Source organism: Ambystoma mexicanum, chromosome 6q, assembly GCF_040938575.1.
Source record: "Ambystoma mexicanum isolate Mex_15411 chromosome 6q, UKY_AmexF1_1, whole genome shotgun sequence".
Classification (NCBI taxonomy): domain Eukaryota; kingdom Metazoa; phylum Chordata; class Amphibia; order Caudata; family Ambystomatidae; genus Ambystoma; species Ambystoma mexicanum.
Window position 1 is genome coordinate 840,220,258 of NC_090937.1, and position 1,153,433 is coordinate 841,373,690.

Genomic DNA, 1,153,433 nt, shown 5'->3' on the forward strand with positions numbered 1-1,153,433 from the left:
CAATAGTTAACCCAACCTTTGGTATAAGCATGCACTACAAAAGTTGGTAGAGTGACTGAGCAGCCAGTCTTATCTCAAGAGGGGTCATTGTGAGCTGTAGGTTTGTAACATAGAGTTTCACAGTGACACATATTCAAATAAACACTTACACTCAAAGTTTCTTGATTAAACAATTATTTATTTATTTACCAGTCAGTTGAATAAGCCTTCCTTAGAAGGGAGCAATTATGTAACACACAAATATACTTCAATAAAATACACACTCTCCGTTTCAATAAATCAGTAGATACCCATTTGGGATGGCACACAGACACTCCCTACACCCTGAGGTGGCTTAAATAACTAGGACACTGTGGACATGAATATATCACTGGTACATTTACACTACTGAGTTTGGTGTCAAAAGGAAAAGGTTTCGGGAATAAAACAATGGTTAACAAATATTCTTAAGCATGTAAGTACTTTTTAACCCCCAATGCAAAGCAAATTAACCCTTTCCCAGCTATACAAGTTATAGAATGTGTGAGTCTTTCAGGGAGCCAGGACAGCCAATGTCAATTGAGCAAAAGTCTAGGGGAGCTGAAGCACTTCTTGAAGGTAAGTAAAATGTCTTCAGAATGTTTTAGAAATCTTTGTAGAAAATGAAATCACTGTTGGGCCACAAGCTGGAAGGCTTCTGAGGGGCAAAGCTGCAAGCAACTGTGCAGTAGGGAAACCAAGGCAAGTCTCAACTGAGAGCTAGCAAGGCTACATGACAAGAGGTAAGCACCCCTTAGTTTACAGTACCTTAGGTCTGAAGAAATTGGTTTCAGCTGGCTTCTTTTCAAGTTGTATTATGGCAGATCCTGTTGTTCCTGGGCCTCAGTCATGGGGACAAGTATGAGGACGTCTGGGGACTCCTGCACTACAGTTTGAAGGTTGGCGGCAGCAATGGGCAAACTTCAGATCAGCGGCACTTCGATGTCTCAGCTTCTCGCGAATAGCACCAATGCGGTCACCAATGCGGTTCTCGGATACCTAATGGGCTTTCCTCGCATTTGGGGCTCAGCACTCTGTTGAGGTGGCTCAGGCTTGGTTAGTCCTGCTTCTTGGGACCTTAGTTGTAAATATCACCCAAATAACAGTTATGCAGCAATACATGGCCATAGTGGGAAGGTTAATTTACTATCAAGCCCTATTTTGTTTAAGTGTTTTAACATGAGCTTTTCCAATGTTTATGTTTATATGGATATATTTTGTTTTGATTTGCCATTGCAATTTGGTCCTTTTGAGACTTGAGAGCATGGATTTCTTGTTCAACCATTTCTGTAAGACTATATCCATTTATTTGGGAATTAACATTTCTGAGTATGTGACACAGATTTGGAGATATTTGAGAATTTTTTTTGCATATTACCCTGAATGCATTGTTAAAGATATATGGTTTAAATGGAATTGCTAGCGTGTTTATAAAACATAAGTGAAATGAGAGACCTGCCCATTCTCATTAGAACTTGGTACATATTGTGAAGTTACAGTAATCTGGATTCATGCAATGACCATTACAGTACTTATCGAATGTGATCTGTTAGAAAGACACAACCGGCATGACTTAAAGCTAAATTAATTTACTCGATCTCTAACATGGGCTAGGAATAGAAAGTATATTACTCCCATTGGATTATATATCCAAAATATACTTTAACCACGCAATATGGGTAGAACGCAGATGACGCTCACCATAGTAACGAGACTGGGACTCGCCGCCCAATGCATCCTACGGTGATGTCATTATGCCATTCACGAGTGTGGTTGCCTAGCAACCACACCCAACAACACAAGCTGCCATTCCACAGCAGCCCTTCGCAGGATCGCGTTACGTGGAACGCTTACCGAGTAAACTGCATTGATGGTAAGTACGATCGGTAGAAAATCCATTACTCTATATGGTAATAGCATTACCACCCGACCTGATCACATGTTCTTCTTTGCCATTAGACACCTTAATATAAAGTGGAAGTAAGAGAGCGAATCACAAGACCCGTAACCACGGACTGAACAAACATTGTCAGTACACGTGCAGTGCCTGGGAAGAATGACACGTAAGTCTTAGACAATGCTTTCCCAGACCATCACTTACTTCCTATATATAGAGAATGACTAGTCACCTTTCCTTTCTTTACTATCTAGACTGAAAAGACTTCTTCAAGTGTTTACAATCACAAGGGATTTGTGGTCCGCAGTTAGCCATTGCCTGTGGACATCTAGACGAGGTGAGATTAGACACTCTTCTGGACTAATTTACACTTGCATTATTTTATCATGAATAGTAAATTACACCAATTACTTGCCTTTGCAGAATTTCCCCGGGTACAAGAATACTTATCAGCACTTGTTGTGATGCCAATATGAGATGGAGGTGATTAATGTAGCTTGAATTAATTAATATGTTCATTGTATGTTTACAGATGTATTTTGTGGATAATTTATGTAGATTATGATTTACTGAATCCCATTATTTGTTATACCACAAGCATATGAAGTTTGAATAACCCCCTGATGAAGAGCGCATCAGCTCAAAACGCGTTGGGCATTCTATTAAAAAGAAAATGATGGACACCACAGGACTAAGTTTGAAGATGTGTGGTTCAAGAACATTTACATGATTTATATACTATTGTGCATACATTTTGGCGCATTACTTTGAAAACTGAAAATCCTACCTTCACATGTCAAATTAAATCGAGAGCACTCATTCTACCCTTATATCTAATTCTTGGATTTCTATAGCCAGTGATAGTGTGCAGGGGACGGGAGTTCCCCAACTGTGGGAACTTTATCGTATATTCACTTAATTGATGTTCCCAAAAAGGAGGCAGGGCTCTGCTCTCAATGCAGTATCCATTCTAACATGTCTAAGCTTCGTCATAAAGTAAGGGTCTGAAAGTAAATGTTAAATGATGCTTATTCGAACCTGTTATTTCCACCCATTAAAAGTGTCCACTGTTTCATTGAATGCCTTTAACGAGTAGTTGTTATGTGTCTGGACAGGCTTTCTGGCTGACTAATGATTTTTCCTTGTGGCACAGCAGCTTCAGACTACAGAGTTAGTCTCTAGCTTCCTTAAGACTACCTCACTGTAAGTGAGGATCATGTCTTTCGAGTATATGTAGCTGTAGATATTGCTTAGCTTGTTGTATGGGTTTTACAGGACATCAATGATAAGCAAGTATGATAGGTTTTATTAACAGTCTACACCAGCATTTTGGTGTAGCTAATCTAGCTATATCATCTTTCTGGGGAATGGCATTTTTACTGATCATCTATGATAAAGCAAACATGGACAGTGTTATTACATATCTACACTGCCCTACATTGGTGCAGTCAGTTTGGACATGTATTCATATTGTGGCAAAGCATTTTTTATGGCAAAGCCAATACGAGTTCTTATTTGGGGATGCTGGCATATATTGACCAAGCCAAACTTGGACATGTTTTCTTATGGTATAATAAATGGAATGATGCACAACGCAAACATGTATCTGTTCTTATATGGGAATACTGGCATATATTGGTGCAGCTAGCATGGAAATGTATGGGTACAGGCAGTGTGACATTTATTTTGTATACTGGCATATATTGTGGTGAAGGGCATCCTGAAAATGTGTTCAGAAAGTCTCTTGTGCTCATCAACTATCGAATAAATCCATTTGCAAACTGTATGGATTTTTAGCCAATTATTCACAGAAAATGTGCTGCATAATGCACCATTTTAATTCATTATTAAAATTAATTTCACTGGGGAGATCCCACCCCCACCTTCCTTGGCTCGGGCTGCCTCGCTGCACTTGGTCACTCTTGCACAGTGGTCGAATTGTACGAAAAGAAGTAGTGGAACTATGTTCTCTAGTGGCCTGTGCCCCCTCCCACACACAATACAAACCCCCAAACACATGTGCCTGCTGTTTAAGGGAACGTTCAATGCGGTGCACTTAAAGTGCAAGTTCAACTTCTTCAAACACTTTTATTTTAAAACTAAACCATTCCAGAACGATTTATTTTTAAAATAAAAGTATAGGAGCAGTAAAACGTAATTTAAAACAGTAGAGGGGCACCGCTTCCAGCCGCTCCAGCCCGCTTCGACCACTGCTCTTGCATATTTGTGGAACAGTTTTACACCCCTCTGATTAAAAAGTAACCAGCCACCACTTGAGACCCTGAATGTACTCATTCTGTCCTCGAGCCCCTGAAATGGGGTTCACGGCAAAACCTCCTGTCTACTTTCACAGGAAAGTACATATACTGCTGTATTGCAATGTTCAACAACTCATTCAAGGCATGCCCTGAAGAGGTGGCAGTGAAAACACAGAAATAACGAGTGACAGAGAAATGTGTGCAGCCATGTGAGGGAAATGCCACAACCCAATCAATAAACCAGAGATTCAACTCTCCAGAATCCACTCCGCGATTATCTTTTCAATTACACCAGGACGGCAGGTGAGCAAAAGTAATTGTTTTTAACACTTAAACTGTAAGAGCCCAAGTCTGCATTGTTAGCACTTCAATTATCGAGACCCGTATAAGAAAGGTAAACTTTAAAGAAGGTCTGCCGAGACCGCCATTTGGCTGGACATTGGCAATTACAGAAGGCTCCCTCTAGGCAACCAACGGCCCCTTGATCTCTGGAGAATATCAGCACGACGCAAGTGCGCTGCCGCCACACCAAAATGCAACAGCAAGCAATCACGGACAGCAGATCACAGAAGCGGGCTGTTATATAACTACATTCAGATTTATGCACACCCCTTGACTCGTGTGGCAGGCAGCGATAGACTGCACATGTCCCTCCGGGGGACCCGTGAAGGACAATCCGTTTCATTATGCCGGTCAGAATGCCGCATGTAGCTGGGAGGACTGTCCTCGCAACTGGCAGCTGTCATGGCTGTCGCAGCGTTCTCCGTGTTTCCTGGCAATGACATTTAAAATGTCAAATAAAAGACTGGAGAAATAATAATTCTTCTTGTTAGCTTGCTGTTAGTTGTAGGCTAATTCAATAAGGTATGGGTTTGTGCGCCCTAAAGATTGATGCGACTCCCTGCTGGAAAATTACATTTTTCGCTAGGTTTTCTAAAGCCTATTATTAGATCACTCTCTGAGATGTGCAAGCCACTAGGCAACAGCAGCAGTTCGGTTTCAACATTGGACAGAGCCAGGCGATAATGCCCGTCTACTTTTGCAGAAGGTGTCCTTTGGGCAATGCAAGCAGAACTTCTCTATTACCCATGAGAAAATCACAGGAATAGCTCACCCGGGGACGTCATTTCACCAAAATACCAGGGGTAGCGTAAGTGACAGCACACGCCCCTTGACCTCTGATGACTTCACAGGAAGTGATGTCTTTTGATCACACCCTGAAGTGCATGGCATCCCGGGAAGGATGTAACACGACATTTCACCCCTTGACAAAACAGGAAGTGGCATCACATAGCATTGTTCCTAAGCTTGCTAAAATATGGTTACGATATCACTGTAATGTGAGATACATTTCATACAAGAATGGATCACCATATATATTGTTAAATCAATGTGTATGGGCCCATATTACCAAATGAATGTGGATGCAAGCAGGTGTCCAAGGCTGAATGATAACGATGTGTTATTATATGCTTAAGCGCTTTATATAGAACAAATATACATACAATATCACCCAACCTGTGTTGGTACACATTTATCAACCTCAGAAGGACGAAAGGGTGAGTTGGCCTTGGCGGGATTGGAACCTGCAACCTGGAGATCACATTGCAGCAGTGAGCCCTCAACCCACTGAGCTATCTTACTGGCTATAGTAAAATGAGCAATTACATGCACAAATGTTCTCAAAGACAGAAAGCAAATTACACTCTGTAGTGGATACAATTAAACTGGAAACTGAGATTTAACTGCAGGCCAGTTCACCTGCAGGTCTGGTGCAAAGTTGGCCACATGTCAAGCTTGTGTGGATCTACTTTTCAGGCTTCAGAGTTTCGTAAAATACATACCATTGGGAGGGTTCATAAGACTCTATTAAAGAATTTTAGATTAGCCCTGCGAATGCAGCGCCCTCACACGGCATCCCGTACTCTGGGCACTCTTTACCTGATACGTGCAAACAGACATCCTGAACAGCATGCCAGAGAGATAGGAAAGATAGACACATTACGACAAAGCATTACTTGTGGCACAATGAAATCAAGGGCCACTTTATGTGCTATGGTCAAACATTTCTACACTGAACATAAGCTGTTAGGCACAAGGATTTTGTCAAGTGACCGAAGACACAGAGATGGAATGTCTTGTGATCGTAACAGACGGCAGAAAAAAACATGCCATAATTGCAATTTGCGAAAAGCAAAATACATAGTCTGAAATGGATTCTTATTCTATTCTAACTGCTTTTTGGAAGTTTTTGTCTGCATTGTGAATTTAAGGTGTTTAAGAACAGACTAAATCAGTGACGCACCCCCTGAAGTGTGCTTGAAATAAACCTATAATGAGTCTAGCAATTATTGTGTAGAATTCCAGAAAGACAAATTATTTGTTATTCCTAATCTTTCTGATTTAGAGTCACATCTAAAAGTGTTACACTTGTGGAACCCCCTGTTTTTTTTTTAAGAGGCATGAACAAGAAAGCCATCCACTCCAGAAACAAAGAGCCACATTACGCTGGCCACAGCCAAGGAGCTTCCATTTGTAAAAAAAAAAATATATATATATATTTTTATAGGGGTAGCAAGGGCGACCACAGTGGTAGCAAGGGAGACCTCCGGGGTCACTGCTTCTACCCCCAAATGACCTCCCTGCTCTACTCTTATTTATTTATTTATTTATGCTGACACTTTTGTAGCGCACAAAACAAAGAGGTGCTTTTAACTTAAGAATACGGTTACAGTAAGTGCTTCAAGTTACAGAAAAGGAAGCGTACGTGGGGAACTACATCGAGGAACATGCAAAAGGTAATACTTCATACGCCAAGTGCAAGAGAGATGTACATGGTGATCACATCCATTGGGCTTGCCCCATGTTGGAGAGCGGCAGCAGCGCACAGATCCAAAGTCAAATCAGTGGGCAAGTACATGGTGCCTACCCCATGTTGCAGGGCGGCAGCAGCACACAGATGCGAAAGTCCAGAAATGGGCAAATAAACGGTGTCTACCCCATGTTGCAGGGCGGCAACAGCACACAAATGCAAAAGTCAAACAATGTGCAAATATTGCAGGGCGGTAGCAGCGCACAAATGCGAAAGTCAATCAATGGGCAAATACATGGTGCCTACCACATGTTGCAGGGTGGCAGCAGCATGAAAATGCACATTTATTAGGGGGCACTATCTGTCTTAGATGTGTGGGATGAGAGGTAGGGGGGAGGACACAAAGGGTAAGAAAGGGCGTGGGGCAAACACAACATCACAGACGACCAGGGGGTTTGGGGAACACACAGCATCACAGGTGACCATGGGGGGGTACACACAGCATCAAAGGCAACCGGGGGGGAACACACAACATCACTGGCGACCGGGAGGGTATGGGGGTACACACATCATCACAGGTCCCCGGGGGGGTACACACAGCATTACAGGCAACCGGGGGGGGGGTCGGTGGGGTACACACAGCATACCAGGGGAGGGTACACACAGCATCATAGGTAACCACCAAGGGGGGGGCGGGGTACAAGCAGCATCACAGGTGACTAGGGGGGATACACACGGAATCACAGGGGACCATGGGGGGCTACACACAGCATCACAGGGGACTGGGGGTTACACACAGCATCACAGGTGACAAGGGGGGTACACACAGCATCACAGGTGACCGGGGGGGGGTATAGGGGTACACACAGCATCACAGGCGACCAGGGGGAGGGGTACACACAGCATCACAGGCGACTGGGGGGTTACACACAGCATCACAGACGGCCAGGGAGGGGTGGGGGGTACACACACCATCACAGTTGACCGGATGGGTGGATGGGGGGTACACACATCATCAGAGGTGACCAGGGAGGGGTGGGGGTACACACACCATCACAGTTGACCGGGGGGTGGTACACACAGCATCACAGGCGACTTCTTCAAAGTAATGAGATCAAATCATTATCCCTGAGTGTGCACGATTGCCAAGCGTTTTACCTAACAGTGCTTCTGCGACACATAACTCAACAACCTAAAGTGTTTGCAGGATTGAAGAAAAACTCATTAAACAACCACAATCAACGTCGATGACGTGTTTTTAAAAGGCAAAATCCCAGCCAAATAGATAACAATTCCAAAACAAGGCGTGGCAATGAACTGCTGTTAAAAAGCATGTTGGGAGCAGGGCTCAAGTCAAGGGCACACGTACTCAGTCCCCCTCAGCTAAAACTAGAAACATTGAATGTCTTCTTTGAATTTATGAATTAAAGCTGACGTTGGTGATGGAACCTGCAGTCATCGGGTTTGCAGGCCGGACGCCACTGCACTATATATATATAACCGGATGAAAAAATAGCAAACAACTAAAGGTGAAACGTCCCATTTCGGTACTGCAAGTTCCATGGAAACATTTATATTGGTTTTATTTTTAGGACTTGACCCCTGGTTGGGAGTGCGAGACTTGGACTGCAAATGGAGAGGTTTGTTTGTGCTTGGAATTTCACATGAAGCAAAGCATGCATTGGCATGGCTGGTCGTTGATCCCTAGAGAATTGCACCTCCAAAAGGCACAGTAGTCCTCTGTGAGTTATACCACCCCACAATCACCTCTGCTTGACCATTCCCTGCTGAGCACAACCACAAGGAGGCACTAGACAGGCACCTCTAGATGACCAACACAAAGAAACGCGCAGAATGTTTTTAAGGTTATTTTTTCTTCCAGTGGTTAACAGACTGCAGCGTTCTTGGAGCGGGCCTTTGCAGGATCAGCATTCTAACCCTGCCTGAAACCTCGAAGACCATTGCAGTTTCTTTACTGCACCTCGGGTCCGCAACAGTCTAGTAGTCCAATTTCAGATGTCTGGTGCCATCAGCCCAAACCACTCCTTCCCTAAAACAAGCAATGATTTAAAAAAGAAAAGTTTTATTAGCATTTTGTTTCAGAAACAAACCGTTTTTCTACAAAACAGTTTACAAAAAAGATAACAAAAAAAAACAACAATTCACATTTTGTAAGTCAATTTACCAGGGCAACCCCCATATCTCACATGTAATAAATAACATTTCGAATGGGATATTACAAAGCCACAGCTGGGATTCTCTCGAGCTCCTTCAAATTCGACTTTCCATTAGTTAAGCTCCTCAATAGCCTCAAATGCCTCTTTCAAGAAGGCTAATAGTCCGAATATTAAGGAGACTCGCTCTCTAGCATTAACTGCATCACTTCTGCTGAGCGTGTAGTTAAAGGATCAAAAAAACCTCCCCAGCCACTTTGACCTTAAGTCTCTCAGGCCAGGGCATATCAGTGTTAAGTGGTACAGGGACTCTTTTTTTGGATTTGTACAGTCTGCATTGGAAGTCTCGTAGTTCTTTCTCCTTTCTTACTTCCATAACTTCTATTGTTGGCATCAGATTAAAACGGAAGCACGTAAACTGGCCACGCCCGTACCTGCAAGGGAATCTAGACAGATAAAGGGGGACCGTGCCCATGGCCCATATGTCCGGAAAATTGTTCGCATAGAGCTTAGAGTTTCTCCTATTCTCTAATGTCTCTATCCAGTCCAGGTCATAGGTCATATAGTTTCCTTTTTACCAGTGCTGGATTCATTAAGAGGCTGGCTTCAGATAAGTTCATGTCCGTCAGTATAGCTATACAGGCGACTCCAAGCCAACAGTGACTGGTCAGTTGTGTTAATCATGACTTTCTTTAGGACTGCAAAGCCTCCCTCAGTATTTTCCATCATGCTCTTACGAAAAGATTACTGTGAGCGTGTACAATGAAGTAAGTCCCAGTTCTGCCCTCATGACCTGGATAGATGGGCGTAGTCAGGGGTGTTGCTAGGTCTGGAAAAGACCCGGGGCTACGCTGATGTCGGGGCTGTCGCGACTCGTGGCTAGCTAGTCTTTTGGCTGTAGCTCCTGAGATTCTATCCAGGGCTACAACCAAAAGACCAGTGGCTATAGCCTCCTTAGCCCCCCCCCCTAGCAACGCCTCTGGGCGTAGTTCATGGGGGGAACAGGAGGGACAAATCCCCCCGACCATTTTAAGTGGGGGGGATATAATGGAATGTATCCCCCACAATATGTAAGTAAAATATGTAAGTGTTGTGCATGCAGCGTGTAAACATTTGCAGCGTGTAATTATACTTCTGCAGTCGGGGGTAAAGTCCTAAAAATTAAAGTGGGGGACACGTCAACAATTGCAATGGGATGTGACGTCACCAGAAATTAGCACATCAAGGTGAAATATGCACATTTCATTACATTTGCTTTGCATAACCTCCCAAATTGCAGAGGACGAATGTCATTTGCCTTTCATAAAAACAACACACACACAAAGCCCAGAGAGGATTTTTTCTTCTAATAGTGTTTTTGAAAACGTTAAAAGATGCACATGTTTAAACTCCAAGAACCAATACAAATGTTTTCCCTGGGAATTGCAGTACCGAAATGAGACATTTTACCTTTAGTTGTTTGTTATTTTTCATCAGGTTATATATGCAGTGGTGAAGTGTCCGGCCTACAAACCTGACCACTGTGGTTCGATCCCAGTGGTCGTCTTTAATGCATAAATTCAAAGAGGACATTTACTGTTTATCATTTTAGCTTGGGGGGGCTGAGTCCACCCTCTGAAAAAAGTGGGTGGACTCCGTCCCCCTGCGGGTACCCATGACTCGAGCCTGTATGCTGCAGCCGCCACCGTGCAAAAGTACAAGTTCTGCAGACTTAAAGTACTTCTGCTCACTACATGCCACGCGCCTGCTCATTTGGTACATGCCCAGGCCAAACTGCACGTGCCCCTGCGCAGCCTCAGTCTGTGTTTGTCCAGAGGCCAGAGCAAAGTGGAGCAGCCAGGCAGTGACGCGTCCAGAGAACTCCGCAACGGCATTTGATTATCGAGGGAGTGGGAGACTAGAGAGGAACTCAACTCGAGCCAGAGCTAGCTGAGGTGACTGAGGGTGCAGCGTGATTGAGTGTGTGATGTCATGGGGGGGGACGTTCGGTTCCCTTGGCCCCAGTCCTCCAGACCAATAGCGCCCGCAAAGGCAATGGCAGTGCACCCAGGACAGACCAAGAAATGGGCCTGGAAGTGGAATGGATCGGAGATTAACACGCTGCAAAACGTGTTGCTCAAGCCAAGCGACACCCATGAGTCTCTTCCCTGGTGTGGCGGGCATAATGTCCCTCCCATTCCACTGAGGTCTCCCAGGGGGAATGTGGCTATATTACACCAGGGCCCCAGACATGCACGCAGCTCCCTGGATCCCCTGCACCCTAGCAACCCAACTCTGCCTCTTCTTAAGTCACTCCTATCTTTCCAATAAGGAGGACCCTTCTGCTGTGCACCTGGCAGAAGTGCTAGATAATTCTGCAAGGCCGGGCCTACATAGCATTCCACATCACCTGAAGGGGTCCTCACATGCTGGATATATCCCTGAAGATTACCAGGCCACGTGAAAGTCATGCAAAGGGGCCCTCGCAGCCTTTAACATCATTACTGGGGTCCTCATTCACGAACCATATAAGGTGCTGAGAATGAAAAAAAGGGAGCATTGCCTGGGTTTGGGTCTCGGGCGCTACTGCATGGCACACTTTGCCTTAGTCCAGTTCTGCCTTTCTCCGGTATTTCATACACTGTCCCCATCAAATGATGGGCCCTTCCTCCTAGTGTCATACAAGGTGACTTGATGTGTCTGCATCACATGTCAGAAGCCACCAGATACTCTGTGATTTGCCAATCCAGTCCCGGTTTTCATCTGCGTTCTGGGGCTTGTGGTTTTGCTTTTCCCGTTATGAATAAGAGAATGCAATCCCCATATTGGAAAGAGCTATGCCCTCAGAATACCATGAACATCTCTGGAATGTTCTGGAGTGTGTAGCCCCTTGCCCCACACCTTGATTTCCCTCCTTCCCTAAAAATGTTACCCCATCACTGACCTCAGCACTCTGTGCAGAAAAGCAATGCAAACCAACGTATGCTAGTGAAACGGGACGTATCCTAGTGAAAGGACGTCCAGCACTTCTGTTTCCCGATTAAAAATGCTTTTGGAGGCCGCAGAAGTTAATCAAATTTAAATGCCTGCACGTGTGTCAAAAGTAACCTGAAACATAATTGCAGGCTGATACTTTAAATGTTGCCTAGTGTAGGAGTAACGATTATTTACTACAACTCTAGGTGTATTGCATACCCAGATCTCAGTATACACGTCTGTGGCCACCAGTCCCCTTTAACACCTGAACCCAACAACCTATCATGTACATTCCCAGAGTCACATACGGGAGACATGCTGAGCATGGGGGTGCATCTGGAGAGCTGAAGCTTCTATGTTAGGGCCTGGTCGGAGGGGGGTGCATGTGGGGGGCTCACGCTTCCATGTTAGGGGCGGGGGGTGCATGTGGCAGCTCAAGCTTCCATGTTAGGGCCTGGTCGGCGGGGGGTGCATGTGGGGGGCTCAAGCTTACATGGAAGGGCCTGTCGGCGGAGGGGTGCATGTGGGGTGCTGAAGTTTATATGTGTGGGCCTGGTCGGTGCGGGTGCATGTGGTGGGCTCAAGCTTCCATGTTGGGGCCTGGTCGGCGGGGGGTGCATGTAGGGGCTGAAGCTTCCATGTTAGGGCCTGGTCGGCGGGGGGTGCACATGGGGGGCTGAAGCTTCCATGTTAGGGCCTGTTCGGCGGGTGGTGCATGTGGGGGGCTGAAGCTTCCATGTTAGGGCCTGATCGGCGGGGGTGCATGTGGGGGCCTGAAGCTTCCATGTTAGGGCCTGATTGGCAGGGGGTGCATTTGGGGGGCTGAAGCTTCCAGGTTAGGGCCTGGTCGGCAGTGTGTGCATGTGGGGGCTGAAGCTTCTATGTTAGGGCCTGACCGGCGGGGGGTGCATGTAGGGGGGCTGATGCTTCCATGTTAGGGCCTGGCTGGTGGGGTGTGCATGTGGCGGGTTCAAACTTCCATGTTAGTGCCTGGTCGGAGAGGGGTGCATGTGGGGGGCTCAAGCTTCGATGTAAGGGCCTGGTCGGTGGGGGCGTGAATGAGGGGGGATCAAGCTTCCATGTTAGGGCCTGGTCAGCTGACCTGCAGAAAATGGCATGTCGTGTTATAACGCAGAACTATATAATTGGCAGTGTTTTGTTGGTGCGAAATTTATTTGTCCTACCATTCCATTATAAATGCACAGCTCGAGCTTAGTTGGAAGAAAACCACTTTTCCTAAATGAATGGAAGCAGAGTCAGAGAAGTAGAGCAAATGTACCCTGTGGTTGGCGAACAGTACCAGCAAATGAGCAAAGCGCAAACTCTGAAGAGGCAGCTGTTAGGGAGAATTCTCCAGAATGGCTAATTTCCCTTACCTACTGAGTCCCTCAGCAGCTTTGCTGAATATCTGGGATTTATTTTTTTCACCTGGTAAGAGTGTGAGCCTTTTTTCCCACTCTTACATGTGTTTTGCTGTGCGTGTTCAACATTTTTGTGTTCATAGACTGTGGAGCCTCACCTACTCCACAGGCATCATCTTTTTACTGTGTCTTACACAGCACCTTCAGTGCAGTGACACAGGGTTGTCTTTTAGACTTCCCAACTCAGACTCCATTTTCTGGGACTGACTACTGTCTCCCAGAACATATAAAGTTGCCATTAACTTTATTAGCCTCTGTAAAACCGCAGACCCAGTACACCCTATCTTACATAGAGTACTGGAAAGGGTTAATACTTATCCCTTTTTGTCTGTTTCTCTTGCAGCGGTGTTTCGCTCCCTTTTCATCAAGACTTGGCTGGTGGCAGTGGTAACTACCCTATTTTTCCTACCGCGGTTATCTTAAATAATCTTGGTATTGTTTTTGGTACCCTAAACTTAAACCTGCTAGACCATATATGTTTTATTTCGTTTCTGGATGGGTTTATTAGCCATTTCTTTTTGAAAATATCTTTCTCATGTTTTACTCTGCGCGCCAAACCAGGTTTGGTTCCTTTGTTCACCGTCTTTTCGCGGGCTTCTACGCAGAAGCCCTCCTTAGGCGCCTGTATGTCTGGGGGACAGGATGTGAGGGAGGGGTTGAGGACTCCCTGCACAGGGTCTCCTTGGAGACCCATGTCACACTCTGAACTGATTGGCTGTGGTGATTGTCCTGGCGGGACAGCCACCCTGCTGTGTGATTGACAGCCAGGCTGTGTAAATAGGGGAAAACTGCATAAAAAGCAGGTCTCTGGGTCTGGAAAGGGAGATTCGCCACCGGAACAAAAGAACGAATGAGGAGCTGACGGAAGAGGACCCCTGCCACGACTGAACTGCCCGGTGAAGCCCTGCTGCATGTCAGAATGCTCGAACTCCAACGACAGAGAAGATCCTCCAGGAATCTTCTTCTCCTGAGCTGGTGGGACCAGCCAGGTCTCCCTCCTCTGGTCGAATTCGCTGTACAGAGCTACAATGGGCCGGATAGCCAGGAATGTCGGACCCTGCTTGGGCTTTAAGGAGCACACCTTTTATTCGTTGCTTTGCTCTGCTGCTGGTTTCTTCTCTGGGCAGTGCAGGACCCTCCAGTCTTCCTATTCGTGTCAGTCCAACAGCCACTTCAGGAACTGTGAGCCTGCAGGAACTGTCAGGGATGTCCGCCTCAGCTACAGCTTCTTCTCCATTTAAAGGTACTGTGCAAATCCGGTTGGTGGTTTTATTCAGCCGCGGTGAATGTGTGTGAAATCTTTCTCCAATCCGAGGGCTTGTCCTTCTCCACTCTTTAAACTAACTTTTCTGCTGACCAACTTCGTCCAGAAATCTTCGCAAAGACTTAACCGCCAACTACCCTGAGCTGTGTGATCTTGAGCAAAAGACTTTTGTCCTATTGACTTTGGCCCTAAGCCTTTTTTGATTTGATTCCATCACTGTAGTTCCTCTTTCTAGATTGCCCTGCATACTTACCTGTTGGTGCTGTTCAATTTCTGCCTAACTTTGTCTTTCCCTCCCTTTTAAATTTCTGGAGTGCCATTTCGCTCCCACTTCATTTGTGAGCTTAACTTGTCTGGAACCTATTGGGAGTGGTGTGGTGTATTAAGAGTTTGATTTTTAAACTGCTTTACTTTAGTGCAATGTTATACAACTGATGTGTAAATAAATGTATATTCTTTTACTCAGAAACCTTGAGTCAGTGTTTGTTTGAATCATAGTAATTGCTGTCCTTGGTGTAACTATTGATACTGCTCACTTGCTCTTGAGATAAGTCTGGCTGCTCAGCCATCTTTACCACTTTTACTGTGCAGCACAGGCTGTACCAAAGGTGAATTTGTACTGTCACATGTAGTCTTAATTGTGTGTGGTGTTCCCAAAGGATACTGCATATAATTCTGCCTAACAGGAGCTGCGTCTCACATATACGGCAGTGGCCAGATGTCTTCGTAATTAGGGGCTGCACTGTCACTTTTAAGCACTAAAGTAAATTAACTGCACACGTTTTGGGAGCTGTGTTATGAATGTAATACCTAAGCATCTTCTGACGAGTAAAGATGAAACCATCTGGCCAACATCCCAGGCATATCCCGAAAGGAATTACATATTAGTGGCCCCAACCTCAATCCAGTGGTGCACAACTTGTTTAGCTCGGGGGCTGAATGTGTGACCCTCCCACCATGGTTGGCACGGGTTCCTGATGATAGAAATGACAGGTGACCACGTGGCAGTCAGTGGGGGAAGGAGGGAGAGGTTGCAGATGGGTAGGGGGAAGTAGGGAAACCGGGAAGATGGTTAGGGTAAGAAAATTGGATAGGTAGAGGGATGTAACGGGAAAAAAAACACCTTGATACTCTGCATACCCACTTAGCGACCTGACCTCACCTAATAGTAACCAAACCTGCTTGAAAAAATAGCCTACTGCCTTCCTAAATCACTACAAACATAGATTCCTCTCACCCTCTTGTACCTGAACATTCGAAACAAAGCATCAGACCTGTAACACCCCCTTAATAGGAGCTGAGGCAGCAAAATGTACATGGCAACATAATGATGGCAACTTAATGAAACAAAACAACAGGGAGCTTCTCCCCTCATGATTGACAAAACTCCTGGAAATGGCCCAAGGGTTCTGCTTGAGCGGCTGGGGGAAGAAGGGCACAGGGTAAATGTCTCACTCTAAGTTACTAGGGGAATCAACACGTGGACCCCTTGCTCACTATTCTTACAGAGGCACAGCTCCACCCTACTGATGAGGTCCAACCAGACTGAAACATGTGTCTGGGGTTGCTGTTGGTACTCTTGCTCAGGGGAGAATTGCCTAGCATTTTGGTGCTGGACTGCCCCAGGCCAAGACAAAGACTGATATGTTTGGGATATTTCTTCTCTGTGAAAGATAGTGAGCTGAAGACTCTGGGTAAGTCTCTCGTAACCAGGACTAATGTCTGGCAGAGGGACTCCCAGGACCCCCTGTGTTAATTTGCATATTTAAGTAACTTTGGGTCTCAGCCTAAGTTACTAGGGGAATACAGACGTGGACCCCTTGCTCACTATTCTTAGAGAGGCACAGCTCCACCCTACTGATGAGGTCCAACCAGGCTGAAACACTGTGTCTGGGGTTGCTGTTGGTACTCTTGTTCAGAGGAGAATTGCCTAGCATTTCGATGCTGGACTGCCCAAGGGCAGGACAAAGACTGATATGTTTGGGATATTTCTTCTCTGTGAAAGATAGTGAGTTAAAGGCTCTGGGTAAGTCAATCGTAACCAGGACTAATGTCTGGCAGAGGAACTCCCAGGACCCCCCTTGTTAATTCACAGGGTAAGTGGGAACATGGTGTAACTTATGTCAAGGGCTTGAGGCTGGTACAAGTCAACGGCCAACTGGTCCACTAGGGGCAGCATACGGGCCTTTCAAACATTTTGTTTAAAAGGGGGCCTCGAACTTCCAGATGAAATTGACCCCCCATTTTGCCAGTCAGCACCTACAACATGGCAATATATTCCTTTCTATATTACATTTTTTCTGGGGCTTACAATGTGCGCTTTGCTGGAGACCTTCCGGACGTCACTTCCCTCAAGTCCACCTTGGGGACCTACGTCATACACAAAAGCCAAGTCCCCAAGTTGTCCCCGTCCCCCCCAGATTTTATGTGTCTCCTACACCCCTGCCTGGATAGGCACACAATTCGGGAAAGATAACACTCCTCTCCAGAAAATGCCTTCAGGTTTAGGCCAGACCCTGGCAGACACTGTGAAGGATGCCTCCGCACTGTATGTCAGGATGGGCATCACCTTCAGATGGTAAAACTCAATCACTGGAGTCAAGTAAAATGTGCATTGCCGTGCCTGTATAAACTGGGCCTGTGCTGCTAAATTCCTTGACTTGCTTTGCACCGTTGTTTCCCTCTCGGCATCAAGGGCGGTGTCATTTAAGCACATTCCCAGGTACATTAATGAAGCCACTTCTAGAATAGTTTCCCCATTTACATACCAGGATTTCTCTTTAGCCTTTTGCTTTTCCTTTTTTGCAGACAAAGATCAGGATCCAAGATTTCTGAACGTTTATTCTTAGGCCTTTGAACTCCACGTAACATGCCAGTGCATCCAATTGTCTTTGAAGGCCCACCTGGGTCTGAACTAGAAGGATCAAGTCGTCTGTGTAGAGTAGGTGACTGATCGGTACAGCAGCTATACAAGTTGGAAAGCTTCTGATGTTTTTTAAGGCGTTCTCGTTGCCCGATATAAACAAATCAAACATGGCTGGGGCTAGTGTGCAGCCTTGATTTAATCCATTACATTTACGAATGAGTTCCGTCAGGTTGCCAGTGTGGTCTAGCCTCACTCATAAGGTGGTGTCCACATGTAGCATCTTCAAAGCATCTCTTACATCATGTGGACAGCCCCAGTTTTTTTTAGCTTTGCCCAAATATGTTGTCGATCAACAATATCAAAAGCCTGTGCTAGATAGATTGATGCATGATATATTTCAGTGCCGTTCTTCCTCTTGGCTCTGGACTTTAGGGTGTTAATAAAAAAAAAAGATTCAACGCAGCCCCTATCCCCTTCAAGAAACCCGCTTGCCATTGGTCGTAGTGAGTTACTCCAGGTCGTGAGGGAACCTAGAATCAATGAACCACACATTTTGCCAATTACATCAAGTAAGGCGTTTGGCCTATAGTTATTGGGATTGGACCTTTCACCCTTTTTAAAAACAGGCACGATTATGGAGCTAGTCCAAGACTCTGGGATTATTTTTGCCCTCTTGATTTTCCCAAACAGGTCACACACCATGCCAGCCCATTTCCCCGGTTCTTTCTTCAACATTAAGTTTGTAATGCCATCGGGTTCATAGGCCCTAGATTTACTGGCCTTCTGAATTAAATTCAAGATTGCACTCTTCTCGGTCGAGAAAGTTCAGGCTCTTGCTGGCTGTCCTCCTCGATGACTTCTGCGTTATCCGACTTCGAGAACAGTGTTGTAAAATGGTCCACCCATATCTCCGATGGTATCGGGTTTGCTATCAAGGAAGCCTGTAGGGTATTTATGCCATTCAGAATCCTCCACATTTCAGATGTGTTTTTCAAGGCCACAATGTTCACAATTTTTTCTGCATCCTGTTGGAGCATTAAGTACTTATGACCTTTTAGCCCGTTTTTTTAGTTTTGTTTCAGACGCCTTGAGCTGTCCTTCGACACCTTCGTATTTTTCGTGAAGTTTACTCTTAGTGCTTTTATGAGTTCCATTTTCCTCTTTGCTACCTCAGCATCAAATTTGTGGCAAACAGAAAACCTGCATTTTTGATTAGTTCTTCTAACTTCATTAAAGGCTTTGTGGAAGCAACTGTCCTTAGGAGGAGCATTCTCTCCTTTGAATGTACTGTAGTCATTAGCGTGATCCAGCTGTATCATCAGTCTATTTCGACCTGGACCAACTAATAGTTTGGCTTGTATTTTACTGAATGGTTCGGTGATCCATCCGTTGACGGTAACCATTACAATGTTATTATCGCTGAGGTCAGTGTCATACACCATCAGCTTAGACAGGTGACCATGTAGATTATCTGATGCAAATATATAATCTAGTATTTTTTTCTCCCGGCCCCTCTCCCACGTTTGCTGGTATATCCCAAATAATGTGCCCATTCGCCAAAAAATGTTTCTCTGGGCTAGATCGTACCGCCATTGAAGACCTCTTGATAATTGTGATGGGGCTGATGGAGTATGCTCTTCAGTCAGTCTTGAGATGGCCTCGAAGCAATGGATTCGAGATCACCACGCAGCACGAAATCCAAGTTTAACCAGCTACCCATTGCCCTGTCTATAAGGTCCAAGACTGAACTTACGGAACTACCTCCATTAGGTGAGGCAGCATTCCAGTAAAGATTAAATATCATTACCATCTTCACAGGCTCATTTTGTCAGGCTCCCAGCCTTATTATTATTGCCTGTATCAGAGGTGAAGGCTGGCATTCGGAGACTACTTTAAAGCCCCAGCTGTTTTGCAATGCCACCAAGATTCCTGCCATAGGTCTACCGCATGGGCCCTTCTCTGCCGGGTTTAAATAGTGAAAGAACAATAGGTTTTGGTTGTCAACATATCAGCGGTTACGCCACTGCTGGCTGGTATAGTTACCACATAAAATATATATACTCACATGCACCTGTGGTGCTATCATATGCCAATTAAAGCCTCAAATGCCAACATAATTTCATCGTATGGTTGCTATGCAACAATATGTCACCAATATAGTCTCATCAGTGCTGCTCTGTACTGTGACTGGCTGTTGGTGCAAGTCATTACATGGCAGGTATTTGTATTTTTTTTTGTATTTGTATCTCAGTCAGATCTACGTGTTGTGATATTGTGGCAGGTTTTACCACAACAAAAAAACCGAGGCTGAAATTTTTGAACTACAAAAATTTTGAATGTCTTATTCCCTCTTACCACCAACCATTTAAGCCCTTAAATTACCCCAAAATACCTGCACTTACCTGTCTTTGCCTTACTCCGTTGGGCTTCTCCCTGCAACGTCAGTGCCTTCTCCCAATTATGTGTTATTTCATTTATTTTATTTATTGTCCCCTGATATCCTTGTGATGGAAGTGAGGGACATTCCTGCCACCCCCGAACCCATAATGTTGAACAAGGGGAGCAGGGGACACCCCTGATGCTCTTGTTCGACATTATGGCATTTCGTAATTTTCGTGCTGGCCAAATACGAATAAATGGTCCATTTGACCATTTATTTTTGTAATTTTCGCTTTCTTCATCTCAGTCAGCTTATCCACACCATCTTTTTCAGACTCTTTCTTGGTTACTTTCCCCTCCTGGTTCTGATTTTTTTCCCAGTTCTTCTCTGTTTGTGACTGATCGCACATGTTACTTTTCCACAAAAATGACTTCTGTGCATTCTGCTATTGTTCCTGCATCCTCATTTTCTATTCCATCTTCTAAATTTCAGTCAGTGACTATGGGCCTCAGTAAGAGTGACCCGGTCTAAAAATAAAGGTGCCGGTAACAACGTTACTGGCACATTTCCAGACTGGGTAACTCCTAGTCTGCCAGTAGGGGCACTGAACAACCGGCAGGCCTGACCTGTTGGTAGTTCTGGCCCCTACCGGCAGAAAATTCACTGAAGCACCAGCACCATTGTTAACAGTCTCTTTGCTTTAGTATTCCCAAAATGGAGGACGCGCATGGCATTAGTCAATTCAGCATGGGGCTGCAACCAGCACGTACCCTGCTCTGTGGGCCACCCACAGGTGGCCAAAAACATACACCAGGGGCACAGGGTTGTACCCCCACCCATGGGTGTCATAAGGGTATCCCATGGGTCTGTAAACCAAACCAAAAGAGAGAGCGGCACTGCCAGGAGTCCCACATGAACTCCTGCGTGGAAAACACAACAGAATACACAATAAAAACCAGTAAAGGACAAGGATACGGAAGCCCTGTCCCTCCGATGCATTTCCAGCATCAGAGTCGCCCCCCACTAGACTGAGGTTAGGGTGCCTAATCTCCCACGAGATAGACACCCTCATCCAGACAGTCAACATACCTTCTAGAAAGGCCATCTGCATTATCGTGACTCTTCCCTGGTCTGTGCTCTATGGTGAACACTAGCCCTTGCAGACTAATGGACCACCTGAGCAGTTTTGGGTTTTCACCCTTCATCTACATAAGCCTCGTAAGGGGCTTATGATCTGTTTGGACCTTGAAGGTAGACCCTGTAAGGTAGGGCTTAAAACGCCTAAGGCTCCAAACTATACTAAAACATTCCTTTTCAACAGTAGCCCACCTAAGTTATCTACCCTTGAGTTGTCTACTGATGAATATGATAGGATGTTCTCTTCCTTTGTCATCTAACTGGGACAAGACTGCTCCAATTCTGTTGTCGCAGGCCTCCGTCTGGATGATAAAGAGTCGGCTGTAGTCAGGCACACACAACACAGGTGCCCTATACAGACTTTCTTTCAAGCCATCAAAGGCCCTCTGACAGTCTTCAGTCCTTTTTCTTGACAGGCACACTGTCACCAGTGTCAATTCCGTGCCTACACCACGGTGTAAGGCCTGGTGTCAGGGAAAACAGAGAGGCATACTGCCGGAGCAAAGCCCTGCAGGCCTTCTGTTGCTCTGCTGTCAGATCTGGAGAGAAATGTACTCCCTCCACTGAGCCATCCTGAGGGTTGCTATGCAGCAAGTCAGGAAGGGGCTCACTCTCATCCTCTTCTTGCTCTGAAGCTAGCAAGAGACATTAGACTTCGGCCCGCCTGTGGAAAGGCTTGAGCCTATTAACATGGAATACTTGAGGGGCTACCCCAGTGACTCCCATGTCAACCAGATAATTGACCTCGCCCATCTTGGAGATTATCCTGAAGGGTCCAGTCCATTTATCTGCCAAAGCTCGAGGCTTGGTAGGCACCATCACGAGGACCTCCTGTGCCGGAGTCCAATCCACTTGCAATGCTTTAAGGTCATGCCAGTACTTATTCAATTCCTGGCTGGCCTTGAGATTCGCTGTTGCCTGACCCATCATCTGTGTGATCCTCTGTCTGAGGCCTAACACATAGTCCCCCGCTTGCTTGGCGGGACCTTGAGGGGTGGCTTCCAAACCTTCTCTGATTAAGGCAAGCGGCCCCCTCACGGGATGTCCAAAGAGTAACTCAAAGGGGCTGAAACCAACACCCTCTTGAGGTACCTCTCTGTAAGCAAACACAGGTATGGCAAGAGAAGATCCCACTTCTTCCTTAGGGGCTCTTCCAAAGCGCCTAGCATGCCCTTGAGAGTTTTGTTAAATCTCTCAACCAGACCGTTGGTCTGAGGGTGGTAAGAGGTGGAGAACTTATAGGTTACCCCACACTCTTTCCACATGGTTTTCATGTAACTCGACATGAAGTTAGATCCTCTATCAGAGACAACCTCCTTAGGGAATCCAACATGGGTGAAAATGCCCAGGAGAGCCCTGGCAACCACCTTGGCAGTAATAGTCCAAAGGGGTATAGCCTCAGGGTACCTGGTGGCATGATCAACCAATACCAGGATGAACCAAAGTCCACCTGAAGTGGGAGGGTCAAGGGGACCGACAATGTTGATGCCCTCCCTCTCAAACAGTGTGCCAACCACTGGCAATGGATGCAATGGGGCAATGAGTCTGCCTCCAGTCTTGCCAGACAACTGACAAGTTGGGCAGGTCCTGCAGTGGGACTCCACTTCCACTCCCATCCGAGGCCAGTAGAAATGGGCAGAGAGCCTCTGCTTAGTCTTCTTGGTACCAAGATGACCAGGTAAGAGCACCTTATGCGCCAACTGCAGTAGGAAGGGCCTGTAAACCTGGGGTACCACCAACCTCTTGAGGGCACCAGGTTCAGGCTTAGTGGGCTCACTAACAAGGAGCTCACCCTCCCAATAAATCCGGAATGTCCTAGGCACTTCTCCTTGTGCGTGGGACAGGGCCTGTTTCCTCAGACCCTTGAGAGAGAGAGACAGAGAGAGAGAGAGAGAGTGGCACTCTCTCTGTCCATTACAGACGTCTGCCCAGGAGGGTCCCCCTTCAGCTAACAAGCATTGGAGGTCGGGATGATCCTCTGGGCTGAGAACCTCTCCCACAGGAGAGTCTTCTGTCTCTTCTCCCTCAGCAGTTGAGTTTGGGTTTTCCACTGGACCCATCCCGTCCGGAGCATGGATCCCAATGGGTGCTGTCGGAACAGCAGGAAGAGCAGGGGCTCCCTCCACAGAGGTGGCCTTCTTACTCTTCTGTTTCCTTTGTGCCTTGGGTTTCCCCATCGACAAGGATACCGCGCTCGCAGCCGGACCCTGTGTGACCTGCGATCGGGTGACTGCCACAGCAGCCATGGGTAGTCCTGAACCAGGACCGGAAGCTTCGCTGTCTTGTCTCCAATCGTAATGTTAACTAAGGCTACAAGTATTACGCTCACCTGGCTCCCACAGGGCTGTCGGTCAAACCTGGACTACTGTGGCCTCCACCAACATTATGGTAGTGCAGAGATGAAAGACTGGACTGGCCCTCCTAATCTCATCAGTTTGACTTGTAGAAGGATTCTCCTGCAAGTGGAGAGAGGAATTTAGCCACCCGTGGATTCTAATGATGGCACCTCCCTGCTCTCCCCACTAATCACCTCCGAAATCCCCTTCTAGTACTCTCACCTTATATTCTTCAAAGATGAGCTCTCCATCCTGCGTGGATTGCAGGGGTGCTTAGACACCAGTTGCTTCACTGGTTAAAAGGCGTTGGGGAGTTCCGGACGAGAGTTGACTCTGAGGTTCCTGGCGAAGACCAGTAAGTATAGAGTTCATAGAGTTCAATATGTCCAATGTTCACTCTTGTCCCATTCCTTTCTTATCTTGCAGTGGAGTTCGAGAAAAGATGGGCTTGTGGCGGTAGATGGCGTTCAGGTAAGAGTCTGTATTACCCCGATGCTGTCCGGTAAATGATGCATGTATTTAACGTGTTGTTTTCTCTCCATTTTCAGATGCAGCGTTTGAAGATGTGAAGAGTTAAAGAATAATGCCTCCGGTGGTAAATCAGCTAAGTCTATGGTGGCAAGAGAGATTGCATTTGTTGGCTCTTTCGTCTCACCTGGTTATTTCTTTTGTCCCCAGATGCCGGAGCCCGGCAAAGAAATGATGGAGGCAGCGCCGGATCGAAAGATGCTGCGAGGACTGGTGAGTATGGCGCGGCGCTGCAGCTGGCAATGCGACGCGTGTAGAAAGAATGTCCTTTCCAGGTGCTGAGACGTGATGGTTCCGGAATCAGGTGAGAAACTGGAATAAAGTTTGTTTTCTAACCTTGCCTCTACTTTCCTTCCAGTCTAGGAGGTCCGGATTCAGGACAGGCGTGACAGAGGTCTGGAAGCTGACTTGCAGGCACGGTGAGCGTTACACTGCTGGTTGCAGAATAACGCAAAGGCTTCATGTTGGATTGGAGTCATTTGCAGCATGGTCTGCCTGAGGTAAGTAATGACTATGAGCCTGGCGCCTTAGGCGCCAGGACTGATTTCTGCTATGAGCCTGGCGCCTGAGGCGCCAGGACTGAACCCAGATAGCCCCTAGCCGGGGCTCCTGAGGTTTTACTAAATGTCTAGATGCCTGCTCCCGGGGCTGACGGGCTTGGTCTGGATGCCTAGGGGTAGACATCATGACAGCATTCCCGCCCAAGGCCCCTCTTAAAGTTGTTCTTCCCCTGGGTCCTGGTTTGTCTGGGAAGTTCCGATGGAATCTTTTCACCAACCGAGGTGCATGGACGTGGTCACTGAGATCCCATGACCTTTCTTGTGAACCGTAACTTTTCCACTCGATAAAATAAAAAAGTTTTGATTTAACCATCTTAGAGTCCAGGATATGTTTTACCTCAAATTCAGGTTCTCCATCTATCAGGATGGGGTCCGGTGGTTTGGTTAATCTTGTTCTGGGTTGAACTGGTTTTAGAAGTGAAACATGAAAGACAGGATGGATCCGCATATTAGAGGGTAGTTCTAATTTGACGGCCACTGGGTTGATAATTGCCTTAATGGTTTAAGGACCCAAATATCTAGGATTCAAAGTTTGAGTTCCTCTTAGAGGTATGTGTTTCGTAGCCAGCCAAACTTGATCTCCAATCTGGTATTGGGCAGTGTCACTTCTATGTTGATCAGCATTTTTCTTGTATTTCTCTTTTGCTTGCTTAAAATGTTCAGTTGCCTCCTTAAAGGCCTGTGTAATAGTAGAGTGCATATGGGTCACTGCCGGCATTTCCAAGTGCTGGGGCGAATCAAGTTCTGAGGTTCGAGGATGATGTCCATACATGGTATAAAAGGGGCTTTGTCCAGTTCCTGAATGTACTGAGTTATTGTATGCGTATTTAGCAATCCATAAAATGTCCTTCCAATTGTTTTCGGTCTGGTGTAGCATGCAATGTAGGTATTGTTCAAGAGTCCGGTTGGTCCTTTCCGCTTGACCATCGGTCTGGGGATGGTGACTGGTTGATAACCTCACGTCGATTTGCACCAATTGGCAACATTTCTTCCAAAATTGCAAAATAAATTGACTACCCCGGTCAAAGACCAATACGGAAGGAAATCCATGTATTCGAACTATGTTTTCAAGAAATTATTTGGCCAAAATTGAAGCGGAAGGTAATCCCTTTAAAGGAATGAAGTGGGCCATCTTGGAAAAAAGATCAACAATAACCAGAATGGTGTTAAAGCCATTACAGGGAGGTAGATCTATAATAAAGTCTAAAGACAAAGTGTGCCAGGGTGCGGGTGGAATATTCAAAGGTTGTTAAAGACCGGCTGTTTTTTTCTTTTGACTTTTGTTTTGGGCGCAGATACCACAAGACAGCACAAATGATTTTACATCTTTTCGCCAGGTGGGCCACCAGAATTGTCTTTTCATTTTAGCTTCAGTCTTTGCAATACCTGGGTGTCCTTCCCTCAGAGTATCATGGTAATTGGAGATGGCTAGTTCTTGTAGTTCCTTGAGTGGTAGAAATAGACGCCCTTGATAGTAAAGTAAGTCATTGATGACTGAATAATCATGGCCCTTTTTCACCCAATCTTGCAGGGCTGCTGAATCGAAAAGTTGTTGGATTTTTAAATGAATATCTTCTAGAGTCTGTAGAGTAGTTATACCAAAAATTCTTTGTTCTGGAATTATAGGCACCGGTTCTGGGTTCGAATATGCTTCTCCCATCCCTATTCGGGACAAGGCATCTGCCTTACCATTCTTGCATCCAGGTCGATAAGTGATCACAAAATCAAATTCGGCAAGGAATAATGCCCATCGAAGTTGACGCGATGATTGGGCCTTGGCTGTCTTTAAATACTGCAGGTTCCTGTGATCGGTGATTACAGTAATGGTATGCCTTGCACCGAGAAGATAATGCCGCCAAGCCTTGAAGGCGGATTTGATGGCTAACAACTCTTTATCGGTAACCGCATAGTTTAACTCATGCTGAAAACTTCCTGGACCAAAATGCTACTGGATGAAGTTTACCGGTTTCAGGATCCTTCTGGGACAGGACAGCTCCCATGGCTAAACTGGATGCATCCGTTTCGACTACATATGGGAGCTCGGGGCGTGGATGCTTCAAGACAGGTGCCGACAGGAATTTCAATTTCAGCTCTTGGAAGGCCTTTTCAGCCTCCTTGGTCCACAAGAAGCGTTTGTTTTTTCGCAAAAGTGCTGTGATGGGGTGTACAACATGTGAGAAGTCAGGAATAAATCTGCGGTAGAAATTATCAAATCCAAGCATGCTTTGTACCCCTTTAACTAAATTGGGTGATGGCCATTTGAGAATTGCATCCATCTTTCGAGAGTCCATTCGGACTCCTTTTGGAGTCAATATAAATCCAAGGAATTCAACTTCTGTAGCATGAAAAACACATTTTTCCAATTTTGCATATAACTTGTGCTGACGTAGTTTCTCGAGGACTGCACGAATGTGCTTAACATGGTCTGATTCCGAGGAGGAGTACACTAGGATGTCATCGATGTATACGATAACACAGACGTCAATGAGTTCATGAAGGACATCGTTCATAAAATAATGGAAGGCTGCTGGTGCATTGCACAACCCGAAGGGCATCACCTGATATTCGAATAATCCGTACTTGGTACGAAAGGCAGTCTTCCATTCGTCCCCCTTTTTTACACGTACCAGATGATATGCCCCTTGGAGATCTAATTTAGTGTAGATGCAAGCATCCTTTCCTTGGTCTAGTAATTCGGGGATCAGAGGTAATGGGTATCGGTTCTTCACCGCAATCTGATTTAATGCGCAGTAGCCTATACACGTTCTGAGGTCACCTTCCTTTTTAGGTACGAAGAATAAAGCTGAGGATGCAGGGGACTTGGATGGACGAATTAAGCCGTTAGCGAGGTATTGATCCAAGTATTGTCGTAGGTGTAGGTTTTCGGGTTCCGTAAGGGCGTAGATCCTACTGCATGGAGGTTGCGCACCGGGTATGAGGTCGATTTGACAATCGTATGATCTGTGAGGCGGTAAGTTGTTTGCCTGTTCTTTTTGGATAACGTCCTGGAATTCTAGGTATTCCTGAGGTAACTGCATGACTGGAAAAGTGACTGTGGCCAGGCCTTTGTTCAAGGTTTTTTCCGGGTAACAGGTGTGCGCAGAATCCGGGAAGGTTATTCTCTTCTCTCGCCAATCAATACAAGGGTTATGTGTTTCCAACCAAGGTATCCCCAGTATTATATGGAACTGCGGGGCTTTGATTAAATCAAACACAATAGTCTCTCGATGCCCATCTTGACCCAGCAAAGTCATCTCTGTAGTGGAATGAGTTACCGGCCCAGAAGCAATTTCAGTTCCGTCGACTGTGGTGATGACATCCGAAGTGGTCTTTTTGCAGAGAGGTAGATTCATCCTAGAAGCCAATTTGTGGTCCATATAGTTTCCTACGGCCCGCTATCGATGTATGCCCTTACTGCGTGTATACGTGATAGCTGCCTTGGATCAATAAGGACCATTGGTATGATTAGGTGCGAGGTCTGAGTGTCCTTCTTCAAGCTCGGCAAGCGGACCTCTACGCTTGTCGGGCGTGGTCGTTTCCCGAGTCAGGCTCAGTTTGATTTTTAACGGCAACTCCAACTACTTTCTTGGATGGTTTTATAGGGCAATCCTGTAGAAAATGTCCTGAGGCCCCACAGTACAGACACAATTGCATCTGCCGTCTCCTTTCTCTTTCCTTTTGAGTTAGAGGTCCCTTAACCCCCCCGATCTGCATAGGTTCTGATGCATCTATTCCTTTGGGGTTAACATTAGGTTTAACCAATACCCGATTCTCGACTTAGCTCGATCAGCCTTTCTATTCTGAAGTCGGTGGTCTAACTGGACCACTAAGTCTATATATTCTGCGCAATCCTGAGGTGGGTTCACAACTTGGGCCAAAACATCTTTGAGTTCACCCAGAAGTCCACGATAAAATAATGTGACTCATTTTTCTTCTGGCCACTCGCTTTCCACCACTAACATATTGAAGGTTGCAGATCCTGATTACCTTGTCGTAGGGATAAAAGTTTGTTATCCAGGGCCTGTCCTTGTGAATGTCTGGCGAATAGTTTTTCCATGCTCAATTGAAAACCCTGAAAATCCTGAAGAAGAGGGTCATCCTGGTTGACTAGTGGAATTGGCCAATCCGCTGCGCTACCACTAAGGTATGATAGTACAAAGGCTACTTTAGCTTGATCGTTTGGGAAAGCTCCAGGTCTGCATAAAAAGTGCAAGCAGCATTGGTTCATGAACACGGCGAACCTTTTCGGGTCCCCAGCAAAACATTTGGGTGGAGCTAAAGGAATGCTCCCTGGTAGGACCACTTGCACAGGATTGCTCGATGAAACAGGAGTTGGATTCCCCCAGAGTCCAGGTAGCAGTATTTGCCCAGCTTGGTTTTGCAGCAGTTGTCTAGCAATATCATCAGTGCGCTCCTTTGACATGATCAGTTCCCTCCTGAGGGCATTCGTTTCCTGGCGCGCGGAGTACACTTCAGCCCTAAGTTCCCCTAACAATTGGGGTAGCTGGTCGGTTTCTGAGGTTTCCATGGCACCCGGGTGGGTGATTGTAGATAGGCTTTGCATTCTGTTACGCTTACCTGGCTCCCACAGGGGCGTCAGTCGGACCCGGACTGCTGCGGCCTCCACCAACGTGATGCGTAGTGCAGAGATGACAGACTGGACTGGCCCTCCTAATCTCGTCAGCTTGACCCGTAGAAGGATTCTCCTGCAAGGGAGAGAGGAATTTAGCCACCCGTGGATTCTAGTGATGGCACCTCCCTGCTCTCCCAACTAATCACCTCCAAAATCCCCTTCCAGTACTCTCACCTTATATTCTTGAAAGATGAGCTCTCCATCCTGCGTGGATTGCAGGGGTGCGTAGACACCAGTTGCTTCACTGGTTAAAAGGCGTTGTGGAGTTCCAGACGAGAGTTGACTCTGAGGTTCCTGGCAAAGACCAGTAAGTATAGAGTTCATAGAGTTCAATATGTCCGATGTTCACTCTTGTCCCATTCCTTTCTTATCTTGCAGTGGAGTTCGAGAAAATATGGTGTCGTGGCGGTAGATGGCGTTCAGGTAAGAGTCTGTATTACCCGATGCTGTCCGGTAAATGATGCATGTATTTAACGTGTTGTTTTCTCTCCATTTTCAGATGCGGCGTTTGAAGATGTGAAGAGTTAAAGAATAATGCCTCCGGTGGTAAATCAGGTAAGTCTATGGTGGTAAGAGAGATTGTATTTGTTGGCTCTTTCAGCTCACCTGGGTATTTCTTTTGTCCCCAGATGCCAGAGCCCGGCGAAGAAATGATGGAGGCAGCGCCGGATCGAAAGATGCTGTGAGGACTGGTGATTATGGCGCGGCGCTGCAGCTGGCGATGCAACGCGTGTAGAAAGAATGTCCTTTCCAGGTGCTGAGAAGTGATGGTTCCGGAATCAGGTGAGAAACTGGAATAAAGTAAGTTTTCTAACCTTGCCTCTACTTTCCTTCCTCTCTAGGAGCTCCGGATTCAGGACGGGCGTGGCAGAGGTCTGGAAGATGACTTGCAAGCACGGTGAGCCTTACGCTGCTGGATGCAGAATAACGCAAAGCGTGTTTTGCTGGTCGGGCGTGGTTTAAATAGCCTCAAAAGTAGTCCCAGGTAAGAAGTCCCTACCACACCCGAGTAAAAAATAGTCACTGTACTAAAATAGTCCCCTTCATGTTGGATTGGAGTCATTTGCAGCATGGTCTGCCTGAGGTAAGTAATGACTATGAGCCTGGCGCCTTAGGCACCAGGACTGAACCCAGATAGCCCCTAGCCGGGGCTGCTGAGGTTTGACTAAATGTCTAGATGCCTGCTCCTGGGCAGACGGGCTTGGTCCGGATGCCTGGGGGTAGGCATCATGACAACAGGCGATAATTTGGGAGGCCCACCAGCTAACCTGGTGGTTCTCAGAGGAGCACTTACATAGTCCTCTGGCTTGAGCAGGGTGCTGTCCACCACTGTCATGCTTGCCCCAGTGTCTCTCAAACCAGAAGAAGGCTGGCCATTCAAGAGGACACTGCTCAAAAACCTACGAGTGTTCTGTGGGATAGTCGCCAGTACTTCTGCGTACTGGTCCCAGGCCCCAAGGGCCACTAAGGAAATCTCTACGGGAGCACCGAAGGTGATTCCAGTAGAGGAGGGGAGGACAGTGGCCTCCACCTCAGGTACGGAGTAGGGATAGGTCAGGCTGACAGCCTGGACACCAAGTGCCTTACCCTTACACTTGAGGTCACCCCTTTGGTGATCCAGAGCCCCACAATCCCAACATGTGCCGGGAGGGCGGGGTACGGTACTGGAACCACTGGGACCATGCTTTGCAGCATGCAGACCACTACTCTTACTCCCAACCACAACAGACTTATCCCCACTAGGTTTTTGGGTCTTTGGAGAGGAAGGTTTTGGTTGACCCGACTGTGACTGCTTTTGAGACTCCTCAGCTTTCTGAGAGGCCCCCTTTTCTTTGTCCTTGTCCTTCCCACTGGAGTCCCTAGTGGACACCCGGTGAGAAACCCACTTGTCAGCCAACCTAGCCAGCTTAAAGGGATCCAAAATGGTCTGGTCAGCAACATACTGACGCAGCTCTGGTAAACAGGCTTCAGAAAAATGTTCAAAAAACAAAAGGTGAGACAATTCAACAAACGATTTCACTTTGTAACCATCAATCCATCCCATCATGTTCATATACGCAGCACTCACCCAGTCAATCCAAGACACATTCTCTCGTTTCTTAAATTCCCTGAACCTTTTAAGGTATTGGGTAGGCGTCTTGCCAAACTTGGCAATTAAAGCAGACTTCATGCACTCATACTGGCACCTTTCTTCCACACTCAGTGTCAGAATACAGTCACGTCCAGTCTGAAGCACTGTGCTTAACACTTAGCCCAATCTCTCTCATCAACATCATGAATGGCACACGCCATCTCAAATGCTTCAATCCATTGGAGGATATCAGAACCCTCCGAATACACACCAACCAAATCCTTCATAAACTTGGTTGCTGGGGACCTGACATTCTCAACTGGTTTAGCTGAAGTCTCCACTCGAGCTTTCTCTAACTGGATTCGCTGACATTCAGTGTCCTTGTCTTTGAGTTCAGAATCCCTATTCTTAAGTTCCACTTGCTGTGCCAACTCCTCTTTCTTAAACTCAGCATCTATTTCCAACTTGCGATATTCAAAGACCAATTTCATCCTTAATAACTCAAGCTCCAAGGAAGTGCTGGGGTTTGGAACAGAGGCAGCAGGAATGGTGGCATTCCCAGAATCAGATTTGGCGACAACCCTCTGGGTAGAGTCCTCTTTGGTTGCATCCCCCTCTTCAAGAGTTTCACAATCAGTCTGGTAGTCCACCAGGGCAGCTATCGGCTCAGCCCTAGACTTATCCACAAAGTCTAACTCTCTGGCTTCACAAGCACTCTGGAGAGCCTCTAAGCTCATCCAAGTCAATTTACCATTCGCAATAGATTCCATTGCTTGTAATGCAGTTATCTTGTACACAACTGAACCTTAATTTAACAAAGTGCAGATATCCTTGTACGTGGCACGGTTATACACTGATTCTTAAAACCATAAGCATCCCACCACTACCACCAGTGTAAAGACTGGAGGGGAGTGTCTGCACTTCTGCTTTCTATATGGTAGAGGAGAGGCACAGAGGACCCCAGCCAAGATGCTCTATTATTGGTAACGTAGTCGAGCAATCAAGGCCTAGCTCCTCAGGAGGTGATACAGGCTGGTTCTTAAGTACAGTGTAGTCCCCAAGCACCCACAAAGGAATGTCCACACACTGTATCGGTAAAACACAGTCTTTATATAATTAATATTCAAGGTTATGTACACTATCCCAATAACTCACTTTGTGCTCAGAAAATCAACAATGGTAAATATATACAGTTCTACAGTGGTACCACAAATATTATCAGATCTCATTAAAGTGCATCAACTATACTGTCAAAATGTCACATAGATCAATAAAGAGGAAACCAGCAGTAGAGAGAGGAAGGAAAGCAAGGCGCTTGAACAATTGGCAGAATACTGGTCGCTACCGTTAAACACAGCTCTGTGTGGAGATCTCCCCACCTGGGAAACCTGTAGAATAAAGATACAAGCCCAGTCCACAATAGTTCTGCAACCCCAAAGTACCTGGCGTTGTAGCGTTCCTCGTCGGGGAATCGACAGCCCTTCTTGAGTGCCCTCCCTTTAAGGCAGGAGTCACGGGTCGTCGAACGTCCGACGGAGAACGGGGTGAGCTACGACGGTGAAGTGGCAGCTTCGTTCCTAGTGGTGCTCGTTGACGGGGAAGCGTAAATGTCCTGCAAGAAGAGGCGTGCGGGGCACCTCGGTGTCGATAGTTCTGGACCGCAAAGAGTTTGAAGAACTGTGGCCCAGCAAGGGCGTCAAGTCATCGGCGTCTCTGTGATCTTTGGGTGGCGGGAAACCCACCGGCGCAGGCTCCTCGGTGCGTCGACAGTCAGGCCTTCTAGCAGGATACAGCGGCGACGATGCAGACGAGAGCATCCTTGGATCAAATGAAGTTCTTAGGCAAACGGGAGCACGGCGGCTCCGGTCGGCGACGGTGGCCGTCGACAGTGGTGGACAACAGTCTGGGCGCTTCTCCTTGGGATTCTGCAGCATTCCATGCCTCGGGTCGGCAGCCTGTCGAAGGTCTGTCTACCAGAGAGCTTGGCAAAGATCAGCTGGTGCACGGTGGCCCCTCGTAGCTCGGGAAGAGGGTGCCTTACCAGGTCCTCTCTGGGTCAGTTCTTGGAGACACAGCAGCTTTCAGATTGTGAAGGAGAGCAAAAGCAATTCTTCTCTTCCAGCAGGGCTTCAAGGTTAATCTTCAGTTTCACTCCAGTTACTTTTCAGCTTCTGAACACAAATTCTAGCAGTAAGAGGCCCACAGATATACTAGTTGATCTCCCATTCATTCTGCTGGGTCACACTTAGGCAACCAATCGGTCAGAAGGGCATTCATGCAGGCAGGTATCCAATCAGGTGCATAGTGCATTCAGGCCATTCACTCCTCTCCAGACACTCACAAGTTTTGTGTATTGGGACAAGTACCCAGCCATTCAACACTCCACACTGCATTCATACCAGTTTTGGGCAGGGCTGTTTCAGTCATTGTGTCAAACACCAGATACTAGACACCCACAACACAGAATGCCTATTCGTCACACACTCGATTCACCCAGGTCCCACCCACAGAGTGCACCCACAACATACAGTCACTGGGAAGGCTCCAGCCAGTCTGGCCTGTATTTCACAACAACACGATATATGGAACTTCCACCCAACAGCCGGTCAGGGGGAAGGGACAGAGTCAGGGCTTCTCAGGACTTTGGGAAAACAAGGTAATAGGCAATAGAAAGCAAGAGGCCACATGGGCCATCTTGTTTCCTATCAGGAATCAACTGATTCCAATGGCAGGGCCTGGCTATCCCAAAATGGAGGATACTCAGGGCACCTGTCAAATTCAGCATGGAGCTGCAACCAGCCCATACCCTGCTCTGTCGGCCACACACAGGTGCCCAACAACAGACAATAGGGGCACTGGGTTGTACCCCCACCCATGGGTGCCATAAGGGTAACCCATGGGTCTGTACACCAAACCAGAAGAGAGAGCTGCACCGCCAGGAGTCCCACATGAACTCCTGCACGGAAAACACGACAGAACACACGATAAACAACAGTAAAGGACAAGGATATGCAGGCCCTGTGCCTCCAATGCATTTCCAGCATCATAGACGAGTAAAGATGAAACCATAAGGCCAGGCATTCCCCGAAAGGAATTACATATTAGTGGCCCCAACCTCAATGCAGGGGTGCACAACTTGTTTAGCTCGGGGGCTGAATGTGTGACCCTCCCACCATGGTTGGCACGGGTTCCTGATGATAGAAATGACAGGTGACCAAGTGGCAACCAGTGGGGGAAGGAGGGAGAGGTTGTGGATGGTTAGGGGGACATAGGGAAACCGGGAAGATGATTAGGGTAAGAAAATTGGATAGGTAGAGGGATGTTAGGGAAAAAAACACACCTTGATACTCTGCATACCCACCTAGCGACCTGACCTCACCTAATAGTAACCAAACCTGCTTGAAAAAATAGCCTACTGCCTTCCTAAATCACTACAAACATAGATTCCTCTGACCCCCTTGTACCTGAACATTCGAAACAAAGCATCAGACCTGTTACACCCCCTTAATGGGAGCTGAGGCAGCAAAATGTACATGGCAACATAATGATGGCAACTTAATGAAACAAAACAGCAGGGAGCATCTCCCCTCATGATTGCAAAACTCATGGAAATGGCCCAAGAGTTCTGCATGAGCGGCTGGGGGAAGAAGGGCACAGGGTAAATGTCTCACTCTAAGTTACTAGGGGAATCAACACGTGGACCCCTTGCTCACTATTCTTAGAGAGGCACAGATCCACCCTACTGATGAGGTCCAACCAGACTGAAACACATGTCTGGGGTTGCTGTTGGTACTCTTGTTCAGAGGAGAATTGCCTAGCATTTCGGTGCTGGACTGCCCCAGGGCAGGACAAAGACTGATATGTTTGGGATATTTCTTCTGTGTGAAAGATAGTAAGCTAAAGACTCTGGGTAAGTCTCTCGTAACCAGGACTAATGTCTGGCAGAGGAACTCCCAGTACCCCCCCTTGTTAATTCATACGGTAAGTGGGAACATGGTGTAACTTATGTCAAGGGCTTGAGGCTGGTACAAGTCAACGGCCAAGTGGGTAAAACTGGAAAAACAAGGTGGTCCCGTAGGGGCACCATAAGGGCCTTTCAAACATTTTGTTTAAAAGGGGCCTCAAACTTCCAGATGAAATTGACCCCCCATTTTGCCAGTCAGCACCTACAACATGGCAATATATTCCTTTCTATATTATATTTTTTCTGGGGCTTACAACGTGTGCTTTGCTGGAGACCTTGCGGACGTCACTTCCCTCAAGTCCACCTTGGGGACTTCCCTCATACACAAAAGCCAAGTCCCCAAGGTGTCCCCTGTCCCCCCCAGATTTTATGTGTCTCCTACACCCCTGCCTGGATAGGCACACAATTCGGGAAAGATAACACTCATCTCCAGAAAATGCCTTCAAGTTTAGGCCAGACCCTGGCAGACACTGTGAAGGATGCCTCCGCACTGTATGTCAGGATAGGCATCACCTTCAGACGGTAAAACTCAATCACTGGAGTAAAGTAAAATGTGCATTGCCATGCCTGTACAAACTGGGCCTGTGCTGCTAAATTCCTTGACTTGCTTTGCAGCGTTGTTTCCCTCTCTGCATCATCGGCGCTGTCATTTAAGCACATTCCCAGGTACGTTAAGGAAGCCACTTCTAGGATCTTTTCCCCATTTACATAACAGGATTTTCCCCTTTTTTGCAGCCAAAGATCAGGATCCAAGATTTCTGAACGTTTATTCTTAGGCCTTTGAACTCCACCTAACATGCCAGTGCATCCAATTGTCTTTGAAGGCCCACCTGGGTCTGACCTAGAAGGATCAAGTCGTCTGTGTAGAGTAAGTGACTGATCGGTACTCCAGCTATACAAGTTGGAATGCTTCTGATGTTTTTTAAGGCGTTCTCGATGCCCAATATAAATAAATCAAACATGGTTGGGGCTAGGGTTCAGCCTTGCTTTAATCCATTACATTTACGAATGAGTTCCGTCAGTTTGCCAGTGTGGTCTACCCTCACTCGTAAGGTGGTGTCCGCATGTAGCAGCTTCAAAGCATCTCTTATATCATGTGGACATCCCCAGTTTTTTTTTAGCTTTGCCCAGATATGTTGTCGATCAACAATGTCAAAAGCCTGTGATAGATCGATTGATGCATGATATATTTCAGTGCCGTTCTTCCTCTTGGCTCTGGACTTTAGGGTGTTAAAAAAAAAAGATTCAACGCAGTCCCTATCCCCTTCAAGAAACCCACTTGCCATTGGTCGTAGTGGTTTGATGTTTTACTCCAGGTCGTGAGGGAATTTAGAATCAATGAACCACACATTTTGCCAATTACATCAAGTAAGGCGATTGGACTATAGTTATTGCGATTCGACCTTTTTAAAAACAGGCACGATTATGGAGCTAGTCCAAGACTCTGGGATTATTTTTGCCCTCTTGATTTTCCCAAACAGGTCACACACCATGCCAGCCCATTACCCCGGTTCTTTCTTCAACATTAAGTTTGTAATGCCATCGGGTTCATAGGCCCTAGATTTACTGGCCTTCCAAATTAAATTCCAGATTGCACTCTTCTCGGTCGAGAAAGTCCAGGCTCTTGCTGGGCTGTCCTCCTCGATGACTTCTGCGTTATCCGACTTCGAGAACAGTGTTGTAAAATGGTCCCCCCTTATCTCCGATGGTATCGGGTTTGCTATCAACAAAGCCTGTAGGGCATTTATGCCATTCAGAATCCTCCACATTTCAGATGTGTTTTTCAAGGCCACAACGTTCACAATTATTTCTGCATCCTGTTGGAGCATTAAGTACTTTTGACCTGCTGAAAACCTGCATTTTTGATTAGTTGTTCTAACTTCATTAAAGGCTTTGTGGAAGCAACTGTCCTTAGGAGGAGCATTCTCTCCTTTGAATGTACTGTAGTCATTAGCGTGATCCAGCTGTATCATCAGTCTATTTCGACCTGGACCAACTAATAGTTTGGCTTGTATTTTACTGAATGGTTCGGTGATCCATCCGTTGACGGTAACCATTACAATGTTATTATCGCTGAGGTCAGTGTCATACACCATCAGCTTAGACAGGTGACCATGTAGATTATCTGATGCAAATATATAATCTAGTATTTTTTTCTCCCGGCCCCTCTTCCACGTTTGCTGGTATATCCCAAGTAATGTGCCCATTCGCCAAAAACTGTTTCTCTGGGCTAGATCGTACCGCCATTGAAGACCTCTTGATACTTGTGGAGGGGCTAATGGAGTATGCTCTTCAGTCAGTCTTGAGTTGGCCTCGAAGCAATGGATGTCGAGATCACCACACAGCATGAAATCCAAGTTTAACCAGCTACCCATTGCCCTGTCTATAAGGTCTAAGACTGAACTTGCAAAACCACCTCCATTAGGTGAGGCAGCATTCCAGTAAAGATTAAATATCATTACCATCTTCACAGGCTCACTTTGTCGGGCTCCCATCCTTACTATTATTGCCTGTATCAGAGGTGAAGGCTGGCTTTCGGAGACTACTTTAAAGCCACCGCTGTTTTTCAATGCCACCAAGAGTCCCGCCATTGGTCTACCGCATGGACCCTTCTCTGCTGGGTTTAAATAGATAGTGAAAGAACAATAGGTTTTGGTTGTCAACTTATCAGCGGTTACCCACCGCATGGCTGGCATAGTTACCACATATAATGTATACACTCACATGTGCCTGTGGTGCTATTGTATGCCAATTAAAGTCTCAAATGCCAACATAATTCCATCATATGGTTGCTATGCAACAATATGTCACCAATATAGCCTCACCAGTGCTGCTCTGTACTGTGACTGGCTGTTGGTGCAAGTCATTACATGGCAGGTATTTGTATTTTTTTTTTGTATTTGTATCTCAGTCAGATCTACGTGTTGTGATATCGTGGCAGATTTTACCACAGCACAAAAAAACCGAGGATGACATTTTTGAACTACAAAAATTTCGAATGTCTTATCCCCTCTGACCATCACCCATTTAAGCCCTTAAATTACCCCAAAATACCTGCACTTACCTGTCTTTGCCTTACTCCGGGGGGCTTCTCCCTGCAACGTCAGTGCCATCTCCCAATTATGTGTTATTTCATTTATTTTATTTATTGTCCCCTGATATCCTTGTGATGGAAGTGAGGGACATTCCTGCCACCCCCGAACCCATAATGTTGAACAAGGGGAGCAGGGGACACCCCTGATGCTCTTGTTCGACATTATGGCATTTCGTAATTTTCGTGCTGGCCAAATACGAATAAATGGTCAATTTGACCATTTATTTTTGTAATTTTCGCTTTCTTCATCTCAGTCAGCTTATCCACACTATCTTTTTCAGACTCTTTCTTGGTTACTTTCCCCTCCTGGTTCTGATTTTTTTCCCAGTTCTTCTCTGTTTGTGACTGATCGCACATGTTACTTTTCCACAAAAATGACTTCTGTGCATTCTGCTATTGTTCCTGCATCCTCATTTTCTATTCCATCTTCTAAATTTCAGTCAATGACTATGGGCCTCAGTACGAGTGACCCGGTCTAAAAATACAGGTGCCGGTAACAACGTTACTGGCACATTTCCAGACTGGGTAACTCCTAGTCTGCCAGTAGGGGCACTGAACAACCGGCAGGCCTGACCTGTTGGAAGTTCTGGCCCCTACGGGCAGAAAATTCACTGAAGCACCAGCACTATTGTTAACAGTGTTGGTGCTTTCGTATTCCCAGTCCTATGGGACTCCACAGGAATGGGAACGTACTGTTCCTCCGCCGCCTGTGATATCCCAGTATCACCGTCATGTCAGGCGGCGGAAACGGTAAACCGAGGTTGCCCTACCACAACTTCGTAATGAGGCCACATGTCTTCCTTTCATCCTATTTCTACATCCGAAACCATGCGTTTGATAGCTCAAGCTCCTCCCTCCTACAGCTGCTCCTGCTGACCCTATTCCTTATTTACTGATACCTAAGGTCTAGCTGTCTTTGGTTTCCTATTTGACTTCGCTTTTTTAATATTCCTCTTCTTTCCTCGGCTTTTCCCTCACCATTCAAGCATGCCACTGTTCTGCCTATCTTGAAAAAGCCTTTTTTAGACCCTTCTTTTCTTTCTAATTTCTCTTCTTCCTTATCTTTCTAAGCTTCTTGAGTGCTTGGTTTATTTTCAAGTCTCTTCTTTTCTGATAATTCTATTCTACCCAGTTTTCGTTTTTCCGTTCTCCTCTTTCTACGGAAATTGTTTTACTTACGGTATGCGACTCCTTACTCTGTGCTTTCATCATTTGTGTTGTCTCGCCATTTTTATGCTGACGACACCCAGCGTTTTCTTTCTTTTTCTTCATTTTCTTCCGATATTCATGGCGCTTTTTCTTCTTGTCTTTTGGTCATTAAATTCAGGGTGGCTGGGGACGATGCAGAGCAGCCTGCGAGATGGATGCACTCCTTTAAGCTTCTGTGAATGCTGCTGTGTATCCGGCCTGCTTTACTCTAAAAAGCTGTGCCTGAGCACTGGAAAGTGCACGTCAGCGTCGAAACCACTGGGGCGCCCACTGATGAACGTTGGAGAGCCTGCCTGGCCTGCTTGCTGTGAAATCCTGGCTTTGACTGCGAAGCTGCAGGGCCTGCAACACTGGGGAAGGCTGCAGCGACATCCGATGAGAGATGAGCCCGACCACGCTGTGGTCTGCCCCAGACAGTCCAGTCTGATGACAGAGCAGACCTGGACTGGTATTGCTCGTGGAGCCCTGAGCTGAATGCAAGTCTCCTGAGGAGGCTCTGTTGGCACCCAAAGAGAGGCACATCCATGCCGGTTGATATTCAGAGCCATGGCACTGCGCGGGGGCTCCCTGTTATTGTCATTGGTGGCAGCTCTGTTGGCTGGAGATGACTGCTGAGGCAAAGGGCGGGCCAACCACCATTGGATTATGCAGCGTCTCGCACCGGAGTGAGCTACGGCTCCGGATGCTCCTGGGGGAAGAGACGGGAGAATGGAAACTGGTGGGCTCCCTAGTATGGGCAGCTGGGGGTCGCTCCATTAGCCGCTGCGAGAAGTGAAGACTTGGGATACAAGAGCTAATCCCAGACAGCTGAGACTCCGCTGGGCAAACCGGAGGGGCTGCAGGAGCTGGCGTGGCCCATCCTCTCCTATAAGGAGGCTTCCGCCGAAAGTGCAGTGGGACTGGCAAGGCCATATGGGACTGCCTATGGGAGTACATGCATTGAAAACCCTGATGGTGGGATGCAGCCTGCAGGGATTTGATTTAGCCTACTGACATACCGACTCACACCATAGCTGGGGGTGCAGCGCCCTTCTGGGGGCTTTGTGAGATTTTAGAGGTTCACCCTGGTTGGGTGGCAATGAGGGAAGGGGGAGGCGAGGGGATTGTTGGGGTTAAATCGTTTAAAATGTGTTTCAGTGCGCGCACAGTATCGCTCATTGCTGCTGCTGCTTTTTTTCTGCATGCGAGGCGACGAATCTGGAGACGTGGTGCCATTCAACGTGTTATAGATCGTAATGGGGACCATTAACATTTTAAGCTGGACTGTGCAGGGGCACAGGCACTACTCCAAGACTATGGAGCTAGCCTTGAATGTTAACCAGCACATGGCCAACATTCTGTTATTGCAAGAACCCCATGCCAGAGGGAGTGGGAATGACAACTTTGTTAGTGACTGGGTGACCAATAGATTTTACACCAATTACTCATCGAAGTCCAGAGGGGTGCTGACCCTGATTCATAAAGAGGTCAAATTGGAATGCCTACAATCGCACATAGATCCAGAAGGCCACTATGTGGTGGTACATTGCAAGATAATCCGTATAGATATGTTGTAGGTGAATTCTTACAGGCCAAACTTAATGACCCTGGGATCTATGCAGAACTAGCAGAGGTCCTTGTGCCACCCTGAACTGAGATTTGGATGGCCCGTTGCATTTTACCGCGCATGAAGGACCTTAATTTGTGTGACATATAGCGAACCCTGAACCCGACTGCTCGGGGATTCTATTACTACTCCTCCGTAGATATGTCCTCCAGGATAGATATATTCTTGGTTTCGGAATGTCTGGTGGGGCAGATAGTGATGGCCGACATACTTCCCCCTACTTATTCGGATCACTCGCCTTTAGTATTGTAACTAAAAAGGGGTAAGCCTAGTTGGGGCCGTGTAACATGGCGGTTTAAATCTTTGGCCCTGCAGAACCTACTATCCAGTGTGGAAGACTATATCTGTGACTTCTTTAAGGCCAATGACAATAACGCAATAACGCAAAGCATACTGTGGCAGACGTTCAAGGTACTTATTAGGGGTATGGCCATGTCGAAATTTGGCATGCTCCAAACCATTCACAAAGACATAGCCCTCAGAGAGAGTATGCTTAAAACATTAGAGAGAGTATGCGCTGAAACCCACCCGGGCCATTGCGGCTGATAGTAAAACTCAATTAGAGGAGTTAAAGCGGCATGCAGACCGCAAGGTCAAATACCTGGCTCAACCAACCTCAGCTATAAGATATGGGGAGGGGGAGTGATTGGGAAGATTGCTGGCTAATTTGGTCCAGGGGGAAAGAGGGCCGAACTATATAGTGGGAGTGCGGGATGATGTGGGATGGATGCAATATTCTGATCAGGGCATTAATTAGGCCTTCAGGAAATTTTATGCTGCACTATATACAGCGCAGGATCCGAAAAGCGATGAAGACCTGCAGGCCCTAAAGGAGTCTATCCCAATGTCGCTGCTCTCGGATAGTGCTAAAGAGCAGATAAATACCCCTTTCACGGCGGATCAAATCCTGCGAGTTATTAGAAACTTGCTGAGAAATAAATCCCCATGCCCTGATGGGTTGACGGCTGAATTTTATATTGAGTATGGGGCTATGCTGGTCCCCTATCTGCTGAAAGTGTGGGAGGAATCGGTAAATAAGATGCCTGCCAGAAAGGCTTCAGGAGGCCACAATTATGGGTGGCTCTTAAAGGTCGCTATCTCTCTATCAACGTGGACACAAAAATATGTGCCAAAGTGATTTCAAATTGGTTGTTATCCTTGATGCCTTCATTACTACACCATGATCAGGCTGGCTTTGCACCGGGGGATCCGCATCTCTGAATCTTAGGCGATTATTTAATATTATGTCCCGCACTGCATCCTAAGGCTCACGGATACAGTTGCTCTACTGGCACAAAAAGCGTTTGACATGGTGTCCTGGTCTTTCTTGTTCGAGATGCTGCATAAATGCAATCTTGGGGAGCACCTTATCACTTATATCAAACTGTTATATTCGTCCCCAACCACCACTGTATGCGTCAATGCGATACAATCTAAGCTGTTTGCGTTGGGTAGGGGCAAGTGCCAAGGCGTCCCACTATCACAAATACATTTTGCCCCGGCAATCGAGCCGATGGCAGACTTCATTCAACATTGCCATGGGAAACAGGGGGTTTGAATAGTGGGCCAGCCGAAGATTATCTCGTTGTATGTGGACAACATGTTATTGTATGTCAGAGACCCTCATAATAAGTTAGATCCCATTATGGAGGATATCATTCACACTGGCCAATATCCCAGATTCACCATGAATTATGGGAAGTCGGAGGCATTCCCCTTAACAAACAATATGCCACGACCGCAGGGAGGGTACCTTCTGCACTGTCACCTGATAGGCTCAAATACTTGTAAGTCATATTCTCTAGAGAGAGAGGGATATTCCTAACTGACAACTTCTCAACCCATGCTATGTATGCATAAATGAAAATGGGGATTTGGTTCAAATTGACGGTGTCCTTAGCGGGGCGATTGCCATTCATTAAAATGATCTTGGTGCCTAAGCTGCTGTACACGTTTGTCAATGTACCATTGTGGCTGGGGAAACTACGTCAGAGATCTACACAGGGGTATATCCAGCTTTTTATGGCACTCTGGGGCGGTCAGGAAGAAATAGGCGCTCAGGGCACGACCCTACAAGGGGGGGTTTAATAACCTGCACCTGGAAATATACTGGCTGGCTGTTCAGGCGCCGTTTGCCACTTATTCGCATAGTTCGGTAGGGCTCCCGCCACATGTTAAGCTGGAGAGACCGGTGATAGGAAATGGGGACATGAAATCTCTGATATTAGACACTAGCTCTAGAGATGACTGCCCTTATGATCCTGTACAGACGACACTATCTGCCTGGAGAGCCATCTTTATGAGAACTACGTTGGGTAGCCCGTATTGCCCGTGGTTGCCACTGTGCAACTTTCCGGGCCTCTCCCCTATGTGGGATGTCTCGCTGAGATCTAAATGGACCAGAATGGGCTACCAAGTGATAGGGGATTTGTTTCCCGAGTGCCAATTTTTATTCCAAATACCTAGCGGCCGGGCATAAAGACACGTCTATGGATCTGCTCCAATATGATAGACTGAGGGCAGCTGTGCAAAGAATGGGAATGTTACCCAGTCGAACCACCTGAGAATGCGCTGGTTGCTTTTATATCCAACTCGTATGGTTGCCATAGGATGTGGGCCACATTGTATAAAGGAATTATGCCCCGGGGTCCAGGGATGGTGGATACGTCTTGGGGGAAGTGGGCAGCTGAACTGAGGATTGATTTGACTGATGAGCATTGGAGGTCCATGTGCATGTTCACCAAAACTGTAAATGAGATTGAAGTTTTTTCAATATACAATTTTGCATTTGCTGCATTATAGCCTGCACACGCTGGGAAAACTGTATGCTGAATACAATAGTGGTTGTCAGAGGTGCGGCATGGTAGACGCTGGGCATGTGCACATGCTATGGTCTTGTTCGGGGCTGGGACATTTCCGGGAAGATGTCTATGGTGCATTGTCTGATAACATTGATAAAAGGGTGGGAATGTCACCCCTGGTGCTATTCGGGGTGTGGAGCAAGCACCCTGAGAGGAGCCTACCATCGTTTCTGGACATTGGATTGGCTGAGGGAATTAACATGGGTCAGTGAATGTGAAGACACGTCTATAAACATGCAGGAGATCTCGTCCCAGTCTAAGGGCATATGGAGGGAGTAATGATGGATAAACACTGTACCTTACTCACAAGATTACTATTGCAATTATTGTACTGATCATTCTCTTATAATGATATGTTTTAGATTGTGCTTGCCAAACTTAAATATAAAAAATCTGGATGGCTGATCAACATCTTGTTCTAAATTCTGCATTGACCATTTAATGCTGCCAAATTATACATTTCTTTTTTAATTTTCTCTTCTTTATTTTATTGTTCTCATACTCTTTTTGGTCTTTCTACTTCTCGATTGCCTCCTCTTAAATCTATATTTAATTCTTCTGGTCATCATCTTCGTTCTCTTTCCCCTTGTGATTCAATTTCCCTGTCTCTATTATCTCTTGGATGGCTTTCATTTCATTCTCATCTTAATTTTAGTGTCTTCTGTATGGCCTTTAAATCTCTTCATAACGTGGATCATTTTCTCTCTCCTCTTTGGTTTCTTTTTATGTTCCTTTGCAAACCTTTTTGGCTCTCATTCTCATTTTCTTTCAGCTGTTCCACGCCTTCCCTCGTTTCTGTTCTTTTTCTCTACTGGCTCCATTACACTGGAACACACTGCCTCTTTCTTTGCATTCTCCACCTTCCATTCTGCTCTTAAAGCCCACCTTTTGTAATTTATTCCAAGATTATGTAATCAATGTTATGAACCTATTTGGGGCACTGTAAAGCACTTTGGCGTATAGCACTTAATAAATATATAAAATAAATACTAATATTGAAGGTGCCGCAATAGCCCAATAATGTCACCATATGTCAGGTGAGTTGCAGTTTTTAAGGTATAGCCTCTAACATGCTACCAATATATTATAAGTGCAGTCTCAAATGCCTCAACAACACCATCATATGCTGGGTAAGTCATGACATTGGCGCTGCCATTATATATCAAATGCAGGGATAAATTATCCACTAATAAAATGCTCACACCAGAAAAAATGCAGCCCACTAGGGAAAAAAGGCCCAGCACACCTCTAACAAGGAGAACAACGTTTTATTTCCACAAAAATAGAAATGAACCAGCAAAGCACTCTGATGCCACGAAACTTTCTGGCAAAATCACTATGAAGAACACTTTATGAAGGCACACAGCATCATCATACTTGCCAACCCTACCGATTTAGGCGGTAGGATACCACTTTTTAGGCAGTCCTACCGCCTACCAATTTAGTGGCAACAAATACTGATTTAAAAAGATATATATTATTATTTATTTATTTTTTGGCCTGGATTTAGCAGCCTGTTCTGCCATGGTTGCTGGGTTCACAAGTACACAGAATCTGAGGAACGTTCTTCAGTGGGGATGTGTCCAAGCTGCTGCTTTTATAATGGTGTGTTCTTACTGGCAGCAGTTAGCAGACCAGCGTGCCAGTGCAACCTCCCCAGACTGTCACAGGTGCCCGTGAGATCCGCTCCAGCACTTCGGGATATCAACAGCCACATGGTTCACCGTACCTCACCTCCCCGATGCCAGTCAACTGCATGCTGGGGTGAGCCACAGAAGCAATGGTGAGCCACTCCTCCTAATGAGTTCTGGCAGTTGTGAACTTGCGCCAGGAGCCATGGGGGGTGGGGAACCGCACATTTCAGCCTCACCTGCCCGAGTCTCGCCACTTCCACCCGCCTGCAAGTGCAATATGCTATTTCTTCAGCGCAGCTGCACAACAGTGCCCCTCTCTCCAGCACCTGCTACATACTTGCCAACCCTACCAATTTAGGTGGTAGGATACAGCTTTTTAAGCAGTCCTACCACCTACCGATTTAGTGGCAACAAATACCGATTTTTTTGATATTTTTGAAACTAAGATTCCTACAGATTTTTGGTCACAAAATGTTGGTATGTATGCATTATCAGAACACATCTGAATGGCTGGTTGGTGAGGCCCTGTAGATAAGACCTGCTCCATAAAGGATACCAGGCCATTAATCCCAGCCCAGTGTGTCCGTCTTCTTCCACGTGGGCTTCACCTTGCACATCATCAGGCATGCAGCTACAACTAATTGGTGATTATGTAAAGAAAAATAATACATGCTCTGTCTCTAACCTAATGTGCACCTGGTACTGCAGACAAGGGCTAAGAGGATACTTTGAGGGCATTGCATCGCTCACACTAGCGCGATTCCAGACACATCGACACCCATCCAAAGCACCCCACCCTCGTTTTAGTTATGTTGTTTGACCCCTCCCGGCACCTCACAGCACAAATCACGTGACCTATGGTGAAGGTAACTGGTCCCTACTTTCTGATCTATTCTGATCGACTGGGGGTCTAACAGGTTTATGGTTGATGGCCTGGGATGACTGGTACCTTGGAATGCTGGGGGTCTTGGGATGGGTGACTGGGGCTATTACTGGGATGGGGACGGTCAGAGGCCTGTGCCCTCCTTCTCGTGGGATCTCTTTTCGTAGAGAGCTCTCAACCCCCTTGTGGCCTTGCAGGGGGCATGCCGTCTGGGAGACAAATGCTGGTAACATGAGACAATAAAGGGCTATGAATCTTTGCAGCTCTGCCCTTTCTCACTGGTGCCCATGCTACAACCTATTCCTGCATGCATAGACTTATTTCCATGTGGGTGGCTTGGCCGATGCCCTGGCTGCAGCGCAAAGCCACGCCTCAATTTTAATATGGCTGTTACTATCTAAGATGGTGTTTGATTCCCAATGTACTTTAGAGCTAAAGCAGGTACCACCCTTCCCGCAATGTAGCCCTTGTCAATGCCCCCTGCCCTTTATAACCATCCCAAGCCCCTACTGCACGCCCCCAGTCCTCTGCCGCATTTGAAAGCATTTGGGGGTCTGGGAAGATCCTCCCCCTTCCCAACAAATGTCATCAGCACTTTATGAATAACTTGGAGACCAATGTAGGACATTGCAACCACATCCAATTTGATATCACACGTGTCAGCTCCTGTGAGCCAAGCTCAGCTGTAGAAAATTATGTGCAGTTGTCCAGACAGGCTGAGCCTGCCAAGTAACAGAAAAGGAACCTTAATGGCCATGCCTCTTTTTTATTTCTTTGTGAGGGCAGGTAACACCCTCTACCAGAGACAGCTGCACAATAGGCAGCTGTCCTGGACAGAGCAATCAAAGGAACACACACATACAAAGGGAGTAGCCCCAAACCAGGGTGCTGCATTTCTAAATGCCTTTGTCCCTAGAGGGAGGGGTTAGAGTACAGAGGAGGTCTCTGTACAGTGAGGAAGACATCGTGTTTCTCTCTGCCTTTCTCTCCTTCCTGTTCCCTCCACTTCCTCTGGAGCACAACACTTTTGGTGTGATGTTAGAAGGGCAAAGTCCACTTCTTTCAAAAACAGGAATTGGACCACTAAGGTAGGTCATCTTTAGTCCAGTCACCTGCAGACCATTACCTTTAAAACATGGGGTCTCCCACCACTTCTTTAAATCATCTTGTGAACTCCAATCCTGAAGAAGATTTTGTTGGACCCTGCTGGGAGAGCAGTCCTTTCCAAAGTCCTCCACTTTGGAGGTGAAGGCAGGTGTTCCAAGGCAGTGGAGAGCTCTGTCCCCTAACCATCTCCAGGGACAATTGGAGGTGACCTGCTGATGGAACAATACCTGCCTCTCTGCCAGCCATAGTGGTACCCAGGACCCTACCATGTTTGAGGATTCCTGCAGTTGTTTGCCAGCCTCCCCCAAGTTTGGGAGCATGAGAACAAGGACCCATCTTGTTCCCAAGTCCCTGGATTGGGTCTAACAACACTTGAAATCCAGAACATCAAGAATCCCTGCATTTTCACAGGGATCCTTGCTTCAAGCAGTGATATGAGCATTATCTACACTATTTGAACCAGCAAAATACTCCAGAGCTGCCTTTGGCATTCCCTGTTTTACGAACTGCAAGTTCTCCCATTCTAACCAGTTCACTGCCTAACTGCACCAGTTGAGGTGTGTCGTTCCCTCAGCTTGAACCAAGAAGTACCAGTGCCAGTGCATTTGGGCTCACCATTTTTGAACATGCACCTGCTTCATCGCCACAACCATAAATCGATCGTACCTGGTGTCCCTTGAACCCTGCTCTTAAGGCTTCATCACTGAACAGTCTCACCTGCATATACCGGTACCAGCTAACCACTGTCGAACCTGGTTACTGCCCAATCCGCATTGCTGGAGTAATGTTTTAAACCGCAGCTACCTTCTTATTTGATCGTGGCTCGACACCTGGTCACCGCTGGATCACTGCGCCTGCCACATACACAAACTGTACCCTTGAATTGCCCGAGATGCCCGGTTGGATGCCATCAAATGCCCAACTACCTGCAAAGTTGTAACTTACTGTTATCTGTCACCTTGGCACATAGAGACTATGTAGGTCATGCTAACCCCTGTCGCAAGCTCAAGACATATCCTTTTGAACATTGTGGTCTTTTAATTACATTTTCTCCCCAGTCCCATTACCCAGAGTGCTGTATTTATTCTATCTTTGCATATTCTGTGTTCCCTTAACAGGGGTGGCTTTTTACAGTATGTTCTAGTTAGTTATTATTGTACATGGTGTGTTTGATTAAAGCATGCAGTTTTATAGAATCTCGATTGGACAGTCCTTTATTTTTGACTGTTATGCTTTGCTGTTTGGGTTCCTACTGAACCACGTTCACACAGCTCTTGAGAGTATAGCCTTGTTATTGTTCGCTTGTTAGGCGCTTATACAGCAAGTGAAATACTATTTCCACCCGCCCACAGGGCAAAGGGAAGGGGGGGGGGGGGGAAACAAGGGAGTGAACACACATTAAAAAAACACAATATTTAAAAGCAGTGGAGGGAAAAATGGAAAGGACAAACCTACTATGCCTTGTTAGTATTCTGAACGTGCAAGTGCAAAAAGGTAGAGGGGGTAAGTGCTGGGGTGTCTGTCTGGGCTCATGGGTGAGCCACAGAAGACGTGCATAGTATGATGAGTGCTACACATCCGGAGCCGCGTTAGGTGTAAATGTGAACCTCCAGGGCAGAGGGTGCAAAAGGCAAGTGCGGAAGGAAGACAGGAGCTGAGGAATTGGGTGTGGTAGGTCAGGGGCCCAAGGATGCATACAGGCCCAGGACACCAATCACAGCAACTGTGAGATTATCAAAGGAGAGAAGGGAAGGAGGAGGTAAAGATGAAAGTCTTGAGGAGCTTCCGTGAATTTAAGAAAGTCCTGCTCAAGGCGTAGAGGGAGGCTGTTCAATAGGAGGGAGCTAGATGAGGAAAGCGATCGACCACCTACCCTCTGTTTGGCAAAACGCTTTACACAAAAAGAGTTTGTGCCAGAGAAAGGTAGTGGTCTAGAGGGAGAGCATGTAGTAAGATAAAGTTGAAGATAGTGTGGCCCACGGGCACAGACATGCTTGTGGATGATGCAGAGGGATCTGAATTTAATCTGTGCAGCAACCAGAAGCCAGTGAATACTTTCTAGGTGCAGTCCCTGGGCTTAAGGCCAAGGATAAATCTTGCTGCTCTATTCTGGATTATCTGGAGGGGTCGCAGAGTGGAAGCAGTAGATTCAGGAGGAGGCTATTGCAATAGTCAAGCCTAGAGAAAACCAGGGCTCGGGTAACATTGAGCATGTGGCAAAAGGTGAGAAAAGAGAGAATTCCTTTGAGAAGGAAGATCTGAAAGTGGGACTTCTTGGCAATGTGTTGAGTGTGAGGGAGGAAGGAAAGAGCTGAGTCGAAGATGACTCCAAGGTTTCTGGCTTCAAAAGAAGGAGCAGGGGGAGAGCCCAAGGAGGAAGGCCCGAGTGAAGGGAAGAAGGAGGGAGCAGGGGCCCAATGGGAGGGATCTCAGTTTTACAGGCGTTGAGGCAGAGATTGTTGGAAGTGCACTAGGACTGGATGGCAGATAGGCAGTCAGGGTTGATAGAAGCTGAAGAGGGTCAGCAGGAAGTTTGAAAAAGAGTTGTGAATCCTCTGCATAACACTGGAAGTTGGAGGAGAAGGAGGCGATGAGGTGTGCAAGCTGAGCAAGGTAGATGTTAAAGAGCCAAGGGAGAGGATAGAACCCTTGAGGACACCACAGGTGGTGAAGAAAGTAGGAGAGGAAATGGTTCCAAGGGTGACTTGGGAAGAGCAGTCAGTTAGGAAGGATATCAGGCAGTCCAGTGCCCATTCTGAGATACCAATGGTATTGTAGAGTCTTTGTATGAGGACGGAATGGTTGACCATGTCAAAGGCAGAGGAGAGTTGGAGAAGGATGAGGACAGCTGGGGAGTTGGAGTCCAGAGATGTGACAAGTTCTTCATGGGTGTTCAGAAAAGCATTTTCCATGCCTCATTGATGCTCAGAATCCAGATGATGGTTGTGGAGACCACCAACAAGTTCAGTGTGCGTGTTGAGTTGGGGCAATGCCAGCTTCTCCAGCAGCTTCCCCAGGAAGGGGGTGATGGAAATAGGGAGATAGTTGGCAGAACAGGTGGGATCTGCTGAAAGTCTTTTGAGGAGGGGACACACAAGGGAGTAGTTAAGGGAGGAAGGGAAAGATCCAGTGGCAAAGAATGATTGCAGAAATCAGTGAGTGCGGGGGCAAGAGAGCCAATGTTATCCTTGAGGGTTCTGGATAAGCACAGGGATACCTGATTTAGAATATACCTTCATGGAGCAGACAACTCTGGTAACTTCTTCAGGTGTGACAGGTCAGAATGAGGAGAGGGAGGAAGCGGGTAGGGCCAAGGGGGGCAAGGCTCTGTGGAATGGGTTCAGAGGGTGAATTACAAGGGTGTTCAGGATGTCCTGGTGAAGTGAGTAGCCAGTGCGTTGCAGAGGGCCTCGGAAGGAGAAGGGAAGGAGGAGAATGTGGAAGGGTTTGCTAGCCTTCCTTCAGCCCATGTTACCATGAAAGGCAAAGGATGTATATCTCTTAACTCTGCCTGTTTTACCTTTATGATTTTTGTTGACTCTTGGTTTGTAGACATGTGAGGGCTGAGTGAGCGCTTTAGCTTCTATTCATCGTAGTGCTCCTGCATGCCAAAAGTTGTTTTGTCACAATGCCTGACAGGGATATCCTTTAAAACAAAAAAATGACTGCAGGCAACCCTGCACAGCTCATCATTCCTCTACAGGAGGCACCACCTTATTTTAGAAGTGCTGAATAACATTTATATTGACATGTGTGCATATCAACACAATATATACATTATTTCTATGTGCACAAGCCAACAGAAAAACACATTTGGAAAATGCATTTAAGCATCCCATGGTGGTGTCCTTAGAAATACTATTTTCTCTGTCTCCAACAACGCTATCAAGGTCCTTTAAAAAGGCACTTAAAACGCACAAGTAAAGATTGAAGAGGATGATGTTGTGAAGCAAGGCATCATTTGACTGAATGGCGGTGCTTGCTGTCAGAAAGTATGCATGGTTGTTGGTGAATGGGAAGATACATATAATGAGGTAAGTCGGGCAGGGACAGAGATAAGACTTGCGGGCAACAGGAGTGCACATGACAAGAAGGGAAGCATAGGTGGGAGACATGAAATGGCAGATGAACTCACTCTGAGTTAGTTGGCAGTGGTGTTGCCATTACTAAGGTTCCCCTTGAAGTAGGTCAAAGGGATGCAGCAGCTATGGCCAATCAGAATTCCCTGGGTCTGCCTTGATCACCTCATCTCTGCCCTCTTTGGGAGGTGGACAGTGAGAGTGCATTGGTGGGCAGTACTTACAAACGCACATGTCCTTATTGTAGGTGTAGTAAAACCAGCAGACTACCAGAACAATTGAGCCAATCGGACCCCAGATCAGTACACCACAGGTATTGGCAAAGCCAATGATTTTGACTTGTGTGTTGCGTAGTGTATACGCAGTTACCACGCATGCGCGAGCGGGATCAAGGCTCGCGCATGTGCAGTTGATAAACAAGACGGTAACCCGGCAATTGGAGCCGGGGACCCGAGCAGTCCACACGGGTCCCATGTGGTTCCTTGTATGCGTATGAATGCGGTGGGGGCCCTGGCATAGCCCCCACCACTTAACACTGGCGACAAGGACGACTCTGGTGCAGTACATCTCTGCACTGAAGGCGTCAGAGACGGAAAATCTTCCTCTGTGTCGGCACAAACTCACGTGCAGGGCCGGCGGTCATTTTCTTCATACGCGGATCGCAGTGGTTGCAGCCCAGGAGGGTGCTCGTGTGCCGACTGCGATCCTCAGTATATACTCGTCAATTTTTTGAACTTTCCACAGCCCTAGCATGCTGCAGGGCTGGGGCATCATTGAAATAGAAGAAGGGAAGCACTGTTGGGGGTGCTAAAGACTTTCCCACGCCTGGACCCACTGGGTTGGGTTCCAGAATTTTTCATCTGAGGACTGAATCATCTCTTCACCTGTAAAGGCCAACAACCTGTGAGTACTTTACCCTGACACTGCCATGGGTGAGGAAGGAGGAGAGGAGGGTGCCCCTGCCCCAGTCCCACGCAGGAGGCACAGCACTTTGGCCCCCATGCCCGAATTTGACACCATGGGCCCACCATCCAAATTGGGGCCAAAATGGCTCCTGTGGGTCAAGAAACTAGAAATGTTTTTCAGGGCCTCTGGGGAGGTGGATTATGAAGGGAAAATTGCTATCATGGTGTACTCTGCAGGGACGGAAGTCCACAGAATCTACGACTCTCTCAACATCCCGTTGGTCACGTATGACACCGTGAAATAGGCTCTTCGAGACCACTTTCTTCCCATGGCGAACATGGATTTTGACAGATTTGTCATGTATGCTGAGAAGCAGCTAGACGAGGAGTCGCTGGACCAGTTCTGTGTGCGGCTGAGGCACCTGGCCAGCTCCTGCAGGTGGGTGAATGAGGAGGAGATGGTCCGCAATCAGCTGCTGCAAGGATGCAGTTCGGGGAAACTGAGGAGGCAAGTGTTGAGGGAGCCTGGTTTGACCCTGCAGCAGATTTTGGACACTGGGACAGCTTACGAACTGGCGGAGGCTAGGGGGGCGAAGATGGATGCAGCCACGCACCCTGGCAAAGGCAAAGAGGCATTTGCCATTGGACGCTCTGCTCCTGGGAGGGCAAGATGGTCACCAAAGAGAGGGGATGGCCCTCCGGCGCCTGGCAATGCTCAGTCGTGTCCCTACTGCGGGTATGACCTGCTGCACGTGGGGGAGTGCCCAGCAAAGTCGAGGGTCTGCGGCCGGTGTGGCACACCAGGACATTATGCGAGGGTGTGCAGGGCATCCACCCCGGTAGCAGCCTCGAGAGGACCAGCGAGAATTGGTGGGAGCAATACCTGGAGGGTGAGGGGTGTGTCAGCAGTCAAGCAAGGCCTGCAGGACCTGAACATTGCAGAGGAGGAAGAAGAAATCTTTTTCATTTCAAGCATTGCCACAGGGTCCAGAGGAAGCCAACAACCGACGTGCATGGTAGACATCGGAGAAGTTCCCACCCCGGTCCTCATAGATACGGGGGCGTCAGTCTGTGTGCTAGCGATTGAACATTATGAAGCCCTCCCAGGCCCTTCGGAGTTGACAGAATCCAAGGCGCGGATATACGCCTTCGGGGGGGACACGCCACTTCCCATCCAAGGAGTGTTCGTAGCGCCAGTATCCCATGGACAGAGCAAGATAAAAGCAAGGTTCTTCGTAACAAGCGTGAGCCCGCACTCCCTCCTAAATTGTGCCACCTCCGAAGCACTAAACCTTGTGCACTTCACGTTTGCTGTCTATCACACGGACCTAGAAAGCCTCTTGCAGCGTTTTGACATGATCTTCCAAGGGATAGGGAAACTAAAAGGCGACCCCTACGGCTCCACATTGATGAATCGGTGAGACCAATGGCACTCAAGCACCGCCGCATCCCGTTCCACCTGAGGGCACAGGTAGAGAAAGAGTTACAGACAATGGTTGACCTAGACATTATTGAGAGAGTGGAAGGCCCAACCCCTTGGGTTTCTCCGATCGTGGTTGCCCCAAAGCCCAAACAGCCAGGTGCAGTCCGCATCTGCGTGGACATGAGGTTGCCGAACACAGCGATCAAAAGGGAACGTCATCTTACGCCCACCCTAGATGAAATTGTAGGGGAGCTACAAGGGGCGAGTGTCTTTTCTAAACTGGATTTGAGGTCTGGCTATCACCACTGGAGCTCCACCCCGAGTCAAGATACATTACCACCTTTATGACTCATGAGGGGCTATACCAGTTTAAGAGGCTCAGCTTCGGGGTCTCGTCGGCAGTGGAAGTTTTCCAGAATGCCATCAGGGGTGCCCTGTCGGGGCTTAAAGGGGTAATCAACATGTCGGATGACATTCTGGTGTTTGCAAGGTCGGAAGTTGAGCACCTGAAGCGCCTGGAGAGTACCCTGGAAAGACTCTGTGGCCTAGGACTGACCCTGCACAGAAATAAGTGTGAATTTTTGAAAGACTGGATAGAATTCTTCGGGTTCGTGTTCCACGCCGGGGGCATCTCTCCGGACCCGGTGAAGGACATCCAGGAGGCCGCCCCGCCAGAGTCGCCCGCGGACATCAGGAGCTTCCTGGGGATAGAAAATTACTGTGGACGATTTATTCGTGATTTGGCCTCCCTATCGGAACCCTTTCAGGCGCTGACTAGAAATGATGTGGCCTGAGCTTCTTACAATGGGGTGAGTTTGAGTGACATTCTGACCAGGTTGTGGAGATGAGTAAATGGAACAGTCACTGGGGACAATACATAAGTAGACATAGATTAGGAACAGTAAACATTGGACATTGTAAAGTGCAGGTAGGTGTTACGCCCGACTGTGCGCGGGATGTGACCATGATGGGTGAAGTGCTAGAGGCGAGGCAGATGAAGTGAGGGATGGGGTCAGGTTAGAGGCGAGCGAAAATGTTTGGCTAGCAGGCATATGAGAGGTAGGTTAAGAGGGTAACTCAGATATGAGCAGGTATGCTTTTAGTTTGGTTTTAAACAACTCTATGTGGACTGTTTCTCGGATGTCAGGGGGAAGAGAATTCCATGCAAGTGGAGCAAGAAGAGAGAAGAAGCGGAAGAGAGAAGAAGCAGGATAGATACAGGGATCTATGTGATTACTGCAAATTGGAAATTTTGAGTATATTTTTCTTTTCACGCATGTCAATGCAATTACATGCAACCTCCTTATATTCCCCTCACATTATTTATTACCCTAAACCACCCCGCACATATAATTGTGTTGAAATTCGACGTAGAACTTGGTACAGTGGTGCCTTACCATGGATAGATTTGTGAACCAGAAGAAATTTAAATGTGGCCCTGTTTTGCATTATCAGCCATCCAGCCCGGTGACGGTATGAGAAAGTAGTTGTGAAGTGAAGGAGTTCAAAGAGAGTTCCAGTAGCGAAGTTAATAATCTTGTCGAGAGGATAGAAAGCATAGTTGGAGAGACCAAAGAGGATGCTGGCACAGTAGTCCAGTTTAGAGAAGACAAGAATGGTTAAGAGATGCTTGGCGGTGTTGACAGGAAGGAGGTGCTTGATTTTCCTAATGTTTAGGAGGTTTAGGCGAGCATTCTGTTCCAGTTTTGGATATGAAAGTAGAGAAGGTGTGAGAAAGGTCATAGATGATGCTGAGGTTTCTAGCTGAAGAAGAGTAGGGGAGAGTGTCAGGTGGGAACTGGATAGGCAGAGGAGGAGATGAGAGAGAACTTTTGCCAGGGAAGAAGAGCACCTCTGTTTTGGTAGAGTTTAACTTCAGAGAGTGCAAAGCCATCCAATATTTAATGGCAGAGAGACAGATGGAAATATTTATAGAGCGATCAGAGGAGAGTTCAGGAAAACAGAAGACGATTTGGGTGTCATCTGTGAGAGTTAATTCGAGAACCCAAAGAAGAAGATTAGTGCCCAAAGAGAAGAGGTGTAGAGTGTAAAGAGGAGGGGACCCAAGATTGAGCCTTATAGAACACCAACACTTAGAGAAATGAGTTGAGAGATGTTGTTGCTCCAGAAGACAGAGAATCTGAGGTGCAAGGTAGGATTCAATCAATGCAAGGGCTTGATTGTGAATCCCAAGAAGAAAGAGTGTATTAAGGAGATCAGAGTGACCGACAGTGTCAAAGGCAGCAGACAGGTCAAGAAGAAATAGGATAGAGGATAGGTTGGAGTTGTTAGCAGAGGCAATGAAGTTGGACACATTCATGAGAGCAGTTTCCGTGGAGTGACAGGAGTGGGAATTTGCTTTGTAGGGGGTATCAAAGGTTGTGGATGTCTATGAAATTAGTAGAACAGATCCCTCTTGAGCACTTTAGAGTAGTCCAGAAGGATAGCCACAGGGCAAACATTAGCTGGTAGGTTCAGGTCAGCCCTTGGCCTTTTAAGGAGAGGGATGACCATGGCGGTTTTGAAAACAGAGGGAAACCAAGTGCCGAAGGACAGGTTGATGAGTTCAGCTAGGTGAGTGGCCACTAAAGGGGCAATAGGCTTGACCAGCTGAGGAGCAAGAGGGTCTGATGAGGCACAAGAGGGGTTTACCTTCATCAGTAGATATAGCTCTTTGTCAGTATTACTGTGACGAAAGTGGGAAATGGAGGCAGAGGATGACGGTAGAGCAGGCAGAGTGTAAAATGTAGGAGGAGGAGAACGAGGAAGGTCTGGAGAGCGTCTCTAATTTTAGAAATGTTTGCAGGGAAGTATTCAGTGAGGACATTAACATTTAGAGTGGAGTATATGTCCAGTAGCCTGCACCATTTCACAGCTGCTACTATTAATGGCTACTTAGTACTCTTATGGCAGTGTTTGGCAAATGCCTATCCCATACCTACACAAAATCCAAATCTGTTGGCATTGCCAATGATTGTTCATATACTAGTTTAACAAATATACTACACTGGATCATCATACGGGTTAAGTGATAAAGATAATGGGATCTCAAAGTATCTTCAGGTCATTAAAGGGTCAAGTATTGTGTGATTTAACTTCTAACACATTGGTTTTGGTGAAATATGAAATATGTCCACTGATTCTAATCTCAGCCTCCCACATCACCAAAATTGTGTGATAGCCAAAAAAACATTATCGGCCTTTGTTGCAATTGCTTTATCTGCCAAAACGGTGAGCACTAAGGACCTATATCGAGTTTGGCAGTTGTGATAAAACAGGGGCTATTTGGAAATACTTCAGAGCTCATTTTGGTTTGCCATGTAATTCAGTAGCAGGGACCCGTTACATGCAGACATGCATTCTAGATGATGTTTTAAGAGCTGGCGTTTCACTTTTTTACGACTTGCAATTCAAAAAGTCTTCATCATGGGAGTATGTAATACAAATTCACAGTATGGATATGGAATTTGACTAGACACACGTTTTCGACTTGCAGTAGATTAGTTAAAAGTGTGGGAGTATTACTGTTTAGATTGAGAGCTATATATTTAACTGTCAGATCAGTGTTCCAGTTTCCAGTACCATGGTAACAGATGAATTTTGACCTTGGTTACCATGGTGGTACAATTTATAGACACTTAGAACATGACAGAGTCATTTTAACAGATAAAGCTATGTAGAGGTTATTTCTCTCCAACTATGGAAGCATTCATGGTTGATTTTATCAACGACAATAAGGTAAATTGCTATCATGGTGTACTCTAAGGTATTTGAAAGCTGGGGCACCCACTATTGGGCAGAAGAGGTGGGGACTGCTCCAATTCTATGACAAGACAGGAGGCTCGCATTATTCTTTATCTTTCTTTAATACTGCCACAACAGCTTTTCAACTTATACTTTTAAACATCTTCCTTTGTGCTTTTTTTTTTTTTTACAAAAAATAAAATAGCCAATCCGAAGTTTAAAAGTTTCAAACCAGAGTCTTACATCTCGAAAAACTCTCAAACTCCCATGCACCTCCGGGTGTGCCGTAGTCCTGACCCTATCCCATGCTACAATGCAGTGATAGGTCATCCTATAAGAACCTTACTGTCCCAGGTCCTTTCCTCTTTCTTTTTGCTGCCATGAGATAAGTACATCATAATTCACTCTCTTGTTTAAGTTAATAGCGATAGCAGCGTAGTATAGAACTTTGTATGAGAAGCGCGTAAGCCGCGCAAATGTAAACTATTTATCAGAAAGTAAATACAATTCTTACAGTGAACTAAAGTGTACTTCAGTGCGTTCGTTTCGTTGTCTCTCACGCGTTCGCGTCGAGCGCCGCAAGATATTTCTGTGAAGAGGAGGCGGGGCAGGCGCCGCGAGCGAACGCGCTCGGCTCAGGCTCCATGCCCCGCTCCTCGGTTCTGCGCAGTCGAACACGACGTGCGACAGGACACAGGGGAGCGAGAGGAGCTGGATTCCCGTCATCCCCTAGGAGGTCTTCTGCCGGCAGCGCAAAGTTTTCATTGCGTTGCGTATGCCGAGTGAGGAGAAAGCGGAGTGACACGGTCTTAAAAAAATACAAAAAAAATAAAGTATAATCAAATTTTCCACTGGAGAAAAAAGGGATTCAGACTAGAATTGTCAAAGGTGACTAACTTTAATCCCTAGCTGATAGCACAGCAGTTAGCCTTGCTAACACTATGGCTTTTTACAAAAGTCTCGGTGCTACTCCCTCTACATCACCAGAATGGTCAGAAGGGGAGTGGGAAGGAAGTCCTTACCAACAGGACTCAGACCTGTCACAGAGCTTCAAGCAAGTACTGGAGATTCCTTGACCAGAGCGGTGTCTCAAGGAGTGCAGCCTATTACCCAAAGGCTGGATATACTGGAAGCTGTTTTTAACGAGCAGCAAGCTCTGCTTGCAAAAAAGAGAAAGGGAGAATGCCAAGATAAAGAGCTGTCAGCCAGACAACCCGAAGATGGGGTTGAACCCAGGGGGAGGAAAGCGGCTTGCAAGAGTAAACACTCTGTGACCCCCCCGAGTAATCTGAATAGGGAGGATTCCACTCCCCAAGAGAATAGCGACCCTGTCGCCAGGCTTAAAAGGGCCTTCCTGGAGAAGAAAAGAAGCCAGGACAGACCCCCTACCCCAGGGGTGAGTAATCCAGGGGACAACGATGAAGGCTACATGCCGGATGATGAGGGTGATGAAGTAGAAGAGGATCACCTTTACGAAGAGGCGATAGATCCTCAAGAACCTGAGAGTTCAATAGATATGTTTGACCCGGAGGCTATCAGACACCCTAAGTCATCGGGTCCCATCGCCCAGAGTGGCAGCCTACATGGCTCAACGTATACGCAAGCCACTGGATAGAGAAATAAGATCGGGCATGCGGGCAGAATGCCCTAGACTGGAGTTGCCAGGCAAGCTGGCCGACACTCCTGAACTTGACCCCAAAATGGTCACCTTCGTTACAAAGACGACGAAAGACATACGTAAGGGCGTAGACCGAGCCTGGCGAGGGTGCCAAGATAAGCTCCTCGACCTAGCCGACCCATTGGCAAAGTTAATTAATCTCGCGGAGAAAGCGAAGGACACAGGTACTCCTGTAGATGCTTCTGTGTTAGCCAGTTGGGCTCAGAGAGCTGTATACATCTTGGGAAACGCGAATTGCGCACTATCAGCCGAGAGAAGAAGAGGTGTTCTTCTTAAGATCGACAATAAGCTAAGCGACCTGGTGTCGTACGAGGCAGGTGAAGGAGCTAGAGGCCTACTTTTCAGCGAGGCATTCGCTAAGGAGATGGCACAGTTTGTGGGAACTTATTCAGCTCTTGAATGAGCGCAAAGCTCAATCAAAAAGATTTTCCCCACTCAAGTTTTTTCCGGGACCGGACGTTACAGGGGTCGTACGTCCGGTCGGTTTAACTATCAACGAAGACCCCAGGGGCCGCGCAACCAATATTGGGAAGGAAGATAACAAGACACATTCTTCCCAGCCAGGTCCAGATTTCCCAGGCGAAGAGGGAGAGGTGCATACCGGCAACCAAATGCCTCAGGAGGTGAGTGCAATGAGAGTTCGAGTAGGAGGAAGAACCCTCCAGTTTCTAAGCGCATGGCAAGCATTATCGCGTGATGCATGGGTGCTGCAAGCAGTAGCAGGACTACAGCTAGAATTTGTGGGGAACCCAGTTAAGAGATCAGAACCCCATTGTATACAGATGCCTCGAGAAGAGGCGAGGTTGTTGAGCAGCGAAATTCTCCAATTAGCAGACAAAAATGCTATAGAAAAAGATACGCAAGGAGGGCCAGGCTTCCTCAGCAATTTATTTCTGGTTCACACGGGGGACAAAGTATGCCCTGTTATAAATCTAAAGAAACTGAACGAATGGGTGGTTTACAATCATTTCAAGATGAAGGGCATTCATCTACTCCGAGATCTCCTCCGGACTGGGGACTGGTTAGCGCGATTAGACCTCAAAGACGCTATCTAACGATTCCGATAGCTCAAGAGTTTCAGAAATATCTGAGGTTTCGGTTGGAAGGAGAGATATGGCACTTCACGTGTCTTCCGTTCGGACTTAGCATCGGCGCCTTGGGCATTCACCAAGTTGATGAAACCCGTTGCAGCAGCCATAAGAGAGCGACGCATTCGCATAATCATTTACCTAGACGACATTCTCGTCATGGGTACAGACAAAGTCAGGCTTTCCAAGAACGTGCAATGGATATTCACGCTCTTGACCTCGCTAGGATTCCTAGTAAATTTAGACAAATCTCAGCTAGTGCCAGTGCAAAATATAGAATTCCTGGGTTTCAGTATAGATACAAACAAAGCAACCCTAGAGCTACCACATCACAAAGGGAAGGCTATAAAGAAAGAGCCCAGAACAGTTATAGCAAAGAAAGTCATACCTCTTCGAGCTCTCGCAAGGGTAGCTGGCCTGCTAGCAGCTTCAATCCAAGCAATTTCTCCAGGTCCGCTCCATTATCGAGCTGCACAGAGGCTCAAGATAAGACACCTACAAGAGGGTGTAGGATATCACCAGCTAGTGACCCTAGACCCAGAAGCGATCTCGGAACTCCACTGGTGGCTCGCCAACATGGAGGCCTGGAATGGGCGTGCGATTTTCGGAGACTCACCGGATGCGAGAACCTAGAGACAGGGGGGGAAGTGGTCGGAACAGGAACTAGAAATGCACATAAACTGTCTCGAACTTTTGGCAGGGTCCTTTGCAGTGCGAGCATTTACGAAGGACAAAGTTCGGTGTTGCGTTCTGCTCAAAATGGACAACATTTCAGCAGTGCGTTATATCAACAAGCTGGGAAGAACGAGATCGAGGATGCTAGCAGAACTAGCGAAGGATTTTTGGCACTACTGCCTTCAGAATCAAGTAGCAGTCACAGCAGAGTATCTGCCAGGGACGCTCAACGAGAGAGCGGACTGGAATTCACGATATCTTGTAGATTCAAGCGATTGGAAACTACACCCGAGTGTGTTCAACAGATTGCAGAACCTCTGGGGTCCCGTTCATATAGATCTATTTTCGTCCAGACTGAACGCTCAGACGCAGACTTATTTCAGTTGGAGATTAGACCCAGGGGCAGCGGGCACAGACGCCTTCCTCCAACTTTGGAACGGAACACTGAATTATGCCTTCCCTCCGTTTCTCATGATCTCGAGAGCACTAGCGAAAGTGCGCAGGGAGTGAGCAGACCTATTAATAGTCCTTCCGCTCTGGAGATCGCAGCCTTGGTTTCCAGTAGCGATGGAACTTTCTACGAACTTTCCGAGGATAGTTCCACAGCAGCAGGACCTTCCACTAGACCCAATCGGGAGAATTCACCCCCTAGTATCGACAGGCACCCTGCGATTGATAGCTTGCAAGGTTTCAGGAGAAAGTGGGAATTGCCAGGCATTTCGCGACTCGCTGCAGACTGTATCAGAGATTCATGGGCGCCTTCCACCGTCAGGAGCTATAACACGGCATGGAAGAGTTGGGCTTACTGGTGCACAGAGCATGGTTTGGATCCCGTTTCTGCCCCTGTAGTACAATTATTGAACTTCCTAGCAATGAAATTCCAAGAAGGTAGTGCCTTCAGGACGATAGGTGTACTGCGGTCCACGATCTCTGCAGGTCATGACATGGTAGATAGTAAAGCTATAGGAGAACATCCGTCAGTCTTGCGTCTTTTGAGAGGAATGAAATTAAGAAAACCCCAGAACCCAAGTATACGACATTATGGGATGTCAGGGAAGTTTTTCAGCTGTTTCTAGCATGGCCAGACAATAAAGATCTATCTCGATCGCAACTATCTGGCAAGCTGGCAATGTTGTTGTGTCTCACAGCATGCCGAAGAGTTTCCGATGTATAGGCGCTAGAGATAAACAGGAAGATATTCTATCCAGAGGGAGTAGCATTTTCAATAGCTAAAAGAACAAAAACAGACACTCGAGTGATTTCATACCCCTATTTTACAGAAAATTAGAAACTGTGCGTAGCTCAATGTATTAAAGATTATGAAAAAGCCACCGTACTGCTGAGACCGCGCGGCGTAACGCAGCTGCTAATAGGGCGTAGAAAACATTTTCATGCGGTAGCAACAGCGACAATTGCGAGATGGGTGCAATAGGCAGGCATAGACTTGTCACAGTTTGGGGCGCATTCAGCTAGAGGGGCAATGGCATCTAGAGCATTTGCAGCGGGAGTGCCACTCCAAGATATAATAAAAGCGGCCAACTGGTCCTCCGAGTCTACTTTTAAGACTTTTTATTTCAAGCCAGTGTCAGATTTGGCAAATAGAGTGGTGGCTAGCTTTGAAGAAGCATAATGCGAGCCTCTTCTCTTGTCATAGAATAAAGATTGCCAACGCTGACAGCTCAGGAAGTCTTCATTCTATTAAAGACAAGGAGGCGAGCATTATATCCCACCCGGAAAGACTCAAAAGTTGATGTTATAATGTTGATATCACATGTTCAACTTTGTTTTATCACCCGCCCTTAAAAAGAATATGTTTCTGTTTTTCTAGGAGATGATCAGAAAGCAGCATGATCTCAATCACGGGACCGGTGAAGTGCTCTATGTCGTCTGAGAAGCAGCGGCGTTTGGTTCCAAGAACACTGTTTCAGTTATAAGTTGGAAATTGGTTGTTGACAGTTCAGGACAGAGTTGGATTTGTTTCAGAGGATTTTCAAGGCAAGAAAGAAAGAGGAAAGGACCTGGGACAGTAGGGTTCTTATAGGATGACCTATAACCGCATTGGAACATGGGATAGGGTCAGGACTACGGCACTCCTGGAGGTACATGGGAGTTTGAGAGTTTTTCGAGATGTAAGACTCTGGTTTGAAACTTTTAAAGTTCGGATTGGCTATTTTATTTTAGGTAAAAAAAAATGTTTTAAAAGCACAAAGGTGGATTTTTAAAAGTATACGTTGAAAAGCTGTTGTGGCAATATTAAAGAAAGATAAAGCATAATGCTCGCCTCCTTGTCTTTAATAGAATGAAGACTTCCTGAGCTGTCAGCGTTGGCAATCTTTATTATGAGAGATCAACGTTATTTTTCACTTATGCAATAATGTTCCTGCAATGGTTCCCTGATCAAAATTCTACTGAAGAGCAGGGAAATTAGCTTTAATCATTCTGGATTCGCAGATTTCATTTTTGTTTTAGACTTACAGAAATGTCTGTGCCAGCTTACATTTTTTGGTCACGTGTGTCACGCAATGCAGGCACATCTCACAAGAGAAGTGCTACTTGGTGTTGGGATGTCTGGGCAATATTTCACATGGTCACCTGATTTCTGTTCTTCTCGTCTGCTGGTGATGTGCACAGTGATTCCTTGGGCTATTCTCAAAGGGGGTCATTTTCTTTTGCAACATAAATTACATGGAGGGGATTTCTCAAGTGGAAAAGGTTGCACTTGTTCAATATTTAACTTTACCATCTGGGATGAATCTGGCAATGTCCTAACTTCTTTCCCTTTGGAGAGCTCCTCCTATAGGGCCAGGCGAAAACTATATGAGGGAAGACCGTCTCAGGGTGGTGCACCTCGGGAAAAGAGTAGGGCATTGTTGGAGGAAACCACATACCCCTCCCTTTCCTTTCAGTAATGTTCCCTCTGTCCCCTGTGCATTAATGACATACTGTCACACTCCTGCCCAACCTCTATGCAGATCTTCTTTTGTTACTCCCCAAACTCCCATGAGGGATAGTATATGGACAACTGGGATGAGGAAGAAGCAGGGAGTACTGAGGATCACTTCCAACAAAGTTCAATATCCACTTCATCAAAGTCATTAAGGAAATGGTCCCATGACCACCGACATGGGAAAGAATCACAGAGTATTGAGGATTATGAGACTCTGTAGACCAACGCAGCAATGTAGTTGTTGGAAGATGAATAATCAAGCTGGGAAATTTAAATACGGCCGGCTACAACTGACAGTAAGAAGGAGAAAGGAGAGCCGCAGACGCTGAACCACAGCGTAACCCCCAGTAGCTCTGACTACCATGCTGGGAGTGAACATTCTACTGCAGGTGACATGAAGGCGAATCCAAACAAGGAAAGGAGAAGCCTGGGTGCGGGTGGCTCACCCCTGAAAGAGTGTGTGTAGCGGGAACCGGGCACTGCGGAAAGAGAGTGGGCAAGGGTACAGCGCTTAACGAGGTGCACCCAAAGCCAGTACACTGAAGCAGGAGGGAGTAAAAGAGCGCTTGAGGCCACTGGCAATCCCGGTGTAAGAGAGTTACCGGGTTGCCAGCACATGTGTACAGCTCCGTTTTAAGCGCGTCATAGATTACCTATCATATCATATCATAGGAATAACACAAAGTGAAGGGAACAGAAGAGAGGCAACTGAAGAGAGGTGAGGTCAGATGTTACAGGTGAACCCGCAGAGCACAAGTGGGTTACTGGATGGCCTATTAAAGTTAGTCACTTCCTGGAAGCACAAGTGGTCAAAGCATAACCACTAAAGAAAAAAAAGATTTGTAAAACAAGTCACTGATGAGTTATTGAACCCAAGCCTTAAAAAGAAAGTTATTTGTGTGATAAAGTCCTGGCAAGAAAGTACACCAGGTGAAGTTAGGTATGTGCATGATAAAGTCCTGGCAGGAAAGTATACCAGGTGAAGCCAAGTATTTGTGTAACAAAGTCCTGTTGGGAAGGTGTACCAGGTGAAGGTAAAATTAAATATTTGTGTAACAAGTCCTGGCAGGAGAGTATGCCAGCTGAAGATCAAATCTCAAGGAAGGTAATGCCCTTGGAATTATGAAATGTGGTGAAAAGATATAAAGGAACGGAAAGTCCTTAGTAAGAGACATACCCTCAGGATTTGCAATGTGTTAAAAGGTGAAGAGAAAACCTGGGGAAGGAAACTGTTCCCCAAGAAAAGCAAACATACCAAGGGGTGAGAGAAATCCTCTTTTGTGTTGAACTCGAACATTTGGGCACTTTTGAAAAGCAAGAGAAAATATCCTTTACACAATAGAGTTTATTTAAAGTGTGAAGTCCAGAATAGGATTACGGACACAGGACATACTTTTTGTTGAAAATCTTGACACTGGACAGACCCATTACCTTGGTTGAGGTAGGGAAATTCCTCCCATATTAGGGATAGTGAGGTGTTTTCCAACCCCCATTTATTTTAATAAAGGTTTCTAGCAACAAACATGACTCCTCCGTGTCCATGTCTCATTCCTGGCTCCTCACACCTCCTATAATGACCTATGAATGAAGCATTTACAATTGATTCCTATGGAGATGCCTGTTTTTATCAGGTGGTAAATTCAGACGGATCCCATCGGAATCCATTGTTACTACCAGCATGAACATCACATGATGGCGGTAATGCAGCCACTTTCATCGGGGCAGTAGGAAAAGAAGCCAGACATATTAAGTGCCTTCTGCTCCCCAACTCTTCATGACTAATTGATGAAAATCCTTTGGATCGGTAAACATGGCAGTAAAAGTGTGCCACCAGTGTTTATGATTATCTAGCGCAACACGTTTATGTGGTAGAGGCCGAGCAATCCATCTAATCATTATAAACCAACAGTTTTGTTTGCTGACATAGAAGATGTTTGCAAATTATTTTGAAGTATGCTATACTGTCCATTTAATACAATCAATTGTATTTTCAGGTGATGGGTTGATAATTTCACCGCCCGGGTTTTCTTAGAGGATAACAAAAGTAATTTTACTTTCATATTCAAGTGTTGTCTGAATTGTATAAAGAAGATACGTTTCATAATTTAGTTGTAACGACCAAGTATATGATTTATCACAAAAGTGAAATAACTACCTTCCATGCTTAAATCTGGGTGGCATTGTTTTTTATTTTTAAATTGTATTACACAAATACTTGCTAGGCTTCATTTGGGACCAGTTAAAGTGATGTGAGACTCCCCACAGTGAAACACCTGTAAATGCAAATAGGTAACAATGTGTGAAAGAGGCCTAATTGATTATTTTGAATCCATTCAATAGGTAAAATGGAGAAACGGGTTCAATTTGTGTTATTTAGAGCCCATTTGTTCAAGTGTTGCTCTGTGTGAATGGGTTTTAGAACTACTTTTCTATTCTGTTCAATGTTGTGTCTTTCTGCAAAGCTTTTATCCATACATTCTCTGGAGGCCCTTAAATCTACCAAAGCCATTATCTTCAGGGCAACTAACGTGAGAGAAGGTATAACTTGTAGAAGAAAATGGCCATGGCTAAAAATGGGTTTGTTGTCTCAGCCTTCACTGATGAACATTAGTCATGGACTGGCTTTTGTGTTTTCATCCAACTTGGGGGAATTCCTTATATAACACCACACCTGTCTTCAATACAGGCATAGATGTTCTCTATATCTCTGTTCCATCTCCAAATGAGTTAAAGTTTGTTTCAAATTAGCAATTTGCATGTGCTTTGCTTATAACACATTCCCAACTATAGTTGTTGTACATATAGGATTAGTTGTTTTGAAGCAACTTGGTCCCTTGTTCTTGTCTAACCCTCTTTTATTACTCCTGGGCTCTGTAACATGTGTTCTATCTGCAATGCTAGTTTAATCATTCCTGCTGAACTAGTGGGGGATCTACTACGAAAGGCAGTGAAGCTTCTATCTATTTCTTTAAACTACTATAAAATGAGGCTGTCATGAAGTCATCCATCCAATTGGTTTGAATGTCCAAAAGCTAGTAAGGCGCTACATACGTTACCACATCTAATCTTACTGCCTTGTTCATCTTACCTTGTGAGCTGTTATTAAGTAATTGTTCTTAAATGGTGCTAAATTGCACAATACAGGTATTACAGTCATTTAACCAAAGGCTATCACCCATCATTAGTGGTTTAGCCCATGTAAGCATGTGTTGATTAGGTAGGATAGAATGAATGTGACATTAATATTCCCCAGCTAATGTTTTGTGGTTGAGCCAAAAAAATATTTTGTCAGAAAGTTTTGGAATTTCTTGGGGTCCCCTGAAAAGGTTTATGAGCAGTCAAGACCGAATATTGGTTACAAGTGGGTGGGTTACTAGATGGAATACTGCTATTTTGTGAAGAAGTAGCAGCTCTACCTTCCACCAGGGCCCTAAAAGTAGCGTTAGTTTGTAATTTAATAATTAAATGTGGCAAAATGGGCCATTGGGATTAGGACATTTTTTACTTGGTCTGAATTTCCTGAGTAGCTTGCACCATACATACCCAGGGCTGCATTGGCATATGGTATTGTTCCAAAAGGCTTGGTAATCTGTCTTTTTCTGAAGTATTTCCAATATCCCAGGCATTGGCACCAATCAGCGATTTTGCATGAAGACTGACAAAGGGGAACATTTTGTTTGTAGGGCTCCTTCGTGATACCATGGGGAGTATCATAGGGGGAAATGGAACGAAACAAGGGAGACTGCAGGCTAGTTTAAACAACCATACATTCAGGTCCAATTGATAATCTGGTATCTGGTGTAAAATGCAAGGAATTCTATGGAAAGTGTCTTACACAGACTGTAGGTAGTAGCCACGTTGCTCCTCCAGGATTTATATGCAGTGGTTATCCAGAGGTGAGCAAGAACAGAAGGGATGGCATATCAAAAACCACCAGAGAAACAAGCTATAAGAATCCCCAGGGAATCCAAAATAGAAACAAAGTGAGCAGTGGGAAGGTCAGAGGGATATTGGCAGTGAGGGAGAGAACAATGACAGGACAATGTCATAGGGATCCTTAAAGCAAACACTAGAGGCAAAGTAAAGTCCAAGGTAACCCCCATTCCTAAGCCAGAAGCTGGCTCCAATCATGTTGTAGAAGCATCCAGTAACTTGCACAGGACCAGAATTCTGAGGGTGGGCATTTAGTCACATTTAAGCGTACCTTAGGTCAAGCAATTCGACCAATCTCGAGGAGGATAATCAGTGTCATTTGAATCATCATTTGGAACTGCACTGTATGTAACTCTAACGCCTAAGAGGGTGGGCATCACCACTGCAATTAGACATTTAGGGTGGGAATTTGACACACTTGAAGGACCTTGGGATGGGCAATGTATCACTCTAAGATCCACAGAGAGAGTGGGTATTTATTTGCACTTAGATTGAATGTGAGATTAGGAATGGCTCCTTTGTACCTAGATGGAACCCACGTGGTAGACAATGTTGAATGTATAACTAACCCTTTGTTTTGCTTTTGCACTCCGCACCTTCTCAACTTAGCCAAAGACACGGCCTCACTCCAACACGCAGTCAATACAATACAACAAACTAGCTCCCCTCAAATTGAAAAAGATTAAGGTTAAAAGTAAGGTTTGGTTCACTGATGACCTTAGAACTAAAAAAGCTGAGGTTAGTAAAGCTTACTTTGCTTGGAAAAAGGAGCATCACGCAGAGTCGTTGGCTAAGTATAAGAACTCCGTGCGTGGTTATAAAAAGTTGATTTTGGACACAAAAAAAGACTTCCATAACGGCCGGATAAGCAAAGCTAAATCTAACACAAGAGAAATCTTTAAGATTTTAAAGGAACAGGAAACTACTCCAGTCTCTCCTGATTCCCTAGTTAAAACGGACGCGGAATGGTGTCAACAAATACAAAATGGTTTACATAATAAACAAAATTAGGGCAACCATGCTTGAAAAAAGGGAACTAACCACTGATGATGGTGGGGCTGTAACTGAAGGTTTCAAGCGTGACCCGTCAGTCCCCCATTTCAACTTTCATTCAATCACAGAAAGTGAGCTGGTAAAAATCATAGAGCATATGAAACCATCGCAATGTAGAGGCGATGCCTGCTCCTCTATGATCATAAAAACATGTCCACCGCAGCTCATTAAAGCAGTTTGTAACTTTGTAAATGCCTCTCTTAAGGCAAGTAGCGTTCCAAACGAATTAAAAGCAACCATAGTCACCCCCATCTTAAAACAACCGGGACTGCCTATGGATAATCTGTTAAATTTCCGACCTATTTCCAACACTCCCTTCTTACTTAAGATTCTGGATAGAGTTGCCTATAGTCAACTTGCAGAGCATTTAGACCTGCATCATATCCTCCATCCTAATCAGTCGGGTTTTAGGAAGAAATATGGGATGGAAACCTCTCTCTTGGAACTGAAAACTAAACTAATGGGGGAAATGGATAGAAGTGGACTATCACTGATAATCTCATTAGATCAATCAGCGAATTTTGATTTAGTCGAGCACTATCTTAATTCCTAGGCTACAGGATGTGGCTAATCTCTCAGAATCAGCAGCCCTGTGGATCGCCTATTTTTTTGGAGAACAGAACAAGCAGAGTCTGCTCGGCCACCGCTGAAGCTAGCCCACTTTCGGTTCTCTATGGGGTTCCACAAGGGGCAAGCATGTCCCCTTGTCTGTACAATCTGTTCATGGCCCCTTTCTTCTTTATGTTACAGGAGGAGGGGTTTGTGTTCTCTAATTATGCAGACGACACCCAATGTGTTATTAAGTTATCGGGACATCACAAAAAGGATGAGGCGGAGGTGAACAGAGTTTTTGCCCTCATTGAAAAATGGATGTTGAATAAATTCTTGGCTCTCAATCGCAGTAAGACTGAGCTGATGATAGTCGGCAGTCCTAAGGCGATCAGCAAGCTAAGTCAAAACTATAGCACCTTCAAATTGGGGGAGGACATTATTACTCCCTTATCTAAAACAAAAATTTTGGGTGTAATTCTGGACTCGACATTAATCATGAAAGCTCATGTCTCATCAGTGGTGGCAGGGATAGTCTATTATATCAGATTTATGGCTCATCTGAGGCCCATGATTTTGCAGGAAAGCGTTGAGACCATAGCCAGGGCAATTATAGGAGCAAAATTGGACTATTGTGGCAGCCTCCTGCTGATCATTAACCAAAGAGAGCTGCACAGATTGCAGGTAGCCCAGAATTGGGCGGTCAGAGTTGTTCTTAGACTTCCAAGGCATAGTCATGTAACTGGGGCCAGACGCTCATTACACTTTACAATCTACCTGTGATTGACCAGGGTAAGTGTCATCTTAACCATTATGTACCACAAGAGACTGAGTTTGGGTTGAAAAATGTAGACACAGACAACTCATTGATGGGTACTTATACTGTAGGGTTCCATCCACCCTTCTGAAGAGACCGAAGTCAAGCCTACACCGTACAGGCTACAAGTGTCCGGTAAGAATAAACAGGGACATTAGAATATAATGTCCAATAGTCATGAAAAGCCCAGCCCCCTGATATCTATGTATTTTGCCTTGCAGGCAACAGGATACAATACGAAAATGTCCCGACTTTGTGGAAGATGCCCGCACCAGCAAAAGCAATTAGTAGACAGCAATTGAATGCACTGTTTTTTTATAATGGGATAAATGTCCAAATGTGGTACTATAGGAGGTCCTGAAGAAAGCGGCAAATAGAGAATCCCGCAGAAACCTGTTGACACTGGTTGGACTAGGCTGCTATTCCAACCTACCAGATTCATAACGACCTTGTAGAAATCTGGTACATAGGACACATCAATTTTGTTACAAATTCAGTGGACTATCTCCACTAGACGGTGGTTGCTCCATCGCATTTTATGATAAGACACACGAAAGGCCAGCAACATTATTAAAAATTAACGGTTGACTGACCTCAGTGTGCAGCCTTCTAGCATAGGAAAGTAGTGAGCCAGGCTAGGGAGAGTAGTGTTCATTCTCCCCTTTTTCCCTTCTTCCCTGGTTAACCGATACACCAGCGCCTGACTAGGGATATTACATCAGAAGGGACAGTTTGTCTTCTGGACAGGGACATCTAGCTAGTAGCAGGGATTTAAGCGTAAGGTTTAATAACTAACATAACACACACCTGCTCTCACATATAACTCAGGAAAATTATATGGCACAGTGTTGGTAGGAGCAGGTATATGGCATATCAATACACAGCGTGCATCATCCAAGCTCATAGTTCCTGCATCTAGACTATTTTTCCTTCTCAGGGACATAAAGGCACTGTGCTGATTCGCTCAGCATAGAAATCAGCAGTACCAGAATTCCAGACTGATGACACCAATGCATGTTTACAACATGCATTCCAACACACATCACAACAGGACAGGAACCTCTATTGTGCACATGTGGCAGGGGTGGGTGGGCTGGGCAATGTTAATACAGTTGAAGAAGCCAGTTGGTTCACACTCCCTGCAATGTTGCTGCCTGGCGGTTACTTTACTTTGCTCCGTGCCCAGCCCAGACATCACAAACCTACAACCCTGTTGGTTAGAGGTTGGCGGACAGTTGCACTGCAGAATAATGCATATTTTGCAAATTACAATGCAGGGTAATGTACATTTATTTATTCTGATTTGTAGAGCGCACAGGAGCCCGGAGGCATCGTGGCACTTGTTACAGACAGAAAGCTTAGTTAGAGGCAAGGACAGAGGACAACAGGTTCAGTTACATGTTTACAGTTTTGCATAGAATCTTGTACACGGGTAGGAACATGCAGAGGGTTAGATAAAAAGGGAGGTTTTAATTTTTTGCCGGAAGGCAGGGAGAGAGTTTTCCACTCTGATCTCTGGGGGTAGAGCATTCCATAGCTTGGCAGCTATGTAGGGGAAGCCCAGCCCTCCAGCTTTGGCTCTGTTGATGCGTGGGATGTGTAGTTGGTTGGCATAGTAAGTCCTAGTGGGTCGTGTGGAGTTGGGTTTGGTTATAGTCACATGACCATCATGCGCTAGCACATTGATGCATTTCATTCTTGCATAAAAGTTTGCAACAGTAGCCTCTGCCTCCTAAACTTGAATGTCCAGTGGGCAGCAAGGGGGCCCATCGAGAGGATTTAGAAGCAAGCCATAGAGAGTGGCTGCCGTCAGCCTCTCCCTAGCTCTACCTCTCCCTACTTATGCAGCATGCAAGACTTACACTGAGGTCTGGCATCACTAGAGTTTAGCTGCAAGAGGAAAGCTCATACGTTGATCATTTACTTCTAACATGGATCCAGCTTGCAACGCACAGGTTCCTTGGAGGGCTAATGAGTCATCACATCAGCCTTTTTGAGGCTGACAAATTACATTGCAGCAAGGCTTCTCCTTGCACTCTCCCCCAGAGAACACATCTACCCCACACTCAGGGTACTTCACTGGCTGCCCATCAGCCAATTGGCCTCTTTCAAAACCATGTGTATTAACCACCATGCCATCAACAAGAAAGGCCCTACCTTCCTCCAAAACAAACTCACATGCTACCACCCCACCCGAATACTCAGTTCAGGTTCTGCACACCTCCTGGTAGTCCCCCCCCTTTCATGTTCTCCAGACTAAGAATAGCCTACTTATCCGTCCTTGCACTCACTTTCTGTAACTCCCTTCTCCTCACTCTCCACCTCATAGAGGATCATCTGGCTTTTAGGAAGGCCCTCAAAAACTGGCTGTTCCCTCCTACCTCATGGAACCCTCCTGCCGTACACACTTGCACCAACCAGCAGTCAGACCCCCCATGCATCCTCCATCCCACCTGTCTGTCTTTCAGCTACCTTGCCTCATCCCTCCTTTATCTTTCTGTGCTCCACCACCACAATCCCCCCATGAGCACTGCCAACCCCGTCCAGAGGACTCAAGAAGGCATCCCGTAATTTACACATGACAAGAATCCTGAGAGAGGGCCAGGTATTGCACTCAAATGGGCTATGAGGGTGGGCAGTGCATCGCAAGTAAAAGCATCCTTAGGACAAGCACTTGATCAATTCAGAGGAGGACAATTAGTTGCATGTGAACCTTCATTTACAGTCGGCACTATATGTAGCTCCAAAGCATATGAGGGTAGGCATTTCCGCCACAACTAGACATGCAAGTTGCGAATTCTTCACAGTTGAAGGTCCATAGGATGGTAATGTATCACTTTAAGAATCACTCAGATGATGGGTATTTTTTACTGCACTTACATCGCATGTGAGACTAAGCACTGCTCTTGGTACTTAAATGTAATCCAGGGGGTAGACAATGTTGAATGTACAGCTAACCCATTCTTCCTTCCGCACTCTGAACCTTTGAAACTTAGGCAAAGGCACAGCCTGACTCCTACACACATCTGCACTAGCAGATAACACAAACACTATTGCACAACACCTCTGCCATAAGAATGAAGCTACCTTTCACGACAAAAAATTCGAACTGTAGCTCAGATAGTTTTGTATCCACTTAAACACAACCCCTCCTGCTTACCAGCTAGTATACCTCCTTTCGGCCCATCCACATGCCATTCAGACATGGGTGACTAGTAGGGTCTTGGCCACCCTCTCATAACTTGAATGGGCGAAATGCACACACGCATAATAGCACCTCCAAAACAATATGTTTCTTCAGGCCTCTCCTCTCATTTATTCAAATGAATGGTGGTATGCTTGAACCTACGGCCCAAGCTCTAGTTCTGCAGCAAAACATAAGAGGTGATGGCTGGAAGGTTTCAAACTAATCTTAACCTCTGGCATTGCTCTGTGCGACCCCCCCGCCCCCTCCAAGACCATCGCTCTTCACCTGCCAAGCCATTACAGAAGGGGACAGACCAAATGCAAATCAGGCTCGGTCCCACCGCAAAAGGGGCAGACCAGTCCAAACTGCTAGGTCACATCCCTTTTGCACGAGACCACAAGCATCCCCAGACATGTTTCGGCCTTGTTGGGGCTCATCAGTGATGAGTAGCGTGGGTCTGTAGGCATTGCAGACACAGGGCCCCCATCTGTACATACCCTTCCCCCTCGGGGTGAGCATATCAAAAAACAAGAGGTGATGGCTAGAAGGTTTAGAATTAGTCTTAACCTCTGGCATTGCATATGGCAACCCTCCAGACCATTGGTCTTTGCCTGCCAATCCATTACAGAGAGGGGAAAGACCATATGCAAATCAGGTTTGGTCCCACCCTCAAAGGGGCTGAGTAACTGGTGGCAGTACATGACTGATTTGCATATGGCTGGATCCCTTTTGCAAATGCTAAATCTTTGTATTTTGCCGATACTATTCAATCAGCAGTGAATGTCGCAAAGAAACTCTGAGATAATAAAAAATGCAACTAAATCTGAGGTCGATGTTGATAGAGTGAGCGCGCAAATCATTTGCGACGACCTTTCAGTTTTTTTTAGTCAATAAAATTGAAACCATCCGAAAGGAGATTATGGACAGTCTAGAAATGGATCAAGGCACAAGGAAGAATTCGGATAGTGAGGCTCTACTATCCCCCACGATGAATGACACAGCGGCTTGCTTTTCTGTTTTTAGTCAAACAACCAAAGAAGATGTAAGCAAGATAGTAGCACATCTTAAATCCGCTTCTCCACTTGATGCCATTCCTTTACACTTGTTTAAACTGGCACCTTAGAATTCTTTGAGATTTTGACCGAGGTGGTACATTTGTTGATAGTTTGAGGTCAAATCCCTAGGAAATTAAAAGAGGCATTGGTTATTCCCTTATTAATAAAATCATCTTTGAATACCTCGACTCTAATGAATTATCGTCCGATATCGCTGCTTCCCTTCCTTTTGAAGGTGTTGGAGGCAGTTGTCACTCTTCAATTGAGGGACATTTTGGAAGAACAAAAGATACTAGACAACTGCCAGATGGGATTTCGGCCTATGATGGGTACAGATTTGGTGCTCAAATCAGTGCTTGATGACCTTACCATGATTAGAGACGAGAGCGGCATGGCAGGTCTTATTTTATTGGACCTTTCGGCCACCTTTGGGATTATGATATCTAGATTGAAGGAAGAAGGGTTCTCTGGGATGGTTTTGGTTTGGTTTCAGGAGTTTCTGGCTTCCCGTTCTCAGATGGTCTCACTTCCTCCCTATCGCTTGTGCAGGTGGCGGTAACTTGTAGGGTGCCTCAGGGGTCAGCATTATCCCGGTTGATTTTTAATCTTTACATTCGCCCTCTATTGGCACTTATACGCCTATTTGGATTTAGGGTGCTTTACTATGCGGATGACACCCACATTTTGTTCCGGTTGCAGCCAGACCAGCCAGAAATTGCTGAAAGCCTTAGGAATTGTCTGGAAGCTATTCGGGGCTGGATGGAGGCAAACTGGGTTAAACTAAATGGCGGGAAGACAGAGGTTTTAATTATTGGCCCATCAGAGACAGCTGGTGAATGGACTTCAGAATTTTGGCCAGACTCATTAGGATCACTCCCTGAGCCAGTAAAAATGGTGCAAAATATAGGCATCAAAATATCGCAATGTTTGTCCTTGGAGGCTCAAGTGAATGCAGTGTATGGCCAGGGATTCTTCAAACTTAAGCAATTGAAGTTATTCCTTTCGTGCCTGAAAAAGTTCATGCTCAGATTGTGGCATCAGGTATCAATGGTAACGTTGATTACTGCAATCCAATCTACTGCGCACAGCCATCCTATCTTACCTATCGCTTGCAGGTGCTGCAAAACGCAGCAGTGCGCCTGGTGAAACATGTTCAAGGCTGAGGAGATGCTCCCCAGATTCAAACCTTCGACCTCCTGGTTGCACTTGACCATTGCAGTAAATTTAATAATACATTGAGCTATCTCGCCCAGATCGGGATAGTGCCCTTCCACTAATAGGGTCTAACCACATCATTTTGCTTCCTTTCATGGCATCAAAATTGCTTCAGGACACTTTGCACAAAGCCATCATGTATGTTCTTCCACCATCATTATACATTTGTATATATATCCTTTTAAAATTCAATGTAATGGTTCTTATGAAGCATACCTTTGCACGAAGGCAGTAGGGAAATGTGAACAATAAAAAGACTCAGGCCCTCATTACGACCCTGGCGGAAAGTGACTGACCGGACCGCTACAGCGTAAATAGCGTTTCCGCCATTGCACGAAGGAGCAACTTGCGGCCCATTCCGACCCATCGGGCACGAGCACCACGCCATGGCGGAAGTGCAAAGTCCGCGATGGCGGAAATGACCCCAAAACGGCCCACACCGCCGCCGTACGGCGCCCTAGGTGCAATACCGCCACCCCTCTTAGCGGTCACCGCAGTGTGCGCCTACCGGAAAGTACGGTGACCGGAAATATACGGAAACGGAAGCAAAAACATGGGCCCGGAACGGGAAACATCCCGCCGTACACCTATAAAACCACTAAAACCACACAACCACTAAAATCACTACCCTGAAACACACCCCAACCCGTCATCCACCCTAGCGAAACCAAGAAAAATGGGAAAAGTAGCGAAGAAAGCGTGCGACCGCAAGCGGCAGGTCCACTTCTCCCGTGAGGAACTCACCGTGCTAACAGAGACCCTCCAGGAGAATGCTGCCGTCGTCTTCTCCACGCAAATGACCAGAACGGCACTTGCAAACAAGAAGGCCATATGGGCTCTGGTGGCACAGCGGGTAAGTGCGGTGGGGACCGCACCCCGCACCCCACAGCAATGCCGCAAGCGATGGGACGACCTGCGGATACGCGTCCGCAGCATACTCTCTGCCAACCGCAACATTGCCACAGCCACCGGGGGAGGTCCTGAATCACCCATCAAGTTGACCCCCTGGGAAGAAATCTGTGCCTCCACCATCGGAATGGAGAGCATAGAGGGAGTCGGAGGGATGGAGAAAGGAGTGCAGACATCCGAAGATTCAGGTAGGTGGGCCAAATAAAACAATGCCAAATCCACACAGTCCATCCATGTGAAGTACCATGCGTCCACATAGTGCAACAGAAACACATGTCCAGGAGAACGTCCACACACACCGGCCTGATAGCGCACGTTAAAACCCACAATAAATACATAAATAATTAAAAACCCCTAAAACACCCACTACACGTGCAGCAGGCACACCCTAACTGCAGGCTGCCAAACAACTGCACCCTCACTCCACACACAAATGAAAGCACCTCCAAGGCCCTGACCCAAATCACCCTCAGGTACCACCCCAATGCATGTGATACAATGCCATTCCAATTCCCACAGACCCATCAATAACCCTCGCCCTCCTTTACTCCACCACAGGGTCCGATACAAACGACGAGCTACAGGACACCCCTACCAGCACACCTGCAAAGAGGGCCAAGACCAACGGCCAGAGACCCTCCACCTCAGCTGCACGCATCAAGACACGGCAGCAGCACAAATCAGGTGGCAGCACAGAGGAGGGAACATCAACAGGCACCCCAGCAGCCAGCATGCCCACACCACCACCACCACAGGTCCCCCCAATGGATGCCACAGAAGGCACTGCCTCTGGTGGCAGCAGCACCATAGGTGACACCCCATTGATGGCAGCATGCTCGGACACAGAAAACGGGGATGTCGAAGTCAGATCCATCCATGACCTGTCCCAATCCCCCTGTCTGTCCCATCCCGTACAACATGAGGATACCACGCAGGGGCACCCACAAGACGACGACTGGCCATCCCCCACAAGCCCTGTGGCAAGGCAACATGAGGACAACAGCCCCTCTGTGACACCCCCGCAAATGGCCATGGCCCAGCAGAGGCAACAGTCCCTCGACCAGTTAATCGTGCAACAGCAGCAACTGGCCACGCTCCTCAAGGACCATGCCGATGAATGTGGGGGCACTAAGGCAGACATAGAAACATCAACTGAGACACTTAGGGCAGAAATGGAGAGAGGTACAGAGACGCTAAGGGCACAAATGGAGAGTAGCACCGAGAGCCTGAGAGTCCAAATGGAGAGTAGCACCGAGAGCCTGAGAGTCCAAATGGAGAGAAGCACCGAGAGCCTGAGGGGGGAACTGCATGCGACGTCCAAAGACGTATGTGCCGAACTTGCCGCAGTGCGCCGTGTGCTCACTGAGCTCTCGCAAACCCTTAGGGACATGCATGGACGTGAGCAGGCAGACACATCATCCGTTGCAAGTTCCGTCCAGGGCAGCCCCCAACGTAGATCTGGGAGGAACCTGCGCTCCACAGGCAGGGGTGCCCCTGATACCCGCAGAGGGGGCTTGCAATAGCGACAGCCCACTGACAATGAGCATCTTTGGACACTGGTGTTCGGGGGGGAGGTAGGAGGGTGGAGGGGGTGTGTTGGGCTCACTTGGGTGGCGGGTCGATAGGGTGTTCAACATGATATCACATATGCCATAAACAGTGCACGATCAACCAATGAGATGTGTGGACATTGATCTTTGTGTACTAGGCCATCATAGGCGTACAGTCCATATTGTGCATGTCCCAGACACACACAGTGCCACGAGTCCCGTGTCCATGTATCAGCCACCAGGCGTGAGTGCTAGAAGCATGCATCAATGAGATGCTGACGAATGTCACGGGCCTCCGGTGCCTCGCAGACTCCATGAGGTGCTGCCACATCCCCACCCTCATCATGACCATCATCAGGTGCTTGCAGTTCTGCGTCAGGGGGCATGGGCACATTTCTACGTACGCACATGTTGTGGAGCATGACACATGCCATGACCATCTTTGCAACCTTCACATGGCGGTACAGGAGTGCCCCGCCAGACCTGCTGAGGCAGCGGAAACGACCCTTCAGTAGGCCGAATGCCTGTTCAATGACTACACGGGTACGTGAGTGGGCATGGTTGTAGTCCTCCTCATGCTGGTCCCGTGGGTTCCGGACTGGTGTGAGGAGCCATCTCTTCAGTGGATATCCAGCATCACCTGTATGTGGACGAGAAACGTATGATGTGGAATGCCATTGCTACGTACGCACACCCCCCCCCTTCCTGCCAGGTCATTGCCAAATCACATACCTCACATAATCATGCATGTAATGAGACTCACCGAGTAGCCAGGATCTGTTCCCTGCGTGTCGCTCCATGTAGCGTGGTATTGTAGAGTTCCTCAAGACCATAGAATCATGGGTTGATCCAGGGAATCGGGCACAACAATGTGTAATGATCCTGTTGGAGTCACACACCATTTGTACATTCAGGGAATTAAATTGTTTTCGGTTGCGGTACTGGGCCTCCATGGCATGTGGGACGACCAATTCCACATGGGTGCAGTCGATGGCACCAATGCAACCCGGTATGCCGGCAAGTGCATGGAATCCCACTTTTGTGTTCGTAATTTCCTGCTCCGAGCGTGGTAGAGAGATGTAGTCGTCTGCGTGCTGCAGGAGGGCATCGAGCACTTGAAATAGTGTCCGTGAGAACAGTGGCTGAGAAATGCCATGCAACTGTCCGACTGTGTGCTGGTAGGTGCCTGTGGCCAGGAAGTGGAGTACAGACACCACCTTCAGTAGGGGTGGGATGGCGGTTGGGCTATCTATCATGCTGACAAGGTCAGCCTGTGTCATGTCCACAATGGCGGCTATGGTGTCCCGGTCCAGAGGGTAGAGGGTGTGGATCTGCTCATCAGTGAGGTTGAACGGATGTGCTCGGAGGCGTGGGATTGCGGGCTGCCTGCGTGGTGGTAGTGGCTGTGCTGGCGGCCCTTGCTGGCCCTGCCTTGGCCTCCTCCTCCTCCTGCGTCTCCTCCGTGCGGCCGGTTGTAGTTGGTGTTCGTCTTCTTCTTGGAGTTGGAGTACTTGCAGTGCTATCAGGTCCCCCAGGGCCAACATCGCGAGTCCTGCCGGTAGCATTTCGGTGTGGTTGTGGGAGGAGACTGGCTGTGCAATTTATGTGTTTTCAGGCTGTATGGCCTCCACCTGTGGTGATTCATTCCACCTGTGCAAACTGCTCTCCCCTTTGGCCGAGCACGTCCCGCGCACAACGCTGCAATTCGGGGAATGGCATCTTGCTATTGCAATCATGTATTTGTACCCGATGGCCGTGTAAGATTGGTTGATATGTTCATTCTGCTGTGGTCCCATTGTTTCACATACTATCTGTGCAGTCGCGAACAGACTTGTGAAGGGTCAGTGGAACGTAGTACTCGAGTAACGGTGGGCCCTCATGCATCACTGTACCGAGTTGCAACGACGGGCGGGGCGTCCCATTTGTGGGTGAAGGCAGTTGCCATTTTCACACACAGCCGCACTCGATGGAATAATTAGTGATTTCAAATGGCCACAGATGCTTCTTCGACGTGATGTTGCAAATGAGGAATTCGAAGGGCGGCGCTTTCGGTTTTCAGCTAGCGGCGAGGAAATGCCCACAGGTCTGACTGCAAATATAACGTACTATTGTTCAATGTCCTTGAGACAGGGGCCATGGCGAGGATGCAATTATTGATATGAATAGTTTGGGATGCGCAATTGCGACGTGGGCGATGAGGCCGGACGTTCCCAAATACATGTTACTTCACTACACTGGAATTACGGGCTGGGGCACTGTGGATTTTGCAGGCTGCATAACGCACAGACTCAATGGATATTTCTAATGTTATGTGAGTAAATATTCAGGCGTTTTAATCCCGGGATGAGGGAATGATGAATGGATGCATGGGCAGGTGATTTGATACAGAGTTTGCCATGTACAGGGCTTCTTGGGATCTATCCGCCTCCCCTACGCTATGTGATGCAGGGCTGCCATAGTGGGACCATCGTCTATCTGGCCTTGTTGAGCCCTCCCTGTCTCGACGCGCCCTCAGACACTTGTGTCCATGCACGTTAACATTCCCATCTGATGGATTCTGTTTTGACAGACGCATGCACAGGTACACTCGTTTGTGATGGTGTTTGCACCTCGATATAGATGGTTATGAGTCGCAAGTGGTTTTGGGGTGGTGATGATCCTTTGGAGTGGGCTAGCATGCATATGGCTGTGGATTTAGTGTGATCATTGGAGTGAGTTGTTCGAATGTAGTTCTGATGGCCATTCTGTTCTTTTTCTTTTCTTTTGGTTGACAGGTATCTCCTCCCCTTTTGCCACTGCCATCTGTATGCCACTCCTGCAGATGGGTTTTACTCCCGACACCTGCTGCTTCGTGTTAATCAGTGGAGCAGCATTACGATCTTATGGGACGATCGCCAATGGCCCACATGCCCTTACGCAGTACTGGTGGCTCGGAGCAACATTTCGGCCTTTCAGCTGGACTAGTGCCTCCCCATTGGGACGGCCCTGCGGTTCTGTGCGCTTCCATGTTGCCTTTTCGTACGTGAATGTGGCTCTGTGTACCATGAGGGAACAGGGCGTCACACAAGTAGTGGCTGGTCATTTCTTGCGGATGCAGCAGCCCACAATGGTGAAAAGTGTTTTGGAGTTCATGGCCTGATGGCTGTATGGGCTTGGTGATTTTGATGTGCATTAAATTTCTATTCTGATTTGGCCCGTGTAGCGTTTTTCTTTGCAAGTGATGTGGCATATGCCTATTTGGGGGGCGATGTATTGTGAGGAGATCTGCATTGGGTTCCAGCTTCGGAGTTTAGTTGCGTGGTACTGTACTGGGCGCGTTTGCCTACGAAGCCCATGAGGTCAGGGATGGGGGCTGCCAATATGACAGTTTGAATGTTGTCATGCTCAGGGGCGGGGGATTGGGTTTTGTGTAACAGATGCCGGTCAGCCAGGTGGACTGGTGGAATGATGTGATTCTCGGAATATTGCTGGTCACAGGTGCCTGTGTTTGCGTGCGTTTCTTGGTGGGGGACTGTGGTCATGTCCATTGGGATGGCTTCTGTATTCGTGCCATCTGTGCCCTGCAGCTCCCATTGGCCCCTGTTGTGTTTCTTTTGTTCGTTGGCATGCATGGGTGACTTGTACATTTCAATGGTTGCATTGTGACTTCATTGCACCTACGGGGAGTTGTACTTTGTGGGCAGGGAGCGGTGTACAGGCACTCAGTGGGGCCGTTTACGGTTGATTCGCGATGCCGTACTTCTCACCATGGCGGAATGGTACATTCCGCCATGCTTGATGGCGTTAGGTACATGTCCGCTAGGGTCGGAATCGGCGTACCCTTGCGCCATGGTGGTGTTTGCGGTTTGGCATGGCGCGCGCGCGCGTGCTTGGTGCAGTTAGCGTTGGCGTTCACTACGGTGTCGCTAATGGCTTCGTACTTTGCGGTGACGGGTCATAGTCGCACCGAGCGCTATTCGATGGCGGTATTGCATTTCCGCCATCGTTTTCCGAATTCCGCCAGGGTCGTAATGAGGGCCTCAGTCTAATGGAACAAAAAATCGAGGACAGTAAACGTACGATTGCAAACAGAACGACCACAAGTAAAAATAGCCAACGTGGTCAAATTCAAGGAACCAGACAAAGGCTAAAACAAAAAGAGCAGCTCAGTTAGGAAATGCAACCTTCAATGCATTGCGAAAATGCAGATGTTGGAAAGGAATCCCACAGATGACTGAAAAAACTTGACTAGATAATCTGGTGTGGAAGGTTTAGAATTGGACACACACCCGATATCCAGGGCCATTTTAACAGTTTTGGGGGCCCGGGGCACACACAGCCTTGCCCCCCCTAAAACCCATGTTGCCCCCCGAAACCCATGTCCTACTCCCACCCCCCTCCAAACCCATGTCACCCCCACGACACGACACCCATGCCCCCTCCATAGCTGAAGTCTAATTCAACAGATACTCCTCTAAGCATTAAATCGATTATCTAGTTGTTAATATCGTAAATATAGTAAATATAAACATTATATATCTGTGATCTGTTTCCCCAAGAGGATGCTATATTAAGGACATTTCACTTTGTTTTTGTTTCGAAAAATATATTTTGTAAGAAAATTAAGGAAAAAGATTTTAAGCAAGCATTTAAACATTACTTCCAAGGCCTCTTTGGCTCCCAGTCCACCCCTGACAGCATCATAAAGCAGGAAACCCTGTGTTCGGCTTCAAGGTGTCACAAACCCTTCCGCATATCCAAGCAAAGCTGCGAGAGGCCTTCCTCATCCACTTCAATTCAGCAGCAAGCAGGCCCCCCCCAACCTCCCCCAACGCCCCCCGGTGGCATTGACAACATAAGAAGCGCTGGCGAGACCTGGAGAGGCGAATACACCGTCTGTTCACTGACTATTAGAAGACTTGTCTAACCACAGGAGGTGGCTCTCCACCACGACCACTGGAGCTGTGGCCATGGGAAGGAAACCCATTAATGTCATCGGTAAGGCAGGCATTGAGGGACTTGGAGACGTGAAAGCAGGGAGTGAGGGTCAGTGCTTGACAGAACACCCACAAAACTGAAAGACATACGGTGCCTGCCTGCATATATTGTCAGACATGGTAGAAACCCCACATTGTTTCCGTGGGTTTCCCGTCCCCTGTATATTAGCAATTATTTGAATGTCTTAACAATTATACTGCTGAAACTTACATCTAACCTGTTTGTGCTGTAACCGTTTAGAAAACATTCTTTTAATGAGAAAATCAAATAGAAAACTTATCAAGCAGTCCACAAATGTGTACACATTTGCATGACTAGCACCTACACCTCAGCTGTGGGCATAGTGCTGCGGCATGCATTCCGACTGCACTACAGCATACAGTGGAAGAAAGCTCAGGGGCCACAACAACTTGCCTGTGAGGCTGTGACCCCAATGAAAGGGTAAATATGCAATGCTGGGCAAGCCAGTGGATTGCACCGTTGACTGGGACAAGGAGCTGCAGCCAGAATTTGACTCTGATGTTGACGTTTATCTTCACCACGTGCTTGAATGCCATTTAAACAAAGAAGTACATTTGTGTGCCCACAAAAAAAAAGCCAGCCACATGCACTTCAGAATACAGAGGATTTCCTCAGACCTGTGGAGCCAGAAGTGGCAATTGTGCCCCATAAGAAACAGTGTGTGCCTGTTAATGGCCAGGGGTGGTGCACAATGAGCCTGGGACGCTGCAGAACAGGGCCAGCTACAATATTGGTCTCTATCGTGTGAAAGATTTATAATATATCATCAAGCAACAACATGAGTATAAAGAGCAAAAGACAATGATATGCGCCATAGCATTCCATTATTGTATCCCAGCATCTTCAGCTGGCATTCCCTTACACACTTCTCCATTATCCCAGTGCTGCCTATACTCTCCTTGACACCCACTGGCATGCATGTTGCTCCTTTCATGTTCCCCTTCATGTCCCCCTCCATGCCACCTATCCCCTTGATTGACAGGTCCACCAGTGGCAGTTCCCACGCACTGTCACAACCCTGTGTACTGGATATCTACACACCAGTAAACCCCACACCTCTTTTCAATCTCTTGTCCTGGTTAATCTCTGCGGCAGCACAGATCCATTGCACCCACCTCATAGTGCACCAATGCCCATTTGCCAATGTGAGATATTACCCCCAGAGAATGAGCAGTACATTGTTAGCAGTTTCAAATGTACCACCCCGGGTGAGATCAGTGATGCGTTCAAGCACCTGAACAGTTTTACATTTGGTATAACATTGATGTGCTGCAAACCAAGGCAATATGAGGACCACAATACTCTGCCTTGTGCATGTGCGATTTACTGGGGATCACACGCCAAACTCATTCTTGCCGATGCACCACCAAAATGAATGGTAACGTCTGTGACCCCACTGCCCTGCTTCTTCCCCCACCGCATTTAGTAAAATAAGTATCTCTCACATCCTCATCAAGCCAACACCTAATGACGCTACCCTACAAACCACAAGACTACCCACCTTATTTAGAAATGCCCCCTGATTAATACAGATTAATTTATTCATGCATTCCTTTATATTTCTTTATATACTTATTTAATTATGCTTTCCTGTTGAATTAATATCTGCAAACAAAGATGCCAAAAACAAGCTGCTCTTTATATGGGGACGGGGGGGGGGGACAAACCTGCAGAACATAAAATAAAAGTCACATCAATGAACATTGCTAATCTTCAGGGAGTGAGTTGCTAGTTTATGCTGACGTAGCCATACCAACAGAAATGAGGGCATGGTTTGCATCCGGTGGCACAAAACATTCAACTTCAGACTACAACTCCCATAATCCTACACATTAACTGTGCTGGGTAGTGATTTGGGAGATTGTGTCTAACCAATTAGAAAACAAACCGCTTTTCTGATACTTCAGAGACTCCCATGAAAAGACCCCTCACCCCCCCTCCTTAACCTATGGCTGTGTCAGGGACAAAATAAAGGATTAATTTTGGAAGAATATTGGCTGCTCTGTGTTCATTTATCAATTAGAAAGGCGATTGGAAATGTGCACACGATTCGAAATGAATGGAAGAACAAATGCATCTTTTTCAAAGCAACTGAAAGGTGTGCACCCCTGTTTCCGGGCATATACACGAGTGTGGGATGGATAAAGACAAATTGACTATAGCATGGGTTATTTTCCCAGATAAGCCGCATGTGAGAAACCTGTGGAGCAGATGCGTTTGGCAACTGCCTGCATTTGCTGTGTCCCCTGATGCTTTACTCTGCCTTTCCCCTGTTCAAAAGGCAGGTTTTGCATGTATGAAATCAGAGGTACGTTTTCAGTGTCGGTGCATGAAGTGGTTCCTGCCTCACTGCCACAGCTGACCACAGATGAGATCCTCAAGAGGTCCCATGCACAGCACCTCGTGGCGCAACGGTAGCGCGTCTGACTCCAGATCAGAAGGTTGCGTGTTCAAATCACGTCAGGGTCAAGTGAGTCTCGATTTTTTGAGCAATTAAAAATAACATTATTTTAAATCCTGTGGTCGTTTTGCCAAATACTGCGCAGAGAAGACGTAGAGTTAATCCTTAACTGTTTGATAAACCTACGTGTTCACTCAGAGAAGGACCCCCCAGTGTCCAGCGGTTGATGCTTTTTGTTGTGCACTTGGGGCAATCCTGCTGCACACAGTGGCGGTGGAAAGGAGGGAGTTCACAGCGCCGCTAACAGCCCCGTTACATGTTGAGGGAACTTGTTGTGATGTCAGGGCACATTGTGGCCCGCACAGAAAACAGCCCCACCCCACTCATGCCAACAGGGGCATGTTCACCCATATACCTTTAGGGCGAGCACTGGGTGTACAGAAATGCACTGTACAAATAAGACGCTTTTAGCTGTTAAATGTGTTTGGGAAGGCGGAAAGCAGAGGAACCTGCTGCTATTAATACTGGAGACTGCACCCGCCGCCTTTGTGGGCCATCTCTGTTTTCGGCATCTGAGGTGGCTGTATAATGGGGTGAAGAGCCAGCATCAAACAAAATGGAAGATGAAGAAAAGAAATGCGTTCCTGGGTGGGCTTGAACCACCAACATTGCGCCACAGAGATGGCTGATAACATCTTCTATGAGGACATGTCACAGTCTAACGGCAGAGTCCTGGTCAACACTGCACCATTGCCAACCTACCTGAGACAGAGAGAGCTGAGCAGCAGACAATCAGTCTTCTTCTAGTCTCTCGCCATCCTTCGTCACCGTCACGAGCCTGCACAGCACACGTTGCTGCCTTGGCTTCGGAAGATGATGGAGGCTGGCAAGCTGCGCAGAAGTGCACTGCGCACTCCAGCCCAGCCTGAACTGGCAGTGGCACGTGCCGTATTCCCAGGGGGTGGGGGAGGAGGGGAACGCACAAGCAAGAGTTGTTGTCAACAACTCTTGCTCGTGGTCCTGCGTTGTCCTCCTCCCTCTCCCCCACTGTTGTTGTACAGTGAACCAATCATGCCATGCATGGGGAATCGAAACCACAGCGTCGGCCCGCGCCTGATGCATGCAAACTTCAGACAGAGTCTGAAGTTTGCAAGCATCAGTGCACAGACATGATGGACACAGGACACACAAACTGGGGGGGATAAAGGGCATTGTGTCCCCCCACTTAAGATTGTGGGGGGATCTCTCCCCATCCCCCTGATGTCCTACGCCCATGGGGGGCCCCCACCAGGATGGGGGGCCCGGGTCACATTCCCCATTAGCCCCCCCCCATAGAGACATCCCTGCTGATATCTTTACTGCTAATGTAGTCTGCCAAGACCAGTTTCTCAGCTAGATATCCAGGGTTACCCACGACAAGTGCCTTGAAAGTCAGGCAGCTCAAACGAAATTGAACCCGGAAATCCAAAGGTAACCAATGAAGTTGAAACAAATTTGGGGTGAAACTCTCAAATGTATGGTCACCTGCAACCAGCGTGCTGCACGTGCAAAACTAATCTGAGTAGAGCCAAAAAAAGAGAAGAGAACCAAGGCATGAATCATTGGGCCCCATTATAAGTTTGCCGGTCCGAGAACTACGGTACCGGTACCGTAGTTCCCAGACCAGGAAAAACTACGAGTTGTGCTCGCTGGTGCCTTCCTGCCCACCAGGTCGGACCTGGCGGGCAGAGTGGCACCCGCGAGCGCAGCATGTCAGATGCACCAGCACCGTTATAAATGGTGCCGGTGCATCCGACATCCCCATTGAGCCCTATGGAGCTCAAATGGGAATGGGGAATAATGGATTCCGGCCCCTGGCAATGGAGACATACAGGGTCCGCCAAGGTCGGAATGGCCCTGTACGTCCCCATTGTCAGGGGCCGGAAAAAATGCAACTCCGGCGGCAGCCGTGCCTGTGTGACAAGTACGGTTAACGCCAGGGTTGTAATGAGGCCCATTGTGTTAAAAGTCAGACACAGAAATACATTTTTGCACTGAAAGCAGATGGAACAGGCCTGCAACTCCTTGGAGATATGATGGTGGAAATTGAGAGGATAGTTTAAAGTAAAACCTAATAAACAAACTGAGGAAACAAGAGTAAGAGAAATCCCTAAGGGAGTTAGAGATGTTTACCAAAGTTGGACCTACATTTGACGTTAGGAAAGATGAGTGAATCAACCAAAACATTGTTTTCGGCGGATTCAACTTCAGAAAATATGAAGTCATCAGTCCTCTATCACGGAGGCATGTCTCCATGGATGATATCAGCCACAGACGGCACCTTTAGATATATTTGGGTACCATCATCTTACTGGGGAATGGGAGACACCCTTTCCCACCACTACAAACACCAGTGGCTCCATGTAGATGGTAAATAACATGAGTGACAATATGGGCCCTGGGGAACTCCATACCCAAGGGAATGGGGTAAAATTGGGAGAGGCCCATCTGATCATCCCTCCAAAAAGATAAACTTTTCAAGACCTGACCTTTTGCCACAGATGGCACAAGAATCACTCTGAGGCGATGGTTCAAGTATTCTTTGTGGTGGGCCTAGGGCTGTCCCTTTCTCATCATGATATGAGCATTGTCTCATACCTGTATGTAACTCTTGGTTAGTTCTCTTAAATATTGACCATTACTGCCTAAACCTCTATTTTGTGCTAAGATGATGGTCTAAATGCTGGCTATCTAAGCTCCCTCAGGGACTTCCTATCTGCCCCTACTCTATCAAAAGGGTTGTGTTCTAATGGGACTTTGGGACAGTACCCTGCAATTACACAGTTTGATTCAGGTTATTTCTAACACAACCACGCTACCGTTTGTACTTCTACTCTCTCTACCTCAACCCTCTCCTGACTCCTGACTCCTCCCACCGATCTCCTGGTTTTCTGATGTTGCAACTCCTAGTTCTCACCTCCACTCTTTGATGTGACTACTCCTCCAACCAATTACTCCCAATTACCCCTTCTCAACCCAACTGCTCCCTCCTGTACTCCGCTACTCCCTCATCCACGCTACCACTCGCTACTCTCATTACTCCACTTTTACTCCCACCTCCAGTGTCATTGAGAACACGCAAGTGCATGGGAGAGGGATAAAGGGGAGAAGTGCATGGAAGGGGGAAAGAAGTGAAAAGTGCAGAGCAAGGGAATACAGATAGATAAATAAACAATAACAAGCAACAATCAGTAGTAGTGCAGCCAGCAGGTGGCCAGTGCTAGGTTTGAGGCAGCAGATGGGGTGGGTGTGGGTAAGTGGAGAGAGAAAAAGGGGGGGGGGACTATATGGTTTGCAGATACAGGCCCCAGTGCAAGGGTTTGCCAGGAGGCAGTGCAGGTGGGTGGCAAGGTGAGCGGGTACCTGGGCCCGGAAGTCAGAAGGTAGGTCAGGTGCACAATGCCAAGAGAGAGAGCAGATCAGCAGGGGAGAGGAGGGACGAAGGCAGAAGCAAAGAGGAAGGTTTGAGGTTCTTCCGTAACCGGATATGGTTTTCATTAAGTTTCAGAGTGGCAGGGAGGCTATTCCAGAGGGAGGCCCTGGCCGATGGAAAAGATCTACCCCCAACACGCTTCTTTGAGAAACGACTGACCCTAAGGGAGTTAGAGATAGAGGAGTGGAGAGATCGAGAGGGAAGGTATTTACGAAAAGACAGCTGAAGGTATATTGGACCCAGGCCTCAGAAAGCCTTGTGTATAATGCAAAGGATTTTGAATTTAATCCATGCAGCCACTGGGAGCCAGTGGAGAGATTTCAGGGCTGGAGAGATACGATCCCAGGGCTTAAGGCCAAGGACTAATCTTATAGTCCTGTTCTGGATAATTTATAAAGGACGGAGAGTGGAAACAGGAATATTTAGAAAGAGGCTGTTACAATAGTCCAACCTAGAGAGAACCAGGGCTTGTGAGACAGTGAGCTTCTGGGGGAAGGAGAGGAAAGGCAGAGTACCTCTGAGGAGGTGCAGTAGGAAGTTTGACTTTTTAGAGATATCAGAGATGTGGGGAGAGAAGGAAAGCGTGGAGTCAAAGATGACCCCGAGGTTCTTAGCCTCGCAGGTGGGTGTAGGAGGGTCAAGGGAGGCCGGCCAGAGAGTGAGAGGAAAGGACGGTGGGTGTGTGCCGATGAGGAGGATCTGTGTCTTGCTGGCATTCAGGCAGAGATTGTTAGTGGCACGCCAATCTTGAATGGCAGATAGTCAATTAGAGATGAGAGAAGGAGAGGAGGCGTGCGAGGGAAGCCTGAAAATGAGTTGAGTGTCATCAGCATAGCACTGAAAGTGGCAGCAGAAAAGGGTGATGCGATGAGCAAGAGTTGCCAGGTATTGGTTAAAAGGCCAGGGTGAGAGGTTGGACCCCTTGGGAACACCACATGTAGACAAGAAGATAGATGAGAGGAAGGGCCCAAGTTGAACTTGGAAGGGTGATCAGAGAGGAAAGAGGTCAGCCAGGCCAGAGCCTGATCGGTGATACCCAGGTTGTCACAGAGATGATTGAGCAGGATGGTATGGTTGATCGTGTCGAAGGCAGAAGTGAGATCAAGAAGGATGAAGAAAGAGGGGATATTAGAGTCAAGGTTGGAGAGCAGATCTTCACAGATGTTCAGGATAGCAGTCAGCGAGCTTCTGGCAGCTCTGAAGCCAGATTGATGGTCGTGGAGACAACCAACTGAATCAGAGTGAAGGTTAAGCAGCGAAATGGACAGCTTTTCAAGAAGTGCAAATGTTCACAGAGTGTATGCCACCTTTTTCCCTGCACTTTTGCACTCTGCCGTGCAAAGTGAGTAAACGCTGCCTGGCATGTGAGCATGTCAGGCAGCCTCTACTTTTAATTGGGAGAGCTTATTACCATGCATGCATGGTAAGTAGAGTTCACAGTTACAATTATAATAGTACGCACTACCTGTCATGCTCGGGTCCATAATCCCGTTGACCCCATAGGGATCTCCAGCACTTGCGAAGGCATCAAAATCCATGCAGGCTCAAACGCTGGAGAATTTATATGGCGGAGAGGAAGGGAGGAGGCAGAAACGCACGTTTTCGCTCCGACCCCTCCTCTCTGCCATACAAATTATTGAAAATGTTGCATGGGGTGAATAACAGGCATAAAACCCTTAATCAAGGCTTTCGCCCTTTTCATTCACGTTACACCACAATGGAAAATTTGCTCCTATAACGACAAGTCTTTTTGCCACAAGATTTACACATGGCCAATGTTCCTACACAAGAATTTTATGAATAAGTGTTTCTTAAATACTTGCAATGTGAATACTGTGAAATTGTTTTCATATAACTGTGTATAAAAGTACTTACAGCTACCCAATATTATGGTTAGCATTACCCAAAAAGTTGGGCTTATCTATTGAGCCACAAACAGTGTGCAGGGGACGCGAGTTCCTAAAATAGGGAACTTATCTTCCTAGTTTTCTGCTAAACAACCCATATGCCAGGGCTGTAGTTTTCTCCTCTGCACCTGAAATATTCAGAACATACTATACAGCGAAATCTGACAACATAAACTAAACTTGAATATATCTAACACTAGAGGTAGAGAGTGCAAGGTATACCAGAAACACACAATGTTCATACACAGTCAAAGGGGTGGAAGTAGGGATGTGGGGCAGTTCGAGCCAACAGTCAGAATGCACTTATAGCACTGCCAATAGTTATGATTATACAAAACCTTCCACCCATCACTCTTCAGTTACGGTGACTGTCATTATTTCCCGGCTATTAGCCTACTACCTCAATGTTTGCCCATGTACAAAACTATTCAGTACTGACTGCTCTAATCTGTCTGATCTAGCACATTACATTCCGATGTCTTTCAGTGCTGAATTTGACATACCAAACCTAAGTAGTAGAGAGAGCCCCCTTTTCTCTCATGTACTATTTTGACAAGTGCCCCCCACTTTTCTTAGGCTTGGATATAAAATGAATACACATTTTATATAAAAATGATCTTAAACATTTGTGTATATCGATTTTATATCAAATTTATATTTCATGGAATTAGCCAATGTGTTTGAATATAATCGATCGAATGGTACATTTGACTGAATTCGGCCAGTACCAGGGTTGCTGTGGTGTCCCCCCGCTCCCCATGTTTGGTATTTATGGCCCTGGGGGTTGCAGGGGTGTCACCCGCTTCCTGAACATTGGAGGCAGGTGACCCAAAAAAAAGGGAAAAAAGAAAAAGGGACCCTGCAGCCTCAGATCCAACCCCCATTAGAGGGACGGATCTAATGCCGCAGGAGTGCAGGAGAAGCAGAGGCAAGCAAGCAGGTAAGTAGGGGAGCGGGGTTGGGGTGGTGTAAGGGATGTATGGGTTTCTTCATTGTTTTACATTGTACGATCAAAATGTTAGTTGGAGCAATTACATTGCGGTCAGTTTAACGTGAACAAATCGGGTATGAACAATCAACCCAGATTCATATTTTATATAAAGTGGGTATACATTTTATATCATTTGATATAAGTGAATATACATTTTATATAAAATCTATATAGAGATGGGGCAGCGGGCGACAGGGACGTAATTTCACCAAAATGCCAGGGGTAGCGGAAGTGACACCACACAACCATTGACCTCTGATGACATCACAGAAAGTGAGGCCATTTGACCCCACCCCAAAGTGGCATCACATGAAGCAATGGAAGACAACCTTTCAGCCCTTGACAAAACAGGAAATGCCATCACATTGCACTGTTCTTAAGTAAACTGCGAAAAATATGGCTACAATATCGCTGTAATGTGATATACATTTCATACAAGAATTAATCACCATATGTATTTCAGTGTTTATAGGCCCATATTACCAAATCCCTGTGAATGCAAGCAGACGTCCAAAACCAAATGATAATGATGTGTTATTACATAGCATGCAAGCCTAAGCACTTCATATAGAAAAATAAACATACAATTTCACCCAAACCGTGTTGGTACTCATTTATTAACCTCAGAAGGCCAAAAGGCTGAGTTGACCTTGTCAGGATTCGAACCTGCAGATCACACACACATTGCAGCAGTGAGCACTCAACCCACTGAGCTATCTTACTGTTAATAGCTATCTAACCAGCTATAGTAAAAAGAGCCACATGGCGCTGGCCACAGCCCAGGAGCTTCCATTTAAAAAAAAGTTATTTTCTTTTGTTTAGGGGTAGCAAGGGGGACCACAGGGGTAGCAAGGGAGACCTCAGGGGTCACAGGTGCAACCCCTGGCGAACCCCAAATAACGTCCTTGGCGGGCGACAGTCTTGATTGGTGGAGTGCTGAGAGCAAAGTGAGCTGTGTAGACAGAGACTGTCAATCTAGGGTTTTGCAAAGTGACGCAGTGACAAAGTCACAGAGGGGTTCCACCCTGAGGTGATAGGAAGCAAATATCAATTCTATAGATAGTATAGATGACATCATGAATGTTATATGGACTAGAGTTTGCTGCGTCACTTTGTAACACTGACTTTTGCTATAAACTCAATATAAAAGAATGTATAATCTCAATGACATAATTGATAGCTTTTTGATAAAAAAATAATCAAGCTTTAAATGGAGGCGGGAATGGTTACAGTATTTTAATGTGAACAAAAGCTGAATAAAAATGTTGTTTTAAATGTTAATAAAAAATTGTTGTTTATAACATCTGGTTGTGGTTTTAGGTTGTTTGTGTACACTATTTCCGGTCACGTTTGGCTTTTTTCTCCCTCGTGCAAGTCTACAAAGAAAATATTTTTTTAATTTTGTAAGTTTGTTAATAATTTTTTTAAATATTGTGATTGCACTGTTATCAGCATGCAGTGCACACTTATTGTGACCGTAACAATAGTAGAAACGTATGTTTGACTTAATGTGGTGCCTTTAGACTGTGTGCTAACTCTTGAAACTTAATTTGTGTTCAATAACTAGTGGGTTTTTTTGGGCTCTAGGTTGGAACCAACCTTGCTGAGCTCTAAAATGGGATTTCCTTTGTTTGAGTTGTTGCGGCAAAGTCACAGGTTGTGGTTGAGGTGTAGCCCACACCTCTTGTTTGAAAGAGAGAGGATAATTTGGATACCATGCCTTATTAAATAGATGAAAAGTTTGTATTTTCCACACAGGTTTGTGTTTTTGTTGGCGAGCGCTGCTTGGCGGCAGGCCTGCTTATTTACCTGAAAATCGCCCAGACAGTGTGAGGGTGGGGATCTTAATGTCCCTTGTTGTCAGCCGACACGCGGACAACAACATCGGACTCACAGGGCCCAATAGAAGCCACTGTATATACAGGACCAAGAATAGAAAACAGGACCCCACGGGGGTACCGGACCGAACAGACCAAGCCTTGAGAAAGACCTTCGGGTCGAAACACGTGCCGGCTAACCACATGGGACATTAAGATCCCCACCACTGTCTGGGTGATTTTCAGGTAAATAAACAGGCCTGCCGCCAAGCAGCGCTCGGCAACAAAAACACAAACCTGTGTGGAAAATACAACTTTTTTCATCTATTTAATAAGGCAAGGTATCCAAGTTATCCTCAACTCTGTATTCAATAACCATATACAACGTTTTCTTGTGCTTGACATAATTGTTTTTATTTTGTGGTTTCCAAATTATTCCTTCGTGTGCATTGTATTTTCTGTCATACAATGTTTTCCACAAATTTGTCACGAGTTGTTTTGTATTATTTGCATAGAAATTCCTTTTCATGTACTCCTACTGTACATCTCTCAACACGTGTTTCCCCATAGTGGTTCCCATGGTTCATCAGGAGAGAGACTAACATGAAAGGTAAAGGACATCAACAAACAAAAATAGAAAGACAAGGTATAAGCAAAAAAGAAGGGGGGGTTTAAAAAAAATAATAAATAATATATATACATAATAAATAATATATATGAGTACACTACTTAAGTGTTTTTTCTCAACACATTAAGATTTATGATTTTTCTGATTTGGGGTACTCACCCTCAGTGTTATTTATTTATTTTGTAAACAAGAGTAGCCTTTATGTTTTTACTGTAATCTTGACATACAGTTCCATTTCATTTTGATTCAACTTTAACAATTCACTAATGGTTCTTTATCATATTGATGGTTGTTCTAAATGTTCATTAGCAGGATTATTGCAGTAATATATTTTTCCCCATACAATTAAAGCTTTTAGATTCATGTGTCGCTGCTTATTTACTATAGTATTCTTACAAACGCTAAAGCATTCAAATTACAGTCATGTGTCAACAAACTTCTCCTATATATATCGGTCACATAGCAAAAAAGGCTAATTATAACACATAATTAGCATTCAAACTTGCACAAATACCTTCTTAGAATAATCATTTTAAAATCGCATCAAGTTCACACAATTATTAATAGGAGATTAACAATTGCTAAAATAAACATCAGAACTAATCTTTTAAAATGCATCTATTCTAAAATACCTTGATACAAATTTTCAGAGATCTAGACTGCTATGACAGCAAGTTCTTATATGTTGGTGTCTATTCGTGTTTCACCTGTCAGCTTTAGGTGGCTAAGAAATGGTACCGTTGCTATATTTAATGAGACCTTGGATGCATTAAACATTTCTATCCATAGGGCCTCATTACATGGTAGGCGGTAGGGATTTAACGTTACCAGTAATGGAATACCGGTAACGTTAAATCCCCATGCCAATTACGACCCGGATCACCGCTATTAGCGGCACCGCTAAGTACGGTGCCACTAATAGTGGCCAGTCCGCGTGCGCGCGACCCTCCATCCCGTAAATAACGCCATGCTGCTAATAGCACATCATCACAAGCCAAGCGGACATGCCTATAGCGGCATGGTAAAGCCACCAAACCCCTTACCGCCATGGCGCTAATACCGGCATCGCGAACCACCCGCTAAGAGAACTGAGCAGTGTTCCCACCTGCCACAGGTGGACACAATCAGCACAGGTGGAGGCAATGGAGACCCCTTTCCACACCAAGATGGTCCCAATACTAGCAGCATTACGTGGACTGGAGGACATGATTGCAGTGCAGCAGCAACAACAACAGGCAGCACAGAGGAGACGCAGGAGGAGGATGAGGAGGGCAAGACAGGCACAGCAAGCACCACCATGGCACCTAGTCATACCACAGAGGCAGCCACCAATCCCCAGGATCAGAGCCAGTCCATTTAACCTAACCCCTGAGCAGATACACACCCTGTACCGTCTGGACCGGGATACCATCACCAGCATCGTGGAAATGATACATGATGACATTGTGAGCCTCATAAACATCAGAACTGCCATCCCCCCTCTACTGAAGGTGGTGACCGTGCTCCACTTCCTGGCCACAGGCACCTACCAGCATACAGTGGGGCACATGCATGGCATCTCACAACCAGTATTCTCACGCACGCTGAACCAGGTACTCGATGCCCTTCTGAGGCATGCACCTGAACACATATTCATGCCACGGACTGCCCAGGAGATTGCAAACACCGAAGTTGGCTTCTATTCACTGGCAGGAATCCCAAGTTGCATTGGGGCCATCGACTGTACCCATGTGGAATTGGTGGTCCCACATCACAATGAAGTAGTCTACCGAAACACGAAGCAATTCCACTCCATCAATGTCCAAATTGTATGTGACGCCAACAAGATAATCACACATTATTGTGCCCGATTTCCTGGATCAACCCATGATTCCATGGTCCTGCGGAATTCAACCATCCCACGCTACATGGAGCGACAAGCCAGACAACGTTCGTGGCCACTTGGTGAGTAGCAGGGCAAGCACATGGCAGTGTGATTGGGGGGGGGAGAGATACATACTCCAACTGGGTTTGATTGGGGGGGGAGAGATACATACTCCAACTGGGTGTGATGGGGGGGAGAAACATACTCCAACTGGGTGTGATTGGGGGGGGAGAGATACATACTCCAACTGGGTGTGATTGGGGGGGAGATACATACTCCAACTGGGTGTGATTGGGGGGGGAGAGATACATACTCCAACTGGGTGTGATGGGAGGGATACATACTCCAACTGGGTGTGATTGGGGGGGAAGAGATACATACTCCAACTGGGTGTGATTGGGGGGGAGATACATACTCCAACTGGGTGTGATTGGGGGGGAGAGATACATACTCCAACTGGGTGTGATTGGGGGGGGAGATACATACTCCAACTGGGTGTGATTGGGGGGGGGGAGAGATACATACTCCAACTGGGTGTGATTGGGGGGGAGATACATACTCCAACTGGGTGTGATTGGGGGGGAGGTACATACTCCAACTGGGTGTGATTGGGGGGGGGAGAGATACATACTTCAACTGGGTGTGATTGGGGGGGGAAGATACATACTCAAAAAGGGTGTGATTGGGGGGGAGAGATACATACTCAAAATGGGTGTAGCTTGTCGTCCGTAGGACAAATGCGCATACAGATGTACGCCAATGTCCATCTGTGAAGACCGCAACGTACTTGAGATGAACCGACATACAAGTATAAACTACACAACATAGAGAACAATCCAGGTCTAGAAACATTAAACATCCATCCACATTGCACAACCTTCAACATCACAAAATACACAAATCTCCTACATGCCGTCAAGATAGTCATACAGAATTAGCGCAGCACAACAACAATAATGCAATGTGCTCTTGAATGCATGCAAAGGGATCACCCCTAGCCATAGCATTGAACCACGCACCTATAGCACCACTGAAGTGATGCCTCTCAGCATGGCAACATCAATGCTGGAATGGCAGTACACTAGCAGTGTGGTACCAATTCTGCCTGGGCCCAGGGACACCTAAGACCTGGCCTCACCCAGGACATGTCAATTACTGTTGGAGGCATTAATGGGGCATGTTTACTTGCAGGGTCGAGCTCACCTTCGCACATTGCAGTCACACAGATCATCTGCATGCATGCTGTTAATTGTGGACTTCAATCACAATGCAAAGTCAATTTGTGTGATATGAACAGGCCGCTCTTAAGGTGAACAGTAACAGGACCCCATTCGTCCCCCCATACAGGTGATGCCGGCTATCCCCTGAAGAGGTGGCTCGTTACCGCTGTATGGAACCCACAGAACAGGCACGAAGAGGACTACAATCGTGCACATACCCGTACCCGCGTCGTGATCGAGCAGACTTTTGGCCTTTTGAAGACACGGTTTAGGTGCATTAGCAGGTCTGGTGGCGCTCTCCTGTATGGCCATGAGAAGGTGGCCAAGATCACCATGGCATGTGTCATGCTGCACAATATGTGTATCAGACGGAATGTGCCACTGCCCCCTGACGTTGAAATAGAAGCACCTGATGAGGATGATGATGGTGATGAGGATGGAGGTGACGGGAATGCAGGTCATGCAAGAGGGGAAGGCCAGGAGGGACGTGCTGTGAGACAGCATCTGATCAACCAAATATTCTGAGTAACATGGTTTCTTTCTGTAGGATGGATATGGGTAGTAATGCACTGGTGTCTGTTTTGAAGCACACAATGGACCCTGTCGCCAATAAAGTACACATATACAATGAAGAAGTCCAAGCCTGTGTATTGATCAAACACCAGTGTATTAAGGAATGTAAAGCTGTATAAGTGCATTTCCCCAAACATCCTACCACCCCTCCCACCTCCCACCACAACAGTCCCAAAACACCCTTCCCCCTCCCCCCACAACAATCCCAAAACATCCTTCCCCCCTCCCCGCACAACAGTCCCTTATGTGTCTGGCACAATGTTGTTGTCCAGCTATACATGTGGAAGCTTGACCCTGCAGTCCCTATTCGCCATTGCCACCACCAGCATTAGGAGGCTGGCTAGACGTGCGCCTGGTGGTGAGTGTGGAGCGGTGGAGGGGGCTTGTCTGCCTCGAACTGGCGGATGAGGATGTGGCTGTCTGTCCTGGTGGTGGTGGTGAGAACTGGCAGTCCATTGCGTCCGCTATCCGCGTAAGGACCTCCCTGAGTTGGACAATCTCCCCACACAGCCTGTTGGTACAGGCCTCCATCGCCTTCCTGGAGTGCCTGGCTGTCTCTGTAATCTCCCCCCTGAGACGGGCAGCCTCCTCCACATGCTGCCCAACCAGCACAGTTATGTCCTCCTGGCGCTGCCGGATGCTGGCCAGGTCAAGGGCACTGTGGCGTTCTGGTGGTGTGGCTGCTGCGCCTTCCGATGCAACCAGGACAACTGGTGAAGCCACCGGTGGGCTATTGAACCCTCCCATGTTGTCCTCGCCAGGGACACTGGACCCAGGTGTCTGCTGTGGTGTTGCCTTGGGTGTTCCAGGGGGGGTTGGGGTGTGCATTTCCATGTGGATATCTGTCGGATCATCCACATCTGAGAGTGTCGCTGTGGCTGCCGCCTCTCCTGTGGAACTTGTTGCACCTGAGGGTGGGCCCTCCGTGGCTGGGATCTGTGGTGGGGGGTTCACTTCAGGAGGTGGGGCAGTTGTTGCTGGTGTGGACAGTTGCATCTTGGCAGTGGTACTCCACCGATGTTTGCCACTTTGCATGGGGACTCTTCTCCCTTTGCCCTTGATGTCGTGGGGGTGTCCTATGTGTCCTGTGGCCTTGATTTTTTTTCTGGCAGGGGGTGCCTGAGTTGAGGTGCCAGGATCTTCACTGTCTGTATGTGAGCCTGTCGGGGACAAAGAGGGGGATAGCATTGGTTACGGTTCTATGTACTTAATGCAGTATACGTCAATCATGCAGTTGTGGGCACTTGGACTTCATTGGTAGGGATGCAGGTGATGTGTCTGTTGAGTGGCTCATCCATGCATGGTTGTGTGTGGCACTTGTCTCTGGTGATGTGCGCATGTGTGTGTGATTGGGTTTGACACTGACATGGCCAGGGTTGTATGCATGTGTGGATGTTTGGGCATCCATGAGGTGATTCTGGGCTCACATTTGGGGGGACCTGAACATTCACAGTGCATACTTTCATGTGTACACTCACCTCCATCTGAAGTGGTTGCCACACCATGCTCCATTGTCCCGACTCCCTCTATTGATTCTACTCCAATCAGGTTGGCGCAGTGGCTTTCTAATAGCAAACTACTCAAAACAGTTCCAGGGGGCAAAGTATGGTAATGGATTGTGCTTTTAAAGATGGCCACCGTGCTCCTTCCCGTTCCTGTGCGATGACGCTATTTCCGGTTCCGCTTTTTAACGGTGACCGCTAATTGCGGTGACCGCTGTATGCATGTTGCGGGAGGTCGGAAGTGCTATCTGCGCTTTCATCAGTGCCGGTAAGGGTCTTTTTGGGGTCTTTAGCGGCATGGCGCTATGCTCGTGTCTGCGTACTCGTAATGGTATGCTATTAGCGGCCTCTTGCAAGGGCGGACACGTTAATAGCGCCATGCCGGTAATTTGCGATTTCTACCGCACAACGTGTAATGAGGCCCATAGTCTCTCTTCAGTTAAGAGTGTCATCTCTATAAAGAATCTATGGTAATATAGTTTCCTTTCCTCTTTTAGAGCTTGACATTCGGTCAATATATGTTGTAATGTTTCATGGCAACCTAAATTAGAAAAACTACAAGTAATATCTGGAATTGATATGTTTGAGTAGGAAGCTAGCTTCCATTTAGTTGGACATAAGTTGAATGTCATCCCAAGGATATTATTTGCAAAATCAAGGTCTGGGAATTTTATGAGATAGTGTGGTAATTGTTTCATAGGTTTCTGGACAAAGGCGGCAGATTTAAAAATAGAGTAAAAGATACAATTGCAATTTTGCTTTCTCTCGGTTTTTGGAGGAGGAGTCCTTTGGATATGTCAGCATCTAGCATCGTCGTGAAACAAGCTTTTTTCCAAGTTTCTAAAGGGACAGATTCTGGTGCTTCTAACATTGATTTCAGAGACAGGAACATGTTGTTGGAGTCCTTCGTTGTTAGTCTACATATTCTATAAGCGGCAAGCATATGCCATGCCGCTATAGTCCTAAGGGATATAAGACCCAATTCAAATCATATCATCTGAATTGGGGTGAATTGTGGCAAGTGTTTTCCAAAAGATACACTCTAGATATTCCGATTTGGGTAGGTCACTCAAAGCTTTAGATTCACTGCCATAAATGATGCTCGGGATTACATTCTGGTTATAGAAAATAACGGCTGGTTTTAATGAGAATTTTCTAAACTTTCTTTGTAGAAATTTTCCTTGAATTGCTAGAAGTTTCATTTTATTCATTCATTCTAGTTTGTACGGCTGGTCGGATGGACTAGTGTTGATGTTGACTCCAAGATATGTGTATTGTGTAGTTTGTGATACAGGAGTATCTAGGATTGTCCAGTTGAATCGATATCCTGTCTTTGGTAGAGAGTGATGAAATATTAGGATATTAGACTTGTTGACATTAATGGACAGATTATTTGCTGTTGCATAGTTTCCTAAGTCTGTTAATTTTCTTTGCAGTCCAATCGGGGTTCTGTCCAACAGTACTAGGTCATCTGCATATACTAGATATGGTATATGTGTTTTATGAAGGTTTGGAGGGCAAGAGCCACTTCCCTGAAAAGCCCAAGTAGAAAAGCTTGTAAAGTATAGCTTAACGGGCAGCTGACAATGTCTCCGAATTGGTTGTTCACACAATCCAGTAATTAAGTTATGGGTACATGTGGCTTCCTCATGGCACAAGCAGTCAGCCATTACCTTAGAACAAGTGCAAAGTTATGAGGAGACAAAAAGGAAGGACTGGTGATGGTGGTCAGTAACCTCGAAGTGAAGGAAGCGATGATGCGGTCAGCTAGGAATGTGGAAATAGGTATCCCTGTAGTCCAAATAACCAATCTCCCACTTGCATGGAGAAAAGGACCTGTGCAGCAGTCACGATTCTAAGATACAGGCCAAGAATGGTGCATGGCCACACAATTGTTTTTGCCACTTTCAAAAGCATTGAAGGGAAGTCCAGCAAGAGAACTCTCAGGGACACCCCTGTTGTATGCTGTAACGTTGGATCAGCTTCAAGGCACACTGATTCACCAATTGGATAAAATGGTGAGGAAAGAAAAAAGAAGGCGATAGCCCTGTGCTACCAATGGCAAAAACCAAAGGGCCATCCAACATTATTTTGCAAGATGGAAAAGAAGATGCAATCTACATTCAGAGAGTCCCCGCTTTCTATTGAGGTCACTAGACCACCCTGAACCATAGAAATACTTGGTAGGTTGAAACTATTTTGAAAAATGACCTTTAAAATACCTATCTTTTCTGTTTGTATTTAGAGAACTCTACACAACCATGAGCAGACTGTCTTAGGTTACCTACTGGTGGCAGAGGGTTTTGCTGGCTGTTAAGGTTCTGGCCTCAACCTTCTTCGGTCTCAAACTTGATATGTTGTTAGAAAAGAGTTCAATTTTCGGGGGTTCTATTTTGGCAAAACAAGATAGACAGGGACCTCCAGAAGTCCACAACCAAGGCCCTGAGTGCCTGCGATGTAATGTTCCATGAATAGCACAGAAACCCTGGACCCAGAAGTAGTAGACATGCACCAATTTTGGAGAACATGGCTGAGGAAAGGCTATACAAGCCAGTGAGAAACTCTTCTGTTTCAGGTCCGCCTTTAATGCCAATCGGATATCCCTACTGGGTCTAGGAAATAGGATAATCCATAACCGAAATGGTTCGGCAAGACAGAGTCCATACGCTTTTTACAGCACCAGGCAGAAAACTTATGACACCTGCAGGAGTAGATCCTTCGGGAGAAAGTATTACGCAGGAACAATGATGATCCAGAGCATTTCACAAGTCCCACTCCTTGCATTGTAATGTCTATGCAGCCAAGCATGAAGATTGAAACTGTTTAGGCTAACATGAAGGATTCTGTCCTCTATGTGTCAGGTCTGTCGGACCGTTAGGTAAGGCTCTTTCGGGAGCAATAAAGGAGTCCACTTAAAACTAAAAGGAACTGCCACCCCTGTGGTTCTGAACCCTAGCAAAAGACGTGCCAAAAGGCAGGAGCGCTACTGGACATGCCCCGACTTGGGATGACTGCTGTCCTGAACGCGAGCTATAGAAGGAGAAATAAGCATATTTATAACTAGGCCACTCCACAAAGTAATTAAGGAGTACAATGCATGGTCAAGTACCTGTACTCTACAAGAGGAGTAGACATAAGTTCCAGCATAGGGATGAGCATGGAATCAATTTGCCCTGCCAAAAGCGATTTTCCCCTTGAAATTTAGAGCGATTGGAGGTGCGGGTGTATCCACACCCAGTCAGCCCTGCCCGCTAACACCTCACCTCAGTCCCTTTTGTAGCACCGGATTATAGACACAGTCTAACCTGACAGCTTTTTTGATAGCGGGGATGGATGGTGGGACATATGGAGGAACAGGGACTATGGACAATGAGTACTTTAGTCACTGCAGTGAGGAAATGTTTTATTACTTCTACATCCCCTGTACTCCATAATGCATGTGCAATTTCAATGCAACATTTCCAAGAGAGGAGGACAACATGTTACGCATTATTAGCGAACAGGGTTTTTAAAACTGCCTGTCAGAAAGCTGCATCTGACCTTGCACTTGTGCCATGGCTGTACTGTTTACAGAAGGTGGAGGGAGATGCCCAGGTTGCTGTATTGCTTATCAAGTCTCACGGGGCTTGACTCTGCAAGGCCAACGCTGTGGCCTTAGAACTGACAGCATGAGCACACATACCGGTCGGCTGAGGTTCACGCTGCAGTAAGGTTCTGTAATGGGCGCTATGATCCACCTGGCTATTGAGGCTTTGGAGGCCTGTGCACCAGCGCCTCTGAAAGGTAACTGATAAAGAGAGAATCCGATTTCCTTAAGTTCTTGGTTCATTCCAGGAAACCTTTAATGCACTACATACATCTAGGTAATGCAAAACCCTGTCTACCTCAGAACTGTGGTCTGGAAAGAAAGTGGAAATCACTATTTCCTGGTTAAGATGGAAGGCCGAAACCACCTTTGGCAAGTATCCAGGGTGTCATTAGCACCATATGGCCCTTGGGAAAGACTGATAGGGCTCCTTTGCTGCGAAGGGTTGAATTTCACTAGCTCTGCGCACAGAGATTAAAGCCACTGAAAGTGTAGTCTTCCACGCACACATCTAATGTCTGTGGCAATGCCATTGGCGCAAAATGGTTATGTGTCAGTGCAGCTAGAACTACATTAAGGTCCCAACCGGATGAGAGAAAAGAAAAACGGCAACCCAAAAACCGAACAGAAAAAATGATCCAAAAGACCAAATAATCACTGCACCTCTTTGCAAGGGAAAACAAGGTTCATTAAATGCAAAAAGGTCTCAGATTTTCCCATAGAACTGAACTGACGCAGAACTCATTACATCTCAAAAAGTTACAGGTTATATAGCAGAAGACAGCAGAATTTGAAAATTAAGATTACAATGATATCCCACCACCCTCATTGGCAACCACCTATAAAACATGCTAATACCTGTACCGCTATAGTCCCTGGACAGATTGGACACATCTAATCTTAACCCATTCCACCAGACACATAGCCCACTACATCTTCACAAGCAAATCCAGGTATGGGATTGGTCAGTTTCACTTATTGATATACTAATAAATTGAAACAGTCACGTGATGTACACCTCTACGTTCCAGACACGGTCAAAGTAAACTGAGGAGGTAAACTCTGCTTTGATAAGACAATAGACCTTCAGACACAGTGGTGCACACAAGCTGCATCTCAGTACTTGTACTACATTTATTGGCATCACCTCTGCTCTTCCTATCCCAAATCAAGGAATGTTCCAGACATAACTCCCCCTCATCTCTTTCCAGCTCCAGGTGATCAGGGCACCACTCCCAAGTCTGAATTTCAGGGATTCATTGGTGTTTGGTTGTATGTTTGATTATAATTCAAATGTATGACTGCTCTTGGGTGGGGGCAGTAGTGCTCCAACACTTTGCCTGGTCCCTTGGTATCACATGACTTCATGCCCTATTCTCATGAATTGATTCCTCAAAGGGCACATCCCTTCCTGCTCTTCCTTCAAGTAACATCCCATTCCCACCACGTTCAGATCCTGCAGCTGGATACAATTAACAGGTAAATGTGTTCCATGGGTGCATCTGACCTCGGATTCTCTCCTCGGCAAATGGTATTTGTTTTTGGAATTGAGCTATAACGAAGCCACAGCACCGCATCAAGGACTGCATTCTATTCTGTGCATCATGTATTAAGCCTTAACATCAAATATGGTTCCATCTTCCACCTGTTTCAGCTCTTCCCGCACATCTCCCTACACAACATAACTACGGATATGACAACTAAACACATGGCATATCATTTTGCCCCATCTATAACCTCTGCAACCGCACAATTAATACATCTGTTGTTTTTTCTGTGTTGCTATATGTGAGTATGTACAAATAGGTTTATCTCAGCCTGAACCTTTTTTGCATGGCTGGGATGCTGTATGTGGATCCCAACATGAGGTCGAATGATTGGAGGATACATTTGAGCTAGACATTGTAAATGCTTTTTTAACTACAGCATTAGCGAATGATAAGAGCAGCTTCTCTGAGTTCCTGTAAGCTCCAATTGATAAGTACAGCAAGAGACCACCAGCACACCAGACTGGGCAAGATGGGCCGAGAAGGACAGCACATCATCCAGAGAGAATACTAGTGGGTTAATATTGTTATCCCTTGCCCAGAAGCAGAACCTAGACCATTGACTATAATACTGAGCTCTGCTTGACTCCTTGCATGCTTTTTGATGTATCTGCAAATTTTGATGCAAGTCCAAGGTGACCAGAGTTAACTCCTCAGGAACTAAGCTGTGAGGGCTAGTTTGTTTAGGGCTAGGTGAATCACTGACCGTCCTTGTTGTGAAAGAAGGTAATGTTGCTTTGTCTGCAACTGAAAGAGCAATTGTGACCGGTGTAATAGGTCTGAGAACCGCACTGGATGACCAGTGAGGGGCCATTAGAATCATTCTGCAGAAAGTTTACTCCCTGAACTTGCAAATGACCTTTTACAAGAGCGGTGTTTGAGGGAAGGCATATCACCGTAGATTGTCCCAAGGGTTCTGGAATGCATCCTCCAGAGAAGTCCTGCCCTGACCTCCCCATGAAGCAAAGAGAGGACATTTGATGTTCTCTTCCATGGCCCCAAGTTTTGAATACTATGCACAGAGTTGTTTGGTTCAGTTCTCATTCAGAAGAGGTAGTTCCAAACCTGCCCAGTCTGTCTGCTTCCGGATGGTCATCCGCTGGCAAATGAACGGCTCTGAGAATAATACCCTGACATATTGCCCAGTTTCATGACTCTACTGCTAGCTTGCATAGTGCGGGGCACCTTGCACCTCCCTGCGTGTTGATATAAAACACTGCAATGGCACTGTCAGTTCTGATTAATACTGCCTTGTTCTGTACTATGAGCTGGAATGGCCTCAGCGCTAAAGTGATCAGCATGAGCTCCAGGTAGTTTATAGTGTGATTCCTCTCTGACTGGGACAATCTCTTGTGCACTGAATAAGATTCCAGGTTGGCACCCCATCTCTCCAGGGAGGAGCATGTTGTAATTACCACCAAATGGGGGCTTGGTGAAAGGGTGCTCTACTCATTACAATTGTCGTTTGTTTCCACCACACAAGGTCTTGCCTCAGAAACATAGGGATAGGTATCCTGTCTAATTAATTCCCCTATTCCAGATCCCATGAGCTCAATAACTACATTTGGATCACTCTCATCTTGAGTCTGGCAAGAGGTAATGTTCGATCGCAAGAGGCAAGAAGTCCTAGCTAATGCGGATACCACCATGCTCAGGTGGAATGTCTTGAGAGAAAGTGATTGACTGCTCTAACAATGTCCCTGAACTCTCCTGTATTGGTAACATCCTCTCTGACAATGCATCCCATCTTATCTCCAGGAACACTACGTTCTGTGCAGGCACAAGTTCAGGCTTTTTGAGGTTTATTGAGAATCATAGGTTGAATAACATCATCAGCCTCTGACTGGAGACTATTGCATCCTCTGACAAATTGGCCCTGATTAACCAGTTGTCTAGTTAAGGGTATATATGGTGTCCCTCTTTCCTGACTGAGAAGGGCTGCAATAGAGCTCCTTATTTTTGTAAAAACTCAGACGGCAGAGTTCGGGCCAAATGACAGGAGCTTGAAATTAACATGATGGCCCATTACAGTAAAAGTGTGACATCTGCCAAATGGGAATATGCTGGTGCACATCCTTCAGAGCCAGGGAGCACATCCATTCTCTCCCACAGGGTGCTTCGGCAATGTGTGCTGGCATCACGATTGTGAACTTTTCTAGAGAAAGGAAAATGCTGAGGTATAACAAGTCCAGGAATACTCTATGGCCCCCCTGGTTTTTCTTGCGAACCACAAAGATTCTCGAGTAGAAACCTTAACCCCCGTTTTCCTGGGGAACTGCCTTTACAGCTTGAACCTGAATTAACTTTACTATCTCTTTAAGGACAGCCTATCTGCAGGCAGGGAGGGGGTCAGAAACCAGTAAAAGTGACCCGTAGAAGCCACGTGTCTTGAAAGTGGTGACGCCAGAACAACAAATGCCAAGCTAGTCTTCCTACTACCAGTGTCTCGTGGACCCAGACCCCAGCCTCATTGCTTTTTATTATCTGGTACTTGTGATGAGGAGGTGCATACTTGGCAAGCGCTCAGTTTGCCTAGTGCGCCTCTCCTGGAAACCTCTGATTATACCAAATGATCATGCCCTCTGATCAGGATTGTACATTCTAGATCAGCTTTGGCGACGGCTTAGAAAATATTGCCAGAGATTTTGCTATCTAGGTACTTGTTTTATTTTTCAGCTACTCGGCCATGGAGGAATAAAAGGTCTGTACCTTCAAAAGGAAGATCTAATATCCTGTCTTGGACATCTGATGTAAACTTGGTGGAATTTATCCAAGCTGATCATCATGTCAGAGCCCACACACATACCTCAGCCAGAAATGTCAATGTGCGACACTGACACGTCCACCATATCTTGTGTAATTACCTTTTTCTCTGCTAATCCTGCTCTGAAAGCCACTGGACGATCTATGGGCATGTCAAGAAGACATTCTCCTTTTTCCCTCCATAGTTTCTGATTGGCAGCAGTCAGTATTACATCCACTTTGCCTGCCTGAGGAGCAACCCAGCACTCACATACACCTTTTGCCCAAAGATTCTAATAGCGTGTTTGCTCTAGAAACACAAGAGGTTGATAATGCTGCAAAGAAACCTGACCCTGAGGAAGGTTTTGAGTATAAAGAGGCTGCAGCTGCCACAGGGGAATGTGTCTGTGGATGTGAGGATAATAGCATCACATCACCCTCCACCTGTCTAAAGCTGGTGTCTAGGTATTTATTTACAGATGGGGTAGAGCATGGTTTAAGTCACAACTTTTTTTGCAATAACTAATACAGGAGCCAGAGTCTGAAGTGTGGGCTCATTCAGCTGAGTCAGTGTGGCCAGGGCCTGAGGTGGAGCAGAACATGTAGCACAGAGGAGGTTGGACAGGTCAAAGGATCCAGATCCCGCTCCCAGCATCAAGCCATTTGCCAACTGCAGGCATAGATAGACTTAGTGAATGGCCTCCTGACAGAAAGGAGACTATAAATCATTGTCAGACATGTCCCACTCCTTGTACCTCAGTCTCTCAACAGCCAAGCTGGTAGATTGAAGTTGCTGAGGTTTGGGTGGAGGACCCAAACCCTGAAAATAGGAGAGCAGGTCAACCCTTGCCAGGAGGCACCAAGGAAGACAGATGGGCATGTCCAGATGCTCCAGGTACCACAAATTTGAAGGCAAGTTCAGGGCAATCATAATCATGGTGGAAGCCAACCTCTGCAGTATCCAGAGAGGTAAAGAGTGGACAGTCAGTGGAATGCAAGAGGAGATTGAAGTTCCACTCAACAATCATTCTAGTGTAGGCAAACAGGATCACTTGAGGAGTCACCCAGCAGTTGAAGATTCTGTCCAGAATTTACGGGAAGGTTGACTTCAGCCTGCTAAAGGCATCTGCAACCAATTTCTCAGTTCTGGCAATAGGGGAATCTGACAGGGACACATGTGGTCCATAAAACCCAGGGTGCACAAACTCGCACCGAGGGAAGGAAAGCCACAAGGGCCAGTCAGAAAGACTGTTGGACAGCCAAAGCCAGGTACTTGGTTGTAGCTGTGGCGGTCTTAACATTTTCCAAACTTAGTCCCAAACAGGTTGTCACCATCAAACTGCACGTCAAGCAGTTTGGTATTGACATCTGGGGAAAACCCTGATATACTCAAGCAAGAATGCCTGCAAATAACAGACCCAATGCCAATACCCTGAGCAACACAGTCCACCATGTAAAGATTTATTGATTTTATTTCCACTTTTGGCATATTAAGCCATTCGTGAAAGCAAAAGACAAAAATGCACCAGAGAATCCAATAAATACAATGAATTCTCCTAAATATGAATTCAAATACAAAGTACATCAAGAAACATTTATAACGTTAAGATTGAAAACAAAACTACTCAACCATATCAATCCATATGAGTGACAAATTGACTTCTGGGGAGAGTAGGGAGAAAGATGATAATTCATAACTTCCGTGCTCGGAGCCTGAGAAATACCAAAATACCTGAATGACCAGTGCACATAGACTACCCATCTTAGTTGCTCTCTGTTGTCAAGCCCCAAAGATAAAACCTGCAGGTGTTTTGGTGATCGCTATCTAAATCACCAAGAAGAAAGGACATGGCAGCACTTGGATTGTTCAAAAGGCTGCTCCTCAAGAAGGGACACTTTCCTCCTCTGCCTCACACATTTTACATTTTAGACTGGATGACAACTCCATTTATTCATAGTGAATGCTAGCAATAACGTGTCCATTCTAACAAGGGCAAAGAGGTGCCCAATTTGAGGTGCATCATTAGCATCATTAGCAAGTTTGGACAGATACAGTTGGTGACCTCTTCCAACTACTAATATGTCCGCCCAACCTAAATGAGCCAGACAAGCCAGTTCACCCACCTCAGCCCTCCTCCTTCTTGACCTATGGAAGTCAATGGAATGATACAGAGGGTCCAAAATATGGCCCAAGTCTAGCTCAAATAGGTCTTCTGACAACTGCTTTGTAGAATGGTAAATTAAAGATTGGGTGAAGTGTTCTTGCCAGGCCAAGTCCACCAACACTCTAGACTGTGATGTCGCTCTTCTGGCAGCATACCTGGCTGGAGAGACTACCACCCTACTCCATTGATTGTGAGAGCCAACATCTGCATGGGGGGCAGCAGATAGGAAACTCTTTGGCAAGTACCAGATTTGAGCATGACATGCAGTCTCATCTCCTGCGCAGGGAAATTAATCAGCTGCCTTAGAGATCTTGGCCCCCAAGTTAGGGTGTACTTACCAGAGCACAAGTGGTGTTCATAGCTCTAAAGTCTATGTTTAGTGAGGTGAACAGTTTCCAACTGCTTGTCTACCTATCTGGGGCAAAGGAAGGAAAGGTGCCAGACTGACCCCATTTGGAAGGTCTGAGGTACTCAGCTCTGGGAGATGGGGATACACAAAATCCCTGGGTCCAAAGGAGATGGCCTGTGTTTTTTTTGGAAAGGTCACAGACCACAGAGGGATCAGAGATGGGCTTCTGCCATGCAGCCATTACTAGGCCAATCATATCTCAATTAAAGAGAAGCAAGGTCTCTCTAGGAGGTCTTTCACACAAATTGTCAGAGGAAACTGGATTCAAGGTCTAGTGGGTGCGGTCAACCCTAGAGACCCTATCACCATGGCAATAGTCCTCTGGTAGACGGCATGAGGCTTTCCATTGGCAGAAGCATGTAAAAAGTCAAGCTCTGGTGTGGTGTCCAATTCGCTAGCATCCCTTAAGACAGTCTCCAAATTGGCCAGGTCCACATCATGCCCATACAACTTGTGAGGAAATTCTTGCCCTTTACTGGAGTCCTGGAGTAATAACCAAAAAGGATGGGATCCCTATCTTCATCGTAGATCTGACCCATCTTCGAGAAGAACTCACTCCTATACACAAGGGTACTTCAGCAAAGGGCCAGCGCCGAGGCATCCATGCACAAATACTGAGCCAAGCAGCATGGGAGTGGAGCAGTCTCTGGAGGAGGAGCCAAAACACAGACAGTAGTCATGCAGTTGCATTGCAAGGTACCTCTGTCAGCTTCATCGTGCATGGTGAGACCTGGTTACACCACAGTTGCCAATACCGTAGTCATTGATGCCTGGACCTTGGAAAAAATATTGAGCATCTTCAGCCTGAAATCTACCCGCTGTCCCAGTAGAGCAAGACTTTGCAAGGAAAGGTACCTGCAGAGGACGTCTCTGAGTCCTTGACAGAGTCCCTGGAGTAAGAGGGATCATTTCACTTCTTTGTGGAGCATGAAGGACAGTAATGTCTGGAGCCACTGAGACAGCGGGACATCTTCCTGTGCTGCCTTCTAGGTCTTCTTTGCTGGATGGGCACCATCCTGTTGGACATCACCAAGGGATCAGGCCCACTTTAACTTAGGATTGGCACCTGCAATATTGACAGGATCCTTATCCCTCCCTTGTGGAGGAGAGGTACGCATTTGGTGGCACACTCCGTAGGGCATTAGGATACATGGATTGCCAAGATGTGCAAACCTCAGGGTTGTGATCCTCACCAAGGCAATAAATACACACCTGATCAGGCTCATACTCTGAGATTTGTCTACCACAATCACAGGAGAGCTTGAAGATTGAGGCATTCAAGCTACGAGACATGATAGGGAGAATTCGGTGTCTAAAACTAGTGGTGTTACAATCACTGTACTGAGCGGCCCAAAAGAATGAACTAAGGTCTTGTAGTGCAGCTGGCCACTTATATACTTGCAAACAAAGTCACGGCACTCTGATGGATGTGCAGCGTTGTAGATCAGAGAAGAAGCAGAGATGTGCTGAATCCCCTGGCAGCTGAAAATGTATCCAAAGACAGCTGGCTTTGGAGGTGTTATATCTAGATGAGGAATCTGTGGGAAAATGTAATTGTAAGGTCTAAGTTTTCAGGGCCGGTTATTTTGTGGACCATGTCACAATATGGATTGACTGTTGTTTTTCGGGTTAGGGAGACAATGGGTCTCATTACGAGTCGGCGGTAACCGTGACGGAAATTCCAGCAGGTTACCGCCGGACTCGTATTACCATTCCGCCTCCGTGATTGCCGGAATCACCAGGGCATTACAACCCCAGTGACCCGGTAATTCCAGAGGCTGAATTCTGTTAATCCCCATTCCCCATGGGAAAGGGGATGTGGAATCACCGGCACCATGCTGTAATGGTGCCGGTGTTTCCATGTCCGCCTGCAGGCGGGTGGTGTTAAACCCGCCAGGTCAGACCTGGCGGGAGTGACACCTCCCACCTGCAGGACTCTTAATCAGCTGATCCGGAAAGAACGGTGGTGGCGGATTTACCACCACCGTTCTTTCCGGACCGGCAGGGTCGTAATGAGGCCCAATGTGTTAGGCAAACATCCAGTCTAATAGTAGGAATGGTAAAAACTTGAAAATTGGTATGTATGACTGAACTGGGAGGTTGAAAGAAAGTTTTCTGAAGCATCAAGCCCTGGTAGCACACAAGATTCAGCAGCACATGCTGCAAAATATGAAATAAGACAGTGTTCCACAGAAAGGGGAAAGTGCCTGATTGAGTTATGTAATTGTCTTGAATGTGAAACCTTTGATGTATGTGCAGTTTCCAACTGTTTTTAATTGTTGCTGGATAGAATTGGCACCAGTCTAACAGAATGTCCAGCAGCATAGACATTGTTCCCTTAATGCAGCCCTCAAAAAAGCTAAGCCTCCAAGGAGCTAATCTTAATGCTGAAAAGTAGATTCCGATGAGGTTGTTTATACAAGTAAAACTGAGAGAATACAAGAACGCGTTGGCAAAAAAAATGGAAAGGGAATTTGTTGTCTTTGCTTGACACACATGCTGCTGGATCAAATAATAGTCATCGCTTGTGTGACCTGATTGCTAATGGGTCAAACTACACCCACCCATAATACCTATTTGTTTCAACAAAGTTGTAAATAATATCCCATCAGAGGCTTGGTGATCCCATTTTCTTCTTTATATTCATTCTTTATATTCAGGGTTCCATACAGACAGAAACACGAGTCCTAATTGTCTTGCCTGGTGTACCAACTCCAATTCTAGAGCATAAAGGGAAAGAAAACCGCAACCAGTCCCTGATGGTCATGCGTATTTTGTAGTTGCAGACATTTTAGATACTATCAACTCCATGAGGGCAAACAAGAGGCCCGGTCTGGACAATATAGACTTAGACTTTTACGAAGTACAATGCAATATGTGGGGTTTCCCGTTAATGAAAGTATTTAATGCAACATTGTTACCAAATCTCTCATAGGCGTCATGGAAAAAGGCCATTATTTCCCAATATACAATAAGGGGAATCATTTAAGCTCTCCAAGTTTTGACCCTCTTGTTATTAGATAGCTTGTTTAAAATATTTGTGTAAGCTCTATTGAACAAAATCTTAACTTGGATTGGCAACCAAACCATTATGTCTCCTGTTCATCTTAGATTTATGGACATTTTGGGCGCCTATTATCAAGGGCTTAATTTCTACTTGTTGGTGTTTGTCAAAGCTTGATTAAAAAAATGCCATTCTTTGTGGCATATATGGACTTGGTAACTGCAGCTGACTAAGTAAATAGGCCATTGTGGAAAAATATGACCTACTTTCAATCATTCAGCATATTTTAATTACTCTGCATGAAAGAATTTGGCTTTCCATTTTAAATTGGATTTTTTACCCATAGACTGTGGCCTCAGACAAGGCTGTGTGTGTTCGTTCCTGTCTTGTTTAATATGTTTTACTAATCAGCTATATGCAGCACTATGTGACTAAGGTGGACACCCATAAAGTTAGGCATCTTAATATCCCATTCTTAATTTATGATGATAATAGCGTTTAGTTTGCAAGGAATAGCACATTTCTACAGAGACTTCTTTAGGTTTACACCTGTGTACTAAACAAACCAGGGTTATCAATGCATGCCAACAAGTCAGCTATAATACACGTTTCAGTAAAAGGGATGAAAACTGATAGATTGTTTCAAACCGGTAACAATCTTGTACCTCAGGTGGACACATGACTATCTCAGAATGATATTTTCTCGACCTTTATCTCGTGTAACCTATATTAATAAATAAGCACTTTAAATTAAATATGCCTTTAATGGTATATTTACCTTTGCAAATAACTTTCAGGCAAACTCCATGGATTATTGTGATTTGAGCTTCTGAAGCCAAGGTCTGCTCTATGGCGCTTTATGGTGCTAATCCATGGGTTTTCGTAAAGGGAAACCCCTACAAATTATAGAGGATTATAAAGGGTTGCTGTGTCTTCCCACCTTGCCCCCAAAATTCTAATGTCAAAGTGAATTAGGACTGGTTGAGTACCGTTTTCAAGCTGCGCATTGACTTTCTTTTTTAAAATGTTATTGAATGATTATAGTAAAATGGCAGAGCAGATGACATATGGAAATGTGACAGGGCAGATAAAGTACTATGGATTTCTATATAAAAAAAGATACTTTGCCATGTGGTTACTAGTAATTTGTGTAACAATCTGTCCTAGTAGAAAAAATAGGTTAGTTTTAATATTACATTCTTAGTTTCTGCAACTCCCTAGAAAGATTGAAATGACACAAAAATACCACTATGACATTACCACAGTTTTTGATTCTAGGCAACCATATCTTAAAGAGGAAATTCCCTCACAAATTTTATTGGTCCAATGGATAGGGCATGTGTTTGTTGCAGTAAATCATAACACCCGCCGCTCAAGCTGACATCACCAGATGCTAACTTTAAGCTTAATCCCCTTGTCACAACACCAGTGCACCTCTCATTCGAACGTCCTCTGTGTGCAATCTATTGATGTGTCTTTGTGGAAATTCCAAGACATCTCTTTCCTCAATAAGTATCAACAAACGCTTTCTGATCAGAAAACATTGGAGTTTCTGCTGCCCTCATGTCTGTCTGTCTAATTCCAAGCCTCCACAACTCTTTTTTGCTCTGCTCATCTAACAACTATCATACAACAAAGACGAAGTGCATGAGAGAGAATGTTGCTGAAAAGATGGTGAAAGTCGTGAGGACTGTTAGCAGGATCCTGATCCTCATCACATGGAAGACGTTTCTACTTGGTGTACATGCCATTGATGTGAGGTAATGCCAACATTGGTAGAGAACACTTGTTGCTGAGAAAAAACTGCAGCTTCGCCTACATACCTTAAAACAAACCTCTGCCACTATGCGTGACCCAGCTGCATGACTTCAGGACAGCCTGCCTTAAAAGCTCTGTGTTGAGAATCCTGATGGTGCAGATGCACAAACTTATAGCAACTGTTCGCCCTCAAGCTCCTACTAATGAGTCAGTATTGTGTATATTCTATATGTGACAACCTTGCACTATAGCCTCTCAAGTTGTTCTCCTAGACCATTGTGATATCATGCATACATTCATGATATATATTTTGATGCATTGGAAAATGTTTTGGTCTTTGTTCATGCCAAACGATTCCATCTACTCTTGAGAGTCAACAATGCAATTTTTGCCAATTACAAGCTATGAACAAATCACATCCCTTATCTTTTTCTTTTCCAAAGGGCGTACACAATATTATATTACCCTTATTTCAAAAGTATTGGACTGTGACTATCTTACTCACAAAGTATGTTTTTGAATGACTACCAATGCCTTATTTTTTGCACTTTAGGCCAACAAAGATAATTGTAATTATTTGATTAATTCAACAAAACCATTTCTCTACGTTTTAAACAAATGGTACAGGCTTCTGGCCCATCAAGCGTTTACATGGTGGATACACGGAAAACTGGGATTTCTTGTTCGATGTGTCATACCTGCCTTTGTTGTTCGAGCCATCTGTGAACAATTCCAAGTGCCTCTGGATAATACACTGGATTTTTACAGACAGTGCCAGTACTATATTATTATAACTTATAGTTGGTATATATGTAAAATGCAGTTTGTTAAAGTATTTTACTTAAAAAATATGTGTCTAATCATTTTGCATTGTTCACTTTCAAATTATTTAAAGCTTGTGCATTTTAAAGATTTTTTTTCTTGCACTTTTCAGGTTTTTCTCCCATGTTCCACAACAACATACAACTAGGCACAAACCCTAAAATGAAAACACCAAATACTCAGTACTTGCATTATTCTCATTGTTTCTTCACATAGTATTTCTTTGCTTCAAGTATTTTGATTCTTTTTGGAATTCACAAGTCTTATTAAATGTTAACAATCATCAGAATTTGACAGTGGCAATAAAAGCAACAAAGCAATATGACAAGTGAATGGAAGTGTTTGCCCAAGTCACCAACGCCACCAAGTCTACTAATAAAAATGGTATGCTATACTAGCAGAATCAACTAAGGTTATTTGGACTGTCCAGAATAAGTTTCCAATATCAATAACACTCTATCATAATCTTTTAAAACACTTCTCCCGTATCAACGCATGGTTATCCATTCTTAAGTGGCTTTTCCTTTGGTTTGGGCCAGCTGGCTGAACACACTGTAAATAAATGTACAACTGAGCAAGTTCTTGCTTCTATTCACAATTGTCCACAAAACACCTGGTATCGCCATACTCCCGTTTGGAACCCCTGCCCAAGCAGTCAACATATCTGTGTGTCCATAGATGAGGTGCCAGGCCTATTGCACTCGCTACGTCCACACACATCCATCCACCTCCATTATCAAAGGCAGTTATCGTGTGGGCATTGCAACCACAATGATGCCGGGCAGATAGGAAGGAACAAGGTGCTGAATACCATTTACAACTCAAAGAGGTCTGGCCACTAGGGACCGATGGCCACCCCAGACCTGGTGTCTCCATAATTTGCTACGGGGCCATGGAAGTTTTCCTTATACTTCATCCTTATTCTCCCCATCCCTTGGCAATATCTGTTCTCACTTGAGCCATGCGCTCGCAATGGTTGTATGCACCCACATTCCTTTACGAAATTTGACATCTATGCTGCAACTTCCTCAATATTTACACCCTCCCAAATATGGCTATGTTCAGATAGTATCACAATCAAAGAAAAACAACCAATCACCTTTAAGGGCAGCCCTTCCACACAACACATTCCAACACACTCCCACATTTTCAAAGTGTTTCTAAAGTACTTCAAATCCTTAGCAAGAAAACATCTCTGCAATCTATTACAAATCTCATCATTGCACTTTTTTTTTATCTTCGTTGCAGAATCTCCTTATTGATTTTCCCAAACTGCAGGTAATTGAACTCTTGGTTATTACGGTGCTCTCGCTTTCTACTTGCCACATATATAGTGCTTTTTACTCAATTTAAATCCACCTTTTCTTTTCAGATCTCAATTACTTCTCCATTGCCAACCTTTCAATGTTATATTATATCTTAAATTACTACAATACATGAGTGTTTTTTAAAAATATGTCATGTTTTTTCATTGCTCATCTTTCTGTGGCACAATTGACAATGAAAGTACCAGTAGCGTGTTTGTTTGTGTGACAGGCAATTGACAGAAAAGCGTGTGGTTAGCCTGGCGGCTCAGACTAGCTTACAGGGCAGACACCAATCTCTAAAGTGCTTTTATCTTGCAGTGTTTTTATTTGTGAATCAATTTCCAAATTCACACTGTGCCCTGATTTCTCTCTTGGACCAACGTCTTTAGACCCCCATTGTGTGTTTTGGGTGCTGCTGTGCCGTTTCTGCGGCTATTGAAAGATGCGGCTGGCTTTTTTTATCCACACGAGCGAGCCCCTGACTGTGTGCTCCACCATTGGTCTGGGCTGACTGGACATCAGCCTATTGGGGACAGGCAGGCTTTAGCACTGGAACATCCGCTCCTACAGCAGCTGATGGCACACCTGGAGTCAGTGCTATAGGAATCTTTTTGCGTCATCCAGGAATCACAGTGGTACATTAACAATGTGCTGATGTGCGCACCGTAACCTTCTTTGTCTTGTTTGGGATTAAGAAGAAAAAAAAATGCTTTTAAATTTTGCAAGAGATTTTGTCTGCAGAGTTTGTCACCCTTTTTCATTTCCTCTATGCGCTCACCGCGTGGCCTGCAAATGCAAATTGTGCCCCGATTTCTCTCGGGGCCCAGGTCTCTAGACACCCATTGTGTGTTTTGGGTGCTGCTGTGGTGTTTTTGCGGCAATTCAAAGATGGCCACCGGCTTTTTTATCCACAAGCCCAGAATGTGTGCTCCACCATTGGTGTGGGCTGACTTGAAATCAGCCTATCGGGGACTGGCTGGCTTTAGCCGGCCCCCTCACCAAAGGCCCACTTCCTGGGCCCCTGTTTGCTCCAAGACCGCTGCTAAGACACTGCTTGAGACTCTTCTCCACCTCTGCACATGAGCTTCCATGATGCTGCTACCTCACTCTTGAAAGTAATCTGGACTACCATGACATTCACACCCCCTTAACCATGGGTTAGTTCCCTCCTTCTGGTCACACTCTTACCCCCTTGACTTCTCCTCCCTCTCTGCTTGTCTCCCATGTTCACACTCCCAATTACTTTGCGTTTTACACTCTTTACTAGCATATGCATCCAATTGTAAATTTCAAACCTAGCTGTGCTTTGCATTTTAGTTAAGGAGTCAATCTAGCTGTGTTTTACATTTTAGTTAGGATTCAAATCTAGCTATGCTTTGCTTTTTGGTTAAGAGTCAAATCTATCTGTATTTTACCAACTTGCTCTGCACATTGATTGTATTGTTTCTTTTCTGTAGTTTGCTGGCCCAGTGACTTCACCGTTCTTTTGTTCCACTCTTACCTGCTTTCCCCTCACGCCTGCTTCTCCTCCCCCTTTTTTTCCTCACTATCACAACCATGGCGCTTTCTGTTTCTCTTATCTTCTCCAACTACTTCTCCATCGACTATCCTCCCCTTCTCACTAAGTCTGGTAGGAAGAAGTTCAAAAAGGATATCTTGGCCTCCAACCCTAGTCTACCCATCGCGGACACCTATTCCAGTGCTTCCTCCAGACAGACCCTCACTGACATCCTCTTTGTAATTCCCTCACCAGATTTATGGACTCTTCATATGATCTCTGTGCTCTGTCCTGTCTCCTCCTCTCCCATTAATGGTGATACCCACTGGGAAGTCCTCATGGCTCCCTTCGACTTCTCTAAGGTCATCATTAATGTCTACCTTAATGGCACTGTCATGGTCCAAGGCCCTCAGGCCAATCTCCTCCTCTTTGCTAGGCACTTCTCTTGCCTCATCAATTCCCTTTCACCTCCTGCTGCCCTCTCTACGCCCCCTTGGCTACCTTGCCCTCTCTCCCCTCCTCTTCTGCCCCACCTCAGGCTCCTTCATCACCTCCACAGGGCGTACCTCTGATTTGTACCCCTCTTTGGAAGGCCTTCAAGGCTGGAAACCTTCCTCATCTTGCACTCTCAACTCTCGCTCTGCTGTCAAACACTCTTCCAACATATGCCACCTCCTGGAAGAACTTGACCTCGATGTCCTCGGTCTCACAGAGACCTGGTTCATGGCCAGCTCTGTAATGAGCTTTGACACTCTCCTCCCTGATGGCTACAAGATCCTCTCTGTACCCTGATCCACCGGCTTCGGAGAGGGCGTAGCCCTGATCTTTCGGGAGTGGATTCCTGCCTCTATCATTCCCACGCAGAAATGCTCCTTTTTTGAATGCCTTGTCTGCACACTCACTCTCTCTCTCTCCTAGCCAGTTACCGTGGCTACCATCTACTGGCCTCCTGGTTGATCACCTAATTTCTCTCTCAGTGGGTGGACCTCTCCTCCTCCCTCCTGGCCTCAACCACTCAACTCCTCCTTGTTGATGACTTCAATATCCACCTAGACTCTCCTTGTTCCTCCTCTTTACTCTTGTGTCCTCTGCGGTTCCCCCTCCCTTTTTATCCTCCCATCTGGCCCAACTCACTCTGCAGGGCACGAACCTGATGTCTTGATCTCCACTGACCTCCCCCTCTCCACCCCTCTGACCACTCATCTCTCCTGGAGCAATCACTCCCTCCTCTTCTCCCATCTCTCCCTCTCTTCCCCCCAGGCCAAGCCAACCCAAACACTGCCACCTGCCTTCTCGGACATCCAGCCCATGAAGCAGGTGTCAGTTGAGGCTTTCTCCGCCACATTCTCTCCCCCCCTCTGCTGCTGGCTGACTCACATCCTGACGCAGTCCTGTCTATGCTCTACTCTTCTATCTCCGATACTCTTGATGCTCTTGCCCCTCTCTTGAGGATCCGTTTGAACGACCTTCTCCACGTGTGTCTTGTCCTCATGCAGGCAGTAGAGGCAAAGGGAGTGTTCGTCCTCCTTGAAGACATTCTGAAGCTGGCATCCAGGGCAGACCCTGAACAGCTTTCCGGGCGTCGAGCTTCCCTTCTCCTGGGCCATATCCGAGATGGGCCTGAGAAACTTCTGGAGTCCTCCAAAAGCTGGCTCGACGAAATCTTCACCCTTGAGGGGCGTAGAAGAATCCGACACGGGTCCCCATTGATCGGATAAAGAAACGGTGGAGCTTGAGGCTCTTTTGACCGAAAAAAGAGAGAATTTTCCTATGAAAAAGCGCGAAAACGCACTAAAGCTCGAGAGCAATAGCACGAGGATCCCAACACTTGAACGTGCAGTAAAAATCTGAAGGTGGCTGCCAGAGGCGGGGCTTAGGGAGATGGCAGTCATTGGCTGTGGTCATTATGACGCAGTGATTGGTTACTACTACGAAAGAGATCAGAAACGAAACTGATACTGATTTTTCTTTACCGAGGATTCCCAGCCTGACGACGGGGAATATTCATGAGCATGTGAATCCATGCCAGACCCCATGCTGGAGAAAGTGTGGTTATGCCAAGTCTCCTTATTGATTTGGAATCGTGGTCAAATATTGTGTTGGTCCTCTGTTTTGTTAATTTGGTGTAAATCCGTCCAGTAGTTTTTTAAAATGACCAAAACGTAAGGTAAAATAATGAGTGATACCCATATCCGCTCTGCGGACACACTTCCCTGTTCACTGCGCGGACAGGACACCGATTGGCTAATAGGCTTGCGCCATGTCCGCAGACACTCAATGTGTTCGCTAATTGGCTGGAGTGAGGCATGAGATGCATCATATTGTTTCGATGCACCCGCCATCTTGGATGCGCAGCGCGGCGGTGAACAGAGGCAAAATGTAATTTTGGGGAGTGTGTTGGTGTGCAGGAGTGCTTGGGGAGGGTGGGGGAGTAAGAGATGGGTCAAATACTGTATTTGTTTAGGTGAAAGGTGCCCCTGATCTGTTCGCCATGTCCGCGGTCTTCACAGCTGTCCGCGGACATAATAAATCCACTACTAGCTATTTTACTTTAGCTTGACGTTGTTTTTGGGTTGTTAGTAGAGCATTGATTGTAATTAATATCCCCTATAAGCAGCCCACATACCACAGTCAAAATGTTTGGTAGCATAGGTTTGTTATGCTGCGGTGGTTGTGGCCAGGGCCTAGAGTCTTCGGTGCATGGCCGTAGGCCTTCGGCCATGTACCCAAACGTCTAGGGCCTGGCCACAACCACTGCAGCATAACACACCCATAGAATCAAACACCCATCAAATATCCACATACAAACAGTTTGTGTACCGTTTCATTTGTAGAGTTTTTATGTGAAGTTTTGGCTAGGCTATGCAGTTAAGATTGTAGAGTTTATAACAAGGACTGCATCATAAGATACCCATGGAAGCAAACATTTTGGATTGTGGTGTATGGTTAGATATTTGCTTGAATGGGTGTGGGTCCATTTATTTTATACTTACTGGTTGAGTTTATTGTGGTTGTATGTAGTTTTTTCATGATATGGGTAATTGGACCAGACATACTTTTTCGATCTATGTGATAAAAGAAAAGATATGTTAGAGTAGGTAGTTCATAATGAGTTATTGCATTGCATAATAGACATTTCTGTATATTTAGTACTTTACAAGTACTATAGTTCAAACCAGTGTACTGGGCAATTTGCTCAGTTTCTGTGTTTGTTTTCTAAATCATTGGGTCTGTGGGGAAAAAATCTGTGAAGGATTAAAAAAAACCTATGTTGTGGTACAATATATTTCTTTCATTGTTTTACTGTTTATTTCTTGTTTCTTGCTAATCTATCTGTTGGCTGGTTGCAGATTTTTGGGGCAATTGGATACCTGATGATGTATTCTAATTGTTTATTTCTACTTTTATGCTATTCATCTATCTGTTTGCTTGTTGCAGAATCTTGGGGCAGTTAGATGCACGTTGGCATACTCTAATTGTGCACAGTTTTGAAGTTGAAGTTTTGCTTATGTTCATACACAGATTACATATTACATTTTGGTGTTAAGAATATTAAGTAAGCGTTTACAAGATTTGCTGTAATCTCTGCTTTAGAGTAATGGTACTATCATTACATTCAAACCATGCACAATTCTTTTTTATATATGCAGTGTACTGACATGCATTGGTTGTGGCTCCTGCGTGGTAGGTTGTACCTATTGTTGTGAATGTTTTCTTACCAAGTGATACTTGACCATGTGTGAATCCAGTCAGTTTATAGTTGTTTTTGGTACAATCTACATTGTAACACAAAAGCATTACTATTACATATTTACTATTTGTCTGTATTTGCAAGGTGGAGCGATTATCTGAATTGCAGGTAGTACATAATCTGCCATGGTTTGCATTTTGTACAAGTTGCTGAAATGGAATGGATTCAGGTAGGTATGGATACATACACAAAGCATTCATTAGGGACCGGTTCATGTGTCACATGGCTGCAAAGAGTGCATGCATGTTTCCACATATATGAAATCTGGAAGATTTCATTTATAGGTACATTTTTGTTTTCCAGTACTTGTAGTAAGTACATAAGAAATTCTTCTGGATCTTCCTGTGAGTTTATAGTGAATTTGACCATTCCAGCACAGTAGTCCAATTCTTGTCTTAATCCATGAACACTAAGGGCCTCATTACGAGGTTGGAGGTAGTCATGGTGCTATTAGCGCCATGACTACCTCCAATACCGGTACCGTGTCCGGTCCTGTTCAATGGGGACTTACCAGTCTATTCTGACTGGTAAGTCCCAATTGAAAAAGACATTCCTCATTCCCATTTCAGCCACCATAGGGCTCAATGGGAAGGGGGAAGGTGCTAATAACGCAAATTGCGGTGCCGTTATTAGCTCTGAAGTCCCTTAACAGGTCCCTTCCATAACACCTGGCAAAACCAGGCATTAAGGAAGGGACCCACTAAGGGACCTCGTAGTAGGGCGGTAAGGGATTACCGGCACCGGTGCCCTTACCGGTGTCGGTAATCCCTTACCGCCCACCTCGTAATGAGGCCCAAGTGTTGTCAGGATTGTTGGTTGCATTTCTATGAAGGACTAACATTTACAAACACAATTGGTCTGTACTGTGTAAGTAAATGTCGATAATTGGTGGCAATTGGAATAGAATATTTATTGCAACATTTGCATAGCAATTTACACCAGTTGTATTTGAAAATTTTAATGGACGTGACAGTTCTCTGTCGAAGTCATTTGTTCAGAGTGTGTGTTGCTTCTTTGAAGTAGTAGTCGAGTTACTTTGACCAGTTGATTCTTCTTTGGCTATGGTACTTAATGAAGTATTAGTTTTGTTTTTTTTTCTTTGGAGGAATTGCAGTGAGATCCTGTATCATTTCATTTTGAAGTAGTTTTCTTGTACAACATTTTGCTTTTTGCGGAAAAGGATAGGTTTTTTAATGGGGGTCTAGAGTGAACGCAGTCTATTGTATTCTAGAATGCAAGGAATATCAGCATTTACTTTACTTGCATCAAAGTTGTTTAGAAATAGCCTGTTAAGTGTATGTAAGCGTGATAGTGCTACATAGTTCATGCCTTCTTTAAAGACTGTGCTACCAATATCTATCAATGCTTTATCTTGGGTAAGACCGTGTGATTTGTGAATGGTAACTGTGTATGCTAGAACTAGAGAAAATTGTTCTCTGCGTACATACATGTCTTTGAAAAGAAGGAAGCGGGCTGTTGAGCGTCCTTTCCTTTTAACTTCTGATAGTTTGTCAAAGACAATATTGACAAATTGAATGTTGTTGTCACATGGGTATGTTTGAAAGCCAAAAACTGTACCAAGTGTGCCATTAACTAGTCCTTGCTCCACGTCAAGGTTACTTTTAAGCATTACTCTACAGTTTAAAGATCATTTTAATATTTTCTCCAAACAAGCTGTGTTTAGTCTTGTTGGCGCATGGATAATGTTATACCATGTACGTCCAGTTTATCTGTGGAGCAACTTTCAATTATTGGTTGCATTTCTTTTTCAACATTGTTTCATTGAATTTTGAACAGCTTGCAAGAGTTGACATCAAGGACACAATTGACATTTTTGTGTGCCAATTGTTGCATGACATCAGTAGCCCATGAGTTATGGCCATAGAGTGCATGGATGTGCCTGGATTTTAATATTGATTGAGCTTCTTGAGATAGTACACCAACTCTAATACTTTTTAAAATGTTGGCGTATGTGAGGTCTGCAGACTGGCGCATGTTTTCTGTTAATTCTCTGTATTGGAAATGTTGCCAAAGGTTGACTTTTCCTATCCTGCCAAGAGTTTCAAGGAACAGTTTGTGCCCTACGATCTCCACAAACAATGTATTTTCCTCCAAAGAGCTGTTCGTAGTCTGTTTTGAGGGCCTCTTGTAATTAATTTGAGGTGAATCAAAGCCAACATTAGGTTGGAAACCATGCTCCCCTCATCTATTAGCAGCATTTTCATTTGTTTGTGTAGTTCCATTGCAGCTTCTGTGCAAAGGTGGTAATAGTCTAATTTGTTTTGGTGTTCTACTGGAAGGAGTAGTAATTGGTGTAAAGTGACACAGCCTATATTTTAGGCAGCAAAATCTGTGGGGGCAGTTACAACAGCTGAGAGTTTGTTGTTTGTCAATTGTTGGAGGAACTTGCTGATGATTTTGATTAAGAATGTTTTGCCTGAACCAGCTTGATCACTCACGTATAGCAGTATAGGTTTGTAGTCTTGGGAGGTACAGTTTTTATTTTCCTTTTGCACAGCGTGTTCCATTTGTTTTGTTATTTCTTGGAAAATGCTACACTGCTCATTGTTCAGTTGTGATTTCAGTACAGCAAAGTCTTCTGTAGCTTGTTCTGACACATGGTGTTTTCTACTTCTGTCATGGCTAATTCTGACTCATTTAATATTAGTGGCTGTCCAAGTGGTTCTTGGCTTCCTGTTACAGAAGGTTGACCACTGCCAGGAGTGTCCACTTCTAGTTGGGGCTGGAGTTCTTCTTCGTGTTGCTGTTCATTGTGCAACATTGTTTGGTACCTTGTAAAGTTTACGTCTGTTATAGTGCTTTCATTTGCTTTGAAAGTGTCTTCCTAGGAGTCATATGTATCCAGTAACTCCTCTTCTTTTCTCCATGGTTTAAAAAGTTGTAGCAGGGACATGTAATACAGTTCTTTATGTTGAGGAGTTTTTAATGATAATTTGATATGATTAATTAAGCTGCATTTGGTAATTTTCACTAAACTGCCTTAACAATTTACAACTCTGCATCTACCTTTCTTTTCATTTGGTTTAATATTATTTTTGTATGTGAAGTTTTGGGCTACGTGGTAGACGCACATGGTTTCCAAAGTGGTACTCCTGTTTGGGTAGTATGTGTCCAGCAAATTGTTTTTCAAAATGTCTTGGCTGTTGGGATCATTTTTGGCTATTGTTTCTATGTCCTCATATGATTTCAGAACTATTTTTCTAGATTTAGCAGGACGAAGACTTAGCCATACTATAGTGTCAAATTTTCCATACAAGGCAGTACCGGTTAAACGGTCTGCAGCTTCATAGCAGCCACATTCTCTATGAGAGAGCATTTTTATGCCTAAACGGTACAATTTCTGTGATAGTCTTTTGTCAGATACGTCATCCCAGAGGTCTTGAAATTCTGTTTCCTCTGCTTTGGTTAAGTAGGCTGTGACATATCGTGTAATTGCAGTGGAATTGTCTGCAATGTACTGCACATCTGTGTTTGCATTCCTTAGGAGGGCAATGATTGCATTGTAATCATTGATGTATTTTGATTCTTCTGTTCCTTTTATGCAATATGTGTTCTTAGGTGATTTAACTGACACTATGGCCCTCATTACGACCCAGGCGTTGGACCATGGTGCTAATAGCACCATGGTCCATGCCGGTAACTTACCGACTCCGCCATGGCGGAGTGGGGAATTACCGCCCCATTCCGAGGTTGGCGGGGCGGTAAATCCCCATGCCGCCATGGCCCTTCCCCATTCCCATTTTTGCCCCATAGGGCTCAATGGGAATGGTGAAGGCACTAAGTACGGAGCCGCAAATTGCGGCACTGTACTTAGCACCAAGGTCCCTTTGCGGGTTGGTTTTTTAATGCCTGCTTAAAGCAGGCGTTAAAGTTCCACCCGCAAAGGGACCTCGTAATCAGGGTTTAACGGCACCGCCACCTTTTACAGCGATGTTAACCCCTTAACGCCTGGGTTGTAATGAGGGCCTATGTCTGACTGAAGACATGAAGTTTACTTGACCTGTTGCTGAAACTGGTCTAGGGAAACCAAAGCGGCATTTGGTGTAGTATTTCCCCTTTTTTTATATTTGCGACGACAATATTTCCTACATTTGTGTCTTTGAAATTGTAAAATTTGTGCATGAAAGTCACTATGTGTTGTTTGTGAAGGGATTTCACAAGTGACATTTTTGGATGAACTGCAAAACAGCGGCATCACAGTCTTGACCAAATTTAGGAGCATCTTTAATCCAGAATAGCATGTGGATGTGAGTTGCTCCTCTGGCTTGGTATTATTTCTCCTAAGGGAGGAACAGTCTTATTACAAATAAAGTGTAGCATAGCAATGAGGCGTTGATGGAGATATCTTGATACATTTACAGGATCTACAGAGCAGAGTTCTCCTGGTCTTTTTATATCTGTTTATTTTGATCTTTGGTGCCTCCGTGCTGAGGCGCTTAAGGACCCAGTTTTCAGAGAGGATAATAGAGAGGAGATTATCAACTATTTTGAGGAGAACACTGGCAGTGTTGACTCGGCAGGTACACTATGGGAAGCCTTTAAGGTGGTGATGCGGGGTGCAGCCATCGCCAAATCAAAGGGCCTGCAGGGCGGGGTCCTGGGCGACTTATGTGGCGTAGAAGAGGAACTAGAAAGGGAATTAAAAAATTGAAGTGTGGACGCGGAGCTAGTACTTAAACTACAGCAGCAGTGTGCGGAACTCTGGGAAAGGCTCTGTAACCTTAATTATAAAAATTATGTTGAGAGACAGCATGCAGGTGGGGATAAAACGGGCCGCCTTTTAGCGTGGCTATACAAGAGTGAAACCCCTAGGCCCCCGATTAGGGCAATAACCAGAGAAGATGGGGAGGTAGTGGACACTCAGGAGCGAGTCAATGGGGAATTTGTGGACTATTACAGGGTACTATACAAGGACAGGGGGGGGTGGCAGCCAAGAAGAGATACTTGAAACTTTAGAGGATATAGGGTTGCCCAAGATCAGTGCAGAAGAAAGAGAAGAGCTGGATGCACCGATCACTTTGGAGGAGAACATTTTTTGCAAAGTATTTTTTTTGGTATGGTTACTTGCCACTACATCAAGATTTATAGGTGCAGCGTTAGCAGTAGTGGTAGCTGAAGTCTTGTTTATCACTTTGTTTCGTTTTACATTTTGATAGAGGAGGCAATGTTTCCGTACTGGAAGCTTGTTTTGTTTTGCTTAATGACTGTATTAGCTGTTTTGTTTGAACTTTTTGTATAAAATCTGCTAGAGATGGATGCTTACTTTGGACACTTATTTTGATTTGCTCTACTTCTGTGTTGCTTTCTACAGAGTTGCTTTTTGGTGGCATTCTTTGGGGTCTGTTGGAGAAAAAAGTGTGGGTTGGGCTGTTGTGCAGTGTATGCGTGCTTTGTGAATGAGTGTCTGAGTATGATGGATCAGGATGATTGTGGAGGTGTATTGTGCAATGGGCAGCCACATCAAGTTGGGAAGGCCATTCTTGTATTTGTCTGTTACTATACTGGGCTTCAGATGACAATATAAAGTATGTAGCTGGTAAGGGGAAGCACTAATACTACATCTAATGGTAAAGGGTTAATACACTTGTTTGTTCTACAATACTAAAATGCTAGTATGTTTGAGTAACAGTTAGAACATTGTTAGTATTGTACTTACTTTTTGTATGGAAAGAGTAGGTTTCTTCTAAGTTCTTGTTCACACTTCAGACGATGCTGCTTTTCAGGAGAGTGGTCTTCACTGCAATTGTAAAAGAAAGAAGTTAGTGAATATGTGTGTTTATAGCACATTTGTTAATGTAGACATTGTTTTTTTGTTTTTGTAGTAGTAGTATTTTCTTATAACTGAGCATAGTATGCACATACACTTTCCTTTGCCTATGTGTGTCCTGTATATTTTATTTACAATCTGTTAGTTGAATATGTTTTACAAATTAGTATAATAGTAAACGTATATGGCACACTCATTTTTTTAATGTTATGTTATTGGATGTTAAGAGATAGAAGAAATCATATGCATTTTTTGCTATTTTTACAGCGTAAATGGCAGAGATTGTACAGAAAATCATGAAATGTATGCATTTATGAAGGTGTGGGAAATAAAGCAGAAGGATTTCATATAGAGGCAGTGGTGTTGTTTGAGCTCAGAGCCTTTCTAATGATATTGTCTGTGTGTGTGCTTGAATGAAGATGCATGTACTCATCCTGGCTGCGTGTCATTTTATAACACCCTAGACAGCCTTTTTCATAATTACACTGTTATTTCTCCCACCTATTAATATGAAATAACATTTTTTTAGATAGCTGTGTGTATAAACAAAAATTTGGAGAGCAGAAAGGTTTGCAATTGACACTTCATCATAGAAGATGGGAGAAATTACAGTAAGTTCATTTTACAGTTTATACTGGGTAAGTGGCAGTTACTCTGTTTATATGCATTCCTAGAAGAGCTGTACATGTACTGTGTAGAAAATATTCATACGTGTAGTATGTGTTCATGCATGTGGATGCGCATGAATCTGCAAGTAGAAATCTTGGGGAGTTTTATAGTAGTTGTTGCTGTAGGTCCATTGCATTCATAGCGCAATTGTACTGAGAGCGATCAATAGTACATCTAAAGTGCTGATCTGTGATGATAAAGTTAGATGTAGAGTTCTTGGATGTGATTGGTGGATTATTGTGTGACTGCTTAACAGTAGCCAATGAGGAAATGGTGCAGAGAGTGAAGTGGAAAGGGTGGAAGGGCTGCCCCAGTGTTATGCGCCCCGCGGACACTGTGGCTGTCCGTAAACAGGGCGTGCCACATCCGGGGTTTCTCAGCAAATCCAGCCAGGAAAGGGCCCTGTAGGGATCAGCCAATCAGATGTTGAGGTTGTGGTTTGTGTTGAAAGAGGCTGTGTGTAGTGAAGATGGCAGAGGTGTAGAAAGTCAGGGTGTTGGTGGTTGGAGATATGTTTGTGCATGGTTTGGAGCACTATGCTAAATGTAGGAATGTGGCAAACAATTTTGATGTTAAAGGAGTGGAGGTGGTGTGGAGCACTGTGCCAGGTTTTAATGTGCAGGGAATTCTACAAGTTTGTGGAGATATGAGCAGGGTGAACAGTTCACATGTAGTTGTTTTGCAGTGTAGTGCTTTGCATTTGGGGTATGTCAGTGCCCCTACTTTGTTGGCAGATTTGGAACACTTGGTTCAAGCAGTAATGCAAATACTTCCAAATGCCAAGGTTATTTTTCTGGTTTAGTACCTAGGGCAATATGGGACAATAGTTTTGTTTTTTGTCCTCAGCAAAATATTGCCAGGTGTGCAATCAACCGAGGCATGTTTGCTTTCATGCTTAGAGCTGGTATGTTCTTTTGTAATAATGAGAACATTGATTCTGGTAATGGTGTTTATTTTAAAGAAGATGGCATTTCTTTGTCTTTTATGGGAAATGCAATGTTGTTTTGGAACATAAGGGTTGCTTTGGAGAAGCTAATGTGAAGCTTTTTGGAGGAAAATAAAAAAAGTGCAAAGTAAAAGGTGTTTCTGAAGCATCTGCAAAAATAACAAAAAAGGCTCTTTTTAGAGCCAACCTCAAAGGGGAAATAGGGCACACTATTTAAATGTTCATTTCCCACGTTCAGATTTTCCGATTTGTCCGCGGACACTGTGGTTGTCCGCAGGCAACGCGTATTACATACAGGGATTTTGGGGTTGAAATGCATGCAAATGAGATGGAGCAGAGCAAGGGATTGGTGAACAAGGTTTACTAGGTGTGTTGTGTAAGGAGAGAGTTTGTCAGTGGGTGTTTTTCCTGAGAGAAGAGCAGATAGATATGGCTGTGTGTTTTAGAAAGCAGATTGTTTGGATTTTGGGAGATTTGTGGATAAATTGGTTGGAGGTGCATGCAGATCGCTGTGGAGTGGCTGCACATCTTGGATTCTCTAATGTGGAAGTGCACTAGCATGCCGTGTGTGGAATGAAGTGGCTGGATTTGGTACCTCTCTGGGCTACTTTGGTGACACAGCGTCATCCAGACATTATTACTATTCATTATGGAGGGAACAGTTTAGGACATGTGTCTGGAATCGCTTTGCAATTTGCAATGAAAGAAGGACTTGGGAAATTCATGGACATGTATTCAAACTCCATAGTAATTTTTTCCTGTACGCAGAGACAAATGTGGCTGCATTCTTTTTCATTTGGTCCACAAACGGAGAAAGCAAGGCGCAATGTTAACAAGGCTGTTTATGCCTTTTTGAGAGATGTTGGTATGTCCTCTTTTCAGAATGAAAACATTATGTTTTGTAGCACACACATTTTTCGCAGAGATGGAGTACATCTTACTTATGCCGCCAATCAGATTTTTCTGCGAAATATACAAAATGCATTGCAACCTTTTTTAGAATTATAGCAATCCATTTTGTAGTAGGTGTTGACCATTTGAAGTTTTTGAAACACAAAAAAACACCACAAAAAGGCTCTTTTCATAGCCACCACTTCCTCCCATAGAAAAGTGCAATGGTTCTGATAGGGCAGCACCCCCAAAAAATAAATGTCAGCAGACTTCTAAAAAATGCACAGGGCCCTACACTATTTATTTGTCACTTCTATTTTTAAACTGTGAAAGGCAGCTCTGAAAAGAGCCTCTTTTTTTGGTTTTTGTTGTTTTATATATTCTTTGGTTTTTTAAACACGACACACAAGGAAAGGAGGGGAAAGGAGGGTCAGTAAGGGACACCAACCATGGGGATAACAAAGGACAGGAGTATAGAGGAACATGTAGGGTGGGCCTACTTGAGGTAGGTCGCAGATCTTCTCATGCTCCTTGACTGCAGTCTTGAAAGCACTTTGAAGGTTCTCCCCCCTACAGAGTACTGCATCGCAGTACATGCACAATATTGTGACCCTCAAAAGGTAAGGGTCAACAGCATCATAAATGGCCTGCATGGCAGATGGACGTGGTGGTGGTGGAAGGGGTGGGGGGTGCTGATCACGAGGCAGTAGCAGAAGAAGTAGTTTGGGATGCCATCTGGAAGTTTAATAACCAGGAACCAGGAACCAAAAACAGCAACCTGCACAGATGTCCTCTTGTAAATCTTGGAAATCCAAAAGCAGAATGCAGATCAGCTCTTGGGTGTGGCCTTTTATAGGGGTGCAGGTAAGCACTCTGGAACACCCGCACTGTCCCCGGACACTTTGAACACCAAGAAAGCGTTCAAAAAGTTCCAAAAAGTATATAGATCAGCAGGGGCATTGTCTGGGACATGTGCAATGGTGAACGTTTACTGTAAAATACCTTGGATTGCTAAAGAAAAACACTTTAAATGTTCGGGGTCCCAGACAGTGTACGGAAATAAGGACACACGATCAGTGTGCGTGTGGTCACATGATGATGTCGCGGACACGTTCGCGAATGGGATGGCTGTCCGCAGGACACCAAATGCATGGGGACGGTTGTGTGCATGCGTGCGGGTGTTCTTCGGACAGTTTTGGGGTCCCCAAACTAATTAAAAGTGTGACAGACATGCGGCGAACAGTTGCAGACAGGTGCGATGTTCGTATGACCCAAGTGTGTGATGCGCATGTGCGCGGGTGTTCTACGAACAGTGTTGAAGTACCCGAATAAAATAAATGTGGTCAAAACTTTGCACACAGGCGGACAGGATATGTGTTCTACGGATAGATTCATTTTGGTTGCGGACATTACGAACAGGGGGGGTGTTCTTAGGACACCCTCATTTTGGGTATTTGCGGACAGGTGGACATCTTGTGTGTTCTAAGGACACCTCTATTTTAACTACAAACAGTACGAACAGGTATATTGTACTTAGGACACCGTCATTTGGGTTAAATTCGGACAGGCAGACATTTTTTCTGTTCTAAGGACACGTCCATTTTAATTACGGACAGTACAGACAGGTATAGTGTCCTTAGGACACCCCCATTATAGTTAATTGCGGACATAACGGACGGCTGCGCTGTCCGTGGACACCCTAACTGCCTTTTTTTAAAAAAAATTAAGAAACAGGTAAATACTAAGAACACACTTAAAATGTTATTATTCTTTAGCAGGATCAAAATTACGAAAGAGGGGGAAGCAGAATCTGAAACAAATACAGGGGAATTAGGGGTTTGGACATGATGTATGGGTGGGGAGAAAGGGATGGAACTTTCATTGTAATGTTTTTCTTGCTGGGGAGGGTTTGGGGATGGTTGGCTGGGGCATTGAGAGGGGGAACAGTGCATGTGGGACAGTGATATTTAATGTTTTCTTTCATGTGGTCCTCAATAATCTGTTTTAGAAGATTGACATTTTTCATTAACATATCCATTTTTAGTTCCATTCATTTCTGAGGATCTTTTAATGTCGCTCTTGGTATATTATATTTATCGTCTGCTCTGTTAAAAAGAAATGTTAGTACACAAAGTAATGGTTATTAATTGGCTTATATAGAGAAATGTTGTGTCTACCATTAGTATCACTGTCTTCACTCATTTCATCTCGTGGGAAATTTTCTTCCAGCCATTCCAAAGTACTAGACATTTCTGTGTAAAAAATATATATATATTAGTTTTAGTGTACCTAATACAGAAAACTTATAAATATATGAAATACATATAATATCTTACTAGTTTCTTACAAACTTTTGGTGTTACTGCTGTGTAGGTATGCTCTTGCTTTTTGCTGCACAGTTTCTGTGAGGTAACTCTGTTGGAGGCATATTTTTTTGTTGTTGGTATATTCCATTATATTGGAAACACTATTTCAGTGGATGGTTGGTGTCTTACATTTACAGTTTCCACTTCTTATTTATTACTAAATGTAATTTATTTATGTGGTGCTTTAACATGTTTGGTGTTTTGTATTGTATGATACTGTAATGTAAGATACCCCCTGAGTTTTTGGATAGTGTTGATGGTGACCGCGTCCGTCTGCGGACATGCGCACAGTCCGCGGACATCAAAATCACTAGCGGGGGTAGGGGATTCAATATTTTCTATGTTATATGTATGCAAGCTAAGGGAGTCTTAGTAAACATTCATCACATTTACATTATCTATATCTATATTCAGTGAGAACACTTTGTTAAAGGGGTATTATGGTTAGGTTGAGCTAGTAAAAACCTATGAAATTTAGTAAAAAAAAACGTTATTAAAGGGACGTTATGGTTCCAAGTAAAACCAAAAAACACTTGAAATTCGCCAGTTATGGTAAGCTAAGCAACCATAACTCGCGCCACCACCGTGCACTGCTAAGACTAACACCCAGGACATCAAAGATGACATCACAAATGTCACTGATCTCAAACCAACATATCGCAGGACGACTGGCTGTTAAGGGAACCAAAATACACTGTGTTGGACAGCTGTCGGATACAGATTATACAAATGATTAAATGCAACAATGGGTTATGTGAGAGGATTTGTGGGGAGCCATTGGTGAAGTTTAACTGAAAAGTTAAAGGCACCAACCTGAAGATAAAAGTGAAGCTGTGTGCACAACCATTACACTTTTTTTGTGGTTGGCAGCACCCATTTTTGGAAAAGTACCCGCTGGACATTTACTTTGTTCTTCTGCTCTGTTGTTCAGGGGTTCAAAATTTAGTAAGATACCAGGTTTCTGTAAATTTGTAGGACATAGTTCATTGCTAACACTGCATACTACAAATATCAGACAGTTTTTGTTCCCCGCTATTGGCCAGACCTGGAATCCTGAACAGATAACCATAGACAATGCTCTTGCAGGGAAAAGGGTCAGGCTAGCTGGTGGACAGCTTGACAGTCTGGGATTTTCAGTAAAATACTGCACTTACTTCCAGGATATGGACATTCAAAAAATGGCGAGTTCTGTTGTGGTGCAAGTGTTCTGCAATCAAGAGGACTGCATATAGAATTGTTAGCCACAAACGGGCACGTGGGAACAGCAAAGGTCCTGCGAGAGCAGTTCTCACAAATAAAGCAACAATTTAATGTACGTCAAGTCACCAAATGAAGATCCCCCCCAAATAAATCGCAGCTGTGTGGCAAAAAAAGGGTCCAGAAGAAATGTTAAATGGTAACAGTTCATCAGCAACCATCTCTGTTGGTGTTCAAAAACTTGTGGGTTCCACCCAGATACTGGTTGAAAAGTGTTGTTCAATGCTCCATCATAGTTCAAACATACACTCATCGGTGGATAACAAGCATTTTCACAGGTGTACACGTACATTTGAGTGAACAGCATGATCATAAGAAAAACTGGTTGTTGCACGGCTCCCATCTTCATAAAGCCCTTCAAAAGACGGTGTGTGACAAACCGCTTAGCAGAGATTTGAAGGGAGCGAACTGAATTTTGCCACAATGGTGATTTGGATTTTTTTCCAAAATTTGCCTAAAGTACATGCTGCGTCTCAGCGTAGATGGTATGGAGGCCAAGACAAGGCTAGGTGTACTTGCTCACAATGAGAACATTGGTAGGGAACAAGCTAGAACAGGAGGAGCATTTCTTATGCTTAGTTACATCATGCCGTTTATAAAAAGAAAAAAGTAATGGGTGTCAATATTAAAGCAGATGCAATTTGACTTTGTGAAAGATTTTACTTTGACTGTGCTGGCCGTACAAACGTGTCGACTTGAATTGGATAACCCAGCCCCTTAAGATTAGTAGCAATTACTGGGGAGATAGACGGGGATGCAGATTTGTATTCATACATCAATAAACAAAACGACTCAAGTAGTTGGTAAAAGGAAGACTATTTTAATATCAACCATCTAAAACGGGGAGCATAACGAACATCAACTAATTTGCTCGATCCTCTTACTCAATGATTTAAGAAAACAGAGAATTTATACACAAAACTCATCATCAATGACGTTGACCTGCGTCACTACCAACGTCATCCTACGTGGCAAACTACAAAACCCTAGGAGTATGGGTGATTGGCTCTGAGTGAACATTTAAGTATACGATCCATACTAGTCTAAAAAAGTGTGAATATGTGATTGGTTACTTATCAGGTGGGGCAATTACGTCCTCCCCTAAAAATGACCACTATGAACGTCACTAAATACAGAACATCCCTGTAACGCTTACCTTAGGTCTCAGCGGGAGCGTAATGCCTTTTCAGCTGAGGACCTGTTGTCTGTGCACTGATTCTGTGGAAACAACAAATATAACAAAACCACTATTGTAATCCCCAATCACAAACTGAAACTGTGATACAGTGTACCTATGAAATAACCCTCCCTTCTCACCTGTGCTTTTGTTTTGTGGAGCTCTCCTTCCTGTATTCTACAGGGGCGCTTTGGGTAGATGACTTTTAATCTGAGGGGCCGTGGTTTTGAAACATTCTTAACTGAACAATGTCCAAAACTACTTCTAAAGGTATCTTGGGCAATTCCTTTGGTGAGAATAATAATAATATACAGTTCATCAGATACTACATTGGAGAGATCTCTCTTGTTAAAATTTCCTTTAATTTTTGCAGGTTCGTGGTTCTCTAACAAGGGCTGATGCTGTAGTATGGCTGCAGCTATACTCGTTTTTGAGGAAACATTAATTTACGTCAATTCGTCGAAAAAACTGAGTAATAGCTGCCTTTCAGAAACAAATGCGGTAAGAAATAAGCGAAGAAAAGCCTTGCTGAGAATTCAGGTAAGCACATATGCAACTTCTTCTATCTTTCCTTTTTACAAGTTCAATCATTAAATATCTTTGTTTTGCAGGTCTTCAGAGAAACTGTTGAAGAAAATACATTCGGACAATGCGGGGACTGCTGAGGAAAACTTTAGGAAGAATACACTGCGACCGCAGACGAAAGCTGCTGAGAGAAGAAAGGCTGCGGCTGCGACAGAGCATCTGACAGAAGATGCAGAGACTATGAATATAACACCAGACTGAGGAAATACTAGGAACAACTTTGGTCCGGTAAGTCTTTACAATTCTACTGCTATTCTGTTGATTTTGCTGTGGAAATTAATATCTTTGACTCGTTTTCTTCTATTGACAGGTTCTGTCAGGAGATCGCTGGAAGCATTACCCGCTGTCAGTCAAGAAGACGCGAAGAGAGAGCTTTGGCAGAGGCGGGGCTTAAGTACCTCCCTCTGTAACAGGTGTAGAGTGCACTGTGAGTTATCTATGGATTTAGTGGCGGGCCATGTTGAGGTAAGGGAAGGCAATGTAAGTGTAATGAGCCTATGGGTACAATGTTAAGAGTGAGGCAAATGTCTCTTGCACCAAGCCTGAAGCCACTGCTGACCCACTGAAAGTTCCTTGCCTCCCTGGTGCTTCTGAATGGAATCGGTATTCCTGTGCTGGGATAATGACAGTCCCATTGGTTTACACAACTATAGGACCCCTAAACAGGAAGTCCTCTACAATTGGTTGGCACTCTAACTTCCGTCAGTACTTTTCCACCCACGTCTAGCAGCATGCAGGCATGCCATCCAGGTGCTGGTGAGCTCGCCTTAACCATTGCTTCCCACCAATTAACATATCAATCCATCATCACCTCAGCAGTGTACTGTCAGTTAGGCTTTGACGTTTGTACTTGAGTGTTCTTAGCTCTGAGAAATTCAGGGAGTGAAAGCACGCTCTGCCCTCAGGTGTAGGTGTGACCATCTCGTTCGTCCAACTTCATGCTTCCATGTGACTCGAGACCATGGAATCGAGCTTCTAGTATATTTAATACTGTTTTTTAATAAACCTCTGATGTCTTCCTTGTTATGTTCATGCCGTTGTCCGGTCAAATGGTTGAAAATAAATGGTCGAATGACCATTTGATCCTATCAAAATGGTCGGAAAAAAAAAGGTTGAATTTTTTTATTTATTTATATATTTTTTTAAAGTTTTGGTTGCTTAAAAAATATTTTTAATAAAGAAAAAGGGGGGTTAGGGGGAACCCCCCATAAAAAAAAAATAAACAAAAATTCGACCTTTTTTTTCGACCATTTTACTTCGATCAAATGGTCATTCGACCATTTGGTTTTCGACCAAATGACTGGTAACCGTTCATGCCTTTTGCACAGGAGTTCTGTTCTTTCATACGATTTGTATCCAATGTCAGTTTACTCCACTTCTTTGATAAGACCTTGGCTTCTTTGGCTCATCCAGCTTGTCTGCTGAGATTCACTTTATAATTCAATTTGCTTTTTAACTGGGACATACTAAAAATGAGGCCAGTGCTCAGCACTGCTATAATGCGTAGTAAAAACATCCATCCTTTACTTGTCTATATATACACATTTTAACTATTAAAGCATATATTTGGCTGACAGTGTTTTTGTTCAGATAACTGAACGCAAACGGCTTCCTGGAATGTCCTCCACCTTCCCTGCACAGGTAATTATATATATATATATATATATATATATATATATGCGCTTGCTGTAATCTATTCACTAAAAAGCTAGCCTCCAGATTACTTTGTCTGCTTGCGTTTCTTTTGCATCTGTACACGTGTAAAATTACTTAATGTCTTCATCTGTTTCTGTGGCATAAGCTTCTTCACCTCAATCCCAAGATGTCACTTATCCTTGGTACTTTCTTGATGCATTATAGAATATCTGCATTCTCTAGTCTCTGCATCTCTTCTCCGTACATCAGCTCAGCTCTGTGTGATGTCACCATTCATCTTGGCCCTTCATTTGCTCCGCTTCTTCCGGAATCTCATTTAAAACAACCATCATATCCCCTTGTGTGCAGATATGGTTTCCTCAATGGGAATCCTGCCTCTATGATTCCCTTTGACCGTTGTCGTTTCAACTGCTCCGTGTATGTCACATACTCTGGTTTCCAACATACAGGCAATATGGGTGGAACAGTTGAGGTGGGGGATCTTGGCTCCTCCTCTACACTCCCCTTTATGGGCGATTCATCGACCACTCTCTCATCAGCCAGGCATCCTCCTATGAAAAAGAGCTTCTTTGGGATCCATATCTTTACGACACCCTTCAAGCATCCTGCTGATTTAACATGCTAATCTTTGTTCCATGTCATGAGACTACATTGTCCACTTGGACTGCAATAGATCCTCTTCCTACATACTTCGTATGATTCTTTGGACACAGGAACCTCCTTCCCTCAGGTGCATGAATACTGGCCTTCACAAAGTCTCTGATCTCATTACCTGTTAAGTCTCGGGCTTTACATCCTGATTCAACATCGATCATGATCTTCATCCCTATGGATTTCTTTGCTGTCTTCTTGCATTGTGAGATTATTATCTTGATCACACAGAATCCAAGCAACACTAACAGGATGAGAGCTCCAAGAAACTTGAACATGTCTGCCATCCATTGTGGGATCCAAGAAAAGAGTGATCCAAACCTGCTGTCATCAGCAATGCCTTCTACTTCATCTATCATCTGACCACAGAGCTTTGTCAGCAGGTCTATGGACTCTATGAAGGTTCTATTCTCATCATCATGAGAAGGTATAAATGTGCAACATTATTCTCCAAATTTTGCACAAACGCCTCCATACTTAGCTGTAATCATGTCCAGGACACATCGGTTCTGAAGAGTCATCAGTCATATGGCTCTCATCTCTTCTCTGACCGCATTGAACCCCTTTATGGTAGTGTTGATCATCTGTAGCAATTCCCATCTGGTGATCAGCAGCCACTTGGTATATGCTCCAACCTGGATTCTTGGCATGAAAATTAAGGTGAACACTAATTAGGTCTGGCTGAACAGCCTGTGCTTATATGGAATAGAGTCAAAAGCTTCTATTGACTTATCTGAAAAATAGTTCTCCCTCTTCATCCTATTTATGTGCTCCACAGATCGCTTCTTCCTCAGGTGAGCATCTGCCTTTGCAAAACTGTCAAGATTCAGATCACTTTTTGGAATCACTAACGCCGGAACATGGACATTCACTAATGAGCATTGTCCTCCCCAATCCTTGTGTAACTTCATGTATGCCCTGGATCCACAAGCCCAATAATGATCCATGATTACTGCTGTTCCATGTATCATCCCTGGTACATCAAATATTCGACCACAGTTCTGGTTCTCTCCAACGTTTCTTGTGCCATTATTCCTGAAGCACAGCTTTGAACTTTCCAAAGGCACTATCTGCAAGGGTCATCCTCTGTCTTCAACCCAAGTCCGTAGCTTAGCAAGTCTTGGCCATAATGGCTTGCAGCCATTCTGTACAATGTCAATGGCAGGTTTGTAACAACCAATGACCACCCATGCTCTGCAGATTACCACTCCTTCCCACCGGTCTGGTGATAACACTGATCCCCATATCTGTATCTGTCCTCTGTTCTTCCATCTTCGAATGTCTTCTGCAGATTTTCCTGGAATCTCCAGTCTTCTGTTTACTTCCCATCTGATTCCAGCTCCTTTTATTCCAGGCTTCTTGTATCTGATCACATGATTCTTCTTATGAGCTCTGTTTCTTGTCTTTGTATCTTGGATATAGTCATCCTCGTCTGGATCTGTCCATTCAGTTGCCCATTTGAGGTAGGCATCTTGGCCCATGAACTGGCCTCTTGTTTTGCAAAGTGCTAAAACAATGAGCTGTATGGACATCTATTTCGATAACTATGAAGATCTTGGATTTTCCCATACTGTAAGGCAGGAGTGCATACACAAAGCATTCCTCCTTTGAAGTTCTTCTTCCCACTTCCTTCATATGTTGGTACCGTATGTTGTTTCCCAAGTGAGCTGTACTTACTCTCTGGCCGGCCTCCCTTGGCCCTCCTTCCACACCTACCTGCGAGGCTAAGCAGCTTGGGGTCATCTTTGATTCCACATTTTCCTTCTCCGCCCATATCTCTGAGGTCTCTGAAAAGTCAAACTTCCTACTGCACCTCCTCAGAGGTACTCTGCCTTTCCTCTCCTTCCCTCAGAAGCTCACTGTCTCCCAAACTCTGGTTCTCTCTAAGTTGGACTACTGTAACAGCCTCTTTCTAAATATACCTGCTTCTACTCTCCAACCTCTGCAACTTATCCAGAACAGGACTGCGAGACTTGTCCTTGGCCTCAAGCCCTGGGATCGCATCTCTCCAGCTCTGAAATCTCTCCATTGGCTCCCTGTGGATGCACAGATTAAATTCAAAACCATCTGCATTGTCCACAAGGCTTTCTGGGGCCTGGGTCCAAAACACCTTCAGCTATCCCTCCGCAAATACCTCCCCTCTCGAGCTCTTCGCTCCTCTACCTCCAAGTCCCTCCGGGTCAATTGTTTTTCAAAGAAACTAGCTGGGGGTAGATCTCTATCTTCGGCTGGGGCCTCCCTCTGGAACAGCCTCTCTGCCACTCTAAAACTTGAGGAGAACCATCTCCAGTTCCGGAAGCACCTCAAGACCTTCCTCTTGGCTTCTGCCTTCGCTCCCCCTCTCCCCTGCTCTCTCTTGGCACTGTGCACCTGGCCACCCTCTGTCCCCGGAGCCCAGGTACCTGCTTACCCTGCCACCCTCCTGTACTGCCTCATGACCACCCCTTGCACTGGGGACTGTATCTCTACCCATACAGCCCCAACCCCATTTTTTCCTTTTTCTGCACTCATCAGACTTACTCGGTCTGCTGCCTTAAACACAGCACTTGCCACTTGCTTGGCTGCACTACCACTGTTTATTGCCTCCATTTTCTTTTTAATTTATATTTATTATTTATCAGCTCTTCTCTGCTCTGCATTTTCCACTCTCCCCCATTCCATGCACTTTTCTCCCTTCTTTTCCTTTTTCCCATAAGCTTGCACGTTCTCAATGTCACTGGGCCTAGTAAGATCGTTTTTGTTGTTCTCCCATGTTCCCCTCCCTTGCCTAGTCGCGCTCTGAAACACCTGTGTACGAGCGCGATACAAATAAAATATAATCATATACTGTCCAGGTAATCATTTAGTTCAAAATCATCCTCTCTGTTGCTTCTTTTAGGCCTCATTCTTTTCATGTGACCTTCCATGATCATTTCATGAAGTGTGTTAGCATAACCCCTTTTAACTGGGTTGCTCATAGGAGCACCTACATGTGTTCCCTGAGTAGGAGAAAGTTCAGAAAGTTTCAGCCTCTCAACATACCATTTTGGCAAGAAAATGTCTCGCAAAATCTCCATGTGTGACTGTCTCTTGGGAATCATCTTTGGGTCATTTAACACAGGACCAGCTGTAATTGCATGCATTGCCTGTATAGGCTCACTGTCCACCAACCTCTTCTCCTGCTCGTTTTACCAAACATGTTGTGTCCTGAAAGGGTCTCTAAGACACTTCTTTCATGTGAATGATTGTTAGATACACTTATCTCAGACTCAAGTAATTTGTCATTTTTCTTTGGAACGGGAATGACCACATATGGTTTTGGGTGCCTAATAGTTGCCATGATTGTACCTTCCTTCTGCTCAGGATGATTCACAGGAGTCTTAGCTCCATGTACATTTATGCTATATGACTTACGTACTGTGAGAGAGAGCAGTATTATTCTGAACAAGATGCAAGCATAAATGATGCATAAGTATGACTATTTACAGCAGAGACTTCTTTCAAATCGTGGAAGTCTCCCAGAATCTGGCATAACGATGTTATTACTAACGCTTCCCATCTTTATTGCCTAAGGAAGGAAAAAGTATCTTGAATACATCAGCATTGTATACTGCTTCTTGAAGCTGCTATCTCGACTCAGGAACTTGTCCGCTATCAGCGGTCTGCTTACTGGATACCAAAAACAAACTCTTGATGTATCCCTGGAACCAGTCTTTAACCAGACGAAATGTGGATGCCGATCTAGCAAGAAGAAAACCGACATCAGTAAGTCTAAACAAGTTTAATGACTTACACCAGTTCCCAGTCGATTCCTCGAATCTGCCTTAGTCCAGATGAAATGATGAAGTTCTGTCTGACCACCAACCTCTCAATCTGTCCCTCGAAGGAAAGTTTCACCCTGACCTCAGAGTTCTCACAGAATAAGCCTTTCCTTGCAGTATGGCACCTCTCAAGATTTCATATTTTGCTGCATTGTTTCTCGGATCCCTTAGGAATGTGTGCACATCAGTGTGTCTTCCAACAATATGCGGGTATTCTTCAATCAGATGATAGAAAACCACACTGACCAGTCTCCGAGCATCATCAGCGGATAGGGGCATTTGCCCTTTCCCCACTATACTTTGGCAACTGCAAAGCTTGCATGATGATTGCTGTGAGCAACCTCCTTACGATCGGACCATTCTTAGGATCTTTCAGAAAAACATGTACGCTAGTAGTTCTCCCCACGATAGCCGGATAAGTTTGCAGAATGAAGAGAAAAACTTAAAATAAGATCCTTGAAATATTGTCATTGGGAATCGCCATAGGCAAATCCAAACAAACTCAGTGAGAAAGGAATCGGGATACTGCACTCTCTTCCAGTTGTGGAAAATGAACTCAGAATGTGGCATATTTGTCTTCTTATCAAGGCTTAAAGCATGCCTCAGTCCAAAGTTAAGTTCCTGTGGCTTTAAGAACAAAAGAGCTTCCCTTAACCCTGAAATGACTGCACAGTGTTCGAATCAGCTTCCCTTAACTCTTCCAAAAATGGCTAAAAGTGTGTCCCAAACCAAGCCACAGTCCAATTAAGTATTTCTTTTTATTTGACCGCCTCTGCGTCCTTCTTCCTCCTCATAGACCTTGTCTGCATTTGCTGAGGTGTTTCCCGATGCTTGCTTCCGAAGGAGGTGGGGGCAGAGGGGTTTCTCCAGTATAAACTTTTACTGCACCTAAAAAGGTTCAAGCATATCTGCCTTGAACTCTGACTGCAGATGGCGTGACGACTTCCACAATGAAAGGGCCGTTAAATCTGGGCTTGTGCCACTTCCTTGTGAAATTGCAGATTAGGACTAAATCTCTGGGGAATAGTTTGGGAAGACAAAGTTCTTGAATTCTACTTGTTGAAGCATCTCCTTCTGTGTTCTGTACTGCTCCACACCCTTTTTACTGTAGCTGACCGGAAATGACAGATAAATGAAGCCATACACATAAGATACTCACGTAGCTTCATTCCAAACAGTTCTGCTGTAGGCTGAGCATCACTTCTAACTCTGAATGGAGGCATGAGGGGTGTCTTCATCCGTCTCCCTGTAACTATCTCATGGGGAGTGAGATGGTGGTCCGAACCTGGTTGGTTCCTCAATGCATATGAGGCCAGTAGTAGGCAATGCAACAACCCTTTCTTCAAGGTAAGCTTCAACTTGGCTATCCTTTCTTTAAGCAAGCCATTGAGCCAGTCACAGTTCTCATTTCCTTGTGGATGATAGGCCAAAGAGAACTTGTACTTTATACCAAGCAACAAGCTAATCTGCTCAAATGTTTGATTCAAATAAATATGGGCCATTATCTGATCTCATTACTTCACATACTCCCCATCTCAGGAACACTTCCTGCACTAAGAATTTGGCTGCACAGGTAGTGTCTGGGTGTGTACACGGACCAGCCTCAATTCATCTTGAAAAGAGACAAACTACTACAATCATGTATCTATTTCCATTACATATTTGCAGCATGTCGACATAGCCGATATGCAAGTGCTGAAAGGGGCCAGAAGATCTCAGAATAACTCCCGTGACTGTGTGCAGTGTGTGGACAGCCGTGATTTTTTGACACACAATGCAGTTTCCTACATAGAACGCAATATGCTCCAAAAAATTTGGTAGTAACAAATCCTCTACAATAGTTGCACTGAGGTTCTCTCTAGTTGTGTGCGCAGGGTAGTGTAGCTGTTCCAGTGCCACCCTTAATAAGGCTATAGGCATTGCCAGTTTACCAGTGCTGTCTTGTCCCCACAATGCTACAGAGGGGTTTAAAGAACACCCTCTTTGCATCCACAAATCCTTTTCATCTTGAGGTGCTTCCCCCTGGATCTCCATTAATTGTGTCTTTCACAAATCACTATATCTTTCAGACACATTCATCATTACAACCATTTACTCATTTACATCCGGCGTATCAAATGTCATTACGTTTTCTGAACATGCAGCGAGTTTGCTTCATCATCTGCTGCTTGGTTTCTGATAGGAAACTGGACGGTCTTGCACACGTAGTGTAGCCGTAGAATTCCTCAAGGCAATATATCTCCTGTGTGAGGACAAATACTGTACACACTGAGAAAGATATTGTCCAGAAGTTGGAGACCAGTGGACGCAGGGGAGGACTGTGCCAGAATGATCCAAACACACACACACGCAAGCAATGTGGAGTACCTGTAGAACAAGAGGTACATTTACCACCAAAACCACAGTAACACAGTCTCCACAGAATGGTAGTAGGGAGTAAGTGGACTAAACTGTACTTTAGAGGAGTAGACAGCACGACAGAGATACAAGCTTAGACTCCAGATCACAACCTTTCCTATAACACAAGAATCGTGGAATGAGTGAATAAGAAGAACAGGAAAACACGGAGAGCACATGAAAGAGATATTCCTGCCAATGGAGTGGGAATGAACTTACCACTATCCTAGTTGTGCAAGGCCGGTACCCCTGGTCCACCGTAGGATCTCAATTCAGTAAAAGAATTCAAGAGGAACTAATCGTGGCTAGTCTCTAGTCTGTAAAGCCATGGAGACCGACAGCACAAGGACACCTAGCCCTAAGGCGGTCAGTCTGTAGTCCCCACAAGACCACCAGACATGACGATGCGAGGACACCTGAAATACGGGAGACCCCGTTGGTGGACCAGTGGAGTGCAAGAAGTCTCTGAGTCCGTAAAACATAGTATAATTCCCCCTAAGTGTTCAGCTGGTAAGCAGTGGAGGGTGAGCAGGAAATCACAGTGTTGCACCGATGTCTCCTTCCAGTGGGAGATGGAATTCAGGCCAGACAAGCATTAATCACTGGAATCCATAGGGCAAAGAATGTTCCTGTAGTGCTCGTGTGCCGGAGATGCATAGTACTTGAAGATGGCAGTTCGTGGAGGAAGCGGGAAAAAAACCTGCCACCGAAATGTCAGAGCAGGAGAGGACAAAACTGTAGTCAGAGCGTGAGGACAAAAGCAAGGGTCCGGTAACATACAGGCAGAATCCAGCAGCACAGAAGGGTTAGCACAGACAGCTCAGGAAACAAGCCAGAGGTCGAAAATCCAAGAAAGCAATCCCCAAACAGACGAGGGGTGGGCAGAGAAATTCCTTGTCACAAAAAGAAGTCCACAAAACCAGAATGCTAAATGAGGTATCAAGTAACAGAACAGCACAACAATCAGGAGCACAGCAGCACAGTTCTGGGATTGCTTATGTGTTTATGGTCATGCGACAAACCATTACCCGTATGTGAGAGGAACGTTGTAGACACTGTCCCAGTTGCCATGGCAACCTACAACATACCAAAACATGAGTCCTGGCAGTCAGAAAGACCCACTGAGCCAGCGGCAGTGATCCAGAGGAAAAACGTGTTTTGGCAAAGTATGTGCCATTTTGACATTACTAGAAATGCCACTTGGTAACAGTTTAGCACTGACACAGCATTTCCTAACAGTTTCCACGTGAGATAAAGTCTTCCCATTTAGTATGTGCTCCGCATTTAACGACTGCAATGGCTACTGGGAGTTGCAATGCCTTAATAAGCCTGTCCAATATGGTGGCGTGCTGCACTGGCGTGCCATCCGCTCTGAAGTAACCCCTCCTTTTCCAACGTGCTAACTGTGCATGCACCATTGACATCACATAGGCAGAATCGCTGTACACTGTTATGCATGATTTTCGATCGCGACAATCAGTGCCACCAACTCTGCAGTCTGTGCTGAATAGTGAAACAGGAGTCGTGCACTTACCAATGTCTGAAACTCCCCATTGGCTGTATGTTTTAAAATAGCAGCACCTGTATATCTCTGCCCATCATTTTGATAATTTCTTGAAGAACCATCAATAAAACAATTTCTCCTCCTGCTAAAGCATTTTCTTTTATCCTAGGTATATCATAGAACTCTTCATAGTCGAAAAGCACATGCTCGTCCTCTGCCAGTGGCTCAGCTACAAACATGGCAGAATTCACTATTCTGCATTGAACTATTTTGAACGCTGGATTCGATATGACCACTTCCTAGGCAGAAGCACTTTGAGAAGTCAACATAACTTTTGGTTTCTCTAAAATGGCAAATAGTGCATGTTCAACAAATAACGTCACAGAGCATCCGATCAATATGCTTGCAGCTTTCTCTATGGTGAACGCGATGGCTGCCAGTGATTGTTCACACGGAAAATGACCTCTCATCACTGTGGTTCTTTGCGTAAGGACTTCTGTCATAACAATGCTGTCTGTATGCGAAAACAAAAAGAATTCATCAGTATAATTAGGAATCCCTAAAACTGGAGCTGTGCAAATTGCTTTTTTCAACTCTTCAAACCCTTCTTCCATTTCTTCAGACCACATGATTTTTTTCCTGCGTTACCTTTGCTTTCTTTAAAGCCTGCAATAAAGGCCCTATGTATGAGCTATAGTCAAAATCCCATGCTCTCACATAATTACACAATGCCAGAAATCTCTGCATGTGCTTTATTGTCTGTGGCTTTGTGGTTTTAAAAAATAGCCTCAGCTCTCTGGAGTAACCTTCTTTCCTTCATGTGAAATCTATTGACCTATATATAACACTTCTTGTTGACAATATTCTATCTTCTCTTTGTCAAACATATATCCTTTGTCAGCAAGTGTAATCATTAACTGAACAGAATCATGTCTGCACTCTTCCTCTGAAGTGCTGCACACTAAAATGCCATCTACGTATTGCAACACAACAATTTCCAAATTATTATTGAGTAAGTCCATCTGCAAGACTCTATTGAAAATTGATGGAGACTCACAATACCCATGAGGTAATCTTATGCTTTTTAACGTAGTCTGTCTGAACATGAATGACGTCAGATCCTGCAAGTCTTTGTGCAATGGGATTTAGAAAAGCACATTTTTCAAATCAATCACAGTGAATTATCACACTTCAACAGGTATATTACACAAGATTGTAGCCGGATTGGGAACTAGAGGGAACTCGGTCCCAACAATCTGGTTTATCGGGCATAAATCTTGAATTAGTATCCAAGACCCCCCTTAGATTTTTTGAAAGGGTAAACCACAGTATTACATGGTGATTCTGATGTCACTAAAATACCCTGATCCATCATGGTGGAAATTGTCTTAAAAATACCTTGATTTGCCTCTCGAGACATGGGATACTGTTGTGCTTGAGGTAAAATTGCTCCTGGTTTCAATTTAATTTTCACTTCTCCAACCCCCTTCAACAGGCCTACATCATAGGGGCCTGTAGTCCATAATACTCAATAGTCAAAATACTCTGGGCGTTTTTGTGCTAGCATCATTTTCTAAGGAACCTCTCATTTGATTGCTCTCACCCAATAGCTAATACTCCTGTCAAATATCACTTCATCATCAGTTGGATGATCTGTAACCTTCCCTGATGGCAATTACTGTACACCATCGTCTTCCCTCATCATCATTTCCATAAAGCAAAGCCATTTCATCTCGCACTATGGCTGCTTGTAGCTCTAATGGAAAAACTCGTCCCTCTTCTTCACGCATAGGTATTTTTGACCTAAACCAAAAAATCATCAGGTATTCTCACAGTTTTAACTACTAGACCTGGTAGCCATGTCAACAGAATGCATACTCCATAATGGAACACCTCTGGTTCTAAAGGCGTTGCCCGCATGGCCATTTGTCCTGCAAATGAAATAATACATTTGTTTACATTTAAATAATGCATTCCTGGTGTTAAACACACTATGCCTTCATCGGTAAATGAAATTGTCATTCAGCTTTGTCATTAAATCTCAACCCAATATATTGACAGGTGTCTGCCTTGAATATAGCCATGGTACTGTCATTTCACACTCTCCTATAGAGACTCGTAATTCTTCAGTAAAAGGAACTCTACTTGTAGCTCCTGTGAAACCCTGAGTATTCATGGCATTGCCAGACATTGAAAACTCCTATACGTGAGCGTGTTGCACCCGTATCTACCAAAAATGAAAAACGTTTGCCTCCTATATTGACTTCTACCCTCGGTTCCTCGTGAGGATTTAGCTTCACAGCTATTATTGAAGACATCAAGTCTCCCAGTGAGCTGTCCTATTGAGGGTACAGGGTACAGATTCCCTCCATCGACAGTGACACCCCCTACTCTAGGAGTCATTAGCTGTTCTGTGCTTGTGCTCTGCTGAATCTGCATTGGCGAGTGCTATGACAGATCTACTACTACTTGCTGTGTTTGCAAGCCTTGCTGCACTCTCAGCGCTTGCTGCTGCATCGTTTGATTCTGAGCAAACCCATCTCCACTCTGCTGTGAATCGGGGAAGTATTCCTCTATATCCTCCCATGCTACTTCTGAAATAAGATTCCTTACTTCCTTGTCCAAGCGATCGAGCTTGCGTGCTCTCTGCCTTCTCTCATGTTCTATGTCATCATTAAGCTCCCTTTGCTTTCTTGCTTCCTCTCTTACCCCGTCTTACTCTTTTTTCTGCATATCCCTTCTCTGGTTTGCCCTGCATATCTCCTCATTCTTTCTTCTTTGTATTCTCTTGTCCCACCTCTTCTATTCTTTTTTGTTCTAGCCTTTCCTGCTTATTGATTGCTCTTTGTTTTAGCACGTTTTCTTTGCTCTTCTGCTCTTGTTTTCTCGATTGATCCTGTTGATATAACTGCTCTCGTCTCGGTCTATCTTTCCTTTTCGCTCCTTCATCTTTCAATCGTTTCCCTCTTTCTTTAGATTTTCTATTTTGCTCATCTTGATCTTCCCTTTGCCTTAAATCTTCGATGCATTTACCATCGAGTTTAAGCAACATCTGGCCACCCATTCATTTGTTCTGTAATAACGCCATCATCAGCTTGGTCTCTTTCTCCCTTCCAACTCTTTATTTCTCTTCCTATATCTGCAGATGTGCTTGCTCGATCACTTCTCTCTTTATCACGTCTCTCTTTGTCCCTCGGGACCTTAGAGATTACATCTCTCTCAGTATTTTGCTCTGGGCCTTTGTCACTGCTTTGCATAGGCGACTCCTATGCTGGATTGCTATACCCTTGCACAGCCTTAAGCTCTCAATGGGTATAAGCCATCGTCTTTTTTATTTTCTCCTATTTCAACCAGGGCGGGGGGGGGAGCAGATGGTTCCTCATCCCCCCTCTTTCCATACATTAAATATCCAATCTACAGGAGGTGGCTCATCTCGCGCCTCTTGGTACATCTTCCAAAGCTCTAAGCTAGCTAGTTGCTTGTATAGCTTTTTTCCTGTGTATGCTGCATGCAAATATTTCATCATATGCTGCAGAACTGCCTTTGATAGTGACCCTCCTTGTGGCCACGGCATAAACATTTGGTCTGTAGTCCCTTTAACCCATTCTGCACTGTTTAAGTCTGGGTGCATGTTTCGGCAATTGCTTGCAGAGATGCAAAAGTGGAGTAATATCCTCCATTCTCAACTCATACTATTGGACTGTTTGGCACGCCCTTGCTTTAGTCACAGAATTAAAAGTATGTTTCAGAACAATAACATAATATGAGCGTGCACCACTCGTCACAGGCTCCAATCCTTGAACCACACTTTTTACTTTAATATTGCTAAAAAAACAACCATCAAGTTCAATTTCAAACAACCAATTAGTTTTTTCCACTTATGACATCATTGGTTTCATAATCACATAAAACAGACAAACTAAACCGGTCACATATATCTCCTACAATCTTCTCTTTAAGACTCGTCTTGCCCTCTAAAATACTCCATACTGAGTGTAAATTAACCTCTTTAGAGTCGCCTTTAATCAAATCCGTTTTCTACGTCATCTGCTACGGGACCCTAGGTTCAAATTTCTTCTGATACGTTTTTCAAAATGCAGGCCAAGGCATATTCTCTTATCGTGGCCTATCTCAAGAAGAAAGGAGGAGCGGATCAATCGCACTCCCGCGGGCCAGAGGCAAATGCCAAACTCCAAAATCAATAGTAAAAAAACCACAATGTAAGAAATACAAAGGGGGTAGTTTATTAAAACACGAAGCTGTGCAAAAAAAGAAATGCACAGGAAGCAGCAAAATACAAGTAGACAGACGGAGTCAGGACGCCGTGGGGCACGACCTGCTAACAACGCGTTTCGCACGCCACTGAGCGCTTGACATATATATAAAACACTCTTATTCTAACGTTATGTTTATCCCACCTCCCTCCGTTACTCACTTTTTTCTTTACTCATCACCCTACGTTTTGCCAACTGTTTCAGTTTTTACTCATCACTATCATTTTCTTCTTCCGACTCTCGGGATCGTACTCCTCTTTTACAACCTCTTCAACCTTCCATTCGATCAGCTTCTGGTAGATGTGGGAGGGGATTCTATCTATTTCAAATTACACTAAACACTATCTACGTGGAGCGTCACATCCTTTCAGCCGAATGGCAAAGGTCATTCGATATTGCCGGGACTCTAAAGTTTACTTATGTCGATGGCTCTGAACCATCCTCTCCGCTACCAAGTGAACTGGATAACCCAGCCCTTTAAGATGAGTAGAACTTACCAGGGAGATGGACAGGGATGCAGATTTTTATTCATACATCAATAAACAAAACGACTCAGGTAGTTGGCAATAGGAAGACTGATTTAATATCAATTATCTAAAACAGGGAGCATAACGAACATCAACAAATTTGCTCGATCGTCTTATTCAATGCATGTAAGAAAAAACTGGGAATTTATACACAAAACTCGTCATCAATTACGTTGACCTGTGTCACTACCAACGTCATCCTACATGGCAAGCTACAAAAACCTATGAGAATGGGTGATTGGATCCGAGTGAACATCTAAGTAAACGATCCATCTCGTTCGTCCAATTTCATGCTTCCATGTAACTAGAGACCATAGTATCGAGCTTCTAGTGTATTCATTACTATTTTTTAATAGACCTCTGACGTATTCCTTGTTATGTTCATGCCTTCTGAACAGGAGTTCTGTTCTTTCACAAGATGTGTATCCAATGTCAGTTTATTCCAGTTTGAGAAGACCTTGGCTTCTTTGGCTCGTCCAGCCTTGTCTGCTGAGATTCACTTTATAATTCAATTTTCTTTTTAAGTTTGACATACTAGACATTAGGCCTTCTTGCTACTGTCCTGCACTGCTATAATAAGTAGTGGAAACATCCATCCTTTACTTGTCCATATGCATATATATATATATATATTGGTGCTTGTCACATTCTATTCTCTGAAAAGCTAGCCTCCAGATTACTTTGTCTGCTTGCATTTCTTTTGCATCTGTACACATTTAAAATAACTTAAATGTCTTCATCTGTTTCTGTGGCATAGGATTCTTCACCTTGATCCCAAGATGTCACTTATCCTTGGTACTTTCTTGTTGTTTTATAGAATATCTGCAGTCTCTAGTCTCTGCAGCTCTTCTCAGTATGTCAGCTCAGCTCTGTGTGACGTCACCATTCATCTTGATCCTTCATTTGCTCGGCTTCTTCAGGAATTTCATTTAAACAACCATATCTCCTTGTGTGCAGCATGGTTTCCTCAATGGGAATCATGCCTCTAGGTTTCCCTTTGACTTTTTTTGTTTCAACTGCTCTGTGTATGTCACTTACTCTGGTTTCCAACATACAGGCAATAATGGCGGAACGGTTGAGGTGGGGGTACTTGGCTCCTTCTCTTCAGACCGACAACAGATTATGTTATGTTCCCATGTGGCAGTCTATGCCAAATAACATTGTGGTGGTGTAGTCTTTAAAATCCCATTCAGGTTTATTTAAAATGTTATTCCATAAAAATGTGAACTTTTTTAAAAAATGTAAACTGTATGTAGATTTTAAAAATGTATCACTTTGTTAAATGTATTTTTTAGGTACAATAGTTGAATTTTCACATATTTCTTTACATTTTTGTAGATTTAAAAAATAAATGTGAATGGAGAAAATTATGTTTCTATACTTATTGGTCACAATCATTACCAAATATATTGATTGAAATAATAAAACAAATCTTGTAGTTTTGTTATTTAGAAATTATATTTGGTTTATTTGCAATAGTGAAAAACAAGAAAAGGCACATAGGTGTCAAAGACTGCACTGACACATTAACATCTGTCAACTGTATTTCTCTAATTTAAATTGTTCTTTGTTTTCCATAATGCCTGTCTAAAGAACCAAATAAGGTGCATTTTCCCACCTTGAGATTATTTTTATATATTATTGGAGTTTTGGGATAGTTTTTGGTTAAGTATTGTTTCTCTTTGATTGTAATGAGTCCCAAATTGTACCATTTATCCAACATAATGTCATACTGCACTTTGTATTCCGGATACGGGTCACAGGATAATTTGACGTAATTGCTGATGTCATTCAATTGTCCTTCTGCTTCTCTTTGATAGTCCTTGGTATTAAGGACTACAACATTTCCACCTTTGTCTGATGATCTTATTATAATAGATGTATCTGCTTGTAGATTTTCCATAGCTGTATGTTGTAATTTAGTTAAATTGTGAACTGTTCCTGGTCTGATCACCAATTTTTTGAGTTCATCTGTAACAAGGTCCTCAAATAAATCTACTGTTGGACAAAGGACATTGGAGGGATTAAATTTAGATTTATTCTTCATTCCACTAGGTACCGCCATGGCGGTGTCCATTTCTGTTAGTAATTCCATTAGCCAATCATCTTGTACTGCATTGAAAGGGATCTGTGTGGCTTCCTTTTCTCCTATATTTGCTAAATCTCTTAATGCTGGTATGTCACTGATGTTCAAAGGCGAAGGAATTATCTTCAAGCTGGGCATTTGTGTATTGTCCAAATTGTCATGAAATTTGGTTAATCTTAGTTTACGGATGAAACAGTATAGGTCAATTCTTGCTTGGGAATAGTCAAATTTAGCATTGGGGCAGAAAGAGAGGCCCTTTCCCAATACTTCATGTTCGTGTTGAGTCAAGTTTCTATCTGACAAATTGATTACTTGCATTACGTCTTTGACTGAGTGTTGATCTTGTTTTTTTCCAGAGTGTGTCTGACGGCCTGTTGATTGATCCTGTTTTCTTCCTCTGTCCCCAATGCCCCCTTGTTGACCTCCTTTTGCCGACATTGATTTTTGGGATTGCTTGCCTTTGTTTGTATTTCGCACTTTTGTTGTTTTTCCCACCTGGTGTAATAGTCTCATTTCCTCTAAAAATATTCAACCTGATAGGGGTATCTTCACTGCTAGAGTTTGAGACATCTGTGGAAGTGCTGGCATCTTTCTCTGGTTCCGATTCAGTCAGACTTGCGCTTTCACCATTAGCATCTGCTCTCCTTTAAATAACTTTACGGACATTGTCATATTTTCTTGCAAAAGTATAAATACGACCTGTGGCATAGTCTTCCTTATCGCTCAAAAACTTTCTTTGTTTCCGTTCTTTTATTTCTTCTTCATATTTGCTTATGTTTGTCTGAATTTGAATCTTAATCTTGTTTGCTGACTCTGCATCTGGACCGTTGTATATATCTTGTTCAAGCGTTTCAATCTCTTTGAGTGCTTTGATTCTATCACTCTTGGCATATTTTACCAGTATCGTCAACATTTTAAAGGAACAGTCACTGGTTGCTTCCCCCCATTCATTCAACATTGCAGGATCGGGGTCCTCATACGTTGGTATAGTAAAAATTCTGAGACCTCTAGGTATTCTTGTCCAAGTAATTTTGTAGGGATTTTATTTCCCACCATTTATTGGTTTCCTTTTTGTGTAATTTCTCCAATTTAAACATTTTCTGTTGTATCATTCTCATTTGTTGCGGTTGTGCATTATCAGTTTGTTTGGGCAAAAGTTGCAAGGTTTCATTGAATAAAATGGACGCCTCTGCATCCCTGCTGCCTTCCTTGTCTGCCATTATGGTGTGTTTGATTTACTGAATAAAAAAACAAAAACACATTTATGCTGTAGATAATGTTGGCGTTTTTCTTCCTCTATGCTTTGAGTATGACTATTAATGCCGATAGCCCATTTCCATTATTTCAAAAAAGTAGAGGATATTGCCACGTATTATAGAAGCTCTATATACATGCACCGTAATTGTGCAGTGCCGTGTGTATTGTTGACAGAATACAGCAAATATATGCACTAGGCACCAATGAACAGGTCAGGAAAACAGCTGCCTTACCTGTGTTGTTCGGGTCCTCCCACTCGCGCAGCACAAGAGGCTGCTGACCTCTGACAGTGGTGTAAATCTGTCACACTGCAAATTAAGAGCTTCCGCTGCATTGGGAAGCAGGGCTGCGTACACTGAAAGTTCACGGCTTTCAAAGAACGTCTGGCTGGTTTGCGTCACGCTCCTGCTGCAGCTTGTAAAGATTCCGCCAATGAAATCCACACGGGCGCTCATTGCTAATCACGGCCAGACCACGTTGAAAACATTAACCAAAAGGGAGGACTGGAATCCAGTCTGGGGTGCAGCGGCACTCCGGCTGTGCTCGTAATGAAAAACTCAATCTTCCCAACAAATCCACAAACAGTCAGTGTTTGCCGTGCAGCCAAAAGCGTCCTTTTGTTAATTCAAAGTACATGGACAAGGAAGGCAGCAGCAGTTTTAGCACAAAAAAGGAACGACGCGTTTCACCCTACTCAGGCTTCGCCTGGTATGCGACAGGGAGAGAAGACTGCAATATTATAGACATTTGTGTGTAGGTCCATCTTCAGTATTTAGCACTTAGGTGGGTTAGCTAGTAGAAAACAAGCAAACTGCCATATTGGAACATTGTGAATGTTACTGCTGTTCTCTATCAATGCCCATGTTTGAATAATGCTAATGAGAATTCAATGTTTTTAACATTTTTAACTTACCCCGAAATCATCCCAAAACTAGATTGTCCCAAGTGGGTTATATATATATTCAGTAAAAAAACTTTGTTAAAGGGACATTATGGTTAAGTTGCGCTACTAAAAACCTATGAAATTCAGTAAAAAATCTTTTTTAAAGCGAGGTTGTGGTTCCAAGTAAAACCGAAAAACCCTTGAAATTCGCCAGTTATGGTAAGCTAAGCAACCATAACTCGCGCCACCACCGTGCACTGCTCAGACTAACACCCACGACATCAAAGATGACATCACATGTGTATTTACTTTTCATGAAATTTGTGTACAAGGGATTCTTATTATAATGTTGAGAAAAAACTGTCAAGGATCATTGTAATAAATATCATGAGCTAATTAGTGCATTAAGCAATGCATTGATATAAATAGCAGACAACAGCACCACTATCTAAAAAGTCTGGGGGGTATGTTTAGTTGTTATATCATAACATATGAACATTTTACAAATTCACAAGCCATCACACATACACATTATATGTAGTAATAAATAAGAAATGTAACCTATATATATATAACACATTAACCATTCATTTAAATAAAATATGTTCTAAAATGGAATATACCAAAAGAAGAAAGATAGTCTTCCAACATGATTACCTCACAGAAACTCCACAACTAAGAGCAACAGCAGATCTACAGACCAGTAAGAACACACCTTATCAGAAGCTACTAAGTGTACTGCATTTTACTCATATATTTGTAAACTTTCTGTATTAGATACAAAATAAGTGATATGTTTTTTTTCTCACAGAAATGTCTAGTACTCGAGTGGCTAGATGAGCATTTCCCACGTGAGGAAATGTCTGAAGATAGTGAACCTAATGGTAGACACTTAATTATATAAACCAATTAATAAATATTATTTTATATACATTTAACATATACATTTTGTTTTTGTACAGACCATACAAAAATTGAAATTACTAAAGAAAAACAAGTATTGGATAAGACTCTTCAGCACATAGAAGAAAAAATATACCTACTACCAATTTAAAAAACCTTGTGGAGGATCACTTGAAACAAACAACTACATATCATTGTCCCACATGTACCTGTCCCCCCTCACCATATCCCAGTCAATTATCCCCAAACCCTCTCCATGAACCAAAACGTTTTGATGAGACGTCCATCCCTTCTTCACCTCATAAATCCTATTGAAACCCCCAATTCTCCTGTTTTTGGTTCAGTTTCTGCCTCACCTGCTCTGTCATAAATTTAACATCCATATAATATAAAGCAAAATTATTTTATTGTGTCCTAATTCATTTCTCGTCTTTTTTAAAAAAGCAGTTCAGGTGTCCGCGGACAGCGCGGGTGTCTGGAATGTCTGTAAAGAAATGAAAATGGGAGTGTCCTAAGGACACCATCTCTGTCCGTAATGTTCGCATGCAAGTTGAAACTTTTCTAAGAACAGAGCTGGTGTTCGGAATGTCCACAATCAAACTACCACATGCAGTGTCCTGAAATGTTCGTAAATAACCAAAATGGGTGTGTCCTGAGGACGCTATGCCTGTCCGTATTGTTCAGAGGCAAACTGAAACTGTCCTAAGAACAAACGCTGTGACCTGAAATGTTCATAAATAAACAAAATGGGGGTGTCCTGAGGACGCTAGATCTGTCCGTATTCTTCGCAGGTGAGTTGAAACTGTTCTAAGAACACAGGCACTATCCTGAAATGTTTGTAAATAAACAAAATGGGGGTGTCCTATGGACGCTATACCTGTCCGTATTGTTCGAAGGCAAGCTGAAACTGTCCTAAGAACACACACGGTGTCCTAAAATATTCATAAACAAAATCGGGGTGTCCTGAGGACGCTAGACCCGTTGTTTGTGCTGTTCGTAAGCATGTTCAAACTGTTCTCAGAACACATCAAGTGTCCCGGTATGTTCGCAAATAAACAAAATGGGGTGTCCTGAGGATTCTATGCCTGTCCGTATTGTTCGCAAGTGAGTTAAAACTGTTCTAAGAACAAACGCCTGTCCGTAATTGTTCGTTTCACTTGTGACGCACTTTTAATTAGTTTCAGGACCCGAACAGTGTCCGTATGTAAAGACTGGTAGGGGGTGTCTGCACTTCCGCTCTCTATATGGTAGAGGAGAGGCACAGAGGACACCAGCCAAGATTCTCTATTATTGGTACGTGGCTGAGCAATCAAGGCCTAACTTCTCAGGAGGTGATGCAGGCTGGTTCTTAAATACAGTGTAGTCCCCGAATCCCCTCAAAGGAATGTCCACACACTGTATAACTGAAAAAACAGTCTTTATATAATTAATTTTAAAAGGTATGTACACGATCGCAATAACGCACTTTGTACTTGGAAGTCAATAATGATAAATATATACAATTCTAAAGTGGTTCCACTAGTGTTATCGAATCTCATTAAAGTGTATCAACTGTATGGTTAAAATGCCACACAGATTAATAACGAGTAAACCAGCAATAGAGATAGGCAGGAACGTAAGATGGTTGAAACAATAGGCAGAATGCTGACCCCTACCACGAGGCACAGTTCTGTGTGGAGATCCCCCAACCTGTAAATAAAGATATATAGCACAAGCCCACTCCATATAATGTTCGATAGTCTTACTTCTTCCTATTAAGGTTTTACCCCCCCAATGTACCTGGTGGAGTAGAGTTCTCCGACGATGGGCCGACCGATCCTTCTCGAGTGCCTCCCTTTCAGGCGGGAGCCACGGATCGTCGAGAGGTGTCGGGGAACTTGGCGTTCGGTGTCGGGGAATCGACGGCCCTTCTTGAGTACCCTCCCTTTAAGGCAGGAGTCACGGGTCATCGAACGTCCGACGGTGAACAGGGTGAACTACGGCAGGGAAGTGGCAGCTTTGTTCCTAGCGGTGCTCGTCGACGATGGAGCGTTGACGTCCTGCAAGGAAGAGGCATGCGGGGCACCTCAGTGACGATAGTTCTGGACCGCAAAGAGATGATGAAGAACTGTGGCCCAGCAAGGGTGTCGAGTCGTCAGCGTCTCTGCGGTCTGTAGGTGGCGGAAAACCCACCGGTGGATGCTCCTCGGCGCGTCGACGGTCGGGCCTTCTCCAGAGGGAGACAAGCAGATGCCGATGTAGACGAGAGCGTCCGATGATCAATTGAAGTTCTCAGGCAAACGGGAGCACGGCGGCTCCGGTCTGCGACGGCGGTCGTCGACAGTGGCGGACAACAGTCTGGGTGCTTCTCCTTGGAGTTCCGCAGCAGTCCACGTATTGGGTCGGCAGCCTGTCGAAGGTCTGTCTACCAGGGAGCGTTGGTAAAGATCAGCTGTGCACGATGGTCCCTCTTAGCTCGGGAAGAGGGTGCCTTACCAGGTCCTCTCTGGGTCAGTCCTTGGAGGCACAGCAGCTTTCAGATTGTGAAGGAGAGCAACAGCAATTCTTCTCATCCAGCAGGGCTTCAAGGTCAAGCATCAGTTAATCCAGTTATTCGTCTTAGTGGACTTCAGCTTCTGAACACTATTCCTAGCAGTGAGAGGTCCCCAGATATACTGTTGATCTCCCATTCATTCCGCTGGGTCACACTCAAGCATCCAATCACGACTACGGCATTCATGCAGCCAGGCAGCCAATCAGGCACACAAGGTATTCAGACCATTCACTTCTCTCCAGACACTCACAACAAGTTATGTGTATTGGGACAAGTACCAAGCCATTCAACACTCCAAGCTGCATTCATACCGGTTTCAGGCAGGGTTGTCTCAGTCATTGGGTCAACCACCAGATACTAGACACCCACAACACAGAATGCATATTCGTCACACACTCTATTCACCCAGGTCCCACCCACAGGAGGTACCCACAAAATACATCACCGGGAAGGATCCAGCTAGTCTGACTGGGACTTCACAACAATACCATATATGGCACTTCCACCCAACAGCCAGTCAGGGGGAAGGGACAGAGTCAGGGCTTCCCAGGACTTTGGGAAAACAAGGTCATGGGTAATAGAAAGCAAGAGGCCACCGGAGCCATCTTGTTTTCCATCAGGAATCAACTGATCCCAAAATGGAGGATACTCCGCGCACCTGTCAAATTCAGCATGGAGCTGCCACCAGCCCATACCCTGCTCTGTGGGCCACCCACAGGTGCCCAAAAACATACACTGGGGCACAGGGTTGTACCCCCACCCATTGGTGCCATAAGGGTATCCCACAGGTCCGTTCACCAAACCAAAAGAAAGAGCTGCACTGCCAGGAGTCCCACATGAACTCCTGCGCGGAAAACACAACAGAACACACGATGAAAAGCAGTAAAGGACAAGGATACGGAGGCCCTGTCCCTCCGATGCATTTCCAGCATCACACCGTAGAACACCAACGCGCATGTGCAAAACAGTTTCAGTGCATTTGATGTCCTGTGGACACCCGCTCCCTTCGCGGACATGTTCGCGAAGCTATCATATGACCGCACCCACGCTGAGCGTGTGTTCTGACTGCGAACACTATTCGTGTCCCTGAACAATTTAAAACTACCTTTTCAAGCAATCCACAATATTTTTCAATAATAACTCACCATAGCACAAGTCCCACATAGTAATCCTGAGTTTCTACATTTCTTTTTGGGACTTTTTAAACCTTTTTTTGGTGTTCGATCTGTCTGTGGACAGCGCGCATGTCCGCAAACCGTGCACAAGCACCCCAATAAAAGGCCATACCCTAGAGCTCATTCTCATTGTGTTTCTGGATATCTTACAGAACACAGTGCATTTTCCAGCCAACTTTCCAGATTGTACCTTGAGTAGTAGGTTGACTTCCTCTACTTCATCCTCCGTTTTCGAACCTGTCACCACAAGGAGCTCTCCTGTGGGACAGCGTATTCCTCAAACTGCCTCACAGGCCATACGCAATACTGATGACCCTTACCTTTCGAGGGTCACAGTTGTGTGTATGTACTGCGATGCAGTACTCTGCAGGGGAGAGACTTCGAAGTGCTTTTGAGGCTCTGGTCTCAGAGCACGAGAAGATCTGCTCACTACCCAAGTAAAACCCACTCTACATCTTCCTATGTCCACCCGCCCTTTCTTATCCCCGTGGTTGGTGTCCCCCCTACCCTCCTTTTCCCTCCTCTCCTAGTGTGTCGTGTAAAAAAAAAACCCAAAAAAATATAAAACAAAAATAAAAAAGGCTCTTTTCAGAGCCGCCTTTCACAGTTTAAAAATAGAAGTGAAAATAAATGAAGCAGGGCCCTGTGTATTTTTTTAGAGGTCCGCAGACAGTCCACGAACATTAAAATTTTGGGGTGCTGCCCTATCATAACCATTGCAGTTTTGTCTGAGAGGAAGTGGTGGCTCTGAAAAGAGCCTTTTGGTGGTGTTTGTGTTTGAAAAATTTGAAATGCTCAACACCTACTACAAAATGGATGCTGTAATTCCAAAAAAGGTTGCAATGCATTTTGTGCATTTCTCAGAAAAATCTGATTGGCAGCATAAGTAAGATGGACTCCATCTCTGCGAAAAATGTATGTGCTACGAAACATAAAATTTTCATTGTGAAAATAGGACATGCCAAAATCTCTTAGATAGGCACAAACAGCCTTATTGACATTGTGCCTTGCTTTCTCCATTTGTGGACCAAATGAAGAAGAACACAGCCACATTTGTCTCTGCGCAATCCGTGGAAGAATTACTTGAGAATTTGGAAACATGTTCCTGACTTTCCCAAGTCCTTCTTTCATTACAAATTGCAAAGAAGTTCCAGACACATGCCCTATACTGTTGCCTCCACAATGAATTACAATTATGTCTGGATGTTGCTCTGTCTCCAAAGAAGCACAGCGAGGTAGCAAGTCCAACCACTTCATTCCAGGTACTCCATGCCAGTGCACTTCCACATGTGGGAATCCAAGATCTACAGCTACTCCACAGCTTTCTGCATGCACCTTCAACCAATGTATCCACGAGTTTCCCAAAATCCAAACAATCTGTTTTCTGAAACACACAGCCATAGCTATCTGTTCTTCTGTCAGCAAAACATGAAAATGTATTTATTTATTTATATTTATATAGCGCGCAAGCAGCCCATGGGCATTGAGGCGCTGTTACTTGCAAGAGCTTAGTTACAGGAATAGTGGCATTCAGTGGTACATTATGAATTCCACAAGGCATAGTACTGATATTTTGGTTGGTACAGTTAGTCATTACAATATAGGTTATGCATTAAGAACATATGATATGTATTCAACTGGTGCGACGCATCTTATGTGAATAAGATCGTTTTCATGGTTTTGCGGAAGGCGCCGAGGGTCAATGTCTATTAAAGAAATCAATGTCTAAATTAAAAACAGTGCTATATACAAACACAATTACTAGTTTGTTTCCTTTACAACTGCAGTGAAGACCATTCTCCTGAAAAGAAGCAGCCGAATTTGAAGTACAAAGAACAACTAAGAAGAAACCTCCTCATTCCAGAAAAAAATAAGTTGAATACCACCATAATATTTGCACTATTAATCAAATACACTGTAAGGTTAATTCATGCTATTTCTGCCTCTAAAAATACAGATTGTGCACCATTCTGTCCACAAATCCCCATTTCTTAAACAGAGATTTACAAGCAGAATGGCACACAAATTCCAATTTTTCAGCACACAAATGACCCAACTCAGCCCCTAGAATTTTGATATTATAGAACAAACAACTGTTTTAATTGTATATCATTAGATTTACTATTTGTACTTCTCCACACCACTAGCTTACTTTCTACTGTCAGCTGAACCCCAGTTTAGCAGCACATAAATTCAAGAATACACATCCCAACGAGTTGTAGTTGCCCAATGCATAATCACACACCATCACATACATCTTTATCATCTTACTCACACTCATGCACACAGCACACATACATTGCAGAACACCCCAACCCATACCTTCTTTATTTTTTTCAACCGACCCTAAAGAATGCCTACCAAAAATCAAGTCCGTAGAAAGCAACGCAGAAGCAGAGCAAATGAAAATACAAGTGTCCAAAATAAGCATCCATCTCTAGCAGAATTTGTAAAAAAAAGTTCACACAAAACAGCTAATACAGTCATTTAGCGAATCAAAACAAGCTTCAGGCACAGAAACTTTGCCTCCTCTATCAAAATGTAAAACGAACCAGAAAACAATTAACAAAAATTCAGCTACCACTACAGATAAAACTGCTCCTATAAATCTTGATATAGTGCAAAGTAAGCATACCAAAAAATGTATTTTAGCAAAAATGTTCCATCACAGAGTCCTTCAAAACCTTATAAAAACAGGAGAGAAATAAGGCACAACCCTTAAAACCTATCGTAGGAAATTAATCTTAGAAGTGTTGATAGACAGTGCAATCCTTCTCAAAAGAACATTATTTATTTTAGTGTAAAACAAAATGAAACCACTAACAAAACTAATGACTAAATTACAAAAAAGACTTCTCAATAAACGAAATGTCAACAGAAATAACTTCTTCTTAAGTATCTGTGGAGGTGAGTGGAGTCACACTACAACCACAGAACCATATTTTAATGAAGCATACAAACAAAAGCAAACAAATACAATTGCCATACAAAGCAGTGGACGAGGTTATGAAAAGGTTAATACCATAATGGAACAAGAAATACTGCTTACAAAAATATCCCCAGAAAACTTAGAATTACCTCTCCATTCAACTGAATCAGAACGTCTAGTATACAAATGGCCATGCACGTCAACGTGTAACAGTCCCAAAAAACTTTCAAGTCTTTACGCCAATTCCTCAATCAATATGTGAAAGGCAAAGACAAAATCAAAATTAAATTACTGCAAAATATGGATACCTGTCCAGTGCGCAAGTACACAGGACTACAAGGACCGTCATTGGCCTGCATTTCAGGACCTACGTGCAAAAGCACCTTCCATTATATCAAAATGATATCAACACATCACTCAACTATAAGAAATCTAGTCTATAAACTGTATTATGCTAAAAGTCCTGCTTTAGCACTAGCCAATTTAAATAACAGTCTTCTACATGGTACAGCAAAAGACCTACTTGAAGAAATCGACTATATCCAGAAAAAATATTTTGGAAGTGAAAGCCACTTCCAGAATGAAATAGCTTTAAAGCAAATTAGCAACAATTCTATGCATGGCAACCTTCTACTACACACATACAAAAAAGAAATACTGAAATTTAAAAGTACATCTGCTGAAGTACCAAACCATGTGTGTGTTGCCATAGAAATGTTCATAAAAAAAAGTGTAGACCTAACATACAAAATAGAAGACAATGCAGATTCTAAATGGTTTGAATTAGCTCTCTACCTTATAGCAGAAAACAAATACGAAATAACTGACCCCTTAATACTTTGCAGTTACTGCACTACAAAACTTGACAACAACCAAACTCCTTCACGTGCTATCACAAATAATTTGGAATTATTTCCACTACCAAAACCCCTACAACACCTCAATTTATATGAGAGCATCATAATTCAAACAGTGCACACCTTTCAAGCAATAATACGCCTTCAACCAAAAACAGCAAAATGACCTTCCTCTGAATTAGTGAAAGGTATTCATGGAAAAGTAGTGTATTTACCATTAGATCTAAAACAAAATGTGCACACTGTTGGAGTGCAACGTCCCATGGAGCAATCTTTAATTATCTTAGTAAATGGTGTACCTACAAAAGACAAAAAAATGTGGCAACTGGTAGATTTTCATAAAGTTAGACAAGTCTTGCAATATCTAAAAGACATTAATGAATACTACAAAGAAATTAATATTGAAGACAACTTGAAGGATACCACTGAAATAATTCAAGAGACACAAGAAGTTGGTCAATTTGAGCTCCTAGATCCTACTACAATATCCAATACTTTAGACCATTATACAATTCATCCATTGCACTCTAATGACACCGTAGAATATGCACTAGAAACGTACCAAATGCATCAAACAAAAGGATCACCAATCAGCATATGGAAAAAAGGTATAGAAGCACATTCTTTTCCTCTACTCTTTCCTACTGGCAAAGGAGGCAGGTACAATGATAGACCTATTCAAATAACAGCATCAGAATACCGCTCGTTATGGATGTATTCTGAAGATCCACATTTTGTCTAAATTTGGGAATACATATTCCATCTACTCTTTGAAAGTGAACTAGCAACTTTATGTTACAGAGTTGCACACACATTAAAATCAGGATCTCACTTTCAAAATATGTCAGTTACACAATTATTACAAAACGTGCAACAAAAACATGAGGTTTTACAATCAAATATTACAAATCTATTAGCAAACGTGTGGTACAAAAGAGTACTGGTTTCGACGTCATGAAGATGTACGTCGTATGATAAGAAACCTTGGCCCCACCCACTTGGTTTGTTACATTAAGTTGTGCAGAATATGCATGGGAAGATTTACATGATTTCCTACGCATATCAAACAAAAACAAAACAAGCAGACATACTAACACCTGGAGAACTTTGTTCTCTAGATCCTGTTAATGTTTCAAGATATTTTCACCATCGCTTCTTTGCTATGCTATACTTTATTTGTAATAAAACTGCTCCTCCCCTCGGAGAAGTGCAACACTTCTTTTGGAGAAAAGAATACCAAGCCAGAGGAGCACCACATATCCACATGCTTTTATGGATTAAAGATGCTCCTAAATTTGGTCAAGACAATGATGCCACTGTGTTACAGTTTATTGAAAAATATGTCACTTGTGAAATTCCATCAGAATCAACAAATAGTGATCTTCATGCACAAATTTTACAATTTCAAAGACACAAATGTGGCAAATATTGTCATCGCAAATACAAAAACAAAGGGAAATACTACACCAAATGCCGCTTTGGTTTCCCTAGACCGGTTACAAAAACAGGTCAAGTGAACAACTTCATGTCTTCAGTTAGACATAGTGTTAAAGGTAAATCACCTAAAAATACATATTACATAAAAAGAACAGAAGAAGAAAAATATATCAATGATTACAATGCAATCATTGCCCACTTATGGAATGCAAACATAGACGTGCAGTACATTGCAGACAATTCCACCGCAGTTGCACGATATGTTATAGCATACTTAACCAAAGCAGAAAAAACAGAGCTCCAAGACCTCTGGCATGGCCTGTCATCAGACAAAACACGGTCTCAGAAATTATACAGCTTGTGCATAAAAAAGCTCTCCCATAGAGAATGTGGCTCCTATGAAGCAGCATATTGTTTAACCGGTACTGCTTTGTATGGAAAATCTGAAAATATAGTATGGCTAAGTCTTGGTCCTGCTAAATCTAGAAAAAGAGTTCTAAAATCATACGAAGATATATAAACAATAGCCAAACATGATCCCAACAGCCAAGCCATTTTAAAAAACATTTTATTGGACACATACTACCCAAACAGAAGTACCACTTTGGAAATCATGTGTCTATACCACATAGCCCAAAACTTCACATAAAAAAATAATTTAATAACCGGTGAAAAAAAAAGGTAAATACAGAGTGACAAATTGTGAAGGCAGCTTAGTAAAACTCACCAAACCAAATTTAATTAATCATATCAAATTGTCATTAAAGACTCCTCAACATAAAGAACTACATTACATGTCCCTGCTACAATTCTTTAAAAAAAGGAGAAAAGAAGAAGAAATACTAGATAACTATGACTCCTATGAAGACGCTTTCAAAGCAAATGAAAGCACTATAACTGATGTAAACTTTACACACTATAAAACAATGTTGCTCAATGAACAGCAACACGAAGAACTACTCCAGGCCCAACAAGATAAGGACACCCCTGACAGAAGTCAACCTTCTGTAACAGGAAGCCAAGAACCACTGGGAGAGCCACTAATAACAAATGAGGCAGAATTAGCCATGACAGAAGTAGAAAACACCATGTGTCACTATGAAGATAAAGAAGACTTAACTATACTACAATCAAAACTAAACAATGAGCAACGTAGCATTTTTGAAGAAATTACAAAAGAAAATGCACATGGTGTACAACATGAAAACAAAGACTGCACCTGCCAAAATTACAAATCTATACTACTGTACGTCAGTGGTGAAGCTGGTTCTGGAAAAAACATTCTTAATCAAAATCATCAGTAAATTCCTTCAACAATTGACAAACAACAAACTGTCAGCTGTTGTCACTGCCCCCACAGGTTTAGCTGTCTACAACATGGGCGGTGTCACTTTACACCGATTACTACTCCTGCCAGTAGAACACCAAAACAAATTAGACTATTACAAACTGTCTACAGAAGCTGCAATGGAACTAGGCAGAGTATTAAAACAAATGAAAATGCTACTAATAGATGAAGTGAGCATGGTCTCCAACCTAATGTTGGCTGTGATTCACCTCAGATTACAAGTACTCCACAAAACAAACTATGAAGAGCTCTTTCGAGGAAAACACATTATAGTTTTCGGAGATGATCTTCAATTGACACCAGTGAAAGGTGAGCCTATTTTTAAAACCTTAGGATACAAACTCTGCCGTAAAACTGTTGGCAGCATTGGAAATGTCAACCTTTGGCAACATTTCCAATACAGAAAATTAACAGAAAACATGCAGCAATCTGTAGATCTCACTTATGCCAACATCTTAAAAAGTATTAGAGTTGGTATATTATCTCAACCAGCACAAGCAATATTGAAAACCTGGCACATTCATGTACTTTATGGTGATAATTCATGTGCTATGGATGTTGTGGAACAATTAGCCCACAACTATGTCAAGCACCACAGACAAACTAGACATACATGGTATGACACTCCCCATGTGTGAACAAGCCACAACAAAACTAAATAGTTTAGATAATTCAATCTCCAACACAGCTGGATTTGAAAAAATATTAAAATTATCCTTAAATTGCAGAGTAATGCTTAAACGTAACCTTGACGTGGATCAAGGACTAGTTAATGGAGCACTGGGTACAGTTGTTGGCTTTCAAACATACCCATGTGACAACAACATTCAGTTTGTCAATATTCTCTTTGACCAACTTTCAGAAGTGAAAAGGATAGGACGCTCAACAGCTCGATTCCTTCTCTTCAAAGACATGTATGTACGCAGATAACAATTCTCTCTAACTCTTGCATATGCAGTCACCATTCATAAATCACAAGGTCTTACCCTAGACAAAGCATTGATAGACATTGGTAACAGTCTTTAAAGAAGGCATGAGCTACGTAGCACTATCACGCTTACTTACACTTGACGGTCTATTTCAAATCAACTTTGATGCAAGTAAAGTAAACGCTGATATTCGTTGCATTTCAGAATAAAATAGACTTCGTTCACTATACACCCCCCATCTAAAAACATATCCTATTCCACAAAAATTAAAATGTTCTAAAAGAAACCTAAATCAAACAGAAATGCAACAGGATGTCACTGCAAATCCTTCAAAGAGATTAAAAGTAACTAATACTTCATCAAGTACCACAATCAAAAAAGGACCTATTAGGGAAAGTAAACCAGGTACTTCTTCAAAGAAGGAAGACAAACTCCAAAAAAAGCACTCAGATACAGAACTACCTGGTCCATTTAAACTTTCAAATGTAATTGGTGTAAGTTGCTACGCATATGTAGCAATGAATATTCTATTTCAATTACCACCAATCGTTGACAACATTTACTTACAGAGTACAGACCAATTGTGTTTGCAAACGTTAGTACTTCATAGAAACGCAACAAACAATACTGACAACATGTATAGTGTTTACGGAATAAGACAACAATTGGACTACTGTGCTGGAATGGTGAAATTCACTATAAACTCACAGGAAGATCCACAATAATTTCTAATGTACTTACTACAAGTACTGGAAAACAAAAACATACCTATAAATGAAATCTTCCAGATTTTATACATGTGGAAACATACATGCACTCTGTGCAACAATGTGACACAAGAACAAATCCCCAATGAGCGCTTTGTGTATGTATCAATACCGAATTGTGAATCCGTTCCATTTCAGCAACTTGTACAAAATGCAAACCATGGTAGATTATGTACTACCTGCAATTCGGATAATCGCTCCACCTTACTAATACAAACACATAGTAAATACGTAATACTAATGCTTCTATGTTACACTGCAGATGGTACCAAAAACAACTGCAAGCTGACTGGATTCACACATGGTCAAGTGTCACTTGGTAAGAAAACCTTCACAACAATAGGTATAATCTATCACACAGGAGCCACAACCAATGCAGGTCACTATACTGCATATTTAAAAAAAAAATGTGGATGGTTTGAATGTAATGATAGTACCATTACTCTAAAGCAGAGATTACCTGCAAATCTCACAAACGCTTATTTAATGTTCTTAAAACCAAAATGTATTAACTAAACTGTTCTTAAACATTAACTAAACCTCTATTAAAAAAACTATAAACTGTTACAATATGCCAACAGCTATATAACTGCCCCAAGATTCTACAACAACTAAACAGATAAATTAATACCACTAAATTATATCAAACAATAAACAGTTAGAATACGCCAACTGGTATCTAACTATCCCAAAATTTTACAATATCCAAACAGATAAATCAATACAACTTCATTATAACAAAAAATAGACTGTTAAAATATGTCAACAGGTATCTAACTGCTCCAAAAATCTGCAACAAGCAAATATATAGAGCATCAGCCAGAAACAAGTGAACACTGAAAACAAACAAATAGACTGTAGCATAACAAAAAAAGTTTTTTTTTTTAATCCAACATGGATTTTTTTTCACCCACAGACCCAACGATTTTAGCAACAAACACAGAAACTGAGCAAATTGCACAGTACCTGGTTTGTAATCTACTAAATATGAGGCTAAAAAAAAAATGTTGATTATTCAATGTTATAAGTCGTTACAAAATACCAATACTAACATGATCTTTTCTTTTGTCACAGAAATAAACAAGAAATACATGTACTCCAGTTACTAAACCAAACAGTAAGTATATTAAGTACAACCATCACAGCATATCACACCCATAGTGTCTTATAACTTTGTTGCTTATAAATTTGTTCTTGGTTCCCAAAGTTATAAGCCACTATGGGTGTGATATGCTGCAGTGGCTGTGGCCAGGGCATAGAGTCTTGGGTGCATGGCCATTTGGCGTAGTGTCCTCAGAACACCGCCATTTTGTTTATTTACAAACATCCCAGGAGACTTCATATGTTCTTAGAACAATTTGAACTTGCTTGCGAACAGTACAGACAGGCATACCGTCCTCAGGACACCCACATTTTGTTTATTGACGAACATCACAGGACACATGCTGTGTTCTTAGAACAGATTCAATTTGCCTGTGAACAAAACCGCCAGGCTTACCGTCCTAAAAAAACACACCCATTTAGTTTATTTTCAAACATTTCAGGACACCGCGAGTGTTCTTCGAACACTTTCAGCTTGCTTGCGAAGAATACGTACAGGCGTAGTGTCCTCAGAACACCCTCATTTCGTTTATTTAGAACATTTCAGAACATCTGCGTTGTCTGCGGACAAAGCGAACACAACTGGGGGGTCTGCCACCTAAATGAATACAACATTTAACCCATCTCTTACTCCCCACCCTCCCCAAACACTTTTACACACCAACACACTCTACTAAATAATATTTTTTCCACCAAGTTTCACTACGCTGTCCGCGGACGTCCGTGAATCCAAGATGGCGGGCGTTCCCGAAAATATGCCGCGCTTCACGCTCTTCACCGTCCAATCAGCGAACACGTTGTATATCCGCGGACATGACGCAAGCTGGTTGGCCAATGAGGACATTGTCACACTGACATACTTTTTGGTCATTTAAAAAAAAACTACTGGACATATTTTCACCAAATTTGCAAAAGCATGCTTTCGGGACCAAGCCGCTGCTCCTGGTCCAAACGTTTGGCCTGTAGGCGTGAGCAACGTTTTTTCCCCATTCAGTTTATGGGACCCATATACTTTTTTTTGCAAAGTTTGGTGAGGATTCGTCCAGGGAGAGCAAAGTTATAAGCCACCCAAAAAGGGCTCTTCCTATGGAAACAGCAACTTAGCCATAACTACACAGCCACTAGTGTGGCTGTGGAATACACACCGATATGTAAATCTTATACCACATACACAAGGGAAAACTTTAAACCTTTGGCCTGGGGGGACAATACTCTGAAAGATGGTGCAGTGACATAATATGGAAAAGCCAGCCTCTCCAACCCCCATAACAACTACACTCAATAAGAAACTCTGAAGTACGCTCACATTACTAAGTATAGGACAGGCAGGGCATGAAGCATTAGGTGTAGTTTTGCTAGCAGGTGTGTGTCAGGCTCTGCACTTGGATAATGGAGAGCAAAGTGGCTGATGGTACTTGTTTTTTATCATGCAACAAACATGCACTTGATTGTAAAATATGCTGCAGATTGCAGTTCATGGAAGCAGAGGTAACTGCAAGAAGAGTAGACAAAGGACCATTTTAGTACTGGTATTAAGAGTGACCCATGATAGCTGTATTTTCAAGGATGGTGCATCGAGTGTGTGTGTATTTTATTTTTATCCGACCATGGAGATATATTGGAATGTAATTGTGAATGTTCAAAGTAGATCTGTCTGTTCATGTGAGAAGGTATTTTATCATTTTTATTTATGAGGAGAATAGGTTTCTTTTCTCCTTCACATAACACTGTTCTGGCAGGGTCGGACTTGGGCATAAAATTGTCGCGGGTACCAACGAAAAAGTGGGCCACAGTTGCAAATGGGAATTCATTCCTTTTGTGAAACTGTTTGAATAGCACTGAAGGGGGAGGTTTTTTATAAAAGTGATGCAAATAGAACATTTGAAAGAATTTGTGTTCAGCAATACTGGTCAAAACTATTAGACGCATAGTGAAGTAACTCGTCAAACTGGCCCCCTTTGACCCAAAAAACTGGCTCAAACAAGTATTTTGCATTTTTGGTTCGGCCATGGACTGATTACCCTATAAGCCAATCCGAGCCTGTGTTCTGGACAAGACATTAAATATAATGCATCAGCAGTTTTTCAAAATTTGGTTTTAATGTTTAAATGATTTGAATTTGGAAAATGAATCTGTTTTTTACGTCTGAAAAATTCTGTGTTTCATCATATAACACTGACTGTATTTCATGGAAATCCTTGGAGCTGTAGTATAGGGTGACTTTCTGCTTTGAATCGGCTTATATTTTAACTACAACAATAGGAGGAATACAAATCAAAATCTCACAGAATAGGCTTTGCTGGAATGTAACATGTATATATTAAAAAGAGTTTTCTATAAGAATAATAAGTAACATGGATTGGGCATTTTGAATATTAAATATTATTTGTGTAATTAAGCAAACAATGACAGCCTTTTTATTAAAAGCTTTCTCAAAGCTATCTTAAAAATGACAAACAGAACCAACAAAAAAATGTTTGGACTGTGACTTCATTGCTAAATCAGTGTAGTTGGAAAATGAGGATTGAAAGAGACCACCAGTATATGTGACAAAGTGATACAAATATTTCCAACCAGGTTTGATACAAGGTGCAATAAGCATACATCTGGGGCATAGCCTCTTCTCCATCCCATTTAGTCAATGTGTATGCCCATGTGGGGTGGCCAACCAAGTACACCAGCAACATTGCTGAAATTGTCACCGGCCTATCACTGCATCTTCTCAGTAGAATTGCTGTGGCACTGAAGCACTATAGTCTGACTCTTCCTCGACAAAACCCTTGAAATTCAAGGACAAAACTTTAGTTGCAGGGACGTTAAGGTGAGAATTTAACACAACAAAACCCCTGAAATTCTGTTAAAGCCACCTTAAGTTCTCACCTTAATGTCCTGGCAACTAAAGTTGTTTCCTTGAATATATACATATATGTATATATACATACCCATCTATGCGTTTACTTGTCTATCCAAATCTCTGTATACAGGTTACTCTATGTAACTCTTTATCTATATCAATCTACATATAAATGTCTATCATATACCTTGACACATCGCTATACTTAGCTCTATGGCTCTCTATCCATCTCTCCCTGCAGATAAAACTGTATGTATCGCTTTTCATCTATATCAATCTATTAATTGATTGCTCTATATCCACCTACATTTATTCATCTCCCTGTATATCCCTCTATCCGCTTCTCAGTACACATACATCTCTATGTAGATCTCTCAGTCTACATATTTATCTATCCATCTCTCTCTATGCAGCTGTCTATACCTCCGTCTATCCATAGCTCTCTGGATCTACGCACATTTTTTCCGAGCACTTATACTTGATAGACCTGTCGCCACCACCCTATGTAAGCCGGACTGTCTGTCTGTCTGTATGTCTGAAGTAACATGTTGTTCAGTTTATTTAATGGATAGCTAGCCTGCTATAATATGCCAATTGCAGCCTAAATGCACAAATAATGGCATTTTATGGGTGGTAGAGTCAGCATATTTAGGGTGCACTGCTAAAAGTTCAAACTCAAATTACTCAACACTGCCAAGACCCAGAGCACAAACCACATACCTGATATCCTGTTCCCACCACTCAGTGCACAAGCCCTGTACCTACCATACTGCCCCTGCAAACTTCATACTCGTAAACCTGCCACCTGCCACCCACCACCCAGAACACAAACCCCACACATGGGACCCTCGTTCCTCCCCCCTTGTCATCACCTCTTTGACCCGTGCAGTCCCCTCATCATCCCCAACAAGAATTGGAGTATCACCATCATGAACAGAATGATGATATCTATCTTCTGGGATGATAGAGTCACCCATGTTTGCCCATTTGGGGTGCCCGTCATCTGGACGAACATACCAAAATGTATTCAAGGAAGACCTGCGGATAGCAATGCTTTGTTAGCGATGCGTAACTAAACCTTTTTTCTCCCAAACGGAACGTCATGTGCTTCAATAGAAAATAGATCATAGAACATAATGCAATTCTATTTTACTCCATAGATCTTTGACTTGCACAATTTAAATACTGGGATTAAAACATCGAAGGATGGAATTAGAAAGATTGCATGGAATGTGACCGCCAACCTAAACATGATTTTTAAGGCTTGGAGCAAACAATCAGGTGGTTTGTGACATCTTTGAATGACGTCCCTTCTCCCCAGGAGGGAGCCCTTCCCTGTAAGGCTAGGGTGGTTAGGCTGCTATCAATGGTCCTCTAGGGGTGGTAACATGGAGGAGGATGTTTCAGGGGAGCACTCCACTCTTGGGGATTAGGAGGTACATTCTAGGCAACAGAACCTTGATTCCATTCTTTTCCCACCATCGCACAGCCCATACCTCCATCACATGGCACTCTTTCTCACACACACTTTGGATTACAATAATGCATCCTATAGTAATACTGACACTAGTAGGCCCTGAGAAAAAATGACCATCACATCATTGAAACCGATAAGGGACGTTTACAGTACTGGCGCAAGTAGGCCCAAAGGAGGCATGAAGATTACACCAATGAACCAGAAGGAGCATTATTGTGTTCTGCGGGTGCGGGCCCAACAAATAAAAAGCAGAAACACTCAACAAGAAGTGAAGCTGGCCAGTACAGGCCCATAGCAACAGCAGAGGCGGAAGTTGTTGAAGATGGGAAAGTCAGAAGACTGAGGACGCTGCTGTATAGCTGTGGGAGTCCTATGGGCTCCAGCAGGAGCTGGTCAATCAAAAAGGTTTCTATTTCAGCAGCTCTTCCTCCACCTCTTTCTGTAACGTTCATCTCCTATGCTCCTCGATGGATATTTGCCATTTTCTCATCCCTCCCCTCCTGGTTGCTCTACTTTATCTTCCACTTCCTCTCCCCTTTTATCTCACTACTCCTTTTCACGTACACGTCTACTTTAAGGCTCTGCCTTCCTCTGTACTGCTGCTCTTTTACTCAGCCAACTTCGCTTCACATCCACATTCAATCATTCACCTTCTGACTAAAATCTCCAATCCAGATTTGTACACCTCCTCCTTCAATGCTGCCCTTCTTACTCGCTCCAACCTCAGGCACCCCATCTCCTCATCGCTGACCCAAGACACACTATCCACTCTCACAGCACAAACTCCTGACTCCCACCCATCTCTGGGCTTCAAACACCTTTTTATACGTTAGTGGGATGGTTGGTGTTCTTGCTAATTGATTTGATGAATTCAGCTTGGAAAGCGCAGGGAGCGAGCGAGGCGATTGGCTCACATTCCAAGAGAGCTCAAATGTCGAAGCTTCACTGAATTGTTGGGCAGATATAGTGATAAGAACTGCCATATTGCAGGTTACTCACGGTTGCAGAAATTCTGCAGTTACATAAGCCCCTCGTTTCCTTTGACAGGTAGGCAAGGTACTTTCTCGCTGTTGTTGGCGTTCATGAATATCAGCTTTCCATGTAAGTGTGTTCTCAGAAAGGACATGAAGTGTCTTACTTGAAACCAGTGTGTTATGTTAGCATTCTATATTTCACGGACTTCCGTAAGAGTGTGGTCCTGCCAGGCAAAGGATACTTTTATCTGTGGTCCAGATGCTACATTCCAAAGCAAATTGTACTTCTCGTGTTGGATGAATAAAAAACCTTCAGGGAAAATTATGGGGTAACAACCTCACAATCAGTGGTTTGCCCTCGCCAGTCTGGCGAGCCTGACAAAGTAGGGTGGGGAAAGACTGGGGGATCTTCCATGTCCCTCCAAGGACCTACGTTATGTAATTGATGGCAGTTCCCGTACCCCCACCCGCTCCAGTCCCCTGATCTAGCCATAAACATGGGACTTCATGACAGACCCCTTGGAGACTGTAGTGGAAGATTATGCTTGTTGTCCACATAAAGCTTAATTCTAGACCTCTGTCCCAGGTTCCTAATGACACCAACCTCACTCAACAACACTATCATTCACTCAGGTCTCACACAACATATTAATAAGCCTACACATTCAAAAGGGAGATCACTGGACTGGTTAGCCAACGCTAACTGTGACTTATCTCTGATCGACATCACGCTCTGTGCTTGGACAGACCACCACCTCATCACTTTCTCTCTACCTAAAGACTCACCTAAACTTACTAAAATTACGCCAATCATTAGGGCACCACAAATTGCTACTAGGAACAAACATAATATTACTATTGATAACCTCATACCCCTCCTGACGCCAATTATCAATGCTAACCCCCCTGAGCCAAATCTAGATCCAACTGACCTAGTTGAACTTTACACCACCACTCTGGAACAAGCCCTCAACCAAATAGCTCCCCTCAAACTAAGAAAACCCAAACCTATTGCTCACACAAATGAATAGTTCTCAGCTGAACTAAAAGCTCTGCGCAATATTAAGAGAGCTGCAGAAACTAACTGGAAAAAAGCCCCTTCTCTCTCATGTAAAGATAAATTCTTCTCTGCAGCAATTACCTATAAAACCGCCATCAATAATGCTAAAAAAGAGATTTTCAACCTAAGAATTCACAATGCAAAATCAGTCACGAAAGAGTTATTCTCCATTCTAAGAGAATTAGAATCAGCATCGCCACCTACAGATGACTGCATCAAGGATAAAGCATGGTGCAATAATATCCAACTTGCACTATCAATTAAAATAGCCCTCCTTCAAACCAAAATAGAGGCCATAAAAGCGAGCCTCATCTCCAAAGACTTCTCTAGTAGCAAAAAGAGCTCCTCTAGTCCTGACTGCCCCTCCTTCCACTTTTCCCCAGTCACCGAGGACGAAGTTGTAAACCTAATCGCCAGTCTCAAACCTTTAAATTGCCAAGGAGACCTGTGCCCTGCCTCAGTCATTAAAGATGGAGCCAAAGATCTAGCCCCCTTCATCACCTCAGTGATCAACTGCTCGTTCAAAAACTCTTCTGTACCAAACAACCTTGGCCCTTCCCCTCCTTAAAAACCCAATTCAGACCCCAATATACCCACTAATTACAGGGCCATCACAACGGTCCCCTTCCTCCTTAAAATTCCAGACAGAGTGGCATACCTTCAAATACAACATTTGGAAGAGAATAATCTCCTAGGTTTGCGACAATCCGGCTTTAGACCAAAGCACGGGACAGAAACTGCCCTCCTGGATCTTAAAATCCCAAATGGATGAAGCTAAAGACAAGGGCAATCTGGCCATCTTGCTCCTCTTGGATCTATCCACAGCGTTTGACCTAGTTGACTACCAAATACTCACTCAACACCTTTCCTCGGCTGCTGCATTCTCACAGAATGCCACCAATTGGATTCGGTCCTTCCTGTCCGATAGGTCGAGGAGGGTCTTCGCTCCCACAGCAATCCAATGTGGAGTACCCCAAGGTTCTTGTATCTTGCCTACGCTTTACATCATCTTCACCAAGCTCCTCTGACCGACTTGATGATCTGGGTGTCACTTATACCAATTACGCTGATGACACACAGATCCTCATCACACTCACTGGGTGCTATGAGAGAGATTTTGCAAAGCTTAATGAAATCTACCTTGAGATTCAAGCATGGATGGCCACACACAGCCTCTGCTTGAACGACGACAAGACAGAACTACTCATTGTAGGTTTGCAAGCCTGCCTTAACAAATTGGACACTAGGTATCAATCTTTTCCGATTGACGGTAATAATATAAAAGTATCAAAAGAAGTTAAAACTCTAGGCGTGTATCTCGACTCTACACTATCTCATCTACGGCTTATATGAATAAGCTTATTAATGCCTGTAGGCCATTTCTCTCCACCACTAGCTGCCTCACATTGTCTAGAGCTCTGATATTATCGAGGCTAGATTACTGCAATACTCTCTTCCTAGGCTCTACCAACATCAACCTGAATAGACTCCAGGTCTTACAGAATAATGCACTTAGACGTGCCGTTAACATCCCTCGTCTAGCCCACATCTCTACCATCACGCCCATTGGCTCCCCATCCGAGACAGAATTAAACTCAGATTGCTTGTCATCACACCCAAATGCCTTTCACTGACTGCCCCCAGATACCCATCAGACAAATTCTCTAGACACAGCACCTCTAGACCTATCAGAACACTTGACAAGCACCTTTTGAACATTCCTAAATTTAATCTGACAACAGCCGGGGGATCCAGCTTCCCAGTGGTATCAGCGAAGTGTTGGAATTCACTCCCCATAACAATCAGATCTGAGGAATCATCTGGTCATTCAGAGACATGGTGAAAACTTGGCTCACTGCTCATTAAGATAGGTTACCTGCATGCTAATCTATATTGAAACCTGTACAACTATTGTAACCCATCACCCTGTACCTGACATGGACCATACTGTAACCCGGTCCGTATGCTACCTATTACACTGCACTTTTATGTATCTTGTATGTGCAACCTCTCTGTAACCTATGTCTTGCTTCAGGCTCAATGCGCCCAGCTACCCGAGGGTTCGGCCATGCTTTATAAATAACTAAACTATTTCAAGATGGAAATTCTTCACCAAGTCATTCCACTGATTTAAAGGGGAAATTTATGTGGCGAAGTAACCGCATAAGACAATATACAACTGGGGAAACAAATGATCTTTCTTTATTCTCTATGGTCACATGCAGAGCCTCTGGTACTTCAAATAGCAAGAGAGGAAACATACTGAAAATTAGCTAAGAGTCCTGAATAGCTGGAGACCCAATGGACCACGGGTGAGAGAAGGACCATTGTATGAGCTAACCCTATTAATGCCAAGAGCTATGAGGTGGATGGGAGGAATGGAATTACTCTGGGAGCTGTATAGAGTAATGCCCAGGTTTGGGCACATTGCATGAACAGTCAACACTGTTGGATTGAGGTTACAGTGGTTGTGAGTTGTAAATTCACTGAGACTGCCAAGCCTGAGAGAGACCTATTGTGGGTAAATATTGAAAAACAACATTGTAGGATCAGTTTGAGGCAATATCTGATCTGAAGAGAAATGTGGTACAGTTGAGCGGCCAAAAAATCTGCCAAACACGAGTACAGAGCTAAGCCAACAGGTCCTGAGAAACAACTCCAGACAGTACCTTCTACACCAAATCTGTGAGAACAAACTGACTGGAGACATTCATGATTCTTCTGGGCAGCATGCCTGATCCAAGACTGGGAACAACTACCTTGGATGAGAAATCAGTTCTGTGTTCAGTTAGAAAAGTTTGAATACAAAAGCATAAATAAGAATGCTTATGGTCATAAGAATCTCAGGTCACATTCATTTGATTTGCCATTGGAGATATTCATTTCCAAAAGTATCATACTCCTATTTGGATGCAAAATAACTACTAGAATATTTACTAAGGTTCTGGCTCCTTTAGTTGTCATTCGCAACAAAGAAGGCATTGTTGTGTTTTTTTCTTTAGATGATTGGTTGATTCAGGGCTCCTCCTCTGAAAATGTTTAACTTGGGTTCAGAAGGACTTGCAGTTTGTTAACAGGACACTTTTTCCTTAAACACATGAAAAAAAATGTTTCAATGCACTGCACAGGATGTTACATTCGTTCTGGGTCACATAATCGCAATGGAGGGTCTGTTCGTACTTCCAGAGTCACGCAGAGAGCCTCCGACAGACCCTGGGGATGTTGCTTCAGCAATGGTATTCCCTTTTATGTCTGAATGTTGAAGGATGCATGGCCTCTTGTCATTCATGACTCCATGGGAAATTTCAGGCTGCTGCTTTCAAACCTACCAAATACTAAACAGAGGAATAACCCTTTCCCCATGCCTATTGGTTCAAAAACTGTTGTGAAATGTTCTGTTGGGTATAATATCCAGGAACATCTTGTTTGTTCTGGCCTCAAATTGAAATCTGGACAGGATTACCGTCTGAAATAATTTTGATACCAATTTTGATGAGAATAAAATCAGGTTGTTGGGGATTGATAGCAAGATATCAAAAAGAGTGGTGGATAAGGCAAAAGGGATGGAACCTGCAATCATCAAAACTGCATTGCTTAATGCACCGTCCGCAGTGGCCCATGCAGTAGAAGTGGGGGGAACTTATATGGGAATACAATCTTGAACTCATTTTGCTGATCGAAATGTAGTTTACAGAGGGCAGCCAGTCTATGTTTCATAAACTGGTCCCAGAAAATTATCTCATCCAGAAAATTGACCGGCTGCACAAAAGAGGAGGGGGGGGTATTGCCATTATTTATAAATCGACTGTTACCCTCTCACATATGGATGAACTAGACTGGGGAGGAGATGCACAGATGGGGGAATTTACGATCACATTATCCAATTCGAGCTCAATAAAAGGTGATCCTGGGCTACAGACCATCAGGCCCATTAGGTAACTTCGTGGAATCACTAGACTCGTATCTGACATTAACTGGGAGCACATATAATGAGCTCCTGTGCCTTGGGGACTGCTATTTTTGGCTGGACAGTTCCATTAACCCAGATTTGGTGGCCTTAAGGGAAACCTTAGACAACCACGATTTAAAAGTCCTAATGACCTCGATATCACATAATAAAGGTCATTGCTTGGTTCTGATAGCCTCTAGGGGGGCGGTCACTTGCTTTTTAGAAACACTCCCAATTCTGTGGTCAGATCACTGAGCCCAGTTATTTGGGCTTATGAGGAGTGAGTCGCAGAAGGGAAAAGGAAGAGAAATGCCACAGATTTGGAGGCGTACACTGGCTGACCTGGATAAAATTCCAGGTGGAGAAATACAGACTAGGTTGGACAACATTGATCTCATCTACCTGCAAATAATTTTTCGATAAGGGGATGGGTATCTTGGAAGAAATATGTAATAAATATGCCCCACTGAAATTAAAAAAGATCAGGAAGTCTAAACCCTGGTTCGGTCCTGTTCTCGCTCTGCTACGGAAACAGTTGCGACAAGCTAATAATATCTGGAGACTCAATAAAGTGAACAGCAACGCTGCCAGAGCAAAGGCAGTTTTGAAGACATACAAAGTAGCCCTGTTGAGGAGATTTAGCAGGCAGGGCACTAAGCCAAGGCAGTATTTGAGGTTGGCTCAAGATTTAGCAATCCTGCTTGTATGGGTGCGACCATAACTCCCTCTCAGGACCAAGCAAACACATGTAACTGCTTCTTCAAAGAAAAGATAGCAACAATACAAAAGAATATAGCAAAGGGAAGGTGCTTGCAGCTGAATGCATCTAAAACGGAGATGTATTGTTTGGCCCAAAGGATAAAATGTTGTCAGAGAGACAGTGTCTTCACGCTTTGATCTTAGGGGGAACAACTTCACAATTCGAAAAAAATCAAAAACTTGGGCTGTATATGGCATGAGAACCTGGGCAGTGAGACCCAGGTAGGGGCAAAGGTGAAAGCAGTTTTTCTTGCACTGAGATTATTAAGAAATGTGCTCCCCTTTATCCCTATAGGGGATAAGGCAGTGGTGGTGGGGGCAATGACCAACCCCCACCTGGACTAGAGTAATAGCCTGTTAGCAGGAATTCCATCCAAACAAGTGGCCAGACTGCAGAAGGCTCAGAACGCGGCAGTAAGATTAATCGGACACCTCGGAAAACGGGACCATGTCTCGTCAGTGTGGAGAACCCTCCACTGGTTGATGGTGGAGGATAGGATCAAATTTAAAGTGGCTTGTTTGGTTTATAAATGCCTGAGAGGGCTTGGCTCCTGACTATCTTGCTGAGAAGATCATGCGCTATCGCCCAACTAGGAAGCTCCACTCCGGAGACACACTTGATTTGTGTCCCAGGATCTAAATGCATCTCCAGAGGAGATAGAAGATTCAGAGTATTCGGGCCAAAAATGTGGAGCCAACTTCCACTGGAGATTAGAACGTGAGAGACACTGGACCTTTTTAAGAAAAGGTTGAAAACCTACCTATTTAGATAAATTGAATTTCTGACCACAATCCAACTCCTGCTCTCAAAGTGTACTGATTGCTAGTTGTCATCTGCGCCCGAATGCAGTTTAATTTGTCTGGTGCGCGTAATCAATTCTTGAAAATCAAATTAAAAAACTGTACTTTTATTTTACCTGCTTATGCTCGCACCTTTTTTGTTAAAATTAGACTGGGCACCTTAAATGTGGGAGCATTTACATGTGGTTGGACGGGGGGGGGTTCTCTGTCGGTTTATCTGGGATGCGGCTTGGCTATGGAATCAGTAATGCACGTTTTGCTATTCTGTGAATGTCCTCTTGCTTTAATCCCATTGTAATAATATTTTTTATTTTATTGCTTAAGAGAGAGCTTGTCAGAAGCTGCCGAGAAGCAGTTGCAGTCAATCTACTGCTGTAATCAATGATATTTATTTTGTTGCCAGATACATCTATTGCACCTGGCTACGTAGGAAGACCATATCTAATGTTTGACTTTATTTTAAAGTCCAGAGTCGCTTATGAATTTTAATGTGAACGAAATTGAAGTTTGTTTTATTTTTCATTGTGAATCATGTAATGAACTGTGTCCATGCTGATGGTAAAAACCTCTGAATAAAGCATTGTTTGACTGACTGACTGAACTAGATGTCGTCATATGGGATATATTGCCTATTTTAAAAGTTTACATTTTTAGTAGATGCCTACACTATATTCTTTGTTTTGGAACTATTGTCATAGGTTTTATGTTTGAATGCAACCATTTATATCCATGAATGTAGTTGATTGAAAAGAATTTACATGAAATCCAGAATAACTTCAAAAGAAATCTTAAAATATGTTTTCTATTCAGAACAAACTTAATCTTTATTAAATGCACTTTATTTTAAAAGAAATGAACATTCTGATATTTAAGTGTTTCATCATATTACAACGAGGAAAGCGTATCTAACAAAAATGTAAAATAGGCAATTTATCCAATATGACATCTATTTAATATTTGACATTTATCTCCCCTAGTGTCATTGGGATCACTCATCAATTTGGGCTTTCAACCCTGCATCAGTATTGAGAACCAGACTTTCGGGATTTCAAGTTCCTGATTTCTGTAACTTCTAGTCAGGAGCATGCCACACTAGTGGCCAAATCCTGCAAGACACTTAACAGATGCAAGCTCTTTATATTGTTGAGACATAAGGGAGGAAATATCAATCCAGAGTAATTGGTCCCTTAGAGTGCTAAAAGTACACCAACCAGAGTAAATTTGAGATCTTTCTGGTCCTAAAGATCATGCAAACAATGATTTAAGGAAAATTGGCCCACATTACGACATACAATGCCCCCTCTGTTGCTTACATATATCAACAGGGGGTCACAATGCAGGGCCCTGGAGAGATTCTCCTTTGAACTGGGCTTGTGAGAAGTAATGAAGATTGCCCAGGCTTACAGCTCAGGCAGTCTTGATTCTATTAAAGACAAGGAGGCGAGCATTATGCTTATATGCTTAACTTCTTTAATTACTGCTCCCACAACAATTCAACTCACATTTTCTTTTTTTACAAACATGGTAACACTTGTTCTTTCTAGCCTCCTAGAGGCTTACTACAAACATAGGGGTAGCACAGTTTGAACAATGATAGAAAATATGTCTCTGAACTACCCATGCCCACAATCCTTTGTGTCCTTGTAGTTCTGCCTCAAACTCCTTGTCCGATCTGGGATGACCCCTGCCCATAAAAGGGACCCTGGCTGCTTCCCAAATCCTCTTTATTTGGCTGGCGACAAACTAGCAATGAACTCCAACAGTCAACTTAAACTAACACAAGTGAACTGCAACAACTCCATCCCGCTGAACCTCAAGCGTAGAGATGATGTCGTGGATGTTTAACCCACAATTTCCATAGTCATTTTTACGATCTGCACTCTTGTCTGCTTCTACTCTTCCCCTGAAAGTAATGTGAGACGTGATCATAAGGGCGGATCTTTACTGAACACACTATCAAAGTACAGTTCATGCCCTGTCATGACCCACGAGGGTGGGATATAATGCTCACCTCCTTGTCTTTAATAGAATGAAGACTACCTGAGCTGTAAGCCTGGACAATCTTAATTCTATGACAAGGCGGAGGCGAGCATTATGCTTGTTCAAAGTCATTAATCACTCTATTAGCTATTTGTCAGATGGGCTTAAAACAGAAAGTCTTAATAGTACGTTCATTAGACCAGTCAGCTGATTTCATAATGTGAGTCAAGGACACACCTGCTGAAAATGCGCTAGATGCCATCGTGCCCCTCGCTGAAAGCGTGCCAAACGTTGACAAATCTACTCCAGCCCAATGCATAACTTCTCTAACCCATCTCGCTATGGTGGCTGTAGCTACTGTGTGGAAAGGCTGTCTACGCGCAATTAGCAACTGCGTCACTCCCCTAGAACCTCAAAGGCATTGTAGCTGTCTCATAATCTTTGATGCACTGTGCTACGCATAGCTTAGTGTTATCTGGAAAGTAGGGGAACGAAATGATGGCAGAGTCGGACTTTGTCCTATTCGCAACAGTGAAGGCTACTCCATCTGGATAGAAGATCTTCCTGTCTATTTCCAGGGCTTTCACATCTGAAACTTTTCTACATGCTATAAGACATAAAAGCATGGCTAGTTTACCCAATAATTGGGAGCGTGAAAGATCCCTATTGTCTGGCCAGGTCGTCTATAACTAAAAACTAAGCGTACATCCCATAATACTGAGTACTTGGGTTCTGATGGCTTCTTTATCGTCACTCCCCTGAGAAGCCGAATCACGGCGGGGTATTCTCCTATCAGGTGACCTTCCACTTTGTCATGCCCTGCTGAGATTGCTGACCTGTAAACTCCCAAAGTTCTGTAAGCACAGCCCTCATTGAACCTCTGTGCTAATAAATGTAGCATGTGAACTAAAGGGGCTGAAATGGGATCAGTACCGATGGCTGTACAGTACGTCGACCATCGACCCCAAGCGGCACCATAGCTCCTAATGGTGGAAGGCGCCCATGAGCTCCTAATAAAGTCTGCAGGTAGCTGCGAAATGCTTGGCAAATCCCAACGTCGCCTGAAACCCTACATGTCAACAACATCAGAGTCCCCCCCGCTATGAGTGGGTGACCCCGTCTGTCGGGGCTCTGCAGAAGTTCCGCTCTGTGAGGATTCACTCTCGGAAAATCCATAGAAAGTTCCATTGCTACTAGAAACCACGGCTGTGACTTCCACATCGGCACTACGAGCACGAGCTCCGCCTGTTCTCTCCTCACTTTCCCTAATACTCTCGTCAGCATGATAATTGGCGGAAACACATAATGGACTCCTCTCAACCATTGTTGGAGGAAAGCGTCTGTCCCTGCTGCTTCCATGTCTATCCTCCAGCTGTAGAACTTGGGCAGCTGCGAGTTGAACCTGGTTGCAAACAGGTCTAGGTCTAACTGGCCCCATAGCCGCTGTAGACTGCTGAAGACGTCCGGGAGTATCCTCCAATTGCTGGAGTCTACCAGATATTGTGAATTCCAGTCTGCCGCAATGTTCTGTACTCCTGGAAAATATTCTGCCGATACGGATATCCGCTGGTGCAAGCAATGATGCCAGAAATCTTTCGGTAGCTCTGCTAGCATCCTGGAGGAAGTTCCGCCCAGCTTGTTTATATACCGGACTGCTGAAATGTCCATGTTGAGAAGGACACAGCAGTTGGCTCGGTCTCTGGTGAAAGCCTTTACTGCAAAGGAACCTGCCAAAGGTTCCAGACAGTTTATGTGGAGCTTGAGTTCCTCCTCTGACCACCCCCTCCTCCCCCCTGTCTGGAGGCTCCCGCAGCAAGCTCCCCAGCCTGCTCTGCTGGCCTCTGATTCTATTACTAGATCTGGGGTATCTCTGAAAATTGCTCTGCCGTTTATCTCTGAAAATTGCTCTGCCGTTCCAGGCTTCCATGTTCTGTAACCACCAATGTAGCTCTACTACGGCTTCTTGGTCTAGGGACACCAGCTGATGATAGCCGAGCCCCCCTCTGAGGTGTCTTATTTTTAGCCTCTGGAGGGCTCTGTAGTGCAGAGGGCCTGGAAAGATTGCCTGAATTGAGGCTGCTAGGAGGCCCACTATGTGAGCCAGATTGCAAAGCGAAATAACCTTCTTCGCTATCACCGAACTCAGTTCTTTCCGGATCGCTCTCACCTTCTGAGCTGGTAATTCCAGCACTGCTCTCTTGGTGTCTATCACGAAGCCTAGAAATTCTATTCTCTGGGCGGGGTGGCGGTCTGACTTCTCGGAGTTGACGAAGCCGCGGGACGTCGATAGAGATCATACACAATCTGCTTGGTCCCGTAGCTGAGCTTCGCTCTGCCCTAGAATCAGTATGTCGTCTAGGTACATGATAATCCGTATGCCTCTCTCGCGGATGGCCAGCACCACGGGGCGCATGAGATTGGTGAAGGCCCACAGGGCGGATGCCAGTCCGAATGGGAGACAAGTGAAACTCCATATTTCGTTCTACCACCGGAACCGAAGATATCTTCAATGTTGTTCTGCAATAGGTACTATCAAGTAGGTGTCTTTGAGATCCAACCTGACAAGCCAGTCTCCCGTCCTGAGAAGGTCCCGAAGGAGATGAATCCCCTCCTTCTTGAAGTGTCTGTACACTATCCATTTGTTTAGGCTCTTCAAATTTATAACGGGCCTGACATTCTCTCCTCTGTGGAGTAGAAACATGTTGCTGATAAAGCCTGGCTCTGTCTGTATCTTTCTCTATGGCGCCTTTGAGAGCTAAGGTGCATAGTTAGCTGAAGAGCTGTGCTCTTTTGCTCTGAGACTTTAACATCGGAGTTGGCGGTCGTGCTTGAGAGGGGGTGCCTACAAATTCTAGGCGCATACCTGACACTGTCTGCAGTACCCAAGCATCACTGGATAATTCGCGCCATGCTTGCAAAAACTTGGCAGTCCTGTCCCCTACCCTGCAGGGACTCGTCATAGTGCTCACTGCTCGGTGTGCTTTGCTGCCTGAAGGCTCCTACCTCTTCTGGTTCTTGGGAAACGGCTCCTCTCTGGGAAGAAGTTGTCCTGCTGACACGATTCCCAGTATTGTGATCTTTGGTTCTGGGGTCTTCTATTAGAGGTGAAGCGACCGGATGCTCGACCCCTTTGGCGTCCGGTCCCAGAAAAAACACGTCCTGGGAAAATCCTCCTGATGTAGCTTTGTGCCTTCTCTAGGGCAGAGTATGTTCCTACAAACTGGTTCATCTCTTTGGCGAAGGCGTCTCCGAATAACATGCCTTTCGTTCCCTCGCTCACTTCATAAGAGGAGAGGTTGCTTAACTTGCTATCCATCTTTAGCAGGACTCCGCGCCTCCTCTCTGACAAGAGCGCACAGTTCGCATTCCCCAGTAAACAGACAGCACGCTGTGCCCAGTTGGCTAGTATCTGTGGGTCCACTGGAGTCCCTGTGTCTATGGCTCTTTCGGCCAAATCCATGATTTTAGTGAGGGGACCGGAGAGGTCCAACAACTTATCCTGGCAACCTCGCCATGCTCGGTCTACCCCTTTCCTTATATCTTTGGAGGATTTTGTTACGAAGGTGACCATCTTAGGGTCGAGGTCTGGGGTGTCCGCTACTTTGCCTAGTAACTCTGGCATAGGGCATTCTGCTCGCATCTTAAACCTTATCTCTCGGTCGAGAGGTTTCCTGATGTGAAGAGTCATATACTGGGTGACTCTGGGTGATGGCACCCAGTCTGTTGACCTAGGATGCCTTATTGCCTCTGGCTCCAACATATCTCCCAGGGGTTCCTCCTCTGGGTGTTGATCCCGTGGGTCGGGTTGATGAGGGGTAACTTCCTCTTCCCCACTCTCATCATTTGGTGTGTACCCGGCATCCTCATTATCCCCTGCATTGTACACCCCTTGGGTAGGGGGTCGAGAGCCTGGCACCATTGCCCTTTTCAGAAAAGCTTCTTTTAGACTGCTAACTGGGTCAACTGGCTCTTGAGGTATCAAGCCTACCTCTTCTGGTCTGCTCTGCTTGGGGGCGTCACAGAGTCTCTGCTCTGCTGAGCTTTCTTACTGCCCTTCTGATCAACCCCAGAATTGGGGTGTCTCGCTGAGGTCCCCTCGCCAGGGCTGAGCACCCTTCTCTTCCAGACTGGTCATGCTCGGCTCTTCGCTTGTTGAGCATGTGTTAGGGAGAATTCTCTGTTTAGGCTGAATTTTCTAACCTAGTGAGTCCCCCAGCAGCTTTGCTGGATTTCTGGAGTTTGTTTTTTCCATCCTGCCAAGAGTGAGACTCTTTTTCTCCCACTCTTGGACATGTATGTATGTAATTCCTTTGAATGTCAATGTGTTCTATGGGCTATGGGGTCTTTTACTCCATAGAGTCTCATATGTTTTTCTATGTGTGTTACACCGCACCCTACGTGCCGTAGCACTGGGGCGTCCTAGCGGACCCCCACCATAGTCTCCATACCCAGGAACTGACTACTGTTTCATGTAACACCATCACCATTGGCTTTACTAGACCTAAATTTACTAACAGAACTAGTACAAACCATCTTATTGTGGACGTACTAGTAGGGGTAATTCGATTACTCCTGGATCTGTTACTCGAGGGGGAACTGTCCCGTCCCCCCTCGTCGAGTTTTGGCTGGTGGCAGTGGAAACTACCTGTTATGTTCGACCCCGAACATAACCCTATTGGATTCGTCCCATTGTTGGAGATTGATACTTTTTCTCGTTAATCTCTAACGTACCACCGGTCTACTTATCTTTAATAAGTTTATCTGAGGGTATTTTCGGCCGGAACTCGGTTTGTAAAATGGCGTCTGTGTTCGTCTCTGTGACTCCTAAACCAAAAGGTCGAGCCCTTTGTTCCACTTTTTGGCAGGCTCTGTACAGAGACCCTCCAAAGTGGTGCCATTCTGTCTGGGTTAGCACAGGGGTGTGGGAGGGGGTTTAGGCACCCTGGACCGAGTTGCCTTGCCAACTCCGGTCGCACTCTGGAGTGATTGGCCCAAGTGGTGAGCCTCCCCGCTCACCACTTAGCATGTGTTGATTGACAGCTAGGCTGAATGAATGGGGGTTTTCTGCATAAAAGCAGGGCTTTTGGGACTGGATCTTCAGAAGTCGCCACAGGACCTAAGAATCCGACGAGGGTAACGCTGTGCCGACCTGCACGACGACACCTACGGTGGAGCCCTGCGGAACCGACTCACCACTTCCCGACGACAGAGTCTCTTCCCCTGACTGGTGGGAACAACCAGTCCCCTTTGCTTTTTATTCGCCTCAGGACGCAGTGGTCGAATTGCCCATGCAGAGCACCTCGGCAACCGGATAGCCACTACCCCTGTACCGCGACCAAAAGGTGGTGCCTTGTGACGGAGCACTCCGCGGCTGATCTCTTCCCTGGTGGTGCACCAGACTTCACTTTTCTTCGACGACCAGATCATCTCTACTCTTGGCAAAGACCCGACGTGCACCCACCACCAGGAACAACTGCCCCCGCCAGAGCTGCCCTCCACAACAAGGTACCGTGTCCGCCTGGCTTCCCTTTCGACTGGTTTGAGTGAGGTGTCTTAATCCTCTCCTTTCCGTTGGGTCGCCTCCAAGCTTTCTCCCGTATTGTTCTGAACAGGTTCAATATGCCGATAACAATTTGCTACTCAAACGCTTCTCCACAAGAGACTTTTGGGACATATCGCCTTGCCTCTCTCCGAGTGGGCCTGGCCTCTGAGCTTTATGATCTATTGTGGTTCTTGCCTTCTTGCCTTGCATTTTCCCCGTGAAGTATTGAGCTGTGTTGATTTCGTAGCCTGCTTATTTTTTTTCTCTCCCGTCCTAACTAATATTAGAGTGCCATCTAGGTTGAGGCATACACCTCTGTCTGCAAATAAGTGGTGCCGGTAGAACCTAGACTTGTCGAAATATTGCTAGGGGGATTGATCGTTTCTTCTTTGTAGAGTAATTGTATTTGATTCGTGTGCCGTGATAGTGCCATAGTGTTTTGATAGATGTTTCGTTATAAATAAATACCTTAATATCTTTACACTGAGCCTCGTTGCGTATTTGCTTGTCTTACTGTGAAGAATTGCCCTATATTGTATACTCCACATACTGCTTAACTCATCTTGAGGGAAGTCTGACTGCTCAGCCACAGCTACCAAGTGGATCTGTGTGGTACAGACTGCTACCAAGTGGGTTTACTGCCAAACACCTGTAGTCCTAAATATTTTGCAGTTGTACCAGAGGGAACTGCACAGGTTTCCGCCTAACAGCATGGCCTCCAGATGGTCATCTCCCTGGGTAAGAGGGAGCACTCCCTCAGAGACTGCTTGGGACAATGAATCCCCTAGGACTCTTAAAACTCAAGCTGAGGTCTTGGTCCTCCTGAATGGGCTCCTCCACCCATTCCTTTGATGTCCACTCTTGGGCTGTGGATCTTGGCTCACAGTATTGTGCCATGACAGTATGGTATATGGGACCACAGCGCTATCTGTACCTCCTTGCACAGACCTCTGGATTAATGTATTTTTTTTTTTTTACATAATAATGCCCAGTTTGTACTAGAATGCCCACACGACTCTTCAAAGTAATGCTCGGTGTTGACCGAACTACGTTAATATCTGTGCTCCGTTTGTGCTCCTCTCACTCCTTTCCTGCAATGACCCGTTACGCCCTGCACGCGTTGCTTGCTCTTGCAGTGATTCCGCTGGGTCCTAAAGCCCTGGCGGACGGCCGCTCGATGCGCGCCATGTTACACGAACTGTGGAGGTGGGGCAGGGGCCTTGGGAGAGCGCGATCGCTCGTGGCTCCAGCATCTCTGATACTAAACACCTGAAGAAAAACAGATGAGAGGAGGAGGGGGGTGTGAGGGAACCACGGCAGACAGTGGTAATGAAGAGTGCTAGGGTGCTCCTATTACGAAACAATACATCGCGTGACGCATGTGGAACTACCCTGTGAAAGGGGAAATACTCTTGAACGCTCACTCCTACTAAATGTAAACGGAACGCCAATGTGCTGCACAATATTAGATTAAACCCCCATTATTATAATGAAACACAAAACCAATCAACCAAAAAATCATTATTCAATGAAGTGGGTACTTTGCTCAGGGAGCAGCAACAAAGAGAGGATTTGGGAAGCAGCCAGGGTCCCTCCTATGGGCAGGGGTCAGCCCTGATTGGACAAGGAGTTAGAGGCAGAAAGGATTGTGGGCATGGGTAGTTCAGAGACATATTTTCTATCATTTTTCAAACTGTGTTTCTCCTATGTTTGTAGTAAGCCTCTAGGAGGCTAGAAAGAACACAAGAGTGTTACCAAGTTTGTAAAAAATGTGTTTTGAGTTGAATTGCTGTGCGAGCAGTAATTAAAGAAGTTAAGAATAATGCTCGCCTCCGTCTTGTCATACAATTCATCTACTCTCTTAATGTCATTTGATTTCCAGTGGGTGGACCATGTATAAGCATTTGTTTTTGTATTTGAATCGGTTCATGATTTTCAGACACATGAGCTGGATGTTTTGTCACTCATTAATAGATCCGTTTGACTCCTTGAACAATGCTCCCCTTCCCATACTGTGCACTGTACTGCTAGACAGTGGATCCTCGGGATCCAAAGCATTGTTTCTGTGATAACCCAGTTCTACCTTTATGCAGTCCCTGCTCTTCCCTTGATTTCAAGGGTTGTGTGCAAAAATTCGGACAGCCCATGTGATTCTGGTATCCCTTATTGACCAGGAGAAAATGTTCACTCATCTAATTTAGTTGGCAATATTTTACATTTGATTTCTACCCAGGTTTCTTTCAAACATTCCAAGTCTTCATTCCTACCAGCAGGACATCAATTGGAGATAATCGGTCTTGTAAGGGTGCAGAAGTAAAGCTCAGTGACATGTTTCAGGTCATCTACTTTTATTCAACATAAAAAGATGGTTGGCAAAATGCCTTTCTATCCCTAAAGCTAAGATTTCCCCGCCTCAAAGAAAATGAATAAAAACATCAGGATGTCAAACAAATTGTCGATCACTGTCATGTCCAAAACCCCTACTATTGACCCCAGGACTCAACCTGAATCTAATGTGTAGGGATATTATCTCCTCAGAGACAATAGTGTAAAAGTTATTTTTTCAACAAAAGGATTCAAATGTGCCTGCCGATTTTAAGAAATTAGCAAGTGTTCTCTCCAGAAGTAACAATGTTGGAAAATCCAGGGAATCGCTACTTTCCCCTGGATTTCATCCTCTTCAACTTAACGAATTAGGAGATTGTATCCTTATTATGAGGTTTTATTGAAAGTTCACAACAGCAAAAACAAAAGTTCTCATATGCCAGGCGAAGTACTTCCCTCTTCCTGGCTTCTTTTTTAGACTTTCCCAGAGTCCAAAACAATATTCTGTTAGCCAAGGGATTTGTAATCCTATCCCTGGCCTCTTTTAGGCTTTCGTAATATTGTGCCACAAAACTCTTTATCTTGCTGCGTCCCAGACCCTGTATTCCCTCAGACAAAGTTCACCTTAGCCTTTGGCTCTCATAAGAGTACTATGAGGAATCTGAGGGCGTCCTCACTTCTTTTCATCCCCCAACATATCCTCCTCCCAGGTGGCCAGGGAAAGGCCAAAGCTACCGGATCCTGACCCTGGGGATGGATATGGGTGAGAGAGGACTACCTGGGCGGAGGCGACCTTGGGAGTGGAGGAAAGGGGAGACAGCCCTGGGTGAGGCACAGTATCCCCCATCTGCCGTTCATAATGAGTCCACCATCCCCCAGGTCTTTATAGGATATTTCTGGTCCATTCCCAATGTGCCCAGCAAAACATACCCCCATTGATACCAATTTGGTACTGGGACGAGGAAGAGACAATTCCGAGCAAATACCTCGTCCTTTTATTGACAAACACACTTACCCCACCAGTTTGGTACTGGCACGAGGAGGAGGCAAGCAAGAGCAATGTGGAACTCCCAAACCGGTAGTGAGCGGTCTAGCTTTTTTTGGACCAGTCAGCCTGGCAGGAGATTTAAAAGCAGGAAGAAGGGGGAAAATTGCATCAGCTGTGGAAGCAGTCAGTAGACTGCTGTTGGAGCACACGCCTCTCCTGGAAGGCGGCATGGCAGACTTGGAGCTCGAGAACACCTGGATGATGCAGCGTGTATGCAGCAGGAAGCAAGACAAAGAAGCTGGAGGCCTGCAACAGACTACAGAAAGGGAGCCGAAGTGAGCAGGCAAAGCTTCCAAATGAGGCCAGAGCTATGAGAAGTATTGGGGGCAGCAGTGAAGCCATGGAGGTCTGTTGAGGAGACCAAATGAGGTGCTGCATGAAAGAGAGAAAGAGAGCGAGCTCGGAGCATCCAGAAAACTCGCTGGAGCACTGTAAGCACTGATCAAGGAAGGGGGGCACGAGGAGGCAGGTGAGCAGGACATACCTGTGAAAACTTATTGAATGCTGATACGGATTGAAAGCAAACACTTTTGAATAACGTTCTGAATGAAAGCAAGAACCTTTGAATATCGAACTGAATGAAAGCAGATATGTGAAATCACACACTATAAATGAACTGTGTAATTTGAGAGAACAGGCATTGGCAAGAGCCACAGAAACATATGAAACTGCATCAAGTGAATAGTGGCAAACCAAGCAATGGCAAAGCATCACAAGGATGTGAAATGAAAGTAAGCCAAATCTCACTGTAGAGCTGACAGTGGCAACGTGCATACCAAGGAAAAGAGGCAAATAATGTGTGTTGGTTGCGTGACCTGAAAAGCCACTTAGATTTCCTGCAAAGAAGCTTGTGATTGAAACTAAAGGAGCTTTTGTGTGAACTGAAACTAAAGAAGTATACGTTGTGAAATTGATGAAAAGATAACCAAACCAGAAGAGCTGGGAGAAATCCCTAGGAATTGTGTTTCAAAACAGTTGAGACTTGAAAGCTTGGGCAAGGGAACCTCTTTGCATTGTGAACTATTTTGAACATGGGAGAAGGGAGTCGTTGACAAACCAAGAGCTGGAAGAAGCTCTGAACTTTTATTATTTTAATTTAGGTACGGAAACACAACCTTAGCATAGGGCAAATTAGGCCTTCCACCATCCCTTATAGTGTTGAATAAAAGTTTATAGCCCAAACTTTACTTCCGTTGTCTGTGTCTACTTCCTGATGCCTTCATAGTTGGTGTCAGAGTGGGATGCGGCTCAACAAATACAAGTTGGGGAACCATAAAGTTTGTGAAATTAAGTCGCAAAGCATCAGACCCTTCAGTGGCCTCTCAAGGCTCTATTGGGTTTGATATTTGCAGCAGTAGGGAAGAAATCATTCCCCCAGGTGAAAGAAGACTAATGCACAATGACCTGGTCTTCAATTGCACCACCACACACATACATCAGATTGGCTCCCAAGTCGGGGTTAGCATGAACATTTGGAATTGCTGTGTTAGCAGGGGTTTATAGGTCCTGACTTCAGAGGAGACAAAAGGTGCTACTGCAAAACTTTGGGAAAGATCCCTTCCAGATCAATCCAGGGGATAACATTGTACAAGGGGTGCTTGAAAGAGCAGTGCTTCTTAGGATAAAGGAAGATGCTGGGAAAGAATTAACAGATTGGGATAGCCGAGGCTTCAGGGAGGCTGATGAAAACATCTGACATACCACCTAAACCCGAGCCCAGAAGGGTCATGGAGGAAGAACCAGATACTCGTCCTGTCCTAGCCTTTGTCCAAAGGAATGACCCACTGTTAGCTGAAACCTTCCTAAAAATCATATCAGAAAGAGGGCCATGAGAAAGGGAGACACTTTTTCTTTTTAAATCATGGGCTGATGTACGAGGGAGACACTACTTCTTAGGGCTTGGTTAGAACACAATTAGTCATACCTAAAAGTCATAAGCAGATAGTCCTGGAAACAGCCCATTGCCATCTGACAGGCAGTCCCCAACGAAAGGCAAAAACCGAGGCACAAATTCTTAAATTCTACTGGCATGGAATTCATGCCGACATAAAAACCTTTGCATAGTCCTGTGAAGTCTGCCAAAAGACCAGTGCCTTTATAACCACTCCCGTTCATTGCGATTCAGTTTTCTAGAATTGGCATGGACATTGTAGGACCCCCATAGCCATCTAGGTTAGGGTACAAATACATACTTCTAAGAGTACAGTATGCCACATGGTATCCAGAGGCTTTCCCCCTTAGAGCGAACACCACCCAGCAGAGCCTGAAACACCTACTCCACTTTTCAAAAGTGGGATTTCCCAAAGTAATCTTAACGGATCAGTGCTCTACATTTATGAGCAAACTCATGAGGGAAGTGAAACAACCTTTACATATCACCACCGTAAGAATTTCAGTAAATGATCACAGAAAGATGGCCTTGTAGAAAGGTTTCATAAGACCTTGAAAATTATTTTGCAGAAGCTAGTGGAACAAGAGGGAAGGAATTGGGACCAGATGATACCTTATATGCTGTTTGGAAGACCCCCGCAGGCGTCTACAGGTTTCTCTCCATTTTAATTACTATACGTATGGGGACCTCTAGATATCTTGGATATGTTTTGAGAAACCTGGCAAGAAAGGGAGGAAGCTCCAATTCCACTTTCCCAAACTGCTCAACATCTTAAAGAACACATGACAGTAGTAAGACCTCTAGTCCAAACCCATATGGCCAAAGCAAAAGAACAGCAGAAAACATCTTATAATCGAAAGGTCACCTTAAGATCTTTCTCAGTGGGACAAAAGTGTTAGTGTTATTACCATCCTGTGAGAACAAACTAATCTACAAATCTCCACATGATATGGGCCCTATGAGGTACTAGAACAGGACCCTGCAACTACACAATTTTCCAACCTGACTGCTGATTAAACCCAGATATACCTTGTCAACCAAGAATGAAAAGAAAACCCTACAGAGTCCACTACCACCATTCTGTCATATTTACTACCTGATGACTCATAGAAAGGTAATTATCCCTCCCAAACTGAGTAATAGCCAGAAACAACATCTGCATGACTTGCTATTTCAATTTCCTAAAGTTTTCAGAGAGGAGCCTGGGAGAGTAAAAGGAATTTAGCACCACATCCGCACCCCTGAGGGTAAAGTGGTACACTTAAATTCTTATAGACTACTCAAGGAAATCTACCATCATTCAGGAAGTCCAGTATATGCTTGAAGCTAATATTATTGAGCCATCTAATAGCCCCTGGTCTTCCCCATTGTATTAGTAGCCAAACCAGATGGAAATTGGAGGTTTTGTATTGATTCCAGATAAGTCAATGCCATATCTACCTTTGATGCCTAACCGATACCTCGTACTGATGATCACAATGATTGGCTTGGTAATGCTGTCTATCTATCCATCATAGACCTTAACAAAGGATATTGTCAGGTTCCAGTATATAGCCCTAATAAAGAAAAAACGGCTTTTGCCACACCCCTAGGTCTGATCCATTTTACAGTCCTCCCATTTGGATTACATGGGGGCCCCCACGACATTCCAATTATGAAATCTCCTGGGCCTACATAGACAATATTGTAATTCACAGTAAGACCTGGGAAGATCGTTTTTATCATCTTTACACAGTCATGCGAGCCTTGAGGGCCACAGTGTTAACAACCAATCCTAAGAAATGCAAATTGGCTCAGTCTGCAGAGTACTTGGGGTTCTTCGTGGGAAATGACATGACAGAGCCCCAACAGGAGAAAGTTTAAAGCAGTCCTAGACACCCCTACACCCAGAATACAAAAACGTTTTTAGGGCCTTTTTAGGGCTGATCGGCTATTATTGCTGCGTCATCCCTAATGTTTCCAGTAAAACCGCTAGATTTACTGACAAGTTGAAAAATGCATATCTATTGGGGCAAAAATTCAGACTTATTGTGGACCATTCACCTCAGGTGTGGATTAGTCAATGGAAGGAGATAAATGCAAGAGTTATGCAGTGGTTTTTCCATCTCCAACCGTATAATTTTTCAGTGGAACACCGAAAGGGCCGTGATCAAGGAAATCTTTACTTCCTTTCTCAGTTCCCCTGTGAAACATCAAGATCCAACTCACATAGGGGAAGGATATGTGAGAAATCCGAGGGTGCCCTCACTTCTTTCCCCAACATATCCTCCTGCCAGGTGGCCAGGGAAAGGCTGAAGCCACCAAATCCTGACCCTGGTGGTGGATATGCGAGAGAGGACTACCTGGGTGGAGGAGACTTGGAGAGTGGAGGTGAGACACGATATTCCCCCATCTCCCTCTAATAATGGGTCTGCCATCCCCAGGCCTTTATCGGCTACTGCCAGTCCCTTCCCAATGTGACCAGCAAAACATATCCCCATAGATCCCAATTTGGTAGAGGAAAGAGGAAGAGACAAACCTGAGCAATACATTCTCCTTTTATTGACAAACACACTTACACACACACACTAGTTTGGTACTGGGACGAGGAGGCGGCAAGTAAGAGCAATGTGGAACTACCAAACAGGCAGTGAGCATTCTAGTTCTTTTTGGACCAATCAGTTTGGCGGGAGGTTTAAAAGCAGGAAGAAATGGGGAAATGGAGTCAACTGTGGAAACAGTTCTGTGGGCCACTGGTGGAGCGCAGATCACTTATGCAAGGTGGCATGGCAGAAGGAGGGCTCGAGAATCCCAGGACGATGCAGAGTGTATGCAGCAGAAAGCGAGACTGAAAGAAGCTGTAGACCTGTTGCGGACTACAGAAAGGGAGTAGACGTGAACAGGCGAAGCTTCCAACTGCGGCTCGAGCTGCGAGAAATGCATTGGAGCATGATCGAAGCCACAGGGTGCCGCATGAGAGACAGAACAAGGTGCAGAGAGCGAGAGAGCGACAGAACAAGGTGCCGAGAGAGAGAGCGACAGAACAAGGTGCAGAGAGAGAGAGAGAGAGAGAGAGAGAACAAGGTGCCGAGAGAGAGAGAGAACAAGGTGCCAAGAGAGAGAGAGAGAGAGAACAAGGTGCCGAGAGAAAGAGAGAGAGAGAAAGAGAAAGAGAAAGAGAAAGAGAGAGAGCGCACGCACGCTTGAGCGGCCATAAGCCTTGCAGGAGCGCCCTAAGCACCGACCAGTGAGTCAACCAAGTAAGGGGGGCAGCAGATAAGCAGGACAGACCTGTGAAAACTAATGATTTGAAGCGAGTATGGTTGAAAAGCGAGCTAAATTAAAGCAGTTATGTGAACTCACACTCTATAAAGGAACATGAACACACATACTATAAAAAATTGTAATTTGAGAGAACAAGCATTGGCAAGAGCCGCCATAGAAGCATATGAAACTGCATCAAGTGAATAGGGGCAAACTAAGCAATGGGGATGTCAAATGAAAGTAAGCCCAGCTCCATAGTAGAGCTGAAACAGTGGAAACATGCATAACAAGGCAAAGAGGCAAATAAGGTGGTTGGTTGTTGACCTGTAAAGGGTGGACGATGTGGTCCGAAAACTGTGCCTAGACAGAGTACACCTACCTATAGAAAAGCCACTAAGAATTCCTGCAAAGAAGCTTGTGATTGAAACTAAAGGAATGGTTGTGTGAACTGGGACTAAGTATAAGTTGTGAAACTGATGAAAAGATAACCAAACCAGATCCCCAGGAATTGTTTTATGAATAATTTGAGAAACTTTAAAGCTTGGGGGGGAAGGGAACCCCTGGGCATTGTGAACTATTTTGAACATTCTTATTCTTATGCTTATGACGCACAAATCTTGGTGCGTCTTGACTTGGCCCTTCCTGCTAATGCTGCAAGCTTCCGTTTACTGGCCATTCATGTTTGGATGGGTAGCAACTGGCTTTGCCTGAATGGAGAATAGACAGAGGTTCTGGTGGTTGGGGCTCTGCCTAATGCCTCTCCCCTGGTCCTCCGAATTCTGGCTTCTGCAATTTGGCCCTCGGCCACTGTGAAAGATCTTGGTGTCAACCATTTCGGCCTCGCTCTCTATGGCTAATTAGGTCAGTATGTGGGGTAAAGCTACCCAGTTTTTGTAAAGTCCTTCCTTGTTACCATCTCAACTACGCCCTCTGGTTGTTTCCACTTTGGTCTCTGGTTCCAATGACTATTGTAATTCTCTCTACCTGGCACAACCTGCTTATCTGCTTCAACGGCCTCAGATTACACAAATTCGGCATCGCAAGTAGCCGTAGGTGACCCTCGCCTTTCTTCCACCCTTGCCATTCTCAGAAAGCTGCATTGGCTCCCTGTGAGCCAACAGGTCAAGTTTAAGGCACACTGTGTTGTCCATAGGGCCTTCTATGAGAGATGCCCAGGGTATTCACAGCTCAAATTCAGGCGGTATATACTGTACCACCCGCTTTGCTCTGCCACAACCTGCTGCATTCCATTTCCTCAGTTCAAGCGCTCTCACTTGGGGGGCCTTTTTTTCTGTCTCTGCGTCTTTGCTATGGAACAGTCTGCCTTTCTCTGCCCGTTCCCTAGACTATCATCTGGCATTCTGCATGCACTTACAACCTGCCCGTTTACTGTCTACATTTTGGTTCCCCCCCCCTTTCCCTTTCTACTCCCTCAGTTTTGTCTCTTAGTGCCATGATGCCCTAGTTGGTGATGGTCCACGCTATACAAATACTCATAACATAACATTGGAGAAGAGAGTCCTTGACAAACCTAAAGCTGGAAAGTGGTTTTGGACATGGACACACTTTTACTTTGGACTTCCTGACACAGACTATCACTAGTTTAATTTAGGGAGGGAAATACCACCTTAGCATAGGGCATGTTAGGCCTCCCACCAACCTTTATTGCATTGATTAAAGATTTACAGCCCCAACCTTACTTCAGCTGTCTATCTAGTTCATGATGCCTTCACAGAACATGTCACAGACTCACCATGCAGTAGTGTGCAAGCTTGGTTTACTCTCCTACTGAGCACATACGGTATCGGGTAATAATATCCCCATATATATGGTCGCCGTAAATAATATCGCCAGGAAAATGTTGTGGCGATATTATTGCCCGCATGTTCCATGCAATAATGTCGCCACAAAAAACAGCCATTTTTCAGCGATATTTTTGCATGGCGAGATTTTTGTGGCGACATTATTACATGGAACCGCATACACAGCTCAGCTCTTTATCTCATTAGGTCAGGGTCCTAGACCCTCTTATCCTCTGGTTCACATATGGAAGCAGCTCCGAGACTCGCAGTTCTGAATCTCAACCGCTTGGTTCACGTTTCTGCCAAGCGTAGAATTCTGTCTCTTTTGGTCTCACGGTTTCAGACCCTCTTATTTGGCTATCATCATCATAGGGATACAGGTTGCAGACTTGCAGCATCTTCTCAGAGTCCCATACCCTTTTATTCGGCTCTCTGTACTCGCTCCCCAGCTTCACTGCACCTCTACTCCCTCTGGGCCTGCCTGTACCTTCACGCTTGGTTCACTTCTTCCGAGCAGCGGGATGTCTGCGCAATGCTTCAGCAGTGTTTGGGTGCTTTGCTTAGTCGTCTCTGCTTTGCCATGCTCTTTGCATCTCCTGTAGCGACTTTTCTTCAGCTGGTGGCTCCCCAGATCCTGGAATACCCAGAGGTTTGTTTGGGCTATTCTCTTGTGTATTAGCTATATTCTTAGAATAGGGCTGGTTTGTTATCCAACAGAAGATATTGGCTCTGTTTGTAACAAGGAAAGGACAGTTTGGCTTTGGAAAAGAGGAATGGGGTGACAAAACGGAAATATACCGCTTCTCTGCGAATGGTTGGCCCAAATCCCATAAGGGGCTTCCTCTCCCATGTGATCCTCCCCCTGTGTACCACCCCCAGGGGAACTATTGTACTGTGGACGCACTGCCCTGGCCCATGGGAAAGGTCTCCCCCAAGGTGGAGAAGATGCGACATCCACAGATTCTGTAACATGAGACAGAAGCACTTACACTGTGAGGTTAGTTGTGGCAGCCACAGAAACTAGGAAATCGACATTGAAATCATATTTCAGTATTGTCATTATTTCAGGTCTTCTATGGCATTATGGAGCTTCTCTCACGAGTGTGGCAATTTTTCCAAAATGCTATTTCTTCAGGTCAGATTCGAGGTAGGGTTAGTGTTTTTCTTGCTTAGATCTCAATGGGCAAAACATCTGGATGTTAGAGACTGCTGGGTGGGGCGTCTCATAAGGAGAACTTCTGGTGTGCATCCTCAGGAGAAGTTTTGCCATTTCTTGACCTCCATGTCTATTTTTGTATTCCTCCTGGGACCGGATGGAGGCCTTTTGCAGGCCCATCCATTTGAGCAATTAGATGCTTGTGATCGTTCCTTACTAGGATTGTATTCTTTTTTGTGGCTACTCCCGGACTGAACTATTGGAGATTTAGGAACCCTCTCTACTAGGAAGGGAAAATGGTTTGGTGATTCAGCCAGAGGCCATTAGCTTTAGATGTGACCATCTCCCTTAAGGCTAAATCCTGTGACTGTTTCACTTTGCACAAGCCATCTACATCCCCCCTTCCTCTATCCTCCTGCTGTGAAAAAAGCAACTGGTATCTGATTTATAAGCTTTGACAGCTGGGTCCAGGGCATTCTTTTTCATTTGTAGATGGGAGACAGCTATTACTGCCTTGGCATTTTCTAAGATACTAATTTTCTTAGAGTATTTTGGGAAAGTCCACATTAGGAATGGCATCCCTCTGGAAAGCAGGCACAAGGCATCATAATTAGCTTTGGAGGGCAGCCACATATGCCAATACATCCAGCCATTTTTATCGGTTATATTTTGAGAGATGTTGAACAGGTTGTCTCCTGTTATGCTATGATATACATGATATGGCATTTATAAAGCGCCTATACACAAGTGCTTCAAGGCACGACGAAGCAAGGGAGGGGAACAGAGGGAGGACAGAGACAACTATCTTACTAGGCCAGGTGACATTGAGATCGTGTTGCTTGGAGAAGCGACTGACCCTGAGGGAGTTGGAAGTGGAGGAGCGAAGAGCTCGAGTAGGAAGGTATTTACGAAAAGAGGATTGGAGACATTGAGGACCCAGGCCCCAGAAGGTCTTGTAGACAATGCTGAGGGTCTTGAACTTAATCCTCACAGCCACTGGGAGCCAATGCAAAGATTTCAGTGCTGGAGAGATATGATCTGTGGGCTTGAGGCCAAGGACACGTCTCGCAGTTCCGTTCTGGATGAGTTGCAGAGGGCGGAGAGTAGAAACAGGCAGATTTAGAAAGAGGCTTTTGCAGTAGTCCAGCCTAGCGAGAACCAGTGCTCTAGAGATAGTGAGCCTCTGTAGAAAGGAGAGGAAAGGAAGAATACCTCTAAGGAGGTGCAGTTGGTAGTTTGACGACTTAGAAACGCCAGAGATGTGAGGAGAAAAGGAGAGTGTGGAGTCTAAGATGCCTCCCAAGGTTCTTAGCCTCACAGGTGGGAGCAGGAAAAGAGCCAAGGGAGGCAGGCCAGAGAGTGACAGGAAAGGAGGGTGCAGGTGTGCTGATGGGGAGAATCTCTGTTTTACTGGAATTAAGGCAGAGATTGTTGGCGGCACACCACTCCTGGATAGCAGACAAACAGATACCACTGAAAGTTGGGCAGAGAGCAGCAATAAGGTGGGCGAGAGGTGCCAGGTAATGTTGGAAATGTTTTCCTTTATCTCATGTTGAATAAGTTGCTGTGATTTCACAGCATCTCATTTAGTCATACTGCTCTCTTTGTATGTTCACTCAAGTGATTCTTACGTTTGGCATGCCTCAAAAATAAGAAACATGATGTGGTGGGAAAATGCTTGAAAGTACATGTAATCTTCATTATTACTAGCTCTAATTTTCCTCGCCCACTTCCCTACAACCATCAATGGTGTATCGACCCTCGTACCGTTGATAAATCAAGGGGGACTAAAGGAAAAGGGGAAGTCAAAGTCCCACGGTAGGGAAAAGGGTCAGGCAAAACATTTTTTTGTTTTAGATATTGGGTTCCTATTAAAAAAGTTAGGACCCCTCCAAATAAAGTACAGTGGCCAAAAACAGGGTTAGGCATAATGAAGATTACTTGTAATTGAAACAAGGAATATGAGGAAAATGCATCTATACTTGCTACATACGATTTCTCAGTACATTACATGACCACCTGTTTCATTGACCATGCTAAATCTCAGATCAAATTATCCGGCTTCATCAACACTAAGTTTTAACAAATGCCAGTCTATTAAAATAGTAACCAATATTTCAATGAATAATTGGCAAACAGCTGCTAACAACGGTACACATTATGAATGATCTAAATGAAAGCAAACAAACTAATCTAAGAATGTGTATTTATTACTACTGTACATGAATATGTGAATTTGAAAGCTACAACATGTTTGCAGGCCGATTATATATCCAAGTACAAACTATTTGAATTTGTTTGCTTAATATAATGCAACTTAAATTGTTTTAAAAGATCATCATTAAGGTAATGGAAGTGTTATGCTAGTGCAGCCATTTACCTTGTAAATACGGTTTGTGTTCAAAACAGATACATAGGTAACAATCATGATGCGGCTTTATTTCCAATTTGCATGAAAATTATTTACATTGTATTGGAGTATATATAATGCTGGTTTAAAATCCAAGGTCTTCTTCACCGTTCTTATTATAAAAACAATGAAAATTAACGTAACATGTAAAATGCAAACCATGCAGGATAAATCATTGCCAACAATCATATCTGCTGTTGTGACAATTTCCTTTAATTGCTACTCACAATGTATCTTTTTTTGTTAAAAAGTCTGTTTATTATGCAAACCTTCCATGACAAAAAAAAGGAGGTTGGGATGCATGGATACATGTACTTCTATATGAAGATTGTTTGCAAAACTGTCCTGAACTAGACCGATATCGGTTGATAAATAGTAAGAGGCCCGCTTGATAGTCTGCATTCCCTCTTACAGCTGATAAACTGTTTTTCAATATTTTAACTAAGCTGAAAGGGTATGATTGCCATTGATATCAAATCTTCGGAAAATATAAATATCTTTAAAAATATTAAAAATATTAGAGGAATTATTTCCAACTCTGGCAAAATAATTAAGTATAAAAAAAACTGCACAGCCTATGAAAAACTTGGGGTGGGGGCAGAAATACATTTAGCAAAGAACTCCAGGCAGGTCTAGCAAGAAGGCGAATGGACATCATCTGGGGGTGGGTAAGGTGGTGGTGGTGGTGGTGGAAGCATTAATGAGTATGCTAGGCTATGCAAAGGTGGCAATTGATGAGCTGATTCTGGTGGCATTGATGGGAATAATTGAGGCAGTGATGGGAATGAGGTATTATGCGACGGAGAACTTGAAATGTGGGAAGGGGGTTGTGGCGACGGGGGTGGCATTGATGTGAATTGCAGGCTCGGTACATTTGGAGGAGGTGGTGGAGGCACTGATGAAAACTGATGTATATACGAAGACTGCAGAGGAGGGCATGGTGGTGGAGGCATTGAGGAAAATGGTAAACTATGTAAATATTGAGGAGGAGCAGAGGATGAAGGTGGTGGATGCAGAGGTGGGGGTGGGGGTGGCGGCATTGAGTACTGTTGGTTATAGGTATGTGGCATGTTGTTCTCTTGCCAACTCATCTGTGGAGGTGGGTATTGCCACATTGCTTCACAGTCAGGATAGTACACATGGCCAGGAATAGGATTAGGTTCTTGTTTTACAGGATTTTGTTGCCTGTAATATGCTGAAAATGTATAAGGCTCCTGTTGCCAAGTGTTTGAAGGGAACACTTCAGAAGATGTCCATTGTGAATCAGAGTTTTGTTGTGGATCATTTGAATTTCTGGGCTGTCTGAATTCCCTTTGTGAATTTTGAGGGAATTTCTTCTGCGTGAAACCAGAACTGTTGTGGGTTGCTTGCGATGGAGAAGAGGCCTGTTGACGATACCGCATTCCATCGACCTCAAAATGTCCTGTTTTAAAGGAGAAAAATCACAATTATGATTAATAAAAAGGCAAGGCATCAAAATTGCTAAAAGTTTAACTAGAAACCACAAAGAAATCCAAACCGTATTTGTTCTCCATGTGAAGCATGCTTAATTTAAAAGGTATGTGCTTATGCTTTCTGTTTTACTACAATAACAGATATTAAACATGGATATCTCAACAATAGGTGATAAACAGTTGTTCAGTGGATACTAAAGGAAGATTAGAAGACATTTTACCAAATACTCTATGTATTTAGAGACGTTTATGCAGCTTAAGGTTGATGAATGTAGGTCTTTCCGCTTGTGTTAGTTTGCAAGAGTGCCAGGGGAATACTCTGGTGGTGATAGTGCGCAGTACAAATATCCATTAACATTTAACATAACATTTAACATGTTAGGAACCAGTTTGCTAGAGAATACAAATGGAACAAGCCATCAAATTAATCGGTATGCCAATAGGGCACCCATAAAAACAGGGCTACCGATGAAAGTAGACCTTGTTTTTGAAAACATCCGAACATTAACAGCAACAGATTTTTAGTGTTAAATTGATGGGGGAAAAATCAAGGTAACCCGATCATAAACTATGTGGCGAACTAGGAGGAGGAGGCAGGCCAAAAGAGGACTTTTCAATTATGTTTAAATAATAAAGAAAGGCCTCACTATCCCCATCGCTACAAGGGTATTCCCGGCCTGCGGAACAAAAAGAAAGGGTGCTTGTCTGTCCTCTAAAGAAATCATAAATTGTCCCCTGTCAAAACCTACTTTATAACTCGCTCTACCACTATTGAAAACAACCTAAATGAGCAGAGGCTTCTGCTACTGGTTGTTAGGCCAAGCCCAATGGATTTGATCGCCAAAAGCCGTTCTCAGATCAATGAAAGAAAAAATTGTTTCTAAGAAAAATCACACAAAAGTTCCTTTATTTGTTCTAGGTGAAAATGTCTTCATCTATTAGCTCAGAACAGAGTTCTATATTTCATCCCCTTCACACTCATGAGCTGCATCAATTCTTGATAATGGTTCAAACGTAAAGTTCTGTTTATTCAAGGGATTCTTTTCATTTCATTTCATTTCCCTTTTCTGTTCAATTGTACGGTTCTCTGTATAATTGTGTTTCATATATTTGAAACCTCCTGGTTCATTCCCTCTTGTCACTTCAATGGGTCCTCTAATGCCTGTTGCTGCTTTATATCCAATACTGTTTGCTTCAGGTTTCTTGGGTTCCTGCCACTACACTTATATTTTACTTCTCTTCGTTCCAACCTTCTTCCTTCCTCCGAGCAACCCTGCTACCTGTACCTGCATCAGGCCTGCTCTCTGGGGTTGGTGTCGCCATGGGGCAACTCTCCCATGTCTTTCTCTCTTCGGCTTTCAAGGAAAGCTCAGAAGGCTCCTCTGTTAACCTGTGGTTCTCTTCTCCTTGTGGGTACCACTCCAATGGACCCTCCGTTGCTAGTGGCTCCAGTAGTCGTGGTGTCTCGGTCTGGACTCAAGACTTCGTTCCTTGACAGGATTTTGGTGTCAGAGTTAGTTTACGGGCTCCCGGCCCACCGTGGCCTCAGCGTGGTCACGCCACCAATGGAGATGGCTTTTCTGCCTCCATCTCTGCAGCGGTTTGTCCACTGCACGGATTGCCAATCCTCATCCTTTTTTCTCTGCACCATGTACTCTGGCTACTGCCGGCTTTGCAGCATTGCACCACTCTGCCCCTTCTGGTTGTTGTGTCGTCAGAGGCATGCCTCTGCTCTGGATTCTCCCTCTGTCTTTGGGTTATTCATCCCTTTATGGTCGTTACATTGTTCCAGGCAAGGAACAAGTCATTCCTCCTTGCATTTGGAATATGCTCCAGCATTATCCAAACCCAACAAGAAGGGTACAATGTTACTGCTTGTTATAGGCAATTTAGTGCCGTTAATACGTTTCTCAAATTTGCCTATAAGCAGATAGTGTCTTCTCAGAAGGGCGTTCCTCATGGGAATCTGAGTCCTTATCCCATAGAGGTGAGTCGCTCCCAGCGAGGTCTCACTTGCCCAGATCCCTAGGGAGAGTCTTGCTTGGCGGGATCCCCTCCCAAGCCTCAAAAGCGGTGGCTCACCCATGGGGAGAAGGGACGAATACTTCAAATTCGTCACAATATGCAACAATCTAAAGTGACATGGAACCTAAAATCAACAACAATCCAAAAGCAGAGATGGAACGTCCCATGCAAGATATATGGTACGCTGCTGGCCAAATCAGTAGACCATTCTTCCAACTCCATGGACTCTGGACTCAAATGGAACAGGTGTGTTTGAGGAGATAAAGCTATAGTAGGTCTCTAAATAGAAAACATTGTAATCAGACTTCCCATCATTGAACAGATTTCACAGCCATGACATTAAACCTCTGCATACGTCCATGCAGGGTGCACATTTGTAATTCAGCCTTAAGGGACCTTTCAGTGGCAATACCCATTTCACTTCTACTTTAGGGGTAGGGATAGGGATATAACCAAAAGCATACACTGCTTTGCGCAAGTGTCTATTATGAGCACGGCCCTTTGCCCTGGGCTGTGGCAAGGCAGGCCTGGCACGGGCAAAGGTGCCACAGAGATATGCGCTTCATGAATACATGACAGTCCAATCTTACACACTTTACTTTTGGGCTGAAACTACATGCTCATAAACATGTCTTTAAGCCTGAAGTTTCTGTTCCGACTCACAAGCACACATACATGGGGAAATAAACACAACACTTTACTAACACAGAACAAAAAGGCAACATTAGTAAGACCCGTCCTATTTTAAAATGCTCTACGAACTCCTCTCAAAGAAATAAATATAATGGTGCAACCAAACTAATTCTGGGCCTACAAAGGAAGGTCATTGTCTTTCTGCAGGGATACCACTGCAACGGCAGTACTCTGCAAACAGAAAACTGATCACCAGGGTCTACCCCTGGAAATATTTCACTTCCTATATCGTTAACCTAATCAAGAACGAATATACTCAACTAAAAACATTACAAGTGACAGATGTGAGCATACTCCGCTGAATCTAGGGGAAAGTTTGACCCATGAATGTGGAATTCCCACAGCCTTAACCAATAGCATATAACTAGCTGAGGTAAGAAATCAAAGTCTTACCTTAGGATTTAGGAAAAAGCTTACGCCCATCTTTTTCAAATAAACCTACCTACCCAATCTTCAGTCCACTATAATTGTTAGCTTGGTAAAATGGGATGTGAGTTACACTGACAAATGAGCCTCGTACATCTTCAAAAATGATCAATTAGTTCAACACATGAGTTTCATTAAATTACAGTGTCATAGCCATGTGATGCCAAACAAATAATTAAAAGGTACTATTTTGCAGGGGTCAATCTGATATGAATGCAGGTTAAGACTTCTAGACAAACCGAAAGTCGTGTCCCTGACAGAATGCATTATTCCAAATGAGTACCTGTATGCAATCTCCTAAAAACATGCTATATTTCTCGCTCCACCGTGCCTCTTTTCCTCCCATGCATAAGCAACAAATTAGCTTGGACCTCATCTTTACTTTCAACATTTTAATTTGTTCCCAGGCTCATTACATTCCTTAGCCTTCCATTAAAGTGTCAACACACAATTCTGATTGTGGTATGACATACATGCAGTAATTATTTTGTGATGATTTGTTAGTGGCATCTTCTATTGTGTTCATACTCATATCCAACATTTTTTAGGGGATCTTCGACCTGTGCATGAATGAGACTTCTAAAGCTCAAACCTATCTGGGAAGAGTGTTATGAATACAGGATGCACCCAGGGGTTTTCAAGAAGGATGTGGGAGTAACTGAGTAGTGGGGTGATTAAGTAGAGAAGTAGGGTTGAGAGCAGCAACCAGCAAAATGTATTTCGAAAATGTAGGGCCCTCAGGTCCTTCCTGATCTGTAGGCCGGATGGTTCCAGACAGGGTGTGTAGCTGAAAAAGGCCAGTTTCACGATTGTTTCCCTTTTGCAATGGTTTCCAGTCTAGCAATGTTGTGATTTCAGTTGGTGAATGGACTCCAGAGATGGTGGGTTTCTCACCAGATAGCGCAGTATGTTGGTTGTGACTGTTTTGTGGGTGAGTTTAGCTATCTTGAACATGAAGCATGCTTGAAAGGGTATGCCAGCGGTGTCTCTAGGGCATGGGGGTGCTGTCGTCAAATTTTCTTATTACTGTGATGTGCCCTGCTGCACCATGGTGGAGGGGTTCCAGAGAGGCAAGGTGGCATCCAAGACACCTTTGAGTAGGAAGCTGCTGCTGTCTGGGTGAAAGACTGCCAGGGCTTGGATAATTGTTCTGGAACTTGGGACAGGGATGAATGGCTGGATTTTGCTGCGCCGTGCAGGATGGTGCCATGGCGCTTGATTCTTATTGGAAAGGCATGTTTTGAATGAGAGGTCAAGTCAATGATAAAGCCAACAGATTTAACACTATGTGAGAGTTGAGATGTGAATCCATCAAGCTTCTGGGTAGTCAGACAATTGTGAACTTGGGCATGCATGGTGGTGTTTCCTAGGAGAATGTATTCAGTCTTTGTCGAGTTGTACTTCAGGTAAGCACTTGACAACCAGACTTGAATGGGGGACATGCCAGAGTCAATGGATGTCATTGACACAATTGATCTTTAGGTAAAAGCTGTGCATCAACTGCATGCTGGTATGTTGGTACAGTATCTTGAGAGTGGTCGAGAGGTTCTGTGTAGAGGTTAAAGATTATCGGGGACCGGATGGAGACTTGTAAAACTCGAATTAACTGGGTGACACTGGGCTGTGCGGAGGCCTACGCGGCGAGTTGGTTCCAATCTGCCTATTGATCAATCTGCTTACCTCCCACTCCTCCCAAGACAACACACAAGCGCAGCCCAACAAAGGACATGACCAGCCTTACAGATGAGGAGCCACATAGGGTCTCATTATGTGTGTTACACAGCACCCTCCGTGCAGTAACACAGGGGTGTCATAGTGACCCCCCCACCATAGACTCCATACCCTGGGACTGACTACTGTCTCCCAGGGAATGTAATGTCACCATTGGCTTTACTAGTCCCAAATTATTAACAGAAACCAGTACAAACCATCATATTGTGGACGTACTGGTCGGGGCAATTTGATTGCCCCAGGGTCTGTTGGTTGAGGGGGCACGTCTCCGTCCGCCCTGATAGAGTTTTGGCTGGTGGCAGTGGATACTACTTTTTATGTTCGACCGCAAATATTTCCCTATGGGATTTTCCCATTGTTCGAGGCTACCGACTTTAATTATTTAATTCTCATAGCCTCGAACATACCGCCGGTTTATTTAATTAATATTAATTCGCCGGTTGGTATTTTTTGCCAGGACTCGATTCTAAAATGGCGTTTGTGTTCTCTTCTGTGACTCAACCCAAGTCGAGCCCTTTGTTCCACTTTTTGGCAGGCTTCTCCACAGAAGCCTCCAAAAGTGGTGCCACTCTGTCTGGGTACCTCAGGGAGTGTGGGAGGGGGTTTAGGCACCCTGGACTGAGTTACCTTGGTAACTCAAGTCGCACTCTTGTGTGATTGGCCCAAGTGGTGAGCCGGCCGGCTCACCCCTTAGCATGTTTGATTGACAGCTAGGCTGAGTGAATGGGGGTGTGCTGCATAAAAGGAGGGCTTTGGGGACTGGAACTTCAGAAGTCGCCACAGGACCTGAGAATCCGACGAGGGAGAAGCTGAGCTGACCTACCATGATGACGCCACCGGTGGAGCCCTGCAGAACCGACTCACCACTTCCCGGCGACAGAGAAGATCTCCCGGCTGGAGAGGCTTCTTCCCCTGACTGGTGGGCACAACCAGTTTACCTTCTTCTCTTCGCACCCCAGACCGGCTTGTGGTCGAATTGCCTGTGCCAAACACCCCGGCAACCGGATAGCCACTTACCACTGGACCGCGAACTTAAGGACCGTTCCTTTTAACTGAGAACTCTGTGGCTGGTTTCTTCCCTGGCAGTGCAACGGACTCCTGTCTTCCTCCCTGACGAGATCCTCTCTTCCCCCGGACGAAGCACCGACTTGCATCCGCTGCCAGGAACAACTGCCCCCGCTGGAGTATTCTCACCACTTTAAAGGTACTGTGTCCGCCAGGCTTCCCTTTCTAAAGATTGCTACAAGGTGGTAATAACCCCTTAACCTTCTGGACTAGGCTGGCCGCCTTGACCCTTAACTGGTCCCTTTCTTTTGGTCCAACTCTTTTTGAACCTTTACAAGACTCTTGTACACTGCAACCGTGTGACCTTGGACACATTTCGTGTTGATCCCCTTAAAGTGGATCCGGCCTAGTCTGTTAAATCTGTTGCAGTGGTCCCAGAGGGAACTGCACAGGTTTCTGCCTAACAGTGGAGAACAAAATAAAAGAGTGTCTGGTAATAGGGAGACACAGTGAATATGTAAGAAACTGCTATTTTCTTTCTCTCTTTCTTTTCTCTATAGTTAGGGTACTTTGGTGTTGAGCAAAAAAAAATATATATAAAATAAAAGATCTAAAAGGTGTAGGGACAATCAATCTAGGGAAAGAGGACCCTACCAGGGAGAGAAGCACAAGGCAGGGAGGAATAAGGAGGGGTAAATTATGTGTTGTACGTCAAAAGTCTGTTAAGTGTTTATCCCATGTTGCATATGTTAAGTTAGACATGTTTCAATGAATTGCACTGAAATGATGCTAAATTGATGGCATTGTATTGCTCTATGGTAAGGTAATCGTAAGTGTGACACAGTAAGGTGAAAAAAGGTAGTAATATTGTAAGCAAGTGTTGTGATCAAAAGGTAGTAATAGTACGAGCAAGTATTCCTTTTGCATATGCCCAAGAACCGATTAAGGTAGAAGCCACACACACATACTATACCACACAGAGTTAAACACAAATAGTAAAAGAAAAAAAAAACAAAACTGAAAACACAATATGGGGCAGAAACACCCCTGGCCCACATCTGTAAAAACCTGCCTGGTTATTATATTTTGATTGTTTATGGTTAAAAAACCTTTACAAATTTCCTAGCAGAAGCAAGAACATAAAAACTTTTTTAAATCGAATAATAAATGCATATAGCTCAACAACATCCACATTAAGCCCAAGACACACGATTAACAATACAAGAAAACATCTGTGGCACTAATTTACAAACATACCATCTCATAAAACATAATACATCTCAGAAGTATAACATCAATTTCATTATAACCAATAACACATTGAATTCAATTAAGGAAAAAGAGAAGGGAAATAAACAATAAGGATTAAAGTTCATCATCTCCAGACATCATGGTCAATGGTTATGACATTTCTAGACCCAATAACATCATTTGAATAAAGTCTAGATCACGCGTTAAAGTACAAATACAGCTAATACACTACCAATTCACGGTCCTCATCCAATAAAATTCTTGACTTTTCAATCAGTTTTTCTTAAATGATTAGCAAGAAGTTTGTTAAGCTTAGAATAAGAGTTTGACTCCTTCCCCACATACATCTTTGCCAAAGCGTCTCTACTCATACTTAAGTCTGAGTATAGGTATTCTCCTAGTAAATGTTTCCTTTCAGATTCAAAATACAGACAATATACTGTAAGATGTTTCAAGGTTTCAATAGTCATATTAGTTCTGCAGAATCTACATTGCCCTCTATTCAACTTGTTTTTATACTGATTCCATGACATCAGTTTCTCATTCGTGAGTAGCTGATTCAAGCAAAATCTCAAATAAGATTTCCTAGCTAGATTGCATGGAAATATTTCCTGGTACTTTGGGTGAAAACCCCACTGCCTGGTGAATTTAGCATATTCATAGAACGACTTGTAGTTGATGATCTTCTCAATTAACAAGCACCAATAATAGCGACAGAATTTAAGTTTGCATGACGGCAATCCCAGTACCAGGTCGTCATGATTGATCATAGTACAAGATAACAATTCCTCCATCTTATTCCTAAATTTCAAGAAGGATGGAGGATGTCCTTTCTCAATCATACTCGCTAGGTCCTCATATAACGAATCTTTAGGGGGGGGATAACATTTTCCCGTAGTTTGAAAGTAATCGCCAATGCCATTTGACAGATAGCGGTAACAAACCCAACTCATGGCAAATGATGCATTGGGCGTAGAAGGTGCCAGACCCAGAACACTTTTCAACATTTTACCCTGGATCACGTCTAAAGGTCCCTCAAGTTCGTAAAGACATATCTTAGGCATACAGTAGGATTGGTTACATTTTTTGAAGATAGAATTTAAGCATAGGGCGCAAAGAGAATTTCCCCAATTGATGATGGATCAATTTCATCTGTACAGTAAGCAATTTAGCTTTATTATTCAAAATCATCTTCCAACCATCGAGTGAGTATGTACTCGCAAGATGGTAACCTAGATAACGCATGGAAGGTGACCTGGGAATGGTGATATCATTGAGGCACCATGTAAATTTGGCACATTTTTTCCGTCCTTCAGCAAATGTAATAATGAAGGATTTTTCAGGATTGATTTGTAAGTTATGTTTACTGGCATATGAATTAAATAAGCCCAGCTTTGTCTGGAGCCCATAAGGGGTCAGATCAAAGAACAATAAGTCATCAGCAAAGCTTAGCCAGTTCAATAATAATAATCCCAATTTCACTGGAAAAATAATGGCCTCCTTCCATTGCTCATCCAGATTGAGTAAATATAAATTGAACAGGACTGCAGCAAGGTTGCAGCCCTGCTTTAATCCTATTTCGGTTAAAATAGGGTCCATAAGTGCTCCAACTTTCGTCAGGCGGATTCGATAAGTTGTTTGTTTGTGTAGGGCAGCATTCATTGAAACCAGCTGAGCAGAAAAGCCATACTTAATCAATTTTGCTCACACTAGTTCTCTAATAACTGAATCCAAGGCAGCAGTAAGATCCAAGGCTGCCATATAAACCGGCCCTGCATTAGATCTAGTCAGTTGGTATACATGGGCAATTATGGTGGCGTTTAATTGGCATCCCGGATAACGACGGAAACCAATCTGAAATTTAGGCAGCAGATCAGACTTATTAATATGCTGCTGAATAGAAGTATAAGACCTGAGAAAATCTTTGTCGAGGTATCCATCAGCGCTATAGGCCTAAAGTTAGCCGGTTCGTTCATGGGACCTTTTGTATAGATCGGTATGAAAATGGCCGAACACCAAGAGCTAGGCATATGACCAAGGCAACAGATGGCATCAAATTTAATTTTGAAGATCCCCATCCACAATTCAGGATTGAGTTTAATTAGGCACGGTGGAATTCCATCAGGCCCTGGATCTCTGGAGCCTTTGGATTTCATGATAGCCATATGTATATCCTCAATAGTCCACGGGCAGCCGCCAGCCATGGAACTGAATGAGGTGATATCTAAGTTCTAGCGAAAACCTTGTGGCATAGTAAACTTAGATTTAATATAGGTGACCCAAGTGACAGCTGAGATAGCTGATTCTTCAATCATCTCTGAGTTTCCGATCAGGGTACGAATCATCGCCCAGACCGGTCTAGTATTTTTCTTTAATAATAGAGCAAGAAATTTTGGTTATCAGTATTAATGAGCTCATGCTTCAGAATTTTAATTTGTCTTTTATAGGTCATAATAATATGGGCTTTCAACACATGAAACTCATTAGCATCAACATCTCGGAAGCCAAGTTGCCTAATCATTTGCCGTTTCTCTTCACGTAAATCAACCACTTTCTGATTGTAAAGGTGTCAATGCGTGGGCGGACAGCAAAAGTCCATAGGGATCATGAAAAGTGACATGTACAGCAAGTCTTATAGAATTCTGCAGCTCTGCAATAACACAAGACACTCATCTTAAAGTCTTATTAAAAATAAGTAAGGGATCCTCTTGGATATTAGTGCTAACTTTCTTGGCACCTTTTAGAGGTCCACTTGACAGAAAGCCGGACTCGATCAAATTCAATGGCAAATAAAATTGGAGCAACATCAAGACTGGCAATTTTCCATCTAAGTTTGGAGTTCAAGGCTAAGCAATCACCCAAGGATAAATTACTAATTAAAATTGGATCAATCATCTGTAACAACCCGGTGGATGCAAAGAAATAATCAATTAATGAGGCCCAAGGGCCTCTTGCCCAAGTATAATGATAGATTCCAATTTCAAAGGGGAACATTTGGCTATCCCATGTCATGAAATATTCCTGCCACTTTTTACCATTCAAATAGGATTTTTTCTTCAGTTCATACTTGCAATGTTTCCCATATTTGTCTAAAGATAAGCAAGAGGAATTAAAGTCTCCCCCAATGATTACATTCAAGCGTGATTTGTGCTGAAAAGCCTGTTCAAAGATGAGATTCAATCGATTAGTGATAGTTTCAAATGGAGTTCTGACATCATTCCAAAACAGGTTGACTACAAGAAAATCCCATCGTAATACTTCTTTATACAAAATTTCAACCACCAACAATGCAGCATCGGCCCACAACACAGACGAATCCAGTCTCAAATTTTTGTCAATTAGGATAGCAAGGCCTCCAGCCAGGCTGATGGTAAGAATAAAACCCTTCCAACTCTTGATCACCCGTAATCATGGTTTCTTGGATCAGACAGATCCCTGGGAGAGTACAGTTATTAAGCGAAGCACTCCGTGACCTCAAGTTGGAACTACCACATGAGTTCCATGACATAAAGGTCATCCCGTAGTTTTCATCCTATTTTTTATCCATTGCAGTTGGAGAGGGATTCAAAGGCCCCATACCCATCATTCCTGATAAAGAAGCAGCAAAATTCATAAATCGTTTCAACACCTCCTCATTAATCAGTGGTTGTCTTCCTGTTTGATTTAAGATCTGCGGAGGATCTGGCAGAGTCTCTATGAACATTTCTGCAAGTTCATCAGAGTTAAATAAGCACGGAAATAAGCCCAATAGTTCTAGGTCATCACGCTGCGCCCAAATCAATCTTGTAATGATATGTGAATGATAGCCGCAAATCATACGAGTCGGATTATTGTGGCACAGATGAACCCAATCAATATCATCACTTCTGATGGTGCGTAAGGCTGGGATAGCCTGAAAAGCCTTAAGCATTGCAGAGCGATTCAGACTCAATTTTACAGTGGTAGGTGTTTTAGGTTCCCAGCCCATAATGGATGGTATGTCAGGGGTTATAATCATTACCTCGGTCTTGGGCATAGGCTCATAGGAATTAGAGGGTGATTCTTGTATACGAGTCTGAGACTCTGAATTAACTCTATCCCTAGCCATGTTTGTGTTAGTCTTGCAATGGGGCATACCTAGTGCTTCAGCATTAGTACCATCATTATTGATCAAATAAGGTACCGATTCTTTCACGCACTATTGTCCTAGACAATAAGAGTGCAGATAGATCCAAGCAGAACCCTACCGACATTAGAGCACCCTGCCCCACCCATCATCACAGCCCCTCCACGATGACCAACCTTACTGTCTCTCAAGCAACCACCCTTATCCCTACCGATCGCAACAATAGACTTGGTGCCAGAATCCACCACAAAACTAGCAAACGCCCAGCTAAACTACCCAACAAAACTAACAAGTACACTATAACCCCCATCAACTCTACCCTCAATACACTAAAAGGAGCTCTTCTGAATGTTAGATCACTAGTCGCCCATTCCATAGAAGTCGCCGACATCATTCTGACTAACAACCTAGACTTCCTTGCTATGACAGAAGACAATGCATTACTTACCGTAAAAGCATTTCTGATGGTTGTATCTGCTTAGATTCACATGCTGTGCATAGGTCCGACATCCAGTGGTCACTGCGCAGTATTGCATTTTGTTTTTCGTAGTCGAAAAGGGGACGTCGACAAGGCGTGTCTGTAACACTATCCCTATAGTGACGTGTGTTGTACCCACAATCCCTCACGCGTCGAGGTCCCTCCGTTTGTATTTTTCTGCCCTGAGGGAGCCTTCTAGACGTGAGTGAGTACAGAAAAGAGAGAAATATAGAAAAGGATGTCTATGTTCCTTCCATCCAAGCGGGGAGGAAGGGTGGGCGCATGTGAATCTAAGCAGATACAACCATCAGAAATGCTTTTATGGTAAGTAATGCATTGTCTTCTGATGTTTGTTAATCTGCTTAGAATCACATGCTGTGCATAGACTAGCGAGCAGTACCCGGAGTTGGCGGTGGGTTATGAGAAGGAACAGTAGAGAAAAGATGTCTTAATACTGCCTGTCCCACCTGGGAGTCAGATCTAGAGTGTGCATCTAGACAGTAGTGTTTTGTAAAGGTGTGCACAGAACTCCAGGTAGCCGCTTTGCAGATGGACTCAAGGGGAACATTTGCAATGAATGCTATGGACGCCCCCGTGCCTCGTGTAGAATGTGCTCTTGGCCTAAAGGGCAGTTCTCTCTTAGCAAGAGTATAGCAGAGAGTGATGCATTGAACAATCCATCTAGAAATAGTGGACTTTGAAACTGCATCCCCTTCTCTTCCTGCTGCCACCGAGACGAAGAACTGATTAGTCTTCCTCAGTGGTCTGGTTATTTCCATGTAGAACATGACCGCTCTGCGGACATCTAGTGTGTGCAGAGTCCTTTCTACCAAGTTGGAAGGATTTTGAAAGAACGCTGGTAGTTCTATAGACTGGTTTACGTGGAATTTTGAGATGAATTTCTGAGCAAACCTTGGGTGAGTGTGTAGAACCACTTTATCTTTGTGAACTGTAACAAAGGGGTCTAGAACAGAAAGAGCCTGTAGTTCACTTACTCTCCTGATGGAGGTGATAGCTATTAGAAAAGCAGTCTTAAGAGTGATGTCTTTAAGAGATGCTTTGTGCATGGGTTCAAATGGTGAGCCCATGAGTTTGGTAAGTACCACGTTAAGGTCCCATCCGGGAGCTGGGTCAGCTATCAGGTGGTGTATTCTCTTTACTCCCTCCAAGAAGGCCTTTATAACAGGGATCTTCCACCACGACACTTTGAGTTGGGAAGTGGTGTATGCAGAAAGTGCCGCTAGGTGGACTTTAATGGAATTGAACACTAGACCTGAATCCAATAAATGGGTCAGGTATAGAATGTGTGGGAGAGCAGTCAATTGGGTTGATGTTCTTTCCTCTGCACCAAATGACAAATCTCTTCCATTTGCTAGAATAGCAGTGGCGAGTGTTAGGTTTTCTGGCTTCCCTGAGGATGTCCATGCATCTCTGTGGGAGCTGTAGATGTCCAAATTCTATGATCTCAGGAGCCAGGCTGCTAAGTTCATGTTCTGGGGGCATGGATGCAGAGTCCTGCCCCTGTCTTGTGACAGCATGTTGTACGGGCAGGGGAGTTTCACTGGGGGAGATAGAGACATCTCCATCAAGTGAGCGAACCATGGCTGTCGGGCCCACATTGGGGCCACCAGTATCATGGTTACTTGTTCCTGGTGCATCTTGTGCACTACCTTGTTGAGAAGGGGAGTCGCGGGAAAAGCGTAAACAAATCTCCCTGACCATTGAATCGACAGACCGTTCCCCTTGGACTGGTTCTGGAGGTACCTGGAGGCGTAACTTTGGCATTGTGAGTTCTCCAGAGTTGCAAACAGGTCTATTTCTGGGAACCCCCATTGCGTGAAGACGTCAAAGACGATGTCTTCGTGCAGTCGCCATTCGTACTCTTCGGGCAGGGGGAAATCTCTGCTGAGTTTGTCTGCCAGCAGATTGAGTTCCCCTGGTACATGTTGTGACAGAAGGAACATATTCTGTTTGAGCGCCCACTTCCATATGTTTTGGGCCAGTTTGGACAGTCCTGGAGAGTGGGTTCCCCCCTGCTTGTTGATGTAATACATGGCTGTGGTGCTGTCTGTAAGGACCATCACTGTCCTGCCTCGTAGGTGTTCCTTGAAGGCTTTTAGCGCCTTGAACACCGCTAGTAGCTCCAGAATATTGATGTGTTTGGATGCTACGTTCGGAGTCCACTCTCCGTGAGCAGTCTGATGGGATAGGTGAGCCCCCACATCCTGTGAGGGATGCGTCTGTGGTTAGAGTGGCTTCCGCCGCGGGTGTGGCAAAGGGTTTCCCTTTTTCCAGGTTTTCCTTTGTCCACCACCGTAGCGAGAGAACTAAGGCCTGCGAGACCGCCACTAGGTCGTCCCATAGTCCGCTGGCCTGACACCACTGGCTGTTGAGCCACTCTTGCATTGGGCGCATGCGCAGGCGCGCGTGAGGTACCAAATAAATACACGACGCCATCATGCCTAGCAAGCGCATTGCTTTGCGTACCGTCACCTCTCGACCGGTTACATATTGAGGGATCTGAAACAACATGTTTTGGACCCTCTCTTTGGAGGGGAAGACGAGGCCGTCCTTTGTTTGAATTAGAGCCCCTAGAAATTGTTTGATTTGGCTGTGGTCTAGGCTGGACTTCTTTTCGTTGATGGAGAAGCCCAACTGGAACAAAAGGTCTACAGTCTTTTGGGTATTGGAGAAGCATGTTTCGTAAGAATCCCCTGTTATGAGCCAGTCGTCGAGGTAAGGGTAAACTGGGATGGACAACCTGCGCAGGTGGGCCGCTGCCACTGCCAGTACCTTCGTGAATACCCTCGGTGCTGATGCTATGCCGAAGGGTAGCACTCTGAACTGGTAGTGTTTGCCCTCTATCATGAACCGGAGGTATTTTCTGTGCGCTGGCAAAATTAAAATATGAAAGTATGCATCTTTCATGTCCAATGTTGTCATGTAATCTCCCTGTGATAGCAGTGGGATCACTTCCTGTAAGGTCACCATACGAAACTTTTGGGGTTTGATGAACTTGTTCGCTGGGCGCAGATCTGATACAGGGCGCATGGTTAAATCCTTTTTGGGTACAAGGAAGTACACTGAATAAATACCTTCCGTTACCTGAGATAGAGGCACGACCTCTATGGCTCCTTTTTCCAGCAGTAGTTGTACTTCTTGTAGAAGGATGGCAAGATGTTCCGGTGACATGCGTCGTCCCCTCGGGGGTTTGTATGTTGGGGAACTGTTGAATTTGATGCAGTAACCGTGGGCTACGGTGGAAAGTACCCAGCGGTCTGACGTTATACCCTCCCATGCTGGAAGAAAGGATGTTATCCGGCCCCCGACCGGTGTTGCATGGGAGGGGACGCGAATCTTCGCGTCACTTGGTGTTAGGGGCTTGGGAACCTCTGGGCTCGCCCTCTTCCTTTGCCCCGGCGCTGTCCTCTTTGGCTGTACTGGCCACTATTGGTCTGGAAATTGGTGGCAGGGTACTGTTGCTGCTGGTTTTGTTGTCGGCGTTGGCCACGAAAAAAGCGTTTGTTGCCATAGCCGCGCCTGGTAGAGGGCTTAGAGATTTGGTCAAGAGTTTTGATAGTATCGAACTCTTTTTTAGCCATCTACAGAGCCTCATCCACCGCTTTCCCGAAGAGGTTTGAGTCTTCAACAGGTTTATTAAAGACGCCTGTGTCTCCGGTTTGAACCCTGAGTTGCGCAGCCATACGTGGCGTTTTAGGACTATTCCCTGAACTAGGGAACGTCCCGCAGTTTCTGCCGCATCCAGAGAGCTCTTTACAATACTCTGGTTGACCTGGGTTCCTTCGCCAATAGTTGTAAGCAGGCGTGTACGTAATAGTTCCGGCGCTTCTTCGGCGTCTTTGCGCAGTTTGGCCCACTGCGCGTCCGCATAGCTAGCGAGCAAAGAATTGTTGTTGGCAATTCTTGCCGAAAAGGCGGCCGAGGATGTAACTCTTTTTGCAAGGGCATATAACCGCTTGCCCTCCTTGTCAGGTGGTGCCTCACTGGTGGAAAGTGGTACCCCTGCCCTCTTTCTTGTGTTGGTTACTACCAGGGAATCCGGAATGGAATGTCCCCTGATGTACAGCGGGTCTGAGGGTGAAGGAGTGAACATTTTTTCAATTCTAGTATTGACCCCTCTGACTAGTGCGGGTGTAGACAGCGAAGGGATGATTCTTCTCTTCACCGAAGCGAGGAGGGGAATTGTCTGACTGACCGGGGGTTTCTCTTTAATTACCCTTTCTATAAAGTCTAATTCAGGGGAGAGCTCCCCAGTGTCCAGTTCGAAGTGTGCTGCTGCTCTCCGCAACAGGGCATTAAATGTGGGTTGATCGTCAATGGGAGACGTGTTTCTAACAGGTGAATTGTCAGGAGGATTTAGGTTGAGGACATCAGTGTCGGAATATATTGATGGGGATTGCCAGGGGTGAGAAGGTCCTTCTTCCGGATTTTCTCCGAAGCCTTCTCCTACCAAGTCTGGGCTGTCTTCCAGACCTTCCTCCTGGTTCCGTCCCTCTTCCTCGTCCATAAAATCATCCTCTTCCTCCAAATAATGTTCTTCCCCAGTGAGGTCATACGCACTATGGAAGTCTGAGGCTGTGTCCTGGTGGGGATTGACTAGTCTTGGAATTTTGCCCCTGGGGTCCTCCTGAGGCCCTTCTCTTATTCTCTTTGGAGTGGGAGGGTTCTGGGTATTCATAAACCTCTCCATTCTTTCCATGCAGAGATGGAGCCTTTCCATGGTTTCATGGGGTACCCCCGAGCGGTCTAGCGGGGGAAAATTGGTGTCTTGTAGCTGAAAACGGCTCGACCTTTCCCACAACGTCGAGGAAAGTGTCCCGTCGCCCTCCAAAAAGCCTTCAGGTGTGCTGGGAATCCCTTCGACTGAAGGTCCCTGTCTTTTCAGCGTGTCTTTCGACCTTTGCGTAGCGCTCGACGAGTCTTTCGGCGTACGCTTGTGGGCGTCGGCTACCACGATCCTCGCCAAGCTCTCAGCGACTCATTTGTCAGCGGAGGGCTGTGGTTTCGACGTTATGGGTGTCGATCGCTCTACGGCGGCATGCGCTTTCTGCTGATGGGCGCCGGCCGATGATTTGGGGGCGGCGCCCTTATTTGCCGAAAGCCCAGTCGCTGGTCGCGGCTGCGAGAGGGGCTTCGAACCCGAACGGTCCGAGGAGGCCGCCGGTGAAACCTGCGTCTCCTTGGGCGCTGATGCTCTCTTCGCCTTCGGCAAAGAAGAGCCATGGGTTGTGTGCTTATGTGTGGTCTTGTGTGCGTCAATGTCGCCGGGGTGTTCATCCCCATAAGCAGGGCGTGAGCCGAGCCCGTCGGGGCCGGGGACAGACGACGAAGCGCGTGTGCGCTCTCTAGGGGGGTTTTCGACTTCCGTAGCGGAGGTCGTGGTATCACGATCCTCGTCACTGTCGGAGGTAGCGACGGTGGGTGGAGCGTCGGCCTTCGACATAGCGTAGGCCGCCCACCTCTTGACCCTACGGTCTTTTAGAGTCTTCGGCTTAAGAAGCCGACAAGCCGTGCAACCTTCCTCTTTGTGATCGAGGGGCAAGCAGCGGTTACACCGTGAATGCTTGTCCTTCCAAGTAAACTTGCCCTTGCAAAGTGGGCAAAACCTAAAGGGTGTCCTCTCCATAGCCGAGGCAATAAAACGTGATAACCACCCCAAGGGAAAGGAAGGGGAAAAGGAAAGGCATTCTCAGAAAAGAACTAGAGATGTCCCACGACCCCCACTGTATTTGGCCTGCGAGGCCAGGCCACGTGTTCGGCAACGCCGAAGGATCTCCTCCGCTCGTCCCCTCCGTCGAAGATCTTGCTCGGCGGAGACAGCTTCACAACAGCGTCGAGGGGGGGATCGATATGTTCTATATTAATATAGGAAAACGACCAAAGGTCGAGGAGATGAAATCTGCAATGTCTCTCGAGGAGCTCCGCGTAAAGGCGACCAGTAGCTGGGCGGAAAAAAACAATCTGAGGGACCTCGACGAGTGAGGGATTGTGGGTACAACACACGTCACTATAGGGATAGTGTTACAGACACGCCTTGTCGACGTCCCCTTTTCGACTACGAAAAACAAAATGCAATACTCCGCAGTGACCACTGGATGTCGGACCTATGCACAGCATGTGATTTTAAGCAGATTAACAAACATCAGAAACTTGGTTACATGAGGCTGCGGGACCATCCCTTACCCTAGCCATCCCTGACAACTACACTATCCTCAGAGTAGACAGACCTAACGCTCGAGGAGGTGGTGTAGCCCTCATCTTTAGGTCCTCACCTGATATCAGACTAGGCTCCTCTCCTCTACTCAAATCATGTGAACACCTTACAGTTAAACTACAAACCTCCCCGAAGAGTACTATCACTATGCACCTAATCTACAGACCCCCGGGTCCACCTGGCTCATTTGAGGAAGATATCACCTCCCTAGTAGCCGAAAGCTCCAAACCTTCAGCACAAATGATTATACTGGGAGACTTCAATCTCGGGTTTAATGACCCTCTTGACACCCCTGCTATTGCCCTGGCCACGGCATTAGAGGAGCATGGCCTCCTTCAACTCTGCTCCAAACCCACCCACTCGAAAGGCAGAATCCTTGACTGGGTAACCGCCGTCAATTGCAACATCACCCTAAAGGACCCTGTACAGCTCATCTGGACGGATCACCACTTCCTCCCCCTTGACATTAATATCAACAACCTAGTGCACAAAAGGCCTATTATTGCTCCGGCCTGCCTAACTAGGAAAAAGAGCAACATCACAGCTGAAGCCTTAATGCCTCTGGTGACCCCCATTCTGAACGCCCTACCAACTACAACTGACTTAAACTCGCTGGTCAACGCCTATAATGACTCCATGGCTAAAGCTATCGAAACCATTGCCCCATTAAAAATGCGCAAAGGGAAACCTAAAGCGCACCTGAATACGTGGTACACCCCAGAGCTCAAACTTCTCCGACTACAAAAAGCAAACTTGAATCACTATGGAAATCGGTGCCTTCAGTAGACAACAGAACCAACCTTACCAATATCTCCACCCTCTACAAAAATGAGATCACACGTGCTAAGAAAGAATCTCTTAATTCCAGGATCTCACAGGCAGGCTCCAGCACAAAAGAGCTCTTTAACATCTTAAAGGAATTAGAAAACCCCACTCCTCCCGAAGATACCTGCACAAAGGATAAACCTTGGTGCACAGGGATCCAGAATGCCCTTGCCAACAAAATTTCAGGGCTCCAAACTAAAATTGGAAACAAACGGCAACAGCTCACTCATGACCCCACCTACAGACCCACCCATCCCCCACTCACCGCCACTAGCTCAGGCTTCACCTTCAAAAAGGTTACCATACCTGAAGTACAAAAAATTATAGCATCCTTGAAACCCTCGAACTGCAAGGGGGACAGTTGCCCCGCACAGATTATCAAGGATGCTGCCAGGGATCTCTCCCCCTTCATCACCAAATTAATAAACTTGTCTTTTTCTAACAACATGGTCCCAAGTAATCTGAAACAATCCTGGGTCCTACCCTTGCTAAAAAAACAGACCCTCGACCCAGACATACCCACAAATTATAGACCCATTACCACTGCCCCATTTTTACTAAAGATTCTTGACAGAGTGGCCTATTTACAAATTCAGGATTACCTTGAAACTAACCTATTACTAGGTACTCGCCAATCTGGCTTTCGTCCCCAACATGGGACGGAAACGGCCCTTGTTGATCTCAAGAGCCAGATAGACGAAATCAAAGATAAAGGGAGGGCTGCCATCCTGCTTCTCCTCGACCTCTCCGCTGCCTTTGACCTGGTTGACCACAAAATCTTGTGCAACCACTTATCATCGGCAGCACACTTCTCCCACTCGGCGGTCACATGGATCCAATCCTTCCTGGACAACAGGACCATGCGAGTCTTCTCACCCATAGCAGCAGCCAACCCTATTCCCATTACCTGCGGTGTCCCACAAGGATCTTGTGTTTCACCCACTTTGTATAATATATTTACAAAGCCCCTATTCGATAAACTGGACCATCTGGGTGTCACCTACACCAACTACGCAGATGACACCCAGATACTCCTCACTTTATCAGGCAACTACAACGCGGACGCCAACAGGATCGGTGAAGTCTTTTCCATCATTCAGGCATGGATGGCCACACATGGCCTCTGCCTGAACGATGACAAGACTGAACTGCTCCTTGTCGGCTCACCCAACACTATTCGGAATCTCAGCCCTAGCTACTCTAGCTTCATCATTGACGGCAACACCATTCCCACTGCCAAAAGTGTAAATACTCTGGGTTTCTATCTCGACACTAACACCAACTTCGCCAAACAAATTAATATGACCGCCTCAGCCACTGCTTACACTGGGAAACTAATCAGAGCCTGCAGACCTTTGATATTCCCCAACAATTGCCTTACTCTAGCCAGAGCACTTATACAATCCAAACTGGATTATTGCAACAGCCTGTATGTAGGTGCCAATAAAACGGTCAATAAACTGCAAGTTCTACAAAACAATGCACTCCGTGCCGCCCTTAATATTCCCAGAAGAGAACATATCTCAGCCACAAGAATCACATGCAAATGGCTCTCCATCCAACAAAAAATAGACCTAAAAACTATCTGCCTCACCTACAAAGCTCTTAACCACCTGGCCCCACCTTATTTAAACGATAAATTCACCTTAAGACAGAATATTAGCACCACCAGATCCTCTAATACAATACAACTGACAGTGCCCAAATACTCCCTAAAAAGAGCCGGTGGATCCAGCTTCCCAGTTCTAGCCTCACAATTATGGAACACTATTCCATTGGACATCAAATCTACCCCTACATTTCAACCTTTCAGAACTAAGATCATCACCTGGTTACTCAAATAACTAGCACTGTATGTATGTATGTATCCGCTACGATGTTACTAATTCTACTATAACTGCTTTCATAACTGCTTTTGTAACTATACATATGCTGCACAAATGTACAAATGTTCTTACCTATGCCTGTAACCTGATGCTTAAGCGCCCATATACCTCTGGGTCAGGAGCGCTATACAAAATAAATAAACAAACAAACCTCCTGAGTGGAAGAATTATTAGTGGGTTCACAATCATGACTCATATTTGGATTTGAAATCACAACATTAGGTCTGCATTGTTTAGATTTATTCACCAAAGTTTTGTTCAAAGATTTCGTGGGGCCTGCAACTTTAATTTTATTAGAGGCCTTCTTCATATATATAAGGCCGGAAAAATGTTTACCAGATCAGTTTGCTTTTGTTTGACAGCACAAGAACCTTCCACCTGAGTCACTACACCAATCCCTTTCCCAATAGGTTTAGTCACCGGCAACTTTCGCGTGTCAACAGGGTTCTGAACGGCAGCTTCTCCTCTTTGATCGCGGAATCCTTTCCATCAGTAAAAACCTGCCTGGTTATGCTGAAAGTATAAGGAAATACCACGATCAGTGGGTCACAGAACTAAAGGGAGAAGGACTGCCCCAAGTGTGGCCAGAAGGGGGATTGTTTGATAAGAGCGCCCTAGACATGGTGGCCACATGCATATTCATGAAGTACAAAGGAAAACAATTTCATAATAGAAGAGAAATACTAGACTTGTGGGGGTTATTTTAGGAGGTGCTTCCCCTCAGAAGGAAGGAGTCGGTGTCTAACCTGCCCTCCACAGTTAATAGTCCCTCGCTCATACCTGAAGTTGGAAAGGAAGAAGTAGGAACAGAGGGATCGATTTAGGTGACACGATTGTACCGCCTCCTAAACAAGCCAGTGCGAGCAGAAGGTTATAGTGACCCCACATATGTACCCCCTGCAGCACCTACTGCCACTCCGCGACCAACTGCACCACCACCATACAAGGGCCCCAGACAACGTGGACAGGTAAGCACCCCTGCAGTAGATATAGAAAAATTGACAGAGGACTTAGATTCTAGGCTCTCCATGGCAAGAGATGAGTTATCTAGAATAATAAATATATGTGAACAGAATGGAACTAGTGTTGTTAGACATGAGCAAACACCTAGAGCCCAAGCACTTGACAAGACATCTGAAGAGGGATGGAAGAAAGGGGAAATACTGTGCAAAAAGCACTTGACAAAATAGCAGGGATTGAAGCAAAAGGGTGGCCAGAAATACAAAGCATAATAGTACACCACTGCAAAAGAATAAAGGAAAGGGAGAAAGAGATTGCTTAAAAAAGGTTGGCGGATAAGGCCAAGCTAGTACAAGTACCGTGAAGGTCGCTGCAGATGTGGCGGCGCTCCCCCACGACAGGGAGGGGGATGAGGAGGAGGGGCTGGTAGCAATACAAGGGGGGCTGGCAGCAAATTGGGCATGCAAAGGGGAGCCACAGTGGAATGGACAGCAGCAATACGGAGGTCCGCAGTGGCAGGAGTGGGACCCCGCGGAGGACGAGGTGGGTACAGGGGCCGCAGAGGGGGTGGTCAAGGGTATGGGGGAAATGGAGGGTATGGAGGACAAGGTCCAAGGGGGGGGACAAGGAAACTGTTGGAATTGTGGGAGGTGGGGACACTTCTCACGAGAATGTAGAAGTAGACCAAACAATGTGTATCAAGATATCGAACAATGTGGTCATCCTCACCCAGAGAGCCCCCATTGATTACCCACGGGAGGACCACAAGGGCAGCAAGAGCGGAGGTATGTAGAACAGCGAAGAGAACAACCTCACAATGTACAGCAGCACCCACAAAACCGCGATCACATGCAATACACACAAGGTAACCCCTTTGCCACTACTGCTAACGGTGCACCAGCCCCATACGGCGGAGTGGCGGTGGTATCAGGAAATGTCTTCAGCCAAGGAGGGAACATGAGACACCCAGCATAGGACAGTCCACAGAGAACACTTGTGTGTCCTGTTCTATCTACGACCTACAATGCAGCAGAGGAACCATTGATAGGGGCACAGATAGGGAATAAACAGTTCATATTTATGAAATCGGGAGCTGAGAAATCATGTTTACGTGAAGGACGATTTCCGCTATCTAATCGTAAATTGGAGATGCTGGGGTTCTCTGGGGCTGTTGTCGAAGTTCCTTACACAGAAGATTTAGACGTCACGGTGGGGAGTAAGAGCACCCCTACTATACTACGAACAGTCCCCGATTAACTTGCTCGGAAGGGACATTCTCATTAAGCTTAATATGACTATCTCCTTCACGGAGAGAGGGATAGTTTGCTCCACCCCAGGGATCTGTTCTCTGCGCGTAATGCTGGTGGTGCATGCACGAGCAACAGCACCAGAAGTGCGTGGCATACCGGCAGATCCCAATATGTTTATCCAAGGACTGAAAACATTGGCATGAGTAGTACCAGAGTTGAAAAAGCTAGAATAGCGAGTACCATCAGCATTCATCTTCCGCCCAATAGCACGCCCCGAGATTGTACCAGGAACAGTAATGTTCCTAGATTTACATGCAGTTCAAATCTCAGCTAAGAGAATAGCCGTAATTGCAATGGACATACACGGCTGCGAATGGCGCACAGTGTTGTGCATCAATGCCGACAATGCATTGCGGGATCTGTCAGACGAAGATCTTTTCTCAGACTCTAAATGTATAACTGCATTCGCTATATATATTGTATATGTGTAACCTCTCCTTAAGCGCCCTTTTACTCCTGGGTCCGGAGCGCTATATAAATAAAATAAACAAACTCTAAAAGTGACGGTGAGATAATAATTGAAATAGCGATACCCTGTGACATCATGATACAAGAAAGGCAGGTGCACCACCTTCTTTCTTTGATGATGACATGAAATTAGTGCCCATCAATCTGTGGACTGCAGGCCCCCATGATGTGGGATTACTGCATGGAGTTACCCCAGTCAAAATAAAGCTTAAGCCTGGTGCCATTTTGCCCAGGGTAAAGCAATGCCCACTATCCTGAGAAGCAGAGGAAGGTTTAAAAGAAACAATCAGTGCATTATTGGCCCAAGGAATAATAGTACCCTCAAATTCACCATGTATTACTTGTATCTATCCGATTAAAAGAGAAAAAGGTGGGGCGTGGAGGATGATCCAAGACCTACGCCCACTCAATGACGTAATTCAAAAAGAGTTCCCTCTGGTCCCCAATCATGCATCAATACTGTGCAGCATCCCCAAGCACACCTCCCACTTCACAGTGATTGATTTGAAAAATGCCTTTTTCTCTATCCCATTGGCAGAAGAGTGTGGGTATCTAAAAGCCTTTACACTGGGGGGAAAGAGGTATGAACATTGTAGGTTAACTCAGGGGTACTGTGAGATCCCCAGCATATTCAACCGCATCCTCCATGAAGATTTAGGAAACATGACAGCTGAATGCACGATAATTCAATACATAGATGATTTGCTCATCAGCGCACAAAGTGAGGAAGAATGCAGAAAGGATTCTGTCACTCTCTTGACATTGTTGGCCCACAAAGGATACAAGGTCGACAGAGGGAAGCTACAGTACTGCCAACCAGACGTGTTGTACCTGGGACAGCTAATATCAAAGGATGGCAAAAAGATAATACCAGACAGAGTAGATGCCATTACAGCAGTTAAAAGACCAGGCACAGTGAAGGACATGCAAAAATGTCTATGTATGTGTAACTATTGTCGAGCATGGATCTTGAGTACACAAGACCACTACTGCAGGCACTCAAAGAAGCTCAGCGGGAGAACAGAGAAATCCAATGATCAGCAGAAATGAGTGACTCATTTACCTCTTTCAAAGAATTGATTTCAAGCGCACTGGTACTCGCAAACCCAGATTATGACCGCGAGTTTTACCTGTTTTCCCACTGCAAAGCGATACTCATGACAGCAGTACTGACACAAAAAACATCCCTGGGACACAACCCACTTGCTTACTAAAGTGACACATTAGATACAGTGATGCAAGGACACTTCGCTTGCGAGCAATCTCTCGCAGCCGCAGCGTTCGCCATTGAAAAAAAGCGCAACAATAGTGATGGGATGCTCTGTGACACTATTTGTGCAACACTCCCTATTTGCTATATTAGAAAGATCAAAAAGCACACTGACGACACAAAGACCAACTGCTTATTAAATAATACTGTCCAGTGCAAACATACACATATGCAAAACAGTAAACCCAGCAACATTCATTACAGAGCCATGCACATCAGAAGACATGCAGGAACACGACTGGGCCATCTACACAGGGGAGGAGGGGGAAGGCGCGGTGGTAAGTGAAAATGCCCTAAACGAAGGAGAGGTTTACTTCATAGATGGGTCAGCATCAATTGACACTGACACAGGGGAAAAGCATGTAGGGGTGGCAGTTGCGAGATTGGAAGAAGGTGAGTACGAAGTGATAGTACAGCATCGCCTGCCCTCCCATTACTCAGCCCAAGCAGCGGAGCTTATAGCCCTCACTGAAGCATTACGTGCAGCAAAAGGATGTACAGTGACTTGAGGCGTTGAAAGAACCCACTATGTTAGCAATAGTGAACTGCCAAGCCCATACGTCCAACACGGATATTATCTCTTTGGGAAACGCTGCAGCCGACGCCTCAGCCAAGGAAGCTTCCTATTTAGTGAAATAAATAACAGGTGAGTACTTAGTGCAACAACAAGCAGTAGAAGAGCTTCTGGAAGGATACAATACAATGCCCGTGTCACAAATACTGGAGTTGTAGGAAGGAACAAGTGAGGAGGAAAAAGGGCTGTGGGAAAGAGAGGTTGTAGTCAATCAGCAACTGATCTTTTGTGGCGTCAGAATAACACAGGAAAGGTGGTAATGCCCCTCAAACTCGTAGAAATAGCATTTCAGCAACTACACTTCCCTGCCCACAATGCTAAACAACACATAGCAGCAGAGATACAAGAAGACTGGTTTGTGCCAGGCCTCCAGGAGCATATATCCAAACTGGCAATGGAATGTACAACATGTCAAATATACAATTCAGGAATGACACTAAGGACACTTAGAGGAACAATACCCAAACCAGTAGGGCCCTTCAGAGAGCTGCATATTGACTATGCAGATATGGGGGAAAGGTGTAATGGAGCATGGTATATGATAGTGGTTGTCTGTCCATTCTCCAGATGGGTTGAAGCAGGGCCGTGTGCACGACCTGATGCCAAAAGCGCTGCAAAGTTCTTAGTGAGGAAAGTCTTCCCACGCTGGGGAATTTGCGAAGTAATACGCTGAGATAACAGCACTCATTTTGTTAACGAGCTTTTCAAGGAAGTAACTGCCATGTTAGGAATAAAACATAAGCTGTGCTCGATTTACCATCCGCATAGCAATGGAGGGTTGAGAGAATCAACGGCCTCTTAAAAGGCAGGCTATCAAAATTGTGTTTTTCGCTGAAAAAGAATTGGGTCCATTTCCTGCCTCTGGCCTTGTTCGAGCTGAGAAATCAGCCAAGCAAGGACCACCATTTGTCACCGCACGTGATCGTGACGGGAAGACGCATACGGCGCACTCTCCACTCCGCCGACATTCAGATGCACACAAAAGTGCAACAATACTAGGCAAAGAATTTACTGATTATCTGACAAAACGCACAAGAGCAGCCTGCATGATATCAAGGCCGCTTGCAACACCATTTACTCGGGAAGAAGGGAACGAGACAGTAACATTTGTCGAGCAAGGCCCACAAGGGCAGCTGATTTAATTTAATGTCTGAAGTTTTGTACGGAGGTGGAATGCTCCAAGATTTCATGGCCCTTATGAAGTGATATTTTGCACACCGACTGCAGTGAAAGTAAAGGGCTTGAGATATTTGATACATTTAACAGACGTACATAGAGCATATGAGAGTGTCCAAGAGGAACGAGAAGAGGAGGTACAGACAACAGCAGATAATTACCAATGAAGAGGAAAGCAAATCAATGCACATAAAACATGGATACTGAGTAAATGGGTAAAAATATGGAGAAATGAGGAATGCAAAAAAGTGTTTTGGTGATAAGTGAAAGCTAAAATGAAAATACCAATAATGATTAATTGTAAATATAAAGCTCTCTCTTTCTTTTTCTCTCTCTCTCTTTCTCAAGAAACGAAAATGTCAACTGTTTAAGTATGCTTAATACGCTTTTATGTTTTAACATATAGGAGTGACCATGGCAACGAACGGGCAGCCCGCAACGACTAGTATTAGGACAGTTAGAAATGTAAATAATGTATTCCAGTGGTGTAGATATTCGTATGAATGTGGCCTGTCTGTGTGTGCTATTTTATTCTTTCCAATGATGTTTGGTCTCGTTACGTACTGGTTCATTTCATTCATCTCGATCGAGATGAATGAGGGGGGGAGAGGGGTAACAAAACTAACATGAAAAATGCAACCAAAATGGTTAAAGAGGGTGATTACTTAATATGGGATGGATTTTAGCTTGTATGGGGCTATGGTTCAATCTCACCCAAAGCGCAGCCCCCAAATAATATCCATAGCAGCTCGAGTATAAACCCAACCTCACTCCCAAATGTCTCGGAATGTAATGTGTACAGTTTAAATGACCGCAACCCTTCTGTCATGTCATGGCATGGCTACACGATACTACTGCCACACCTCCCTCACTAGAAGTTACTCCCACAACAGACATTACAGTACCTATAGGAGAAAAGGAAGAGAATGAAGAAATGACAGAGGTATCTGTCTCTGTATGATGAATGGGGAAAGGGGGTGCGGGGAAAGGGGGGCCAAAATCACACATAGCCCGAGAAGCAAGGGGCTACCTTAGAAGCAATAGGAGTTAGAGGGAGGAGAAAATATGACGAGTACTATGGTCTGGGTCTAGACACAATAGAAGACCCGAGACACCCACACCAGTCAAACAAATGGTATGCGGACATGAGTTCCACCGCAAAACAGACAACCAACTAAGGTTGTTATGTCTGTTCCCTGATCCCCCACGCCTCAGGCACACCTAAAGTCCTGTTGCCAAAGGAATTACCTCTTGCAGATGCCCAGTGTCTCCTTCATCTCACCTTGTGTAGGATTAAGAACACCTTTCAGGCACACGAAGTATCCTTTGAAATGATGCAGAATGAGAAAACCTGTTACTCAAGAGTGAAATGAGTGATATGCTTGAAAGAGCCTTTTTTCGTGATCAAAGGGACATTGTTTTTGGACAATAAATGGAAAGACGAAGAAATATCGTGCAAGGCTGAGGCACTATGAGGGCTGACAGCAGACACATTATAGTGGGTCGAAAGAACATGCACGCCAGTCTGGAAAGAGCAGATCAAGAAACTGACTTGGGTGACCGCCATAGAAAAGCCATTCAAACTGCAAAAAGAAATATCGCATGATCTATGCTTCCAGGGGGGAAGGAAAGAACCCAATGGGTGTGAACAAGAACTGCAACCGGACACTCACTATCCCAGACATGAAGAAGGGAACAGCAGAATTTATGGACACTTGCTGGGTCTGCGGCAAATGGGCATACTTGCACCTCCCACAGTCTTGGAGGGGCACAAGTTTGTTGGCAACGCTACACTCGGCATTAACAGTGATTCCGGAGAGCCATATTGTTGGGGGCAAAGGAGTGCCGGATGCCCCCCATGAACGAAACATCCCGCCAACAGAAGAGCCACAAATGTATGTCCTGTCTTCCGGCAATGAGCAAGAGGTGCTTTCGAGGAGGCGGCGATCATCCAACTACATATAAAGGCTCCTCAGAATTGTTGGCGCAGATTCCAGACAGGTATCGACTGTTCAGCTCCGCAGAAACATTCTTTGCCTCACTCGTTCCAAGTATCCAGGCGCAGGCAAATGCAAAATGGCTCCCGATCACACGCTGGGAGCTGATCCAGCTAGCTAACGACACTGAAGAAGGGTTTAACGTGATCAAGGTGGAGCTAAGAGCCCTGCGGTTAATGACGATGCAGAACAGGTATGTCCTAGACCTGTTAACGGCGATGGACGGCAGTGTTTGCCAAAAAATCGGGAGTGCATGTTGCACATTCAACCTTCTGAAGATGCAGATAATGGTACGTTGTCAGAGGTCATCGCAGCAGTGCACAACCTGGGGGAACGAAAGAAAACTGAAGGAGGAGCAGCTGCCAGTACATGGTTTGACAACCTCTTCTCTTGGATACCATCATGGCTTGGATTGACGATCAAAATGTTGATGCCTATCGTGGTATTTTCGCTCTTGATTTTTTGCTTGTGCCAGCTGGGTCTTCACTGTTGTGCAAATGCAGTGCCTAATGGCGCAATGATGATGGTGACAATGGGCAATACCAGAGGAGTGGCACAGGTCATGCACGAGGCTCAAGTGCAAACAGGTGAGGATCCCGGGCCAAAATACAGAATGGTACCTATACCTTCCGATGGGGACATAGTAGATAGATTGTATCATACCACAATAAAGGAACCACAAGAAAGAGAATGGTATACAGAGGTGTGGATGGACCTGGAAGGAGATGGGGATTGCATATATATAACCTGCACACCAGATGAATATGCTAGAAGTGGGGGAAGCCTGAGAGGGGTGTGTAGGGCTTGGATGCCAACAAAGGGTACACCAGCATGGGACAAAGGTGTTGCAGATGAGAATGAGCGTCAAAGATTGGGTGAGTTACAGTATTAGTTACTTAAGTAACGAAAGGGGGGACATGTATGGGAGGACAGGTCTGAAAGACCCCCCATTCCCAGACAAGCCCCACCTATGTGAGGTTCGTGGCTTGTCAGGGCCCAGGTGATGGGGTGACTACTGACCGACACACAGGACTGATCATGCTGTACCATGGACACCATTTTGGAAAGCATCGGGACTCCATTCTAGATACTGACAACCTGAAACCCAACTAGACAGCCTGCCTGCGAATGCCGAAGGCCCGTTCTCACGAGCAACCAGACACAAACAAGTATCAGAACAAACACTGTATCATTTACCTTCCGCAGTACATCACTGTCCCCGAAGTGACCTGACTCGCGGTTCAAGCCTGGAAAATAACAGAAAACCATCCTAACAGAACAGGCCTCGACCATGCATCTAACCCGTAACATGTAAAAATATATGATGTCAAAACCTACTTTGTATGAACCCTTGTTGATGTTTAAACACACTCCAATGCCTGATCGTTTACAAAGGTGGTTATATCAAATATAAACACTCATGTTTAAGAAAGAACTAATTCATATGTTTTGTTAAAACAAGCATGGTCTTAGCTCACGTATGGTACCATGTGTAATCACCTAGGGTTAACTAACAAATGCTGCTAAGTACAAAGGAAGGCAAACGGAGCATTACTGCAAGCATGTGCGTGTGTGTATGTGCATAGAGGTATACGTTTAAATGTATAAGCCAGAATGAAGATGTATTTTCGTCTCTGAATGTATTGCTTCCATGCTTCTGAGTACACCATCAAACCTAATGCTACCTCATGTGTTATTCAGCTACTACCGAGTGACATTACTAAAATATAATCGTTCAATGTGTAATGATGGATGTAACACTGCCAAATCAACGTAGACAGATATAAAATAATATACGGATATATAGATGGTAGAAATGTGTGATCGTTTTTTATATTACCAACTTCATTAATCATCTCCTTGTTTTACATAGTGTACAGCTTAAGCACAAAGAATCGCTCGCTCACACACACACACACACACACACACACACACACACACCCCCCCCCCCCCAAGGCCATCTCCCCTCCCCTCCCCTCCCACAAAGGCACGCCAGGACAAGCTGGTTTGCGAACAGCACTGCCTCACCTCCCCCCATTCTGCTGGACCCGCTTCAAGTATTCTCGTCCCCCCCCCCCCCATGTCCCAGACCGCCATGGTCGGCCAAATGAATTATTTACAACCCGGTCCTAAAACCCCACCGCCCCAAGGGGCCAGAGGTACACCCTCGCTGGTCCAGTGGCCCTCCGGTTCACTCTAAGTTAATGGGCCTTGAGAAACAGATATTCAACCCTGTATATAACACATCATAAAGTAATTCTTCACTACATCTAACGAGACCCGAATGACAGTGCAGCCCACCTTATGCCCTCAGACCAGACCCCCAGGTTTATGACACCCGGCCAACAGGTCAGAAGTAACAGTGTCTTGATGTATTGGTAAAGCCTCACATTATATGTATTCCTCTTGTGTCTTATTAACCTTTAGAGTAACCTATTGTAGGATTTACAGGACAACCAGAATTATTATCTAAACAAATGAATGTTGTGTGTGAGGCAACAAGGGCAGAAAAGTCAGGGCACCCGTTCATCAACGACACTGACCGCACCTGGCCTGGCAGCCCCACCCCGATGAGTCCAGCAGACCTATCCGCCTCACGTTGGCACCACGCTGATGTCCACCAACCACGGAGCGGCTCGTCACAAGTGCACCTATAGTTAGTCGATGCCACCCAAGCCCCAAGATTATGTGCCCCTTGTAGTGTGTAGGGTTCTATGACAAAATTCTGTAATAAATAAGACGGTCTTTGCTATTGTCAGACAGAACGCTTTCGTAGCTTGCAGTCCTTTGCATGCCCTATTTGATTAGATAAAGAACCTTTTTACTTTTACCCGCACTTGGTCCTAGCCTCATTCCCTTTTGGGTGTGCCACTTATTGCCTCTCATTGCGGGGAGGGTAATGCCTTTTTGGGGACGCCTTCACCTCACACTCCGCGCTCACTGTCAAAATAGGATAAGAAACCAGTTGTATAAGACACGCCAATATGGTGGTCTTCAAAGAAGGCCATGAAAAGATTTGCTAAATAGGGGGCATATTTAGCCCCCATTGCAATGCCTTCGGTTTGTGAATAGTAGTTGCGATTGAAAATAAATTCCTCAGTGGAGTTGCTCGTTTATTCAGATGTAAACTAGATGATTGCCTTGGCAATCCGTTTATATCACGTGACTTGTCATACTACTTTAACAAACAGCACTCATGATTACGGCTATAACATTTCCAGCTAAATCATATTACATCAGAGATATCTAACTGACCATCTCCTATGCATATATTCACAAACACTCTGCTGAGATTGCTTACTTATTCTGATAGATGCGATGAGGTTGCCATGGCAGCCCGTGTGTATCACGTGACTCCTGACATGATTCTCAGGAGATATGCATATGAGGCATGGGCTGAAGGCGACTGCGCCCCCCGCTCTCACAGCCGAACGGCTATTCGCATGCTGCATTCAAGCAGTCTACAATGGACACACGCAACTAAGCGAAAACGCAGTAAGATGCCATTTACTGGATCTCATTAGCCGCTGAATAATATGCCTGGCGGCACGTAACTGCTGTTCACAAATTAAGTTTTTAGAGGACAACCAAACTTGCTCCACATTTCACTTATCAATCTAGCTATCACCCTTTACAGATCAGTCGGAACCAGTCCAGTCTTTATGCAGCCATACCTATTTAGGCTAATTACCTAATTGATCATCACACCGATCTTATACTTGCTGGCATTTCACCTCATTAAACATCTGCCACATGCCAGGTAAGGCATGATAGCTTGTGCTTTTTCAATGCATTTACTACACTCACTTTCAGCAGCCTCCATGCATTAACAAAGTGATAGTGTATTCTTGGACACAATATCTGAATACAACTTATATATATTTCAGAGTTCACACGTTAAATATACTTCGTATCCCATCCATCTTGCAGGCATCATATGAGCCAACCAAAAAAGTCAGTTCTTGGATGTCAAGTGACGCCTTTTGAGTTCAATGCTAATTATTTTCACTCTCCAGCATATCAATGCAGGTACTTACCTTAAGCTTTTGAACCTAGTTCGTAAATGATCTCTGTGGTCTGGATGAAATTACCAACTTTATTTTTAAAATCATTGGAATTATAAGCTGAGTCACTTTGACAGTCAATGCATATATAGCACTTTTGCTTATGACCTATTTTTTATAAACAAGCGATAGACACTTGAGTCATCATATACTTGAAGGTGCATTTGCATTTGAATCATTTTACATTAATAGACAGCCTTAAAGATTATGAAGACTGTATTTGAGTTTAATGCAGAAACAGTGGATATACACAATCATGTATCTAACAGTTCTTCTCCCCACTTTTTCTCCCTCCCCCCGTTTTCTTCTCCTCCTCCTCCCCCTTATCTTTCTCGATGTACACACATATGTGGAATATAATTGTAATTTTGTCATTAAATGATTTAGTTGAACAATATTAATCCCATGCCCTGATAACGACCCCAGCGGGTTGAAACACGCGGTGGCTCTTTGTTAACTTGAGTTTATGGAGCATGTTAATTTGTCGTTCTATTTTCACAATGCAAACAGCAGCCTTAGATTCAGATTAATGACCACCAATTGTTCTTTTTGTGTTATTTGAGGCTACACTAAGTTTTTTTGGAGTTGGCAATTTTAGGACTTTGCAATGATTCTTGTGTGTGACATGAATGGACTTTAGTGGTTGGAGCACGCTAAATTGGAAAATGTCACAAATTCACACTTCTTGTGTTACGATAGTGTGTGTTCAAATAAGATGATTTTATAACCTGTTTGTGCAAGTTATGTGAGGTGAACATAATTGCTTACAACCTGTCAGATTAAACAAAGCCATTCAGCATGTCTCATACAACTGGTTTCTTATCCTATTTTGACAGTGATCGTGGAGTGTGAGGTTACACACCTTTTTCTCGTTATATATATATACTGCCCCAACATGTTTGGCGTGGGGAGCCGTGCTGTGGCCCCTGGTGGCGGTAAGAGCTGCTGCAATGGGAAATCAATATCAAAGGTGAGAAATCCATTAGAACCAGTAATCTGTCTAAAGCAATAACTATGTTTGACATTTCTCAAGCAATTTAAGATACAATGTTAGTTTCCTGAAGTTTTAATATATAGTTATTTAAAGGGGAACTAGTTGACTGCAGTTTTACATATCCAGCCATCATTATTATTTTGAATATATACAGTATTATGAATGTCCATGCCTTTTTGGTATTAATATGTAGAAAGTGATATTTGAATTTTATAACAAGTTTTGATAATTGTATACCTTTTTGGAAAGGACTCCCAGAAAAGCATGCATTCATTGTTTCAGTAGAATATTTAATACACCCAAAATAAAGAGATGCAAATGAGGGGTTGGTGAAATGGAGGCGTTAAGGGAAACATGCTCGAAGGAGAAAAGAATTGAATTTCTATTCAAAGCGTTCAGCCAGTATTATGACTAGGATACAACACTAAGCATAGTGATAGGAGAAATATATGTCAGAAATCAGCTCAAGTTTTGTTTTTGCAGATTCATGGCTCCACATGTTAAACGTCAATTTCTGTTAAGAGTCAATTTCACATGGGAACATGAGTGTTGAAGTTCAGGTGGAACTGGTGAGCAGGCAGCTGAGGAATGGGGCTAGCCAGTTACAGATAATGAGGGAATGGTGGGAAGCACATTTTGGAATGGAGGAGCCAGAAAGGGAGTTGCAGCATTTTGGCAGGTCGTGGGGAAAAGGAGAGGATGTTTTGGGTGTCTTCACCCAAACATTCAAATTTGGAAAGAGAGCCAAGGGCACAGAGAAGAGAGAACTGTTGGGAGACGAGGGGTGTGCATGTGCATGTCACCCTAAATCACACTTGACAATCCTTGCTTCCCTGAGAAAGTATTTCCGAAAAGTGGTGGGCGCAAAAAGATCATATAACTGGATAATCAGAAGCTCTTTTTGAGAAGAATGCACCGATGTGGACATCTATTGTACACATTGTGTTTGAAAGTATTACCAGCTCAGTATAAATCCCACGCTCGTGGTAGTAACCTCTTTATCCACTTTTTAAATAAAATTTAAAAAAAAGGGGGGGGAGCAAGGATTAATCTGCCAAATCTTCGTATCACAGCCATACATGATGCAAGTGGAAAGGTTTGCAAAACAGTTATTGTAGGAATTAACAAGCTGAACAGAGAAAAACCTCACCGTGTGTTCTCAAACTGGTAGGGCTCAATATGCTACACACAATATCCTTGTGTTAAATTTGGCAAAAAAATATAAGTCAGGAACGGATGCTTCTATCCTGTCATCAGGAAATTCATGGATCATTTGATTGTTTGAACAAACTGTCAAAACTGAGGAATTATTCTTACGCTTTTCAAATGCCTTTAAGGTCCTACATATGCAAACTTGGGTTCACGGCAGGTAGGGGCCAACACACTCATACAATTTCGACAAATGAAGACTTACAACAGGGTTGTCCTGCGACCAGCATTTCTATTTTTGTCAAACCTTATTGGTTTCCTGCTAATTTTTGAATCGTTATCTCAAAATGTGGGCCCAATCCTTCCAAAATTTTCTGACTTGGATGATGTAACAGTTCTGGGTTAGTCAAAAATCAGCATCTCGAGGACATTTCACCGTTTAGTACAATGCTTTGAACTTAATTAGTTAACGTGCAAGGATTTTTATTAATTAATAACCTTTTTGCTGACCTCGTGATCTTCAAATGTCCACATTAAATAACTGACTCACCAGACGTGAAATGGTTAATAAGGAAAACAATATAAAGATAATAGATAGGTTATTGCGCTTTATTCAATGCACCTCTGTCATTTGATTGGTCTCTTTGGTGCCATGAGATGTTTCTAGATGATTTATTTATTGAGGGAACTCGATGTGTATCTCAAAGGTAGACTTGTCTGTCCTTAGTAGATAATGCAGATAATGCATGGGCTGGGCCTGTGTTATACAGGCAGGTGGGAGAGATCTAGGGGTTGGATGTCTTTAGTGCATATGGGGGAGGAAGGTGAGGGCCGATTGACATCTTAAATTGGCTTAATCGATGTGCAAAGTATATGTTGCAAAGTGGGAACATGACACAATTGAGGCCCCACTGTGCATTCAAGTATCAGGATAAACATCATCGCCCAATCATCACATTAGGACCCCCTCCAGGCACAGACACCACGCTAGGTGTATTGCAAAAGGCCTCTAAGGAGCACCGAACAATACCTGCACAGGAACAAATCCCACAGACAACACATACTTTGGTCCAGCACCATAGAGCAGACATCCAAGGTGAACACACTCAGGACATTCTTGAGAAAATATCAAACATTGGGATCTCATTTGGCTTACCACTGGACCCAATGTAGATCATACAATGTACTGTCTCTGAGTATAGGTATCAGATACCGAAGGCCCCTTAGGAATATCTCGCCACAGCAAGTACTATACGTGAACCCCTACCAGGATCAAGCACATTCACAACCAGTTACCCCACACAGCAGCAAACCTTACACGAATACATAACATGATCCCTCTCAGTTCCCCCTGAACCCGGTGCAGATATCCTCATGGGCCCATTAGGACCAACCATGGTGCCCAACCTCCGAGTTCAGATTCTACAAAAAAGGCATACAAAAGATAGTAAATTACAGCAAGTGAATTTTTTTACATACCTCTGTATAGTTTTTGATGCAAAGCTAACCTCAAGTCATTGAATAGATAAATGGGTGAGGTAGATTTGGGTGAATTTTTGCAATTTGAAGCATCATTGGACTTTTACTTTTTCATCAGTAGTTAAAGTAAATGAACATAACATTTTCTCAATGATGTTAAATCCAAGCAAAATGCCCAACCTCAAAAATAAATGAAACTTTGACCTAGCAATAAAGGTTGCTCGCCATAGTGACTAGAGCACTCATATGTATTTATTGCATTTGTTGTACACCCAAACCCTGAGGTATCATGGTGTAGTTGCAGGCAGCTTGATTATAATTCGGTAGTATTCAAGGTACATACATATCTAAGACAACAAAATAAAAGAATACATATTAAAGGAACATTGGTTATAGTTACATGGGTTTAATTTACTTATATACATGTTCTAGTAGCCGATCTCCTTTACAGGTTGCAGACTAGTGTTAACTAGGTGTCAGCTGGCTAAAATTGGTTAAATAGCCACGTTTTTAGTACCTTTTTGAAGCATTGGAAGGAGTATTCCTTTTTGATGCTTAGAGGGAGGGAGTTCCAGTGTTTAGGGGGCATGACTGGGAAGCTGCTTTACCCTGCTCTAAAGCTTTTAAAGCACTGGACCACAAGGAGCACATTTTTATTGTATCTGAGTGACCTGTTAGATTATTTTTCTCTTATTGATATATGATATATTTTACTTGTATCGCACTCATACATAAGTGTTTCAGAGCGCGACAAGGCAAGGGAGGGGAAACAGGGGAGAACAAAACAACAATCTTAATAGGCCCAGTGACATTGAGAACGTGCAAGTGCATGGAAAAGGGAAAGGGGAAAAGTGCATGGAAGAGGGAGAGTGGAAAGTGCAGAGCAGAGGATAAACAGATAAATAATAAATACAAATAAAATATATAATGGAGCAATAAACAGGGGTAGTGCAGCCAGCAAGTGCCAAGTGCTGTGTTTACGGCAGCAGAACAGGTTAAGTCTGATAAGTGCATAACATGAAGAAAATGGGGGTGTGAGGGACTGTATGGGCACCGATACAGTACCCAGTGCAAGGGGTGGCCGGGAGGCAGGGTGAGCAGGTACCTGGGCCAAGGGGACAGAGGGTGGCCAGGTGCACAGTGCCAAGAGAGATCAGATCTTGAGTTATTGATATAAATGGGCGCTTTCTTGGCAAGACATTTTTGGGTAGCTGTCACGACCCTTACCTTAGACACCCACTGGCAAGTCCACTTGCCAGGTAAAATCAGGGTTTGGGGCTCCATTAAGGCCTTGGAGGCCTTGCATCCAGTCTCAAGACTCTTTTATTCGTTGTGGAGAACTTGTTTAAAAGTGACTACTTTTTCATTGGGCCTGCAGTCAACATGGAGGCACTCGCATAGCTTGGTTCCTAGGAACTAAGCTATGCGGTATAGTGTTTTGGGTGTGGTGGCCTGGCACTACTTTACCTGGACTACTATGTGGGGAGGCTATTTAAACCACACCCAAGCAACAGAGCACGCTTCGAGTTACTTTGCAGACTGCAACGTGACGCTCACCGTGTCCTGTGAACCTCGGAGTAACAAACCTGCAGAGGAGACAAAAGGATCATCATCAGCAGAATCTTACTTGCAATCTCCATCCCGTCATCCGCTTCCCAGCACCAGTGAACAGCTTCTTCTGGACATCGCATACCTACCGGATCGAAGCGACCTGAAAAGGAAAAGGAGAAGACAATATTAGAAAAGGCGTACTCCGGGATTGCTAAGCTATTAAGAGCACAAGAAGCGTACCTGGCTTGTCACCTCATGATCGGCATTGCTCCGGAGTCCCACACCCGCTGGAGAAGCACCGCGACCTGCAAGAAAGAGGACGAAGGTTAGCAAAGGAAAGACAAAGCAGATCTCACTCCATCATTTACCGGCAGGGCTCAAACCAGCCAGTTCGTCACGCTACAGCTCCGCGCACCTAGGGAAAAAGGAAGAACATTATTAATGAAAAGAAAGGCAGTCAAGGATAACGGTGCTATACTAGAAGACCTACCTTAGAGACACTTGAATGGGCACGCACCAGTGAAGTAACTCGGTTGCCCACGCCCATTGAAGACAACGCGCCCCTGCTAAGAAGGCAGGACGGCGAGTACGCCTAACACTACAACAAGGCTAGAGAGTCTCCGAAGAGACCATCCAGAAATTGGGGAGAAGATTCCGGCAACCAACCAGGGCTGAGTGGCGTCCCTATGGATACCAGGTGAGCGTAACAATAACACAGAGTGCTTTGAAGATAATTCTAGCTTTGATGGGTAGCCAGTGGCCCTCTCTCCTGATGTTGGAGATACGGTCCGATTTTTTTAGTCCTAGGGCTGCTCGTAGAGCTTTATTTTGCATTAGTTGTAATTTGACTAGGTTGCCGTTACCTAGTGGGAGTACATTACAGTAGTCCAGCTTACATAATAACAGTGCCTGATCTAATGTGGAGCAATTTTTGGGCATGAGGAACTGGCGTTTTAGGACAATTAATTTGAAGTGTAGGAGGTAGATGAGAATAAGGCATTTGCATGTTTCGTCATAGTTAGGTTAGCGTCTAAGTAAACACCTAGAGCTTTTACCTGTTTCAATACTGGAATCGGAGTCTTAAGTCTTGGTCTTAAGGGGGCATTTCTCTTTACTGATTAGCGTGAAATTGACACAATGGTGATCAGTCCAGTCGAGGGGTGCAATCGAATCCATAGATACCTGGGAGTTGAGCGTGAGTATCCAATCGAGTATTCTACCCTTATTGTGGGTGGGAGCATTCACTAGCTGAGTGAAGTGCATGTATTTGAGGGCAGCATAGAGGGCATCTGCTTTATGATCCTGCTTAGTATTAAAACCTAGGTTGATGTCACCAAGGATGATGCATCTGGTGTTATGTTTGATGTGGGGAACTAGTAAGAGAGGGATATCTAGGTCTGGATGGGTGTTATTTGGTGATATGTATATGACCAAGATATTAGTTGTTTTTGGGTTAGATGTGAGTTTGGCTAGACGTTCGTAACCTATTTCTTCAAGGGGGCAGGGGCCGATTTGCACAATAGTTTTAGTTATTATGGCCACACCACCTCCCTGTGCATTGGATCTATCAGTCCTGAGAATGTTGAAGCCTGGTGGGATGGCAAGAGCTAGTAAGGGGCCAGATGCTTGGTGCAACCAGGTTTCTGTTACCACTAGGGGGTCCAATTGTTGGTCAATGAGATCATGGATCCCAATAGCATGGGCTGCGAGTGAACGGGCATTGATGAGAGCGCCTTTGAGGTTAAATGGGGTTCTGGCAGAGGCGGACGGCTTGTTGTCAGCATCTCGGAGCCTTTGGTCTTGAGGGGTTGTTTGGCAGCGGCTTTAGGTGATAGCTTATGTTGTTTAGGTGTTTTGGAGTGGGTTGGGGTTATGCAACTTTTGCCTGGCTGGGAACCAGTTAGACTTTAGAAGAACAAGTTACTTTCTTACCTGGTAACATTCTTTCGATGGGATGGTCCTCCGACGTATGCCATATCTATGACAGGTAATGTCCACAGCTGTGCTGATTCGGAAATTCTTTGGCGTCTGCGTCCTGCGTCGATGAGCCGTCCCCGAGGACCTCCTCCGACGGCCGACGTCACCCGATGTGATAAGTAGGACGCACGACGCCCATAGCCTCAGTTATAGTTTTTTCCCAGAACGTGTGCCACCAGTTTTCTGCCAGTCAGACACAAGGCCTTGCGGAACGCAAGCTGCAATCGCAAAAGAAATTCTGCAGCGGGGAAGGCAGGGAGGGAGCGATATGGAATACGTCGTCGGACCATCCCATCGAAAGAACGTTACCAGGTAAGAAAGTAACTTGTTCTTCGAGGGGATCTGGTCCTCCGACGTATTCCATATCTATGACAGACTCCCAAAGCAGTACCAATGCAAGGAGGTGGGAAAAGAATTTAGAAAACAGAAATTTTGCATGCCCAATCAAATTGCGGAGTAAAAGGACCGCCTTGCCAAAGGCCAGATCCTGCCCCGGATGGAATCGAGGGAATAGTGACGTGCACAAGTATGTATCGAAGCCCAGGTAGCTGCATCACAGATGTTGCGAATAGGAACACCCCTCTGCAGGGCAGTAGAGACAGCCATACCCCTGGTATAATGGGCCCATAAGCCGACCGGTGGGTCCTTACCCGCCAAGCGGTAACACTCAGAGATAGCCAAAATAATCCAGCGAGACAAAGTCTGTTTCGTCATAACCTGTCCCAAACGCTTTCCAGCGTAACCAACAAAGAGCTGATCGTCCACTCTGACCCGGGACATGCGCGAAATATAAAAGCTTAATGCTCTCCTAGGATCTAGCCTATGGAGCCTCTCCTCTTCCTTACAAGGATGTGGAGGAGGATAAAATGGCGGAAGAACAACCTTCTGGCCTAAATGAAATTCCGACACCACCTTCGGAAGAAAAGAAGGACGAACTTGAAGGACAACCTGTCCTTATGAAACACAGTGAAGGGTGGCTTAACTGAAAGTGCCTGTAACTCACTCAGTCTGCGAGCGGAAGTGACCGCAACTAATAATACAGTATTCAGAGTTAACAGTCTCAAACGGCATGAATGCAAAGGCTCAAACGGAGCACCCATCAGAAACTTGAGAACAAGGTTCAAATCCCAACCGGGCACCTGGAAAGATGGAACACATTAGTGAGCCCTTTCAGCAACTGAGAAATTAAAGGAATTTTAAAATAGGAACACTCTTCAGACGAGCGCTTAAATACGGACAGCGCCGCCAGGTAACCTTTAAGGGTACCCACTTGAAGGCCCCTGTGGGCCAAAGAAAGCAAAAAAGACAGAACCATGGGAATTTCACATGCAAAAGGATCCACATTCTTAACCCTGCACCAGTCGCAGAACTTTCTCCAACGGCAACGGTACAGGGACTTTGTTGCGGGCCTTCTGGCCGAAAGCAACACCTCCATCACGTCTTCAGGGAGGTCCCAATCCTTATACCACAACCTTTCAGAAACCAAGCGTGAAGGTTGAGGGACCTGACCTCTGGATGGAGGACCTGACCCCCCCCCTCCCGTGAGAGCAGATCGTCTCGGAAGGGAAGACGACGTGGAGGGCAGATGGACAAGTCGAGAAGGTCCGGGTTCCACGTCCTCCGGGCCCACGCCGGAGCAATGAGGATCATCTGGGAACCGAACCTCCGTAACCTCCGCAGTACTTGCCGTATGACGGGGACTGGAGGAAATGTGTACAGCAGTGGGAATGACCACTCCACCTCGAACGCATCTCTTAAGGCTCCGTTTGGAGGAAATTCCTTCGAGCAGAACCTCTCGCACTTCTGGTTGACACTGGAGGCGAAGAGAACCACTTGAGGGGTCCCCCATAGGGCGAAGATCTCCAGGAGAATCTCCTGAGCCAACTCCCACTCGTGAGAGATCACGCTCTGCCTGCTCAGAGCGTCCGCCGTCTCGTTTTCGTCTCCTGCCAGATGAACTGCCGAGATCGAAACTTCCTGCTGGATTGCCCAGAACCAGAGCTGCATCGCCTCCCTGCACAGATGAAGTGAGCCTGCCCCCCCCCCCCTTTTTGTTGACGTAGTGCATGGCCACTGTGTTGTCCGTCAGGATCAGGACATGCTTTCCTCGCACAGTCGGCAGAAAAGCCTTCAGGGCTAGCCTGATGGCCCTCAGCTCCAACAGATTGATATGGAGTCTGGACTCCGACGGAGACCAATGACCGCTGACTGTCAACTCGTTGGCATGAGCTCCCCATCCCGTGAGGGATGCATCCGTCACGATCGTCACCTCCGGCCAGGTCAGCCAAAATGGAGCCCGCCCTCCCCCATCAGATTGCCTTCGTCGGCCCACCACAGAAGTTCCTGGGTGACCGAAGACGGCACCTGAGCAGGGTCCGACATCCTGCCGGAGGACTGAGACCACTGGAGCTTGAGTGCCCATTGCAAAGATCTCATCCGCAACCTGCCTCTGGCACCAGAAGAATACAGGATGCCATGAGGCCGAGCAGTCTCAAGAACTCAAACGCTGGGAGAGTCTGTGCAAGTTGAAACTTGTGCACCATCTGCTGAATGTGAGGAACCCTCACCTAGGTAGGAAAACACTGCCCCAGGGACGTTTCGAGCACTGCTCTGATGTACTGGAGCCTCCGAGTTGGTGTCAAATGGGACTTCCTGAAGTTGAGGGAGAAGCCCAGCTTGTGGAGGGAGTGGCAGGTGACTGACAGATGATCCATGACTTGCTCGGGAGAGCGCGCCCTGATCAACCAATCGTCCAGGTAGGGGTAGACGTGAATCCCCCCCTTTCCTGAGGTGCACTGCCACCACTACCATGAGCTTGGTGAAGACCCTTGGGGCGGAGGTCAACCCGAACGGCAGGACCCGAAACTGAAAGTGCGAGTCGTCAACCGCAAACCTCAGGTACTTCTTGTGCTTTGGATGGATCGGCACATAAAAATTAGCACTCTTGAGGTCGAGAGACACCAACCAGTCCTCAAGTTGAAGGGCCTGGAGGACTTGAGAAAGAGTAACCATCTTAAACTTGTCCTTCCTGAGGAGTTTGTTCAAACCGCGCAAGTCCATGATGGGTCTCAATCCCCCGTCTTTCTTGGAAATCAAAAAATAAGGGGAATACCATCCCTTGTTCCTCTCCGCTACAGGCACCAGTTCTATGGCGCTTTTCTCCAGCAGGAGCGGATCCGGACTCTTCAAAGAGAGATTCCCCGGTGGATTGTCTTGAGGCCTCTGCCGGAAAGGAAGACAGTAGCCGTGGGTTATGATCTCCAGAACCCACACATCTGAAGTAATGGCGCGCCACTCTGCAAGATGCTGCGCCAGCCTTCCCCCAACCGGCGAACCATGGGACATGGCCTCATGACTGAGCTGAAGCTGCTGCGGCGTTGCCTGAGGGCAACAGCCTGAGCGGCCTTGGCACCTCAAGTACCTTGTCTTCCACCTCTGGCACGCCTACGGTGGCCCCTTTGACTGGCAGCTCCTCTCGCTTTACCAAAGGATGAGTAATAACGAAAGGAACTTCCCCTCCATTGCTGTCGCCTAGGACGAAAAGTCGGAGGTTGTCGAACTGCAGCGCCCAACGACTTTGCTGCAGCTTTGGAGGTCTGCAACCTTGCAAGGCTTTCGTCAGCCTTGCTGCCAAAAAGATGTTCCAAGTCAAAAGGCATGTTGAGGAGCCGGGCCTGCACATCAGGAGCAAACCCCGACTTCCGCAACCACGCAAACCTGCGTATCACGGTGCTTGTCGCCATGGCCCGGCTGATGCAATCTGCCATGTCCAAACCCGGCTGAACGGCCTCACACATAGCATTCCTTGCCATCCTGAACCATGGCAAGGAAACCATCCCGTTCGGGAATATTTTCAGCCGCCAAGCAAACAGTTCCACAGAGTGTGCGTGAAACGAGACAAGGCACAAATGGAGTTGGCCGCCTGAAGCACCATACCCCCTGCAGAAAACACTTCCTTCGCCCAGCCGTCAAAACGTTTGTCGTCCCTATCAGGAGGGATGGTAGGGTACGACGCCTGCTTTGCCGGGGCCGTAGCGCCTGCACCACCAAACTCTCCGGAGTAGGGTGCTTGGACAAGTAGCAGGGGTCACTACTGGCTGGGCGGTATTTTCGCGGCCAAGACTTGCTCACTGCCGGGAGACTCTCCGGAGCAGTCCAAGCCTCTGCCACCTTTCTTTGCAGAGCCATATGGAATGGCAGTACCGGGTCAGTTGGTGGACCAATGTCGAGGATATCCGTAAGGTCATCCTGAACAAATTCCCCTGGGGGAGCAGACCATCCTAAGTACTCGGTGACCCGTGACATAAGTCGCCGGTACGAAGAATCGGCATGAGTGCCAGGCTCAGGCCTACAAAACTCCACCTCCGGAGAGGTGTCCAGCCCACTAGCATCAAGCAGGGACTGCCTCAGGTCCTCAAACTGGCTATGGCCCGAAAGAATCTCGTCAGGCACCGTGTCAGGCACCATGCCATCATCAGAGCCCTCATCCACCTCTGAAATCAACTCCAGATGGCGGTAAGAAGGCACAGAACTGTAACCAAAGCCATGCTTGACCTTGGCCAGAGCCTTTCTAGGTGGGCCCCCGAGCCACGGGGTAACCACGTCGACACAGCCCCGAAAGGCGTCGAGTGAATCGGCACTGAGAGAATCGGCGTCGACGACAGACGCCGTGCCACAGCATCAACGGCGTCGACACAGGCCTTGAAGGCGGAGCCCTGAGCGTGTCCCTCGAAATCCTGGTCGCCGAAGGCGTCAATGACTTCCTCGGAGGCAGAGCCTCGAGAGAGTCCGTCGACGACCTTGGCGCAACAGGCGTCAATGTCTTCCTCAAAGACTTCACATTCACGCGGTCTCGAACGCGTCGAGGACCAGGACCTGGACCGGGCATGCCGCGAACGATTCCCCTTGTCCAAGCGGGACCTCTCCCGCGAATCGGGACGACCATCCGAGCCTGACGGAGTGCGAGCGGCGTCTCTCGGCTGATCACGACCGACCCCACTCGGAGGCACGGACGGACCAGTGCCCTGCGATTCGAGAATCGCCAACATTTCCTTCCCGAAGTAAGCCCATTCCTCCAGTGTCGCATGCTTGGTGGGGTAAGCAATCCGCTGATGGGCGGGGTCCTCTGATGAGGACGGGAAAGGTAACCAATGACGGCGCTTCTAGGAGTGCCTCGAAGAGGCAGAGGAGTGGCGAGACCGACTCCATGACCGAGACCCACTGGACTTCCGACGACGATGCGGAGTGTCGCCCCTCGAGTCGTCCGTCGAAAGCACCGCAGACCTCGACTTCCGGGGCTTGGACACCTTACCTACCGATAACTTTTTCTTGCGCTCCCGCAAGGCTTTCGACGTGAGCGACTGGCAGTCGACACAGTAATCCGTGTCATGGGCCTCCCCGAGGCACCAGAGGCAGGCGTCGTGCGAGTCCCTGACCGACATATTGGACCCACAGTCCTCGCACTTCTTAAAGCCCGGACGCGGTGCGGAAGACGAGGTAGACATCTTCACGAAGAATAACTTCACAAACGAACAGATTCGAAGAACCGAGATGAACAACAGAAACTCCGAGGCGTACCGAGATTCACGAAGCGAACACGTTTGCGGAAAAAACAGAACTGAGGCTATGGGCGTCGGGTGACGTCGGCCGTCGGAGGAGGTCCTCGAGGACGGCGCATTGACGCAGGACGCAGAAAAGTTTCCAAAGCAGCACAGCTGTGGTGATTACTGTCATAGATATGGAATACATTGGAGGACCCAATCCCCTCGAAATACACTTACTCAAGGTTTCAGTCAGTTTGAAAACATTACACTAGCAAGAGCAGCTCAATATCAGATACTAATATACTACAAATACACAACCAATAAGTTAATGAACAAGTTCAGCTCCCCTGAGTGGGAGCAAAATGGCACTTCAGATACTTTTAAAAGGGGTAAAAAGACAAGGTTATAAGAATCAATAGTACAAATACTTGCATAGGCAGGGCAACGTGTTTCAGTAAACTACAGCTAGCAATTCAGTTCATAGGCCTGTGCCAAAGTCAATGGTTCAGAGTCGTTGTATAGGATAGCACAGTTCTGGTAGTAAACGGTTAAGTCTTTGCCACAGAGTTTAGAAGAATTTCGCTAGGCGAAAAGTTAAAGGAATGTTTAGGGTAGGACAAGCCTGCGAAGTTGGGAAAGTTCCACGAACGTTTGCGATGGCCGAAAAGATCTCCGGACCGCGTTTGCACAGTACCTGGTAAGTGAAGAAGAGCTGTAGCTGAGGCAGTTGTTCCTGGCAGTTCGAGCAGATCTCCCTGTTCCTGAGTTTTGCTCGTGGGGACAAGGACGACGTCGAGAGGTTCCTGCACTGCCCAGGGATGAGGCCACAAGCTTAGCAAAATGTCGCTTTAAGGTGTAAGTGCCTTAAAGACCACAAACTGGTATCCTTCACACTGGCTATCCAGTTTTCCATAGCACTCTGCAGAAAATTCAACCAGGAGGGGACGGTGTCCAGGCGGCTTACATGTTGGTTGTTCCCACCAAACTTAAGGGAAGAAGTTAACCCTGAAGGGCTACTCTGTCGATGGAGTTTCAGGTAATTCGGACCTGCAGCAGGGCTTCACTGGTCGTCCAGGAGTTGCAGCAGTCCTCTTCCTTCAGCTTGTCTTCAGTTCTTGGCAGAGTGCGCTGCTTCAATGCAGCTTTGGAAACCAACAGCAAATAACAGTTGTAACGCAGATCACTGATCAATAGTCATTAGTCCCCCTTTCCTCCATCCTTGTGGGCGCCCCAGGCATGGGGACGGACACAAACCATTGGCAGAGAAAAAAGAGAGCTTCCCCTTTAAACTTATATACAGCATCTATCTAAAATTATTTTCAATTAGTAGTGCTCACTTAAAACAATGCAGCCTATTTAGGCCTTGTCTGGTTGGGAACGAGTAAAAACACTTATCGTCACCTTGCATGGCTATGGGCGAAGCGCCCCAATTGGCGTCCCAAAAACAAACCAGCAGCATCTATTCCTGTCTAATACAGTTCTATGAGGAGATTAAGCTAATGTTAATCAAAGAAGCAAGCAGAAATTATTCTCGCCTAATAGACTCCTATGAGGGATGTTGTTAAGTTTCATTTAGGACACACGCACATCTATTCAACCCCTAATGCACGTGTGAGGAGATTCTCCCCATGTTAACTATAAGCAACATCTTGCAACCGTCATGATGCATTATCTTTGCTTTGCATTAATTCGGAAGATGTGCAGAGAGAAACTACACTTGCATTCTAAAACAGGCCAACACTGTAATACAGACTCCTAGATTACTTATTTATAGTGCTATGAAACACTGCTTGTTAAATTCATAAATTGCAAGGTTAATTCCACTCTGCAGTTTGCAGCTCAGCTGAATAATCATAAACTAAAGCTAAAACACCAGATGTAGCTACTTTGTTGGTCCGTCACCTACATAATTCTCCCCGCATAAGTAACTCCTTGAAACAGTTACATGGAGTGCAAGCTACCACTAGAAACGGTTTGATGCGTCATTAACCAGTGGCAAGAGAACCAGAGTACATATTCGTTTTGGTGCCAATTATTTCGCAAGGTTCACAAGTCAAATAACAGCCATTCTCGGAAATCAAGTAGATGGAAATGTATTGTATACATCATAACCTCTTATTTTTATGCTTGTATTAGAACAAATATGTATTGAAAACTCTACTACACATCAACTAAATATTGAATGAAAAAATGCTTTACCAGCATCAATTAAAACACCATTGCCAGGGTTACTCAGGGGTGGGTAATTTCAAAGGAAAACATGCATAAAAAGGAACAAACTTCACATGCTATTACAGCTATCTGCTTTCCTTGTTTGCTCAATTTCCTGCGTATGACAAACGCGTGCCTCCTGTTAGTCCTACTAAATCAATCTACCTTTAACAAATTAAGGTACCTTGGCTGTTGGCTTAATTATCACTAGCTATCCACAGGGGATGCTCTGCAGAAAAAACCTTAATGGGATCTAAAAAGATAGAACTGTGATTTAAATAAAATAAATGATATACATGATGAAATACAACCTTACTTCAATGTTCACTCTATTTTGTACAGTACGAATGGTCATGTGTGCCTCCTTCAGACAGTCAAATCAAATGTTTGTTGCAGCTAAGCAAAAAAATACCTTTTCTTATTGATTCATCAACATAATCAAATAATCAAATGATAATAACGGATGCTGAGATAAAACATGTAGCTGTAGATGGCTGGCTAGTATAAGCAATATGTGGTTGCTCTGAAAGACGAGGAAGGTAGTGCAGTCTAGAGTCTGACACTGGAGAAAATGATCTTGGAAGCACACACCTGTTACGGTACAAAATATACACAATGTTAAGGTACTACTATAAGGCAACATCATCAAGCAACCCAGCATTACATGCTGACTGTTAGGTGTGATCTGGCTAGTAGGGATATAATTCTGGATGTCGTCATCGGCGTGCGCATGTGCTGCGCAACTGGGGAGAGGGGCTGGAGGGAAGGTTGGTTCTTGTTCCTTAATAACCAGAATCCTGGTGAATTGTGTTAAAGTGGCACCTTAAGGGGGCAGTGGGTGCTGTTGAGCAGTCGAGGAAGTATGCCTAGTCACTGGGCTCCGCATTCAGGTCAGGCACAAATAACTGAAGTGGTGGCAGTATCCAGTCCCATCCGGCTCCTGGAAAGCGGGGTCATATCCCGAGTGACCAGCGACTACCACTGTGCAGGACCAATCCCGCTGCAGCCCGTTGAGTGCGAGAGGCAGCAGGGAGCCGTAGCCTCGGGCGGGAGAGGTGCGCAGATCTGGACATCCTCCGGCACGATTGACCTTAGATGTGCCCTGCCTGACCACGGCCAAACGATCCGAGGGGGTGACTCCTGGGAGGCAGTGGTGTGCCCTGTTCCCCTGTCCCCCAGCCTCGCGGGGGTGGGGCCTGGCAGTTAGGACATACGATTCCGCCTTCCTGAGGAGACAGCCGGGCGCCTGAGAACCCAGACATGACAGAAGACCCAGTGGCTGGAAAGTGGAACATACCAACCATTCCCATGAGGTGAGGAGCCTCTGCACTCCTACGGCCCACCCATATAAAATCCCAAAGTAATGAACTTTAAGCCAGCGGTTACGGAGGCCGTGAGTGACTTGCTGATTTGCACTGCTCTCCCTCCGACCCACAGCCCCCTAAGGTGAAACTAGTGATGTTGGAGGGTTCCATCCTCCCCCACACCCTATCCACCGACCTTGGGGGTCACTATACTCCAACACAGCCCTGATCCGAAGTGGGGGGTGCTGTGGTGGGGATTGGTCCAGGTGCAGCGCCCCAGGGTTGCCCCTGCACTGTGACGGCAGTGGGAAAGAGCTTGCAGGAGCTGATACCAGCACAAGACCTGCTACAGCGGCAGGGAAATACGCTGTCGCCCCTCTGGGAGGAGACGGCTGGGCATCTGAGGGCCCAGACGCGACAGAGGCCCCATCGTCTGGGTAGTGAAACATACCAGTCACTCCCATTAGGTGAGAAGCCCCTGCATCCATATAGCCCACCTGTATATCATCCCAAAGTACTGGACTCTAAAACGGAGGATATGGAGGCTGGGAGGAACCCGCTAGGTCGCACTACTCCCCCTGTGGCCTCCAGCCCCCTAGAGGCAAAGCAGTGCTGCTGGAGGGCTCCATCCTCCCATCATCCCACCCACCAACCTTGGGGTAATTCTATCTCTCATGGCCTGATCTGAAATGCAGGGTGTTGCGGTGGGGATTGGTGCAGATATAGTGCCCCATAGTAGCCCTTAAACTGTGACGCCAGCTGGGGAGAGCTTGCTGGTGCTGATACCAGCACAAGTCCTACTACAGACTGCAGACCTGAGGTGGAGCCCAGAAAAGGGGTTCCCCTAATATCTCAATGACAAAAGGTGCTGGTGGGGGGGGAAGAAATCTGTCACCATGGACAAATTTGCAAAGGCGAACCCTCATGGTGAACAAGAACCAATGGTCCAAGTCATCCCATGGTGACGCCAATGGCAGACCTCACACACATGATGGAAGCCATGGCTAAGGGGTTTGCGGCGGTACACAAGAAGCTTGATGACATAACTGCTAATGTGGCCTCCATGCATTCACAACTGCACAAAAAGGGGTGCGCAAAAAGAAGCTGAAACTAGAATTGGGTTCACTGAAGACAATGTAAAGGTGTTGCAGAACACGGTGGCCTCCCTCATGAAGGATATGAAAATGGTGAAAAGCAAATGTGATGACCTGGTGTCGCGATCACGATGGAACAATATCTGCATTGTGGGATTCCCGGAGGATGCATTGTCGGGAAGCATGGAACTGGCTGTGGAGGGACTGCTTAATAACTCCTGGGCCGCTCAGAACACTCCCCACTTCTTTACAGTGGAGCACGCCCATCGCACCATGGCCCGTAGGACAAAACCCGGAGACTTTTCCTTCGGCTATTATAGCCAAAATCCTGAGTTATCGCAACAGAGGCCTGTTGTCACGCCTGGCTAGAGAAAGGAAAGAACTGAGGCAGGTTATTTGAATTTTCCCAGACTTCTCTTTGCCAGTACAGCAGGAACATAGTCAATTTATAGGGGTCAAGAAGTTGCTGCCTGAGCACAGCATCCAATATGCTATGCTATTTCTGGCACGCTTGCGATTTCAGTTCCATGGCAAACTATATTTCTTTACTGTCCCCCAATGAAGCGGTCAAGTTTATTGAAGTCCAGATCCAATTTAACAATCCTATGGCCGCTCCTTAAGAAGGAAACCTGCCAGACTGATTGCTTGTACTTATTCCATCTCTAAAATGTATTTGGTTATTCTATGGGTTGCTAGTTTTCATCTTATAGATGCATGCCGCTGTGTAATTCTGTTTCGCAAGAGACAAGTTTCTTTCAACCATGATGTCTGCTTGTGGCAACAGTGGTCCCCTTTGCAGTTGCTTGGTGGGATTGATGGGTATGATCCCTGCGAGTCATGTTGGGATCCTGGAGTGTTGGGGGTGGGGGGGTGAGGCGGGAGGAAATATCACACTGCTGGTTGGGGTGCGGGGGCAGTGAGGGTGGTTGGGGTGGGACCGGAATCTGCGACTATAACAGTTGCTGGAGTACGTTTATGCACCAGTTGCGCATCTAGCAGGGAGTGGGGTGTAAGTTCTAAAGACATGTTAGTGATTGAGTACCCGGGGGTCACGGTATAGAGGTATATAGATGTCAGGCTCCCTGTGGATCTAACATAGACCATATGGTCTTTTATAGGTAATGGCTAGACACCTAAAGGTCATCTAGAGGAGTCATAGTACTCATACATAGATCCTTGAGATTTGTGGACAAGAGGGTGCATGTGGACCAGGAGGGGAAGTATGTTATTATACACTGTATTCTGGAGGGGGCCCGAGCTACTGCTGGCAAACATGTATGGTCCCAATCTAGATTTGCCTGAGTTCTTTGATGTCACCTCTGGGATCCTATCCAGATACTGTGGGATACTTCTAGTGTGGGGGGTGGAGGGGATATTAACCTGATCCTTGATCGTACACTGAATAGAATGAGCACAGTATCCAAACCCCTATCCATAGCCTCTTGGAGACTGCAGGATCATATACAATCGCTAATGCTGTGCGACGCTTGTTGCTTGCTACATACCCAGGCCAGGGAGTACACATTTTACTCTTTGGCACATGACATGGTCTCCCGTATCGACATGTTCTTGATCTCAATCTCACTCATGGGTAGGGTGGTGGGGGTGGTCATCTTGCCTCACACTTTGTCGGACCATTCCCCAGTGGTACTCTCATTCAGAACGGACAGGCCAGCCACACTGGGATGTACCAGGAGGTTTAAATCCATGCCACTACAGGATATCGTGTTTCGGGCTGTGATCAAAGCGGACATTGAAACCTTTTTTGCCTGCAACACAGCTGAGGCTACATCCTTTGGCACCAGATGGCAGGCCTTACAAGGTCTACATCAGGGGCATGGCTATATCGAGAGAGCCTGTGGTACTTAGGCAGGACCTACACCGAAGCGAGGCCTCACTTAAGAGACTTGAGAATGATTATGCTCGCTTACCAGACCCAGAATCGGGACAAGCTGGAACAATTTGGGATACATGCTTTGAGAGAAATGTGTTATTTTTCCCGGCCAATGGCTGCTAGGAAATATAGGGAAGAAAGATAGGCCGGGTAAGACACTCACTAGACTGGCAAAGATCGAAAAGGTACAGACCCCGGTGGAATGCATCCTTGATGAGCGTGGTAATCCTAATTGGGCAGATAAAGTGTTCAGTGAATTCTACAAGACCCTGTACACTGCCGACCCTCTGTCTGCGTGGGGAACAGGCTATACATTCTGCAATGGAGAATGGACCACCCTTGAGCCTTAGCGATGGGGCCAGGGAGGGACTGGAAGCCCCTGTGACAGAAGAAATTCTGGCGGTAATTCTCAACTTGCCTGAAGGTAAGACTCACGGGCCCGACTGCTTGACAGCAGAATTCTATCCAGAATATGCGGCCATGCTACCCCCCCCCCCCAGTCAACTCGAGGTATGGGAGGAATCGCTACGCAATTCCATCTTGCCCGAGTCTCAGCGGGAGGCCAAATTACTGTCCTCCTGAAACTGGATAAACCTAGCAACATATGTGGGTCCTACAGAACCCTCTAGCTCATTAATGGGGTGTTAGGGAGAATTCTCATTCTATGGCTAATTTCCCTTACCTAGCGAGTCCCTCAGCAGCTTTGCTGGATTTCTGGAGTTTATGTTTTCCACTTGGTGAGAGTGTGAGCTTTTCCCCCACTCTTACCTGTGTTTTGCCATGTGGATTTCATCTGTTTTTGTGATTGTGGACACTGAAGTACACCACTTCAGTAGCCCCCTCTTTTGTGTGTTGCACAACACCTTCAGTGCAGTAACACAGGGTTGTCTTTTTCGACTTCCCACCCTCTCCATTTCTGGGGCTGACTACTGTCCCCCAGAAAAGGGTAAAGTTGCCATTAACTTTACATAGTCATTTAACCACAGATCCAGTACACCCCATCTTATATGGAGAATTGGAAAGGGTTAACTCTTAGCCCTTTTTATCTGTACCTCTTGGAGCACTGTTTCGCTCCCTTAACATTAAGACTTCGATGGTGGCAGTGGTATCTAGCCTAATTTTCCTACCGCAATTATATTATATAACCTGGTATTGTTTTAGGCTATTTTAGTAGCCTCAAACTTTAAACCCGCTAGTCCAAATACTTTTTATTTTGCCTCCGGTTGGGTTTAGTTGCCATTTCTTTTTGTTAACATCCTTCTTGGGTCTTTCTTTGCGCGGCAAACCTGGTTTGCCTTCTTTGTTCGCTGACCTTTGGCGGGCTTCTAACCAGAATCCCTCCTTTGGCGTCTGGGTGTCTAGGTGGGCTGAATCTGAGGGAGGGGTGTAGTCAGCCCCTGCACAGGGTCTCCTTGGAGACCCAAGTCGCACTTTGTGTTGATTGGCTGAGGTGGTTGTCCGGGCTGGACAACCCCCCTGCTGAGTTATTGACAGCCAGGCTGTGTGAATGGGGGAGTTTTGCAGGACTCTTGAGCTAGAAGGCAGAGTCGCCTCTGGAACTACAAGGAACCGAAGAGAAGCGGAGAAGAAGACGGCTGCTGCAACCCCGACTCCCGGTGAAGCCCTGCTGCAGTCCTGAGCTATCTACCCGCTTCCACAACTATGAGAAGATCCAGTACGGTGTCTTCTTCCCTTGAGCCTGGTGGGATCAACCAGCTTGTCTTTTCTTCAGACTGAGAATCCTCTCCTGGGTCGAAATCACTGCTGTGCTGTAGTGGTCCGGAAAGCCATCAGAAGAGCCCTCTCCTGATTTAAAGGAGCGCACCTTTTATTCATTGTTGTCTTTTTCGCTGCTGCTGGCCTCATCCCTGGGTGGTGCAGATTGCTCCAGATGTCGTCCTTGTCCCCATGACTGAAGCTGCAGGAACAGTGAGTCTGCAGGAACCACCAGGAACAACTGCCGTGGTACCAGCTTTTCTCCAACGGAATAAGGTACTGTGCACACTTGGTCTTTCTCTTCGTCTGACCAGCCGGAATCGGGGTAAACCCTTTACCTACACGAAGATGTGTTCTTCCTTCCCTCCTTCTTATAACTTTTCCTTCCATTTGACAATCTTTACGAACTCTTGGCATCTCGAATCTCGAACTGTTCGACGTGTGATCCTCGGCAACTGATCCTCTGCTCCATTGACACTGGCGCAGGCCTATTGACTTTAATCTGTATCTTTGAACTACCCTTGAGTCTCCTTGCCTTGAAAAAGTATTGCCTTTGATTTTTATCCACTTTTCCCTTGTTTTAAATTCTTAAGTACAAAGTGTGTTTTAACTTCGTGAGCATTTCTATCCGCGGGTACACATTAGTATCGCAACACAGGCCTATCAAATCCTAACGTACTTACCTTGAATTTACTTGCACAAGTGGAATTGATTGTGTGTAGTGTATTTTACGTGTGGGTTCAAATCTATAGAAGTGAAGTGTTTTATAACAGATGGTTTTAAAATAAATGTACTTATATTTTTTACCTGAAACCTTGAGTCAGTGTTTGCTTGAGTCACAGTAATTGTGGTCCTTTGTGTGATCTCTGCTACTGCTCATATACTCTTCAGAAGACCCTGTGTAACGCTCACCTGACTCCCACGGAGACGCTGACCAGGTCTGGACTGCGGCGGCCTCTTCTAAGGTGATGCGCAGAACTCGGAAGACCGACTGGACAGGACCCCCAAATCTCGCTTGTCTGACTCGCAGGAGACTCCTTCTGCAGATGTAGAAAGGGGATTAACTACCTGCGGAGTAGCCCGTCGGCCTCCCACTTCCCTCTTTCACTCTCCTCAGACCACCTCCGAAATTCCCCGTTAACTGTCACCTTAAGGTTTGAAAGGACGAGCTCGCCATCCTGCTTCTGGTGCAGGGGTGCGATTATATCCAGTTACTTCACTGGTGTTCGGATTGGTGAGGATCCAAGCTTACTTGACTTTCCTGGCAAGGTGCCGTAAGTATACTGTTGTAAAAGTTCAAGAGTTGGCCTCCTTTTCTATTTGCCTTTATATTCAGTAGTCCGTCTCTTATCCCTTTTATCACAGGTGCTGAGTGAAGATTTCGCGTAGAGGAAACAATTCGCCGAAGGTAAACTAAGGTGAGTTTATGATGGGTGGTTCCTTTAATGTCCTTATATTTACCCACTAATGCGCGTGTCTTTTTCCCCATAGGGGCCGGGGTACGGTACTGCCGAAGAAGCGGCGCCGACCCGAGATGAGGAAAGATTCTCCCAACAATAATCAGGTAAGTCTTATGGCGAAAATATGGCTTTCCTCAATATGTTCCTTTTGCTCACCTTTTGTTCTTCTCTTCCCCTTTAGGCGCAGGTATGTGGCGGATCGTGCAGATGGTCGCTAAGGAGCACAGAGATGCCTCGTGAACAAGTGAGTGGAACGCGGCGCTGCAGTGAGCAACACGATGCGTCTTTAAAATAAATGTCTTCCCTTAGGATCGCCGGCGTGATGACTCCGGACTCCGGGTAGAAGCAGGTAATGTTCTTCTGTTCACCTTTTCCCTTCTCTTCTTTCCTTTCCTTTCAGGTGTTCCAGGATGGAGGCGGGCGTGGCTGGAGTCAGGATACAGGAGCAGACACGGTGAGCGTCCAGCTGCTAGGTGCAGAACAACGCAAAGCGTGAGCTGCTGTCTGGGCGTGGCTTAAATAACCCCCCCAAAGTAGTTCCAGGTACGTATTCTTCCCCGGCCACGCCCGAGTGGCAAAATAGTCCCACAGTAAAATAGTCCCTTTCAGGCCTCAAAGAGGTCTGGATCTGGCAGCACGGTCTGCATCAGGTAAGTTCACATAAACACTCCCTTTATGAGCCTGGCGCCTATGGCGCCAGGACTGAGGTCCAAAATGAACCTGGCGCCAAAGGCGTCAGGACAGTGTCCAAAGGGCCCCTACTAGCGGTTGCTGGCCTTTTCCCCGGGAACATGATGTCTGCTTCCGGGGACGCTGGTCCTGGACTGGTTCTCCGGGAGTAGGCATCATGACACCCTGCCGGCTCCGCTACTGCTTAGAAAAAAAGTAAGGTAGCATTACCTTACTAAAGGCTAGAGCTCTCAGTTGACCCTTGGCAGGGTTGCGAAATTTTATTAAAAAACTCAATCAAGTATTAAATATTGATTCAAAGATATGAAATGGTTGTAGTGAATTCTTCAACAAGAAATGTTTTATTCACATTTCTAGGTTTAGTATCGCCAATTCAATTTTCATATAGTGAGGCAACTTCGAAAAACATAGGTTGTTTCATGAGCAAGCACATATGCCAATGCATTTCGGTCTATGACCATCGTCAGGGCCATGCTTTAGTGAATATACCAACAACTGCTTTAAATTGGTTGTCCTCTCGTATCGGTATTCTCAATAGTTGTCTCCAACATTCCTTTGTGCGCGGACTCGCACGCAGAACCGATCGGTTGGTATATTCACTAAAGCATGGCCCTGACGATGGTCATAGACCGAAATGCATACGCGACAGTTAACCAAATGCCCCCGCTAATGCCACACTTAATCCCTAGTGATCAAGCTGGGTTTGTACCGGAGAGATCCACGCCACTCAATGTTAGGCGCTTGTTTGATGTTATGGCCAGAGTTGATACGAAAGCTGACGTGGTGGCAGTGCCCATCGATGCCCAGAAGGCGTTTAATATGGTCTCATGGCAATACCAGTTTGTAGTGCTGGGCATGATGGGAGTGGGACCAGTCATGCTATGTGTTAGGGAGAATTCTCTGTAAAGGCTAATTTCCAAAACCTAGTGAGTCCCCCAGCAGCTTTGCTGGATTTTTGGGGTTTATTTTTTTCTCCTGCTAAGAGAGAGACTCTTTTTCTCCCACTCTTAGACATGATTTGAGGTGTTCCTTTGACTTTGTATGTGTTTTATGGGCTATGGGGTCCTTTACTCCATAGGGCTTCATGTGTTTTTGGTATGTGGGTTACACAGCACCCTCCGTGCGGTAACCCAGGGGTGTCGTAGAGACCCCCAAACAGACTCCATACCCTGAGACTGACTACTGTCTCCCAGGGCATGTAAAGTCACCATTGGCTTTACTAGTCTTAAATTGTGAACAGAACCAGTACAAACCATCTTATTGTGGATGTACTGGTTGGGGCAATTCGGTTGCCCCGGGGTCTGTTGTTCGAGGGGGCACTGTCCAGTCCCCCCTGACCGAGTTTTGGCTGGTAGCAGTGGATACTACTTTTTATATTCGACCGCAAATATATTCCTATGGGATTTTCCCATTGTTCGAGGCTACCACTTTTTAAAATAGCCTCGAACATACCGCCGGTTTATTAAATTAATATAAATTCACCGGTTGGTATTTTTTGCCAAAATTCTGTTCCAAAATGGCGTTTGTGTTCGCTTCTGTGACTCCAACCCAAGTCGTGCCCTTGTTTCCACTTTGGCGGGCTTCTCCACAGATGCCTCCAAAAGTGGTGCCACACTGTCTGGGTACCACAGGGAGTGTGGGAGGGGGTTTAGGCACCCTGGACTGAGTCGCCTTGGCAACTCAAGTCGCATTCTGGTGTGATTGGCCCAGTGGTGAGCCGCCCGGCTCACCACTTAGCATGTTTGAGTGACAGCTAGGACTGACGAATGGGGGTTTTCTGCATAAAAGCAGGGCTTTGGGGACTGGAACTTCAGAAGTCGCCACAGGACCTAAAGAATCAGAGGAGGGAGAAGCCGAGCCGACCTGCAACGACGACACCACCGGTGGAGCCCTGCTGAACCGTCTCACCACTTTTCCCGACAACAGAGGAGATCTCCAGTCCGGAGAGTCTTCTTCCTTTGACTGGTGGGGATAACCAGTTTGTCCGTCTTTTCGCCTTCCTGGACCATCTCGTGGCTGCCTTGCCTGTGGCAAGCACCCCGCAAACTGGAATACCACGGTGTACCACTACCGCAAAGAAAAGGGTAGTACCTTGTAACCGGAAAACTCTGCGACTGGTTTCTTCCCTGGCAGTGCAACGACCTTCATCTTTCCTCCACGTCGAGACCTCCTCTTCCACTGGACGAAACACCGACTTGCACCCGCTGCCAGGAACAACTGGAGCGTTCTTCCCATTTCAGGTACTGTGTCCCGCCTGGCTTCCCTTGCGACAGATCGTTCGGGGTGACAGTAAATCCTCAACTTTCTAACCTGGTTTAGCCTGGGACCTGTTAACTAACTTTTCCTGACTTGATCTCAATCTATTGTGAACTATCTACAAAGACTCTTTGGGCATAACCCCACTGTGTGATCCTGGACACATTTTGCTTGCTCTCTCTAAGAGTGGTCCTGGCATTTGAACTTCCTTGCTCTCCAGTAGACTTTGCCTAACCTGCCTTACTGTGGTTCTTTGAAAAGTATTGAAATTGTGTGCTTTCATAACTCTGCCTTTTCCCTCCCTTTTTCTATAACTTATTAGAGTGCCATCTTAGTTTAAGCGCTCACCTCTGTCTGAAAATAAGTGGTGTTTCTCACTAAGACTTGTCTAATAAGTAATCAGGGTTGTATATATATAATAGTGACTGTGTGTTGAATTTACTTACCTCTTTTTGTGCTAGTGTAATCTACAAGTGTGCCTTTAAATAAATATATACTTTTACACCAAAGCTCTGGTCAGTGTTTGCTTGTGCTACTGTATCTCTGTACCCATTGTGTATACTCTATATACTGCCCAACTCATCTTGAGAGAAGTCAGACTGCTCAGCCACAGCTACCAGGTAAATCTGCGTGGTACAGACTGCTACCAATTGTGTTTACTGCCAACCACCTGTAGTCCTAAATCTTTTGCAGTTGTCCCTAAGGGAACTGCACAGGTTTCTGCCTAACACTATGATGCATCACATTGTTATATACTTAACCACTGGCAAGAGTGCTGGTGAATTTGTGTGTGTCCAAACAGTTCCCCCTGGAAAGGGGCACCCAGCAGGGTTGCCCCTTCTCCCCGCTCCCATTTGCCCTTACCATCGAACCCATGGTGGATCTGATCCATGACCACCATGGACACTGTGGTATCTGGCTAGCCGGTCCCCCAGAGATAATCTCATTGTACTCAGACGACATTCTATTATATGTCAGGGACCCGCAGACTACTTTAGACTATCCTCAGGGATACCACACAGGTCAGTGAATTTTCAGCGTTTACCATCAATTATTCAAAATCTGAAGCTTTCCTTCAGACAAACGGCACTGGTGCCTTCACCGTATCAGGTACTTGGGAGTGATGGTATCCACAACGAGTGGCTCCCTGTTGCGCGACAACCATCTTGAGGCATGGACATACGTGGAAGGGAGGCTCCAACGGCCGAACACAGTGCGAAAACCAAATCTTCTCACACTTCTTTCCATGACCTGGCTGCACCTAGCTCCAAACAGAGAGGGGGTGCAGCAGCCACCTTACCACCACACATAAGGGCAAGGACATCCAGTGCCCAGACCACAGATCCTCCCCCACTCAGGGGACCCTGCCCATCAACAAAAAGCATACATTAGCGCTACACTTCAAGAAGCACTGCTTGGAACCTGACGCACACCACGACGTGAACATAGCAAGGACCCGCAGAGACCCTCCCACGCTAACAGCGGTCAATGCCTGACACCAAAGGAAGGAAAGTAGCACGGAAGCCGCAACGTACTCCCAAGGAGAACCCATTGCATGAGTGCTGGTCCAGAACCGAGGGGGCACCCGCCGATCCAGGCAACACCCAGGGCGCAAAGCATACTTCTGGGGATGACATGGCCGCCTCAAAGGAGGATATGGAACGCTGTCTCCAGACATTCCAGGACAAGCTCAAGGTATCCCTCCGAACGCAACTTCACCACAGAACTTAGTTGGCAGATATGTACAAAGATATTGCAACCCTGGGTGAGAGTCGAAACAAAGGAAAAGGGCACTGCAGGACCTGGCACAGGACTCTTCTAAATCAGAGGAGCTCCTAGCCAGGTCAACCCACATTTTTGAGCTACATACGATTACCTTGAGAACAGATAGATCATGGCGGGCCAACATCAGCATTCAAAACCTCCCTGTATCAGTACGGGACAAAGACCTCAAAGAGCAGGTGACAAAGATATTCAAGGACCTGTTGGGCTCGGAAGGAGAAACAGATGTTCCTATAGACGGGAAACACCGCGTTTCACCAATACACAAAGATGAGGGCGCTCGCCCTAGAGACACCCTTGCCGCTTTAACATCCTACCCACAAAAAGAACTGATTCTCAGGGCGGCAAGGAACGCTGCCCCAACCTCATACTGTGGCATCAAGATCCAACTTCATCAGGACATATCTCAGCTAACCCTGCAGAAGGGAAGGGGCATGTGAAATCTGCTGGAATACCTGCAATCCAAAAAGATCACATATAGGTGGACCTTTCCCTTCGGCCTCCTCTTTAGCTGCAATGGCACGACTCATAGAATAACTATCAAGGAGGAGGGAGCCAGGATAATGCAAATCGAACTAGATGATCAGCTTGGATCATCGGCTATGAACAGGTACATTCCCAAGGGTCCCTGGCACCCCAGCATTGGGAATGGACAATGAAGGAACACACCCAAAAGAAGCTCCAAGAGAATCCCCTACAGAGCAGATCTGGCGCCACTCTGGCTGCCGGAGAAGCGCCAACAATGTAAGGGCCAGACAACCGAAATAGAGTCCTGTCGGGACACGAATAATACCCCTAGCAATTTCAGGTCACCACAAGGTCACCTTGGAATCCAACTAGGAGTAAGGGCAGGGGTTTAAGGATACCCCGCACATGAGTTTTCCTGGGATATATAGTAGGTTGCCTCCAAGGTTTCATCCATGGTTAGTTTAGTAAAGGCAGCCTACATCAGGGAGGGGAATTAACATTGGTTAGGAAACAGTTTTCTTGTCAAGGGGTAGGGACGACATGGTGCGAGTTGATGAATTCATTACTGACGAGCAGAGATCAGATTCCATTGGCGGGCACACCTTGAATAGCCCAGACATTCCAGTGTCTAACACTTAACATTTGGGTGCTGAAATCCACTGTAAAAAGGCAGAAACTATAACTTATTCTTTCCTCTCACCAGCCTGATATACCAGCCCTTCAGAAAACACACATTAGATTTCAAGACCGCCATAGTCTAAAGCTACGACGCTACGCCCAAATCATCCAAGCTAACGCCAAGGGAAAAACATCAGGGGTGCTTCTAGCATTCAAATCAGGTACACAAGTGTCAATACTGAACACGCACTCTGACAAAGAAGGCCTCTATATCTTTGTACTCATCAAAACTGGGTCAGTTCACCCTGCGGGTGGCCTCAATATACACCCCAAACACTGGCCAAGAGAGCTTCTTAAAAACGGTCCTCACGCACCTAAAATGTTTCTGGGAGGGCAAGCCCATCCTGCTGGGGGACTTCAACATCGCATGGAACAATGCACAGGATAAGAGCATTAGTACCAAATATGCGCAGCGTCCAAAACCCTCATTCAAGCAACAGGCACTTAGGGATGTGTGGACGGCGCTGAGGGGGAATGAAATTGCATACACACATTACTCTCACGTACATAAGTCATTCTCCGGGATCGATTACATTTGGGCATCGACTACACTATTAGGCTATATCCCCGACATATCCATACACGCCATCACCATCTCAGACCAGGCTCCGATAACACTCACTCTCACTTTCCCCAATATAAGAAACACACTATGGACCTGGAAATTCCTTGTGGGGCTGGTAGCAGATCAGGTCCTTTGTGAGAAGATGGACCAGAAAATACAAGAAAACTTTTCCTCCAACCCCATCCGGGCAATTAGGCCAGGCATCCTTTAGGACGCCTTTAAGGCAACTCTAAGGGGAGTGCTTATAGCAGCAGATGCCCATAGAGGTCAACTACAGAAAAAGATAGAAGCTGATCTGGAAACTGAGCCGACAATTAAACAAATGGAGACAGATACCAGTGTGCGGCTCCAGAGCAAATATAGAGCCCCAAAGGGCAAATTGATAATCATACGATTATCATACATAGATAACCAGCTAAAAAATGTTTGCTCTTCCTCAAGCAGAAATATTTTATCAAGGCAAACAAAGCTGATAAACTTTTAGCGAGACAACAGAGGGAAAAAACTCAGGTACAGCATGAGACCGGGTAAAAATTCCAAGTCACACAGCCGCTCTCTGTTGAACCCAACCCGGGTTGTGAAGTTAATCAAAATTTGAATGTATTAGATAATGTTATCAAAAATAATGCAAGTCTTCCAATAAATGAGTCGCTGTTGTGTTTCACAAATGATTATTTATCGAAAAAACAATCTCAAAATAGAACAATCACTAATGTGTTCTTAGTGAGGGAGCAAGGAAGCAGCTGCCACAGCTTGGAAGTAAAACAGACTTAATATGCCAATGGATTTCGGAAACCAATTTCCTTCGTCAAGGCTAGTCTGTCGTTAAAACAATTAAACGCATAACAAAATGTAGATTTCAAATGTGACATATAACAGAAGATGTAACTCAGCCCAAACTATCCTGGGGTGGAAGACAAGAAGCGGACGAAGGTAACGACAACCGACCGAATCTCTGCTAAATTTTATGCTTTCTATTCAACTCTATATAAATCAGAACACCCTGACCTGCATCTCCAACACGAATACCTACAGGCAACCCCCTTGAAAACTATTCTGACAAGGACCAGAAGTAGACATTACTCTAGAGGAAGTCCAGAAGGCCATCACGAGCCTCCCCCTAAATAAATCACCAGGCCCAGACGGCTACCCTGCATCCTTCTATAAAAAATGTAGCTCCACCTTAGTTCCCAAGCTCACTGATCTCTTTATTTAATTTGCCACCTCTGGCACAATAACAGCCACTGCAGAGGCAGCTAAAATGATTCTATTCCCCAAGCCGGGTAAGGACCCGGCCAAATGTGGGTTTTACAGGCCAATAGCACTTAAGAACTTCAATGCCAAAATATACACCAAGATCCTGACAAACCGCATTGAACACCTGATGCCAACCCTTATACACCCCGATCAAACGGGATACATTAAGAATCACCAAACCCACAACAATCTGCAGAGGATATGCCACCTATTAGAAAAAGTAGATAAGAAAGGGGACCCCGCATTGCTGGACTCGCTAGACGCAGAGAAAGCATTCTACAGGGTGGAATGGGCATTCCTTTTCAACACCCTGCGAACAATTGGATTTGGGTTCAAATACATCATGATAGTGAAAGCCAATTAGGGTAATCCCAAAGCCAGACTGCCGATAAACGGCCAACTGCCCCACTTGGTCCCTCTCCAGGGGGGCACCAAGCAGGGCTGCCCCCTCTCCTCTGCGCACTACATCTGGAGCCCCTCCTGACATGGATCCACCTATCAGCAGCGATTAAGGGTATACATTTTGGCACAGATGTACACACATTAATGGCCTACGCAGACGACATGCTCCTTGCCACCATAGACCCGGTTATTTCACTCCCTGCAGTACTGTTGGAACTAGAAAGATTTGGCCAGGTCGCCGGACTAAAAATCAACTTCCCAAAATCAGGAATTCTAAACTTATCAGTAGAGAAACTAATTAGCCAGAGCCAATTAAGTGACACAACTGAAGTGGGTTCCCAAAAGCATCAGAACCCTAAGGGTAACTATTACGCATTCATTGGGGGGTCTGTACAAGGTGAAATTCCAACCCCTTCTCACCCAAACCCAACTACAAACATGGACCCCACTTATGATAACTTGGTTGGGAAGAAACACCTACATTAAAATGGTTATTCTAACCTGGATTCTTTATCTATTTCAAGCCCTCACCATTACGGTACTGCCGACTTTCGTCCGCACCCTGAACACTATGATGTCCAAATACTTTTGGAACAACAAACCCCCTTGTGTAGCGCTGAAAACGTTAATGCTCCCTCCAAACAGAGGGGTCCTGGGTCTCCCAAATTTCTGAGAATACTATAGGGCAGCACAACTACAAGTGATAAAATACTGGTTCGCAGAGAACAGATAAAAGATGGGGGCAGATGGAAAGTGCGCTAATAGGCCAGCAGATGGGGGAAAATCTGTGGCTCAATAGGTCGGATGGGAGTAGTTTCTTACCTGTAACTCCATTTCTCCAGCGTGGGTATCTTTCATGGATTCACATAGAATATTCCCCATCAAGGTACATTGACAATAACTAAACATATGGCATATGAGTATACACCCCTTTGTGGGGCTTACCTTACTGAAACAGATGCCAAAGGACCTCCCGTCCCATCTGCATGTCCGCTGAATGCTGTTGCTCTAGGCAGTAATGCTGAGTAAACGTGTGAGGCACCGACCATGATGCCGCTTGACAGATGTCCACCAATGGAATTCCAGACCATAACACCGCCGATGACGAGGTGGATCTTGTCGAATGAGCTATGGGGCATCTTTCCAAAGGCTTTCCTGCTTGAGAGTGACAAAAAGCAATAGTCGACGACACCAAACGGGCCAGTCCTTGTTTCGAGATCTGTTTTCCCTTCACCGAAGGTCCATAAGCTACAAACAGTTGCCTTGAACGTCCAAAACCTCGAGTACGACTGAAATAGAACTTCAAAGCTCTTTTTACATCCAACGTGTGGAGAGTTTTCTCTGCTACAGAAGAAGCCGTTGCAGAGAATGTTGGTAGAACAATAGAAGAAAGTTTGTGAAATGTCATCGGGACTTTTGGAATGAAGTGAGGATTGGTTGCTAATGCTAACTTGTCTTTGAAAAACCGCGAGGATGGCGGATCAATGACCAATGCTTGCGATTCCGAAAGACTTCTTGCAGACGTAATGGCTACTAAAAAGGCCATGTTCCATGACAAAAACGTCAACAACGACGATGCCATTGGCTCGAACGCAGCCTTCATTAGTGCTGACAGTACTCGATTGAGACTCCAGTTTGGTGGAAACTTTTTAGCTGGCGGAAAAGTCCGAAACAGGCCTTTCAGGAAATGTTTTACCAGTCGATCGCTGAAAAGAGGCGTTGAATGTTTTTTTCGAGTAAATCTCAAGATGGGCGCCAAAAGGACTTTAATGGAGGAAAAAGCTAACCCTTGCTCCGCCAAGTGTAACAAATATGGAAGAATCTGTTCTGCTCCGACGTTTAAGGGGTCTATCCCCCGATGATCCCTGCACCACACACAGAACCTTTTCCATTTACTTGTATATGAAGCGTTCTTGGACGGAGCTCGTGCCGCCTGCAAAATTCGTCAACACTCTGAGGGAATGTTTAAATCCCCGAACTCGGAGAAGTCAGGAGCCAAGCCGTCAGGTTGAGGGAATCTGGATCGTGATGCCAAACTGCTCCTTTGTCTTCAGATAGGAGGTTCGGAATCTTCTGGAACCTCACTGGCTCCGGAATCGACAGTTGTAGGAGGTCCGAGAACCACGACTGTCTCGCCCAGTAAGGAGCCACCACAATTACCCGACATGGGTACTTGTGAATCCATTGGAGTGTCTGCCGGATGAGTGGAAACGGCGGAAACGCGTAAGCAAACTTATTCGTCCACGGGAAGGAGAATGCCTCCCCCATCGATCCGGGCTGTTGCCACCTGCTCGTGAACCGTGCACACTTCTTGTTCTCTCGGTTTGCAAACAGATCCAGGGATGGATGACCCCATTTTCTGAAGACGTTTGCTAGTTGACGATCGTCCAGCTCCCATTCGTGCAGTTGATTAATTTCCCTGCTGAGTGAGTCTGCTTGCAAATTCTTAACCGCTGGAAGATGGTAAGCCATTATGCTCATATTGTGCTCAAGGGCCCAATGCCATATTTCTTGAGCTCCGTTCGAGAGCGCCCTGGAGCGTGTGCCCTCTTGCTTCCTGAGATAGAACATCGTTGTTGTATTGTCTGTTAGTATTCTGACGACCGATGCTTGTATGCGTGGCAGAAAGGACTTCAGAGCCCAACGTACCGCCCTTAACTCCAGCACGTTGATGTGAAGAGTAGACTCAGCTGGGGACCATTGACCTTGAACTTGCAGGGAACCTAGATGGGCTCCCCATCCTTTCAACGATGCATCTGTCACCACCGTCGCCTGAAAATCCGGTTCCTGTATGGGCATTCCCCTCGTCAGATTGTCCGAGAGCTGCCACCACTGAAGTGCCCGCAAAAGTTTGTTGTTGATGCTCAACTTGTCTGACCATAAACCTCGACTCTGGGACCATCGGTCTGCCAGAAACTCCTGTACCGGTCTCATGAAGAGACAGCAATTGTTAACCAATGGAATACAGGACAGCAAGGCCCCTAGCAGTCACATGAATTTTCTGACTGACACGCTGGTGCCCACTTTCCATTCTTTTGCCTTTTGAGTTAGTTTCTGAATTCTTTCCACTGAGGGCTTCACTAGCCCTGATTGAGTTTGAAACTCCGCGCCCAGAAACACTAGGTTCCTTGAGGGCATGAGGGCGTTAACGAGGATTTCTCGAAGTTGATTGCAAACCCCAAGTGTTTCAAAAGTTGCATGGTGGCCTTTAGCTTTAGGCTTGCCTGCGTTATGCTCGGCGACGAGCCCCTTATCAGCCAATCGTCCAGGTAAGGGTAAACATGGTGACCTTTTCTTCGCAGCCACGCTGCCACTGGAGCCAAACACTTTGTGAACGTCTTGGGAGACGACTTCAGTCCGAAAGGAAGTACTTTGAACTGGTAATGGCTCTGACCGACTACGAACCTCAGAAACTTTGTGTCGTCGACGCACCAGTATATGAAAAGATGCATCTTGTAGGTCCGACGACGCCAGAAAATCTCCCGGCTGTACGGATCGGATGACGACCTGAAGCGCAAGCATTTTAAACTTCAAACTTTTTAGGGTCTCGTTGAGAGCCCGAAGGTCCAGAATGGGTCGCCACTTGCCGTTGGGTTTTTTGACCACGAAGTAACAAGAGTAAACTCCCTGGTCCTTCTCAGCCACCGGGACGAACTCTATAGCCCCTTTTTGCAGCAGAAGCTCCACCTCCTGTTGTAATGCGAAGATGGGGTTGCACCGAGTACACAGGTGGATTTTGTGACGGCGTTTCCTTGAAATGCAGTGAGTGGCATAGTTATATTGTGTCCAATATCCATCGGTCTGTTATAATTTCCCACTCGTCGACGTGACGGGCCACCCTTACTCCCAGGACGTCCTGAAACTTGTCATTGTTGGGACTTTGACTGCCTGTCTTTTGCTGACAAGGAATATCCCCTTCTCCTCGAAGCCTGGTAGTTTCGGCCTCTTCGCGTTGCCTGGACCACACGCCTATAACCTTGGGAGGAGTATGAAGGCCTGCTGAAGTTTCGATCGCTAGATGCGGTAAAGTGGGAATTTCCTGATGCTCCACGGAAGGGACGAAAGGATCGAAATGCTATTCCACTTTGCAGGGCTCCTAACGACCTGGCCGCATCCGTATCCTCTTTCATACCTTTCAAGGCCTCATCCACCTTCTCTCGGAACAGTTGTTCCCCCTCACACGGCATATCGAGCACCTTATACTGGACCTCCGGTCTGAAGTTAGTACATTTCAGCCAGGCCTGCCTTCTTTAAACCACTCTGTTGTTAATTTGCTTGAACCAGGATTCCGCCAGGTCCACGGCGATGTTAATCGAGTGGTTCAATGCCTCTTCTGCCTCACAGACCAGCAACATGGCCAACTTTCTATGCTGCTCAGGAAGGTGTTCTAGGATAGGGGCCAAACGATGCCACATCTCTCCGTCGTACCTTGCCATAATTGCCAGCGAGTTGGCTGCTTTAACCGTCTCTCCTACGGATAGAACCTTTTTGCCAAAAGCGTCCTGTCTTCTAGCCTCATTATCTGGAGGGGTAGAACACTTGTTTTGCGATCTGGCCTTCCTAGCTGCTGCCGCCGACACTACAGACTCTGGAGACGGTTGAGCAGTCACGCATTTAGGCGTAGAGTCTGGAGCTTTGAATTTCTTCTCTAACCTGCCCTTTATTGCTGGTTCTGAAAATGGATGGCGCATGGTCCTCAACCCTTCCTGCCAGATGTGGTCTAGAATGGGAACTGAAAAGACTAACTTCCTTCTTTTCCCCATATGGTCGAACAAGAAGCACTCCTTTTCTTCTTCAGGGCTCAGACCAAACTCCATACAGGCTTTGCCCATCATCACGGTGACGGTTGAGCCGGGCTTCTAGGTGCTTCCATTTCCGCTTCCGACTCCCATGTAGGATCCCTCGAAGGGGATGAGGAAACCTCTGATAAAGAGTCTCTAGGCTCTGACTCCGAATCTTGTAACTCTCCTTCCTCTGGGTATGAGCGTGGTGGTTCCTCACTCACCGGACATGAGGTTGGATTCTCCGTGACCCGCATAGAAGGACCCGGTTCGTCAGTCGGCAGGTGTAGCCGGGATCCCCAAAGATGCGCCTACGAGGGGTAACCTCTCATCCAACTGCTTCAGAAGAGACTGTAGCGTGGACAACACTTGCAAGGATAATACAGATTGCGGGTTCAATAACGACGACGAAACGGGGATACTTTGCCCCCCCGCAATCGTCGACGAACCAATCGCTTGCAATCCCAGATTTGCTGGACCAACGCTCTACTCTCGATCCTCCTCCATGGTTGATATTGAGAAGGCCGCCTAAGGCTATAGTAAGGTCTCTGGCAGAACCACATCGTACACCTCCGGCTGCCACGCCCTTGAAGGCTCCACTGTCGACGATGTCAATGTGGCGACGTCTATCGTCGCTGTTGTATTCAACGGGGGAACCGATTTCATCAACGACTGAGTCTCAGTTGACGATGGTGTAGGCTGTGACGCAGCTTCCTTTGGCAATCCTGCCTTTTTTGAGCCAGATTTATGCCTCGTTGAGTCTATACTCGAGGACGACCTTTGATGGTCTCCTGGGGACGAGGTCTTCGAAGGATCTTTCCCTTTTTTTGATGAAGAAGAAGACTTTCCTTGATAGCAATCCTGCCCATGTTTCGACAAGGACTCTTTCGCCTAGTATTTTTCAGAGGGGCGTTTTTCCATAGATCGCTGTTTCTTCAGCGGAGGCTTTGCCGACACCGACCGGCAATGGGATTCTGCCTTGGATGATTTAGGCCTGGATGCTAGGCTGCGCGCCAATCCTACCTCCGATGAATGTTAGGTTCCTTCATTTAGCCACGTCACCAGACATCTATTCCGATCCTTTAGCGTTTTCTGTGAGAAACCTTTGCAGATCCCACAACTGTCCACAGAGTCATGTGGGTGTAGACGGTACAAGCAATTCATGTGCCCATCTCCTTCATTGACTTTTTTCAGTCCGCACATGGTACACAGGCGGAACAATGCCTTTCCAGACATTTTTACGAAAAAACTCTCAAGGGTAGAATTCAACCTTGTACCGAAGTAGAAACAAATACGAGGTGCTCCCGCTACTTTGGAGACGGTTGACATCTGTAGGGAGACGTGGGGCGGGGCTATTTATACCCCTATGTCCTATTGGGTCAGGCGTACGCAATTAGACAACACCACATCACAATTTTTCCCTCTCCCCGCACCCCAATATTCGCCAATCCCATGTTCACTCCTAGCATGCATCAGGCGACATTTACAAAGTGGGTAAAAGTGGGCTGCACCAAATATCTGTGATATGTTTCAGGGAGATGACACCAAACCATTTACCCAATGTAAAGAGGAATTAGGCCTACAGGAATCTAAACTGTTTCAAAACTTTCAAGTGCGCCATTGGCTGATAACTCACCACCCCCAAACAGACTAGCCACCACACGACCGTCGACTCGGTTCAAAAATTCCTAAATTCCTAACTTCCAACCCAGGAGACAAAAATTTGATATCCAACCTGTACACATTTCTAATAGATGAGCCCCCACTCTCCAGACTCACCCATCAACTCAGATGGGAACAAACCTTGGGAGCGCCCCTTGAGGAAGAGACCTGGACCTTCCTTTAGTCCGTTATCACACGGCTGACATGGTCTCTCCAAATCAGAGAATTCTGGCTAAAAATAATGCTCCAGTAGCATTGTACACCCACACGACTACATAAGATGTCTCGGTCCATTTTGGAAATGTGCTGGAGGGGCTGTGGGAATATGGGGGTCTGGCTGCATATCTGGCGATCTTGCCCGAAAATACAAGCGTACTGGGAGGAAGTGGAGGGACACATGCAAAAGGTATTTAACCTCACTAACGAGATACCTTTAGCTGAAACCCTGCTGGGCCTGGCTGGGCCAGACAACAGACTTTGGCCGAAATATCGTCGGAAAGCCTATACTTTTTTCAGGATAGCAGCCCTATTGGTGATAGCCAGGAAATGTAAGTCTGCAGATCCTCCACAAGTACTGGACTGGATACAGAAACTTAGGGACTTTGTCTCGATCGAATGGGTTACGTACGCAATCCAAGGGGACCAAAGCAAACTTACGACAGAATGGACAAACATACTAGACTTTCTCCACAGCGAATACGATGAAAAGCAATGCCCACACAGATTACGCCTGCTGGGGATATTCTGCACACTTCGTCGATACTGGATCTTCAACTACACTGTTCGTTTGTCGGGGCGGAGGGTAAGGTGTGGAGGGGGGGAAGCGGGACGGTTTACATCTTTTCTGTTGTATTAAAACTCAATGAAAAAGGGAGAGAATAGCAGAGGAGGTAGAAAGGAAAAACAAAGGTGAGTGGGAGAAAAAAAATAAGAGTGAGAATGAGAGCAAGAGAAAAGAGCAGATGAATGGGGAGATGAAGAGAAGAATGAAATAAGTGGTAGTGATAGAAGCAAAGAAGGTGATAAAGAACAAGGAGTGGAGGAGGGGAATAAATAAGGAGAAGAACAGAGGAAGTAAGAAAGAGAAGGTGGGCTAAGAGAGAAAGTGTTGGAGCTGTAGCTGGCAACCAGAATTAAAGGGAAGAAGGAGGAATAAAAGAAAGGTGGGAGTGCAAAGTGAAGGAATAAAGGAGGCAGAGGCGGGAATAAAGGCGGCAGAGGATGGCAAGCCAGGTGGTGGAGGAAGGCACGAAAGGCAGGGGGAGTGAAGGCAAGTCTGTTACGCTCACACCAGAAAGAATACAAACCTCTAGAGAAAAAGGCCAAGTGAATGCTTGCCAGGATAACAAGGTTCAATTGTACAAAAATTAAAAAGGTATCAGTAAAGAATTCTGCTGCTCGAGAACTTTCTTCCCCAAATGAGTGCAAGCAGAAGGTTATAAGGCATCACATCGTCATCACAACATAAGACATACAGTGAAATCCAGCGTGGCTGGTAGGATGCCCCTATACATGGGCCTGCTCCATAGGGTATGCCAGGCTACGATTGGTTCTCGCCTTCCCAGTCTGTCAATCTCCACGTGGGCCAGCTGGGCTCATCTTTCCAGAGACTGAAGTTCAGGCGCTTCACATGTTGCTGTTCCAAGGCTGTGATTGTGAGATAATACTACTACATCATTGTGGCATGCACCTAGGAAGCTCATGGAATGGCACCGGGGGAAGGAAAGAAATACAATCATGCTGACCCACACATTCTCTTCTCTGTCTCTGTCGCACTCCTTGCATCCAAGGCTTCCACCTTCGTTTTGATCTATAATGTATTCTTCCCTGTGAGTATTTATGGAAAGAGGTGACATGGTCATGCATGTTCAGATCATTTATGACCATTGGTTTTATTGCGGGTGAGCTGGGGTAGCTCACTATCGTGGAATGCAAGGGTTCTTGGACTGGGTCGGTGGTAGGTGCTATTATTCATGGTGGGATGGGTGGGGGTTAGAGGTCTGCTGCTGGCTTGGTCATGATGAATGGGCATGGCACAGATCCTGGTGGTGTCTCATGGCCTTGCAGGGTGCATTGCTCTCTGCGATATTAAATAATTGCAACAGTCAGGGAACAAGGGGAAGTTTCTGTGGGAATCAGAAGTGCTGGCTCATCTGTCCTCAGTGTTTGGGCCTGGTCATGTTTCTCTGTTGGGTCTACATTTACCGCGCAGCCATGTAGGGCTGATTGCGTCTTCCATAACTATAAAATGGCATCTATATTGTCAGTGATATTGCATCCCGGCTGAGCTTCCATAACACAGCCCTTGCCCCCCTAGCACATTGTGCTATTCCTGGGATTCGCCTCACTCTAAAGCGCCTATGGGGATGGGATAGAATCATTTCCATCCCAAAAGGAGGAAGGAAAGAAAGGCGGGGGAGCAAGGCATAAAAAGCGGGGGAGCAAGGGAAGGAGTGAGGGATAAGAGGGAAGGAAAGGAGGGGGGAGGGATAAGAGGGAGGGAAAAAAGAAAGGAAGGGGACGAGGTAAAAAAGAAAGGAAGGGGACGAGGGAAAAAAGAAAGGAAGGGGACAAGGGAAAAAAGAAAGGAAGGGGACGAGGGAAAAAAGAAAGGAAGGGGACGAGGGAAAAAAGAAAGGAGGGGGGCGAGGGAAAAAAGAAAGGAGGGGGGCGAGGGAAAAAAGGAGGGGGCGAGGGAAGAAAGAAAGGAGGGGGGGCGAGGGAAGAAAGAAAGGAGGGGGGGCGAGGGAAGAAAGAAAGGAGGGGGGGCGAGGGAAGAAAGAAAGGAGGGGGGGCGAGGGAAGAAAGAAAGGAGGGGGCGAGGGAAGAAAGAAGGGGGGTGAGGGAAGAAAGAAGGGGGGGTGAGGGAAGAAAGAAAGGAGGGGGGTGAGGGAAGAAAGAAAGGAGGGGGGTGAGGGAAGAAAGAAAGGAGGGGGTGAGGGAAGAAAGAAGGGGGGGAGGGGGAAGAGGGAACAAGGGAGGGGGAAGAGGGAACAAGGGAGGGGGAAGAGGGAACAAGGGAGGGGGAAGAGGGAACAAGGGAGGGGGAAGAGGGAACAAGGGAGGGGGAAGAGGGAACAAGGGAGGGGGAAGAGGGAACAAGGGAGGGGGAAGAGGGAACAAGGGAGGGGGAAGAGGGAACAAGGGAGGGGGAAGAGGGAACAAGGGAGGGGGAAGAGGGAACAAGGGAGGGGGAAGAAGGAACAAGGGAGGGGGAAGAGGGAACAAGGGAGGGGGAAGAGGGAACAAGGGAGGGGGAAGAGGGAACAAGGGAGGGGGAAGAGGGAACAAGGGAGGGGGAAGAGGGAACAAGGGAGGGGGAAGAGGGAACAAGGGAGGGGGAAGAGGGAACAAGGGAGGGGGAAGAGGGAACAAGGGAGGGGGAAGAGGGAACAAGGGAGGGGGAAGAGGGAACAAGGGAGGGGGAAGAGGGAACAAGGGAGGGGGAAGAGGGAACAAGGGAGGGGGAAGAGGGAACAAGGGAGGGGGAAGAGGGAACAAGGGAGGGGGAAGAGGGAACAAGGGAGGGGGAAGAGGGAACAAAGGAGGGGGAAGAGGGAACAAAGGAGGGGGAAGAGGGAACAAAGGAGGGGGAAGAGGGAAAGATAGGAAGGGATAAAGAGAAAGGAAGGAAGGGGGTAGGGAGAAAGGAAGGAAGGGGGAAGAGGGAAAGAATGGTAGGGTGAGAGGGAAATCATGCAGGAGGAGAAAATGAGTGAGGGAAAGTGTGAAGGGGTGCAACAGAGGGAGTCCCCAAATCCTTGACCAAATGCTTTAAAGGTCCCACGTTATCCTTGAGGGACCAGAAGAACCACTAACTGACCTGTACCACACTGTCTGGGTTGAAGAGCCCAACAACTCTGGGTTCCAACACTTGTGAATGCCAGGTGCCCGAATACCATACAGATGGTCCAGGGAACAGGGGTGGTGGTAACCTCAAGTAAGGAGCAGTAATGCAACATTCCAAGACCAACATGAGCCAAGAATTATACCACAAAAAGCCAATACAACGATAACACGATAACCCCACGCCCCCAGAAAAACAGTTTGAGGTCAAGAGGGAACGACAGAGGATCGCCATCCTACGAGATGTCTGACAAGTTGTACTTACTTCATGAACCCCCAACCGCATGACCTCAGTTCAACCTTATCCCTGGTTTTCTAGTGTGACTAATAAAGACAAATGTACCATAGTGATCTACTGTACTTCTAGTCCATTCCCCTTACTTCCATACCTATATGTGTAAAATGCAAGAGTGCTTTCCCCTTTAAATCTTAAAAAGCATGGTTAAGTGTGGCCAGGGGACATGGCTCTGGCCCACACTGGTCTGTCTCTCATTTTTGTACATCAGCTCTGACGGCCTAAGCCAACTTATTTATGGAGCTTGGAGGGAGGGCCATAGGGAGGAAAGGGGACTACGGACTAGGAGTTCAGTAATCACTATGGTGAGTAACCTTTTCTTACTCCTATGTCCAGTCTCCTTTCCTCAATATATTAAGGACGATTTCACAACACAAAATCCCACAGGAGGAGGACCACATTGAGGTCCCAGATCTGGCAAAAACTCATATCCGGTGGATAGAGTTGAAGCAACCCCTTCAAATGTCTTTACTATTGGGTTTGCTGAGGAGAACATTGAGCTTTCTGAGTTTCTGTATGCTCCTATTGGGGCCATGAAAGTACTGCATGTGTCAAATGTTACGAAACTGGGACAGATGATAAAAAGTCATCTAACTGAGAAGTGAGTGGATTACGATTTTCCTAGCACCCTATGGCAGAAGCGTGGCCACTTACTGTGATACTGGGCCCGATTGGAAGCTTTCCTAGGTTATCTTGAGGTATTCCTATATGGCCCATGGTTAAGCCCTCAGGAACCAGGCTGCTAAGTCTTCCTATCGAGGGTAAAGGTGGAGAACAATCCCGTCCCTGGAAAAGTAGATCCTGATCTGGATGAAAGCATATCAGGCATTCTGTGCCCAAGCAAAGAGGATCCAAGAACCAAATCCTCACTGGTCAGTAAAGGGCCACTAATATCATGCAGATATTATATCATGAGATATCTTCAACTTTCTGATTACTTTTGGCAGCAGATGAGTGGGAGGAAATTCACAGAACATCATGTTGCTCTACTATTTGCAACACATATCCTAGAGACCTCAGAACCAAGTCCATCCAGGAGGCGATTGAAGGAGATTTGGAATTATTCGCTGTGTCAAACAAGTCCACTGAGAAAGAGTGGCAACTTCATCCGCTCCGAGTGGATTGAGCTCCCACTTGTGTTTATCCACATTGACCTTCCTCAGCCTTTCCGCTTCTGTTTTTTTTGTTCAGCTGGGAAGTCAGCAACAATCAGAAAGATGTTGTGCTCCATTAAACACTCCCACATATGTTTCACTAGATGACAAAGCTCCAGGGATCCCTTGTTTTTTCACATATAACAGATGTTGTTCTGTCCGTCAAGATCAGCACCACTCTGCCCTGGATCATGAAAGGACCAATTGGATTGTTTTGAGGCAGTTCTGAGCTCCAGGCCATTTATCTTAAGGGAAGGAGAGTCCTCTGACCAGAAATCATGACCTCTCCTCCAGGGTAAGACCCCAGTCCTCCAGAGATGAGCTGGTGGTAATCACCACAGAGTGAGAGAGAGGCTAACAGATGGCTCTCCCATAGGATTCTGCGACTACTGCCACAAAAGGAGATCCCCACTGAAGGATGGAAAAAGTCTTCTGACTGCCCGTCTCCATAAAAAAACAATGCTACACTAAAAGAAGATGAATAAGCCTCTTTTTGACCTTGCAGACACAGTGTCCCCATTTGAAGCCAATAACGTGGAAAATGTGAGAGATTTTGGATGGTTGATGGTGAAGTCCAGGTCAAACAACAAGTTAAGGAGTACCTGCACCACCCTGAAAGTTTCTTCTGGAGATATGCCTCTTACTAGCCAATCATCCAGGGACAGATAAAGGTGTATAACCGGAGAACTCAGGACTCTAGTAAAGGCATTCATGATGTTGGTGAATACCAGGGAGCTAAGCTGGGCCGGAGGATAACACTGCACTGAAAATGCTTTTTCTTAATCAAGAAATGCACGAATTTGTGGTGCAAATTATTAATTGAGATGGGTCAATATGTATCCTTTAGGGCGACAGAACATAGCCTATACCTCCCATAAAGGGCTTGCACAGCCTCTACTGGCATCACCATCTTTACTTTATCTAGGGGTAGGATTAGATAGGCCCAGCAGGCCTCCCTACTTTTTCTTGGTTATGTGAAAAAAGCAAGAGTAGAAAACCATGCCTCTCCAAGGGGCTGGGACATGCTCCACAGCTTTCATTTGGATGCGTTTCGCAATTTCCTGCAGAGTGCCGAGAGCGTATCTGAAGGAGAGGGTGAAATATGGGAGAGGGAAGAGGGAGCCAAATACCTGTTTGGCATCACAGAGAGAATCCTAGGATCAGCAAAATCTTGATGCCAAGCTTGGTTATGTCTGGTTAGCCTGGTGTCAAACTGTCAGTGACCCTCGACACACAGCTCTGATATTTTGCCTCAGCGGTGGCTAAAGAAGAGGGGATGAATAAAAGTAATGTGTCACTTTTCTGGGCTGTCTGTAGTGATGTGTGCTTAGACATCTACTAAGATAACATGTCGGTCTGTCTTGGTAGCCTCGGAAGCCACCAAAGGATTTCGTCATGGAGTGTTGTTCACAAGGTTCTAAAAGATCGTACTTGGACATTTGTTTATTATTTAAGGCCATCAAAGACTTCATGGTCTAGGAAATATTCATCTCATTTAATTCCTTGTCTATGGACTAATCAAATAGATCAGTCGTATCAAAAAGAAGATCTAAAATCTGATCTTGTACATTGTAGAAAAAAACATGTTAACAACATCCAGGCTGAACGAGGAACATCTGCAACTATGCATAGACCACAGCAAGCTGTGTCAATATAGTGTACCATGAACCCAAGAAAGTCATTAGCAATCCTTTTGCATCTGCTAGGCCCATATAGAGGATGATCTACCAAACAAATCTGCAAATTCATGCTAAAGGCACTGATTCGCCTCAGTCAAAGGAGCATCAGCTTGCCTCAAGTGAAATGGTCCATTGGAAGACCTTTTCTAACCATAGGCTCCAAAACTACCATCCTTGACCAGAACTGTTGAAGTGGAGGAGGAAGAAGATGAGGATGGCTTATTGTATTAAGAGGCTGCCAACACCACCAAAGACCGAGGCTCTGGATGGACTGGCTGCAAAGGAGAATCCCAAAATGGCTGACGGTATCTACCCTCAATTTTATTAGCAGCTGGGCAAGAGTGAAGCTTCTACCAGATCTTTGCGTCAGAGAGACAGACATCCGGACCATTATGCGGAAGAAGCCTGCAAACCAAACGGTCGAAACGCCAGCCTGACCCTGGTCAGCATGAGATTCAAAAGTAAAAGAGTAGGAGTGTGAGCTTTTGTGTCACAGCACCTTCCCCCTGGACCTCCCTACCACCTAACATCAGAAATGAGCGCTCTTACCAGACTTGCAGAAAAACTGAGAAAACATGGTTACTTAACAAATATGAATAATGTTAAGCTGTAGCACTGTTTTTATCCACCTCATGTCTTCTGTACAAACACTGATACCTCTGGGCGTTACACAAATGTAATAAACAAATAATAATAAACATCTGCTAGAATGCCTCTCTGCTTGGTTTTCGGGGGTGCAGAGGAATGCCCAGAAATTTAGAAATGCCCAATATGAAACATGGTTTAGCTTAAGAACGGTAGTCACTTTCATTTATGCCCATATTCATCTAGTCAGTTTGGTTAAAAGGCGCTGAACCAGAAGCCCCCAGATCAGAAGCATCTAATAGATTTTCCAACGTGGTCCATGGAGCCAGTCACGGAAAAGCAGTGGGGTGGGGGCTCCTCCACAACCAGGGCAGGAACTGAAGGACTGACAGAGGTTTCCAGTCCGCTTCTCCCAAGGGGCTGCATCCACCTGCAGGGACGAGTCCCAAATGCGTAAAGGACGAGTCCCAAATGCGTAAATCCCAGAGGTTTGCAGGAGCAGTCTTTGCAGAATTCCCGTCTGCTCTTCGAAGCAGGGCACGGCTCTGGAGAGTGCAGGCTGGTATTGGAACCCTGTGTCGGAGGAGTTCGGGTGAACACTCATGTGAATATACCTTTGCAAGCTATAACAAGTAGCGAAAGGGTGTTGTGAGCAAGTGGAGAACAAGGTTGTTTGTGTAGTGTGGGTGTGCCTATTTTTATTATTGCCTTTTTAAAGAGCATATTACGGAAAACGAAAACAGAAGTGTAGGGAGCCACCCCGAGTGAGGGGAGATAGTGGTACCACTTTTATTGTGTAATGGAGAAAAAAAGAAAGAAAATAGGAGCCTGCATAATTAACGGGTTAAGTAATAGTAGTGGTTGTTATTTTAGCTTGTTATTTTAGCTTCTTGTTCTCGTGTTTTTATTGTGTAGGGTGGAGGCCTGAGAGGGGTCATTGTGTAAATAATAGCGTGTTTGTAGTGTGTGGAGAGTGAGAGCGAGGTGTGTGGATAGGGGATGGAAAGCTATGTGGAATGATGGGGAGGAGGGCACGACAAATTGAGTATTTGGTTGTGATTTTTGCAGCATGCGCAGCAAGGGATTGGAAGCGTAGGAACGCCTTACAGTGCATATATTGCTGCAATGACATGGGATACGCCATTAGAGAATATGCACAGGGCCTTGCCCTTGTACCGAGAAAAGATCGAGAAGTATCACAAACAGTGGGTGACAAACAGGAGGGGGGGATGTCACGTTCCTGTCCAGAGCAAGGCACTCATAAAAAGGGAATCCTGGAACACACAACTACATTTCTAGCAGTGAAATATAAGAGTAAATAGTTGCCAAACCAAAAGGAAATTCTAGATTTATGAAAAATGATTCAGGACTCTAATGAGGGAGGGCCACGGAACACCCATGAAGAGGGCAAGCAATCAGAGGTGGATGGGACACGGACAGAACACAAAGGGGTATATCCACTGGCAGCGCTCACAGCGTCTGGGTACAGTAACCCGACCTATGTGTCCAACTGGGCAGCTGCCTTCATATACACCCACTCCAGCAACCGCTCCACCACAAAAGTGCGCAGGACAGAGGATTAGAAAAGGCACTAGAGTCAGCCTGACCAGAGCTAGAGCGACTGCAAAGAGCACAGAGTGAGACATTAGACATCACCTCAGCCTCTTGGACCACCTGGGTGAATACTACACCAAATATGCTGATGACCTCGGGTCATCCTTGAGCTCACTGGGGACCACACACATGACTATCGCTATCAACACTGTCTACAATGCCATACAGTGCGTAAGGGTAAAAACCGAGCTCCTATTTGTGGCATCCGCCCCAAGGCTCAAGAAACAATCCAGCTTACAGCAGTTTCAATATTGCTTGTAAATATCTGTGTAGTCAAAAGCGTACAGACACTCAGTGTGTTACTCAATGCCAATCTTACCATGAACTCCCATGTTTTGCACACTCGATCCTCTTGCGCATTCACAGCCAAGCGTCTACATGTGCTGTTTTGGCCACCCCCTTAGTAAACTCTAAACTAGACTACTGCAGAAGCCTGCTGGCTGGAACTACGAAAACCCATTTGAACACCCTCTATGACTCCCAAAACAGCGAAGTACGTGTCATTTTTGGTCTCGGTAAACAAGATCATGTCTGTTTCCAGAAGGGACCTTTACTGGCTCCTTATCGAACACAGGATTACCCACAAGATCTCGACTGTTGCCTATAAGTGTTGGACCAACACAGCCGGCTCCATCTAAAGGACCAAACCAAAGCTAACCTAAAAGGTCAGTCCCTGCGCTTCCAAGATAACCTGAAACTGGCCCAACCCGGATACAAGCTTGCTAGTTTCGGCGGTACACTGTTGGACGTTCAGGCCCCTCTTGCCTGGAACGCACTTCCTGCCTCGATCAGAACAGCTGGCTCTACCCATGTTCTTAAAAAGCTTGTGAAACACCACCGCCTTAATATTACTCGAGGGTAGTGAGTCAAGCCCTGTCTTCTCTCCCCACCTGGCACTGCAATCTGCTTTCTTGAACTGACTCGCCCTTGTTGGTTGGTCACCTATTCCTCTGTTTTTTGTGATCCTTGAGGCTTATGGGCTTGCCATGCGTAAATATTAAATAATAATAAAAGGGAGTGACCTAGACGAATGGAGAGCAGTGGGGGACATTTTGTTCAGATTAGACAGCACAGCAATAAAGGATGTGCATATAAAGAAAGACGACTAACGAGCACATAGCACGGGGTACGCAACTGTAAGGTCCGGCAGAGGCTTAGGTGGAGATCAGGGAGAGGATGGATGGAGTATAGTGGATGAGTTTCAGGATGACGGTGAGGAAGAAGCGCAACAGGCGCCGCAAATAACACCTTGAGTGGAAAGTTTGTGGGATGGGGTAAGGAGGTTTGGCCAAATGGCAGTAGCGAGGATAAAGGGAAGTATGTACCCTGGGTGCAGATGGATAAGGACAATTTGATCAAAGAGCTCTCTCCATTAACGGCAGGGGTGGGCACATGGATATACGCGTTTGAGAAACGGACTGTGGGTGTAGCCCTTGCCGTGTGTGATATGAACATTTTATTAGTGGCGATATTGGGGGAGCAGGCTCGGGACGTGTGGATTAAAGCACGGTACCCAGAGTAAGGTTCGACGACGATGCGCAAGATGGCACACTGTTCAATAACATCAGAGCACAGGTGTGGGGCGTGCTTCGGTGCACATACCGTTACATCCCAGACTTGCAGCTGATTATGCAAAACACTATGGACGATGACAAAGAGCCTGCGCAGTTCATTATTAAGGTTCAAGAGATGTGGAGAGCAGAGACAGGGGACCAGAGGGACCGATCAGTTCCTCTTTTCTATTTCGTTATCAAAAGAGGCTTACCAAAAGAGGTGCAAAAGGCACTAGACAAAATCGTGGGAATTCAGGGTATAATAATACACCACTGAAAACTAATAAAAGAACGGGAAAGGGAAACGACACAGCAGCTTCAAGCAAAAGAGGCAATGTTGGTACAGAGGCTAGCAAAGATAGCTGTGGAAGTGACAGTGTTTACACCAGCACAGACAGGAGGAACAGGGAGAACGCATGGGACCGCGCTTGTCCGAATAGCAGAGTTTTGGCCAAAAGCAGGACAAGGGCAGTGGGAAGGAGGACAGCAGTATCCCACCAGGAGTGGCAGCAGCGCAGGAAGGGTAGATTCAGAGGGGAAAGAGAGGGATTTGGAGGTTTGGGAGCGAGTGGCCAGAGCATGGGGTCCTCAAACTGCTGGAAGTGGTGAATTTTTCGAGAGAATACAGAAGCAGGCCAGGGCCTGGGTATAACACGTACAACACGGATCACCCGCCACCCCTGAACACACGGCATATGCCTATGCCAAGCATTACCACCATACCCAATGAAATACACCAAGCGTACACACAGCTCCCACCCAGCCCCCAGGAGCGTAGCCTCAGAAACAGCAACCAAAACAACAGTATACAGAGCAGCCGCCCCCCATAGCAGCAGTACCCACAACAAGCGATGCTGAAGCATGGAAATGGAAACATGCACACACACAACCAAGTGCCATACCGATGGGTGATCATGATAAAGAAAAAAACTCTTTCACGTTCCCAGGGTTGAACACATACCCAGAATAGGACAGCCCACAGAGAACGCTTGGTTGTCCAGTCCTATCTATGACAGTTCACCCTTTTGAGGAACACTTGGTGGGTGCGGAGATAGGAAACAAACACTTCATTTTTATGATCAACATAAATGCCAACAAAAATCATGCATCAGTGAGGGAAACTTCCTGCTATCAGGCAACACTCTTGACACACAGGGCTTCTTTGGGGCTGTCTCCATGGTTCCATACACTAAAGAGGTTGACATCAAAACAGGGGAGAGGTAGTGTGGACCCCCTACTATATTCGGAAAGTTAACCAGTGAACTTGCGGGGCAGGGATCTGCTCAGCAAGCGCAACATGATGATTTCATTCACATACAGCGGCATAGTTTGCGCAAAGCCAAGGATGTACACATCAGAGCAATGTTGATTGGTCATGCAATGGGAGGAGAGGTGGTAGTTCGTGGTATTCCCATAGATCCGGACATGTTTGTGTATGGAATCACAGTTTGGAGGCAGTGCTTCAGATTGGCAAAGGGTGTTGGCCAGTGCCCACAGACTTTATGTTCCGTCCTGTTGCGTCCCCTGAAACGGCAGCAGGTACAATACTTTCCCTCGATTTACAAGGATTGGTGGTTTCAGCAAAAATGATTGTTGTAATAGGGACTGACCAGCATGGGTGCGAGTGGCGCACAGTACTTTGCATTAACCCGACGATACCCCTGAAGGAGGCAACTGTCTAACGCTCACCTGACTCCCACGGGGGCGCTGGCCTGGTTCGCGCTGCTGTGACCTCGTCTAAGGTGATGCGCAGAGTTCGGAAGACGGACTGGACGGGGCCCCAGATCTGGCTTGTCTGACTCGCAGAAGTATCCTTCTTAGGGTCTGGAAGGACGAGCTCTCCATCCTGCTTCTGATGCAGGGGCGCGTTGGTATCCAGTTACGTCACTGGATTTTCGGATGGGTGAGAACCAAACTTGCTTGGCTTCCAGGTAAGTTTTTCTATAAGTGGTTCCCCTTGTGTCCATGCATTAATGTTCTAATGCTAGTGTCTTTTTCCCCATAGGGGCCGGGGTACGGAATGCCGGGGAACAGGCACCGACCCGAGGTGAGCGGTGAAATCCTTGTGGAAATCAGGTAAGTCTTTAATGAGTGTTTTGGTAATGTCTTTTCATTCACTCATTAACTCTGATGTCTTTTTCCCCTTACGGGCCGGGGTCCGAAAATGCCTGGATGCGGCGCGGACCCGAAATGAAAAGGGAATGACCCAACAGGTTAGTCATGACATGGAGTTTTAGCTTCCCTTTTCCCTTCTTTGTCTCACCTTTGTTCTTGTCTTTTTCTCCCTAGGCACGGGGGCGCGACTGCGAATCCGGATGGTCGCTGCTGAACATCGAGGCGCCCTGTAAAGGTGAGTAGAATGTGGCGCTGCAGCGATCGATGTGATGTGCTTTTAAAAATAAATGTCTTCCTTTTCAGGATTGTCGGCGAAATGTCTCTGGGATGTAGATTTAGCAGGTGAGGCCTTTTCCTTCTTCTGTTCTCTTGTTCCCTTCCTTTGCAGGTGATTCAGGATGCTGGGAAGTGTGGCAGAAGTCAAGATGCAGGAGCAGACACGGTGAGCGTCCAGCTGCTAGATGCAGAACAACGCGAAGCACGTGTGGCTGATCGGGTGTGGTTTAAATAGCCTTGGAAGAAGTTCCTAGAATGTGTCCTTCCTCCAATCAGGTATGTATCCTTCCCCGACCACGCCCAGGTGGTAAATGAGTCCCACAGGTAAAGTAGTTCCTTTCAGGCCTCAAGGAGGCCAGGGTTCTGCAGCATGGTCTGCATCAGGTAAGTGCACCCAAACAGTTTCATAATGAGCCTGGCGCCATAGGCGCCAGGACGCTGTCCAAAGGGCCCCTATAAGGGGTTGCTGGGACCTTCCCCGGGGTCTTGATATCCGCTCCCCGGGAGCGGGCATCGTGACAGCGACTGATGCACAATTGTTCGAAGACAGACCAGATGACGGAGAAACTGTGCTAGCAATATGGGGATAATTGTACCATCTACCTCCCGATGCAACACAGCCATCTATTCTGTAAAAAAGGCAACAGGGGGAAAATGGAGAATGATTCAGGATTTGCGCTCCCTAAATGATATTGTACAGGAAGAATTTCCTGTAGTTCCCAACCCAGCCACGATCTTGTGTAGCATCCCCAAGGAGGCAACACATGTTTCGGTGGTTGACCTCAGGAATGCATTCTTTTCCATACCGTTGCACCCGGATTTACATTACCTCACTACCTTTACTCATGGCGGGATGAGGTTCGAACATACAAGATTACCTCGAGGGTACTGCAAAAGCCCCAGTATTTTTAACAGGATACTCCATGCAGATTTAGGCAACATTTAATTGTCCAGAACGATCATCTAGTACGTGGACGACCTGCCATTATGCAGCGACACCAAGCAACAATGCAGATAAGACTCAATCGCACTCTTGCAGCTTTTGGCTCGCATGGGGTACAAGGTTCACAAGGAAAAACTGTAATAGTATCTACAAGAGTTTTTTTTTTAATCTAGGGCAGTTGATACCAGCAGATGGCAAAAAAATAATACCCGACCACGCTGCCTTTGTGCGCGCCACCCCCCAGCCCACAGCAGTGAGAGAAGCGCAGATGTTTTTAGGGTTGTGCAATTACTGCAGGGCATGGATCCTGGACTATGCAGCGTTCACAAGGCTGTTTTTACAGGGCCTTGTTAGGCAGAATTATATGAAGTACCCTTTGGGAACACCACACACAATTAAGAGTACAAGTGACAGTACAAATTCACCTTTAGTACAAGCCTGTACTACACAGTAAAAGTGGTAGCGATGGCTGAGAAGCCAGACTTATCTCAAGAGCAAGTGAGCAGTATCAATAGTTACACAAAGGACAGCAATTACTATGATTCAAACAAACACTGACTCAAGGTTTCTGAGTAAAAGAATATACCTTTATTTACAAATCAGTTGTATACCATTTCACTAAAGTAAAGCAGTTTAAAAATCACACTCTTAATACACCACACCACTTCCGATAGGTTCCAGACAAGTTAAGCTCACAAATGAAGTAAGAGCAAAATGGCACTCCAGAAATTTAAAAAGGGAGGGAAAGACAAAGTTAAGCATAAATTGAACAGCACCAACAGGTAAGTAAGCAGGGCAATCTAGAAAGAGGAACTACAGTGATGGAATCAAATCAAAAAGTCTTAGGGCCAAAGTCAATAGGACAAAAGTCTTTTGCTCAAGATCACACAGCTCAGGGAAGTTTGCGGTTAAGTCTTTGCCAAGAGTTCTGGACGAAGTTGGTCATCAGAAAATTTAGTTAAGAGTGGAGAAGGACAAGCCCTCGGATTGGAGAAAGATTTCACACACTTTTACAGCGGCTGAACGAAACGAACAACTGGATTTGCACAGTACCTTTAAATGGAGAAGAAGCTGTAGCTGAGGCGGACGTTGCTAGCAGGTCCTGCAGGCTCACGGTTCCTGAAGTGACTTTCGGACTGACATGAAGTAGGAAGACTGGAGGGTCCTGCACTGCCCAGGGAAGAAACCAGCAGAGCAACGAAAAAAAGGTGCACTCCTTACAACGCAAGCAGGGTCCAACCTTCCTGGCTATCCAGCCACCTGTAGCGCTGTACAGCAAATTCGACCAGAGAAGGGAGTCCTGGCTTGCAGTTTGGGTGTACTGGTTGGTCCCACCAGCTCAGGGGAAGAAGATTCCTGGAGGATCTTCTCTGTCGTGGAGTTTGAGGATTCCCACCTGCAGCAGGGCTTCACCGGGCGGTTCAGTCGTGGTAGGGGTCCTCTTCTGTCAGCTCCTCGTCGGTTCTTTCGCTCCAGTGGCGACTCTGCCTTTCCAGACCCAGATACCTGCTTTTTATGCAGTTTTCCCCCATTCACACAGCCTGTCAATCACACAGTAGGGTGGCTGCCCCGCCCGGACAGTCACCACAGCCAATCATTTCAGAGTGCGATAGGGGTCTTCAAGGAGACCCTGTGCAGGGAGTCCTAAACCCCTCCCTCACATCCTGCCCCCTCCAGACATACAGGCGCGTAAGGAGGGCTTCCACGTAGAAGCCCACGAAAAGTAGGTGAACAAAGGAACCAAACCTGGTTTGGCGCGCAGAGTAAATCGAGAAAAAGACATTTTCAAAAAGAGATGGTGAATAAACCCAGCCGTAACCAAAATAAAACATATGGTCTAGCGGGTTTAAGTTTGGGGATACCAAGATAGCCCAAAACAATACCAAGGTTATTTAAGATAACCGCGGTAGGAAAAATAGGGTAGTTACCACTGCCACCAGCCAAGTCTTGATGAAAAGGGAGCTAAACAATGCTCCAAAAGAAACAGACAAAAGGGGAAGTATTAACCCTTTCCAGTACTCTATGTAAGATAAGGTGCACTAGGTCTGTGGTTTTACAGAGGCTAATAAAGTTAATGGCAACTTTATATGTTCTGGGAGACAGTCAGTCACAGAAAATGGAGTCTGAGTTGGGAAGTCTAAAAGACAACCCTGTGTCACTGCACTGAAGGTGCTGTGCAACACACAGTAAAAAGATGATGTCTGAGGAGTAGGTGAGGCTCCACAGTCTATGAACACAACAAATGTTGAACACAAATAGCAAAACACTTGTAAGAGTGGGAAAAAGGGCTCACACTCTTACCAGGTGAAAAAAAAATCCTACTCAGTAGGTAAGGGAAATTATCAATTCTGGAGAATTCTCTGTAACAGGCCTCAAGAGGCAACCCCAGACTATACACAGGAATTTTACTTGTTCTCACATTCTAATGGTCCGCTCATGACTGCCGTGCTAACACAGAAAAGCACAGTTGGCCACATGCCACTGTCCTATTACAGTGGCACATTAGATTCAGTAATACAAGGGCAGTTCGCTTGTGGAAAGGCTCTTGCAGCTGCAGCATTTGCTATCGAAAAAAGTTCCACAATTGTGATGGACTGTTCAAGTACGCTCTACATGGAATATGTCGTCTTTGCCATTCTAGAACGGTCAAACTCTACATCGACTACCCAAAGAGCATCTGCATACAAGATCATTCTATCCATCCCAAACATACACATTATACGATGTAAAACAGTGAATCCTGTGACTTTCATTACAGAAATGTGCACTGATGAGGATTTGGCCAGACAAGACTGTGCAACATATGAGGGGGAGGAGGATGACATCCTCAAAGCAAGGGACACGCAACTCGAAGGGGTGGGAGGTACTCTTTGTTGATGGGTCAGCGACAATTGGCCAAGACACAGGTATGCAGAGGTGGTGCGCCTAGTGGATGGTGAATATGAGACATTCATCTTAAAAAGACTACCTGTGCAGTACCTGGCGCAGGCAGAACTCATTGCACTCATTGAAGCACTGCAATCATCCCAGGGGTGCCACGTGACCATTTATTCAGACTCGGCATACAGCACTACAACAGTGCATACTGGTCTTTCACAATGGAAAAGGAGGGGCTTTAGGAGGGTTGATGGATCCCCAGCACAGCACGCAGCGTTATTAGACAAACTAATTTTCGCACTCTCGCAGCCATCTGTAGTGGCGATCGTTAAATGCACCGCCCATACGAACAACATAGACGAGGTGTCACTCGCCGCAGACTGCATGTGCAAAATAGCAGCATATCTCCCAGTACCAACTGTGGCAGAGTATGCCGTCACAACCCCTGCCCGACCAGCCACTAGTCCAATTCAGTGCCCCGCCCAGAGGGCAAATAATTGAGTTACAGGGAAGGGCCCCAGAAGAAGAAAAACAGCTGTGGGTAATTAGAGGATGCACAGAGTCCCCTAGTGACTTGTTGTGAAAGCAGGAATGTACAGGAAATGCAGTGATGCCCCACAAATTGTTGATAATACCGTCCAATCATCTCCATCGCCCCTCCCAAATTTCCAAACACCACATCGCTGCTGACATACAAGAGGACTGGTTCATTCCAAACATCCACAAACATTTAATAAGCATGGTGTTATGATGCCTACCCCCGGGGAAAAAGACCAGTTCCAGCAACCCCTGAAGCAGGCATCACGTTATTTTGAGCAAGCCCAAAAACCCCTGCTAGGGGCTGTTTGAGTGCGGTCCTGGCGCCTATGGCGCCAGGCTCATATGGAGAGTCAGTCCTGGCGCCTATGGCGCCAGGCTCAGAGTAGAACTTACCTGATGCAGACCATGCTGCAAGCTTACCAGATGCAGACCATGCTGCAGAGCACCAAGCCAAATGAGGCTTGGAAGGGACTATTTTTTTGTACCCGGGTGGGGCTGGGGAGGAATACTGACCTGGGACTACTTTGGAGGCTATTTAAACCACGCCCGAAGAGCAGCACACACTTCGCGTTATTCTGCATCCAGCAGCGTAACGCTCACCGTGTCTGCAAGCCTGCATCCAGTCTTCTGCCACGCCCGCCTCGAGTCTACAGCTCCTAGAAAAAGGGAGGAACAGAAGGAGAAGAGGTTAGAATAAGAGCAAAACCTTCAATCCTTACCTGAATTCTGGATCCACTGCGCCTTCGAACTGGAAGAAAGAAGCATTTTACGCACGCCGCCTCGCCTGCTGCAGCACCGCGCTGAACTCACAGGCCTTCACAGCATCCTCACTATCCACTGCATCCTTCTGCACGTTCACGTCGCACTCTGGCACCTAATGGGAACACAAGAACAGCAAAGGTGAGCCAAGGGAATAAACAGAGGCAATAGTAACTACCCCCATAGACTTACCTGATTACCGCCGGGGGTACTATTCCTCTTCACGGGTCGGCGCAGTCTCCATTGCATCCTCGCCGTACCCCCTAATTTTACCGCCGGAGGCATTATTCCCCAAACTCATTTTCTCTCCACACCTGAATAAGGGAGCAAGCAACAGGTTACATTCTGGCCTTATTTTATTGAACTGTGTAGAATAAGCCAAATCCTTACCTGAACTTCGTCAGCTACCACGAGGAACTCTTCGCTGGGATCAAGCTGCAAACTGCAAGGAATCGGACAAGAGTGAAAGTCAGACATGTGAACTGTTACGAACTACATACCTTTCGGAGTCAATATTGTTCTTCGAGCCAGTGAAGCAACTGGTTATCAACGCACCCCTGCGCTCAATGCAGGATGGAGAGCTCATCTTTTCAAACCATCAGGTGAGACTATAAGAGGGGACATCAAAGGTGATCTGTGGGGAGAACAGTGGGGGTGGGGGGATTTACGCTCAACTTCACGAGTGGTTAATCCCCTTTCTCCATTTGCAGAAGAATATTCCTACGGGCCAAGCAAACCAAGCTAGGTGGGCCAGTCCAATCCATCATCTCAGCCCTACGCGTCACATTGGTGGAGACCGCAGCTGTCCAGTTCAGATTGACGCCTCTGTGGAACCAGGTGAGCGTAACACATGGTCATTAGATGTGAATGTGTCAAGAGCTTCAGCACAGGCATGACATTGGGAACATCGAGGGGAACTTTGCCCTGCCCTACTGGGCCATTCCCTGAGTTGCATATCAACTATGCGAATATGGATGCGAGGTGAAGCGGGTCCTGGTATCTGATCGTTGTCGTCTGCCCCTTCTCACAATGGGTGAGGGCTGGTCCATGTGCATATCAAGATGTCAAATGTGCAACCACATTTCTGATCGGCAAAGTGTTCCCCCGGTGGGGTGTGTTAAGGTCAGATAACGACACACACTTTTTCAATGAGTTGTTTAAGGAGATTACTGCACTGCTGGGCATTAAACACCGGATGTGTATGATTTATCACTCCCTGACCAACGGGGTTGTGAAGAGGATCAATTGACTCCTCAAAAGTAAACTGTCTAAACGTTGCACCACATTGAAGAAAAACTGGGTGCATTGCTCGCCATTGGCACCGTTTAGTTTACGAACTCAGTCCAGCAAGGACCACCACTTGTCACCCCATGAGGTGATAATCATTTCCCAAAGTTCACACTTGTTTTTATAACCCAACTCCTACTGATAATACGGATGTTATCAATAGATATGTAGGTACCTTTAAAAGTACAAAGAGCCAATCACGAAGGGCTATGTATGATGCCCATCATAGGCAGAAGATGTGAGTCACCCAGAAATGTCGAACAGGAGGTATATGGACATGAGCTTTGTGGGTAGAAATAAAGTAAATGGCAGCTGTAATGTGTGTTCATTGATACTGCATGCGCCAGGGGCACCCAAGCTCCTAGTGCCACATGAAGTACCAATTCTAGAGGTGCAATTCCAAGTACATCTTGCGCTATGTAGGCTCAAGGGCACTTTCCAGGCACACAATGCGAGCCTCAAACATATTGATCCAGATCGCCTGCAATGCAACAAAAATCCAAAGGGAAGCAAGTGCCTGAGAAGACCCTACCTGGTGATACAAGGACTGAAATACACAAATAACACATGGCTGAAAGTGACTGTTAGCTGCATAGCAGAAGGACTAGTTGGATACGAAGAAGGGGTTCTGGCATGGGTAGAAGCAGTATGTGCACCGTTCGAACAAATCACACAACTAACACGGATTGAGGCAATGAAGAAACCAGTGAAAGGGCACAGAGAAAAATCCTATGAACTTTGATTTTACAGTGCTGGAACAGTATCTGTAGGGGCCAACAAACATTGCAACAAGACTTTGCTAATTCTGATCCCAAGAAAAGCACATCATCAGTGACCGATTACCAATGGGTGTGCAGCCAACAAGAGTATTTTCACCTCCCACAATCATGGAGGGGCGATTGTTTGCTGGCCACACTGCACTCAGCCCTACTAGTAATCCCAGAAGTACATTTGCAAGGGGGTGGGGGGTCAACAGACACTTTTGCCCCTACCTCCTTTCCAACCCCTGAAAAAGAAACAAGATACCCATTGCCAGCAGCAGAGTTCCACACCCTCCCTTGGAAGGAAAAAGCTAGAACCTTGCGAAGAAGAAAAAGATCAAACTATCTGTCCAAGGACTCATCGATCTTGCTCGAGGAAATACCAGAGGAATATTGACTTCACCAAAGCAGAGATTTTCTTCGCCTCATTTCTACTGCCTGGTGTGCACGCTGCGGCCAATGCTAAATGGCTGCAGATTGTCCGCTGGGAACTAATGCAGATGGCTAACGAAACACAGAGCAGGGATTTAAAGCCATAAAGGTGGAATTCCGCGCTCTGAGGCGGACGACAATGCAGAACCGATATGTCCTATATATGCTTACTGCCATGGAGGGAGGCGTGTGAAAAAAAATTGGGGACTCATGCTGCACATTCGTGCCTCCCGAGGATGCAGAGAATAGCTCCCGGTCACACATAATCAAAGCTGTGCACAACCTGGCAGTGCGCATGAAGAAAGAAGCAGGAATACAAGATGAAGACTGGTTCGATTAGACTTTTTATTGAGCTCCATCATGGCTGGGGGCCATTATGAAGATGCTAGTAACCGTCATTTTCTGCATGTGCCAAATGGGGCTCCAATGTTGTGCCAAAGCAGTGCCGAGTAGCCCAATGATGATGGTCTTAATTGGGGCGAGGGGGGGGGATCACCTAAAGCACTTTGCGGTACCCAAACAGACGACCAAAACAAACCGTAATGAAAGATCTACCACCTCTTCTGCCCCCGTGGCGCTCCATAACCACACCCCCACCAGACCGTGAGAATTACACAGAGCACTTGTTAGAGTTAGCATGGGATAGGGGTTGTATTTATAGGACATGTACCCCAGAAAAATATGCCGAGTCTGCAGCAAGTTTACGAGATGTTTACAGAGCATGGGTTCCAAAAGATAGGTTGTCACCATACCTGGAAGTGGAAAGGTTGGATAGGGTGCAGAAGTGGGAGGAAAATATATATTAGAATTCAGTTGCAAGTCACACTACAGGGGAGTTTGTTAACTTAGGGTTAACGAAAGGGGGGAATGTTGGCAAGGAGAGAGGGTCTTCCCACTCCCGTAGGCGATACCAAACAAGGACTAGACACTAAGAGCACATCCCGGGAGCAGGGGGTGCACGATCACCTTTGTGCATGTATTATAAGCTATTTGGTAGATGTGGGTGTGAACACCATCTTGGCAAGCAGCAGCCATCTTAGAAGTTAGCCCAAGCATGGCAAACAGTATTTTGTGTGTTAGTATTAGGCCCCTTGCATGAGTGTGAACACTACCCCGATCCTGGCCAGGTCTGAAAGATCCACAACCTCCTCCATCCTTCAGAAAGTTACAGGCCTTCGCACCCTGGGAAGTATGCACCCTGAAAGGTCATGAGAAGGGGGCAGAGCACCTCTTCTCAGTACCATCCCACAGAACGGATAGCAAGGCCTTCTTGCCCCCAACGATGCCTACATGAGAAGAACAAGTTACTTACCAACTGTAACGTTCTTTCGACTGGATGTTCCTCCCACGTATTCCTCATCTTGTGATAAATCGTTATCTCCAGCTTCGCTGCTTCGGAAAAAATAATTCTCGGCAGAGGGCGCTGTGCTCGAGGTCGTGGCGTCGATTGTCCCTCGACGTACTCCGTACTCTGTTGATGTCACCGATGGTATAAGTAGCTCGAGCCGTGCCCGTTGCTTCCGTTCTGTTTTTTTGATGAAATATATATAGGAGGAACACCCAGGCGTGTCCCATGACCGATACCTTCTTCGTGAGAGGAAAGTGTAAGAAAACGTAAACTGTACTGTGGGGTTGGATGGGAGGGTCGATGAGGAATACGTGGGAGGAACATCAGTCGAAAAAACGTTACAGTTGGTAAGTAACTTGTTCTTCGAATGGATTGTGTCCTCCCACGTATTCCTCATCTTGTGATGGGCTCCCATAGCAGTATCAATTTTTGGAGGTGGGAGTACCATTTCAGTTTTCGTGGACAGAATGCAGAACTGCCTTTGCAAATAAACCCTCGTTATAGGAGGCAGTGAACAAACAATAATGTTTAACAAAGGTATGTATTGTTTTCCAGGTTGCAGCTGCACAAATGTCTGCTGCCGGGACTCCCCTCTTTAGAGCCGCAGAAGTAGCCATTCCCCTTGTAGAATGGGCACGAAGCCCATCTGGTGGTTCTTTTCCCGCTAATCTGTAGCATTCAACTATGGCTAATATGATCCAGCGGGAAATGGTCTGTTTGGTTACAGATAAGCCTAATTTTTGACCAGTGTAACCCACAAACAGTTGGTCATCTTGTCTCAATTTAGCCATCCTAGAGATGTAAAAACTAAGAGCCCTGTTGGGATCTAATTTATGTAATCTCTCCTCTTCTTTGCCCAGGTGAAGAGGAGGATAAAACGTTGGAAGTACTATTTTTTGTGACAAATGGAAGTCCGAGACTACTTTTGGCAAAAATGAAGGTTGAACCTTAAGGACTACCTTATCTTTATAAAAAATAGTATATGGTGGTTTGCATGAGAGAGCCTGAAGTTCGCTAACCCTGCGGGCTGATGATAGGGCCACAAGGAGGACAGTTTTTAGAGTTAAAAGCCTCAATGGACATGAGTGCAGAGGCTCAAAAGGTATGCAAGTCAAGAATTTTAATGCTAAATTTAAGTCCCAGGTTGGTACATGAAAAGGTACTGGAGGGTATACATTAGTGAGCCCCTTTAAGAATTTAATTATTAACGGTATTTTGAAGTATGAAACCTCTTCCGAGGAGCGCTTGAAAATGGACAGCGCAGCAAGGTATCCTTTTATTGTTCCTATCTGGAGCCCCAGATTAGCTAGATGTAGCAGAAAAGAAAGCACCATTGGGGTGCCAAACTGAAAAGGGTCCACATCCTTGTCTTTGCACCAGTTACTAAACCTATTCCAGCGACATCGGTACAAAGACTTTGTTGCTGGTCTTCTGGCCGAAAGCAAGATTTCCATTACGTCATCCGGAAGATCCCAATCCTTGTATCTCAACCTCTCAGAAACCATGCGTGAAGGTTGAGTGTCTTGACCTCTGGATGGAGAACCCGACCTTCCTCTTGCGAGAGAAGATCCTCTCTTTGCGGAAGACGTATTGGAGGGCAGATGGACATGTCTAGAAGGTCCGGGTACCACGTTCTCCTGGCCCAATCCGGGGCAGTTAGGATCATGGTTTTCCTGAACTTTCTCAACCTCCTGATTATTTGAGGAATCACGGGGACTGGGGGAAACGCGTACAGCAGTGGAAACTTCCACTCCACTACGAATGATTCTCCCAGAGCTCCTCTTTGAGGAAATTCCCTTGAGCAGTACTGCTTTGAGCTCTTCCGGTTGATAGCGGTGGCAAACAGATCCACTTGAGGGGTTCCCCAAAGGGGAAGATCTCCAGAAGGACTTCCTGAGCCAGCTCCCACTCATGAGAGACCGTGCTCTGCCTGCTCAGAGCATCTGCCGCCGTGTTCTTCTCTCCGGCTAGGTGAATTGCCGACAGAGATTCCTTCTCGTATTGCCCAGAACCAGAGCTGCATTGCCTCTCTGCACAGTGGCAGTGACCCTACACCTCCTCTCTTGTTGAGATAGTACATGGCCACTGTGTTGTCCGTCATTATCAGAACATTCTTTCCCTGTACAGAGGGCAGAAAGGCCTTCAGAGCTAGTCTGATTGCCCTCAGCTCTAATAGGTTGATATGTAGTTTGGACTCTGATGGAGACCAACGACCGCTGATTGTCAGATCGTTGGTGTGCGAGTGAGGCGTCCGTCACTACGGTTATCTCCGGCCATGGTTGCCAAATAGACTCTCCCTTGAGAATGTTGTCGTTGCAAGCCCACCATAGAAGATCCTGAGCAACTGCGCTCGGGACTTGCAGAAGATCCCACATATTCCCTGAGAACTGGGACCACCGAGTTCTGAGTGCCCATTGAAGGGATCTCATTCTCAACCTGGCCTCTGGTACTAGAAAAATGCAGGATGCCATGAGGCCGAGCAACCTGAGAAAATCGAAGGCCGGTAGACTTTGGGCATTCTGGAATTTTGTTACCATCTGCTGGATGTGGAGAGCTCTCACTTCGGGAGGCGAGGCTTTTCCCGATGAAGTGTCCAAGACTGCTCCGATAAACCGGAGTTTCTGGGCTGGTGTCATGTGGGACTTCTTGAAATTGAGGGAGAAGCCCAGTTTGTGAAGGAAGTGGCAGGTGATCGAAAGATGTCCCTGAGGTCGTTCTGGAGAACTTGCTCTGATCAACCAGTCGTCCAGGTAGGCATATATGTGAATATCTCCTTTCCTGAGACTTGCTGCCACAACCGCCAACAGTTTGGCAGAACTCGAAACTGATAATGAGAATTGCCAGTCACGAACCTCAGGTACTTTCTGTGCTTTGGATGGATTGGCACATGAAAGTAAGCATCCTGAAGGTCCAATGATACCAACCAATCTTGGAGTTGGAGAGCCTGAAGGATCTGAGAAAGAGTCACCATCTTGAACTTGTCCTTCCTGAGGAACTTGTTCAAGTTTCTCAAGTCCAAGAGGGGTCTCAGTTCTCCGTCCTTTTTTGGGATGAGAAAATATGGGGAGTACCAACCCCTGTTCCTCTCCGCTACAGGTACCAGTTATTGGCACCTTTCTCTAGCAGGGTTAAAATTTCCTGCAACAGGTGCGGATCCAGAATTTTGATGGAGTTGGCTCCCGGTGGATGATTCTGAGGCCTTTTTAGAAAGGGGAGACAGTAACCTTGGGCTACTGTTTCCAGTGCCCAAGCATCTGAGGTAATGCCCTGCCATTCCTTCAGATGTTGAGAGATCCTGCCTCCCACTGGTGTTTTGTGTAACAAGGTCTCAGAGGGATTTGGAGGCGGCTGCAGGAGTGGCTGAGGGTACAGATGCCACTCCTGAGGCTGATTTTGCACCTCTTCCCCGTGTTCCATGAGGGAAGTTCCTTTTGCCCCTTTGAGAGGCCTGTCCTCTTCCTCTACCAAAAGAGGAGTAGTATCGAAAAGAACGACCCCTCCCAGGAAGATGAGCCGGAATAGGGTTTTATAGGCTGCCGCAAAGAGACGCTAAGTGATTTAGCTGCCGCTTTCGAGGTCTGAAGTTTTTCAAGACCTTCATCAGCCTTTCTGGCAAAGAGCCTCGAGCCATCAAAGGGCATGTTGAGGAGTCTAGCTTGCACGTCCGGTGCAAATCCCGACTTCCTCAACCACGCAAATCTGCGTAGCACAACGCTTGCAGCCATGGATCAGCTGATACTATCAGCAGTATCCAGTCCAGACTGGGGGCATTCCCCCCCATTGCCTCCTTCCCGTCTTTGACTATATTCAGGAAGCCTTCCCTTTCCTCGCCTTCCGGAATATGATCAGCCGCCGCCGAAATACAGTCCCACAGGGTATGGGGTAAACCTGACTAGGGTACAGGAGACATTTGCCGACTTAAGTGCCATACTGCCTGACGTGAAAACTTTACGTGCCCAGGCGTCAATTTTTTTATCCTCTCTATCTGGAGGGATAGTTGGATATGCAGTTTGTTTTGAAGTGGATGCTGCTTGAATGACTAAACTCTCTGGAGTCGGATGTTTATTCAAATATTCAGGATCCGATCCAGCTGGTCTATATTTTCTTGGAAAAGTGCTGTCTGCAGCAGCAATGGTTTCTGGTTTCTCCCAGTTTTTCTCCACAGTCCTTTGAAGGGCCCTGTGAAAAGGGAGAACAGGATCCTTCTGAGGTCCCTTGACGATAATATCCGTCATGTCATCTTGTTCAAAAATGGGTGAAGTATTACCCCCAACCAATGTATTCAACTACCCTGGTCATAAGACCCCTATACCCAGCATCTGCATGCTCTGCAGGATCAGGTTTAGCGAACTCTAATTCTGGGGACTGAAAGTCAGTGCCTGCCGTGAGGTGTGCACGGGTCCCCCACCATAGAATCGCCCGACGGAACTCCTCGTCAAGCGGGATCCTGTCTTCGAAGCTGCCCGTCGCTTGAATCCAGCGGACGTCGAGGAACTCTTGTAGCGGACGCATCCGAAGTCTGCAAAGGGGCACAAGGTAGATGCATGAGGACATCATCCCGAGGATGGACCTCACCCTGGCCACATCCGTGGCTAACAGGCGCTGCAACTTGCCCAAAATGGCCTTCGTCCTTTCTTCCGACGGAGATGCCAATCGCTCTACTGTATCGAGCTTCGCTCCCAGAAACAGTACCACCTGCGACGGAACCAGGTGGGATTTGGGGCGAACCCCAGTTCCGTGAGCAGGCGGACGGTCCTCGCTGTGTGTTCAACGGCGAGTTCTCTTGACCTTGCACGGATTAGCTAGTCGTCCAGGTAGGGGTAGACGTGGATCCCCTGCAGGCGCAGCCGCGCCTCCACTGGTGCAAGGCACTTGGTGAACACCCTGGGTGCCGACTTTAATCCGAACGGCAGGGCTCTGAATTGGTAGTGATGCTCCTAGACTACGAATCTGAGGAAATTTGTGTCTTTTTAGAATGGGGATGTGGAACTAAGCATCCTCCAGGTCCAACGACGATAGGAAGTCGCCCTCCTCCAGCTGTCCCAGCACATGCTGAAGGGTGACCATCCTGAATTTCTGTGCCTTGATGTACTTGTTTAACCGACGCAGGTCCAGGATGGGGCGCCAACCGCCTGTCTTCTTTCTGACAAGGAAGTACCTTGAGTATACTCCGGAGCCCTGGACTGGGGACGAGCTCGATGGCACCTTTCTTGAGCATCGCCCTTACCTCCTACAGCAGTTGAGGGATGTGATTCTCCTTCCTGACCACGGGAGTAATGCGAGGACACTTCTTTTGAAATTCTAGCAAGTGTCCGCGGGCCAGGGTGTCCAGCAGCCAACGGTCGGTGGAGATGGACTCCCACACGCTGATGAACTTCGTCAGCCGGCCTCCCACCGGGGTGCTTCGGTGGGGGCCCGACGCTACAGCCGGTTCAGTCCTGCTTGGAAGAGGCCTTGCCGCCTTGGCCTCCTGGACGACGGCGGCGAGACCCTCCTTGCTTGCCACAACCTCTGTAGGCCTCCTGGGACGAGGAGTGGGCCGCCTGGCAATACGTAGAAGAGCCACCGCTGGATCCCTTGGAGGCTCCCTGTCTGCCTCCGGAGCTGCGAAAGGACTCCTGCGCCGTTGCTGAAGGACTTCTAGGGCTCGAGCTGTCTCTGTGTCGGTCTTGATGGCCTGGAGGGACTCATCCACCGTCTTCCCAAACAGGTTGTTGCCTTCGAACGGCATGTCCAACACTCTGGTCTGGACGTCTGGCGAAAGTCCGTCGCCTTGAGCCATCCTCGTCGTCTAAGGCAAACCCCGTTGCCCAGCTGGCGAAATCCGGTATCGGCAATGTCCGTTGCCACCGTTATGGCATGATCCTACGCCACCTCACCTTCCTGCAGAATCTGTAGGGCCTCCGCCTTCTTGTAGTCTGGTAGGAAGTCTAGCAGGGGAGCTATCTTGAACCAAAGCTCCCTGTCATAACGGGCCACAATCGCTAAGGAATTGGCCGCCTTAATCGTCGCTGCCGACGAGATGACGTCGTCCCATGGAGTCCAACTTCTTGCCCTTGTTGTCCGGCGGGGAAGTGGAAGTTGAAGCTGCCGCACCCGCCGCTTTCTTCTTGGCCGCTGCCGAGACGACCGAGTCCGGTGTAGGCTGGGCCCTGAGGCACAAGGGGGCGGCGTTGGGGACCCGGTACTGCTCGTCGTACCTGTCCCTTTTGGCGGGTGTCGTGGAAGGGTTCTTCAGGATAGCCAGCCCTTCTCAGATGTCGTCGAGCAACGGTACCGCGAGGACCGTCTTTCTCTTGGCCTCCTACCATTGGTAAAGCAAGCCTTCCTTTTTCTGTTCCTCAGGGCAGAGCTGGAAGAGCTTGGATGCCCTGGCTATCATGACGTGGAAAGAGCCAATTTCGTCGGGCGGAGAGGCCCGAGGGGGGCGGGGTGATGAAGGAATGTCCGTTGTATCATCGCCACCGTCGTCGTCCGTCCCCGTCGCTGTATCCGTCGCCGTATCATCCCGAGGGTCCGGCGAGGGGGATGAGGGGTCCACAGGCCTTGTGGGCACGAAGGGCGGTGCGGGGTGGACTCTCCTCCGCTTGTTCGGAGGGCTTTCCGACAGTCCTGGTTCTGGATCCTCCGTTGGGGTCCGTGGTAACCTCGTCCTTATCTCAGTACATAAGGATTGGATTGCTAACAAAATGGCCGCCAAGCTATCTTGGGGCTCGGGCAATGGCTGCGACGGGCGGGGTGGCTGCTCCACTGGGCCCTCGTCGTCGCCATCGTCGCTATCTTCGATCACATCAGCAGGATCCTTCCCCTGGGATCGAACCTTCTCGAACCTCTCGTTGAGGCCTTTCACGGTTTCCACCAGATCCTCCTCAGAGGCTGAATCTGAGTCCGTAATGGCCACCACCCCTCCTCTTTTTCCACTGGGGTCTTGACGGGGGTCTTAACGATGGGCTCCAAGGCCGCCTCACTGGCATAGTCTCTGCCGGCTTCGCCAGGGCCACTGCAAAAACCTCGATAGAGGACTTTGCCGGTTGGATCAAGGCCCTTACCACCGGGTTCTAGGACTTCCTCTTCCCTGAACCAGAGCGATGGCTCATGGTTGATCGTGCCGGGGAAGTCACACCCTGCTTGGCAGCTGAAGAGCCCGACCTTTCGGCGCTCCTGGTGCCCGCATACTAGCGGTGCTTGGCCTTCTGTTGGGCCCCCGTTGCCGGTGCGCCCTGACAGGACTTAGAAGACCGCTCAGACTTTTTCTTCGCCTTCTCACCTGCTGTGCCGTTCTCCAGCCAGGCGGCGAGGCGGGAACGACGATCTTGCTTGGTCCGTTCCGACAGGTTCTTGCGGAACGCAGTGTCCTTCTCCACCTGCGTCTTGTCCTCATGAAGGCTCATCCTCCTTGAAAACATTTTGCAATCCACATCCCGGGCAGCTCCTGAACAGCTTGGATCCGGTAGTCGAGCTTCCCTTGTCCTGGGCCATGTCCGTTGAGGTAGGCCTCAGATCATCTGGAATCCTCCAAGAAGCGTAACTTGACGAAAACTTCACCCTTGAGGGGCGTAGAAGAATTCCGAAACGGGTTGCCGTTATCGGAAGTAGAAACGGTGGAGCTTGAGGCTCGATTAAACCAAAAAAATGAGAATCTCCTGAAAAAGCGCGAAAACGTAGTAAAAGCTCGAGAGCTAAAGCACGAGGACTCCCAACACTTGAACGTGCGGTAAAAATCTGAGGATGGCTGCCAGGTGAGGGGCTTAGGGAGAGGGCAGTCATTGGCTGGGGGCAGTATGACCCAGAGATCAGTGATTGGTTACTACTAAGAAAGACAGATCAGAAACGAAACTGATACTGATTTTTTCCTTTACCGAGGATTCCCAGACTGACGACGGGAATATTCATGAGCATGTGAATCCATGCCAGACCCCATGCTGGAGAAAGCCACCCCAGATCAACCAGAGAGGAAGAAATAGAGTCACAAGAAGCAAGGAGAAAGAGAACACGAATAGAGGCATTGAATACAGATTTAAGAAGGGACAGGCGAGATAAGCAAAGTCCAAAGAGGGTAGAAGAACAGTATAAAAGCCAGGAAAAGATTAGGGCACACACCAGAAGTTAAGTGGCCTTAAAAGTCATAAAAGGACAGGCTTCCTGAATGTAGTGCAAGTGAAAACGACAGGAACGCGCAGCGCAGATAGAGAGATGCGATGACTAAAGGATAGATCTGAGTGTAGATAAAGACCCAGATTCGGAGCTGTAGCGGAAGTAGGTAACTGAGTTGGGGGAAATGATATGGAAGGGGGGGGGGAAGAGGAGGTGGGATAGTGATGGAAGGAAAGAAAATAACCTCAGTCTTAGCAGCATTGAGTACCAAGTGGTCCGTCATCCAAGATTTAATAGCAAGGAGACAGGAGCTGAGTTTATTGTGAATATCATAAGTGAAATGTGGGACGGATAGAAAAGGTTGAGTGTCATCAGCATAGAAGTGGTGGGATAGCCCAAAAGAAGTGACCTCATTAAACCCATAAAACATGATAACCTATCCTCATACACCGACTGTCGCCGAAGGGGCAGAGGCTGGCAGAGTTGTGGTTTGTGATGGACCCTGGAAAGGAATTCCTTGCCGAGGACCTGGAAAATAAAAGAGCATTCACTTTGTGTACATGCGTCGTCTTTGATGCGCAAACCCTCAAATGGTCTGGACTGAATCTAGAAAAAACTCTTCCTCTATCGTATAATACTGTTCTTGAGTGTACTGGGAGAACGTGCATCATCAACACCACATGTCCTACCAGTGACTGACCCCAAGGCACTCCATACAGAGTGCGAGCAGGTACAATGCAGAAAAGGGACTCTCGCAGGACTCACATTTGGAGAAAAAAACAGCATACATCGACATACACGTGGGATGCCGAAGGCTGGGTGAAATAAAATGAATAAAGGTTTAGGAAATGTGTGCTGAAAAAGGAGTGCTGCAGTGAGGGCAGCCATTCTATTAATTAAAAGTGAGTGGCAAGTGGCACCAGAGGGCAGGGCCTGCAGGGTGTAGCCACTCAAAGCAGTCATGCCCACTCACTTCTTCGATGGGGGACGCGCACACAAGGAAGGAATGGGGATAGGACTTTGGCTTTAAGTTGTTCAGTTGATACCTCTGCAGTGACAAACCATGTACTATTCAACACCACATAAAATACCCTAGTATGAAAGGGAATGTATTGCATGACAGTTTTTATTCCACATTTAAGTGGTTTAAAATATGTATCTTGAAACGTGCCATCGCTGCTCTAACAGTTCACTTAATTCATGTACAGTACTGGTCATTGACATTTTCGAATATATCTCAGCACACAAAATGTAGACATTGCTTCCATATGATGCCTCCCATCTCTGCGAGTCCCGCACACACGCTTTTCCCTCATGATAGGCATAAAAGTAAACTAACAGCAGTGCCCATGTAGAAGGTTAAGTCAACATGTTGTATTATCTACTATCCTGCAATAGGGGCACTGAATGCCACCCCCAAGACTGCACAGGAGCAGTGATCTGACATGCTGTGTTTAAGGTCACATACCCGATACGAAACCAGAGCAATGCAAGTGTAGAAGATCAGACTACTTTGAAAAAAGGAGTTAAGTTTAAAACTGTGCCGACGCTCTACGTTTTGTTTATTTTATTCAGCCAAAGTACAGACACCTATTTCCAAAGCCTGTAGGCACACCATAGAAGCAGATAATTTTATATAAACACGCACACAAACAACGGTGGTTGATCAAGGCACACATTTGTTTGACGGTAATGCTAATATGTGTTGGAGACTGAGTTGGTTATATAGTTTTGCGGTTTATTTTTGCCTGGCTTATTATTATGTTTCTGGGAGTTATATATTTGTGTGCTGATATAAATCTGGCAAAGTACCTGCAATTTTAAGCTTAGAATGTTCTGGTTTGGGAGGCTCGCTGGTAAATTCTGGTTTCTAGTCTGGTAAGAGTTTGTGGATGCCAAACAATTTCTGGTGTTCTGATGGAACGAATGAAGTTAAAACAGGACAAATATATTGGCTATGGGGAAAACAGTGAGCCCAAGTAAATTAGTGGCAGACGGGCAGAATTCACCCCGTCAAGACCACTCAGCGGAGTGTTAGTAAAACCCCTTCCGTTCTCAGGACTGTATTAGAGCTGTGCCATAGTATAAATGGCATAATGTATTGTAAGAGGGTCACTAAAATGAGGGACACACATGGGCAAAGGACAATCTAAGCAGGTAGTACCGCGCTAAAGGGTAGACTTACTCATTTTATGTGCTATATACAAATTCCTCCATGTCTGGCATGTGCTGACACAAGATAACCTTAACATTCAGTTTTCATTAAAGGGTACTTTTAACATGGAAATTCTGGTGGCATTGAGACGTGCTTCAGAGGTGATAAGGGCATCTGGGACAGTGAGGATGGTGGCCATATGCCACATGGCTCAAGAAGGCAACAACTAGACCAAATTCATTGCAATTTGTTTTTATTGTTTTTTGGAACATAAAATGATACTTCACAATAATAGATTGTACCATAACATACAACATTGCTGCATTCTATCCCTTAATCGATCTCCCCTCCCCTTAGCATGGTAACATTCTTAAAGTGCAAAAGGGGGCACGCAATATCACTAATCCACTTTGATCTGTTGGAAAATAAGACAGACAGTGGGCCTCAATACAAGTGTCCGTTAAGCCTACCAGCACCGTTGTTAACACACCGGCAAATTACAAATCTGTCTGCCGGAGTTGCTGTGCCCGGCAGGTCAGACCTGCTGGGCACAGTGGCCATGGAAGGCAGACTTTCATGGAATCACCGGCACCTTTATTAACAGTGCCAGTGCTTCCGTGGTCCCCATTCCCATTGAGTTCTACGAAACTCAATGGGAATGGGGATTTACCATTTACCGGCGCCCGTCTTCCCGGACCGCCGGGGCTGTAATGCCCTGGTGTTTCCGGCAAGCCAGGCACTGGTAAAATTCACAAGTACGGTGGCAACCTGCCGGTTTTACCGGCACAGTTACCGACAGACTTGGAATGAGGCCCAAATGTGTGCACTGTGACTCCAGGAGTCCAAGCGGCAGCTTCGACTGTTCTAGTCCCAGTAATTGCACTGGTACCTGCTGGGCTGCCTCTACAGGTGCAGGCACCAACGTCAATAAGGCAGCCCGGAACGAGCATGTCAGATCCCTTTTTTTCAGCGACAGGAGCGAAGGCAGCTGCCAGGTTTGTGCCAATACCCACTTGGCCTCCGTACTACACTGTGTCTGTGACAAGGGTAAGGCATATGGGGTAGATACTCCAGTATTCTAAGCACCTCTAAGAAAGGGCTGTAGCAGGGGAAAGAGAGGCATCTCCTCTGCTTACTGTCCATGTTTCCTGGACCCCTGGACATTTGAGAAACCTGACTGTTAGGGAGAATTCTCTTATAAGGCGAATTTCCCAAACCTAGTGAGTCCACCAGCAGCTTTGCTGGATTTTTGGGGTTTGTTTTTTTATCCTGCTAAGAGTGAGACTCTTTTCCTCCCACTCTTAGGCATGATTTGAGGTATGTCTTTGACTTATTGTGTGCTTAAGGGCTATGGGATCTTTTACTCCATAGGGTATCATCTGTTTTAGTGTATGTGTTACACAGCACCCTCAGTGCAGTAACACAGGGGTGTCATAGTGACCCCCAAACATAGACTCCATACCCTGGGGGGACTGACTACTGTCTCTCAGGGCATGTAAAGTCACCATTGGCTTTACTAGTCCAAAATTGTGAACAGAACCAGTACAAACCAGCATATGGTCGAAGTACTAGAAAGGGTTCATTAGATTGCCCCCTGGGTTTGTTTAAAAGGGGGCACTGTCCAGTCCCCCCTTGTCGAGTTTCTGGTGGTTGGTGGCAGTGGTTACCATGCAAAATATTCCACCGGATTATTTCCTATGGGTTTTTCCCATTGATTTTAAACGCACCACTTTTTTGGTGCAATGTTAAAGATACCGCTGGTTTATTTACTTAATATAAAATCACCGGTTGGGTCTTTTCGCCAGAACTCTTTTCCAAAATGGCGTTTGTGTCCGTCTCTGTAACTCCAACCAAGGTCGGGCCCTTTGTTCCACTTTTTGGCGGGCTCCTCCACAGAAGCCCTCCAACTGGTGCCACTCTGTCTGGGTTCCACAGGATGTGTGATGGGGGAATTGGCACCCTGGGCTGCGTTGCCTTAGCAACCCAAGTCGCACTCTGTTCTGATTGGCCCAGCGGTGAGCCGCCCGGCTCACCACTTAGCATGTATGAGTGACAGCTAGGCTGTTGAATGGGGGGTTTTCTGCATAAAAGCAGGGCTTTGGGGACTGGAACTTCAGAAGTCGCCACAGGACCTAAGAAATCCAAAGAGGGTAGAAGCTGAGCCATCTGCAACGACGACACCACAGGTGGAGCCCTGCTGCAACGACCTCACCACTTTCCCCGACGACAAGAGAAGATCTTCTGCTGTAAGAGTCTTCTCCCTTTGAGCTGGTGGGGACAACCAGTTCGGCATTCACCTTCCAGGAGATCCCTTGGTCGAATCGCCAGTGCCAAGCACCCCGGCGGCCGGATAGCTAAGCTTCACCACTGTGACCGCGAATAAAAGGAACGCACCTTTTAACCGAACGAACTCTGCGGCTGGTCTCTTCCCTGGGCAGTGCAACAACTCCAAGTTTCCTCCTCGACGAGATATTCTCTTCCCCTGGTCGAAACCGCAAACTGCACCCGCTGCCAGGAACAACTGCCACTGCTTGAGCTTCCTCACCTTTAAAAGGTACTGTGTTCCACTTGGCCTCCCTTTCTACAGTTTGCTAAAGGTGACCCTTAAATCCTTGGCTTTCCAACTGGGTTGGCCCCAGACCTTCTAACTTTATCTTTCGCATCAAACCAACCTCCTTTGATCATTTCTGCAAAGACTTGAGTGCTTTGTAAACTTGTGTGATCTTGGGCACATTTCGCCTTGCTCCATTTAAAGTGGGCCTGGCATATGAACTTTGGCTCTACAGTAGACTCTGCCTTCTCTAACTTGCTGTGGTCTTATAAAAGTGTTGGGAACTGTTTTATTTTCATGACCCGCCTTTTTCTCTCCCTTTAACTTAATTATTGGAGAGCCATCTAAGTTACGCGCTCACATCTGTTTTTACAAATCGTGGTGTTTTGACCTAGACTTGTCTAATAATTATTAAGGGAGATGTGTATACTTTCTGATTGTGTTTGAACTTGCTTTGATTTATACTGCTTAGTGTATTTCCTAAAGTGTTTTTTAAATAAATAATGATATACTTTTGATACCAAGCTCTGGTCAGTGGTTGCTTGCTCTACTGTGTTTTTAGCCCCATCATGTATCCTCTATATACTGCCCTATTCATCTTGAGAGAAGTCTGACTGCTCAGCCACAGCTACCAGGTAAATCTGGGTGGTGCGGGCTGCCACCAATTGGGTTTACTGCTTACTCCTGTAGTCTTAATCTTCTTGCAGTGTTCCCCAAGGGAACTGCACAGGGTTCTGCCTAACACTGACCAGGGACTTTTTCCAATACATGGGAAGAGCCTTGGCACTTCATCGCAGACATTCTTACTGTAATTCAGAATGTAACCATGTCTGGGCTGATTTGAATCACTTTATGAGTGATGGAGCCTCCGGAGGTCAGGCAGAGACTAGAGCAGCATGACAATTGGAATGCAGCAGATCCAGACACTAGCAGTGCTTTAGAACAAGCTAGGAATACATTAACTTGGGCTCACTGTTTTCTTCATAGCCAATATATTTATCCTGTTTTAACTTCACCCGTTACTCATTCGTTCCATCAGAACACCAGAAATTGTTTGGCATCCACAAACTCTTACCAGACTAGAAACCAGAATTTACCAGTGTGCCTACCTAAGCTTAAAATTGCAGATACTTTGGCAGATTTATATCAGCACACAAATATGTAACTCCCAAAAACATAATAAGCCAGGCAAAAATATATAACCAACTCAAAGCCTGCTTCTATGGTGTGGCCTACAGGCTTTGAAAACAGTTGTCTGTACTTTGGCTGAATAAACTAAACGAAAGGTGAAGCACCGGCAAAGTTTTAAACTTACCTCCTTTTTTCAAAGTAGTGTTTGATCTTATACACTAGCATTGCTCTGGTTGCATATCCAACCTTAAACACAGCATGTCAGATCACTGCTCCTGTGCAGTCTTAAGGGTGGCATTGAGTGCCCCTATTGCAGGATAGTAGATAAGACAACATGTTGAGTATGGCTTAACCTTCTCCATGGGCAGTGCTGTTAGTTTACTTTCATGCCTATCATGGGGGTGGGGGGCGTGTGGGCGGGGACTCACAGACCTCATATGGAAGCAATGTCTACATTTTGTGCTAACAGATATTCGAAAACGTCAATGACCAACAAGAAGCCAACCAGGATCTTCAGTCAGTCATGCCCCAGAGGTGAGGTGTGGGAGTGGAGAAGTCCCCAGTTTCTGCCACCTCTACATGTGTCATGCTTGTTGAAAACGGTATCATTGCCGATCACCAAATGACTGGCAAACCCTATTCTAGCCAGAATTCATTGCATTAACTTCAGAGCTACTAGTTCCAGAAAGCCCTGCAGCAACTGAACCTTACTGTGTCATACAAATTGGTGTTGCTGGCTTTCTGTGCGATTCCAGACCCGAAGCGCCAGAAAACGAACACATTCAAACAACAAAAGGCGACTCTGCAACAGAAACGATGAAGCAGCACGGCAGAGAGAATCATAGTGGCAGAGAGAATCAAAGCCACAGAGAAGCAGAGCCGCAGATTCCAGACTCTAAGCACTAGAAAACAGACACGTTCAAACAACAAAAGGGGACTCGCTTCATCTCCACAACTGCCTCACAAAAACTGAGCCCTGCAAAGAAGGACAAGCTTCAAACGCTACATGCGAAAAGGGGCGGGATAGAGAGTGGGTTCTAGCACCTCAAGGCGTTTTGGCCCAACTTTGGGGGGGGAGCGGGACGGGGGGGGGATAAGTTCAGATTTGCCAAAAGGGCCATGTGAGCAGAGTAACCAATAGAAGGGGGAGGACATGAAAAAAAAAGAGGTCTGGGGTATAAAAACCCAGCCAGAATGTATTTATTTATTGCATTTGTTATACGGCCAAACCCAAGGGTATCACGTTGTAGGTTACAGTGACACTTATCTGGTTACCAGCTGCATACTCAAGAAGCTTGCGGAAGCTCACCAAAGAGGCGCTATCCCCATACCTTGTGGTACCGGCCCTCCTGCCCCCCCCGTCCATAATGACCAAGAGCTACTGACAACTGCATTTAATAAGGTCATCTCACAAGCAGTAGATGTTATCGCTCCGCTCACACTCAAAAAAGCCAAGAAGGCAAAACACTCAAATTCATGGTTCACCAAGGAGCTCATGGAATTCCGCTCCAGAAAAAGGGCAGTGCTTGCTACCTGGGACCACAACCTCAATGACGCCTCCAAAGGTGCCTTTAAGTCTATATCTAAAGACTCGGGCGATCATTCAGGCAAAAGCCGACTCTCAACTCCAGGATTGAAAATGCCAAATCTGGGACAAAGGAAATCTTTGCCATCTTTAGAGAACTGGAGACGCCCTCACCCCCGCCTCCTACTCTCCTGACAGACACAAGGTGGTGCAACAAAATTCAAGCAGCCATGCTAGACAAACTGGACTACCTGCACTCCAAAATTCTAGCCCATCAAAAAGCGTTGCCCAATCTCTTTGCTAACAGTCCTGATCCTCCTGCCCCAGTCTCCACTTCCAAGCAGACCACAATGTTTGAATTCACAGACCTGAGTGAACCTGAAGTCATCGCTCTCCTCAAATCCATCAAGCCCTCCAATTGTAAAGGCAACACCTGCCCGGCTCAGCTCATTAAAGACTCTGCCTCATCCCTTGCCCCATTTATCACCGCCTTCATTAACTCCTCCTTCCAGATTGGCCATGTTCCAATTGGACTCAAGGAAGCGTGGGTCCGACCGCTCCTAAAAAAAACACTCCCTCGACACATCGGTACCAGGGAATTACAGGCCCATTACCACTGTCCCCTTCCTGCTTGATTCCGACGGGAAAGAGTGATGAAGGTTTTCTCCAAAACCTCCTTTGCCAACCCTAGTCTCGTTAAATGTGGGGTCTTACAGGGTTCTTGCATAGTTCCAACCCTCTAAAACCTCTTCACGAGGCCGCTGTTCAGAATATTGGACGTCCTGGGCATCTCATACACCAACTATGCAGATGTCACTCAGATGCTCCTCCCCCTTTCGGAAGAGACTATTCAACAGACATGAACACCCTCAACTCCATCTACTCCACGATCCAATCCTGGATGGCAGAAAATTGGTTATGTCTCAACAGTGAGAAAACCAAACTACTGTTGATTGTTTCCCCCTCCACCTTGGTCAAATTGGACAAGAAATACTGCTCTTTCACCATTGATAACATCCCCATCAGCATCTCGCAAGTCATCAAGACCTTAGGCGTCTACCTTGAACCCAACCTGACCATGGACAGACGGGTCAATGCTATTGCATCCTCTGCAGCCTACCATTCCAAATTGCTCAATGCAGCCCAACCTTTCCTCTCCCAGGACAATTGCCTCACCATCGCTAGGGCAATTATTGGCTCAAGGCTTGACTACTGTAATGTCCTTTTTGTTGGAATCTCCCACAAGAATCTTGCCAAGCTTCGACCAGCTAAGAACAATGGCCTTAGGGCAGCAATGGGCATCTCACAGAGAGACCACACCTCTGGGGTCAGAAGGCACGTTCACTGGCTCCCCGTCAAGGAAAGGATTGTCTTTAAAACCCTCACCGTGACACAAATGTCTCCATGGGTGTGCCCCCCCTGGCCCAAAGGATTGTCAGACACACACCATCTTGATCGTCTAGAATGGCTTACTCGAATCAAATCACCGTTCACCTAACTTGCAGAGTGTGCTCGGGTGGCACAAGCTTCCCCACCATGCCCGCCACTTTCTGGAACATGCTCCCGTACCAGATCAGGGCCACTGACTCTCATTCAGCATTCCGCAAAGCCATCAAAACAAGGCTCTTTGTCTAGGCTCCATGCCCATATGTATGCATCTCTTTGCTTGCATCTAAGTAACACTGTATCAAAAGCATCTTGTAACGAAACATTCTGTACTAAGCAATATTCTGTTGGGCCGCATCTCTGTAACCCTTAATCAAGTTTTCTTACGTCTTCTCATAGCGCCCCGATGCCTGTGGGCTGTAGTGCACTCTACAAATCCAAAAATAAAAAATAAATAAAATAAATACATAGGGCCAAAGACATGTAAAATAAAATGCAGCTTATCTGAGTGCATAAACAGTTGAAGGGTATTGGTCATGGTGAGACATTAATTTACAAAACAATGGTGCTCTGGTACCCTAATATTGCTTGATCTGGTTACACGTTAGAACTTATTGAATAGCCATGTTTTTATCAGTTTCTTAAAGCGGGGTGGGGAGACTCAATACTTTTGTCCAGTGGGACGAGTTCCAGATTCTTGGTGCTACTCGAGGAAAGCTAGCTCCCCCCGCCCTGGAGGTCTTGAATCTGGGGGTGAGTAACCGAGTGTTAGAACTAGATCTTCGTGACCTTTTTGAGATTTTGCGGGCGACACATTGATTAAAAAGGTAGGCAATGCATTTATACGTCATAGGGAGAGTTTTGTATAGTATTCTTGCTTGTATAGGCAGCCAGTGCACGTCTCTCCTGGTCTGAGAGATGGGGTCCTTTTTTTTTTTATTACAAGCGCTGCTCTTAAGGCTTTATTTTGCAATAGTTGCAATTTAACTAGATTCTTCTTTGTGGTACCAAGCAGGAGTATGTTGAAATAGTCTAACTTTGAAAGTGTAAGGTCTCTTGCTAGAGTGATGCAATTCTGAGGAGTGAGAAATTGTCGACTAAGGGCAATACGTTTGGCCATGTAGGCAGTAGAGGAGGCGAGAGAGTTGATATGTTTGTTCATGGTGAGATTTGAGTCCAAGTACACACCGCTTGTTTTTTGACCTTCTTTTATATTGGAATAGCAGACAGAGATACGATAGAGGAAGGACGGTGGAACGGAGCATTGCAGAGATTGTGCTGGAGCTTGTTGCAGGTAAGGTATTGGAAGTGAGAGGAAGTAGTACCTGTTTGGGAGAGTGAGGCTGTGAATGTGTACGTTTTTGGTAGATCGTGTAAGAGGAGATAAAGGATTGATTGAGTGTGACTAAGAAGTGTGATTGAGTGAAAAAAAAGAGTATGAGATAATGGAGAGTAGAGCAGAGGGGATACAAGGGTAGATTAGCATGGAAAGGTAAGAGGGGAGTGCTGGGAAGAGGAAAGAAGTGCAAAGCCAAAGTGTGAAGATAGGAGGGACAGAAGAGAGGCCAGGAAGATGAGCGTCAGCAAGACGGGATGAGAGAAGGGGAGAGCGGAATACAGGGAGCGGTAAGATCAGAAAAAGGCGACTGAGGGAGAGTGAACCAAAGCGTCAGATATTGACACCTCAGGAACATCATTTCCATTTTGGAAAACCTGTGAACTGGCAGATTAGGACAACCACAGAAAATTCCTGAAGGGAGCCAGATAAAGCTTTTTGCCTTTAGGGCCTCACATAAAGCTACAATTAGACAGTAGGCGGTACCGATTGCTAGTTGGAAGACCTGGGTCTAGGGGCACTTGGGTTAGGGTGCAGGGAGCCACTGGAGGCTGAGATGGAATCCCATTAGTGGACCCTGCCTACACACACCCTGACCAGAATACAAATCAAAACCATTTTGAAAATAAAAACCCTTAAACAATCTTTTGAATTCTGGGCGTTCTGTAAGTCACCCATGACGAATAACTGGGGTCCCTATCTGATTATGGAATCATCTATTAACTTGCATTGAGGATGAGTGAAATCTTGTCTCTAGCAAGATGTAAATTTGCAACTTCTCAGAAGGGAGATTCTGGTCCACAATTAAAAAGCCAATTTTTCCTGTGATTGCGACACCAAGCCTTGATTGCTGTACTCAATCCTATATCTAATATGAAATAATTAAACTCTGAATTTGTGACTCCTTCCCGTAATTAAATGACACCTTCTGAAGAGCACTTTCTTTCATTGTGCATAGCTTGTAAGCTTACTATGTGAAAGGCTTAATGGATTTGACTGCTTTGTATCTTTTAACCTTTGTGCCCTTGACCTACACAATACAGCTATTGTAATGTATGCAAACTGAATATTTAACATCACATTTTGCAAAATAAATGATAGGAAAGAAACAATTATGTTGACTGTCAGCAGTAAACCACCAAATAGTTCTTACTGTGTTCATAACATATCTGCTCCTGTCCTGCTTCCTGCAAAGAAAAAGATGCCACATGATGCCAAAGGGATCCAGCAGAAATAACTTTGCACTTATGTTTTGCGCCTTACAGTCACAAAAATGGCAACATGATCCATTGCCAGAATGCAAAGTACACAATATTCAGGGTTCCGCTGCTCCTTCGTCCATGTGGCCCTACCACAAGCCAGACTCATCTCTTTGCTTATGCAAGGCAAGATCCCAGGATAGTTTGGAGCTCAAATAGTAGTAGTATGTGTCAATGAATAAGCCACTTTGATTAGAACAAATATTGAATTAGGCTCCCAGAGTTTAACTGTAACTGATAAGTGCTTAGGAAAGTTAAAGGCTACAACTCCCGCCATGCAACACCTCATCTAGTGCAGGGGGAGGAGTCAAAACTAGTAACACTTGCTCCATGGCCCAAGGCTATCATCCACATGTTACGCCACTGGCTGGGAGCATGGTATAGTGCAGCACTGTAGTGTCATACTGCACATGTTTAAGTGTCTCTGGTACTGCTGTCCAACTAGCACTAATTAATAACCACATACATGCTATGTCCACAAGGCCACCTTATAGTAGTGTTACTGTGCTTTTCAAGGACAAGTGGCAAGTAAACACTTTCAGGGTGCCCTCTATCACATATACACATTGTTGTCATGTTGTAGAACCTCACCTGCAAACAATACTCTGTCAAGGAAAGCATTATGCTGTCCCAGTTTTTGTGTTCATATATATTTACTCAGCTACTCTCGATCAAAAAAGTTGTACGTTCACCACAGTACAAGTGCCCTCTGCTGCTTTGTCTTAACTTTTTGCTGTTCTGCACCAATAGTGTACCAGATGGACGGCATGCCCACCTCAGCAGTACTAAAATTAAACTGTATTTTCTTTACATCCCACACATTTCCCTTCTATGTGATATTTCTAGAGCACCCTTGTGCTGAACGATGATGCAGCTTTTGGCCTGTAAAGAGGAATATTCAAACCTGCCAATGAAGTGTATTGCGCATGCTACTTGTACAACTCCTGATAGGACACACAAAAGCTGTCCTCACGTTGAATCCCGAGACAGGGGTCTGCCAACAAACTATCCTCCTCATAAGGATAAACGATATAAGGATAAGCTGACGACACTAAGATCTTTTTCTCCTATCACACCTTAACCAACACGCTGCGGTATCAGGTAATATTCCCAACCAATAATATCGCCATATATATATATATATATAGTATACACGCATTTCGTCGAAGTATTATTTTTCAACGTGGGACATTTCATCGCCAACATTTTCATCGACCAAAACTCATTTTAAAAAAAAATATTTTTTGGTGGGTGTTTTGTTGGGGTTGGGGTATGATTAATTAAGGGGGTGGTCTGTGGGGGGAACCGCTCCCAGAAATAAAAAAAATAAATAAAAAAAAAATAAAGAGTTTTGGTCGATGAAAACGTGGCGATGAAAAGTCCCACGTTGAAAAATCCTTCGGCGAAATCACGTAGAACCATATATATATGGTTGTGGGTTAAGGCCATAGGCAAGATTATTAGTGGGGATAATTTATGGGCTTATTGGTACCGGGTGTCCCCCGTTCTATTAAAACAATTATGGGTGTTGCAGGGGTGTTCCCTGCATGTTCCATGGTTTAATATCGCAGCAAAATATGGCAATATTTGTGTATAGCGATATTTTTGCCGTGATATTAACACATGGAACCCGCACTGTTGTAAAGATTTCAAACTGTCTCTTCACCATCCAATATTGGATGGCGTCTCACTTGCTCATGATCACCTCTTCCCAGACTGACATTCTCTACTTCATAGCCAAAAAGGCTCTCTTCCTCCTCTTCTCTCTGGACTACCTTTCTTAATCTGCTTCCCCTCGTAATCTTGGTGTCATCTTCGACCCATCACACAAAATCTCACTCTTAATCTCCAAATCTCCCACTGCATCCACGCTCGCCCTCTTAAATACCAGAAAAATTTGTCATCTTTCTTTCAATACTGCTAAACAGCTAATCACCTCCTTAGTCCTTTCTAGATCTGAATATTGTACCAGTCTCCTCTATGGACTTGCCAACTATGCTTTTTCATCTCTGGACAAAGTCCTCAAATTGGTGGCATGCACACTTTTGAACCTTTTTCGCTTTACCTCTACTTCATCTGCCCGTTGCCAGATTGGCTGGTTATCTATGAAACAAAAGGCTAAATATAAACTTCTCCTCATCTTCAAAACTATCCATGGACTTTTCCCACCCTACCTATCTGCTCATCCCCACTCCCTACTCTCCTCCTCGCTTGTTAAGATCATCGTTGGGGAAACCTGCTGGCGAACCTCCGGCACTTGGAGTTCGCCGCCGCCGCCGCCGTCGCGAAGAGATCGATCTGGGGTTCGCCCCATCGTCGGAAGAGTCGGTCCACTTGATCCTGGCGCAGTTCCCACTCGTGGCACGAGCGCAGCTCCCTGCTGAGCGAGTCGGCAATGCCAGATGAAAGGGTACCAGAAACATCCCTTGGGTGACGGCCCAATGCCACAGATCCTGGGCTTCCTTGGACAAGGCAGGGGATCTGGTTCCGAAAACATCGTGGTGGTGTTGTCGGTGAAGATCCTCACCACCTTGCCCTTGAGGGACGGAAGGAAGGACCCGAGGGCCCAGAACTCTGCGCGGAGCTCCAAGATGTTGATGTGGAGAGTCTTTTCCTCCGAGCACCAAAGGCCTCTCGCGAGGAGACCCCCGGTGTGCACTCCCCAACCTTCCAGGGAGGCATCCGTCGTCACCTGGTGGGCCGGGGCTAGGAAACCTGTTTCCGCTGTCAGATGAGCGCGGACATCCCACCATCGTATCGCCCGACGGAACGCTTTGTCGAGCGGGATCCTGTCCCCGAAGCTGCCCGTCGTCTGGATCCAGTGGGCGTCGAGGAATTCTTGCAAGGGCCGCATCCGAAGTCTGCAGTGGGGCACCAGATAAATGCAGGAGGACATCATTCCGAGGAGGGACTTGATAGACCTCACTCTGGCCATGTCCGTGGCCAGTAGACGTTGCACCTTTCCTAGGATGGTCCTTATCCTTTCCTCCGACAGTGAGGGCCGCCGCGCCACTGTGTTGAGCTGTGCTCCCAGAAACAGGGCGATTTGCGACGGGACCAGGTGGGATTTTGGAAAGTTGATGGAGAACCCCAGGTCCGTGAGCAGCTGGACGGACTTTGCAATGTGTTCCACGGCGAGCTCCCTTGTCCTTGCCCATATGAGCCAGTCCTCCAGGTAGGGGTAGACGTGGATCCCCTGCAGGCGCAGCCGCGCCGCCACCGGTGCTAGGCACTTGGTGAACACCCTGGGCGCCGATTTTAATCCGAACGGGAGGGCCTTGAACTGGTAGTGCCGCCCTTTGACCACGAACCTGAGGAACTTTCGGTGCCTCTTTAGGTGCCTCTTTAGAATAGGGATGTGAGTAAGCATCCTCCAAGTCCAACGACGACAAAAATCGCCCTCCTCCAGCTGTCCCAGCACGTGCTGGAGGGTGACCATCCGGAACTTCTGTGCCTTGATGTATTTTTTTAGTCGTCGCAGGTCCAGGATGGGACGCCATCCTCCTGTCTTCCTCACGAGGAAGTATCTTGAGTAAACTCCGGAGCCCCGAAGCCTCTTCGGGACGAGCTTGATGGCACCTTTCCTGAGCATCGCCCGCACTTCCAACAGCAGTTGAGGGATGTGATTTTCCTTCCTGGCCACAGGAGGAATGCGGGGGCACCTCTTCTGGAACTCGAGGGCATGCCCCAGGGCCAGGGCGTCCAGCACCCAACGGTCGGTGGAGATGGACTCCCACACGCCGACTAACTTCGTCAGCCGGCCCTCCCACCGGGGTGCTTCGGCGGGGGCCCGACCCGACGGACGGTTCAATCTTGCTTGGAAGCTGCTTTGCCTCCTTGACCACCTTGGCGACGACGGCGGGATCCACTTGACTTGCCGCGTCTCCTGTAGGCCTCCTGCGACAAAGACCTTGCTGCTTGACGGTACATAGAGGAGCTGCTGCCAGCTCCCTTGGAGGCACCCTGTCTGCCTCCGGAGCTCCGAAAGGACGGCCGACGCTGTTGGAGCACACCCAGTGCATGGGCCGTCTCCGTGTCCGTCTTGATCGCCTGAAGGAATTTATCAACTGCCTTGCCAAAAAGGTTGTTCCCATCGAAGGGCATGTCCAAAACCGTGGTCTGAACGTCCTGGTGGAAATCCGTCGCCTTGAGCCATCCTCGTCTCAGGCAAACGCTGTTGCCCAACTGACGGAAACCGGTGTCCGTAGCCACCGTAATGGCGTGGTCCGAGGCAATCTCACCTTCCTGCAAGATTTCCAGAGCCTAAGCCCTCTTGGCATCCGGAAGGAAGTCCAACAGAGGGGCGATCTTGAACCACAACTCCCTGTTGTAGCGGGCTACGATGGCCAGGGCGTTGGCCGCCTTGATGGTCGTCGCTGCAGATGAGATGACCCGTCGTCCCATCGCATCCAGCTTCCTACCCTCGCCATCCGGAGGGGAGGTTGAAGTCGAGGCCGATGGCCCCCCCCTTTCTTCTTGGCCGCCACCGAAACGACCGAGTCCGGGGTAGGTTGCGCCCTAAGGTACAAGGGGGCAGCGTCGGGGACCCGGTACTTCTTCTCGTACCGGTCCCTCTTCGCAGGAGCCGTGGCAGGGTTCTTGAGGAGGGCGAGCCCCTCATCCCAGATGTCATCAAGAAGCAGTACGGCGAGGACCGTCTTCCTTTTAGCCTTGCGCCGCTGGTAAAGGAACCCCTCCTTTTCCTCGGGGCAGAGCTGGAAGAGCTCGGATGCCCTGGAGATAATTGCATGGAAAGATCCAATCGCGTCGGGGGGGGGGGGTGCCCGGGCAGGGGGCGACGGGGGACACAAAACGCGCAGTCCTTTTCCTTGTGAGTTTTGTCCTCATGGAGACAGTAGAGGCATAACGAATGCTCGTCCTACTTGAAAACGATCTGAAGCTGGCATCCAGGGCAGGTCCTGAATAGCTTCCCGGGCGTCGAGCTCCCTTTCTCCTGGGCCATGAGGGTAGGCCTCGGAACTTCTGGAATCCTCCAAAAGCATAACTTGACGAAATCTTCACCCTTTAGGGGCGTAGAAACTCGGGAACGGATCCCCGTTGATCGGAAGTAGAAAAGGTAGAGCTTGAGGCTCTATTTAACCGAAAAAATGAGAAAATCTCCTGAAAAAGCACGAAAACGCAGCAAAAGCTCGAGTGCTAAGCACGAGGACTCCCAACACTTGAACGTGCGGTAAAAATCTGAGGATGGCTGCTAGGGGCGGGGCTTAGGGAGAGGGCAGTCATTGGCTGGGGGCAGTATGACCCAGAGACCAGTGATTGATTACTACTGAGAAAGACAGATCAGAAACGAAACTGATACTGATTTTTTCTATACCGAGGTTTCCCGGCCTGACGACGGGGAATATTCATGAGCATGTGAATCCATGCCAGACCCCATGCTGGAGAACAGCGCAATCTAGAATTAGTCACCAGATAGGCAGTATTAGTTAGAAAATCATGTTATCCTTGTGTCTCTACTAGTGGATGTACCTTTGATCCCCCTTCCTGTATGACCATTGTTTGAATGAGAAGCATGTTGCTTAATATCACTGCACAGATGTATTTTGCCTTCTTTTGTGAATGGAATGCAGACCATCTGGCCTAGAGAATATTTTCAGAAGCTAAGAATGACCTGTTCATCCTCCCGACAAATGTCTCCCAATGGATAATCTAGGGAGGAGAGCAACTGTTCAGTTTTTCCTTGGAACCATGGTGTAAGGGACAAGTGCTACCTCAGGCAGCAACTGGTCTAGAGGGAACAGAAAACTGAATCCGTACCTGGTGTGCCTATTTCTACACACAGAGGGGAGTGATGGTAGCTGGGATGAGCAATGGCATCAAGGGGTGGTTGAAGAGTTAGAACAGGTGCGCAGGGTATTGAGAGGGGGAGGTAGCACTATAGGGATGATGGCCAAAGGTGAGGAAGAGAAGGCAGTTCAAAGAGAGCTGGCAGTTACCTTTAAAGTGGCTGGTAAATGAGTATGGAAAGCTAGGGCAATTGGTATGAGTTATGCCAACCCCAGGTCTTCCTTGAGAACAAAACAGCGCTTATCAAAAATAGATCACCCCTGCAAGAGTCACATGTCTAATACCCGGCAACCAGTTTCTCTTGAAACATTTCTACAGTCCCTTGACAGATGCAGTTTTTCTTGCGATTAGCAAATGCTGCATTTGACTGCACAGTTCACCAAACATTTAAAAGCGTGATAGGGCCGTGGCAGCCCAGCAGATGCCCATCTCTCTTGTTCACACTCAAGTCGCCATTCTTAACTCCAAGCAATCTCTGACTTAATTTATGTCTCCACCCGATCATTGAAAGTTCGCTAGCAGCCTGCTTGGCCTCCTGATTTTTCTCCTCTTTGTTGTGTCTTGGCATAAAAGACAGCATTTTGCGGTAAGATTCCCAGCACTGGGAGGGGCAGCTGAGGTATTTGGAAACAAACGTGCAGCATATCGCTATCAAGGACATGGTATTACATTTGGCACAGTAAGCAAATTATGAGAAGAAAGCGCAGTCAAATGATTTTTGTTGGGGCACAAGGGTTTCATTTTTAGTAAAAAGAGATGAAGATTTCCCTAAAGGTGAATGACGGATTAATGGAAAAAGGATTCCAGTGAACGGAATGGGGGCTGTTGGTAGCCTGTCAATGAGAGGAATGCAGTGGTCAAGCAAAGAAATTAAGGTTATTTGAAAAGTGTGGTCCTGGGTGGGTAAGCAAAAAGCAAGTCGAGTTCACATGCATATAGTACTGTGCCCTCATACTGAACACCTCCAAAGCCCTCTGTGGAGTGCTCAAGTGCCAAGCGTTGTATAAATAAAATACAAATAAATACACTGTACAGCACAGTAACTTACATGAAGCGATTAATAGAGCTTTTCTTTTCGCTGAGCCATTGAGACCTTCCTGACCTTTGAAAGGGAGGTTGCTCTCCTTTTGTGGTCTTTTGCTTCTCATGGTATGTCTCGTCGATCCCAACACTGATCTATTGGCCAACTTCAGCTGCTTGTGTGGAATGTTGTGTGTTCTGTAGAACCTTGTGGCCTCCGTTTAGAGAAGAGTGCATTCAAAAGGTGAGGTTTTAGCAAATAGTGTGTTCAGACTTTAAGTGCTACAAACTTGGTCATGTCAGTAGGTGGTCTATCATGCAAATGTCAGTCTACGTGGGCTGCAACACAAGTGCCAAGTGACATTGATGGCCTAATGGTGTAGATGGGCACAAAGGACTGGTCAGAGTCTATGGCTTGAGCAGCGCACTGGGTAGGATTCAAGCTCAAGTTGAACAGTGACTTCTAGTGAAGGACGTATTATGCAGCGATTATACAAGATTCCTGCTCACAGCATCCTGTTATGAAGGTTCACATTGAAGGTGTGTTTTAAAAGCTTCTAGGGAAGCCATTCCTGTCAATATGGGATGCAACAGAAGCATCAATTTCCTTGATGGTTGCTGTGGTCGAGGGACACAAGAGTACTACATGAACAGTCTACTGCTTGGTGATCCTGGGGAGCAGGTTATAGAACAAAGATAAAAATAATACAAAGTGATTGGCAGAGTTCTGTACAGGAGAGAATAAGAGACTCTCCATCAATTTACAACACACTGATAGTTATATAAAAGCCAAAATGCCCCGCATACCATTAATTGTATAGAGAGGTCTGCAACCTTAGGTCCTACTGACTTCAACGCCCATCAGCCCTAGCCAGGATAGTCTATGGAGAATAATAATGGGGGTGGTAGTACAAAACAACTGGAGAGCCACAAGCTGCAGCTCCTGGTATAGAGTGTTTACTATTGTGAAGTACTATGCAGTAGCAAGTATAAATGCCATGCCGCAGGCAGATTTAAGATATTGGTCTGAGAGGGACAGTTGCAAAAAAGCTAACGAAAAGAGCCTGGGTTGTCTTTGGGTGAATTTTGAAAAATGGTGTCCATATTAAAAGTTGGCAGCATCTGTTTGGCAGATCGTGAGATTTTAGGACCTGGCTGAGCCAGTTTCCCCTGTAAGCACTTGTTACCCAAGAGGCATTGCACACAAGGTGGACCCAGATAGCCACACGATACCAAGATAATGTTCTTCAAATGTCTCTACTCCACTCCAATTGGGCCACTCCTTTCCCACAATCTCTACTTTGCTAATTAATACTACCTTATTGTAAGTAGTCACTTTTTATAGTCAAAGTGAACATAGGTTGTTTTAATATTTCAGATGGACTGGAACATTTTTCATATTGGTTAGATGTGTCAAACAATATCACAGCAACACATGACTTGCTCGAAATGAGAAGGAAGTCAAACCATCCAGGGATAGCTAACCAGGGAGCAAATCCTGTACCACGCAATTGGACTGTGCAGACAGTAAGATGGCATGTATTAGTTATTTAGTAAAACACCAACTTTAAGTAGTGTTGCTCCATAGTGTCCTAAGTGGAAGGAGAGGGCAAGGTATGGTGGGTGAGGGGAATCTGAGCCTTCACTACCTTGGAACATTGCAGAACAGTTAGGTGCAGGGGAGGAGGGGCAGAGAGAGTTACAAAAAAAGCCAAGGACAATGCTGCAGAAGTGTAAATAGTGTGACAGCAAAATAAGAAGCAAGTGAAGGAGACAACTAAAACTCCACAGTCTATCAACTATTAAGAACATTTGAAAAGGAGCGTCTTTACAGTGATCTCAGGGATGTGGCAAGATTGTTCCTCAAGAATACACTCGCAAAGGCATGACACTGCTAGTTATAAGTACTGCACAACCTTATCAATGTTCCATTTACACACTAGGTCAGGGGTCTGCGACATTTTGTTCTCCAAATTTAGCCCTTCACTAGGTTATTCCCAGGCAAAGGGTAAGTCGGCATTGTGGCAGACAGTCAGAATAAAAACTTACTTGGAGCAGTCTGCACACATACAGAGCACCAAAGTTGTTTAAAATTTGGCATCATGCTTGTTAGATATTACTGTAACCTGAAATACCCCATAGCGAAAGTTCTGGGGTTGTCCAACTGTCACAGGTGACGGAGCCCAGACTGGACTGTGCACAAGGCAAATTAGGTGGAAACACAGAAGAGAAATCAGGTTTGTGGCCCTTCCCACAGAGTGCCATACTTTCATGGCCACATTCTAAAGAGGTGAATGCAGTGGGTTGGAGTAGTGTAACATTCCGTTGTTGCACAGCTCATGGTTCATTTACAGGGGGCAATGTGTGTTACGTGACTTTCACCACATAAGATTTTGACCTGCTTGTATAGAACTTTATGCCAGAGTAAAGCTAAATCACAACACGGAGGGGCAGGAGGGAAGAGCAGGGAGGAAGTCTTTGAGGATATGTGCCAATTATGCAAGCTTTAGTGAGTGCAATGGTCTGCACGCTTGTGCTCCTAAAGGTAAGTTCTATACTAGGATAAGTGGGTGACCCTGGATACCCTTTTCATATTAGTGTGGCCTCCTCTACGCAAGTTCCCTGTGGAGAATACAGACCTAAGCGTGCTGCCCAAACTGTCATTGGCCAATGTCAAAAAACCTATGAGGATTCCTGTAAGTTGTGGAGACTGGGCCCTTTTAGGCAAGTGCCTGGAATCTCTATAAACATTTTGGTTGGTGGGAGCTTTAGTCATGAGCATCTAGGGAGCCACATGTTGCAGACACCAGGTAAAGAGAAGGTCTTGATGCAAAAACCTGCCCTAATCCAGATCTACATAATCCCTCTACTTGGGGAACTGTCAAACTCACAGTGACAGACGCAAAAAGTTCTGAAAGCAAGCTAATGTTCAGCTGAAAGGGGTAGAGCGTAAACACCCTCACCAGTGCTTTAATAGATATTTTATAAAGAAAACCAAGGGACAGGGAACAGCATCAACAGTTGTTTTTGGTTTTATGTGACATTTTCGAATACTGAAAGACAGATTTTGAAAATATATAATTTGTTGGAGATGGGTTAAAAAAAGAACTTCTAGAGGGGGGTTTTAACCCCCCTTTTTGGAGGAGGGGGGTTAAAAAAAGGCTTTCTTTAGTCAGGACCATTGAGCTTAGCAATCAAAAGGTGGAGTCCCTTCAGAAAACTATTCTCATGTATGTAGCATGGGTGCTCTTTTAGAAGAGTGGGGATAATTGGTTGGAACCCTTTTTCTTTTTATTTATTTTATATTATAGTGTTTGGCTTAAATGAAACCTTTCACTTTTTAAAAACATCCAACAATCAAATAAAACATCAAATTAAAAAATCTGTATGAAACAAACAGATTTCCTTTGTGGGGAGTAGGTTTAGTCTGAACCTCAGAAATTTGGACCAGAAAGAGCTGCAAGGGAACAATTTGAGATATTTTGGGATTGAATTCCAAAGTCTGCATTCCACTTTGAAGTTGCAGGAGATCTTAAGAGGTTCTCTTGCTGCAAGGGTTATTCAACAGATCAGAAGACCCAAGTCCTTCAGGATTTTGGTACATGCCAAGTTGAAAGCATTCAGGATGGGTTCACTTTTAGCCACTGGGGCCTCTTTGAAGAGCTTAAATCCTCTCACTGGGTGTTCTTTTCTACACTTCCTGTACAGAGATAGAATTTTCCACTCCATCATTGCGCACAGATAAGACCCAGCTTGTATCTTATGGCGGGCACTGGCGTATCTCTAGGCAAATCAAGCACTATGCGCCAAAATCTCCCCTCCAAAAACATCCACCAAGCAGGATCTGTTCAGGAAGACCTCTGCTCGATAGGTAACAATAGCCATCACCATGGCTTTAGTAAATATGACCACCGGGATCGAATAAAATCGCCCAAATCATTTTAATAGGATCCGTGCTTGTGACGCTAAATATGTGACCTTCTGTTTGAGTTGGGCTATCCTGGGTGTGTCGTTTAGGCTAGCATCGACCAACATACCCGGATACAAAAAAGAAGTGGTCACCGCTATTTGCTCCCCGTTTAAACACCATACTGGTCTGACTTTTCCTCCCCACCACTGACTCCAGGATTAGAATTTTTGTCTTGGGGACATTAATCCTGAGTTTGTTGATTTTCACATCTAGTGTAGCTCTCTCAGCTGACGTTGTAGGCCAATGGCTGTTTGGTCAATTAAGAGCAAATCATCAGCATAGAGCAAATTCCCCACTTGACGTCCATTAAGACTGGGTGGGAACGATCTTACTTTATCCATTGATAAACCCACATCCGATATGAATAATCGGAACAGTTCCGGAGCCAGGGGGTACTCCTGCTTGAGACCTCACCTTGTGGCTATTGACTCAGAGAGGCGACCCGTAGCATCTAGTCTTATTCTCAGGCATGTCTCGGAGTAGAGACTGTATTGTTCGGAGCAGGCCGCCTGGGAGCCAACCTTCCTTAACTTGTCCCATAGCAGCTGACGGTCGACGAAATCAAAGGCCTGTTCAAGGTCTACAAACGCCAGATATATAGGGTTTTTTTTTTATTCGCCAGGACCCCCACCTTCAAAATATTCCATAGGAACACATTTAAAGATGTTCCCGCCTGCTTGACAAAGCCAGACTGATGGAGGTCGAAGCTTACCGAATCCGAAATCCAGTGCCTCAGACACTTCAGCAGTAATGCTGCATAGATTTGACCAATGACATCTAGCAAGGCGATGGGCCGATAGTTGGCAGGATAGTCACGGGTGCCCTTTTCAAAGATCAGTACTATTATAGAAGTTTTCCAGCAAACCGGTACCCTTCCCAATTTCCCACTCTTTCAGAAAAGGACCTTAAGGAAGTCAGCCAAGGGTCCCGACTTCGCCTTAAGCATGACATTAGTCAGGCCGTCAGGTCCCAGAGCTCTAGAGTTACTCGCCTTGGATATTAAGTCATGTATGTCATCTCTGTCAAATCCCAAGGCCCACGAGTTTGTGTTGGGTATTGGGGATGTTCCAACCCCCTCACGCTGAGTCCCAAAAAGGTCAGTGAAGTGATCCACCCATCTCTGCTAGGGTACCACATTTACCTGGATTGCTCCAAGGGCCCACCCCACAGCGTTTATCAACTTCCACATCTCCACTACGTTTTTATTTCCCATCTGGGCTAGCATGGATTCGAAGTCAGCCTGGTTCAACCTCCATTTATATGACCTCAGGCAGTTGCGATATTGTCGGTGATGTTTTTGCAGCTTCGCTCCAATTAAATTATCCTTTGCAGATCGAATGTGTCTGAGGTCGGCTCTGAGGGACCTCTCTTCTTTGACAATGGCCTCATTGTATGTGTGTATGGTAACAAATTCCGTCTTTGATGTCCTACCCATCACAGAAAAGAAATCTAGCAAGAGTCTGGGGTAGTTAATATCCTCCCCAAAGGTCAAACCTAAAAACCCTCTCTCGTTCCTGCATAGTTTTGTGTGTAGGGTCTGAATATCTCTTGCTGACAATTGTAACCTGTTACGGACATTATTAGCCTCCAGGTCGTGGGCATAGATTCTTTAGGTGGAACCATGTTGGTCACCCATCGTACACATCAGATGTTGTGATCACTTCTTTCCGTGTCCCTGACTTCAACGTTTCTAACGTGTTTCAGAAGCCTCCCAGTTATAAACACGTAGTCAATTGTACTATGTTTCCCACGACCTTTCCATGTAGTCCTCCCTGGGATGTCACCCTCCACATGGCCATTCAATTTGTGACAGTTTCTCTCTTGGGTTTCTAGGGCCCACAACCCCCTCTTGGAATCCAAAGCCACCCCTTTGTCCAACCCTGCCTCAAGATCTGCAATGTTGAAATCACCACACACTATGATCTCAGAGCCAGGATGGAGCTGCAAGCATTTGTTTAAGGTGTCAGCAAAGGTGTCCATAAATAGCTCTGCACCCTTCTCACCTGGTTTCCAATAGAGATTGCATATAATATAGACGCCTTTACCCAGGTTGGTGGCCACTTCAATAGAAACCATCTGTGTGTAAGGATCTGGAAGTTCAAACCCCAACACCAAAAGGCTACCCTCCCCCACCAACTTTACTGCCATCAGTAAGCCCGATGATGGTCTTCCTTTAGGCCCCTTTATGGCTGTGTTCAAGGAGACAGAGTAGCCTTCCATTAATGGAGGGTCAGATAGGCAGGTTTCCTATAAAGATATGATCGAGGCTTTACTTGCATGGGGGATTCCCAGGCCAAAAAGGTGGTTAAAGCCCCGGTTGTTTCAAGACATTAGTGTAGTTTCCCTAACCCTGGTTAACATTTCATGCTAATTCATTGATTTTTTTAACCACAAGGGACTCAGAGAGCCATGTCCACGAGGTATGATCCTCAAGACCTCTGTTAAGCTGGTCTCCAGCGGTAACCTTCCTCTGTAGCTTCTGCGGGCCCTCAATATGACAAGATCTCCAAGTTGGGCCTCCGTTTCAGGGATAGATTTAGACTGGTTGTTTCCCATTAAAGCCCTTCCCTGATGTGGCTCTTCTGTGCCCTCCATCCAAACCTCCTCCCTCTGGATGGGGGCTAAACGCCCCTGCTTTGCTAAAACCCCCTTCCCTCCAATCCCTGGGCCTCCTTTCTCTTTGTCCCCTCTAATACAACCACCCTCCCCTGGGTGTTCAAGCTTGTAAGGTCAAAACCCAGTGAGAGGAGCCCCACAGCCTATTCTAGCAAAAGCCCCTTTGCATTGCTAAGTATATGTGCATTTTATCTGCGCAATTCTCGAATGGGAAGGTTTCAATAGGCCTCAGTTTCGGGATGCAATGAAAGAGTCTTAATATGTTGTGCCTGTTTAAATAAGGCCGTCTAGCACAGTGAACAGGCAGTCCAAAAGAATGCAGTTCTCAAGTTCCTTCAAAGCCTTAGGTTGCACATCATAGACGCACCCTCCGCATCTGGGCGATGTGCGCAAATCTTTCTCTCGACCAGTGCTCGAACGGCCCTCCTGTTTCGAAGGGATTATAAGCTCTTGGATGTTTGGTTGGTTTACTGATGCCTTTGCTTTTGAGGCACTGCCAATGTTTCCCAGTAAGCCTCCCAGAGACCCTCCACTCTTGGTGCTCGTTGCAGTCAGCTCTTCTGCTTGGGCGTCAGATCTGGAGCCTGTGAAAGACTGCTTTGGTAACCAAATTTTTGTCTTTCAATAGGGCATTACGCTTTTGTTCCAACGTCAGGAAGGGTTCTGTAAAACTTGACAGGGCATTTAAGAACCATTTTGACCAGTTGTTTTGTTCCTGCTCACTGTTTCCTTTTGTGGAGCAGCTCTCCCCCCTCCCCTGTACTATGGCGATGTCCATACATGCCAACGCTGCACCCCCTCTCTGTTGTAGCCTTTATGGTACTTGTTTGTTCTGCTCCGATTGCATTGATCCCTTTTGCCCAGTCAGTTCACCTTCCTGTGCTGGATCCTTCCACAAAGTGTTAGATAAACTCAGGAGGAGTTTGACTGAGGCTGATGGGGACACCTCTCCACCCGAAATTCCCCTAACCCCCTGTTGGACATCAAAGGGCTTCCTGGCAAACCTTCTTTAATGCCCAAGCCCCCCACCGACTGTATGCTCTTCCGACTTTGCTGTGGGGAGCTTGGGAGAGATAGATTCCTCAAGAATTTTCTTGCTCCATTTGATCTTATTCTTTTACTTCTTTGGTATGTTGGATTGAGGGCGTCTCAAGATAACCTTTTTCAACTTTTTCCTTCCGAAAATGGGATATTCTTTATGGGAAGCATCCACCACTTCCTCCCAGAGATCATTTAGTGTCTCCACATCTCCAGAACTATATAGGACTAACCCTTCAACTGTATATGAGGCATGGCGGCCCAAGCAGTCAAGGCAGCCGTTTAAGAGCCCCTCAGACTTTTGGACCTCTATCAACGTTCCCAGAGCCAAGCCCTGGGGTGTGAGGGATGCCAACTCCTCACTTGGGTACACCGCAGGGATCATTTCATCCCCTGCCCCTGCAAGAGATTTGGGACACCCAGACGCCGTACCCTCAAACCTTACGGCCTGGGCTTGATGAGGGGTACCCATTTCCACATACTCCTGCCTGGGTTCCTCCTGTTGCGTTCCTAAATCAGGGATTCCAAAGTTGATTTTAGGGAATTGGCATTAGCCTCCAAACTTTTTTCATATACGGCTTGGGCCAAAATCACAAAGCCTTCCAAAGAAATTAACTTGGTGTGCATCATGGCCAACATTGTCGAATGGTCCTTTAAGTTGTCATTCAGTGTCTCATAGAATTTAAAAAAGGAGGCCAGTGAGATGTTCAGTGTTGACATTAACGGGTCCAACCGCCCACCCTCCCGTTTCCTCTCTTTGATCTAACTTGATATGATTAAAGTTAAACCTCCTTTTTTCTGTCTGCAGACAGCTGCCCCCGAGATGATCTAACATTCTGTGGGTCCCAAACTCTCTGAGCAAGTAAACTACGAGGATAGTTGTTGCGATGGCTTTGGACTTTGAGTCCTCAAATCTGTCCGTCTTCCCAGTGGCCCTCTACAGGTCTGATTGTCAGTTAACACATCACCCTGAAGAATTCCTTTGTCTGGAAATTGAAATGTTACGGGCCCACCAATGGGAAGGTCCTCTTTTATGCCAGCTTCTAAAGGACTTCACCCGTCTTCACGGGAATCATTCCATGTGGATTGCGGCTTCGAGGCCTCCTTGTCGGTGATGGTTGTAGACAGAGGGCATGGTGACTTGCTCACAGGGAGGTAGAGCTCCTCTGGAATCGTACTACCAGAAGTAGATTTAGGGTGTTCGTCAGAGCGTTCCCGCCGTCTCGAGTCCGGTCACTTCTGACATCAGGGGGGAAGGGGATCCTGCTGGACGGACACCCTCACGTCTTTATGGTTGCTCCTATGTTCATACCATTTAGAGCCTCCTGGCCGTTGTTCATCCCTTACCGCACAGATGTGACTTAAGTCACAATTAGGCGGCAGCGAGTATACCTTATTTAAGTTGCAGTGTGCCTCATCTCCAGTGCACGATACAAATCCTGCTTGACCGTTGCCACTGAATCCAAGAGTAACCGGTCCGCTATGTTACAACCCACAGACTCCTGTCTGTTCCCAAAAGGTTTCCTGAAAAAGAAACATCTCTTCATCCAGTTACTGTCCCTCTTCGAGAGGGCCGTGAATTTTCGCTTCAGCTGGGCAGTATGACAGACCCCCTATTCTCCCCAGGCCGCATACTCCAACGTCTGTTTCCTTTTTTGGTTTCACCTATACCCCCTGTCGTCTCTTTGTGCCCACTTTCCAAATCACCATTAACTGAGCCAGGTTTTAAAAAGTACCCTCTGCTGCACCGGCGTATCTGTTCATGAGATTGTGGGCACTACCATCTCCTACAGACCCCTCGGGGCAGGGAATACACATGAGTCATGTCTTGAGGCATGCTTTCGGGCAAGCATTTCAGGTGCTTCCTCACTTACACCAGAAGACCTTGCTTCCCGGTCAACCACTGATCTCTCCTGAAGTCAGTCAGAAGGCAGCAGTGCTACAGGGGAAGCCATCGCTGTGGTACCGATCGCCGGCCCAGGCCCGCATTCACCATCCATCTGCAGGGCATGCGGCACGGAACTGGGTGTTGATGGTAAGGGCAAGTTAATAGTGAAGGTACTTTATGGAAGTTCTCAGCACTTACCTCCATGTGATTTTTGTCAGCTCTCCCCCCAAGTTTCCTATGGAGCGTCGATTCGCCCAAGAGGCAGAGCTTACCTCTTGTGCACAGGAAGGCCTCTACGCGTTCATTGTCCTTGAGCCAGGGTCACAGAAGTGTGGATTAACCTGCAAGGTCTATGGGCTCCCTTCACCCGCAGACCACGTTTCGCACACCTTCTGTTCTGTGGGGTGTGTGTGTTTTAAAGTCTTCAGAACGGCTGCTCCAGTAGCAGACATGCCACTCAGAAAAACAGTGCAAAGACTGTCACACCGCAGACCACTTTTCGCACACCTTCTGCCTTATTTCGCCAAGTCAATCAGAATGCTAAAGTGATTGAAATAAAATTTCCTTCAGTTTAATTAGATAAAGTGGAGACAAAGCTATCTTACGAGAAAGCCAGGACCATCAGATTCCCAGAGCCCCAGTTCGAAACACAGGCACACTGTTACGCAGTATGTCCAGCACTATTGTTTTATTGTTAATCCATCTGTCAGTAGATATGCAGGCTACATTTTCAATTATATAGCATATAAACAAAACCAAAAGCTGCACCCCAAATTACAGATTTTAACAGCTGCATGGAGTGCCTAAAAATAAAGTGTCACATAAGTCACTGACTGAAGTCTCATTTAAGGCGTTAGCCTATAAATTACAAAACCTCTACAATGAGGCATACTACCATTATATACATAATAATACAGATAAACATCAAGCAACACTGCCTTTCAAAAGACACATATAAAAGCATAATAAGTGTCTAGAAAATGAAACACCAACTTATAGTCCTTTATAGTTTCACCCAAAAGTGTTATCTTTTACGCCATACCTTTGGATTGATTATCTTTAAGAGGCTAAAGTCTTGCCATTCATTCAAGAATATCATTCCTCCAGGCATTTACGTATGTGGTTATTTGCTTGCATTCATCTACACCCAAGCCACATCCATCAGGTTGAATATCAAATACAACATTAAGTGCTTCTCGATTAACATCTTCACATATAGTGATTAAAGACTTTAGCGAAAACAAATCCTCATCAAGTAGTAAATAGTAGAAAAGTGAGCTATGCTGCCAGTCGTATTCCCACATACCACAACATTCAGGGACAGTGTTAAATCTGCACAGGTTAGGATTTGCATATATATCACAGATTTTAATGAGAATTCTTAGCAGTAAAAGGGAAGGATGCCCAACTACAATCTAACAGGGAACAACTGAACATGAATTCCAAGAGCAGGGGGGAAAAACAGGCATTCAACTCCGAGTCACCAATCGTCTTTATAGTTGAGCGACTCCAGGTCTGATCACATAAAGTACCAATTGACTATTAAATGGCTCTCTCATATACCACACTACTATAGCCAAATCACAGTGCTCTTTCAGCACCACATACCATGGTGTATTCATGTAGTTACACCAACAGAAAACAGGTGCTACCCTTCAGTAAGCGGAGGATGTGAATTAATAAAAAAACTCTTGCCCTGGAAGAAGAAAAATAAGTTGTGAGGCTGAACAAATGTGCAATGTGCTTTTGGGCAATTATATGGCGTTTGAGCTTGAAGGTCAAATGTCACTTGCACAGCTGCTACTCCATTCCACATTTAAGGCATCCGTTCCCATCACAACCTGTAGAGAAGTGGACATTAAAGGGACACCTTACATCAAGTGGATGCTTAGTTGACACAAAAGGGATATGTTAGCTTTTCACAAAATGACAAGTTGCTTTTTCTATGGGTCAATAATACTGGCATCACTCTGACATGAGCACCAACTGGAGCGATCATAGTGAGGAAAACCTATGGCACTAAGAGGACACAGGAAGCAATAAGACCCAACAATGGTACCAAGCCCCTCACAACATGGAAATAAACTATCTGTGTGCAACCACCAACTCCAGGACTGGAAATGTGTGCATTAACTGCTGCAATGACACACAAGAGTAGGGAGGTAAAGTAAAAGCATTTCGACAGGTGGACAACATTGGTCAGGCAGTGTCCTCGGCGACATGTGGGAGAGATCATGCTGACAGATTGGAAGGGCTACAGCAGTGCTTGAAATGGGGGAAAAAAGAGGTGCATGTACTCACCAGTCTAAGTGGGCAGGTGCGCTGCCAGACGGGGTCTAAAAATGATCATGCTTGGACCCAGACAGACCTACCCACGGCACTTTTAGAAATCTCACTCTGTGTTCCTCTCGGTTTGTGTAGCTCTCCATTTGACTCACTTTCTACATGTACCTCACTCTATTTCTAGATTCTGGTTGCCCGCCCCTTTGTGACCCATCCTAGTGGTCCGTTCAAATCTTTTCCCTAGCCCGCCAATGCATCTGACTGGTTTGCAAATGCACCAGGCATGTACACCTGGTAGTGGGCATAAAACATTGCAAATTGTAGAATATTAATGCATAATGACAGCAATAGGTCATGACGGGGTAACAATGAAAGTCATGTGCTGATGTGGTCAAAGACAATGTCGTGAAGCTGTGCAGAGATGCTGTTGGACGTAATAGGATGCAGCACAGTGGAGGTGGAACGAGACATGATGATCATACAGAATTGCAATAAACACACAGGATGTAATGGACCCCAGACAATACCACTAGGGGATCTCAAGTAGTTTGCCATACCCAACTACATTCGCAGAGCCTTGTTGCCCAGCATTACCACCATGTCCCTCTTGCTCGGCCCAGTACTTTCATTACTCTATAAAGGTGTCCTGCCTCCCTGATGGATCTATCCAATAAAAATAAAAAAAAACGAAGAAAATATCACAATATTGATGTAGGCCACCTCTGGCTGCCCCTACCTCTGGAGGCAGCACCAAATATCAATTTTTGACTGGCTAAGGGAGTGAGGAAGGTACAGAGTCTTCATAAATTAAGTGAAGTACTGGGTTGAACAAGAGTAGGACTAGAAGTAATAAAGATTACTGATAAGTAATACGGGCATTGTAGAGTCGTCAGTTGTCCGGTAACCTCTGGCAAATTCCATCCGGATTAGAATGCTTTACTTAAGCAGCGTGTTAAATGAGCTTTGAGAACTGGCACAGTAAAAAACAAAGCGGAACACAAAAGGCAATTAAGCTCAAATGTCCTAATCTTCAGGCCCGTGTATGCGGGTCCTGTCCCTCTGTCCCTGCCTGGTGAGAAAAGTGCTCTTCTGTGCCCCCTCCATTTTTGTTTCTTTCCTCTTTTTGCTGCATTTTCTTTTTGTCCTCTGTTCTTTGTACCTGGCTTCCCTCCCCGACCCCTTCCCTGTCCTCTTCCCGCCCACCTATCCTGCTCGTGATTGGTGGCTTCCCTTAAGGAAGCTGCCCTCTAAAGATAGGCCCCCAAGGCAGCCAGCTAAGGGCGAGAAGAAAAGGGCAGCTCCCCTGTTTGCCACTGTTCTCCTTTGAGCACCCAGTGAGACAACCTACAGCAACACACTGATAAGGTGGTCTGGGCGGAGAGTATATCCGTTACTTTACGTAAGTAAAACCCTGCCATTCCATTGCCTTCTAATACTTCATTAGGGGCAAGGCACCGCTATTTAGCTGTATTCTGGTGTAGGAAATGTGTTGCAATTAGATGGATACACTTAACTAACCCTACTACAAACTCACTATTCTGAATATTCACCCTCAAACTCTAAACTACACATAACCCTACCTCTACCACACCACAAACCCAACACTTCACAAAACCCAACATGAAACCACACAAGCACACACAAAGCACCCATGCACAATCATACCCCAACACCACACAACGGCTACCAATCAAAAATGCACCAACGTTCAGTGACCGGTTTTTCAGATCAAATCTCTCTTGCTCTTCTCCCTCTTAATCCCATTAACATCCCCCCCCCCCCATTGCTCCTTCCATTGCAGATCTACCAGAGCAACAAGCGGCCACGCAAGTTGCAGCATTGTGTGGTAAAAGGTCACATATCATAACTATAAAAGGTGCTTGAAACTTGTACTTTTGATATTGGAGTAGATGAGGCACATGAACCTCTGGCTTACAATCATCGCCCCCTAGATTTTAATATGAGGCATGGTATTACTCACAAAAATACAACAGCAGGATGGGAGCGTGTTTTTACTGCATAATCTGTGAATCTGCTTGTTTGTACATTAAGCAAAGCATTAGCACGTCCTCAAAGAACAAAAAAAGACAATTCATGGTTAAAAAGGCGAATCTGTTTAGGATAAGATGTGCTCATGTTAGGGGATTAAGTCACTTAAAAGTGCATGGAATTCATTAGTTTGAAAATCGGCAGATTAAGTAATCACTGCCAAAAGAGTGTTAGAAACATGACAAAGTAAAGGGTGAAAACGTTATTGCATAACAAAAATCAACTGATCAAAATAAATCCAACAATTACTAGAAGAGTGAGAGCAAATCACAAACACATTTATTTTATTTAGTGGTCATTTATAATGTGGCCAATAAGAAAATCAGTTCTTTTGCAAAGAACCTGACCCAAGCTGTACATGGAAAATCTGTTAAATTGGGCTGCAGCTGTGCTATTAAGAGTTTTTATGACACAGAGTGCCATACATAAGTAGGAGGTGAGAATGACAAAGGTGCATGACAGGAGGTCTGAGTAAGGGGGCTCCCGTTAGATGCCGTGAGTCCATCCTGTAAAGCCTTGGATAGTGCTGTTACGACTTGGCATCCAAATGGAAACAGGCATGAAAGGAGGCAGGGTGGGATGGGACATTGAGAGTTCGGAGCAAGAGGAAGGAGCACAGCTGTTCATGGTTAAGGCTACAAGAGCCGTCTCACTACAGTTTATAAAATGCTTTCATTATTCCCCCATGCCATTAACTTGAGTATCATTACTCTCCTTTAGCTTGGAGAAGTCTGGTACTCAATATTCAGAAAAATTACAAATGCCGACCATGAGAGCGGCTCATTGAAAGCACTTGCTATAGTGCTATTAAGGGTAGACAAGGATCTAGTGGACTTGGCAAAACTTAAGTTAACAAGTAAAGGACCAACACAGAACTGAGCATTGTTAGGGAGAATTCTCTCTTTAGGCTGAATTTCCTAACCAAGCGAGTCCCCCAGCAGCTTTGCTGGATTTATGGAGTTTGTTTTTCCCTCCTGCCAAGAGTGAGACTCTTTCTCCCACTCTTGGACATGATTTATGGTGTTCCTTTGACTGTTAATGTGTTTTATGGGCTATGGGATCCTTTACTCCATAGGGTCTCATGTGTTTTTATTATGTGCGTTAGACAGCACCCTCCGTGCAGTAACACAGGGGTGTCAGTGACCCCCCACCATAGACTCCATACCCTGGGACTGACTACTGTCTCCCAGGGCATGTAAAGTCACCATTGGCTTTACTAGTCCCAAATTATTAACAGAAACCAGTACAAACCATCATATTGTGGACGTACTGGTCGGGGCAATTCGATTGCCCCGGGGTCTGTTAGTCGAGGGGGCACGTCTCCGTCCCCCCTGAACGAGTTTTGGCTGGTGGCAGTGGAAACTACTTTTCATATTCGACCGCAAATATTTTCCTATGGGATTTTCCCATTGTTCGAGGCTACCAACTCTAATTATTTAATTCTCATAGCCTCGAACATACCGCCGGTTTATTCATTTAATACTAACTCGCCGGTTGGTATTTTTTGCCAGGACTCGATTCTAAAATGGCGTCTGTGTTCTCTTCTGTGACTCCAACCCAAGTCGAGCCCTTTGTTTCACTTTTTGGCGGGCTTCTCCACAGAAGCCTCCAAAAGTGGTGCCAATCTGTCTGGGTACCAAAGGGGGTGTGGGGTGGGGGGGGGGGTGGCGTTTAGGCACCCTGGACTGAGTTACCTTGGTAACTCAAGTCGCACTCTCGTGTGATTGGCCCAAGTGGTGAGCCGGCCGGCTCACCACTTAGCATGTTTGATTGACAGCTAGGCTGAGTGAATGGGAGTATGCTGCATAAAAGCAAGGCTTTGGGGACTGGAACTTCAGAAGTCGCCACAGGACCTGAGAATCCGACGAGGGAGAAGCTGAGCCGACCTACCACGACACCACCGGTGGAGCCCTGCGGAACCGGCTCACCACTTCCCGATGACAGAGAAGATCTCCCGGCTGGAGAGGCTTCTTCCCCTGACTGGTGGGCACAACCAGTTTTACCTTCCTTCTTCGCACCCCAGACCGGTTTGTGGTCGAACTGCCCGTGCCAAGCATCCCGGCGGCCGGATAGCCACTTACCACTGAACCGCGAATCAACAGACCGCTCCTTGTACCTGAGAAACTCTGCGGCTGGTTTCTTCCCTGGCAGTGCAACGGACTCCTGTCTTCCTCCCCGATGAGATCCTCTCTTCCCCATACCTCTCAACCATTTCTGTTGTAAAGGCGGGTGAAAACACCCGATTTTATTTTTGGCGGGTGAGAGGTCCATTGAAATGGATGGCCGTGCAGGAGGCTTGGCGGGTGAGTCAGCTGTTTACAAGGCGGGTGACACCCGCCAAAAGCGTGTGAGTTGAGAGCTATGCTTCCCCTGGACGAAGCACCGACTTGCATCCGCTGCCAGGAACAACTGCCCCCGCTCGAGTGTTCTCACCACTTTAGAAAGGGAGGCCTGGCAGACACAGTACCTTAAAGATTGCTACAAGGTAATAACTCCTTAACCTTCTGGACTGGGCTGGCCGCATTGACCCTCTAACTGGTCCCTTTCTTTGGTCCAACTCCTTTTTGAACCGTTACAAGACTTTTGTGCACTGCAACCGTGTGACCTTGGACACATTTCGTTTGATCCTCTGAAAGTGGATCCGGCCTATTGAACTCTAACTTCACGGTTTTACTTTGCCTTCCTCTCTTGTTATGTTCTTGTAAAAGTGTTGGGATCTGTTTCAACTTGTTCTCTGCTTTTCTCTCCCTTTTAAAAACGAACTATTAGAGTGCCATCTGCGTTACACGCTCACCGCTGTCTGAAAATAAGTGGGGCTTTACTTAAGACTTGTCTAATATTCTTTTAAGGGAGTGTATATCTTTTAGTGACCGTGTTTTTGAATTGCTTACTATTGGTGCCTGTGTGTTCTTCTAGATGTGGTTTTTAAATAAATAATTATCTCTTTTACACCAAGCCCTAGTCAGTGTTTACTTGTTCTATTGTGTTCTCTTGACCTATTGTGAATACTCTGTATACTGCCTAACTCTCCTTGAGGGAAGTCTGACTGCTCAGCCACAGCTACCAAGTGAATCTGTGTGGTACAGACTGCTACCAAGTGGGTTTACTGCCAAACACCTATAGTCTTAAATCCTTTGCAGTGGTCCCAGAGGGAACTGCACAGGTTTCTGCCTAACAAGCATAAGAAAATCCACAAAGTGAACATTCATTTTTGACACACTTGGAAGATACAGGTCCCACATGTACGAGCTAAAAGGACCCTATTGCATTCTTAAAACTAGATTTCACCAAGACTGGGGAAAAGATTTAAGTCATCTAACAAAATCCTAATAATTAGTTGGACATCTCTGAAGCAATTCACAAGGGGCAAAGCACTGACATGGGATCTACCAAAGTGAACCATGCATAGATGACCGAGTTCTATACTGGTCTTCTTGTAGTAAGTAAAGGTTACTCAACAAAGGGACTTATTTATTCCTAGTCTATAGTCCCCCCTGATGCCCCTTACTGTATGGGCGTTGTACAGGGGGTGCCAACTCCTCCCCCCTCAACTGATAAATAGATAAAACGATAGGTAGGTTGAATGGTTCACTCTCCAGTCCATCATTGTAGAAATCAGGATTAGTAAAAAGTGCATGAGTAAAACGTACATTAGAAATAGGGATCACTGCATACACTTGGTTTGGGGTGGCACAGGAAATGAAGGGTACATTTATATTGCACACTCCCCACAGGTGTCATGCCAAGGGTTTTGAGATAATCAAGAAGGACTGATGGACAGATTTTGGCAGCATAATCAGCAATTTGGAACATTTAGAACTATTGATGATTGGAATAAAACAGTGTTGGCAGCATTTTGTAACAAGATATGATGTGTGTAGGTTAAAAATGGAATCGGCATAGAAATCCGACAAGAATGAGATAAGGGTAGGCAATTAATAGAATCTTCTGATATATTTATCTATGTTCTTGGGTTCTTGTGGAGAAAGTGCATACGGCGTGTCATCTAAATTAGTTTCAAAGCTCAGCTGTATTATTTGGCACCATAAATAAGAGGATATATATTCTCTAATTGTGTTGTGCACCAGAAAACATGACATAACCTTAGGGAGTAGATAAGGTGCAAATATTTATGCATGAAGAATGTCCTTGGCAGGAGTTGAGCACTTTCATAGCTATTTCCAGCCAATTCTAAAATAGACATTAATTTTGTGTGTCAGAGGAAAAGCTGAGGATGGCAGTTATGCTAATGAAAAATTGTTGTGCACATGTGATAAAGTTATTCAATGGTACCAAACAGATGTTTGCCCTTTAACGTGGCCTATCAAAGCATACCATTTACAAGGTGCCAATTTGCATATAAATGTTGCGTAAGATTGGAAAGTCTATAAAGATAGGATGGAGGCAGAAAAACATTGAGTGTGCTCCTTTTTGTTGATTAAAGATAAGTTTTGAATCCCAGGCGTCTGTTTTTTCACTGTCTCTGCCTAATGGATGGGAGCATGACAATCCATGAATGTCTGATGGAGGCGTGGGGTATGGACACCCTGTAAATTGTTGGTACCCAACTTGCCGGGCTCAGAGTCTTCCATAAGATTATAAGGACAACAGCCCAAGACCCCTTTTTCATGACGTGCAGAGTGCTGGCGAGCAGGGGGAGATTCCAGGAGAAATGATAGGTGAGTGATAACATACAGTGTGATCTCATTTTGTCTGAATTTGTTCTCGTGCCCGCCAGCAAACGCACGCGGAGACATGAAGGCCAGCTCATTGGATTCTCGTAAATATATGGCTCATGTGGAAAGGGAAGGATTTGTATTTTATTGAATGTATATAGCCATTTACTCCAAAGTGCTTTACATGAGAACAAGTAAACAATACAGCAAGCATGAGATGACATTTGAACCACAACCTGAAAACACTATAAAGAACATTTTACAAAATTGCAGTGGTGAGGGTGCAGGGCCTTGTAATGCCGGTGCATGTGCTAGATCAAAGCCGTTGAGGAGAGGTTTCGTCACTAACCAGGTTTCCTGGAAACAAAGCACATCGAAGTCTGTTAGGACCAGATCAGATTTTCTAGTTAAGTGCAATAAACTGCGTGTGTTCCACAAGCCCATTCTCAGCTGTGTGGTCAAGACGGTCGTCCAATGTTTAGAACTATTGATGATGGGAGTAAAACAGTTTGGCAGCATTTTGTAACAAGATATGATGTTTGTAGGTTAAAAATGGAATTGGCATAGAAATCAGACGAGAAAGATACAGCTAGACAATTAATAGAAGTTTCTGACACATTTATCTATGTTCTTGGGTTCTTGTGGAGAAAGTATTCGGCGTGTCAACTAAATCAGTTTCAAAGCTGAGCTATATTTGGCACCAAAAATATGACGATGTATATTCTCTAACAGTGTTGTGTACCAGAAAACTTGGCATAACCTCAGGAAGTAGATAAGGTGCAGATACTGACGCAGAATGTTCTCGGCAGGAGTTGAGTACTTTCATAGCCATGTCCAGCCAATAATAAAAGTCATATTAATTTTGTGTGTCAGAGAAAAGTTGGGGATGTCAGTTATGCTAATGAAAGGTTTTTGTGCACATGTGATCAAGTTATTTAATGGTAACGAAGGAATGTTGGCCCCTTAATTAACTTGGCCTATCAAAGCATACCATTTACAAGGTGCTAATTTGCATAAACGTTGCGTAATCTTGAAAAATCTCTAAAGATAGGATGGAGGAAGAAATGCATGGAGTGTGCTTTTTTCTTGATGATTACAGACACATTTTGACTTCCAGTCGTCTCTTTTTCCCTGTCTCTGCCTAATGGATGCAAGCATAATCCAGGGATGTCCGATGGAGGCATGGGGTGTGTGGGGGAAGGACCTCCTATACAGCGTCCCTACAAAAAAGCACATTTCCCCTTCAAATTAAGAGTGTGCAGATCCAGGCGTGACTATGCTTTTTGTTTTAAACCAGTTTTTATTAATTTTTGTGTATATGTTAGCATTTAAACTTACATAACATCACATGTAAATATCATGTAACATCATTCCTGTATCCTAGCAGAACATGTATTTAACTATAACTTTAAATATTCCCTTACCTACTCCCTCCCCCAACCCGACCCACCTCCAGGTCTGTCTGTTGCATGCCAAATACCTAGGCGCTGCATAGCGCCCATTAATTCTGAGTCACTTTGATAGGGGAATTACTCCATTTCGCTTATATCCCCTTAATTGACCTGGGTTTGTAGCAAGGCTTCCCAACCTAGAAGCTCTGCTGTGCCTTCCACCAAATCTCTCCCTATCGCTCTTCTCCATGCTGCCCATTTCGCCCTGACCCACCTGTGCACGTCTCTCCACCATTCATCAATATTAGGGCCTTTTGGCGATTTCCATGCCATTGCAATCCTGCGTTTGGCCAGGATGCATGCCAAATATTTCAATTTGGTGACGTGTTTCCTCCCCTTCGGATACAGAAAGCGGCCCAGCAAGCAGGCCTCCAGGGAAAGCTCATCCAGTTTCACCCCCATTTGTGTAGTCTATTTGACACTTCTCGCCAATATGCCCTCACTACCGAAAAGCCCAGAACATATGGAGCATCCCTGCATCAGCTGACTTGCCCCTGGGGCACCCCTGCTTGCTCGCCTCTGGAAACTGCGAGATTCGCTTCGGAGTCATGTATGTCACTAGTAATGTTATCGTCTGTAATCACGCATTCCAGGACACCCTGCACTCTCCCTGGCCCTACCAAAAGGCTATACTATTATTAGGGCTGATAGAAACTCAGGCAAAGGCGGAGGAGTTGCTTTCATCGCTAAAACCCACCTAGCCCTCAGAGCCATATCTCCTACTACTTTCCCTTCATCAGAGCTCCTATTGGTAAAACGTGCACTGACCCACACCAAAAATACTCCTACATCTCATCTACCGGCCTCCTGGCCCCTCTCCCTCCTGTGAGTGAGACATCATGAACCTCCTTTCCACTAACTCCGAGCTTGGTTCCCAAGCTATCCTCCTAGGAGACCTTAAAATCGGCCTTCATGACCTCAATGACCCTTAGGCCTCAGCTCTGGCAATTGCCATCACAAATCTAGGCTTCTTACACAGAATCACTACACCGACCCATTCCAAAGGTCGAACATTAGACTGGGTGTCAGACCTCAACTGCTCCATCACCATTCTCGAAAATGACCCAGTAGCTTGGTCGGATCACTACTTATCCTATTCTCTATCCCTGGATCCCCCCCTTCTAAAGCCACCTTAGCCCCCACCCCCCACCTTATCCAGAAACTGTCACAACATCTCCATAGACAGCCTTCAGCCCCTTAATAGCAATATCCTCAACAAAGTTTAATAACCTCGGCCCCATCAAACTGGTTGACCTTTATAACGATACCCTTAATTCAGCCTTATACATTGCAGCTCCCCTTAAACCCAGGAAAGCCAAACCCACTGCAGACCTTAATAACTTAAAAACCTCAGAAACACCAAAAGATCATTGGAATCCAGGTGGCGGAAATCGCCCACCAACAATAACAAAAGAGCATTCACATCAGCCTCCGCAATCTACGAAGCAGCCATCCTCTCGGCTAAGAAAGAGGCCTATAATTCCAGAATCCACAATGCCAAATTCAGCACAAAGGAGCTCTTTAGCATCCTTAAAGAGCTTGAAACCCCAGCTCCCCCCCTCTCAAGACTGCATCAAAGATGCAGAATGGTGTACAAAAATCCAGTAAGCCATTGCTGATATAATCGCTCTACTTCAAAATAAGATTAAAACCAAAAAGGCCACCTTTACTAACGGCTCCCATTCCACCTTGTACCCAACGAAATTCTCACAATCTTGCACCCTTATCTCTTCCTCACAAGTAATGCCAAAGGAAGTAGAAGGTATCGTACAAAGCCTAAAACCTTCCCACTCCAAGGGGGACATCTGCCCAGCCTCCATCATCAAGGAGGGAGCCAAAAACCTAGCCCCCCTAACAATCTTAAGGAAGCCTGGGTCATGTCAATCTTAAAAAAAAATAATAATAAAAAAAATAAAAATAAAACATTGACCCAAATATCCCCACAAACTAAAGGCCCATCACCACCGCCCCACTCCTTTTATGAACACTTCCTTCTTTCTTAAAGAACATTATCCCCACACTGTATTTAGCGTAGGAATTGGCAATAGGTTTTTCTTAGTATAAGCCCATTTATTTGACACAACGCCACTAGGACAGCCTTATTATTGTTTGATGATCAAAGCTTGCTCCCATCTAAGGTTTAGATTAGGCGTTTTTCCACCTTGCACTTCCAGTTTAATAAACACCCTTTAACTGTGATCACTTGTGTGTGTCTTTACTGTAGCCACCATCAGTTGTGGCCTATCTGCAAATTCAGAAGCACCTAGAGGAGAAGGAGCTCCTAGGCCTCAGACAATCGGGCTTCAGACCAAGACACGGAACTGAGAAACCTCTCCTTGACCTCAAGATCCAAATGGACGAGGCGAAGGACAAACGTAAGCTGGAAATCCTCCTACTCTTGGACCGATCTGCTGCCTTCGACCTCGTCAACCACCAAATTCTCACCAAACACCTTACCACAGCTGCAGCAATCTCCGCTAATGCATCTGACTGGGTCAAATCCTTACTCTCCAACTGGGCCACCAGAGTCTTCTCCCCATCAGCCTCAGCAGACCCAACTCCCATACTCTGTGGCGTCCGTCAAGGGTCTTGTGTGTCACCTACACTATACAATATATTTACGAAGATGCTATTACCTTTCATCTACACCAACTATGCAGATGACACCCAAGTCCTCATCCCCCTCACTGGCTGTTATGACCAAGACTCTAAACTACTGAATGACATCTACCTTGAAATCCAAGCAGGAATGGCCACCAACAGACTTTGTCTTAATGACGACAAGACTGAGTTAATGATTGTGGGCACACAGGCAGAATTGAATACAATTGACTCCAGGTATGCATCTTTCAGTATTGATGGCAACAGAATCAATGTATCCAAAGAGATAAAAACATTAGGGGTTTACCTTGACTCAACTTTATCTCTAAAAGAACAAGTCAGTAGCGTGGCGTCCTCCACAGCCTACACAAACAAACTGATCTACAGTTTCAAATCGTACCCATCTACAAATAGCTGCCTAACATTAGCCAGAGCACTCACATTGTCTAAATTAGACTACTGTAATACTCTGTTCCTAGGATTATCTAAATAGAGTCCAGAACAACTCCATAAGAGCAGCACTCAGCCTATGCTAATCCTGCCGTTTCTCTACTCACAGACTATGTCAACTGGTTGCCCATTTGGGACAGAATCACACTTCGAACTCTGGCCATCACGCACAAATGCCTCACAAACTCAGCCCCTAGATAGCTGGCTGACAAAATCTGCAAACACCAACCCTCACGTACCACCAGACCCATCTGTAACCAGGCTCTATATGTATATATATACACTAATGTATTTTGCCTCACCATGTATGTAACCTCCAAGTTTTTCAAGCGCCCAGTTACTCCAGGGTTCAGTGCGCGATATAAATAATAAACAAATAAAAATACAAAAAATACTTTGTGATATCCTAAGCATCTTTTCCATTGTGCCTCTGTAAAAACCACTCATGTTTCCACTTCCCATTTGCCCTTTATAGCCAGAGGGGGGACAGACCTGTTCCCCAGCAAGAGGTCATATATTTGCGATATGGTATGTCCGTCTTCTGCTACGTCATATAAAACAACTACTATTTTGTGTTTCACCATTAGTTCGCTATATGCGGGCCAACAACGTGTAATATCTCGCTTCAATATGTCATGTACCATGTATTGGCCTGAGTGAATGCCCATCTGTACAGTCAATTCTACAAAGGGTATGTATACATTGTCGTGCAGTAAATCTCCTACAGTGGCCACCCCACAGGCTACCCAGTACTTCCAGACTGCTGTCTTTGTGCGCGCCAGGCTTGGTACCACTGAGACCAAAGGAATCTGTCGAGATAGGATTGGACAACACCATCAGTTCCATGGCTCTGCCTCACACCTTCACTTCCAAGGCCACCAGGTGGGACCACCTTTCCCTTCTAGGCTTACCGAGCCACATTAACTCTTTCAGATAATAATTATGCACATTGGCTTGCAGCATCCTCGTATCTGGCTTGGGATCTTCTGCCAGCCAGTCGACCACAAATTACAATTGCCCTGCTATGAAGTATTGCTCAAAGCATGGTATCCTGATGCCCCCCTCCATGTGTGGTCGGTACAGATTTGCCAACGCTATACTGTTTCTCCAATACTTCCATAGAAAACCTCTACAGATAGCCTGCATGGCCTCGAAGAAGGATCTCGGTATATAAAATGGTACGTATACGAAATAATGCAGCAGTCTCGGTAATACTACAATTTTCAATAAAGCCGCTCTACACATCACTGACAAGGATAGCTTAGCCCAGAATTTCATCGAGCCGGTTATCCCTTATAGAGCCTGTAGTGTAATATGCATGTATTCATCCTCCGGGTCGTGATACATGTTGATCCCCAGATATCTAAAATTATGCACTTTCCACTGCAGTGCTAATAGCAGCAGTTTGTGCTCCGGCCTTCCACGAAGTCCAATTAGCGGAAATAGTGCTGATTGGTCCACACTAATTGTAATTCCTGACCATGTTGCGAACAGCTCCATTGTTTCCGATAAGTTTCAGATTATCCTCTGGGTTCTGAATATATAAAAGTGTGTCATCAGCATACAGTGATAATAAATGCCTGTCTCCATGTATTTCAACCCCAGATTCTTTATATTCTGTCCTGAGGTACTGGGCAATTGGTTCCATGGCTATGATGTACAATAATGTTGATAACCGACAACCGCCTTTCGTGCCCTTTCCTAGCTCCCATGCCCCTGAAATGTGCTTCCCAGTCTTGACCCTTGCCATCGGCGTAGTGTACACCAGACTGACCCATTTAATAAAAGCTTGGCCAAATCCAAATCTGCTCAATGTTGCATAGAGACAGTCCCAGTTCACTGAATCAAACACCTTAACTGTGTTCAAAGCAGCTATGGCGCATGGTGCCTCCCAGGGCGCTGTTTTGTCTAATACATGGTGTAGCCTCCTCAAATTCCAGGCCATTCTGTGGCCTGGGACATAGCCCGTTTGGTCTGGATGCACTAGTTTACTTAGCACTTCCTACAACCTAGTCGCTAGCATGGATGTTAGTATCTTGCTGCCCTGGTTCAACAACGAGCGTGGCCTATACGAGCCACATTCCAATGTGCTTTTATGAGGTTTGAGGAGAGGTATAATTATAGATTCCCTTAAGCTAAGGGGGAAGTATCTCTAACTCGTAGGCATCATTGAATGTGGCCAGTAGGTGGGGGGCAAAGTCTTGCTTGTATTCTTTATAAAATTTGGTAGTAGCCCATCTGAGCTTGGCGTCTTACCTGTCAGCAACCCTTTGACCGTAGCCTGTATTTCTTACACAGTGATAGGCACCTCTAACTGTCCCCATCCTCCTGGCTCAACACCGGGAGCTCAATCTTGCCTGGCACGTCCTTCAATGGGTCCCCGCTTTGATACAGTTGTTGGTAAAATTCACAGAATACATCATTAATCCCATTCTGCGTGTGGCACACTCCTTCTTGCAGTGTATTTATAGTGTGTATGGGGCTCCTTTGTGTTTCATTTCTGTATATCAATGCTAATAATCATCCAGGCTTATCCCCCTCTATATGTTGTCTTTCTGTATACTTTGCAAAGCTATGTTTACCCAGTCTATTCCAGCAGTTCATATATTTCTGTTTTAATTCCTCCCACTTCGCTTTGTTAACTGGATCTCGCTCTTTGCGCTGTTCTTTTATTGTCAATTGTTCCTCTGTAGAGGAAAACTCCTCATTTACAGTTGCTTGGATACTGCTAGATCCTGCTATGGCAGCCCCTCTGTTCACTACCTTCAGGGCTTCCCAGAAGAGTCCAACCCTGGGTATACTGCCTAGATTGTTCGATATATATTCGCTGATGCTAACTTTGATACTATCTCTGAATAAGGGATCCCTCAACGATGCGCTTTTGAGTTTCCACATGGGTATTGGGGCACTAAGGGGCGCATATTGGCATTGTATAGCCAGAGGGGCGTGATCCGATGAGACTCTCCCTTTGTATTCAGCGTGCGGAATCTGGTGTATTATTTCTTTCCCTACAAAAACAATCTATTCTAGTATATACTTCATGAGGTGCCGAAAAGTGGGAATGATGTCTAGTGTCTTGGTAAAGCTCCTTCCAGCTGTCCTCCTAATCAAAGCAATTTAGGAGATTGTGGAACGCTCTGGCCGACGGTGATAATTGAGTATATTCACCATCTGATCTACCTAAGAAAGGGTTCATAATACAATTAAAATCCCCACCCCATCACATATTACTGTCCCACTATGGTGTGAATCGGGGTACAGCGCCTGGAAAAGTTTTGCAGCGCCATGGTTGGGGGCGTAGGTATAAGTGCCTAGGGTACTGCCCCCAAATGCAATACATAGTGCATCCAATTTACAAAATGGTTTAGTTCTGCTAAGATAAAACATTCTCCTTGGATCTAGACAGTGAAGAGTAATTTTCACATCCAATTGAGGATTAGGAAAGAATGTCGGTAGAATGTCATTTATATGATATATATGATATGATATGGTATTTGTAACGCGCCTATACACATGTGTTTCAAGGCGCGACGAGGCAGGGAGGGGGGGACAAGGGGAGACAGACAACGATCTTACTAGGCCAGGTGTCATTCAGATCGCGCAAGTGCAGGGGTGGGGGAGGGGGAAAAGTGGAAGGGGAGGGGGGGAAGTGCAGTACAAGGTAAGTGGCGTAACGTAATAAATAAATAAATAGGGCCAGCTGGTGGCAAGTGTGAGGTAAGTGCAGAACAAGTGCTGGGGGAGGGGGCTGTAGGGATACAGAGACAGTCCCGCAGTGCAAAGGGGTTCCAGGGCATCAGTGCAAGTGGAGAGTGGCAGGGCCCAGGGCCGAGGCCGTTTAGAGTGGTCCAGTTGCAGGATCAGTGCAGTTTCAGTGAGGAATTAAATTAGCTGTTCAGCAGGGGAGAGGGAGAGAGAAAGCAGAAGCAAAGAGGAAGGTTTTGAGGTGCTTCCGGAACCGGAGATGGTTCTCCTCAAGTTTCAGGGAGGCAGGAAGGCTGTTCCAGAGGGAGGCCCCTGCCGCGGAGAGAGATCTACCCCCAGCTCATTGCTTCGAGAAGCGGCTAACCCTGAGGGAATTGGAGGCGGATGAGCGAAGGGCTCGGGAAGGAAGATATTTGGGAAGAGAGAGTTGAAGGTATTTAGGACCCAGGCCCCAGAAGGCCTTGTAGACAATGCAGAGGGTTTTGAACTTTATCCTCGCAGCCACTGGGAGCCAGTGTAGAGATTTCAGTCCTGGAGAGATACGGTCCCTGGGCTTGAGGCCAAGGACAAGTCTCGCAGTTCTGTTCTGGATGAGTTGCAGAGGGCGGAGAGTGGAGGCAGGCAGATTAAGATAGAGGCTGTTACAGTAGTCCAGCTTCGAGAGAACCAGGGCTCGGGAGACAGTGAGCTTCTGGGGGAAGGAGAGGAAGGGAAGAATACCTCTGAGGAGGTGCAGCTGGTAGTGTGACCTCTTGGCGACGTCAGCAATATGAGGAGAGAAGGAGAGTGTGGAGTCGAAGATGACCCCAAGGTTTTTTGCCTTGCAGGTAGGAGCAGGGAGGGGGCCAAGGGAGGCAGGCCAGAGAGCTACAGGGAAGGAGGGAGTGGGAGTACCGATGAGTAGGATCTCAGTCTTACTGGCATTAAGGCAGAGGTCATTGGCGGCACACCATTCTTGGATAGCAGACAGACAGTCAGAGATGAGGGAAGGAGAGGGGGAGGCTGAGGGTATCCTGAAGATGAGTTGGGTATCGTCCGCATAGCACTGGAAATTAGGGCAGAGAGCGGCGATGCGGTGGGCAAGGAGTGCCAGATACTGGTTGAACAGCCAGGGAGAGAGATTAGATCCCTGGGGGACACCACAGGTGGAGAAAAAGATGTCGGAGAGGAAGGGCCCCAGTTGGACCTGGGAGGGTCGATTTGAAAGGAAAGAGGTCAACCACGCCAGAGCCTGACCAGTGATACCCAGGTTTTCCCAGAGACGGTTGAACAGGATGGCATGGTTGACAGTGTCAAAGGCAGAGGAGAGATCGAGCAGAATGAGAGCACACGGAGTGTTGGAATCGAGGTTCAAGAGCAGGTCTTCACGGATTTTCAGGAGAGCAGTTTCCGTGCTTCTGGCAGCTCTGAAGCCAGATTGATGGTCATGAAGACTACCAACAGATTCAGCATGGAGGTTAAGTTGGGAGATGGCCAGTTTCTCCAGGAGCTTGCCCAGGAAGGGAGTGATGGAGATAGGGCGATAGTTAGCCGGGCAGGAGGGGTCGGAAGAGGGTTTCTTGAGAAGAGGGTGCACAAGGGAGTGCTTGAGGGGGGAAGGGAAGACTCCAGAGGCGAAGGAGTGGTTGCAAAAGTCAGCCAGGGCAGGAGCCAGGGAGTCGATGTGGTCCTTGATAGTTTTGGAGGAACAGGGGTGAACCTGTTTAGACGAGACTTTCATAGATCGGACTTGTCTGGAAACCTCGTCAGCAGAGAAAGGTGGAAAGGCAGAGAAAGAGGGAGGAGGGGTGACCGCAGAAGGGCCAGAGGAAGGGTCGGGTAGGGAGGGAGGGAGGTGAAAGGAGGAGAGCGAGGACAGGATGTCCTGAGTTTTAGAGATGAAGTGAGAGGCCAGTGCAGTGCAGAGGGCCTGGGAGGGGACAGGAGAGGTAGAGACTGCAACAGGGTTGGCCAGCTCCTTGCAGATTTTAAAGAGTTCGGCGGAGTTGTTTGATGCCGCAGAGATGCGGGCTTGGATAAGGGCTCTCTTCTTGGTGAGAATGGAGAGCCGGTACTGCCTTTGGAGCAGGCGGCAGGCCAGTTTGTCAGAGGATGAACATGAAGCACGCCATTTCCTCTCTGCAACCCTGCACTTGCGTTTTAGGGTGGCGAGATCCAAGTCATACCAGGAGTTACATTTGGCTTTGGGCTTCAGGCGGATTCTCATGACGGGGGCAAGGATATCAAGAGTAACAGATATAGCAGAGTGGAGCATGGAGAGGGCTGTGTCAGGGTGGGAGTCATCCGAAGGGAACACCAATACCACTTTAGGGAAAAACTTACTGTGTATTCGAAGTACTACTTTTATTTTTGCCGAACACAGTATAGGGCTTGGAGGCTGCCAGTATCACACCAACTGTGCGCGGAGGTTAATGCCACAGACAGTGATGCCTTCAAGGTTAACAAATGTACATCTTTTGATGCCATGGGATGAAATGGTTTGCGTACTAAAGCTGCAAGAACTACATTAAGTTCCTACACCGTGTGTGGCTACTTGATAAGAGGGTATAGTCATGACAGCCCCCGCACATGTCTTTTAACCAAAGGGTTGGAAGATGAGAATTAAATGCCTTATGAGCTCCTACAGACACCATTTACCGCCAGATAGGTGCAGCAAGTGTCCATTTGCACCCGTGAATGAGACAGATTTGCTGAGAAAGGGCATATGGATCTAGGGAGCTTGTTGTCGGGGCAACATTGTTGTCCTTTGCTCAGCAGCAAAAGTGGGTCCATTTGCTTTTATACTGCACAAAGGTTGAGTCTTTCCATGCCATTTAAATTTATGCAGGTTCTGATCTGACAAATTTAAGTGACTTAATGTTAGTTCTTCAGGAGCCACTGCTGCTCCCTGCTGAGCAAGCAGATGGGCACCTGATGTTTACAGAGGTAAGAGGCCCTGATTGGATATACGAATAAGGTCCAAGCACCACACTCTGAGGGCCACTAGAATTATGTTGCATCCTGTGTAACCCCTAAACTTCCCAACTACTTTTTGGATCGGGGGCTTGGGGGGAGTTTGGAGGAAATGCTTAACACCACAGGTTGTCTGATGACACAAAAAACGTGTCCCCTAGGGACGGTCTACCCCGCTCCTCCCATGAAGCAACGAGGATATGTCAAATTTTCCTTTGAGGCAATAAGGTCCAGCTTAGGAAGACCCCAGGACTGGAACAGTGGGAATACGTCCTCCAGAAGTATCTCCCATTCATAGTTGTGTGCAAGGTATGCTCAGCCTGTCTGCTTCAGTGTTGTCTCGTGGAAGCAATACAGCTGTTTGCTGTATGTCCGGAGTCAGAACATAGTCCCAAATCTGCATCGCAAGCTTGCACAGAAGGGGGGACCTTGTTCCACCTGGGTGTCAAACTGTCCACCCTGATCAGAACTATCTTGTCCTTGAGCAGGCATAAAAAGGCTTTGAGGACTAGTCCAATCACTGAGCTCTAAAAGATTGTTGTGATGAACACAGTCTTGAAATGACCACATTCCGTCAGTGTCCATCATGGTTCCCCAACCCTACAAAGATGAATCAATCGTGATCACCGTTGAGGGAGAAGCTCGACATAGCAGTGCTCCCTTCAACACACTGAGATCTTTGTTCCGCCACGTGAGATCCAGACTCTGCAGTAAGGGAAACTCTTTTTGAGAGAACCAGTTTCCGTGTCCCATAAGCTTGCTAAATGGAGCTATAATCTCCTTATCCTACTTCTGGCCAAGGGGACCCTAAGAGTACATTCTGCCATGAGTCCCAAGATGTGTTGGTACCCCCACATTGATCTCTTCTGCCTAGTGAGGAAATTATTCACCTCTGAACCTTTTGTGAGAGTGAAATCCTCTGGTTCTGGGAGTCCCATCTAACTCCAACAAAACAATCGACTACGGGGGCAGAGGGGGTGTGGCGGCGAGTGGCGGATGCTGTGATGAAGCTCTGAGGCTCCCGCTCCAGGCAATGGAAATCCTGTCATATATCCTGCAAATGTGGCACACCGAGAGTTTAGACAGTGATATGGGTGTTGAAACACACTGGGCGCTGAAATAACTTTGGAGGCAAGCAATAGCCCGAATTCCACCAGGTGGCTCATGCACGACTGTGGGGAGCAGAGGAGGCAAAGGGCGCATGATGGCCGCTGCTGCTGCTTTAAGAGGTCTGGCAGGCCAGGACCCTCTGTGGATTAGTGCCAGAAGGTGAGTTGTGGACTGCGGGGATCCGCCAGCGCCACCCTTCCCACAGCGGGGGTATACCCACGCTACTGGTGGAACAGTAGTTGTGTGCATGGTGGAGGCAGAGCAACTTTGGGGGATGCCGGTAACTGCAGTAAGGTACGGAAGAGGAGTGGGGCAGCTCCGGAGACACAAGGAGACAAGTGGGAGCTGGAGGCTACAAGTGAGGTGAAGCAGTGAGGATCTGATCACGCAATCCAGTGGAGGAGGATCCCCAGGGGAGCGACGTTCCCTGTTGCACAATGGCAGGCCGGAGGTGGCTGGGGGGACACCTGGTGACAAGAGAGCTGTGGGCCAGAGACCTGGAAGAGGTGCCACCGGTTGCTGTGCTGGCAGGCAATATTTAAGATTTGCTTGTTTGGCACATAAGGAGAGGTAGCCCAGCAGTTGGCCCTGTGGCTATAATAACTGCACCAGGCATGTATTGGATTGCAACTGAATGGGGGTGGCTCTTACTAGAGCTGCAACAACTTCTTATTTAAGAGTGGTAAGTCTGAAGGATCACCCAGTTCCCCCACCCTCTGGCGGAATGGTGGAGGGGGTGTACACCCGCAACAGCAGGACCCTGGACAATGGAGCGGTGGACCAGATACCAGAGAGGGTGCCGGCCTCAAGCAGAGGCCAGCTAAACCAGAAGGAGGAGATACTGAAATGACGGAGGCTGGAGGGGAGGCGAGTGGTGGAGTCATGCTGGAAAGGCTCATGGTGGCAATACAGGAGTCCAGGATATCCTTGGAGGGAAAGATACAGGAAGTAGGAGTGGAGGTGTCCCCGGTGCGAGCCGACCTATGAAAAGTCAGTGAACAGGTGACCGAGGTGGAGCAATGGGTGAGCATGGTAGAGTATGATTTGGCCACACTCAAGAACCAGGTATGTGGCCTTATCGGGGTGACACAGGGACTGTAGGCTAAAGCAGAGGACTGAAGGCCGAACCCGTCGGAACAACATTTGCTTGGTGGGGGTCCCGGAAGGTCAAGAGGGGCCGTGCACTGAACTGTATGTGGAAAACAGATTCTGGCGACTTTGTACCCCAAAAAGGTTCATCGAAGCTGTTCACAGCCGTGAGAAACCCAAAGTTGTCTCCCTAACTAGTCCCCGGGGATCTGTCATCCATGTGGCCAGGACCCAGACAAGTGAAGGAGGATCGCCTGGATGGGGAGTCCTTGGGGAGTGACACGAGAAAGAAATATTAAATTTCTGCAAAAAAAAAAAAAAACACCGGAGTGTTAGAGGCGGTCAGTAAAATTGGAAAGCCTCGAACAATGGGAAAATCCCATAGGAAAATATTTGCGGTCGAATATTTACGGTAGTAACCACTGCCACCAGCCAGAAACCTTTGAGAGAGTGAATGTACGGTACTCCCTCCAAAATGAACGTAAGGGAAAAAAACTATTAACCCTTCCCAGTACTTCCATAGTAAGATGGGTTGTACTGGTTTTGTTCATAATTATTGACTAGTAAAGACAATGGGGACTTCACATGCCCTGGGAGATAGTAGTCAGTCCCAGGGTATGGAGTATATGTTTGGGAGTCATTGTGACACCCCTGTGATACTGCACTGAGGGTGCTGTGTGACACACATGTAAAAAGATGATACCTATGGAGTGAGCAAAATTCCATAGCCCATAAGCACAAGAATAGCCTAAAACACAACAAAATACAACAAAATACAACTAAGAGTGGGAAAGAGAGTCTCACTCTTAGTAGGAGTAAAAAAAAATAAACCCCTGAAATCTAGCAAAGCTGCTGGGGGACTCTATAGGTAAGGGAAATGAGCCTTATAAGAGAATTCTCCCTAATAGGTACCAACCTTGACTACAGAGAAAGAAAGCGAAGCAGTTCATCACAGCCGGTGAGCCGAGAGGTGAGTCGATAAGAAACCGAACTGTGTTTAACAAAAAGTAGCAAGCAGCCAATTGAATTGTGAAAGGCTTAAAGAGCTATTGATATAAAAAGGGGAAAACCAGTAACAGAGGTGTCTGACAGCACGTGGATGTTCACTCAGGAAACTCTGGACAATTACCAGATTATAGAAACTACCAGAAAGCCTTGGGAAAGGCGAGAAGAGGGGTGAAAGTGGTCATACAGGGGTCTTGAAAAATCCTCTGTACAGTCGAACGTCTGACCAACAGATGATTGTGAAGCAAAGGGAACTGAATCCCGCTTGATGAAATTGGCAAATGAACAGTGTGTTGTAAAAGTTGGCAAGAGTGAACCCGGCAGAGGGATGCCAACAAAAAGGGGAAAAGCCGGATGTCCCTATGAACAGTGTGTTGACAGGCATGAACCCGACAGAGGGATGTCCACAGTGAATTGTTTGACATTAAGACTCATGAATGCAAGAAAAGCCATAGTGAACCCGAAGGAAGGAGGCTGACGTCTGAAAAGGGTCCAAGCCCGAGACGGGGGATCCAGGGGTGGAATCACCCCAACGTGCATTTTGAAAAGGAGCTTGCTGTTTCTTTGGACAAATCAGGCCCACGGCGGAAAGAGACTTGTTTTTATAGAAAAGAGACTTAACCACTGGATGCCCTGATTGCTAAAAGCAGAACTGTTCGCTCGTGCTGGGAAAGCTCGAGCGTGTGCTGTGCTCCAAAGCACCACCTTGTCCTGTGCTGAAAACGTGGGGAAGGGAGACCTCAAGTACCGCATCCTGACTAATCATTTATGACCACTTCCTTCTTTCTTAGAGAACAATATACCCACACTGTATTTAGCATAAGAATTGGCAATAGGTTTTTATTAGTATAGGCCCTTTTATTTGACAACGCCACTAGGACTGCCTTATTATGGTTTGATGATCAAAGCTTGCTCCCATCTTAGATTTAGGTGTAGATTACGCGTTTTCCACCTTGCATTTCCAGTTTAATAAACACCCTTGAACTGTGATCACTTGTGTGTCTCTTTACTGTAGCCACCATGAGTTCCTTACACATGGTGTCAGAGTGGGATGTGACTCAATTGAAACAAATTGGGGAACCCTACAATTTTAAAAACTTAGAGAGCCTCAAACCCTTCCCATTGCCACCAAGTAATCAATAGGATTTGATATATGTGGCAGTAGGGAAGCTAGTATTCCCACTGGGAAAAGTGGAATGATTCCTACGGGTTTTGTTTTTTATATACCACCTCCAGGGTGCTACATCTGATTAGCCCCAAAATATGGCTTAGCATGGAAATTCACAATAGATGTCTTAGCAGGCATCATAGAGCCCGACTTCCACGGAGACATGAAGGTTCTCTTACAGAATCATGGTGAAGTCCCATTTGAGGTAAGTCGAGAAGATCAGATTGCTCTGGGAATTTTGGAAAGAGATCCATTCCCTCAATTTAAAGAAAGCAAACCAGATAAAACAGAGAGAGGTAACTTAGGCTTTGAGGAAGCTGATACATTTCTTGACATCAAAGAAAGGAATGAAAACAAACCTAACATCTATCCCGACCTTGCCTTTGCCTAGCGAAATGACCCAGCCCTTGCTGAAGCTTTTTTACAAGCAATTCCGAAGAAGGCAGCAGAGAGAGGGAGAGTCCCCTTTTCTTCTTAAAACAAGGGTTACTTTATGGGAGAGAAACCTCCACCGAAGGTTTGGTAAAAACCCAATTAGTAATACCCAAGAGTCATCAAAAGGTTGTGCTAGAGATCGCGCATTCTCATATTAATGGAGGGCATTTATGACAATTTAAAACACAGGCACACATTGGTAGGACATTTTATTGGCTGGTATCCATGCTGATATCATAACTTTCATCCATGCGAGCGAAATATGTCAAAAGACCAGCGCACACATTCCATTACCTGCTCCTCTGCACCAGTTACCGATCATAGAAGTCCCCCTTTTCCAGAATATGCATTGACATAAAAGAGGACCTCTAGAGACATCTAAATTGGGAAACAAGTATGTCCTGGTGATGGTAGACTATGCAGCCCGATATCCCGAGGAATTCCCAATGCGTAATAACTCCACCCAGCAGATCCTTAAGCATCTTCTATCGTATTTCTCCACAGTTGGCTTTCCCAAAGAAATAGTAACATACTAAGGGTCCAATTTTATGAGTAAGCTTATGGACGAAGTCAAAGAGCTACTCCACATCACCACCTTGCGAACTTCTGTGTATCACCCACAAACTGATGGCCTGGTAGAAACATTCAATATAACCCTAAAACTAATTTTACAGAAATTAGTAGACAAGGACAGGAAGGATGGGGACCGAATGATCCCATCGGCATGATTTGCCGTAAGGAAAACACCCCCAAGCTTCCACAGGTTTCTCTGCATTTGAATTGCTCTATGGAAGAGATCCCCGAGATGTCTTGGACATGCTCTGGGAAACTTGGGAAGAACGAGAGGAGGCCCCATTCCAATCTCGCAAACCGCCACTCGAATGAGAGAACACATGAAAATTGTCCAAGACTTAGTTTGTGCTCATATGGGAAAGGCCCAGAGCCAACAAAAGGCAGTTTATGATAAAGTAGATTTAAGATCATTCTCCATAGGACAGAAAGTACTGGTCCTCTTACCTACCTCTGAAACAAACGTGTCTCCATGTGGCACGGTCCTTATGAGCTGCTAACAGAACAGATGCAAACCTGTATGCATAAAGTAGCCCAACCAGACAGAAATGTCCACTTATACCATATAAATATCTTGAACGAGTGGAAGGAGAACCCATCAGCCACCCATGCCAAAGTACTAGCCTGTCTGGTTCCTGAAGACCGACAACTTTGATTTAATTCCTTCAGAGTTACCTATCCAACAACAAGAAGATCTAAAAGATGTAATTGATTCATTCCCAGACACATTCTCAGAGAAACCAGGAAGAATAAAAGGTACATACCACTATGTTAGAACACCTAAAGGTAAAGTTGTTCATCTAAAGCCATATTGACTATCAGAAGCCAGTACACAGATAATGATCGAGGAAGTCAACAAAATGTTGAAGGCCAATATTATTGAGCCCACCTCAAGTCCATGGTCCTCTCCTATTGTGTTAGTCACTAAACCTGACTATTGCTGGAGATTCTGGATAGACATCCGTCAAGTTAATACGATCTCGGATTTCGATGCCTATCCCATGCCATGCATCAATGACTTAATTGATAAACTCAGAACAACCGCCTATTTATCCACTCTAGATTTAACCAAAGGATACTGGCAAGTTGCCGTAAAGGGGCCAGATAAGGAAAAAACACATTCTCAACACCTTTAGGACTATTCCAGTTTAAAGTTCTCCCCTTCGGTCTACCCGGTGCACCAGCCACTTTCCAAGACCTAATGGATAGGATCCTACAACCCTATTCCTTTATCTGTGGAGTTTATATTGACAATATCATCATTTATAGTAAAACCTGGGAGGACCATCTCTTCCACCTTTATACCATCATGAAAGTACTCAGAAATGCTGGCCTAACTGCTAATCTAGCTAAATGCAGATTGGCCCAATCAGCCGTAAAATATCTTGCCTTCTTCATAGGGAATGGGAACCTACAGCCCCAACATGAAAAGGTAAAAGCCCTCTTAGATACACCACCCCCTAAGACCAAAAGAGACCTTAGAGCTTTCCTAGGGTTAATAGGATTTACTGTAAGTTTATCCCCAACTTTACAGGCAAAAGAGCTTGGCTAACCGATAAACTTAAAAAAGGCCAAACCGCAGAAACTTCATTGGAATGACAAAGACAAGATATGCTATAACATCCTAAAACAGACTCCGTGCCAGAACCCAATTCTGAAGGTAGTTGACTTCTCAAAGGAGTTGGTGTTACAGACGGATCCCTCTCTACAGGGTTATGAGCCATCCTGTCCCAAATTTGCGACAGACTAGAACATCCCATACTATACGCAAGTCGCAAGTTATTCCCACGTGAAATAACTCTGTGGTAGCACTTGAGGCTCTAGCCATCAAATGGGTGATTATCCATCTCGGTACTACCTCTTACGATGAAAGTTCACAGACGACTCACCCCTAGATTGGATTAGCCAACGTATTAGACTCCAATCCTCGGGTCGTGCAATGGCTTTCTAGCCAACCCCATTGTTTCACGGTGGAACACCGAAAAGGAAAAGACCAGGGAAATGTAGATTTTCTTGCCCAGTTACCCTGTGAAACAAATGTGGCTATATGAGAAACCTGAAGGTGTCTCCCTAACTAGTCTCCGGGGATCTGTCATCAAGGTGGCCAGGACAAGTCCATCGGAATTACATCCAGTTCCTGGGGGTGAATCAGTATGGGAGGTTAACCTGGATGGGGGGGGTCCTTGGGGAGTGGGACACTGCAGGGTGAGGCACAGTATCCCCCTTCTTTGCACACCTATTCTCCATCCTACCATGTAGGACATTCAAAAACACTGCCCCCATCCCCTCTCCGAAACACTCTCGCACAACACGTTAGACAATGGACTAACACCAGAGTCGTTTACCTGACATGTCCGAACACAAGGGTGAGGCAAAGCCAGGCAATTGACCAGAATATATATATAACACACACACACACACACACGAAAGACAGCGCATATCGAGAGGGGGATAAGGAGACATGTGACCTTGCCCTTTCAAACCTAGGCCTGTGAAGCATCTGCAGAAGGAATCGTAAGACCGCGAGCAATAGCCGGCGTGTGTTGCAACAGATGTCATGGTACACGACACACTCCTCCGCTGATACCCTACCCAGGGGGAGACGCTGGTCTCCGTGGTACCAACCCCGACTCCAAAGAGAAAAAAAGTCAAGCAGTTAATCAAAGCCGGTCAGTCGAGGGAAGAGTCAATAAGAAACTGAACTATGTTGAACGAAAAATAGCAAGCAGCTAATTGAACTGTGAAAGGCTTAAAGAGCTATTGATTTAAAAGGGGGAAAACCAGTAACAGAGGTGTCTTGACACCACGTGGGTGTTCACTCCGGAACCTCTGGACGATTACCTGATTATAGAAACTACCAGAACCAAAAGGCCTTGTGAAAGGCGAAAAGAGGGGTTAAAGTGGTCATTAAGGGGTCTTGTAAAATACTATGTACAGTCGAAATTCTTTGACAAGATGATTGTGAAGCAAAGGGAATTGAATACCGCTTAATGAAATTACTGAATGAACAGTGTGTTATAAAAGTCGGCAAGAGTGAACCCATTGGAGGGATGCTAACAAAAAAGGGGCAAAGCCTGAAGTCCCTATGAGCAGCGTGTTGACAGGAGGGAACGCCGACCGAGGGTTGTCCACAAAGAATTGTTTGAAAAGACATTAAGACTCATGAAGGAATGAAAAGCAATAGTGAACCCGAAGTAGGGAGGATGACGGCCGAAAGGGCTCTGAGCCCGAGAAAGAGGGAGATCGAGGGGTGGAAAGTCATCACCCCAACGTGCATTTTGAAAAGGAACTGGTTGTTTGTTTGATCACATCAGACCCACGGTGGCAAGACTTTTTTTTTTATAGAAAAGAGACAAACACCAGACGCCCTGATTGCTAAACGCGGACTGTTCGTTTTGTGCTGGGAAAGCTACAGAGTGCGCTTTGCTCCAAAGTCCCACCATGTCCCATGCTGAAAACGTGGGGCAGGGAGACCTCTAGTACCGCATCCTGACTTATCATTTATGAACACTTCCTTCTTACTTAGAGAACATTATTCCCACACTTCTTTTTGTATTTAGCATATAGATTAGCAATAGGTTTTTCTTAGTATAGGCCCTTTTATTTGACAACGCCACTAAGACTGCCTTATTGTTTGATGGGTGAAGCTTGCTCCCATCTTAGATTTAGGTTTAGATTAGGTGTTTTCCAGTTTAATAAACACCATTGCCCTTGTGTCTGTCTTTACTGTTGCCACCATGAGTTCCTTACACAGTGGAGTAGGCGCATAAAGTACCTGGCAGACCCCCACCTCTGGGAGGACAGCCCAGGTTGATTGTGGCCAAGCTGCTGCATTCTTAGGACAGGAACTGCAAGTGGCACGCAAAGCTGGGTACATTGAGGTGGATAGCGCCAGAATTTTGATTCTCCCAGACTTCACACAGAAGGTCCAGTGACAAAAGAGGTATTTTGGCTCGGCTCGCTGCAGGCTCCAGGAGCTAAATCTACGCTACATGACAATCTTTCTGACAAAGCTATGGTTGATGGATGGAGGCAGGTCCTTTTGATTTATCTCCCCGCAGGAAGCATGGGCCTGGCTGGACAGTAAAGCGCCGAAACGGGCACCTGGAGGAGCCGGGGGTCATTGGCCAAAGGAGTATGACAACGGACCGGCAGAGGGCGGGTTGGGACAGCAGGGGTGGCTGAGGGCTAACTGTAATGCTCAAAGAGGGCTGGGGAGCGATGACCACTGAAGGAAGTCTGCTGCTGTGCATAGTGATTAGCGACTGGAGTGGCCAGAGAATCTAGCCTACCCCAGATACTGGGATCCTGCTAACCACACAGAGTCAGGTGTGTGATGGAGGTTTGTCTCAGTTGATGTGAGAGAGGGGGCGGGGGTCGGGAGAGGATGGGGACGTTGGGATTGGGGAGTTGTTTGTTTTGAGGGGTATTATTAGTTTGAGGGGTACAACTGTGCAGGGGAACAGGTGCCACAGGGGACAATTTCAAAACCGCAGAGGTCCTAGGCAGACACAATTTACACAATGGTACTGGCTTCAACTACCTTTAGATAGGCACATGGAATGTGTAAGGGCTGGGCAATAGGGGAAGAGAATAAGGGTGGGACAGTATCTGAAGTGGCACAGCATTCAGTTGGCATTGCTGCAGGAAACTCATTTGCAGGGGGGTGGACTTGAAAGCACTGGAGTTCAAGTGGGGGTAGGGGGTAAGGTGTTTGGCTCCTCGTACTAGACGTATGCTAGGGGAATGTTGATATGGGTAGCAATGGTAATCCCCCTATAGGTGGAGTGGACACTGGGGGACACAGAGGGGAGAGCAATAGCCAAGGAGGGCAATTGGATGGGCAGGAAATGTGTTTAATAAGTTAATATTCCCTGAATGTAGATGATAGCGATTATTTCCCCTCTGTGATGAAGTTGACAGGAGGTCATCGTACTGGGTTGTACATTTGGGGAGAGACTTCAAATTGCATCTTGGACTCGGAGCTAGACCGGACAGGACTGGGGTCCCAGGAAACCACAGATGCAGGCAGCACTGCGACAGGTGCTGGAAAGACTAGATTTAGGGGAGCTATGGCGGAGTCCCGCGGGTCTGAGAGGGGCTATTCATATCACTCAGGGGTTCATGGCTCATACTCTAGACTGGACTATTTGTTTGTAGGCAGGGAACACTTCCATGGGTTTGCTGAATTGCAATATTTGGACTGGACCCTGGCCGATTAGTCTCCTTTGATGTCTAGGATGGGGACCTTGCAGCGACACACCAGGGCAGGGAGGGGCTGTGGAGGATGAGGATGAGGCAGAGTTTATTGGAGGATGCAGCTAATGCGCAGGAACAGAGGGAGGCCATCACTTCCTTTTTTTAATTGAATGAGAGATCGTGGACGATGTGGGGACGCAGTGGGAGGCATTCCAGGTAACTTTGAGAGTAGTGTGTTTGTCTCAGTCGGTGGGGGTCAGGTGGACCCAGGCCAATTCTATGATCTGGAGGCAGAGGTTCAACACCTGAGGCAGATTTAGCGAAGGGACAACAAGTGTGAGAGTTGTTGGCAGAAAAGACGAGCGCTCAACAGGAGGACCAGGACTCGCTGGTGTGGTATGATCAGGGCCGCCATACAGAATGCTTGCATGGGGAAGGGGACAAGGCGGGCAGGCTTCTGACAAGGCTGGTAAAATAGCAATGCACAGGGGTGATGTTTACTCCGATACAAGATCCAGCAGGTAACCTGGCATTGTCTCAACAGGAGATAAATGATGTATTCCTTGGGTACTACAAGCGACTGTACTCAACGGAGGGCACCTACTCTGAGCAGGAGGCCTTGGATCTGCTGGATCAGGTGCAAATGCCTTAGGTAGAGGGGGAAGCCATACAAGGATTGGAGGCACCCATAGAAGAGGGGGAAGATATATAAGGCCGAGGCAGGCTAACAAGGCTCTGGGGAGGACTGACTTCCTGTAGAAGTTTACAGGGCATTTGCAGATATTATGGCCCCCCCAGTTGAAAAGGGTTTATGATAACGCACTTCAGAAAGGTTAGTTGCCGGGGTCAATGAGGGAGGCAGTGATCACAGTGCTGCCAAAAAAAGGGGAGCATCCGACCCAATGTGCCTCATATAGGACTATTCTTTACTAAATGTGGATGCAAAGATCATGGGAAAAGTGTTGGCATCCAGGTTGGGTGGGGTGGTGGCTCCCAGTTTGGTGCACCCGGACCAATGCGGGTTCATAGGGGGACGGGACACCAGCAAGACTCTACGTAGGCTGCACCATGTGATGGATCTGATGAAAGACTCACGGAGGGAGATGGCGTGGGCTGCATTCAATGCAGTTAAGGCGTTTGAATGGTTGTGGTTGTTTACAGTACTAGAGGCCTATGGTTTTGGAGAAAGGATTCTGATATGGTTACAACGGTTATACAATAACTCTATGGCCAGGGTTAAGACAGGCAGTTGTGTATTGCAGGAATGGTCACTGGAGCGGGGAACGCAGCAAGGTTGCCTGGTCTCTCCGATTTTACTCTCCCTGGCACTTGAACAGCTGGCAAGGTACTTTAGAACATATATCCTGGAAACAGGTTCTTGGGCAAGTGGGCGGCCTCGGTCCATGCAGATGTTTTTTTTATATGTGGAAGACCCTCTGGAAAATATGCAGATGATTTTTCAAGTTTTAGACAATTTCCGTAAAACGGTCAGGATTTCAAGTTAATCTAGAAAAGTCAATGTTGTTACTGCTGGCAGGCCCCAGGACGAGGAAGGGTGATGCTTTTCCGGATTGGGGTCTCCGATGGGAAAGGGAATCCTTAAGGTACCTGGGATGACATGCATTACTTACAGTAAAAGCATTTCTGATGGTTATATCTGCTTAGATTCACATGCTGTGCATATAGTCCGACATCCAGTGGTCACCGTGGAGTATTTCATCTCGTCTTTCGAGAGGCGAAAGGGGACGTCGGCATAGCCGTGTCTAACACTATCCCTATAGTGACATGTAGTGTACCCAAAATCCCTCATGTGCCGAGGTCCCTCCGATTGTATTTCTTCTGCCATGAGGGACCCTTATGATTAGCGTGAGTAAAGAAAAGAGAGAAAAGTAATGGGACGTCTATGTTCCTTCCATCAGAGCGGGGAGGAAGGGTGGGCGCATGTGAATCTAAGCAGATACAACCATCAGAAATGCTTTTACGCTAAGTAATGCATGTCTTCTGATGTTTGTTAATCTGCTTAGAATCACATGCTGTGCATAGACTAGCAAGCAGTACCCAGAGTTGGAGGTGGGTTATGAGAAGGAACAGTAGAGAAAAGATGTCTTAGTACTGCTTGTCCAATCTGGGAATCAGATCGGGAATGAGCATCTAGACAATAGTGTTTTGTAAAGGTGTGTACAGAACTCCAGGTTGCCGCTTTGCAAATGGACTCATGGGGACTATTTGCAATAATGCCATGGATGCCCCAGTGCCTCAAGTAGAATGTGCTCTAGGCTTGAAGGGCAGTTCTCTCTTAGCAAGAGTGTAACAGAGTGATGCACTGGACAATCCATCTAGAGATAGTGGATTTGGAAACTGCATCTCCTTCTCTTCCTGCCGCCACTGAGACAAAGAACTGATTAGTCTTTCTTAGTGGGCGAGTTCTTTCCATATAAAACATGACCGCCTTGTGCACATCAAGTGTGTGCAGGCTCTTCTCTCCCAAGTTTGATGGGTTCTGAAAGAACGCTGATAGTTCTATAGACTGATTGACATGGAACTTTGAAATGAATTTAGGTGCAAACCTAGGGTGTGCGTAGAACCACCTTATCTTTGTGAACTGTTACAAAGGGGTCTAAGATAGAGAGCACTTGTAGTTCACTCACTCACCTGATGGAGGTGATAGCTATTAAGAAGGCAGTCTTAAGAGTGAGATCCTTAAGGCTCGCTCTGTGCACGGGCTCGAAGGGGGTCCCATTAGCCTGGATAACACGACATTCAGGTCCCATCCTGGAGCTGGGTTAGATATAGGAGGGTGAATTATTTTCACTCCCTCCATGACGGCTTTAATAACTGGAACCTTCCACCATGACACCTTATGTTGTGACATAGGGTAGGCGGAGAGTGAAGCTAGGTGAACTTTAATGGAATTAAAGACTAGACCTGAGTCAAGTAAGCGAGTCAGGTATAACACAATATGTGTGGGATGTTTCAAACCACTAGTCCAAGCCCTGCAACATTACTGTGCATTGCTTGCAGCAGAAACATCAGAATGGCCGCCGGAAAGCATGCTGCTCACTAAAAATAACCAGAAAGTGCGCAGTAAAAATCTGAAAAATAGGCCGCCATCCACTTTTGCCTATGTCAGTGGGAACACAGGAGACCACTGCCAAAACCCATCATTTGGCTGCCCACAGAGCAAAATCATTGCAAAAGAAACAGAGCTGTTTTAAAAAAATCTGTTTTTTCCCTGGCTGTCAAAATTGCAAAAATCATGGCTCACAAACCACACAAAAAGATCCAACCTCCTTGTTGGGTGGTGAACATCATTCTACTTCGAAAATCTGCATAAATACAATGTCCACAGAAGTATATATATTATCTGAACAAAGTCCACTTTTGGGGATGGTTGAGCTGGAAGAAATCTGTCAAAAATGAGTGTTCTACCGTTAATAATGTAAGTTATATTTAAAGACAAGTCAATTTCAGACATTGGGTTTAAAAGTTAAAGTTTCCCACACTGGGCTTCAAACACATTCCACACCTCCTCCCTAAACAAAGGAACCTGTTCTCCTGTGCTCTGCTAAGAAACTGGCAGGCTGGTGTGAAAAGGAACTGGGAGGGGCACCCTGGCCTGTTCTGAGTGCAGACAAACGGCTCCCTTGAGCTGAATGGAGATGCTAATTTGGGGCGTCAATAGAAACTGCCCTGGTCGGAAGGAGACCATGTGACTCTGACTCAGCCAAGACCTTGGAGGCGGGCCAGACTGAAAATGTGGATTTGACATTGGATTAAATATATGTTTAAGGAAAATACTTCTAAAATATTGTACCGAACTGACAAAAATATGAAACTTAAGAGATTATTAAAATGAAAAATTCGCTCACAGTTTAAAACTAATCTGGAATCTGTGTGATGTTCCGAGATTGAACCACAAATGTTTTTAATATTGTAGCTAATGTGGTTGTGCTAGGAACATGAAAAATTACAGAAGTATGACCAGATGGTATGTGCATGTATATGTAAAATATTGTACAGATCTGAAAATGTGTAAACCAAAAGAGCGAAAAAACTTATTTGTGAACCGAAACTCGTAGGAACATGGGACTTGAACAGAGACGTGCCTTAATTAATCTATCATGTAAATATGTCTTATGAACAAGTTGTGCATATGGGAAATATGTTTTTTGGGAAAAATAGATTTTCTAAGTAAAAGCAAAGGGGAGGTTCTTCTCTAGATTGTAAATGGCAGCATCACTCTGACACATGATGACACACTGTTCCTTTCTCAAATCAGGGGACAGGGAATTCTTTGACCTATCAGATCCTTAGAGGGTTGGGCATAGACAATCAGCCTCCCCACCCACTTTGGAAGATGGATAAATAGGGACTGTTGAGGACCCACAGATACACTTTCCACTCATCAACTTATTCCTTGGCGAAGCACCCTGCAGGAAGATCCAGGCTCCAGACGTAGATCCAGAATCCAGACTCTAGAACTTTGAAGCAGAAAGGCCCAACCCAAAAGCTGAACTCTTCTCAGCTGGCCTTCAGTATCTTAAGCAACCTGATTCTAACCCCTAAACTTTCAAGAGGCACCACAAAATCCAACAGCCTGGCTGAGCTGTTTTGCTGTTCTAGTTATGAACCCCGTACTAGAACCAAGATCCAGACCCGCAGAGCAGAGCTGTAACCCAGAACCCGCCCGATCCCGTCCAAGAGGCCGCGCAGACCAGAGGGCCTTGCTGAGAGCAGAACCCAGTGCCTGAGACCTGTCCGGTGTTGAGAGAATCCCAGCCAAACCTTTGACCAGATCTTTGACGGGCCCATTCCATTCCAAAGCCATAGGATTGAGTATTTAGTATAGAACTGTCCATAGTCATCTTAGTTTAATGTAATCCTATTTAATCCATTCCAACCTATCCATAACTGCATTATTGAATCTCTTGTCTATCCTAAATTCTTCTCTCCTCCACATAATCCTTGAAATTGTAGTGATAATCATCTTGGCGCTAATATATATTTTCTGGAGAAAGGCAATTGTCTCGTGCAGACAGAAACCATCCGGAGGCGCCTCTGGATAGGTGGCTGGGCTGTCCTGTAGTTTGCGGCTCCATAGACTCTTTAGTGTTAAGAAATCTTAGTTCTAAATCTTCAACAGCGCATCTTTCATTTTAAAATCTTGACTCTGTTTTAAGAAAAATCTAACTTCACAAAAACCTCTAACATTTGAACCATATGTCCTAGAAACGAAATTTAAATGTCATTTTGAAGCTAACATCCTCAGCTTTCAAACAAACCCAAAACATTTCCTTATAGTTTTTCCATAATCGCGGTTCCCGCACGCGGAAAAGTTGCCATGATTTGCAATTTGGCTCAATTTCACTCTATGTAAAAATAGCTATTTCTTGATTTCAACTTCTGAATTTTGTTTTCCATCTGCTAAGCATTCTACAATCATTGCAAGTGTTGACATGAGCCTATCCCAAGCCACTCTCACTAGTTCTGAATCTCATTTAGCGAATTAAAGTCATTTTTAGCATTTTGCCATACATTACTAAATCATATTTAAAAAGCAATTGACCTGTTTAAAATCATACCTGTTCTCTCCAAGCTTGCTGGGGGAAGTGGGATTGAAACTGCAAATGTTGATTGTTATTCCTAATACCTGTGTGCCCTCATTCCATCTCTTCACATTGCATATTGGGGGGAGTGAGTAGTAACAGAGGCAAAGAGTGATCATATTGTCTTTTGATTGAAGTCATATCAAGTTTTATTTCTGTGTTGCATTTCTTCCCATCATTGCAATCTCTTGAACCCATACAAAGTATTCTCTGCTACATTCTTCTTCCCATTCCTACTCCTAATTGATTAAAGAGATTGTCGATATTGTAATATTACCATTGTTCATATTCATAAGTGTGATATTCAGATATTATCCATATTTATAAAAGTGTGATATATATATTGTTCAATTCTTCAAATAAATATTTTAATTTGCAAAACAAACCTATTTCTTGGTTCAGTGAGACTGGGGGAATTCAAAAAGAGGGGTGTTATATAAGGGTACATCATCCAGAATTAAACAAACTTTTTACATAAAAATATATACATAAGGGTTTCCATTAGGCATCCCATACTAGGCATCGACTTAGTTGGAGTGCTGGATTGAAATCACTTACAGGGAGAACAGTCAACAGGGTTGATGCGCTTTGAGTTGCACCAGATGACAAACCGTTTCCACTAACTGGAGTAGCAGTAACAAGTGTTCGGGTTCCTTGCCTCCCTGAGAACGTCCATGCATCTCTGAGGGAGCTGCAAATGTTCAAATTCTATGACCTAAGTTCAGGGTCTGCGGGCATGGGTACAGCATCAGGCCCCTGTCCTGCGACATGTTGTACGGGCATGGTAGTTTCAATGGAGGAGATAGAGACATCTCCATCAGATGAGCAAACCAGGGTTCGCAGGCCCACATGGGGGCCACCAGTATCATTGTAGTTGGTTCCAGGTGAATCTTGTGCACTATCTTGAGAAGGGGAGTTGGGGGGGGAAGTGCAGGCATATTTCCCTGACCATGTTTCCAGAGTCCGTTTCCCTTGGAGCGGTTTTGGGGGTACCTGGAGGTGTAATCTTGGCATTGGGAGCTCTCCAGAGTTGCGAACATGTCGATCTCTGGGAAATCCCATTCTGCAAAAACTTTGGAGACGATGTCTCTGTGTAATCGCCATTCGTACTCTGTGGGTAGAGGGAAGTCTCTGCTGAGTCCGTCTGCCAGAAGATTGCGTTCCCCTGGAACATGTTGTGATAACAGGAACATGTGTTTGAGAGCACACTTCCATATGTTTTGGGAGACAGCTTGGACAGTCCTGGAGAGCGAGTGCCCCCCTGCTTGTTCAGGTAGTACATGGCTGTGGTGCTGTCTGTGAGGATCAGCACCGTCTTTCCATGTAGATGTGTTTGGAAGGCTTTTAGTGCTTTGAACACCGCCAACAATTCCAGCAGGTTATTATGGTTGGACGCCACACTTGAAGTCCAAACTCTGTGCGCAGTCTGATGGGACAGGTGTGCCCCCATCCTGGGAGGGATGCGTCCGTAGTTAGAGTGGCCTCCACTGCAGGGGTGGTGAAGGATTTCACCTTCACGAGGTTCTCCCTCAACCACCACCGCAGCGAGAGAACTAGGGCTTGCAAGACAACCACTAGACTGTCCCATTGTCCGTTGGCCTGACACCACTGGCTGTTGAGCCACTCTTGCATTAGGCGCATGTGCGGAACCAAGTAAATACATGACGCCATCATACCTAGCAAGCGCATTGCCTTGCATGCCGTTACCTCTAGACCGGCTACATACTGAGGGATCTGAAATAGCATGTTTTGAACCCTCTCATTGGAGGGGAAGACGAGGCCGTCCCTTGTTCAAATTAGAGCCCCTAGGAATTGCTTGACCTGGCTGGGGACTAGACTGGACTTGTTCTCGTTGATGGAGAAGCCCATGTGGAACAATAGGTCTATAGTCTTTTGGGTATTTGAGAAGCATGTTTTGTAAGAATCCCCTGTTATGAGCCAGTCGTCGAGGTAAGGATAAACCGGAATGGGCAACCTGTGCAGATGTGCTGCTGCCACTGCCAGTACCTTCGTGAATACCCTTGGCGCTGACGCTATGCCGAAGGGTAGTACTTTGAACTGATAGTGTCTGCCTTCTATCATGAACCTCAGGTATTTCCTGTGCGCTGGCAACATTGAAATATGAAAGTATGCATCTTTTATGTCCAGTGTTGCCATGTAATCCTCCTATGTGAGCAGTGGGATTACTTCCTGCAAAGTCACCATACAACATTTTTGAGGTTTTACAAATTAGTTCCCTGGTCACAAATCTAAAACAGAGCGCATGGTTAGATCCTTTTTGGGTAAAAGGAAGTACACTGAATAAATACCCTCCTTTACATGTGACAGAGGCACATCCTCTATGGCTCCTTTTTCCAGCAGAGATTCCACTTCCTGAAGAAGGATGAGAAGGTGTTCTGATGTGAGACGTCTTCCCTTTGGAGGTCTGAATGTCGGGGACCGGCTGAACTCGATACAGTAACCGTGGGCTATTGTTGACTGTACCCAATGGTCTGTGGTAAACTCCTCCCATGCCTGGAGAAAAGATGTTAACCGGCTCCTGACCAGGGAGGCATGGGAGGGGACCCGAATCTTCAGGTCATTTAGCGACGGCTGCCGGGAAGCCTCTAGGAGTAGGGCCCGACCGCTTCCTTTGCCACGACGCTGGCCTCTCGGGGGATACGGCGTGTTGTAACCACTGGTTCCTTGAGGGGAGGACCAGTTGCTGCCTGAGGCATACTGCTGCTGAGGGAAGCGTTGTCCACGAAAAAGGCACCTATTGCCAGATCCGTGCCTGTTGGGGGATTTCGTGATCTGGTCAAGGGTCTTCAGGGTGTCATGCTCCTTTTTTTCTCTGTTTCCAGGCCGTCATCAACCGCCTTTCCAAACAAGTTGGAATCCTCCAAGGGCTTGTTAATGAGAGACGGCCGAGTCTCTGGCTTCAACCCCGAGTTCCTAAGCCATGCATGCCTTTTAAGGAGCACGCCCTGGACTAAGGAATGCCCAGCTGTTTCCGCAGCATCCAAAGTACTTTTAATGATGCTCTGGTTCACTTGAGTACCTTCGGTAACCGTGGCCAAGAGACGGGTGCGAAGAGGCTCAGGAACCTCCTGTAGGTCTTTGCGCAACAAGGCACTCTGAGCATCAGCATAACTAGCCAACAGGGTGGTATTGTTGGCAATACGCGTAACCCTCTTCCCGAGTGCATAGAGCCTCTTCCCCTCCTTATCCGGGGGGGGGGGGTGCTTCACCAGTGGACAGAGGAACCCCGCCCTCTTCCTCGTGGTGGTCACCACCAGAGAGTCTGGGATGGAGTGACCTAATATATAGAGGATCAGAGGGGGAAGGGCTAAAGAGCTTCTCAATCCGTGGGTTAACACCCCTGCCTAAGGCTGGTGCAGACAAAGAGGGTGCGAGGCGCTTTTTGATGGCGGCGAGGAGAGGAATGGCCTGGCTAGCCATTGGCTATTCCTTGATGATTTTCTCCACAAAAACAACCTCGGGGACAGCCTCCCCCGTATCGATCTGAAAGTGTGCTGCCGCTTTGCGTAGCATGGCATTAAACGTGGGCTGACCGTCCACAGGCGAAGGCTCCCTTACAGGAGTAGTCTGTGAAGAGGCCAAATCCAAAGCATCAGGGTCAGGGGACGCCCCAGGGGACTGCCATGGCTGTGTGTCACACATATCGGGGTCTACCCCAAAGTCCCCTAAAGGATCTTGCAGGTCCTCGGGATCCATGAATTGATCATCGTCCTGAGTGTCAACATGAAGGTCATCTTCAGTAAGTACATATGTGTACAGTTCCTCTTCCTGGGGGTCAAAAAGTCTTGGAACCTTGGCTTGAGGGTCCTGAGGACTTTCATTCCTTGGCCTTTTAGGTGTAGTCTGCTCAGAAAGGGAAGAAAACCTATCCAACCTGTCCATACAGGCCTAAAATCTCTCTCTGGTCCAATGGGAAGACCCAGAACGATCCAGGGGCGGAAAGGCATGTTCCTCCGCCTCCAGACGTCGAGATTTCTCCCACAAAGTCGAGGAAATCCCTCTGTCGCCCTCCGAGAAGCCGCCCTGTGGGCCAGACGGTGGAGGAGTGCCTCTGAGTCTCTCCTTTGACCTAGGGAAGGGTTCCTACACCCCTGTCGCACCTTTGCTAGGTTTCAGCATCTCCTTGACTTTTTCCGCAGGTCTTGACGAATCCTTCGCCAGCCGTTTCTGAGTGTTGTTGGAGATGATGTCCGCGATGCTCTCGGCGACCGTCCTTCCAGGCGGCAGCTGATCGTGCAGAGCGGTTTTCGGCGTAGCCAGAACCCTGTCGTCGATGGATGCCTTTTTGCGATGCAAGTCAACAGAGCCTGATATTTTAGGGGTAGCGCCCTTTGTGTTCGACGACCCAGTCGCTAGGCGCGGATGCGGCTGCGGGGAGGGCTGCCAACCCTTACGGCTCTGCCGGCATACCCTTTGGCGCAGAGGCCTTCTTCACCTTAGCCAAGGAATGGCCGGGGGTTTTGTGCTTTGTGACGTGCCATTGTCCATCAGCGTCGCAGGGGGGTACATCCCCCAAAGCAGGGCCAGAACTGTGCATGTCGGGGCCGGGGACAGACGCCACAGAGCAAGAATGCTCTAGTACTGAGATCGGGCCATCACTATCACCCTCATCACATTCAGCAGCCGCCGCCGCGGGCGAGAAATCAGCCTTCGACATCCCGTAGGCTGCCCACCTTTTGACCCTGTGCTCCTTCAGAGTTTTAGGATGGAGGAGCTTGCAGGCCGCGCAACCAACTTTGTCGTGCTCGAGGGGCAAGCAGCGGTTACACCACCTGTGCTTGTCCTTCCATGGGAATTTGCCTTTACAAATGGGACAAAATCTAAATGGAGTCCTCTCCATAGCGGAGGACGTAACAAGTGACAATGACCAGAAAGGAAAGGGGGAAGAAAGGAAAGGCATTCTCAGTATGAGACAGAAATGTCCACCCCGACCCCACTCTCCCTACTGTGTAGGCAGGTGAAGGCCAAGCCACGTGGTCGGCAGCGCAGATGGGATCACCGACGAAGGTCTGGTCTCGGCAGAGATGCAGAACCGCCGTCGAAAGAGGGCCGGTAGGTGATCTCAATTAACAACAATCAAACAAATCGACCAAGGGTCAAGGGGACAATGGCAAGGTCTCTTCACGAGCTCCGCTTAAGGAGACCAGTATTCTGGGTGGAAAAAAACTATCTGAGGGACCTCAGCCTGTGAGGGATTTTGGGTACACTACACGTCACTATAGGGATAGTGTTACAGGGAAAACAACAAAATACAGGTGCACTCTGGTAGCTTTGCAGTTATAGTATATTTAAATTAAGAAAAAAGTAATAAGAACATCAATGTAACAACCAAAGACATGTGACAAAAAAGTTCAAAAAACATACACAAAAGTTAGATATGTGCAAGCAAAGAATACATATATATTTACATAATTAGATTCTTAGATCAAAACAGAATTGCAAGTAGTAAGAAAAGATAGTCAAACTGAAGTAATAGTTACAGTCATCTACACAGTAACAGACTTGTGTTTAGAGAATAAGGAACAAGTTACTTACCTGTAACTGTTGTTCTCCAGCATGGGTCTGGCATGGATTCACATGCTCATGAATATTCCCCGTCGTCAGGCTGGGAATCCTCGGTAAAGAAAAAACCAGTATCAGTTTCGTTTCTGATCGGTCTTTCGTAGTAATAACCAATCACTGGTCTCTGCGTCATACTGACCACAGCCAATGACTGCCCTCTACCTAAGCACCGCCTCTGGCAGCCATCTTCAGATTTGGAAGCACGTGAAGTGGCAGTATGACCAAGTGAAGAGCCGCAGAGGGGTAGGCGGGAGGGTTCGCATGTGAATCCATGCCAGACCCATGCTGGAGAACAACAGTTACAGGTAAGTAACTTGTTCCTTCTCCAGCATGGGGTCTGGCATGGATTCACATGCTCATGAATAAAGAATACGGAACAAGTTACTTACCTGTAACTGTTGTTCTCCAGCATGGGTCTGGCATGGATTCACATGCTCATGAATATTCCCCGTCGTCAGGCTGGGAATCCTCGGTAAAGAAAAAACCAGTATCAGTTTCGTTTCTGATCTGTCTTTCGTAGTAATAACCAATCACTGGTCTCTGCGTCATACTGACCACAGCCAATGACTGCCCTCTACCTAAGCACCGCCTCTGGCAGCCATCTTCAGATTTGGAAGCACATGAAGTGGCAGTATGACCAAGTGAAGAGCCGCAGAGGGGTAGGCGGGAGGGTTCGCATGTGAATCCATGCCAGACCCATGCTGGAGAACAACAGTTACAGGTAAGTAACTTGTTCCTTCTCCTGCATGGGGTCTGGCATGGATTCACATGCTCATGAATAAAGAATACATAGCAGTACACACATGCACAACCACGGGAGGTGGCAAAGGCTCAACATTAAGCATTGCATCAAACTCAACATTAAGCATCTTACCTCCCCACCAGGCTCACCTCAGGCGAACAGGTTGCGCAGCACTGCTTGGCCGACCCTGGACTCCTCCCTGGAATCCCGATCGACGCAGTAGAACTTCGTGAAGGTGTGCGTCGACCTCCACGTAGCAGCCCTGCATATGTCCAGCAGGGGCACACCAGAAAGGAACGCCGTGGTAGCTGCGATCGCTCTGGTGGAATGGGCTCTCGGACGGCCAGGCAGCGGTCGGTTTGCCAACCGATGACAGTACATGATACAGCCGGAGAGCCATCTGGAAATGGAAGCCTTCGAGAGAGCCTTCCCCTGATTGACAGGTCCAAAGTTCACAAAGAGTTGTGACGTCTTCCGAAAACACTTTGTGCGGTCCACGTAGAACTTCAGCGCTCTAGCCACATCCAGCGAGTGCAAAGTTCTCTCAGCCGGCGACGAAGGCGACGGGAAGAATACAGGCAACACCAAGGGTTCGTTGAGGTGGAAGTCCGACGGTACCTTGGGCATGAAGGAGGGGTGCGTCCTGAGCACTACCCTCGTGTCGTGAAAAGTCAAGTACGGGGCCTTGCAGGAAAGGGCCTGGATCTCTCCCACCCGTCGTGCGGAGGTGATGGCCACAAGAAACGCTGTTTTCCACGACAGAAACTTCAACAGGGCCGAGTGCAGAGGCTCGAACGGAGGTCCCATGAGCTTGGTCAGCACCACGTTGAGCTCCCACGCCGGGGCCGGAGCCTTCACCGGCGGGAAGGATCTGAACAGTCCCTTCATGAACTCTTTCACCAGACGATGAGACCACAAGGACGTCCGCCCCGTGGTTCTGGTGTATCGGGAGATCGCAGCAAGATGAATCTTGATGGACGCGTGTGCCAGTCCAGCTTTGGCCAGCGTCAGCAGGTACGGCAGTACTTGGGGAGCCGTAATCCGTAGAGGGTTAATCTTCTGTGCGTGGCACCAGACAGAGAACCTCTTCCATTTGTGTCCGTAGCATTTAAGAGTCGAGGACACCCTGGCCTTTGCAAGAACCTCTCTGCAGTCGGCCGGTATGTCGTATCCTCCAAACTCTAGCGCTGCAGGAGCCAGGCCTGCAAGTTCAGCGATTTCGGGTCGTGGTGGAGGATGGCACCTCCTTCCCTGGAGAGCAGATCCGCGTCCACCGGCAGCTTGATTGGCGGGGACGCTGACAAGTCCAGAAGGTCCGGGAACCATATCTGCCTCGGCCACGCAGGTGCGACGATGATCATCCTGCACCGTGACCTCTTGAGCTGGTTGACGAGCCGGATTAGCAGTGGCAAAGGAGGGAACGCGTAGAGGAACAGGCCCTCCCAGGGGAACGAGAAAGCATCGCCCATGCTCCTCGCCTGGGGAAACCTGCTGGCGAACCTCCGGCACTTGGAGTTCGTCGCCGTCGCGAACAGGTCGATCTGGCGTGTGCCCCACCGTCGGAAGAGGCGATCCACTAGATCCTGCCGTAGTTCCCACTCATGGCACGAGCGCAGCTCCCTGCTGAGTGTGTCAGCGATGGTGTTTTTTATCCCTGCCATATGAAACGGCACCAGAAACATCCTTTGGGCGACTGCCCAATGCCACAGGTCCTGCGCCTCCTTGGACAGTGCTGGGGACCTGGTTCCGCCCTGTTTCCTGATGTAAAACATGGTGGTGGTGTTGTCGGTGAAGATCCTCACCACCTTGCCCTTGAGGGACGGAAGGAAGGACCTGAGGGCCCAAAACACTGCACGGAGCTCCAGGACGTTGATATGTAAGGATTTCTCCGTCGGGAGCCAAAGGCCTCTTGCGTGCAGATTTTCGGTGTGCGCTCCCCACCCTTCCAGGGAGGCATCCGTGGTCACTGTCTCCTGGTGGGCTGGGGTCTGGAAGTCCATGCCCGCCGCCAGATGCGCGCGGGTGCCCCACCACCGGATCGCTCGTCGGAAACTCTCGTCGAGTGTGATCCTTTCCTCGAAGCTGCCTGTCGTTTGGATCCAGCGCGCGTCCAGGAACTCCTGCAACGGGCGCATCCGGAGCCTGCACATGGGAATGAGGTAGATGCAGGAAGACATCATTCCGAGGAGGGACTTGATGGACCTCACCTTGGCCGCGTCGGTCACCAACATCCGCTGCACCTTGCCCAGGATGGTCCTGGTCCTCTCCTCCGACGGGGAGGCCAGAAGGGACACTGTGTTGAGCCTCGCTCCCAGAAACAGAGCGTCTTGCGCGGGTACCAGGTGGGATTTGGCATAGTTCACGGAGAATCCCAGGTCCGTGAGAAGTTGGACGGTCCTTGCCGTGTGAACCACGGCGAGCTCCCTTGCCTTGGCTCGGATGAGCCAGTCGTCCAGGTAGGGGTAGACGTGGATCCCTTCGCGGCACAGCTGCGCCGCCACCGGTGCGAGGCACTTGGTGAACACACTGGGTGCCGACCGTAGTCCGAAGGGGAGGGCTTTGAACTGGTAATGACGCCCTTGGACCACAAAACTGAGGAATTTTCGGTGCCCCTTCAGGATGGGAATATGGAAGTAGGCATCCTCCAAATCCAACGACGACAGGAAGTCTCCTTCCTCCAGCTGACCCAGGACGTGCTGGAGGGTGACCATCCGGAACTTTTGCGCCTGGATGAACTTGTTCAGACGTCGCAGGTCCAGGATGGGGCGCCATCCCCCCGTCTTCTTCTTCACGAGGAAGTATCTCGAGTAAACTCCGGAGCCCCGAAGCCTCTTTGGGACGAGTTCGATGGCGCCCTTCCTGAGCATCGCCTTTACCTCCAGGAGAAGTTGAGGGACGTGAAGTTCTTTCCTGGCCACGGGGGGGACGCGCGGACACTTTCTTTGAAACTCGAGCGCGTGGCCCCGGGCCAAGGCGTCCAGCACCCAACGGTCGGTGGAGATGGACTCCCACACGCTGACAAAGCTCGCCAGCCGGCCTCCCACCGGGGTGCTTGGGTGGGGGCCCGACCCCACGGCCGGTTCAATCCTGCTTCGACGAGGCTTTGCCGCCTTGTCCTTGGCGACGACGGCGGGGTCCGCCAGACTTGCCTCGTCCTCTGTAGGCCTCCTGAGACGACGAGCGGGCCGCTTGACGGTAGGAGGAGAAACCGCCGCCGGAACCTTTGGAGGCGCCCTTGCCTCCGCTGCTCCGAAAGGGCGTCCGTCGTCGTTGCAGAACTCCAAGGGCCTGGGCCGTCTCGGTGTCCGCTTTAATGGCCTGAAGGGAATCGTCCACTGTTTTCCCAAACAGGTTGTTCCCATCGAAGGGCATGTCCAGGACTCTGGTCTGAACGTCTTGACGGAAGTCCGTAGCCTTGAGCCATCCACGCCGCCTAAGGCAAACGCCGTTGCCCAACTGGCGGAACCCAGTGTCGGCGATGTCCGTCGCAACGGTAATGGCGTGGTCCGAAGCCACCTCACCTTCCTGCAGGATCTCCAGGGCCTCTGCCCTCTTGTCGTCCGGCAAGAAGTCCAGCAGGGGAGCCAGTTTGTACCAGAGCTCCCTGTCGTATCGGGCCACGATAGCCAAGGCGTTGGCAGCTTTAATCGTCGTCGCTGCAGACGAGATGACTCTGCGTCCCATAGCGTCCAATTTCTTTCCCTCGCCGTCCGGTGGGGAAGTCGATGTGGAGGCCGCACACCCCCCGCTTTTTTCCTGGCCGCCGCGGAGACGACGGAGTCCGGGGTAGGCTGCGCCCGGAGGCACAGGGGGCCGTGTCCGGGACCCGGTACTTTTTCTCGTACCGGTCTCTTCTAGCTGGCGTCGTGGAAGGGTTCTTGAGGAGGGTGAGGCCCTCATCCCAAATGTCGTCCAATAGAGGCACTGCGAGGACCGTCTTCCTCTTGGCCTCGCGCCGCTGATAAAGGAAACCTTCCTTCTTCTCCTCAGGGCAGAGTTGGAAAAGCTTGGATGCCCTGGCGATCATGGAGTGGAACGATCCAATCTCGTCGGGCGGAGAAGCCCTAGTGGGAGGCGACGACGGTACATCCTCGTCGTATACCTCGTCGTCCGTACCCGTCGCTGCCGTGTCAGTCCCCGTATCATCCCCTCGGGTGGACGGGGAGGAGGGCTGGAAGGGGCGCGACGGCTGAAAAGGAGGAGGAGGGTGGATCCTTCTTTTCTTGGTAGGGGGAACCCCAGAAGGTCCCGGTTCTGGGTCCCCCGACGGGAGAGGTTCCGTCGGCAACGGTAGTCTCGTCCTTATCTCTGAGCATAAGGACTGTATAGCCAACAAAATGGCCGCCGAGCTGTCTCGCGGCGCTGGCAGAGGGGAATCCGACGGGCGATCAGGGGCCCCGTCGGTACCCTCGACGATGTCGTCGTCACCTGCGTCAGGATCCATCCCGACGGGCCGGTCTTCTTCCACGCCGAGGCCGTGGCTTAAGACTTCGACCAGCTCCTCCTCCGAGGTTGAGGCCGAATCTACGACGACGCCCTGCCCCCCCTTTTTCTTCCCCACGGGGGATTTCACGGGGGTCCTATCGATGGGCACAAAAGAGGACTCCCTCCGAGGTGGCAGGGAGACTCTGAGCCCCGAGGTCGCCACCACTGGCGTAGCCTCCACAGGCTGAGCCAGGGCCGCCGCGACAGACTCGATAGAGGGCTTGGCCGGATGGATTAAGGCCTTCACCACCTTAGGTGCGCTCATCGCCTTATCCTTGAGGGGGGGGGGGGGACAGTGCCTCGCTCCCCCTCCGCCTTCGAGCTCGACCGGGGCCTCTCTAGGAGCCTCGCCGGGTGCTCGGCCTTCCTCTTACCCGACCCAGAGCGTTGGCTCGTGGTTGATGGTGCCGGGGAGGGTGCGCCCAGCCTGGCGCCCGTAGAGCCCGACCGTTCGGCGCTCCCGGTGCCAGCGGACTCGCGGTGCTTGGCCTTATGTTGGAACCCCGTCGCCGGGGCGTCCTCAAAGGTCTTAGAAGACCGCTCGGATTTCTTCCTCTTCTTCTCGCCAGACGGGCTCTTCCCTTCCAGCCAGTTGGCGAGACGTTGATGGCGGTCCTTCATGGTCCGCTCCGACATGTTGCCGCAAAACGCACAGTTCTTCTCCACGTGCGTCTTGTCCTCATGTAGGCAGTAAAGACAAAAAGAGTGTTCGTCCTCCTTGAAGACGTTCTGCAGCTGGCATCCAGGGCGTCGAGCTTCCCTTCTCCTGGGCCATGACCGGGCCTGAGAAACTTCTGGAGTCCTCCAAAAGCGTAGCTCGACGAAATCTTCACCCTTGAGGGGCGCAGACGAATCCGACACGGGTCCCCGTTGATCGGATGGAGAGTCGGTGGAGCTTGAGGCTCTTTTGACCGAAAAAACGAAGTATTTGAGAAAAAACGTGAAAAAAATAGCACTAACGCTCGAGAGCAATAGCACGAGGATCCCAACACATGAACGTGCGGTAAAAATCTGAAGATGGCTGCCAGAGGCGGTGCTTAGGTAGAGGGCAGTCATTGGCTGTGGTCAGTATGACGCAGAGACCAGTGATTGGTTATTACTACGAAAGACAGATCAGAAACGAAACTGATACTGGTTTTATCTTTACCGAGGATTCCCAGCCTGACGACGGGGAATATTCATGAGCATATGAATCCATGCCAGACCCCATGCTGGAGAAGTTGGACAAATCCTGTTTGGCAAAAAAGGAGTCAGGATATTGTTCTATGTAAAGCATATGGGGCTGTAGTCATTTACAGGACTGTGGACCTGTTAGCTATTTGAACAGTTCTTCAAATTTGTTGAGTGCCAGCGTGTAAAGATACCAAATCTTTTAAGAAGGAGTGTCCAGTGCTACTCTGAAGGGTATTTTGGAAATAAATTCCCCCCGTGATGTTGTCGTGCACCGGAAAACACGTTTTGGCTATGCCAATAGTTGGTGGCATCTATATGTAGCCTTCCTCAGGGCGAAAAAGACGAGCTGCTGGCTCCTGTTGCAGAGGCAGGAGTAAGCACAATGTGCGACTACAGACGCGTATGTCCAGAGTCACATATGATGCATCAACCGGGGGCATGCTCAGGGGTCCACCTTGGCATTCCAAAGGGGCAGATATATGGGTATTGAGTAGGGAGACCTTAGTAGAACCAGGAAAAAAGGTCTAGACTTATCGGTCGTGCGGCATCAGCAGATATAGTTCACTCTCCAGTGGAAAGGACGAACAGCTCACTGTTCTTGCGTGCTGGAACGAGGAGTCTTCCAGTATTCGCAGAACTTAAATTGCCCAGTGTACTCCAGATGTTGAACCCTTGCTCGCTGTGCTAGGTGCTGCACCCCACTGTTGCCTCCCAGCCAGGAGGAAACACTGTCGGTAATCTTGACGAGAGGGAAGCTCGTGGGCAATGGCAATGTCTCTTCACGAGCTCCGCTTAAGGAGACCAGTATTCTGGGGGGGGAAAAAACAATCTGAGGGAGCTCGGCCTGTGAGGGATTTTGGGTACAATACACGTCACTATAGGGATAGTGTTACAGACACACCTATGACGATGTCCCCTTTCGACTCTCGAAAGACAAGAGGCAATACTCCGCGGTGACCACTGGATGTCGGACTACATGCACAGCATGCGATTCTAAGCAGATTAACAAACATCAGAAACAGGTTATCCATGAAATGGAGAAAACATTTGTGTACAATGCTGGGCGTGCACTTTCACGCATAGGAGAAGAGGTAGAGTTTTGGAGGAAGTTACCCCTCTCGTTAATGGGGAGAGTCGCGCTTTGTAAAATGGTGGTCCTCCCTAGGCTCCTGTATTATTTCGTGAACATCCCATACGTTATCACAAAGGTGTTTAAGATGTTAGACAAGACCCTGGGGGAACTGCTGTGGAACACTGGGCAATGTCGCATGGCTATGCAGACCTTACGACCTAGTCATGAGGAGGGAGGGCTAAATATGGCCGATTTTGAATTATACTTCATGGCGGCACAGTTACAAGTGGTAGCCCACTGGCTAGGTGTTCCTGGGGGAGGTGGTGGGGCTGCTGGGAGGAATTGCAAAGGACAGACATGGCATGGAATTACTGTGGGGACCCATGGGGGGCATTTGGGAAACATGTCTTCAGGGTGGTGCAGGCAGTATGGAGGAAACTGCTAGGGTGGTTGCCAATCAAAAGGTCTGTATAGTAGAAATCTACCTATTGGATTTGATGCCACCATTAGAACAGTGTTGAGGAGTATAGGGCACAGAACATTGAAGGAGCAGCAATGCACCACGGTGGGGGACTTCTTTGTAGGGGGAAAATTGTTAACATTCAAAGAATGGAGACAAACATACGGAGTGGCAAGTGGTCACTTTCTCACATATGCCAAGGTAGTGAGGCATCTGGCAGCACTGTGGGAAAGTATGCCGGAAGAGCCGGAGGCAAACCCGCTTATGCAGACATTGTTAGACCTAGAAGGTGGCGGTAGGAGGGTGTCTCGGGTGTATGGGCCGCTAAAGATGACAAGACGGGATAAAGGATTGGTGGTCAAGGAAAAATGGGAAAGGGATTCGGGTGTGCCCATTATGGAAAAGCGGTGGGCGCAAATGTGGGAACAAGACAAGAAGGCATCCAGTAATTCACAAATTCAGCGTACTGTATTTTATTATTACCGTACACCAGAGAAATTGCATGTAATAACCCAATCAGAGCCCCATGCTAGCCCGAGTTGTGGGGGGTACCACGCTGGATTTTAGCATATAGTTTGGGATTGCCCAGTCATCACAAAATACCGGGTAGAGGTGATGGAATGATTGAATATTCTACTGGGTAGCAGATGAATGTACATACAAGGTGTGCTTGTGGGGTCTTTTAATGGGAGCAAAAAGGTATAAAACGCAGAACAAAATTGCAATGTTTTTGTTCATTTTAGATAAGCATTGAATAGCAATAATGTGGAAAGGGCCCATGGGCCAAACGCTCAGGCAATGTCTCCGGGACATACTAAGGTGGGGTTTTGCTGAGGTGGACTATCAGAACAAACACAGAAACCCAGAGGGGGGGAAGCTCTAGTGGTGGATTGGGGACAATTGCTGAAAGAACTGGCATCTATTTGGGACTTAAACCCCCCTACGGTCTGGCTCATAACAAACATTGCAAGGTTTGAAGAAGAATAAGTCACTGAAGGGCGGTGTTCAACAGCCAGTGCAGCGCACAGCGATGTCAGGCACTGCAAGGGTGTGTGGTAAAGGACTGGATGGCACTTGGGGTGGGGGAGAGGGCGGACTGGGGCGGGCCAGTGGGAATAGGGGAGTAGGGAGGGAGTTCGGGGAAGTCCAGGGGAGGAGAAAGGGCCAGCTATGTTATATGGTTTTCATGTTGCATTTCATAAAAATCTTAAGAAATGTAAACAAAAAGAATAATCGACTGGGACGGGATTAAATCTGACTTTTAATTGATTGAAAAACAAAGGTCGAACAGGACATCCATTAGCATCTGAGCTGTCATGCCTGCGCCATGGGCGCATACATTGGCGATCAATATGGACAAATTGTTATTCATTTATCTACAGAAAACTCTTGGATCAACCGCTATTCACTATTTGGACTTTATTTCCCATTTGCAAGAGTTTGGTGCTTTTTTATTTTTCCCAGAAAACTACACTTACCATAATGCACTTGGCTTTAATCATCTATTCCTGGCAATTCCTATTTTTCTTCATCAGAACTACAATCCCCAGAAGCCCTAGGGATTTGCTCTGCTTCCACCAGCTCAGGAACAGAGAGGGAGGTGGCCGATTGTCTGCAGGTGTGCTGAGCCAGCCTCTGTGCTGGGCAGTATAAAGACTGTTGCCTGCGAGAGCTCAGGCTCTTGCATTGAGAGTCCTTCCGGCACCTTTTTGCTTTGAGCTACAAACTTTGTTTGCCGTTTCCTGCTTTCACCTGCTTTTTGTTCCAGTGTCCTGGCGGGCTCCTGCCTTGCAGTCTGCTACACCCTGCTGCCTACAGCCCTAGCCTTTTGGGCTCCCTGCCTCAGCCCTGCTCTTCCAGGCTCCTGCCTTGCAGCTGATCACGCTCTGCTGCCTTCCAGCCTCCGCCCTTGCCCTGCCGGGCTCTCTACATTGCAGCCGATCACGCTCTGCTGCCTTCCAGCCTCCGCCCTTGCCCTGCCGGGCTCTCTACATTGCAGTCGATCACGCTCTGCTGCCTTCCAGCCTCCGCCCTTGCCCTGCCGAGCTCTCTACAGTGCAGCTGATCACGCTCTGCTGCTTTCCAGCCTCAGCCCTTGTCCTCTGGGCTCCCTGCTCTTCAGCCTGCCTCACTCCGGCTGCCTACAGCCCTTGTCCTCTGGGCTTCCTACTTTGCAGCTTATCACTCTCCGCTGCCTACTACCTACCTTTTTCCGCTGGGTTCTCGGCCTAGCAGCCCTCTACAGTCCTCTGCAACCTTCTACGGTCAGCGGCCCTGCCCCTCAGGCTCACTCCTTGCTGCCTAGCCCTTCTGGGTTCCTTGCCGTGCAGCTTGCTTTACTCTGCTGCCCTAAGCCTTTTCCCTCTGGACTCTCTACCTTACAGCCCTGCTCCTGTGGGCTTGCTCATTGCTTTCCTGCTCCTCTGAGCTCTCAACCTTGTTCCTTACTGTCCTCTGCTATCCAATCCTGTTACACGACTTTCCCTTCATTTCCTTCTGCTAGTTTGCCATCAACCTCCTTTTCCTGGATTTGTCTGCAAGTATCTTCTCTTGTACTGTTTGTAGACCCTTTTGTACAGAGCTGGTCTGTTGGTTCCCATCAGTCAACCTATGCCCCTTCCCTTGTCTCGTTTCTACATTAAAGACACCCATAGCTGCTGTTCCAAGCCATGAGCAAACAGCGTGGGCCTCTGTTATAGCAAACTGTGCAGAAGGCTAGAGTATTTCCTAAGGTTCGTGGAATACTCTTTTCCTTTATCTGCATACACCCCAATAGAGAATTCATTCTGTACCTTTTTCCTTGCTACTCTTCGTTCTCTTTCCTTTCTGCTGTGTGTGTACTTATCTGTCCACTTTATTTTGGCACAACCACCCAAACCCTTTCTGGGTGTCCTGTGCCACTCTTAATAGAGTGCCATCCTTGACAGCTGTACACAGTTCTTCGTCCGGAGACCTGGCCCTGACGAACTAGTCATCCAGGTAAAGATAGACAGTGATCATTGACCCCGAAGATGGAAGCAACTGTTTCATTATTTGCATGAATACATGTGGTGCTGAATTGAGGCAGAATCCAACACTAACCTCAAGCTCGCTTGGTCCATTTTCAGGATTGCAAAGATCCTGGAGTAGAACTTGCAACCATTCTCTTAGGGAGGAACTTGCTCCACTGCCTGCTGCTCTACGAGGTGTGCAATCTCAGACAATATTGCTGGACAGCCCATCTGAAGGAGCTGGGGAGTAGAACGTGGTTGGGGAGGGCGAGGGTTAATAACCCAAGGACATGCCCATATCCAGGGTGCTCTGGACCCAGACGCCAGCCTCACTTTGTCTTGGGATCTGTGGCTGTGCAGAGGAGTGGGAGACAGAAAAAAACATTTTGGGGTTGTTTGTTTTTGCTTGAGTCTATGGAGCTAGGAGATCGGTCTGGTTGCCTGGCCCGTCTCTAGTGGAGCTTTTGAAAATGCCAAATGATCTTGGTCTCCGATTTGGTCTTTGGTGGGCTTGCACAAAGCTTTCTGTTGAATTTTTCGCCAGCATCGCTGGCGGTTTGCGAGTTGCCCTTTTTTGTCAATTCCCAATTGGTTGACGAATGAACAAGTCTGTACCCTTGAATGGTAAATCCAGAATCCAGTCTTGCATGTCGGTATTGGGTTTGATGGCATCCATCCAAGCTGTGAGGCACATGTTTGTACCCACACAAATGCCCCGTCTGCTTGTGTCTAATTGACACACTAAAGGTTAATAGATTGGTCTAGGACGTTTGCTTTCGCAAGACCGGATTTGAACACAGCTTGTCTGTGCGGAGGAAGGTCCGGCACAAATTCTGAAGTCTCCACCATTTTTGGTTGGTGGTGAAGGCCGAGTTAGGATGCACGTTTTTTCCCCAAAGGCCTCCAATGTGTTGTCCTTCTTTGACAGAATGGATGTAGAAGATGAAGCTGATGAGGACATGGACGACCGTTAATAGTACATTGAAGCAGCAGCGACCATTGACGAATGTGGTTGCGGGTGAGAACATAGCAATATAGACTTTCCTTCAAGCTGTCTGAATCTTGCATCTACCTTTTTATTTATTGCTGGCCTAGAGCTGTGCTTTTGCCACACTTTTTTGCCAATGTTTCCACATCCTTTTATATGATACGTTATGCTTTGCCCATATGTATATGCCAATACAAAGCACTATTCTTTAGCATGCACCAGCAAGGCACTTTCTTGGAATCCCAAAAGCTAAATTGCCTGGATAGAGCATATGTGTAAGACAAAGATAGAGGTTTACTCTTAGAACAGAACATAACCAGGTTTTCCTGTCATTAGCCTCCTTGCCAGAAAGAAGTGTTTGATTGTTGAGCACAGTTTATCATGTCACTTTAGCCCACTGATGGAATATTCAGTAATAAACCTGCTAGTTTACTTTTTGAGAGGCAAGGGGCACCGAGAACAGCATGTGACAAATACATTACACAAACAAGCATTTACTAAGGCAATATTTCTGGCGTGTTTAAAATGTATGTTTTGTGTAGTGTATAGGTGGTGAGTGGATGCATGTGTGGTTTGAAATGTCATTTTGTATGGCCGTGTTTTGTGTTTCCTGTAGGATATTTAAAAGCGTGGCTATGTGAAATGTTATATAAAGGGGGTGTTTAAGTGCTAATGCGTTAGAATAGTTGTGCTATATCCATACGTGGGATATAAAGAAAGAACACCCACAACAATCAACATATGCCTGCGTATTTCTAGATCATGCACTATAATGTCATATGCCCAAATACATACTCGCAGCACATGACATGACAAATCCAAGCACAGTGCGATTTTATATTCTGGGTTGCAGTGGTGCAAACTTTGTTCGGAGCTATGGACAACATAGGGGGGCACCAGTGCAAGCTTCCCTCACAGAATTGGAAGAGCACAGCACATAGACGTGCACGCTACCTTCACACAGAGAGATCATAGAGCTTTGGTCTCAGACGTGGAAGCCTTTCTCACACCCAGTTATGGGCTCCATTTGGACCTCTGGTAGGCCCACTTTCTAACCAGTACCTCTCGCCTATAAACATGAGCCAACTAGCGAGTGGCGGCTGACCTTGGAAGTGAGCTCTATGGAGAGGAGGAAGGGAACCAGTAAGCAGTGGAAGACTGTACTGGCTACATATTTTCTCATTCTTAGCCAGTCTTATTGAAAAAGTGTGGGTGAGCAGTACAGCAGTATGCAGGCTTGCCTTCTCATTCTGTCATGCAGATTGCAGGCACAGTGTGGTGCAATACAGTGGACATTTAAATAACTGGAAAGATGTCTTGCAAGGCACCAGTCCTCCCCCAACATCAAATTTGTTCTGGTTGTCTTCTAGATAACAGTGGGGCTGTGCATGCAGAGCAGACCAACTCGGCAGCAGCACAAGTGCTCCATTGGTGCGTAAATACTCCTTACATGACCCAGCCCTGGACCACACCACTGTACATGCTGAACACAGGTTTTGCCACAGCCAATACTGCTGCTGCAAGAACACCTGCATCACCCACAAGCACAATCTAGTCCGCCATCAAGGGACTGCCAGAGATGATTTTTTTAAATTTGTTAAACAGGTGCCTGACACTGACTTGTGGTGTAGAGTGTGGGAGTGGGAGGGCTAAATAGTTTGCATTTCTCCGCCTTATTCTCCAACCCCAACCTGGGGAAAATGCATATACATATGGGGACTTTAACATTAACAGTGATGGATCCCACGTTTCCAACAAGCACTGCGTTCTAACTATCAAAATGAAACCACTTCTAGACTTTTAAAACGTGAAATCCTCACAAATGTGCTATTGGAAACTTGTGCATACATGAGATGTCAATACAGATATTTTTGCAGGGCTTGCAGAGGAAAGGCAATATGCTCTGTAACAAAGGATGGAAGAAATAGAATGCATTCCGGGGCCAGTTATCCATTTTGATACAAGAAACGAAAGTTTCTTACAGCACTTAATTCACATAAAATATGTCTGCCGGTAGAACGTAAAGTCTAATAGTAGAGTGCTATGTTTTCAGTGATCAACCTACCACTGGCCACAGGATACCCGTTTATTAAGACAGGAAATAGAAAGCGCTACTACAATACCAAGACTGTACCACCATTAGCAGAACCATATTTTCATGGCCTACTTGCTTTGTAATCATGCGAGGTATATCGGCAGGTCAGTTTACTGTACAACGTCCACGCCTCAATTAGGTAGCAAGGCCAAGCTGCAATCGATCTAGCAGAAGTACTTCAAGTATTGTGGCTTATCCGATTGACAGGACAGTCAACGCAGATAGATCTAAGATACTAGTCGAAAGGGGATTTCACAAACGTTGCCGCAAGATTTAAAAAGTATTGCTGCCTTTGTATACAAATACATTTTGTTTGAAAAGTTAAAAACGTGCATTTATCTGAAAGGATCCACTTTGCTTAAAGGAGTAAAACCACATACCATCAATTTTCCCCACCACCTTCTGCACAAACTAGAACCGTCGTATGCCAAAAGGAGCACATAAAACAGCTTTTGTTCTAATAACTATCCTTTTTTAAAATCCTATTTAGGGTTCGAAATTGAGGTGAGCTGGGAGCCATTTAGCTCCTGCTTGTAGCCTACAAGATCATGGTTAGCTGGATACCAACAGCTACGAGGAATTGCTTCTGGCTCCCCAGGCCAACTGATGCCAAACAAAAACACTTATGTGAATTTAATTCTGCGTGTTTGGGACAATTTATAAATACACATTAGTACACATCTATATACCATTTAAAGAATAAGGGGTTTTAAGTAATGGACAATGTTATGTTTGCATTTTAGGTGGCGGTTTTATTAGCAGAAGGCTATGCATTAGCTCCTCATTGGTAGCTCCTGGTCACAGGTGAATGCTGAATACCCAGCAGCTGCTTTTAGCTCTGGTTTATGTAATCTTCTAGCCCATTTCTAAGTGCTCACACATTTGGCAGGTAAGGCACCTCTGGTACAGGAAAGTAACATGGCTGGCCAGGATGATGCAATGTGATAGACTCCTGAATAAAATACAAGTCACCTAACACCAAGGTCACCAACTTGGTCCCTAGACAATATCTCATTCAAAAAGGAGGGCCTTCCAGGCATTTGTATTTTTTTGTCATCAGTAGAAGCAGCATGCAATGCAACAATAATAGAACAGATTATAGTCAAATGGAAACATTTGTATGTTTTCATAATAAATATCCCATGGACATTTTCATGATTATTTTAGTTTCCCTTTGATTTTAAAATCTGTATTTTATAGAGTACTTCATGCTGGATGGCTTTAGCTTCAGCTTTCAAGCGATGCAACAACAGGTGTTAATGTTAACCAATTGACTGGTACTCAATTTATCAACTTAACATGTGAGAGACCATTCCAAAAAATGTTATTTTCAGATAATGTACAACCAACTGTTTGCCAAATGTGTTTCTAATCTTTCATTTGCGCTCTGTTACTTCATTGCTGGTTACTTAGTGGAGAAAAGTGCAGTGTTGTTTACAGGCTATATCTGTACACTTGAGGTAGCCCCTTTCCCATCTATGTCTGGCAACACGTACAGCTCTCCTTCTAACCAGTAGTCCATCATACCCCTTTATTCAATAAGCATCACCTACGACTGGTTTAGTTGTACAACTGTAGTCCATACCAGTTTCATTCTTTTCAGCTTTTATTTTTTTCCATCCTTCCTTTTTTAGCTTCCTTGCTTCTTTCTCCTTTTCATCATCACTAAAATCTAAAAACTGCAGAAGAGCACACTCATTAATGATCACCATTTGCCAACCACTGCTTCTTAAAATCTTTGAATGCATTCAACAAGTTACAAAACAGCAATAGTTCTCCTAATATCATTAGCATCACTGAAGTCATGATTGCTAAATCATGGCGCAGTAGATGGAACAAATTTTCTATGGCTCAAAATGACAGAATAAAGACAGTTTAAGTTTGCAGTGTGTGCTTAATAAATGACCCAATCCAGCCATCCATCTGAAGTTTGGGATCAGTACTCAACAAAATCTCACAAAAATGTCCGGTCTTGGAGGGACTGTATAAAAAAAAAAAGTCCAAACTCCTGCAGGTTGTGGAAATAGAAAGGATGGAAGTGGCCAGTCTCGACACCTGAAGAGGAAGATGGGAGAAAAAGGAATGCCTTGTGATCAAAAATGTAGCACTGGAGAAGGTGGACAATGACTGGGTATAGGAGAAGGAAGAGGTGAAGAATAAAGAGTAAATGGTGAAGGAGGAAGATAAGGGGAAGCAGAAGGTAACAGGGTGACGATATGGGGAAGTAGTTGAAGTTCGAGAAAGACAGAGCAGTAGAGGGAGAAATGTTAGAATTTATAGAGATTTTAACTGAAGGATGTTTCACAGATCATTTGTAAATACAATTATTAGTGTTCAAATGTTGTGCTTAATGAACCTCAATAGATAGAATCCACTGAACTGAACCTGGCTGATTCGAACTTTCAGACCACAAAGATTCCAGCAACAAACATTTAACTCATGCAACCATCTTAGAGGCAGGATGTTCATAAAGAGCCCAACGGAGAATTTCCTGCAGTGCTTCCCTGGCCTCTGAACTACAGCTGAAGGGGTCACTTAAGCCTGGCACTGGGAAGGATATAACACGTGCATGAATGTACTAGAGAGGTACTTAGAAAAGCAATGGATTCAAGAGCACAGGTAGTAAAGCAATTTCTGAGATAGGCGCCACAATCTACCAGCAAGAACGTTAGCCAGGTTTGGTCAAGGAGCCAGTCTGACTTTAGACATTTATGGAATCAGTTCAGCTGCTCATAGTGACTCGGATTGTCTCCATCTGATACCCAGGCCCAGTACAGAACCTAGAGCCTTTCTGAGACAACACTAAGTGAAGACCCTGGAACATGCGTGACTGACTGTGCCCAAACCAATCTGTTCTTTCCAAATTGCCTTCAACAGCCCTTTTACTTTGCCAATGCCCTCTTAAAATCTAAAAAACATGCTGAGCCTGTGCCATATGTGCGTGTATTAGTCAGGGGTGTAAGACCGAAAGGGGTATCAGGGGACAACGTCAGGGCACACTTTTGGCTAACAATGCCTAAGCCAATTTAATGGCATACACAAAACATTTACCAAACTAAAAGGTTTTAATAATGAAAAGATATTGTGAATCTTGATATTCAAGATTGGTAAATCATACCACCGGATGGCAATGCATTACATTGATAAACAAACATAAGGAGTAACACATTAAGTGCTAAAACATGTGCTTTTAGGTTCTATGAGACAACAAAACTCAGTGCAATGCATTCATGCAATAATGACTTTTAGTTGATGAAAATAGATTCGAGAAGATTATGGAACTGAGATGGGCTGTTTACACTCGGTGCGTTCACTACGACACGTTTCGGGAAGTCATGCCCTTCATCAGGTATGGGATATCAATTAATCTCTGCAGTGAATACAAATAATAATCTGTCAAGGATACTATTCCTGTTGGAAGGATAAGCCAACCTAAATGGCCTGTAGTCTATGGTAACCAACCTGTGCATTCACGGAGTGTTAATGATTGGAAAAAGTATCTGTTTTCAATACGGATTCTGATAAGTTTCCTGTGACTTTTCTCTTTAGCAGGTGGACTCTAAAAGGGATTTGGCGTGTATTAAGGTAGTAATTGAAATGTGTGGTTAGGCATGGAACCAATCACTACAGAATAGCGCTGGGTCCCACAGCATGCCGCCAGTTATCAACAAAATTGCAGATAACTATAAATTCTGCAGGGGGACATCGCTTGGAGGCCATGCGGTAGACAGCACAGTTTAGAAGCTCCGATACAATCTTGACGAAAAATCGACCAACTGGCTAGATTCGCCACATGATACAGCCAAAAAGCAAAGAACAGGCAGCGGAGTACCCACAGAACAGCTGCGGAGCTCTCTGTTGAGAACCGGAGGGAGAAGAGTAAATTATTAACTTTGAAGATTTTCCCTGCCGAATCCAAGATGGCGGGCGCATGTTGTGCGGCTCGCCAGCGAGGTCTCTCGCAGCGAGGAGGCCGGCCCGACCCTACCAGGAGGGAGAGACACGTGGCGGCATGACCAGCGAAACAGCAGCGCCACATGCTGACTCTGGGAACACATGGAGGACAGGCGGCTCCTGAGACCTCGGAGGACTGAGAGGTACCCGGGCCGCACAGAGTGAACAACCAGCTTCGCAAGTAGTGGTGCGCTGGTGGCGAAGCTATGCTCTGGCCATCAGGACACCAGGCGAGTTAGTGCCAGCACCGGAAAATAGCCCGGTGGTGACCATAGAACAATGGTGGCACCAGAGTGGATTGAGCCGGGGCAGCCCCAGGGCCGGTGGCGCAGCAGAGGAGCATCGAAGAGGACCCGGAGACCCCTGGTCCCCCCCATGGGGGGAAATCAATCTGTACTGACCCCAAAGGCAAGCAACAACACCCCCCCTCCCCGGGGCTGTGAACAGAACACTGCCCGCTCTGCCAACGGCTCAGGGGCAATGCAGCACCCACGTGCATAGCATTCACCAGAGGCAGACAGGCCCAGAGGTAGCTGTTGCTTGTAAAACCACGACTGACAAAACGCCCGCCTGCTAGCACTACTGCAGCAACAGCACTCGCAATCACAGCACAAGGGAAGACTCCAGGTCCCCATCGGCTGGCCAACACTGCGCCATGGATGCAAGAGGAAGAGCCGGAGGGAACAGCAGAAGGAGCCCAGATGAACATGAAGGTGAGCCGGACAGCAGGGGGCACACGCCCGAGGGCAGTGAAGGCTTTGGGCTCACCAAGCAGTGCACACAGCATCTAGAATATCGAAGGTACACTCGACAATGGGGTGGGCCAGAATCCGCTACTTCACTGCACCAGCTCAGACGATGCCCAGACAGTGAGATCCACGAGGTGGGGCCAAAAACAGACTGCTGGAGCAGCATTTAGCTCCTCGACCTGGGCACAACGGGCAAGTTAAGATATGAGGAAGTTGGGCAAACCCACCAATCGGAAAGCGCAACTACACAACAAGCACCCCGAATTTAATGTGTGAATACAGGACATAAAACGAACACCCTCTCACCCCCCGAGACATGGCGGCAGAGATGGAGGAGACAATTCTGCTTGTTGGGTGATTTTCATCGCCATAGCCCACTGTATGAGAGGAGCGCTTGGCGCCGAGGCCGCTGGGGAACCCAGCTGAGGGAGGTAGCCCACCTCTGATTGACAACTGGAGAATCAGAGTTAAGCACAGCACCGCCGCGCTTGATACGGGGGAGGTTGCAATCCATCGTCCCCCCGTCTGGGGGTCAACTACATCACACTTGCATTGCCAGGCACAGCAGATAAAGGGTGAAACCCATTCTTTCCACAAATAATCCCGAATACACAGCCTACACGGCCATTGGAATTACTTGCCAACCACAGTGGAAACTCAGCGATCTCCGGCCAATTACCAGACACCTACTAGATGCAAACAACAGCAGTAAGCGTGCATACTAAGTGAATATTTGGAAGAGCACAGCCCATAGTGCCTCCTTGGGTTGACCAGACGGCACCCGCATGGCTGAGCCGGGCATACATAAAACAAGTGCACCCCGCTACAATACAACCCTTGTGAGGTGGCACCACCTGGCCACTATAAGCACGAGAGGAGAGATGACCTGCCCGGAGAAGCGCATCTGCGATGAGGGCCACTCAGTTGAGCATACCATTGGAGTACAAGAAGAACCCCTGAGCGACCTCGGTGGGGGCATGACAGTGTATGAGCACAAGAACTGGACCTCAGAGCCCGTGAAGAACGTAGAGATGGTAGAGGTTTCAGTCTGAGCCACTAGCACTAACCTCACGACTCAACCTCTCGCTGAAGTCCGTATACCAGTGAATGGACACCTTCTGAAGTTCAAGCGCGGACACTACCCATTGGGGGGACTATGCTCCAAGTGCCTAGAAGGTGACCAAGTCTTGCATAATGCCAAGGGGAGGAGGATGCCAGACAAAGCAAAAGGAGGAAGAGGGAAACAGACCAGCATGGAATCCTTTGCCAATAAGCACAACATAGGCCAGCATACCTCGCTGGATGCAAACATGGCTGCGACTAGCTCTGAAAAGCAGGAAGGAGGCCGAGGCGAGGGCAGCATACTGTAGGCGATAGCTGCCCTGAAGGTTTCTCAGGAAAACAAACTGGATGCAGTGATGGTGGATATGGGCCTCCTGCGGCAGGATTTAAGGACCCTTGTGGACTCTGCGGAACAGCAAGTACAGAATAATACCATTGATGTAGCTACCACCCAATCCCAAATACCAGAAGTATTACAACGGGTAAAGATCCCCGAGCACAGGGCGGAAGATGCAGAGGGGAGGGCCCGATGAAATAATGTGTGGATTGTCAGATAGCCGGAGGGAGAGAAAGGCAGCGACCCCATGAACTATGTTGAAAATCTATTATTGAAAGATCGGGGCAGGGGTGCTGTCCCAAGGTTTCTTGGTGGAGAGAGCCCACAGCGCCCTGGACTAGGAGACCTCAGCGGGGGGCCCCTCCAAGACCAAACATCGCCAAGATCATGAATTTTAAAGACCAGGAGAAAGGAACAAGTTACTTACCTGTAACTGTTGTTCTCCAGCATGGGTCTGGCATGGATTCACATGCTCATGAATATTCCCCGTCGTCAGGCTGGGAATCCTCGGTAAAGAAAAAACCAGTATCAGTTTCGTTTCTGATCTGTCTTTCGTAGTAATAACCAATCACTGGTCTCTGCGTCATACTGACCACAGCCAATGACTGCCCTCTACCTAAGCACTGCCTCTGGCAGCCATCTTCAGATTTGGAAGCACATGAAGTGGCAGTATGACCAAGTGAAGAGCCGCAGAGGGGTAGGCGGGAGGGTTCGCATGTGAATCCATGCCAGACCCATGCTGGAGAACAACAGTTACAGGTAAGTAACTTGTTCCTTCTCCAGCATGGTGTCTGGCATGGATTCACATGCTCATGAATAAAGAATACATAGCAGTACACACATGCACAACCACGGGAGGTGGCAAAGGCTCAACATTAAGCATTGCATCAAACTCAACATTAAGCATCTTACCTCCTCACCAGGCTCACCTCAGGCGAACAGGTTGCGCAGCACTGCTTGGCCGACCCTGGACTCCTCCCTGGAATCCCGATCGACGCAGTAGAACTTCGTGAAGGTGTGCGTCGACCTCCACGTAGCAGCCCTGCATATGTCCAGCAGGGGCACACCAGAAAGGAACGCCGTGGTAGCTGCGATCGCTCTGGTGGAATGGGCTCTCGGACGGCCGGGCAGCGGTCGGTTTGCCAACCGATGACAGTACATGATACAGCCGGAGAGCCATCTGGAAATGGAAGCCTTCGAGAGAGCCTTCCCCTGATTGACAGGTCCAAAGTTCACAAAGAGTTGTGACGTCTTCCGAAAACACTTTGTGCGGTCCACGTAGAACTTCAGCGCTCTAGCCACATCCAGCGAGTGCAAAGTCCTCTCAGCCGGCGACGAAGGCGACGGGAAGAATACAGGCAACACCAAGGGTTCGTTGAGATGGAAGTCCGACGGTACCTTGGGCATGAAGGAGGGGTGCATCCTGAGCACTACCCTCGTGTCGTGAAAAGTCAAGTACGGGGCCTTGCAGGAAAGGGCCTGGATCTCTCCCACCCGTCGTGCGGAGGTGATGGCCACAAGAAACGCTGTTTTCCACGACAGAAACTTCAACGGGGCCGAGTGCAGAGGCTCGAACGGAGGTCCCATGAGCTTGGTCAGCACCACGTTGAGCTCCCACGCCGGGGCCGGAGCCTTCACCGGCGGGAACGATCTGAACAGTCCCTTCATGAACTCTTTCACCAGACGATGAGACCACAAGGACGTCCGTCCCGTGGTTCTGGTGTATCGGGAGATCGCAGCAAGATGAATCTTGATGGACGCGTGTGCCAGTCCAGCTTTGGCCAGCGTCAGCAGATACGGCAGAACTTGGGGAGCCGTAATCCGTAGAGGGTTAATCTTCTGTGCGTGGCACCAGACAGAGAACCTCTTCCATTTGTGTCCGTAGCATTTAAGAGTCGAGGACGCCCTGGCCTTTGCAAGAACCTCTCTGCAGTCGGCCGGTATGTCGTATCCTCCAAACTCTAGCGCTGCAGGAGCCAGGCCTGCAAGTTCAGCGATTTCGGGTCGTGGTGGAGGATGGCGCCTCCTTCCCTGGAGAGCAGATCCGCGTCCACCGGCAGCTTGATTGGCGGGGACGCTGACAAGTCCAGAAGGTCCGGGAACCATATCTGCCTCGGCCACGCAGGTGCGACGAGGATCATCCTGCACCGTGACCTCTTGAGCTGGTTGACGAGCCGGATTAGCAGTGGCAAAGGAGGGAACGCGTAGAGGAACAGGCCCTCCCAGGGGAACGAGAAAGCATCGCCCATGCTCCTCGCCTGGGGAAACCTGCTGGCGAACCTCCGGCACTTGGAGTTCGTCGCTGTCGCGAACAGGTCGATCTGGGGTGTGCCCCACCGTCGGAAGAGGCGATCCACTAGATCCTGCCGTAGTTCCCACTCGTGGCACGAGCGCAGCTCCCTGCTGAGTGAGTCAGCGATGGTGTTTTTTATCCCTGCCAGATGAAACGGCACCAGAAACATCCCTTGGGCGACTGCCCAATGCCACAGGTCCTGCGCCTCCTTGGACAGTGCTGGGGACCTGGTTCCGCCCTGTTTTCTGATGTAAAACATGGTGGTGGTGTTGTCGGTGAAGATCCTCACCACCTTGCCCTTGAGGGACGGAAGGAAGGACCTGAGGGCCAAAAACACTGCACGGAGCTCCAGGACGTTGATATGTAAGGATTTCTCCGTCGGGAGCCAAAGGCCCCTTGCGTGCAGATTTTCGGTGTGCGCTTCCCACCCTTCCAGGGAGGCATCCGTGGTCACTGTCTCCTGGGGTCTGGAAGTCCATGCCCGCCGTCAGATGCGCGCGGGTGCCCCACCACCGGATCGCTCGTCAGAAACTCTCATCGAGTGTGATCCTTTCCTCGAAGCTGCCCGTCGTTTGGATCCAGCGCGCGTCCAGGAACTCCTGCAACGGGCGCATCCGGAGCCTGCACATGGGAATGAGGTAGATGCAGGAAGACATCATTCCGAGGAGGGACTTGATGGACCTCACCTTGGCCGCGTCGGCCACCAACATCCGCTGCACCTTGCCCAGGATGGTCCTGGCCCTCTCCTCCGACGGGGAGGCCAGAAGGGACACTGTGTTGAGCCTCGCTCCCAGAAACAGAGTGTCTTGCGCGGGTACCAGGTGGGATTTGGCGTAGTTCACGGAGAATCCCAGGTCCGTGAGAAGTTGGACGGTCCTTGCCGTGTGAACCACGGCGAGCTCCCTTGTCTTGGCTCGGATGAGCCAGTCGTCCAGGTAGGGGTAGACGTGGATCCCTTCGCGGCGCAGCTGAGCCGCCACCGGTGCGAGGCACTTGGTGAACACCCTGGGTGCCGACCGTAGACCGAAGGGGAGGGCTTTGAACTGGTAATGCCGCCCTTGGACCACAAACCTGAGGAATTTTCGGTGCCCCTTCAAGATGGGAATATGGAAGTAGGCATCCTCCAAATCCAACGACGACAGGAAGTCTCCTTCCTCCAGCTGACCCAGGACGTGCTGGAGGGTGACCATCCGGAACTTTTGCGCCTTGATGAACTTGTTCAGACGTCGCAGGTCCAGGATGGGGCGCCACCCCCCCCGTCTTCTTCTTCACGAGGAATTATCTCGAGTAGACTCCGGCGCCCCGAAGCATCTTTGGGACGAGTTCGATGGCGCCCTTCTTGAGCATCGCCTTCACCTCCAGGAGGGACGTGAAGTTCTTTCCTGGCCACGGGGGGGGACGCGCGGACACTTTCTTTGAAACTCGAGCGCGTGGCCCCGGGCCAAGGCGTCCAGCACCCAACGGTCGGTGGAGATGGACTCCCACACGCTGACGAAGCTCGCCAGCCGGCCTCCCACCGGGGTGCTTCGGTGGGGGCCCGACCCCCCGGCCGGTTCAATCCTGCTTCGACGAGGCTTTAGCGCCTTGTCCTTGGCGACGACGGCGGGGTCCGCCAGGCTTGCCTCATCCTCTGTAGGCCTCCTGAGATGACGAGCGGGCCGCTTGACGGTAGGAGGAGAAACCGCCGCCGGAACCTTTGGAGGCGCCCTTGCCTCCGCTGCTCCGAAAGGGCGTCCGTCGTTGTTGCAGAACTCCAAGGGCCCGGGCCGTCTCGGTGTCCGCTTTAATGGCCTGAAGGGAATCGTCCACCGTTTTCCCAAACAGGTTGTTCCCATCGAAGGGCATGTCCAGGACTCTGGTCTGAACGTCTTGACGGAAGTCCGTAGCCTTGAGCCATCCACGCCGCCTAAGGCAAACGCCGTTGCCCAACTGGCGGAACCCAGTGTCGGCGATGTCCGTCGCAACGGTAATGGCGTGGTCCGAAGCTACCTCACCTTCCTGCAGGATCTCCAGGGCCTCTGCCCTCTTGTCGTCCGGCAAGAAGTCCAGCAGGGGAGCCAGTTTGTACCAGAGCTCCCTGTCGTATCGGGCCACGATAGCCAAGGCGTTGGCAGCTTTAATCGTCGTCGCTGCAGACGAGATGACTCTGCGTCCCATAGCGTCCAATTTCTTTCCCTCGCCGTCCGGTGGGGAAGTCGATGTGGAGGCCGCACCCCCCCCCGCTTTTTTCCTGGCCGCCGCGGAGACGACGGAGTCCGGAGTAGGCTGCGCCCGGAGGCACAGGGGGGCCGTGTCCGGGACCCGGTACTTTTTCTCGTACCGGTCTCTTCTAGCTGGCGTCGTGGACGGGTTCTTGAGGAGGGTGAGGCCCTCATCCCAAATGTCGTCCAATAGAGGCACCGCGAGGACCGTCTTCCTCTTGGCATCGCGCCGCTGATAAAGGAAACCTTCCTTCTTCTCCTCAGGGCAGAGTTGGAAAAGCTCGGATGCCCTGGCGATCATTGAGTGGAACGATCCAATCTCGTCGGGCGGAGAAGCCCTGGTGGGAGGCGACGACGGTACATCCTCGTCGTATACCTGCCGTGTCAGTCCCCGTATCATCCCCTCGGGTGGACGGGGAGGAGGGCTGGAAGGGGCGCGACGGCTGAAAAGGAGGTGGAGGGTGGATCCTTCTTTTCTTGGTAGGGGGAACACCAGAAGGTCCCGGTTCTGGGTCCCCCGACGGGAGAGGTTCCGTCGGCAACGGTAGTCTCGTCCTTATCTCAGAGCATAAGGACTGTATAGCCAACAAAATGGCCGCCGAGTTGTCTCGCGGCGCTGGCAGAGGGGAATCCGACGGGCGATCAGGGGCCCCGTCGGTACCCTCGACGATGTCATCGCCACCTGCGTCGGGATCCATCCCGACGGGCCGGTCTTCTTCCACGCCGAGGCCGTGGCTTAAGACCTCGACCAGCTCCTCCTCCGAGGTTGAGGCCGAATCTACGACGACGCCCTGCCCCCCCTTTTTCTTCCCCACGGGGGATTTCACGGGGGTCCTATCGATGGGCACAAAAGAGGACTCCCTCCGAGGTGGCAGGGAGACTGAGCCCCGAGGTCACCACCACTGGTGTAGCCTCCACAGGCTGAGCCAGGGCCGCCGTGACAGTTTCGATAGAGGGCTTGGCTGGATGGATTAAGGCCTTCACCACCTTAGGTGCGCTCACCGCCTTATCCTTGAGGGGGGGGGGGACACTGCCTCGCTCCCCCTCCGCCTTCGAGCTCGACCGGGGCCTCTCCAGGAGCTTCGCCGGGTGCTCGGCCTTCCTCTTACCCGACCCAGAGCGTTGGCTCGTGGTTGATGGTGCCGGGGAGGGTGCGCCCTGCCTGGCGCCCGTAGAGCCCGACCGTTCGGCGCTCCCGGTGCCAGCGGACTCGCGGTGCTTGGCCTTATGTTGGACCCCCGTCGCCGGGGCGTCCTCAAAGGTCTTAGAAGACCGCTCGGATTTCTTCCTCTTCTTCTCGCCGGACGGGCTCTTCCCTCCTAGCCAGTTGGCGAGACGTTGATGGCGGTCCTTCATGGTCCGCTCCGACATGTTGCCGCAAAACGCACAGTTCTTCTCCACGTGCGTCTTGTCCTCATGTAGGCAGTAAAGACAAAAAGAGTGCTCGTCCTCCTTGAAGACGTTCTGCAGCTGGCATCCAGGGCAGACCCTGAACAGCTTTCCGGGCGTCGAGCTTCCCTTCTCCTGGGCCATGACCGGGCCTGAGAAACTTCTGGAGTCCTCCAAAAGCGTAGCTCGACGAAATCTTCACCCTTGAGGGGCGCAGACGAATCCGAAACGGGTCCCCGTTGATCGGATGGAGAGTCGGTGGAGCTTGAGGCTCTTTTGACCGAAAAAACGAAGTTTTTGAGAAAAAACATGAAAAAATAGCACTAACGCTCGAGAGCAATAGCACGAGGATCCCAACACATGAACGTGCGGTAAAAATCTGAAGATGGCTGCCAGAGGCGGTGCTTAGGTAGAGGGCAGTCATTGGCTGTGGTCAGTATGACGCAGAGACCAGTGATTGGTTATTACTACGAAAGACAGATCAGAAACGAAACTGATACTGGTTTTTTCTTTACCGAGGATTCCCAGCCTGACGACGGGGAATATTCATGAGCATGTGAATCCATGCCAGACCCCATGCTGGAGAAATACGTCATTCTCAAAGGAAGGGTGGGGGGTGATAACCAGTAACTCCTCTAGAATATCGATTTACCCAGACTACAAAGCCCTGGTCCAGAAACAACGGGCGCGCTTAGGCCCAACCAAAGATCGCCTCAGGGCTGCAAACATACGCTTCATGCTACTGTATCCTGGCAAACTGAAGGTGATACGAGAAGGCAGTTCGTACTTCTTTGAAACGACCGAGGAGGCCCATGCATGGATGGACCTACAGGGCATTCCTCAACAGAGACCCAGAAACGGTAACAATAACGAAAACCTCCCCCAGTGAGAATACGTGCAGACCCAACATTGGAAGAGAACGTTAAGATGCTATGGCTGTAACGAAAGCCAGATGCAACATAACCGAAGAAGCCACAAGCTTTGGTTATGCTGCAGAAGAAACCCCACAAAGTTCCATAAGTTCAGATGCCAGTTATAAGGCATCATGCTGCAGGGGTCCTGCCCCACCTAGGGAGGACAGTGCAAGAGAAGCAGCGATGCCCAAGCAGGGGGAGGGTGGCTGGCTGGTTTTTTATGGTTTGTTTTTTGTTTAGTACAAGGCACAGGATGGGGAGCGCACTTCATAGGGATGAGATGTTACGGCGGCGGTAGAAGCAAACAGTGTACAAAGGTAAGGGGACATAGGTGGAGAATCACAGCACCCAGGAGCGAGGATCTTACAAAAGCCACACGGTACAGGGAGTGCATGGACACTTCGAGGTCGGCCACGGCAGCAAGAGAGACATTCAACACAAATATAAGGTACCAGGACACAGACAAGAGAGTCAGGATAGGCCCATGGGAATCAAAGGGCCCAGCTGAGATACAGTGATATGAACCCAGAGCAACTCACAATAGCAACATGGAACGTCTGGGGACTGAATACCTACGTAAGAGGTTGAGGGTGCACTCCTGGCTCAATAAATCAAGAGTTAAAATAGCAATGCTGCAAGTAACCCACTTGACGAAACACAAACTGTCCAAGATAGCGGGCAAGTGGGGAAGACAAATGTTCAGCTCGACCTATTCCACCTATGCCAGAGGGGTGCTAACGTGGATAGCCCCGGGGATCCCTTTCCAGCTGGTAACGCAAGAACACGACACAGAGGGCAGGTGGGTGCTGGTGCATGGGATGCTAGAAAACAAGGAGGTGTGCTTGGTCAACACATACGCCCAGAACCAATATGCAACAATGTTCATCCAGAAATTGGCACCACGGCTGTCCCCATACATTTGGGAAGATGATTTCAACTGTGCGTTGGACCCTCTCCTAGATCGATCAGACAATAAATATAAGAAGCCGGCCCTGCACTCCAGAAAATTCTGGGGCAACTAAAACTGGACGACGTCTGGAAGAACCTCCACACAGATAAAAGGGGATATACCTACTATAGCGCCCCACACGGTACGTTAACATGCGTAGATTACCCATTTACTGGCACTGAGATGTTGGGGGAATTCACTAGGGCGCACCACAGAGCGACAACACTTCAGACCACACCAAGTTCACAGCAATATTGGCATACACACATAGAAAGGCCCCAATAACGACCTGGAGATTGAGAGCAGAGACACTGTTGGAGGGGGAGGTTCAAGGGCATCTATAAGATACGATAGACAGCTACTTTCAATTCAACACAGGTAGCATTGATGGATCTGCAACAGTGTGGGACGCTTTCAAGGTAGTAGTCAGGGGTGCAGCAATTGGGAAGATGGCGGGACTCAAAAGGGAGGGTCATGGCGGAACTGGGGGACATTGAATGGGAAATAGAGAGGATGGAAGTGCAAGTGGACTCGCTGGGGGAGGAACCACCTGAACTGGTGTCCCTTAGTATACAGTGCAAGGCAACCTGGGAGAAACTGGGGAATTAAAATTATGCTAAAAATAAGCAAAGACTACATGCAGAAGGGGATAAACCCGGGGAGGCTCCTAGCCTGGGTAACCAAGCAGGAGGTTAAGAAAGTACCGATCAATGCGATCCAAAATAAGGCAGGGGAAGAGGTGAGGACCCAAGAGTATCAACCAGGTCTTTTCGCAATTCTATGAGGCCCTGTACACGAGCACTCACAAAGCAGATAAACTAGACATTACAGATGCCCTAGACCAGATTGACCTCCAAAGGTTAGGACCAGATCAAGCACAGATGCCCCCTTAATGGTAGAGGAATTGGAGGCTGTAATAGTCTTCCGACGCCTACAACCCCGGGATCCGACGGGCTACACAGAGAGTTTAACCTGACATATAAGACTACCTTTGTAATCAAATTACTGGAGGTGTACCAGGAAGTGTATGAAATGGGCCAGTTGCCAGACAGTATGCTGGAAACCCTAATATTACACATCCTGAAATCGGGTAAGCCCCCCTGCACCCAGGCTCTTACAGGCTTATCTCTCTGATAAATCAGGATTGCAAGATCCTAACGGCAGCCCTAGCCAACAGGCTTAAAAGGGTTATACATATACTAGTGCACCCAGACCAAAAGGGGCGTAACACCTCATGGAACTTGCGGAGGCTACACCACGTGGTGGATATAACCAATGGCATACAGGGTGAATGCGCGATTGCGTCTTTAGACGTGGTTAAGGCCATCGATTCTGTGCATTGGAATTGGCTGCTCAGTGAGCTGGCCCAGTTTGGTGTAGGCGAGGGCTTTCTTGGTTGGATTAGGATACTGTACAGAAACTCTAAAGCCAGAGTCAAGACAGGGGGGCATACCTTGGAAGCGTGGAGGATATATAGGGGCACGAAACAGGGCTGCCCACTATCCCCGATGCTTTATATATTGGTGTTAGATACCCTTAGCAGTCTTCCTGCAAGCAGCATATGTAGATGCAGGAAGACGCATAGACAATGTCACCCATCACCTGTCACTATATGCAGACAATATGCTTCTGTTCCGTCAGAAACCCTCGTGAAAACCTTCCTGGCCTGCTGGAGGCGTTACACGCCTATGCCAAACTATTGGGCATCTCCATAAACAAAGCAAAATCCACCATAACAGATTCCCATAGAGCACTCGCTACACCACGCACCTTCCGTTCTTTGGGTAAAGACATACATCACAATCCCATACACACACATACTGGTAACATGTAAGTGGCCCTAGAGAAAACAATTAAGTCTATGGCGATCTAGAAGACATTGCCCCTAGGGATGATAGGGAGGGCAGCCCTGCCAAAAATGACAGTCCTACCTCGCTTGTTATATTATTTCACAAACATTCCCTATTACATACCTGGGACATTTTTTAAGAAATTGAACAGGATAGTACGACAATTCCTGTGGAAAGGAGGGCGGAATAGACTGGCTACATGTTCTACAAAGGGATTACCTGTCCGGGGGCGGATCAATGTGCCGGACCATGAGAGATACTACTTAGCAGGACAGCTGCAATTTGTGGTCCGATGGCTAGGGGATGAAGAAACCATAGACACACTACTATTCCAGCCGGCACTACAGAACTGCTACCTATGGGAACTCTTCTGGATGGACAAATCTGGGGTCAGGGGCCTGTCAACCCTGCTCAGATTGGGGCTAGCGCTATGGAAAAGGCGCAGAAGATTCAGAGAACCCAAGATCTATGCTCCCTGCAGATCCCCCTGGCGGGACTTGCGGACCCTAGACAGGAGGCCCTCGTTGCATACAGGATACACTGGGAGGCTAAAGGAGTTGCACAGGTCGGAGACCTATAGAAAGAAGGGAAATGGGTGGATTTTTAACACCCTTACAGAGGAACACAACATCCACAAAGGACAGTTCATGCTACACAATAGTATTGCCCAAACCATCACGAGGAGGTGGCCAGACCTTACACAGGAAGGGAAGCGGCATGAAGACCTAGATAAGTGGTATGACATCTCAGAAGGAGGCCATAAGACATAGGCTGTACAAACAGCTTGTGAATACCAACAACATCAAGACACTGCAAGCGAGGAAGCAATGGGAATTGGAACTCCAGAAGCCCTTTACGGATCAAGAATGGTCGAGGGTCCCAGGATACACAAAAAAGGTCTCTATAAATGCAAGATTCAAGCAAATGCAGCTTTATGTCACCCACATGGCGTACATTACCCCAAAAAGACTATCCAAAATGGGGAACGATGACACTCAAACCTGCCCCAGACATGCTCCATATGTTCTGGGGGTGCCCATTGATACGAACATTTTGGGAAAACATCAAAGCAAGGGCGGCAAAAGGCGGACTGCAAATGCACCAATGGTCACCAGAAAGCTACTTGCTGGGGCTGTTCTGAAGGGGAGGCAAACAAAGGACACACATAGCCAAGATGAAGGACTTGATGTTTTGTCGAAACGCCGGATTGCTGTGGCATGGAAGACCGACACAGGGCCCAGAATAGAAGCATGGTGGGCCGACTTGAACCGCTGGGCATTGGCAGAGACAGTAGTATGGATCGGTGCTGTACAGAGAGGGTTAACAGAAAGCAGCGACAAGCTATTGGCTTGGAACATACTCCTACAGGATATGCTGGGATCCAGAGTAGACGCAGATGATGAGGACCCGGATGGCTTGGACGAGGTTATGAACCAGACAGACCAAGAGGTACGCCCGAATGAGGGCGTCTAACCAGCCATGAGTGGCTCCCGAAAACTACTACATGAGGTAGGGCAAAATGACAGGCAATCTACATCGTATACCCAAAAATTGTGCAAGCTGGAAAGTGCAAGTGCCACAACAACCTCAACCGTGAGAGATTCCCCACAAACAGTGTCATGCATATGTTATTGTAGTTGAAGTTTTGTTGTTTATGTTGACTGTTTAAAAAAAGCAATAAAGAATAAAAACAAAAAAAAAAAAACAATATATTCTACAAATATGTGCACTCACAAGTGGTCGGAATGACCCTGTGATCCGATGGATGCAGTTATTCAGAAGTTCCTTCCAGCGCTCACGTGTCCTGTGGTACAGACAGATGTGGCGGATGGAAACGTGAATGCCGTGCACAAGCAGACAGTAACCTATATTAAAGGATGTCTCTACTGTGAAATCAATGCCTCAGTTAGACGGCATGAATATAAGATCAATCCCTTACTTTGTATTGTCTGTCGCAGCGTAACAAGACCAGCAGCAGCAGTCCTGTTCCTGCAGTCTTTTTCGCATGCTGGAAATAACTTGGTTGTTGCAGCAACCTGCGCGTATGCGTGTATGCAATTTCTAGTGTCTTGGAGTTGCTGGAAATGAAGAGCGCCATGTTGGTACAACTTGACTAGTGTCTGTAAAGCACCTAAACTGTTCAGGAATGTCCCCAACCTACCTATGTTTACTGAATGGAGCAGTTTCTGTTCAATGCTTTTTTAATGTACATATAATAATTTGATAAACAAGGTGCAGTAACAAAAAAACACCATTGTTGACATATGAGTCACATACACTCCATAAGTAAGGTAAAGTGACACGTATAATTGCTACATATATTGTTTAACTTGCCTGTTATGGTATTCAAAGACTATATTTGGAAGGACTTGGGGGGCCATGACCCTCAGAGGGTTAATCATCTGCGACCGGCACCAGGTCGCGAAATGCCATTTGTGTCCATAACACTTCAGAGTCAACAACGCCCTGGCCTTGGCGAGGACTTCATCTCCCTGCAGTCCAAAGGCAGCTTGTAACCCCCGAACTCCAATGCTCAAGATCCTGGGTCGTGGTGCAGGATTGCGCTTCCTTCCCTGGCGAGAAGATCCGCAACCACTAGTAGCTTGACTGGAGGAGACGCGGAAATGCTGAGAAGGTCCAGATACCCAATTTGCCTTGGCCGCGCAGGCGCCCCGAGGATCAACCTGCACCGGCACCGTCTGAGTTGACTAATGACTCGTAGTAGCAGTGACAATGGAGGGAATGTGTACAGGAACAGGCCTTCCCAAAAGAAGGAGAATGTGTCCCCTATGCTCCCCGGCTGGGGAAACCTGCTGGCACTTGGTGTTTGTCACAAAAAGATTGATCTGTGGACTGCCCCACCTGAGGAAGAGGTTGTCCACTTGATCCTGCTGAACCTCCCACTCGTGACAAGAGAGCAGCTCCCTGCTGAGGGAGTCAGTGACAGTGTTTTTGACTCCCGCCAGGTGGAAAGGAATGAGGAACATCCCCTGGGTGACGGACCAGTGCCACAACTCCTGCGCCTCTCTGGAGAGCGTCAGGGATCTGGTGCCTCCCTGCTTCCAGATGTAAAACATTGTGGTGGTATTGTCCGTGAGGACCCTCAACACTTTGCCCTTGAGGGATTGAAGAAATGACTTGAAGGCCGAAAACACAGCCCGTAGTTCCAGGACGTTGATGTGCAGAGCCTTCTCCTCTGGCAGCCACAGGCCTCTGGCATAGAGACTTCCTGTGTGTGCTCCCCACCCCTCGACGGAAGCGTTCGTCGTGACTGTCGCCTAGAATGGAGGGCTCTGGAAATCTGTGCTACCACCGATGTTGGAGCGCATGACCCACCACCTGATCGCTCATCAAGCACGATCCTGTCCTCGAAGCTTCCGGACACCTGGATCTAACAGGAGTCCAGGAATTCCTGGAGCGGTTGCCTTTGCAACCTGCAGAGCCAGACCAGGTAGATACATGAGGACATCATGCTGAGCAGCGACTTGATGCTCCTAATTGTGGTGATCTTCAATGCCAACAGCCATTGCACTTTGCCCAAAACAGCTGCTATCCTCACCTCCGACATAGCCGCCAGGGAGGACACTGTGTTGAGCCTGGACCCTAGGAACAGGGCGTTCAGCGATGGAGTCAAGCAAGATTTTGCATAGTTCACCGAGAACCCCAGATCCGTCAGCAGCAGGACGGTCCTCTCCGTGTGATCAACGGCGGTGTCCCTTGACTTGCCCCGGATGAGCCAGTCGTCGAGGTATGGCTACACATGAATTCCCTGTAGTCGCAGATGCGCCGCCACCGGAGCCAGGCCCTTCGTAAAGACTCTGGGCGCTACTTCAGTCCGAAGGGGAGTGCCTTGAACTGGTAGTGCTTCCCTTGTACAATGAAGTACAGGAACTTGCAATGTTTTACGTGAATGGGGACGTGTAACTATGAGTCCTGCAGATCCAATGTCTCCCTCCTCCAGTTGGCCGAGCACATGCTGCAATATGACCATCCTGAACTTCTGGGCCTTCATGTACTTGTTGAGTCATCGCAGATCGATAATAGACCTCCAGCCCCCAGCCTTCTTTCTTACTAGACAAGCATCTTGAGTAAACTCCAGAGCCCCAGAGTCGCTTCGGAACCAGCTCCATCGCCCTGTTTTCTTAACATGGCCCAAACCTCCAGCAGCATCTTAGGGATGTGTTGTTCCTGTCGGGCCACCAGTGACATCCGCTGACACTCGCTGAAACTCCAAAGTGTGTTTGTGGGTGAGTGTCCAGCACCCATCGATCAGTGGAGATGCTTTCCCACACTGACGAAGGTCGCTAGCTGGCCTCCCCCAAGGGTGGGGGCCCGACGTCCCAGCCGGTTCAGTCCTGCTTGGAGGCCGGCGCGCCGCCCTGGGAGCCTCGACTACTATGGAGCCCACCTCCGAAGGCCTTGGGACGACACCTGTAGGTTTCCTGGGTTGTAGAACAGGGGGGTTGGTGATAGGACGACGATCCACTGCCGAAACTCTTCGACAATCTACCCGTCTTTTCTCCTGAGGGACGAAAGGACGGGCCATGCTGCTGCAGCGTGCCCAGGGCACGGGCCGTCTATGTCAGTCTTAACGGCCTGAAGAGATTTATCGACAGCCTTGCCGAAAAGATTCTCTCCGAACGGCATGTCCAGGACCCTCGTCTGGACCTCCTGCCTAATGTTGGTGGCTTCCAGCGAGCCATGACGGAGGCAAACCCCGTTTACCATCTGGCAGAACCCTGTGTCCGCAATACTAGGGCCACGGTTATGGTGTGGTCCGATGCCACCTTACCTTCCTCAAGTATCTGCATTTTCTCTACCCGCTTGTCCTCGGGGAGGAAATCCAGGATCGGAGCCATCTTGAACCACAGCTCCTGGTCGTACCCGTCCAGAATCGCTAAGGCGTTGGCTGCCTTGACCATGGTCACCGCTGAGAAAATGACCTTCCATCTCATGCCGTCCAATTTCTTCCCCTTGCCAGGTTGACGACCACGGGATGGAAGACTTCGTCCTTGCCACAGCCGAGACCACTGAGTCCGGCGATGGTTGGGACCGCAGACTGTTGGGTGCAGACTCCGGCACCCTGCATTTCTTTTCTAGTCGGTAATTCTTTGCTGCGGCTGAGGCAGGGAGCGGCACCGACAGAATGGTCTTCCTTTTCGCTTCCCGGGACTGATACAGGAAGCCTTCCTTCTTCTCTTCCGGTGTGAGCTGGAAGTGTTGCGACGCACAGGTGATCATGGAGTGGAAGGATCCCACTGCATCTGGCAGAGAAGCCCTTGGTGGCGGAGAAATTCCACTGTCGTCAGTGTCTGTCGCTGTGTCTGTTCCTGTATCCCTAGGGAGGGGGGAGTGGGGCAGTGATGGCTGGAGTGGAGGCGTAGGGTGTCGCCCCCTTTTCTACGGCTGTGGTGGCCCCGTTGTCAATGGCGCCATCGTGGGTGGTGCCATCGGCATCCTCTTCTGAATCTCCGACAGCAGTGTGTGCAGGGTCGAGAGAATATCCTGCAACAGCTCTCTGGGAGGTGCCTGGGGAACATGGTCGCTGGGCCCAGCGCCTATGTCGTCGACATCATCATCATCACAGCCGCCTCTGGCAGGCGCAACTCGACAATCTCCTCCGGGATGGTGTGGACGGAAACTATGTATTCCTCATCGTATGAAGAAATATCTGTGCCCTGTAGCTCTTCCATGCCACCCCGCCCCACACCCCCCCGTCTTTGGGTCCTGAGGGTCGGCTTCAGGCTAAGGTCTGATATCCTCCTCTCCGGAGTCTTCTCCACTGGTTTGGACGAAGCCTCCGCCTGGGAGGAAGAGCCACCCTGACTGCCACTGGGGTACCCTGCACTGGGTCCCCCCCTTTCACCGTCGAGAGGGTGGCAGCAAGCAGCTCCATAGAAGATGTTTTGGCCAGGATCACCTGGGCCTTAACTGGCAGGATGGATACCTTGTCCTGCTTGGCCTTATCGGTTTCTCTCGCAGCTTCCCCGGGGTAGCTGACTTTCTCTTTGATGAAGTGCTGGAGCGATGGCTGGCGACTGAGGATGATGGAGACGATTAATGCTCCCTGACCATTGCGGGACCCACTTGGGAGGTGACCCCGACATAAGCGGACTTGCAGTGCTTGGCCTCGTCTTGGGCCCCACAGATGAAGCGCCCTTAAAGGACTTAGGAACCCGCTCTGGCTGGCTGGATCCGGATGAGGCATGCCCCTGTGGACCACATGGAGTAGAGGCCCAGGCTTTGAGCCACACCGCCAGTCGTACGTGCCGATCCTTCATCGGGCGCTTCGAGAATCCGTGGCAGATCTCGCAATCTTCTTCCTTGTGCGTTGGGTGAAGACAATACAGGCATTGGGAATGATCGTCATCCGTGACAACATTCCGCAAACCGCAGCTGGTGCAGAGCTTGAAGAGGGAAGCCCTGTGATGGTTGTCACTTCTTCCAAAACCTTTTGCAGCAGTATGTCATCCCGGCCAACTCTGCCACACACCAACATGGCGGGGTGGTTTTGGCAAAATAGCAGTCTAGTCTTTCTCCCATTCACTGGTAGACATGCCCTCTAACTCCCCAGCGTATCCGGGATGTCGGCAGTGGGGTCCTTGCGTTGCTACTCTCTTACGAGTTCCAAAACGCTGCGTAAATTCGTCTATATTCTTGCAACATTTAGCTACTCTGTTAAACTTTCCCTCTCGCTAACCTCTTCTTCCTCCATTCTTCTTTGTCAGTCTTCCCAGAAATCATTTACAATGGTCATTTGTCGGCTGCACGAAAAGCAAAGCCCCGCCTTCCGATCGCGCGGTAGGAGAGTAGTAAAAGGTTTAGCATTTGTTTCTCTTCTGTCCATAATTCTCTGAATTAATATTCTTGCAGTTTTCCAGCCAACCATAGATTTGCTCACAACCGATCGACTAAAGCTTGTGGCACTCCGGTACCTGGAAGAACGCAGTCTGTCATACACATGCCTACGTCTGTTAGCGGTAGAAGAATCTCACATCCATTTGTTTAGTGTCCAGTCTCATATCTGCTCTCTTTCTTTCTTTCTTTAACCTTGTTCACCTAACTCTTCTCTCCAATCCAGCTTCAGCTATCCGACTTACCTCTCAGCTCCCTCCTGGCTCCAAGTCTTTAGAACTAGACAGAGGACTCCTTACCTGCCTGGGGTAAAACACAACAAATCTAGCGGGGGGATCAGTCCCGGGAGGCAACCACTGAGGATTGTTGTGCCAACCTCCTCTTCCCACATTAATTCAGCTAAAGCCCGGACAGGAATCCAATTCAGCCAGCACTTCAATTACAAACCCAGGATTCCTCTGCCACCGATCCCGATCCACCGGAGACAACGCCCTCTGGCAGCTCCCTGCAGGTTTTTTTCCCCCATTGAGGGTTTCCCTGGGAACCCCTCGGTGCTCAAGCCTTTGAGCAGGGACACAGAAGGGTTCTCAGGAGGATTCTTACAATCAGCTAGATCCTGCAGTGGTCCATCTTCACACAGGTAGGTGGTCTTCTAAGTCTTAACTGAGCACTTTCTGGCATTATATCTGTTTGAGGCATAACAAGCCCTGTCCTTCTCCTACGGCATGATCCAGCGCGGTGTAGGCCCGATGGCCTTCTGGAAACTTCCAAGAAGAAAACACTTGACAATATCATATCGCCCTCGAGGGGCAATGAAAGATGCCGGAAAACTGATCCCCATTAATCGGATGAATAAACGATGGAGCACACAGGCTCAATTGAACAAAAATAGGGGTTTCCTAGCCAAAAAAGCGCGAAAAACACAAGGCTTGAAGAGCGAAACACAAGGACTCCCAACACTTGAACGTGCAGTAAAAATCTGAAGATGGCTGCCAGAGGAGGGACTTAGGGAGAGGGCAGTAATTGGCTGGAGATAGTATGACCCAGAGCTCCGTGATTGGTCTATAGGAGGAAGACAGGGAATATCCGTGAGCATGTGAATCCATGCAAGACCCCATGCTGGAGAACAATTTTCATGTTTTATTTCTGCCGCAAATTTGTCGATTCTGTTAGGGAAATTCTCATAAATGGCTTATTTCCCTTACGCAATGAGTCCCTCAGCAGCTATGCTGGATTTCTAGGATTTATTTTTAGAGTGTAAGAGTGGATCCTTTTTCCCACTCTTACATGTGTTTTGCCATGTGTTTACCATTTTGTGTGCTTGGGCTCTGGAGCCTCACCTACTCCATTGTCAAATGAGAAATTATATCACGCCTCCTATTGCAGAAAATATATGTATATTGGCATACGTCAAGCTGCTTGTAAGTCACTTGCGAAGAAATCCATGTTGCAGGTCCTGACCTTAGAATCAATGTAAGCCGCCATTTTAGGTCAATCCGCCATTTTAGGTTTGCTTTGTAAAGTCACCCTGTGAGTTAAAATGGTGGACGATGTCATTCCGAAATAGAACATGGCCGTCTTGACCTCTGTGTGTAATTAATATATAACTTGCCTGCAGGCCACTTGTTGAGGTCGTGAACTGAGACCTTGTCCTTCGTTGACCTGTGTGTAAAGGATTACACGTGCAATTAAACTAATCCGCGAGCATATGTTAAGAACAATGTATTCAAATACTGAACTGAGAACACTTGTTTAACTACATTGTATTAATGTTTGAAAAGACTTGTATGAAGAATCCCAGAACACACAGTTGCCTTGTAGGCTTGTTGATATATATATTAAAAGCAAACCAGTTACATGTGGATATGCAAACTCGGCATGAACCCTAGATCAGTATTGTATTAGAAGAATATTAACCCGAAGTAGGGTTGGACATCGTGTTTGCAAATAGTATAAAAGAGCAACGAATTATAATGTACAGCGTCTCTCACGGAATACACCGAACCACGCTGGAGTTCGCTGTGTTGCACTAAGGGCCGATAGCTACCTGATTTTGCTCCGTTCTCTGTAAATAAATTCAGTATAAATTAAAGTACTTTGTATGTTCCTTTGTAACCCGTGTTCGGTATATTTCCTTTTGGGGTACTCAGCCTCGAAATTTTGATTTTTGTTTTCACAGTTGGCGCCCGAATAGGTACCCTCAAGATTGATGACGGATTATCGAAGGTTGACCCTCGCTGTCTGACAGTGTGACAAAAAGGGGCCCCACTGAACGAGACGCGACACGACACCTCAGCAGCGCTGCACGACCTGATCCCTGGACGATTAGCTTGTGGTCCGAGAACGGCATCTTGACAAGGGTCCACTTATCGAGGCAGGCAGGTTTGCCGAAATCACCACACACGAGTTAAGATTAGTTAGGTAAGATTCTTTGAAATCCGATCAGACCTCCTTAGGCTTGATCAGGTGAATCGTGACCCGACTCTTAATATAATCCTGATAATTTGATTTTAGCGTATTGTATCTGCAGACACAATTATTGACCAGGTAACACCAATAATTTGATATGCCTGGGAAATTGTCTATCTGCTTCAGGGCGTTGTTCTGCAGCGATGGACAATCTTTGGAATTTAGCCGTTCCGCACGAAAGGATGGGTCGCCGGCGTGTACTATGTACTGTAAGCATGGCATTGGAAGTATAGTGTTTGTAAACCAGACATGCCTCCGAACTTCAGTGGCCAATCAATGGTAGTTTTGAAATCCCTCGTATTGAATATTTAGAGTCGATTCTATTAAAGAAAAAGGCTAGACCTGCAGCATTTGATGTTTTGCAGAATTGGAAAAAAGAAGCATTGCAGTAACTTAAGAGTAGAGAAAAACATGCGAGCCGTCATAAGACAAACGCCGAAAAAGCATTATTGTATGACCGAGATAAAAATTCTGAATCGACTAGGAATATGGATAGGGCTTTCTCACTTGGAATTCAGAAAATCTATCCTTCTAAAGACCTTCATGTTTACGACGAATTCAAAGACAAATTGTTAAATGAACGAAGGCCTGGTGCTTCTGCGCCACCTCCATATGTTCCTCTTCCTGCTGCTTTGCCTCTTCCTCCTGCTATTCCTGCCCTACCTGCTGCTGTTCCCGTTGTTCCTGCTCCTCCTAATGTTCCTCTTCCTCCAGCTCCTCCACCTCTTCTTATCACACCAGTAACAGTACCCCCATTGAATTTTCCTGTTCCCTCCCTTCCAAGTGGTCCTGTACCGCTTGTAGTCGATCAAGGTGCAGGGTCGAAGGTTGTCACTCGCAATACTGTACCACCAGAGAAGAAACGTGATTTGATTGCATGGGCTAAGCATTGTATGGAAAGGGATGATCAAGCTAATGTTTTTTCCGCATTTCATAATATGGATAGTTTTCCTGAGAAAAATGGTTTTATTGAAGGTTTAGGGATTCATTTATGTGTAATGTGGGGAATATTAAATAATGCAGATCTCCCGCAAGGGTTAAGGGATCTAAATACTTTAGCGTTTTCAAGAGACACTGTGGAGAAAGTAAACAAGCATGTTGGAAGGTTATTGGAGTATAGAAAGGAGTTGGAAAGGTTACAGAATGAGGATGACGAGGGGGAAAGTATGTATGTACAGAAACAGTTCCTTCCTTTTCGAAAATCGATATCTGAGGAAGTACGAATTTGTACGAAGGACAAGCTTAGATGGATTTCAGATATGTCAATAACTCTAGTTGAGGTATATGACACATATAGTCAGTATACACCAGAAATGCAGAGGAAAGTGATACAGGTAATGATAGAGTACCTACAGGATGATTGTGTAAAACAAAAGATTAGTTGTCCCACAGAGTTATTGACTATTAATAAGAGCTTTTTCACTTGATACTTCTTCGACTGCTTTAGCGCTCGACTTAGCTCTGTTGCTTAGTAAGCGTTCGGAGTCACCTACTTTCCAGTTGCCTATGAGAGAGGTTCCTCCAACATTTGTCCCGAAGGTTGAGATTGCGGCTGATCCTGCAACAAATGCAGTTGCTGTGACCGTTCCTGCACATTATGTATCACAGTTAGTCCACGTCCCGTTCTCAAGACAGGAAGTAAATACTATTAGACAATCTATTCCTGATATTAGGAAAAATCCGACAGGATTCTATAAAGAAATAGAGTCCGTCTTGCAGTCCTCAGTGTTCACCTTAGGAGATATTGATTTTTTATTTCCTGTACTCCTGCCCGTAGATTTGTGGAAACAAGTTAGAACTACAGACGACGTGCCAGGGTTGTGAGATACATGGGCGAATATAACTGGATTTGATGGAGAAAGGCCAGCTGGTGAAAGACCGCCTCAGGTGATACTAACTTTGCCTGATAGAATCATTGCAAAATTAAAAACCATAATCCCGGAGAAAAGAATTATTTGGGACAAAGTTACGGCCTGTGTCCAAGGGAAGTCTGAGGGTGCTACCGAGTTCTTTAAATCGGTTCGAACAGGTATTCTCGGATTTCAGTGGACAAGACTTAGGCACAGAGTCTGGGAAAAGGTTATTTGTGGACAAATTTGTGCGTGGATTGCTGCCTGACATCCTGTCACAAATGATGTCTTCTGAGAACGCTTGGCAGGTGAAATCCCAATCAGAAGTACTACATATGGCTCAGTACTACGAGAACCGTGTCAATAATGAAAAAGATCGAGTCGAAAAACGAAAAGGTGATTTAAAGACTAAAGTGCTATTACAGCAAATTGTTAGAGGCCCCAGAGGGGGTAGTTCGCAGATTAGAGGTCAGTACATCCTGCAAAGGGAATGTGCCCTTAGGTCCTGTGAACATTAACCAGTGTGCCTATTGTCGACACGAGGGTCATTGGCGTGCACAATGCCTCGTCCTTCGACAGAGGTCGAATAACACATTTGGGAATATGGGTAGACGATCCTGGTAGAGGTCAGTTTACACAGGATCCTCAGCAACCTTTTTCACAGGATAATCAGACTTTGAGTGCGGACACTGGGAACATATTTGATCATCCTTCTGCTGCATATTTATCTGAAGAGCTTCTTTTTGATGATATTCTGTTTCGTTAGGATTGCCCGAAGCAGGGTTTGGAACCTACACCTATTCCCATCAATCAGAAAGGTCCCTACGTCGAAATGGTGGTGGGAAATAGGAAACGTCAGTTTTTGATAGATACTGGAGCACAGAAGTGTTCCATTGATCATTCGCGGGTTCCAAACATTCCACTGTCAGGGCAAACCAATGTTTCTGTAGGGTTTTCTGGCACGCGAGTTGTTTGTCCAGTTTCTTCTCCGGTACCCATTTCTTTGGGTCCCTTTATGGAGCACTGTCCATTTCTGTTGACTTCGGATTGTGGAGAGAATTTGCTGGGGTTGAACCCGTTAAAGAAATTGAACGCAGTAATTTATTGTTCTTCTGATGGAGTGCAATTGACGATTTCACCACAGCAATTTTCTGTCTCACAATTCTTAACTAGACCTTTGCTGCCAGAATTCATTGATGTACCAGACAGCTTATGGGCTGTTGATGACAACGATGTCGGTGTTTTACAGATTGAGCCTGTTAAGATAGTTTTGAAGAACAAGTTACTTCTTACTTTGTAACGTTCTTTCGATGGGATGTTCCTCCGACGTATTCCTTATCTTAGATATCTCTTTCCAGCTTTGCTGGCCTCGGAAATTTTTTCTCTCTAGAGGGCGCTGCTCGTCAACGTCCGCCGAGTCGATGTCCCGCGACAGCCGCCGTATCGACGTCGACATCATCCTGCCTATAAAGGCTGCGCGCAGCATCCGTTGCTCAGTTCCGTTTTGTAGCCCACAATAATTCTTTCTGGACTAGACTAATCACCCTGAAGGAGCGTAAGCTGCAACAACAAGGGAAGTAGTACTGCGGGGATGGATGGGAGGGTCGATAAGGAATACGTCGGAGGAACATCCCATCGAAAGAACGTTACAAGGTAAGAAGTAACTTGTTCTTCGAAGGGATTGTGTCCGACGTATTCCTTATCTTAGATAGGCTCCCATAGCAGTATTCTGTTATTGGAGGTGGGAGTACTGACTTCATGCTTCCTCTTATTGATGAATAGAGTGCAATACTGCCCTTCCTAACCTAGTTTCCTGACTGGAGGAGGAATCCAAGTTGTAAAACCGTGTAAAGGTATGGACGGACGACCATGTGGCAGCCACACATACGTTTCGAACCGCACTCCTCTTTTGAGGGCCGATGAAGCTGCGATACCTCTGGTCGAATGAGCCCTAAGATTTTGAGGGGGCTCTTTTCCTGCCAGTTTATAACATTCCAAAATGGCTAAAATAATCCATCTGGAAATGGTCTGCTTAGTTATCGGTAGCCCCAGCTTGTGACCTGCGTAGCCTACAAACAGCTGGTCTGCTTGTCTTATCCTAGCCAGTCTACTAATGTAAAAACTTAAAGCCCTTCTTGGTTCCAGCCTGTGTAACCTCTCTTCCTCTTTCCCCGGATGGGGAGGAGGATAGAAAGATGGAAGGGTAATCTTCTGTGTGATATGAAATTCAGAAACCACCTTTGGGAGGAAATTAGGCTTCACTTGCAGAACAACTTTGTCTTTGTGAAAGATTGTATGAGGGGGTTTACAAGAAAGAGCTTGTAACTCGCTCACCCTTCTAGCAGATGTAAGTGCTACTAATAAAACAGTCTTAAGGGTAAGAAACCTTAACGAACAAGAGTGGAGTGGTTCGAAAGGTGTGCCCATCAGGAAAGTTAGGACTAAATTTAAATCCCATAGGGGAACCTGGAATGGTCTTGGGGGATAAACGTTAGTTAACCCCTTTAGAAACTGTATTACCAAGGGTAACTTGAAATAGGATGGTTCTTCCGCAGTGCGCTTCAAGATGGATAGCGCTGCGAGATAACCCTTGATAGTGCCAATTTGAAGGCCTGAATTTGCCAAGTAGAGTAGAAAGGATAACACCGTTGGTGTACCACATGAAAAGGGGTCGATATTCTCTTCTCTACACCAGCTGCAAAATCTGTTCCAACGGCAGCGGTATAAAGATTTTGTTGCTGGCCTTTTTGCCGAAAGCAACACCTCCATAACGTCACCAGGGAGGTCCCAATCCTTGTACCTCAGCCTTTCAGAAGCCAAGCGTGAAGGTTGAGGGTTTTGATGTCTGGATGGAGAACCTGACCTCCCTTCTGTGAGAGCAGATTCTCTCTGAGTGGAAGTCAAATTGGAGGGCAGATGGACAAGTCTAGAAGGTCCGAGTACCACGTTCTACTGGCCCAATCCGGGGCAATTAGGATCATGGTTTTCCGGAATCTTCTCAACCTCCTGATCATTTGAGGAATGACAGGGACTGGTGGAAACGCGTACAGGAGTGGAAACTCCCAGTCCACTATGAACGCGTCTCCCAGAGCTCCTCTCGGGGGAAATTCCCTTGAACAGAACAGATCGCACTTCCTGTTGACACTGGTGGCGAACAGATCCACCTGAGGGGTTCCCCAAAGGGCCAAGATCTCTTGAAGGACTTCCTGAGCTAGTTCCCACTCGTGGGAGACTGTGCTCTGCCTGCTCAGAGCGTCCGCTGTCAAGTTCTTCTCTCCGGCTAGGTGAACTGCCGATAGAGAGATTCCTTCTTGGATTGCCCAAAACCAGAGCTGCATCGCCTCTCTGCACAGTGGTAGTGATCCCACGTCTCCTCTTTTGTTGAGGTAATGCATGGCCACTGTGTTGTCCGTCATTATCAGGACATTCTTTCCTTGTACAGATGGCAGAAAAGCCTTCAGCGCAAGTCTGACGGCCCTCAGCTCTAACAGGTTGATATGTAGTCTGGACTCCGATGGAGACCAATGACTGCTGATCGTCAAGTCGTTGGCGTGGGCTCCCCACCCCGTAAGTGAGGCATCCGTGACTACTGTTATCTCCGGCCAAGGTTGCCAAAACTGCTCTCCTTTCAGAATGTTCTCCTGACAGGCCCACCACTGAAGGTCTCGAGCCACCCTGTCGGGAACCTGAAGGAGATCTGTCATTCTCCCTGAGAATTGTGACCACCGAGTTCTCAGTGCCCACTGGAGAGATCTCATTCTCAGGCGAGCCTCTGGCACTAGGAAAATGCAGGATGCCATGAGGCCTAGCAACCTCAAAAAGTCGAAGGCTGGGAGACGTTGGGCATTTTGTAACTTGGTGACCATCTGTAGAATATCTTGAGCCCTCACCTCTGGTGGCGAGGCTTTTCCCAGGGAAGTGTCCAGGATCGCTCCGATGAACTGGAGTCTCTGCGATGGTATAATTTGCGACTTCTTTAAATTGAGGGAGAAGCCCAGTCTGTGAAGAGAGTGGCAAACAATCTAGCTGGATCTGCGCTTGTTCCGAAGATACAGCTCTGATCAACCAATCGTCCAGGTAGGGGTAGACGTGAATCCCTTCCCTCAGACTTGCAGCCACTACCGACATTAACTTGGTGAAGACCCTCGGGGCGGAGGTCAGCCCAAATGGCAGAACTCGAAATTGATAATGAGAGTTGCCAATTGCGAACCTCAGGTATTTCCTGTGTTTGAGATGGATTGGCACATGGAAATAAGCGTCCTGAAGGTCCAGAGATACCAACCAGTCCTGGAACTGAAGGGTCTGAAGGATCTGAGAGAGAGTTATCATCTTGAATTTGTCTTTCCTGAGGAATTTGTTCAATTCCCGCAAGTCCAAGATGGGTCTCAGTCCTCTGTCTTTCTTTGGTATGAGAAAGTAAGGGGAGTACCAGGTACCTGTTCTATGGCACCTTTCTCTAGCAGGTCTAAAATTTCCTGCAAGCACCTGGGGCAAAACCAGACTTTCTCAACCAAGCAAATCTCCTGGTTGTTGTACTTGCCGCCATTGCTCTGCTGATACCGTCAGCCGAGTCAATGCCCGTCTGGAGGGATTCGCATATAGTGTCTTTACCGTCCCTTATGATATTTAGGAACACCTCCCTTTCTTCTCCCTTTGGGATGCAGTCAGCCGCTGTAGCAAGGGTGCAAGTAGCATTAATAGATTTTAACGCCATGCTACATGCCGAAAAGACTTTCTTAGCCATAGCATCGTATTTCTTATCGTCCCTGTCCTGTGGGACGGTAGGGTAAGCAGTCTTGATGTCAGAAGAAGATGCTGCCTGTACCACCAGACTTTCTGGGGATGACTGACTGGACAAAAACTCCGGGTCTGCAGAAGATACCTTGTATTTAGCAGACAGTTTTTTATTTACTGCCGGGACGACATCTGGGGTTTCCCAGTTCGTCATTTTTCTTTGAAGAGCTATATGAAAAGGTACTACAGGATCTTCCTATGGACCTTTATCAAGAATATCCATGAGGTCATCCTGTTGGAAAGCCGGTGAAGGTGTTGACCACCCCATAAATTCTGTAATCCTGGCCATTAAGGCTCTATAAGGGTTTTCAGCATGCTCCCCCGGGTCTGGCCTAGCGAACTCCACCTCTGGGGAAGTGTCTAAACCACTTGCCTCATGTAAGGAACCATGGAGTTCCTTTAATCTGCGTTCCTCTGAGGATAACGCCTCTTGAACTGGGGTTGCAGATCCCTGCAACTCAAATGGCTCTTCTTGATCAGACTGTTCTCCCTCTTCCATAATTGAAGACATTGTTCTCAATTGGTCTGAGCTCACAAAGGGTGTGAAACCCATCTCCAAGGCAGAGGGTGCCAAACTTGTCGTAATCGGCCTCGAAAATGTCGATGTTGTCAACGCCGAAGGTTTCGAAAGTGGCGTCGAAAACAAAGGTGGAGGCCTCAAGGTCTTCGATAGAATCGGAATTCTGCTCGAGGATATCGACAATCTCGACGACATCGAAGAACTGGGAATAGCCACTGGGTGCGCCGCAACCATGACTTTCCTTGGCGTCGACGCCGGTGTTGAGGATGGCGTCGAGTCGACAGACCTGTGTGTCGAAGGTCCCTTCGACAACTGCGTCGAAGTCACCGACCTCGGCGTCGACGGAACCTTCGTCGACGGCGTCGACTGAACCTTCGAAGAAGGATTCGAGGTCTTTGCTTTACTTGAGGGTTCATGACGCACTTGAGAAGCTTCCTTCGCCGGATGCTGCGACTTTCGGCGTTTTGGACCTTCGGGTCTTTCGACCTGAGCATCGCTCTCGGCAGTCTTCAAGGGGGTCGAGGCCGCTTTCTCGAAGACGCTCATCATATTTTTTCGGAATTCCTCCCATTCAGCCCGGGAACTATGCTTCGTGGGGCAAGGGATTCTCTTAGGTGAAACAGAGGAAGAGGAGGACGAAGAAGGGGATCTTCGGCGTCTCCTTTTCGAGTGCTTCGATCTCGAAGAGTGATGGGACCCGCTTCGAGACCTGGAGCGCGAATGGTGACGAGGAGACGAATGTCTCGACTTTGTCGAGGAAGAAGAAGCTTTAGAAGTCTTACCTTTTTCCAGCTTCCCCCTACGCTCCTTCAGGGCTTTAGCTGTCATGGACATACAGTCCTCACACTCCGAACAATGGTGTTCATCTCCCAAACAGCACAGACAGACCCTGTGAGGGTCCGTTAGCGACATCTTTTTTCCACAGTCTCGGCATTTTTTAAAGCCGGACCGAGGGGTCGTCGGTTCAGACGAGGAAGCCATCGAGTATGGATTGAATATCTCGAGGAAAATGGAATAATATATCTACGAAACAGAGCAACGATATTCCGAGGCACTGAGTAAGCGTGGAAAAACGGAACTGAGCAACGGACGCTGCGCGCGGCCTTTATAGGCAGGATGACGTCGATACGGCGGCTGTCGAGGGACAGACTCGGCGGACGTCGACGCGCAGCGCCCTCTAGAAAGAAAAAATTTCCGAGGCCAGCAAAGCTGGAAAGAGATATCCAAGATCAGGAATACGTCGGAGGACACAATCCCTTCGAAACATCGAATTGAGCTGCCACACATTCCCCAGTAGAGGGCGAGCAAGCTTTGAAATGCATCGTTTCTGATTTTGTGCATCGCTGGGTGATTGAGGAAATTTCAGGAAGTTTGTGCAATAGTCCGATTTTACCCGTGTACAAGAAAGGCGATAATGCAATTCCATTCCGTTTCATAATTGATTTACGTGCCATTAATAAAGTTGTCGCTCTGCAATTTCCAATTGTGCCTGATGTGACGACAATCTTAACCATGATTCCAGCTACAGCTACTTACTTTAGTGTTGTGGATCTAACGAATGCTTTCTTTAGTATTCCTATACACAAGGATAGTAGATACTTGTTCGCGTTCACCTTAGGGGGACGCTCGTTCACATTTTCTCGTGCACCTCAAGGGTACACAGAGTCCTAGCATCTACAGTAGGGTTTGGAAAGAACAGCTGGATACCCTTGAATTGCCCTCTACTTGTACATTGCTTCAGTATGTTGATGACTTGCTTTTAGCTGCCGATTCTGAGAGTGCCTGTAAGGAGAGCACTGTGTTATTGCTTATTCATCTAGCTAAGCATCGTCACAAAGCTTTGCTTAAAAGTTTTAATATTGTTGCCAGGAGGTCGCCTATTTAGGCTATCTCCTGTCAAAGGAGGGAAGAAGATCGACACCTGAACGTATAAAACACATTTCTGGCATTTCTGTCCCAAATACACAGAAGGAAGTTAAAGCCTTGATAGGTATGGCTTCTTACTGTAGGTTGTGGATCCCACATTTTTCACTAGTGATCAAACCGATGTTGACTTTGACAAAGAAGGGCATTTCTTCGCCATTGCCGTGGAACACGGAACACCAGCAATCGTTTGATTTGCTCAAGACTGCATTATGCTCTGCACCAGTTTTGGGCACACCAAACTATGAAAAGGCCTTTGTGTTGTTTGTGCATGAATGTGATGGATGTGATTTGGCTGTATTAACGCAGGAACATGGAGGGAAGAATAGGCTGTGCGGTTACTTTTCTTCCGCCCTTGATCCTGTAGCATGCGCTTTGCCAAGATGTTTGCGAGCTGTCGCTGCTGCTGCTGCGTCTGTAAAACAGAGGGAGGGAATGGTCCAAGGCCAGGATCTAACCCTGATGGTGCCTCACTCTGCAGATGTTCTACTGAACCGAATCCAAACGCAACACCTCACTTCTGCACGGTTGACAAGCTATGATTTGATCTTGTTTGCTCCTCACATTCAAATTAGGAGGTGTTGTTTTCTTAACCCGGCTGAACTCCTACCTTTCCCGCAAGATACTACTTGCGGCGATGAAGAGTTACATGACTGTATACTACCGAACAAGAGACAAAGGGTAGAATTGATTTGAAAGACACTCCTTTGGATAGTTCACAAGGAGAGCTGTTTTGTGATGGCTGCTGCTTTAAACTTCCGGATGGTACATCCACAGCTGCTCATGCAATCACCACATTAAGCACGGTCGTGGAAACCAAGAGAATCACGCATAACTCAGCGTAGGCGCAGAGATTATAGCATTGACCCGAACCTTTGAACTTTCCGAAGGGCTTGCAGAAAACATATATACTGATAGTCAGTATGCCTTTGGGGTGGTTCACAACTTTGGGAGACTTTGGTCAGAGAGAGGGTTCTAACTTCACATGGCACCAAGATCCAACATGGCTCCCTAATAGTACAACTGCTCTCAGCGCTTGCGTTCCCTACTCAGTTAGCCATCATGAAATGTGCAGCACATCGAAAGATTACAGATGACATAGGAAAAGGGAATGCTTTCGCTGATCAGATAGCTAGACAAACTGCTACCGATCCCCTTATGGAGATGTATGTTTCAAGGGTGACTGTAAATGCTTATGCAATGGATGAGGGTGTTGGATCTGTACGGGATATCCAAGCTGATGCCACGTTAGAAGAATCCAAGAGGTGGGCTGAAGACTTAGTGAAACTTGATAACGACGGGTGTTGGGTGGACATAGTTGAAGGGAAGGGAATAGTTTCTTACCTGTAACTCAATTTCTCCAGCATTTGCATCTTTCATGGATTCACATGCTTAGAATATTCCCCGTCGACAGACTGGGAACCCTCGGTACAATTATAAAGCAGTTTCCCATAGGAAAACTTCCCGACACTTCTGTGTCCCATCTACGTTGTTTTTTTTTTGTTTTTTTTTTTTTTTATTCGGGGCCGCTTATGCATGCCCCACTAGGATGTAGCGGTATAAATGCCCCGCGGCTCCCTTCAGATTTCAACCCCTCCTAAGTAGAATGGGGTGACAACCTAGTTAAACAAATACACTGCATTCCGGGGAGGCCGGCGGGCGCATGTGAATCCATGAAAGATACCAATGCTGGAGAAATGGAGTTACAGGTAATTAACTATTCCCTTCTCCAGCATTGGATCTTTCATGGATTCACATGCTTAGAATAGATTGTACAGCAGTAATCCTGTAAAAAGGGGCGGTGTGAATGCAATCCAACACCCTCCTAAGCATACATATAACTGCACACGTATAAATACACATATATATATATATATATATATATATATATATATATAGGATACATTACTCACCGTAATCGTATTTCTGATGCTTGTATCTGCTTAGATTCACATGCTGTGCATAGGCCGACATCTAGTGGAAGCTGCGGAGTATTACAGTTTGTTTTTCGAAATTCGAAAATGGGCGTCGACACAGGGCGTGCCAGTAATACTATCCCTAGTGTGACGTCCACTGTACCCAAGATCCCTCACGTGTCTAGGATCCTCAGATTTTTTTTTTCGGACATGAGGTAGCATGAGGAGTAGCGCGAGTACAGATAATCCAAGCAGATAGAAAGGTAAGACTACAAGCAACCATGCGCCTTCTCTCAGAGGGGAGGAAGGGTGGGTCGCATGTGAATCTAAGCAGATACAAGCATCAGAAATACGATTACGTTGAGTAATGTATCCCTTCTGAGGCTTGTGGAATCTGCTTAGATCACATGCTGTGCATAGATTAGCAAGCAGTACCTGAAGGAGGTGGGATGTGAGAAGGGTCATGAGCAAATAAGTGTCTTAGAACCACTTGTCCAACTTGTGTATCTGCCTTGGAATGGGTGTCAATGCAGTAATGCTGAGTAAAAGTGTGAATAGAGCTCCAAGTAGCTGCTTTGCAAATGGTGTCAAGGGGTACATTTGCAATGAAAGCCAGAGTGGCCCCAATGCCTCTAGTAGAGTGGGCTCTTGGCGTGAAAGGCAGAGTTCTTTCAGAGAGTGAGTAACACAGCTGGATACAGTTAATAATCCACTTCGAGATGGCACCTTTCGAGACACGATCCCCCTCTCTGCCTGTAGCTACGGAGACAAACAGTTGATCTGTTTTTCTTAGCGGTCTGGTCTTATTTACATAGTAGAGGACTGCCCTACGCACATCTAGGGTGTGTAGTTTCACCTCAGCCGAGCTTTGAGGGTCCTGGAAGAAAGCCGGAAGCTCGATGGACTGGTTTACATGGAATTTAGATATACACTTAGGTGAGAACCTAGGGTGTGTGCGTAAAACCAGTTTGTCTTTATGGACAGTAAAGAAGGGATCCTGCACTGACAGAGCCTGAATTTCACTGACTTTTCTCAAAGAAGTAATAGCTACTAAGAAGGCCGTTTTATAAGTCAGGTGTTTGAGACTGCTTTTATGCATGGGCTCGAAAGGGGGGTCCCATGAGCTTGGCTAGCACCACATTAAGGTTCCACCCTGGTGGTGGGTTTGAAATAGGAGGCTGAAGTCTCTTTACTCCTTCCATGAAGGCTTTAACTAGTGGTACTTTCCACCACAAGACCTTGCTATGGGAAGTGGTGTATGCCGACAGGGCTGCCAGGTGTACTTTCAGCGAGTTAAAAACCAACCCTGCATCTAGCAGGTGGAGCATGTATGTAACAATAGTGGAAGGAGTGCAATCAACAGGGTTGATTTGACTACTCTGGCACCAGATAACGAACCTCTTCCACTAGTCAAAGTAACAGTGCTTTGTGTTTGGTTTCCTAGATTCTTTTAGGATGTCCATACACCTCTGTGGTAAATTGAGATGTCCAAACTCTATGACCTCAGGAGCCATGCTGCCAGGTTCATTGAGTTGGGTTGCTGGTGCACTGTTTGACCTTGGTGCTGGGACAGTAGGTTGTACCAGGCTGGAAGTTTGATGGGCTCGCACACCGCCATCCTGTGTAGGTGTGGGAACCACGGTTGTCTTGCCCATATGGGAGCAACTAGGACGAGCTTCATCGACTCTCTGTTCATCTTGTTCACCACCTTCCTGATGAGGAGTTGGTGGAAAAGCGTACACAAACATCCCTGACCAGTTCATCCACAGGACGTTCCCCTGGGAGTCTGGTTGGGGGAACCTGGATGCAAATCCTGGGCATTGTCTGTTTTTCGCTTGTGGCGAATAAGTCTATAGTGGGGAAACCCCACTGAGAGAAGATATCTTCTACGACCTCTCTGTGTAGAACCCATTCGTGTTCCTCTGGGAGGGAGTCTCTGCTCAGAGCATCCGCTAGGGAATGGAGCTCCCCTGGAACATGTTGTGATGACAGGAAGATGTTCCGTCTGAGTGCCCATATCCAGATTTTCTGGGCAAGCTTGGACAGATTTGGCGAACGAGTCCCTCCTTGCTTGTTCAAGTAGAACATGGCTATTGTGCTGTCCGTCCGGATTTGCACTGACAGGTTTAGTAGGTGGGGCTCCAACGCTTGAAGCGCTCTGAATACTGCCAGAAGCTCTAGCAGGTTGATGTGGTTCTTGGCCACTGAGGGAGACCAAAGACCCTGAGCTGTTTGGTGGAGATGGTGAGCTCCCCACCCCGTCAGACATGCATCGGGAGTGACTACTGCCTGTACTTCGGGATCGTAAAAGGGTTTTCCCTGTGCAAGATTCTCTCTTGTCCACCAGTGAAGACTTTGTACTAGTGTTGGCGAAACGACCACTAGATCGTCCCACTGACCACTTGCCTGAGACCACTGTTTCGCCAACCATTCCTGCAAGGGACGCATGCGCAAGTGCGCGTGGGGGACCAGGTAAATACATGACGCCATCATGCCCAGTAAACGCATTGCTTTGCGTACCGTTATTTGGTGACCGGACTGATAATGCAGAATTTGCAGTAGTATATTCCGAATTCTTTCCTCTGAAGGAAAGGTCAACCCCTCTTGAGTATCTAGGATTGCTCCTAGGAACTGTTTGGAGGTGCTTGGCACCAGGCTTGACTTTTTCTCGTTGATTGAGAAGCCTAACTAGTGGAGGAGGTCGATAGTCCTTTGAATGTTTGTCCTGCAAATTACTGGGGGTTTCCCCCGTTATGAGCCAGTCGTCCAGATAAGGGTACACCGGGATTGCCTCCCTGCGTAGGTGTGCAGCCGCCACCGCCAGCACCTTGGTTAATACCCTTGGTGCCGAAGCTATCCCGAAGGGCAGTACCTTGAATTGGTAGTGCCAACTGTCCACCTTGAAGCGCAAGTACCTTCCACCTGTCCACCTTGTGCGCTGGGAACATGGAAATATGAAAATAAGCATCTTTCATATCCAAGGTTGCCATGTAATCCTCCTTTTTTTAGGAGGGGGATTACCTCTTGTAGCGTAGTCATAAGAAACTTTTGGGGCTTGACATACTTGTTGGCAGGCCGCAAGTCCAATACTGGGCGCATTGTCAAATCTTTCTTTGGCACAAGGAAGTAAGTTGGATAAATACCCTTGTTTAACTGGTGTCCCGGGACGAGTTCTATCGCATCCTTTTCTAGCAGAATGGCGATCTCCTCGAGGAGAATCTTCTGATGTTCTAAAGAGTGTACTCTTTGCAGTGGAGGATGGTTCCGGGGACGCTTCAGTAGTTCTATACAGTACCCTGTAGATACTGTTGACAGCACCCATCTGTCTGATGTGATCCCTTCCCAAGCGTGGGTGAAGTTGGAAATGCGTCCCCCTACTGGGGTTGCGTGAGAAGGGACCCTGAACTGAGCGTCACTGCTTTGGCAGAGGCGTGCCGCCTCCTTTGCTGGGGCTGCCTCTGCCTTTACCATGACCTCTCCTATTACCCCTGCCGTAACCCTGGGTAGACTGTTGGCTGTTGTTCCACTGTGTACCCTGCCCCTGGGAATAGTTAGATCCTCTCTGGGAATTTTGGCCACGTGGGCGACGAAAATTACTATTCCCTCTCTGGTTAGTGGGTTTATTGGTTAACTGGCCAAGGGACTTGAGTGTCTCGTATTCGTCCTTGGCATTCTTCAGTGTGTCCTCGACCGCCTTACCAAACAGATCGGCTTCCACCGGTTTGTCCAACAACGATGCCTGGTTTTCTGCCTTAAAACCAGACTGCCGTAACCACACATGTCTCTTGATAACAGTGTCTTCTGCTATCAATCTGCCTGCGTTGCCCGCGGCGTCAAAGGTTGCTTTCAAAATACAACCAGACACGGCTCTACCCTCTGCGGAAATCCGAGCTAACTGGCCCTTTAGAGGTTCCGGAGCAGAGGCTATGAGTGCCGCGACTTCTTCCCACTGATGGCAGTTGTAGCTGGCCAACAGGGTGGTGGAGTTTGCAATCCTTGCTTGATAGGCGGACGTTGAGGCTACTTTCCTGCCAAAACCATATTGTTTTTTGCTCTCCTTGTCGGGAGGAGCTTCGGACGATGACAAGGGTGTTACAGCCCTCTTACGAGTGTTAGTGTCAACTAGGGAGTCTGGCTTCAGATGTCCTCTTATATAGAGAGGGTCAGACTGGGCTGCCCTGAAAAGTTTTTCAACTCTGGGATTGACTGCTCTGGTGAGGTTCGGGTTCACCAGGGACGGGTCTATTCTTCGCTGAATGGACTTCAGGATAGGGATGGTCTGGGCAACAGGCCTCCTTTCTCCCACTAACTCTTCTGCGAAGTCCCTCTCCTCCTGGACACCGTGGGTGTCAATATGGAAATGTTCTGCTGCACGTGCGAGAACCTCGTTTAGGAGGGGTTGGTTATCGACAGGGGAGTCGGTAACCAGGGCTTCGTTTTCTACCGGGGAATCTACTCTGTAGGTTTCAGGGTCTTCCTCTTCCTCTTCCTGGTCCTCATCATCCCCATAGTAGCCTGTCCCGGTTTGCTCTTCTACCATGCCAAATTCTTGGTCCTCACCAAAGGAAGCCTCTCCTTGATACAGTGAGTATGGTCGTGAGTATGGTTGTACCTCGAAGGGGTCTGTAGACCTCATCGATGTCTCAAACCGGGGCTTCTTACTCAGGGGGATAGGATAGTTAGAGCCTGAGGGTGTCGCCCCTTGTGGATCATACGAAAGAAAATGGTCTGGATTTTTATTGTAAAAGTCAGCCAAAGAAGACATCCTTGACATGACCCTATCTATGTCTTCACTCGACCATTTTTTGGAACTGGGAATGACTCTCAGCAAGTCTCGGGGATTTATCTTACGTAGATTTGCTGGTTTTAGACATATCAGCAGACCTGGTCTTGTCTGTCTGTTTAGGGGGAGTGGTGTGTTTCACAGGTGTGGAAGAGTGCAAAGGCTGCTTCTTCTGCTGTTTTCCCCCCTCCCCGTGAGTGGAAAAATGTTTTCCCTGTCCTTTTGTGGCTCCGGAGGTTTTCGACGCCTGGCGTCGAGGATCGGGGTAGAGTCCCTGTCCTTCCAGCGTGGGGCCTCGCTGATCTTGTCTGCGGGCTCCGACTCCTGGAGCGCGGCCTGGGGTGGAAGTCGTCCTCGTCCTCCGACGATCGAACTTCTGTTAGTTTAGGGAGCGAGGCACTCTTGGCAAGAGTGGATGATTGCCTGGAGTCATGCGGCGATCTCGATCGAGAACGCCCAGAGGACACCGAATCGGACCGTTCTGTTTGTGCCTCTTTCCGAGAACTCGACGTCGTCGAGTCTCGGTTGGACTTCGTGTGCTTAGTGTGTGTAGTGTGTGAAGCGCTTGTGTCGCCGGGGGTCTTCCCCATAGCCGCCCTGCCGGACGACCTTCCGAGGTCGGGGACCTGCGCTCGGCTGTCTTTCGACGCCGTAATGCCCTTGCCGTCCGAAAGTAAGGCGTCGCTGAAGGCGCCCTCCGCTGCCATGGCCGCCTGCCTGGCGTGCTGGGCCCAACGCTTCGAACGGTCCTTAAGTGTCTTAGGTTTAAACCTACTACACGCTCTGCAGTTCGCTTCGTGGTGGTCCCTCGGCAAGCAGAGATTGCACGTGGCGTGCCTGTCGACCCAAGGGTATTTGCGATTGCACTTGGGCAGAATTGAAAAGGGGTACCCTCCATACGCACCTTGAGGCAGCGGGCTATTAAGTGTAGGAAATGTATAAGGTGTACCTATATACCAAGAGTGTAGAGTATGTCCAACCCCCCACTCTCCCTACTTGCAGGGCCAAGGCCAGAGGCCTTCCAAGGCCTGGGCCGAGGCCAGAGGCCTTCCAAGGCCTGGGCCGAGGCCAGAGGCCTTCCGAGGCCCAAATCCGTTGTGCAGCAGCCGACGGTCGATTTCTTCTCCAGCCGGCGTCGAGTGTCGAAGTTCGACGTCGGGATGGGGAAGGATGTAAATAAATGAATATTTTAGCAAAAGTATGGCTAAGGCCAGGGGACTCCGCAAAATGCTTCCGACCAGTATGGCAGAAAAAAAACAATCTGAGGATCCTAGACACGTGAGGGATCTTGGGTACAGTGGACGTCACACTAGGTATAGTATTACTGGCATGCCCTGTGTCGACGCCCATTTTCGAGTTTCAAAAAACAAACTGTAATACTCCGCAGCTTCCACTAGATGTCGGCCTATGCACAGCATGTGATCTAAGCAGATTCCACAAGCCTCAGAAATATATATATATCCAAAAACAAAAGGAAGGGCAAGCCGCACTCCTGCAGGCACAGCAGCGATTGCAGCAAACTCCAAAGCACGGACAAAAAGCAGTGAAACACTATTGAAAAACTGATGTATTTTAATGTTTCGATAGAAGTAAAACAATTGTACAAGGAGAACAATAGTACAATCAGAAACCACACAAAGACACACAGAGGCAGGACGCCAAGGTACACGACCTGTACACAACGCGTTTCGCGCTCCACTGAGTGCTTGATCACGTAACAGAAGAGGAGGAATGGACTAGTAGAAATACAGTGAAGACCACAGTCCTATTACTCTGTTGATTAACTCGTGGATCCATGGCTAGACAAGAAAAATGCTGGCGGCCATGATAGAGTGTGGTAAAAATGTGTGCATGAGTAAAGAAGTAGGTATACATATAAAAATATATATATATATATATATATATAACAGAAATGCTACATACAGATAATAATGTAATTGGTAGCTCATTTTTTCAATTATGGTTAATGCCCCTTTGGCTATATATATATGCTTAAAATAAGTACAGACCCTTCATGAAAAGGGCTTACCTTATTGAAACAGATGGCGCAAGACTGCTCTTCCCATTTGTACATAGTCCGCATGCTGCCGTTCGAGGCAGTAATGGCGGGTAAACGTGTGAGGCACTGACCATGCCGCTGCCTGGCAAATGTCTGCCAGCGGGATTCCTGCCCACAACGCCGTCGAAGACTAAGTTGACCTCGTGGAATGAGCTCTCGGACAGCCTTGTAGTGGTTTTCCCGCCTTGGAATGACGAAAGGCAATAGTCGACGAGACCCATCGAGCCAGTCCTTGTTTTGAAATTGCTTTTCCTCTCGTTGACGGACCATATGCAATGAAGAGTTGCTGCGTAGATCTAATTTGTTGAGTCCGATGAAGATAACATTTTAGAGCTCTCTTCACGTCCAAGGTATGGAGGGCTTTTTCCGCAGATGAGGGGGTCGCGAAAAAGGTAGGCAGGACAATGGACAAGTGTTTATGATAAGCAGTAGGAACCTTTGGGATGAAAACAAGGATTAGTTGACAGCACCACTTTGTCTTTAAAGAACCTTAGGTACGGCAGGTCTACGACCAATGCTTGTAATTCTGAGTGCCGCCTAGCTGATGTAATAGCTATTAGAAAAGCCAACTTCCATGATAAGAACTTCTTCGATGAGGTGGCCATTGGTTCAAAGGGTGCTTTCATTAACCCTGCTAGCACCACATTAAGACTCCACGTTGGTGGAAAGCGTTTAATCGGCGGGAATGTTCGGAACAGACCCCTCATGAAGTGTTTCACCAGCCTGTCACTAAACAAGGGAGACGACTGCCTCTTCCTCGTGAACCTAGAGATGGCCGCCAGGTGTACTTTTATTGATGAAAAAGACAATCCGCTCTTCGCCAGGTGTAGCAGATACGGTAGAAGTTGCTCCGGAGTTACCCTTAGAGGTTGCACTCCCAGCTGCCCTTGACACCACGTACAGAACCTTCTCCACTTACATGCATACGACTTGTTGGTGGAAGGGGCCCGTGCTGCCTGCAGGATTCTCCAACAATCCGACGAAATGCTCAAGGCACCAAATTCCGAAAAGTCAGGAGCCAAACTGTGAGATTGAGACTGTCTGGATTGTGATGCCACACTGTCCCTTCGTCCCGGGACAGGAGATTCAGGACCTTTGGAAACGTTATCGGTTGTTCTATTGACAGGTGAAGCAGGTCGGAAAACCACAGCTGCCTCGGCCAACACAGTGCCACCAGGATGACCTCGCACCTGTACCTGCGTATCCACTGCAGGGTTCTCCGTATAAGAGGGAATGGGGGAAGGCTTAGAGAAACTTGTCTGTCCACGGGAAGCAGAACGCTTCCCCCAGAGAACCTTCCTGTGGCCACCTGCTGACGTACAGCTCACACTTCTTGTTCCCCTCCGTTGCGAAGAGATCCAGCCGAGGCCTGCCCCATTTCTCCAAGACCTTCGATAACTGAACGCTGTCTATCGCCCATTTGTGTATTTGGTCCATTTTTTCTGCTGAGTCCGCTTGCTCGTTCCTTACTCCAGGGAGATGATGAGCTACGATGGATATATCGTGCTTCAGAGCCCAATGCCACACCTTCTGAGCCTCGATGGAAAGGGTTCTGGACCGCGTGCCCCCTTGCTTCCTTAAGTAAAACATTGCCGTCGTGTTGTCTGTCAATATTCTCACTATTGACCCTCTGATGTGTGGCAGGAAAGACTTCAAGGCCCAGCGCACTGCCCTCAGCTCCAGAACATTGATGTGCAGGAGTGACTCCCTCCGGGACCATCAAACTTGCGTTTGTAGAGTGCCCATGTGTGCTCCCCAGCCCGTCAGGGACGCGTCCGTCACTATGGTTAGCCGAAACTCTGGCTCCTGTAGGGATACTCCTCTGGATAGGTTCTGAAAGCTCAGCCACCACTGAAGAGCTAGCAGGAGCTCATCGTCGTCGACGGTCAGCTTGTCCGACCAGAGCCCTTGGGCCTGCGTCCACCGGTCCGCCAGTAACTCTTGAACCGGCCTCATGAACAGGCGGCAGTTGCCCACTAGAGGAATGCAGCACGCCATAGCGCCCAGAATCAACACATATTTTCTCACTGATAGTCTGTTACTGATCCTCAGCCGACTTGCCAATTGGGGATTCTGTCGTGGGATGGCTTCACTAACCCCGACTGGGTCTCGAACTGCGTGCCCAGGAACACCAAGCTTCTCGACGGCGTCAACAAAGATTTCTCGAAGTTTACCGCAAACCCCTACCGTTGTAAAAGTTGCATGGTGGCCTGCAAACTTGTGTGAGTCGACATAGGGGAGGACCCCCTCACCAACCAGTCGTCGAGATACGGGTACACATGATGACCTTGCCTTCTCAGCCAGGCTGCCACTGGGGCCAAACATTTTGTCAACGTTCTGGGAGAGGATTTCAGCCCAAAGGTAAGTACTGTGAACTGGTAGTGAGTCCGTCCTACCACAAACCTCAGGAACTTTGTGTCGACGACGCATTGGTATGTGGAAGTACGGGTCCTGCAGGTCCAGAGACGCCAGAAAATCCCCTTCTTGAACCGATCGGATCACTTCCTAGAGCGTGAGCATCTTGAATTTTAGGCTTTTCAACGTCTTGAGATTGCACAGGTCTAGAATGGGACGCCATTTTCCGTTTGGTTTTTTCACCACGAAGTATCGGGAATAAACCCCTTGACCCTTCTGCGATGACGGAACCAATTCTATAGCTCCTTTTTGTAGCATAAGTGCTACTTCCTGCTGCAACACGCTCAGATGGGGTTGAGCTACAAATGCGGGTGGAATGTGCGGAGGGTTGTTCTTGAATTGCACGGAACGTCTGTACCTTACTGTGTCCAACACACACTGATCCGTTGTTATTTGCTCCCATTCTTAGACGCAGTACGATACTCTGCCTCCCAGAACGTTCCGACGCCCGTCATTGTTGGTCCTTGGTCTGCTTATCTCTCGTCGACGACGAGTAGCCTGTTCTCTTCCTGGAGGTCTGGTAGTCCCGGCGTCGTTTTGCCACTTGAGGGGTACACCGGCCTACTGAAGGATCTGTCTCTCGATGCCGAGAATCTGGAGTTTCCCGATGCTCCCCTAAAGGGACGGAAAGACCTAAAACTTCGACCACTCCGGAGGGCACCCAAGGAACGTGCCGTGTCAGAGTCCTCCTTCATGCCCTTCAGGGCCTCATCCACCTTCTCGCCGAACAGAAGGTCTCCCTCAAAGGGCATATCCAGCAACTTGTACTGCACCTCTGGTCTAAAGTTGGTGCATTTAAGCCATGCTTGCCTTCGTGGAACCACCCCGTTGTTCACTTGTTTAAACCCCGATTCTGCGAGGTCCACAGCAATGTTTATAGCATGATTGGAGGCCTCTTCACCTTCCCGGACGAGTAACATCGCCGCCTTCCTATGTTCTTCCGGAAGATGCTCCAGCATAGGTGCCAGCCGGTGCCACATCTGTCATATCTGGCTACTATAGCCAGAGAGTTGGCTGCTTTCACTGTGGTTGCTCCTACCGACAGCACTTTTTTACCAAAGGCATCCCGTCTTCTGGCCTCATTTTCCGGGGGGGGGTCGTGCACTTGTGCTGGGCCCTCGCCTTTCTCGCCGCCGCCGCTGACACCACCGAGTCAGGGGCTGGTTGGGAGGATAGACACTTGGGGGTAGATTCTGGGGCCTTAAATTTCTTCTCCAGGCGACCTTTTATTGCTGGTTCCGAGAAAGGGTGACGCATGGTCTGTAATCCCTCCTGCCACACATGATCCAGGATGGGTACCGAGAACACCGACCTTCTCTCTCCCATGTGGTCGAAAAGAAAACAGTCCTTTCACTCTTCTTCCTGGGCCAACCCGAATTCTGTACACGCTTTGGCCATCATGGCGTGAAATGACCCAATGTCGTCCGGGGAGACGGCTGAGCCGGGCTTCTTGGGGTTTCTGACACCGCCTCCGACTCCCAGGTTGGATCCCTGGAGGGGCATAATGAGACATCCGATTGGGTCCTGTCCGAGTCTGAATCTAGCAGTTCTCCCTCCTCGTGGCGTGCAGCTGCGAGGTCCTCACTCGCTGGTACTGTCGTGGGGATTGAAGGAGTTGGCCGACGTGACGGGCCCGGTTCGTTGATGGTCGACTTGGCCGGAGTCGCTTGAGGTAGCCTCTCGTCCAATGACTTCAATTAAGTCTGTAACGTGGATAAAACTTCCAGCGATAAGATTGACTGCGGATTAAGAAGAGGGGTAGACCCCGGAATGCTGGCTCCCCCGGAGAGAGGCTTGCTAATTCCTCGTAACCCGAGGTCTTCAGGGCCAGCTACTCTCACACCCTCCCCATCTCCCGAGGACACCGACAAGGCCGCCTCTTGCTGCAGCAGGGTCTCTGGCAAAACCGGGTCGAATACTTCTGGTCGCCAGGCCTCTTACGGAATCTCCATCGACGAGGCTAAAGCCGGCCCCATCGTCGTCGTCACCACCTGAGGTCCAATAATAGTTGAGACCAATTGTGTCAATGGTAGAGAATGGGGCGACGGCTACCCTGCCGTCGACGACGTTGGTGGTCGTGTAGGTCCCTGTGGCGTTCCCGCCTTTTCTGAACTTGACCTACGCTTCTCGACTCGAGGTCGATCTATGGTGATCGCCTGAGGAGGATTTCGACCTTTCTTTTCTGTCTTTCTTCGCCGAAGATGAGGATGACGAGGCTTTCTTCGACGATGACTCCTTGGAATGGCTTCTTGATGGCTCTTTCTGCGCCGGTCGTGATTTCTTCACCAGGGGTTCCGACGATGTCGAGCGGCGCGGGGCCCCTGAAGATTTTGACGCTGAGGCCACGCTGCGCGTGGAGCCTACCTCCGAAGGCGGGTACGTCCCCGCTTCATCGCTCAACCATGCCACTAGCCGCCGACTTCTATCTTTAAGAGTCTTTTGGGAGAAGGCTTTACATATGTCGCACTTGTCTGCCGAATGATGAGGGTGTAGACAATATATGCAATCCATATGCCCATCCCCTTCATACACTTTCTTCAATCAGCACGTAGCGCACGGGCAGAACAGCGCTTTCCCAGACATCAGGACAAAGCTCCAACAACACAACCTTGACAAAATAGTAGACTACGCAAGGTGATCACACTACTTTGGAGACGGTTGAAATCTGAAGGGAGCCGCGGGGGCGGGGCATTTATACCGCTATGTCCTAGTGGGGAATGCGTAAGCGGCACCGAAAAACGATGCAGATAGGACACAAAAGTGTCAGAAGTTTTCCTATGGGAAACGGTTTTATAAGTGTACCGAGGGTTCCCAGTCTGTCGACAGGGAATATTCTAAGCATGTGAATCCATGAAAGATCCAATGCTGGAGAAATGGCTACTCCCTGACGCGTATTTAATGAGCATGGTCATCATGGCCAATGGTCCTACGCATGTATGTGCCCAGAAAGTAACAAAAATTGTTAAGAGAAAGTTTGGGCAAATGACAAAATTTCGAAAATTGCCCAACGCTATGTCCAGGATTGCATGATTTGCCTACAACACAATATGGGAAAGGGGACAGCAACTCCAAGGGGAAATTTTGGGCCACCCTCTGTCCCCTTTGAAGTTATCCACTTTGATTTTATTGAAATGGAACGGTGCAACAATATGAAGTACGTGCTGGTGGTCATCTGTGCTTTTAGCAAATGGGTTGAGGCCTTCCCTGTCAAAGATGCTACAGCCATGACTACTGCAAAAACCATGTTAAAGGAGTACTTCCCACGGTTCGGGCTATCAAGAGTTATCTGGTCGGAAAATGGTCCACATTTTGTCGCTGCTGTAATTCTACAGATATGCGCAGCATTACAGATCGACAAACGGTTCCATTCGGCGAGACACGCCCAGAGCGCCGGACTAGTAGAAAGACACAACGGTATCATAAAAAACAATCTCGCTAAGACGTGTGCCGGCACTAAATTAAAATGGCCAGACGCCTTACCGATCGTGTTATTATCCTTGCGTACAACCCATCAAACTAAGACTGGGCTCTCTCCATTTGAGGTGGTAATGGGGAAACTTGCCAATATCTGGAACCTTCCTAAGTGTAGCTCTTTGAGAAACGTTGAAACTGTATTACTTTCAAATTATTGCAGCCAGTTGACTAAAAACCTGTATTTCATTTATCACCAGGTGCGAGAGGCTTTACCTGTGCGATACGAGGGCCCGGGCCACAGCATACAGCCTGGAAGCTGGGTGCTCATCAAGCCTTTTGAACGCTCTTCCTGCCTTGCACCTCGCTGGCGGGGCCCGTTCCATGTCCTGTTGGTCACCCAAACAGCGGTTCGGGTTTCTGGAAGAAAGAAATGGATCCACGCGTCGCACTTCAAGAAACTTCCTCACCCAGTGCCACACGATACAGACGAAACAGAACCCCTCGCTAACACTGCAACCAACGATCCCAAAGCAATAAATAGCGCAGAGTGTGTGTCGGAGAATCTTTCTGAGCCCGTGAGGCTTGGGGAAGCAGCCATTTTGTCTCCACAATCTCCAAAAGTGTCAGGAATCTGATTTGGGGTAGAGGACGGCGCTTCTTGTTTTCCAAGAGGCAATAAACTAAATTTTCCATCAGGTGTTTGGATGCGTGTAGTTCCTCTTTCGCGCGGTACGCCAGCTGCTCATTAGCAGTAACTGTTGAAAACTCGCCGCCGCCCGTGCCTCGGTGCAGGTAATTACAGATTATCAGCACGGGCGGCGGCAGCTGAAGAAGCAAGAGCATGCGGGAACGTTTTGGACGCCGAAGGACTTTGTAGCTTTCCCCGGGCCACGACGGTGATTAGCAGCCTGAACAGGAGAAAAGCAGTCGCGGGCCGCAGCAGTGAATCAGACTCCTTCCCAAGTGTTGGGCCTCGAACTTCAGGGTCCGGATGTCCTCGTGAGGCATCCGGACCATCAGTTAAGTTTTCTACAACATCGTTCATGTTTTGGTGTTACATTCTACAACATTGTTCATGTTTTGGTGTTAGAGTATGCTTATTTTCGCTTGTTGATTTATGATACGAACACGGCGGTGAGTGTGTGATGAAACACGCCATGTGTAGGATACACGACATGTGTGAGACACGCCATGTGTGAGGAAACACGCTATGAATCTCAGAACTGACAATAAAGTGCCCTGGGAAAATAGGAGACTATCCTTTAAAGCGCACTTGTTTTGGAATCATTCTTTAGGGGCCACACAGCACAAGGGCATGTGTTTTGTGTATTTGTTCTAAACCCTTGTTTGTTGCTTCATTGTGCCCAGCGGGCCATGAGTCTTGTATCTTCATGAAAAGGGACAACCCTTTGTGCCATTTTGCTTGTATGCAACCCTATGTGTTTTCAAGAAGTATACGTCCCAAGGCGCATGTTATGTTATGTTCAAGTTCTATGTTCAAGTTTATAATCCTATGTTTTTTGGTGTGCAAAGTGGAGTATTATAGGGCCACTAATGAGGTACACTACTGTGGGTATGTAGCAGGTTCATTACATGTATAGGAGGTCAGGCTAGGTGTTCAGGAAGTAGAGATAAAGGTATAGGAGTATTGCGCATATTGTATGTACTTGCTTGTTTATGGTCCCTTCCTTTCCCTTGTCACACCAACCCCTGTCCCTAACACCATCTCCCCCCCCCATTGGCTGCCACGTGGCTACCTGTGATATCATTTTCAGGCGCCCGTGCCAACCACGGTGGGAGGGGTCAATCTATTTGGCTTCTGTGGTTCGGAAGAGGGGATTGAGACCCCTATTCCCTTATAAGTTTGACAAAAAGTTTTGCATCCGGAAACTGCTGTTTCAAATTCAGCATCTTCGCTTGTCTCTGATAGGTTGCTTCCAACGGGAAGTGACGACACATTATTTCTGGATGAATCAGTACCGGGAAAAGCAAGGTACAATCTGCATCCAAGAAAATAGACTTACGCCACAGTTCGGCTGTGCATTCGGAGAAGGAAAGGATTATTGAGGGCTTGTTTTTGCCCAAATTTGAGAAAGAGGATTCTGTTGGCTAGGGTTGTGGAAGGACTAAGAAGTCGCGCCGCCGGGAGGTCGCCAGCAACGAACATTAGGGGTTACCGTTTGAAGACTACAATGCCTGCCACCGCTACCACTCGTATGGGACTTGTAAATGATTGTGTGACCAACCGGGACAATGGACAATGCACCTGGGCCCCGAAAACGTATTGTGTTTTTATAATGATATTTGGTTTTATAATAGTCACTGTCTTGGGATTGTGGTACCTCGAGGAAACAAATCCTTGTTGCCTATTGAAAATGTACCTACTGTTCCTACTCCCTTTTCATTTGCATACTCTGTCCCCTAGGGACTCTCAGCATAGACAAAGGTACCACAGTAATACTCTGCTACTTATGAATGCTACGCATGCCATTTTTAATAAGTCTAACTGTTGGTTCTGCTCACATTTACCGCAACACGGGGATAAGGGGCTAGGTTGGTATATTCATCCTTTACCTTTGACAACTGCTTGTAATGCTTCTCTTAGAGCACTGTTCTTTGGCCGTTGGAACGATAGCATCTCAGGGAACTTTGATGGCATTAATTTGAATAGTTTGAGAAACGTGTTTTGACTCCCCTGGGATGCTCGCTTTTCGCAAACAGGAGTAAACCTAACGTTGCTTCTATTAGGCCTTCCGACAGACTGTCCTGTCCTTTCCAATCTTTGATTTCCTTTAAGATGGCTTCAATAGGCAATAAGGGTGCCATGCCTGCCTCTTACACTGTTAACCATAGCCGCGATTCAGTTTCTTTTTGCATACAGAGGAATGGTACCCAGTCAATGGGAGATTTTAAAGGTTGTGCCAACGTTGCGAATTTGACTGAGGAAGACAGACCTTTGTATGTAGGCGAACCCGTCTTTGTTTGCGGTAATAAAGCATTTCCATGGTTGCCCAGGGATTGGCAGGGAACCTGTTATTTAGGGATCCTGTTACCTGGGGTGGTTATAGCTGGTACAATTGAAGTTTCAAAGGCTCGTCCACGGCAGGACGAGAATGGTGACACTCCAGCACAAATCTTGGTAGATATAGCAAAATCAGTTGTGCCATTTTGGGGGCAGATAGCGAATTCTGAAGATATCAGAAGACTAGCGAGAGTACTGGAGAAAACCATCAAAAGGACCACGGACATACTCTATAATATGACATTAGAACAGAAAGCGATAAGACTAGTAGCGCTTCAGAACCGGATGGCATTAGATGTCATTCTGGCTGAATGTGGTGGAGTGTGTAAATTAGTGGGGTCCGCTTGCTGTGTTTTTGTGCCAGATTTTTCCCCAACTATCTTCAAGGCAATACAGAATCTGCACGTCCTTAGTTCAGAAGTGCATGTTCCTGAGGGAAACTGGGATCTTAGCTCTTGGTTCTGGGACTTCTTGCGATCTTGGGGAATATTCGGTTTTACTGATTTTGGGAATTCTGTTGTTCCTTTGTTGTTGTATTCAGTGTCTACTTAGTATATGTTCGATGCTAGGGGGCTGTTGCGCACAAGCGATAGGTACGATAGGACAAAGTGTATGCCCCAGATAAAACTTCCAAAGAATATGTGTTGAAAGAAATTCTAGCAAATTACCCAATGACAATAGATATTTTCGACAGCGATTCAGGTTGCATGGATGATGTTGCATGGAGTTATTTGCAAGGAGATCAGAAGTAGTTTAGCACTTGGCATAGGCCAAAAGGAGGGTTTGTCAAATGAGAAATTATATTGTGCCTCCTATTGCAGAGAATCTATGTATATTGGCCTACGCCAAGCTGCTTGTAAGTCACTTGCGAAGAAATCCATGTTGCAAGGTCCTGACCTTAGAATCAATGCAAGCCACCATTTTAGGTCAATCCGCCATTTTAGGTTTGCTTTGTAAAGTCACCCTGTGAATTAAAATGGTGGACGATGTCATTCCAAAATACAACATGGCCGTCTTGACCTCTGTGTGTAATTAATATATAACTTGCCTGCAGGCCACTTGTTGAGGTCGTGAACTGAGACCTTGTCCTTCGTTGACCTGTGTGTAAAGGATTACCCGTGCAATGAAACTAATCCGCGACCATATGTTAAGAACAATGTATTCAAATACTGAACTGAGAACACTTGTTTAACTACATTGTATTAATGTTTGAAAAGACTTGTATGAAGAATCCCAGAACACACAGTTGCCGTGTAGGCTTGTTGATATATGTATTAAAAGCAAACCAGTTACATGTGGATATGTGAACTCGGCATGAACCCTCGATCAGTAATGTATTAGAGGAATATTAACCCGAAGTAGGGTTGGACATCGTGTTCGCAAATAGTATAAAAGAGCAACGAATTCTAATGTACAGCGTCTCCCACTGAATACACCGAACCACGCTGGAGTTTGCGGTGTTGCACTGAGGGCCGATAGCTATCTGATTTTGTTCCGTTCTCTGTAACTGAATTCAGTATAAATTAAATTACTTTGTATGTTCCTTTGTAACCCGTGTTTGGTGTATGGTGTATTTCCTTTTGGGGTACTCGGCCTCGATATTTTGATTTTCGTTTTTCACACCATGACCACCACATTTTGTGTGCCTTACACAGCACCTTCAGTGCATGGACACAGGGTTGTCTTTGAGACTTCCCACTGACTCAATTTTTCTGGGGCTGACTACTGTCCCCCAGAAATCTGTAAAGTTGCCATTAACTTTATGTAGTGACTTTAAACCACAGACCCAGTACACCCCATCTTACATGGAGTATTGGAAAGGGTTGTCTGTGCCTCTTGGAGCCTTGTTTCACTCCCTTAACATAAAGGCTTGGCTGGTGGCAGTGGTAACTACCCTAACTTTTCTACCGCGATTATCTCATATAAACGTGGTAATGTTTTAGGTTATTATATTAGCCTCGAACATAAACCCGCTTGTCCAAATACATTTTATTTTGGCTCTGACTGGGTTTATTCGCCATATCTTTTTGTTAAAATTTTTCTCGTGTTTTTCTCTGCGTGCCAAACCGGGAATGAATCCTTTGTTCGCCGTCTTTTTGCGGGCTTCTGCACAGCCCTCCTTAAGGCGCCTGAAAGTCTGGGTGGGCAGGATGTGATGGAGGGGTCTTAGGACCCCTGCCATGGGTTCCCTTGGTAACCCAAGTCGCACTCTTGTCTGATTGGCTAATGGGACTGTCCTTGCCAGGCCAGCCACCCTGCTGTGTCATTGACTGCATAAAAAGCAGGTCTCTGGGCCTGGAAAGGCAGAGTCGCCACTGGAATTAATGAACCAACGAGGAACTCGAAGAAGAGGACCCCTACAACGACTAAACCGCCCAGTGAAGCCCTGCTGCAGGTCCGAATCTCCGAATCGGACGACAGAGAAGATCCTCCATGAAACTTCTTCCCTTGAGCTGGTGGGACCAGCTAATTCGCCCAAACTGCAAGCCAGGACCGCTCCTCTGGTCAAATGCGCTGTACAGAGCTACAGTGGGCCAGATAGCCAGGACGGTCAGACCCTGCTTGGGTTTTAAGGAGCGCACCTTTTATTCGTCGTTTTGCTCTGTTGCTGGCTTCTTCCCTGGGTGGCGCAGAACCCTCTAGTCTTCCTACTTCATGTCAGTCTGACAGTCGCTTCAGGAACCGTGAGCTTGCAGGAACCACCAGGAACATCTGCATCAGCTACAGCTCCCTCTCCATTTCAAGGCAGTGTGCAAATCTGGTTGCTCGTTTCGTTCAACCGCAGTAAAAGTGTTTTAAATCTTTTGCCAATCTGAGGGCTTCTCCTTCTCTTCTCTTTGAACTCACTTTTCTACCAACCAACCTCGTCGGAATTGTGCCACAAACTTTACCGCAAACTACCATGAACTGTGTGATCTTGAGCAAAAGACTTTTGACCCATTGACTTTTGCCATAAGCCTTTTCTAGCTGACCTCCTCACTGTAATTTATATTGTTCAATTGCCCTGAGTACTAATCTGTTGGTTTGCCTATTTTCTAAATAACTGTCTTTCCCTCCCTTTTTAACTGCTGGAGTGCCATTTTGCTCCCACTTCATTTTGTGAGGTTAACTTGTCTGGAATTTAAGGGAAGAGGTGTGGTGTATTTATGATTGTGATTTCTTACTTGCTTGTAATTGTGTGAATTTATACAACTGTTGAGTAAATAAATATATATTCTTTTACTTAGAAACCATGAGTCATAGTTTGCCTGAACCATAGTAATTGCTGTCCTTTGTGTAACTATTTGATACTGCTCACTTACTCTTGAGATAAGTCTGGTTGCTCTGCTACTGCTACCACTTTGACTGTGTAGTACGTGCTTGTACCAAAGGTGAAATTGTACTTTCACTTGTAGTCTTAATTGTGTGTGGTGTTCCCAAAGGTTACTGGATATAATTCTGCCTAACAGATTTCACCTAGAACCTGAGCCCCCTCCCCCATGGCTGCAAATAACTTTGCAATGCAGCGATCAAATAATGTGTGTCTAGAGAAAATGTTTCTTAAAAATGGAAGTTCCTGAACCATTCCAAAGATATGATACCATATTTGTTAGGTACTGAATTGGAGGAATCAACCGTTTTTATGGTCGACTACACTGAACATCCTTAGACTTGACATCGAGCCTTCGGAGTTTGGGCCGACTGCAATGTTTTGCCGTCTGTCTCCTCCTCTTGTGAGTTCAATTGTCATTGACTTTCCAAAGGCCCGGCCTCTAGCCTTCAAGAAACTCCAGTGAGAAGGCATTTTTCCCATTTTCCTTCTGGGTCTGCATGGCATATGCTGCCCAGCACTTGGATTGAGACTCATTAAGTGTCTCGGATTTGAACTGAATATACACCCATCACTGATCTTCAGCATGGTCTGTTGTAAAACAGTTCTTCAGACAGTGTGTATCCTATCCTCCCAAAGAAACTTGGAGTTGCACCTCTAATAGAATTTAAAGAGGGTGTTCTTCATGTGTAGACTTAGAACCAAGCAAGCTAGTTGGGAATGTGTGAGGAGGTTTTCTACAAATACCTAACAGAAATAAAACATGACTATATCCCTAGATGGCATTCGTCAATCTGCTTCAAGAATCCGGTTCTGGCTGGGGCTTGGCGAACCGCAGGATGGAGTAGACGTGCATCTGCTCGGCTCCCGCGGCCGCACTAACATCCTGATATAAAAAAACCTGTTTTCAGGGGTAATAAGAGCTGGAAATACTCCGATACGATAGCGAACACCCTTGGGCATTCCTGGAGCGAAGATCGAAGAGAACCGCGGTCGGATTCCCCGGAGACGACCGTGTGAAGTCCTCTAGCGATAGCAGCCGGCCCGCTTTCAAAATGGCCGCGGGCGCACACAGCTGAACCTCCGGTGCACACCCAGCGAGGCCGCGCTTAGACAGTGGCCGAACGGCAACGGATTGATCGATCACAGCGGGAGAAAGGTGCGGCCGGAGACACGCTCCCTGGAGGACAGCACAGACAAGAAGGTAGTGGGAGAGCCTGCCAAAGAGTGGACCTTAGGCCTCCTACGCCGGCTCCCCTCCCCCTCGGGGGTCTGGTCAGAGCACCATCGCTGGCCGGGAAAGTTAAGAAGGCCTGCAGGGGGAGAGAAGACCGGTGAGCCCTGCCTTCTGAGACCCCAGCATCATACGGTGTGAGAGCGAAAAGCATGCCTTGCCCCGGGAGGCACGCTACTTCCGTCAGCCCTGGAGGGAGGACATATCCCCAGAGCACAGCAGCTACGAAGGGTGCGACCCGCCGACAAGGTAAAAGAGACAAGGGGCACACCTGGCAGCGAGGTGCTCGGGCGAGGCCGACCACATCGGCCCACATAGCCTACGCGGAGGACCGAGCGCTATGGGGGAAAGACAGGCCGAGGAAGCTTCACGCCCAAAGCAAAATGGATCAATACACCATTCCTCCTCCCCAACCCGCTGAACTCTCGGTCGACATGGAGACAGACCAAGGAATATCGCTCAAAGACATCATGGCCGCCATTACAGACTCCCGCACGTCCATGGAGCAGAAAATAGACAGAATTAGCATGGATGTCTCCCTCCTCAGGCACAACCTCCAAAAACTAACGGCACGCACCGGGGAAGCCGAGCAGCGCATTTCTAATACGGAGGACAGAATGAACACCGTGCAACAACAACTCCATAACACAATGTCCAAACTAAATGTGCTGGAAGACAGAATCGAGGAAGGAGAGGGCAGGTCCAGGCGCAATAATGTACGCATCCTGGGCATACCCGAAAAGGCAGAGGGCCCCTGCATGGAACTCTTTCTAGAACAATGGCTCTCTGACCTATACGAGCCCGATGCCTTTTCCAAGTTCTTTTCCATAGAAAGGGCACACAGGGTGCCCACAAGCAGACCACCGCCTCGAGCCCCTCCAAGAACTGTGATAGCACGATTCTTAAATTACAGAGACCGCGACGCCCTGCTGCAACATGCGCGCGCCAAAAGAGCGGTCACTTTCAATGGCTCCAAAATCGCCTTTTTTCTGGACTACACGAGGGAAGTGCAGGGGGCAAGGCAATCCTTTGACTCCCTGAAACGACAGCTACACACGATGGGCGTGAAATACGGCCTGCTCTTCCCCACAACTTAAGATTCATCATAAAGGCACAACAATCCATTTTAGTGACCCTAAGGAGGCTTGGCGTTGGGCCGAGCAAAACATAGAAGGAGACTGGTCCACCCCCCGCGAAAACAGGGGGAGAAACCGAAGACCTCTGCCAGACCAGTGGAGAGAACCCCGCGACCACCACCGCAGGACCCTCCGGACGACCTAGGGGGGTGATAACCCCCTCAACAATCCTGTGTCCATACGGAACTACGCAAGTCAGACCATAGATCTTCTCATAATACACGCGCACACACAATGATAGGCAGCACACATCCACCTGTAGCTGCCGCGGTACGCCCTAGGCACTACGATAGGAAAAGAGCCCCCCCTCCATCCCCCTCTGAGAGCGCAATAAATCCCAGGTGTAGTTTACGCGGGGATTGCCCTTGGGGATCCCCCCTTTTTTTTCCAGAGGAGTACTACCCCCCCCCCCCGGGCTCTCCCTAGCGGGAGACCACTTTTGTTTGATATCAAGTTTGGTGCATGTTAGGTGTCCAGTTGACACCACAGAGCTTTTGTTTGGGCGACTGATGCTTCTAGTTGGGAGGAGTATGGGGTGGGGGGTTTTGGGTTTGTTAAGCACAGCTATATCAGGGTCCTATCAAGCTAATGGGCAGGGCGGCCACCGACACACACTCACATGGCAGAGTATCGTAATAGGGTCGACACTCTAAGAACACTGAGGCTCATGTCGTGGAACGTCAATGGCCTAGGCAATGCAATCAAGCGCCGCTTGGTGCGTCAATTTTTGAACAGACGGGGGGGCTGATATAGTGTTCCTGTCCGAGACACATCTTGCAGGCACAGAATGCACCCTATTTAAGCGTACAAATTATAAGATGACATTTCACTCAGGCTTTACGATGGGCTCGAGAGGCGTTATGATCTTGATACACAAAAACCTGCCCCTCCACCTCTACACAGTGACCCATGATACAGGAGGCAGATACATATATGTGACGGGCGATCTATGGGGGCAGTCCATTGCACTGATAGCCATCTATGCACCACCGACCTTTCTGGAATCACTGCTCACTGACATTACCCCGCTAATTGCTAATGACACCTCGAACTGCCTGATACTTGGCGGTGACTTCAACAAAGTCATGAATGTCACCCTGGATAGATCCCATATACGTAATAGGAACACCAAAGTCCCCACTAGGCTTGCTACGTTCGCCAATGCACTCGGCCTGTGCGATGTGTGGAGGGAATTGCACCCAGATGCTAAAGCGTATTCTTTCCACTCAGGGGCCCATGCCTCGCTCTCTAGACTGGACTATTTCTTCACTCCCGCAACTGATCTACAAAGGGCACAGGAAATAAACATACTACCTAGAGGCATCTCTGATCTCTCTCCACTAGAAATGCTACTAATAACGTCCCGGAGGGTCCTACCGCCATGTTGGTGCCTGAACAGTTACTATCTGGGGGACCCAGAGCTGATAGATAAACTACAGGAGACCACCACCTCATACTTTGAGTTAAACACACAGACCGCAACAAACCCTGAAATGCTATGGGAAGCGTATAAAACAGTGCTGAGGGGCAAACTAATATCCTGGACGGCGGCCAAAAAGAGGCTACATATGAGTAAGATCTGTGAAGCAGAGCTCCAAGTCAAACAGGCAGAGGGGAGGCACGTAGATGAAAACACGCCAGCCTCTAATCGGACGTTGCTACTTGCACAAAAGACTGCAAAGCATAGCGATGGACAATGCGCGCCAAGCGCACACTGCAATGAGAGCAAGGGTCTACGAAACTGGTGACAAGGCGGGTAAGATGCTGGCATGGCTGGAAAGGAAGGAGCAGGGACGTAGCCATGTCCGGAGACTCTAAGCGGATGGTCCGAACGCAAGGGTGACGGACCAGGAAATAACCCAGGGCTTTGCGGAATACTACGCAGAGCTATACAGTGAATCCACAATCCCAATGGACGCCACGATTATGGATCGAATTGAAACCCCTACCCTGAATGAGGCGCAAAGGCACGACTGGAGCGGGAGATCACGGAGGATGAGATCCTAGTCGCCATTTCTGGACTCCAGACCGGTAAGACTCCTGGTCCAAACGGCTTCCCAGTAGAGCTATGGCGAAGGGTGGGCACTAACGTGATAGCCCCCCAACTCCGGCAACTGTACCTCCATGCTCGTGAGAAGGGCATTCTCCCCCCAGATCTCCGAGAAGCAATAATCGTAGTGATCCCTAAGCCGGACAAGCCCCCAGAGAGATGTAGCTCGTACAGGCCCATCTCACTCATCAACTCTGAAACGAAAATACTGGCGAAGCTTCTAGCGGACCGTTTAGAAGAGGTAATTCGCTCCCTGATCCACCCGGACCAGTGCGGTTTCATGCCACAGAGATCAACTTGCATGAACCTCCGCTGACTATTTGCGGCTTTGGAAAGAGCCGGCAGCATACAAGGACCACTGGCCCTGTTGGCAATTGACTTTGAAAAAGCCTTCGATTCGGTGAGGTGGGAGGCTGTCTGGACCATCATGCGCCGCATGGGCTTTGGTGAGAACTTCATGACTTGGGTGAAGCTACTATACGAATCCCTGGTTGCCAGGACCAGGGACAATGGTTGGCGATCAGAACTCTTCGGTCTGGGAAGGGGTACAAGGCAGGGCTGTCCACTATCCGCCATGATCTTTGCTATTGAGATCGAACCCCTGGCGATCCTGTTACGCAACGACCCAACATGGGAGGGTTTCCAATGGTCCGATACCTGGGAAGACAGAATATCCCTCTACGCAGATGACCTAATCATCTACCTGAAGGACCCAAGTACCTCCTGCCCCAGAGTCGTGCAGCTGCTGGGCCAATATGAGGCATTCTGTGGACTATGCGTGAACTGGTCCAAGTCCATCCTTTTTCCTATAGGGAACACTCCATCGTCGTGTCTGGCGACCGGCCCCTACCAAATTGAGAAGGAACGATTTAAATACCTGGGGATACACATTACAATGCACCTTACTGAATATACTACCCTGAACCTGTCCCCCTTGATGGCAAAATTTGCAGACGACACTCACCACTGGATCTCCTTGCCGCTGACACTGATGGGTAGGGCGGCATTGTTTAAAATGATCGCCCTCCCGAAATGTCTATACGTCCTGCAAAATGCGCCATTACATATCGACCACCGGGAATTGCACAAAATCGAATGCATCCTGCGAAAGCTGCTCTGGAAAGGTGGCCACCCGAGAATTGCCCTTGCGACCCTTCAGAGGTCTGTTTGGGAGGGGGGGGGGGGATCAGGCTGCCCAGGATGCAATCATACTACTGGGCCAGTCAGATGGATGTAATGAACGACATGCTTCACGGTGACAGGAGTCTCCCACATATCAGGGGCTTCCATTAAAACACTACAATCAAACCAATAGAGCACCTCTACAGAGACTTGGACCGCTCTCCGAAATCTGACATGGCATCCCACATAACTAGAATTTGGAAGGAAGCGCTTCGATTCTTGGGCTGAGGCGGGAAAACAACACTGGTCCAGCCATTCTGGAACAATTGCAACCTCCCCGAAGTACGGAAACTGCCGAAATGGCCCGAATGGAACCAGCGTGGAATCTCCACTGTTGGAGATGTGGTACAGGAAGACAACCTGGCAACATTTGAAATGATGCAAGAAAGGTTCTCCCTGCCGGACACGGAAAGGTTCCACCACATGCAGCTAAATCATGCCTGGACAGCCCAACGACGGACCATACAAGATCTGCCCGAAAGCTCCCCGCTTGAACGAAACATAGTTCTGGATCGGGTGGAGCAGAAGGTCACCTCCACCCTGTACACTGTAATAACCTCCTTCGCAACTTCAGAGTTATCCGACCTGAAAACAAAATGGGAACAAGATGTAGGTCCCCTCCTTCCGGAAGACTGGACGGAGGCCCTGATGTACCTGCGTGAAACCACCATCTCCTCGAGACTCCGACTCGTCCAGCTGAAGATCCTGCACCGCACCTACTACCCGAGAGTAGCACTCTTCCGATGGGGCAGGGCCGTCGACACAAAGTGCCTACGCTGCAAGCGAGAGCAAGGTACCTTTTTTCATATTCTGTGGGAGTGTAGCAGTATTCAGTTGCTCTGGCAGAAATTCTGCGATAAACTGTCTAACGTCCTGGGAAAGACGATACAGAGGTGCCCGAAACAATTGCTTCAGGGGGTCTCCGGGGACACTGACTTATCTCGATATGAGAAACTGCTGTGGTCAACCGCGCTCGCAGTCCTTAGGCGGAACATTGCACAACTGTGGGGTTCGGAGCGCACACCCAGCTATGACCAGTGGGTCACCGACGTGGACATATGTGCGGTAATGGAGCACCGGGTGTATAAAGCAAGAGGGTGCCCCCATAAAGCAGAGAAAATATGGAGAAGATGGGAGGAGGACAGCTGATGGCCGAGGCCAACCCTGCATCCACTGCGACTGTGTGAGACCCATTGAAAGGAAAGTACTAACTCTGTTAAGACTGTCCTTTGCCATAAAATCATCCTATGAAAAAACGATGGTCTGTCGGACCAAGGTCCCTGAAGCTGAGTTTGTAACGGTTAATGCTGTTTTCTTTTGATTACATTGCTCTCTCCCCCCCTTGGCATTTCCCCCCTTCTCTCCCCTTCTTCCTCCCCTTCCTTCCCCCCTCCGCCCTCCCTCACCCACTATGCCCCCTCCCTGAAATGTTGAGAGATGTTTGTAATGATGTTTAACTTTGAAAATCAATAAAATCTTTGATCAAAAAAAAAGAAAGAATCCGGTTCTGTACCAAAACCTATTTGATGTTGACTGACAGCCTGGTCCACTTCGGACAACGTGGCAGAAAGCTGTCGAATGACAAAGTATTCTTCAGTCCATGTAAATGCGGCCAACTGATCTGACAATATCGATGCCTGAAGAAACCTGGGACCATAGAGACGTAGGAATGGGCTAGTGTGACATGAACACCTCTATTGACGACCCTTTAATCATGTGAACCAAACTCTGTAAGGCAGCCTATATAAAGCATGTGAATATAAGCAGATTCATAGATGAAAAATATATATGTATATGTGTACACTGTGTAATATACATTTGTGTTCACTGGATCATGACACAAAGAACACAAATATTACTTACATCAGGTGGTGGCTCTTCATCATTTTTCCAGGATGCATCAGAGCCCTTTCCACTAAGGGAAACAAAGGAAAACACTTGATATGATTATCTTCTATGATGGACGCAAGACAAAATTACAGCAGCAGGCTTACAAAACATATTTCTGAGATTTGCCAAAGAAAGGAAACATCCTCATGATCATTAATCTGCACTTTTTCAGGAGATTTGAAAATTAAGAGGCTTGCCAGAAAGGCTTCCAGTACCCTTCCAATGCAAAATGAAAGCTACCTGTATTGAAATTGAGCCTAACATTGAGCTCGAGCTAAATACATGTTTTTACTCAACTGTCATGAATGCTTCTGAAACTACAAAAACATGAACCCAGTACCTGCTGGTGAAATCAGATCATGACCAGTAGTAGTAGTACAATCGAGAACAAAGGCTTTTATGTGCTGTGCCATATCTCAGCTGAGGGATTGCTCAATCAACGGTAAAACAGGTAGCAAGTGAATAATATTCCTCCCTTGCAGAAGTAACAGTAGCATGGGTTAAAGGAAGGCTATACTCTTCAGTGATGTGGATGAGAAGCAGAAGCATCCAAACAGTGTGGATAAGCACCAAATTGAAAGCAATGACTAGACAAGGTTCCATAAAAAAACAAAATAAAACAGTCTTTACTAAAAAACAGAAAATAGCTAAATACACTAATCACTCTTCCCCACCCACCAGCAAGGAAAGGCACACAGTAAGACAGGTTGAATGCACAGTATGGAAAAAGTTACTTACCTGTAAATATTGTTCTCCAGCATGGGTCTGGAATGGATTCACATGCTGATGAATATTCCCAGTCATCAGGCCGGTAATCCTTGGTATAAGAAAAAAACAGTTTCACTCTCACTTACAAACTGTATTTTTCCTCTAAAACAAATCACTGTACTCTGGGACATACTGCCCCCAGCCAATGACTGCCCTTCTCCCTAAGCCCCTCCCCCTCTGGCAGTCATCTTCAGATTTGGTAGACCGTAAAGTGACAGTATGACCAAAAAGAGCCACAGAGGGGCAGGAGGGAGTGTTTGCATGTGAATCCATGCCAGACCCATGCTGGAGAACAATAGTTATAGGTAAGTAACTTGTTCTTTCTCCAGCATGGGGTCGGACAAATATTCACATGCTCATGAATATAGAATACATAGCAGTGCAATATTACACAACCACGGGAGGTGGCAAGGATCAACAGAAGCAATTACTCTTACCTCCAAACAGGCTCACCTTCAAGTGAACAGGTTGCGTAGCACTGCTTGGCCGACCCTGGACTCCTCTCTGCAATCCCTGTTGATGCAGTAGAATCTCGTGATGATGTGCATAGACCTCCACGTAGCAGCCCTGCAGATATCCAGCAGGGGCACACCAGACAGTGACAGTGTCGTCGCAGCAATCACTCTGGTGGAATGGGTTCTCGGATGGCCGGGCAGTGGTCGTTTGGCCATCTGATGATAGTGCATAATGCAGCCGGAGAGCCACCTTGAGATTGGACCAGGCCTTCCCATGGTTCACAAGACTAAAGTTCACGAATAGTTGAGATGACTTCAGTGCATGAGCAACGTCCAGCAAGTGCAGTGTCCTTTCAGCCAGTGATGAAGGTTTCGGAAAGAACACAGGCAACACCAAAAGCTTGTTGGAGGTTGAATTCAGATGTAACCTTTGGAATAAAGCAGGGGTGTGTCCGCAGTACCACCCTCGATTCGTGAAAAGTAAGATATGGCTGTTTGCAGGAAAGGTACAATTAGGAAATGGGGTGGGCACTGCTTTGTTTCTACTTATACACTTTTCTGCAGTCAATTGTGGGGGCTCACCCTTGAGCCTAGGCACTAGGTTCTGAAACAATATCCATACAATAGGGCTGAACAACTTCCAACCCTGGGTGAGCTCGCTCTCACTCCCCTCAACGGGTTTCAATTCATCCTCATTAGTAATTTGTATTTCTTCATTAAGTAATCCACCATTTTTGTTATAATATTTCCAATATTTCAATTGTTTATTTATTCCTAACCAATCAGTGTTTCAAAATTATTGCCAATGCATTTCGGACATCCGTCCATCATCAGGGCTATCAACACTATTTGTTATCAATCAATGATATTTACAACACCATGACCCATTCCCAATGATTCACCCAAACGTGAAATCGTAAAGTAAATGCATGCACATACCAGGTTAAAGTTGTGTTCCATCATGGCGTTCACATCAATATAACAAGTCAAAAAAAATACAAAAACATCCATTATAGATCATTGTTAAACCTCATTTCACAATATAATATCATAATATACTTAACGCTTTTCTACCTGTTTGGCTTTTCGTCCCCAGAGTATATATTCACCTCTGTTGCCGGTATCCTTATCTAGCGCGATTGAAACAGTATTTTGAGGAACTCGTTGACGAGACGGTGGGACAAAATAGAAGATCGTCCTGGAGACCTGGTGTAGCAGGAGACAGCCACCAGAGGCACTTTGATAGAGGCGTGTGCAAGCCCTGCATTGGCCAAGGACAACAAGTATGGAAGAATCTGCGGGGCCGTGACCCTCAGAGGGTTGATCTTCAGCGCCCAGCACCACGTAGTGAAACACTGCCATTTGTGCCCCTAGCACTTAAGAGTTGGTGACGCTCTGGCCCTGGCAAGGACCTCCCTGCACTCCGCCTGCAACTCGTACCCTCTGAACTCTAGTGCTGCAGGAGTAGAGCCCTCAGGTTCGGCGATCCTGGGTCGTGCTGCAGGATTGCGGCTCCTTCTCTGGTGAGCAGATCCGCGACCACTGGCAGCTGGACCGGAGGCACTGTTGACAGACTGAGAAGGTCTGGGTACCAAATATGCCTGGGCCACTCTGAGGCGACGAGGATCATCCTGCATCGGCACCGTTTGAGTTGATTGATGACTCACAGCAGGAGAGGCAATGGAGGGAACGTGTATGGAAACAGTCCTTCCCACAAGAAGGAGAACGTGTCCCTCATGCTTCTCGGATGGTGGAACCTGCTGGTGAATTTCAGGCATTTGGAGATCATTGCCGTCGCAAACAGATCGATCTGGGGGTCTGCCCCACTTGAGGAAGATGCAGTCCACCTGATTCTGTCAAAGTTCCCACTCGTGGCAGGAGCGCAGCTCGCTGCTGAGGGAGTCAGCAATGGTATTCTTGACTCTCGCCAGGTGAAATCAGATGAGGAACATCTCTTGGGCGACAGCCCAGTGCCACAAGTCCTGGGCCTCTCTGAAGAGCACTGGGGATCGGGTTTCCCCCTGCTTCCTGATGTAGAACATCATGGTGGTGTTGTCCGTGAAGATCCTCACCACCATGCCCTTGAGGGACAGAAGGAATGACCTGAGGGCCCAAAGCACTGCGTGCAGCTCCAGGATATTGATGTGGCGATCCCTCTCACCTCGCAGCCACAGGCCTCTGGCGTGGAGACATCAGGTGGGGGCTCTCCAGCCCTCCAGAGAAGCGTCTGTGCTAGGATTCCTTCGGGTTGCTGTGGAGGAGATGGAGGAAGCACCATTCTCGCTATAGGCAGTGGAATGCAAGATAGCGGCGACTCGGTTCCATCTCAGTAATTCCCATGGAGCGCTCTAGCCTTTTTCCGTTGTGCCTAAGCTCTGAGCCTCAGCACTGTGATTTTTTTGCTACTTCCTTAGTGCTACATTTTTCTCCTTTTCTCCGCTTGCCCACTCTCCCTTCCTTCTAGCTTTCTTCATTGCACTTCTTCGCAGTGATTTCTCTCATTTTCCTTCCTTCTTTCTGCTTTCCGTTTCCCCCTTCCAGTATTTCCTTCTACTCCTATTTTCTTTTTTTATCTGCAGCGTTTTTCTAGCCCCCGGGATCTCTCCGCTTAATATGGAGCCTTCCCGCTTCAGCCTTCCAGCCAGTGTTTTCCTACTCGCCACCTGGAATCCACTGCAGCCTTCTTGGAGCATCTTCTAAAACAGCCTTCCTACTAGGCCACCTGGGGACCCCTGTGACTTTCTATGTGCAGCTCTCTGGCAACTTTACCCCACTGTGATTCCTACAGCAAGCGGCACTAATTGTTTCTCGTGGATTCGAATTCGCAGTCTACTTACCATCTTTCTACGATTGCTTCAGCCTCCACTCCTCTACAACCCAACAGCAGCACCCCAAACATCTATTCTATGGGAACTTGGAGCATCTTCTGGATTATGACAAATTGGGTTTTCTTCCCCACGAGGGTTTGCCAAGGGTGCTGCCCCCGAGGTGCACAGAGCCCAGTTACTGGCCTGTGGATGTTTTGGAGGACATATTCCAAGTTCTACTTGTCAGCCACTGCCAGCACCTGCACAAGTGTGTCCCTCTAATAGTTCCAATAGTCTGGTGACCGTCTCCTGGTATGGGGGCTTTGAAAACCTGTGCCCCGGGCGATGTTGGGAGCTTACGCCCTCCACCTTATCGCTCGACGGAACTCCTAGCCGAAAGTGATCTTGTCTGCAAAGCTTCCTGACACCTGGATCCGGTGAGCGTCCAGGAACTCCTTAAGGGGTCGCATCCGCAACCGGCAGAGCTGGATCAGGTAGATGCACGCCGAAATCATGCGGAGCAGCAACTTGATGGTCTGCACCGGGGCAGTCTTCAGTGCCAACTGCCGTCGCACCTTGCCCAGCAGGGCTATTATCCTCTCCTCAGAGGGCACCGCCAGGCAGGAGACTGTGTTGAGCCTGGCTCCCAGGAACAGTGCGTTCTGCGATGGTATCAAGCAGGACTTTGGATAATTGATGGAGAAGTCTAGATCTGTCAGCAGCCGGACGGTCGCCTCTCTGTGGTCTACAGCCATTTTCCTTGATTTTGTCCGGATGAGCCAGTCGTCGAGGTACGGGTACACATTTATTCCTTGGAGACGTAGATGGCCCGCCACTGGCGCCATGCCCTTTGTAAACACCCTTCGCAGTGACTTCAGTCCGAAGGGGAGGGCCTTGAATTGGTAGGGTCTTACCAATATTGCAAAGTGCAAGAACTTCCGATGCTTCTCGTGAATGGGGACGTGGAAGTATTCGTCCTCCAGATCCAGCAACATCAAGAAGTCTCCTTCCTCCAGTTGGCAGAGCACATGCTGGAATGGCATCATCCTGAATTTTTGGGACTTGAGGTATTTGTTGAGACGCTGCAGGTCTGGAATGGGCCTCGAGCCACCAGCCGTCTTCTTTACTGAGTAGTATCTAGAGCAGACTCTGGAGCCCCGGAGTCGCTTTGGAACCAGCTCCATTGCCCCATTTCTCATCATGGTCCGTACTTCCTGCAGGAGTTAAGGGATGTGTTGCTCCTGCCGGGCCACCGGAGGTATCCACAGACACTTCTGCTGCAACTCTGGATTTGATGGTCTGCACCGGGGCAGTCTTCAGTGCCAACTGCCGTCGCACCTTGCCTTGTCCATGGGCGAGAGCGTCCAGCACCAATCAGTGAGGTCTTCTTTCACTCACTGATGAAGCCCGCCAGCCGGCCCCCCACCGGGGTGCATGGGTGGGGGCCCACCTGTTAGGGAGAATTCTCATTTCTGTGCTAATTCCCTTCAACCTTAGAGACCCTCAACTCTTTTTCTGGACTTTAGGACTTTTAACCCTGGAGTGAGTGAGCCCTTTCTCTGCCTCTCTCCCTCCCTCAAGTGTTTTGACCCGATTTGGATTATGTGTTTCCTTTGTTTTTGGAGTCTGATAAACTCCATAGGCATTTAATTTGTGTATGGTGACACACGGCACCTTCAGTGCAGTGTCCCAGAGACATACTTTAGATTTCTTCTAAGGTTTACATTTGTTTCTTTTTTTTTGTGGCATTTTTCCAAACATTAACACCTTCGAACATAAAAAGAACTCCCCCTCTCCTTCTCCCCTCCAGCCCCTTGGTTCGAGGATATTCCGACCTGTTTATCAGTTCTCTGGATGCTCAGATTCTGTGGTAGGGCAGTTGTCAGGACTACTTCCTGATGCAGCCGCCCCCGTTCCTTTGTCACTTCATAGTTCGCCATCTCAGGGGCGTTCTACTATTCCCAAGAGCCTCATGACCCGAGGGCACCATATAATTCTTGCCCCATCCTTCAAATACTTCAGTAGAGATGACCAATTCAAATTAAATCTATTGTGGTACCCTTGGATGGAGTATGTGAGCCACTCGAGTGCTAGTAGGCTCCACATTTTTGCCACCCATTCGTGGTCCTGTAGGGGGGTCCCTTGTTTTTCATTTGTGGGCCAGGACCAACGCCACCAATATCATGATTATAACATATCTTATGTCCCGCCTTGGATTTGACTGACTCCAGTGCCCCCCAATTCTAGTGTGAACTACTGTTCCCAAAAATATTTAAGTGAAATTGACTTTACTTACCTTTTCTCTTTGTAGGTCCAGCACACCCAATCTCATGTATAGTGCTGGGGGGTTACCTAGTAGGCCATAATCATACTTAATCACGTAAAAACGTTTATGTTACCCCTCACTAGTTTAAAATGGCTGGTGGCAGTGGTTTAATGTTCCTACCATCGTGCTTTTCTACCGCAGGCTGCGTCCTCAGCTGCAGTATAGCACTCATGGGTGAGCATTTTGTCACAATGGCCCCAGTCTTCTTTTTCGCCATTTTCTGTTTGTGAGGTCTTTCTTGTGTTTTACTGTGCACTCCAAATCAGGTTTCAGCCCTTTGTTCGTTTTGCCTCTGGCGGGCATCAGTACTGAAACCCCCCCTCTGGCTCCAGTGTGTCTGGAAGGGTAGAAAGTGAGGGAGGTTCTCGAAACTCCCTTGTTCTTTGTCTTTAGGAATGCCTGAATGCACCCGGTCCCGATTGGCAGCCACCCTGCTGTTTGAGTGACAGCTAGGCTGTGCATGAACGGGAGAAACCTGCTCAAAAGGCGAGGGTTTTGGGACTGGAGGCAGAGTCGACCACTGGGAAGAACACCCAACAAAGAAATTGCGAACAAAGCATGCTGCATCCTCCTGGACCTTTGAATGGCCCAGTGAAGCACTGCTGCTGTGCTGAAAGTCATTTTTCTGATCAACAAGAGAAGCTCCAGAAGGGGCAACTTCTTCCCTTGGGTTAGTGGGACCAACTAATCCAGAGACGAACTCCACTGGACCATCTTCCTCGACTGGCTGTACTTCTTTGATGCTGCAGAAATCAAGTGCCAGGGGTCGAGGAATTAGTAGTAGAGTGCAACGTCTGCAATCCAGCAAGAAGCTCCAGGAGTTTCCCCAGGACCCTCCAGAAGCACGATAACCAGAGCTCAAGTCCCCTCACCAGAGTGCAGAACTCAAGGAGTGAAGGAAGCCCAACCGGTGGCCAAGATCCTCTGTGGTGCCGTTTACCGAGCACTGGAAACCACAAAGTGCCGCTGATCTGAAAATACCCCATAGCTGATGCTGACCTCTGAATTTCTGCCTCACAAGTCCTCCAGGCGTCCTCCCTCTGGTCTCCACTGAGGGCCAGGAACCCAGGGTCTGCATCAATGCAATCAAACAGAAGCCAGCTGGACCACTCTTCTTTTAACCAAAGGTACTGTTCCGACTTGGGTTACTTAGCTCAGTGTCTTTAGCTTTGCTCTTCTCAGTTGAGATTTGAAGTAGCTACTTTTCTAGAGTTGATTTTAGCTCTACCCTTCACAAGTGTAACAGCTTGTGACTGACTCTAAAGTGATTTTTCTTCAACAAACTAACTTTGTGCAAGACTCATCTAAGAAGTGCCTCGGCTCCATAAACTGTGCTCACTTGACTTTGGCTGTCCTGGCTCCCTGCAGACTCTTCTAGTCCACTTGACTTTGATATTTACTGTCCCTCAGAGGTGATTTAACTTGGTTTTAAACTATTATTTCTGGGAAATATTTTTGTCTAGACTTCATTGGAAGATTTAAGTGCTCACATGCTCTGAGAACCTGTTTAACCCTTTTCCTCCCCTTAACCTTTCCTTTCTAAAAACCTCAACAACTACAAGGTGCACTAGGGATATATAAATGCCATTACTGTGCAAGTTAGTGAGTCACCTCAGGGTGTCGGAAGTTGTAAAAAGCCTCTCTAAAGAGTATCCGCTTTGTGTTAATTCTTGAAAAGTATTTTAAAGTATATTTGATGGTTGCATATTTCGCCCTTTTTAAAGAATGCTTATTTAAAAATTGATGTTAAATAAATAAATATTTATAACAAAACCGTGAGTGCAAGTGTTAATTGGTTACTTCAATTTGCAAATTTCATTTCTACAGCACTCCAGCTAACATTTACCCCTTTTGAGATAAGCCTGGCTGTTCAGTCATACTACCAGCATCTGTAGTACAGACCTAATACCAAGAGGACAAGTGTTGTGTAGTCTCCCACAGGGTTACTACATCAATTCTTGCCTAACACAGACGTCCTGGCCGGTTCAGTCTTGCTTCGGGGCCTGCGTGCCACCATGGGGGCGTCAAAGTTGGCCACCTCCACCAAAAGCCTTGGAACGGCCTCTGTAGGCCCCTAGGTCATGGACCGGGAGGGTTGTTGGTAGGAATAAGACCCTCTGCCGAAACCTTTATCTGCCAGACTTCCTGCCGGAGGCACGAAAGGAAGAGCGGTGTTGCTGAAGAGTGCTGAAGGCACGGGCCGTTTGTGTCAGTCTTAATGGCCTGCAATGACTTGTCAACGTCCTTCCCAAAGAGGTTGTCCCCATCGAAGGGCATGTTCAGCACCATGTTGGACCTTCTGGCGGAAGTTGGTGGCTTTCAGCCAGCCACGACGACAGAGGCAGACACTCTTCCCCATCTGCAGGAACAATGTGTCAGCGATGTCCAAGGCCACGTTGATGGCATGGTTCAATACCACCTCCCCTTCCTGGAGGACAGAGATCGCCTCCACCCACTTGTCTGGGAGGAACTCCAAAATTGGGGCCATCTTATACCAAAGTTCACCTTTTTATCTGGCCAGGTTTGCAAGTGCGTTGGCCGCCTTGACTGTCGATGCCGCAGTGTAGATCACCTTTCTTCCCATGGAATCCAACTTCTTACCCTTGCTATCCAGAGGAACGGAGGATAAAGACAAGGGGTTAGACTACTACTTCTTCGCTGCGGCCAAAACCACTTAGTCCGGAGATGGCTGCGATCGTAGGCACTTGGGTGCAGACTCTGGCACCCGGTACTTTTTCACCAACCTATCCCTCTTGGCTGGGGCCGTGGCCACATTCCTCATCTAAGCTGCGCCCTCCTCCCAAACATCGTCCAGGAGGGGCACCGACATGATGGTCTTCCTCTTGGACATGCACCATTGATAAAGGAAACCTTCCTTCTTCGTCTCTTCTGGCATCAGTTGGAAGAGTTTAGACGCTCTAGCGACCATGGCATGGAATGACCCCACCTAGTCCGGTGGAGAAGCCCTTGGCTGCGTCGAACTTCCCGCGTGGCAAAGTCATCGTCCATAGTCGCCATGGCCGTGTCTGTCCCTATGTCCGGGTCCCTAGGGGTGGGGGGAGGGGGGTACTTAGCGCTTTTGTGGAGGTTGATGCAACGGAAAAGGGTGCCGCTTCCTCTTTTTCACCGTAGGTTGGTCTGGGACGACCGAGGCTGGTGTCGTCGGCATCCGTTTCTGAATTTCCTAGACCAGGGTTTGTAGGTTCGATAGGATGTCCAGCGATACATCTCTCACAGTCGGAGCGGTAGGTCTACTAGGCCCTGCGCTGTCCTCCTGGATCGTGTTTATGGACTCCTCATCTTCCTAATCCGAGGAGGAGATATCTGTGCCCTGGAGTATGGCCTGTCCTCAGGCCTCTCCCCCCCCTTTATTTTGCATCCCGAGGGCCAGGTTCAGGCTTAGTGATGGCATACCTCGGGGGTAGGGATACTGTGTGCACCGCCGGGGCTACCTTGACTGGGTCAGCCCATTTGGCAATCCCGACGGAAATGGACTTGCAGAGCTTGGCCTGGTCTTGGGCCCCCACGGATGGGGTGCCCTGAAAAGACTTAGAAGCCCGCTCCTCGGCACGGCCAGTACTGGGTGAGGCATGCCCCTGCTTGGCGCACAGGTTAGAGGCCTTGACGCTGAGTCACGCCGCCAGTCTACTGTGACGATCCTTCATGGTTCGCTTGGAGAACCCGGGGCAGATCTCGTAATCTGTTTCCTTGTGGTCCGGATGGAGAAAGAGGCACTAAAGGTGTTTGTCCTCTACAAACACGTTCCGCAGTCCACAGCTGGAGCCGACCATTTAAAGGGACCTTCCCTCTTTCTTCTCTTCCGACATGGTGCAGAGTGCGGAGTAATCCTGATGGCCTTCTGGAACCTCCGATGAAACTTCAACAATTCTTGTCCTTGAGGGTCACTGATATTCAATGAGAAACGGATCCGTGCTGGTTGGCCAATGGAGAGAAAGAGCACACAGGCTCTTTTTGACAAAAATAGGACTTTTTATCGAAAAAGAGTGAAAAACATAGAATAGCTCAGGTAGCAAAACACAAGGACTCCCAACACTTGAACGTGCAGTAAAAATCTGAAGATGGCTACCAGAGGAGGAACTTGGGGAGAGGGCAATCATTGACTGGGGCAGTCTGACCCAGAGTACAGTGATTAGTTTAGAGGAGAACTACAGTTTGTAAGTGAAACTGTTTTTCTTTTATCGAGGATTCCCGGCCTGACGATGGGGAATATTCATGAGCATGTTAATCCATGCCGAGGCTCATATGTGAGGTGAATGCATTTGATCCACCTCAATGTCAGGTGTACATGGGTGAGTAGTGACTAAACAACACAGCCAGCCCCCAAACTTCTACAAACCAACTGTGAGCCCAATCAAAGATAAAACAGACACTGCAAAGAGATATACCTGTTTTGCCTTTTGTGATATAGTGGTCTGAAGAAAGGCTACACTCTCAGAAGAGGGGTGAAAGTGAGGCAGTAGAGACACAAACCAGAATAGTACAATTCCAAAATAAAAGACTAACAAAGCAAGGTTCTATAATCAATGACATACACACATACATAACACATCAATTGTACATTCAACTTTCAATAACACTATTAAAAACACTGCTGAAAAGGAAGACTGTGAAATGCAGAATGTAATGATACTAAGCAGGGAGGAAAACAAAAAGGCAAGAGGGGGGCGCTAGGATAAAGCAAGTCCTTTCAGGACCTACTCTCCCTCCCCTAGGGAGGTTTGTAGGCAGAATGGCAGGCCTTGGACCTCGTGAAGCGTCACCTCCAATGTGTCCTAGGAGTGAGTAGGGAGCAGAGATTTCCTCTCCCTTAGGAGCACTCCTTCACTTCAATGGCTGAGGGCTTTGGAAAGATGAACTCTGAAAAAAGGTCAAAATTAATTCTTTTTATTTTTTTAAGTTCTGGATGGTGCAAACGTGAATCAAATAAAGACTCTAAAGTTGTGGATGGGTCTAGACAGTCCAAGCCCCTTTCTCTGGCTCACACAAACAACTCCCTTTAGCTGCAAAAGCCATAGCTTTTCCAGGGAAAGGGATTTCCATTTAAGGCATTTAGTGACCCAAGATGGCACGAAGGCCAAAGAACAATATGGCCACAGAACAAGCTAAAATCCTCCTGGCACGCCATCCGAGTGCGCTAGCTACCTTCAGAAGGCATTTGTGGTAAATGCAAAATTACATGAGTAAAACTACATAAAAACAGTAAAAAGGTCAACGGCTGCCATATGCTTTACTTAGGCACATACACAAAGTAACCAAAACGCCATTATATAAACAGATAAGGATATTAATAAAGACCCCTCTTTTAAAGACAAGACCCTACAGGATTGGAGAAAAACAACCCTGCTTCAGGGGGTCCAATCTGTGTCTTTGTGACAAGTGATCTTTGCCTGGCTTCATCATACCCAATCTTCTTTGTGCTAAATGTAGTGAAGTTAACAGGAAGGTGTGGTATAGGGAACAGCAAGATGGTGGAATCATTCCCCAACTGTGCTAAGCTCCCTCGGACTACACTAACCCCATCCCTTCTCAGACCTACATCATCAGATGCCCTTTGGGATGCAACACCCTGGTGTGTGGCTAGTCCTTTTGTTTACAATGTACCCTTTGATTCACATTTCTCAGGACAGCCGGAGGGCTGTCCTGTAAGAGAGAGCAGTTATCTAACCTCACAAAGGATCAAAAGAAAGACAACTCCCCAGTGGCTATTGTCCAGTGTGTCGCAGCAGAGACAGCCATACAGTGTAGGTAGAATACACAAAGTCTGTCCATGGTGGTCCTGGGCTCACAGTGCTGACATGTGTACAATACAGCTCAGAAGTGGCTTTCATAATTATGTGAATTATCAACCTATTCGCAGAATTCAGAATCTCTGAGAAATTCAAGATGGTTACACCAGCTCAGATACTAGCAACTCATCTGGAAGGGCAATTTGTGCGCTCTGGACTTAAAGGGTGGCTATGTCAAGTTTCCGATTTAGCATCTGCATTGACAAAATCTGTGGTTTGCTGCCTCCTAATTGTTCCAGTACAAGGTTTATACCTATGTCTTTACCAACATGATGGCTGCAGTAACTGCTCATCTCAGACAGAACAGGCTCGTGAAGTAGGCATATCTGGATGTTTGTTTGGTTAGGGCTTCTTTCCCAGAAAAAGTGATCTTCTCAATCCCTAGTAAAGGATCAGTGCCTTCTGAGCCGTAGGAAGTGTCCCTGGACAACCGTTGCACTGACCATCCTGTGCTACCTCGCTGCAGCCATCGTCGTCGTGAGCAGAGCCTTGGAACTTTGCAGGTATGCAGCCAGAGCAATACGTCTCCTGCTGCTCCATTTCAGTCTTGTATCAAGAGAAGCTGTGCTGGGCCTACTTCTTGGTTCACTGGTCTGGATGATTGCCTGTCGCTGCATGACCGTGGTGACCCCCATTGAAACTCCTCGTCTTCGCGTCCTGTGGCAGTCTGTCCTGTAGAAGTCTTCTCCTATTCTTCGTTGGGTGTTCTAGAGGAAGCTATCTGGAACTAATTCGCGACAGACCGTTTCTACATCCTGCGACCACGAGTATCCCCTGCAGACAAGACATCTCGACCCTCGTAAAAGGCGCAAAGACAGAAGAGAGTCTACAACGGATTCCAGAAGCTCGACAAGTGGCCACTGGAGAATTTTGACTCAGTGGGGGGCGTTGACTCTACATACCTGTTGCTGCCCCCCTGTTTCCCTTTGGGCCAAAAGCGTGATAAGTCATATCCCTAACACACTCTTACCCGACATTTAGTGGTGAAAACTGGGTCAAGGATCCTTCTATAGGCCTTTCTCTGAGTCTCCTCGGCCATTCGCAGAAAAAACAGAAATGAGGCTACGAGCTCCATGCGTCCTATTTGTAACATCTGGTAACGTCGCCCTCGACGAAGGCCTTCGAGGGACATCAAACCGATGTCAGCGACGCAGGACGCTCTCTGCCGAAAAATTTTACGAAGTGCACAGCTGTGGACATTACAAGTCAAAGATGTGGAATACGTTGAAGGACACAATCCATTCGAAATAAGACTCAAACAATATATGGACTGGGCTTGTTTTATATCTTTATTTACAGGTGGCCCAGGTGGGGGGGATCCTCATACAGAAATGTGCCTGATGGTAGGGGCCCAATATTCTGCCTATTGTTTTAACCAACATGCTTTCCTTCTATGTCTATTGTTGGCTCACTTTATTAACTGATTTGTATGACATTTGAACTGAGTACAGTTGATGCATTTTAAAGGAATCAAAGTATAATTGTGGTACCACATAGAAACTGTATATATTTGCCATTTTAGATTAATTTGAGAACAAAGGGCCTCATCACGAGTTGGGCGGTAATGCCGGCGCTATTAGCGCATGCGTTAATAGCCCTACCGCCAAACCCCCAGCGCTATTAGCGCCGGGTCGCGGGTTTGGCAGAAGGGTTATTGCCCATTCCCCATTGGGCCCATTCGGGAATTCCTCATTCCCCATTGGGCCCAATGGGGAAAATTTGCGCTATTACCGCTGGCGGACTTCCCGCCGGCGGTAACAGAGCGAAATGTCAGTGGATTTCCCCCCAGCTCAGAGCTGGGGGGAAATCTGCCAAACCCGTGATTTGGCGGACCCTTAAATGCAGCGGTAATAGCGCTACTGCCGCATTTAAGGGTTACCGCCAAACTCGTGATGAGGCCCAAAGAGTTATTGTGATAGTGTATATAATAGAAACCTTATTTATATAAAGAACTGTGTTTTCACTAACGTAGTGTGTGGACATTCCTTTGTGGGTGCTTGGGGACTACAGTGTACTTAACAACCAGCCTGCATCAGAGTGTTTAAGCTCGTCAATAGCTACCCTATAGAGAATCTTGGCTGGGGTACTCTGTGCTTTGACTCTGCCATATAGAGAGCAGGAGTGCAGACAACCCCCTCCAGTCTTCACACTGCACCAGTTGGCACACAGCTCTCAGGGACTCCAGATTTACTGTCAAGTTACTCATCTTCCTTTTCAAGTGACTGTGGCTCTGTTATCTCTTGGCAAACTTGACTACAGGGCGCCATCCCCAAGGCTGTCCTTTGTTCTATTTCCACCCTAAAAGCTGCTTCAGTCGACACCTTATTTCCCTTATGCACCAAGATTGCTAATGAGCAAAATAATGTGAAGATTATTCTTGCGCGGGTAGTTGATACCATTCTTGCCAACTCCAGTAATTCACCCAGCATTCCACTTCCTATAGATGAGGACGCACCCGTTACTCACCTGCTGGAATGTATACAACATGAAGAAATGGTTATTGATCACGATTCAGCGCCTACCATGCAGGAGCAGGCGCTTAGCCTGAAATGCTCCCAAGAAGCACCCCCACAAGCCAAACTGGTGAATGAGGCTAACATTTGTACCCCGTCGGCGCATCTGAAAAGACGCATTGCAGGGAAGAAAAAAACAACGAAGTGTGGTAAACCACAGGGTACTAAAACGGGCTTATCATACAGGCATGAGGTGTGCCCTGATCCTCCAGTAGTCTTCACAAGCTCTTCCAACATCCAATGAGCTACTTTTGAGCCCACTGTAGTCCCACGACCGGCAGCCAATGATTCTTCTAGACAAAAGGCCATATGTGGGCTTTTGGACAGGTGGGTACAGCTAACTATGCTGTTAACTACAAATCAATTACCTTTGATTACTGCAGAGATTATCACAGCTATTGATCAGCCTACGCTCACCTCCACATTTATGGCGCCTACTACTTCCCAAGATAAGTTAGGTCTGCTGGCCTACTTACACAACAACACAGTGAAAGCTACCTTGGACATTCTCAAAGGTGGAATTGTAAGACCCCTTTGGAAGTGGGTTAAAAAAGAAAAACTTTACCGCCCCCCCCCCCCCATTACAGTCTTTTTTTTTCAATGGATTTTTATTGGTTTTACTATCACAAACTTCAATAAAGATTTGTCCATCTGGGCGACATACCCTCATAACAACAATACTGCTACTGTAACTTACCCTTGCAACCCCAACCCCAACCCCACTCTCTCTCTCTCCCTCCTTCCCTCTCTCCCCCAGGTGAATAGCTCTCAGTAAGTCCCTTGTGGATTCTAGGGTGTTGGTCCCATCATATCCTCTTTCATGTTTTCTGTCCATCAACTTCTAATTGTCCGGGCCAGGCCCTTTTTCCTAAGCCTTCTGCCTTTATCCACCAACTGTTGCCATTCCAACTCTACTGTTGTACCGCCTCCAGAGTGCTTTAGTGATCTTTTCCATCAGGTATATATCCCTCGCAGTACTTTCCCACTCGCTCAGTGTAGGGAGGGCTGCCCATTTCCAGTATCTAGCCCAGTTAGCCTGGGCCGCCAGGAGAAGGAAATGTGCCAGCTGCAGGAGGGCACACCACCTATCCTCTTTTTCTCAAGACCAAAAAGTACCGATATTGGGTCGATTCCACACTCGGATCCTTAATACACCCCAGAACCCCCACCCAATATATTTTAGGACAGCCCCACCACATGTGTCAATAGTCTGCAGTGGCACCACATCCGTGCTGACATTGGGAGTTCACTGTGGGAAACATCTTGGATAGTCGCATCGGGTTGTACTGCCATCGGTGCAACAATTTCCCGCTATGAAGCTTATATTGTAAAGAAATCATTGTCTTGAAGGCTCTGTGGCACATCTTTTGCCAGAGGTTTCCATCCAACTCCATACCCAGGTCCCTCTCCCATCTCCGGCATAGCCCTCGGACTGCCACCCCCTTCGATTCTAGCAGTGCCCCGATTCTAGTCATTCCCCTGATCTCTCGCCCAGCAGAAGTTTGTGCCCTAGACCACCACGGGCCCAGCTCGCGGCCCTTTCACCATTCTATTTACTGGCACGCGGCCTCGTCAACAATGGCCTACACCTTTTCCTCTTGATTCCAGCCTCCTGCGATGTGAAGTGACGAGACGAGAGGCACAACGCCTCATTGGGCTTCCTGATTGGGTGAGCACATCAGCAAATACCGTGACCCAGCAAAGCGTGGCCTTGTATTAAAAGGCCCACGTTTCCAAAGCCCGGTCTTCCCCCCGATCTCTCGTCCAGCAGAAGGATGTGCCCTAGACCACAATCGGCCCAGCTCGCAGCCTTTCACCATTCTATTTACTGGTACGCGACCTCGTCAACAATGGCTGACACCTTTTCCTCTTGATTCCAGCCTTCCGCGATGTGGAGAGAAGAGATGCAAGTCGCCTCATTGGGCTTCCTAATTGGGTGAGCACATCAGCAAATACTGTGACCCAGCGAAGCCGGGCTCGGTATTAAAAGGCCCGCGTTTTCAAGGCCCCGTCTTTCCCCTGTCCTTAACCGGGACTTGCCAACTGCCACCACTGACATAATACTAGCTGTCTAACCTGCGTCTGTCCGGTGGTGCCTTGCTTTCTTCTTGGGTAAGAGGCGTGCGGACATCTTCCATTTCTCCATTTTGCCACTACACTTTGATGTAGCCTGTCTTGATGCCCATGTTAGTCGCCTGTGTGATTTTTCCAACCATACGCCTCCTATCATCTCCGAGCCTTTATCGCACCCTGCCCCCTGCAGTACTTAACTTTGATGCTACTGACCTTATTGCCGCCTGCTCCGCACTCGCCTGAAACATTTCCAAATCTAAATGCGGCGCAGAACCCTTCTTGACTCTAACTTTGGCCGCTTCGCCGACCAGCTTATTACTGCCTTTATATCGACTATGCTCTGTTCTCTCTGCTTTATCGTCACTAGGATCACCAATCTCTTCCCTTGCTTCTGTTTGTCAGCAACCCTTGGCACTTCTAATGGATCTGGAGCTAGTGGACTTTCCCCCTGTACTTGGACTTAACTGTTGCTCTTTCCCCTCACTTAAGTCTGCCTCCTCTCGTGAGTGCTAATCTCTACCAATACTGTATCTATCATGTTGCGATGCCAGCCCTTTCTCAAATGCCAAGTTTTGTATAACTGCCATATTACTTGCACACCCTATTTGCGTTTACAGCAATTAAACCCATATGGTCTCTATGCTTTTACTGTATTCCAATATTAGTTCACTGTTGCGGTCGGCATGCATGCTCTACTGTCAAATTGGTCTTACATTCTCAGTTTCCGCCTTCCAACGTATGCATGGAACACTTCCAACGTTATATCCTGCCTACTTTTAAGTTCCCCTTATGTTTTTTGTTTAGTTACCATTAATAATTTGTGAGCTCCTTTAAGTCTGAGGCACATGCTTTGCATTTACCATGGCCGTCTTTTGTACTCTGCCGCTCTCCCATATTGTGAAAAGTTTCCCTGCCCGAGCTTCTATATCCCCCTTGCAGTCTGTTAAAGCTACCTACAATTAAAGGTGAGCCTCCCAAGTATGTATATTATGCACCTATTATGTAATCTGAGACAGCTCCCCACAACAACAGGTGAGCTTTCTTAAGTATATCTTTTGCAGAGGTAGAGAAGAAGGTTGGGTTCTAGGTAATGAACACTCCTGTGCTGAGCTCATTGAGTAGTTTGCTTGGATTCTATCAGGTTCTGCAAGATCACAGGGTGGAAGAGGTAAACCCAATACCTCTTGAGAAAGGAGTTTCTCGAGACGTCCTGGTTACCTTGCAAGAAGAGTATTAGGACCCTTTGAGATAAAAGGATCTTTATGCGTTTTAAGCTGTGGTTTTTACAAGTGTGTTTTTATTTACATCGAAACAGTCTAGACACACTGCCTGCAAAGAGAAGGTCAGCCGATACGTGTTTCAACCCCGGAGGGTCTTTATCAAGGCAGATTGGTAAGGTGAAAGGGATCAATTCTGTGAATTTCTCAGGCCAATGGCAGAAGTCATCCAATATGCTACCTGTCATTTAGGCTGATGCCTGTTGGTTCTGCTCGTCTGTCTGTCACCGTCTGTCCTAATACTCTTCTTGCAAGGTAACCAGGACTTCTCAATATGTATCTTTTGCACCTACCTTGTACCTATATGTACTCTAATGTAGTTCCCCCGTAACAAGAGGTGAGCTTTCCTAAGTATGTATCCTTTGCACCTACCTTGTACCTATATGTACTCTGATGAAGCTACCTGTAATAAGGGGCAAGCTTTCCTAAGTATGTATTCTCTCTGTACTATACAGGCCTAATGTACGCCTGAACTGTATTTATTGCAAATTGTCCAGCACTTACTGTAAACATATTCTTAAGTTAAGCGCCTAGATGCCCTCGGCTTTGCGCGCTATATAAATAAAATACAAATAGAGACGGGAGATAAGACCTTTCATCTCCTTATGCCCATCCAGGACCCTTTCCACCGGCATGAGCTCCCTCTGGATGAGGTCCCTCGACTTCTCTGCTGTGGAAATGCCCTTCAACCTAAGGTAGAGGAACACAGAGCGTACCTATCGCCAACACTTCTTCCAATCTTGGCTACTCACAAATTTCCCATCCTTCCACAATTGTCCCCACTCTAGAGAGCCTGCCGTCAAACCAAGCCTTATACCTCAAAACCTCTGGCATCGCGCCCTGCACCGGAGGTACCCATATGTGGCTCAGTGGTGAAGGCCACGTGGTGATTCCGCCCGATATCGGGTGTACACAACCCTGTCCCAACTTTTCCACCGGTCGCAATACACTGTTCCCCAAAGCTGTCTTCACCATGATCCCCTTCCCCACCAGAGCCTCTCCTGGCCCTTCTCCCATCCTTCCCAACCAAAACAAATCTACTGTCTGAGCCGCCCACCATGTGATGGGCCACCAGAGATGTGTGTTCGCCCAGCCCGTCATTTCAGTTACCACCGCACCTACCCCCCCACATCACACATCGCTCATATTAGCCATCTAGTCATCTTGATTCGGTTGCCCCCCTCCCCCTCTTCAGGAGTCTCCAGAATTCTTCTGTAGAGGGGTGTTAAGCTTTTTAAACTTCTTGCCACTATGCATCTTCTTCACACTCTGCGGACCCTCAAGTCTACGTTGTTCCATTGGTGCGGCCGCCCACCCTTGTTCACCTTCTGACAAATCTTCTCCCTTGAGGACTTGGAGGACCTGGAGTGCCTCCTGTCCGCTGGTCACTCAGTCTACTTCACCTTTCTCAAATGAGAGCCCAAATGGGAAGGACCAATGATATCTTATGCCCCTTTCGGTGAACCATTGTGTGAGGGGGCGACTGTCTCTACGACGGGTCAGGGTGAGCCCCGACAAGTTCTGGAACACACTGTCTCCTTCATATTGGACACTGCCCAGCCTTTTGGCTTTTTCCAGTACCATTTTCTCCCAATATCTAAGAAAGCGGACCGCTATTGATTTTAGGCCCTTAGCTCCGCATCCACCTCCTCCTCTGTGAACCCTTTCCAGCTGTACCTCCTTTCACACCCTCCAAAGCAAAGAGCTGGTTGATCAGTCCCTGCACCTTCCTTCCGACCTCCACTGCTGACTCTTCCTTCTGTTCTCTGACCTCCAAAATGCGTAGGTTGTTCTAGCGCTCTCCATTTTCCAGATCATCCAGCTTAGTATGGTTTCTTCCTCTCGCAGTTCCAAATCCATTAGGCGGGTCTCATATTTCATGTCCAGGGTGTCTACCTGCAGGTGATTGTTTTCCATCCCCTCCATTATGTATTCCAGTTTCTCCACGCAGCCTTTTAGGTCGCATATCGATGCTTGGATATCCGTCGGTATCGCCTTAATTTCCTGAAGTATATCCTTGAGATCATCTCTGGTTACGGCTGGTGCCGGTGTGGCTCCCCCCCTGCCGCCATCTCGGCGCGGGTTGGATAGGCGTGCTCCTTCAGCATTTGTGAGGCCGCTTTGAGGCATTGAAGTGACTGTACTCTAACCTGCACCCCCCTTCTGCATCTCAGGGTCCCGATTCTCCTCTAGCGTGGTCCCAGGCAGTGCACCTCAAGGGCTGGTGCGTCAACTGATCACCAGCGGCTCTTCCTCGATTTTGCCTAAGGCCCTGGGCGGGCCCATCCCTTCTCTGCGACTCCACGTGACAACTGCGGCCTCTCTGTCCTGGACGTTACACAGGGACGGGGGTCTGCGCTCCTCATTCCGACACTTTCTGTTGCAGTTTATTCCTGATCCCTAAATCATCAACCCCCACCCCCCAGGTTCCCTGGCAAGCCTCTAAGGACCAAGCTTCGAGCCGACTCCTCTAATCCTCTACTCTAATGTTCAATTGGGCTCAAGCGCCCCCAGGCTTCCCAGCCCCTTTCAGTAGGGGCAGCTCCTCACTTCTCAGCGTGATCCGTGTATGATCTTGGTGGGCCAAGGGCCCAGTATCTCTTCTGTATGTGCTGCCCCCCCTGTCAGTTACTGCACCCTGTTTCCTTGTTGCCGTAGGCCTCCTTGTACCCCCCCCCACCTCTCCTGCTGTTGTTGTTTCTCTTTCTGTTGTTCATAGGGTTAGGGGCCGTTTTCACAACTCGGGCCCAGGTCCCTATGAGCAGGGGCTTCCACAGTTCCACTTCACTTGGCAGGACCTCTACGGATTGTACTCCGAGCCGGCTCCTCTGGTCCCCACTCTACCGTACATTAGGGTCCAAGCACCCCCAGGATTCTCAATCCCTGACTGTGAAGGTAGCCCCTACCTTCTCGGCATGGTCTGTGTGTGAGCCTGGCGGGGGCAAGGGCCCAATGTCTGTTCTGTGAGTGCTGCCTTCATTCTCAGTTACTATATCACTTCTTACTTGTTGCCGTGGGCCTCCTTGTTCCCTCCCTTCCATCCTACTACTACTCTTTCTGATGTCAATAGGGTTGGGGCTGTTTTCATCACTCAGGGCCGGGTTCTTGTGGGCAGGGGCCCTTGCAGCTCTGCTTTACACTCCTTCCGTGCCCCTCCAGGCCCCAGGCTGTCATATTACCAGGGGGGAGGGGCAGGCCGCTATGCAGCAAATATCCTTCCAGCCCGCGTGGAGCTGAGGGCGAGACTATGCTCTGCGTGCAGGCGATTTTCTCCCGGTGCCTTCTCTGCCCTCCCGCACACCTGTTGCCTGGAGTCTGGTCATCTTATCGTGGGGTCGCCGACTCTCGCGTTGTGGGGATGGCTGGAATCTCACTGCATATCTCAGTCTCCAGCCACACTGCTGCCGCTCCTCCTTGCCTCTGGGGTTCCTCTTCTCCTTCTCGCTGGTTTCGCCACAGCCTCTGTTCACCCGCAGCTCCCTCCTGCTCTCCTTTCAACTTGGAGGAGGTACCAGGCTCCTGCTCTGGGTGTCTGCCGGGTCCAGCTCTCTCTGCCCTCCAGGCCTGCCGCCACCTGCACACTGCTTCACTGCTCTTGTTACCACAAATGTGCTTCTCAGGTCCTAGCCCGGTCTAGGACCTCGGGGGCTAGGGGGGGGGGGGGGGTTCGGGAACTGCACGTTGTGGAAATGTATGTGGTGGAGGGGAGTCCCACAAGCACCAGTGTGATGGAGCATAAGCAGAGCAACAACTTCAAGGGGCCATTGCGGTCCGCACCCCTGGCTGTCTCTAAAGTCCTTTTTTTAATCAAAGAGTATCCTCCTTGAGATCTTCAAAGAAATAGAGTCTCTAAAAATCATCTGTGCCAATGACATAAAATACATTGAGCTACCTAAGTTTGAAAGTCCCACTAATTGGGTTATAATTCAATTGACTTCAGCGGCGCTGGTGTCTCTATTGAGCACACACCATTCTGCTCTTAGTGACCTAGGCTTTTGGTTAACAGTTTGTCACAAACTGGTTTGTTCGGTCCTGAACTTGAATACCCCAAATATGGACTTGGCAACCAAGCAACAGTTTGCTGAGTCACCGGAAAGAACATTTTAATGGCATCTGTCGCACCTTCATCACACCTTGGGAGGGACATGAAAGAGATGGCCAGTTGGGTCCCCTTCACCTTCGAGCACAAGCAATATTTGAAAATGGCATACCTGTGGCTATAATTATTTTCTTACAAATCCCTTGGGTATTTCCAACATTCTTTTAAATGACATTTTCCTCTAGCAAGAGAATTGGCTGATTGATTCCTTCAATATTGATTGCTACAACATTTTATGCCGCCCTGCTATTTCTAGTGGCAGGGGTCACCCTTTGGTTGTCCTAGCAGTAGGTGCGAAAATACATTTCAATTTTAAGCCTTATAAATGTGATTTCTTCTTTCCGTATATGCTTGCAGTATACACTACATGCACCCTGGTTATAGCCAATAGTGCCTTGTTGATTTTGAATGTTTATGACCCCTCCCTCCCCCGATGTTCAGGCAACCAAATCCATTCAGAACAATATAGAAGCATGTCTGCTTTAATGGTTCGATTGGTTCCCAGGTGGTAACGTGGCTATTCCTGTGACTTAACGCACACCTCTCTTTTGAAACCCTGTCTTGACACATGATGATGTTGAAGCACCTTTATTTCACATGGTACCCAGGGAACACAAGGCCGATTGTGGATAGGGAACACTGTATTTCACTTGGCCTTGTATGCATTAATAAGAAATCATAGTGGGGAAAATGTTGCATCGAACAGGGTCCAATGGTACACATTCTTCTGTTTTGGATTACATGTTTTTAGATCGTTGATTTTGTGCTTCTAATAGCCCCCTTGTTGCGACTAGTGACCATTTTCCTATTATTTCTTGGTCCCAAACCCTTGGTGACACTTGTATCTTTCCATTGATTGATTCCAACTGCAGAGTGAACCCACAATAGAATCGCATAATTTGGTCTGATGCCAATATTGGCAAGATTGCCACATTCATAGTTTGAGCCCCATTGTCTGGAATGTTGGCTCAGAGAAAACTGGGACCTAAACGTTCATCACTTACCAGGGTTGCCACACTAATTTAAATCCTTCTCGTGGCACATTGAAATCACGGAAAGGTGGCATTTTTTTATATTGTTTTACACCAATACAAAAAGCGCCATAAGAAGGAAAAAGCACAAACTTGGAAGGACACTACCATGTCAAAGAGTGTCAAGAGTAAATCCCTTATGGCCCTAGGTACCAAGTATAAAAACTGGCTGAGAGAGAGTATATATGATAAGCAGAATAGCAACTGGAAGTTTATGTTTAGCCTTTTAAAACAAATGATAAAAAGACATTCTGGGTGTATGCATCCCTCCAATGTTAATGCTTGGAGATAAATGATGTATCAGACTTCATGGCAGGAACACCTTTTGGCCCTTTTCTGGGATGATGCTTCAGTGCAAACTAATTTTATAATCCGTGATTATCACATGGAGCACAGCCCTAGTTGGGACAGTGATGATATCCTTGCCCTGATCCACAACTTGAAGTCATCTAGGGACCCTGGCCACGACTCCATGGCTAATATAGTCTTAAAAGCAAACCCTGAATTATGGGCATGCCGATTAGGCAATTTATTTCAACATATATTTTCAAGTGGCTCGATACCGAAATAGTTGGAGGGAACTGATCCTAATCCCGGTTCATAAGAGATGTGAAAGGACAGATCCCCCTCCAACTATAGGCTTCTTCCCATGCTTGATTCAAGCTGCAAACTATTTGCATCATTACTCTTGAGACCATTATCTCACTTGCCACTGAAAAGCATCTTTTAAGCAAATTCTAAACGGGCTTCAGAAAGGGTCTACACGATTAAAAACACTTGTGAACGCCTTGAAACACTTGTGTATAGGCGTGTTATAAATGCCTTATCATATCATATCAATAATCTTTGTGCCTTACATTATTTAGCTGAAGAAACTTCCAAGCATGCTTCATAGATTTCTCAGGGGCGTTTGATTCAGTCTTCTGCCCTTTGCTATGGTACAAGCTTAGATCTTGGGGTTTGGACCTCACCCTTTTGTATTTTATTTAGTCTCTTTATACTGATACAAAGATAACTATCAGACTGAACTAAGAGGGTGTCCTCACCAAGCCCACAGGAACCAATGAGGGATTAAAGCAGGGGTGCATTCTGGCACCCCTCTTATTTAATCTCTATATATCAGAGTTGGACAGCGCCCTTGACTCTGTGCGCAACTTTCCTCTTCGAAGAGGAAATTAATTAGTTCCATGGATGATGTCATCCTAATTGACCACATCCCTATAAGTCTTCAGCTCGCTATTACTGCTCTCTTTGCATATTCCACGCTTAACCATTTGACCATAAACGTAACCGAAACAAAAATCGGGATCCTGGTCACTAAACCTCGAAGGCATGACAAGTTTGTATGGTTGTTGGACCAGTGTGCCTTGTAAGTTGTTGACAGATATGCGTACTTACGATTTACCATCAGATCACTTTCAGCCAAAGCCTTCTACGAAGATCACATTTTTAAAAAAAAATGGAAGAAATGGGTTGTAATCAAAAGATTCACTGCATCTAAAAAGGTGGCAACGGTATTGAAGGGATGATGAACATATATTGTACTAGCATTGTTCCTGGGCTATTAGAGGGCATAGGACTGCTGCCAGAGAAACAGGTAGAATGGCTGGAGCATGCTGAAGGAAATATTTTGCGCTCAATCCTAGGACTTCCTCAGCCAGTCCCAGTGGAGGCTGCTAGAAGAGAACGAGTTATCTCTTTGATTTGCGCTTGCTGGTTAATCCAACGGTTTAAGCTTTGTCAGCTAACTGCTTCCCCTTCTGACAACGATACCTTAATGGGCCTTTTGGCAACGCGCCTTAGATCACAATTGAATGGTTTGCCTTGTCGCCCTTAGAGAGACTGCCTTGTCGCATTATAACATTGGTTTCACTGCTGATTCAAGAAGGTCCCTTCCCAGTGCAGACCTAGTTTTGAAAAAAAGATCCATCTATTGAGATAGTGTGGCGACTACAAACAAATTACAGAGGAAGAAACATTATGCTAAATACATCCATCAGAGTCACTCACTTGGCACCGCTATCTCACCAACTTGTGTGAGGGGAAATTAAGGAGGTGTATAATCTATTTACAATGTAATATACTTCTGACTTGAGATTACAAGGGTAGCTGGTTGAATATATCTCCGGAGAAAAGATATTGTAGGCTTTTTAACACTGTAGCAGAGACTTCTCGTCACCTTTTAAATGTGTCCTATTCTCCAAACTGTTCATGCCAAAGGCTACTGGGATTTGTCTGAAAATATTAGTTTTAATACGTCAGATAATTTGCCTAGCATTTCGGTGATGGACTGCCCCAGGGCAGGACAAAGACTGATATGCTTTGGATATTTCTCCTCCGGGAAAGATAGCGAACTAAAGACTCTGGGTAAGTCTCTCGTAACCAGGACTAATGTCTGGCAAAGGGACTCCCAGGACCCCCCTTGAAAATTTGCATATTTAAGTAACTTTAGGTCTCACCCCAAGTTACTAGGGTAATCCAGATGTGGACCCCTTGCTCACTAATCTTAGAGAGGCACAGCTCCAACCTACTGATGAGGTCCAACCAGAAAGAAACACGTGTGAGGTTGCTGTTGGTACTCTTGTTCAGAGGAGAATTGCCTAGCATTTCGGTGCTGGACTGCCCCAGGGCAGGACAAAGACTGATATTTTTATGACATTTCTCCTCTGTGAAAGATAGTGAGCTAAAGACTCTGGCTAAGGCTCTCGTAACCAGGACTAATGTCTGGCAGAGAGACTCTCAGGACCCCCCCTTGTTATTTGCAGATCAATTTTGGAGCTAACTTTTTCTGCCGATTCTCTCTTTATTATTTCTGCTGCATTTTATGTATGTCGAACATTTTTACTTCTACTTGATAAGATTTGAATAATTTTGATTGACTACACCAGTTTTATATGAAATTCATTTTTTTTTAAATATATTATGAAATTTAATGGCCCAATTATTTTGGTTTTGTCATTTTAATTAAGTGGAATTGTTTTGATATAAAATTGTTCTCTTATTATATTATTTATGCTGTGCCTAAGGTTATGATTAACCAAGTGCACTAATAAAATAATAGGTGGTTTGAGGAGGGTTTTTGAGACTCACACTGTTGGGGTGTTGAAGGAGGGTACTGGAGACTTAAGTTGCTAGTTTGCTTGAGGAATGGAGTTGGGGAATGGCGGAGACTTGCGTTGCTGGAGGGTGGCTCTGTGGAAACATGTAGGTGCTGGAGCAAGGCATTGGCAGTGTAAGGTGTTGGAGGGTGGGAGTGGCTGCCAGACATTTAAAGCTGTTGACGGAGGGACCTTAGCGACTCGCAGTGGATGGTGGGGAGCGGGGGGTGAAAATGATTGGGGTATATTCAGGCTCTGGGTGACTGACTGGCGTGGGATGCTGTGCAATGGTTCAAGGTGTGCTATTGACAAGAAAATCCCTGCACTTATTGTTCAAGTGTAAAAGCATGAAGTGGTAAAGCCTCCGTCTTCTGGATGGAATTGTGTTGGTCAGTTGTTATTGTTTCCTGTCTGTGGCCAGACACTTGGCAAGAACTATATGTCTGACCTTTGGGGATTAGGTCTCTTCGAGATGCTCTGTCTGTTTACAGTTTAGCCCGAGTGATGTACAATAGTCCAGGTTGTTGTGTTGGACATCTGCTTACATTCACAGTAATTTGGTAATATGGCCATATTAAATGGATATTAACTTTACATATGGTGATCCATTCTAGTATGAAATGTGTATCATATTAGTGTGATATCGTAACCATATATTTCTGTACTGAGGAACAATGCTTTGTATTTCCACTTCCTGTTTTGTCAAGAGGTGAAAGCTTGTATGCCATCACACCTTATGTCACGTGGGGGAGGGTTCAAATGACCACTTCATATGATGTCAGAGGTCAAGGGTCGTTTGATGTTACTTCCGCGACCCCTGGCATTTTTATGAACTGATGTCCCTGTCTCATTGGCAGGAAGCAGGTGCAAAGGCGATACAGTGTGATAGGTTTAGACTTTTAGACTCTTTTCAGTTCAAAATGCTTATGCGCATCTGGCTCTGGCCCCACCCCCTACCCATCCTTCATGTGTCGAAGAAAGGGCATCACACTTCGGGGTATAAGGAAGTTTGATCTTTTATATCTGTGACATCATTGGTGGTGAACCGGCACAGTAACTAGGCAGGGCAAAGCAGATGGGGGTTGAGAGAGAGGATATAATTCCATTACAGGAACATGTATATCAACAACAGTTGCTGCATATGGAAATATGTTTTTTGAACAAAAGACTGCTTTCAGAAAAAGGATGGGCTTATTCTGAAAAAAAGAGAAAACATTGCCACCTGAAACTGGCAACATGAGAGCAGGCATCCATTTCTGAGTAACAGAAGCAAGTGGAGTGTCAGCCTCACACTACAGCCTGTCATCAAAGATTTCATTTCGTCTTTCCCTTAAATATAATTTCCTGTCTTGAACCAATACTGCTCACTATGCAACCTTATTACATCTTCTTCTGGGTGGAGTGGATTGGCCCAAAGTAGCAAAAAGACAAGTGCAATTTGGTCTGGCACAAATCTGATTAGAATTAATCCAAGGGCAGAACACTGCCATCAGCCTCTAGCCTGTTCTTTCACAGAGGACACTGCAGGTGTGGTATGTGGCAGAATGATTTGCCCAAAAGGAGCTAGTCTGTATAAGGGAAAACAACATGTCCGAAAAGTCTTTTTACAGCTCTTCATTGTCCCGATTTTCAAATATTACAACCAACTGCAAATATATTCCAAATCACTGAATAATAGAATGGGGATTTGGGATGAGGTGGATGGAAAATCGTGCGATGAGAAAGCCCAGCATGTAAACTTAAAACAGCGTTGGGAGATTCAAGTGTTAAATAAATCGCTTTTCAGCCTTTAAATTTCTATACGAGTTTCAGAAATACATTGAAAAGGCAAATATGAGAAACACAGTTTTTGCAACAATAAATTCGATATGAGTGTACTGGGATATGGAACAGGTTACTTACCTTTAACTTTTGTTCTCCAGCATGGGTCAGGCATGGATTCACATGCTCATGAATATGCCCCCTCCTCAGGTTGGGAATCCTTGGCAAAAGAAAGAACAGTTTCACTTTTGTTTATACACTGTCTTTCTCCTATAAACCAATCACCGAGCTCTGGGTCATACTGCCCCCAGCCAATGACTGCCCTCTCCCTAAGCCCCTCCTCTGGCAGCCATCTTCAGATTTGGTAACACAAAGTGGCAGTAGGACCAAGAAGAGCCCCAGAGGGCCAGGAGGGAGGGTTTGCATGTGAATCCATGCCAGACCCACGCTGGAGAACAACAGTTACAGATAAGCAACTTGTTCCTTCTCCAGCATGGGGTCTGGCACGGATTCACATGCTCATGAAGAATACATGGCAGTGCCCACATACACAACCACAGCCACGGGAGGAGGCAAGGCTCAAAAGAAATTACTCTTACCTCCTCACCAGGCTCACCTTCATGCGAACAGGTTGCATAGCACTGCTTGGCTGACTCTGGACTCATCTCTGGAATCCCTGTCGATGGCGAATTTCATGAAGGTGTGCGTAGACCTTCATGTAGCAGCCCTGCAGATGTCCAGGGGCACACCAGACAGGAACGCCGTTGTCGCAGCAATCGCTCTGGTAGAATGGGCTCTCCGACAGGCCAGGCAGCAGTCGGTTAGCCAACCAGTGACAATCGATGATGCAGCCGAAGAGCAACCTGGAGATGGAAGCCTAGGACAAGGCCTTCCCATGATTCACAGGACCAAAGTTCACAAAAAGCGGAGAAGTCTTCCAGAAACTCTTTGTGCGGGCAAAATAGAACATCAGCGCTCGAGCAACATCCAGCAAGTGCAAAGTCCTTTCAGCCAGCGACAAAGGCGTTGGAAAAAACACAGGCAGCACCAAGGGTTCGTTGAGATGAAATTCAGATGGAACCTTGGGCATGAAGGAGGGTTGTGTCCACAGCACCACCGTAGTCTCGTGGAAAGTCAAGTAGGGCCGCTTACAGGACAGGCAGGGCCTGTGTCATGACACCTGCTGCAAGTTTGCCAACACGTCATCACTTGCCATCGATTGCCCGTCCAGTTGGATCCTCAAGATCAGGGCACTGGAGATGTGCGCTATTCGGATCCTGGAAGACGACCTGGCAGTTGCCATGGTCACTTTGGGCTTCCCATAGGCTTGAAGGAATTCATTCATGTTCTGCGACCTTCCGTGCTCACGTGATCACAAAACGTGCATGTCGGCGTATACGCTGTATCCAGGCAACGCTGTGATCAAGAACGGCATAAATCCAGAAGGGGCTATGAATCAGCGCTTCTGATCTTATTTCAAGGGATAGAAGCTTGGTTCAACTGCTTTGTTACGCCGTGAGGCTGTCTGGTTCTTTGGATTTCCTGTTATCGACCTGCTTTGGCTTGTTGGATTTCGCTCCTGGCTATGTTTTTGAATTGGTATTTCTTTGTGGTTATGACCCCTGCCTGACTACCGACTAATCTCTTGCCTTCCGATTCAGTACTTCGCTGTCCGCCCCGTATTGACCCCAGCCTGCCTGGACTTCTCTCCTGCTTCCTTAATTTGTACCTTGAACTGCCCGCACCCTCACGAGATTGGCCTTTCCTGACCTTTCTCTTGCCTAATTGCATTTGTCTTTACCCGTACCTCCTGGGATCCTCAGCACTTGACTTTGGACGCTATGCTGTTATTGAGTCTTACAACCACACACTAGCGCAGCCCTCGTGCCGACCGGGCTAGCTACCCTTACTAACCTTTCTTCCCTCGTTTTTCCCTTCCTCCATCACCAGTCACCCTCTTGGACTTCTGACCTCTTGGACTTCAGACTTCTTGGACGCCATACACCACCATCGTCATGGTAAGACCCATTCCGACTCCCTGTATGGTATTAGCTAGACTTCTGTATGTTTTTGTTCAGCCTTACTCGGGTGTGATTCTATTTAACTTGCAGTGGCAGTGAAACAAGACGGGCACCGTCCTCGAACCTTTTTCAAGGTTTACCAGGGCTTCTTGACCAGGTTAGTGAGGAGTGGTACTTTCTGCTCAGTGCATGTTTTGTTTGATTAGTGGAACACGCTTCTGATCGTCACCCTTTCTTGTTCCAGCCTGGTGTCCTTGTCTGGTGTTTTTTCATGCTTGCCCTTTCATGTGATTAACTCATCTGTCCCGTATATTCTATAGGGCAGTAGGGTGCATCATTGGGAAGGTCTTCCTCTTGGTGAGGTAAAGGGGGGTCCAGATAAAGTCTGGTCAAATACACACATCCTCCACAGCATCTCTGAGGGTCCTTCTGGGTGAGTACCAGACTCATTCCATTTACGACTGTTTATGAATTGTGCATCTGTATCTTGACAGCCTGGATCTCACCCACTCTCCGGGCAGAGGTGATGGCCAAGAGGAAAGCGGTCTTCCAAGAAAGGAACTTGAGAGGAGCTGGATGCATAGGCTCAAACGGGGCCCCCATGAGCCTAGTCAGCACCATGTGGAGTTCCCACACCGGGGCAAGCGCCTTGACCGCTGTGAACGAACAGAACAGTCCTTTAATGAGCTCCTTCACTAGACAATGTGACCAAAGAGAAGACTGTCCCGGAGATCTGGTGTAGCAGGAGATAGCCGCCAGATGCACTTTGATAGAGGCGTGAGCCAGCCCCAACTTAGCCAACATCAAGTACGAAAGGCCTTGGGGGACCGTCGCACTCAGAGGGTTAATGTCCTGCAACTGGCACAAAGTCGCTAAACGCTTCCATTTGTGGCCGTAGCACTCGATGCCCTGGCCCTGGCAAGGACCTACATGCAGTTTGCCGGCAGCTCGTACCCACCGAAATCTAATGCTGCAGGAGCCAGGCCTGGTTACCAGACATTTGGTCGAAAAAAAAAGATTGACAGGACAAATGATCGACACCATTTGGTTGAAAACCAAATGGTCGAATTTTTTTTTTTTTTGTATTTTTACTTTTTTTTTGGGGGGGAGGAGGGGTCCCCCCAATCCCCTTTTTTCCTAAAAAACCCTTTTTTCCCTAAACGAAAACCTAAAATATATATGGGATACATTACTCACCGTAATCGTATTTCTGATGCTTGTATCTGCTTAGATTCACATGCTGTGCATAGGCTGACATCTAGTGGAAGCTGCAGAGTATTACAGTTTGTTTTTTGAAACTCGAAAATGGGCGTCGACACAGGGCGTGCCAGTAATACTACCCCTAGTGTGACGTCCACTGTACCCAAGATCCCTCACGCGTCTAGGATCCTCTGATTGTTTTTTTCTGCCATACTGGTCCGAAGCATTTTGCGGAGTCCCCTGGCCTTAGCCATACTTTTGCTAAAATTTAAAATAATAATCTATTGACATCCTTCCCCACCCCAACGTCGAACTTCGACGCCGGCTGGAGAAGAAATCGACCGTCGGCTGCTGCACGACGGATTTGGGCCTCGGAAGGCCGCTGGCCTCGGCCCTGCAAGTAGGGAGAGTGGGGGGTGGTCCCTGGCGGGCAGATCCGCAACAACAGGTAGCTTGACTGGAGGTGCCACTGACATGCTGAGAAGGTCCGAATACGAGATTTGTTGCGGCCATGCTGGTCCAACGAAGATCATCCTGTACCGACATCTTCCGAGTTGACTGATGACTCGTAGTAGTAGTAGAGGCAATGGAGGGAACCTGTACAGGAACAGGTCTTCCCACGGAAAGGAGAATGCATCCCCCATGCGCCTCAGCTGGGGGAACTGGCTGGCGAAACTCTGGCACTTGGCGTTTGCGCGGTCGCAAATAAATCAATCTGGGGTCTGCCCCACCTGAGGAAGAGGCTGTCCACTTGATCCTGCCAAAGCTCCCACTCGGGACTAGAGCGCAGCTCCCTGCTGAGGGAGTTGGCAACAGTGTTTTTTACTCCCGCGAGGTAAAATGGAACAAGAAACATCCCCTGGGTTACGGCCCTGTGCCACAGCTCCGAAGAGCACTGGAGACCTCGTTCCTCCCTGCTTCCTGATGTAAACCTGTGGTGTTCTAGTCCAAAACACTGCGCGAAGCTCCAGGATGTTGATGTGGAGCGCCTTCTCCTGATATATGATAGAATATTTTATATGTATCATGCTCCTACCCAAGTGTATCAGAGCGCGAAGCCACAGGCCTCTGGTGTGGAGATGTCCAGTGTGGGCTCCCCAGACCTCCAGGGAAGCGTCCGTCGTGACTGTCTCCTGGCATGAGGGGATCTGGAAGTCTGCACCCCCAGCGATGGGGGAGCACACACCCCACCACCTTATTGCTACATGGAACTCCTTGTCGAGAACAATCCTGGCTTTGAAGCTTCCCGACACCTGGATCCAACGAGAGTCCAGGAATTCCTGGAGTGGCCGCATCCGCAACCTGCAGAGCCTGATCAGGTAGATAGACAACATCATGCCGAGCAGTGACTTGATGGTCCCCACCGTGGCGATTTTCAGTGCTAACAGCCACTGCACCTTGCCCAAAATGGTGGCAATCCTCTCTTCTGAGGGGGCCGCCATGCAGGACACTTGAGTCTGGCCCCATAGCGTGTCCGGAGATGGAGTCAAGCAGGACTTTGAATAGTCCATGAGAACCCCAGATCCGTCAACAACCGGAGAGTCCTCTCCATGTGATCGACAGCAATGGCCCTTGCCCTCGCTCGGATGAGCCAGTCGTCGAGATAGAGGTACACATTTCCCCTGTAGGCGCAAATGGGTGCCACCGGAGCCAAGCACTTGGTAAAGTCTCTCGGCGCCGACTTCAGCCCGAAGGGGAGAGCCTGGAATTAGTAGTGCTTCCCTTGTACGAAGAAGCGCAGGAACTTGCAATTTTTTCATGAGTGGGGATGTGGAAGTACGCATCCTCTTGATCCAACGACAGGAAGTCCCCCGCCTCCCGTTAACCAAGAACATGCTGCAACGTGACAATCCTAAATCATTGGGACTTTATGTACTTGTTGAGTCGTCGTACATCGAGAATGGGTCTCCAGCCCCAGTTTTCTTTCTTACCAGAAAGTATCGTGAGTAAACTCCGGAGCTCTGGAGTCGCTTCGAAACCAGCTCCATCACCTTTTTTTTTTTTTTTTTTTTCTTTTTTTTTTTTAACATGTCCCGAACCTACAGCAGCAGCTGAGGGATGTGTTGTTCCTTCCGGGTCAATGGTGGTATCTGCAGACACTCGCTGACACTCCAAAGTGCGTCTGTGGGCGAGAGCGTCCAGCACCCATCGATCAGTGGAGATGTTTTTTCCACACACTGACGAAGTTGGCCACCCGGTTTCCCACCGGGGTGGGGCCCCACCGCCTTGGCTGGTTCAGTCCCGCTTGGAGGCCGGCGCGCATCCTTGGGAGCCTTGATGACTACGGCAGCCACCTCCGAAGGCCTTTGAGCTACCCCTGTAGGCTTCCTGGGTCGTGGAATAGGAGGGCTGGTGGTAAGAGGACGATCCACTGCCGAAACCCTTATAAGATCTGCCCGACCTCCCTCCAGAGGAACGAGTTGCTGCAACGTGTTCAGGGCACGGGCCATCTCCGTGTCTGTATTGATGGCCTGAAGAGATTGTCTCCATCGAACGGCATGTTCAAGGGCCTCGTCTGGACCGCCTGCCTAATGTTGGTGGCCTTCAGCTAGCCACGAAGACAGAGGCAAACCCTGCTGCCCATCTGGCAGAATCTGTGTCCACAATGTCCAGGGCCACGGTAATGGCATGGTCCAACGCCACCTTGCCTTCCTGAAGGATCTCCATTGCCTTGACCCGCTTGTCAGGGAGGAAATCCAGGATCAGAGCTTGACCGTCGTTGCTGCCGAGTAAATGACCTTTCTACCCACGGCGTTCCCCTCGCTGTCTGGGGGAACAGAGGCTGTATACGATGGGTTGGACAACTTCTTCCACGCAGCAGCTGAGACCGTGGAGTACGGTGATGGATGTGACTGCAAAAACTTGGGTGCAGACTCCGGGACCCGGTATTTCTTTTCAAGGCAGTCCCTTTTCACCGCAGCCGAGGCGGGGTTCTTAAGTAGTGCTGGCCCCTTGTCCCAGATGTAGTCCAGGAGGGGCACTGCCAAAACGGTCTTCCTTTTTGCCTCCCGCCATTGACACAGGAAGCCCTCCTTTGTCTCCTCCGGTGTGAGCTGAAAGCGTTCCAAAGCACGGGCGCTCATCGAGTGGAAGGAACCCACTTTCTCTAGGGGAGAAGCCTTTGGCTGCGGAGATATGCCGCTGTCATCATCGGTGTCAGTCGTCATAGTGTCCATCCTTGTATCCCTAGGGTGTGGGAATATACCAGCGGTTGGAGCTGAGACATAGGGTGCCTCTTCCTTTTCCTTGATGGTGGTGGCCCCGGTGTCAACGGGGTTGTCGCCTGTGTAGTGGTCGGCAACCTCTGGGTGGTGCCTGGGGAGTAGGGTCACTGGGTCCAGCGTCTACGTCGTTGTCCCCCCTCCAATGTCGTTGTTGTCCCCTACATGTTCTGGGATGGTGTGAACAGAACCCTCGTCCTCTACGTCAGAAGAAGAAATATTCATGCCTTGGAGTTCTTCCACTCCCCCTACCCCCTCTTTGGGTCCTGAGGGGCCGGATTCGGGCTAAGGGACGGTATCCTCTTTTCCCAGGGTCTTTTCCACTGGTCTGGCCGAAGCCTTCCACCTGGGAGGAAGAGCCACCCTGGCCGCCACAAGCTCAATAGATGTGGACGATTTAGCCTGTATCAACTGGGCCTTCACAGGCAGGTCGGCCACCTTTTCCTGTTGCTTGGCCTTCTCTGGTTTCTCCCGTATCCATGGGGTAGCTGACTTTCTCTTCGACGAAGAGCTGGAGCGATGGCTGGAGATTGAGGCCACTTGAGACGACTGTGTGGCAACCCCGACGGAACCAGACTTGCAGTGGTTGTCCTGGTCTTGGCCCCCCACAGATGGAGCGCCCTCAAAGGACTTAGAAGCCCGCTCTGGCTGGCTGGCTGGATCCGGATAAGGCATGCCCCTGTGAAACACGCAGTGCAGAGGCCTTAGATTAGAGCCACGCCGCAAACCTGCTGTGCCGATCCTTCATCGTGCGCTGGGTCAAGCCACGGCAGATCTCGCAGTCTTCATTCCTTGTGAGTCGGGTGAAGCCAATAAAGGCACTGGAAATGCTCGTCATCCACGAAAACATTCCGCAAACTGCAGCTGTTGCAGAGCTTGAAGAGGGAACCCCCGTCCTTCTCAGACATGATCCGGCATACGGTGTAGGCCTGATGGCCTTCTGGAAACTTCAAAGAATAAACACTCACTCAATGAATCCACCCTTGAGTGGCGATGAAAGATACTGAAAAACAGATCCCCATTAGTCGGATGATGGAACGATAAAGCACACAGGTTCTATCAAACAAAAATAGGATTATCCTAGAAAAAAAGTGCAAAAAACGCAAAAAGCTCTAAGAGCGAAACACAAGGACTCCCAACACTTGGACATGCGGTAAAAATCTGAAGATGGCTGCCAGAAGAGGGGTTTAGGGAGAGTCATTGGTTGGGGGCAGTATAACCCGGAGCTCAGTGATTGGTTTATAGGAGAAAGACAGTTTATAAATGAAAGTGAAACTTTTTTCTTTTACAGAGGATTCCCGGCCTGACGACAGGGAATATTCATGAGCATGTGAATCCATACCAGACCCCCATGCTGAAGAACTGGATACCAAGACATTCTCCTGACGTGCCTTTGCAACTCCACTTGCTCCCGACGTGCCTTTGCTAGGTTCCTTGCAATCATTGTGAAGGTGGGGGCGGTATAAGGCACCCCTTTGCCCCACTGCTGCAGGAATGCTTCCATAGCTGCTGCGGCTGTGTCCGGCCCCCAGCTGAAAAATTATGGCAACTGAGTATTTAGTCTCGACGTAAAAAGGTCTGAGATGGGGGCGTGGCCAGGAGCGCCAGCGATGTATCAGCTCCTCTGATGGCCTCAGTTCGGGACCCGCGGCATATGACAACAAATTGAGCTTTCCGCTATCCGACATATGCTACTTCTGCAGCGACGGATATGAGAATGGCTGGGGCACCCACAGCGGGTTGAATGGGCTCCTAGACCCCCGGGAAGCCCTGAAACTAAGCAGATATCCACACGCCTCTGACCCATTGCACTGTATCCAAGATGGCGGACGGGGGAATCTCTGATCCGTCCCGACGTGGAGAGACGTGGGGAGAGTGCGCTCCTGGAGGGCGCTGAAGAAAGATTATAGCGCGGGAAGCACCCTAAGAGACGGTGAGACCAGAGTAGAGCACCTCAAGCTCGAGCCGTCTCCAAAGCTATGTGATGAGCGGCCACAACCCCCAATGGAAGAGAACGCCAGATTGCAGCTCTGAGATGCCTTGTACTCACACTGCAGTGTGGCATTCCAGCTGGTCTGGAGCCGGAAAGAAGGAGAAGGAGACTAACGCTCCAGCGCTGCAAAATCCATGCTACGTAGCAGGGAAGCGGCAAGCTGTGCCCCTGAGGTTCCAGACCAGCTAGCAGCCCCGATCGCGAACACAGCCTGATCCCACCGGAGCCTCCTGTGACTCGGCCCTCCTTCAGAGGCAGCCCGGAGCACCCGACGACCCAGAGGTGAGAGTCCTGCCGCAAACAGTACACCTGGCTCACCCGGATCCTATAGCCCTCACCTCCCCTTTGCTTCTCCCCCCCCCCCCTAACATACTATGCACTGTGCACCCCAGAGGCACCCACAACACATTGCTGAGCCCGTGGGAGTAGGGGGGCGGACAAAGCAACAATACCAGAGGGGCTCCAGAGACAGCCTCCTGTGGCAGCAGTGATCCAGCCTAATCCACAGCCTACCACCAGCAGCAACATTCCGTGAGCCGACCTCTTTGCTCTCCAGATGCTTCCCAGCTCTCCGAACACTTCTGGGCCTCACTAACTCAGCAGCGCCCCAGACCAACGCTATCCCCACCAACACAACAGCTCCTACGTGGTGAGAGCCATCAGCCAGACTACCTCCCTTACAGTAGGATCTTGTTGGGGTCTCCAGTTTGGCTGCTTCCTGGGGCGCCCCAGCCCACTCCCTCCCATACCAGTGACGATCCGAGGCTCAACGCTTACCGTGGGGAGAGAAGATTCCGCCTCCACCCGAGCCCAGCCAGCTGCGTTGGGAGACCCGCCCTGTATCACACTCAACTACCATCAACCAAGCCCCTAGCAAGACTGATGTCTGCCTATTTCAGTGCCCACGATTGACTTCCAACAGCCAGTGAATCCTAGCCAAAGTTCTTCCTTCACACCACCTGGCAACACGAAAGACCCCGTGGAAAGCACTCCCAGTAACATAAGCCCCCGCCTCACACAAGAGACATCACACCTATAAGCCAGCTACTGTGCTCCTCCATCTCAGCCACAGATTCTGCTTGGAGCACTGGTGAACGCTCTCCTCCGAGATCAGCTTACTTCATTGGCGGAGCCAGAATCGACACGAGGGGTCCCGAATCAGACACCAAGAGCAATGGCTAAACTCCTTAAATCATCCAAAAGCTCAGACATTACCACTATGCTGCTTGAGGCGGACAAAGCGAAGAAAATGGATCCCCCCAGAATCACCCCACAGAAGACTTCGGAAGAGCAGGGAAGATTAGCAACCAAGGAAGACATTCAGGCCTTCATGCTAGATATTAAAGCAGAGTTCAGATGCTGCATGGCGGAGCTATCCACGAAGCTGAACAAATGGATCAGAGAGTCATGGAAGAGGAACAAAGGCTGGGAGAGGTCGAAGACCTAACCCAGAATCACGTCGCAATGTTGATGGAAATGCTATGCTCGATCCAGGCCCTGCAGAATAGAGTGAGGTGCTTGAATTCAAATAAGAGGACCTGGAAAATGGGGCTCGGCAAAACAGCCTTTGGATCCGAGGGGTCCCCTCAACAGTGCAGGCCAGGGATCTGCCTGAATATATAAGCAACTTTTTTCAATCCCTGCTCCCGCACATGGACAAGGTCCAACTCATACTAGATCGCACCCACAGGCTGCGCCTCAGATGAGGGGTGGATTCAGACTCTCCACCAGATGTGATAACGCGGGTCCACTTTTACATCACCAAGGAGGCCATCTCGGCAATAGGCCGCACCCGAGGTGAATTGTCTTTCAAGGCGCCCCACTCCAGATTTACCAGGACCTCTCCCTAGTGACATTGCAAAAAAGAAGATTCCCTCAAACCCTTAACCCTATTTCTGCAGGACCAGCAAGTCCGCTACCAATGGCTATTCCCCACTGCCCTGCAATTTACCTATCAGGGAAACCAATGCAAAATCAGCCATCTGGAGGACGCTGCACCTATACTGCGTCTGGACTCTCCTGGGGACTGGCCCACCCACAGTTCACACCGCCCACCGGAAGAACCAAACCAGTACCCCCCTAAGCAGAGTCAGCCTGCTTGGTTCAAGGGGCAGAGGCGTCAATAGGTGAGATAGAACTGCTGCAACCTACGGTCGGGAAAAGACCGACAGCGGAACCGAAAATAGAAACAATGCTGCGTTCCATGCCCTCCTCTGAGGTGTATGCCATCAAACTACCCTTGGAGGCGAACTCAGTTATGTTTGACTGTCCAAGCCCCATTGGCTGGAGGTACAGATATGGCTCCGTTGGACCTGGGAGTCACAGAGCTGGAAAAATCGGCCTCCCGCACCACCACAAGTTTACCCTCCCGTGGTGTTACAAAACCCAGCCACAGGAGGACCACACCTGCACTAAGCCCCCAAATGATGGTTGAGCACCACCACCTCTCCCGCGCCAAGATCAGCCCCGTGAGTCGGAAGAAGCCCGGGAGGCTCCCCCTCCATACCAAAAACAGAACTTCCTGATGATAAACGTCAGAGCCTTGAACTCCCCGCATAAGAGAAGAGAAAATCCACACTGCAGCGCTTTCAGAATGAAGAAGCCTCTGTGGTCTTCCTACAAGAGACTCATTTGATCCCAGCGGACTTCAACTGTCTCCGCGATAGAAACTTCCCGTTGCAGATTTTGGTGTCCAATTGTACAAAGAAAGGTGGGGCAGCTGTTCTCTTCACAAAGGGCCTCAGACCACAAATCGTAGACACATTGCTCTGCCTCGAGGGCCGCTTCGTGGCGATCAAATGCCTAATCCATGGTAAGCTCTACTCGCTCATCTCGATGTATGAGACGAACGAGAAACAAGAAGAGTTCTATTCAGCCCAAGAGGAAGCCCTCCCACATTTCGTTGAGGGCCAAACTATCAAGGGGGGAGATTTCAATGGAGTCCCAGACCCGCTCAAGGACAAATCGCAACCTCCCGCTCGCAAGGACTTCCATCTGGCAGCAACCCTACTCCAATTGTTCAGAACCCTAAATGTGGTGTATACGTGGAGAGTCCTGCATCCCGACGAACGAGACTATTCGTTCTACTCATATGTACATAGAACTTATTCTCGCATCGACCTACTGGCTCCCCCGTCTCCCAACCGTCGGTCCTAGGGTGCGCCCCAGTCACTTTAACGCTTCAAGCCCATGACCCTGACCCTCCCCCAAGGCGTAGATGGACCCTATATGACCCGATTTTGGGGGACATGTCACTGAGGGATAGTGTGGCGAAATCAATCAAGACAATAAAAACGAGGATACCTCTCTGGCTAATACTTGGGACGCAATGAAAGCTGTGGTAAGAGGAGCTCTAATCACTCAAGGAGCAGCTTTTCATAAACGTAGGCGGCAAACCCACCAGATTCTGGAAGATAAAGTCCAGGAGGCGGAAGCAGTTTGTAAAGCCAAAAACTGGACCCCGAGAACCCACCAAGTCCTACAGGCAGCCCGAAAGAAGCTTGAAGCTCACTACGCTGAGGATACAGCACAGCTTCTAGCCAACACGAAACAAAGCTACTATGCCAAAAATAATAAGGCGAACAAACTCCTGGTGGAGAAACTCGCTAAGGTCAAGAAGTGAAACACCATCCTGGGCCTACGTGATCCCCAAGGCAGAGTCCAGTTTGCTGATCATGACAAGCTACAACTAGAAGCGGCCCACCTCAAAGAGACCATGTCAGCATCCCCAAGGTCGCATGAGGAACAAGAAAGCTATCTACGAGACGCAGCCCTCCCTCACATTACAGCCGCAACGAAAGAAGAACTAGAGGCCCCAATCACATGCAAAGAGGTTGATGCAGCCATCAAAAGTCTCAAACCAAGGGCCCCAGGGCCAGACGGGTACTTGAAAAATGTTCGCCCCCAGATGCTGTCCCCCTTAACAATGCTCTTTAACTCCTTCGCTCCCTCAGGGACATCACCCCGTCGATACAGGAATCGATCGCAGTCCTCCCCCTTAAGCCGGGAAAAGACCCCATGGAAACACTGCATACAGGCCCATCTCCCTACTGAACCTCGACACCAACATATATTCGAAGGTCCTAGCAAACCGACTGGCTAGAGTACTCCTGAACATTATAGACCCGGACCAGATGGGATTCATAATGAATAAAGCAACTGCAGACAACATACAGAGGGTCCTCTACTTGATCGAGGTCACGAAGTTAGATTTGCAGAAGTTAGCTGTGATGGCCCTGGACGCATACCAAGGATTTTGATAAAGTGGACTGGTCATTCCTCCGAATCACCTTGGAGTCCTTTCAGTTTGGGCCCACCTTCCAAAGACTCATCCTGGTGAACTACCAAGCTCCGAAAACCCTTCTACGGTCAATGGCCTGCTATCTAGCCCAATCCCTCTAACATGTGGAACCAGGCAGGGGTGTCCCCTCTCCCCCTACTCTTCACCCTAGTAATGGAACCCCTAACCCAACAAATCTGCCTCAACCCCAGAATCAAAGGCCTTCAAGTAGGCCCCTCTCAACACAAGATCGCACTCTATGCAGAGATCCATAGATCCGGGAGGGTATCAGGATTTACTATCCACTTTGAGAAATCATCAGCTCTGGGGATTAGTCTGGAACCTTAAGAGCATGGGATTGGGCTTGTAAGTATAGAGACATCCCGAGAGATCTGAGCCCATCTGCCCCAGTGTTCCATAACCCGGCCTTTACACGGGGAGCCTTCACCTCGAACTTCAAAAATTGGATTGCGGTTGGCCTTAGCTCCTTGGGTCAGCTCTTTGAGGGGAACTAACCGCTCACCATCTAACAATGCAAGAGCGTTTTTTTGCCTAGCGGAAACAGATGGGTATCTCCTACGCGCAATTAAGACATTGGTGCTCACACCCTTTGACCCGCCTGGCGGCCACACGAGGCCTGAACCCCATTGAATTTACAGCTGCAGATCCACCGACACAGGGAAGAATCTCGACATTCTATAAGCTATTACAGGTAGACTTTCTCGTTGCTAAAGCTTCCTATTTGCCACAGTGGGAAGCAGACTTGGGACACCCGATAGAGGACCAGTCCTGGGTGGACATTTGGTCAAGGACGTATTCGTCGTCCTTTTGCATCACCAATTGGGAGTGCGCTCATAAACTACTTCTACGATGGTACTACCTGCCGCTCCGACTACATCACTTCAACCATGTCCTGGACGCCCTATGTTGGCACCGCTGTGGCCTCCCGGGTTCCTACCTACATATGTGGTGGTCATGTCTGGTGATAAAGAACTTCTGGCCCCAATGCATGGCCACCATAGCAGACATCACCCAGATAGCAAAACCATTGGAGCCAGAACCTATATTACTGGAGCCCCGATCCCAGGTATTTACCCAAGATCTGGCAAGAAGGTGGCCCTCATAACAACTCCTCCTCGCCACTAAGATCACAGTAGCATGCATTTGGAAATCTCCGGAGGGCCCCCTAATGATCCTATGGTGGCTAAAACTCTGGGACATCTAAATAGCGGAAAAAAAAAATCATAGCAGCTAACAGGGGACTCCTTCACCGCTTCACAAACATTTGGGCACCCGTGCTGGACTACGACCAGAACTTTCCAGCACTAACGTATAAACCATGTCTAGTAGCTAGTGCCCTGCAGGCTGAGGACAAGGAGCCAGTCCAAGTACCGGAGGCGCCGGACCTTGACAGCGGTGAAGTGGGAGAGGGTGGGGGGAGAGGTCAGGGGTATACGAGTGTATTGTTCGATAAGGGTTGAGAAGCTTAATGTCTGTAATGCAATGATCACCTTTGTGCTGGTTTAAAATAAACAAGTTTAAAAAAAAAACAAAAAACGTCTCAGACTAGTGGATCCAACCTGCGTTGCAGATGGAGGAATACCTGCCTCTGCCGCTTTCAATTGCTAGAGTCCACCACATTGTTTCCCAAACCCGAAAAGTATTCCACTGTCAGCGAAATCCAGTGCTGAAGGCAGATGTGCCAAAAGTCCTTGGCCAACTTTGCCAGAGGCCTCAATAGGCTGCCACCCAGATGATCGATCTGACTATGTCCCTGGCAAAAGACTGAACTGGGAAGGAACCGGCCAGGTGCTCCCGACAGTTGATGGGGAGATGGAGCTCTTCGGGCGACCACATCCCTTCGGTGCGACTGGACCACACCTCACCCCCCAGCCATTATGACTTGCATCCGATTCTATTACAAGCGCCGGCGCTGATACGAATATTGCCCCGACGTTCCAGGCTTCCATGTGCATCAGCCACCAGCATAGCTCCGTTATTACCTTGGGTGATAAGGCCAGATGCTGGGAATAAGAGACTGCATCTCATGTACTGACCCTTCAGCTCGTGGTGATGCAAGGGCCCCGGAAATATGGCCTGGATGGACGAGGATAGCAGCCCTGTCACTCTGGCTAGTTCACACAGAGATATAGTGTCTTGGTGCAAGAGCACCCATATCTCCCGATGCCTAGCGTGCACCTTGGCCATGGGAAGTGCAGCTGGCAGTCCTCAGTGTCTACTATAAAACCAAGGAATTCTAACCTCCTCATAGGCGTCAGTTCTGATTTCTCCCAGTTGTTGAGGAAACCCAAGCTGTACAGGACCACTATGACGGCTTGGGCATGTCGCCGAAGTACAGCCTCGTTCTGTGATATAAGGATAATGTCATCCAGGTAGACTATTGATCTTACTAACCTCTCTTGGAGGGGCGCTACCACCGGCTTCATAAGCTTGTCAAATGCCCAGTGCTCCGATGAGAGCCCAAAGGGCAAGTTCGTGTATTCCCAGTCGAGTCTCATCCAGCTGAACCTCAGAAATCTGATGTGCTGCGTATGAATGGGCACTGCCACATAAGCGTCCTTGAGGTCTAGTCGCACCAGCCAGTCTTTGGAAATGAGTATATCTCTGAGCATATGAATGCCCTCCATCTTGAAGTGACGGCAGAAACTTGTTCAGGCCTATCAAGTTCATGATTGGGTAAACCTTCTCCTTCCTCCAGACGAGGAAGATGGAGCTGAAAAAGCCTGTCTGATCCCTGCAACGGCCGATTGCGCCTTTCTGCTCCAGTTTGCGCAGCTCTGCATCTAATGCCTCCTTGTCTACAGCTGACATGACTATGGGTAATTGGAAGGGTTCTGAAAAGAAATCTTTTGTATAGCCTGTTGCCGTTCTCCAGACCCTAGGTTTGCCTGATAAAGCATTCCATGCTTGCGCAAAGAGTGCTGTCCTGCCCCCAATCAGCACCTGAGGTGCTGGCACTATGCAGCTGGGAACCACTTATGGCCTGAGGTGCCGGCTGTCGTGCTGGCCTCCTGCAGCTATGACCAATGGATCTGCCTCTCAAGGGGAGGAATGTGTATGATCTATCTCGCCAGTCGGTGGGTGACTCGCAGGTATGCTGGGGCTTCCTATGCAATGAGAAACGGCTGGAGGAGCGGCCCCTGCCTCTTCCTGCCCTGGCGACAATTTTGGTGGGGAAAACTCTTCATGGGAGGGCTGGGCTTTATGCAGGGCCATAAAGGGATTGACAAACTTTGCCATCTCCTTTACGGATTAGTCACTGACTAACAATGCCTGGACGGCTGGCCCTGATCAAGATGTGGCGAGTTCACCCAATTTCAGGTCTATCTTCATCAGAATCACATTGTCATTCAGCAGAGATAGCACAATTTGCTTTGGCCAGGAGACACAATGCTCTCTGAACCCAGCCTGACAGCGGGTCAATGGCTCTGCTTGTCTGAAGCAATTCCTCCGAGAGGTCCAGAATCTTCGCCTATGGTCCCATGACATCCAAGACTTTATCCTGAAATGACCTTCATGCCTGATCTATGCCTTTTTACGGGCTTTTAATGTTCTTACCTAGGATGGTGATCATCTTAGTATCCAATTACGGCGTGAGTGCCACTTTCCCCTCGATTTCTGGTCTCTGGTGCTCTGCCTGGAGTCTTGCCCGAACCCCTTTGTCCAGTGGCTTTCGCAGCCTGGCTCTTATGTACTGCGCCACCCACGGGGACGGAGCCCAGTCCGTGGATCTGGGGTGGACCAATTATTCCAGGACAAACATCTGGTCGAGGTCAACCTCCTTGTGTTGTGGCTGCCCAAGCGTATTGGGGGCCTTAGAGGCTTATGTCTGCCCAGTTTTAAGGCTTTCCTCCACTTCGTCCTCAGTGGTGTGAGTGGACTCTTCGTCCTCATCTGTGCCATGTTGTACCTCCTACGGGCTAGAGGGTCTGGAGCCCTGTTTATTCTCCTCCGGGCCAGTGGGTCCGCATCCAGAAGGAGTATCCTTTTCCCTAAAGGCCTTTTTGAGCCTCGCAAAGGCGTCAGATAAGGCTACTGTGGCTAGCTCGGCAGGGTCAGAGTGGAGTCCTTTCTCTTGCGAGCCAGGTTATATATTACACATTGGAATAACGCCGCCTTTTAAGGGCGACACTTTTTGAAGTGGTTGCAGCGCTGTGAAGGTGCACCTTCAGATCGTCCAGGCGCAACTCGATGGGCAGCATTGAATCCGCCAAAGCCCTCTTTATAGTAGTCTCAACGGAGGGCCTGAGGACTCTCTTAAAGCTGGCCACTGGGGCCTTGTCCTGCTCTGGGCAGGCCTCCTCCTCCACCTCAAATCCCTCTTGGTCTGTCTGAGGGTCATACTGTTCCATTCCTGTAAGTGTGTGAGCGTAGTAGTCCTTTGCTTGCCGTCTTCGCTTTGGGGCTCTGATTAAATGATTGTTATAAATGCCACAGAATTAGGTAACTTTTTTTTATGTGCTTCAACTGTGAACTAAATCCTGCTAAACGTTCGGACTGTTGCAGTGCAATACCAGCAATTCTTCCACTCCATCCCCCATTGCGCTGACCGTTACTCCCCTCTCTCTCATTGAGAGATGAAGCGCGTCAAGGAAGGGGCTGGGAGCACAGTAACCGAGAGAGTACCAACAGCAGCAAGCAGGCATCCTCTGAATGACCCTTGCTGGGAGCAGGCTGACTGCTGCCCTGCGACTGTGCACCGCACGCAGTGCTGGGGCAGACTGGGGACTCTGGCGCTGGCGAGCACTTCTACAGGGGATCGCCTGTCCTAAATTGAACCACCGGGCTCTAGCTTACTGAACACCTTTAGTAAAACCCAACAATCCCCGACTGGCCTTGGAGCGGACCGCCTGCTCTTCTCAACGCACAGTAAAGTTAATTAACGCGCTTGCCCTACACAAGGTGCCGAACAATCGGGCAGAACGCCAGTACCAGAAAAGGAAACCTCTGCAAAGTGACAGTCACGCAAAGCAGAGTAATTCACCACTAATAGTGCACTTCACTAAGCAACAATGAAATAGCAAATGTAAGGTACTTATCTTGTGATCAGCAATGAAAGAGGAAGTAGTGAGAGGGCTCCAGGCTTTTGAGAGACTTGTTTGACTGGGAATGGTTGAGAGAGTCATGTGGTTCAGTGACTTCAGTTATAGACTGTCAAAGGCTCCTGGGAAACAGAGTGTGGTTAAGTTAACAGTTCTACCTCAGGGAACTCCTACCTTATTTTAGGGCAAGGTTGGCCTTTTTTGTGCCGCCAACGATCTCTGCCTGAATGCCAGCAAGACAGAGATCCTCCTCATCGGCACACCTTCACTGTCCTTTCCCCTCACTCTATGGCAGGCCTCCCTTGGCCCTCGACCTACCCCCCACCTCTGAGGCTAAGAACGTAGAGGTCTTCTTTGATTCCACGCTTTCCTTCGCTGCCCACATCTCTGATGTCTCTAAAAAGTAAAACTTCCTACTGCACTGCCTCAGAGATACTCTGACTTTCCTCTCCTTGCCCCAGAAGCTCACTGTCTCCCTAGTCCCGGTTCTTTCTAGGTTGGACTATTGTAACAGCCTCTTTCTAGAACTACCTTCCTCTACTCTCCGCCATTTACAACTCATCCAGAAGAGGACTGCAAGACTTGTCCTTGGCCTCAAACCCTAGGATCATATCTCTCCAGCCCTGAAATGTCTCCACTGGCTCCCAGTGGACACAAAGATTACATTCAAAACCTTCTGCATTGTCCACAAGGCTTTCTGGGGCCTGGGTGCAAAATACCTTCAGCTATGCCTCCGTAAATACCTCCCCTCTTGAGCTCTTCGCTCCTCTACCTCAGGGTCAGTTTTTCAAAGAAACGAGCTGGGGGTAGATCTCTGTCTTCGGCTGGGGCCTCCCTCTGCAACGGCATCCCTGCCACTGTGAAACTTGGAGAACCATCTCTGGTTCCGGAAGTACCACAATACCTTCCTCTTTGCTTCTGCCTTCGCCCCTCCTCTCCCCTGCTGATATTTTCTCTCTGCATCATGCACCTGGCCTACCCTCTGTCTTCCGGGACCAAGTACCTGCTCACCCTGCCATCGATCCACACTGCCTCTGGGCAATCCCTGCACTGGGGTCTGTATCTGTAACCATACAGCCCCCCCCCTTTTTTCCTGCACTTAGACATACTTCGTCTGCTGCCTCAACCCAGACCTTGCCACTTGCTGGCTGCACTATCACGGTTTGTTGCCTTTATTATTTATTTTATTTAGGTTTTCCTTTGCTCCTCACTTTCCACTTCTCCCCCCTTCCATGCACTTTTCCCCTTTCGTTTTCCCATGCACTTGCGTGTTCTTAATGTCACTGGGTATAGTAAGATCGTTTGTTTTTTGTTCTCCCTTATTCCCTTCCCTTGTCGCACTCTGAAACACTTGTGTACTAGCGCGATACGAATAAAATTCATATCAGTGGATTTCGAGACAAGTTGTGTTGGGTTTTTTTGGCAGATTTCAACGTTGAAGCAAGTTAAAGGACCTTTTTTGAACAAGTTGACTAAAATCTTGCTGCTGAGTATGTTATGGGTATAATTTAACGAAGAAAGAGGAAGAACTTCGGCAGGACATGAAGATGTGCAGTTTCCCATTGAGGGATTAGACTGAGGAGAGGAGTTATCAGTGTCCTTTCAAAACTACACAATTGCACAGGGGTGCTGGGAGTAGTAATGTTTGAAGTTAAGTTTGAGATTTGCTGAAGAGTTCTAGTAAAGAATGCAAGGGTCCTGGCTAGAGATAGTTTGTTCCTTGTTATGCCCACACTATCATGCACACTAATGCTGCTGTCACCAATTGGACAAGGGCCGAGTATCCACAGGGGAGGAAGCCTTGCATGCACCCCCACACTCTACTGCTTAGCATTGCTCCACTCAGTCTTTCCCAGAATTTGTACTTGAGCGTTTGCCTAGCAAGGAGTTCGAGCCAGGCATTTAATTGGAGGGTTAGCAGCTCTTGGTGGATCCAGGAGTATAATGCTAAGTAGGGATCTGCAGGGTTTCTCAGATCCTAGCACATAGCCACCCCTGCTCCCAGTCACTGTGATGCTCTCAAATCACCTTTCTGCCCTTCAATAGATTGTTCCTGTAGCCTAGCTTTCAGCAGAGCTTGGTTGAGAGCAATGGAACTTCGCGCATGCGTATTTTCTAATGGCCACCACTTCACCAGCCTTGCCAGACCTCCACTGATATAAATCAACTGCAAGTCACTCTGTTGGTGTACAAGCACTTGCAGATGTTCAAACTCAACTGTGAGCCAAGTGACAGGTTCACTGCTCAGTGTCAAAGATGAGATTGATAGCTCATTTTGGCATTGGTAGCTCATTTTGGCATTGGTGAAGAAGCTGGTGCCACATTACTGCCATCTAGCCTGTTCACTTTTGATATTGAACCCGAGGGCAGAGGGGGGATGTGTATTGGGGCAAGGGGATGAGATAGTAAGAGGTATTGATGGTCTATGTAAGCGGCTTTGAGAATAGGGCTTCAGATCAGGTCTATATGGAAGTTTGAAAGGGGCAGGAGCTGGGTTTACCAGTACTATTCAAATGTGGAATGTCCTTATTGTCATTTCAGGGCCCACATTGGGGGAGGGGAGCAATGGAACATATGTCAAGCTGTCTGTAACCACACCGTGATACCCCAGGGTCTGGGCGTGTAACAAATGTAATAAATATGTGCTGGGTTGGGTAGCAGGCAAGGAACACTTCCATGTCATGGCAAGAGGCAAAAATGGTACCAAAGGAGCTGAGTTGGCAGGGCCAAAGGCCAGTTTGTGGAGGGTGTCGATATTGCTGCTTACTTTCAGGTTTGGTGGGGCAATGGCAATGAACGGTCGAAATGTACGAACTTGGTAAGTGGATATCCTCTGTGTGGTTGACAGGTCGGGCGACTCATTTTTAAAGAGTTTTATTTTAAGACTAATTATTGGCAAGCAAGCTTTGAACAATAATACAAAGCCTCAAATGTGCTGTAAATCAGCTGGGCCTAAGCTTGATCAATGGGTCCTTCCTCTTTTTCTGCAGCATCTAATGTTGGATTATGTTAATAGGCTTTTATACTGCTCCAAATCACAATTGCAGTTTGTTTCAGAGCGTATAGGCTTGTCCGTGGATATTTGAGATTGATTAATTCGTTTCCAATTACAATCCTTCGGCTTCAGGGGGGAACACTAAAATCATCCTTGGCAAATGGTAGAAATACAAATGAAACATGGGTTCATTTTCAGATTCCCCAAGTCATCTCTCGTCCATTGATGTTTAGATGAAAAGCGTGCCAAGGTCCAGAGGAGGAGGTTGTCTGCCATTTAGGTTTTAAGTGTGAACCAGACTACCATGTGTCTGTTTTTCTTATAAGATCACAGCTGCCAAAGTATGTATTATTTTTTCGTATAAGCACTGAGGTATTTAATAACTAGAAAGAAAAACATGTTCAGAAGAGTCTTCTTGTAGAGTAATATATAATCAATATACATAAAACGATATAATATGTTGCAATTCCGTATTCATTACTAATATTTGTGCTAGGTCTTGTGGAATGCTCAGTGAATAAATATTGAGAGGCCAATTTTAGTCAGATGATGCAAGCTATGTTTATAATTCAGCAAATGCTTCTGGGGGCATAGGAGTAGCTACCAGATTTATGATCATCACGATATATTAACTGGCAAGTCTGTTTAATGTAGAAACTGACTTGTTACTGAATACATTTGGGCACAGTATAGTTTAGAGTGTCTGCTGCGAGCCATTAACTCGGTGTGCCATTGCATTTTTCTTTTTCCGTGCCGTATAAATCATAGTGCTATTGGCTCATCACTGCAGAAAGCCAACATCGAACAGGCACTCCGTTTTCAAAAATATAGGAAGGGCAGCAGCAGCGTCTAATGTTGAGGTTATGCAGCTAGTAGCAGTCATCGGAGGATATACAGATACTAATGTTGAGGTTATGTAATTAGTAGTAGTCATCAGCGGTTATACAGATAGGTGGCACTCCACAGGTTGAAAAAATAATGTAATATGACAGTTTTCTATACCACTGCTGGAGGCTGACCAATGCATTCACATCCAAAATGATGTTTTCCCTCAAGTGAGATGGAAAAGCCACAACTACTGACAGGCTAGTTTGCCTTTCAACTGCCAAGATCCCGAGAGTCTGATATCACGTTTCAAAAGGCAACAGAAAATGGGCTGCACTGCTTAACATCTTGCAGTAAACCGTTATGAACTTGGGTTTATAATACGTTCAAAGACCTTAGTACAGGCATGCGGCAGCAGACGGTCTAGAGTTCTATTCAGATTTCCATATGTCAAGATTCCCCGGGAGGCAAAACGGCTGGACTTGAACTTTCACAATCAGTACGAGAGCTGTGAAACCCAGCTGGGAATCCATTAGACATGTTACTCAACAGCTCTTGCAGAGACATGCTGGTCACTGAGCAACTGAGGTTCCAGGAAACACCAAAGACCAAAGATTTCTAGGAAATGTAATTGCTATTTGTTAAGTGGGCAGGAATCAAGGCCTTTAACAGCTATCAAGATAGCCACAGAAACATTCAACCCAATCAAAAAAGCAAGAACACACATTGAAATGTTCTTCAAGTGAAGCAATAGCATGTTTTTTGTGCGAAATGCATAATTACCGTACAGTAATAACTAAGAACAAAAATGTCTGTAATAAATACTTTTCTCGAAATTAATGTATATGTAAAAACAATGGCATTACTGGCTAAGCTCACCCGAGTATAGTAACGCCACTAGCAGCCCCGGCCGTCAACTAGGGTGCCAATGGAGTGCTTTGAAAAAAATAATAAAAAATAAGGTAAACTGGCTTTGCGCGATTCTCCAAAAAATAAACGTATGACTACATACCCAGAGACTAGGCAAAATCAAATCGTTCATTCCCCCGAACAAATACAGTACAGTGGTTCAAGCCCTATTTATCTCACACATCAATGGGGAAATGCCCTCCTAATGGGGCTTCCAGTGGCACACCTGGCCCTCCTCAATGCAGCACACCAAGTCGCAGCCTGCCTCATTACAACACACGTAATGATGCCTCTGTATTAGGATGGTGTAACCAAAAGAAACTAAGCATATAGTTGGATAGCAAAGCAAATCAACAGGCAAAGACTATAGGGGGTAAATCGTATGGGCAGGTGGATGAGAAAATAGATTAGGTGTGCACAAGGAATTTGTATTGTTAGCTTATGTACATGCATTGCACTAAAGTAAGAAGTATTAACATGAACGATGCTAAAGGAGGACATCTCCCTACTCTTATATCTGATGGTAAATGTGGATATTAATACAGCCATGCTAGCAGTGGTACAATGGCTTGAACCAAACATTCTAAAAATAAAAATCGGCCTCCATTATCCCACATTTCCTGCCAATAATGTGATCACTATGAAGCGTGCATCTGTACACAAAAGCTTATAGCTAATTTCCTTATTTAAAAGGTGTCCCCATAATAGTTGTAAGCTTAATTTATTGCACCAATCTGATGGAGGTCAATACAGTCTCCCCTGTCCACCTTTGAATCTAATAAACGAGAAACTTCATCACACCTAAAGTTGGACAGTGTGTTTTTGGATTCATCTTTTCATGATGTCAATATTAACAAATGCGGAATTTTCTGTGCAAGTTATCTAAACAGTCAACGCTGTACTCCTCTACCCATGTTCTGTTGGCCTGATCAATGGCTCCCCATAACGCAACAGCTCCCAGTCTGACTTAAGCTACATAATTGCTTTTATGGTGCAATAACCAAGGGTTGTTAAAACCAACAGTGCTCGACACGTTGCAGTTCTACATGCGTAGTTTGGGCCTTAACGCCCCAAAAAAGAGCATACCATATATTTTCCTTTCCACTGGGATACGACACATTCACTAACAGTATGAGACCATGATAGGAATGTATAGTATGTGGTTCAAGTGCAGTTTTATAAAGACTTTCGGAAAACCATACTTGGACCATAAGGGATCAATGGAGAAAAATAATAAGAGATGGACTCGGAGATGTGTTCATCTCTGGGTTTTTCAGCATCTCAAAATCATTAATCTAAATCTCTGGACAAGGGAGGCCCTTAGAATTGTAAAGGAATTGGTAACTAACCCGGTTTAAAAAAGGTAACTGTCATAATATTCATGTGTGGTCTTATAGTCCACTCAATGCTGGAGTTGTTCTGCTTTTAGGCATTGTAAATATTTTTTTACCAAATGCAATAGAACTCAATTTAATTGAGCTTGTTTGGATGAAATACAGGCCTTTCAGATATCTATCCAGGCCTTCAATAGGTCCGTAGATATGCGAGTGATGGGCCTCCTAGATACTGAAACAAGAGCAATTTTACCATTTGTTTTCATTTTGAATTCTTCATTAAGATCCTGTCCATGCAATACACCATAACAGCTTAATATTTTTCACTAGGGAAAAGAAATGTGCGTAGATTTCAGACCACATGTTTAAGAATGAGAAATCCATATTTGGACTCCAATACAAGTGAAAGAACCTATGAGCAAGAACCACACATAGTAGACGCTCACAGAGCCCCTGCAGGAGCATCAGGGGCCTATGGCACCAAATACGGTGCAACAGCTGGCACGTTCAATAAGTGGATTCTTATTGTTGATGGCACATTGAAAGAAGCACCCTCAACGGGCACTAGGAAGAGGCTGATGCAAAATCGAGATGCAGGACTGATGCAGCAATTGAGCATTGCAATGAGCTTTCCATTGCTGCACTAAATGAGAGTATGGACAGTGATTAAATGAAAACCTAACAAAACTGCATGTTTGAATTACGGGTATAAGAATGCATGAACACTATGCAAAGGACTTGCTCTACATAATCAAGCAGCAAATATTGGGAGAACATTTGACATTACCATGCCCAGACAACCTGAGAACCCAAACTCAAATGTACACTTTTCCAAACCGACTATGCTGAACCTGCTGTCACCTCCACACCATACAGTACCTTTTAGTAATAACCTTCTACACAGTGCAGCGGTTGTACATGAAAATTGCTAACCAAGTTAAGGATATCCACATTTCCTCTCTATAGTGTACTTGACTGCATTCAACGTGCCACTGTCAGAATTCCCATTTTGGCATATTTTAGAAGAAAAATTCACTATAAAAATCTGGTTGAAAAATAGTCTCTTCGTCACAAAGTTCCAGTCCTGGTGCGCATTTGAGGCCCTTCACTCCAGGCGCTGCTTATCCCTGTGTAACGTTTATTGCAATATTCTTTTATAATTGCTCTGCACTTGAAAGCCTTCACTGAAGCCGTCAAAACAGGTTTGTTTGTTCCCTTTTCCACATAGAACCGCTATTTTTCATTTGCTAGCATTGTGCACTTTTAAAAAACATCCCTTCAGGTTCCAAGGTGCCATGAGGCTTGGACTGTCTACAGCTGATTGCAAACCTCTTGCCACCTTCTAGAATACACAGCTTCGCCCTGGTTTCAGATGGTTCTTTAAGCTTGCACTTGTAAATTATCTCATCAGGCAACCGAGTGAGCACAGGCTGCTCTCCTTTTAAAATGAGCCCCCTCCAGGCATCAAAATATCTTGTTCTAGTATTGAAGAATATTCCGTTGGTTGTGCACTTGTGAAAAAATCCTGTGTGGGACCAATTTAGTGAAGGCTGTTCTGTTGCTGCTTGCTGTGCACTTGAAATTTGAACTACAGGTTCCATGATGGAGGGCAATTGGTTTCTACTCCTAACCATTCTCGCAAGTCTTGTCCTGCACTTGGGAGCAGAATCCAGAATGCAGCAAGTGTACTCTCTTGCACTTACTGTAGTCTGAGGCATCATGGTGTTTGGGATAATGGGTGGATAAACCATGAAATCCCCAGTCTTCCTTCTCTTCTCAAGGAACTCTGCCCCACTCTACTCAGAGGAGATAAGATCCACAGCCCGCTTCTGAGATGTTGCGTATCAGCAGTGTCCTTGCCATTCGACTGCTTGGTAGCACATGTCCACACACCTTTCTAAGTATTATCTGTGGCTTGCCTTCTGTCCCCTTGGTCTGTGGCTCTTATTCACTACCGCTGAGGATAGCTCACCATGTTTTCTCACTTCAACCCTCTCTTGGTAGCTTGGAGAGTGTTCAGATCAGGAGCCCTCCTCAACTTCGGGAAAGGTTACATCACCTGTTAGCCAACAATGTTTCTCTGGTCTTCTACTTGGATTCAGCAGGGACACGTCATCTGCCGGCTTCCACGGCTCACTAGGCTTAATCTACAGTGCTCTCAGGAACTCCTGCAGTGACACTAGCCTATACTCTACTGTTGACTACCATGAGAACCTTTTATGAATGTCATTGTATTTTGGAATTGCAGGTATCCCTGTGGGTGCACTCACACGTCCATAGACCCAGTGAACAGAGTTGAGAGAACTCTCAGTCTGCGAGAACACCTTGCCTCAACTGTTAGTGCCCTAATCGTGATTTCACCATTTCTCTCACTTCCACATATAGCCCACTGGCTTACCTCACCATCCATCCAAGCACCTGCCCTCAAAACACTATTTAGCCCCTACCTGCCTCACCAAAAAAGCCATGAAATGCTCTGGGAAACCTTCTTTAAAGGCAGCGTACGCAGACCAAGAATGAAACCTGTGAAGTGGAGTGGATGTAGTTTCAGGCAACAGGGATACAAAAGGCAAATGCTATTGGTTTTTATATGTGTTCTCTGTGGGACATGGGAGAGGAAAAGGGTCAATGATGGCCTGCTAAAGTAGCAATCTGAGCGAACTAAACAGTTGGGCAGAGTAGTCCACTAGAGAGGAAGAGTTTATTTAGGTATACAACTCCTGAAAGAGGTACGGTAAGTAGAGATTGTGCGGTGAACCAGGGAGAGGGATGAGCACAGACAGGTGGTAGGCATTTGGCTGGATACAGTCAAGCCAAGAATAAGTGGCAGCAGCCAGGGCTCTCAGCGCATGTCCTCTATACCACTAAGGGCCAGAGGTCCTAGACCATTATCTCCACCTCCAAATCCACCTCTTCAGGTATCACTCTCCGCCACAGGCCCCTGCTCCCCATGGCAAATGAGCTATACTAAAAAGGCATTACAAATATCTCTGATCTGAGTTGCAGTACAAGTCTGGGCACAGCACATGGAAGCCCTTTTCGTTACCTCATTCCCTGCGGGTGCACTCACATGACCACAGAAGCCATACACACCCTACCTTACACTTCTCCTCGTCAGAAAGAAAGGTTTTTCATCAGATGAGTAATCCAGAACATCATCAGCCTGTTAAACATTTTCTAAGCATGTAAATATTAGGGTTCTCAGTAAATTCCAATTTACGACTGGAAAGTAAGCATGTTAAGCAGAATACACACCTATATGCAGCAGTCCTAAGGTTACAGGAATATTTTAAGAACACTGTTTCAGGTCTTGGTATCGAGTATCTACTTGAAAAAGTTGCATACCCTCTAAAAAGTAGTATTTTAAGAAAAGCACAGCAGGAGATCACTTACTGCCTTAGCTTCTCAGTCTCTAAATATTTGCTGAATTCCTCAGAGTCAGGGACGAAATACATTATATCATTGACTTTAATTCCATGCTCTGCAATGTGCTGTGCTGAATTAAATCTCAACACATACGATGGTCGTGGTATAGGTCCAAATATTTCAAATATCTGAAAGAATAAAACATTTGTGATGTTAGTATGCAATGTCATAAGCTGCTTGATACTCCTGTAAAATATAAAATATACAAGCTAAAACGCATATTGAATACAAACACTTGATATTATTTACGGAGCAGATTATGATAGCTAACCATCTGGTCTAGTTTTAAAAGATAAGGCTGACCGATACTGACAGTACAGTTCACATAACATATGGCTCTGGGTCGATTTCATGCACGTTCTTTGATAAAGGGAATGCCACATCCATCGACGGGATGAAGTACATTTGTGCTAACCATGTAGATAACTACAAAAATGCAAATCTAAAGCAAGATCATCTGATTTGTGCAACTTACAAATGAGGCTGTTGGGGCAGTATTCTTATGTAGGGGTTCCTACATCCCATTGTGTGGGACCCCTAAAAATTTTGGAAGCTTCCCGGTTTTTTTTTTCTGACTTTACTTTTGTTGCCAAAAGGACTTAAATTGAAGTTCCCTTGTAACGGTAAGCCTTTTTCTGATGTCATAACCTAGTAGGCCAAATGGCGGCCAGGGCTGGGTGCTTCTTAAAGAACACATTTTGGTCCCACGATGTTTCCATCACCTTACAAGCTGCTGGCAGGTTCAATTTAGTTTTGGCTTCATGATGGTTGCAGTAATGTTTACTGCATTAGTAGCCAAAAGCAACAGTGTGGTAGCCATTGTGTAAATAATGCATTTGTTTAAGTCCTACTCGCTGCAATTTTCTTGGATCATCACTTTGTCTGTGTGGACCTTGGGACAGGCCAAAAATGCCTTTTGAGCATATTTGGGCTCACTGTGAGCCCAGCCCTGCACCTACTAGTGTGCTTTAAAGTAGGTTAGTTTGGGTTTTCTGCCCTAGGCATGCTCAATACCTAGCCTGTTTGGATGGACCATTGTTTGGCAGTTTTTAGGTCCTCTCTGTTTGGGCAAACCTGCTCTTTGAGTGTCTGCCTGGTGTAAGATTGGTTGGCTAGCTTAAATCAGCCACTGAGTAAATGTGTTTATCTCAGAGAGACCCTGTGCATTCCTTAGATATTTACCCACATTGACGAAGGACCGCTGTGAAGATGGGCTGCTTCTGCTGAGGATTTGATTTGACCATTGACTGGACTTAGTCTCCTTTGTCCTTGCTCCCAGTTTCTTCTGAGGCTGCTGAAACCTATGCTTCCGTGTTCTCCACCAAGTTCTGCTTAATGGCAGGACTGCATGTTCCATCTTGGGAGAATTTCCTGGCCATTTCTCAGTTGCATCCTGCACAAACGCCATGGACCGAGTGCCTCTAAATGGGGAGTCTCCCTGGCCTGGATTAGTATCGCCACTACTCTGTTCCATATTGGACTGTTGTGGGTCACCTCCATTCATTGATGCCGGCATTCTGGATGGTTGTCCCCGAGAGCTGACTTGATCCCTGGGGTCAGCTTCCTAAGTCTCCTGGTGCCTTCACCATTGCTGCTGCTGTTCCAGCCTTTTGGGTTGTTGTCCTGGGTACACAGATTATTATTCTTTTCATCCACCTGTCATTGTTGGTCGATAATTCAATCCCTGCGTACTGAAACCACTTCCCAGACCTGTAAGGAAAGCCTTTTTATTTACTTACCACGTTCTCCCGACATGCCTTCACCAAAGCCACAATGAGTGGTACTTGTGAGTACTTGAACGTGGGTCCTGATAAATTCCTTTCCAAAGATGTCAACTGGCCTATAGATCCAGGAGTAGTGTTTTCTTACAGGCCTCTCCACCATGTATTACAGTTGACATGTATAGGTGTTGATCCTGCTCTGCTGCAATCCTTCTGCTGCAATCCTTCAGACAGCTGGGGTCTCAGGGGGGATAGCTCAGGGGCAACATGCTCGCCATGGAAGCAAGACGACACGGAGCGCCACAGATCCGATCCCTGGGTCCGCGCTTTGAAGCCTCTGGGTGTTAAGCGCATTATAAATAACCTATCATATATCAAACCTGCACCTACAATGCTTATTGGGGGATAGGGGGCCTTCTCTGGTGTTGCCTGCATTTGTGCAGTACAACTGGTACTTGCTGACTTTATCCTATAGCCACAGCTTGCTCATGGACCATTACCTATTTCATCTACAAACCTTTGACCTACTTAGGAACTAAAAGGGTACTTTTGGGCATTTGACATGTTTAGTTGCTAATCATCTGGAGACCTGGTATTTCATACCAAAGACTGGATTTTCAGCAGTAATTTTCTAGTGTCTTCAGTAATACATCACTGCACTGCAGTTCATATAAATGTATGGGTGTTAAAAGTATTTACCATTGGTTACTTTGCTCTCGCCCATTTCTACGAGTGTATTGGGACCACGTAGGTCTCGTATTGCATGTCTAAGTTATCAATTTTTAAAATCTTTAGTGCCCCCTATTTCTTTTGCTTGTTTTGATCAAGGGGTGATTAAAGCAGTCTTCTTACTAGGTGAAAAAAATGTTTCAGGTTGTGAGCTGTGGTCTGGAGGTAGTCTGCCAGTGAGCAGTGAATGGGTGCTGCGAGAACTTTCTAGGACATATTTGACCTTGTTGACTTTGCCTATGAAGATGAAAAAGTGGTTTTTGCACAGTTCCTAACTCCGGGAAATGGAACAGACTAAGCAGGTAGGAATGACAAGCAGTTGCACCATTTTAAAAAAGCACTTGGGGCGTAATAATTGTTCCATCACTTCAGAGGAGTAGTATTTTCAGGGTACACCTTTAATGTGAGGCATGCAATACATGTTCTTGGTGTTTTTAGTGTAGCTTTACTGGCAATGTTCCAGGTATTGTGCTAGGCAATCCTTTTTGTTGGGGGTGACCGACATATTGCATCTCTTTTCTGTGGTGGTCAGGATATTTCGATTATATTATTATTAGGGTATTTATTGAGCATGGACGCAACTTCAAGAAGCAATGGGGTGCTTTACAATCATGGGGGGAAGAACATGGTGAGACAAACAGAGAAACAAAGGGATGGGGAGCTAACAAAAGGGGAGTGAGAAGGTGGGCAATTTGTCAGCAAGTGATATACAAGCAAGGCAATGTTTTAAAGGGGGTACAAGCATTCCATTCTAAGGAAATGGTAGAGGGCAAGCAAGCAATCTGTTGGCCAGTAAGGTGAAGATGATTCTGGAAGCTTGGGGTGAGTTGTTTGAAATTAGAAGCATGTATTTTCTGTGGACAGGGAGTCATATTAAAGAGGATCAGCTGGTGGCCTTACTGGATAACTGAAATGATGACAAGGGTTTTGGTTGGTTGTGCTCCACTGAAACAGTGTGTCCAGGCAATGCTTTATCCTGTGGAATTCTCCAAATAGGATATTTAGGTTACTGCAGTTAAGTAGGTTTGGGAATTCTGTGGATGGGATGCGGACGCTGTCCAAACATAAATTGAAGCAGCTAGCAACTAGTAAGTGGATGGAGTTGAGTAATAACTCTTGAGGAGGGAGGCACATTCGTTCAAGAAGGCGATGGATGAGACAGAGGGGCAGTTTCAGGTAGAAATAGTAAAGCATGTGTGGATTGATCCTGTGGAAGTCATGCGGCTCAACCGAAGGCAGGAGGCGATAGCTGCAGAAAAAAGGTCTTTAAAAGGATGTGGGGGTAATAGCCACTCCCAAACCTCTCCCGATGGTCAGGTCGCATATTATGGTGATGTGAGTGAAGTCCAGGGTGGAAGATTTTTGGGCCATGTTTTGGCAATCATAAGGATTGGGATGTTATGATTTAGGTTTGTGTCCTTGATACTGCATTGCTTGGGTCAGCGACTTGGACCAAGAGTATGGAGGGATCTTGTATAATCTGCTTAGCAAGAAGCCTCCAGAGTATGGTTGCTGGTCAGTGGCATGTGACAATTTGGACAAAGGTGGGTGGGAGAAGGTGTGATTGGGAGGGATGAGGCTAGACATGTCTGCAAGTTGGGGTCTGAGCATGGGATGAGGTAATCTTACATAGGTGGGGGGGTCGGAAAGAGCAGCCCAGCAAGCAGAGGCAGTCTTTTGAACTGGGATCTGTGGTGATTTCACAATGCCTGGATTCAAGAGAAATTTAAATCAGTAATACATTTTATAAGCAGTCCAACACTCATTAATGTAGTCTTTTATAAAATGGGCAATGGGGCATCAGGTAAATCTGATTTATAAAACAAGCAATCAGGAATTGACTAAATCCTTTTTAATTTTACCAACTGGCAACAGAGCATACTCAAGAGGATAATTTTGCAGACAGTTGCTGATTTTTGGACAGGGATCAGGGTTGGTGTTACAGGTGTGATAGAGGTATGCAGCATGATCCTATAACGATTAAGTGGCAAGTCGACGGTTCAACAGCTCTTTTATAATTCAGAGTAGCAGGGTTTTATCCTTCAGCTGGCTGGTCTGGATGTCTTAGTGGGCTTGGGTTAGCACGGTTTGCAGTACTCAGCATGTGCACCCCGAGAGGCAGCAAGCTCTTGCTAACTGTACTTTGCCAGTGCCAGGACTCGACACCCTAGGGTCAATGATTACATGCTGGAACAATGTCTGTTACTGTGTTCAAAGCAGACAAACTGGTTGCTTTTTGGTGTGGGTGCAGAAGGGGTGCTAAGGGCAGGGACCAGAGGGTTAAGGGGTTGCACGAGATTATAAGCTATTTTGTGTTCCAGACACAGTGGCCAGCCTATGCTTCAGCTTTCCACAGGTGCCAATGACTTGATTGCCTGTGGTCAAGCTTGATTCCTGCCCCCTCCCACCAACTCAGCTGAGGCTGTGGCAAGTGGACATGGAGTCTGAAGTCATGTTTTATGATAATCTGCACACCAGGTGGTGACCTAGCGCTTGGAACAGTCTTCCTGAGTGTTTGTGCCCTTAATCATAATTTAACCAATGTATCCAGGAAATGAGTGAAGTTCTTTGGACTCAGAGACACCATTCTAATGCATTACTCAGAAGAACAAGTTACTTACCAACTGGTAACGTTCTAGTAAAGATCGGGTACAAGCAAGTTCAGATCATGCAAAAACGGAGAGCCCCGTAACAAGCCCATACAATCGAGGAGTAAGTACCTCTCTCAGGAGCGAAAAAATTGACGACGTTTCATTTAACACGGCCTTCGAACAGGCGCAAGCCTATAAGAGGCAGAGGGGCCTTGTCGATCAAACACCTTCTACGTCGACTATGGCCCCCCAACCGAACACTGTGGAAAACGTGCAGACAACCTACAAAGGCACAGAGAAGCCAAATGTATTCTCGATCTTTGAAGGCACAGCAGGAAATTGCAAGAATCCAGTGGTAATTCATGATAAATCGACAAAGACGGTAAAAAAATTGAAGAACCAACCGAGTAAGAGAAATAATAAAAACACGGGAGAACGGAAATTTTTGAGAAACATAAATTTCGTTCAAATTGTGACAAAAGACACAAATAAATCTAACCTGAAAGAAAATCGAAAAGGATCGGAGCCTGCAAAGGAAACTGTTCCTCTCCTTCCAGCGATCGCAGTAGACCAATTGCCTGCCGACATCTCTGAAGATCTTTTAAACATGTCCACTTATGATGATACAGAAAAAGTGGAAATCACACAAGAACCAAAGAAGTGTGCTCAAATAACCTCTGCAGACAACGATGAGAGCACGCCTATGGTTTGCCCTGTCGAAACAGAGGGAGACTCCTCTGGAGCTCTGAGCTTGAGTGCATGCAACTCCGACCAGGCAAATTCAACAGAATTGGTGAGTATCAAGGTCTTTAGAACCTGTCACATTGTCAACAAACCAGTAACTCCTGAGGAGAATGGGAAGATCTCAGGAAGTCCACCGTTTATGACCATGCAAGAAAAAAGGTCAAAACTATGTAACAGATTACGAGGAGTTCAGTTGGGTGAAAGAGCGAATTCTAAAACCAGTATGTGCAATCTGGAGAAAATACCTAACGAAGAAACTAGCAGAAGTATGGCTTCAAACAACAAAGCATCCAACAACAAAAAAGCAAACGTGACTTCTCCAAACAGCCTACTGGAACAACTCGAATCACGAGTGAACTCCCACGGAAGAGACGGTGGCAAGACCAAGAGAGAGAACGACCTCGATTTGGCCTTTAAGGTGATGGTTGAAACGCTTGACTCAAAGGACAAGTTGATTTTAAACCGTGCAACCATCATCAAGCTATTCGACTTCATTCCTAGTTTGCGTGCTATCACGTCCAGGGATCTAAAGATCGTTGAACTTCCTAATGAGAATCGGAATGATAAAGTAATCCTTCACGTATCTTCTTCATTAATAGCCAACACAATCATTGAAGCAAATGTTGCGCTATTTTCGTTGGGATTTGAAGTCTACTCATTAGGAACACTCAGCCCGAACCACCATGCTTCGGATGCCCGAGACAATGAAGAGATGCTAAGCGGCTGGCAACAGAGCACTGTGCTGCGCTCTATGAACAAAAATGAGTTTCTCAGATCTAAAAGTATCAATGTAAGATCCACGGACGAGGTTCAGCCCCGTGCCCGTCACGGGTAGGCACCCAGACAGAAGATTTAAAATCTAACACTATGACGTCACAGGAAGGCACCCATATAGAAGACAAAACATCTAATTCTATGATGTATAACGATACGAGTGGATCTGTGGAACCCAAAACGGAGATCAGAATCACCATAAGTGGAACCCAAGGCCAGCAATTGCCGATAGCCGAAGCACTCTGTTGATCTAGCACTGCTGAGGTGAACGACGACTGGGACTGGTTGGCAGCCTCGCTTAACACGAAAGATCGTCAATAATGCCAGGAAAAGACAACCTTAAGTAGGTGCCTAGTGGCATCTTGGAACACGCGTGGATTTATACATCTTTTCAATACAAACTGGTTGGACGGCCTGTCGCTCATTTGCTTGCAAGAAACTTGGCTTTCTGAAATGCCACTTGTGATTAATTACGAAGTGGCCCTGAATCCAGCCATAAAACTGTCAAAAGGTCGTCCAATGGCGGTTTTGTTAACTCTAGTAAACAGGGCCTCAGGCTTTAGGATTTCTAAGTCCTACAATCACTCCCCATTTATCCAGGAAATGACAATTACCAAGCAGAAACTGGGCCCCGGGTATGACGAGGAAATAACATTTCTAAACGTTTATTGGAATCACCAGAAGGCAGGTAAACAGGTAGAGAAAATCGCAGAAATTTTGGATGTTCTGTATGAAGGGAAGCCAAGGGCCAAGATACTGATATGTGGGGACTTAAACATTGATTTCTTTAAACTTATCACCGCAGATAAAAAAGTGCTAGCTAATGAGTGGCTCGAGGAAATGGAAATAAGACAATTGCAAATGCTGAATGGGAATACAACCGGAGATATGCCACCTGCCGCGACGTGGCAGCTTGCAGATTCAGCCTCTACGATTGACTACGTCTTTGTGTCAACTGATTTGCACGCCCGTATAAATGCCTTTGTGATCAAGAAGCAAACAACCAGCGACCATAATATGCTTATAACGCATCTTAATACATCATTAGAGGAAGGTCTACCGAGGTGGCAGCATAATATCTCAGTCGCGACAAATAGGGCGAGACTCCGCTTAGAAGAACAAGAGGTTGGCCAGTTGGCAACAGCTTATTGTCAGGATTCCATACAATTAGAATACGACCAACTATTGTTTCAATTTAAGACGAAAAAAGCGGGGTCGAAGAATACAATCTTGGTTCGAAAACACTGGTTTGACCCTGAAATTCAGAAACGAAAACGGCTGCTGCGACAGAACATTTGACAGGCCCAGTCATTGGAAATGATTACTAGGAAAACACAAATAAGAGCTGCTAAACAGTCCTATAAAAATTGGTTGAAGAGCCACATGCATCTCTTCAAAACGACGCTGAGACAATGTTATCCATATTAAGGAACAAAAATACAAGAGAGTTGGAGGATTATGAACGACATGCAGGCGCCACAAAAATCGTTACAAACATGTTTGGTGTCTGAAACAGAATGGACTGCTAATTTCGAGGAGCTATACAGGGGCAACAAAACCATGGGTGAAGAGTTCAAACTATCATTCTCACCCCGAATCATCACTTACTGTAAAGATGACATTGTAGCAATAATTAAAAGGGCCAATAACTCAAGAGCACCGGGCCCAGATGGCTTAACGAACTTCACCTTGAAACAGCATCCCGAGATTTGGGCAGAGATATGTGTAGCTTTATTCGAAAGAATAAATATCGCAGGTAAATCCCCCAAATCATGGAAAACGGCGATCATAATACCAATTTATAAAAAAGGTGACAGATCAAATCCAAAAAACTATCGACCGGTGGCATTATTAGATGTCCTGGGCAAGGTTTACGCTACCACACTCCAACAGAAGTTGGTTCAGTGGGCTGTAAACACGGGACATGTTGACGCCAGACAAGAGGGTTTTGTCAAACAAGTTGGTTTCTCCCTAAATCTTTTACTACTTAACTTGGCAAAAATGGAGGCCATCAAAACCAACACTGTAGTACATCTAGCGTTTATCGATTTTTCAAGCGCCTTCGATACCGTTGACGGCGATGGGGCTGCCCGGAAGATCTTGTATCTCCCATCCAGGAGCTTCATACAGAAACATCCATAAATATTCGTTTGGACCAAGCTGGAACATTGTCATCAGCAATAGCCACAAGCAAGGGCGTCAAGCAAGGCTGCCCGCTACCCGCAGCTATATTTAGCTTGTTCATCTCGGACATTGGCATTGCGATAGAGGAAGTGAATTAATTCCCGCCGAAAATAAATAAATCACACATAAGCTGGCTTCTCTAAACTGATGATCTCGTCGTAATGGATTTAACAGCTCTCGGCTTACAAAGAAAACTTGATGCTATTCAGCGTTACGTAAGCGAGAACCAGCTGTTGATCAACCCAAATAAAAGCGAAATCCTAACATTTAAGAACTTGAAAGGAGGGTCCTTGAAAACAATAAAAATGTTTAGATGGACTCTGGGCGCAGCAATACTGAAGAGATCACAAAGTGTGAAATACTTGGGAATGGTCTTAAGTTCCTGCATCAATGACAGTCCCTGGAGAGCCGAAGCCAAAAGGAAATGTGCTCAGCTAGCCAGCCAAGCCTTAATCATAAAAAGGAAATTTGGAAATTTCTCTCACGAACCATTAAGACTATTTTATCAACAGAAGGTCACTCCAGTTCTAATTTACAGGGCAGAAAACGCTCTGGGCTGCTCTCATGAAGTATGGTCCTCCTTAGAGAACCAATTTTGGACAAAAGTACTGGGCCTTCCACGAGGAACGATGACATCTTGCATAAGATATTAATTATCCCTGATTTCTCTTCAAGCTAGAATTACTTGGAACCTGTTATCCTTATTTCTTAAGACACGTGCGCGAGAAAACATCCCCCTGTTCCAAATCCTGCATACCGCAACGGCCGAAGGACAGAATATAGTGGCTATGTGGATCCAAAGATGTGAAAGCATACTAGTTGAATTTGACATCAAGACTGATATGCTCCACGAAAATCCGGACGTGGCAAAAATAAAAATCTGGCGCATAGATTGGGAGAGAACTTGCGCACAAAGAGCAGCTGCGAAACTGATGACAGATGTACCAGCTGAAGCTCGTGCCTTTAATACGGCACAACGCTACATCAGTTTATTCCCGGATCCCAACGCACGTAGGCGCTTCATGTTATTTCGTATGAATCTATTTAAAACCAAAGAGCGTTTACAGATGTGGAAATGCAACAAAATCGCATATCTTTCTTGCAGATTTTGCTCAAGAGCCCCAGAAACATTGAAGCATCTGGTCCTTTTTTGCAAAAATCTTCGCAATGAAAGAAATTTGCACTTGGGTCCATGGAGCGCATGCCATCCGACATTGCGCGGATGATTGGTGGGGTCATATGTTCAATGGAACTGATTCAAAACTGCTAATTCCATTGACGAATTTCTTACGAATAATTGAAGTGCGACTTAGCTTGGTTGATGATGGCAGGACGTAGGCACTGGCCAAATGGAGGGCTGGACTTTACAGACGTTGGCGGGAGCGGGAATAGTGGAGGAGGCTGTGGAATGACGGAATTTGATGTATGTTGCTTGTTGTTTTGTTGATTGTAAATATTTTAAAGGTTTGTATAAACCATATAAAATAAAAACAAAAAAAGTAACATTCTTTCGACTGGATGTTCCTTCAACGTATTCCACATCTTTGACATGTAATGTCCACAGCTGTGCACTTCGGAAACTTTTTCGGCAGAGGACGTCCTGCGTCGATGACGTCGTGTCAATTTCCCTCCTAGGCCTCCGTCGAGGGCGACGTCACCGGACGGTATAAAAAGGCCATATCCTGACCATGGATCGTTTCCAGGGAGTAATGTTTAACAAAGGTGTGGAGCAAAGCCCATGTAGCAGCCTCACAAATATTCCTAGTAGGAACTCCCCTTTTGAGGGCGGTGGAAGTAGCCACGCCCCTAGTGGAATAAGCTTGCAACCCTTCAGCAGGGTCCTTACCCACCAATCGGTAACACTCCGTAATGGTGAGGATAATCCACCTGGACAAGGTCTGTTTTGGAACAGCCTGGCCCAATCGGTGTCCAGCATATCCTACAAAGAGTTGATCGTCCACTCTGACCCTGGACATCCTAGAAATGTAAAAGCTCAAAGCTCTCCTAGGATCCAACCTATGGATACGCTCCTCTTCCTTACCAGGATGAGGAAGAGGATAGACTCAAATGAAACTCAGATACTACCTTACGTAGAAAGGAAGGACGTACCCGCAGCACTACCCTGTCCTTGTGGAACACAGTAAAGGGTGGCTTATAGGAAAGTGCCTGCATTTCACTCACTCTGCGAGCGGAAGTAACCGCAACCAAGAACACAGTCTTGAAGGACAATAATCTCTAAGGACAAGAGTGCAAGGGTTCAAACGGAGCACCCATGAGAAATTTCAAAACAAAATTCTAATCCAAAACCGGCACCTGGAAAGGAGACGGCGGGAACACAGTCAGTCCTTTAAGAAATTGAGAAATCAAAGGAATCTTAAAGTAAGAACATTCTTCAGACGAACGCTTGAAGATAGACTGCGCCGTCAGGTAACCCTTAACGGTACCTACTTGAAGGCCACTGTGGGCCAAAGAAAGTAAGAAAGACAAAAACATTGGAATGGAGCACTGAAAAGGATTAACATTGTGTCCTCTGCACCAGTCACAGAGCGTTCACCAACGGTAAAGGGATTCTGTCGCTTCATCACATCATCAGGGAGGTCCCAATCCTTATACCTCAACCTTTCAGATAACAAGCGTGAAGGTTGAGAGTCTTTACCTCTGGATGGAGAACCCCCGACCCCCCTCCACCCGGTAGGGAAGACGGTGTGGAGGACAGATTGACATTTCTAGAAGGTCCGGGTACGACACTCTCCTGGCCCAATCCGGAGCAATGAGGATCATGTGGGAGCAGAACCTCCATAACCTCCGCAACACTTGAGGAGCAACGGGGACTGGAGGAAACGCGTACAGCAGTGGGAATGACCAATCCACTAAGAAACGCGTCTTCTAAGGCTCCTTTCAGAGGTAATTCCCTTGAGCAGAACCTCTTGCACTTCCGGTTGGCACTGGTGGTGAAGATGTCCACTTGTGGGGGGTTCCCCAAAGATCTCCTGAAGGACTTCCTGAGTCAACTCCCACTCGTGAGAGACCGTTCTCTTCCTGCTCAGAGCATCCGCTGCCACATTTTCTTCCCGAACATATGAACTGCCGAGATCGAAATTCCCTGCTGGACGGCCCAGAAGCAAAGCTGCATTGCCTCTCTGCACAACGGGAGTGATCCTACCCGCCCTTTTTGTTGAGGTAATGCATGGCCACTGTGTTGTCCGTCATGATCAGGACACTCTTCCCCCGTAAAGCCGGCAGAAAACCCTTCAGGGCTAGCCTGATGGCCCTCAACTCTAACAGGTTGATGTGGAGTTTGGACTCTGATGGAGACCAAAGATTGCTGGCAGTCAAGCCGTCGGCAAGAGCGCCTCATCCTGTGATAGAAGCATCATTCACTACAGTCACCTCTGGCCATGGTTGCCAAAACGGCTCCCCCTTCATCAGGTTCCCTTCGATGGCCCACCACAGAAGATCCTGGGAGACCAAGAGTGGAATCTGAACGGGATCCAACATCTTGCCTGAGAACTGCGACCACTGTATCTTGAGGACCCATTGCCGGGATTTCACCCTCAGCCGGGCCTCTGGCACCAGAAAATGCAGGATGCCATGAGGCCGAGCAACCTTAAGAATTTGAAAGCCGGGAGACTCTGGGCATGCTAAAACTTGTCCACCATCTGCACTTCCAAGGACATGTCTAACACAACCCTGATGTATTGGAGCCGTTGGGAAGGTTTCAGATGCGACATCTTGAAATTGAGGGAGAAGCCAGTCTGTGGAGGGAGTGGCAGGTGAGACCGAGGTGATCCAACGGTTGCTCGGGAGAGCGCGCCTTGATCAGCCAGTCGTCCACGTAGGGGTAGACATCAATCCCCACTCGCCTGAGGTACGCTGCCACTACCACCATTAGTTTGGTGAAGACCCTCGGGCGGAGGTCAATCCGAACGGCAGGACCCGAAACTGAAAGTGCAAGTCTCCGGCCACAAACCTCGCGGTACTTTCTGTGCTTGGAATGAATCGGCACATGAAAGTAAGCATCCTGTAGGTCCAGAAACACCAACCAATCCTGAAGTTGAAGGGCCTGGAGGACTTGAGAAAGAGTAACCATCTTGAAATGGTCCTTCCAGAGAAGTTTGTTCAACCATTACAAGTCCAGAATGGGTCTCAATCCCCCGTCTTTCTTGGGGGATCAGAAAATAAGGGGAATGCCATCCCTTGTTCCTCTCCACTTCAGGCACCAGTTCTATAGCGCCTTTCTCCAGCAGGGTTAAGATTTCCAGCAAAAGGAGCGGATCTGGAAGCTTCAAAGAGAGTTTCCCTTGTGGATTGTCGTGAGGCTACTGTCGGAAGGGAAGGCAGTAGCCGTGGTCTATGGTATCCAGAACCCACGCATCTGAAGTAATGGCTCGCCACTCTTCGAGATGCTGAGACAGTCTGCCCCAAACCGGCGAACCATGGGACATAGCCTCTTGACTGTTTGGAAGCGGCTGCAGCAGTGCCTGAAGGCAAAGAGGCAGCTGCCTGAGCGGCTCTGGCACCTCTATTTCCCCGACCACCACAGGTACTTTTTCGCTGACCCCTTTGACTGGCGGCCCCTCTGGTTCTACCAAAGGAGGGGTAGTAACGAAAATAGCCTCCCCTCCACTGCTGTGCCCTAGGACGAAAAGGTGGAAGTTGATGCACAGCTGTGCTAGATTTTGCTGCAGCTTTCGAGGTCTGCAACCTCTCAAGGCTCTCGTCAGCCTTGTTGCCAAACAAATGTGTGCAATCAAAGGGCATGTTCAAAAGATGGGCTTGAACATCTGGGGCAAAACCCGACTTCCTCAACCACGCAAACCTGCGTATAACGGTGCTCGCAGCCATGGACCGGCTAACACTGTCGGCCGTATCCAAACCCCGACTAAGGTATTCGCACATGGCATCTTTGCCATCCTGCATGAGAGTAAGGAACCCATCCCTTTCTTCCCCCTCGGGAATATGCTCAGCTGCTAGAGAAAAACAGTTCCATAGAGTGTGTGAAAACCTTGCTACGGCACAAGTGGAGTTGGCTGATTTCAACGCTATTCTCCCCGCAGAAAATACCTTGCAGGCCCAACTGTCGAAGCGCTTGTCGTCCCTATCTGGAGGGATGGAAGGGTACGCCGCCTGCCTCGATGTGGACGTAGCCGCCTGAACCACCAAACTCTTGGGAGTAGGCTGAGTGGATAAATAGTGGAGGTCGCTAACGGAAGGGCAGTATTTCTTTGTCAAAGACTTGTTAACAGCCGGAAGAGATTCCGGTGCCTGCTCAGCAGCTTCCACCCTTTTCTGTAGTGAGATAAAAAGGTAACACCGGGTCAGAGGACGGACCTTGATCTAAAATGTCTGTTCGATCATCTTGCACATAATCTTTCGGAGGACTGGACCAGCCCAGATACTCCGAGACCCTAGCCATAAGCCGCATGTACGAGGACTCAGCATGAGCCCTAGGCTCAGGCCTCCCAAATTCCACTTCCACAGAAGTGTCCAGCCCACTGGCATCATGAAGGGTTTGCCTCAACTCCTCCAATTGACTGTCTCCAGAAAAGACTGGAACCACATCATGCTCAACAGGGTCTTCAAATTCAGACCTTTCTTTCTCTTCATATATGTCGTCCAGAGGGAGGTGAAACCCTGGTCTGGAGACAGAGTTGGGCCTGGAGTCCAATACTGGCCTCACAGACTTAGCAGTAACCTTCCTAGGAGGATCCACCACATCGGGGTACTCCAATGGCAAATTTAGGCCAAAAATCCCCAACGGCGTCGAGGGCGCTGAAGGCTTCAGCATCAACGTCAACACTGGTGCCGAAGGCGCTGTGGGCTGATAAGACAGCAAAACGTTGACGTCCGAGTCGGACATACACGGCACCAACCGAGTCGATGCTGGCATCAAGCCCTTAGCAGGTTGCAACGGTCTCACTGGAGACGAGGACCGAGACCTGGCGGCACGTCTCTTGCGACTATCCAAAGCCTTGTCCGAACAGGACCTCGAAGGTTCCCGGTGCGAGTCGTGTCGCGACCCGAGCCCGAAGGCATGCGAGCCACGGTACAAGACCGTTCCTTGCAGGCTTCATTAGAAGGCATGACCGGAACCGTGCCCTGCGATTGAAATATCGCCAACTTCTGCTCCTTAAAGACAGCGCATTCCTCCGGAGTCGAGGACTTCGTCAGGCATGCCACTTACCTTGCGGTTCCATCCTCCGAAGAGGACGGCGAAGGTGACCGCACTTCCGAGAATGCTGCAATGAGAAAGAAGAATGGCGGGAACCACTCTGGGACCGAGAATCGCGGGGCTCCTCCCGACGCGGAGTGTCACCCCTTGAGTCGTCGTTGGACACCCCTTTGGATTTCGATTTGGATTTAGGGGACTTACTGGGCTTAGACCCTCTACCTACCCGGAGCTTCCCCTTCCGCAAGTGCTTGGTGGTCAGCGACTGGCATTTTGAACAGTCGTCGGTGTCCTGACTCTCGCCCAAGCACCACAAACAACTGCAATGCGGGACAGTGATCAACATTTTCGACCTGCAGTCCCGGCAAGTCTTGAAGCCAGACCACGGAGTCCGAGGGGTCAAAGAAAAAGACACCCCAACGATGAAACACACGAGGTGCGCCGAATTTCACGAAGCAACAAGTTCGCAGAAAAAAAACAGAACTGAGCATACGGGGGCTGTGCATCCTATTTATAACATCCAGTGACGTTGTCCTCGATGGAGGCCTTCGAGGGACATCGACCCCACGTCATCGATGCAGGACGCCCTCTGCCGAAAAAGATTCCGAAGGGCACAGCTGTGGACATTACATGTCAAAGACGTGGAATACGTTGGAGAAGGAACAAGTTACTTACCTGTAACTGTTGTTCTCCAGCATGGGTCTGGCATGGATTCACATGCTCATGAATATTCCCCGTCGTCAGGCTGGGAATCCTCGGTAAAGAAAAAACCAGTATCAGTTTCGTTTCTGATCTGTCTTTCGTAGTAATAACCAATCACTGGTCTCTGCGTCATACTGACCACAGCCAATGACTGCCCTCTACCTAAGCACCGCCTCTGGCAGCCATCTTCAGATTTGGAAGCACGTGAAGTGGCAGTATGACCAAGTGAAGAGCCACAGAGGGGTAGGCGGGAGGTTTCGCATGTGAATCCATGCCAGACCCATGCTGGAGAACAACAGTTACAGGTAAGTAACTTGTTCCTTCTCCAGCATGGGGTCTGGCATGGATTCACATGCTCATGAATAAAGAATACATAGCAGTACACACATGCACAACCACGGGAGGTGGCAAAGGCTCAACATTAAGCATTGCATCAAACTCAACATTAAGCATCTTACCTCCTCACCAGGCTCACCTCAGGCGAACAGGTTGCGCAGCACTGCTTGGCCGACCCTGGACTCCTCCCTGGAATCCCGATCGACGCAGTAGAACTTCGTGAAGGTGTGCGTCGACCTCCACGTAGCAGCCCTGCATATGTCCAGCAGGGGCACACCAGAAAGAAACGCCGTGGTAGCTGCGATCGCTCTGGTGGAATGGGCTCTCAGACGGTCAGGCAGCGGTCGGTTTGCCAACCGATGACAGTACATGATACAGCCGGAGAGCCATCTGGAAATGGAAGCCTTCGAGAGAGCCTTCCCCTGATTGACAGGTCCAAAGTTCACAAAGAGTTGTGACGTCTTCCGAAAACACTTCGTGCGGTCCACGTAGAACTTCAGCGCTCTAGCCACATCCAGCGAGTGCAAAGTCCTCTCAGCCGGCGACGAAGGCGACGGGAAGAATACAGGCAACACCAAGGGTTCGTTGAGGTGGAAGTCCGACGGTACCTTGGGCATGAAGGAGGGGTGCGTCCTGAGCACTACCCTCGTGTCGTGAAAAGTCAAGTACGGGGCCTTGCAGGAAAGGGCCTGGATCTCTCCCACCCGTCGTGCGGAGGTGATGGCCACAAGAAACGCTGTTTTCCACGACAGAAACTTCAACGGGGCCGAGTGCAGAGGCTCGAACGGAGGTCCCATGAGCTTGGTCAGCACCACTTTGAGCTCCCACGCCGGGGCCGGAGCCTACACCGGCGGGAACGATCTGAACAGTCCCTTCATGAACTCTTTCACCAGACGATGAGACCACAAGGACGTCCGCCCCGTGGTTCTGGTGTATCGGGAGATCGCAGCAAGATGAATCTTGATGGACGCGTGTGCCAGTCCAGCTTTGGCCAGTGTCAGCAGGTACGGCAGTACTTGGGGAGCCGTAATCCGTAGAGGGTTAATCTTCTCTGCGTGGCACCAGACAGAGAACCTCTTCCATTTGTGTCCGTAGCATTTAAGAGTCGAGGACGCCCTGGCCTTTGCAAGAACCTCTCTGCAGTCGGCCGGTATGTCGTATCCTCCAAACTCTAGCGCTGCAGGAGCCAGGCCTGCAAGTTCAGCGATTTCGGGTCGTGGTGGAGGATGGCGCCTCCTTCCCTGGAGAGCAGATCCGCGTCCACCGGCAGCTTGATTGGCGGGGACGCTGACAAGTCCAGAAGGTCCGGGAACCATATCTGCCTCGGCCTCACAGGTGCGACGAGGATCATCCTGCACCGTGACCTCTTGAGCTGGTTGACGAGCTGGATTAGCAGTGGCAAAGGAGGGAACGCGTAGAGGAACAGGCCCTCCCAGGGGAACGAGAAAGCATCGCCCATGCTCCTCGCCTGGGGAAACCTGCTGGCGAACCTCCGGCACTTGGAGTTCGTCGCCGTCGCGAACAGGTCGATCTGGGGTGTGCCCCACCGTCGGAAGAGGCGATCCACTAGATCCTGCCGTAGTTCCCACTCGTGGCACGAGCGCAGCTCCCTGCTGAGTGAGTCGGCGATGGTGTATTTTATCCCTGCCAGATGAAACGGCACCAGAAACATCCCTTGGGCGACTGCCCAATGCCACAGGTCCTGCGACTCCTTGGACAGTGCTGGGGACCTGGTTCCGCCCTGTTTCCTGATGTAAAACATGGTGGTGGTGTTGTCGGTGAAGATTCTCACCACCTTGCCCTTGAGGGACGGAAGGAAGGACCTGAGGGCCCAAAACACTGCACGGAGCTCCAGGACGTTGATATGTAGGGATTTCTCCGTCGGGAGCCAAAGGCCTCTTGCGTGCAGATTTTGGGTGTGCGCTCCCCACCCTTCCAGGGAGGCATCCGTGGTCACGTTCTCCTGGTGGGCTGGGGTCTGGAAGTCCATGCCCGCCGTCAGATGCGCGCGGGTGCCCCACCACCGGATCGCTCGTCGGAAACTCTCGTCGAGAGTGATCCTTTCCTCGAAGCTGCCCATCGTTTGGATCCAGCGCGCGTCCAGGAACTCCTGCAACGGGCGCATCCGGAGCCTGCACATGGGAATGAGGTAGATGCAGGAAGACATCATTCCGAGGAGGGACTTGATGGACCTCACCTTGGCCGCGTCGGCCACCAACATCCGCTGCACCTTGCCCAGGATGGTCCTGGTCCTCTCCTCCGACGGGGAGGCCAGAAGGGACACTGTGTAGAGCCTCGCTCCCAGAAACAGAGCGTCTACGACGACGCCCTGCCCCCCCCCTTTTTCTTCCCCACAGGGGATTTCACGGGGGTCCTATCGATGGGCACAAAAGAGGACTCCCTCCGAGGTGGCAGGGAGACTCTGAGCCCCGAAGACGCCACCACTGGCGTAGCCTCCACAGGCTGAGCCAGGGCCGCCGCGACAGTCTTGATAGAGGGCTTGGCCGGATGGATTAAGGCATTCACCACCTTAGGTGCGCTCACCGCCTTATCCTTGAGGGGGGGGGAACAGTGCCTCGCTCCCCCTTCGAGCTCGACCGGGGCCTCTCCAGGAGCCTCGCCGGGTTCTCGGCCTTCCTCTTACCCGACCCAGAGCGTTGGCTCGTTGTTGATGGTGCCGGGGAGGGTGCGCCCAGCCTGGCTCCGGTAGAGCCCGACCGTTCGGCACTCCCGGTGCCAGCGGACTCGCGGTGCTTGGCCTTATGTTGGACCCCCGTCGCCGGGGCGTCCTCAAAGGTCTTAGAAGACCGCTCGTATTTCTTCCTCTTCTTCTCGCCGGACGGGCTCTTCCCTTCCAGCCAGTTGGCGAGACGTTGATGGCGGTCCTTCATGGTCCGCTCCGACATGTTGCCGCAAAACGCACAGTCCTTCTCCACGTGCGTCTTGTCCTCATGTAGGCAGTAAAGGCAAAAAGAGTGTTCGTCCTCCTTGAAGACGTTCTGCAGCTGGCATCCAGGGCAGACCCTGAACAGCTTTCCGGGCGTCTAGCTTCCCTTCTCCTGGGCCATGACCGGGCCTGAGAAACTTCTGGAGTCCTCCAAAAGCGTGGCTCGACGAGATATTCACCCTTGAGGGGCGCAGACGAATCCGACACGGTTCCCCGTTGATCGGATGGAGAGTCGGTGGAGCTTGAGGCTCTTTTGACCGAAAAAACGAAGTTTTTGAGAAAAAACGTGAAAAAAATAGCACTAACGCTCGAGAGCAATAGCACGAGGATCCCAACACATGAACGTGCGGTAAAAATCTGAAGATGGCTGCCAGAGGCGGTGCTTAGGTAGAGGGCAGTCATTGGCTGTGGTCAGTATGACGCAGAGACCAGTGATTGGTTATTACTACGAAAGACAGATCAGAAACGAAACTGATACTGGTTTTTTCTTTACCGAGGATTCCCAGCCTGACGACGGGGAATATTCATGAGCATGTGAATCCATGCCAGACCCCATGCTGGAGAACACAATCCATTCGAAATATGCAATTGAAAATGAGGGTAGGAGGTTCATATATTTTTAATATCACATCTATCTTCTACAAGCTCTAATTTGCATTGAACATGCTATAACAAAAGCAATGATAGAATAGCACATTACCACACATATGAAAAGCACCATTATATGAGTGAAGAGCATGAAATAGAAAAAAGGACAAGTGATCATTTTACTTTAGCAGCTTGAGTGACCTGGGATTTATATTATGTTGAGCTATGCTATGGAGTGGTAAAAAATACCAATTGCCTTTGGTCTCAAAATGCACACAAAGCAAAAACAAAGAGGTGATGGCTGGAAGGTTTAGAATTAATCTTAACCACTGGCAATGCTCTGGGCAACCCTCCAGACCACCGTTCTTCGCCTGCCAAGCCATTACAGAAGGGGAAAGACCATATGCAAATCAGGCTTGGCCCCACCCCAAAAGGGGCAGTCCAGCCCGAACTGCTAGGCCACATCCCTTCTGCACGAGACCACAAGCATCCCCAAACATGTTTCGCCCTTGTTGGTAGGCGAAGAACGATGGTCTGGAGGGTTGCCCACCACAATCCCTTTCCATTTTTTCCCCAACTAGCTCCATCTTTTCCCGCCTCATATGCGTCTCCTGTAATAGTGCAATATCTATCTTTTGCCTTCTCAAATACAGCATGACCTTATTCCTCTTCATATAACTGTTAAGCCCCCTGACATTCCACGTTATTATCTTGAGATCTCCCATAGCTCGTTAATACTCCCCTCCCTTACTTCCAGCCGATCCCTCCCACTCAAGCAATGCAGATACAACCCTTTGGCTCTTCCATGTAGGCTCATGTATAAACTTAAACTCGCAATAACTATGTACACACCAAACTTCCCGTCTCCCTCCCCCCCCCTCCCTCCCACCCACCCCTCACCCAACCACACTCTCCCCAACTGCTGCCCAGCGCCATCCCTGGATCTCAGGCACCCCCACATCTAGCCCTGTCCAGCACAAGCCTATGCTCAGGGCTCAGTAGGGTGAAGTCGCCCTAATGGCCACTTAGCTATTAGTATTTCGGGGTGGGTTGCTTCCATCTTCGAATTTATTACGCTTCTATATTAACGCTATGCGGCTTCCCATTACATTTTACCCTCTATATTCCAGTCCGTGCCGAGCCCATGGCCCGAATGCTATTCAGTGTTCAACCGGTTCCACTTTCCCGGTATAATCAGGATCCCTCTCCCACTTACCCCCTCAATGTTCGTGGCACAAGTTCTTCAGTTGTCACGTTCCTACCGGTCATGGTCCACTTCTTGTTCCGGGCCGCCTTGCAGGTCCAGCCAAGTCACCACCTCCTCAGGAGTATAAAAGAAAAGCGCTCTGCTCTTACGTAGCACCTTCAACCTCGCCGGGTACAGAAGCATGTACTTGATGCCTGCTGCTCGCAGCCTCCTCTTGACAGCCACATAGCTGTATCTCTGTCTCTGCACCTGCATCGTGTAATCCGGGTATGCTGTGATGTTGGTGGTTGCTCTCTTTATTGTTCCGCCTTTACGAAAATATTCCAGGATCTTCTCTCTGTCTCTATACTTCAAGATCCTCGCAATAATCGGTCTCGGCGGAGCCCAAGGCCGTGGTTTCCTCATTAAGGCGCGGTGCGCCCGCTCCACCGTGAACCCCTGCGAAAGCTTGTCTGCTCCTATCTCCTGGAGGATCATGTTCTCCACGTAGTTTTTAGGGTCTTGGCCCTCCTCCCCCTCCGGCAGGCCGACCACCCATATGTTATTTCTTCTCGCCCTTCCTTCCTCTTGTTCGACCCGATTTTCGAGGTTGGCAACCTACTGTTTGAGTACATGAACTTCCTTTGCATTATTTGTGCTAACATCTGTATTGGTCTTTACTGCACTTTCCAGATCACTCGTTCTCTCAGCCAGCGCCCTGACATCTTGCCGTAACAGGGTAAGTTCAGTTCCCACCGCATCAATTTTGTTCTCTAGGGCTGTTCGTAGGTCCGCCGTTGCCACGCCCCATTTAGTGCTCAACTCCGTTATAGCTTCCAGGATCTGATGCTTGTCTCCTTCTGGGGCTTCTTCCACAGGAGTCGCGACCGTGCTCTGTGTCGATGTTGTAGGGGTCCTCTGCGTTTTCGCAAAGACCTCCATTGTGGGTTATTTGGTCTTGGCTCTTAGACCTTTCACCGACATAATGCCAGCCTGCACACATGTCTGGCTCCGGCTCAGTGCTACTGTTGTTTGTCGTTGGGGTCTCTGTCTTCCAGCCTACATTTGTTATGGCCCTTGAAATTATTATTTAGGTGGATTGTAACCTCCCACGTATTACTTTCTGCACATAATTCTTGTGGCCTGTTGTTCGCCAACACCTCCCTCTGTGGTCAGGTTGCTTAAGCACATGCAGTGTGAGCCAGGTTGGGCGTCCCTTTGAGTTTGTAATAAGCACTCACACTTATTGGTTTTTGTTTGCCCTCAGTGTCACTTAGTGCCGCTTTTAGGAGTACGTTGGTGTTGCTCTCCACTGGCATCCCCGCCCTCTCAGGGCAATTTCCTGTGATTTTTCGGTTGCATCTCTCCGCAGGCCCCTTGCTGTATTACTCCCAGCACCCTATCTCACCGGGTTATAGCCCTACCAGTTATTGGGCCGTGTGCCAGATGAGTGCTTGTCTGGGTGGCGCAGCACGTCCCGTTCCAGCTGATACAGGAAGTGGCAGAAACTGATGGTTATATTGAAAGGGCTGGTGGAGAATAAAGAGGTATGCATTGTAAATACGTATGCCCCCAATCAGAACACGGCGGCATACTTCAGAACTCTGTGCACCAACCTTAGTATGTGTGTGGGTAGTGCAGTGATTTGGGGCGGGGATTTCAATTGTGTAATGAATCCCAAGGTAGACAGATCGGATGGCAGGGTTGATAGGCCCACCCCAGCGGCTAAAGCATTGCAGATGCTGCTAGATGATTTTGGCTTGGCAGATGTGTGGAGAACAAAACATCCTAATGGGAAGCAATACTTGCACTACTCAGCCCCGCAACAGCTACACACGAGACTGGATGTGGATGTCTTCGCCACGCCAGATGTAATGACAGAGATTACTCAAATAGAATATAAGGCGAGAGTCCTCTCGGCTAACTCGCCCCTGGTCCTCGGGTGGCAATACGCCCCCCAGTGGAGCGGATTCCGACATGGTGCCTCCGAGCAGAGGCACTCAAAGATCCAGTCTTTAGAGAGGATATAAGAGATGAGATTACCAACTATTTCGAAGTGAATACTGGTAGTGTTGACTCGGCGGGTACACTATAGGAAGCCTTTAAGGTGGTGATGCGGGGGGTTGCCATAGCTAAGTCAAAGGGCCTGCAGGGCGGGGTCCTGGCTGACCTACAAAGAGCAGAAGATGACCGAGAATGAGCATTAGGAAATGGCAGGGTGGATACGGAGCTAGTACTTAAACTACAGCAGCAGTGTGCGGAACACTGGGAAAGGCTCTGCAACCTCAATTATAGAAAGTATGTAGCGACCGCATGCGGGAGGGGATAAAACGGGCCGGCTCTTAGCTTGGCTATACAAGAGCGAAACCCCTAGGCCCCCGATTAGGACAATAACTAGAGAAGATGGTGAGGTAGTGGACACCCAAGAAGGTGTCAACAAGGAATTTGCAGATTATTATAGGGTGCTATACGAGGACAAGGATGAGGGCAGTCAAGAGGAGATAACCGAAACACTAGAAGATATAGGACTGCCCAAGATAAGTGAAGAGGAAAGAGAAGAGCTTGATGCACCAATTACCTTGGAGGAGTTGGAGGAGGTTGTGAGGCAGTTGCCTACCAGTAAGACCCCAGGAGTAGATGGGTTCCCTAGTGAATTTTATAAAGTATATAGAGATGAAGTGCTCCCCCCAATGCTAGAAATGCTTAACGAAGCGTTTGAGGTGGGAAGGTTACCGGTGTCACTCAGAGAAGCGATCATAAGACCACTCCCCAAGCCCAAAAAACCAAGGCATAGTTGTGGCTCCTACAGGCCTTTGTCGATGCTGAACCAGGACAGCAAGATATTGACGGCTGTCCTGGCAAACAGATTGTAAAGAGTAATTAGCAAATTAATCCACCCAGACCAAACGGGCTATGTCTCGAATAGGAATATAACTCACAACCACAGGCGACTTCACTGGGTGGTCGAGTGGGGGGGTAGGAATGAAGACGAAATGGCGATTGTGTCTCTAGACACAGTAAAATCTGTCGACTCGGTTAAGTGTCCATGGTTGTTGGCGGCCCTGGGAGGGTACGGAGTAAGGCCGGGTTACATCAGGTGGGCGAAAATGCTGTACAGTGAGCCGTTAGCCAGAGTTCGAACAGGATCAGTGATATCTGAGAGATGGCAACTTAGTAGAGGCACCAGGCAGGGGTGCCCCTGGTCCCTGATGCTTTACATTCTAGCCCTGGAGCCCCTAGCAATATACCTCAGGCAACAATATGATACGATAGGTATTGAAGTAGGGGGGGGGGAACGACACCTAATATCCTTATATGCGGATGATCTGTTATTAAACTTGAAATACTCGGAAGAAAATCTCCAATATATTCTGGAAGTGATGGAGAGGTATGCAGGGCTGTCCGGCATAGCGGTGAATCCCCAAAAATCTAGCATATTCCCGCTAGGTAGCTATAAGGGAACCCCTGTGCAAAGGTTACCGGTGTTACAAATACCATGGGTGGTTAGGTCTTTCCGTTACCTTGGAATAGACATGTATCACACGGCAGAAGAGGAACATAAGCACAACACCGAAATAGCCATTGAGAAAATCCGGAAATGCATGCAAGTTTTGGGAGAAGTTGCCCCTGGCAATTATGTGACGGGGGGCAATGCTTAAGATGGTGGTCCTGCCTAGGCTTCTACATTATTTTAGTAATATCCCACATATGATACCAAATAAGTTTTTTGCTAAACTGAACAGTATGTGTAGGGACTTCCTGTGGCATGGTACCCGGAATAGAGTGGCGCTATGGAAGTTGCAGAACTTCTATGAAAAGGGTGGTATTAAACTACCCAATTTTGAAGTCTACTATGTAGCAGGTCAACTACAATATGTGGCCAAATGTCTCTCCAATGAAGAGATCCCTGAACTTAGGTTGTTTGGGCAGGACTGTACCCCGTTTTATTTAAGGGAAATGATCTGGTTGCCTGAGTCAGAAATGAAGGAGCGCCCTGGGATGATGCTTGGGTGGAGAATATGGCGTCGAGCATGCCGGATGATGGAGGACCCATTCCCATGCTCCCTGCAGGTACCGCTGGTTGCTTTAGCAGGAGGAGACAAGCAGTTGAGGGTGATTATCAGGACCTACTGGGAATCGGTGGGGCTGGTAACGTGAGGGGACATTTGGCAAGAGAGGACCATTAGGGATTTTGAAGAACTTGGGGAGGAGGCGGGATTACATGCGGGCCAATATGTTACGTATCATAGGATAGTTCAGAAAATTCGGAAAATGTGGCCTGAAACAGTATTAACAGAGGAACCAGACGCTATTATGGGGGTAATATATGACATATCGGAGGGAGGGCATGAGATTTCTAGGTTGTATGAGATGGTGATGTCCAGGGTTGGGAAAGAATTGACACATCTGAGACTGGATTGGGAAGCGGAGGTGGGGGCCCCAATGGGAGATGGGATGTGGGAACGTGCCCCGGGATATCACAAGAAGGTGTCAAGAAATGCCAGACTAAAACAAATACAGTGGTATATAACGCATAGTGCATATATGACCCCTCTGAGGATATCTAAGTTCGGAAACGCTGGGCGACAGGCATGTCCTAAGTGCGACATGGAAAACGCCGACATGACACATTTTGGTCATGTCCAGTAATTGAGTGTTTCTGGGGTGAAGTGGCACAAAAACTGGCAGAGAAGGGGGTCACGCTTGTCAAAGACACGGACTGGGCCTGCTTGCTGGGAGGGTTCCCCAGACCACGGAAACTAAAACATGTTGGGAAACAAAGATTTGGCATAAGTGCTCGCAAAACGGAGGATTGCCATGGGATGGAAGAAGTGTCACAAGCCATGGGTGGAGGTATGGTGGAAGGAGTTGCAGAAATGGGCGGAGGCTGAGACGATGGTATGGCAAGAGGCGAGCAGCATGAGCGGGGAGGAAGAGGTGGGTACCCTGATGGCATGGAAATGATTAATAGCAGAATGTTTGGATCTATATCGGATCCAACAGAATCCGAGGGAAGTGATACCCTGCCACACGTAGCAGATACTAAATGTGAAGAACAACTAGGCTCATAAAGGAGGGTGGGACTGGGGGAGCAGTGGCCAAAAAAATGAAACGAAATGGTGTTTAATGGAACTGTTGTAAATTGCACTGCGTGTTGGGTTTGTATTGTTGTTTGGTTTGAATAAAATTAATACAAATCTTTAAAAAAAAATAAGTAGATGGTCGGACCAGGGGGTGGGCGTGATAGAGCTGATGTCGATATCACAGTTATGGTCTGCTACCCACTCAAGGGTGCACCCTTTGCAATGGGTGGGTGAGTGTATTTTTTGGTCGGAGCGTAGTTCTTGTAGTACTAGTGCCAGGGCTTTGTACGGTCTGTCATTACGGTCATTGAATCCCAGATTGAGATCACCCAGGAGGACTGTTTTTGTGGCTTTTTTTAGATTTTCCGCTAGGGGGTGTATAAGGTTGTCATGGAAGTCTGATGTTGGGCCTGGTGGGCGGTAGGCTAGGTTGAGGGTGATGGTAGTGTTAGGGGATAGAGAGATCTTGACTCCAAGGGAGTACATGTTCTCTCCGCGAATAGAGGGGGGTTTTGTCTGGCCTCTAGGTGGTCCTTGACTAAGAGGGGTACGCCCCCACCTATGGTTGTAAGTCTGACGTGCCTAATGATGGTGTATCCTGGCGGGATGGCTAGTGCGAGTGCAGGCACGGCTGCATAATGTAGCCAGGTCTCGGAAATGGCCAGGAATCGAGGTTGAGGTTATAGATGAGGTCATGAATTTCTATGGCATGTGCTGGAAGGGATCTGGCATTGATCAATGCACATTGCATGTTGGTGGGAGTCGTGTTTTTTTTGGTTTTGCTGTTGGTTGCCTCAGTTGTTGTGGTAGGAGGCACCTTGTGCAGGCTGGGTAGGGCTTGGTTTGTTGCAGATTTGGGTGAGCCTGTGGTCTGTGAAGTGCTGTCACAGGCCTGTGAGGTTTTGGGTACGTATCTAGAGCAGAGGCCTAGTCGTTTATTTCTGGTGCTGGTGGATCTTGGGCGTGTTGTAGATATAGTGGGTTTCACTTAGGTGACTTGGAGGTTAGGTTTGGTGAAGTAGGAGGGTAGGAAGTGGGTGGGGGGATGTTTCATGGGAAAGGGCGTGCAGTGGTGGCCATTTTGCGTACAGGCAGCGCAGCTGCAGTGAAGTTTGGAGTCTAGACAGTTGCGGATACAGTGTGTAATGTATAACACGCTGCATAGCATTGGAGCAGAGATGTCGATAACAAAGTCAACAGTGCTAATAAGGTGCAGCGTAGGGTATTTGGAGGAATCTGGAGGCGAGAGATCTAACTAAAGTTTTAGCTGTTGCAACAATGTTCGAGCAGCACAGATGGTGCAGTGTGCATGCACTATTCAGTAGTTGATCGTTGTGATGTAGCCGTGTGGCTGATATCTAGGTGAAAACATACATAGGCCACCTATAAAAGCATGCAGTATGACGCCAGCTGCGGCGTATAGGAGTACACAATACAAGATGACATATGTTGTGCGGCAATCTACTTACAGCACTACTATTCAGCAAGCAGATCAGCCCTCGCAGTGGGGCCGTGATAGCTGTACAGGGGTATAACCTTTGGTGGCAGGTGCTTTGGACAGTTCTAAGGGACATACAGGTCTGCGCTAAGGTGTGGCAAAGTCTTGAGTTTGTTGGACTCTATTTGCCACGACGTACTGGATCGCAGATCACGGTTGTGCGATAACATATGCCGTGCGCAGATCAGCATAGTGGGGCACACTACATGGATTTAAAGGTAGTAGGTGAAGGGGCAGCAGCATGTGTTGGTCACGGACCAACACAGACAGGCACAGACAGGCCCTTCGTACGCAGTTCTTCGGAGTAGCGGTTGTCTTCCGCCTCTAGTTGTGGGTGTGTGCAGAAAAGGAGCACATGGACCAATCAGGGCCCTCTGGAAGGTGGTGCAACGGCCTCAAAGAGATGAATAGGAGATGCCGGCGGCCATGATGAAATTCGTTGTATGGAGTTTGTTGCATCGGGAAGCAAGCGAGAAAGAGCAGCTTGCTTCCTTTTGATAAGGTGTGCAAGGGCAATGCTGTTTGAGCCACACTTACTTGCTGGCTATGGATAATTCACCCCTCATATCACACGGCGAGCAGGGTTGGTATGGTCTCAGTGAAATATATGGGAACTGTGCTTTGAATTCAGGACTGTCAGTCTGAAAGGGCACTGCACAGCGTTCTCAGAATGTGTATTTTGGCCACAGGATGGGCTCACGTTTGACAAGTAAAAGGCCATTGTAATATCGCACATAACACACATGGGGCCCCATTTCATGGAGATCTTCCACATCATCAAACACATAAAATAATGCATTTTGCGCAAATGTCTGGAGCCTAGTTCTTAACAGTTCTCTGTATTTTGTAGACAAACATGTTACTTACCAACTGGTAACGTTCTTTTGAATGGATGTTCCTCCAATGTATTCCACATCTTTGACATGTAATGTCCTCAGCTGTGTACTTCGGAAACTTTTTCGGCAGAGGGCGTCCTGTGTCGCTGGCGTCGGGTCGATGTCCCTCGAAGACCTCCGTCGTTATAAATAGGACGCACGGCGCCCGTAGCCTCAGTAAGTTTTTTCCCCCCATAACGTGCAACACCACTGCCTGCTTAACTGCACATAGGCTTGCAGAAAAGTAAGCTGCAATCACATAGGAAATTCTCGAGGGGGGCAGGCAGGGAGGGCGATGTGGAATACGTTGGAGGAACATCCAATCGAAAGAACGTTACCAGTTGGTAAGTAACTTGTTCTTCAAATGGATTGTGTCCTCAAACGTATTCCACATCTTTGACAGACTCCCAAAGCAGTACCATAAACAATGGAGGAGGGAAAAGAATTTGGAGTACCGAATCAGATGGCAGAATAAAGAACTGCCTTACCAAAGGCCATATCTTGACCATGGAATGCCTCGAGGGAGTAATGTTTAACAAAGGTGTGGATAGAAGCCCATGTGGCTGCATCAAAAATATTCCTAATAGGAACTCCCCGCTGCAGGGCTGTGGAAGTAGCCACAACACTAGTGCAATGAGCTCGCAACCCATCAGGAGGGTCCTTTCCCACCAAATGATAACATTCAGTAACGGTGAGGATAATCCACAAGGACAAGGTCTGTTTTGTAACAGCCTGGCCCAATCGGTGACCAGCATATCCCACAAAGAGTTGATTGTCCACTCTGACCCTGGACATCCTAGAAATATAAAAGCTCAGAGCTCTCCTAGGGTCCAACCTATGGAGCCGCTCCTCTTCCTTACCAGGAGGAGGAGCATAGAAAGAAGGCAGAACCACTTACTGGCTCAAATGAAATTCAAACACTACCTTAGGTAGAAAGCAAGGACGTACCCTCAGCACAACCCTATCCTTGTGGAACACAGTTAAGGGTGGCTTAGATTAAAGTGCCTGCAATTCACTCACTCTGCGAGTGTAACCGCCACCAAGAACACTATCTTGAAAGACAATCTCAAAGGATAAGACTGCAAAGGTTCAAACGGAGCACCCATCAGGAATTTGAACACCAAATTCAGATCCCAAACTGGCAACTGGAAAGGGGGCGGTGGGAACACATTAGTGAGTCCTTAAAGAAATTGGGAAGTCAAAGGAATCTTAAAATAAGAACATTCTTCAGCTGAGCGCTTGAAGATAGACAGCGCTGCCAGGTAACCTTTAATGGTACCCACTTGAAGACCCCTGTGGGCCAAAGAAAGCAAAAGACAAAACCATTGGAATGGTAACGGTACAAGAATTTTGTTGCAGGCCGCCTGGCCGAAAACAACACCTCCATCACGTCATTCGGGAGGTCCCAATCCTTATACCTCAACCTTTCAGATACCAAGGGTGAAGGTTGAGAGTCCTGACCTCTGGATGGAGAAGCTGACCACCGCCCCAAACCCCTTGCGCATGCGTGAGAGCAGATCCTTTCGGTAGGGAAGACAGTGTGGAGGGCAGATGGACATGTCTAGAAGGTCCGGGTACCACCCACTCCTGGCCCAATCCGGAGCACTGAGGTACATGTGGGATACAAACCTCCTTAACACTTGAGGAATGAAGGGGACCGGAGGAAACATGAACAGCAGTGGGAATGACCAAAACACTACGAATGCCTCTCCTCAGGCCCCTCTCGGAGGAAATTCCCTTGAGCAGAATCTCTCGTACTTCCGGTTGGCACTGGTGGTGAAGAGATCCACTTGTGGGGTTCCCCAAAGGGCAAAGATCTCCGGAAGGACTTCCTGAGCCAACTCCCACTCATGAAAGACTGTGCTCTGCCTGCTCAGAGTATCCGCCTCATTCGCCTCTCCGGCCAGATGAATTGCCGAGAGTGATATTCCCTGTTGTATTGCCCAGAACCAGAGCTGCATCACCTCTGTGCACAATGGGAGTGACCCTACCCCCCCCTTTTTGTTGAGGTAATGCATGGTCACTGTGTTGTCCGTCATGATCAGGACACTCTTCCCCCGCACAGACGGCAGAAAAGCCTTCAGGGCCAGCCTGATGACCCTAAGCTCTAACAAGTTGATGTGGAGTTTGGACTCCGACGGAGAACAATGACCACTGGCGGTCAAATCTTTGGCATGAGCTCCCCATCCTGTGAGGGAAGCATCCGTTACAACTGTCACCTCTGGCCAAGGTTGCCAAAACGGCTTCTCCTTCATCAGGTTCCCCTCGTTGGCTCACCACAGCAGATTCTGTGAGACCGAGAGTAGAATCTGAACGGGGTCTGACATCTTGTGCGAGAACTGCGACCACTGCATCATGAGAACCCACTGCAGGGATCTCATACTGAGTCTGGCCTCTGGCACGCGAAAAATGCAGAATGCCATGAGGCCGAGCAACCTTAAGAATTCCAAAGCCGGGAGACTCTGGACATGTTGAAACTTGTCCACCATCTGCACAATGTGATGAACCCTCACCTTGGGAGGCAAGCACTTCCCCAATGACGTGTCCAACACAGCCCCAATGTACTGCAGCTGTTGGGAAGGTGTCAGATGCGACTTCTTGAAATTGAGGGAGAAGACCAGCCTGTGGAGGGAGCGGCAGGTGAGACCGAGATGATCCATCACTTGTTGAGGAGAAAGCGCACGGATCAGCCAATCGTCCAGGTAGGGGTAGACGTGAATCACCCCTCACCTGAGATACGCTGCCACCACCACCATTAGCTTGGTAAAGACCCTCGGGCGGAGGTCAATCCGAATGGCAGGACCCGAAACTGAAAGTGCGAGTCGACAGCCGCAAACCTCAGGTACTTTCTGTGCTTTGGATGAATCGGCACATGAAAGTAAGCATCCTGTAGTTCCAGAGACACCAACCAATCCTGAAGTTGAAGGGCCTGGAGGACTTCAGAAAGAGTGACCATCTTGAACTTGTCCTTCCTAAGAAGTTTGTTGAACCAACACAAATCCAGGATGGGTCTCAATCCTCAGTCTTTCTTTAGAATCAAAAAATATGGGGAATACCAACCGTTGTTCCTCTCTGCTACAGGGACCAGTTCTATAGCGCCTTTCTCTAGCAGTGTCAAGATTTCCTGCACAAGGAGCGGATCCGGTAGCATCAAAGATTCCCCGGTGGATTGTCGTAAGGCCGCTGCAGGAAGGGAAGGCAGTAACCGTGGGCTATAGTATCCAGAACCCACGCATCCGAAAGTAATGGCTCGCCATTCTCCCAGATGATGTGACAGTCTGCCCCCAACCGATGATCCATGGGATATGGCCTCATGACTGTTTTGGAGCGGCTGCGGCAGCACCTGAAGGCAACGAGGCAGCTGCCTGAGCAGCTTTGGCACCTCTATTTCCCCGACCACCACGGGTACTTTTACGCTGAACCATTTGACTGGAGGTCCCTCTCGTTCTAACAAAGGAGGAGTAGTAAAGAAAAGAACCTCCCCTCCACTGCTGTCCCCTAGGACTAAAAAGGCAGAGGTTGACGCACAGCTGCGCTCAAACATTTAGGAGTCTGCAACCTCTCAAGGCTCTCATCAGCCTTGCTGCCAAACAAATGCGCGCCATCAAAGGGCATGTTCAAAAGACGGGCTTGCACATCCGGAGCAAAATCCGACTTCTGCAACCACGCAAATCTGCGTATCACGGTGCTCGCAGCCATGGACCGGATAACACTGTCGGCCGTGTCCAAACCCGACTGAAGGGATTCACACATGGCATCCTTGCCATCTTGCACGAGAGCAAGGAACCCATCCCCTTTGGGAATATGCTCAGCCGCTAGACTAACAGTTCAATAGTGTGTGTGAAAACCTTGCTACGGCAGAAGTGAAGTTGGCTGTTTTCAACGCCATACTCCCAGCAGAAAACACTCTGCATGCCCAACCGTCGAAGCGTTTGTCGTCGCTATCAGGAGGGACGGTAGGGTACGCCACCTGCCTCGAGCTGGCCGTAGCCGCCTGTACCACGAAACTCTCAGGAGTGGGGTGAGATGAAAGGTAGCTGGGGGTCGCTACCGGAAGGGCGGTATTTCTAGGTTAACGATTTGTTAATAGCTGGTGACTGCCAAGCAGCCGCCACCCTTTTCTGTAAAGTCAGATGAAAAGGTAACACTGGGTCAGAGGACGGACCTTGATCTAAAATGTCCGCTAGATCATCTGCACAAAAGCTTCAGGAGGACTGACCAGCCCAGATACTCTGTGACCCTAGACATGAGCCTCCTGTAGGACGACTCAGCATGAGCTCCAAGCTCAGGCCTGCCGAATTCCACTTCCAGAGAAGTGTCCAAACCACTGGCATCATGAAGAGTTTGCCTCAACTCTTCCAATTGACTGTCTCCAGAAAAGACAGGAGCCACATCAGGCTGAACAGGGTCCATATCAAAGTCTGGCCTTTCCTCCTCCTCATATATGTCATCCAGAGGGAGGGAAAAGCCATGCCTCAGGACAGAAGACGGTCTGGAGTCCACCACAGGTCTCACAGACTTAGCAGTAGCCTTCTGTGGAGAATCCACAGTATTAGGGATCTCCAACTGTAAATTTCAGGCAAAAAGCCCCGAAAGTGTCCAGGGCGCCGAAGGCTTAGGCGTCGAGAGCGCGACGGCTTCGATGTCGAGAACGGCACTGAGGGCTGGTACGAAGGCAAAGCTTTGACGTCGGTATCCAACGGACACGGCACCGACGGAGTCGACGCAGACCTCAAGCCCTTACCAGGTTTCTGCAGTCTTCCTGGAGACGAGGACCGAAACCTGGAAGCATGTCTCTTGCGACTATCCTGAGCCTTGTCCAAACGAGACCTTGAAGGTTCCAGATGAGTCGCGTCGAGGACCCTAGCCTGAAGGCGTGCGAGCCACGGTAAGAGACCGTTCCTTGCCGGCTTTATCAGAAGGCGCGGACGGAACTGTGCCCTGCAATTGAAAAATCTGCTCTCTAAAGGCAGCCCATTCCTCCGGAGTCGAGGACTTTGTTGGACAAGCCACTTACCTCACGGCTCCATCCTCCGAGAAGGACGGGAAAGGCAACCAGTGACGGCGCTTCCTAAAATGCCGAGACGAGGACGCCGAATGGCGCGAACGACTCCGGGACAGAGATCCCCGTGACTCCTCCCGACGCGGAGAATCGACTCTCGAATCGTCGGTGGACATTCCCTTGGGCTTAGATTTACGGGACTTACTGGATTTAGAAGCCCTACCTACCTGAAGCTTCCCCTTATGCTCCCACAAGGGCTTAGCAGTCAGTGACTGGCATTTGGAACAGTCAGTGTCGTGACTCTCGCCCAAGCACCACAAACAAATGCAATGCGGGTTGGTAATCAACATTTTAGACTTGCAGTCCCGGCAAGTCTTGAAGCCAGACCGCGGAGTCAGAGGGGTCGAAGAAGAAGACACTCACGAGGAATACATGAGGCACGCTGAGTCTCCGAAGAAAACACATTTGCGGAAAAAACAGAACTGAGGCTACGGGCATAGTGCGTCCTATTTATAACATTATGTGACGTCGCCCTCGACGGAGACCTTTGAAGGACATCAACCCGACGCAGTACGCCTTCTGCCGAAAAAGTTTCTGACGTACACAGCTGTGTACATTACATGTCAAAGATGTGGAATACGTTGGAGGACAATCCATTCGAAACAGGATTACTGGGTGCAAACAGTCTGGATTCATCAATGACAGAAAAGGTGTGAACCTGCAGCTGTGTAGCTGGGCCATTAAATGTCTTAAACAATGGCATCCACACATGACCCATAGTTAGAGGAAACATTTGTATTGAGGCCGGAGCTCTTGAAGCTCTCTTTTCTCTAACATGTGTTGTTGGGAAGGGGCCTAGTGCTTTCCTTCATTTCCAAGTTTCCCAAGCACTTTAGAATTAGGCAAGACTTCTGTTAACTGTTTTCTAAGAAGTACAAGATTCCAGGGGAGGAGGGTCACTAAATAAAGATAGTTCAGATTGAAATATAAGGTGCAAATAACTATTTAGATGAATATATTTGTAAAATTGTTAGAATTGTAGTTAGTTTTGCTCAAAGCACATGGTTAATGCAGCATGTGCTAAAAGTAGACTACACGCATTGTCTCACTGAGGCTAGCTCTCGCAGAGCACACAGTGGCTGAGCAGCTGTCCCTGCCCATCAGGAGCCAATGGAGACTAAAAAAGATTCAGCACGACATACAGAGTAATATGGTAAAACAGGGTTTTTTGTAGAAATTACTGGACCAGATCAAATATAATTATGTTGAGTGAAGTGTTGAGAGAATGGCGAGAAGATGTGTTTATGTATGAATGTTTATAATATAGCAAATGATGCTAAGTAAGAGCACAATGTGTTCCGGCATAGGCAGCATAATGTTATGTAGCCTGTCCCAAACGGAACTCAGCCATGCCAGAAGTAAGAACTGCAGCATCCCTTTTAAGGAAGAAGAACAGTTTAGGATGAGCTCCGACGGTATCCAGTAACCAAGTCAAGAGTATTTAAGCTCCAGGCCCAGCACCAGTCTTCAGGACCTGGGAGCGATTGAGTTAAAGAATACACAGCTCTGGGCAGAGTTCATTGCCAATCCTCACTTCTGTACAGATTAAATTTGTTATCTCTTGCAAGATAGACTTATGGCCTTAATTCCCTAGAGGGGTGCATTTACTATGGTTTGAGCGTGATCAGGGGGTACCTCAATGTATTTAAGGGGTACAAGTATGACTTACCTTTCAGTGTGAAGAACATAAAAGCTTTAGGACAACTTCTTTGCTTGCAGGTGGAGTAGAAATGTTGCTCAGAAAATGCCCAGAAGTCAGTGAGATGAAGAATAAGGTGAGGCTGAGCCATAGTAGGAGAAAATACACTGGCAGCATTTTATACCACCATTTCAGAAAGAATGTCCAAAAGAATTCTTTCATGACTTAAGCAACTAGAAAGGCTTTCCGTTTCCAAATTGGCAGACCTGCAGTAGTTCCCTGAATTGTGGACGTGTAGTCAAGGGTGGCATATTCTTCCTCATCTTGAACGCCTATCATCATCATTTGATGGATCGCCATCTCTTCATCTTCTGCGGGCTCCTTACTTGGAAGAGGAGGATTGCGTGGAAACATTGCGGTAATCATCTGGAACGGGTTTCAGGTGATCCACAGAAACCTGCATGGTACGTCTCATGAGTGGTAATGTGGGTAGGACAGCAGTTCTGGAACCTTCCACTCTGACTACTTGCACAGCTGGTCTGTAAAACTGCCCAAATAGAGTCTTATGGATCTTCTCCAGAACTCAATCTCCTGCTTTGAGATTGTTCTCAGGACTGGCCTCAACAGCTTCCACCTGGAGGGATTCTATCAACAGTGTTGTCGCCAGCAGTTGTTTGCGCCTGGAGAGGGGGCTGGGAAGAGTATGCAGATCAGGTATAAACATCTTTCTCCCAAACAAGATTTCAAATGGAGTCTTATCGTTGCATAGAGACTGGCGTGGTAAATTATTTAAACTCCTGATCACTAAGGGCACATGGTCTACCCAGTTACCTCCAACTTAGTCAAGCACACTTTTATGGATTGATTGGCTCTCTCCACAATCCCAATAGTTTCAGCTCAGAACGGGTGGGAAAAGTGCAACTCTGTTCTCCATGCCTCTAATGCCTTCTTCAGTCATCCCCGAAAAAGCCGGATCATTATCAGCATGGAACGTTTGAGTCGCTGTCATAGCTACTACACCCCTAAGTGCCTGTATGACTGATTTGCAGTCTGTTTTCTTCTGAGGAATCATCCAGGTAAACATAGTGTAAGAATCCAATATCACTACAATGTACATGTACTTGTTTCTTGCTGGTAGTGGGCCTATGTGATCCATATATTGGATCTCAAAAGGCCAGGTTGCCTTTCTTAAAGGAACCTCCTTAGCGTTTTTGCTGTGGTCCACAGTTGTCTTCAAGCATGTATCACAGTTTGCTATATATATTTTCACCTGTTGTCGTAGCCCTGGCCACAAGTAACGGTCAAGGAGTAGCTGTTCAGTTGCACTCACCCCAAAATGGGCAGATGCAAGTGCAAGTCCAGCGTCCATGGCTGCAATCAGCTTTTCCCTGTCTGCTCTATTAGGGATTCATCTTTGAATAGGATCCCCCTGTTTCATAGGAATTGTGCCTATTGCTTATTGATTTTCAATGTCATAAAAATAATTACATGGGCAACCTTTTGGCCTAGGTACAATACCTAAACAAGCCTCTTTCATTTTCTCATCCATTGCAGTCGCTGAGTGAGTTATGACTGCTATCATATTTCTCACTGTGTGCTCTTTGGCATATTTATCTGACATTGCATTGCCTGTGCTATGAATGTGCCTTTTAGCATGTGCTCTTATGTGCCTCACCAATAGCAAAGGGCACATCTGTTTAAGATCCCAAACCTGCTTCCAGAGTTGCCTGGAAGCAATGGTTTTATGCCCAATGTCCCTGAAGTCATTTTTAATCCACCAATGCAAATCAGTGTTCTAAGCCCTGACAATGTAATCTGAATTTGAGACTACTAATATGGGCTTCCCTGAATCTGCTTGGCACAATGCAAGCAGTAATCCATGTATTTCAGCAGTCTGGGCAGACATGTCACCCAGATGCGTTGTTGCAATATCAGTGTGTATAAATGCTTCTTCATGTGAGAAATGTCCTATAACTGCCACGCAGGCGGCAGCATATGTGGAATGTGTCCCCACCGCTGGTATCGCGGAACCATTGCAGTAAATTACCTTGAAAAAAAACCAAAAAACAATGGCATGTCAGCCCGTGAGGTGCCTGGCTCTGCGTCCATTGGCCAAGTCAATGCACTCAGTCTTTGCAATTCTGCCTTATTATGGTACTTTACATCTGGAGCATGTTGAGATGCTGACCATTGAATCCATCTGGTATGTAAGGCCTTTGCATTGGGCAGACAAGTGCCAGTGGGAGAAAAGAACATAGTTAGAGAAACTGATCATAAGCATAGTGTGGATCAGGCTTAACATTGCGTATGTTAGGGGGGTGCCCGCAGCTATGGATAAGAGGTTCAGTATGTAGGTTACTGTGGCAGTGTTAAGTGCAGTGGAGGTCAGGGTCGTGTCAAGAGGATAGAGTGGACATAGGGTGGGTTGACGGTTGCTACTGGTCATTAGTGCGAAGCCATTTGAGAGTGTTGCTTCTAAACCTGCCGTACGGTAGTGGGAGTCTGAGGTCAATTGGGAGAGTGTTCCATGATTGCGCAGCACACATTCTTATGTGCAAAACTTCCAAGAGACGGGTGTTGTCTGTGTCCACTGGTTGTCTCCACTATAGTTACTGGGCTTCCGTTCAGTGAACGGGTGAAACCTGTCAATTGATTACACACAACTTCAAATTCCATTATAATAACTGGGCTTCAGAAGGGGTAACACATGTCACTTGCTTCCACACACTGTGCGCGTGTATTTTGGTGTTGTGCTTCCTGTCCTTTGGCTGCTTTTCAGGTCTAAATGGTGTAAAAAGCGTCTTTTGACCTTGCTACGTGCCGTTTGAGACAGGAAGTTGCCACTTGCTGTTAGGTTTCTCTGCTGGAGGGGAAAGCTACGATTTCCTGTCCTCTTGTAATGTATATTTTCTACAGCAAATGTCTGCATGTGCTTTTTTTCACAAGCATTTGCATTATGTGGAAGCGTGTGCATTGTATTTAATGAACATGTGTCACCACTTTCTATTGACGGTCATCTGTAAAGTCACCTAATCTGTGACCAACTGTCTTACCAGGCTCATTGTCCATAATCCACAACACAAAATAAAGAAAGCGGCACACCTTGTAATTTAAGGGATGATGCAGGTTGGGGCAGAATTCCATTCTTTTGTGGGTGCTGCAATCTCATTTTATGAGACCCCTATTCTTTGATTGTCCCCCTTTTTGGAGTTTCCAAATGTATTGAAGCCCCCCCTGCCAATACATCCCCCTTCTAGTCCATGAGAGTATATGGTCCTAGTCTCCCCCAACCAGGATCCTAGGTGCACTTCTTAAGCAGCCCTATTTGCCCAAGGGTGATTATAACACCCTACATTGGTTTTAGGGGGAGGCCAGGGTCAGCTAATACTTAGTTTTGGCTTAGCCAGGGGGTACAAGCCATTTTACTGCATTAGTAGCCCAATGTACCTTTATGGTAGTCATTGGGGCACTAATATATATTTTAAAATCTTACTCTCGCCATTTTGTTTGAGAGCCTTTGTTTATTCAGCGAAGCCACAAGGCAGACCCAATATGGCCGTTCTACTCACATGGGCTCTTTGTGACCCCATCGTGGAAGAATCTAGTGGCTTGGATTGGTTCCTGGCCATAGGCAGGCCACTACACTTCATATGGGGGTGGCCTGGTGTTTGGCAGTTTGGGGCCAACCCTATTGACTACCAGCCAAAACCTTTGTTTTAAATCTCCTAATGGGACTGGTGGGCTGGCAGAAGTGTAAGGAAGGCATGTATCAACACTAAAAGACACTAGTGACCACAGTTCAAGGGCATTATTGAACTTTAAAAAGGGTTGAAAAACACCTATCTAATCCTACATCTACAGATGGGAACAAGGTACAGCCATCAAATAACTCAGTTCTAGTGGTGTCTTGTCAAAATAAAAGGGCCCATACTAATAAACCTATTGCCAATCCTTACCTCTAAATACAAATAGTGTGAGAAACAATGTTATGAAAAAGAAAGAAGCTTTCACAAAATGATACGTCAGAATGTTTAGGCCGCTGGCCTCCCTTCCCCATGTTTTTAGCATGGGACAAGGTGGTTCACTCCACTTTCTCGACATTCTTACTATCGAAGACTTTCGAATCTGCTCAAGTTTTTGCTAGACCACTTCGATTTCACAATTCCTTTCCTTGTAACATTTGCCACCTCTCAGTTGGATACCTAACAACGATTTTTGAATGAGCACCCACGTGGTGCTGGACCACTCCGTCTACGGTATGGTATCTTGGCTTCAAAGTTCAGTCACTCATCTGCTGTTTAATTATGTTTGCGTCGCTTTCCACATACGCTTCATACAATGTTCTCTTCAGTTTTCACAATACAATGTTGCTGCTTGCAACCTTGGCTTCAACACAGACCGGTCTGATATCAGTCTCCCCAACTGTGCTGACTTCACTGGTGCTGTTTTGTTGTAGGAGCCAATTACAGTACCACAGCAGCAAACTATTCTCCCCACAACATAGTGAAACGCTTCTACTTGTGACTGTAGCACTTCAATGTCAACAACACCCTGGCCTTGGCGAGGACCTCTCTACAGTCCACAGGCAACTCATATCCTCCAAACTCTAGGACAGCAAGAGCCAAGCCCTCAGGTTCAGCAATCCTGGGTCGTGATGAAGGATTGCACCTCCTTCTCTGGTGAGAAAATCCGAAACCACTGGCAGCTTGACCGGAGCCGATGCTGAGAAGGTCGAGGTACAAAATCTGCCTCAGCCACTCCAGGGCGACAAGTATCATCCTGCATTGGCACTGTCTGAGTGTGTTGACTCATAGCAGGAGAGGCAAAGGAGGAAACGTGGACAGAAACAGGCCGTCCCATGAGAAGGAGAATGTGTCCCCCAGGTGTCATGGCCACAGGCACCAGAACACAAAAACCACACCATCCAGTGAAGGGGGCAATGAGTCACTTGACTCACTTATGTTCCTTTGGGACCTATAAACACAGGGGCCCTGGCTGGACTCAGTCCTGGCGCCTTTGGTGCCAGGCTCATATAGAGATGTGAGCAGGAACACTTTATTTCAATGCAGGCGTGCTTTTATTTTACAAGAACTTTCCAGGAGCTGAAAACCTTTATTCCAGAGAACATCCTCATGTGCTGACTCATCGGGTGTGGCTCCGTAGGCCTGGTCTTCATGTGCTGACTCATCGGGTGTGGCATGGTGTGGCAGGCAGGTTGAACCTGGTGGGCCGTGACTTCAGAAGCTCAGCTATATAAGCTGCTCCATCCTTAAGGCCGGTGCTTTGCGTTACTGTGCACTCGCGTGCAACGTGACGCTCACCGCCGCTTGGACCAGTTTACTTACCTTTGGAAATCAGGCGTTCTCCTGCATGCTACCTCCAAGAAACCGGTGCTTCATCTGCAGACTCATCTCCTGACATCCAGTGATCTTGATCCCGATGCCACAGCACTGCACTCCGCATCCACAAACTCGGACCCTGTGAAGAAGAAGAAAAACAAGGTAAGAACATCCGTCCTAGGGCCACGGTGCATTTGACCCCACGCGCCCCCAGTTAACAATTTACCAGCTACTGTACAGCTGCAGCTTCTTTCCTCATTCCCTCAGACTGTCGCCTCAAGCTCCGCAGCTTCTCCCGGCCCGGCAACATCACCTGCAAGGGAAGAAAGCAAAATAGCAAATATCAATAGTGGAACAGACAGCAATACAAGACAACAAACTTTACAATACAACACAAACAGGCGAGGAAAGACAAAGGCAAACAGGAACACTTACCTGAAGTATAGTGGCTTAGTCACAACAGGACTGGACTACCACGTGCAAGGGAGCAGTGAAGGAACTCGTCCAGATCATACAAGCGCCTCTGCCAGAAGCAGCAGGATGGAGTGCTCGCCAAAACTAATTAACAGGTGAGCTTCCCAGGGAAAGCGCATCCCACTGGTACCACGGATTGGCAGAAGGGGTCTGGAAGGGGATCAGGTGCGCAAGCTGGCATACTCACGCCCCTATTCTCCACACAGGAGCAATCCCGAGCAGCATCACCTATTACCAGCAGTCACCACATAAGCGCAGAGGGCGAAGTCGAACCCGAGTGACCTCGCCCCCCGGGAGGGTTGTAACCATGCCCCAACGCCTCCGTAGAGACCAGGTGAGCATAACACCAGGCTCCTTAGTTGGTGGAATCTGCTGGCAAACCTCTGGCATTTGGAGTTTGCCGCCATTTTTAAACAGATCGATCTGGGGCCTGCCCCACTTGACGAAGATGCGGTCCACCTAGTTCTGCCGACGCTCCCACTCGTGGCAGGAGTGCTATTCCCTGCTGAGGGAGTCTGAAATTGTGTTCTTGACTCCCGCTAGGTGGAGAGGACCAAGGAACATCTCTTGTAAAATGGCCCAGTGCTGCAAGTCCTGCGCTTCCTTGGAAAGCGCTGGTGATCGAGTGCCCCCCTGCTTCCTGATGTACAACATTGTGGAGGTTTTGTCCATGAAGATCCTCACCACCTTGCCCTTCAGAAACAGATGGAATGACTTGAGCCCAGAAAACTGCCCGTAGCTCCAGGATGTTCATATGGAGATGCTTCTCCTCTGGCAGCCACAGGCCTCTGGTGTACACACATCGAGTGTGGGCTCCCCAACGCTCCATGGAAGTGTCTGTGGTGACCTTCTTCTGGTATCGGGGGTTTTGAAACCCTGTGCACCGGTTGATGTTGGAACGGACACCCCACCACCTTATTGCTCGACTGAACTCCTAGTCGAGCGGGATCTTGTCCGCGAAGCTTCCGGACAGCTGTATCCAGCGAACGTCCAGGAACTCCTGAAGAGGTCGCATCTGTAACCTGCAGAGCCGGATAAAGTAGATGCAGGATGACATCATACCGAGCAGCGACTTGATGGTTCGCACCATGGCCGTCATCGATAAGAGCCACTGCACTTTCTCTTTAATGCCCGCTACTCTCTCCTCCGAGGGTGATGCCAGGCAGGACATCGTATTGAGTCTGGCTCCTAGGAATAACATGTTCTGCGATGGTATCAAGCAGGACTTTGGATAGTTCATGGAGAATTCCCAGATCTGTCCGCAGCTGGACGATCGCCTCTTTGTGTCCGGCAGCCAATTCTCACGAGCAGGCCCAGACGAGTCAATTGTCGAGGCACGGGTAAAAAAAGTATATACCCCGTGGACGCAGATGGGCCGCCACCGGTGCCAGGCACTTTGTGAACACCCTGGGGCCCATCTTCAAGCTGAAAGGTAGGGCCTTGACCTGGTAGTGGTGTCCCTGCACTACATAGCATAGGAACCTTCAGTGTTTCCTGGGAATGGGAACTTGGAAGTAAGCATCCTCCAGATCCAGCAACATCAAGAAGTCTCCTTTTTCCAGTTGGTCGAGCATGTGCTGCAACGTGACCATCCAGAATTTTTGGGACTTGGGGTATTTTTTCAGATTTCATAATTCTAGAATGGGCCTCCAGCCCCCAGTCTTCTTTCTGACCAAAAAGTATCTGGAACAGACTCCGGAGCCACAGAGTTGCTGGGGAACTAGCTTTATCGTCCCTTTTCACAGCATGGCCCATACCTCCTAAGAACTGAAGGATGTGTATCCCCTGACTGGTCACCGGAGGGATCCACAAACACCTGCGCTGAAACTCCAGGATATGTCCTAGAGCGAGAGCATCCAGCACCCATCTGTCGGTGGTGATCTTTTTCCACTCGCTGTCGAACCTCGCCATCCTGCCTCCCACCGGGTGCAAAGGTGGGGGCCCCCGACGTCCTGGCCGGTTCCGGCTTGCATGCAACGGCGAGGCTGTCCTCCTCCATAGGCTTCCTGAGTCATGGATCTGGAAGGCTGACTGTACGATGAGGAGAAACCTATTGACGACCTGCTCAACTTTCCTCTGGAGGAGCAAAAAGAAAAGCAAGGCGGCTGGAGGGTGCCCAGGGAATGAGCCGTCTCTGTATTTGCCTTGATGGCCTATAGGGTTTGTTGACGACCTTCCCGAAAAGGTTATCTCCGTCAAAAGGTATATATAGTACCTTCATTTGGACCTCCTGGTGGCAATTCCTGGCCTTCATCCAGCCTTGGCAACAAAGGCAGTCCTGTTCCCCATCTGCCGGAACCCTGTGTCAGCCATGTCCAGTTCCACTGTGGTGGCGTGATCTGACGCTACCTCCCCTTCCTGGAAGAGTGATTGCCTCCATCTTCTTGTCGTCGGAAAGGAACTCCAAAATCAAACCCAGCGTGTACAGCTGTCGTACCTGGCCAGGATCGCCAGTGCGTTGGCCGCCTTGATGGTGGAAGCTGCGTTGTAAATCACCTGCCTTTCCATGGCGTCCATCTTATTCCCCTCGCTGTCAGGAGGGACTGAAGACGACGAGGACGGGATAGCCGATCATTTCCTCATTGCCGCTGAAACTACTGAATTCGGTGATGGTTGCGACGTCAGGCACTTGGGTGCGGATATCCTTTTTGGCTGGAGTCGTGCAAGGGTTCTTCAAGAGGGCCAGGCCCTCCTCCCACACTTTATCCAGAAGGGGCATCACTTCCTCTTGTCCTCGCAGCTCTGGTAAATGAAACCCTCCTTCCTGGTTTCTTCGGGCACAAGCCGGAATTGCTCGGAGGGTCTGGTAATCACGGAATGGAATGACCACACCTCATCTGTTGGGGACGCCCTAGGCTTCAGGGACCCGCTGCAACAATATTGTCGTCATCGTCCGTCATCATTGTGGCTGTATCTGTCCCAGTACTCATGTCTAAGTCTGCTGAGGGAAGAGGGGGCCAAACACGGATGTGGAGTAGAAATGGGGGTTTCGGATGACGCTTCCTCTTCTTCGCTGGCTGGTAATCGGGTGCTGGAGGATCATTGGCGCTGGGCCCGGCGACATCCTCTTCTGGATCTCAGACAAAAAGGTGTGGAGGGTCGACAGGATGTCCAGAGATACATCCCTTGGCTGAGTTGGCGTGATCGGAACACTAGGCCCCGCGCCATCATCGTCGTCCTCTTCCCATGTCCTCATGGACCATGTGGAAGGACTCCATGTCCTCATCATCCGTGGACAAAAATTCCATGGTTTACGCCACGGTCTGGGACTGATCCGGGGCCTCCTTGCCCCTCCTCCCCTTTTTCCACAGTGAGGGGACGGAACCGGGTTCAGAGACGTGTTCCCATCTCCAGCGTGGAGGCAGACTTTGCCAAAGTCACTGCGGCAGTTTCGCGCCTAGGGAGCAGGGATACATTCGGTGCTTTCCTGAGAGTAGCCGCCACCAACTCCATCGTCGACAAAGACTTATCCTGTGCCGACTGGGCCTTCTTGGGCAGTTCGGCCTTCTTCTCCTCCGTCCACGGCTTCTCTGGCTTCTCCCACAGTTTTGCCGGGTTGGACGATTTCCATTTCGAGGAGGAGGCGCGCGATTGCCGTGTGACATTGATTGCGCACTGTCCACCACAGCACCCGCGTCTACGGCGACCCCGGTGGAAACAGACTTGTGGTTCTTGACCTTGTCTTGGGCCCCCACGGATGAGGCTGGTCCCGGGTGAGGGATGACCCTGCTCGGAGCATGGGGCAGAGGTCTTGGTGTTCAGCGATGCTGCCAGTCTGCTGTGCCTATCCTTCGTCGTCATCTTGGAGAAACCGAGGCATATCTCACATTCTCCTTCGTTGTGGTCTGGATGCAGGCAGTAGAGGCATTTCAGGTGCATGTTTGGAAAGATTCCATATTTGAATATAATTTTCCCTCCATGTGTCAACCCCCAAACTTTTTGCTGCTCTTTTACACCTTGATCTAACCTTTGCCAGAGAAGCGCCGCCCTCAGCCGCACTCCTCTGTGCTTTCGCTCACTTCTTATGGGGAAACTGACATGCCCGTAAAACAGTCAGTACTGGGAGACTTTGTTTCCCTTAGTCCTTTCCTCTTGTTGCAGCTTTTGTGCAACATGTAACAAGAGTGCAATGTAACTTACTTTACCGCACACTTGGGTCTGTAGTCATTCCAAAGGCCCTAGAAACTCTCACTGGACTTATTATGAACTGTGCAGGTGTGTTACGGACAGGACTGGGGCAGCTATCGTTTTAGTGTTTTGAACCCTTTTTTGCCATGTTATCCGCGCTTACCACGTTTGGCACGAATAGGTGGCTTGGCTCCAAAATGGCCATGCCACGAGGTTCTTTGTCCTGTCCTTTGGCCATCTTGCCCCTTCACCTTCCCCAGGTCGAGCCGACCCGGGTCAGTCCTTATTTGGTCATGCACTTTCCCACGAAACCCAAAGCTTTTGCGGGCTTCTGCATGCCTTGTGCGTGTGCCTCCAGGATGTGGGCTGGGATGTCTATTCCCAATACACATCCTGGGTGCCAGAGAGTCTGGAGTGTCCCGAATGCCTGGGACCACCGTGGTCCGTGATTGGTCCACGTATGGAGTGAGTGTTTGTGAGCAGATCTCCCATTGGGGCCTCTCCGTTTTGGCGCGAAGGGAACTTTGGATAAGAGGAGGCCGAAAACACCACAACCATGTCAATCTGAGTTCACACGAACAAAGGATAAGGCGCCAAGAATCCTGCAACAAGAAGCCGAGTCGAGGAACCACTGGTGACCCACTGGAAGGTTTGGCACCCTGAGCCCGCTGTCGTCCTGCGAGACCCCTCTGCATCTGATCGTCCTAGAAGGTCTGCGAAGGCACTTCGACCCATTGGAATAGTGGGACCAACTATTCTCGGCACCTTCATCAAACCCTGCAAGTAAGCCTCTTCGGAAGTAACCCTGGGCCAACCAGTGGGCTGACCAGCTTACGCAGGACGTTTGCTCTGTCATCGCCGCGGTTTCGAGGAAGCCCTCCAAACTTGGTATACTGCTTGCTCTGTGTCCACGGCACCCTCACACCGAATTTCGTACACTTGGCATTCCCAGGTCTGAAGTGAGACGAGTGCGCCCGGACCAGAGTAAATGCGGTTACCGTGTTGCCCTGCTGTGGCAACGACCTGTGCAAATTCACTGCACTTGTGACCCTCTTGACCCTGAAGCCTGCTACCGCGGAAACTACACGGTGTCCAGACGTCTCGATTGTCGCATTCGAACCTGCCAGCGAAGTGGACTGAACTGGCGAAGTCTGGGTCTGTCTGTGTCGGGGACCGGTGAGTAGTCCATACCCCCAACCGGTGGCCCCTAGCGCAGGAGCCCATTTCTTTTCTACCGCTGTTGCGAAATAGCAACTCTATCCCGCAATCTCAACCTGCCTCTGCCTGCAAGTGGAAGTCCTGCTTGAATAGTGGGGACTTGTTCTTCATCGACCGCATCCACCTTCCTGAGCTGCTAGTGACCCTTGAAGAGACCCTATTTTGTCCAGTGGCACACGCCTGTGCATGTACTATTGAGCATAAGGCTCCTCTCTTCGAAGGGCTTGGACTGCCTCTTAGGTGTATTCTTGATGTGGCTCAAGGTCTAAAGATTACTTGCACTGTCTGTTTTCCTCCCCATCTAGGCGGACTAAATATTTTGTGCTTCTTAATCCGTTAGACCCCTCTGGTCTTGTAATATATCGTGTTGATTGTGATGTGTTGGTTTACTTCAGTATTATTGTGACTCTGCTATGGTCTATGTTACAAAGGCCTTGTAATAAATGTGTCTATATTTTTAGCATAACACCTGTCTGGAGTAATTTGCAAATGTCCTTGCTTTGTGTGCTCATTGAAGTCTTTCAGTCACCCTCACCCCTCTTGAGACTTAGTCTTGATCGCCTACCATAGCTACCCCGATTGGTCTGGCTTGTCCAGAAGTTACCCTGTTCCAAGAAACTAGGTTGGCCTTCTGAACCTCTGCCCCATTCTGCCATGTTTTCCCATTGGTTAACATTGGAGGCTGAATCATCCACTGGCTCTCTTCTGTGTTTCCAATGCTGTCAGCTGGGGTAGATTTCTTTATTCAGAGTACTGTGAGGAGCCAAGAATGAGACGCGGACACAGTGAGCTCATAGTTTCGGCTATAAACTTTTATTTCAAAAAGAAGGGGGTTGGAAAAGGCCTCACTATCCCTATAATAGGAGGGGTTTCCCCAACTCAACCAAAACTAAATGTCTGTCCAATGTCAAGATGTCCAAAGCAAAATGTACTGTCTCTGAAGTCCTATCCTCGCCCTCACATTCTACAAAGCAACTCTAATATGTGAAGGTTAATGTCTTTGGCCTAGTAAGGGTCCAAACATTCAAGTTCAAAGGAAATATGTAACTTCAACACAAAAGTTCCCAATGGATAAAGTTCACAGCTCCAGGGGACAACTCCTTTTCACCAGGTTTCTCTTCAAGACACTTTAATTACCAAGGGCATGAATCTTCCTTTGCTCTTTGTTAAACAAAATACGTGTATACAAAAACCAACTTGAAAGCAAGTTCCAACCTCGTAGGATACCTGGTGTACCTCCCCCCAGCCAGGTTCTTTTCCACTTTGTTTAACTTTGCTTTCAGACTTTACTTTGCCTGGTGTATTTACCCTGCCAGGACCTCTTTATGTGATTGGTTTTGAGCTCTTGCAAACTTGACCCTGGCCTGGTGTACTTCCCTGCCAGGGCTTTTCATAGGATTTACTTTGTAGGTTTGCGAACTTGACTTTGCCTGGCATACTTTCCTACCAGGGATTTTCGTGTGATTTACTCCACACACTTGTAGACTTGAATTGCCTGCTTTACACTCCCGCAAGGGCTTTTCATCTGATTTACTTTGTACAATTGTAGACTGGCTTTCGCCTGATTTACTCTCTTACCAGGGTCGTTCATCCGTTTTGGTTTATACAATTACAAACCTGACGTTATACAATTGCTTTACTTTCACATTCATCTGTAAACCCCTTTTGGGTAATATTGGATTTCATATTCCTTCTCATTCGCTTTATACACTTTTGTCCTCCTTTGACAGTGTTGCCAAAGCGCCCTGGTGTCCCATTCGCTCTAAAACGCACCAGTTTCTTGTGGGGTCCTTCGGTTCCCTCACAGTAGACGGGAGGCAGCACTCCGATGTCCCACCTCAGGCTCACAGGCTCCCCAGCTTCATCGAACAGCTTCAACATCCGTTGCGGCTCTCGCACCAGTTAACAGCCTGGCTCCAGTCAAATATAAAGCCTGGTTCTTGGTAGATATTCCGAAATTTAAAAAAAAAAAACAAGAATAAAGCACTGAAACAATGGACGAAAACAAATATAATATAGGCTACTCCTGTGCTGTTAAAACCAATAAACTCGCTATTTGCAATGTTAAAAAATCATATTCTGACCAAAGAATCTCATGTGCAGATTCCAACTTGAGGGAGTTATTTAGAATACTGAAGGAGCTGGAGGATCCACACCCCTCCCATCTCAGGTGACTAAAGGCGCTGGCTGGTGTACGGTCATTCAAAATGCCTTTCACAGACAAGCTGAAAAATATACAGATGAATATTGCAGCTAAGCAGCTTGCATTTTGGAACCAGTTCCCTCAAGGACTATGAGGATATCGACCAATTTGAATTTCAGTCAGTTGATGAAGATCAAATGATGTAAATCATTAAGAAACTTACGCCTACCAACTGTAAGGGAGACCTCTGATCCGTATTTACAGTGTAGTCATTTGCTCCCCAGTTAATTCCCCTAATTACTAAGTTCATTAATGCTTCTTTTAAAGAAAATTGTGTACCACTCTGTATTAAAAAAGGCATGGATTTCTCCCCCGATTAAAAAGCCCTTGTTGGATCCTAATGTGCCAGGTAATTACCCCATCTTCTGAAAATCCTTGATAAGTTGGCCCATATACAAATCGAGGAGCTTCTCTCGAAGCAAAAAATCTTGGGAGAGAAACAATCGGGTTTTAGGTGGGCACACAGCACAGAATCAACCTTGCTAGATTTGAAAACTAACATCTGTAAAGCTTTTGAGAAGGGCAATAAGGTACTGCTTGTGCTGAACTTATCCGCAGCATTCGATCAGGTAGATCATTCCATTCTTACGGATAGATTACAGAATTCGTCCTCCTCACCATCAGCGACCGAATGGTTAAAATAATTTTGCCCCAATCGCAAGGTCAAGGTCGTCTTCAAAGATGCGAAGACGAGGCATTCCCAGTAATTTACAGGGTACCACAGGGGTCGTGCGTGTCACAAATTATTTAACATCTTCATGTTACCCCTGTTCCAACAACTGCACATGGAAGGCGGTATGTATGCCAACTACGCAGATGATACACAGTGCCCGATTCCCCTTGCTGGGAATCATGCCACAGACTCATTTACTATCAATGCCACCTATGGCCGGTTTCAAGCTTGGATGTGCATTAATGGCCTTGCTCTAAACAATTCTAAAACTGAGCTCATGGTCATGGGTAACTCCACACAGCTCCAGAAGTTAGGTCCAGAGTATCAGAGCTTTAACATCGCTGGCTGCACCATTAATAGACAAACCAATGCCAAAACGTTAATTATTGTTCTTGACCAAGAGCTGAATATGAAGGCCCAGGAAAGCAGCCTTGTTTCAGGAAGTTCCTATCATCTGAAAAGGCTTGCCCAGTGTTAGGCAAGATTGTGGGCAGTACCCTTTGGGAGACTACACCAACCTTGTCCTCCTGGCAATAGGTAACCCAACCTTTGGTATACGTCTACTACACAGGTTGGTAGTGTGGCTGAGCAGCCAGGCTTATCTCAAGAGGAGTCAATGTGAGCAGTATGGTTTTTACACAGAGATTCACAGTGATCAGTATTCAAATAAACTCTTACACTCAAGGTTTCTTGATTAAACAATTATTGATTTATTTAACAGTCACTTGAATAAGCCTTCTTCAGAAGGGAGCAATATATATGTACCAAAAATGCACTTCAGAATGCACACTTGTAGTTTCTCTAAATCAGCAAACACCCATTTGGGATGGCCGACAGATTCATCCTCCACCCTGAGTTGACTTAAATAACTAGGACACTGTGGACATTAATATATCACTGGTACATTTAGAGCAATACTGAGTTTGGTGTCAAAGAAAACCGTTCAAGAATGAAACAGAGTTTAAACAAATATTCTGAAGCCGTTAAGTACTTTTGAACCCACAATGCAAAGTAAATTAACCGTTTCCTGGAGGAAAGGTAAAGCACAAACTCAGAGTCTTTCAGAGAGCCAGGCCAGCCAATGTTAATTGAACAAAAGACTAGGTGAGCTAAAGCACTTCTTGCAGGTAGGTAAAAGTCTTGCACAATGTTTTAGAAGTCTTTGTAGAAAAAGAGAATCCCTGAAGGGTCACGTGCTGGAAGGCTTATGGGTGGCAAAGCTGCAAGCAACTCTGCAAAAGCAACCAAGACAAGTCTCGACAGACAACTAGCAAGGCTACACAACAAGAGGTAAGTCCCCTTAGTTTTACAGTACCTTTGGTTAGAAGAAATTAGTTCCAGCTGGCTTCTGTTCCTGTGTAGGTCTGCGGATCCTGTTGTTCCTGGCCCTCAGTCATGGGGACAAGAGGGAGGACGTCTGGGGACTCCTGCACTACGAATTGAAGGTCAGCAGCAGAAATGGACAAACTTCAGATCAGCGGTACTTTGTAGTTTCAGCTCCTCACCATTCTCACAAATAGCACCACAGCAGTTCTCGGATACCATTATGGACTTTCCTCGCAGCTGGGGGACCAGCACTCTTGCGAAGGCTCAGGCTTGGTCAGTCCTGCTTCCTGGGAGTAAGGAGTATCACCTTTCATGCAGGTTTCGTCCCCTTCATTCACAGCCTAGCTGTCAATCACACAGCAGAGTGGCTGTACTGCAAGGACAGCCCTCCAGCCAATCACCCTTGGGTGCATTCCTGTAACCAAGGAGACTAAACACAGGGAGTTTGGAGCACCTCCCCCACTTCCTGCCCTGCTAGACACGCTGGAGTCAGAGGTGGGCTTCAGCCGTGAATCCTGCCAAAGACAAAACGAACAAAGGGACCAAACCTGGTTTGGCGCGCAGAGTAAATCTCAAGGAGGACATTTTCAACAAGAATGGCAAAAAAAGAAGACCGGGGCCATTTTGACAAAATGTGCACCCATGGGTGTCTTAGCTGCAATTGCAGCCCACGGCAAAAACACAATGGTAGGAAAAAGTAAACCACTGCCCCAAGCCATTAATTGTAGAAGGGGAAACAAACATTTTTTTCATGAGAAACTAGACAAAGGGGATACTAAGTAACCCCTCAAGCACCCTATTCTAAGATAGTGTGTGCTGGGTCTAGAAAGTTCCAAAATGTAAGTAAAGTTAATTTCACTTCACTGCTCTTGGAAACAGTTTCACCAAGAGAAGGTATTTAAACCTTTGGGAAATCTAAGAGACTTCCCTGTGTCACTGCCCTGAAGATGCTGTGTGCCCCAATGTAAAGATGTCGTCTATGGAGTTTGTCAGACTCCAAAGTCAAAAAGAAACACAGAGTCCAAATCACTGGAAAATACATAAGTGTCATGATTACGGGCCAGAGGGTCTACTTCAAACCATTAACCCCTTTAGGGAAAAGTGGAGGTAGATGGGGAGATCAGGTAGGGGCCCAGTGGGTAAGAGCCTGGCATTCAAGGCACTCACAGCAATCACTTTAATGGACACCCCTATCTCTCAGAACAATAGGATACTAGTTTCCTGGTTGTTGCATCACTTCCTGCAACTCCAATATGGACACTGAAGAACTTCCTGGCATCCAGGAAGTTGCAAGGCATTCTAGTGTTTGGGCGTGGCTACCGACTATAAAAGCCAGACCCGAAGAGCAGCTTGTGCTTCGTGAGCTTCCTGTAAACTCGAGAGCGCATGCTTGCCGCCGCCGCCACCTGGTTTTCAGTCTTCAGCCTTTTGATTTGTTTCATCCAATGTCCAGAGCCAGCACTGAAACGAGAAGAGAAAGAAACAGTCAGCTTACAGTGAGTTATGCGTGCCTGTAAATCGCTGCGCCACACGCTCGTAATCGGAACATTTCATACTCACCTCGAACATCGCTGGCATCAGGAACCACTCTTCATCAGCCTGCGCACCTACTGCCTTGGGTATCCTGCAAAGAAGGAGAAAACACATTCGTCGCTGCAGCAGAAACCTCAGATCTACATTACGCGCAGCTATGACCCGCCTTGGGAAACCTGTAAAGAAAGAGAAAAGACATTAGTATCCTCTGCCATCTCAGTTACCGCAGTAGCTACGGGCCAGCGCTGTGAACTGACACATAGCGCCGCAGCAGAACGGAAACACCAGAATTGCTCAGTAAGGTAAATGGGCAGTTACGAACATTGAGACTCTTACTTACCTGAACTTACCTGCAAACTTGCCTGAACTGGAGGCCCAGTGCAGAAACTGGGTAATACAAACTCTTGAAGTTAAGGCAGTGCATTGAGGAGCGACTTCCAGGATATAGCGCCCCTGCAAGAGCAGGATGGAGGGCGCACGACATTAAACACACAGGTGAGGCACGCACCAGGGCACGTAGACATCCTAGGTGGGTTGGGGAAGAGAAGGAGTGTAGTTATCCCTTTGAGTTCAACCTCAACTATTCACTGTTTTGGCAGGCCAGACTTTCACTATCAGAAGGGAGGTGTAGAACAGAAGAAGGACCGGGGGACTCCATTGCTCCTGCAGTGACCCAGGTAAGCGTGACAGCCAGTGAGAGTGGGGAAAAAGGTCACATTCTCTCCAGATTAGAAATTAAAAGTCCTAAAGTCCAGCAAAAAGAGCTCGATGTCTAAGGTAGAGGGGCATTAGCACATTTCTGAGAATTCTCCCTAACACCCAGCTAAGACCATTTCTAAACTCCATCAGCTGTGACACAATTGCACAAGCCATAATAGGAGCCAAACTCGATTATTGCTTTAGCCGTCTGATGGGTATTGCTAAAGCGAACGGACGTGGCTACAGGTAATTCAGAACAATGCTCATCGTTGAGGGACTCCGTAGATCAGATCACGTGTCCGTGGCTCCCAATTAGCAGTAGAATCTCCTTCAATGCATCACGCACAATTGCCTGTATGGCGAAAGCCTCAAGTACTTGCAGAACTGTATTGCATGGCTAAATGCCAGGAGGGTTTTAAGATCAACAATGTCTGCCTTTTAGACACACTGTGGGCTAGACTGTCCACTGTTGCCCAAGGGTCTTTTGCCTATGGAGCCCCTAAGATCTAGAATGCATTGCCGCCTAACCTAAGAGCATGCTCCTCTTTGACAACTGCAATCTCGAACTTAGCCCTTCTGCCCTGATTGGCACTTTGTTCTCTGTTTTTTGTTGTAATGTCTTGTCTAGGCACCCCTATTCCCAAGGGCTTTCATCCCACGCCATACAAATAAAATAAATAAACCATGTTTGGGTGGTGGTGAATCTGTTTCCAGGTTCCCGGGCCACTAGGAAGTTTCTTCTTCCTTCCCTCTCCCGTTTGCTGCATGGTGAACCAGCCCCTGCAGTCATCAGCTTCCTGCCTTCCTCTCAAGCCTGCTGGTTCCACAGTCGTTTAGATGCCCTCAAAGTCCCTCATTCAACACCGAAAGGGTTATGCTTTTCCAGGTAGCGTTCTTCCACTTCATGCTGGATAAAGCTTTTAAAATGCCCCGGCACCTATCAAACGCTCAACCACTAGAGCATTTCTGGTGCTTCTCGTTCCTGGTGATCTGCATTACTCCATTCAGCCTCCTCATCCCTGTATTTCTAGATGTATGGGAGTTGTAGGCAGTTTTTGGTGTTTTTTGTCTGGAGTATTGGAAGGTGCTGCCATAGGTCTTACAGATGGTTGACGGGAAGTGGCCCAATATGCAATTAAGGTATGGGAAATGGAAGGGGTAATCCCTAAAAGGGAAAGGGGATATGTTGGAGTCAGGGATGGCACACAGACGAGAGGAATGATGATGTACACCCATGGTGAGTTTCTGTGCCTTTATTCTCCAACAGATATGAGGTGCCACGAAGGGCAAGAGGCTCTCACTCCGTCACCCAGGCAGCTGCACCTTTTGCAGCTTTTCCCTTAACGGTACCATTAGGAAAGTCAACACTCGCATAGCTCATGCTCTCATTCCAAACACGTGCACTCACTAATGTGTTCAGGGACTCAAAACCTCAACACACCTCCACCCTTAGAAACGATGGATGGTGAAGATAGTATAAGAAAAGGGGCTCTGTATACCCCCCCCTTCAATAAGAAACCATGGAAAAAGTGATATGCTATGAGACTCTCCCAGGTCACTTGCGTCAAGAGACAAAAGGCCTAAATAAGACTAACTGAATTTGATACCAAAACTATGAGTAGCCTGCAGGAATGAAGATGACACTAAAGTAAGAGTGCTTGACACGCTTGACCAGAACGTATAATTACAGAAACAATGAAGACATAAAAGGTGACGAGATTTCAGAGATACCCATACTGTACCGGTTGGCCCTACAGGATACAATAACTTTCACTGTTACATAAATGAGTGGAAAACCACTGAACCCAATAAATAAACACATGCGACTAGAGAATACACTTAACACTGAGAGACAACCTACAATAAGATAAGAGAAACGATCATTAACTGGATGCTCCCGACTGATCAAGACCGTCTGCATCCACATGTCACAACTGATGGAAACCAACAAAAGAAACACCTGTTGTAACATGTCTAAGATATTGCATGAGAGCTTTATCCACAACACTTTCATGATAAAGTCATAGTTCAAAACCAGTGAAGGAACTTCGTACATAATACCAGGGGCTGCCCCCCCCCCGGCCTCAGAACTGCCAGAACTGAGCACTACCAGCTCCAAATTGGAGCAGCTAACTTCAATCACTACTACCACCGTCTGTCCTGGGCTGGGCTGCCACCACATGGCAACAGTCCTCCCCCAACCAAGCACATACAAGTTCAACCACAGGAAACAAAATAACAAACCCACCATCTAAGGTGTCATGGTAGACTACACAATTGCCCAGCTTCTCAACTAAATCAAACCGACTTTGGCATATCAATGCTCCAAATGACGATCGCCAACAAGCGACTTAAGACCCCACCAAGGTCTAAACCCGGCATCCCTATGCTCCTTGCGGACTAAACAGCCAAAATAGGCAAGGCCCTGAGCAATATTCATGCACCCTAATGAGATCAGGCGTGTACGTTCTTTACCATTTAAAATACTCTGCACGATCACACCAACAACAGATCATTTGTTCTATTTTCAATTAAGTGAACTGCTTATGACCAAGCAGTTGTTTACTACTTTTCATTGATCTAAAGCTATCACCACAGTTATATTGGAATCACTCCATACACACACAGGTATACAGAAAACACTTGTTTGCAGGAAACTACTCCCACGCTATCAAAAGTGTCCCCCAGAATGGTGATACAATGTTACTCTTCAACAACACTAGCGATGCTACCCATATACTGCGCCACCCAACTCACATCATCAGGGAAATTATGTTGGCCTAAGAGCCCGATCACAAAGATGACGGATCATCATTACACATGCATACAGTAAAGCATTTGTAAGGTACAATCCCATAAACAAAAATGACAATCATTAGTCCTAAAAAGAGTTCTTGCGGTGTGGTTCTAGCTGTAGTAGTTCTGCAAAGCTTTGAAAAGGATAAGAAAACTACACAGAATTACACAAATGTTATGAGACAGCCACACCTAGAACACTCACACCCTGCACCAAGATCATAAATGCACTCGTGTAAACTGTGTAATGTTATCTTGTAACAAATCGGGTGTGAGAACAAAACATTCCCCCATTGCTCACACAATATTCTAAACAAACACAGGCGGATGAAAACCATTGAAAGGTGCTTCACTCATGGCCCGGTCATGGCAACTACAAGACCAAATTAGGTGGAAAGGCCATTAATCTAAATGAATCAACAATGGCTCCCAAAAACGCATGTGCAAGGAGGCGCAGAACTTCAAACGGCAACCAAGGGCGCAAACGGCAAAGAAACAATGTCCTCCTAAAAATATGTGCACAAGAAGGCATAAAACTTCATATTCATATGGCAACTAAGGGTGTCAAACGGTAAGGAGGCAACGATGTACTGACAAAACATGCGCACAACAAGGCGCAGGGCCGCAAAAGGCAACTCTAATGCTAACAAGCACTTTATGCTCACATTTGCTAAACAAGTGTACTCTAAGAGTGGATATCCCATAACTGGGATAGGAGACATTATTCGCTACTGAACAGTGTGCAATGTTAACACATGGTCATACTTTTCTTCATCCACACTGTTACTGCACTACCCACACACATACATACACTCACTATACACTCTCAATCTCTCCAAATCTTTGCCGCAAATGAGGCAACGCCCCATATGCTCTGTAACCTGTCCTCCACCTTCGGACACTTGATGTATTTCACGGCACTCCAAACCGCATGGCCCCTTAAAGTACCTTGTGAAGTCCTCGTTACTGGGACATATGAGAAACCAAAGAGTGCATCACTTATTAGCCCAGGGTGCATCACTTATTGGCCTCCGGGGATGGATCTCTCTCAGGGGGCAGGGCACGGCCATCACCTTTGGATCCTGGGAGAGGACCAGGGCGGGAGGATCACCTGGGTGAGGCTTCTTTGTGGAATGTGGGTGAGGCAGCCGATGGCGAGACATGGTATTCCCCCCCTTTCCCATTCCCTATCCTTTTTTATAGGATCCGCCAATGTACCAACTCCCCCCCTCTTCCAAGACAAACATTGGGCCCAAGAAGAGAGCGACAGAATATAGAGGCTAAAACGTACATATTTTATTTGACATGTCCCGCTAATCGGGTCAGGCAAAGTCAGGCACTTCACATACATCTGATACCCATTAGCTCTCTGCACACACGGATAAAAGGCGGAACAGAGACACACTCTGAGCAAGGTGGAACATGAGAAGGAGCAGAACCTCTGCGGCGAAGGCAAACCTATTGGAGCAGGATGACCAAGCGAGGGACTAAAGAAGGTTGTTGCTTCCGGGAAACCGTGAAGGAGATGAGGAAGCCAAATCGCAGACAAGAAGAAACCTGTATTGGGTTTCAAGGACGCCAGCGACCCTCCTGGGTGAACGACAGAGTTGGGGAGGCAAGGCCACGCCTGTGGTATTAACCTTGACTCGTGAATCAAAGCCGAAGAGACAAGAAAGGCACGCACACAACCAGTTAGTGAAAGACACGAAAGGCCGGTTTTTGTGAAGTAAAGCTTGAAGCCGCAACATTGTATCTCATAAGTGAAGGTTGCACACATGCTGATGAGACGCGAAAGAAAGATAACCAGTCATGAACGTTTAAGTGGCTGATAACTGTGAAGCCAGTGATACAGAGTAGCAGAGTGGTCTGGCAAAAGGAAGTAGCCCACTCGAAAATCTCTGCGAAATGTGAAACGTTTTGTTATAAAGTGGTAAAGTGAACGAACTCTGAAATGCGTAATGGTGAAGGTAAAACCTGTTAAAATGGAAAGTGAAAAGGGGAATGCTTGAAGAGAAAGACTTCTTTGAACTTATGTGCTTATGGTACCGAACTACAAAAGACCAAGCAACACTGGGGAAATTGAGCAGAAGAGAAAGTTGAAGTGGTCCTGCTGCGATCTATGGTAAAAGCCTCGCACATTTGAAAGGCTTCAATATCAGTAAAAGGTCCGAGCTCGACTGAGGGAGACCGGAAGTGTCATAAATTAGGGGAAGGGAACCTCTAACTAATGTGAATTGAGCTTGGGCAAGGGAACCCATGCAAGTGCTGTGATTGCAAAGTCCGAGCCCGACTGAGGGAGACCTATGTGAACTTTTTGTTGAACTGTGAAAGATCCACTGGAACACGGGAATAAGTGACTTTAACGTGGAAGGAAAGACAGGCCTCGACCCATGTTTGAACGGTCTTTGTTCTGAGAACCCGAGCCAAAGTGTGTCATCCTGTCTACAGGGACCGCATGTCTCTGTGCTGTCCAACGTAGGGAGGAAAGCTGACTCAGCCGCTTTGATCCTTTATGCATACATATTCCCCTTTAACACTTTTTGTTTGAAAGATAGGGCAGGCATTAGGTTTTGTTAGTATAGGCCATTTTGATATAGACTGACTAGAACTGTTTTCTTTATTGTTTGATGGTAGAGACATGGGCAAAGTAGGAGGAGCTCCAAACAACGAAAACTGAATAAAGGCTTTGAAACGTGTAACTCTGTCAGTGTCATTGTCACGATCCCAGCCACTGAACCCCTCAGGTATAACAGCCCCCTGGCAGCAGCAGGGCTAAAGCCCTTCACACTGGCCATTAGAAACGTACATGGAATCAGTCCTGGCACCATTATCAGGAATAAAGCAATACCAGTTTTGGACCTTAATCCAACATGGAGGCCTATTACATAGCTCAGTTCTTTAGAACCAAGCCATGCGGTCTAGTGTTTTGGGTGTGGCTGGGTCTGGAACTACTTGGCCCAAACTACTTTACCTGGGCTATATAAACCACACCCAAACAGCAGAACACGCTTTGTGTTATTCTGCACTCCTGCAGCGTAACGCTCACCATGTCCAGCTCCTGCTCATCTGCTTCTCCGGCGGCCCAATCCTGAAGCCCAAATCCGGATTCCATTAATAACCTGGAAGAACAAGAACAGCATTAGCAAGCAAGAAAACTTACCTGTGAAGTAACCAGCCTTGAATCCATCCTGTGCTTCGCTTACCTCGCCCATCTCCGGAGTTAGCCGCAACATGAAAAGGTAAAGAAACAAGGACAGCACTAATAACCATTCTTACCTGGGCAAGCAGCGAGTTCTGGCGGCACCCTGCGCTTCTCTTACCTCGCCCATCTCCGGGTTTCACCGCAACCTGCAAGGGAGAAGGAACAAGGTCAGCATTAACAAAGAACCTGGGTAAGCAGCGCTTCGATCGCTCATCACTCCGGAACATCGCCGCAACCTGTACAAAGAAGAGAAGAAAACACAGGTTAGCAATTAACACCAATAAACAGCGCAGGGCTCCGTGCATCAATAACTCACCGTGGTCTGCGCAATCGGCGCGGCAACTCCGAGATTGCAATCATCCCTGTGAAAACAAAAAGATATTGTTAGGGAACAGCATAGTGGAGCAAGATGCCGAAAAGACAGAGAAAACAGAGGGAAAGAGACAGAATAAAGACGGAAAAGATATTATAACTCACCTGGAAGACAACAAGCAGAGTCAAGTCACAGCCGGTTTGGACCCAACTTAAGGGCACACAGACTAGTGAAGCAACTAGGTCCACGGAACGCCTGCACCAACCACGCACCCCTGCACAGAGACGGAGGACGGAGAGTTCAACGCACAAAAACCTAAGGTGAGCAATAACCCCAAGGGAGGGGATTTGGACCAGAGGGAGGTGGGAGTCCACCCATCACAGAAGCAGTATCGTAACCCTCCATTCTCCTGTTATAGGCACTACCCAACGTCTGGCACATAACTAAGCTGAGAGGAGTCCGGGATAGCGCTTAGACCTACATCCAGTGTCTTGTGGCGCCCCCGTGGATACCAGGTGAGCGTAACAGTCATACGTGTGATGCCATGCCTCCCTTACAGAAAACATCCATACGATCCAGTTCATCTACCGGATCCCCATCCTTGGCACTCTCAGGAGCTGGTTGCTCAGTGTTGTCATGTTCCTTTTTTCCAGTATAGGAGACATCAGGATTACAATTGTGTTGTCCTTGCTGGACCTGCACAGCAGTGCTTCATTGCTTCCGACAGTCCAGGGAATCATCATCAGGCGCAGCAGCGGCATTAGTCACAGCTTTATCCTCTTTCCTCTTACAATCATGGCAGCCTGCAATATAACAGTTTCAGCCGCAGGCATTTTTGGTGTCTGTGATTAGCCGGAATGGACCACGGCCACCAATTGGTCCTATGGTGTTCGACTTCATCATTAGGTGGCTGACATCATGGGGATCTGAGCTCCCTGTACTTCAGATGGTCTGCAACAAGCAGTTAACTAACTCACAACCAAGAGAGGCCATCTACGGATAGAATGAAGGAACTGTCTTGATTTGGGTCTCACAGCGGGTGGCTGTCACAGGGTCCTTTTCTTTGCGTTGCCAACCCGTGAATGTAACCCGGACTCTTCGCTTAATCGCCTCAGATATTGTCATGGCCAGGACTGCCACAAATTATTCTTACGGTCGGCTGTGGGAGACGCCCTGGGTGGCGGAAATGTGGGGGGCAGCCTCTCCTTATCTGCACCCTCCTGCAGCAGGTCATTTCTTGTCGCCAGTATGTTGGAGTCAGAGAAGGCACACAAACGAGAAGAATGATGCCATACACCCGTGATGAGTTTTCGTGCCTTTATTGTACAACAGAAAAGAGGTGCCACACAGGGCACTGGTGTTAAAGGCAAAAAACTGTAAGTCTGCCACCCAGGAAGCTGCACCTTTCGCAGCCCTTCCCTTAACTTTTAATGGTTCCATTAGGAATGTCAACACTCGCACATAAGCTCACGCTCGCATTCCACAGACGTGCGCTCACTAATGTATTCAGGCACTCGAGACCACAAGAGGATACTATGTCTCATCCAATGATGTATCACCCCTATAAGGGTCACCTTCCCACATGTGATGTTCCCTTATATAACAGGACCCAGTGTCAGGATCAGGTAGCGGCCGCCGTTCCCTGGACGCATGGGGAGAGGCTTTCGCCAGGGGAGGAGTGATGACCTCATCAGATTCACCACAGTACCTATGCGAAGAAACTGGGACTTGCTTGTCCTTTACTGTTGTTCCTATGCGGCACTGGAATTCCTACAAGGGACATTGCCAAGTACTAGACTGGACTGTGTCATTTTTCTTGAGTACCCCCCTAGGGTCTCTGGAATGTTTCACCAAGCACTGGATTTTTAGCAACTTTCTTGGATTAATTACATATTTTTTAATGTATGCTTTACTCTGGTCTAAGGAATTAGTTTGTTTCTTTGTGGTGTTGCGTTTTCCCACTTTGTGTAATATGCCATCCTGGGCCTAGGGGCTGCAACTAAAATATACCCTGGCCTTTGGGGTCCCACATACATTACATATACTTGCTACAATCCTGTCATGGACAGATAGATTATATGTAATACTCTATTTAGAATGCAATAGGAAACCTGTGCCAAGTACTGTGCGGTCCCCATTGGAGCCTGACTCAATCACTGTGTGTAATCTAGTCTAGGGTCTTTTCTTAACATACCTCTGGAAAGCCTATAAGTATAGTATATACCACGTGGCATGGGTAATAAATTGTTTGGGGAAAGGTTGAGTTATGGCTTATCGTGCCATTTATTGTGTTTTAAAACACTACACCTCTATGTTTTCTGTGTAACCAGAATACTTATTTTTCCCATGATAAACATTTTATGTTTGACCTTCGAAAATAAAGTGTACATTTGTTTTTAATATACCAGTGTGGTGTGTTCTTTTGAGTTGTCTGTTGGGATTAAGTGTACGTCCCTGCTCGCCATTCTCCCACCTGTCTGCTCTGCTACAACAGGAAAGTCTGGCTTTTACTCTTAGAGGAGACACTGCTCTACCATTAGGTTTGTGAATTGCAGAGCGCACACCAGATGGTTGCGCAAAACTCTCCCCAACACAGGTGCTCTCGCCTGGTCACGTGTTTGCATCAGCCAAACAGGCTGCATCTTCTTTCAAGAGCAGAAGAGATCGATAAGAGGTATGTGAGGCTGCATGCAGCTCAGAGCTCTTGTTCTGGGGCCCAGGCAATGATTTGTACCTAGGACCCTTCTGTTGAAGGTACTGGAGCATGGGATAAAATAAATACAAGAATCTGTGATTTACAAAGGTAACATTATTCTAGGGGAGCATGTGATGCAAGCTAAAGAGTAGAACTGTACAAATACACAAAATTACACTATTACACAGCACTGGAGGTAGTGGTGGGGGTCAGGTAGAGAGGATAGGGGAGGGCTGCTCCCTCTTCGGGCAGTAGGTGAAGCTGAAGCCAAACTTTGAAGCGGCAGGAGGCTCCAATGGCAAGGGTGAGTAGGGAGAAGGTGCATAGGTCAGAGGAGGCACAGGAGCATAGACAGCAAGGCTGAATGCAGAGGACTGGAGGGAATGACATGGTTAGGATAAAGGGATAGAGTCAGCCAGGTACTATTGGGAAAGACCATTGATAGCTTTGCAGTACAGGAGATGGATCATGAATGGTAGTGGTTGTTCATGGAGAGCCATCCAGCATGGGGATGGTAGGTAGAAGTGAGGGGGAGATATGGGTAGGTTATACAGCAACCTAATGCTCTCCAGATGTTTTGTACTATGACTCAGCTGATCCCACCCGCATCATCGACTATACTTTCTAGGGCTGATGCAAGGTTCGAAAATAAGATTCAATGAGCAGAAGCTATAACCAGCTCCTAGGCATGTCAGGCATCACCCAGTAGGCAGGAGCTACAGCTGGGGAACCAGGAGCGAGCACACAGCAAATCTCACTTCCACATGAGATGCACACTAACATTTTGCCCATTATGAATGATACATTATATTTAAATGTGTCCTAATTCTTCTATATTTGCATTCTTAAACACCCAAAGTTAATTTCACATACTCATGTTTGTAAGGTGCCAGTTGGCCTGAGGAGACAAAAGACGCTCCGAGTAACTGATATTTTTAAGCTAACCAGACTCTCTTAGGGTTGACGCAGGAGCTAAATATCTCCCAGCAATTTTGAACCCTCTGATGGGAGTTGTAGTCCAAAACATCTGGAGAGTTAAAAGTTCTAGATTCCTGTTGTAGAGAGTGTGAGTAGCAAAGTTGAGAACTTTGTCTAGAGGGCGGAAGGAGTAAAGAGGATGGCCATGGAGTAGGCACAGGCAGTATTCAACGTTCCTGAGCTTGGAGCTGGAGACTAGAGTTTCATAGAGTGGTTAATAAAAAATTGATGCATATTTTGAATGTTAATATGAGCAGGAGAGGTACTGGTAGTGATTAATTGTTCCAATTGAAGGTCACTAATAGAGAGGACCCAAGGTTGCAAGCATTCGGGGTGGGAGGGCATGGGAAAACAGTAGAATGAGCACTACCATTTTCAAAGAGTTCAGCATGAGGGAGCAGAGAGACACCCAAGAATATTGCAGTGAGACAGCTGATAATCTGTTCCAACGTGGCTCGGATGAAGGAGGGAAAGGCAACAACGATTTGAGAGTCATCAGAAAGATGTGGCAATGAAAGTCAAAGGACAAGGTAAGTCTAGCTAGGGCAGAGGTCTAGAAGGTGAAGAGCAGAGGTCCAAGGACTGATCCTTGGAGGGAGGGGGGACACAGAGGGAAAGAGGTGAAGGACAGAGGTTTGAGAGTTCCAGGAGAGTTAAATGGAGCAATCTTCCTGGAAGGAGGCTACCAAGGCTACAGCAGGTTTGCAAAACCCAAAATCCCTGAGAGTGAGGAGGAGAGACGAGATCAAGGGTGTTAAAAGGGGAAGAGAGACGAAAAGGATGAGTATAGGGGAATTAGAGTGGTGATCATCAAAGAGAATGTTGGAGACACGTATTCGCAGTACAGTGATGGAAGGCAGTGCACAGCAAGGGATTTTTTTTGCAGGAAAGGAATATGGTGCTGGTGGTGGTCTGGCTTTGCAAGTTACTGAGCATGTTTGTTTAGAAGTTCTGGATCTCAGAGGTAATCCAGGGCTGAAGGCAGTGGCACAAATGTGTAAATAAGTATACAGGATAGTGCAGCTCAAAAGTGTATAGCGAATGCCCAAGAAAGCATGGTCACTGGAAGAGGCATGAATAGGGGACTGAGACAGGAGCGAGGACCTCACATCACCAAAGTAAGGGGCAACAGAGTCTCCTGCTTGAATTTCATCCTGTTCACTAAAGAGGATGAGGAGTAGCGTGTCGAGAGACAGACATGCTAAAGTGTAACCAGCAAATTAAGAGGCAATTTAGGTGTTTGGCCGGGGCAAGTTTTTGTATGAGGAAATTGGGTTGTGCGTTTGTCTGGGCACTGCAAGAACTGTTGGAATAGAGATGAAAGGTTACAAGTTGATAAAAGCTGTTGTTCAGACAGGGTGAAAAGCCAGCACCTTGGATTTTCTAAGGCAGTGACACAGTGGTTAGGTCACATTAGCACTGCATCCCTCCTATTTCATTACTAGGAGGTGTGGAGCAAGTATACTGATGATTAATAAAAATAAACATGTGGGGGTGACCATTCATTTAATATACAAATCTCACGGAATGATACATTTTATTTATATCGCGCTCATACACAAGTGTTTCAGAGCGCGACCAAGCAAAGGGAGGGGAACAAGGGAGAACCAGTGACATTAAGAACGCGCATGTGCATGGAAAAGGGAAAAGGGGGAAAATGCATGGAAGGGGAAGAAGTGGAAAGTGCGCAGCAGAGGAGAGAACAGAATAAATAATAAGTACGATAAATAAATAAAGGCGGGGAAGAGTGGTAGTACAGCCAGCAAGTGTCAAGTGCATGATTACTCAGATAGGGTATACCATATAATTGCAGAATACAAATGGGGGACTGTATGGGTATAGATATAGATCCCAGTGCAAGGGGTGGCCCAGAGGCAGTGCAGCAGGGAGGCAGGGTGAGCAGGTACTTGGGCCTGAAGGACAGAAGGTGGCCAGGTGGATGGTGCCGAGAGAGAAAAACAGATCAGCAGGTGAGAAGAGGGGCAAAGGCAGAAGCGAAGAGGAAGGTCTTGAGGTGCTTCCGGAAACGGAGCTGGTTCTCCTCTAGTTTGAAGGTGTCAGGGAGGCTGTTCCAAAGGGAAGTTCCCGCCGAAGACGGAGATTTGCCGCCAGCTCATTTCTTTGAAAAACGACTGACACTGAGGGAGTTAGAAGTAGAGGAGCGTAGGGCTCGAGAGGTGAGGTATTTACAGAGGCATAGTTGAAGATATTTTGGATCCATCCATAGAAAGCCTTGTGGACAACGCAGAGGGTTTTAAATGTAATCCTTGCAGCCACTGGGAGCCAATGAGGGCATTTCAGAGCTGGAGAGATATGATCCCAGGGTTTGAGGCCAAGGACAAGTCTTGCAGTCCTGTTCTGGATTAGTTGTAAAGGGCGGAGAATGGAGGCAGGTAGATTTAGAAAGAGGCCGTTACAGTAGTCCAACCTAGGGAGAACCAGAGCTTGGGAGACAGTGAGCTTCTGAGGGAATGCGCGGAAAGGCAGAGTACCTCTAAAGAGATGCAGTAAGAAGTTTGACTTTTTAAGAGACGTCAGAGATGTGTACGGAGAAGGAAAGTGAGGAGTCAAAGATGAGCCCAAGATTCTTAGCCTCGCAGGTAGGGGTAGGAGGAGGGCCAAGGGAGGCCGGCCAGATAGTGAGGGGAAAGGATGGTGAAGTTGTACCAATGAGGAGGATCTAAGTCTTGTTGGCATTTAGACAAAGATCGCTGGCGACACAACAATGTTGAATGGCGATTAGGAAATCGGCAATGGTCAAAAAGTGTATGGCAACAAACAAATTGGTCATTTGAAACAAATTGGTCATTTGAAACTGTTGGGTCTCAAGGTTTCTCAGTATATGACAATGTAAAAGATAGTTGAAGAGTATGAATGCCAAAGTCAATGTTTTGCGAGAGGTATACAAGTGAAAAGAGGCTTGTATAATTTGCTTGGATTAATACAATTGTACAAAATGATTTACAGTTTTGAACTTGTTTATATGCAATTCATTTAATTAAATTGTACATATTACGCTGGTAACAAATTTGAGTATGCAACCATGTGCTGTAGTTTGACATTTAAAAAAATATATTGTACCACATGCTTTTGGATCCCATATCACCAAGTAGGGTATAATCATTACCCGTTTGAGGTAAACAGTGAGCAAGTTATCCTTTTATTTGTAGTACACCTTTGGCAATATAGAAGATTTAACACATTTAGTGGCCAAGATTGAAATTCTCCACATACAAAAACCTCTGCCCTAAACATTTATAGTGTTAACCACCAGACTGATATCATCAATCCCTGGAGTCCATCATGTTCCAGGGACCATTTAGACTGCACTTATTCTCAAACTTTCTTGTTGCTTCCTGTTCGACAAACCCTTTCCTATGCATCATTCCCAAAGTCTTGCTCGCTGCCATACCGATGCCTACAACTCAATGCCTGAGTGGGTTTTCCTGAGGACTTGGCGCTCCAAATTGTCTTGATAGTCTCTGTGCAGAGGTATGAAGACAAGGGAACTTTGTCCCAAAACTTTAACTTCTATTTCTGTACCACTGCTAAGGTCAGCCTCTTGGAGCAGGTCCAGCACATTTGAACTCAATTTTGTGGGCAAGCGTCTGGTGAAGCATAGCCCTCTACCCCTCAAGACACCTGGGTGTATATGTCAAAAAACCTATGAGACACACTATTCTTTCTTGCAGCTTTGGCCTATAACTTAATATTGACAGATTTCAGCACAACCACTCCACCTTGGCTTCCAGCTAGATTACTGGACCCACGCACTACCTCTTTCTTTTTTTTCTGAATCCATCTCTCACCCCACTCCTGCTACCAGTACATCCCCACGTCACCCTAACCAAATCCACACTCCACCCTTCTTCAGGTAGCTTTCACATATATATCAGCACATGGTAATGGTCTACATATTAAATAGCCATTGAAGGATTATACAGGGAGTACAGATTAGATACAATAGCTATAGTTCAGATCAAGAGAAGAAAACCTATTCTTTAACATATGGCATACTAAAGGGGTCAAGAAGCAGTAGATTACAGTAATTTATAGTTACAGTAATGGATAGCTGCTTCCAAATTTTGAGCCGGCTTGAAATGCACCACAACAATTTCTCCCATTTTGCATGAGTTTCAAATGGATCTACGCGATTACTGCGCACCCCGTTTTACTGAATATGAACAGGTTTTCTAAAACGGCGGTGCACAGTGAGCACATGGATCGCACTGTGCTGCTTTCCTCTACCCCCACTTACATTTGCCTCCTCACACTTAACTGAATTCCCGTATCTTCTCAGTCCCCTCATCCGTCCCCTAATGTGGGTAGAGACTTCTCTTGCAGGGTTATTTTTTCCTTTTTTTTTCTTTTTTTATTTCTGGCGCCACACACTGCACTTCTCGCCTTGGAAACAGGGGACACCCCCGCAATCCCTGATCCCATTATAGTGAACACAGAGAGCGGGGGGACGCCCCTGCAATCCCTCTTCGGTATAATGGGATTTGTCATTTCAGTTCATTCCGAATACGCAGTAACTGCGCATTGAGCATGTTTTCCAGTATTTTGGGGCAACACAGTTTAAAACAGCCCGACGGCAAGTACTAACAGGCAAAATCATTGATTCATAGATCAAAGCCAAAAGAAGTAGAAGAGAATACTGCCAAATAGCATGTCTGCCAGCCCAGTCTAAATTATTCTCGTTTATTTATTCATGGAGACTATCTTACAATAAACCTCAAATTGTCACAGCTATTCATTTTATTGGGGTGTGGGTGGCAAGCAGTCTTGCCGGAGCCTTTTGTTTGATCTGTACTGCTTTAATAGAGTACCTCTATTATAAACATGCAATGTGTCTTGATTGTGATCCTTAGGGAGTTAGTGGATCTTTAAGCAAACTAAATAAAGACTCAATTTCAGTGCTAGGAATAAACTAACCAGTAATATGAACATACTACGCTCGGAAACGAAAACAAAAAAAACAAAGTATGATGTCAAAGAATTATGGCGTGCAGTAATTAGCAATACCAAACATACTTAGAATTGAGAGATTATAAAGTGCTTACATTTGGTTAACTTTTAACGCAGCTCCCCATTGTCGCTTCTGCATAAATAATACTCAAGGCCCTTACAAAAAGGCTAATGCTTATACTTTCTTCAAAAGTGTTAATTTTGTCAACATCTGATAATTAGATGGAATACATTTTATGGTGATACGTGAGAGGAAATACCATACTAGCCTTTAAGTTCTTCTCAAGTACATTTTCTCCATTTGTCATCTATTCATTTACTCTTTGAAAAATAGCAATTCAGTCACTCCACATAATTGCATAATTAGTTTGCTGAAAATTGGCTTTTAATTCATCTCATACCTAGGCATAGGCACTACACCTTCTGTTAACAGACATGTTATTACGTTATTATGCGATTCTGAACTGCTTAGCACAAAACTGACAGATTAGCAGGGTATTCTGTCGAGGGTCTTTAAATCCACAGCAGTTAAGTAGCTTCCGAGAATGGAAACTATTAACATGTGGACGAGGATCGCTCAGAGCGGAACTGGAATATATCCTACTAAATAAAATGCATTGCATTGTCACGTCCTTCAACTAACATGTGGCTTTAAGGAAATCAATTAAAAACATTGGAATAAGAAACATACATTCACTCAGCCGTGGATTAAACTGTGGCTATAAAAACAGTAATATAAACCCAGATATTCCTCTGCAATATCAAAAATAACAAACAAGCTGTTTCATAGTCTTGCAGTCGTGAGGCCATAAATGCTGCATCGATTAGCAAAGTCAATTATACTTTTTAACTGCACAAGAGGGGCACTCTTCCAAGCAAGCTGTGCGTATTGGAGCCAACATTTTAGTCTCCTACTTTCTCTATTCCCTCCTCAATCGAACACCATCATTACCACTACATCATCTTGGTTCAGCCTGAAAATTCTAGAAGGAACTAGCTTTACAATGTTGGCCAATTAGAGGATGCTGAGCCAAGTACAAAACGTAGAAACAGCCTTATAGTTTATCGCCTATAAACATGACAATCAATGGAAACACAGTGTCCCGTTACCATTTACTGGTGATTAATACAGATTTTCAACACATTCGTTACAGAAAGTAATGATTCTATCAAAGACTCGGAGGCGAAAGATTATGCTCTGATCTTCTCTTTACTTCTCGAGCAGCAAAGTATAAACAAACAATTATGAAAAACAATAACCCATAAAAAAACTACAATTCCCAAGAGCCGCAGCAAAGTTATAGTTAATTTTTCATAAGTCCATAAAACCACGTGACCTTCCCAGTCCAATCACATTACACTTCTCCTTATAAACACTGAACCACCCAAGACGTCTTCCTCTTTCGGCTGCTGATCGAACTTGCGCCCCAATCTGTAGACAACTTCTTTTCTTCTTTACTTTGAACCCTCTTCACGACGCCGTTGTCTTATTCTCTGACCCGGTCAAAAAATATATACTACATGAGATATCTCTTCCTGAACGGGTGGGCATACGCATAATAAAAACACTACAATAACATTTCCAATTATAACACTCTGTACAATATATCCTCATATCATTCATACATTACAGCGATTGAATTGGGTGGAATAATCTTTCGCCTCCGAGTCTTTAATAGAATCATGACTTTCTGTAACAAATGTGTTGAAAATCTGTATTCTATATCAAGACTCTGAGGCTCTGATTATGATCGGTTAAAGCTTACTTACCAACAAAGCTATCTGTTCTACTGGTCTAAAATAAAACTTCTTAAACTTTGTTTCATTAGACCAGTCTGCCGCCTTCAAAATATCCTCCAGGTGAGCCCCTAACAAAGGCTATTGATGCCATAGCACCTCTAGTACAATATGCGCCAAATTGTCCTATGTCAATGCCTGCTTCTGCCATTCACCATCTCACCCATCTGGCTAAAGTGGCTGTAGCTACTGCTTTAAAAGGCTTTCTGATCGCTATCAATAGTTGATATTTCCCTGTGCGTCTCACCCTATCTGCCCTGGCCTCAATCTTTCAGACACCTAAATGGACACAATCTGGGCTTTTCAGGGAATGCCATGTATTCTTCAGTCTTAATCCCCGTCTTTGTCCTCTTTTCAATGTAAAATATAGCACCTGTAGGTGAAAACAACTTCCTGTTTGTCTCCAACGCCTTGACCTCTGACACTCTTTTGCAAGAAATTAAGCATAACAAAGTGGTTAACTATGCCAAAAGAGTGTCATTATCCGGCCAGGACTCAAACATCCTCAAGACCACACTCACGTCTTGTGAATACCAAGGCGTCGGGGGTCTCATGCACCTAACATCTTATAATAATCTGCATATCAATGGGTGCTCACCTACTGGCCTTCCTTGTATGTACTTGTGTCCTGCAGATATCACAATCTGTATGTATTTATTGTCCTGTATGCCTTAGCCTGTGCTGCCTGGCCTGCTAAGAAATTCACTACATGAATTACATCCATTCGTATGGGGTTAACTTCCCTCTCCATACACTAATTATTCCATGTTCGCCATGCCACTCTGTAGGCCTTCCTGTCCCGGGGGCCCATGATTCTCTGATAAATTCCCGAGTTGTCCCCAAAAGACCAGGCCTGGCCCAGGCTTTCCTGAAATCGCCCATGCTATCAGGTTCAAGTTCCCTGCATGTACCAGCGGATGAATCTCTCTTGTTGGACTCAAGACTATGTCCTGTCTGTGTGGCAATAGAATTGGAAAATCGTATCACATCTCCAATAGGTCTCGGAACCATGCTTGCCCCTTCCTATCGGGTGTCACTAAAATCACTGTTGCTTCCCGTCTGCTGACCTGTGCCACAGTACGTGCTATCATGGCGAAAGGTGGGAAACCGTATTCCTTTGCTGGTCCCCATACCTGGAGAAATGCATCTGTTGCCGTCGCTTCTGGGTCTTGTCTCCAGCTGAAAAATCTGGAGATCTTCTTGTTCAACCTCGAAGCGGACAGATCCGTTTGACACAGACCTCTCTGATGCATGATCTCCTGGAACACTGAATCCTCCAGCTGTTAATCGCTGGAGTCCCTCAGGTGTCTTTAATTCCAGTTCGCCATCTGGTTGTGTTCCCCCGGCAGATGTTCTGCCTTCACGTTGACTCCTCTCTGGAGACATAGGTGCCAAAACTCCTTGGCTACCTCGGCCAGCATTTTGGATCTCGTCCCACCCAGCCGGTTTATGTACCCGACTGCCAAAATGTTGTCCATCTTGAGTAATATGGCGCATCTCGCTCCTTGTGTCCAACAACGGACTGCGTAGGATCCCACTAGGAGTTCGAGGCAATTGATATGTAGGCCCAATTCCTCGCTCGACCATCTCCCCCTGGTCTACTGGTCGCCGCACCTGGCTCCCCAGCCCCATCGGTTGGCATCCGATTCTGTTACCAGGTCTGGGGAAGAGCCAAATATTGCCTTGCTATTCCATGCCTCCATGTGGTAATACCACCATTCTAGTACCGTTCTCGCTTCCTGAGAAATGGGCACTTTCTTTTCGTAAGATACGCCTTTCCCGATATGTTTGATCTCCAGCCCCTGCAATGCTCTGTAATGCAGAGGTCCTGGAAAAGTTGCTTGTATCGATGAGACGCCCTACCAACCTCGCTCAGAGAAATCACCTGTCTTGTCATCAAGCTCTTTATTTATTTCTTGATCGAGTTCACCTTCTCCAAAGGTAGTCTGAGTGTACCCAGAACTATCGCTCGGATGAACCCCAGAAATTTTGACTGTGCTGGTTCCAGTTCTGACTTTTCCCAGTTTATTAGAAATCCCAACTTGTTATCATCCGAATCTGCTGCACTAGAATCTCTCTGTCCTGGCACATCAGACAGATGTCGTCTAGGTATATAATCAGTCTGATTCCCTTTCCTCTGAGGTGACCTACCACTGGTTTCAAAAATTTGGTGCACTAGGGAGCTGATGCTAGACTGAATGGAAGGCACGTGAATTCCCATTGCTCTCTTTTCTAGAGAAACTGTAGTAATCTCCTCTGGTTCTGCTGAATCGGAATTGTTAGATAGGCGTCTCTGAGGTCTATTCTCGCTAACCAATCCCCTCTCTGTAGGATGTCCCTTAACAGGTGAATCCTTTCCATTTTGAAGTGTCTGTACATGGGAACATAATTTAGACACTTGAGGTTTATCACCAGTCTTACCTTGTGCTTGTCTTTTACTAAAAACAGGTCGCTTATAAAACCTTCTTGTCCTTCTGTGGCTGGACGGATTGCCTTTTTAATTTTCAGTAATTCTATCTCTTTGTCTAGCAGATCCTCATCTTGTTTTCTGAACCTTATCCGTTTGGGTATGGCCTCCTGCAACGGTTCTTGGCAGAAATCTAACTGAAACCCTCAAACCGTCTGCATTACCCACGCATCTGAGGATATCTCCCCTCATTTTTCTCTGTGCAGTCTCACTCTCCCTCCTATTGGAGGCATGTATGTTTCTATCAGTTTTGCCAGTGCATTTACTTTTCTCACCTGTGGCATTCTGGTGGTGTTGCCTGCCGATGCCTCTCCAGCCTCTACACCTGCTCCTTCCTCTCGAGGGGAAAAACGGGTTTGCCCACTGGTCCTCCTGTTCCTTCCAGTGGTATCTCACTGTAGGACCTGTTATATCGATATCGGCTGGACGAGCGGCCCCTTTCTCTTCCAGCTTCGTCAAAAACCTTTCTTCCGAAGATTTTTTTTAGCGATGCCTGAGCCTTATTCATGGATGCATAAGTATTGGTGAATTTTGCCATGTCTTTTTATGAACAAATCGCCAAATAATTTCCCTTTCGCTGCCGCCACTTGTTCCGATGAGGCCAATTCTCCTACTCTGGAGTCTATCTTCATCAAGATGGATCTCCTCTCAGTCGCTAATGCTGTGTTAACATTCCCCATCAAGAATAGAGTCCTCTGTGCCCATCCAGCAATGATATCTGGATCGATGGCCCTTTTTTCAGCTTGGCCTCCTCCGCAAGTTGCCATATCCTAGTGATCGGGCCCAGCATGTCTAATAGTTTGTCATGATCTCCAAGACCTGTCTATGCTTTTCTTTTCATCTCTGCCGTACCTCCCCAGGAACGTTAGTATTCATTCATCGATCTCTGGCGTGTGCTACCCAGTCCGGTACTCTGGGCCTGGGGCATTCAGCCCTCAGTTTATTTCTGGCTTGTTTGCTCAGGGGTGTCCCGAGCCTTTTCCTTGTGTATTTCGTTATGTTCTCTGGAGGTTCCCATTTGTTTGACCTAGCGTGCACTAGCTCATCCGGGTCGAATTCGTCTCTTTGAGACTTCATCCTCCTTCCTGCCTCTTTTGTTTCTGGGCTCCCGCCCTTCGCTTTCTGAGGAGGTTTGATCTCCTGACGCACTATGATCGTCAGATTTGCTACTGATCCTGCAGTATTAATCAGATGACTCATTGGAACTGAAATTATATCTATCACGAGACCTTGCTTCCTCTTGTCAGATTTGAACCTGTGTGGTGAACCCGGGGGGTCTGGATGCTACGTGCCCTGCAGGTCCTTCTCTTTCTTCCCCCTCTGCCCCTGTGCGCTTTGCTCAGGTATGTGATGCCCTGAGACAAAGCAGCCAGGTCTTGTATTATGCCCCTTTCTTCTCTATGGGGTCTGACGGCACTGACCATTCTCTGCACTGCTTGACTCATGCGTAGACCCCGAACGTGTGGTCCCTCTGAATCTTCAGAGTATTCACTCATTTATGCCGCAGTGCCTTATTATTTAGTGCTTTTCTTTGTAGCTTGGCGGTTCTCTTTGTCTGATCAGTTTTGCTTGGGACTGAGCCCGTCTTATGAGATTAAAAATGTTATTAAAATATTTGTACGCGCCGTACTGGGCTACACCTCCTGATTCTGGCAGATATGAGGGGTCTCAAACAGTTTAACCTGGGACTGTGCCCGTCAACTTACTGTTTTACAGCTGTGTCTTATTGAGTCTGCGGTGCTACTTCTTGGCCACCAGGTGGCGTCTATTATCTTCTCTCTGTTCTACGTGCTGGCAGATCCAGGAAGCACATGGCTGCTGTGAGATCTGATAATTATCTAAGGTTTATCCTTAAAACAATATATTCAGGGCTGCGCTCGTACAAAATCCCTCCTATTCTCTCTAGCACAGAAGCTTGCACTGGCGCCGGAAACCCAGAAGTCCTGTCGCGAACGTCCGTGAAAGAGTGCCTCCTAACAAGGAATATGATAGCCGGCGCTCAAAGCCCTGTTGAGCTCCTGTCCCTGGTGCGGATATGCTCCGTCGAGTCTCCCTTGACGTTCTAAACATTTGTAGAGCAATAATCTTTACGCGCGCGTGCTCTTAACATCAATAACATTCATACATTAATGGTATGTAAATAAAAGGTACATCGCTCAGATGCTTCAGCAGCAAAGAAAGGGGAAGACGTTTGGGGTGGTTCAGTGTTTATAAGGAGAAGTGTAATGTGATTGGACTAGGAAAGTCACATGGTTTTATGGACTTATGAAAAACGAACTACAACTTTGCTGCGGTTCTTGGGAATTGTTTTTTATGGGTTATTGCTTTTCATAATTGTTTGTTTATACTTTGCTGCTCGAGAAGTAAAGAGAAGATGAGCCTCTGAGTCTTGACATAGAATTTGGAAATGATTTCAAATGGATGTGAAAGGCACATGTTCTTCAGTATGGTTAAGAAGAGGCTGTAGAGCAATCACGCATGTCTCATAGCACACTACAGCCTGCAAATAATGCTTTTCCGCATTCCACGAAAGAAAAAAAAAACACACTGATCAGCACATCTTTTAACAGAATGATGCAAGCTTTTTAAAGTAATTGACGTCAAATCAGCTGTCTGACATTAGAAAGTAATTAATTTGCTATTAGGGCATATGTATATATGATTTAAAGTTTTTAAGTGTAATGCCTCTGTCATTGACCATGACTGAAGCTCAGAGGACCCTTCCTCTTCTCATGTTGAGCGCACAGCCTTGCTTGTGAGGAGGCGGGGTTCCATGTAAAGGTTAAAGGAGATAAGACCTGTACAAACATCTCTGCGCCTTATTTGATTCACCGCTTTATTACAGGCATAGTACTTAATGGCGACGAGGACGTAAAATCTGCCGTCCCGCGGATTGCTGTCTCGATTTACATGCTCTGATTCATGTGCGCAGTGCCCGTCGGTGCCCCATGCATCTGAGACATGGCGGAGGAGTGAGGAGAGGAGCACGGTCCATGTCCGACACCAGGAAAAACAGCACGTGTGCCTCCAGGCTCCTGTACACATGGACCCCAGGCAAGAAGTGAGGAGAATTTTCACGGCCCCCGATTGGACAGCTGGAAAGGAAAACTTGTGCCTCCAGCAACACATGGCCCCAAGTAAGAATGACATATTTTCACCTAGGGTTTCGCTCCACGAAAGTTTCATTTGCCACACAGATAGCAGAGCAGCTGCAGCCTGCACTGAAACAACTGTCCCAGACTAATTTACAAGGGAGCAAGTGCCCCTTTGGGCCCATAAATCATCTCCCCAAGCCAGCACCATATCTGAAGATGAAGTGGTTAGTAGCTCATCTGCACAGGCCTCTCCACCCCTATCCCTGCATGACAGAGATGACAGGGGTCATGAATCCCTACAACTACACGCGGTCCCACCTTTCGACATCACAGACACTAGCAGTTTGGCGCCCAGATGGAACAGATGGCTCCAAGAGCTACACATATACATTGATGCAGCGGGAGGAACAGCGCCTCAGAGGAATTCTAATGCACTCACTAGGCCCTGTGGTACGGGACATCGTTTTTCAAATGCCAGACAATAAAATCACCACGTTTCAGGGCATCATTGACTCTTTGAACAATTATTTTGAGCCCCTACAAAATGTGGATTATGAACAGCACATTTTTCACACTTCCACGCAAGAAAATGCTAGAAAATGTCATCATTAGACTTCGCAAGAGGGTAAAGTACTGTGATTTTGAACACTACTCAACAGAAGAGGCACTCAAATCACAAACAATAGCTGGCTCTGAATCAGCCGAATTTCGCAAGAAGTTATTGCAGAGAACTAGATCGCTAGAGGAAATATTCCAATTAGCCAGGGCAGACATGGCACTTTCCATGCAACCAGAGTCCCTAGGAAACATCAAAATCACGCATTGTCCACAGCGCCCTTATGCCAAGTACGGGTGTCTGAGAAGGAACAGAGCAAAGATCAGAAAAAGTGCTACAGGTGTGGCTACAACTTTCTTCACGTTGGCCCTTGCCCAGCAGTTGGTCACAATTGTGACAAGTGGGGCAGAGAGAATCATTTCCAGTCAGTGCGCAAGAACTAAGATATTTCCAAAGGACCAACTACAGCAAACAAAGCAGAAGGAGAGACCGCTTGAGATCGAGACAGACAAGATCTTCCGTGAGCAGAAGTTGACGGTCAGCCAGCAGCAGGAGGGAATCCCCACATCGATCCAGGCATCAGCAGGACAAGAAAGAGGGCGCAAAGAGAAGATCAACCAAGCACAAGGTGTGATACATAGAGGCCGCACCGAGACGCTGCAATGCCTCAGACTCCTCGTTATCCAGAGGCGACTGCAAGCAAGACTACGTACATGCAATAAAAAACACGACTACAATAAAATATATGATATGAGGTGGCATTTATAATGCGCCTGTACACAAGTGTTTCCAGGCGCGACAAGACAAGGGGGGGTGGAGGGGAACAAGGGAGGCCAAAACAACGATCTTACTAGGCCTTGTGTCATTCAGATTGCGAAAGAGCGGGGAAGGGGAGAAGTGCCATGTGGGATGGGGAAGTGCAGTTAACTCAAAAGTGCATCCAGCGGGTGGCTCATAAGTGCAGAGAGAAGGTACTGTAGGGTTGCAGATACAGACCCTTTAGTGCTGGGGAGCCTGTGCGAGGGCAACTGGACATGCAGGAGCTTGGGCCCCGAGTTCAGAGGGTGACGAGTGCGCAAAGCAGTCACTTGCATCAGCAGGGGAGAGGAAGAGAGAAAGCAGAAATGAAAAGGAAGGTCTTGAGTTGCTTCCGGAACCGGAGGTGGTTTTGCTCAAGTTTGAGAGAGGCAGGGAGGCTGTTCCAGAGGGAGGCCCAGCCGAGGAGATAGATCTGCCCCCAACTCTCTGCTTGGAGAAGTGTCTGACCCTCAGAGTTGGAGGTGAATGAACGAAGAGCTCGAGAAGGAAGATGTTTTGGAAGAGAAAGTTGGAGATAGAGTGGTCTCAGGTGCCAGAAAGCCTTGTGGACAATGCAGAGGGTCTTGAAGTTGATTCTTGCAGCCACGGGGAGCCAGTGAAGAGATTTCAGAGCTAGAGATACGATCCCTGGGCTTGAGGCCAAGAACAGGTCTCGCAGTCCTGTTCCGGATAAGTTGTAAATGTCGAAGAGTAGAAACAGGAAGATTTAGAAAGAGGCTGTTGCAATAGTCCAGTATAGAGAAGATCAGAGCTCTGGAGACAGTGAGCTTCTGGGGGAAAGTGAGAAAAGGAATAATACCTCTGAGGAAATGCAGCTGATAGTTTGACTTCTTCGAGACGTCGGAGATGTGAGGAGAGAAGAAGTTGGAGTCGAAGATGACACCAAGGTTCTTAGCCTCGCAGGATAGCCCAACATTATTATTACAACTGAACGGCAGCCCCACCCCCCACACCCAGGAGATGCTGATCGACACAGGAGTGACTATGAACGTAGTAAATGAAGAAACATATCAAGTCCTCAAACATAAGAGTGAGCTGAAACCGGCTGACATTGAAATATACCCTTATGGCGCAAACAAGCCAAAATGCATGTTGTTAGCAAAGATTTCATATTGTATGTAATTTTCCCTCCCTGTGGCAACCCCCAAACTTTTTGCTGTTGTTTTACACCCTGATCTAGACTTTGCCAGAGAAGCGCAGCCTTCGCCACACTCCTCTGGGCTTTCGCTCAATTCTTATGGGGAAACTGACATGCCCTTAAGACAGTCAGTACTGGGAGACTTCGTTTCCCTTAGTCCTTTCCTCAAGTTGCAGCTTTTGTGCAACATGAAACAAGAGTGCACCGTAATTTACATTACCGCCCTTTTGGGTGTCTAGTCATTCCAAAGGCCCTAGAAACCTCTCGCTGGACTTCTTATGAACGGTGCAGGTGTGTCACGGACAGGACTGGTGGCAGCTATCGTTTCTTTTGTGTTTTGAACCCTTTTTTGCCATGTTATCCGCGCTTACCGCGTTTGGCACAAGTAAGTGGCCTGGCTCCAAAATGGCCATGCCACAAGGTTCTTTGTCCTGTCCGCTGACCGTCTTGCCCTTTCACCTTCCCCCAGGTCGAGCCGACCCGGGGCAGTCCTTATTTGGTCATGCACTTTCCCACGAAACCCCAAAGCTTTTGCGGGCTTCTGCATGCCTTGTGTGTGCCTCCATGATGTGGGCTGGGATGTCTGTTCCCAATACACATCCTGGGTGCCAGAGAGTCTGGAGTGTCCTGAATGCCTGGGACCACCGTGGCCCGTGATAGGTCCACGTATGTTGTGAGTGTTTGTGAGCAGATCTCCCATTGGGTCCTCTCCGTTTTGGCACAAAGGGAACTTTGGATAAGAGGAGGCTGAAAACATCACCACCATGTCGATCTCCTGAGTTCACACCGAACAAGGGATAAGGAGCCAAGTATCCTGCAACAAGAAGCTGAGTCGAGGAAACGCTGGTGACCCGCTGAAGGTTTGGCACCCTGAGCTGCTGTCGTCCTGCGACACCCATCTGCATCTGATCGTCCTAGAAGGTCTGCGAAGGCGCTTCGACCCATTGGAATAGTGGGATCAACTATTCCCAGCACCTTCATCAAACCCTGTAAGTAAGCCTGTTCGGAAGTGTCCCTGGGCCAACCAGTGGGCTGACCAGCTTACGCAGGATGCTTTGCTCTGTCACCGTCGCCGTTTCGGGGAAGCCCTCGAAACTTGGTTTACTGCTTGCTCTGCGTCCACGGCACCCTCACACCGAATTTCGTACACTTGGCATTCCCAGGTCTGAAGTGAGACGAGTGCGCCCGGACCAGAGTAAACGCGGTGGCCGTGTTGCCCTGCTGTGGTAACAACCTGTGCACGTCCGCTGCATTTGGGACACCCTCTACCCTGCATCCTGCTACGCAGAATCTACACGGTGTCGAGACGTCCTGATCATCGCAGCGGAACCTGCCAGCAACGTGAACAGAACTGGAGAAGTCTGGGTCAGCCTGCGTCGGGGGACCGGTGAGTAGTCCATATCCCAACCCCTCGCGCAGGAGCCCGTTTCTTTTCTACCGCTGTTACGAAATAGCGACTCTATCCCGCACTCTCACCTTGCCTGTGCCCACAAGTGGAGGCCCTGCTTGAGTAGTGGGTACTTGTTTTGCATCGCTCCATTCACCTTCCTGAACTGCCCGATATCCTCGAAGAGGCCCTCTTTGGTCCATTGGCACCAGCGCATGCAGGTACTTTTGAGCACAAGGCTCCTCTCTTCGTAGGGCTCGGACTTCCTCCTAGTTAGGTGTATTTCAGATATCGAACTGGGTCTAATGATTACTTGCACTGCCTGTTTTCCTCCCCATCTAGGTGGTCTACATATTACGTGCTCCTAACTCCTTAGATCCCTCGGTCTTGTATATATATTGTATTGATTGTGATGTGATGGTTTACTTTAGTATTATTGTGATTCTTTGCTATGGTCGATGTTACAAAGGACTTGTAATAAATGTGTCTATATTTTTAATATAACACCTGTCTGGAGTCATTTGTAAGTGTCCTTGCGTTGTGTGCTCATTGCGGCCTTTCAATCACCCTCACCCTTCTTGAGACTTAGTCTTGCCCGCCGCCATCGCTACCCCGATTGGTCTGGCTTGTCCAGAGGTTACCCTGTTCCAAGAAACTAGGCTGGCCTTCTGAACCTCTGCCCCTCCAGGTCCGAGTTCAGAAATCCATCTTAACACATGTTCAGAGCCACGTGCTCATACAAGGACAAATCAGCAAAAGTAATGATATATGTAGTTAAAGGAGAAGTGCCAGGCTGCAGCATCCTCCTTTTCAAGTCTGCCATACAAATGGCACTGATACACATAATGTACCAAATCATGACGACCTTCACTACTAGCCCAAAAGACATGATGATCAAAATGTTTCCAAACCTTTTCAAAGGTTTAGGCCGACTTAAAGGAAAACAAATTAAATTACACATCAACTTGGGCGTCAATGACTGACATGATGCACCGATTACATGGAGCAAAAGTATTTTCAAAATTAGACCTCAACAAGGGCTACCATCAGCTCGAACAACACCCAAGTACGGTTCCGGATATCCCATATATTTATAATAAGAGATCATATGAGAGTACAATCTATAATGGGATAGTTTTTCCGTTGTGCTTGCCCAGTCATTGTTTTGGAAGAGTTGTTTTACTCTGTCTGGATTATACACAAGAGTGCTCAGCAATGCTCATGCACAACTCAGTTTATTCTTGCAAACTTTTCATTAATTTCTCGAGAAATATCGAATTAGGTGCGCCTTGTTTAAGCATACCAGACAAATCACTATACAAGTTCTTTCCTGAATAATTTATGAGATTTCGAAATAGAAGTAGGCATTTCCACTCTACCATACTTTTAAGCGACTGAAGACCCAGTTCATATCGTATTGCGACTAATGGAATGCATTAGTGTTAAACAGAATAACGTTTCTCAAAAGATCCTTGCCTCAAGTCTGTTCACATCCAACTTGCCACTTATAAATTGCATTTCAATGCCATATAAGATTTAAGGAATGACTTTTAGTTTGTAATATCTTAAGTACGGGAGGTAAGAGAATGTGCCGAATGTACGATCCACTGTGCGGATGAGTAATGCATGCCTTGAGTTTCATCAGATAATGATTTAAAGGGTGCGCAGTATTCGGTTTATCACATACAAAAAGTCCCAAATATATCACTGAATGTTTTATTCCTAATTTAATCTTATTCAGGAACCAACTTTTATGTGGTAACTTTTGCTTTCGGCTAAAGCAAACGATATGGGACTTTTGTGCATTTACCGCTAAACCATTTGACATCATGTAAGTTGCAAAAGCTGTTAACAAGCGCTGGAGTCCCACAGGGGTCCTATCAAAAAATAAGAAGTCATCCACATAGGAACACCAACACAACTTTTGATCTTCCAGCTTGGGTTGAATGAAGGAAGCTTTCAATAACAATGGGCCAATATCAGATGTATACAGATTGTACAATGTTGGAGCAAAAATACAACCTTATCTTAATTCATTAGACGTTTTAATAGGTGAGAAAAGAAGTCCTTCATTATTTAAGCGGATTTGAATCGTCGAACCTTCGTGGAGATGAATCAGCATAACCAGAAGACCTTCTGGTAAGCCTAAAATATTTAGTTTCCTCCATAACATGTTTCGATCCACCAAATCAAAAGCTAAGAATAAATCCATTCTATCCAAATAAACTGGTGTGGACCCTATTTTCCAACCCATTTCTTGTAATAGAGAAATCAAAAGGCCCCCTGCCATAGTCCCAATTCCCTTCCTAAATCCGAATTGAGTTGGCGAAATAATCTCCTTCTCAATTGACCACTTTTCAATTTTTTGAAGGAGTCCCGCAAAGATTTTGGAATCTGAATCTAGTAAGGCAATTGGGCGATAATTTGCCGGTGAGGATCTATCGCCCTTCTTATAAATTGGGATAATTATAACACAAATTCCAAGAGTGAGGGATGATCTTTGTTCGACCTTTGTTTTCAAAAAGAAGAAATAGGGCTTTTGACCGGGTATTCGGGTCACCCTTAAGCAGAGCGTTCCATAGACCATTCGGCCCCGCCGCTCTAGACGCACTGGCCAAGACTATCCTCTCCCTGATCGCAGCAATTCAAAGTTACATCCCCACTGAGCTGTTAGCATGGACTTAGTTGGGCAAAATATAGGATCCCTACTTGCATATAAGTTCCTAAAATGCCCAGCCCATACCTGTTCGATAGGATTGAGGTTGTGATTGGGTGTAAGGATTGAGGTTGTGATTGGGTGTAGGTTTAGCAGTCCTATTTATGAGGCGCCAAAATTGTCTCACTGAATTATGAGTGAGCGAGCGCAGCATTTCCTCATTATCGCCCTGAAGCAACATGCGTTTATAGTTTCTTATCCAATTTTTATAGATTTGTTTCAAATGTTTGGCCCCTTCTCCCCTCGATATTTCCGAAATTTTTAGTGATCTAAGTTTCCTTAATAAGTCGCGTAATAATGTTTTGCTAGTCCGGACAATTATATCATATTTATGGATGTGCCGTGTCTTTAGCTGTTTTTTGCCCATCGTCTTTATTGAACTTTTATGAGTGATTTTACATAGGGGTCAAACTGATCATGAGTGAAACTTATTTGTTTTTCTTCATATGTTGTTTCAGCATGATCTTTACGAAAAAGATCATTGCATAACTGAACATGGCCCGGATGCCAAATGATCCTATTGTTACCGGGATTCTTGGTAAATTCATTAGACATATATTCACCCAAACCTATTCCTCTAGGGATGGGGGGCGTGGCTAGGCAGCCATGGAATAGGCTGCATCTCCGGAGGGCTCTGTGATCCGAACAACGATCCGAAGAAGCGCGTGCAGCTTGACTACAGTGTTCAGTCCAGAAAGCATATCAAAGGTGTATGAATGCGAAGAGAACAAGAAACACGAACCGACAGGAGAATTGGAACAGCGTAGCAGGAGATATGCTACATTGTATCTCGGGTCGCGAGCCGTGATATTGACAACAGGATGGCGGCGACCCGAGACAAAGGAACCCCTTAGGTGATAGGAGCATTGGAGGAGCGGGCCGCCGAGGACGAAACGAACTGGGGTGCTGCTGTGAGGAGCCTGTCAGCTGAGGCAGCGTAACTACACTGGCCCGTGAAGCAGCCGGGAACGCGGAGCTCAAAGATCCATCACGTGAAGCGGGCAGCCCCGGCTACACGCATCTGTTGGTGAGGGATCCCTGGGGCTTTTTGCCAGGTGCGTCTTGTACACGCATTGCAGTCGAAGGACGGCCCATCGGGGAGAAATGCGAGCCCGGCCCAGAGGTCTGGGTGAAATAGACGCAAATAGGCAGCCGGCGCCCCCAGAAGCACCACCGCATATAAGCGCGAGAAGCGCAGTAATATAAGCAAAAGGTGGCAACGCCTGGAAGGACATTAGTGCGGCTGGGGCTGGCGGCCCTCTAACGGCGGGCGTAACGAAATGGAAGAGTAGCGGGCGCGGAGTGCCCTGCTGCACAACACACCTGAAATACAAAATAGCCCTGACAAGACAACAATCACACAGCCTGTGGTGGCCGCTTTCACTGGAAGCTGTAGAGGCAGCACGACACCGATAACATCCGAGGGGATAACAGGACAAGTGCCATACACAACAGGCAACAACATAATAAATAGGCCCTGCAGCGCTGAGACCCCAGCGAGGGGGGCCCAAGGTGACCCCAGCTGATGAAAGTAGTAAAGCGTACGCCATGGGAGGGAGATATTATTGACAGGGCTGCAGAAAAAATTAAGAAACCCGCAACAGTCAGCAAGATTGCAACCTAAGGGCATCCCTACATACTGCCACGAGACACTAGGCTTGAGACTGATCTGCCTCCAAACAAGGATAGACTGACGCAGCCAAAAAACAGCTATATACTAATGACGGCCAGACACTGCATTCTATGAAGACCCGTACCTTACTGGTGAAACAGATCCTAGGGAAAGATAGTGGAACAATGTCAGCAAAGGGAGGTAAAACCAAGGGCAAACAGCCCACAATGGACATCTTTGCTAAGTCGCAGCAGCCCGCCACCACCCCAGCACAAGGTATGGCTGCTGCATCTGCAGAAGCGGCTTCAACAAGAGAGGACCACTTGATATTAACAGCCATCACGGAACTCAAAACCTCGTGGGGAATAGCGATGGCAGACCTGAGAACTACACTAGAAACCAAAATAGATGCAGTGACGACAGAGTCAATCTGCTGAGGCAAGATATGAGAACGCTTGCGGAGAGAACGAGTGGCCTAGAGAGTGCAGTGAAAACTAACACGGACACCAGCATAAGCAACGCCAGGGAAGTCCATATACTGAAACAGGTGGCAAACCTGGAGAACCGAGCAGAGGAGGCCGAGGGAAGAGCGAGACGCAACAACATACGCGGAATCGGCCTGCCGCAGGGTGAGGAAGGCCAAGACCCCACGGACTATGCAGAGAACATGATTATACAGGAAATAGGAGCCAGCAAGCTCTCCCAATGGTTCACAATCGAACGTGCGCACAGGGCCCTGATGAGGAAACCGCAAACTGTTAACCCTCTCCCCCCCCCAAGCAATTATAGCTAAGATCGTGAACTATAGGGACAGAGAGAAGATTTTGGAATTCTTTCGAAAAGGAGGGACGGTAACAAGGGCGTCAGCGACCATCACTGCATACCCCGATTACACAACGCTGGTGCAGACACAGCGCTACAGCTATGTGGCGATCAAGAGGAGACTGCGCACAGCTGGATTTAAATACATGCTCTTGTATACCGCAAAGCTCAAAATTTTACACAAAGGCAAAGCACACTTTGACACCCCGGAAGATGTGGCAACATGGTTGGACGCACATGGCTGTCTGGAACGAGATGACGAGCAAGGCCGAGATGAACACGATAAGTAATTAGAAAGCCACGTATGATGTGGGGGGCCGGGAACAGACACTGTGGAACAGGGAACAATGGCGCGGCTAGAAAAGATAGTAACGCAAAACTGTACCATGTGACACTAACACTTTGGACTGGAATATAAATTGTAAAAAGCAAAATGGTAGCGTCAAGCGCGCTTAGTTTGATGGGTAAAACAGGAGTCACAAGACGGAGACAACCTACCCCCGGGAGTTTGAGTAGTAGGACTGCCATTAGGGCGATATCTCCCTGCTGAGCCGTCGATACGGCAATTGCTGGAAAAGGGCTAGATGTGGGGGTGCCTGAGATCCAGGGATGGAGCTGGGCAACAGTTGGGGAGGGGTAGCGATAAGATGGGGTTGAAGTGTGAGTTGGGGCAGTGGGTGAAGGGGGAGAGAGGGTGATGGGGAAGAGAAGTGGGCGAGGAAGAGAGTATGGTGGGGTTGGGAAGTATGTTGGGGTTGGGAAGAGAGGAGGGCGGGAGGGCAAGTTGAAGTGTTTGTAGTTAGGGGAAGTTTATGTTGGAGAACGAGCCTATATGTAATTGGGAAAAACTTAGACGTGGATCGTACTTGCGGAGGGAGGAGCAGGATCTTGACACATTATGGGGGACCTTAAAGTAATCACTTAGAATGTTAGAGGGCTTAATTGTTATTTAAAGAGGAATAAGGTTATGATTTATCTGCGTAGACAGAAAATAGACATAGCCCCGATACAGGAGACTCACCTCACACAAGAAAAGTTGGAGGTGATCCGGAAGAAGTGGAGGGGGACAGTAGTAGTAGGCGCAACACATTCGGCCTATGCAAGAGGGGTGATTACCTAGGTAGCACTGCATGTCCCATTCCAGCTATTGCCATCTACAGTTGAAGCAGATGGGAGGATGGTTATTATAAGAGGGTTGGTGGAAAACAAGGAGATAAGCATTGTAAACACATATGCCCCGAATCAAGACACAGCGGCATACTTTAGGACCCTATACAACAAACTCAGCATTGGCTTAGGGGGTGCAGTGATCTGGGAAGGAGACTTCAACTGCTCACTAAACCCAAAAATAGACAGATCGGATGGTAAAATAGAGAGACCCACCTCAGCCGCCAGGGCACTGCAGTCACTGTTAACGGACTTTGGGCTTGTGGATGCATGGATGGTGTGCCATGGGCAGGATAGACAATATTCACATTATTCGGCCCCGCAAAACTTACATACCAGGTTGGATTACTTGTTTACTACACAGAGCTAACGGCAGAAATAGCTCAGACGGAATATAAATATCCGACCACTCACCAATGGTACTAGTATGGCAATACCAACCCCTGATGGCAAGGATACCAACGTAGCGCCTCAGAGCAGAGGCGTTAAGATACAATCTTCAGAGAGGACTTGAGAGAGGAAATAATGAGCTACTTTGAGATCAATGCTGGCAGTGTTGAGACAGAGGGAATGCTCTGGGAAGCCTTTAAAGTGGTTGTGAGGGGGGTAGCCATAGCAAAGTCCAAGGGCCTACAAGGAGGGATATTGGCTGAGCTGCAAGACGCAGAAAAAGAATTGTAAACAACGTTGAGAGGGGCGGGGCAACACCAAGGAAGATAATGAAGCAATACTCAGGTTGCAACAGAAATGTGCTGGGTATTGGGATATGTTGTGTAATCTCAACTATAAAAAGTACATAGAGAGGCAGCATGCAGGAGGGGATACACCTGGGAGGGCCCTGGCATGGTTATACAAGAGTGAGACCCCTAGGCCGACAATCAGAACAATAACGAAAGAAGATGGGTACATAGTGGATACCCAAGAAGGTGTTAATCAGGAATTTGTAGACTTTTACTGACTCCTGTACGGAGACTAAGAGGGAAGTGATTGCAGGAATATAAGAGAAACCCTAAAGGGCATAGGGTTGCCGCAAATTAGCGCAGAGGAGCGTGAAGAGCTTGATGCCCCGATTACTCTAGAGGAATTGGAAGAGGTAGTGGTGCAATTGCCCACCAGCAAGACTCCGGGCGCAGACAGTCTCCCTAGTGAATTTTATGAAACCTATAGAATGAGGTGCTTCCCCCGCTCTTAGCGATGCTAAATGAGGCATACAAAGTGGGAAGGCTACCAGAGTCCCTCAGAGAGGCGATCATTATACCGCTCCCTAAACCCAATAAACCCGGGAATGACTGCAGCTCATATAGACCGCTGTCAATGCTGAATCAGGATAGCAAAATGCTAACAGCGGTTCTAGCAAACAGAATGAGGAGGATTATGAATACACCCCGACCAGTCCGGTTATGTCCCTGATAGAAACATATCCAACAACCTCAGACGACTCCACTGAGTTATTGAACACGCAAATAGGGACGGGGGCGAAATGGCAATTGTATCGCTGGATGCCATAAATGCCTTTGACTCAGTCAAATGGCCCTGGCTGATTGCGTCCCTGACCAATTATGGGATAGGACCTGGTTATCTCAAATGGGTCAAATTACTATATAGCGCACCGCTGGCCAGGGTAAAAACGGGAGCAGTGATATCAGAGAGATGGCAACTTAGTAGAGGTACTAGACAGGGATGCCCGTGGTCCCCTATGTTGTATATCTTAGGCCTAGCGCCCCTGGCAATATACCTATGGCAGCAGTATGACACAGTAGGCATCACCATAGAAGGGGAAAAGCACTTAGTCTCCCTATATGCAGATGATATGATGTTGTATCTCCGTTACCCTGAAGAAAACCTCCAATATGTCCTGGAAGTGATGGAGCGATTTACAGGGCTGTCTGGCATAGCAGTGAATCCTATGAAATCGTGCATATTTCCGCTGGGCAGATATAAAGGGATCCTGCTAGACCAACTACCTGTTTTACAGATATCATGGGAGGTCGAGAGGTTTCGATATCTTGGGATAGATATCTATCACACAGCAGAGGCAGAGCAGCAACATAATACTGAGAAAGCGATCAAGAGTATAGAAAACAATATGAGTACTGGGTAAAGCTCCCTTTGGTGATGATGGGACGAGGGGCAATGCTGAAAATGGTGGTCCTTCCAAGACTACTGCATTATTTTGGGAATATCCCATACCCGGTACCAAGGTGATTCTTCGCTAACATACATGGTATATGCAGGGAATTCCTTTGGCATGGGACTAGGAACGGATTGGCCCTTTGGAAGCTACAAAACTCACACGAGAGAGGGGGTATAAAACTGCCGAATTATAAAATCTACTACAATATGTAGCAAAATGGCTATCAGAAGAACCAACCTCAGAATCCAGGTTGTTTCGACAGGACTGTGCCCCATTCTTCTTAAAAGAAATGATGTGGCTGCCCAAATCAGAGATGGAAGGGCGCCCAAAGATGATGATACTAGGATGGGAGATATGGCATAGGGCCTGTCACTCAAAGGAGAACCCGTCCCCGTGTTCCCCGCAAATGCCACTAGTTGCACTGGCGGGAAAAGAAAAGCAACTAAGGATGATGATCAGGAAGCACTGGGAATTGGTGGGGATAGCAACACTGGGAGACATATGGCAGGAGGGGAGGATAAAAGACAGACGTTGGAGGAGGAAACAGGGTTACATGTGGGACAATATATTACATATCATAGTGTGGTTCGGCGGATCAAAGAGACATGGCCCGAAGTAGTACTGGAAGATCAACCGGAGGCCACCATAGATACAATATATGACATAGCGGAAGGAGGACACGAGATATCCAGGATATATGAGTGGATGATGTCCAAAGTGGGGAAGGAAGTGGTACAATTGAGACAGGACTGGGAGGAAGAGGTGGGTGCCCCAATGAGTGATAGGATGTGGGAGCGAGCCCAAGGGTACCATAAGAAGGTGTCAAGGAATGCAAGGCTCCAACAGATACAACTATATTTAACCCATAGAGCTTATATGACACCCCAGAGGATAGCCAAGGTTAAAAATACAGGGCGACAATCATGCCCCAAGTGTGACGAAGAAAACACCGGAATGGTGCACATGTTCTGGACATGTCCAGTAATTGAAAGGTTCTGGGGAGAAGTAGCACATAGGCTGGAGGAAAAAGGAATAAAGTTAGTGGTGGTAACAGCGTGAGCATGCCTGAATGGAGTTTTTCCCAGACCATGTAAACTTAAGCATGTAAGTAAATTAAAAGACCTAGCATACATACTTGCAAAGCGTAGAATCGCTATTGGATGGAAAGCATGCCATTGACCAAGAATAGGAGTATGGTGGAAAGACCTTCAGAAATGGGCAGAAGCCGAAACCACAGTGTGGCAGGAAGCTAGTAATTCTGGAGTTGAAGAGGAGGCTGAAACCCTGATAGCCTGGAAACATCTAATAGCCACATTATTTGGGCCCACACAAGACCGGATAAGCGATGGGGACCCAGCAGAGACTACAGGGGAGGAACCCCTACTGCAAGAAGAAGAAACGGAATATGAAAAAGACTAGGCTAGTAAGGAGGAAAGGAACGGGAGAAGCAGTGGACAAGGACGGAATGATGTAAACTCAAAATGTTATTATATGCACTGCAAGTTTGGTTTGTGTTGTTTGTTGAATTAAAACTAATAAAAAGTGTTAAAAAAAACTATTCCTCTAGGGATGAACATTTAAAGCGCAAGCATTCTATGATCGCTCAGCTGCGATGAGCATATAGAAAATGTTTCAACAAAATTAAAAATGGCTTCAGATAAAGATGTCATCAATTGCGGAAGATCTGAGCCCCAATGACCAAGTTATATAAGGCTCATCCTGTTTCAGAATTTGGTGAACTGATATTAATCCCCAGACTTTACATAGCATATTCCACCACATAGAGTCACATTTTTTATACACCAAGCTCTGAGACTGAGATTTTATATTACCAGGTTGCACTCCTATAACTTTCAATGGAGCTACAAGACCCTCTGCCTCATCAAAAAAGCGCTTCCTATTAGTATTTAAGTCTCCCATCACGAGAAATTGGATTCCTTTATATTTGGAAAGGCAATTTTCCATTATTTCTTCAATTTTTTTTAACTAGCTCGTATAAATTTGAGCCAGGTGACCAGTATATATTCCAAACCAATAAATAAGAAAACGGTCTTGCTATCCACCTTCAACAGTGCTCCCATCACGTGGGGCAGAATCATGAAAATGTCAACCAAATGTAGGACCGCGCCCAGCTTTATAGCTATAAGAAGGCCTCCAGAGGGCCGGCCTATCCGGCCCTTTGAGGCTAGCAGATGGTAACACTCAAAGCCATCTAGCTGGGCCGGGGACATCATCCAGTAAACACAATATGCTTTTGGTTCTTTATTTAGAGGAAGAAAGGTGCAAATTCCCTCATGAATTCCAACAAAGGATGGATAGTGTTTTTCCTAATTCTGCATTTGCTGTTTTAGAGATTGAAGCTGTGAGATAGAGTCTCATAGACTCAATACTAGCCATCTCCAACTTGTTTCCTGATCCTGGAGACTCTCTGGGTCTTTTTTTGGTCCCCCCCCCAGGATGTGCAAGTCGAGATAAATCATTTTGGATGTATCCTTCTTGCTGTTGCAAGCCATCTCTGAATATCAGAATATCAAAGCCCCTCTTATTAAACTGATCTAATTCCAGTAATACATTTTGGTAAACCAGTTCAGAATGAAAAAACATCCTCACATGATCAAAGCAGTGGGGATGAATGAAATCTTTCCTCTTAATATCTGCCAAGGACATATTTGCCACTGAAGGAATATCATTCAGAAGTGAAAGGATCTTTCCCTATTCATAGCAGGTTGCATGCCGCAATCGAATAATGGATAAAGTAGAATGCTTGGGGAATCCAAAAAACATGGTTTCCTCCACGGAATATGTCTTAATTCCGTGTCCAGATAGATTTTAGGAAGCCTTATTACTGCCTCCCCCGATGATACTCTCGAGGGGTGCGGGGGGGCTGGGGGGTAAAGTAGAATTAAGGAATAGCGGCATGTCGACTGGATGAAGGTTTTCCGGTACTTTTTGAGTAGGTGGCGGAAGAATGGTTGGAGTGCTAAGATCAACTACTTCTTCCAGCAACTCCTGGTGGTCTTTGGCATGTGCCGGAATAGTGTCATTAGAAGATGTCCTTTGTTTTTCAGTGAACTGCCCCCCAATTTGAAGGGGGATGTTGTGGGCGGACCTATCCTTAATTGCCTCTGCAACTGTTATACGAAACAACTGTGTCAAAGCAATCTTGCTAATTTCGCAATTTTGAAGAGCCCCTACCAGTCTTTCATCCCCTAGAACTTTATCTACTGGAGGGTCGGCGCTCTTTTGAGGGCAGTCAGCGGGCTTCTGGAGATAGCTCGAATTTGAGGCCCCTAATGCGCACATCTCTACTTGAAGGTCTATTGCTTGCGCAGGTGGGGAAATGGGAAATGTTTGCCGATTATGAGTAATGGCCTTCGCAAAAAGACCATAACTTTCATGTTTTACCAGGGTTGGCATCGGAATGCCCTTAGATTGCGCTGAGATCACTTGAGGACAGCTAGCCAGTTGTATCCCTTTTAATTGCAAGTTAATTTCTTTTGAAGATTTTATGAGTCATTTTGTCTGATATTGTGTTGGTCGCAACACTATACACCCCCCCATTACAATTCGAGTTGGAGGCGGAGCACTCTATTACTTCTACTTCTGAAGCAGGCAAATGGTCCTTTGTCTTCTCTTATAAAATTTCTCCAGGTGTGTTAGTGCCTGTGGAACAATAATAGGAAGAGTAGATTGAATTACTTTAGGATCAGATTTTTTATCAGTATGCTTTACTATCGGGGTTCCCACAGTCATATGCGTAGCAATCTTTGAGGGCAGGAGCTCCAGAGCCTCCAAACCAATTTTGTAACGGGAGCTTTGTCTCCATAAGGATTCTTAATTTCATAAGACCGGTAGAATGAACTTTTGGTTCTTGTAGAATTAGTAGAAGGGTCCCCATTATATCCGATTTCTGCCCCAACTGATGAGATTGTGGCGAGTCTGTAATCATGTAAGTGTTGGGATAGATCCTGCAAATCAGCATCACCTGAAAAGAAATCTGGCGGTGTGTCCAAAAACAAGCTTTCCGACAGAGAAACTATCAGGTTTTTTGGTAAGGTTCCAAATAGACAGGAGCTGGGGGCCTCCTCCTGTTGAGCTTGCCTATTCCCACCCAATGATAGCATTGAAGAGTGTGCCATGACCTCAGCGTCCAATAATAGCAAATCACTGGGTTCTGGGGGAGAAGGAGGCAGAGGCATATTCATTGCCATCCGCAACATATTTTTTACCGGAGTGAAAATAAGGGGGGCGGACAATATGTCATCATACAGCCTCGTCCCCTGCATTGTTGGAACTCCTTGTTACCGGGCCTGCCAACATAGGGCGAGTATATACATATTCAATGCTATTGCGTATTCCTGGCATAGCTACAGGTGCAGAAGTTATACAGTTACCACCTACTATGGAGAACTGTAGAGTAATAGAAACAAATAGGGCACTGCCTACCAAAATACTTGGAATTAAAGCTAAATATTACTCAGCATACTCTTCAGTGCTACTAGAAAGTGCCGTATCCCAACAGCGAGATCAAGTGCAAGGTGAACAGCAGTTGATGGTGCCTCCTATATCATTAGGCCAGTATTTAAACTGGTATGCAACCACCAATAGTATAATAAAGAAGGGAAAGACCCCCGTTCTCTAGCTTGGAATCACCTTACGTAGCGATCAAGGTTTGTGACAAGCACTGCTTCGTGTGCCAAAAATTTTGCTCCCCAGATTCAGAAAGCATGTTGCCTCCAGATATTTTGCACAGCATGGATACTCATGTTCTATACCCCCTCTGGTGTATAATGGTTCAATGGTACAATCTTCTGCTATAAAATATTCAATTACTCTGTTTGGTTGCGTACCAGAGGAGGGACCTCCCACAGCACCGTGAGAAGGGAAACAGTACAAAAAGGTGGCACTCCCCGAATGTTTGACAAAATTACCCTATTCAAATAGAGTGTGCGAGTTATCCCGAAAGAAAATGTAGCTATACAGTTCCTACCTGTGACCACAGGTCAGACTTAACGTCCCACCTTCATTAGCATTCAGGTGGGGAAACCGATTGAAAGGGTAATCAGGCACTATATGAGCCCTTAAACAACTGACACGGGGGACCCCGCACCCGCCGCACACCCGAACAGCCAAACAGCTTCACTTGGCGTCCACTTAGCTGCGCGAGCCCGCACCAATTGTAGTGCACGATCCAAAAAGGGCGCGGGGCTATATGCCCGCGTATGACGCTGCAGTGAAAGAAAAGAAAAAGAAACAAGTTTAGCGTTCTTGCAGGAAAGTAAAGCGACCACTGTAATCCCTGTAGGGGATCCTCAATAAGAAGGTCCAACCAAATCCAACAGAAAAAATAGCAGAAAGTTCATTACTTGTCTCTGGCTCCAACAATTGTTGTGCATGATCCAAAAATGGGGCGGGCCAAAAGCACACACATGACGTTCTCGTCTCTGGCTCCAAAGGCCGAGTTTTGCTGCCAACATCGCGGGAGTCCTTCCTCTTGCCGACTCGAAGGTGCAAAGGTATCCAGACCAAGAGAAGCGTGGGGAACAACCAAACAGCTTCACTTGGCGTCCACAAATGTATCTTGCTGCACTCACTCCACTGAGCGGTCTTCTGGTTTTTACCCCACCCTGGGTTGTCTGGTCTTCTCACCCCGCCTTGGGGGTCTGTTTCTCACCCCGCCTTGGGCGCCCCTTTCTCACCCCGCCTTGGGCGTCCCTTTCTCACCCCGCCTTGGGCGTCCCTTTCTCACCCCGCCTTGGGCGTCCCTTTCTCACCCCGCCTTGGGCGTCCCTTTCTCACCCCGCCTTGGGCGTCCCTTTCTCACCCCTCCTTGGGCGTCCCTTTCTCACCCCGCCTTGGGCGTCCCTTTCTCACTCCGCCTTGGGCGTCCCTTTCTCACCCCGCCTTGGGCGTCCCTTTCTCACCCCGCCTTGGGCGTCCCTTTCTCACCCCGCCTTGGGCGTCCCTTTCTCACCCCGCCTTGGGCGTCCCTTTCTCACCCCGCCTTGGGCTTCCCTTTCTCACCCCGCCTTGGGTGTCCCTTTCTCACCCCGCCTTGGGCGTCCCTTTTCCAATTTCTCACCCCGCCTTGGTGGTCCAATTTCTCACCCCGCCATGTGGTTGGTTTTGCACCCCGCTTTGAGGTTGGTACATAAGCCGCCTTAGGCCAGTTTCTCACCCCCACCTTGGGGTTGGCATTTCACCACGCCTTGGGGTCTCCAGGAGCTGGCTCTGCCCACCAACTGGTTCCCTTGAGCAGCAGTGTACCTTGTGTTTCAGAGCAGTGCTCCGTGTAAGGAAAGATTCCCATTTATGTGTAATTTTCCCTCCAGTTTTGAACCCTCCAACTTTTTTGCTGATGTCTGTACACCATTGTCTGAATTTACCAGAGGAGCACAGCCTTCTGCTGCACTCCCCTGGGCTTTTCGCACACTTTTTATGGGGAAGCGGACATGCCCTTAAAGGCATGCAGTACTGGGAGACTGTTTCCCTTAGTCCTTGTTACAACTTTTCTGCAACATGTAACAAATGTACAATGCACCTTACAGTACGTTGACTTGGGTGTAGTCTTTTCCAAAGGCCCTAGATACTCTCGAAGGATTTTCTAGGAATTGTGCCTTGGACAGGACTGGTGGCAGCTTATCATTTTGCATATTTTTAACCCTTTCTTGCCAGGTAAACCGCGATTACAGCGTTTGGCACGGTTAGGTGGCCTGGCTCCAAAATGGCCACGCCACAAGGATCTTTGTTGCCCTTTGGCCATCTTGCCCCATCACCGGCCCCAGGTCAAGCCGACCTGGGTCAGTCCTTATTTGAGCTTCATTTTCCTGCAAAACACCAAGCTTACGCGGGCTTCATGTCTGGTTCCAATACACATCCTGGGTGCGAGAGAGTCTGGAGTGCTGTGAATGCCTGGGACCACTTTGGTCCATGATTGGTCCACGTATGGTATGCCTGTATGTGAGCAGATCTCCCATTGGGTCCTCTTGGTCGCAACACTATACACCCCCCCATTACAATTCGAGTTGGAGGCAGAGCACTCTATTACTTCTACTTCTGAAGCCGGCAAATGCTCCTTTTCTTCTCTTATAAAATTTCTCCAGGTGTGTTTAGAAATGTTGTTCTTTTGGTTATGTACGAAGGATTTCAATGTTTTTTTATTTTTCTTATTTTTTTGGCCATTCTTGCTTTTTTGAGCCGAGACCCCCTTTTCCTCAGCCGAGTTTATTTTAGGGGTCATGGGCTCAAGGGCAGTTAGTGCCTGTGGAACAATAATAGGAAGTGTAGAGTGAATTACTTTTGATCAGATTTGTTATCAGTATGCCTTACTATGGGGGTCCCCACAGTCATCATCTGCGTAGCAATCTTTGAAGGCAGGAGCTCCAGAGCCTCCAAACCAATTTTGTAACGGGAGCTTTGTCTCTCCATAAGGATTCTTAATTCCATAAAACCGGTAGAATGAACTTTTAGTTCTTGTAGAATGAGCAGAAGGGTCCCCATTATATCTGATTTCTGCCCCAACTGATGAGACTGCAGTGAGTCTGATGTATCATCTAAGTGTTGGGATAGATCCTGCAAATCAGCATCAGCTGAAAAGAAATCTGGTGGTGTGTCCAAAAATGAGCTTTGAAACTATTTTTTTTTGGGAAGGTTCCAAATAGACAGGAGCTGGAGGCCTCCTCCTGTTGAGCTTGCCTATTCCCACCCAATGATAGCATTGAAGAGTGTGCCATGACCTCAGCATCCAATAATAGCGAATCACTGTGTTCTGGGGGAGAAGGAGGCAGAGGCATAGTCATTTCCATCCGCAGCATATTCTTTACCGGAGTGAAAATAAGGGGGGGGGGGGGGACAATAGGTCATCATACAGCTTCGTCCCCTGTATTGTTGAACACCTTGTTACCGGGCCTGCCAAAATAGGGCAAGTGTATACATATTCAATGCTATTGCGTCTTCTTGACATAGCTACAGGTACAGAAGTTATAATACCTTCTATGGCGAACTGTAGAGAAATAGAATCAAATGGGGGACTGCCTACCAAAATACTTGGAATTAAAGATAAATATTACTCAGCATACCCTTCAGTGCTACTAGAAAGTGCCGTATCCCAGGTGGGCTGGAACGTCTGGTTCCAATACACATCCTGGGTGCCAGAGAGTCTGGAGTGCTGTGAATGCCTGGGACCACTGTGGTCCATGATTGGTCCACGTATGGTATGCCTGTATGTAAGCAGATCTCCCATTGGGTCCTCTTCGTTTTGGTGTGAAGGAGATTCTGGATAAGAGAAGGCCCCAAACACCCATACCATGTCGATCTCTGTAGTTCTCACTGAACAAAGGATAGGATCCAAGTATCCTGAAACTAAGAAGCCGAGTTGTGGAAACGCTGGAAGGTTTGGCACCCTGAGCCTGCTGTCCCGCTGGAGCCCTCTGCATCTGATCATGCTAGAAGATCTGCCGAAGGCGCTTCGACCCATTGGAATGGTGGGACCAACTATTCTCTGCACCTTTATCTTAACATGCAAGTAAGCATTTTCGGAAGTGTCCCTGGGCCATCAAGTGGACTGACCAGCTTGCGCAGATATTGGGCTCTGATACGGCCACTGTTTCGAGGAGGCCCTTGAAACATGGCACATCGCAAGCTCTGTGTTCACAGCACTCACACCGAATTTCATACACTTGGCGTTCCCAGGTCTGGAGTAAAGCAAGTGCGCCTGAACCAGAGTTTACGCGGTTGCTTGGTCGCCCAGCCGTGGTGATGAACTTTGCAAGTTCATTGCAGCTTTGGTCCTCTGTGCCCTGAAGCCTGCTACAGCGGAACTAGCCTGATCCATCCACCAGGAGCGGAGAAATCACCACGGTCCGTAGGGGAATCAACAATGTAACTTAGTTGCTGAAAGCCGCATAGCCGCGAGATTGCCGCATTTGAACCTGCAACCGAAGCGGACTTGACTGCCGAAGTTTGGTCCGGGGTGTCCTAACTGTTGGCCCCTAGCGCATCCATTTTTACGCATGAGTGGCCCCTCTACTTTCCACTGCTAGTGCAAACTATTCCCAACTCTTGGAATCGACTCTGCACTCAAGTGGAGGCCCTCCTCGAATAGTGGGAGAAGCCTGTCGCGGAAAAGCCCGTCGTGGAGAAAAGGGCGAGGTCTGAGGCTGTTTTTGGTTGTGTGTTGCTGTATTGTGTATCGTGCAGTACTTGACATCAACCTTTCTGCTATAATCCAGCACCCAGCATCCAGTGGTGTCTGTCTATATAGTGTGCCATGCCGTGCTGGAAGCTCTGAAGCTTTGAAAAGTGAAATTGACATTGCTCCGTAAATATAATCAAATACGGCCCCTTTAACATCTTAACAAAACCTGGGACACGCCCACCAGGAAGTGTGAAGACAAAACAGGAACTGCCTGCCCTTGCAGCGAGAAGCCCGTTGTGGAGAAAAGGGTGAGGTCTGAGGCTGTTTTTGGCTGTTTGTGCTGGTCGTGCAGCATAGTCCTGTCCCGTCCTGTGAGGCTCATTGTAACTGCTGCAACGATCAAACTGTGGCACAGACAGATCCTGAGAGAAGCAGGACGGTGGAAGCTCATCAGCAACCTTCAGATCCAAGGTCAGACCCAAGCTATCCCGTTATTGAGACAGAGTAGTGGGAACAGCGAGGAACGACATAAGAAGCTAAGGAGAGGGGGACGGGTGAGCCCAGCAATCTCCGAACCGCAATTGAATAGATTGCGTAGATGTGTGCCCCCTCGCCCCTGCCGACCTTGGAAACTCATAGCCCCTAATTAAATTGCGGGGAGACTAGAGTGACGCAAGGCCACTTCATCGGATTCTAGGTTTGCGGAGTAGTTCAGCTGGGGAAGTGATGGCCCATCAGCTGTTTAGGATCAATACAAGATTCGGCCAGGACGTGAGGTCAAGGGCCCCGCCCTGAAGCTGAACTTCCTTCTAACTCCAAACTCAGAGTCTAAATTGGAGTAAAAATCAAAGCCAACCTCGGCTGGGAAGCCGAATAAAGGAAGAAAAAGGTGTAACTCATACTCCGAAACACAAACCAGGAATTAACTATAAACAAAAAAAATCTAACAAAAAAGAGACAGACAAAACAAAAATGAAATTAAGAAGCACACTGACAAAAGATCTCAGGTGCCCAGAATGGGATGGGTCCTACTCTGAGCAACATGAGACTTCAGAGGACAAAGATCCACAAGATTCACAGGCAAGACAGAAGGATGGGGCGGACAAGTCTAGCCAAGGGGTGGAAGAGGGCCAATAAATTCAAATCCAAGCGCAATTCCATACTAATATGAGCCCCCCACAGACGCCATTACTTGCCAGAGCAGGAGCCACGGAGAACAATCTGATAATTCAATCATGAAAGCAAGGACTACAGTATACAGTTACTACCAAAAAATACAATAGAAAATTGATGACCATTTTTACAAAACAAAACCCAAAGGTCTGGATCTCTCGCATATGGCGTGTACTCTATCTGAACAGGACAAGGCCAACATGGAGAACCAGTCGTTCAGTAAGGAGTCTTCAATCCACCAGAGAGTCCATCAACAATCAACGCCAAAAGGCACTTCTGCATGCAAGGTGAGGGAAAGAGCGAATAATGAGACCGATTCAGATGATATTCAGGAAGAAGACAGTGTTATGGGTTGTGCAATAGATCTAATGCAAGCACATGTTGCATCTCTGAAACAAGGAATGCTATGTTCAAATGAAGCCACAATTGCTGCATTAAATTGTGTTCTAAACTCCCTGGTTTCTGTTATCGAACTACTCAAAACTGAAGTGCAGACACAAGCAGGAATTCTCTTAGAACTAACCAAGGAAACAGCAAGTCTGGACTCAGCATTGGTGGGCTGTAATAGCATTATCAATACCAGTATAGTACAGTGGTTGAAGGATATACGCTTGGAATTAGCCAAACAAGGATTAGACATCTCAGCCATCCAAACAGCATCGATGACCAGAACTAAAGACGAGGAAGAAAATAAAACACTCCTAAATGGGCTGCTAATTGAAATGAAAAATGGAAGGCAAGCTCAAAGGGGAAAAGAGGGGGGAAGACAAATTCAAGGAGTTAAAACACCACTTCGATGAAACCCCATCAGAATCGACCCTTGAGGAATTTAGACGATTGGCTAATGCAGTGGATGGGGCACTGGAAGAACCTGTTCTGGAGGAGCGACATCAGCAGTCAAAATATGTGGATCAAGCACAACAAAACACGATGGGTATGTACCTCCACCATGTAAATGGAAGAAGGAAAGAAAAGAACAAGGAGAAAGAAGAAATAAGGCCGCACTTCAAGTGACGGAAGAAAAGTAAACTAAGAAACAAAAAAATGGAAAATACAAAAAAATCTGAAACTAATACCTTTCTGAAATCTGTACTAAAATCACCACGAAAAAGGACATGAGAGGAAGAACAGCCCAGTAAAGACTCACACTTGATAGAGGACGAACACATAGATAAGAGTTCAAAGGAGAATGGGAAAGCAAAAAATAAAAGCACTCTAAAAAACAAAAACAAATGCCATGAAGAAGACCCTTTGAACGACATTGAGATCTAAAGTATAAGTGGAGGCCTCCAAACAGAGTTTAAAGAGTGGGATAGGGCGACCAAGAACAAACAGCTCAGTGTAAAAGAAGATATAGAGATCAATGTGATCGCTTCAGAAAAGAACAAGAAGAGTACTCACTGCCGACCAGTGACATCACCACAACTCAACCACCCAGTTGCTCCAATTTTTCTAATGAATAAATGTACCGTCACGGTTACTAACGTTTCTGAAAGCTCCAAGGAGCCAGTGATTCAGAACAAGTCTCTGAAAATCGCACCAATCTTCCTGAAATCATCGACCGCATTACAGGGAAAAACATTGATTGAGGAAATCAAACTGGGACAAGGTAAATGTACCTCACTAAATTTAAAGTCTAATGGAGGGGGAAAATTAACAAACTTGAAGGAGAATGAGATTCATATGAGGGCCAATTAGCAAGAAATGGAAGAATCAGAGCGGGGAAATAAGAGTAAAGAGGTCACAGCGGTGTTCGCAATGCCAAAATTATGGCTTAGCATATAAGACAAAAACAGGAAGCATAAATCACTATGCAGAAGTGTAATTTTGTCATACTCCAAGGAAATACCAAATCTCTACCTTCTGAGCACCTTGAACATTGAATCTGTTTGCTTCCCAAGTAGTCCATTTACAGCTGAAGTAGGGTTGACTTCGAGAGAGGCCTGGACAGCAATAGTGGGTGCTTCAAGAGATTTTGAGACAAAGGGCCTAACAGTGTCATGCACAAAACCTTCACCATCAACCTCTACAGTGCCACAGGCACCAAAATGGCTTCCTAAAGCCAAGAGCCAATCAGGGGAAAGTAGTAGATTGGAGGGGAACCAAGTGGAAGACAGAAACAATGCGAGTAACTCTCAGGACAAAGCCCTTGCAATGCTACCAGAGATCCTGAGTTGCTGCTGAAATTGGGAGTGGGGAAGTCAGTCTCTTTAGGCAAAAAGGGTTGTCTATGATAAACAGGAACACGCGGGGTCCGAATACATTTTCTGCTAAGGAAATAAAAGTCCAGCTTTTTCAGAATACAGACATTCTCCTTTTCCAAGAGAAATGGCTAGTAAACCCAATTTCAATCGAAGGATACACATTTTACTGCCTACCTGCTCTCCAAAAAGCGAAAGGCAGACCATCAGGAGGTCTACTGATGGCATTCAGAAACGCCACAATAAAACACCCGACAGTGATCCTCGAAAATAAGATCGGCATACAAGCAAGCAAGCTAACCATTAACAATGTAAAATCTTGCTTAGAGAAGGCCTGGTAAATATTTACTGGAAGTCTGACTGCTGCAGCCTCCAAATCTTCCAGGATACTCTGTCGGTACCGCTAGAAAGAATTAAAACCAGTGACGGGAGTGCAAGAGTAATATTAGCGGGGGACTTCAATACCAAATGTGTGGCATTCGATTAAAAAGAAAAGGCAAATATGGGTCTCTGAAAATGTCGGCCACTGGAAAAACATGGGTGGAATTTCTGGAAGGATGGGGCCTGAAAATGGTGAATGGAAGTCTGCCAGGAGACAATCCAGCATCCCCAACATGGTGTCGAGGGAGTTCTGCCTCGATAATCGACTATATATTCATGACAGCGGATCTCTTCACATTAGATATCAGTTTGAAGACAGAGCAAGAGGGTGGAAGCGTCCACGACAGACTGGAACTAATCTTCTCTGATGTCACCCTGGACCCCGAGGAAAACAGGTACGGATCCTACTCATTGAGGAATGGCAGGTTGCGCCTGTGTAAATATAAAAAAGAAGGGGATGTGTTAAACAAAAACCTTTTAGAGACCCCAGATAACATTCAACAGGATTCTTGTAAACCCGACCAATTCATGACATGTATTTGGCAGATATACCCATCAAGTAATGGGGGTAGCAATGGACGCAAACAAGTGCATCGGCACACTTATAATGAGGTGACCAGACAGGGGAAAAAATGACTTAAACAGAAGCTGAGGCAGTCGAAAAGAGCAGGATGCAGTAGAGAACCCTATGGAGAGGAGTCTAAAAGAGTATCACAAAAATACAAGCAGTGGTCAGTGGACAGGAGGATGTGGCGTTTCCAGCAAGATGGAGAGCATATGCTGAAACTAGCAGGAAATAATGATACTGGTGAATTTTGGTCAGTGATGCGCCGCCTGGAAGGTAATCCAGACTCTGCATTATGTAATTTGGTTCCAGAAAAGAGCTGGATAGAGTATCTGTCAGTGAGCTTCAAGAAGCCGAGGGAATCAGAAAAAACATCAGATACACATTCCGCTGGTGTCTTCCTCTAGAGGTACAGTTCATAGTAAATCTGATCACTAAATCCTCAATCTCAAAAGCAGCAGGGCCAAATGGCCTAACCTACCAAGTATTAAAAAAGCAGCCTTTTCTATGGGCCAAAATACTATCCTGGTTGTTGGGAGAGATCTTGGAAAGTAAACAATTTCCTGCATCATGGAAATCAGCCATTATTATTCCACTCTTCAAGGGGGGGGCGATCGATTACAACCAACAAATTATCGGCCTATCGCCTTATTAGATATTGAGCGTAAACTCTTCATGAAGATCCTATTGGAGAAGCAACAGAGGTAGGCAAAAGAAAAAAAATCATTTCAACACATCAAACAGGTTTCCGAAGTGGACACCCAACAGCAATAAATGGCCTAATATTAAACATCTTAAGCGAAAAAACAATGGTCAAAGGGGAACAACAGTTGTATGGTGCTTGGGTAGACTTCTCGAAAGCATTGGACCACGTGAATAGAACACGCTTATGGGCAAAACTGAAGAAATGGAATTAAGGACTTTTGTCTATGCTGGTAGAACTGCACAAGCATACGACTATGAGAGTCCGGTTGGATGAAGAAGGCCACCTGTCAGATCCAATCAAGGTCGAGAGAGGAGTACGTCAAGGCTGCCTTGGTGCCCCCTTTTTTTCAATTTCTACCTGGCTGATATGGGAGAGGAATTGGAAGCATCGGCACTTGTGTGTCCAATAATCAATGGGTGTAAGATCCACTGGCTTGCTTATGCTGATGACGTGGTAGGGTTGCAGTGACTTCTCTATAGATTGGACACTTACGCAAAGGAAAATGATTTAGCTATCAACCCAAAGAAATCAAGGATTGTAGCTTTCAAACATCCTCTTAAGAAAATAAATTACCCAGTCTGGAAGCTCGGGGACAAAGTATCCCAAGGGTAGAATATCTAACATACCTGGGTTACAAGGTTTATGCAGCTCCATCACAGGGGAAGGTCGAATATGTGCAATTAAAAATCTCCCATCTCGTTCCTCAAATGAAAAAGATTTCATCAAACTCCTGCAAATTTTCTGTTGTGCCACTAATTAAATTGTATATGGCCAAAGTGGTCCCAGTGAACCTGTATGGGCTAGAAACAAAAACATGTCTCTGGAATACAGACTGACAATACTCTCTTCCAGACTAAACCCTCTAACCTTTGTGTCTCCCTCAAATCTTCCAATGTCAGCCCTTAGATTCAATTGGGCCTAAGGTCACTTAAAGTACAAGCTGAATGGAAACTAATCTCCCTCTTTCGACTGATAATCACAGCACAGAAGGACAGCTTGTACTTCGATCTCAAAGCCCACCTGGAAGCGAAAAAAATCAAAAGTTCTCTCCAACTTGGAAGAAAGATCTCTGGAAAATTTGGGAAAAGCAGGAACTGACCTAGAGACCCTTATTTCCAATCCTTTAAAAGCAAAAAAACATCTGGAGGAAACAGATTGGATAATGACAATCGATGAGATGCAATCCCACTCCCCAGTAAACTGGGTTTTAAAAGCAGAAAGAAAAACAGAGTTTTGGCCCATACCTTCTGAAATGTCCAGACTGGAGGATCAGAACGAACTTTCTTAGAATAAGGCTGAATATAGCACTTACAGGAGAGATTCTCTCAGTCAGGTGAAAAGGGGGGAAGAGGCAACTGCTTTGTGCGATTTCTGTAAAATACCCTCTATCAATCGTTGAAACATCTATTGATGGATTGTGAAGGGACTTGGTTGGTGAGACTCCGATTCTTCTCAAGATTTGGAGTCAGTGGAGAGACCCATATTCCAGACCTGTTCTAGAACAGATTAATTTCCGGTCACTCGAGTTCATTAACAGCAGCAGTGATGAAAGTCCTTGAGAAATTTGATATGATGAAGACCAAGAAGGCGTCAAATGATTCTTAGAAAAATCCATATACCGTGATAAACCATGGATAGTGCATTTGTAAGCTGAAGGACTAATATACTATTTGTTTTTGTCTGGCCAAAAGATCCTTCACAACTCGTTTTTTCTTCTTTTCAATATTAAGTGATCTCTACATAAAATATAAGTTAATTGGAAATCAAAGTCTTTGTAAAAGGTTTTTAGTAACCAAATACAAATACTAATTAAAAAAAAATAGTGGGAACCTATTCTTCATCAATTCACCCACCTTCCTGAGCTGCTACAGACCCTTGAAGAGACCCCGTTTTGCCCATTTGAACTACCGCATGCGCCAGCAGTGCAAGTACATTTGAGCAATAGGCTCCACTCTTCTTAGGGATTGGACTGCCTCTTAGTTAGGAGTGTGTTGGATGCAGGGGACTAAAGACTATTTGCACTGCCTGTTTTCTTCCCCTCTTACGTTGTGGACCCATTTTGTGCTTTAACCCTTTAGACCCCATTGGTCTTGCATATATGTATTTAGATAGGATTGTGTTGGCTAAAAAGCATTACAGTGATTTGATTATGTGTTGAAACTCAAAAGGCCTTCAAATAAATGCATTTGTATTTCTAATATATACACCTGACTGGGAGTGATTTGTAAGTGTCCTTTGCTCTGTGTGCTCATTGAGGTCCTTCAGTCACCCTCACCCCTCCTGAGACCTAGCCTTGACTGCCGCTACAGCTACCTTGATGGGTCTGGCTTATCCAGAAGGTTACCCTGTTCCAAGAAACAAGGCTGGCCTTCTGAATCTCTGCCCACCAGGTCAGAGTTCAGAAATCAATCTTAACACTCCTTTAGGCAGGCATTCCAGGAAGGAAAAGCATCTTCTTTGGCTTTTTCTTTGGGTTCCACGTGGTTTGGAGTCTTGGCTCCCTTCCCGTTGTTCAGCCTGTGCTCAAAAAGCTCTCCAGGACCTTCCTTCTCTGGTCTGTTTCCAGGCAGGACTGCTGTGCTTTCAGTGGGCTTGGCCACGTCTTCATTTGGGAGGCTGAGCAGGGCTCCCTCTCAGCTGCCACAAATCTAACGAGGAGGTTTCCCGGCCACAGCTGCTCCACATCTAGCACTTGCTTGCTTCGTCCAAAAGGATCAGAGCTTTAACTTCCCTTCAACACAAGGGTGAGGTTGTCTTCTGTAGTCTCCATCTCTAGACATGGATGGTGTCTGAAAGAGATCAGGAACCATACCTACCATTCCTATACACAGTTGGCAGTTATCCTAGGGGTCACTGCAAAATTTCCCATATAACCAATAAAGCGGTTAATTTCTGGGGACAAGTGAGGATAAAAGATTCCGATCTAGGGATTTCCTGTCCTCCAAGGGTGAGGAGGCTGAGGGTTACCCCCAGTGGGATCACGCTTGCCCTGTCCCCTATGGGGAGTAAGATGAGTGGGCTCACATCCCTAGTCCAAAAGGGAGTGGCTCCCACTTAGGGAGAGGCGACAATTTCCCTAGATTCCTCACACAATGTGCTAACTTTTAACCATGTGTGATGCTCAACAGCTTTTTAAAACGGTAATTAATCTGAGTCTTCTACAGGTTACATATTACAATTTTAAAGTTTTAATATAAGCTGAAAAATTCACTGAATTCTTAAACCATACAATACTGAAATAGCAATTCATTTAGAAGTGCTTAAATAGGAAACACCGAAAAAGTCTGCATCCATTTGTACAAAGGTACAAAAGACCGAAAAAGGCCTGTACCATTTGTACAAATCTGAAAATACAGAACATGGGGAGCAGGGGTTGCAGGGGGTGTCCTCTCTTCCTCAACATTGTAAGTGCGGGATCCAAATAAAACAAGAAAAAATTAAAAAGGGTCTCTGCGGCGTCAGATCCGACCCGCGTAAGAGGGACGGAACTGACGCTGCAGGGGTACAGGAGGTGGAGGCAGCCAGGAAAAAGGTAAGTAGGGGTATTGGAGAGGGTGAAAGGGGGAATTAGGGTAGTTTAAATACCTTTGGGTTGTTTTACCAAATTCGAAATGTGGGGAATTTGACTACGGTCAATTCCGCTGCAAACTTTTCGACTTCGGTAAAATAACCCAGAACCCTAAAATAATGCAAAATTTGTAAATGTAACTTTTTAAACTGAGTAAAAGTGGGCACCATTTGAAGAAACAAAAAATGAGTCATGGGCCCCCCTCTATGAGAACGAATACAGCAAAAATGGCCTGTTCTATGTGATGTTATCCACTCCAGAGTCTGCAGCCACATTTTAGCTCACTGTACCTTTCACAGATGGGAAATAACCATGTGTATGGGGTTGCTGTTGGTTCTCTTGTTCAGAAGACAATTGCCATAGCATTTTGGTGCTGGACTGCCCATATGCAAATGGATATTTCCCTTCTGTAAAAGGTACAGTGAGCTAAAGTGTGGCTGCAGACTCTCGAGTGGGTCCTTTCCCAAAGAGCAGGTCATTTAGCCGCGTTCATTCTCACATAGGGGCGGCCTATGGACTATTTTTTGATTGTTTAAGGGACTTGGGTTTAGTCACCCTAATTACCTAGGGTCATCCAGACATGGACCCCTTGCTCACTGTTCTCAGAGAGGCAAAGCTCCACCTCACTGATGAGGCCCAACAAGGCTGAAACATGTGCATGGGGTTGCTGTTGGTTCTCTTGTTCAGAAGAGAATTGCCATAGCATTTCAGTGCTGGACTACCCATGTGGGGGTGAGAGACTGATCTGGAAATGGATATTTCCCTTCTGTGAAAGGTACCGTGAGCTAAAGTGTGGCTGCGGACTCTCGAGTGGGTATCTTCCCAAAGAACAGGTAGTTTAACCATGTTCATTCTCGCAGAGGGGCGCCTATGCACTATTCTTTGACGATTTGCAAGAAGTTTACTCATTTTATAACAGTGAATAAACAAACATTTCACAATTTACTATCAATTTACAATTTATTTAAATCCTTTACAGAAGCGGAATAAACTTAAGTATTTGAGGAAAATAAATAATAGGATTAGAAATGAAATGCTGGAGGACTGAAGTGAAGGGCCAGAGGAGGTTAGTGACATCAAAACATATCGAACATACTGTCAGCATAGTGTACGCACCTTTCCAACTGGAAGCTTGTCTTCGTTGAAAATGATTGTGCCTTCTCCTAGCACATGCTGGTTGAACCGGGATTCAAAAATTACTTCAAAATTAAAACAAAAAAGACAATCAGAAAAAACATGTATTTACGATTGAATAATCACTGTAGTCAGGACAGGGAGGTTCTGTAATATATCAACAAAATACTATACAGTGAATTATAAAAATGTCTACAGGACATTGCCGCCGAAAGGTGTAGTTACAATGATCACAAAACAATGGCGACAACTGAAAGGATATAATATTCTTCTTGAAAGATTTATTTCATCTACCCATTGAAACCAAATGCAAACGTCACAATTAAGAACACTTTATATTACCCAAAATAGCTTGTAATGTGAAGGGCAGTAAATAACATTTTGAAAAGAGACAAGATGCAGGCACCACGGTCGGTGGTAGTTAAATTCATATTTTAATATTCTTAATAACGTATCCACTTTAGCCCAATTAAGAAGCCAGCTAGGAGACAGGGGTGTGTGGTGGGGAAGGAGACAAGCATTCCTTTGGAAAGATTTGTGTGTTTGTAGGCAATAATATGATCATTGGGATCTCAGAAAAGTATACCAAAACCTGCTCAAGTACCCTTTGCTTGCCCTTGGGTAGAAGGGTTAAAGATGAAAGATGACCAAGTGGGATAATGAGGGTAAAATGAAGGAAAAATTACTACAAAATTACAGTTCAAACAAGAAGGTTGAAACACAGGTAATTAAAATGAACGGAAATGTATTAGCCAATTAAATCACCACTGTAAATTAGATAAAAAGGTTAAAAGGAAATCATTAATTGCAGAAGACACCTGGTTACCAGACCTTCTTGCCCTTTTTTACTCCAGGATCAAATGTTGATCTTGTCGAGTACCACTCTGTGGGATAATAATGTCTTCTGTTATTTGAGCGCTCTGAGACCTATGGGTGTGTAGTGCTATATAAAAAATGCATTATTATTGGTGGTGGAGTGTGATGATTCACAAGTGATCACCCCACAAAACCTGGCCTGGGACCCTTCTCATGTTGCCAGGGAAAGGCATATGCTTCCTGACCCCGACAGTGGTTTTCTGTCGGAGGATCATATGGGAGGGGATTCATGTCAGGGGAACGGGGAAAGTCCTCTGAAAAACTGCCCTTGTGACCCCTACGATCTTGATGGCATATTGCGCAACTGAAAAATGTGAGGAAATGAAGAATGCGAATGTTGGGGACTTCAAGTCCCATAATACCAGAAGTACTGGGACAAGCAATGCGCATTCTAGTGTCCCTTACAATCTCCACCCGAGCAGGAATTGGGATTATTTAAATCCCCTCAGGTGCAGATGCAATGGAGTAGCTGAAGTAGAAGCAGAAGGAGTTATTTGTGTCTGTTTATGCAGCAGGGGCAGAGCAAAGACTCCTGGACAACCACCTTGTCTTTGGCGGCTAATGGTGCTGACAGTCGTAAGCCGGAGAAATCATACTGCAGAGGTCGCGCAGTGGAAAGCTCTGTGGTTGCAGGTTGCCTTGTGGGGGAGAGGAACACTCCACACATTGTATCCGTCCCCGGTGGCTGGCGAGCAAAGAGAAACGACAGGAACACTGAGATCCTGTTGGGTAAGACGCGAGACACAGAGCTGTCGGATGCTCCAATTGTGCCGAAGAAATAAGTGGCAGCAGCGGTACACATGGACGCACAGTAAGAGACCGGTGAGTTGGCCTTGCACAGATAACTCCAGGCGCTCCGTTGTGAATCGTTAACTGCAAATATGCCTTTTGAATACCGAACTAATGATAGAAAGCAATTTTGGCCTAATACATATGCTAAGAGAACCTGAACCCAGAATGTTTACAACTATAACTAAGTAAAGGAAGAGTGATATTTAACAAAGACCAACTATCATTGCCCAAGGAAAGAGGGCAATATTAAACCCAAAGAGTGACCACCATGGGCAAAGTAAATAGGATAAAGTACAAAACTGTAACTAGCATTTCCATAGCAAAAGGGAGGCAACAAGTACATCAAATAACCCGCATTGCCTAAGCCAAGACAAGGTCATTAGAGGAAAAGGAGAAAACAGCTTTCTTGGAGATAGAAACTTGAATGAACATTAACTACATGTGATAGTCAAAATCCAGAGTGGACAGGAAGGTTACCCTCCTTAGGGATTATGTCAAGAGGAGAGGAACATAGCCTGCATTGCATGTGGCCAATCAACCATGGGAATAAACAGCATCAATGGGTGTTGTATACTTATGGAAGCTGTGAATTTTACTATTGTTGAAAGTCAAAGACTTTACTGTTGTTTGCAAACAACGTACACCGCAGAGTACTTGTAGTGTTAGAATATTCATCCTGGCAAGAGAGTACACCAGGAAATGGATTGTGAGTGGTAGTCCTGACAGTGTGGTGTAAGGGTGTGGTGGAAAGAAAGTGGAAATGCCACTCAAATTGTTGTATATTACGAAGCAGTGCATTAATTGTCTTTCTCAAGAGAGGGTAAAATCCTATTGAACTATTAAATGAAGGAATTATTAATTTTGTTTATTTCTAAGACAATCATGACACCAAATGAAACCCTCCAGAAGTGAATAAGCTTTGTTTTGGAAACAGAACTTGGCTATGGGCCCGCAAGCCAGCCGGTGGGTCCTACCCGCCAAACGGTAACACTCCGAGATGGCTAAAATAATCCAGCGAGACAAAGTCTGTTTCATCACAGCTTGCCCCAAACGCTTCCCAGCGTAACCAATAAAGAGTTGATCGTCCACTCTGACCCGGGACATGCGTGAAACATAAAAGCTTAAAGCTCTCCTAGGATCAAGCCTATGGAGCCTCTCCTCTTCCTTACCAGGATGCGGAGGAGGATAGAATGCCGGAAGAACAACATTCTGGGCCAAATGAAATTCCGACACTGGAAGAAAAGAAGGACGAACACGAAGGACAACCCTGTCCTTGTGAAATACAGTGAAGGGAGGCTTAACTGAAAGTGCCTGTAACTCACTCACTCTGCGAGCGGAAGTAACTGCAACTAAAAACACAGTTTTCAGAGTTAACAGCCTCAAAGGGCAAGAATGTAAAGGCTCAAACGGAGCACCCATAAGAAACGTAAGAACAAGGTTTAAATCCCAACCAGGCACCAGGAAAGGTGACGGAGGGAACACATTAGTGAGCCCTTTCAGAAACTGTGAAATTGAAGGGATTGTAAAGTAAGAACACTCTTCAGACGAGCGCTTAAAGACGGACAGCGCCGCCAGGTAACCTTTAATGGTACCCACTTGCAAGCCCCTGTGGGCCAAAGAAAGTAAAAAGGACAGAACCATGGGGATGTCACATGCAAAAGGATTCACATTCTGAACTCTGCACCAGTCGCAGAACTTACGCCAACGGCAACGGTACAAAGACTTTGTTGCTGGCCTCCGGGCCGAAAGCAACACCTCCATCACGTCTTCAGGGAGGTCCCAATCCTTATACCTCAACCTCTCAGAAGCCAAGCGTGAAGGTTGAGGGACCTGACCTCTGGATGGAGAATCTGACCCCCCTCCCGTGAGAGCAGATCGTCACGGTAGGGAAGACGACGTGGAGGGCAGACGGACAAGTCGAGAAGGTCCGGATACCACGTCCTCCGAGCCCACGCCGGAACAATGAGGATCATCCGGGAACCGATCTTCCGTAACCTCCGCAGCACTTGCGGGAAGACGGGGACTGGAGGAAACGCGTACAGCAGCGGGAATGACCACACCACCACGAACGCGTCTCCTAAGGGTCCTTTTGGAGGAAATTCCCGCGAGCAAAACCTTTCGCACTTCCGGTTGACACTGGAGGCGAAGAGATCCACTTGAGGGGACCCCCAAAGGGCGAAGATCTCCAGGAGAATCTCCTGAGCCAACTCCCACTCGTGAGAGATCGCGCTCTGCCTGCTCAGAGCGTCCGCCGTCACGTTTTCGGCTCCGGCCAGATGAACTGCCGAGATCGAAACTTCCTGCTGGATGGCCCAGAACTCGAGCTGCATCGCCTCCCTGCACAGAGGAAGTGACCCTGCCCCCCCCCTTTTTGTTGAGGTAGTGCATGCCCACTGTGTTGTCCGTCAGGATCAGGACATTCTTCCCTCGCACAGATGGCAGAAAAGCCTTCAGGGCTAGCCTGACGGCCCTCAGCTCCAACAGATTGATATGGAGTCTGGACTCCGACGGAGACCAACGACCGCTGACAGTCAGCCCGTTGGCATGAGCTCCCCATCCCGTGAGGGATGCATCCGTCACGATCGTCACCTCCGGCCAGGGAAGCCAAAATGGAGCCCCCTTCATCAAGTTGCCTTCGACGGCCCAGCACAGAAGGTCCCGGGCGACCGAGGACGGCACCTGAATCGAGTCCGACATCCTGCCGGAGGACTGCGACCATTGCGTCTTGAGTGCCCACTGCAAAGATCTCATCCGCAGGCGAGCCTCTGGCACCAGAAGAATGCAGGATGCCATGAGGCCGAGCAACCTCAAGAACTCGAACGCTGGGAGCGTCTGGGCATGCTGAAACTTGTGCACCATCTGCTGAATGTGAAGAGCCCTCACCTGGGGAGGAAAACAATGCCCCAGGGAAGTGTCGAGCACTGCTCCGATGTACTGGAGCCGCTGTGTTGGCGTCAAATGGGACTTCTTTAAATTGAGGGAGAAGCCCAGCCTGTGAAGGGAGCGACAGGTGACCGATAGATGATCCAGGACTTGCTCGGGAGAGCTCCCCCTGATCAACCAATCGTCCAGGTAGGGGTAGACGTGAATCCCCCCCCTTGCCTGAGATGCGCTGCCACCACCACCATGAGCTTGGTGAAAACCCTCGGGGCGGAGGTCAATCCGAACGGCAGGACCCGAAACTGAAAGTGCGAGTCGCCAACCGCGAACCTCAGGTACTTCTTGTGCTTGGGATGGATCGGCACATGGAAGTAAGCATCCTTGAGGTCGAGTGACACCAACATGTCCTGAAGCTGAAGGGCCTGGAGGACTTGAGAGAGCGAGAGTAACCATCTTGAACTTGTCCTTCCTGAGGAGTTTGTTCAAACCGCGCAAGTCCATGATGGGTGTCAATCCCCCGTCTTCCTTGGAAATCAAAAAATAAGGGGAATACCATCCCTTGTTCCTCTCCGCTACAGGCACCAGTTCTATAGCGCCTTTCTCCAGCAGGGCTTGAATTTCCTGCGCAAGGAGCGAATCCGGACACCGCAAAGAGAGGTTCCCCCGTGGATTGTCGTGAGGCCTGTGCCGAAAGGGAAGACAGTAGCCGTGGGTTATGATCTCCAGAACCCACACATCTGAAGTAATGGCTTGCCACTCTACAAGATGCTGCGCCAGCCTTCCCCCAACCGGCGAACCATGGGACATGGCCTCATGACTGAGTGGGAGCGGCTGCGGCGTTATCTGAGGGCAAAGAGGCAACTGCCCGAGCGGCCCTGGCACCACGGGTACCCTGTCGTCCACCTCTGGTACCCCTGCGTTGGCCTCTTTGACTGCCAGCTCCTCTCGCTTTACTGAAGGACGAGTAATAGCGAAAGGAACCACCCCTCCACTGCTGTCCCATAGGACGAAAAGGCAGAGGTTGGCGTACTGCAGCGCCCAACGACTTCGCTGCAGCTTTCGAGGTCTGCAACCTCTCAAGGCTCATGTCAGCCTTGCTGCCAAAAAGGTGCTCACCGTCAAAGGGCATGTTGAGGAGCCGGGACTGCACATCCGGAGCAAACCCCGACTTCCGCAACCACGCAAACCTGCGTATCACGGTGCTCGCCGCCATGGACCTACTGACGCATTCAGCTAAGACCAAACCCGACTGAACGGACTCACACATGGCATCCTTACCATCCTGGACCATAGCAAGGAAACCATCCTGTTCGTCCCCTTCCGGAATATGTTCAGCCGCTAACGCAACACAGTTCCACAGAGTGTGCGTGAAATGCGACAAGGCACAAATGGAGTTGGCCGCCTGAAGCGCCATACCACCAGAAGAAAACACTTTCTTCGCCCAGCCATCAAAACGTTTGTCGTCCCTATCAGGAGGGATGGTAGGGTACGACGCCTGCTTCGCCAGGGCCGTGGCCGTCTGCACCACCAAACTCTCCGGAGTGGGGTGCCTGGTCAAGTAGCAGGGGTCGCCACTGGCTGGACGGTATTTTCGCGCAAGGATCTGCCCACCGCCGGGAGACTCTCCGGAGCAGTCCAAGCCGCCGCCACCCTTCTCTGTAAAGCCATATGGAACGGCAGAACCGGGTCAGTTGGGGGACCAACATCAAGGATGTCCGTCAGATCATCTGCACAAACTCCCCAGGGGGAGCAGACCATCCCAAGTACTCAGAAACCCTAGCCATAAGGCGCCGGTACGAGGAATCAGCATGAGAGCCAGGCTCAGGCCTACAAAACTCCACCTCCGGAGAGGTGTCCAGTCCACTGGCATCATGCAGTGACTGTCTCAACTCGTCAAACTGACTATGGCCCGAGACAATTTCATCCGGAACCTGACTAGGAACCAGGCCATCAGAATCCTCATCCGCCTCTGAAATATAGTCCAGGTGGCGAAAAGAAGGCACCCTAGAGTGCTTGCTCTTAACCAGAGCCTTCCTAGGGGGTCCACCCGTGCCACAGGGTACCTCCGACACGAAAGGCGTAGATGGCGTTGAGCGAATCGGCGCCAGCGTCGAGAGAACGGGCATCGGCGCCGAGAGGATCGGCGTCGACTTCGAGAGAACCGGCATCGGTGCCGAGAGGATCGGCGTCGGTGCCGAGAGGATCGGCGTCGAGGAACTCGGCGTCGAGGAAATCGGCGTCGACGTCAGATGCAGCACCTCCAGAATCGGCGGCGTCGACACAGCCCTCGAGGCCGGAGGCCCGAGCATGTCCATCGACGACCTGAGCGTCGACGGCATCGACGACTTCCTCGGAGCCAGAGCCTCGAGAAAGCCTGTCGACGCCCTTGACGCCCCAGACGTCGATGCCTTCTTCGAAGACCTCACAGGTGCACACGGTCTCGAACGCGTCGAGGACCGGGACCTGGAACGGGTACGTCGAGAACGAGTCCCCTTGTCCGAAGGGGACCTCTCCCGTGACTCGTACCGACCACTCTTGCGAGCGGTGGCTCTCGACCTCACACGACCGACCCCACTCGGGGGCGCAGACGGCTGAGTACTCTGCGACTCAAGAATCGCCAGCATCTTCTTCCCGAAGGAAGCCCATTCCTCCGGCGGCGCACGGCCGGAGGGGTAAGCGACGTGCCGGGCAGAGTCCTCCGAAGAGGACCTGGAAGACGACCGGTGTCGGCGCTTCCGAGAATGCCTCAAAGAGGCTGAGGAGTGGCGAGACCGACTCCTAGAAGGAGACCCACGAGACTTCTGACGATGACACGGAGAGTCACCCCTCGAATCATCCGTCGAAAGCCCCGCAGACTTCGACTTCCGGGGCTTGGACACCCGACCTACCGACAACTTCTTACGTTCGCGTAAGGCTTTGGACATGAGCGACTGGCAGTCGATAGTCATCCGTGTCGTGGGCCTCCCCGAGGCACCAGAGGCAGGCGTCGTGCGAGTCCGTCACCGACATCTTGGACCCACACACCCCGCACTTCTTGAAACCCGGACGCGGGGTCGAAGACGAAGTAGAAGACATCTTCTGAAGGATTTTCACAAAACGAACAGGTTCGAAGAACCGAGAAGAACAGAACTCCAAAGAGTCGAGGCGTTTAAACCGAGAAACACGAAGCAACACGTTCGCGGAAAAAACAGAACTGAGGCTACGGGCGTCGTGCGTCCTACTTATCACATCGGATGACGTCGGAGGAGGTCCTCGACGACGGCGCATCGACGCAGGACGCAGACGCCGAAAAAAGATTCCGAAGCAGCACAGCTGTGGTGATTACATGTCATAGATATGGAATACGTCGGAGGACCCAATCCCCTCGAAATATGGTTACGATATCACTATAATGTGATGTATATTTCATACAAGAATGGATCGTCATATGTATAGTTAAAATCAGTGTGTATAGGCCCATATTACCAAATTACTGTGAATGCAAGCAGACGTCCATGACCAAATGGTAATGATGTGTTATTATAAAGCATTTACGCTTTATATAGAAAAAATATACACCCAACCTGTGTTGGTACTCGTTTATCGACCTTAGAAAGATGAAAGGCTGAGTTGAGGCGTTTAAGAACTGACTAAATCAGGGACTCACCCCCTGAAGTGTGCCCGAAATAAACCTTTGAGTCTAGCAATTATTATTGTATAAAATTCCATAAAAACACATTATTTAGTATGCCTATTCTTTCTTATTCAGGGTCAGTGCTGAAAGTGTTAGACTTGTGGCACTTATTTTTCTTCTTTTTTTTTTTTTTTTTTTTTTTTTTAAAAGAGGCCTGAACAAGAAAGCCGGACACTCCAGAAGTAAAGAGCCACATGGTGCTGGCCACAGCCCAGGAGCTTGCATTTTTTTTAAGAGGTCGCAAAGGAGACCACAGAGGAGAGGGACCCATATTGGAGGCTATAGCGGCCTTGAAGGCGTCCCTGGAAAACAAACTGGATGCAGTGATGGCAGATATGAGCCTTCTTCAAGATGTACAGACCCTGGCAGACCAGCAAGTACAGAACACCACTGATATTGCCACTGCCCAGTCCCAAATGTCAGATGTATTACAAAGGGTGAAGATCCTTGAGCACAGGGCGGAGGATGCAGAGGGGAGGGCTCGAAGAAGTAACGTCCAGATTGGTGGACTACCGGAAGGAGAGGAGAGCAGGGACCCAACAAACTATGTTGAGAATCTACTGCTGCAGGAGATTGGGGCAGGGGTCCTTTCCCAAGGCTTTGTGGTGGAGAGCCCCCACAGGGCACTGACCAGAAACCCACAACCGGGAGCTCCCCCCAGATCAATGATCGCGAAGATCATGGACTTTAATGACCGGGAGAAAATACTAACATTCTCGAGAGAAGGGGGGTGATAACTAGGAACTCCTCCAGAATAACAATCTACCCAGACTATAAGGCTCTGGTCCAGAGACAACAGGCGCCCTTTGGCCCGACTAAATAACGCCTTAAGGGTAAGCAAACATATGCTACATGCTGCTATACCCTGCCAAACTGAAGGTGATACGAGAAGGTAGATCATCCTTCTTCAAAACGACAGAGGAGGCCCACGCATGGATGGACCAGCAGGGCATCCCCCAACATGGAGCCAGAAATGCCAATAATAAGGAGAACCCTCCCCAGTGACAATATGTGTGAACCTAACACCGAAAAGGAACATTGAGTCGACATTGATGCAACGTAGGCCAGCGGTAATATGAATAGAGGAGCAAAGAGCCTCAGTTCTGCCACAGAAGACGACAGGACATAGAACCCCATTGAGTTTCACAAATTCAGAAGCCAGTTCTAAGGCATCACACTGCGGCAGGCCTGACCTACCTAGGAGGGCAGTGCAAGAGAAGCAGCAATGCACAAGCGAGGGGAGGGTGGCTGGGCGTTTGTTCATGGTTTGTTTTTCATTCAGTATGTGGTACAAGACGGGGAGGACATTTTCTACAGATGACATGGAACTACGGCGCAACCAACAGACGGATAAAGAGGATAGGAAGACGAGCGCTGTGCATTAGGCAACCCAACCGGGTGCACATCACTGGACTCATGAGGCAGGAGGAGAATGGGGACATTTGGGGACTGACCAACATGGCAAGTGCGATGCCTCACATCAACACAAGCGGCCAGGACACAGGTGGAGGAGCAGGAGGGGGCCCATGGGAACGGAGGGGCCCACACAAGACAAGGTGTTAAGAACTCAGAACACCTCACGATAGCGACCTGGAATGTCTGGGGGCTAAATACATATGTTAAGAGGTTGCAGGAGCATACCTGGCTGAACAAATTAAGGGTTAAAATAGCGTTGCTGCAGGAAACCCACTTGACAAGACTAAAGCAATCTAAGATAGCGGCCAACTGGGGTGGACAAATGTTTAGTTCGACCTATTCCACATATGCCAGAGGAGTGCTATCAAGGATAGCTCCGGGGGTCCCATTCCAGCTGCTCACCCAGGAACAGGACAAGGACAGGTGGGTGCTGATCCATGGGATGCTAGAGGATAAAGAGGTGTGCTTGGTCAATGCATATGCCCCGAACCAGGATGCAACATCTTTCTTTCAGAAGCTAGCACCACAGCTGGCCCCGTACAGGGAGGCAGAATTCATTTGGGCAAGTGATTTCAACTGCGCCTTGGACCCGCTCCAAGACCATTCAGAAGATCAATACGACAAGTCGGCTCTGCCGGCGAAAGCACTTCAGAGAATTTGAGCAACTGAAGCTGGAGGACGTCTGGAGGAGGCTGAATCCAGACAGACTGGGATACACCCATTATAGCACCCCACATGGTATGTTTTCACGCATAGACTATATTTTTTATTGGTAGCGAGGCACTAGGAGAATTCACTAGCACGGAGCAAGAACACTCGCAGACCATACCCCATTGACGGCAACATGGGCATACACATATAGGAAGGCCCCTATACCATCATGGAGACTTCGGACGGAGACCCTGTTGGAGTGGGAGTTCCAGGGGCATCTGCAGGATACAATCGATGAATACTTCCACCTCAATACAGGCACTGTAGACAGATCGGCAACAGTGCGGGACGCCTTTAAGCTAGTAGTTAGAGGCGCAGCAATTGGGAAGACAGCGGGACTCAAAGGGAGGATCATGACAGAACATGGTGACATCGAACGGGATATAGAGAGGTTGGAATCACAGGCAAGCCCGAGGGGGAACCACCTGAATTAATATCCCTCAGAATACAGTGTAAAGCAACCTGGGATAAACTGGGAATGAAAATATTTATGCAAAATATATGCAGAGATTACATGCTGAAGGGGACAAACCGGGGAGGCTCCTGGTTTAGCGATCCAAACAGGAGGTTAAGAAAGTTCCGATGAACAAAATCAATAATAAGGCTGGGGATGAAGTAAGGACCCAAGGGGGTATAAACCAAGTCTTTTCACAATTCTATGAGAACCTATACTCAACCACTTGCGAGGCACATAACTCCGAGATTGCAGATGCATTAGACCAGAATGACCTCCCGAAACTGGGTGCAGAACAGGCACAGTTGCTCGAGGCCTCCTTTACAGTAGAGGAAGTGGAAGTTATAATAGACAGCCTCCCAACGTCTAAGACCCCGGGACCCAACGGGATACCCAGAGAGATCTATAAGGCGTATAAGACCACTCTAGCTACTAAATTACTCAAGGTATTCCAGGAAGCGTTGGAAATGGGCCAGTTGCCAGACAACATGTGTGAATCCTTGATATTGCCCATCTTAAACCGGGAAAACCACCACTAGACTCCGGCTCTTACAGACCTATCTCATTGATGAATATGGATTGCAAATTCTTAAGGGCGGTCCTCGTCAATAGGCTCAAAAGAGTTATACACACGCTAGTGCACTGGGATGTAACGGGATATGTCCCGGGGCATAATACCTCGTCGAACTTGCGGAGGCTACACCACGTTGTGGGTTACACCAGTAATGTTCAGGGCGAGTGCGGCATAGAATCGTTAGACGCAGTCAAGGCCTTTGACTCTGAACTGGAATTGGCTTCTTGAGGTGCTGGCCCACTGTGGTATGTGCGAGGGCTTTCTCAGGTGGATAAGTTTGCTGTATAAAGACCCTATGGCCAGTGTTAAGACAGGGAGACATATCTCGGCAGCGTGGAAGATATGCCGGGTGCACGAAACGGGGCTGCCTGCTATCCCCAATGCTCTACATACTCACGTTGGACCCCCTGGCGGTCTTCCTGCGGGCTACATATGCAGACACAGGGATATGCATAGACGTCACGCACCTCGTGTCACTATACGCTGACGATATGCTTTTGTTTGTCATGAATCCCTGCGACAACCTCCCTGACCTAATGGAGGCGATAGACACATACGCCAAGCTATCGGGCATCTACATGAACAAAGCAAAATCCATTTTGTAGCCCCTTGCAGGACTCGGATCACTTCCCACAGACCATCTGGATCTTACCTGGGCACCACACACCTTCGCTATTTAGGTGTAGATATAGATCACAAACCCACACAAAAACACGCTGCCAACACACAACTGGCCCTAGGAAAAAATAAGTCCATGGATTTCTGGAGGACGTTGCCATTGGGGATGATAGGGAGAGCAGCCCTGTTAAAAATGACGGTCTTACCTCGGCTGATATATTGCTTTACGAACATACCCTACAATATCCCAGGGACATTTTTCAAGAAATTGTAAACAATAGTAAGAGAATTCCTGTGGGGGAGAGGGCGGAACAGAATAGCTCTACATGCTCTGCAAAGGTACTACCTGTCCGGGGGAATCAATGTGTGGGGAAGCTGCAGTTTGTGGTCCGATGGTTGGGGGGGATGAAGATTCAATAGACACATTGCTATTTCACCGGCGCTGTAGAATTGATACTTACGTGAAATCATCTGGATGGGAAAATCCAGGGCCAAGAGACTCTCCAACTTGCTCAAGCTGGGGCTAAAGCTTTGGAAAAGGGCCTGGAGGCTGCAGGGAACCCAAGACCCCTGCTCCCTATAGAACCCCCTAGCGGGACTAGTGAGCGCCAGTCCAGACGCTCTGGCTGCTTACAGGACACACTGGGAGGCTAAAGGAGTGGCACAAGTTGGAGACCTATGGCAGGAGGGAAAACAGGTGGATTTCGACACCCTTACAGTGGATAACGGAATACACAAAGGACAATTCATGCTTCACCCCAGCACAGTCCAAACTATTAAGAGGAGGTGGCCGGATCTTATTGAGGTCTGAGAACCACAGGAGGACCTAAATAGATAGTACGACATCAACAAAAGAGGACACACGCCATCAAGGCTGTATGAGCAGCTCATTACAACTAGCAAAACCAAGAAACTGCAGGAGCGGGACCAATAGGAGTCGGAACTCCAAAGGCCCTTTACGGATCCGGAATGGTCGAGGGTCCTAAGATACACAAAAACGTCTCGAGAAATGCAAGATTCAAGCAGACACTGCTCTAGGTCACCCACAGAGTGTACCTCACCCCACAAAGACTTTCCAAAATGGGGAACATGCCCACAATGTGCCGCAGAAAATGCAGACATGCTCCACATGTTTTGGGGGTGCCCGCTAATGCAAACCTTTTGGGAAGAAATCAAGGCAAGGGTGGGAACAAGCAGAGTGCAAATGCAAAAATGGGCACCAGGAAGCTACCTGTAGGAACTATACCCAAGGGGTAATGCACAAAGGACACACATTGCCAAGATGAAGGACTTGATGTGCATCCTGTCCGACACAGGGCCTAGGATAGAAGCATGGGGGGCCGACTTGAATCGTTGGGCATTGGCACAGGTAGTAGTATGGGCCAGAGCAATACAAAGAGGGCTGAAGGAAAATAGTGACAAACTGTTGGTCTGGAACACACTTCTACAGGAAATGCTGGGATCCAGAGAGGACACTGGCACTGGGGACCCGGTGCAGTCGGAAAGTGTAGATTCTTATGCAACAGATCGGATGGGAAGCTCTAATAAAGGCGTCTAACCAGCCGAGGAGTGGTCCTTACACTCAAGGGTTTGGGTGAATTGGCATGCAGCTGGACAAGGAATACCCGTAAATTGCGCATACTGGGAAGAGTAAGCGCCATGATCACGTAACAGACCCCCCCCCCAAGCAGTGCCACTAGTTTGTTATGTTTTGACATTTGTTGTATTGTTGCTTTATGTTAACTGTTATAAAACACAATAAAGAAATTAAAAAATGTAAACTATGTACTAAAACCCGGCGAGGTTCCCAGGATAAAAGTAAAAAAAAGTCAACATGAGGAAAAGCTAAATGATAATTATTCGGAAAACAAAAGCCCCAGAAGAGAAGGCATTAGACAAGAATATTCAGAATCCTGTAACCCAGAACAAAGGATCCAAACAAGAGGAAAGAAAACACCCATAAAAGAGGAGAACTATGTGAGCTGGTAAAAAGAATAAAAAGAGACTTTGAAAATGGTATGATAACCAGGACGGTGGTCAGTCAAAAGGCTAGTGGTAGGGTCCAATCAGTTTGTTTTGGACAGCTGACTTATACCTTTGGACATTGACTCACGTCTGACGGGCACCATAGGTAGCAACACCCCCGCGTGATTGGGACCAGGTACAAATGTTCTTAGGTTGTCCGCGCCCACCTCCTGATCCGCCACAACCCCATTGTGATTTTTCACATCAGTGACCCACTTTCTCCTATATATCCTGACATGTTCCAACTTCTTTACAGTGGTGTGAAACAGTTTAATAAACTTAAACAAATTGAAAAGTTGCTAAATAGTCAGACTATTCAAGGCATGCATTCATATTCTTGCCCACATGTGTTAATTCTCAAATGTAGGCACATTAGAGTTGTATGTGCTGTACTTGAATATGTATTGGGGTGGGGAACAAAGGGGGGGGGGGTCTAATCACACTCTACATCAACTTCTACTGTTCACTTTGTAGCAAACTTATCACTGTTCTTCGTGGGATTTTGCCCACTTCCAGGCTGCCCCCAAGTGTTAGTAATATCATATTTGCATTCTAGAATATTTAGAAATGTATCACATTTCCTGAAAGATAGTAATATTTTTCCCACCTTGATTTGTTTATCCATACCAGGAATTCAGAGGGGATCTTTTTATATAGTCTTGCTCTTGTCCGGTTATTTCCTTCCAAGTTACTGACATACTAATAATTACATAAAGAGACACTGGATTCAAACATACTTACAAAGGAAGGAGTGAGTTGTTTACCTGTAACTCCTGTTCTCCAGCATTGGTATCTTTCATAGATTCACATGCTGTGAATATTCCCAGGTGTCAAGCTGGGAATCCTCGGTTACTTTCAGAATATTACCTTTTAACAAAAGGTTTAGGCATATTTTGGATGCGGTCACCCTCGTTATGGGTGTTTTTGTTCCATCCAATGTGACCTCAAGTACTAAGCTCCTCATCCCCAGCCCTTCCTCCGATTCTGACCAGTAATGCTGATCTTGTTTTGGCATCTGAGGGCCTTTGCCTGGCCGGGACGGATGGAGGGCGCATGTGAATCTATGAAAGATACCAACGCTGGAGAACAGGAGTTACAGGTAAGCAACTTACTCCTTCTCCAGCATTGGATATTTCATAGATTCACATGCTGTGAATAGATTGCATAGCAGTATAGAGCCACGCAGGTGTAGGCAGGTAAAAGGAACTCCTACCTTATTGGAATAGACGCTGCGGAACTGCTCTCCCCGTCTGCACATCCGCTGCATGCTGCTTGTCCAAGCAGTAGTGCTTGGTAAACGTGTGGGGCACTCTCCATGTTGCTGCCTGGCAGATGTCCATGAGCGGCACTCCTGCCCACAGGGCCGCCAATGCGGCCGTGGTTCACTTGGAATGTGCCAGGGGGTGCCTCTGAATGCTCTGCCTGCTTTCGTGCGGCAGACTTGGTTCTGTCCAGGTAGTACTTGATATCTCTTTTTACATCTAAAGAGTGCAACGCCCTTTCCGAAGGCATAGACGCTTCTGGAAAAAAGAAAGGCAATGCTAAGTTTGCATTTTTGTGAAATTCTGTGGGAACCTTTGCAATTAACTTTGGATTGGTCATAAGGAGCACATTATCTCGGTGGAAGCGCATGTAGGGTTTGTTGATTGCCAATGCCTGTAGCTCTTATAGCCTTTGTGCTGACACGACTGCCACTAGCAAGGCCACCTTTCAGGTATTTTATGCTGGCCGTGGCCATTGACTATAATGTTTTTTTCATGAGCTCTGTGAGGACTGTGTTGAGACTCCAGTCTGGTTGGGTTGCCTTAGTTGGAGGGAAGACCCTAAAGAGCCCTTTTAGGAAATGCTTTACTAGCCTGTTGCTCAACAGTGATCTTGAACTCCTTTACTTTGCATACCTGGAGATGGCCGCCAAGTGTACTTTGATGGATGAATGACTGAGAACTTGCTTTGCCAACAAGAGTAGGTAAGGGAGAAGTTGCTCCAGAGTCACGTGGAGTGGCTTGAGCGTTTTCTGCCCTTGGCAACAGTTGCAGAACATTTTCCACTTAAAACAATACAATCTGTTTGTGGAGGGTGCTCTAGCCGAATCGAGAATGTCTTTACAGTCTTGCAGGATTAAAAGCTGGCCAAATTATACAAAATCAGGAGCCACACTGTTAACTGCAGGGATTATGGGTCATGATGTAGGACCCTACCGTTGTCCTGAGAAATGCCTCATTGGCTGTTCCGCTGACAACTGGAGTAGGTTTGAGTACTGTGTCTAATTCGGTGCAATGGGAATGATTTTGCAAGGGTGCTTCGTGATCATCTGAATTGTTCGTTGCAACACTGGTATGGGGGAAATGCATATGTAAACAGGTTCATCCATGGGAACGAGAACGCATCCCCTTTGAACCGCCTCTGTGGATTTCCGCTTGCAAAGTCTACCCATTCTTTGTTGTCGGCTGAGGCAAACAGGTCGATTGATGGTTGGTGCCACAGATCACACACTTTCTGCAGTTGACCTTGGTTGATTTCCCATTTGTGTGACTACACAGACAGTATGCTGAGGTCGTCCAGTGTGTTGTTTTGGACTCCCGGTTGGTGGAAAGCCTGTAGGATCATCTGGTTGGAGATGGCCCATTTCCAAATTTGCGGTGCTTCCTGAGACAACGTTGATGACCGTGTTCCACCCTTGTTTCCCCGATATAAAACATTGTTGTATTGTCTCGCAGCATTTTTACTGTGTGCCCTTGGAGCACCGGTAGGAAGGATTTGAGGGTCTAACCTACTGCCCTCAGCTCCAGCACATTGATGTGTAACTTTGTCTCTTGTACCGACCACAGCCCCTTTAAATGCAATCAATCGACATGCGGTTCCCCGCCCGTCATGGAGAAATCTGTGACCAGTGTCTTTTGGCGACTTGGTTCCTGGAACAGACATCCCTTTGTAAGGTGGTCTCTGTTTTTCCACCATTGCAGTTTTTGTACAATGTCCGAGGTGAGGAGTATTTTATCTTCCCACGTTCCTACCACCTGTGAACAGTTTGCGCCTATGAACTCCTGTAGGGGCTGCATGTGCAACCTGCAGTTGGGAATGTGCAGGATGGACGATGACATGGTGCTTAGTAGGCGAATATACTGGTGTACCGTTTGGGTTTGAATGTCGGGATTAACGAGGTGAGCGTGTTTATCCACTGAATTGAGGGACAAACCCTTTTCTCCTCCATGGCAAAGTGTGCTCCCAGGAACACCAAGTTCTTGCATGGCTGCAGAGAAGATTTTTTGTAGTATATGGAGAACCCCAGTTATTGGAGTGACCGTACTTTTTCTGACATAGTGTGTTGGGCCATGGAGTGTATGGGCGCTCTCACAAGCCAGTCTAAATACAGATAGATGTGGTGACCTTTTATTTTAATTTTTTGCATTCATAAAGCGCACAAACAGCCCGAGGGCATCGAGGAGTTGTTGCATGGAGAAGACGACTTAGTTACATGGAGCATGTATAGACATTACATTGCATTGTGTATTGTTATAATGTACATTACATAACATTATGTGCGTGGGCTGATCAGCAAGCAGATTCAGGCAAAAATCAGTGTTTGATAGCTTTGCAAAAAACGAGGTGCGAGGTTCTGCTCTAAGGTGGAGTCGAAGGGAGTTCCATTGCATTGCAGCGATGAAAGGAAAGCTAGCGCTGCCCGCTCTGGCGGCGCTCACTTTGAGTAGGTTAGCATATGGTGTTCCAATTGCTCTGGAGGAGAGGGATCTGTTTACTCTGCGATAGGTAGCGTGGGGCTGTATGGCGGATGCATTTGTGGGTTAGGGCAAGTGTTTTGAAGAGGTAGCCAGTGGGCTTGGTTTCTAGCTGAGATGTGATCCCTTCTGGGGATCTCAATAGCAGCACGTAGAGCATGGTTTTGGATGGTTTGGAGTTTCTCAAGGTTTCTTGCTGACGTGCCAGCGAAGAGGATGTTGCAGTAGTCAAGTTGAGACCCAATTATGGCTCTTGCAATGGGCAGGCAGTTTTCAGTGGCCAGGAAGGGTCTGGCTGCACTTAGAAGCTTGGTGTAGTAGGCTGCGGAGGACGCAATGGTATTGACTTGCCTTGACATGGAGAGGTTGGAATCCAGGTAGATTCCGAGAGTTTTTACAGCCTGAGAAACTGGGATTTGGATGTTGTGAATAGTGAAGACGGAGCATTGGTTATCCAATTTCTTTAGTGTTTCAGTGGATCCAATCAGAAGTAGTTCTGTCTTGTCTTGTATCCGTTCAGGCACAGCCAGTTCTCTGCCATCCATGCGTGGATGGTGGAGTAGGCGGAGTTGAGAGTCTTGGCGTCTGCCTCGTAGTTGCCTGATAAAAGGGAGGATGACTTGTGTGTCATGAGCGTAGGTCGGTAGGGGATGCTGAGGGAGTCCAGAATGTTGAAGAGTGGCCTGGTGAAGATGTTATATGCTGTGAGGGAAATGCATGATCTCTCTGGCACTCCGCATTGGACGATATCTGGTTTAGGCCAGGCTTGGTAAGAGAAGACTCATGGCTCTGCCTTGGAGGAATGATGTGATCCAGGCTTTTGCTTTGGGGGGAAAGTGTGCGGAGATTGAGAGCTGGTGACAGAGGATTCTGTGATCTACGAGGTCAAATGTCACTGATAGGTCTAGGAAGAGGAGTAGGGCAGATTTGCCAGAGTCCCTGACGTAGTCTGATTTTTTAGGTCGAGCAGGGCTGTTTCGGTTCTGTGGCCAGTGCGGAGGCCAGACTGTCGGAGGCCGAGGAGGCGGTTAGCTTCAAGGAACTGTTGGACTTGTAGGGCTGCTTGGTCCAAGATTTTTAGCAAGAAGGGGACAGCGGTTACGAGTCTGTAGTTGCTGGGGGAAGTCACGTCAAGTGATGTTTTATTTTAGGAGGGGGCATACCTACGCTTCCTTAAGGCAGGCTGGAACAGACCCGGCCGCGAAGGAGGCATTTATGAAGGCAGTGAGGAAGGGTGCCACTGTGCCAGCACAGTCTTTAATGAGAGGGGCTGGGCATATATCACCTTTGCAGTTAAGGTTTTGATGTTTTTCATGAGGGCAAGGACTTCCAGTTCGTTGATGTCTTTGAATGAGAGGAAAGGCGTTTCGACAGCCCTATGGATCGGGCGGTTGTGTGAGGCTTCTTGGGTGGGTCCAGTGTGTGCTGGCTGGCCTGGATTTTGCTATGAGGGGTGTCTAGTTTGCTGAACATAGCCGATTATATACCATTGCACCAGGCGTCATCTTTGGTGTTGGCCTGAGGAGAGGGGGGGTGGGGTGGGGTGGGGAGAGGGGAGTGGGTGTTCCTAGTTCCCAGAACATTGCTTTAATTTAGCGTTGGCTATCCTTGTGTTGAATGACATGGCTTTAGCTTAGATGATTGCTTTTTTATAGTCCTTCGCGAGTTTGCGAAACTCAGGTTTAGCTGGTGGTTCACTTGTCAGATGAAGAATGCTGTCCGTTTTTTTAGAGTGGAGTTCTAGTAGCTCAGGGAGAGCCAGGCATTAGTGTTTTGTTGGTTTGGCTTTCCGAGCCACTAGTGGGGCAATGGTCTCCACCGCTAGTTTCAGTGTAGTGTTATAGGTTTGCAGTAGTATATCAGGGTCGTTGGAGAAGAGAGGCCTGTGGGCCGGGACTAGTATGTGGGGTAGGAGCCTCTCTTTGGTGAGCTTGTGGGAGCTGCTAGCGAGAGAAGATGGAAGGGACACAACGGGCGAGTGCTCTTTCTTAGAGGAGGAGATGTCAAACAGAATGATGTGGTGGTCTGTCCATGGGGAGGGTGAGTTAGCCCTGATTATAGGTGGAGATCTATGGTGTGCTAGCCAGTCTAGGGTATGGCCTTTGGTATGCATGGGGTCTGTGATGAAGGTTACGAGCGCATTATCAAGTGATTTAGCCAATGAGTCTTTATGGTTGAGGCCAAGGTTAAGGTCACCTAGGAGGAGAGCCTTAGTTGATTTCTTCAAGTTGTCGGAACGGCTTGGAAGTCGGCTGTGGGTCCGGTGGGCAGATAGAAAATGTGGAGCGTGATGGTGAAATTAGGAGAAGAGTTGAGTTTGTGGAGTAAGAAATTGCTGTTGTTTCCGGCTGTGCTTTCGATCATTCTGATGGGGATGGACTCCTTCACTATGAGAGCTGTCCCCCCTCCTTTACAGTGCAGGCGGTCTTGTCTGAAGATGGTGTAACCTGGGGGAGGGCTAGAGCTATGGCAGAGATAGAGGCTTTGTGGAGCCAAGTTTCAGTGATCATGAGAAGGTCGAGGTTAACAGTGATAAGGTCATGTCTGTCTAAGGCATGTGCCAAGAGGGAGCGTGCGATGATGAGGGCGCAGCTAAAATTGGTGTGCTGTGTCGAGTGGGCTGGGGCAGCATGGAGTGAGGCATCATTAGGTAGCATAGGGATACTAGAATCATAAAGCAGTATGGGGGGGTAGCATCTTTGGGCAGCATAGGTGTGCCAACAACCTTGGCAGCACAGGGGTACTAATATCACTAGGCATCAAAGGGGTGGCAAAATCATTAGGCAGCATAGGGGTGAAACATCACTAGGCATTGTAGGTGTGCCGACATCATTAAGCATCATAGGTATGCCAACATCACGCTCCCTAGGGTTTCAAACATCTTAAGGCATCGTAGGTGTGCAAACATCATTAGGCATTAAGGTAGCAGTGGAGCTGTCAGCATATGCTGCGTAGACAGCCGTAAGTGTAGTGACAGTAGATAGTACTGTGGCAGTGTGGATGTTAACGTTGCATCAAAGTTTAAGGTGGTTGGTGCACCTACAGGGGTGAGTGTGCGCATGCGCAGAATGGTTGATGATGTTGCCAGTAGTGTGTTGCTGGGTTGGGCAGAATAGTTGTCCTAGTTGTGATCCGTCAGCTGTCCTGATGACTTGGTCGTGGTGTCGTAGAGGAGTGTTGGCCATTTGGCGTAGAGGTGACAGCGTGAAGCGAGTAGGGTTGGCATAAGTGGTGCCGTGGGTGAGGGGTAGGAATTGCAGGCTTTACAGGTTATTGCGGCTGATAGTAGCGCTGGGTACAGAGCTATGGGGATATGGGAGGGTGCGCGCATGAAGGCAGGCGAGTCTGATAAGAACTGCAGGGGTTAGTTGTGGGCCGTTCTATGCGAGCCAGGGGGTTTGAGCGGTTTGTAAACGTGGAGGAGACAACAGGGGAAGAGCCTGGATCTTGCAAAGAAGCAAGTGGCTTACCTGAAATATGCATGAGTCGAAGACAGAAAGTGCCTTAGGGGACCAGCCTCAGCTTTGGCTTTGTCGAGCAGCATAGGGCTGCAGAGAGTCTAGCAGGCCTTTGCACAAAGCCTCCGCTGCTCGGCTTCGCTTGCCGGCCAGGGTCCCATCCCGTTATTGGATGGCATGTATATGGCCAATCCGGGCCTGCAGCAGTGTTGTGGCTCGTTGCCATGGAGGTGGCGTCATCGTTGGCGGCCATGTTTGGAGAGCTTTTGTCCTCTGCAATATCGCATGTGTGGATCCTCGCAGGGGTACACTCCTGTGTCTCAGGGGCCGGATGGAGCAATAATTTTCTGCAAATGCTTGCCGCAATGGGTGCTAGACATTTGGTAAAGGTTCTTGGGGCTGACTTCAGGCCTAATGGAAGTACTCAGAACTGGTAATGGGTGTTTTGCGAATACCAAACCTCATATTTCCTGTGTTTGGGGTGTATAGGGATGCAGAAGAACAAGTTACTCTTACTTGGTAACGTTCTTTCGATCGGATGGTCGGACGACGTATTCCATATCTATGACAGGTAATCACCACAGCTGTGCTGCGTCGGTAAATTTTCGGCGTCTGCGTCCTGCGTCGATGACGTTGATACGCTGTCCTCGAGGGCCTCCGTCGAGCCGACATCACGGGATGTTATAAGTAGGACGCACGACGCCCGTAGCCTCAGATGTAGTTTTTTCCCAGAACGTGTGGCACCAATCGTCTGCAAGTATGACCACAGAAAGCCTTGCAGACACGTAAGCTGTAATCGCATAAGAAATTCTGTAGCGGGGCAGGTAGGGATGGAGCGATATGGAATACGTCGTCGGACCATCCCATCGAAAGAATGTTACCAGGTAAGCGAGTAACTTGTTCTTCGAGGGGATTGGGTCCCTCGACGTATATCATATCTATGACAGACTCCCAAAGTAGTACCAACGTATGGAGGAGGGAAAGAATTTAGAATATCGAAATTTAGAATGCCCAATTAAATTGCAGAGTAAAGGACCGCCTTGCCAAAGGCCAGATCCTGACCATGGATAGAATCTAGGGAGTAGTGTCTTACAAAAGTATGGACCGAAGCCCATGTGGCTGCTTCACAGATGTTACGAATAGGAACATCCCTCTGCAGGGCAGTAGAGGCAGCCATACCCCTATTAGTAACCACAACTAAAAATACAGTTTTAAGGGTTAACAGTCTCAAAGGACAAGAATGTAAAGGCTCAAATGGAGCACCCATAAGGAATTTTAGAACCAGGTTCAAATCCCAACCGGGTACCTGGAAGGTGACGGTGGAAACACATTAGTGATTTGTGATTAGTGACAACTTAAAGGAATTTTGAAATAAGAACACTCCTCAGACGAGCGCTTAAATATGGACAGCGCCGCCAGGTAACCTTTAATGGTACCCACTTGCAGGCCCTTGTGAGCTAACGAAAGCAAAAAAGACAGAACCACAGGAATGTCACATGAAAAAGGATCCACATTCTTAAGCCTGCACCAGTTGCAAAACTTTCTCCAACAGCAACGGTACAGGGACTTTGTTGCAGGCCGTCTGGCCGAAAGAAACACCTCCATCATGTCTTCAGGGAGGTCCCAATCCTTATACCTCAACCTTTCAGAAGCCAAGCGTGAAGGTTGAGGGATCTGACTTCTGGATGGAGAACCTGACCCCACCCCTCCAGTGAGAGCAGATCGTCTCGGTAGGGAAGACGGCGTGGAGGGCAGATGGACAAGTCGAGAAGGTCTGGGTACCACGTTCTCCGGGCCCATGCCGGAGCAATGAGGATCATCCGGGAACCAAACCTCTGTAACCTCTGCAGTACTTGTGGGATGACGGGGACTGGAGGAAATGTGTACAGCAGTGGGAAGTACCACTCCACCACAAACGCGTCTCCTAAGGCTCCTCTTGGAGGAAATTCCCGCAAGCAGAACTTTTCGCACTTCCAGTTGACACTGGATGTGAAGAGATCCACTTGTGGGGTCCCCCAAAGGGCAAAGATCTCCAGGAGAATCTCCTGAGCCAGCTCCCACTCGTGAGAGATCATGCTCTGCCTGCTCAGAGAATCCGCCGTCTCGTTTTCGTCTCCGGCCAGATGAACTGCCGAGATCGAAATTTCCTGCTGGATGGACCAGAACCAGAGCTGCATCGCCTCCCCGCACAAAGGAAGTGACCCTGCCCCCCCCTTTTTTGTTGAGGTAGTGCATGGCCACTGTGTTGCCCGTCAGAATCAGGACATTCTTCCCTCGCACAGTCGGCAGAAAAGCCTTCAGGGCAAGCCTGACGGCCATCAGCTCCAACAGACTGATATGGAGTCTGGACTCCGACGGAGACCAACGACCGCTGACTCAACTCGTTGGCATGAGCTCCCCATCCCGTGAGGGATGAGTCTGTCACGATAGTCACCTCTGGAGAGGGCAACCAAAATGGAGACCCCTTCATCAGATTGCCTTCGATGGCCCACCAAAGAAGGTCCTGGGTTGACCGAGGGCGGCACCTGAACGGGGTCCGACATCCCACCGGAGGACTGTGACCTCTGCATCTTGAGAGCCCATTGCAGAGATCTCATCTACAACCTGGCCTCTGGCACCAGAAGAATGCAGGATGCCATGAGGCCGAGCAACCTCAAGAACTCGAACGCCGGGAGACTCTGGGCATGTTGAAACTTGTGCACCATCTGCTGAATGTGATGAGCCCTCACCTGGGAAGGGAAACACTGCCCCAGGGACATGTCGAGCACTGCTCCGATGTACTGGAGCCGCTGAGTTGGCGTCAAGTGGGACTTCTTTAAGTTGAGGGAGAAGCCCAGCTTATGAAGGGAGTGGCAGATGACTGACAGATGATCCAGGACTTGCTCGGGAGAGCGTGCCCGGATCAACCAATCATCCAGGTAGGGGTAGACATGAATCCACCCCTCTCCTGAGATACACTGCAACCACCACGAGCTTGGTGAAAACCCTCAGGGCGGAGGTTAATCCGAACGGCAGGACCCAAAACTGAAAGTGCGAGTCGCCAACCGTGAACCTCAGGTACTTCTTGTGCTTGGGATGAATCGGCACATGAAAGTAAGCGTCCTTGAGGTTGAGAGACACCAACCAATCCTGAAGTTTAAGGGCCTGCAGGACTTGAGAAAGAGTAACCATCTTGCACTTGTCCTTCCTGAGGAGCTTGTTCAAACCACGCAAGTCCATGATGGGTCTCAATCCTCTGTCTTTCTTCGAAATCAAAAAATAAGGGGAATACCATCCCTTGTTCCTCTCCGCTACAGGCACCCGTTCTATGGCGCCTTTCTCCAGCAGGGATTTTATTTCCTGCGCAAGGAGCAGATCCAGACTCTTCAAAGAGAGATTCCCTGGTGGATTGTCGTGAGGCCTCTGCCGGAAAGGAAGACAGTAGCCGTGGGCTATGATCTCCAGAACCCACACATCTGAAGTAATGGCATGCCATTCTACAAGATGCTGCGCCAGCCTTCCCACAACAGGCGAAACATGAGACATGGCCTCATGACTGAGCTGAAGCGGCTGCGGCAGTGCCTGAGGGTAAAGAGGCAACTGCCCGAGCGGCCTTGGTACCTCGAGTACCTTGTTTTCCACCTATGTTACTCCTACGATGGCCCCTTTGACTTGCAGCTCCTCTCAATCTACCAAAGGATAAGTAATATCGAAAGGAACCTCCCCTCCATTGCTGTCCCCTAGGACAAAAAGGCAGAGGTTGGCGAACTGCAGCGCTCAACGACTTCGCTGCAGCTTTGGAGGTCTGCAATCTCTCCAGGCTCTCGTCAGCCTTGCTGCCAAAAAGATGTTCACCATCAAAGGGCACGTTGAGAAGCCGGGCTTGTACATCAGGAGGAAACCCCGACTTCCACAAACATGCAAATCTGCACATTACGGTGCCCGCCGCCATGGACCGGCTGACGCAATCTGCAACGTCCAGACCCGACTGAACAGATTCACACATGGCATCCTTGTCATCCTGAACAAGAGCAAGAAAGCCATCCTGTCCCTCCCCTTCGGGAATATGTTCAGCCGCCAAAGAGACAATTCCACAGAGTATGAGTGAAACGTGCTAATGCACACACTGAGTTGGCTGCCTGTAAAGCCATACCCCCTGACGAAAACACTTTCTTCGCCCAGCCATCAAACCGCTTGTCCCCATCAGGAGGGATGGTAGGGTACGATGCCTGTTTCACCGGGGACGCAGCCGCCTGCACCACCAAACTCTCCAGAGTAGGGAGCGTAGTCAAGTAGCTGGGGTCGCTACTGGCTGGACGGTATTTCTTCGGCAAAGACTTGCTCACTGCCGGGAGAATCTCCGGAGCAGTCCAAGCCGCTGCCACCCTTCTTTGCAAGGCCATATGGAATGGCAGTACCGGGTCAGTTGGTGGACCTTGGTCAAGGATATCCGTCAGGTCAACCTGCAGAAAATCTACTGATGGCGCAGACCACCCCAAGTATTCCATCACCCTTGACATAAGGCGCCGGTACGAGGACTCGGCGTGCGTGCCAGGCTCAGGCCTACCAAACTCAATCTCCAGAGAGGTGTCCAGACCACTGGCGTCGTGCAAGGACTGACGCAGGTCTTCCAGTTGGCTATGCCCAGACATGAGTTTGTCAGGAACCTCTTCAGGAACCATACCTTCATCAGACCCTTCATCCAACTCAGAGATGTAATCCAGAGGCTGGAATAAATCCCTGGATGAGGGCACAGAAAAAGGCTCAAATACAGGCCTCACTGACTTCTGCAGGGCCTTTCTCGGAGTTTCCACCGGTCTCCGGGGCACCTCCGATAAAGCCTCCTCGAAAGGCGTCGAGGGCGTCGACTGAATAGACGTCGAGCGTGGCGCCGACGGCATCGACACAGGCCTTGAGGGCGGAGCCCCGAGCGTGTCCTTTGAAAGCCTGGGTGCCGATGGCGCCAACGGCTTCCTCGGAGGTGGAGCCTCAAGAGAGTCCTTCGACGGCCACAGCGCCGAAGGCGTCGATGTCTTCCTCGAAGACCTCACAGGCTCCGACGGTCTCCAGTGCATCGAGGACAGGGACCTGGAGCGGGCATGGCTAGAGCGATTCACCTTGTCCGACCAGGACCTCGAAGGTGCCCGGTGATCGCGACGACTGCTCGAGCCCGAAGGCGTGCCAACGGTGTCTCTAGCACGTTCCCTGCCAGCGTCTTTCGACGGCACGGACGGAACGGAGCCCTGCAACTGAAATATCGCCATCATCTCCTTACAAAATGAATCCCATTCCGCAGAAGTGGAATGCTTGTTGGGACAAGCAACCTGCCGACGGGCAGAGTCCCCGGACGAGGACGGGGATGGGAAGGCGACCGGTGATGGCACTTCCGTGAGTGCCTCGAAGAGGCAGAGGAATGGCGGGACCCACTCCAGGACTAAGACCCCCTGGACTTACGCCGACAATGCAGAGAGTCACCCCTCAAATCATCAGTCGAAAGCCCAGTGGATTGCGACTTCCGGGGCTTGGACACCTTACCGACAAAGCTTCTTCTTACACTCCTGCAAGGCCTCCGATGTTAACGACTGGCATTGTCACAATCGTCCGTGGCGTGGTCCTCACCGAGGCACCAGAGGCAGGCGCCGTGCGGGTCCGTCAGCGATATCTTGGAACCGCAGTCCCGACACTTCTTGAAACCCGGATGCGGGGTAGAAGAAGACTAAGACATCATGGAAATCTTCACAAATGAACAGGTTCGAAGAACCGAAAGAATAGAACTCAGAATAACCGAGGCACGCCGAGATCTCCGAAGCGAACACGCTTGCGGAAAAAACAGAACTGAGGCTACGGGCATCGTGTGTCCTACTTACAACATCCAGTGACGTCGGCTCGACGGAGGCCCTCGAGGACAGCGTATCGACGTCATTGACGCAGGACACAGATGGCGAAAACTTTCCGAAGCAGCACAGCTGTGGTGATTACCTGTCAGATATGGAATACGTCGGAGGACCCAATCCCCGTGAAATACGCATCTGTTGAAACAGGGACCCCAGGAAGTCGTGCTGTTGAATGGCTCAAATCACCTGCTGTAGCGTTACCATCTTTTATTTTAGCCTTTTAATGAACTTGTTGAGGCTACTTGCCGTCTGGCTTTTTTTCTACAAAGTACCTTGAGTACACTCCTTGTCCTTTGTATTGTTTTGGAACTTTTTCTATAGCATTGTTTATTATAACCTGTTTGAGTGTTTTGGACGAGTGGTATGCTGCGGGAGTTATTTTGTGGATTTCTGCAGGTGGCCGTAGGGGACCATTTGTAGAACCCATCTGTCTGTAGTTGGGCAGCACCACTGGTGAACCTAATTGGACACGTTCCCACCCCACTTGCCCTGTACCAAGGGCATAGTCATAGCAACTGCTTTCTATGTCTTGCTGTTTGAGGGTTCGTGGCTTGCTTGCGCCTGTGTGTCTGGCAGAAGTCTTTTGATTTGTTGTATCCCTGGGAGTAGTACGCCCCTTTGAAGCAAGATTGACTACCCCTATATAAGGAGGTGGGGTTGTTTCTCCCTGAGGCCCCTTAAAAAGGGACAAAATATTGTTCTCACCTGCAGGCTGGGGAGCGACCTGTCCGTATCAGTGTCTGCTTTTATTGCCTCATCTATCTTTGGGCCAAACAGATCATACCCGTCTATAACTGTGTTGCACATCCGGCCTGATATCCGTACACCACAACCAGCTCTTCTCATCCGATTTGTTTAAAAACGGTTTCAGCCAGATCTACTGTTATATCGATGCAGTGGTTAGCTGCTTCTTCACTTTCCCGCAAAATTGCTGTTGCTCCTTTCTTTTTTTATCTTCGGGCAGGTGCTCAAGTAGTGGGGCCATACCGTGCCACATTTCTTGGTCATAACGTGACAATATTGCGAGCTAGCTGTTTTCACTGTTGTCGACCCAATTGTTACGACCTTCTTCCCGAAGGCATCTCGATTTCAGCCTTCCTTCTTCAGCAGCACAGTGCACTTTTGTGCTTGTGAATGGGCCTTCCCTACTTGCAGCTGCTAACACCATGGATTCTGACCTGGGTTGAGAAGTGAGGCATTTAAGTGTGGGCTCCGGTGCCTTAAACTTCTCAGATCTGCCTTTCACGGGAGGTTCTGTGAACGGATGCTTTAGTGTACGCAAACCTATTTCCGAAACGTGGTCTAATATTGGGATGGACACAACCAACCTCTTTTTCTTACCCCTGTGGTCGAATAGGAAGCATTATTTTTCCTCCTCCATTGGGATTAGGCTAAATTCCTTGCAGGCTTTAGATAGTGGCGTGAAAAGCCCCTATGTAGTTCGGCAGTGAAGGAGAGTTGGGTGTTTCTTCCTATGGATCGTCCTGTGGGGTGACTGTATCCCAATCAGTATTAGGGGAAGATGCCGTCGTGGTAGAGTCTTTTTTTTAATTTTTATTAATTTTATTTCAACAAACACCACAAACCAAACTTGCAGTGCATATAATGACATTTTAAATTTACATCATTCCATCAGTGGCCACTGATTCTCCTGTTCCCTCCCCCCAGTCGAGCCTACTATCCTTCATATTCTATTTCTTTGTCTTGCAGTAGGGATTCCTCTCCTGTGGTCTTTGCTGGGTTTGATCACTTGACCGGTCTTGCGTGGGCCCAAATAAAGTGGCTATTAGATGTTTCCAGGCTATGAAGGTTTCAGCCTCCTCCTCCCCTCCAGAATTACTAGCTTCCTGCCATACTGTGGTTTCAGCTTCTGCCCATTACTGTAGGTCTTTCCACCATACTTCTATTCTTGGTCTATAGCATGCTTTCCATTCCATAGCGATTCTACGCTTTTCAAGTATGTATGCCAAATCTTTTAGTTTACTTGCATGCTTGAGTTTACGTGGTCTGGGAAACCCCCCTATCAGGCATGCCCACGCTGTTTCCACCACTATCTTAATCCCTTTTTCCTCCAGCCTATGTGCTACTTCTCCCCAGAATCTCTCAATTACTGGGCATGTCCAGAACATGTGCACCATTCCGGCGTTTTCTTCGTCGTCACATTTGGGGCATGATTGTCATCCTATATTCTTGAATTTGGCTATCCTTTGGGTTGTCATATAAGCCCTGTGGGTTATATATAATTGTATCTGTTGTAACCTTGCATTCCTTGACACTTTATGGTACCCTTGGGCTCGCTCCCACATCCCATCACTCATTGGGGCACCCACTTCCTCCTCCCAGTCCTGTCTCAGTTGTACCACTTCCTTCCCCACTTTGGACATCATCAGCTCATATATCTTAGATATCTTGTGTCCTCCTTCTGCTATGTCATATATTGTATCTATGGTGGCGTCCGGTTGATCTTCTAGTACTACTTCGGACCATGTCTCTTTGATTCTCCGCACCAACCTATGGTATGCAATATATTGTCCCGTATGTAACCCCGTTCCTCCTCCAACATCTCAAAGTCTTTTATCCTCCCCTCTTGCCATATGTCTCCCATTGTTGCTATCCCTACCGGTTCCCAGTGCTTCCTGATCACCATCCTTAGTTGCTTTTCTTTTCCCCGACGGTGCAACTAGTGAAACTTGCGGGGAAAACAGGGTTGGGTTCTCCATTACCTGACAGGCCCTACGCCATATCTCCCACCCTAGTATCATCATCTTTGGGCGCCCTTCCATATCCGATCTGGGCAACCACATCTCTTTTAAGAAGAATGGGGCACAGTCCAGTCGAAACAGCCTGGATTCTGGGGTAGGTTCTTCTGAGAGCGATTTTGCTACATATTGTAGCTGGTTTACTATGTAGTAGATTTCATAATTTGGCAGTTTTATACCCCCCTCTCTCTAGTGAGTTTTGTAGCTTCCAAAGGGCAACTCTGTTCCTCGTCCCATGCCAAATGAATTCCCTGCATATGCCATGTATCCTAGCGAAAACCGCCTTGGTATCAGGTATGGGATGTTTCCAAAATAATGCAATAGTCTTGGCGGGACCACCATTTTCAGCATTGCCCCTCGTCCCATCATCGCTAAGGGGAGCTTTACCCAAAACTTCATACTATTTTCAATACTCTTGATTGCTTTCTCAGTGTTGTTGGTGCTCTGCCTCCATCGTATGATAGATGTCTATCCCAAGATATCGAAACGTGTTGACCTCCCATGGTGTCTGTAAAACTGGTCCCTTTGTATCTGCCCAGTAGAAATATACAAGATTTTTTAGGATTTACTGCTATGCCAGAAAGCCCTGCAAATCGCTCCATCACTTCCAGAACATATTGGAGGTTTTCTTCAGGGTAACGTAGGTACAACAGCATATCGTCTGCATACAAGGAGACTAAGTGCGGTTCCCCTTTTATGGTGATGCCTATTATGTCATACTGCTGGCTCAGGTATATCGCCAGGGGCTCTAGGGCTAAGATATACAGCATAGGGGACCACAGGCATCCCTGTCTAGTGCGGAGTTGCCACCTCTCTGATATTACTGTTCCCGTTTTAACCCTGGTCAGCAGCGCGCTATACAATAGTTTGACCCATTTGAGATACCCAGGTCCTATTCCATAATTGGTCAGGGCCGCAATCAGCCGGGGCCATTTGACTGAGTCAAAGGCCTTTATTGCATCCATCGATACAGTTGCCATTTCGCCCGTGTCCCCATTTGCGTGTTCTATAACTCGGAGTCGTCTGAGGTTATTGGATATATTCCTATTAGGGACATAACTAGTCTGGTCGGGGTGCATCAGTTTATTAATGATCCTTCTCATTCTGTTTGCATTTTGCTATCCTGATTCAGCATTGACACTGGCCTATATGAGCCGCAATCATTGCTTGGCTTATTGGGTTTTGGGAGCGGTATGATAATCGCCTCTCTTAGGGACTCTGGTAGCCTTCCCACTTCATACACCTCATTTAGCGTCGCTAAAAGCGGGGGGAGCTCCTCATTTCTATACATTTTATAAAATTCGCTAGGGAGTCCATCGGCCCCCGGAGTCTTACTGGTGGGTAGTTGCACCACTACCTCTTCTAGTTCCTCTAGAGTAATCGGAGCATCCAGCTCCTCTCGCTCCTCTGCGCTGATTTGCAGCAACCCAATGTCTGTACAAGGACTCAGTATGTGTACCAGGCTCAGGCCTACCAAACTCAACCACCGGAGAGGTGTCCAGACCACTGGCGTCATGCAAGGACTGACGTAGGTCTTCCATTTGGCTAGTTGGCTGTGACCAGACAACAGGTCATCATGAACCTCATCCTCATCCGACCCTTTTTCCACCTCTGAAATACAGTCGAAAGGCTGAAATAAATCAAGCCTGGGGGGGATGACCAGAGAAAGGCTCAAAGACAGACCTCACTGATTTACTGAGGGCCTTGCTCGGAATTTCCTCAAAAGGTGTCGAGGGCGCCGATGGAATAGGCGTTGACGTCGACCGAGGCGCCGACAACTTCGACAACGAGCGTGTCCTTCGACGGTCTCCGCGCCGACGACTTCCTCGGAGCTGGAGCCTCAAGAGAGAGTCCCTCGAAGGACATGGCGCCGATGACGGTCTCGAGGGCGTCGAGGACCGGGACCCGGACCTGGCACGGCTATGGCGATCAACCTTGTCCGACGGCTCCCGATGATCGCGCCGACCGCCCAAGCCCGAAAGCGTGCGAGCGGTGGCTCTAGCTCGTTCCTTGCCGGCTTCTCTCAAAGGCGCGGACGGAACGATTTGAAAACCGCCATCATTTCCTTGCAGAACGCATCCCATTCCGCCGCGATGAATGCTTGGTGAGACAAGCTACCCGCCGTCTGGCGGAGCCCTCCGACGAGGACGGAGAAGGAGACCAGTGACGGCGCTTCCTAGAGTGCTTAGAAGAGGCAGAGGAATGGAGGGACCCACTCCGAGACTGAGACCCCCCTGGACTTACGCCAACGCGGAGAGTCGCCCCTCGAGTCATCGGTCGAAAGTCCAGCAGATCTCGACTTACAGGGTTTAGACACCCTACCTACCGTTAACTACTTCTTCCGCTCCCGCAAGGCTTTCGAAGTCAGGGACTGGCAGGCATCGCAGTCGTCGGTGGCGTGGCTTTCGCCGAGGCACCAAAGCAGACATCGTCCCACCACAGTCCCAACACTTTTTGAAGCCTGACTTCGGGGTAGAAGAAGACGAAGACATGATCTCAAACTTTTACAATCGAAGTAGAAGAATCGAGTTTGCCGAGATTCCGAAGCGAACACTTATGCAGAAGAAACGGAACTGAGGCTACGGGCATGGTGCGTCCTAGATATAACATCCGGTGACGTCGATCCTCGACGGAGGCCCTCGAGGACAGCATAATGACATCATCGACACAGGACGCCTACGCCGAAAAATGTTCTGAAGCAACACAGCTGTGTTGATTACTGTCATAGATGTGGAAGACGTCGGAGGACACAATCCCCTCGAAACATATATTCGTTACATTGATACAAGAAACCCACCTAACCTCAGACCGAACGGTATGTTAGATTTGACGCCTTCATTTACGGGAGTGTCCGATAGTTCCCCTGACCGTTGTATTTGGTGTTGTGTAGTTTTTTGCACTGATTTAGAGATTAATTTCTAATTATATCGGTTTGGGCACCTGTATTTATAGCCGTCTGTTATTTACAGTGCGCACAGATTAGTGTCCATCCATTGGCGTGCCTCCTCTGGTTTGACAAAAAAGAACAATTTCTCTTCATACAGCACTTTCAATTTCACTGGGTATATTAACATGTATTAAATTTGATAGGGACGTAGGGCTTGGTGATATATTGAGTTTTGGAGATGAACATTTTCTAAATTGTTATAGGATGAGACAATATTGTTAACACAGATCATATATATATACACACATATATATATATATATATATATATATATATATATATATATATATTCGGTAAATAAACATTGTTAACGGGACGTTATGGTTCCAAGTAAAATGAAACTCTTGAAATTCGCTAATTATGGTAAGCTAAGCAACCATAACTCCCGCCACCACTGTCCACTGCTAAGACTAACACCCAGGACATCAAAGATGACATGACAAATATCATTGATGACATCACTGATGACATCACATGTGCATTTACTTTTCATACAAGGGGTTGTGAATGTAATGTTGGTCAAAAAGTATCAGGGATTATCGGGAGATGTGTAATAAACTAAATACTTCATCACGCAATGTAGTGTTCTAAAGAAACTTCCATTGCAGTATTCTTTCTAGTACAGGAACCTACTCATACAGAAATGTAGGTATTGGCTGCAGTATACACCAGAGGTGCTATATTTGTAATTTTCCAAAGTTATATAATAAAACGGTGAATGCTTCTGTATCAGACTTTTCCAGTCTGTGAACCTTGTGCTAAGGAGCTAATAATGCATCACTTACTACATATTTCAGCTAATACACACAAAACAAAAATAGAATACAATGCATACAAATATGGGGCTTATATATGGAAAGTAAAGTAAGCAAACGAGAGGCAGCATCAGTAGCAACTGTGTATAATCTACATGATTGTATTCACGCACAAAAATGATGGTTGTGTGTTAGGCCTGCTTATTCCCCCATATATGTACATCATAAGATGCAATTAAATTCTAAGGAAAGTAGTGCAAGAACATGTGAAAACAGCAATATCTATAAATGTAATATCTTTTGAAAGTTAAGTTTCTGACTGTCAGTAAATAAACCCACCTGCCTAGATATGGCAGTGAAGAAAAAAGAAGGGGCTAGACATGTGAAGTCATCAGTGATGTCAATGATATTTGTGATGTCATCTTTGATGTCCTGGGAGTTAGTCTTAGCAGTGGCGGTGGTGGCGGGAGTTATGGTTGCTTAGCTTACCATAACTGGCGAATTGCAAGGGTTTTTCAGTTTTACTTTGAACCATAATGTCCCTTTCACAAAGTTTTTTTTACTGAATATACACTTTCATCGTGTGAATTTGGGAGATGTTTACTAGGATTCCCTTACTATATATACATGTAACATAGAACATACAGAACACCCTTGCTAATCATTGTTGAAGGCCACGGACTGTGCGTATGTCCGCGGAGGGGCGCGGACTACATCAACACTACCCAAACACTCAGAGGGTATTTGAAATTGTTCTATCATACCATATAAAAATTACACATGTTTAAAAAGCAGCACCTAAACACATTATAAGTAATAATAAATAAGCAGTGGAACCTACAGGTCTAACACATCAACCATCCATTTAAATACCATATATTTATTTATTTGCATTTGTATAGCGCACCTACAGCCCAGAGGCATTGTGGCGCTTGTTACAAGAATTTTTACAAGCAATTTCAATAGGCCAGGTTACATGTGACCGCGAGGTCTCTTGGTTACAGATACAGTCTTCATACATTACTCATTACAGAATTTACATTTCTCGTCCCAGTTTATGCATCACAAGAGAAACAGCTCATTAGTTAGATGAATAGTTGTGTTTTGAGTGCTTTGAGTGCATATATAATGAAATTGATTATACCATAACAAAATAGAAATGTCTCCAACATAATTACCTCACAGAAACTGCAGAGCTAGGAGCGACAGTACACAGACTCAACACAACAAATACAAATTTCCAGAAACTAGTAAGTAAACTTTATTTGTCTTATTTATTTGTAGACTTTTTGTATGATCTACAGAACAATTAATGTATTGGTGTGTTTCACACAGAAATGTACAGTACTTTGGAGTGGCTTGAGGAGAATTTTCCGCATGACGAAATGTCGGAAGATAGGGATAATAATGGTACACACTTCTCTGCATAAGCAAATTAATAGTCAGAACTTTATGTGTACGTAACATATAAATATTTATTTTTAACAGACCATGCAAAGATTGAAGAAATTCCACCAAAGGAGACAAAGCAACAACGCATAGAACAGAAAGTGGATATGCTGAAAGACAATTTGAATGGTTTAAGGCAATTTGTGGAGGAGTACGTCAAAGGAGAAAATAGATACCATTGTCCTACCTGTACCTGTCCCGCCTCTCCATGACCCAGTGAAGTATCCCCAAACCCTCACAAAGAAAAACATTTTGAAAAAACTTCCATCCCTTCATCCCCTCATAATAATCCTCTACAAAACCCTAATTCCCCTATATTTGTTTCAGTTTCTGCTTCCCCTCTCTTTCTTAATTGCTGTATATGTGTGTAATAAGATAAATGTTATGTTAGTTTGAATGAAATTGTTTGTGTCTATTTTTTTTTTTTAAAAACTGTTCAAACGTCCGCGGACAGCACGCCTGTCCGTAATTAACAAAATATGGATGTCCTAAAGACACTACACCTATTCGTACCATTTACAACCAAAATTAAACTGTTCTTACAACACACCAGCTGTCCGGAATGTCCGTAAAATAACAAAATGGGGGTGTTCTAAGGACACTATACCTGTCCGTACCGTTCGCAACCAAGATGGAACTGTCCGTAGAACAGGCGCGGTGGCCGCGATGTTCGTGGTGAAACAAAATGGAGGTGTCCTAAGGACACTATACCTGGCTGTACAGTCCGCAGAACATCTACGCACATGCACACCATACCCGTAAATCCTGCGAACATCACGTCTGTCCGTAACTGTCCGTCTCACTTGTGTCGCCCTTTTAATTAGTTTCAGGACCCGAACACTGTCCGTAGAACACCCGCGCGCATGTGCACAAACATTCCTGTGCATTTGGTGTCCTGCGGACACCCATTCCCTTTACGGGCATGTTCACGGCGTCATCATGTGACCGTACCCACGCTGAGCGTGTGTCCTAATTTGCACACTTTGTTCGCTTCCCTAACATTTTATAAGAACTTATGCAGACAATCCAAATTATTGTACAGTAAAAAATAAATCACCATTTCAAATGTCCCAGACACTGGCTCTAGCTTTCCACATGTTTTTTGGAACTTTTTCATCACTTTTGAGTAACCGATATGGTCACGGGGCGTACCCCTCCACCCCTATGAAAAGCCACACCCCAGAGCTCATCTCCTTTGTACTTCTGGCTATTGGAGATTGATTTTTGCTGTCTTTAGTGCTCTAGCGGAGATTACCTCACCAACCCGAATGGCATCCATGGCTGCTGTTGCTACATCAGCCTCAGCACCCCCCCCCAACCCTGCACCACCACCACCTCCCCAACGGCCTGCAGAGAGGAATACGCGTGAGGATGTAGAGAATGAGGATGAAGAGGATGAAGACAAAGAGGTTGAGGAACACCCTACTACCAACACTCGGCGGGAGTCGTGGGTGTGGCGGTTGTCCAACGGCCTGCAGAGAGGAATACGCGTGAGGATGTAGAGAATGAGGATGAAGAGGATGAAGAGAAAGAGGTTGAGGAACACCCTACTACCAACACTCGGCAGGAGTCATGGGTGTGGCGGTTGTTTACCGTTCATGGTAACGTACCGAAAGCACGTGCAAAAAAGGTCACCTGTAACCAGTGTAATTTGGTTCTGAGTCGTAGGAGATGTGGTTCGTACAGCTTTGGTGTGACGTCCATGAAGCGACACCTAACTTTGTTCCACGGTGCGGACATTCGCAAGGTTGTACCATGTAAAGAACGTAGTAGGTTGAGTTTCTCCGCAGCATCCTCTGTTTCCGATCCTCTCACCACAAGAGACACTCCTGTGGGAGAGCGCATTCCCTCCTGCCGCTTCACAGGCAATTCGCGATCCTGTTGACCCTTACCTTTCGAGTGTCACAATATTGTGTATGTACTGCGACGCAGTACTCTGCAGAGGGGAGAGTGTTCCAAGTGCTTTCTGGACTACGGTCAAGGAGCACCAGAAGACCTACTACCTACCTGAATAAGGGCCACCCTACATCTTCCTCTCTCCACCTGCCCTTTCTTATCCATGGGGTTGGTGTCCATTCCTTACCCTACTTTCCCCTCCTCTCCTAGTGTGTCGGGTGTCGAAGAAGCCACAAAAAATATGTAAAACAAAAACTTTTTTAAAAAGGCTCTTTTCAGAGCCGCCTTTCTTAGTTTAAAAATAGATCAAGCAAATGGTGCAGGCCCCCGTGCATTTTTTTTAAAGGTCCACGGACAGATCTAGGACAGATAAAATTTTGGGGGACAACCCTAGCAAAATGAATGCACTCTGCACTGGGAGTAAGTGGTGGCTCTGAAAAGAGCCTTTTGGTAGTATTTTGTGTGTGTCAAAAACTTGGAATCGTCAACATGTAATGCAAAATAGAGGACTATATTTCCAAAAAATGTCAAAATGCATTTTGGACATTTCGAATAAAAATCTGATTGTCAGCATATGTAAGATGGACTCCATCTCTGCGAAAAATGGTTGTAGTGCGAAACATAATATTTTCATTATGGAAAGACGACATGCCAACATCTCTTAGAAAGGCACAAACAGCCTTATTGACATTGCGCCTCGCTTTCTCCATTTGGGGACCAAATGAAGAACGCAGCCACATTTGTCTTTGCGCAATACATGAAAAAATTACTTGGCAATGTTGAAACATGTCCATGACCTTCTCAAGTCCTTCCTTCATTGCAAATTGCAAAGAAATTCCAGACACATGTCCTAAACTGTTCCCTCCACAATGAATTATAATTATGTCAGGATGAGGCTCTGTCTGTAAAGTAGCACAGAAAGGTACCAAGTCCAGCCACTTCATTCCACGCACTCCATGCCAGTGTACTTCCACATTAGGGAATCCAAGATCTGCAGATATACTGCAACGTTCTGCATGCACCTTCAACCAATGTATCCATGAGTCTCCCAAAATCCAGATAATCTGTTTTCAAGCACACACAGCCATAGCTGTCTGTTCTCCTCTCAGGAAAAAGACGTCCTCGCTAAATCTCTCCGTACACAAAACACCCACTGAACTTTACTAACCAATCCATAGCTTCGCTCATGCTCATTTGCATGCCTCTCCACCCCAGAATCCCTGTATGTAATACGCGCTGTCCGCAGACTACCGCCATGTCTGCGGACCTGTAGAAGATCTGAGCGTGGTGAATGTACATTTAAATAGTGTTCCCCATTTCCCCTTTAAGGTGGGCTCTAAAAAGAGCCGGTTTTTTGCAGATGCCTGACAGAAACCTGTTATTTTGTATTTTTTGGTGGGTTTTTTCTTCTTAGTTTACTCCTAAAATCTTCACATAACCTGTTCCAAAGCAACCCTTACATTCCAAAAAAACATGGCATTTCCCAAAAAAGATAAAGAAACACGATCTGCTTCAAAATAAGACGCATTACTCGAAACAATGTTCGCGTGGCTACAGAAAAACATACCAGCTCTTAGCATGAAAGCACGCATGCTGCGATTGATTGCACACCTAGCAATGCTTTGATCAGGACAAAAAACAGAACTGTTGTCCGATTTTGCTCTATGTAGTAATGCAGAAAAAATTACTTTCGCAGTTGGAAAGATGTTGATTACTGCTTAAACCAACTGTTCCAAATCTCCCAACAAAGTAGGGGAACTCACGCAGCCCAAATGGAAAGCACCATAGTGCAAAACAACCGCATGGGGAAAGTTTCATCCTACGCATATCTCTGCAAACTTGCAGAATTGCCTATACATTGCAGTCAGTTGCAGCGCTCCACACCACCTCCACTCCTCTAACATCGAAATGGTTTGCCACATGCCTGCATTGAGAATAGTGCTGTAAACCATGGACAAACATATCTCTGAGCACCAACACACTGACTGTCTCCACCTCTGCCATCTTCACTACACACACTCTCCTTCTACACAAATCAACGTCCTCAACATCAGATTGGCTGATCCCTACAGTCCCCTTCCCATGCTAGATTTGTAGCACACCCTACCCGCGGACAGGCACGGTGTCCGCACGGCACGTAACTCTAAGCCAGCCCTTCTACCCTTTCTACATCACTCGAGAATCCATTCCCTCATTGGACACAGCTAAGCAGTCACACAACCATCCACCAATCACAGCCAATACCTCTACATCTAACTCCATCATCAGAGGTCCGCAAAGTACTGTTGATCACTCTGAATACAAGTGTCATATCATTGGAAACCACCTACTACAAAAACTACTGTGCAAGTCTCGAAGATTTCTACTTCCAGCGCCATGCATATCCACATGCATGATTACAAATTACAGGTATGCATATTTTATTCAGAGGACATGTACAACTCTGATGATTCCATATAAACAAAGTAATGCCACTAAATCTGCATAGCCAATACATACATGCCAACCCTCCCGATTTACGTGCAAAACTCGATTTTTCATTAAAAAATGTCACCATTTTTTACCGTCTCCGGCCTAAATTGAGGCTAATCCCAATGCGAGCATATGAGAAAAATAAATGTTCCCAATTGCCGTGGTGAAATCTCCCTCTCAGGTGCTCCCGATTGTTTGCATGTCTAGTTATATTATGAAATTATTCAAATTAAAATGAACTATCACTTCCAAACCTCTCGGCTATCTACAACACAGCTGCAAAACAAGGGAATTTCATGAACTTAAATTCTACTCATTTGCGAAGCAGGTTGAACTAACATAATGCAAGTAACATATAAAGGCTGCACATAGTCAAATGAAATGCATGCATACACTATGTTCAGATATGAAACGAGAATACTACCACAAACGCATAAAAATCAACGTGTACATTATCAGTGCTATAAACAAACAAAATTACTAACTTCTTCCTTTTACAATTGCAGTGAAGACCACTCTCCTGAAAATCAACAGCATCTAAACTGCAAACATATCCGAAGAAACCTGCTCATTCCACCAAATAAAGTAAGTACATTACTGCTTTTATATTCTTACTGTTCCTCAATGAGACTGTGTGGTTCATTCATGTAATTTGCGCACCAAAAAAAACATTGATTTCTGAATCATACTTCCCACAAATCCCCATTTATTAAACAAAGATCAACAGGCAGAATGGCACACAAATCCCAGTTTTTTTGGAAAACAAAATAACATACTCAAGCCTTAGAATGTTAGTATTACAAAACAAATAACCGTTTTAATTTTATACCATTAGGTGTACTATTAATGCTTCTCGTCTCCACTAGCTCACTTTCTACTCTCATCTGAAGCACAGTGTAGTAACATACAAACAGGAAAATAGCCTTCCCAACTCATTGTAACTGCCCAATGCACATTCACACACCACCACAAACATCTTCCCCATCAAACTCATACACACATGCACACAGCACACATACATTGTAAAACAGACCAACCCATACCTTCTTTTTCAACAGACCCCAAAGGATGCCTACCAAAAAGCAAGTCCGTAGGAAGCAACTCAGAAATAGAGCAAATGAAAATAAAAGTGTCCAAAGTAAGCATCCATCTCCATCTCTACCAGAGTTTGTACAAAGCATTCAAACAAAACAAGTAATGCAGTCATTTAGCGAAATAAAAGAAGCTTCAACTACAGAAGGTTTGCCTCCTCTATCAAAATGTGGCACGAAACAGAAAATGCTTAACAAGAATTCGGCTACCACTACTGGTAACACTGCTCCTATAAATCCTCATATACTAGCAAGAAACCATAGTAAAAAAAAGTATTTTAGCGGAAATGTTCCGCCACAGAGCCCTTCAGAATCGAATAAGGAGTGAAAATCATCCACAACCCTTAAAACCTGCCATAGAAAAGTAATCCTAGAAGCTGTCGTAGACAGTGCAATACTTCTCAAAGGGAAGTTAATTATTTTAAACTAAGTAGTAAACTACAAAAGAAACTTCTCAATAAACGGAATGTCAACAAAAATAACTTCTTAAATATCTGTGGAGGTGAATGGAGTCACACGATGACCACAGAACCATATTTTAATTAAGAAGCATACAAACAAAACCAAACAAACAATTTACACCCATAGCAGCGGACGAGGATATGAAAAAAAAATCAATACCACCATCATGGAACAAGAAACACTGCTTACAAAAGTATCCTCAGAAAACTCAGAATTACCTCTCCATTCGACTGAACCAGAACACCCAGTATACGATTGGACGTGCACCTCAATGTCTAACATTCCCAACAAATCTTTCAAATCTTTACACCAGTTCCTCAATCAGTTTGTGAAAGGTAAAGACAAAATCAAAATGAAAGTGGTGCAAAATATGGATACCTGTCCAGTGCGCAAATACACAGGACTACGACGACATTCATTAGCCTGCATTTCAGCACCTATTTACAAAAGCACCATCGATAATATCAAAATGATATCAACACATCATTCAAATGTAAGAAATCTAGTGTATAAACTGTACTATGCTATAAGTCCAGCTTTAGAACTAGCCAATTTAAATAACACTCTTCTGTATGGTACACCGAAATACCTAGAAGAAGAAATCGACCGTATCCAGAGAAAATATTTTGGAAGTGAAAGCCGCTTACAAAATTCAATAGCTTTAGAACAGACTAGCAACAATTCTGCACATGGCAACCTTCTATTACACACATACAAAAAAGAAATACAAAAATTTTAAAAGTACATTCGCTGAAGTACCAAACCATGTGTGTGTGTTGCCGCAGAACTTTTTACAAAAGTAACACAAAAACTATAGACGTAACAAACAAAATAGAAGACAATGAAGAATCCAAATGGTTTGAACTAGCTGTCTACCTTTTAGCAGAAAACAAATATGAAATAAGTGAACCCTTAATATGTTGCAGTTACTGCACTACAAAACTTGATAACCAAACTCCTTCACATGCTATCACAAATAACTTGGAATTATTCCCACTACCGAAACCCATGCAACAACTCAATTTGTATGAGAGCATCATAATTTAAACAGTACACCCATTTCAAGCAATAATACGCCTTCCACCAAAAACAGCAAAATTACCTTCCTCTGAATTGGTGAGACATTCGTGGCAAAGTAGTTTATTTACCATTAGATCTGACAGAAAATTTGCACACTCTAGGAGTGCAACGTCCAATAGAGCAATTTTTTATTGTCTTAGTAAATGGTGTACCAACAAAAGAAAAAAAAATGGCAACAACTTGTGGATTTACATAAAGTTAGACTAGCCTTGCAATATCTGAAAGACAATAATGAATACTACAAAGACATAAATATTGCTTAAGGGAAACAACTGAAATAATTCAAGAGTCATCAGAAACTGGTCAATTTGAACTTCTGGATCCTGCTGCAGTATCCACTCTTTTGGACCATATACAATTCATCCATTGCACTCTAATGGCAGCATAGATGATGCACTAGAAACTTACCAAATGCGACAAACTAAAGGTTCACCAATGAGCATATGGGAAAAAAGTATAGAAGCACGTGCTTTTCCTGTACTATTTCCTACTGGCAAAAGAGGAAGGTACGATGATAGACCCACTCAGATAACAGCATCAGAATAGCGCTCATTACGAATGTATTCTGAAGATCCACATTTTGTTAAAATCTGGGAATACATATTCCACCTACTCTTGAAAAGTGACCTAGTAACCCTAGTAACCTAGGTTACGGAGTTGCACACATATTGAAATCAGGAACCCACTTTCAAAATAAGTCGGCTATGCAATTAATACAATGAGTGCAAGAAAAAGATGACGTTTTACAACGTCATAGCATAACAATTCTGTTTGCAAACATGCGTGGTACGAAAGAGTACTGGTTCCGACGTCACACAGATGTACGTTGAATGATCAGAAACCTTGGACCACTTGGTTTGTTACATTAAGTTGTGCAGAATATGCATGGGAAGATTTACATAATTTCCTACGCATATCAAACAAAAACAAAACAAACAGATATACTAACACCTGGAGAACTTTTCTCTCTAGATCCCGTTAATGTTTCAAGATATTTCCATCATCATTTCATTGCTATGCTACACTTTATTTGTAATAAAACTGTTCCTCCCCTTGGAGAAGTGCAACACTTCTTTTGGAGAAAATAATAGCAAGCCAGAGGAGCACCACATATACACATGCTTTTATGGATTAAAGATGCTCCTAAATCTTTTCAGGACAGTGACAACTGTTTTGCAGTTCATCCAAAAATAGGTCACTTGTGAAATCCCTTCACAGACGACACATAGTGACCTTCATGGACAAATTGTACAATTTCAAAGACACAAATGTGGCAAATATTGTCGTCGCAAATACAAAAACAAAGGGAAATACTACACCAAATGCTGCTTTGGTTTCCCTAGACCAGTTATAGAAACAGGTGAAGTGAACACCTTCATGTCTTCAGTTCGACATAGTGTTAAAGGTAAATCACCTAAGAACATGTATTACATAAAAAGAACAGAAGAATCAAAATATATCAATGATTACAATGCAATCATTGCCCTCTTATGGAATGCAAACATAGATGTGCAGTACATTGCAGACAATTCCACTGCAGTTGCACGATATGTTACAGCCTACTTAACAAAAGCCGAAAAAACAGAGCTTCAAGACCTCTGGAATGACCCATCATCAGACAAAACACTATCTCAGAAATTGTACAGCCTAGGCATAAAAATGCTCTCATAGAATGTGGCGCCTATGAAGCTGCAGATCGTTTAACCGGTACTGCTTTGTATGGAAAATCTGAAAATATAGTATGGCTAAGTCTTGGTCCTTCTAAATCTAGAAAACAAGCTCTTAAATCATATGAGGACATAGAAACAATAGCAAGAAATGATCCCAACAGCCAAGACATTTTGAAAAACAATTTACTAGACACATACTACCCGAACAAGAGTACCACTTTGGAAACCACGTGTCTATACCACATAGCCCAAAACTTTGCATACAAAAATATAAAACCCAATGAGAACAACGGTAGATATAGAGTGACAGATTGTGAAGACAGTTTAGTGAAACTTACCAAACGAAGCTTAATTAATCATGTCAAATTGTCATTAAAAACTCCTCAACAGAAATAACTATTACATGTCCCTGCTACAACTTTTTAAACCATGGAGAAAAGAAGAAGAGATGCTAGATAACTTTGACTGCCATGACGACGCTTTCAAAGAAAACAAAAGCACTATAACAGACACAAACTTTACACAGTACAAAACAATGTTGCACAATGAACAGCAACACGAAGAAGAACTCCAGGCCCAACTAGATAAGGACACTTCCGACACTAGTCAACCTTCTGTAACAGGAAGCCAAGAACCACTAGGACAGCCACTAATAGCAAATGAGGCAGAATTAGCTACGACAGAAGTAGGAAACACCATGTGTCACTATGAAGAAGATACGTAAAATTTAAGTGTAACAAGAGAAATTGCACATGGTGTACAACACGAAAATAAAGAATGTACCTGCTAAAATTACAAACCTATACTGCTATACGTCAGTGGTGAAGCTGGTTCAGGCAAAACATTCTTAATCAAAATCATCAGCAAGTTCCTTCAACAATTGACAAACAACAAACTCTCAGCTGTTGTAACTGCCCCCACAGGTTCAGCTGCCTACAACATAGGCAGTGTCACTTTGCACAGATTACTACTCATTCCAGTAGAACACCAAAACAAATTAGACTATTACAAACTTTACAGAAGCTGCAATGGAACTATGCAGAGTATTAAAACGAATGAAAATGCTACTAATGGATGAAGTGAGCATGGTCTCCAACTTAATGTTGGCTTTGATTCACCTCAGATTGCAAGAAGTACTCAAAACAAAATACGAAGAACTCTTTGGAGGAAAACACATTGTCTTCGGAGAGCTTCTGCAATTGACACCAGTGAAATGTGAACCTATTTTTAAAACCTTAGGACACAAACTGCGCCGTAAAACTGTTGGCAGCAAAGGAAATGTCAACCTTTGGCAACATTTCCAATACAGAGAATGAACATAAAACACGCGTCAATCTGCAGACCTCACTTACGCCAACATTTTAAAAAGTATTAGAGTTGGTTTACTATCTCAAGAAGCACAAGCAATATTGAAAACCCGGCATATCCATTTACTTTATGGCGATAATGCATGTGCTACTGATGTTATAGAACAATTAGCGCACAAAAATGTCAATTATATGGCCTTAATAGCAACTCTTGCAAGCTGTTCCAAATTCAATGAAACAATGTTAAAAAAAGAAATGCAACCAATAATTCAAATTTGCTCCACGGACAAACTGGACGTACATGCTATGACACTACCCATGTGTCAATAAGCTACAACAAGACTAAATACCTTGGAAAATTCAATCTCCAACACAGCTGGGTTGGAAAAAAAGATTAAAATTATCCTTAAATTGTAGAGTAATGCTTAATTGTAACCTTGACGTGGAGCAAGGACTAGTTAATGGAGCACTGGGTACAGTTGTTGGCTTTCAAACATACCCACGTGACAACAACATTCAGTTTGTCAATATTCTCTTTGACAAACTTCCAGAAGTAAAAAGGATAGGGCGCTCAACAGCTCGATTCCTTCTATTCAAAGACATGCATGTACGTAGAGAACAATATTCTCTAACTCTTGCATATGCAGTCACCATTCATGAATCCCAAGGTCTTACCCTAGACAAAACCATTGATAGATATTGGGAACACTTTAAAGAAGGCATGAGCTACGTAGCACTATCATGCTTAGATACACTTGACAGTCTCTTTCTAATCAACTTTGATGCAAGTAAAGTAAATGCTGATATACCTTGCATTTTAGAATACAATAGACTACATTCACTGTACACCCCCCACTCTCAAATCATATCCTGTTCTACAAAAAGGAAAATGTTGTAAAAGAAAACTAATTCAAACAGAAATGCAACAGGATCTGAGTGCAAATCCTTCAAAGAGAGTAAAAAAAGCTAATACTTCATCTATTACCAAAACCAAAGAAGAACCTATTATTGAAAGTAACTCAGGTACTTCTTCAAAGAAGCAACACAAACTCTGAAAAAATAACTCGGACACAGAACTATCTGGTCCATTCAAATTTTCAAATGTAACTGGTATAAGTTGCTACGCATATGTAGCAATGAATATTCTATTTCAATTGCCACCAATTGTTAACAACATTTACTTACATAGTATAGACCAATTGTGTTACCAAATGTTAGTCCTTCATAGAAACGCAACAAACAATCCTGATAACACGTATAGTGTTGACAGAATAAGACACAAATTGGACTACTGTGCTGAAATGGTGAGGTTCGCTATAAACTCACAAGAAGATCCACAAGAATTTGTAATGTACTTACTACAAGTACTCCAAAACAAAAACATACCTATAAATGAAATCTTCCAGATTTCATACATGTGGAAACATACATGCACTCTCTGCAACAATGTGACACAGGAACAAATCCTGTTGGGTGTCTCCTGTCCCACGTTTGGACTATTATGCTGCAACATTTGGCGCTGTGGGCTTAGGAAATCCCAGATGGCGGAAAAGCCCACATTTGCGCCAGAATCCAGGAGAACCGTGCAGTTTTGCGCACACCAAAATGGTCCCCTGACCTGCCACCCACCAGTGCAAAGAAAGATGGTTCTGTTCAAAACCTGTTTTTATTAATGTCAAAAATTGCTAAGATCATGGACCCGGAACTACCAAACAAAAATCCAACTATGGTTGAGTGTTTTACTACACTCTACTACAGATCCGCATCAATGCCATGTCAAGGATCATATACTATCAAGTAAAATCCTTTCCCTTTGAAATGTATTAATTCAAGACAGCTGTCAAAAATAGGTGCAGTACCGGCATTGGACACTGACCGGCGCTGGCGCTCTATAAATCCTGACAGGAGAGCTGTCTTGCAGAAGAACAGAAGGGGGCTTTATGTAATTAAAAGTTCAAAAGACATGCCTTCCCCGAGAACTCTTCACACCCCAGAGACCCACACCAGGAGGCAGGATATCACATGGCCCTGCTGATTGAGAGGGAGGGGACTTCCCTGCAGCCTGCTGGACCCAACACAATAGACCCTTGCAATGGAATATGCTGATTTTGGGTGTGGACTGTAAACAGAGCTCTGCCTGGAAGTAGAGACATCGGATCCCCGACTCCCCCAGTTCCTAGGGGCGGGCCAGAAAGGACTGTGGATTCATATTGCAGCAAATATATGTTTAAGTTAAATGCTTCTAAAATCTTGTATTAAGCTCACAGAAATGTACAATTTGGGGATCCTGAAAATGAAAAATGCCCTCACGATTTGAGCCCAAATTCCACTTTGTACGGTGTTCTGGGACAGAACCCCGCTATTTATTAATATTGCAGACACTGTGTTTAGTATAGAGACATAGTAATTTATAGTAATATGCTCAGGGAAGGGGTGCAGGTCTGTGTAAATTTTGAGGAAAAACCAATATGGCGAAAGTCACTAAAAAGCACAAAATGTTGCCATTTGTGAACCCAGGCTCTGAGGGGGGGGGATCAGAATTGGGCGAGAGTGTATCTTAAATTAATCTGTGAAATGGGTATGTAATTTCAACGACGTGTGCATCTGGGAAACCTGTTAGTTATGAAAAATTCATTTTCTAAGTAAAAGCAAAGGGGCGTTTCTTCAATAGACTAAGACTGACTCACTCTGACACACTATCCCTTCTCAAATCAGGTCACAGAGAATCCTTGACCCATCAAATCATGAGAGGGTTGGGCATGCAGAAGGGAATAGTTTCTTACCTGTATCTTAATTTCTCCAGCATTGGTATCTTTCATGGATTCACGTGCTTAGAATATTCACCGTCGTCAGACTGGGACCTTCGGTACACGTATATAGCCTTTTCCTACAGGAAAAACTTCCGACACTTTTGTGTCCTATCTACGTCCTTTTAGGTCCTGCCTACGCATGCTCCATAGGCCGTCCCAGTATAAGAGGCCCGCCCCCGCGGCTCCCCTTCAGATTTCGGCCCCTCCAAAGTAGGAAGGGTTAAACTTATCAAGCAAATACATTGCATTCCGGGGAGGCTGCCGGGCGCATGTGAATCCATGAAAGATAGCAATGCTGGAGAAATGGAGTTACAGGTAAGAAACTATTCCCTTCTCCAGCATTGGATCTTTCATGGATTCACATGCTTAGAATAGATTGTATAGCAGTAACACCTGAAAACGGCGGTGAGAATGTAATGTAATATACCCTCACCATAATACACAATGCATATGTACAGCAGGAATAAGTTTACTCATATACCCTTACCCACATAAAGTATACGGTCATCAAAAGGTAGAAAAACAGACTCTCCACAGCGTGGAGCTTAACTTACTGAAACAGATGGCGCAGGACAGCTCTTCCCATCTGCACCTCGTCCGCATGCTGCCTGGCAAGGCAGTAGTGGCGGGTAAACGTGTGGGGCACTGACCATGCCGCAGCCTGGCATATGTCTGTTAGCGGAATTCCTGCCCATAATGCTGCTGAGGAGGACGTTGATCTTGTAGAATGGGCTCTAGGATGCCATTGCAGCGGCCTTGGAGCGGCAAAACGCAATCGTCGATGAGACCCATCGAGCCAATCCTTGTTTAGAGATTGCTTTTCCCCTCGTCGACGGACCATATGCGATGAACAGTTGTCGAGTAGACCCGAGTTCCTGTGTACGATGTAGGTAAAATTTCAGAGCCCTCTTAACGTCCAAGGTATGAAGAGCTTTTTCTGCTGCCGATGATGGGGTCGCGAAGAAAGTAGGGAGAACAATGGACGAGTGTTTGTGATACATTGTCGGAACTTTTGGGACGAACGTAGGATTAGTTGCCAGGACCACCTTGTCCTTAAAGAATCTTAAGTATGGCGGGTCTACGACCAGCGCTTGCAGTTCCGAGATTCTCCTAGCTGATGTGATAGCAATTAAGAATGCCAACTTCCACAATATGAATTTCATGTCCGACGTGGCCATAGGCTCAAAGGGCGGTTTCATTAAGCCTGCCAACACTGTGTTGAGACTCCAAGTTGGAGGGAAACGTTTTACCGGGGGAAAAGTTCGAAATAAACCCCTCATGAAGTGTTTCACAAGTCTGTCGCTGAATAGAGGAGACGACTGTCTCTTCCTCGTGAACCTCGAGATGGCCGCCAGGTGCACCTTTATCGATGTGAAGGATAAACCCCTCTCCGCCAAGAGAAGCAGGTAAGGTAGAACCTGTTCCGGCGTCACAGTCAACGGTTGTAAGCCTTGCTGTCCTCGACACCATTCACAGAACCTCCGCCACTTATAGGTGTAAAATTTGTTTGTAGAAGGGGCTCGAGCCGCCTGCAGAATTTTTTGACAATCCTCCGAAACGTCTAAAGCACCGAACTCCGAAAAGTCAGGAGCCAGGCTGCAAGGTTGACACTGTCCGGGTCGTGATGCCACACCGTGCTTTTGTCCTGGGATAGTAGGTTCGGGACTCTCGGAAACGCTATTGGATGTTCCAGCGACAGGTGAAGCAGGTCGGAGAACCACAGTTGCCACGGCCAGTACGGTGCCACTAGAATTACCCGGCAACTGTATCTGCGTATCCGCTGTACTGTCCTCCGTATGAGGGGGAACGGAGGAAAAGCATAAAGGAACATATCCGTCCATGGGAAGGAGAATGCCTCCCCCATGGAACCCTCCTGAGGCCATCTGCTTGCAAATTGGTCGCATTTCTTGTTGTCCTTGGTTGCGAAAGCGTCCAGAGGGGGGTGACCCCATTTCTCGAACACTTTCATCAGCTGAACTGTGTCCATTTCCCATTCGTGTATCTGGGCCATGCTTCTGCTGAGGGAATCTGCTTGCGAATTCCTCACTCCCGGGAGATGGTGAGCCACGATGGAAATCTCATGCTTTAATGCCCAATGCCATGTTTTCTGGGCCTCTATGGAAAGAGTTCCGGATCGCGTCCCTCCTTGTTTTCTCAAATAAAACATGGCCGTTTTATTGTAGGTCAGTACTCGTACTCGCGATCCCTTGATGTGTGGTAGGAATGCCTTCAAGGCCCATCGTACTGCTCTGAGCTCTAACACGTTTATGTGTAGGAGTGACTTCGTTGGAGACCAGCGACCTTGAGTTTTAAGAGTACCCATGTGAGCTCCCCATCCGGTTAGGGACGCATCCGTGGCTATGGTTCGCTGAAACGCCGGTTCCTGTAGGGGTACACCGTTGTTCAGATTGTGGAAACTCTGCCACCACTGAAGGATCCGAAGCAGCTTGTCGTCGTCGATGGTTATCTTGTCTGACCACGATCCTTGGGCCTGTGTCCATCGGTCCGCGAGGAATTCCTGGACTGGCCTCATGAATAGGCGACAGTTTGCCACCAGATGGATGCAGGATGCCATGGCCCCTAGGACCGAAACGTATTTCCTCACTGAGAGCCTGGTGGTTTGTCGTAGTCGGCTCACCAGCTGATTGAGTTTTGAGGTTCTGTCGAGAGAAGGCTTCACTAGCCCTAACTGGGTCTCGAACTGTGCCCCCAGGAACACCAACGTTCTCGATGGCCGCAGAGAGGATTTTTCAAAGTTTATGGCAAATCCCAGCTGTTGTAGAAGCTGCATGGTGGTTTGCAAACTTGTGTTGGTCGACGCTGGGGAGGATCCCCTTACCAGCCAGTCGTCGAGGTATGGGTATACGTGGTGGCCTTGCTTCCTTAGCCAGGCCGCTACTGGGGCCAGGCATTTTGTGAACGTTCTAGGGGAGGTCTTGAGCCCAAAGGGAAGAACCTTGAACTGGTAGTGATTCCGCCCTATTACAAATCTCAGGAATTTCCTGTGTTTCCGACACATTGGAATATGGAAGTACGCGTCCTGTAAATCCAGGGACGCTAGAAAATCCCCTTCTTGAACGGCGCGGATCACTTCTTGCAGCGTGAGCATTTTGAATTTCAGGCTCTTTAAAGACTTGTTGAGATCGCGCAAGTCTAAAATGGGATGCCATTTGCCGTTCGGCTTTTTTACGACAAAGTATCTTGAGTAGACTCCTTGACATCTCTGTGATGTTGGAACTAATTCCATCACGCCCTTTGCTAACATGAGTGTTACCTCTTGTTGCAGTATCCTCAGATGGGAATGAGTGGTGAACGCAGGTGGAATGTCCGGAGGGCTGTGCTTGAATTGTAGAGAGTGCCCGTTCCTTATAGTGTCCAGCACCCATTGATCCGTCGTTATTCGTTCCCATTCGTCGACATATGCTGACACTCTTCCCCCAGAACGGTGTGTTGTCTGTCACTGCTGATCTTTATTTTGCTCGTCTCTCGACAACGACGGATAGAATGGTCTCTTCCTGGACATCTGGAAGTCTGGAAGTTCCGGCGTCGGTTTGCCGTTTGGGAAGCACGCCTGTATCCCTGGGAGGGGTAAGCCGACCTACCAAAGGATCTGTCTCCAGACGCAGAGAATCTGGAATTACCTGAAGCCCCTCTAAAGGGACGAAAAGACTTGTAGCTTCGGCCACTCTGGAGGGCACCCAATGAACATGCCGTGTCCGAGTCCTCTTTCATTCCCTTTAGGGCCTTGTCTACCTTCTCTCCGAATAGAAGTTCTCACTCAAAGGGCATATCTAATACTTTGTATTGTACCTCTGATTTGAAGTAGGTACACTTAAGCCATGACTGTCGTCGTAATACGACCCCATTATTGACTTGCTTGAAGCCTGACTCAGCGAGGTCCACCGCGATGTTTATTGCGTGATTGGAGGCTTCATCACCCTCTCGGACAAGTAACATCGCTGCCTTCCTATGCTCTTCCGGAAGATGATCCAGCAACGGCGCTAGCCTGTGCCACATTTCTCTGTCGTATCTGGCTACACTAGCCAGAGAGTTTGCGGCCTTTACTGTGGTTGCTCCCACGGATAGCACTTTTTTGCCAAATGCATCCTGGCGTCTTGCTTCGTTTTCAGGCGGAGTCGTGCACTTGTGCTGGGCCTTCGCCTTCCTCGCCGCCGACACCACCGATTCTGGCGTTGGTTGGGAGGATAAACACTTGGGGGTAGACTCTGGAGCCTTAAACTTTTTCTCGAGGCGTCCTTTCACTGCCGAAAAGGGGTGACGCATTGTCTGCAACCCCTCCTTCCACACGTGGTCTAGTATTGGTATTGAGAACAAAGACCTCCTTCTCTTACCTATGTGGTCCTTTTTCTGTTCTTCCTGGGACAAACCAAATTCCTTACACGCCTTCTCCATCATAGAATGGAATTATGCAATGTCGTCCGGAGGGGACGGGTGAGCTGGGCTTCTTGGGGTTTCTAACTCCACCTCTGACTCCTAGGTTGGATCCCTGGAGGGGGATGATAAGATATCCGACATGGCTCCCCTGTTAGACTCCGAATCTGGCAGCTCACCTTCCTCTTGGTGTGCCAGTGCTGAGATTGGCGTGCGTAAGTGCGTCGGTGGACGGGCCCTGCTCGTCGACGGGTGACTGTGGCAGGTTTACCTGAGGTAGTCTGTGGTCCAACGACTGTACCAAAGACTGAAGCGTGGACAGAATTTCCAACGACAAAACAGATTGAGAAGAGGGGCAGATACCGGTATACCGGATCCCCTCGTCGACGACTTGTCAACCACTCGTAGCCTGAGGTCTGCCGGGCCAGCTATTCTCCCGCTCTCGTCCTCCCCCAAGGACAGCGACACAGCCTGTTCTTGCAGTAAAGTATCCGGGGGGATCGGATCAAAAACTTCAGGCCTCGAGGCTTCCTGTAGAACCCCCGTTGACGAGGCCACCGTCGCAGTCGGTGGGACGTTGGATACCACACGCATCAGTGGCAGGGTGGAGGCCGATGACTGGACCGCCGTCGACAATGGTGACTTAGCAGGTGGTTTAGGCGGTCCCGCCTTTTCCACACTTGGCCTGCCTTTACTCGACTCTCGACTCGAAGTCGATCTATGGTGATCGCCCGAGGAGGATTTCGGCCTTTCCTTGTCATGCTTTCTTGATGAAGATGACGATTTTTTCGACGAGGATTCTCTAGCTGAATGACTCCGAGATGACTCTTTTTCCGTCGGTCGAGATTTCTTCGCCGATGGTTCCGACGAGGCAGCACGGTGTGATGTTTTCGCCGATTGTGTGGAGCCTACCTCCGAAGGGGGGTATGCCCCCGCTCCATCATTCAGCCATGCCACCAGCCGTCGATTTCAGTCTTTGAGGGTCTTTTGAGAAAACCCTTTGCATATGTCGTAGGTATCAGCCGAATGATGAGGGTGGAGGCAGTATATACAATCAATAGGTCCGTCCCCCCGTAAACATTTTTCAAGCCGCACGTCGCGCACGTACGGAACAGCGCTTTCCTGACATGGAGGAAAAATTTCCTCGAACTCCAACTCCAGGTACACAACCTTGTACAAAATAGTAAGACGACGCAAGGAGATCCCACAACTTTGGAGACGGTTCAAATCTGAAGGGGAGCCATGGGGGCGGGCCTCTTATACTGGGACGGCTTACGGAGCATGCGTAGGTGGGTCCTAAAAGGACGTAGATAGGACACAAAAGTGTCGGAAGTTTTTCCTATAGGAAAAGGCTATATATGTGTACCGAGGGTCCCAGTCTGACGACGGGGAATATTCTAAGCATGTGAATCCATGAAAGATCCAATGCTGGAGAATGAGCCGACCCACCCACTTTCAAAACACACATAAAGAGACTGCTTGGACAGGCAAGACATTCACTTTCCACTTTCTTGCGGAGCATTTTGACGGACGACTTCACATCCAGATTCCAGACTTTACATCCAGAGATCCAGAACTTAACTCCAGAACTTAAAGCAGAGAGGCCTGGACCACCAGCTAAATCCTTTTTAAGCAGGCCTCAAAATCATTTGCAAATTATTCAAACAGCCGGGCTGAGATGTCTGATTCTGGCTAGAACGCTGTGCAGTGCCAAGAACTTTTGCCAGAACCAGAGACCACACCGCTGTGAAGTGCCGCTAGCAGACCCAGGCCAGATCGCTGTGAGCAGAACCAGTACCAGAGAGAGCGAACTTGACCAAACCCTGATGGCCTATTTCAAATCCATAGTGTGAGTACTCAGCCAGAACTGTGCAAAACCAATCTCTTAGTTTAAGATAATCTAATTCAAACTATTTTAACCTATTAGAACTGCATCATAAGGAATTGTGTGTTCATCCTGTTGATTTAAACCTTCCAAGCGCATCTGTCATTCTGGAAATTTAACTTAATTTCTGAAAATTTACCTCCACTAAATCGTCCGTATCTCTTGAACCGTTTGTGCTAGAAGCGAGTTTTAACTTCCATTTTAAAGCTAAGAGTCTAAGCTTTCCAACAAGCCTAGAACCGACTTGCTTATAGTTCCTCCGCAATCGCGATCGACGCACTCGGAAAAAAGTGCCGCGAATTGACAGTTTGCTTCATTTTAACCACGTGTAAAAATATCTGTCTTTTGCTTCCTTTACTGAATCCCGTTTTCAACCTGATAACCATTCCTGAATCATTGGTAGGGCTGACCTGAACTGATTTAAAGTATCTCTCACTCACCCTGAACCTCTAGAAGGAATTAAAAGCATTTTCAGCATATTTTTCACTTCATTGCCACCACATTTAAAAGGATCTTGCCTGCTTTAAAATCATACCTGTTTTCCTCTAAGCTCGCTCGGGGGGAACTGGAAATTTGTATTGCATTTTGTATTCCTGAGCATTGTGTTCTCTCCTTCCATCTCCTTATCTTGCATGGGGGGAGGGAATTGTCAAAGAAAAAGTGATCATATTATCTTTTGTTGAAATCATATCAAGTTTATTTCTGTGCTGCATTTTTCCCTCATTGCTTTCCTTGAAACCATAAAAGTATTTTCTGCTACCTTATCCTTCCTATACTAACTCCTCATTGATTGTAAAGAAGTGTGCTAGTGTCAGATTATCTATGGTTGATCAACATTATATTCATAAGTTTGATATCAAATATTAATTTATTATAAAAGTTATATATATATTGTTTAATTTTTCCAATAAATCTTTTAAATTGCAAAATAAACCTACTTCTTGGCTCAGTGAGGTCAGGGGAATTCAAAGAGAGGGGCGTTATATAAGGGTTTATCGTCCAGAGTATAACTTGTCAAAAATATATAAATAAGGGCTTCCCTTGGGCGTCCCAGACGAGGCACTGACTTAGTGGGATTGTTTGATTGGAGTCACTTGACAATCCCCAATGAACACTTTGTGTATGTATCCATACCTAATTGTAAATCCATTCCATTTCAACAACTTGTACAAAATGCAAACCATTGCAGATTATGTACTATCTGCAATTCAGATAATCACTCCACCTTACTAATACAAACACATATTAACTACGTAATACTAATGCTTCTACGTTACAATGCAGATGGTACCAAAAACAACTGCAAGCGGACTGGATTCACACACGGTCAAGTGTCCCTTGGTAAGATCACCTTCACAACAATAGGTATAAAGTACCACGCAGGAGACCCAACCAATGCAGGTCATTACACTGCATATATTAAAAAGAAATGTGGATGGTTTGAATGTAATTATAGTACCATTACTCTAAAGCAGAGATTACCAGCAAATCTTACAAACGCTTATTTAATCTTCTTAAAGCCAAAATTTAATAACTAATCTGTACTTCAACATTAACAAAAATGCAATTAAAATACTATAATCAGTTACAATACGCCAACAGGTAGCTAACTGCCCAAGATTGTATAACAAGCATAGCAAAGAAAGTTTTTTTTTAATCCGACAAGGATTTTTCCCCCAGACCCAAGGATTTGAACAGCAAACACAGAAACTGAGCAAAATGCACAGTACACTGGTTTGTAAACTAAATATGAGGGCCAAAAAAAAGCTAAAATGTCTATTATGCAATAAGTCTTTATAAAATACAAACACTAACATGCTCTTTTCTTTTATAACAGAAATTGAAAAAGAATATTTCCTTCAAGTACTCAAGTCATGTAAATAATATATAAAATCTCAACAAATTAAACAGTAAGTATAATTTCACACATTTCATACATATTCAAATCTATACATGTGATATATGGCTGTAATATGGTGCAGTGGCTGTGGCCAAGGCCTAGAGTCTTGGATGTATAACCTGCGGCCATGCACCCAAGTCTCTACATCCTGCCCACAACCACCACATTATATAAAACCCATGCTGGCTTATAACTTCAGTGCTTATAACTTCAGCTTTGGGTGCATGGGCTTTAGCCATGCACCCAAGACTCTAGGTCCTGGACACAACCACCGCAGCATATCACACCCATGGTAGCTTATAAGTCATTAGCACACCCATAGAATGAAACATTTTAACTTCAGCATGTACTCAATTTGCACCCAAGACTCTAGGCCCTGGCCACACCTACCAGCTAGATATTCGATTGTATGGGTGTGATGTATGTGTTTCATATAGTGCGGTGGTTGTGGGCAGGGCCTACAGTCTTGGGTGTATGGCCTACGGCCTGCGGCCATGCACCCAAACCTCTACATCCTGCACACAACCACCGCACTATATGAAACCCATGGTAGCTTATAACTTCGATGCTTATAACTTTGTTCTTGGGTGCATGGCCTTCGTGCTTATAATTTCAGTCTTGGGTGGATAGCCTTTGGCCATGCACCCAAGACTCTAGGCCCTCGCCACCACCACCGCAGCATATCATACCCATGGCGGATTATAAGTCAGTACCACACCCATAGAATCAAAAATTTTAACTGCGGCGTGTACTGCTCGCTGACACCACGTGTGTCCTTAGAACAGTTTCAACTTGTCTGTGCACAGCACAGACGGAAATACTATTCTTATGAGACCCCTAATTTTCAGCAATTAGAAACATCCGGGACAGCGCGGGCATGGCGAATACATCATTAGAACCTGCCGCCTAATAAAATACAGTATTTCACCCATCTCTTACTCTCTAAACCTCCCCAAGCACTCTGACACACCAAAACACTCCCCAAAACTGCATTTCGCCTCTGTTCGCCGCCGCGCTGTCGGCAGATCCAAGATGTCGGGCGCATCCAAACAATCTGACGCACATCACGCCTCACTCCAGCCAATCAGCGGACATGTTGCATGTCCGCGGTCATGACACAAGCCCATTAGCCAATCGTTATGTCCGCGGAGCGAACAGGGAAGTGTGACTGCGGAGCGGACATAGATATCACTAATTATTTGAGACATACTTTTTGGTCGTTTTAAAGAAAACTACTGGACGGATGGTCACCAAATTTACAAAAGCACGCTTTCGGGACCAAGCTCCTCCTCCTGCCGCATATTTGGTGAACATCCGTCCAGCGGATTGGTCTGTGGGCGTGCAAAAAAATTCAGAGTGGCCCATATACTACTTTTGCAAAGTTTGGTCAGGATTCGTCCGGGGGGGCGGAGTTATAAGCCGCCCAAAAAGTGCTCTTCCTATGGAAACAGCAACTTAACCATAACTACACAGCCACTACCGTGACTGTGTAATTATATATATATACACATACATATACATAAATATGCGTACACACACATTATTACATAGACAATTTACTTACATTTTCATATTTACACAGCCGAGGACCTGTATATTTGCACTTTATTTTGATCAACGTCTTATAAATAAAAGGTGTTTGTGACATCTCACAAGTAGTTGGCGGCTTACAACAGAGCATTTAATCCACAAACAATATCAAGATATACATCGTCATTCAGCCCAAACATATTGAGTTATGACATTTGGTCCATATCGTGCAGCCTTAGCTTGTCTTAGTTTCTTTGGCAGATGTACACATATTGAGTCTACGGTGTACCTGCGTCGTATAGTCTCGATATACTGCTAGATCTCAGGTGGCTCTTCTGGTCCGACATCCCAATCTAGAGAATCTTAGGATCACACATCTGACTTTATAATGGAATACATTCACTATGATTGGTTTAGCTGGGGTGGATTTAGGGAGCGGCGTGTCTTTTTGCCAAGGACCTATTGCTCTTTTAATTGTGAAGCCTTAGGATAATTTCTTAGGTCCTATTTCTTGCAGGATAAGATTCTCAATATAAGTAGTAGGGTTTGATCATTACTCACCCTCGAGCAGGACAAGTATTTGGATATTATTTTGTCTTGCCCTACCTTCAGCATCTTCCACGCTGTTTTCCTAAATAGTTGTTAATTTGGTTAGCTCTTAGACTTGGTTCAGTATGGCTTTAGTTTGTTATGTTTCATTATTTTTGTTCTTCGAGCTTCCCACTCTCTCCAACAATTATCTTAAAGGGGTAGTGCGCTCAAATATTTTATTCTCCCTATCATTCAGGCATGTGATTTTTAGCATACGGTGATCAATGGTAAATAATTTCCTATGCATCTTACCTTGCTTTTCCTCACTTTTACACATGGAAAACAAGGAGTCGGACGCGGCCATCTTGTGCTAATCTTATCCGTTGCCGCATCGCACTAAGGTCGAGTGCCCCTGCGGCACAAAATCATATTCCCCGCCCCTGACGCTGACATCGTCCACCTATTTTCATGATATGCTCCACCTATTTTCAAGTTGTTAGTGGGCAGCGTAGCCAACCTCGCCCAGTCATCACCCACGTGATAACATCAGTTGGCGCAGAACACGGAAAATCAACGCACTCACAGTGCATCCCAAATCGAATTTGCTACTAATAACTTTACAGAAAACATCATTAATCTGCAATTTTGCAAGTGCTTTTATTAATCAAAGAACGCTCCGAAAACCACATTGAGATCCACAGACTGCGATGAACCACCAATAGTTGTGTCCTTAGGCTCCAGTGGCAAAAGTTTAGAATGACGCACATTGTGTTCCTTTCGGGAGAAGATGTGGATTCGACATCACATTCTTGCTACACCGTAAACGGTGATCGGTTGCTCCTTATGGCTGGTACCGCCTAAGGGCATATCGGTCCCGGCCTATCGTCCCACATGATAGTGATGCTGAACGATGCGTTTAGGCGTATCTGCCATTGCTGGTTGAAAAAGCCATCCCACGGCAGCTGGAAACTATGGCATTCGCAGAACGGTACAATAGATCTTTGTAGATAACAGAATAAAAATATATTTTAGTATCTGGTCTTTATACTAATTTATGTTGTAATTCTGCACCGGATGAAAATGAATAACGAACACAAACCACACACAATAAACACAGACAACGTGGGGCACCATTTTAGACTACAATGTGCATGAAAGGTTAGCACTGAGAAGACGGTATAGCTCCCAAAGGTATGGATAAAGTGACTCAGAAATGGGGCAACAGACAGATGGCATTTTAACGGAACTGGGAATATTATCTATAGAAAAGCGAACCAATTACCCTTGGAAAATCTTCTGACATTTCAATAATGCAACCTTGATTGCACACCCTGTTATTTCATGGGACAAATTGGTTTAGATATCAATAGCCTGCATACAGGTTGTGCTTTTGTCTCGCCTACGAGTAATCCAACGAACAACCCATAACAATGTCAATAATCAATACAGGCCAAAAATCCCAAGCGTTACTCATCGCAACTTAACTAAACCACCAATAACAATTTAGTAGACTTTTAAATAAACCGCAAGTTACGCACTCAGAATTTTAAATATGGCACGGCATACGGAACAACGTATTCTGTCCACTCTTTACGTGAAAATAACATTTTAGCATGTCCCCAATTATCCAATATGCAACAATTTCCACTTTTTTCATCGCAAAAATATTACGTATAGTTCAACATTATGTTTGGTTGTTCCATTCTCTTGGCGTAGCGCGCAGTGTACGCTCTGAACAACGGTTTGCATAAATTGAAACTAATTGTTCCAATGTTCACTTTCATAATAGTAAATGTTATAATTTTTGCAGGTATTCCACAGCTTCTGTCCTTCTAGCCTGGTGATTGGTCCCTTCGGTCCAAGGTCACACAACAATGAAAGCTTGTTTTCCGCACGTGTGTGGTAGGTTTCGTTATTGAGAATGAACACATCAATATTAAAACAGCAGAGAAGATGCCACAGTGTGAACTGATGCATTTCTTCTTTCACCACAAGCATCACCCCACGAAGTGACCTTCACTGCATGGAGCACTGAGCACAGCAGGTGCACATGGCATTCGAAAAAAACAAGAAAAATAAACAAAATTGTTGGCATCCACCAATGCCGCGCGATCCTGAATACTGTCTCACCCATTCACGACTTTGTGGCCTTTCCATAGGCAAAAGCATTAGATCTGGAGCCTCAACGGTCACAAACAGCATCTACCTTTGTTGAGTTAACCTTGTGAAAACCTGCAGCCTATCTCTTTGCTTCTTTCACAAAAGATTTGTATTCATTAGGTTCTAAGCGTAACATGGGACATCCGTTCACACAATCTATCCCAGGCAGCTTTGTCTAGGTTCAAGCGAGACAGGTCATATTGCTTGCACCATACCCGGTTAGTTGTATTTATCACCCGACTTTGCCTTGTCTCAATCGCCAGTGCGTGTGCATAGGTTAAGCACAGATGAACGTTAGCCAATTCTTTATATTCTTTCACCTAAATTTCAAACACGGACCTGAGAAGTCTGTAGCCTTGTGCTGAACATTGCAGTAGTGCGTGAAGTCACGCAATCACGACGGTCAAGCGAAAAGCTTATCATCTTGGAGAGGCCCTAGCAAGTCAGGAAGGGGCCTGAGGCGATGAAGAATTGGTTCCCACTATTGCAGCAGGGTGTGCCCTTCGCAGCAGATCAGTTTTCGAAATCTGAAAATGGCAGGTGAGCGCTGGCCAAACCAGCAAACATAGAATTCCTTTGCTAGACTATTTGTACCGTGAATCTCGGCAAAAAATCACAGTCTATAGGCATGGTATAGAACTATGACTTGGCATAGAACTATAAATTGCATTCTGTACAAATGTCATTCAAGGAGAGTTGGGCCTTGGGGCGAAATATTCATTGACAGTTGCTTTTCGTTTCACAGAGCATGACTTCAAATTAGATTTTGACCACATTACACTGAAGGCAAGTAAAACTGGTAGTACAAGGCACTGAAATCTTTATGTAACCTAGGATTCCCTTAGTGTCTGTACAAAACACACCACAATATCATATGATGATTATGATATGGCATTTATAACGCACATATGCACAAGTGCTTCAAGGCACAACGAGGCAAGGGATGGGAGACAGAGGGAAGACAGAGACAAAGATCCTACTAGTTCAGGTGACATTGATATTGCAAAAGCACAAACAGAAGGAGGGGGCAAGGGTAAAAGTTCTGTGGGAAAGGTGGAGGGGCCAGTGGAGTGCATAGGATAAAGAGTCCTGTGAAGGTGCTGTAGGGATACAGAAACAGTCACTGAGTGCAAGTGTTGTCAGGTGGGGAGTGCAGGTAGGCAACTGGCGGGCAGGAGACCTGGCCCCAAGATGAAAGGGTAGCCAGGTCAGACGGTAGCCTGGCAAACAGTTTCAGTGAGCAGATCAGCAGGGGATAGGGTGAGAAAAAGCAGATAGAGTAGAGGAAGGTCCAAAGTTGGAACAGGGAGGGTCGATCAGAGAGTAAAGAAGACAGCCAAGCGAGGGCATCATCTGTGTTTACCCCGGTTATCATGGAGACAGTTGAAAAGGATAGTAGGGTTCACCATGTCAAAGGTAGAGTAGCGATCGAGTAAGAGGAGGACACAGAGGGTGAAGGAATCAAGTATGGAATGAACATCCTCAGGGCTGATAAATTCTCCAAGAAGGAGACTTTAACAAGGAGACTTCTTAATTAAGAGCCATAATGTGGTAATCTGTGCAAGTTAAATAAATGTTTTTTTTTTTAAATAAAAAATTAATGATGACCTTGCACAGAGTGGAAGGAGGCCAAGAGGGCCTCCCGTCGGGTGCCAACATTAATGTGAGAAGAGAAAGGAGAGATGACAGAGACCATATGTAGAGTCCATAGGTGTGGCGAAGGAACAACGAAGAAGATGTTGCCGAGGGTTTGACTGAACGTAGCACAGGTATAGGTATCAGCGATAGTGAGGCTGGGGTTTGAGACTAAGAAGTCCTTCGTAAACTTCTTCCTACCAGATTTAGTGAGGAGAGCAGGGTAGTCAATAGAGAAACAGTTAAAAAAGATAAGAGCGACAGAGCACCAGCGAGTTGGTAGACAGAGGGAAGAAGAGTAATTGTGTTGGAGGGGGCTTTGAAAAACACAAGAGGACACAAGGAGGGGAGCATGCAAAGCAAAAAACGGAGTCACACTGCATGGAAACCCAGCAAGAGCAGGCACTGTTTGAAAAATGTTGACAAAGATGATACTTTTGAAAATGATATTTTGGATGCAATCGCAGCAGTGTTTAAAAAAATAAAACTGCTAAGGCAGAACATTCTGCAAGTTAGGGGGTTGACACAGGTAAGTCGATTGATCATTGCTATGAAAGTCTTACCCACCATAGGCTTTCAGTGTCAGTGGCAAGCAGTGCATATGGGTATCTGGTTTGGGTCAAGAATGAAGGGTTTGACAGACACCAACTCTCAAGTGTCCTGTTGACTGATGGCTAATATCCATTTTGCCCATCATTATTTCAGCAACCGAAATGGACAGGGCAGCACCGAAGTTCTAGGGCAATTCTACTTTCAAATATATCACAAACAACAATCGCAGACATGTGTCTCATCGTTCAAGGAACATACATTTCGATGAAGGGAAGGTGAATGAAACATTAATGAATCATACACCAAATTTAATCTGCATAATTAAATATTTTTTAAACAGGTGAAAAGTTTCCTCACCAAAGAAAAATGCGCCACACAACTTAATTTTGTTGTCAAATCAAAAGTGATGGCTCTGTCTCCTCGCGTCGGCCAAGGAGGGATTGAACCCACAACCTTTTTGAACAAGACTTTGAAGAAAAGCCAGCCATTATCCTGAGTCAACTCTAACTTGCCCTGATTTGAAAAAGGCACATGTTAGTGCCGAAACACGTGTAATCCAAAGGGCATCATCTTTTGTGATTCAACGTGTCTGTTACGATTAAAAACTAACACTAAAGTTTTTGAAACAAAATTAAGTTGTGTGGTGCATTTTCTTAGGCGAGGAACCTTTTCACCTGTTTATAAAAGAGGTAGGGGTCTTTGCCTCTTCTTTTCCTCATGCCTGTGCGACACTTGAGTATTTACAATTTGAATTTGGGCGCAGGCCTTAAAAAAGTTGGCACAACAAAACCCTAACCACTTTATTCTAGTTAAATATTTTTTAATACTGTCTGTAGAATCGAAGGTTAGTGTAATAGCATTCAATTGTTGATGTACAACGTACAAACATTGGGGAACATATCGAAAATGTTATTGTCACCAAAATCAAACTCTTACAAAATAAAATTCTCTCTAAAAGAAATCTGCTATTGGATAAATAATGAACATTTCAATGGCCAGTACAATTGGTGGGAATAGTGAAACAAATTGAGAACAGCTGTAGATTAGTATAGGGAAGGAAATTAGGTGACCTAACACACTTACCTGGATGAACAAAGAAGCCGATTCAGCAAGCAGGGGAGCATCTATCCGGGGAACAAGTTGCATGATGAACAGATACCTTACTGAGCACAAAGATGTTCTCCTGTTAAATGTCAAGGTGTTTATAGAGGATTAGAAAAGAGGGCGAGTATGTGAATGTGTGACGTGTTTGATGCGGGATGTTGCAGAGGGGAGTCTGGAGACACTGGGTCTGGGGAGGCCATGAGATCAATGGTCACTGTGCAGAAGATACCTTTTGAAGTGTACACAGTGTTTGGCACCTTGGCTGTTCACACCCACCCAGCCCCCTTGCTTGCGCATGGCCACAAGTGCGAAATGCCATTGAATCCTGGAGTGGGGAAGGATGGGCATGGGGCAAGCAGAAAAGGCCCGGAACACCGCAAAAGGGAGACACACTTATGTTGATTGCCGGGGTGGGGTCTTGAAGAGGGGAGCTTGGAGACACTGGGTCTGGGGAGTCCATGCGAAAAATGGTCACTGTTGTTGGTAAGAAGACGATCCTTACCCCTCACCCTTGTGTCGCTCTAGAAACATACCATATGTAATAACCAAGAGGGAGACGTAGCCACCCCCCGCAGCATTCTGTTGCACCACAGCCCATATAAAATAAACAATACTTTATAGCCCCCAGTACAGCCATAAGAAACCATTTGTGAACTTGTGCCAACGCCATTTTTTCTACCAGCTCAAAAAACAATTTATGTCGAAATGCAGCTCTCATCCATCATCTGCAGTGCCTCGCACAGCCAGCCTACACCATTTCTTCCTCCTGGTCAGCTCTGCGCGAGCCCTGTTCTCACGGAAGCCAGCCATGCCTTGTTACAATCCTGTGGTATGATTTCTGAAAGAATGGGCTCTGCGAAGAGCATGTGAAAATAAGTAGTCATAAGCCAAGTACCCATTCATCTCCACTAAACTTCCCATGCCCTCCCAACGTCCGTCCCCGACAGTCGAGAGCTCCCCATCTCGGAACCACCCCCAGTTCCTTTGATGGCGATACCCATCCTACCCTCCAGTGCCACAAATTCTCGCGGAACCCCAACACAGCCCTAATCCTGCGTGGCAATATATTTTCCCAAAGAACAAACGTCTATCTTATGAGGACCCAAGCGGGCCAGATGGCAAATCAAACCTTTGGGGTCGGCACCTGAGTGAAGAGTTTGCAATATCAAAGAAAATCCAAAAGGGTAAAGGTTTGAATGCCAATATATTAGCTCATGCAACCAAAATAGACCTATCCTTACTAGATTTTATGTGTGCCATTATTTCTGCATTATCATATCCTGTTTGTTTTAGTTAGAAAGATGTGTGCTCCATTTGCTCTCTTGACCTGACCTTCACACCAGAGATGAGCCCAGCGGACCCACGTGTGTCAAGAGCAACGGAGAGACGACTGCCAATGACCAGTGCGTTTCCCATATAGTATCAACTTTTGCGTAGGCCCCTCATTGATGCAATGCTAGAATGTGCACCCTATTCATGATGTCATCAGTGATGCTGGTACATTGATACTGGAGGGGGGATGGATGGGAAAAAGGCGAGCATAAAAGGCCTGGAGCACTGCTGAAGGGAGACACACTTATGTGGATTGGAAAGACGTGGTCTTGCAGAGGGGAGTCTGGAGACACTGGGTCTGGGAAGCGCCACCATTATTTCATGTCCATCAGAAACAAGTGAGCGTGTTCTGGATTCACAGAAAAATTGAAACTATTTGCATATGCTCATTTGTATTTTATTTAGTTTGGTGATGTTGATTGCACAAACTACAAATTGTACACTTGAGATTGCAGCACAGTGTGCGAAAATCCCCTGTACTGTCCGTGTCACTGGGAAACTGCGCAAATTGTTCCAACGACACAAGCAGGTATTACTCGTCGAATGCGGAATCCAAGCCTCCCATAAAAGCCACCATGTAAATGAACGGTAGGGCACTAGCCTGCACCACCTGTGGAAGAGAAACATACATACTATAAGTGTTCCAGCCTTACTTGAAAATGCATCCTGAATTCTATGACATAGTTGTCCTTGCAAACGTCACTTTATTGAGAAATGTACTTGGGCTTTGGAGACTAGACACATTGCAAGAGTGAACACCCATTCAATCCATAACGGTTTGGGACACAGAGAAATATTGTTTTAGTTGAAAATGAAATGCACGTAAGCGATGAATACTGCGCTTTCCAAAAAGAGAGGAATATATCCAAATTGGAGACTAAATTCATTTGTCTGTGATCAATCAAAGTGACGACAATGTAGGGTACAAACATTGAATATTATTCGTCTCAGTGGTCAAAATTACATCACACCTAGAGTACACTTACTCGTTACTTGGATTGCGTGGGCAAACAGTTGCGAAGTTCGTGCATAAGCACCATCATAATACTCAACACGGACCTTGTGAGGCACGCTGCCTTGAAGTCATGCAGCTCGGTAACGCATAGCGGTGGTGCGTCTTCTGATATGTAGGCCAAGCATCAAGAGTTTCCTTTGCAGCAGTAGTTCACCTCGGTTGGCATGACCTTGCAGCGATTACATGCACACCAGGTGGAAACGTCTTCCATGCGACTTGGCTCAGGCTCATGCTTCGGTGATTCATCTTCCCAACTATCATTCGATTCCCCATTGTTTCCGCTTCCTTCTCGTTGAATTACTTCCTCCTCGGAATACTCAGGCGCATACTAGTAGGGCTGTATTGCTGCCATTATCCGACACATTTTTAAATAAAACGCAAGAAACGATTGAAATCAATAGTAATGCTAGTCCAAGTATCTGTTCGCATGGGCTTTGTGCTATGAAAGTAGCTGAACAGAGCAGAAACAAGTCACAGGCAATTAAAAAAATTAAAAAATAAAAAAAAGACAGTGAAACGATTGAAAAAGCCACTCTGATGATGTCTGATTAGAAGGGGTCTGTTTATACTTATTGCGGAAAGAGGCGTCCAACCATTTCCATGGAGATCCGTCTATAGCTTGGGCACAGAGAACCTTAACACGAAAAGTGCATTGGCTTTGTGAAACGGCGGCGTAAGCGTCGAGTGATGTCAGCTTCAGGGGCGGGGGATATGATTTAGTGCCGCAGGGTCACTTGAACTTAGGGCGATCGATCAATGGATAAGATTAGCACAAGATGGTTGCGCCCGACTATTTGTTTTCGCTTGTGTAAAAGTGAGGAAAACCAAGGTAAAATGCATAGGAACGTTTTTTTACGATCGATCACTGTATGCTGAAAAACACATGCCCGAACATTTGAGACAATATTATTTTTGAGCGCTCTATCCCTTTAAGCAGAGATGTGTCCACTTTTTTCCAATCCTATCATGGACTCAAAGGATGTAATCAAAGCCTCTATTATTGCCAGTACCTGACCATCTGTTATTTTCGATTGCAGCTCCATTGACATTAGTTTGTCTCCTGTGTTGGTCTTTTCCATTTTCTGTTGTAATTGTTTTGCGTAATTGTCCATCTACGTCTGCTTGGAACTTAAGGATGATCCCAATTCTGTCATTTGATCTTGACTGATGTGCATTAATCTATCCCTGCCAGACAGTAATGAATGGGGATGGCTTTCAGTACAGCCTTCTAAATTTAGTACCAGCCTTTGGGCATATAAATCTCACTTCTGGGTTATCACTGTTTGGACAACACCATATTTAGAGTGTGTCTGTGGCATCTGTCACTATTTATCTGTTCCCATTGTTCATTTGGTTACCTGATTGTCAAATCATTGAGGAATTTATTTGCAGATGTTTACTTAAATCTTTTTAGTTTCTCTTGCCTGCAAAGGATTTCCACAGAGCAAAACTCTTTTATATTGTTATTCATTTCTCTGTGCAACAGGTTTCTTCTGCATCGTATTGGGAACACATCTTCACATCAAGTGGTATCTTCCTGTTCTCTCACTGAGCGCTGACCTTTTAAAAAGGCAGCAAATTCCAAGATCGATGAATGCCTATCTACCCTCAATGCAGCCGCCTGTCGCCTTAATACATGGGAGATGATCATTTCTCCTTTTCCTGCTACACAGTCTAAGCCTTGCTATCGTATAGGTGACAAAACAGAAGGTGTCTCAACCGCTAGTCCCCTGGGATCTGTCATCCAGTGGGCCAGGACACAGCCAGCGCTTTTTGATCCAGTTCCTGGGGGTGGACAAGTGCGGGAGAATCGCCTGGATGGGGGGTCTTCAGGAAGTGGGACACTGGATGGTAAAACGCGGTATCACCTTCCCTGTAACACCTTTTCCCCCATCCTACCAGGTAGGATACCTAGGTACTCCACTCCCCACCCTTTCCCGACACAAACACTTTCTCACGGACAGTTCACCATGAGTGTAAACGGACTAACACCAGAGCTGTATACCTGACATGTCCCAATACAATCGTCAGGCAAGGTCAGACAATTACTGATCATTAAGAAGTGAAGTGAGTGGGCGCCACTTGATAATCCACATATCTCAAGTGTTCAAAATTGTAAACAAAAAGAAAACTTGTTCAAACAATTTGTATCCAAGTATTCAAAAAGGAGCTGGCTGTAACGAATTTGGAGACATAAACTCAAAATACATGTGAAGCAGGAGACAAAGTGAAATACTAGGTCACACAGCCGCTCTCTAAAGAACCCAGTCTGGGTATGTGGTTAGTCAAGATTACTAATAATTCAATTTTGTATTAAAATAAGGATGACTTTAGTTGAAAAGACAAAAAAATAATAAAGTCTGTTTTTTCAAAACAATTTTATCAAAAATAATCTCAAGAATGAGAAGTCACTAATATTCTCTTAGTGAGGAAGAGTTTGCCACAATTGATCTATCAATCAGACCAAAAGAATATAACTATCCGCCCAGCCGATAAAGGGGGTGCGTTAGTTAGCCAGAACACGGTTGATTACGACACATAATGTACTAGACAACTTCAAGAACGAACAATATATGCTACTCTGGACCATGACCCAACCATTGCCATTAAACAGATAACAAGGGGGGTCCTGGGAGACTCTCTGCCAGACATGAGTGCTGGTTACAAGAGTCTTACCCAGAGTCTTTAGCTCACTATCTTTCACAGAGAAGAAATATCCCAAACATATCAGTCTTTGTCCTGCCCTGGGGCAGTCTAGCACCGAAATGCTAGGCAATTCTCCTCTGAACAAGAGTACCAACAGCAACCCCAGACACGTGTTTCCGTCTGGTTGAACCTCATCAGTAGGGTGTAGCTGTGCCTCTCTAAGAATAGTGAGCAAGGAGTCTACGTCTGGATTCCCCTGGTAACTTAGGGTGAGACCCAAAGTTACTTGAAATATGCAGATAACAAGGGGGGTCCTGGGAGACTCTCTCCAAGACATGAGTCCTGGTTACAAGAGTCTTACCTAGCATTTAAGTGCTGGACAGCCCCAGGGCAGGACAACGACTGATATGTTTGGGATATGTCTTCTCTGTGAAAGATAGTGAGCTAAAGACTCTGGGTAAGTCCCTCGTAACCAGGACTAAAGTCTGGCAGAGGGACTCCCAGGACCCCCTTGTCAATTTGCATTAAACAGAACCTGAAAACTTTATTGGATAAAGCTCTTGAGCTAGAATGGATCAATGAACATACACAGAAGTTCTTGCTCAACAGCCACACCAGGATTCCGAACTTCTACACATTACGAAAGATCCACAAAGATACAATTAAACCACCAGGAAGACCGATAGTTGCAGGAATGGAAAGCATTAACCAACCGCTAGGTATCTACATTGATTTCTTCCTGCAGCCTCTTATTCAAAAAACTCCTACATATACCCGGGATACTACTCATTTCCTGCAAAAACGCAACTCTACAACTCTTCAACAGAATGATCTGATGTTTACCATTGATGTCAGAAGTTTATACACTTCTATACCACACGACCTTGGGATTGAATCAGTAGAATGGCTACTATTACAAACATCTGAAATCCGTGCACAGAAAGAATTTATACAGGCTCTTTTACAGTTCATTGCAGAAAATTCTTACTTCTAATAATAATAATAATAATAATAATAATAATAATAATTTAGCATTTATATAGCGCTACGAACCCTTGGGTATCTGAGCGCTGCTTATTATTACCCACGGTGTGTGGTGCTCATTTATCGACCTCGGAAGGATGAAAGGCTGAGTTTGGCCCTGCCGGGATTCAAACCTGTGCCAGCAGGCTCTGCACAGATGTCAAAGGGAGCGCTCTTCTCGCTGTGCCACTTGACCGGCTACCAGTTTTACTTACAAACCTCAGGGACATCGAAAGGGGGCCGCTATGGCACCCACATATGCCAACTGCTTTATGTAAAAGTTTGAGATGGACAATGTACTAAATAAACAGGAATGGAACAAGGACATTCATTTATGGATGTGCTATATTGATGACATTTTTGGCGTGTGGAGGGGCACCAGGGGAGCTTTTAATGCCTTTTTTGAATACCTGAATAACATAGATCAATGCATTCAGTTTACGAGAGATCTCGCATGATACAATCACTTTTCTTGACGTTCTCATCAAAAAGCAAGCGACTGGCTATAGCACCTCTCTGTTTCGCAAGCCAACTGACTGCAATAACCTTTTACATCGTCTAAGTTTCCACCAGCCTAATCTGCTCATAAATCCCCCATATAGCCAATTGTTACGGGTTAAAAAGATTGTCAGTGATCCAGAGGATTGTATAGCTCAACAACTTGCGATGAAAGAAAAAATCCTAGCACGGGGTTACAAACAAGAAGAACTTAACACAGCGTCTGCTAGGGTTAGCACCCTGGCACGTGGGTATACACGCATTTCATCGAATGATTTTACATCGTGGGACTTTTCATTGCCAACCCTTTAAGCGCCAAAAACCTTTTTTAAAAAACTTTATTTTAAAAACTTTTTTAGGGGGGGGTGTTTGGTGCGGTTTGGGGTATGATTATTTAAGTAAGTGGGGTTTAGAAAAAAAAAAGTAGTTTTTGGCGGTGAAAGGGTGGCGATGAAAAGTCCCACAATGTAAAATCATTCAGCGAAATAACGTAGAACCGGCACGTGAGACCCTACTGTCTACTCAAAATCCTAAAAACAAGAGGGAACTTAAGTCACCTGTGTATGTATCCAAATTCTCTATTCAAAGCAACAAGATTAAGAAAACCATCAAAAAACACTGGGGGATCTTTAAAAATGACATCAGGGTACAAAGTTTATTTAGTGAGTCACCAGTGTTTGCCTACCAACGCAGTAGGAATCTCACAGACGAATTGGTGCAGACGAGACCGCCCATCAAAGAACCAATAACTCAACGAACTGGAACGTTCCCTTGCCTTCATTGTATTAACTGTAATTCAATAAGGGTAATGTCATTAACCACCACAGAACAGGTAAAAAAATTCTCCTTAAAACTTATGGAACCTGCGACAGCATCAACACTATTTATGGCATCAAATGCCCGTGTGGAAAATTCTATGTGGGCCAAACCACAAGAACGGCCAAAACACGGTGCAAGGAACACCGGTCTTGCATCCGGAATGCAAACATTAACTCAGGCGTAGCACGCCACTAGGTTGAAAATGGACATAACCTGACAAAGATAAGATTTGTGATTTTGGAAGTACTCACAAAAAACAATCCACATGAGGATTTTAGCCAGCGGCTCAACCGCAGAGAGACCTTTTGGATTGACAAACTTGGTAGCTTAACACCCAATGGAATTAACAAGGAAATTAATTATCATTGTTTCTTATGATATTGTATTATTTCTACTGCTATGATTGCTATGTTCCTTGGTAATACTGTACAGAATTACATTACCATCTTCTGCATGTTATCCTCCGTACCAAATGATTGTGGACCTACTGATCACGCTGCCATATTTCCTGGACACTTTGTCTGGGACCCAAGGTGCCGTCCTTTGACGACACCACTCACAGCAGGGGTGTATATTAATGTGCAAGATAGACACATAGGTTTATTCTGACTGTGACTACTCTTAATAACTTTCAATGTCACTGCTGCATGTCCTGCACCTTGTGTCTAGGACCTAAGGTGCCGCCCTAGGACGACACCAACGGCAGCAGAGTTTAAAACTTTAAAACATTAACATTGTGCTTTATCTCTTTACATAGGTTTTCACTTTTCCACTCATTACTGTAACTACTCCCACACGTTACTACTCACTGTTTGATTTGCTTCTTTTCATTACAGCATTTCTTCTATTTCCATTTAAATCCATTCTTTCGTTTTTTTCATTTTTTATCACATTACAATTACTCATTAATACACATGAGGCCAGATAAATATTTAAATTTATCCATATCAAGCTCATTGGCTTGATTGCAGTATCAGATTTCGACCGCGCGCCCATTCGGGCAGCGATGCAGTCACGTGTCATTTAAAGGAAGCGTTGCCCTATCAACGCTTCAATGCGACAGCCACAGTCTCGTGTGAGCCGGCAACAGGAGAACTCCTCTGCTCCTCTGCTCCCATGTTACGCACGTTAAGCTTTTTTCACATCTCTAATATTAACTTCAACTATGGATTTCAACACTTTACAATAACGGGTTTCTTCTGCTTTCAGCCACTACTTTGTAGGCTATTTTTCTGCGCCGATTCCTTTCAGGCAGCCTTTGACCACCACATGGCCTCCATGATCATATCCCGCAACACACTTACCAACCTCAGGTAAATTGTTTTCTCCATTTGGTTTTATAATTGGATACCTACATTAAACAGGGTCTTATTATTTTTTCGTTTTTTTTCCCTATTTCTCACTCACTTCTGAAACTACAACTGAATGGTATGTGATTACGATGATGTATGACATTAATATGTTGTTTTGCACACATTTTAACTGTTTTCTTCATTTGTGAACTTGTATGCATTATCTTTAGACTGGCCCTGACGAAGGAAATTTATTTACGATATGCATTGGCAATTTTGGTCTGATTGATAAATCAATTGTGGCAAACTCTTCCTCACTAAGAGAATATTAGTGACTTCTCATTCTTGAGATTATTATTTAGGATAAAATTGTTTTGAAAAAACAAACGTTATTTTTTTGTCTTTTTTCAACTAAAAGGCATTCTTTTTTTTACTACAAAATTGAATTATTAGTAATCTTGACTAACCACATACCCAGACCGGGTTCTATAGAGAGCGGCTGTGTGACCTAGTATTTCACTTGGTCTCCTGCTTCACAATTACTGATCATTACACACACCTGACTTCCATCACACTTCCCCATAAAAGGCAGAGCACGAAAACACACTCTGAGCAAGGCAAAGCACACAAGGGAGCAGCAGTTCCAGGGTGGCAGTTTGATACAAGGAGAAAGGTGGCGAGACTGGAGAGGGTGGCAGGGAGGGAGGGGCCTTAACCTTTTCAGACCGTTACTTTTGTGAACCTTGGAAAATAAGAAACCCAAGACCAGGGCCTAAAGCTGAACAAACGGCATTGTGTACCAGAAGTACCCGGGTCTCTCCCACGTCGATAACCAAGGCGGGAAGGAGCGTTTGCCACTGTGGTACTGTCCTTCGCTCCTACAACAAAGCAGTGCCAGTAAAGAGAGCAGAGCCGGTGAGTCGCCGAGACTGATACCAAACCAGTCTGTTTTGGAACCAAGATTACAAGCGGCAACATTGTATGAAGAAATCTAAAGAGAACAGTTTGTGAAACATATACGAGCGAACCGAATACAACAGAAAACCAGAGGAGTGGCTGAACTTTGGAGACCAAGAAAGATACCGTAGACAGAGTGGTCCAACACCACGTGGGTGCTCATTCAAAGGACTCTGTTAGGTATCCAACTGGTTGGCGACTGTGGGAAGGGAATTTTGGGATTGAAGTGGTCCTGCAACGGGTCAAGCTAAACCCTGTGCACATTCGATAGTCTTTGATACTTTAATTCAAATTGAAATTGGTCCGAGAATGGCTGAGGGAGATAATTGTGAAAAGGGGGGATCTCAACCCAGCTGAGGGTGATCTGGGGTGAACCGTGAGTCAACCGAGAATGAATATTCTCTGAACATTGTAAAAGGGGGAATCTGAGCCCAGAAGAGGGGGATCCAAGGTGAGTCACCCGAACTGAAAACTTAAAAGAGGAAAGGAACTTTGTGTTGTGTTTTTGTACATCAGGCCTGCGGTATTAAGAGACTTTCAAGAAGTAAAGACAGTTGGGCACAGAAGGCCCTGATGCTGGTAATGGAACTTTATCCTTGTACCAAAGAAGCCAGAATGTGAACTTTGCTTGAGTGAACCGCCTTATCCCGTGCCGAAAACGTGGGTAAGGAAGGCCAACGACCTGAACATCCCGACATAACATTTTGTGAAGACTTTTTCTTTTTCATGAACACTACCCCACATTATGTATATTTAGTGGCAATGATTGGCAATAGTTTTTTTTAGTATATGGACACTTATTTTGATGAGACTCCATTAGGACTGCATTATTATTATTTGATGGTTGTAGCTTGCTCCCATCTGTAGATTTAGGAATAGAAAGGCATTCATCACACCCTTGTTGAAGTTTAAACGCCCTTAAACTGTGGTCACTTTGCGTCTGTCTCACTGTTGATACCATGCCTTCCTTACATATGGTGTCAGGGTGGGATGTGATTCAATTGATAAAAATTGAAAATCCATGCTGATTGTCGTACCACCAGAAGGGGAAAATAGAATCGTTGAACTCCTGGACTCTGATTGTGTATCCACTCTGAAAGAGGTTTTGCTCTCTCAACTACATATCCCTACCAGTCAACAAGACCTGTTTTTTAAAACTCAAGTACGATCAGATACCCTCCCACTCTCTCATTATAATATCCAACATTGGAAACAAATAATATTGAAAATCCCACCAGCATTTACCTTCATTAGACCTAGTGCCCTAAACCCTCCCGCGCCTTTTTATTTTGGTACCCAATAACCATCAGTTGTGGGGCCATCAGGATTGAAGACCAGTCTACCTAAATCATTCCCTTCAGCAGAATCAGACTCAGAAGGATCAGGCGACTTCGAAACTTTATCCAAAGGAGACGAAACCTGTTTTTTTCCGATTCAGAAAAAACACTGACGGAACCCTTACCCCACCGGAAGAAATGGCCGACCTAGCAGTTGTCATAGCCCAGTTGGCAGCCCATCAAATGCAGGCCAAAGCTAGGCTTCAAGAAAACTTGATGAAATTAATTGTAAGCCAGATACCTACTACCACAGGAGATACTTCATCCATACCTAGAAGGAGAAGATCTAAAGAACTTCTTCCTGAATTTTGAACTATTAGCCGAATAATTAGGATGGGAAGAAAACCTAAAAAGATGCTATTTGGGCCCATGCTGAAAGGTAAATTGCAGTCTGCCTACCAACTATACAATCTTGCCCAGGGAGCCACCATTGTATCCATCAAAGAAGGGCTATTTAAGAGAAGAACAAGTTACTTTCTTACCTGGTAACGTTCTTTCGATGGGATGTTCCGACAACGTATTCCACCTTACTAAAGGCAAACAATACCCCTTTTGAATACTCCCTCTCTCACACGGTCAGGGGGTGACCACAACTGTTTATATATAAAGGAGACAGTTTGAATGATTTCGAAATTGCTGATCTATACAGACTATCTGATTCAAAACAAACCCTCCCTGTACCTCTAGCCTTGAAAAAATAGACCAAGTACGTGATGCTTGTCCACAGTATCGAAAAATTATTTTAATATATTTTACACAAAGATAAAAAACTCAAAAATGTTTTGCATGAATATGACCCAACACAACAAAACATGGTAGATATAAAAACAGTACAAATCACTAATTTCACATACATATAACCACGTATAATAATAAAAAAAAACAGTACAAAACACACGAATGGCTTTAAATAACTCTTCCAAACTGAGTATTTTAACTCAGACTAACACAAATCCCGACATGTTTCAGTTCTTTATTGCACGAACTTTCTTCAGGGGAAGAACTCAATTTCCTTTGTCTCCACCATGTAATCCAGGGCCACACATGGTGGCCTTAATTTTACTCCTAAAGCCAGAATATAAAGAAAAAGGGGGGCTATTACTATATTTCACCATCATCCATCTTTGATAGTCAGTATAAGCTTGAAACATAGCTCGACACCCCAGTAAACATGCTAATTATTTGCAATGTACTGGGTGAGGTCCATGGGTTGCTATCAACCCTGCCTCACAAACTCTGAAAACTACTACATACCTCTTTGTATAATATTAGTAGTGCTGGTGTCACAATACACCCTTGAGTAGCTGAAGACTTCAAATATCAAGTCTATATAACTTTCCTTGTTGCTTCTAAACCACCATAGGTCCTGACCAGTGCTGCAAAAAAACGAACAACCCATAGGTGTATGTCAATAAGGGACCACATACAACTGATCCCATCACCAAAACAGCACTGTCAAAACAATTTTTCTCACCATCTTGTGCCCTTTAGTCTAAAAGTGAGAACTGAATCAAACCCTACACCATGGGTAACACCACCACGTGTATACAGCCGTGCTGTGCACTAACAACTGTGCTACAGTACTACTAGTAGCCCCATCATCACACAACATCAGTACTACAACAGTACCTCCTATTCAGTAGTTTGCTGCCCACGGGGCTTCCACTGTAATCCTTTCACAGCAAGAACGGTTTTTCACTCAGAACGCACCTCCAAAGTAAGGTACCTATTAAACAGTAAGGGTAAACATCAGGCATCATGCTATTGCCCGAAATCACGTGGAACTGGCTGAAGACACGCGAGTATAACGCTCTCAAACAGGCAAGGACCAATTCAATATCAGCGTACCTTATTTTCGATATAGTCGCCAAACACAAAAATCTGCGCAAGCAGGGAACGATCCTCCGTGCACCACGTCTGCACAAAATGTATAGGTCGCGCTCCGCACAGGTAAGTGTATATCTGTTCAATTGTGGTGCCGCGATGGAAAACGGACTGCAATTTAGTCCTCCATGGATACAGAAAGACGACTGCGTACCTGCCGCTGCACTCATGGGTGATCGCAACTATGAGAGTACCTCAATACTTACACAGGAGCCACACTGTCCCATTTAAACCCTAAAAAAACAATTTTGAGTAGAAGGAACGCTAAACGCCCGATAACTGCAAAGTTTGAAAACACAAATGTATTTAGCCATAGACAGGGAAAACAGACTCAACCAAGTCGAACAGGCCAAGGTAGGAAGAGAGGTAATACAGGTACAAGAACCCCAAATTACTAGAATTAATGAACGTCACTGGAATCCATGTTGGAGAATATAAACAGTCTATTTTTATTTTATTTTAACAACATAGACCCTTATGAACCCAATATAGCATATCAAGATCTGGGTAATATGCAAAACGGTTACCATGTGGCACAAAGCGAATGTATCTGTTTCTTAAAAGACATCCTAATGATACCCTAGCATTGATTATACCAAAAAGTTTGAATCACACTAGTAACACTTTTTTATAGTGGACACAAGGTTATTGCTTGGTAGAACCACAGTTTTTTGCAAACCACAGGTACCCCATTATTCATGCGTATGCTGCCAATCCATTTCCTCATTCAGGCCAATGATGTGACTGACACTTAAAAATCATTTTTTGTTCAAGCAATATTAATTTGCGGTCTGTTTCTGATTTGTTTTTACCACCAATCTTCTTCAAGTTACCCACCTAAAATCTTCATGGGAATGCTTCATTTGTACAAAATGTTTGCCATTAGTATTTGATTTTTTATACAACTACGGTGTTCCACCATACGTATGCAGCATTTCCTGTTGGTTTTTCCAATATATTGTAGTCCACACGGACAGGTGACTAAATAAACAACATTCTCTGTGTTACAGTTGGTCATAGCATTAAGAGTCCACAAAGTAGTTGGATTTAGCGCAATTTGCTTGATTTCTTTAGTCGAGGCACACAACACACATTTCCCGCAGGGGAAATGTCCCTTTACAGGTGGGAGACCCCATAGAGTGGTTTGTCTTGGTCCTGCCACATGCTTAACCGATATATCATTCCTAATCAGCATCTCTCTGATGTTCTGACTTTTCTTAAAGGCCACTAATGGTGGAGGGGTGGATTTGTCATTATAGACTTTTCTCTATGTTTTGTTGATGATGCCTTTGATTTTATAGGACAAGTTTGAAAAAGTGTTGACAAACACAATGCAGTTTTCTTTGTCATCTCTTTTCTTTTTTTCTAGTAACGCTTCCCGGTTGTTGTATGCTCTTTTGGAGGACACCTTTACCAGCTTAGCTGGACAGCCTCTATTACAAAGTTTTTTGGATAGTAGGGCAGCACTGTCCTTGTAGTCTTGCAGCAAACGGCCGTTTCTCTTGAGCCTGAGAAATTGCCCAGAGGGTAAATTTGTTTTAATGTGGTTAGCATGATGACTTGAAAAACGTAGAAGGGCATTTTTTATCATTTTTCTAGTTGTAAGGTTCCCCTGTAAGATTACCACCATGATGAAAAATGGTGATATCCAGGAAGTGAATCTCTTGCACATTGATCTCCTGAGTGAATTTTAGAAACAGGTTTTGTACATCCAGCCCTTCGACAAAGGCCTTCCGCCTCTGTTACCGTGCCTTTCCATAATATGAAAATGTCATCTATGAACCGTAACCATTTCAATAAATGTTTTTTAAAGGGATTGGTAACGGGATAGATGACACATTTCTCAAAGTATTCCACTTAAAGATTTGCAAGATTCAGTGCCATGGCAGCACCCATGGCCATGCCTTCTGTTTGTTCAAAAAAGGCTTCTTCAAACTGAAAAAAGTTTCTGGCCAAAGCAAACTCTGCACACCACATAATAAAGGCGTTACTAACTGGGTGCCCATCTTCTCTGTCTCTTAAGATTTCCTCAACCACTTCTACTGTAGCCCTTTGCGGGATAACTGTATACAAAGATTGTATTTCGAGGCTAATCAATAAGGACTTGCCTGAGCTGAAAGGCTAATTCTCAATTTTATTAATGGCGTCTGATGTGTCCCTTAGGTAGCTACTCATTTTGCGGACAAACGGTCTTAAATAGTAGTCAACAAATTTGGATAAAGGTTCTAGTATTGAACTGGCTCCCGATACAATGGGTCTACCTGGTGTATTGATGAGGCTTTTGTGAACTTTAGGTAAGATATAAAATACAGGTACATGCCCTTGTTTTCTGATGAGGTAATCACATTCTTGCTTACTGATCATTTCTGCCTCATAGGCCCTCAAAACCTTAGTTTCTATAATTTCCATCAGTGTGGTAGATGGATCAGAGGGAATAGGACGATAGCTTTTTACATCGTTCAATAACCGTAAGCATTCACCCACATAGTCATTGCGATTGAGCAACACAACGGCCCCACCTTTTTCAGCTTCCCTCACTATGACATCCTCCAGCTTGGCCAGTTTGGAAATCCGTGCCCGTTGAGCACTGCCAAAGTTGGAATGGCAGGGGATGCCCTGTTCCAATTTGTAAACCTCTTTGAGCACCTGTTTTTCAAACACCCGGGATTCAGAGGTGCGGCTGTGGACAGACGCATTAAAAGTGGATTTGTTTCTCAAGCCGGTACGATGGAGGTTTTCATAGACATTGTCATTTTGAAAGAATTCATTCAAATGAACCTTGCGCATGAAACTATGGAACTCAGACCTAAATTCAAAAGGATCATGATACTTCGTAGTGACAAAATTCAAACCCTTGTTAAGGTCTAGCTCTTTATTTCTGCTTACGACAGTTAGATTAATCACCACTGATTCCTTGCTCTGTTGCGTGTCTGTTTCTGATTTCCCCAATCCCCTCGGTTGGGCCCCTGTCCTAAAAAAGGACGTCCTTGTCTTTGTCTGTTCTGGTGCCGTTGTCCTCGAACTCTGCCTGTGCCCTTTTGGTTACTTTGGTCCGTGGAGCCTGTGCTCCCGACGACGTATTCCACATCTATGACAGGTAAATCACCACAGCTGGGCTGCTTCGGAATTTTTTTTTCGGCGTCTGCGTCGATGACATCGATATGCTGTCCTCCAGGGACTCCGTCGAGCCGACGTCACCGGATGTTATAAGTAGGACGACCGTAGCCTCAGTTGTAGTTTTTTCCCAGAACGTGTGTCACCAATCTTCTGCCAGAATGACTACAGAAAGCCTTGCGGAAACGAAAGCTGCAATCGCATAAGAAATTCTGAAGAGGGGCAGGTAGGGAGGGAGGGAACGATGTGGAGTACGTCGTCGGAACATCCCATCGAAAGAACGTTACCACGTAAGAAAGTAACTTGTTCTTCGAAGGGATGGGTTTCTCCGACGTATTCCACATCTATGACATACTCCCAAAGCAGTACCAACGTAAGGTGGGAAAGAATTTAGAATTTTAGAATGCCCAATTAAATTGCAGAGTAGAGGACCACCTTGCCAAAGGTCAGATCTTGCCCATGGATAGAATCCAAGGAGTAGTGTTTGAAAAAATTATGGACAGAGGCCCAGGTGGCTGCTTCACAAATGTTACGAAAGGGAACACCTCTCTGCAGGGCAGTAGAGGCAACCACACCCCTAGTAGAACGGGCCTTTAAGCCTACCGGAGGGTCCTTAATCGCCAAGCAGTAACATTCAGAAATTGTCAAGATAATCCATCTAGACAACTTCTGTTTAGTAACAGCTTGTCCCAAACGCCTTCCAGCGTATCCAATAAAGAGCGGATTGTCCACTCTGACCCGGGACATGCGTGAGATGTAGAAACTTAAAGCTCTCCTAGGATCTAACCTATGGAGCCTCTCCTCTTCCTTACCAGGATGCAGAGGAGGATAGAACGCCGGACGAACAACCTTCTGGCTTAAATGAAATTCTGATACAACTTTCGGAAGAAAAGGACAAACCCTAAGGACAACCCTGTCCTTATGGAACATCGTGAAAGGTGGCTTAACGGAAAGTGCCTGCAACTCACTCTGCGAGCGGAAGTGACCGCAACTAAAAATACAGTTTTCAATGTCAACAGTCTCAAAGGGCAAGAATGTAAAGGGTCAAACAGAGCTCCCATGATGAATTTTAGAACCAGGTTCAAATCCCAACCAGGCACCTGGAAGAGTGACAGTGGAAACACATTAGCGAGCCCTTTGAGAAACTGGGAAATCAAAGGAATCTTAAAATAAGAACACTCCTCAGACGAGCGCTTAAATATGGGCAGTGCCGCCAGTAACCCTCAATGGTACCCACTTGCAGGCCTTTGTGGGCTAAAGAAAGGAAAAAAGACAGAACCATGGGAATGGCACATGAAAAAGGATCCACATTCTTAACCCTGCACCAGACGCAGAACTTTCTCCAACGGCAACGGGTACAGGGACTTTGTTGCAGGCCTTTTGGCCGAAAGCAACACCTCCATCACGTCTTCAGGAAGGTCCCAATCCCTATACCTCAACCTTTCAGAAGCCAAGCATGAAGGTTGAGGGATTCTGGATGGAGAACCTGACCCCCCCCCCTCCCGTGAGAGCAGATTGTCTCGGTAGGGAAGACGGCGTGGAGAGCAGATGGACATGTCGAGAAGGTCCGGGTACCACGTTCTCCGGGCCCGTGCCGGAGCAATGAGGACCAACCGGGAACCGAACCTCCGTAACCTCTGCAGTACTTGTGGAATGACGGGGACTGGAGGAAACGCTTATAGCAGTGGGAAGGACCACTCCACTACAAACGCTTCCCCTAAGGCTCCTCTTGGAGGATATTCCCGCAAGCAGAAACTTTCACACTTCAGGTTGGCACTGGTGGTGAAGAGATCCACTTGTGGCGTCCCCCAAAGGGCGAAGATCTCCAGGAAAACCTCCTGAGCTAACTCCCACTCCTGAGAGACCGTGCTATGCCTGCTCAGAGCGTCTGCCGCCACGTTTTCGTCTCCAGCCAGATGAACTGCCGAGATCGAAATTTCCTGCTGGATAGCTCAGAACCAGAGCTGCATCGCCTCTCTGCACAGAGGGAGAGACCCTGCCCCCCCCTTTTTGTTGAGGTAGTGCATGGCCACTGTATTGTCTGTCAGAATCAAGACAGTCTTTCCCCGCACAGATGGCAGAAAAGCCTTCAGGGCTAGCCTGATGGCCCTCAGTTCCACAGATTGATATGGAGTCTGGACTCTGACGGAGACCAACGACCGCTGACTGTCAACTCGTTGGCATGAGCTCCCCATCCCGTGAGGGACGCGTCCTTCATGATCATAACCTCCGGCCAGGGTAGCCAAAATGAGCCCCCTTCATCAGATGGCCTTCGACGGCCCACCACAGAGGATCCTGGGCGACCGAGGACGGCACCTGAATGGGATCCGACATCCTGCCGGAGGACTGCGACCACTGGAGCTTGAGAGCCCATTGCAGAGATCTCATCTGCAACCTGGCCTCTGGCACCAGAAGAATGCAGGATGCCCTGAGGCAGAGCAACCTCAAGAACTCGAACGCCAGGAGACTCTGGGCAAGTTGAAACTTGTGCACCATCTGCAGAATGTGTTGAGCCCTCACTTGGGGAGGGAAACACTGCCCCAGGGATGTGTTGAGCACTGCTCCAATGTTCTGGAGCAGCTGGGAAGGTGTCAAGTGGGACTTCATTAAGTTGAGTGAGAAGCCCAGCTTGTGAAAGCAGTGGCAGGTGACTGACAGATGATCCAGGACTTGCTCGGGAGAGCGCCCCCTGATCGACCAATCGTCCAGGTAGGGGTAGACGTGAATCCCTCCTTTCCTGAGATACGCTACCACCACCACCATGAGCTTGGTGAAGACCCTCGAGGCGGAAGTCAATCCGAACGGCAGGACCCGAAACTGAAAGTGCGATTCGCCAACCGGGAACCTCAGGTACTTCTTGTGCTTGGGATGAACCAGCACATGAAAATAAGCATCCTTGAGGTCGAGAAACACCAACCAGTCCTCAAGTTAAAGGGCCTGGAGGACTTGAGAAAGAGTAACCATCTTGAACTTGTCCTTCCTGAGGAGCTCATTCAAACCACGCAAGTTCATGGTCCATGATGGGTCTCACTCCCCAGTCTTTTTTCAGAATCAAATAATATGGGGAATACCATCCCTTGTTCCTCTCCGCTACAGGCACCACTTCTATGGTGCCTTTCTCCAGCAGGGATGTGATTTCCTGTGCAAGGAGCGGATCCAGCCTCTTCAAAGAGAGATTCCCTGGTGGATTGTCGTGAGGCCTCTGCCAGAAAGGAAGACCGTAGGCGTGGGCTATGATTTCCAGAACCCACACATGTGAAGTAATGGCACGCCATTCTACAAGATGCTGCGCCAGCCTTCCCCCAACCTGCGAACCATGGGACATGGCCTCATGACTGAGCTGAAGCGGCTGCGGCAGTGCCTGAGGGCAAAGAGGCAACTGCCCGAGCGGCCTTGGCACCTAGAGTACCTTGTTTTCCACCTCTGGTACTCCTACGGTGTCCCCTTTGACTTGCAGCTCCCCTCAATCTACTGAAGGAAGAGTAGTATCAAAAAGGAACCTCCCCTCCATTGCTGTCCCCTGGGACGAAAAGGCAGAGGTTGGCGAACTGCAGCGCTCAACGACTTTGCTGCAGCTTTGGAGGTCTGCAACCTCTCAAGGCTCTCATCAGCCTTGCTGCCAAAAGGATGTTCACCATCAAAGGGCATGTTGAGAAGCCGGGCTTGTACGTCCGGAGCAAACCCCGACTTCCACAACCATGCAAATCTGCGCATTACGGTGCTCGCCCTGCCATGGAACAGCTGACACAATCTGCCACGTCCAGGCCCGAGTGAACGGATTCACACATGGCATCTTTGCCATCCTAAACGAGAGCAAGAAAACCATCCCATTCCTCCCCTTCGGGAATATGTTCAGCCGCCTAAGACACACAATTCCACAGAGTGTGAGTGAAACGTGCTACGGCACACACAGAGTTGGCTGCCTGTAAAGCCATAACCCCTGAAGAAAACACTTTCTTCGCCCAGCCATCAAAACGCTTTTCGTCCCCATCAGGAGGGATGGTAGGGTACGATGTCTGTTTTGCTGGGGCCGTAGCCGCCTGTACCACCAAACTCTTCGGAGTGGGGTGCGTAGTCAAGTAGCTGGGTGGCGCAGACCACCCCAAGTACTCTGTCACCCTCGACATGAGTCGCCTGTACAAAGATTCAGTATGCGTACCAGGCTCAGGCCTGCCAAATCCAACCTCCGGGGAGGTATCAAGACCACTGGCGTCGTGCAAAGACTGACGCAGGTCTTCCAACTGGCTATGACCAGATAACAGGTCATCAGGAACCAAACCTTCCTCGGACCCTTCCTCCACCTCAGAAATATAATCCAGAGGCTGGAACAAATCCCTGAAAGAGGGCACAGAAAAAGGCTCAAATACAGGCCTTACCGACTTCTTCAGGGCCTTCCTCCGAGTTTCCACTGATGCACGGGGTACCTACGGTAAAGCCTCCACAAAAGGCGTCAAGGGCGATGACGGATTCGGCGTCGATGTTGAGCGAGGCGTCGATGACTTCGACACAGGCCTCGAGGACGGAGCCCCAGCGTGTCCTACTATGGCGTCAATGACTTCCTCAGAGGCGGAGCCTCGAGAGAGTTCCTCGACGGACATGGCGCTGATAGCGTCGATGTCTTCTTAGAAGACCTCACAGGCTCAACCGGTCTCGAGGGCGTCGAGGACCGCGACCTGGAGCAGGCATGGCTAGAGCGATCTACCTTGTCCGATCGGAACCTCGAAGGCTCCAGATGATCACGCCGACCGCCCAAGCCCAAAGGCGTACAAGCGGTGGCCCTAGCACATTCCCTGTCGGCTTCTTTCAAAGACGCAGATGGAACGGAGCCCTGCGACTGGAAAATCACCATACAAAATGCCTCCCATTCCGCAGGAGAAGAATGCTTTTTGGGACAAGCAACCCGCCAACAGGCCGAGTCCTCGGACGAGGAAGGCGACCGGTGATGGCGCTTTCGTGAGTGCCTGGAAGAGGCAGAGGAATGGCGGGACCCACTCCAGGACCAAGACCCCCTGGACTTACTCTGACGACGCGGAGAGTCGCCTCTCAAATTGTCGGTCGAAAGCCCCACAGATTTCGACTTTCTGGGCTTGGACACCCTACCGACAATAAGCTTCTTCCGCTCCCGCAAGGCCTTCGATGTTAACGACTGGCAATCGTCACAATCATCCGTAGCGTGGTCCTCACTGAGGCACCAGAGGCACATGTCGTGCGTGTCCGTCAGCGACATCTTGGAACCGCAGTTCCAACACTTCTTGAAACCCGACCGCGGGACAGAAGATGAAGACATGATATCCTCACAAACAAACAGGTTCGAAGAAAGTACTCAGAAGAACCGAGGCATGCCGAGATCTCCAAAGCGAACACGTTCGTGGAAAAAAACGGAACTGAGGTAACGGGCGTCGTGCGTCGTACTTCTAACATCCGGTGACGTCGGCTCGATGGAGGCCCGAGGACAGCGTATCGACGTCATCGACGCAGAAAATCTTTCCAAAGCAGCACAGCTGTGGTGATTACCAGTCAGATGTGGAATACGTCAGAGGAACCAATCCCTTCGAATGGGCCAAACTTGTAACTTCTATCGAAAAAAATGGAGGCCATTAGATTAAATTCTAAATAAATGCCCCTTGAAATGGGTGAACGTATCAAAAATACCATAGCCCTGGAAAAGGCTGTATTACCATTAAGTCAACCTACCCAAGCCACGGCCATTAAAACTGCATAAAAGTACTCAGATGCAGCCAAACACTTCCACTCGGTACATCGAGGGGAGGATTGGAAGGAGTACAAACCTACCCACCAACCCCAACCTCAGGGAGTAGACAAACAAGGAGTGTCATATAACATCAAGGAATGGACACCAAAGGAAAGAATAGAAGCCAAATGATCCGACCCTAAATGCATAAGTTTGTCGGTCCTCTGCTGACTTCACATATGAAAAGGCTTGGGTAAATGGGAAGCAAGTGAAGTCGTTAATTGACTCAGGTAGCAAGCAAACCGCCGTAAGAGATGACTTGGTCACAACAACGGACCTCAAGAACGCTTCCCTATTTAGAGTTACTTGTGTACACGAGGACAATGAAATACACCCATAATTACCGGTGTACATTAACATCAGGGGCAAATCCCATTTAATATCTTCAGCCATCATTCCTGGGCTCCCAGAGGAAGTCATTGTTGGTCAGGATTTACCTGCCTTTCCCACTCTTTTGCAGGAACCCCCACCTCCATATAGGGGGTTTTCACCCCAGGATTGCTGGCACTCCAATTAGTATAAAATAAAACTCTCCAATATGGGACTGCGAAAAGACAGAATCCCATGAAACCCCCACAAGATATGAAGAACCCATAAAACCAGAGTCAACACCAGAAGATCAGTTCATTGGATATTTTTGAGAGACCAACAAAACCACTTTGCCTCTACCTACACAGTTAAAAAAAAGATCAGTGGAATATGCAAGAGTCCCTGGATAGCTCACCCCTGTTCGTTCCCAGGTCTCAACAATGAAGAAACTGGACAAAGACCAGTCATATCCACCTCGCATAGGGGAAGGTTATGTGAGAAACCAGAAGGTGTCTCACCCGCTAGTCCCCGGGGATCCGTCATCTAGGTGGTCAGGACACGCCTATTGCTTTTGGAACCAGTTCCTGTGGGTGGACCAGTGCAGGAGGATCACCTGGATTTTTTTTTTTTTCGTGTTTTTTTGCAGAGTGGGTCCCCGGCTCGTGAGACACAGTATCCCCTTCCCCGTAACCCCTTTTCCCCCATCCTACCAGGTAGGATACCTAGGAACTCAACCTTCCAACCCCCTTTCCCGACACAAACACATTCTCACTGACAGCTCACTACAAGCGAAAATGGAATAACACCAGAGCCGTATACCTGGCACACATAGGACTTCCATCACACTTCCCCACAAGGATAAAAGGCGGTGCACGAAAGCACACTCTGAGTAAGGCAAATCACACAAGGAAGCAGCAGTTCCAGTATGGCAGTTGAATACCAGAAGGGCAGCGAGACCGGAGAGGGTTACAGGGACGGAGGTGCCCTTGACGTTTTCAGACCGTTACTTTCGGGAACCTTGGAAAATAAGAAACCCAAGACCAGGGACTAAAGCTGAATAAACCTGCATTGTCAGAGTTACCCAGGGCTCTCCAGCATCGATAACCAAGGCAGAGAGGAGCGTGTGCCGCTGTGGTACTGTCCTTGGCTCCTACAACAAAGCAGCACCAGTAAAGACAGCACAGCCGTTGAGTCAGAAAGACAGATACCAAACCACGCTGTGTTAGAACTGAGGTGGCAAGCCGCAACATTGTATGAAGAAATCTAAAGAGAACAGTGTGTGAAATGTATGTGACGAGCGAATCGGATATAATTCAAGACCAGAGGAGTGAGTGAACTTTGGACGCCAAGAAAGATACCATAGAGTGGTCCAGCGCCACTTGGGTGCTCATTCAAAGGACTTTGTTAGGCATCCAACTGGTTGGCAATTGTGAGAAGGGAATTGAGATAAAGTGGTCATGCAATGGGTGAAGCTAAACCCTGTGCACATTCGAAAGTCTTTTATAATGTTAGGGAGAATTTTCATTTTAGTGTTTAATTCCTCCAACCTTAGAGACCCCCAGCTCTTTTTGCTGAAATTTGGGACTTTGTACTTTTAATTCTATGTGTTTTCTGTGTTTGTTTTTGGAGTCTGACAAACTCCATAGGCATCATCTTTTTTACATTGCGTCAAAAAGCACCTTCAGTGCAGTGACACAGGGAAGTCTTCCAGATTGATCAAAGGTTTAAATACCTTCTCTTGGTGAAATTACTGTTTCCAAGAGCAGTGAAGTGAAATTGATTTTATTTACTTTGTAACTTTCTAGACCCGGCACACGCCATCTTACAATAGGGTGCTGGAGGGGTTACTTGATATCCCCTTGTTATGTTCCCCTTTCTACAATTAATGGCTGGCGGCAGTGGTTTACTTTTTCCTACCATTGTGTGTTTTTACCGCAGGCTGCAATTGCAGCTCCAGTAAAGCACCCATGGGGGCCATTTTGTCAAAGTGTCCCTGGTCTTCTTTTTTCACCATTTCTTGTTGGAAAGCTCCTTCTTGAGATTTACTCTGCATGCCAAACCAGGTTTGGTCCCTTTGTTCATTTTGTCTTTGACAGGTTTCACTGCTGAAGCCCAGATCCGGCCTAAGCGTGTGACAGGGCAGGAAGTTAGGGAAGTGCCCGCAACTCCCTGTGCTTAATCCCCTTTGTTACAGGAATGCATCCAAAGGCGATTGGCCGGCTGGCGGTCTTTGGAGGACAGCTACCCTGTTGTGCGAGTCACAGCTAGGCTTCAAATGAATTGGAGAAACCTGCATAAAAAGGTGCAGCTTTTGGCTTGGAAGGCAGAGTCGACAACTGGACGAAGGAATCTGAAGAAGAACTCAGAACAGACGCTTGCTACAACTCCTGACTGTTTGTATGCCCAGTGAAGAACAGCTGTCTTGCTGAAGCTCCTAATTCGCCAGGACTAGAGAAGCCCTGCAACGGACGACTTCTCCCCTTGGGTTGGTGGGACCAATCAACCCCAAAGCAAACTCGTCTGGACATCCTCTCGGAGCTAGCTGTACTTCCATTGCTGCTGCAGGAACCGATCGCCAGGGAGAGGAACAACAGATTGAGTGCATCATTTTTCCATGAAGCAGGACTGACTAAGCCTGAGCCACCTCAACAGAGTGTTGGACCCCAGATTTGAGGAAAGTCCATAAAGGAGAACTGCGGTGGTGCAGTTAGCGAGAGCCGCGAGGATCTGAAACCGTGAAGTGGTGCTGATCTGAAGTTTGCCCATTGCTGCCTCCGACCTTCAATTCGTAGTGCAAGAGTCCCCGAACGTCCTCCCTCTTGTCCCCACGACTGAGGCCCAGGAACACTATCTGCAGACCTACAACTGGAACAGAAGCCAGCTGGAACCAATTTCTTCAAACCAAAGGTACTGTAAAACTAAGGTGTTGCTTACCTCTTGTTATGTAGCCTTGGTAGCTCTCAGTTGAGACTTGTCTTGGTTGCATTTGCAGAGTTGCTTGCAGCTTTGCCCCTCGCAAGACTCCCAGCTTGTGGCCCTACAATGATTTCGTTTTCAACAAAGATTTCTAAAACATTGTGCAATACTTTTTATCTACCTGCAAGAAGTGCTTCCGTTCACCTAGACTTTCCCAACTAACATTGGCTGTCCTGGCTCCCTGAAAGACTCTTCTTCCCTCTGACATTATGCTTTAACTCTAACTCAACTAAAGTCACACGTTAGATAACTTGTGTAACTAGGTCAATCTACTTTGCAGTGGAGGGTTCAAAAAGTGAATCATGAATCACCCGAGAAAAAGTATGAGCCCGGAAGAGGACCTCCAGGGTGACTCACCCAAATTGAATCCTTATAAGAGGAAAATAACTTTGTGTTGTGTTTTTGCACACCAGGCCCTCTAAATCAAGAGATTTTCAAGAAGTAAAGAGACTTGGGCACAGAATGCCCTGATGCTGGTATTAGAACTTTATCCTTGTGCCGAAGAAGCCAGAGTCTCGTTCAGAGGTTCGAGTGAACCACCTTGGCCCGTGCTGAAAACGCAGGGGAAGGGAGGCCAACAGTCTGAACATCCCGACATATCATTTTGTAAACACTATTTTTTCATTAACACTACCCCACATTATGTATATTTAGTGGTAAGGATTGGCAACAGTTTTTTGGTATAGGCCCTTTTTATATGACGAGACGCCACTGGGACTGCATTAATTTTATTTGATGGTCGTAACTTACTCCCATCAGTAGATTTAGGATTAGGTAGGCATCTATCACACCCTTGTTGAAGTTCAATAAACACCCTTATTCCTTAAGAGTGAGAAATAATCTGACTGTTTAACAAAATGCTCATGAGGCCCTGCATGAGAACTTCTGGTGCCAGTTGTTGGTTCATCTTAGCTCATTTTAATATTTATTATTGTGTTTTTATTTGTTTTGAAGAATGCTGGTACCACGAATGGATATTGTTATGATTTTGTGATGTTTTTAATATTTCCTTTTGTATGTATTTATATGCTTTCAGGGCACAGAGCCGAAAATGAAGCAATATTGAATTGAGATTCCCTAGTATCTCAGCTTCAGGTGGGTGTCATTTTATTGGAACAGATCCATGATGTTAATCACTTTGCCGGGGGTTTGGTCTGGAGCTGAGAGATCTCACATCCTCACACTATTGCTGCTGACCATTCCCTCAAAACCTCAGACTACACAGACTTGAATTGCTAGCCACCACCTGCAGCACCACACCACAGCATCAGGTCACCTGGTCTCCAGTCCAGAATCACCTTCAATACCTTCAAAATCATTGTTGCCATCAAACAAGAAACTGTCTCTCGGGTAATTACCTTTGACGTTTTGAAAGTATTCCCAAAGTTTGGATACCTGCAGTTTGTTTTCCATAACCATGAAGACAGGCATAATGGCTTCCCACCACTACCCTGATCCTTTTATGCCTATGCCAACTTATTTCCCACCTCACCCATGAACTCATACCTATATTCTGATCAGCCAATGCATCTTGTGCTCCACTGACTGAATTTGCACCACAGACAATTCAGCTGCTTCCACCTGCTCACTCCCCTCAACAGGCACATTCCCCACAAGGTACAGAATAGCCTTTCACTCACACTCTGAGGAAAGCAACTGCCAACCCAAAGAACCCTTCTTTGTACAGCTCCGTCTCTCTTGCCCTGCCACCCCTAATCCGTAAAGTGAGATATTTTGATCGCATTGTTGGCTACCTCGAGAGTCACACAAACCAATTACAACTGCAGAGTAAATATTCCATTTAAGGTGATCACAACAATTTCTTAAACTTTCTGATCTTTACTCACACCTCATCCTCATTTGACTTGATCTCTCTGCAGCCTACAACATGGTAGATCGTCTTACTAATCTTCTCCCCTGCTTCCTCCCTTGGCTTCAAGGACAGCATATTTGACTGGGCGGCCGTTGAAGGCTCATTCTCACACTCATGGAACTCTAATATCTGCTCCACCATACCTCATCAAGTGGGCATGCATAAGGTGTTTGCCCTCGGTTCCCTCCTCTTCCTGCTCCATGGCTTATCTCATCCTTCCAATGCCACCTTTTCACCAACACTCAGATTGTTTTCTCCTTTCACACCCTTGCCATCTAAAACACTTGTGTATAGGCGTGTTATAAATGCCATATCATATCATACCTGTATCACATATATCCAATAATGGATAGCACTTTACTGCCTAATGCTAAACACCTCCAAGCTGTCACTCTATTAAGTTCACTTATTACACATAAGACTTAAAATTATTTAACATTGCCCTAAATAATTCTGCAACACCCTCCCCCACAATTTTTCACCAAGACTTGCCTTCTCTAACCTTCAAACAGATACTAAACACTGCAATAGTCGAGCCATACAGTACGTTTAACTATTGTTTTGAAAACACTTAAAAATAAATGAATGCAGTATACAAACAAAAGATTAACCTGATCTCTTGAAGTGCTGCCTGTTTGTGCTCAACACCTGACTAAAATACTTTCTTGTAATTACAGTTGTTTACTCCAATTCATAACCTTCAGTTTAGTTGCTCAAGAAAATGTACACAAATATGTCAAAAGGTTATCTCAATGGTTTAAGCCCCTTTCATTTGAAATGCAAATTACATTCATAAGAATATGAAAACAAAAGCAGAAATCTAGTGGAAAGAGTACAAGCTTTGCCAACACATTTCCTACTACTAAAAGGTACACGCAATTCTACTAAGGAGAACTTTCACATACCTAACTGATCGACAGTGCTGGTAACAACGCCACAAGGCTTTACTTCAACATCATTAGGGAGAGTGATATTTAAGTCTTCAACTGCAGGAAGCTCCTGAAAAAAAAAATGATTTTTATTCATATTTGGGCAAAAACAGATTGTAAATGGTAACCTTTTTCACACAAATGAGAACTGTGACAGATCTCAATATAAACGAATCAAGTAAGTACAAGAAAAGAGGATATGCCATTGAGTAAGCTCATACTTTCATTTTAACCGTAACATGCCTGTACGTCCATATGTTTCCCTCTAGCCCCAAAGGGAATCTCAAAACGTGGTTGGCATATAAAAAGTTAAAGAAGAAATCAGGTGGACTCTATAGTACCAGCCCAGACATGGAGCCTTATTATCTAACGGTGCAAGCCAAGAAGGTGAAAAGAATAAATGAATGAGATCAAAGAACAAAATCTTTCTTCTGGGCAGAGTAGTCTCCAGGCCTCTTCCATTTACTAGGCCAGACTCCCCAGGACCATCTTCCCAAGAAAATGCAAAAGGTCAGAAACTCAAGGTGTCTATGACATCTCACCCAGAGTGCCCTGCCTACAGGAAATGGGTGTTGGAGGAGATTGGAAGTGATACCGAGCCCTAACCAAAACCAAGATGTGCAACCCCTTTCTCAGCCCACCTGTCCCTTCTAGCTACTCAAGCGTTGTGCCCTTTACCAAGCCTGCTGACTTCAAAGGGACTCTAGTGGCCAGCACCATGGTGTGAGAGGGTCTTTATCATGTCAGTTCTGCCTTCAATGCACCAGTTTCACCCAGAGGTGTCCTGTGCCCTGGGAGTAATGTGGTGGTCTTCCTATGAAGGAACCAAAGATGCAGCATCCTGTTCATGGCAGATGTGGAGGCAGTCAGGCAAGACACTAATACATATGAGCCCTGTCATAGTTGTGCCCTGCTCACAAAGCTGACACTAGAGTGATATAAAATTGTGATGACTGGATCATTGTTTGCTTATATTTAAAGATGTGTGTACCTCCAGACTAAGGCATACCATTATACAGAGTAAAGATTAAAAAGCTACTTCTGCCTGCTATGAGGAATGCAAATAAGACCTTTGAACTTGTCCTGTACCAGTGCAGGGCTGGTGCTGCAGGCGTCAGGAGACGGGTACAGAATGGGAACAAGAGTACTATAATTCTGGAATGGTATATTTTAAACAGGGCCTAATTAACAGACCTCCCTTTCAGAAAAAGAAATACCAAAAAGAATGTATTTAAAAAAAATCAACTAAGGCAAGTGCATTTACACCCTCACATCATTGGCTGACTAAGGTCAGGAAGAGGGCTGGGGCCTACTATGGCTGGTTGGCATGCGGAAGAGTGTACTCGGTCTCCAGCTCCTGTATGCACGTCAGACAGGAACCAGGAAACTCTCCAGTCTGTGTGGAGCACAGGAGTTGGAGGCCTGGAGAGAAGACATAGCTTTGGGAAGCAGGTAGAAAAGTCTTTTTTATTTTTATTTAATTTGTGTATGTTGGAGTGTTTGTGTGCGTGTCGGATGTGATTGTGCAAGTATGTATGCAACTCCTGGTATGACTCGGATCTTGTCACCCTTAAACACAAGTGCAGGGTGGCAGAGAGGAAATGGCGTGCTTCATGTTCATCCTCTGACAAACTGGCCTGTCGCCTGCTCCAAAGGCAATACCGGCTCTCCGTTCTCACCAAGAAGAGAGCCCTTATCCAAGCCCGCATCTCTGCGGCATCTAACAATTCGGCCGAACTCTTTAAAATCTGCAAGGAGCTGGCAAACCCTGCTGCAGTCTCTACCTCTCCTGTCCCCTCCCAGGCCCTCTGCACGGCACTGGCCTCTCACTTCATTTCAAAAACTCAGGACATCCTGTCCTCACTCTCCTCCTATAACCCCCTCTATTCCCTGCCCTTCCTCTGGCTCTTCTGCAGCGACCCCCCCCTCTCTCATTCTCTTCCTTTCCCCTTTTTTCTGCTGACGAGGTTTCAAGACAAGTCTGATCTATGAAAGTCTCGTCAAAACAGGTCAACCCCTGTTCCTCCAAAACTATCAAGGACCACATTGACTCCTTGGCTCCTGCCCTTGCTGACTTCTGCAATCACTCCTTCGCCACTGGAGTCTTCCCATCCCCTCTCAAGCAATCCCTTGTGCACCCCCTTCTTAAGAAACCCTCTTCCGACCCTTCCTGCCCAGCTAACTATCGCCCAATCTCTATCACTCCCTTCCTGGGCAAGCTCCTGGAGAAACTGGCCATCTCCCAGCTTAATCTCCATGCTGAATGTGTTGGTAGTCTTCATGACCATCAGTCTGGCTTCAGAGCTGCCAGAAGCACGGAAACTGCTCTCCTGAACATCCGTGAGGACCTGCTCTCGAACCTTAACTAACATTCCATGTGTTCTCATTTTGCTTGATCTCTCTTCTGCCTTTGATACTGTCAACCATACCATCCTGCTCAACCGTCTCCGTTATAACCTCGGTATCACTGGTCAGGCTCTGGCGTGGCTGACCTTTTTCCTCTCAAATCGACCCTCCCAGGTCCAACTGGGGTCTTTCCTCTCTGACATCCTCTTCTCTACCTGTGGTGTCCCCCAGGGATCTAACCTCTCTCCCTGGCTGTTCAACCAGTATTTGGCACTTCTCGCCCCCACATCGCCGCTCTCTGCCCCTACTTTCAGTGCTATGCGGATGATACCCAGCTCATCTTCAGGCTACCCTCAGCCTCCTCTTCTCCTTCCCTCATCACGGACTGTCTTTCTGCTATCCAGGAATGGTGTGCCGCCAACGACCTCTGCCTTAATGCCAGCAAGACTGAGATTCTACTCATCGGCACTCCCACTCCCTCCCTGCTGCTCTCTTGCCGGCCTCTTTGGGCCCTCTTCCTGCTCCTACCTGCAAGGCAAAAAACCTTGGGGTCATCTTAGACTCCAAACTCTCCTTCCCTCATCACATATCCGACGTATCTAAGTCGTCACACTACCAGCTACACCTCCTCAGAGGTATCCTTTCTTTCCTCTCCTTCCCCCAGAAGCTCACTGTCTCTAGAGCCCTGGTTCTCTCTAAGCTGGACTACTGTAACAGCCTCTATCTAAATCTGCCCGCCTCTACTCTCTGCCCTTTGCAACTCATCCAGAACAGGACTGCAAGACTTGTCCTTGGCCTCAAGCCCAGGGACCGTATCTCTCCAGGACTGAAATCACTACACTGGCTCCCAGTGACTGCGAGGATAAAGTTCAAAACCCTCTGCATTGTCCACAAGGCCGTCTGGGGCCTTGGGCCAAAATACCTTCAACTCTCTCTTCTTAAATATCTTCCTTCTCGAGCTCTTCGCTCATCCGCCTCCAACTCCCTCAGGGTCAGCCGCTTCTCCAAACAACGAGTTGGGGGCAGATCTCTTTCCACTGCAGGGGCCTCCCTCTGGAACAGCCTTCCTGCCTCCCTGAAACTTGAGGAGAACCACCTCCGGTTCCGGAAGCACCTCAAAACCTTCCTCTTTGCCTCCGCTTTCTCTCCCTCTCTCCCCTGCTAATACTACTGAAACTGCACTGAATCTGCAACTGGGCCATTCACCGTTCTCGGCCCAGCCACTTTCCCCTGCACTGCCTCCACGGCAACCCCTGCACTACGGGACTGTGTCTGTATCCATACAGCCCCCCTTCCCAGCACTTGTCTGCACTTACCTCGCACTTGCCACCAGCTGGCCCTTGTTATTTATCCTGTATGCTAATAACCCTGTACTGCACTTTCCCCTCTCCCTTTCCCCTCTCCCTTTCCCCCATGCACTTTTCCCTTCCCCTCTACCCTTGCACTTGCGATCTGAATGACACCTGGCCTAGTAAGATCGTTGTCTGTCTCCCCTTGTCCCCCCCCTGCCTCGTCGCGCCTTGAAACACTTGTGTATAGGCGCGTTACAAATGCCATATCATGTAATGAGTACCAGTTCACAAACAGTCGTGGTTATGAACCACCTTCACCCTGTGTGTATTACTAGCGCATAATATGAATATTTAGTCTAGTGAACTTACATTTTCAGGCTAATTTACAATCAGAATTGAATTGGGATATACTATTCAGCCTCCCACTGCCATCTTTCCATGATGTCTTTACTTGTCGAACGGGAAATCATATTATACCCTCTAGATCGTGTGTATATATATTGGCCTAGGCCAAGTTGCTCTGCGAGGAAATCCGCGTTGCAAGGTCCTGACCTTAGATCTGTGTTAGCCGCCATGTTAGGTTCATCCGCCATTTTAGATTCTCCCTCTAAAGTCACCTTGTGTTCTAAGATGGTGGACAGTGTCGTTTTGAATGTAACATGGCCGTCTTGTCCTCTGTGTACAAGTTAATGTGTAAACTGCCTGCAGGCCAAATGTTAGGGTCATGTACTGAGACCTTGTCCTTCGTTGACCTGTGTATAGAGGATTACCTGCGCCAACAAGACTAATCTATGAACATATATCGTGCACAATACCGTTTGAGCATCTTATGTGAACACTTGTTTTACTATATTGTATAAAGATATGTGCAAAGGCTCAACGTGAAATCCGAAGACACACTTGTATCGTAACTTGTTGGAGAATGTTTTAAGGATAACCCCTAAATGTATAGCTGCATAAATTAGAAGCGAACTCGGCACGAACCCTAGATCCAAGATGCACTAACCCACAAGTGGGTTGGACTGAGGGCCTGATAGCTATCCGATACTTTGTTTCTTTGAAAACTGTTCAGTTATTTTGAATAAAGATCTGTGCATCTTTATAACCCGCGTTTGGTGCATTTCCTTTTGAAGGTAATCAGCCTTGATATCTTCTTTTGCTTTCACATATTAATATTCTATTTCGATAAAATGCGCTATCTTTAACATGTACAGCACTACGCTCCAATATGGCCCCCATGATTGCATACAATATAGCACCATCAACAGACAGCCATGTGACCGATTTGGAATAGTAGAGAGGATGGCCGTCTAGACAATCCTTTTTTGTTTTTATAAACACTTGCCTGGATTAAGAGTAATGAATGCGCCTGAAGTAGTCCGGGCTTTGGGGACAGGACGCGCTGTGAGCACGTAGTGTTAACTCCAGCATCCTCAGTAAATCCATGTAATTTTCTACTATTGTATTTTGACATTAACACACTGTTGTTTGAAAGTGCCCGGGTTCTTTGTTGGTTGTTGAGTTCACTGGAGTGCCTTTAACATCTTTTAGACACTTTGTTTCAGCAAATACCCTTTTAAGTGGTACGCTACCAAGAGGCTGAGCGCTGCTTACAGATGCAAGACTATGTGGAAATCAATTTTTTGCAGCAGCCACCTCTCGCCACAGTGTTGTAATTGATTGCCAAATATATTATCCAGTATCCAAGTATCCAAGAGATAGATGGCATAGCTGTGTTCCATTGCGTGCCTAGCTTTTCTCTAAACTGTATATTTAGCAGAGGTAATGCCCCTTTTCCCATTCAGCTAGCCAGCTACTTTATTCTCTGGCACATAAGGCTTTCTGTTAATGCTCCCAATGATGAAAGAAAACAGATTCACCTAAGCACGAGTCGCTGGTAATTACTGGTGCCTAGAATTAGACATGGCAGAGGATCAGGAGGCAAACGGATGGCTGCTGCACTTGTGCTCTTCAAGGGAGAGCCAGCTACATCTGGAACAACTGTACTGAAACCTATATGTTGAGTAGGATTAACGGCACAACAAAAGATGGACACACTGGAGAAGTTGAAAAAACGAGAGATCAGCAAATGGTGGGAAGCCATGACATCGACCACATATTTAGAAATTGAACGGATCCCGAGAGGTCTAAGAATTCTCACCATTCCTACCTATGAAGGGATAGACCCGGAACTCAAAGAATGGACAGAACACTAATGTATGTTGCTTTGCAATGATGACAACTCTAATCAAATTTGCCAAGTCTGACAGAGAAAAGCTCATCATGGAGATTGAGAAACTGTAAAACCAACTTTACAATTCACCCGAAGGAGATGAATGCAAAAGAAAAGTTAGTAGGATGGAGGAAAACCTTGAAAGATACGAAGGAGAAATTCAAAATCAGCAGAAAATCCAACGGGATAAAAAACTATGAACAAGGGCGCATAGACACATTTGCCAGAAGATTTGACCAACCTATCAAGGATCAGCTAACTAAAAATCAAAATGGACAAGGGGGACCAATCACCAGAAATGCTCCCAATCTACAATCGTCGTCATCGGAAATTGGAACCTCAGACCCTGAGCCCCAAGTAACCAAACTGCATTTTTTAGACGAGTTCCGGCTCCTACATCTGGACAACATAGCGGAAAGAAAACCAGGAAGATGCCCACCCGGAAGAGGAGGAGATGCAAACCAACGGGGTGGGGGGGCAAATCAAGGACAGAGCATGGCAACACGATCCACCAGAGGACAGTAAAACAAACCAAAGGGGTGAGGAATGAAGAGCTGAAGGTCAAAGTCTTCAATATATCAGACAAACAAGTGGCGCCCTGATAAGTATCTATACTAGAATTAGGTCCTTCTTTCTGTCCAGATCAAGAATTTGATCTACTTCAAACAAGAATTGATCTTTTCAAATTCCTTCAGAAACGTAAATAAAAACAATTACTTCTGCTTAAACAGGATGTAAACATAGCGACAACAGAAAAGCTGATTCCGAATCCTCGAACTGTCTGGGATCTAGAAACCCTGATCTCCCTGGACTCTATAGCAGATGACAACTTCAGTGATGCCAGTACCATGGAAAACAGAGAAATACTTACACATCATGGGATGGAAACTGATTTTCCCTTGCAGAGTCAATTAAAATTGAAATCAATCTTCTGCCCCAGCATCAATGTGACTCATATTGAAGTATTCGAGGATCTGGTCAAGATCCAAGGACACTGGCATCAAAAAACATTATTTGTCTTACAATGTCTCCCCAGAACAGATTGAAACACTAGAGTACCTCCAACAAGATTATATGATCTAAACATAATGGACTGAGAAGAAATTACATTTCTCAAAAACAACCACCCTACAACTCCTATTCTATACTTTGTCCCGAAGATCCTCAAAAATACTAGTACTCCACCAGGAAGACTGATTATATCCGCCACGGGATCCCTCCTGGAGAATACTTCTAAACACATTGATCTCTTTCTTCAACCTTTTGTGAAAGATCTTAGTTCCTACTTTGGAGACACGTGGGACCTATTTGATAAAATCTAAGATTTCACTTATGAAAAAGACTTCATTTTGGTATCTCCTCATGTCACCTCCCTTTATCCCAGCATCATACATGAAAAAGGATTAATGGCCTGTAAATACTTCCTTGATATGAAGTCTATCAGCTACAAACAGCATAATAAGCTGATTCTCAGCATGCTCAATTTCTGTTTGGAACATAATATCTTTCTATTTTACGATCAAATCTACAGACATAAATGTGGCACAGCCTATGCAAATCTCTACATGGGTTGATGGGAGCGGACTGAAGCCTGGGCCGAAAAATATGATAGCTACACTGCACAAATAATATGGTGGTATCGCTTCATCAACAATCTTTTCATCATCTGGAAGGGGTCAGAGTCACTTGAGGAGTACATTCAGAAACAACAATAACTCTCTCAATCTTTGCCTCACTATGGCAAGTAGCAAAACAGAATTAGTCTTTCTCAATGTAGTGCTGTTTCCTGACAAAGGCTGTCTACAAAGTAACCTCTTCAGGAAACCCACAACTTCTAACTACATATTACAGGCCCATAGCCATCACCCCAAAAACCTGATAAAAAGTATACCCTACAGTGAACTCCTCAGGGCCAAGAGAAACTGTTCCAAAGAAGAGGATTTTCAAAAATAATCTGTCGGGCTCAAAGCATGATTCAAAGCCTGTGGCTATACAACACAAGATATATGGCTGGCTAGGTGAAAAACACTAACGTTGGAGAGAAAGCAACTACTTACAAGCAAAAGGAAAAACAAAGAAAAAGATCAAGTGAGATTCATCACACCCTTCTCAAAAGAGCGAGAGATGTGAAAATATCCTTAAGAAACATTGGCATATACTCCATTTGGATAAGGTGCTGGAAGCCCTCGTAGGAAACTATCCAAAGGTGACGTTCTCCAGAGCAAAATCCATTAAAAAATATATAGCACCCAGTTATTCACACAATATCTATAAAAACACCTGATTAAGTACAAGAAATAGATTTTTCAAATATCAAAAATGTAAGTTATGTGAATTGGCTGAAACAGGAGAGACAATCCAATATGGAAAAGAAAACCAATACATCGCTTGCACTACCAGATTTGTAGTCTATGGCATCTCATGCCCGTGTGGAATGATGTAGATTGGCTCCACGATTTACCCTCTGAAGCTCAGGATACTGCAGCACCACAGTGCAATTGAAAACAAGGGCACAAGCCACCGTTTGGCAGTACATTTTGAGGAGAAAAGCACTAGCAACTCCTCTCTATTGAATTTCAAAACCCTTGCCCACATCCCTGAACACAGGAGAAAGGGCAACAGAGAAAGTCGCCGCCAGAGACAACTTAAATCCAAGCTCATCAAATTAGGGACTTTTAAGCCGTTGGAACAAAACACAGATAAAGAATTAGCAGTACACTGGCTTAACAGCTAATCACATTCTGCGGATATCTACGTTATGTGAAATGTTATTACTAATGGTTAAATAACACATATTTGACAATTTCCTGTTAGCCCTATACCACTGGGACGATTTATAGAGGGTTTTTATATCTGCTAACTGTGTGCCTTAATTTGAACCTTTGACAATCTGTCTTGGTGCCTTGGAGATGTCACTCAGTCACGGCATGTCCAGACACGTTTACCTCCTTTCAGTCCTAGTTTTGAACCACCTACACCCTATGTGCACATCATATGATGAATATTTAGTCTAGTTGAACTTAGGTTTTCAGGATAAATTTACAACCAGAATTGAATTGAGATATATTATTCAGTCTCCCACTGCCATCTTGAAATTATTTCTTTGTTAATATTGTATTTCGATAAAATGTGCTATCTTTAACATGTAGAGCACCATGCTCCAATAGGGTGTGCATGATTACATACAATATAGCGCAATCAACAGACGCCCATGTGACCGATTTGGAATAGTAGAGAGAATGGCTGTCTAGACAATCCCCGTTTGTTTTGATAAACACTTGCCTGGACTCAGGGTAAGAATGCGCCTGAAGAATACCCGGCTTTTGGGGACAGAGTGCGTGGTGAGCACGTAGTGCCTTAAAGTATCCTCAGTACGTCCATATCGTCTTCTACTATTGTATTTCAACATTAACACATTGGTGTTTGAATAAACTTCACAAGTGTTTTACAGCTGAGTGCCCTGGTTCTTTGTTGTTGAATTCACTGGAGTGCCTTTAACATAACATATTTTGGATACTTTCAGTTTCAGCAACTATGCTTTTGTCTATGTAAGTGGTATGCTTCTGAAACCACCCAGGTGCACCCACTAAGAGGCTGAGGGCCGCTTACAGAAGCAAGTGTGCGTGGATTATATATATTATAAACACCAGAAACTGACATCAAATGATGTCTAGGACGCACTATACACGGCTGCACCAAACAGACAAATATTAACCTGAAAAGAAACAGTTGTTTATTGAAATAAACCGGACAAGAGTCCACACGAGAGCAAAGCAATGCGTTTAGTGCCTCCCGCGGGCACTTGTTCAAACTCCATATATAAACGTCACCCTATCTTCCATAAGAAATGCAAACATCTATGTCTAATAACCTTTGACCTGTAGAACGGATCAGCACAAAATGTTAGAAATGTAAACTATCGCATGGGCCCCCAAAAACTGGAAGATATAAGTGTTAAAAAGATATAGAGATTCAAAAAGGGGTGTGTTTTTCACTTTTCTATACAATGTAATTTTTTGCTCAAACGCACAGACCAAAACGCTGGGTGGATTCACAACAAAGAAGAAACAAGTCGGCACAATGTGTTTAAAGGAAATCTTTTCTTGGTTTGGTGTAAATCCATCCAATAGAATTTAATTATTTGGTATATAGCAGGGTTCCCCTGTACTCAAAACTTTAGTTTTATCTCCCATGACGCATTGTTGGTGCTAAGGCTCAAATTCTGAAAATCTGCCAACTCAATCTGAATCTCAAATCGTTTTTGGAGACTGCCCGGTAATGATATAAGCAGTGTAAGTAGGGTAATCTTGAGAGTAGTGTAACTGTCGCAAGTAGCTTCTGCTGCAGCCTTTAAACAACCAATGGTGAGTTTTCTTAGCGTTTTTCATACTATATAATGTATTGGTGCTGCATAGGTTTGATACTAGTTGGCATTGAGGCTGCCAATGGCTTGAAGAAACAAATAAACACGAATAACAAGTATCATAAGTCTTGCGCCCCAATATTGGTTTATTGGTGATTCAATAATTTGTTCCGATTTTTACTTTTCTGTTCTTGACCTTTCAAAATTAAATTAAATGCCTTAATATGTGATGCGCATTTTGCAATTTACATTTCATTGGAATGAATTCCTTGACAAATTAATGATCATTCATCTTCATTAACATGTATTTTTTCACTGTACTATGTTGAGAACATTCATTTTTCTCAAATTAGTATCAATCATTTGAGCAATTGTAGACAATGATCATACTAAATATTAGCAATTTTTGTTAAGAATGCATATTTGAGAGCCAGAAAGAGCACAATCCGTATTTTGTGAATAATTCTCGATACAAAATGGATGCGGCAACGCGATGATGTCAGTGCGTACAAAAGTAACGTTGTTGCATCACGTTCAAATAGCGGCCATATTGAATATGCAATCGGTTACCATGCCGATGCTTCACATAGTGTTACCGAAAGGATGTGAACGAGCAATTCAACAAGAAAACAAGGTGAGAAAGCCCCTGTTATTTTGAAAGTGTTATTGGATACTAAGAATCCATAAAACCACACTAACAAAACATATTTACTTTAAAATTAGGTATCCAACAGAATTTGAAAAAGGAAAAAAAAAAAAGAAAAAAAATATTTTTAAACAATCAGCTTTTGCCACACCATAGTGCAGCAGCTAAATACAACATAAGGAAAGTAAAAAAGCAAGTATATTTCAAATCGCAAATGCTCATTTTAAAGGTTATGTTGGGAATGCATTAAAGGCATACATATACTTACATAATATACATACCATAATTTTGTCTCTTGTTCCGACACGTCTAGAGTACAAATTATCAAAAACTCTCCTGAGGAACCATGAAGATCAATTGGGAAACACGTGTTGAGGGATTACGAGAAGAATCATGAATGTTTATGAGAAAAAATGAATTTTCTCAACATGGTAAAGTGAAAAAATACATGTTAATAATTATGAAAGATGAATTACCATGAATTCGTCAAGGAATTCATACTAGTGAAATGTAAATTGCAAAATGCGCATCACATATTAAGGCACTGAATTTAATTTTGAAAAGGCAAGAAAAGTAAAAATCAGCAAAAAAATATGAACAAATAATTGAATCACCAATAAACCAATATTGGAGCGAAGACTTATGATACTTGTTATTCGTGTTTAACTTTTGCAAGATAAACGAGGATGATTTGTGAAGGTTTGAAGCTTGGCCTTTGCAGCTTAGCCGAGATAGAGTTCTGAATGTCGAGTGGCAACAAAATAAAAAGTAGTAAATACTTCAAACCTATAATATATTGAGATGTGGCAGTAGAAATCGCATTGATTGCTAGTTCTGGAAGAGGAATATTTTAAATTAATGTAGAAAGCAATCCATGTTTTAATATATTGGAAAACAATTACAGGGATTGCTTACTTGTGTGGGAGCTGTTATTAGGAGGCTATTAGTGTTTGGAGGTGGTAAATTTGCTTTAAACGCTTACTACGGAAAATATGCAGTGGAAAAGAAAGTGTGCAACGTAATATCGAAGGAAGCCAATGCTACTTTACTACACCTTTTGTTTTGATTGAAAAAGCATTTCACGTTACGTAAAAGTGAAGATCTCCATTCACTCTTGATGTCAGCAGGGAAGATAGCTACATCATAATAATTTGTTATTTATACAGCACTTTTATCCAAAATACAGCACTTTTATCCAAAGCGCTTTGCAGAGGACATTTTTATATGCAATTACTATTACACAATCTAAATTGGGTACTCATGTTATCGATCTCAGAAGGATGAAAGGCTGAGTCAACCCTGCCTGGATTTGAACCAGCGACCTGCAGATCACACACAGATTGCAGCAGCACGCACTTAACATGCTGAGCTAACATAATATACCTCACTCTTCTTCATCGCAGTACCTAATTATGAATTCTACCTGAAATCCTAGATCCTTCGGCCTAGTACTCTTCTCACTGACCTATATACCCACATATCCTCCTTCCACATACCAATACCCAACAGTATTCTTACTTTTACCCCAACATCCCTCTTCCTCATCAGTCTCACACTACCGCACCGCACTCTTCCTTGTCACATGCCCCCACTATTACATCACTGTTCCTCATGACAGTACCTGACTACCGTGTCACTCTTCCTCATCACAGTTTCCCACTATCACCACGTCACTCTTCCTCATCACAGTACCCCCTACCACATCTCACCCTTCACTATCAGTCCCCCACTACCATTATATCACTCTTCCTCATTACAGTCCCCCACTACCACCACATCATTCTTCCTAGTCAATAGTGCCCCACTACCACCAACTCACTCTCCTGTGACCACCACCTCCCCCCTCGCGGTCAACGTAAACCAAAGTTAGTTTCACAGGATTTTTCCAGGTTTTCATTGCATCAGATCGTTTCAGTGCTTCAGCAAGTTTTTTCAAGTAATATACATTTCTTTTACAGGGCCTGCGTCAGCTGCCCTATAGTTTGTTAAGTTGCTCAACTCCTAGGAAGAGCACTTTTTGGGCTGCTTATAACTTTGCCCCCTGAACCCCCAGACGAATCCTCACCAGACTTTGAAAAGAAAACGTAAACGGCCCGTCGGAATGATTCTGCAAAGTTGGGTGCAGTTTCATCCAGGGGGTTCTAAGTTATAGGGGGGCCCAAAATGTGTTGAAATCCTCCAATGCAGTGGAAACAAAATGTGCTCACACCTACAGCCCAAACCGCTGGGCAGATTTTCACCAAATTTGCGCCAGGTGCAGCAGCTTGACCACTAAAGCGTGCTTTTGTAAATTTTGTGTAAATCTGCCCCTTACTTTTTCTTTAAACTGCCAAAAAGTAGGTACCAAAAAATATTGATATCTGGGTCTGGTCCGCAGACACACTTCCCGATTCGTACGCACCTGCTGATGGGATGCTCAAAAACCTGAGGTGCGTCATATTTTTTTCAACGGTTGCCATGTTGGATCTGCAGACCGCGCCCGGTGTCCGCAGTTAGCATGCTAGGGAAAAAGTCTGGAAAACACATATGGGGTTATTAGGTGGTTGAAAGAGTGGCTGGAAAGGGGGGGGGGGGAAATCGGAGGTGGAATAAAGATGATATCTACTCGCCATGTTGGATCCGCGGACAGTGGCCAGTGTCCATGGATAGCGCAGTGGGGAAAAAGTCTGGAACACACATTTGGGGTCATTTGGTGGTTGAAAGAGGGGCTGGAAAGGGTGGGGGTGGAATAAAGATGATATGGACAGGTTGTTCACTAGGGTTAACTATGTGTTGAACTCCATACATTGATTTGAAATATTAGCATTATGTAAAGCAGGATGATAGATAATCAGTAGTTTTATGTTTGTATCCACAGTTAAGGTCCTGAAGAAGGGGAATAGGTCTCCGAAGCACGTACAGCAACTGAATGACCTTTGAAAAATAGAAACAAAGAAAATCCTTGTTGGAAAAATAAATGTTAACAAATAAATAAAGATGATATGGAGATGTTTTTATAGGTGAAAAAAGGGTTTGCAGATGCCGCTGAGTCCAAGGTCACTCCCTACTGTCCGCAGACATGGATGGCAGTAGGTTTCTGGGTGAATTTTGTTATTTGAAGGTGTATTGTAGGTACTTGTTAGATTGTTTAAATCTATTGTGGTGGTTGTGGCCAGTGGCCAGATTCTTGGGGGCATGGCCATAGGCCACTGGCAACACATAGTACAATAATTATATGTAATGTGGGGAGTATACATTATTTGTAATATGGTGGAATGATACAATTAAAGTGTATACGGCATTTATGATTGTAGTACAATTGAGGACAGTGCTCCTTGGCGACTCCTCCGCCTTTCACACTGTCAAGCATCGTATCCTCAGTAAACAGTTACATGATACCATTAGCAACATGGCCTGTGGACTGGACTGGCTGATTTGTTTTCCTCACTTATTGCCCTTCCCAGCAGCAAATGGACGGTTTGTAGTCTATCACCTCACTGTGTACTTGCAGAGTACCCCAGGGTTTTATCCTACGATTGTGGCTCTTCCATATCTATTTCGTCCTTCTGGCTCACTTGATGTTTCACTGGCAACACATAGGATAGTAATATATATTATGGTGGAATGATATAATTAAAGTGCATATGGTATTTATGATTGTAGAACAATTGAGAAAAGCGCTCCTTGATGTCTCAGTGAACCATTGCATCCTTATTAAATGGTTACATGATACCTTTAGCATCATGGTCCGGGCACTGGACATGCTGATATGTTTCCGCACTAAACGCCCTTCCCAGCTACAACTGGGCTGTTTGTACCCCAGCACCTCAATGTGTACTTGCAGAGTATCCAAGGGTTTTATCCCATCATTGTGGCAATTACATATCTGTTTCATCATTCTGTCTTTATGGTTTTCTCATTTTCATTATGTTAATGACACACAGGAATCTTTAAACTTCCCGGAACTAATTGGTTGTCCATGTTTTTTTATCCCTGATTGTGTGATTGCCACTGAGGCCTTGTTTGCAGCTAACAATCTCTGTCTCAATGCCAGTAATAATATATTTCTTATTATGAAACCTGTACCCTGATTTTCTGCTACCCTTTGGCCGCTGTCTTTGGGCCCTCTACTGACCCTATTCTGTGAGGCCAAAAACCTTGGGGTTATCTTTAAGTCTTTTCTCTCGGTTAATCCTTACATTTGGGAGCTTGTAAAGAAAACCCATGATTTGATTGGACCTCTTTAAAAGGCATTGTATAGTTCCATACCTTCCCCCAGAAGCTCAATGTCTGTAGACCCATGGTACTGTGTAGGCTGGACTACTGCAACAGCCTCTTCCTTAACCTCCCCATTTGTTGTCTATATCCCTTTTGGCTAATCTAGAATAGGGCTGCCAGAGCTATCCTTGGCCTGAAGCCCAGGGATGGTATTGCTGCAGCCTGTAAATGTGTACATTGGGTCCTGCTAATTGCAAGGACTATAAAATGTCCAACTTTGTTTCCCTAAAAACTGCCCTGCTACAGCCCTCTGCTGCTGTAACTACAGTACTCTGCTTGTCAAATGCTTTTTGAAACAGAGAGTAGGAGGCATGTCTCTGTCTTCGACCGGTGCCTCTCTTTGGAACAGCTTTCCTGCTCTTTTTACACTTGAGCTGGACTTCCTTAAGTTCCACACAAACTTCATAAAGTTCAGCTTTTGGGTTTCTGTTTTACTTAATACCTTCCCTGCTAACTAATACCACTGGCGCACCTTGGTCCCTCATATAACTCACAGGTTCCATGCCCCATATCTAGTTGACACCAGTATACACCTCCACCCTTCAGCACTGCCGTTGCAGGTCTGTTGCAGGTCTACCGCCTAGTGGCTGTGTACCACACCTTTGGGACTCTGTTGCCCCATCAGGTAGTTAGTGGCCTCCCACTTTGGCATGTCTTGGTACTTTCCTTCTGGGCTTGTATGAGCACTTGGTAATCCCTACTCCCCTTTCCATTCATGCACTGTTATTTACTGCACAATGCATATGTGCATTTATAGCAGCAGTGTGTACAATTTTCTTTGATAAGCAAGGGAAATGCATGTGAAAAAGATGTATACAACATTTTTAAATGGCAGTATGTGTGTGAAGTTTAATATGCTGATAGGGTTATCTGTAAAATCTTTTGAACTAATTGGTGGATATACGTGTGACTGTTTCAAAGGAGGCAATGAAGGAGTGCTACAAACATAAAAGTGTAGAAGGACTGTCCTTTGCAATGGTGTGCATGTGCAATCCAGGTTTTAATAAAGCCTGGTCTAGAGAGGGGACTGCAGAGACCGCGGATAGTCATTAAGGGCCATGATTATGATTGTATGCTAGAGAAAAGTATTTGGAACAGAAAACTGTGTTTTGTTCTTTTTCTCTAGCATACAATTGTCCATTATTCCCATTAGCATAGTAGAAAATGCTAATGGGAATGTTGGAGAATCTGATTGAGTCTAACTCCTTTTTTGAAAAATGTAAAGCAGATTGAGTCTATAAGCTTATATTTTTTAACTTCTATTTTTTTTGGCAAGAGAGGGCAGGAAGTAAGGTGGGGCAGCAAGCACAGCTATGGAGGGGTAGGTGAACAGGGTAAGATGTTGGCCGTGCATTCAATCTAAGGTAGGGGGCAGTGTTTCTCTTGTTTCTTGATTGCAGCCTCCAAAGCACTTTGAAACTGCTCCCCCCTGCAGAGTGGTGTGTTGCAGTATGTACAGAGTACAGTTGTCTTCGAAAGATATAGATCAACAGCCTCTTTTATAGCTTGCAAGGTAGCTGGTGTGATCTTGTGCCCCACAGGTGTAGCCTGAATGGTGGCAGTATTGGTTGCAGAAGTTGAGGTAGAGGAAGACAGCCTACTACTTCCTGAGAAAAGGGAGAGTATCCCTGTGGTTGTGTTTGGTGTGGCGGCACATGGGACCACCATGGGAGTACTGCCCAGGTTGTCTGCTACTGAGTACAACGTTCCAGTCGGTGCATTCTACATTGGTAGCTTTAGCCTTTGGCACACCCTCAACGGTGGTAAAGAACTGCCACACCCATGATTCTCTCTGGTTGCTAGAGGTAGGCATTTCCTCTACCTCACCTTCCAATCCTCTTGATTAATTTCTGGATTATTGCGCTTCTTCTGTTGTCTAGGCCCTTCAGCTGGTGGTGGCGGTGTTGGCTCCTGGGGAGGAGGGATGACAATTGCTGATGCCATTTTTGAAAATAAATATCAGTTCTGCTAATTTTCTTACAAGTATGTGCTGTGTCCTAAATTGCAAATGGATAATCAGTAGAAATAGGTGTAGGAGCTGTGCAAGGGTACATTTTCAGTTTAAAACATCCTAAATCCGATGGAAATGCATTTTCAAACTGCTAAGCACAGACCCATTTGCGAAGTGCAGACACATTTGTGCAAAAAGTGTTAAGAAAGTTGCTAGGAGGTGGGGAATGTGACAGTTTTCAGTTAAAACTTTGTATATGGCTCGGAAATGCAGCTATATTGGGGATAATTAGAGGCCACTATAAAAAAGCAAGTTTCCACTTATATTGTAAACAAAATTAGAACAAGCTATAGAATCTCACCAAGTTTTGAAACAGAAATGGCATTGGTAGAGCTCACGTGATAAGGAAAATCATGTGACTGCGATCGAAAACCTTACAGAACAAGGAAGTAAAACGACAATTATATTATATTGGATGCCAATACAAGGTGACCATAAACACGATTCACAGAAAGAAAGTTTCAATAATGCACTTAAAATAAAAACACAAAAAGATTTAGAACACAACAAAAGCTCCCAAACCAATATGGCAGTCTTGCGCACACGTGATGAGAAAATCACGTGATCGCGATTGAAAACCAAACAAAATTTGGAAGTAGAACGTCTCAGACCGCAGGTTATTATGCCGAGACAATCTATCAGAAAGGAACTCTGTCACTCTGACAACTCCACGCGTGTAAAGGTAAGCAGAGAGTCTGTTTCCCTGTGGTACTCTAAAAGCACTGCTGTTCCTAGATGAACAGCACTAAACTTAAAAACTAGACACCACCCATAGTATATAGATCCTTAAATATGGATTTTTCTCCCTCATGCATAGCTAACACAGCTCCAATACAGAAAAACATGAATCTGCCTGTAAATTAAATTGGGAGAACAATCACAAGTAAGAAAGGATTCAAAACAAGCAAACAAAGAACACTATCAAACACAAGTCAGTGCAATTCTCTCTCTCTCTTTTTTGTTACAAATGAATGAAATCAGGACAAAGTCCTTTGTCACAGTATAATTAACAATATGTTTTTACAAATGAAGACTAACCAAGAACAATTCAGAACTTTCAGTGTTTATTTGTATTCTTTATTTTTAGTTCATGTTTATGTACTGCAATCAGTAAAAAAAAAATCAGAATGTAAGGCTCTCCTACCCTCCTTAGGAACTATTTGATATAATAAGACATAGAAACACGTGTCGAGGATGTGAGGATGTTTCTTTAACTTTCTTGAACAATCTGAGGATGTGAAGATATATCTTTAATTTTTCTTGAACAATTAGCCTATTCCTGAAGGTGATTTTAACCTACTCTTGCGCAACTGATTTTAGCCCATTCCTGAAAATTTGATTTTAGCCTATTTTGATGCAAGTGATATTAGACTAGACCTGAAAGTAATGTCAGCCTACGTTGTGATAACTTCACTACTACTCGAAATAGCCCTTCCTGTGGCTCTTCAAATAGTCTACCTCATGATAACTTGTCCTAGGCATGTCCATGAACATGAGCATAATCCCAAGGAACTAGACAACCCAACTTCTATTAGGCCTCCTCGCCATAATGACCTTTGCCTCATTGGCGTCATGCCCACCTAAGGATAGAAATATGAGACTTAGATCAAGATTGCCCCGCCTTTACGAACCCAAAACAAACTGTACCAGCAGACGCCCCATACGCAATGCTGCCCAACCTACAGAATTATCTACTAAACGTGCACAGCAGAACAGTTCCAACAATCTGATCTCTGCAAATCTTGCCACCACGCTGAAAACTCCCTCAAGAGTTAAGACACCTACAACCAAACTTCCCCCTACCTCCAAACCTAAAAATACCCTATCGCTATTAGGGTCACTTATCAATGCCAGATCCCTGGTGGCCCATGCCGCTGATACTGCAAACACCCTAACTAATGAGAACCTGGACCTGCTTGCCATAACTGAAACCTGGCTTCATGAGGCAGCAGGACCCGCCCTTATGGTAGCCGTACCAGGTGGTTACCAGATACTCAGAGATGATAGACCAGAGGCGGTGGCCTAGCCATTATTTCCAAAACTAATCTACCTATCAGACTTGCAACCTCTCCTACTTACCAATCCTATGAGATACTTACAGCTAAACTCCTCCTATCTAATAACCGTACTCTTACTATCCAGCTGGTATACAGACCGCCAGGACCATGAGGAACTTTCGAGGGTGACCATACCTGCCTCCTAGCCAACAATACCAAAGACCATGCACAAATCCGGCTGCTGGGAGACTTCAATCTTGGCTTTAATGACACTGTTGACAAACATGCCCAATCAGTCGCTGCTCTAATGAAGGATCATGAGCTGATACAAAAAGCCCTCACACCTACCCACATCAAAGGAAGGACCCTAGATTGGGTTGCTGACCTGAACTGTAATATTACCATCACCAACATTACCCCGCAATCTTGGACTGACCACTATCTAATGACCTTCTCTGCCACACTAGACCTCATTTGCTCCAAAACTTGTTATGGCACCTCCACTCCCCACTAGAAGCAAAAAGGATATTACAACGGAAAAGTTATTCCCACATCCTCTCCCCACTATTAACATAGCCAGCAATACAGACCATACCTTACTAGTGGAGGTCTTCAACAGTGCTATGACCAAGGCCTTGGACACTATTGCACCTGTCAAATTCCGTAAAGGTAGACAGAAATCTCACCTTAATGCTTGGTTCATGCCCCAATGTAAAGAATTAAGGCTACAAAAAAGAAAGCTTCAATCAACTTGGCGTCACTCTCCCACTGACGAGAATAGAGCCAAGCTAACAAACCTCTCCAAACTGTACAAGAATTAAATAGAACAAAAAATGATATATTTAACGACAGAATATCTAAGACGAAGTCGGACACCAAGGAACTATTTTCTATCCTTCGGGAAATTGAATCACTGATACCATAGGCTGACAACACTCCCAAGGATAAGCCCTGGTGTACTGACATACAAAATGCTCTATCAAATAAAATCACCTCCCTCCAACTTAAAATAGCTAAAAAGAAAGCCTTACTGCTCCTACCTGAGCAGCAACCCCCTCTAGCCACACTTGGACAGTACCACTCTACCCTTCATCTTCAAGAAAATTTCTATCGCGGAGTCTGAAAAAAATCATACTCTCGTTAAAACCCTCAAACTGCAAAGGAGACAACTGCCCGGCCCAAATTATAAAGGATGCAGCTAAAAACCTAGCCCCTTTAATCTCAAAGCTCATCAATGCCTCATTCAAGACAAACTCAGTGCCTAATAATCTCAAAGAATCTTGGGTGCTCCCACTGGTCAAAAAACAAACATTAGATCCCTCCATCCTAACCAACTATAGACCCATCACTACAGTCCCCTTCTTGCTTAAAATTATCGATAGAGTAGCTTACCTGCAAATAAAGGACTACCTGGAAGTCAACCACCTATTAGGATCACGCCAGTCAGGCTTCCGTCCCCTCCATGGCACAGAAACAGCCTTAATAGATCTCAAGACCCAAAGTGACGAGTTGATGGACAACGGGAAATCAGCTATGCTACTCCTCCTTGACCTATTTGCAGCCTTTGACTTGGTGGATCACGCAGTCTTATGCAACCACCTTAGGTCGGCTGCCATTTCTCAAGTGATGCCATAATCTGGATTCAGTCCTTCCTAGATGCGTCTAATCCCTCCTCTGGGCTTTTCTGCAACCTCTGCAACACTCTCTCCCTTTCCGTTCTGCCCTCTGGCCCGGCACACTGTGCCAGACATCCTTTGGATGTTCTCATCACCTCAGACATCCCCCCTCGCTAACCCGCTCACCACTCCACTCTCTTGGACCGACCACTTTCTACTCTTCTCTCATCTGAAACTCTATCCCTCATGCAAATCTGCCCTACCCCTAGCACTGCCACCTACCTTCTCGGTCATTCGGCTCATGAAGCATGCGTCAGTGGATACCTTTGCCTCTACTTTCTCTGCTCCTCCTACTTCTGCGGCTGACTCACACCCGGACACAGCCATTTCTAATCTGCATCTTTCTATTTCCGACATCCTTGCCCCAGTCATGAGAATCCAGCTGAAACCTACCTCCAAGTGCAACTCTTGCTATTATTTCGACCTTCCCATCAAGTGCAAGCTGGCTGAGAGGAAATGGAGGGCTTCAGGTGTATACTCTGACAAACTGGCCTGCCGCCTGCTCCAAAGGCAATGCAGACTCTGTCCTGTCCAAGAAGAGAGCACACATTCAAGGCAGAGTCTCTGCGACCAACAACACAGCTGACCTCTAACACCACGGCTGAACTGCAAGGAACTGCCCAATCCTGTTGCAGTCTCTACCTCACCTGTTCCTTCCAGGCCCTCTGGACGGCTCTGGCCTCTCACTTCTCTGCTAAATCACAGGACATCCTGTCCTCTATCTCCTCTTCCTCTCTCGGCCCCCATTTGGCCATCCCTCCCTCTCCTGCTCCTCCCTATCTCACAACACTGGACGGGTTTTCTAGACAAGTCCGATCTATGAAAGTGTCATCCAAACAGGTGCTCCACTGCTCCTCCAGAACCATCAAGGACCACATTGACACCCTCGTTACAGCCGTGGCCCATTTCTGTAATCACCCTTTCGCAACTGGAACGTTCCCATCTCCCCTTAAGCACTCCCTTGTGCACCCCCTCCTCAAGAAGCAGACTGCCGATATACCTGGCTGGCAAACTATCGCCTAATCTCCACCACCTGTGTCCTGGGCAAACTCTTGGAAAAGCTGGCCATCTCCCAGCTTACTCTCCAAACAGAATCTGTTGGTTGTCTCCACGACCATCAGTCTGACTTCAGAGCTGCCAGAGGCTTGGAAACTGTTCTCCTGAACACCTGTGAAGATCTGCTCTCTAACCTGTGAACAAACGGGGGGGTCTTGGGTCAAACCCCTGGTGCAAGCATGCATTGGATCTAGTAAATAGGCAGAATCAAACCTCTTGTCGCTCGTAGCTGATCACTTCAAGGGACAAATCACAGTGGTGGAGAAGTCCGTCGTTAACTGCACTAACGGTAAGTTCTGGGCACTTCAAATGTCTTAAAAGTTTTTTGTAATGATATCTATTGTTTTGCAGGGTTCCGGCGATGGCGGGTTGATGAGAGTTGAGGATCGAACCCGCGTGAGGAATAGAAGCGCCTGGAAGCACGTAAGTAAGCGCTTGTAGCCTGCTTCACGATGCGCACTAACTGTCCCTTTTATCTTGCAGGTACAAGTTCGGAGCTTTAGAGAAGCTGAAGGGTGCTGGAATACCCACTGGATTCGGCGTGGGAAGGAGTACTGGCACGTGAGTAATAAAGTTGCCCAATGTCTTTAAACGCACCTTCTTTTGTCTTTCAGATGCGGGATGCAGCGCCGAAGGCCTCCGGAGCGTGCGAAGAGCTGGTAAGCTTTTGTCTTTCAGATGCCGGAATGCAGTGCGAAGACCTCCGGAGCATGCGAAGAGTAGGTAAGCCTTTGTCTTTCAGATGCCGGAATGCAGCGCAAGGCGTTGGTGACAGCCGATGGACCAGGTAAGAGATGCGCTGCCACTGAAGACCGTAGTGCTAACCTGTTCTTTCTTTGTCTTTACAGGTGCTGCTGAAGACTGGATTCCAGGATGGTAAGCCTTTGTTCCCTTAGGCCCAGGATCAGAAGCAGAAGACACGATGAGCGTTCTGCTGCAGAGAATGCAGAATAACGCAAAGCAAGATTCATCCATCGGGTGTGGTTTAAATAGCCTCCTGTAGTGCTTAGGTGTCTCCTTCCACAGCCACGCCTAGGTAAGAAAAGAGTTCCTGCTTTCCAGAAGAGTTCCAGTCTTCTGAACCTAGGGAGTGGCTCCTGCCCCACCCAACAGGAAAAGTAGTCCCAAACAGAAGAGAATCAGGGGTTCAAACTGGCAGGTAAGTAAGCAGCATGGTCTGCTGCAGGTAAGTCCACCCAAGCATTATGAGCCCGGCGCTTCCAGCGCTGGGACTGGGCATCTTTATGAGCCTGGTGCCACTGGTGCCAGGACAGGGTCCAAAAGGTCCCAATTGGGACTGGCTGGCACTCGGAACCGGGGTTATGGGTCTGCTTCCAAGGGAGTCGGGCAAGTCCTGATCTTTTGGAAGCAGAGATCATGACAAGTATTGACCTGGACAGAGGGTTTCAGGTAGGAGAGGCAGTCATTGTTGACCTGGAATATCACCTTGTCCTGCCTGATGTCACAGGTCACTTCTTCCTCACCGTAAGGGCAGGAAGGGTACACCAGGAAATTCTCCCCTTTCCGGGTGAAGATCCTGTCTGGTGGTAAGTAATTGTCACCGTCATTGTCAAAACAGTCATTGGAGATTGGTCCCATCAGTTCATTTCCTAGATCCATGGAAAAATGTTGGTCGTCAACCGCCATTCCAATGATGGTGCCTACGCCCGAGTGATGCTCCTAAGGTCGCTGTTATCCACCACTATTGGAATGGTGTTGCGTTCTACATTGACTAATGGGTTGGGTTCAACACCAACCCCTGCTGTTGGAGATGGGCACTGAGGTGTACATATGCGTCAGGATTTTGCAGTTTCTGTCCTCTTAATTTATAATTCAAGTGGGAATAGTCGGGTCCATCCTGGGTTGGTGACCTTTCCAATTTGAACTTCAACTGCATACAGCAGCAATTGGGCTGGCCAAAATGCTTTTTCAGAATCATCAAAGCCCCTGGCATTGCCCCCTAGTCAGGACCAGGCTTTGTAATTTATCAGTCCAAATTAATGGCAAACCGAATGAGATTGTCACTGCCTAAATAGAATACAGTAGGGACATCTTGCACAACCCAACAATTATGTTCTATTCTTTTGTTTCCAAAAGACATTTTTAGCATACACCTGCTAGGCAGGAGATGCTTGGAATTGGGAGTTTCCAGGTCGATTTCCCACTTATCGATCAATTTAAATGTGGGAATGGCTGGATCTTTTGGGAGCTTCGGAAAATGGCTTTGCTGATGAAGCTCTAACTGTTGTTCAAGCACACTTGGGCGAGAACAGACTCCTTCCCTTCATTTAACTGAATTGGGATTGAACAGCTGTTCTCTAATTTTCTGAATGTCAGATAAACTTTGAGCTGGTTCCTCATCACTTTCGAATATAGAATTGGGATTTTCAGATTGTGAATCAGTATCAAATTTCAAAGTATTTCCTTCCAGTGTGGAAAGCCACTTAAAACTGGATGGAAGGTTGATTTTCAGGAATGGAGGAGCTCCCATCACCAGTTTGTTGTCCTACAGCAATTACTGTCACGTCAGGAATTGGATTATTCTGGAAATTAAACACAATATGATCAGATTTTTGTTCAACAATGTAGCATGTGCCATTTAAACTAACATGGTTGACACTCTGTTTTAATGTTATTGGCCTGTTAGTCTGAGTCCAGAGGACCTTGTTAACACAGTCTATTGGGGGGGACAGCCTGCGCAGGATGTCATTCCCCAGAAGACAGGGGTCACAACTATGACCTAGTGTTTCAACTTGTGTCGCCCAATTTTTATTTCCAAATCCACAGTCCCCTTGACAGGAACATCATTCCTGTCAAAGTTCTGGAGTTGTCCAGGAAGAGGGGTGAGAGGGATCTGGCATCTCTCCCCCCCTTCCTGAATTTAACTGCTCAAAGGCCATTTTTGACAGAAGAGTAGCTTGGGATCCAGTGTCCACCAGTGCTGAAATTGTACCTTGCACATGAACGGGGGCATAAAACCTACCCTTTCTCCTCAAGTAGGCAAATGTAATGTGCATTTTGGGCAAGTTAGGTGGTCAATTTCTTTATTTTAGATTCTGGCACGGTGGCATTTTCGACCATTTTCTGTGTCAGTATGGGAATCTGTAATAAAAATTTTGCATCATGAAATAGTGGAGATTTTGGAATCCCCCGTGCGCTGTGCTGCCCCCGGTTACCGGGTGGCAGTCACTACAACCAATTTGTGGGGAGGATCCCTCCATTACAATTTTTTTTTTCAGGATGGCAATTCTGGGGTTCAGGGATGGGTGACTGAATCAGTCCCCACACTCATCCAGTCTTCATTTAGATCTTTTGGGAACCATTTTTCTTTGGGAGGAATTCCCCAGTACCTGAAGGAGAAGATTCTTTTCCCAGAATCCTCTAAGGATTCTTCCCCTTCAAAATGGAGGACACTAAGTTCCTCTACAAAATGGGCCTTTTTACTGTCCTTGTTTCTCCTACCCAAACTCTGTTCCCCGAGTTGCAGATTTTCAGGGGCAAGAGATTTTTGTTCCGGTTCCTGGGTGTCCAGGGGCTTTTCACGAGTGAGGACTGAAGCTTCCTCTAGGGCCTTACACTCCCATTCCCCCATGCCTCATCCTCTGGAACCGGTGAGTTGTCAGGGTTCTTTCCCAGTCATTGTTCTGGGGTGCCAGACCCTTGGTTTGTTGATTTCTTAGCCACCAAGTTCGTCGGAGGGTTCTGTTGAGCCCTCAAAATGCGACCCAGATCCTGGGTGAGGTTCTGGACCCGACGCTCCAGTTGGGACACCCGTTCCGGCTGGTACAGGGGTCTTTGTTCAAATCTAGGTGGTTCACAGGAAGGGTAACTATCCCTTCTCCCGAGTACCCTGTATATTGTGGATTTTGGTAACACGCCACCCTTGGCCTCCCCTCTCCTGGATTGGGTAGTCTGGGCTCCTGAAAGCGGGGAAGGAAAGGAGAGTTGTCCTACAGGTTGGGGTTTGGTGGATACAGAGGAAAGAAACTTTAACCAGTATTTGGGGGATCACTGCTCTCCTGGGGGAAGTTTCCTGGAGTACTTACCTGGCGGGATTCCCCCCCCACTCCTGGGGCTGGAGGAGTCCATAAATACCCCAAGATAGGCCGGTTGGCCTTGTATCTAGGACTAATATAATCAGGGGAGTTAGGGGTCCCATTTGTGGGATTATCTCCCTGATCGCCACCTGTTTGTGATTGGCGTGAAACCCTTCTGGTTCCCCGATTTTGCTAGTTTGTGATGGGTGCATTTTTAGGATCCCCCATTTATAGGTCCTAAATAGGGGCAACCTTCACCTCTGCCACCTTCGCAGCAGCAGGGGTGTTGGGTGGCTTGGAGTTTTTACCCAGATTTTAATTTTCTGCAGGTTTTTGGACTTATCCGGGTAGCCTGCTCGATCACCCAGTCCAGAGATCTTCTATCATGGAAATCCCTCACCAGATGGGTCATAATGTATTTTGGGAGCGCAAGAAAGTAGGTAGCGATAAACTCTCTGCTATCTGTGTGCACCCTCCTGGTAGTTTGGGCAAAGGCGCGTTTTAATTCCTGCACAAACTCTTGTGGGGCCTGATGTTCTCCACACTGTAGATTGTAGGACACTTTGCGAGCCTATTGGGGGTTTCTATGGGTGGAGAAGTGTTTCAAGATGGCCGCCTTGTAGGTGGACCATCTTGTATGTTTTTGATCTTCCAGTCCAGCAAAGAAGCTGGAGTATTCTGGAGAGAATGTCAATTTGGCATAATCCATACAGTTCTGGCTATCTTTTATGTGAAATGTGTCCATCATTTGTTTGTTTAGTTCCAAATGCTCCCAAACAGAATGTTTTGCATTTTTTATTGTAGAGTGTCATGAACTTCCTAATGGCCTTGATCTGTCTTATGGGGTACTCTTTTTAGTTTATCTGCCTTATTTTGCCGCGTCACCCGAGTCCATTCACCCTCAGACGCGCTGCTATTTGAGGTCCCCTCCTGATCATCTAGGTGCTCCCTGATTCTGTGAGCCTGGGTCGGGCTCACAGAATGGTAGGGCCTAGTTTCTTCTCCCCTGTGGTGCACAGGAGAGTAGTCTTCTGACTCCTCCCTGCTTCAAGGGTTGGCAGATTATCCTCCCACTGCCCTTATTAGGTGGAGGTCTTCAGGATGCTCTTTGGGGCCTCTATTCCTGTTCCTGTGCAAATCGAACCAATTTGTCCCTTTGGAGGTAGTGATTCTGCAGATCTAATTCCCTGACCTTCGCATAGGAGGTTTCCTGGTCAGAGACATCAGCCTTTATATTTCTGTATCTGTACAGGGATGCCAGTTCATCAATTTCCGGGGGGCGCTGACCTGACAGCTTCATCAATCTAGGCCTATTTAATCCTGATGGCCTAATGGTTTCTGGCTCATGTGAACCTGTAGCCATGAAGTCAGCAGTGCACAAAGTGTTAAATGAGTTTGAGTCCCTTAGTACGGAGGCCATCATAATATGATCAGGGTTGCACTGTCCCTCTCTACCTGTTCGGGGTCCCTCCAGTTTGCATTATATCTAGAATACTCTTTCTCCAACCTCGCTAGTTTTTCCTTCTCAGTCCCCATCTCCTGATAATAGGCAAGGATCTGAGCCTTTTGCTTGGCTATCAGGGCTTTACTGGCCTCTATGACCCACTCTTGAGCTGCCACTTGCTTGTGGAGCCCATCATTCTCCTCACAGAGGGTCTCATTATCTCTTTGTGCTGCCTGTATAGTTTGGGCATCCTGAGCCCATTTCTGTTGTAGGAGGTGAGGTTCCCATTTCTGCACATTTAGAGCCTCTATGGCCTGGAACTCTAGTTCCATTTGTCTCCTATGTCCCATTAATTTGTCATATTCTTCTTTTAGGCCAGTCAGTCCCTGAAGGTCTGACTCCCTTCTCTCGATATTGGTTTTTAAATTACACATTTCTTGGTGGAGGGCCTCTTTCACCTGATACAGTTTGGCCCTTTGTTCAACCAGGTCATCCCTTTGTTGTATTATGACGCTTAATTTCTGGCATTCTTCATCAAATTCTGATAGAGTGGAGGTCTCATATTTTTTTATTTTCCTCTTCCAATTTTTTTTTTTTATCTGATTCTGTAAAGTGCCCATTTGCTCTGTGCTGGCATTATTGTATCTCACTTGTTCTAATTTCAGTTGACCCTCTTCCAAGGAGTCAACCTTTTCTTGGCAGTCCATTTCTAAAGCATTTAATTGGGCCTCTTGGTCTACAATTACTCTGCTGTTGGAGAGCCAAGTCCTCAATTTTTTTAATATAATTCCCAGATTCTGCCTCAGAATCTTGGCTCTTTTGCAAGTTTTGTTCCGCTAATTTTAGTTCAGTCTGAATTTTAGTTAAGAGTTCAGATTTATTTTGCGCAACAGTTGTATTTTCTTCATGCTTTTCCTGCATCATTCCCATTGGAGATACAGGTAGGACGTGATTCTGACAACTTTAATCTGCTCCTCTTTAATTTTCGGAGTGGTGTATAATTTGCTCAAAGCTTGATGGGATAGGCCACCATCTTGCCACGTATCCATGTTCGTGGCAGTGATCTGTTGCATCATTTCATCTAGCCAGACTTTTTCATCTTGCTCTGGCCATTCCCCTCTGACAAATAACTTGTGCAGAAGGTGCTCCCTGGCCATTTTGATCTCTACTGTGGTCATTTTGGAAATGTTCTTTCTTTATTAATTTATTTATGTAAGGGTAATCTATTGCTTCTTCTCTATTTGGGGTTTGATTTAGTTTAAATTGTATACACAGGCCGTGTACTTAGGATGTTTGTTTGGGGGAGGCGCTTCTTCAGTGTAACCCAGTATTCCAACAAAACAAAGTATCACTACCTTGCAGGTTAGTCTGCTGTGTTAAACTGCTACGGGTGGCAACCAAAACCCAAATCACGGACATGCCCCTAAGTTTTGTTAAGGATTTCAATCGGGTGACACACCTTGGTCTTAGCGTAGTATGTAGAGCACAACTGGAATGCTTTTTCTTATTTCTGCAAATTCAATTTGAGATGGTACACAACCCATCCACACACCCTTTTTCAAATACCCCGGGTCACAATGGACCATGAACCAGGCCGGTTGGTGAAAATGCAATATTTACTTATTTTAAAATTCAAAAGAAATCATGCAAATTTTAATATTGGGAAGCAATCACCAATGGGATGATAATTACCATGGAGACTGAAGCAATACACTTGGTTAACCTTCTATTAGAAAATATACAAAGCACAAATGAATAGGAGCACTTTTTCTCAGAGTTAAGATTTCCCCCTGTAATGCCCTCCCGAACCCCTATGAATCGAATTTGGAATGGACAAAGAAGCAGCAGGGCGTCAGGGATATTGTGCAGCAAACAATCAAAATCCAACCTTCCCTCATAAAATAAGATTTGCAATGGCTTGAAAGGACATTCGGAAATTGACAAATAATTAATGTGCAGTTAAATCTATGAGGCAAATATGATTTCTCACAATAGCAGGAATATCTAAAACACTGGCAATCACAAGGCAAGATGTCAACCAAAGGCATACAATTCAAAAACAAGTTAAAACAACACGATGCAGCCGAATCACACGTGGGAAAGTTGCATTTTTTCTCAATTGCCATTTTAAATGACAAACGGATGTTATGAAAAACGGGTGAAATACTCAGATTTGGAGTGCAGTTTTTGGGATGGGGATAGATGTACATCACAGGGACTATATAAAAGTGAAAGGATGGTTGTAGCTGGAGATTTGGATGAGATATGCAAAATAAAAGGAGGTTTGTTTTTGGTAAAATGAAGCTGTGAAAGAGAAAATCGGCTGAGAAAAAGAACAGATTTTACTTAAACTATATTATTAGGACTATATTGTTAAAGAAAGACATGGTAAGATCCCGGATTAATTTGCAACTTAGCCCTTTCACCCAGCGTTCAGATCTATATGGGAATTAATTTCAAATATCGTTAAGGAGTTACAAGATGGGGTGAATGAAAGAATGGCGCTAACACTAGGAAATCACAGACTAGATGCTCAAGGAATTCTGACAGTTGGACAAATTACCAAGGCAAGATAAGGTTGCTTAAAGAGTGGAACGAAGGCAAAGGGTCAATATGGGGTAGGCTATGTGTTTCTATGGGACGGGGAAAATACTCTCAGTCCACACTTGAGTTTGGGATTTTGGAACAGTCAAACGGGTTCTGGTCACTGCGCAGCTCGGGTCACCAGGTAGCGAACAGCTGGACAATTCGGGTAGCTGGATAGAAGTACAGCTGGATGATAGAGGTACAGCAGGCATGCAGCTAGCAGGCAAGAAGCGGGTCTGGTTACAGGATACAGGATGCTCCCCACAAAGGGTACCACAGTTTTTCCCCTTGGTTAGTGGTGTGTTTAGATCAAGGCCTTGCTGAAGAAGGGTCAGCTATGCTTTGGCATGGCTGCAGTAGGATCAGCTATGCTATGGCCTCGTAGTGCAATCTAGAATCTGGCACGATGAATGTAGAAGATCAGGAACGCAGGCCCGTGAAATTCAGGAGAGAGTCTGTGTAGAGTTCTGTCAGCCACCCTTATTTATAAGGCATGGTGACATCATCAAATTATATGGTAGGGCAGGCTTAGCTAAGCACGCCTCTTAACAACTGGATTGGCCAGGGGTGATCATCACCGACTTCCCATCAGCTGATTGGATTTTTAAAGACATGACACCAGCTTTATGATGTGGGTTTACAAGGCATAGGATCATCCCACAGTTACTTTAGCCAAAATCATTCTTCACATAAATTCCACATTTACACAATTTTGGCATCTTTACAAAATACCTAGGCAGATTACATATTTCACGGTGGGCATGGCAGTCCAACTCTACAGTTTGTCAGACTTTTGTATCACCCTTCTACCAGTTTTTAACACTTAAGTGAGAAATATATTACTTAAAATTCTATAACTTTAGGCATGGGTACATATTCTCATAGGGCATATTTCTGTTTAATTTTTAATGTTCCATCATATGTCCTTTCCCCAGGATTCACATTTTTCTGGCGTTTGTGTCCCATACATGCTATTGACAGCCAAGATGGCTTATTTAAAGCCACAGAAATTACATTTAAACTGTATAATTTTTACATTTCAGCGCTGTCCTGTTGCAAAGATAAAAGTCTTAAACGTGTAGTAATAAACTAGTATTTTGAAACAAATGGTCTGTCTTTGTCATCCAAATATGGTCATGTACTTCCAGGCTGCTCTTTAGTGGTCTTTGAAGCTCTCAGTCCTAGAATCTCTATTGCAAGAGTCCTCTGCCCAGACAAATGTTTGATGAGCATGTGACATTTCTTTGGCTTGGTCTACCAAAGTTTTCAAAGATAACGGTTAACAGGTAGGTGTCTCAGCTCTCCCTTGTGGCTTCTCTTGGGGGTAGGGCAATGCTGTCATCAGCACCCATATGTCCTTCAGGCCATGGCAGAAACCTGTTTGGGCGGATTTCCCAGTACAACCAAAAACATTTCTTTAAGTTTGTTTATTTTGAATCAGAAGCAAGCCTGTTGAATAAAACATCCCATATGTTTCCCAGCAAAACCCCTTTACATTGCTAGGCCAGGACAGGTTTTTATTCAAAATTGTCCTTATTTGCAGAAGCGCATTTTAAACATGTGGTGAGGTCTGCTGGGCTGACCATTTCAAAGGTTTTCACTTCCTTTTGAATGTCCCACATGGTTTGGCAGCCCTAGTTAGTTTCTCTCATACAGCAACCTGTTTAAGACACAGGTCCACTGAAATTGACCTATGCGCAAAGAGCTAGGATTTGTTTTAAAGCAGCGATTTTTGACATTTTATAGGCCAAAAGTCAAGCGTTTGTCTGTGCCGAAAGTGAAGTTTCTTTTGCCTTTTTCAGATTTGGCTGGCACAGCCGGTCATGCAGAGATCATGCTTTCTTCTAGACATGGCAGTGCCTTATTGATAAAAGCAATGTGATGTAGAGTAGATGAAAATAGCATCAGGGCAGCATCCTTTTTAGTGTAAACTATTCCCTTTTCAATGGGAACTTTTTGCAAGGAGCCGAGTAGCGCAGTCTTTTTCAATTTGCTTGTTTTGGTGCACACGAGAACACACACTGGCACTTTTCTCGGTGTGCTCCCTGTTCCAACTCGCCCAATAGGTGTTTGGCAAGATGGTGCAGCCATCCTTTTGTCACTGCAAAATGCAGTTTTGATGCAATGGTGCTCCAAGGAGCCAGCGCAGCCATTTTCCTGTTGAATGCAGAAGCGCAGCTTGGTAATGGATGGGGATTCTGCTGAGTGGGTCAAAGTATGCCACACCCAGCAAGACCAACTCAGCTTTTCATCCTTCTGAGGTCGACAACTGAGTGCCAACTTCGGTTCGGTAATAATTGTATATAAAATGTCATATGTAAAGCACTTTGGCGAAAGCGTTATATAAATAAGTTATTATCATTACAAGTACCACAATGCACCCAAATCAAAACAAGAACTGGAGTACAACGTTGTTGCTCAAACAGAAGTGGACTAATCTTTCCTATTTAGGACCTTAATGGCAAACCCAGTAGCTACACCGCAAACCACATTGTGGCTACAGAGGAACAATGGGGTAGCTGCTGTGGAGCAGGGAATGGCAGGAGACTTCCCAAGAATAGGGAAGACCTAGGAGCACTCCCCAAACCCTGTTGGACAACCAACTAAGAGTAAATGGGAAACTGGACAAAACCAAAGTGACCACACACAGCAAAGATGGAGGCTGAAAAGGGGGCAGGAGAAGAGAGAAAGAGAGAAAGAGAGAAAGAGAGAAAGAGAGAAAGAGAATAAGTAAGATCAACCTAGGACCAGAGGCCCTTTAGAAAAAACCCCTGAGGGAGAGAGGGAGAGCCAGAGTAAGAGAAAGACAAGACTAATGCCTTTAAGCCCTCCCTTAGACCAGGTTAGATTTAGGTAGTATGCGCTACCGAGCTTTAGATCTTGTACTCAAAAACTTTGGAAACAGACACTTCTGGGCTAGGGTAGATGAAGTATAGACCAGGGAACCCCTTAGTCCACATCCACCACAACATCCTAAGAAGCCTTTTTTTAATAAATGATCAAATCTGGTAACACTTTATTCTCCCTTGTCTGTAGATGAATAAGGTCATCTGTGACACTCTCCCCAATGTCTTCCCTGCCCACCCCTCTGCTTCGTTTCACTCTCTCCCCACAACTCGCCACCATATCCTGCACTTCGAACTCCGATATGCACTCTCAAAAGCAGCCCCTTTTCATATATGGAGCCAGCAATTGGAACTATAAGGTTTTCAATGCAGACACAGGTGAATCAATTTCCTTCTGGCATTGTGATTGCTCAAAGGGTGTGCCCCACCTTCCCACGCTAGTGCATCTACTAACTTATTTTACTTCCTCTTTGCCTCGTGGCTCTGCAAGCCAAAGGTCTAAATTGAGGGCAGTCACCTGACTCCGCCATGGTGGTTCCTCAATGTGTAGGACCCATCTCCCCAGGATTACTACAGGTAGTGTTTCACAGACAGAGCCAAAGCTTGCCAACACTCTTTATTTTAAACTTTCTTTATTGTTTTTTTTTTCTTACATGTGAACAATGAACCATACACAGGCTCCAGCCAGTAACCCACCCATCCAAGTCGCCGCCCCCTCTCCCCTCGTGTCCATCTCTTATCTGATTGAGCGAGGTTTCTTGGTCGAAAAGTCCCTTTTTTGTTGTCTAGGCCATTTGGTTTTGAATTGGTGAGGTCCTTTGGCTACTTGCTTGGCACAGTGTTTGAGAGTCCAGATCGCCAGTGGTTGATATCAAGTAGGCTATGTACGGGCCCCAGATGTCTGGGGGGGCATGCATGTCACGGCAATGTCTTAATAAAGCTGGTTTCTGCGTCTTGGCAATATGTAATGTCTTTCAGCCAGCGATGTAGATTCGGCGGTGGACCTCTCCCCCAGCTGCAGGCCACTCTCCTTCATGCGAGGACTAGTAGAAGATCTGTTAATTTCCAGGTAGTACTCGGGATCTCTTTAGTCAGCCCCAGCATTGTCAGTTTTGGGACGGGAGGCAGTTTGGAGCGGATTATTGCAGACGTTTTCTACAGAACTACATTCCAGAATGTGGGCACTGTGGGGCAGTTCCATGCCAGGTGTAGGAAGTCAGTTTCTGGGTGTCTGCACCGGTTGCATTCCGCAGAGATTGTGTCAGGTAGTAAATGAAGTTTCGCTGGCGTGAGGTATATATGATGTAGAACATTGAAATGTGTTTGTTCATATTTTGTGTTAATTGCTACTTTTTGGGTGAGATTAAATATGTAGTTCAGTCCTCTTCTGTAATCGTGGTATTCAGCGTTTTTTCCTCATATTTTTTTCATGCCTGGATTATGTGAGTTGGATTCAGGCAGTAGGGACCTGTATATGGTGGTTATTAAATGACCTTCTCTCTGGGCTTGTATCATGTTATCCAGGAGAGGCCAGACTGGGGGTTGCTGCGGAAAGTTTGGGATGATGTGTCCTGTAGTGTATGTTGCAGTCTGAAGTAGATGAAAACATCCAATGCGTTGTTACCTCCCATAGTTTGAGCCTGCTGTGTTGAAAGAAAGGTTCCTTCTGGGAATACATCACTCAATGAATGGATTTGCAATTTTTCTGTCCATTGTTGGTAGACTTTCTCCGGTGATGGGTATTCTTGGGATGTATTTCGCTGGGAGAAGCGGGGAGTATCTGGTTTGGATTCCTCTCTTTTTTCGCTATTTTTTTCCAAATGGAGTACGTCGTATATACAATGTTCAGCGGTGTTCTGAGTGCTAGGAACGCATCCAGAATAATGGCTCGCAGTAGGTGCGGGGTTGCCAAGACTTTCGATTTGGACGTGTGGTGTGACGAAGTATTTTGTGTACCAGTGGCTAAGAAACTGAGCTTGGGCGGCCCAGTAGTAGTGTTCCATATATGGTAGGGCTAGACCTCCCTATATCACAGGGAGGGTTAGGGTGTTGTATGCCACTCTTGCTACTTTTCCTGCCCAGATTAGATCAAGGATCATGCTCTTGATACGTTGTAGGAGCCTTTGCGTCAGTAGCAGGGGGAATGTTTGTGAAGAGGTATAACAGTTTGGATAGGATGACCATCTTGCCTAGCGATACTCTTCCCTAGAGTGTAAGCGGGAGAGATCTCCATCTATTGATTTTGTTTTGGAGGGTGTCAACGACCCTTTCATAATTGTCGCGCAAAATACCTCCTCTGGAACTGGACATGTAGATGCCTAGGTACCTGATTTTTGTATGTTGACACCGGAAGCCGAAATCATTGACGAAATCCTTGGTCGAGGCTGTTAAGGGAAAGATAATTGATTTAGAGTTATTGACCTTCCGTCCTGAGAAGTGTTCGAACTTCAGCACCGCCCGCATCACTGGATTTAGGTTTTCACTGGGATCTCGGAGGAAAAGTGCGACATCGTCGGCGTACAGTGATATGATCATATTGTGGGGGCCTAGAGCTAGGCCTCGGTGAAGATGGTGTAATCTGAGGTCTGAAGCAAGAGGTTCCATCACCAAGGAGAACAGCAGAGCGGATAATGGGCATCCTTGTCGCATTCCTCTCTGCAAGGGTATCTTCGTAGAGCTATTGCTTTTTCTGCATCTAGTACCGCCGCCGCAGCTTGATATGGCGGGTCAAGAGCCTCTATCACACCAAACATTCTCCTTATTCTGAAGGTAGTGTTTCTTCCTGGGATGAATCCTGCCTGATCTGCTAGGATCAAGGCAGGCATTAGGGGAAGTAGTCGTTTGGTTAGTATTTTCGCCAATATTTTGTTATCCAAGTTTATTAATGATATCGGTCTAAATGATGCACAATCGTCTTTGGGTTTGTTGGGTTTATGGAGGAGGATTATGTTGGCCATGTATAATGTAGGTGGTAATTGTTCGTTTACCAGGGCTTCATCGTACACTTGTAGTAATAGTGGGGCGAGGAGGTTCGCGAAGTGTTTGTAGAATTCGCCCGTCAGCCCATCTGGGCCTGGTGCTTTCATGCTCGGAAGTTCTTCGATTACCTCAAGGATCTCCTCTATGGTGATGGGTATGTTGAGCGGTTCTCTGAGTTCTGCATCGACCCAGTACAGTTCGACTGTGTCCAGGTATTGCTTTAGTTCCGTAGGGTCTGCTGTGTAGTATGAGTTGTACAACTTTTGGTACCATTGGTGGAATGTTTCAACGATTTCTTTGGTCGCGTAGACTGGGCTGCCAGTATCGTCGATGATTGACTCGACCATCGTTGGCTTTTTGTCTGCAGCTATAAGCCTGGCTAGTAGTGCTCCAGTTGTCTGTCCTTCTCCATATTGACGGGTCTTGTCGTGGCTATCCAGGAAGTTTGCTGCGGCTCTGAACGCTCCCAATTCGTCTTTGAGTTTTGCGAGTACTTGTGGGTTGTCAGCGGGCGTGAGTGAGCGCTAGAGTTCTTTAAGGCGTGATTTGCTTGTGTCGAGTTCTCTCCGTATTAGCTTAAGGATTCAGTTTTCTTTTGTTAGGCAAACTCCTCTGATGAAGCACTTTAGGGTTTCTCCATATGTCTGTGAGGTTGTACGCTTTGCATATTTCTTTGATTTGCTGGCTAGCTTTGGAGCAGGGAAGCGTATTGTTGTGCGATTTGTTCTTGGAAGGGTCAAGAGGGGTGTTGAGGTCTCCTCCCCCAAATAATTGTGGGCTGCCGTCCTGTTTCTAAATGCGTTGGCACCCAGTCAGAATTGTTGGGACCATCGACATTAGGGCCGTATGAATTTACTAGGAGTACATCTTCACCATTGACTATTCCATGTACTAGTATAGATCTTCCTTCGGTATCTATTTGGGTTGATATGAACTTGAAGTGTGTTTTGCTGATTAGGATCGCCACGCCTCTGGCGTACGAAGAGAAGGAGGCGAAATATCTATGACAGCCCCAGTGATTTTCAGAAGTGGGGTGCAAGTGAGTTTCTTGGATAAGGACTATGTCGATTTAGTGGCGACGCAGATATTGCATTATTTTTCTCACTTTGGCCGGTTGATTGCCGCCTTTAATGTTCCATGTGGCTAAAGTGAAGTTGCTTTTGTCATTTTTGTTTGTTCGCTGGGTTTATAAGGGACCTCTTGATTCCGAGTTCTGACTTGTGTAATCTTCGGGTGGTGTAAGGGGAAGCCAGGTCTTTGAGATGGGGACTTCAGCAAGATGGCCCGAGGCGGGGTCTGGCGTGCGCTGGATTGCTTATGGCTGATGCATGCGGAAGGCAACGGACTTCCCTTGGCGACTATTAACACGTGAATGCAAAACTCCCTCCCAACACACGAGCAACCCCCAACTTGCTCGTTTCTCATTTTCCCTCTCTTTAACATTTAACTGGTGAGATTTAACTTTTCTGTGGAAGGGGCGCTAGGAGCTTCCCAGGGTGCGCGGCCCCAGGGTATTAGGCCCCATTGTTGCGTTCCGTTGAGATTACCGGTGTGTATTGGTTGTTTCAGTTGTTGCTGGTTGACTATGGTGGATTTCTCTGGGTTCTTTCTCTCTGGGGGCGTGCTTGTTTAACGTGCTGCATCCTGCTTGGTCCAGATATGAGTTTGCTTCTTCGGGTGTCTGGAAGAATTGGATTCTCCCACCATGTTGTATCCTAAGCAGGGCTGGAAAGAGGATTGTGTAGGTTATTTGGTTGTCCCGGAGTCTTTGTTTGATGCTTGTAAAGGATCTCCTTTGGGCTTGGACCGCAGGTAAGAAGTCTGGATAGAAATTAATCGTAACGCCGTCGTGTTGGAGCTTCCCTTTTTCTCTTGCGAGTCGGAGTATTGTGTCCCGGTCTCCGTAATTGAGTAGTTTTGCAATGATTGGGCGGGCAGGAGCTCCTGGGATAGGTTTTGTTGGAATTCTTTGGGCTCTTTGAATGAAAAAGAGGCGTGAAAGGGCCGTGGTCCCAAAGAGATTGGTGCACATCGCTTCCACGTAGTTTTCCATTTTCGTTTGCAATTGGTGTTCCCTCACCCAGACAATCCTGATATTGTTCCTCCTGGAACGACCCTCCAAATCTTCATTCCGGGCGTTAGCCGATTTCATTTGGGTTTCTAGTGTCGACACTCTGGCTATTAGGGCCGTTGTGCCGTCATCGAGATTGGACACGTGTTCTACCTCATTTAGACGTTCGGTGTGATTATCTAGTCAATGCTGGAGTAGGTCCACTTTGGAGGAGAGGCCATCCATTTTGTTGTTGAAGCTCCCTATCCCGGCTTTCAGGTCGAGAAGAAGTTCCCCGATGTCTGTGGGGTGGGAGCCACCATCCTCCTGGTTTGCTTCGTCTGTCAGGGGATCTTGCTCACCGGTTAGTCTGGGTGATTTGGGGGCCGAACCAGCCTCAAAATTCACCTTCTGCTGTGATTTATCTGCCTTCCCCATTTTTCATTTGCGGGGATAGCTGGCCGCACTTGTTGTCTGGTCGTTTTGTAGGTGGCGTCTGGGGCCACTGGATTTGGGTGTGGAGAGGAGTTCGGCCCTTTAGGAGGTATTTGTTTTTCCTGCTGGAAGGCGACACTCTGTGTGTGAGGCGTTTATTTTGGTGTGCGATGGTGGGTTAACTTGCAAGTGTTCTTACCCTGTTCTGTGTTGCTTGGGTATTTTATTGGTGCATAAGGGTATCATTTGAGGGTGACGGCTGTTCTTGCGATATGGCTGTGCCCTTGAGTCGATTGCTTCCTCTTGGTTTACAGTAGGTGTAACTGTTTAGGGTTTCGTTTTCATGCCGGTTTATCTTAATGATTCTGGTATTAATTGAGGTTGGGGAATCTCCGTAGTGTCTTTCTGTGCTGCGGGTGATTGTGCTAGTAAACGCATGATCGGGAGACTCGGCAGTTGCTGGTTTAATGTTTGCTGGGTAGCTGCGGATGTGTAATGCGCCGTGTAATCACGGTATTCCGCTCGATGTGTGGGTCCCTGTTTCCTATCTAGCGTGCGCTGTACCAGAGTTCTTATGGAGGAGGGCTCTGGTGGCGTCTGTCCCACGTTGCTGCTTAGAAGGAGGGCTCTGTTGCCGAGGCTGGGGCCCACTCCCCTGAGCCGATCTCAGCACCCGGTCTGGCAGTGTCCGCCATTCGCAGTTGTTTAGAGGAGGGTTCTGGCTAGGGGCAGGGTACTGTCCAGCTCGTGGGGTCTTGCGTCTCCTCTGCCTCGGAGGCGCTGCCATTTGGCCCTGGTTTTGTTCAGGGGCTGAGGGGCCACCTTGGTCGTTCTTCTCCGTCTGCTGGTCCGGTCTGGGTTACTTCAGTAAGCACCCAGAGCGGGCACCGTTTTTTCCGCCAGGTGGACCATGGGCACTCACTCGGGTTGCAGCCTCTGGGGACTCTGGTGTGCAGGTCAGTCGGACCGCACGGCGTGAATGCCCCGCCCAGTGCGGATTAATTTCGCCCGGTCTCGGCCGCCGCTTCTATCGGGGGAAGGCTTGCTCGGGCCTGTCTGTCGGAGGCAGGGCTGGGCCCGATGGTGTGTCCCTGCTCCGCAGTCTCTGTTCAGTGTGGGGCTCGGTTACCATCCCAGGCCGGCCTGCGTAGGGCTGTGGGTGGCTGCTGGGTATTTGTCTGGGCCTCGCCCGCTGTGCCGGATCGCATTGGGCTGCTGGAGTCCCCGGATTCCTTTCTGTTCCACCCGTGCTGTTAAACCTTTAAAGGAGGCAGTAAATACAGGATTGGGACGGCAATCTTGTGGAACTATCGGGATTAGGCAGGATGCATGCAGGGCCACGTGGGAGTTCACAGAGATGTGGCCATCTTGGTCGGCTCTCTAGCGCACTCTCTCAAGGCTTGCCAAAACTCTTGAGTGGACATGGGACAAATCACGATACAAGCGTATCTCCTGATTCTTTCTGCGCAGCTTCGGCCTGGTGTTGCTGTGTTCATTCATACACTGAAGGTGCCTAATATGCACACTGCTCCCCAAGTTCATGCTCTCCACATTATCGAAAGTATATTATTGGCTCTAAAAGGTTGGCAAAGGAGGTGGGCTCTGGGGATCCCCCGGGATGTGTGTTCAGATCATAATGGTGGTAACCACATGATTTTGGTAAAGATGGTTTCAGCAATGTATAGTTAGGAAAGGGACAAAATAGGATTAAGATCACCTTTCCATTGGTTTGGTCCACATACATATAAAAATCAGTCTTCATTGCCATTATCCCATATGGTATCCCCTGGGTTTTACCTGGATCTGCTGTTGCAGACTTTTCCGTCGCTGACTTTTCCGCATGAGAAATGAGCACACCTTTTGGTTCGCACATTTCCCATGCGAACATGCATTAAAACCCCTACAAACCCACACCCCCACCGACAACACATCCACTACACACCCCCCATCCACAACACACCCCCCCACAACACCCCCTCACACCCCCCAACATAAACCAACTCTACTTACCTTTTCTTCACGCTGAATCCCTGCGGCGCCTGTTCCCTTTCACTTCCGTGATCGGGAACCGGCGCTGCAGGGTCCTTTTCTTTTTTTGGGAGCTGCAGGGGTATCCCCCGCAACCCCTGCTCACTATAACACAGTATAGTGAGCGGATTGTTGCGGGGGGACACCCCCGCAGTCTTTTTTTTTATATACTTACCTCCAATGCTATCACCAAAGGTTCGAACGTTTGGTGTTCCAACTTTGGTGGTAGCATTTTTCAGACTTTTTGTACGGTTGGACCTTTTTTTCGGTCCGATCTACAATTCCGTTTTACCTACGTCTCTTTTATCAAATCATATTGTATGGGGACTTTTCAATACTGAATCATAAATGTTAGAATCAGCACCTAATGCGTTTTGCACAGGTGCCCAGACAATGTGTATTTTGAACTTAAGATACAATGTATTGGTTTGTCTCTGAATTGTCTAATGACATATTTGTGATGTTATGAAATCTTATCACAATTCTATTGTAAGATGTCAAACTTTAATCACAGTTGAATTAATTCTAAATTGTGTAATACATGTTTTTTTTATGCTAAGTGACTATTGAGTCTTCACTCTAAATCAAATTCAATAAAATGAAAATTATTTAACTTGATGTCTAGAGGTGTGCTGATTTATAGATTCAATCAGAATTTCAAGTAGCGGCCATGCCCGACTAGTGGCCGACCATTGCGAAAAGTCTAAAATGTGAATGGTTCACCCTGGGAACCCCTTTCTTGTGTAAAACACTCTTGAGTGGCCAGGGGACAGATCACGATAAAAGCGCCGATTCTTTCTGCGCAGCTTCGGCCTGCTTTTGCTGTGTTCATCCACACACCGCTCCCCAAGTTCATGCTCTCCACATTATCGGAAGTATATTTATTATTGGCTCTAAAAGGTTGGACAAGGAGGTGAGGCTCTTGGGATGCCCGTATACCACTAACAGGGTTAGCATCACAGAGCAAGTAGCTTTGTCCCGGACCCAAAGGTCCCTCCCATCCCACTCCCCAGCCGCACCAATCGCAATTTGGGGTTACAATCGAGGCTCAGTAGCCCACGTCTAGTACTCATGTAGGAAGCCCATTGACACCAGCCAAAAAATAAAAGGACTCACAGGGACGCCATCCAGATTGCTTCCCCCAACAGTCTTAGTGGTTCTAGAAATAACTGAAGCTTTCAAACGGCAATGTATTTAAAATAAAATTTATAAAGAAGCAAACTCATTTAGCAGCAATAGCCCCCGTTAGAGACTCCACGATTCGCATACTGGAAAGAGGTGGCATTGGCAATTTTAGGTTGGTTTCTTACATTTCCCGTGGATGCAGCCTACCCGCCGCTCCCACAGTTGCTACTGCGCCATTGAATGGACTTCATGCAGAAAGCTACAGATAAAACGTTCACACTACAAAAGAACGCCGACGTTGCTGGTGCGTAACAGCAAACACCAGATGGAAATTCAACCCAACTTCAGAGTGGCAGCAGGTGTATCAGATGGGCCAGCCAGTAATTCTGTCCCCAAGTACGCACCTGTTTCCGAGTACACAGGCCAGTCAGTAGTGTAGGGCCAGCCAGGCACACAAAGAAAGGCATAAGACATTTAAAAAAAAGTTAACTTTCAAAAACACAGACATCATTAAAGAAAAATGACATTTGTAATAAACGAACACGCATTTCAAGTTGGCAAACCTCCTGCATAACTACAAATAAATGGCACATTTCAAACTCCTCGAGATCACTTACAGCTAACGGAGAGGTCAGTGAGCGCATTATTCAAAGATAATTTGTATTACTGAAACACATGTTGAGATCAAACAAACTATTTGTTTCTTCCTATCAAATGCACACATGTCAAAGCCGGATATAACAGTAATCATTTACTAATGACATCACAAGGAAGAGCAGATGGGTAACAAAACACTCCCGATAGTCAACAGCTTAAATAAATAAATCAATCTTCAAAAACTTTGTACCTGTACAAAGGCACCAATACATTCAAAATTTATATTACTTAGTGACTTGTCTAATAAATATAAAAAAAATATACAGGTTCATATATAGCCCTCATATTCAGCTTATTGAGTAGCTATCCCCGTTTCTACCTTCATTTCTACCAATCCGTCGGATCCCTTTTCTGTTGAATGTACAACAAACAGGATGGGCGAGGAGGTGGGGTAGAAAAGTTTTAAATGGACTCGACCGAAGTTGGCATTCACACAACCCCATAGTTATCCACACATTTTATATGAAGATAATTAAAAGATCCACAAGCCCCGATGCTCATCCACAGACTCTTATCTCATGTTGCACAGGTAACGTCATGTTTTGACGAAAAAGATATAATCCTCTGAATCCAGTCATCACATTGAGGCTTATTTTAAGTTGTTTTTCTGCAACAATCATATCCCCGTAGGCCCATTTATTTCTTCCGAGATGTATGGCTCAGTGCAGTGAGGAGAAGTGCAGGAGAAATGGAAGGGGTTTGGGGGGCAGAGGGGAAGCCAAGTGCTGTTGGGGGGCCCAGGAGGGAAATGCTAAGGGGAGCCAATGATGAGAACCTCAGGCTAAGTGCTAGTGCAGGTGACTCCCAAAAGGTGGGATGCAGAGCCACCAAGCAGGGGCCTGCAAGGGCAGTGCATTGAGGGGGATGGTGCAGGTTTATCGATGGGTAAGAAGGGCCTGGAATCCTGTTTGATTTATGAGGATCAAGTCCCCAGTTACAGCAGCAGTGGGGTGATTAGCAGGGAAGGGAAAGAGGTAGAGAACAGAAGAGTTTTGAGCAGTTTCCTTTACACAATGCGGTTCGGCTCAAGCCTGAGAGGGGCAGGGAAACTGTTCCAAAAGGAGGGCCAGTCGAGGAGCGAGAGACCTGCCCCCCCACTCTCTGCTTGGGGAAGCGTCTGACAGTCTAACAGATGGAGACTGAGGAGTGTAGGGCTCTAGCAGGGGAGTATTTAGGGAGAGAAAGTTGAAGATAGCGTGGTCCCAGGCCCCAGAAGGCCTTGTGGAGGATGGAGAGGGTCTTGAATTTGATTCTTGCAGCCACCGTGAGCCAGTGGAGGGATTTTAGGGCTGGAGAAATACAGTCCCTGGGCTTGAGGCCAAGGAAAAGTCTTGCAGCCCTATTCTGGATTAGCTGGACGGGGCGTAAGGAGGAAAGAGAACGAGAAAGAGGCTGTTGAAATAGGTTAGCCTGGAGAGGACCAGAGCTCTGGAGACATGGAGCTTCTGGGGGAAGGTGAGGAAAGGAAAAATGCCCCTGAGGAGGTGGAGGTGGGGCAATCTCTGCCTTAATGCCAGAGATCCATGAAGTGAGGGATGAAGGAGAGAGCTGATTCAGAGATGACCCCAAGGTCTTTGGCCTCAAAAGATGGTGGAGGCATAGGGCCCAAAGAGGGTGGCCAGAGGGTAGGAGGAAGAGAGTGCAGGTGTTCAAATCAGAAGGATGTCAGGCTTATGGGTATTAAGGCAGAGATGGTTAGTTGTACACCATGCCTAAATGATGGGACAGTCAGGGATCAGGGAGGAGGAAGAGGAGGTAGTAGAGGGAAGTTTGAAGGAAAGCTGTGCGTCATCGGCATAACACTGGAAATGAGGAGAGCAGGAGGAAATCAGGTGAGCAAGAGGTGCAAGATAGATATTGAAGAGACGTAGCGAAAGGATAGAGCTCTGGTGAATGCCACCGGTAGAGTGTGAGGTGGTGGAGGAGAAAGGGCCCAATTGCAACTGGAAAGGGCGGTTAGTGAGAAAGAGAGGTCAGTCAATCCAGTGCCCGGTCAGTGATGCAGAGGGTGTCACAGAGTCGTTTCATGAGGATGGAAACGTTGACCGTGTCAAAGGCAGAGGAAAGCACAAGGAGAATGAGAACAGCAGGAGAGTTGGAGTCGAGATTTGCGAGCATGGTTTCACGGGTGTTCAGGAGAGCAGTTGCCGTGCCTTTGGATGCCCGGAATCCAGATTGATTGTCATGAAGGCATCAGTGTGCAGGGTCAGTTGGGGGAGGACCAGCTTCTCAAAGTGTTCACCCAGGAAGGAGTTAGTGGAAATAGGGCGATAGTTAGCCAGACAGGAGGGGGTCAGCAGACATCTTTTTTTAAGAGAGGGTGCACAAGGGAGATCTTGATGGATAAAGGGAAAGAGCCAGGGTTGAAGGAGTGGTTATAGACGTCAGCAAGACCCTGGGGCAAGAGAGGAGATAGTGTCTTTAATGGTTCTGGAGGAGTCGAGGAGCAACGGTTTGAAGGTGGCCTTCATAGAGCGGACCGCTTTAGAGACTCCATCGGATGCTATGGGCAGGAGGGAGACGAATGAGGGGGGTGGAAGGAGAGGAGCAAAAGGAGGCAGGGGGGCAGGCGTGGGAGTGGAGATGGGAGTGGAGGAGAGAGAGGACAGGATGTCCTGATTTTTAAATGTGAAATGGGTGGGCCAAAGCGCTGCAGAGAGACTGGGAAAGGAGAAGAGAGGTGGAGACTGCAGTTGGATTGGCATGTTTGGAACAAGTTACTTACCTGTAACTGTTGTTCTCCAGCATGGGTCTGGCATGGATTCACATGCTCATGAATAAAGAATACATAGCAGTACACACATGCACAACCACGGGAGGTGGCAAAGGCTCAACATTAAGCATTACATCAAACTCAACATTAAGCAATTCTTACCTCCTCACCAGGCTCACCTTAGGCGAACAGATTGCGCAGCACTGCTTGGCCGACCCTGGACTCCTCCCTTGAATCCTGATCGATGCAGTAGAATTTTGTGAAGGTGTGCGTCGACCTCCACGTAGCAGCCCTGCAGATGTCCAGCAGGGGCACACCAGATAGGAACGCCGTGGTAGCTGCGATCGCTCTGGTGGAGTGGGCTCTCGGATGGCCAGGCAGCGGTCGGTTTGCCAACCGATGACAGTTCATGATACAGCCGGAGAGCCATCTGGAAATGGAGGCCTTTGAGAGAGCCTTCCCCTGATTGACAGGTCCAAAGTTCACAAAAAGTTGTGACGTCTTCCGAAAACACTTTGTGCGGTCCACGTAAAACTTCAGCGCTCTAGCCACATCCAGCGAGTGCAAAGTCCTTTCGGCCGGCGCCGAAGGCGACGGGAAGAAAACAGGCAACACCAAGGGTTCGTTGAGGTGGAAGTCCGACGGCACCATGGGCATGAAGGAGGGGTGTGTCCTGAGCACTACCCTCGTATCGTGAAAAGTCAAGTACGGGGGCTTGCAGGAAAGGGCCTGGATCTCTCCCACTCGTCGTGCGGAGGTGATGGCCACAAGAAACGCTGTTTTCCACGACCAGAACTTCAACGGTGCTGAGTGCAGAGGCTCGAACGGAGGTCCCATGAGCTTGGTCAGCACCACGTTGAGCTCCCACGCCGGGCCAGAGCCTTCACCGGCGGGAACGATCTGAACAGTCCCTTCATGAATTCTCTCACCAGACGATGAGACCACAAAGATGTCCGCCCCGTGGTTCTGGTGTATCGGGAGATCGCAGCAAGATGAATCTTGATGGACGCGTGCGCCAGCCCAGCCTTGGCCAGCGTCAGAAGGTACGGCAGTACCTGGGGAGCCGTAATCCGTAGAGGGTTAATCTTCTGTGCTTGGCACCAGACAGAGAACCTCTTCCATTTGTGTCCATAGAGCTGAGGACGCCCTGGCCTTTGCAAGAACCTCTCTGCAGTCGGCCGGTATGTCGTATCCTCCAAACTCTAACGCTGCAGGAGCCAGGCCTGTAAGTTCAGCGACTTCGGGTCGTGATGGAGGATGGCGCCTCCCTTCCCTGGAGAGAAGAACCGCGTCTGCTGGCAGCTGAATTGACAGTGACGCTGACAAGTCCAGAAGGTCCGGGAACCATATCTGCCTCGGCCACGCAGGTGCGACGAGGATCATCCTGCACCCTGACCTCTTGAGCTGGTTGATGAGCCGGATCAGCAATGGCAATGGAGGGAACGCGTATAGAAACAGGCCCTCCCAGGGGAACGAGAAAGCATCGCCCATGCTCCTCGGCTGGGGAAACCTGCTGGCGTACCTCTGGCACTTGGAGTTCGTCGCCGATCTGGGGAGTGCCCCACCGTCGGAAGAGGCGGTCCACTAGATCCTGTCATAGTTCCCACTCGTGGCACGAGCGCAGCTCTCTGCTGAGCGAGTCGGCGATGGTGTTTTTTATCCCTGCCAGATGAAACGGCACCAGAAACATCCCTTGGGCGATGGCCCAATGCCACAGATCCTGCGCCTCCTTGTACAGGGCTGGGGATCTGGTACCGCCTTGCTTCCTGATGTAGAACATGGTGGTGGTGTTGTCGGTGAAGATCCTCACCACCTTGCCCTTGAGGGACGGAAGAAAGGACCTGAGGGCCCAAAACACTGCACGGAGCTCCAGGACGTTGATATGGAGGGACTTCTCCGTCGGAAGCCAAAGGCCTCTCGCGTGCAGATTTTCGGTGTGCGCTCCCCACCCTTCCAGGGAGGCATCCATGGTCACTGTCTCCTGGTGGCTGGGGGTCTGGAAGTCCATGCCCGCCGTCAGATGCGCGCGGGTGCCCCACCACCGGATCGCTCGTCGGAAGCTCTCGTCGAGTGATCCTCCCCTCGAAGCTGCCCGTCGTCTGGATCCAGCGCGCGTCCAGGAATTCCTGCAACAGGCGCATCCGGAGCCTGCACAGGCGGATGAGATAAATGCAAGAAGACATCATTCCGAGGAAGGACTTGATGGACCTCATCCTGGCCGCGTCCGCAACCAGCATCCGCTGCACCTTGCCCAAGATGGCCCTCGTCCTTTCCTCCGACGGAGAGGCCATAAGCGACACTGTGTCGAGCTTCGCTCCCAGAAACAGAGCGTCTTGCGCGGGCACCAGGTGGGACTTGGCATAGTTTATGGAGAATCCCAGGTCCGTGAGTAGTTGGACCGTCCTTGCCGTGTGCTCCACGGCGAGCTCCTTCGTCTTTGCTCGGATGAGCCAGTCGTCCAGGTAGGGGTAGACGTGGATCCCCTCTCGGCGCAGCTGCGCCGCCACCGGAGCGAGGCACTTGGTGAAAACCCTGGGTGCCGACCTCAATCCGAAGGGAAGGTCTCTGAACTAGTAGTGACGCCCTTGGACCACGAACCTGAGAAACCTTCGGTGTCCCTTTAGGATGGGAATATGGAAGTAGGCATCCTCCAAATCCAACGACGACAGGAAATCGCCCTCCTCCAGTTGACCCAGGACGTGTTGGAGGGTGACCATCCGGAACTTCTGTGCCTTGATGAATTTGTTCAGTCGTCGTAGGTCCAGGATGGGACGCCATCCTCCCGTCTTCTTCACGAGGAAGTATCTTGAGTAAACTCCGGAGCTCCGAAGCCTCCTTGGGACGAGCTCGATGGCGCCCTTCTTGAGCATCGCCTTTACCTCCAAGAGAAGTTGAGGGACGTGATGCTCTTTCCTGGCCACACCTCTTTAGAAACTCGAGCGCGTGACCCTGAGCTAGGGCGTCCAGCACCCAACGGTCAGTGGAGATGGACTCCCACACGCTGACTAAGCTCGCCAGCCGGCCTCCCACCGGGGTGCTTCGGTGGGGGCCCGTCCCCACGGCCGGTTCAGTCCTGCTTCGACGAGGCTTTGCCGCCTTGTCCTCCTTGGCAACGACGGCGGGGTCCGCCTGACTTGCCTCGTCCCCTGTAAGCTTCCTGTGACGAACGGGCCGCTTGACGGTAGGTGGAAAATCCGCCGCTGGAACCTTTGGAGGCACCCTGTTTGCTTCCGCCGCTCGGAAAGGGCGGCCGCCGTTGCTGGAGAACCCGAAGAGCCCGGGCCGTCTCCATGTCCGCCTTGATGGCTTGAAGGGAATCGTCCACTGTTTTCCCAAACAGGTTGTTTCCGTCGAACAGCATGTCCAAGACTATGGTCTGCACGTCCTGACGGAAGTCAGTAGCCTTGAGCCATCCACGCCGCCTCAGGCACACGCCGTTGCCCAACTGGCGAAATCCAGTGTCAGAGATGTCCGTCGCAATCGTAATGGCGTGGTCCGACGCCACCTCTCCTTCCTGCAAGATCTCTAGGGCTTCCGCCCTCTTGTCGTCTGGTAGGAAGTCCAGCAGGGGGGCCAGTTTGTACCACAACTCCCTGTCGTAGCGGGCTACGATAGCCAAGGCATTGGCCGCCTTAATCGTCGTCGCTGCCGACGAGATGACTCTGCGTCCCATCGTGTCTAATTTCTTTCCCTCGCTGTCCGGCGGGGAGGTTGATGTAGAGGCCATGCCCCCCCCGCTTTCTTCCTGGCCGCCGCATAGACGACCGAGTCCGTTGTCGGCTGTGCCCGAAGGCACAAGGGGGCCGCGTCAGGGACCCGGTACTTCTTCTCGTACCGATCCCTTCTAGCCGGCGTCGTGGACGGGTTCTTGAGGACGGCGAGGCCCTCATCCCAAATATCGTCTAGTAGAGGTACAGCGAGGACCGTCTTCCTCTTGGTCTCGCGCCGTTGATAAAGGAAACCTTCCTTCACCTTCTCTTACGGGCAGAGCTAGAAAAGCTTGGATGCCCTGGCGATCATGGAGTGAAACGATCCAATCTCGTCGGGTGGGGAAGCCCGGGTGGGAGGTGACGACGGGAGATCCTCGTCGTAAACCTCGTCTGTACCCGTCGCGGCCGTGTCAGTCCCCGTATCATCCCCACGTGTCGTGGACGGGGAGGAGGGCTGAACAGGGCACGATGGCTGAAAAGGAGGTGGAGAGTGAATCCTTCTTCTCTTAGGGGGAGGGCTCCCAGAAGGGCCTGGCTCCGGGTCCCCCGTCGGGAGCGGTTCCTCCGTTGGTGGTAACGGCAGTCTCGTCCTTATCTCCGAGCATAAGGACTGTATAGCCAACAAAATGGGCGCCGAGTTGTCTTGCGGCACTGGTTGAGGGAGATCCGACGGGCGATCAGGAGCCCTGTCGGCATCCTCGACACCCTCGTCGTCTTCCACGTCAGGGTCCCTCCCGACAGGATGGCCTTCTTCCACGCCAGAGCCGTGGCCTAAGACTTCGATCAGCTCCTCCTCAGAGGCTGAGGCCGAGTCCACAACGACCTCCTGCCCCCCCTTTTTCTTCTCCGTCGGAGGTTTCACGGGGGTCCTGTCGATGGGCACGAAAGAGGACTCCCTCCGCGGTGGCAAGGAGATTCTGGGCCCCGGGGTCGCCACCACTGGTGTAGCCTCCTCAGGCTGAGCCAGGGCCACCGCGACTGTCTCGATAGAGGCCTTGGCCGGATGGATCAAGGCTTTCACCGCCTTGGGGGGAAGGTCACCACCTCGCTCCCCCTCCGATGGGGCCTTAGGGCACGACCGGGGTCTCCCCAGGAGTTTCGCCGGGTGCTCGGCCTTCCTCTTACCCGAGCCAGAGCGTTGGCTCGTGTTTGATGGCGCCAGGGTGGATGCGTCCTGCCTGGCGCCCGTAGAGCCCGACCGTTCGGCGCTCCCGGTGCCAGCGGACTCGCGGTGCTTGGCCTTCTGTTGGACCCCCGTCGCCGGGGCGCCCTCAGAGGTCTTAGAAGACTGCTCAGACTTCTTCTTCTTCTTCTCGCCTGACGGGTGCTTTCCTTCCAGCCAGTTGGCGAGACGTTGATGGCGGTCCTTCATGGTCCACTCCGACATATTGCCGCAAAACGCACAGTCCTTCTCCACGTGCGTCTTGTCCTCATGTAGGCAGTAAAGGCAAAGGGAGTGTTCGTCCTCCTTAAAGACATTCTGAAGCTGGCATCCAGGGCACACCCTGAACAGCTTTCCGGGCTTCTAGCTTCCTTTCTCCTGGGCCATGTTCGAGATGGGCCTGAGAAACTTCTGGAGTCCTCCAAAAGCGTGGCTCGACGAAATCTTCACCCTTGAGGGGCGTAGACGAATCCGACACGGGTCCCCGTTGATCGGATGAAGAAACGGTGGAGCTTGAGGCTCTTTTGACCGAAAAGAGAAATTTTTCTGAGAAAAAACGTGAAAAATAGCACTAACGCTCGAGAGCAATAGCACGAGGATCCCAACACTTGAATGTGCGGTAAAAATCTGAAGATGGCTGCCATAGGCGGTGCTTAGGTAGAGGGCAGTCATTGGCTGTGGTCAGTATGACGCAGAGATCAGTGATTGGTTACTACTACGAAAGACAGATCAGAAACGAAACTGATACTGATTTTTTCTTTACCGAGGATTCCCAGCCTGATGACGGGGAATATTCATGAGCATGTGAATCCATGCCAGACCCCATGCTGGAGAACTGGAAGAACCTAGACCTAGAGGCCTTAACAAAACTCAACCCTCCCGAGCAAAACAGAACATACTGAAAAAACGTAGACACAGCAGAAAACACACTAGCCAGTTGGATTACCAAGGCCCTAGACCAGATGGCATCAGTAAAAACATTCAAAGCAACACAAAAGAACAGGCAGCAAAATGGTTCACAGAAGAATTGAAAGAACTAAAAAAAAAAATAATACTAAATGGAATAATTGGAGAGAACAATAAAACCGACAAGACTAAATAAAATACCAAAGACAGCTCAAACTATACAAATCAACAGTTCTCAAAGAAAAAAATGCTATTACACCACAAGGATAGAATTTGCAAACAATCCACGGAAAGAACTTTTCAAAATCAGAAGAAAAAAAACATTCTGCAAGAATTCCATCATCCCGACACAAGCACTTTGTGACATCAATAACCACCTGAGATCAAAAATAGATGGAATCCATGAGACAATCAACACAGCCCGGGCAAATACAACCACAACTGCCAGACCACAGACACTGGGCGAAACACAGACATTTTACTCTCTTTCCCCCTTCTAATCTCCCCATTTGTGCCCATGCCTGCAATCTAGGCCTCCACTTCGACTCCTCCCTCTCCTTTACCCACCACATTTCTCTTACCTCCCGCGCCTGTCGCTACCAACACTACAATGTTCATAAAATCCATTCCTCCCTCACATAACATGCCACTAAACTCTTAATCTCTTCTGTCATCTTTTCTATTGCTCTAATTTCCTCTTTGGTCTCCCTGCCTCTCCTCTTGATCCCCTCAAATCCCTCTATCACTCATCTATCCATACCCTTGGCCTTCCCTCCTCATGATTCCATTTCCTCTTCGCTTTCTTATCTTGGCAGTCTTCCCTTTCATTCTCAACTTAAATTTAACTTCCTCTGTCTCGTCTTTAAATCTCTTCCCCCTACCTTTCCTCTCTCCTCTCGATCTACGTTCCCTCCGATCTGCTCATCTCTTACTACTCACTGTTCCTCCGTCTCCTTGTGCATCTTCTCGTTTCCGATCCCTTCGGCTCCTTGCGCCCCTACACTAGAACTCTCTACCTCTCTCTATTTGCTCCATTTCCTCTTTCTCCTCCTTCTGGTCCTCCTTGAAATCTCTTCATCCCCCGTCCTCATTACTTCCCTCTTAATCTTCCTCTGTCCCGTTTACCTTTCCAGTCCTAGGTAAATTGTTCTACATATTTTTTATGGTTTGTCTCATGTCTTGCAACTATGCTTCCAATGTATTCTAATGTATTCTTGTTGTTGTAATGTAAAGCACTTTGGCGTAAAGCGCTACATAAAATTTAATAAATACAAAATATAAACAGCAAAACTCACCTGCCTAGAATCAATCACAGAAGAAATATTTGCCACACTAATCAAGGAGACGAACCACGCAGAACCCCCAAGGGACCCCTACATCCCCTGACCACTTCAAAGGAATCCTCAACCACATAATCCCGGTGACACTTCCAGAACCTAATGAATCAATCACTCAAAAGAGGAATAGTAAGTATCATCCACCTTCAAATCAGCATACATCAATCCACTGATAAAAATGGAATCAGAAAGCGCAGATTACCCGAGCAACTACAGACCGATATCCAACCTGCCGTACCCAGCAAAGATCCTGGAGAACCAGGTGTACAAGATCCTACTTCTTTTTGTTCAACAATATATTTTATTGGTATTTTACAACATCAATAACATAGGGCAAAGCATTTTCTGAGTTTGGTATATTGCACAGTTCCATTATCAGGGGTCGGTTGATATATGATATGGCATTTATAATGCGCCTATACACAAGTGTTTCAAGGCGTGACAAGGCAAGGGAGGGGGAACCGAGGGAAGACCGACCACGATCATCCTAGGCCAGGTGTCATTCAGATCGTGCAGGGGAAGAGGGAAGGGGAACAGTGCAGTACATGCGATAAATAGAATAAATAAAGCAATAAGTAAAAGTACAGCCAGCTGGTGGCAAGTGCAGAGATCAGGTGTCAAGTACTGGTAGGCGACTGTAGGGATACCCAAAATAGTCCCAAAGTGAGGGGGTTGGCAGGGAGGCAGTGCAGGTGGTCAATCCTGTGATTGGCTTAATCTGGTTCAAAACCTCCCTCCAAAAAATCATTGACTTTGGACAAGCCCGTAAAAGATGGAATAGTGATCCCGTTACTGTACATCCTCTCCAACAAAGTGGGGACTGCCCTGGATTGCATTTGGTCAGGATTTATGGGGTGACATACCACCTATAACATATATTCCCAGCCCCCTCCTTATTTTTAACACATTGTGAGGTTTTTTGCATACAGGGATAGATGTGCCCCATTCTTTCAGTTCCAGTTCTCTTCCTAGGTCCCTTTACCATATAGTTCTTGTTGGGGTCACCTTTCTCTAGGAGCCTGTATAGAGTCAATGTTTACCTGCGCAGGGCTGCTGATGTTAATGTGTGTTCCAGCAGTTTAAGTTCTCTGCTGCCTTGCGCTCTAATGTTGTGTTGCGACATCCATAGCAGAATCTTTCGGTTTCTGGGATTTGGATCTTAGTTTTGCTTTCTTCGAAGGAGAGTGGTGCCCCGTTGATAAAGTGCTTAATTTGCCTCAAACTCCTACTCGCGCCAGTTTTTGAACCCTGCTTCTTTGAACCCGGGGGTGAAGTATGCGTTATTCCATATGGCCCCATCTGCTTGCCGCCCGTTTCCAGCACTGGACTGCATTTCTAGTGGCTGTTCGGGGCCAGTGCCCGGGACACAGCGAAATGTCATGAGGCGTGGTAGGGTGGATAGAGGGGTCACACGCCAATGCTCTTCTATTTGTTTCCACCGGGTTTGGTAAGTGTCGGCCTGCCATGTGAAGGCGTGGGATAATTGTGCACCACACTATATCTAGAGACGTCCGGGACCCCCAGGCCTCCCACAGCCGCCCATCTGAGCATCACTCTTTAACCGATTCTTGGCTTTTTCTTGCTCCATACATAATTCAAGACATCCTTTTGCAACTTTTGGAGCTCTCCTGGGTGGCTGGTTATCGATAGCGCTACGCACAGGTACAGCAGCCACAGACCAAGCTCATTTTCAGTGCTACAATTCTCCCCAGCCATGATAACTTTTGTTTGTGCCAACGCTCCAGGTCCTTTAATAGGTGTTGCAGCAGCTGGGGGAAGTTGGCCCGGTATACTCTCTCACTTCTATTTGGTATATTGACCCCCAAGTAGGAGATTTGTGATTTGACCGAGGCGATGGGGTTAATGTTTGTTAGCGCTTCTCTGCGCTCCTGGGTAATGTTTATTTCCAAGGCCCTTAACTTCCCGTAATTAACCTTGAAGCCTGAGGCCTCCCCAAATGCCGAGACCTCCTGCCAAAGTGCTTCCAGCGAGCTCTCAATCTGTGTTAGAGCGAGGAGGGCGTCATCAGCATACATGGAGACCTTGTACTGGTTACCACCCAGCATTATCCCGGATTCTAGTTGCAAATGGTTCCATCGAGAAAGCGAATATTAGGGGATATAGGGGGGCAGCTTTGGTGAGTGCCTCAACAGATATGGAGCTTAGAGGATAATATCCTGTTGATTATCAGTGAGGTGGAGGGATGCCGATAGTTGGCCATGACCCATTTAATAAACTTAGGGCCAAAGCAGGTTAGTGTCTTCTGTATGAAACCCCAGTCTAATAGGTCAAATGATTTGTGGGTGTCGAGTGAGATCACGGCCATTTCTAGTTTCATTCTTGAGGCACTTTCAACCAGGTTTAGGGTGCGCCTGACGTTATCATGAATCTCGTTTGGTCGGGATGCATTAGGTCGGGGAGGACCCTAGCAAGTCCGGTTATCTGGACCTTGGAGAAGATCTTTGCATTGTTCATTAGTGATATGGGCAGATAAAACGCAGGGGATATGGGCAGATAAGGGGATGAGCATTGTGAGGGATTCCTCCATGCATGTTGTGATGCTACCTGTGGCCAAGAAAGAGTTGAAAAGCATAGCAAGTTGGGCGGCTATAATGTGAGTGTACACCCTATAGAACCTTGCGGAAAATCCGTCGGGGCTTGGGGCAGCGTTTTTCAGAGTTTTTATGGCTTCTTCAACATACATGTAAAAGATGCTGCTTGGTGTACACCGATTCAAGATGCCAGGTGGGGAAAGCTAGATCGGATTAAAAAGGACATTGAAGTAAAAAGGGAAAATATCAATATGGCAACTGACATCTGTGATCGGGTGATGCCTATGTTAAAACCGTTAGAGAATCAATTTAACTTCATGTCTATCTCGGAAGCTGAACTGGAAAATATTATTAAACCTACTAGCTGTAAAGGGGATCCCTGCCCGGCAATGATTATAAAGTCCTGCTCCCTTATCCCGACCAGTGCCTTGTGTACATTTGTTAATGCCCCCTTTGCAGAAAATCATGTGTCGGGGGGGGCTTAAGAATGCCTGGATCACCCCATTATTAAAGAAACCTGGACTGTGCCCCAATGCGGCAGCCAATTACCGGCCTATATCCAACACTCCATTTCTTTTAAAAATGTTAGATCACATGGCTTACATTCAGATTTTAAATAAAAGGCAGTCAGGTTTTAGGCAGGGTCATGGAACGGAAACTGCATTACTGGACCTTAAATCTAGGTTACTAGGCTTCATGGATAAAGTTCAAACCACCTTGCTCATGCTGTTGGATCTGTTCGCAGCTTTCAACCTGGTGGAACATGCTTTATTGGTCACTAGCTTGAAGGAAGCGGCTCACTTCTCAGATAATACTGCTCTCTGGATCACCTCTTTCCTGAGTGATAGATGGTGTAGAGTGTGCAGTAAGGACACTGAAGCTATACTAGTGCTTTTAGCATACAGTGTACCACAATGTCTTTACTGTTCCTTTTTTAACCTTCGAGAAAAATTGTGTGGCTTTTACTAATTATGCGGATGACACTCAATGCGTCATCCCGCTAACAGGTATATTTCTGGAGGATGAAAGTCGATAGTTGGCTTGCAACAGCTCTTCAAATTGGGTTCCCTGTCATTTCCTCGCTATAATGCATCATTGCACTCCTTTTGTCGTCCTCCGAGGACAGTAAAGACCAGTCTTTGCCTCTCAGTGTGGAATTATTATTTTGGGTGTGAACTTTAATTTTTATACTAATAGCCTATTCGCCTTATTGCCGTTTATGTAATAGAACTGTTTGGTGTATGCCAGTGCTCTGGCAGATCTGTCTACCAGATGCATTTCCAGGGCGGCTTTTGCCATTTTGAGCTCTCTAGCGGTCTTTACAGATTGGTTCCTTTTATGTGCCCCTTCCATGGCCGCTACCCTCTCCTCTAGCTTAGCTTACTACAGTTGTCCCACCCTTTTTTGTGTTGTGGCACACCATTAGAACTCCCCCGATTACTGGCTTCATGGCTTCCCAGATTACTGCTTCCGAGCATCCCACCGAGGATTTTTCTCCCAAGTAATAAGTGAGTGCGTAGGATATTTCCTCTTTGATTACTGCATCCTGCAATAGTGAGTATTGCATCTTCCAGTGAGATTGTGGTGGCTTTGGGAATCCGCATACGCGTACTGGGGCGTGATCAGATATCCCCCTCGGATGTATCTGAACTTCTTCCAGGCAGGGGAATAGCTCACTGGACATTCAGATTAAATCTATTCTGGAGAGGCTTTTACAGACGTGGGAGTAAAATGTATTGTCACGTGCTCCCTCACTGGAGAATCACCAAACATCCATGGACCAAGTTTCCCTAAACAATCTGCGAATCCTAATGCCCGCAAAAAATCCTTTCTTGATGGTGGTAGGGTTGTGTCACCATTTGGGTTAGAGACCAGGTTGAAGTCCCCTCATATAAGGAGGCGGCCTTCCATGAATGTGACTATGTCTGGTAGGATGGTGAGGAGAAAAGGGTCTTGGCAACTATTTGGGCAATAGATAGAGGCTAAGGTTAGTGCTTGCTCCAGTAGGTAACCCTTAACTAGTAAGAATCTCCCCATTGGGTCTTGTTTCAGCGTAACCTGCGTCATTGGTACTTCCTGGCTAAAAAGCAGTGCCCCCCTCCTCTTCTTCTCCCCCGGAGTAGCGAATTAGCATTTGTTGAATCGCCCCAAGTGAATGAATTCCTCATCTTTCACTAGGAGGTGTGTTTCCTGCAGGCAGGCTAAACTGGTTCTGTTAATCTACGCTCCACCAATTTTCATTTCCATGGAAAATGAAGGCCCCCCTGCCAACTAGAATAACCCCGAAAACCTTTGCCATCCCCTCCACTCCCTGAATGCCGAGTCTCTGCGACCGGCCCACAATGCTCGGGGCAACCGGCAGCGATCCCGACGACCAACATTTTATGGACAACCGACCCATTGATTAATACATGAAAACACAACGGTCGCTTCAGTAGTGCTGTTTGTAGTTACAGCTTTCAGTCTCCGACGCATTCCTCACTCTCAGCCCCTGTTGACTCTGTTCCTTCATTAGGTGCGTTAGTTCTCCCTTCCAGAGATCCATCTGTCCATTTACAGGGTGTGTGCTGCCACTGTTCAGTCAGAAGCACCTGGGGTGCCTGCAAGAGTTCATATTCGGTAGTTCTTCCTTGTCGGCGGATTGTTCCCTCTCAAAGCCTGGCACCTTTCTTTCCCCTTTGTGCGGGGTAATCCACCTTCTCCTGTCCAACTGCGTCCTGGGCTGCGCACCTCCTTCGATGGGTCCTCTTTGGGTGCCGTACCATCCCTGTCATTGTTGTTTACTCCTGCCGGGTTCAGTAGCTTTTCCGCCTCCTTCACTGCGCGGATTTGCCATTGCTTACCCTCTAGGTTGAACAACAGTGCAGTAGGGAAGCCCCAGCGGTAGAGCATCTTTTTGTCTCACAGCCATTCCGTTAGTGGTTTTAAGGTTTCCTTTTCAGCAATGTGGATGCTGCGAGGTACCGATATAGGGAGACTGAGGTGTCTCGGAATTGTATGCAGGCGGAATTACAGGCTTCCTGCATTATCTCCTCCTTGACCCTGTAGAAGTCAAATCTTGCCAGAACGTCTGGTGGAGTGGGTGGCGCAGTTGGTGCTCGTCTAGCCCTGGTTAGATGCACTCTGTCCAGCTCTGCGTCCCCTATCTTGGAGAGTCAGGATAAACCTGAAGAGGTCCTGGGTGAAGTTGCCCAGCTCTGCTTCCATAATGGAGGTTGGGATTCCGCATAGACGAATGTTATTATGGCGAGAGCGGTTTTCGGAGTCCTCTTGCTTAGTTTCCAGCGCTTCACATCTGGCCTCCAGCACGTTGATTCTGTCTGCTCCCTAACCAATTTCGTAGGATTGTTCGCAAAGCGTTCACTCTTATCTCTGCTGTTCTGCTTTCCACCTCGTCCATTAGTTTGTCTAAGCCCGAGATTCTCTTTATGAGCTCTTCCGTGCCTCTCCGGCATTCCTTCGTCATGGCTGCTAGGAGGACATGCAGGTCTGTCTTAGTGACCCCTTGGGTTAGCCGCGGGAGGGGGGGGCATCTCAGAGTCTGTGACATTGCATTCGCTCCCCTTTTCTCCCTTTATCTCCGATGGGCGCCAAGAGCAGCGTAATGATGTCCACTTTTTTTTTTTCCTTTTTTTTTTGGCTATCTCTGCCCTTGGAGCTCAGAGAGGAGGCCCTTTAATCATGTGGCTCTGTGCAGTTAAGAGCATTTTTCACTCAGGCCATGAGCACCTTGTGATGAGGTAGGTTGGGTGGGTCCAACAGCAGCGTTGCACTCTGTGTACTTGCTTACCCTGCGTATTCCTGTCTTGTGCCGGCCAAATAGATGGAGACCTGTTAAGGCCACGGCTGGATCTTAGTGTGCTGCTAGTCTACATTCATTTGGGACGTACCACGTGGGTACTGGCTGGTGTCCCAGTCACTCAGATCCTCAGTGGGTGCCCCACATTGTAGGCCCGCACCTATACTGCAATTACGGGGTGTGGGCAGTCCCCCTGAAGCGTGGGTGGATTGAGGGTTTACCTTTTTGCTGCGCAGGTCCCAAGACCCAGCTTCCTCATGGGCTCTTGGGGTGGAGCGTCATCTGGCTCATGGCGTGGCAAATGCACCTCCTTAGCCTGCTGGGCAATGGCGTTGGGGAGGTTCTGCAAGGATAGACGGTGCCGCCTCCAGTGGGCTGCCTGTGCGTCGGAACCAGAAGCTGCTTACTTATCGTTTGAGTTGTCCTCCCCCATATTGTGGTGGTTGCGCCATCTGTACGGCATGGTGTTGTCGCCGTCTGTCCCAGAGGAGCTCCTCTGTTATGGTTCCTGATGTGGGCACGTCATCCTACCCGGCAGAGCGCAGAAGCCACTGCAGCATATATGGAGCCATTCCGGGGGGGATTCTGTAGCAGGTCACCATGGAGTAGTGATACTCCTAGGATCTCAGTTGTCCGGAGCACGCAGTGCGCGAACCCTGGCTGCCATCTTGGTTTTTCGCCGGATCGCACCGCGACTTGCTGCCGAGGCCACATTTTCAGCGATCTGGCATTTAGGGGCTAATTTGTTCCAGCCAGCTGGGAGCAGCACTTTCTCCTATCCTGGTGAGCGTTTCCAGGCAAAACCACATACTTTCTGCTGCCATATCTCCTTGGGTCGTCGGATCAGGGACGGGAGCTAGTGAGGGGCCGTCTTGTGCGCCGGCTCCAAGCCACGCCACTGACAAGAACCTACTTAAATAAGTCGAAACAAACAGAATACTCGACCGGTCACAAGTTGGCTTCAGACCAATGAGAGGAACAGAATTACAACTACAATTGAATGACAACAAAAACCTTAAACTGACCCTGGCAAAAACAGAGATAATGCTCTCACCCACAAGATTCGACGGAGGGAACCCACAACTGGACTGGCCGGCATGGAAACACAACCAGAGATTACCGATGTAGTAAATAACCTAGGTATAATCATGGACAGCAGACTATCAATGGAACCGCAAGTCAAAGCAATCACCAAAAAATGATTCTTCCTCCTAAGACTACTAGAGGATTACTCCCCTACCTATCCTTCCCTCACAGAACCTTCCCAATCATATCCCTGATACTCACAAGAATTGACTACTCAAACAGCCTCTACCGAGGAATGCTGGAAAGACTCACCAAGAAAATCCAAACGGTGCAAAATACAGCAGCCAAGATCCCATTAAGACTAAACAGAAGAGACAACATCACTCCAGCAATGAAAAGCCTGGACTGGTAACCAGTAAAAAAAATGCATTAAATTCAAAAGCACTCTGCATCGCCCACAAAGCCTTACACAGACAAGAAGCTGAATTCATCCAAGACCAGATTAGCTGGTATCACCCAAGAAGGCACCCAAGATCCAGCAACGACCTGCAAATAGAGACAAAACATTATGAAAAAAGTAAATTCGGCAGAATAGCATTTTCACGTCTAATTGCTAACCTCTGGAACACCATGCCCAAACAAAATTAGACCCATTGTTAACCTCTGGAACACTATGCCCAAAGAAATTAGAACCATAGAAGACTACTTCACCTTCAGGAAACGACTCAAAACCTTGTTATTCATTAGACAATGACAACCGAAAAGGCACATCGATAGCAATAACATCACAGAGAAACAACTAGAGAGGAGGCGAGATGGGCCAACGAACATCAACCAAGAACATGGGTAGATACCATCAAGCAGCAACCAAAGAATCACATCAAAGGCTCAGAAAAAACGACCGACTTACTTACCCACCTCCCCTTCCTGCTCCTCCAACATAACCTACGCCACTACACCAGACATTGGGCTAGCAACACTACACAAACACACCAAGAATCAATTATATGTTCACATCCACCATCTCTGAGATGCTGGAAGCACACCTAGAGTGAACCGCACAAAACCGTCAACATCACAAGCACACACCAAGACATCTGATAGTCTTACAGCTACGGGCACCCACGACTCTGGATCCCTTATGGACAATAACTAGCATGCATAACCCAGCCCAACATCACATAAGACACTAACACCTACATGGCAGAGTAACTCCTGACAGTTGGTGGTATTCGATCCTTATTCCAGTTTTTAAAAAGGGATCACATAAGGATTATTTTAATTACCGCTTACTCGCCATGTTGGACTCTAGTAGCAACATTTTTGCTACTATTCTCAAAAGTTTTAGAAAAATGGGTTGAAACCACTCTCCTCCTCACCCCTCAACAATTGGGCTTTTCAAAAAGGATGCACTTCAATTCAAGCTACGTGGGCCTTACATGTCTTACCGGCTGATGTCTGCGACAGAAATTAGACCCATTGTTAACCTCTGGAACACTATGCCCAAAGAAATTAGAGGGAGCACTCTACATCTGCTTCGTTGACTACTCAGTCACCTTTGACTCAGTTATCCACAATTGTCTCTGGGATAAATTAACTGCCTGGGTCATAGACGCACAACTACTCATTACATCTGACTCCTATATACGGAAATTTATGTCATAGACCGGACCGCTCAAGAAGGCTCAGTTACTGTTGTGGTTCCCACTAATAGGGGGCCTTAAAGCAGTGGTGCGTATTTGTACCCCTGCTGTTCAATCTATCTATATGTAGCTAATAGGTTGGCAGCCCTTTCACAGCATCAAAATGTTCCACCGCACCTGGGGGGCAACCCCACTGCATGGCTTGGCTATGCGGATGACACTGTTATTGGACCGAATGACACTGGGTCTACAGCACGCTCTAGACACCTTATCCCAGTATGCTAGTGACAATTCCTTAAAGATCAATCACGAGAAGACAACAATATTACAATTACAGCGTAAGGGCACAAAGCCGGCTACATTTTGAAATATGGCTGGTGGATTGATGGGGCCAAGCTGGTGTGAGCAATACTTCTCATAATACCCACCTGTGCCCATAACCAGCAGAATGAGACACCAGCCCAGAAGAGTTCTAACGCTTCACAGTCATTTTATTCTTCATTCGCTTAAGCAGGGCTTGAACGAAGCAACTGGCTCCGTCTGTGCCTCTCTTTATCCTGAGAGCAAACAGCCTTTATACACTTGGTGTTACATTGCTTCATAACAGGCCTTTAATCACCAGGATAAATACGAACACAGAGTCAGGGTTTTAATTTACTGCTAATGCAGCTGCTACCTGGTCTATTTCCGCTCTTTGGGCTTGCTCTAAGAATACATGGGTACGTGTAAAGAAAACATTTTTTTTTTTTTGCAAGGCAAGCACACTATAACCGTGTACACAAAATTGACCAGATAAAAAGATTGAATGTTCGTACATTTAAAGAGTGCTTACAGTTACTTTTTTTTAAAAAAACAATTATCCACAGCCGGCCCTTTGAACAGAAGTTCTATTATCACAATGTAATATTAGTAAGTAAGTCGATCTGTTACATCTATGGTCAGCATACCTCTAATAACATTCTCTTGCATAATAAAAGCATTTGTGGTGGATGCTGAAGTTGCCTGCAGTCCGAGACATGAAGCCAATGTCTGGCACAAGGCTTAATACAAAGATGTATAAAAAGGAAAATGGCTAATAAAACAAAAATAACGGACACGTTTCCATCCAAATGTTGTCATTAAGCACCATAAAGATCCACTAATATCTAATGTACCAGAAGGGAAGTGTGCTTGGTCCACAATACTCTGGAGATTATTAATAGCATGACACACAGAGGGAGGAGACAGGTATGAACAAACTGAATTTTTTTCCCGATAATCTGACAAACCCTTCATTTCTCTGCCAAAATCATATAGGAGTACTACTCTGTTCTCCATTGCTACAAGACGCACAGCTTTCAACTCAATAGTGATATTAGCAAGGGAATGTGATGTTTCACTTATACCGGCTCCTAGCAGTCGTGACAGTTTGCGTATTTCTCTGGAATTACCAGAAGGGCCATCCCAGGGAATGATGTGAGAAACCTGAAGATGTTTCACCCGCTAGTCCCTGGGGATCTGTCATCCAGGTGGCCAGGACACAGCCATTGTTATTGGATCCAGTTCCTGTGGGTGGACCAGTGCATGAGGATCATCTGGACGGGGGAGAAGGAGGGGGTCTTCAGGAAGTGGGACACCGAAGGGTGAGACACAGTACCACCTTCCTTATGATACATTTTCCCCATCCTACCCCGTAGGATACTTAGAAACTCCACCCACATTTCCTACACAAACACTTTCTCACACTGTGAAAGACACCAGAGCTGTTACCCTGACATGTCCCAGCAAAAGGGTCAGGCAGAGTTGGGCAACTGCCAATAACTACACACACCTGACTACCCTTTCCCTTCCCCTTAGGGATAAAAGGCGGACCACAAACGCACACTCTGAGCACGAGGAAGCAGCTATTCCAGGACGACAGTTCAAACTGAGGAGAAAGGCGGCAGAACCTGAAAGGACAACAGGGAGGGAGTTGCCCTTGCCCTTTTCAACTCAGACCCGCTCAGCCTCTGAGAAGGAAAACGTAAGGCCGGGAATTGCAGCTGGCGAACAGTGCAAAGGATGTCAGCGGTACATGGGAGCCTCCTGCACCGATAGCCAGGGCGGGGAGAAGCGGTTGCCATCTTGGTACCGACCATGACCCCAGGGGCAAAAGACGCCAACAGAGTTTGGCACAGCTGGTGAGTCGGAAAAGCATTGATAACAGACCAGACTGTGTTGGGGCTCAAGGTTGTGAAGAGCAAGATTGTATAAAGAAAGAAGACCAGTATACAAAAGGTCTTTTGTGAGTAAAATAGGCAAAGTTAGAGTGGTCTGGGTCACGTGGGCGCTCATTCGAAAGACCCTAACCAGTGCCCCGCTCTTTAATAAAGGAAAGTATTGAATACGAGAACCAAAGTGGTCCTGCAACGGGTTATGTGAAATCCTGTGCATTGTCGAAAGTCTTCAGTTGTTGAAACTACAAAAGGCCGTAGGGGAGGCTGGCGGGAGGTGTCAAAGTGGTCATACGAGGGACAAGCCAAACCGCTTTTACAGTCCAAAGTCTTTGACACGTTATGGAAGCAAAGTGAACTGTGTATATGAGGCAAATGTGAACCCGACTGAGGGATGCCTGCGAACTAGGATGAGCAGTAATACACCTGGGAACATTGCGACGACAAAGGTAACCCGACTGAGTGGTGTCCAGAGTGAGTGGTTGGTCTGAGCCCGATTGAGTGAGGCTAACATTGACAGGAGGATCGGAGCCCGGCTGAGGGGGATACAGGGGTGAAGAGTAATCACAAGGAACTTTTGTTTTGTTGTTAATAGCACATCAGGTCCTCTGAAGCAAGAGACTTTCCATGAAAGACTTGGGTGCAGAATTCCCGGGGATTGAGAAAAAATAACTAACCTCGTGCCAGAGGCCCAGGAGTGTGCTGTGTCCTGCCATGTCCTGTATTTCAAACGTGGGGAAGGGAGACCCTGGCAATACCATCCTGACTTATTTTGTGAACACTTTTCTTTTCTTGTGAACATTATGCCACACTATTTTGTAGCATAGCGGTAAGGATTGGCAATAGTTTTTTTGGTATAGGCCCTTTTTATTGGACTAGACTCCACTATGACTTATTTGGTGGTCGTAGCTTGCTCCCATCTTAGATTTAGATTAGGTGTTTAGCACACCCATTTTTAGTTTAATAAACACCCTTGAACTGTGATCACTTGTGTCGATCTTACTTTGATATCATGCCTTCATTACAATGATAACTTTAAGAATATCTCCCATTACCTAAGGTCTAGCATCATCCTGTATTACATAACGCCTTTGACACGAGAGAGAAGACCAATGGCTATCTTTTACTGTAATAGCAGGCAGCACAGTCCCTATGTGACATTGCCCTGGCCAGTCAGAAGGTAACCAAGAATATGCATTGGTGGCACAAATAAAGTATACCGATTCCCCTACATAGGGGAGGATATCTCAGGTGGAACGCGCTTGCCTTGGAAGCAAGACGATGTGGAGCAACAGGTTCAATCCACACTTAAAAACTCTGGGTATTAAGCATGTTATAAATAACCAATTATAATTACGAGAGGGCCTTTGAACAACTTGACCGGTAGATGCAATGTATAGTTACAGTTCAAGGTAAAGCCCATATCCTTTGTACCATTGCTGGAGATACACACTACCAAAGACAGTACTGTTCCTTATATGGCGAGTTGGTGCATGGGAAGGCTGCCAAGAGGCTTGATTGCTGTATGATGACGCACCCCTAAGGAAGGACTATCCCTGCCATTCTCTAGCAAACAGGTCCATCAGCGGGGAGGTTCCATTAGGAACAGTGATGCCCTCAAAACAATCTTTTTGTTTTAGAAGATTTTCATAAAGATACTGATACAGGATCCCTGACTAGGTGCTCTTGGTGCTAACATCCTTAGCATACATGCTAAAGAAATGGGGTCCTCCTCCAGCATCAGCTGTATGTAGCGCATAACACGAGGTGGAGAATGGTAAAGGGAGCTGCTGCAACGGGAGGCCTTCGCCAACAAAGGCTGGACAATACAGACAGATTAACAGTAGCTTCTATTGATGATTTCATGGGTGTTCTATAACAGTGAAACAAGTTTCTCTATATATTTCTCCCTGTGGTATTATTGTACAGTGGATAAAGTAGGCACACCAAAAGTGGTATTGTAGACAGCTAGATACACAATATAATCTACAAAGAACCACCCTCTGATAACACAATGTGATATGAATCAACACAGTATATACATAATGATATGATAGGATATGTTTTTAACATGCCTGTACACAAGTGTTTCTAGGTGCGACAAGACAAGGGATGGAAAACAGAGGGAGGACAAAACAATCTTATTAGGCCTTGTGTCATTCAGATTGTGCAAGTGCGATAACGGAAAGTGCAGGGGGGGGCAATCAGGGCAGCATTGCTCTGAGTAAGTGCAGCCAGGGCAGTGCAGCCCAGGGTAAGTGCAAGGAGGCAGGGACTGTTGGGGTCAGTTATAGCCCCTAAATTCACAGTCGGCCCAAGGCAGTGCACTGGTGACTGGTCGTGAAGGAGACTGGTACCCAGTGAGAGACTGAGGGATTGCCAGGCAACCAGACAGTGCAGCAGACAGGGAAGGTCAGACAGGGAGAAAGACAGAAAGCAGAGACGAAAAGGAAGGTCTTGAGATGCTTCCGAAATGTCAGGTGGTCCGGCTCAAGTGTGAGAGGGGCAGAGAAGCCATTCCAGAGGGAGGCATCTGCAGAGGAGAGAGATCTACTGCCACGCTCTGCCTGGAGAAGCGTGTCACCCTTAGGGAGTTTGAGGTGGCTGAGCAAAAGGCTCGAGAATTAAGTTGTTTTTGAAAAGTGTTGAGTCTAGTGTGGGCCGGGCCTCAGAAAGCCTTGTGAAAGATGCAGAGGACATCTACCTTGATCCTTGCAGCCACCAGGAGCCAGTGGAGAGATTTCAGGGCCAGAGAGATACAGTCCCTAGGCTAGAGGCCAAGGCCAAGTCTCGCAGTTCTGTTAAGGATTAGTTAGAGAGTAGAGGAAGGCAGATTGATTAAGGGGCTGTTGCAGTAGTCAAGCCTAGTGAGAACCAGGTCTCTGGAGACAGTGAGCTTCTGGGGGGAAAGTGACAAAAGGAAGAGTACCTCTGAGGAGGTGCAGCTGGTAGTGGGATCTCTTGGCAAGGTCTGTGATGTGAGGAGGGAATGGAGTCAAAGATGACACCAAGGTTTTTTGCTTTACAAGAAGGAGAAGGAAGATGGCCCAAGGAGGGGGGTCAGATTGAGAGAGGGAAAGCAGGAGCAAGGTTCCCAATGAGAAGGCTCTCAGTCTTACTGGCATTAAGGCAGAGATCGTTGGAGGTGCACCAATCCTGAATCACGGATAGACAATCAGGAATGAGCGGGAGAGGAGGCTGAGGGGAGCGTGAAGGAGAGCTGAGTGATATCTGCATAACTTTTATTTTCTTTTATACTGCGCAACCAATAATGGCCCAGAGGCATAAGGACACAGAAGAGGACACCTAAAAGGGGAGAAGAAATACACAACAACATAATACAATTAAAAACAATGCCCTAGGAACAGCCTGAGAAACAAACAGGACCCGACTCATATGTAGCCTTTTCTTAAATTTTCCCAGTGATTTTTTTTTCACCACAAGATCATAAATCGAATTCCACAAACTGGGTGCAGCTACATCAAACGTGCTCTTATCCACTTGCACAAGCTTGGCTCAAGGAACATCCAACATGGAGTTATTATCTGATGTTACGTTTTTTTCTGATGATTTCATAGTTAGCCTCCAGGCATTTATGCACTCTAGTGAGCAAACGAAAATGGATCCTGGCCTCGACCCAGAGTCAGTGAAGGCTCCTCCTGGCTTCCAAAACATGATCATACTTTCTGAAGCCAACTACAGATCAAATAGCACCGTTCTGAATGACCTGTAGTCTTGCAATTTCCCATTTGTTAGCTCCCATCAGAAGAATACTGCATCATCAATCTTTGAACCTATGATCGCTCTAGAAATAGTCCCTGTACTCTTGATAGATCGGAATGGCCGTATATGGGCCGATAACCTTCTATAATAGGAGGATGTAGACGCAAGACTACTAATCTGAGCTCTCATAGAAAGATTTTGATCCAACAGGACTCCCAGCGTTTTAACGTTCTTCTTAGTGGTAATTTTACAGCCCACTATTTTGAACTCTGAATAAACATCTCCCAGTATGGCAATCCTGGGGGAGGTCCCTATAATCATAAGTTCTGTCCCTTCATTATTCAGACCTAGTCCATCTCCTTCATCCACCGTTGCATGAGACCAAATATCTCATTAATGACAACTGTATCCTCCTTGTGATTACCTGATAAGTGTATGATAGACTGCGTATCATCCGCATAGTTGGTAAAACAAACCCTTGCTCTCAAGTTATTGACACAGGGGTTCAGTGAAAATATTATTCAATGAGGGAGAAAGGCAAACTCCCTGAGGAACACCATAAGGCAAAGGAAATGGAGACCCCCCAGCAATACCACTAGATTCTTACAGATCTTCCCTCTAGGATTGAACGCATTCCACCGCCTCATCACTAAAATTGTCAACTTCCTTCAGTCTGCGCACCAGGAGGGGATGTTCCACCAAGTCGGAAGCGGATGAAAGGTCTAAGACCATCAGTAACTTGACTTGGCCCTTATTTATGTTGCAACGCATATTAGACTTCAGGTCCAGAAGGGTCAATTCTGTGCTGAAACCTAGTCTGAAACCAGACTGCCACTGGTTAAGAACATTAGATTTTGTTAAATGCTCAAGTACTTGTTGATGGGCGGCCCTATCCAAACTCTTCAACAAAAAAGGAGAGTTAGTAATGGGTCTGTAGTTACCTGCTAGGTCTGTGTCAACACTGAAAGTTAGAGGAGAAGGTAGAGAAAAGGTGGGCCAAAGGGGCCAAGTAGACATTGAAGAGCCAGGTTGAGAGGTAAGAGCCCTGGGGAACACCATGTGTGGAGAGAGAGAGAGGTGCTGGAGAGAAAGGACCGAAGTTGGATGTGGAAGAGTCGGTCTGTCGAACGGGAAATCATATCATACCCTCTTGATCGTATATATTGGCCTAAACCCAGTCGCTCTGCGAGGAAATCCGCGTTGTAAGGTCCTGACCTTAGATCAGTCTTGGCCGTCATTTTAGGTTCATCCGCCATTTTGATTCTCACTCCAAAGTCACCCTGTGTTCTAAGATGGTGGACAGTGTTGTTCTGCTTGTAGCATGGTCGTCTTGACCTCCACATATGAGTTAATGCTTAAACTGCCCGCAGGCCAAATGTTAGGGACATGTAATGAGACCTTGTCCTTCGTTGACCTTTGGAAAGAGGATTACCTGTACCAACTATACTAATCCGTGAACATATATTAAACACAATGTTGTGTAAATACTAAACGTGAAACACTTGTTGGACTGCATTGTATTAAAATATGTACTAAAGCTTATGTTAGATCCAAGAATATACTGTTGCTATTGTGACTTGTTGAACATGTAAACTGAAGGTGATCCATATGCATATAGTTGGGCGAGTCAGAGGTGAACTTGGCACGAACCCTAGATTGGGAATTATTAACGTACAGAGGGGCTGAACATCATGTTACAAAACTGTATAAAAAGAGCCAAAATTCTGATGTACAGCCACACTCACTGCACACACCGAACAGGGCTGGTAGTCGCTGTGTTGTACTGAGGGTCTGATAACTATCTGTTGCTTTGTTCTTTGAAAACTGTTCAGTTGTAGAATAAAGATCTGTGTACTTTTTGAACCCGCATTTGGTGTATTTCCTTTTGGGGTACTCGGCCTCGATATTCTCTTTTTGCTTTCACAGATGGCGCCCGAATAGGGACCCTCAAGATTGATGCCAGCTCGTTGAAGGTTGCTGCGGCTATCGGACCGGGATCGGACAGTGTAAAGGGGCCCCTTTCCTGAATGAGAAGCGACACCTCAGCAGCACTGCACGGCCCGATCCTTGGACGGTGAGCATGCGGTCCGAGTTGGCATCTTGACGAGGGTCCACATATCGAGGCGGGCAGATTTGCCAAAATCACCAAACACGAGGTAAACTTTGTTAGAAAACCGAAATCCGATCGGACCTCCTTAGGATTTGATCATGTGAGTCGTGACCCGATTAAGTATCCTGATAATTTGTTTTGGTGCATTGCACACGCGAGTTCAATTACTGACCAGGTAACACCAGTATTCTGATATGCCAGGGAAATTGTCTGCCTGCTTCTTGGCGTTATTCCGCAGTGACAGACAATCTTTGGAATTTGGCCGACCGGCGCCAATGGAGTGGTCGCCGGCGTTTACTATGTACTGTAAGCACGGCATTGGTAGTTTAGTATTTAATGATATTTGGCACAGACAAAGTAGACATGCTTCCGAACTTCAGTGGCCAATCAATGGTAGTTTTGAAATCCCTCGTATTGAGTATTTAGAATCTATAACATTAAAGAAAAAGGCTAGACCTGCAGCATTTGATGTATTACAAAATTGGAAGAAAGAAGCTTTACAGCAGCTTAAGAGTAGAGAAAAGCATGCACGCCATCATAAGACGAACGCCGAAAAAGCATTGTTATATGACAAATATAAACAGTCCGAGTCAGCTAGGAATATGGATAGGGCTTTCTCACTTGGTATCCAGAAAATCTATCCTTCCACATGTTTCCGACTATTTTATTGATAAATTGGTGAACGAAGGCCTGGTGCCACTGCGCCATCTCCGTATGTTCCTCTTCCTGCTGCTTTGCCTCCTCCTGCTCCTATTGCTCCTCTTATCGTTCCTCTAGCTGCTCCTCTTCCTCCAGTTGTTGGTCCTCCTTTTGTCGTTGCTCCTCTACCTGCTCCTCTGCTTTTGCCTGCTGTACCTGACTTTCAAAATATGCCTACTCTCCCTCTTCCGAGTGGTTCTACACCGCTTGTAGTAGATCGGGGAGCAGGATCGAGGGTTGTCAACCTCCAGAGAAGAAACTTGAGTTGACTGCATGGTCTAGGCATTGCATGGAGAAGGGTGATTAAGCTAATATTTTTGCCACACTTTCTAATATGGACAATTTTCCTGAGAAAAAGGTTTTTATTGAGGGATTAGGAATTCATTTGGGTGTAATGTGGGACAGGTTAAACGATACAGATCTCCCACAAGGGTTGAGGGATCAAAATACTTTAGCATTCTCTAGAGATACTGCAGAGAAAGTACAAGAGCATGTTGAGAGGGTATTTGAGTATAGAAAGGAGTTGGAAAGATTACAGAATGAAGACAAAGATGGATAGTTTGGACATTATGTATGTGCAGAAACGGTTCCTTCCTTGTCGCAAATCGATATCTGAGGAAACGCGAATTTGCACGAAAGACGCGATTAGATGGATTTCAGACGCATCGATAACTCCCGTTGAAGTATATGACACGTATAATCAGTATACGCCAGAAATGCAGAGGAAAGTGATAAAGGTAATGGTAGAATACCTGCAGGATGAGTGTGTAAAAAGAAAGATTTGTTGTCCTGCAGAGTTATTGACTATTTACAAGAGAACTTTTTCGTTTGACACTTCTTCGGATGCTTTAGCACTCGATTAGGCTCTGCTACTTAGTAAGCGTTCAGAGTTACCTACTTCTCAGTTGCCTATGAGAGAGGTTCCTCCGACACTTGTCCCAAAAGTCGAGGTTCCAGCGAATGTCGGAACGGGTGCGCAAGCCTATGAAATTCCTGCACACTATGTGTCACAGTTTGTTCATGTCCCGTTCTCGAGACAGGAAGTGAACACCATTAGACAATCTATCCCTGACATTAGGAAGAACTCGACAGGGCTCTACAAAGAAATAGAGTCTGTTTTGCAGTCCTCAGTATTCACGCTAAGTGATATTGATCTGTTATTTCCTGTGCTTCTGCCTGTTAACTTGTGGAAACAGGTTAGAACTATAGATGATGTAGCAGGGCAAGGAGACACATGGACTAACATAATTAGACCTGATGGAGAAGAACAAGTTACTTACCAACTGGTAACCTTCTTTCGATTGGCTGTTCCTCCAACGTATTCCTCATCTTTGATGTATTCCATCCAGCTTCAGCTGCTTCGGAAATTTCTTTCGCCAGAGGGCTCCGTGCGTTGATGTCGTCGAGTCAATGGTCCCTCGAAGGCCTCCGTCGAGGGTGACGTCTTCGGGTGTATAAGTAGCACAGGCGGCGCCCATTGGCCTCAGTTCTGTTTTTCCCCCTTTCATTATCAATTTTCCACTGTGCAGACTGTGCCGGTAGACAGGTATTTTGCCTTGCGAGAGTTGGCGTGGCAACAGCCTGGAAAGGCGATGAGGAATACGTTGGAGGAACATCCAATCGAAAGAACGTTACCAGTTGGTAAATAACTTGTTCTTCGAGTGGATTGTGTCCTCCAATGTATTCCTCATCTTTGATAGACTCCCAAAGCAGTAAGGATAATTCTTATGGAGGAGGGATTAGATTATTATTATTTTTTTGTTTTAAATATCTTCGGATGGCTGAGTATAGGACTGCTCTACCTAAATTTAGCTCCTTAGATTGGGAAGCATCTAGGTTGTAGAATTTTGAAAAAGTATGCAGCGATGACCAAGTCGCTGCTTCACAAATGGACCTTATAGGAACACCTCTTTGCAGGGCTGTAGACGAAGCGATGCCCCTGGTGGAATGAGCCCTTAAACCTTCTGGTGGGTCTTTTCCCGCCAGTCTGTAGCATTCCGAAATGCAAAGCACAATCCAGCGTGATATTGTCTGTTTTGTTACTGACTGACCCAATCTTTTTCCTGTGTAACCAATAAACAGTTGGTTGTCCAATCTAAGCCTAGAAAGCCTAGAGATCTAAAAGCTTAAAGCTCTTTTTGGATCCAACCTGTGTAATCTTTCCTCCTCCTTACTAGGATGGGGTGGAGGATAGAAAGCATGTAACACAGTTTTTTGATTTAAGTGAAACTCAGATACCACTTTTGGTAAAAATTAGGGTTTAACCTTCAACACAACTCTGTCCTTATGGAACACAGTATAGGGTGGCCCAGAAGACAGTGCCTGCAATTCGCTCACTCTTCTTGCAGATGTTAAAGCAACTAGGAAAGCAGTTTTCCATGTTAGTAATCTTAATGGACACATGTGCAAAGGCTCAAAAGGAGCACACATTAAGAATTTTAGGACCAAATTGAGATCCCAAATCGGTACTTGAAATGGGTGAGGAGGAAACACATTAGTGAGTCCTTTTAAGAATTGTACTATCAAAGGAATTTTGAAGTAGGAGCATTCTTCTGACGAGCGCTTGAAGATGGAAAGCGCCGCAAGATAACCTTTAATGGTTGCAACATTCAGACCTCTATGTGCTAGGGTCAGAAGAAAAGATAGTACTTCCGGAATAGAACATAGAAAAGGATCGACATTCTTTTCTCTGCACCAGTTGCAAAACCTTTTCCAACGGCAACGGTATAGAGACTTTGTTGCTGGTCTTCTTGCCGAAAGCAACACCTCCATAACATCATCTGAAAGGTTCCAATCCCTGTATCTCAGCCTTTCAGATACCAAGCATGAAGGTTGAGCGTTTTGACCTCTAGATGGAGAACCTGACCCTCCATTTGAGAGAGAAGGTTCTCTCTCTGAGGAAGACGTACTGGAGGACAGATGGACATGTCTAGAAGGTCCGGGTACCACGTTCTCCTGGCCCAATCCGGGGCAATTAGGATCATGCGGCTCCGGAACCGTCTCAGTCTCTTGATGACCTGAGGAATGACGGGAATCGGAGGGAACGCATACAATAGTGGGAAAGTCCACTCCACCACAAAAGCGTCCTCCAGGGATCCATTCGGGGGAAATTCCCTTGAGCAATACCTTTCGGTTGATACCGGTCGCAAATAGGTCTACCTGAGGGGTTCCCCAAAGGGTGAAGATCTCTAGAATGACTTCCTGAGCCAGTTCCCTTTCGTGGGACACTGCTCTGTCTGCTCAGAGCATCTGCCGTCATATTCTCTTCTCCGGCTAGGTAAACTGCCGTTAAAGAGATTCCTTCTTGAATTGCCCAATACCAGAGTTGCATTGCCTCTCTACACAGAGGTAGTGACCCTATACCACCTCTTTTGTTTAGATAATGCATGGCCACTGTGTTGTCTGTCATTATCAGGATATTCTTCCCTCTGTCAGATGGCAGGAAAGCCTTCAGCGCTAGTCTGATTGCCTTCAGCTCCAGAAAGTTGATGTGTAGTTTGGACGCCGATGGAGACCAACGACCCCTGATTGTCAGATCGTTGGCATGAGCTCCCCACCCCTTGAGTGAGGCGTCCATCACTACTGTAATCTCCTGCCATGGTTGCCAAAAGGGTTCTCCTTTCAGAATTTCTCTGAACAAGCCCACCATAGAAGATCCTGACGAACCTTGTTCGGAATCTGGAGAAGATCTGTCATTCGACCTGAGAACTGGGACCATCGAGTCTTTAGAGCCCATTGAAGGGATCTCATTCTCAGGCGTGCCTCTGGCACCAGAAAGATGCAGGATGCCATGAGGCCGAGCAACCTTAAGAAGTCGTAAGCCTGAATATTTTGGGCATTTTGGAATTTGGAAACCATCTGAAGAAGTCTTGAGCCCTCGATCTGGGAGTCGAGCTCTTTCCCAGGGATGTGTCTAACACAGCTCCTATATATTGGAGCCATTGAGAATGTGTCATTTGTGACTTCTTGAAATTGAGGGAGAAGCCAAGACTGTGGAGGAAATGGCAGGTGACTTTCAGGTGATCCAGTGCCTGTTCGGCAGATCGTGCTCTGATCAACCATTCATCCAGATAGGGGCAGACATGAATCCCCCCCTCTCCTGAGGTGTGCTGCCACTACTACCATCAATTTGGTGAAGACCCTTGGGGCGGAGGTCAATCCGAATGGAAGGACTCAAAACTAATGAGAGTCGCCAACCACGAACCTCAGGTATTGTCTGTGCTTGAGATGAATCGGCACATGAAAATAAGCATTCTGGAGGTCCAATGACACCAACCAGTCCTGAAGCTGAAGGGCCTGAAGGATCTGAGAAAGAGTGAACATCTTGAACTTGTCCTTCCTGAGGAACTTGTTCAAGTTTCTTAAGTCCAGGATGGGTCTCAGTCCTCTGTCCTTTTTGGGGATCAAAAAATATGGGGAGTCCATCCCATGTTCCTCTCCGCTGCAGGTAACGGTTCTATAGCACCTTTCTCCAGCAGGGTTAGAACTTCCTGCTGTAGGAGCGAGTCCGAAAACTTCAAAGGGTGTCTTCCATGGTGGATTGCTTTGAGGTTGCATTAGAAAAGGAAGGCAGTAACCATGGGCTATTATTTCTAGAGCCCAAACATCTGAAGTAATGGCTTTGCCATTCTTGCAGATGCTGTGACAGCCTGCCTTCTACAGGTGTTTTGTGATAAGTGGTTTTGTGGCGGTTGCTCCAGCCGCTGATGGCAAAGAGGCTGTAGCTGGAGCTGGCTTTGCACGTTTTGCTCGTCCACCGCGAGTGGCCTTTCTTTGGCCCCTTTGACTGGCCATTCCTCTCGTTCTTCCATATGAGGAGTAGTAACGATAGGATCGCCCCCTCCAAGATTGATTTGTCGCACGAAAGGGCTGAGGTTGCCTGATGGCAGCTCCCAACAACTTGGCAGCTGCCTTTGAGGTCTGCAACCTCTCAAGGCTCTCGTCAGTCTTGCTGCCAAAAAGCTGAGACCCGTCAAAGGACATGTTCAGAAGACAGTTCTGTAAGTCTGGTGCAAAACCCGACTTCCGAACCATGCAAATCTACGCATTACTGTGCTAGTGGCCATGGACCTGCTCACACTATCAACAATGTCCAAACCAGATTCAAGGGATTCCTGCATAGCTTTGTTTCCATCTCCAACAATGGCTAGGAATCCTTCCCTTTCTTCCCCTTCTGGTATGTGCTCCACCGCCATTGCAATAAACTCCCAAAGAGTGTACGAAAACTTTGCCAAGACACAAGTGGAGTTGGCTGATTTTAATGCTGTGCTCCCAGCTGAAAATACCTTCCGTGCCCAGCCATCCACACGCTTATCGTCCCCGTCTGGAGGGATAGACGGGTACGCAAGTTTGTTAGAAGCTGTGGCTGCCTGTATGACTAAACTTTCGGGAGTGGGATGTTTAGACAGATAGCCGGGGTTGCTACTGGCAGGGCGGTATTTTGAAGTAAGGGATTTTTTCACTGGAGGAATAGAATACGGCGTCTCCCAATCTTTGGCCACCCTATTTTGTAAGGCCACATGGAAAGGTAGAATTGGGTCTTCAGTAGGACCATGGTCCAGTATGTCTGTAAAATCATCTTGGACAAATTGGGCTGTAGGCCTGGCCCAGCCCAAATAATCTACTACCTTAGTCATTAACTGACAGTATGATGGATTGGCATGTTCACCTGGCTCCGGTCTACCAAATTCATTTTCTGGGGACGTATCAATACCACTTGCATTGTGCAATGATTCAACCAAATCCTTCATTCTGCTTTCTTCTGAAATCAGGCATTCAGGAACATTTGGAGTACCCATTTCAAGCCCAAAAAGGTACATTTTCCTCATCAGATCTTTCTTGTTCCTCAAAAATTGAGGTCAGGGGTTTGAAAAACTCCTTCCTAGGCAGAGGCTTGAAAACCTTCTCTGGAGGAGGTAGAGGAGTGCTAATGGGTCCTGAATGCAACCAAGGTGTTTTAACCGTTTCTTTCTCTCTTCCTAGCTGATCTTGTCAAGCGGGAAGTTTCGGCGTCGAGGGCGTCGACAAAGGCGTCAATAACATTGACTTAGTACCCGACTTCGACGGCATCGGCGTCGAGGCACTCTTCGAAGACTTGCCCTTTGAGGTATGTTCAGTCTCGAACGGCGTCAGTGACCTCAAGCGGTCGACTCGACCGATCTTTTTCGCTCGACGTCCTAGAAGGTTCTCTATCCTTCCTCCTTCGATCACCCAGGTTCGAGGGCACGCGAGTGTCGGAGCGCTAACGCCCCCGGCCGGCTTCCGTGGAAGGCGCGGGCCGAGGCTTTGCTTTCTCGAACACCTCCATAATTTTTACTCTAAATGCTTCCCATTCTTCGGATGATGAATGTTTTGTGGGACATTTCATCCTTTTTGGGGATTCATCCGAAGACGAAGTGGAGGGGGATCTGTGGCGTTGTTTCTTTGATTTTTTAATCAAAGACGACGAGCGATGGGAATTGCTTCGGGTCCTAGACCGATGCCTTTTGCGTCAAGGAGATTTCTCCTCACGGGACTTCGACTTGACGCTAGAAGCTTTTCGGTCGGACTTATAACCTACCTGCAGTTTTCCCCCTCCTCTCCCGCAAGGCTTTCCCCGTCATCGCTTGACACTTCATACAGGCCTCCATGTCGTGGCCTTCTCCAAGGCATCATAAGCACTCTCGGTGCAGATCGGTAATCGATATTTCTGCATTTTTTGAAACCCGATTTCGGGGTCGTGGTCGGCGTCGATGACGAAGACATATTTCGTTATTTATTCTTCTTCACCGAACACGAGGCGCGCCGAATCACCGAAGCAATGTACACTGCAGAAAAACAGAAATGAGGCCAACGGGCGCCGCGCGTGCTACTTATACACCCAATGAAGTCACCCTCGATGGAGGCCTTCGAGGGACCATCAACTCGACATCGACGCACGGCGCCCTCTGCCGAAATTTTTTTCCGAATCAGCTGAAGCTGGATGGAATACATCAAAGATGAGGAATACGTTGGAGGACACAATCTACAGTCCCTTTTCTATCGCCATTTATCTGTTATCAGACATCTTAGAACTCGCGCCGTCTCCATAGTTGCAAAGGAAAGACGCTTAACCTCACAGCAGCTGCTGTTCTGATCGGTCCCCCTCGATGAAGGTAAGCGCTAGCAGTACTACACTATCGCCTCCCCGGGATAGTACATCCATCACAGATCTGACCCGTTAGCGGGGTTAACCTATTGTTTCATTCTTGCAGGGTTTAATACGTGCATATTGTGAGTTTTCTCACTTAGCTGCTTAACGTCCGAATGTGTACATAATCTGATCGGCGCATTTACAGCCGCCGGACCGTCTGACCGAACATCTTTATACTCAGGTCGTGGAGCGTGACAGTTTGTGCTACATCATTTTTTTGAGGACATATTCACAAGGTATTTTATTTACCGACTTCCAGAAGTTATCTCAGATAATCGTTGTACTTTATATACAAGGTTGTTAATGTACGCCCCTGATATTTTTTGTACTTGCAGACCAGTCTACTTATAACAGGCTGTTCTTCTGAAGCAACGCTGCCTTGCGAGTGGCTGAATCTGAGACTGTCCGTCTCTCACTATTCCCATTATTAGGGACCAATCCACTGTCTACATTCATTCTTCAGGTATACCTTTTGGATATGCACTAGCCGTTCCACTTCTACTGTTCATCATCTTGTTCCTACTTACATACCATCTATCGTCTTTTATGTCTCCTGTCGCTACAGAAATTAAACGGTCTCCGGTTGGAGGATCTTACCCGCGGAGGTTAATCACACTACCTGAATCACCATTCTCGATCTTTTCTGCACCTTGAGTTTGGAATACACTGCCTTTGTTGGTAATTAGACTTTTCCATAACTATCCTTCACTGTCCTTATTGTGGGCTATATGGATCTTTAGGACAGACACACTCACCTTGAAACTCTTCTAGTCACTGGGTGTTCATGTTGCTTGTCTGTCAAATCGCCGTCTTGAGCGAATCCCCATTGTGGACATGAACAGATTAACGCTATAAAATCTAACCAGCACCACTTAACCTTGAATCATGAGTCAATGTGCCCACCCAGTACAGGGTAAACTAAATTGATGTTCTTTTGTCTAATATATGACATACAAAAATGACAGATAGGTTACCTGATGACACTTGAATGTACAGCACATGCATAATAGCCTATGTTAAGCTAACAATGACAATTTTGTAAAAATGTCCCTTTTTTTATCTTTTTACATTAAGAATTCAATTTTGGCCTTATGAAGAAGAGGATAGTATCCTCGAAACGCGTCGCCACTTGAATTGGATTCCACCATTTCTTCAAATTTGCTGTGACCTATTGATGCACTTTTTGCTTCTTTCCTTAATGTTTCTTTGTGAATGAACATTGACTATATATTTGCTACTTCTGAAGTTCCAGTCCCAGAAGCACTGCTTTTATGCAGAAAAACCCCCATTCAAAGAAGCCTATCTGTCACTCATACATGCTAAGTGGTGAGCCAGGCTGCTCACCACTGGCCCAATCAAGACATAGTGCGACTTGGGTTGCTAAGGCAACACAGTCCAGGGTGCCAATTCCCCCACCCACACATCCTCTGAATCCCAGACAGAGTGGCACCAGCTGGAGGGCTTCTGTGGAGAAGCCCGCCAAAAAGTGGAACAAAGGGCCCGACCTTGGTTGGAGTTACAGTGACGGACATGTACGCCATTTTGCGAAAGAGTTCTGGCAAAAAGACCCAACCGGTGATTTTATATTAATTAAATAAACCGGCGGTATCTTTACAATACACCAAAAAAGTGGTGTGTTTAAAATGAAAGGGAAAATCCCGGTGGAATATTTTGTGTGGTAACCACTGCCACCAGCCAGAAACTCGACAAGGGGGGACTGGGCAGTGCCCCCTTGGAAACAGACCCAGGGGTAATCTAATTAACCCCTTCCAGTACTTCCACAATATGATGCTTTGTACTGGTTCGGTTCACAATTTTGGACTAATAAAGCCAAATGGTGACTTTACATGCCCTGGGAGACAGTAATCAGTCCAGGGTATGGAGTCTATGTTTGGGGGTCACTATGACACCCCTGTGTTACAGCACTGAGGGTACTGTGTAACACATATACCAAAACAGATGATACCCTATGGAGTAAAAGACCCCATAGCCCCATACAAGTCAAAGACATACCTCAAATCATGCCTAAGAGTGGGAAGGAAAGAGTCTCACTCTTAGCAGGAGAAAAAAAAATCCAGCAAAGCTGCTGGTGGACTCACTAGGTTTGAGGAATTAGCCTTATAAGAGAATTCTCCCTAACATACCCCCCGCCCCCCACATTCAGTCAAGTGTTGATTGCAGTTCTCCCTAATACAAGGAAGGACACAAAAATGTGTGCATTGTACAGGCCGACATTTTCATGAGGACGTTACAACATTCAAACGGGTCATGTTGTTAATGGTTCACTAGTATCCGGTGGGATTCATACCAGGGCGAAGAATATGCTGCATAAGACAATGTTACAAATTGGGCAAAAGGGAAGAGGGGACACCCAGTCGTATTGGCCTTAGATGCAGAGATGTTCAATAGAGTGGGGTGAGAGTTTATGTATGCTGTTCTGGAGAAGTATGGGATAAGGGCAATTGATGCAGCCACGGTTGCGTGGGCGACAGTAAATGGGAATGTTTCTAGACGGTTTGGCTTGCAACTATTTTCTTGAGAGTCTATTTGCTTGATGGGGAGGCTTAATGCCCTGAACATGAACTTCCTTCCTTTTACAAATGCTGCCAATCAGGATACCTGAACAGATGTTTAAGGAGGCAAAGAGAAGAAGCTAGGTTTTCGATGGCTGGGGAAAACGCAGAGGGTGGCTTATACCAAATGAATATTGCCTAAGGAACAGGGAGGCGTTTGTCTCCCAGATCTGGGTATTATAGGGCGGCACAGATGAGGGTATTTCTACTTCACTTGAGGATAGACTCTCAAAAGCAACAGGTTTTCCAAGAGAATTTGATGTTGAGACCGGTTACAGCAGGAGAATGCATATGCTCTCCAAGGGAGAAAAGACAGGTCTGAGAACAAAGGACCTTGGCAGTGCTAAGGGACATTTGGAGACAGTGTCCGGGGATAAAAGGTGTTACGTCATGGCTATCTCCTTTGAGCCATCTATGGGTGCCACCAGTGAGAGATGAGTTGTCTGACCAGCTGTGATTTCAGGAGTTGTACGAAGCAGGTTTGTAAAGAGTGGCACAACTGTGGGTTAAGGGGAAATATATTTTGTTACAGGAGTTGGAGATGGCATTGGGGATGAGTAAACTCTCTGCGTTTCATTACTTACAACTGAAAGGAGCTGAGATGCCAGCGAAATGGAAGGACAAGGTACAGCGGGAATGGACTATTCTCGAATCCGTCTTGGACACATGTAGCGTAGTAAATATGTCTAATCTCTGCTCTTTTTATGGAATTTTGGGGAAGGCGAGGGGAAACAGTACGGAAAACCGCAGATCTAAATGGGAAAGGGACAAGGGTAGGGATATTGATGAAGCATTGTTGGGGCCAATGTGCAGGGGAGTCCACAAGACGTTGATTGCATATCAATATGGGCTTCACCAATGACAGCAGCCTGTTCATCCAGAAACACAAACAAAAAGGCCCAAATAACCTGGCTCAGAAGCTCTACCCTTTGAGAAAAATTAAATCCTTCATCCAGCCAGGGGGGATTTCTGGACCATAGTGCAGGCACTTGTGGTCTGGCACAATATGAATGGTGGAAATGCTCTGCCGACAGGGCACCCAGCTGCTCACTTGGCTCCCCTAAAAGCAGTCCACCACGCTGCAGCACGTCTTCTTACGGCAGCACAGAAATGTGTCAGAATTAGCACAATCCTATGCTTCCATTCCAAGCCAGGATACTGTTCAAGACAGGATGTACAATCTACCAAGTAGTCGCAGGTAGCACAGCAGCATACCTAGCAGCTAAGCGCCACATATCTGGTGGCACACGCTCCTCACATAGCAAATCTACCTACTGGCTTGAATCGCAAATCGTCCACAAAAAGAGGGCACACAAACAATCCTCCTCTTGTCATGCACCCACCCTCTGAACTAGAGCCTGGTGTTGGCTCGGAATGCCGCCACAATTCTCTAATTTTGCAAATCTCTCAAAACTAGGCTCTTTCAACAATACCTAACCATGGACTAATTCCAATGGACGCACACACCGACGCACAGACCCCACAGTACTGTGCTACTGTTAAAAGATGTCAGCCCAAATGCTGGCTTCCCACACTCTACCGAGCGCTGTTGCTCACAAGCTAGGTCTGTGCTTTAAGCAATCAAAATAAATATAAGATGCATGGGATTAAGCGGTTATATAGAGGGCAGTACGATCTGGTGAGGCTATCTTGAATGTTCCTGGCTGAGGACACACAGTGGTGGCAGGGCTGTGGTCAGAGAGCCTCTTACTGGCACATGTGGGGGTCCTGTGATGAGGCGCAGTGTTTTTGGAAGGTGGTGTTGGGATGCATCAGGGGAGTGGAAGGATTCGCAAAACAACTGGCCAGAGTATTGCTGCTGTTTAGGTTGGAAGATAAGATATTATATGATCTGAAATGGCATTTATAACGCGCCTACACACAAGTGTTTCAAGGCGCGACGAGGCCTGGGAGGGGAAACGCATGGAAGATAAAGACAACGATCCCACTAGGCCAGGTTGAGATCGCGCAAGTGCCGGGGAGTGGGTGGAAGTCTTTCACATATGATACACTTCCTGCTGCTGGTGGCCAATGACGTTTTGGTAATTGGATGGAAAAGGGAACGCATGCCAACCAAAAGGGAGTCGGGGAACAAGGCTAAAGAAATATACCGGATGGATAAGATTACTGCTTCATTGCATGACATTACAGCTTCGAGGGAATGGGAATGACTAGACTTCCTGTGGAAAAATGTGGAAGGTAGGATTACTTAGAGGAACTTGAGCCGGGTAGATCAGAGGGAGGAGATCGCGTATACAGATGAAGGGAAAGGTTTGCCCACTTCCAACAGATATAAAGGATAGTGAGCCTGAAAACTTGATAGGCCGGAGAGACATGTTCCTTAGGTGGAGAAATACAAGGGGATCCTTGGCCCAATTGACTGCTTCCTCAAACATCTGTTCTGGTATCCTGATGGGCAGTATTTGGAACAAATCTAGGACTCTAGGAAGGAAATTAGTGTTCAGGGCATTACGCCTCCCCATCAAGGAAATAAAGAATACCAAAAAAAATAACTCTTAGGAGAATCAAACCCCATCTCTTTACAACCCGTTATCAAACAGATTTTTCAACACTGCTTGTCCAAATGCAGTGTCTGATCTGGCACTGGATCAAAGCAGTAATACTACCAGAACACTGATGGCGTGGCCCAAGTTTCTGCTTTGCCAATTATCTCACGCCACCTGCCTTTGGAAGGCTACTACACTCCTGCAGCCTTTGTCCTGACCACATGACCGTGCATTCCTGCTGGTGGGGTTTTGTTTTGTGATTCCTAGGCTTCCATATTGGCAGCTAGTATCCATTCTCGCCAGGCACTGATGGGTTTGCTGAATAGAAGAGTAAAATCAGAGTTCCGATAGCTTGCAGGTATGTACTGCAAGCATCGACCTGCACCCTTTCTGGTCAAGATACGTGGAAAATTATAACACCTATTCAAAGGAGCTTGGAGAGAAAGTGTCTGGCTGCTGCTACAATGTTGCTGAATCTCTCCTGCGTAGGAAACATCTTGGAAAGAGTGTCCCACCTTAAACCCAGGAACACCAAATTCTGAGAAGGAAAAAGTTCCAACTTCTTCAGGTTTATCGTACATCCTAGATTGAGTCAAACCTCCACTTGCTTCTGATTGAAAATTGTCACTTTCTCTGGGGAACTGGAGCTGATTTGCCAGTCCGCCAAATAGGGATATATGTGATGTCCTTCCTGCCCGAGTAGGAATGCCATTGCATTCATGACCTTTGTAAATATTTCTGGAGGCGAGTCCAGGCCAAAAAGGTAGGACCTTCTAGTGAAAATGATGGCCCATCGAACTGCAACATCAGCCTTTGCGGTTGGAATATGGAGACATGTAGATATGCGCCCTTGGTCCAAGGAGCACATCCAGTCTCCCCTGCAGAGTGCCTTGGCACTGTGAGCTGGCATCACCATCTTGAATTTTTCCACTGGAAGGGAAAGATTGAGGTTTGATAAGTCCAGGAATAATTGCGGGCCGACTGGTTTTTCTTGTGGATCTGAAGATCCGAAAGTAGAATCCTTGACCCCTGATGGCCTGGGGAATTGTCTCTTCCGCTTGATCCTGAAAAGCTTTAGTACCTACTTGTGGAGTGCTTGAGAGCCAATCTGAAGTAGGGGTGGGAGCAGGGTTTGAGGGAGTGGGAGTCAAAAAACCATTGAAATGATGGATAGTAGCCACAGGTCCTGAAGTCTACCCCCTTACTGTGGTATCGTGGACCCAGATGCCAGCCTTATTGATTTTCTTTTACTCGGCTTGTGAGGCAGAGAAAGGAGCGAGAAAAAAACATTTGTAGCTGTGCAACTGCTTCCTGTGATGCGTGCTAGGGGAACACTAGCAATGCTTGGCCCTCCTTTCCAGGAAGCCCTTGAAGATGCCAAATGAGAGGCCACTGATCTGACTTGTCCTTATGAGAAACCCGTGGTCACAGGGTTCAATAATATTGCCAGTAACAGCCATCTGAGTGCTTTTTTTCTTCTTCAATTCCGCATCAGGGGAGGACTGGAAAAGCTTGTACCTTCAAAAGTAAAAACTAAAATTCTGTCTTGTACATCAGACGTAAAGTTGGTGGCAAGCATCCAAGCTGAATGTCTCCTATCCGACCTGACACATCCCTCTGCTTGGTGTGTCTATGTGTGATACTGATGCTTCTAGCATGCCCTGGGTGATAACTTTTGTATCTGCCAACTCAGCTTTGAACGCTGCTCATTGCTCTATTGGCAAGTATGGGAGGATGTCTCAGATTTCCCTTCACAGCTTTTGACTGGCAGCTGCCAACAACGGATCAGCATAAGCCTGCATGAGGTGTAAGCCAATGTTTAGATAAACTGTTTCGCTAGGCTGGGAGGATAGCCGAGGAGCAACGCGTTTGTCTTGGAAGCAAGACAATGCATAGCAACACAGGTTTAAATCTCGGACTTGCACTTTTAACCTGGTCTCTGGTATTAAGCGCATTATAAAAGAACAATTATTATAATTACCACCAATGAATGTGGCTGTGGGTGGGAAAACAACAGGATAGTCTCATCCTTTAGCTGTCTGAACCTGGCATCTAAAGACTTATTTACAGAATGTGGTTTCACCCACAATTTCTTTGCCACTTCTAACATTTCCTTCTGCAGAGGAATGTCAGACCAACTAGTCAACCTTAGAGATAAGATTTCTGCCAAAACCACTCCTTTTCAACAAGGAACACCACTAACACTGCCATGCAATCATGGAATGCCTTGTAGAGGATGAGGAGGATACACCATCCTCTGCCATCATAATCCTAACATCAAGGAGATATGTCAGACTGCATAGCGACTTTAGACAGAGATAACTCCTTCTCTTAAGAATCTCAGAGTGGAGCTGGTGTCTGAGAACAGGGTCCCTCGGCTGCTACTTAAGAGCCGTAGCTGCCTAAACTGGCTGAGGAGACGGCTGTGGTGGAGGAGCCGGAGGATGTGGTGGTGGTCAGGTGAGAGTGGTTGGGGGGGGGGAGTGGTGCTGTGCAGGGGTTTAGCGGCAGAATCGGCTGTGCAACCTGAAGGGAAGGCTGAATCTGAGGTACCACTGGACTAAGAGACCCCTGAGGGTCTATTAAGTTCCGGGACCCTGTCAGAGGTAAGCAACTGTCAAGATCTACCCTCAACCTGCAGTTGTCCCATTTGCTGGTCCATCCATTTTCTTATCCAACACCAATATTTATTTTCCTCCTACTATTATGCATTCTCCTGAAGAGCCCCCATAACTCGTCAATCTGATCAAAAACAGAACATTGTTCTGCATTAGGAGCATAAGCAGTGCTCTAGCATTAGCGGTACCAATGTGGCAGCAGAAGCTATATACATTATCGGTTTAACGCAAAAGCGTAATCTTTCCTAAAGAGGATAGCGGTCTCCAGGAACTCTGTCCTAAATAGCTTGAGGTTTCTCTTTATTCGTCCCAAGGCTATAAAAACTTTCTTTTGTTCAAAAAGATGGGTTTCTTGCAGAAATAAAACTGCAACCCCTTTCATTTTAATGTGCAACAGTCTATCCTCCTTCTATGGGGTGTTGGCCCCCTTAACGCTCTATGAAAGCAATTTCCATTGGGTCGCCATCTAAACAATAGAATGAGTTTCTGGCCTATTTTATACAGTCTAATTTCTTTACATAGTCCCCGTAGCACCATAAGAAGCTAAAAATGCAGGTTATCATCCATTTACACCCGTTATATGTATAACCCCTAGTGGCCAAATGAGGCAAAGGGAAGCGCATAAGAGACACACCAAAACAGCAATCAAGCATGGGGGGGGCGGTCCCAGACCAAACCGTCACAGTATTCCTATTTTACTACTAATAAAACAATATAGCAACAAATACAAACTTGTAAGGAATCGAGAGTAAGACTCAGACCCACTAACCAGTTTCAGTTTGACATATGGCTTTTATTGTCAAAATATTAAAGGGGTTGTGGAAATCCTGCCTTTCCCTAGCTCTATGAGGGGTTTCCCCTGCCTCAAAAAAATTAATGAACATCTGTGTCAGGATTTTAAATAGAAGAGCGTCCACCATCGTGCGTCCAAAACCCTAAACTGGCCCTTGCATACAAAACTCAATATAACGTGAAAAAAGGATTTCTGTAAGCTATGTGTAGCTTTCTTTCAAAGTCCCAAACACAAAGTTCAAAGGTACAGAAAAGAAAAGGACTAAAATTCCACTAGAGGAAGGGGTCCTCCCTTCTCGGAGGTTTCTTCTGGTCTTCCACGGTCTATCTGGTATTTCCAGAAAAAGGTCATGTTCCTTGAGTTTCTCCACTTCTATGCTTCCACAGTTTTAAGGAAAATAACTCTTTCCTTTTTGCTACTTCCATTTTCACCATTCAATACTTTAACACCTGTCAAGTTTACTCAATGGGCCTGATTCTTTCCTTGACTCTCCTTTAAACACAGTTCTTTTGAATATTCAGTGTCTCTCACTTTGAGTCTCAATTAGCCTTAAAAGGGTAGGGTTCTTCCCTTTTCCATTGACTTATGTTCCACAATATCAAGGATGGGTTTTGGCCTCTGAGCTTTCTAAATCCTGTTCCTATCCCTTGTATACGATACTACCAAGGTATTGTGACTATCACTTATCCTTAAAAGAGGTATGATTCTTACCTTTTGTATTGGTTAGGACTGTTCCACAATTTCAGGGCGTTGGCTTTACTCCTGAATTTGCTTGTTTTTTCTTACCCCTGGTTTACTCTCCTGTCAGCGTATCACAACCTTGGTTCTTGAGTGCAGGTCACAGACTTGCACATGGTCTGGTTCACTTCCTTGTCAGGGCTTTTTCTATTGTCTCATGGGTGCGAGTACCATACTTACTGTTTGCTTGGTTCACTATCCTGCCAGGACTTTACTGTTCTCAGTTTACTCTTTCTTTCATCCAGGAAATAATGTTTCTCCATTATTGAGTCACCATCCTTTTCTTAGCAAAGTTCGTATTTGTATCAATTCCTCTTCTCAAGCATTGGCTCACCAGCCCTTTCTTAACAATGTTCGTATATGTATTAACTCCTCTTTTCAAGTATTGGGGTCACTACCTCTTTCTTAACACTGTTTGCATTAATTCCTCCAATTTCTGTAATTGAGCTCTCTCGCGCTGCCAAAGGTACACAGTATTCACCCTGAAGCACCCCAGTACCCCATTCACCATCTCTGGGCTTACCTGTCTTCACTGGCGGCTTTGGTGTTCCTTGCATCTTTCAGTCTTCTTCCCTTTTGATCTGCTGACTGGGAGTGCATCACGTTAGCCGCTTTGTACCAGCTTTGCCTTCCTCGGTTTCTGTCTGCTCCAGCTGCCTATGGGAATCGTGCAGTGAACTTCTCTTGGCTTGGTTTCTCTGCACGCCATTCTCGCCAGTCTCAGCATCGTCTGCTACAGTCCCAACCAGCATCAGAACAGACTGGATTGAACTGCAGTCTTGGTCTTGTATTGCTGTGTCCATTTTAAATTCCCTTGCATTGCTTAGCAGTTTACTAGAAAGTGGCGTTAGCTTACTGCTTCTGGTCATCCTCATTATTCCATCCCTCTTCCTTGTCTCAGTATCATAGAAGGGGGAAAGGTAAATACGATTGTTGGCCAAGAAAACCTGGGAGATCTCCATCCATATTACAATAGGCTATGTGGACATGCTACAAAGGCACATGGGCATCATTAAGAATTACAGCTGAAGTATTGTTTTGATCTAGTACTTTCCTGCCTCTCTGGTGTGTGTCCTCCCCTACATGGTCCTCCCGGAAATAGCCACCCCCAGGGCCAGAGTGCGTCTGCCTTTCTGTGGCTACTACTATCCCGGGATACCACCTTCACAGCCTATGTTTTTCAAAATAAATTCACCACGTCCCACATTATTCTCTTAAAGGACTCATTGTGATGCTTGTGTGGTGTTGATCATTCCACTTTTAGGTTGCTTGCTGTCTACCATTTCCTCGCCTTTAACATCCGGTCACTTGAAACCCCAGTCTTGTCCTCCAAGGCCATCTCTATAGACCATAAAAACAGAAGCAGTGTGCTTTATAGTCTCAATAACACATCTCTCCTTCGCCTACTCTTCTTCCAGTCTAGAGGTTTCACCAATCACTTAATTTTCTCTCCCTCCATCTTCGCTTACCTACCCCTCCACCTACCTCTCCATTCATTTCACTCCTAACACACCCCCTTCTGGTTCTCCCTCCTTTTATACTGCAATTGGGATGATAATGGGGAGTAGTGGGCTGGAGAAGTTGTGTGCTTATCAGAGGTGGGCCTTCTGATTGGAAGGGCCTGTATAAAAACTAGAATTTCAACATGATATTCATTGCTTACCGCCCTTATACTTCAAAAACCAAATGAGAAATTATATCCTGCTAGAACCCTTTGCTCTTCTAACTCGCGGCTCCTTCAAGTACCCAATTTCACGAAAAAGATTGGGCTACTGTAATTTTCTTATCCAAGCTGAGAAAAGACTTGAAGACCCTACCTTCCAAGCTAAAAACCAGAGACCACCAGAGATTCATTCAAGGATTCCTGAAGACCAATTTAAAAACATTAGATTTTTCAACACAATCCAATCTTGTTACTCCATTCCCCTTCCACCTCCATACTACGGACTGCCTTAAAAGAAAATCCATGCTACTGGTCAATAAATCCTGAGCTCTGAAGCAGACTTTGGGCATTTTAAAAATGCCAATAAATAATAATAATATAACTACAGTTACAAGCAAGAAGGTGTGCATTGGCGTGGTTAGCATTCAGAAAAAAATTGAATCTACAACTGTGCTTTACTAAAAAAAATGTCCATGTACATTGCATATAGGTGGTAAATAAATCAAGATGCTGAAGGGGTAATCCACGGACACAATCATTTACAACAAAAGATTTAAGTTTCAACAGTGCTATCGAACATAATGAACTACACCAATGGCCCTTTGGAGGAAACTGCCAATTAATACAATGATTGTAAAGTTATCCATATAAATAAAAAGGCATCATGGTAAAACAGGTTTGAACACTAGAATCATTCACTTACATTAAGATGCAAAACTTCTTTTGGTGTTACAGGAAAGCCCTTGCCATCTCTTCCCGTTAAGTCATCGTCTTCATCGCCATCCAATAGCAGCGCTGTCAAAGACACAGACGAGGCAGTTGTGGTAGAAGTAGTAGCAGGGGAGGATGAAGATGAGGTATCAGAGTCTGTGTCACTACAATAAAAGAAACAACGTGAAAACAAACTCTTCAAGAAAGAAACTAAAGTAATACTTATGTGACCGGGTCAGGATCTTGACCTGGTCAAGGGGATCCAAGTCCCTAACCCTCCCAGAGCGTGCGCTGTATATGACTGCTGGTACCACTGTCCCTTGCACAACACATGTCAGTCTCTCTTCTGGACAGAGTTCTTTTTTTTGTCTTTGTCACAAATACACCTGGGCGCTGCTAAGAAAACCCAGACTAGAATCAGAAATTAGACCAATACCCAACCTACCAACTTCAAGTAGGCCCCAGGGGAATAGAGGGGCAACAGCGAATGAAATGGTGAGTAAAGGAGAGACATAAATCCTTCTTCAATCCGAATGGGAAACTGAAGAACTCGTGGAGAAAGCCACAAGGAATACAAGCAGGCCGAGCACATGGCTGCCACCCTGCCAATGGAGATTGAAAGGATGCAGACAAAAATCTGTTTTAAAGAAACCAGGTGAAGTCCCAAACCCCAGAGTTATAGCTTAGCCAGTGAATGGCCTGGTATAGCATGTGACCAGAGAGTCCAAAGGGAGCCAGGGGTGTGTTTGAAGGCGGTAGGGTGGACTACAAAAGCCCAGCCAGCACAGAGGAGATTGAAAGGGGTTTGGGTGAGATAAGGTGGCACAGTTGTGGATCCAAGAGACTAGGCGGAGGGTGGACAGTGGAGCAAAGTGCTGAGGTTACTGTGCCGTGCATTGTGAGACTGCAGGTAAGGTGTTGCATGTGTGATAGAGTGGTACCAGTTAAATCTAGTGAAGTGGGGGGGATTTGAAAAGAGTGAACAATGGAGAGGGAGGGGGAAATAAAGTGTAGGGGAATTAGTGAGAGTGATTGTGACAGTGTGTGTTAGGAGGATGCGGAGAGAGCACAATGCAATAGTGGGGGAAGTGGTGAGGATACTGTGAAGAAAAAGGGAGGGAATTGTGAGATGGGTGGCGAGAGTGGGAGAAGATCAGAAGACAGAGGTGTAGATAGGTGATTGAGAGTAAAAGGAGGGAGAGGGGAAAAGCAAAGGAGAGCAAGGAGTGTAGAGAGAATAGATTGGGAGAGGGGAGAAGACATGCAGAGAAAAGGAGATTGGAGCTAGAGACAAGAGGGTGAGAGTAGGAAAATCTCAGAGTGAGGAGAGTGGAGATCAAAGTAGAGGGAGAAAGAGACCGGGACTATTTCAGGGGAAGAGAAAAGTGGAGAAACCCCAGTGAAATCAGTCTGCTGACAAAACTGAGAAGAGCATTTCATAATTCCCTGAGGGAGCTAGATGGAGAAGGCCACAATCTTTAGGTTTTCCTCCAGGATTAGAAAGGACCTAAACAATAGTGGTCACCATGCTTTAAGAGACTGGGGACATTCCTGAGGTTAGAGATGCCTGGACTAGGGTGGAGAGAGAACGTAGGGCGGTTGAGTGAGCCGTAGGGAACCCCTTAGTTTCAATCGACCCAGTCTTACCAGACCAGTTCTTTTAAAACAATTTAACAAAGCACTGTTATACGGCTGGCTGCTCTGCCTCCCTTTCCCCCCAGGTCTCCTAGGGTCAAGAGGGAGAGAGCCAGCACAGTGACAGTCAGCACTTGGCTGAGACGGCAGCCAGGGCCGTCTAGGTAGGAGAGAAGTGAAGTTCATCGAGGACACCCGGCCCCCGCATGTGACCGCGTAGTTTACCAGCGGGCTGTGGTTTGTTTTGAAAATTGCTTGGGCGATTTAGCCACCATTCCAAACTGACGTCTCCTGGTCAGTTCACGCAGTTGGATGAGGAGTAGGGGGCCCCGCGAGCAGGAAGTCCCCATTTGGCGCCCTTAAGCTTGCTCACTGGAGTAGTGCCCGCAAGCTTTTTGCCCTCCTGAAACTCGCTTCACATTAGGTCTGGTGGTATATTTCTGGGTTTTCAGCAAGCCAACGCCCTTGGGGGTCCGTGTTAATACCTCCCTTTGTAGTTTGTCCTTCTCAGGGGATTCCTGGGGTCAGATAGATCTGCACTTACCTAAGGTGAAATGGTTCAGTCACAATAGAGACTGGTGACAGAACCAGGAAGTTTATTTAGCAAATGGGAAAGCGATTCTCCTCAGGGGATACCGTTGGTCCGAAATGCTATGCATTTATCAAAGGTGAAAGTGTTCAGTCACACGAGAAAGGCCAGTGACAGAACCAGTATTTATTTAATGAATGCGAAAGCGTTCCACCTGTGACAAGAAATGTGGTGAATTTATCAAAGGTGAAAGTTTTCAGTCACACGAGAGGCTGATGACTCTAAAGCTTAGCCATTCAGCAAACGAGGGCGTTTACTCTTCAGGAATACTGGTGACAGGGAAATTAATACATGTAGAGCAGCGGTATTCAAACTGTGGGTCGCAACCACCCAGGGGTCTTCGGGTGCATCCCTGGGGTGCCCTGAGAGCTCAACATGAAATATAAAAAATAAAAAGTTTTTTTTTTTTTTTAGATTGGAAGAAATGGGCAGAGGTGGCTCACATGGTCGGGCTGAAGCATGAAACTGTCTCAGACAACAATGAAAAAGTGGCCCGCAAGTGTAAATGGATATTCATTCCTTTAGCCACATAGTACGTTGCTACTGTACCGTCATAGTACGAGTTGTGCTTGCGGGTGCCTGACAGCCCGCCAGGTCTGACCTGGCAGGCAGTGTGGCACCCACGAGCACAGCTCGTTGGGTGTACTGGCACCATTATTAACAGTGCCGGTGCATCAGAGCTCCCCATTCCCATTGAGCCCTATGGGGCTCGAATGGGGATCTACCCGTACTGGCACCCGCGAAAGGGCAATTATCAGGCCCGCCCAACTCAGCATGACCCGGTAATTACCCATTCGCGGGTGCTGGACCCGTATGCAACTCCGGCGGCAGCCGTGCCACACAGCTACCGCCAGGGTTGTAATGAGGCCTACTGTTTCAATAGTACCCGAGGGGGTTCTTGGTGTTAAAATGTAAGTAAATAGTGATATATTCAGCAACAATGGTCAAAATTACTAACTGCATAGTTAAGTAACTCATCAAACTGGTCCACATTGGCCAAATTGGTGGCCCATTTTGACTGGCCCACATCAGCATTTTAGGTTTTTGGTACAGGCATTGCCCTATAGGCCAGTCCGAGCCTGGCGGCTCATCCATAATGGCGAGGGGGAGCCCACCCAGTGGCCCCTCACCCATATGGAAGAACTAAGGAGCAAGCCCAGTGAAACCGTGAGCACTCCCTCAGCTGCTTTTTCCAGCTGATGGAGTGCTCCTGGGCTGGCTGAGCTGTCAAAAGGAAACACTGTTTCCCTTTGACAGTTCAGTTTAGTTCCCCAGCCGCATATGCTCACTGAGCCATGCAAGTGCTGCAGCGTTTTGATTCGCCAGCATTGCATAGCTCATTGGAAATGCTGGCTGGGGCAGTGCATGTCTGTATGTCCGAGGGGGAGCTCCTGCGCCTACTCGCACATACGGACAGAGCAGCCTGGAACAGGGCGTTTCAGCACCCACACGCAGGCCAATGCAGAAGGTACATTTATGTTCATTGTTTTTATTTAAACATGTGTATGGATGCGTGTATGCTTATGTTATGAGTGATTGTATGGCGATGGATGCTCGTGTGAATGATAGCTGTATGAATGTGCAGCGCCTTGTATACACACATAATCATGTTGATTGTGTTAGGCCCAGTAGGGCCTAGGGGACAGGGATGGTATCTTTTTACTGGACATCTATCATAGATGTCCAGTTAAAAAATGTCATGCCTGCCCCCTGTGCCCCGCCAGCACCAATTGCAACTGTTTGGCTATTTAACCATTTTTGTGTTAAAAGTATGCTCTACAATGCAACATTTTAGCCCATTATAAACTATGGGAAAAGCTAGACGGCATCAACAGTCCATCCTCCCTTCTCAATGTAATAATGTTACTTTAAACATAGAACACAGCAGTTGTAAAATGGAGTATAGGAGAGCCACAACTGCAGCTTTTGATGTACAAAAAGTGGTAATCCAGTGTTTGCAGGCACCTAAACTTTGTCCCTATATATCCATGGGGCTATTGAGCTATTGGTATCTGCAAAGACTGATGCACCTTTTCTGGGTCAGGATAAGTTCCCCGTACTGATGTTCACCGATCGAATTTATTTTCAAACTTTTGCGATGGCCACGGATTGACGCTGAACTGCTCTAAAACAAAGTTCATGGTATTTAGGCCACACAGAAGCAAGTATGTACAGCTAGTAATTCAGGTCGAGGGAATTATCAACCAGGTCTCATCGGTCGACTACATGGGCCCAAGGTTCATGGACACAGGAAATTGGTCCTCGCGGGTTTAGAAAGCTCATCTTACACTTGGCAGATAAAGCTCTATAACCACAAGGGCTTTTGGAGCACATTAAGGGGACGACTCTGGCCTATAATAGATATCTAAAAGCTCCAAGAGCATCAAGCTGCGCTTTACGGTGCAGGTGTGGTGCCATGCAAGTACTATTCATTTATACAGAGCCTTTTCCCATTAATATGGTCTCAACGCGCTTGTGGTGGGAACACCCTCGGGGACAGCAGACCAGAGTAAGGGAACATTCTCAGAAAAGGCTTAAAATGCAGGTGTGCACTTGGACCAAATAAGGAAAGAGGTGGGCTAGCCAGGCTCCAGTAATTAGACACTACAGAGAACTTGTTCTTTTTTTAGAACTCTGTTTATTGAGTTTAAATAACACAACAAGACAAACGTGAATCATAGGCATACCTCAGGTCAAGGCAGTATGGCAGTATCACAAACAAGAAGAGCCCTGCTGGGCCAAGAACCGTATGACATTTGTGGGACAAGTTCGGTAACCAATGTTAACAGCGGTACAGATCTACTTTCATTAATGGATTTCAGTGAGCATCAAGCCATTTAACCCATATTTTTTCGAATTTGCGGGGGCAGCCCCGTGCGTTATAGATCCGGCGTTCCGAGGCAACGCATCTGTCCAGCTCATTACTCCAGCGGTTCAGAGACAGTGGGTCAGCAGAGCCCCAAATTGCCGCGATTAGTCTTTTGCTTGCCCCCAATGCTATCGCGAGAAACATTTTTTCATATTTTGAGAGGTCAACTTCACCCCTGATGCCTAAGAGTACCATTTTGGGATCCCTAGGGATCGGTGTTGCCAGGGCAGCTGAGATCATGTTAATACAGCTCTCCTAGAAGACCTGTATCACCCGGCAGTCCCATATCATATGGTAGAAGGTGGCAGGTTCCGTTTTGCATCCAAGGCACGTCTCTTCTTCCAATCCCCCCCAATCTGGCCATGGCCGTGCCTGAATGGTATGAGCGGTGAAGGATTCTCAATTGTATTAGCCTGAGTTTAGATTCTATGCCAATTTCTCTAGGGGACATTAATGCCTCAACCAAGTCTTCTGGTTCCAGGTGACCTATATCCCTTTCCCACTTCTCTTTGAGCCCTTCGAGCTGAGGAGCCCTGAAGGAGTTAAGGGCTTGATAGAGAGTGGAAGTGACCTTAGAGGCAATGCATTGCGGGAGGATGTTGGTCTCAATGGGAGTAAAGGGGGGTATGTTTGTCGTATCAGGGAATTGGGTGCGGATGGCCAGAGAACTTGTTCTTAAAGAATGGTGGGGAGGAAGTGGGGCAGAAGTGGTTATTGGTGGAGAAGCCATTTGTCTGTGTCTTCTGTGGTGGAGGAGGTGCCCCAAAACCTGCATTGCAAGCCACCAGCATAAAGCTTCCAATCCGGCACCGACCGTGGCGCGGAGAGGGAGTGTGCCAGAAGCCTTTTCTCTGTCTACTGTGGTGGAGCAGGAGCCCCAAACCTGCATTGTAGGCCACTAGCATAAAGCTTCCAATCCAGCACGGAGCGTGGTGAGGAAGTGGGGCAGCAGTGGTTATTGGTGGAGAAGCCTTTTGTCTGCGTGTTCTTTGGTGTAGGAGGAGCTCCAAACCTGCATTGCAAGCCACCAGCATAAAGCTTCCAGTCTGGCGCAGAGAGGAAGTGAGGAAGAAGTGGTTATTGGTGGAGCGTATTAAGTTGTTCACCAACAAATCCTAAGTACTTTGGATAATTCTGCCTGTGCACTGCGAACAAATATTTAAGCAGGGCAGTTTGTGCGCTCCCTGCAGCCTTGGCGGGCCCCTTCCTCGGGTTGCGTGTTTGTACTGGTATTGTGTCTCCAAGGATTTTGTGGCCACTCCAGTTGGATTGAGTAAACCACAAACTGCTTTTTACTTCGGTTGGTGCTCTCGCTTGGTTTCCCTTGTGGGTCGGAATATCTGCAACGAGTGCTTGTCTTTGCAGATATGTCGGGTGGGGGGGTGGATGAGAGACGGACTAAGGGTGCTCCTTGAGCCGTTGGGCATTCCTGGCTTGGCCTGCTTTACTTCAGCTCGGGTTTGACCGCAGCCGATGTTGGCAGACTTTTTTTTTTATCCTTAGAACTTTGATCATTGAACATTGGATATTGGAATACTGGGGACATTTGAGCTGCAATTTGAAGTAGCGCACGCTGCCTCAAAGCGTTCCGTTTGGCTCTTTTTGTTTTCCTCCTTTAATCTTGGAACCGTTTTGTTTTTGACAGGGTGATATGTAATCTTTTACATTTTAGAGTACTTCATTGCACGATTACAGCACTTTTGTGGTAATATGTTTTTCTTGTTTTTAATTGGCAAATATGGTTAAAAGAAAGGCAAGGGATGAGGGCGGACACAGGAAGTTGGCCCTTAGTGCCAAGAAACAGAAGCAGTCTACAAAATTCAAGCCAGCTTTGAGTACCAAGCTGCCAGCCTTGCAACTTTCCCTGGACCTATATCTAAAAGATATGGCAGGGAAAATTGAAGACCTTATACAGGTCACCGTGAAGGCTATTTGGGAATCTTCCTCTGGTATTGAGGATTTCACGGAGAGTGGCATTGGGTTGGCCCGAAATCTGGAAATGTATGCCCGGGGGAATATAATTGGAAAATGGGAAGGAACAGCAAAAGGCTTGGAACCCCTGTTATGGCGAGCCCTTCGATTGCTCAAGCTGATGAAGTACTGGAAGTTGGTGCACGGGAGGACGTGGATGGGAAAGGTGAGGTTGGGGAGCAGGGGGGATTTGTGGTAGTGCCTATGGGGAATGAGGGTGCGGGGGGAGGGGGGAGGGAGTGGTCGCAGCAGCATTTGGGGACTCTTATGTGTCCACCTCGGCAGAGGATGTTAAGACTTGGATGGAAGCCTTACTGGATGGGAAGGTTAAGCCATTATATAAGCTTCTAGACACCTGGAAATGAGCCTTTCAGGATAAAGGACTTGAGGCAATCCATATGGAGAGGTGCCAAGTAAAAACTTAATCTTAGAGCTACTCAAACCTTTTAAGAGTGGGGTTATAAATACTCTTGCCTTCTTGGATGATTCTGTCAGGGATCTAAAGAAGAAAGTGGAGGAAATCAGTTTGGACAGGGCCAGTGCATTGGGCAAGGAGGTCCTGTGACAATAGCGTTGCAGAGTTTCGAGAGGGGTGAGGGGGAAGAGGAGGGTGGAATTGGGGCGTGGGGGCAAGCAGAAGGTACACTACATTGTAATGTAACAAATTTGAACACAGAGAAACTAATAAGACCACTGCAGGACTAAATAATTGATTACCCATGGGTGATGAGGGTTCTTGGGGGTTCCGGGGGGGACTAAGGAATGTAGGGAGAGGAGTGTTCTAAACCTGCCCCCGGTGGCAGCCCCATTAAAGAGAGTAATTATGGGTGTAACAGGACTGCCAAAGGATGGCTACAAATCCACTAGCTCAGTGATGAACAAGGCAGTCCATTGGATCAATACTAATTTGATGGGCCCAAGCATTGATCATAGCCTTGATTTGATGGCTAGAAGGGTAGGCCCACACCGAAAACCGGTGGATAGGGACTGCATTATAGTATCCTTCTCAGAGACCCAAATTGTTAGTCATCTAGTAAACTCGAACCCATCTAGTGGTCGAAAGCCAAATGGCTCCAGACTTGATGGTAGGCAGGTCTCAATGTACTTTTTCTATTCGCCTTCCGAGAAAATTGCCAAGGGGCGATAGCAAGGAAGAGGGGGGGGGGGTATGAAGAGGGTAGGTGGCCCGTTCTGGAGTTATTAAACCAAATCCTTATCTTCAGGACAACTCTGATTCAAAAGGGCACAAGCATTGGTCGGGTGTCTACGAAAGGTAGGGAGGACGCCGATCTTGGAATAAGGACCTCTAATCGGTTTGATCCTTTCTCCTCTATAGATGAGATGGATTGAAAGTCAGCCACACAGCAGCCCCTGGCAGAGCCTGAGGTGGGGAGAGGGGGTATCTGCACAGACATAAGAGAAGGCTCAGTGGGGTTAGGGGAGGTATCGATGGTGTTGGGGGTCTTGTCATGGAACATCGCTGTATTTGAGGGGGGGGATTGGAAAAGGTGGATACTATTGAATTTCTCAAGTCCCATGAAATAATTCTTTTACAAGAAACTTGGGCTTGGGACATCCCGCTTTTAGATGGATATGCATCGTATGGGATACCAGCCAGGAAAAAGTCTAGCGGCAGATGTTATGGGGGAATGACCGTTCTGATCAAGGCCTCATTGAGCTGTAGGATTAAGGTTGTAGAGAGGAAGGTGGACTTTTAGCAGATGCTATTATTACCCCCTAAGGGAGCCCCAGTTGCTATAATACATTTTTATAACAGCCTGCATGAGGCAGAGGTGAACCAGTTGGGGAAACTCAAGGATTTTTTAGATGATTATCTAAGGAAGGGAGTGTATGGGGTTTGTATGGGGTGGCGATTTCAATCTCAGAATGGGCTCAGGATTACAGGGAGACTTCTGGAGGATCCGTCTCTGAACATACCGAAACCTCTAATGAAGGACTCTCGGGTGTGTGTGTGTGAAGGCACTCCAGTTTAGCGCATGGCTAACAAAAGGGGGCTATGCAATCTGTAAATGGTCACATTGCACCGGATATCCCGGGAAACTGGACTTTCCATAACCATTTGGGTTCTTCTACAACCGATTATTTTTGCCCATCTCTGAACCGGTTGGAAAACATTGCTGGTTTTGAAGTAGTGGTGGATCTCAGCAGTAACCACAATCCCATAGCTCTGAAACTGAAGAGGCTAGTTGGTGAGGAAGGACCGCTTGACGGCCCATCATGTTAAGCGGGAGCCGTCTCAAAAAGAAGAATACATTGGGAGAGAATCCGGGAGTCTGGTTTGCATTTAGGTATTTTGGCAGGGAACACTCTGGAAATGGATGGAATTCTAGAGAATGAGGCCAGCTCAGAACAGGTAGTGGAGTGTTTTATTGGTATATTGGGGGCACTGAACGAGGGCTTTGTGGCCCAGTGCACACAAGAAGTTAGCTTAAGCATGAGGGGATGTTTGATTCACACTGCATTTCAGGAAAAAAAAAAACTGCCTTGAAATCTCTGGTTACCTCTAGGGGGGAGATCATCCAGGCAAGAGCTCATTATCGCTCTGGCTAGAGAAAAGGAAAATGGAGATGAACAAGTTACTTACCCCTGGTAAGGTTTTCGACTGGATGTTCCTCCCACGTATTTCTTATCTTTGATATTCCAATATCCAGAGTTGCTGCTTCGGAAAACAACATTTTAGCAGGGGGCACAGTGCGTCCATGCCCGTCAGAGGCCTCCGTCTCGACGTCACCAAAAGGTATATGTAGCACGAGCAGCGCTCGTTGGCTTCAGTTCCGTTTTTACGAGTCAAGGATTTATCTTGTGCCCGACGGTTACTCCTCACAAGAGAGCGTAGGCTGCAACCGCAAGGGAAATTTTACTGCAGGGTAGGTTGGGAGGGGCGATAAGAACATCCAGTCGAAAGAAGGTACCAGGGGTAAGTAACTTGTTCTTCGAATGGATTGTGTCCTCCCGCGTATTCATCATATTTGATACACTCCCAAAGCAGTTTAAAGAATTTGGAGGAGGGAGTCAGAATTTTGTATGACATTAATAGATTTCATGGGTGTGTGCACGGAATGCAACACTGCTTGGCCAAATGCAGTCTCCTGACCTGAAGAGTCTAAACTATAATGTATAATGAAGGTGTGTACAGACAACCATTTGGCAGCTGCACATATATCCCTTATTGGTACTCCCCTCTGTAAAGCAGAAGTTACCATGACCCTGGTCGAATGAGTTCGTAGGCGCTACACAGGATCTTTTCCCACCAGTTTGTAGCATTCCAATATTGCTAATATAATCTATCTGGATAGAGTTTGTTTGGTAATAGCCATACCCAATTTGTGACCCGAATAGCCCACGAATAATTGGTCATCCTGTCCTACCTTTGTTATTCTGGATATGTAAAAGCTCAGTGCACGTTTAGGGTCAAGCCTGTGAAGCCTTTCCTCTTCCTTCCCAGGATGTGGAGGAGGGTACAAATATGGTAACGTTATCTTTTGGGTTCGATGAAACTCAGACACAATTTTGGGGAGAAAAGTGGGCTTCACTTTCAGTACCACTTTATATTTATAAAAGATAGTGTAAGAAGGCTTGCAGGATAAAGCCTGTAGCTCACCCACCCTTCGGGCAGATGTAATTGCTACTAAAAAGATGTTTTTTTTTTTTAGAGAGAGTAACCTCAAAGGGCAGGAGTGTAATGGCTCGAAAGGAGCCCCCATCATAACACTAAGTTGAGATCCCAAACTGGGACTTGAAAAGGGATTGGAGGGAAAACATTTGCCAGACCCTTTTAAAATTGTACTATTAAAAAGGTATCTTTTTTTTTTTTAATCAAAGATTTTATTGATTTTCAAATTTAAGCAACATTACATTCATCTCTCTACGCTCCAGGTATGGGACATGGGAGGGGAAAAAACAAGGGGGGAGGGGGAGATGGGGGGAGGAGAGGAGGAGGGATGGCAGGGGAGGAGCGCAGCAGACAAGAAAACAATAACATTAACAATTCAGCTTCAGGGACCATGGTACATTACGTCGAAATTGACATCGGATGCCGTTGTGATATAGGGTGCATTTAGTAGGTTCAGTATTTCCCCTTTAGTGGGCCTCCCACAGTCTTATCGGCTACAGTACTTGCTCATGACTCTCAGTCATCTTCCTCCCACCTTTTCCATATTTTCTCTGCTTTTTTCGGGCAACCTCTTGCTTTGTACACACGGTGCTCCATTACGGCACATATGTCCACATCCGTAACCCATTGCTCGTAACTGGGTGTTCGTTCCGAGCCCCACAATTGTGCAATGTTCCGCCTGAGGATCGCCATCGCAGTGGACCATAGCAGCTTCTCATAGCGGGAGAGGTCAGATTCACCGGAGATCCCTAATACCAATTGCTTCGGGCACTTCTGTATCGGTTTACCCAAGACTCTGGATAGTTTGTCACAGCATTTCTGCCAGAGCTGCTGGATATTACCACACTCCCATAGTATATAAAAAAAGGTACCTTCCTCTCGCTTGCAGCGCAGGCATCTTGCATCCGAAGCCCTGCCCCAGCGGAAGAGGGCCACTCTCGGGTAGTAGGTGCGGTGCAGGATCTTCAGCTGGACCAATCGGAGCTTTGAGGAGATACTTGTTTCTCGCGGGTACATCATGGCCTCCACCCAGTCCTCTGGCAGTAGCTGGCCTACATAGTGTTCCCACTTTGCTTTTAGACTGGAAAGTTCCAATGTCGCGAATGAGGTTATTAAATTGTGGAGGTAACCTTCCGATCTACCCGATCTAGGACTATGTTGCGTTCTAGAGGGGAGCTTTCCGGCAGATCTTGTATGGTCTGGCGATGGGCCGACCAAGCATGGCTCAGTTGCATATGGTGGAACCTTTCTGTGTCCGGCAGGGAGAATTTTTCTTGCAATGTCTCGAACGTCGCTAGGTTGTCCTCATGCACATCTCTGACATTGGAGACACCGCGTTGGGTCCACTCGGGCCATCTTGGCAGCTTTCGTACTTCAGGGAGGTTGCAGTTGTTCCACAACGGTTGGGCCATAGTTATTTTCCCTCCCCAGCCCAAGTAATGAAGCGCTTCCTTCCAAACTCCCATTATGTGGGACGCCATGTCTGGTTTCGGAGGTCGGTCCAGGTCCCTGTAGAGGAGCTCTATTGGTTTCATCGTGGTGTTACAGTGGAGGCCCCTGATGTGTGGTAGGCCCCTGTCGCCATGAAGCATATCATTCACCACTTCCATTTGGCCGGCCCAATAGTATGATTGCAGTCTGGGCAGCCCAATCCCCCCTTCCCAGATGGACCTCTGAAGAGTGGCAAGCGCGATCCTCGGGTGTCCACCCTTCCAGAGCAATTTTCGTAGGATGCATTCAATTTTGTGGAAGTCCTGGTGGTGAATGTACAAATGTGCGTTTTGCAGGATGTATAGGAACTTGGGAAGGGCAATCATTTTGAACAGCGCTGCCCTTCCCAGCAGCGTCAGCTGCAAGGAGATCCAGTGGCGAGTGTCACCCGCGAATCTTGTTATCAAGGGAGAGAGGTTCAGTGTTGTGTACTCCGTGATTTGCGTCGTGACACGTACACCCAAGTATTTGAACTGCTCCTTCTCGATCTGGTAGGGGCCCGGCGCTAGATCCTCCACCGGGGTGCCCCCTAAAGGGAAAAGAATGGATTTGGACCAGTTCACGCGTAATCGCAAAATACCTCGTATTGCCGCAGTAATTGAACAACCTTGGGGCACGATGCATTCGGGTCCCTCAAGTAGATGAGTAGGTCATCCGCGTAAAGAGATATTCTGTCTTCCCAGCTCTCGGACCATCGGAAGCCCTCCCAGGTTTGAGTGTGTCGCAGCAGGATCGCCAGGGGTTCGATGGCAATGGCGAAGATCATAGCCGATAATGGGCAGCCCTGCCTTGTTCCTCTTCCGAGCCTGAAGGGTTTCGATCTCCAACCGTTGACCCTGGTCCTAGCAATCGGTCGCACCCAACTCATGAAGGTTTCGCCGAAGCCCATGTGGTGCATTATGGTCCAGATGGCTTCCCATCTCACTGTGTCGAAGGCCTTTTCAAAATCAATTGCTAACAGGGCTAGTGGCCCCTGTATGCTGTTGGCTCTTTCCAGCGCTGAAAATAGCCTGCGGAGGTTCATGCGAGTTGATCTTTGTGGCATGAAGCCGCATTGGTCCGGGTGTATCAGGGTGGGAATTACCTTTTGTAGTCGGTCTGCTAATAGTTTTGCAAGTATTTTGGTCTCAGAGTTAATGAGTGAAATGGGCCTGTACGAACTGCATCTCTCTGGGGGCTTGTCTGGTTTGGGTATCACTACTATTGTTGCTTCTCGCAGATCTGGAGGGAGGATGCCCTTTTCTCGTGCATGGATGTACATTTGCCCCAGTCGGGGCGCTACCACATTAGTGCCTACCTTGCACCATGTCTCCACCGGGAAGCCATTTGGGCCAGGGGTCTTGCCGGATGGTAGACCGGAGATGGCACCCAAGATCTCATCCTCTGTGATCTCCCGCTCCAGCTGCTGCCTTTGCGCCTCATTTAAGGCAGGGGTGTCGATGTGATCCATGACCATGGCGTCCATCGGAGTTGTGGGTTCACTGTATAACTCAGCATAGTATTCCGCGAAGCCTTGGGTTATTTCCTGATCTGTTGCTCCTGTATACAATCCTTTTGCTTTGAGCCTCTGGACATGGTTACGTCCCCACTCCTTCCTTTCCAGCCACGCCAGCATCTTGCCTGCCTTATTGCCTGTGTCGTAGATCCTTGCTCTCATCGCAGTGTGTGCCTGTCTGGCATTATCCATAGCGATGCTTTGCAATCTTTTTTGTGCTAGCAGCAGTGCCCGGTTAGTGGCTGGCGTATTTTCATTTATGTGGTCCTCTTCTGCCTGTTTGACTTGAGTCTCCGCTTCAAGGGTCTTGCTCAAGTGCTGCCTCTTTTGGGCCGCTGTCCACGATATTAACTCGCCTCTTAGGACTGTTTTATAGGCTTCCCACAGCGTTTCAGGGTTTGTTCCTGCCTGTGTGTTCTGCTCGAAATAGTTGCTAGTAGTTTCTTGCAGTTTATCAACCAGCTCAAGGTCTCCCAAATGATAGCTGTTTAGGCGCCAGCACGGCGGAGGGGTCTTCCGGGATGTCGTGAGTAACATTTCAATCGGAGAGTGATCGGAGATGCCTCTAGGCAGTATGTTTATTTCCCGTGCTCTGTAAAGGTCGGTTGCGGGGGTGAAGAAGTAATCCAATCTGGAGAGCGAGGCATGTGCCCCCGAATGGAAGGAGTACGCTCTAGTGTCTGGGTGAAGTTCTCTCCACACGTCGCAAAGGCCGAGTGCGTTGGCGAACGTGGCCAGTCTGATGGGGTTGTTGGGATTCCTGTTGCGTATGTGTGATCTATCCAGGGTAACATTCATGACTTCGTTAAAATCGCCACCTAGTATCATGCAGTTGGAGGTATCATTAGCGATTAGTGGGGTAATGTCGGTGAGTAGTGGCTCTAGGAGGGCTGGTGGTGCATAGATTGCTATTAGTGCCACAGATTGTCCCCACAACTCACCCGTCACATATATGTACCTGCCGCCTGTATCATGTGTCACTGTGTAAAGTTGGAGGGGGAGATTTTTGTGCGCCAGGATCATGACGCCTCTTGAGCCCATCGTGAAGCCCGACTGGAATGCTAGCTTGTAATTCGTACGCCTGAATAGGGTACATTCTGTGCCTGCAAGGTGTGTCTCAGATAGGAACACTATATCTGCTCCCCGTCTATTCAGGAATTGGCGCACCAAGCGACGCTTGATGGCATTGCCCAGGCCATTTACGTTCCAAGACATGAGCTTTAGTGTTCTGAGGGCGTCCGCCTTACTATTGTCATCTGCCATGTGCGCATGTATTAGTCTTGGCCCTCATAGCCGCCGGTGGCGATATACGCCTGTTGGAGCCATGCCCATGGGGTCCTAACATCCATTCCAGCCACATGCCCCTATGAGTTCGATTGGTCCCTGTTGAAGCTGTCCTTAACAAACCCTTAACCCTCCACCCCATACTCCTCCCAACTAGAAGCATCGGTCGCCCAAACAACGGAACTATGGTGTCAACCGACACTTAACATGCACTAAACAGACTGTCAGGTGAAAGTAATCGTCCCCTGGATGGGTGGAGCCTAAAGGGAGGGCGTTACTTCTCTAAAGGTGGTCCCTACGGGGAGTTACCAGTGTGCAACACCTGGGGTTTATTGCACTTTCCTTCTACTGTAGGGCTCGGGGCTCCCCGCGGCCGCTACAGGTGGGTGTATGCTGCCTATTGTTACATGTCTGTGTGTGCTGTAGGTAGGATCTATTGCCTGCTTTGGGTATCGTAGTGTGGGCAGGGAGTATTGGCAGGCATTGTATGGGGGTGGGGGGGTATCATCCCCCCAGGTCTTCCGGCAGGTCCTGCGCTGGTCGTCGTCGGGGTCCTCGCTGTTGGACTGGCTGAGGTCTGCGGTTTCTCCCCCTGTTTTTGCGGGGGGTCGACCAGTCCCCATCTATATTCTGCTCGGCCCAGCGCCACGCTTCTCCTGGGTCACTGAAATGGACTGTTGTCCCATTGTGGTATATCTTGAGTTGTGCGGGGAAGAGCAATCCGTACTTAACTCCCATCGTATGCAGTTGTCTTTTCAGGGGATCGAAAAGTTGTCTTGCTCTTTGGACTTCCCATGTATAATCTGGGAAGAAGGCGATTTTGGAGCCATTGAACATGACAGTTCCTTTGGCGCGTGCATGTTGCAGTAGGGAGTCGCGGTCTCTGTAGTTTAAGAATCTCGCTATTACAGTTCTTGGGGGGGCCCCAGGTGGTGGCCTGTTCGTGGGTACTCTGTGCGCCCTCTCTATGGAGAAGAACTTGGAGAAGGCGTCGGGCTCGTACAGGTCAGAGAACCATTGTTCTAGAAATTGTTCCATGCATGAGCCCTCTGCCTTTTCGGGTATACCGAGGATGCGCACATTGTTGCGTCTGGATCTACCCTCTCCCTCTTCCACTCTGTCCTCCAACACCTTCAGCTTGGCTGTCACATTATGGAGTTGTTGTTGCATGCTGCTCACCCTGTCTTCCGTGGTAGATATGCGCTGCTCCGCCTCTCCCGTGCGTGCCATTAGTTTTTGCAGGTCATGCCGGAGGAGGGAAACATCCATACTTATACCGTCCATTTTTTGCTCCATGGACGAGCGAGAGTCTGCTATGGCGGCCATGATGTCTTTCAGCGAGATTCCCTGGTTCGTTTCCATCTCCTCCGGTGCTAGCAGATGGTGTTCAGTGGGCTGGGGAGGGGGAATGGTGTACTGGTCCATTCTGCTCTGTGTAGGAAGCCTCCTCGGTTTCTCCTTTCCCATAGTGTCACGTTGAGTATTTAGCGTTGTCCCCCCTGTGATAGATGTTGCACTACGAATTTGCACACGTGGGAGCTGCAGTTTTAGGCTTCAACATAACAGGTTCAATCTGTCCCTCAAAGGCAGGCCAGTGTGCCCGAATGTTGGGGGCGGGGGGGGTCCTACAGATAAGTGCGATGTCCTGTCCCACTGAGGCCGCCACTAATTCTGCCGATGTTAGGCGCTATCTCATTCAAAATGTCATTTGCGCTGCGTGAGCTGTTGTGTTTGGCTTGGCGACACCCCTCCACGGGTGCTTTGGGACCAGGTCCCCAGGCGGCCTTTTTCCGAGCCCTTCAGCCACCCGCTGCTGGGCCGCGGTTCGCTCCTGTACCAGGGATACAGGCTCCTGCTCCCGTCCGCGGGTCCATGTGTGTGTCGCTGAGTAGTTCCTCTTCGGCCCCCGCTTTTCTCTGGGCCGCCTCACCAGCCGCCGTTGTTGCCAGGGGTAGCTCCTCCTCGGCCCCGGCCTCTCTCTGGGCCGCCTCGCCAGCCGCCGTTGTTGCCAGGGGTAGTTCCTCCTCTGCCCCGGCCTCTCTCTGGGCCGATTTGCCAGCCGCCGTTGTTGTTGTAAGGGGTTCTGGGCCCGCGGGGGGGGGGCTTGTCTCAGCCTACCCCGCCTTGGTCAGCCCTCCTGGCTTCCCAGCCGGCACCGCTCCGGATCTCTGTTCCCTCCGGGGTTACCAGGAGGTAGATGCAGGCGTAGGGAGATCCGGACCCCGCTCCCCGGTGGACTCCTTCGCAACGCCTCCGTCCGTGCCAGTACGCGGGATGCACGGCCTGGTTCGCACTCTCCTCCAGCCACGAATAGCAGGTCTGCCGCAGGCTGGATTCCTGGAATTTCCCTCAGCACGGCCTCATTTCATACGCTCAGCGCGTACAGTCAAGCCCGCCCGCGGCCATTTTAGAGACAGGCCGGGCTCCGCACGCCAGTAAGTTTCACTCGGACGTCTTCAGCAGATCGCACTGCGTTTTCTCCCGATCTTCGATCCAGGAGTGCCCAAGGGTGTTCTCTTGGGCATGGAGATGTTTCCAGCTTGCGTAGTGTGCAAAAATAAGGCTTTTTACAGGATATTGTAGTGCGGCCGCGGGAGCCGAGCAGACACGCGTCTACCTCATCCCGTGGTTAGCCACGCCCTTAAAAAGGTATCTTGAAGTGAGAAACATCTTCTGAAGTGTGCTTAAAAATAGAAAGGATAACACCATTGGCTTATTACACGTACAAGGATCAACATTCTTATCTTTTCACCAGCTGCAGAACTTACTCCAGCGGCAGCAGTGCAAAGATTTAGTTGCTGGCTTTCTGGCCAAAAGCAAAATCTCCATTACGTCGTCTGGGAGGTCCCAATCCTTGTATCTCAGCCTCTCAAAAACCATGCATGAAGGCCGAGTGTCCTGATATCCGGATGGAGAACCGACCCTCCTCTCGCGAGAGAAGGTCCTCTATTTGTGGAAGACGTATCGGAGGGCAGATGGCCATGTCCAGAAGGTCCGGGTACCACGTTCTCCTGGCCCAATCCGGGGCAACTAGGATCATGGATTTCCTGAACTTTCTCAACCTCCTGATTATGTGAGGAATGTCCGATCGAGAGATTCCTTCTTGTATTTCCCAGAGCTGCATTGCCTCTCTGCACAGTGGTAGTGACCCTACACCACCTCTCTTGTTTAGGTAGTTCATGGCCACTGTGTTGTATGTCATTATCAGGACATTCTTTCCCAGTACAGATGGCAGAAAAGCCTCCAGCGCTAGTCTGATTGCCCTCAGCTCTAAAAAGTTGATATGTAGTTTGGACTCCAATGGAGACCAAGGACAGCTGATTCTCAGATCATTGGTATAGGCTCCCCACCCCGTGAGTGAGGCGTCCCGTCACTACCGTTATCTCCGGCCATGGTTACCAAAATGGTTCTCCTTTCAAGATGTTCTCCCGACAAGCCCAACCCCTGAAGATCCAGTGAGACTCTGCTTGGGATTTGTAGGTGGTCTGACATCCTTCCTGAGAATTGAGACCGAGTCCTGAGAGCCCATTGGAGAGATCTCATTCTCAGGCAAGCCTCTGGCACCAGAAAGATGCAGGATGCCATGAGGCCGAGCAACCTCAGAAAATCAAAGGCCAGTAGACGCTGGGCATTCTGTAATTTGGTCACCATCTGCAGAATGTCTTGAGCCCTCACCACTGGCGGTGAGGCTTTTCCCAGGGATGCATCCAGGACTGCCCCAATGAATTGGAGTCTTTGTGATGTTATCATATGGGACTTCTTGAAGATGTTCCAAGGCCTGTTCTGGGGTACTGGCCCCCCATCAGCCAATTGTCTAGGTAGGGGTAAACGTGCATTCCCCTTCTATTGAGACTTGCTAACACAACCACCATCAGTTTGGTGAATACCCTTCGGGCTGAGGTCAGCCCAAATGGCAGAACTCGAAACTGATAATGAGAACAGTTAACGGTGAACCTCAGGTACTGTCTGTGCTTGTGATGGATCGGCACATGAAAGTAAGCATCCTGAAGGTCCAACGATACCATCCAATCCTGATGCTGGAGGGCCTGAAGGATCTAAGAAAGGTTTACCATCTTGAACTTGTCCTTCTTGAAGAACTTGTTCAAGTCTCTTACGTCCAATATGGATCTCAATCATCTGTCCTTTTTGTAGATTAGAAAATCGGGGGGAGTACCAACCTTTGTTCCTCTCCACTACAGGTACTGGTTCTATAGCACCTTTCTCTAGCAGGATTAATGTCTCCTGCAAAAGGAGCGGATCTGGAACCTTCAAAGAGTTGTTCCCCGGTGGATGACTGAGGTTTTTGCAGAAAAGGTAGGCAGTAACTATGGGCAACCGTTTCCAATGCCCATGCATCTGAGGTAATAGCCTGCCATTCTGTCAGATGCTGTGACAATCTGCCTTCCACTGCAGTCTTGTGAATCAAGACCTCAGAGAGGTTTTGGGGTGGCTGACGCAGTGGCTGAAGGTAAGGCAGCCGCTGCTGTTGCGGTCTTAAAACTTCTTCCCCATCCACCGCGGGGGGAATCTTCTTTGTCCTCTGCCCCTTGCAAATGTGGAGTAGTGACGAAAGGACCTACCCCTCCAGGGTGTAACCGTGGGGCAGTTTAGATCTTGTCTGATTGCAGCACCAAGGGATTTGGCTGCTGCCTTAGAAGTTTGCAGCTTCTCCAAACTCTCATAAGCTTTACTTCTGAATAAATGAGTGCCGTCAAAAGGCATGTTGAGAAGTCTGGATTGTATGTCTGGGGCAAATCCTGACTTTCTCAACCAGGAAAATCTGGGCATCAATGTACTTGCCGCCATAGCTCTGCTGATACTGACAGCAGAGTCAAGACCAGTCTGGAGGGATTCGCACATCGCATCTTTCCCATCCTTGACAATGTTTAAAAACCTGTCTTGCTCTTCCTCTATGGATATATTGTCAGCCGCCATGGAGATGCACTCCCAAAGGGTGTGTATAAACCTTGCTAACATGCACCTAGCATTAGCCGATTTCAAGACCATACCCCTAGCTGAAAAAACTTTTTGAACCAGGGCATCGCAACGCTTGTCATCCCTATCAGGAGGGATTGTAGGATAGGCATTCTGCCTACTGGTGGAGGTGGCCGATTGAACCACCAGACTCTCTGGTGTAGGGTGCTTGGACAAGTAAAAAAGGGCCAGAGCTTGAAACTCTGAATTTTGAAGTCAACTTCTTGTTAAAAGCTGGAATGACCTCCGGTGCCTCCCAGTCGGTAGCCACACACCTTTGTAAGGCTTGATGAAGGCACAAATGGGTCTTCTTGTGGTCCCCTGTCCAAGACGTCAGTTAAATCATCTTGCTCAAAGACTGGTGTTGGTCTCCACCACCCCATATACTCCACAACGCTCAACATCAATTGCCTGTATGTCACTTCTGCATGGTCACCGGCGTCTGCCCTGCCAAACTCAACCTCTGATGAGGTTCTAACCCACTAGAATCATGTAGGCATTCATGTCGGTTTTTTATTATTGAATCTTCTAAAAATTAATGCCTCAGGCACTGATGGTGCTCCATACAGGAAACCAAAAGGTCTGGATTCATCAGAAGATTCCTCTGCATCCTCAAATAGAGGCGAGGGACTTGAAATAATCAGACCTGGGCAAAGGAGTATAGGTCTTTTCCAATGTAGTAGATGTCATATTTGTGGTCAAAGGAGCCAAAATCGTCGAGACTGTCGACATTGATGGCTTCGAAGGTTGCGTTGATGGCTTTGACACATGGGGCATCGAGGAGTTTGACGCTCGAAGCATCAATGGCTTTCATAAGTTATCGGTGCTGATGGCATCGATGACGCACCTTTCGACCCCGATGGTGTCGATATTCAATCTTTCGTCGGTGGCTCAGTCCTCGAGGGGACTTTTCCTCAACTTGAGGGATCCTTTGATCGCCTTCGAGGAGCCATGCCCACCGGGGTCCGAAGACGCACAGCTTTTCTGCTTATGAAGTCTTCGACGGGGGTATGGCTTTTGGGTGTAGTCGAGGGGGGCAAGGCCACGTTCTCGAACACCTTTAACATTCATAATCTAATCTCATCCCACTGGGCCGGTGAGCTAGATTTAGTGGGGCAAACAACCCGTTCCGGTGAGGAACTTGTAGACGAGGAAGATGGCGACCTATGGACGTGACCAGAAACGTTTATTCTTTTTGCAATGACGAGAAACAGTAGGACTAGTTTTTTCGACCGACTCAAAGGGGATTTTTGGGTCCCATCTGCCGCAAGCTTTCCTCTATGCTCTCTCGCAGCTTTGGCCGTCATGGACAGGCCGTCATCACACTCTGATGACGGATATATTGACCCCAGACACCATAAGCAGATCGGATGGGGGTCCATAACTGACATCTTCGCACCACAGTCACAGAATTTCCTGAAACCCGACCCGGGAGTGGAAGACGCCAAAGACGAAGCCATTCTTCACGGATTCACTAGAAGAATAATGAATTTACTCGAAGAAATTATCAAAGCTATTCCTGTCCAGGAAGAGTACTGTATCCAAAGCGTAAGCGGGGAAAAACTGAACTGAAGCCAGCGGGCGCGGTGCATGCTACATATACCTTCGGTCACATCGACATCAAGACGGAGGCCTCCGAGGGACATCAAGTCGACAGTCATTGACGCACATCGACCCCTGCTGGAAAATAAAATTCCAAAGCTGGATATTGGAAATATCAAAGAAGAGGAATACATGGGAGGACACCGTCCATTAGAATGAGGAGGAAGCGTGGGAAGGTTTTTATAGAAGCATCAAAGGCAAATGATTCAAAAGCCTTTTGTAAATTTGTGAAGGGGGACCGGTTTATCAACAGAAAGCTCAAGTGGCACGCATGTGGTAGCGGAAACTTGAGTGGCCCACTTCGTCTCCCTATTTGGGGATAGAGGTTCTTCAGAGGGAGAGAGGAACAGCACTTCCCTGCGCTTTGAAATAGATGAGGCTTTCGTGACCCCAATGCTATTCCTTCAGATTTGTTTGTGAACATATTGATGCATGGGCCCCTTTGTAGACTTTAGCGTAGAATGCTTGCCTGGATTCTGGTTACTTCCCACCTTCATGTAAAACTGCCATTATCTTTCCAATTTTTAAAAAGGGAGATCCTATGTGTCCAACATCATATAGAACGATATCCCTTTTAGATACCGCCTTTAAAATATCTGGAATGGTTTTGTGGGGGCACATGGAGTACTGGCTATTGGAGGGGGCAGTACTTGGATATCCAGTTTGGCTCTCGTCCGTGGCTGCGAACAATGGAACAGGGTTTAAATCTGGATTTATTGATTGCCAATTCTGTATTTTGTATAGGGGAGGTGGCCTATCTTGCATTCATGCACCGTAGCAAGGCCTTTGATAAAGTGGACAGATTGAAGCTGTGGGCCGTGCTTGGTTCTTTATGGCTGTCCTGAGGAGGTGCTGTGAGGTGGTGCTGTGAGAATAGGGCTTGCGTCCATAGCGGACGGAGGAGGTCTGGGGGGGTAGTGCACAGCTTGCTTTGAAGTTGGGCTTGGGGTTCGCCAGGGCTGTTTTCCGGGCCAAATATTGTTCACCATCTATATTGATGGGATTCTCAGGGCCCTGGTATTAATAGCCAGAACCCTAAGGGTCCTTCAGATCCTGATAGATGCCTATGCGGCCTTCAGGAAAAACTTGGGGCTAAAAATTAACACCTCCAAGTCAGCAGTAGTGGGGTGCATAGGAAGGAAGAGGCCTGCAAAACATAAAATGTGCCCCATGGTGTGTAATGGGGATATTATCCCAAGGGTTCGGGAATTTGATTATCTTGGCGTTAGATTTTCAAAGTCAGTTACAGGCAGCGCACATGTGAATAAGCAATCCATGAAGATGAGCCAGCAGGTAGGCAGATTTCCAGCTTTTTGTCCCGCTGTCAGGGTCAACCCTTAGATCTGGTTTTAAGTGTATATGCTGATTAGACAAAGGCGACTACCCTGTATGGAGCACCTTTGTGGGGGCATTCGAATGCAGCCAAGATACAGGTGAAGGAAAATATGTTTTTTGCAACACTTGGGACTCCCGGGCTCCTCCCTTTGTGTCTCAGTTCACAGGGAACTTGGGATGAAGTTCTGGGAAAGACCAATGGGCATTAGCACCCATCACCTTCTGGCTTCACCTGTGGTCCAATGAGCGGGCCTCTCTATGCCATTTTATTAGGAGCCTCATGGCTAAGGCAAACTGGTGCAAAAACCCCTGGTTAGCTTATGTCAATGAGGTGCTGACCACCGGTAACATTCTGACTCTCTACCCGACCCCCCCAGATAGTTTGCTGTCTATTAGGCAAATGAAAGATTATAAGCAGATCTTGCATCGGGCAGTGAGAGAGAAGAGGGAGAGTATGGAATTTGTCACAAAATCTGAAAAGAAATCACGCTGTGATAAGCAGGATAAAGGTGATTCAGCCACATTTTGTGTGGTGTTCTAATCTAAAAGAGTTCTAAAAAGAGTGACCAGTGGCTGATCACGCGGGCCAGATTTGACTGTTTAAAGCTGAGGGCGAATACGGAAAAGTGGCCAGGGTTCTGGAATGACCCGAGCTTCCCAGCATTTGTAGCGCCAAGAGAGGACCTGAAGGACTTTGTATTGTTCTGCCCGGCATATAGAAATGTGACAAGGTCTACAATTTTGCTGGTGCTTAGGAATATGGAGATTTGTCTACATAGGCCGGCTTTACTTTCTGCTAAAGACTCCAATCAAGCAGTTCCACTAAGTCAGTGCCTTGTCTGGGATTGCTCAAGGGAAGCCCTTATTTATATATTTTTATGTCCAGTTCGTGTACTCTGGATGACAACCCTTATATAACACTCCTCTCTTAGAATCCCCCTGACCCCACTGAGCTAAGAAGTAAGTATGTTTTGCAAATTTAAAAGGTTCATTTGAGAAATATATATATAGCACTTTTATAATAAATTAATAATTGATATCTCATTTGTGAATATGAGCAGTAATCAGCAATAGGTAATCCTACAATAGTACAGTTCTGGTGACTTATGACTAGGAACAGGGGAATAAGTTATCAGAGAATGCTTTATGGTTTCAAGGAGATGCAAAGATGAATAAAAGCAACACAGGAATAAACTTGACATGATTTCAGCAAAAGGTAACATAATCACTTTTCCCCTTTGGCAATTCACCCCCCCCTCTATGCAATGTAAGGAGGTGGAAGTAACACACACAGTCTTCAGGAATACAATCACAGTACAATATGAATTCAGTTCCCCCCCCCCCAGCAAGCTTAGAGAAACAGGGATGATTTTAAACACAGGCAAAGTACTTTAAAGGTGGTATGCAAAGAAGGGAAAAAATATGCTAAAATGATTTTTATTCCCTCTAGAGGTTGAGGGTGAGTGATAGCTACTTTAAATTAGTTCAGGATCACTTTAGCAATGCTCTATGAATGATTGTCAGGTTGCAAACGAATTTCCGCAAAGGAAAGCAAGGACAAATATTTTTACACGTGCTGAAATGAAGCAAAATGTCAAATCACTGCAATTTAGTCGCGTGCGTCGAGCGCAATTACGGAGGAAGTAGAAGGAGTAGCAAGTTGGTGTAGAGCTTGTTGGAAAGCATAGAATCTTAGCTTTAAGATGAAAGTTAAATTATGTTCCTAGGACAAACGGTTCCAGAGATACGGACAATTTTGTGAAGGTAGATTCTCGAAATGAAATTTTAAAGTTCAGAATGACGGATGACAGTTTTGCAGCTTTGAATCAAAAGAAGGGACACGATTTCTATGATGCAGTTCTCAATAGGTTAAAATAGTTTGAATTAGATCATATTAAACTAAGAGATTGGGTTTTTGCACAGTTCTGGCTGAGTACTCACTATATTTTTGAAAGGAATGGGCCTCCGTCCCCGATCTGGTCAGATTTGGACTGGACTCCTGACGGTTCTGCTCACATCGGTCTGGTCTCTGGTTCTGGCAAATGTTCTTGGCACAGCACGGATCTCTGGTTCTGGATACAGCTCTGCTTTCTGGTCTAGTCTGTGGTTCTGGATTCAGAACTGCTTTCTGGGTACTGGCACAGGGTACTAGCCAGAATCAGACAGCTCAGCCCGGCTGTTTGAATAGTTTGGTTTGGTTGCTAGGTTTTGAAGGCCTGCTGATAGGAGTTCAGCTGTTGGGGCCTAGAGTTCTTGGAGTTTTGTTCTGGAGTCAGAGTTCTAAGTTCTGGTCTCTGTCTTGCTGGGGTCAGTCCGGATCTCTGGATGTGAAGTCGTCTGTCAGCGTGCTCTGCAAGGAAATGGAAATTGAATGTCTTTACCTGTCCTGCACAGTCTCCTTTTATGCGTTTGTGGGTCGGCTCATTCTGCATGCCCAACCCTCTCAACTTATCATTGGCCCAGTTCTCCTCTCTCCCTTGATTGGGGGAACTGAGTTGTGAGTTAGAGTGATGAGGTAGGTTTATGGTCAGAGGATCCTCCCCTTGTCAAATTGCACACAAATCTATTTCTGATCCAAATACATATTTATCTATGTACCATTTTTTCTAATATTATATGTCCAGTTAACATATTTTCTGTAGCACCAAACCATCCGATCCCTGTCTTTGTAAGATGTTGTGTCCACTTATGACAGAATTCTGCCTTTTTCATCCAGATAACGACCTCTAAACCTTTCCAGATTTTACACAAATGTGCACCAGGGATATGGGTTTCAGATGATAAAAGTGTCAGATTTTTAACATGCATACGTTTGGAGTAATAACCTTTTTTCCGCTACTATCCCCAAGAACATACCACTACTAACACCTCTTAAAATGTGCACAGAAAAATCACAAGAATGATATTATTTATATAATTTTTTACAAGTCTGCACTATGAATTATCCATCTTTTTAAAATTATGCTCTGGCCCCAAAGGGGTGTGGTTTTCCAAAGCACATGGTGGAATTTCTGGTTTATCCACTTCCCCCAAGCTCAGCTTGCTCACAGATGCAGTGCCCCTCCCAGTTCCCTTCCAAGAGGAAGCCATTTACGACCCCCCTGATTTAACATTTGCCTGGGCCAAGGACAGAGCTTTGTTTAGTTTCCTGCAGTCCCCAGGTGCCCCTCCCCTAATTCAATCAGCGAGGCGTTATCTCCTTTTGTCAGGGGCAGCAGAATGCAGCCAGGCCTGGGAACATATCTGCTGATCAAGTTCCAACTCCTGTCGGGGGTAGTTGCCAGGCAGAATTCACTCTCTTCAAGCCAGGCTTCAGCTAAATGTCACTTTGGTTCCCAGTTTTCTACATTCAAACCAAACTTGCAATTTTTACACATGCAGCTAGAACGCTGATTCTAAGTTCAAAACTATGACATTTAACAGTTGCAAACAATGTGACAGTAGGTCACTCATTTATTTTAAACATTTAGATTTTAGTGGCTTTCAGTCCAATTTAACTTAGGCTGCTGACATCCACAGCTCAGCCAGTTTTGTTATAAACATTGTTTTGGGCTCTTTCCCTTTCCAGATTGTGTATGCACACAAGACTACATTCTGCCAAAGGTCTGCTGGTGTTAATTGAGATTTTTGAATATCTTGCAATGTTTGAAATAGGCATTTTTAGCTTGCATTTCAGAGAAACAAAGGTGATTTCAAAGCGCTTTCTGAGCTAACAGGCACTGCTGTTTTTCCTTTGGCACCACATTTCACTCATGGCGCTTCTGGCCTATCACACTAGCACTGGTGGGTGGCAGGTCAGGCAACCATTTTGGTGTGCGCAAAACTGCGCGGTTCTCCAGGATTCTGGCGCAAATGTGGGCTTTTCCACCCTCTTGGATTTCCTAAACCCAAAGCACCAAATGTTGCAGCATAATAGTCCAAATGTGGGTCAGGACACCCAACAAACCCCCCCGCCCGACTGTACTTTGATTTCGAGTCGAGGGGGAGTCTGGTGCAAAGGATGTTTTGATCCATGCGCTGGGATGTCCGCATCATCTTCTTCCAATTCCGCAGATGGCACAGTTCAGCATCTTTTCCTCCATCTGGTTGGATCGATCGGTTCTCCTCGCCTGTCCTGATAGGAATATTGGGCAGTACCCCGGGCCCCTCGGATCTTTGCTCCCGGTCTCCAGGTCGTCTTCCGTGGTCAGTCTCCATGGTTTCATCTCTCCTAGGATGATAAAGCAAAGCGGCAATACACATTCCTAGACATTTTTCCACCACTATTAATGGTGTGGCGAACACATACATTTTATACATCCGGTTACATTTTTCAGTCTTATTTTAAAAAACAAGATATAACGGGAAACATTTTCATACCAGAATCATGATGTTTTAGAGACTATATGTGGGATATTTTAGGGTTGGAACTGAATTACTCTGGAGCGGCCCCCTCTGGGATTCCAGAGGATTCCTCCAGTTGCTGCAGAGTGTGCCTGGGATTGTCTATAATTTCCAACGGTCCCTTCCATGTAGGCAAAAATGTTCGCTGTTTGGCCTGGTTTCTTTGGAAATTGTATAGATAGACCCGGTCTCCAACATTATATTCCTTCCTGGTTGTCTTCAGGTCGTAATGGGTCTTCGTGCTATCAGCTGATCTTTCTAGATTCTGCTGAGCATAGGCAAAAGCATGTTGAAGGGGTTTCCTTAAATTCTCCACATACTTATGAGTTGTGGAGGCATTCATCAAGGTCTGCTCTTGGGTCCTGTAGAGCAAATGCTGGAGAAGCACCATTTTGCGTCCAGTCATCAGCTCAAATGGTGACATTTTAGTTGCAGATAAACGGGTAGATCTGATGGACATTAGGACCAGAGGCAATCGGATATCCCAACTTGGTCCAGAATCTGCCACAAACTTTTTTAATATGCTCACAATGGTTCGGTTGCATCTCTCTACTGCTCCAGAAGAAGCTGGCCGGTAAGCAATATGTAGCTTCCTTTTGACCCCCAGTATCTCCCACATCTTTGTCATCACTTCACTAGTGGAGTGGCTACCTCGGTCTGACTCAATCCTTTGAGGTAGACCAAAATGGGAAAAGATGTGGTTAATCATCAGGGCAGCTGCTGTTTCTGCCTTGCAGTTTGGGGCCGGGAGACATTCCACCCACTTAGTAAACAAGCATGTGACCGTCAACGTGTACTTGTTTCCTCTATCACAGGGCCTACGAAGTCGATTTGCAAATCTGACCATGGCAGTGTCATCCCCCTCTTTTGGAGAGGCGCACGGTGTGTGAGGGATGATGGCTGAAATTGTGCACACACCAGACACCCCTTCAAGTATTGGTCAAGGTCCTGCCCCATGTGTGGCCAGTTTGCAACCTCTCTTGAGATCTCAAGTGTTGTGTGAAACACCCTATGACCGGCGGTGGCCGCATCATGGGCGTGACTTAACATCAGGCTTCGGAATGAGGTAGGAACCACCCACTGATCATGGCCAGCTTGGGATTTCCTTACCAACAAACCGTCTTGGATTCGGAACATTTTTGGACATTTCATCCAACACTCTTAGGTCCTCTTTCCCAACGTAGTCGGTATCAGTCAGGGGAAAGTTCTCAGGGTCCTCAATGTGTTGGTAAAACTTACCAATTAGGATCCCCCTTCTAAGCCGTAATTACATCAGCATCAGGGGTCTCCTTACTCCATTGGGCAGTTGAAAGATCATTGTGAGCATTTGTCTGGGACCCAGTGATCGCAGTGACCTGGATTTCCCCCAACAGGGACTCTATTTCTATTAGATCCCCTTGGATGGCCCCGGTTTTGGCCAGCTGATCAGCTAAGTCATTTCCAGTTTTGTCTGGTCCCTCTACTTTGGAATGACCCTTGATCTTTTTCCAGTAGATGGTCATCCCATTCGATGTGACCAGATCATCAATGTTTTGGATTAACTTCCCTTGTTTCAAGGGTTTGTTATTAGCACATAACATGCCTCTGGTTTTCCAATTAACCAGGTGCTCCACGAACCCGTTCCGTACATAATCCGAATCTGTGATTATGACCAGTTTGTGGAGTTCATGTTGTACAGCAGTGAGGATGGCTTGATACACAGCCATCAATTCTGCCACCTGACTACTTCGGGGACCAATTTTGTACCCAGCGGAGGGTTCTGGGGACTCCTTCACCCATGCATTCCCTACGCCGGCCACAAGTTCTTTCGCCCCGTTGTTGTCAACATGGTAAGAGCATCCATCCACATAGACAGTGGGCATTCCCTCACACTTGTGTTCTTCAAAGACTTTGTGTGGGGAATTGAGGTATGCCTCCATGTTGTCCTTGATTTTTAGACTTTCGTCCACGAGTTTTCTCTGGCACAATCATGCAAGTCAGCCAGAACTTGCGCGAGGGGACTCTTCTTGTTTTGGCCATATCTGACCTCCACAGGAAAGCCTTGCATTGACAGAATCCAGGAAGTAATTCGGGAATTACTCACATTTCCGGCCCGGATTCTGTCACTTTGGAGGTATTGCAGAGGCTGGTGTGGAGTCTCCACTATGGTGTGTTCCCCCTGGATGAACAGGTGGTAATTCTTCAATGCCCACACCGTTGCCAGGAGTGCCTTCTTACAATCGTTGAATTTTTCCTCCACAGAGGATAAAGTTTTGCTCGCATAGGAGATTACTTTATTGACCTTTTCATGCTTTTGATATAATACTGCCGTCAAGCACGTATTAGAGAACCTTGTCTCCAGGAAGAACTCCTTGTTTCTGACAGGGTAAGCTAGGCAAGGCGCTTGTGAGAGGCTTCTTTTGAGTTGTTTTACTGCCTCAGATTGTTCTGAACCCCATTCCCACTTGACCCCACCCCTTCAAAAGATGAATCAGGGGTCTAGTGATCTCTGCGTAGCCCTCAATGAACTTTCTGCTGTAATTAGTCAGTCCAAGGAGGCTCCTTAGTTGCCGCAGAGTTGTGGGATCCTTTCGTTTCTGGAGTGCTTCCACTTTCTTTTCCTGGGGCAGAGTCCCTGAGGAGTAATCTCATGCCCCAAGAAATTAACACAGGTTCTACACCACTGTGCTTTCTGAAAGGAAAGTTTTGCTCCGGCGGCCCTCAACTGTGTCAGAACATAACGGATCTCTGCTATGTGTTCTTCCACAGATTAACTTTTGATAAGACATCTACATAAGCCAGGTTACCCCTCGCACCCAGGTCAGGCATTGCCTTATGTAGGAAAATGTTGAATTAATTGCCGGAGATGAGGTATACGAAGGGAGTCCGGGTCCATGTGTACTGCTGGCCCCCAAAGGTAAAAGCCAGTTTGTATTGGTCCTCCCTACTGACAGGCACGGTCCAGTATCCATTGGTCAGGTCTATTGCAGTGAATACCTGTGACCCCTGAATCTGGGCCAGCCCTTGGTCAATGTAGGGCAGAGGCCATCGGGAAGTACGGACCCGTTTGTTGAGCTCCCTAAGGTCGGCACAGAGTTTCCACTGGCCGTTTGGCTTCAATATTCCCAGCACCGGATTATTGAAGGTGCTGTGTACTGGATGGATTATTCCCCGGGACTCAAGGTTCTTAATTATTTCAGTAAGGGACTCCATGGATGCGAGAGGCAAACGATATTGCTTCAAACACACTGGAGTCATTCCAGGGTCCGTGGGAATAATGGTTGTGTGGATGTCGGTGCGACCACAGTCATATGAGTCTACCGCAAAGAGATCTTGGAAATCCAAGAAAACTTGTTTCAACTTTTGCTTCTGTTCCAGAGTCACGCAGGCATGAGCTAGGTTGACTCTCTCTTCCACCATCTGCCTGAAGCCTGGAAAGACTTCTGGTTTTGCTATCTCTGCGGCCTCCTCCAGCTGGGTGGAGAAGTCCCTGGTCAGAGTGCTGATTTGGACTGGAGGCTTCAAGTGGGAAAGGCAGCCCTCATGGACCTGGAAAATCACCTCATCCCTTCTGAAGTCACAAGTTACGTCTTCCTTATCATAAGGGCAAGAAGTGTACACCAGGAAGTTCACCCCATGCCAGGTAAAGATCCTGTCTGGTGTTGTATTGTCATCACTGTCACTGTCAAAACAGTCCTTGGGGATCGGTCCTAACAGTTCAATTCCTAACTCAATGGAGAAATGTCGGTCATCAACCGCCATTCCAATAATGGTGCCTGCGGCTAGAGTAATACTCTGTAAGTCGCTGTTATCCACCTCTATTGGAATGGTGTCATGTTCTATGTTGACTAATGGTGTTGGGTTTACCCCCAAACCTTGCTGTTGGAGAGAAGCATTTAGATTAATATGAGCATCAGGGTTTTTCAATTTTTGTCCTCTTTTAACTTTCACTTCCAGGGAGAATTGTCGGGTCCTTTCTGGGATGGTGACTATCTCTTTCATCTGAATTTCAACTGCATAAGGTAGCAATTGAGCTGACCTAAATGCTTTTTCTGGATCATCAAAGCCCATGGGGTTATCTGCTAATCGGGACCAAGCTTTGAAGTTTATTAGGTCCAAACTAATGGCAAAGCAATTGAGAATGTCACTGCCTAAGTAAAAGGCGGCAGTGACGTCTCGCACGACCCAACAATTATGGACTATGCTCTTGTTGCCAATGGAGATTTTGAGCATACACCTGCTTGGCAGGAGATGTTTCGAATTGGGTGTTTCCAGATCCATTTCCCATTTGTCTATCAGTTTGAATGTGGGAATGGCTGGATCTTTTGGGAGTTGGCGGAACATGGCTTCGCTGATGAAGCTCTTACCGTTGTTCACACTCACTCGAGCGAGAACAGAGTCCTTTCCATCATTTAACTGAACAGGGATGAACAACTGCTCTCCAATTTGCTGAATATCAGCCAGGCTCTGAGCTGATTTCACATCTTTCTGGACTATAGGAGTGCAAGTGTCTGATTGTGGATTGGTAAAGAATTTCAGAGTATTTCCTTCCAGTGTGGAATACCACCTTAAACTGGAAGGAAGGTTGATTTTCAGAAATAGAGAGGACCCGCTTCAATTCTTGCACGAATTCTTGTGGGGCCTGATCCTCCCCACATTGCAAATTGTAGGCTGCCTTGTGAGCCTCTTGGGGATTCCCGTGAACAGAAAAATGTTTCAAGATGACCGCCCTGTATGTGGACCATCTTGAATGGTTTTGGTCCTCCAGCCCCGCAAAGAAACTGGAGTATTCTGCGGAGAATGTCCATTTGACGTACTGGATGCAGCTACTGTTGTCCTTCAAATGGAAAGTCTCCATCATTTGCTCATAGAGCTCCAAGTGTTCCCAAACAGAATACTTGGCGTTCTTGTGATAAGGGGTGATGACACTGCTTATAGCCTTGATCTGCTCTAAGGGGTCCTTAAGCAAGGCGCTTTTTGCCTTATTGGCCTTTTTGGTTCGGGTAACCCTGGTCCACTCATCCTCTGACTCAGAGGCACTGCTCCAAGAGGTGCCCGTCTGATCTTCCAGGTTTTCCCAGATTCTGCGAGCCTGGGAATGGCTGGCAAAATGTGGGGACCTAGTCTCCTGTGTCCTGGGCCGCTCAGAGGAGTCTTCAGATCCCTCATTGCTGCCAGGATTTGATGGGTACCCCCCCACTGACCTAACTGGGCGGAGGTTTTCAGGATGCCCTTAGTGGGCCTAGTCGCCTGGGGTTCCCCACTAAATTGCACTGTGCTTAGGTGCCCATACCCGGATGTCTACCCATCCATTCCTGGGACGTACTGGCCTATGAACCCCATACTTTTGGCCGGATAGTAATCTGCCCTCCCTGTGGCCCTGTGCTCATGTGCGCCAGGGGACACGGGGGTGGCAGAGTCCAAGGACTGGGAGAGATGAAGGCCTCTGGTACTAGGGCTCCTGAGGTTATGCTCAGGCGTTTCGCTTTCCCAGCGAACTTCATCTCTATCAGCCCCTGCTCCCTGTTGCAATGCAAGAGCCTGCGCTTTCAGTTCCTCAGTTGAAGCCTTACTAGACTCCATCAGTCTCTCCTGCATGGCTACCTGTTGCTGGAGCCTATCATTGTGCTGACAGAGAGCCTCATTCTCTCTCTGTGCTTCCTGGTTGGTCCTTGAGTACTGGGCCAGTCTTTGCTGCAGGAGGGTTACCTCCCGAGTCCCATCCCTACTGGCCTGCTCCTTTCTTGCCAGAGCATCTTCCACCCTCCTGGTGTGCTCTAACAAGTTCTGATGCTCTTTTTGGAGGTCACCCAGCCCCTGGAGGGCCAGGCGATTTCCTTCAATTTTTTCTTTTAATTGTCAGACTTCCTGACCTAAGGTGTACCTTTCCTGACTAAGAGCCTGCATCTGTGCCGCCAGGTCGTCCCTCTGCCTTTGAAAGGCACCAGCTTTCTGGCGTTCTTGATCAAACTCTGCCTGGGTATCCAGGTCTTTCAAAATCAATGTATTGCTTTCCTCTTTCTCCCTATCTAGGTGGCTTTGCAGGGTGACTACCTGCTCTGTGCATGCCCTATTGAAGTCCAGTTGTTGCTCCAGCTTTTTCTGGCTCTGCAGTAGGGCGTCCAAACCTTCTTGGTACTCCTTCTGCAAGGCCAGAAATCTGTTATCCTGGTAAGACTTTTCCTGTTGCAGGATATCCATTTCCTCCTTTATTTTAATAATATACTGCCTACTACCATTTTCTGACTCCTGGCTCCTCTGCAGCCTCTGCTCAGAAGAGACCAGGTCAGATTGGGCCTTCTCTAATGCCATCAGTTGCCTATTTGCCAGATCTTGGCCTTCAGCACATTTGTCCTGTATGGCTCCCATATGTAAATATAAATATGCCGCTACCCTGGCAATCTTGTGCTCATCCTTGGCCTTAGGGGCCATATATAGTTCACTCAGGGCCACATGTAAGGGACCCTGATCTCTCCATATATATGACCCCGTTTCAGTGCTCTGGGGTGTGACTGCCTGCAACCAGCCCACCTGGTCCTGATGAGCCCACTCCCCTCTCACAAATAGCTTATGTAAGAGGTGTTCTCTGGCTATTTTGATATCTACCAAGGTCGTCATTCTGGAACTTGATTTCCTTCCTGACTTACAGAAGTTTGTTTTTTATTTTGCAAAACAGACCGTTTCCTCAGAGCGTTCCTTTGAGGAGTGCTTTACAGCGTACCACAGCGTGGTGATCCGACCGGTATGTATCCCGTCAGTTAGCACACTGTATTTAAGCTGCACAAATGGTAGATCTAATCCAGAATCCCCGTCTACGAGACCCCACTCTGTTAAAGACTCCAATCAAGCAGTTCCACTAAGTCAGTGCCTTGTCTGGGATTGCTCAAGGGAAGCCCTTACTTATATATTTGTATGTCCAGTTTGTGTACTGTGGATAACAACCCTTATATAACACCCCTCTCTTAGAATCCCCCTGACCCCACTGAGCCAAGTAGTAAGTTTGTTTTGCAAATTTAAATTTGCACTGGTGCCAGGCACTTGGTGAAAACCCTGGGTGCCGACTTTAATCCAAACGGTAGGGCTCTGAATTGGTAGTGGCGTCCTTGAACCACGAACCTGAGGAACTTCCTGTGCCTTTTTAGAATGGGGATGTGGAAGTAAGCATCCTCCAGGTCCAGCGACGATAGGAAGTCGCCTTCCTCCAGCTGTCCCAGCACGTGCTGGAGGGTGACCATCCTGAATTTCTGCGCCTTGATGTATTTGTTTAACCGACGCAGGTCTAGGATGGGGCGCCAACCGCCTGTCTTCTTCCTGACGAGGAAGTACCTCGAGTATACTCCAGAGCCCGGAGCCTCCTGGGGACGAGCTCGATGGCACCTTTCTTGAGCATCGCCTTTATCTCCAACAGCAGTTGAGGGACGTGATTCTCCTTCCTGGCCACGGGAGGAATGCGAGGGCACTTCTTTAGTAATTCCAGCGGGTGCCCGTTGGCCAGGGTGTCCAACACCCAACGATCGGTGGAGATGGACTCCCACACCGTGACGAACTTCGTCAGTCGGCCTCCTACTTGGGCGCTTCCGTGGGTGCCCGACCACCTTGCTTGCCGCCTTGGGCTCCTTGGCGACGACGGCGGGAACCCCCCCCTTGCTTGCCGTGACCTCTGTAGGCCTCCTGGGAAGAAGAGCTGGCCACCTGGCGGTAGGTGGAGGAGCCACTGCTGGATCCTTTGGAGGCACCCTGTCTGCCTCCAGAGCTCCGAAAGGGCAGTCGCTGCTGAAGCACCCCAAGGGCCCGGGCCGTCTCCGAGTCGGTCTTGATGGCCTGTAGAGACTCATCCACCGCCTTACCAAAGAGGTTGTTGCCGTCAAACGGCATGTCCAACACTCTGGTCTGGACGTCCTGGCGAAAGTCTGTCGCCTTGAGCCATCCTCGTCGTCGGAGGCAAACTCTGTTGCCCAGTTGGCGAAATCCGGTATCGGCAATGTCCGTTGCCACCGTAATGGCGTGATCCGACGCCACCTCACCCTCCTGCAGAATTTCTAGGGCCTCTGCCCTTTTGTCATCAGGCAGGAAATCTAGCAGCGGAGCTATCTTGTACCAGAGCTCCCTGTCGTAGCGGGCCACGATCGCTAAGGCATTGGCCGCCTTAATCATCGTCGCCGCCGACGAGATGACTCGTCTTCCCATAGAGTCCAACTTCTTACCCTCGCAGTCCGGCGGGGAAGTGGATGTTGAAGGCGCCGCGCCCGCTGCCTTCTTCTTAGCCGCTGCCGAGACGACTGAGCCCGGCGTGGGCTGGGACCTGAGGCCCTGAGGCACAAGGGGGCGGCATCGGGGACTTGGTACTTCTTCTCGTACCTGTCCCTCTTGGCGGGTGTTGTGTCAGGGTTCTTGAGGACAGCAAGCCCCTCGTCCCAGATGCCGTCGAGTAGAGGCACCGCGAGGACCGTCTTCCTCTTAGCTTCTCGTCGTTGGTACACAAACCCCTCCTTTTTCTGTTCTTCAGGGCTGAGCTGGAAGAGCTTGGATGCCCTGGTTATCATGGCGTAGAGAGAGCCAACCTCGTCGGCTGGGGACACCCGCGGGGGGGGGGTGACGACGGGATGTCTGCTGTGTCATCGCTGCCGTCATTGTCCGTCCCCGTCGCTGTATCCGTCGCCGTATCCTCTCCCGGAGAGGGGGATGAGGGGTCCACCGGCCTCGCGGGCACGAAGGGCGGAGAGGGGTGGACGCTCCTTTTCTTGTTCGGAGGGTTTCCCGACAGGCCTGGTTCTGGATCCTCCGTCGGGGTCCGTGGTAATCTCGTCCTTATCTCGGTACAGAAGGATTGGATTGCCAACAAAATGGCCGCCGAACTATCCAGGGGCTCGGGCAATGGCTGCGACGGACGGGATGGCTGCTCCTTTGGGCCCTGTTCGTCGTCCTCGTCGCTATCTTCGATCACGTCAGCAGGGACCTTCCCCTGGGATCGAACCTTCTCGAACCTCTTGTTGAAGTTTATGAACCTCTCGTTGAGGCCTATGGACCTTTCGTTGAGGCCCCTCTCAGTCTCCACCAGTTCCTCCCCAGAGTCTGTAACGGCCACCGCCCCCCCTCTTTTTCAGCCAGGGGCTTCACGGGGGTCTTAGCAATGGGCTGGAAAGAGGATTCCCTCCGCGGCGGCAGGGATACTCTGGGCCCAGAGGCAGTTTCCATTGGCGTAGTCTCAGCCGGCTCTGCCAGGGTCGCAGAGACCACTTCGGTAAAGGCCTTAGCCGGGTGGATCAAGGCCCTCACCACCTTAGGTGCGTCCTCTGCCTTCGCCTTGGGGGGAGGGTCAACGCCTCGCTCCCCCTTCGAGATCGACCGGCTCCGCTCCAGCGGCCTACCCGGGTTCTCGGACTTCCTCTTCCCCGAACCAGAGCGCTGGCTCGTGGTCGAACGTGCCAGGGAAGTAACGCCCTGCTTGGCAACCGAAGAGCCCAACCTTTCGGCGCTCCCGGAGCCCGCAGACTCGCGGTGCTTGGCCTTCTGTTGGGGCCCCGTCGCCGGGGCGCCCTCAAAGGACTTAGAAGCCCGCTCAGACTTCTTCTTCGCCTTCTCACTTGCTGTGCCCTTCTCCAGCCAGGTGGCAAGGCGGGAACGATGATCTCGTTTGGTCCGTTCCGAAAGGTTCTTGCAGAACGCACAGTCCTTCTCCACATGCGTCTTGTCCCCATGGAGGCAATAGAGACATTGCGAATGCTCGTCCTCCTTGAAAACGTTATATAATCCGCATCCAGGGCAGTTCCTGAACAGCTTGGATCCGGGCGTTGAGCTCCCTTTGTCCTGGGCCATGTCCGTTGAGGTAGGCCGCAGATCTTCCGGAATCCTCCAAGAAGAATAAACTCGACGAAAACTTCACTCTTGAGGGGCATAGAAGAATTCCGAAACGGGTCCCCGTTATCGGAAGTAGAAACGGTGGAGCTTGAGGCTCGATTAAACCGAAAAAATGAGAAATTGTCCTGAAAAAACGTGAAAACGCAGTAAAAAACTCGAGAGCTAAACACAAGGACTCCCAACACTTGAGCCTGCGGTAAAAATCTGAGGATGGCTGCCAGAGGCGGGGCTTAGGGAGAGGGCAGTCATTGGCTGGGGGCAGTATGACCCAGAGATCAGTGATTGGTTACTACTAAGAAAGACAGATCAGAAACGAAACTGATACTGATTTTTTTCCTTTACCGAGGATTCCCAGTCTGACGACGGGGAATGTTCATGAGCATGTGAATCCATGCCAGACCCCAGGCTGGAGAATGAGATGCTTCTTATGTTGGTTATGCTCTATTAACAAATTTACAGCAACTTCAAAAATGTATAAATTGATACGCTGCAGTTGCAAGTGAAAAGATGTATTCAAAATCAATAATAACCCACATAATTCAGATTAGAATATACTATCTACAAGGTACAATGCTCAATTTAGCATTATTATCATGGTCCTATTGCAGCATGAGAATGGCACAGGACCATGTTCCAATTCTCAGCGCAATAAAAAAAAACAATTATGCATAGAGGAATAATCACAAACTTCAACTGTAAATCACATTTATTTTTTTTTAAACCGGCTGTCACCAAACAGACGTTATCCTGATGGATCATATTGTGCATTTCTGAATCTAACACTTTAGCTGGCAGGGATGTCCCTGATAAATTAAGGGCACTTTCCACAAGAGGGTGGCTATGAGGGTGGCTGCCACTTCAGCCCTTCAGAGAGGGGTGCCAGTGCAGGTTATATGCAATGCTACAACCTGGTCTTCACTGCACACTGTTCGGTAAGAATTGGTATAGTAACACTGTGCGAGACTACACAACACTTATCTGCTTGGTATTAGGTAAACTACCTTTTGGTATAGGTCTGTACTCCACAAGTTGGTAGTGTGACTGAGCAACCAGGCTTATCTCACGAGGGGTAAATGTGAGCTGTAGAGCTGTAGCAATTAAATTCATAAATACAGGTAGCCAAGTAACACTTACACTCAAGGTTTCAGTTAAAAATGATTATGTATTCAGTTAACATTCATTAGAAAGGCAATTTATGTAACAAGGTAACTATACTTTAAAATACTTTTCAGGATCAGCACAGGTTTAGTGGATACTCTTTAGGTATGCTTTTTACACACTTCCTACACCCCGAGGTAACTTCATTCACAAGGACAGTAATGGCATTAACATATCACACTGAATACACTTAGCAGATTTTAAGGTTGCAGAAAGGAAAGGTTTAGGGAACGAAAAAGGTTAAACAGGTTCTCAGTATAGGCAAGGACACTTAAATCTTCCAATGAGATCTAGACAAGCCTTTCCCAGCAATAACAGTCTAAGATAAGTAATCACCTATGATGGGACAGAAATATCCAAGTCAATGGACTACAAGATTCTGGAGAAAGGACAGCCAAAGTCAATTGGAGCACAGTCTATGGAGCTGAGATTAAAAAATAAATAAAAATAAAAAAAAAAAGTCTTGCAAAGTTAGAGTTTGTAGAAATCATGTGTAGGGTCACAAGCTGTGAAGCTTGTGAAAAGCAGAGTTGAAATCAACTCCAATGTGAGCTAATGCAATTCCCAACTAAGAAGAACAAAGCTAAATAGACACCGAGGTTAAGAACCCCAAGTCTAAACAGTACCTCTGGTTAGAAGAGTGGTCCAGCTGGATTCTGTCCTGTTGCAGCGATGCAGACCCTGGGTTCCTGAGTCTCAGTCATGGGGACAAGAGGGAGGACGTCTGGAGGGCTCCTGCAGTGGCAATTGTCTTTGGAAGCTACAGGCTTTTTTCGGTTCAGCAGCACTTTGTGGTTTCAGCACTCGGTAAACAGCACCATCACGGATCTCGGATACCGGTTGGGCTTCCTTCACTCCTTCGGTCCTGCACTCTGATGAGGCGACTCGAGCTCAGGTCGTCCTGCTTCTGGAGGGTCTTTAGGAGACTCCTGGAGCTTCTGGACGGATATCGGCCATTGCGCTGGACTACAGATTTCTCTGGCACTTGGTTCTTGCAGCTGCAAAGAAGTACAGCCAATCAGGGAAGATGGTCCACTGGAGTTTGTCTCAGGGTTAGTTGGTCCTACTAACCCAAAGGGAAGAAGTCGCCCCTTCCGGAGCTTCTCTGTCGAATTGAAAAAGGAGTTTCAGCACAGCAGCAGGGCTTCACTGGGCAATTCAAAGGTCCAGGAGGATACAGCAAGCTTCTTTCACAGTTTCCTCGTGAGGTGTTTCTCCCAGTGGTCGACTCTGCCTCTAGTGCCAAAACCCTTGACTTTTAAGCAGGTTTCTCCCATTCATGCAAAGCCTAGGCTGTCAATCACACAGCAGGGTGGCTTTCCTGAAAGGACAGCTAGGCAATCAGGACTGGTTGAAGGCATTCCTAGAGTCAAAGGACAGTCGGGAAGATGTCTGACAAAGGCACATCAAAACACAGGGCTCACACCTGGCTCAACGCACAGAGTAAAACCCAAGAAAGTCCTCACAAACAGAAAATGGCAAAAAAAAAAAAGAAGAACGGGCAATTTTGACAGAAATGGGTACCCATGGGTGCTGTACTGCAGCTGAGGATTCAGCCTGCGGTAGAAAAGAACAATGGTAGGAAGATTAAACCACAACCACCAGCCATTTAAAGTAGTGAAGGTAACAAAAAAATGTTACATGAGAATGAAGGATAAGGGGCTATTAGGTAAGTCCCCCAGCAATCCGCATAAAATGACGTGTGCGGGACCTACAAAGAGAAAAGGTAAATGAAGTCAATTTCACTTTACTATTCTTGGGAACAGTAGTTCACACAAGAAAAAGGTATTTAAACCTTATGAGAAATCTAAACGATTTCTCTGTGACACTGCACTGAGAGTGCAGTGTGTCGCCATACAAAAATTAGATGCCTATGGAGTTTGTTAGACTCCAAAAACAGAGGAAGCACATAATCCAAATCAGGGCAAAACACATGAGAATGTGAGAAAAAGGTCACCCAGTCCAGGGTTAAAATTAAAACGTCCTAAAGTCTAGCAAAAGATATGGGGGTCTCTAAGGTTGAAGGGAATTCGCACAGAAATGAGAATTCTCCCCAACACACACATTCTCTAAGCGTTATTGCCTAGATTCCTTGTCGGGTCAGGAAGCTAGATTTCTCAAAGCAGTTCTTCACGGCGTAAATCACTAGCAAACTTTTTAGTTGGTAACAGCCTGTGTCCAGTACAGTCAACAAAATGTTGGTCGTCCTGCATGACATTAGCAAGTCTGCCAATATAAAAACTTAAAGATCTCCTAGGATGTAACTGATGCAGTCTATTTTCAGCCTTGGAAGGATGAGGGTGGGATAAAAAACTATCAGAACAATTTTCTGTGTCAAATGAAACTCGGACACCACCTTATGAAGAAATGAAGGGTGAACCCTCAAAACAGGTTTTTCCTTAGAAAAGATGGTAAAAGGAGGTTTGCACGATAAAGCCTGAAGCTTGCTCACTGTACAAGCAGAAGTGATACCCACAAGACAAACAGTGTTTAGGGTCAACAGTCTAAGCAGACAGGAATGAAGAGGCTCAAATGAGGCCCGATTACGAAATGTAGTACTGAATTAAGATCCCAAGCTGGAAACAATGAAAGGGGCCGGTGGGAAAATGTTGGTCAGACCCTCGAGGAACTGAACAACAATAGGAACATTAAAATAGAACCCTTGCTCAGGAGAATGCTTGAAAATCGACAGCGCTCCCAGATAGATTTTTGCAGTACACACATGCAGCCTCTGATGGGCCAGATGTAATAAAGATAAAACAGAGGCAGTAACCCAAGCGAAAGGATCAATATTTTTAGTTCTAGACCAGCTGCAAAATGTATTCAAACGGTAGAGGTATATGTCTTTTGTTACTCATCTCCTGGCCGAAAGCAACACGCCCGTCCAGTCTTCCAGAACGTCCCAATCCTTGTATCTCAACCTCTCAGAAACCAGACGTGAAGGTTCAAAGTTCTGATTTCTGAATTAAGAAGAACGCCCCTTTCTTGGCAGATTATTGTTCACTGCCAGTGTAGTGCCTGGCTTCTGCCAATTGTCAAAGATTCTGTTCTTCAATGACATTTGAAACGGCAAAACAGTATCCTCGAGAGATCCCTCATCCAGGATGTCTGTCAGATCATCCCCCTGAGGACCAAATAAATATCGAGGCTTAGTAACACAAAATGAAATACGCCAATCATGGGTTGAAAGATAAAAGTATCTCTATTTCTGTACAGATTTCAAAGCAAAACAGATAGCTATCTGGCTCCCAACACCTCACAGTGTGTACCAGCAGACACAGTGAGGGGTGAGTGCTGGCCATCTCAATGGACACTCTGTTATACCTTAGTTCAATCATTATCCAGCCCCTCTGCAAACTAATAATTTGCATGCTAGGGTTCGTGCCCAGTTCACATGACAAATATGGCAATATTGTTTAACATATTTGGCAAGTTTGCTTGTCCATGAAATTTTAATGGTAACGTTGATTCTCCAATCCACAGTAAGCCTCATTTCAAGAATGCACACAATTCAGTTCAGCAAAAACACACGGTCTGAGTTTGTTCTACATTGTTTCGTTGCTTATAGGAGGATGAGGCTTGTGAGCGCAGACAACACTTAGATTGCAGTTCATGCGAGTCGCAAGGATTCTTTGCATAGGACAAACATTCTGCTCTCGGCAGCCTAAATTTTGACATAACTCAAAGGTCATTCGACTCGGCTGTAGTTGAAAACACAGTCCACCATTTTAGGACACAAAGCAGGAGTTAAAATCAAAATGGCGGATGGTTCTTAAAATGGTGGCGAAGTTGATTTGAATCGGAGCATTTCAAAACGCGTTTTTCTGTACAATGCGAATGGGCTTAGGCTAATATTCATAACAAGATGGTATTATACGAATACAGTTTAACAAACCCTCATTTAGGCCTAAGCCAAGAACATTACTCAAACATTTGCTTTATTCAAAAACCCATGCCTCAATGTCCTTACATCCTGAATCACATTCTTCAGAAATATCGATCGCCATGAGTTCCTTGATGCCAATATCCTCCATTACTAGAGTGTTAGCAGTTTTCTTGGGCGTATGTACCTTAGGTCATAGCGTACCTATCGTTTGTGCACAACATCCTCCTAACATTGAACATGACAGGGAGACATTGCACACAGCAACAACAAAACAGTAGAATACCAAGAACTATCATTAGAACTGCAAAGATTTTCCAACCCCATGATCGTAGTAAGTCCCAGAACCAAGCACCAAGCTCCCATTTTCTTTCTGGGACATGTACTTCAGTACTCAAGATATGTAGGTTTTGCATTGCCTTGAATATGGTAGAGGAGGAGTCCGGTACAAAAACACAACACGCAGATCCCAACAATTTGCATACCCCACCATGCTCAGCTATGATGACGTCTAACACCATCCTATTTTGGAGGGCCACTAATCTAATTGCCTTTTGCTCCAGCGTCATGTTGTACAGAATATCAGTCGTCCTATTGATGGTTTTTTCCAGTACCCTTGCTGGTCTTCTAATATCCTGGGAGTTAATTATCTGTCCCCAAAATGGCACAAAGAATTTTGCTACATCACCCATGACTTGTGAAGGTGTATCACCATTCTCATCCCGCCTTGGACAAGGTCTAGAGACTTCAGTGGTGGTAGCCACGTATACCCCTGGTAACAAGATAACCAAGTAACAAGTACCCTGCCGATCTCTGTGTAACCAAGGATAGGCCTCATTGCCAACAACCAAATAATAGTGCCCCGAGTGCGGCATAGCATGCAGTAGTTGGAGGAAGAGGATGAATATACCAGCCCAGTCCCTTTCCCCCCCCCCCCATGTAGTGGCAAATGTGAACACACCGAGCAATTCGCTTGGTTCAGAATCACATGGGTCGCATTCATGATCATCAAGAGTGTGTTATTATGGTAACACTGTCTATGTTGGGAGTCGCGAGGGAGAAGAGTGTGCAGATGCACGAAAGGTGGAGACACAGTGGGGATTATTTAAGCGGGTAACAAGTTGACGCACCCGTTCTATGTACCAGAAACCAAGCGTAAATACTAACATAAAACAGATCAGTACTATGACTAGAAAACAGTGTGTCCTCAAGGACAATGATCTTCGGTGAACAGATTATCAGCTACGAGACCAATGGCTTGCTCCGCACAAGTGGATTTAGGAAAGGACATTGTTTCTAAGAGTCCGTTTAGAAGGCTCTCCATTAGGCTATTTTAGTTCATTCTTCGGTGGCTCCTGACCACCTGGCCCATCTTGCTTGACGGTAACTTTGCCGGTCCCCGCCTCTTATTTATTTTTCAGCGAAAAAATGATGAGGGACTGGCTCAACGATGATTCCTTGTAGGCACAGCCAATGCTGCGCTGTAAGTCCGATACCTTGGACGCAGATCATACCTGAAGACTCCATGTACGTGTGATCTGCGAACAGAGTATCGTCGCTGAAGGAAGTGATGAAGCAGAAGCAAGGTTACTCAACGGTAAAGAGAGATTCAAAGAAGAACTCAAAGACAAAGCAGCAGTCTCACCAGGCCCCACGGGCTCAGGAAGGCTTTCCGTGGACAAAATAGGCTTGTGATGAACATCAAAGTGAACAATCTCCTTCCCTTCCCCTTTGCCGTGGGGCACAGGAAAAGGAATCTTGTTGATGTGCGTTGCGTGTTTCCAGTGTCTTTTCCCTTCCACTCGTACATTGGTCTATGTGGCCAAGAGGACTTGGTGCGGTCCTCTCCAGCGAGGCGCGAGACAATAGGCCCTTTCAAATGATTTAATGAGCACCCAATCACCAAGTCGGAGTCAATGACCTGGTCCCTCGTACTTTACTGGGAGGGCTTCTCGCACCTGTTGATAAATCAAATACAAGTTTTGAGTGAACTGGTCACAGTACTCGGAACGGAGCAAATGCTCTACATCTTTTAGCAGCTTGGGTTTAGGTACATTCCAAATATTGGCTGGTCTCCCCATGATTATTTCATAGGGAGAGAGCCCCGTCTTTGGATTGTGCGGTTGTCCGCATTGACAATTGAGCCACTGTTAAGGCATCCAGCCATTTCAAATTGCTGTTTGCGCATATCTTGGCAATCTTATTCTTTACTATACCGTTACGGTATTCTACAAGTCTGGCACTCTGAGCGTGTCTGGCCGAATGGAACAGTTTATCGATCTGCAATCCCGCGCATACTTGCAGGATAACAGCAGTGATAAAATGTGGACCATTGTCCGACCAAATGACTCTCGGCAAACCAAACCTGGGAAAATATTCCTTCAGCATGGTTTTCTCAGTCGTCATTGCTGTGGCATCTTTTAGAGGAAATGCTTCGACCCATTTACTGAAAGTGCAGACAACCACTAGAACATATTTATAATTCTGACAACGCTCCATTTCAATAAAATCAAAGTGTATAACCTCAAAAGGCATAGAGGGGGGACCAAAACTAACCTTCAGCGTTGATGTACCTTTCCCAACATTATGTTGAAAGCATACCATGCAATTTTAAACAAAACGCTCAGCAGTTTTTGAAATATTTACATTAACCCAGACAGGTTCTAACAATTTACAAATCTTTTTGGCACATATGCGAGTTGAACCATGAGCCATCGTAAACATAGCGGTGACATAAGCATCATCGGGCAGCATCCATTTTTGTTTTCCATTATCTACCCAACAACCTTCATCATCTAAACTTGCGGAACCCTCAGCCCACGGTTTAAGTTCGTCTGGAGTGGCATCAGCCTGAATTTCCTTTATGCAACCAATTCCTACGTCTATCACACAAGTGTTAGTGACCTCTTTCGTTTTATAGATCATTTTGGAATGCAAATCGGTGGCAGTCTGTTTAGCTATCCTGTCAGCAAAAGCGTTTCCCTTTCCCAAATCTGTTACTTTCTGGTGTGCTGCACACTTCTTTATTGCTAACTGAGTAGGAAACGCAAGGGCTGAAAGTAGCCAAACTGTCAGAGTACCATGTTGTATCTTAGTTCCATGCTAGGTCAAGACACCTCTCTCTGCCCATAATCGACAGAAGTTGTGAACCACCCCAAAGGCATACTCAGTGTCCATAAATATATTAACACTAAGCCCTTTGGAAAGTTCACAAGCAGGAGGTCAATGCAATAATCTCTGCGTCCTACGCGGAATTAAGCGGAATTCTTTTAGTTTCCACAATAGTACTTAATGTAGTGATTACGTAAGCAGCAGTGGATGTACGATCCAGGAGTTTGAAGCAGGAGCCATCGCAAAACAGCTCCCCTTGTGGACCTTTTAACGGTGTATCAATTAGATCAATTCTGCCCTTAGTCTCTTGTTCTGTGGTATAGAGGCAGTCATGTGACATTGTGTCACTGCAATCAATTTCTTGCGGAAGAGGCAATAGTTTGGCCAGATTTAATGAGCAACATCTCTTAATTTGGATATGCAGTGCAAATAGAATCAGCTCGTACCTGGTTAGTCGTGCTGATGTGAGATGTTGCGTCTGTATTCTGTTTAATAGAACGTCTAGAGAGTGAGGTGCCATCACGCTTAAGGAGTGACCCAGAACCATACCCTCACTTTGTTTTAAAGATGCAGGGGCAGCAGCAACAGCTCTCAAACTTCTCGGCAAAGCGCATGCAACAGGGTCAATTGTGGAGGAAAAAAAAACGCACAGTCTATTCCCCCCTCACCACCCAATGTTCCTGTGTCAACACAGCCAAATCACATCCATCAAATTCCTGCACATACAGTATGAAGGCTTTCTCGTAATTTGGTGTGCCCAAAACCGGTGCTGAACACAACGCAGCCTTGAGCAGATCAAAAGCTTTTTGCCAATCCATGTTCCACGGTAAAGGCATAGAAGTGCCCTTCTTTGTCAATGCCAACATTGGTTTTATCATCAATGAAAAGTTAGGGATCCACCGTCTAAAGTATGAAGCCGTGCCCATCAAGGCTCTGACCTCTTTCTGTGTATTTGGAACAGACATGCTAGAGATTGTTTGATCCGTTCAGGTAGTCTTCTCCCCTCCTTTGACAGGAGATAGGCGACCTCCTGTGGACAATACAGAAGCTTTTTTAACAAAGCCTTATGCCCATGTTCTGCTAGATGGATAAGCAGCAACACAGTGCCCTCCTTGCAAGCAACTTCTGAATCTGCAGCTAAAAGAAGATCGTCAACATACAGCAACAACATGCAGGTAGAAGGCAACTCAAATGTATAAATCTGTTCCTTCAAAGCTCTACTATAAATGCTTGGACTCTCAGTGTACCCTTGTGGCACATGAGTAAATGTAAACGAGCGTCCCCCTAGGGTGAACGCGAACACATATCCTGTCAACATGTACAGGGATACTAAAGAAAGCATTCTTTAGATCTACAACACTAAAATGAGTAGCTGAAGACGGAATCAGTCAATATTGTTGTCACATCATGCACAATCGAAAATTGTGGAGCAACAATTTTATTAATAGTGCGCAAATCAATAATAAAATAGAAAGTAATTGCATTATCCCCTTTCTTATATATCGATAGGATTGGACTATTACACAAACTTCCTGCAATTTCCTCAATCACTCCTCGATGTACAAAATCAGAAACTATACTCTTCAAAGCTTGTTCACCGTAAACTGAAATCTTATACTGTGGAATATGTGGTAGTTTAACACCCGATTTCAACACAATTTTAACGAGCTCAATTTGTAAAATACCAACGTCATTATCATCAACTACCCATAAACATGCCAGAGCCTTATCCAATTCAGTCGGTAAAGGCCTAGTCAAGAATTGTGAAACAGAAGTTCATTGAGGTGAAATCGTGAAAAGCACTCCACCCGGAGAACAGTAAATTACAGCATTCAATTCTTTCAACAGATTTAACGCAAACAGGTTCGCGCCATAGTTCGTCGTCAAAAGAAATGGACATGAATTGGTGAATGGCACCAGTGAAATTGGTACCGGCTGAGAGACCGGACTAACCCCTGGCGTACCAGAGAACCCTACAGAAATGTTGTTCTGCCCTGACAGTGGAATATCTGGAACCCGAGAATGATCGACAGAACACTTCTGTGCTCCTGTATCTATCAAAAATAGATGCTTCCTATTCAGCACCTTCCCCTCAACGTAGGGCCCTTTCTAATCAACAGGAATAGGTACTGGTTCTAGACTTTGCTTCGGGCTGTCCTAACAGAACAGTACATCATCAAATGCAAGATCCTCAGAAAAATAGACAGTTGAAGGATTATCAAACATGTTCCCATTATTAACACTATGCTGAGGACTATCTTGTGAAAATGACTGTTGATTCTGAGCAAACTGACTTCTACCAGGACCCCCTATCCCAGGACGGCCTCTGCATCATCTACCCATGGTACCATACGTGTTATTCAATCGCTGCTGAAGGATCGGGCATTGTGCTCGCCAGTGTCTTTCCTGTCCGCAATAGGCACATTGGTTCATGTGTATAGGACTCATTTGAGCATTACCCTGTGGTGCAAATTGACCTCTACACTGTGTATTGCCACCTCTGGTTCCTCTTACTATTTGCTGCAACAAAACTTTTGTTTTCAAGTCTCCCTTCTTCTTTTCTATCTTCTCTTTTTCAGTATTAACCCTATTCTCGTAATACTGAGCCATATACAATACTTCGGACTGCGATTTTGCTTGCCAGGCGCTTTCGGAAGTCATAATTTGTGATTGGATGTCAGGCAACAATCCACGCACAAATTTGTCTACAAACAGCCCTTTTCCTGACTCGGTACTTAAGTCCAGACCGCTGAAATATGAAAACACTTGTTCGAACCGATGCAAAAAAAAATCCACAGATTGCCCCTGGATGCAAGCTGTAAGCATATCCCAAACTATTCTTCTCTCAGGAACCCAGGTTTTCAATTTAGTTACTATTCTGTTAGGCAGTGTCAATATCACCTGCGGTGGTTTTTCACCAGCATTCCTTTCTTTGTGTATTCGTGCCAAATTTACCCATGTGTCACCCAGTTCTGCCTGATCATCTACGGTTCCAATCTGTTCCCATAAATCAGCAGGTAGGATCACAGGAAACATCAAATCTATATCACCCAGCGTGAAAACGGACGAATGCAAGACAGATTCAATTTCTTTCTGTTGGATTTTTCCCAATATCTGGAATCGTCTGTCTGGTGGTATTCAATTACTGTCTAGTACTATCTAGTGACTTACTGTCGCTTACTGTCTAGAAAATGGCACATGAACAAACTGTGTAGACATAATGAGCCTCAGTAGTAGTGGCTGCTTCGCCTGTTACGGCATTAGCTGGAATTGCTACTTTAGGAACAAATGTCAGAGGCACCTTGCTCATTGGCAATTGGGAAGAAGGCAATTCTGAACGTTCAATTAAGAAACAAAGCTAAATCAAGTGACAAAGTAGCATCTGGCGAAAATGCTCTCTTATAAATGACCATCAAATCTGCGGAATAAAAAACCTTTTTATTCATAAACTCATCCTGTAAATACTCTAGCATTACCTGTAACACTTTCCTTTGCATAGCCGGAGCATACTGACTAAACGTGTCATACACTTCAATGGGAGAAATTGAAGCATCCGAAATCCATCTAAGCGCGTCTCTTGTGCAAATATGTGTCTCTTCACTCATTGGTTTACATGAAGGAAGAAATTGTTTCCGTACATATGAGGCTTCCAATCTATTACCATCTATTTCATCATTTGGTAACCTACCTAACTCCCACTTAAACTAAAATACCTTCTCAACATGCTCATGTACTTTCTCTGCAGTGTCCCTTGAAATAGCTACGACATTCAAATTCCTCAACTCCTGTGGGACATTCATGTCTGTCAAATCATTCCAAATATCAGCCAAATACATTCCCATCCCCTCTATCAAAATATTCTGTTCGGGAAGACTTTCTTGGTCAGAAATCGCAGTTAAGACAGCTGATTTATCACCTTCTTCTATACAGTTCTAGGCCATTCATACAATTCTCTTTTTCTAGGTTTAGATACTGTACCACGAGTCACAATTCTTGAATCAGCACTAGCCCCTTCGATCAGTACAAGTGGAGCAGAAACACTAGGAAAAGAAAGTTCAGACAAATCTTGTTCAATAGGTAGTGGAGGCGCTACTTCTGGCGGTGAAGACTGAATTAAGGGAACAGCAACTGTCGGTAAGGGCGAGGATGCAGAAGGGGAAACAACAGGAGGAGGAACAACAGCTGGAGGAGGAGCAACAGCGAGAGGAGCTAAAACAACAGTGAGAGTCACATAAGGAGGTGACAACAGACCTACGCTCATTCAATAGCTTATTGATCAGCTAGTTTTAGGTATGAAAATCCTGAGACGGATATATTTTCTGTACTCAAGTTGAAAAGCCCTATCCATACTTCTAATAGATTCTGACTGTTTCTGTTGATCATACAATAATACTCTTTCAGTATTAGACATTTGTCGACGAGTGGGTTTCTCTTTACTGTTAAGTTGCTGCATAGTTTCCTTTCTCCAATCCTCAATTACATCAAATGCTGCAGGCCTAGCCTTTTTCCTTCAACAATATAGACTCCAAATACTCTATACGGTCAATTTCAAAACTACCATGAACTGGCCACTGAAATTCGGAAGCATGTCTAGTTTGTCTGTGCCAAATATTGTTAAATACAATACTATTGAGGCCGTACTTACAGTACATTAAACAAGCCGGTGAGCCAACAGGTGGCGCTGGTTGTCCTCGTCCCAAAGATTGTCCGTCTCTAAAGGATGAGGCTTGTGAGCGCAGACAACACTTAGATTGCAGTTCCAGCGAGTAGCAAGGTTTCTTTGCATAGGACAAACATTCTGCTCGCGGCAGCCTAAATGTTGACGTAACTCAAAGGTAATTCAGCTCGGCTGTAGTTGAAAACACAGTCCACCATTTTAGGACACAAATCAAGAGTTAAAATAAAAATGGCGGATGGTTCTTAGAATGGTGGCGAAGTTGATTTGAATCGGAGCATTTCAAACGCGGTTTTTTGTACAACGCGAAAGGGCTTGGGCGGATATTCACAACAAGACGGTATTATACTGTTAGGGAGAATTCTCCAGAATGGCTAATTTCCCTTACCTATTGAGTCCCTCAGCAGCTTTGCTGGATTTCTAGGAATTCTTTTGTTCACCTGGTAAGAGTGTAAGCCTTTTTTCCCCCCACTCTTACATGTGTTTTTGCTGTGTGTGTTTATCATTTTTTGAATTCATTGACTGTGGAGCCTCACCTACTCCAGAGGCATTTTTTTACTGTGCGTTACACAGCACCTTCAGTACAGTGACACAGGGTTGTCTTCCATGGGACTGACTACAGTCTCGCAGAACAAAAAGTTGCCATTAACTTTATTAGCCTCTGTAAACCACAGACCCAGTACAAACCATCTTACAATGAGTACTGGAAAGGGTTAATACTTAGCTCTTTTTGTCCGTTTCTCTTGGAGCATTGTTTCGCTCCCTTTTCATCAAGACTTGGCTGGTGGCAGTGGTAACTACCCTATTTTTGCTACTGCGGTTATCTTAAATAACCTTGGTATTGTTTTAGGCTATCTTGGTAGCCTCGAACTTAAACCCGCTGGACCATATATGTTTTATTACGGTTCCGGCTGGGTTTATTTGCCATCTCTTTTTGTAAAAGTCTTTCTCGTGTTTTACTCTGCGTGCCAAACCAGGTTTGATTCCTCTGTTCACCGTCTTTTTGCGGGCTTCTATGCAGAAGCCCTCCTTAGGAGCCTGTATGTCTGGGGGACAGGATGCGAGGGAGGGGTTTAGGACTCCCTGCACAGGGTCTCCTTGGAGACCCGTGTCACACTCTGAAATGATTGGCTGTGGCGACTGTCCCGGCGGGACAGCCACCCTGCTGTGTGATTGACAGCCAGGCTGTGTGAATGGGGGAAAACAGCATAAAGAGCAGGTCTTTGGGTCTGGAAAGGCAGAGTCGCCACTGGAACGAAAGAACCGATGAGGAGCTGACAGAAGAGAACCCCTACCACGACTGAACCACCCGGTGAAGCCCTGTTGCAGGTCTGAATTCTCGAACTGCAACGACAGAGAAGATCCGCCAGGAATCTACTTCCCCGGAGCTGGTGGGACCAACCAGTTCACCCAAACTGCAAGCCAGGACTCCCTCCTCTGGTCGAATTTGCTGTACAGAGCTACAGTGGGCCGGATAGCCAGGAAGGTCGGACTCTGCTTGGGTTTTAAGGAGAGCACCTTTTATTCGTTGCTTTGCTCTGCTGCTGGTTTCTTCCCTGGGTAGTGCAGGACCCTCTAGTCTTCCTACTTCGTGTCAGTCCGAAAGTCGCTTCAGGAACCGTGAGCCTGCAGACACTACCAGGAACATCCGCCTCAGCTACAGCTTCTTCTCCATTTAAAGGTACTGTGCAAATCCAGTTGTGCGTTTCGTTCAGCCGCGGTGAAGGTGTGTGAAACCTTTTGCCAACTCGAGGGCTTGTCCTTCTCTTTAAACTAACTTTTCTGCTGACCAACTTTGTCCGGAACACTAGGCAAAGACTTAACCGCGAACTACCCTGAACTGTGTGATCGTGAGCAAAAGGCTTTTGTCCTATTGACTTTGGCCCTAAGCCTATTTGATTTGGTTCCATCACTGTAGTTCCTCTTTCTAGAGTGCTCTGCTTACTTACTTGTTGGTGCTGCTCAATTTTAGCCTAACTTTGTCTTTCCCTCCCTTTTTAATTACTAGAGTGCCATTTTTCTCCCACTTCATTTTCAGAGCTTAAGTTTGTCTAGAAACTATTGGGAGTGGTGTGGTGTATTAGTAACATGATTTTGCAACTGCTTTACTTTAGTGAAATGTTATACAACTGATGTGTAAATAAATGTATGTTCTTTAACTCAGAAACCTTGAGTCAATGTTTGTTTGAATCATAGTAATTGCTGTCATTTGTGTAACTATTTGATACTGCTCACTTACTCTTGAGATGAGTCTGGCTGCTCAGCCATTGCTACCACTTTTACTGTGTAATACAGGGTTGTACCAAAGGTGAATTTGTACTGTCACTTGTAGTCTTAATTGTGTGTGGTGTTCCCAAAGGGTACTCCATATAATTCTGCCTAACATATACGAATACAGTTTAACAACCCAGCCTAGGTATTTGGTCACCTTAACCAGCACAGACCGGTAAGATGCATCAGCATGACCAGCTGAATCAGTGGTGGCAACATCTACTTCAAGCGATGAGCCCAAACCACTGACATCCTTTAAGCAGTCAACCAAATTCTGCAACCTGAACTCTTCCGAAATAAGTTCTTCACCTGGAGTACCAAACTCCAATCCAAGAGGAGGATTATCCTCCTCCTCAACTGACTCATCCTCAAATATGGAATCCAAAAACTTAAAGTCTTTCTTGGAAAAAAGATTAAAAATCTTTGATGGTTACTAAAACGAAGTTAATGGGGACGCCTAGTGCTTCGATGGAGCAGAAGAGGGAATTATTGAACTGTCGATGTCACTCAAGGAGGTTTCTCTGACCAACTGTCCGGGGCACCTAGGTGTGCGAGTAGCAGTCTTTAATTACTTCCGTCTGCCATATGTAGGGGCGATGGGGTCAGAAGCCTTCTACAGTTCCTTTGAAGGGCGGGGAGGGGCCACCTTCGAGAACACCAAGCCTTTGGAGGCAAAATAACTCCCAATGAGCCTAAGGCACTGACTCGCTTGGAACGAGTACCCTTTTCCTGTCAGGCGAGGAATCAAAAGATACAAGGGAGCAATTGTGACTAATAAACTTCCGGGGCACCATTGGCCCAGGGATGAATATCGGTTTCTAAACCATAGATCAGCCCCAAACCTCTAGTACACCAGAAGGGAGCTGAACAGATTGGAAACTCAAGCAAATTATAAACTTTCTCATCCAATTTTGGTAACGTGGACGGAACAGCAGGCTTATCATGGATCGCTGGTTAGTTGCAACACAGCGGCAATACAATTATTACCCAATGATAAAAGGGACTCTCCAGTCAAGGTTGTATAAAAATATCTACTTTATTATTATTATTATTCTTCAACAGACAGTTCTAGCACACTACAAAATACAACCCACCCTGTAAAGGAATATGGAGGACAGACAGTTACAAGAAGGAAAAGGGAAGCACTCTGGATACCGATAGGAGGGTAGCCAGTAAAATAATTAATCGCAATAGTTCAAAAATACTTGGTTTCAGCACAAAGGGAGTGTGCAACAGGCATGGTATCAAGAGAGACACAGACTCAAAGGTGTTTGTTTAAAAACCTATTTTTACTAAAGGTTCGTGGGTTGGTGTAATGCCCGACTGGGGTGGTACTCTTAACTGATGTTTCTAATGGCCATCGATGTCCAATAGTGCAAAATAAAAGTGTGTATGTGTCTAAGCCTATGCTTGCCCTCACTCTTTAAAAAAATGTGATGGGAAGTCTTTAAAAAGGAAAATAGTGGTTCAACAGAAAATGGGAAACCAATGTTGGTTTCAGGTGGTCTTCTCCCCAGGTGTAGTTTGAACTCATTTTTGTGGCATTGACCTATCAAAAAGGGCTGTTCGTAGGACCTTCACAGAGCCCTTGCAATGGTTTCAAATACCATCACTGTCTTTGGGTTCCCTTCACCAAGCTTTGACTTGTTCAAGTTCCAAAAAACAACACAAAAGAAATCCAACACCATTCCTTTTGAAGTCTCTTCCCCAAGCTTGAATCCTTTCAAACCTACAAAAAACAAAAAGTCTTGAACTTGGTTGGGCCTCTCAGGGTTCCCTTCCCTAAGCTTATGCCCCTTTCAGTTTTAAACACCAGTTCAATTTGTTAGGGTGTACCTATACACTTTCTATCTCATGCAATCCTTTCCTGGGGTAGAATCAGAGGCTTTTGAAAACGTCAGACTCTTTTGCTCTTCCTAAGTGCAACCACTCCAATCCTTTGCCACTGTCTTTATTTCTTACACTTGCTTTCCTTTGTACTTTTTATCTTCAGATGCTTCCTGCACCACTTCATCTATCTGCATTCCTTTCACTTTGTTGTGCACACTTGCACTGTCCTTGTCTTTCTCTCTGTTGTGCCTCTTGCACGCTCCCCTCCTCCTGCTGTGCACTTGCACCTGTCCTTTTCCCCATCGTGCCTCTGGCACATTCTTTCGCTCTTCCATGCACACCTGCACTGGTTTCCTTCTTTTCGGGTCACTCGCAAACTTTTCTTTTACTATGGACTTAGCTTTTATTTCTGCACCGCTAGCATGCCTTTTACTTCCTTGTGTCACTAGCACGCTTTCTCCTCCTTTCCTTCTTTCTTACTTTGTTTCTATAATCTTTCCATCACCCTCTCCCTCATGAATCACTCGAGGATCTCGAGCGCTTGTAGTGTTTTGCATGCTTTTTCAATCTTAGAGGAGAGATGTCCCTCAAACCTTTCTCATCGGACAATCTCCTTTTAGAAGGAGTGGCAGAATGAGATTTGGATGCTGACCTACCCAAGATGAGCTTTCTCTTCCTTTCCTTCATGGCCTCAACGGTCATAGAATGACTTGACCACAGTCATCGACCTCATGATCCACCACAAGACACCAGAGCCATATCCTGTGTGGCTCTGTGATCAACATTTTGAACTCACAGTCCACACACCTCTTAAATCCAGTCTTCAGAGAAGACATATTTCAAAGATAAAAGGTAAAACATAGTTGATCACTGGGGCGATCAAACTCTTCGAAGCATGATGTGCAAAAAACAAAATGGAGGCAACCAGTGCGGTGTGTGCCATTTATACCAGCGTTAACATCATGGCCAAGAGTGGGATGAAAGCCGCAGAGCGACATCACGTCAACGGCGCACGGCACCCTCAGCTGTCGCAAGGATTATGAAGCTGCAAGCAGGACATGGGATATATCAAAGATGAGGAATCTGTGGGAGGACGCAATCCATAAGAATATATTTTTGGATGTTTACAATTGGCACAGACAAAGCCAGCTTAATGTTTTCTCCATTTGAATACAGACTTTGTATAAAAAAAAAACAACACAGGAACACTCAAACCACACCACACACTCTGGATGCTAGTCAAACTATGACTTGTTGGGAACTGTTGTGATCAATTTCAGAATCTTGACCCAACGTTGTGATGCAGTATACCATGTGGAGTGGCAGCAATATGAGTTGAACATCACCACTAAGTAATGAAGGGTTATTTTGTTTATTTTTTTATTTGGTTGGTTCAAAATGTTGAACCAACCAAATAAATACATTATTAGTTACACCTCTGATTAAGAACATCTTTACAAAACCAAAAATAATTTATCATTAATATAACAAAACACAAACAGATATATACAATTAGAACGCAGAACATATAAACAAAATAATTTTACACACTCGTAAATTTCAAGATTCTCTTAATTGGGTTGATAGCTTATTTTCCTTCAGTTTTAAATAAAACATTAAGACATTAATGATTGCAATTCGTACAGATACATTAGTATTGGTAAATAACCATTGCCATGCTTGAGTTTGATACATAGGAAGTTGAGAATAAGTGACTCTGCCAAAATATTTTTTGCGCATAACAGCTAGATTTGGACATTCTATTGGACAATGTTGTAATGTTTCTTTCTGCAAATGCATATTACACCACCTACAGAAACTCTGAAATGAGCCGCCTCCTTCCTAAAATGTCCCGTGTCCCCTGTGTGCCATAGATTAAATCTAAAGTGTAGATATTGACTTTGCATGTGTGGAGAGGGCCACTTATGCAGATAAGTCTGCCATAGTTCCTAATTTTTTGTGCCCAAATAGATTGATATCAAAATCTTTTGCTAGTGATCATTTATCAATTGTGATGATCCAATCCATTTGAAACTATTTAGTTTTCGCTCGAGGGATTACATAATACCATATCTAGTGGAATATTGGCATCTGCAAGAATGTTTAAGGTGTTTTGGAGCCATCTGCTAGAAAATAGGTCATCTGTTGTTACTAAATGACGAGCTAACATTCCTACTACATCTGTTGAAGTGAGATTTAGCAAACATTTTCTAAATAAGGCACATCTTTTCCATTGAACTTGAGAGTGTAAAGATGGTAAACCCAATTCGAAGCGAATCACTGCTCGCGAAGTAAACATTGGAAGTAGCAGATTTTTTTCTCCAGAATTTGGATTCAATTACATCCCAGAACTCACGCTGTCTAGGTAGTGATGTTTCCGCACAATATGTGAGTATTGGGATCACTTTCTGCCTATAAAATAGTACAATGTGTGTGTACAAGAACATTTTGCAAATTTATACGTTAACAACTTAGCCTGAACAATTAATGATTGCAGCTTATTTTGGATTTCGATTTCACCATCACTATTTCTTAGTGAGTTTGTAATTGACACTCCCAGGTACTTATACATTATAACTTTTTCAAGTTTTTCTATTCCTAGATGCCATTGGAAAGATTTGACGCTAGATTTTGATTTAGTCTTGCAAACCAAGACTTGTGTTTTGGATGCATTTATGACCAGATTATTTTTTGATGCATAAACATCCAGAGAGTTCAACTTATTCTGCAAACCACTAGGCGTTTGTGAGAGAAGAATAAGATCATCTGCGTCTAAGAGATGACTGATGGATACCTAATTTTGGGGCATCACAGATGGTATGTAGGAAAGCATATCTGATATCTAAAATAAACAAGTTAAATAATGTTGATGCCAGAATGCATCCCTGTTTAAATCCTCTTTGTATTTGAATGTGAGATGACAGTATCCCATCCAACGTTAATCTCACTTGCATGAATATGTTGGTGTGCAGGAGCATAATCAAAGCCAAGAGCGAAGGAGGGCAATTATAATTACTTAACTTGTGGTAGAGCAGTAGGCGGTCGATAGAATAGAAACGCAATTCTAAAGTCTATGAATGCAAAATAAAGAGATTGACCATGATTTGCATATTTTGATTTAATTAAATTAAGAATCATGATATTTGGAATTGTGCCAACTCCTGTTACAAACCACGCTTGAAAGGGGTCTAACAAATGCATATTGGTAGGCCACCAGTTGAGTTCTTTTAAAAGAATCCTTGAAAAGATTTTACCCGGCGCATCTAATAGCGCTATCGGTCGATAGCTGCTGGGTGCTTGTCGGTCCCCCTTTTTGTATATAGGAACTGTCAGAGTGTCTCCAAGACTGGGAATGCATTGAGATTTGTTCACTAGAGGAAAAAGAATTTGGGCCCATAAAATAGGATTCTGTTTTAACACATAGTTGGATAGACCGTCCTGCCCACACGCTCTCGAACGGCTAATTGATTTGATACATAATTGTATGTCATGAAGATCGAATTCTAAGTTGAATTGTGTAGGTAGGATAAGTTTTTCAAGACTCACATTGTTTACCGGATGAGCATAAAGGCTGTAGAAGTGAGAGATCCAATTACTTTCAGTTACGCCGTTTGCTTGAGTGATTACTTGAGGCCCTTGATGAGTACTGTTTATAATGGCCCAAGTTCTCTCTACATTTTTAGATTGTATGAATCTTAACATATTCAGACCATCTTCCTGATATAGATTTGCACGTCTTGCCCTTAAAGAGTTTTTATATCGGATCTTAATCCTGATAAGAGCAAGAACTCTTGTTTCAGGAGGTAGCTTTAAGGCATCCCTTTTCTCTGCTCTAAACTTAGTTTTCCTGATTTTTAATTCGCTATCGTAGTAGTGCAGAGACTGACTTGCATATATTGCATTTCTGGGCTTACCAGACAAAAAATACGGCATCATTGTCTAGTATGTTTTATCTAAAGGAAAGATCTGATCTATTAAGGATAAACGATTCAATAAGTAGTTATGATATTTATGTAAATGTTCATCCGAATATCATAGCCTATTACCTCTTGCATTTGTGGCTAATTTCGTTAAATGGGCAGCCCTACCTACCTTCCTAGTGACCAAGTTGGACATCCATTTAGCAGTCAGTTGTTCATGATCACTATTAGAGGATTTCACAAAGCAAAACACAACAACAGATGTAAAAAGGGAAGCACTCACATAAATATAATCAATCAGGGCCGTGGAACCACCACAACGCCAAGTCGGTTGAGTAGGCAGGTCAGTGGAACAGGAACCATTGAGCATCACCATATCATGGAATTTGATAAATTGGTTCCAAGTTCTCAATCTAAGGGCATATTTTGATGTTATTTCACCCACACAATTAAAATTCAAATCCCCTGCTATGATAGTATGTGTAATTGATTTATCTTGTGAGACCATTAGCATTAAATCATTAAGATCTTCAATGAATCGCGAGTCTGAAATGCCCGCAGGGTTCCAATACAAATTAATAAGTGCATATGCATACAAGTGAGTTGTAACTTTGACCATATGTATGAACCCATTTAAATTGGCCCATTGTTCAGAGGCAACGCCCGGGGTGATTTAAATGGCTGGAAGGAAACCTGATGTAGGGTGACCATTCACAGATTTAGAGGCTGCATTCAGAAAGACATCATATCCGTCTAAGAGAGGAGGATCTAAGCCAAGTTTCTAGAAACATTATGAAGTCATAATTCACAAGGTCTCTAAAACTATACATCAAATGCTTAAAGCCTCTCGTGTTCCAACTGACTAAAGCAAAGCTGTCGGTTAATTTTGTATCTACTAGTTACTTTTGAGTCTGAGCTCTTGTGCATGAGCACTCAAGTGATTTTGCCTGAGAAATAGCTCCATCAGCAACAATAGAATTAGAATCCTTTTTACTGGATGGATTCCGTTTTAAGATTGATTGCGGATTTTGAACATCTTCCACTGAAATGACAAAGCCCAAGTTGTAGAGAGATTATTTCGCTAGCCATGTTGTGTTCTGCACAACCCTGGAATTTATCCAGAGTCTTAAAGCTGACGCAAATCTGCTTTTGGGGAATTCAACGAGGGCTATGTCAGTTGACATAATATCTTCCAGTTGGGGAATATCACAGAAGATTACCAGTACCACAGGTCTATTTATAACATATTGCAGCTGCGGGCGGGCCTGCAAGTTAAGGTCAAGGAATATGTTGCAGGATGCTTCAAGACTGGGGGAAATAATTTGCCTTTAGATTCACATCCTTTTCTTATTGGTGTTCATCGTAGCCTTTATTTCTGCTGGATTCATGAGCCCCGCAAGTGCAGTTTGTAGCAGGTGGATGGCTTGAGTCGAACACATTGGAGAGGAAAGGGCATCTTTAGACTCTAGCTGGCAAGGGGAGTCTACCTCACATAGTTCAGGGTCAAACTGCTGGTTAGACAGTTAACAGGGATCAAATTTCAGTGGCAGATCTTAACTTATTATAGGGGTGTGCTAGACGTTGACCGCCGCTATATTGCTGCTGTTCCGTTGAGGTGACAGAATTAGGAAAAATTAAGATCTTTGGCGCTTTTAAATCCTCTTGAGGCATGGAACCGGTCAAATTTTTAGAAGGCTTGCGTTCTGACATGTAGGCGTCTACTTCTTTCCGAATCTCTCTTCGTTGTTGAGCTTGAGAATCAATACACAGATTGGGAGCTTTCTTGTTGCACCATCAAAGTTTGCTGCTTTGTGGCAGCTTCCACTAGACTATCTAAGGGGGCATCAGGCATTTCCATCTTCTGTATGGTGCCTGTTCTTTCACAGCTAGTCAAACTGGGCTGTTGATAGTCGAGGTGCCGGCACCAGAAACTCCATCAAGTTGTATAACAGGCTGTACACCGCCTTATCACATCTGAAAGTCACATGCTAATTAGAACTACATGGATCCGAGGGCTGTGAGTGTTGATACAATTGTTCCACTATATGGGGCACTGAGGTCACCTTTCATTTACCCTAGACCTCGGGTAGTCACTATGATTTGCATGGCCACACTGGTCTCTGTTGGCCCTTGAACAGTCTGGTTCACCTGATGGGACATTTAGCAGGTTTTGCAGTGGAAGTCAGAAATGACTGCATAGAATTGAACCTAAACAGATACTCTGATGTGAACCACAGAGTAATGTCTATTGTGTGTTCGCTAGGGTTAGATTAGAACAACACGGGTGTGCGTTTTAGATTATGGATGTCTGGATGTTTTGACACTGTCTTGGTGGTGGTGGGTTTATGGATTGAACCAATTGAGTTTGTCTCCGTGTCACTGTACTTGTTAAGTACGTGTGACTTCCCTGTTGGATAAGGATATAGTAGGGTTTTTGTTGCCCCTCATAGCACCCGGCTTATTAATTCGGCTGTGGGAGCTTACATCAATCAGTATTACTTTGTATTCAGTCCAATTGAGAATGTTTCTGTTTTTACCTTTCCAGTGGGTTCTTGATGTTGTCCACAAGTTTGTACCGTCATACATATTCTCTTGAAAATACTGGATATACCCATCCCTGAAGAAAAAGTACAGAAAGAAACATGTCGGGTCTGGGAATTTGATGTTGTAGGTTAGACTATATATCACAGTGATTAGCATTGATTGGATTGTATTTAATAACTTGTTGTGTCCGTATCCTGTGGAGATCTACTGTTCCTCATTCATTAGGACAATGGATTGTGTTTTAAAATGTCTCATGTTCTAGACTGATTCAATTAAAGGGTGAGACAACTGTGTTATGATGTTGTGTGATTGAATGAGTATGAATGAGGTATGTCTGGTAAGTGTTTTCTAGGAGAGTATGAGAGTGGGATGTTTGATTAGACAGGTCAACTGTCTTTTTCAATTGTTTTAGAAGTGCATTCAAGTTAGCACTACGGATGATTTTTAGAAAGAGTATATTTAAAAAATATTTCCTGATGTATTTTTTCTACAATTGTTTAATACATTTTTTTTACACATTGTTTCATGTCCAGTGAAGTGAATTTAATTGTTTCACATACAAGTGTCTGCATGTATATTGAATGATATCCTTTGCCTTGTATTGGTGAGATAATGTCGGTCTAGACGTGTGCATCAGTTTAGAACTCACTGACAAACATTTGTGCAATGATCTCTTATGTTTAAATATATATATTGGTGCTTTCCAGGTTAGATCATAGCAAAGAGATAGACCTGGTATCCCCTGTTACTCCTGTTTTTTTATTACCAAATTATCCACAGAAGTGCTGTAGAGTTGCCTCCCTTTTTAGCCAATTCAAACCTGTGGTACTTTTTAGATATAGCTTTAGAGATGGAAATAGTGTTCTTCACTGCATTCGGAGTCGGTAATGCTTTGAAGAATTGTTGAGTTTTTGATCCACTATTGATTCTTTGGGTTTAGTCATATTCACTATATCTGTTACTACTGCTTTAAATTTTATTAAAGATAGTACATGCAGATTTTTTATTTTTGACTGGTTTTGCTGGAAATTGCTGGGAGTCAGGTGCCACTTGAATTGGTTCGAGCTGGGAGTTATGAGATTCAACGTAAATGTTTGCAGTATCCGGTTGCACCTCAATGGAACTTATTTTAGTGCTAACTTCATGAATAGGCTCATGAATCATAGGGACCACAGTCTGATTTTGCAAATTAGAGGATAGTTCGGGAGTTGCTTGTGAGAACCAAGACAAAAACGTCAGGCAACTTTGTACATTTTTGGTGGACAATTCTAATTTCTTTTGCAAAAGATCAGATGTCTCAAAATGCCACCGAAGGATTTGTTCTATTTGTGAGTGTTGTATGCTCATTTTTCCCTCCAATGATTCAAACAGTTTGGTCATAGTTTGTAAGGCTAGATTCATGGTGGTAAAGGTGACCTCCAATACTTTTGATATTGAATCTGGATGGGGAGACCTGTGGGCTCTCGACACATCTCTTACTTTTCGCAGAGTTGGAGCAGTGTACGAAGCTATAGAGCTAATGGAAGAATGACTCGTGTCTAAAAAAAGGACAGGAGACTTTGATAAGTTGTGGTGTGTAGTCTCATTATTAAAACTTGAAGTTGGTGCATCAATATCAATAATTACCTGTTCACCACTAGCTGTTGTGACTCAAGTAAGGGGGCCGAGTCGGTGGGCAAATCAGTTGCATTATTCAATAACATGCTATCCGTGGGAGAAGGATGTGAAAAAGGAGAAGCTGACTTTGCCAGATCTACTAATGAACATTGTAAATCGGAGGTTTTCATTGACGGGTCCGAATTTGGCTCATCATTGGACAATGTCACTGTTGCAAGATTATGAGCAGCTGTTTGTTAATCAGAGAGTGAGTCAGGCTCTGGATGAAGTCCTTACAATATTTGCGAATGTCTGCATGAATTTCAGTTCTCGAGAAGGTGTCCGGCTTGAGGGAGTCGAGCTTGTCATAGTCAAAGTTTGTTTTAGTGCATTAAGAGCTGGAGAACAGAGGTTCAAGGGATTGCCAAGCACATTTGATTTCGAAGGCATACCTGTTTTTAACAAAGGAAGCTTACGCTGAATGGCTACAATAACACACTCAGGGGCGCAGAATGGAATAATACAAGAGCGGGACTCCACAACACGGGGAGTCAACGAGTAATATTACCGGCACGACGGCTAAGAGTGATGCACCCGCGGGGGGGCTGCTGTAGTTGCCACTTGTGCTCTCGCGATCGGCAAAAAGGCACTCAGCAGGCACTCCACTGGGTGTGCACGGGTGCCAGTATTTATATCCTTCCTTAAGAGGGGGCGTGGCTTATTTACTGCACAATCACAAAACTTGTTTCCAAGGCGAGTTGGAAGACTTTCGGTTTCTTTGCATGCTTTAACAGACAATTAGGGCGGCTGTGAACGTACCTAATGAAGGATTATTGGTACTCCACACAATGTCCTCCTCAACTGCCACTAGACGCACAGGAGGCAACAACATTCCTTGCTACACACAAAACCTTGCGGGCAGGTTACTGGAACCCTAACCGCTTGTCGGGTCTATGACCTCATTATGGGGGAATGGCATATATATTTAAATAGGAACCAAAGTTACAAAAGGGTGCAACTGCTGCAGTTTTTGTGGGTCAAGCTCGATCCTCTGCTGAAGGAATCCAAAAGAGATTTGAAATTCAAGAAGTTACACAACCACACTGAGCAGTTAGTTTGTGAAATCATAATCACATTTAATGTTGTTGAATACATCTGATACGTGTTTCGACTACAGGTCTTTCTCTAGGCTGATATTCACATGGTAGCACATCCGAAATTGAAATGAATAGTTTGAGAAACCTGAGGTGTTTTTCCCCAGGTTATTCCTGGAGATCCTTTGTTCAGGTGGCCAAGGGAGGGCCATCCCTCTTGGATCCCAACCCCCAGGGTGGAAGAGCAGGAGGAGGATCACCTGGGCAGGGGGTCCTTGGAGACTGCGAGAGGAGCGCCCTTGGGCAAGACACGGTATCCCATTTTTTCCAATGCACCCGTACCTGATATTCCAGCAGTCTTTATGGGCTGTTGTCACCAAAATCCCACCCCCCCCCCTACCCAGCACTTTCCCTTACGGAAAAGAGAGAAAACAGGGGAACTCCAAATTACCTCTAAAACCCAAAAGGAACCTTCCCTCTCCACAACACGACAACTCCCATAATCCCATTCCCCTATTGAAATCCACACAGCCTGAAACGAGGACGAGGCAGAGGCAGATGGGAGTCATGAGGATTACCTATAGTAATAAATTGGCAATGGATTCCCATGGGCAGTCTCCATGTTGTCCCGATAACTAGGTCAGGCAGAGTCGGGCAGGGAGCGGCAACTATTCACACCGACTCCAGTTAACTCTAGCTGGGAGTATAAAAGCAGCAGTCAGGAACAGCAGGGTGAGCGAGTTGGGGATGCTGGAAGGTACCAGAGAGTAGGAGATAGCCATAGTGAGCTGGAGACACCCTGGGAGGCCTGGAGGAGGAGAAGATGAAAACCGCCCAAACACTGACCCTGCTTCCAGAGAGAAGATTGCAGTGTGGAGGAGAAAACTGTACCTCCAGAAGGCAAAACCAGGGGCAGCTGGGGTGGCCTGGTGGTACCAACAGTAACTCCTCCCCTGGGCCAGGCAGGCAAACCCAGGTCTCTGAGAGGCTTAGTGAGAGACCCCTGACCTCCTACAGACATCCTCCTTTGGCTCCTGCAGCTCCCAAAGACAGAAAGTGCCATTTCAGGGAGCAACATCGGCACAATGCATTCTGGGACTATTATTTTTTTATTGTGACTTTTGGGAAGTAGGGTCCGATCCCGGCAGAGGGAGAGCTTTGAACTTCAAGAAGGATCCGAGCCCAATGGAGGGAGACCCAGTGGTGAAACTACAAGATGTAAATAAAACCTTCAAGACCAGCTGCACGTGGGTGCTCGTGTGAAAGACTCTGGCTGATCCCCCTTTGTTTTGTGTTGAAACTACAAGAACCAGAAGGCTGTGCGAGAGCCGCAAGAATAAAGTCAAAGTGGTCCTACAGAGGTTGAGCAAAATCTGCTGTACGGTCGAAAGTCTTTGACCGGCAAATAATTGAAAGCTAAAAGGAAACAAATCCTGCATGCGAGAGAAGATTGGCAAGAGTGAACCCAGCAAAGGGAGGCCAAAGAGAGGAGTCTGCGCCCGAAGAGGTGGATCCAGGGGTGAAAAACCACACCCCAAAATTGTGTATAAAAGGGGCAGAGTCTGATGCCTCAATGAGCAGTAGTGCCGACGAGGGTGAACCCAAGAAAGGGAGGCTCACCAAGAACTGGTTAAAAAGACATTAAGATTTGTGAACCAAGGAAAAGCCATAGTGAACCTGAAAGCGGGAGGCTGAAAATTGAGAAGGGAGTAGTTTCTTACCTGTAACTCCATTTCTCCAGCGTTGGTAGCTTTCATGGATTCACATGCTGTGAATATTCGCTGTCGTCAGGCTGTGAAACCCCAGTTACTTTGACTTAGTAATTTTCCTATTGAAAAACTACAAGTGTCCCATCAACATCGTCGTGGGCGCGTTTGGTGCCCACCAATGGGACGTTGAGTGTATAGCTCTACCTCAGCAGCTTCCACTCAGAATATAACTACTCCAGCTGGAGGATATTTCTCAAAAGAGGATGTTTGCCAGTAGAGGGTAGGCTGGAGGGTGCATGTGAATCCATGAAAGATACCAACGCTGGAGAAATGGCGTTAGAGGTAATAAACTATTCCCTTCTCCAGCATTGGATCTTTCATGGATTCACATGCTGTGAATAGATTTTGTAGCAGTATACATGTTAGGAGGTGTAAACCAGGCAAGCATAGATAAGGTACTTCTGCGTTAATGTGAGAAGAATACATACTCAAGTAGAGAAAGGAAACAACCCTGGAAAGCTGTGGGACTTACCTTACTGGAACAGCCGCTGAAGGACTGCCTGTCCCATTTGCACATCCTCAGCATGTTGCTGGTGTAAGCAGTAGTGCCTGGTGAAAGTGTGGGGCACTGCCCATATTGCCCCTTGGCAAATGTCTCCGATGGGTACCCCAGACCAGCGAGGTGCTGAGGCAGCCGTGGCTCTAGTGGAGTACGCTCTGTGGTGGTGGTGTAGTGGATTGTAACGGAATGTTGGCCTTAGAGTGGCTGAAGGACATTGTAGATGAAACCCATCTTGAAATGCCTTGTTTTGATTTGGATTTTCCTTTGTTGAATGGACCAAAGGTGACAAACGGCTCCTTAATCGATCTAAACGATTTTGTGCAATCCAAATAATATTTCAATACCCTTTTATCATCCAGGTTCCGGCTCCATACAGGTGGAATCCTTTTCTTTGGCGGAAAGGTACAAGAAAGGCCTTTTAATAAGTTTTTGATTGCCCTGAATTGCAGAGAGGAGAATATATTTACCGTGAAAACCTGGAGATCGCTGATAAGTGCATTTTGATGGAAAAGATACCTAGACCTTCTGTAGCTAACTTTAGCAGTTAAGGAAGGATCGGATTAGGTGTTCTAGCTAGCGTCTGCAGGTTAGGCTGCTGTGCACACCACGCACAGAATCTTTTCGGCTACATGAAATGTTGGTAGAAGGAGCTCTAGCTGCTGCTAGAATGCGCCGGCATTCTTATGGGATATTCAAATGACCGAATTCGGAGTGGTCATGATAGAGCCTGGGTTGCGATGAAAGATCAGCCCGTTGTTCTGGGATAGAAAATTGGCCCGAGATCCTAGATGAATTGGATCGTCCGGTTCCAATTGAAGGAGATGCGAGAACCAGGTCTGCCTGGGCCAGTATGGTGCTACCATGATTATTCTGCAGCAACCTCTGTGCATCATCTGTATCGTTTTCCTGATGAGAGGAAAAGGAGGGAACGTGTAAGCAAACGCGCTGTTCCAAGTCAACGAAAATGCATCCACCGAGAGTCGGAATGCAAAATCTTGCTGACAAATATCTGGAACTGCTTGTTGTTGGGGCTGGCGAATAGGTCTATAGGGGGGTGACCCCATCTTGAGAAAAATGTGCCGATCTGGATACTGGGCAGTTGGAACACGTGTGTCTGCGAGGAGTCCCTGCTGACGGTGTCCGCTTGGTTGTTTTGCATCCCAGCAGGTGGAAGATCTGCAGTAGAATGTTGTGCCGATGGCCAATGCCAGATGGTCTGTGCTTCCTCTGACATGGTGTTTGATCGCGTTCCGCCTTGCTTCCGTTGTTCGCGTTCTGCCTTGATAAATATAACATAGTGGTTGTGTTGTCGGTAAGGACGCACACCACCTAATTCTCGATTAGAGGAAGAAAGTAATTTGGAGCCCAGTGCACTGCCCTTAATTCCAGTAAATTGATGTGTAGGACGACTTTCTCTGGGGACCAGAGGCTTTTCACCTGGTGCCTGTCCAAATGAGCTCCCCACCTCACCTGGGAGGCATCGGTTACAATGGAAAGATGGTTATTTTTTTCCATCAGTGGCATTCCATTCGTGAAATTGCAGGGGTATGTCCACCACTTCAGTGCGTTTGTCAGAGTCCGTGAGATGGTTACATTGTCCGACCAGGAACCCCGGGTTTAGAACCATCTGGTATCCAGAAACTATTGCTCTGTGCAGCTGGCAGTGAGGAATAAGAGGAATGTAAGAGGACATGGTCCCAAGAAGAGCCATGCATATGCAGACTGTGATCAGCTTGTTTGGCATGAATGAGTTCGCTAGAGTTATCAATCTTCTGATTCTTTCTGCAGAAGGTTTGACCAGATTGTGGTCTGTAAGGAATTAAGCACACAGGAAAAGCAACTCCTTGAGGGAACTGTACAGGATTTTGTATAATTGATTGTAAAGCCCAATTGTTGGAGCAGCGTCTGTTTGGTTTAGAGAAGATGAGGCTTGTTGGTAAGTTGAGCCTTGGTACGTTGAGCCTTGAACTAGCCAATCATCCAAGTACGGGTAGACGTGGTGGCCTTGTTTCGAGAAGGCGGCTGCTACTGGTGACGGTCACTTTGTGAATGTTCTGAGTGCCAATAAGAGGCCGAAAGGCAGTAGCCAAAATTGAAAATGGCTTTGCAGAATACGAATCCGAGGTACTTTCGGTGCCTTGGGTGTTTTGGCACATGGAATTATGCATCTTTAAGATCTAAGGCTGCAAGAAATTTCTGGGGCTGAACGGCTTTTAGGACCTCGTGGAGCGTTACCATTTTGAATTTTTGTTTTTCGATGCTCTTGTTTAGTCTTTGCAGATCCAGAATAGGGTGCCACTTCCCGTCTGTTTTTTTTGACAATTAAGTACCAGGAGTATACTCCCTTTCCTCTTGCTGACTGAGGAACTTTTTCAATGGCTCGTTTTCTTAGCATTAGAGGTATCTTGTGCTGTAAAACTTGCTGATGCGGGCTAGATACCTTTGTAGGCGGTATTGGAATTTGCAGGCGCGTTAACTCCAACAAGTGGCCGTATTGGATTGCATTTAGCATCCACCTGTCAGTTCTTGTGTGCCACTCGCTGAGGTAGAACACCACATTTCCCCCCACCTGACTGCCCTTGCGGCAGTCGGTGTCCAGTCAACTGGTCGACAACAAACTGGTCGACTGCAATTTGGTCGACACCATTTGGTCGAATGCCAAATGTTTTTTTTTTATATGTGTTTTGTGGGTTTTCGTGTGGGGAAAAAAAATAAAAAAAAGAAAAAAAGGGGGTTGGGGGACCCCCCCAAAAAAAACCAAAAAATGAGTAAAAAAAAAAAAAATTCGACCATTTGGCATTCGACCAAATGGTGTCGACCAAATTGTCTGTCGACCAAATGTTTTCGACCATTTGACTGGTAACCGCGGCAGTCATTGTAGGGCCTTACTTCGCCTACCTCTCTGGAAGATGGCAGACCTGCCCTTTCGTTGGCTTTGGTACTCTGTTGCTCTGGGAGGATTGATAATTGCGCTTGTAGCCCAAAGAATAATATCTGCGCCTTCCATAGTTCTTGTTGTCTCTGGAGGCTGATATTCTTGAATTGCCTGAAGCTCCTTGAAAGGACCTCCTGCTTTGAAGGGCTGTGAGACCTAGCCAGGTCCGAGTCAGCCTTTATGGATTAAGGGCCTCATATTTTTTCTCCAAACAGATTTTCCCCTTCACAAGGCATATCAATGACCTTGTATTGTACTTCTTGGCAAAAATCCGTGCAACGTAGCCATGCCTGGCGTCTAAGGACTATGCCATTGCCGATTTGCTTGAACGCTGTTTCAGCCAGGTCTACAGCAATGTTAATGCTGTGATACGAGGCTTCCTCTCCTTCGCCCATCAGCATCATGGCCTCTTTTCTCGGCTGTTCTGGCAAGTGTTCCAATAAAGGAGCGAGACAGTGCCACATCTCTCAATCATATCGAACGACAATTGCAAAGGCATTAGCTGCTTTAACAGTTGTTGCGCCAATGATGAGAACCTTCTTTCCAAAAGGCATCAGTTTTCCAGGTTTTTATTGTTGTCTGGCAGAGTGGCACACTTACGCTGTGTTCGAACCTTGCGGCTTGCTGTCGCAGAGACCGCAGACTGCGGAGCAAGTTGCGATTTGAGGCATTTCGGCGCAGTATCTGGAGCCTTAAATTTCTTCTCCAACCTTCCCTTAACCCCCAGCTCCGTGAAAGGATGTTTCATAGTACGGAGGCCCTCCTGCCAAACATGATCCAGAATGGGTATGGAAAGGAATGCCTTTCTGCGCTTACCCATTTGGCCGAAGAGGAAGCAATCTTTCTTCTCCTCCTCTGGGATTAGACCAAACTGCTGGCATGCCTTAGACATCGAGTGAAATGCCACAAAATCGCCCGGAGGCGAAGGCTGAGCCGGGCTACCTAGTGCATCTTGTTCAGGATCTGTGTCCCAAGTGTTGGCTCTCCATGGAGACGAGGAGGCAGTGGAACTTGTATCTCTCGGACCAGTGTCCTGGTCCGTCGATCAATTCCCCTTCTTGGTCTCTCCTACGTGGACTGAATGCACATGGACGTCTAGGAGGGGTTTGAATCCTAGAAGTATGCCCTGGTCTCTACGGGGATAGGTAGGATCCCTTTGTTGAGGGGTAACTTGAGGTTCTCCATAAGGTTGAATTGCTTGAGGAAGCGGAAACCTGGCGTCAGGCTGGCCTAACAGACTGCAGTATAGTAAGGACCTGCATGGAAAGCAGGGCTTGAGGATTTATAAGGGGGTATTGTGTCTGCATACCGCCTATTCCGGCAGATGTGGATGGCAGAGAAGGTGCTTGAGACCTTAGAAGTGCGTTTTCCTCTCTAGATGGTCCCTGTATAGGAGGATCAGAAGTTCCTTCTTCAGGATCGGATTCAAAGACACCTTGACATTTGTATGGCAGAAGCTCAAAATCAGAGGTAATCTTGTGTTGCAGAATGTCTTCTGGTATGATAACTGGGTACCCCATAGGAGACATTCAGCGGGGCCTGGTCCTGCTGTATCGTGGTCCCAGTTGGGGACAATATATTACCTTCTGTTGGCAATTCAGAAAGCTCTGACGTGGTGGTCATCGTGTGTGTAGGCTTTGCAGCAGACTATTTTTTCTTGATCAACGACGAGGTAGTCCTTGTCGATGGGGTCGTCGATGAGAGATGAGCCGCAGACCCTGACGAAACTGCCGTCATCGTCGTCATGGTGGATGCCATCCTCGGAATGGACTTTGACAACGATTTGGCCTTTGACAGGTGTATCTATGATGACTCCTGGACGGAGGAGGGTCGTCTAGATTCAGACTAGTAGTGTTTTTTTGCCACTCGTCGAGATAGACTTTCAACTACGAGGATGAGGATGTCGTAGACAATTTGTCCCTGTGTTTGTCCGTCGACTGAGATTTCCTGGACGGGTCTGTGGATTTTGGCAAGGAGTGAGAGCCCTTCGCCCTTGGTTTGTTCAACAGTGACTTCAACAACGGACCATTGGAAGAGTGCTTGGAGCCATAATGGGACTTTTCAACACCAGGTGGTGGTTTCTTCACAGGCAAAGGGTGTTTGGCTTGATGGTGCCACGAGGATGATTTTGCCTCACCTGTCTTTTGCTTCAGATCTAGACCTCTGTCTTGACAAAGACCTCCTGTCAGAGGGAGTGGTTTCTCTCCCACTCTGTGACGAGCCCATCTCAGGCGCCGTATAGGCTCCTTCATTGAGCCAGAAGATTAGGCATCAGTTCCTGTTCTTCAGGGTCTTTTGTGAGAAGCCCTGGCAGATGTCACAGCCATCAGAGGAATGGTTCGGGTATAGGCAATAAAGACACTCCATGCGTCTGTCCCCCTCATACATTTTTTATGCACCAGGTGTTGCATGGTCTAAATAAGGACTTCTCAGGTCCCAAAGTTTCCATGATTGGACTGGAAACAAATCTATGTCGAAGTTGGTTGTACAGGAACATGAAATTTAAAGAAAAAAAATCAACTTTTCCAAGAAACATTTTCTCTCAGGAGAGAAACACAAGGAATCCCAACAGCTCGGAAGACTGTTGAAATCTGAGGGGAAGCTGCTGGGGCGGAGCTATACACTCGACGTCCCATTGGTGGGCACCAAAAGCACCCACAACGATGTTGATAGCACACTAAAGTGTCAAGATTTTCCATATGAAAATGACGAAGACAAAGTAACCAGGGTTTCCCAGCCATGACGACAGGGAATATTCACAGAATGTAAATCCATGAAAGATAGAATGCTGGAGAAGGTTCTGCGCCCGGAAGAGGGGGAGCCAGGGGTGAAGATATCACCCACTGAACATTTGAAAGGAACTTTTCTTGTTTGTTACTTTTGGAACCCATCAGGTCCCTGATGACAAGAGACTTTTTATAGAAAAAGGGACTTACCCAAGGAAGAACCGGATACCTGCTAAGGAACGGTCAGCTCGTGCTGGGAAAGCTCGAGCATGTGCTGTGCACAGGACTGCCACCTTATCCCGTGCTCAAAGGATACCCCTGGCTAAAGCCCACCCTGACATATTATGAAACCCCCATCCCACACGCTTTCCATACTAGTGGTAAGGACTGGCAATAGGTTTTGTTAGTATAGGAACTTTTACTTTGACCAGACGCCACAGATTTAGATTAGATTAGGCATTTTTACCAAACTGCAGATTGTTTAAATAAACACCCTTGAATCGTGATCACTTGTGTATGTCGTTACTGTTGCGACCATGAGTTCCTTACAATAGTCACAAGCAAACATAAAATAACAGTAGCAAACCATTTTCCATTTTAAGAAAATTCTAATTAAATTGAGCGAATAACCAGTGGCATAGGGCAAGGTGGAAGCAAGGCACAGAGTTTTGGTGCATTCGCAAAATCCTGTGAAGGTAAATTAAACATACAATGGTTGAACCCAACCAAAGAGATATGAAAGGATATGGTATCACATATCATAGTCACATTAAAATGCCTACAGAAGTTAAATGCCCCCACAAAAATAAATGTGCGCCTTTCCCAACATTTGAAGGATTAGCCCCCCTGAAATGTATTTGCACCCCTGAACACAACACACACCATTCACCACACACACACACACACACACAGGTATGTTTCACCATACAGGCACGCCCAGGCATCCACCCATACATTTAAGTGTGCACCCTTTTGTTAAGATGGATTTCTTAGCTCTGACCTGGGCACAATACTATCTGAATACATATATACAGGGCCAATGGGGTCTAAAGGGTTAATGCACGAAATAGGTACACAACCTAAAAGGGGAAGGAAACCGGTAGTGCAGATAGTCTTTAGTGCCTTCTGCATCCAACACACTCCTAACTAAAAAGCAGTCCAATCCCTAAGAAGAGTGGAGCCTATTGCTCAAATGTACTTGCACTGCTGGTGCATGCAGTACTTCAAATGGGCAAAACAGGGTTTCTTCAAGGGTCTGTAGCAGCTCAGCAAGGTGGGTGAGGTGATGAAGAATAGGTTCCCACTATTCGAGGAGGGCCTCCACTTGAGGGCAGAGTTGAGAATAGTTCGCTAGTTTGCATTAGCAGTGGAAAGGAGAGGGTCCCTCAGGGGCCACTTGTGCATAAAAATGGATGGATGCACTAGGGGCCACCGGTTAGAGTTGCGATTACTCACCAAGCCCCTGCGCACTCCAGACCAAACTTCTGCAGCCGAGTCCACTTCAGTTGCAGGTTCAAATGCGGCAATCTTGCGGTTCTGTGGCTTTTAGCGACGAAGTTACAGCGTTGATTCCCCTACTGGACAGTGGTGATTTCTACGCTTCTGGTGGAAGGATCCGGCCAGTTCCACTGTAGCAGACTTCAGGGCACAGAGGACCACAGCTGTAATGAACTTGCAAAGTTCGTCACCACGGCTGGGCGACATGGCAACCGCATAAACTCCGGTTCAGGCGCACTCACCTTACTCCAGACCTGAGTAGGCCCAGAAAAGGCTTACTTCCGAAAAGGCTCACTTGCACGTTAAGATGAAGGTGCCGAGAATAGTTGTTCCCACTATTCCAATGGGTTGAAGCGCCTTCGCAGACCTTCTAGGATGATCAGATGTAGGAGTCCAGCGGGACAACAGTGGGCGTAGGGTGCCAAACCTTCCAGTGGGTCACCAGCGGTTCCTCGACTCGGCTTCTTAGCTTCAGGATACTTGGATCCTATCCTTCGTTCAGTGAGAACTCCAGAGATCAACATGGTATGGGTGTTTGGGGCCTTCTCTTATCCAGAATCTCCTTGGCGCCAAAACGAAGAGGACCCAATGGGAGATCTGTTCACATACAGGCATACCAATCACGGAACGAACACGAAAACGCGAAACACACACGCACACACCCCCCTTTGCGGGAAAATGCATGCCCAAATAAGGACTGACCCAGGTCGCTCGACCTGGGAAGGTGAACGGGCAAGATGGTCAAAGGACAGGACAAAGAACTTTGTGGCGTGGCTATTTAGGAGCCAGGCCACCCAACCGTACCAAACGCAGTTTACCTGGCAAGAAAGGGTTACAAATATGTGAAATCATAAACTGCCACTACCCCTGTCCAAGGCACATCTGCACTTCTCCTAAAAAATCCTTCAGAGTATCTAGGGCCTTTGGAAATGACTAGACCCAAGTGCACTGTACTGTAAGGTATATTGTACACTTGTTATATTTTGCAGAAAAGTTGCAACAAGGACTAAGGGAAACAATCTCTCCCAGTACTGACTGTCTTTAAAAACATGTCAGTTTCCCCATTAAAGGTGAGCGAAAAGCCCAGGGGAGTGCAGCCGAAGACTGTGCTCCTCTGATGAAGTCAGACTATGGTGTTCAGACAGGAGTAAAAAGTTGGGGGGTTCACAACTGGAGGGAACATTACACATTACATGGGAATCTTTCCGAACACCTTTCACCATAAAGGAACACCCAGGCAGCCACTCATACATCATGCACTCACTCATTCATGCACATTACATTATATACATATATACACACACATACACTTACATGCAAGCACACACCTTTAAAAGAAAACACATTTTCTTACTTTTAATCCATTGGTCCAGGGATCGAGGCCTTCAGCTCCCTGCAGCAACTAGGAACGCTTGTTCTCTTCATATGCAGATTGAGGACTCCATCTCATGGGGTGGACGGGAGCCCTATTACTTCAAAAAGAAATGGTTACTTTTTGAAGTCACTCTGACTTGATAAATTAATTACTCCCATTAAGGACCGAACAGAAGGCAGAGTGACTTAAAAAAAAACTATTTCATAATTGTATTTTTTTTTTATTTCGTGAGGGGGCCCCACTCCCAGGACCTGTACTAGTCCGTTTTAGCAAAGTACTGTACTGATGAGCTCTGTGGTGGTCCAGATAACATAGCTCGGTTATAACATTTGGGCACTTTCCCCTATCGCTAAATGCAATTTTTGCATATATTAGGTGTTAGCGTCAGCCTCACTCACATGTTATAACTACTACTACCATAATGCATTGCGTTACATACATTTGTCAATACAGCGGGTGTTGACGTAAGCCGCACTTAATGTTAGGACCACCACCACCATAATGCACTGCGCCCAATGTGCGCATGTGACCGTGTCACTTGACGCACCTGTAGGTCCTTTTTTCTAAACATGCAGAAGGAACGAACTGCACAATACAAACTTTCCACAGCATTTGGATTATGGCCGTAGTGGGGATCCATCCCCTTAATCTGCAGGTATGGGCTTTACACACCTACATATCTTTTCACTGCTACACCGTTTTATAAACAATCTATTTGACTAACCCGTGTGATCGGATCTTGACACATTGGTTTTAATCTGCAGTTACAGCAATCGCATTAACCTTTATGTTCTGGGATTGAACCACATTATTCCAGCATCAGCGATTGATCCAGATATTTTCGTTTTTCCATTTTTTATTCATTTGGTCGTTTTTTGATAACTAATCTGGCAACACATGGATCACCATTCTTGACAATTTATGTCTCGTGGCCTATATATTTTTCAGCTATTTGGTATTCATATACTTTTGAGCAGAACCAGCCGTTATAGAACCAGCTCTTATGCTTGCTCCTACGGAGGGCTTGGGGCGTTGCGATTCAGTTTGAGTAACACACGGTAATACATTTACCCAATAAAGCACTCCTATTACACGTGGGTGGCATTGGAACAAGAGGTAATCATACAGTAACACACTTTAGAGCACAGTATCACCTATAAGCCATACTTTGTCCTTTACACTTTTCTTCTTTTTTGAGACGCATGAGGGATGAGCATTTTGATCCTTGGTATAATAGTCTTCCGTCTTTGCACCATGCATGCGTATTCGATTTCAACAAGTGGTAAAAATGTATTAGATGTCTATTTATTTAGGACCCAAGCTCATTGTGTTTTTTCCTATATATTTTTTGTTCCCAATATATGGCCATAATTATGTGGATTCCCCAACTGGGATTTTGGTTCAACCACACATGGTAACAAACTCAATGCTTTATATTTATTTTTCACTTATATGGAATTTGTATCACATTGCTGCATGCTATGATATTTTGCTTTTGGACATGACGTAATGTTTATTGGGGTCCCCCCATTTTTTCATTTTTTCCCCTTTTTTTGGTTTTCTCCTCTGTAATTCTGGTCCCCTTCTCTTCCTCCATTTGGTTAATTTTGTTGCATCCAAAAATGTTTTCACCCTTATGGAATGATTATATTTTATCATGCTGTTCTCTCACACACATGAATTATGCCAATGCAACAGCTTTGCCTCGAAAAGGACACGTTGTTTTGGGTCGAAACACGCGTCGGCATTTCTGTTTCCGCACCAATTCATAAAACTTGCTCTAATAGCATTTTGGCTCAAGAATTTATTACCTTGGACTTTTGGTTACATTGTATCTGCTGTTCAGTTATATACACAATTTGAATGTGTCACTTATTACTTGTTTAGGGATGCGCAATGACTCAGAGGTGACACTTTTTCAGCGCAGATAACAATGTACATCCTCTGTTGCCATGGAGAAGCATAGTTTTGCAAAATCCATTGAACATTCTCAAACTAGGAGTACAAATTGACTTCATAGTCACAGCTAGACATGTGGGCATTGACAAAGTCATCTGAGAGAGGTTCTCACACATCAGGCATCAATTTGACATATAGCATGTGCCAAAGTATGTTGCCAAGAAAATAAATATAATAAAGAAAACAGAGCTGCAGAGAACTACTAAAATTGTTGCAGTCCCTAAGTAATCATCACTGGCGTTCTAAAAAATGTGTACGTTTTGTGGAAAAGTGGATATTATTTATCCACCATGCTCCTAACAACATTCACGGGTGGCAAATGTCCTTTCATGTGAACATCCACATCTGAGAGTGGAAGAAGAGGAGAGGACAAAAAGTGCCTGGCGCCAAGGTTGTCTCCTTATGTAGCCCTTGTAAAGATAGTGTTTAACAAAGGGCTCACTAGAGGGCATCACAGAGTTTTGGCACACTGAGGACTTGGAGGTTTTGCTCAACAGGTGTCTAAAATACAGGCCCAAATGTTTCTCAGCATGGATGGTATGGAGACCCATACACAACTCACTCATAACTAGAATGTTGGCAAGCAATAGGCTAGAACACATGGGCCTGCAAGCAAATTGTGTGAAGGGTTGGAGATCAAAAAAGAAAAAAAAAAAAAAGGGCTGTGCTGTCAAGTCTGTGTTCGAACTGATGGAATTTGAGTTTGAGAGTTCTTACTTTGACAGTCATGCTGATTTAAATTTGTATTTGTTTTATTTGTAAAGCGCAGCCAGGCCCATGGGCAACCGGACGCATGTTACAGAACGTTAGTTACATACAAATGATCAGGAAGATACAGTTGATCAAGATCAAGGCAGGAGACTCAAGCTCTCCCCCTTTACAAGGAGATAATGGAAAAGCAAACAAGTCAATGGTAAAGCAAATAAATAAGTAGGAAAAGTAGAAAAAATAAAGTAAGACAGAAGACAAACCTCATGATCTAATACTGTCATTGTATCCATGTCCTGAAGCCAATGTTTAGTGTTGCGCTTGAATACATGGAAGGATGGTTCTGATCGGAGAGAAGCAGGGAGTGTGTTCCATAACTTTGAAGCCAGTACAGGGAAGCTAGCACCTCCCGAGTTATGGAGTTTGAATCTTGGTATGGTCATTGTGTGCACTTGGGCCGCTCTAAGTGGTCTTGTGGACGTATGTGAGGCGAGTTGGTCAGTAAGGTAGGCTGGAGCGAGGTTGGCCCTGGCTTTGTGTGTTAGAGCAAGAGTTTTGAGCGATATTCTGTGCTCTACCGGAAGCCAGCGCAGGTTGCGTCTAGTCTCAGAAATATGCGACTTCTTCGGGATGTTGAGGGTTGCCCTGATGGCATTATTCTGAATTACTTGTAATTTGTTAATGTTTTTGTGGCTAGTACCGTGGTAGAGGGCGTTACAGTAATCAATTTTGGACAGAAACGGAGTTCTGGCAAGTGTGATGCAATTAGGTGTGGTAATGAAAGGCCTGCAGGCGGTGATTAGTTTACATGTATATGCGGATGATGTTGCTACCGCGTTAGTTTGTTTGGAGAAGGATAAGGTGGCGTCAAGGTAAATGCCGAGAGTTTTAGTGTTGTTGGAGGCGGTGCTGGAGTTACCATCTATGGTAAATGATTTGAAGGCAGTGTTTAGTTTCTTCAGTTTAGCGTGTGTACCGAGGATTAGCAGCTCAGTTTTTTCGTCGTTTAGACAAAGACTGTGTTGCGCCATCCATGCTTGTATCACTGAGTAGATTTCGTTGAGGGTTTTGCTGTCGGTTGTGTAGTCTCCAGAGATGGGAATGAGTATTTGGGTGTCGTCAGCATAGTTAGTATACGTAACACCCAGATAGTCAAGGATGTCAAACAGGGGCTTCGTAAAGAGATTGTAAAGCGTAGGGGACACACTAGAGCCTTGCGAAACCCCACAGGGTACCGGGGAAGGTTCAGCAGAGTCAGTAGGAGAGATGACCCTCATAGTTCTGTTAGCCAAGAAGGAGCTGATCCAAGAAGTGGCAGAGTCGGAGAAATGAGCTGCAGATTTCAAATGGTGGCAGAGCGTTTGGTGATTGACCAAGTCAAAAGCTGCTGACAGACCAAGCAGTAGGAGGAGTGCTAGTTTCCATTGTCTTTTAGTACTTGAATTTGTGTGGTGAGATCTATCAAGGGAGTTTCCGTGCCGTGTCTTGGACGGAAACCGGATTGCCTCAGTCCCAATAGGTTGTTGGATTCCAAGTAAGCCTGTATTTGCAGGTAAGATGCTCTATCCAATATTTTTAGTAAAAAGGGTACCGTTGTAATAGGCCTATAGTTAGACGGGTTGGCAGGGTCAAGAGTCAGTTTTTTGATAGAGGAATGACCCAAGCGTCTTAAGTTATCAGGCACTACTCCAGTTTTGAAGGAGGCATTGATAAGGTTAGTGATTAACGGCACAAGGTCATGTGCAGCTGCTTTGATGATCGGAGCAGGGCAGGCGTCACCTTGGCAATTAGATGGTTTGCGTTTCCTAATGATATTCTCCACTTCCCAAATTGACAGAGGGGAGAAGCTAAATGGCTTGCATGTGGGCTCAAAGGATATTGATACTAGGATATTGTTTGTAATCAGGGTCAGAGAGTAGCATACATTTTTTTCGCGTTACTATTAGATTGTAGCAGGGCTATTTTATCCAAGAGAGCCTTCTGAATGTTAGTACACCATAATGCATCTGTGATACATTTGTCAACAGGAGCGATAGGAGATTCCAGTTCTTTTAGGATCTTAAAAAGTTCTTTTGTATTTGCTTCCGCTTGTATGATCCTTTTGTTACAGGTGTCAATTTTAGCAAGTAGAATGGCCTTTTTGTAGTTGGACGATGCTAGGGTCAGCTCATTCTCATTAGTTACTGAAGGCCACTTTTTCCAGTGTGCTTTTGCAGTTCTCTTAGTTTTGCGCAATTCCCTTAGGTGCGGCGTGAACCACGAATTCAGATGGCGTTGAGGTTTAGATGTCCGCAATTTTAGAGGGGCGATGGTATTCAGTGCTATCAGTATTGCCTGATTTTAAATATCCACTAGGACTGTGGGATCCGAAATGTGGGAATATTGTTGAGGAGGGGGGTGGGCGGGGGGGGGGGGGGGGAGGATTAGGGTAAGGAGTTTATCCGGCGTAATGTCTTTCTTGTTCCTGGTGTAGGTGGCTGGAGCAATGATTGGTGCAGGACATAGTGTGGTGGCTTTGATGGAAAAGGTAATTTTATGGTGATCGGACCAAATACATGGTTAGTTCGATAGCAGATCAATAGTGCAGTTAAGGTTGGTGAGCCAGTCCAATGTTCTTCCTTTAATATGTGTGGGCTTGTGAATGATATGGGTATGACCAAGGTCTGATAAGTGTTGGCTAGGTCAATGGCGTTAGTATTCAATGGGTCATTAAGTCCAAGGTTAAAATCACCAAGTAAAATACTTTGTGAATTAGATTTGGCATTAGTAGATATAAGGGACACAATGTCCTCAGTGATTGTGGAAATAGGTCCTGGTGGTCGGTAGATGACGTGCACTGTTGCTGTATGGTTAGGTGATAGTGGTAGTTTGATGGACAGGGATTCAGCAAAGGGGATTTGTAAGTCCTGAATGACTCTAATGTCGATGGTGTTTTTGAAGATGAAGGCGAGTCCGCCTCCCTTCACCTGGTTGGTGTTTCTATCACATCTGATGATAGCATAGTCATTAGGTATGGCTAGGGCCAAGGAGGGGCCAGATGCTGCGTTTAGCCAAGTTTCCGTAACCGCAAGTAGGTCAAGCTTTTCAGAAGTTATAAAATCAGCATTGTCCAATGCGTGGGCAGGGAGGGACCTAGCATTCACTAAGGCTGCTTTGATGACAGTGTCTGTTGCAAGGGTTTTCTGCGTTGGTAGGGGAGTGTCAGGCAGAGTGTTAGAGGCCAAGCTAATATCTGGTTCATTAGCCTAGTTGGCTGGATTATTTTGCTGAGGCACGCATTTACTTTTTCTTGTTGGGGGTGGGGAGTGGAGGGGGCAGTCTGAGGAGTTTTAGTCCACAGTCGAGCTTCTAATCTGAGGTTCCTGCACGTAATGCTCGGGTGGTAGGAGCGTGGTATGATTGGAGCATAGTTGCTTGTGATATTGTCAGGAGGTGATTATAGCTTAGAGTATGAACACTGTTTTAATGGGGTGGCTCTGGAGTTCAGTCTAAGGTTTCTGGTAGTAATAGTACAGGGTTGATTTGGTGTTGGTCTGGTGGCAAAGTGGCGTATCCAAAGTGCAGGATCATCCAAATAAGGGTTAGCACAGACCATAATGTTAATCCACAAGGTGTGGGTGATAGCTACGTCGGGAGTGAAGGTGGACGTGTAGTGGACAGTACGTAGGTGAGACGGGAATGTCCAGCGTCTGGTGTAGATGTACAGTAAGTGAAGGAGAGTAGTTCGGCACCAGTACATAATGGAGGTATGATGGTACTTGTAAGCAGGAATTGTGTGCTAGTACTCTGGATGTACAGATCAGATGGTACGCTAACTAACTAATATAACACAGTCAGCCTATAATGAGAAACGTTTTACATACCAAACGTTTTACATACCCATCTGTACTAGGGGATACGAATGGCAGATACACTCATATTGGTCAATATAACAGACAATACGGAGTTGCAAAGCGCTGCGAGGCAGCAGAGATCAGGATGCAATTCTGTGAGCACACAGTAACAGGTGAGGTGCAAAGCGCTACAATGCAGCAGAAATCAGGATGCAAAGTCATAGGCAGGCAGCATAAACACGGATTCAAAGCGGTGCGCGGCCGTGATAAGGCAGTGGTATTGGTGCCAGAACATGCAACACAATTTATACTTATGGATGGGCAATAGATAAATAAATATTAACGTGGCATGTGGCCAGAGGCGGAGAGCTCTTAAGGCAGTATCTACTGGAGCACACTAATGTAATGTAATTTGATAAATGCAAATGCTAAAAACATTAAGTGCCAGGTGGGCTCAAAGGCCAGTGTATTCAATGCGAGGCAAGAATCAGAGGGCTCGAATGTCGAGATGCCTACTAGGCACGCTAAACGCAAATGCTAAAAACATTACATGCCGTAGGTGCTCATTTGTCTAAATGCGCAATGGAGGTGTAACGTGCACGGCAGTACATTATCAGGGTGTGTGTGGTTAGGTGTGCGGCAGCGGATTGAGAGAGGATAAGCGCGGGCCGCGTGGTTCATTGCAGGGCATATGGAATGCAGAATGATGTTACAAGCAATTACAAAATTGTGGTATAGTTACGACAAGGGGCCCAATGTGTGGGGTTCAGCATGTCGTATAGATAAAGTCACTTAGGTTATTAGAGGCAGGTGTTCTTACCCAGCATGGAAGAGGATTCCAGGTAATGGTTCCAGGAGGGTGCGGGAAGCACGCCAGAGTTCCTGGCCCTGGTCTCTGTCGGTTCTGGAAAGGATCAGGACAGGAATTTGTTACTTGTTGGGTTCCTTAGTGGGTGGGCCGGCGCTCGCCTGATGGCGAGGGATTGGTCCTCTTAAGGGGTGAGAGGTCAATCAGGGCGACCTGGAGGGCCTGGTAATTGTTGCAACTAGGCTGCATCAGTGGCCTGGGGCGGCGGCCATCTTAGATTGGAGTAGCCTCATGGTAGGCAATGGAGACACGGCGATTTTCGGCAACAAAATTATTTTCAAATGTAGATGGTGCAAAAAGCAGCAATTACAAATGAGCGGCAGCACATGTGCATAATTTACATGTGCTTTTGGATCAGATTTGGGGTCGGAGAAAACTGCTCTCAGCAGTGGGTGGCAGGGCAGCCAGGGGGCCTACCTTCCGGACGGCTGAAGCCCCAGCTCAGCTGTGGATCGAGTCACTGCTTCTGCAGTGATCAGAGGCATCTGCTCCTGTGAGGTCTATAATAACAATATAATGTCTAAGAACAGGTTTTGTTACTAGCGTAGACCATGCCCAAGAATACTGCTCCAGTGGAATGTCCTCCTAAGTATGCCATTGTAACCAAACTAGCCAGCAGAGTTAAATAAACTGTTGGGTGGCCATTGCAATTTGTATTGCACTGTAAAAATGTCCCATTTCAAAAATACATTACCAGGGTTCTAAATTAAGATTGGATAAGCAGGAGCTAAAAACAACTCCTGGGTATCCTGCATTAACCAGTGAGCAGAAGAGACCACTGGGTAACTAGGAGCTAGTACATAGCATTCTGAAAATCTGACTTCCACATAAGATGCTAACTTAATATTTTGTTCATTATGTATGACTACTTATGCTTTTTAGGTCATAAACATGTGTCCGAATGTATATTTCTAGATTGTCCCAAACACAAAGTTAAATTCACAAAGGTGCATTTGTTCGGCATAAGTTGCCCTGGGCAACCAAAAGTAACTCCTAGTAGTTGTTGCCGTCAAGCTAACCAGGCTCTTCTGGGCTAAAAGCAGGCACTAAACAGCTCCTCACAATTTCGAACCCCGATTGCTACTGCAGATAAATATAGAAATTAAAAAGGGGTCCTTTAAATTTGATCATGAAACAAGGCATGTTTATTTATATATATATTTTTTTTATCGGAAATATTTGTGCAAAGTGTGAATAACATAGTAAATCTAAATTGTCATTGTTTCATACGAGTGTCATGACTCAGCGATTAAAATGAAATTTGTAAGAAGAAAAGTGCACTTGTCCATTAAGACTCCACTTATTCTGCAATTGTTCTGCACAATCTTACTGAGCTTTACTCCCTCCCCTTTATCCCTCCTTCAAGGTACATTGTGGAAAGTTGCCACAGATCCCTTCATAATCATGAAAATCTATGAACCTTAAAAATAAAATGTTAGATTGACTAACATTTTATTTGTAAACAATACCTGTGATTTGAAGGGGCCCACAGTAGGTTGATGAACCTGCTACATCAATCTTTTCAAACGACAGTCCTAATTTTCTCATATTTACCAAAGTGTGAAAATGTGTTAATTGACTGTAATATGATGCAATTTGATTTTTGATTTGAGGAATTTATATCTCGCTCATGACGGACCAAATCGTACAGTGGTGCAGAGGACGTCAGAAGAAAAAATATTGCGTGACTGGATTGAACCCATCGTCAGAACTAAGCAGGATTCATAACAGACAAACTGGTAGACATTTTATCTAAACAAACATTTTTAGGGCCTTATGAACCTGATAGTGATTCAAGAGTCCTAATCTCTCTGGGAATGCCGTTCCAAAGTCTTGGACCGAAAACAGCAAATCTTCTGTCCCTGCTTGATACAAAACTAGAGGGTTGGTCAGTAGAGATTGATCCTGTGAGCGTAGACATCTAGAGGGCTGATAACGGCTAATCTTGTCGGTCAGATAATCTGGCGGCAGGTTATTCAAGCATTTAAACACTAAACATGCCACTTTAAAATTAATTTAACAAGTGAACTGCGCCAAATTACAGACAATACATCCAAACAGTTGTAATGTATTTTTAATTCCATTCTACAGCCCGACACGTGTTTCGAGCAAAGCTCTTCCTCTGAGGCCACGAGTACTTGTCCAATTGGATATTCAATAACTTGCTTAAATTGCGAAGAAAATTACAGTACTGAGTTCCAATTGCAAGTTATACTTGGAACTCAGTACTGTAATTTTCTTCGCAATTTAAGCAAGTTATTCAATATCCAATTGGACAAGTACTCGTGGCCTCAGAGGAAGAGCTTTGCTCGAAACACGTGTCGGGCTGTAGAACGGAATTAAAAATACATTACAACTGTTTGGATGTATTGTCTGTAATTTGGCGCAGTTCACTGGTTAAATTCACTCTGTTTTCTACTGAGGGTTCTTGGTCTTGACACCCTTAAACTAACAGTTGAACGCTGCTGTTGTTACAACCCTACAATTAGGCATTAGAGCTGGTGTTCCTAGTGGCCTTTTTGACCCCCCCCTTTTGTCACTTTAAACTTAATGCAGTCTTCTACCACCTGCCAACGGAGTGCTCGACGAGAGAAGGATACATGGGCAGTTTTGCTCAGTCTGCAGACCAGTCTAACTGCCGCGTTCTGGGCCTTCTGAAGCCTGTAGAGTTGTTTTTTTGGAATGCCCATCAGTGGACTATTACAATAGTCTAGGTGGGCATTGGTAAGAGCACCCACCACCAATGCCTGATCTCCAAGACCAGGAGACGAGGGAGTCTCAGGGAGTAGAAAATTGCTTTTACTTTGGCTCCAACCTGACTTTCACAACGCAAGTTGTCCTGCCAGATGCAGCCGAGGTTCTTTACTTTAGAAGCACATTTTAACTCTACTCCCAAAAGGTTAGGGATTGGCGGCAAATGCACTTTCATGCATGTGAACATCCACATCTGAGAGAGGAAGAGGAAAAAAAAAGTGCCTGGAGCCAAGGTTGTCTCCTCATGTAGCCCTTGTAAAGATAGTGTTTGACAAAGGGCTCAAGAGAGACATGAAGGGCATCACACAGTTTTGGCACACTGGGGACTTGGAGGTTTTGCACAACAGGTTTTTATTAGATTCAGGTTTGGAACCTTCATAGGCTTCCCATACAGGATTATGATTATTCAATTCCCTCCGTCTGATCTTTATACAGTTCTCCCGTTACATCTCTGCAGGGTGGGCAACATTGTAGGATCTTGCGTTTGCTCTTCACCGATACTGGGTTGCTTCTTCCTTCTCTTTAACGCACCCTAGTCTCTGGATGTCGTCCTTCCGTATGCGAAGTTCGCGATTGGGAAGCTGCCTGCGTTCCCAATTACTCAATTGTTCTGCATGCTCGTTCATCTCCTTGTCTCAGCTTCCCTTTAGCTGTGCATAGGATTTACCACTTGGAAGCTGCTCATACTTCCAGTTACCTTCTCGGATGGTCTCAGCGTGTTTGGTGAGGCGCCCTGCCCACCACATTAGAGATGGGGTCTCACCATCACCTGCAGCAGGACTCTGCTTTCCTGCAGTACAACGTTCTCCTGTTGTTGGATACGCTGTGTCTCCGTCATCAGCATTCAGCCACTCTTCGAAAGTCAGACACCGTGACTGTTCACTGGTCTACCTACTCCAGGCGTGCTCACGTTAGGGAGCTTCCCTGGTGTAGGATACTCTCACTGCTCTTCCTCCACTCATTCCAGTTAATTATACATGACCTTTTACAGCGATTAACAAGTAATGTTCTTTCAATTGGATGTTCCTCCCCCATATTCCTCATTTTTAGATAGATATCCATTCCAGCTTAGTTGGTTCTGAATTTTCTTTTCTGTAGAGGGTGCTGTGCATCAATGCAGTCGACTCGAGGGCCTCTGTCTCGAGGTAGACATCATCACTGGTACATATAGCACACGCAGCGCCTGTTCGCTTCTGTTCTGTTTTACGCCCTCGTGCACAATTAGCAGCATGTGTGTCTCCAAGCCAGTAGAAGAAAGTGAAAGAGCGTAAGGTGTAATGCACTGAAATTCTACTGCAGTGTAGGTTTTGAGGGGGAAGATGAGGAATATGTGGGAGGAACATCCAATCGGCAGAATGTTATCAGGGGTAAGTAACTTGTTCTTTGAATGGATTGTGTTCTCCCACGTAATCCTCATCCTTGGATAGACTGCCAAAGCAGTTTTAGTTTTGGAGGAGGGAGTATGAATTTTAGATTGGTATGGGCAGCATGTAAAACTGCCTTAGCAAATCCTCCTTCCTGACCTGAGTCAAGACCGTAATATTATGTGAAAGTGTGAACGAAGACCATGTGGCCGCCGCACAAATATCATGTATCGGCACCCCTCTCTGTAAAGAAGATGTTGCCGTGCTCCTTGTGCAATGGGCCCGAGGGCCTTCTGGGGGATCTTTCTCAGCCATCTAGACAAAGTTTGTTTCATAACAGACAGTCCCAACTTGTGACCCGTGTATCCAACAACATGTTGGTCATCCTGACGTAACTTAGCCATCTTGGAAAAGTAAAAGATAAATGCGTGTCTTGGACCAAGCCTATGCAGTCTCCCTCATCCTTGCTAGGATGTGGAGGTGGATAGAAAGATGGGAATATAATTTTCTGGGATAAATGAAAGTCTGATACAACTTTCGGTAGAAATGTTGGTTTGACTTTAAGAACTACCGTGTCCTTGTATATGGAGGCTTACAAGAGAAGGCCTGCAGTTTGCTCACTCTGCGAGCCAATATTCATACAACCAATAGAATGGTTTTAAAAAAGGTCCATAGCGACAGATGAAGCAGCGCAAAAGGAGCGCACATAAGGAATTTTAGTACAAGATTGAGGTCCCAAATCGGAACTTGAAATGGAGATGGCGGGAACACCTTAGTGAGTCACTTTTGGAATTGTATTACTAAATGGTATCTTGAAGTATGATACCTCCTCCGACGTGCGCTTGAAGATTCAAAGCGCCACCAAGTATCCTTTAATTGTCCCAATCTGGAGCACCACATTTGCCAAGTGTAACAAAAAAGATAATACCATAGGTGTACTACATTGAAAAAGGTCCACATCCTTTACACTGCACCGGCTACAAAATTTGTTCCAATGGCAGCGGTACAAGGATTTAGTTGCTGGCCTTCCGGCTGAAAGCAGAATCTCCATTACATCATCCAGGATGTCCCAATGCTTATATCTCAACTTCTCAGAAACCATGCGTGAAGGCTTTGGGCCCGATTCATAGAGTGTTTTCCTCGGGATTGTGCCATTATAAACCGCTTCTGTGAATTAGGCCCCAAGTCTTGACCTCTGGATGGAGAACTCGGCCCTCCTCTCGAGAGAAGGTCCTTTCTTTGTGAGAGATGTATTGGAGGGCAGATGAACATGTGCAGAATGTCCAGGTACCAAGTCCTCAAGGCCCAATCCGGAGCAATTAAGATCATAGATTTCCCAAGCTTTCTCAAACTCCTGATCACGTGAGGAATGACAGGGACTGGAAGAAACACGTACAGGAGTGGAAACTCCCAGTCCACTACAAACACGTTCTCTACAGCTCCTCTTGGGGCAAATCCCCTGGAGAAGAACAGTGTGTACTTCCGGTTGCTACTGTTCACAAATAGATCTACTTGAGGGGTTCCCAAAAGGGTGAAGATCTCTTGAAGGACTTCCTGAGCTAGTTCCCACTTGTGGGAGACTGCTCTGCCTGCTCAGAGCATCCGCTGCTGTATTCTCCTCTCCAACTAAGGGAGATTCCCTCTTGAATTACCCAGAACATCGCCTCTCTCTACAGTGGTAGTGAACCTATGCCTCCATTCTGGTTGGGGTAGTAAGTGTCCACTGTGTTGTCCATCATCATGACATTCATTCCACGTACAGAGGGCAGAAAGGCCTTCAGTGCTAGTCTGATTGCCCTCAGGTCCATAAAGATTGATGTGTAGTTTGGACTCCGATAGAGACGAACGACTGCTGACTGTCATATCGTTGTTGTGGGATCCTCACCCTGTGAGCGAGGCATCCAGCACAACTGTTCTCCAGCTATTGTTGCCAAGAAGGTTCCCCTTTCAGTATGTTGTTCTCGCAGGTCCACCACAGGACATCCTGTGCGACTCTGCTCGGAACTTGGATCAGATCCGACATGTTGCCCAAGAACTGGGACCACTGTGTTCTGAGGGCCCATTTTAGGGATCACATTCTAATGCAAGCCTCTGGCACCAGGAAAATGCAGGATGCCAAGAGGCCAAGCAACCTCAAAAAGTTGAAGGCCGGAAGACACTGGCAAGGATGGGTTGAGCCCTCACTTCGGGTGGCAAGGCTGTTCCCAAGGACGCATGAACTGCTCTGATGAATTGGAGCCTTTTTCAGAGGGTATCATGTGGGACTTCTAAATTGTGGGAGAAGCCCAGTCTGTGGAGAGAGTGTCCGGTTATGCTGCATTGTTCCAGAGCAACGAGCCCTGCTCAGTCAACCGTCCAGATAGGGGTAGACGTGAATCCCCACCTCTACCGAGACTCGCAACAACCACCGCCATTAACTTAGTGGTAACCCTTAAGGGCAGAGGTCAGCCTAAATGGCAGAACTCAAACTGATAATGAGAACCACCAATGTCGAACCTCAGGTTCCTCCTGTGCTTTTGATGGCTAGGATTATGAAAGTAAGCATCCTGAAGGTCCAATGACACCATCCAATCCTGAAGCTGGTGAGCCTAAAGTATCTGAGAAAGGGTAACCATCTTGAACTTGCCCTTTCTGAGGAACTTGTTCAAGCATCTTGAGGCCAAGATGGGTCTCAATTCTCCAACCTTCTTGGGGATTAGGAAATATGGAGAGTACCACCCCTTGTTCCTCTGCATCACAGGCACTTGTTCTTTAGCACCTCTCTAGCAGGCTCAAAATGTCCTGCAAAAGGAACGGATCTGGAACTTAGCAAGTGGCTCCCCATTGGATGATCCGGAGGCCTTTTTAGAAATGGGAGGCAGTAACACTAGGCTACTGTTTACAATGCCCACGCATCTGAAGTAATACTCTGCCATTCTTGCGGATGCTGAGAGAGTTTGCCACCCATCGGGGTCTTTTAGGTTAAGGCCACCAAGAGGTTTTGAGGCGGCTGAAGCAGAGGTTGATGGCAAGGTAGCTGTTGCTTGGGCGGACTTGGCACCCCTCCCTCGTCCACCACGAGGGAATCTTCTTTGGCCCCTTTAACTAGCCAGTCCTCTCGCTCTTCCAATTGCGGAGTAGAAACGAAAGGACCTACCCCTCCAAGATGTTCCACTGGGGTCTGATATCAGCACCAAGGGATTTGGCTGCCGCCTTTGAGATCTGCAGCTTCTCTGGCTGCAAGGCTGACGAAACCCCAAACAGCCGAGTGCCGTCAAAGGGCATGCTGAGGGGCCTAGACTGCATGTCCGGTGCAAAAAGACTTCCTCAACCACACAAACCTGCGGATCACAGTGCTTGCCACCATGTCTCTACTGATGCTGTCAGCAGAGTCCAGTGCTGATTGAAGAGACTCACGCAGCCTCCTTTCCATCTCTTACAATATGCAGGAAGCCGTACCTTTCTTCCCCTTCGGGAATATGCTCAGTCCCTACAGCTATACAGTCCCACTGGGTGAACATACATTTTGCTACAGTGCAAGTGGTATTTGCACACGTAAGAGCCATGCTCATGGCAGAAAAAGCTTTCCTAGCCCAAGCCTCAAAGCGCTCATCATCCCCATCTGGTGGAATAGTTGGATAAGCCACTTGTTTAGAAGCAGATGTTGCCGCCTGAACCACCAGGCTATCTGGCATAGGATGTTTTGACAAATATTCAGGATCTGTGCTGGAAGTTCTATATTTCTTAGTGAGGTTTTTATTCACTGCTTGGCTAGATTTGAGAACCTCCCAGTTTGCCGTTACCCTTTAATCTAGGGCAATATGGAAATTAAGTACAGGATCCTTCTGAGGGCCTTTATCCAATATATCCGTCAAGTCATCTTGCTTGAATGGGTGTGTAGAGGAGTAGCCAAGTGACATATAAAGAACAGTTAAACCAGCAAAGAGCAGAGAGTGGACTCCGCAGTACCCATAAGAATACCTAAACCTAAGAGAATCTGGGAGATAAAGTACCCATTGGGTAAACCATACCTGCATTGGAGAAAATATGATGGCCATTTGAATAAAATTCCTGAAGAAGAAAGGAAGATGAATGACAAAGACGAATGGTGGCATCACATAAGACAGAATTGACACCCATAGAAGAGATATACAGACCGAAAATACATAAAATCTATAAACCAAGAAAGCACAAAAGATAAGTGACATCTTGGGCTGAAGGTGAAGAAACTTATGCCACAGATGTGATGAAGATACTTAGTTTAAACGTGTAAAGATGCAACAGAAATGCAAGCAGCAAAGCAATCATGAAGCTAGCTCACGCTTTTTTATAGAATAGGCCACGGCAAGTGCATATGGAATACATCGCCAGCTTGCGCAGATGTGGATACCACGGTTGTCTCGCCCACATAGGAGGAACCAGGATGAGTGTCATCTGTTCCCTGTGTAGTTTGTTCACTATCCTGCTGATTAATGTAGTTGAGGGAAAAGCGTAAGCAAATATCCCTGACCAGTTCATCCATAGGGCGTTCCCCTTGGAGTGTGGCTGGGGGTACCTGGATGCAAAGTCTTGTTTTCTTTTGCAGCAAACAAGTCTAGAGAGGGGTAACCAAAAAGAGAGAAGATGTGGTCTACGATGTCTATGTAGTTTCCACTTGTGCTCTTCTGGCAGAGGGTCTCTGCTGAGAGAGTCCGCCAGTGTGTTCAGTATCTCTGGAACATGTTGGGAGGACAGGGTCATCCCTCGTCTGAGTGCCCACTTCCATATTTTCTGTGCCAGCTCGGACAGATTTGGAGAGCATGTACCTCCTTGCTCGTTCACATGGAACATTGCGATGGTGCGGTCTGTTAGGACTTGTACCGACAGGTTTGCCAGGTGTTCTTTGCAGGCTTGTAGGGCCTTGAGGACTGCCAATAACTCCAGAACGTTTATGTGTTTCTGTGCAGCCACATGTGACGAAAGGCCGTGTGCTGTGTGGTTAAGGTAGAGGGCCCCCCGCCCGGAAAAGGATGCGTCCGTTGTGACGAGCGCTTGAGCTTCCGGTTCATGGAAGGGTTTCTCCTTGAGAAGATTTTCCCTTGACCACCAGCGTAAGTTCTGAACCAGTGTTGGCGAAACAACCACTAGATCGTCCCACTGACCACTTGCCCGAGACCATTGTTTCGCAAACTATTCCTGCATTGGTCGCATGCGCAGGCGTGCGTTGCAGACTAGGTAAATGCATGATGCCATCATACCTAGCAGGTGCATTGCTTTGCGTACGCTTATCCGGAGACCGGCTTGATACTGGGGTATTTGCTGAAGCATATTTTGCACTCTTTCCATGGATGGGTAGGCTAAGATTGTTTTTGTATCCAATACAGCTCCTAGGAACTGTTTTGATGTGTTTAGTATCAGACATGACTTTTTCTCGTTTATTGAGAAGCCCAATTGGAAGAGAAGGACTATAGTCCTTTGCGTGTTTACTTTGCAAAGATGGAAGTTTTGCCAGCGATTAGCCAGTCGTCCAGGTAAGGGTACACTGTTATTGACTCCCTGCGTAGGTGCGCTGCCACCACTGCCAGTACCTTGGTGAACACCCTTGGAGCTGAAGCTATTCTGAAGGGCGGTACCTTGAACTGATAATGTTGGTTTGCTACTTTGAATAGCAAGAATCTTCTGTGCACTGGGAACATTGAGATATGAAAATATGCATCTTTCATGTCCAATGTTGCTATGTAATCCTCCTTCTTTAACAGAGGTATTACTACTTGTAGCGTTGCCATGCAACATTTTTGTGGTTTTACAAATTTGTTTGCAGGGCGCAGGTCTAGTACCAGGCGCATGGTCAGATCTTTTTTTGGAACAAGTACGTACGTTGAATAAATACCATCTTTGTGTGGCACGACCTTGATGGCGTCCTTGAGGAGTAGAGCTTTCACCCCTTCTAGCAGGATAAGCTGTTCTTCGTGCAATGGTTTCTTATGGCGCAGGGGGAGGTTTGACGGTTTTCCTATATATATATATATATATATATATATATATATATATATATATAATTCCAAGAGGAACCTTGGTTTTGGTTGTATCCGGTTACTCTCGCTTTCGGGGGCAAAACGCACCGACACAAATTACTACCACCTCTTTGGCCTGGTTGTTTATTAGTCAGTTGGCCAAGAGATTTGAGGGTCTCATTCATCCTTAGCAGACCCGAGGGCGTCTTCAACTGCTTTCCCAAATAATACGTTCTGCTCAACTGGCATTTTTAGTAGGGTAGCTTGAGTCTTAAGTTTAAAGCCCGACTGCCTAAACCAGGCATGGCGTTTTAAAATGGTGGCTTCTGCAAGGACTCATCCAGCGTTGTCAGCTGCGTCAAAGTAATTTTTTAGGAGGACGCCCTTCTGATACTCCAGAAGGGAGAGTTTGGCCTTTAGTGGCTCTGGCGCTGACTCTGCTACGGCCTTTACCCCATCCGACTTTGTGCAGTCATAGCTGGATAGCAAGGTGCAATTGTTTGTTATACATGCCTGGTATGCTGCAGTGGACGCCATCTTCCTACCCATGGCATATCATTTTTTTCTCTCCTTGTCCGGAGGGGCTTCGGAGTAGGCCAAGGGGATACCAACTCTCTTGCAGGTGGTGGTAACAATCAGAGAGTCAGGTCGAAGTTGGCCCCTTATATATAAGGGGTCGGAAGGTGCTGGTCTGAAGAGTTTCTCGATTCTAGGGTATCATTTGGCAGTTCTAGGGAAGGTTGAATCCTTCTTTGGGCTGATTTTAGCAGGGGGATAAATAGGGTAGCCGGTTATTTTTTTTTAACTTTTCTTTATTGGCATGATGAGAGAACAGACAATCAACACAGTGCACAAGATATACACTGATGCAGTTACATGAATGGTTATATGGTATATGGGGAATACAAATGTAGGTAGACTTTCAGTTTTTACAGTTCAGTGAGTCACAGTAATGGTCTAGCTTACTTCCTCAGGAGGGGCGGGGGGGGGGTGACCGTAGTTCTAGGTCCTCCTTGCTGTTCAGATAGCTACAAAATTCAGTCCATACATTCCTGGGGCGAGAGGGCAGCGGGAGGGTATTGATGTAATACTCCTCACACGTTTGAGTCCAGGTGAGGGCCCTCAGCCACATCTCAAAAGAAGGGGGGAGCGGTGTTTCCAACATTGTAATATGCATTTTTTGGCCACCATGGTGGCCACATTCAAAAACCTGACACTTCTCAATTCGGGCTCGTCCCACAGGACAAACAGTACAGCTAATGGCTCAGGCGGGATATGGGACGCTGTTATTTCAGAGAGAGCATCTGTTATGGCTTTCCAGTATGGGCCTAGTGCGCCACAAGTCCAAAACATATGTATGTGATCCGCCTCTGTAGATTTGCATGTGGCACAAGTGTGAGCCTGGCTGTTTGCCAATCTATCCCGTCTGTGCGGTGTGTAATATAATCGGTTCAGGAGCTTGTATTGTATACATCTATATCTGGCGTTTAAGGAAGTGGTGCGGGTGTGTATGCACATTTTCCTCCACATTACATCAGTGATGGGCAGGCCTAGTTCACCGCTCATGTCGCGTGCTGTCTGTGGCACATCCTTAGGGTTGGCCATCAGCATTTGGTAGAGCGAGGATATTATCCCTCTGGCGGGTATCCGGTTTTTTATCGCCCAACATATTCTCTGAAAAATCCTCGTCCTGTTGGGCCTCTTGTGTTTCAATGCCGAAATGTTCTGCAGTCCTTATGAGTATATCATTGAATAGTGGCTGGTTTTCCACCGGGGAGTCTGGTAAAACAGGGTCTTGCGGGACTGGAAAGTCCATCGCAAAAACCACAGACTCGGTATCCTCTTGGTCTTGGGACGTCTCCCCCCACCAGCATCGTAACCCTTGGTGTCATCATAATAGGGTTCACCCTTCTCCAAGTATTCATCCTCCTCTACATCCTGGTCGTAAAGGTCATAGGAGAGGCGAGGAGTTTTATGTGGTTGTTCAACAGCCAATTCTACTGGAGGAAGAGATCTCTTTTTATACGATACAGCCGATGCCTGGGACTGAGAGGCTGTAGGTGTTGTGTTGGAGCCAGACGCCTGTGTAGTGGGAGGCGTGGAGGTCAAGTTGTCCAGAACATGTGGATGTTTTTCAAAAAAGTTTTCTAAGCAGGTCATGCGTCTCATGACTGTCAATATCCTGTGCAGACCATCTGGCTGAACTGGGTATAACCCCCGGGTCGGAGGAGGCAGGCGCGGGGGTAGAGTGGGTATGTTCCTCTTCTTCCTCAAGACTGATAGAGTCAGGCTGATGTGCATTATCAGACTGTACTAAGGTGTCCTGTAAGGGCATATTTTTAATGTTGGCTAGATGGTTGTTCCCTAGCTTTCTCCTTGCTAAGTGAGCCCCTCTCTCTAGAGGAACTGGATTTGTGTCTCTCCTTATGGTCCCTGCTCTTAGATGATGATTTTTTTTGAGCTCGGGGTCAAAGAGGGGGTATCGGAGGACTCCCTGGGCTTGCCCCTGGTTGTCGGCCGAACGTAGACCGCAGGGATGGCTTGCGCTGCGTCTTTCGCCGTCGCGGGGAGTTTTGAGTTGGGTGACCTTTGTCTTGATGGACTGGTCATGTGGCGACTGCTCGGAGAGCCCAGAGGACATCTGATCGGAAGATCTGCCCTTTACCATTGACTCTCTGCGTGCAAACTTACTTGCATCGCCGCGGGGTGTGCGGAAGAACAACAGTTTCCATCTGCCAAGTTGGAGTACCGCGCTTAGATGAGTCTATCCACCTGACTTCCTGCAGGCTGCACCCACCCAGCTCACATTAAGCAGCAGCTGCTTTTGACATTTTTAAAAGCAAGTTGAGACCCCTTAAGATTCTGGGACAAGCTGAAGTGCCATTGAGCGGACTTCCAACTCCGCCGATCTGTCTAATACAGCAGCTCCTGCATACCAGTATGGTTACATCTTCTTCCTGATGAAGACGTTGTTTAAATTAACATTCCACGTCAAAACCGGTTGAGGAAAAAACCTAAAGGGGATGTGATCTGTGTATTTCCTCGCTGTGATCCACCTTTACAATAGATTTGGTTTCAGTGATTTCTATTGCTCTTTGTATAAACTTTAAAATAATATTCTTCAAGGAGAAATCATGAATTGCGTTCCCCCTATGTTTATAATCCTTTTTCCTGTTTTTTAACAATTTGTATGAATGCCACGGATTGTTGAGGTGTGTTTGAATGTCGCACTATGAATGGAAAGTGTGTGTGATTTTTTTTATCAGCCTTTTTAGGCAGAATAATGCTGTTGCTCTGCTGTATTTGTTAAATTATGTAGTGTTTAATAATTTGTGATTTATTCACTTTTTCCAATTTTTGTATCAATTAAAAATAAACTTTGATATACTTTTGTAAACACATTTTTTCTCTGGACAATTTTTCTGGTCTTGCTGATATAATAATATCTGGTCCAGAGGTTAGAGTTTTCCTGCATCTTCAATTTTCTCAAGACAAATGAGAGCGAATGATAGTCTGCCTCGACCCGTGATAAGTAAAGAAAAAAGGAGCGTTAAAATCAGATCCGGATCACTATCCGGGGAAGGGAGGCAACCAAGCCCACAAATGTTAAGACGCCCCCTAAACAAATCAATCGAACCCCATTTCAAGATCCAACTTCATGGAGTTGGTGAGCAGGTGCGCTAGCTACTAAAACTCATTATTAGGGCCAGAAGAACAAGTGTCATTGAAACCTGGAAATTGGGAGTTGGAACACTTGTGGATTTCGGCATCTTTTCAATGAGATGTTACCAACAATCTCAAAATTGGATATAATATGCATCCAAGAATCCTAGCTCAAAGAACAGCCAATATTAAATGGCTATGGGGTCCATTTAAATCCAGCGATGGGGTAAAAGAGGCAGACCCTCTTCAGGCCTCATGATGATTAAAAAAACAGGTTAAACATGAAAAGTTGTGTAGGTCATAAACCCTAACCCGTATATACAGATCGTAAGAATTAAACTGGGACGAAAGAAGCCGAGGAACAGCAATTTCTGCTCTTATTAAACCTGTATTGGAACCCAGAGGCTCAAGAGGGAGCTTCCTTGTGGACCTGGTAAACAATTAGATTGATCAGATGACAAAGGATTTTAGGGATATTCGAATAGTAATCTGTGGTGATCTAAATGCAAATTGTGTGGAAGGAAGAAATGGAGATAAGAGGGATTCACCTTTTAAATGGAATCATCCAATATACCGGCAGCTCCTACGTGGTTAGACGAAATAAAGAAGGCCACTTTGGACTACTTTTTTGTGTCAGAAAACCTACTCCCAGATATAATTTCTTTGGTAGTCAATACAGTGATCAAGATCCAATCATAGTGACCATCTCGGAAATGACACAAGAAAACCACCATCGCTGGAAGGAAGGGATAGAACTAGCGGTGGCACGAAACCGACTACGCATTCAGCCAAAGGACATCCCTCAACTGATAAAAGAGCTGTTGGTGTGGCAACATCTGGAGCCGGAAACATTGGCGAATGACCAAATTCTATTAGCCTTCAAAGAATGTAATGAAAAACATCAAAGACCCAGATTTAAAGCAATCCATATTTATGATAGGGATGTAGCCTTACAAAAGAAGATACTGTGAAATGATATAGGAACCTTGAAAAACTTGCAGGTAAACAAGATAGAAATGCTGCGAAAAAAGCTGGACTCCTCCAAAGAGATGCTAAGATAATTCTAAAAGCACTTAGTGACACAAATGGTAGGAATATATGGCAACTACTCAATGGTAGAAGGTAATCTGTGGGTCCATGTCTACTAAACTCAATATCGGAAGAAATATGGGTCAAACATTTCAAAAAGTTGTTTAAAGTTGTAAATAACAAACCAACAAACGTGGAATGGGAAAGAAAAGTACCCCGGAGCTGGAACACTGAATTCCAGAGAGAGGAGATTGAATTGCTCATTAAAAAAAGCCAGTCGACCACGTGCCCCAGGCCCGATGGCATCTTCAACACAGTTCTAAAAGCTGCCCAGTAACAGTGGGCCGAGCTTTGTGAAATTCTTTTTGAAAGAATAATGAAGGTCGGAAAAATCCCAGAAAACTATGATAGTAGTCCCAATATTTAAGAAAGGGGACCGCCAAAATCCAACTAATTACAGACCAATTGCGCTATTCGATGTCTTAGGAAAGATCTTCACAATATTACTTCTAAAGGGCTTGAAAGAGTGGATTGAAAGAACAAAGAATTGTGATAGTTGACAGGCTGGATTTGCTAAAGAAGTGGGGTCCAGCCCAAATCTACTTGTACTCTGTCTATAAAAAAATAAAAATAAAAAAATAATAAATGAAGAGCAGGCCACAAGAAAAAAAATCTATATGGCCAGCATAGGCCTACAACAAGCTTTTGCTAGTATAGATCACAATCTATTACGGAAGAAATTGGAATCTAGAGGCACCCCTAAAGATCTGTACTCTGGAACAAACATGCAGATTAAATTAGATCAACATGGGAACCTCTCAAAGAAAGTCAAAACTGCAAAGGTGCTAAAACAAGGATGTCCTTTAGCTCCAACTCTATTCAATTTCTTCATAGAAGATTTGAAAAAGGACTTGAATGACAAAACATCATTTCCACTGAAAATTAATGGAATAGAAGTGCCCAGATTACGCGGACGACCTGGTCCTCTTGCACCAGACAGACAAAGGTCGGTCTACAAAGGAAAGTTAACCTTCTGCAGAGATACGTGAATAAAAACAGCCTGAAATGAATGCTGCTAAATCAGGGATTATGATATTGGGTGATGTGAGAGGAGGGAAGAAAAACAAAGAAAGTTGGCTACTTGATGGGAATCGTTCGGTGCCAGTCAAGGAAATCAAATAACTGGGCATAATGCTAAGTACGGCAAAGGGAGAGAAAGCATGGATTGATGGTCTGAGGATGACAGATAAAAGTCTTACTGCGCAAGGTAGGGCGTTAGACAGAAGGTTTGGAAAATCCTCTCTTCAACCCATCATAACCTTTTACACAAAAAGTATCACATGTTCTTAGCTTTGGAGCCAAGGCCTGCCAATGTCTCCAAGAGCTTTGGGATTTCCTTGAAGGTTTCTTCTGGAAACTAATCTTACATCTTCCGCTGGCAATTACGATAGCAGTAATTCGGCATGAATTAGTGTTAACATCATTACACGCAAAAGTAACATGGAACATTCGAACGCTCTTTAGGAAAGTGAACTTAATTAACTGCCGCCTGCAATTTGAAGTAATTAAGATGAGAAAGTCGGGCATTAAGGACTGGGCTATGAATTTATGGAAAACGGACTGCAAACTAATTCTCAATAATTTAGGCACCTCGACTGAAGTCTTGTGTAAAAATCCAATGCTCTTAGAGGATTTTTTGGGTGGACGACTGTCGAGAAACAGAAGAGAAAAGAATAATGTCTGCCACTCATACCCTCTCAAAATAAAACTACGGAAACATGAATGTGACCCAAGTGTACTTAAAAAAAATTCCCACACAACAAAGGGGCTTTTGGGATTTAGGCTCAACGTTCTTCACAATAAAACAACTCTCCTGAGATGTGACAGACATCAGGGTTCAATTAAATGTCCTCTATGCGATTTGCAGAGTGAAACTCTGCAACATTTGACTCTATTCGGTCCTAAATTGAAAAGACCCAAGATCAATCCACTTGTACGGAAAAATATTTGGTCTAGTAGGACTAGATGCTGAGAAATGGTGGAAACTCGTAAATGGGGGTCAAAATCAGAGTCAACTTGCAGCGGTTACATTTCTTGAAGCTGTGTTTAAAAAATTGAGGGATAAGTCGATAACGCAAGGATATTATGATAGGGTTAAAGAAGGTTTTATTAAGGGGGGGATAGGTTCCGTTTTCTAGTTTGTTTCTTTTTGTATAAAATATATATTATATATACACATATATATTAAGGGCGGCAGTAGCCGTCCTATAGTTAAGGTGAGTCAGACTTCCATAGGAACCCCTTAAAATTCTATTGTTAATTTGATTCGAGTAACGGATTTGACTGAAATTTCAAAAAAGTGATTAGGGACCCGCAAGCCCCCCCCAAACGATACATTAAAAAATAAAGTTAAGACAAAAAAAATTGTTGCCTACTTCCCATTAATTTTCCCATAGACAAACAAGGTAATTTTATGCCAAAGCGCACAGTCCAAACCGCTGGACGGATTTGGACCAGGTCCGAAACAACTTGGGCATGAAGCATGGACTCGCCACCCATGTCTGGTTTAGGGTTATTCCATGCAGTAGTTATTTAAATATTTTACAGAGAAGGGGTTGCCCCCTTCTCAAAAACGGATAGTTATATCTCCCATGGTGCATTGCAGGATCATGGTTTTCAGAAATGAAAAAGCTGCCAACTTGTATTTCTGTCGATGCAAGAGATAACTGCAGCAATAGACTAGGATATGGGAAAACGAAACAGGGGAAAAAGCTATTTGCAAGTAAAAAAATATGCAATGCCATCAGGCTAGATATGGGGGGTGGCCAGAGGGCACAAAGTGAATATTTGGGAGTTGGAGGGGGTCTAGGGACTGAGTTTGCAACACAAAGCATTCTGTAGCCTCGGCTGCAAATAGCCGATATCTCGAAGCAAACTGTGTCACAGAAACAGCTTGTGTTGTTGGGGGGAGGGAGGGAAAGAGGGCAGGGTAGGTGAGGAGACCATCTGGGGAATGGGGTAGCTGGGACAGATGAGGGGGGCACTTGGTGAGGGCCTGGAAGGGCTGGAAAGCATTTATTTTCATCAGTTTTTCCGAAAATCAAGGCTATAAATGACTACAGACAGCCGAGGGTATGTGTAGATCACTACCTGCGGTTACAGGTTTTTTTTTTTAAATATATTTTTACAGCTATAGGGCCGTCGGGGCTGAAAAATTACTGCCCATTCAGCCATGTTGAGTGACACGATTGCCATCCAAGTCTAACCTCATGCAGTAAACAGGACAGACCCTGCTTAGCTTCAAAGTAAAGAAGGGGTAAGCCTCCTCAGGCAATGTTGCCAGATAAACGAGCCAAAGTTACAAGACCACTTAGAGAAATGGGCCGCTCCTTTCCATGCTTTCAAGCTAAGCAGGGTCATTCCCGGTTACTGCATGGATGGATGATCGAATGGGCATCCAAATCATTTTTAAAACTTTTTTTTTTAAACCGTGCTACTGTCAGTCCTTGAATGTTTTGCACTCTGACAATTTCTTTGAATTTTGCGCATTGCCTTCTGGTATATGTAGTCTGCCAGTCAATAATAATTTTAAAAAAAAGATATTTTTAAAGCAACAGGGAGTTTTCCATTCCTGCATTAACTGGGAGGCACCCTGCTTAGCTTCAAAACGAGGTAGGGGGTCAGCCGCCTAAGGCAATGTTGCATAATAATTCAGCCCTTCTTACAAGACCACCGAGAGAAACAAGGCCTAAGAAGCTGGATGCTTCCCCGCTTTGAAACTAAGCAGGGTCGGTCCCGGTTACTGCATGGATGGCAGACAGTCCACAGTCCCAAATGCCATGTGTTTTCTCAGTTTTAAATATCTAATAAGACACAGCATCCATATTATTTATTTTCAAACCGTGCTACTGTCAGTCCTTGAAAGTTTTGCACTCGGAGACCATTTCTTTGCCTTTTGCAGGATTGCATTCTGGCATTTGTTGTCCCAGTCAAGATGGGGGAATAATGCCACAATTGTTTGTTTGTTTATTTATTTGTATAGCGCACCTGACCCAGAGGTATATGGGCGCTTGAGCATCAAGTTACAGGCATAGGTAGGAACATTTGTACAATTGTGCAATGTAAGTATAGTTACAACATCGGTTATGAAAGCAGTTATAGTTGACTGAGTGACATACATACATACAGTGCTAGTTAATTGTTAAGTAACTAGGTGATGATCTTAGTTCTGAAAGGTTGAAATGTAGGGGTAGATTTGATGTCCGATGGGATAGTGTTCCATAATTGTGAAGCTAGAACTGGGAAACTGGATCCGCCGGCTCTTTTGAGGGAGTATTTGGGCACTGTCAGTTGTAGTGTATTAGAGGATCTGGTGGTTCTAATATTCTGTCTTAAGATGAATTTATCGGTTAAATAAGGTGGGGCCAGGTGGTTAAGAGCTTTGTAGGTGAGGCAGATAGTTTTTAGGTCTATTTTTTGTTGGATGGAGAGCCATTTGCATGTGATTCTTGTGGCTGAGATGTGTTTTCTTCTGGGAATATTAAGGGCGGCGCGGAGTGCATTATTTTGTAGAACTTGTAGTTTGTTAACAACCGTTTTATTGGCACCTACATACAGGCTGTTGCAATAATCCAGTTTGGATTGTATAAGTGCTCTGGCTAGAGTAAGGCAATTGTTGGGGGATATCAGAGGTCTGCAGGCTCCGATTAGTTTCCCAGTGTAAGCAGTGGCTGAGGCGGTCATATTAATTTGTTTGGCGAGGTTGGTGTTAGTGTCGAGATAGAAACCAAGAGTTTTTACACTTTTGGCAGTGGGAATGGTGTTGCCGTCAATGATGAAGCTAGAGTAGCTCGGGCTGAGATTCCGGATGGTGTTGGGTGAGCCGACAAGGAGCAGTTCGGTCTTGTCATCGTTCAGGCAGAGGCCATGAGTGGCCATCCATGCCTGAACGATGGAGAAGACTTCGCCGATCCTGTTGGCATCCGTGTTGTGGTTGCCTGATAAAGTGAGGAGTATCTGGGTGTCATCTGCGTAGTTAGTGTAGGTGACACCCAGATGGCCCAGTTTATCGAATAGGGGCTTTGTGAATATATTATACAAGGTGGGTGAAACACACGATCCTTGTGGGACACCGCAGGTAATGGGAATAGGGTCGGCTGCTGCAATGGGTGAGAAGACTCGCATGGTCCTATTGTCCAGGAAGGATTGGATCCATGTGACCGCCGAGTGGGAGAAGGGTGCTGCCGATGATAGGTGGTTGCACAGGATTTTGTGGTCAACCAGGTCAAAGGCAGCGGAAAGGTCGAGGAGAAGCAGGATAGCAGCTCTCCCTTTATCTTTGATTTCGTCTATCTGGCTCTTGAGATCAACAAGGGCCGTTTCCGTCCCATGTTGGGGACGAAAGCCAGATTGGCGAGTACCTAGTAATCGGTTAGTTTCAAGGTAATCCTGAATTTGTAATTGTACACTTTTTGCCTAACATAGTTCTATAAAGATTTATATATTTGAGTGACTTTATGGTATGTGTACTTTTCAAGTTCGCTTTATAAAGCAGAGTATTGTTGAAAGCCAGACATCAGGGTGCGGGGGGGGAAAGGGGAAAATGATGAGTAAGTCATATGTATTTGCCCATGATGTGGTAAGAGCGTTTGCAATCCTGGCCACTGGTGCAGTTATTTTCCCCCGATTGCAGCTGCTTTTCAGGGCACCAGTACAGAATGCATGTGGGTGGACAGCATAACACTTTTCCAGAGAGCGGATGCAACCCCTTGGTTTGTTTTTAGGGTGGCGAGCTTGTTCAAGTATTTGGATACCAGGATTTGACTCAGGTTCTCATGTTCCCATTGCAGACGCTAACCCACAAGACCACAAGCACTGGTTTCGCATTGGGATTTTTTTTTTGCCATGGAATATTTCAATACAGATTGCTGGGTTTTTTAAGGCGAGCCCCTTTTATACTTTGCCAGCATATGTACTGGAAGATTTCCTCTCGCAGGCTATTTTTCTGGTGTTCATTCCTTTCTTTTTTTTTTTTTTAAGTAATGCTATTTTGCCTTGCACATTTTCTTCCAAGGCGGTCAATTGAACTACATTTTTATATTTCACTTTAAAATATATGGTCACTTACTTTGTGTATATTCATGGGTGCCAGCTTTTGATGTTCGCTGTGGAGCAAAAGTACCTAGGCATATGTTATTCTTGCAGCTAATCATTTTTTTTATCTTTTCCGTGCTGCTTAAATGCGGTTAGTTGGGGTCATGTGATATACCAAAACAATCGCCCACAAAGTCACCAAGAAACTAGCCATAAAACAAGGGGCTTGTAGAACGCCGCTTAACCAAAGTGGGTGATCCTTAGCAAATAATTGCACATTGCCCCAAGACCATGCTAGTGGTCTGGAAGTATTCTAAAAATCTATGGAATAACAAAACCCTTGAAATGTAAGAAAGAAAAAAGAAATCGTGTTGCAGGGACGTTCAGGTGAGAAATTAATGCAACAAAACCCCTGAAATTCAGCTAAAGCCACCTTAACTTCGCGCCTGTTGCGCAGCCTATGACCACAATGATGAGATCACGGATCACATCACTGATGACAACACTAAATACATTGTATATAACTGATTACATCAATAATGGAATTAGACATAACATTTATAAGTTAGCTATGAAAAATGTGATTACCTTAATAACAATTTAGGCCGTGGACTTGGCCATGACAAAAGCTGGGGTCATTGGCCGGCACCAAAGGCTATAGGTAGTTGTCGATTAGTGTTCAAAAATGCCAATGTGCATGGTTAAAAGACATGCCAACTCGCCCATCATCGTTTTATAATATACAGTGGGCACGTTGAAAGCTGTAGTCAGTGGCCATGGCTAAAGGCCATAGCTAGTGCCCATTAATATATGTTTGAATATACAGTCGGCACAGCCAAAGGCCGTGGCCACTGGCCTGTATTGTGTTGAAGACCATGACTAGTGGCTGGTTAGTGTATATATATTACACAGTGGGCACGGCCGAAGGCCATCACTTTTTGCACTTTATTATTTTAAAATATAAAATATACAGTGACATGGCCAAAAGATGTACAAACTGCACAAGGTAAAAGGCCATGGCTAGTGGCCCATTTATATGGTAGTATAGTGGGCATAGCCAAAAATTGTGATCACTGGCCAGTATTGTGCTAAAGTCCATGGCTAGTGCCTGAGATCTGTATCCGATGGTAAAGGCCAAAATCTATGGTTAGTAACCGGTTACTGTTTTAACATTTAGTGCGCATGGGTGAAGGTTGTGACAGCTGCACATAACTAGTACCCATTCATGTGTTCAAATATATTTGGCCATGTACACTGACCATGGCTGAAGGCCATGCTTAATGTCAGTTACTGTTGTAATGTAATTAGCAATGTCATCAGTAATGTGATCTGGGATGTTATCATTGTGGTCAAGGGCTGCGCAGCAGGGGGAGCGAAGTTAAGGTGGATTTAGCTGAATGTCAGGGGTTTTGTTGCATCAAGTTCTCACCTTAACATCCCTGCAACTAAAGTTTTTTTCCTTGAATATATACTACACACGCACACCCCCCACCCCAAATATTCCTCAAACAGAATTGCTCAGAGATCTGGATTACTTCAATGAAATTCATGTGGGCCCTCCGAAATAAGATGGGAAGCCTCAGAAAATGACAGCTCACATAATGAGAAATGTGAAACCCTTGGGTCATCAATTTACAGCTGCCAATTCCCCAAATGGGTATTAGTGGAAAACCTTTGTTTCACAGTCCTGATAATGAAAGCTTTTCGCAAGTCTTAAATTCTTGTACAAAACAATCTAATGCTACCAGCCCACCAGTGTTCTCGATTTTAATACTTTGCATGTATTAGAAGTACTGAGAGATTGCTGATGCATAGGATGTTTTTCCACTTTTCAACGTGTTCCTCTTTAATATATATTGATTCATATTTTGATATGATAGCACTAAAACAAAACTAGTCATTAAAAGCGTAATGGGACTTCCAAGATGGCCGCCGGCACAGCGAGACGTGTGTGAGACTCGCTCCCGCCGGGCCTTTCAGCAGCACCGTAAATAGCTACGTTCCGGAGGGTGGCCGACCCCATACCCGGCACCGACCACCGTCCATAGACACAGGACGCATACGGTGGAAGTCGCCCCGATCCCCGTCTTCCAGGGACGACACGGAGCGGGATCCACCCCTCCCCCACCGCGCCTACGAACCATCCAATGCGGCTGGGGTAGGCCCGGAGCGCAACGAGGGAACGGACTGAAGTGGTGTGCCGCGCAGCACAGTGGAAGCTGGTGATACGGACAGCCCGGGGGGAGAGAACCCCAACATAACAGAATCGACGCCACCAGACACCGAAGGGATCGCGCAGGGAGTGGGGGAGCAACGAACAACTCAACCCGAAGCCAAGAGCCGAGGGACGCCAGCAATAGTCCTCCGGACCGGTGGACTGGAAGGTGAGGGCCCCCCCCCCCCCCCCAACGCTCAGCTCTCCCCCCCGCTCGGACCCCGTACCCGCTAGGGGGACCCCCGCATTCCCCCTCCTCACACGGCAAGATCGGGAGGGAACTATAGGGCACCCAGCCCACGCAGTGCAAAAGGGAGACGAAATCCCCCCCCCCCCGGATCACCATCGGCTCAACTCGACGCACGCAGCAGGCCCATTTTAACGCCGGGCACCACCCTTCGAAGAAGGACAGTCACGGACAGCTTTGCGGGTACTATGTCCAGAGCTAAAGTGAAGGGAGGGGGATCTCAACTGAACCAGCAAACCGCTAGGCAGGACTCCAACCTGGTGCAGATGTGGGCAGTGGATACCCCGGTTTCGACGAGAAGCAGGCCTCCGGAGGCCACCCCGTCATTGCCCGCGACGGAAGCGGCCCACAACGCCTCCAGCGGTCTACCCCCGACTAAAGAAGATATGCACTCCTGGTTTAAAGAATTGCAAGACAAGCTCATGTCGACAGTCCAGGACCAATTCGCTGCAATCAAACACGATATGCAGCAGGCTATCCATGATATTAAACAAGACATTGCGAACCTGGAGGAAAGAACAGATACCTTGGAAAAAATATTGCAGAACGCAGAAGAGGAGGCACTGCAAAACAGCGAAACCCAGGAACACCTTGTCCGCTTGACCCACAACCTGGAAATACAGTGCGAGGACCTCGAAAACAGGTCCCGCAGGTCGAATATTCGCATAAAAAATATGCCTGAATCGGTCTCAGACAAGGATCTACGGAAAGCGGTGCAGGAAGTCTTCAGAGACGTCATAGATGCACAAGGCTCAGAGACAGTGGGGATAGACCGCATTCATAGAGTGGGCCCAAGGCGCACTGGAGCACCCGGGGAGAGACCCAGAGACGTGCTGGCAGCTATATCCTCCTACACGCAAAAAGAACTTATACTACGGAGAGCGAGGCAGCTCGAGCAAATTCGGATGAACGGGGTGGAAATCCAGCTGTTTCAAGACTTATCTGCCACAACACTCCAGAAAAGAAGAGAAATGAACCCACTCACTCGTGAATTGGTCAAGAAAGAGAAAATATAAATGGACTTTCCCCTTTGGCCTTCTGTTCGACTGGGAGGGTAAGCTAAGGAGGGCGACTACCATGGAAGAGGGGCTGAGCATCCTGAACCACCAGATAGACGAACCACCGACCAGCCACGAAAATAAAAGGGGGGGGGGAACGGCAGAACAGACCAGGGGGATGGGAAAGGGTCCGCCAGAAAAGGAAACGACAAGGAGGAGGAAAAGAAGCACCAAACAAAACAACCGAGTAGATGTGAATCCATAGCCAAAGATACTCGGTGCCCAACGGCGGAACACTCAAGGCGGAACAACACCCGATGAAGGAACATGGACAGAGCAATTAAAAAAGGCCCGGTGCGGTACCGGAACGACTAACATCAAGGCCAAGGGATGACAAGGGGTTTAGGACTCCCCGCACGGTTCGCCCCGAGCCAACTGAGGGCAGGGAGCGACAGGTGGAACGCCAGAGCTACCTTAGGTACCCGGGCCCTCCTCGGGAGCACAAGTTGGACTACAGTTAAAGTTTGGGGACAGGTTAACAGTTTGGGGTGGGAGGGACGTACCCGTTCCGGAAGAGGGAGGGGAATGGTCAACTCGGGCGAAAGGAGCACCCACAAAGGGCATATAAAATGGGGAAGATAAGATTTGTGACCTTAAATGTAAGGGGTCTGAACTCTCCAGTGAAACGGAAAAAAGTGGAGAACATGTTACGGAAGGAAAAGGCCGAAGTGCTACTACTCCAGGAGACACATATCAAAGTACAGGATAGGGGGAAAATTCGCCTCAGAGGCTACGATATACTGGCACAATCCAACGCAGCGGAGAAGAGAGCGGGAGTGATGATAGCAATTAAGGAGGGTCTGGAAGCAAGCCTGATTGACAAACTTTCCGACAAAGATGGCCGGTTCGCCTTTGCCAATATCAAGCTCCACAACGCCACACTGACACTGGCCTCAATATATGCCCCAAACACAGGTCAAGGCGGCTTCCTGAGAGACACGATGGGGAGGCTGGAGGTGTACGCGAAGGGTGAAATAATCATAGGAGGGGACTTTAATATGGCCTGGCATCCTCAGACCGACAGAAGCACGGGTGGGCCCCACCACCAAGGCGCCCCGTCGGTTCGACTTAAACGACGGATGGAGGGTATGGCGTTGTGCGATGCATGGAGAGAACATAAAGGCCAAACCAAGGGATACACATATTACTCACACGTCCACAACACAATGTCAAGAATCGACTACTTCTGGGTGTCAGTGGGGAAATTGGGCAAAATTCAAAACATGGAACTGGGTCCCATCTCCCTGTCAGTCCACGCACCCCTTTGGATGGACCTCTCGACCCCAAAGAAAGAGAAAGGAATCTGGAGGTGGCAGCTTCCTAGGGAGATACTCTCGGACCCAGTGATGGGTGAAGCCATTAGGGACAAAATCACAGAGTTCTTTGAAATTAACGATACAGGGGAGACAGCCCTCAGCACGGTTTGGGAGGCGTTCAAGGCGGTGATCAGGGGCCACTTAATAGCCCTCAAATCAGCGAAGGATAAACAAGCACAACGGTGGGAAACAGATCTGGAAGAGAAGCTGTCAAAAATCCGCGGAGAACTACTGGCGAACCCCACCAGGAGCTTAAAAAGATCACTCAAACACACAGAGGGGCAACTGGACCTCCTCCGCAGTAGGAGGGCCCAAAGATCCCTCCTATACCTCAAACAGAGATACTATATAAAAGCTAACAAGGCTGACCGATACCTAGCCCGGTTACTCCCTGCAAAGCGGAAAACAATGACCATTCGGTCCATTAAAAATACACAAGGAGAACAGCAGACACGCACCGAAGATATAGGAGACACATTCAGGAAGTTCTACCAGGACCTATATGAAACTAAACACCCAGACGAGGCAGACCAAAACGGATTCCTGACTTCGGTCCCCTTTCAAAAACTATCAGAAAAAGATAGAACGGACCTGGAGGCCCAAATTACGGAAAGCGAAGTGAAGAAAGCAATAAAAGATCTCCCACTCAACAAGGCGCCAGGCCCGGATGGCTTTACTGCCCCATTCTATAAAAAGTATCAAGACCTCCTCACCCCCTTCCTCACCAGACTACTAAACACCTTCAGAGATAGTGGGAACATTACCCCCTCCATGAATGAAGCTAAAATACTGGTATTCCACAAACAAGGGAAAGATCCCTCCCTCCCCGGCTCATACAGACCGATAGCCCTGATCAACTTAGATTCAAAAATATACACAAAAATCCTGGCCGCCAGACTATCCCCACTGCCCCCCCCCTAATAAACCCAGATCAATCGGGATTCATACCAGGGAGACAGACGCACGACAACACACGAAGGCTAGCCCATCTAATAGAAAAAACCAACATAACCCGCACCCCTGCTGTCCTCCTATCTTTAAACGCAGAAAAAGCATTCGACCGGGTTGAATGGTCAATGCTCTTCAAAACTATGGCACACATGGGATTCGGGACCCAATATATAAAAATGATAAAGGCCAACTACTCCTCCCCATCAGCTAGAATAGCGGTAAACGGGGTGGTCACGGAGAGGGTGGGAATCTCTAGAGGAACGAAGCAAGGCTGCCCTCTATCACCGCTCCTCTATGCGTTGTTCCTAGAACCATTACTAATTAAAATTAGGGAATTGGACCAAATCATGGGAATCAAGATGGCGGGGAAACAACATAAGGTAATAGCCTACGCGGATGACATGTTACTGGCTCTCGAATGCCCAGCCCAATCCATCCCTGCGGCACACCACTTAATAGAAACATTCGGGGACATATCCGGTCTAAAAATAAACAAAAACAAATCAGAAATCCTACCCCTAGCCGGGAACATGGAAACACACAATAGAATTGCAGGGCAGTTTGGACTAAAAGTCGCAGAGGAAGGCATAAAATATCTGGGTATAACGCTCACACGGAAGGCAGAGGCACTATATAAAAGCAACTACCCCTATCTCCTGGCAAGAATACAAAGAGACCTAGAACGGTGGTGCCCCCTAAATATCTCCTGGTGGGGAAGAATCCAATCGATCAAAATGAACATCCTCCCGAAACTACTGTACCACTTCCAATCCCTCCCGATCGCAGTCCCCGATTCATTCTTCAAGACACTGACCAAAGCAGTCTCCTTTTTTATTTGGAATAGAAAACCCCCTAGAGTAGCCAGATCAGTTCTCACGTCCCACACTAAGGAAGGGGGCCTGGCGCTCCCACACTTCAAAAACTATTATCGAGCGGCAAAACTATGGATCATGAAAGAATGGCTGGGAGACAACCAGCGAACGATCTGGGTGACCCTGGACAGGGCGGTCGCAAGAACACCTCTGGAGGACCTATTGTGGAAATCAAAACAGCACAGACACCCGAACCTGCGTATCAGCGAGGTCATGAAGGCCACATTGAATGCCTGGGACGAGCAGACAAGGAAAGGGCACATTACCACTGCTCCCGCTCCGTTCACACCAATCTGCAGGAATCCGCAGTTCCCCCCAGGAACGGAACACGGCGCCTATGAGAACTGCGAGGAAGCAGGCTGCAGAAAAATTGGGGAAATGTTCGTAGACAAGGAACTGAGATCCTTTGCCGACTGCAAAACACAATGGAACCTCACAAATGCGGACAGATACAAATATGAACAACTCAGACACTGGCTATCCACACCCGAAATAACACAAGCAGCGACGAGGGAGCTTACCACCTTTGAAAAATTTCTCCTCACCAACTCAGGAGACAAAAAGCTAGTCTCCACTCTCTATAAATTCATAAACTCACAGGAGGAAAACATAAAATGGGCGTATATCAAAAAATGGGAAAAAACTCTGGGTGAAGACATCACACCACAGCAGTGGCAATTGCTGTGGGCCGATGTCCCCAGACTAACCCGGGCTGCCCAAACCAGAGAAATGTGGACAAAAATCATTACACAATGGCACTACACCCCAGAGAGGCTACACAGCATGTTCCCACAGTCCTCTAACCAATGCTGGAGGGGCTGCTCAGAAACAGGCACATGGAGGCACATATGGTGGGACTGCCCAAAGGTCAAAAGCTTCTGGACAGAAGTAATATCAGAACTGAAGAAAATATTTCCAGAAGCGGAACACTTTCCTGAAAAACTGTGGCTCTGCGGACTAAAAGGGCAACACGCCAATACATTCACTAAAGCACAATGGAGGAGTCTTATGGGCCTGGTCATAGTGGCCTGGGCCACGATCGCACAGGGATGGAAGAAGAAAGATCCACCACTACTATACACGTGGATATATAAAGTCTGGTCCCAAATGACCATGGAAAAGATAACACAATATCCAAGGAACACAAGGCACCTTCACAAAAGAATGGGGAGGAGCACTAGAATATCTTCAATCAGACTATATGGCACAGTGGTGCCCGCACCACATAAAAATAACAGATTTTTTCACTTCTTGATCGACACCGAGAACAATTGACCATGAACTTCTCATCCGGACGGGAGGGGTGGGGTGGGGGGGGGGGGAGGGGGGGTGGCATGGGAAAGTTGGGGAATATTCACTTTCTGTATTACCTATGAAAACAATAAAATATGTTTTAAAAAAAAAAAGCGTAATGGTTAAACCATCCCATCGGTTTTGAAACAAGGTAAATGCCACAAGGCATTCGAGGTGTATTGCACTTGCACGCTTCTATACATAGCAAACCATGTCCATCTTCATTCTCCAAACACTAAAAGCAACACCTATTGGCACTGTCATTGATTTGATATGTATATATGCTTGATTATTATATGAACCTAAAATCAAGGAACATTTGTCCACTTTAAGGAACATTTATTTTAACAGGGGCATCGCAAACACAAGGTGGTGTATATTAAAATATCTCATATGGTAAAAAAGTGGTTTTCTTTTAAGATTTACACTACATCACTCACATTTACAATATGAGACAGAACGATGTATTAATTTGCCCAGAATCACACAATGCGTTGTATCAAATGCCAAAAGGTGGGATTACAACCCAGGTTTACAGGGTCAGCGATTAAAGACAATGGGTACATTGAAGATGAACATTCTCTGCAATCATAGCATCCATCACAGGTCCAGAAGGATGGCTATTTAGTTAGGAAGAGAGAATGTAGCAGTAAAGTGCATACAAAGAAAAAAGAAAATGGTAATTGCAAAAATACTAGAATCTACATACAAAACAAGGGTCAACCAACCTGTCATAAGACGAATCTTCAGATGATAAAGGTTCAGCTTTAATTTGTATAGGAACAAAAGCACAATTTATAGAAGAGGATAACGTATTTTCATGTTCTACATCTTGGCCAAACAGTGATTCAGGTTTTGAACCCAGGCTCCTCCAACAGCATGGCAAAACGTTCTCTTCTGCTGTCACTTGGGTATCTTGAATCCAGTCTTTGTAGCCCATTATATTAACCTCTCCTTTTGCTTTTTCAGAGTCTACATTTCCATGCAGTTCTTTGGTACAGGACATGAACGTTTCAACATTTAAATGAGGTTGTGCATTTGAGTTAATGTCGTAAGTTATGTCGTCCACAGCAGCGGGATCACTCATGTAGGACACATGCTGTTCAAACACCATGAATTCCTTATTTTGTACATGTCCATCCTGTTGATCTTCTTTTGGAATATATGGACCCGGGTTCTCTTCCATCACACATTCTTCCATTATCTGAAAAATATTCAAAATGGAAATGTGAAATTGTTTACAGAATAACATTATTGGTGTCATGTATACAGCTCACAGCCCTATAAACGAAGTCTTAAATTATCTATTGTTTATAGTGAACATATTTGTTTTTTATATCCCACTCTAATGTGCGTTCTAGTATTCTAAATAAGCACCTACAAAGCTACCATGAAGGAAGGAAAAGTAGGTGGCTGGCAAAGGATTCCTCGCCACGGTAAAATTAAATTGTGCAGCTTCTTTCTTTCATCCTTCTCCCCCAGCACTGGTCTGCTTACTTTGGAGTTACTCATTCAGACAGGAGCCAGCACAGTATGCTCTGTTACATTAGAGTACAGGCATATAACTTATCTCCTTTTCAAACACTCATTTGCCTTCAGACAATATGCCAATGTAATTCTGCAATATGTTTAAAGCAGCACACACTTCATTCATTGCCAATTCAATCATATCTAAATGCCTACCACATGCATTTGAAATAAAGATAAGTTTCCTGTAAAATGTCCACATTATATGTCATTGTCTTTTATCCACCACTGCGTTTATATCAAATAATTTTTAACATGTTTTTTGTTCGACTAGTTTATAATCTATTTTGAGGTTTCAAACTAATATTGTATCGGTGATATTGCTGCTTCAGTAGCTTTTAGCACAGGTTCACATTGTTTTTGTTGTGAGTATTATTTGTAATCAAATTACAAATACATGGCTTTTGCCCAGCGTGCAATATATGAAGAGATACAAAATGGAAATGGTGCACTTCCCTCCATACCAGACCAATGCTTTGATTCAGATTGGATCAATTGTTTATCAACAATTTGCACAGCAGATCGCAGCACTACCACAAACCTCAAGTCTACATGAAGATACTACAGGCATGCTCCATTATGCAAATGATGCTGTCCTCCTGTAAAGAGGAAGAAGAGAAGAGTCCTAATACCCAAGGACCCTTGCGTCCCCTGCACACCTCTTTAACTGACATTCAGTCAATATTCAGATATGTAAGAAAGTTTACATAATTCGAGTATTAGATCAAATGCTATATTCAAAGACATTTCAAAGTAAGAAAACGTTATGAACTTTTTTTAATTACAAAAAATATACTACAGCTCAACACGTTTCAAATTTTCCCTTTGTCAGGAGCAAAGTTACATCATTTGTCATTGTTTTCCTCAACAGTTCAATCTTTCTGTTCTACAAAGCAAGTGAAAGTGTATTTAGTAAACAAATCTCACAAGTGGCTGAAAAAAAGTTATATTACAAGACAAATTATTTTACAATCTCCCATGATAGTAGGTAATTATTCACCTGGCTTATTGGAGAGTTAATCATTTGTTTTCTTTCAGTTTGGGCTACTTACGTGAACTATAATTCCAAGCAAACTTAATGCAACTTTACCAACTACACTCAATTCTGGATAACAGTGGAGGTAAGCCCTTTTCTCATAATTTTCACCGCTAGGGTGATGTTGATTTTTTGCTTTAAATTGTTCTTCTACCAATTACAGGGTGATATAAGCATAGATTAGATATAAAGAGGTCGGTGATCCACTAGAGGGATATTCGTTTTACACCTTTTCCATGGGTAAGGTTGCCACGTGTTTTTTTTAAAAAAAAAATTTTTTTTACCTAATGGATAGTATTATTTTGGTTCTTGGAATGTTCTCTATATATTCTGTTTACAGTGTTACACCTACACTTAATGCGACAATTTACAGAGAAGGTCTGATTGAGACTTGACCAGCTCTAATAAGGATGAGAATGAAAACGAGTGAATAACTCTCCAATAATCCAGGTGAATAATGACCTACTCTCATGGAAGATTGTAAAAGAATTAGTCCTGTAATATAACTGGTTCACAGACACTCATGAGATTTATTTACTAAATACACTTTCACTTACTTTGTAGAACAGGAAGATTGAACTGTTCAGGAAAATAATGACCAACGATATAACTTTGCTCCTGACAAAGGGAAAACCCGAAACGCGTTGAGCTCTAATATATTTATGTTGTCATTAAAACATTTTTTTCATACAGTTTACTTACTTTGAATCGTCTTTGAATGCAGCATTTAATCTAATACTCAAATTATAAAAACGCACTTTCAGTTTGAGAGGTGCGCGCTGGTGGTGTACTTTCTATCGCAGTATAGCTGTGGTCAAGAAGAAACAATGATGTACATTCTTTAAACTACGTACCCAAAAAGGGGGTGGAAATTAACTGCAAAAAGCCTACAGTCTACACCAGACTAAGATTGAGGCGTTGAAAAGGAAGGACAAGCCTAAAAGGTGAGATGATAAAGGCAGTAGTTCATCTTTATTATTTAGGCCTCTGTTGTGGTTGGGATGGCTGCTTGAGGGACCCAATTGCGAAAAGTAAGCCAAGTTTGGCCCGCTAAAGCTTTGCACATTCAGATTTTCTAAACCCTTTGGAAATAAATTTGTTAAATCTATTGCCGGGGTAAACATTTTAAATTGCAAGCTGCTAGACAGTCATAAAAAGTCACTTGCCACCTCAACTCTATACAGTACAACATTTCGTACTTGCCAAGAGTCTAGCTGAACCCAAATCGGAGTAGGTATAATGATGGGTTAATGGATGTTTTGAATATCGTTGGAAGTTCTTCCCTACCTTAGATATTACATATCTGAGAGAAATGGTAAAATAACTAAAATACGATGAGCATTTGGGAAACACCAATAAATACAAGTCAGAATAAGGTGTGTCTGATCAGAGAGGCATGTCAGAGTTTGGAAAAATGTCAGCATTACACTAGGATAGGCTACTTTGGATGCAATTACAAGGAATGTTGGCCAAGTTGAATGAATTATCGTGGTGTGCAAGTGTGTGCTTTAGGTTTGTAGCACAATTTCAAAATGCTCCATCATGTTACTAGATTAGATTACTTACATTTTTGAGAGGAGCCATGGGGAGTATGATTGGGAGGCCGCACAAGGTGTTGCAATGGGGAAATAATTCACAACAACAGGTATTTATTGCTCATGAACCTACGTGTGGGAAGCAACAGAGCACTTTACAAGTCGTAGGGGAAGGTAGTGGAGATCATTAGAGCTGGGGTAATCAGTTAAGTGTGATGTAGGGTAACATGCCCTCACCCAAAGCCACTCGGAAGAACTTCATTTTGGGAAATCTCCCCAGTTTTCCTGTGTGCCAGTTGCCAGGTGCAGTGCAAAGAGATAGGTGCAAGGACTGGGTTTGCATGGGTCATCGTCAGAGAGCTATACTTTGTTGGGGAAATTAGAAGGAGGTTTGGAAATCTGAAGATTTACCAAAATGTCTCTTCTAAATCAATTGAGCTGGGAATAAATAATGTATATATCAGGCAGTCCAAACTCATATGGGCCTTTTGGAGAAACTGACTTATTGGGAAATCTCTTTAACAACATTGAAGCAAGTCTGTCCCAACAAGAATGGTGTGAGCGCGGAGGGCTCTTTTTGTGCAAGCCATAAATTAAGTGGTGTTGCATAGCAATTTGCTATGTAATTCTGTAGGTTTGCTAAACAAACTGTGTAGCCAAGGTGGCAATTTAAAATACCCTGTTCAATGTAAGGACAGCCAACCTGCATTCCTCTCTTGCCGTCAGGGCTCTCCCTACCATCTTTTGTCTGTTAACTGTAAGATCAAAGGGGCTAATCGAGAGAGAGTACAGCACTAATCATCTCCTCTGCTCATAAAAGTGCAAAAGGCCACTGAGGGATTGCTAGCCAAGAAATGTTATTTTTTTTTCAAATAATTTCAAACCAGAAGTAAAATCAGGATGATACCAGTATGTTTGTTTCTGTTTTGTTTTTTTAAACGACAGTCCTGAAATTCCTTTCCTAAAAATACAAGTTGTTACATAATGAAAGTTCAGTTTAGTGAATCTACATCTTAGAGGGACTTAGATGTAATAATGTAGGAAAAGGGGGCATTATATTGATGAGTGAAGACTTTTAAAAAATATACATGATCGCACAGCCAAATGCTTTTGATGAAACACTTAGTTCTGTGACCTGCTAGTCGGATTCATCTGTGAAACCGGTGTTCAACCCATGAGCTGATCCCAAACTCCTTGACATTCTATCTGATCACCCTTCTGCTTTAAACCAGCTACCCTGAAAGTGAGAGGTCTGCAAACTGCAATAGGGTTCAACATTGAGGGGAGATGGGAGCTATTTAGCTCCTGCTCTTAGCATAGTACAGCCTGGCTATCTTGAAACAAAGCGCTCCCAGGAGCTACTTTTGGCTCCTACGGCCAACTGGTGCCTTCCAAACATATAAATGTGACATTAACTTTGAGTATGTTAGCATGTTAATAAAGAAGAATTAGAACACATCTAATACACATTCAAACACAATGGTTCATACAAAATGGACACAAAATCAAAGGAGCATCTCTGGTAGCTCCTGGTTCCCCATTGGTATGTCCTGCCTACAGGGTGATGCCCGACAACCAGGAGCTGGTTTTAGCTCCTGCTCATCGAATCTCAACTTCAAACACTGCTACAATATTCCACCTAGTGTGCCCAGTTCTCTGACTGCTATGCCATTCACTCTTGTCTCTTACATTCTTTCCTCTTACATAACAAATACACAAAGCTCCAATATGTAGATCTACAGACCTACTTCAATATCAAGCACTGTAGTTAACCTCCAGAGCTCGCTTTGCTCTACGATTATGATTATATTAGCACCAATGGAAAAGTGCTGGCCAATTAAGAGGCGGGGAAAGCAAGGAGAATTCACAAAGAGTCACCCGCATTTCATGCCGGCCCACTGGGCCTCTGCCAAGACTTCACCTTGACTTTTGGAGGTGATGCCCTAGGCAAGTTCCCACTGAAGTGCCTCACCAAATCCCTAATCAGCCCCCCTGCATACCTTCTGGCCCACGTCCAGCAGACTTATGTTTAATGTCAGTTTAAGGGTGGCTTGAATTGTGCAAAGTCTGGTACCCTTAAAAAGCAAACAAAAGTATCAGCACCAGAGATGGCGGTTTGCAACGCTAATCAGAACAAATACTGCTTTGTGGGCATGCCTGGCTGGCTCAGGCTTGATGGACTTTATTAGCCCTGTACCTCATAGAATGACCTACCCTCGCAATACCTCTCCTTTTTGCCCAATGTGATATTAAAGATGGGTAAAACAGATTCTCATACTCCCTACTATAATTAGAAAGCAGGGATTTGAGAGGTGAAGGCGGGATGCCCGGAAGGAAGGTCTACATGATCCCAAAAACTCAATTGAATCCAAAAACCACCTATCCGAATCACCATGGATAGCAAAAATCAGCAACAATAGGAAAGAATGTTGTAAAAGGTTTCAGTGTCAAATTGGATTTGACCATGGTGTCACAAATATTCAAATGTGAATAGGTGGTGCATTGATTACCTTAGACCGCATACATCGTCATTAAAAATAGAAGTTCTTCTCAAACGTGAGTGCCCAGAATCTCTTGGACACTCAAATGGCAAAAAAAAAACAATTTAGTGTCTTCAAAGATTCAGGCAAGAAAAAAGGAGGGATTTCCCCCTCCCCTCACATGGGCCTGGGGAACGATTATGTGGCCAGCCAGCTCCTGGTCATTCTGCCTCAGGTCTGTCCATTCTGCCTCATTCGCTCCATCAGGTCCGCATGCACCTCATCTCCCATCTACACCTGCTGAAACCATCCTTTTTTTTATAGCAATGTGCTCACTCATCCCGTCAGTAGCAACCCAATGCATTATCAGAGTCTAGCAAAATTCTTCCCTTAAGTCATGCCTGCCTCACTATCAGTGTTCAGCGTCTAACAGTATGATGCTGCTTAGATTATGTATCGCTGCTTAGATTATGTGTCACCATGAGCGTTTAGCAGGAGCAATTTGCTTGTTTAGGTCTAAAGCAAGGTTGGCAGTGAAGTGCCTCAACCTTTCACAGAGTTACTTCCTTATCGCGCTACAGCTATTCCTCTTATAGAGCTTTGCTGGAAACATTGTAGTTCCTTAAATAATTGTTATTAGCTAGAACATTTAGTTCAGTTAATTATAACAAATCCAGGCAATTGGAACACTTCCCAGACTGTTTCGAGTGCATCCCAGAAATATTGTTTACGTAATTCGCTGAATGTTCCATAACAAAGATAAGATTGGCGCAAAGCCCAGATATCCAAACAAAAACAGATCTTACATTGTGAATTATTTCATATCACCTGAATACATTTCAAATGCATTTCACTGTTTGCCTTTGAGACTACACGACTTATCGCTCAGACAAAATGCCCGAAGCATGGCTACGACTAAAAATACATAACAGTCAAGCACGTCCTCTCAAGGCTCATCACAAGAACTTTGGAAACCATACTGATGAAAAACAGGAACTTCATTCTGGAAAAGAAAAAAGCTTCCATCTGTAAGCAAAGAAAAACACTATGCTGCTTTCCTTTACCCCACCCCCTTTTATTTTTATAAAACAAGGTATCCTTACCAGCAAAGACCTAATGAAAGGACATGATCAGCTGTTTGCCAAGCAAATTTCATAACTGGCCCTATAGCCTCTTCACCGCCTGGAAATACTTTTTTCAGAGGAAGCAAATTAGACCTCAACTTTGTGAGGAGTCCTTGTTCCCAAGGTCACAATACATTTGCCAGATAATTCTCCCGACACATTGGGACTTTGGCGGTCAGATGAATCAGTGAAACTTTCATTGAAGGGCGGTGGGGGAGTTATACATGCCAAAGTATTAGAAAACTGGAATGCATCTGCAACTACCACAGTGTCAGCCAGCGTTACCAAGGAGGGATTGTCCCAAAGCACTCCAAGGCCAATCCTAGGTCCAGAATACTCTTACATTCCTAAAATGTGTGCTAGAAGGGGAATCAAAGATGTTTGACCTTGAACAATTACACTAGTGTGCACAATGCATTGTGCTTTCTAAAGAAATTGGACTTCACGGCAGCTAGGAGGTCCTCAATTACAGGCAGTGACAATAGTTGCAATCTTCAGTGTTCGGGTGAGGGGTCATGAACCAACCATGAGCTAAGCCCTTAGCACCAGATAAATTACATCTCTCTATATCTATGTGCTTTTGAGACAACATGGACTCCATAATTGAACTTGCACATTTTCTTTGTTCAGAAATGATCTATCGGATTCTTGTTTGCATAAGAGCATTGCTGACTCTGGCTTGGATTTGGTGGTTCTTGGGAAAGAAACCTGGTTTTAAAATCAAACCTAGTTTACCATTCAGGTCATTGGATTATTTTCTCACCCCGGCGTGTCAGCCAGAGAATACATTCCCCTTGGGAACTAAGACTTGTTACGTTATGTTGATTTATACTAGGCACAGCTACCGCCCAGTTGCAGTCTCCAGGCGCTTTCGTGGCTCTGCTAGAAAGAGGATTTTGGGGTGCGGGGGGGTAAGAATAATATGAAAGGTTGAGAACCAGGAGAAACTGGCGTCTGTGTGCGTTGGCTTGCAGATGGTTGATTGCATTATGCAAAAACATTTTTACCTTTGATAATGTTATGTATCTACAGACCAAAGGTACCGCCATGGGTGCAGCATTTGCCCCCAGCCTGGAAATATTGTACATGGCCAAATTTGAGAATGATTATATCTTCTCTGACCTTAACCTATGGCAGACTCAGATCAGCAATTGGCACCGATATATTGATGATGTGATTTTCACTTGGACCGGTACCGAAATTGAGCTTAAAACATTTTGGACATGGCTCAATACTTGCAATCGGGACATACAATTTACCATGGATCATAGCAACGCAGAGATTAATTATTTGGACTTAATAATCAGACACAAAGAGGGCTCCCTACAGTGTGACCTCTACCGTAAACCTACAGACAGGAATACACTCCTGCACTATACTAGCAACCACCCAGCCCACACCAAGGACAATTTGCCTTATGGACAATTCCTCCGCATCCGGAGGAATTGTACCTCGGTGGTGGACTACAAACAACACTCGGCAGCTCTCTCCAAGCGCTTACAAGCCAGAGGCTATCCCAAAAGACAACTCGCACAGGCCAGGAAACGGGCACGTAATTCTAATCGTGACAACCTCATCCATCCGGAGCAGGAAGATTCCCCGCTCATTGAGGATCGCTTGACATGTGTGGTAACCTTTGGTAAACACACTGTACAACTAAAGAAAATTGTCAATAAACATTGGCATATTGCACGCCTGAACCTACCGGGTGAGCAGTCCCCGAGGTTCGCTTACAAACGCGCAAAGAATATAAAAGAACACCTGGTTCACTCCCTTTACCAACATGAGTCAGTGGGCGGTAGCTCCCGCACGCTCCGTCCCCTGCAGGGTCATCCATGCGGCAATTGTGTCGCTTGTAAATTCACCAAGAAGATGAACACCTTTCCGATTGGTGGACGACAATGGACCCTTAGAGATCTCTCCAACTGTAAAAGTCAGAATGTCATTTACTGTATTGAGTGCCCATGTGGACTTAGATACATAGGCCAGACCACCCGGACAGTCAGTACCCGCATCTCAGAACACCGTTCGAAAATCGGATGCAAAACACTGACAGCCCCCCTAGTGGAACATTGCCTTACCATGCACCACACCCCCAATGACATCCTGTGGTGGGTGGTGGAAAGAGTTAAGGGTGGGCCTGATATTCAACACAGCCTTTTGATAAAAGAATCCAGGTGGATCCATCGCTTGAACACATACCACCATGGTCTAAATGAGATTTTTCAGCCTCTGATCTAAAGTTTTGAACAAATGAGGCTCTCCAACCCGCACCACCGACAATACCTCCTTGGCAATGTGGCACCATGAGATATGTGCCCTAGCAATCAGCACGCGGTCCATCATATGCCGCTATCATAAGTCACATTTTGACAACAGCCCCGGTTGCCCCACCAACGCATTGCTCTTTGTTTGGGCACAACGTACGCACCCTACGACCCAGGTCACATCCAGTCACAAATATATGTGCACAAGAATTCTTTTTGCTGATCCTACTCACCAGGTACGTGAGACGAGCACTGGACCGTCCACGTATGTGGAGCCTCCCAGTCTGCAGACCCGTGGGTCGCCATGGCAACTGAATAAACCAGCAGACCAAAAAAGCACGCGTCCACACTCCAACCACACAGTACTTCCTGATTCCACGGGATTGGCTGGCGATTTTGGAGCTACTCACTCAACGCACGCGTGGTTACTAGGGACGCGTTAATTTAGACCTTGGCTCCCAGCGCCCGCGTTCGTCCTGAGCACACTCAGCAGCAGTCCACCGCAGCCAGCCAGCACCTGATGTGGAGACGCACGTGAGTGCTTGCACCACGAAAGGTAACTTATCTGTCCCCGCGATAAATCTGCAGATGTATTCTAATGTACACCGGTGGTCACCTCAACATGCATCCATTAAATAATTTTTCTTGCCTCGAACTCTATCACGGCACCGCACAGACAGTGTCTACCTACTTGGAGGACTGCTTTCTTACTTCCGATGCACTACTAATGCTATCTGTGCCATCTCCATATAGCCACACTAATCTCTTGACAGTGCACTTTCACATATACTTTTCTCCTGCATTATTTTTTGAATGGTCACGCTCCCTAACCCCATAGATGAATGCTTTACAGCCAGATTACCACTGGCTCACATTAACTGCCCAGTTCTTTCATGTCCTCTCCGCTGTTTCTCATTTTCCACTGCCCAGTTATCCTGACCACTCCAGGATCGGACCTAAGCAACCTATTGGCTGCTCCGGAGTTAAGAGGGAGAATACCAATAGCACCTCCAACCTTTTCTCCATGCAGTGAATCACCCTGACGTGATCAGCAGGTACCCAGTTTTTGCATTTTTTTTAATATACTCCTGCAACATCATTGTGGAATCTAATTCCCTGTTTATACATTGCCTTAAAGTCTTTCCACCACTAGCAGTGTGGATTTAGGCACTGGTTCCTCACGCACTATCCCGTTTCTTTGCTCTTTACTCTGTACACAGCATCGTGATGTAGAGTTTATCCTCGACTGCAAGGGTCCACACTTCCCAGCAGGAGTACATCGGAGGATAATCTAATGCTCAGCCCCTGGCCCCTCTGTGATTCAGAAAAGAGTACTTGGGATCTAAAGCACCTGCAGGTAAGCTGCCAGCAGGGTGCTTTGAGAATCTGTATTGTGTTTCACTATGCTCTACTGAGGATTGGCTCCTCATTACTATACTCACTGGAGTTTTCTCTACATACATTACAGGGTCGCCCCTGCGGAGCCCTGATGAAGGCGGACGCAATTTGATGCAAATCCGCCGAAACGTGACTCGAACTGGGAACACTTGTTAGTTTGTTTCCTCTTTGCACCAGATTCTGTACCTACAGTTTCTGCCACGTTGGCCTAAAATATATCTTGTTTTCCCCAAGACCCTGGAACATTTCATTGTTATAATTGGAAGAAATATCAACCATAAAAAGGAATTACCCAAAAATTAGGAAATTTAATGAGATTTGGGAAACTGTTTAGTCCCTCCTATCTCTTTCTAGTTGTTTATTCTGGATGTATTTAGAATAACACTTCTTCACTTATATGAACATGTATATTGTCAAACAATAATGAAATTATTGAAACCTATCTGTATACTAACCATACAGTTTTTTATGCTTTTTTGGTTTTTTTGTTTATTTGTTTTTGCTTTTTGGTTGTTGTATATATTACACTTTTCTTTTGTTAAGTAATGTCATGATGAATCAATATTGTTTTTGCACATGTATGCTGTACTCCACAGCACTGTTTTTTTAAATCTATGCACTATATCTTAGTTCGTATGAGAACATAAATCTCTGTTTTTTGCATTTATCTATTTCTGAACACAGTGAATGGTTTGTGCATGTCTTTGACCGATTGGATCTGCTATTTAGCAACCAACCGCTTTGCTAAAGCGAGTTTTTGGACAAGCTTTAATATTTGAACTGGCCCACCCCAACTCTTACCTTAAGTATTGTTCACGAGCAAGGGTACATCTACATATGTTTATGTTTTGCAGATGGTTGATGGCATTCACTGGCTTGTTGTATCCGTACGGGAAAGGCACAATGCCTGGATTGTTTTCTATGTGAATGTTTGTTATGTTGGAGTGTGTCTGTGTGCTTTACGTGTAGATTGTCTGGTATTTAGGTTGTGCGCACTGGCTTGTTGTATCCATATGGGTACTGTCCAGTGTCAGGGATTTTTTTTTGCTCATGTTGCTTGTGCGTTTGTGTATAATTTGGCTAGCCCATTGGGCATGTACAGTGCTTGGGCAGCATGCTGCAGCGGAGCAGGAGTGGGTGGTTAGTACATTAACTACTCTCTCAGTTCTTCTAGGTGGCTAATCTGCACAATTCTATGTAATGTGACGCATGGCTAATCTTCACAGTCCCATCTAGTGATATGCATTGGTTAATTTCAAAATCTAACTGACTCGTAGCTAATCTAAACTACACAAATCAGAGTGTGACTTGTGGCTAATTGTAATGATTACCTGGACTCCTCGAGAGCGTAATGCCTTCTCAGCCTGTGAACCCGTTACTTGGACACTTTTAAGATTCCTTTTCTGTATAAACAACAAATACAACAATAGAACTGCTAGAATACCTGATTCTGAGAGGTTACTGTATAACTGTGTGCTTTTGGTAATCCCTCCCTTCTCACCTGTGTTTATGTTTGTTGAGCTCTCCATCCTGTTATTATACAGGGGCACGTTGGAATGAAGAAACTTTAACTTTGTAAGGCTGAGGTGTTTAATAGACTCTTGCCTTTATAATGTCTTTGCTTTTGCAGAATTTGTCTTGGGTAAGTATCTGCAGAAAATACTATAGCCTTTTAGATTTGGAATAGTCCCTACATTGGAGAGATCTCTCTTTCAAATATTTTCCCTTTTTCTTGCAGGTTCTCGGAATTCAGAGTCTAATGGCTGCGGGATGACTGACGTTACTCGGGATGGGGAAATGTTCAACTAGAGTAAGTTCGTCTATGCGGAGTAACTGCAGCCTTTTGCGGAAGAGTGTGGCAATAACTGAGCGGTGAAAACTTGAAGAAACTTCAGGTACGTAAACTTATTTAAACTTCTTTCTTATTTTATATCAAGTTCGTTCGTTAATTAAATACTTTATTTGTCCGCAGGTTTTCGGAAAGCTGAGGAAAAATACCTTCGGAAGATGCGATGGCTGCTGAATGTACTGTGACTGTGAACAATGAATGCTGCTTGAAGATGTCGAGGCTGTGAGAGAACGTCTGACATAAGATGCTGAGGCTAAGAACGAACACAGCAGACTGAAAAACTACTTAGAAGATAACCGGTTTCGGTAAATCTTTTCAATAACTATGGAATTCTGTTGGTTTTTCTGTGAAAACTAATGTCTCCGATTTTTCCTGACAGGTTCTGTGAGGAGAGACGCCGTTAGCGCTACCCACTGTCAGCAGGGAAGACGCAAAGCGAGTGCTCTGGCGGAGGCAGGGCTTGAGTAGCTCCCTCTGTAATAAGTATAGAGCATGATATAAGTTAGCAATGGATCTGGCGGCAGCCATGTTTAGTGTACGGGACCACTGTAAGCACTATGAGAGGGTATGGGAGCATATGCTATGAAAGGTACAAATGCCATGTTTGCCAGACTTGTACCCACTTTTGACCTGCTGACTGATGTACCTCGCTTCTCCTGCATGCCTGAATGGGAAATGTGCTCACTTACTGGGATCATGAAACTAATCTTCACAGATCTAAGTGTGACGCGTAGCAATTCTATCTAAAAGTGGCACTTGGCTAGTCTTCAAAAGTCTACCTAGTGGGATGTGTGGTGTTAGGGAGAATTCTAATTTCTGTGCTAATTCTCTTCCACCTTAAAAGACCCCGAGCTCTTTTGCTGGGCTGGAGGACTTTTATTTTTTATCCTGGAGTAAGTAAGACCTTTTTCTCACTCTCTCATGTATTTTTTGACCCGATTTGGATACTGTATTCTCTTTCTGTTTTTGGAGTCTGACAAACTCCATGGGCATCTTACTTTTGGTATGGTGACACATTGCACCTTCAGTACGTGATCAATACAGGGTTTGTTGAGCACTAGGAACTGTGGGTTGCTGCGCCTTTTATTTCAAATCTCAAGTTCACTGGCAGCTGGTAGGTAGAAACTGGAAGGCCTGTGCACGTGGTGCCTAATATGTCTGTCCTGGAAGCTTGGTTTTAGTTTCTACTCAATTGGCGCTTGTGCTGGAATTCATACAGAGAGACTTCTTTTCCCAGGTAGACTCCACAAGGCAGGTAGACTCCACAAATTTCATTTATTCTTGTTTGCTTTTAATTGGTTAAATCACTTTTTTGTTGAGTTCACTGTTCTTAGTACAGAAAAAAAGGTGTGTTTAACATTGTTTTCAAGTGGTGCCGACATGTGTTTCGACCGTCAAGGTCTTTATCAAGGCTAAAATAGCCATGTTACCCAGGGTCCTCTAGGTCTGCAAGTACCAAGAGGCCTTGCCTGCCCAAAGAAGCAGTGAGTATATAGGAATCAAAAGTTGATGTATTGGATTGGCTGGGTATGTTTAAATACACCTATGGTCTTCAAGTAATCCGTGGGAATGATTTAATCCCTTGGCTCATGTCTAGGCTCCCTCTGAATAGCTGTGATGCTGTAATGGAGTTGGGTGCCATTGAGAGAAAGCGTTATGAATCTGTGAAGCTGGCATTAATAGCCAGATTTGGGAAAACTCTGTCCCAGTACCTTAAGAGGTTTAGGACCTTCAAAAAGACTGATGTTACCCCTTGGGCTACGTGGGTATGCGAGTGTTTAAAGAATGTAGATGGTTGGGTTAAGGGTTACAGAGTGAACACCTTTGAAGGAATGATAAATCCGTTTTTGTTAGAATCTATTTTTGATGCCTGCTCTCCTGTGCTGAGGCAGCACTTGGCTGATTCAAAAGCGCTTTATCCCAAAAAGTGAGCACAGGCTGCTAACATGTGGGTAGCCAACAGGGCCACTCACAAGGACTCTGGATCAACTCACAAAAAGGAAGAGGGGAAGCAGCACAAGAAAGAGGCAAAAGAGAATGCTTATTCCAACCATCCAAAAGAGGGCCACAAACATAGTAAGGGTACGTCCCATGGGAAACCCGGTGGGTCTAGTGAAACCTCTTGTGATAAACCAGAGGGAGCACAGCAGAAACCCACATTCCAAAGAACATTTGGAAAATGTTGTGTATGTGGGTCTACTGATCATGTGAATGGGTATCCCAGATGTCAGGGGTCCACACTGCCTCCTTAGCCTTCATCCCTGAGGGAGAAGTTCATATGGCAAGTGGTAACTTTCAATTACTGGCTGAAGACCCCATTGGATTTCAAGCCAGTGTTTCTTTATTGTCCCTGGGTCTGTGGGAACAACAGGATGCGGATGTGTACAACTCCATACTAGATAACACAAACAGATATTAAAAGGACAGTGTACTTGTGAATGGTCAGGAGACCACTGCCATTGGAGACACTGGGGCAAGCATTACAGTGGTTGATGAAAGTTTGTTCAAACCAGAGGATGTGGCTAAGGCACCAAAAGACCCACTCAACTTGCAGGAGGCCCAATCCAAATGGTTCCAATACTGCCAGCTCTTACCCATTGCAATAATATGACTGTTAGAATACCTGTCAGTGTACAAAATCAGGTGCCTGGGAGAGTCCTGTTGGGGAATGATTTGAAAACTCTTGGAGTTGCATGTAGTACTCCATGTCTCCCAGTAAAAGGGAGCAGGAGCAAACAAGATTGGCCAGAGAGGAAACCTTGGAAGACTCTCGGTGGAAGGTTGAGGAAATTCCTCTTACCCCCAGCCCACAGGAAGGCCACCCTTCTATTTCCAAGCCAAAGAAAAAGACATAGGGGAAACCCAAGATCTCTGGGAGAATGAAAGGTATTAGACCTAAACTGGTTCTCAGGACAAGGACATCCCCCAAAAGGAAAGTCTCAGGTCACTCTAGTGGCCCCTTGGCCAGCTGAGGCGGAGTAGATCACCCAAACTCAGAAGAGTCAGCTACTGTTGAAACACAGCTCGAAGAAAACCTTCCCTGTGTTGGGGATCTGGATCCTAAAGACTATCCTGAGCTGCAGACTTTAGCTTGCAAAAGGTGGACCCTCAAGGGCAGACTTCAGCAGAGGTCAAAAAGTGTCCCTCTCTAGAGGGTCTTCACCAACAGACAGCTTCCCAGCTGGAAGAGGAAGAACCAGGGAAGCATAGGCTTTACTGCGAGGATGGTCTCCTCTACAGTGAACCTACTGAGTCTATCCCAGGAGACCTGTAGTGACCCAGGAAGTGAGAGCACAGTTCTTACAGTTAGCCTGTGAGAACCCCCTGGCTGGCCACTAGAGTTTCAAGAGGACCAAAGAGGCTATCTCTGTATGTCTACTGGCCCAAGATGGGGGCTGATGTAGAAAAGTTCTGTTAGAGCTGCCACACTTGTCAGACTTTTGATAAGAGTGGAGCCAGGAATGTGGCACGTTTAGTGCCCCTCCCAGTGGTGGGAGTCCCTTTTGAGAAGGTGGGGATTGCCAATGCTGGTCCCCTAGACCCTCCAACTTCTTCAGACAACCAATGTATATTGGATGTGGTAGACCACGCTACCAGGTATCCTGAAGCCATACCTATGAGAACTGTTACTGTTCAGGCAGTGGCTAAGGCCCTCCTTGGTATCTTTACCAGGGTAGGTTTTCCTAAGGAGGTGATCTGTGGCAGGGGGTTAAATCTTTTATCCCACTACATGCATACCATGTGGAAAAACTGTGGAGTAACCTACACGTTCTCAACAGCCTACCATCACCAAACCAATGGGTTGGTGGAGAGGTTTAGCAAAACTATGAAGAGCATGAGAAGAAAGTGGGACCTTCTACTGCCATGCGTTCTCTTTGCTTATAGAGATGTCCCTCAAGCAGGGGTTGGGTTGAGCCCCTTGGAACTGCTATATGGTCATCCAGTTAGAGACCCTTTGGTCCTGATCAAGGAAGGGTTGGAGAGGGCTCCCTCCGTCAAGCCAGTGAGAGTTGCTATGTCCTCGAGAATAGCACTCATGAAGACAGAAGCTTCTGATAACTAGAAAGCAGGTCAGGCTCTGGTCAAACATTGGCATGACCAGAAGGCTAACATGGTGGTTTACACTCCAGACCAGCTTGTACTAGTTATGGTACCTACAAGGCAGAGGGCCTTACATGACAAATGGATTGGACCCGTCAAAGTTGTGGGTGAACTTGGAGAGGTCAATTACTTATTTGACTTGGGCAATCCCAAGGAGGCCCCAGGGTCTATCACACTAACTGTCTGAAGGCATACGTTTCCAGACCAGAACCAGGAGCTTTGTTTCTAGTCTCTGATCAAGAGGAGGAGAGCAAGCCTCTCCCAGATCTCCTTGGGGGACAACCCTCATGAGACAATTGAAAGAGTACAACTCTCTTCAGATCTGACTCTGCAACAACAGGATGAGTGCACGTCTTGTCAAATCAGTCTGCCTCCCTGTTCTCACTAACACCAGGCTTGACCCCTTTGGGCCAGCATGATATTCTCACGGGTGATAGTCCCCCTGTCAAAAGCAGGGGTTACAGAATGTCAGATGTAAGATCCCACATAAAGGAAGAGGTTAGGAAGATGCTGAATATTGGGGTTATAGAGCCCTATACAAGTATATGGACTAGTCCAATTATACTAGTGCCAAAAGCAGGAACCAAGGAATTGAGATGATATTCTACATCGACTATAGAGCTCTTAATGCACTCACAACGACTGATGCCCATCCATTACCCAGGACATATGAGCTGGTGCACAAACTTGGTTCAGCCAAGTTCCTCAGTACATTTGACCTGACCTCAGGCTATTGGCAAATAGCTCTGACAAACCATGCCAAGGACAAAACTGCTTTTTCTACCCCAGGAGGCCTCTACCAGTTTTAGATTATGCCTTTTGGACTCGGAAATGCACCTTCTACATTCCAGGGGATGGCGAATCAAGTTCTGAAAGGGATTAAGGACTTCTGCATGGCATACTTGGATGACATTGCAGTCTTCCGCCCCACTTGGGAAGAACATCTTCACCACCTTGGATATGTTTTGCAGGCTCTTGAACAGGCCCACATGACCATAAAGGGTAGCGATTGCCGAAAATGGTCAGAGTAAAGTGGTCTACCTTGGACATGAGGTGCGAGGAGGTGAAATAAGGCCATTGTCTAGCAAAGTACAAGCTATACAAGACTGGGCCACACCTACTTCTCAGATCCAAGTGAGAGCTTTTCTAGGTCTCACTGGTTACTACAGGAACTTCATATAGAACTATGGGACCATAGCTTATCTTGTCACCCAAATTCCCCAAGAAGGTCAAGTCGAATGAGGAGTGCACTAAGGCGTTTGAAGGACCAAAGAAAGCCCTTTGTCAAGCTCCAGTCTTGAGAGCTCCCGACTACAACCAATCCTTCATTGTACAGACAGATGCTTCTAATATAGGGATAGGTGCAGTTTTGAGTCAACTGTATGAGAAAGCCAGGGAACACCCTATCTGCTTCATCAGTAGGAAACTGAAGGACAGCGAGACAAGGTGGGCAACTATTGAACTTGAGTGTTTTACCATTGTGTGGTCTCTGAAGGAGGTTAGGCCCTATTTGCATGGTTCTACTTTTGTTATTCAGACAGACCACCAACCCCTGAGATGGTTAATGCAGATGAATGCGGAGTATCCTAAATCGTTAAGGTGATCAGCCTTCAAGGGTTTCAATTCACCATAGAAAACAGGTCAGGGTGTAATCACCAAAATGCTGATGGTCTCTCCAGAAAGTACGACCGACTGGATTAGGAGATTCATCCAGGAGTGGATTAAATCCTCCTGTCCCTTAGACTGGGGCAGGGAGGGAGGGTGCGGGGGGCGAGTGTTAGGGAGAATTCTCATGTCTGTGCTAATTCCCCTTCAACCTTAGAGAACCCCAGCCCTTTTGCTGGAATTTAGGATTTTTTTATTTTTATCCTTGAGTGAGTGAGACCGTTTTCTCAATCTCTCATGTTTTTTTGACCCAATTTGGATTCTTTATTCTCTCTGTTTTTGGAATGTGGCAAACTCCATATGCATCTACTTTTTGTATGGTGACTCACAGCACCGTCAGTGCAGTGCCCTAGAGAAATCCTTTAGATTTCTCTTAAGGTTTAAATACATTTTCTTGGGTGTACTACAGTTCCCAAGAGTAGTAAAGTGAAATTATTACTTAACCTTTACCTTTGAAGAGCCGGGCACACACCATATTATGTGGAGTGCTGGGGGGTTACTTAGTAGCTCCTTTTTCTACTTACTGATGTAAAAAAATGTTGTTACCTTCACAACTTTTAATGGCTTGTGGCAGTGGTCTAATTTTCCTACCATTGTGCTTTTCTACCGCAGGCTGAACCCTCAGCTGCAGTGTAAGCACCCATGGGTCACCATTTTGTCAAAAGTGTCATTTCTTGTTGGTGAAGTCTTTCTTGGGGTTTGCTCTGTGCGAAAAAACAGATTTAACCCTTGTGTTCGTTTTGCATTTGGCGGGATTCCGTGCCGAAACCTGCCTCTGGCTCCAGTGTGTCTGGCAGGGCAGGAAGCGAGGAAGGTGTCCTAAACTCCCGGTCCTTAGTCTCCTTGGTAACTTGAAGGCACCCAGTGCTGAGTGGCTGGCGGGCTGTCCTTGCAGGACAGTCACCCTGCTGTGTGAGTGACAGCTAGGCTGTGCATGAATGGGAGAAAACTGCATAAAAGGCGAGGCTATTTGAACAGAAGACAGTCAACCACGGAATGAAACAGCTGACAAAGGAATCGTGAAGAGACGCTTGGTGCATCCTCCTGGTGCCTTGAAGTGCCCCGGTGAAGCTCTGCTGCAGAGCTGAAACTGCTTTTCCGAATCAACTAGAGAAGCTCCAGAGAGGACGACTTCTTCCCTTGGGTTAGTGGGACCAACTAACCCCAAGACAAACTTTTCGGGAAGACCTTCCCCAATAGGGGTGTAACGGTATACCGTTATAGATACTGTGAACAGCTTAATTGAACTATAATAACCGTCACTTTGTTTATACCGGTATACCGTTTTAGGGCCTGCAGCTATTAAGTGAGCTTTTCAATCTGATTTGGAAAGGCTGCAGTAAGCAAGTGCTGCACATTCTGGATCTTGCACTGTGGGATGTGGTGTTTGGCAGACAAGAGCATAGGGAAAGTGAGGCCACATTAGTATATGCAGCTAAGATGATGGGACCGCTCTTTCTCTGTGATCAGTAGTCAGGTTAAAGGACAGCTGATTTGTAGTTTCCCACCAATTTGGAAGATGGGGAACTACACATCCCAGAATTCAAAGGGGCGAATGAACTGGATGCCCTTCTGATGCATGTCCACAAAAACAGTCAGCTCTGTAGAGTGTATGAACACTGGGCCTATCGGGGCTTTTTGCTAATATATAAACGGCCCCCCTCCCTAGTGTCCTCCGTGTAGATTTACACATTGGCAGTAGAGTTGTTGCTTCGCTTGATCCTTCACCTGCCTTCTGCATATGGCACTGGACTCAAGCAGGCAGGACAGATTCTACATTCAATATTAAGTATCAAGATCAATGGGGGTGAGATATTTCTCAGGTCTAGCCTCAATTTGTGACACCACCCATGAAAGGATTCCTCCGTCTCAACTCACATGACCAGGGTCCTAATGCGCTCAGACCTGGGGAAAATGGTAATGAGGGGGCTGTGGTATTTGTGCCGATATGTATTTTAGCTGTCATTTTCAAAGGTTTTTTTGCCACTATCTTTAAGAAGGTAAATGAACATGTATTGCAAGAACCAAGAAAGAAATTAACAGCGCCCACTGAATGCTGTCCTGTTAGGATTACATGGTCAGTGGTGGCTCCAACATCAGACCTTTATAATGGCAGATGGTAAACAAGCTATAGTAATTTGATCAATATGCAACCTTTCGATGAGTGTGTGTTGGCTATATTTTGACAAAAGAAACACAATGACATGGGCTTTCAGCCCTCACATGAGTGACTTTTCTCCCTTTCATGGGATAAAGCGTTATCAAAACAAACTTTTCTGACTGATCATCGCAGCGAGGGGTCATGATGCCTATGCCATGTGGTTCCAAAATAATGCAGGTCAAGGCCAATTTTCAAAGCGATAACCCGTGACTCAGCAGCAAGCTCATTGCTCAAAATGTGCATTTTAAACACTTCCATTAGTCACTCTTTCATTCAAGGCGATCAATGAGTGAGCGCCATGAAAGACCAAATCTGCAGCCGCCTTAGATTCCTGGAGGATCAGCTTTAAATGTGCAGAGAAGTTTCAAAATGCTGACAATTCATGACATTTAAGATTAGTTGACTCCACTATACTGTGATAACCATGATATACCGTCATTTGGCAAGAAGGTTATCATACTGCCATAAAACCAATGCCGTGACAACCATATTTCCCAACTGGCTGTACTTCTTTGTTGCTGCTGGAATCGAGTGCCTGGGGTCAAGAAATTCATAGTCGAGTGCATCGTCTTTAAGCCGGACCAGAGTTCCAGGAAGATCCCGAGGACCCTCCCGAAGCAGGACTACCCAAGCTCGAGTTACCTCACCTCTGGACTGGACTCAAGGAGCGAAGAAAATCCATCAAGTGTCCAGGATCCACTGTGGTTCTATTGACTGGCAGCTGAAACCACACAATGCAGCTGAAATGAAAAGAGAACGTAGATGCAACCGAACTCCGAAACTGCTGTGCAGGAGTCCTCCAGGCGTCCTCTCTCTTGTCCCCATGACTGAGGCCCAAGAACATAGGATCTGCAAGTCTGCAACCAAGAAAGAAGGCAGCTGGATCTTCTTCTAATCTTAGGTACTGTTCTGGCTAAGGGGTACTTACCTCGTGGTCTGTAGCTTGCTTGTCTCAGTTGAGCTTTTGCAGTAACTGCCCTTACAGAGTTATTCTAGCTCTAACTTTTCACAAGTGCAACAGCTTGTGGCCCAGCAGTGATTTCCTACAACAAACTCTCAAACTTTGTGCAAGACGTTTGTGCTATCTACGAAGTGTCTCGGCTACATAGACATTGTTCAAATTGACTTTGGCTGTGCTGGCTCCCTGCAGACTCTTCTGTCCCATTGACTTTGATTCCAACGGTCCCTCATAGGTGGTAACTTGTTTGAAACTGTTATTGCTGGACAATGTTTTTATCTAGACTTCATTGGGAGGGGGCTGGATTTTAAAAGTGCTCACATGCTCTGAGAACATATTATCCTTTTTCCATCCATTAACCTTTTCACAGCCTCAGAATTTCACCAAGTACAAAAGTGATATATAAAATAACAATACTGTCCTAGTAATTGAAGACACCTCAGGGTGTAGGAAGTGTGTATGAATCATCTCTAACAAGTATCTACTTGCTTATCTTGATTCCGAGAACCCGTTTTGAAATATATATTTTATCGCTGCACAAGGCTTATTTAAAACTAACTGTTAAATAATTATTTTACTAGAAACCCTTGAGTATAAGTGTTATTTGGATACTTGTATGTATGGATTTCGATGCTACAGCTCACATGTACCTCTCTTGAGACAAGTTTGGCTGCTCAGTCTGGCTGCTCAGTCACTCTACCAGCTTGTGTAGTACAGACCTATACCAATAGTTGGGTTAGCTAATACCAAGAGGACAAGACTGGTGTAGTCTCCCTGAGCGTTACTGCATACAATCTTGCCTAACACGTGGTTAGTGCTTGCAGTTGCCAAATGCCGTGTATGGCTACCTTACACAATTAGGCCAAATGCAAAACATAGTAAAGTTAGGTTTACCTTATACCATAAAAACAAGCAAACTGTGTGTTAGATTTTTATATTATTGGTGGAGTGTAGTTTAATTAGAACCTTTCCAATTGATGGGATGACAAGTGATGCTGCAATGCGTCAGTTTGTTCATAAATTATATACTGAAGTGAAATAATAGGTGGACCATATTTCTAATTCAAGCCATCTTGGAGGGGAAGGTAGATCGTTCTTTCTCCGATACCACTTACAGTCCTGCCTCAGTAGGAGGGTCTGGTGGGAACGTTAATGTTGGTGAGATTCAAACTCCTTTCTTTAAGTATGCTAAGCTTATTACTACTTTTTGCTTTTTATGCACTCCTATAGTTGGTATGTTTATTCTAACATGCTTCCCGAACCACGATGCAATCGTAACTTTGACAGAATATATCCTACCCAACCAGGAAATTAATTTGAAACGGCTGCTTCAGTTTTATTTACAGTTCTTACAAGCAGGGCTCAAAATGTGCACTGAGCACTAGCCAGTGGCTAGTGATAATTGAGTTATGGCTAGTAAAAATGGAGTGCTATGTAGAATTGAGAGGGCGAGTCATTTATTATTTTGTATGGCTGGCTAGTAGCTTGCAACTTGAAATGTGTGCCCCTGTTATCCGTATTCATTGTATTTGTAGGTTTGTTAAGCGTACTCTGATGCGTTTCACTGACCATCCAACCCATTGTATACCCTAGCTGCCTAACATCTGGAGAGACCAATAGATTATCTGATGAAAACCTTTTTAATGGAGCCCCCCGCACCCCCCCCCATCTTCCCCTCCCCACCCTCAAAAGCCACCTAAAAGGCTTTAGAGTAGGAACATAGGAACCGATGACATGCAACATTGCAGGGATAGAAGTCGTAGTTGGATGCACAGAACATAGCCTCCTCTACCCACATCAATTCACCTAAATCCCTGCAAAACAAACACTTGAAAACCTAGAGTTATCTGAATGAGAGATGCAGGGGGTTCAAGTGAAATAAGAAATAATGGAGGTACCAGGCATTTAAGCGCACATTCTCCCCTATATAAAGAGAATGACCGTGAGAGGCGAGAGTTCACCTATATCCTAGCAAGATGCCTGGGCTTCATAAAGTGCCATTAGCCATCTTGTAAAGGTCTTGTAATAGCAATTATCTAACATAAGACTTGAGTGGGGATTGCTGCTGAGGCATTGGGCATGGCTGGACAAACCAGTCTTTTGTTGTTCAGGGAGATCCTTTTCCCTCTCTCTTAGAAAAACTGGCCTGCTCCGAATGGGAGCACTAAATCAAAGGATCAGCAGAGCTCACAAAATCTACTAGCCCGCTAGCATTGTTGAGTAGTTTTTATGAAGGGCAAGTACCATTTGCACGATACTCAACCGTGCTGGTCAGTATGGGGATGTTAGAAACATATTTTGCATTTTCTGCAAACACACTGTTTGCAGTAAAGGCAAATACATGTTTCACTGTGCATGCTTGAAATCATTGCACCAAATATGTATTGTGTTTATGGCAACATGCACCATTTTACAAAAAGCAGTGGTAAATATTTTGTCACCAGTCACCATGGGCCAAGTGCTTTTCTCTTATGTTGAGTATGTAAATTAAGGAATTTGCCCTTGCCCTGCAAGTCTAGTGGGATTTTTAAAGAATTTACAAGGCCTGATCAGGGGGACTACCCTATTAGATGGTAGCTGGCGGGTCAGGTGATATTGTTGACTGCAGGTTTAGGGAAAACCACCATTTCAGCTTCTTTAAAGAGACCTTTGGACCGCACCAGCAGATCTAGCAATTAAAGACAAGAGCAATGGTAAGGGTGAAATCTACACATGAAACCAAAATAAGTCCCAGCCGGAGACCCTCACAGCATTACTGATTCTACTGATTTTACCATTTCCAAAAATGTATAATGGACTTGTGATGGTATTTTGCCTAGTTTTATCAATCTTAGAAAGACATTAATAGGCTTTAGTTCAGGGAACGGGTTCAGAGTAAATTATTGCATACTTTTTATTTTTTGACAGTCGCCTCTGCTGTGGTTTTCAGTTCTTCATGTTTCCTTCTAAACGTAGGATATGATTCTTCTTTTTTTTTTTTTTTAGGTGTTTAACATCAGCCCACAACATTTCCCCCTCTACTAGACATTGGCTAGTGAGAATAGACTCTTGCCGAAATGAAGTAGTCTGCTGTGTCAATCTTAGGCATTGAGGCAGCGAGTGCATTTTATGACTGGTAAGTAGCTTGCAACTTGCCATCTTTCTTCCCATCTTAATGTTGGATAAAACATGTTTTATTTTTTCATTCCGTATACTCAAATTGCTTGCCTTGAGACTATGAGCAGTTGATTTTTAAGCCTCATGTTTTTACAGTAAATTTGCCATTAGATTAACTTGCTTGTGGTGATTAGCCACAGAGGAGATGGAGAAACAGAACACTTGTTTAAATCTTTACTGGTTGATTATGGCAGAAATGTCTTCTGGTTTGTTCCTGATGTTTTCTATAAAGGTCTATTTTTCTGGTCGTTTTGTGCAGCTGCCACCTTTTCAAGGGCAATTTCACATTCACAAGGATAGCAAAATATATAAAAGATTGCAGTCTGATCAATCGCAGCGCCGGAAATCTTGTTAAACGAGTTATGGGATGAGGTCCTCAAATCAAAAAAAAGGTATAGGGAAAGAAATGCAATGCCTCTTTCTTTCTCAATGGTGCAGACTCCATGGGTCAACCAGTTTGGGCACTTTCAGAATATCTTTAAGAAATGTCAGGCTTCTAGTAGGGGATTAAGTATCACCTTTGGGGTATTTGTAATTCGTATTTATACAGCGCTTTTGCCAAAGCGCTGTACATTCTAATTAAACTAACAGTCATCAGGCAAAATTGATGAAGAATAGCAAAGTATAAGAGAAGATGAATCAATTGTTGCAGAAGGCAGAAAGAAGATGGGTTTTTAGTAGAGAATTAAATATATGGAGTGAAGGTGATGAATGAATAGACAAGAAAATGCCAGAGCTTAGGGGCTAAAAGAGAGAACAGAAGCTAGATGAGGCACAGGCGTTGTGGAACAATAAGGGCATGCTTGGATGGGGATGAAAGGCACCGAGAGAGAATAGAAGGAGATGAGTGAGGCGAGACAGTGGGGCGAGACATGGATGCTCCTGTAAACATTGGCGAGGAAGTGAAAAAGAAAGCGGGAGTGAAACAGTAAAAAAGAAATAGAAAGCAGGGAAGAGGTCATAGAAGAATGTGAGTAAAGTGAGAAAAGAAGGCAGATAGACTGAAGGAAGGCGGCAAGATGACAAGCAGAGTTATAGACTGAAGGAAGGGGTCGAGATGAGAAGCAAGGAGACCTAAAAAGAGAACAACAATAATCCATGCGAGAGAAAATGAGGGCTATGATGGAGAAGGTTCGTAGCCTGAAAAGATAGAAAAGGACAAGTACAACCAATATTAAAAAGAAATAAAAAAGTGACAGGAGAATTGCAAGGGGAATGACTATGTCTGGCTAGTAGCATGCAAATTGCGATTGTGCCCCGTCATACAGCCATATTCACCCTCTCATCCATATGTATTCAGCAACAAATGGAGGCATATTCACCACACGAATCACAAATTCTATAAAATCCTGTTAGAGCTTCAGGTTGAGTAACTTAGTTTAAATACTCTACTTAAGAAAAACGCACTCCACACATTGCGACAGGTGACAAGATATTTAACCTCGCATTCTGTAAAATGGTGCAAATCGCCATAAACCCACTTTGTGTTTGGTGCAGCACTGCCACCCAGCGACGAGTGATGGACAGGGACACTATTTGACTCTTATTACAAAGTTGGTTTACAGTAAAGGTCAAATAAAAGTTTCAAACATGGCAGAATTTCATTGTACTTGCACAGCCAATGGTACACTAGCATTAAAAGAGTGACATTGTGATCTCATGTGTAAAATGCGCACACACACCAGTGCAAACTATGGAGCATTCATGCAAGGAAGAGATATGGAGTGAAAACGAGGAAACGTGATTTTGAGAGAGGCTAGCAAGGCAAAGACGCATGTTATGCTGCTAAATAGCTGACAATTATGATTCTTATTGTTACTCATCCACAAAGTCATTTGATTCCAAGTGACTATGCTTTCTTCAGAAAAACATACTCTTTATAGGTAGACCAAGTGCACAGTACCTAACAGGCAATCTGCGGCACAGTATAAATATGGAGGCATTATGGGCATGGTGTTTGTATTTATTTATACAGCGTTTCAATCCAAATCACTTTAAAGATAAACAACAAGAATACATCGAACAAAAAACTGTAGAAGCAAACAACAATATGTATGAATCAAACCCATAAAGCACTAAGTAGGACAATTTACAAATGAGGATGAAGAAGAAAAGTGAGTCAGTAGATGGAGAGAAGTGGAAAGAGAGAGAGTGACAGACAGAGAGAGAGAGAGAAGAAAAAGGGTGCTGATGGCAGAGTGGTAGATGGATTTGAGGGGGGCGAGATGGGAAGCAGGGAGACCGAAGAAGAGTGAAGAACAATAAAAAAGGCGAGAAAAGGTGAGGGAGGAGATTGAAAGTGTGGTGGCAAGGAAGATAAGAGGAGACTTTACAGATATAGAAGAGATGGTAGCGACATGCACGAGAGGTAAGGGAAATATTATGGGTAAAGGAGAGGGAAAAGTCAAAGTGAATGTCTAGATTACGAGCATGGGTGGAGAAGGGAAGATTAAAAGGTGGGAAATGAATAGAAGGAGGGGGAGAGGGAGGACGAAGTGTGTAAGAAGGAAAGAAGACTTCAGTCTTGTAAGTATTGAGAGAGAGAGATAGTGAGATGACATCCAGTTTTCTTTTAATGGCAATAAGACAGGCAGAGAGATTTAGATGCAAGTCAGGGGAGAAGGAAGAAAAGGAGAGGAACAGTTGTGTGTCATTAGCATAGAAATGATGAGAAATCCCAAAGAAGGAGATGATGGAGGCGAGGAGTGAAGTGTAGAGAGAGAACAGGAAGGACACAAGGACAGAGCCTTGGGGATCGCCGTAGTCCAGAGGGAGAGTAGGGGAGGTTCGACCACCCCAAGAAACAGCAAAAGAACGGTGGGAGAGGTAAGAGGAAAGCCAGTTGAGGACAGAACCTATAAAACCAAAGGAAGAAAGAGTATTAAGAAGTAAAGGGTGATCAACAGTATCAAAGGCAGCTGAGAGGTCAAGGAGGATGAGAATTTAGGATTGCGTAGCTAGCAGTAAGGAGGGAGTTAAGAACATAAGTGAGAGCGGTCAGTGTTTAGGACGGAAACCAGATTGAGAAGGGGGAAGGAGGGAGAGATTAGCGACAAAGGTCGAGAATTGAGAATAGACTAATCATTCAAGAATTTGAGAGAAAAGGTAGAAGCAAGGAGGGGATTGGCAGAAGGCTTCTTCGGGATAGGAATAATAGTGGCGTGCTTGAAGGCCGAAGGGAGGGTGGCAGAGGAGAGACAAGTAATAAAGAAGGAGGTAAGGTAGGGAATGAGAGGGGGGTAAACCTTAGGAATAAGAAGGGCTGGTATGGGATCAGAAGGGGCGGCAGTAGGGTGTGATTTGGTTAGGAGGAGAGAGACATCGGAGGGAGTGATTGGGGAGAATTCAGACGTGTAGGTCGAAGGAGGGAGGGAAATAGGAAGGAGAACAGTTGTTTGGCGAAGAGAAAGGATGTTAGCTAAGAAGAAGTCAGCAAAGTCAGAAGGAGAGAGAGGAGATGCAGAAGAGAGATCAGGAGTGGGGAGGGAGGAGACGAGAAAGGGTTTTAAAGATATGACAAGGATGAGAGGCTTGGTAGTGAAGGAGGTTAGAGAAGTAGGAGCACCTAGCAGATTTGAGGCAGGAGTCATAAAGACAGTGATAAGAAAAGTAGGAGGTTTATGTTAGAAAGATTGTGGGGATTTAAGCCAGCAACGCTCAAGGCGACAGAGAAGACGACGCATGGATAAGAGGTGAGGGGAGAGCCAGGGTTGGGAAGGTCTACGGGTAGGACGGAAAGATGAGAGGGGATAAATTTGATTGAGACTTGTAGAGAGAGAGGAGGATAGAGGAGAAAGGGCAAGGTCAGCCTGAAGAGAGGAGAAATCAGAGAGGTGGAAGAGAAGAGAAGCAGGTGTCAAGGAAGAGAGAAGGGCTAACGTTACGGAGGTCACATCAAGTGAAAGATTTGGAGGGGGAGTGGTAGGAGGGCGTAAGAGAGAAGGAAAGCAGAGTATGGTCAGATAGATAGTTGGGTAAAGAGGAGACAGGTGAGGAGGAGTAGGTTGCGTTAAAGATGAGAGAGTGGAACCCAATGAGTGAGTAGGAGAAGAGTGAGAGAAGGTTAGAGTCGAGAATGGAGAGAATAGGTGAGGGTTGGGGAAGAGTGGGAAGGTGAAGGGAAAGGGGGGGGGAAGGGAGATAAGAGAAATGAGGTAGTCAAGGTCATCATAAAAAGAGGAGAGTCGGCCAGGAGGACTACAGATAATAAGGAAGGAAATGGGCTGAGGGAAGGTAAAGTAGGAAGGGACAAAAGAAGAGGTAGATGAAAGGTATTTAGGGTGGAAGAGGAGACCAACACCTCCGCTACGACCAGCGGAGCGAGAAACATGAGGCGAAGGAGGAGGAAGGAGTGGTGAGAGAGGCAGCGACAGTAGAATTGCGAGGAGGCATACAGGTTTCGGTTAGACAGAGGAAATGAAGGTTGAGGCGGAAGAACATGTCTAGGACAGCTGCAATCCTATTGCAGAGGAAATAGAACCAATAGCCAGGCCTCCTGTGGCACTGTAACGGGCACTGCATGCATAATAACTCTTGGGCAAACACGGAGCATTGCAACTGATGGGCTGGTGTTCTATGGGCAGGCCTTATGTGCATATTAACTTGTGATTTAGGTTGCTCAGCAAAATGTCTCAAACATCTCTTCCCTCTGTGAAGGTAATGGGTTTGAATCACTGCAGAGCAGACAGCCTTTTATGCTTCAGGGGTCATTATATTGAGTAGCACCAAATTGGGTAAGAATAAGAACTATTATTATAGGGCTTATAATCAGGAGGAATATGGCATGAAGTGCTTACCATTTTAAAAGTGCTATTATGTGCATGTTATGTTAGGTGGTATTTTTATTGAGCTTGCTGCCATTGGTATGGCCATGAAGCGCTGTGGTGGATGAACACCCTTTGGAAGACCGTAGGCTGTTGAACTGTAATGAAAAGGTCTGCATTTTTGCCTAGTCGAAGGTAGGTAGAAAATGGTAGAGAACGGCTAGGTCTCTAACAGCAGCCCATATTGCAAAGGCGAAAGGACGGGTGCTGTGTCAAAGTGTCAAAATGTCCAAGGCTATGTAAACAGTTGGACCAAGTTTACGTGAGACTCGACTGTATTTTATGGGTCATAGCATGTGGGGGTTTAGGGAAATGTCTGTCTAGAGCAAAGTATTAGTCAAATATAGCATATCTCAAAAGGCAAGGGGTGTGCGTCTATGTCAACAGCTGGGCTGAATTTTTTGTGGGACTCAGCTGTATTCTATGTGAAGTAGTGCACGAGGGTTGAGTGAAGTACGTCTAAAGCATATTAGTTTCAGTCTTGTGGCGCGAGTCATAAATGCATCAGCAGGAGTGCTATGTTCCATCTAACTTACTACTCTTGTGCGTCCAATTCACCAACGAGGGAGGCCAGGCGGGGATTAGAAGTCGAGATGGGCATGAATTCGGGACTGTGTGTATGAGGGTTTAGGGGGCAAGAGCCAGGTTTTGAGAGCTTTCCTGAAAGCATCCTGAAGTGAAATAAATTGGGCTGATCAGTGGAAAGAGCCCCCACTAGAATTCCCCATGATACCAGTGTCTTTTTTTTGTAGCCAAAACTAGCAGATAAACCTGATTTACAACCAACTCCCACTTACATACTGTGTGTACCTAGTATCTTGTGAGGCAGAATATTATTCCAAATGTCTCAACGACCTGCGGATCTCCAGATGTTTTAGACTAAGATGCTCCTGACCCCACACCCTTGACTATGTGGCTATGGGAGTTGCAGTCCAGCACATCTGGAGAGCCAAAGGTTACTGTGAGGAATTCGACCATTCCGCATGGTGGGTGTGCACTCAACTGGTCCTTTTTGTTGTTTTTTTAAGAAATGGAATGCTGGATGATCAACCTCTGAATCATCCAGCATTCCATTTCTGGGGCTAACCCGCAAACATTTTCCTATGCTCAGTGCATGACAAACCCATAGACCTGTGTACTCTTGGGGGGGGGTGGCAGAGACAGCCTACAGGTGCAGTTCCCCCTGTCACATTTAGTTGTAATGTGACACCCAAAAGCACATGAAGGCATCTCAAAAGGAGGAGGGCAACATCTTCCTCCTGCCATGGCCAGCCTAATTAAATATCAAAGGCTCCATGGACCCGCCCTGCCCATTGTCAGTTCTGCCAGTGGCAGTGCATACTGATGAGAGTTAATTGAAGCAGGCCTGGTAACAGAGCTGACAAAGGGGGCAGTAAACCCAACACCTTTTTGATATGCATCTGTGTCAATCTGAAGTCAGCTCTCGGGCCCTTAGTAACAAGGGCAGTGAACTGTCTGGGACAACTGTTTACAGTAGGCAACCCCCCACAAGGGGATCCCCTTTTAGAGGGTGGAAGGAAGTGATTTGATGGAGACAGGACATCTGTTCTCGCCACAATTTCAAGGGAGACCTGCGCTTTGATACAGAGAGATCAAATAACCAGGGAAACACGTAGATCCACAAGAGACTGGACGATTTGTGGGACTTATTAGTACATGTTTTCACCCCTTTACCTTTCCTGTTGCAAAGCGCTCTGGTTATGACCTCACGCATAACAGAAGATTGTTGGTGGGGACCCAGGATTGGTTCATTAAAGTAGGGTTAGAGTGCACCAATCACTGGGGCCCATTTGCCTTTAAAAGAGGGCTGATCCCCCCTCTTAACAGATCATCTGAAGGCTTTGCAAGGAGTAGTAAGAACTCATTGGGACCCTGGCTGAAGGTACAGTCTGCCTTACAACTTCCACTGGTGAAGGAAGGCCAGGAAATCCAAGAGGGAAGCAAGATCCCTCCCCTAAACGTCTCCCAGGGAACAGAAGGAGATACTGAACCCAGAGGACCCTCCAGCAGCTCCAGAACAGTACCCAGCCAGTACACAGCGTGCCCTGCAAGCAAACTTCCTAGGTGGGAAGTGCCAAAGAGTCACTCAACCAAACCAAGGACAAGGCCATTGCCTGCAACACACTCCTTAGCTTTGGGCTGCCCGCCTTAAAGGACAACATGAGCCCAGCTAAGAAGCTAGGAGTGCACCAACAAGCATAAACCAGCGTCTACTTTTAATGCAATGTTTGAGGCAGTTAAGCCCCTCAAAATGCAACCGGCTGCACCGCTGACTGTTGTCCCGCTGCAGTCGCTCACAAGTCCGAGACGTCTCGACCAGTGCTTCAGACCCACCAACTAGCACTGAGATAACGTTCCTGATCCGCCGTGTAGGCCAGCCTGCAGCATACCGTCCAGCCTTGCTCACCAAACTGCCTGCCGCCTGGTACACGCAGCTGTCTCCCATCTTGAACTCTGTCGCAGGAGCTGCAAAGTGCTCTGAAATGGACTTGAAGCGGTCGAGCATCAAGAACCTCTACAAGCACAAGGTACATTGTGGTTCTGCCCCCCTGGTCCTTCCCCGGAGGCCCCTAGTGACATTTTACAACGCATTGCTCCCTTTATACTGAAACCAATATCCTTCAACTATTGAGATTACTTTACCAACTACCCTCCTGTCAGTATCCAGAGTGCATCCCTTTTCCTTCTTGAAACTATCTGTCCTCTCCATTAATTTACAGGGTTGAAGTGTGCTAGAACTGTCTGCTGAATAATACAAAAAAGTAGATTTTTTTTTTTTTAATACAACCTCGACTGGACAGTCCCTTTTATCATTGGGTAATAATTGTATTTTCGCTGTGTTGCAACTAACCACCAATCCACGACCTTGCAGAGATCAGCCTGCCGTTCCGCCATTACCAAAATAGGACAAGGAGGTTTATTGTGTTTACAATCCGTTCGGATCCCTTCTGGCGTACTAGAGGTGTGGGGCTGATTGATGGTTTAGAAACCAATATTCATCCCAGGACCACTGGTGCCCCAGAAGTTGATTTGTCATAGTTGCAGACCCCTATCATCATGCGGAACACCTTGAGCCAGTACCGCCTTTCCCTGTTGCATGTCGGGACTTGATCTTTTAACTTCCCATTAAAGTATGAAACTACAACTCCCAAAATGCAAAGTGAAAAACCAGGACTGCCAACTGGGTTTTTACATGGAAAGCAGACACTTGCTAGCACCAAAGACAATAGCTTGCAATTCATAAATAAAACACGAATTGTCCTTGAAACAAGCATTACTTGATGGAAATAACTAATTTTAGAGGTCCGGCCCGTGTTTGTGCAATTACAGTACTACCAAAAATGCCCTCTTTATGCAGGAACATAACCATGCAAAGTAAACTAAATGCACTCGAGCCTATGAAGGTTTTTAGTCATAGTACCATATACAATTCAAACTAAGGTTGAAGGTAAACACGTGGGTCAAACATCAAATGTGTCTTTTCACATACATGCACGATTTAGCGAGGACAATGGCATTGCTGGATATTGTTTTCAGTGTCACTAGGTAAAAGTTCATACTACCTGGGACACAAATATTCTTCAGCTGTTCGATGCATTCTGGTACATGTAGCCGAGGATCGCTTTAGGCAAAGTATACGGACGTTCCAGATTGCAACGGTTTAAAACAAGAAATCTCATGCGCACCGTCATCTGATAGCATAGTTGTAGAACAGAGCAGTAGTTAGAAGGCGAAATAAGGCATTCTAGCAGTAAGATTTCCAGTATAAAGTTCACAATTATTACCACTTGAGAGAAAGGAACCACCCTGCTCCAAAACCATCTCCCGCGATCTAATAAAATGCAACGTACACAGATGGAAACATTACGTACCTGAACTTATGTTTTAGTAGTAACTGTGGACCGGTAATAAACAACCGAGACACACTCCATGCTTGTCCCGTGTGGCCACTAGCGGTTTCTTCCCTTTCGAGAAACGGACCCAGGAAACGTCCCGCCCTCTCCTCATCACGTGAGTGGGACGTTACGTTCAGGCTCTAGTCTACGCCGACTGACAGTCTCTCCCTTACTAACTTCTCGTGATTGCTTAAACAGGAGCGATTAGTGACCCTCCTGTATATATGGCCTATACTTTACACTTCGCTGGTCATGTTAGACGTGGTAGCCCATCAGAAGCATCCTGCGGTGTGAGAGGTTACATATGTTGTCATTTGCATTCATTCGCTTTGTTCACATACATGGTGCTAACATTCCGTGTCACCTGGTAGGCAGAGTTCGTCAGTGAATAGAATGTGAAAAATAGCAATATTTTCCCCCGAAGACTCGGGAGTCTCCCGCATAAAACCAGAGGGTTGGCATGTATGCGTTCACACCCTTCCCCTTCCAATGTTTTGGTAACAGTGGAAGATGGTGTTTTACTATAACAGTGGTGGAATTACATTTTTTTTAAAAGGGGTGGGAGGATCCCACAGAGGTTGGTGGAGGGGCTGGGTTCCAAGGAGGTAGAGTTCAGAGACAGCAGAGCTAGTATTTGAACTCCGCTGAAAAAGGAAATATTCAAAATAATAGTTTAAAAATGGTGAAATTTCTTCATGCTGCTTCTTTCCAATAACGACGCTGGCAATATAACGTCCTCACCTTTTAAACCCAGCAATCTATAATGCAATATTCCCTGGGAAACAAAATATCCAAATATGAGTTGTGCTTTGATGACAATTTATTTTGGTCTTGTGGGTAAGCACTGGGAATATGCAACCTAGGTGAAATCCTGGTAGTGAAACACTCAAGATTTCCGGCCTCATAAACACCCATCGGGTGGTGTGTCTGCCCTCTGAAAAAAAGCGACACTGTCCTCCCACATGTATCCTTTCCCTGTGCCCTGAAAAGCAGCAAAGTTCCACAATCATGGAAAATAAATGCTCCAGTCTCCTGGATTGTAAACTCTCTTGTCGCATGACTTCCTGGGCAAATATTCAAGACTCACTTGCACTCTCATCCCCCCTCCTGACCACCCTGTTTGGATTTCAACTTTCAACAATGTTCTTCTTTATAAAAGATGGCCTGAAAAGTACCCAAACCATAGTTTTTATTTTTTAACAAAGTTCTTGATAAAATGGCATGTTGCCAATATCAATCTTTTGTGGAAATACATGAAATTCTTGCACCTGGGCAATCTGGTTTCCGTAAAAATCATGGCACCGAGACGGCCCTCTAGGATCTGAAATCGAATTTAGCAAAAAACATTGACAGAGGTGGTTTAGCAATGCTTTTGTTACTTGACCTCTCTGCTGTTTTTGATTTGGTAGATCATGATCTTCTGGCGGATATATTAATAACGATTGGTAAATGTTCAAGCAGCGCTGCTGGTTTAAATCTTTTCTTGTTCCAAGGATGGCAAAAGTAGTCAAAGATGATGCACAGTCTCAAACTATGCCTTTAACTTGAAGCGTACCACAGGGCTCGTGCCGCTCGCCTCTTTTATTTAATGTTTACTCCAGACCATTATGTGACCTCCTAGATGGCCTGGGTGTTCAGTTTGCTAACTATGCGGATGACACCCAAATCATACTGGAGTTGTCTGGATCTTATACCAAAGACTCAGAGAGAGTAAACAAAGTTGTCTCTGCTATAGAATCGTGGATGACATTGAATCCACTCGCTCTTAATGCTATGAAAACAGTTCCTTATTCTTGGTAAATAAACTGGACTCCTAATATAGTAACTTTATGATCTCAGGCAGCCTTATTCAAGTCTCTGAATGGGTAAAAACATTGGGTGTCTATTTTGACTCCCAACAAACGTTTAAGAAACATGTATCCCAATTAAGTTCCTCTTGTTCTTATATGATTCATCTGTTGTGGAACATTCTCCCTTGTAGGTATCAGCAGCGATATGTGCTGTCTGCGGTTTGGGACGTCAGTCGCACATATCAGAAGCTCATTGATAATTGCACTGGCTTCCCTTAAACCTGCGATTACAACTCAAGGCATCCACTCTGGAGTTTAAATGTGAGACTGCTGATGCTCCCACATATATTTGCTCTGAACTTAAGAAGGTGCCTATTAGATGTACCTTACGTTCAAATAAAGAGGTCGTTTTGTCTTAACCAAAGGTTGCCTTAAAGAAAATTGGCGGCTCCAGTTTTGATGCATGGACTCCTGCTCACTGGAATGCCCTTTCTTTCACGCTCAGAACATTGCCTTCAATAGCGCGTTTCAAAAAAAGTTTAAAACCATACCTTTTTGATAAAGGTGTAGATTGATCTCTTCGATTGCTGACCATTTCTTTATCTTAATGTTTTTGTCTTGTGAGCGCCCTGAGGCCTTTGGGTCTATGGCCCTATAAAAAAACATGTATAGATGGATAGATAGTAAGGTACGCACTCAAATATATTTAAGGGTTTATATATTTGTGTGCTTACCTTACCCTGGTTTGTTTACTTTTCAAGCCATCTTTTGTAAACAGAAGGTGAAATATGGTAGGCAAAACATGTATGTTATATCCTGTCTCCCTTCCTGCATGGATGGTATGATGTCCCCAGGTTGCATAACTCCAACTGCCCGGGGAACACTCACTCAACCACAAACATTCCATGTACTCCCAGAACCTTCTCTCATGACATCACACACACCTCCCTTCCTTTAACGTACCACAGAGGAACACAAACACACTGAAGGTACCATGACACAAGAGTGTACAATCGTGACATCCCTGCATCTTGACTGAGACTGCAAATACCAGAATCCTTGCAGGCATATTCCACAGACCCCCAAGCTTTGCGTGTGTTCCCTCAATGAAGCTGGGTACTCGGTAGTGTAATCTGCTCTACATGTGCGTGCACATAGAAGATTTGATCAATGAGCCGCCAGGCCGGGGCTGAGGCAGGCCGGGTCCCGAGATCTGGTCCAGACATCTGTTGCCGGATTTCAGACCCGGCAAATGCCAGCACATTGGCCAGCACTGAATCTACACAGCACAAAAAATAAAATTGTATGATCATTATCAGTCTTTGATACTTAGAGGCACCATGGGCAGTGACATTACAAGAGTAAGCTGACAAACTGTAACTCATAGACACGAATGGCACTAATATATATATATATATATATATATACTAAATAAAACTTTGTTAAGGGGATGTTATGGTTAAGTTGCGCTACTAAAAACCTGTGAAATTCACTAAAAAAACTTTACAAACGTGACATTATGGTTCAAAGTAAAACCGAAAAACCCTAAAATTCGCCAGTTATGGTAGGCTAAGCAACCATAACTCACGCCACCTATGTGCATTGCTAAGACTAACACCCAGGACATCAAAGATGACATCACAAATGTCATTGATGACATCACTGATGACATCACATGTCAAATTACAACAAAATAGTAAGTGACATTCATTTGCAGAAAGAATAATGTATTTCTGTTGTTCTGACACAGAAATGTGCAGTACTTTGGAGTGGCTGGAGGCAGGGGCGTTGCTAGGGGGGGGGGCTTAGGGGGCTATAGCCCCTGATCTTTTGGTTGTAGCCCCGGATAGAATCTCAGGAGCTACAGCCAAAAGACTAGCTAGCCCCCAGTCCCAACAGTTCCGACATCAGCGTAGCCCCGGGTCTTTTCCAGACCTAGCAACTCCCCTGGCTGGAGGAGAATTTTCCGATTGGGGAAATGTCGGAAGATAGCGATAATAATGGTACACACTACTCTGCATAAGCAAATTAATGGTCAGTATTTTATAGGCATTTAACATATATATATATTTATTTTTAACAGACCAGGTAAAAAAAGAATAAACTTCAACAAAGGGCACAGAGCATGACAGGCTGAAAGGGATAGAAGTGAAAATGGACATACTAAATGACAATTTTAACAGTTTAAGGTAATTTGTGGAGGAATATGTGAGAGGAAACATACGATATCACTGTCCCACCTGTACCTGCCCCCTTCTCCATATCCTAGTGAACCATCCCCAAACCTTCAAGAGGAAAATAAACGTTTTGATGAAACATCCATCCCTTCATCCCCTCACTTTTCATCCCCTCACAACCAGCCCATGTTAAACCATAATTCCCCTATAGTTGTTTCAGTATCGGCTTCCCCCTCTATTTCTCTTGATTGATGTGTGTGTGTGTGTGTATAGAATTTTTTTTTTTATGTTAGTTGTAGTGGAATGGTTTGAGGCAAACATTTTTTTAAAAAAAAGAGTTAAAATGTCCACGGACAGCGCACCTGTCCGGGCTGGCCGTAATCAATATAATATGGATGTTCTAGGGGCAATACACCTACCCGTACCAATCGCAACCAATTTGGAACTAATGTTATAACGCACCAGGTGTCCAAGTTGTCCGTAATTGGACAGAATGGGGGTGTCGTAAGGACATTAGACCTCTCCATACTGGTGACAACCAACATAAAACATGTTCTTAGAACACACCAGGTGTCCAGGATGTCTGTAAATGAACAAAATGGGAGTGTCCTAAGGACAGTATACCTATCTGTACAGTCCGCAGCCAAGATGGAACTGTCCGTAGAACAAGCGTGGTGTCCGGCATGTCCGTAGTCAAACAAAATGGAGGTGTCAGCAGAACATCTACGCACATGCGCACCACACCCATAAGTACTGCGAACATCGCGCCTGTCCTTAACTGTCCGTCTCACTTGTGTCGTACTTTTAATTAGTTTCAGGACCCGAACATTGTCCGTAGAACTCCCGCGCGCATGCGCACGTCCGTTACTCTGCATTTGGTGTCCAACGGGTAGCCATTTCCTTTGCGGATGTGTTCACAATGTCATCATGTGACCGCACCCACCCTGAGTGTGTGGACTAATTTGCACAGTTTGTCTGCTTCCGCAACATTTCAAAAGAATTTATACAAACATGGGAAATTATTTTACAGTATAAAATCACCATTTCACATGTACCACACAATGGCCCAACCTTTCACAGTATTGTTTAGAATTTTTGCAACGCTTTTGAGTGATTGATATGGTCACAAGCCGCACCCCTCCACCCCTATAAATGGCCACACCCCCGAGCTCATATTCATTGTGCTTCTGGCTATAGCAGATTGAGTTGTGCTGCCTTTACTGCTGTAGCGAACATTAGCCGACTAATCCTTATGGCATCCATGGCTGCTGTTGCTTCATTAGCCTCAGCACCACCCCCAAACCCTCCACCACCACCACCTCCCCAAGGGTCTGCAGAGGGAAATATGGGTGAGGATGTAGAGAGCGAGGAAGAGGAGGAAGAAGAGAATGAGGTGGAGGAACTCCGCACTATAAGCACTCGCCGGGAGTCGTGGGTGTGGCGGTTGTTTACCGTTTTTGGGAACGTACCAAAAGCACGTGCGAACCAGGTTATGTGTAAGCAGTGCAATTTGGTGCTGAGTCGCGGGAGACCTGGTGCGTACAGCTATGGTACGACAACAATGAAGTGACACCTAACTTCGTTCCACAGTGCGGACATTCGCAAGGTGGTGTAATGCGAAGAACCTAGTAGATTGAGTTCCTCCACAGCATCCTCCGTGTCCGATCCTCTCACCACAAGAGACACTCCTGTGGGGGAGCGCATCCCTCCAGCTGCCTCACAGGCCATTTGTGATGCTGTTGACCCTTACCTTTCGAGGGTCACAATATTGTGTATGTACTGCGGCGCAGTACTCTGCAGGGGGGAGAGTCTTCGAAGTGCTTTTGAGACTATGGTCACGGAGCACCAGAAGAACTGCCCCCTACCTAAGGTCCACCCTACATTTTTCTCTCTCCACCTGCCCTTTCTTATCCCCGTGGTTGGTGTCCCTTCCTTACCCTCCTTTGCCCTCCTCTCCTAGTGTGTTGTGTGCTGAAAAGCAATAAACTGGAAAACAACAAAAATTACAAAAAAGGCTCTTTTCAGAACCACCTTTCTCAGTTTAACAATAGAACTATCAAGTGACCGGTGTAGGCCCACATGCATTTTTCAAAAAGTCAGCAGACAGTCGTAGGACGCACAAAAATGTAGGGTGCAAGCGGAGCAAACCAATGCACTTTTGCTGAGAGTAAGTGGTGGCTCTGAAAAGAGCCTTTCGGTGGTGTTTTGTGTGTTTCAAAAACTGTGGATTCGAAAAAACAGATTGCCAAAGAGGTGACTTTGAATCCAAAAAAGGTTGCAATGCATTTTGTACATTGCGAAGAAAAATCTGATTGCCAGCATATGTGAGATGGACTCCATCTCTGCGAAAAATAAAAGTGCTGCGAAACAAAATGTTTTCATTGTGGAATGAGGACATGCCAACATCTCTTAGAAAGACATTGCGCCTCGCTTTCTCCATTTGTGGACCAAATGCAGAAGAACGCAGCCATATTTGTCTTTGTGCAATACGGGAAAAAACTATTTGGCAATTTGGAAACATGTCCATGACCTTCGCAAGTCCTTCCTTCATAGCAAATGGCAAAGAAATTCCAGAGACATGGCCTAAACTGTTTCCTCCACAATTAATGATAATCATATCAGGATGAAGCTCTGTCTGTAAAGTAGCACAGAGAGGTACCAAGTCCAGCCACCTCATTCCACGCACGCTATACCAGTGCACTTCCACATGAGGAAATCCAAGATCTGCAGATAGACCGCAACCTTCTGCATGCACCTTCAACCAATATACCCATGAGTCTCCCAAAATCCAGATAAATCTGCTTTCGAGCACACAGAGCCATGGCTATCTTGTCTCCTGTCAGGGAAAAGACGTTCTCACTAAATTTCTCCGTTCAGAACACACCCACTGAACTTTACTGACCAATCCCTACCTTCGCACATTCTCATTTGCATGCCTCTCCACCCCAGAATCCAGGTTGGTAATACGCGCTGCCTGCAGACTACCGCCATGTCTGCGGACACAGAGGATCAGAGCGTGACGACTGTACATTTAAATATTATTACCCTTTTCCCCTTTAAGGTGGGCTCTGAAAAGAGCCGTTTTTTTGTTTTTTGGGCAGAACATGGCATTTCCCAAAGAAGATAACGCAACACCATCTGTTTCAAAATAAACCGCATTACTGGGAACAATTTTCTCGTGGCTGCAGAAAAACATACCAGCTGGTAACATGAAAGCATGCATGCTGCGATTGATGTTACACCTCCCAATACGCAGTTGGAAAGATTTTAATGACTGCTTGCACCAAGTGTTCCAAATCTTCCAACAAAGTATGTGAACTCACGTAGCCCACATGGCAAGCACCGTAGTGCAAAAGTACCACATGGGGACTGGTCATCCAACGCATGTCTCTGCAAACTTGGAGAATTGCCACAACATTTCGATTAGTCTCGGCGCTCCACACCACCTCCACTACTCTCATATCGAAATTGTGTGCCACATGCCTACATTTGCAATAGTGCTGTAAACCATGGACAAAAATATCTCAAAGCACCAAAACCCTGACTCTCTCCACCTCTGCCATCTTCAGTACACGCACCATCTTTCGACACAAAAGAACAATGTGAACATCTGATTGGCTGATGCCTACAGTCCCCTTTCCATGCTGGATTTGCTGTAGAACCCCGTATGTGGCACGCTCTACCCACGGACAAGCGCTGTCTACGTGCGGCACTTAACTCTTAGCCAGTCCTTCTACCCTTTCCACATCACTTGCGAATCCATTCCCTCATTGGACACAGCTAAGCAGTCACACAACCATCCACCAATCACATTCAACATCTCTACATGTAACTCCGTCATCAAAATTTTGCACTTCAAATGTACTATTGATCACTCTGAATGCACGTCGCATATCATTGCAAAGCACCTACTTCAAAAACTACTGTGCAAGTGTTGCGGATTTCTACGTACAGCTCCATGCATTCACACATTCATGAGTATAACGTACAGGTATGCATATTTTAATCAGAGAACATGGTCAACCCTTATGATTTCATTTAAACAAATTAATTCCACTAAATCTGCATAGCCAATATATACCAACGCTCCCCCTTTAAGTGCAAGACTTCCGATTTTTCTTTGACAAACCGCACTATTTCTTACTGTCTCCCGCATAACCTATACATACGTAACAACCCTCCCTATTTAGTGCGAAACGCGATTTTCCATTAGAAATGTCACAATTTTTTACTGTGTACCGACTACATTAATGCTACTTCCAATGCGATCGTATGAGAAAAATAAACGCTCCCGATTGCTGTGGTGACATCTCCCTCTGAGGGTCTCCCGATTTTTCGGATTCGTACTTATAATATGAAAATAGTGACATGTTTCCCATCTGCTATAATGACCTATCACTTACAAACCTCTCTGCTATGGACAACACAGCTTAAAAAAACAAGGCATTTTCATAAACTAAAATTTGTACTAATTTGCAAATCAGGTTCATCTAACATACTGCAAATAACATACAAAGGCAGCACATAGTGAAGTGAAATGCACACATGCACTGTGTTTAGATATCAAAGGAGAATTCTCTGATGAAAGATGCAAAATTAACGTCTACAGTAACATCACTGCTTTAAACACACAAAGTTACTAACTTCTTCTTTTTGCAATTGCAGTGAAGACTACTCTCCTAAAAATCAACAGCATCTACACTGCAAATGACATATCCAAAGAAACCTGGTCATTCTGCAAAAAAAGTAAGTACAGTACTACCTTTATATTCTTACTGTTCCTCAAAGAGACTGTGTGGGTTATTTATTTAATTTGCGCACCAAAACAAACATTGATTTCTGAACCATTCTACCCACAAATCCCCATTTATTAAAGAAAGAATAACAGGCAGAATGGCTCACAAATCCCTGTGTTTTTGGAACTCAAATGACATACACAAGCCTTAGAATGTTAGTACTAGAAAACAAATAGCTGTTTCAATTTTATACCATTACGTTTACTATTAATGCTTCTCCTCACCACTAGCTCACTTTGTACTCTCATCTGAAGCACAGTGTAGTAGTATACAAACAGAAAAATAGCCTTCCCAACTCATTCTAACTGCCCAATGCACATTCACACACTAACACAAAGAGCTTGCCCATCAAACTCATGCACGCATGCACACAGCACACATACATTGTACAACAGACCAAACCATGCCTTCTTTTTTTCAACCGACCCCAAAGAATGCCTACCAAAAAGCAAGTTCGCAGAAAAGAACGCAGAAATAGAGCAAATTGAAATAAAACTGTCCAAAGTAAGCATCCATCTGTAGCAGAGTTTGTATAGAACGTTGGAACAAAACAGCTAATACAGTCATTTAGCGAAACAAAGGAAGCTTCAACTACCGAAACTGTGGCTGCTCTATCAAAATGTGGCATGAAACAGAAAACGCTTTAAAAAATCAGCTACCAATACTGCTAACAATGCTCCTATTAATCCTGATATAGTAACAAGAACCCATAGTAAAAAAAGTATTTTAGCAAAAATGTTTCACCACGGAGTCCTTCAGAATCTAATAAGAAAAGGACTGAAATCATCCTCAACTCTTAAAACCTACCGTAGAAAATTCATCCTACAAGCTCTCGTAAACAGTGCAATCCATCTCAAAAGGAAGTTATTTATTTTAGTGTTAAATAGGGTGAAACCACTAGCAAAACTAAGTACTAAACTACAAAAGAAACTTATCAATAAACGGAATGTCAACAAAAATAACTTCTTAAATATTTGTGGAGGTGAATGGAGTCACACAACAACCACAGAACCATATTTGAATGAAGAAGCATACAAACAAAATCAAACAAACACAATTGCCATCCATAGCAGTGGACGAGGGTATGAAAAAATCAATAATACCATCATGGAACAAGAAACACTGCTTACAAAAGTATCCCCTGAAAACTCAGGATTACCTCTCCATTCGACTGAACCAGACCGTCCAGTATACAAATGGCCGTGCATGTCAATGTTTGACATTCCTAACAAATCTTTAAAATCTTTACGTCAGTTCCTCAAGTAGTATGTGAAGGGTAAAGACAGTGCGCAAATACACAGGACTACAAGGACATTCATTAGCCTGCATTTCAGGACCTATTTGCAAAAGCACCTTCCATGATATCAAAAGGATATCAATACATCATTCAAATGTAAGAAATCTAGTGTATAAACTGTACTATGCTAAAAGTCCAGCTTTAGAATTAGCCAATTTAAATAACACTCTTCTACATGGTACACCCAAATACCTACAAGAAGAAACCGACTGTATCCAGAGAAAATATTTTGGAGGTGAAAGCCACTTACAAAATGCAATAGTTTTAGAAAAGACTAGCAACAATTCTGCACATAGCAACCTTCTATTACAAACATACAAAAAAGAAATACTAAAATTTAAAATTGCATCGGCTGAAGTACCAAACCATGTATGTATGTGTTGCCGCATAACGTTTTACAAAAGAAACACAAAAACTATAGACGTAACATACAAAATAAAAGACAATGAAGATTCCAAATGGTTTGAATTAGCTCTCTAGCTTTTAGCAGAAAACAAATACCAAATAAGTGAAACCCTAATACGTTGCAGTTACTGCACTACAAAACTGGACAACAACCAAACTCCTTCACGTGCTATCAGAAATAATTTGGAATTGTTCCCACTACCAAAACCCCTGCAACAACTCAATTTGTATGAGAGCATCATAATTCAAACAGTGCACCCATTTCAAGCAATAATACGCCTTCAACCAAATACGGCAAAATTACCTCCCTCTGAATTGGTGAAAGGCATTCGTGGCAAAGTAGTTTATTTGCCATTAGATCTGACAGAAAATGTACACACTCTAGGAGTTCAACGTCCAATAGAGCATTCTTTAATTGTCTTGGTAAATGGTGTACCAACAAAAGACAAAAAAAAATGGCAACAACTGGTGGATTTACATAAAGTTAGACAAGCCTTGCAATATCTGAAAGATAATAACAAATACTACAAAGAAATAAATATTGAAGAAAGCTTAAGGGAAACAACTGAAATAATTCGAGTGATCAGAAACTGGTCAATTTGAACTTCTGGATCCTGCTGCAGTATCGACTCTTTTGGATCATTACACAATTATTCCATTGCATTCCAATGAAAGCATAGATGATGCACTAGAAATTTAACAAATGCGACAAACCAAAGGGTCACCAATGAGCATATGGGAAAAAAGTATAGAAGCACATGCTTTTCCACTGCTATTTCCTACTGGCAAAGGCGGAAGATACAATGATAGACCCACTAAGATTACGGAGTCAGAATACCGCTCATTACAAATGTATTCTCAAGATCCCAGATTTAGACAAAATGTGGAATGCATATTCCACCTACTCTTTGAAAGTGAACTAGCAACCCTATGTTACGGAGTTGCACATATTTTGAAATCTGGAACGCACTTTCAAAATATGTCAGCTACACAATGAATACAAAAAGTACAAGAAAAAGATGAGGTTTTACAATCAAGTATAACAAATCTGTTTGCAAACATGCGTGGTACAAAAGAATACTGGTTCCGAAGGCACGGAGATGTACGTTGTCTGATCAGAAACCTTGGACCACCACTTTGTTTGTTACACTAAGTTGTGCAGAGTATGCATGGGAAGATTTACATGAGTTCCTACGCATATCAAACAACAACAAAACCAACATAGATATAGTAACACCTGGAGAACTTTGCTCTTTAGATCCAGTTGATGTGTCAAGATATTTCCATCATCGTTTCATTGCTATGCTATACTTTATTTGTAATAAAAATGTTCCTCCCCTCGGAGAAGTGCAACACTTCTTTTGGAGAAAAGAATACCAAGCAAGAGGAGCACCACAGATTCATATGCTTTTATGGATCAAAGGTGCACCTAAATTTGGTCACGACAGTGATGCCACTGTTTTGCAGTTCATCCAAAAATATGTCACTTGTGAAATCCCTTCACAAGGGACACATAGTGACCTGCATGGACAGATTTTACAATTTCAAAGACACAAATGTGGCAAAAGCAAAGGGAAATACTACACCAAATGCCGCTTTGGTTTCCCTAGACCAGTTACAGAAACAGGTGCAGTGAACAACTTCATGTCTTCAGTTCAACATAGTATTAAAGGTAAATCACCTAAGAACACGTATTACATAAAAAGAACAGAAGAATCAAAATATATCAATGATTACAATGCACTCATTGCCCTCTTATGGAATGCAAACATAGATGTGCAGTACATTGCAGACAATTCCACTGCAGTTGCACGATATGTTAAAGCCTACTTAACAAAAGGAGAAAAAACAGAGCTTCAAGACCTCTGGAATGACCTATCATCAGACAAAACACTATTTCAGAAATTGTACAGCCTAGGCATAAAAATGCTCTCTCATAGAGAATGTGGCGCCTATGAAGAGGCAGATCGTTTAACCGGTACTGCTTTGTATGGAAAATCAGAAAACATACTATGGCTAAGTCTTGATCCTGCTAAATCTAGAAAAAGAGTTCTGAAATCATATGAGGACATAGAAACAATTGCCAGAAATGATCCCAACTTCCACGACATTTTAGAAAACAATTTACTGGACGCATACTATCAGAACAGGAGTAGGACTTTGGAAAGCATGTGTCTATACCACATAGCTCAAAGCTTTGCATACAAAAATAATATAAAACCTGATGAAAGCAAAGGTGGGTAAAGAGTGACAGATTGTGAAGGCAGCTTAGTGAAACTTACCAAACGAAGCTTAATTAATCATGTCAAATTGTCATTAAAATCTCCTCAACAGAAATAACTATATTACATGTCTCTGCTACAACATTTTAAACCATGGAGAAAAGAGGAAGAGATACTAGATAACTATGACTGCTATGAAGATGCTTTCAAAGCAAATGAAAGCGATATCACCGATGTGAACTTTACGCAGTACAAAACAATGTTGCACAATGAACAGCAACACGAACAAGAACTTCAGGCCCAACTAGATAAGGACACTTCCGACAGTAGTCAACCTTCTGTAACAGGAAGCTAAGAACCCCTAGGGCAGCCACTAATAGCAAATGAGGCAAAATTAGCCATGACAGAAGTGGAAAACACCATGTGTCACTATGAAGAAGATATAGAAGACTTAAGTGTACTACAAGCAAAACTTAACAAAGATCAGTGCACCATTTTTGAAGAAGTAACAAAACAAATTGCACATGGTGTACAACACGAAAATAAAGAATGTACCTGCCAAAATTACAAACCTATACTGCTGTACGTCAGTGGTGAAGCTGGGTCAGGAAAAAACATTCTTAATCAAAATCATCAGCAAGTTCCATCAACAATTGACAAACAACAAACTGTCAGCTGTTGTAACTGCCCCCACAGGTTTAGCTGCCTACAACGTAGGCGGTGTCACTTTACACTGATTACTACTCCTTCCAGTAGAACACCAAAACAAATTAGACTATTACAACTTTTCTGCAGAAGCTGCAATGGAACTACACAGAGTATTAAAAGAAATGAAAATGCTACTAATAGATGAAGTGAGCATGGTCTCCAACCTAATGTTGGCTTTGATTCACCTCAGATTGCAAGAAGTACTTAAAACAAACTATGAAGAACTCTTTGCAGGGAAACACATCGTTTTCAGAGATCTTCTACAATTGACACCAGTGAAAGGTGAACCTATTTTTAAAACCTTAGGACACAAACTCTGCCGTAAAACTGTTGGCAGCATTTCCAATACAGAGAATTAACAGAAAACATGGGGCAATCTGCAGATCTCACTTATGCCAACATTTTTAATTCTTTTAGAGTTGGTGTAGTATCTCAAGAATCACAAGCAATATTGAAAAACCGGCACATTCATGCACTTTATGGCGATAACGCATGTGCTACTGATGTTATGGAACAATTAGCGCACAAAAATGTCAATTATATGGCCTTAATGCCAACACTTGCAAGCTGTTTCAAATACAATGAAACAATGTTAAAAAAAGAAATGCAACCAATAATGGAAATTTGCGCCACAGACAAACTAGACGTACATGGAATGACACTACCCATGTGTGAGCAAGCCACAACAAGACTAAATACCTTAGAAAATTCAATCTCCAACACAGCTGGGTTGGAAAAAATATTAAAATTATCCTTAAATTGTAGAGTAATGCTTAAACGTAACCTTGACGTGGAGCAAGGGCTAGTTAATGGTGCACTGGGTACAGTTGTTGGCTTCCAAACATACTCATATTGGCAACAACATTCAGTTTGTCAATATTCGCTTTGACAAACTTTCAGAAGTGAGAAGGATAGGGTGATCAACTGCTCGATCCCTTCTCTTCAAATACATGTATGTACGTAGAGAACAATTTTCTCTAACTCTTGCATATGCAGTCACCATTCATAAATCCCAAGGTCTTACCCTAGACAAAGCATAGATAGATATAGGAAACACAGTCTTTAAAGAAGGCATGAGCTACATAGCACTATCACGCTTACGTACACTTGACGGTCTATTTCTAATCAACTTTGATGCAAGTAAACTGAACGCTGATATTCCTTGCATTTTAGAATACAATAGACTGCGTTCACTGTACACCCCACATCTGAAATCATATCCTGTTCCAGAAAAAGTAAAACGTGGTAAAAGAAAACTAATTCAAACAGAAATGCAACGGAATCTGACGGCAAATCCTTCAAAGAAAACAAAAGAAGCTAAAACTTCATCAATTACCACAAGCAAAGAAGAACCTATTAGGAAAAGTAAATCAGGTACTTCTTCAAAGAAGGAACAGAAACTCCGAAAAAAGCACTCAGAGACAGAACTAGCTGGTCCATTCAAATTTTCAAATGAAACTGGTGTAAGTTGCTATGCAAATGTAACGATGAATATTCTATTTCAATTGCCACCAATTGTTAACAATATTTACTTACACAGTACAGACCAGTTGTGTTTGCAAATGTTAGTCCTTCATTGTAACAACACGTACAGTGTTCACGGAATAAGACAAGAATTGGACTACTGTGCTGGAATGGTGAGATTCACTATAAACTCACAAGAAGATCCACAAGAATTTCTAATGTACTTACTACAAGTACTGGAAAACAAAAACATACCTATAAATGAAATCTTCCAGATTTCATACATGTGGAAACATACGTGCACTCTCTGTAACAATGTGATACAGGAACAAATCCCAAATGAGCGATTTGTGTATGTATCCATACCTAATTGTGAATCCATTCCATTTCAGCAACTTGTACAGAATACAAACCATTACAGATTATGTACTATGTGCAATTCAGATATTCGCTCAACCTTACTGATACAAACACATAGTAACTACATAAAACTTATGCTTCTATGTTACAATGCAGATGGTACCAAAAACAACTGCAAGCTGACAGGATTCACACACGGTCAAGTGTCACTTGGGAAGAAAACCTTTACAACAATGGGTATAATCTACCACGCAGGAGCTACAACCAATGCAGGTCACTACACTGCATACATTAAGAAGAAATGTGGATGGTTCGAATGTAATGATAGCACCATTACTCTAAAGCAGAGATTGCCAGCTAATCTTACAAATGCATATGTACTCTTCTTAAAGACACAATTTTATAACTAGTGTGTACTTCAACATGAACAAAAATTCAAGTAAAAGACTATAAACAGTTAGAATACGCCAACAGGTATCTAACTGCCCAAGAGTGTACAACAACCACACAGATAAATGAATACCACAGATCCGTAACAGAAAATGCACAGTTAGAATACACCAACAGGTATCTAACTGTTTTCAAATATCTGCAACAAGCCAACAGACATAACATTAATCAGAAACAACAAGTAAACACTCAAAGAAAACAAAGGAATAGTTTGTAGCATAGCAAAGAAAGGGTTCTTCAGATCCAAGGATTTGAGAAACAAACACAGAAACTGAGCAAAATGCACAGTACACTGGTTTGTAAACTAAATATGAGGGTTAAAAAAAAGCTAAAATGTCTACAGTACAATGTAATAAGTCTTTATAAAATACAAACACTAACATGCTCTTTTCTTTTATCACAGAAATTAAAACAGGATTTTTCCGCCAAGTACTAAAGTCATGTAAGAAATAAATGGATTCTCAACAAAGTAAACAGTAAGTATAATTTCACACATGTCATACATATTCGAATCTATACGTCTAATCCATGGCAGTAATATGGTGCAGTGGCTGTAGGCAGGGCCTAGCCTCTTGGATGTATAACCTACCACCTACAACCTGCGGCCAAGCAACCAAGACTATACATCCTACCCACAACCATCGCAGCATATCAAAACCATGGTGCTTATAATTTCACTACTTAGAAGTTTACTCTTGGGTGCATGGTCTGCAGCCATGCACCTAAGACTGTAGGTCGTGCACACAACCACCGCACCACAGCACACCCATGCTGACTTATAACCTCACTCCTTATGACTTCAGTCTTGGGTGCATGGCCCTTGACCATGCATCCAAGACTCTCGGTCCTGGCCAGAACCACCACAGCATATTGCACCCATTGTGGCTTCTAACTTCTCTACGTATAAATTTGGTTTCAGGTGCATGGCCTTCGGCACCTGAATGATGTTTGATACTACGGGTGTACCTATAGCTGTAATATGCTGCAGTATTTGTGGCCAGAGGCTAGAGTCTTGGGTGTAAGGCCACAGATATTTGAATGTATGTGTGTGCAGTATATAACACCCATAGTGGCTTATAACTCCAGTGCTTATAACTTTGTTCTTGGGTGCATGGCCTTCGGCCATGCACCAAAGACTTTACCTCCTGGCCGCAACGACCACAGCATATCACACCCATTGTGGCTTGTAGCTACACTACTTATAAATGTGGTCTTGGGACTGCAGGCCCTCCCCACAACCATCTGAGTGATGTTCGATACTACAGGTGTATCTAGAGCTGTGATATGCTGCAGTGGTTGTGGCCAGGGCCTAGAGTCTTAGGTGTATGTCCATAGATCTTTCAATGTATGGGTGTGCAGTGGCTTATAACTCCACTGCTTATAACTTTGTTCTTGGGTGCACGGCCTTCGGCCATGCACCCAAGGCTCTACACACTCCCCACAACCATCTGATCGATAAGCAATACTACAGGTGTATCCATTGCTGTGATATGCTGCAGTGGTTGTGGCCAGGGCCTAGATTCTTGGAAGTATGGCATACGGCCATGCAGCCAAGACCCTAGGCCCTGGCCACAACCACCGCAGCATATTGCACCCATGGTCGATTATAAATCATTAGCACACCCATAGAATGAAACATTTTAACTGTAGCATGTACTCAATTTGCACCCAGGACTCTAGGCCCTGCCCACACCTACCAGATACATAATCGATTGTATGGGTGTGCTGTATGAATGTCATATGCTGCAGTGGTTGTGGGCAGGGTCTACACTCTTGGGTGTATGGCCTACGGCCAGCAGCCATGCACCCAAAAGCCTACGTCCTGCCCACAACCATCGCACTATATAAAACCCACGTTGGCTTATAACTTCAGTGCTTATAATTGTTGTTGGGTTCGGCCATGCACCCAAGACTCTAGCTCCTGGCCAGAACCACCACACCGTATTGCACCGATTGTGGCTTGTAACTTCACTACGTATAAATTTGGTTTTCCCTCCCCACAACCACTTGATTGATGTTTGATACTACGGGTATACCTATAGCTGTGATATGCTCCATTGGTTGTGGCCAGAGACTAGAGTCTTGGGTGTAAGGCCATAGATATTTGAATGTATGGGTGTTCAGTGGCTTATAACTCCAGTGCTTATAACTTTGTTCTTGGACTCTAGACCCTCCCAACAACCACCTGATCGATATGCAATACTACGGGTGTATCTATAGCTGTGATATGCTGCAGTGGTTGTGGCCAGGGCCTAGCGTCTTGGGAGTATGGCCTACAGCCTACGGCCATGCACCCAAGACTCTAGGCCCTGGCCACAACCACCGCAGCATGTCATACCCATGGCGGCGTATAAATCAATAGCACACCCATAGAAACAAAAAATGTAACTACGGCATGTACTCAATTTCAATGTTCGCTAACACCACGCGTGTCCTTAGAACAGTTTCAAGTTGCCTGCGCACAGCACAGACTGAAGTACTATCCTTATGAGACCCCCACATTTTCTGTACTTACAAACATCCCGAACAAGGCGGGCATACGGAATACATCATTACCACCTACCGCCTAAACAAATACAGTATTTCCCCCATCTCTTACTCTCTGAACCTCCCCAAGCACTCTGACACACCAAAACAGTTTCCGAAATAGCATTTCGCCGCTGGTCGCCGCCGCGCTGTCGGTGGATCCAAGATGTCGGGCGCATCCAAACAATCTGACGCAGAACACGGCTCACTGCAGCCAATCGGCGGAGACGTCGTGTGTCCGCGGTCATGACGGTAGCCCCTTAGCCAATCGGTATCTTGTCCGCGGAGCAAACAGGGAAGTGTGACCGCGAAGTGGACAAAGATATCACTCATTTTTTGAGACCTACTTTTTGGTCGTTTTAAAGAAAACTACTGGACGGATTGTCACCAAATTTACAAAAGCACGCTTCCGGGACCAAGCCCCTGCCGCAAATTTGGTGAAAACCTATCTAGCGGTTTGGCTTGTAGGCGTGCGCAAAGATTTTCCCCCAGTCAGTCTATGGGAAAAAAGATGTTTTGGGACCCCCCTATAACTTTTTCCCCCTGGACCAAACATCATCAAACTTTGCAAAAAAATTCACAGTGGGCCATATACTTGCAAAGTTTGGTGTGGATTCGACCAGGGCCGGCAGAGTTATAAACCGCCCAAAAAGTGCTCTTCCTATGGAAACAGCAACTTAACCATAACTACACAGCCATTACCGTGGCTCTCAGCCACGTTAGTGGCTGTATAGTTATGGTTAAAAAATTAGTGATATCTATGTCCGCTTCGCGGACACACTTCCCTGTTCGTTCCGCGGACAAGATACCGATTGGCTAATCCGTAGCGTCATGTCCGCGGACATGTTGCGCCTTCACTGATTGGATGTTGAACGGCGTGAAGTGCATCAGATTCTTTCACTACGACTGCCATCTTTAGTTTGTGTCTTGGTGTATGCGGACATCGCCGCTAACACATATAAAACAACACACCATTCCACTTGTTAACCTTAGGAAATGAGCTGTGAGCCACAGTAGTGGCTGTGTAGTTATGGTTAAGTTGCTGTTTCCATAGGAAGAGCACTTTTTGGGCAGCTGTATATGGCCCACTGTGAATTTTTTCGCAAAGTTTGGTGATGTTTGGTCCGGGGTGGGGGAAACCTATAGGGGGGGGTCCCAAAACATATTTTTTTCTCATAGACTGAATGGGGGAAAAACTTTGCGCACGCCAACAGCCCAAACCGCTGGACGGATTTTCACCACATTTGCAGCAGGAGCAGCGGTTGGTCCCAAAAGCGTGCTTTTGTAAATTTGGTGCCAATCCGTCTACCAGAAACTGTGTCTCAAAAAATTAGTGATATCTATGTCCGCTCCGCGGACACACTTCCCTGTTCGCTCCGCGGACAAGATACTGATTGGCTAATCCGTAGCGTCCTGTCCGCGGACATGTGGCGCCTTCACTGATTGGATGTTGAACGGCGTGAAGTGCGTCAGATTCTTTTGCTACGCCCGCCATCTTTCATTTGTGTCTTGGTGTATGCGGACATCACCACTAACACATATAAAACAACACACCATTCCACTTGTTAACCTTAGGAAATACTGTTTCAGAAGGTGAGGATTAATGAGGCTGGGATGGGGTGTGGCAGCAGGAAGTCAAAAAGTGGGGTTTATTGTCACCAATGTCATACTGTAAATTGAAAGTTGCTGCTTCATATAGTGTCCACTGAGTACAGGCGAAGGATTACTGCATCTATGTTACAATGTATTTAAAATAATATTGCAGACAGACTGGCGTCCTAGAGTTTGAAATCTGAGGCAGCCACATGCACTGTTTGATGGAAACAGCGAGTCTGCAAGTGTATGGGAGTACCAGTTGTCATGCATGCATTCAGATATGTTGTTGCAAAAGCAGAATGTATTTTCATTCTGAGTGAAGGTCACTTGGTTTGCTTTTTTGGTTGCGAGCTCAGTAGGCCCACACATGCGACTGAACCCATAAGGGTCAATTGTTTTTTGACCTTGAGCCAGAGGGAAAATTCAGTAAGAATGCAGGGAGTGAAAGTTTGGAAAAAATACCGTTTGATAAGCTTACGTATTGAAGATGTTTGTAAGACTCATGTAATATCAGTTCTAAAAAGATTCTTTGGTGCACGTACATTGCTGTCTGGGTTTAACAAAGACAATGGAGACGGTGAATATTGTGTACGTTTATTTTTGACGACTCTACACCGCAGCGAGTTTACATTTTTTATTACCACAACAATAATTTGGCATTGTAACAGAGGTACTATATTTCTTTGTAGTTGGCATTTTTATTTGTTACTTATGGAGAGTGCAGATTCCCACCCTTTGTAGACTATCAATAAGTTAACCCATGTTCACCGCTATTATTTCTTTAAAATATCATGTATGACCACATCAATTTGTGTAGCAGTTTCCATGTTATTTTTGTCTTTTTTTCACTTGTATGATGAAGGTTGGGTATTGATGCGCATTTTCTGTTACGTTTTCCAGCCAGCTACATTCTGCTGTACTGTGATTGCCATGGATTCCAAATGCCAACTGATGGTTTCTTTCCACGCCAGATGCACGTACTCGTGACCGGCTGCCTAACTGTTACGGTTTTGTCAGACGACCGGCCCGGACCCATATGTCCATACACTGGAGTGGCCATTAGGAGTAACATAACATGTTTTATGGTGGTGTAGGGCGAAGTGCATGCCGATGTCTTGGAAATCACTATGCAACAGAAGCAGTTGCTTTATGGAAAGCAAAATCGTTGCGTATGCGAAAAGAACAACGTGTGCATCACGATTAACATATTCGAAGAAACCCAAGAAACAAAGTTAATTAATTGAAAATGGGAATAGTCAGATCGTGTAGAACAGTTTATTGTGAAATTAAAGTACTTTACAAAATCTAAAATGTTAATGTTTTCTTTTACAAAGCAGTTTATTATTTCAAAATGTAACGTGCTACGTTGTACGTTGCTGTGTGTTCATTTTCAGTTTCTGCGTCACGGCACATAGTTCTGCTTTTTGCAGGCTGCCATGGAAATCGAAGAGGGGCCATGTATGGAACAGCCGCCTTCCCTTTCTATGGTGGCCATCTTGGAAAGGATTTTGTTTTGTAATACGGGACGCCACAGGCTTCCCGAATTATAACGCGCAATCCTATTTATTAGTAGAGTAGCACACGTTACTGCTTTGCAAATCTAGATTGTGAATTACAATCTTATTGCGTCTATGTCCTTTACTGAGAAATATAAAGTAAATGGAGCGTATGGGACTTTAAAAAACATATATGTTTACACTGTGAAAGGTGGTACTTACAGGAAAGTTTACTTTGTTTACGGATTTTTTTTTTTTTTAAGAACAGCTAATAAGCAAATTTGCAAACTGAAATGAGGAAAGAGGCACCAAACAGTAATATGGGGGGTAGATGGAGGGGGGGAAATGTAGTGTGTTTGTTATTTGTAAGGTAGGGGCAGTGTTTCTCATGCTCCTTCATTACAGCAGAGGTGCTGTTTTTTGGGGAGGAGGGATGGGTTTAGCTCATGTCGTTTTCATATAACTAGAACTTTTGCTAAAAGTATGGAATGTGTACTACATTGCTAATGGCTGACTACGAATAAGTGTTGGAGCTCTGCAAGGGAAATGTTGAAGGTGGACGTTCCTACATCAATATAAAATGTATTTCCACACTGTCCACGAGGCATACATCTTATTGTTAAGTGTGTACGGATTCTCGGACACGTCACCGTCCTGTACGCCAGCATATGGTCATGTGGCATTCTCCGCAAAGTGTGCAATTAAGTCAGAAGTTACTTTACATTATGGTTACGTGCCACTACTACAAAACAATGACCTTTAGAAAAAAACTTTGTTAAAGGGACGGTATGGTTAAGTTGCCCTACTAAAAACCTGTGAAATTCAGTAAAAAAAACTTTGTTAAATGGACGTTATGGTTCCAAGTAAAACCGAAAAACCCCTGAAATTCGCCAGTTATGGTAATCTAAGCAACCATAACTCGCGCCACCACCATGCACTGCTAAGACTAACACCTAGGACATCAAAGATGACATCACAAATGTCATTGATGACATCACTGATGACATCACATGTGGATTTAGTTTTCATGCACAGCCTCCACAAGGGATTGTCATTATAATATTGGCAGAAAAGTATATGCCAAATAGTTCATTAAGCAATGCATTGATTTGAATGCGATTGCATTAATGAGTACTTTCAGTACATGAACGACCTCATGAAGAAACGTAGGCATTGTCTGCAGCATGCACCATAGAGGTGCAATATTCCAAATCTTGCCATGTTGAATAGTAAAATGATAAATGCTTCCATTACAGAATTTTGCATACTGTGAAACATAAGTACCTACAAATGCTTCCTTTACTGCATAATTGTCCTATTACACACAAAATATAAAGAGACCACAATGCATCCAAATAGAAGTATATGCAGGGAATGTAAAGTAAGCAAAATAAACTGCAGTATTACCAGAAAGTGTTCATAACCAAACTATTTAACTTCATGCACAGAAAAGATTCTTGTGTTTCAGGATTCCTTTTTCTCCTATGTATATGTATCATATGTTGTAACTGTACCCCAAGGAAGTATTGTAAGAACATATGAGAAGGGTAAGGTCTACAAATCTAGTACTTTTTATTTTTTTAATTCCTGACTGACAGTGAAGAAAGCCACTTAGATATGTCAGTGACCAAAAAAAGAGGTAGCTAGACATGTGATGTCATCAGTGATGTCATCAATGACATTTGTGATGTCATCGTTGATGTCCTGGGTGTTAGTCTTAGCAGTGCACGGTGGTGGCGCGAGTTATGGTTGCTTATCTTACGATAACTAGCGAATTTAAGGGGTTTTTTGGTTTTACTTGGAACCATAACGTCCATTTAACAAATTTCTTTTTTACTAAATTTCACAGGTTTTTAGTAGTGCAACTTAACCATAACGTCCCTTTAACAAAGTTTGTTTTACTGATATATATATATATATGGCACATTTATATCCATTACACAATGAGGCTTTTATTTTGATAATTAACATAAGCTATGAACTGAATCACATACAAGGACTCAGATAAGACCCAGTGAAATTAAATGATTGGTGCAGGGTCACACACTTTGGATAAGTGGTGAAACCGGCAAGTCACCAATTTAAACACTTGAGAACATATCTTCACAGGTTTCGATTATATAAATATTAAGGTTTTTGGTTTGAGTTTCATGTGCTAAAATACTTCTTTGTTTATAGCAACGCCTTGTAAAGAACACACATTACATTATAAACTAGCATTTCAAAAGAAACTCATAGAAACATGTTGGTCAAAACTACTATGGCTTTAGCATTATTTTCCCTATTCTGTATTGAAGGACACAGTGCAGCATTCAAAGTAATGTGAACCTAAACAAATCTACACAGCATTATGCAATCTTCCCATTTCTCATAACCCACCATTCACATATCTTAAAGGGACACAAGTTCCAGCTAATAGTCCTGCTTCCTCCCATTAATGTCTAATAGCTCCTAATGTAATACTTTATTGACATAGAGCAATGTGCTAAGATGCTTCACAGATCCTGGGAGAGCCTCTCTGCTGCCCTGTACTCAAACGTTCAAACTAAATTGTGAGGAGAGCTGGAAAGGCTTTGGTGATGCCAGGGCCAGAAGCAAAGTTTTCTCTGTCTCACAGATGGTTTGTGCAGGAGAAAACAACCTATCAATTCAGGGCAAAGTACTGGTGGCAAGTGCAGTCTCTGGCATTCTGATGGCAGTGTGCAGTATCCACAGCTTGGACCAAATTTATCTTGAATCGCTGTGATACAAATGTAAGCAGTGCAGTGGTTTACGCAGGTATATTTGCTTGCACATTGTGCTTGAATGGGTATGTTGATGTTGTAGGAAATTCCCCAAAAGGAAAGATGGGTCTTAAAGAGAGACACTACAACCTGAGAAATACAAACCCTGACCCCCTTGAAACTGCTGTTACTAATGTTGCTAGCTGTTGCCTCGATTACTGAGTTGGCTGGTACCAAAGCTTGTGGAAAAATCACAACATTTTTCCCTGTTACAGTCGCTACGTCCTATAGTCAGGCTGTTTAAGCTATTCCGGCCCCAGTAACACAACTCAATACTTTAATGGTGCCGTCAGTTTGTGATGGCTTTGAGACGGCAACGGGACCCGCTTCTAATTTACATTTACCTCAGGTGGGACCTCCAATGACTGACCCAATTGGTGAATCTTGCTTTGAATTTAGATTTAACTAATGGATGGAATGGCCAATGGTAAAATAGTTAAGGCTACAGGTTGCTGCTCAACAAAGATTGGTCCTAATACAAGCAGGTGCAGAGGTAGACGCCTCTGCTGCATTAATGAAAGTTTGTATAGGTTTGGAAGAAGAGGCGCGGGATTAGAGTTGTCGGACACTTATTTGAGTGCTTCACCATGTTTGTTTGCTAACTCTACAACTGCAATTAACAGTCGATCTAAATCATATTTTTCTTCTCCTTTGAGAATCAGCGATTTAATTATGAATTCTCAACCTTGGACCCAGGTTTTGACTCACCGAAGGGGGGGCAGTCTATTGTGGCATTAAAATTTGGTTTTACAGGGACTTAGCAGAATTTATAACAACATAAACTACGTGGTTAAGTCTCACTCATTGACTTGATTGGATATTAAAGGACTGTTGATTCTGTTACTGGATGCGCTATCTTCTACATTGAATATTCAGTTGCCCATGCAGCCAGTAACTAAGGATCAACAAGATTTCAGTGGGGATACTATAGTTTTTACAAGTGATGATATACCTACCCAACCTTGGGGCAAACATTCTAGCAGGGATTCTGTAAAACAGAAAAAGTCAAGCACTGTATAGAATCTGCCTGCCGCAAGTCAGTCAGGTTCTAGAAAATGATTGAGGTCGATCCTACATCATTCTAGGTGACTATGCAATTCACCCGATGATGAATTTGATAGGTTGTCAAGAAATAATAATCATTTTCTAGAAAACCTACTGGATGCACAAAGAGAGTTTCAATCTGGTACTCACTTCAACACAGAGGTCTTGCAGTGTAGGGGGCCATTAATGGAACCTTTTGGTTTCTATACTGTCAACTGTTACTTAGGATCCTCTAGAAGTGGTTAATATTACAAAAAACCCAGTGGATAATGAAGATGGTGTTATAATAGCCCCCTCTGGGTCGGGCTCAGCTGACCCTGTGGATTAGAGTATAAGGAGTAAATTGGGTGGTGTGAAGGCATCAAGAAATAAGACACAGACAACAGATTACATTTTCTAAATAAAATGGTTAGTTCTTCTTCAATGTCAGGATGGTGCAAAGCCTAGCATGCCCTATGCTAGGTGGGATTACCATACCTAAAGAAACTAAGGATAGTCTTGGTCAGTAAGTTCAACTCAAAAGTCTGTCTTTGCCCAAACCCTATACTTGTCCTCACGACTAAAGATAAACAATGTGTAGGGATGTCAGCAACAACAGAAACAGTGTCCCAAATAAAGTTCTGAGCTTCTTCCAGCTTTTGGCTTCCTTTCCAGCTTCCCCTTCAACAAGTTCAAAACATTTTCAAAAAGGCCTTGGGGTTTCCTTTCCCAAGAGGTCAACACAGTTCACAAAGTCTCTGGGTTCCTTTCACCATAAATCCAGCTCTTCCAGCTTCAAAAGTGCAATCAGTTCAAATCTCTTGGCTTTCAAAAACAGTTCCAGTTCAATTTCCTAATCATCCAGGCTTTCCAAATAGTTCACACAGATTGCTCTCTTTCTCATTCTCTTCAGCAACCTGTTGTAAAATGCAACTTCTTTATCTTTGCTTTTCTTGGCTCTTTCCAAGCAGGGGTCACTCAGTCTAGGTGCAGTTGTCGGACCACACAGTCCACCCAATACAGGGCATGCAACCAATAATCCTTGGCACTTTGTTATACTTCTATATTCTTGTGGCTATCTTGCCAACACAGGTTTCTTCCTCTGAACCTGTGTCATTGGTACCATGCATTTCTGATTCTCCTTGGCAGTCTCTTGGCTTTGCCACAACGTGTTTTCCACATAACTCACTCCGTGGTGTTCACCCTTTTCCATCCCCTTGCTTTCACATTATTCATAAGTGCTCATCACTTTCTTTTCACTTTGTTCATGGATGCTCATCAATTGTTTTCATCACTTGTTCTGTAAAGTTCATATACTTATATATTTCCTTTAGTGTAGTATTCAATTTTACTTGTTGGTCTCTTAAAAGTACTAATAACACTTTGCAGCTTGTCCAGCATTAAAAAATACCCTCAATTTGGTTTAAAAAACCAACTGTCATAGTTTTCTGTTCGTTCAGCATTAACATATGCCTGCACGCAGCCCCTGGAGTCCCCCGGTGTGGGTGTGTTTCCTAATTTGCACTCATCGTTATGCGGCCGCTCCTCCAGACGTCTTCTTTCTCCTTTCCGGCTCTCTTTCGCTCCTCTTGAGATTCTTGGGAGCCATCTTTGAACATTGCTGCTTATTGCACATAGCTCTGCTCTTCCTTCTCGGAAGCTACCAGCGGCCTTGTCATGGGTACCAGGCATGTAGTCAGGGCAAGCTGGGTGGAGGCTTAGCAGGCCTGGCATAGGCACACAAAAACCCCATAGCAGATACCTTCTTTAATTTTTTCCTGGTGTGTGTAGTAACTTCCTGGTTACCACTTCCTGCTGCCATGAGCTCTCCAGTGTTTGGGTGTGGCTGGCTATATAAGCCACACCCTAGATTCTTCCAGTGCTTCGTGTTGCTTTCTGTATGCTGCATCAGCAACACACTCACAGTGCTCATGCTTACCTGCTCTGGATCATCCTGCTTCAGCTTACCTGCTCCGGATCATCCTGCTTCTGCTTACCTGCCCCGGATCATCCTGCTTCTGCTTAGCTGCTCCGGATCATCCTCCGTGCTTTCTCCACGCTGCAGCTTTCCCCGGACCCAAGGTGAAACCTACACCAGCACCTGTAAGCACAAAGAAGAACTTTCATTAGTGTGCTTGCTCCAGTAACACTGTGCATACTCACCGAATCTTCCCGCTACGCTGGAATCCAGGTTCGTAGCCCGAGCGCCCAAACTCCTGCAAAAGAAAGGAGAGCCATTACTTACTGCGCTCGCTCTAGTAACACTGTACATACTTACCGAAGCCTCTGTGCATACTTACCAGACCTCTGAGGCTCTCCAGTAGCGCTGAACACAGGCTTGTGGCGCAAGCTCTCCATAAATAGATTTGAAGAAAAAGTAAGGTAATAATACAGTACTTAAGACTGGTGCTCTCAGTTGACCTTAAATAAGGTTGCACAATTATTTATAACTCTTGCGTGAAGTACTTATAATGTCAAACAAATGTATCACCAGACGGTACATGGTTTTCCAAAAGAAATATTTAATTCACATTTCTTGGTTTTATGTTTCTTAGTTAGTTCAAATATTGCAAGGCAACTCGAAATAGATAGGTCAATTATTCAAAAAAGCACATATGCCAATGCATTTCGGTCTATGACCATCTTCAGGGCTGTACTGAAGTGAATATAAAATCTAAACAGTGTTAACATAATTAATTTATCGAAAGGCACATAAATGCAATTCATGGTTCGAAAGAAAGTAAAGCACATACCCCAGGTAGATCCAAATCAATGTTGAAAATGCGGGAGGAAGGTAAAGGAAAGTGTGTCAGAATCGCCATATTACTAAGTATTTACAATTATTTACCATCTTTGTATACAGCAACCTGTACCTGCTAAATGCAAGTTGTCCTCTCCTATGAATGCGTTCGAAGAATGTCTCCAAAGTTCCTATTAATTACCAAAGGGGAAGTATGTATTACTATTTCTATCGCTATATCCAGATGTGTAACTCAGCCGATAAGATCAGTGAGCTCTTACCTGCACACGTATGTCTCGCGCGCAGAACCATTCGCGCTCGCTGAGGAAGCGAAAGTAAACCGCGCGCGAGCAGTAATGCTTTTAAGGGTTGTCATGGGAACGTGGGCGGGGCGTCGAGCAGCAGCGAGAATGCCGCTGCACGTACGCCTCGGGACCCACCACCCTGCGGGAGCGCAGGGGGGCGGGACTGTTGCCATGGCCCTCAGGTGTATGCGTGTTGTGCGTTGCTATTGGAAGCTCTAACTGGTATGTATAGGTGTGGACATGTCCTCGGTAATTAGTTGTGGTTAGTAAGGTTTCAAGTGCAATTAACACATACGTGTTCTGTTAAAGTCAACAAATATTATATTGGTGCTAGCCTTGGTCGGAAATCTGATTATGTGGAGTAAATCGCGTGACTAACAAAAACTATTCAAAATATTTCATAATGTACAATCAGTGCATGTCCATTAAAGTACAAGAATACAAAGATACAAAATCAAGTTCAATCACACGTTTACAATGTGTCATCAATAATATCGGAATATGGTCCATAACGCCTCACCACCGAAGCCAACACATTGAAGAAAAGCCATATTGCTGAACAATCTGTAAACTTGGCCTTATTAGAGGAAACACATATAGCTGATCCCTTCGTTGATTCCCTTAGGTGTAAGGGAACTTAGTCTGTCTATCCAAAATGTTTCCCCTTGATCAATTCTTTTTTGTAGATCTTCATGTTTCTCTCTTCTTTGGACTACAAATTTGATCTGTGCCAAATTATGTTGTTTGCTCTGCCAGTGTCTCGCTACTGCGGAGCTTGCAGTCTTGTTCCTGATCCAGGATCTATGTTCATTCCACCTGATCTTTGCTGTGCGTTGTGTTTGTACGACGTAGTACAAACCACAAGGACATTTGATTCCATATATAATTCCTGCTGTATCGCATGTGGCATAGCATTTAAGCTTTATTTTTTCTCACAGTGTAGGGATGGTTTATGGTTTGTCCTTCATGATGTACCCACAGTTGCTACAGTTCAGGCATGGGAATGTGCCTATGCGGTCTGTACTTTTCTTCTTCTGTGGGGGTCTGGTATGGACTAATTTATCTTTCAAGTTGGAACTTCTCTGGTAAGCAAATGTGGGAGTTTCTTTAAATAGGTGTTCTACCCTTTTGTCGCATGTCACAGTGTTCCAATTCTTTTTTATGATTGACTTGATCCGATTGCTTTGACGTGAATACTTGGATACAAACATTAGTGGGGGTGAGGTATCTTGTTTGCTTATTCTTGGTTTGAGTAGTTCTTCTCTATCCTGTGCAACATTGCGTATTTCTGCCGATGTAATTTCCTCTTCTGAATAACCCCGTGCAAGACATTTTTTACCCATTTCTCTGACAGCTGTTTCATATTCACTCTGGTTGCTGACAATCCTTTTTACTCGGAGCAATTGACTGTAGGCTAGATTCTTGATGAGACTGGGTTGATGGAAACTCAGTCTCTGTAACAAACTATTTCTATCTGTGCTTTTCCGATAGATTGTTGTTTGGTATTCTGTTTCTGTGACAATGATCTCAACATCAAGAAAATGGATGGATTTGCGTGAATATTCATATGTGAACTGTATCCGTGGGTCTATGTTGTTAATGTAGCCAAAGAATTCTAGCAGGTGTGATTCGGTGCTCTTCCAGATGCCAAAAATGTCATCTATATACCGGATGCCTGGGGTATGTGCTTTATTTTTTTTCGAACCATGAATTGCATTTATGTGCCTTTCGATAAATGAATTATGTTAACACTGTTTAGATTTTATATTCACTTCAGTACAGCCCTGAAGATGGTCATAGACCGAAATGCATTGGCATATGTGCTTTTTTGAATAATTGACCTATCTATTTCGAGTTGCCTCGCAATATTCGAACTAACTAAGAAACATAAAACCAAGAAATGTGAATTAAACATTTCTTTTGGAAAACCATGTACCGTCTGGTGATACATTTGTTTGACATTATAAGTACTTCACGCAAGAGTTGTAAATAATTGTGCAACCTTATTTAAGGTCAACTGAGAGCACCAGTCTTAAGTACGGTATTATTACCTTACTTTTTCTTCAAATCTGTTTAGTGCGATCCGGATGCCATAGGATCTCTTACAGACTGGTAGCTCCAGGTCAAAACATTGATTTAAACAATTTATCTAAACAAACATTACCTATATTAAAGTATCTTATTACCGTGGTGCCCACCTGTACATTGGACTTCTGTAACTTGGCCTAGGCATACCCAAGGTGGAGGCACACACTTTCTGAACTAAAACAATTTTTTCTGCAGAATTATAATTATCAAGAATAATGTCATTTGCCGACATTGAAGGCTTAACGACGAATAGAGCAGACATGTTAGGCTTCACAGCCGAAGAGGCGAACTAAATCCTTGGTCTCATCACCGACAGTGGATTCAGTGCAACAAGCAACAAAAAACAAGATCCAACCAGCCAAATAAAACAGTTGGAATATCTGATAAGAAAGGAGATCAATCGTAAACTTAATGCGATAACATTGGGGAGATACTATAAAAGCCAAAGAATACCAAGACGCCTACAACTGAGACCTACCTTATGCAAGGAGAGTAAAGCTTTCGTAAAGAAATGGGAAGCCATACTAAACAAGTGTTCCCTAGACCTGATTTTATTTACCATACAAGAATTGGCCAAAGATCTTAAAGATCTGGGAGAGGAGATCCAAGAAATCGAGAAGGCTTTAGTTGCAACATTAAACAGAGAAGAAGTAGACTCTATTCTGGAGGATATCAATAATAAATTATCTGGATATAAAGCGGAACTAGAAGCTAAACAAATCTGAAAATTTAAACGCGATACGTATGATTATCTGAAGGACGAAGTTTATACATGGATGGAGAAATATGGTCCTCCATTAAGGAAACCTAAACAAAACTTCACAAGTGAGACATCCAGCTCCGGAACCGATACCAAGAGAGAAACACCAAACCAAGAGGAAGAAGCTACACCAGGATCATCGAGCACAGCAGACACAACAGAAACCCCCAACAGAGGAAAAGAGCCTTTTTTAGGAATAGGAAGAAGAGAACACAAAGGGGGAAAAGCAAAAGGCAAAACCAAATACGAGACAACAACAGAAGAAAACATAGTGATTAATTTGTCCTCTAGAAATCTAACTTTAAGTGAAATCAAAACATTACAAAAAGGACTCAGCTTTGTTCCCACGTACGATAGCACCTTATTTGATTCCAAAATTGAACTATACAAACTGGTTCGTAAAATGAAATTGAAGGTTTTCTTCAGCGAGCTAGAAGAAGAAAATCCAGAAATATAGAGGACTCAGATTTCAAAGAATTCAGAGGTAAGAGCAACTTCATCCCTCCGATCTCAGTCCCTTCGATGGATATCTTCCAGAAACAGGTCACAAGAGACCTCGAGAAGATCAAATTCAGACATCCAAGGAATCAGAACATGAAACCCCATGAGCTTAAACTCATAAAAAACCTTTATGGAGATGACACGATAACAATACGGTCTGCTGATAAAGGAGGAGGCCTAGTTCTACTCAATACGAACGATTATGAAGAAGAATGTCATAGACAGCTCAGTGACATCAATACTTATGCAACACTTGATTCAGAGCCTACAGAAGAGATCCGGTGCAATCTAGAGAAACTTCTAGAAAGAGCAGAGGAACTGAAATGGATTAACCATAACACAAAGAAATTTCTGACCAATACACATCTGAAAATACCACATTTCTATACTCTTCCAAAGATACATAAGGACATACAGAAACCTCTGGGAAGACCTATAGTAGCAGGGATCAACAGTATCCTTGAACCACTCGGTAAATACATTGACTATTTTTTACAGCCATTGATTCAAAAAACAAGTACTTACATTAAAGATTCTACTCATTTTTTGCAACACCTCAGAACCATCCCATTCAGCAACAACAACATCTGCTTCACGGTAGATGTTAAAAGCCTATATACATCGATTCCTCATGACCTGGGCAGAGAAGCAGTAGAGTGGATGCTCCTGAGAGAAGGAGAAATAGCTGCACAAAAAGAATTTATCATGGGACTTTTGGAATTTATCAGTAACAACTCATACTTCCAGTTCAAAGACTCATTTTATTTACAGGTTGCAGGCACTGCCATGGGGGCAACCATGGCCCCTTCATATGCGAACTCATTTATGCATAAATTTGAAACAGAACATGTCCTGACGAATAATCTATGGAATCAAGACCTCGTCATTTGGATCCGGTATATAGATGACATTTTTGGCATCTGGAAGAGCACAGAATCACACCTGCTAGAATTCTTTGGCTACATTAACAACATAGACCCACGGATACAGTTCACATATGAATATTCACGCAAATCCATCCATTTTCTTGATGTTGAGATCACTGTCACAGAAACAGAATACCAAACAACAATCTATCGGAAAAGCACAGATAGAAATAGTTTGTTACAGAGACTGAGTTTCCATCAACCCAGTCTCATCAAGAATCTACCCTACAGTCAATTGCTCCGAGTAAAAAGGATTGTCAGCAACCAGAGTGAATATAAAACAGCTGTCAGAGAAATGGGTACAAAATTTCTTGCACGGGGTTATTCAGAAGAGGAAATTACATCGGCAGAAATACGCACTGTTGCACAGGATAGAGAAGAACTACTCAAACCAAGAATAAGCAAAAAAGATACCTCTCCCCCACTAGTGTTCGTATCCAAGTATTCACGTCAAAGCAATCGGATCAAGTCAATCATAAAAAAGAATTGGAACACTGTGACATGCGACAAAAGGGTAGAACACCTATTTAAAGAAACTCCCACATTTGCTTATCAGAGAAGTTCCAACTTGAAAGATAGATTAGTCCATACCAGACCCCCACAGAAGAAGAAAAGTACAGACCGCATAGGCACATTCCCATGCCTGAACTGTAGCAACTGTGGGTACATCATGAAAGGACAAACCATAAACCATCCCTACACTGGAGAAAAAATAAAGCTTAAAGGCTATGCCACATGCGATACAGCTTGAATTATATATGGAATCAAATGTCCTTGTGGTTTGTACTACGTCGGACAAACACAACGCACAGCAAAGATCAGCTGGAATGAACATAGATCCTGCATCAGGAACATGACTGCAAGCTCCGCAGTAGCGAGACACTGGCAGAGCAAACAACATAATTTGGCACAGATCAAATTTGTAGTCCTGGAAAGAGTCCAAAGAAGAGAGAAACATGAGGATCTACAAAAAAGAATTGATCAACGGGAAACATTTTGGATAGACGGACTAAGTTCCCTTACACCTAAGGGAATCAACGAAGAGATCAACTATATGTGTTTCCTCTAATAAGGCCAAGTTTACAGATTGTTCAGCAATATGGCTTTTCTTCAATGTGTTGGCTTCGGTGGTGAGGCGTTATGGACCATATTCCGATATTATTGATGACACATTGTAAACGTGTGATTGAACTTGATTGTGTATCTTTGTATTCTTGTACTTTTATGGACATGCACTGATTGTACATTATGAAATATTTTGAATAGTTTTTGTTAGTCACGCGATTTACTCCACATAATCAGATTTCCGACCAAGTCTAACACCAATATAATATTTGTTGACTTTAATAGAACACGTATGTGTTAATTGCACTTGAAACCTTACTAACCACAACTAATTACCGAGGACATGTCCACACCTATACATACCAGTTAGAGCTTCCAATAGCAACGCACAACACGCATACACCTGAGGGCCATGGCAACAGTCCCGCCCCCCTGCGCTCCCGCAGGGCGGTGGGTCCCGAGGCATACGTACAGCGGCATTCTCGCTGCTGCTCGACGCCTCGCCCACGTTCCCATGACAACCCTTAAAAGCATTAATGCTCGTGCGCGGTTTACTTTCGCTTCCTCTTCGAGCGCGATCGGTTCTGCGCGCGAGACATACGTGTGCAGGTAAGAGCTCACTGATCTTATCGGCTGAGTTACACATCTGGATATAGCGATAGAAATAGTAATACATACTTCCCCTCTGGTAATTAATAGGAACTTTGGAGACCTTCTTCGAACGCATTCATAGGAGAGGACAACTTGCATTTAGCAGGTACAGGTTGCTGTATACAAAGATGGTAAATAATTGTAAATACTTAGTAATATGGCGATTCTGACACACTTTCCTTTACCTTCCTCCCGCATTTTCAACATTGATTTGGATCTACCTGGGGTATGTGCTTTACTTTTTTTTGAACCATGAATTGCATTTATGTGCCTTTCGATAAATGAATTATGTTAACACTGTTTAGATTTTATATTCACTTCAGTACAGCCCTGAAGATGGTCATAGACCGAAATGCATTGGCATATGTGCTTTTTTGAATAATTGACCTATCTATTTCGAGTTGCCTCGCAATATTTGAACTAACTAAGAAACATAAAGCCAAGAAATGTGAATTAAACATTTCTTTTGGGAAACCATGTACCGTCTGGTGATACATTTGTATGACATTATAAGTACTTCACGCAAGAGTTATAATTAATTGTGCAACCTTATTTAAGGTCAACTGAGAGCACCAGTCTTAAGTACGGTATTATTACCTTACTTTTTCTTCAAATCTGTTTAGTGCGATCCGGATGCCATAGGATCACTTACAGACTGGTAGCTCCAGGTCAAAACATTGATTTAAACAATTTATCTAAACAAACATTACCTATATTAAAGTATCTTATTACCGTGGTGCCCACCTGTACATTGGACTTCTGCAAGCTCTCCATAATCCACTTCTGCCAAGGAAAGGAGAGACATTACATGGTGCGCCCGAACCTATAACGCTGCCCACATCTACTGGCGGTTCTGAGTTCTACACGCAGCGCTACTCACCCAAGATACCTTTGGCAAAATAAATACAATTTGGACAATACCGGACTCTCAAAATCCACCGAGCAACGTTCGCCGTGTGGAAAGGGCTTTCTTGCTAGTGAAGGAACTAGCACATGGAACACTCTGCCTCGCTGCGAAGACATATAACAGCGTGTGGCATCAGAACTCGACAAACAGACATTGGCATCATCCCTATGAGTGTAGGGCTGTGAACCTCCCATAGAATTGCGCCCCTGCGAATGCAAATGCATGATGGAGTGCACACCCCCACGAAAAACCAAGGTAAGCCCTTAGGAGACATCACAGCACATAGTAGAGAGAAGGGAAGAGGCCCAGGGGCCAAGATGGTCATAGGGAAGGTATTAGATTCGACCTTATCGCAGCACCACAATTCCAGCTGATTCTTGGGATACTGTGGCTAGAGACGCACAACCCAAGGATAGATTGGTGAGCGCGAACCTTACTCTTTCCCACGGAATGTGTCTCTTGCTATGACAACAAAGGGACCCAGAGAAGCACATTGTTAGCTTCACAGGAAAAGATAGCAGGTTTAGGTTTGATGGGGACCTTACCAGCGGAATACCAGGAGTTCCAGGACGTGTTCGCAAAGGAGCAAGCTAACATGTTACCACCACATCGAGTTTATGACTGCCAGATCGATCTGCTACTAGGGGCATAAGTACTGTGCAGCCGCATGTATGCGTTAACCTAGGAAGAAAACACTCATCTACGGATTTATTTAGATCAATACCTGGCCAACGGTTTCATTAGACCATCTAAGTCACCAGCCGCCTCCCCACTCTTCTTCGTACCTAAGAAAGAGGGGGGACTTAAGAACGTGTATCGATTACCAGGTCCTAAATCATGTCACCATAAAGAACAAGTACCAGTACTCATAGACCAGGTGAGACAAGCAAAGATTTTCACAAAACCAGACTTACATGGTGCATATCACCTGGTATGCATGAAGAAAGGGGACAAGTAAAAGACTGCGTTCGGTACCCGCTATGGTCTCTACGAATATCAGGTCATGCCTTTTGGGCTTTACAATGCCCCAGCTGCGTTCCAGCATTTTATGAACAATATGTTATGGGAACTCCTCGATGTCTGCGCAGTCGTCTACATCGATGACATTCTGATTTACTCCACCACTCCCCAAGAACATGTAACCCATGTGCGAGCAGTGCTCCGCAAACTGCGTGAAAACCAACTGCATGCAAAACTTGAAAAATGTTCCTTCCACGTCACCGAGGTGGAGTCTCTGGGATATGTACTGACACCGCAGGGAATCAAGATGGACAATAGGAAAGTGGAGGCAATCCTCACTTGGTCCTCACCCATGTCTGTAAAGGGAGTACAGAGTTTCTTAGGTTTTGCGAATTTCTATTGACCCTTCATACCAGGATTCTCACATTTAGTACACCCAATTACGTCCTTACTGCCTAAACACCGAAAATTCGAATGGACACCAGCGGTGGAAGAAGCCTTTCGAGCCCTGAAGGAAAAATTCACCTCAGCCCCAAAACGACAACACCCGCAGCCCGATTTACCTTACATCGTGGAAATGGACCCTTCAAGCATTGCCATGGGGGCTGTGTTGTCCCAACAGAATCCCAAAACCAGATGCCTTCATCCCATTGCCTTTTGTTTGAGAACATTTTCCCCAGCAGAATTGAACTATGCGATTTCTGAGAAAGAACTTCTAGCAATCAAGAGTGCACTGTGCGAATGGCGACATTACTTACTTGGAGAAAAACACACCATCGCGATAATAACAGATCATCGGAACTTGCAATATGTACGCTCATCGAAAGCTCAGTCTTCAAGACAGCTTTGTTGGGCCCTATCCTTAATGGAATATGGCTTTGTGATCACCTACCGCCCCGGAGTTAAGAACGGGAAAGCGGATGCGTTATCCCGCATTGGCACAGGAGAGGATGTCTATAATGCCCCTAACCCGGTGGAGAGCATACCTAGCCACACAATTCTCGGGTTCTGCATTGGCCCATCTCTGTTAAACACACTGCAGGAAGCTATAAAAAAAAGTATGTCTGAAAGAGACCTAATGGATTGGGACAAGAAGGGAGAACAGTTCACCATTCAAGACAAACTACCATATTACCAAAAACGTCTCTACGTTCCAACTAAGGATCTGCAACAAGCAATTATGTCTGACTACCACGACTCGCTGTTGGAAGCCCATCCAGGTATAGCTAAAACCATGAAGAAAGTATGCAAATCCTATTGGTGGTCACCTTGGTGAGAGGATATTGCTACCTACATAGGCACCTGTGAGGTGTGTGCACAATACAAGACATCCAGGCAAAAACCAGCCAGCCTCCTTCAGCCAATCACCATCCCACCAGCGCCCTGGCACACAGTATCAATGGACTTTGTCACTGACTTACCTCCCAGCTCAGGTTATAATACCATCTTTGTAGTAGTGGACCTCTTCTCCAAAATGGCCCATTTCATAGCTCTGAAAGGTATTCCTTCAGCTCTGACTCTGGCGCAGGTTTTTCGAGACCGAATCGTCAAGTTACACGGATTCCCCACCATAATCATCTCCGACAGAGGCAGCCAATTTGTATCTCTTTTTTGGAAGAAATGTTAGGCCCTGACGAGAGTAGATGTCCTCTAGTCACCATCTGTATTGCTCGCCAATAGTGCCCTGACAGTAATTTATCACCAGTATAGCCGCAGAGCCAATACTTTGAACGCAGGTAGACAACACAATGACTTACAACCACACGCATGCTTAGAGAGTAAGTAGCACTTATACGGCTATTTATTCATAGTTAGGCATATATACAATACACGCATAGGTCAGATACATCATAGGAAAGACAGTAAATTAGCAAGAATACATCACCATGGGCGTAACTTGACGAAACCTCATCTCGCCAGAAGCGGCTGAAAGACCCCGATAACAGCCAGGCCAAGAGCACAACAGCCCACAGGTATATCGGACCAGGGCGTCCCCCCTCCGACTGAGGTCTTTGTGCTTATCCCGTCTGACCATTGAGGGTTTCCGCATATATGCCCTCCTCAACAAGGGGTGGCAACTTCTCGAACCTTCTGGCAATGCGCTTGCACATTGATGGGTGACCGTTGGTTGCCAGCTGGGTCAACCGACAGTAACCTCAAGGACCAAAGCGCTTCCCTCTCCTAAACGCCCCGGAAAACAAATCCATAACTCATCTCAAAACCTTGGCGCAAGCATAGCAAACCAAAACAAACCTTGTTATCAGGTACCAGCCGGCACCTGCGGATCTTAGCTTTCCCAGCACCGTGTCCTTGGCTGAGAATGCCTGCATTCCAAACCCATCAGCGAATAACGTTGAAAACATGTTGTTTCGCAAAGCAAGTGCAGCTTTCCACTGAGGCATGGATAAATATCCATTATGGCTCTGAGTTCCCCCAGAATACACTGCGCACCAGCGCCATGTTTTTTAGCTCGAACACCACACCATCCTCAAATGGACGGTCAAACCGAGCGCACGAACTAGACAATGTAACAGTATTTGCACTGTCTATTACACCAAACAAGTCAAAGCAGGACAGAAATACAATGGATGGCAGAGTATGCCTACAACAATTCAACACACTCACCAACCCAAGCAATACCTTTTTTTTTACTATATATGGTCGAAACCCCAGAACATCTGTCTATGACCCGCCAGAAAACATAGAGATGCCCACGGTAAAGAATCTGCACACCACCATCATTAAAACAGCCAGGGAGGCCAGCAAACACCTACAGCAAGCCAAAGAAACACAAAAAAGAAACGCTGATCGCCATCGACGAAAAGCCCCAGGTTATCAAGCAGGAGACTCGGTCTGGCTGGCATCTGAACACATTGCTTTAAAAGGTCAAAAGAAATGTCAGCTTAGCTACATCGGCCCATATACGATAGAGACAGTGATTAATCCAGCAGCCATGAGACTGGCGTTATCTCAACATATGCGTATACATCCCGTATGTCATGTGTCGCTATTAAAAGCCAGTACAGCCAGGAACCCGAACCTCCACACCTCCCGCACCCATACAAGTGGGTGAAGAAGCACCCGAATATGAGGTAAAGAACTTATTAGATTCCAAACTAGTACAAAAGACTCTGTATTACTTGGTTGACTGGAAGGGGTACGGACTGCAGGAAAGATCATGGGAACCCAGCCCACACGTGCCTGCCCCCCTGATTGGTGCGAAAATTCCATCGGGACAATCCTGATAAGCCAAAACCCACACTCACACCATTGGGAGGGTTGTTGAGGGGGAAGACTGTCATGGGTACCAGGCATGTAGTCGGGGCAAGCTGGGTGGGGGCTTGGCAGGCCTGGCATAGGCACACAAAAAACCCATAGCAGATACCTTCTTTTAATTCTTTCCTGGTGTTTGTAGTAACTTCCTGGTTACCACATCCTGTTGCCAAACAGGAAGTGCATGAAAGTCCATGAGCTCTCTAGTGTTTGGGTGTGGCTGGCTATATAAGCCACACCCTAGATTCTTCCAGTGCTTCGTGTTGCTTTCTGTAAGCTGCATCAGCAACACACTCACTGTGCTCCTGCTTACCTGCTCTGGATCATCCTGCTTCAGCTTACCTGCTCTGGATCATCCTGCCTCTGCTTACCTGCTCCGGATCATCCTGCTTCAGCTTACCTGCTCTGGATCATCCTGCTTCTGCTTACCTGCTCCGGATCATCCTGCTTCTGCTTACCTGCTCTGGATCATCCTGCTTCTGCTTGCCTGCTCCGGATCATCCTCCGTGCTTTTTCCACGCCGCAGCTTTCCCCGGACACGAGGTGAAACCTACACCAGCACCTGTAAGCACAAAGAAGAACTTTCATTAGTGCGCTCGCTCCAGTAACGCTGCGCATACTCACCGAATCTTCCTGCTACGCTGGAATCCAGGTTCGTAGCCTGAGCGCCCAAATTCCTGCAAAAGAAAGGAGAGACATTACTTACTGCGCTCGCTCCAGTAACGCTGTGCTTACTTACCGAAGCCTCTGTGCATACTTACCAGACCTCCAAGGCTCACCAGTAGAGATGAACACAGACTCGTGGCACAAGCACTCCATAATCCACTCCTTCAAAGGAAAGGAGAGACATTACATGGTGCGCTTGAACCTATAATGCAGCGCACATCTTCTGGTGGTTCTGAGTTCTACATGCATCGCTACTCACCCAAGATACCTTTGGCAAAATAAAGACAATTCAGACAATACCGGACTCTCAAAATCCATCGCGCAACGTTCGCCGTGTGGAAAGGACTTTCTTGCTAGTGAAGGAACTAGCACATGGAACACTCTGCCTTGCTGTGAAAACATAACAGCGTGTGGCATCAGAACTGGCAAACAGACATTGGCATCATCCCTACGAGTGTAGGGCTGTGAACCTCCCATAGAATCGCGCCCCTGCGAATGCAGGATGGAGTGCACACCCCACTAAAAACCAAGGTAAGCCCTTAGGAGACATCACAGCACATAGTAGAGAGAAGGGAAGGGGCCAAGGGGAATCAGGTGAACCCAGGTCTGAGTGTGCATCTTATATTTGACAGGTGTTCCACCAGGTGAAACAGGGGAAGTGAGAACTCGGGGTCAAAGGAGGCTCATCCATTGCTCCTGCAGAGACACAGGTGAGTGTGACAGGCCTGCAGTGCTCGGGAGCTTTCAGTGTCCAACAGCTCTGGCTGTGTACACAAGACAAGGGGTACTGCAGATCTCTCAACCCCCGGTCGAGCCCCGGCTTCTCTTTCACCATTTTTCTGCTCACTGCGTCCTTCCTGCCGGCCCCTCTCTAGCCTGCTCCACGTCTACCAGCCACGTAATGCTCTCCAGACATGTTTCTCCCTCTGTTTCCCTGGTGGCCTACCCTTTTATGCACCTGGGGCCTGTTAAATGGTTACAGGTGCAAGTCCTTGTCTTTAGTTGCCTGACCATATTTACACCTATTAGCTGGACTTGCCTGGCTATGCCTCCTCCTCGTCCCAGTCTTAAAGTGAAATGGTTGTGGAACATTTTGTGTTGTAAGAAAGAGGTAATGACTGAAAATAACCTACAATGCCAGGGGGAGGGTAGGGTTAATTCTGACAATGGAAATGGGGATACCATGTCTCACCCAAAGACATCGGGCCTCATTACGAGTCCAGCGGTAACCGAGGCAGTAAAACGGCCTTGTTACTGCCAGACTCGTATTACCATTCCGCCTCTGTGATTCCCAGAATTACCGGGGCATTACAACTCCGGTTTTCCGGGAATCACGGAGGCGGAATGGTGTTAATCCCCATTCCCATTGAGTACTATAGGACTCAATGGGAATGGGGATCATGGAAACACCGGCAGCATCTCGTAATGCTGCCGGTATTTCCTCGTCAGCCTACAGGCGGGCGGTGTTAAACCCGCCAGGTCAGTCCTGGCGGGAACATCACCTCCCGCCTACAGGAGTTGTGATCGCCTGGCATGGAAACAACAGTGGCGGCGGGTTTACCGCCACCGTTGTTTCCATACCGGGAGATTTGTAATGAGGCCCATCCTCTCCCCACTACCCAAGGTCCCTCCACCCAGGTGATCCTCCCTTGTATATCCACCCACAGGGTCGGCGATGGCCTTTCCCTGGCCACCTGAGAGCAGAATCTAAGGATGCCCGCCGTTCCCTCACATACCCTTCCCCTATGTGTGTTGCACCTGGATGTTTCACATGGAAATCAGGAGAGAAAGTCAACTATGCCTTGTTCTCGACCCTTTTGGTGTTCCACTGTGAAACAGTTTGGCTGAAGGGCCAGACACATCGCATAGCTCTTGGATTGGACTCTTTTCTTTGATGAATCCACACTAAATGGGATTAGTAGAAATCTGTTGCCTAATAGGCAGTATTTGAGATGGAGTACAGCCGACTTATTTGCCAGTGCCTAAAGCTTGATAACTGAGTAGTTCTCCCAAAAAATAGCTTCCTACTGATATGTAATATCGGGTGTTCTAGTCCATCATGATTTTGAAAGATAACGCTTCCTATTCCCATTAAGGAAGCATCGGTCTGTAAGATGAACTCCTTGGAGAAATCTGCTACTTTCAAAATAGGGCTCTTGCACAGGTTCTGTTTTAAGGTGGTGTAACAAATAGCATCCTCCTCATACTACCTGATATTTTGGGGCTTAGCATTTTTCAGTTTGTCTGTGAGTCGGGAGGTTGTGCTTGAAACGTTTAGGATAAATCGGCAGTAGTAGCCGATTAACCCCAAAAATGCTCTCCGGTCTATTTTTGTTTTTGGTGTGGGGGTATCAAGGACAGCCGTAACATTTTCCTGCTGGGGTTGGACATTACCCATAAAGAAACCTAGGTATTTGACTGCAGAATGAGCTAGTTTGCATTTTCTGGGGCTAGCGGTTAGTTCTGCTTTTCTTAATACTTGCATTACTGTGTTCAGGTGATACAGATGCTCTTCCCAGGTTTTACTGTGTATCACAAATCGTCTATGCCATGCTATACAAAAGTTTGAGTGGGTTGTAGAATTGTATCCATTAAGGTCTAAAATGTTGCGCTAGCCCCATGTACTTTAATACTTAAATTGAAAAAGACCTATTGGAGTAGCAAAGGCAGATGTCTCTTTGTTAGGCTCTTATAGTGGAACCTGCCAATTGCCTTTAGTGAGGTCTATGGAACAGAGATAGACAGAATTTCCCAACCAGCCAATAAGATAAGTCAATACGTGGCATTGGGTAAGCGTCAAAGGCAGATACCTTTCTAAAGTCGATACAAAACCTCCAACTCCCATCATGCTTTGCCACCAACACGATAGGGGAGGACCAGGGGCTAGTAGATGGTTCAATAATATTAGCCTCAAGCATATGCTTGACTTCCTAGATGATGATTTCTTTTCAGGACTCAGGTAATCGTTAAGGGTTTGAATGGACCCTTTGCCTTCTAGAGTGCTGATGGGATGATAAATATCCTTCACTTCTCCTGGCTCTTCTCTAAATACGTCAGTAAATTGTCTTATAAGATCATGCAGAACTTGCTTTTGGTTGTTACTAAGTTGAAGGGGAATTAAAGCAGTGTTAATCTAATCCTCCGGTAACAAACTAGACAAAATGGTGGCATTAGACTGAAGGATTTCCTTCAACTCTTTTGAAAGATTAATGTGGTAGACTTGTATTTTTAGGCAGCGATCAGGTTGGGAAATGTTATAGTTACAAGGTCCCTTTTGTTCTAATACCTCATATGATCCATGCCACTTGGATATTAGTGTGTTTTTAGAAGTGGGCAACAATATGAATACCTTTTGGCCTATGTGAGGAACCTGAAGGCATCATCACTTCTACTCCCCCTAGATCCTCTTCTTAGGTGGCCGCGGAAAGGCCATCGCTCTTGGATCCCAACCCTGGGGGTGGAGATGCGAGGGAGGATCACCTGGGTGGAGGGACTTTGAGGAGTGGGGAGAGAATGTTTTTGGGTGAGACATGGTATCCCCCCTTTTCCTTGTAAGAATAAATCCTACCCTTCCCCCTACCTTCATAGGTTATTGCCAGTAATTTCCTCTTTCTTACATACAACCATTTCCCTTTAAAACTGGGACGAGGAAGAGGCGATTAAGAGTTGTATACACTCCCATTCATTCCCACCACTTTGGTACTGAGACAAGGAAGAAGACTGCAGAGGAGTACCATTTCAAGAGTCAGGCATGTCCAGCAAATAGGATTAATTATGGTCAGGTAATTGATGACACAGACTTTCACCTGCAACCAGTTAACAGGCCACAGGTGCATGAAAGGTGTGATCATCAGCAGGAAGAGAGAAACCTGTCTGGAGGACAGGACACGGCTGACGGTGGAGCAGGCTGGAGCAGGGCCGGCGGGAAGGACGCAGGGTGCTGCAGAAGAGTGCAGGTGGCGATGGGGTCCGAGCAGGCCGTGAGAGGATCGAGAGACCTGCAGCCTCCTTTGTCTTGTGCCCCGTGCTGGAGCTGTGGGACACTGAAGGCTCCTAAATAATACAGGCCGCCGGTAGCCTCCACGAGGAAAGAGCAGAGTTACCTACAACAAGCAGCGGGTTCGAAGAAGGCGAGCGCTGCTCAACGGGCTCCCGAGAAGGAAACGCAGAGCAAAAGGAAGCTGGAAAAAAGAGTGAAGACACCCGCTAGGGGCGGCCGCATACCAGTGAGTGGAATAAAGGGAACTCTCATACCGGGGCTCTCTGCTGGCTGCATAGGAGCATATGGTAATGCCGAACAAACTGAAACCTGTGACAATTGGTCTTGGAGCCCACATTGAGGGCTTTTGAATGCAGAGCAAGCTGCAAGTTGTTATGCATGTGTTTAAAGGTGAAACAAGTGATACTGAATTACGAACATAATGAAAGTTATGATGAACAAAGTGATAAACAAGTAATGAGCATTTATGAACCATGTGAAAAGGCAAGTGGTGACCACCTAAAAGCAAGTGACGGACATTTATGTAAAAAGTGAAAAGAAAGTGATGAGCACTTATGACTACTGTGAAAACAAGGTGGTGAAAAAGGGTAAACACAACAAAGTGAGTTGTGTGGAAAACTTGTTGTGGCAAAGCCAAGAGACTGCCAAGGAGAATCAGAAATGAATGTTAACCCATGACACAGGTGCAGAAAGAGGAAACCTGTGTTAGCTAGAAAAATCAAAGAATACAGAAGTATAACAGAGTGCTACGGGTTATCGGTTACGTGACCTGTGATAGGTGGACCGTGTAGTCTGACAGCTGTGCCAAGACCGAGTGACCCCTGCTTGAAAAGAGCCAAGGAAAGTAAAGATAAAGAAACTGAATTGCTGAAATGAATGAGAAAGAGAGCAATCTGTATGAACTATTGAAAAGCCTGACGAATTACCAAGTTGACCTGGAATTGTAGGTTTTGAAGCTGGAAGAGCTGACTTCTTGGGGAGGAGAACCCCAAGACTTTGTGAAATTTGCTGACCTCTTGGGGAAGCAAACCTTGAGGCCTTTTGGAACTATTTTGAACTTGGGAAAGGGGAAGCTGGAAGGTAAGCCAGGCGCTGGAAGAAGCTCAGAACTTTATATGGAACACAGTTTCTTTTATTGCTAAAATCCCTACACATTGTTTATCTTTAGTTGTTAGGGGAAGTGTAGGTTTTGCACACAGTCAGACTTACTGACACATACTATCATTAGTTTCTTTAGGTACTCAAATCTCACCTTAGAATAGGGCAAGTTAGGCCTTACTCCATCATGATATTTAAGAAAAGAAATCATTTTATTTAGAATAGCTGGGGTTATAGATCCAGACTTTAGAGGTGATGTTTAAGTGTTGTTACAGAATCACAGAAAGGATCCCTTCCAAATACAGCAAGGGGATAACATGTCATCCAAGGGGTGCTTGAGAGGGCAATGTTCCTTAGGGTCAAGGAAGAGGCCATGAAAGAGAGAACAGATCGAGGTACAGAGGGGTTTGGAGAGGCAGTGGATACACCTGATACCCGTCCCGAACATGAGCCCAGAAAGGTTAGAGAAGAAGAAACCAAAACTCTTCCCGATCTAGCTTTTGCCCAAAGGAACGACCCATTGTTGGCTGAAGCCTTTTTACAAGTCATGTCTGAACAAGTGGACTGTGAGAAATGATGGCATTTTCTCTTTTTGAGACACAGGCTTATTTACCGGGGAGACACCACTTCAGAAGGCTTGGTAAAAATACAATTGGTTGTCCCTAAGAGTCACAAGCAAGGGATCCTAGATATAGCCAATTCACATCTGGCGGGGACAGACAAAGAAGCAAGCTCAAATCACTAATAAGTTCTACTGGCCAGGAATACATGCTGAATTAAAAATTCATCCAGGCCTGTGAGATTTTCCAAAAGACTAGTACTCATATGCCACCACCAGTTTCCCTAAATCTGTTGCCAATCATTGAAATTCCATTCTCAAGAATTGGTATGGACATTGTGGAGCCCCTAGAACTTAAAAATTAGGAAACAAGTACATTTTGGTAATCGTGGCTTATGCAATGCGATAACCTGAAGCCTTTCCCCTGCGAGCAAATGAACACCCAGCAAATTTTGAAACACCTGCTCCCTTTCTTTTCACGAGTGGGGTTTCCACTCCTTTCCTGGGCAAACTCCTGGAGAAGTTGATCATCCGCCAACTGACCCTCCACACTGACTCTGCTGGCTGTCTCCATTACCACCAATCTGGCTTCAGAGCATCCAGAGGCACAGCAACCGCTGCCCTGAACACCCGTGAAGGCCTGCTCTCAAATCTTGATCCAACTCTCACTCCGTTCTGATCCTTCTCGCTCTTTCCTCTGCCTTTGACATGGTCAACCATGCCATCCTCATAACTCGTCTCTGTGATACCCTTGGCATCACGGACCGAGTACTGACCTGGCTGACCTCCTTCCTTTCTAACCCACTCTCCCAAGTTTACCTGGGCCCTTTCCTCTCTGCCACCTTACTTTCTACCTGCGGTGACCCTCAGGGCTCTATCCTATCGCCATGGCTTTTCAATATCTACCTCGCCCACTTGATCTCCATCTTCTCTCCTCACTTCCAGTGTTATGCTGATGACACAGCTCTCCTTTAAACTTCCCTCCTCTACCTCCTCTCTCATACCTGACTGCCTGACTGCCATTCCTGAACGGTGCTCTGCTAATGATCTCTGCCTTAATGCCTTCTCATTGGGACGCCTGCTCCATGTTAGGGAAACATGTCTCTCTCTCTGGCCGCCCTCCTTGGGCCCGCTCCGCTCACCCTCCCGTGAGACAAAAAACCTTGGGTCATCTTTGACTCCTCTCCTTTTCCCCTCACATCACAGACCTTGGCAAGAAATCCAAATTTCAGCTCCCCTTCCTCAGAGGCATTCTTCCTTTTGTCACCTTTCCCCATAAGCTCAATGTCTCCAGAGCCCTGACTCTCTCTAGGCTGGACTACTGCAACAGCCTCTTCCTCAATCTGCCTCTTTCCTCCCTCCGCCCTCTTCAACTAATCCAGAATAGTTCAAAAAAGGTAGCTGGCGCTCCTCTCCAGAATCCAGAATAGAGCTGCAAGTATTATCCTTGGCCTCAAGCCCAGGGACCGCATCTCTCAAGCCTTAAAATCTCTCCATTGGCTCCCAGTGGCTGCAAGGATCAAATTCAAGACCCTCTGCATCATCCACAAGGCTTTCTGGGGCCTGGTTCCGCGCTACATCCAACGTTCTCTTCCTAAATACGCCCCTGCCAGAGTCATTTGGTCCTCTGGCTCCAACTCTCTGCAAAGCAGACATTTCTCCAAGCAGAGAATGGGGGAAGATCTATTTCCTTGGCAGGAGCTTTGCGCTGGAACGGCCTTCCTGCCCGTCTCAGACTTGAGCCGGATCTCCTTAAGTTCCAGAAACATCCCCAGACTTTACTTTTCTCCTCCTCCTTCCCCAGCTAAGGTCCCCCTGCCTCTGTGACTGGTGCCTGTTCCCTTTTGTGCCTAACAGGGGCCCGACCCTCCGCATCCAGACTTCCCCAGCACCCCTTAACCGGCACCTGCCCTCGGGCACCGCTCCTTGACTAGCCTGAATTTAGTCCACCCTGTCCTCACACTAGCTGACCTTTACGCCCGGTTCCCCTGGTACATGCCCTCCTGGGCTCCCCTCAGCACAGTTCCAAACCCTGGGCCCCAGCCTTCTTGCACTTTTCCCCTGCCTCTCCCTTCTCCTGTCCCTTCCTCCCTGACCTGTCCCCCTCTCCCTGCTCTTATTGTCACTGCACTTGCATGCTCCGAATGTAACAAGGCCTAGTAGACCCATTTATTGTTGGTGATTATCCTCTGTTCACCCCCGCCCCCATTTTTGTCTTGCAGTGCCTGGAAACACTTGAATATAGGTGCCTTACAAATTACCAATAAATAAATAAATACTGCAAAAGTTAGTGGAACAGGATGGCAGAAATTGGGATCAGATGATTCCATGGGCTTTATTTGCAGTTGGTCACCCTAAGTTACCTATGGTTATCCAGACATGGACCCCTTTCTCACAGTGACAGGCACAGCTCCACCTCACTGATGAGGCCCAACTAGGCCGAAACACTTCTCTGGGGTTGCTGTTGGTACTCTTGTTCAAAGGAGGATTGCCATAGAATTTCAGTGCTGGACTGCTCAAGTGGGCAGGAGAAAGACTGATTTGCAAATGGATTTTCTTCCTTTGTGAAAGGTACAGTGAGCTAAAACATGTGGCTGTGGACTCTGAGTGGGTAGATTCCCATAGAACAGGCTATCATGCTGTGTTCTTTCTTGCAGAGGGGTGCCCTGACCACTTTTGGTTATTTGCAGTTAGGAAGATCCCTGAGGCTTCCACAGGATTTTCCCCTTTCTAATTACTCTATAAACAGGAACATCGGGATGTCCTAGACATGTTGAGGGAAACCTGAGATGAAAGAGAAGCCCCAAGACTACTCTCCCGAACATCCACTAGGCTTAAAGAACACATGACAGCTGTTAGCTCTTTGGTACAAACCCATATGGCCAAGGCACAAGATCAAGAGAACACCTCTTATGACAAAAAGGTATCTTGGAGAACTTTTTCAATAGGTCAAAAAGTATTAGTGTTGTTGCCCACTTCTGAAAACAAACTAAGTTCCAAGCGGCGCAGAGTATATGAGGCATTAGAACAAATGGGACCTTGTACCTATAAAATTTCATACCCTGATCGCTGCCTAAAAACACAAGTCTACCACATAAATCTATTAAAGGAGTGGAGGGAAAATCCTTCTGAGCCTAATGCCACCATTTTGTCCTGTTTGTTACTAGAGGATTTGGATAACACTGCCCTAATTTCCCCTGAACTTAGTAACAACCAAAAGCAAGATCTGTATGATCTTATAAGACAATTTACTGATATATTTATAGAAGAGCCAGGAAGAGTGAAGGATATTTATCATGTTATCCGCACTCCAGAAGAAAAAGTGGTACATTTAAAACCTTACCGATTACCCAAGTCCTGAAAAAAAACCATCATACAGGAAGTCAAGCAAATGTTTAAGGCTAATATTATTGAACCATCCACAACCCCTGGTCATCCGCTATAGGTTGGTGGCAAAGCCTGATGGGAGTTAGAGGTTTTGTATCAGCATTAGAAAGATAAATGCCATCTCTTCCTTTGACTCTTACCCATTGCTAGGTATTGATCTTATTGACTGGCTGGGATGCTGTCTACCTTTTTACTATAGCCCTCATGAACGGCTATTGACAGGTTCCACTGTATGGTCCTGACAAAGAGAAAACTGCCTTTGCTACTCCAATCTGTTTATTTCAATTTAAGGTATTACCATTCGGTCTACATGGGGCTCGCGCAACATTTCAGATTAAGGGATACAACCCTACTCAAACATTTGCGGACCCTATATAGGTGATATTGTAATAAACAGTAAAACTTGGGAAGATCATCTGTACCACCTTTACACAGTCATGCGAGTATTAAGAAAAGCAGGCCTAACCGCTAACCCCAGAAAATGCAAACTTGCTCAATCTTCAGTGAAATACCTAGGGTTTTTTCGTGGGTAATGACACAGTCCAACCCCAGCAGGAAAAGGTTACGGTTGTTCTTGAAACCCTCACACCGAAAACAAAGAACAATCTGAGAGCCTTTGTGGGGTTAATGGGCTGCTATTGCAGACTTATCCAAAACATTTCAAGCAAAACCTCCTGACCTACTGACAAAATGAAAAATGCTGAGCCCCAAAAGATTAGATGGGATCAGGAGGATGAGATTTGTTACACCACCTTAAAACAGACCCTGTGCCAGAGCCCCATTTTGAAAGTAATGGATTTCTCCAAGGAGTTCATCTTACAGACTGATGCTTCTTTAATGGGACTAGGAGCCATTCATTCTCAAAATCATGATGGACTAGAACACCAAATATTATACATCAGCAGGAAGCTGTTCCTCAGGGAGAAGAACTACTCAGTTATTGAGCTTGAGGCACTGGCAATTAATTGGGCTGTACTCCATCTCAAATACTATTCGGCCACAAACTTCGACTAATCACGGACCACTCCCCTTTAGTGTGGATTAGTCAGAGAAAAGAATCCAATCCAAAAGTTATGAAGTGGCTCCTGGACCTTCAACCATCTAGTTTCACAATGGAACACTGAAAGGTTTGAGAGCAAGGCAACATCGACTTTCCCTCCCGGTTTCCATGTTAAACATTCAGGTCCAACCCGCATAGGAGAAGGGCATTTGAGGAACGTGAGGGCATCCTCACTTCTACTCCCCCTGGATCCTCTTCTCGGGTGGCCAGGGAAAGGCCATCACTCTTGGATCCCGACCCTGTGGTTGGAGATGCGAGGGAGGATCACCTGGTGGAGGGACCTTCGGGAGTGGGGAGAGGATCTCTTTGGGTGAGACATGATATCCCCTGTTCCCTTGTAAGAATAAACCCTACTCTCCCCCTGACTTCATAGGTTATTGCCAGTCATTTCCTCTTTCTTACAGACAACTATTTCCCTTGAAATCTAGGACGAGGAGAACTATTTCCCTTGAAATCTAGGACAAGGAAGAGGCGACTATGAGTTGAGTACACTCACATTCATTCACAACACTTTGGTATTCAGACAAGGAAGAGGACTGCAGAGGAGTGCCATTGCAAGAGTCAAGCAGTTCCCGCAAATAGGATTAATTATGGTCATGTATTTGAAGACAAGGATTAGCACCTGCAAGCAGTTAACCGGCAACAGGTGACTAAAAGGGGAGACCACCAGCTGAAGGAGGGTAACCTGCTTGGAGGTCAGGACACGGCTGACAGAGCAGGTTGGAGAGGGGTTGGCAGGAAGGAGTTAGAGTGCTGCAGATGAGTGAAAGTGATGCTGGGGCCTGAGCGGGTCGTTAGAGGGTGGAGACACCTGCAGCCTCCTTTGCCTTGTGCCCACAGCCGGAGCTGTGGTACACTGAAGCCTCCCAAGCAATACAGGCCACTGGTAGCATCTGTGAAGGAAGAGCAGAGCTACCTACAAAAAGCAACGAGGTTCGAAGAAGGCGAGCGCTGCTCGCCAGGTTCCAGAAAAGGATGCACGGAGCAAAAGGAAGCCAGAAAGAAGAGAGAAGACACCCAGAGGAGCGGCCACATACCGGTGAGTAGAATAAAGGTATCACTCATACCGGGGCGCTCTTGGGGCTGAATACGGGCATATGGTAATCTGTGATACTGGTCTTGGAACCCAGATTGATGGGTTTTGAATGCCAAGGAAGCTGCAAGAGTTGTTATGAATGTGTATAAAGTTGAAACAAGTGATATTGAGTGCCGAACTAAAGGAAAGTTATGATGAACATATCAACAAAGAAAAAACAAGTAATGAGCATTTTTGAACCACGTGAAAAAGCAAGTGATGAGCACTTAAAAGCATGCAATGAACATTTATGAACAAAGTGCAAAGCAAGTGATGATCCCTTACGAATACTGTGAAAGCAAGGTGGTGAAAAAGGGTAAACAGCACAGAGTGAGTTGTGTGGAAAACAAGTTGCGGCAAAACTAAGAGACTGACAAGGATAATCAGAAATGGTTGTAAACCAATGACACAGGTTATTCATAAGTGCTCATCACTTGCTTTTCACTTTGTTCATAGATGATCATCATGTTTTCATCACTTGTTCTGTAAAGTTCATTTGCTCATCATATCTTTCCTTTAGTTCGATATTCAGTATTACTTGTTGCACTCTTAAAAGTACTAATAACACTTTGCAGCTTGTTCGGCATTCATAGTTTTCAGTTGCTTCGGCATTAACATATGTCTGCTCGCAGCCCCTGGAACGCCCCGGGTATGAGTGTTCCCTTCTTTACCCTAACCAGTATGTGGGCGCTCCTCCAGGCGTCTTCTTTCTCCTTTCCGGCTCTCTTTTGCTCCTCTTGTGCTTCTTGACATCTTTGAACCTTGTTGCTTGTTGCACGTAGCTACGCTCTTCCTTCGCAGAAGCTACAAGCGGCCTGCAGTGCCCGGGAGACTTCAGTTTCCACAGCTCCGGCTGTGGACACAAGGCAAGGGGTACTGCAGGTGTCTCGACCCTCCCATGGCCGACTCAAGCCCCACCATTTCTTTCACCCTTCTGCTGCACACAGCCTCCTTCCTGCCAGCCCGTCTCCAGCCTGCTCCACGTCTGCCAGCCGTGTTCTGCTTAAATGGTTGCAGGTGCATGCCCTTGTCTTCAGTTTCCTGAACATAGTTAAACCTATTAGCTGGACATGCCTGGCTATTGCAGTGGTTCTGCTCTTCCTCGTGTCCGTACCAAAGTAGTGTGAATGAATGGAAGTTTGCATAGCTCCCAGTCGCCTCGTCCTCATCCCAGTTTTAAAATGAAATGGTTGTGGGACATTTTGTGTTTGAGAACGAGGTAATGACTGACAATAATCTACAAAGGCAGAGGGGAGGTAGGGTTCATACTGACAAGGGAAAGAGGGATCCCATGTCTCACCAAAGGCGTCCTCTCCCCACTCCCCAAGGTTCCTCCACCCAGGTGATGCTTCTTCACATATTTACCCCATGGTCGGGATCCAACAGCGATAGCCTTTCCCTGGCCACCTCAGAGGAGGATCCATTGGGAGTATAAGTGAGGATGCCCTCAGGTTCCTCACAGTGGTAAAAACAATGCTCCTGATTGCTCGACCCTTACAGGGAACAAACCTAAGTTGTAAAGGTAGGAAGCAGAAAAAGTTTCAGAAGAAACACAAGGATATTAGGTGCCTTTTCTCAGCTAATATTGAAGCTGATTCTGCTATCGCTCACAAAGCAGTCGTTGAGATGTCTGGGGTGTTAGACGACATGAAGGCCCAAGAGGTTAATCTTTCTCAGAGGGTTTCAAGTTTGAGGGTGTATTATAAGCTTTCCTCTGTACAAGTTGGAACAGATGGTGGTTTGGGTATGACACACAGTTTAGAAGAGTGTTATCCATCCACTAATGCCGAACACGTTTCCCCCACGGAGAGAATAGTGGGACTTGATCGCTAAGCACTGGATCGGGGTCATCTGAGACAGCAGAGCGTGGCCTCTGCGGTTCGGATGATCACTTAGGTGTTACCTTAAGAGTGAAGTTTTCAACCATTTTCAGAGACAAAGTTCGGTCACCATTGAACAGAAGTAGGATAAAGGGACGACTGGGCAATATCCCATCATTAGAAGGACTAACATGAAAGTTTATGAAAAAATATGAAGCATGTCTATGATACCGCCCGGTTGTAGCCGCATTCTGTAAGGCATTCACAAATACCCCAGGGATTTCATCTTTCAGGGTCTGATAAAAACATTTTGAATGTTTGCTGCATTGTGGGAAGCAATGGGCATAGGAGGATCTCTATTGGGTATCAGGTAATATTATCCCCACCAAAAATATTGCTGTATATATGGTCGTTGGGAACGGCCATAGGCGATATTTTTAGTGGGGATAATATTAGGGTTTTTTGGGAGCAAGGGTTGCGGGGGTGCCCCCCGCTCCTTTTAAAATAATACAGGGGTTCTGGGGGTGTCGCCCGCAGGTTGCATGCCTTAATATCGCCGCAAAAATATGGCAATATTTTTGTATGGCGATATTTTTGAGGGGATATTAACACATGGAACCCTCTATTGATGAGGAGAATCCTGAGGCAGAGGGGACGTGAATCTGGTTACCAGCCACACTGTCCAACTTGAAAGGCGATAGAAATGTCTTTTAGTCCCTCTTCCCTTACTCTTTTTAATTGGACTACCAAGGGTTCCAATAATTTTATGAAGGGTGAGATCTTTTCTAAAATTAAACAAGATGATTTTATATTTTTCAAGAGACCTGACTGACGGACTCGATCACAATTGATGGATATTTGGTGTTCCCTCGTAATGCCAAGAAGGGTTTTTTCTGGCAGCAATCTGCTGGCCTATTTATTGCTATGAAGACCAAACTGTGTGGCAATTGTGAAGTGCTCAAAACCGAATGTGACCGGTCTTGATCGTGCAGGTCAGTTTAAAAGTCAGTTCAGGCATTTTCTGTTAATCAGTCTTTACTGTAGACCATCTGTGGTAAAGGATCAAGTTATTTGGGATGAGTTGGGCTCAGTTTTGATTTACAGGTCCACTAAGTCTGAACCCCATTATGTAATTTCTGCTGGGGATTTTAAATGTTACTTTGTGGAGGAGGACCTGATCAACTCTGCAAATTTAACCCGGGAACATTGCTTACATTTGGGTAAGAAAAGCCTTAATGATGGTCCAAACCTAGGTTGTTGGGTGGGCTGTCTTTATGTAGAGATGGAGTCTGTTTAGTGTTAGTGGCAACATCCAAGGCCATTTGTCCTATTTACCATACATGGTCGGGTCCGATTTCTGAATCAACTATTGATTTCATTTATGTTTCATGTGCGCGAAGGAAAAGGATGTTGTCGTTGGACATATCCTTTGACAACCCAAGTGACCATGCCTACTTATTGATGAGTTTCTGCTGTATGAATAGGCAGATTTTGAAACCTGGTTATGGGAGTGCTCATTTGATAGCTAATGCAGTAGGCAACACCTTACGGTTGTGGGCTAATGCTCTCATCATTTTTATGAATGCAGTGCAGGGTGACTGGGAACATTGACTTGTGTGGAACAAACTCGATGTTGTTGCCCTGGAAGGTTTGAGAGTACCATTCAGCGATGGAAGGGCACAAAATGTGTTCACCCTCAATGGGTTATTAAACCTTTACTGTGCCATGCTATCAAGCCCTATGATTAGCAGATTAAAACCTGTAAGTGTGATTTGAGAAGACATTTGCGAATGGTTAAGTTAGAGGGTGGTAATGACCACCTCTGGATAAAGCGAAAGTCTGATAGGCTGAACCAACTATTTAAAAATTGGTTAAATACATATAGAGTCCATCAGTATTATATTCAAAACCAGTGGATGATAAGTACATTGATAAATGGGACTCACAAGTTTTATGGTGGGTTCTGAATACTTTAGAGGACCACCAAATAAAGTTGCAAACTAATACATGTCTGAACTGGAATAGCTCTCTTTTTATGGCAGTAAATTCAGTCCCCACTGCAAGATAGTACAAACTATTTTCAGATTTAACCCAAAACCCAGTGGAGTCTCAACTTTGATGAGGGAGTTCTTAACACATTGAAATCCTCCAGAGCCAATGGCCCTTACAGGTTTTTGAATTATGTTTTCAAAAGTGACATTAGTGTTGAGCAAACATAATTTTCTCTTTTCTCGCAGGTTGCACTGACTATGGAACTTGCCTTCTCTTGAGCTACTGCAATAGTAGTTCCTATTCATAAAAAAGGGAATAGGGCAGTTTCTGGGAATTATCGCCCATTTTCACTTCTGGATTCGGCTTCTAAGGTTCCAGCTAGGTTTGTACTGAGGGATTTGAATGCTTGGGTGGAGCAGAACCATCTTCTCAATGTTTATCAGAATGGTTTTAGGAGATTGGCGGGTACTTACACTAATGGCTTTTTGCTAACACTTTTACAACAATCTGCTAAGACGAATAAACAATTTAAAGTCTATGTGGCTAGTTTGGATCTCACGTCGGCATTCGATAGTCTACAGGGGTAAGATGTGGCTAAGCTTAACAAATGGGGGATCCCTAAGGGATTGTTGTCGATGTTCTATTTAATTTCAACAATTCTTTGATGGTGCGCCTTAATGCTGAGGGACTACTTTCTAATGAGGTCCCTGTCGACATTGGCTTGCATCAAGGCTGTGTATTTGCCCCAATTTATATACTTTTAATTTAACTTTGATTTTTGCTGATGCTCCTCTTTATCCACCAAGACTAAGCTTGTTGGAACTCGAATGGTTAACATACGAGGATGACATCCTTCTGTTAGATGTGACTCCCATTGGATTGCAAAGGCGATTGGATCTGACTTATAACTACTTGCACAACAACTGTTGAACCCAGCTAAAACCTTCCTTTTCTGTTATAATGCATCAAAGAGACTTGCAGGTTTGTGGATGGTGGCTGATGACATTATAAAGCACCCCCCCCTTTTAATTATTTGGGGTATTTGTTGTCACCTAAAAAACATGAATATTTTTATAAAGCAAATGTTAGTTATACAAGGAAGGTTTTGATTGTATACACTTCTACTATTATTAGAATGTTATAAGGCAAAAGTGACTCCGGCTATGATGAATGGTTGTGAATTAATCCCTAAATCTTTAAAAAACAAAATGTTATGTTATAGAAGGAAAGATCGGGCACAAGGTATTGAGACTACCAACGCCCATTAATTTCTATGCCATTAGGCTCAAACCTGGCCTGCGATTTTGGTTGGCTTATAAATTGTGTAAAATAAATCTATTTTTTAAACTCCACAAGGATGAACAAACTAATATTTTGGGTAGGCTTCATGGGCATCACAGAATAGAGCCTGTTTGGCTTTGTCGTTTTTTTAAAATGAATGTAATCTTTATTTAAGGGAACTAGAATGGCTGGGGGCTATAACTCCATTATCTATTAAGAAGCGTCTTTGGGCCATTGATAGGAGCGAGTGCATAGAACACTCACGAACATTACCCCTTTTTACCCATTTGGACGAATGGTCTGAAGCGTCACAACCTCTGATTAGAGTTTGGCCATATATAGTAAAGGCCCCTTCTAGATCATTTAGAAATTGAATAATCCAATTTAGATTCAATTGGTGTGTTACTCTACAAGGCACTTTTAGAAAGAAGATTGTTCCATCTGCCACATTTTGGAATACCTGATGAATGCTAATTCACTTTCCAGATCGATTGTTTTGTAGGATTGTTGAAGAACGAGCCAACTCTAGAACCACAAGTAAACCCAATAATCAAAAATGTTTCTTCCTCCTACACATGATCAAAGGGATACTACCACTCCTTTCCTTTACCCACAAAACATTAACCATCATCTCCCTCATTGTGTCCAGAATAGACTACGCCAACAGCCTATACCTTGGAATGCCAAAATATCTTTTGGAGAAACTGCAACGTATGAGAGAAAAAACACAAAAGAAGGCAATTACTCTGTCTCTTAACTTCGAAATCTTGAGGTGAGTGTTCCTCTAAAAGTGAATGTCTAAAGGTAGAGAATCATAGGTTCAAACAATCACCCATGTTCTGGAAATATATTCCTAATGCTGAAACAACAGCAAATGTACAGCCAGCAAACTGCAACGTATCCAGAATGCAGCGGCCAGACTTCTCCTCAAACTATCACGAAGGGGCCATCATCTTTCCAGTGCTAAAGATGCTACACTGGCTACCTATCAAAACAACGAATCACTTTAAAAACAATGTGCACAACCGACAGAGCAATCCATGACCAAGGAGCAAAATTCCTACAAAAGAAAATCACCATTCACCAACCGACAAGAACACTCAGATCCAGCAACAACATCCGCATGGAACCGAAACCATACTTAAAGAAAAATGTTGGTGGATCTTCACTCTCGGACCTGGCAGCAAAAAACACCCTCCGAAATAAATATGCACATGAAGGATCACCTAAAATTTTGAAGTCTTCCAAAAACCTTTCTCTTCACCACAGAAATAGATGGAAACCAATGAGAACCATCATCACATGAATAGACCCCAGCCCAAACGCTGGGTGAATGGGAACCTAGGGTACACCACCTCCCATGCAGGCTCCCACCTAAGGCTTCCATGGATGGGATGGAAGTGCCCTAGAGTGCATCACATACTAGGGGAACTAAAGGCAGTATAAGGAGCTATGACCAAACACTCTTTCCCCTGAACCTAGAGAGTTCACCTAGATCAGAGGGAAGGGATCCCGCTCTAGGGGACCTGGGAAGCAATGTCGAGCTCACCCCATATTCCAAGAGTCAAGTTTTATAGATATCTACTAGTACGTAACCAATGTGGGGAGGAGGCATCACTACCATCTAGCCACACAGAGCAACAGAAACTCTGAAGACGAGCACATACCTTACAGAATTTGGAGAGTGAGCCTCCATGAAACGCCACGATTCGAGGCGAATGCAAGGACTCGTAACACAGATGTTCAAAGCAAAGAGGTACGATGGTGCAACCCACTGACCCAACCTCTGAAAATCTGAACACTCTGCATACACCTCTCAATCTCTAAACAAAACACAACCACATCTATTGCACAGCATACCGCACATACTTCACTGCACTGCAACAACAAAACAAGCCACAAATAGACCCGCACATCAGCACATGACAGCTCTCTCTGAGCCTACTCCCACTATGCCCTACTAACCCACTCCTGCATCTTGCCTTTCAGATCTGCCAGAGCACCAGGTGACCACTGCGGTGGTGATAGTACGTGGTATAAATTCTCTTTAACATAACATATTACTGATCGTATGGGAAATGTTGTATCTGTTTTAAGAAAAGAATTAGTATGTTTATTGTGATGTAATGGGTTTTCAGAAGTATTTAGGCGAGGAATTTATTTTTAAATATTGTTTTTTATTGTTTTATTAATGATTGTATGTGTTCAATTGAGGGCTCTAATTGTATTTAATTGTGTAAGGTTTCTTTATGTAACCAAACAACAACAAACTAAATAAATAAATAAATATATTTAGGAAAGTCACACAAAATACAGGACGGAAAGAAGGGCAGAATACTCGTATCGCAAGCACCATGGGAACAACACACGCTCAACCATACCATAAAACTCACGCCACTGACACATTCACAGTCACACTATAACAGAAATCCGCAGTCATCCCGGACCTTCACATGCCCCCGCCTCCACCACCCCCTTAGGGGTTGTCAGGCAAAACTCTACTAATCCACAGCTGCAACTTGAAATTAGGAAGGAGTGAAATGAGGAAAATACACCAAGCATATCATTCAATAGGTTAAGGCTTCAGAAGGTACCAACACCATTGAAAAGGCCCAAAAGGCAGTGTCTCCAGCATCGAAACGAGTTGCTCCTAAGATAATAGAAGTGACCAGAAGGAACGATGACCCCCAAAACAACTAGTAAACAAACAACAATTGGAGACACCCACAACTTGATTGCTGGCAAGTACATTTGGAGGGTCTCAATGAGCTATGGATTGGCAACCATATGAAACGGCACACAAACATCAAAAATTAGAGACACTCATAGCTTAATTGATGACAAGTACCAATCCAGGGTCTAAAAATACTCTGGATTGACAACCAAATAAAACAGCCTCCAAGCATCAAAAACTAAACCACAGCTTCATTGATGATGGGTCTCACTTGCAGGGTCCCAAGTAGCTAAAGATTGGAACTCATCAATCAGCTATGAATATCCACTAGCTTGTATCACCCAGACTCAAAGTAACAAACAGGGAAAACCCACAGCCAAGAACACCAAAACAACTCAGAACGAGCAATAAATGCAAGAAACAAACCCTCTCTGCAATCCAAACATGCCATACTTGGCCATACACGCACGTAGGCCAGTCAAGTTAGAATGGAAATCACTTAGAGTAGATGTGTTGAATTCACGCAACTGCGTGCACATGTTCCAGCACTAAAAATCAAGGGCAATTCACTGAGGCCAGATGTGCTGACACCACACAGGTGCATGCTCGTTGTTTAGTGTCAAAATGCGATACAAATCACTGAGAACAGAAATACAGACACCACACAGGTGTGTGGTTCAGTGCTGAAATTCAAAGAGAACGATCCCCTTTTCCCAACAACCTTGAGAAGAACATTGACCATTAGTCACTGCTCTACCTAAAAGCATGACACAACTCTGTGGCATTGGGGCATGCAGTCTAGTCTTCGATGAGGGCAGGACCTGGGAGTGGGCCGGGAAAGGAAGTGACATGACAAGGGCAGTGGAATCCAGGAGAGCAAGAAGTAAAGGGGTGTTTTCATCTTGCTCCCGTTTCCTGGTTCTTTCCTACCTGCACCGGCATAGTTCAATTCTGGACATGTCCTTACTTCTGGTGGATTATATGCCTCCTGAGATGCTGAGTTCTCAGTGAGGTATTTGTATTTGTATTTATTAAGTTTATATATATCGCTTTACACCAAAGCGCTTTACATTACAACAAGAATAAACTAGAAGCATAAAATTACAAAAACATGAAACAAACCATCAAAAACAGTATGTAGAACAATTTACCAAGGTCAAAAAGAAGAATAGAGCCGAGGAAGAATAAGAGGGAAGTAGTAAGGCAAGTCAGGGCGGGGGAAGAGGACCAGATTTCAGGAGGAGGGAAAGAGGGATGAGAGAGAATGGGGAAGATAGGGAGATGTAGGACGGAGGGAACAAATGAGGGATGTAGGAGGGAAGTAGGGAAAGTAAGGAGGGATGTCAGAAGGGGGGGGTGAAGAAAAAAAGATTTCGAGGAGGCGCGGAAGGAGGAGTAAGAGGAAATGGAACGAATAGAGAGCGGCAGAGAGTTCCAGTGTAGGGGCACAAGGAGCTGAAAGGATCGGAAACGAGAAGAGGAACAAGGGTCAGAGGAACAGTGAGTAAGAAGAGATCAGCGGATCGGAGGGAGCGAGAAGGAGTGTAGAAAGAAAGGAGAGAGGAAAGGTAGGGGGGAGAGAGATCATGAAGAGGTAGCTTAGGGACTTAAAGGTGACAGCCTTGTAGATGATGTAGCAGGATTTGAAGATTGCATCGAGAGCCTGTGCAGTTTGAGGAGGGTCAGGCTGATGTGGTCAGATTTGTGAAGTTCTTTGATGAGTCGTGCTGCAGCATGCAGGACACATCTCAGGGGTACCAGGTTAGTTGCCGGAAGGCCTTTCAAAAGGGCATTGCTTCCATCCAGGTGGAAGAGGACCAAGGTTTGGAAAGCCGATCTAAATTTGTTTTGTGGGTTGAAGGGCTTCAATTTCTGTGGAAGCGGATGTTGAAACCAAACCTTTTGTGTCTTTCTTCCTATGTCCTGTTTGAAGGAGAAGTGTTTGCCGTGTTAATGACTAACCCAAGAGATTCGGCGCAGGTGGCGGGCGGGGGCTGTGAAGCCTTCAATGTTCATAGCCAAACCAGGTCTGGATGACAGGGTGTTCAGTGTTATTGGTCAGCTGTAGGAATTCACACTTGGAGGGGTTGAGCTTCAGGTAACCACTGGACTCCATAACTGGCTTAATGTGAGTCACCAAAATTAACAAGGGGGTCCTTGGAGTCTCTCTGCCAGACATTAGTCCTGGTTATGAGAGTCTTGCCCAGATTCTTTAGCTCACTATCTTTCTGTTACGCTCACCTGGTATCCACGGGGACGCCACCAAGCCAGTTGGTCGTTGGTGCCCTTTCGAAGATTTCCTGGTGCGGTTCTCAGTGGAATTCCGCCTGGAAATGAAGACTATGTTGAGGACTGGACAGCCAAGGTAAGCCTTCCCACCTCCCTTGTGATTTCAGTCCCCCCGGGTTCTCTTCTCACCATGTTATCGAAGTTGGTGGGCTCTCCGTCCTGCTTTCTGGGCAGGGGCGCGTTGTCTTTCGTGGGCGCGTGCGGTCCAGTTACTTCACTGACAGCGGCCCAAGTAATGTCTTTCAGGTAGGTCTTATTGAGGTTTATGGAGTTGTTATTCTTGCATGCCTTTTCTCTGTTCGATAATGTCTCTTTTTTTTATCTCCCTTACGTGCGTGGAGCGTCTGCTTGGCGAACTGGGTAGGCTGGTTCTTGCCGGTAAATGATGGTGCACAATAGGGCTATGATGCGGTAAGTAGGCGCTTTGCACAGCGCGGTGATGTCTTTTCTTCACTGACCTGTGTTTTCTCTTTTTGTAGGTCACGGTGTGCCCCCAGTGCGGATGGAGTTCCGGAGCTATACCGGTCGAACAACTACCAGCCAGGTAAGTCTCTAAGCAATTTGTGGTTGAAATGTCTCTACTACCTTCTTTAATGATGTCTTTCTTCCTTTCTCAGGTCCTTTGATCCGTGTGGCGAACCATCCACACGGGGCTGCCCAGGAGCTGTGAACAGTGAAGGATGGAGATTGCAGGTAAGATTCTGCTGCTAACGATTTTCTTTGTTGTTTTCTGCAGGTCTGGATCTTCCCAGGCTCGTGAGAAGCTGGATACGGTGAGCGTCACGTTGCTAGTAGCAAAGTAACGCGAAGCGTGCTGTCTTGTTCGGGTGTGGTTTAAATAGTCTCTGCAAAGTAGTCCAGGTAAAGTAGTCCCTAGGCCACCACACCCAAAACACTATACCGCATAGCTTGGTTCTAGAAATCAAGCTATGTGGATGCCTCCATGTTGGCTGAAAGCCTGAATAAAGTAGTTCCTTTAGCTGATGTCTTTCCCTGTTTATGAGCCTGGTGCCAAAGGCCCCAGGACTGGCACCAAGAGGGTCTGTGAAGCGGATGCCAGGCCTTATTTGCGATCCAAAGTCTGATTCCACCTGGCCAAAGGGCTTGCCAGTGGGGATCAGGGCTGAGGGTCGTGACACTTTCACAGAAGAGAAATATCAAAAACATATCTGTCTTTGTCCTGCCCTGGGGCAGTCCAGCACCGAAATGCTAGGCAATTCTCCCCTGAACAAGAGTACCAACAGCATCCCCAGACACGTGTTTCGGTCTGGTTAGACCTCGTCAGTAGGGTGGAGCTGTGCCTCTCTAAGAATAGTGAGCAAGGGGTCCATGTCTGGATTCCCCTTGTAAGTTAGGGTGAGACCCAAAGTTACTTAAATTATGCAAATTAACAAGGGGAGTCCTGGGAGTCTCTCTGCCAGACATTAGTCCTGGTTACGAGTGCCTTGCCCAGATTCTTTAGCTCACTATCTTTCACAGAGGATAAATATCCAACACATATCAGCCTTTGTCCTGCCCTGGGGCAGTCCCGCACCGAAATGCTAGGCAATTCCCCTCTTAACAAGAGTACCAACTGCAACCCCAGACACGTGTTTCGGTCTGGTGGACAGTGAGTCACACCTTGACCTTGTGGATGTTCAATGGAGGATATCTTGAGGTGGATCTGTGTATCATATGCAGATTGGTGGAAGTTGTGTGGAGCGAAGAGGGTAACGAGCATTTCCATGTCAAGATTGAAGATCAAGGGAGAGAGGATGGATCCTTGCGAGATTCCACAGGTGATGGGTAGAATTGGTAATCTGGCGGAATCAATTTGTATGAAATACTGTTTCACACAACTCATAAAATATCTAAAACCTAAATACCACAGAGAGGGCTAACCTTTGAGATCTGCACACATCAACATTGCATCAAAGAAACCTTGCCCTGCTCCTAAGTTAGTCCCATACCCCTCCTATTGCAGATCCTAAAACCCCATGAAACTGTGCAAAAATGGTAGACTATGTTCTGTAGAAGACTCAGTAACATAGCATATGTGGCAGGTCAGAAGGACACAGACTCTTGTTAGACATTTCTTAATGTTTGATTTTGATTTTGATACATTTTTAACGCCCAGCAGACAGAGTGGACCATATTCGGGCGCAGATGACAACTAAAATTAGAATTTTAACAGCCGGAAGAACGAACTAACATTGAAGTTCTAATTCAGTCAATTTCCTCCTTTATTTAAATATGAAAGTTTTCAATTTCTTCCTAAAGATGTCAAGAGTTTCACAAGTTCTAATTTCCAATGGGAGTTCATTCCAAACTTTGGGGCCAAAGGCTCCAAAGCTTCTGTCTCTTCTTGATACAAATTTAGTTCATAGACTACAGATGAGGAGTTTATCCTCTGAACGTAATTTCCTTTTGGGATGATATGGTGTAATCTTATCAGCCAAATACATGGGTGCCAGCCCCTTCAAGCATTTGAAAACTCGACATTCCGTCTTGAATTTAATTCTATCCTCCACCCTCAACCAGTTGATGGATCTCCGGATTGATGAAACATGATCCTGTTTCCTGAGGTTCCCAATTACTCTGATTGCTGCATTCTGTGCTCTCTGCAATCGGTCCATTTGTTTTTTGGGGATTCCTGCTAACAGACTGTTGCAGTAGTCTAAGTGGAGATTGGTCAATGCCCCCACCACAGCCGCCCTGTATTCCATTGGACTATAGGGTAATATACTTTGTAGTGAGTGCAGTGCAAAATGGACTGTTTTTACCTTCGCTCCCACCTGACTCTCACACCCCAGATTCTCCTGCCACCAGTAGCCTAGATTTTTTACTTTTTTGGCATACTGTAATTGTTCACCTAGAATCAGTGGTGGGGGATTTTGTCTTTCCTGTGACATTTTACTCTTTGGATCTAACAGTATGTTTATTTATTAAAGAAAAAGGTTAACACCTATCTTTCCATACTTCTGTGGGGTATTTCCTACCTAACAAGCTAACTAAGGTGCTTGTCAGTTATCAGTGAATGTCTTAAAATAATCTGTTCGCTGTCCCAAACTAAACCTAAATGACCCTACCACTATTTTAACAACTAAGGACATGAGAATGGCTCCCTAGTCCTGGATTCTTGCTCGTTTCAAATAGTTATTTGTGACTTCTTTAATTAGCTCACACAGTTCTTTTAGTACTTCATTACTCTTTTTGTTCTTCTCAACAGGTGAATTCCTTGGTTTGTTACTGATAGCTTTTCTCTTGTCAGTGTCTCTTATTTGTTGCTTAATTTCTTCTTTAATTCTATTTTCAATATGTATTCTTCCCTTTTCCCAAGGTAGGTTTCTTTCTCTTTTATAAGATTCACAGGTTCTGGCCTCTGGAGGGTATATATCCTTTTAGATATCAGTTTCTTTATCATTGCTCTAAGGACTTTCTCTCACAAGCAGGTGCTAAATATCTCCCAGCTCCCATCAATGTCAAAGCCTGGGATCCCATGGTAAATCATTTCCATTTCCAGCACTGTGTGACAAGACATGCTTTCAGGCCCTGTCTGGGGCAGCAGGGGGGTGCATGCCCCACCCAAACACCTTGTCCGGTGCCAGAGTGGATCGCAGACCCCTTCCCAGCTCCTACTTACCTTGAGAGATGGCGGCGTCCTCGCCGCTGAGGAATGCAGATGAACGCTGCAGACAGTCATGGGGAGCAGCAGGAGGAAGACGTTGGAGCCACAGAGCAACGGACCACGCAAAACAAGCTACAAACATGACCGCGGTCCAGGGATGCGGCAGCACAACACTAGCCGCAGCAGAGGGAAAAGAGTTCGGCTCCAGCAGCAGGGAGCTGCTGGAACCCATGCAACCCAGAGAAACCTCCACTAAACCACCAGGCATTCTCAGAATCCACTAGGCCAGAAGGAAATGGTTCTTATTTTATCTTATCTTAATGAGATTTGTAGAGCGCAACATAAGCCCAAAGGCATCTTGGCGCTAACAAGAAGAGGTTGGTCCAATCCACAGAAGTTAAAACAGAAAGGTCTTTAGTGCACGACTAAACAAGAAGTGAAATTCAGTGCTGCGCAAAGCGAGGGGAAGCTGGTCCCAGTCTTTTGCCACAGCCACCTAAAACGCACGCACACTCCTACGAGCAAGCCTGAACCTCAGTAGTTTTAAAGTCCTGAGATCCTGAGAATGGAGAGGCCTAGAAGGAATATACAGAACAAATTTGTTCTGAAGAAATTCAGCACCAATTCCATAGACGGCCTTGTGCACAATACACAGTGCTTTAAACCTAATAAGATGCTCAACAGGGAGCCAGTGAAGTTGCCGTAGCAGCGGGGTCATATGGATACCCCCAGTATGGCTGAGGACTGCCCTAGCTGCTGCATTTTGTAGCAGCTGAAGGCGGCACAGAAGATGTTTGGGGAGTGCCAGATAAAGGGCATTGCATTAGTCGATGTTGCTAATGACTAATGAGGAAACAACGGTAACATGGATCTTGGCGGGGATACAAGGTAGAACTTTACAGAGAGTCCGTAATTTCAAGTGTGCTTTTTGACATGCAAGCAAGACCTGGTCGTCCATAGACAAAGAAGCTGAGATTTTAACGCCAAGGTCTTTTACCGATGAGACAGGCTGATGGAAAAGTCCAAGACTCTGTGGCCAAAACTCTGGGGTCCAAAACAAAGAGGGAGTAACGGAACCCACAAACAACACCTCCGTTTTGCCACAATTGAGCTTAAGCCAGTTTCTCACCATCCACTCACCAATAGCTAGCAAGCAGATTTTCAATTGGATTACCGATTCAGATTTAGTGAGATCCAGCCTTACAATGATTTGGGTATCATTGGCATAGAAGTAATAACTCAGGCCAAAAGTGTGAATTATAGCCAGAAGAGGTTGAATATAGAGATTAAATAGAATGGGGGACAGAGAGGAGCCCTGAGGAACACCACAAAGAAGAGAGATAACCCGAGAACAGAAAGGTGGAAGGGAGACAGACTGAGTACATCCAAACAAAAAGGAGGAGAACCAAGCCAGTACTTGGCCAGAAAGACTAGCGTTGGAAAACCAGGAGATCAGGGTAGGGTGGTTGATGTTATCAAAAGCTGCTGATAAATCAAGCAGAATCAAAGCACCCACCCCGCCTTCATCAACCAGGTGAGTCAGGTCATCCAGAACAGAAACCAAGACCGACTCCATGCCCCTGCCAGGACGGAACCCAGATTGAAATGGATCAAAGAAATTGGAGGATTCCAGGAAAGTACTAAGAAGCAGAGATACCAGAGATTCCAAAAGCTTCATCAGACAGGGGAGCAAAGAGATAGGGCGAAAATTAGACAGTACTGCCGGATCAAGGCCAGGCATTTTCAGCAGAGGAATGAGAGAAGCATGTTTTAAATTGTTAGGACCTATCCCAGAAGAAAAGGAATCATTAACGGCCTCATTAAAACGTGTGACAATGTCCTTAGAGATATTTTTAAGTATGTATAGTGGGACAGAGTCCTGGGAAGATTAAGGTGATTAAGCGCAGCCAGCACTTCATTCTCTTTTTACTCTGGAAATGAGGAACACTGAGGAACCGCTATGGTGGTGGTAATAGAGCCCATGAGAGGAGGGCTCTGCGAATCAGAGGGGCAGGAAACAGCAGTGCCTTCTCAAATGTTAACTATCTTCTCTTCAAAGAAGCGAGAGAGTGAGTCACGCAATTCCTAAGAAGCTAGAATACCCGGCTGGGACTTCACCTGCACAGCAAGAGATTGAACAACCATAAACGGAGCCCTAGGTTGGTTGATAGCCTGCTCAATTTTATTACTAAAGTAGAATTGTTTTGCCACCCTAATAGCTTTTTGATATTCAAGGGTCACAAGACAATAAAGGAGACGGCTCTCAGCCAGATAAACATATCTCCATGTCCTTTCCGCCTGTCTCCAGCAGAGTTTGAGGGTGTTTAACTCTGCGGTAAACCACGGCACAGAACGCCGGGCCCTTACAAGGCAGCGTTTGCGAGGAGTCAGGTTATCAGCAGCAGAAGTAAGGATCTGCGATATAGTAGCCAAAGTACAACTGGTAGCCTTGGTAAGATCTTTAAGAATTACGGTTGTGAGATCAAAAAGAGACATTTTATGCCATCCTCACTTCAGCGCAAACTGTTGAGGGCCAGACATAGGGCGAGACATTATTGGCATGGAAAAGGGAACCACTACACGTTCAGACCAAATAATAGGCAGTTCCGGGGCAACTGACAGAGATGCGGGCGAAGCAAAAATAAAATCAAGGGTGTTCCCAAGCCGATGCATAGGATAGTCGATTAGCTGGGACAAAAAGAAAACAGATTAGCCATTGAAAATGTACATTGTTTGGCCAGTGAACTGCAGGTTTCATTTGTAGGAAGATTATAATCGCCCATAGTAACCAAATTGGAGTATTTCTGGAGAAGCAAGGTGATCAGCTCCGGGAACTTCTCGCAGAACCTCCAATCATAGCCTGGGGTGCGGTATATCAATAGTACATACAGAGTACTAGAGGCAGACATAGGAATGCTAACCAAATTAAGGTCATGCACCAATGGCATAGTGTGGATTTGGAAATTTGAATTAAAAACAACATCAACACCCCCAACCATACGAGGAGGCGAGCGATCACATCTGAGTATATAATAATTAAAGGGAAGAAGTTGGATAATACAAGGGTCTGAATGAGGCCCCAACCAAGTTTCAGATATAAACACCAAATCAGGTTGAAGGTCCTACAACAAATCCCGGCAGCTCTGGGCATGAGCTGCCAAAGAACGAGCCTTTAATAGAAGACCAAACACCAAGGGAGTCGAGCCGGGACAGGAGCCAAAATTATTCGATAATATGGTGGTAGCTGGAGCAAGTGCAAGAAGCTCTTCTCGCAAAAAGCAGGGAGCTTCAGAAGGTAAATGAGTTCAAGGGCGCCTCCAGGGCCCATTCTGGGCACAGACAGGCTTGCGTTAAGCGTGCCTTTGGCGCACTGACTTTGGGCCCGCTGTGCCCATCCGCTGAGCGGTCGAAGCAGCCGGCACATAAATGCAGGTGAAGAAGGCTAGAACGAGGCGCAGGAACGCCTAATGATCATAAAAAGTGGACTGGCCACAACGCGGTAGTCCGTACTCAATAAATTGTCAAACCCCAATTCATGAAAACATACAAGTGTGCTACGTAATTAAAATGATGAAAGCAGCAGAATTAAGGGAGCAGCACAAAATATAAGTCAATGCAACCACTAGTCAGCAAACACGGAGGGGCTTTAAAGTGGAAGTTCTGGAACAGGACAACTTCACCTCTCTTTCACTAAAGAATTAAACAGGGAAGATCTTCCAACACCTAAAAGCCACCAGGGAAACGTTTGATGGGTCATCTCAGAAACCAAAAGGTGTCTCACCCACTGGTCCCCGGGATCTGTCATCCAGGGGGCTAGGACACGGCCATTGCTTTTGGATCCAGTACCTGGGGGCCGGACAAGTGCAGGAAGATCACCTGGATGAGGGGTCTCCAGGGAGTGGGACACCGGATGTTGAGACGTGGTATGCCCTTCCCTCTAACACCTTGACCCCATCTTACCAGGTAGGATATTTAGGAACTCAGCCCCCCTATTTACAACATGAGCACTTTCTCACAGACAGCCCGCTATGAGAGAAAACGGACCCGAGCTGTATACCTGACGTTTCCCAATACAATGGTCAGGCAAGGTCAGACAATTACTGACCATCACACACACTTCCATTATACTTCCCCACACAGATAAAAGGCAGACCACAAGAGCACACTCTGAGCGAGGCAAAGCACACGAGGAAAAAGCTGTTCCAAGATGGTAGTTTAACATGAGGAGAAAGACGGTGAAACAGAAGGGGATCGCAAGGAGGGAAGTTCCCTTGACCTTTTTGACAAGGAACCGTTACTTTCACAAAGCCTCGAGAATAGAAAGCATAAGACTAGGAAACCAGGCTGAGGAATCATGCATTGTGTGCCAGGTCTTTGGGGAGTGGGAAACCGGATGGTGAGATGCGGTATCCCCTTCCCTGTAACACCTTTACCCCATCCTACCTAGCAACAGTGCTTCCGAGTCACCACTCCCATGGAGTCCTAATGGACTTCATGGGAATGGGGACTTACAGAATCCTGCGCCTGCTTCCAGCGTGATCAAGACTTGTAATGTCCCGTTGGCACTGGGAAGTCAGGGGCTGGATTCAGTGTTACAGGGTCGGCGGCAACCCATTGTTCGCACTGGTGGGTTACCGCTGACCTTGTAATGAGGCCCAATGTTTTAAAAACAGTCATATCACATACAACCTGATTAAGTAGTGGTAGAGTTGGAGTAGTACAGAGAAGGAGAGCATACCAGAATAGGGAAATGAGGAAAGAGAGGGAGAGAGCAGAAACAAGAGGGAGCACAAGGGGCTCAATTGGTGGCAACGAGGTGAGCTGAGGATGATCTTAATGAGTGAGGAGGTTAGTACAGTTAGGGGTGAGCAGATAGGTTGGGTGGGGTGAGTACATGGATATGTTTGAATATGATGAGAAGAAGTTTGTACTTAGACCTTCTTTTCATAGATAGGCAGCCAATCTGGCAACGGGAAGAGAAGGTAGAGGTAATGTAAGAAAGGTTGAAAAGTGTGTGGACTGCGAAGTTATGGACTTTGTCCAGAGGTGAAAAAGCATATTTGGGTAGGCCATATAGGAGACTAGCAGTATTGCAAGGAAGAAGATGACATATTTTTTCTGCTGTTGAGGAGGTTGAGTCTGGTTGGAGTGGCAGATTTGGAAATTAATCGAAAAGAAGCATTCAATTGAATACTTCTTGCCCTAGGATTTTGGAATAGTGTGGTAGAAGCTCACTTCTACCACACTATTCCAAAATCCTAGACCGAGCAGTATTGCCAGTGCAGTTAGGATGTAGACCGGGTTTCTTAAAGGAGAGGGATGACAGTAACTGTCTTATAGGACTAATTGGGCTAAGAACACCCCAATCTCTGGCCTCTGTCGGTCGTTGCATTGGTTTGCGGTGGAAGACGGGATACAATTCAAAATAAGGTGTTTGGTGTATAAATGTATGCACGGGCTGGCACCAACCTATCTAATAAACAAATTGAAGCATTATCAACCCACCCGGGCTCTTAGACCTGAAGATCAATGCTTACTCACTATTCCCGGGACCAACTGTGTCTCAAGAGGAGATCGTAGCTTTTCAGTTGCTGGACCAAGACTGTAGAATAGTCTTCCATTGAATCTAAGAAGGGCAAATTCCCTATCGATTTTTAGAGCGAGCTTAAAGACTCCCCTGTTCAGTGGATATGGTTCTTTTTATGTTCCCTTGGTGAATTCCAGCGGCATTTACTATGTAATAACCTGATTCTGTTTCCTCATATTATGGTACCACCTGCGCCAGGATTCAATTAAGTTTGTTGTGTGCACTATGTAAATAATTCAAAATTCAGGTTTCTTAATGAGAGGGATGTGAATAACTGTCGTATCGGATGGGGGAAAAGTGGCATTGTCAAGAAAGCGTTTAAGAGGGATGTAAGATGGGGAGCATCATTGGTAGCTATGTGCTTCACAGTGTGCAGCGACAGTTACTAACAGTGCCAGTGTTTCCGTGACCGGCTTGCCTACAGTGGCTGCTGCGCCCGGCAGGGTCAGATCAGCGCACAAGCAGGCAGACACTTAGTTTGCTGGTCTGGGAACAAGGGTGTCGGTGAACTTACTGGCACCCTTGTTTCCGGACCGGCAAACTTATAATGAGGCCCAATATGACACAAAAATAGAAGTCACGTTTGGCAGAGTCAAGAGTAGAGGAATAGTTTTGAAGACCAGTGAGATAGAGTTGGAGTTCAGAGAAGTCGCTTGATCTTTGCCGATTGCAAAGCTTTTTCTGCATTGCTGTTTTTAGGATGTGGATGAGAGGTGTAATCCAGGAGCATGGAGGGGAGGATTTAGGAGTGAGCATAGCAAGAGGGTAGTGAGGGGGAAAAAGGAGCATAAAGAGCAGTGTTACAGTTAGTGAAGGCTTCTTCAGTGGATGAAAAGGTGAGTTCAGCATAGGAGAAGAGAAGTGTTATAGGCCAGAGAGGTAGTGAGGAAGTTTAGAAGAGGAAATCTTGTGCTTATTAATAGTTGTAGTATAAGGAGAGAGTGGGGAAGAAGCAGGAGTGGAGATTGAGGCAAAGCCGATAGAGTGATCGGAAGGAGAAGGCACAGTGGAGGTATTAGAGGCAGACAGTTGAGAGGAGATCAGAATAAGGTCAAGGGAGTTTCCATTTGAATGGGTGTGTAGAGAGTGGACAGATGAGAGTGAGTAGTTAAGTAAAAGAGAGTTCAAGTCAGTGGATAGAGCAGCAGAGAGAGGGGGAGGTTGAAGTCACTAATGACAATGAGGGACAGAGTGAATTAGTTGGGAGATGTGGTCAAAGAATTGACCTACCGGACAAGGCGGCCAGTAGAGAGAGAGATAATATGTATGCCGTAGGTGTTATGATCACGTGATAAATGATAATACAGAAATAAATGGACCATACATGGATGTCGAAATGCTGTTTAGGATGAGAGTGGGAAGTCTTCCAAACCCATCGGTGGTTCCTGAATGATGGAACCTGAACCAGGTGGAAGGCCTGGGAAACCCTCCCGGGGAATAAAATCCAATGCGAAGCTCCTTGAGTAGATTCCAGATGGGTGTTCTCTCTGTAGTCCAGAATGTGATACAACAGGGTCGTCCAGGAAGATGAATGTTCAGAGGGATAGTTTTGTATGGAAAAGGAATCGAAATAAGGCACTGGTTATTAGATTCCATGTTAAATGAGTAGTGGCACAAGAGAGTGTCCTAACTGACAGGCTCTAAGATTACAGAGAGAGAGAGCTGTAGGGCTAAATGGCAAGTGCCAATCACAAGCAACACGTGCCAGCTGCTATACACAATTGCGTTGGAGGTAATGGGAGCAAAGTGAGGGATATCGCGGAATAACACGGAAAAGGATGATGTGTTGCCGGTAGGGGTATTAAATGAAAAGGCACTACAGGCAGAGTTTGCTGGACCTTGCTTGAAGAGAACTAGGCAGTGTATCTTCAGGAAGTGGGGAACGTTTTTGCAAAAAGGGCTATCCTGAATGACAGTGGTGAACGAGTTGCGCGCTGGAACTCGGATGAATGGTCCTGACGTCACATGAAGGAATATAGCCGGTGGAACAAAGAGAGTAGAGAAAGGGAAGAAATCAGGCAGATAACGAGGTGGGTATGGAGAAAGGGAAAGGCACAGAGAATAACAGGATAGTCATAGTAGAGGAAAACTCACAGTAGCATCGGGTCAAGGAAGAAGCAACGCACAGAGCCACTTGAGGGGATGATGTTCATACTGCCTCATGAGTGTTTCTGAGTGACTGGCAGTTTTTCTGATGGCCATTATGAAATGCATCAGACTGCACTTAACACATCTCAATAGAGGGGCAATCCAATGCCATCTTGGTTGTGGGACTAATTAGTCTTATTCCTCTTTTTCTCCACCAGTCCCATAATGACAAAGGAGGGTAACGTGTCATGACAATAGGGGTCAGTGATTGTGAAATAGTCTATTGGAATGAGGGGAGAATTAGCTGGTGATAGGGGAGAAGGAGAGATAGAAAGTTTGGAAGATAAAAAGAGTCCTACACCACCATCCCTGCCAATGGGGCGGGGTGAGTAAAGGTATCGGCAGGGTCATGAAGAACAGCAAGGGTTGCAGAGTCAAAGGGAGAAATCCTGGTAAGGAGTACAAGAGAAGGAGAATGGGAACGGAAGAAGTTGGAGGTAAAGGATTGTTTATTTGTTTGTTTGTTTTAATATTTGTATTGCGCGCCGGACCTGAAGGTATCAGGGCGCAGAGAGGCAGAAAGAATATGTTCAGCTTGGTTACATTGCTGTACAGTAATATACAATAAAGAGTATACAATATAGAGGGAACAATATACAGAAGACAGGTCATGCCTGTCAGGGGATAAGGAGGTAGGATTACTAAATGGCGCCCCAACGGTGCGGTTCCTCTCTAGCCCATAGTTGGTGTGTGACTAGGGAGGTGGTGGTGTAGGTCTTAGCAGATTTGGTGAGAGTAGACCTCTACTCTACGTGACCGCGTCTGTTGACAAGATGACGACTGCATCCTAAAGAAGTGGATCCTTCCACCTCTTAATCTGAGCCACTAAGCTCCTCGGATTCAGTAAGCACCGGCATCCGCCTTACATAGTATTCATAACTTCTCTCTGCTAGATCTTTTGCTGACCACGTACATTCTGACACGTTCTTTGTCTGTTTCACTCCTACAGACCACATAGGACCCTCCACTCGTAAAGACACTCTTGTCCTGATGAAGGCCTACACCATTAGAGCTCACCTAGCTCCACGCAAAATGGCCGAAACACTGTCATGTTGACATGTATTATATGTTGTTGTTCAACTCTTGATTGTGCCCACACTCTATGGGCCCTCTACCTGTCTATGATTCCACTGAAATCTCTAAGCTTCCTTCCCAAGGAACCTATAGAGAATAAACAAACTGTACAAATAGATGTCTCAAATATTGACTACTTGATAATTCGTACTTAGGTACTACACTTTGTATGTCCTCAAATGTGAATGTCCTATGTTTTTGAAAACTACCAGGGTATTACTACACCACTGCACTTCAGAATAAAAGCCTTTTGTGCAGAAGAACAGTTTCATGAGAATTCTGTGACCACCCACACAAGGGGTTACACACTCAGGGTGTAGCAGTGGTTACTCTTCAGCACAGATCGACCTGACCTTGCTCATTCGTTTGTTGATATTATTGTACCGACCTGGGCAGAGCAAGGCAGTAACCAGGTACCCTTCCGAATACTAATCATTCAGGCATAGGCCATGCAAGGCATCCATGCCTGAATGATGAGGTACACCCTGTTCACCAAGGCCAAATCCTTATCGTAATCTCCCTTCAGCGGTATGAGGATCTGGGTATCATTCGCATAATTAGTGTAGGTGATACCCAGATCATCAAGATCGTCGAAAATTTTACAGAGTGGGGGAGACACAGGATGCTTGGGGCATGCCACAGGTAATTGAGATGGGGTCAGCCGTTGCGGATGTGGAGACTACGCGCATAGTCCTGTTGCTGAGGAATGATTGTATCCATCCTATAGCTTCCTGTGAGAAGTGGGATGCAGTGTTAAGGTGGGTGCAGAGGATGGAGTGATCGACTAATTCAAACACAGCTGATAAGTCCAGAAGGAGGAGTAGGGCTGCCTTACTATTGTCTCTGAGGGTATTGATTTGAGCTTTGAGATCAATCAGGGCTGTTTCGGTTCCATGTTGGGGTCTGAAGCCGGACTGAAGGACTCCCGGGAGGTGGATTTTGTTCCAGGTATTGCTGTATTTGGAGGTAGGCTACCTTGTCTAGAATTTTGAGCAGGAATAGGACAGTGGTGATGGGTCTGTAGTTGGTGGGTATGGAGGGGTCTAGAGTTTTTTTTTTAAGTAGTGGGACAACCCAGGACTCTTTGAGGTTGTTAGGAATTATGCTTTTGGAGAAGGAGGAGTTAATGAGTTTGGTGATGAAGTGTGAGAGATGTCTGGCTGCGTCTTTTATAATTTGCGAAGGGCAGGGATCTCCCTGGCAGTTGGATGGTTTCAGGGTGAGGATAACTTTTTTGGCTTCAAGTATGGTAACTTTGGAGAAGCTGAAACGGTGGGGAGGTTTGGGAGTAGCCTCGGGTATAGTCGGGGGTTAGTAGTGGTGGGTAGGTTTTCTTTTTTGTTGGCTATCTTGTCTTGTAGGGTGGCCACTTTGTTAGAGAGTGCATTTTGTACGCTGGTACACCAGGGTTTGTCCTTGTCCTTTATGTTGTAGTTGGACTGGGCTATTCTTTGGTTGTATGAGTCTTGTTTGGCCTGTATTATTTCTTTCTTGTAGGTGAAGGATATTTTAGTGAGATTGGTTTTGTTGGACTCTGTCGGTGAGTGTTTCCAAATTTGTTCACGCTTGCGTTTCTCAAGTCGGAGGGATTTGAGGTGTGGCAAGAACCATGTGATCAGGTGTTTTTTAGGTTTACTTTTCCTAAATTGCAGATGTGCAATATAGTGTCAAGCGCAGAGGTCGTTATTTTATTGTATTCATTGACTAGAGTGAAGGGGTCACTGGGGTCGTCGGGGTCAGCGAGAGAATTGAGGGTAGGGAGGATGAGTGGTGTAAGCTTTTCGGCTGTGATGTTTTTCTTGTTTGTGGTAGGTATGGAGGGGACTAGTGGGTTATTGTGGGAGGTGGGTGTAAGGGCTTCTATACCAAAGGTGATGAGGTGATGGTCTGACCATGTTTGAGGGGAGATGTCGTTGTTAAAGACAGAGCAATTGTGGTCTGCAACCCAGTCAAGTGTCCTGCCTTTATTATGTGTTGGAAGGGTGATTTTTTTCAGTGAATCCTAGTTCAGCCAAGGTGTCTGCTATGATTGTGGCATGTTGATCTTTGGGGTCTTTGAACCCCAGGTTCAAGTCACCTAGGAGGATACTTTGGGTGGTGTCTTTTAGTTTATCGGTGAGAATGGTTGTGAGATCTTCTTCAAAGGATGCTAAGGGACCCGGAGGACAATATAGAAGATGGATGGAGAGGGTTTGGGCATTGGCAGTGGGCATTTTAGCTGTGTGGGATTCACAGGAGTCTTGTTTATCGGACGAAGTGAGGCTTAGGTGAAGATCAGTTTTGGCAATGATGGCAAGGCCACTGCCACGAAACTCAGTTCTATCCGCTCTGAGGATGGTAAAGTTATCTGAGACAGCTACTGTGAGGGCCAGGCCTGCGGCTGTGTGGAGCCAGGATTCCGTAATGGCCAAGAAGTCCAGTTTCTCGGAGTGGATGATGTCCGCTATCTCGGTGGCATGGGCTTTGATAGATCAGGCATTGATGAGGGCGCCTCTGATCTGTGATGGTGCGGCCTTGGGGGTTGCAGTAGTGGGGTGGGTGGGGATTGGGGCATGATTGGGGAGAGTTGTGTGCAGGTTATTCATGCTAGCATGGTCAGGAATCTTAGTAGGTCTCATGGTAGGCGTGGGGAGTTTGGTAGATCTGGAATTAGGTTCTCTCAGGGAACGGGCGGGTGGTTCATATAACTTAGGGAGTCTAGCGCGTAGTCTAAGATTTCTGGTGGTGGGGTAGCAGGGGTAGGTTATAGTAGGCTGGTTTGACACGATAATATGAGGAGGTGTGAAGGTGCTGGGAAGTCCTTTGGTGGACATTGTGGTGAGTGTGCGAGGGGGTCAGTAAGGCTACTAAGGTGGAGTAGGTGGAGGATTATCCATAGTAGGATTGTGTAAATAGCTGGTAGATACATAGTGATATTAATGTTAGTGAAAAAGTCCTTGACTGAGGATTAGGAGGGGTGAGTACTGTGGGGCTAGGCGCATAAAGCGTTACCGTGGCTAGACATACGGTTGATTTAACATCAAGCCAGTTACAGTGGCAGAGCAGGTTTAGACATGTACTAATCTTGCTATGCAAGGCAATATGTTCGAGCAGGTAAATGTAGATGCTGATCGGTAGGTTGGATACCTATATAGAATAGTCAAGGTTTGACATCAGCCTAATAGAATCAGGCACATTTGAGTTAGCATGTAGTCAGGTTAAGGCAACGGTGAGATGCTACTTTCATCGTTTAGAAGAAAGTCATATTAAGTTAAACAGGGTAAACAGAAAACAGTGTGCTTCCACATGCTAGGTGAGTACTTTAGGCTATTAGGAGGTGAACATATGACAGTATACAGAGTATAGGGGTAGAACTCATGGTAACTAGTAAAAAAGTGCGTTATGTCTGATGAAACACATGAGTTAAGCATGCATGCAAGAACATATGGGCATACGGACAGAACAATATGCAGTGGTAAAGTGGTATCATTCTACAGAGTATTATCAAGCAGGTAGTTTAGTTTATAAAGAATTGGCTCAACATGAGACAGGTGGCTAATGAATAGTATGCGCATGTGGGCAGGATGCTTAGGATGGACCTAAAGGTGTGAGAGGCATCGGGCAGTTGATGTGGTTGAGTGCACAGGGTTGCGAGGGCCTGCAAAGCAATTAGGTAATAGTCCACATTGAGGGAATACCTAACCTACGGTATAATGTACGTTAGAGGGTGGTACTGCAGCAGTGATCATACAGGCAATGCGTAGTGAGACATGCACAGGTAGGTGCTCAGAGCGGTTAGAAATGTGGGGCTATAGTTCTGGCATGTAGTGGGAGGTTTGGACATGTGCACTTTAGGGTTGCATACAGGCACAGTGCATATTAAGACAATGCAGTCAGCAGGTGCATATGGTATAAATTGTATTAAGGCAAAACAGAACTGGTTATGCTGAGGGAGGTGGCAGGCATACAGTAGGGTGGAGCTTACCTCCAGCAATGTTCAGTCTGCAATGACCACAGAAGGCCAAGTGTCCAACTTTGTTGTGCGAGGTAACGGGAAGCAACGCTGATACAGGCGGTGCAATGAGAAGCCAGCAGAGTTTCTGGCGTAGGCGTCTGGCAGTTCTGGGCAGGCTCAGGGCAGGTGGAGCCTTGGTCATTGTGCCTTAGTAGGCGGGCTGGCTCCTCGCCAACCGGCAAATCTGCAGGCGGTGATGTAGGCGGCCTTGCCAATCTGGAGTGGTATTGCAGGGGCAGGCTTCAGACACAGGTGAGGGGCACTTTACCCCGGCTGGGCGGCCATTTTGGAGTGGTTGCCCTCGTGGTTGTACGAGCACAAATCGTGCAGAATATGGCCAAAGGACGTGAAGCAGCACGAATTGCTGCGCTGGGTGCAATAGAAATGAAGCAGAATTCTACAGATGGAATTTAGCTGTGTGGAAATCTAATTTCCGACACCTTTCCAATGTAGCTGGAGAATGTAGACGGTAGCCCACGGGCTTACCGTGATGATGGACGATCCATCACGGGTCGGGGCACTGCTTCTGCAGTGTGTAGGGAACTCCTGCTCCTTCGACTGCTGCAGTTGCTGCTGGAAAAAGGATGTTGTATTGCTGACAGACTGTGCATTCCAAAGAACTATAGAAAGAGAGTGAGATGCAGAAGCATAGCAACGTTGAATCTGAGAGAGAGTAGAACTGGGGGTAGATGCAAGAAGAGGATGCATAATGATAGTTAGGGTTGGAGTATGTTTTGTGAATATGAAGAGTAGTGGAGCGAGAAGAGAGGTGGCATTGAGGGGAAGAGATGATAGGGATGAGGAGAGAGTTGAGATGATTCTGAGTGGAGGAGAGTGAAGAGAGAAGTAGAAGGGAAAGGAAGAGATAGCATGAGATGTGCATGGTGAGGGTGAAGCTGAGAAGAAGCAATAATAGATATTTACAAACAAGTACAGGACACAGCAAAGCAAAGGCTCACATGCAAAGAGGCTGGTCTTCACCCTTCACTGTTCCACCCTTAACAGGGACGCCCCTGGCTGAACGCCCCTAGGGAGTTCAGAAGGAATGACACACGCTCTCATCACCTGATCGCCTAGTCCATCAGTGGTTGGTCTCTCTGATATTGTCCCTGGTGTTGCTGGATGAGACAAATTCTTCTGGATTGGTTTTCCCAGAGGGGCCTCTTTTAGCCTTCACCTGGAGATGGGGCTGATCAAAGATGGCCACAGGCAGTGATGTCACCAATCCAAGATGGCCACTGGAAGTGATGCCACCAATCTAATATGGCCACCGAAAGTGATGTCACCAATCCAAGATGACAGCTGGAAGTGATGTCACCAATCCAATATGGCTGCTGAAAGTGAAGTTCCAGACAGGAAGTGAAGCCAAAAATAGCACTCAGAATCTTGGGCAAGTGGCAAGAGTCCTGGTCTGGTGTGTGACGCCTGATTAGAATCCTTAACAGATTGGGGGCTTGTGCTGGGGATTGAGAAAGTGTTTCCACCCATGACAGATTAACACAGCAGGCTAACCATAAAGGTAGTAATACTCTGTGTGGTTGGAAAGCTGTGTTATACTGTAAAAAGTGCCCCCCCAAAACATAGACCCTAAGTATCAGGCCTGTGTGTCAAATTAAAGCAAAATCAACCCGAACTAGCCAAAAAGCAACAGAATACAGGTTACATTATATAAATAAATTAATAAAGAAACAACACTTTACATAATGACCACAGTAGAGATAAATATGGCGAGGCAGCACCTTCTGCACAAATTATTTGTCAGAGGGGAATGGGTACAACAAGATGAGGAGGTCTGGCTTGAAGAAATGATGAAAAAGGTTACTGCGATGAACATGGATGTGTGGCACAACACGGTGGCCTATTACATGAAGCCTTGAGCGAGTTATATATGACTCCAAAAATGAAAGAGGAGCAGATTAAAATGGTCAGAATCACAGCCTACCTATATTTCCATATGGGAGTTATGGAGGAAAAATATGAAGACAACAGAACCCTTGCGTAAAACTGTCCGGGCTCTTAAAACAAATCCAGACGGAATGAACATTTGTGGAAGAGAAATTGAAAAAGAGCCAAAATTCTGAGGTAGAATTTGGAAACTACATTTAACAGCGAAAAGAGGACTTGGCCCTACAACAACAAAATAATTCACAACAAGAGACCCAATTAGATGCACTAAAAGAGGAGTGTCAGGAAAAGGTTGACTCTCTAGAAACTAAGGCAACAACTAAAATATGATAAAGTTTGTTCAGAACAAATAACCATGTTACAAAAGCAGATTGAGAAAGTGGAAGAGGAAAGTAATAGATTAATTATTAAAGAAGTCCACTCACAAGCAGAATTTGGTCAAGAACGCCAGAAATTAAATGCTGTCAAGCAACAAAGGGATGACCTAGCTGAACAGAGGGGCACCCTAAATCAGGAGAAATATGCAGGAAGTGTGCAGCCTAAAAACAGAACTACAGAAAAGAGAGTTAGGACTCCAGAAAGTAAATGAACTAACAGTAGAATACAAAAAGTTATTGGGGTACACCAGACGAGAAGAAGGTGCTCGGGAAGAGTACACCCATGCTAAAAAATGTGCAAACTCAGGAGATGAATCTTCTGCAACAGAAATTGTCTCAGTGTTCACAAACCATACAGGCAGCACAAAGAGACAATGAGGCCCTCTGTGAGGAGAACAATGGACTCCACAAGCAGGTGGCAGGTCAAGAGCGGGTCATAGCGGCCAGTCAAATCCTGATAGCAGAGCAAAAAGCTCAGACCTTTGCCTACTACCAACAGATAGGGGCTGAGAAGAAGAAATTAGGGAGGTTGGAGAAAGAGTATGCTAGGCTAAATCCAAACTTGAGGGACCCCGAACAAGTAGGGAGGGGCAGAGCTACCCCTGATCACAGTGTGATGCCCTCTGTACTAAGGGACTCAAACCCATTTAATACTTTGTGCGCTGCTGACTTCATGTCTACTGGTTCACATGAGCCAGAAACCATGAAGCCGTCAGAATTAAATAGGCCTAGCATGATGGAGCACACAGGTCAGCGTCCCTCAGAAATTGATGGACGGGCGTCTCTGTATAGATACCAATATATTATGGCTGATGTCTCTGACCAGGAAGCCTCCTATGAGGAGAAAGTCAGGCAATTAGATCTGCAGAAGCACTAACTGCAAAGGGACCATTTGGTTTGATTTGCAGAAAACAGCAGGAATTGAGGCCCCAAAAGAGCATTCTGAAGACCTCCACCCAATTGGGGCATTGGGGGGGGTCCTCCGCCAACCCTGGAAGCAGGAAGTAGTCAGAAGACTACTCTCCTGTGCGCCACAAGGGAGAAGAAACTAGGCCCCATTCTGCAAACCCCTCACAAGCTCACAGAATCAGAGAGCGCCTAAAAGATCATGAGAGGACCTCAAACAGTAGTGGCTCTGAGTCTGAGGGCGAGTGGACTCACGTGACGCGGCAAAAGAAGGTAAATAAACAGAGGAGAGTTCTGGTGAAAGACCCATTAGGCAGATCAAGGCTATTAGGAATTTCATAATATTATACCACAAAAATGCAAAATATTCTGTCTGGGAGCATCTGGAACTCTATGAACAGATGACGGACACTTTTCACATCAAAGATAGCCAGAACTGCATAGATTATGCCAAATGGGCGTTTCCTCCGGAGAACTCCAGATTCTTTGCTGGGCTGGAAGATCAAAACCATTCAAGGTGGTCAACCTTCAAGGCTGCCCTCTTGAAGCACTTTTCCTCCCACAGAAACCCCCAGGATGCTTGCAAAGCGGCCTACAATTTGCAATGTGGAGAAATCATGCCCCAAGAGAATTTGTGCAGGAGCTAAAACACGCCTTTGCACAAACGACAAGGTGGATGCGCACTAATTCCAGAGAATTCATAACCACTTATTTTCATGTGCTCCCAAAATACATAATGACCCAGCTGGTGAGGGATTTTCATGACAACAGGTCCCTGGACTGGGTGTTAGAGCAGGCTACCCAGATCTGAGGTCCGAAAACCTGCAGAAAATAAAAACCGGATACAAAAAACCAAACCAACCAACACCCCTGCTGCTGCTAAGGTGGCAGAGGTGAAGGTTTCCCCCATTTTAGACCTAGAAATGGGGGGCCTAAAAACAAACTGTCCCAAAATCAGCCTAATCAGAGGCAATGAAGGCCATCTGATCAATCAGCAACAGGTGGCAGTCAGGTAGGTAACCCCACCAATGGGACCCCTAACTCCCTGATTATATCAGTCCCAGATATAAGGGCAACCAACCTATCTTGGGGTATGCATGGACTCCCCCAGCCCAAGGGGGGGTTCAACCAGGTAAGTACTGTCCCAGGAAACTTCCCTCCTAACTTCCCCTGCGAGGGCAGTAATCCCCCAAATCCTGGGTTAAGTTTCTTTCCCCAGGATCTACCAAACCCCAACCTGCAGGACAACCCTCCCTTTTTTCTCCGGTTTCAGGAGTCCAGACCACCCAATCCGGGAGAGGGGAGGCCAAGGGTGGAGGGTTACCAAAATCACCAATACCCAGGGTACTCCAGGAGAAGGGATAGTTACCCTTACCGCGAACCACCCAGGTATGAACAAAGACCCCTGTACCAACCGGAGCGCCAGGTCCAGAACCTTATGCAGGATCTGATTCGCATGTTGAGGGCTCAGCAGAACCCTCAGATGAACATGACAGCTCAGAAAACCTCAAACCAAGGGTCTGGCATCACAGAACAATGACTGGGCGAGATCCCTGACAAATCACTGGTTCTAGAGAAGGAGGCACAGGAGGAAGGGGGGTGTAAAGCCCTAGAGGAGGCTTCCTTCCTCACCCATGCAAAGCCCCTGGACACCCCAGAACTGGAACTAAAGTCTCATGCCGCCGCCGAAATCTGCAACCCGGGGAACAGAGGGTGTGTAGGAGAAATAAAGAAATGTAAAAACGCTCATTTTGTGGAGGAAGTTAGTGTCCTCCAGTTTGAAGGGGAAGAATCCTTAGAGGATTCTGTGAAGAGAATCCTCTCCTTCCGGGACGGGTGAATTCCTCCCAAAGAAAAATGGGTCCCTAGAGATCTGAAGACTGGGTGGGTATGGGGACTGATTCAGAGTCACCCATCCCTGAACCCCAGAATTCTCATCCTGAGAAAAAAATATGAATGGAGGGTTACTCCCCAAAAACTGGTTCTAGGGACTGCCACCAAGTTAGAGGGGGCATCACAGAGCTAAGGGAAAAAGGGAATTCCGAAATCCCATCTATTTCAGGATGCAACATTTTTGTTAGATTCCCAGACTATGGCACTGAAAATTGTCCAAAACTCCACTGTGTCGGAGTCTAAAATAAAGAAATTGACCATCCATCTTGCCCAGAATGCCCATTGCCTTTGCCCGCTTGAGGAGAAGAAGGGGAGATTCTATGCCCCCGTTCGAGTGCAAGGGCTATAAGCATTTTCAGCCCTGGTGGACACTGGATCCCAAGCCACTCTTCTGTCTAAAAGGGCCTTTGAGCAGCTAAATTCAGGAAGGGGGGAGAGACACCAGATCCCTCTCACCACTCTTCCTGGACAACTCCAGAACTTCGACGGGTGATGAAATTCCTGTTGAGGGGACTGCGGATCTGGAAATAAAAATTGGGCGGCATAAGGTGACGCACCCGGTCATAGTCATGACTCCAGAGGGAACCCCATGTCTATTACGGAATGACATCCTTTGCAGATTGTCTCCCCTAATAGACTGTGTGAACAAAGTCCTCTGGACTCAGACTAACCGGCCAATAAAATTAAAACAAAGTGTAAACCAAGTTAGTTTAAATGGCACATGCCACATGGTTGAACAAAAATCAGATCATATTGAGTTTACTTTCCAAAATAATCAAACACCTGATGTTACAGTGATTGCTCTAGGACAGCAAACTGGTGATGAGAACCCCTCTTCATTCCTGAAAATCAGCCTTCCTTCCAGTTTTATGTGGCATTCCACACTGGAAGGAAATATTTGTCATTTTATACCAATTCACTCCCTCACTGAGCCCTTGAAAGCAAGCAGAAACGGCATTTAATCAACGGCCCAGGTGTCGGGCTGTCTCCCTACAGCTGTAGATACAGGCAGTTAAAACATGATTTAGACTTTTCTAGCGGTCCTCCTTCACGGATCTTGCTTAGAACAGGCTGACCTTTAGTTCACAAATAGAAACTGGTAGATAACGTGCTTTGGAATGTGTCTCTCTCGCGAACATGATATCTTAAATGAACAAGTGCTTTGTGTTCTCAATAACAAGAACTATGTCTGCAACTGTTGCCATTATAAGAAACTTGTCATAATGTGTCATAATTGTCATAATTGTCAATCACCAAACCCTAGCTCAAGAAAATGCATTATGGGAGGTTCTGATGTGCCTTGAAGGCTGTTATTTTGTATATATGTAACTGTTCATATGATGTTCGCGCTCTTGCATCTCACAAGGTTTGGGTGACACACGTTGTGAGACGTTAGACCCCAGTCGGCCGACTGAGCATACTTTTTGCAATAAACCATACTATTTGGGAAATCGAACCGCATGTCTGTCGTATCTCTAGTAAATGGTGATTGTGCCTTGGTTTCCATATGCAAGGGTCTTCAGGGCCTAGCAAAAAATGGTGCCCGAATAGGGACCCTCCCCCTTTTGCTCCATCATATACGTTAAGGATGAAGAAGACGAAAGCGAATCGAGGACAAGGCTGTCAAGCCGGGATCGAGAGCTGTTCGGGGCATCCCTGTGAAAGTGATGAGAAACTCCTTTGCAGATCTGTCTACAGCCAGTCGCTAATCAACGAGCAGCGGCCAGAGAGCATCGAGGCGAGGGTCTTAGGAAACGCAGCAGATTGAGCCAGATACGCAGTCACGACGATTCTTGGTTGCGTCTGTATACGGACGAATTGCATCTTGAGTGACAAACTGATTGATCAGTTAAGTCGTGCCCTGATTCTTAACAACCCTGATATTGATTGAGTGTTGCTCTTGCAAGATCAAACGCCCAGGGTAAGGAAACAAGCTAAAATCAATTATGCCTGGGAAATTGTCTTCCTGTCTAGTGGGATTTTTCCACTGCGGTAGACAATCTTTGGAAAATGGCCAGGTTGCGCCACCCGTATGGTTGCCAGCGTTTGAAATGTATGTGAAATATGGCATAGGGGCAATAATGTTTAACGCAATTTGGCATAAACAGACCAGACATGTAGCACACTTGCAACAGCCGAACGAGGGGACTTTTGAATTAGCACGTATAGACCACTTAGAAACAGTATTGTTACGCAAGAAGGCATGTCCAGCGGCATTCGATGTCATGAGAGACTGGAAGAAGGAAGCTAATCTCCGATTAAGAAGTAGGGAGAAACATGCACAAAGACATGAATCAAACACAGAGAAAGCACTAGAACTAGATGATCTTAAAGTGACAGAGGATATCAGAAGGCAAGACAGGAGCTTTCAATTAGGCATACAAAAAATCTATCCACAACAAGATTTAAATACATCAGATGAATTGCTCAACAAAATTCTGAATGAACGGAGAAATGAACGTCCTCAAGGTAGCACTACTGACCCTATTGTACCTCTACCCATTGTTCCTCCACCTCCGCTACCACCCCCATTCCTGTTGTTCCGTCTGCACCAGCTCCCCATGTACATGTGACACAATTCCCTCCATTGCCAACAGAGCGTGAGTTAGCGGTTGTCAAAGGAGGCAGTTCTGCAGAGGTGGGGCCTGTAGGGAGAGGAAAGAACAGCTGAAAGAATGGGCAGAGATGTTTATTGAAGGCAACGAGGAGGGATCCGTGCAGAGCTCCATGTATCACTATAAGAAGCTTGGCAAACAACAGCTATTGTTAGAATGCATGGGGGAGTATCTTGTAGAAGAATGGAAAAAATTGACTGGTACATTGGCACAGCAGGAGTTGCGAGATTTAAATGTTTTTTCTCGAATGCGGGATGTTGCATCAGAAATACAAGAACACGTAGGCCGGCTATTTGTTTTTAAAAGTGAGCTTGACCAATTGAATGAAGAGATGAGAAGAGGGAAAAAACAAGAGGTGTCAGATGTCTAGCAGCGATTATTGCCGCCGTTGAAACCCGTTAGTGAAGAGATGAAATTTTATACGCGAGAGGCCCTTAGATGGATTACAGATGTTAGCATAAACTCGATGGAAGTACACGATACTTTTAGTCAGTATACCCTAGAGATGCAGAGAAAGGTATTGCAGGTGATGGTTGAATATTTGCAAGATGAGTGTTTAAAAAAGAATTCTTGTTGCTCCCCTGATTTAATGACAATATACAAATGAGCATTTTTGTCTGAAACTATGAAGGCAGCTCTCTCTCTCGATTTGGCTTTATTGCTTGGCAAGCGAACGACTGAGGAAGCACCTAGATTAAAATTGCCCATGAGAGAAGTGCCCCCCACATTTGTTCCGAAAGTAGAGATTGCTGCTACAGATGGATATGAAGCACAGGTTATAGAAGCCCATTACACTGCACAGTTCGTGCATGTCCCTTTATCTAGACAGGAGGTAAACAATATTAAACAAACGATCCCTGATCTTAGAAGGAATCCGGCGGGATTTTACAAGGAAATTGAGTCCGTTTTAAATTTGTCTGTTTTCGCATGAGTGATATTGATCTCTTATTTCCAGTGATTCTCCCGATAGACATATGTAAACAAATTAGAAATGTAGATGACATTAGTATTTTGGGTGATATATGGGAGCATTTGATTAAAGATGATGCAGACAGAAAAACTGTCGAGAAGCCACCCCCAGTCATGTTAGCCTTACCAGCACGAATAGTACAGAAATTATTTGAATACCTGAAAAACGCATTATCTGGGATAAATTAACAGCTTGCGTACAGTGTAAAGATGAACCGGCTACTGACTATTTCAATCGATTTGAATAAGTATTTGCAGATTTTAGTGGCCAAGATTTGAGTACTGAACCTGGGAAGAGATTGTTTGTTGATAAATATGTACAAGGGTTGTTACCGAAGATTCAAAATTTAATAATGACATCTGAGAGTGCATGGCAGGCAAAATCACAGAGTGAAGTGCTACACATGGCCCAATATTATGAGACCAGAGTGAATGCAGAGAAGGAGAAAGAAATAAGGGACAAAGGGAATTTGAAAACAAGGGTATTGATGCAACAAGTAGCAAACAATAACAGAGGTGGCAGGAATGCACAAACAAGAGAAAACTTTTCCAACATGCATGGGGGTCCGATTGGACTTAATCAATGTGCCTATTGTAGACAAGAAGGCCGTTGGCGAGCACAGTGCCCGCAGATACAAAATAGGGGTGGCGGTTTCCCGAGAAGACAGAATAGAGGTCGCCCAGGAACACAAGGACAGAATAGAAACATGAGAGCACCACAAAGCCAAAATAACCAGAATCAGAACCAGAACCAACAGCAGCAGAATAGTACGGGAGATGGAAATGTTTTCGATAACCATGCCAATGCATACTATTCTGGTGACTTTACATCTGATGTATTATTTTACTAGGACAGCCCAAGACAGGGGTTGGAACCAGCGTCTATTCCCATAGACCAGAATGGGCCCTACGTAGAAATGAAGGTCGGGAATAGGGAGCACACTTTTCTAGTGGACACAGGTGCACAGAAATGTTCTATTGACCATCACCTGGTTCCAGATATACCCCTGTCAGGGCAAAATAACATTTCAGTAGGGTTCGCAGGTACACCAGTATTAAGTCCTGTGTCACAGTCAGTACCCATAACACTAGGTCCATTCACTGAGTCTTGCGCATTTCTTTTGACACAAAATTGCGGCGAAAATATATTGGGTTTGAACTTGTTGAAAAAATTGAGTGCGGTTATTCATTGTTCTCCTGATGGAGTGTATTTAACTATATCACCACAAAAAGCTCCAGTATCACAATTTTTGTCCAGACCATTACCGACTGATTTAAGTAGTGTATCAACTTGCTTATGGGCGATGAATGATAATGATATTGGCTGTCTGAAGATAGAGCCGGTAAAACATTTTTAAAGGAAGGAATTACATTGCCCTGCATTCCACAGTATAAAATTTCAGTGGAAGTAGAGAAGGCATTGAAATGCATTGTGTTTGATTTGATCAAACGTGAAGTGATTGAAGAGATTACTGGTAGCACTTGCAATAGTCCAATTCTTCCAGTTTACAAGAAAGGGGGTAATGAAATACCATATTGTTTTATAATTGATTTGCGCGGATTGAACAAAGCAGTTGATCCCCAATTTCCATTGGTCCCAGAAGTGACTGCCATTTTGACTATGATTCCAGCATCTGCATCGTATTTTAGTGTTGTAGATTTGAAGAATGCATTTTTTAGCATTCCGGTACATCCAGACAGCAGATATTTATTTGCTTTTACTCTAGGAGGACGTTCATTCACATTCACACAGATTCCACAAGGTTACACTGAAAGCCCGAGTAGTTATAGTAGAGCATTGAAGGAACAACTAGCCATGCTAGAGCTACCAACAGGGTGTGTACTATTGCAATACATAGATGACCTATTAATTGCAGCAGACACAGAGGACATTTGCAAGAAGAGCACTGCTGCATTGCTGAGACATTTAGCAGCACATGGACACACACCATCATTAAAAAAATTCCAGTATTGTCGAAAGGAGGTGCCCTATTTGGGCTACCTACTTTCAAAGGAGGGAAGAAGGCTGACACCCGAAAGGATAGAAAGCATCTCTGGTATGCCTTTTCCAAGAATGCAGAAGGAAGTCAGAGCTATAATAGGCATGGCTTCATATTGTAGGCAGTGGATTGCGAATTTCGCCATGATTGTGAAACCAATGGTGGCATTAACAAAGAAGGATGTTGCTTTGCCCTTGCCATGGAGTATGGAATGTCAAGAAGCATTTGATTTGCTCAAAGCTGCATTGTGCTCAGCTCCAGTTTTGGGCACACCAAATTATGAAAAGAATTTCAAGTTATTTGTGCATGAAAAGAATGGATGTGCTTTGGCTGTTTTGACTCAGGAACAAGGAGAGAGAAATAGACCATGCAGTTATTTTTCTTCCGCGCTGGATCCTGTTGCATGCGCTTTGCCGCGCTGTTTGCGAGCTGTTGCTGTGGCTGCCGCGTCAGTAAAACAAACTGAGGGAATGGTTTTGGGTCACGCCTTAACCATAATGGTGCCTCATGCAGTAGACGTTCTTTTAAATAGAAAGCAGAAGCAACACCTTACATCAGCCAGATTGACACAATATGAAATTGTCCTATTCACACCGCATATTCAAATTATGAGGTGTTGCGCTTTGAATCCGGCTGAGTTAATGTTTATGTTTATGTTTATGTTCATGTTTATGTTTACATTTATATAGCGCACCAGGTACCCTAGGGCTTAAGGGCGCTGTCAAACGCAAAACATACAAACAGAGCAGGGCAAATACATATAGCGGAATCCAAGACCTAACTCACCAGTGAGGGTCATACCAAAAAAAGGTCAGAAATAAAATGGAAGCATGTTATGAGACGAGTACGGTTTTCAGCCCCTTCTTAAAAATCTCTGTGGAAGAGGTGGTCCTCAAAATAGATGACAGAGAGTTCCACGTAAGGGGAGCTGCCAATGTAAATGCGGAATCCCTAGATTTTTTAGTTTTCGGACGTGGCATGATCAATATATTTGTTTCGTCCGCTCGAAGGGATCTGATTTTTTTTTTACCATATTTATTTCTTTCAGGTAGAGGGGCATGACTCCATGTACGCATTTATGTGTAATAAGGAGAAGCCTAAATTCAACCCTAGCCTGCAAAGGTAACCAGTGTAGGCTACGACGGGCCTCTGATATATGGTCTCTTCTAGATAGGCGTTTTACGACTCTAACTGCTCTGTTCTGTATGACTTGTAAGCAATGGATGTCAGATAGCGGCAACCCAACAAGAAGGCTGCAGCAATAATCGATCTTAGATCCGATTATAGCCCTTGCCAGAGTTTCCGAATTTGTTTCTGAAATAAAAGGTCTAAGGCATCGAAACAACTTGAGGAAATATGAGGCCGATGAAACAAGGTTATTCACTTGAGCATTCATATTCAGGTTTTTATCAAGATAAATGCCCAGTGTTTTGACCTTGCTCATGACCTCTATGTGACAGCTATCTATGGAAAAAGACTCGTACTTGGGTCCTAACCTCTCTAATTTGGGCTCTGGGCCAATAAGTAGAAGCTCTGTTTTTGAGCTATTAATGGCTAAGCCATTCGCCACCATCCTGTCCTGAATTTTTGTTATATACTTCGTTAATCCTATGTTCGTCTTCCCCATAGGAACCTGATATAGGGATGACACATTGTGTGTCGTCCGCGTAATTTGAAAAAGTGATCCCCTCTTTCTCCAACATCTGGAAGAAGGGGATCATGAATATATTATAGAAGCAGGGCGACACACAGACTCCTTGTGGGACACCATACGTAAGCGTGGTCGGTTTTGCCTCGGCAACGTCACTAACCACTCTACTTTGTCTATCCTTCAAAAAGGAGATGACCCAGTTAATGCCCCCTCCCAATGAAAACATTGGTGAAAAAGAACTCCCCTGTGATTGTTTAATGGTTACTGAGCAAGAAACGAAAGGGAGAATTGACCTAGCAGATATCCCACAGAAAGAGCCAGATGGAGAACTGTTTTGTGACGGTTCTTGTTTTAAATTACCTGATGGTACATCAACTGCTGCATATGCCATCACGACACTAAAGAGTATTGGTGAGAGCAAAAGAATCCCATACAATTCAGCACAGGCTGCAGAGATAATAGCATTAACAAGAGCATGCAACATTTCTGAAAATCTAAATGTAAACATATATACTGACAGTCAGTATGCATTTGGGGTGGTACACAATTTTGGTCGACTATGGACTGAGAGGGGTTTCCTGACATCACATGGAACCAAGATCCAACATAGCACTTTGATAGTAAGATTGTTGTCTGCCCTTGCACCTCCGAAACGAATAGCATTAATGAAATGCGAAACGTTAAAAAAATAACATGTAACGTTGGAAAAGGAAACGCATTTGCAGATAAAATTGCAAAACAAACTGCCACCGATTTACATACGAAAATGTGTATGGAGAGATCAAATGAGGTACCCTGCATGGTAGAGAATAGAATATCAACAGTTAAAGAGATGCAAACAGAAGCAACTGCTGACGAAATAAAAGCTTGGTCTGAGGGTACAGCAGAACTAGACATAGAGGGTTGTTGGGTGGACAAAAGAAGTAAAAAATGGATGTTGCCAAATGCCTATGTAACAGCGATGGTCATTATGGCCCACGGCCCCACGCACATATGTGCTAGGAAAATGATTCAACATCTAGACACAGTATGGCAGAATCCAGACATTAGAAAAACTGCCAACAGACTAGTCCAGAATTGCATGACCTGTTTGCAACGTAATATTGGAAAAGGAACAACTACACCAGTAGGTACTTTTGGCCCCCCCTCTATGCCATTTGAAGTCATCCATTTTGATTTCATATAAATGGCAAAGTGTCAGAATCTCAAGTACATCCTTGTAGTGGTCTGTGCGTTTAGCAAATAGGTGGAGGCCTATCCACTCAAGGATTGCACAGCGATGAGCACAGCAAAAGTGATTCTAAAAGAGTACTTCTCCCGATTTGGCCTGCCACGAGTGATATGGTCGGAAAATGGCTCTCATTTTGTTGCCGACGTAATACTACAGATTTGTGCAGGCCTCAAGATTGACAAGAGATTCCACTCGGCAAGACACCCGATGAGTGCCGGTCTTGTGGAACGCCAGAATAGTATTTTGAAAAACAAAATTAGCAAAATATGTTCAGGGAGTCAGCTGAAGTGGCCTGACACGCTGCCATTAGCTTTGCTGTGCATGCGAATGTCTGTACAGGCAAGGACTGAACTCTCCCCATACGAAATCGTAATGGGGAGACCCGCGAATGTTTGGAGTGCTCCCCAGCCTAAACGTTTAAATGAAATTGAATACCCTTTGCTCAGCACTTATTGTAAACTGTTAACTCAGAAATTGTGTTTGATTCATCAGCAGGTGCTGGAGGCTCTTCCTGTTAAATACACCGGCCCTGGGCATTGTCTGCAGCCGGAAGACTGGGGGCTGATGAAGAATTTCGAGCGAAAATCTTCACTTGCACCGAGGTGGGAGGGCCCCTACCAGGTCCTCCTGGCAACACAGACTGCAGTCCAAGTGGATGGTCGCAAGGCGTGGATCCATGTCTCGCACACGAAAAGAATTCCATTCCCTTTGAAAGAGCTGCCTGATCCAAACGCCGAGAAGGAAACAGCTGCACTCGATCGGAGAGACACGATCGCCAGTTCTCTGCCAGAAGTGCTTCCTTAGCCCGAGGACGGGCCTGGGGAGATTGGAACAAGGATCAAAGGGCCAAAGGTGCTTCAGCCTTGCCAGACCACTGTTGCATCATCGCCCATTGCATCGCAGGCTGACACAAAGCCTGTTAGTGGAACTGGAAATGCATTATTCATTGATCACACAGTACCTGGAGCAATAAGGTACAACCTACAATCTCAAAGTCGGAAGTGATCTGATCTGCATGTTTGTTTTTGCCTCTATTCCCAATACGGATGAATTGGGCATCGGAGGCCTAGGGAAGTGGAGCGTGGGAGCTGTATCAATCTGCATCAAATTGAAAGCTCTGGAACGCGGCTTCCCGGTGCTACCTTTTGAAAAGTGAAAGACCAGTGTGATCGCCCTGTGGGGACAAGCGGGGCGCATATGGTACCAACACAACTGATGCTTGCTCCAATGCTTTGGAACACTGTGTAGATTCCCAATAAGCTTGCTACTCCTATATTAAGCAGGCTAATGAGAACTGGTATAGACGCTTTGCTGTTTATTTGGATGCTTTGCTACTTAAACGAGTGCGACTGTGAAGAAATTATTCGCGATGAACATTTCCGAGATAAGGATTGCAGACAATGCCTGTACTTACTCCTGTTCCCTCCTGCACCAACGCTGATGATATTATAGAGATAGAGAGTAAAAGGATACATAGAAGGATTTGCTGTAAGAAATATATGATAATAATTATAACACTATTTTGAATTCTGATTGCACTGGTCCCAATATTAGGGTATCTGGAAACTGTGCATCCGTTAAACTCTCTTTTGCCTACTACCAATATTCCTGCCACAGACAGTACGGTCCATGTGCTCTCTTATACTCTCCCTCCATTAGAAGAAAGACACAGAAGAGGGTATGATAATAACACATTGCTTTTGATCATGAATATGACTCACAGTATCCTGAATAGAACAAATTGTTGGCTCTGCTCCCATTTACCCCAGCATGGCGGGAAAGCAATGGGTTGTTATGTACATCCATTACCCCTTAATACGGCATGTTATGCATCATTGAGTGCATTATTTTATGGGAAATGGAATAAGAGTGATACGGGTCAATTAGATGGAACAAACATAGATGAGTTTGAAAGAGTGGTAATGGAACCATGGGTTGTTCCATATTTAACAGGGCAAGGATAATTAAACCGGTAGTATGACAAGTAGATAGACTCTATGTGCCTTATAAATCATCTGTAATCACTTTTCACATGAATCCAGTAGGGAACAAGAACGTTGTGCCCCCCTCATATACTATTAATTACAGCCCGCGTACTGTCCCATTTTGTTTATGAAAAAAGGGTTCTTACTCAGTAGGGCTATTCACTAGATGCATGAATATTGCAGTACTTGAGAAAGAAGAAGAATCAATATATGTAGGTGATCCTGTTTATTTAATATGTGGAGAACAAGCTTATCCCTGGTTTCCTAGAAATTGGGGAGGGACCTGTTACTTAGGGATCCTTTTCCCTGGTGTATTCCTTTCCAAAACGTCAGACATATCCAAATTATCCAGATCTAGGCCACAGTGCGATGACACAGGATTAATTGCAGAGGACATAGCGAAATAATTTATCCCATTCTGGGGGCATGCCATAAACTCTTGGAATATAAGAAAACTGTCCAGAGTGTTAGAGAAAATGATAAATGGAACAACCGATATATTATATAACATGACATTAGAAGAAAAGGCAGTTAGATTAATGACACTTCAAAATAGAATGGCTCTTGATATAATTTTGGCCGATCGTGGAGGTGTGTGTAAAATCGTGGGGTCAGCGTGCTGTGTATTTGTAAGTGACTCCTCCCCTACGATTTTTGAAGCAATCAAAAAATTGCACATTCTGAGTTCTGACATTCATACACTGACAGGCGGTTGGGAGCTGAATATAAGTTCATGGTTTTGGGAGTTACTGCGCTCATGGGGATGGAAACTAATTGCAATCTTAGTAACATTACTTGGAATACTCATGGTCTGCTGTTGTTGCATACACTGCCTGCCAATCTTTTGCTCTGAAATAACAAATGACTGTGTACACATGATAGCGGAAAAAATAACTCCCAGATTGAATAACAATATAAACAATGAAATGGAAACAATGAAAGAATTAATGTCAATTAATATTGAAGATGACGATTACAGTAGCATGTGTAGTTCAGAATTATATACATGGTCAGATGAAGATGAGATATATGGATGATGCTCTTGGCTTGCTTATGGCCAAAAGGAGGGTTTGTAAATCTATAAAACGACCCTAACCAAACATACAAGGCATATTATGTTGGCCGTAAACCAATCGCATCACATACATAACCAACATCGCAAACACAGACTCCTCAGTATAACCATAGGGCGTCCATCTTGTGTAACATTCCACCATTTGCTTTTTCCCTTTCTGTTAAAATGCTTTGCAAAACGTATTATATTCCGAAACCTCATAAGCTCATACACGGTACGAGGCGGCAGCTTGCATGTTGAAAGAACAGCCCAGACTGGAATGCCAAACAGTAGAGAAATACATTGTTTTCCTCCCTCACGGAGTCCTTGAAAGCAAGCAGAAACGGCATTTAATCAACAGCTCAGGTGCCGGCCTGTCTCACTACAGCTGTAGAAACAGGCAGTTAAAACATGATTTAGACTTTTCTAGTGGTCCTCCTTGGTGGATCTTCCTTAGAACAGGCTGACCTTTATTTCACATATAGAAACTGGTAGATAACGTGTTTTGGAATGTGTCTCTCTTGCGAACATGATATCTTAAAAGAACAGGTGCTTTGTGTTCTCAATAATAAGAACTATGTCTGCAACTGTTGCAACTATAAGAAACTTGTCATAATGTGTCATAATTGTCATAATTGTCAATCACCGAACCCTAGCTCAAGAAGATGCATTATGGGCAGTTCTGATGTGTCTTGAAGGCTGTTATTTTGTATATATGTAACTGTTCATATGATGTTCGCACTCTTGCGTCTCACAAGGTCTGGGTGACATACGTTGGGAGACTTTAGACCCCAGTAGGGAAACTGAGCATACTTTTTGCAATAAACCACACTATTTGGGAAATCGAACCTTGTGTCTGTCGTATCACTAGTATATGGTGAGTGTGCCTTGGTTTCCATATGCAAGGGTCTTCAGGGCCTAGCACTTCAATAAATATTGTCACAAGAGCATGCCCTACCTTACAAAGAAACGTGAGACTTGGCTCCAGATCTCAACGATATCTGAGACCAAAAGGGAATGCAAAAAATAAAACAGATACAACTAAACATTCTGTTACAACTAAACCGTCAAAAACCATAAATAAATGTAAAACCTAAACACCCTCTCTTAACAATGCTTCCAATACCATTAAAATAGGGCTTATCAATGACAGGTCTATCCAAGCTCATGCTCTGGACATACTGGATATCTTGACTGTCCATGACCTCGACATTATTGCCATCACAGAAACGTGGCTGAATCCCACTTCAGGCCCTGCACTAGCACTACCCTTACCTGACAATTATTTCATCCTACATGCAGACAGAGATTCTAACTCTGCTAAAGGGGGTGGTGTCGCGTTCATCTACAAAGCGATGCTAGAATTAAGAATGTTTGACAAACATCATCTACCATCTGCTGAAACACTTTCTATCCAACTATCCACATCCGCTACAGCTACAATTACCATGCACTTGATCTACCGCCCTCCTGGTAGCACTACCACATTCGAAAATGACATATCTCACATACTATCTAACAACACGAAATGTAATTACAAAGTTATAATCCTAGGAGATTTTAACCTAGGCCTCGATGACCCTAAAGATGCCAAAGCATCTTCCCTTAAGGATACCATGTCTGAGCTTGGGTTTACATACTGCATAACCAGCCTAACGCACAATAAAGGCTGTACTCACGATTGGCTAGCATATTTTAACTGTACCATCAAGGTACTGGCCAACACACCTTGTGCCTGGACTGACCACCACTTAATTACATTCACCATTGACAAGGCTGCACCTCTCACCATTCCTACTATAGCCCGGCCTTAATGACAAGGAGCAAACGTAACCTTAGCTTAGAAAACTTGCTACCTTTACTACACGCTATAACACATCCTAATACCACTCTTACGGATCCTTCAAATCTAGTGAATCTATATAATGAGACTATCCTTAAAGCTATCAATACGATAGCCCCGCTCAAACTACAGAAGGCCAAACCGCGCACCCATATCAACAAATGGTACACGCCACACTTAAAGTCTCTCAGCAGAGAGAAACGTACAGCAGAAACCATCTGGAAAAACTCTCCCTCCCTACAAAAAAAAGATATCTACATTGCGGCTTCATTTAACTATAAAACAGCCATTGTTCAGGCTAAAAATGATAACTTCAATTAACGCATAGTAAAAGCCAACTCAACCACTAAGGATCGCCTGCCCCTATACCTGATCTTTGTATTAAGGACATCCAATGGTGCTCCAATATACAAAATGCGTTGCAAGACAAAATTACTCTGTTACTAAACAAAATAAACATGAAAAGAAACTCATCAATAATTCCATACCGCAGAATCTTCCTTCTTCCCCTACCTCTACGTTACCACAATTCAATTTCAAACCTTTATCTATCAAAGAAGTAGAGTTGATTATACTCAAACTTAAACCATCCAACTGTAAGGGTGATGTCTGTCCAGCTACTCTAATCAAAGAAGCTGCAACGGCACTCGCTCCTTTTATCACCATGTTTATTAATGCCTCATTTAACTCTAGTACTGTACCCACTAACTTGAAGGATGCATGGGTCCCACTCCTAAAAAACAACGTTGAACCCTAATAACCCTTCTAACTACCGTCCCATCACCACCGCCCCATTCCTGTTGAAAATATTGTATCAAGCAGCCTATCTCCAGATTCAGCAATACCTGGAAACAAACAAATTGTTGGGTCTAAGACAGTCAGGCTTTAGACCTAGACATGGAACTGAGACAGCACTCATCGATCTAAGGACCCATATCCAGACACTAAAAGATAAAGGTAAATCTGCCCTTCTCTTATTACTTGACCTATCCACGGCATTTGACCTAGTGATCCATGATATACTATGCAAGCATTTGTCATCTGCTGCACATTTCTCGGAACAAGCTAATACCTGGATCAAATAGTTCCTTAGCAATAGATCTATTAGGGTCTTTGCACCATCTGCCTCAGCCCCACCATCGCCAGTCCCCTGTGGAGTCCCACAAGGATCCAGTGTGTCCCGAACACTCTACAACGTTTTTACCAAGCCTCTGTTTGATATACTTGACTATCTGGGTGTCACGTATACGAGCTATGCGGATGACACACAGATACTCATCCCTATCACTGGTGATCACGTGGTAGACAGCAAAACCTTAAATGACATTTATAGCATCATCCAAATATGGATGGCCAAGAACGGTTTATGTCTAAACGACGATAAAACTGAACTACTCCTACATGACTCCCCATCAAAATTGAATAAACTAGAAGCATCCTTTAAATCCTTCATTATTGATGCTAATATGATTAATGTAGCTAATGATGTGAAAATCTTAGGTATTTACATTGACTCAACACTATCTCTCACGAGACAAATCAATGCCTTAGCATCAGCCATGGCATACACATGTAAGCTTATCACAGCTTGCCGACCATACCTTTCTACAACCATCTGTAGCAAGAGCTCTAGTGCTATCTAAGCTAGACTACTGTAACGTGCTATACCTAGGAATGTCCCAACAGAATATAAACAAAATGCAAGTCATGCAAAGTAACGCAGATAGATCTCCATGCAACATTCCAAGAAAACACCATATTATTACAGCTAGGCAGAATCTAAAATGGCTGAATATTAAGCAAAGAATTGAACTCAAATCCCTCTCACTAACACATAAATGCTCATACAATCAGACACCTATTTACATTTGTGCCACGTTTTCACATCACATACCGTCACGACCACCAGAACAGCACAAACACATTGTGTTGTCATACCTCGTTTTAACCTACAATGGGCTGGAGGAGTCTGTTTCCCAGTCTTGGCTGCCAAAAAGTGGAACGCGCTCCCGATTACCATTAGAGCAGAGCCCTCATTCTTGATATTCTGGAAAAAGGCTAAAGCATGGCTCGTGGATCAGGACCATAATTGAACCCGCCATAAGATATGTCCTATATAAGTAAGGTCTCTACTGTATATAGGCACTGTAACTGTATACTCGCTGCTACTGTCTATGTACTCTCCTGTATACTTGTATACTACTGTGAAATGTTCCCTACTTGTACATATCCTGTCTGTAAAACATAAGATTATATACCATGTAAGTGAAGCGCTCAGTTGCCTCAGACTCTTGATGCGCTATACAAATAAACAAAATACAAATACAGAGGCATGCTGTTTGCTAATGACAAACCACTCAAACATGGCAAGCTAATACAACATATTGATGATCTGGTCACCTCTACTGGGATGATCATCTATTGTAAAAAGATTAAGGGTCATTACAGAATAGAGGGGGCCAGACAAAACTGGAAATGACCTAGCCGATCAGTTGGCCAAAACCAGAGCCATGCAGGTGGATGTCCTTGAGATCGAGTCCCTGTTGGGGGAAATCCAGGTCACTGCTGTCCCTAGGTCCCAGACAAATGCTCACAATGAACTCTCAACTGCCCAATGGAGTAAGGAGACCCCAGATGCTGATTTACAAAAAGGGGATCCGATTATTGGGAAATGTTATCACACATTGAGGACCCTGAGGACTCCCTCTGATGGATACCGATTACATTGGGAAAGAGGACCTCAGGGTGTTGATGAAGTGTCCCAAAATGATCCGAATCTAAGACGGTTTGTTGGTAAGGAGATCCATCTCTGGATGCGACCAGTGGCTGGTACCTACCTCATTCCGGAGCCTGATGCTAAGTCACGCCCATGATGCGGCCACAGCCAGTCATCGGGGGTTTCACACTATTCCAGAAATCTTGCGGGAGGTTGCATACTGAGACAGGACCTCGACAATTTCAGCCAAGTTCACTCACACACCGAGCTCCCCTCCAGAAGAGGGGGATGACACTGCCTTGGTCAGATTTACAAGTAAATTTCATCGGGCCCGTGATTCGCTCCTTTAGGGGGAACAAGTACATGTTAACAGTAGTATGTTTGTTTACCAAATGGGTGGAATGTCTCCAAGCCCCACATTGAAAGGCAGAAACAGCCGCTGCCCTGATGATCAACCACATTTTATCATGTTTTGGCCTACCCCAAAGGATTGAGTCAGACCGAGGAAGTCACTTCACCAGCGAAGTGATGACAAAGATGTGGGAGATACTTTGGATAAAAAGGAAACTTCATATTGCATACCGCAAGTCCTCTTGTGGGGGAGTTGAGAGGTACAATAAAACAATTGTGAGCATTCTAAAAAAGTTTGCGGCAGATTCTGGGCCAAGTTGGGACATCCGATTACCGCTTGTCCTGATGGCCATTAGATCTACACTATCTTCTACGACCAAAATGTCTCTATTTGAGCTAATGACTGAATGAAGGATGGTTTTACCTCAGCATCTGCTCCATAGAACACAAGAGCAGACACTGATAAACGCCTCCACAGCTCATGAATATGTTGAGAATTTCTGAAAACACCTTCAGCATGCTTTTGCGTACGCTCAGCAGAATCTGGAAAAATCAGCAGAGGAGATGAAGACTCAATATGACTTAGAAACAACCAAAAAGGAATACCAAGTAGGAGACAGGGTCTACTTGTACAATTTTCAAAGGAACCAGACCAAGGAGAGAAAATGTCTCCCCTCCTGGCGCGGTCCTTTTGAAATTGTAGATAAAATTTCACCTGTCGCCTACAGAAACTGCATCCCCAAATGAGAGCTGTCAGAAGAAAAATTGATCCACATTAATCAGTTAAAACGTTGTCACCCCAGGCACCCTGTGCAGCTGATTGAGGAGCCCACGGAAGGTCAAATAGAGGAGACCCCAGGAGAATAAGAAGCCAGAGAAGGACAAAGCAGAAGGGGATAGGTAGGTACATGGGTATATCTATCTAACAGGGAGTACTTTTTGTCTCTACCACTGAAAAAAGTGATCACAAAATGTCGTGTACATGTTGATAGTTATCTTAGCTTGTTAAGGAATTACTGCTGATATGGTGCAAGTACTTTAATGAATGTAATGTCTGTTTGTCCCCCTGATGTCAACCTTCCGGGAAGACAGTCAGTCGGAAAGTGTTGTAATCTGTCTTTATCTATCAACTAGTTAGTACCAATTCCATCCTTTGTAGACAAAGGAGGACTTCCCTGAGGACCTGGTAAAGGGGGTGTCACTCCACACTCCAATGAAAGACAAAGGGACCCGAAAAGGGAGGGTCGTGGCATACCGCTCCCTGATGGAAAAAAAGAACTCTGCCCGATCAACCCCACTTTGACCTACTTTCCCTCAACAAGAAGTCTCAGGGAAGAAGGGGGGATCTGTGGGGTACATAGACCTGCACAGCCGAACTCCCCTACCTCACCAAACTACATCTCAGCAGTCACCAGCAGAATGGCTGCGCTGGCTCTTTTGAGCACTAACGTCTTGCATTAAAACTGCACTTTGCAGTCTCCAAAATGATGGCTGCACAATCTTAAAAGCCACACATTGGGCAAGATGAAACACAGAACACCCTGAGGAGAATTGCTGCTAGTATTTTTTTCAGTTGCACCAAAGAAAATAATTCAAAGGCAGCACTGCTATGCTGCCAACACAAAACTTTTTCACTGAGAAAGAAAATATTCTGCCTTTTAAAAGGACTGCACCCTGATGCTCTTTTTCATTCGTTCAACAGTACACAGCTCTGATCCAGTGATACCCAGCTAGGTCCCTCCATATTCAGGTTGTGCTCCAGCAAAAAGGGGGCATTTCTGATTGAATGACAGGCTGTGTCTGTCACGGCTCGCTCCCTTCGCTCCCGTTCCCGCCACTTGGGGGCATGTTTTGGGGTTTATTCCCTACTGGACATTTCCTCCGAACCTTATGCTACAGTGCTGTGATGAATTGGGAGAGCTAAAACCTTATTTTCCAAGTTACTTCCCTTCTGGATCCATTCCAGGTTTTTGGCAGCCAGCATGCTACTTTAATCTAATGACTATGCTTCCCAGAATGCCTGGCTCACTGCTTCACCTCCTCCCTTGCAGGACAAGGTTGGGTGGAGGATAGGCAACACCTGTGGCTGCAGGTGCAGCAGGTGGCACACCTGAGGGGTGTGCTCGTTAAGCAGCTTTAAAAGCCTCTGTTTGCTTCAGTCCAGCGCTGGTCATTGTTGCAGTGTTCCTGTTGAGACTGGTCCCTTGTTCCTTGTTCCTAGCTTTTGTGCCTAGTTCCTAGTTCCTGTTTCTTGTTCCTCTGCCCTGGATTTCGGATTCATGTGCTTAATTGGTTTCTGCTTTCTGGATTTCCCTTTCTGTCTTCCTCTGTCTGCAGGCAGCCTTTCTCTGTGCTTTACCCTTTGATGCAGCCCAATTTGCCTGTGTTCTCTGTTTCTTTGATGCTGTCCTTTGCTACTGAAAAACTTGATGCATTAGTCTTTCCCCTTTTAGATTTAGCTTCCTGCCTTTTCTCCTTGGATGGGTGGGAAAGGTTTCCTTTTGTGATATCATTTTCCCTGCTCCTGATCCTTACTTTCTATTGGGATCCATTCCATATTTTCCATTGCACTTCTGCATTTATTTCCCATTGATTATTTAGATGTGGGGTGCTGTTGTAACTAGTCCCTGTGTGAATGCCTTTTGTTTTCCTCACTATTCTATAATCACAATTCCTACTTGCCCCTTGACTTGGGTCTTATGTATTTAGTTATCCTCCACCCATTGCTGCTATAGCCTTCTGGGTCCCTGTTTGATCAACTGGGTTTGTGGGCTTACTGACATTCAAGTGGTCTTTCCGGTCCTCGTGAGTACTGTTTCTAAGTTCCTTATTCAGTATCATCCATAGTGTCAGCTCACAGATCCTGTCCTTGCTTGCCCTCTAAGTGGCCTTAGCACTGTCAGTATCTGTAATAGCATAGTGGGTAAGGAGTTTGCCGATTTTCCTTTCAGTCATAAGGAGGTTCTAAGTGCTTACCCCACATCCCTTTTCATATATTGGTATTATTGTTTCACTCTATTTGCACTCCTGGGTTTTAGTATATACGAGTCTTGGGTATTGTATGCACGTTGTTAGATTCAAAGTTGTTCACTGTGCGATTCCGTGCACATTTCCCGTGCCATATTCATTGCCTTCTTCCTTTCTTAACAGAATGACCAGCCGTTATTCCCGTTTGAATATGGCCAGTTTAAGAAAGAAAGGCAGCAAGGCCACTAACAAGTTTGTACAGAAAGCTTCCCTTACGTTTACCTGTGGCAATCAAATCACTGATCCTGACTTAAATGAACTCCTTGTCACGAATGGGTATTTACGTGCAAAGTATTTTTCCCACAGGATGGCCCATCGTACATTGCCTGATCCTAGTTCTGTCTTTAATTTTGATCCAGATTCTATGTCCGCACAAGCCTTAGCAGCGGAAAACAACACACTGCTAGATTTATTACATACGAGTACCTTTGTTGTTGAACCCCATGACTCTGGTTGTGCTTTATCTCAGATTGAACAGTTTCATGATTCAAACATAAAGAATGGAGGGGTTCCTTGCATATTTTCTGTTTTCAGCCCTCAGTCTACAGCTTACTCCTCTGCACAAGTATTTACTGTAGTCCCTAATGCCAAGAGGTCTGATGTCAATAGTCTGCTTAAGGGAAACACAGACCAAGTCGGTAAGAGAGAGTATAGATCACAAAACCTGCAAGCAGTAAATGACCTTGTACAATCAGTGCACATCCGGATGGCAGGGGCAGGATTCAGCCCTGATGCCACCATGCCTTCCCCTGTGCCTACTGATAGGGATGTACAGTTAAGGCGGGGCATGCTAAAAGCTGAACTTGAGGAGTTAAAACAAGAATACATTACTTTACTAGAGGAGAATAAAACCTTACAGTCTTTTCTGAATACACCTCAAACTTTATCCGTTGATGAAGTGAATACTGTTCAGTCCCTGAGTGCGGAGAATTTTGTAGGTCATGATACTTGTCAATATGTAAAATCTATTGGGAGTGAAAGTCTTTTTTCTAGCACAGCACTTATTCAGGGCACAGGTTCTGACAATTGTTCTACCGTTTGTCAGGAATTGCTCTTAGCTGAAGATTTACAAGCCACTCCTTTACCTAAGATTTCCTGTGTAGCAGTTTGTCATAATTCTGAGCTTGAACACATACATGCTTCTGATTTCCAAACACAATCCACAATGGTGGCATACACAGAATCAGTCACTACAGTAGGCTTAGGTTCTGCCCTTGATCTAGCTGCTGAGACTGAAGTAGACATTCAAGCTGATGTGGAAAATGATGCTACCTCTGTGTTCGCTCCTCCTTCTGCCAATTTTTGTCACAACGAACAGTCAAAGACAGTACAGAATTCTTATTTTGATGGACTCATTCCACAGTATACTGAACCAAAGATCCGGCAGGCAATTCCTGAACTGTTGATTGTTAATATGCCACTTTCAGAAGCTAAGACAGAGGAATGGACATTTGACGAAATCCTGATCAACAGAGACTTTACTATGGTGATTCCTCTGGTTGATTTTGACTTCTACAAAGGAAGAGACTATGTGTCATCCACTAAGGAGAGGGACGGCATGGGTACAGCTCAGTCTTTGGTTACTGGTGCCAAGGAGTCAACCGCCCTAAAGGTGCTTTCCATTCCTGAGCCACAAATGTGTCTGTCGACTTCTGGGACTTCAGTCTGTCCTCCTACAACCATTGACTCTTCGATTATCCAGTCCACGGCTCTGCAGCCATCGTTGACACACGTGTCTTAAATCAATGAACAATTGCTATGTCTGCCAGTCACTCAAGAGCCTTCACCATGTACGTGGTCAGAGCCAAAGACCTTGACAAGTTTGTCTTCAGCTAGCGAGACGGCTCCAGCTTGCATGCCCTCAGCCTCAGAATTTCCTTAGGCATGCCTGTTTTCGGCTACAGTGACTCATCCAGCGGATTATCCTTCAGCCATGGAGCCTCCGGTAGCACATCCTGAGTGCATGTCTTCAGTCCCAGAGCCTACTGCTAGTTTGGCTTCAGTTCATGAGAGACCTGTATCCTGCTCAGCCTCGCTGCCAATATCGGATGTGCACCTGTCTACTCTGTCTGATCATGTTGCATATTCTTCTACTTCAGAGTTACCTCCTGAATCCCAACCATTTATTACGGATGAACGTCCAGCCTGCCCTTCTTATGCTTCAGGGGGATCACCAGAATGCCTGCCTTTTACACAAGTTGATTCTACCAACTGCTTGACTGTAGCATCAGCGCCTCCCGAATATGCAACATCTGAGTCTGAGACTTCTGCCAGCTCTCTCTTCAGAAATATCAAGCTGGATCACGACTCGGGAGGGCCTTACATGCGAGGCCGTTGGACTAGCCTGGAGTGTTACAACAGGGAGACGGATACCATCCGCCATGGCCCAGTCACCGAACAAGTAGCCGACCAGGATAGCGGGCTGGGCGGTTCGCATTTGGGGGCCGGTTTGGATCAGCCGCCTGACAGCTTTCTTGTTGCCGGATCCCACATGAGCTTGAGGGAGGGGACGGGCATGGCCCCCCAGCTGCAGCACCAGTCGGGTGCAAGTAGCCAAAGGAAGGGTATGACTGCTGCAGTTCAAGATGTGCCTGTTATTGCTCCTGCTGCGAGTGTGCCTGATGTACCAAGTACTGCGTCTATCACTCCTATCGGTATGCCAAACGTCCCTGCGGTTGCATCCCACGTGCAACAAGGTGGCTACATGACTGACACCAGGAGTGCCACACCAGGAGTGCCAGCCTCGTACAACCCATTGGACTTCCAGGCCCCCAAGGCGTGGAACAGATGCAGTCGAACCTTGGTCACCCTCAACCACAGGCCTTTACCCAGATGGATGACGGGAGAAGAACCGAACCTCTACCTCGGCCGTCACCTTCTTTTTCTGAACATGAACATTTCCTGAAACCTGCTATTTTCTCACCTCCTGTGTGTCTGCTCTCGGCAGGGAGGCTACCAGAGCATCTACCATTGTCTAAAGCATGTTACACCAACCTGCCTCCCTCCTCAATGATGTATGAGTGTTCGCTCCCAGTGTCTGAGCTTCCTGGACCTCCCAACTCTGCTTCGGGTCCTGCAAATCCTTCATGCCTTTCTTCGACCCATGAGTCTCTTCCCCACCGAAAACCTGCCTATGGCTCTTCTAGACTGCGGCCTGATTCTATTAATTCCAGTCCTTCTGCTTTTGCCCGCGGGTCATCGTTTCCGTCAGTGCCACCTCCGAAGACAAATCGCTCCTGTCATGGAGGGAAGATGTTTTGTGCGGGTGACGATCGCCTGGAGTCGGCCGTGGGAGGGGGTATACTGTCACGGCTCGCTCCCTTCGCTCCTGTTCCCGCCACTTGGGGGCATGTTTTGGGGTTTATTCCCTACTGGACATTTCCTCCGAACCTTATGCTACAGTGCTGTGATGAATTGGGAGCGCTAAAACCTTATTTTCCAAGTTACTTCCCTTCCGGATCCATTCCAGGTTTTTGGCAGCCAGCATGCTACTTTAATCTAATGACTATGCTTCCCAGAATGCCTGGCTCACTGCTTCACCTCCTCCCTTGCAGGACAAGGTTGGGTGGAGGAAAGGCAACACCTGTGGCTGCAGGTGCAGCAGGCGGCACACCTGAGGGGTGTGCTCGTTAAGCAGCTTTAAAAGCCTCAGTTTGCTTCAGTCCAGCGCTGGTCATTGTTGCAGTGTTCCTGTTGAGACTGGTCCCTTGTTCCTTGTTCCTAGCTTTTGTGCCTAGTTCCTAGTTCCTGTTTCTTGTTCCTCTGCCCTGGATTTCGGATTCATGTGCTTAATTGGTTTCTGCTTTCTGGATTTCCCTTTCTGTCTTCCTCTGTCTGCAGGCAGCCTTTCTCTGTGCTTTACCCTTTGACGCAGCCCAATTTGCCTGTGTTCTCTGTTTCTTTGATGCTGTCCTTTGCTACTGAAAAACTTGATGCATTAGTCTTTCCCCTTCTAGATTTAGCTTCCTGCCTTTTCTCCTTGGATGGGTGGGAAAGGTTTCCTTTTGTGATATCATTTGCCCTGCTCATGATCCTTACTTTCTATTGGGATCCATTCCATGTTTTCCATTGCACTTCTGCATTTATTTCCCATTGATTATTTAGGTGTGGGGTGCTGTTGTAACTAGTCCCTGTGTGAATGCCTTTTGTTTTCCTCACTATTCTATAATCACAATTCCTACTTGCCCCTTGACTTGGGTCTTATGTATTTAGTTATCCTCCACCCATTGCTGTTATAACCTTCTGGGTCCCTGTTTGATCAACTGGGTTCGTGGGTTTACTGACATTCAAGTGGTCTTTCCGGTCCTTGTGAGTACTGTTTCTAAGTTCCTTATTCAGTATCATTCAGAGTGTCAGCTCACAGATCCTGTCCTTGCTTGCCCTCTATGTGGGCTTAGCACTGTCAGTATCTGTAATAGCATAGTGGGTAAGGAGTTTGCCGACTTTCCTTTCAGTCATAAGGAGGTTCTAAGTGCTTACCCCACATCCCTTTTCATATATTGGTATTATTGTTTCACTCTATTTGCACTCCTGGGTTTTAGTATATACGAGTCTTGGGTATTGTATGCACGTTGTTAGATTCAAAGTTGTTCACTGTGCGATTCCGTGCACATTTCTCTTGCCATATTCATTGCCTTCTTTCTTTCTTAACAGTGTCAGGCAAGATCTGTGAAATAACAAAGAACTTCACTTCAGCCGTACCAAAACGCTTTCCCTTTTGCAACAAAATCACTCAGATAAGCCCTTCATAAGAAGCTCTCTCTCTCCTTGCTCATGTCAGTTTCATTGGACCCTTGCTTTGAACAGATTCCTGTGTAGTAAAAATTGACTATGGCCATAGAAAGGCTCAGAATAAAGATACCAGGAAAAGCCGCATTGTTAAGTGACAGCCAAGGAAAATTAACCACGTGTACAATGGTGTTTTTACAAACAAGAACATATCTGTTTAAAAGTGAAATGTTGGATTAAGGCCCTGTCCTTGCATAGAAAGGCGAGGGGGGTTGTTTTAAAACATATGTAGGATATTTAATTCCAACAGTCTTGCTGTCTGGTTCAGGAAATAAATAAATAAATAAATAAATAAATAAATAAATACTTACTTTACTGTGAATCCAGCTGGACTGGTTTTTAGGCCCTGGGTTCAAAGGACTGACTACAGGATCTACCTCCCCAAGTGTACCAGCATCTGGGGCATATGAATAGGCAAGGGTGAAACATCTCACAACCTCATCAGCCTTTGTGGCAGTGCTCCAGCCGGGTACAATGGATTTCTGAGACACATAGGTGTGACTTTTTAGCAGCACCTCCCCTCCACTCAAACTGAGGAGCTTCAAAGACAAATCCATGGCAACACACGGATAGTGCCCGACAGTTGACTATGGGTTGAAAAAATGCCCTTATTTGGAAGACAATGCTGGCCCATTTGGGTCAAAAGACTGTTCTGAATTAATAAACTTTAAGACTTTTATTTCTGCAACCGGAAAACGCAGGAATGCAAAAGTTTAACAGTTTAAATGTATTTTTTGTCGCATTAAAACAAGAAATTGTGGCTTTCCCTTGCATGTATGGGACGCAAATGGCCGAAAAATGTAATTCATGGGAAACGTGTATATGGTATAACTTTGAAATTTAATACAAACATGCTCTGAGATAATAGGTACACATATATAAAATTGTAGACTTTTAAGTGAAATATTTCCCACCAAAAATTGTGAAAGATTATTAGAAGGGCTAACCAATGTCATACAAACTTGAGAGTTGGAATGCCATGCTCTGTGTGAAATATGTAATCTGCCTATGTGATTTTCAAATGTGCCACAACTGTAAAAAGGTGCATTTTTGTGTCATAACTGATGTTGGCAAAAGTGACTGTGGGATGGCTCTATATCTCATAAAAACACACCCCATAAAACTGAGTCCCCTCCTTCAGTCCAATCTGCTTCTAGGGAGCAGGTGACACACATAGGCTGACCTATCCGATTCTTAGAGGTAGATCTAGCTTAGGTCTGCCCCCAGAGTAAATCCTGTGATGTCACCTGCCGTAAAAAAGGTAGAGGCTCACAGAGACAAAGGACACACTCTCTTCTGAATTTTCCAGCTCCTGTATATCCAGACATTCCATATTCATCCCGCAAGATTCCAGATTCCACTGCCAGGCCAGAGCATAGCTGACCCTATCCAGACAGGACCCCTGATGCAGAAGAAAAACCCCACTAAAACTCCCAATAACTTAGGGAGAAAGGGGAAATGTGGCTGAATCCTCATTGGGATTATCCAGTACTACCTGCTTGCCTGTGTTATCGAGCTGAGGTGCCGCGGTCGGATCTTTGCGCAGCTGTTTTCTGCTAGGAGTGCACGCTGCAGTGAACAGTGACCAGATAGTGCCTCGCTGTCCAGAAACTCGGTCCACTGTCCAAAATACCCCATTCAAGTGCTTATTGTGTGTATTTCCCTTCCCCAACAACCACAAACTGCATCCTTTGCTCTGTTACATTGTATTAGGCCCAATCCAATAGAAATCCCATAACTGCTTTAGCAGAAATCCTTAAAACTGTCAGAATCCGCTGTCCATCCTGTCCTTGATCTCCAAGTGGTAGCGCCATTCTTTCAACTGATTTCTGTCCTTGTGTAAGTCCTTAGTACTATTTTGATTAAATCAATTAATTCTCCCTAAAAGAGGCACACAGTGTGAAAGGCGTTACGACTGCAGCTTAATCTTTCTATTCACGGGTGGCGTTTCTCTTTTCTAGCCACTAAAATCTAGTTTAAGTGAAACTTGTCCTTTCCTTTCTAAACCGATTTTCTCTGTCATCTGCTGTTATTTTTAAAACCGAATTTCCTTTCCCATTGAGAATCTCATCCTGTCAGTAATTTAGAGTCACTCTTTCACTTTCATATTATCCCTGTGATGTGCATCTGTCACTCAGCATAAAAACTGCATTCCGATTTTGTCTATTTCACCGGTTTTTTAAACCGTTTTGACATTTAAACCTGTGTAAATTAGCAAATGCAATTTCTATGCGTTATTTGGCTGCACTGTGTTTTTCATTTTCAAGTTGATTTTCTGAATTGTATGCCCGTAGTTAGGACATTGCTTGTAGTCTGCTAGTGTTCTTACATCTATGATAGCGCTATACTCATATTTACTAATTCCGAGTGCTATTTTGTGCAATTGCAAAGGTTTTTAAATCCGCCCATTTCGTGGGAGAAGGTCAGATTTTAATTCTGTTTGCTGCCTAGTATACTGGACTTCTTGCTGCTCCTTTATATCCACTCATAATTCGGTTAATGGGAGTTTGAGGGAGTATTGCAGAGGGAATTCTTAACTGGGTGCTATCTTCACAAAAAGTAATGTTGCTCATATTCATTTGTGCTTTGTGTCTGTGATATTAGGAGGTCAAACTAAGTGTATTCCATCATTCTATAGTGCGACTATCAGCCCATTGGTGATTGCTGCACAATATTAAATTTGTGTGATTTCATTTGGATTTTCAAATTAAATAAATATTGTATTAAAACCCACCGGCCTGGTTCATGGTCCATTGTGGCCCAGGGTATTTGTAACAGGGGGCGTGAAACGGGTTGGGTGCCAGCTCAATCTGAATTCTTAGGAAATAAAGTAAAAGTATTTTAATTGTGCGCTGCATCTTAGGCTAGTGGCAAGATTCCTGGTCTGGTGTGTGATGCACAATTAGAATCCTTAACATGAGTTGTGAGGGCAGTCAGAGGGGCAGCTGTGGTACCATAGTCCTCCATGGAGTTTCTGTAATACTCAGTGAGGCCTAGAAAAGTGCAAATCTGGGTCTGTGTTGTGGGGGTTACACAGTCTTATGCATTCTGTACTTTGCTGAAGACGCTAAATCTAGCCCTCACTAACCTCATGCCCAGGGTAGGTCACTGAACTCCACCAATCTGGCATTTTGGCAGCCTTTATGTTCAGCAGAGCCAGAGTTTAGTGTGGAAACATGGAGCAGGTTGCCAATTTTGAAAGACTTACGGGGGGTGCAAGGGATAGAGGTCCCCCTGTAAGCAGTAAGCGTGCCTGAGAGATAGAGGTAGGAGGAGGCAGAAGAGGCACGGATTACAAGGTTTTCTATAAGGGGGGGTGCAGTCAAGGGAGCCAGGATAGTGGAAGATGGCAAGGGAGCCAGTATGGAACGGGCCGCAGGAGGGCTCCAGATGTGGTGGCAGTAATTGGCAGCAGTGTGGGAGAGGCTGACAAGGTGGCCAGTGTAGTGAGAGTAGGCAAGGGAGCCTGTGCAGTTGAAAGTAACAAGGGGGAAGTTTGGGGTGGGATGTGTTGAGGATAGTAGGAGGCAAGCAAGCCAAGGTGGACATAGTTGTCAGGGGAGCATGGATGGCTGTAGAAGTAGGTGGCAAGGGAGCCGGTGAGGAGGAGAGAGGAAAGTTGATAAGGCGAGAAAGGAGCCTATCAAATAGTAAGAGGATGGGTTGAGGCCCTTGTTCCAGAATGGTACCATTTCGATAGACATTTACATTGGCCCTGAAGGTGAAAAAGGAGGCCAGAAGGGCCTCCTAGAGGGTGCCACCATTGATGTGTGAGGAAGAGGAAGGAGAGAGCAAAGATGCCATATGGAGGGTCCATAGGTCGGGAGGAGGAATGACAAAGAGGATGTCGTGAGAGTTTCTCTGGCTGAACACTGACGTAGGTGTCAGCGATAGAAAGGCCTGGGGTGGAGGCCAGGATGTCGTTCTTGATTTTCTTCCTGCCAGATTTAGTGAGAGGTGAAGGATAGGAGATCGAGAAGCAGTTAGACTATATGGGGAAGATAGAAAGTGCCATAGTGAGGGGCACAGAGTGTGGTACACTTAACCAGGCAGAGCAGTTGAGATACGTGGGAGGAAGTAGGCAAGGAGGAAGCAAGCGCTCAGGACGAGACAGACAGGATAGGGAAGGAACAATGGTAGATGATGAGGGTAAGCACAGGGCAAGGCAGCACATTTGAGTTTCGCACACACTCTAGCTTCTCTTCCACGAAGATACAGTTCAAATCATAGATATCAGGGCCTTATGCCAAAGCCTCTTTTCCAATAATAGTCTCCTTCTTCAGAGGGCCTGTCATAACAAACAAATATCAAAGTTCCAATCCTATGAGGATCTTCACATGCACAGGTTTTCGCTTCCAGTGTTCATCATGTGTCTCCCTCCTTCAGGCTTGGACCCCCTTTTTACCACAATGTTTATACTTGGTCTCCCTCGTATGGGCTCGGACCATGGATCTCCTTCGTTCTGGCTTGGATCCTCTTGATAGCAAAAGCAAACACTTTCGAATGTGCGATGGGTTTCGCTTAAACCGTCACAGGACCACTTTGATTCATTTCACACAATGTTCTTCTCAATCTTCTTGCTTTTCTTGATGGGATACCTTACAGAGACCTTCGATTGAGCACATTCACGGTGCCGGACCACTCTGTCAATGGTATTGTATCTTTTCTTCTAAAGTTCAAACATTCATCAGCAGTTTAGCTTTACTCGTGTCTTTCTTCACACGCATTTAGCAATGTTTGTTCCAGTGCTCCTTATACAATGTTGCCGCTTGCAACCTTGACTTCAACACAGACCGGTCTTACATTAGTCTTCCCAAATCACCAGCTGTGTTGATCTCTATGGCGCTTCTTCATTCTTGGAGTCAAGGACGATACCATGGTGGCTGCTGCTCCTCCCCGCCTTGGTCGGTTACATGGGAGGGCCTCGGTTATCTCTGACACACAATGCAGGATTCTTCAGTCTGGTTTCCTGGCCTTATGCTTTCTGACTCGAAGGTTTCTTGAAAGTAACGGTTTCTTTCTGATGTAGGTAATGTTCTTGTGTTGGTGAATGTTCCAGAGAAGATATGCACAGAGAGGCTTCAAAGAAACCTGTCAGTGACAAGAATGCCAAACCAAAAGAACAATATGGAAAGATAATTATGTTACTCAAGCTATACTTGTCTACTTATTTACAAAGCCTATAAAACACATCACACACAGGGTCACAAGGAAAGTGACCAAGTGCAATGCAAATATAAAACATCACATCACAACCATTTAATTCCATTTAATTCCAATTCATACAATTCATATGGTTAATTCAACAGAAGATACCACAATATTGAAAGTGCAATAGTGCTGTAAAAGAATACTGCCCAGGGACTTATCTATCACAAATTCATGTGTCAATAGTAAGGGTGCAGAAGGGGGAGACTGACACACCAGTGGCATTGTGATTGTGATGCCGGAAATGCTTTTGGGGGGACAGGGCCTCCTCATCCTTGTCCTGTCAATTCTCTGTTGGTGTTTTCTGTGTGTCTATCTGCACAGGAGTCCGGTTTGGACCCCTACCAGTGCAACTCTTCATTCTTACCTTGTGGTGAACGGTACCCATGGGATACCCTTAGGGAACCCATCAGTTGGACTACATCCTTGTACCCCTAGTGTTTGCTTTTGGGCATGTGTGTTGCCCACAGAGCAGGTTATGGGCGTGTGGCAGCTGCATGCTGGCTTGACAGTGGTTCTGGTTATACTCCATTTTTGGGATACCAGGTCCTGCCATAGGAATCCATGGATTCCTACACAAAGGCAAGATGGCCACTGGTGGCATGTTACTACCTTGTTTCGCAAAGTCCTGAGAAGCCCTGTTTCTGTTCCCCTCCCCTGAATGACTGTTAGTTGGAAGGACCATATATGGTTCTGGGGGCTGCTCCAGGGGCTGCTTGTTGTGGGTACACCCTTGGGTGGAGCCTGCTGGAATGGAGTGAGTAGTCAATATGTATTATGTATTGTGGGTGCCTGGTTTGGTTGTGTGACACAATGCCTGAGCGTGCCCTGATTGAAACTGGAATTAATGCAGTGTAGTGCACTGAAAGACTGGGGAGTAGCCCCCAATCCACATCTGGTGTTGTGGGTGTCTGGTTTCTGGTGAATAGCCTGAATGCCTGTGAGCCTGATTGGGTGCTGACTGCGTGAATGCAGTTGTGTGTGATTGGCTGGCTGAGCCTGGCTCAGCCTGAGTGAATGGAGAGTGTTTTGTATGGCTGGGGGCCTCACACTCACCTCCTTGTCAGAAGCTAAAACAAGAAACCTGAATCAGAAGCTGATGTCATCTTAAGCTTGCATCCTGCAGCTGGGGGAAGAAGTCTGCGACTTCAAATCTTCAAGCAATCCAAAAGCTGCTGTGCTGACTGAAGGACTGAACCAGAGAGGACCTAGATAGGCAACCTCTTCCTGTAGCTAAGAGGGAACATTGTGCAACTGCTGCTCTTAACCCAGAGTGTCCTGGAAGCCAGTCCAGTGTGCCTGCTGTCTGGAGAAGGGACATTCATGGGTCCAGAAGAGGAGTGCCTGGACATCTTGAAGCCAAGAAAACAATCCGTGTCACCAGGGTCCACAGGAGTGTTCGTGGACGCTGCTAATGAGACCACAGGGGGCCAAAAATAGCCCAGTTGCACACCATTGGCCACTGGGTACTTCCAATATTAACACAAGGTACTAGTACGTATGTAGGTTGGCCTATAGGAAGGTGTGAATGAATTAAGGTCCTACCCCTAGTCCAAACCTAAGTACCCCTTTGGGGTAATAGCATCTACATATAATTAGTTTCCATCATAGTACAACACATCAAGGATAGTCATGCAAATTATTGTAAGTTAAAGACAAAACTTTATGTGCAAACATCCGTACAAATACAATCAATAAAACATTTACAAGGTTACATACATATGAAAAACAATCCTTCTTAGTATGAATCAGAATGCAAAATTGCTAAACAGAAATCATGAATGTTAGATAAAAAAGAATGCATGAGGGGGAAGAAAGGGAAGTAAGAAAAATGCTGCTATTCCCAAACAACGAATAAGGCTGATTCAATAGACAGTGATCTACGAAAACCAACTGGGATACTGAACAAGTGTTACTGTAGATCCTGGCTAACTGAAAAAAACAACAAAACATAAATTGTTGTAAACAAGAGGTCCAATATGGGTCAGATGTTATTCTGAGGGACCTTCAATCCCCTCTAGGCAATATTGCGTTTCGGCGGTACCAGCTCCGCCTTCATCAGGGCAGAAATAGCAAGACCCTGTGGGAAACAAGAGAGAGAAATAGAGAGAAAGGAATGTTTTAGTAAGAAAAGAACTGAATGAAAGAGAGAAAACATGTCCAAAAGATGATGCAGAGAATGATTTATGTGGAACAAAATTGTGTAGATGAATCGCTAAAGTCAAAAACTTGCAAAATGCATGATCTTGGTCATGTTTGCAACTCACTTCATGCCAAAGTCTAAATTTCCTAAACTGTTGGGATCACCTGGTAACATGCTAGTGTGACCCCCCCATAGGAAAATAAAAGGACCTGGCCAGAAAACCCCTTTCTGTGAACAACAACGCTGGGGACTTAGAACACACCACTCGTGACCCGCCTACCCCGGGGGGGGGGAATTGAGGCAAAAAGAGAGTGCAATAAAATTGAAATTAAAACCCCAATGGGGCATAAGTGAATAATATAAGCATGAGAATATTGTTACCTTGAGCGTGATCCTATGCTACGCTCAACTAAAGAGGTGAGCCCATTGTTGCTTGTTGGACACTGGCTGAATCCTGTATGGTGACAATCGAGTCGGCAGTTGCCTCCCAAGGGAGAGTATATCACCAGATGTATATGAGGTCTGTTGAAAAAAGCCAACCTAGACAGACAGAGAGGGAAACAAAACCCAAATTGAAGGGCAGTTTGTTTTCAAGTTATGAAGCCAAAACGAAATTATTTGTGTGTAAAAAAAGAGGAAATTATTTTTTATATTGTTGTTTTATTAGTACAGGTAATTCAGTACCTGTGATAAGGTGTAGCTGAGTTCCGTAGCGAAAAAGCTTAGGGTACTTCCAAACAGACCACACCCAAGCCACCTACCAACACAACCATGCTGTTAATCAGGCCACAGGTGGCCAAAATTAGCCCTGCTGCACACCATTGGCCACTGGCAACATACAAATGGACCACACCCAAACCCACCCCACCTCCCAAAACAACCATGCTGTTGCTCTAGCAGAAATTGGGCTGGGGACCCTGCAAGCAGCTATTGAGTTAGAAGCAGCACTCAGGCAGAGGAGGAGGCGTAGGCGCAGGAGGCAAATGAAGAACCAGGTGGCCAGGTGGCCATCCCAAACATCATTCTGCTTCAGGTACAACCCTGCAAGCAGCCACTAATACCCTGCATCAGGGCCTCGCCCTGGAACTTGACCCCAAGCCAAATTCACACGCTTGACAGGGACTCCATTATATCAATAGTCACCCTCATCAATGAGGACCTCTGAAGCATCATAAACATCCGGACTGCATTCCCACCCTTGCTGAAGGTAGTGTTGGTACTGCACTTCCTTGCAACCGGAACATACCAGCACACTGTTGGTGAACTGCACGGGCTGTCAAGGATAATGTTGCAGGTACTAGATGCGCTGCTGCGCCATGTGCCAGACCACATTGCCCTAACCCGAACCCCTGCACAGGTCAATGACACCAAAGTGGCTTTCCATGCCATTGCCGGCATGCCCAATTGCATTGGTGCGTTAGATTGCACCCATGTAGAGTTGACTGCCAGACATGCCATTGAGACGGTGTATAGAAATCGGAAACAATTCCACTCGCTGAAGGTGCAGATGATCTGTGATGCAGAACAACTCATCACCCATTGCTGTGCACGTTTCCCGGGATCAATACACGGTTTTGCGTAACTCCATGTTGCCAGGTTACATGGCACGTTACATCGTAGAGAACACCTGGCTGTTGGGTGAGTAGAATGACCAATCAGGACCTTTGTGTAGTGGGGGGGGGCAAATAGGCACGCACCAGAGTGCTCATGGCTGATGGGTGAATAGAATGACCAATGCAGGAACTCTGTGTTCTGTGTAGTGGCGGGGGGGGGGCAAATAGACACTCACCAGAGTACTCATGGCTGATCGGTGAGTAGAATGACCAATGCAGGACCTCTGTGTAGTGGGGGGGGGGGCAAATAGACACTCACCAGAGTTCACCCAGTTTACCGCTGCAATAGGTAAATGACAGTTTGCCATGTTACGGGAATCCATATACTGGCTAATGGAAATACCCCCTAACCATGGAGTGGCACACCATGCAATGGTGACATGTGAATGGGAGTATCAGCACCGGCGAGAAAGTAGCAGGTGCTCCCATGTGCACAATGCCTATTTCTCCCACTCCACGCAGCAGTGTCTACACTCCTGTGTGCTGCGGGTGCATGATGCTGATTTTGACTACACCTTACAAGACATGAGGCACCTAGTTTGTAGAAAAACAGCATTGTGCAAATTGTAAGGAATAAGACATGTCGTTGCCTAGAAGGTATCATAAATGCAGACATTGAGCACGCCAAACAGTCTCAGTAGGAATGAGTGAGCCAAGTGTGTTACATTGAAAAGTACTTCCAAGACAATTTAGCAGGTTGCATTCTGAAATCTGTGGCATGTACTATGTTGTGTGCTAACAAAATACTGAGACTGCATGCATGCTATCATCGCCAACACCAAATTCCCCCCATAAACATCCGATCACCTTTCTGTCACTCCCATGCAGGTGATGCCGGATACCCCATCACGCCAATGCTCATGACCCATCAGACAACCAGGGAACAGGCATGAGGAGGCCTACAACCAGTCACACTTATGTACATGGGGCATCATAGAGCAGACTTTTTGACTGCTGAAGGCCGGGTTCCGCTGCCTCAGCAGATCCGGTGGGGCATTGATGTATAGCCCTGTAAAGGTTGGCAAAATTGTGCTGGCATGTGCCATGCTGCACAATATGTGTATACGCCGGAACATTGCACTGCCGTGGACATGGACCCCACAGATGAGGCGGAACAGGATGACGACGATGATGATGGAATGGGTGTGCAACCAGGGCGGGGTGCCATGGATGGACAACATGCACGGGAAGCCCTTATTCACAATGTTTTCTGAACAATCATCACAAGCACATTGAGCACATTATCCCATAGGTGATTTGGAACACTTGCATTAAATAATTCATTCACACACAGAAGAAGATTGTCCACTCGTTATTCAGATTAACAACCCAGTGTATTATGATGACAAAAATAAACAGGTGCTACAACAATACACACCCAAACGTAGCCACCGACCTCCCAGGCCCCAACTACCTATCCCAACTATGGACCCCACTAACCTCCCAAATGTAGCCAACCAGATCCCAGGCCCCAAATACCTATGCCAACTATGGACCCCCCCTCCCAAACGTACCCATCTACCTCCCAGGCCACAGACCGAAAAATGCCAACATGTCCAACAAGTGTCAGTCAAACAATGCTATTTCCTGCCACGCTTGGGCATATGTATGTCCCTCTGAGTCACCCCGCCTCCATGTAGACAACATGTATCAGATTACAACCATTTACAGTGTGAGTATTAACACTGGGGGGGACTCCACGTGCTTAGATGTTCCACTTTGATTGTTACAAGAGTGTTTGCATGTTTTCTTGTACCGTGATCAAGGTAAACTGGCTTGGACAAATATTAATGTATTACTCAGATATATTGCTTCTGAATTTAAAAATGCCCTGTACTTTTTATCAAACCTTTTATGCATTAAATCATGTGGTAAAAATGAAAACGGTGTTTTCCAGACAACCACTTGTTCTTGTTTTCTCCTAATCTGAAACATTGTTATTCACTTTGTAAAAATGGTGTGAGGTGTGCACATTATGTGCAGTTATCCTGATCATTTTCTCTGTTTTTTTATTACTAACCTACCTGGGTAGATCAGGGCTTAGCCAGGAGCCCTATTTTTACTAGCAGCCTTTACACCTCAATCCCAAATGGAGAGGGAATAGAAGCTATGGAATGCTTTCTATTAGAACACGAGTGCATTCAGATTCATACAATCTTTGCTATAGAACTAATTAACTTGATATTGTACAACAACTATTTCAGATATGATGGGAAATGTTATCTACAGATATCGGGTACCTCAATGGGGTCCTCTGTGGCACCAACCTACGCTAACATTTTCATGTTTCATTTAGAAAAATATTACATCTTGGCAAAGGAACCGTGGGCATGTAAAATAGTGTTCTGGAAAAGATATATAGACCATGTGTTCGCTATTTTGAAAGGCACCAGGGTAGAATTGGAAGATTTATTTCAGTATTTGAATGATTGTCATGATCATATCAAATTCAAACTGGAAATAGGGGATCCAAGCTTACACTTCTTAGACATACTGCTTACTTATACTGAAGGAGAACTTTTGACCAGAATATAAAGAAAACCAACGGATGTGAACAACACATTGCATTTTAGGGGTTTCCATCCCAAACACTTGAAAGAGAGCCTCCCCTTAAGTCAGTTCCTGAGACCAGAGGCATTGCTAGGAGGAGGTTGAGGGGGCTATAGACCCGGGTCTTTTGGTTGTAGCCCCGGATAAAAGCTCAGGGACTACAACCAAAAGGCTATAGCTAGCCCCGAATCCCGCCTGTCCCAACATTAGCTTAGCCCCTGATCTTTTCCAGACCTAGCAACACCCCTGCCTGAGACTAAAAAGAATAGGCTCCAATACAAAAACCCTACAAAGAGAATACGATACAATGGTGGATATGTTCAAAGACCGGGGTTATCCCACAGACATTCTTGAGAAGGCTATTGTAAGAACAGAATTGCATAAAAGGGAGGACCTTCTAACACCAAGACATAGAGAAGAGAAAACACGGTTGATACACATCTTAAGATTCTCGACACAAAGCCACCAACTCAGTAAAATTATTTTAAAAAATTGGAATCTGATCCAACTTGATCCCAAACTAAACCGATTATTTCCAGAACCACCCATGATGGTGTATACAAGGGAAAAGAAATTTGAAAGACTCCTTTGTTACTGCAGAGCGACCCAAACAATCAGTTCAAAGGGTATTGCAGAAACAGAAATCCGGTACATACCCCTGTTTAAATTATCAACATTGCTATCATCAAGGGAGATTATATCAGACAACCCCAATATGGTCAAAAAGATTAAACTTCACGATTTAGCAGCCTGCAATAGTAAATGTCGTTTATGCGCTACAATGCCCATGTGGCAAGTACGATGTAGGACAGACAATACGAAAAGCGAAAGACAAATACACAGAACACAAATCTAACCTAAGACCGTCTAATGAAAAATCACCCATTTATAGGCATTTCCGTGACAACCACAATACTATTGCACAAATTAGTTGGGTTGTACTGGAATTAGTGCACCCCTACCTACTGGCACAATGGGAACTGCATTGGATTTACCATCTGGCTGTAATGGCTCCACTTGGTATAAATGGAGAATGTTATCTGTGTCCATATTTGTAGACATTGTTGTACAGTGAGTGGGCTGAGCTAGTAACTAGGGCCTTGGCACATGGAAGCAACAATGAAGGGATTCCAAACTGGCCATTACCATACTTTGATACTTAGTAGATTGTACACTCTTCAGAGGTAGACGTCTATTGGCATAAAATACATTTTTTGGGGAAAACGCCTGATTATTTTTAACCAATACATCTAGATTGTAGACAGCTCAAGATTGTACACTCGTCTGAGGTAGTAAACTAATACCAGAAGATATTTATTGGTGAGGACTATGATAGATGGTGACATCCAGGGATTACTGGTTTGTAGATTGCTAACAGTAGATTTAAATAGATTGTACACTCGTATGGGTTAGATTGACACATTGGAAATACTGTGTTTGAATGGTTGCATGGTTTTCACCCACCTCTTAGTATGAGGATTGTGACCACTTTAGCGGGCTGGTCTTGGACTTCTAATTGTTATACAGATTGTCTAGAAAATCTCTCCACTATATTTTCACAGGGGGTAAAAAAGAAAACATTACAACTGTGGGAGAGTTACTGAGTTAGAGAAAATGTACTAGGGTTTCCAAGCTCTTTACTTCCATCCAATAAATAATCAAGCACATCATCCGCGATGGACGGGGATAGGGGAATTTATAAGGAATACTAAGCCCCTCATTTTTATCCAATATGCAATGAGCCGGATGATCTCCATCCACACGTTTCATTATATAGCCTACTTCATTAAATGGGTAGACCTATGACCTACTATTTTGCATAGGGTATTATTATGGGAGTTGGGACATTTTATCAACATCCAGTAAGATTTGTGGGTCTGCAAGCTGTGACTGCGATGTTGTTTACTTCCATGACGTCATGGCCGTCATAACGGCATGACATCATCACATATTAATTTCATGCTGATACATTAAGCAGCCATTTTGGAAACATTTCTACCGCAAACTCTGCAGTAAACACACAGAGCTCTCCACAAAGGGTGTTATGCTCACCTGGTATCCACAGGGACGCCACCCAGCCTTGGTTGGATGATTTGCACTCTCAAACCCTCTCCTGGTCCCTTGGTAAGACCTCTGGTTAAAGATGGGTCTGCAATATAGGAGAGCTGGGTTCAATACCAGATTGTCTTTATGTTTTCCCACTTACCTTGGCCTCAACTCCTTCCTCCCCCTTGGTCCCTCTCCTCACATTAATATTGTAAAAGGTAGATTCTCCGTCCTGCTACTCGTGGCTTACTTCACTGGTGCAAGCCCCCCAGTGGGAATCCAGGCCTGCTGCAACTCCGTAGGTTTGCTGCTTTACAGCCTTTATATGCAGTTCTTATGTTCCTTTTAGTTCGAATAATAATGTCTTGCTTCTTTCCTTTTAGGTATGGAAAAGATTTTTGGTGTTGTCATGCAGTTTGAAGATGAGCATGGGCCGGTAGGCGAAAGCACAGTGTGCGCGATGCTGTCCGGTGAGTAATGCGCGATGTGTGGCGCTGTTTCGCCTTTTATATTGCTAACCTGTGTCTTTTCTCTCCTTTCAGGTTGCGATGTTCCTCGCCGAGCACTGTAATGTTCCAGCAATGATACTGACCAGGACATGACTACCCAGATAAGAATTGTGTGGCTTTCTTCATTCGGGAGGAAACGTGAGTAAACGCTTACTAATGCTGTCTTTCTTTCTCCTCTTTCCAGGTTATGGTATTGCAGGATGCATGCAGTGCTGGATGATGGAGCTCGTACATTCCGGTGAGTGGAAAAGAAGTTGGTGATAGATTGAAGACAGGATACTGTTCCAGGTAAGTTTCGTAGTGTTCTTTCTCTCTCTGCAGGTCCTTGGTTTCAGGTAAACTGGCATCAAAGAACTGGACATGGTGAGCGTTACACTGCCCACAGCAGAATAACGCAAAGCATGTTAAATAGTCTCAGGTAGTAGTCCTGATAAAATAGTCCCAGGCCTTTGACCTGGCACCAACTGAAGGCTGACTTGCCAGTGAGGGCCAGGGGCAAGGGTCATGACAGCACCCCCCCCCAAGGCCCCTCTCACGGTGGCACTTCTGCCTGGTCCTGATTTGGCTGGGTAATTCTGATGGAACTTTTTAATTAAGCGAGGTGCATGGATGTATTCACTAGGTTCCCATGATCTGTCTTGAGGGCCGTATCCCTTCCAATCAACTAAGTAGTATAGTTTGGATCTGGTGTATTTTGAGTCTAGCATATCCTTTACTTCAAACTCTGGTTCTCCGTCAACTAATACTGGTTTTGGTGGTGGTGTAACCCGAGTACCAGGTTGTACCGGTTTCAGGAGTGATACGTGAAACACAGTATGAATCTGCATAGTGGGTAGTAGGGCTAATTTAACTGCCACTGGATTTATTATGGATTCAATAGAATAAGGTCCCAGTATTACGCTCACTTGGTATCCACGGGGACGCCACCCAGCCAGTTGGTCGTTGGTGCCCTTCCCAATGATTCCCTGGTGTGGTGTTAGGCGGAAACCTATGCAGTTCCCTCTGGGACCACTGCAAAAGATTTAGGACTACAGGTGTTTGGCAGTAAACCCACTTGGTAGCAGTCTGCACCACACAGATTCACTGTTGGTAGCTGTGGCTGAGCAGTCAGACTTCTCTCAAGAAGAGTTAAGCAGTATGTGGAGTATACAAGATAGGGCAATTCTTCACAGTAAGACAAGCAAACACGCAACGAGGCTCAGTGGAAAGATATTAAGGTATTTATTTATAACGAAACATCTATCAAAAACACTATGGCACTATCACGGCAAACAAATCAAACACAATTACTCTACGAAGAAGAAACGATCAATCCCCCTAGCAATATTTCGACAAGTCTAGGTTTTACCGGCACCACTTATTTACAGACAGAGGTGTATGCCTCAACCTAGATGGCACTCTAATATTAGTTAGAACGGGAGAGAAAAATAGGCAGGTTATGAAAGCAACACAGTTCAATACTTCACGGGAAAAATGCAAGGCAAGAAGGCAAGAATCACAATAGATCATAAAGTTCAGAGGCCAGGCCCACTCGGAGAGAGGCAAGGCGATATGTCCCAAAAGTCTCTAGTGGAAATGCGTTCGAGTCTTTGTGGCAAATTGTTATCGGCAGATTGAACCAGTTCAGAACGGTTTATAGTCATAATGTCGACAAAAAAATGTCGACAGACAAAAATGTCGAAAAAATAATGTCGAAAATAATAATGTCGACATTCTATACTTTTAATGTAAAAAGTCATAATGTCGAAAAAAAAATGTCGACATTTTTTTTTTTGACATTATGACTATAAACCCTTAAAACTATCAACACCTCACCCAACACCCCCCTGCCACCCCCCCCCCCACACCCCCCAACCACCCTTTCACCCCTCATACTCAACACATACCAATTATTTATTTATTTATTTATTTATTTATTTAATAATTAAATAAATAAAAATTGTATTTACTATGGGGGGGTCCCCCCCCCAACCCCCCCTCACCCAACACCCCCCTGCCGGCCCCCCACACCCCCCCAACCACCCTTTCACCCCTCATACTCAACACATACCAATTATTTATTTATTTATTTATTCAATAATTAAATAAATAAAAATTGTATTTACTATGGGGGGGTCCCCCCCCCAACCCCCCCTCACCCAACACCCCCCTGCCACCCCCCCACACCCCCCCAACCACCCCTCATACTCAACACATCATATATATATTTATTTATTTATTTATGCATACACTAAATTAATGTCGAAAAAATATCGAATAATGTCGACATTTTTGTTTGTCGACATTATTGTTTTTCGACATTAATTTGTCGACATTTTGACTGTCGACATTATTGATGTCGACATTATGACTGCACACCGTTCAGAACAATAAGGGAGAAAGCTTGGAGGCAACCCAACGGAAAGGAGAGGATTAAGACACCTCACTCGAACCGATCGAAAGGGAAGCCAGGCGGACACAGTACCTTGTTGTGGAGGGCAGCTACGGCGGGGGCAGTTGTTCCTGGTGGTGGATGCACGTCGGGTCTTTGCCAAGAGTAGAGATGTTCTCGTCGTCGAAGAAAAGTGAAGTCCGGTGCACCACCAGGGAAGAGACCAGCCGCAGAGTGCTCCGTCACAAGGCACCACCTTTTGGTCACAGTACAGGGGTAGTGGCTATGCGGTTGCCGAGGTGCTCTGCACGGGCAATTCGACCACTGCGTCCTGAGGCGAATAAAAAGCAAAGGGGACTGGTTGTTCCCACCAGTCAGGGGAAGAGACTCCCCGGTAGGGAGATCTCCTCTGTCGTCGGGAAGTGGTGAGTCGGTTCCGCAGGGCTCCACCGGAGGTGTCGTCGTGCAGGTCGGCTCAGCGTTACCCTCGTCGGATTCTTAGGTCCTGTGGCGACTTCTGAAAATCCAGTCCCAAAAGCCCTGCTTTTATGCAGAAAACCCCCATTCATTCAGCCTAGCTGTCAATCAACACATGCTAAGTGGTGAGCGGGGAGGCTCACCACTTGGGCCAATCACTCCAGAGTGCGACCGGAGTTGGCAAGGCAACTCGGTCCAGGGTGCCTAAAGCCCCTCCCACACCCCTGTGGTAACCCAGACAGAATGGCACCACTTTGGAGGGTCTCTGTACAGAGCCCGCCAAAAGTGGAACAAAGGGCTCAACCTTTGGTTTAGGAGTCACAGAGACGAACACAGACGCCATTTTAAAAACCGAGTTCTGACAGAAAATACCATCCGATAAACTTATTTACGATAAGTAGACCGGTGGTACGTTAGAGATTAACGAGGAAAAGTATCAATCTCCAACAATGGGACGAATCCCATAGGGTTATGTTCGGGGTTGAACATAACAAGTAGTTTCCACTGCCACCAGCCAAAACTCGACGACGGGGGACGGGACAGTGCCCCTTCGAGTAACAGATCCAGGAGTAATCGAATTACCCCTACTAGTACGTCCACAATAAGATGGTTTGTACTAGTTCTGTTAGTAAATTTAGGTCTAGTAAAGCCAATGGTGACTTTACATGCCCGGGGAGACAGTAGTCAGTCCCCGGGTATGGAGTCTATGGTGGGTGTCCGCTAGGACGCCCCAGTGCTACGGCACGTAGGGTGCGGTGTAACACACATAGAAAAACATATGAGACCCTATGGAGTAAAAGACCCCATAGCCCATGGACATTCAAAGGAATTACACACATACATGTCCAAGAGCGGGAGAAAAGAGTCCCACTCTTGGCAGGATGGAAAAAAACAAACTCCAGAAATCCAGCAAAGCTGCTGGGGGACTCACTAGGTTAGGAAATTCATCCTTAACAGAGAATTCTCCCTAACACTCGCCCCCCCCAGACTAAGGGACAGGAGGATTTAATCCACTCCTGGATGAATCTCATACCTCTAGTCGATGACATACATCCTAGAGAGACCATCAGCATTTTGGTGGTGACATCCTGACCTGTGCTCAATGGTGAAATCAAAGGTTTTCCTTTGTAAGCTATATGACCTACAAACCCTTTGAGGAACATCAGTCTTTTTAAGTTTATAGGGGATCTGGTTGACCAGTCCCTCAGAAGTTGATACAACGACTGAACCTATGATAGCTTTTTCAAGGAGTCCTTATAAAGAAACTCCTTAGATCTAGAGGGACCTCCAGAGGTCTTCTCTATCTCTCTGTTGAGGGAAGGTTGGGTTTTAGGCCTCTTGGTTGGAGGGGATGGAGATAAGCAAGGTACATGCTTCTCCTTCCTCTGAGATCTTACCTTACCTACTTTAGGAGTTTCCCCCTTAAGTCTAGGAATTGGGTTGGAGTCTTCTGTGGAAGGTCCAACAGTCTGAAGGTTTTTGGCCTTAGACTTTTCTTTTCTGGTTTTCCACCAGCACTGAGAATTACCAGTTCTCTTAGGCCTAGTTAGGGTTCCAGTAGGTCTATCCACCTCTTCCTCAGAAGCAGGGGGAGTCACAGACTCTGTAACTGGGGAACAATGATGGAGCTTGGTTGGGGCTCCCATTTCCCTAACATGTTAGCCTGAAATTTGCCTGGGTCAGGGGTCAATTTACCGACACCAGGGCTTGTAGTGGGGTTCTCAGTAGAGGTTCCCACAGGCTTAGAGTGGTTCCTTAAGGTGGCCTCTCTAGCCAATTTGGTTTGGTTCTGGGTCTCCATCCTGGGAGGCCTGGGGGTACTGGATACTACTCCTAGAGTTTTTAGATCATTCCCCAACAGTACTCTCCCAGGCACCTCAGTCTGAACACTGACAGGAATCAACATTGTCATGTCATTACACTGAATGAGGGCTGGTAGAATTGGAACCATTTGGACAGGGCCTCCAGACATCTTAGTGGGACCTTTGGGCGCCTTAGCAACATCCTCAGGCCTGAAAAAGCTTTCGTCCACTACTGTTCTGCTGGCCCCAGATTCTCACCTGGCAGGAGTATCCTGGCCATTGACAAGAACACTGTCCACATAATAACATTTAGAGTTTTCTGATGTAGAGTTATACACACTCCTATTCTGATTACTAACCTGATCCATTGACTCTACTGATACACTTGCTTGAAGAACCCAAGGTTCTTCAGCAAAGACTTCAAAGTGAGCACTAGTCATTTGGACTTCCTCCTCAGGAGTGAAGGCTAAGGAGACTGTGCTGATCCCAGTAGGTTTACCCTTACATTTTGGATCTCCTTTGATATGGTCAGTTGCCCCACAGAGATAGCATGTTCCAAATGCTCTCTGGAATGGTGGCTTGTTCTGACCTCCTTCTGGTTTGTGGCCAGAAGGTACACTATTTGGTTGTGGTTTTCCCTGGGGTTTACCCTGGTTATTTTGTTTGGGGCCCTCTGGGGAATTTGAGTTATTAGAATTCTCTTTTGAGTCTTTTTTAGGCTGTTTTCCCTCATCCTTTTTCTGAGTTGCCCCAGAATCCTTATGAGTAGCCCGGTTGGCAACCCATAAGTCAGCAGCCCTAGCTAGCTTCCGGGAATCCAATTCCTTCGAACCAGCCAAGTGCTGTCTGAGCTCAGGAGAACAGGCATCATAAATAGACTCCAACATAAAAAGATTCCTCATACCCTCATAAGTGTTCACTTTGTAACCCTTAATCCACCCCTCTAAGTTTTTCAACCCTTCACTCACCCAGGTAGCCCAAGGGGTACCATCATGCTTTTTGAGGGTTCTAAACCTCTTAAGATACTGGGAAGGGGTCTTCCCGAATCTAGCTATCAAAGCCAGTTTCACACTTTCGTAATCCGTCTTATCCGCCTCCCCCAACTCCATTACCACATTAGTTGCAACAGGAGGGAGCCTAGAGAATAACCAGGGAAGTAAATCATTCCCGGTGATGTCCTGGAGCCCATGATTGTACTCTAACAGTTTCAACCAATCCAACACATCCAATCTCGGTTCATACATACCCACTAATTCCTTCGGCATCCGGGGTCTTTTGGGACTGTTGCTCCTAGAGGAACCAGAGGAGAGAGAAGCATTTTCCATAGACAACTTTTTGATCTCTAACTCGTGATTAAGTTCTATTTCCCTGAGTCTTAACTCAGCTTGCTTCTGCTCAGCCTGGGCATTCATCCGTCTGAACTCGAGCTCTTGGTTTCGTTCAGATTGAGCCAAGAACCGTTTGTATTCTAATTCGAGCTTCATTTTTTCAAGTTCAAAATAAGCAGGGTTACTTGTGGGACCTGGCATGGGCCCCGTAGGCACAGCTGGTAAGGCAGGTAGAGGAGCAGGGGAGACAGTTTTGTTAGCCTCTCCTTCCTCTTCAGCCTCTTCATCGCTATCATCAGAATTACGATTTAGATCAACACCATCACTGTTATCTACATTTGCTGGCGTAATTGATTCCTCTGAACCAGTACCCAGACTTTGGTTCACCAGCAATCTCTCTATTAGTTCTAACTTCTTGCCTCTTACAGGAAGATTCTCTTGCCTACAGAGAGCTCGCAAACTCTCAGTATTTTCACCTAACAAGGACTCTTGACTGTAAGTTTCCATCGTAGACATGTTTTTCTTTTTTTTTAAAGTTGCTTTTTGTGCTAAGTTTTGTGGTTATTTATCCTATAGTGTCGAAAAGCACTCTAAACTGTATACTCGATACAAATCCCACCACTGTACACAAGTGTTAGGCAGAAACCTGTGCAGTTCCCTCTGGGACCACTGCAAAAGATTTAGGACTACAGGTGTTTGGCAGTAAACCCACTTGGTAGCAGTCTGCACCACACAGATTCACTGTTGGTAGCTGTGGCTGAGCAGTCAGACTTCTCTCAAGAAGAGTTAAGCAGTATGTGGAGTATACAAGATAGGGCAATTCTTCACAGTAAGACAAGCAAACACGCAACGAGGCTCAGTGGAAAGATATTAAGGTATTTATTTATAACGAAACATCTATCAAAAACACTATGGCACTATCACGGCAAACAAATCAAACACAATTACTCTACGAAGAAGAAACGATCAATCCCCCTAGCAATATTTCGACAAGTCTAGGTTTTACCGGCACCACTTATTTACAGACAGAGGTGTATGCCTCAACCTAGATGGCACTCTAATATTAGTTAGGACGGGAGAGAAAAATAGGCAGGCTATGAAAGCAACACAGTTCAATACTTCACGGGAAAAATGCAAGGCAAGAAGGCAAGAATCACAATAGATCATAAAGTTCAGAGGCCAGGCCCACTCGGAGAGAGGCAAGGCGATATGTCCCAAAAGTCTCTAGTGCAAATGCGTTCGAGTCTTTGTGGCAAATTGTTATCGGCAGATTGAACCAGTTCAGAACAATACGGGAGAAAGCTTGGAGGCGACCCAACGGAAAGGAGAGGATTAAGACACCTCACTCGAACCGATCGAAAGGGAAGCCAGGTGGACACGGTACCTTGTTGTGGAGGGCAGCTCCGGCGGGGGCAGTTGTTCCTGGTGGTGGATGCACGTCGGGTCTTTGCCAAGAGTAGAGATGTTCTCGTCGTCGAAGAAAAGTGAAGTCCGGTGCACCACCAGGGAAGAGACCAGCCGCGGAGTGCTCCGTCACAAGGCACCACCTTTTGGTCACGGTACGGGGGTAGTGGCTATCCGGTTGCCGAGGTGCTCTGCACGGGCAATTCGACCACTGCGTCCTGAGGCGAATAAAAAGCAAAGGGGACTGGTTGTTCCCACCAGTCAGGGGAAGAGACTCTCCGGCAGGGAGATCTCCTCTGTCGTCGGGAAGTGGTGAGTCGGTTCTGCAGGGCTCCACCGGAGGTGTCGCCGTGAGGGTCGGCTCAGCGTTACCCTCGTCGGATTCTTAGGTCCTGTGGCGACTTCTGAAGATCCAGTCCCAAAAGCCCTGCTTTTATGCAGAAAACCCCCATTCATTCAGCCTAGCTGTCAATCAACACATGCTAAGTGGTGAGCAGGGAGGCTCACCACTTGGGCCAATCACTCCAGAGTGCGACCGGAGTTGGCAAGGCAACTCGGTCCAGGGTGCCTAAACCCCCTGTGGTAACCCAGACAGAATGGCACCACTTTGGAGGGTCTCTGTACAGAGCCCGCCAAAAGTGGAACAAAGGGCTCAACCTTTGGTTTAGGAGTCACAGAGACGAACACAGACGCCATTTTAAAAACCGAGTTCTGGCAGAAAATACCATCCGATAAACTTATTTACGATAAGTAGACCGGTGGTACGTTAGAGATTAACGAGGAAAAGTATCAATCTCCAACAATGGGACGAATCCCATAGGGTTATGCTCAGGGTCGAACATAACAAGTAGTTTCCACTGCCACCAGCCAAAACTCGACGAGGGGGGACGGGACAGTGCCCCCTCGAGTAACAGATCCAGGAGTAATCGAATTACCCCTACTAGTACGTCCACAATAAGATGGTTTGTACTAGTTCTGTTAGTAAATTTAGGTCTAGTAAAGCCAATGGTGACTTTACATGTCTGGGGAGACAGTAGTCAGTCCCCGGGTATGGAGTCTATGGTGGGTGTTCGCTAGGACGCCCCAGTGCTACGGCACGTAGGGTGCGGTGTAACACACATAGAAAAACATATGAGACCCTATGGAGTAAAAGACCCCATAGCCCATAGAACACATAGACATTAAAAGGAATTACAAACATACATGTCCAAGAGCGGGAGAAAAGAGTCCCACTCTTGGCAGGATGGAAAAAAAAACTCCAGAAATCCAGCAAAGCTGCTGGGGGACTCACTAGGTTAGGAAATTCAGCCTAAACAGAGACTTCTCCCTAACATGTGGTCTCGGTGTCGATGGGATTCCGCCTGGAAATTAAGACTATATTAGGACTGGGCGACCAAGGTAAGTTTTCCCCCACCTCCCTTGTGTTTCCAGCCCCTCCAGGTTCTCTTCTCACCTGGTTGTCGGAATCGGTGGGCTCTCCATCCTGCTCTCTGGTCAGGAGCGTGTTGTCTTTTGTGGGTGTGGGCGGTCCAGTTACTTCACTGACTGCTGTCCTTGTAGTGTCTTTCAGGTAGGTCTTATTGCGATTGATGGCGTAATTCTTGCATGCCTTTTCTCTCTTATAAATGTCTCTTTTTTATCTCCCTAGGACCGCGGAGTGTCCGCTTGGAGAACTGGATATGCTGGTTCTCTCCGGGAGATGATGGCGCGCTATAGCGCTATGATGCGGTAAGGAGGCGCTTTGCGTAGCGCAGCGATGTGTTGTCCTCACTGACCTGTGCTTTTCTCTTTTCGTAGGTCGCGTTGAGGTCCCAGCGCAGATGGAGTTCCAGAGCTATGCCGTCCGAAAAGCAACCAACCAGGTAAGTCTTTAAGCGCTTTGTGGTTGTAATGTCTCCACTACCTCCATTAATGATGTCTTTCTCCTTTTCTCAGGTCCTTCGATCTGGGCGGTGAACTCCACCAACAGAGCTGCCTAGGAGCTGCGAGCAGTGAAGGATGATGAATGCAGGTAAGATTCTGCTGCTAACGATGTTCTTGGTTTTTCTGCAGGTCCCAAATTCAACAGGCTCGTGAGAAAGCTGGACACGGTGAGCATCACGTTGCTAGAAGCATAGTAACGCGAAGCGTGTTGTCTTGTTCGGGTGTGGTTTAAATAGCCACTGTAAAGTAGTCCAGGTAAAGTAGTCCCTGGGCCACCACACCCAAAACACTAGACCGCATAGCTTGGTTCTAGGAACCAAGCTATGTGGATGCCTCCATGTTGGCTGAAAGCCTAAATAAAGTAGTTCCTCAAGCAGATGCTTTCCCTTACTGATGAGCCTGGCGCCAAAGGCGCCAGGACGGGCTCCAAGAGGGCCTGAGAAGTGGATGCCAGGCCTTATTAGTGATCTGAGCCCTGATTCCACCTGGCCAATGGGCTTGCCAGTGGGGATCAGGGCTGATGGTCGTGACAGCACTCCCAAGGTGTGTCTCCTGCCTGGTCCAGGTTTAGTTGGGAAGTTCTGATGAAACTTCTTGATCAGACGTGGTGCATGGATGTTCTCACTGGGTTACCAGGATCTATCTTGAGGCCCAAACCCCTTCCAGTCGACGAGATAGTACAACTTGGCTCTAGAGAACTTAAAGTCCAGGATGCCCTTGACTTCGAATTCTGGTTCTCCATCTATTAGTATAGGTTGAGGTGGTGTCTTGATTTGTGTACGGGGATGCATTGGTTTTAAGAGGGACACATGGAATACCGGATGGATTTATAGATTAGCTGGTAAATCCAATTTGACGGCTGCTGGGTTGATAATTGCCTTGATGGTATAGGGTCCCAAATATCGAGGATGGAAGGTCCGGGTCCTTTTGATGGGTACGTATTTGGCGGCTAACCAAACCTGGTCTCCTACTTGATAGTCTGGGGCTTTTTTCCGATGCTGGTTGGCGAAGTGCTTTTGTTTTTCTTTAGCATGAATAAGATGTTCCTTCGCCTTTCTGAATGCCTGAGTGACGGTTGTATGAAGAGTCTTTACTGCAGGCATTTCTAAGCTGGCAGGAAGGTCAAGTTCTGATGTACGTGGATCTCTGCCATACAAGGTGTAAAAAGGTGTTTGGCCCGTGCCAGAATGTACAGAGTTGTTATATGCGTACTCGGCTATCCACAGTAAGTCCTTCCAATCTCTCAATTCATGGTGCAGCATGCACCATAACGACTGCTCGAGGGTCTGGTTGGTCCTCTCGGTTTGGCTGTCTGTCTGGGGGTGGTGACTGGTGGATAGCCAGACGTCAATCTGTGCCATTTTGCAACATTTTCTCCAAAAATTGGATACAAATTTGGCTGCCTCAATCGGAGACCAGAACTGAATGAAAGCCATGCAGCTTGACAATGTTTTCCAGAAATACTTCTGCTAGGGTGGATGCGTCCGGGAGGCCCTTGAGAGGAATAAAATGTGTCATCTTTGAGAACAAATCCACGATTACAAGAATAGTGTTAAAGCCTTGACTCGGTGGCAGATCAGTGATAAAGTCGAGGGAAAGAGTGTGCCATGGAGCGGGAGGGATGTCTAGTGGTTGTTGGAGACCCGATGGTTTCTGTTTCTGTGATTTATTTTGTGCACAGACGCCGCAGGACAGAACATACTGGACAATGTCCTTACGCCGGGTAGATCACCAAAAGTTCTTTTTTACCTTGGCTAAAGTTTTAGCGATTCCAGGGTGTCCTTCGATCAGAGAGTCATGATAACCTGAAATGATATACTGTTGTAACTCCTTCTCGAGTACATATAGCTGGTCCCTAAAATAAGGTAACTGATCCTTGATGCAATATTGTTCCCCTTGAGTTTGCCCTGCGAGGAAAGCATCCAGGTTCATTGACGGTCGAATTTTGTTTCGTAATTTGGCTTGTGATAACGCTGTTGTGATACCAAAGAGTTTGTCTTCAGGTATGATGGATACCGGGTCTGGAGTTGTATACACCGTTTCATCGATGCCCATTCGAGATAAGGCGTCAGCTTTCCCATTCTTGACCCCTGGTCGAAAGGTGATCACGTAGTCATATTCAGCGAAGAAGAGGGCCCACCGTAACTGGCGTGAAGACTGGGCTTTGCTGTTTTGAGATATTGCAGGTTCTGGTGGTCTGTGATCACTGTAATGGTGTGTCTAGCTCCCAGAAGATAGTGTCGCCACGCCTTGAAAGCGGACTTGATGGCTAGGATTTCTTTGTCCGTGATAGCGTAATTAATTTCCGGGGGTGAGATTTTTTTTGACCAGAAGGCCACAGGATGCAGCTGCAAAGTTTCTGGGTCCCCCTTTGCGAAAGGACCACTCCCATTGCCATACTGGAAGGATCAGTTTCTACGACACAAGGGAGGTCTGGACGCGGGTGCCGCAGGATTGGAGCGGAGGTGAACCTTTGTTTCAGTTCCTGAAAGGCTCTTTCTGCTTCCTCAGTCCAAGCAAACTTTTTATTGCTTTTTCGTAGCAGTACTGTGATCGGATGCACAACCTGAGAGAACTCTGGGATAAACCGGCAGTAAAAGTTTGCAAAGCCTAGCATGTTCTGTATTCCCTTCAGAGATGTTGGTGATGGCCATTTTAGAATAGCGTCAACCTTATGTACGTCCATTCTGATGCCTTTCGGCGAAAGGATGAAACCAAGGAATTCTACTTCGGTGACGTGAAAAAAACATTTCTCCAATTTTGCATACAAACGATGTTGGCGGAGCTTGGTGAGGACTGAACTAACATGCCTGATATGATCTTGTTTTGAGGCTGAGTAGACCAAGATGTCATCAATGTACACTAAGGCGCAAACGTCAATCAGTTCTCTCAAGACATAATTCATGAAATATTGAAACGCTGCGGGAGCGTTACATGAGCCAAAAGGCATGACTTGATATTCAAACAAGCCATATTTGATACGGAAAGCGGTTTTCCACTCATCTCCGCTTCTGAATCAGACCAGGTGGTATGCTCCCCGAAAGTCTAATTTGGTATAGATCTGGGCATCTTTGACTTGGTCTAGCATTTCTGGGATAAGAGGCAAGGGGTAGCGGTTCTTCACGGTTATCTGGTTTATTGCACGGTAATCAATACAGGTCCTCAAGTCCCCTTCCTTTTTCGGTACGAAGAACAAAGGACTGGCTGCTGGGGACTTAAGATGGGTGGATAAATCCTTTTGCAAGGTACTGGTCCAAATAGGATTTCAGGTGAAGGTTTTCTGGTTCGGGAAGATCATAGATCCTGCCGCAAGGGATTTGTGCCCCAGGAATAAAGTCAATTTGACAATCATAAGGCCTATGCGGTGGCAATGTGTTAGACTGGTCTTTTTGGAATATGTCCTGAAAGTCACGATATTCATCTGGCCAAGTATTAGTTACTCCCAGAGTAGAGGCTCTAGTATTGGAAGTCTTGGAGACACAGGAGTCAGGTTCCGGGTCAGGAGAGTAGCAAGTCAGGGAGCAGTTGGTGGAGAAGGTTAATTTCCGTGCCCGCCAGTCTATCAAAGGGTTGTGAGCAACCAACCATGGCATCCCTAGTATCAACCGGAACTGAGGTGCCTTTATAAGATTGAACGAAATACAATCCCGATGTCCATCCTGGCACAGCAAGGTTACTACTGCTGTGCACTGGGTTACTGGTCCGGAGGCGATTTCTGTCCCATCCACGGTAGTCACCTTGTCCCTGGTAGACTTAGAACACAAAGAGAGCCCCATCTCTGCTGCCAACTCTTGATCTATATAGTTCCCAACTGCTCCGCTGTCGATGTACGCTTCTACGGCATGCATCTTTGACGATTGTTGGTGACTTATTAAGATCACGGGTATCGCAAAGTGTGAGGTCAGTGGCTCTTTCTCATCACTCGACAAACTGACCTCTACGGTTGCCGAGCTTGGTAGTTTTCCGATTCCTTACCTTCATCCTTTTCTGTGGCCTGACTGTCCTCCTTGGGGTTTTTATTGGGCAGTCTTTCATAAAATGTCCTGGTTTTCCACAATACAAACAAAGTTGCTGTTGTCTTCTTTTATCCCGCTCTTATTTTGTTAATGGAGGTCATATCCCTCCGATCTGCATGGGTTCTACGGTGTTGTCTGGCACCCGTGGCGCATTGTCTTTAGACCGAACATAAACTACTCGAGAGTCTGCTTTGGACTGGTCTGCTTTTCGGTCCTGCAACCGATGGTCTAGCTGCACGACTAGATTTATGAATTCGGTACAGTCTCTGGGGGGATCAACTACCTGGGCCAAGACGTCCTTTAATTCGCCTCATAAGCCTCGATGGAATAACGCAGTTCTTTTGTTTTCTGGCCACCTGGCTTCAGCAACCAGTCTATTGAAAGTCGCAATGTATGGTAACAAGTCTTGGTTCCCCTGCCGGAGGGATAAAAGTTTGTTATCCACTGCTTGTTACTGGGTATGGCAAGCAAACAGTTTTTCCATTTCTCTCTGGAACCCCCCATAGTCCTGTAACAACGGATCATTATGGGTCACCAACGGCACTGACCAATCCGCTGCACTTCCACTCAAGTATGATAGGATGAAAGCTACCCGAGCTTGGTCATTTGGAAATGCCCCAAGGCGACAAAGGAAGTGAAGGCGACACTGATTTATGAATGCTGCATACTTCCGTGGGTCGGCCGAAAACCTTTCTGGTGGTGCCAGGGGAACTGTTCCAGGCAGCGTGATCTGTACTGATGTGAGGGTATAAGATGGTGAGATAGGATTTTGCATCAGTGGATTTCCTCCAGGCAGAGGAGTCTGCCCTGCCTGCGATTGCAAGAATTGTCTGCTGATTTCGTCGGTGCGCTCCTTGGTCACTATTAGGTCTCTCCGGAGTGCATTAGTATCTTGTCGGGCTGAATGAACCTCAGCACGAAGGTCCCCCAACAATTGGGCCAATTGGTCGATTTCTGATGTTTCCATGGTGCCCAGGTGGATTATTTATGTGAGGCTTTGCGTTCTGTTACGCTCACCTGGTATCCACGGGGACGCCACCCAGCCAGTTGGTCATTGGTGCCCTTCCCAATGATTCCCTGGTGTGGTCTCGGTGTCGATGGGATTCCGCCTGGAAATGAAGACTATATTAGGACTGGGCGACCAAGATAAGTTTTCCCCCACCTCCCTTGTGGTTCCAGCCCCTCCAGGTTCTCTTCTCACCTGGTTGTCGGAATCGGTGGGCTCTCCGTCCTGCTCTCTGGGGAGGGGCGTGTTGTCTTTTGTGCGTGCGGGCGGTCCAGTTACTTCACTGACTGCTGCCCTTGTAGTGTCTTTCAGGTAGGTCTTATTGCAATTGATGGCGTCGTAATTCTTGCATGCCTTTTCTCTGTTCTAAATGTCTCTTTTTTATCTCCCTAGGAGCGCGGAGTGTCCGCTTGGAGAACTGGATATGCGGATTCTCTCCAGGAAATGATGGCGCGCTATAGTGCTATGATGCGGTAAGGAGGCGCTTTGAGTAGCGCATCGATGTCTTGTCCTCACTGACCTGTGCTTTTCTCTTTTCGTAGGTCGCGATGAGTTCCCAGCGCAGATGGAGTTCTGGAGCTATGCTGGCCGAAAAGCAACCAACCAGGTAAGTCTTTAAGTGCTTTGTGGTTGTAATGTCTCCACTACCTCCTTTAATGATGTCTTTCTCCTTTTCGCAGGTCCTTCGATCTGGGCGGTGAACTCCACCAACAGAACTGCCTAGGAGCTGCGAGCAGTGAAGGATGATGAATGCAGGTAAGATTCTTCTGCTAACAATGTTCTTGGTTTTTCTGCAGGTCCCGAATTCACCGGGCTCATGAGAAATCTGTAATAAAGTAATTCCTCAAGCATATGTCTTTCCTTACTGATGAGCCTGGCGCCAGGCTGGCCCCAAGAGGGCCTGAGAAGTGGATGCCAGGCCTTATTAGTGATCCAAGCCCTGATTCCACCTGGCCAATGGGCTTTCCAGTGGGGATCAGGGCTGAGGGTCGTGACACCCAGATATCGGGGACAAAAGGTCTGAGTCCCGTTTATGGGCACATATTTTGATGCTAACCAGACCTTGTCTCCAATTTGATAGTCGGGGGCTTTACTAGGATGTTGGTCAGCAAATTTCTTTTGTCTGTTCTTGGCTTGGAGGAAATGTTCTGCTGCTTCTTTGAAGGCCTGGGAAATAGTCGTATGTAGGGTTTTAACCGCTGGCATTTCCAAAAGGGTTGGGAGATCCAATTCTGAAGTACGTGGATGTCTACCATATATATTGTAGAAAGGGGTTTGTCCAGTGCTAGTGCGTAATGAATTATTATAGGCATATTCAGCTATCCATAACAAGTCCTTCCAATTTCTTTCCACTTGATGTAACATGCAATGTAAGTATTGCTCGAGGGTGTCAATGCAAGCAAAGGGATAAGGGTCTCGACCCTCTCTCCCGAACCACAGAAGCCGAATAGATTTGACCCTCCCACCTTGGTTAGCACGGGCGCTTGAACTAGTAACCCAAGGAGCCACGTGGCAGCCAATGGGGGGAAGAAGGAGTTAGGGAAAGGGGGTGGAATGACAAAGGAAAGGAGGGGGAAACACAACATACAACTTATAACAATAGCTCTAAATAAGTACGTTGAAAGCTGTATAATAAATCCTGCACCTGACCTGTCCTTCAAACTGTATATGCATATTCATAGTATCTTTTCATAAGCAAGAACACATAACCTGACTTTAAACACAACGTAAATGGTGTTAGAAACTCAAACGTGATGAACACAACATTTAGGAACATTTATGCTCTAAACAGACTTTAGCACATAAAGCATGGTAGCACACACTGGGATGAAGCACATTGGACTCATGGCCCCATTATCACAACGAAGCAACGAACAAATGCTGCACAGGAAATACATGCAACAAACAAAACACAGTGTCCTTATTTTCACATGCTTAGACATTAATTCCTGGTTTTGATGAAACACTTGATCTTCCTGAACAAAGTAATTCAGCCTGCTTTGTATCAAAGTGTTCCCGTGTTTCCTCACACGCACACATAACTAATGACTTCAAAAATTTCGTAGCCATAAAATAGAACACCATGGAAAATGCACTTCGCTGATGGCCCGGGCGCCTCACGAGGACACCCGAGCCCTGAAGACTGTTGCTTCCAAAGCACGTCCAAGCCGCTCGTAAATCACCACAGCGGCCCGGGATGCATGCTTATCTTGATCCTGGAATCCGTGCTGACGCCCAACAGTCCTCCGGCGTCCGAGAAATAACCTGGTTCACAAACTCTCCACACTGCCGCCCGTGCACATAATCATTAATTATCTGCACCGAGGCAACGGCGGTTGGAGATTTATTCCTTCCTAATTGCCAGCTGCTGCATCGCGCGAAAACCCCGGACTACTGAATTTCCTAGACATGCTGGGAAACGTATTTTAATCCCAGAACAGCCTATTTTCTGGCTGTAACGCGCTGTTTCTTGCCCCAAACAACTGTTTTTCTGACAGTACCCCCTCTCTCAGGGCCCTTTCCAAGTCTTGCTTTCTCCGGATGACGCAGATGAAATTGACGCACCAAACGAGGTGCGTGAACCGCAGTAGCTGGTTCCCATGAACAATCCTGAGGTCCATATCCCACCCATTGGACAGGATACCATAATTTCTTCTGTCTGTGCCTGGAGTCCAGTATTTTCTGCACCTCGTATTCCGATTGCCCATCCTTGATGATTGCTGGGGGTTTCTGTGCTTGCGTCCCGGGAGCTGCGGGTTTAAGCAAAGACACATGGAATACTGGATGGATCTTCAATGATTGCGGCAATTGTAGTTTAACCGCCACCTTAGATATACATTTAATCACCTCATATGGTCCAATAAACTTAGGTGCAAATTTTCGAGGTCCTCTTAAAATCAGATTGTGAGTAGACAACCATACTCTATCCCCCACCTTGTATTGAGGAGCCTCTCTCCTTTTCTTGTCTGCATGTTTTTTATACTCTTCCTTTGCCTGTTCTAAATTGGCTTTTGCTGTCTGTCTGATGTTCAGAAGTAACTGTTTTCTTTCCTGTAGCGTGGGAATAGTCTCAACATCAGGTAAATATTCAGGTATCATATTTTGCACTTGGCCATACAAACATTCATTCGGAGCCATACCCAATGATGCGTGTTCGGTATTATTATACGTGAATTCCGCCAACCATAATGATTGTACCCAAGAATCAGGACCATCATGTAAATAACAGCGCAGATATTGCTCCAGCGTCTGATTGACCCTCTCAGTTTGTCCATCCGTCTGTGGGTGATAGCTGGTGGACAAGGCACAATCAATTCCTAGCATCAGACAGAATGCACGCCAAAATTTAGAAGTGAATTGAGGACCTCGGTCCGATACAATCTTCTGAGGTAACCCATGTAACCGAACCACATGCTGCAAGAACAATTCAGCCAATCTTCCCGCTCCTGGAATACCTTTACAAGGCACAAAATGAGCTATGAGCTTGTTTTGATAAATAGTCCACCACCACCCATATGGTATCATACTGATCATCTGGAGGTAAATCAGTAATGAAATCCATGGATATATGTGTCCACACTGTCTCTGGAGTTTGTAAAGGTTGGAGCAGCCCTGCTTTCTTTGTATGGTCTGCCTTACTACGTACACATGTTTCACACTCTTGGATATATTTCATAGTATCCTGTCTCAATCCTGGCCACCAAAAGTACTTTTCTAGCATACTCTGTGTCTTTTTACTTCCTGAATGTCCTGCCAAAGGAGAATCGTGACACCAATGCAACGCTTTCTTTTGTAAAGTAAGTGTGGGTAAATACAATCAACCAGCATAATACGGAAGACCATTGCGAAAAGTTTCTAATGGATTCTCCTTTCCCCATTGCACTTTTTCGGGTTTCCGCATTTCCTGTTTCACTTGTCTCAATAACTGTGTCATAACCGCTCCCACCACTCTTTCCACTGGAATGATGGTTTTAGTTTCAGTTATAGTATTTTCTAGATTTTGCTGCCTAGACAAAGCATCCGCTTTCCCATTCTTTGTTCCTGGTCTAAAAGTTACCAAGAAGTCAAATTCATTAAAGTATTGTGACCACCTGAAAAGGATTCTCCGGATTCGGATGTCTCAGTACCGGAGCTGAGGTAAACGCCTTTTTCAGTTCTTGAAAGGCTATTTCTGCCTCAGAATTCCAACAAAACCTAGTGGCCTTCTTTAATAATTTCGTGATGGGTGTAACAATTTGTGAAAAATTAGAAATAAATCTTCTGTAAAAGTTAGCAAAACCCAAAAAAGACTGAATGTCTTTGATACATTGAGGTGCTGGCCATTCAGTAACTGCTTGAACTTTTTTCTTGTCCATCACTATACCAGAAGGGGTCAAAATGAAACCAAGGAATTCTACTTGCATGGTATGAAAGGCACATTTTTCTAGTTTGACATAAACTGATAATCTTGTAACCGTTCCAACACTGCTCTAACATGACCAATGTGTAACTCTTCAGTAGTTGAGTAAATTAGAATGTCATCTATATATACAATGACAAACACATCCAGGAACTCACTCAACACCTCCTGCATAAAGTATTGAAACGCTGCAGGGGCATTACATAGGCAGAAGGGCATGACAAGGTACTCGAACAAACCAAACTTAGTTCTGAAGGCCGTTTTCCACTCATCTCCCTCCTTCACCCGGATCAAATGTTAAGCTCCTCTCAAATCTAGTTTAGTGTATACCACTGCTGTTTTTACCTGATCTAACAACACAGAAATCAAAGGTAAAGGATATCTGTTCTTTACTGTTACCTTATTCAATGCTCGGTAATCAATACATGTCCTTAGAGTTCCCTCTTTCTTGGGGACAAAGAATAAAGGAGACGAGACAGGTGAAGTAGAGTGTCTAATAAACCCCTTCTTTAACATTTCATCCAAATATTCCCTTAAATATTGGTTTTCTGTTTCCGTCAAAGCATAGATTCTGCTACAAGGTAACTTGGCCCCCGGCTCCAATTCAATTACACAATCATATGATCTATGGGGTGGTAACCTGTCTGCTCCCCCTTTATCAAATACCTTAGACAAATCTTGGTACTGTGCTGGAATATTGTTCACCACAGCTCCCACCTTGTGTGGTTCAGCCACTTGTTCCGCCAGCAACAATGCAGGGCCCATCTCCTCCTCCATGTGACTCGCACACCCTGAATCTTCAAAATTCACCTTGTGTTTAACCCAATCAATCCTAGGATTGTGTTTCATTAACCAAGGCATGCCCAAAATGAGTCCAAACTGAGGTGCCGCTATCAAATCAAACACGATTGTCTCAGAATGCCCCGACCACACTTCATGGTAATAGGCTGAGTTGCTGACAAATAGGTCCAGAAATTAAGGGTGACCCATCCACCGATTGCACCCCCTCCACCTGTGATTTTTCCCTAAAGGGTAAACGTAACCTCTTGGCCAACCCAATTTCAATGAAATTACCCGTGGCTCCTGAGTCAACCATGGCTGATACTATCTGTTTGTTACAGGCAAAAAATAAAGTCACTAGAATATACACATGAGACTTCCTGTTTCCTGTCGTGTTAGCTATCCAATTGGGGAACCTAGTCTCCTTCGGGCCTGTCACCTTAGTTCCCCCTAAGGCCGGCCCAATCCTTTTCCCGTCTCCCCTTTACCTTGTTCACCACTTACTCATTTCTTGGGAGTGTTCGGGCATGTCCTAATATAGTGTCCTGGTTGCCCACAATACAAACACAAATTATTCACCTTGCGTTCTTCCTTTTCTGCTGTTGACAAGGGCCCTCTCACTCCACCAATCTGCATGGGTTCTTCTATACTCCTATTGCCTCTTCCCCGATCCAGTCGGGCGAAGGGTGTTACTTCGGGTTTTTTCTTGTCTCCTTTGCGCTCATTGATACGATGATCTAGTCTTAAAGCTAAATCAATCATGGCCGTACAAGTAGTCGGTTGAGGTTCCACTTGCGCAATGGCATCCTTCAATTCTTCCTTTAACCCTTGATAAAATAACACAGTCTGCTTATTCTCGGGCCAATCTGTTTCAATAACTAATCTATTAAATTGAGTAACATATGACACTAAGTCGCGCGGTCCCTGTCTTAAAGCCAACAACTCTTTATCTTGTGCCAGAGAAACTTCTCGGCGGTCAAACAACCTTCCAAATTCTCCCAAGAAACCATCCCAATTGTATAATAAAGGATCATCCTTCTGTACTAGAGGCATTGCCCACGCTGCCGCATCTCCAGTTAGATATGAAATGACGAATGCTGTTCTAGCCTGTATGGTCTCAAAGGCTGTAGGTTTACATAAAAAATGTAAGCGGCACTGGGTTAAAAAGGTCATATATTTCCTGGGGTCCCCTGTGAATCTTGCGGGTGCCGCTAAGGGCACACTACTGGGTGGTTGCACTATCACCGTGGCAGGGACTCTATTTGTAGGAGCATTTGTAGATGGTCCTGTCCCATCCAACGGGATATTCTGCGCGACCAGACCCTGCACTTGAACCTTTAATGTGTTTGATTCTTGTCTGGCTTGTACTAACTCCACTTGAATATCTTGTAGTGCTTTTAGCACATCTGCTAACGAAGGAGGATTCGTCTCCATTTGGCCTGGGTGGTTCTATTATTCCGAAATCGGGGGCAGATAATTCTGTCAATGCAAGCAAAGGGATAAGGGTCTCGACCCTCTCTCCCGAACCACAGAAGCCGAATAGATTCGACCCTCCCACCTTGGTTAGCACGGGCGCTTGAACTAGTAACACAAGGAGCCACGTGGCAGCCAATGGGGGGAAGAAGGAGTTAGGGAAAGGGGGTGGAATGACAAAAGAAAGGAGGGGGAAACACAACATACAACTTATAACAATAGCTCTAAATAAGTACGTTGAAAGCTGTATAATAAATCCTGCACCTGACCTGTCCTTCAAACTGTATATGCATATTCCTAGTATCTTTTCATAAGCAAGAATACATAACATAACCTGACTTTAAACACAACGTAAATGGTGTTAGAAACTCAAACGTAATGAACACAACATTTAGGAACATTTATGCCCCAAACAGACTTTAGCACATAAAGCATGGTAGCACACACTGGGATGAAGCACATTGGACTCATGGCCCCATTATCACAACGAAGCAACAAACAAATGCTGCACAGGAAATACATGCAACAAACAAAACACAGTGTCCTTATTTTCATATGCTTAGACATTAATTCCTGGTTTTAGTGAAACACTTGATCTTCCTGAACAAAGTAATTCAGCCTGCTTTGTATCAAAGTGTTCCCGTGTTTCCTCACACGCACACATAACTAATGACTTCAAAAGTTTCGTAGCCATAAAATAGAACACCATGGAAAATGCACTTAGCTGATGGCCCGGGCGCCTCACGAGGACACCCGAGCCCTGAAGACTGTTGCTTCCAAAGCACGTCCAAGCCAATTGTAAATCACCACCACGGCCCGGGATGCATGCTTATCTTGATCCTGGAATCCGTGCTGACGCCCAACAGTCCTCCGGCGTCCGAGAAATAACCTGGTTCACAAACTCTCCACACTGCAGCCCGTGCACATAATCATTAATTATCTGCACCGAGGCAACGGCGGTTGGAGATTTATTCCTTCCTAATTGCCAGCTGCTGCATCGCGCGAAAACCCCGGACTACTGAATTCCCTAGACATGCTGGGAAACGTAGTTTAATCCCAGAACAGCCTATTTTCTGGCTGTAACGTGCTGTTTCTTGCCCCAAACAACTGTTTTTCTGACAGAGGGTTTGGTTTCTTCTTTCTGTTTCGCCATCTGTTTGAAGATGGTGACTTGTGGATATTCGAATGTCAATTTGGGCCATTGAACAGAATTTCCTCCAGAAGTTGGATACGAACTGACTACCTCGATCGGAGATCAAGACCGATGGAAAGCCATGTAGCCATACGATTTCCTCCAGGAATACTTTTGCGAAATTTGATGCATTTGGAAGACCCTTAAAAGGAATAAAGTGTGCCATTTTAGAGAACAAGTCTACAACTACTAAGATGGTGTTGAATCCTTGACTGGGAGGTAGATCTGTAATGAAATCAAGGGACATTGTGTGCCATGGTGCGGGAGGAATTTCCAATGGTTGGAGAAGACCAGCTGGTTTCTGCTTTTGGGGCTTGTTTTGTGCACACACACCGCAAGATTGGATAAATTGTATGATGTATTTACGCCATGTGGGCCACCAATAGTTTCGTTTTCCTTTAGCTAGAGTTTTGGCAATTCCAGGATGACCTTCAATCAGGGAGTCATGATAACCCGAAATAACCTGCTCTTGTAAATCTTTACTTGGCAAGTATAGACGGTTCCTAAAATATGGTAACTGGTCTTTAATGGTGTAATGTTCTCCTTGAGTACACCACTCTTGTGAGAAAGTGGGATCCATTAAGAGTTGGATCTTGTTTTGGAGTTCACCCTGTGTCAATGTTGTCGTAAGACCCGGGAGTTTGTCTTCTGGAATGATGGCTACTGGATCTGGAGTTATATATACCTTTTCATCAACACCCATGCGGGACAAGGCGTCGGCCTTTCCGTTTCGGACTCCTGACGGGTAGGTGATCACATAGTCATATTCAGCAAAGAAAAGAGCCCACCGCAGTTGACAGGATGATTGAGCCTTTGCTGTTTTTAGGTATTGCAGGTTTCAATGATCAGTTATGACCATGACAGTATGTCTAGCACCAAAGAGATAGTTGTAACGCTCACCTGATTCTCGTAGAGTCGCCGGTCTTGACTGGGCGTATACCGTATCTTCAAAGGTGATGTGTAACACACGGCTGGCTCTTTGGGCTGGACCTCTGTGCACTGTATGTCTGGTTCGAAGGGTAAAATGTCTGCAGATAGAAAATGTGGGATTAATGAACTGGGTTATTGAATGTCTCTCTCTTCTTCCCTTTCTCTTCTCCTGTAGAACCCCAAAGGTTAACGCTCTCACCTTAGGTAAGTGAACGCCGTGCTCTCCATCTGCCTCGAGGCAGGGTGCTGTAACCAGTTTCTTCACTGGATAAGGGGAGCAGGCCCCTTGACTTCAGAGGACTGCTGTCCGTCGTTTACTGCACGAACGGTAAGTTTCGAGTAATTCTAATGTCTTTAAAGTCTTTAGTAATGATGTCTCTTGTTTTGCAGGGTTCCGGCGATGGCGGATGGCGGGCTGAAGTGAGTTGAAGATGGAGCCCGTGTGATGAATAGAAGCGCCTGGAAGCACGTAAGTAAGCGCTTGTTGCCTGCTTCACGATGCGCTCTAACTGTCTTTTTATTTTGCAGGTACAAGTTCGGGGCGGCTGCAGGGTGCCGGAATACCCACTGGGTTAGATGTGGAAAGGAGTAATGGCACATGAGTATTAAAGTTCCCCAATGTCTTTAAACGCACCTTGTTTTGTCTTTCAGATGCGGGATGCAGCGCCGAAGGCCTCCGGAGCGTGCGAAGAGTTGGTAAGCTTTTGTCTTTCAGATGCCGGAATGCAGTGTGAAGACCTCCGGAGCGCACGAAGAGTAGGTAAGCCTTTGTCTTTCAGATGCCGGAATGCAGCGCAAGGCGTTGGTGACAGCCGATGGACCAGGTAAGTGAAGAGCTGTCACTGAAGACCGTAATGCTAACCTGTTCTTTCTTGTCTTTATAGGCGTTGCTGAAGACTGGATTCAGAATGGTAAGCCTTTTTCCTTAGGCCCAGGATCAGATGCAGAAGACACGATGAGCGTTCTGCTGCTGAGAATGCAGAATAATGCAAAGCAAGATTCATCCATCGGGTGTGGTTTAAATAGCCTCCTGTAGTGCTTAGGTGTCTCCTTCCACAGCCACGCCTAAGATAAGAGTTCCTGCTTTCCAGAAGAGTTCCAGTGTTCTGAATCTAGGGAGTGGCTCCTGCCCCACCCAACAGGAAAAGTAGTTCCAAACAGAAGAGGATCAGAGACTCAACTGGCAGGCAAGTAAGCAGCATGGTCTGCTGCAGGTAAGTCCACCCAAGCATTATGAGCCCGGCGCTTCCAGCGCTGGGACTGGGCATATTTATGAGCCTGGTGCCAATGGCACCAGGACTGGGTCCAAAAGGTCCCAATTGGGACTGGTTGGCACTCGGAACCTGGGTTATGGATCTGCTTCCAAGGGAGTTGGGAAAACCCTGACCTTTTGGAAGCAGAGATCATGACAGTACCCCCCTCAAGGCCCCTCCCAAACCGGGCTTCTCCGGGGGGTTTGGCTTGTCAGGAAATGTTCGGTGAAATCTTTTGATTAGGCGAGGAGCGTGGACATATTCAGCAGGTTCCCAGGATCTCTCTTGGGGGCCGTAGCCTTTCCAGTCAATTAGGTAGAATAGTTTAGATTTGGAGATCTTGGAGTCCAGAATGCTTTTGACTTCAAACTCGAGTTCTCCATCAACTAGGATAGGTTTTGGAGATTTGGTTAGTCGGGTTTGAGGTTGCACGGGTTTTAATAGAGAGACGTGGAAGACCGGATGTATCTTCATGTGCGGGGGCAAGTCCAACTTGACCGCTACTGGGTTTACTATGGTAGTGATGGAATAGGGACCAAGGTATCTTGGGTTGAATGTGCGTGGCCCTTTTAGAGGTAGATATTTGGTGGATAACCAGACTTGATCCCCTACTTGATATTGAGGGGCTTCCTTCCGATGTTGATCTGCTCCTTTCTTGTATTGTTCTTTAGCCCTTTGAAGGTGAGAAACAGCTTCCTTAAAGGCTTGGGTGATTGTAGAATGCAGGTAGTCTACTGCTGGTGTTTCAAGATCTTGGAGGGGATCCAACTCCGAGGTTCGAGGGTGACTGCCGTACAAAAGAAAAAACGGGGTTTTCCCAGTTCCCGAATGGACAGAGTTATTGTAGTCATATTCGGCTATCCAAAGGATGTCTTTCCAAGTTTTTTCAGTTTGTTGCAGCATGCAGCGTAAATACTGTTCCAGAGTTTGATTGGTCCTCTCGGTTTGTCCGTCGGTCTGAGGGTGGTGACTGGTCGATAGTCTCACATCAATTTGAGCCGACCGACAGCAACTTCGCCAAAAATGAGAAATAAATTGACTACCTCGATCCAAAATTAGAACTGAAGGAAAACCGTGCAGTCGGACGATGTTTTCGAGAAATTCTCGGGCCAGAGTTGCTGCTGTTGGCAAGCCTTTGAGCGGAATGAAATGCGCCATCTTGGAGAATAAGTCCACGATTACTAGAATCGTATTGTATCCGGAGCATGGAGGTAGATCAGTGATGAAGTCCATAGAAAGCGTATGCCAAGGGCGAGGTGGGATGTCAATAGGGCGTAAGAGGCCTGCTGGTCTTTCCTTTTTCCTCTTGTTTTGGGCGCATACTCCACAGGACATTATAAAGTCTCTGATATCTTTTTTCCATGACGGCCACCAGAAGTAGCGCTTGATCTTTTCTGAGGTCTTGGCTATACCGGGATGTCCTTCCATTAAAGAATCGTGATAACAAGAGATTACTTTTTTCTGTAAATCTGTACTGGGTAGGTATAATCGTTCTTGGAAATACAATAAGTTGTCCTTTACTGCAAAGTCCTTTCCCTGCAGATGCCAATTCTGTATGTCTGCTGGAGTTACAAGTTGCCTGGCTTTATCCTTAACTTCCTCTACGGATTCTGTGGTGATTACACCCAGAATTCTTTGTTCGGGAATGATTGGTACAGGTTTAGGGTTGATCAAGTGTTCTTCCACTCCCATCCGAGAAAGGGCATCAGCTTTACCGTTTTTTGTACCAGGTCGATAGGTAATTATGAAGTCAAACTCGGCAAAGAATAATGCCCAACGGAGTTGTCTAGAGGATTGGGCTTTTGCGGTTTTCAAATATTGCAGGTTTCGGTGATCCGTAATCACAGTAACGGTGTGTCGGGCCCCCAGCAGATAATGCCGCCAAGCCTTAAAGGCAGACTTGATAGCCAGAAGTTCCTTGTCAGTAATCGTGTAATTGATTTCAGGAGGCGAGAATTTGCGGGACCAAAATGCCACGGGATGCAACTGATTGGTTACCGGGTCCTTTTGTGATAGAACTGCCCCCATGGCAAGGCTTGAAGCATCAGTTTCCACGATGTAGGGGAGTTCGGGGCGAGGGTGTTTTAAGATTGGTGCAGAGATAAATTTAGTCTTCAAATCCTGGAAAGCTTGTTCCGCCTCGGCAGACCATTCAAAACGTTTGTTTTTCTTTAACAAGGCAGTGATGGGCTGGACTATTCGAGAGAATTCGGGGATAAACCTGCGGTAAAAGTTAGCGAAGCCTAACATGCTTTGCACACCTTTTACGGAGGATGGTGATGGCCATTTGAGAACTGCATCGACCTTCTTTGAATCCATACGCACTCCGCCAGGTGATAATATGAATCCCAAGAATTCAACTTTAGTCACGTTGAAAACACATTTTTCCAACTTAGCGAAAAGTTTGTGTTGACGCAATCTTTCGAGGACCATTTTCACGTGTTTCCGATGTTCAGATTCCGATGAAGAATAAACGAGGATGTCGTCAATGTAAACAACAACACACACATCTATGAGCTCTCTGAGGACATTGTTCATAAAATATTGAAAGGCGGCCGGGGCATTACAAAGTCCGAAGGGCATGACCTGATAGTCAAATAGCCCATACTTGGTGCGGAAGGCCGTCTTCCATTCATCGCCCTCTTTTACTCGTACCAAGTGGTAAGCTCCTCTAAGATCCAGCTTTGTATATATGCATGCTTTTCTGACTTGGTCCAGGAGTTCAGGGATCAAAGGTAACGGATATCTATTCTTAACGGTGATCTGGTTCAGGGAGCGATAATCTATACAAGTTCTAAGGTCTCCTTCCTTTTTTGGAACGAAGAACAAAGCTGAAGAAGCAGGGGACTTGGAAGGACGAATAAACCCATTTGCCAGGTATTGATCCAGGTATTGTCGAAGGTGAAGGTTCTCAGGCTCGGTGAGGGCATAAATTCTACTACAAGGAGGAGTAGATCCAGGTATCAGGTCGATCTGGCAGTCATAAGACCTATGAGGAGGTAGAGAGTTAGCCTGATCCTTCCGGAAAACATCTTGGTATTCTAGGTATTCGGGAGGTAACTGGGGAGTCTCTGAAGAAATTGCTGCCAGTGCAACACCAGGTGGAGGGTGACAAGTAGAGACACATTCTGGAAACTGGACCGTTCTTGCTCGCCAATCGATCAGAGGATTGTGTTTCTCTAACCAAGGTATTCCTAGAATAATCTGAAACTGAGGGGCCTTGATCACATCGAACACGATCTTCTCATGGTGTCCATCTTGACTTACTAGCGTCACTTCTTCAGTGGTATGCGTTACTGGCCCGGAGGCTATCTCCGTACCATCCACCGTAGTAATGACGTCCTTTACAGCCTTGGGACAAAGAGTTAGATTCATCCTCCAAACCATTTCATGATCCACATAATTGCCGATGGCACCGCTGTCGACGTAAGCTTCAATTGCATGTAATCGATCCGGATTATCAGGGCTAATGAGGACCATAGGTATCACGAAATGCGAGGTCACGGAACTGGTTTTCACGCTCGGCAAGAGGACCTCTATTCTTGTCGGGCGAGGTCGTTTCCCTGCTCAGAGTTTGTAACTTTGGTAACTGCAGCTCCTACTGCCTTCTTGGCAGGCTTCACCGGACAGTCTCGAAGAAAGTGCCCTGAGTTTCCGCAATAGAGGCATAATTGCAACTGTTTTCTCCTTTCCCGCTCCTTTTGTGTTAGAGGACCTTTCAGACCCCCTTTTTGCATGGGTTCCCCGGAGTCTACTCCTTTGGAAGGAGTTGGCGGTTTGGAAAATACTCGAGCATCAAACTTGGAACGATCGGCCTTCCTGTTCTGCAGTCTGTGATCTATTTGAACGACTAAGTCTATATAGTCCGAACAATCTTGTGGGGGATTCACTACTTGGGCTAACACATCTTTGAGCTCTCCGCGTAGACCTCTATAAAACAGCGTAATCCTTTTGTCCTCAGGCCAGTGGGTTTCCACTATCAGTCTGTTGAAAGACGCAATATAAGCCAAACGGTCTTGATTACCTTGTCGCAACGAAAGAAGCTCATTGTCCAAGGCCTGCCCCTGTGAATGTCTTGCGAACAGTTTTTCCATACTGAGCGGAAAAGCTTGAAAATCATGGAGGACCGGATCATCTTGATTTACTAGAGGGATCGACCAGTCTGCCGCATTGCCACTAAGGTACGAAAGCATGAAAGCTACTTTAGCTTGATCAGTTGGAAAGGCTGCTGGCCGGCATAAGAAATGCAACCGGCACTGATTGATAAATACTGCAAACCTCTTTGGGTCACCAGAAAATCGTTCGGGCGGAGCCAGAGGTACATTCCCAGGTAGGTTGATCTGCACTGGATTCATAGAGGATGTAGAAGGAAGATTTCCCCCAGATGCGGGTAACGGGGTCTGTCCGGCTTGTGACTGTAGCAATTGTCTAGCGAGATCATCTGTTCGCTCCTTGGAAATAATCAGTTCCCTTCTTAGAGCGTTCGTTTCCTGACGGGCTGCATGCACTTCTGCCCTTAGTTCCCCAAGTAACTGGGCTAGCTGGTCGGTATCCGAGGTTTCCATAGCGCCTGGACGGGAGTTTTGTGGCTGGCTTTGCATTCTGTAACGCTCACCTGATTCCCGTAGAGGCGCCGGTCTTGACTGGGCGTATACCGTATCTTCAAAGGTGATGTGTAACACACGGCTGGCTCTTTGGGCTGGACCTCTGTGCACTGTATGTCTGGTTCGAAGGGTAAGATGTCTGCAGATAGAAAATGTGGGATTAATGAACTGGGTTATTGAATGTCTCTCTCTTCTTCCCTTTCTCTTCTCCTGTAGAACCCCAAAGGTTAACGCTCTCACCTTAGGTAAGTGAACGCCGTGCTCTCCATCTGCCTCGAGGCAGGGTGCTGTAACCAGTTTCTTCACTGGATAAGGGGAGCAGGCCTCTTGACTTCAGAGGACTGCTGTCCGTCGTTTACTGCACGAACGGTAAGTTTCGAGTAATTCTAATGTCTTTAAAGTCTTTAGTAATGATGTCTCTTGTTTTGCAGGGTTCCGGCGATGGCGGATGGCGGGCTGAAGTGAGTTGAAGATGGAGCCCGTGTGATGAATAGAAGCGCCTGGAAGCACGTAAGTAAGCGCTTGTTGCCTGCTTCACGATGCGCTCTAACTGTCTTTTTATTTTGCAGGTACAAGTTCGGGGCGGCTGCAGGGTGCCGGAATACCCACTGGGTTAGATGTGGAAAGGAGTAATGGCACATGAGTATTAAAGTTCCCCAATGTCTTTAAACGCACCTTGTTTTGTCTTTCAGATGCGGGATGCAGCGCCGAAGGCCTCCAGAGCGTGCGAAGAGTTGGTAAGCTTTTGTCTTTCAGATGCCGGAATGCAGTGTGAAGACCTCCGGAGCGCACGAAGAGTAGGTAAGCCTTTGTCTTTCAGATGCCGGAATGCAGCGCGAGGCGTTGGTGACAGCCGATGGACCAGGTAAGTGAAGAGCTGTCACTGAAGACCGTAATGCTAACCTGTTCTTTCTTGTCTTTATAGGCGTTGCTGAAGACTGGATTCAGAATGGTAAGCCTTTTTCCTTAGGCCCAGGATCAGATGCAGAAGACACGATGAGCGTTCTGCTGCTGAGGATGCAGAATAATGCAAAGCAAGATTCATCCATCGGGTGTGGTTTAAATAGCCTCCTGTAGTGCTTAGGTGTCTCCTTCCACAGCCACGCCTAAGATAAGAGTTCCTGCTTTCCAGAAGCGTTCCAGTGTTCTGAATCTAGGGAGTGGCTCCTGCCCCACCCAACAGGAAAAGTAGTTCCAAACAGAAGAGGATCAGAGACTCAACTGGCAGGCAAGTAAGCAGCATGGTCTGCTGCAGGTAAGTCCACCCAAGCATTATGAGCCCGGCGCTTCCAGCGCTGGGACTGGGCATATTTATGAGCCTGGTGCCACTGGCGCCAGGACTGGGTCCAAAAGGTCCCAATTGGGACTGGTTGGCACTCGGAACCTGGGTTATGGATCTGCTTCCAAGGGAGTTGGGAAAACCCTGACCTTTTGGAAGCAGAGATCATGACAATAGTGTCACCATGCCTTGAAAGCTGAATTTATAGCCAAGAGTTCTTTGTCTGTGATAGCATAGTTGAGTTCGGGAGGTGAGAATTCTCGTGACCAGAAGCCCACACGGTGTAAATGGCCAGTTCCTGGGTCCCTTTGTGAGAGAACAGCTCCCATAGCCATGCTAGAGGCATCTGTTTCAACTATATAAGGGAGGTCTGGGCGAGGATGCCGTAGAACTGGAGCAGAAGTGAATTTTTTCTTAAGTTCTTGAAAGGCCTTCTCTGCTTCTTCGGTCCAATGGAACTTTTTATTATTTTTTCTCAATAGTGATGTAATTGGATGCACTATTTGGGACAAATCTGGGATAAATCGGCGGTAAAAGTTTGCAAAGCCCAACGTACTCTGGATTCCTTTAAATGAAGTTGGTGACGGCCAGTTAAGAATGGCATCTACCTTGTGCCTATCCATTCTGATCCTTTTTGGTGTGAGGATAAAACTGAGGAATTCCACTTCAGTGACATGAAAAGAGCATTTTTCAAGTTTAGCATACAGTTTATGTTGGCAGAGTTTAGTAAGGACGGAGCAGACATGCCTGACATGGTCGTCTTCTTTTGTAGCAGAATACACTAAGATGTCATCAATGTAAACCAGGGTGCACACGTTGATTAACTCCCGCAAAACATCATTCATAAAGTACTGGAGTGCAGCAGGAGCGTTGCAAAGTCCAAAAGGCATTAACTGGTATTCATACAAGCCGTATTTGGTACGAAAGGCGGTTTTCCATTTACCTCCTTTCTTCACTCAAACAAGATGGTACGCCCCCCCAAGGTCCAGTTTGGTATAGATTTGGGCGTCTTTGACTTGGCCAATAATTCAGGAATAAGGGGCAATGGATAACGGTTTTTTACTGTGATCTGGTTTAATGCGCGATAGTCGATGCAAGTCCTCAAATCGCCTTTGTTCTTTGGTACGAAGAATAAGGGACTGGCTGCTGGTGATTTAGATGGGCGGATAAATCCATTTGACAGGTACTGATCAAGATAAGATTTCAAATGGAGGTTTTCTGGTTCAGTAAGTGGATAGATTCGACCACAAGAAATTTGTGCACCAGGTATGAGGTCGATCTGACAATCGTAGGGCCTGTGCGGTGGTAGAGTATTGGCTTGTTCTTTCTGGAACACGTCTTGAAAATGTTGGTATTCATTTGGTAGAGTACTAGTCACACCTAGTACAATCGCCGCCGTACTGGGAGTAGCAGATGTACATAAGTCTGTTTTCCCCTTTTCATGGTAATAACAGGTGCAAGCACAATCATCGGAAAAGGCCAACTTCTTGGCACGCCAATCTATTAAAGGGTTGTGAGCTACCAACCATGGCATCCCTAAGATTAGTCAAAACTGAGGAGCTTTAATGAGGTCGAATGCAATAGATTCTCGGTGTCCATCCCGGCACAGTAGGGTTAGTGCTGCTGTGCATTGGGTTACTGGTCCGGAAGCTATTTCTGTCCCATCAACTGTATAACTTTTTCAGTAGTCGACTTAGAGCATAAGGGAAGCCCATCTCTGCCGCCAGATCTTGGTCTACATAATTCCCAACTGCTCCGCTGTCTATGTATACTTCGACAGCATGCATCCGAGACGGTTGTTGGTGATTGATCACTGGTAATGCAAAGTGTGAGGTCTGTGGCTCATCCTTCTCGCTTGACAAGCGGACCTCTACGCTTGCCGGGCTTGGTAGTTTTCCAACTCCTTTTTATTATCTTCCTTCTCTGTGGCTCCAACAGTTCTCCTTGGTGGTTTTACTGGACTTTCTTTGAGGAAGTGGCCTGATTTTCCGCAATATAAGCATAATTGCTCTTGCCTTCTCTTGTCTCTTTCAGTTTTAGTTAAAGGTGGCCGTACACCTCCGATTTGCATGGGTTCTACCGTGTTTTCCAATGTACATGGAACATTATCCTTTGACCGGACATACACAGCTCGAGTGTCTAACCTTATCCGGTCCGCTTTTTGGTCTTGTAATCTGGGATCTAATTGCACCACAAGGTTGATGAATTCTCCACAGTCTTTAGCTGGGTTAACCACTTGAGCAAGGACATCGTTTAGTTCCCCTCGTAGACCCCGATGAAATAGTGTGGTCCTTTTTTCCTTAGGCCACTCTGCTTCAACAACTAGTCTGTTAAATGTTGCTATATATGTAAGCAAGTCTTGACTTCCTTGACGGAGTGACAAATGTTTGTTGTCTAATGCTTGGCCTTGGGTATGACGAGCAAAGAGTTTTTCCATTTCCATCTGGAAACCCCCAAAGTCATGTAACAACGGGTTATCCTGACTTACTAATGGTACCGACCAATCCATAGCACTGCCAGTCAGATTTGACAAGACAAAAGCAACCCGTGCTTGGTCGTTAGGAAAAGCCCCAGGTCTGCAAAGGAAATGAAGACGACACTGGTTCATGAACGTTGCATACTTCTTGGGGTCCCCTGTAAATCGTTCAGATGGAGCTAAAGGAACTGCCCCAGGAAGGGTTATTTGTACTGGATTGGTGGAAGAAGTTGGTACAGGTGCCGGCGGAATGTTACCAGGCAATGGGGTCTGAATCCAGGCCTGCTGCGACTCCATAGGTTTGCTGCTTTACAGTCTTTATATGCAGTTCTTATGTTCCTCTTAGTTTGAATAATAATGTCTTGCTTCTTTCCTTTTAGGTATGGAAAAGTATTTTGGTGTTGTCATGCAGTTTGAAGTAGGCGAAAGCATGGTGAGCGTGATGCTGTCCGGTGAGTAATGCGTGATGCGCGGCGCTGTTTCGCCTTTTATATTGCTAACCTGTGTCTTTTCTCTCCTTGCAGGTTGCGATGTTCCTCACTGAGCGCCGTAATGTTCCAGCAATGATACCCAGATAAGAATTGTGTGGCTTTCTTCATTCGGGAGGAAACGTGTGTAAACGCTTACTAATGCTGTCTTTCTTTTTCTCCTCTTTCCAGGTTATGGTATTCCAGGATGCATGCGGTGCCGGATGATGGAGTTCGTACCTTCAGGTGAGTGGAAATGAAGTTGGCGATGTATTGAAGACAGGGTACTGCTCCAGGTAAGTTTTGTAGTGTTCTTTCTCTCTCTGGAGGTCCTTGGTTTCAGTTAAGCTGGCATCAAAGAACTGGACACGGTGAGCGTTACGGTGCCCACAGCAGAATAAAGCAAAGCATGTTCTGCTGTTTAAATAGTCTCTGGTAAAGTAGTCCAGGTAAAATCGTCCCAGGCCTGCCACACCAAAAGTAGTCCAGGCAAATTAGTCCCAGGTCTGCCACACCCAAAAGACTAGACCGCATAGCTCAGTTTGTTGTAACTGAGCTATGTGTGTGCCTCCATGTTGGCTGAACCCCCCCCCCAAGTTAAATAGTCCCAAGTAAATAGTCCCATTCTAATGTTGGTCTTCATGATGGTTATGAGCCTGGTGCCAAAGGTGCCAGGACTGACTCCAAGAGAGTCTTGGATGTGGTTTTAAGACCTTTGACCTGGCCCTAACTGGAAGGCTGATTTGCCAGTGAGGGCTTCTAAGATGGTAAAAGGTGGGTAAGATATGGACTACATATAATAACAGTTGCCTGTATGGTTCTGTCTTATTAGCCACTCTGGGACTATAGGTCTCAGGATAGACACTATACTAAATACCTGTATTCTGCTGCTTAGGTCCAGCATGAGGAACACAAACCCCCTTAAGATCTTGCTTTCATCCCTTTTACTGAATTTTATGCACACCTCTTCAATTTTGGGGATAAGTGATTCTCATTATTTAATACTTAAAATCTTATTTTTTAACCTAGCCCTGAACGATAGGTTTTATTGGCATATGTGCTCTCTTAATTGCAGAGAGAAGATCTATTCTCCTATTCTCCAAGAGTCACCTTTAGATTGACTAGCATAAGGATCACCCAAGTTTGACAATTGCACATTCTCACCTCCATGAGGAGAGGTGATTATAGAGAGTTTTGCTCTGTTCTATTTACCAATGGGAAGTCAGAACAATGCTATATTAAGGGTATCCACACTCATTAACACTGATATCATCCCTATCGGTGGATAAAATGTGACATAGAATACTGACGTTGCTTGGCACTTGGTAGAAAATAGAGTCCATCAAGATTGTACATCCCTCTTATTATCAATTTATGGGATTGATCTTTATTCTGTTAACGATGCATGTTAGAAAAAAGGAAGTTATGAAGATATGGATAGAAGATTGATTTATGTTTTTGATCATTTTTAGATAAACAATTTCTTCAATACCCCCGATGAAGAGAAGATTTATCGAAACATGTTGGGTCACTATTTGAATAAAGATTTATGTTTATGAAACATGTCGATTTCCATGGAGACATTTATGTATATATTTTATATGTATATAAGGAAATTTCACTAAATAATGATTCCAAACCTAGCACAAACTAGCACAAACTTAAGAGATTTTATGTTACCATAAGCCTTCTTAATTGACTTCTAACTTCTTGGCTTTTTATCAGCCTGTGATAGAGTATAGGGGACGGGAGTTCCCTATTTTTTGGGAAACGTTATGTTTCTCTACACTAATTTAAAACCAGTTTACAGTGGCCTATTTAATTACACCAGATCTGCGCCATACACTTCTGAAGTATACATCTTTGTTGTCAGGAATAAGGGCTGGAGCAGACGGGGAGTGCTAAAATTCACTCATTGAAGCATAGGGATCTGTGGGAGGACAAAGACTAAGTTTCCCAGCAGTCTTAGGGTGCTTTGTAGTTTTCTTGTTACGTGCGCATTGCCAGCTGACTCTGATTGAGGACAGTTTATCAGCCGGCAACGGCGCGAGCCAGGTGCGGCTTATTCTGATTATGGAGCGTTTGGCTTCGGAGGAAGAAGGAGATTTCTGCTCACGTGATGGCAGGAAGGGTTGCTGACATTCCTGATTGAATACGCAGGTCTGAGGGCCAAGGACGCTGCCGGCTGACTATTGGCAGTGCACTCTTCGGGAAGTCCCGAGGGGCTCCCGGACTTCAGATAAATACAAGGAGGGGCTGGGCTTACATGTGTGGGCTTAGCATTCCTGACGAACCATCCATGGGAGTGATTATGCATCAGTCCGAGGATCGGGCCCTGCTTCTTTTGTGCGTTATGTGATTGGAACATTTTTGCAAAAAGGAAACTTACGAACTGTAATGTGCTGAGGCATTTGGTTTAACACGCGGATAGACAAGCAATCCGCACCGGAGGGGAGCATGTGTGTTAAGAAAAGCATGTGGGCACTGAGTCAAGTACAACTAGTGCTGTAAACTAATATTGGCTTATGAATGCAATTTATGTTCATTGTATGTTGCTTATGCCTGCCCAAGGAGCCATGCGTTTTTTGTCCTATCATCTTGGGAAGATTCCCATTGTTTGTTTCATTACGCTTATTGCAATGAGTTCAGCATATGTGTGGTAATGGTCTAGTACACGTATTAAGGTGTGCTTAATCAGGTACATGCAGGGAACAGGAATATTGTGAAGTCTATCTAATGTTACATGCATTCCAGTATTTGAGGTATGAATATGCTTAGATAGGTTAGGGTTTTTTCCCAGTGCTTCCCTTTTCCTATCCAACCTAGGGGTTTCCTTACCCTTTTCCATGTGTTCCTTATCTCCCCCACCCCATCCACAACCTCTCCCTAATCCCTCTTCCCCCCATTGGCTGCCACGTGGTTACCTGTATTATAACTATCAGGTGCCTGTGCCAACCATTGCAGGAGGGTCGAATTCATTTGGCTTCTGTGGTTCGGGGGAGAGTGTCGATCTGCCTTCGCCTACAAAGTGTGTTTGTGACATTTGTCTATAATTGGGACATGTTTTTTCTAAAAATCCGAGGGTTGATGGCTACAAATGTAAACCGTTGGCCTCTAACACGAAGACAGGCCACACTTTGCAAGTTCAAATCCGGTAGCAACAGGCCAGCAGCCTTTCATTCTTCCCACATACTAAATGAAGTACCAATCAAAATTAGGGACTAATTCAGTTTCCTGATATCTGAGAAAGGGGGGTAGACAGAGCCATGGGTAAATGCACCTACCACAGATATCTATGTTTAACCACTGGGCAATGCATTCATTTGCTGTTCAGATAATGAAATAGATGTTCATGCTATGCTGGGAGCCTAGAGTCACCTCAAGAAGGTGCTCACTTTAATTTCCAACACAAGTAGATTATCAGTACTGAAGGTGTGTTTTGCTTTTCCCCCCTGATTTTTTCAGGCCAGTTGGTAACCGAGATATAGCTTATGTATGATGTTTACCAAGGGCAGAGAGCACAAAACAAAGGAGCAATTGATAATTTTTTAATAGACTTTAATTACATTTAACTCAAGAGGACAATCAGCATGGCTGCTTCTGACCCAGTCCTATGTAATGCCACTTCCAGTGATGTTATTGAGGACAAATGTCATGTCACATAACCTCCTGTCATGTCACTTGGTGGTGGGGGCGGCAATCTACATGGGATCCCTTTCTGTGATGTCATCAGGGAGGCCAAAGGTCATGTGATGCCAATTCTGCTACGCCTGGCATTTTTGGTGAAATGACGTCCCTGATTGTTTAATCTGCACATCACTTTCTGCTAACCTGACCTCCACCAAGTGAAGGTGAAAATACAAGCCTGCAGACAGGCATATTAGTTGAAAGTGTTCTTCTTTGACTGTTGAAGTCATGTATAGTATCTATGGGAGTGATTTAATGGCCTTTTTCATTCAAATATAGGAATCCACAGATGCATATCTTTCCATCATTTCAGTCTTCCATATGTCAATATATGTGGCTGTGAAATCCCCTTTAAAATATACCTTTTAAAGAGCATGGGCTTTAACCACCTTCATTGCTAGGTCAGACATCTCTCCATTTCAAATGAATATTCTACTTCCTCAATTCTCACTTGCAAACCTTTCTTGATCGTATTTTACCAATATCACTACGTCACTTATAATTCTTAATTTAAACCACTTATTCTTTCCTATGTAACTTTAGTTCTGTGCACACCTTAATATATCCTTATGAGGCTGTGATATCAACACCATGCAATGGAATGCAACACAAAGCATTTACGCACATTTGTGAGTGCTGCACAATTTGGGTTAAAAAGGTCTATGTTGCATGACACTAGTAATCCCAGAAATCATACATCGGTGGGACTACGAGTTATGTAGGATGTTTTAATCTGGCGACATTCAACTCAGGGCACTGTCCTGCCCACCCTAAACCAGGTACACTCAATTTGTATTTATTGGATAAAGTTATTTTTATGAACCTGTAACCCCAAATTTGATAATATTGATTCCCAAAAGCCTTCCTCTCATTTCACAATAAGAAATACGTCAGGTTGCACAGAAGGTCCATTATTTAACAAAATAGAAATAATTAAATCAATTTAAATAACAAATTATGCATCTATGAAGTTCCAGCTACAATGCTCAAAACGGCATTAACATGAAAGTAAACATCACCATTTGTACATTATGAACTTGGTACCCACACTTTAATAATATTGATTCCCACCAGCCTCCTTCCCCTTTTGCAACAGGAAACACGTGGAGTTGCACAGAATGTTTATTTATTAATAGAATAGAAAAAAATGCAATCAATTTAAATATAAGCAAATTATGCATCAATGATATTCCTGCATCGATGGTCAAAACAGCATTAACATTAATGGTACACTATAAAAGCACAATCATATGTACATTTGATTTATCTTGAGGATACATTCACCATGTGTTGAACAGTGTATAAGGGCCTGTCATAAAATTGCCATTTTATAGAAAAGTAAATTAAATTAGAGTATCCCTGCATATCTGAATGTTTCTCCTTCTTATTAATTGCAAACAAACATCCCCCCAATGGCCATGTGAACATTCCAAACAGCATTCTAGGAAACTCAATGGCAAGACAAGCTACTTAACATTCCCAAATGTCAATCACTTACAAAATCAAAATGTGTGCTTGCTAAACTCTCTTCAGTTGTTTTTCTATTGCATTAATGTGTAAACGTGTACATTTCTAATTTTAAGTGGGCAACTAATAGGTGCGAAAATGAGTAGAGCTCAAACACCCTTTCCACTTTTTCTTAAATGGATCAGTACCAGTAACGGCACCATGCTTGGTGATGTAACCCAGAAATGAATTCAATTACATTATTCTTCTAGGTATGCAGAAAATGATGTCCTTTTCTGTTTGATCTTTGCACAGTGAAGGAGTCAGGCGTTCTCCCAGGATACACACTATGCAACCTTTTCTATCACATATATAAGACCAGAGGTGCATACCGTCATAGGATTTACTGTCACTTTATACACCCCACCCCTCAGTACTTACAAATGAAAGGGGTAGGGATTTAATCTGTTGACTTGACATTATACTTAGGAATTTATTTTGTCTGCCTCACAGACAGTTTGGCACCCTCTTGCAGACTGGTTGAATGCTCCCCCTCTCAAACAGGGTAGCATCAGTCAGCAAGGTGGTGTTAGCTTCCCTCCACTGTCTGGTCTCCCTCTTTCTCTATCGGGGCCTGTGTGCTATCTTTACCACTGAAGAAGGCCTTGGTCTTTACCTCCAGGTCAGTCTCACTTACAGTGCTCTGATATTACTCCAAAATGGGTCCAAAGAAAAACAATCTATTCCATTCTCCTTTCTGTTGTTATCACTTCTCCTTTCTCTCCTCCTTCAGTCAGTCAGTTTGTGAGCAACTGAGTGAGTCTCCCTAGAATCTATGGGTTTAAACTTTTGTAGAGGAGAAACCACTCCCTTTAAAGGTGTGTGTGATTTCTTGAATCTAATTGGGCAATGCATGTGATTTGCCAGTGCTCTAAAAGTGACATCATATTAAACCAATCCCTCTGTTCTCATTGGGGATATTATTGAAGAGGGTAGTCTTATGGCAGTGACTCCTACACCCAGTGTGACTCCCATTTGATATGATATCATCTTGAAAATGTCTACAAACAATTGTAACTTTCTAACACAGCACTCGCACACACGCATTCTACAAATGTGATCATATTACTAATCTGTTAATCAGGTTTCTCTCACTCAGGTGAGTCAAATGATGTTATTTTCATGTTGGCAGGACTTATGGTGGATGAGTTACAAATGTTGTATTTTTACATGCCGGTACTTTTATTCAAAAATGAATTGTCCATCTTATTATAACAGGCTCACCGGCATGAATGCTAGGATATATGAATTACTGGCACGTGCCCTTTCTGCGCAAATATTTCTGCATTCACCTAGTTTACATAATGAACATAATGGGCCTCATTATACGGTAGGCGGTAACCATGGCGCTGTTAGCGCCATGGTTGCCGCCGGTACCGTACCGAGTCCGCCTTGGTGGATGGCGGAATTACCGCCCTACTCCAAGGTTAGCAGGGGTGGTAATTCCCCATTCACCAAGGCCCTTCCCCATTCCCATTTTTGCCCCATAGGGCATCATGGGAATGGGGAAGGTGCTAATTACGGTACCGCAAATTGCGGTACCGTAATTAGCTCCGAGGTCCCTCTGCGGGTCCCGTTCTTAACGCCTGGAAAAACCAGGCGTTAAGGGAGGACCTGCAAAGGGACCTCGTAGTAAGGTGCTAAGGGTTTACCGGTACCGGTGCCCTTACCGGTACCGGTAAACCCTTACCGCCTACCGTGTAATGAGGCCCAATGTCACAAAAATATTGTTTTACATTCAGCAGATAGAGCTTTGCCTCCTGACCATTTTTAGAAAGAAACATCAACTCTCTAGAGCCTCCGTTCAAAAGTTACCAACTGTCAAAGACCGGTGGGGGTGTCTGTACTTCTGCTCTCAATATGGTAGAAGAGAGGCACAGAGGACCCCAGCCAAGATTCTCTATTACGGTAGCAATGGACGAGCAATCAAGGCCTAGCTTCTCAGGAGGTGATACAGGCTGGTTCTTAAGTACAGTGTAGTCCCCAAGCCCCCACAAAGGAATGTCCACACACTGTATTGGTTAGAACACAGTCTTTATATAATCAATACTTAGGCAAATCAATAATGGCAAATATAAACAATTCTAAAGTGGTACCACCCTTTGTATTAGATCTCATTAAAGTGCATCAACAAGGCTGTAACAATGTCACACAGATCAATAGAGTGAAACCAGCAATAGAGAGAAGAGAGAAAATAAGATGGTTGAGCAATAGGCAGAATACTGGCCCTTATCACTAGACACAGTTCTGTGTGGAGATCCCCCCACCTGGGCAACCTGTAAAATAAAGGTATAGCACAAGCCCAGTCCATATATTGTTCTGCAAGTCTTATTCCCTCCTATAATGTTTTTACCCCCCCAATGTACCTGGTGGAGTCGAGTTCTTCGAAGAGGCGTCGACAGATCCTTCTTGAGCGACCCCCTTTCAAGCGGGAGTCACGGATCGTCGAGAGGCGCCGAGAAACGTCGAGGAACTCGGCATTCGGTGGCGGGGAATCGACGGCCCTTCTTGAATGCCTTCCCTTTCAAGCGGGAGACACGGGGCATAGAACGTCCGTCGACAAACAGGGTAGAACGGCGTCGATGAGGCGGCAGCTTCGTCCGAGCGGTGCTCGTCGGCGTCGGAGCGTCGGCGTCCTGCAAGGCAGAGGCATGCGGGGCACCTCGGTGACAATAGTTCTGGACCGCAAAGATTGTGGAGACGTAGGCCCAGCAAGGGCGTCGAGTCGTTCGAGTCTTTGTGGTCTTCAGGTGGCGGAAAACCCACCGGCAGGTTTCTCCTCGGCGCGTTGGTCGTCCTCGACTTTCTCCGGCAGGACGAGGGAGTCCTTCGGTTCAAATGTTCTTAGGCAAGGAGCGGACGGCTCGGCGTCGAGTGGTTCCCACGGCTGGGCAACACAACTTCGACGGGCCTCCAGCGGTTACACAAACCTGCGAACCCTGGTCGACGGCGATGGACTTCGACGGCGGCGATGTCCGGGTGCTTCACTTCGATCTCCTCGGCGGCCCCGTCTCGGGTCGGCAGCCTTTCGAGGGTCTGTCTTCCAGGGCGCTTCGGCGAAGATGGAGCGGTGCTCGATGGTCCCTCGGAGCACGGGAAGAGGGCGCCTTACCAGGTCCTCTCTCGGGTCAGTCTTCGATGATTTCGGCAGCCTTCGGATCGGTCGAAGCAAATGCAACAGCAAGTCTTCTTCTTCCAGCTGGACGTCGAGGATCAGCAGTTCCAGTTACTCTTAGAGTGAAGACTCAGCTTCTGAACAACTACCAGTGGCGAGAGGTCCCCAGATATACTATTCTGTCTCTCATCCACACTGCTGGCACACACTCAGCAGCCAATCATACAGAAGGTCATTCATGCAGTCAGTCAGCCAATCAGGCACACAGTGCATTCAGGCCACACTCCTCCCTTTCAGACACTCACAACAAGGAATGTGGATTGGGACAAGTACCCAGCCATTCAACACTACACACTGCATTCAGGCCAGTTTCGGGCAGGGCTGTCTCAGTCTTTGTCTCTCATGTCAGAAACCAGACAACCACAACAAGGAGTGTATATTGGTCACACACTCCATTCACCCAGGTCCCACCCACAGGAGGTACCCACAACATACAGTCACTGGGAAGGCTCCAGTCAGTCTAGCTGGGCCTTCACAACAACACCATATATGGAACTTCCACCCAACAGCCAGTCAGGGGGAAGGGACAGAGTCAGGGCTTCCCAGGACTTTGGGAAAACAAGATAACAGGCAATAGAAAGCAAGAGGCCACAGGGGCCATCTTGTTTTCTATCAGGAATCAACTGATCGCAATGGCAGGGCCTGGGTAGCCCAAAATGGAGGACACCCAGAGCACCTGTCAAATTCAGCATGGAGCTGCCACCAGCCCATACCCTGCTCTGTGGGCCACCCACAGGTGCCCAAAAACATACACTAGGGGTACAGGGTTGTACCCCTACCCATGGGTGCCATAAGGGTATCCCATGGGTCTGTTCACCATACCAAAAGAGAGATCTGTACTGCCAGGAGTCCCACATGGACTCCTGGGCAGAAAACATGACAGAACACACGATAAAGAGCAGTAAAGGACAAGGATTCAGAGGCCCTGTCCCTCTGATGCATTTCCAGCATCACACCAACGATAAGGTGATTCCCATTGCAAAAGTCAAAAGGCATTTTTTGTTCTTATTTACAAATTATTACATGTCATCTCCAGTTTCTCTTCCCTGATACCAGGACATCTGGTATTAGTTCCTTTTGGATCTGAAGACTGGGGCGTTTATGACTCCTGTGAATGCTTTTGTCATGATGCATGTTCTTTGAAGTTAGGCTGCCGGGAATGCCATTCATGTCTTTCTCAACTCTTTGAGTCATCCCAGGATCTGGCTACTCCTTTTGTCAGACATCCAGTCGCTAAAAGTGTTAAGGTCCTTCCCCTAAAATGTGGGGGTTTTGATTTCTTGAGAAGGGTCCACTGCAGAGAGCCTACCTGTTGTATGTTTTTTATCTTTATTGTTTTTCAAGAAAGACAGAAAGAAAATAGAAGGGGAAAAAAAAACACAAATACAACATAAAAACACATAACATAACTGGCATGTTGGCATTTCTACGAATTTCTTTTAGTGGGTTCATTTCTTCGGCGCTTGCTGGCAGCCTTGCTATCTTGTCGCCGGCTGTCTGTGTGGGCAGGTACTACCCCCCATTTATGCTGTCCATTTGTTAAGTGCCCGTGCTTGACTGTCTTAACTCCATCATTGTTCTCGCGCCTCCCCCAGGCCTTCATCTCCCCCACCCTCCTCCTCTTGGCCAAATAAATCCTGAACCAGAGAGTTCCATGCTGCTATTTTCTCTGCTACTTCCCCTTCCCCTCTTTGCACTGCTCTTATCCACACCGCGGTTTCCGCCAAAGTCCACTTGCGGAGATCTGACCACCATGACTCTACAGTCGGACCTTCCTTTGTTTTCCAGGCCATTGCTATCCTTCTTTTGGCCAATATGCATATCAAGTCTTTCATCTTAGCTAGATGTGTTCCGTGTCTGCCCCCTCTTGGGAAGAGGCCCAGCAAGTACCTCTCTGGGTGCTCCATCTGTATCTGGAATCCACTGTCTATTATTCTGGCTCTAATGCCCTCCCATAAGGTTTGTATGGTTGGGCAGGCCCAGAACATGTGGAGCATGTCTGCTTCGTCAGCCGAGCATCGGGGGCATTTGTTCTGATCTCCCTCATACATTTTATTCATCCTCTTGGGTGTGAGGTACGCCCTGTGAGTCACGTACAGCTGTGCTTGTCTGAATCTTGCGTTCCTGGACACTTTCTTTGGATATTTTAACGCTCTGCTCCATTCCTGGTCGCTAAAGGGCCTGTGGAGTTCCGCTTCCCAGCTCTGTCTTATTTGAAGTTCTTTCTTGTTACCGGCTTTTAGCATCTGGTCATATAACCTGGAGGTCGTGTGCGTTCCCTCAGATATATCATACCACGTGCCTAGCTCCCTTATGGTGTCCTCCTGGTCCTCCCATCCCTGCTATCTTTTCTTGATTTTGAGGATCATACTGTTATGGAGGATGAATTGGCCTTCATGTATATCAAATTCCTCTGCCATTTCTTGGAAGTCCGCCCACCTCCCTTCTTTCCGCAGATCCCCTATTTGTGCCACATCTTTTCCTTCCCACTCAGTTCGGTAGATTGCTAATGTGTTTGTGTCCGTGCCCACCAGTCCCGCGAGAGGGATCTGCGCCGACTGGGGGTCCTGTACCCCCTGTAGCTTCCACGCTCTGTTCCACAACCCCACTGCGAGACCAAGCAGGCGTGGCAGGGTCTTAAGTAGGGATTTGTCCAGCCATAGTATTTCTCTCAAATAATATATTTTTAGTGTTGGCTGCAAAATAATTGTGTCGATCGTCTCATCCTCCCCTAGCCACTTGACTGCGAACCGGAGCTGCCCTGCTAGATAATACATCTCAAAGTCGGGCAGTCTAATGCCCCCTTCTTCGTAATCTCTCTGTAGGGTTTTCAGCACGATTCTACGTCTGCCCCCAGCCCACAAGAAGCACCCTGCTATTGAGTTTAACTTGCTGAAGAAGGTCTTGGGGATCCTATGTGGGATGTTCGTAAGGTAATACAGTAGGCGTGGAGGTACCACCATTTTCAAGAGGGCCGCTCTACCCATCATCCCCAGTGGTAGCGTTCCCCAGAATTTCATAGACCTCTGTGTCCTTTCCAGGGCTGCCTGCGTGTTATGTTGGTGGGAGACTGCGGTGTCATGATGTATCACTATTCCTAAGTATCGGAAGGAGCGTGGTGCCCAGGTTAGGCCCAGGTCTGAGAGCTCTGCAAGGGGAACCCGCTGCAGGCCAGCGAGGGGAAAGATCAGGGATTTTTCTTTATTGATTGCTATGCCGGAGAGTCTGGTGTATGCCCCGATTGCTTCCAGGAGGCAGGGCAGGTTGGCACGCGGATTTCCCACATAAATCAGCATGTAGTCTGCATATAACGAGATTTGATGCAGTACTCCATCTATGTCTATGCCTGTGTCTCCATATTCCGCCCTGAGAAAGACCGCCAGCGGTTCCAGGGCCAGAATATACAGCATTGGTGACAGTGGGCACCCCTGCTTGGTTCCCCTGTGTATTCTCCATTCTCCCGAAATATTACGCCCTGCCTTTACCCTCGCTCTGGGGTCCCTGTACAATAACCCAATCCATCTTAGAAACCCTTCACCAATGCCGAAATGAGCGAGGACCCTCAGCAGCCACCCCCAATTCACTGAATCGAATGCCTTAACGTGGTCCAGGGACACTATCGCGCATTCCCCCTGTTTCTGGTTTGTCCTATCTATCACATGATGTAATCTACGGAGGTTCCACGACGTGTTCCTCCCTGGGACGTAACCCGTCTGGTCAGAGTGTATTAAGGCGGGGATTGCCTGCTTCAGGCGGTTGGCCAGGACAGTCGTGAGTATCTTGGCATCCTGGTTGATGAGGGAGATCGGCCTGTACAAGGCGCATTCCCGGGAGTCCGTCTGGGCCTGGGGATTTGCCAGTGGGGAGTTCAGCGATTACGCTCTCTATCTCCTCCTCCGTGAGTGGGGCATCAAGCATTTGCGCTTGCTCTTCTGCTAGCTTTGGCAGCCTTATCTCTGCCAGCGCATCTGTGATGTCCTCTGGGTCAATTTCTGGGTTAGGGGCGTACAGTTGCTCGTAAAAGCGGGCGAATGATTGATTGATATGCTGCTGGTCCCTGACCTCTCTCCCCGTTTCGTCTTCTAGGACTATTATGGGGTCTCTTTTGGTCTCTTGCTTGGTGAGCCATGCTAGGAGCCTACCCGGCTTATCCCCTTCTGCGTGCAATCATTGTAGATATCTCGCATAATTCAACTTTCCCAGTTTCTCCCACAGTTATATACCTCTCATCCTCAACTCCATCAGTTCCCTAGGCTCTACCCCCACCGCCTCCGCTCTGCGCTCCTCTGTTTCTATCTGCCTCTCCAGTTTGTTGAGTTCTTCCAAGGCTGCGCCTTTCAGTCCCCCCATCCTGCCAATAGCCGCCCCCTGTGTCACCACTTTGAATGCGTCCCAGAGTGTAGCGCTGCTTCCCACACTTCCCTCATTATTTTCGAAGTAGTCTTCGATCACCTCTCGAAGGTGTTCCTCAAACTCACCCTCTCCCAACGCCTCTGCCCAGAGCCGCCATGTTGGTATCGGGGCTCTCCGGTGTATGTGCCCATGTTGCTAGCACCGGGGCATGGTCTGAAAGTGTTAGGGCTTTAATGTCAATCGTTGTAAATTCCTGCAGTGTCTCAATGCCCGTGAATATATAGTCTATTCATGTAAATATTCCATGGGGTGCGCTGTAGTGTGTGTACCCTCTTTTCCCCTCATGTACCTGTCTCCATACGTCCTCCAGCTCCAGACGGTCAAGGGCCCTGTGCAGTTCCCTGGCAGGGGGCGCTGGTTTCTTGTGCTTGTCGTCCGACCTGTCCAGGAGCGGGTCCAGGGTGCAGTTGAAATCTCCCGCCCAAACAAACGTGGCTTCTCTGTATTGGGCTAGCTTGGGTGCCAGCTTCCTGAAGAATTCGGTTGCGTCGTGGTTTGGGGCATAGGTGTTAACTAGACACACCTCCTTGTTCTCCAACACGCCGTGTACCAGCACCAGCCTGCCGTCTGAATCAAGTCTCTTGTTTTATAAGCTGGAATGGGACCCCTGGAGCGATCCATATTAGCACTCCTCGCGCATAGTTTGAATATGTTGCACTATATACTTGTCCTCCCCATTTCTGATCAACCTTAGTCTGTTTTTCTGGTGTCAGATGTGTCTCCTGAAGCATGGCTATCTTTACCTTCATCTTGTTCAGCCAGGCATAGACTTGCAACCTCTTAACATATGCGTTCAGCCCTCTCACATTCCAGGTCGCGATTACCAGCTCATCTGGACCCATGTGTGATTATTCGGTACGGCTCCATAGTCCCATAGCCTCTTGCTTGTCCACTGCCTCCTGCGCCCGCACCTGGTGTTTCTGAAATTCCCCCTTCATATTTTATCCCCCCGACCTTGCTGCGAATGCCTTTCATATGCCATTTAAACAAGTCCATAACTCGAACTAGAACTGTAACTAAAGAACTAACGCCCAGCCACCCTCCTCCTGCTCGGGCCTCGCCGCTTCTCTTGTCTTGCTCCTTTGAATGGGGCATACTCGCCGCAGCGTGATGCCTTGGAACTGACATCCGAACTAGCTTACGCTTCTTCTCGGGGTAGGTTGCTCTCGGCTTGACGCGACTGGGCAGGGTTGATGGCTCCTTTGCATTCCCATTCATCCTGACTCGTGCATTTCTCAGGTGCTTGACGTCATTGGTTCTTACAGCCCGAGGGGCTCTTCACCGGGGCTGATTTGCCTCGTTGTTGCCATTTCTCCGCTTCAGTTGGGGGATCCCCTGCGCGTCCATCCACTCGTGGGCCTCTTCTGTGGACTCAAAGAAGGATGTCTTGCCCTTATACAGCACCTTCAGCTTAGCCGGAAACAGGAGCATATATCGAATATCCGCTCTTCTGAGGCGTTCTTTTGTAGCCCCAAACTGCGCTCTTTGTTTTTGGACCATGGCTGTATAGTCCGGATATATGGTGACCCTGGAGGAGCCTCTGATGATCTCTCCTCCCCCCCTGGAGAATGTTAGTATCTTTTCTCTGTCCTTAAAGTTCATGATCTTGGCGATCATCGCCCTCGGGGGGCGCCGGGCCTGGGTCTCCTAGTTAGGGCTCTGTGTGCCCTTTCCACCACAAAATTTTGGGACAGTGTTCCAGCTCCGACCTCCTGGAGGAGCATGTTTTCGACATATTCTGTGGGGTCGTTTCCTTCCTCCCCCTCCGAAACCCCTATTATGCGAACGTTGTTCCTCCTTGCCCTGCCTTCCGCATCTTCAGCTCTTCGCTCTAGGATCTTGACTCTCTGCATCACTTCCGACATTTGGGTTCGTGCAACGGTAGCGTCTGTGGTGTTTTGTTGCACCTGCTGCTCCATTGCCGTTACTCTGTCTGTCAGATTCCTTGCGTCCTGGCAAAGGAGGCCGACATCCACCATGACCGTATCTAGTTTCTGTTCTAGGGATGCCTTCAGGGCTCCTATAGCGGCGTCCACTTTGTTTTCCAAGGATGTCTTTAGAGAGGCGATCGCCTCGAGGATATGGCCATCCTTCCCATGGTCTGGCTGGTGAGGGGTGCTCATCCCCGCCATTTCTGCGTCCGGTGGGTTCTGCTGTTTGTCCCCCAGTGTTTTGGTAAAAGTGTCCATGCTGCTTTGTTTGGATTTCCCCTCTGTTCTCTTGTTAGACATGGTCTCTGTGCGTATTATACTGTTCGTACGTGCTTGCGTGTGGGCTGTCGTGAGGGGTATGTGTCCGGCTGCAGTTCGTTTCTGCCTTCCTTGACCCTGGGGGTTTATATGTCTTATTATTCCGGCATGTCCGTGTCTACCAGGGTGTGTTGGGCGCCTCTCAGGCTCCTCCTCGGCCTCCCCTCCTCCCGCTATCTTCTTTGGGGCCGCACCGCCCACCGATTTTGTAAAATGTCTCCCGTCTGTAGCGGGGATGCCCTGCCCCATGTGCGGGGTCGCGCTGGTACTGGGGGCAGGAGAGGAGCGGGGCGGGCCCCCGTCTCGGCTCACCTTCTCATGTGCTTCGCCCCGGGCGCCCTTATTCTCGTCCCGGAGGCGGAGCAGGCCCTTGTCCCCGGCTCCCCGTCTGCTGTGTTGGCCGGCGGCGCTTCGCCTCGGTCGCCTCTCCTCTCCTTCAGGGTGACCGGGTCTCTGCCGTGGCTTCTGCGGAGGTCTTCCTGGCCCTAAATTCGCTTTCGCACCTCCTGTTCTGCGTCCTGCTGGGGCGCGGCTTCACTTCAAATCTCCACGCTGAGGAGATCACCCCAGCCGGCCGCCATCTTGTTTCTCGCGAGCTGCTTCTTCTTCGGGCCGTTTCCCCTCGATCCCCGGTGCGGTTCTGTTCCAGGATCAGGACGAGTGGTCCACAGGTGTTCCGACGCCTTTCAGTCAAATTTGAGCTGATTTTGGTCAGTTTATACAGATCTTAGTCAGGATCGCAGCGGAGCTCCCCAGTAACGCGTCTTACCGCATGGCCGCTTAGCCACGCCCCCTCCCTACCTGTTGTATGTTTATTATATTTTTTGCACAGCCGCTTTGGCATATGGAAGTTGTAAATATGAAGCCTTTGTTTTTATTATTTAGTAACATTTCTGTGAACCAGGATCCAAGCAAAGTCATAAGAGTTCATGGTGAGCTGCTGAGGCCAGTGTTCGCACTTTTCTCTTGGGAAAGCAAACCACCCCCTTTCATGTAGCTTGTTGCGGAATGAATTCTGTTTGGCTATCCATGCCTGGTTTCATTCAGGTTGGTTTCCTTCACAATTGCAGCTTTTAAAGTCACATTTATTTCTATGTTGCAATTGTCACATAAAACAGAGCAGCATTATACATTTTCCTTTGTAATCAGACTCCTGCCAAAGATTCATATTTTAATATTTCTGTAGGTTTCCATCTACAAAGATGATTCCCAATCCTGTAAAGGACTATATGTACTACGAAAGGCCGAATTCGGTTTTTGCCTATCCTGTGACGTGCTGTGCATTTCATCTCAGACTGGCAGATCTTCATTTTAGTACAAGTTTGCTGGATTCTTGCATGTAACACAACAATTCATTTTTGTGCCTTGTCAAATAATGTTGGCCATATGCTCTTGTTATAGGTGGGATGCTAGCCTAACACAGTGCCGCAAACGTGTCATTTTTTAAAATGCTGTGCACGGCTGCTGCTCACAGGTTTTCTTTTTTAAACTGGTGCTTTTCTTTCTTTGCATACTTTTCTCTGGTGTACATTTTCCTACAGTGAGAGAAGCTGGTACACGATGTAAGTGACTCCAATCAAGCAATCCCACTAAGGCAGTGCCTTGTCTGGGATGCCCAAGGGAAGCCCTTATTCATATATTTTTATGGCAAGTTATAATCTGGATGATGAACCCTTGTATAACACCCCTCTCTGAGAATCCCCCTGACCCCACTGAGACAAGAAGTAGGTGTGTTTTGCAAATTTAAAAGGTTTTATTTGAAAAATTGAACAATCTATATATATATATATATATATATATATCACACTTTTATAACAAACTAATAACTGATAGTACACTTAGACATACGATGTGGATCCACAATGGGTAATGTTACAGTGGTACACTTGATTACTTAGGAGTAGTATAGAGGGTGAGGTAGCTGAAAATGCTTGATGGTTTCAAGGAAATGCAAGGTGGAATAAAATGCAGTACAGCAAATAAACCTGATATGATTTCAACCAACAACAATGTAATCACCTTTCTCTGGCAACTCACTCCCCCCCCTTTATACAATGTAAGGAGATGGAAAGGAGAGCACACAGTCTTCAAGAATCCCAACAAATCACACTTTATAATGCAATACACAGTTCCAGTTCCCCCAGCAAGCTTAGAGAAAACAGGTATGAGTTTTAAACACAGGCGAATTACTTTGAAATGTGGTGGCAATGAAGTGAAAAGATGCTAAAATTGATCTTAATTCCCTGCAGGAGGTTCAGGGTGAGGGAGAGATACTTTATATTAGTTCAGGCTCACTTTAGCAATGCTCTATGAGTAACTAGCAGGTTAAACAGATTTTAGCCAAGGAAAGCAAGGAGCTGCTGACTTTTACAGGTGAAGAAATCAGGCCAAATCGCAAATCGCGGTAAAATTTCGCGAGTGTGTGAATCCTGATTACAGAGGAAGTATAAGGAGTAGCAAGGTTCTAGGTTCGTTGGAAAGCCTAGAATCTCAGCTTTAAAATGAAAGTTAAACCACGTTCCTAGGACAAATGGTTCTGAAGATACGGACAATGTAGTAAAGGTAGTTTTTCGGATTTAAAGTAAAACTCAGAATGACAGGTGACAGCTTGCCGCTTTAGAATGACAGATGACAGCCTGCAGCTGTAGAATGACAGATGACACGATTTCTAGGAGGCAGTTCTACTTAGGTTAAAATAGTTTGGATTAGATTATTTTAACTAAGAGATTGGGTTCTGCACAGTTCTGGCGGATACTCACTCCTAATTTTGAAATGAATGGGCCTCATCACAGATCTGGTCAACTGGACTGGACTTCGGGCGGTTCTGCTCACAGCGTCTGGGTCAGCTCTAATCTGCTGGTCTAGCCTCTCTGGATACAGCGGCCTCTGGTTCTGGATACTGCTCTGCTTTCCGGTCCAGATCAAGTGGGTTCTGGATGTAACACTGCTTTCTGGGTACTGGCAAAAGTTCTTGGCAAAGAATTCAGACAGCTCGCCCGGCTGTGGAATAGTTTGCAAATGATTTTAAGGATGCTGAGGCCTGCTGACAAGAGTTGTCAGTTTGTGGGTTTAGGCCCTTGCTTTAAGTTCTGAAGTAAAGTTCTGGTCTCTGGAGATTGATGGATGTGAAGTCTGGAGTCTCCCGGCAGAGCGTCCCGCAGAAAATGGAATTGAATGTCCCTACCTGTCCTGCACTGTCTGCTTTTATGTGTTTAGAAAGTGGGTGGAGAGGCTAGCTTCACTAAGCCTGCCCCTCTCTTAATTTGATAGATCAATAGATTCTTTGGTCCCTGATTTGGGAAGGGATAGTGTGTCAGAGTGATGTCATTTTTATGACCTGCAGAAATGACACTCCCCTGGTCAATGTGCACACAAATCTATTTCTGATCCAAAGACATATTTCCCAGGTACACAAGTGGTTGACATTACATGTACATATTACACATTGCTTAAGGTAGTCTTTGTTCCGACTCTGGCGTTTCTAGGAGCTTGCATTAAAAAATGGCAACTTATTTTCGATTTTAGTGGGTTTTGCAACATTGGTTTTTCATCAAAAATTATACAAAGGTACACCCCTCTTCTCCAAATATCCCAGTAAATTTCTAGGTCTCTAGCTTAAATACAGTGTCTACAATATTCATAATTAGCGGGGTTTTGCCCCAGAACATCACACAAATTGGAGTTTGGTCTTGAATTGTGGGCAGAGTTTTCATTTTAAGGATCCCCAAATTTCACATTTCTGTCATCTGGTTACAAAGAGTTATCAGTGTTTTTATGAAACATATATTTGCCTTCAATTCAACTCCCCAAAGTGTTTGGGTCCGCCTCCAGAAGTCTGGGTGGGTCAGTGATCACATGTCTCTCCTTGCTGGCAGAGGGCTGTTGACAGGAAACACTCAAAATTAACATACCCCATTCAAGGGAAAGAGTCTTTTGTGTGAGCTCCAGCAAGCTGAAGGAAAACCCCTCCTTCTCACTCAGAAGGGCCATGTGAATTCCTGCCTCCTGGTGTGGGAATCTCTGAGGTGAGAATGTTGGCCAGCCTCTTGGTCTCTGGGAACAGCAGGTGGCTAAGATTTTTTTTAATTAACCAACAGGCTTTGAAATCCAGTTGACTCAGGTCCCTTAGTCAGCCAGTTCTCCTGTCAGAGTTTAGACTGCTAGCGCCGCCTTGTGGAATTTGTCAGTACTGCATCCATTTAGGAGTTGTCTTGAATTTGACAGGAGATTTTTGCTATTGTTTTGATAGGCATCCTTACATTTGAGTGGTTATGTGGAACCCCCCACAAGAAGGTTGAATCTTTAGAGTGGTCTTGTGATCATGATTTCAGCAACTTTTTGACATCAGTAAAACAGATTTTTGAACAAAGGTCTCCGGTATTAGCTATCTTGCAATGTTTGAACTTGACATTTGGAGCTTGCCCTCAAAGAAACAGAGGTGATTTAAAAGCGCTTTTGCTCTGACAGGTGCTGCTATTTTTCCTTTGGCACCACCTTTCACCCTTGGCACTTTTGGTATGCGCACAACTGCGCAGTTCTCCTTGACTCTGGGATGGAATGATGGGGGGCTGCAGCAGCTCATCCCCACATCTACCCAGTCTATTGATTCAGCATGGGTCAAAACCCTTCACAATGAAAATTCATGAATGGTGAGTAAGGTGAGTGGGTAAGTGAGGCTAACTGAGAGAGCAAGGAAGCAAATGAGAGTGAGTGAGAAAGGTGACCTAGAGAGTGAAAGAGGGCAAGTGCAGGAGAAGGAGGGGTGGTGTAGACTGTACAGTGGAGTATAGTGGCCAACAGCCGGAGTGAGAGTAGTGGAAAGTAGAGGGGAGTGGAAAGCAGGTTAGAGTACAGAGGAGTGGAGAATAGTGGGGATTGGAGGGTAGGAGGACGTAGTAGATGTGAGACAGAATAACATCAGAAGGACAGACGAGAAAGAGGGAGAGGGTGAGATTAATGAGAGTAGGGGAGGAAAAGGAGGAGTAGAAGGAAGGGAATGGGAGGAAAGAACGTCAGGGTTGGGTAGATTAGATTTTGAGAGGGGTAAGAGTGAGTGAGACCTGGGCAGTTAGAAGACAATATTTCCTGTTTGGAAGACATCATCATTTTTGTGGAACTCCAGCCTAGGATCCACCTAGAACCTATAGGAAGTGAGATAGATAAGGCTGTTTCCTGCACGCCCTCACCGCTAGGATGGTTTTATACAGTAGGGGTTACCAATGTAAGGCAGGCCCCTTAATCACCTCAACCCAAGTGGGCTCATCATTTGAAGAATGAGTGCATGTTTGTACATAGTTTATTGCACAGTTATCCTGGGAGCATTTATATGGTGTTGTAGGACCAACCAAACCCAAGTCTCAACAAACCACATCAGTTGACATTTTTTATACATTTTTGCAATGGTTAAAACACTCCCAGATACTTTATTACAATCAACCCCCCAAACGTGATTGGACAAAAACCTCTTCAAAGAAATTCCATCTTTTCCCAATTCTTATGTTTTCAATTGCCAGTTTTATCTTAACAATCATCTTCAAATCAAATTCATAACACACCTCTTAGGATTCGTTTGTGGTGGGTCATGACATCAGCACATGGTTAAACATTGGTATTGAAAAATAACTAATTTCTAGCAATAACTGGCCTAAGCTCTTTAGCCTTAACTTTTGATTTGCACATGGTTCACATAAATATTTCAAGCGATATGAAGAAGGCTATGTAAATAATTTCTGTTTGAGTTAGTGATGTTACCTCATCGCCCAACTGTTAGTTTCATTGGAAAATGTGCATCTAAATACTTGCTGCTTTATCACACATAGCACATCTGACAATTAAATTGCAACTCCTGCTTTCTCATTAGTTAGCCTTGGGCATTGGCTCACCCTGTGTTTTACTGCTAGCAAAAACAAATAATGAAAACCATTCTGTCACACTCCCATTCATTAGGAGAGTACCTTCTGCTCTCTGCGATACTTATCAGACCATAACACTCATGGCTAGTTTCTGCAGCTGCTGACCACAAAGGTTGTGAAGTTACTTACTCACCCATTCCCTGCCCTCTGTAAACCTCACAAAGTCATTTTCTTAAAAGTCAAAGTGCATTTTGCAAAAGAGCCCCAACTACTGTGTTTTGATTCATTCGTAAAGAGCCCACTATATTTTAGATTCACGGGTTCCCCATGTATTTGTATCATTGTGCAACGTATGTTTAATACCTGTTCTCTATTCCCAGTCCTTCCCCATCTCTTAGTTTCCACGTATTAAAAAACCACCCAATGTGTAGATTGTGTTCATGTTGCATTTGTGGTTTTTAACATTGTATCTTTCTACGTGCGTGCAGATCTAATATGTATTAATTCTGAATAACAGTGACACTAAAAGTAACATATCCCATCCCTAATTAACTACGCTCGATACATATAATACTGCAACATTACACCCAATTTGCCACCCCCACAGTCATCCATATGCTGCACACAACATGAACTCTTCATAATCATGGGGACCCTTCCTGACCACAATGAAATTGATCTCCATTGACCATCCTGGTGATTACAGAATTCTGCGCTAGAGTTGAGGAAGCCCACATCAAGGCGAGATGTAGAAGAGTGGAACTTAGTTGGACCCCCTTGAAAATTACAAGAAATACCCTTAAACTGTCTCTGTGAGTAGGTGTTTTCTTGAGGCCATCTGTGGCAATTCATATTTTTACAAAGCATCATTTTCTAAAATCATCAGCCATTTATCTCATCCACTCCTGCATATTAGGAACTGAATTCAAGGTACAGTGTGTTGCATTCAATGGGTCTCATTATGAGTTTGGCAGAGTGGCTAAATATGCTTTGACCTGAACTTAAAAAGATGAGGAGGGGTTGAATAGGGCACACAGATGTTTTACTGCCTGGACTGTGTCAACGCTTGCCCTAGTTTAACTGACCAGGTGAATGGAATTTGTCTGAAGTTAGGTTTCCAGCCAGAATTAGGATCTCTGAATTGGTGCCATTAAGGGAAAGCCATTTGTCATACATCCAGTGGAAAAATCTCTCTACTTAACTATCGATGCTGACCTCTCATTCAAAACAAACATCACAAAGAAACCCCAAGCAGCATGGTGCCATCTTGAGCCCCTTCACAATGGCAAACCTTTCATCCCTACTCAGTTTCAGAACAGTTGTCCAAGCCCTGGTCCTCTTCCACCTGTATGGTGGCAACGTCTTACTCGCAGGACCCCAGATGCCACCTTGACCCAGCAAAAAGTCATCCAACAAACAGCAGCATGCTTCATCACAAGACCAAGAAAATTCTGCCCCATCAGCCCCATCCTCAAGGAGCAGCATTGTTTGTTTGTTTATTTGTATAGCGCTCCAAACCCAGAGGTATCTGGGTGCTTTGAATGTACATTTCAAGTTGCAAGGTACAGATCAGAAAAAGTACAAAGTTTACAAAAGATTCAAGGACAATATTACAATGTATACACATGAAACAAAGGGCTATAGAACATAGGCAAAATACAGGATACAGTTTAGATGACTATTGCTAGTGCGTTCAGGTGGGAATTCTTAAGTAAGGCAGGATAAGGTTCAAATCGTCATGAATTCTTTGTGAACAGACAACTTTTGTTGTTTTTCCTAAAGGTCATGAAGGGTTGATTCGCTCTCAAGGGTAGCCTTTCAACCATGCATCTTGTTCAAGACTGCCTGCGTCACCTACAAAGCAGCAACAACCAAACCACCGCTCTACTTGGCTGGGAAAGATCTCCCAGGACCGGAACAACAGCAGAAGACAAAACAAAGCCAGTCTGAGAATAAAACTGAGAGGGAGAATAACAGGAAACGTGACTTTTAGTCCTATGCACACTGTTTCTGGGAAAAGTTAATGATGACTCAGCTGAACCCTATTTATCTCTGGAGTTTCTCTCCTCCCGTCTCCCCCTACCAATGCCAGCTCCTCTGCTGCTACCAGTACACCATACGTCCAGCCCCATGGGTACGCCCCCCCCCTTTGTACAGCACTCCTTGCCTTTGCACATTGGTTTGAACTTTATAAATCTTAAACATCTATATATACACAAGCATCCAGACCAGAACACCCAGCAAACACTTTCCAATTTTGGTGTCATCCCGGACCTACTGCCCAGGTCAAGTAGGATCTGGGTGTCATTGCCATACATAAGAGATGCAAAGCCCGTTTTGTTTTTCACCAGCCCCACGAAGCATCCGCTGTAAGCAATGACACGTAGTGGAGAGAGAGACACCCATGGCGAATTCCTTCCAGAATATATCGAAAACATGGCAGTTCATTAGAATCGAGTGAACTGATTTGAATGCAGGAAGATTATGTTTTAGCTTGTGCTACAGAAAGGTGACAGAAAAATGCAAATGCGTGATTCATTCTTCCCGCCACCGTTCCCTGATCTCCCTTGAGAAGACTGCAACCTGTTTGGCAACACATTGCCAGTCACACAGACCCACATAGAGTAGTCACTACTGTCTTTTGCACAGATCAAGGAAGCCCACTACAATATTTAAACGTCAAAATAAAATCTAAGTTCAGAAATCCAGATTGACACAAAAGAAATATGTGCGATGCCGCTGCTTTAACTTCAAATCTCTGTCTCGAAAAACACACCCGTGTCTGAAGTACGCAACTGACATATACTGCCGCAAGGATAACACGTGTTCTAAACAGACGCCTTATGCATGCGCACCGTCCTTGAAACTCGTGGGGTTGAGGTCGGCGTGTCACAGTTGAGATGATTTGTTGTTCCCAGATGAGGTGGCCTTGCTTTATAAATATGTTCTTCCATCATTCATGGCAGTTGCTGAAGGAACCAATTATTCACTCTTCTGGAGAAGGCAGTGAATTGCTTTTTTGGAAGGCACCCAATTACAGGCGCACATTCATGGTTGTAGTTGAACGCAGGGGCGCCGAGTACGTAGGTGCTCCGTGGGCCGCCCCTGACGTCCCCTACCCTAAGGAAAGTCAAATTATGTGAAAGTCCCTATACGTTATACTGGGACTTTTTTTTCTTTTTGTACCACCGTCCCTCACCATGAAAACCAAAAGTCTACGCACCTGGTTGAAACAAAGCAGAGGACATAATGTGGAATAGTGCCTAAGGGAAGCAAGAACAAATGGAATAATACATTGGCCCAAAATCTAGTAATGTGCTTTTGGTGCAAACGTGTTTTGAATCCTCTATTGAGTGGTCCCAGAATAGTATTCTACGCTCGCAGTTGCTTTTTCAGATGTTGATTAATCTTATTATTATTAACAGATTTTCCTCAGCGCTTCATGCCGAATTCCTTCCTCTTATAAGCTCTATTATTATTGCTGTTATTATTACCCAATTTAATGGAACTCCTTTCAATTGCTTAATGTACTACATTTGTGCTGTCCTTTTATTGCTGGTATGTAGCCTGAATTCTGCTGTACAAAACACTATTAGCAATTATTATAAAAAATATGTTTCATTATTGAGTTGCAATGTGCGTGTGCACACCTTGGCCTTCAATGTAAGGTTGAGAGTAAAGCATTGAATATTTCCAATGCTGGTGATTTTTTTTACCGTCAAACTGATTATGAGTTTTGTATATAAATTACAGCATGCAGAGGTTCAAAAGATCTCTGCTTGCTATTTGGCGTATACTGCATACGTTTAAATACCTCGTGCAGTATTTACAAAAATCTGCATGAAGTCTTTATCCCCTGCTTATGATTTGGAAAACCACCTAACATACTGAAAATGTCTCCTTAATTTTACTACAGCTACGAGGTGGAGGTAATTACAGGTAGATTAGTCCAACATGGAATAAGTGCAAGACCTAACCTCCAAAAGCCACTTAAAAAATATGTTGATTGCATATGAGGGTCAAATGTTTTTGTGGAGACGGGAGAGGAGACAGGTGCCCCAGAAGAGGAGGAGAATGAGGCGTTGCTCTGACTGCTCAGCAGTGTGCAACTCTTCACCCTCTATGATTTGCACAGACAGACCATCCCATTCATCTTGAATGAACTCCTTCACTTTCACCCTCTGCCCTTTCCCAGCACTCCCCTTCTTCTCTCAGCACCATCCCAATCCTGCCCAACCCCCCACCTACTCTCTAGTCCTCCTCAGGCCAAGCCATCACCCTCTCCCCACTATGCCCGCACCTGCCCACCTCCCTCTTCTGTCGTCCTGCCCAAACCCCTGCTGTCCTACACCCAACATTCCCTTTCCTCAGCATAGCCTGGGCCAAAGCTTCCCCTTCAGCTGACCCTCTCCACCCTCACACACACTCCCCTGGCACCTGCATGCTGGTCCAGGACCACAAGACCTTTCATCCACAGCTGCTTTCACCCTCCTCCGCTATCTTCCCCTCCCTCCCACCGCGACTCCACCCCCCTCCTACAACTCTACCCCCTCCGCCACTATCCAACCCTGTCCATCCTTTCTCACTCACCACCCCCTGCACCATCACCCCACTCCCTTCCAGCCCAATTGCCCCTGCCTAGGCACTCTAACTTCGCTTCATGAATCCACACCTGCTCTGCCTTGGCCAAAACTCCAGATTGTAGACCTTCCATCCTCACCCACTTTGCCAGTGGCTGCCCACCCATCGGCCCAACTGCAGAAGGCCTTGCACCCTCAGCCATTGCCAGCTGCACTCCCCCCCTGTCCCTGCGACCCTTTTCCTCCCCTCTCTGCTACACACCAACTCCCTCCTCCCTTGCCCAACCCCTTCCATCTGCTTGTCCTCTCCCCTCTTTCATCACCCCCTCTCCTTACCGCCCCATGCTCCTGCGGCATCTCCCTCCTTATCCCCAACCTAGCTCAGGACATTGCCCCCCTTCCCATCGCTCGCATCCTCGTCAATGTAAAATCAGTCACCAGAAACAAATGTTTTTATTACCTTATCTCCAACGAAAACCCAGGCATCCTTTTCATCACGGAAACTGTACAGCGATGCACCAAACAATCTGAACAATGACCACAACCCACACACATAAGCCAACCGCCAGAGGCCCTGTCCACTTCTGTGCATATACTATTACACTACTTCCTGCCAGTGGGCAGACTCTTGGGTGCATGGCCTCTGGTCATGCACCCAAGAGTCCAGCATCTTGCCACAACCACCACAGCATAATACAGCCAACACAAACATCCTACCATAATGAAGCCTCCCTGCAGTCACTACATAACCCACTCGCCTCAGGACCTACCCGAGAACTGCTGCAGTGTCCACGACCACGGCGACCACACTACACAGTCTTCTTGCACCTAAACTAATACATCATATGAACCATCTTTCCCTCCCGCACCCTTTCCAGCCCTTCTTCCCAACACCACAACATCAGATAACCAAAACATGTTTTCCAGTCATGCTCGGCGCCGCGCTATGCAGATACAACATGGCAGGTGTTTTGGAAAAATATGACGCACATCACACTTCCGACCAGCCAATCAACGGCCACGACCTATGTCGGCAGACATCATGCGCCCCTCCGGGCCAACCAGAGTCCTATCTGCAGAGCGAACCAGGAAATGGCTCCGCGGAGCAGAGCCAGATATCACTATTTTTCTGGCACCTACATTTTGCCTATTTTTTAAAAAAAATACTGGACGGATTTTCACCAAATTTACAAAAGCCTGCTTTCGGGACCAAGCCGCCCCGCCTGCTGCAAATTTAGTGAAAATCTGTCCAGCGGTTTGGCCTGTAGGCGTGAGCAAAGTTCTTTTCCATTCAGTATAAGGAAAAAAAAATTGTTGGGACCCTCTTATAACTTTGCCCCTCCTTCACAAAACCTCACCAAACTTACCAAAAGAAATTGAGAGTGGCCCATACATTTTTTTTGCACTGTTTGGTGAGGATTCATCTAGGGGGAGCAAAGTTATAAGCTGCCCAAAAAGTGGTCTTCCTATGAATTGAGCAACTTAACCATAACTACAGGGCCGCTACCGCAGGCCATGTAATATATTGGCGGCATCGCCTGCAGTCTATTCACTGCGTATAGCCAGCCTTCATGATTACTAAGTCTACTTCCGTTGCAGCATATGTACAGTTATAAAGTGACTCATATTTTCTTCAGTGTTCTTCATACATGCAATTTTCAACTTGGTGACAGAGAATAGTCTTCAACTTAAGAGGGAGAATTGTCACCACCTCAACATTGATAAAACAGGAGTTATCCACATTTGACCTAAAAAAACACTTGGCTCTTCCTTTGGCTTTAGACTCAAGACTTAGGTCCAACCCTGGAAAGTACCCAAGTGGCTAAAGATTTAGGAGTAAAATGTGAGACTGCCTTTTCCTTTTAAGCCAAAGTGAACATTGTCAACAAAAAGGCAAATTTCATACTTCACCTCCTAAATAATATCTGTCTACTATTGGAGTGTGCCCAAATAAGGGACTTTGTTTCTATCTCTTTCTCATCAGAATTATTGTGACAGCCTTTTAACTTGAGCACCTACAGGCTGGACAAAGAAACTGAAACTTGTTCAGCACCACGCCTCAAAATTGATATGCAAGTTGAAAAATCCAAGGTGACATTCTACATGTTCTGCAATCCCTGAATGTACTACAAGTAGATATCTCCCACAAAATCGTATGACTTACCTACATGACAATTGTTCATATTACCAGAATGCACTGTTTAAAAATCGACTCCCCTGTCGGAGTTCGTAGGAGCCATTTGTTGGTAAAATGTGGTGGTGGATTCAAGCAAGCATGCTTCAAAATTAAGAGACTTACATCTGAAGTCCCGGAACTCTGGAAAATCTCTATTCATGCCTAAGAAAACAAGAAAACCTCAAGAGATTCAAAAGAGGCCTTAAATCAAGGATGCTGGTCAAAACCCAATACCCGAAGTAGGCTGCTTCATTTATCTGGCACTAGACCTGATATCCACCCATGATATCACACAAACCTACCTGCAGTAGTTTTGTTTTCCTGTCCTTTGTTTCATGTTATGCACAATGATCCTGCAGACCAACTGTGAGAAAGTCGTGATCACTATAACGCATGCACTTGTTCCCCCATTCCACATATGGCAGTGCTTGAATTTTGAAGTCGTTTATTTCCAATGTATTTCAGTATAAAGTGTCAATAATATAAAATTTAAATTTTAGAGAATAAAAAAATATATTTATTGTTTTTGTCCGCCGTTTTTCATTTCTTCTTTTGGAATTTTGCGTTGCCGGTTTCTTTCACTGCAACTCCCGTTCTACTTATTTGGTACAGTGCAGCTCTGAATATTGTAATGTTGTCTCTTTTTTGCAGTGCACTCTACTGTTTGGATTTTTCTTTTTAATTCACTTAGTTTCGCTTTTGGGTCGGATTGATGTGGGATGATGGAGCCCCAGTCATACAGAGATTTTAACCTCCTGCAGTGTGCCCCATAAAGCCTCTGGCCTCTTGCAAGATTTTTGCTTCTTCTCACATTGGTGTTTTCTGTCTACCAGGGATGGAAAATTCTAGTATGCCACGATTACGGTACCAAGTGTTGATGGCTGTAAGGCAGCAATCTATGAAAAATGTAAACTGTTAACTTGCATGTACTGTGTGTATTCCTCCCCCGCCCATACTTTCCCATATTATCCACTTCATCAGATGTACTTGCAGTGCCTAAAATCAATTGCAAGAGAGGAGGGCCATGCTCGGAAAGCTTTTTTCTGCTGTGTATTCTATTAGAGAAATCCAGCAATGGCTAGTCAAGCTCCGCTTAGACAGTCCCCCATCTACTAACACACCTGTGGAAAAGCACACGCACAGAAGAGCATAATTAGACATCATGATGAGTACTTGTTGCACTGTATACTGTGGTAGGTGATTGCACTGTGGCTGTTTAACTGAATATTGTAAAGGTGGGGTATGTATGTATTAATGTATATCATCTTATATAGCGCCGGCAGCCTGCAGGCATCAGGGCGCTTTGACAAGACAAACACAAAACTAAATAATGGACAGACCTCCTGTGTCTATCACTGGAAAAAAAAACTAATGGAGATGGGTGCTGAGAGGGGTGCTCATACATGCCAATCATCCCTACATACAGTACGATGAGCGACTTGTGAATGTGCTGAGGACAGACATCTGAATTATGCCATCTACTTTCTTTCTCCCTCAGAAATATCTTGCCACCCAATGCAAGTCAATGGACACATTTGGTTCTCCTAGCTTCTCTCCCAAAATAAAAAAAATAAAAATGTTTGCGTGCTTCTGAACACTAACACTCATTACATTTTCCTATGCCTTTATGAGCCCATGTGAGATCATTGACACCATGATTATGAAAAATGACTAGCAAACTGTGACACACCTGAAATCTCTGCTGCCTCCCACCACAGGATCGCAGTTACAGAGAAAATCATCTTCTATTGCGCAACAAGCTCTTGGTTGGAAATTATGTACTATGACATAAGTTACATATTACATTCGCCCTGGGCTGAGAGGGCTGATGGGGATTGGTTTGAGCTCTGTTCATGTGGAGTTTTTTTTAAATAGTTTTTATAGTGAATATAAAGTACTTTAATTGCACACATGATCCATGCTAACATGATTTATTTCAATCTGTAGCCGCATATCCAGTCCTCAATTTTGCTTTGCATTCTAGAACTTAGAGTTCTAGTTTTATGACGGTACAAATTGTAACCTGGGTGGTGGGGATTTGATCAGCATAAAAACAGTCATACAATGTGTGCAGTAATGGTTTGTTTTCTATCATGTTCCAGGCTTTGACCCATGATCATTGACGTTAACAAGGAGAAGTGGGCGCAGTACACAAAACCGTTTATAGAGACATGCAAGGACTTTGACCATATACTGTTCATGATGAGACCTCTGTGGTACCTGAGAGTTTTAAAAGAATAGAATTTCAGAATAGGAGACAGCACTTGTCTAGTAAATCACAGCAGAAGCACCCTGATAAAATCCATATCTGGAGGATGGCGACATCTCAAAGAATGTGACTGCCGAGGATAAAACTGTAAACAAATCCAGTAAGGATGGGTTGGGTAGGCTTCACTTTTTTGGGGCGGGGGTCCTTCTCCCTAATTCCTCTGATGGGTACGTAGCTTGAGTAGTCTGCGTGCCAAGCTAGGCAGCCCAAGAGCTGGACATTGGTAAAGTGTGTGACTCCTGTTATAAAGGTGCCAATTCAGTACCAGCTAGGGGGGTGCACCTTCCACCTTTAGGAATAGGGAAGTGGGGATGGGGAACTTCCGGGGGGGTGAAGTACACAGACACTTAAATGAACTGTAATAACACAGTGAATGAAGGCCACACAGGGAAATACAGGGATGGAGTTGTACTGTGTACATCATCGCCTAAAGAGCGTATGCAACTAATTACGCGATAGGGAAAAAAATCACAAGTAAACATACTTAGCAAGGATGACCCCAGGTTGGGCCTCACCCAGGGAACCTGCAATGAGCACATGATCAACACACCATGGATTAGGGAAGAGGTAGATGAAGCTCAAGTTGTGTGTCACGAGCAGCTGAGACAGCACTGGGTGATGTAATGACGAGGCAGCAAGCCAATCCCATGGGCACTCAGGGGTAGATCCCATCCCATTTGAGACTCTTCATCAAGGCGTCTGTGTTTTTCAGCTCACTCCTGCTCCCCAGAATGCAAACAGCAGCTAACAGGAAATTGATTCAGATAACATGTTACAAGCTGCTCCAATTGGCTAATGCTACCGAAAAAGAACTGAACACAATGCATGAAGTGCTCTGAGCTTTGCATTTGATTGCCCGGCATTACCGTTTCATATTAGACCTTATGGTTGCAATGGAGGGCGGCGTTTGCCACAAGATCAGGAGCACATGTTGCACAGCAATTCCAGATAACGATGCTGCTAATGGAACACTCACGGAAACTGTTGAGGAGATGCAAACAATACATGAAAGAATGATAAAGGAGATGCAAGATACTACTTCAAACAGCTGGCTTGAGTCACTATTCCCTTGTGTTTCAGAATGGCTAGCAGCAACGTTCCAGTGGCTGTCCATGTGCTCGTCATTATGCTTGTTGCCATCTGTGTCGGACGGTTGGGTCATCGACCGAATGCTCACCTGATGGGACAAAAATACTAGTATTCAGTAAATACCTGGAAGGGTATAAAGAAGAAGGGGACATGAACAGGGTGACACAAGTGTGGGTGAGCAAGGAAAAGGGTGAGGAAATGAATGATAAAGAGATGTCATTTGAAAGATCGATCGAAGGGGGGAATGTATTAAAGGTGATAATTCAGCACCAGATAGGGGGTCATACCTATCCTTTGGGAATAGGGAAGAGGAGATGGGGCATCTCCTGGGGGGAAGGACATGGACATGCAAACAAACTGTAGTACCACAGTGAATGAAGGCCACATGGGGAATACATGGATGATGTTGTCCTAAGAGCCTGTGCAACATACTACGCAATATTGAAATAAATCCCAAGTAAACACACTTAGCAGGGATGCCCCCAAGTGGGGCCTCACCTTGGAAACCTGCCCCGAGCACATGATAAATACACTACGGATTAGGGAGGAGGTAGATGAAGGTCAGGAGGCGCATCACAAGCATGTGGGACAGCACTGGGTAATGTAATGACGAGGCAGCAAGACAATCCCATGGGCACTCTATGGTAGGGGGGAAGTGGACCTGAGCCAGAGAACAGTTCACAGAGCCTTGAATGCCTTTTGGCAGGTGGAGATGGAAATGGGAACACTGCACAGAGCGGCGTGCCTGAGAGGACCAATCAGACAGTAAGTTTCTATGTCCCTGAGAGATGGCAAGCCTTAAGTGTATCCAGCACAAGATCTGTGAAGGCTGTTATCCTTCAGGTGCCATGTGAATGTCTCCCCTTCTGTAAGGAAGGCATGGTATCAAACAGTAAGACAGACACAAGTGATCACAGTTCAAGGGTGGTTATTGAACTTCAATTGGGTTTGAAAAATGCCTATCTAATCCTATATCTAAAGATGGGAGCAAGCTACGAACATCAAATAATAATATTGCAGTCCTAGTGATGTTTTGTCAAAATAAAAGTTCCTACACTAATAAACCTATTGGCAATCCTTACTTCTAAATACAAATAGTGTGGAAACAATGTTATGCAAAAGAAAAGTGTTCACGGAATTATATGTCAGGATATTTAAACTGTTGACTTCCCTTCCCCATGTTTTCAGCACGGCACAAGGTGGCACACTCGGACTTAGCACAGATTCTGGCTTCTCTAGCACAAGGATGCAGTTCAAAATCTCAGTGTCAGGGCCTTCTGTGCCAAAGTCTATTTGCCATTCAAAGTCTCTTACTTCAGAGTGCCATGATGTGACAAACACACATTAAAGTTCCTTTCTTCTCAGGATTTTCACTTATACAACTTTGCAGGTGATTTATTATTCAGTCCGCCTTACCCTCCGCCAGGCTCAGACCCACTTTATCACAACATCTTCGATTGGTCTCCCTCTGCCGGACTCAGACCAACTTCACATACTTTTACAAACTTTCTCTATTTTAACAAAATTGAAGACTGCACAGGATTTTGCTTTACGAGTCGCAGGACCACTTCGATTCACATTTATTTGTTCACTTCCAAATGATCTCCCTCCACCGGGCTCAGATCAAATGTATCTACTTTTGTCACTCCTCAGCTACATACCTTACAGAGACCTTTGATTGAGCACCCACACAGTGTTGGACCACTGTGTCAAAGGTGTTGTAGTTTGCTTTAAAGCTCAATTACTTATCAGCAGTTCACTACACTTGCATTTCTTATTACACGCATTTTAACAATGTTTGTTCCAGCACTGGCCATACAATGATTCTGCTTGAAACCTTGGATTCAACACAGACTGGTAAGCTGTGTTGCTTAATCTGATTTAGCTTTTTTCTTGGACCAAGGATGGTACCACAGTAGCTGGTGATTCTCCCCACCATGATTATTGACGTAGGAGGGCCTCGGGTATCTCTGACACACAATGCAGGATTCTTCAACCTGGTTTCCTGGTCTTAAGCTTTCTCTCGAGGTTTCGGGAAAGTAACGGTTCCTTCTCGAAAAGGGCAAGGGAATTTCCCTCCTTGCAATCCTCTTTTCTTTTGCCGCCTTTCCTCTCTTGCTCAGCTGCCGCCTCGAAACTTCTGTTTCCTCGCATGCTTTGCCTCGCTCAGAGTGTCCCATCGTGCTCTGCCTTTTATTCATGTGGGAAAGTGTAATGGAAGTCAGGTATGAGTGATTGTTGATAATTGCCTGACCCGCCTGTATTAGTTGTACAGTATACTCGCCATAGTATTGGGTCATGTCAGGCAAACAGCTTTGCTGTCATTCTGCTTTTCCTTAGAGCGGGCTGTCATTGAGAAAGTGTTCATGTTTTAACAGAGGGGGTTATAGTTCCTAGATATCCTACCGGGTAGGATGGGGTAAAGGTGTTACAGGGAAGGGGATACGGCATCTCACCATCCCGTGTCCCACTCCCCGGAGATCCCTCACCCAGGTGATCCTCCCGTGTGGGTCCACCACCAGAAAATGGATCCAAAAGTGATGGCCGTGTCCTGGCCAACTGGATGACAGATTCCCAGGGACTAGTGTAGGTGGGTGAGAAACCTTCTGGTTTCTCTCACTTCCACCAGAAACAGGGTGTCTCATGTCTCTTCTGCAATGGTGCTGACCAATGGCAGAATATAAAAGTCTCAGCGGTCAGCAGAAATGCTATTTTACTAATTGCAAATCATGTTCCACTAACATACGCTTAGCAATATGGATATGATGTCGTTTGGCTAATGAGTTCCATGGGAATGCCGCAAAATATGAAAATTCGAGCTGCAACTGTTTCTAATGCCTTGACCATTTTATTTGAAATATAAAATTAATGTTTGCTGCATGCTCAGATGTCAGCTCTCATCAATCAGTTCCGATCCACTGTTCTGTTTGATTTGTGCTCGCCCAGCTGTAATAAACAGCGTTTACATCTTGCCTAGGCGTGTGCTCCTTTTTGGACTAACCTTGGTATTTATTTATTTTGAGTGTTTGGAGGACCACTGATACACTCCTATCCCTGCAGTGTGCCACTGGGAAACATGAACACAAGCAAAGGGGTTCAGACTGGATGTATAGAGTGCAAAGAGTCTCAAGCCTGACACATTACAGGTTTTGAGTACCTAGGGAATGAGTTCTCAGAGTGACGATGAAGGAAGAGGGTGTTGCAGTAGTCAAGCCTGAAAAATACCAGAGCTCTGGTGACACTGAGCTTCTGGGGCAAAGTGAGGAAAGGGAGGAAATAAATAAATAAATAATACAAAATAATGCTTGATCTCCTGCTTACTTTGATCAAACAGATCTTGTTGTTGTTTTAACGTGGAATGAATACAGAATCTATTTGGTTGGGAAAAAAACACTGATATACAGCTTGCAAACATTTGAAGCAGTTCAATGAAATTACATTTTACTAGCATTGTAGTTTACAATAAGTTATAACTTACAAATTGATTGCTGCTCTCTTGTACTAATGACTGAAGTGCACTTAAAAACATATTAATTTAAGTGTTAATCCTTTTATGCTATGTTATGTTATATTATGTTAATGATTGGCGTAGTAATCCTCCTCACCCACCGACAGCCCCTGTGATGTTGGGGAGGGGGGACCCTCGGATTAAAAAAAAAAATGGTTTCATTTTTACATCACTCGGACTTCATAAAGAAATTATTTCTGTTATGGCTTGGTCCTGTAACGGAAATAATGTCTTTATGATGTCAGAGAAACAATTATTTTTTTTAAGTCATAGGGCTACCCTCCAGCTCATGACATGGAGGCCTCCAGCTTCTCTGCGCATGACAGGATCAAGCGTTCCTGCTGCAGGGAGATAGAGGCCTTTTTTTCAGACCAACGGACAATGGGCCTCATTACGACCCTGGCGCTAAGTGTTTAACGGCGCCGTTAAAGGCTGCGGCGCCGTTAAACACTTAGCGCCAGATTACGAGGTCCCTTTGCGGGACCCGACCTTAACGGCTGGTTTTACCAGCCGTTAATGTAGGGACCCGCAAAGGGACCTTGCGGTACCGTACTTAGCGTCTTCCCCATTCCCACTGAGCCCTTTGGGGCAAAAATGGGAATAGGGAAGGGCCATGGAGGAAGGGGGAATTACCGCCCCGCCAACCTTGTAATGGGATGGTAATTCCCCCTTTCTCCATGGCGGAGTCGGTAAGTTACCGGCATGGACCATGGTGCTATTAGCACCATGGTCCTCCGCCTGGGTCGTAATGAGGCCCAATGTGTTTTGTGTAAATGTGTGTGTGTTCATTTAAGTGTGTGTGTGTATATATATCATATAATGTGTGTGAATGAGTGAGTGCATGATGGATTTGCAGCTGCCTAGGTGTGCGTGTATGGTGAAAGGGTGCACATGTAAATGTATGGGTGGCTGGGTACATGTGTGTGTGAGTGTATGGTGAATTGTGTGTGAATGTGTGTGTGATTGTGTGTGTGATTGTGTTTAATGTTTGGATTACTTACTGGTAATTGTTAGGCAGAATCATATGCAGTACCCTTTCGGAACACCACACACAATTAAGACTACAAGTGCAAGTACAAATTCACCTTTGGTACAAGCCTGTGCTACACAGTAAAGTGGTAGAGATGGCTGAGCAGCCAGACTTATCTCAAGAGTAAAATGAGCAGTATCAGAAGTTACACAAAGGACAGTAATTACTATGGTTCAAACAAACACTGACTCAAGGTTTCTGAGTAAAAGAATATACATTTATTTACACCATCAGTTATAAAACAGCTCACTCATATAAAGGAGAAGAAAACCACAATCTTAATACACTACACACCACCCAATCAGTTATAAAACAGCTCACTCATATAAAGGAGAAGAAAACCACAATCTTAATACACTACACACCACCCAATCAATTCTGGAGAAGTTAAGCTCTAAAGTGTGAGCAAAATGGCACTCCAGCAATTTAAAAAGGGAGGGAAAGGACAAGGTTATCAAAAATCAACAACACCAACAAGTGATAGGCAGGGCAATCTAGAAAAGGCTCACTACAACTAGGATTCAAATCAATAGGCCTTGGCCAATGTTAATGGTTCAGAGTCTTTGCAGAGGATCACACAGTTCAGAGTAGTTCAGGGTTAAGTCTTTGCCAAGAGTTCAAAACGAAGTTGGTCGGAGGGAAAGTTATTCAAAAGAGTAGAGAAGGAAAAGCCTTCGGAAAGATGAAAGATTTAAAACACTTTCACCGCACTCGGACGGAACGAACAACCAGATTTGAACAGTACCTTAGACGAAGAAGAATGCTGTAGCTGCGGTGGTAATTCCTGGCAGTTCCTGCAGGCTCACGGTTCCTGAAGCGACTGTTGGACTGACAAGAAGGAGGTAAACTGGAGGGTCCTGCGCTGCCCAGGGAAGAAGCCAGCAACAGAGCAAAGTGACGAATAAAAGGTGCGCTCCTTAAAAGCACAAAGGGACTCTCTCAAGCTGGCTATCCGGTTACCTGTGGCACAGAAAATTCGACCAGGTTGAAGAGAGAGGTCCAGGGGCTTTATGAGCTGGTTGGTCCCATCAGGCTCAAGGGGAGAAGACTCCTTGTGGATCTCCTCTGTCGAAGAAGTTCAGGCGATTGGGACCTGCAGCAGGGCGTCACCGGGATGTCCAGTAGTTGCAGCAGTCATCTTCCTTCAGCTTCTCGTTGGTTCTCTCGACCCAGTGGTGACTCTGCCTTCCAAGTCCCAGAGACCTGTTTTTAAGCAGTTTTCCCCCATTCACACAGTCTGGCTGTCAATCACACAGCAGGGTGGCTGTCCTGGAAAGCCAGTCACCTAGCCAATCAAACAAGAGTGCGACTTGGGTCTCCAAGGAGACCCAGTGCAGGCGGCCTAAAAACCCTCCCTCATATCCTGTCCACCCAGACACTCAGGCGCCTAAGGAGGGCTTCTGTGCAGAAGCCTGCCAAAGGACAGCGAACAAAGGAACCAAACCTGGTTTGGCGTGCAGAGTAAAACACGAGAAAGACCTTTACATAAAGAAATGGTGAATAAACCCAGCCGGAACAAAATACAATTAAAAGGGGTTCAGCGGATTTAAGTTCGAGGCTACCATCATAGCCTCTAACAGTACCGAGGCTATTTCCATAGCTCGCAGTAAAATAAAAATGGTAGATGCCACTGCCACCAGCAAAATCTTAGAGAAAGGGAAACGAAATAATGTTCTATGAGAAACAGACACAAAGGGATAACTATTAACCCTTTCCAGTACTCTATGGAAGATAGTTTGTACTGGGACTGTAAATTTAAAAAGACTAGTAAAGTCAATGGCAACTTTACATGTTTTGGGAGACAGTAGTCAGTCCCAAAAAATTGAGTTTAGCAATGGGAAGTCTAAAAGATAACCCTGCGTCACTGCACTTAGGTGCTGTGTAACACATAGTAAAAAGATGATGGGCCTCATTATAACTCAGGCGGTCCGGAAATAACGGTGGCAGTAAAACAGCCGCCACCGTTGTTTCCGGACCGCCTGATCCCGACTCCTGCAGGCGGGAGGTGATGTTCCCGCCAGGTCTGACCTGGCTGGTTTAACACCGCCCGCCTGCAGGCGGACAAGGAAACACCGGCAGCATTACTAGATGCTGCCGGTGTTTCCATGATCCCCATTTCCATTGAGTCCCAGAGGACTCAATGGGAATGGGCATTAACACCATTCTGCCTCCGTGATTCCCGGAAAACCGGGGTTGTAATGCCCTGGTATTTCCGGGAATCACAGAGGCGGAATGGTAATACGAGTCCGGCGGTAACCAGGCGGTTTTACCGCCTCGGTTACCGCCGGACTCGTAATGAGGCCCGATGTCTATGGAGTAGGTGAGACGCCATAGTCCATGAGCACAAAATGTACAACACATAGCCAAAAACACATGTAAGAGTTGGAAAAAAGGCTCACACTCTTACCAGGTGAAAAAATAAAATCCTAGAAATCCAGCAAAGCTGCTGAGGGACTCAGTAGATGAGGGAAATTAGCCATTCTGGAGAATTCTCCCTAACAGTAATCTTCATTACTCCTAGCCCTACTCTTCCAATTCCCAGTACTTGTGTATGAGGCACTTTGCCTCATGCACAAGTACTGAGATGAGGTAGAGGGATGTGAAGGTAATACCTGGCTTAGTTACATGTAATCTTCATTACTCCTAGTCCCACTCTTCCTCATCCCAGTACTTACCTATGAGGCAAGGTGGCTCACACATAAGTGCTGGAAGGAGGAAGAGGGACATGGCGGTAATTCTGGGACAAGAATCTAATTTTGGGAGGTGAGTTGGGAGGCAAAGGGGATGTGTGTGCTAAATCGTAATGGTCATCCATGTCCAGGCTAAGCAGGCATTGTATGTTTTTTTAAAAAAAAATGTTTTATAAAATTTATTTTCAAAATGCTCATAACAGAGAAACATTATGTACATAATATAACATCATGTGATAATCATAACAGAGCCTACATAACTATATACACCAGAAAACCCCCCTCCCCCCAGGAGTCACAAAACAATCAATAAACTGGTCTAATATAGTAAAAGAAATTTACCCCAAATCTTGTAAAATAATGCACTTTTCTTATCTCTCCAATACAGCACCTTCTCCATATCCGCTAAAGAGTGCATCACTGACATCCATTCCTCAATAGTAATAGGGTTAGATGCTTTCCAATGTCTCAAAATTAGTTTCTTCCCCACCATTGCCCCTCGAAAGATCCAGGCATTATATGTGTTTTTAGTGGCTCGACTGGCATTTTGGTGCAGGCAGTCTAGTCATCTCTTACTGTGTCTTGACTTTTTTTTACTGGCCATCTCTGATAAAGCAGTCCTGCTAAGTGTAATTACCTGGCTAGAATGGCATTTGGATGCAGCCAGTCTAGCCTTTTCCTACTGTGGCATTGTATATTTTTCTGGGAATCTTTGATAAACTAACCATGATAAGTGTTATTGCTTCGACTGGCATTTTGGTGCGACCAGTCTAGGTATGCCTTAATGTGGCACAGCCTGTTTTACTGTAATATGTTTATTACGTGTCTAGACTGGTCTACATTGTGCAACCACTTGGATGACATGTTTTCGTTGTGACATGGCATTTTTATTAGCAAAGCATTACATTCATTAAAGCATTAATGTTCCTGTTCACAGTTGGTGACTTACAATAATACTGTAGTGTGCACGCCTTTCTTTATCTGGGATAATTTATATTGCAGCTATGTAAATTAATTTAGGGTGCAGTCGAGGAAAATGCAACTCTGGCACAAAACTCTGCTGCTATAACCAAGACAAAAAAAGTGACTTAAAGTAGTGGACACTCCCATCCCCTGCAAACCATAAGTTCTGATCACGAGAAGACAACATGTAATACAACTTTAAGTGTTTTCTCATCTTCACTTAGAGCTAATGTATGCTACAAACGTTTAGTGCATATTCATGTTTTAATACATAAAAAAAGGCTCAACGCATTTCGGGTAAATCCTGTTGGTGACTTGCATGTATTGGATTTTTGAATTGGGGTTACCCTATAAAACAATTGAAAATGCTCTGGCTTTTTAGCCACTTTTTCTCAGAAAGTGTGCTGTACAATGCATTAAAATACATGTTTATATCCTTCTCCTAGTGCAGTGTGCAGAGTGATCATAGTGTGCAGTGGGCAAGCGTGGTTGTCTAGGGCGGCCTGGAGTGTGGCGCCACCCATGATTTGTTGCCGAGCCTCAGTATGGCTTTCACAGGGAGCCCCCCCATTTTGTGCTATTCCACTGATGTTAGTAAGCTTTTGTACAGCACCCATCACCACCCTAGTGTGCCAGTGAAAGCTTAACAAAGAAAATTAGATCAAAGGAAAGGAATCTGAAAATCAACTTTTTGTTATGCGTTTTAATGAAGCGCTAGGTCCCATGCAGAAACACTGGCATGCAATTTGAATGCCAGTTTGATGATAAGGCTTAACTAAAGCGGGGTCAAAGAGTTTCCATGAGGATGTTTTTTGGCCAGGAAGGGGAAGGAAGTGGGTGTGAATGGCGATGGGGATTAGCATGGCCATGGGCAGTCAATGGGTGGACAAATAACCAAACAACACCTGCAAGCGAGCACTAACCTGTGGTAGTTTACTACAACTCAAGTTAGTGGTTCCAAGCCGAAGAGGAGGGACTCTATCTAGAGCAAAGTTCACCTGCCACACATTGCATGCCTATTGCAAAGGGCTGTAATGCTATTTGAACATGTGCCCTGTAAAACTACGAGTTGTGTATGAGAACTTCAAGTTTGAACGGTGTGATCGAGCCAGAACGGCAGTGCCGAAGTCCAATCTAGTATGGAATGGAAGCTGATCATCACACGCGTTTGGCAGTAGGCCTGGCAGCTACCATGGTTGCCACTAGAAGGCCAGGGAAGGTTGGATGCCCATCATGGAAAGGAGGTGGTTTCGAGCTGAGTGTGGGGGGCATTCACAGTGGGGGCCTGAGATGGAACAGGAGAGCAGCACTGCTGGGATAGGCATAGAATGAGATGCTACTGGTTAGCATTGTGGAAGCAAGTGAAAGCAACATTGTCAATGCCACACGTTTAGGCTTTTGTGTAGGCATGGGAAAGGCACTTGTCAGGCACTGCTATAGTGGTATTAACTGGCTATTGAGGGTAGCAGGTGCAAGTTGCAAGTACCTGGGCAACTAATAGCAGTGCCTGGCAAATGCTCCTGTCATCTTCTTGTTTGGCATCTCCCACCACTTCTATGCCGACGACACTCAACTCTTCCTCTCCTTCTCCTCCTTATCTACGGACCTCCACCTACAACTCTCTTCCTGCCTTACTGCCATCAAGGACTGGATGTCTTCCCGAGTTCTCTCTCTCAACACTGACAAGACAGAAGTCCTATTCTTTCGCTCTAACTCTCTTCCACCTCCCTCTCCTCCCCCTTTCATTCACTTCCCTTCGTAACTTAGGTGTTCTCTTTGACTCCTCTCTCTCCTTCTCCAGCACATCTCCCTCACTTCTCGTTCCTGTCACTTCCACCTCTTCAACATCCGCAAAATCCGTCCCTCTCTCACTTTCCACGCCACTACACTCTTAATCTCCTCCCTCATCTTCTCCCGTCTCTTCTACTGCTCCTCTTTACTCTTTGGACTTCCTTCTTCTCACCTTGCCCCTCTTAAATCCGTCTACCACTCTGCTGTCCGCACCCTCTGTCTCCTTACCTCCCGTGATTCCATCTCTTCCTCTCTTTCCTTCCTTGGTTGGCTTCCTTTTCACTCCCAACTTAAATTTTGCTTTCTCTGCCTTGTCTTGAAATCTCTCCATGGTCTTGCCCCCCTTATCTCTCCTCCCTCCTCTCCTTCTACTCCCCCTCCCGTTCGCTTCGATCCGCTGACCATTTCCTTCTCATTTCACCCCCACCCCCCTGTGCCTCTTCCCGATTTCGCTCCTTCCAACTCTTAGCTCCTCTACACTGGCACTCCCTTCCTCTTGCTATCTGTTCTTCCCCTACCTTCACTTCGTTCCGCACTTCCCTTAAATCTCTCCTTCTTCATTCTCCTCCTTGAATCCCCTACCCCTTCTACTTCCCCCTTCCCGACTCTTTTCCCCCTCTGTCTCCCCTCCCATCTCCTACCTCCCCTCTTCTACCCTCCCTTCCTCTTCCTGCCCTCCTCCTCCAACCCCTCTAACCTGTCCCACCTCCCTTTCCTCCCTTTCCCCTTCAGTTAATTTCTCTTCTCACTGTTTTATTGTTTGATTGATTCATATTTTAATTGCTACATCAGTTTTATAGTTCATGTTTCATGTATCATGTTGTTCCTTGTACAGCGCCTTGGCGTAAGGCGCTTAATAAATCATTAAATAATAATAATAATAATAATGCAAAAACTGTTGGCTTTGCCAATAAAAAGAATTCAGTGAAGAACACACCTAGTGCTTATAAATCGAACGGCTGAGGGCAAACCTCATTAGGAAATGTTTATTACACCATTAGCGTGTTTACAAATCCAATTAAATCATTAACTCTCAGAGGACTGCTTTGAAAAAACACTGGCCAGCAATTTGAATGGCAAGTTTGATGGTAAGGCTTAACTAAAGCGAGGTCAAAGAGTTTCCATGAGGACTTTTTTTGGGCGGGAAGAGACAGGAAGTGGGTGTGAATGGCGATAGGGATTAGCATGGCCATGGGCAGTCAATGGGTGGACAAATAACTAAACAACACCTGCATGGTTTGTGTCCCTCCTCATATGCCATTTCTCCCTATCTGTACTGTAATGCAATAGTTTTGGCTTTTAGGTGGCGTTAAAGTGGCATCTAATAGCCCAAACTAACAAAAGAAGGAATAGGGATGTGTGTGAAAGCAGCCACGCAGGGAGCTTTTAATAACAACATTATGTTCATGCTTTTATACAGATATTGCAGGGTTCAAACTAATATAATATTAATAATGACAACCCCCGTCATTCGGTCCTCTATATTCCATTCATCTCTCACTCTTACAGGCTGCTAGTATGAGTGGGTTGCAGTTATGCAGCAACAGAGGTCCACATGCCATGACGTGGTACTATGGTACTCAAACAATTTTCCCAGGGGGATTTCACTCATGCCCCTTCTGAACAAAGTAGGTGCACATATTAGACACATCACAATGGACATCTTCAATATTTGTGCATAACATTTTTTGCGCATGATAGTTATGAGGAATTTTGTATTTTCTTTATTTGTATTTAGTGCTTTATGGTTTATGTACAAAAAGCCTCACCACTTCATACATCATAAGAAATAACATACACATTTCATAAATATCACATACAATCAACATCTATATCATACACGAAACACTTCATGCATTCAATTCATAAAATAAGTCAAGTCACAACAAAATTTAAATTATATTCAATTGATCATGCTGCCTTTAGTCACCTCCTTCCAGCTGTAATAAGCGACAGTTGTTATGTTAAGTGATTCTCCTCCTGTAATGTGCTCCAAAATTGATCTGATAAAATACCTGCAGGATGGTGCACACATTTGCCATAGCCTAATAGCCGGATGCATATTTACTTTGTAACATTGTACATACACCCCTGCTTCAAACCTTGCTCTGTGGCAATAGGTCTGGATAACAAGCCTATGTTATGAGCAAATGCACATTTTGCCCCAATTTTATTTTCTTTGTAAATTGGGCCTTTAAAACTTAGAGCAGGTTATTTTAATGTTCTAGCCTGTCGTAGTCCCTCCTGCATTATCCATCCACATGCACTATGATCTTTTATAACCTGTTAAATGAAACACATTTAAAAGTTAAGCAATTGAGCCATGTTTGTATTTTAAAAACTGCGGTTTACAGCAACTGTTCACCGGTGCAATTAGCGCCAGGGCAGATATTGCTGTAGTGCAAACAAAATATTATTTCAATGCATGTTTGCATCAGTTGTAGTCTTTTACTCTACTGGAAAAATGCATTCAAAGACTTTGTTTTTCGCTATAAAGCATATTTTGCCCTAGTGCGCGTGCACTCACACCCATACCCACACACATATTGGGGATTTGCATTGACGATGCTGGAGAATGTTTTTTTTTGTCTTCGGGCTGAGGACTATTATTGAAGAGGTATTCACTCGATTGCTTTTCTTTCTGTAGCATCATTATTTTAATGAATTCACAGAGAAACATGCAACAAGGCTTTATCCATTTTGAGGAGCGCCAGTGGCTATTTAGCAGAAACCCTAAATCTAATATTTACCGACATTCACCCTTGCCCAGGAGCCCAGCGTTATAAAGAAAGGGCTGAGCAGTACTTTACGAGAGCCCAGACATGGCTCGGCATGAACAGCACTTCATCGTCGGATCTTTTGACAACAGCTCAAGATCGTGACTCTCTGGTCGTTTGTTATCCTTGAAAGGAAAGGGCCTTGTTCGTCCTCTCATTAAAATGTCATTGGATATATATTGCTTTATGTAGTTAAAATCTATATTTGGAAGCCTATGCTGATTTGTATTTTCAAGTTGCACACACATTGGTTTAAAAAGCATTAGCCCCAATTCTTTGCTTCCTGCATTACAAAATTAAATATGGGTTTGTTGCTCATTATTCCAATGTCTTGACTGTGTTTGATGTATGGCTCTATAGCGCATACATGCGCGGAAATACCATTATACTTTCCAAGTTGTGCTTTCTAGAGAATTAAACACAACAGGGCTGTGATCCAGCCTGATGCAAAAAATGCTGTGATTACAAAAAAGGACATGCGAGGGAAATATGTGGTGTATGTCGAAAGGTGTTTATTGAGGAGTTCAGTGGCATGCTGTATAAGATCTCATGGTCTCATCAAATGAGCTAAACATTGCATTGATTACTTGTAAAGGCAAATTGATGTTCCATATCCATATGCCCCAGTGTGGATATGTCTAGGTGATCACATCTTACAGCAGGCGTTGCCACCATTTGCCAGGTACTCACATCATGCCAGATGCTCTCACTAAATGCCCAGACATTTGCATGTGTGTAAGGATATTGCTTTTAAATGCTCCAGTGATCACATCATAACCACCAAAGGTACTGCCACTCAGACCACTTCCAGGAAAGTCCATGAAATAGCGAAGTACTCACTCCTTTTCCATGGACTGCTTTCTGTGACAGGCAGCCCATCACAAAGGATCACTCTGATTCGAATGTCAAGTCCAAGGGTATTTATTGGATCTTTACAATCAACTTGGGCCAAGGACTTGGGGGAGTTCTCAGTGCTAAACTGGTCCTTTGGGAATTGGAGTTAGAACTGTCCCTGTCTATATCGACTTCCCCGGTCTTGCCCACCACCCTATCCCAGGCGTCCTTACCGAGATGTTAGAATTAGTCAACAGTAATACCTGGCTGTTTGCTTCTGATTTAGGCTCATAGTGCCTTCCCTGATTCGATGTCTGTCTCACTCCCTAGGGGTTTTCTAGGCTTTCCCGGACCTAGCCCGCTTAGTAGTCTCCCGGAGGTTGGGATGGTGCTTTCTTCCGCCCACTGTCACTCTCACTTCTCTCACACCCACTCGTACCTGACTGCCTTTCCACCTCCACACTTTAATATTACTTATTTTCTTACTCCTGCTCTTACTATCACTTTGATCTCCAACTACGACTCCCGAGACCTCCACTGTTATACCTTCCGCCCTCCTTCCTCCTGGCTTCCTCCGCCATTACTATTACTGCCTCTCCTTTCCTGCCACTACTCCTACCACCACTCCTATTCTCCCACTCCCTGTCACTACTACTACTGATCTGCTACCACCACTATCTTTCACCTCCTCTATTCCCTCTCTACTCCTACTACCACTCACCAAAACCTACTACTGTCCACTACTACCAACTAGCACTCCCACAGCTACTACTGTCTCTGCTACCACTACTGCCCTACTACTCTTACTCTACCTCTACTTTTCACACTGTTCACTCACAGATATTCCACAAATTTGCTCTCTCCAATGGCTTCCGCACTGTGGTTGCACTCGCCTCCTCTGGTCTCTCGGATGTCCTCCTCCAACTCCTGTCCTCACCCAAATAACCCACACTCTAGCCTTTACAAGCACTTACTTATATACCCCACTCCCTCCCAGGATTTGTTACTTACCCTGGCAAATCACCTACCTGTTTCCGGCTGTATGGACGGGGAAGGCTTTATAGAGGCTGGTAAGCCCTGTCCCCTTCTTGCTGCATTCTGGACCTGGAGCCCGTAATGGCTTCCAGGAGGCATACATGCCTGCAGGCCTCTCTGGAGCCTTTTACTCATGCAGGCCCCTGGTGGTTTAGAGGAAGATAAAGGCCACCCTTCGAGCTTTGTACTTGTACTTGCCTCCCTGGTGGGATAGTGGACTCCATGCAGCCGGGTACTGCAGCGGCCGGTATTATTAGGGCCTAAACAAATTATTGTGCCACCAGGAAATGATTTATATATAGAAACACATTCTTCTCAGCTCTTATGTGTAGGAGGGGGCAGAGTGCTAAATGCAGTTCGGCCCAAACCTGACAGTATGACTCAAAGGCAGGCAAATTTCAACTTTGTACAAATCAGTAAGGCAACTAATTGTTGTATGCCTTGCATATTGTAGTAATTTATTTTGCAAAAATAAATCAATTAATATAACATGTCTTCACACAAATAGACCAATGAATGAATAAAACCGAAGATAGACATAACAAAACATATAACTTTACAAAAAGAAGATATGTCAGTCAGGCAGAAGACGGAAAAACAAACAATTTGTTGAAAAATTGCAGTCTGTGAAATTTCAGCAAAATCCTTGCTATCTGATTAGGTATTTGACTCAACCACTAAAAAGGCCACATTGACCTAATAATGGAATCAGGGGTATTGTTAGGGCTGCTGCATCCCATGATTCTTTTTTTCTGGACCACGTCCCTACGCAACCCTGTGTAGTAATGCTCGCTGCACCCATAACTTCTGATGCTGCTCCACAGCTCTGCCGCCTTCCCTCCGATTGCATCTTTTCTGATGTGGGGGCTTTCCACAGCATCGCTGCCACCAGATATGGTAATGAGAGCCTGGGAGGAGGCTCGCCCTCATGAAAGCACTGTGGAAGGTTGTTGGGGGTCGAGCTCACCCCGCTTCACAGGGCCACATTGCTGGCCCTGTCACTTACCTTCACCCTTGCTTTGCAGTAGTTTTCCGGGGTCACCTATTCCTGTTTCTCTTCTACCTGTCCTGCTGTAGTTTGGTTTGGGGGGTTATTTTATTCCTATGGAGTAGTATTTCCTTCAGGGCATTTTGTCGTTTCTGGCTCTCCTGAAGGCATAGGTAAAATAAGGGGAAATGTATTCCAATTAGCATGTCTTCGGGAAGGCCGGACATGACAATGGCTGATACGGTTAGATCCCTTCCTGACACCTTGATGTTCACTGTGGCTTGGGATAGAGATCTGTATCCCCATGAACACAGATGATTCAGGTCAGATAATCTGGTCATAAATCTTCAGGTAGGATTAGGTCAGATTTAACTTCTATTACTCCCGGAATCCAAAAGGGGGTTACTTGTTGACCATCGATCTTCACAGATGGGTGAAATTGCAAAATACTCTCCCCGGTGCTATATATAGCCCACGTGACTGCCTCAGGTGGATCTTTCTCTTCCTGAAATAGATCGGCCAGCTATTCGGGATCACAGTTTCTCGCACAAGTCTGATTTGCATGGGTTCCTCCTTGGGCTTTTCGGTACCGAGTCTCACAGTGTGTCCAATTCTGCCACATTCTTAGCACCTGATAGGTTCAGGTCTTAAAGTGGACTCAGTCAGCCGGACTCCCATGATGGTAGGCGGTTTAGATAGTTTATCAGTACGAGTTGGTGCTGCGGGACGAACACTGTGTGAGACTACACAACACTTATCTGCTTGGTATTAGATAACCCACCTTTTGGTATAGTTCTGTAATACACAAGTTGGTAATGTGACTGTGCAGTCAGGCTTATCTCAAGAGGGGTAAATGTGAGATGTAGAGCTGCACAAATGAAAACCATACATACAAGCAGCCAAGTAACACTTACACTCAAGGTTTCAGTTATAAATAGTTATTTATTTAATTAACATCACATTTTAAATTAGAATTCTTTAAAAAGGCAATTCATTTAACAATGTAAATACGCTTTAAAATCACTTTCCAGAATCAGAAAAAGTGAGTGTATAATCTTTGGATATGCTTCTTACACAATTCCTACACCCTGAGGTGACCCTGAGGTGACTTTAATCACAAGGACAGTTATGGTATTTATGTATCCTGCTACTATTCTTTGCAGATTCTGGGGTTGTAGTAAGGAAAGGTTTAAGGAAGGAAAAGGTTAAACAAGTTCTCAGTAAATGTGCGGATGACTAAATCTTCCAATGAAATCTAAACAAGCCTTTCCTAGCACTAACAGTCTACAACAAGTTACCATTTATGAGGGACAAACAATATCAAAGTCAATGGTCCAGAAGAGCCTTCAGGGAGCCAGGACAGCCAAAGTCAATTGGAACACAGTCTGTGGAGCTGAGGAACTTCTTAGATAAAAGTCTTGCACAACGTTACAGAGTTTGTAGAAAAATCACTTGTAGGGTCACATGCTTTTAAGCCTGTGAGAAACAGAGTTGCAATCAACTCTAAAAGTAAGCCACTGCAATTCCCAACTGAGAAAAGCACAGTTAAAGACAATGGGGTAAGTACCCCAAGTCTAAACAGTACCTCTGGTTTGAAGAAGAGTGGTCCAGCTGGATTCTGTCTTGCTACAGCGGTGCAGACCCCGTGTTCCTGAGCCTCAGTCGTGGGGACAAGAGGGAGGGCATCTGGAGGGCTCCTGCGGCGGTACTTGGGAGGTCATCGGCAGCTATAGGCTCTTTTCGGTTCATCGCCACTTTGCGGTTTCAGCGCTTAGCAAACAGAACCATCGCAGATCAGGGATACCGGTTGGAATTCTTTCACTCTTTGTGTCCTTCACTCTTGTGAGGGGACTCGAGCTCTGGTCGTCCTGCTTCTGGAGGGTCCCTAGGAGACTTCTGGAGCTTCTTGCCGGATTTCAGAAGTTTCACTTGACTATGGATTACTCGACCCGTGGCATTCGGTACATGAAGCAATGAAGAAGTATAGCTAGTCTGGGAAGATGGTCTAGTGGAGTTCGTCTCAGGGTTAGTTGGTCCCACTAACCCAAGGGGAGAGGTCATCCCTTCCGGAGTTCTCTCTCGAAATGAAAAAGGAGTTTCAGCACAGAAGCAGAGCTTCACCTGGCAATTCAAAGGTCCAGAATGATGCAGCAAGATTTGTTCACGGTTTCTTCGTCAGGTGTTTCTCCCAGTGGTCGACTCTGCCTCTAGTCCCAAACCCTTGTTTTGTAAGCAGGTTTCTCCCATTCATGCACCGCCTAGGCTGTCAATTACACAGCAGGGTGGCTGTCTGGAAAGGACAGCCAGGCAGCCAATCAGGAATGGTTGCATGTAGGCATTCCTAGAGACAAAGGACAGAGGAGTTTCGGGATCCTCCTTCACATTCTGTCCTTCCAGGCATACTGGAGCCAGAGGTGGGCTTCAGGGCTGAAACCCGCCAAAGCCAGGACAAACAAATTGCTTGAATCTGTTTCCACACACAGAGTAAAACCCAAGAAAGACCTCACAAACAGAAAATTGTGAACAAAGAAGTCAGGGTCCATTTTGACGAAATGGCACCCATAAGTGCTGTACTGCAGCTTAGAGTTCAGCCTGCGGTAGAAAAGCACAATGGTAGGAAAAATAAACCACTGCCACCAGCCATTTAAAGTAGTGAGGGTAACATAAACATGTTATATGAGAAGGTAGGATAAGGGGAAACAAGGTAACAGCCCAGCACTCCACATAAGATGGTGTGTGCTGGACCTATAAAGAGAAAGGCAAGTAAAGTCAATTTCACTTTACTATTATTGGGAACGGTAGTTCACACATGAAAAGGTATTTAAACCTTGTGAGAAATCTAAAAGGATTTCTCTGTGACACTGCACTGAAGGTGCTGTGTTTTAACATACACAAAGTAGATGCCTATGGAGTTTGTCAGACTCCAAAAACAGTGTAAACACATAATCCACATCAGGTCAAAATACATGAGAGAGTGAGAAAAAGGTCTCACTCACTCCAGGGTAAAAATTCCTAAGTCCTAAAATCCAGCAAAGGAGCTGGGGGTCTCTAAGGTTGAAGGAAATTAGCACAGAAATGAGAATTCTCCCCAACACTGGGTGTGCCTAGAACGTTTGGGGCCAACCTCATCAGAAAGGGATTGTCTTCTTGAGTTTTAATGGTGGGTTGAGTTTCTGGGGATCTCTTTGGGACCACTCCCGCATCCCGGAAGGACATATCTTTTTGCTGCTCATAGCTGCTTGAATGACTTCCTCCTGGCTTGGCTCGTGTAATTGCCACACAACCTTCTGTAGATATGGAGGGGGGGAATTGATGAACTGTTCTAGAATTAACATTTCCTTCACCTCTTCCAGCATTTTTATTGGCTAGCCACTTAACCATGAGGTCTTGAACTTGATAAGACATCTGTCTCGGCGTCTCTCCCTGTCGTAACCATAGGTGACGTAATCCCATCTGGTAAAGTTCCTGGTGTTGTCTGAACCATTCAAATAGTCCCCTCTTAAGGTCATCATAGGGGGATCTCTAATCGGGGTTCAATGCCTGTAAAGCTTGTTGGGCCTCTCCCATTAGAGGGCAAGCAATATAACGAGTCCAGCAGTTCGAATGCCATTCGGCCGCCTCCGCAACCCTCTCAAAATTAATAGAAAAGGCTGCTGGAGCTTCTCCTGAACCCTTCTTCTGAAGAATGCTCGGGGGAATAGCAGGTTGTTCCCGTCTTTCATTCATCACAGTCTGTAAAGCAGCCAATGTATCTTGGAGCTGCCAGCTGGTATGCAGCTGCCCCTCTACCAATGCCCGAAACAACTCCTCTATCTTTGTTGTATCCACGATTGATGGGGCTATTTGCTCTGAAGTACAACCGTAGGGAAAGTAAATTCTCCTTCTTCATCCTCAGTATCTATGTGTCTCCACTAGGCGAGCTTGGTGCTGTGTGCTGTGCTCAAATGTGATCCCTTTGGGATCTCTGTTGGGCTCTCTTTGCACTGGTCATGGCTAGTTTTACCCCACTTCCTTGTACCCTTTGTTTGAGCTCTAAAAAGGGTGGTTGACGTGGGCCCTTCCAGTGTTGGCACGACTCTCTGCTGATTCAGGATGTCTGTGTTGTTGGGGTGTGGGTTTGACCTCTGTCTTGGTGTCAGGGATCCCAATCTGACACCGCCCATCCCCCTCTTGACAGGGCCACACTGCTCAACCTGTGACATTTTAGATTACCAATTACACACACCTGTGGGAGGGGATGGTGGGAAATGTGTAAGTAGCTACTGCATTTCCAGGGGCCATCATTAAAACTCAAGTGCCTTTTTCATTTCCAAGGATATCCATCAAATGCCAATGTACTGTGCTTGTACTATTACCGGGGTTTGCTTTCAAAAGGCCAGTTCTTCTCACTTTTGCCAAGATTTTCAATCAAATGCCCAGATATTAGCTCCACTGTTAGGAATTGCCATCAAATGTCCACATACCTATCATTTTGCTAGGTATTGCAATCAAATACACTGGCACTCAATGCATTGGTAGGCATTGTCATACAATGGAAAGGTTCACACCTGATTGCCAAAAGCTACCACTAAATGTCCAGGTACCTAACCCATCATGAGGGACAGCTGTGAAATGCCCAGGTACCCACACCACGGGCCAGCTGATCTGTTCTTGAAGGATATCTTTTTATAAAATTCTCTTTATGATAATTCCAAGCACTGTGATTGGGATACTTTAAGGGCGGCAATTAGTGTTCATGTCATATAGATTGTTGCAGGGAAAGTGAGAGAGAGGGAACATTTTGCCTGGCAAGATATTGAAGGATATAAAGGGACCTCTAATTAATTATAGGAAATAAATATATGTCTCTCTAATACAAAGATATATTTCAATGCCGTGACCACAAGAGTTGAGTTGAACTTTGATTAATATATAGTCCAAATCTGATGTTGGTGCCATTTAAGTGGATTGGATTCAGGCAAGCTGCCTTGAGGACAAGAAACAAAGGAATAATATGGCTAGCAGCTTGAAGGATAAAGGAGTAATGACCACTATTTATGCAGATTTAACTACCATTTTCTGAAACTATTGCAAGAACCTGTGTGTGTCAGAGAGTAGGCAAGAGCGAACACATGGCAAATGTAAATGTGACAATTTCGCAGTCACTGAAAAAGTGTAGGGAGCCGTGAAACTTCTCACTTCTGTTTTGGGGTGCACAGCAGTTGCTTCCACCTTCCACACTGCCTTAATGCCCTCCCGCAACCAAAGCTTCCTAAGGGTGATCTACACCTTTTTGCACTTCTGAGCATAAGAGCCAGTAGGATAGTGGGGAATGCTGCAAGGCACTGTGGGGGATGGCAGCAACCAGCCCTACCTCTCATGGTCCTACTTTTTTATTTATCCCTTTTGGATGAATCTCTTAAAAAGTTCAAAATGTTGACGGGACTCAAATTACAAAATTCAGGTGGTTCAAGCTTAGACAAAACTAGTTTGTCCATCCAGAGGATGCTTGATGATGAACCAATTGATCGGTTCCTTTGTGAAGTTCAGTACACCAGGACAGGAAAAATGAGTGTAACCCATTTAATTAGGAATCCCCTATGACATTGACTGAAATTATGTGAGCATTTAAAGCATTAAGAAAAAGGAAATCTTCAGGGTCATACGGTCTTAGTATAGATTTCAGCAATTCAGTACTTTCCTGGCTCCAAACATTTGGAGCCGTGAAATTTATTTATAGACAACTAATTGATACACAGCTTATTTTTTTAATCTATAATCAGAGTTATCACAAGCCCCGTTAGAGACACTAACCTTACCAAGAAATAAAGATAAATATATCTAATATATACTGAGAGTAAAATGTTCCCACAAGAACTGGCCACCAACTTAATTAAAGTGCTTACTACAGTTGTAGAAATATTTCTGTGTATCATATTACCTAAAGCGGAGAAGGGATTGTTTTTTTTTATTGAGGGTGGTAAATCGAAAATGAGCTAAACCTTTGAAATGGGATTATGATATCTGATTTCAAAAGTGGGCCAACACATATATGGGTGGTTTGGGTATTGTAAAGGTCCAGATCCAATGCTGCCAAGGGGGGCTCACGTACCAGTTGCGCAAGTAACATGCTGATGTCAATAGTGACATGGTGGGTGACATCAGGGGTTGGGACGTCATTCAACACAGCACTGCTTGCATAAAGTGACATCAAAAGCACGCGCAGCAGGAGAAGTCCCATGGTGGAACACAGTGAGGGGTGTGGTGCTGTGGGGGCAGTACAGAGTAGTTGTATAGAGCAGTCACAGGGTGGGGGTCCAAGATTTCATTTGGGGGCTTATGATAAGGTTCTTTTTTAGCAATATGTGAACAGTAGAGAAGCCATTTTGTTTTTAGGCCCATGTTAAGAAAGTATTTCTCGCAGACAGCTCAGAAGCACAAAGCTGCAGGCCTTCTGTGACAAGCAGTATATCTTTTCTGAGCATTCAGCAGAAACAGTGTGCTGAAATGTCACATGATTGAAGTTTCCTAGGGGAACATAGCCACAGCGAAGTTAGTCTAAGAGTTACTTTCTAGGCCAATGAGCTAAGCACCTGGGTGCACAAGGTAAATTGGCAGAGAAATAGAAATGAAATACTGTTAATGAAATTCCAACCACGGCGCGGTATCGTTTTTTCAGACTACATTTGGCAGCAAGACATGAGAATGGAGCTGGGGGGGGTCAGAGCACTGAGGTAGGGGCTATGGGGCATGGGGCGAGGAGCCAATCAACGGGGCAGGGTTTCGGTGTTCCTAGAGTGCAATATTTTACAGTTTTCTCGCTCATATCCACAGGGCACACCACTGGTCCGACTCAGTGAATGGGGGTCATTCCGTGTTTGGAGGTAGCCATGGTGCTATTAGGTCCGGGATCTCTGAATGCGGACTTACTGGGTCATTCCAACCTTGGAGTGTCAGTCTGAAAAAACAAAAACCCTAACAATCGTGTTGATCCCCCCCCTGGGCAAACACGCTCCAGTCTCAGACAATCTTTGACAACCTCCTAGGGGGTTATGGATCACTAAACCCCCCCCCCCCTCCCTACCCCCACTTGCTGCATTCATATCTCAGGCCCTATGTGCACTATGTTTCTCCTACAATAACAAATAACATAAAACACCACACAAAGAAAACACAAAGAATCGATTCAATTTATAACAATGGGATACATTTATTTATGATCACACAGCTAAGCATAAAGCATAACAATGCAGGCAGTTCTAATGCTATGTCTAATTTGCACCTTTTATACCTCTGGTGCAAAGCTACCATGTAATGACTATAAGGCCTTCAGATTTCTGATGCAAGCCTGTGCTGCAAGTGTGTGGTTCTAATGCAGTCTAATGCAAGCGCTCCTTCATGGGCAAATCCACACCAATCCACAACATCTTCACTCTACACAATCCCTGTCTGGTTTCCCCTTCTCCCCTTATGTGAGTGCCTGTTCTAATCAATCAATCAGTCCATACAAAACCATACTTCCCATTTGCATGTGTTTCCAGCTCTGTCTTTGCCAGCTCTGCACGACTCTGCAATCAGCCAGTCAGTGTCTGCCTGTCAAGATCTGGTCACTCGAACTCCCAAGATCTCTCTCTCTCTCATCAGAGCGTCATCAGGCTGCTTCTCTCTCATTGCATCTCGTACTCCATCTTTCACCATCTCCAACCAACAGCCAGCAACCTCAGCAACTCCTCAGCAACTCTCTCCAACTCACTCAAACTAGCTAACTCCTTTCTCTCCAGCCCTTCTGGTCATAGTCTCCAATGACGCACATATCTCTCCATGGTTACATACATTCCCTAAGCTAAGAATGTCTCCTTCTGTGTCAGCATATAGCAAAATGCCTGCCAGACTGTGTGTTTGCGTGTTCCTGTCTCGTGCGTGTGCTTTCACGGCATGTCCTTTCACTTCGTGTGCTGTCAGCGTGACATTTGAACATCATATCTTTCTTTCATGGCCATTCTGTGTGCGGTGAAAAATACCATCTATTTCCATCTATTTCTGCAATCACTCCACTGTAGGCACTCTCTGCATTACGAAATGCTCTTTTAGGCCCATCTCTCTCATGCAAAAGGCACCTTCTCCATCTCTCTATGTCGCTCATGCCCCCACCCTCGTGTTGCAGTCTCTGCGAAGCTCAGAGCCCAAGCTGATAAGCTTCCTTCTCGGAGAAGGGTGACTTCTTATCTACCAAGCTGTTTACAAATTCCTGGTACACTGTTAATTCATAACATCTTCGTGCTGGGCCCAGTGTAAAACAACTCTGTCTTTCTCCATCAGCAAATGGCTCAGGCCTCGTGTTAAATGCTTCCTAGCGTTTACGCAAATCCAAGCACTATAATGCAAACTCATTCTAAGTGCATACTCAACATACATACATACATATATGACAGTCTCTAAATGTGTCTCTACAAAGCATACATGTGTGTCATTCTAAATGGCTCTATGTGCATTTCCAAATATGAAACTCTGTGTCATTCCAGGCCTAATTTGTTCGTTCTGTTCTCCTGCAAGCAATACGTTTCTCTCAGCCTAAGCGCTATTTCTAATGGAAACATAGATGCATAGCAAATCATGGTGCAAATATACTGTGTCTCTAAAACACTACAACGGCACTTCAAATACGTGCAAGTGTCATTCTATTGCAAATGGCAAAAGTGGCAGTCTAATAATGTGGACAGTGTCTACTTCAGCAATGTACTAATCATAACTAAACAGAATGCAATAATGGAATGATTCCATAGCAAAGAGTAATGATTGGGTAATGGTGATTCTAATGATTCTCTAATAATGGGTCTTGTGATTCTTCTAATGATAACAATCCAGGCTCCTCATTTTCACCAATTCCACAATTCTCCCCTTTTATCATTAAATAAATCATAACATAACAAAACATAGCATAGCAATCGTGGTATTCTAATACCAAGCAATATTACTGAAGGGAAAAAGCATAAATTTCATGATGCAGATTATTTCATGATGCAGAAAAAACCCTTCTTCACAATGCAAGCATTTCACTCTATCAGTAGCAAGCTAAAATATCAAATACAAAACTGCAAATGTGTCAGAAATCAGAATAGCATAGCCAAATGTCAAAGGTCAAAAGTCAAGCCAAAGTCAAGTCAAAAAGTGTCTACAAGCCAAAGGTGTGAAGTGTCTCTACAAGAAGAAAACGAAAATGCAATGCATAGGATCAATGCACAAGTACTGTGGATGCAGGTGTTTCCAATTCAATGTGTCAAGCACAAAATATGACAATCACTTTCACAGGTGTCAAAGGTCAGTACAGATGTCAGTAGCCAAACAGGGCAAACATTCCATAGATCAATGCATACATATCAGTGTATACATGCAGTCATATTCAGTTATATTCCAGTCCAAGGTATTTCCAAGTCACTCATGAGGTATGTGTGTCCTCACAACTGTGCACATTTCCATGTCAGTACAAATCAAGTCTAATGCAAAAGGTTCAGCCAAGGAATGTCAACAAAGATGCAATGTCAACAAAGCAAGTGTTCACAAATCGGATCATGTGTTCACAACAAGCATATCAGTGTTCAGCAAAAGGTCAAAGTTCAGGTAGCAAAGTGTTCTCCACAGCAACAAAGTGTGAAAACAGCAAAGTGTTCAAGCCAATAGTGTTCAGATAGCAGAATCATGTACAAGCCAATTCAGGTTGGCCTGCTTGATAAATGGCAGCAAGCTAAATGAGATTTTCGCACAGGGCTCCAAAAAAAACTAGAGCAAACAAGTGTCTGTACCATATGTGCCCCATTTGTCCCCATGGGGTGATCAACATATGCCCTTCACTTCCAAAGGTAGCACAGGGAAAACCGCGTGGCAGGACTTTCAATTGATGCCAATTGATGCATACGCTCCCTTTTTCCCTAGGCCTTAAGCACAGGTGCACTCATTCAGAGGGTTTGCAAAACATGCAGATGGTGACTCTCCAGTGCAATTTCATGCACATTGGCCCTTCTCCATAGGCCCATCTCCAGCTTAAAATCTCTCCTTCCTCGCCAGGTCATGCTGTTGCCATGCCATTGCCATGCCATTCCAGTTCCATGCACTTCAAATGAGGGACAGCCAGCGTTGAATACAAGTGCAAATTTCAAAATCACTCAAGAGAACAAAGCTTCACTGCTTTCAACATGGTAATGGTGAGAAATGCTTTCAGAGCGTGTACTCCTGCTCACTGCTGCATTTTTCTCTTTCTCTGCTCAGGCACAAACATGTCTGGTGCAAAAGGCATTCCAAATGGATTCTCTTCTTGCTGCAGATTACAAAAGCTGCTCACAAAGCAATTCAAATTTCTCTCTGCTTTCTCCTCTGCTGCTGCACAATCTTTCACTGTTCTTTCTCTCTCACTTGGCACAGGATGCTGCAAGGTGTATTCTCTCTGCACAGTCGGTCACGATCTTCACTTCCCATGGCAATAGGTGTCATACCGCAAAGTCTCTTTAGTCTGGGTAGCAAGCAGATTTTTTGGGAAAAAAGAAAGAAAGAAAGAAAGAAAGAAAGAAAGAAAGAAAGAAAGAAAGAAAGAAAGAAAGAAAGAAAGAAAGAAAGAAAGAAAGAAAGGTTGGGGGAACAGAGCGGAATGGTCGCAGACCCTCCAAAACAGGATAGGTATGATAGGGGTAGCTAGTACTGCAATGCACACTCTTGAGAAAGAGACAGCAGGAATTACCCTGGTGATTGGACACATGAAGAGTTTATTTGCAGCCATATTGGGCAAAAGTGGGGGAGAAAATATGGGAGCAGGCAGAATATAATGGAGTAAAATTGAGTAGTAACATACACGTGGAAAGTATTAAGGACTATGTGCCCAGATACATCAGACATGGAGGACATTCTGGCATGCAAAATGAAACCAGATGAGGACCCCTCAGAATACATACAACAGATACAAGAGATGTGGACACTAGAGACGTGACAATAATGGGGTGTAAATGTACCAATATTTTGTCACATACTGGTCCGAGTGCTCCCCTCAGATGTACAGACATCCCTAGAGAAGAGGGTTGGAAATGAGGTGAAGGGATGGCCAGAAATACAGACCACCATAGTACACTTTTGTAAAAGGAAACAGGAAAGAGGGAAAGACACAGCAGACAATACCATTAAGGCAGAGGCAGAATTGAAGCAAAGGAAACTAGCAAAAATATCCATTGAGCGGCTGTACTTACCAACATTGTCCCAGGGTAACTCGAAGTTGCTCACGGTCAGCAAGGGGGTTCCCCGTGGGGGGCATGCCACAGGGAGGAGTGTACCCACAGCCAGAGGGTTCCAGCAGCAGCAAGGGTATCCCCAACAGGGAGTGTATCAGCAACAGGGATACTATCAGCAAGGTCGGGCATTACCCACAGATGGGATATTATCAAGAGGGCAGAGGATACTCACAGAGACAGAGAGGGTTTGGGTATGGTGAAGCGGGACCCAGATTTGGAGGACCATGATTTTATGTGGGCAGAGGGGACACTTTGCACAAATGTGCCCATACAGGCAACAGCAGCAGTAGGACCAAAGGGGGGCACGGGGATATGTGCAAACCACACAGCCATACTAGCAGCCTAACCAAGCACAAATGCAGCCCCCTCAAGCACACATGCCACCACAGCAGGTGCCCTTGACACAGACAATGCAACCTGTAGGGCCTGCAGTTGCCCTGACACCACAGGTAAACCCACAGCAGCAGACAACAGTACCACAGAACGCCTTACAGGCTCAAGCACAAATGTACACAAAGGGAGACAGCACATTGCTAGCCCAGAATATATTGCCACATTATACGGAAACACTGTTCTTGGAGGTAACCCATTTCCAGAACAAAGATCAAATGCCCAATAGGCCAGCCCACAGAGAACATGTGTGTGCTCAATCCTTTCAGTAACTGAAGACCCCGATGAAGAACCCAAGATAGCATTGAAGATTGGACAAGAAAATGATCTCATTTTTGGCCGACACAGGAGCGACCAAATCCTGTATTATGGAGCGTGTCTTTCCCCCCCTTGGACAAAGTAATGGACACACTGGGATTTTCTGGGGCCATTGTAATGGTTCCTATCACAGAAGAGTTACCTTTCACAATAGTCAAACAGCAAATTGTAGCTCCCCTATTGTATTCAAAAGACTCTCCTATCAATATCTTTGGAAGAGATATAATGAGTAAATTAAATATGACAATTTCATTTTCAGAAAACACCCAGCATCTTTTGTGAGCGAGTTGCAGCCATCATACAAGAATTTTGCACACATAGCACTTTTTGCGGGTCTCCATGCCACCCAGAGGTATTCCTTTATGGGGTACAAGTATTGCTAGGGTGGGTGCCCAGAATGAAAGATGAGGTATTTCGGTTGGCCACAGATGTTTTGTTCAGACCAGTAGTAGACAAAGAAATAGTACCAGGAACAACACTCACTATGCATTTGGAAGCAGCAATTGCGAGGAAGGACATGGTAATATTGTGTGGGACAGATGAAAACGATACAGAGTGGCACACAGTCCTCTGCATCCACAATGATGACATCACAGATCACATCACTGATGACATCACTAATTACATGTTGTATGAGAACACTGATGACATTACAAATCACATCACTGATGCCATCACTGGTGACAATGCTAATTACAGTGTATATAACTGATTACATCAATAATGCAATTAGATACACCATCATTTATAAGTTAGCTCATGAAAACTTTGATTACCTTAATAACAATTTAGGCCATGGACTTGGCCTCGGCAATGGCTGGGGTCAATGTCCAGCAGCAAAGGCCATAGCCGGTGGTCAGTTAGCGTTCATAAATACTGCTCCTACATCGATTTTAGTGCAGCTTTTGATTCAGTGCATCAGAACACATTATGGGCTAAATTAGAATGGAAGGCTATCTATACTATTGGCTTTATACTCAGATACATCAGTAAGAGTTTTCTTGGATGGTAGAGGGAAACTATCAAAATCGTTCCCGACCTACCAAGGTGTCAAGCAGGAATGCATAGTGGCAGCCACACTTTTTAATCTATACCTAGCTGATTTTCAATGTAATCTGTCAAGCTCCCAGACTTGCCCGGCAAAAATAGGCACCATGTCTTTTAACTGGTTGGCATATGCAGACGATCTTCTACTACTTGACCACACCCCACTCGGCCTACAGATTTCTCTCAACAATTTGTGTGAGTTTGCTAGTATGAATAACCTCAAACTAAATATAGAGAACAGCAAAATGATGGTGTTTGCAAAAAATCAAGCACGACTGAAAAAATATATATGGACCTTTGATGGTGTTCCTTTAGAACAAGTGGAGTCATAAACATATTTGGGACTTTATGTCGACCATAGACTCAATTGGAAGTCACACTGGCTTGAACTAAAAGGCAAATGTCTAAAGGCAGTAAACACCATAAATTGCTTCATAGGACAAACATGGGCTACTCTGTAAAGACTATTATTCTTCTATATACAGCAAGTGTTAAACCAATATTATTGTATGGTGTTGAGATCTGGGACACAATTTTCCCAGTGAATTACAAAGGTTTGAGGCAACCATCTTGCGTAAATATACAAAACCATGCGGTTGCATCTATATAGTAAATACATAATTACCAATGTCCATGCTTAAAAGCCATGGCTAGTAGCCATTACTGTTTTAAAATCTACAGTGGGCAGCGTTGGAAGATGTAGACAGTGGGCATGGCTAAAGGGCATAGCTAGTGCCCATTCATATTTTAAAATATACAGTTGGCATAGCCAAAGGCTGTGGCCACTGGTTAGTATTGTTTTGAAGACCATGGCTAGTGGCTGGTTTGTGTATATGATATACAGTGAGCAGGGCCGAAGCCCATGACTAGTGGCTGCTTAGTGTTATATAATACACAGTCAGCATGGCCGAAGGCCATCGCTTATTGCATTTTATTATGTGGACATTGACAACAGATGTCCAAACTGTTCATGGCCAAAGGCCATGGCTAGTGGCCCATTAATATATTTGTATGTTTGTTTGTTTATTTATTTATATTGCGCGCCAGACCCTATGGTATCAGGGAGCATTGGAATCAGAAATCTTATAGCTTAGTTACACATGGGAGGAAAATACAAATCAAGAAAGTGCAAATACATCATGCATAGAAGGAGTTACAAGTACAGCATATATAGTACCGGTATTTACAGTCAATCAACAAGGGGCTATACAGATAAGGGCATCACTGAACACGACATTCTAAGAACTATTTACAGTGCAGTAATGTATAGAACAGAGGCATTACTGGTCATTGTCTTTAAGCCAGTTGATGAGGTTCTGTCTGAAGTTTAAGTATGTTTGATCCACTCGCAATGAAGGAGGTAGAGCGTTCAACAGCTGCGCTGCCTTAACAGTGAAGCTGCAGCCCCCTACCTTGGGGAGTTTTAATCTTGGGACAGTGAGGAAATTATTATTGGCTGTTCTAGTGGGCCTAATAGAGGTTTTTCTGGTGAATCACTCTCTGAGGTAGAAGGGCGCAGCATTGTTCAGACATTTGTGGGTGAGTGAGGCAGTTTTCAGCCGGATTTTATCGTGGGTAGATAACCAGTTGTTTTGTCTTCTGGTCTCGGAGATGTAATCTCTCCTTGCTATTCCAAGGGCTGCTTATATTATATAATATAACATAATATATGTTAGAATATATAGTGGGCACAGGCAACGATTGTGGCCATTGGCCAGTATTGTGGTAAAGACCGTGGCTAGTGCCTGATCAGTGTATATAATATACATTGGACATAGTTGAAACTGTATCCACTGATAAAGGCCAAGATCTATTGTTGGTAGCCTGATAGTGTTTTAAAATACTCAGTGCACGTGGGCAATGTTGCCTCTAATTTTTTTGGGCTGTGTGCGCCAAAGAACACTTGTGTGCGGGCTGTTTTTCAGTCATGTGTGCAACTGAGTGATGCGCTGCCAGACCTGGGGTGGTCAGCGGCGGCGGTGCAGCGCCCCACCAGTGAGCAAGGCTTAGTGATCAGATTCCACAGGTTGCAAGCGAGGAATGTGAATTTGCGGCACAAGAAGCTCTACTTCAAGGGACATTTGGGTGCTCTATTCCCCTCCCAAGACTTAGCTCATCTGAAATTGTGTCCTTTTACATCTCTAAACATTAGCAAGATCTTTCGTTTTATGATGGGTTAGTACAAGAACAGAGGGGTTCTTGCAGTGGAACACAGATTCTGCCTCACAAATTAATATTAGCACAGCATTAGCTTATCCATTCTCAGTTCACTAAATGTATGGAATATAAAGGAAATGCTTTCTATAGGTTTAATTAAATAAACAGTACGTGAACATGATTAATGACAAAGGCGACTTAATAGAAGGTGGGGTATGAATGGACATTGGACTCTGACAGTTAAATAAAAAGCACTGAATCATGTAATCATGTAATCTCAGAGGATTGTCCTGGAACTAGTTAAACCGACAGTCCCAAAGTCTGCCTAGAAAAGGGTGACTATAAGACTGGTAGTACAGCATCATAAGAGGACTGCAACCAAATCAGAGGTCCAGCAAGAGGCAACACTCTAAAAAGGAAGGGTTTAGTATATTATGTTTACTATTTTATTCAACATGAACAAAACATATAAAGATGAAGGAACTGGGGGATCGGATTCATGGGGGACTCTGGGACTGGTACAGTGCACTAGCAGCCAGGTAGCACATAACAAAATAAATTGTTTTACAATCAATTAAGAAAATAAGTTAAACTATTATGATTACAGACTTTTGATATTTCAGAAATATAATGTTTTTGAAGCTGTTATATTTCTGAAATGCCTGCCATGTTTCCCATTGCCGAATGCGAGGCGATATCAAAAGTCTGTAATCCACAAAACGGAGGGCCCCCCAATCGGGGGCCCTCAGTTTTGTGGATTGCAGACTTTTGGCCCATACTGTCTCCCACTCCCTTCCAATTTTCCCTACCTTAGTGCAGTGCACACTCACAGTCCCAGACTCCCAGCTCCCTTCACGGGGGTGGGGTGACGGCCGACAGGGGTCACACAAGCTCCAGCAGGTGGTGTGGCATCGTCCGTCACCAGCCAGTGTCTTCTGCATGCAGGCACGGGGTCTCTCGAACTTGCTACTGGCAGTGACTACTGCGCAAGGCAAGGAGAGACCCAGCAGCAGGGCACGTGCATTCGTGTGACAGGGCGGTGGCTAGACTCCCTGCGCAAGCGCAGAGTGCAGCCCTGAGCCAAGGCCCGTCACCAGCACGAGTAGCAGCCCAGGAGGCCGCAGCAAAGTTTCTGTCACCTAGTAATCACGAATGTTGCTGCTCCCTCCAGGTCTGCATCTAGGCTGGCCGCCAACCCACCATATTTACATTTGGTGGCCAGCCTTAAATGAGGTTTTATTTAAAAGAAAAATGTAAAAAAAAACGCCCAAAAAATAATTCACTAAATGATGATTGGAGCAAGTGCGTGGCAAAATAAGCACTATGCGCGGCTCACAATCAAAAGGTGCGCGGCCGCACAGGCGCGCACCTTACAGGGAACATTGCACGTGGGTGAAGCTTGTGACCACTATCCATAACGGAAGGCCATGCCTACTACCCATTTATGCATTAAAATATATTTGGCTATGAACACTCACCATGGCTGAAGGCCATCCTTAATGCCGGTTACTGTTGTAAACTAATTAGTGATGTCATCAGTGATGTGATCTGTGATGTCAGCATTGTGATCATAGGCTGGCAACAGGGGCACGAAGTAAAGAAGGCTTTAGCTGAATTTCAGGGGTTTTGTTGTGTTAAGTTCTCACCTTAACGTCCCTGCAACTGAAGTTTTTTCATTGAATATATATATATATAAGTCAAAATTAGTTTGTGGCAGCATTTGTGGCAAAGCAGTGTTCTTCATACAATTCCACACGTTCCACCAATCTGCCCCAGATTTTGCAAAGTTGCCTGTTATGGCCCTCCAGACTTTACTGGCTACATGTCAATTGGACACCCCAACCCTTTTGTCCAAATGTTCATGTAGCCAGTAATGTCCAGAGGTTCCTAACAGGTAACTATGCAACATTTGGTACAGATTGGTGAAACGGTGTGGAATTGTTTAAGGAACAATGCTTCGCCAAGCCACAAACCCTCAAACACATTTTAACTTGTGCTGAAATCCGGGGAAAAGGGTGGGATGTCCAAATGTCATGTAGCCAGTAATTTCCAGAGGGTCCTAACAGGTAACTATGCAAAATTTAGTGCAGATTGGTGAAACGGTGTGGAATTGAATAAGGAACAACGCTTCACCAAGCCACAATCCAACACACCCATAAATCCAGCCAGAAACCCACGGACACATTTTTACTTTTATATATAGAGATTGTATGTTAGTAAACATTGCAATAAACATTATTTCAATAAAAAAAGAGAAAAAGGAAACCCTAAAGGGGAATTCGGCTGTGGTGTAATAGGTGTGTGGCTGACATTGTTCCATGCATGCATATTCTTCATCTGAAACCTATTTTGTCAAAATTGTACGCATCCATTTATGTATGTATGTATGTATATATGTATGTATGTATGTATGTATTTATTTATTTATTTATGTGAACACCATTGGTTTCTTCTTCACTAATTTGAGAATTATATCTTAGATCCTTTCTATGCAAGACTACCCCATAGAAAGATCATGTAAATCCAAAAAAACTGATGGCTCATGATGGCGGATCTCCATGAATGTACAGAAGATCAATAAGTAAAAAGTGCCGATTTGAAAGCAGCTGCTAATGTATAGGCATAGCAAAGAATTCTGGATATATGAAGAGACACTTGTTAGGGAATACCCACAGTTTGGGGATGGATGTACTTACTGTGTTCCTGAAAACCGTGAGAAAGTATTAGTAGCTGCCATTTGAATTACTTGGTAGGATGACACTACTAAACCCTCTGTCAGTTACAAAACTAGTGAATGGTGAAGTCAGAAGGCAGTGCTGCTGACCATTTGTCAATCTGTCCTCATTGGCGCAAACCATCAACTCTGGGAGCTGGTCAAAATAATTGACTTTGATTATGCCTGAAATTGATGTATAGACCATATACTCAA

At 46.0% G+C, this 1,153,433-nt stretch overlaps 1 protein-coding gene and 1 long non-coding RNA gene across 4 annotated transcripts; one reads left to right on the top strand and one right to left on the bottom strand.

The window, feature by feature from the left end:
• The first annotated feature begins 2,005 nt into the window (after window positions 1–2,005).
• On the top strand, window positions 2,006–63,534 carry LOC138515564 (uncharacterized). Its single transcript, XR_011282078.1, has 3 exons — window positions 2,006–2,081; window positions 2,170–2,252; window positions 63,089–63,534. It is a non-coding gene; the product is annotated as an uncharacterized lncRNA (long non-coding RNA).
• Window positions 63,535–202,409: 138,875 nt separating this feature from the next.
• NAF1 (nuclear assembly factor 1 ribonucleoprotein) lies at window positions 202,410–934,704 on the bottom strand. 3 transcript variants are annotated; one of them, XM_069631362.1, is made up of 9 exons: window positions 934,568–934,704; window positions 901,323–901,798; window positions 790,407–790,578; window positions 701,981–702,074; window positions 610,757–610,839; window positions 504,794–504,954; window positions 449,519–449,570; window positions 388,611–388,704; window positions 202,410–203,824 (listed from the first exon to the last, which is right to left on the bottom strand). In XM_069631362.1, exons 2-9 carry the CDS (start codon window positions 901,793–901,795, stop codon window positions 203,034–203,036), a joined length of 1,920 nt encoding a protein of 639 aa, XP_069487463.1. In that variant the 5' UTR covers window positions 901,796–901,798; window positions 934,568–934,704; the 3' UTR covers window positions 202,410–203,033. The 3 variants fall into 3 exon arrangements, with proteins under 3 accessions (XP_069487463.1, XP_069487464.1, XP_069487465.1); XM_069631363.1 differs by lacking the exon at window positions 934,568–934,704 and adding an exon at window positions 934,259–934,391 and having other exon boundaries at window positions 202,884–203,824; XM_069631364.1 differs by lacking the exon at window positions 388,611–388,704 and having other exon boundaries at window positions 203,425–203,824.
• Between the last annotated feature and the right edge of the window lie 218,729 nt (window positions 934,705–1,153,433).

Excerpts from the sequence above, each read along its gene's own strand:
- NAF1 (XM_069631362.1), bottom strand. The coding sequence starts at position 901,795 with ATGGAAGAATGTGTGATGGAAGAGAACCCGGGTCCATATATTCCAAAA. Across the intron at positions 449,571-504,793 it reads GAGACTGAGAAGCTAAGGCA|TGGAAAGGGCTCTGATGCAT; the intron begins GTAAGTGATCTC and ends TGTTTCCCTTAG. Across the intron at positions 203,825-388,610 it reads AGCTGAAAAGAATGAAACTG|GACATTTTGAGGTCGATGGA; the intron begins GTATGGACTACA and ends CCTTTAAAACAG.